Below are 1,153,433 nucleotides of genomic sequence, written 5' to 3'. Positions count from 1 at the left end.
ACCCAGATCTCATCTCAAATTGTAATCCCCACGTGTTGGAAGAGGGACCTGGTGGGAAGTGATTGGATCATGGGGCAGATTTCCCTCTTGCCCCTCTGTTGATAGTGAATTCTCATGAGGTCTGGTTGTTTGAAAGTGTGTAACACCTCCCCCTTTGTGCTATCTCTCTCCTGCTGCCACGTAAGATGTGCCTTGCTTCCCCTTTGCCTTCTGCCATGATTGTAAGTTTCCTGTGGCCTCCTAGCCATGCTTCCTACACAGCCTACAGCACTGCGAGTCAATTAAACCTCTTTTCTTCATAAATTACCCAATCTCAGGTAGTTCTTTACAGTAGTGTGAGAACAGACTAATACAATGCCCATCAATGAGACACTGCATAAAGAAACTGTGGCACATATACACCATGGAATACTATGCAGCAATAAAAAAAGAACAAGATCATGTCTTTTGCAGGAACATGAAGGGAGCTGGAGGCCATTATCCTCAGCAAACTAATGCAGGAAGAGAAAACCAAATACTGCATGTTCTCACTTATAAGTGGGAGCTAAATGAGATGACAACTCATGGACACAAATAGGGGAACCATAGACACTGGGGCCTGCTTGAGGGTGGAGGGTGGGAAGAGGGAGAGAATCAGAAAAAATAACTATTGGGTACTAGGCGTAGCACCTGAATGACAAAACAACCTGTACAACAAAGCCCTATGATATGAGTTTACCTATATAACAAACCTGCACATGGACGCTTCAACCTAAAATAAAAGTTTAAAAGCATACAAACAACAAAGACCACAAAATAAAAAGTGTTGGCCAGGACATGGAGAAATTGAAACCCTTGTGCACTGCTGATGGGAATGTAAAATGGTACAGCTGCAGTGGAAAACAGTATGGTAGTTCCTCAAAAAATTAAAAATTGGATGGCCCAATGATTCAGCAACTCCATTTCTTTTTCCTTTTCTTTTTTTTTTTTTTTTTTTTTTTTTTTTTTGCCCCGAGATGAAGCCTTGTTCTGTGGCCCAGGCTGGAGTGCAATGGTGCGATCTTGGCTCACTGCCACCTCTGCCTCCCAGGTTCAAGCAGTTCTCCTACCTCAGCCTCCCAAGTAGCTAGGATTACAGGCATGTGCCACCACACCTGGCTAATTTTTGTATTTTTAGTAAAAACAGGATTTCACCATGTCGGCCAGGCTGGTCTCGAACTCCTAACCTCGTGATCTGTTTGCCTCAGCCCCCTAAAATGCTGGGATTACAGGCATGAGCCACCATGCCCGGCCGGCAATTCCATTTCTTTTATTTTTTATTTATTTATTTTTATTTTTTGAGACAGAGTTTCGCTCTTTTTGCCCAGGCTGGAGTGCAATGGCGCGATCTCAGCTCACGGCAACCTCTGCCTCCCGGGTTCAAGCGATTCTCCTGCCTCAGCCTCTCGAGTAGCTGGGATTACAGGCATGCGCCACCATACCTGGCTAATTTTTGTATTTTTAGTAGAGACGGGGTTTCTCCATGTTGGTCAGGCTGGTCTTGAACTCCCGACCTCAGGTGATCCACCCACCTCGGCCTCCCAAAGTGCTGGGATTACAGGCGTGTGCCACCGCACCCGGCTCATTTCTTTTATGTTTATAGCAAAAGAATGGAAAGCAAGGTCTCAATAAGATATTTACATACCCATGTTCACAGCAGCATGTTTCACAATAGCTAAAACGTGGAAGCAACCCAAGTGTCCATCAATGAAGGAACGGATAAGGAAAATGTGGTATATATTATACAAATAATATCCTTCCAAAGGAAGGAAATTTTCACACAAGCTTACAACATAGACAAACCTTGAGGAACCTTGATGAACCTTGCTAAATGAAATAAGCCAGTCACAAAAGGGCAAATACTGTATGATTCCATTTATACAAAAACCTTAAAGTAGTAAAATCAGAGAGATGGAAAACGGAATAGTGGTTGCCAAGCATGTGGGGAGGGAGAATCAGAGTTATTGTTTAACAGGTATAAGGTTTGTTTTGCAAGATGAAAAGAGCTACAGAGATGGATGGTGGTGACAGTTGTACATTATAAATATATTTAATAACACTGAACTGTACATTTTAAAATGGTTAAAATGGTAAAGTTTAGATTATGTATGTTTACCACAATTTAAAAAATTGAAAAAAAAAAAAAGGATAAACGTCTTTCTTTTCCTTTTTTTTCCGTTTAGTGATTATAACAAGAACAGAGCCTGTAACGATTTAGTTAAGACCTTTTTCCATTTCTTTGGTTTCTTTGTTCCTTGTGCTCAAGAATTTGTTGAAATGTAAATGTCCTCCAAGCTTATCCAGATAAGTATCATGAAAATATACTCCTCCCAAAGCCTCTCAAACACCATTGCTACCAATAGTTAATTTATATTTTTATCCAAAAAGTAAATAAATCAAAGTTTGAGAGCACATTTTTCAATCTCCACAAGTTGCTAATAATCCACAAAAATTAAGGAAATACCACACACACACATACACACAATCCAGTCCTCTTCTCCTTAGCCCTAATGTTCTTCTTCCCACTCCTAAATTATCTATCCCTGGAAGAAGCAAGAGTAGATCTATCAGAACCACTTTAGGAGCTTTTTCAAAATTCCCACATCCTGCTGCCCACCCCTACCCTCTCCTGATATACCACCCAAAGGGGCAATGCCAGAATCTGGGTACTTTTTGTTTTGGGGGGTTTTTTGGAACAGGGTCTTACTCTGTCAACCAGGCTGGAGTGCACTGGCACCATCATAGCTCACTGCAGCCTCAAACTCCTGGGATCAAGCAGCTCTTCTGCCTCAGCCTCCTGTGTAACTAGGATTACAGGTGCACACCACCATGCACAGCTGATTTTTTTATTTTTAGTAGAGATGGAGTCTCACCATGTTGCCCATGCTGGTCTTGAACTCTTGACCTCAAGTGATCCTCCTGCCTTGGCCTCCCAAAGCTCTGGGATTACAGGTGTGAGCCACTGCACCTGGCCTAATCTGGGTAGTTTAAGAATCCATAGAGGGAAGAGAAAGAAAAGCAAGTATACGAAAAGCAAGTTGTCAGAGGGTTACATTGACTTAGTTGAAATGGAATCCAACAGGGTCTTATCCTCCAGCTCACCAACGCTCCCCTTCCCCAGAGTAATTTTTCTATAATATTGACAGTCTGCTGGTATCATATAGATAATCTCTAGTGGTCTCCACTACTGACCAGATTGTCACACAGTGATCTAAGGCAGTCAGACAATTGACCAACACAGCAATTGGCAGGTTCTCTTCATAAATATCCACAGCCCCCACTAAAAGTTAGAGGTAGGTCAAACATCTCACATGACAGATTCACTCTGAGAGGACACAACAGCCTGACAGCAGAATCATCTCCCCTTCTATAATAGTTGGGCCAGTGACAGCACCCTCTGGGAGGAGAGTACTCAGAACCAGTAGCAATCCACATCTGGAGGCTGCTGCCAGCATTGCTTGCTGGAGTCCTCCACTTTCCTCGCATGAGGTTCATAAAGCAAGTATAACCTTTCTAGCCAACCACGTATCTTATTTCTAACATCCACTATACCAATGAATAAAACCTTAAAATGGACTCTTGGAAAATTACTTGAAATGTGTAGGTAACCAATTTTGAAGTGTGGATTCATGATTTGGATTCATGAAATGCTAATTAACTACACCTAGAGTGCAAGTTGATGCTACCTACAGTATAGAAAAAAAGTTAACTTATGTTTAAATACATCATATAGTTTACACTGAATTTCTTAAGCATTTTAAAGTAAATTACGACATAGAAAGCAGAACATAGATGAAGACCAAACTCCTTAGGATGGGATCTTAGCCCTTCTAAAGCTAACCCCCTCTTCATCTTTGCCATCCCTGCTCCAACATACACATACACAGATACACATACACCCTATACCATACACAGCAAGCTGCTCCCTCTTCTAGAATGTGACAGTTACATTTCAGGCTGCTCCACACGCTGCTCCTACCTCCCTCTGCCCCATCTGACCAACCTCTTCTCTTCTGCCAAGAAGATGCTTCCTATTCAATCATTTGGAAACCCCTTTCTTCTCAACCCTGTGGAGCTGGTCACTCCCTTGTCCATATTCTAATAGCATCTTGTATAATACATTCGTGATGGTATTTGCCTTCTCCCTCGCTGGACAGTGCAGGACACAAGCATCATGACCGTCTTTGGGCCTCCGTTACAGCACACCAGGCACATAAGGAAAGGCAGAGTCCTTCCTAAAGAGTTCTCACCAAAAGCATTTCTCAAAGGCAATTAAATCTGTTGCTTGTACATTGTTCTTCCTAGGCAAGAAATTCTTAAAATTTCTGAAGTCATGAAACCCCAATGTTCTTAATGTTATTTTATAGACCTTTATACCTGGTAATATGGTTTGGATGTTTCTCCCCTCCCAAATCTCATGTTGAATGTATTTCCCAATGTTGGAGGTAGGGTGTGGTGGGAGGGGATTGGATCACGGAGGCGGATCCCTCATGAGTGGTTTAGCAGCATCCCTTTGGTAGTAAGTTCTCACTCTGAAATCCCGAGAGATCTGGTTGTTTAAAAGTGCGTGGCACCTCCCACCTCACTCTCACTTGCTCCCACTCTCGCCATGTGATGTCCCTCCTCCCACTTCACTTTCTGCCATGAATGTAAATTTCCCAAAGCCCTGACCCAGAAGCAAATGCTGGTGCCACACTGGTGCAGCCTGCGGAACCATAAGTCAATTAAACCTCTTTTCTTTATAAATTACCCAGCCTCAGGTATTTCTTCTTCTTCTTTTTTTTTTTTTTTTCCTGAAACAGAGTCTCGCTGTGTCGCCCAGGCTGGAGTGCAGTGGCGTGATCTTGGCTCACTGCAACCTCCGCCTCCTGGATTCAAGCGATTCTCCTGCCTCAGCCTCCTGACTAGCTGGAACTACAGGCGCATGCCACCACGCCTGGCTAATTTTTTGTATTTTCAATAGAGACGGGGTTTCACCATGTTAGCCAGGATGGTCTCGATCTCCTGACCTCGTGATCCGCCTGCCTTCGCTTCCCAAAGTGCTGGGATTACAGGCGTGAGCCACTGCGCCGGTCTCAGGTATTTCTTTATAGAAATGCAAGAACGGCCTAACAAGCTTAGGTTCTGAAAGTTCTTCATGGAATTTAGGTATTGAAAAATGTGAGTTGAATTCAAAGCACAGGTATAGAGAACTACCAGATAATTTCATTTTAGTGCTTACTATAGTCACCTAGTGCTAAGAATCTCTGTGCTGGGCAAGCCTTATTGTATAATGTTCCCTGATGCTAAAGCCTTCTATACTGGTTAAGTTCTGGAAAATGAAACTGCTTTTTTAAAGAAAACTAATTTTATCCCAGAAAGATCTGGGAAATCCTCCAAGACTGCTTTTTAAGAGTAGGACCTGAAATGGATCATTAGAAAAAAGGTTCCACTTTTTCTTATCACATAAATTGACATTAAGTTTACTTAATGGTAGTCCATGGCCTTCTTCTGGAAGACTAATGATCATCAATTCTATCTATAGTTAGCTTGCTCTGAAAGCAAGGCAGCCTTACTTTCTCACAAAGTAAGGCAGCCTTACTTTCTCACAAAGTGTCTGTGAAGAATTATAAAATGCACGTGAAAATATTTTGTAAACGGTAACATCCTCTATAAATTTAAGGTCTACTGTGACCACTCTATTACTACAAATAGTAGTACATACCAAGTAATAGCAGTAGTACTACTAATAATAGCAATAAGGCAGCAATTAAGTTCTATTTAGTTTAATTGCTTTTTCATCTTAGATAAAAACTTTCCATCGGCTGGGCGTGGCGGCTCACACCTGTAATCCTAGCACTTTGGGAGGCCAAGGTGGGTGGATCACTTGAGGTCAGGAGTTCAAGACCAGCCTGGCCAACACGGTGAAACCCCCGTCTCTACTAAAAATACAAAAATTAGATGCGTATGGTGGCACGCACCTGTAATCCTAGCTACTCGGGAGGCTGAGGCAGGAGAATCGCTTGCACCCGGGAGGCGAGGTTGCAGTGAGCCGAGATCCCACCACTGCACACCAGCCTGGGCAACAAAGAAACTCCATCTAAAAAAAAAAAAAAAAATCCATCACACTGAGGCTCCCAAAAAATGAAATGTAGGTTTAAAAAAAGACATCAAAGAAAGATGGCCATCTAAATATGCCAAGGAAATAGCTATGCATTGGAGATAATTTTCCAACACACAGATGTTTGGATCTGGTGTCCTCAGTAACATTTCTTAATCTTCAGTTCTGCAGTAATATTCTATGAGATATGAACTATTAATAATAAGAAATAAACAGTTTTTTCTAAACAATCCTATAGCTAATATACCACATGCCATCACACTGTTCTCTTGTTGGTTTTTATTTTGCTTTGTTTTAATGAATGTCTTGAATGCTATATAACTTAGAATGCACATATTTAAATCAACCCAAATATCACTTATTTGGCAACTCACCTCAAACTATATTCTGAATAAGCACTTTACAGGAGCAAAGAGTTTTCACTTTAACCTGTCATTATTCTGATGTTGAGAGGGGAGAGAAACAGAAAATGCATGTATGCCAAATGTCTTGAATCCCTAAGCCTCCCGATTATTTTGGCCTATTCAAAAACTGAGGCCAGGTGTGGTGGCTCACGCCTATAATCCCAACATTTGGAGAGGCAAAGGTGGGAGGAATGCTTAAGCCCATGAGTTGGAGGTCAGTCTGGGCAACATAACCAGATCCTGTCTCTATTAAAAAAAAAAAAAAAAAAAATCTAAAATCTAAATAATAGAGTGTATTTGCTAAAAGACGGTATTTATTTATCAAATATTACCAAAATGTTAATGTAACTAAGCAGTGCTTATTTTTATTTTCATCTTGATTATGTCAAATATTATTAATAATTATAACTATTAAAATCATTCTATGCAGCAAGTAAAATAAATGGTATATATGAGATTTGTAGCAAGTGAATGATATTTAACACTTTTTTAAATCTAAAATGACATTATTTAAAAGCTCATTGTACCTCAAAGCTTTTTCATTGTAAAAATTTTGTGGCGCCTATGAAAATACTTCCAGCCACACATACATACATAAATATATGCATACATATATAGGTGTGTGTATCTAGAACTATTTCATATAAATATGCTACAATTTAAGCCAGGTTCATAGGATGTTCTGCAAGCTTCTACAAGACTCAAAGCATAGGAATAAATACTTTCCCCAGCTCATTTTTCAAGGGTAACAATGTGCTTTTCAAAACAGGCCCTTGACATTCTTCTAGTCGTTAGGAATAAAAACCTATTGTTGCTTGCTTTTGAAAAAGAAACACTTAGGTATCCGTTTCCATCAATGAAGTTAAAAGCAGTATCACATTCACATGTTGCACTTAGCATCTTTCTTTTTAAGTAGTTCAACATTTTAAAACCCAAAAGTACTAAGGGGGATTCACAGCAATGGCAGAGTGAAGAGATCAGCATATCCTTTTCCCAAAACCACCATAAAACTGGGCAAGGCTAGGCGTGGTGATTCATACCTACAATCTCAGCACTTTGGGAGGCTGAGGCGGGAGGCTCACGTAAGGCCAGGAGTTTGAGACCAGCCTGGGCAACAAAGCAAAACCCTATCATCACCATCATCAGCAAAAAAAAAAAAAAAAAAAAAAAAAAAAAAAATAGCAGACACAGTTGCTCATCCCTGCAGTCCCAATTACAAAGAAGGAATGGGTTCACATCCATGACTAAGAAAGGCTTAAGGGAAAAAAGCAGTAGTTGAGATGAGGCTTGAAACAATAAGTAGGATTTTGACAGTGGAAAATGAGGGAAGGACATCTCAAGAAAGGTCAAGACATGACATGTCCTGTCTGACCAAAGCATGAAGTTCAATTGTTTGGAAACTTTTTCTACCATAATACAATTTACAAACAACATTTCCCCTGCTAGCTGCACGGTACCTATTCCCATGGGTGCACCCAAAAGCAGAGAAAAGATAAGTGGCAGGGCGTGGTCTGTAACCGCAACACTTTAGGAGGCCAAGGTGGGAGGATTATTTGAGGCCAGGAGTTCAGGAAAACCTTTAATACACTTTACAAGTTAAAGAAAATAATCTGCTTACTTTAATAACCATTTTTAGTCAAAAATCATTTGCTACATACCCCACAATGGATGGTAATAGGTTAAGAACCAAAAATGTGATGGGAAGTAAAGGCAAAAAACATTGGTCAGAGCTATCCCTGGGTACAAACAGAGGCATTTAAACAGTGAAGAGAAATGATTCAGGTTGCAGTTGAGAAGATTGTTCTGGCAATGTTGAGAAAGGGGATGGTAGAGTTAGGAAGTTATTGCAAAAGTCCCATTAAGTTAGGGGTAATAGATGCCTAAATCAAGGTGGTACTGGGGAAAGATGATGCAATTTTAAAACGTGGCAAAAATAGAAGATAAGCTTTGTGAGGCCATAGGCCTGACGTGTCACTATCTCTACTGGCCTCTAGCTGAATAAATATTTGCTGAATGAATAAATAAGATCTTGGTGGTGAGGCAGTGCATTATAATGGTGAAGCTAGACTGCCTGGCTTCAACTGGAGCTCTTCCATTTACTAGCTCTATGATCTTAAGACAAGTTACTTGACCTCGATGCCTCGGTTTTTTCCATCTGTAAAATGGGACTAATAATAGTGTCTAGATTATAGGGTAGTTTTCAAGATCAAATGGGGTTACTATATAAAGTGCTTAGAAGAGTGCCTGATACATACAGGTGCATATTAGTTATCATTTTTATTTGTGAAACGTTGTCCTTTAACAGAACTTCAGATGTGAAAAATACAGTTCTCGGGGAAGAGCAATCGACAGCACTGATAGTGTTAAACCAGCCATGAAGTGAAGATGCCAGATAGTGTGGACTGGAGCCTTGGGAGAAAGGATGGGGCTAGACACTTAAGAAATCCGACTCCGGCCACTTCCCTCTGCTCCCCACTGCCCTCCCAGTCACACCAGCTTCTTGAGGTTCCTCCAACAGATCAGTTTGTTTCCTGCCTCCTTCCCACTGCTGTTGCCTGAACTTGGAAGGGCATAGAGCCTGGATTTAACAAATATTTGCTTAATGATTCAGTAGATGATCTTGGAACTCTTTTAAGTGGAGTAAATGTTAAATCCTTGAGAATGTATAAGACTGCCACGGAAGAAAGTATGCAGAGAGAAAAGGTGTCAGTAGAAAAAAGATCAGCAAATACCGTGCGAAGCCACATTCAGAGCGTAACCAGGATAGCTGGAGCCAGGATTCAAGGAGAGACGTAACACTCAATGCTCAGAGGAGGCAAAGAGGGTGAAGAATGAAAGAATCACTGGGTTTGGCAATAATTTCAGGAAAGAACGCTGAGAAAGTAATCTTCCATGAAGTTGTGGGGGTGGGTGGGGGTAGAGGTCATATAGTTAATTAAGGAAAAGTAAACTATTTTATCAAAAAGTTTAGGGAAGAGAAGCCACTCTCCTCCTACCAGTGAGGAAGCAACTGGAGAGAAGTAAACTACCGTACAGTGAATAAAAACATGGGGCTACATCCTGGAGGCGCTGTGCATCTCTATCTGCACACGTCCAGTGTTTTTCACACGCACTATCTTATCTGATCGTACCCCAGCTCCCTGATGATATAGCCTGTTCTGAGGGGTTCTCAAGGTGTGGACCAGCAGCAGCATCACAGAGAACTTGTTGGAAATGCACATTCATGGGTTCCACACCAGGCCCACAGAATGAGAAACCACGGGAGGTGCCCAGCAGTCTGTTCTAACAAGCCCTCCAAGGGATTCTGATGCTCTCCAAGTCCCCATAGCCACCACACTCGGGACACAACCGCTGCAGGGCACGGGGACCGCGGTTGGAGGACAGAATTTCCCCTTCTGAATCCTCGGCCTGTGTCCTCTTCACTCCTAAAGGAGGCGGTGAACAACGAGACAGCCCCTCAATGCAAAGTCGCCCTGCAGGCAACTCAGCTGGAGCGAGCTCCGCCCATCCCGGTCAGGGCGGAGGCGAGGTGTGACTTCCTTCCCCAAGCCACGCCCCCATGCCAGCCACCGGCCTCCGCCCCCGCACAACCCGAGCGCCCCCGCCCTCGGGCTTCGACTTCCGGCGCTGGAGGAGGGGGCCGGCGGGGAGTGACTCCAGGAGGACGCGTCCAACTTCGAGACCGGTGGGGGCCGGCTCCGCTCTTCCAACCCCTCCGTGTGTTAGGAGGGCGGACGACGCAGCGGCGGAAGAAAAATAAGCTAGTCCAGGACACCTGTCCAGGAGACGTGGAACCCAGTAAGGGAATAAAGAAGCCTTGAAACGTCTCTCCCCTCCCCTCTCCCGGTCCCTCACCCTAATCCGCGCGGAATGGAAAAGACGGAAGCGACAGGCCACGATGAGGGCGGGGCGGGGCGGGGCGGGGGGGAGTGGGGCAAGGGGAAGAAATCTCGCGATAGGACAGCGGTCCGGGCGGGGGTGGCACCTCTCCCTCCTCCTCCTGGCGTTAGTTCCGGTCGCAGAGGAGACACCGCCGCAGTTGCCGCTACATCGGGGATTTCTGGCTCTTTCCTCTTCGCCTTAAATTCGGTGAGACGCGGCGCCCCGCTCACCCCGGGCGGACGCTGCGGGCCGTGGAGGCTGGGCAGAGGGCGAGGGAGGCGGCGGGCTGAATGCGGCCCGGCTTGGATGGGCCCTAACGGAGGCCGCCACTTGAGGCCGGGCCGGATCCAGGGCCTGAAAGGCCGCCGCTTCGGCAGGGAGGCCGAGGGGCGGCAGCGGCCCGGGTCGGGAAGTGGGGTGCGGGTGCTCGCCGCGGCGCTGGTGGCGAAGGCAGTGGCCGAGCCGGGCTCCCTCCGGGCCGTGCCCGGCCTAGCTAACAAAGCCACCGTGGCCTCTGTTGGGTGATGTACGCGTGGGGGCTTCCGGCGGGCGGGGCGGAGGGGCTGCCACCACCACTGCGGCCGCCGCCTCCGCCGCTGCTTTCGCTGGAGGGCGGGCGGATGTACGGGGCGGCTGGGGCCCCGGCGCAAAGCGCCTCAGTACCTGTGGTCCACTCGTTGCGGCGGCCGCCACCGCAGGCGGCAGGGTCAGTGGAGAAGGAGCCCCGGGACCCTACGGCGCCCCGCTGTGGCCAATGGGGTCCTGGGCGGGAGGCATGGGAAGGGTGCGGATTGGGAGACACGTGCCCAGGGAGGAGGCTGGGACTGTGGGATATGGGCGAAGGAGGCTGGGCTGGCTGTTAATTTTGCAGGCCTGAGTGGTGCAAGGCGGCCGCTGTTGCGGTCACAGGCATGACCTAGAGCAGGGTGGTGCTGCCTATATATAACCAGGCCCATCAGAAGAAGGGGTTCACCTTTTGACAGTGTTTTAGAATTGGCATACACATTTTGGATGCCTCCTGACTATGGTGGTAATCTCCCTTTGCGTTCTGCGATGCCTAGTGGTCGTGGAAGATGTAAGTGAATGTAAAGAAGAATGTGGAGGAAACTGAACAATTAGGTTTATGATGGGTGATCACTGTAGCATTACAATGTCGCCTAAAAGTGTAGTTCGCAATACTAATTTGAAGGGTTTCTTGTAGAGAGAAATGCAGATTTTGGCGTACATTTGATTCAAGTGAGGGTAATTCTTTGTGCTTTCACCAAGCTGAGAGTGCGTGTTCCATTTGATTCATATGTGATTATACTAAGGTTTGATGCTTTATTTTAAAAATTAGTATTATGGCACTGAAATTAAGGCTTTATTTCTCCTTTCCTAGGGTGTCTTTTATGAATAATCAAAAGCAGCAAAAGCCAACGCTATCAGGCCAGCGTTTTAAAACTAGAAAAAGAGGTAAATATTTATGTTTCGATGTCTCTTCAAACCTCCAGAATATCTTGTGTATCTTGCCTCCTCTGACAGGCACTTGCATAGTATTAAAGCCTCAAGAGAAGATACCAGAAAGAAACTTGAATTTCTCGTTGACTGCCATTCACATACACCTTTAGTATTTCTACTGCTTTACTGCTCAAGCCTTAATTTTTAGTATCAATGTATCTCTAAGCCGGTTAATGAATCTTCTTTTTAGTGTGAAGGTAAAATACTTTTTAAAACAAAAATAAGGGCTCTGTTTTCACTAGCAAGCAGTCTTATTTAAGCAAACTAAAATGAGCAAAGATGTTAATTTATAAAAGGAGAACTCCTAATGTAGTCACCCAGATTTTGTGAAGATTTGTGAGAGAAAACTCAGACTTCACCCATGGAAGTTAATTGTGGAACAGGATTCACATTGTAATGTCTTTTGAAATACAGACTTAGAAAAGTATTAGAATTATATTACTATTTTTTTTGCATTCGTGTGTACTTAGCTGAATGTTGAATTCTGTAGCAAAGTGCTGTGCTAGTGATATAAAGCTAAATAAGATGTAGTCTCATATATTTTTAATGTTTTTGGTCAAAAGCATATTAACCTTATTTTACAGGTGGTTTTGAGGAAATGAAGAACTGGGTCAGCTACTGGTTATAAGTTGTGTTAAGTAGCAGACATTTTGAGATATATATTGTAGAATTTTAAAATCGCTAATCATAGGCTGTCTGTCCCCTTGTAGTAGTGGTGGGGAGACCAAAGTGTGATTTGATTCTAGTCTTTGCAGATTCATTTAGATTTAGCTGGTAAATTTTCTTTCTTTCTTGAGACAGAGTCTGCCTCTGTCGCCCAGGCTAGAGTGCTGGAGTGCAGTGGCGGGATCTCGGCTCACTGCAAGCTTCGCCTCCCGGATTCAGGCCACTCCTCCCTCAGCCTCGCGAATGGCTGGTACTGCAGGCGCCCGCCACTACATCCGGCTAGTTTTTTGTATTTTTTTTTTTAGTAGAGACGGGGTTTCACTGTGTTAGCCAGGATGGTCTCGATTTCCTGACCTTATGATCCGCCCGCCTCGGGCTCCTAGAGTGCTGGGATTACAGGTGTGAGCCACCACGCCCGACCTTAGTTGGTAAATTTTCTTAAGGAGCAGTTGTAAACTAGAACAGTTTGACAGTAAAATGGGAAAATGTATCTCTTGAATATGTGGATTACTGATGTTGCCTTGATATAAATAATAGCAAGTAGCTTTATCATTATTATTATTATTAGCATTGGGGGAGATGTCGCTTCCCCAGTTCCAGATAGAGATCATTCGTGGCCTGGCTGTTGATGGCTAGGGTACTGGGTAGGGTATACAGCAATCCCTGTCTGGGACTGAGGGAGTTTCCAGACACAAGACTTTCAGTGCTAAAACCAGGAAAGTGCTGGACACACAGAGGTATTTGTCACCCTAGTACTGTGTGAAAATTAAGATACCATCTAGCCTAGATTGGGAAAGCAAAACCCTATTATGGAATGTGTGAAAGCAGCTCAGTAAAGGTCAGGTATGTGCACAAGGCTATGGTCTGGGAGCTTTCTGTTTTATTAATGTCATGTAGTATTCACAACAGCTTTATGGGATAGCTGTTCTTATCCCCATTTTACAGTAGGGGGATTCTGGCATGGTGAATGAGACTGTTTGCTGGAATTCAAGCGGTTAAATGGTGGTCAGGATTTGAATCAGGCAGTTTAACTCCAGAGCCCATGCTCTGAACTACTACACAACACAGTATCATCTCTCGATTACCTAATTTCTCTCTCAGTTTTCCTTCTGAATAATAGGAAAAATCTGCCTCACAAAGTTGTTAACAGGATTAAAGCAAATGCTTAATATAGTTTCTGTCATATTGGGTGTTCATTAAATGTACTTTGTAAAGCTCACCTTCATAAATGCCAAAGGAGTGGTTCAATTTTTTTGTTGTTTATTGTTATGAACATTTAAAGAAAAGGATCAAGAGCTCCAGTGTCCAGGGAAAACTGAAAGTAATAAAATTTATCTGTTAGAGGATGGCCTAAATTTTGGAAAAGCCAAGAGGCAGTAGGAGGGCATTCCCAGTAGAAATTGCCTCATGGCAGTAGGAGCACAAGACACTAGCACATTTAGCTCACTTGTGAAATTGTTTGAAAAGTTGCACAGTTCTTGTGAGTGGGCCATCTTGTCTTGCACTTGCAGAGGGGAAACATGTAAAGGATGTGAATTTAACTTGTTTAACAATTACATCTTCATAAGGTGATAGTTTTGTGACATTTTGGTAAATCTTTTACAACTAAATGTTTTGGGTCTCCTGTCTCCCCAGATGAAAAAGAGAGGTTTGACCCTACTCAGTTTCAAGACTGTATTATTCAAGGCTTAACTGAAACCGGTACTGATTTGGAAGCAGTAGCTAAGTTTCTTGATGCTTCTGGAGCAAAACTTGATTACCGTCGATATGCAGAAACACTCTTTGACATTCTGGTGGCTGGTGGAATGCTGGGTAAGTGTCTGGGGTTTGTGGGCTTAATAATTTAGAAAGGTATAGTGTATGGAGATTATGGAGACTCTAGAATATGAACTATTTGGCAAACTTGTTAAAATGGAGTGATTTTTTTCCTTGTGTTGTATTTTGATTTTATCCAACTTTAGCCCCAGGTGGTACACTGGCAGATGACATGATGCGTACAGATGTCTGCGTGTTTGCAGCCCAAGAAGACCTAGAGACCATGCAAGCATTTGCTCAGGTAAATGAAACTTAACATAATTGTTTTCAGTTAGCTACTATCCATGTGGTATATTTGAGGAATATTCTACTTTTAAGAGTTGTGGTTAGAAAGTTGAAGGAATTTGATTTTAAATTTTAGGGAGACTGTTCTTGGTGCAACGGGATGAATTAGAAACTTAAGATGTGTTAAGGTGAATAAAATAGGGAAAAATGAAATTAACTCTTCTGTTCCTATTTGTCCTGAAATTACTCAATTTTTAAGAAAAATGTCAAGCTAAAAAAGTCATTTTCGTATTGTGATTTCTCTAGTTTATCTGCATATATTTATTTTTAAAGTTAAATAAGTTGTGAGCTGATTAGCTTTTTAATCAAGATCTCATTGGAAAGTTTCATATGTAGTTATGTTTGTATTATTTTAAGCAAAGAATTAAAGTACATCTAACCTGGACATTCTTATGTGTCACTAGAAATTCTTCTCAAGCTGGTATAAACAGCTCATAAACTTATATCCAGTGAAAGGTTTACTACTTTGCTATTCTAGAAATACATGAAGTTACTGAATTCATTTCATGTTCTTCATAGGTTTTTAACAAGTTAATCAGGCGCTACAAATACCTGGAGAAAGGTTTTGAAGATGAAGTAAAAAAGGTATGAGGAATAAGGTACTTTGTGGAAAAGAAAAAAATAGGGTTAGAAGGAGGGAATGTTAAATCCTAATTCTCCCACAGATTTGGGGTAATTTTGTTTGGTTGGTTGGTTGGTTTTTTGGAGTGTCACTCTGTTTCCCAGGCTGGGAGTGCAGTGGCTCAGTCTCTGCTCACTGCAGCCTTCGCCTGCTGGGTTCAAGCAATTCTCGTTCCTTAGCCTCCTGAGTAGCTGGGATTACAGGCATGTACCACCATGCCTGGCTAATTTTCTATTTTTAGTAGAGACAGGGTTTCACCGTGTTGGCTAGGCTGGCCTTGAACTTCTGGCCTCAAGTTATCTGCCCTCGGCCTCCCAAAGTGCTAGGATTATCGGCATGAGCCAGCACGCCTGGCCCAATATTGCATATAGATGCCCAGAAAACCTGATGCGTTTATCAATGACCAGGCACTGTTCGATACTAATTCACTTAATGTTTATAAAAACCTTGTGAGGCAAGTTTTATCATCCACATTTTACATGTGAGGTGCAGAGGTTGAGTAACTTGCCGATCATTCAGCTAATGAGTATTGTAGCTTAGATGTAAACTTGGATGGTTAGATCCCAGAGCCCACGTGTTGAACCAGTAGCCAATATAACATGCTTTACTGTTTCTCTTAATGTAATGTAATTGCTGTTTTAACCCTTAACTGTTTTACTTTTTACAGCTGCTGCTGTTCTTAAAGGGTTTTTCAGAGTCGGAGAGGAACAAGCTGGCTATGTTGACTGGTGTTCTTCTGGCTAATGGAACACTTAATGCGTCCATTCTTAATAGCCTTTATAATGAGAATTTGGTTAAAGAAGGTAATCAACCTTAAAGGATGGTCTTTAGTTGACTCAGAGTGGGGTGGGTAAGAGCATGGTTTACTGTTCATAGATGTGACTTCTGTGAAAGTCTTCGTTTATTAACCAGCCTTAAATTTAATAAGTTCAGTCTAATTCACTAGACATTTAATGAATACCTTTGGCATCCAGGTTTAATGGTTTTCTTTAGGAATACAATAGATAACCAGATTTAGACAAAATGTTGTTACATGTAATGCGAATACAATGAGAAATGTTGTGGGAACTCCAGAAGAGATTAATACCAATAGGGAGACTTGGAGAAAATGATGTTGGGGAAAATGTCAAGCTGGAAGGGAAAATCAACTCCCTGTTTGGCTCCAATTGTCAGATTATTCTGTACAGTAATTTTTTTTTTGAAGCTTTTTTTAAAAAACTGCTTACAGTAGTATTTAAGTTGCCTTAGTGTAATTCTCACAACAGCCTTGTCAAGTGTAGAGACTATTGCCCTCAATTTATACTTTAGAAAACACTTTAAGTAACTTGGCCAAGAATATACAATTCGCAAATGGTGTAGACTAGGGAAATTGGAGAAGTGATAAAACTGTGGCCCAGGAAAGTTCAGGGTTAAGTTTGTGAGAAAAGTCCGTAATCCCATGTGATTGAACTATGAAGGGAAGGATATAGAGGGGGATACAGTGATTGAAACCAGGAAGGTACTTCTGTTAAGTAAGCTATTTTCTTTTACAGGAGTTTCAGCAGCTTTTGCTGTAAAGCTCTTTAAATCATGGATAAACGAAAAAGATATCAATGCAGTAGCTGCAAGTCTTCGGAAAGTCAGCATGGATAACAGACTGATGGTTTGTAACTTTTCTTCCCATTCTTGCCAGCAGGTGTAAATGAGAGAAATTTCTCATTTTAAGACTGAAAAGAAAGTGTTAAATCTGATTTAAAGAAAGTTTAACCAGATAAATTCTTCTTTTAGGAACTCTTTCCTGCCAATAAGCAAAGTGTTGAACACTTTACAAAGTATTTTACTGAGGCAGGCTTGAAAGAGCTTTCAGAATATGTTCGGAATCAGCAAACCATTGGAGCTCGTAAGGAGCTCCAGAAAGAACTTCAAGAACAGATGTCCCGTGGTGATCCATTTAAGGATGTAAGTTTTTGTTTAAACTGTCTTTTTATGGCTAAGCTTCTAGCATAGAGATTTTCACTAATTTGAGGAACTTATTTCACTAGGATGAGATTGAGTTAATAGTAAGGATGTTATACTGGAACTTTGCCTCAGTCTTTTGCATATGCTTCTTTAGTGCCTGACTGAGGCCTAGAAATGTAAGGGACTGGAGCTCAGGGCATCTTTCAGTTCTAAAGGTCTCTTTCTATGTGGTACACATGTGGTTGCCAGTTGCATGGAAAAGGAGTTGTTACGTTTTTCTTAAAGGTCTAAACTTGATGTGTGAAGTATGTACATAATCAAAACTGACTTCTGTTACTAAATTTGGATTATTTTGCAGATAATTTTATATGTCAAGGAGGAGATGAAAAAAAACAACATCCCAGAACCAGTTGTCATTGGAATAGTCTGGTCAAGTGTAATGAGCACTGTGGAATGGAACAAAAAAGAGGAGCTTGTAGCAGAGCAAGCCATCAAGCACTTGAAGGTATTAGAACCATGCCTTGACAAAACAAACTATTCTGCTTTTATGTGGGGATCAGTGAACTGTGACTATACTTTTTAAAGAGGATTTATTGCATCCTGTGGTTCCTGGGGATGGCCCACCAGTAAATAGACAAATAGTAACATTAACTATTGAGGATAATCCTCTGAATTGGTCTGTGGTTCACAGATTAAAAACAAGAATATGGCCTGGCCAGGCATAATGGCTCAGACCTGTAAAACCAGCACTTTGGGAAGCCAGTGCGGGAGGATTGCTTGAGCTCAGTTTAAGACCTGCCTGGCAACATAGTGAGACCTCATCTCTACTAAAAATCACAAAAAGCCAGTCATAGTGGCACATGCCTGTAGTTCCAGCTACTCAGGAGGCTGAGGCAGAGGATCGCTTGAGCCCTTAAGATCAAGACTGCAGTGAGCTTACGATGGTTTTATCAGACAGATCCTGGGTGACGGCGAGATCCTGCCTCAAAAAAAAAACATGATGAAAAGGAACTTAAGCCTGTAATTAGACGTTTGCTTTTGAAGCAGGTATTGGAAAATGCTAATATTGTTTGACATTTACTTGGACTACTTGGTATAGTATTGTTTATTTTACTTAGCTACTTAAGTCAATTTTCTCGGTTTTTTTGGGGTTTTTTTTGTTTGTTTGTTTTGTTTTTTTTTTGACAGTCTCACTCTGTCACCCAGGCTGGAGTGCAGTGATGTGATCTTAGCTCACTGCAGTCTCCATCTCCTCGGTTCAAGCAGTTCTGCCTCCTCAGCCTCCCAAGTAGTGCCTGGCTAATTTTTGTATTTTTAGTAGAGACAAGGTTTTACCATGTTGGCCAGGCTGCTGTCAAACTCCTGACCTCAAGTGATCCACCTCCTTGGCCTCCCAAAGTGTTGGGATTACAGACGTAAGCCACTGCGGCTCACGTCTTTTTAAAATTTCTGGTAAATGAGCTATAGTTTGCAGTGATTATAAAAGATGAGTTAAGTTCTGTATTGTCTGTATTGTAGGAGTTTTGTAATGGACGGTTATTTGTAATTAATGACTGAATCTTCTCTCCCTTCCTTTAACAGCAATACAGCCCTCTACTTGCTGCCTTTACTACTCAAGGTCAGTCTGAGCTGACTCTGTTACTGAAGATTCAGGAGTATTGCTATGACAACATTCATTTCATGAAAGCCTTCCAGAAAATAGTGGTGCTTTTTTATAAAGGTAATTTAGATTTTGAATTTTGTAAATAACATTTAATAAAAATCCTTGTAAATACAAAATGATCCAAATGATGAGTTATCTGGACATCAGCTGCCTGAAATATTTTACTTCTAGTTATGAGTCACCCCTGATTAAATTGGGTGCTTTTTAGTTCACTGGTATTTGTTTAAAACATCTAAACCCTATTCACAAGTTAAAGTATGAAATCCAAAGCCATCATTATGCGTCCTCAAACTTTGCCTCATACTCTAACCAGCTGTATGTTCCCCAAAGTTCAGCTAGATTCGATGGCTCACACTTGCGATCCTAACACTTTGGGAGCCTGAGGCAGGAGGATCGCTTGAGCCCAGGAGTTCAAGACCGGCCTGGACTACATAAGGAGACCTCGTCTCTATTAGAAAATTAGCCAGGCAATGGTGGCGCAAGCCTGTAGTCCCAGCAACTCAGAAGGCTGAGGTAGGAGGATCGCCTGAGCCTAGGAGGTCAAGGCTGCAGTGAACCAAGATTGTGCCACTGCACTCCAGCAGCCTGGGGAACAAGTGAGACCCTGTTTCCAAAAAAAAACAAAAACTGGGTCCTGTAGTCTTAGCTCTATATAGTCATAGCTCTGGAGTTTTCAGCCTATGTGAATCCTGCTTCTGTTCATCTTACCCTCCCACCCAGTGTTGACTTTCAGTAGTCCTTCAAGACCAGTTCAGAGTGCTTCTATAGCAACCCCAATTTCAGTTATCGTTCCCTTTTCTCTTGATCCCAATTTTAGAAACCTGGTCTAGTGGTTAGTAAAGACGAGACCTCTGTTGGGAGAAAATCCATTGCAGTTGGTCATAACACTTTGAAATTCTGCACTAATCAGACCAGCCTTGATCCTGTTGAGTGTAGTTGGTGTGCACACATGCATTATTCTATCCTCCAGTTCTCATGGATGTTTTTAACTTTTCAGCAGTTTGTTTGCTAAGCAGGCATTTGCACATTAGGTGATTGTTCTAACTCTGTCTGAGTAGAGTATATTAAAACTCCCCTAATGCAGTGAGTTTTCTTTCCAGCTGAAGTCCTGAGTGAAGAGCCCATTTTGAAGTGGTATAAAGATGCACATGTTGCGAAGGGGAAGAGTGTTTTCCTTGAGCAAATGAAAAAGTTTGTAGAATGGCTCAAAAATGCAGAAGAAGGTAAGGATTTTCCTGTGTTTGTTTGATAATGCTAATTTTAATGTGGCCATAATATATCTTCACACGTGCTTCCTTCTTTCTAATGTGACTTTGTACCTGGAGTAGAGATTTTTGTTAACTTATAAGGCAGGTGGCAAAAGCTAGAGTTTAATTATTATAGTATATTTATGGCTCAGCCATAATAGTAAATGTTTTTGGTGAAATGGAAATTTTTGAGAATATTTAATGTTTATAAATTTGTGGATTTCTTTTTTTTACTTTTCTGTAATTAAAAATATAGAGACAGGGTCTCGCTATGTTGCCGAGGCTGGTCTTGAACTCGTGGGCTCAAGCAGCCCTCCTGCCTCAGCCTCACAAAGTGCAGGGATCACAGATGTTACTGCACCCAGCCAGATTTTGGGATTTCCAAGTGAATGCTTTTGAATATCTCCCTCATCTAAATAGGGTATTAATAAAATTCCTTAACAGCTTCAAAGTTATATGGAGGCTGGGTGTGGTGTCTCACACCTGTAATCCTAGCATTTTGGGAGGCTGAGGCATTCAGGTCACTTGAAGGCAGAAGTTTGAGGCCAGCCTGGCCAACATGGGAAACCCTGTCTCTACTAAAAATTTAAAAATTAGCCAGTTTTGGTGGTGGGCGCCTGTAGTCCCAGCTACTCGAGAAGCTGAAGTGGGAGGATCACTTGAACCCTGGAGGCAGAGGTTGCAGTGAGCCAAGAGGGTACCACTGCACTGTGACCTGTGGGAAAGAGGGAGACTCTATCTTAAAAAAGCTTTGAAGTTATAAATGGGTACTTTGCTTTCTGATATATAATGTTTGCTTTTTTCCCCTATTCTAGAATCTGAATCTGAAACTGAAGAAGGTGACTGAATTTTGAAACTACACCCTCAGTAAAGCAAACAGGAGTTGTAGATAAAATGTCATGTCTCATGTGTCCTGGTTCTTACATCTTCCTACCTCCCTGTATCAAGCATGATATAAGGGCTTTCATGGCAAATTTTATTTTAACTGTTTCTATGGTTGCTGGAAATGTTGGGTTTAGTTTCTAAAACCATGTTTTAAGTAGCTACAGGAGCTATAGATTTGAATCTAATGTTGCATTAGTCTTTTCAGTTATCTTCTACCTCCTGTATTTTCTACTGTAATAATGTAATTTAAGGACTTCCACAATGAACAGTTCACTTTATTCCCTGGGTTTTCTATAAACAGTTTTCAAGATATGATTTGGTTAAAAAATAATTTGTTATAAAAATTCTGTTTGCAAATTAAACTGGAAAAGTATCCAAAGTCTCAAAAGGCAATGATTTGTGTGATAATATGGCATGCCCGGAGCCCTACTCATCAATGAAAACCCCATATGTAATAATCGAATTCATTTAACATGAATCTTGAGTATGTGGACCATTGCTTGCATGTTAACTTTTTTTTTTTTTTTTTTTTTTTTTTTTTTTTTTGCATTTTTAACTCCAGATGTCCTAAAGCTCAATTGTTTGCTCTCTGGTTTCATCCTTAGAGAAGCCATGGAGAACAGACTTGAGAAGTTTAGGAAATCATAATGGGAAGAAGAAAGTTGAGCTTTTTCCCCTTGAGAAACTTATGCATTTAGTTTGTATCTTTCCAGGCAAAACAAATGGGTATTCTTTTCATACAGCCATTTTCAAATGAACCTTAGAAAAGTCTTAACATTTAAGGTATTTTATGCACAGAATACACTTAGATTGATGGGAAAGAACTAATAACGGAGTTTGAGTGAAGAAAATGACTGATGTACTAAACCCAGTAGAAATTGTTGAAAATGTTAAAGGTCAGCATGTTCTAATTGGGAATCTAGATATAGCTTAGATTTCCTATTGTCTTAGAGTATTTGCTATAACAAATGAAGTGCAATGACAATTATATATTCCTACTCGGTCATACTGGACTGGCTTCGTTCTCTTAACATACTCAGTAATGACTCAAGCCTCTGGCTATTAACATACCCTAGTTGCCATTTTTTAATTGCCATGAGCCAGATACTTCTTGGTATACAATTGATCCATTTATTTTAATGGCTGCCTTTTCATTTTCATCTTTTCTTGCTGCTACCCATCTATGTATGTAGTCATTGGGGGGAAAATGTAGCCACATTTTTTATGGGAAGACTTTGTGTTAAAAGTGAACATTTTGAAGGTTTTTAACTGGTGAAACTAGCCTGGAATAATGCCACCAGAGACTGAGTGGAAATCGCCCCTTTTGAAGGTGCCATTCTTATGAGCCAAAAGTTTGTCATTTAAAAGTTCATTTTGAGGGAATAACATGTAATATAATTTGAAATAAAGGTATAGAACCTTAAAAAGAATATTATAACTGATTGTTGTGAATGGGGTGAATTTGTTAAATGAATAACTTTGATAAAGTTTTTCATGCACAGACAAAATGTATTCACTAGATTTCTACGTAGTGATCTGCTTTTACTTTGTAATTTGTAGTTCTCAAAAGACTTTTTTTTTAAAAAATAAAGTCCATACTTACACTTAGGCTTTATACATCAGTCTTTTTTTTTTTTTTTTTTTTTTTTTTTTTGTAAATTCCATGTTATTACCTACTGGTATTGTATGTTGTATGTTCAGATGTCTTTACTGTATCTGTATACCATTAAGTAATAATTAGACTCCCAAACTGTAAACCACCTACACAGAATTCTGATGTAGCTAAAACTACATTAATATTTCTACAGCCAATTCATTGCATGTTTCTGCCGTATAAAGTGCCATTTTATACTGTGTATAGTGAAAAAGTGTCATCTTCCAGAACTACATTATAATCTTTGATCGTTTGTTTCTTCATAATGACAGAGTAGTGTTTCTTAGTACAATATAGTAAGTGGGTATCACTGTGACAGTAATAGTGTAAACAAAGGGAATGCTTTATAAAAAGACTGCAGATTCTATTCCATATAAAAAGATTCTATTCTGAATCTTAAGTGGTAATTTTAGAATTCAGGTGCCAGTGCCAGCCTATGGCCTCAAATACGTAATTCTTAATATAGATGTTAAATTATACTTTTAATTATGATTGGATAAATGTTGATTTTTCTAACAGTGTCAGTTTCTAAGGATGTCTCCTCTTGGAAACTAAATGAGTTTTTAGAGCTGGTCATAAGTTTGTTAGCCTTACTCTGAGTTATAGATGTTATTTCATTACATATATAGATGTTTATTCCATTCTTATTTAACAAAAAAAAAAGCTTCCTTCCATATGCCAAAAATGCTACAGGATATTTTGAAATAGCATAATGATTTTAGTTAGGGGAAATGCATGGGACCAAGAGGTTGGACTTCTAATTGTTTTTCGAAAGCTTTTTTCCATTATACCCCCAGCCTTTTTAGACTTTTTTTCTAATAGAGTCCCCCATAAATTTTAATACCATAGATATGCTGCATATGTACCGTATCTCTGCTTTATACATGCAAAGAGTAAATTTTTTTTTTTTTTTTTTTTTTTTTTTTGAGACAGAGTCTCTGTTGCCCAGGCTGGAGTGCAGTGGCATGACGTCAGTTCACTGCAATCTCTGCCTCCCAGGTTCAAGCAATTTTCCTGCCTCAGCTTCCTGAGTAGCTGGGATTACAGGCGGCTACCACCACCCCTGGCTAATTTTTGTATTTTTAGTAGAGATGGGGTTTCACCATGTTCGTCAGGCTGGTCTCAAACTCCTGACGTCATGATCTGCCCGCCTTGGCCTCCCAAAGTGCTGGGATTACAGGCGTGAGCCACTGCGCCCAACCAAAAATTTTTTTTTAATCCTTCTTGGTAGTGATTGACCCCCATTGAGAGTGCATGCTCTAGTTTTTTTTAAAAGGGAAGAAGACCTAGTGATAGGCCTTTGCATTGGCAAGCATGTCTATACTGTGAAGTAGTAGTTTTTCTGTCAGGGTCAATAGAAAATAGATGAGATTCATTTTCAGCCAATCTTTCACCGGTTGTGCTTTGTACCTTAACCCACCACAGGCAACAGCAAAGCATTTCCCACTATCTTTCAAGGTCTTAACAGATTCTTACCTGATTGTAAATGTATCACTAAGTAGAATCATTTGGGTTCCTTTTATAAAAATCAGTGAAAATCCTCTAGATGAATGAATTAAAGTTGTAGGCATAACACTGATAAACGGTATTGAAATTTCACTGAGAAACCTCTGCTCTCATACTCAAGTAGGCTGCTTGCAGAAACTGCCAACTATTGGTTGGCTTTAAATGTAATGTAGATGCCAAAGTTTTAGTGTACAGTGTTAATTTCAACTACCAAATTACCTTTGTACAAATATTCCTCAGATACTGTCTACAGGTGCCATGTAAAATAGGTTAATAGGTATTTGCAAATTCTGGTAAATTGCCTTGCTATGATTTTTCATGTTCAGTATTAGTCCCCTAGTATCAATATGAAGTTTTTCTATTCCCCAGCCTACTAAGGCCTAAAGGTTAAAATGCCAGGAATAAAAAGGTTTTCAATGGGCTTAATTTGATTTAAGTGGAATCTGGATGATGTGATAAGTACTTTTGTCTTCAGAGTAATGAGTTTATAATTGGCTTTTGTCCAAGAACTTTAAGTGGATTAATATCTTAACAATCTTTGACACAATTATATGAAACTGGATCAGAAAGGCTTCCTGACTCCTTTCTCTTCACTTTTTTTCTCCCAACTTAACTATAGGCAATTAACAGTCATTTTAAATCTAGTTATTTTTATTTTCCAGTGTATTTATTATCCTTTTATCTTTATGCTAGGAGTATAGTCTCACTTCTTAATGAGTTGATGGGATGAAGATACTTTTAAATGTACTCAATCACTGTCATTTTAGTAACCCTGAATCAGAACCTCAGTTGTTAAAGGCTTAACTGCTTGTGGCGACTACTGTAGTGCCCTAGAGAGGACAGTGGTTAAAATCTGCAGAATCCCTTGCTTTGTCATCTTCATCCAGAAGGACTGATACCTTGTTAAACTGTGATATGATTAGAATGTTTGTGGTTGTGTAGTGCATTTAGGGTGCTACAGCGTTAATCAAACATAATTGAGCTGTTCTGTTTCCAGTCAGTGTAACCATTTAAAAATACCTTGGCAAAACAAGCTAGGAGCTAGTTCATGCTAATATTCTTAAGGACAACAACAGTTTACAGCTTTTTTTTTTTTTTTTTTTTTTTTTTTAAATCTGAAATCCTGAAGGCTGTGCTTAAAAGTTAACTTAGAGATAAACCTGTTGGAAATAAGTGATTCATTTATAGACTGAAGCCTCTATGACTTCAAAAAGATACTCTGCAGTCTCTGGCATTTGAAGGACAAAATATTTTCTCTGTAAATACACCTCATTTCCATTCTAGTTAGGAGTAATGGCGCCCAGCACAGCACACACAATGGAGAAAACTGGATAGCTGGTAACTCACTTAGCTCTTGGCACTCTGAACAACCTCAAATACGGCCATCCAAGCCAGTAATTCTATTGCTGCATTATTTCTGTGTTTAACTGTGAAACTTGCTGCTTGTCTGTACCCTTGAAATTGAATAAAATTTCATGAGACTCCTTGTTAATGTAGAGAAAAGCAATGACTGTTGAGTTGGTTGTACACTAAGGCCTCAGTCCTTGACCTTCCCCATTTTGCTCAGTGTTTTAAATACGACGTAAAGGCCTGTTTCCAGATATTTTTCCTCCAGACTCAAAGTTTTACATTTGTAAGACTCACATGTACTTCAAACTGTTTGTACATGTTCCAAAAATGCCAGTGTTTAATTCAAAAGAGACGAATGCAATCTACTCCAGAATGCTTCGAGTCCTGTCCACTGTAACTCCAAAATAATCTCAAATGTCACCGCAATTCAGGCCACCAGCATCTCACCTAGTTACTAAGTGATTTTTGCATCCACTTTTGTGCATCTCATCTTTTAACAGCAAGAGTTGTCTTTGGATGTAGTTTACCAGTTTAAAATCTTTGTCTTTGCCTAGGTGGTCTTTCATGAACTATTCAGCTTCATCTGCCTTTTCCTCTTCATCACTATGTGTTGTGTAGTTGGCAGAGCTTATCCCATCCAAACCTGCAGGTAATTGAACAAGCTGATTACTAACTGGGATTAGTATCCAGGGAATAGTGAAGATAGGAAAAAGGAGATTATAAAGCCCATCAGTTAATACCATTTGTGTTTTGTGTTTTGAGCTGGCCTTGCCCTGTCGCCCGGGCTGACATGATCACAGCCGAGTGCAGCCTCAAACTCCTGGGCTCAAGCAATCCTCGCATCTCAGTGGCTGGGACTGCAGGTGTCACGCTTAATACTGTTATTAAAAAGACAACTAGGAGGGACGTTTGCTTGTAGAATGAAAACTTAGTGAATTCCAAGTATTAGGAAGCAACTTTTCTTGGCAAGATTAGATGCAAGCTATTTGAGTCCTGTGGTTAGTATTGCTATGACTGATGTGACCAAGACAGAATGAGAAGCTGGCAGTCCACAAATGTGAAACATATACTGTCAGGCCCTCTGCTGAGCTTTAGGACTATGGTAATGAACAGCACTGGACCCCAAGATTCAAGCCTATAGGAGGAGATAGGAAATGAAGAGCAGACTGAATGCAAAACAAAAGGATGTGGGAGGGACTGGCAAATTGGAGAGTCCAATCTCAAGGATATAATCTGTAAATTATTAGGATACCATGAAAGACAAATTGCACTTGCTGATAAAATATGGTTTGCAAGCCCCTAATATCTGAACAAAACAGTGCATAGCTACAGTCTAATGGAGAAAGATCTGTCTCCATCTATTAGCTGTGTGACTGGGCAAATAATTTAGCGTCTGAATCTTGTTTCATAAACCTGTAAAATGAGAACAGCAATCCAATTTTGATTAAATGATATCATTGCTGGGCACAGTGGCACACACCTGTAATTTCAGCTACTGGGGAGGCTGAGATAAAGGATTGCTTGAGTCCAGGAGTTTGAGGATATAGTGAGCTATGATCATATGTGATAATAGCCACTACCCTCCAGCCTGGGCAACATAGCAAAAAAAAAAAAAAAAATCGTATCATTTTACCCAGTGATAAAATGACAGTCTCAACTACATGGGGCAGTTGAGAAGTTCTACTTAAAGGTGCTTAACCTGGCACATATTCGCTCAGTGAATGGTGACTGTTTTTATGTTCACCAAGGATGGGTGCATGGAAAAGCCAAGAGCTGTGGGCAGTGTGCCAAAGTCCTAAATACAGGGTTTTTGTTGTTTTGTTTTGAGACTGAGTTTCACTCGTTGCCCAGGCTGGAGTGCAATAGCACGATCTCGGCTCACTGCAACCTCCGCCTACCGGGTTCAAGTGATTCTCCTGCCTCAGCCTCCCTAGTAGCTGGGATTACAGGCATGTGCCACCATGCCCGGCTAATTTTGTTTGTATTTTTAGTAGAGATGGGGTTTCTCCATGTTGGTCAGGCTGGTCTCGAACTCCCAACCTCAGGTGATCCACCTGCCTCGGCCTCCCAAAGTGCTGGGATATAGATGTGAGCCACCATGCCCAGCCCTAAATACAAGTTTTTATGTTCGATAGGAACTGGTGGAAGGTAATTTAAGTTCCAGCAGCCATCATTATGATGCCTGCTTTAGCAACTATAAAAACGGAGAAGCAAGATAGTAGCTGAAATCCTCATAGCCCAGTAGTGAATGATAATCATGCTTTGTATGACTGGTCAAGTATTCAGTCAATCTCACAAAATCCTTTGTAATAACAGTATAAATATTATCAACTTCTAAGAACAAGAGAGAAGAGTTAATGGCAGGTGAAAAATATCCAACTAATGGAAGAAGGCAAGCAGATATGACCAACAGCCCAGCTTGGTTTTAGCTTTCTCTGTTCTGCCAAGCCCCTGTGGTGCCGCAGGTTGCTAACAACAACCCAAGAAGTTGATTGGAACTGCAAAACTCAGCAAGGTCTTGGGAGTCAGGGATGCTAGTTTCTTCTGAGAATGGGAGTGAGTAGAGTGGAGCTGAAAACAAGTTTATTGAATGTCTTAGGCCATCCTTTCCCCTTATGCTGGCAGGTGAGTGCCCCTACACAAATTCAGCAGAAAATAGAAGTTTCACCATCTGCAAAAGTTGGGAAAAGGTGAGGAGAGGGTGATAACGTACTGGGGATACCAGACAGATAAGAGTAAAAAAGCACTGTATCAAAAATAAAAATAATGGCCAGACGCGGTGGCTCACACCGGTAATCCCAGCACTTTGGGAGGCCAAGGTGGGCAGATCACCTGAGGTCGGGAGTTTGAGACCAGCCTGACCAACATGGAGAAACCCCGTCTCTACTAAAAACACAAAATGACCCGGTCGTGGGGGCGCATGCCTGTAATCCCAGCTACTCAGGAGGCTGAGGCAGGAGAATCGCTTGAACCCGGGAGGCACAGGTTGCAGTGAGCTGAGATCGCGCCATTGCACTCCAGCCTCGGCAACAAAAGCGAAACTCTGTCTCAAAGAATAAATAAATAATAAAAATTAAAATAAAGTCAGCACTTTGGGAGGCCAAGGCAAGAGTTGCCTGAAGCCAGGAGTTCAAGACCAGCTTGGGCAACAGAGACCCCCATCTCTACAAAAAAAGTAATAAAGCCAAGTGAGCTACTTGGAGGCTGAGGAGGGAGGATTGCTTGATCCCAGGAATTCAAGGCTGCAGCGAACTATGATCACACTACTGAACTCCAACCTGAGTGACAGAGTAAGACCTTGTCTCTTAAAAAAAGGCTGGGGATGGTGGTTCATGCCCAGCACTTTGGAAGGCCGAGGCAGGTGGATCACCTGAGGTCAGGAGTTCGAGACCAACCTGGCCAACATGGCGAAACTAAAAGTACAAAAATTAGCTGGGCGTGGTGGCAGGCACCTGCAATCCCAGCTACTTGGGAGGCTGAGGCAGGAGAATCGCTTGAACCCGGGAGGCAGAGGTTGCAGTGAGCCAAGATTGCGCCATTGCACTCCAGCCTGGGTGACAGAGTAAAACTCTGTCTCAAAAAAAAAAAGGAAAAAAGACTGGGACGGGCCACTTCTAGTGCCCTAAAAAGGAGAGGTCATGTAGGCCGGGCATGGTGGCTCACGCCTATAATCTCAGCACTTTGGGAGGCCAAGGCTGGCGGATCACAAGGTCAGGAGATAGCAACCATCCCGGCCAACATGGTGAAACCCTGTCTCTACTAAAAATACAAAAATTAGCTGAGCATGGTGGCACGTGCCTGTAATCTCAGCTACTCGAAAGGCTGAGACAGGAGAATCGCTTGAACCAGGGAGTTGGAGGTTGCAGTGAGCCGAGATTGTGCCACTGCGCTCCAGTCTTGAGACAGAGTGAGACTCTGTCTCAAAAAAGACAAGTCTATTCCCAGCTCTGTGAGGTTTATTCTGAGTTCAAGGCTCCAGTATCAGCCAAGAAAGGGCCCCTCCCTAAGTTAAATTCCACATCTTTGGACTCTCTCCAAGCTTAAAATTTGAATAATCCTAACGCTTTCCCTTTTTCACCACCAGCTATAGAGATGATTGCTGCATCTTGCAGTTAGTACCTCTGTAATATGTCAGTATCCCCTCTGGGCCTTTCCAGTTCTCCAGTACGTGTTTTTAAATACTTTCTATTAGATCTCCTTGTTATAATTAGGTTTCGCCTCTTTCCTGACTGGGAAGAATTGGTACCAGGACTGGTCCTATAAAAAAAGACTCTCAAAGAGGGTATTTGGGGTTTGATTTGAACTTAAATGCACTGCTGAGATTTTTGCCAGTGGGAAGTGGCATGCTAGGAATTCATGGTGTGGAATACCACATAATTAATCAAATTATCAATGACACAATGAATTAAGTGCTTTGGGGGATCAAGTGGCTGCTGCATTTGGCCATTATTGCAGTAATGATGACTACAAGGACTTGGAATGGTTGCATCCAAGTACACAAGAGCACCTATGGAAAGAAGATAACAAGCTCAGGTCTCTAAACTTTCAACTCAAGATGTGCTTATAAGACCAGAGAGCTTCTGTGATTGCCCTAAAAGAATCCTATTTTGTGTAGCCTCAGGACCAGCTGATAGATACAAAATTTAACCATGCCCAGCCAGACAAATTTGAAATCAGCTATTCCAAATATGTTCCAATAACTAAAAGAAACAGTCTAAAGAACTGAAAGAAAGATAATGATGTTTCACCAAACAGAATAAGCATTAAAGAGACAGAAATTGCAAAAAGAACCAAATAGAAATTTCCTGGTTGAGGCCGGGTGTGGTGTCTCATGCCTGTAATCCCAGCACTTTGGGAGGCCAAGGCGGGCAGATCACCTGAGGTCAGGAGTTCGAGACCAGCCTGGCCAACATGGTGAAACCCCATCTCTACTAAAAATATAAAAATTAGCCAGGCATGGTGGCAGATGCCTATAATCCCAGTTACTCAGGAGGCTGAGGCAGGAGAATCGAACTTGGGAGGCGGAGGTTGCAGTAAGCCAAAATCACGCCAGTGCCCTCCAGCCTGGGCGACAAGAGCAAGACCCCATCTCAAAAAAAAAAAAAAAAAAAATTTCCAGGTTGAAAATTGCAATAACTAAAATAATTCACTAGAGAGGCTCAATATCAGATTTTAAGCTGGCAGAAGAGAGAAGGTGAATGAGAGAAGCTGTATCAGTTGAGATTATCCAGTCTGATAAATAGATAAAAGAAAAAGAAAGATGAGAGTCTCAGAGACCTGTGGAACACCATTAAGGATACAAACATGCACATTTGAAGTCTCGGAAGGAGAGAGAGAAATGGGCAGAAAGAATACTAAAAGGAATAGTAGTTAAAACTTTCTAAATTTGATGAAAAACGTTAACGTGCACACCTAAGAAGATAAGCCAACTCAAGAAGGATAAACTCAAAGAGGTCCACACCTATATTCCGTTATAATCAAAAAGTCAAAAACCAAACACAAAGGGAAACTCATGAAAGCAGCAATAGAGAAGTGACTCATCATGTACAAGGGATCCTCAATAATATTTAAAGCTGGTTTCTCATCAGAAACGATGGAGGCCAGAAAGCAATGAATGGGATGACATATTCAAAATGCTGAAAGAAACAGAATGCCAAACAAGAATTCTATGTCCTGCAAGGCCGGGCGCAGTGGCTCAGCCTGTAATCCCAGCACTTTGGGAGGCCGAGGCGGGTGGATCACGAAGTCAGGAGATTGAGACCATCCTGGCTAACACGGTGAAACCCCGTCTCTACTAAAAAAAAAAAAAAAGAAAGAAAAAAAAAAAATTAGCCAGGCGTGGTGGTGGGCGCCTGTAGTCCCAGCTACTCGGGAGGCTGAGGCAGCAGAATGGCATGAACCCGGGAGGCAGAGCTTGCAGTGAGCCCAGATCGCGCCACTGCTCTCCAGCCTGGGCAACAGAGCAAGACTCCATCTCAAAAAAAAAATAAAGGAATTCTATATCCTGCAAACCTGTATTTCAAACATGAAAATAATTAAGACATTCCTACTCAAACAAAAACTGTAAATTTGTCACTAACATATACTTAGTCCGTTCCTGCTACTATAACAAAATGCCTTAGACTTAGTAACTTTATACACAATCAAGTCCACAATCAAGATGTCAGCCAGCAGATCCAGTCTCTGCTGAGCCCGTTGTCATGGACGGTACTTCCTATATGTTCTCACATAGTGGAAGTGGCAAAAATGCTAACTTACGACTCTTCTAAGGTAAGGGCATTAATCCCATTCATGAGGGTGAAATCCTCATGATTTAATCACTTCCCAAAAGGCCCCACAATTTAGTGATGGGCAGTTAAGATTTCAACATATGACTTTGGGGAAACCATCATTTGAAATGTTCTGCCCTCAAGGCCCTGGCATTCTGGGCCTGTGATGGGCAGGGTAGCCCCTGAAGACCACTGAAACGTCTAGGATCAATCTTCCACTGTTTTGATGAATGGCACCTGGCTTCCTCTAAGCCGTACTAATTTTCTTATCACATGGTTGCTTTGGCCATGTCCTTGATGTTGTCTCCTAAACATACTTTTTCATCTTTATAACTTGGCCAGGCTGAGAATTTCCCAAATATTTAACTTCTGCTTCCTTTTTGATTACAAATTCCATCTTTAGGACAAATGGTACACTCTTGTAATCCCGGGTACTTGAGAAGCTAGGGTGGGAAGATTGCTTGAGTTCAGGAGTTCAAGACCATCCTGGACAACATAGCAAGACCCCATTTCTTAAAAAAATAGCCAGGCACGGTGGTATGCACCTGTAGTCCCAACTACTCAGGAGGACAAGGCTGTAAGATTGCTTGATCCCAGGAGTTTGGAGCTGCAGTCAGTTATGATCCCGCCACTGTACTCCAGCCTGGGTAACAGCAAGACTCTGTCTCAAAAAAAAAAGCGGGGGGGCTGGGCGCAGTGGCTCATGCCTGTAATCCCAGCACTTTGGGAGGCCAAGGCAGGTGGATCACAAGGTCAAGAGATCAAGACCATCCTGGCTAACATGGTGAAACCCTGTCTCTACTAAAAAATACAAAAAATTTAGCCTGGGTGTGGTGGTGGGCAGCTGTAGTCCTAGCCACTCGGGAGGCTGAGGCAGGAGAATGGTATGAACTCGGGAGGTAGAGTTTGCAGTGAGCCGAGATAGTGCCACTGCACTCCAGCCTGGGTGACAGAGTGAGACTCTGTCTCAAAAAAAAAAAAAGAGGAAAACTATATAACTTTAAAAATCTTTGTTTCTCTCTTCTCACATTTTACTATAAGCAGTCAAGAGAGCCATACTGCACCCTCAACACTTGGCTTACATATTTTGCCTGCCAAGTATTCTTTTTTTTTTTTTTTTTTTTTTTTTTTTTTTTTTTTTTTTTTTTGAGACGGAGTCTTGCTCTGTCGCCCAGGCTGGAGTGCAGTGGCGCGATCTCGGCTCACTGCAAGCTCCGCCTCCCGGGTTCACGCCATTCTCCTGCCTCAGCCTCCCGAGTAGCTGGGACTACAGGCGCCTGCCACCGCGCCCGGCTAATTTTTTGTATTTTTAGTAGAGACGGGGTTTCACTGTGGTCTCGATCTCCTGACCTTGTGATCCGCCCGCCTCGGCCTCCCAAAGTGCTGGGATTACAGGCGTGAGCCACCGCGCCCGGCACCTGCCAAGTATTCTATTTAATTACTTATAAATTCTCTCTTGTGGGTCAGGTGCAATGGCACATACATATAATCTCAGCACTTTGAGAGGCTGAGACAGGTGGATCTCTTCAGCCCAGGAGTTTGAGACCAGCCTGGGCAAGATGGTGAAACTTCATCTCTACAAAAAATACAAAAATTAGCTGAGCATGCCATGCACTCCAGCCTGGATGACAGAGTGAGACTATCTCAAAAAAAAAAAAAAAAAAAAGTTCTATTTTCCACAAAACACTAGGACATAAACACAATTCAGCCAAGCCCTTTACCACTTTATAAAAAGGATGGCCTTTCCTCCAGTTTCCAAAAGGATGTTCATCATTTCTGTATGACATCTCATCAGAATAGCCTTTATTGTCCATGTTTGTACCACTTAGGTAATCTCTAGAAAGATTGAGGATTTCCTCATGGCACTCCTCTTCTTCTGAGCCCTCACTAGAATTGTCCTTAGCACTCCATTCCCAGCAAGGTAGCCTTTTTCTATCACGCGCTTTAAAACTCTTCTAACCTCTACCCATTGCCCAATCCTAAAGCCACTTCCACATTTTTATTTGTTTGTTTTTTTGTTTTGTTTTGTTTTGTTTTGTTTTTGAAATGGAGTCTCACTTTGTTGCCCAGGCTGGAGTGCAGTGGGGTAATCTTGGCTCACTGCAACCTCCGCCTCCTGGGTTCAAGCAATTCTCCTGCCTTAGCCACCCTAGTAGCTGGGACTACAGGAACCCTCCACCAAGCCCAGCTAATTTTTGTATTTTTAGTAGAGATGGGGTTTCATCATGTTGGTCAGGCTGGTCTTGAACTCCTGACCTCAAACAATCCACCTGCCTCAGCCTCCCAAAGTGCTGGGATTACAGGCATGAGCCACCACACTTGGCCCACATTTTTAGATATTTGTTACAGAAACACCCCACTTCTGGTACCAATTTTTGTCTTTGTGCATTCATGATGCTATAACAAAGTATCTTAGACCAATAAATGTATAAACAACAGAAATTTATTGCTCACAGTTCTGGAGGTTGGAAAGTCCAAGATCAAGGCGCCAGCAGATTTGACGTCTAGTGAGAGACTATTCCTCATGGAAGTCACCTTCTATGTGTCCTCAAATGGCAGAACAAGTAAACACGTTCTTTCAGCCTCTTTTATAAGACACTAATCCCAAATATGAGGGTGGAACCTTCACGACTTAGTCAATTCACAAAAGGTCCCAATTCTTTTTTTTTTCTTTCTTTTTTTCCTGAGATGGAGTCTCACTCTGTAACCCAGGCTGGAGTGCAGTGGCGTGGTCTTGGCACATTGCAAACTCCACTTCCCGGGTTCACGCCATTCTCCTGCCTCAACCTCCTGAGTAGCTGGGACTACAGGCACCTGCCACCACGCCTGGCTAATTTTTGTATTTTTTTGTGGAGACGGGGTTTCACCGTGTTAACCAGGATGGTCTTGATCTCCTGACCTCATGATCTGCCCGCCTCGGCCTCCCAAAGTGCTGGGATTACAGGTGTGAGCCACCACGCCTGGCCGGTCCCAGTTCTTAATACCATCACCCCAGTAGTCAAGATTACAACATATGAACTTGAGGGGAACACATTCAGACTATAGCAAATACAAAAGAGAGTCTTTCAGGCTGAAACAAAAGGATACAACTCAAATCCAGTAGACAGTAACTCAAATTTACATGAGGAATTATTTTTTGTTCGTAATTCTTTCTTTTATCTGATTAAAAAGATAATACATAAGCCAATTAAATTAGAAAACAGTTTTGATGGGCTTATAATTTGTAAAGATGTAATTTGTGTGACAATAATAGCACAAAGAAGCAGGGAGGGAGCAGAGCTATATAAGAAGTTTTTGCATACTATTGAGATTAGGCTAGCATTATTTCATATATACTAGATTGTTATAAATTAAGATGCTAAAGGTAATACTATGACAACTGCTAAGAAAATCATTCATCATTCAAAAAATTACAGAACTAAAATGGCACCCTAAAAAATATCTAACGTAAAAGAAGACATAATGAAACAAGAAATATGTATAAAAAACAAATAGCAAAAATGTATTAAACAGAGGAAGGAGACAGAGTAAGATGGCCAAATAGAAGGCTCCACTGATCATCCTCCCTGCAGGAACACCAAATTTGACAACTATCTACACAAAAAAGCACCTTCCTAAGAACAAAAAATCAGGTGAGTGATCATAGTATCTGGTTTTAACTTCAAATTATTGCTGGAAGAGGCAATGAAGAGAATAGGAAAGACGGTCTTGAATTGCTGACACCACCCCACCCCCATCTCCCAACAGTGGCCACATGCCACTGGCCCAGGGTATGGAGAGGTAATCTGTGAACTTGGGGGAAAGAGGGTGCAGAGTTTGTGGGACTTTATATTGGAACTCAGTGATGACAACACCGGGCAAAACAGCCAATGTCCATAGAGAAAGCATTTAGAACAGCCCTAGTCAGCCAGGCATGGTGGCTCACACCTATAATCCCAGCACTTTGGGAGGACAGGGCAGGTGGATTGCCTGAGGTCAGGCAGGACTGCAACTCCTAGGCAAGTTCTAGTGCCTGGCCAACATGGTGAAACCCTGTTTCTACTAAAAATACAAAAATTAGCTGGGTGTGGTAGTGGACACCTGTAGTCCCAGCTACTCAGGAGGCTGAGGCAGGAGAATCGCTTGAACCCAGGAGGTGGAGGTTGCAGCGAACTGTGATCACATCATTGCACTCCAGCGTGGGTGACAGAGCGAGACTCCGCCTCTAAAAATAAAATAAAATAAAATAAAGAACAGCCCTATAGGGCCAGAGGGGAATTGCCCATCCCAACAGTCAGAACTTGAACTTGAGTTTCAGTCAGCCTCACCACCATGGGCTACAGTACTCTGGGGTCCAAAATAAACTGGAAAGCCTATCTTGGCCACAGGGACTGCAACTCCTAGGCAAGTTCTAGTGCTGTGCTGGGTTCAGGGCCAGTGGACTTGGGGGGCATGCAACCCCGTGGGATACCAGCCAGGGCAGCCAAAAGAGTGCTTGCCTCATCCCTCCCCTAACACCAGGTAGTGCAGCTCACAGCTCCAGAAGAGACTCCTTCCTTCCACTTGAGGAGAGGAAAGGGAAGAGTAAAGAGCACTTTGTTTTGCAGCTTGGATACCAGCTCAGCCACAGTAAGGTAGGGCACCAGGCAGAGCCATGAAGTCCCCATACCAGGCCCTAGCTCCTGGATGACATTACTAGACACACCCTGAGCCTGAAGGAAACCTATTGCCTTGAAGGGAAGAACCCAGTTCTCACAGGAATTATCACCTGCTGACTAAAGAGCCCTTAGACCCTAAATAATCAGCAGTGGTAGTCAGGTAATACCTGCCGTGAGCCTTGGGTGAGACGCTGAGACAGACTTCAGGTGTGACCCAGCATATTCACAGCTGTGGTGACTGTGAGGAGACGCTTGCTTGAGCAATACAGAGGGAAAAATCAAGGGAACTTTGTGTTGCAAATTAGGTACCAGCTTGGGCACAGTGGGGAAGAGTAGCAAGTGAGTTATTGGGGTTCCCAGTTCCAGGCCTTAGCTCTTGGATGGCATTTCTAGACCTACCCTGAGACAGAGGGAAGCCCACTACCCTGAAGGATGAGTCCCAAGCCTGGCAACATTCACCAAAAGCTGACTGAAGAGCCCTTGGGCCTTAAGTAAACATTGGTGGTACACTGGCAGTGCTCCCCGTGGGCCTTTGTGTAGGGAAAAGAGAGATCAGACTCTTACTGTGTCTATGTGGAAAAGGAAGACATAAGAAACTCCATTTTGATCTGCACTAAGAAAAATTGTTTTGCCTTAAGATGCTGTTAATCTGTAACTTTAGCTCCAACCCTGTGCTCACAGAAACATGTGCTGTATGGAATCAAGGTTTAAGGGATCTAGGGCTGTGCAGGATGTGCCTTGTTAACAATATGTTTACAGGCAGTATGCTTGGTAAAGTCATCGCCATTCTCCATTCTCGATTAACCAGGGGCACGATGCACTGCGGAAAGCCGCAGGGACCTCTGCTCAAGAAAGCCAGGTATTGTCCAAGGTTTCTCCTCTCTGAGACAGCCTGAGATATGGCCTTATGGGAAGGGAAAGACCTGACTGCCCCCTAGCCCAACACCCGTAAAGGGTCTATGCTGAGGAGGATTAATAAAAGAGGAAGGCCTCTTGCGGTTGAGACAAGAGGAAGGCCTCCGTCTCCTGCATGTCCCTGGGAACAAATGTCTCAGTGTAAAACCCGATCGTACATTTGTTCTATTCTGAGATAGGAGAAAACCGCCCTGTGGCTGGAGGCAAGATATGCTGGCGGCAACGCTGCTCTGTTACTCTTTGCTACACTGAGATGTTTGGGTGGAGAGAAGCATAAATCTGGCCTATGTGCACATCCCGGCATAGTACCTTTCCTTGAACTTATTTGTGACACAGATTCCTTTGCTCCCATGTTTTCCTGCTGATCTTCTCCCCACTATCACCCTGTTCTCCTGCTGCATTCCCCTTGCCAAGATAGTGAAAATAGTAACCAATAAATATTGAGGGAACTCAGAGACCGGGGCTGGTGCAGGTCCTCTGTATGCTGAGCGCCAGTCCCCTGGGCCCACTGTTCTTTCTCTATACTTTGATTCTGTGTCTTCTTTCTTTTCTCAGTCTCTCTTCCCACCTGACAAGAAATACCCACAGGTGTGGAGGGGCCGGCCCCCTTCACCTTTGGTGGTAGTGGTGGACATGGGAAGAGACTCCTCTGCCCAGGGAAAGGGGAAGGAAGAGAGGGAAGGACTTTGTCTTGTGGTTTCGGTGCCAGCTTAGCCACAGTAGAATAGAGCACCAGGTAGATTTCTAAGGTTTCTGACTCCAGACCCTGGCTTCTGGACAGCATCTCTGGACCTGCCTGGGGCCCAAGGGAGCTTGCCTCCCTAAAGGGAAGGACGGACCGGCTTTATCACCTGCTGACTGTAGAGCTCTAAGGCCTTGAGTGAACATAGGTGATAGCCAGGTAGTGGGTACAGCTGGCCTTGGCTGAGACCCAGTGCAATGCTGGTTTCAGGTCTCACCCAGCACAGTCCCAATAGTGATAGTGGCCACAGGGGTGCTTGTGTCACCCCTCCCCCAGCTCCAGGCAACTCAGCACAGACAGAGAGACTCCATTTGTCTGGGAGAAAGTAAGGGAAAAGAACGGGAGTCTCTGCCTGGTAATCCTGAGAATTCTTCCAGATCTTATCCAAGGCCACCAAGGCAGTACGTCTACAAGTCTGCAAGAACCACAGTGTTATTGGGCTTGGGTTACCAAGATGCAGATATAGTTACAGTGACCAAAAACTTAGAGCATAACACCCAAGTCACTTCAAATACCTGGAGAGCCTTCCCAGGAAGGACAGATACAAATAAGTCCAGACTGCAATATACACCTAACTCTTTTTTTCTTATCTCTTTCTCTTTTTTTTTTTTTTTTTTTTTTTTTGAGACAGGGTCTCACTCTGTTACCAAGGTTGGAGTGCTGGAGTGCTGGAGTGCTGTGGCACAGTCACGGCTCACCGCAGCCTCAATCTCCCAGGCTCAGGTGATCCACCTCAACCTCCTGAGCAGCTGGGGCTACAGGAGCACACCACCATGCCTGGCTAGTTTTCTGTATTTTTACTAGAGATGGGGTTTCACCACATTGCCCAGGCGGGTCTCAAACTCTTGGGCTTAGCGATACACCACCTTGGCCTCCCAAAGTGCTGGGATTACAGGCACGAGCCACTACACCCAATCAATACCTAACTATTAACAAAAAATAAAAAATAATTTTAAAAATACATAACACTTCAATGCCCAGACACCAACAACCACCTATAAGCATCAAGATCATCCAGGAATGCATGACCTCACCAAATGAACTAAATAAGGCACTAGGGATCGATGCTAGAGGGACAGAGATATGTGATCTTTCAGGCAAATAATTCAATATAGCTGTTTTGAGGAAACTCAAAGAAATTCAAGATAACACAGAGAAGGATTTCAGAATCCTTCAGAGAAATTTTAAAAAGGCATTGAAATAATAACTTTTTAAAAATTTGTTTTGTTTTGTTTTGTTTTTGAGACAGAGTTTCGCTCTTATTGCCCAGGCTGGAGTGCAATGGTGCAATCTCGGCTCATGGCAACCTCCATCTCCCAGGTTCAAGCGATGCTCCTGCCTCAGCCTCCTGAGTAGCTGGGATTACAGGCATGCGCCACCACGCCCGGCTAATTTTGTATTTTTAGTGGAGACAGGGTTTCTCCATGTTGGTCAGGCTGGTCTCAAAATCCCAACTTCAGGTGATCCACCCGCCTTGGCCTCCCAAAGTGCTGGGATTATAGGCGTGAGCCACCGTGCCTGGCCCTTTTATTTTTATTTTTATTTTTTTGAAATGGAGTCCCGCTCTGTCGCCCAGGCTGGAGTGCAGTGGCGCGATCTCGGCTCACTGCAAGCTCCGCCTCCTGGGTTCACGCCATTCTCCTGCCTCAGCCTCCCGAGTAGCTGGGACTACAGGCGCCTGCCACCATGCCCAGCTAATTTTTGTATTTTTAGTAGAGAAGGGGTTTCACCACGTTAACCAGGATGGTCTCGATTTCCTGACCCTGTGATCTGTCTGCCTTGGCCTCCCAAAGTGCTGGGATTACAGGCGTGAGTCACTGCGCCTGGCCCAATAACTATTATTTTTTTGAGACACGGTCTCACTTTGTCTCTCAGGCTGGAATGCGGTGGCACGATCTTGGCTCACTGCAGCCTCAATGTCCTGGGCTGAAGCGATGCTCCCAGCTCAGGCCCCTGAGTAGCTGGGACTGCAGGCACGTGCCACCATGCCCAGATGATTTTTTGGTATTTTTTGTAGAGATGAGATTTCTCCAGGTTGTCCAGGCCGTTGTTGAACTCCTGAGCTCAAGGAATCTGCCCACCTCAGCTTCCCAGGTGCCAGGATTACAGGCATGAGCCACTGCACCTATCCAAGATTGAAATAATTAAAAATAATCAAGCAGAAATTCTAGTCTTAAAAAATGTAACAGACAAACTGAAGAATGTATCAGAGTCTTTTAATAGCAAAACTGATTAACAGAAGAAAGAATTGGTGAGCTTGAGCACAGGTTATTTGAAGTTACACAGGGAAGACATAAGAAAAATGAAACAGAATGAAGCATACCTGTGAGAGCTAGTAGTCCCAGCTACTCAGGAGGCTAAAGCAGGAGAATCACTTCAACCCAGGAGGCAGAGGTTGCAGTGGGCTGAGATTGCGCCATTACACTCCAGCCTGGGTGACAGCGAGACTCCATCTCAAAAAAAAAAAAAGGAAAGAATAGAATCTCAAAAGGGCAAATCTGGCTGGGTGTGGTGGCTCACACCTATAATCCCAACACTTTGGGAGGCCGAGGCAGGTGGATCACCTGAGGTCAGGAGTTCAAGACCAGCCTGGCCAACATGGTGAAACCCTGTCTCTACCAAAAATAGAAAAATTAACCAGGCATGGTGGCACACACCTGTAGTCCCAGCTACTTGGGACTGAGGCAGAAGAATCGCTTGAACCTGGGAGGTGGAGGTTGCAGTGAGCCAAGATTGTGCCATGCACGCCAGCCTGGATGACAGAGCAAGACTCCATCTCAAAAAAAAAAAAAAAAAAAAAAGGGCAAATCTAAGTTACTGGCCTTAAAGAGGAGGTTAGAGACAGAGGTAGAACATTTATTCGAAGGGATAATAAGAGAGAACTTCCCAAACCTAGAAAAAGATATAAATATTCAAGCACCAGAAAGTTCTAGAACACCAAGCAGATTTAACCCAAAGACTACTTCAAGGCTTTTTTTTTTTTTTGAAACAGAGTCTCGCTTTGTCATCCAGGCTGGAGTGCAGTGGTGCAATCTCGGCTCACTGCAAGCTCCATCTCCCGGGTTCACGCCATTCTCCTGCCTCAGCCTCCCAAGAAGCTGGGACTACAGGCACCCGCCGCCACGCCTGTCTAATTTTTTGTATTCTTTTTAGTAGAGACGAGGTTTCACCATGTTAGCCAGGATGGTCTCGATCTCCTGACCTTGTGATCTGCCCGCCTCAGCCTCCCAAAGTGCTGGGATTACAGGCATGAGCCACCGCGCCCGGCCACTACTTCAAGGCATTTAATAGTCAATTTCCAAAGACCAAGGATAAAGAAAGGATCCTAAAAGCAGCAAGAGAAAAGAAACAAATAACATAGAATGGAGCTCCAATACATTTGGCAGCAAACTTTTCAGTGGAAACCTTACAGGGCAAGAGAGACTGACTTGACATATCTAAAGTGCAGAAGGAGAAAAAAATGTCTGTAATACTAGCATAGTGTGTCTGGTGAAAATATCCTTCAAACATGAAGGAGAAATAAAGACTTTCCCAAACAAAAGCTGAGGGATTTCATCAACACCAGACCTGTCCTATAAGAAATGCTAAAGGGAGTTCTTCGGTTTCAAAGAAAAGAACATTAATGAACAATACAAAATCATCTGAAGGTACAAAACTGTCTGATAATAGTAAGTACAAAGAAAGACACAGAAACACAGAATATTATAACACAGTGATTATGATGTATAAGCTACTCATATCTTAAGTAGAAAGATAGAAAGGTAAACTAATCAAAAATAATAACTACAACAACTTTTAAAGACACAGACAGTACAATAATATATAAATAAAAACAAAGTTTAAAAGTGGGGAGACAAAGTTAGAGTTTATATTAACTTTCTTTTTGCTTGTTTTTTAGTTTATGCAAACAGTGTTGTCATTAGTTTAAAATAAAGTGTTATAAGATATTATTTGCAAGTCTCATGGTAACCTCAAATCTAAAAGCATACAACAGATACACAAAAAATAAAAAGCAAAAAATTAATACATACCACCAGAGAAAAATTACCTTCACTGAACGGAAAACAGGAAGGGAGAGAAGACCACAAAACAACCAGAAAACAAATAAAGAATGGCAGGAGTAAGTCCATATTATTAATAATAACATTGAATGTAAATAGACTAAACTCTCCAATCAAAAGACATAGAGTAGCCGAATGGATTAGAAATAAGACCCAGTGGCCGGGCGCGGTGGCTCACGCCTGTAATCCCAGCACTTTGGGAGGCCAAGGTGGGTGGATCACAAGGTCAGGAGATCGAGACCACGGTGAAACTCCGTCTCTACTAAAAATACAAAAAATTAGCCGGGCGCGGTGGCGGGCGCCTGTAGTCCCAGCTACTCGGGAGGCTGAGGCAGGAGAATGGCGTGAACCCGGGAGGCGGAGCTTGCAGTGAGCCGAGATCGCGCCACCGCACTCCAGCCTGGGGGACGCAGCGAGACTCTGTCTCAAAAAAAAAAGAAAAAAAAGAAATTAGACCCAGTGATCTATTACTACAAGAGACACACTTCACCTATAAAGACACTTATAGACAGGAAATAAAGAGATGGAAAAAGATATTGTATGCAAATAGAAATCAAAAAAGAACAAGAGTAGCTATACTTATACCAGACAACATAGAGGGTTTTTTTTTAGACAGAGTCTCACTCTGTCATCCAGGCTGGAGTGCAGTGGCATGATCTTGGCTCACTGCAACCTCTGCCTCCCGAGTTCAAACGATTCTCCCACCTCAGCTTCCTCAGCAGCTGGGACTACAGGTGTCCGCCACCACGCCTGGCTATCTTTTGTATTTTCAGTAGAGATGGGGTTTCGCCATGTTGGCCAGGCTGGTCTCCAACTCCTGATCTCAAGTGATCTGCCCGCCTCAGCCTCCCAAAGTGCTGGGATTATAGAGATGAGCCACTTCACCCGGCCAGACAGCATAGGTTCTTTTTTTGAGACAGTTTTGCTCTGTCACCCAGGCTGGAGGGCAGTGGTGCAATCTCAGCTCACTGAAACCTCCGCCTCCCAGGTTCAAGTGATTCTCATGCCTCAGCCTCCTGAGTAGCTGCGATTATAGGCACGCACCACCACACCCAGCTAAATTTTGTATTTTTAGTAGAGACAGGGTTTCACCATGTTAGCCTGGCTGGTCTCAAACTCCTGACCTCAAATGATCCGCCCACCTCAGCCTCCCAAAGTGCTGGGATTACAGGCATGAACCATCATGCCTGGCCAAACAACATAGATTTTAAGACAAAAACTATAAAAAAAGACAAAGAAGGTGATTACATAGTGATAAAGGGGTCAATTCAACAAGAGTGTTTAACAATTGTAAATATATATGTACCCAACTGGGGCACCCAGACATATAAAGCCAATATTATTAGAGTTGAAGAGAGAAATAAACCCCAATACAATAATAGCTAGAGGCTTTGACACCTCACTTTCAGCATTGGACAGATCATCCAGACAAAAAATTAACAAAGAAATGTCAGACTTAATCTGTACTATAAACCGAATAGACCTAATAGATATTCACAGAACATTTTATCCAACAGCTGCAGAATACACATTCTTCTACTCGACACATGGATCATTCTCAAAGATAGACCATGTGTTAGGTAACAAAACAAATTTTAGGCTGGGCACAGTGGCTCACGCCTCTAATCCCAACACTTTGGGAGGCTGAGGCGGGTGGATCATGAGGTCAGGAGATTGAGACCATCCTGGCTAACATGGTGAAACCCCGTCTCTACTAAAAATACAAAAAATTAGCCAGGCGTGGTGGCGGGCGCCTGTAGTCCCAGCTACTCAGGAGGCTGAAGCAGAAGAATGGAGTGAACCCGGGAGGTGGAGCTTGCAGTGAGCCAAGATTGCACCACTGTACTCCAGCCTGGGCGACAGAGCAAGACTTCATCTCAAAAAACAAAACAAAACAAAACAAAACAAAACAACAAAAAAGTCTTAAAACATTCAAAAATTGCTATATACATGAGTGGAAAAAAGTAAATAGATACAGAATAGAGCACAAGCAGGATCTTAAAAAATCGTTTAAAAAGCCAGTTGCAGTGATTCACACCTGTAATCCCAGCACTTTGGGAGGCTGAGGAGGGTAGATCAACTAAGGTCAGGAGTTCAAGACCAGCCTGACCAATATGGTGAAACTCCACCTCTACTAAAAATACAAAAATTAGCCGGGCGTGCTGGCACATGCCTGTAATCCCAGCGACTCAGGGAGGCTGAGGCAGGAGAATCGCTTGAACCAGGGAGTAAGAGGTTGCAGTGAGCCAGGATCAGGCCAGAGCTGGACCAGCTGGAGAATTTGCTGAAGGTGAGTGACATTGCCGGTGAGATGCAGGGCCAGCCTGAGGGTGGCCCAGGATGAGCTGGTGACCTTCAGTGAGGAGCTGGCCCACCTCTACCATCATGTGTGCATGTGAAACAACTGGAGGCCCAGCTCTGTCACGGGGGACTACTACCTGAGGGCCAGGGCGGGGCCAGCTGCACCAGCCCCGCGGGCAACTCCTCCATCCTCCTACCCAAGGGGCTGCTGGCTGCAGAGGCAGGCCAAGCACACAGCAGGACCAGGGACATCAGCCCCTCACGTAGCTCCTCGCTGCTATCGCCCCTGGGTGACCCACGCTGGGAGCCCATGGATATCTACCGCCCGATTGGTATCATCTGCCACCAGATCAAGCACCTGCAGGCAGCTGTGAACCACATAATGGAGCTATTGTGGCGGCGCATCCCCTCGCAAGAGCTGGGCCCAACCATGGACAAGTTCAAGGAGGCTGTCATGGAAGAGATCCTCAGGTTGAAGTCTCTGCTCAGCACCAAGCGGGAGCAGCTCACCAGGCTGCGCACTGTGCTGCAGGCCAGCCAGCAGGCAGCCAAGGTGGCCCTCACCAAGCTGAAGGGCAAGAATGCGAAGGAGAAGACCATGGTTACCAAGACCAGGAGGAAGCTGTGCAATGAGCTCCAGGTGCTCGCCTCTGAGGAGGACGTGGCCGCCTTCTCCTCACTGTGTGCCACGTTTGCCACGTGCAACGAGTACATCACAGCTGGATGAGACGCAGCAGCAGCTGTCAGCTGCAGAGGATGAGAAGGCGCTGAACTCGCTGCTGCACATGGTCATCCTGCAGAAGCTGGCACTGACCCAGTGGCTGGAGCTGCTCAAGCTGGATCACACAGACCTGATGTGACCCCACCAAAGCTGCCCCCAAGGCCAAGCCAGCCACCCCAAGCTTAAGTTATGCCTGCCCCTGCGCCCGTGACAGGGCCAAGAGCACTGGGCTGGCCAACCAGGTGTTCCACATTACAGGTGTAAGCAACCGTGCCTGGCCCAGTCCCTGAGTTTTTAATGGGAGGGAAGAAAAGCTTTAATGTTGGCCAGAGTGATGGCTCACGCCTGTAATCCCAACACTTTGTGAGGCCAAGGCAGGAGGATGGCTTGAGCTCAGGAGTTGGAGACCAACCTGGGCAACACAGCGAGACTGAGACCATGTCTCTACAAAAAAGTAGTGGGGCATGGTGGCATGCACCCGTGGTCCCAGCTTCTTGGGCGGCTCAGGTGGGAGGATCACTTGAGCCCTGCAAATCAAGACTGCAGTGAGTCATCATCACGCCGCTGCACTCAGCCTGGGCAATAGAGTAAAAAAAAAAAAACGCTTTAAAATGTTGAGGATGTCGAGAGCTGCTGCGTGGAAAGGCCTCTGTACAGACTGAAGAACCTTCCCTGGCTGCCAGGCTTGCCAAGAGCCCTCTAGAAATGCCCACCGCGGGGCTATTTGTTACAATGTTCTTTTTTTAATCTGATCAACCTGTGCACTTTTGATATTTTGATACTATATTTGCTTCCTTAATTCCTCATGCACTGACAGCCTCAGATGCCGTGGTCTGTACCCATGGGCCTGTCGCTGCCTGCCCCAGCTCCCTCTGTGTTGGTCTGGTGTCAGCACGAGGAAGAGCTATGTGCTCTGTAGCACATAGCTCTAGACTGTGGAGATTAGGGCTTTGACCAGAGAATTCACCAGAGAAGGCATCTAGGCCTGAGTTTCTCTTTGTGCAAAATTTTTGTATTATAAATTCAATTTCTTGTTATAGGTCTATTCAGATTTTCTATTTATTTTTTTATTTTTATTTTACTTATTATTATTTTTTGAGGTGGCATCTCACTCTGTTGCCCAAGATGGAGTGCAATGGCGCAGCCTTGGCTCACTGCTGTCTCCCAGGTTCAAGCAATTCTCCTGCCTCAGCCTCCCAAGTAGCTGGGATTACAGGCATGTGCAATGACACCATTCTAATTTTTGTATTTTTAGTAGAGACTGGCTGGTCTTGAACTCTTGACCTCAGGTGATCCACCCGTCTTAGCCTTCCAAAGTGCTGGGACTACAGGTGTAAGCCACCGCACCCAGCCTTTTTTTTTTTTTTTTTTTTTTTTTGAGACGAAGTCTCACTCTGTCACCCAGGCTGGAGTGCAGTAGTGCAGTCTCGGCTCACTGCAACCTACACCTCCTGGGTTCAAGCAATTCTTGTGCCTCAGCCTCCCGAGTAGCTGGGATTACAGGTGTGTGCCACTATGCCTGTCTAATTTGTTGTATTTTTAGTAGAGACAGGGTTTCGCCATGTTGGCCAGGCTGGTCTCAAATTCCTGACCTCAGGTGATCAGCCCACCTCAGCCTCCCAAAGCTGGGATTACAGACATGAGCCACCATGCCTAGCCAGATTTCTTATTTATTTATTTATTTTTTTTTTTAATTTTTTTTTTTTTTTTTTTGAGACGGAGTCTGGCTCTGTCACCCAGGCTGGAGTGCAGTGGCGCGATCTCGGCTCACTGCAAGCTTCGCCTCCCGGGTTTACGCCATTCTCCTGCCTCAGCCTCCCGAGTAGCTGGGACTACAGGCGCCCACCACCTCGCCCGGCTAGTTTTTTGTATTTTTTAGTAGAGACGGGGTTTCACTGTGTTAGCCAGGATGGTCTCGATCTCCTGACCTCGTGATCCGCCCGTCTCGGCCTCCCAAAGTGCTGGGATTACAGGCTTGAGCCACCGCGCCCGGCCTCTTATTTATTTTTGAATCAATGATTGATGAGAAGCAATTGGCATTGGGTCAGAATTTTAAATGAAAAAAAATTTTTTTTGTTTCTTGGAGAGAGTCTCGCTTTGTTGCCCAGGCTGGAGCACAGTGGGACAATCTCAGCTCACTGCAGCCTCCGCCTCCTGGGTTCAAGCTATTCTCGTGCCTCAGCCTCCCAAGTAGCTGGGACTACAGGCGTCCGCCACCACGCCCAGCTAATAGGGTTTCACCATGTTGCCCAGGCTCAAGCATTCCACCCGCCTCAGCCTCCCAAAGTGCTAGGATTATAGGTGTGAGCCACCATGCCTGACCAAAATGAACATATTTTTTGATTCAGCAGTTCCAATCCCAAGAACTTATTTCAGTTATATGTTGCCATATGCTAAAGTTCAGTGGCATAAAACAATAACCATGTTATTACGCTCACAGATTCTGTGGTTCAATAATTCAGGTAGGGAACAGTGGAGATAGATTGCCTCCATCCCACATGTCTGGGCCCTAATCTGAGAAAATCCAAACACTTGGGAAGGGAAGCAACTCAAATGACAGCGGCTTGGAGTCATTAGCATCTGACTTAAGATGACTTGAAGACCAGGGCTTTCCAAAAGTTACTTACAGGCTTTTGGAAAGTCTTTCTATGTGACAGGCTTCTCATGTCATGGTGACTAGATTCCAAAAGGTAGCCCTCCAAGAGGGAGCTGCCAGAGAGCAGGTGTTCCGTGAAGACCACATGGAAGTCGCATGACCTTTTATGATCTAGAATGATGTCTCCCACAGTCCATTATTTGAAGCAGTTACTAGTTCCAAAGAGCATGTGAAGTGGGAGATATTGTTGTGGACATTTCTGGGAGATACAGTCTGTCAGACTTTTTACACAAATACTTGTATTTGTTAAGTGTAAAAAGGGAGGCAGAACAATAACTACAGCAGTCTCATTCACAAAGTTTTACAATGTGTACATATGGGCAGGTGCAAATGCATAGAGAGAGAACCAGAAAGTAATGGGATTTTCTTTTCTTTTTTTTTTTTTTGAGACCCAGTTTCGCTCCCGTTGCCCAGGTTGGAGTGCAATAGCGTGACTAGGCTCACTGCAACCTCTGCCTCGCGGGTTCAAGCAATTCTGTCTCAGCCTCTTGAGAAGCTTGGATTACAGGCACATGCCACTATGCCTGGCTAATTTTTGTATTTTTAGTAGAAACGGGGTTTCATCATATTGGTCAGGCTGGTCTCGAACTCCTGACCTCAGGTGATCTGCCTGCCTCAGCCTCCCAAAGTGCTGGAATTACAGGTGTGAGCCACCGTGCCCGGCCGGGATTTTCGTACTGATTATCTCTGTAACGGGGAATAGGGAGATAGGTAAAGTGGGACTTTCACATTTTGATCTACATTCTTTTGTATTATATGAAAATTATTTTTTATTTGAGTAATAAAATATCAATGTTGAATCCATAGTCGTCAATAAAAAGGAACCAACTACTGATGCATGCAACAATATGGATAAATCTCCAAAGCATATATGCCAAGTGAAAGAAACCGGGCCAGCCTCAGTGACTTATGCCTGTAATCCCAGCACTTTGGGAGGCCAAGGCAAGAGAATCGCTTGGGCCAAGGAGTTCAAGACCAGCTTGGGCAACATAGTGGGACCCCGTCTCTACAAAAAAAAAAAAATGTTTTTAATTAGCTAGGCATGGTAGCGCACACCTGTGGTCCCAACTACTCGAGAGGCTGAGATGGGAGCCGGAGAAGTCAAGTCTGAGTAAGCCATGATTGCACCACTACACTCCAGCCTGGTAAAAAGAGTGAGAGCCTGTCTCAAAGAAAGAAAAGGAAGGAAGGGAAGGAAGGAAGGAAGGAGAAGAGAGGAGAAGAGAAGAGAAGAGAAGAGAAGGGGAGGGGGAGGGGAGGGGAGGGGGGGAGGGAGGGGGAGGGGAGGGAAGGGAGGGGAAGGGAGGGGAGGGGAAGGGTAGGGAAGGGAAGGGAAGAGAAGGGAAGAAAGAAAGAGGGAGAGAGGGAGGGAGGGAGGGAGGGAAGGAAGGAAGGAAGGAAGGAAGGAAAGGAAGGAGGGAGGGAGGGAGGGAGGGAGGGAGGGACGGAGGGAGGGAGGGAGGGGAAGGGAAGGGAAGAAAGAAAGAGGGACAGAGAGGGAGGGAGGAAAGGAAGGAAGGAAAGAAGGAAGGGAAAAAAGAAAGAAAAGAAAGAAAGGGAGAGAGAGAGAGGGAAGGAAGGAAGGAGGGAGGGAGGGAGGGAGGGAGGGGAGGGAGGGAGGGAGGGGGAGGGAGGGGTGGGAGGGAGGGAGGGAGGGAGGGAGGGAGGGAGGGAGGGAGGGAAGGAAGGAAGGAAGGAAGGAAGGAAGGAAGGAAGGAAGGAAGGAAGGAAACCAGACTCCAAAGTTTCCATATTGTATGATTCCATTTATGTGACATTCTGGAAAAGACAAAACTGTTAAGGTGCCAGCTGCTGAAGGTGGGATAGAGATTGCCAGAAAAGCAGTATGAGGAAACGTATGGGCATTGTGGAGATGTTCTTTCTTTTCTTCTTTTTAATCAGCCATATGCTAAGAAAATATTGTAACTGAATATTATTGGGGATGGTGGCTACGTGTACATCTGTCAAAATATTGTACCATGTGCTTAAGATGGGTAAACTTATTGTATGTAAATCACACCTAAAGAAGGCTGATTTTAAAATTATCAAAATATCAATGTTGAAAACATCAGTTCTCAAGAAATAATATAAGCTACGGATGCCTTCAAATTCCCAAGCAAAAGAAAAATTTAAGGCAACATGCATGAATTTACACAATGCCAATAATTAAGGTCCAGGGATTAGAAACACAGGGGTTTGACCCAGGGAGGTGGTGTGTTAGGGAGGAAAAAAAAAAAACAAAGAAACACAGGGGTTTTCAGAGAGAGATGTGAGACACACAAGGAGAAATCTTCTAGAACCTACAATCCAAAGTGCTTTGTGGCCGGGGGTGAGCTTGAAAAAAAAAAAAAAGTGCTCTATGAAGGCAATGTATTGGGAGTTATTCGATGGTTGGCATTTGCCAAATTTATAAACCTAGCAAGTACAGTGAATTTCACAAGGTGCAAGAAAACAAAGCTTATGGTGAGATGTAGATTGACAAATGTCTTAGTTGCCAATTGACATACAAAATGAAAAACCAGAGTCTTGCTATTAGGATAAAATGCCAAGTTTTTGTTTTTAGAGACAGGGTCCCACTATGTTGCCTAAGCTGGACTCCAATACTTGGGCTCAAGCGATCCTCCTGAGTAGCTGGGACTATAGGTGCAAGTCACTGTACCTGGCAAGAGTGAGTCAGGGGTCAAAAGCTTACAGCACCCGGTAAGAATCCCACCCAAGTACTAACCAGACCTGAGCTTGCTTAGCTTCTGAGTTCAGGTGCATTCAGGGTGGTAGGGCTATAGACTGTTTGGTTTTGATTTGGTTGGTCTTTGTTAACAAAGCCCAAGGGACTCTTTTTATGCTCACTTTTCTTCCTTCAGTATTGCATGCCTGGGAGTTCTGCTTCTAGCTATGGCAGGATCACTTATTCCAACAAACCCTCTCACTAAAAATAACTAGAAAACCTGGACAAAATGTAAAATACTTAAGTTAAAAAACCCCAGCAGTTACCAAGGCAGTGATGACTCGAGGGGCTAAGATCCCTGAGAAAGGAAAAGGGTGGTCCATAGGGGTCAACTATTCAAAGTATTGGGAGAATTTACAAATGGCAGCTGAGAGCTGACTGGCTATAAATTGGAGGTTTGTAGTTCCCATGACTTCCTCTTTGGGTTCAGTAATTTGGTAGAAAAGCTCACAGAACTCAGGAAAGCAGTTTACTTCTAGATTACCAGTTTATTATAAAGGATACAACTCAAGAACAGCCAGGTGGAAGAGCTGCCTAGGGCAAGGTACAATGGAGGTGCGTGGAGCTTCCAGGCCATCTCCAGATCCCCCACCCTCCCAGCACCTCTATGTGTTCACCAACCCAAAAGCTCCCCACACCCCATCATTTGCAGGTTTGAAGGAGGTTCCATTAGGCAGGCATGACTGATTAAATCATCCGCCATTAGTGATTCAGTCAATCTCCAGATTTTACCTTCATCTCCCTCTTATCTCACCTCTTGTCTCCTAGGCAACTTCAAGGGATTTAAAAGGTCTGAACTGGGGACAAAGATCAAATATGTATTTCCTTTTTTTTTTTTTTTTTGAGACAGAGTCTCTTGCTGTGACCCAGGCTGGAGTGTAGTGGTGCAATCTTGGCTCGCTGTAATCTCCGCCTCCTGCATTCAAGCGATTCTCGTGCCTCAGCCTCCCAAGTAGCTGGGATTACAGGTGTGTGCCACCACATCCGGCTAATTTTTTGTATTTTAGTAGAGACAGGGTTTCACCATGTTGCCTAGTCTGGTCTCGAACTCCTGAGCTCAGACAATCCACCTGCCTTGGCCTCCCAAAGTGCTAGAATTACAGATGTGAGCCTCTGTGCCTGGTCTCAAATATGGATTTCATATTATGTTGCCATATCATTGTACCTCATCAGGGACGAGCATTCCAGACCAGCAAGATGAAAATCTTCAATGTGTGGTACAGTACAGAGGTGTTATCTTTATTGACCTCAGGACCAAGTACCACAGTGGAGACTTTATAGCTTATTCCATTCATCCTCCTGTTATAAAAATCTTTTTTTTTTTTTTTTTTTGGAGACAGGGTCTTGCTCTGTCAACCAGGTTGAAGCACAGTAACTCAATCTCAGCTCACTGCAACCTCTGCCTCCTGGGTTCATGTGATTCTCCTGCCTCAGCCTCCTGAGTAGCTGGGATTACAGGCACCCATCACCATGCCTAGATAATTTTTGTATTTTTGACGGGGTTTCACCATGTTGGCCAGGCTTGTCTTGAACTCTTGACCTCAGGTGATCCTCCTACCTGGCCTCCCAAAGTGCTGGGATTACAGACATGAGCCACCACACCCAGCCATATATATATATATATATATATATATATATATTTTTTTTTTTTTTTTTTTTTTTTTTTTTTAAAAAGACCAGTGCCAAGGACATGGTAAGTTTAACATAGGGCTTGAGTGGATCTCAGCAGTGCAAGGTGTGGCCTTAGCAGACATTTTTGGCTCCCTCCCTGATCTTATTAGGCCTTACTTAGTACATACAGGTCCAATGTCTCCTGCCAGCACCTGAGTTTTTTTTTTTTTTTTTGCTCACTGCAACATCCGCCTCCTGGGTTCAAGTGATTCTCCCAACTCAGCCTACCGAGTAGCTGGGATTACAGGCACCTGCCATCATCCCCAGCTAATTTTTGTATTTTTGTAGAGATGGGGTTTCACAATGTTGGCCAGGCTAGTCTTGAACTCATGTCCTCAGGTGATCCACCCACCTCGGCCTCCCAAAGTGCTGGGATTACAATGTGAGCCACCATGCCCAGCCACTTGTGTCTTTTTGGCTGAGGCTTTCTTTGCCTGCGTGAGCCCAATGTGAATGCACCATGCGTAAGATTAACATCCCCTGGTATGAAGTCATAGCAGCCTAACTCAGTGACTGACAGGAGTTGGTGTATAAATAGCTCTATTTCTGGCCCCTTAGGTGGAATAATTTTAAGACACATATTCTCAAAGCCAGGCATGGTGGTATGCACCTGTAGTCCCAGCTACTGGAGAAGCTGAGGCTGGTGAATTGCTTTTATTTTTTTGAGACAAGAGTCTCACTCTGCCGTCCAGGCTGGAGTGCGGTGGGGCGATCTCAGCTCACTGCAACCTCCGCCTCCCAGGTTCAAGCAATTCTCCCGAGTAACTGGGATTACAGGCACCTGCCATCATGCCTGCCTGGCTAATTTTTGTATTTTTTTAGAGATGGGGTTTCACCATGTTGGCCAGACAGGTCTTGAACTCCTGACTTCAGGTGACCTGCCTGCCTCAGCCTCCCAAAGTGCTGGGATTAGAGGCGTGAGCCACCATGCCTGGCCAAATAGCTTTTTTGAGACAGGGTCTCTCACTCTGTCACTCAGGCTGGAGTCCAATGACATGATCTAAGCTCACTGCAACCTCTGCCTCCTGGGCTCAAGTGATCCTCCCACCTCAGCCTCCCAAGTAGCTGAGACTACAGGTAAGCACCACTATGCCTGGCTAATTTTTGTGTTTTTAATAGAGGTGAGGTTTCACCATGTTGCCTAGTCAGGTCTTGAACTCCTGGACTCAAGCAATCTGCCTGCCTTGGCATCCCAAAGTATTGGGATTAGAGGTGTGAGCCCCCACCCCCAGGTGAATTGCTTGAACCCATGAATTCAAGTCCCAAGTAGCTGAGACTACAGAAGCATGCCACCACACTTGACTTTTTTAAATTTTTTGCAGAGACAGGATCTCCCTATATTGCCCAAGCTGGTTTCGAACTCCTGGACTCAAGCAATGTTTTGGGGCTCCCAAAGTGTTGGGATTATAGGCATGAGCCACTGCATCTGGGTAGTAAACACTTTTATTTTTGGAGATGGGGTCCCACTGTGTCACCCAGGCTGGAATGCAGTAGCATGGTCCCAGCTCACTGCAACCTCCACCAGGCTCAAGCGATCCTCCCACCTCAGCCTCACCAACCAGTTGAGACTACAGGTGCATGCCACCACACCCAGCCAATTTTTCTGTTTTTTGTAGAGAGGGGGTTTCGCCATGTTGCCTAGGCTGGACTTGAACTCGTGGATTTAAGCAATCAGTCTGCCACAGCCTCCCAAAGTGCTGGGATTACAGGAAAGAGCCACTGCGCCCCGCCCCAGTAAAAACTCTTACGAGTAGGGGTGGGGGGAAGCAGAGAAGAGGATGTAAATGGAGTTGACAAGGGAGGGTATTGCAATTTTAAGTAATGCAGTCAGAGGATACTTCACTGAAATGAATAAACTCTTGAATGCCAGGAGGGGAAGGGAAGGAGATGTAGATACCTAAGAGGATGGACTATACTTGGTGAGGCTACAGTGCTGCATGTGGGGGAAAAGTAGACACGTGGTCAGGAAAGTGGAGTGGTACAGGCTATATTGTAGACCTTTTTAAAGATGACTGTAAATACTTCGGTGAAACTGACATGGAAGCCATTAGAGGATTTTTTTTTTTTAATTTTCATTTTCTCCCCAAAAGCAGGATCTGAAGCCATTGAAGATTTTTTTCCCCCTTCTGTTTCTTTTTCTTCAATAGTTTTGGGGAAACAGGTGGTTTTTGGTTACATGGATAAGTTATTTAGTGGTAATTTCTGAGATTTTGGTGCACCTGTCATCCAAGCAGTGTACACTGTACCCAATGTGTAGTTGTTTATCCCTCACCTCCCTCCCACCCTTCCCCAAGTCCCAAAAGTCCGTGATTCTTATGCCTTTCCGTCCTCATAGCTTAGCTCCCACTTGCAAGTGAAAACATACAATATTTGGTTCTCCATTCCTGAGTTACTTTACTTAGAATAATGGTCTCCAACTCCATCCAGGTTGCTATGAATACCGTATTTTGTTCTTTTTTATGGCTGAGTAGTATTCCCTGGTGTATACATTTTTTTTTTTTTTTTGTGACACAGCCCTCAGGAGGTCTTGAGAACATGTGCCTGCTATACATTTTCTTTATCCACTTGTTGATGGGCATTTAGGCTGGTTCCGTATTTCTGCAAATGCAAATCATGCTGTTATACCCATCTTGTTCATATAATGACTTATTTTCCTCTGGGTGGATACCCAGTCGTCAGACTGCTGGATGAAATGATTGGAGATTTTGACATGAGTGATTTAACAGTTTTAACAGGCTCACTCTGGCTATGTTAATAGACTGGGGATAGGTAGGGTGGGTGAACTGATTGCCTTGATGGCCCAAATTCTCCACCTCTTTTGCCCTACAACCTTGCAGTACCATGATTCTGGATGGAGCTGTGCGACTTCTTCGACAAATGGGATGTTAGCAAATTTGCTCTGGACACCATTCCTGAGGAACAAGCCTCAAATTCTGGAACTGCCTTTTAAAACTAAGAAAATATAGGCCCTTAAGGTTTAGTTTAAGTCAATCCAATCTAACACATTTTAGTCAAACATGTAACTACCGTACTTTGGATTCTCATTGGTACAAATGACTATCCACACCACCACTTACAATGTCAATTTACATAACACAAAATTTAGGATTCAGGCCAGGTGCCATGACTGAGGCTTATAATCCCGGCATTTGGGAGGATGAGGCGGGTGGATCACTTGAGGCCAGGAGTTTGAGACTGGCCTGGCAAACATGGCGAAACCCGGTCTCTACTAAAAAACACAAAAATCAGTCAGGCCTGGTGGCTCACACATGTAATCCTGGCTACTCAGGAGGCTGAGGCTCAAGAATTGCTTGAACCCAGGAGGCAGATGTTGCAGTGAGCTGAGATTGCTCTAGCCTGAGCAAGAGACTCCATCTGCTTAAAATCTCTGAAGCCTAACTGCATTTTTTTTTTGATAGCCTCATTGTTACCCAAGCCCGAGTGCAGTGGTGCCATCTGGACGCACTGCAAACTCTGCCTCTCGGGTTCAAGCTATTCTCGAGCTTCAGCATCACCAAGTAGCTGGGATTACAAGTGCTTGCCGCCACGCCTGGCTAATTTTTGTTTTTATTAGAGATGGGGTTTCACCATGTTGGTCTCAAACTCCTGGCCTCAAACGATCTGCCTACCAAAATGCTAGGATTATAGTCGTGAGCCACCCCACACCTCGCCAGCATTTAAAAATTTCTGAAAGAAAGAAAAGACAGAAAAAAAAGAAAAGGAAGAAAAGGAAGGAAGGAAGGAAGGAAGGGAGGGAGGGAGGGAGGGAGGGAGGGAGGGAGGGAAGGAAGGAAAGAAAGGAAAGGAAAGGAAGAAAACCTCCCAAACCAAAAAAACTACGTAAAGATCTAAGCCTCAGGATCCCAAATGGATCAAACATAGATGAAACCAGACAAAAATTTGCTGTATTACACACACTCACTTGATAAATTCAGACTAGGCTGCAAAGGAATGAAGGCTCCACCACAGTGGGATTCTGCAAATGACTTCAGATCCTGTGCAACAATTAACAGCAAGCCGCAATACTAAGTTTGAGTAGGATGAAAGACAGAACTCTTCTCGGCTGATCTTTAGTTTTGTGTGTCCCATAATCTGGTTTCATTACATTTAACTTACGGGGCAGTAAAGTCTCAATCTTGACAATCCCTAAAATGGAAATGAAGCTAAATTTTCCCAGACCTGAGGAAATCTCCAAAAACAGAAATCTACATCCATTCTTTGAGGTAGGAAGAAAAACGGTACTTAGAACAAACTGTTCTGATACATATCAACTTCATAAGCACAAAAAATTTATTCTGAATAAATCACTTTACAATTACTGAAAAAGATGTTCATTACTTAGCTATGTACTTAACAAATCAAATTACCCAAACAAAATAAACATGGCAATACAAAAATGTTAAGAATTTACAAAGCTGTACAAAATAACTTAAAATTTAAAAATTAGACTGATACAGTCTATAAGATCTCTTCAAAAGAGCTGTCCAATTACAGATCTACAGAGTTTTCTTCAGAAGGTCAAAGAAAGGATGCTTTAAGGCTTCTTTGAGAGTAATTCTTTTGGCTGGATCATACTCCAACATTTTCTGAATGAGGTCAAAGAGACACTCATGTTCAACATCCTGAGAAAGCATAAATTCCTGGAAGAAAAAAAAGAAAATCAACAGCCTTTTCCACTACCATTTACTATACTGTGTAACAGTAAACCACATATATATAACCACCATAAAAACAGAAAAGAGGCCAGGCATGGTCACTCACACCTATAATCCCAGCACTCTGGGAGGCCAAGGCAGGCGGATCACTTGAGGGCAGGAGTTCAAGACCAGCCTGGCTAACATAGTAAAACCCTGTCTTTACTATTTAAAAAAAAAAAAAAAAAAAAAAGCATGGTGGCGTATATCTGTAATCCCAGCTACTTGGGAAGCTGAGACTCGCTTGGGCCTGGGATGCAGAGGTTGCAATGAGCTGGGCCAAGATCGTGCCACTCTACTCCAGCCTGGGCAACGAAGCAAGGCTCTGTCTCAAAAGACAAACAGAAGAAACTCAAAGTTTTGACTATTTGAGCAATGTCTCAAAGGCTTACCTTCAGAGGTTTGCAGCGCCTTGAAACATATCTGCCAGCAGAACTGTGTTCATCCCAGTCTAATCGATCATGGTGAAAATATTTACGTTTCCTAAAAATAAGTCAATATCATGTTTATAACACTGAAAACTTAAAACAGCTAGCAAAGGTTATCAATCACTATGCTTTCCCAGATCACTTTTCTAGAGACTTAAATGGCAGCCATGGGATAAAAACGTTAGCTGCTTTGCACCAAGGTAATCTACTATTTAACCGATAAAAATATTAGTCTGACTTCATTATTTATAAAGTTCTAATCAGCCCCTGAGACTTGGTAGAGTGAAAATTTTTTTAAAAATTAAGTTCTAATCAGAAGATGTGATCAAATGATACTAAAGATGTCACTAACTCTTAAAACGTACCTGGTTTTCTGTATCATATGTTTTGGTAGAGGTCCAAGAATCCTTTCCATCATTGCTAAGTGCTCCTTACTATCGTGTGTCTAGAAATAAAATAAAAACAAACTTGAGGAAGATGACCACCAAAACAGACATAGTTAAAAGCTGACAGCAAAAAACTAACATTAATGCTTGCAGAACAAACTTGCCAATGATTTCCTACATGGACACGGATAATTGCTTATATACTTAAAGGTGTTTTAAATAAAACAATTATGAAAGAAATATGAATGTTTCATTTTAATTTATGATTATCTACAATTAATAGTCTATAATGGGAGAAGCAGCTATCTAAATGTGTACGTATACTTTATTTCTTCACATAAACAGGCACTTTTCTTGTGCAAAGCAAGGTTGAATACATCATTGTCACTTACTGGAAATACGGTAAACCCAAGATAGTATTCAATAAGAATGCATCCTATACTCCAGACATCACATGGCTGGGACCACCCTAGGGCTGCAAAGCAAAGCAAAATGTAAGGGAAAAAAATCCTCAATATTTGTTAAAGAAATTAAAATGTTAAGAGTAATACTTTTTTTTTTCTTTTAGACAGTCTCCTCTATCACCCAGGCTGGAGAGCAGTGGTGTGATCTTGGCTTAATGCAAGCTCTGCCTCCCGGGTTCATGCCATTCTCCTGCCTCAGCCTCCCAAGTAGCTGGGACTACAGGTGCCCACCACTGCGCCTGGCTAATTTTTTGTGTTTTTAGTAGAGACGGGGTTTCACCGTGGTCTCGATCTCCTGACCCCATGATCCGCCCACCTCGGCCTCCCAAAGTGCTGCGATTACAGGCATGAGCCACTGCGCCCGGTCAACAGTAATACTTTTTTAAAAAAGCATATGTAATGTAGGCTGGGCACAAGTGGCTCACGCCTGTAATCCCAGTGCTTTGGGAGGCCAAGATGGGAGAACTGCTTGAGCTCAGGAGTTCAAGACCAGCCTGGGTAACCTAGTGAGATCTCATCTCTATTAAAATATATACATATAATGAATTGGCTGGGCACGGTGGCTCACGCCTGTAATCCCAACCTTTTGGAAGGCCGAGGTGGGTGGAGCACGAGGTCAGGAGATTGAAATCATCCTGGCTAACATGGTGAAATCCCGCCTCTACTAAAAACACAAAAACAAAATTAGCCGGGCGTGGTGGCAGGTGCCTGTAGTCCCAGCTACTCAGGAGGCTGAGGTGGGAGAATGGCATGAACCCAGGAGGCAGAGCTTGCAGTGAGCCAAGATCGCACCACTGCACTCCAGCCTGGGTGACAGAGCGAGACTCTGTCTCCAAAAAGACAAGAGACTCTGTCTCCAAAACAACAACAACAACAACAACAACAAATTTATATATATACACACACACACATATATATGCAATGTGATGTTTGAGCTGGATGATACTAAAGCAATAACTTAATCCAAGGTTAAATACAATATATATGGCCGGGCACAGTGGCTCATGCCTGTAATCCCAGCACTTTGCAGGGCCAAAGCCGGCAGATTGCTCTAGGTCAGCAGTTTGAGACCAGCCTGGCCAATGTGGTGAAACCCCATCTCTACCAAAAATAAGAAAATTAGCTGGGCGTAGTGGTGGGTGCCTATAATCCCAGCAACTCAGGAGGCTGAGGCAGGAGAATTGCTTGAACCCAGGAGACAGAAGTTGCAGTGAGCCAAGATCGCACCACTGTACTCCAGCCTGGGTGACAGAGCAAGTCTCCATCTAAAAAACAAATAAATGATAAAAATAAATAAAATACATAGTGTTACATACAGTCTGGAATATAATAGGCATTGAACAATTCTCTGAGACGGAGTCTCGCTCTGTTGCCCAGGCTGGAGTGCAGTGGCACGATCTTGGCTCACTGCAACCTCTGCCTCCTGGGTGGTTCAATCAATTCTCCTGCCTCAGCCTCCTGAGTAGCTGGAACTACTGATGCGTACAACCACACCCAGCACATTTTTTTGTAGAGATGGGGTTTCATCGTGTTAGCCAGGATGGTCTCGATCTCCTGACCTCGTGATGTGCCTGCCTCGGCCTCCCAAAGTGCTCGGAATTACAGATGTGAGCCACTGCGCCCCACTCGGCCATTAACTATTACATTAAAAAACCCTACCACATAACTACAAATGTGAAAACAATTCCAGAAAGGTTAAGCCACTTGCTCAAATTCCCAGAACTAATTATCTGGTACAATTGAGAGCTTAAAATCCTTAATGCACTTCATGATACTTATCCCTTAAAGAAAAAATGATAAAGCCCCACAAGTAACACCTAAAACTGCAAAAAAATTTTAACTCTCAATAAGGAAATACAAAGGTTCTCAAAGGACAATTAATACTCACCTAAGATAACTTCAGGTGCTCTATAATGTCTTGTAGATACCAACGTACTGTGATGTTCATCATCGTATGTTGCACTTCCAAAGTCTACAACTTTAATATCTGGATTTATTAAGGTGCGTTCATCACGTTTCTGAAAATCATATATTATGGTTAAGAAGGCATAAACTATTAAGGTATAAAATATTCACTTTATGAATACTTTGGAAGACTTACTATTTTGGGATTATATGCCTCTGTGTAGTCAGACTGCACAAATAAGATGTTTTCAGGCTTTAAGTCTGTGTGAGTCAACTTATTACTGTGCAAAACTGAGAATAAAGAGAAAGTTGCTGTAATCAGAAAACATCAAACCAAACCACAAAACCCCACAATAGGCCAGGTGCAGTGGCTCACACCTGTAATCCCAGCACTTTGGAAGGCCGAGGCACGTGGATCACTTGAGGTCAGGAGTTCGAGACCACCCAGACCATTACAGTGAAACCCTGTCTCTACTAAAATTACAAAAATTGGCCGAGCATGGTGGCGTAGTCCCAGCTACTCGGAATGCTGTGGTAGGAGAATCACTTGAACCAGGGAGGCAGTTTCCAGTGAGTGAAGACTGCGCCACTGCACTTCAGCCTGGGCAGCAAAGTGAGACTCCGTCTCAAAACCAAAAAACCCAACAAAAAACCTCTGATTCCTTTCCCATATGCCCAAAGAATGGTCAACAACATTCCAGTCTGCTAGAAAATCACCAGTAACTAAAACTCATTACCTCTTATGAAGCTTTCTTTCATGATACACCACGCCTTAATTTTTAGCCAGCATTTGAAGTTACTATTTTTATGCACCAGAAAAGTCTAAATTATAGTCTGCAACACAGTATATTGTTATACGATGGATATCCTACTTATTGAATCAAATGTACACCACTGATCAACAGCCTGTGATCAAATCTCTTCCATACCTACTCTTCCTCCCTCCTTTATTTTTAATCAAATAAAAATTGTACATACTTAGGATGTACATTTTGATATATTTTGTGGAATGGATAAAACTAGCAAATTAACAAAGATACACCAAGAACTTACAATTCACAGACTTGCATATCTGATATGCCATCTTTCTGATATGATCCAGTCGAAATGGTAGAAAACCATTTTCTTTAATGAAGTCGTAAGTACTAAGTCCCAGTAGTTCAAAAACAATGCAAATGTGACCATGATGCTCAAACCATTCCAACATCTGGACACAGCGGCTATAAACACAAGAAAAATAGCTAAGTATAGTTGCTCCTAATTTAAATATACCTGACACCACTCCCCAAGTTCTAATCTGATACTTACAAAGTACTGTTGGGGTCTGTTGTATTCAAGTGTTCCAGAACTTGTATTTCTGAGCGAGCAGCTTCACAGTATCTATCCACATTTTTAACTATTTTTACTGCTACATGTCTACCTCCCCTGTTAGAAAGATGCATGCAAATTTCAGAATGACAGACATGATGCTCAATTCCAGTTATCACTGACTTCAAACTGTACTACTACTACTCTGACCCACTGTATTTTTTTTTTAATTTATGGTTTAGTGTTCAGTTCTGATTATATTACATGCTGAATGACACAAATTTCTTTCCTCAAACCACCACTCACATGAGTTATTTTTTGGTATTTCAGCTAAACAACTTCTTCCTAGGTACCTGTCACTGTCAAACATTATCTCAAATGTTCTTTTAGTCCAGGTTGCCAGACGAGTTAGGATACAGTGGGGACAAAGTAAAGAGCTCTAGGGCCAGGTGCAGTGGCTCACGCCTATAATCCCAGCACCTTGGGAAGCCAAAGGTAGTGAATCAGTTGAGGTCAGAAGTTTGAGACCAGCCTGGCTAACATGGTGGAACCCTGTCTCTACCAAAAACACGAAAATTAGCCAGGCATGGTGGTGTGTGCCTGTAATCCCAGTTTCTTGGGAGGCTGAGGCAGGAGAATCACTTGAACCCAGAAGGTGGAGGTTGCAGTGAGCCAAGATCGCACCATTGCACCCCAACCTGGATGACAGACCAACACTCCATCTCAGGGAAAAGAAAAAAAAACAAAAACAAAAAAAGAACTCTAGCTCTCATGTCCTTACCAATCAATAGTAGGAAGCCTCCTCAAAACTGCTTTGCCATTCAGGAAGAGGAATAACAACAACAAACAGGGAACTTAAAAAAAAAAAAAAAGGCAACGGAAAAAATTCTATACCATCTTAAGAAATTTCATGGCTGGAGCCGGGCACTCATGCCTGTAATCCCAGCACTTTGGGAGGCTGAGGTGGGCAGATCACCTGAGGTCAGGAGATCGAGACCAGCCTGGCGAACATAGTCAAACTCTGTCTCTACTAAAACAAAAAATAGCTAGGCAGGGTGGCATGTGTCTGTAGTTCCACCTACTCAGGAGGCTGAGGTAGGGGAACCACCTGAACCCAGGAGGCAGAGGGTGCAGTGAGCTGAGATTGTGCCACTGCACTCCATCCACCCTGGGTGACAGAGCAAGACTCTGTCTTGAGAGAAAAAAAAACAAAAAAAATTCAATCAGTAGTTTGATAAACATACATAATTAAACTTGGGACACTAAGTTATCTCTGGCTGTTACCAGAATGAATTATGGCAGTTTCTAAATATATAGATTCCTAGGTAACTACCCTGAAAAGGTCTGGGGGTAGGCAAACCTCTCAAAAAACCAAGGCTGAGAACCACTAATATGGCGGGGGAAAAAAGTGTGGCCTAACAACAGTGTCTAGTAGGACAACAAAAAAATACTTTCAAAATAATACAAAGTGTGTTCTCAGCCTAAAATTAGAAACTATACATACTATTAATAGCTGTTTAAAACATATGAAGGGATAAGTACCTCTAACTGGAAGTTTCTTATATCCAAGTAAAAAAGGGTATAAAGATACGTATCTAACTCACAGACCATTTTCTAAAGCTAAATCAAATTACCCATATTGCCAACTTCCCTAAATGTAATCCCAACATGGGAAACTTACGCTTTATGATCGATGCACTCCACAACTTTTCCAAAAGCTCCTTCACCTAAAGTATCAACAATTTCATCTAAAAGAGAGAAATAAATCTCAGTCATATCAAGAAGTGGAAACAATGTACTTATCACAATAAATGCTATCAATGTAGATTATTCTAGTTGATGCTACAAATTTCCTTATCACTAGATATTTATTTTATTGGTCAACACCAGCAAAAAACATATTAGGTCTAATTTCATTAATTTGATTACTGTTCTGGAAGTTCTGTATAACAAACATTACATTTCTAAAGAAAGCAAAAATACAATCCCCCCCCACCAAAAGAAATGGAAAAATAAAACAAAAAAAAAAAAAAAAAGAGAGAAAGAAAAAAAGATTTCCAAATCCCTGAAAGCTTAATCTATATATAGATTATGTTATCTGAAAAGTTAATAAGTGTTGAAAAATATTCTATACATCTTGCACTTAGTACGTCTCCACTCTGACAGATCAGGTGACCCTCCTCATCATCCTCTACACTCCTGGTTCTTTTCCTTCGGTGACTCTTCTGGAAACGTCAAGTGGGCGGCACCAAGATCATCCAGCCAATCAATATACCCGAGTGAATTCAGGGCAGAATACGAAATTCATTCAGCGGGGAGATATTCAGGCATTCAGATACACGCCAGGCCACAAACGGTTGGCAGGAGCAATTTCAAATTCAGTCCCCAGAAATTCACAGGGCACATAGTTTATGTTAACAGGAGAAAAACATGGCAAGGAACAGATTTTCAGATAAGATACTCAAAGTGGCAAGGCAACAAAACATAATACAATTGTTTTTCTTAAAAAAAAAAAAAAATGCTTAGTTGTAGCATTCACTGAAACATAATTTTTCAGTTTCTAGTGTTCTAATTTAATGTTGCAAAATTGTAGGATGTAATATTTACTTGTCAAAGTAGACGGTGGCCAAATTAAGATTTCCTAGCTAATCTAAGAAAACAAATATTATAACAGTAAATAAAATTAAAGTGCTAATTTTGGGGAAAAAAAGATTTGGCATGTAAGAATAACACTACGGCATTTTTAATGTCATCTGAACTGATCTCCAAATTAACATATAACCCGTAACAGTTCAAATCTGCTTTGGTTTGCTTAGTGAAAGAAGGGTTAGAAAACATGCCTTGTTAGAACAAAGAAGCATACCTAATCCTAAATTATACAAAAATAAAATGCCTGTTCTACTCTTGTGATAAGGTTTCAATATATCAAAACTAATCAGATTTCTTGAAGTACCATAAAAAACCTTTTAGAATATTTTGTAATCATTTTCAACTAATCTAAATTAAATCAATTAATTCCCACCATTTCACTGGAATATCAATTAAGAGCCAACCAATAACTAAATTATAGAGCTAAATGTGTACTGTACTTCCAGAATTTCCTATCCAATGAACAAACACAGAAAAAATCGTGTAGGTTAAAACTGAGATGATTTCATCTTAAAACTTTCTCAAATAATCAAACACAAAAATTCAAGTTTCCCTGTTCCACATGGGATATAAAATTTCCAAAATGTTTTAAAAACGTTCATACCCCATGTGAACGACGATGTGAAGTACTGTGGTGAATCCTGTGTTTGCTTTTATAACTACTTCTTCCACTTCTACCAGAAGACTTGCTACTATGGTTCTGATACCGGCTTTCATGGTCTCTATGGCGATGTCCAGGTTCACATTCTTGATTGTAGTCATTTCTGTACTCATCAATGTAGCGTCGACTATGATAATCTTTCTCATTTATACACCTGCTTTCCAAATAATGGCTAGAGAAATAAAAATTATTTTCAATGTTTTATGCTAAGACCAAATATCCTCACATTCTCAACACAGCACAGCACTTAAGACTCCCCCACAACCACCTTAATTTTACAAACCATCTCTCATTAGAAACACAAAGGAATGGTAGTAATCAAGTACTTATTTTAAGTGATACTAGTTTTGTCTAATAATTTATTTTTATATTCAGATATTTTAAGTATCCTCCTTACCTATCACACATTTTAGAGTGAGTGTATTTGCAGCGCTTGTTCTCCCGGGCACTGCTATGTGATCTCTTCCTTCTTTTATGACTGCTGCTGCTCCTCCATTTTCCATAATCCCAATCCTTGTCATCCCAATCAGGACAGTAAGTTCTCTTTGAGTGTCTCATCTACATTAAAGGCAAGTTTTTCCTAGTTAAATTGTATCCCACACTGAGCTGTTTAAAATTCGTATTTACAAAGGTCCCCCCTCGTGACCTCGTTTTTTTAAAATCAAAATTTAAGAATCATTGTCACCCAATCTGAAATCACTGATAAATCCAATGATTGTGTTGTCCCATATTCTGCAATTTGATCTGCAGTTTGAACTTTATTCACAGGCACTCTGCATTAGCCATATCATGCCCAGATTTATTGGAAGAATGTAAAAAAAGTGAAAAAAGCAGAGGGAGGAATCACAATTTACTAATTTTGGTAAATTTTACCCCTGCCCTACCAGTAGCACAAATGTACTATAGAAGTCCACACGTCATTCTCCCCTTTTAAACGTGTACCAGAAACTAGTCTCCAACTCAAATGCAATCATAAATGTTCCTCACCAACACCGCATTACTGATTACTGCAAACATAATCAGAATTGTATCTGAGTTGCTGACAGAATCATCACACAGAATCATCATTATAGAGTATTTCTGTACACGAATAAATGAAACTACCAAGGACTTCAATTACACACGAAGGCAACGATGGCATCAGAATATAACAACAAAACACCATCTTTCCAGTACCACTCCCAATCACATACGACATAATTTATCCTAAACGCAATGTTAACACAATCAATTTGGGAATGGTAAGAACCACCTTCTTTTCAGAAATCCTTCGAACAAAATCGAAAATCTCTAACCTAACAACTTGAAAAAGACATTATATAGAAATTCATCAACTGCCGTTCTTTCTTCCAAGTGGAACCCCTCTGCGTCTTTGGCTACAATTCTTTTTTTTTTTTTTTTTTTTTTTTTTTTTAAGGCCTGTCAAATTTAGCTGTAGGGGTTGTATACTAATTTTTGTGACACTAGTAACTACTAAGTTATAATAACCCATTACCATTGGACCAGCCTGAGTACAATTTCTAAAGCCCTCCAACCGGGTCGGGGGCCGTGGCTTATGCCTGTAACCCCAGCACTTTGGGAGGCTGAAGCAGGATGATTGCTTGAGCCCAGGAATTCGAGGTCAGCCAGAGCAACATAGCGAGACCCTGACTCTACAAAAAATAAAAAATTAACCGGGGGGTGGTAGCGCGCGCCTGTAGTCCCAACTACTCAGGAGGCTGAGGTGGGAAGATCACCTGAGCCCGGATTTCAAGGCTGCAGTGAGCCCTCATTGCGCCACTTGCACTCCGGCCCGGGCGACAGGGGCGAGACCTTCTCCCCCCCTCCCAAAAAAAAAGGGAGGCGGGGCGCGGTGGCTCACCCCTGTAATCCCAGCACTTTGGGAGGCCGAGGCGGATGGATCACCTGAGGTCAAGAGTTTGAGGCCAGTCTAATACGATGAAACTCCGTCTCTACTAAAAATACAAACACTAGCCGGACGTGGTGGCGCGGGCCTGCAATCCCAGATACTCGAGAGGCTGAGGCAGCAGGAGAATCGCTTGAACCCGCGAGGCGGAGGCTGCAGTGACCCGAGATCGCGCCACTACACTCTAGCCTGCGCGACAGAGCGACACTCCAAGAAACAAAAGCTCCAACTGCTAACCCAAGAGGAGTACGCTGAAACGCCATCGCATAAAATGCTCGGTCACCAGACTTTTGTCACAACGCTCCTTCAAATACACCCCGGCATCTCTCTTTCCTTAGGTTCCCAAGTCTCGTTTTTGTTAACACCACTGAGGACAAAGCCACTCGCGACGTTTACGCCGACCCTTTAACCACTAGACATTAACTGTAACCCCCTACGGGTTCCGTCTCTTCCTCCACTTGCTCCAGACGACATTTCCCCACAGCTGCGTGCTTCAAGCACATTCCGGAACCCCAGCAAACCCCACCCCCAACAGGGAGCCTCGCCTTTCCGGCCACAGTGCCAAGGCCGGCCTCCGCCCAGCCGCCATCTTACAGCTCGGCCGAGGCGGCCCACAACATGGCGCCCACCCGACCCTCCCACGTCAGGCGGCGCCGCTCCCTCAGCGGAGGGCGAACACTCCAAGAGGGCGGCCGGCCTAGCAAACACCGTAACTACTCCCGCAGGCCGGATCCGGCGGCGACGGGCTCGGCCGCGCAGGAAAGAGGGGCGCGCCGCCATTATGCAGCCTGGGAGTGAAGGGAGCAGGCAGTCGTCGCGCCAGGGACGGCGGGCAGCAAACAAGCGGGAAGTGGTGGCATCGCCAGGCGCCCGCGAGGCTCACAGGAACGGCCCTGTCACCTAGTCCGCTCCCTCCTGCGTCTTACCGTCCTGGACAAAGACTCCAAGTCGAAGGAGACAAAGCTTGTAACGCAATCACGGGAATCACCCAGCTGACTGCGACGAGCACCGACAACAAAATGGAGCTGACAGCTGCTGCGTCGGGACTCGCCTCGAAAACACTGATGACGCAACGAGCGCGTCTCCGCCGCGGGGCGGGGCATGCACGGGGCGAGCAGGCGGAAGGGGCGGGCGTCCGGAGCGTTGGCGGACGCGTGACCACCGTGGGCGCAGGCGCCGGGGCGGGAGCCAGAGGTGGGTGATGAAAGGAAGTTGTAGATGCTTGCTGTGTTGTCTCTAATCTCCCGATACCGAGAAAACATTGCAGTTTTTGGGGGAGAGTGTCGTCCCCACTCACTGAAAATTGTTTTTGAACGCTAGAACAAGGAACAACTTGTGAACAAGGAAAAGTGAGGGACTCAGGATACACAATAGCACGTACCCTGATTGCGACCACTAAAACAATTACTTTAAAAATAATACTTCACGGCGCGATGTGTCTGGCGCGTAACCCTAGCACTTTGGGAGGCCGAGGAGAGCGGATCGCTTGAGCCCAGGATTTCGAGACCAGCCTGGGCAGCATAGGGAGACCCCTGTCTCTAAAAAATAAGTAAATGTTATACCACTAGCGTCAGATGGCTTCAGATTACTAATGGGATCAGTGAACGTGTCAGCTCAGTGTGAGCCAACAGAAATCAATGTTCTGCACCTTGATCCTCATGGTGCCTGCATTAGGCCCACCGTGGGTAGCCAGCGTACCTCCCTATGATGCTTTTATGGCTGTAACTGAGTACACATTCTAAGAATAAAACTCCTTGATAAGTTTTTGAAGGGAAGGCCAGCGTTAAAGAAACAGAGTGGCGGCTCTACAGCAAATGCAGGCTTTATGTCCAGCCTAAGATCTACAGAAGTGGGGGACCAGCCTAGTGCCGGTGCCCACCAGTGGGATACTTTTAGGTAAGGGCGGGAGGGGCCTGGGCCATATCGCTTACTGGCTTGCTGCCCTGCAGGATGTTAAGATGTTCCCATAACGAGGCGGTTCTGGCCCTTGTTCCCGCGGAATGTGGTGGTGGTGGGTTTTTTTGTTTTGTTTTTTGTTTTTGTTTTGAGATGGAGCCTTGCTCTGTCACCCAGGCTGGAGTGCAGTGGTGCGATCTCCGCTCACGGCAACCTCCGCCTCCTGAGTTCAAGCGATTCTCCTGTCTCAGCTTCCCCGGTAGCTGGGACTGCAGGCGCGCGCCACCACGACCCGCTAATTTTTTTATTTTTAGTAGAGACGGGGTTTTGCCATGTTGGCCAGGCTGGTCTGGAATTCCTGACCTCAGGTGACCCACCCGCCTCGGCCTCCCAAAGTGCTGGGATTACAGGGGTGAGCCACCATGCCCCTGCAGGAATGCGGTGTTCTTCGCACTTTCTCACAGCAGAATATGACAGAGGTGTTTCTTTAGTGGTGCGTTTGTCCGTTTTGTGGTCAGGTGGTTGGGCAGGATGTTTCTCACAGCCCGAACCCCCGTGGAATGTTTCACTTTGACCAAGGTCTGCAAAATAGCCTGTGGGGGAGACGGGGCAGGGCCGGGGGAACGGGGGAGGGCGTGGGGCAGGGATTTACAAAATGGTGCAGTTTGGACTTACACTCTTAAAACCAAAAAATAACCATATTTGCACCACTGATTAAAAGTGGCAGAGTTTAGAATAAAACCAGGAGGAGGTCGGGTGCGGTGGCTCACGCCTGTAATCCCAGCACTATGGGAGGCCAAGGTGGGTGGATCACGAGGTCAGGAGTTCAAGACCAGCCTGGCCAAGATGATGAAACCCCATCTCTATTAGAAATACAAAAAATTAGCCGGGCGTGGTGGCAAGCTCCTGTAATCCCAGCTATTCGGGAGGGTGGGGCAGAATTGTTTCAACTTGGGAGGTGGAGGTTGCAGTGAGCCGAGATCCACCACTGCACTACAGCCTGGGCAACAGAGCAAGACTCCGTCTCAAAAAAAAATAAGTGGCAAAACAAGGTCTGGCCAAAGGCGTTAATACTAATTCTAGAAACCTAAATGATTAAAATTTTAAAAGTGAAACAAAATGTAAAGTCATTAGTATACCAGGCGTGGTGGCGCACACCTGTAATCTCAGCACTTTGGGAGGCGGAGGCGGGTGGATCACGAGGTCAGGAGTTCGATACCATCCTGGCCAACATGCTGAAACCCCATCTCTACTAAAAATACAAAAATTAGCCAGGCGTGGTGGTGCTCACCTGTAATCCCAGCTACTCAGGAGGCTGAGGCAGGAGAATTGCTTGAACCCGGGAGACGGAGGTTGCCGTGAGCCAAGATCGCAACATTGCACACGAGCGTGGGCAATAGAGTTGAGACTCTGTCTCAAAAAAAAAAAAAGAATTGCTTGAACCCTGGAGGCGGAGGTTGCAGTGAGCCGAGACTGCGTCACTGCATTCCAGCCCAGGCGACAGAGTGAGACTCTGTCTCAAAAAGAAAAAAAAAAAGTCACTCGTATAACTGGCACTGTTACAGTAGGTAGCTAGTCAGGTATAAACAAAGAAGATGGCTCCCCCAAAACACACACTATGAGTGTCGGGCAACCATCAGGTGAGATGGTCATGCAGTTATTAATTGTCTTGCTAAAGTAGTAATTGGTCACAGCTGGCACCAGGGAATGGCAGTCTTCTAATAGAGAACACCTGAAACTGATGAGCAGCAGCTTCCTGATAAGATCTCAGGAGTTGGGCGAGTGGGGAGAAGTAATGCAAGATCCTGGAAGCATGACAATGTATAAAACCCCAAGTCATAAGCTCAAGCCACACACTTGTCTTCCAAGTCGCCCGCTTGGCCCTCTTCCAAGCATACTTTCCTTCCTTTCATTCCTCCTCTAAAGCTTTGTAATAAACTTTCACTCTTGCTCTAAAACGTGCCTCACTCTCTCCTGCCCCTCAGTCGAATTCTGTCTTCTGAGGAGGCAAGAACTGAGGTTGCTGCAGACCTGTACGGATACAGCTTCGCTCCTAGTAAAAGCACCTCAATTTAGTGGAAGATATAAATGGTGACAAGAGGATAGCTGTAAGCTAACTTCAAACTAGTCAAGAAAGAATCAAAACATTAATTAGACCAGCCATTGGAAGAAATGAGACAAACCAAGAACTGATGCCAAGAGAAACATTTTGAGACGGAGTTTTGCTCTTGTCGTCCAGGCTGGAGTCCAATGGCATGAGCTCAGCTCGATCTCAGCTCACTGCAACCTCTGCCTCCCAGGTTCAAGCAGTTCTGCCTCAGCCTCCCGAGTAGCTGGGATTACAGGCATGTACCACCACGCCTGGCTAATTTTGTATTTTTAATAGAGACAGGTTTTCTGCATGTTGGTCAGGCTGTCTCGAACTCCCAACCTCAGGTGATCTGCCTGCCGTGGCCTCCCAAAGGGCTGGAATTACAGGCGTGAGCCGCTGCGCTCGGCTGGTATAAGTTTTAGGAACACCCAAATCCAACCACTGTGATCTAGGCAGTGAGCAGAATATGGTCTTGATGAAATCAATGGTAGAACCCAATGAATGGCCTGATGAGGTGAGAGCCCTGTGGTGGACATGAATGTTAGGAGAGCAGCTTCCACTTACTTACTACATGCCAGCAGCTTTACACACATTTAACCCTCACAGTTGTCTTATGAGGTATTATTTATGGATGAGAATACTAAAGCTTGGAGATGTTAACTTGCCTAAAGTTACACAGTAAGGGGCACAGCTGTGATTCAAACACAGACCAGAACTCCACAAACTGGTGCCTTTAACTAATTTACTGCATTTTTCAAATGGATCTTCTGTAAAGCTCCACTCTTCAATATTTTCAAAGATATGCCTTATGTTCTTACTTGTAATACAACCAAGTATCCTAGCCTTGAAATGCATTTTAAAGTTTTTTTTTTTTCTTGTTTTTTTTTTTGAGATGGAGTCTCACTCTGTTTCCATGCTGGAGTGCAGTGGTGCAATCTTGGCTCACTGCGACCTCCACCTTCCGGGTTCAATCAATTCTCCTGCCTCAGCCTCCCAAGTAGCTGGGACTACAGGTGTGTGCCACCATGCCCAGCTAATTTTTGTATTTTTAATAGAGACGGGGTTCCACCATGTTGGCCAGGATGGTCTCGATCTCTTGACCTCCTGATCCGCCTGCCTCGGCCTCCCAAAGTGCTGCGATTATAGGTGTGAGCCACTGTGCCTGGCCCATCAAGGGCTAATCGTGACATATACCAGGCTTGGAGACCCAGCTGCAAAATTCCAGAGATTACCTTAAGGTGGTTAGTCAACAACCCAGCCATTGTTGAGATGATGCCAGCCCCCACTCCAGGCGGACCACAACTCAAGATAGCCACCAGAGCAAGCCACAGAGACCTGAAACCCTGTACCACTCCCGCATGCCTCCCATTCTAAGTTCCCTTTTTAAGCCCCTCTCCCCAGCCTAAAGTTCAAAATGATTTATTTAAGGTACCAGCTTTGGCCATTTCCCCATTAATAGCTCTGGAATAAAGTCACTTTCCTTTTACTGCATCTCCTCCTTGTTATTGACTTTGCAAGTGGTGTGCAGCCAAGCCTGCATTCAGTTACAATAAATGGGAACTAAATCTTGGATTCACATGGACAAAAAGATGGGAACAGTGACACTGGGGACTCCAAAAAGAAGGAGGAAGGGGCAGGGGCAAAGGCTGAAAAGCTTGCTTTTGGGTACTATGTTCACTATCTGGGTGACAGGATCAGTAGAAGCCCAAACCTCAGCACCATGCATTATACACTTGTAATAAAGCTGCATATGTACCTCCTGAATCTAAAATTTTAAAAAAAGATATGCCTTAAAACATGTCCATAAGCAGGCCAGGTGTGGTGGCTCACACCTGTAATCCCAGCACTTTGGGAGGCCGAGGTAGATGGATCACCTGAGGTCAGGAGTTCGCAACCAGCCTGGCCAACATGGTGAAACCCCATCTCTACTAAAAATACAAAAAAACAATAGCTGGGCATGGTAGCGGGTGCCTGTAATCCCAGTTATTCGGGAGGCTGACACAGGAGAATCACTTGAGCCCAGGAGGCGGAGGTTGCAGCGAGCCGAGATTGTGCCATTGCACTCCAGCCTGAGTGACAAGAGTGAGACTATGTCTCAAAAAAAAGAAAAAAAAAAGTCTATAAGCAAATCAGTTGGGAAATGTTGTTTACGGTACTCCAAGACGTCTTTTTTTTTTTTTTTTTTTTTTTTGAGATGCAGTCTCGCACTGTCGCCCAGGCTGGAGTGCAATGGCTCGATCTCAGCTCACTGCAACCTCTGCATCCCAGGTTCAAGCGATTCTCCTGCCTCAGCCTCCCAAGTAGCTGGGATTACAGGCGCCTACCACCACACCCAGCTAATTTTTTATATTTTCAGTAGAGACAGGGTTTCACCGTGTTAGCCAGGATGGTCTTGATCTCCCGACCTTGTGATCCACCCATCTTGGCCTCCCAAAGTGTTGGGATTACAGGTGTCAGCCACCGCACTCGGCCTCCAGGACTTTTTAGAGCCTTTACTGTAAACCTAAAGATCACACCTGTAATCCCAGCACTTTGGGAGGCCAAGGTGGGCGGATCACAAGGTCAAGAGATCAAGACCTTCCTGGCCAAAATGGTCTCTGTAAACCCTGTCTCTACTGGAAAAAAATACAAAAAGTAGCTGGGTGTGGTGGCGTGCACCTGTAGTCCCAGCTACTTGGGAGGCTGAGGCAGGAGAATCGCTTGAACCTGGGAGGCAGGTGTTGCAGTGAGCGAGACTGCGCCACTGCACTCCAGCCTAGGTAAAAGAGCAGACTCCGTCTCAAAAAGGAAAAAAAAAAAAATTACAGAAAATAGCAAACGAATTGGCTGGCCTTTCCAGACTAACTTTTTATCCTGTCCCTCCTCTTTCTGACTGTATCAAGTGAATAATTAATGGCAGAGCTCTTACCATTGGTATCAGTTTCAGGAATACCCAAATTTTCAGATTTGGGGATACTTGCATATACACAGTAAGATATCTTGGAGAAGAGACCCAAATTTAAACATGAAGTTCATTTACGTTTCATATATACCTTATAGCCTGAAGGTAATTTTACACAATACTTTAAATTAATTTGTCCTCCAATTTAATTCCTTAAAACATTTTTAATTTTATTATAAAGTAACACTTCCAGGATATGGACTTGCTGTGGTAGGACTACGTAATCAGGCCGCTCAAAAATGCCTGCACTTGAGGCTCAGCATTTAAAAATGAATGTTTATATGTAACAAAAATTAAATGATGTATTTTTTGTATTAAAATTAAAGAAATATGTTGGATAATCGTTATAATAAAGACTATGCTCTAAGAATGGGGATAAAAGCTGTTGGGTGCCCCTTGGTATCATCGTTTCGTAGAAGATCATAGTTGTAAACAAGCAGAAGGATGATGTAATCTCTGAAAAATTTAGAGATGAATCTCTAAAAAATTTTTAGATTCAGGAGGTACATAATTAAAACCGGGTAAACCACAATAAGTGTGTTCCAGCAATTTGTCAAGTTATTTGTCCAGGTCTATTACAGCTACTGAGCAAATGGGTTGGCATGAATAGTTATGTCCTTAATGTGTACATCATTAAGAGGTCGATAAGTCTTCTCATTTACTGGCAACTTCTCCAACTCATCTAGAGTTTCCAGACCATCTATTACCCTGAAAGAGAAACAATATAACATATGAAAATTTCCTTAAATTTAAACATGATATCCATATCTATGACAATTACAGTCTCCTTAAATCAAGTCTTACAGATCTCTGAATTCTCTAGTTGAATGTACAACAAAATATTGATTTTCCATCATAGATACGGATCAAAATTTAGAAATAATTTACTTTTATGCCCTTAATTAACAATACAAAAGGTAGGAATATTTCCACCATAGTACCTAAAAGTATATTCTACCCCATTCATACACTGACACAGAACAGCTACCAATGGGACTAATATAACCAGTGAAAGGGAAAACAAACTGTTTTTCTACACTTTCACACTTCCAACACCAAATGTGTGGGTTTTCCCAATTCTCCAATTCTCTGGGTATCCCACAACTTAATTATTTTTTCAAAATTTTATTTATTTTTTTAAAGACAGGGTCTCACTGGGACTACAAGTGCATGCCCCCACACCTGGCCCTACAATTTAATTGTGACACTAACTACAAAGAGTGAACAGAGACGCCGGTTAATCCCACAAGACAGCCCCTACTACTTCGGATGCCAGTTCCAAGTCCCGGTTGTGATCTGTACTATCTGACTAACCAGATATGCTTTGGGATTTTTCATGCCCCCCGGCTCTGTTCAATAATTTTCTAAAATGGCTCATAGAACTTAGGAAAGCACTTTATTTATTATCGGCTATTATACAGGTTACAACTCAGGAACAACCAAATGGAGGAGATGCATAGGGCAAAGTCTGAGAGGGGGGCACAGCGCTTCCATGCTCTTCTCAGGGTGTGTTACCCTCTCAGTATCTACTTGTGTTCACCAACCTGGAAGCTCTGAAACCCTGTTTAGGGTTTTTACGGAGGGCACATTAGGTAGGCACGATTAATTAAATCACTGGCCACTGGTGACTGGAACTCAATCTCCAGCCCTTCTCTCCTTCCCAGAGGTCAAGAATAGGAGGTCACTGAATGTTCCAGCCCTCTAAAAATACATGGCTGATTCCTCTGGCAACCAGCCCTCCATTCTGAAGCTATCCAGAACCCCACCAAGAGTCACCTCATTAGCATAAACTCAGGTATGGTTGAATGGGGCTTATTATGAACAATAAAATATTCCTTTCACTCCTGTCACTCAGGAAATTGCAAGGTTTTTAAAAGAACCATGCTAGAAACAAGGGATGAAGTCCAAATATGTATTTCTTATTACAACACACTAGTCATAAAGATTTCTGTGTTACAGGAAATAGCTGGAGAAAGCTAGTAGATGACACTATTATCAATGTTGCCCTACAATGAAGAGTCCTGAAGTAGGTGACCACTCCACTTTGTCCTTGTTTTTGTTTATATTTTTTATTTTTTGTGAGACGAAGTCTCACTCTTGTACCACAGACTGGAGTGCAATGGCGCGATCTCGGCTCACTGCAACCTCCACCTCCCGGTTTCAAGCGATTCTCCTGCCTCAGCCTCCCGAGTAGCTGGGATTACAGGAGCCTGCCACCATGCTCGGCTTATTTTTGTATTTTTAGTAGAGATGGGGTTTCAGCATGTTGGCCAGGCTGGTCTTGAGCTCCTGACCTCAGGTGATCCGCCCACCTTGGCCTCCCAAAGTGTTGGGATTATAGGCGTGAGCCACCGCACCCGGCAGTTAATTGTTTATTTATAGTATTTCTTTTTTTTTCCGGAGATGGAGTCGCACTCCCCTTGCCCAGATAGGAGTGCAGTGGTACTATCTCGACTCATTGTAGCCTCTTCCTCCAGGTTCGAGCAATTCTGCATCAGCCTCCCAAGCAGCTGGCACTACAGGCACATGCCCCCATGCACAGCTAATTTTTGTATTTTTAGTAGAGATGGGATTTCACCACGTTGGCCAGGGTGGTCTCAAACTCTTGACCTCAAGTGATCTGCCCACTTCAGCCTCCCAAAGTGCTGGGGTTATAAACATGAGCCACCGTGCCTGGCCTAATTACGGTATTTCTACTTTTTGCTTCTGGGTAACAATAAGAAGTAATAAAAATAGGAGAAGAGAAGACTAACAGTTAACTCAGCCTCTAGCAATCCCACTTCATGTTACCACCAAGAAAAAATATATTGAGAGCTATTCTTCAAATATAAGTTTTGGAAATTTCAGTCTAAAACATTTACTAAGAAAGAGTGGCTTTTGGCCGGGCACGGTGGCTCACGCCTGTAATCCTAGCACTTTGGGAGGCCAAGGCGGGTGGATCACAAGGTCAGGAGATTGAGACCATCCTGGCTAACACGGTGAAACTCCGTCTCTACTAAAAATATAATAATAAAAATTAGCCAGGCGTGTGGTGGTGGGCGCCTGTAGTCCCAGCTACTTGGAAGGCTGAGGCAGGAGAATGGCGTGAACCCAGGAGGCGGAGCTTGCAGTGAGCCAAGATCACACCACTGCACTCCAGCCTGGACGATAGAGCGAGACTCTGTCTCAAAAAAAAAAAAAAAAATTAACAGATTTGCATTTTATCTTGCATTTTCACAAAAAGGGCACTTCAACCAAAACATTTTGATTTTACCCCTAAATGTAGACATTTAAGTCTTTAAATTATAAGTCTTAAAAGCTTTCTCACCTTCTGGGTCAGTAAGAGAAACAGAGAATATAGAAAACATAGGTTTCAGGTAAAAAGTTAAAAAAACCCGGCAGGTAGAACTGAGGCAGTTAAAGTAGAGTCAAGTATCTGGGAAACGGACCCCTTGGAGAACTAGAGGAAAGTTACTGGATCATCTTCCCAGAAAAATCTGTGTGCATCTGTATACAACAAACAAGGAATTAATGAACCTAAGGTTAATCTTTGTTCTAAACTCTACAGTTTTGTCACAAATCCAGTAAAATGAGTCCTGGTAATAACTGAACAATAATTTTGAATGATGGGTTAAGGGATAAAATAAGAGGGAAACTGGGTTATTTACAAACAAAAAAACCAAACTACTAGGTGTTGTAATATTTTTTTTCCTTGATTATTATTGTGTAAATTAGACACATGTATATGGAATGAAAAAGAAAAGATCTGTCTAGATCTCACTGCAGCCTTGACTCCCTGAGCTCAAGCAATCCTCCCACTTCAGCCTCCCAAGTAGCTGGGAACATAGGTGTGAGCCACCACACCTGGATAATTTTTAAACTTTTTTGTGGAGACTGGGTTTTGCTATGTTGCCTAGGCTGGGAGTCCTCTATTTTTAATTAACCTAACTTGGCATCCAAACTATTAAATAGAACAAACTCTAGAATTGTGCCTTGGTTTATTAAGCATGATAATTATTTGTTGAATGAACAGACAAATTGACTTCCCACTGATTTATAAAAGGAACTCCCATATATAGTACTTTTAACAGATACCCTGGCAGAAAGTGCAAAACACCTTCCTAGGAGCCATTCTTCTTACTCAGAGAAATCTAATTTTAGTAAGGGTGGCAATGTGGCTGAAATACATTTTCTACCCTCCACTGTAGGTAAGGAGTGGTCACATTACTAAGTTCTGGGTCTTCTGGGAAAGTTCTTTTTTTTTTTTTTTTTTTTTTTTGGAGACAGAGTCTTACTCTGTCACCAGGCTGGAGTGCAGTGGCGCAATCTTGGCTCACTGCAATCTCCGCCTCCGGGTGCAAGCCATTCTCCTGCCTCAGCTTCCTGAGTAGCTGGGATTATAGGCGCACACCACCGCACCCAGTTAATTTTTGTATTTTTAGTAGAGACAGAGTTTCACCATGTTGGCCAGGATGGTCTCGATCTCCTGACCTCATGATCCACCCTCCTTGGCCTCCCAAAGTGCTGGGATTACAGGCGTGAGCCACTGCACCGGATTTTTTTTTTTTTTTTTTTTTTTTAGAGATAGGATATCATTCTGTTGCCCAGGCTGGAGTACAGTGGTGTGATCTCAGCTCATGCAGCCTTAAATTCCTGGGCTCCAGTGATTCTCCCACCTCAGCCTCCTGAGTAGTTGGGATTACAGTTGTCTGTCACCACACCTGGCTAATTTTTAAACTTTTTTATAGAGATGGGTTCTCATTACGTTGCACAGGCTGGTCTTGAACTCCTGACCTCAAGTGATCCTCCTGTCTCAGCCTCCCAAAGCACTGGGATTACAGGCCTGGGAAAGTTCTGTTAATTAAAAAAGCTGAATCAGCTGGCAAGCACCTTTTGTCTTTCCTCCTCTTTCCTGCCTGATACACAGAAGTTTTGATAAAAGCTGTGCTGCCAATATTATGACAGAGGAGACTAGAACACTGGTAACAAAATGGAACCACCATGCTAGTCCATCTTGTTTAAGCCACTATTTTTCAGATCTGTTAGTTGCTGTGAAATGCTATTATTAATGAAAATAGACCAGCCTGGGCAACACAGTGAGATCCTGTCTCTACAAAAAAAGTATTTTTTGTTTTGTTTTTTTTTAAAGTAGCTGTGCATGATGGTACACATTTGTGGTTCCAGTTACTAAGGAGGCTAAGGTGGGAGGATCACTTGAGACCGGGAGGTTGAGGCTGCAATGAGCCATGATTGTGCTACTGCACCACACTCCAGCCTGGCAAGAGAGCCTTTCGTCTCAAAAAGAAAAAGAAAAAGAAAATAGATATACTATGTTAATTTGCATAACAATGTTGAAAAAATTACTGGCCTCTTTTATAAAAATAAGGAAAATAAGGCTCAGGGAGATTATAACTTTCCCAAGGCCACAGGGTTGCTAAGCAGTAGACTTAAACTCCAGGTACATTTAGCTCTCACACTCTCACACTCTTCTTTTTTTTCTTTTCTTTTTCTTTTTTTTTTTTGAGGCAGTCTTACTCTGTCACCCAGGCTGGAGTGCCACGGCATGATCGTGGCTTACTGTAATTTCCATCTCCCAGGTTCAAGCAATTCTCCTGCCTCAGCCTCCTGAGTAGCTGGGCTACAGGTGTGTGCCACCACACCCGACTAATTTTTTAAAAATATTTTTAGTAGAGATGGAGTTTCGCCACATTGGCCAGGCTGGTCTCAAACTCCTGACCTCAGACAATCTGCCCACCTTGGCCTCCCAAAGTGCTGGGATTACAGGTGTGAGACATTGTGCTCTGCGTCACTCTTTTCAATATTAGTTATGCTACTATCACAGCTGAGCATATGCACCTGCGTTGAAATGCTAAAAGAAAACCATAACCAGAATACTCACTTCCCAAATACGGTGTATTTCATGTCCAAATGTGGCTGTTTGCCATAGGTGATGAAGAACTGAGATCCATTGGTGTTCGGGCCATTATTAGCCATAGATACAACACCTCTAACACTGTGCTGAAAAAGACACATCAAAGTATTAACTGTGCTTTTATATAACCATCCCAAATATAGTATTCAGGCACACCTTTGTTTTCTTTTTTAAAAATATTTTGAGATGGGGGTCTCACTATGTTGCTCAGGCTGGTCTCTAACTCCTAGGCTCAAGTGATCCGCCTGCCTTAGCTTCCAAAGTGTTGGGATTACAGGTGTGAATCACCACTCCAGCCAAGACATTCACTCTTTGCCTTCACAATATTTAAGGGAGCAAGAAAACATTTAACCAACTTTTATTAGGGGTAATCCAAATGTTCAGTTTCTACTTTTTCTGTATACTTGAAAACTTGTATGTAAAAGGTTAATATATCAAATCATATTTCTCAATTAATTTCATTTTCACTTTGAAGAAATACAGCCATGGACGCTTTTTGCAACACCAACAAATAATATAAATAATCCTTACATTTATATTAAGGAATAGTGTGCTGGAATGAAACGATCAGGTAGGCAACAAAACCAATTTGCCCACAATCTCTTCTCACATATAATGGACTCTTGCTAGTTTCTTTATCTGTAAAACAAGGGAGGCTGGACTAGTTCAAGGGTCTATTCATAATTCAGATGCTCACAAGGGTCAAGCAGATAAACTGACAATTGGGAAGAATGTAAACATTAAAGAGAGATGAAGTCTGGCAAAATGAATAGGCTATCTCTTAACTAATGGCATTAAATATATTTTTTTAAACTAATGGGCCATAGAAAATGCATCTGTGGGTGTTCCACTCATGGGCAGTCAGTTTATAACCCCAGGACTGAACAATCTAAGAAAGGTCTCAGCTAGCTCTACTATCATATTTGTTTACCAGAGACTGTGTAGAGAAATTAAAAGGACCTTACTGATAAGAATGAAGATATAACTGTGAACTATGTTACAGGGAGGTGCCTGTAATATACTACAAGTAACTCCACCAATTACTCTAGCTTTAGCTATTCATTGGGTGACGCTAGTAAGTCATAGAGATGCACCTATATAAAAATATTAATGCTTGTTTCCCTAAAAGGTGTTTACCACTCAAATGTAATATTTAATACATATACATGTAATATTTAATACATACACATGTAATACTTAACACATACACAAAAATATAGTTAATAAAAATATAAGTTAATAAAATAAGCACCCATTAACGTATTTCCCAGCTTTCAGAGTTAAAATTTACCAATTCATTGGATAATGGGAGCTCAAGAAAAAATAAGTTACCAATTAATTACATATATCTATGTGCTCCTCTCCATCTATTACCTCAGCCTCTACAAGAGGTAACCACTATTCTAATACTTTTATTTTTTCATTTTTTCCTTTTTTTTTTTTTTTTTTAGAGACAGGGTCTCGCTCTGTCACCCAGGTTAGAGTACAGTGGTGCAATCACAGCTCACTGTAGCCTTGACCTCCTAGGCTCAAGCAATCCTTCCACCTTAGCCTCCTGAGTAGCTGAGACTACAGATGTACACCACCATACCTGGCTAATTTTTTGACTTTTAGTAGAGACAAGGGCTCAATATGTTGCCCAGGCTGATCTCAAGCTCCTGGCCTCAAGTGGTCCTCTCACCTGGGCCCCCTAAAGTGCTGGGATTATAGGAGTGAACCACTGTGCCCAGCCCTAACACATTACACATGCCTAAACAACACATTCTTTCCTTTTCCTTCTGAATATAATTACATCCTAACATTTTAGTCTTCTGGGAAATGCTCTCTACAAATAACACTGTTACAGTTCTAAGGTCATACCTGTACACATAGCCATAGTTTATTACTGATTTTTTACTGATATTTCACTGATGAATGTACTGCAATTTATCCACAATCTACATGGTGATTTATCTACAATCAAGGGACATTTGGGTTGTTTCTAGACTTTTGCTATTACAAACACTATATCAGAACACTCCTGTACACATCTCTTGGTGCATACTTACAAGTTTCCCTTGAGTAAACATTTGGGAATGGATTCCTGGGTCAGAAGATATGAACAGTCAATACATATCTATAACCTTGGTGTATAAGGTGTATAATAGGCCGGGCGTGGTGGCTCAAGCCTGTAATCCCAGCACTTTGGGAGGCCGAGGCGGGTGGATCACGAGGTCAGGAGATCGAGACTATCCTGGCTAACATGGTGAAACCCCGTCTCTACTAAAAATACAAAAAACTAGCCGGGCGTGGTGGCGGGCGCCTGTAGTCTCAGCTACTTGGGAGGCTGAGGCGGGAGAATGGCGTGAACCCGGGAGGCGGAGCTTGCAGTGAGCCAAGATCACGCCACTGCACTCCAGCCTGGGAGACACAGCGAGACTCCGTCTCAAAAAAAAAAAAAGGTGTATAATACATAATGGTTCTTTTTTTTTTTTTTAGACAGAGTCTTGGTCTGTCACCCAGGCTGGAGTGCAGCAGCACGATCTCAGCTCACTGCAAGCGTTGCCTCCCGGGTTCATGCCATTCTCCTGCCTCAGCCTCCCAAGTAGCTGGGACTACAGGCACCCGCCACCACGCCCGGCTAATTTTTTGTATTTTTTGCTAGAGATGGGGTTTCACTGTGTTAGCCAAGATGGTCTTGATTCCTGACCTCGTGATCTGCCCACCTCAGCCTCCCAAAGTGCTGGGATTACAGGCGAGCCACTGCACCAGGCATGTAATGGTCGTTAACTCTGCCTGCAAAAGAATCATCTAGGAACCTTAAAATATAGTCTCAGTCCTAACCAGCCCTACTGACTGTTTATTTTTAGGAGGGCAAGGCCGTGATCTGTTATAGTTTTAAAACTTCCAGCCAATTGCAGTGGCTCATTCCTGGAATCCCAACAGTTTGGGAGGCCAAGACAGGAGGATCATCTGAGTCCAGGAGTTTCAGACCAGACTGGGCAACAGAGCGAGACCTCGTCTCTACAAAAAAATCAGAAATTAGCTGGGCATGGTGGTGCACTCATGTGGTCCAGCTACTTGAGAGGCTGAGGCAGGAGAAACTGCTTGAGCTCAGGAGGTCAAGGCTGCAGTGAACCGTGATCAGGCCACTGCACTCAGCTTAGGCAACAGAGTGAGACTCAGTCTCAAAAACAAACAACAAAGTTTCACAGGTGATTCTGTCATAGCCAGTCTCTGGTTTTCAACTGGTATATGGAAGCAGTCATTAATGTAGTAATTAATACCTAAAAAATTGTTTAGTTATTCATTCAGGAAAAAGTTGACTTTTCAAAAAGTTTATCACCTCCCAGCCTCAACTCCTGTAACAAAACTAATATATTTCCTTACAATAGAAAAGTAAAAGAAACCAGCTTGGGCAACATAGTGAGACACCATCTGTACAAAAAATACAAACATTAGCTGGGCATGGTGGCATGCACCTGTAGTCCCAGCTATTCTGGGGGCTGAGGTGGGAGGATCATCCGAGCCCAGAAAATTTAGGCTGCAGTGAGCCAAGACTGCATCACTACACTCCAGCCTGGGGGACAGAGTAAGACCCTGCCTCTAAAAAAAGGTTTTAAAAAAAGTAAAACGAAAAGAAATTATTCCTAGTCTTATCATCCAGAGATAAACACTGCAATGAATTTTTTTTGAGAAATTTTGTGGGTACATTTTAATGTAATGTAAATATAATAATACACTTAAGCTGCATATTTTGATTGAATAGACTTTTTTTTTTGAGACGGGGTCTTGTTCTGTGCATGATCTTGGCTCACTGCAGCCTTCATCTCCTGGGCTCAAGCAATCCCCACACCTCAGCCTCTTGAGTAGCTGGGACTGCAGGCACATGCCATTACAACAGGCTAATATTTGTATTTTTTTGTAGAGATGGGGGTCTCACTATGTTGCACTGGCTGGTTTCAAACTCTTGGCCCCAAGTAATCCTCCTTACTGGGCCTCTCAAAGTGCTGGGATTACTGTACCCAGCCCTGATTGAGGATACTTCATCGCTCTTTTTCTAGTCGTAAAGTTGTCATTCTATGGAGATACAAAGTTTGAAAGACCACATAATAAGTCATCAGCTGAAGGCATCTCTGGGAAGTGGAATTGATTTTTAAAACTAGGCATGCACTAGTTTTTTATTTTAGACAAAAAAAAAAAAAAAAAAAAGACTCCACAGAGGTTTGAAAAACACACAAAAATATAACAAAGAAAATTAAAAATCCCTAATTTTACCATGGTAAAGACTATTTATATGCACTTCTCTTTAACCTAGTTGTGATCTACCACAGGTATTAAGTCAGATTAATACAGGGATATTCAAACATCTAACAGAAGATGATAAAAGCTGGGTACTGATAATGGGCAACATTGCAACCAGGAAGTTTGATAGTCTTTCCTCCCCACTCTCAAAAAAGGCCACTGTTTCATGTCATTCAATATGAATTTTATGGTGAGATATTAAGCCTCTTTGGTACACTACTAGTTAAACATTTCAGGTTAGATTCAAAGATGAACTCAATATCAAGAGCCATGTGGTAGTGGGATTCCATTATACGTCAGGCTAGGACCACCATTTATCAAGTCTCCCCGACATCATTTGTCAAATGTACAAAAACTATAAAAAAGTCTACTCATTTTGCAATGATGTTAACTTGTATTACTATAACACGTGTATCAAAGTTTCCATGCATAACCAAGGCATGAAAAAACAGATTTTTGGTCGGGTGTGGTGGCTCACACCTGTAATCCCAGCACTTTGGGAGGCCAAGGCAGGCGGATCACCTGAGGTCAGGAGTTTGACACCAGTCTGACCAACGTGGTGAAACCCCATCTCTACTAAAAATACAAAAAAAATTAGCCAGGTGTTGTGGCATATGCCTGTAATCCCAGCTACTCGGGAGGCTGAGGCATAAGAATCTCTTGAACCCGGGAGGCGGAGGTTGCAGTGAGCCGAGATCTTGCCACTGCACTCCAGCCTAGGCGACAAGAGTGAAACTCCATCTCAAAAAAAAAAAAAAAAATTTTTTTTCAAAAATTTTTTCAAAAAATAGATTTTTAAAGCATTGAGGATTTACCTTAAGATATTCACTGTATTCATCCTCAAACTTCTTGCCCCATATACTGCTGCCGCCTCTTCCAGTTCCTATGTTACAAAAGAAGCAAATCGAAAGAAGTATTTAATTAAAATTGATAAGTTCATTTCCCAAAACTTAAGGAATAGAGTTTGACTGCTTAAATATAAACAAAATTTGATATGGCCTCTCCTAATTCCCCAAATTTAACTTCACAGACCTGAAGATTAAAACAGACCTACAAAAAACAAAACAGAATAACCCTTCTTGTAAATATTGTTCATACATATATTGTAGCATGAAAAGCTTCACAAATTTGCGTCTTATCCTTGTGCAGGGGCCACGCTAATCTTCTCGGTATTGTTCAAATTTTAGTATATGTGCTGCCAAAGTGAGCACAATATTGTTCATATTTTAGGTGTAGGTGCTAATAATTTCTGCTTTAAAATTACACCATGGAATACTATGCAGCCGTAAAAAGGAATGAGATAATGTCCTTCGTAGGGACATGGATGCAGCTGGAAGCCATCATTCTTAGCAAATTAACACGGGAACAGAAAACCAAACACCGTATGATCTCACTCATAAGTGGGAGTTGATCAATGAGATCACATGGACACAAGGAGGGGAACAACACACAGCAGGGCTAGTTTGGGGGTGGGGAGCAAGGGGAAGGAGAGCATTAGGACGAATAGCTAATGCATGCTGGGCTTAAAACCTAGATGACAGGCTGATAGGTGCAGCAAACCACCATAGCACACATATACTTATATAACAAACCTACATATTCTGCACTTGTAGAACAGAACTTATTAAACAAAACAAAAACTCCACGTTTTAAATTCCTCTTCTTTTACCCACTTCTTCATACTATACGTTCAGTTCCTTAGATCTTAGTTAATGGAATAACTTACCTGTTGGATCTCCTGTTTGAACCATGAAACCCTTGATATTCCTATGAAATATACATCCATTGTAGTAATTACTGGCACAAAGAGCCAAGAAATTCTGAAGAGAGTAAAAATAATGATTGAGAAATGATGCAGCAGAAACCGAGTTAAGACAAAGAACCAATCATATTTACTGAAAACCTGATAGCAGCATATTTAAACTATGACTTTTGGCATTACGTTGGATGTCATTTCCCTGCCTAGAACACTTCAATAGCTTCCTTCTCCTTTTGGAATAAAATACAAAATCTTCGGCCAGGCATGGTGGCTCACTCCTGTAATCCCAGCACTTTGGGAGGCCGAGGTGGGTGGATTACCAGGTTAGAAGATCGAGACCATCTTGGCTGCGGTGAAACCCCGTCTCTACTAAAAATACAAAAAAATTAGCTGGGTGTGGTGGCAGGTGCCTATAGTCCCAGCTACTCTGGAGGCTGAGGCAGGAGAATGGCGTGAACCCGGGAGGCGGAGGTTGCAGTGAGCCGAGATCACACCACTGCACTCCAGCCTGGGCGACAAAAACAAAACAAAACAAAACAAAATCATCAGCAGGGCCTAACAAGCCCTGCAGTACCTGGCTTATCTCCTCATCACATATACTAAGAACTGCTTTCTTATTGTTTACTACCTAAACCCCATCAGCATTCTGACAATTAATCCAAAAGGGGCAGCTTTTCTTACCTGGGGGACTTTATACCTGATATTTCTATACCTGGAATTTTTTTTTTTTTTTTTTTCGTAAAGACAGTGTCTCCCTATGTTGCCCAGGTTGGTCGTGAACTCCCGGGCTCAAATGATCCTCCTGCCTCAGCCACCCAAAAAGTTGGAATTACAGGTGTGAGCCACTGTGCCTGACCTTGGAATTTTTTTAAATTTTATTTCACAACCTTTTCTGAATCTGAATAGCTGGAATATTATTTTTATACCTCTTTCTAGAGATGGCCTCATACCTTTGCATTTAGTTTAAGTATTAGTTTATTGGCTACATCTGCCCTCACCTTCTTCCTTTCCCATTAATCTCTATCTTAACACTTAATTTTTTTCAAGGCATTATCACCTTTTAGAATTACTTAATTTTAGGCCAGGCACAGCAGCTCACACCTGTAATCCCAGTACTCTGGGAGGCGGGAAGATCACCTGAGTCCAGGAGTTCAAGACCAGCCTGGGCAACATAGTAAGACCTCATCTCTATCTTTAAAATAAATAAATAAAAATAATTTCTTAAAAATATAATTGCTTAATTTTCCTGCCCTGCTCATTTTCACAACTAAAATATTGGCTCCATGAGGGTAAGGAACGTCTGTTGCTCATCACTGTATCTCCAGACTTTGGGGTAAGATAGCCTTTCACAAATAATGGTTTTTTTGTTTTGTTTTGAGACAGGGTCTTGCTCTGTCACGTAGGCTGGAGTGTAGCCATGTGATCAGAGCTCACTATAGCCTTGACCTCCTAGGCTTAAGCAATCCTCCCACCTTGGCCTCCCTTGTAGCTGGGATAACAGGCTCATACCACCATACCTGGCTAATTTTTGTATTTTTTTGTAGAGATGGGGGTCTCACTGTGTTGCCTAGGTAGGTCTAGAACTTCTGAGCTTACCTCAGCCTCCCGAAGTGCTGAAATTATAGATGTGAGCCACCATGCCCAGCCATAAATAATCGTTGAATAAATGAATATATACAGGTGACTCTTCTTCCTTCCATCCTTGTCATTTAAACAGGTGAAACAGGCCGGGCGTGGTGGCTCATGCCTGTAAACCCAGCACTTTGGGCAGCCAAGACGGGTGGATCACCTGAGTTCAGGAGTTTGAGACCAGCCTGATCAACATGGTAAAACCCCATTGCTACTAAAAATACAAAATTAGCCGGGCATGGTGGCTGGCACCTATAGTCCCAGCTACTCAGGAGGATGAGGCAGGAGAATCCCTTGGACCTGGGAGGCGGAGGTTGCAGTGACCCGAGACTGTGCCACTGCACTCCAGCCTGGGCAACAAGAGCAGAACTCTGTCTCAAAAATAAATAAATAAATAAATATAAACAAACAGGCAAAATAATGTATAGAACAGGTTAGGCATGGTGGCTCACGCCTGTAAGCCCAACGCTTCAGGAAGCTGAGGTGGGGAGGATGGCTGGAGATAAGGAGTTCGAGACTAGCTTGGGCAACATAGTGAGACCTCATCTCTATAAAAAATTTAAAAAAATTAGCCTGGCATGGTGGCACACACCTGTAGTCCTATCTACTTGGGAGGCCAAGGTGGGAGGATTGCTTGAGACCAGGAGGTTGAGGCTGCAATGAGCCGTGATTGCACCACTGCATTCCAGTCTGGGAGACACAGCAAGACCCTGTCTCAAAAAATACATATATACACAACAATTCTTTAATATAATATTCTGCCGGGCACAGAGGCTCATGCCTATAATCCCAGCACTTTTGGGAGGCTGAGGCAGGCAGATTACCTGAGGTCAGAAGTTTGAGACCAGTCTGGTCAACATGGTGAAACCCCGTCTCTACTAAAAAAATACAAAAATTAGCTGGGCATGGTGGTGGGTGCCTGTAATCCCAGGTACTTGGGAGGCTGAGGCAGGAGAATTGTTTGAACTCCAGGGGCGGAGGTTGCAGTGAGCCAAGATCATGCCACTGTACTCCAGCCTGGGCGACAGAGCAAGACTCTGTCTTGAAAAAATAGAAAAAAGGCCGGGTGCGGTGGCTCATGCCTGTAATCCCAGCACTTTAGGAGGCTGAGGTGCATGGATCACCTGAGGTCAGAAGTTTGAGACCAGCCTGGCCAACATGGTGAAATCCTGTCTCTACTAAAAATACAAAAATTAGCCAGGCATGGTGGTGCACGCCTGTAATCCCACTTACTTGGGAGGCTGAGGCAGAAGAATTGCTTGAACCCGGGAGGCGGAGGTTGCAGTGAGCCGAGATCGCACCATTGTACTCTAGCCTGGGGGACACAGCAAGACTTTGTCTCAAAAAAAAAAAAATAAATAAAAAATAAAAGAAAGAAAAAAAGTAATATAATGTCCTAATGATTATGTTTCCCGAGGAAAATCAGTCAAAAGAAAAAGATACTGGCTACTCTATCGTTACCGAAAAATTATCTACCTTCTCTTTGATCCACATTTGACATTGAACAAACAAGTGGAAATCAGGCCAGAAGTTATGATGGCTGGTTTTCCTTAACAATGGTTTTACAGAAAGTTTTGTTGTTGTTATTTAGGTTAGATTATTCAATTCCAAAGTGGTTATCTTGTTGTATTAACTGAAGTTGAATATGTAAATGGTACTTACCTCACATGTTTTGGGTGTCCTCTCACAGAAGACTTCAATTTTAATATCACCTACATCTGTATGCAGTGTCACAGACTAAAAAGGAGAGAAAATGTGAGAACAAATGAAATTTCTTTAGGTGACTTTATGCATTGTTTATTTCCCTATGTGGATATTCAAGATGATAATCTGAAAAAAACAAGACAGAAATACTGCTTCAGAGATGACTCGTCCACAAAGCAGCTCTTAGAGCTAAATTGTATTTTTTCCTCAAAATTGATCTCAACATAGAGAAAAAACTCCAGAATATAAATGTTAGGGTTAAGTAGTATCCATGATAAAAATTTGGAAGTAAATATTTTGATGGAAAGATTTTAACTTTGAATTTTATCAAGAAAAATAAAAACAATTGTTATGTATTATTGATGTACATGGCAATTCACCAACATCCTTATTTATAGAAAAATGATGAGAAAATGATCTTTCAAAACATAATTTCCACCATTTTCCTTAGGTAATTTAATTCTGAGAAATAAGGTTAAAAAATAATTCCTTTCTCGACTAACAAAAATATAACAAGTGTCAGTGTTTCTAAAATCCTAAATGCTCAGAAATAACCACAGTGCTTTCTTGCTTGCTTTTTGTTTTTGTTGTACCTGTTTTTCTGTAACCTGTATACCCCTTGATATAATACTGTATTCCAGAGAGGGAGAAAACAATTTGGAGGGTTCCTTTTCCATTTCTCCATTTTTTTTTTTTTTTTTTTGAGATGGAGTCTTGCTCTGTCGCCCACGCTGGAGTGCAGTGGCGTGATCTCTGCTCATTACAATTTCTACCTCCTGGGTTCAAGCAATTCTCTTGCCTCAGCCTCCCAAGTAGCTGGGATTACTGGCATATGCCACAACACCCAGCTAATTTTTGTATTTTTAGTAGAGACAGGGTTTCACCATGTTGGTCAGGCTGGTCTTGAACTTCTGACCTCAAGTGATCCACCTGCCTAGGCCTCCCAAAGTGCTGGGATTACAGGTGTGAGCCACTGCGCCCAGCCTTCTTCTTCTTAAATAGTATGTAGCAGTTAGAGAATATGACCAGGTTAAAGATGTGTGAGGGAGAAGCAGGGCACTATTCTCATTGCTTTTTCTACTTCAGGTTCTAGTTGCCCACTTTATTTTATTTTTTTAAAGTAGAGACAGGGTTCTCACTATGTTGCTCAAACTGGTGTTGAACTCCTGGGATCAAGCAATCATCTCACCTCAGCCTCCCAAAGTGCTGGGATCACAGGTGTGAGCCACTGCGCCCAGCTTAGTTGCCCACTTTAGATCTAGAGCAAAATAATCCAATTAAAATTGTCAGACCTGTCTATTCTCTTCTGCTGCTTCAACTCTCCCTTTCCATTTCTATCTATCTTGTAATCAGCCTTTCTCCATAAAAGGTAAATTCTGGCCGGGCGTGGTGGCTCACGCCTGTAATCCCAACACTTTGGGAGGCCAAGGCGGGCAGATCATTTGAGGTCAGGAGTTCGAGACCAGCTTGCCCAACATGGCGAAACCCTGTCTCTACTAAAAATACAAAAAATTAGCTGGGCGTGCTGGCAGGTGCCTGTAATCTCAGCTACTCGGGAGGCTGAGGCAGGAGAATCACTTTAACCCAGGGGGCAGAGGCTGCAGTGAGCCGAGATTACGCCACTGCACTCCAGCCTGGGCAACAAGAGCGAAACTAAATTCTGTGCATTTTAAGTGACAACATTAAAGAATTTTAAAGTAATTTTGTGTATTTTTTAAAAGAATTATTCCATATTAAGTGGAATAATGGTATACAATTTCTCTATCTTGCCACTGCAATTTCCATGCACTTTTATTGCCCTTGACTGAATTTCTAAAAATTACTTACAATGAAAGACATTTCATAAAAATTGTTCAAAACTTACCATTTTTCCTCTTAGTGGTTTCAGGAAGGACTACGTAATTTCTCAGAGCCTTACAGCCAGTTTAAAAATAAGTCTCTAGTCCCAAAAGAAAAAAAGAATTAGGCTCATTTTTCTGTCTTAACTCACACACGCTCATCTTTACTGCACATTTTAAATAAAAATCCTCGCCGGGCGCGGTGGCTCACGCCTATAATTCTAACACTTTGGGAGGCCGAGGCGGGTGGATCACCTGAGGTCAGGAGTTCGATACCAGCCTGGCCAACATAGCGAAACCCCATCTCTACTAAAAACACAAAAATTAGCCAGGTGTGGTGGCACACGCCTGTAGTCCCAGATACTCGGGAGGCTGAGGCAGGAGAATCACTTGAACCCGGGAGGCGGAGGCTGCAGTGAGCCAAGATTGTGCCACTGCACTCCAGTCTGGGTGACAGAGCGAGACTCCGTCAAAAAAACAAAAAATAAAAATAAAAAAATACTCTAATGGCAACCCCTACGTAATAAAAACCCAGCTACAGAAGTAATGACGAGAGATCCTACCCGATTCAAGCCTCCCCATCTCCTACTTGCCCTGCTTGCTCTTCTTCAAGAGCCTCATTGCAAGTCCCCCAATAACCCAGATACTCTTAGGGTCTAGGCATTGGGTGTCCCTTTTGCCTGGAATTCTTACACTCGAACATCTCTACGGCTGATTTCCTCACCTCCACATTTCTGGTTAAATGTCAAGTTTAACTGACCTGATAATCCTACATAAAACTGCGTTAGCCCTTTAGCCCTAGGACATTCCTATTTCCTTCTCCCACAGCACTTATCACTAATATACTATGAACTTCTTTTTTTTTTTTTTTTCATTTTGAGACGGACTCTCGCTCTGTCGCCAGGCTGGAGTGCACTGTGGCACGATCTCGGCTCACTGCAAGCTCCGCCTCCCGGGTTCACGCCATTCTCCTGCCTCAGCCTCCCGAGTAGCTGGGACTACAGGCGCCCGCGACAGCGCCCGGCTAATTTTTTGTATTTTTTAGTAGAGACGGGGTTTCACCGTGGTCTCGATCTCCTGACCTTGTGATCCGCCCGCCTCAGCCTCCCAAAGTGCTGGGATTACAGGCGTGAGCCACCGCGCCCGGCACAGCCATTGTTAAAACAGGAAAAATGTAATCGCAGATGCCAGCATAGGTCTGTTAGTTCAAAATCATAGTTTCTTTGGGCCAGCGGAAGTTGGGCGCGGGACCCAAGAGAGAGAACGCCCCTTACCGCCTCACCTCCTCCTTCCCCTCTCCTTCCTATCTCAAACCAAAACGACAATGTAATTTATCCCCAACTGGAAATTTGAAAGTGAAACGGAGCTCTACTAATGCACGGGGAAGAGAAATGTAAGGCGAGAACTACCTGGCCAACCTCAAGCAACACTTTACACTCGGCTGCCAAACGGAAAGGACCACTTCCGCCCAGCCCTCTCGCTACGGGGAGCCCATTGCCACAGCGGCCGGAGCGCCGACGCAGGACCGGAAGTGATGCAGCGAAGTTTCCGGGACTGGTGAGTAGTGGGCGATTTAAAAACCCGCGAGTGTAGTTGTGACCTTCGCGGTAGGTGCCGGTTGGGGTCGGCTGTGATTGTTGTGTTGGTGCTGCAGAGCAGAGCAGAAGAGGTTGGGTCAGAAAACTGCCCTGCCGCACGAGAGCACAGCGCACTAGTGGGTCAGGGGTCCTGACTCAGACTTACTGGCTGTGTCTCGTGGTTTTTCACTGCCCTGGAAAAGGCCTGAAGTGGCGCTGAAATGAGGCATAGATGAGGTAACGTTGAGGGAGCGGTTTGCAACTTGCAAAGGGGCCCTACTGATGCTACTTAGTAGTAAACAGTGCTTACTTTAGGACAGGAGCTGTTTGCAGTTTTACATATAAATCTCGCGATATTGTGGCCTGGGCACTACTTCCTTTTAGGAGGAAAATGCATAGGTAAGTCATTTACCTGTTGTTGCACAGCTCTGGCTCTCGGATTCAGACTGGCTTCAGAGTCGGTGCTCTTAACCACCATACTATCCTGCCTCCTGTTGTCGTTGTTGACTGTGGCCATGTAGCCTCGCAGTTTCCTCATCTGTTGCAGTAAATAACTCAAAACCTGAATGGTGGCCCACTAGGGTTTCACTTTCGAGCTTGCCAGATGTAGAAGATGCTGGAGAACGGAGTACTATGAGGACCATTAGAAGATCTTCCAAGGCCGGACGTGGTGACTCACGCCTGTAATCCCAGCACTCTTGGAGGCCGAGGCAGGTGGATCACTTGAGTGCAGGAGTTTGAGACCAGCCTGGGCAACATCGTGAATCTCTATCTCTACTAAAAATACAAAAATTAGCCAGGTGTGGTGTTCCGCGCCAGTAGTCCGAGCTACTCAGGAGGCTGAGGTGGGAGGATCTGCTTGAGCTCAGGAAGTCGAGGCTGCAGTGAGCAGAGATCACGCCCCTGCACTGCAGCCTAGTCAACTAGTGAAACCCTGTCTCAAAAAGAAAACAAAAACAAACTTACAAGACCTCGAGTGGTTTTTGGAGACCCCGTATCACTTCAAATAATGTATTAAATAAGCATCCTCATCTCATTAAATAGAAACGTTGAAAAATTGCTTTTGGAATAATTGGCTTATGGATATTTCATCAAATTTACAGTTGGCTGTGCTTTCTTATTGTGCATACTATGAAATGCTTTTCTTCAAACAGTTTATAAGTGGTAGGTTTAAGAATGGGGTTGACAGCATTATCTTTTGTGGTTATTTGATTAAACATTTACTAATTGTGCATATTTTGGAGCCAGCAGTTTTTTTCTACCTTTCCATTGCCCTCCCACCTTTCCTCTTTTGCCAACCTTTTCAGTTCCTTGTTGGATGTAGATATTTAGAAGGCTTACAGGCTACATGGGAAAAGTACCCTATACCTTAACCTCTTCCACCTCTTGAGCCTGGCCTTTGTGTAGCAAATGTTGCTTAAGGGGCAGTGGCTTCTCCCTTCTTCTGCCTTGACCCTGCCAATTTGTAGAGTGACCTGCCTATGTATTCCTTGATTCTTGATTCTGATAAAGCACTTGACATTTTAAACATTCTTTTTTTTTTGAGACGGAGTCTCACTCTGTTGCCCAGGCCATAGTACTGTGGCACGATCTTGGCTCACTGCAACCTCCACCTCCCTGGTTCAAGCGATTCTCCTGCCTCAGCCTCCCAAGTAGCTGGTACTACAGGTGCACGCCACCATGCCCAGCTAATTTTTGTATTTTTAGTAGAGACGGGGTTTCACCATGTTGGCCAGGATGGTCTTTATCTCTTGATCTCGTGATCCTCCTGCCTCGGCCTCCCAAAGTGCTGGGATTACAGGCGCCCCGCCACATTATTCTGTTTTTTGGTAAAGCACATTGTAATGTCAGTATATACCACCCCAACTCCAAATTCTGTTGCAATCAGGGGAGGTGAGCAGTGTCATTCTATGCAGTAAGCAGTTAGTGCTGGCTTATATTAGCGATACTGAGATTTATTAAAGATAGTTCCTATTCCATAGTAGCTTTAGCATAATGGGCACACACAATAATGAGAATACTGAGGGGTTGGGAGCCTTGGGAAGGATGCTGAAAAGGGAGGTCAAGAAAAGTTTTATTTAAGAAGTTGAAGGGGGTTTGGGAAAAGGAAGGATAATATTTAGAGAAATGGATTAGGGAGGAGGTTGGTTGAAGCAAGGGTAGGGAGAATAAGAACAAGGGTGTGTGAGGCAGGAGATGGGATGGACGTTTGTGTATTATGTACCAGGCTTTGCTAGGTTACATAATTCATTTGCTCCTCTGGATGGCCTGTGAGGTGGGCTATAGTATCTCCGTTTCGTAGGTGAGAAAACAAGATTGGAGAGGTTAAATGGTTTACCTAAGTTACTATGTGCTGGTAAGTGGCAGAGCCACTATTTGAACCCAGATCTCTATGATGACAGTTCTTTTGCCCATATGCTTTGATGCCTCAAAGATCCAGGCCTAAAGTGTACCTGTGTACCATTTTCTTTGTTTTGACTTCAGAAACTTGAACTTTACCTGATTTCTGTATGTTGTCATCTTGTGTACGCCCGGTCCCCACGACAGTCCGGTTTGTAGATTCTCTGATCTGCAGTTCTTCCCGTTCCTTCATGGATTTGAAGGCTCTCCTTTCTTCCTTGAATGACTTTGCATCCCTCTCCTTTGCTGAGAGTTGGGACAATGTTGGATTACTGGTGGAACCAAGCCCACCACATACTGTAAATACGCTCTTCCTGACCAATGACCTGACTGAGGAAGTGATGGAGGAGGGGCTGCAAAAGAAGGCAGACCTCATTCTCTCCTACCATCCGCCTATCTTCCGACCCATGAAGCGCATAACCTGGAACACCTGGAAGGAGCGCCTGGTGATCCAGGCTCTGGAGAACAGAGTCTGTATCTACTCTCCTCACACAGCCTATGATGCCGCACCCCAGGGCGTCAACAACTGGTTGGCTAAAGGGCTTGGTGAGAAGCTTCTTTCATATTTGATATTTTCCCTGCAAATACTTTGAAACCTTAGAATGTCTGTCCAGTAAAGTTTTAACTGCTTTAGGGTTGGGGAGGGTATGATTCCATTTTTGTATAATAAATTTAAAATAATGTTGCTGAAATTTGGCAGTTAAATTGCATTTGAAAAAGGAAACATTTTTTATTCTTACGGAGTTAGGAGAGCAGAAGTCTTCCTTACTGGGCTGAACTTCGTGATCCCTCACTTTTGTGGCACAATGCCTGTCACCCAGGCACTTGAAAAATGCTTGTTGAATTGAAAGCTCAGGTCTCTCCAGAATACACTTGATTGATAAATCAGGCAAATAGACATCTGGGTTTTAGTGAATGTTTTTAGTGAATGTTTACTTATGCCTAGGGAATGATGTATGGATTTTAGCTTTACTTTAGTAAGTCTTTTGTTTACTCATTTTGGGCTGAAGCTTTTATGATGATATCTGGATTAATGTGGTCAAATAAAGTATGAGCATTTGCAACCTGAATGATGGTTTACATGGGTAGATTTACCAAACAGTAGACCATTCTGTGTATTATCTGAAAATGTATGAATCAGTCTTTCTTGTCCAAGTTTTTCAGAGATTTAAGAATCTTTTGGAAAATAATTCTGAAATAATTTGATTTTGTACATCCATACCAAAGCCCTAGGGGACTGGTGATGTAGATCTAAAGGATATATGTATGTGTGTGTATGTCATATAAGCATGAGAATGAATCTTTTAAAAAAGTCATTTCTTAGAAATTTTGCCTATAATAGTTTATCTTACTTTTAAATGTTAACCTCTAACCCCCCAAAACTCTCATTTTCCCACAATATTTTCTCTAGGAGCTTGTACCTCCAGGCCCATACATCCTTCCAAAGCTCCCAACTACCCTACAGAGGGAAACCACCGAGTAGAATTCAACGTTAGCCACACCCAAGCCCTGGACAAAGTCATGTCTGCAGTGAAAGGAATTGGTGATGTTTCTGTCACTTCTTTTTCTGCTAGGTACAATTTATTTTTCTCTTTTTTGTGTGTGTATTTATTTGTAAGCATCTTCCTTACAAAGTCTGTAACCCTGGTATTTAGGCTTGAAACAAATAATTTTCTCTAGAGTTGGTTTACAAAGCAGCATACTCCTCATTTGTCTGTGGGTCCTGGAGACCTATGGAATTTTTTCAAAACAATAAAAACAATAAGTAACACTTATTAAGTATTTTCTATGTCAGGGGACTATACTATGCATTTTATATACAGTATTTCTAATCCTGTTGATGTTCAAAGATAGTTGTTTTCACTTTAGAGAACACAGATAGATCCTAGTGATGTGGTGATGAGGCTTTTATTGGTTCCCAGCAAATCAGTGATTTCCAAGCACTTTCTTTGTTTTTTATATTTATCTTTACATTTTAAATATATATTTTCATAAATCAGTTTTTTAATTTAACATCATGGGAAATACTTTTCTGAATAATCTTTGTTTGTTTGTTTTAAGAGACTCCCAGGCTGGGCGCAGTGGCTCACACCTATAATCCCAGCACTTTGGGAGGCCAAGGCTGGTGGATCACCTGAGGTCAGGAGTTCGAGACCAGCCTGACCAACATGGAGAAACCCCGTCTCTACTAAAAATACAAAATTAGCTGGGTTTGGTGGCGCATGCCTGTAATCCCAGCTACTCGGGAGGCTGAGGCAGGCGAATCACTTGAACCCAGGAGGCGGAGGTTGCAGCGAGCCGAGATCGCTCCATTGCACTCCAGCCTGGGCAACAAGAGTGAGACTCCATCTCAAAAAAAAAAAAAAAAAAAAAGCGATTCCCATGCTGGAGTGCAGTGGTATGATCGTAGCTTGCCATGGCTTTAAGCTGCTGGTCTCAAGCAGTCTTCCCACCTCAGCCTCTTAATTAGCTGGGACTATAGCTGCCAAGCACTTCAAGTGAAAAATACATTAAGTGCCTCTTTATAAGGTCAATCATTATTTAGGGCAGAGATAGGAGTTTTTTTGGTTTGTTTATTATTTATTATTATTTTTGAGACGAAGTCTAGGTCTGTCACCCAGGTTGGAGTGCAGTGGCACAATCTTGGCTCACTGCAACCTCCGCCTCCCTGGTTCAAGCGCCCGCCACCATGCCTGGCTAATTTTTTTTTTGTATTTTTGGTAGAGATGGGGTTTCATCATGTTGGGTGGGTTGGTCTTGAACTCCTGACCTCGTGATCTGCCTGCCTCAGCCTCCCAAAGTGCTGGGATTATAGGCGTGAGCCATGGTGCCCAGCTGTTTTTTTATTTTTTATTTTTGAGAGACAAGGTCTCACTTCGTCACCCAGGCTGCAGTGCAGTGGCATGATCACAGCCCATTGCAGCCTTGACCTCACAGGCTCAAGCCATCCTCCCATCTCAGCCTCCCTAATAGCTGGGACTATAGTTATAACTTGCCACCATGCCTGGCTAATTTTTGTATCTTTTGTAGAGACAGGGTTTTGACTTGTTGTCTAGGCTGGTGTCAAACTCCTGGGCTCAAGCCATGTGTCCACCTCGATTTCCCAAAGTGCTGGGATTACAGGCATGAGCCACTGCCCCCAGCCTAACCTCTCATTATTTTTAATTGCTTGTAGTGTTTCTTATTATGGATGAACGGTAGTTTCTTTAAGCATTCCTCTTCCTACTGATGGACTTTTTAGTTCGATTCCAGTTTTTCCATATTGTAGATAATATCTGAGTTTTACCACTAGATAGGGACCAAGGCATTGGTTTTCTTTCTTTTTTAAAAATTTCACAGATGATTGCAGAGTTTATAATTAATGCTTCCAGATTATCTTTAAAGGTGTCCTTTAGTTCTAGAATTTTATGATTATATTTAGAATTTATGGTTAAATGTGAAACTTTCTTGATGCCAATAATTTTGGAGAGGCTCTGGAGGGTGATCCAAGGACCCCCTGCATGATTGTTAATGAGGTGCTTATTTAAAATGCAGATTTTTGTATTCATCTCAGATCTTGTAATTAGAATGGAGTTTGCCTGAGAATCTGTCCAAGACATTCTCAAATTCAATGTTTTAAAATTATCTCTAAGGCTTTAAAAAAATTCAGTTTGCCCCAGCCCCATTCGTAGATGTTCTGTTTCACTGGTTCTGTGGAAGGATCCAGCACCTGTTATTTTAAGAAGCTAGAAGGAATTTTTTTTTTTTTTTAAGACAGTGTCTTACTCTGTTGCCCAGAGTGGAGTGCAGTGGCATAATCTCGGCTCACTGTAACCTCTGCCTCCCAGGTCCAAGTGATTCTCCTGCCTCAGCCACTGGGGAGTGGCTGGGACTACAGGCACCCCCCACCACGCCCGGCTAATTTTTTTTTGTATTTTTGGTGGAGATGGGGTTTCACCATGTTGGCCAGGCTGGTCTTGAACTCCTGATCTCAGGTGATCCACCTACCTCGGCCTCCCAAAGTGCTGGGATCACAGGTGTGAACCACTGTGCCTGGCTTTTTTTTTTTTTTTTAACTTTAATTTTTTAATAAAAAAATAAAATGGGGTCCTGCTATGTTGCCCAGGCTGGTCTTGAACTCCTGGGCTCAAGTGACCCGCCCAGCTTGGCCTCCCAAAATGCTGGGATTACAGGTGTGAGCCACCGCGCCCAGCCAGGAAATTTCTGATGCACAATCGGGATTGAGAACAGTTCTTGAACAGTGGTTTCAAAGTGAGGTCTCTGGAACAGCAATATCAGCATCACCTGGAACTTGTTAGAAAGGTAAACTCTCAGACCCCCACTTAGATATAATGAATCAGAAACTCCAGGGGTAGGACCCAGCAATCTGTGTTTTAATAATCCTCCAGGTGATTCTGATGCATAGTAGACTTAGAGAAATGCTATTCTAGAAAATGGATTGGTTTCAGATTAAATGGGTTCTGTTGGTTAAATCCTTAGTTCTACATAAATCTAATCTCCTATTATAGTAAGTTTGTAAACTGTGGATTATGTAAAATACATTTTGGCTATATTTGGCCTAAATGGAGTGATTTTTTCCCCCTAGGTTTGATAATGAGGAACAAACACGGATTAGTCTGAATTGTACTCAGAAGGCTTTGATGCAGGTGGTAGATTTTCTTTCTCAGAACAAACAACTTTATCAGAAGACAGAAATTCTGTCGCTGGAGAAGGTAATAAAAATATTTTGTGTTTGATCTTAAAATACTGTGCATTTTCAGCTTTATTGAGGTATAACTGATATACTCAGAATTGTACATATTTGATGTGTACAGTTTGATAAGTATCATTACTTTGCATTTTTCTTCAGCAAATTCATTTGTAAATTATTAGATCAACAGGCCATTCACTGTTACCTAAAGTACAAAATGGCAATGAGAGCATAATATTCTCTAGGAAGTAATTGAGAAAGGGAGACATTCCAGGAATAGGAAAATAGTGGTACTTCTTCAGGGTTACAGATTTGGTTACAGGTTTGCTCTCTCTTTATTTTATACCCTCTGCCTGGACCATGTCATTCACTCTTTCACTTGATAGCCATTTGTATGATGATGATTCCTATCTTTACTTTTTGGCTTAGAATGCTTTCTTAAGGGAAAAAATGACAAGAATCCATATTTTCAACTACTTTCTGGATGTTTTGCCCTTACAGAGCCCACAAGTATTTCAAATTCAATATATCCAAATACTTTATCCTTGTGCCCCCCCCTTTTTTTTAATATATATTTCATATTTCAGTATCATTATCTACTTTAGTTTCCAAGTTTTCATACTCCTCCTTGACTCCAAGCCCTGCTGATTCTGGCCTCATATCTATACAGTGTTTCTCCTCTGTATTGGCTCTGCCACCACAGGAGTTGAAACTCTCATTTTCTGTGATGAGAGTTGTCTCACCGAGCACCTAGGAGGCAGTCCAGGCTCTTTAGCATGGTGTCGGAAGCCCTTAATGATCTGCTACAGCCTGGGCCTCCAGCCTCCTCTCCTTCCACAGCACGTGCTCTGCACAGTAGCCATACTGTCTTCGTTTGGATCTACCCCCACAGTGTGTTCTCTCAAGTCTTTGGCACCTTTGTCCATGTTCTCTCTGTTTAGAGTGCCTTTCTTCATCTCATCGTACCTCTGTCCTGCCACACTGCACTTGACATCATTGCCCTTTCAAACTTTTTTATTACCCCCTTTTTAACTCTTTTAGGGTTTTCTCTAAGACCTGAGTCCTTCCTCCAAGTACTCCCCAAGCCTCCCAAGTCACAGCTCATTTAGTTTGTCATTCCTTGTGCTGCTGCAACTGTAGAACCTACCTTGAATTTAAACAGTTTTATTATTTTGTTTAATTAATTAATATATTTTTGAGGCAGGGTCTGGCTCTGTCCCCAGGCTGGAGTGCGGTGGTATAATCTCAGCTCACCTCTGCCTCTTGGGTAGCTCAAGCCCACTTCCCATTCAGCCTCCCAAGAAGCTGGGAGTGCAGGTGCACGCCACCATGCCTGGCTAATTTTTGGATTTTTTAATGGAGATCAAGTCTCACTCTGTGGCCCAGGCTGTTCTCAAACTCCTGAGCTCAAACAATCCACCCACCTCAGCCTCCCAAAGTGCTAGGATTATAGGCATGAGCCATCGTGCCTGGCCTGATTATTGATTTAAACATCTGCCTTCCTAGGAAACTGTGAGCTCCTAGAAGAATGATTTTGTCAGGTTTGTGTCCCCACATTTAGCCTGGAGCTTGCTGTAGTAACCTCACAGTGTGCATACTGATTGATTTTAGCATTTGTTGTTTTAGGACTGACAGTGGACACCGTTTCTAACTTCTGTTTCTCCTCAGCCTTTGCTTCTACATACTGGAATGGGACGCTTATGCACACTGGATGAATCTGTCTCCCTGGCAACCATGATTGATCGAATCAAAAGACACCTAAAACTATCTCATATTCGCTTAGCCCTTGGGGTGGGGAGAACCTTAGGTAAATATTGCTCCTTCATTTATCCAGTATGCCTACTGTTAACATTGGACAAAGGTTGAAACTCTTGATTGTATTAATATGTGATAGAGAATGTGTTAGCAGCTCATAGGAGTCATTGGTTTACTTTATTGATTAGGGTAGGCCAGGTCCTGCTGTGGAGTACATCTCATTGGCCTAATCAATGAGATTTATTCCTCTGTCATGCTATGTGTTCATTTCAAGTTGATTATTTTAGGAAGTCTGGCCATTGTAGACTGGTTGTTGTTGCAGAGGGAGAGAGTTTTGCAGGGTCTTAAACCATCAGTTCAAAATTCCAGGAAACATGTTCATTTCTGCTCAACTTATTTTCCAGATTTAGTCATGTTACCCAATACAACCAAGGGAGGCATAAAGTGCAGTCTTACCGTATGTCAGGAGGAGAGCTGGAATCATGATTGCTACAATTACAACATAAATTTTGCACTTATAAGACTGGTAATATTTTCTAGTGAGGTGCCACTGAGTGATCTGATCCATTGCAGTTTCTAAGTCTTGTATTTTTTCTTCTGGCCTTTCCCGGTACTTTTGAGAACAAAAAGAGTGAACAGACATTTGTTCAACACCTGCAGTGAACCTAGCACTGTACTGATTGTCTGTCCTGAGTGTGTGAGCTCCCACTGGCAAAAGCAGTGGGGCACAGTGGTTATAGGTATAGATTCTGAGCTCAGACAAACCTGGCTTCAGATTTGTCTGTCCTCTCTGTTTGCTGCTTGTCTTTGACAAGTTGTTTATGCCCTCTGTGTCCCAGTAGTCTCATTGGTAAAAACTGCATTAATAATAAAACCTAACTCAGAGGGTGGTAGTATAATCCATGTGACATGGCACAGTGACTGGTTCACATTAAGTATAGTTAAAGTGCTAGCTCTTGTTAGCTTTGTGGTTGGTACTATTTCTCCTATGTTATAGGTGAACAGTTTTGGTTCAGAGAGATAAGTAACTGTATTAGTTCGTTCTCACACTGCTATGAAGAAATGCCCAAGTCTGGGTAATTTATAAAGAAAAGAGGTTTAATTGACTCTTTAATTTATAAAGAAAAGAGGTTTAATTTATAAAGAAAAGAGGTTTAATTGTTCTGCATGGCTGGGGAGGCCACAGAAAACTTACAATCATGGCGGAAGGCACCTCTTCTCAGGGTGGCAGAAGAGAGAATGAGCGCAAGCGAGGGAAATGCCAGACGCTTATGAAACCATCACATCTCATAAGACTCACGCGTTATCACGAGAACAGCATGGGGGAACTGCCCCCATGACCCAATTACCTCCACCTGGTCCTGCCCTGGACCCGTGGGAATTATGGGGATTACTGTTCAAGGTAAGGTTTGGATGGGGACACAGAGCCAAACCATATGAGTAACTTATGCAAAAGTCCAGTTAGATCAAACAACCCAAGGGAGTTAAGTGTCCAAAGAAAATGGATAGCAGAGGTGGGATTTGACTTCCAAAATAACTCCAAAGCCCCATCTTTGGGATACCGTGCTGCTGAACTGGAGTGACCACTGAAGAAGTGTCCATTTTAGAAACCCAAGTGCTAAATACTTGGATTTTGGTTCAAAAGTTGCGGTTATTTCACTTTTCAGAGGATGCTTTTTGAGAATAAATAGTATATTTAAAAATATGTGCCAACTCCATTGGTAGCATTCCTCTTTCTCACTAGTCCTTTTAGTTCCTTAGCTTCCTCCCCTGAGAATAGAGATAGTACTTGCCTACCTCTCACTGTTGTCTGAAGACCCAGGTGAGATTACTTTACCCAGCAACGTTGCGGTACTGCCTGGAGCTGCACCATTAGTACTATTCAGTGGTTTGTGAGTGTGCAGCCATGTCAAAGGAATAACGGTACTCCCTTCAGCAGCACATATACTAAAAATTGGATGATATAGATTAGCATGGCGCCTATGCAAAGATTACACGCAAATTTGTGCATTGTTCCATATTTTGTGCAATTCACAAAGGTTGTTAGTTAAAAAAAAAAAAGGAATAATAACTGTACCTTGGGTTAGCTATGCAATATCAAAAGAATGACCTGTTTGCTTATATTAAAACATGTTTTTTTTTTTTACATGCAGAAAGAACAATTCGTATACTCGTGATGAGACCAGGAGTAAAATCTGTATTATGTTTAGGATTCTTGCTACAAATTATAATAGTAAAAAGAAAGGGAATTGTAAAGTATTGGTCTCTTGTTTCCTTTGTCTTGAAGAGTCTCAAGTCAAAGTTGTGGCCCTGTGTGCTGGTTCTGGGAGCAGCGTTCTGCAGGGTGTCAAGGCTGACCTTTACCTCACAGGTAGGACAGACTTTGGATCTCTCTTGGTTTATTTTTTGCAAAATCAAAAATGGCAGATTTTAGGACAGTACCTGGCACATAGATGATACCTAATTAATGTTTTGTAAACTTGAACTAAACAGAAACTACAACAGAATTGGGACATACTGCGTTCTTTGTGGAGGGATGAAATCATTGAACAATTTATTATCTCAAAAATTAATGGTCAGCATTTATTTTACCTACATTCTTCCTAAACTGTCCCAAACCTCTCAGATTTCACGTCAGTGGGATACTTTCTACCCTGTCACCTTAGCTAGGAAATGGTTCCTCTTAGCCTAAAGCCAATCATCAATTCCTATCAATTCAAGCTCCCAAATCTTTCTAGAATCTTCCCCCTTATCTGTCCAGGCAGTGTCTCCTACTTGAAGTACAGCATCAACCCTCTAATGTTATCTTCCATATATTCTCCTGAAATTAACTTTTCACAGTGCGTATTTGATGGTCTTGACTAAAAAGACTTCAGTGATTTCCTTCATCTGTCTGGTAGAGCCTGAACATTGCATCCTCTTTCTTGTACCCTTTGCATATGCTGTTTTCTTTGGTTAGAATGCCTTTTCCTTGTTCTCCTTGTGATAAGTGAGTACCCCCTCTGAGAAGCCTTCTCTGACACTGTCCTGCTTCTGCCTCTTGTGGGTCCCTATCACTTTGTCCTTGATCTCCAGCGTGCACTTCTGTTGGACAGTAATTGGCCTTGGGCCTTACACTCTCTCCTTAAGGATACTACCTAATAGGTCCTGGCTAATTTTTATTGAAAGAATTACTTCACGTAGTTACTACTCAGGAATGTGACCAAACATGGCCCATTATACCTGCAAAGGATTTGAAGACATTTTAATGGGTTGCCAGTTTGTTTACCTCCTCCTTCTTAGGGTTAGGAGAGAATGAGTTAAAGAATTACTTTTCCCACTTCGAGGACCAGGCTCTAGACTCTTAGCCCTCTGGCCATTCCTTTGGCTACTTCCATGCTTCCCTTGCCTCCCACACCCATGCCTTGTTGTGTAGCACACTCTCTTACAAAGGCTGCTGCACTGAAAGCATTGTCACATCCCGAAGTACCAAGGAGCAGCATCTGAGAAAGCCTGATGGAACTGCTCTAAACCAATAAATTGATTAAAAAAAAAAAACATGTATGTGACTATTACCTGTTTTCCATTCTTCTGAAGATAAAAGATTTTTGTAAGTCCTTAAATTTCTACCAGATTAAAGTGAAATTTCAATATGAATATCTTACAGCATTGTGTCTGGCTATTTTAAAATTCATTTTAGCATTTTACTTAGAAGGAATTTCAGACCTATGCAAAAGTTGCAAGAATAGTACAATGAACTCCTATGTGCTCTTCACCTTGGTTACTAATGGTTATATTCTGCCATATTTGTACATTCTTTATGTACATATTATATATGTGTCTGTATACATTTGTGTGTGCATATATAGATATATAATATATAATATACAAGTTAAAAATTTTTTTATATATATATATATATATAGATGTATTTCCCCCAGGACCATTTTAGAAATTGATTGCAGACATGACAATTTCTTTACCTCTCAATACTTCAGTGTATAGTCTTCTAAGAACAAAGACATTCTAAGTCTATAGAACAATTATCAAATGAGGGAATTTAATATTGTTAAAACGTTTACTTGATATACAGTCCATATTCACATTTTTCCAGTTGATAAAAGTTTATAGCATTTCTTTTTCTGATCCATATCCAGCCCATGATCTCACATTGCATTTAGTTGTTGTTAGTCTCCTTCAGTCTGGAATAGTTCCTCAGCTTTGTCTTCATAACACTGACATTTTTAAAAGAGTATAGGCTCTTTGTTTTGTGCTTCTCGCTCAATTTGGGGTATCTATTTCCTCATAAATACTTTTTTAAAAACTAGTTTTTAAAAAAAGTGATAAAATATAATGATATGTTCATAAAATAAATTCAGGCAGTTCCAAAATGTTAAAATGTCCTTCCTATCTTGCTGTGGGGAGAAAAAGAAAATATTACCTGGCTAGCATTAGATGTCTCTGGTCTGTGAGGCATTGCTTTTGAGTGTAACTTCAGAGATGCGAAGCCCCTCCTAAAGGACCTCTGCTGAACTTCATCACGCTCCCTGTGAGTCTGAGGCCGTGTTCTCGTTGTATTAGGTTGTTAAGGGTAATACCCTGTAAGACCAGCAGATGGGGAGCCTGCTTCTTGCAAATGTAAGTTCTCTCATTTGTCGTTTCATTCTCCATTTGCTTTTCCTTTCCCAAGCTGCCATCCTGGGCCAAGCTTTTCTTTCCGTTGGCTTCAGCAATTATTGCAGGGTCTTCACAGATTTCCCCCCTTTCATGCCTTCTCCGGCCAATGAGTTTGTCACAGTACAGGCAGCCAGACTTATCTTTCCTAAAACAAGGCTTCCAACTGGGTCATCTTAGTGTCTTTTTCTTGCTTTTTACTTTTACTATTATAGATTAAGATGTTTTAAAAGGTGCTTGAATAAAAATTATTCCTTATAATGAGATGACACTTATTAGAAGAGTGTGGGGAACTGAAAAATTCTGGAATTAAGAAAACTTATTTTTTACTTACAGATGTTTTCTTGTGGGAAAATTAGAGAAAAAACTCAATTTTTTTTCTAAGAACCTTTTTTTTCTTAAATTTGTATGCCCTTCTGTCTCTAAATACAGTTCAAAATTGTACTTTCTAAAGAACAAACCAAATTGTACACAGTGCAGTTTTGCTCTTAAATTACAAGTCATCAAATTCACAAACTGCATTTTTAAAAATTCAGAATATTAGGCTGGACACGGTGGCTCACACCTGTAATCCCAGCACTTTGGGAGGCCGAGGCGGGCAGATCACTTGAGCCCAGGAGTTCGAGACCAGCCTGGCCCACATGGCAAAACCCCGTCTCTACTAAAAATACAAAAATTAGCCAGGCTTGATGGTGGGTGCCTGTAATTCCAGCTACTCGAGAGGCTGAGGCAGGAGAATCACTTGAACCCAGGAGGCAGAGGTTGCAGTGAGCTGAGATTATGCTATTGCACTCCAGCCTGGGCAATAGAGCAAAACTCCATCTAAAAAAATAAATACAAATATAAATAAATTAAAAATTCAGAATATTTGAGTTTTCCCCAAATCTTTTCACAACAGATGAGATTCCCTCCAGAGTTTCTAGGGATTTTGCTTAAGTCAAAGAAAAATACTTTGTTTTAATCTGGAAATAATCTTAAATTCATTTCATCCTTGTATATTAGACTAAGTTGACGACAGAAATACTAGTGCTTACAAAGCCTAAGTCTGCTGGGCAGTATACACAGAATGTCCTCCAGAGGTATTTATTACATAAGAGGCAGATTTTCTGAAGGCCTCATTTTACTTAGCAGTGGTCATTCTTTTTACGGTGGAAACACAGTAAAATGGGTGTTTACAGATCTGGTTCTGGCCAGATATGTTGGATTGGACAATTGCCTTGGGGTCTGCCAAGGAAAAAGAAGTTGGAATTCTCAATGGGATGGCTTTTATTTTTATTTTATTATATTTTCAAGACAGAGTCTTGCTCTGTCACCCAGGTTGAAGTGCAGTGGTGCAATCTCGGCTCACTGCAACCTCCAGCCCCCATACTGAAGCAATTCACCCGCCTCAGCCTCCTGAGTAGCTGGGATTACAGGCGCACGCCAGCACACCCAGCTAATTTTTGTGTTTTTAGTACAGATGGAGTTTCACCATGTTGGCTAGGCTGGTCTGGAACTCCTTAGCTCAGGTGACCCCCCTGCCTAGGCTTCCCAAAGTGCTGGGATTACAGGTGTGAACCACCGTGCCCAGACCTTTCTCTGTTTTTAAGTTGGAGGACATAAAAGAAAACTGTACAGTACTTTCTAGATTTATAACAGTTCTGCTGTATTACATTCACTTTATATAGAATATAAACTTGGTATTTCTGCTTTTGTGTTTCCTCATTCCACAGATTCCATATCTAGCATTTAAGAATTTGCTGTTTCCTTTTTGGTAGGTGAGATGTCCCATCATGATATTTTGGATGCTGCTTCCCAAGGAATAAATGTCATCCTCTGTGAACATAGCAACACTGAACGAGGCTTTCTTTCTGACCTTCGAGATATGCTGGGTTCTCACTTGGAGAATAAGATAAATATTATCCTATCAGAGACTGACAGGGACCCTCTTCAGGTGGTATAATTGCAGAAACATCAGGATAACACATTGTACAAATTAGTTGGATGCCAACTTGAATTTGTAACATGAGTCAGTGGGACTAGTGTGCTTCTAGAAGAGTGTCTTAGAGGGTATGATCATTTCCGGTTTGTTAATCTGATTCACCAAACATTCTTTTTTTTCCTTTTTTTTTTTTTGAGATGGAGTCTCACTCTGTCACCAGGCTGGAGTGCAGTGGCGCGATCTTGGTTCATTGCAACCTCTGCCTCCCAGGTTCAAGCAGTTCTTCTGCCTCAGCCTCCTGAGCAGCTGGGACTACAGGTGTGTGCCACCGCACCCAGCTAATTTTTGTATTTTTAGTAGAGACGGGGTTTCACCATGTTGGCCAGGATGGTCTGGATCTCTTGACCTCGTGATCCACCCGCCTCGGCCACCCGAAGTGCTGGGATTACAGGCGTGAGCCACCACGCCCGGCAGATTCACTAAATGTTCTATCGCTCATACAGTAAAACTGTAATGTAACTACCACATTAAATAACAAGTATTCATATAAAATCTAGGAAAGATTGAATAAAATCTGTTTACTTAACATTCTTTGGAAGGAGCTCAAGTGATTCTCTCCTTAGTTTAATTGTAGATGGGATGGGATGGATCCATTTGGGTATCTTTGCCCTTGCTTAGTTTAACATTATGCTTGAAAAACTTGGGCTTGAATACTTCTTTCTAGGTAGTAGCCTCTTTGCAATGATAAGGTCTGTTTGTCCTTGTTCCTAGTTCTGCCTACGATCTAGTCTCTCACCTAAATTTCAGAATCAGAATGAGATTTATCAGGATGTTGTTTTAAAAATATATATACACAATCATTATTCATATTACTATTACTTTATTGCTTTTTAGATGACTTACTTGTAATTTTTTTTTTCTTCCACAGTCCTTTGTTCCCAATTTCTGCTATCACTTCCCTCTCTTGGCAATGAACTTGGCTGACACAGGCAGGGGGCAGGGCCAGGGAGTGAAATTCCAGAGCAGAAAGAACGAAGTCAGATATCTCAAAATATCATCCTGCCCCATTTAATCTGGGCCCTTTCTCCATGTGGATGCCCTTTTCTAAACAGCGCCCGCACTGGGCTGCGAGGCCCCTGCCTGCCTCCACTGGTTGGGCAGGGCAGATACACCTTTCTCCACCCGTTTTCAGATAATCTGGCTAAAGCAATATTCCCTCCAGTTTAGGCATTCTTGGATTGCCTTTATGATTTGTGCTGTTTTACCATACCACATATAATTTTTACTTCATGCTTTTGTGTAAAGCAACTTTTTCTCTTCTTACTTTTTATTGTGGTAAAATTCACATAACATAAAATTCACCATTTTCCTGCCCCTCCCCCCAATTCACCATTTTAAAGTATATAATTCCGTAGCTTTTAGTACATTTACAGTGTTGTGGTACCGTTACCACTACAGTTCCAAAACATTTTTCATCACCACAAAGGGAAGCCCCATTAAGTAATAACTCCCTCCTCCCATCCCCTGAATCCTATTTCTATGGAGTTGTCTATTCTGGATATTTTCTATAAGTGGAATCATAAACACGTGGTCCCTTGTGTCCGGCATCTTTCACTTATGTTTTCTCCATTACTGCCGCCTTTTGTGTTTTTTTCCTTGTATTTTGACTCCCTTATTTCCTTATATATATATATTCTTACCTATCTTTAAAGGAAATTTTATGTCACATCCATTATAACTTAAATATTTACTTAATCTGTATTAAATACAGGATTATTAAAATACAAAGGAACACTGCTCAAAAGAAATGTCATTTTTTTAAAAATATCATTTTTTTTTTTGGAGACATAGTCTCACTCTGTTGCCCAGGCTGGAGAGCAGTGGCATGATTACAGCTCCCTGCAACCTCTGCCTCCTGGGTTCAAGCGATTCTCCTGCCTGAACGTTCCAAGTAGCTGGGATTACAGGCACCCGTCAGCATTCCCAGCTAATTTTTGTATTTTTAGTAGAGACAAGGTTTCATCGTGTTGGTCAGGCTGGTCTCCAACTGCTAGGCTCAAGTGATCCGCCCACCTCAGCCTCCCAAAGTGCTGGGATTACAGGTGTGAGCCACTGTGCCTGGCCTGAAATGTCATTTTTAAGCTTAGTGTCTAATGACATGTTTTGTGCTGTTTTGCTGATTTAATAAATAAGGCCACATACTGACATGAAATAGTGGTTTAGTAATCCCTTGTCTACTCCTGAAAGCTGAAGGCTGAGGAAGGACATGCACATTCTCTCACAGGCGTCACATGAAAAATCTTCCCCATCCTGTAGGACTTACAAGGTCACTTTGGATGCCCAAATGGATGGTACATTCCAGGTGGAAGGTTGCAGATTTTTGGGAACAGTGTCACCACCTTTGTTGTGCATCCGTGACACCTTATATAATCTTTTGTGCACATGTATTGGAGGGTGCTGCATACCAATCTAGATCAGGATCCAAATCAGACACTAGCGCAGGAAAGAAGCAGCTGGCCAGGAGGTGGCAGCAACAGTTCAGCTCAAGGCAACTGCTGCTGAGCAGAATGAAGGTCCAGCATGGCCAAGTCTTCCTGATCTTTCAGGGGCACAGGAAATCTGGATTTTTAATGTGTGGTGTTAAAATATACATATATTATCATATATAAAACATACATATATAGGTGTTTCTGTACAGTTCCTGGCTTACAACTCCCCTAGCCCTTGTTACAGTCTTTTGGGTGTGTTAAGCCTCAGGGGCAGGCCTCAGGAAACAATCTCTCAGAGTTCTCCTGCCCTTCCTTCATCCCCAAGGCAAAATCCTAATCTTCTCCCTCCCTTTTCTTTTTTAGAGACAGGGTCTTGCTCTGTCACCCAGGCTGGAGTGCAGTGGTGTGATCATAGCTCACTGCAGCTCCGAACTCCTGGGCTCAAGTGACCCTCCCTCCTCAGTTTCCTGGGTAACTGGGACTATAGGCACCTGCCACCACCCACCCCCTACTAATTTTTTCAAATTAAAATTTTTACTTTTGTAAAGACAGGGTTTTGCTACACTGCATAGGCTGGTCTTGAGCTCCTGAGCTCAGGGAATCCTCCTGCCCTGGCCTCCCAAAGTGCTGGGATTACAGGCGTGAGCTACTGAGCCTGGCCTTTTTTTTTTTTTTTTTTTTTTTTTTTTTTGAGACAAGAGTTTCACTCTTGTTGCCCAGGCTGGAGTGCAATGGCGTGATCTCGGCTCACCACAACCTCCGCCTCCCAGGTTCAAGTGATTTTCGTGCCTTAGCCTCCTGAGTAGCTGGGATATTAGGCATGTGCCACCAGGCCTAGCTAATTTTGCATTTTTAGTAGAGATAGGGTTTCTCCATGTTGGTCAGGCTGGTTTCGAACTCCTGACCTCAGGTGATCCACCCACCTCGGCCTCCCTAAGTGCTGAGATTACAGGCATGAGCCACTGCACCTGGCCTTATTTTTATTTTTTTGAGACAAGAGTCTCACTCTGTCACCCAGGCTGGAGTGCAGTGGCACGATCTCTGCTCACTACAACCTCTGCCTCCCAGGTTGAAGCAATTCTCCAGCCTCAGCCTTCCAAGTAGCTGGGATTACAGGCGCTCGCCACAATGCCTAGCTAATTTTGTATTTTTAGTAGAGACAGGGTTTTACCATGTTGTCCAGGGTAGTCTAGAACTCCTGACCTCAAGTGATCCACCTGCCTCAGCCTCCCAAAGTGCTGGGATTACAGGCATGAGCCACCGTGCCAGGCAAATGCTGCCATTTTAAGGCCTACACTTTGGGTAGCAAAAGTAAAGATGTTGACCCTAAATACTTGAGAGGCCTGGGGCCAGTGATAAATATAAAAATGGTTACAAAAGTTTAGGAATGAGCTTTGTATTGTACTATGTTTAAAGTTATCCATAGCATCAGTCTTTTCAAATTTGCTTTATTCAACACATTAAGGATGCTATAACTTATGCTATTAAAACCTCATAGGCTGGGTGAGGTGGCTCACACCTGTTAATCCCAGCACTTTGGGAGACCCGAGTGGGTGGATCACTTGAGCCCAGAAGTTCAAGACCAGCGTAAGTAACATGGTGAAACCCCATCTCTAGAGAAAAAGAAAAGAAAAAAAAAAAAGCTGGGTGTGATGTGTGCCTCCTGTAGTACCAGCTGCTCGGGAGGATAAGGTGGGTGGATCACTTGAGCCCAGGAGGTCAAGGCTGCAGTGAGCTGAGATGGCACCACTGCACTCTAGCCTGGATGACAAGAGACCCTGTCTCAAAAACACTTAACAGACATTTCATATTTCATCTTCATATCCTCACAACTACTGCCTTTTGTGTAGTAAGTGTTCAAATTTAGGCTATTCAGGATTATGCTGAAGAGTAATTTCACCTCACAGAATGTAAAAAGTACATTCTGAACAATGCTACTGCCTGCACATTTGAATTAGCTGGAACAAAAAGAGTGAACTTCTAAAGTTAGTCATTTTGTTTAAAAGTTAGGCAAAATCTATTAATCAGCCCCCAAACCAACTGATCTTTTATTTTGAGACAGGGTCTCACTCTGTTACCCACCAGGCTGGAGTGCAGTGGCATGATCACAGCTCACTGCAGCCTCAGCTTTCCTGGGCTCAGATGATCGAGCCACCTAAGCCTTCTGAGTAGCTGGGACTACATGGTGGGTGCCACCACGCCCGGCTAATTTTTTGTATTTTTAGTAGAGACAGGGTTTCGCCATGTTAACCAGGCTGGTCTTGAACTCCTGGTCTCGAGATTGGCCTGCCTTGACCTCCCAAAGTGCTGTGAGCTACTGCACCTGTTTACACTGATCTTTTATATGAGTGAAGTGATCATGTATTAAAATAAATGATGCTAAGAAAGTCCAGTTTCTGGACTACTGTGAGGACTAATTTAGCAGTCCTTTCACAATAAATTCAGCACTGTGGCAAATTTATAAACAATAAATGTTTGACATCTCCTGTGCCTTTTTTTTTTTGGTAATTTTATTAAGAGTACCCAGAAAACCTTTCAAGGTTTCAGTAGGTCTGTTCAATCTTGCCAGAAGCAAGTTAACACAGTAGAAGAAATTAGAACCTTAGCAGTCAAGACATAACTGCTAGAGCCTGAGGGACACCGATGTGGACACAAGTCAACAAACAGCATACAATAATATGCCAAGATCTTCACCAGATCTGTAAGATGCACTCATAAAACTTCTTTTGAAGAACTTAAAAATATTCTTAGTAAAAAAGTAGCACTACAAATTTACAAAGTGATTCTATCCAAATTGGCTTTTTATTTATTAATAATAAAGTCTACTGACAGATACTGCTTGCAAATAGTATAGACACAAAAATTATAAAAATAAACCAGTAGATATTTAGGGCAGATGCAAAAATTTGCACATTAGGTCATTATAAACTAGATATCTTAAGCAAAAAAAGCAAGGTGCAAACCAGCAAGTATATGACCAATTGTGTTTTTAAAAGGAGAGAGACAGATACTTTTACATATGCATAGGCTATATCTGGAAGAATACTTAAGAAAATGCTATTAGTGGTTGCCTAAAGAACTGGGTGGATCAGGGAGTGGGCAGGAAACTCACTTGCACTGAATATCCTGTGGTACTATTAAAACAATTTTTAAAATCACATTCATGTACACATTTGTTTAAACATTTTGACTAGAGGTTATATTTAAGACTAAGCCCTTGGCCAGGCGCAGTGGCTCACCCCTGATCCCAGCACTTTGGGAGGCCCAGGTGGGATCACTTGAGATCAGGAATTCGAGACCAGCTTGGCCAATATGGTGAAACCCCATCTCTGCTAAAAATACAAAAATTAGCCAGGCATGGTGGCGTGTGCCTATAGTCCTAGCTCAGGAGGCTGAGGCACAAGAATCGCTTGAACCTGGGAGGCAGAGGCTGCAGTGAGCTTAGATCACACCACTGCACTCTAGACTGGGCGACAGTGCAATTCCATCTTTAAAAAAAAAAAAAAAAGACTAAGCCCATGGACTTAACATAAAATTACTTTTTAAAAAAATGCCTTTAAAAAAATAAAAGTAAAAAAAGACAAGGTCTTGCTCTGCACCCGTACTGGAGTGCAGTGGCACAATCATAGTTCACTGTGATCTTGAACCCCTGGGTTCAAGCAATCCTCCTGCCTCAGCCTCCACAGCAGCTAGGACTATAGGCATGGGCCACCATGCCCGGATGATGTTTTAAATTTTTTGTAGAGACAAGGTCTCACTATGTTGTCCAGGCTGTTCTTAAACTCCTGGGCTCCAGAGATCCTCCTGCCTTGGCCTCCTAAAGTGTTGGGATTACAGGCATAAGCCATTATGCCTAGCCAAAATTACTTAAGTATAAACCACAAGAAAAATTATTTAAAAATTCCAAGGATTTTTGGAAATATTTTCATGAAAGAGGTTTACAAGATAAGAAATGAGTGAGAAATGCTGATGTAGTACATATTTTATTGCAGTGATATTTTCAGGAAGAACTTCATTTCCAAGTGTCGGATATTTCAGGGGGTATGTGATGACTGTAAGCCGACAACAGTAGCCAAGGTGAGCCTTTTCTTCTTTCCTAAGAAAAAAGTCTCGTGCAAATATTTAGGAGGCTTGAAATCATCATTTTAAGGAAAAAACTGAAATATCTTACAGTGAGTTTTAGGTCTACTTGACAGAGGAATCAAGATTAAATTTACAGCCAGCCATTAATATGCTACTCACCTGCATGTTATTCAGGAAAAGAAAAATATGTCAATATACAAGAATAATGAAATGTTTTATTTTTTGTGTCTTGAAAACAATTACTAAAATGTAATTCAGGATTTTATTTCTCTAGCCTGGCTTCTCACTGGTATCATGAAGGTCATGGCACAGACATTAACTGTTCCAAATATATGACGTATTGTTCTGTGCTTTCTAGGCTGGGTAGATACCCTATATACTCTTTGTTTTTCCCACTATCCCAACTGAATAGTAGTATAATATATTCCCTCCCCTGCCCCCACCAAGTACATAGCCTCAATCCAAAAGGAGAAAGCTGGATCACCCACCTCTTCCCAATCTATACCTTTTAAGTTGTTTTAGAAACAGTAAGAGATGACCTGCCTTCTCCATTACACTCGTTGGTTCTGACACACAGAATAGCAAACAAAGCCAATTTACGTGATGCCCATGTCTTGATACTTCCACACTCTGGAACAAACACACTTGCAAACAATCAGCTCGGGGAGTGTTAAAAGGCCCTCAAATAATTCAGAATATCTCTAAGTATAAAATATTTCAAAAACATCCAGTTCCAAATAGTCCCTGAGCACACTGTTCATTCCAGCAAGAAGTCTCCAGAGAGGTAATGAATGAAAGGCACATTTTCTCCAACTTGAGGACCGCTGCATAGTACTAGACGGTACCAGCCAGGCCGATCAAAAGTTCTAATTGAGGACATCCCCCACCCCTTCCCAAATTTAAATCTTGTACACTGGAAAAATAATTTAATGTCAGATGTAAACACAACACTTTCAACTAGAGGAGTGGCAGCTGGGGTACAACCCTTCCATGGGAGGTTCAAGAATAAAGGAAAGCTTCAAGCCTCCTCTTCTTCCTTTTCCAAGAAATCAGTCAATGTTCCATTATCAACAGGAATTAATAAATACTCTACTCCATCAGTTCCCTGAAAGATTTAAGAATACCTGTACGTTAGTCATTCATAAGAGGTATATGAACTCTTCTATTGTAGAGGCTAAAGAAAAAATGAATTTATTTCTTTGATGTAATATTTTAAATATATAAGTATAAAAATTAAGGCAAAAGGGCACACAGTCATATATACTTAAATATATGGAGTTACAGTTAAACAGCCTTATAGTGGAAAAGACAACTAATTAGAGGGTGGGTAGGTGGGTATTTATTTTTTTCATTGTGCTTTAGATCATTTTCACTTTCTTGCCCTGTCCGGAATCTAACACTATTGATGTCTCTATCCTTTCTTCCTCCTTTCAACAAGATCCTTCCCTTTGGCTTTTCAATATTTAATACATTTAAGTATGTCCAATTTTTCAGTAACCCTCACTAGACATCTTCATTCCTCTCCATCTATCACATTATCTCTGCACTTCTCCAGGCAAGTTGGCTATGATGGCAGTCTCCATTTCCACACCTCATTCAACACAGTTCAACTGAGCTACTGCTCCCATTATCACATCGTTTGCTTAGACCATCAGGAATTTTATATTCCTAAATCTCACAGACATTCTCAGTCTTCATCTTTTTGGCCTCTCAGCAGCATCTGACACTGCTATTTTCTCTGCATTAAAACATGCTTCTCTTGGCTTCTGTGACATCACATCCTGGTTTTCTTCCTAGTTCTCTGGCTGTTTCTCTTACCTTATCGTTTACTTGGCTTGTTAAATGTCAGACTTCTGGTCTTATCTCCTAGCTCTCTATTCTCACTAAATGTCCTCCCTTTAGGTAGTACCCCCAATGCCTGGTTTCAGTTATAATCTAAATACATAAGAATCATAATCTTCTCTCTCCAACCCAGATCTTTCCTCTGGTTTCTTGTCCTAGGTATCCAACTGCATAGTTGACATTTCCATCTGGAAATCTCAAAGGAACCTCAAACAGAGTTGTCTAAACTGATTAAGATCATGAACTCATCATCTGTCTCCCTAAAATGCCGCTCTTTCTGTGTGTGTGTGTGTTGTTCTTTTTGAAATAGGGTTTTACTCTTGCCCAAGCTAGAGTGCGGTGGTGTGATCATGGCTTACTGCAGCCTTCACCTCCCAGGCTCAAGTGATCCTCCCACCTCAGCCTCTTGGGCAGCTGGGATTACAGGTGTGTGCCATCACAACCAGCTCTTTTTTTTTTTTTTCCCCGTAGACAGGGTCTCGCTGTGTTGCCAGGCTGGTCTCGAACTCCTGGGCTCAAATGATCTACCCACCTTGGCCTCCCAAAGTGCTGGGATCACAGGCGTGAGCCACCACGTCTGGCCTCCTAGTCTTCCTTTAGATCTCAGCTCAGTGGTCTCTTCTGATATCTATCCATAAATAGGTCAAATCCACCTATTTAAATAAACTCTTTCAGAACTGTACTTTCTAATCATAGGACTTCCTTACAGTTAAAATTTTATGTATGTGATTACTTGACTAATGTCCATCTCCCCCATTAGACTTTAAGCTCCATAAGAAAAGCAATCAGGTTTTTGCTTACTACTGTATCCTAATACTTAGTGCAATATCTATGCAGTTAATACTCAATAAATATAGACCAAATAAATGAATGAGCAATAGGGAAAAAACAAAAGAACAGAATTATTTGACTCACACCATGTTTCTAATTGCCTATTACTCTGGACTAGAACATATGAGGAGTTTTCTGCTCTGCTCTGCTCTGAAGCAGGGTACCTCTACCACGGCTCTTTCTACAAACTCAAATGGCATATCCCCTAAATGAATCTGCGACCCAACATGGGACGTCAGTTTCAAAATCAGGTCTGAGTCAAAGGTATACTTGTCCTTAAGTAAATGATATAGACTATTCCTGGCATACAATGCTACAACAGTGGAGTCTTACCTTCTTTGTTCTTATAAGCTTGTGGTCCCTAAATTCAGTTAACTGGGCCCGGAGTGTCAGCTCACTATTGACGAGGAATGCCTCCCGACACTGCTGGTAAAAATCTTGAAAAGAAAGGCCTGGCAAGTTCAAAAGGATATGAACATAAGTCAGCACTTAAGACATGACCCAGTATACAAACACCCATACAAAAGAACACAGAATAAAAGTGCTATTTGCATGTTATCCCAGAGCAGTGAACAAGTATTGATAGGACTTTTAAAGAAGGAACAAGTCAGTCATGAGAGCAGAACAATTATTAAAATGTTTGTTGAAATCATTTCTGCCAAAGGGGAAGACAATCTCCTAAGATGCCTAGAATATGAAAAATATGTAATTGGCAGATACACATCCATAGTTAGCACAGAACATTTTTAAAGTAAGCTGGGTTTGTCTTTCAATTTGTGTTGGCAAACACCTTGCTCAGCAGTGGATCTGTAGAGCTGCTTGAAAATTTGCTATGTGGCAGACATACCCATCATGAGTGACCACTTACTGCTGTGAAAAACTGCACTTCTGTCATTAAATTCCAGAGAAAGGAAATGTATGGGGTAAAACAAAAATCACACAATTGAATGTCATAAATATTGGATACCAGTGTAAGAAGGGTTATCCTGGTTGTCCAGCTGGTACTTTATTAGTAGCCTGAAAATTCCCCTAAAAACAAAAAACAAGAATTTAAATCCAAAATGTTAACATCAAAAGGTAACAACTAATAGCAAAATACACAAAGAAAATGTCAAATACTTGGCCTATCTGCATTATCTTCTGTTCCTCCAAGGAATATCATATCCTTGCCTACTTAAACAGAAAGCTTTTTTATTTCTTCTAAAGAAAAATATAGGCTGAGTGTGGTGCCTCACACCTATAATCTCAGCACTTTGGGAGACTGAGGTGGGAGAACTGCTTGAGCCCAGGAGTTTGAGACCACCCTGGGCAACACAGTGAGACTCTGTCTCTATAAAAAATTTAAAAATCAGCCAGGCATAGTGGTATGCGCCCATGGTCTCAGCTACTCTGGAGGCTGAGGTGCAAAGATCACTTGAGCCTGGGAGCTTGAGGCTGTACTTGAGCGACAGACACCCTGTCTCAAAACAAATATGAAAATATTTTTTTCTTACTTTTTAGGTTAGCCTTGGTAGAAAAGTTGGAATACAGAATAACATCTAAAGAGAAAAATATCAATCCAATATCCATTAACACTTGGTATTGAGATCATATGGGGTATGCTGTTGTCTCAAATCTTTGTGGAATGAAGCGGGTGGAAACACCGTAAATTCATACATTTATATACTGCATATACCACTTTATACCTTGCTTCTTCACTTTTTGATTTTTCCCACGTCTTTAAAACTTCTCCTAAACAAGTTTTTCTTTTTTTTTTGCCATATGTAAGAAGAACTTAAGGAAGTTTTAACAGCTGCTTATCTACCATGTACCATAAACTTACCATTTCCCTATTGGTTTGGATGTTTACATTATTTCTAATTTTAGATTAAAAATAACTCTTAATGGATGACTGGATACAGAAAAAATAATTCTGCACTAAATAAAACTGTACCTATTTCTTCATATTCTGAATTATTTCCATAGGAGAGTGAACCAGGTAGAATTATGGGATTGGAAGCAGTGTTACACAAACTAAGACTCCCATCAGTCCTTGGGTATGCCAAAAATTCAAAACTTATATGCATTTTCATTTTTATGCAGGTCCAGAAAACAATGACTATAGTCATATTTTGGATCATCTCAATGAACACTTTTTTTTTTGAGACAGGATCTCGCTCTGTTGCCCAGGTTGGAGTGCAGTGGTGCAATCTTGGCTCACTGCCATCTTGGCCTCCCAGGTTCAAGCGATTTTCATGCCTCAGACTCCTGAGTAGTTGGGATTACAGGTGGACACCACCACACCCAGCTAAATTTTTATACTTTTAGTAGAGATGAGGTTTTACCATGTTGGCAAGGCTGGTCTTAAACTCCTGGCCTCCAGTGATCCGCCTACTTCAGCCTCCCAAAGTGCTAGGATTATAGGAGTGAGCCACCGCATCCCGCCCTCAATGACTACTTTTTAACTAGGTACTACTACTAACTCCAGAGCTGAATTTTGGTTAAAATTTTTATTCAATCACATACCAAGTAAAGGCTAAATGATACTGGAGTTTGCAGAATCAAGCAAAATTTCAAAATAGTTCAAATAAGAAAATGCTGAGGTCAGCACACAGACACTGAGGCATGCCAAACTAAAAAATACTTGCATTAGACTGGGCATGGTGGCTCATGCCTGTAATCCCAGCACTTTGGGGGTCAAGGTGGGTGGATCACTTGAGGTCAAGAGTTCAAGACCAGCCTGCCCAACATGGTGAAACTCCATCTCTACTAAAAATACAAAAATTAGCCAGGTGTGGTGCTGCATACCTCTAGTCCCAGCTACTTGTAGGACGCTGAGGCATGAAAATGCCTTAAAACCTGGAGAGGGAGGTTGCAATGAGCTGAGATCTTGCCACTGCACTCCAGCTTTGGCGACACCATGAGACTCCATCTCAAAAAAAAGCTTGCATTGGAGTAGCCATTGCCATATTTAATGTTGTGAGTTCTCACAATGCATGGACCCTCAACTTTACACACAATAACTTCCAACAGTCCTTCAGCAATTAAGGACTTTTATTATTAGTAATAACAAAACTGAATGACGACTTTGTCCCCAATTCCATCAAAAAATTTCATTAGATAACCATTTAATGCCTATTTCAATTTTTATTTTATTTTTTTGAGACGGAGTCTCGCTCTGTCACCCAGGCTGGAGTGCAGTGGTGCGATTTCGGCTCACTGCAAGCTCCGCCTCCCGGGTTCACGCCATTCTCCTGCGTCAGCCTCCCAAGTAGCTGGGACCACAGGCGCCCACCACCACGCCTGGCTAATTTTTTGGTAGAGACGGGGTTTCGCCGTTTTAGCCAAGATGGTCTTGATCTCCTGACCTCGTGATCCACCCGCGTCGGCCTCCCAGAGTGCTGGGATTACAGGTGTGGGCCACCGCGCCCGGCCTTTTTTTTTTTTTTTTTTAAGACAGAGTCTCACTCTGTTGCACAGGCTGGAGTGCAGTGGTGTGATCTTAGCTCAGTGCAACCTTTACCTCCTGGGTTCAAGCGATTCTCCCTCCTCAGCCTCCCAAGTAGTTGGATTACAGGCATGCACCACCATGCCGAGCTAATTTTTGTATTTTTAGTAGAGACGGGGTGTCCATGTTGGCCAGGCTGATCTCGAACTCCTGACCTCAAATGATCTGCCTGCTTCAGCATCTCAAAGTGCTGAGATTACACGCATGAGCCACCGCACCCAGCCTGCGTATTTCAATATTAATGCAAGGCTTTATTTTTATTTTTTGTAGAGATGGGGTCTCACTATGTTGCCCAGGTTCGTCTCAAACTCCTGGCCTCATGCAATCTTCCCTCCTCAGGCTCCCAAAGTAGTAAAATTATGGGGTGAGCCACTATGCCCGGCCGAGTTCAATGCTAATCTTATCTTCAGTGTTCAAATCAGCTTTATAGAGTAACAACATTCATTAAAATTAGCATTTGAGGGTCAACATTTGAGTCTTGTGGTGATGCTACAGCTGTATACATGGAGGTAGTTATACAAGGCTACAGGTAACAAAACTGCACAGAAATTTACACACACACACACACACACACACAAGTGCAGCATGTATAATAGCGAAATCCAAATAAGCTTGATGGATGGGATTACAATAATGTCAATTTCTTGGTTCTGATACTGTACTGTGGTTATACGAGATGGTGGTGGTTGGTGGAAGTTGGTGCTTTGGGAGGAGGGTACATGAGACTTCCCGGCATGTATTTTTGTAGCTTCTTCTGAATCTATAATCATCTCACAACAAAAAGTTAATCCCCCCACCACAAACACACAAGTAAAAGAAAAATAAATTGCTGGGGGGGTTAAAGAAAAAGATATCCCCAAAGTCCCTGTGTACACCATCCTCTATCTATTCCCCTTTATTCTTCTCCAGGGTTAGTACCTAATTATTTTTAAATTATTTTTAGTACCTAAAAATACCTAATTATTCTGAATTAGGTATTTTTCATTTCCATGCACATTTAAAACTTTTATTCATATTGATATATACATTTGAACACTATATGTTTTATATGGTTTTATTTCTACACCGAACATCTGTTCAGTTCAGCATTTGTCCTAAATGAAAATATCTGGTTTGGGCAATATATATCATCACACTACTATCATCCCATATAAGTCAAAATCCTGGCTGCCAATGCCGCTTCTAAACCTAGAATGCAGCTGTGCTGTGGCTTCAACTCTGCTCACTGATTTATCATTCTGTTGCATTGAGATGTTTCTATTTTGAGCCAGGGTATTTATTTTTAAATTTTGTCTATTATGCTGTGTGTTTGGAACAAGAGGGGATGAAAGGAAAGAGTGAAAAGTATTATGCCATCTTGACCACAAGTGTCCCTTTGTTGCTCTTTAAAAACAAAAAAAGAAATTGTCTCTGCTAGACTTGCTTGTTTCTTCTTTTTTTTTTTTTGAGACAGAGGCTCACTCTGTCACCCAGGCTGGAGTACAATGCGCCATCTTGGCTCACCGCAACCTCTGCCTCCTGGGTTTAAGCATTCTCCTGCTTCAGTCTCCCAAGTAGCTGGGATTACAGGTGTGCGCCACCAAGTCTGGCTAATTTTTGTGTTTTTAGTAGAGGCAGGGTTTCACCATGTTGACCAGGCTGGTCTCGAGTTCTTGACTTCAAGTGATCCACCCGCTTCAGCCTCCCAAAGTGCTGGGATTACAGGTGTGAGCTACCACACCCAGCCGACTGTTTATTCTTTAGGAAACTAAATTTTCTTTCAAATTTAAAATAAAAAAATTCATTTACATTTTGATTAATTTATAGATCTAATACCTATTTTTTGGAGACAGGGTCTTGCTCTGTCACCCAGGCTAGAGTGCAATAGCGTGATGTTGGCTCCCTTCAGCCTCCCCAGCTGAGACTATGGGTGTACACCACCACACTCAATTAATTTTTAAAACTTTTTGTGGAGATGGAGTGTCCCTATGTTGCCCAGGCTGGTCTCAGGCTCCCAGCTGGAGCAATCCTCCTGCCTTAGCCTCCCATAGTGTTGGGATTACAGGTTTGAGCCACTGTGCCTGGCAAGTCTAACACATTTCTAACATGGAAAGAATTTCTACTCTTATAATAGTTAATCTACCCACCCAAGAACACAATATTTCTTTTCGTCTATCCAGCTCTTAATTATCTATTCTCAGCAAGAATTATCTATTCTCAGTGTTGTTATTTTTCAACACTTCATCTTGTTAAATATAATTCTATAATTTTATGCTTTTGTCAGGGGGTAAAGTTTGTTACTAAAAGCTTCTTTCAACAGGCTAATTATGCAATTTCTTTCTTTATTATTTTTTTGAGACAGAGTCTCACTCTGTTGCCCAGGCTGGAGTGCAGTGGTGCAATCTCAGCTCACTGCCACCTCTGTCTCCTGGGTTCAAGCAATTCTCCGGCCTCAGTCTCTTGAGTAGCTGGGACTACAGGTGCGTGCCACCACACCTGGCTAATTTTTATATTTTTGGTAGAGATGGGGTTTCACCATGTCAGCCAGGCTGGTCTCGAACTCCTAACCTCAAGTGACTTGCCTGCCTTGGCCTCCCAAAGTGCTGGTATTACAGGCATGGGCCACTAAGTCCAGCTAATTATGCAATTTACTTTTTGCTGGCTTATGCTATAATCAGCTTGTGTTTATTAATTCAGATATGCCTCTTGGTTAGGCTGCTGTAAGGGCTTGACTGGAGACATCATACAGTGATGTTTTGGAGCTGACATATCTGGATCAAAGTCTTTGTGCTACTGACTATCCACCTTAGGATCAAATGAGGTATTGCATATAAAGTACTCAGTGTCTGGATCAGAATATTCAATATGTAATGAAAAATAACCATAAAATTTAAGTAAAAGTCATGAAAAGTCTGCTTTTTCTCCATTATGACCACTCAGGTGCTCATATTCCGAAATATATTAAGAAATAAAAAGTTGGTACTCTCACTTTATTACTGAGCAATATGACAGACTGCTGTTGACTTACCTGCCTACCCCATAATCCAGTACTGTTAACTATTATTACTATAATTTCTCTTAATCCTTCAAACTAACTAGGGACTTCAGTATCACCATTAAAACCTAGTAGTACATATCTTAAAATGTATAGTTTTTAAAAAAGAAATATGGTTTTCATCCTTACCTTGCATTAGGGGTAAGGCTTCGTAAGACATGAGTAAGGGAGCTAAGTGGCAGGGATCCAGACTGCTTCACCAGAAGAGAGTTCTCATAGGAGGTTTCTTCAGTATAAGGACTATATGTGGTAGTTTCATACCAGAGCCAGTTAAAAAGACTCTGCTTTGCATGATCCCACACTAGCACATGATCGAAGAAAACAAGAATTACAAATTATTTTCATATTGTCATGATACTAGATTCCACTTTACAAAAGAATGAGAAAGGATTAAATAAAAATGAATCCCCAAGTTTTTCATTTTTGCCACTTCCATATCTAAATCAGTAACTCACAATCTAATTTCATTTTCAACCAACATCTGAACCTTTATTTTTATATTAAGCATAAATTAAAAGCATTACCAATGCATTCTTTTTAAAAAATTAGAAACGTTTTAACATTTTCTTCTACAGGATTATCAGAAAGTCTATACATTAAGTTCATAAAATAAATGCTGCAATATTACAAGAAGAGAAGGAGACCAAAATAATAGTTGGGTCTTTTCTCTCCTTTTAACTTTAGACTAAAACATCCTTATTTAGTATCTGAATTTTTATTTCCAAAAAATATGTTCTAAATTAGATTGAGAACACATTTTTGGCAACCTGTGTTTTTAAACATGTAAAAGGAGGAAAAGCATTCTAAAAACAGTAAAAATTTTCTGATTTACATTAATACTATGTTTTGTAAGACTGATATCTCTAGAAGGAAAAATAGTAACACTTAACTTACTGAGAGGAGCGTTGAGGTGGTCAATGGATGCTATAAGGTAAATGTTATGCAAAGATGACAACTGACCAATGATTTGCTGGCTCTTCTCTCCTCTCAACATCTGGCTATCCAAATTGTGGATGAGAAGGAAGAGTTCTAAAGAAGAATCTAAAAAGAAAAGAAATCCAATTATTATTATTATTTTTAGAGGGTCTCACTCTGTTGCCTAGGCTAGAGTGCAGTGGTACAATCATAGCTCACTGCAGCCTCCAACTCCTGGGCTCAAGCAATCCTCCCACCTCAGCCTCCCGAGTACCTGGAACTACAGGCGCACACCACCATGCCTGGCTAATTGTTTTTTTGGTAGAGACGGGGTCTCACTAAGTTGCCCAGGTTGGTCTTGAACTCCTGGACTCAATTTGGCTTCCCAAAGTGCTAGGATCACAGACGTGAGCCACCATGTCCAGCCGCAATTGTTATTTTTAGTGATATTTCAGTGATTATTTCCTCTACCACACACAATGCCTAGGTATTAAAAAATATATTAAAGTAGTATAGGATAAAATAATGATTGCTTAGGGGTATGTAATTTATTTGAGAAGATATGTCATTTACTCATAAAATAGACAAGACATGATTAGCACTGAAGTCAGGCCCTACAGAAAGCAGCTTTTTTGTGTGTGTTTTTTGAGACAAGTTCTGGCTCTGCTGTCCAGGCTAGAGTGCAGTGGCAAGATCCCAACTCACTGCAACCTCGACATTCCAGGGCTCAAGCCATCCTCCCACCTTAGCCTCTCGAGTAGCTGGGACTATAGGCGTGTACCACCACACCTAGCTGATTTTTATATTTTTTGTTGAGATGAGGTTTCACCATGTTGCCCAGGCTGGTCTGAAACTCGTGACCTCAAGTGATCTGCCCGCTTCGGCCTCCCAAAGTGCTGGGATTACATGTTTAAAGGCAATTTTATTTTTATTTATTTATTTTTTTGGAGACAGAGTCTCGCTCTGTTGCCCAGGCTGGAGTATAGTGGTGTGATCTTGGCTCACTGCAACCTCCAACTCCCAGGTTCAAGCGATTCTCCTACCTCAGCTTCCCGACTAGCTGGGATTACAGATGCGCACCACCAGGACTGACTAATTTTTTGTATTTTTTGTCGAGACAGGGTTTCGCCATGTTGCCCAGGCTGGTCTCAAACTCCTAACCTCAAATGATCCACCTGCCTTGGCCTCCCAAACTGCTGGGATTACAGGTGTGAGCCACCGCGCCTGGCTTTTAAGGGCAACTTTATTTTTAAGGTACACTGTTGATCCATTAACACGGAACCCACAGTCAAGAACACTATAACTCATAACTGAAGGAAGTTTACATACACAGGCATTTTTTCCCCAAGGCACATCACAGCCTTCTTGTGCTTGGGAACACTAGATAGCATTCTAACACTATGCTTGGGGGCCATTTTAAACAGCCAAATCACCGACACAAAAGCAGAAGAATGTGAAAAACATAGCACTGAACGGACTGCGAAAAGGATGCTTGTTTATAGTATGAGAGTTGAAACAAGACGGCAAAGCATTGCCTTGTTTGACCTCTGCTTAGAATGTGTACATTGGGCAATGCAAACTTTTTGCCACTCTGTGCATGTTTCACTTTGCAAAAGTGCCAAGAGTATTGATTTTGGGATTATAATAAATGTTAGCAAGCAGGAAAATTTGTTATTACAGAATTTGTGAATAATGAGAATCAACTCTACCTGTTTTCAAATGTGTACAGTTGGTATAAAAATGTATATTGTCTGGCTGGGCTCATGTCTGTTAATCCCAGCACTTTGGAAGGCCCAGACAGGCGGATCCCTTGAGGCCTAGGAGTTTGAGACCAGCCTGGGCAACACAGTGAGACTCCATCTCTACAAAAAATTTTAACAATAGCCAGGCAGATGGTGTGTGCCTGTAGTCCCAGCTAATGGGGAGGCTGAGTTGGGAGGATCACTTGGGCCCAGGAGGTTTAGGATGTAGTGAAATGTGTTTGTGCCACTGGATCCCAGCCTAGGTGAGAGAGAAAGACTGTGTTAAAAAAAAACCAAAAACAAAAAAGTATACTGTCCATTTCTATAAAGAACTGTGGGTAAAATGGGTGTAGAAGTGTGAAAGGAAATTTGGGACAGAAAGCTTTTCAGGTTGGAAACAAAATGAAGACAAAACTAAAGAACATGCCAGAATATTGACAAGATAAAAGTACTATGGAAACAGAGCTAGGATTATTGACATTATCAATAAAATTATCCATCAAAGCAGTTAGGCATTCTCATGTACTTCTCTTAATTTAGTCATTATTAAATGGCAATTAACTATCAGAGACTATATAATGCTATTTCCAATTTTCTGACATACTCACATAACCAAAACATTCACACCAAAAGAATCAGAGATCTTAGTATATAAAATTATCCCAATGTAATGATATATACACAGAATAAAGAAATAATGTTTTATTTATTTATTTATTTTTAGATAGAGTCTCACTCTATTGCCCAGGCTGGAGTGCAGTGGTATGATCTTGGCTCACTGCAACCTCTGCCTCCCAGGCTCAAGCACTTCTCCTGCCTCAGCCTCCCAAGTAGCTGGGACTACAGGCACGTGCTACCATGCCTGGCTAATTTTTTTTGTATTTTTGTAGAGACGGGGTTTCACCATATTGGCCAGGCTGGTCTCGAACTCCTGACCTCAGGTGACCCACCCAGCTTGGCCTCCCAAAGTGCTGAGATTACAGGCGTCAGCCACTGTGTCCAGCCAAGAAATAATGTTTTATAAAAACATTAAACAATATAAAAATATCAGACAAAGATGTAACGCTCAAGTGGAGGCACTTTACACAAGCAAAACAAAACCTGAAAATTATTCTGAAATAAATTAGCTGGGCTTGGTGGTGCATGCCTGTAATCCCAGCTACTTGGGAGGCTGAGGCAGGAGAATTGCTTAAACCCGGGAGGCAGAGGTTGCAGTGAGCCAAAATTGCGCCACTGCACTTCTGGAGTGTTTTATAAACAGAAAAAGGCTTTTGGATATACAAACTTAAGAAAGTGGGACTAACATTTTTCTTCCCTGTTAAGTTCACAGAAAAGGTTCATAGAAAAAGGTCAAATTATTTTAGAGCACCAAGATAAGTGCCATTATTAAAATAATCTTTTTGGGCCAGGTGTGGTGGCTCACACCTATAATCTCAGCCCTTTGGGAGGCCAAGGCAGGAGGACTGCTTGAGCCCAGAAGTTCCAGACTATCCTGGGCAACATAGCGAGACCTCATCTCCACAAATAATACAAAATTAGCTGGGCACAGTGGCACACACCTGTGATCTCAGCTACCTGGGAGGCTGAGGTGGGAGAACTGCTTGAGCCCAGAAGGTCAAGGCTGCAGTGGGCCATGATGGTGCCACTACACTCCAGCCTGGGCAACAGAGAGACTGTCTCAAAAAATATATATATATAAAATAATAATAATACTGTATGTATATGTATGTATATAATACATATAATATGTATGTATAACTGTACTGTATGTATATAAATACATGAATAAGTAGAAGTATATGCTTAACTTTACCCTAAAACTACAGAGCATCTACTTCATGTTACCTTCTTTAAATCTCTTTACTATCCAGTCTAGCTGATCCAGTATACTGCGGAAAGTACCCATATGATCGAGGACTTCTTCTGTTATAGAATTCAGGACCTATATCATGAATGTGCAAGAGGTGCCACATTAATTACAATTTATTGTCATATACAACTAGAAAATCAAACCTTTTTTTATAAATTAATAATGAATTTGGATTTCCCAAAAGTTTTAAAAAATCACTTTTAAAAATTCTACTGGTACTCGATGAATTATATCTAATTCATTGTTTTTTGCCTAAGTTGTGGCTAAAAGAAAATAGAAAAGAATAGCAAAGATATCAACGTAATAGGTAATATAAGAGGGCAGCAAAAACAAATGAAAAAGCTCCCAAGAACATGAGAAACATTAGAAAACTACAGTTCTATCAAAGGAAACAGGACACAAACACTATAGACACTTTTAAAAAGGAATACTACATGACTCACTATCCAGCACCCAAAAGATTTCATGTTCAAATGAGGAAGAGAGATTAAGCATTTGAAATAAAAATGATCTATGATAAATGTATTGTAAAACTATAGTCTTCACATCCTGTTGCATTTTAAAGCATTTTCACAGCATGTAGTTTGTTTTTGTTTTTTTTTTTTTTTTTTTGAGAGGGAGTCTGGCTCTGTCGCCCAGGCTGGAGTGCAGTGGCCGGATCTCAGCTCACTGCAAGCTCCGCCTCCCGGGTTTACGCCATTCTCCTGCCTCAGCCTCCCGAGTAGCTGGGACTACAGGCGCCCGCCACCTCGCCCGGCTAGTTTTTTTTTTTTTTGTATTTTTTAGTAGAGATGGGGTTTCACCGTGTTAGCCAGGATGGTCTTGATCTCCTGACCTCGTGATCCGCCCGTCTCGGCCTCCCAAAGTGCTGGGATTACAGGCTTGAGCCACCGCGCCCGGCCCCGAGTTTTTGCCTAATAAAGCATTTTCATAGTTTATAACAAAACTGAAGACCCCATAATTCCCTTCTTTAGAAGTACCACTGATACTCAGTGTAGTAAACAAAACTAACGTATTTTCCTAAGTTTTAATACATGTCAGTTACAACGTAGGACATTCAAAGATGGTTTCAAAGCTAGATTCTTCTGAGTCCAAACACATGGTATTAAGCACTATACAATCCTACTACCGTGAAGACTAAAACAAAAATTCTTTAATACTCCATCCTCATTTATGTGGAGGCATGAATTGGCAGAGGATATAATGTTTTTCCCTTTAACATTTTGAAACTTACTGATTTCACACTGATTCCGGGAAAGAAGCCATTGATGACAACGTGAATGGAATCTTGCAGCATAGTGGTTCGAAACCTTTCTAGTAAATCTCTCTTAGAACCCAAACCATAAAGCACAATGTTGAACCCAAGGCTGTTAGGAAAGACAGTATTCATGCAATTAAACTTCAATACCTCTTATTACCAATTTTATTATCAACCAGTTTCCTTAAATTAAGCTTATAAAAAATACAGGAAAGGGGTAAGGCACAGTGGCTCAAGCCTGTAATCCCAGAATTTTGGGAAGGCAAATGCAAAAAAGTTTTTCATATATATATATATACTTTTTTTTTTTTTTTGAGACAGATCACTCTGTCACCCAGACTGGAGTCCAGTGGCACTCTTGGCTCACTGCAACCTCAGCCTCCCAGGTTGAAGCGACTCTTCTGCGTCAGTCTCCCAAGAAACTGGGGCTATAGCTGTGCGCCACCACACCTGGCTAATTTTTATATTTTTAGTAGAGATGGGTTTTTGTCATATTGCCCAGGCTGGTCTTGAACTCCTGGGCTCAAGTAATCCACCCGCCTTGGCCCCCAAAATTGCTGGGACTACAGGTATAAGCCACCACATCTGGTCAAAAATATTTTTATTTTAAAAAAAAACAATTAAAAAATTATCTGGGTGTGGTGGCAGGTGCCTCTAGTTCCAGCTACTCAGGAGGTTGAGCTGGGAGGATCACTTAAGCCAAGGAGTTTGAGGCTGCACTGAGCTATGATGGTGACACTGCACTCCTGCCAGGGCAACAGAGCAAGATAGTGTCTGTAAAAAAAAATTAACTAAAATTTTTTTTTCAAGATGGAGTCTCGCTCTGTTGCCCAGGCTGGCGTGTAATGGCACCATCACAGCTCACTGCAACCTCCGCCTCCCGGGTTCAAGTGATTCTCCTGCCTCAGCCTCCCCAGCAGCTGGATTACAGGCACCTGCCACCAGGCCCGGCTAATTTTTATATTTTTAGTAGAGACGGGGTTTCACCATGTTGGTCTCGAACTCTTGACCTCAGGTGATCTGCCTGCCTTGGCCTCTCAAAATGCTGGGATTACAGGCATGAGCCACCGTGCAAGGCCAGGAATCAATATTTAGTGATTTAGCTATCCCAGTTCTTCCTCTTCCTTCCTAAAAAAAAAAAAGTATTCTTTTCAAAAATAATTATTGGCCGGGCATGATGGCTTACGCCTGTAATCCCAGCACTTTGGGAGGTCGAGGCAGGTGGATCACTTGAGGCCAGGAGTTCGAGACCAGCCTGGCCAACATGGTGAAACCCCGTCTCTACTAAAAAATACAAAAATTAGCCTGGCTTGGTGGCAGGCACCTGTAATTCCAGCTACTTGGGAGGCTGAGGGAGAAGAATTGCTTAAACCTGGGAGGTGGAGGTTGCAGTGAGCTGAGATCGCATTACTGCACTCCAGCCTGGGCAACAGAGTGAGACTCCATCTTAAATAAATAAATAAATATTTTTTCCAAACTCATACAAGGTAAAGGCACAATTTTATTATCTGTATACCAATTTGTTCAGTAGCTTCACTGTAGCTTCTATTACTTTTCAGATGACAGATGACTGGAGGCAAGGGAGACCATTGCCAATAAAAGCTCTAAAAAGGCCGGGCACGGTGGCTCACGCCTGTAATTCCAGCACTTTGGGAGGCTGAGGTGGGCAGATCACGAGGTCAGGAGATCGAGACCACCCTGGCTAACACGGTGAAACCCGTCTCTACTAAAAATACAAAAAATTTAGCTGGGCATGGTGGTGGGTGCCTGTAGTCCCAGCTAATTGGGAGGCTGAGGCAGGAGGATGGCGTGAACTCGGGAGGCGGAGCCTGCAGTGAGCCGAGATCACACCACTGCACTCCAGCCTGGGCGACACAGCGAGACTGTCTCAAAAAAAAAAAAAGTCCTAAAAATTTTACAGGCTGGGCCGGACGCGGTGGCTCAAGCCTGTAATCCCAGCACTTTGGGAGGCCGAGACGGGCGGATCACGAGGTCAGGAGATGGAGACCATCCTGGCTAACACAATGAAACCCCGTCTCCACTAAAAATACAAAAAAATTAGCAGGGCGTGGTGGCGGCGCCTGTAGTCCCAGCTACTCGGGAGGCTGAGGCAGGAGAATGGTGGGAACCCGGGAGGCGGAGCTTGCAGTGAGCCGAGATCGCGCCACTGCACTCCAGCCTGGGCGACAGAGCGAGACTCCGCCTCAAAAAAAAAAAAAAAAAAAAAAAAAAAAAAAAAAAAATTTTACAGGCTGAAGCAGAGTTGAAATTGATAGATTAAATTGAAAAGGTAAGCAGAGGTCAAGTAACAAAGGCCTTGTTAAGTCATACTAAACCATTAATTCACTAATTCCAAGGAGAATGAGCATTTATTTATTTTGAGATGAAGTCCTGCTCTATTACCCAGGCTGGAGTGCAGTGGCGTGATTTTGGCTCACTGCAACCTCCGCCTCCTGGGTTCAAGCAATTCTCCTGCCTCACCTTCCCAAGTAGCTGAGATTACAGGTGTGCACCACCAAGCCTGGCTAATTTTGTATTTTTAGTAGAGACGGGATTTCACTATGTTGGTCAGGCTGGTCTCGAACTCCTGACCTCAGGTGATCCGCCCACCTTGGCCTCCCAAAGTGCTGGGATTACATAGATGTGAGCCACCGTGCCCGGCCAAGAATGAGCATTTAAAAGTAACTAATGAGGGGTTAACAGAAAGGTTTTAAGTAAGAAAGTAACATGTTCTTTTCAGAAAGATCACATTGGCTATGTTTGGGGAATGGATAGGAAGGAACAAAACTGGAAGATTAATTTAGCTGTCATGGAGAAAAATGTAAACATGTCAAGAACTTTATAGTCAAGCCAATAAGATTTGGAGACTGATTAGATGTGGAGACTGAGTAAAAGAATACTTAAGAATGGCTCAGTGCTGGGCGCGGTGGCTCATGCCTGTAATCCCAGCAGTTTTAGAAGCCAAGGCAGGAGAACTGCTTGTACCCAGGAGTTTGAGACCAGCCTAGGCAAGATGGTGAGAGATGGTGAGACCTCATCTCTACACAATAAAAAATTTAAAAAATGAGCCCAGGTATGGTGGCGCACATCTGTGGACTCAGCTATTCAGGAGGCTGAGATGGGAGGATTGCTTGAGCCCAGGAGGTTGGGGCTCCTTGAGCTGTGTTCACACCATTCTGGGTGACAGAGTGAGACTCTGTCTCTTAAAATGAAAAAAAAAAAAAAAAAAAAAAAAAAGAATGATTCAGTTTTCTGCCATAGGCAACTACACAAATGGAGTGACTAACATTCACTCATTCACTCTGCTGGATAGCAGGGGCAGGTGGAAACAGTGGACTTCAGATGAGCTTAATTTTATGTATGTTGAATTATTTACAGGACATCCAAGTAGAAACTGCTAATATACATTCAGATATCCAGGTCTGCTACTGCGAGTGAGGTATGGGTTGGAGGTTAACTGTTACATGAGTCATTCATATACAGAAACTAACTGAAGCCAGAGGAGTGAATAAGCCCACCCAGAACACCAAGCACTAGAGGTCAAGCTAAAGTCCAACTCCATGACTGTTTATGAAGGTCAAGCAGAAACAGTATTTATGTGATGCTCTCTGGCAATGCAGGATAACCTAGAAATGGAAGAACAGAAAAGAGGTAACCTCCAAAGGTAGAGATTACAAGGTCAAAGCACAAAAATAAAGAGGCAAGGAATTCAGAGAGCTAGCAGTTCCAATGAACTTGCTGACTATAAGGTCTCACCTGAGAAGCAAAGCAAATTAAGTTATCGTAAGTTGACATACTGGGAGAAAAAAATAATGATGGGCTAGAGATGGGATTAGAGTGAAGAGCTTACAAATTTATAATGCACAGATCCATAATTAGTTATTGAGAGAAGCCGAGGTTCTTGCAGAAAAGTTAATCATTCCCTTCCTAGCATAACTTTTTTTTTTTTTTTTTTTTTTTTTTTTTTTGTGACAGAGTCTCTCAAACCCCTGGGCTCAAGCAATCCTCCTGCCTTGGCCTCCCAAAGCACTGGGATTATGGGTATGGGTCACAGTGCCTGGCCCATGGATCTACCTTCTTATTTACCTCAGTGACAATGTAACTGTGAGTGTGCATGTATATTCACATTCGTGTACATTTTAAGCACTTCCTTATGTTCAAGTCTTTTTAACTGCAAGGATAAAAGTAATTATCATAAAAAGAAAATACTATGTTTTGATTTCACTCATTCTTCTAGGCATTTTAGTGGAAATTTAAAATTTAATCTGAGGTGTGTGAAAATAATAAAAGTGAAAAAATATTCTAGGAAATAATGTTAAAATAGTAAATTAATGCTTATAGAACAAATCTGCTCATAAAATTCTGAAAGTCTGTAGTACACAAACATAAGATTAAAGTAAATATTATCCTTTCATTTAAAGAACTATGCTGTGGAAAACTGGATTAAAATCTAATTGGTATATTTATTAATCTTGACAAATTAAATATACAGGTTTTTTAAACCAGTAACATAATTCTAAGAAATGCTATTTATCTTATCAATGGCTGTCAAGTCTGATAAACACAAATTTCTTAAAAACTGTAGAATTTCTGGGAAGAGTCATACAATAAAGTGACATTTCTATATGAGTCATAATGTCTATTTTTACATTTATTTTTATATATGACTAAATATATCAAACTCATTGTAAAAAGAAAAATGTTAACTTACTTTAACATATTCATGTAAATATGTATTATTCTTTATTTTACAAGGGTTTGTAATAATACTTACTGTAATTGCAGCATCCATTTATGAAATAATTTTTCATACTGTTGATTTAGTTGTTTAAGTTCGGCAGAAAAGGAAGGGGAAACCTTGCTCAATAAGTTACGCAATGTTTGCTTTAAAAAAAGGAGGAGGGGAAAAAAGTCATTCTCAAACCACAGATAGCAGATCAATCCAAACAATTTCCTTAGAAGTTGAGCTTAGAAGAAGCCAATTGGGATATTACTTTAATCTGGTTTGGCAATGAGTGTATCAACTGATAAACACAATTCTTAAAAAATAATTTGTTTTCTTAAAACTGTTAACATTCTTTTTAGTAATAACAGCAAAGAATTTCGTAAGTTTTGTCCAGAACCATTTAAATGATTATAAACTCCAAGAATAAGGTTTTATTTAATTCTCAGAAAACATTAAAGGTTCTTTATAATTTATTTACCATTATCATTAGTAAAATAAATCTGTATCACTGCTCCTCTTCCAAAAGCTGTTTCTAACAAATCCTTTATCTTTGATAAGTATTGCAAATTTTTAAAAACAATAACATAAATAAACTGAGGAAAGTGCATTGCCCTGTACCCCAAACTTGGAAAGTCATGCTGATGAATTAGAGATCATTTTTTGAAATGAAAACTCCAGCAAAAAGCTGCACATGGGTCTTCACTCTGGCACTACCATGTTTTCATGATTCCACCACCTTTCAAGTAAAATATTCTTTAAATACTGAAGATTAGAGTTGCGATAAATATTTCAGGTACTCTGGCTTGTACAGTGTTTATTTAGTCACAGTTAAAGCAAAACAGGACTACCTTTAAGTAAAATTGTTAACTAGGTTGCTAAAAAAAAAAAAAAAAAAAAACTCTCTTATCTCTTCTGAGTTCAGAGCCCTGAAAAAGCAGAGAAAGCACTAGTATCTTTTCCAGCAGTCATTTACACTGGATTATCTGATCATATTCACACTTGAGTGTGAACTCTAGAATGTTATCTCATGTATGTACTTTCATTTCAAACTTTTTTTTTTTTGAGACAGAGTCTTGCTCTGTCACTTGCTCACTGCAACCTCCACCTCCCAGGTTCAAGTGATTCTCCTGCCTCAGCCTCCTGAGTAGCTGGGATTACAGGTACATGCCACCATGCCTGGCTAATTTTTGTAGTTTTAGTAGAGATGGGGTTTCGCCATGTTGGGCAGGCTGGTCTCAAACTCCTGACCTCGTGATCCTCCTGCCTTGGCCTCCCAAAGTGCTGGTATTATAGACGTGAGCCTCTGTGCCCGGCCTCATTTCAAACTTTAATTAATATTCATGGAAAACTGCACTTTTGACCCCAATATCCAGCTGTACTAGAATGAGGCAGAACTGGCAATCTAGTTTTGAGCCTGGGCTTTAACAGACTGTTTTCCCACTTTTTCTCTTATGCCTCTGCCATTGTCATGAGGATAACATGCCTCAGCTAGCCTGCTGGTCCAATGGGGAAGAGAAACATGGAGCAAATCCTAGATCAGCCAACCTCTGACTGACTTGCAGACATGAAAAATAAATGCTTATTGTCACATGCTACTGAAGACTGTATTGATTAGCTATGCTATGTTTATGATCAATGAAAGGCTTTCCTCTCCCTCACTGACAGGTGTTTCTTTCATCCCCCTAGAGATCTTTTTGCCTCTAAGTATGATGAAGTCCTATTGTGAGCCTAGACTCATGTGTCCTTCTCCCACGTTGCTTATATTCTCTGATCCGAGTCTCAATACCAATGAGCCAGGACTTAGATTATCAATTGAAATTACTACTGGCAAAGACTTTCTCACTCAGATGGTTCTGTCTCCTCTCTTAGAGAAGTAAAACCCCAGCAAATATAACTGTATGGTATTTTATTTTTTTTGTAAAATGAGCTACTGGAACCATAGTACATGGTAATCTTGTTACCACACTGGGCAGGTTTTCCATAATATCCTCAAGTAGAATATCCTCTACTTTTTGCAAAGTTTGTAACTGAGAGAAAGTCAGGTTGCAGTCACTGTTTTATGACCAGTGTGAGGTTTAGTAAATACATATAGGTTAAATGAATAACAGAGATTAATGGCAAATGGATATCAAGGACTATGACCCTGATGATTATCATAGATCCTGAAGAAATAATAAACAAATAAGAGGGGGGAAATGCATAATTACAGTCCAATCCAGTAAATTATTTATTTATTTATTTAAATTTTAGTAACAACGAGGTCTCCCTATGTTGCCCAGGCTGGTCTCAAACTCCTGTGTTCACATAATCCTCCTCCCTTGGCCTCCCAAGGTGCTGAGATTACAGGTGTGAGCCACGTGTGCCCAGCCTATTTACTATTTGTATAACAAAAGAAGTAATAATCACATTAACTTGTGTTTCATTTGATCAGGACAATAATTCTACTTGTGTATACTTTTCAAATCTGTTGCTTATGTAGCATATTTTTCAGGACAGAGTAAAAAAAAATTTAGAAGTAACATTCCTTGCAACATACCTGATCCAGTTTAGCTCTCCTTAGCTTCTGCAGCGTTCTATCTGAGGTTAAAACTTTTGAACTGCTGTGAGCTTCAAAATACTCTTCCACTAAGTCACTCTGAAAGTGAACAGAGTAGTCAGTCCTTAGTAGCTTCAGATATCTGTCTTATATCAAAATTAGACAGTAATATTAATGTAAAATAGGACATGTGAAATTCTTTACTTGGTAGTCTTTTTAAAGCAACAGTACCAGTTAAGGCCAAGCATATTTAATTTCAATAATAAAACTGAGTAATTACTAGGATCATATAAGTTAAAGAAATGACTAGATGAAGTAGTAGTCTGTTCCTAAAAATGATTCCTAAGTTACAATATATAATTTCCATTTAGACTAAAAAAAGAGAGATGATTTTACATATCAAGATCTTTCTTTCTCCTCAAGTAAATCTTTTTTTTTTTTTCCTTTCTTTATTGAGGAAGGGTCTCACTCTGTCACAAATACGGCTCACTGTACCCCCAACCTCCTGGGCACAAGGGATCCTCCCACCTCAGCCTTCCAAGTACATGGGAAGGCAGGCATGCACCACTACACCTGACTAATTTAAAAAAATTTTTTTTTTTTGCAGAGACAGGGTCTTACGTTATCCAGGCTGGTTTCAAACTCCTGGCCTCAAGCAATCCTCCCACCTTGCTCTCCCCAAGTGCTGGGAAACAGGCATGATGCCTGGCCTCAAATAGTCTTAGCAAATTCTTTAATATTAGTATAGCTGAAGTACTGTGAAAATGAGGAGGAAATCGACTGCAAGGTAATAAAAGAAAAAAACCACAAACAAACCAAAAAACTTGCCTACTATTCCAGTCAAGTGGAATTTTCTTCTCACACTATTTGTTCTTCTTATTTTGGGCAGGACTAAACTCTAGGGTGGTAAGGAAGGGACAGAAAGCTATTTAAGCAGTAGGCTCCTCAATTGCTCTGAACCTTTAGATGCAGCACCAGGATAATTAGCCTTTTCTAAAACCAGGGTGCCTGCAGTATTCTTCCAAATGACTCAGCATGGGTCCCTAGCCACATCATTCATTACACTGACTTAAATACATCAACAATGGTACAAAAACAAGATACACTGAGAACTCATGACTCCAACTGTCCAATCAATATTTACTTAAAAGTTCAGTTTTTTCTGTTATTTTTCATTCTAATCCTATAGCATATTTTTAAAATTATTTATTTATTTATTTTTGAGACAGAGTTTCACTCTTGTTGCCCAGGCTAGAGTGCAATGGCATGATCTCGGCTCACTGCAACCTCCGCCTCCTGGGTTCCAGCAATTCTCCTGCCTCAGCCTCCCAGGTAGCTGGGATTACAGGCACACACCACCACACCTGGCTAATTTTTGTGTTTTTAGTAGAGATGGGGTTTCACCATGTTGGCCAGGCTGGTCTCGAACTCCTGACCTCAGGTGATCCACCCGCCTTGGCCTCCCAAAGTGCTGGGATTACAGGCATGAGCCACCGTGCCTGGCCTAAAAAGTTCATTTTTATACAACAGAATTGAGATGTCACTTTTAAGATGTACTATTTAGCATATACTATGGTATTAATTCATGAATATGTAGACAGACCAGAACAGAAAGTCAAGAAGTAGAAACTGATATATGTGGGAATTTATGTGGAAGGCTGAGAAAATATAGAAAAGTGAAGAAAAAATATTATTTTGAGAGATGTGGATCTCTTAGGGTAGCCTATCTTTGAGATATTACACAATTTTTCTTTAAGGTTAAAGTCTCTCTCTTCACTTACTGTTTTATCTCTTTTCATTCTCTTAGAAGGTGTTTCTTTGCAAACAGGAGCTGAAACTACTCTATTCTGAGCTGGAATCTTTTGGCTGAATATGACTGCATTAGTGTCCTCTTCATGTTCCTGTGCAACCCCTTCATCATCCTCTGAGTTGGAAGCAGAATATTCGCTTTCACTGTCAGAATGAGACCTTGGAACTGTGGGGGGAAAAATAGCAATTTGGACAATTTCATGGTTTGACAAGAGAGGCATTGTGGGGTAAAGGAAAGAGTGGGGGCTCTGAAGTAAGAGTCTGAATTCTGGTTTTGTCATTACCTGCTCATGATTTCACCAGAGCTAATTAATAAATTCTCTCAGTACTGGTTTACTTATCAAATTAACAGTACATAATTTTAATAAACCATTAGGAAGATTACACTGAAATGTATATAAAGCCACTAATAATGCCTGACACTCAGGAACTGTGATAGAAATTGTTAATCATACCTAACACCGTTCTCCTTCCCTCTTCCTTGCTAACAGAGCTCTAATTTTACAAAATATGGCAATGTGCCCCATCCTAGGGGATGATTCATGGTAACTGCATTTTTCTTCTTCTAGGTACCTGCTTTCCCAGCCTCTGTTCCAACTATGGTTGACTATGTGACCCCTGGACCAATGAATTGAGGGAAAATAGCTGGCAGTTCTGAGAAAGATTTTCATCAATTATGTAAGAAAAACCCCTATTTATACCCATCGTTTAAAGCTATGAAAGCCATTTTGCAACATGAAGTATCAAACCTAAAGATGAAAAATGCTGGTGGCAGAGTAAAAAGATAGGAACAATCTGGGTCCTTAATGACACTGTTGAGTCACATCAACCATGGAACTTGCATCTCCATATTTGTTTTGATGTGAGATACCTAAATGTCTATGGCTTAAACTACTATTATAGAATTTTCTGTTGCTGCCTATTGACAATGTCATTCTAACTAATATGGCACTCAATAAATGGTACTTATGATTATAATTATTACTAATACATACACATACACCATCCCAGAGTTGATTCAAGAATCATCTTTTTAGACAAACCACAACCTCACCTGTACAACTCCCCAGAAATAATATAGCTAGTTTTACACTTATTAAATAAGAATAAAGCCAGTTTCACAATCAACAGGCATAAAACTGTTTTTAAAAGCTAACTTCCAAAATATGAGTGAAAAAACTTTATACTGCAGAGGATTATCCCAAGTCAGAATGTAACAAACGTAAATATTAAAAAAAAAAAAAAAGGCTTAATTTTGTAAGCACATATAGCTTAGCAGATTCAAATGTGCATTGACTGCTGCTCATGGTATATGCACAGCTTAGAAGTGGTGGCAGGTAGCAGAAAGTGTCTCTACCTTCTTTACATGTATGCTTCCTCCATGTAGGTATATATGTTTTGTGGTGATTAAGAAGGAAGAGGGAAGTTCACCTTCTCTCTAAAAAACAACCCATCTTTGGGATAAGGAGAAAACACAAGACATGGGATATAGTTGACATGAAATAACAATCACAACTATACAGACCTTTTACTGCTTTAATATACCAAATCATTTAGCATTACCAATTTTATGGTGATTAAAAATACAGTTTTAACAATTCTATGAAATCCGTACCTTGAAAAGAAAGGGCTATGAAGTTATAAAGCCCTGATGTTAGGCTGAATTTAACAATGTTGGCTAATACTACTCTTGTCAAGGATCAGCATTATGAAAGGTATTGACATTTTCCTGATATATAAAGGTCCAGTCATTTGCCCCAAAGTTAAATATTCAAAAATCTGAAACGATTTTTAATTTCCTAGAAGGCAGGAGCCATGTCTGTTCACTTGATTTTGTTTAGCCTTCAGTACAACTATGAATATTTAATATTATTTCATTATAAAATTTCCAAATAAATCAATAGAATAATTTCCAAACTGTCTCAAAACTGTCTTAAAAGGCATGTTATTTCTTTGGAAAGACCTTTTAGCTGACTTCAATATACACTGACTACAATGTGAAAGACATGGTGCTAAGCGTTGCAGCTAAAAGCCAAAGATTCAAAACACCAAGCAGTCGAAGTCTAGAACCTATATACTTAACTACCATTGCCTGTTGTTTAGATGTTGCTTTTTATAAAAATGTCACGTAAAAAGAAATACGTACCTATTAATCTTTTTCTTAGACTACGAGGTGCTGTTGACAGAAATTCACTTTTGTCATTGTTCTGTTTAAAAACAGGAAAAGCATTAAATAACAACATAGAAGTTAATGACTGATCTGAGTGAAAGAGGCTAGAAAAGAAAAATATTTTGCTTTCAATAGACTGCATTAGAGCTAGATGAGCTTACTTCCTAGAACTAGAAGATAATGACAAATGAATTATTTGGAACAAAACAAGGGTATAACAAAAGAAACAAATTCCAAAGGATTACTAGAGTGATTCTAGAAATTGAATTCTATATTATTTGTAAAGTATGTATATACTTCTATTATGTACAGAAAAAATATGAGTATATCAGCCTTTTGAACTACTTTCACCTATCAGATTAGTAGGACATATATATATACACACACACACACACACACACACACACTTTTTTCTGAGACAGAGTCTTGCTGCATCACCCAAGCTGGAGTGTAGTGGCGTGATTTCGGCTCACTCCACCTCACTGCAACCTCTGCCTCCCGGGTTCAAACCATTCTCCTGCCTCAGACTCCCAAGTAGCTGTGATTATAGGCATGTGCCACCACGCCCAACTAATTTTCGTATTTTTAGCAGAGACAGGGTTTCACCATATTGGCCAGGCTGGTCTCAAAACTCCTGAACTCAAGTGAACTGCCCACATTAGCCTCCCAAAGTACTGGGATTATAGGCATGAGCCACCATGCCCAGCCCAATAGAGTATCTTTTTAAAAGATAGTATTATGTAGCAATCGTAAGTATGAAAGGGAATGGGCACTCCTATGTATATGGCAATGAGCCTTTTAATGTGCTAGAAATTTACTGGTGTTAAAGTATTACATGCTTTAAGGAGAGAAATAGAGATTTACACTTTCTTAGTTTCTGTAAGAAATTTAAAAATTGTAATTTTTAATTTAACAGAAATAAAATTTCTGTTACAATTAAAAAATTGTAACTTTTTATAGAAGTACAAAGAATTTTTTTATAGAATACTACCATAAGTTGTTAGCACATTAAAATATCCACTGTTATATACATGTAAATTTCTAACAGTATTGATAAAAAAGTTAAGGTGCCCTGTGATTTTATCAACATGAAAATATGACAAAAAAAATTTAAGTTTATTGTCTTGTGATAGATTGTTGGTGTCATTTAAATCTGATTTGGGATATTAAGAATAGTACTCTAGGCCAGGCGCAGTGGCTCATCCCAGCACTTTGGGAGGCAGAGGCGGGCAGATCACCTGAGGTCGGGAGTTCGAGACCAGCCCGATCAACATGGAGAAATCCCGTCTCTACTAAAAATACAAAATTAGCCGGGCATGCTGGTGCATACCTGTAATCCCAGCTACTTGGGAGGCTGAGGCAGGACAGCTGCTTGAACCTGGGAGGTGGAGGTTGTGTTGAGCCGAGGTCATGCCATTGGACTCCAACCTGGGCAACAGAGTAAAACTCTGCCTCAGGGAAAAAAAAAAAAAAAAAAAGAATAGTAATCTAATAACTGAGCTAATCCCTTACCGATGGAATTACAGTATGTCTCAAACTTTTTTGATCAAGATCCTCAAAAATTTTTACATTTTGTCATCTTGACCCAGTACATGTATATATATAAACCAAAAAAATTATAAAACAGAAATTTAAAATTCTGTTCTACTTCATTTGTTAAAAATGCAGTTTATGTCTTACTAAACTGATTTCATGATTGAGTATTGAGATAACTTATATAATATATACACAGCTTAAGTCTGAGAATTCACAACACCAGTGTCAAAATAACCATTGCAGAAAATTCCTGCTCAAAAAGACAAGACTAATAAATAATTTCCCTACTTGCTATAGAAAATTTCTGCAAACTAATCTCTCTTGACGGTTTGCTCATTTGGGCAAACTGTTCTCCTGTCAGGACAACAGATTACTCCCAGGGCAAACAGCTTATCTTATCAACAGTTTAGTTATCAAGATACACTTTAAGACACGATCTTCACTGTGTCTACCAATCCTAAAATATCATGTCCCCAATTCTGCCCAATACCAATCAGTTTACCATCTTGAAAAACCTGCCTTAAGCCACTTAAGCCCAGGATCCCCAAGCCCTATACATATTTTCTCTTGAACTTGCTTTTCTAAGACAGTACACTAAGATTCTGTCACAACGATGTTGTCTCTTATTGTAATAGGTAGCTTTGTTTCATCAACAGGTTTTTCTGGTCTTTTGGGAGAGTTGACAATATCTACTAATGGGTTATAATCTATAACTTGAGAAAGAATAATCTAAATTCTTGATTGGATTATGGCAATGAGCTTTTTTTCCTTTTATAGTGATACAACACACAAGACATAATATAGGAAAAAAGCATTATTAAAGACAATTGAAATTCTGGCATGTCTAATCCCATATACAGACTTGTCTAAATAGGACATTCCTGCACAGGCCATAAGCATAGCCTTAGATGACGCATAAGAATCACTTGAACCTGGGAGGTGGAGGTTTCAGTGAGCTGAGATCGCCACCACTGTACTCCAGCCTGTACTCTATACTGACTGTGGAGGCAAAAGTGACTCCATCTTGGATGCTAATCCACCATGTTAACTTCTGATTAGCCCCAGACTCATGAATGCCTCCTGATTCCTACTTTATTTACTGTCTTCTGTGAAAGAGCATGTCAACCTTGATATTATTACACAAATTACTGGCTACAATGCATATAGCATTCTTGCCGTCTTGACAATTAAAGAGGGTTGCCTTTAATTATCTTGCTGGAACATGTATACCCTTTCCTTATGCTATGTAAGCCATGGCTCTGGGGAGTAACAGTGAAGAGAGCTACCCTGTCTTGTGGCTGCCCAAGACCATGCTCCTGTCTCTAATAAAATACCCTTTACTGACAAACTAAACTTGTCTGCCTTCTCCTTTGGTTTCTTGGCTCCTTTGGCATTTGGGGGATGCTTTGCATATATGGCCCTTTCATGGAACACTCAACACTCGAAAAGGCATAATGAGAAAATTACACCACAAAAACACAAAGGAGGCCAGGCGTGGTGGATCACTTGAGGTCAGGAGTTCAAGACCAGCCTGGCCAACATGGTGAAGCCTTGCCTCTACTAAAAATACAAAAATTAGCTGGGTGTGGTGGTTCGCACTTGTAATCCCAGCTACTCAGAAGCCTGACGCATAAGAATCACTTGAACCCGGGAGGTGGAGGTTTCAGTGAGCCGAGATTGCCACCACTGTACTCCGGCCTAGGTGACAGAGTAGGACTCCGTCTCAAAAACAAACAAACAAACAAAGAAAAAAACCCACAAAGGAGGAGATAAAAATTGTCAATTCCTTTTAATTACTCTGGAATGGATTTGCCTAAGCCAGCCTAAGTTTTCAAATGTAAATTATAAAAGGATAGAATAATGGATCTAATGCATCTTGGGATCAAACTGCACAACACTGCCCCCTTCCCCCTGCAAATGAAATAGAACATGACATATAAAAGCAAAACCCCCAAAATTTTCAAGCCCGCTACACACAGCAGAAAAAGCACAACAGTTGGGTCTGGGAGGCCTGGCTTCATTTTCTAGCTGTTCTCCTTCCAGTCAACTGAACTCACACAAGTCACTTCACCTCTCTGAACCTCCAATTCTCCATCTATAAGTTAGATATTTAACTGCCAAATATCTGTAAATTACAAAGCACTATATAAATTAAGAGATCAATTTTTTCATTGAATTTCTGATAATTTTTCATCGAATTTCTGACGATTTTTCATCATGTCTTACTTTGTAACACTAAGGCTTTTGCTTTTTAGTCAATCACTTACCTTCGGCTGAACCTTGTCTGAAGCAGAATGGCCTAAAGAATGAAACAAAAAGCCATGACTTACTACGGACACTTTACTTTTCATTGTGGTCTAGTTTCATCAAAAGTAGTTTCCAGGCATGGTGGCTCACACCTGTAATCCCAGCACTTTGGGAGGCAAGGCAGGAAGATTGCTTGAGGCTAGGAGTTCAAAACCAGCCTGGGCAACATAGCGTGATCCTGTGTCTATTCAAAAAATTAAAAATTTAAAAAAAAAAAAAAAAAAAAAAAGCAAAGCTGCAGCTTCTACATAGAAGCCACCACATTATTACTGAATTATAAATTAATTCCCTCTCCACCGGAGGATTATCACTATTCATTTCATGATCACTCACATTATTAACAGCTACTTCCCGCATTTCTGTAGCATTCTAACAAGAAAAATGGAGCCCTTTTAAATTTTGATTATTGAAAGGTACAACTGTCCAGGAGCAGTGGCTCACGCCTATAATCCCAGCACTTTGGGAGGCCAAGGCAGGAGGATCGCTTGAGGTCAGGAGTTAGAAAACAGCCTGACCTGCAGGGTGAAACCTCATTTCTACTAAAAATACAAAAATTAGCTGGGTGTGGTGGCAGGTGCCTGTAATCCCAGCTACTCGGGAGTATGAGGCAGGAGAATTGCTTGAACCCGGAAGGCAGAGGCTGCAATGAGCCAAGATCACACCACTGCACTCCAGCCAAGGTGACAGAGTGAGACTCCTTCTCAAAAAAAAAAAAAGTACAATAGAGCCAGACACAATGGTGCTTATAGGCCCTGTTACACGAGAGGCTGAGGCTAGAGGATCACTTGAGCCCAGGAGTTCAAGGCTTTAATAGTGTGCTTTAATTGTGCCCGTGAATAGCCAATGCACTTCAGCCTGGGCAACATAGCGAGATGCCATCTCTAAAATATGAAAAAATAGAAATATCGGCAAGTGACATTGGTGTTCAAAAACCAAAAGAAAAATATAAATAAAGAGAAACACAATGTATACTTTTTAATCTAGTTAGAAGGGATCATTCAAAAATAGCCGCTCCACAATTACTGTAAGACTTCCAAACTCCAAACGCCTTATTTCATATAGTATTTCCCAAAGTCAAATCTTCTATAAAGAATTGGCTAACTCAAGCAAATGACAACAGGATTTAAAGACTATTTCTGGTTAGCCCTGTCAATTTGCACAACTTCAGTTAGCACAGATATTTTTCCCTCTTATTGACTGCTAAACATGAGTATACTAAGTTACATGAGTTGAAATATTAATTGCATTTTGTTGAATGAATTTTCAGAATAGAAAAGAAGAAAATATATAAAAATGCACAAACAAGGGAAAAAGTAACATGCTCTATCTTGAAGCAACTATGAAAACTCTTTTCAAAGAACTAATGTAATGTCTTACCCTTGCTACTTTGAGGAACGTTTATCATAATCTCAGGATCATTCTTCAAACTGAATGAAACACTTTTTTTTGGTGTTTTTGCTAGTTCTGAAGCTGTAAACAAAGAAATATATAAAAACCTTTTAAAGGACAACAGTAGATAAAGAGGGAAATAAACTTATTTCGCTTACAAAAGTTATTTAAAAACCTTTGCTACTTTTATCAGAAAAATAATCCTGTCCATATTAGGAGTAGTACTAATTTCACCTTTATTAGCTGTCTTCCCAGCATCTTCAAATTTTCCTTCATATTACCCACAGATTTCTTAAAAAAAAAAAAAAAAATACAAATAACTTTGACCTTGCTGCTTTCTCTAATTACCATACTCTCCTCTCCATCAACCACTTATGTTCCTTTCACTTCTTACCATATATAGTTGAGGCACATCTTTGATGGGGGGTGAGAAAGAATGGCCAGAAAGTGAGATCCAAACTCAAGGGAAAACTGTGCAGAGTTAAAATTATACTTTAAAATCTTTTAAATCTTCCATAAAGTGTGGAACAGTTTATTTTGTGCCAAAAATTCTATAATACGTATAAATAATGCATAAAACAGAGTGCTGAACAGATGGCCATTTCTTCAACTAAGAATAAATGAAATAGTGGTCTTTTGTTTAGGGGCCATTTTATTTTTACTTTAACAATTTTCTTTCCCTCATTTTTTTTTTTTTCTAAAGACCAAAGACCAAATCGCTTGTAATAGGGGCCATTTAAAATAAAAAAATATAATCGTTATCTTTAATGATGCTCTCACACTCACACCATGAGAGGCATGTGGAAAATGAACCCAAATAAAGAAATAGATTTACATTTTCCAAGTTAACTCTCACACTGGGACACTGTTCACTGAGAAAAAGGGCACATACCAAATTAACTGCTTTTTTTCTTTTTTCTCTAAATGGAGAAGGTGTAGTTAAATTTGTACAAGTGAAAGCCATTTTACTGGCTCCTAAACCTTTCTAACCTGCCCCCATTTTTATCCTCCAATCTTGAAACTGACCCAAGATACTCATAACAATCTCTACAAATGAATTGGCTGCTTCTTTTTTCTTAATCTCTTTGGCATTCTATATGATTCACTAGGTTTTGTTGTTGTTTTGCTTTTGTTTTTTTTTTTTAAATCTCCCTTGGTATTATTCCTCCATTTGAGTCTTATGACATTATCCTGGTTCCCAAGCTACCGGTGGTGGTTAGTCCATCTCTTCTTCACTGTCCTCAGCCTCCTCAACATTCTAGGCATACTTAAGGCTCAGTCCTTGCTCTTCTCTTTATGTCATTTTTGGATTAAAGGCTGATTCACAGGATAGGGAAAAAACTTCATATGAAAAGAAGCAACAAAAGCAACTTAGCTGAGATCATTCTGGTTTTATACTGAAACATAAAAATGCTCCACCTGATTTTAAATAACTATAAAACTACAAAGGAGTCAGGGAGAAAAGAAGAAAAAGAAAGAATTGAAGAGGAATAAGAACAAGATAGTCTTTTTTTTTTTTTTTTTTTTTTTTTGAGATAGAGTCTTGCTCTGTTGCCCAGGCTGGAGTACAGTGGTGCGATCTCAGCTCACTGCAACCTCTGCCTCCCAGATTCAAGCAATTCTCCAGCCTCAGCCTCCCAAGTAGCTGGGATTACAGGTGTGCACCACCATGCCCAGCTAATTTCTTGTATTTTTAGTAGAGACAGGTTTTCACCATGCTGGCCAGGCTAGTCGCAAACTCCTGACCTCATGATCCGCCTGCCTTGGCCTCACAAAGTGCTGGGATAACAGGTGTGAGCCACAATGCCCGGCCAAGATAGTCATTTTTGTGAGTACACAGAGATAGGCAGACATTCCAACACCTCTTGGATGACTCAACATGTCTAATAAGCACCAGGCACAATGCCTAGTACAACTACCTGTCACCCAGGAGTGCAGTGGTGTGATCATGGCTCACTGCAGCCTTGACCTCCTGGGCCCAAGCCATCCTCCCACCTCAAACTCCCAAATAGCTGGGACCACAGGGGTGCACCACCATGCCTATCTAATTTTTAAATTTTTGTAGAGACAGGGTCTTCCTATGTTGCTCAGGCTGGTCTCAAACTCCTGGCCTCAAGTGCTCCTCCCACCTCGGCCTCTCAAAGTGTTAAGATTACAAGCATGAGTCATCACGCCCAGCGGTGAACCACTATTTAACACATAACTTTTTGTTTAGTTATGACTGTGAATGGCAAAAAGTTACAGTGTTTCTTTACGTCAGGGGTCAGCAAGCTGTAAGTCTATGGGCCAAACCCAGACTTTCCACTTGTTTTAAGTACAGTTTTATTGGAACATAGCCACACCATCCATATGTATTGTTTGTGGCTGCTTTTCAGCTACAACAGCCAAGTTCAGTAGTCACAACAGAGACTGTCTAGCTCACAGAGCTGAAAATATTTACTGTCTGGCCCTTTACAGAAAAAGCTGGCTGACTTTTGCTCTGTATTAATCATCTGCATGCACACTTTCAATGCGTGTGTACAGTTTTTATCATTCTTTTCTTGCTCCTGTGTCATATTTGTTTTTGATGATATTAAATGAAATGTAATGGCATGGCTGTTGACTCTATTAATACAAAATTAGGCCTGGACATGGTGGCTCAAGCCTATAATCCCAGCACTTTAGAAGACGGAGGTGGGTGGATCACTTGAGTCTAGGAGTTCGAGACCAGACTGGGCAACATGAAGAAACCCTGTCTCTACAAAAGAACAGAAAAATTAGCCAGGTGTGGTGGCGTGTGACTTTAGTCCAAGCTACTTGGGAAGCTGAGGTAGGAAGATTGCTTGAGCCCAGGACATGGAAGTTGCAGCGAGCCAAGATTACACCACACATTCCAGCCTGGGCAATACAGAGAGACCCTTAAAAAAAAATGATGTTACTTGTGGGCTTGTAAAAAAAAAAAATAGGGCACAAATTTTGTATCTTTATATTCATTATTCTAATAATTCATCTATATTGTCTTTTACACAATAAACTGGTCTCTAATGATAGCTTTAGATCAGTCTGTTATCTGGTCGTATCTAACCAATCCATTTTCTTCTTCTTTTAAAAAAGATACTTATTTTCTTTTACCTCATTTATATTTATCTGCTCATCTGTTGATGAACATATAGGTTGATTCCATATCCTGGGTATTGTGAAATAATACTGCAATGAACACGGGCGTGCAGATCTCTTCAACATACTGATTTCATACCCTTTGGGTATATATCCAGTAGTGGGATTGCTGGATCTCAAAGTATTTTTAATTTTCCCATTTACTTCTCCAGCCTGATTGAACTCCTCACTTTCTTCTCTACCTGGTAATTCTACTTTTGCTCTTTTGTTTACATTTATTTTCTTACCCTAGATACATTCTCTGTATTTTACAAAGCCTTCCTATCTAACCTATAGTCTATTTCTAGCCCTATATCTTGGTTAGCCCAATTATATGAAAATCTTTTTCTTTTTTTAAATTTTTTTTATAGAGATAAGGTCTCACTATGTTGCGCAGGCTAGTCTCAAACTCCTGGGCTTAAGTGATCCTCTTGCCTTGTCCTCTCAAAGTGTTGTGATTATAGGCGTGAGCCACTATACCTGGTCAAAATAATCATTTATACTCAGAATAACATGATTTTCTGGCAGATCATGTTATTTATTAAATATTAAGGCATTCTATTTTACTGATATATTTAGATGTAAACACAATTAGCAACAATACTTAATGAGTCAATGAAATTCATTAAAGAGCATCGTAACTAAACATGGGTTGTAACTAAACAAAGATTTTAGAAGTCTGATCAGTCTGTCAAACTGTGTTCCTGAAATTTCATGGTCATAATAATAAAAACTAAATATCTATAAAACTATCTTCTCATGACTTTAAAATGTGTATTTGTTTCAGATGTGATGACAGAAATGCAGAGAATGAAGACAATATTCCAGTTTTATGCAGCGCTTACAAATACAACACATTATCATCTTTAAGTTATGAGCGTACTGATTCTCCAAATGGAGAACTACTACTTGATTACTCCTGTGAGTTCTATTTCACTTCACAATAATAATTCTCCTCTTTCTCCAGTGGTATTTTTTTGTCCTGCACCATTGTTCTAGGGTTTCATTTTGGTCTTGGTGTCTATTTTATCTTTCTTCTAATAATTACATCAGCATTTCTCTGGTTTCTCAGTGCTCCTATACAGGATTCAGTCATTTTTATAGATTTAAACAACCTTCATGTTCTGGGTTCAAGTGATTCTCCTGCCTCAGCCTCCCAGGTAGCCAGAATTACAGGTGCGCACCACCACATCCAGCTCATTTTTGTATTTTTAGTAGAGATGAGTTTCACCATGTGGGCCAGGCTGGTTTTGAACTCCCGATCTCAAGTGATGCACCTACCTCGGCCTCCCAAAGTGCTGGGATTATAGGAGTGAGCCACTGCGCCCAACCAAAAAAACTTAATTTCTTGATGTAGATAAATATATACTAAGAAACACATCAATTAATGTAAATTATTGTATGTACCATGTTATGTTCAAAATCAGTAATGTATTTAATGTTACAACTTTTAGAAAAACTAAACTGATTTTGTCAATTGATTAACTTATATTCAGAAATACAGGTTTTATAATTACTTCTCATATATTCCTCATCAGTGTCAACATTTAACATATTTCATTTTTACTTGACCCTGAATGTTTACATGTGTCATTGGCTACAGTGATTGAATAAAAACAAACCACTGAAGAAATATCCATAGGTGTTTTATACTTATACATTGTAAGCCCTCTTTTTCAACTATTAGATTTACCAGGTGGATAATAATTATTCTCTTGTTCCTGACTTTTTGGTATTTCCAAACCTTATATTTATATACCTTTATAATTTTCAAAGTACTTTCACATATATTACTTTCCTTCCTTACTGCTTTCAAAAATGATGACCCCCTCATACCACAAGATCGAAATACAGTGCCATCTGATTCTTTTGTTTGTTTTTGTTTTTTTGAGACAGGGTTTCACTCTGTCACCCAGGCTGGAGTGTAGTGGTGTGATCGTGGCTCACCGTAACCTTGAACCCCTAGGCTCAAGCGATCCTCCTGCTTCAGCCTCCCAAGAAGCTGGGATTACAGGAATGCACCACCATGCCTGCTTAATTTTTTAATTTTCTGTAGAGACAGGGTTTCGCTATGTTGCCCAGGCTGGTATTGAACTACTGACCTCAAGCTATCCTCCTGGCTTGGCCACCCAAAGTGCTGGGATTACAGGTGTGAGCTACCATGCCTGGCCTGAATTTTAAAAAATAATTGACAGTTTAATTTTAAGGTTATATGTAATTTATTACAGCTTAGTTCTCTGAAAATCAGCAATTGAAGTGTAATTGGTATAGGCGGTAACTCAAGTAAGAAAAATGTTAGAAGACTATTCCTAATAATTTTATGTAAGCATTTTCCTGTAATATAAACAACATTTTTCCATATACAGGGTAAAGCTCTGTGGTTTTTTTTTGGTTTTTTTTTTTTGAGATGGAGTCTTGCTCTGTCACCCAGGCTGGCGTGCAGTGGCACAATCTCGGCTCACTGCAAGCTCTGCCTCCCAGGTTCAAGTGATTCTCCTGCCTCAGCTGCCTGGATAGCTGGGACTATAGGCACGCACCACCATGTAGAGATGGGGTTTTACCATGTTGGCCAGGCTGGTCTCAAACTCTTGACCTCAAGGGATCTGCCTGCTTCCTGCCTCAGCCTCCCAAAGTGCTGGGATTGTCCAGCAAAACTCTTATTTAATCATTAATTCAGAATAGCTCTATGTGACTCACTTGTTACTTCAAAAAAGTTTGTGAAGAGACTAAGCTATGGCTGGGCACAGTGGCTCATGCTTGTAATCCTAGCACTTTGGGAGGTTGAGTCGGGTGGATCACTTGAGGTTGGGAGTTTGACACCAACCTGGTCAACATGGTGAAACCCCTTCTCTACTAAAAATACAAAAAACTTGGGATTGGGTGCCAAGATGGCCAAATAGGAACAGCTCCAGCCTTCAGCTCCCAGTGTGAGTGACACTGAAGACAGGTGATTTCTGCATTTTCAACTGAGGTACCAGGTTCATCTCACCGGGGCGTGTTGAACAGTCAGTACAGGACAGTGGGTGCAGCCCAATGAGTGAGAGCAGAAGCAGGGCGAGACATTGCCTCACCCGGGAAGCACAAAGGGGAAGGGAATTCCTTTCCCTAGCCAAGGGAAACTGTGACACACAACACCTGGAAAATCGGGTCACTCCCACCCTAATATTGCGCTTTACCAAGGGTCTTAGCAAATGGCACACCAGGAGATTGTATCCTGCGCCTGGCTCTGAGGGTCGCACACCCAGAGAGCCTCCCTTATTGCTAGCGCAGCAGTCTGAGATCTAACTGCAAGGTGGCAGCGAGGCTGGGGGAGGGGTGCCCGCCATTGCTGAGGCTTGAATAGGTAAACAAAGGGGCCTGGAAGCTCCAACTGGGTGGAGCCCACCACAGCTCAAGGAGGCCTTCCTGCCTCTGTAGACTCCACCTCTGGGTTCAGGGCATAGCTAAACAAAAAGCAGCAGAAACCTCTGCAGATGTAAATGTCCCTGTCTGACAGCTTTGAAGAGAGTAGTGATTCTCCCTGCGTGGAGTTTGAGATCTGAGAACGGACAGACTGCCTGCTCAAGTGGGTCCCTGACCCCCAAGTAGCCTAACTGCGAGACACCCCCAACTAGGGGCAGACTGACACCTAACACCTCACACGGCTGGGTATACCTCTGAGACGAAGCATCCAGAGGAACAATCAGACAGCAACACTTGCTGTTCAGCAATATTCACTCTTCTGCAGCCTCCGCTGCTGATACCCAGGCAAAGAGGGTCTGAAGTGGACCTCAAGCAAACTCCAACAGACCTGCAGCTGAGGGTCCTGACTGTTAGAGGGAAAACTAACAGACAGAAAGGACATCCACACCAAAACCCCATCTGTACATCACCATCATCAAAGACCAAAGGTAGATAAAACCACAAAGATGGGGAAAAAGCAGTGCAGAAAAGCTGAAAATTCAAAAAATCAGAGCGCCTATCCCCCTCCAAAGGAACACAGCTACTTGCCAGCAACGGAACAAAGCTGGACGGAGAATGACTTTGACAAGTTGAGAGATGAAGGCTTCAGACGATCAAACTTCTCAGAGCTAAATGAGGAACTATGAACCCAGCACAAAGAAACTAAAAACCTTGAAAAAAGATTTGACAAATGGATAACTAGAATAACCAATGCAGAGAAGTCCACAAACGACCTGATAGAGATGAAAACCATGACACGAGAACTATGTGACAAATGCACAAGCTTCAGTAATTGACTCGATCAACTGGAAGAAAGGGTATCAGTGATTGAAGATCAAATGAATGAAATGAAGTGAGAAGAGAAGTTTAGAGAAAAAAGAATAAAAAGAAATGAACAAAGCCTCCAAGAAATATGGGATTATGTGAAAAGACCAAAAGCATTAGGAGATATACCTAACGTAAATAACGAGTTAATGGGTGCAGCACACCAACACGGCACATGTATACATATGTAACAAACCTGCACGTTGTGCACATGTACCCTAGAACATAAACTATATAAAAAAAAATACAAAAAAGTTAGCCAGGTGTGGTGGCACACACCTGTAGTCTCAGCTACTTAGAAGGCTGAGGCAGGAGAATCACGTGAACCTGGGAGGTGGAGGTTGCAGTGAGCCGAGATTGCACCACTGCACTCCAGCTTGGGCAACAGAGTGAGACTCCACCTTTGAAAAAAAAAAAAAAAGAAAGAAAAAGAAACTAAGCTACATATTTTGGAGAGGACTAAAGAAAAACAGACTGTGCTCATACTACAAGAAGCTTATAATCTAGCTGAAAACAGAAGACATCTGAGCATGTAAAAAACCAAATGAACTTAATTGTGCTTAATATAACATCCTTCTTTTAGGGAATGTCTCATTATTCCCTAAACCATAGGGAATCTGTCTTCATTCCTATAGGAAATACAGTAGTATGATAATCATGGGGAATGTGGTTAAATCTACCTTAGGAAAGATGAATAATAGTTACAGAAATCAGAAAAGCAACATACCTAATTTAGCCATCTTTTCAGAGTGTTTTCTATTCTGAAAAGAATAAACTTTATTTCCACCACCTGTAGCAGAGCCATTTTTCAACGATTCTGAAAGAAAAAATGCAACATACATTTAGGAAAAAAGAACAAAATTAACAGAAAAAAAAATTTTGACAAAAAACTAAAGATCTGTACCCCTCACAGCCTTGCATAAAGGTTTAACTATATTTATATATAAAATATTTAGAAATACATTGTAAAGAAAACAGGCTATGGAACTGTTTTTATAGGTTTTAACATGCTATTCAAAGATACACAGACATCTATGTAAAAATACAAAAACATGGCAAAACCCCAGATTAGAGGGATATGCATTCAATTCATAACAACAGTTGCCCCTGGGGAGGGAGGACTAAAAGGACTTTATTGGTTATATTTATTTTCTGAAGCAAAGATGAAAAGTACAATTGTTGAGGTTGAGATTTAAACAGCTGTTTTATGGTAGAAGCTTTCTTGGCCGGGCCCGGTGGCTCACACCTATAATCCCAGCACTTTGGGAGGCTGAGCCAGGTGACCATGAGGTCAGGAGATCGAGAGCATCCTGGCTAACACGGTGAAACCCCGTCTCTACTAAAAATACAAAAAAATCAGCTGGGCATGGGGGCACACGCCTGCAGTCCCAGCTACTCAGGAGGCTGAGGCAGGAGAACTCCTTGAACCCAGGAGGCGGAGGTTGCGGTGAGCAGAGATTGTGCCACTGCACTCTAGCCTGGGCGATAAAGTGAGACTCCAACTCAAAAAAAAAAAAAAAAAAAAAAAAGCTTTCTTAACAGATGCTGACTTAACTGACATTCTTCAGTCTCCTCTTTAAATATCAACTGCTACCTACAACAGTGAACATTCATTTCTAGTATCCTACTCCCTAACACAGCAATTTCCAACATGTGGCCTGAGGGTTGCTAGGATCCCTGAGGTCAAAATTACTTCTTAATAATACTAAGACATTAATTACCTTTTGATTCTCAATCAAGAGTGTACAGTGAGGTATGCCAGAGACAACATGACGTGATAACAAGTTATCATATTGACTAATGGAATGTGTGAAGCAGGTAAGAAAATCCAGTTGCCTTCAGTGAAGCCAGAAATTAAAAATATAAAACAATGCCCTCCTCATTACGTTTTTGAAACCATTGTTTTTCATTTAAATATGTGATGTATTGTCAATACTTAATGAATTTATTAGAAAATAGTGTCAAACTTTCCAAAATGTGTGCTCATCCTTATTGCTTAAGCTTTCCTAGTGATCTGTATTCCTACTGACACCTGGTTTTATCCCAATTCCTTAATCTTTGTCAAACAATGGGTATAAACTGAATCTCATGAAGAGAGGTGTCTTAATTTGTGTTTCCTTAATCATTACTGACATAGAACATTTTTTTACAGGTATCTTCTCAGAAAAAAAACCTTCTTTACACTGTGGCTTGTCTTTACACTCTTTTTATGGTGTCATTTGAAGGAAAGTGCTGGTTTCTTATAAAATAGACTTTACACTAGTCTTTTTACTGTCACCATAGTTTTGCATTTTCCAGAATGTCATATAGTTGGAATCATACAGTATGTAGCCTTTTCAGATTGGCTTCTTTCACTTAGTAACATACTTTTAAGGTCCTTTCATGTCTTGTTCATAGCTTGATAGCTTTTTCATTTAAGTGCTGAATACTCCATGCTCAGGATGTGCCAGTTTGTTCATTCATTCATCTACTGAAGGACCTCTTTGTTGCTTCCAAGTTTTGGCCATTATGAATGAAATTGCTATAAAGGTCCACCTGCAGGTTTTTGTGTGGACATGTTTTCAACTCATTTGGGTAAATACTAAGGAGCATAACTGCTGAATTATATGGTTAGAGTATGTTGAATTTTGTAAGCAGCAGCACAGCTGTTTTTCATGGGGCTGTACCATTTTGCATTAACTACAGATAAATGAGTTCTTGTTGCTCCACATCCTAACCAGTATTTGGTGGTATTGGTGCTTTGGATTTTGGCTATTCTAATAGGTGTATAGTGGTATCTCATTTTCTTTAAATTTGCAATTCCCTAATGATATGATATTGAGCATATTTTCATATGCTTATTGGCCATCTGTTTATTTTCCTTGATAATAAAGAATAAAAATAGATGGCAAATACACATACAGTATCTGTTCAAATACCTATTTGCCTATTTTTAATTGTTTTCTTATTGCTGAATTTTAAGAACTCTTTGTATATTTTGGATTAAAAGTCCTTTATCAGACATGTCTTTTGCAACATTTTGTTCTAGTCTGTAGTCTTCTCATTTTCTTGAGAAACAATGAATGGTAATTAGTTGATTTTGTCAATCTTTTCTTTTGATTACATATTTTGTAAGAAAACTTTCTATAATCAAGACCAAAACCACATTCTATTTTCACCTAAAAGCGTTTACAATTTGCTTTTCATGTTTAAATAATCAAGGTATTTAATCTGTTTATAAAGGGAGGTAGAGGGTCTTTTTTTTAAAAGGGAATATACAATTGTCCCATCACCATTTACTGACCAGTTCATCGCTACCCCAGTGATCTGCAATGCTACTCCTATAGCATATCTAGTTTTCATATATGCACAAGTCCATTTATGGAGAACTTGTTACTACAATTATAGAACTACAACTAGAATATATAATTAGAATACAGAATGTATAACTATATTTATATTATTTCTTTTTATATATTATACTTTATGTTCTAGGGTACATGTGCAAAACGTGCAGGTTTGTTACATGTGTATACATGTGCCATGTTGGTATGCTGCACCCATTTACTCATCATTTACATTAGGTGTATCTCCTAATGTTATCCCTCCCCACTTCCCACACCCCACAACAGGCCCCGGTGTGTGATGTTCCCCTTCCTGTGTCCAAGTGTTCTCATTGTTCAGTTCCCACCTATGAGTGAGAACATGCGGTGCTTGGTTTTCTGTTTTTGTGATAGTTTTTGAGAATGATGGTTTCCAGCTGCATCCATGTCCCTACAAAGGACATGAACTCATCCTTTTTTATGGTTACATAGTATACCATGGTGTATATATGCCACATTTTCTTAATCCAGTCTGTCATTGATGGACATGTGGGTTGGTTCCAAGTCTTTGCTATTGTGAATAGTGCCTCAATAAATATAAGTGTACATGTGTCTTTATAGCAGCATGATTTATAACCCTTTGGATATATACCCAGTAATGGGATGGCTGGGTCAAATGGTATTTCTAGTTCTAGATCCTTGAGGAATCGCCACACTGTCTTCACAATGGTTGAACTAGTTTACAGTCCCACCAACAGTGTCAAAGTGTTCCTCTTTCTCCACATCCTCTCCAGCACCTGTTGTTTCCTGACTTTTTAATGATCACCATTCTAACTGGTATGAGATGGTATCTCATTGTAGTTTTGATTTGCATTTCTCTGATGGCTAGTGATGATGAGCATTTTTTCATGTGTCTGTTGGCTGCATAAATGTCTTCTTTTGAGAAGTGTCTGTTCATATTCTTTGCCCACTTTTTGATGGGGTTGGTTTTTTTCTTGTAAATGTGTTTGAGTTCTTTGTAGGTTCTGGATATTAGCCCTTTGTCAGATGAGTAGATTGCAAAAATTTTCTCCCATTCTGTAGGTTGCCTGTTCACTCTGATGGTAGTTTCTTTTGCTGTGCAGAAGCTCTTTAATTAGATCCCATTTGTCAATTTTGGCTTTTGTTGCCATTGCTTTTGGTGTTTCAGACATGAAGTCCTTGCTCATGCCTATGACCTGAATGGTATTACGTAGGTTTTCTTCTAGGGTTTTTATGGTTTTAGGTCTAAGATTTAAGTCTCTAATCCATTTTGAATTAATTTTTGTATAAGGTGTAATGAAGGGATCCCGTTTCAGCTTTCTACTCAAGGCTAGCTAGTTTTCCCAGCACCATTTATTAAATAGGGAATCCTTTCCCCATTTCTTGTTTTTGTCAGGTTTGTCAAAGATCAGATGGTTGCAGATGTGTGGTATTATTTCTGAGCGCTCTGTTCTGTTCCATTGGTCTACGTCTCTGTTTTGGTACCAGTACCATGCTGTTTTGGTTACTGTAGCCTTGTAGTATAGTGTGAAGTCAGGTGGCGTGATGCCTCCAGCTTTGTTCTTTTGGCTTAGGATTGTCTTGGCAATGCGGGCTCTTTTTTGGTTCCATATGAACTTTAAAGCAGTTTTTTCCAATTCTGTGAAGAAAGTCATTGGTAGCTTGATGGGGATGGCATTGAATCTGTAAATTACCTTGGGCAGTATGGCCATTTTCACAATACTGATTCTTCCTATCCATGAGCATGGAATGTTCTTCCATTTGTTTGTGTCCTCTTTTATTTTGTTGAGCGGTGGTTTGTAGTTCTCCTTAAAGAGGTCCTTCACATACCTTGTAAGTTGGATTCCTAGGTATTTTATTTTCTTTGAAGAAATTGTGAATGGGAGTTCACTCATGATTTGGCTCTCTGTTTGTCTGTTATTGGTGTATAGGAATGCTTGTGATTTTTGCACATTGATTTTGTATGCTGAGACTTCACTGAAGTTGCTTATCAGCTTAAGGAGATTTTGGTCTGAGACGATGGGGTTTTCTAAATATACAATCATGTCATCTGCAACAGGGACAATCTGACTTCATTGTTTCCTAACTGAATACCCTTTATTTCTTTCTCCTGCCTGATTGCCCTGGCCAGAACTTCCACCACTATGTTGAATAGGAGTGGTGAGAGAGGGCATCCCTGTCTTGTGCCAGTTTTCAAAGGGAATGCTTCCAGTTTTTGCCCATACAGTATGATATTGGCTGTGGGTTTGTCATAAATAGCTCTTATTATTTTGAGATACGTTCCATCAATACCGAATTTATTGAGAGTTTTTAGCATGAAGGGCTGTTGAATTTTGTCAAAAGTCTTTTCTGCATCTATTGAGATAATCATGTGGTTTTTGTCTTTGGTTCTGTTTATATGCTGGATTACGTGTATTGATTTGCGTATATTGAACCAGCCTTGCATCCCAGGGATGAAGCCCACTTACTCATGGTGGTAAGCTTTTTGATGTGCTGTTGGATTCAGTGTGCCAGTATTTCATTGAGGATTTTTGCATCGATGTTCATCAGGGATATTGGTCTAAAATTCTCTTTTTTTGTTGTGTCTCTGCCAGGCTTTGGTATCAGGATGATGTTGGCCTCATGAAATGAGTTAGGGAGGATTCCTTCTTTTTCTATTGATTGGAATAGTTTCAGAAGGAATGGTACCAGCTCCTCTTTGTACCTCTGGTAGAATTCGGCTGTGAATCTGTCTGGTCCTGGACTTTTTTTGGTTGGTAGGCTCTTAATTATTGCCTCAATTTCAGGGCCTGTTATTGGTCTACTCAGGGATTCAACTTCTTCCTGGTTTAGTCTTGGAAGAGTGTATGTGTCCAGGAATGTATCCATTTCTTCTAGGTTTTCTAGTTTATTTGCGTAGAGGTGTTTATAGTATTCTCTGATGGTAGTTTATATTTCTGTGGGGTCAGTGGTGATATCCCCTTTATCATTTTTTATTGCATCTATTTGATTCTTTTCTATTTTCTTCTGTATTAGTCTTGCTAGCGGTCTATCAATTTTGTTGATCTTTTCAAAAAACCAGCTCCTGGATTCACCGATTTTTTGAAGGGTTCTTTGTGTCTCTATCTCCTCCAGTTCTGCTCTGATCTTAGTTATTTCTTGCCTTCTGATAGCTTTTGAATGTGTTTTCTCCTGCTTCTCTAGTTCTTTTAATTGTGATGTTAGGGTGTCAATTTTAGATCTTTCCTGCTTTCTCTTGTGGGCATTTAGTGCTATAAATTTCCCTCTACACACTGCTTTAAATCTGTCCCAGAGATTCTGGTAAGCTGTCTTTGTTCTCATTGGTTTCAAAGAACATCTTTATTTCTGCCTTCATTTCGTTAGGTACCCAGTAGTCATTCAGGAGCAGGTTGTTCAGTTTCCATGTAGTTGAGTGGTTTTGACTGAGTTTCTTAATCCTGAGTTCTAGTTTGATTGCACTGTGGTCTGAGAGACAGTTTGTTATAATTTGTGTTCTTGTACATTTGCTGAGGAGTGCTTTACTTCCAACTATGTGGTCAATTTTGGAATAAGTGCGATGTGGTTCTGAGAAGAATGTATATTCTGTTGATTTGGGGTGGAGAGTTCTGTAGATGTCTATTAGGTCCGCTTGGTGCAGAGCTGAGTTCAATTCCTGGATATCCTTGTTAACTTTGTCTTGTTGATCTGTCTAATGTTGACAGTGGGGTGTTAAAGTCTCCCATTATTATTGTATGGGAGTCTAAGTCTCTTTGTACGTCTCTAAGGACTTGCTTTATGAATCTGGGTGCTTCTGTAATGGCTGCATATATATTTAGGTTAGCTCTTCTTGTTGAATTGACCCCTTTACCATTATGTAATGGCCTTCCTTGTCTCTTTTGATCTTTGTTGGTTTAAAATCTGTTTTATCAGAGACTAGGATTGCAACCCCTGCCTTTTTTCATTTTCCATTTGCTTGGTAGATCTTCCTCCATCCCTTTATTTTGAGCCTATGTATGTCTCTGCACGTGAGATGGGGTCTCTGAATACAGCACACTGATGCATCTTGACTCTTTATCCAATTTGCCAGTCTTTGTCTTTTAATTGAAGCATTTAGCCCATTTACATTTAAGGTTAATATTGTTATCTGTAAACTCAGTCCTGTCATTACGATGACAAATGACATTATTTGTCATTATTACAAAATAACCTGTTAGCTGGTTATTTTGTTCGTTAGTTGATGCAGTTTCTTCCTAGCATCGATGGTCTTTACATTTTGGCATGTTTTTGCAGTGGCTGGTACTGGTTGTTCCTTTCCGTGTTTAGCGCTTCCTTCAGGAGCTCTTGGAGGGCAGGCCTGGTGGTAACAAAAATCTCTCAGCATTTGCTTGTCTGTAAAGGATTTTATTTCTCCTTCACTTATGAAACTTAGTTTGGCTGGATATGAATTTCTGGGTTGAAAATTCTTTAAGGATGTTGAATAGTGGCCCCCACTCTCTTCTGGCTTGTAGAGTTTCTGCCAAGAGATCTGCTGTTAGTCTGATGGGCTTCCCTTTACGGGTAACCCGAGCTTTCTCTCTGGGTTGCCTTTAACATTTTTCCTTCATTTCAACTTTGGTGTATCTGACAATTATGTGTCTTGGAGTTGCTCTTCTCGAGGAGTATTTTTGTGGCGTTCTCTGTATTTCCTGAATTTGAATGTTGGCCTGACTTGCTAGGTTGGGGAAGTTCTCCTGGATAATATCCTGCAGAATGTTTTCCAAGTTGGTTCCATTCTCCCTGTCACTTTCAGAAACACCAATCAGACATATATTTGGTCTTTTCACATAGTCCCATATTTCTTGGAGGGTTTGTTCGTTTTTTACTCTTTTTTCTCTAAACTTCTCTTCTTGCTTCATTTCATTCATTTGATCTTCAATCACTGATACCCTTTCTTCCAGTTGATCAAATTGGTTACTGAAGCTTGTGCATTTGTCATGTAGTTCTCATGCCATGGTTTTCAGCTCTATCAGGTCATTTAAGGACTTCTCTACATTGGTTATTCTAGTTAGCTATTCGTCTAATCTTTTTTCAAGGTTTTTAGCTTCTTTGCGATGGGTTCAAACTTCCTCCTTTAGCTCGGAGAAGTTTGATTGTCTGAAGCCTTCTTCTCTCAACTCGTTAAAGTCATTCTCCATCCAGCTTTGTTCCAGCTTTGTTCTATTGCTGGCAAAGAGCTGCATTCCTTTGGAGGGGGAGAGGCGCTCTGATTTTTTGAATTTTCAGCTTTTCTGCTCTGTTTTTTCCCCATCTTTGTGGTTTTATCTACCCTTGGTCTTTGATGATGGTGACATACAGATGGGGTTTTGGTGTGGATGTCCTTTCTGTTTGTTAGTTTTCCTTCTAACAGTCAGGACCCTCAGCTGGAGGGTTGGAGTTTGCTGGAGTTCCACTCCAGATCCTGTTTGCCTTGGTATCCGCAGTGGAGGCTGCAGAAGAGTGAATATTGCTGAACAGCAAATGTTGCTGCCTGGTCGTTCCTCTGGAAGCTTCATCTCAGAGGGGTACCCGGCTGTGTGAGCTGTGAGGTGTCAGGCTGCCCCTAGTAGGGGGTGCCTCCCAGTTAGGCTATTCAGGGGTCAGGGACCCACTTGAGCAGGCCGTCTGTCTGTTCTCAGATCTCAAACTCCATGCTAGGAGAACTACTACTCTCTTCAAAGCTGACAGACAGGGACATTTAAATCTGCAGAGGTTTCTGCTGCCTGTTGTTTGGCTATGCCTTGTCCCCAGAGGTGGAGTCTACAGAGGCAGAAAGGTCTCTTTGAGCTGTGGTGGGCTCCACGCAGTCTGAACTTCCCAGCTGCTCTGTTTACCTACTCAAGCCTCAGCAATGGCGGGCGTCCCTCCCCCAGCCTTGCTGCTGCCTTGCAGTTAGATCTCAGACTCCTGCGCTAGCAATGAGGGAGGCTCCATGGGTGTGCGACCCTTGGAGCCAGGTGTGGGATATAATCTCCCAGTGTGTTGTTTGCTAAAACCCTTGGTAAAGTTCAGTATTAGGGTGGGAGTAACCCGATTTTCCAGGTGTTGTGTCACAGTTTCACTTGGCTAGGAAAGGGAATTTCCTTCCCCCTTGCACTTCCTGGGCGATGCCTCACCCGGCTTCAGTTCTTGCTTGGTGGACTGCACCCACTGTCCTGCACCGACTGTTCGACACGCCCCAGTGAGATGAACCCAGTACCTCAATTGGAAATGCAGAAATCACCTGTCTTCTGTGTCGCTCATGCTGGGAGCTGGAGGCTGGAGCTGTTACTATTCGGCCATCTTGGAAGCACCCTTCTTATTTTTGAGACAGAGTCTCACTCACTCTGTCGCCCAGGCTGGAGTACAATGGCACGATCTAGGCTCACTGCAAGCTCCACCTCCTAGATTCATGCCATTCTCCTGCCTCAGCCTCCTGAGTAGCTGGGACCACAGGCGCCCACCACCATACCCAGCTAATTTTTTTTTTGTATTTTTAGTAGAGACGGGGTTTTACCATGTTAGCCAGGATGGTCTCAATCTCCTGACCTCATGATCTGCCCACCTCGTCCTCCCAAAGTGCTGGGATTACAGGCATGAGCCACCACGCCTGGCCTATATAATTTATTTTTGTCTCTATGTCAAATATAGACAAAATATAAATTTGAAAAAGTTATTAACTAAAATGACTGGTTTTAAGGTACGAATGAGAAACTGTAAAAGATTTAAGAGAAAATTTGAGAAACATGAAAGCCTACTACACTCAGATAGCATTAAAAGTATCATTAAGTTATCAGTTTATCGGAGGAAAATGAAACTGGAAAATTCCAGTTGATGCATTATGGATATGCTATCTTAAAAATTAAAAAAAAAAAAAAAAAAAAAGCAGGCTGGGCATAATGGCTCACGCCTGCAATCTCAGCACATTGGATAGGCCAAGGCTGGCAGATCACTTGAGCCCAGGAGTTTGAGACCAGCCTGGTCAACATGGTGAGACCCCACCTCTACAAAATATACAAAAACTAGCCAGGCATGGTGGTGTGCACCTGTAGTTGCAGCTACTCAGGAGGCTTAGGTGGGAGGATCACCTAAGCCCAGGGAGACTAAAGTTGTAGTGAGCCTTGATTGTGCCACTGCACTCCAGCCTAGGTGACACAGTGAGACCCTGTCTCAAAAAAAAAAAAAAAAAAAAGGCAATACTGTTCAACCAGGCGATCTCCAGCAAACTTACATTCAAAGACTCAAGTCTGACATCAAAATCAATCACTACTGCATTAGTTACACTAATAAAAAGTTAGAAACAATCCAAAAGTATAATATAGAAAACCCTATATTGTTTATATATTAGAATGCAATACTACTAGCTATTACAGTTCTTTTTGTCTGAAGACTTATCTCTGAGAATTTCACAATATGTTAAATTTAAAAGAAAATAAAATCATCGCCTCATATCCATTAAAAAGGCTACTTTTTTTTTTTTTTTTTTTTTTAAAGGAAATAGGTGTTGGTAAGAATGTGGAGAAATTGAAACCCCTGTACACTGTAGGTTGATATGTAAAATGGTGCAGCTACTGTGCAAAAAGTATGGTGGTTCCTTAAAAAATTAAAAATAGAATTAGTACATGATCCAGCATTTCCACTTATGGGTATATACCCAAAAGAATTGAATGCAGGGTCCCAAAGAGGTATTTGTACACCCATGTTCACAGCTAGCATTATTCGCAATACCCAAAAGGTGGAAGCAACCCAACTGACCATCTACAGATGAATACATTTCACTTTTGTACAATGAGAAAAATTTGGGAGATTGGTTACAAACAGTGCGAATGTACCTAATGCCACTGAACCATACACTTAAAAATGGTTCAGATGCTAAACTTTTTTGTGTGTGTATGAGATAAATTCTTGCTGTCACCCATGCTAGAGTGCAATGGTGTGACTGTGGCTCACGGCAGCCTCACCCTCCTGGGCTCAAGTCATCCTCCCACTTCAGTCTTCTGAGCAGCTAGGACTACAGGCGCATGCCACCACACAGAGCTAATTTTTGTATTTTTTTGTAGAGACGGGATTTGGGATTTCTTTTTTTTTGTTTTGAGACAGATTTTCACTCTTTTTGCCCAGGCTGGAGTGTAATGGCGTCATCTTGGCTCATTGCAACCTCCGCCTCCCGGGTTCAAGCGATTCTCCTGCCTCAGCCTCCCAAGTAAATGAGACTACAGGTGCCCACCACCACGCCCAGCTAATTTTTTGTATTTTTAGTAAAGATAGGGTTTCGCCATGTTGGCCAGGCTGGTTTTGAACTCCTGTCCTCAGGCAATCCAACCTCCTTGGCCTCCCAAAGTGCTGGGATTACAGGCGTGAGCCACTGCGCCTGGCCAAAACCAAGTCTTTAGGAAGATGTAACTATGATTAAATAGTGTAATCTGTATAAACTTTAGGAGGATATTTGGCAATATATTTCAAAACTCTTATTGTGGAAGAATGTCTAATGACAGAGTAATGTATATATGATACATTATTAATTGCAAAAAGCCTATTTATAAATAAACATAATGGTGCAAGCTTATGTGTGCCCATGCATGTATGAACAGACAGAAGATACACACTGAAATGTTAACGGTTCCATGTTCTGTAAAGCAGGCATTCTTGACAGGTACAATACTTCTCCCAATTGGGTAAAACTGGATCTTGGTATGGGGGGAGTGTGGAAAAAAGACTTTGACATTATTAATATAATAGTCTGCGGCCCTCCAAAGGGTCACAGTAGATAAACAGATATACAGCATATATATAGTACTGAAATTTTACGGGTGGGAAAAAGTGATTAGGAGAAAATGTCTAAAAAGGCTAATTAAGGGACAATAATTTTAAAAAGGTTGAAAAACACAGGGCATGATGCCAAAAAATAAGGCAAAGCTCCCCAATCAGTGTGAGGAATGAATGAATGAATAAATAAGCAAATAAATAAATAAATAAAAGGTATGGATTTCATATGTGCTGAGTACTGATTCTCTCAGGCCTTTGAGGATGCCAGTCAAGGCCAGTAGCAGGGGTAGGACCCTTGGGTATTTGTCCTTGGTCTGTAGCATCCTCCTCTATTTATTCCATTGTGCCTCCAAATATCATTTGCTGTGAGTGCTGTTATGTGAGAAAGGTTCGTAAGCACTGAATTTCTACAACAAACATACCGCTTTTTAAAGAAATGATTTTTATGATAAAAGTTTCATTTTTGGAATACTGTTTCAATCTCTTCTTAGGCCTGGCATAATAGGGAGTCAAGAACACCAAGTTTTATTTAGAATATCCTCAAAAAATGTCAACTGTCTAGCTGTGGATAGTTGATAGGAGACCCTACCCAGCCCACTAAATCTATTGAGGAGCAGTGGTCATTTTTTGTGTAACTCTATACAGGGAGTATATGATTCTACCCCCATAGTTAATGAACTAAGTAATAGGCACAGATAACTCAAATGTGATTCATCTGTGGATATTCCAATTATATGCTATTTCTATGTCGAGATTTTAAAAATGAATTGAGCTAAATCGACTCTTGAGAATCTAGAATGAGAGAACTGAAAAACCAAATTATTTAACACTGGGAACTTGATGTACATTTATAAGTATGCGAGAATAAAGCACATGTACATGAAGAAAGTAAGTGGCATAGAGAAATCAGAACAGATGCACAGAAATGACACAGGGAGACCCGGAGACTCATGAAAGCACAGTTCCTCAGTTTTTAACACTGTCCCAGTTCCAACTCTCCTAGTGCCCAACAATATTGATTTCTTTCCTTGTCATTATTTTTTTAAGCTAGGTTGTGGGGATCTGTACCACAGATGTTTTTCCTTGTACCCAGGAAAAACCTAACTAAAATATAATTCAAGCCTAAAAAATGTTTTATGTTAAGAATAATCTTGCAGGAATCTGGCTTCGATATAAAAATTAAAGCCACACACACAATACCAGCATCCCTGGGTTAGAACACTACTTCTTGAAATGTTCCTCCTAGTTCTGTAAAGATCAAGGTAAAAATAAAGTAACTTGCTTTAGAAAGTTATTTTAAATAAGTTAGAAACATATTTTTTTGTTTTGTTTTGACCTAGGGTCTTGATTTGTCACCCAAGCTGAGTATAGTGGTGCAGTCACAGCTCACTGTAGCCTCAACCTCCTGGGCTCAAGCAATCCTGTGCCTTAGCCTCCCAAGTAACTGGGACTATAGATACACACCACCATGCTCAGATAATTTGTTTTTTTTTTTTGAGACAGGGTCTCACTTGCCCACACTGGAGTGCAGTGGTATGATCACGGCTCACTGCTGCCTCAACCTCCCAGGCTCAAGTGATCCGCCTACCTCAGCCTCCCTGGTAGCTGGGACCACAGGTGTGTGCCACCACGCCAGGCTAGTCTCAAACCCCTGTACTCAAGTGATCAGTCTGCTTTGGCCTCCCAATTGTGCTGAGATTACAGGCATAAGCCACCACACATCCAGCTTCCAGCTAATTAAAAACATTTTTTTTTTTTTTTTAGAAACGGGATCTTACTATGTTGCCCAGGATGGTTACAAACTCCTGGGGCCCAAGCAGTCCTCCTGCCACAGTCTCCCAATGTGCTGGGAGTACAGGCGTGAGCCACCAAGCCGGGCCATAAATAAATAAATATCTTAAAAATAGTACTAGCTACTCAGGTGGCTAAGTTGGGAGATCTCTTGAACCCAGAAGTTGGAGGCTACAGTGAGCTGTTTTTGCCATGGCATCGCGACAGAGACCCTATCTCTAAAATAAATAAATAAATAAATAAATAAATAAATAAATAAATATCCTGAAAATCACTTTAGGAGTACTATGCAGCCATAAAAAGGAATGAGATCATATCCTTTGCAGGGACATGGATGAAGCTAGAAGCCATCATCCTCAGCAAACTAACACAGGAACATAAAACCAAACACTGCATGTTCTCACTCATAAGTGGGAGTTGAAAAATGAGAACACATGGACACAGGAGGGGAACAACACACGCCACGGCCTGTGAGTGGGTGGAGGGAGGGAGAGCATCAGGACAGACAGCTAATGCATGTAAGGCTGAAAACTTAGATGACGGGTTGAAAGGTGCAGCAAACCACCATGGCACATGTATACCTATGTAACAAACCTGCACATTCTGCACATGTATCCTGGCAAAATTCAAAAAATAAAGTAAAAAGAAAATAACTTTAGAAAGGTTGGTCTATAGATTCCTTCTTACTGAAAACTATGTGCAGGACTGGTTGTTAAAAAAAAAAAGAACTGTGGAGAAATTGAAGCAAATGCTTTTTAAATGAGAAACACGATAATATAGAACACCACTGTTTAACCTACCAGACTACTTTTGTGTATCCTATAAAGCAATTTTGCTACTAGCAGAAACATGAGTGCATATTTCACCCCCTCAAATACCTTGAACATCTCTTCCCATAATTTCCACATAGTTCTGATCTTTTAAGACCTCCTGGTCATCTTCCTCCAAATCATATTCTGGCTTCTTTATTATTTTTTTGGGGTTGACCAAAAGCTGAGCTCGCTCCTTCTTTAATTTAGCTCCTATAAGAACATCCAAAGAATTAGAGCCTGACAGGTATAAATTCTTTCTAAACATTACATTTAAATAAGTAAAGAAATTATAATATTTATATTGTCATTACTTAAAAGCTGGGAAAAAAGTTTTTTCTTTGATTAAAACTGACCACTTCTTCCACAGTTTATATAGTTAAAAAACAAAAAACAAAAACAAAAAAAACCCCACAATCTCGAAAGTGTGTATTTTTAGGGTTCAAAATAAGCACATATTTTAAATTACAATGGGTAGTTATCAATGACTACCACTACTGAGCATTTCATTTTAGATTAGGCTTTATTGAACATTTTCAAATAAAGTTTGAAAGAATTAAACTAAAAATTAAAGCAGTTTTTATTTAGTTTTACTAACCAGATCAATCCTTTGTGCTATATTTTCAAGATAAAATGTTAAAAGTTTTAAAAGTGAAATAATCCTTAAACATTATATAATAAGCATCTCTTCAAATTGTACAATCACTTAGTACCTCCTTCTCTATCAAGAATGTGATTAAGAACATCATCATCTCCCACAAAATGAACCTCCAGCATCTTGTCTTCCTTTAATTCTGGTTTACTCATTGTTGCCAACCTAAACAAAAACAGTAAGTTACTCAAAAGTGATGAAGAATTCATATCAACCACCAAATTAAACATTCACATAATGAATACATGTCTTTATCTAGTATTTTTAAAGTCTTTTTAAGTATAAAAAATATATTATGCATTACTATATTACTATATATTCGACTGTAGGTAACTCAATTCTTTATCTAAAAAATTGGGGAGGGAAAGAGATGTCTGAGATTTGAGAAGAGCTAAATCCTATCAAGGTAGCTAAAATACACTCAGAAAAAAATAAAATATACTCAGAAAAACAATTCAAGTTTTAATGAATGCTCCAACCAATCTAGATAAGCACATTAACAGAAATGGGGTGGTTAATACATGAGTGTTTAGAAAAGTGATAGCCAAACAAAGAATAACGGTTTGGTGGATATTATCTGTTCACTAGAAAGCTATAGTCAATTGTGGGGAGACTGTTAAACTTCATTTATGTCCTAAACCTGGATAAAAAACCCTCAAGCACCTCCCTTTACTTTTATGGAATGCTTACCAAATAACTTTACAAATATGAATATGGCTTTCTAGGTATCTTGGTAACTAAATAGTAAACACAAATCTTTCGAACACTTAACACTCAGTTCCTCACTGAACAAACCTCCAGAGTTTGGCAAGCAAAAGTTTGATCAACTGTGACTAGTCTGACAAACTGTACTTTCAGAACTTATTATGCTACTGGCCTGAAAATAACTAATGATGATTTTAACTGTTGCCAGCTAATCAGTTTACCCAAAAAATGTAAACTAAGATTCAGTGTTCTTGGTGTCTTAGTGATTTATTTTCTCTTTTCTCTTTCTTACAATCTTGTTTTCACCTTTTCTTTTGGCAGGAGAAACTATTGACTGTGTCTCTCTTTCCTCCCTCCCTCCCTCCCTTCCTTTTTTTTTTTTTTTTGAGACAGAGTCTCACTGTGTTGCCTTAGTCTCAACCACCTGGGCTCAAGCAATCCTCCTATCTCAACCTCTGAAGTAGCTGCGATTATAGGCACATGCCACCATGCTAGGCAGGTTTTCCTCTTTTTGTAGAGACAGAGTCTCACTATGTTGCCCAGGCTGGTTTTGAGCTCTTGGAATTAAGCAATCTTCCCACCTCACCCTCCCAAACTGCTGGGATTACAGGCATGGGCCACCACAACCAGCCATTTATCTCTTCTGAGTTCATTATCTGCAGGAAGAGAACTAATTCAATGTTACCAAGTTTTATTTTGACAAGCAACATGCTTAAATGACTTGTTTCACTTTTCATTTACCTTTTAAGGTACTACACATTCTGCAGCTGCAAAATTCAGATAGAGTCACCTGTAATTGGAAAAAGAACTCAGTCAGGGTCAGCTAACAGAAAAATGAAAGCAATGGGGCAAAAACAAGTTCCACAAGTTTTGACAAGCATGATAAATAGATAACATGTAGACCTTACAAAGCTAAAGCTGTTGTAATGGTATAGTAAAGGACAAAAAGACCATTACCAATTTGGCCAGGAAGTCCTAGATACTGAGAACATCTGGATGGAGTGGGAAGATAGGAGGACAAAATTTGAGTACTTACAATGTGCTAGACATAGTTTTGAGTACTCCATATGTATTCTCATTTAATCTGCACAACTCTATGAGGTTCATACTTTGTGTACAAAGATAATAAATACTGGGCTGGGTGCAGTGGCTCATGCCTATAATCTCAGTGCTCATGCCTATAATCTCTGAGGCAGGGGGATCCCTTGAGGCCAGGAGCTGAAGACAAGCCTGGTAACATAGTAAGGCCCTGCCTCTATCAAAAAAAAAACAATTAGCTGGGAGTGGTGGCATGTGCCTATAGTCTACTTGGAGGCTGAAGTGGGAGGATTCCTTGAGCCCCAGAGTTCGAGATTACATTGAGCTACGATCACATTGCTGCACTCGAGCTTGGACGACAGAGTAAGACCCTGTCTCTAATTTTTTTTTCTTTTTTTTTGAGACAGGGTCTGGGCTCTGCCACCTAGAGCAGTGGTACGCTCTTGGCTCACCACAACTCCGACCTGGGCTCAGGTGATCTGTCCACCTCAGCCTCCCATATAGCTGGGCCTACCGGCTTGTGCCACCACACCCCCGGCTAACTTCTGTGTTTTTTGTAGAAATAAGGTTTCACCATGTTGCCTAGGCTTGTCTCAAACCCCTGGGCTCAAGCGATCTACCTACCTCTACCTCCCAAAGTGCTGGGATGATAGGAGTGAGCCACCACACCAGGTCAAAAAAATTTGTTTAAACAAAAAATAAAAAATTATGGACTTAGCTATGATATGAAGGAAAAATTTTAGAAATAAAAATAAAAAATAAAGATAATAAATACTTCATCTATAACTTATGACCACTGCTTGTAAAACATGTCCTCTTGGGTCTTCTTTCTAGTCATGATACTGCTTCCTATTATGGGGAATCTGGGTATATTAGAGAAAAAGTTTAATCCATTTACATATTTGTATAAAATAAAGAAACAGGTTTTTTGAGGGCACTGTTTGTGAGGCACTGTATTAGGCACATTTATGTACACCAGCTCATTAAATCCTCAGATTCTCTCACATAGGTATTTTGCATCTCTCTCTTTATATGTATAATGTCCCCAATTTACAAATGAGTAGACTGAGGCTAACTCATTAAATATTAATAACTCATTAAATTATTAATGCCAATACACACAATTATAAAGTCTATTAGGGTTGAAATCCAGGTCTGACTCATCCTAACTTCTTCTTTTTTTTTCCTTCTTTTTTTTTTTTTTTAAGACAGAGTCTTGCTGTGTCCCAGGCTGGAGTGCAGAGGCTCAATCTCAGCTCACTGCAACCTCCGCCTCCCGGGTTCAAGAGATTCTCCTGCCTCAGCCTCCCGAGTAGCTGGGACTACAGGTGTACACCACCACACCCAGCTAATTTTTGCACTTTTAGTAGAGATGGGGTTTCACCATGTTGGCCAGGATGGTCTCGATCTCTTGACCTCATGATCGGCCCGCCTTGGCCTCCCAAAGTGTTGGGATTACAGGTGTAAGCCACTGTACCTGGCAGATTACTAACTTCCTGACCACTCTATTACACCACATACCTCTCCTGCCATCAAATAAAAATGTTATCCTAAATGCTTGTTTTTTTTTGTTGTTCTGGGTTGTTTTTGTGGGGGTTTTTTTGTTTGTTTTTTGAAACAGGGTCATTCATCTCTGTCACCCAGGCTGGAGTGCAGTGGTGTGATCTCAGCTCACTGCAACACCTCACCTCAGCCTCCTGAGTAGGTGGGACTACAGGTGTGCAATGCCAAGCCTCGCTAATTTTTGTATTTTTTTGTAGAGACGGGGTTTCCCCATGTTGCCCAGGGTGGCCTGAGCTCAAGCGATCTGCCCACCTCAGCCTCCCCAAGTGCTGGGACTGCAGGTGTGAACTACTGTGCTGAATGCTAAATGCTTGTTTTGACCTCTGAAAACCATTCATAATAGGTCTAGTTATTTCTCTACATGTCAGTTAGGGTTAGGGTATTCTATAGCCCGTAACTATAGAATGTCCAAAGAATTCTATAGTTTCTCTAACTTTCCAGTTCATTGGGTGAAACATTACTAGTTCTATCAAGCATACTTCAAAGAGCATGGCCAGAGTCAGCATAATCTACATTATTTTACTTAATTATATGCTGCCATGTACTACAAAGGATTTGAAGCAATGACACGGATCAAATGTGATAAAACAAATTATAAATTATAAATGCTAATAGGGAGTCTACACCAGAAAAAATATAAAGGAAAGCAGAAAATAAAATCACAAAACGAATTTTTGGCTCTGAGCTTCCTGGTCATCAAAGGAAAAAGCAAGTAAAGGTCTGTTACATAATTCTTATTGGCCAAAGTTTAGTTGTTCTTGGGGATGGGGGGGACGAGATTTTCTAGGAAAATTTAAAAACAAATATTCTAGGCAACTGAGTATTGTCCTAGGCAATTTCCCTATGGTATTCTATATAAGAATTGCCTGGACAGAGGCATCCTCAGTCTTGTTTGTAGCCAAATGCATTTATACAAACATTTCCTTTTCTAATTTTGGAGCATCTTACTAAATAGTACAAAATCACCAAATTAAAGAAAATGTCTACAAAGACCTCATGAGAAACGTTTCCTTCTTTCCTTTCCAACAGTTCCTGAAAAACAAACACACAAACAAACAAACAAAAAACCTAACAATCACACAATAAAATGCAATATTTAGTGACCATTATGACCCTTCAAGGCACTGCCTTGGTGCTTACCTGTCAACCCCTTTCAAGGAGTTAACTTCAAAGCAATTCAGCAGCACCAAGTGTTAGCAACACACTCTCCTTTGAAAGCAAATGAAAGATTTGCTGTAATTTTTAAAAACATAATCCTTTGAAAAAGGTTGGAGAGATTAGTGGTTAAGCACCAATTTTAATATCAGAGAAACGTGAGTTCCAATCTCCACTCCATACTTTATAACTGTGTGACTTTGTCCAAAGTCCTGACGATTAAATGAAATCATGTGCCTGATGTATAAAAGAGCATCACTGAATGCTCCCAATTATCGGTAATTTTTTCTTTAACCTTTTTCTTTTTTAGCTCCTTACTGCAGTACACACTGAGATATTTTTACTTTAAACTTCAACTTCACCATGCAGATCTCTTGTACATCTCTAACTCATTCAACATCTAACAGAAAAACTGCTCAATAAGTGATGATGACCGTTTAACGTGCAGTGCCCTTATATAACGGTGTAGGACCGTGCTATTTTTCTTCAGATTACAATTTAACTGGGGGAAAGTGTAACGATTCTATTAGGATTTCAATTGTAAAATGAAAAGTAACGTCTCAACATCTTTTTGATTAAAAAGCTCTACCAAAAGGGCCTGGCTTATCAACATTTTACAGCCAAGCGTGGCTCCAAGGTGACCGATCAGTTAGCAGGACACATGGGTGCCTCCAGGCTGGGATGACATCAAAGGTTCTAGCTACAGTGGTTCTGGGATGCGAGCTCTTCCTCTTCATACCTCACAGGGCACTTTACCACTTTCGTTACAGATCTTCACAGTTCTTTTCCAACCAGAGGGCTTCGTAAGCTGGGAATCAGGTATGTTAATATTAGGCGTCCCTTTCACAAAAGGCTTTTAACTGCTGGGCAGACTAACGAAAGGTCCTCCCAGAGCGAGCCTCTCACCTCAAGTATTAAAGGACTTTGGCTTGCGCCTCCAACCTCTGGCCAGTTGGCTGCGCTCCACCAGCAAAGGGTTCTCGAGCCCCCGGGCAGCCTGCGGGGGGCAGCGAGGCGCAGAGACCATGCCCCGAGTGCCGAGGGAAAGCCCTGAGATGCGCGACGTGGGACGCTGGGGGCCAAGCTCCGACGCGGGGCTGTGTGCACCTGGACGCGCCCCACAAGCCGCGAGCTAAGCAGAAAAGGGAGGCAGGCTGCTCCGACACCCCACTACTCACCGCTAGGTTTCCGCCTGGCGCCGATCCGGCCGCCTCACGCCGGCCGAACGACACCCCGCTGAATCGCCGCCGCAGGGAAAGCACCTTCGGCACCAACGGGAGAAGCCAATTTCTAGTAATTCACGCCCGACGACGGCGGAGGTAAGGAGCCCTGCAGGCCAGCTGGGGGATGGGAAACCTGCGTGCGGCACACCGAATCTCCCGCCCTGTTCAGGGGGCGGTGCCCGGGGAAGCCAATAGGAAGAGGAGTCGGCCAAGAGCGACGGCTGTGCCGGCCAGTCGGCGCCGGCCACTCGGCCCCGCCCATCAGGAAACCTGAGGAAAACGGATCCTTAGGCCCTGAGTTGTGGGCCTTATCTTTCCTTTCCTCTTTCCGTTTCCGGGGAAGGGAGAAGGAAGTGTTGTGTGGATGCGAGGAAGTTTGCGGAATAGCTGGCTGAGTGGTGGCTGTGTACTTGGGGTCGGGCGCAGTGGCTCACGCCTCTAATCCCAGCACTTTGGGAGGTCGAGGCGGGCGAATCACCTGAAGTCAGGAGCTCGAGACCAGTCCGACTGACATGGAGAAACCCCGTCTCTAGTGAAAATACAAAATTAGCCGGGCGAGGTGGCGGGCGCCTGTAATCCCAGCTACTCGGGAGGCTGAGGCAGGAGAATCGCTTGAACCCGGGAGGCAGAGGTTGCAGTGAGCCGAGATCGCGCCATTGCACTCCAGCCTGGGCAACAAGAGCGAAACTCCGTCTCAAAAAAAAAAAAAAAAAAAGTGTTCGTTGGTTTCGCCAGGTACCTTTTGAAGAAAAAGGTAATGGAAATTGATTCGTGTTTCTTTTTTAAATATTTTCTTCATTTGGCGTGAAAGGTAGGATCTTGTACATCTCCAGGGTTTGGAGTAGGGAAAAGAGACGTTAGGAGAAGCACTGAATTATGGAGATGGGATCGGACGGCTAGTGGGATGAAGAGGCTGGGGAAATAGAATGAATAGACAGAGTAAATGATTGACTTCAACTATCCAAAATATAAAAAAGACAAGACAGAGAAAATGAGGAAGAAAAGGAATGAACCTGGATGGGATCCATACAGTATTAAGAACAGGGTACTATTTCATTTGGATTCACTGACTCAAAACAAAACAAAACTACAGAGTACTCTGCGAATCAGAAGATAAGGATTCAGTATATAGCGAGACACCTACAATCTCTGCATTCACTATAGTTACCTAGCACTTGAAGATATTGAACGGACAATATTGAGAAAAATGCTATTATATGGGAAGTGCATTGGAGCACATGGTAGGAGTATCTAATTAAAAGTCCAGAAGGAGTCAGGAACAATTTTCTTGGAGGAAGGGATGTTTAAACTGAAACCTGAGTGTTGAATAGATTTAAAACAGGTCAAGAGGGGTGACATTTTCCAGGTAGAAGGTCCAAATCCGTGTAACAGCTGTGTAAAATGCCAAGCGTTGGGTCTGTTATTATGAAGGGCTTAGTTGGCCGTTAGGGCACTGGTCAGATTTGTATTGAAAGATCTTTGGATAAAGGAGGTAGGATTGGGAGGGAAGATATAGAGTCACGAAATTTGGAAGCTGTTTAGGAAATCCAGTTGAGAAAGAAATGATCGTAGCCTTGATACCTCATTATTCTATTTTGGCTAGGTGGAGTTAAGAAAACAGAAGAGAAAGACAATTTTTTGTGCATTGTAAATAAAAAGAATTTGGGGAGTGACTAGAGACAGAAGATAAAGAGAACATAGCTTAACAGTTAACAACGATGTGCTTGAAGAGTGTTTAGAAATGTGAAGATGACTATCTAGCCCAGCATACACACCTGTAATCCCAGCTACTTGTGAGGCTGAGAAAAGGAAGATTGTTTGCATCCCAGAACTCCAGGATGCAGCGAGCAGTGATCTTACCTGTGACTAGCCACTGCACTCCAGCCTGGGCAACACATTGAGACCCCATTTCTCAAAAAAGAAAAATTTGAAAAAAAAGATGAAGATCTAGGAATGTTGAATAGATATGTTCTACTTATGTGTCTTTTATATATATATAATTTTTTTTTTTTTTTTTTTGAGATGCGGTCTCCCTCTGCCTGCCCAGGCTGGAGTGCAGTGGCTACATCACAGTTCACTGCAGCCTGGACTATCTATTCTCAACCAGACCTCCCACCTCAGCTTCCTGAGTAGCCGTGACTGCAGGCGCACACCACCATGTCCGGCTAACTTTTGTATTTTTTGTAGAGAGGGGGTTTCACCATATTGCCCTGGTTGGTCTCCAACTCCAGAGCTCAAGTGATCCACCCTCCTGGGCTTCCCAAAGTTTTGGTATTACAGGAGTAAGCCACTGCACCTGGCTGTTTTTTAATATTTCTCTGATGTCAGTAAACTCCCCTTCATTCCTCTTCTTTCCACATCTTGAAAAAAGGCTTCTACAGACCACAGAGGCCTTGGTGTGAGTGGTGGGTTTGGATGTAGTTTTTATGGCATATGTGTGGAAAATAGAGGGAAGGAGCTGAGTTTTGCATTTAGATTGATACTAAGATAAAAACAAAGAGCCATACCTTCAGAATGGAGACACAGGATTTAGGAGCAGCAGGAAGTTGAAGTCAGAGGGGACCATAAAATGGCAACTCACCATGTATTCATGGAAATTTTGCATAGGGCAGTAGACTGTTCCAAAGGGGGAAATAGAAGCTCAATATTGTAAGGGGTAGAGGCACAAGCAGTTAATTGGGTAATAGTTTGAAATTTAGGGACTGGCTTTAAAAAATCTCTAATCTATGAAACAGGGTGAATTGAAGACCTTTTAAATAACACTAAAATAACAATCAGAATTTTTTATTGAAGTATAAACATAAAATTAACAAACTAGAAAAACAGGTTAACGTAAGCTGGTTAGCTGGAATCCAGGCCTGCAGAGGGGGAAGCCAGTAATAAGCCTATTCCTGTCACAGAACTCCAGGTGGTAGTCTCAACAGCATGGGTCTGGTTCAGTGGCTCATGCCTGTAATCCCAGCACTTTAGGAGGCCAAGGCAGGTGGATCACTTGAGGTCAGGAGTGCAAGACCAACCTGACCAACATAGTGAAACTCCGTTTCTACTAAAAGTAGAAAATTAGCCAGGTGTGGTGGTGCATGCCTGTAACCTCAGTTACTTGGGAGGCTGAGGCAGGAGAATCGCTTGAACCCGGGAGGCAGAGGTTGCAGTGAGCCGAGATCGTGCCATTGCACTCCAGCCTGGGCAACTAGAGCGAAACTCTGTCTCAAAAAAAAAAAAAAAAAGCATGAAGCTGAGACTGGAGGATTGGTTGGGGGAAAAAAAAAAGGAGTATGAAGCTGAGACTGGAAGATCGGTTGGAAGTCTTGAAACAGTTAGATGCTAGATCTCCTGTCATACTTTGTGGAGGACCAGGAGATTACAAGGTGAACCGAGAGGATCTAGACTCTACCACTAGGCACAACTGAGAGTAGAAATGAGGTCATACTGAAATGGGGAGGACAAGCTTAGGACCTTGTTTTACTTGGCTCCCAGAACGCTGGCAATGAGTCATATATCCCCTGAGCATTAAATTTAAAGACTTTTTCAGGCAAGCTAATCAGAAAAGACAGGAGGCCCCAACTGAAAAAGCCAGTTTATCAATATAGACCTACACTGACACCTACTAGCTGATAAGCCCTGTCCCTGCACGCTGAGCTTCTGATCAATTTTAGCGTTACCAAACTTTGGGATAAAGTCTCAGCTCTGAAAAAGAAAAAAATAAAGTAGGAGCAAACATTCTATGTAGAACCCAGAAGAAAATTTACTCAAAATTGTAATAAACTCTTGACGTTTTATATCTATTAAAAAAGGAATGTGGCCGGGCGCGGTGGCTCAAGCCTGTAATCCCAGCACTTTGGGAGGCCGAGGCGGGCGGATCACAAGGTCAGGAGATCGAGACCACAGTGAAACCCCGTCTCTACTAAAAATACAAAAAATGAGCCGGGCGCGGTGGCGGGCGCCTGTAGTCCCAGCTACTCAGGAGGCTGAGGCAGGAGAATGGCGGGAACCCGGGAGGCGGAGCTTGCAGTGAGCCGAGATCGCGCCACTGCACTCCAGCCTGGGCAACAGCGTGAGACTCCGTCTCAAAAAAAAAAAAAAAAAAAGGAATGTGAGTCATCAAATTTAGATTCTTTAAGGAGAAAATAATTCTTAAAGTTTTAATTTTTAAATAGACTGCAGAATCAAGATGGTATCAGCTTATATTTTTTCTTCACCAGTGATCTCATCTGTCAGCACACTGAAGAAAATCAGAATCTTTATATTCTTCTTCAAGATGACTGAGTTAAAAAATGAAATCTTTTTTTAAGTTCATTTTTATGTTCAAACAAGGTTTTTTACCCAAACCATATTTTACTTGATCAAATTCAAGAATATGATCTCAGTTCATATCTTCCAAATGGAAATATAACCTAAATAGCTGTATAGGTATCAGGGAGAGATCTAGATTAAGCAACCAGAACCAAGTAGGTCTTATGAACAAGTTAAGATACATTTATATTGGTCCCTAAGTTTGGGAAACTCAGTTAACTTTTGTCTTTGCCAGTATTGTGAAAAGCATTATATTGATGCTATTGCTCCTTGAAAAAATCCATTTTCTCCCTGGGTCTTTAAATAGTTTACTTAATAAAATTTTTGAGCCCCTAACTCTACCAGGGGCATAATGCCCAGGTATGGCCCTTACCCTTAAGGAATTTAGATTTTAGTTCAGTAGAAAGAATCAGGTAATTTCGACACAAAAGGGTGTAGGCTGGGCCCAGTGGCTGACACCTGTAGTCCCAACACCTTGGGAGGCTGAGGTGAGAGGATCATTGGAGCCCAGGAGTTCAAGGTCACTCTGAGCACATAGGGAGACCCCATCTGTACCAAAAAAAAAAAAAAATTCAAAAAGGTGTACTGAGAACTACAAGGACAATGGCCATTTAGCTTAATCTAGGGGTTGGGTTGGGGGATAGCAGAGGAACAGCCAATCCAATTTCAAAAGACAAGTAGACTTAAGCAAAAGAGAAAGTACTAGAGAAGACATTTCAGTAAGAGTACAAACTGGGTGTGGTAGTACAAAGGACAAAGGGTGTGATTGTACAAATGAATGTGGTAGTACAAAGGACTTTGTTGTTACTTAAGAATGATAGGAGATGGGGTAGAAGTAGGCCACAGGGCCTTGTATGCAGGCTAAATAACATGGAATTTATCCCCTATATTGGAACCACTGGATAATTTTAACCAGGGTACTGATAAGCATTTAATATCCATCACTAAGAAGGATAAATTTACAGGCAAGGAGTCTAGTTAGGAGGCTATTGAAGCAGTCGATATGAAGAGGATATGAGTTTGTGCTTTAGTAGTAAAGGTGGGAAGGATTAATTTGGAAGAAAAAAGGGGGCAGTCAGCAGGATTTGGGGACTGGATAATAGAGGTGAGGGAGAGAGGAGATATAATTCTCAGGTTTCTGGCTTGGTTGCCTGGGTTAGTTCATTGGTGTGATGTGAGAGATAGATTACTGATAGAGGAAAAAGGTAGATGAGTTTAGTTTGAGGCATCTTAACTTTGAAGTGCCCAAGAGATATCCAGCTATCCAGCAGCCAGTTGGATTTAAAAGTCAAACATTCAAGAGGTCTAGGCCTAGAGATACAGATCTAGGGTCATCCGTATATAGATTTAAGCCAAGTGGTGAAAATGAGAACTGCAGGGACTGTGAGAAAAATAAGAAATGTGAGATACCTCTCATCTGAGACAGGCAGCAAGGGGATAAGGATAGTTGCAGACATAGTTCAGAACTTTGAAGTGGTAGTGGGAAATAGGAAATAAAGAACATTCATTCTAGCATCATGGCCTCCATTTCATAGAAAAAGAGTTGAGGCTGCTGAGAAAGTGATACCTTATGTGCCGAAGCTGTGGAATAGAAACTAAAGGGAATGAGAAAGGGGACGGGCCAAGAAGTGCAAGGGGCCAATGAAGATGTATTAACACCTACAGTGTTCAGTGGCCTGAGTTAGGGAATAGAGAAGGCAGACTAAAGCATTGATAGGGATGGATCTATTCTTTGGGGTGGAGGTATATTTATGTAATGGGTTAATAATACTTCTTTCTTATATTGTCAGTTACTATACTAGGTATTTCTCTAGGAAAATTTTATTATTGAGTCAGGTTCTGGACAGAAGAGAGAAAGCTTACCTATGCCAAAGATTGGTATAGCATTAAAGAGAATTTTCAATCCTGATTGCACATTGAGAATTAGCTGGGGATCTTTGAAAACTATGTGATGCCAGATCCTACTCCCTGAGAGTCTGCGTGGGGCCAGGTCATCAGAATTGTTTTAAAAAATTACCCAGATGATTTTATTTATTTTTTTCGAGACAGACTTTCACTCTGCTGCCCAGGCTGGAGTGCAGTGGTGCGATCTCGGCTCACTGCAGCCTCCACCTCCTGGGTTCAAGTGATTCTCTTGCCTCAGCCTCCAGAGTAGCTGGGACTATAGGCGCCCACCACCACACCCAGCTAATTCTTTTGTATTTTTAATAGAGATGGGGTTTCACCATGTTGACCAGGCTGGTCTCAAACTCTTCACCTCAGGTGATCACCTACCTCGGCCTCCCAAACTGCAGGGATTACAGGCTTGAGACACCGCGCCCAGTCGGCCAGATGATTTTAATGTGAAGCCAGGACTGAGAACCAGTGAGCTAGAGAGAATTAAAAATTGGCAATAAAAATTTTTGTGAGATATGCAGTGGCCTAGATCCTGTATGTTAAACACACACTTGATAAAGGTTCAATAGATCTAATATGTCAGTGACACATGCCTCAGCAAATAACTTCTACCCTGAAATTTTTTTATATGTCAATTTGATTTCAGTCATGCTCGGGAAAAGTGATTATATCTGAGTATCTAGGAATAAAAGAGAATATGGCAGCCAAAACCTCCAAGATATTTTTTTTTGTACCAGGGATGGTGAAGCAGTCAGTGAGGACACATGAGATGACATCATCAAGTAAGTAGTGAAAGATTTGACACGGTAATCCTTAAAAATGTACACAGATGGGCCGGGCGCAGTGGCTCACGCCTGTAATCCCAGCACTTTGGGAGGCCGAGAGGGGTGGATCACGAAGTCAGGAGATTGAGACCATCCTGGCTAACACGGTGAAACCCCGTCTCTACTAAAAATACAAAAAATTAGCCAGGTGTGGTGGTGGGTGCCTGTAGTCCCAGCTACTGGGGAGGCTGAGGCAGGAGAATGGCATGAACCCGGGAGGCAGAGCTTGCAGTGAGCCGAGATTGCACCACTGCACTCCAGCCTGGGCAACAGAGCAAGACTCTGTCTCAAAAAAAAAAAAAAAAGTACACAGATGGCTGGGTGTGGTGGCTCACACCTGTAATCACAGCACTTTGGGAGGCCGAGGTGGGTGTGAATCACCTAAGGTCAGGAGTTTGAGATCAACCTAGTCAACATAGTGAAACCCCGTCTCTACTAAAAATATAAAAATTAGCTGGGCATGGTGGTGGGCGCCTGTAATCCCAACTACTTGGGAGGTGGAGGCAGGAGCATTGCTTGAACCCAGGAGGCAGAGGTTGCAGTGAGCCAAGACCACACCATTGCACTGCAGCCTGGGCAATAAGAGTGAAATTCCGTATCAAAAAAAAAAAAAAAAAAAAAAGTACACAGAGTAATTACAATAATGGGCAATTAGTTTTTGAAAACAATTCTGAGTTGGTCAGGCGCGGTGGCTCACGCCTGTAATCCCAGCACTTTAGGAGGCTGAGGCGGGCGGATCATGAGGTCAGGAGATCGAGACCATCCTGGCTAACACGGTGAAACCCCATCTCTACTAAAAAACGGAAAAAAAAAATTAGCCGGGCGTGGTGGTGGGCACCTGTAGTCTCAGCTACTTGGGAGGCTGAGGCAGGAGAATGGCGTGAACCCGGAAGGCGGAGCTTGCAGTGAGCCAAGATCGCGCCACTGCACTCCAGCCTGGGCAAGAGAGCGAGGCTCCGTCTCAAAAAAAAAACACAAAAAACAATTCTGAGTTTTACAGTGTGTATAAAGTCAATATAACGTTTGTAAATAAAGGAAATATATATAGATTTCTTAACATTCTGTAATTTTACTTGGAGGAAGTGAAGAAAGCCTATGTTTGGGGAGTATGTTTGGGGAATTCCCTACTGAATATTGGAGCGAATAAAATAAAAAGCTTATTGAATATAAGAGGATAAGAATGTTTTGTTTTGAGACTATTAGCATTGTTTCAGTTTTTTTTTTTTTTGAGAGAGGGTCTCACTCTGTCACCCAGGCTGGAGTGCAATGGTGCGATCTTGGCTCACTGCAACCTCCGCCTCCCAGGTTCGAGCGATTCTCGTGCCTCAGCATAGGTAGGATCACAAGGGTGCAATACCACACCCAGCTAATTTTAGTAGAGACAGGGTTTCGCCATGTTGGCCAGGCTGGTCTCAAACTCCTGACTTCAGATGATCTGCCCGCCTTGGCCTCCCAAAGTGCTGGGATTACAGACATGAACCACTGCGCCCAGCCTATTATCACAGATTTTATCTGTCGCATTTGGATTATCACCCAGGGCCAGATAAAGACCTTTACGTATCCTAAACACAAAAGACTATTCTTCTCCCCTCTCTCATGTACTTAAAAATTTAACATTAAATCATAACATAGTCATCAGCCTAACAAAGTTCTGTTTTCCTCCCATGCTACCTGGCAGTTTTTTTGTGTGGATGGGAAGGGTCATAGAAAAAACTTAAAAATAAAAAACTTAAAAACATATATTTTTAAGTTTTATATTTTGGCAGTCTCTTCTGCTTTATTATGCTGTAAAATAGCTTTTCTCAACTGAGCTTCCTTACCTGAACCACAAAAAGACTATTTTCTCATTTTCCCTCAGGATAGTACACAAGAACCATTGTATATACATAGGAAAGAAGTTAACTTATAACTATGGATACTTAGGATGTTAGGGCTTCTTTCATGGATTTAGTTTGCCTATTAGCAATCTAGCTCTGTTGAGCTCCAACCCCTCCCTTTCTTCCCATCCCTCACAGAGGGACTGGCTTTCTGGGGTAGGTGTTTTGTCAAGTGTACTAATAGTTGAGAACAATCAATGCAATTAAGCAGTATATCACGATGTTTAAGTTCACAAGTACATTTGCCTGAGTGTCTATGTTCAGTGTTAGCTCTTCCACTTACTAGCTCTGTGACTTTGGACAGCTGTACTTTACTTTTCTCATAAAAGAAGAATAGTACTTATCTAATGCTGTTGTATTGAGTATTAAATGAATTACTGCATTTTCTTTAAAGTGTTTAGAATAGTGCCTGGCACATCCTGAGCACCCAATAATGTTAGTTATTGTTTAATTCACATGGGAAGAATCTTTGTACCATAAAACACTATGACTTACCTGGACAAGAGTTGTATGTGTAGGGATAGTGTGTGTGTGTGTGCGCGCGTATATAAAGTGCCACTATTCTATTAATATCACAATTATATTACAATACCTTAAAGGAAAATATTACTTTTCCCATTGTACTTTTTCTGTATTTTCTTTTGTTTTTGAGATGGAATGGCGCGATCTTGGCTCACTGCAACCTTCACCCCCAGGTTCAAGTGATTCTCCTGCCTCAACTTTCCTAGTAGCTGCGATTACAGGCGCCTACCACCCTGCCTGGCTAATTTTTGTACTTTTAGTAGAGATGGGGTTTCACCATGTTGGCCAGGCTGATTTCGAACTCCTGACCTCAGGTGATCCACCCACCTCGGCCTCCCAAAGTGTTGGGATTACAGGCATGAGCCACCACACCCGGCCCTTTTTCTGTATTTTGTAAATGAACAACCATTACATTTCTAATAAAGGGAAAAAATTGTAACTGTCAGTTTGTGAATCTCATCCTTACTAATGCAGATCCAGAGTCAAAGAGAAAAACACAGTCTTGGTTCTGGATCTGACAATCTTTGGATTAAGGGATAATAAATATCAAAAAGATAATGTACTTTGTTTGCTTGAATCTGAAATAAAATGGAGAATAAAGCTTTCACTCAGCAAGGAATAACAATCATAAAGAAAAAAGGCACAGAAGAGATTTTCCCAGAAAATGCATGTAAAGAAAGGGAAAGGACAAAGGGCCTAGGGCTTAACCCTTGATTAAACCCATGTTCCAAGCAAAGGCTAAAGTATCTTTAGGAAAGACAATGTGGGAAACGCCAAAAAGTTTAATGATGAGAGAACTAACTGCAAATAAGGGTGTGAAGAAACAAGCACCTTCATAAATTGTATTGTTAATTGTATCGTAATAATGTTGGTTCCTCTTTACAAGGACCCAGGAAAGAAAATATTTTAACATTAGAAATAGTTGTGCTTCACCTGAGAAACTTGTTGAATCTTAAGGATATCTGAAATTATGTAATTAATCTTACTTCTGTCTTTACATTTGGCTGCTTTAACGTTCAGTGCTAAATCTGTACCCCTACAATTAACTACAGAAATATATGGCACATGTTTTAATGCATTAATTTCACACCTGCCTTTGTCTTGTTTCTCATTTTGTGGTGGTATATATAATTTTATATACTGCCTTAATGTTGTAGGGTATGATATAAGGGTTCAGATATACATAATTAAAATGGTACACTTTGAAAAAATATGAAAAGACCCTTTTAAGGTATAACATTTAGGTAACATAAAATCAACTCAGGGAAATCCAGTTAAAAGCCAAATAGAGCTGTATTTTTATACTGTACAAAAAAATTTACACTCTTAATGTAACTAGATACATCTAAGGGTAAATTACACATCTCTCAAACACAGTATTTTAACATCTAAGATATGTTTCTGCATTGTAGACTGATACTGAATTTTATACATCTTTATTTACAATAACTTAAAATATTTTTTCATCTCTGGCAGATATTTACAAGGTCAACAATGACTACATTTCACATTTCAACATCAACAGCATTAATCGGTTCAGTAAGACAGGATAATGGCTTACATGCACCAATAAATATGATCTTAAATTCACGGTTTTTTCTTCAGCTCTGAAAAAATGAAGGTTGTCACTAGTCCTAGGTTGAAAGGACATCACTCAGTACAAGTTGTAATTTCTATATGCCTATCCTATTTAAATTTTCACCAGCACTATTCTCTAAATACTTGGGAAGTTTATACCAAGTTATAGGTTGATGCTGGTAAAAAAAAAAAAAAAAAAAAAAAAAAAAAAGGCTGATGTGTACATTCCATATCCTTTTATGAAGCAAACATATGAAAGTGAGATATTTCTTATTTACTTGTCCAGTGTGAAAGCGATCAGATTACATAATGCCAAAGTAGTAAAAATCCTTAAGAAATTATAGCTCAGGAGACCCAAATTATCACGAGAAAACCAGTGGGAAAATAATTTTTGCACCCTAAAAACTGTTTCACTTAACCAGTTAAACTGAATGTAAGGCCAGAATAATTTTAGAATAAGAATAAAAAAGATTCAATGTCAAGTAGATTAACTTATTACAAATATTTTTAAACATGGAGCATCTCTCTCTATTCAGTATGGATGATAAAACTTAGAAACAAACAAACCCCCTGCCCTACCGCCAAACCCAGACCTGTATCAGTGATTGTTAGAAAGCCAATCCTCTCTTTCCAAGACAGCTAATCAGTATATTCATTACTTTTTAACTACTCCCTGCTATAAAAAACAATACATAAAACCTGTTTGGAATATTAATATGCAAATACATTTCATGATTTCCAAAAAAAAATTATTTAACTTTTGAAATAAATTATTTAGTTCTTATTGGGCTATACATTTTAAAAAATGAGTGTTTTAGCTTTTCTTAATCCAATCCTGTTTTTCTGCAAAGAAAAAAACACTCAGAATGATCATGGATATATTTAACAAACTTTACCAGTTTAACCAATATTATACTTACAATAATTGCCACTGCCCTTTAAAATAGGTACATTTCCATAATGTCCCCCTAAATTTTACTTAAATGACCCACAATATTACACAATATACCAATTTTAGGAGTTTCCCCCTTTTTATTCAATCCTGATGAGTAGGATTCTTAATTTAAGGAGACAAGAAACTGTGCTATGAGGAATAATGTTTCGACTTAGTCTTTAACGAGTATTTTTGCTGGAAGTGTGAAATATTGACATTTTTTGACATAAGAAAACCTAAAATGGAATCTTATAGCTACTGTAAATCTATTTTCCAGGTCAGAGAATATTTTTAAGATACTTTATATGTTAAAGAGGCTTCATTCCTTAACAAGAACTTTAAAAAATTATATTTGGTAGATACATTTTCTTTGGTAAATTTTGTAATCAATGAAGATGTAAAGAACTTCCTTTGATGTAATTAACACTGAGCTGTTTATACTCAAATACAGCAAACCATATTGGTATGAATTCTGTAATTGGGGATGAGTTGTCCAATTAAGTTCATTTCTTTGAAAATAAAAGGATTTCTTTATTAGACCTACTTCCAGATACACATTTTTAAAGAGACTCATTTATACTTTAAGCTACACCTAATTCTATTTTTTATAAAATCAATATTAAACATAATAGCAGACATCTGAATATGCCTTAATTTGTAAACATAATTAACACAATTTCTAAAAATCCAGAAGCAAAACATATACCCTACATTTCTGTACTATGCTGCCAGTTATTTCACATCATTCCCAGCTTTCTGCCAATTTCTATCCTGAATTGTTTACTCTTACATATATTTCTCATAGGACTATGGCTAAGATTACAAAAATACTGAAAAGACTGAAGTTACCAAAATGTTGTACTTGTGTAGTCAAGTTCAGAAGAAATATGCCTACATGGGCAAGGAGGTTGAGTGGTGATGACTCCTCCATGAATATTCTATATATGCTCAGTACCAGTATGATATACCTATTAGGTACACATAATGCAAGTAATACTAAAATTTGTCTTACATTATCAATATGACCACCTTGGCATGGAAAACTGTACCAATGTGATGACTCATAATTTTATTAGCATTGTTAACAGTTTTACACTGCATTCCATCTTCTCATAACCAGGCAAATATTCTAATTTCTAATTAGTTTTCAAACAACTTGTTTCTAAAAACACTTTAAAAAAATTAAAGTATTACAAGTAAGTGTCTCAACCAACTTAGTGGTAAAACGATGACAATAATCATTCAACTTGAAAGATAAAAAGTCTCATGTTCAGACTGTTTAACATAGCTGTACGTAGAAAAATTGCTCTAAAATCTTACAGATTTTCTGATCATTGGCATGACCTGTTAAACTTTTTAAAGCTGAAAACAAGTATGTAACTGAAATACTGATTAAAAAAGAAAAACCCAAAACATACTTTGTAATCCAAGGTCAGAAATGGAGAGATATTCCTTGCCAGTGTTTGTAATAAATAGGGGACTACCCCTAAAGACAGGTACTACATTTTTTATTTACAAATGAACATGCAGAGATTTAAACGAGACAACTGATTGTCAACAACTGAAGTACTAAAAAATTGACTCCATTTCATTAAAATATTCACAAAAGTAGTGCAAACAAAACAATCTGAAGTTATTCTCAGTATTCCAGTGTCTAATAAACAATTTTAATTAATTTAAAGCTACTATGTGGAATTTGAGAATACAGACTGGAAATACTGAGCTTATATAGCTGAGACTACTGCATTTAAGACATTTTATACGGTATATACACACTTTAAATGACATCATGGTCACTGTTCCATTATGGAATCATAAGCTTCACACTATAAAACCTTTTTCAATCATATAAGGAAATATTGCTTGCATTTGCTCTAAGCATAAGTAAGATTCAGTCTCTTTCTACATTAAAAATTAATGGAATCAAATTTATTTAATCTTTACTTTGCAATACTCTATTGTGCAATATAATTAGCTTGCCACACTGGTGACTGAAAGCTGGCTGACTCAAAAATTACTTTAAAATAACTAGAAAACACTGATCAAAGCCGTTTCATTGGGTTTATTTTACATTTAAATAAATCCCAACAAATGTATTCAACTATAAAATGGCAGCATACAACTGTTATGTGGCAGAAAATATGCATAAATTAGAATAATGTGTTGATCCTTACATCTGTAGATATACTTAACATTTCCAACACTTCCCCATCTAGATTACTGTACATTTGGATTTAACACTTTTCTTAATGTGCTGTATTCACCAACTATTAGACCAGAACTATAAAGAAACTGCAAAAATGGAGTTAACAACCCACTGCCTCCCCAAACCCATGGGAGACTGCGTTTGATTCTGGCTCTGCTTTAGTTATATGACCTTGATCATACCACAACCTCTGAGCTTCCGTTTCTTGAGGATGAATGTTGGGGTGAGGGAGTGGGAGACTAGCTAGATTATCCCTAGGGTTTCTTAGCACAGTTCTGATTCTATCATAAGCAGACAAAGAAAAGTGAATTGGAAAGGAATGGGAATGGTAAGGGGTAAAGGTAAGGGGATCAGGATTTTAAAATAACAATTTTCCCCTTAGCTTCTTAAAATATTTTCATATTTAAAAGTCTTCAAGCCAGGTGTGGTAGTTATGTCTGTAATCCTAGCACTTCTGTGACACCAGGTGGGTGGATCTCTTAAACCCAGGAGTTCAAGACCAGCCTGGGCAACATGGCAAAACCTCGTCTCTACTAAAAATACAAAAATTAGCCAGGCATGGTGGGGCATGTCTGGAGTTCCAGCTACTCCAGAGGCTGAGGTGGGAGGATCACCTGAGCCCAGGGAGGTCGAGGCTGCAGTGAGCCGTGATAGTGCCACTGCACTCCAGCCTGGAGGACAGAGTGAGACCCTGTCTCAAAAAATCAAATCTTCTGAGTTAACTATTCACTTTGCATTTTAGTTTGCTTTCCAGTAATTAATGTCAGAGCAGAGCTCCCAAGCCTTCAGCTATTTCTTTGTATTCTTTTATCCAACTTGGCATACATGGCACCAACCTATTTGTTTTATTACAGAAAACAAGTATTTTCTCCCTAAATATCTTTTTCATAGATGGTTAGACTTATAGAAATTAGAAAATATACAACAAAAGCTTGTTAAAAAAGTATAAATATTGCTGGCATATATCTGTAACAGCTGTTGTATATCTGAAACAAACTATTTTAAATTAAATGCCAAAAATAATGCATGTTAAAATGCATAGTTAAAAAGTTAGAAAATTTGACTCTCAGTTTGTTAAACTAACGCCTTCCATTTTAACTAATAATAATTCTTGAAACAAGAAATCTGTTGTAAGACCCTGAATGCAAGGTTTAGACTAAATGAAATGTTTCTTCACTGAGGTCAACTCACATCACCTAAAAGAATAGAAAACAAATGTTACAGGGTCATAAAATGTTAATGTGTGTATGTATACGTACAAGCATATATGTATATATATACAGATAAATAAAATCCTCTAAGATGAACTTTTTTTTTTTTTTTTTGGAGACGGAGTCTTGCACTGTCGCCCAGGCTGAAATGCAGTGTCACGTTTTCAGCTCACTGCAACCTCCACCTCCCAGGTTCAAGCGATTCTCCTGCCTCAGCCTCCCGAGTAGCTGGGATTATAGGCGCCTGCCACCATGCCCCGCTCATTTTTTGTATTTTTAGTAGAGACAGGGTTTCGCCAGGCTGGTCTCGAACTCTTGACCTTGTGATTCGCCCACCTCAGCCTCCCAGAGTGCTGGGATTACAGGTGTGAGCCACCGTGCCCAGCCATGATGAACATTTTTTAAAACCAATTTTTCAGGTATAACATAAGATTTCTAGCCAAAGGAAAATTTTGTTGTATTTATTGTAACTTTTGCTGTAATTTGGTATTGTGTGGTATTTCTTTTGTGCTTTAAGTAAAATCATGCTAGATTTAGATGCCAATAAATGCACAATTTGAATTAAAAACAGTCTTTGTACCTCTCAAATAAAACCATAATTTATGCCATAAAGTGACTGACCTCCAGCCATAGCCAAGATCTCACTTTCTAGGTGAGTATAATGCTCCTTTCCTTACATACCTGAAACTGCCTTTTTTAGTATGTTATAGACCTTTACAGCTCATTTATTTTGGCTATTTTTAAACTCCTTTCATTTATTTGACATCCCTTAAATTAAAAGAAAGGATATTTAAAATACAACTTTGTGATATATACATATACACACCATATATATATACACACACACACACACACAGACACACATAAATCAATAAATTGTCTATTTATCAACTTTTAGCTTTACCGCGGACTTTGGCAATGTTGTAGATAATAGTTCAGGTTCTAGTTTTCCATTTTCACATGAGCTGGAAAATGTTACAGACTACCAAATTCAAACAAGCATCTCATATATAAAGAGTCTAACAGAAAGTCTCTTAGGGAGAAAAGAAAGTTCTTACAATAAAAACGGGAGCATTGCTAGGTGTGAAAAAAAAAACATTTTTTTCTGTTATTTATCAAAATCTATTGTAATTTTAATGGTAGGGATAAAATTTTAACTTTTGTTAATTAGGAGAATACTTGCTTTCTATAAATTCAGTATTTTTTTTTAAACAATAATCAAGTAAAAACATCTAAATGTACAAAGCACTAATAGCTCTGATGTATTCTGTGGAAGGATAACTTATAACAGTTTAAGTCACAATACACTGATTTTTTAAAACCCAGTATATTCCCTTCTTTTTCAAACATCAGAGCCTGAGACCCAGAAGAGGTTATGATAAAATCTTATCCAACCAGATCAGAACTAAGAAAATTTTTTTTTACCAATAATGTTTTTGTAACCTCTTAGCAGTTACCAAATGCTACTTACATACATTCAACATCTAGCTTACTGGCATGATTTCAAAGTTTTATAAAAATGAGAAACTGCAGATATATGATTAGAAGGTACACAAATTGCATTACATTAAACACAAAGGCAGTGTGGTCCTTATAGGAGAAATCAAGGTCAGTACCCCCTGGTAGAAATGTTCTATAAAAATGTGTCACATTGAAGTATCAGTGTTTTCAGCCAATTGTCTGTCCCTGATATATTTCCTTGGAGTATGTAATGTATCAGGACTTTAGGTTTCTTAATCCAAAATACCTGACTGAATTTAGGTACATCTAGAAAGCAGCTGAAAGGGTTTCTCTTATAGTCTGACATAACAGAAAGTAGATTGAGAAATCCCTCTCTTTACCTGAAGATGTACTGTTATACTTCAGCCATCAGCTCACAAAGGAAAAGAAAAAAAAGAAGAATCAAAATCTCCTCTCACACACACAATCTCCACACAAGCTAAACAAAAACCACCCCTCCCCCCACAAAACCCCAGCACCAAAGTGTCAATCATTCCTGGGAAATAGAACATGCCCCTCAGAATCTGATTTGTTAGTTGGCCAAACTTGAAGGACAAAAATGACCTTATATGTCCTTGTGGGGAAGAGGGAAGACATGTTAATAATGACTATAGAGCCATTGAGAAAGTGCATTATCAATTACACAATCAACTTAGAGCCCTGTCCTCCAATGGAGGTGGTCACAACTTGATTTAAATGCCTCCGTAATTGAACATTTATGTCTTCGGGATAAACGAGATGGGGGGTGGAGAAAGAGCTACCCTCATTTTAATGAAAAAGTGCAGCAGTCTACCACCTTTCCCCATGCTTCTCCAGAAAATGATTGCACAGACTCAGAGAAGTCCAAAGTCATTGCAGAATCTCTGAGGCACTCCTGGTTAAGAGAAAAAAACATGATCCAGTAATCTTCATAGTTCTCTAGATTATGAGAACAAACCCGTTTTGTTTTGTTTTTAAACAAAAGCCAAAGAATCGTTTCATAGGGATCATATACACCATTTCCTCTAACGTATCCTCAGTCTCACAGTGTTGAAATGGGACCGATCAGCCTACGATGGATTGCACATCACCCAAGGAGAAAGGAAGGCATGGAAAAGGCAAACATTTTATACTGCTTCACAAACACATTTACAAGGAATACGTGAAGATGTAGGAAAGAGGGATAAAGAAAACCTTATTGCTGTTTTGATACAAAATACAGTATGAAGATACCTAAACTAAATGAAATCTGATGACAGTGACCAATATTTTCACAATGTGGGATGAAGTGTCTTCTTGCACAATGAAATGTTCAGTTTAAAAGGTAAGCAGAAAGATGAGGGAGGATGTCAAAACTACACCTGGGATATTAGCTGCATATTGAAACTTGGGGATCGAGACTGCTTGGTTAAGGGGGCTCCTGGGCTGAGAAGCTCTTTACCTTCGCCAGCTTGACCTAGCCGGTCTTCCTGCAGACTGACAGTTGAGTATCGATTAGCATTGTTAGCTGCTAAATTAGTACCTCCCTCAGTGCCAACCCCAATGCTGGTACTTGCTTGACTGCCATTTACATAGTCAAATGATTTACTTGAGGAAGCACTGGCTGTCCGGATTAGACTTAAGCTATTGGTTTTTGGCACCACCTGGCCAGCAGGCAGGCTCAGGTGTTTCTTCATTGGTGTCAGCTCAACTGAATCTACACTAAGATCAGTTGGTTGCTGTACATACTGCTTGCGAACTACTGAATCTCGAGGGCTCTCACTGGATTTGATGGCAGAGGCTGTTTCTTTATCCTTGGCTGAACGCCCAGTTGCTACTTTCCTTAAGCTTCCCCTCTGAGAAGAGGAGGATGGTTTGGTCCCAATTGGCTGACTGCTGAGGGAAGCCCCTGATGAAAATCCTTCATCTGCATCATTCAGGTTTACAGACTCCTCTCCTCCATTTACACCCTCAGCACCTAAGAAAACAAATCAGACAGACTCAGCAATAGCTAAATTAAGTAAGAAGCAGCTGTGAATAACAATACTGACCTTATCTCTTGGGTAATGCTTGCTATAGGTTGTCAATAGCCCTACTATCAACACTTCCCCTAAATAATTTAGGGGAAATCTTAATCTACACAGAGTTCTACTATGCTCAAACATGTTAATTTAGCTTTATTTAGTCCAGTTTTTGTAAAACTATCCACAAACATATCTAGTATATTGTCAATATTTAGGCATGTAAAACAACTAGGTAAAATACAACAGTTAACATAAATTTTTATAATGCACTCTATCATTCTTCTGAAATGACTATATCTACCTACTGGAAAAAAAAAAAAAAAAAAAACTTTGCCCCTCATACCTTCTTTAACCCACCATAAGATGTGCAAGAGACCCTCTTCTAATTCCGGTTACCCAGAATTATACCAAAAACTCATTTATGCTTACAGGCCAAACTCTTTTTAACTATAATAAAATTTATATTTACTCAGTGGTTGGTTAACTGCTTCTATATGGCTTTAGAACCTTTAACATGGAACTAGCAATTTTTTAAAATAACTCAAAACTATATTGCTTCTGTAACTTCACAGTCATATTTTGTCTTATGGCCTTTTCTACTCACTGGTTTCCATATTTTGATCAATTAATGTGAAGAAAATATTATCAGAGAGCAGTGGTAGGGAACCAGCAGGGGTATTTAAGAAGGATTTATATTTTCTATATGGTATGTTTTGATAATATTTTATGTAATTATTTCTGTAATATTTTAGATTCTTAGTATTGAGATGTCATAATCACAAAATACTATAGTGTCCCATCACATTTCATTTCATGCAGAAACTGCAGTTAACAAAATAATTTTTTTTTTTTTTTTTTTTTTTGAGACAGAGTCTCACTCCGTCACCCAGACTGGAGTACAGTGGCACGATCTTCAGCTCACTGCAACCTCTGCCTCCCTGGTTCAAGTAATTCTCCTGCCTTACCCTCCCGAGTAGCTGGGATTACAGGCGTGCACCACCATGCCCAGCTAATTTTTATATTTTTAGTAGAGATGGGGTTTCACCATGTTGGCCAGGCTGGTCTCCAATTCCTGACCTCAAGTGATCTGCCCACTTCAGCCTCCCAAAGTGCTGGGATTACAGGCGTGAGCCATCTCTCCCGGCCAACAACAGAATTCTTATCTTGGGTTTTTGTGGGAGGAAGAGAAGAATATATAATATATTGAGCTTGCAGTTTACAGAAAGCCACTTCTCTTACTGAGAGTATGATCAACATTCTCTTAGAAAGTAATACATTTGCTTCTTTCAAGAACTCATATTGGCTTGCTACCTCATTAAATACATTTTCCAGACTGCCATAAGTTTAATCTGAATCTTCAAAACAGATATCAACATTACAGGTAAGGTAAAAATGTTAGGAAAGAATCTAAACAAATATTAGAGATATAAGTTACCTAAGCAAAATATATACAAAATATTTAAACACAATCTTTTATTTAACATAGTACCTGGAAAAATATTTACTTAGCTACATTTACTCATATGGATTATTTTCTTCCTTCTAAAGAATGAAATAAGCTATCCTTAAAGCAAAAGGCACCTTATTATATCCAGCAGTTTAATAATCTTTAATCACCATGCAAAGCCATATGAAAATGCATTTACTAAGAACAGTAGCAGCTGACACCACTTCTCTCAACCTCTTCAAAAGAACTGTATATAATGTACTTTTATAATATGCCTCAAAATAAAAACTTTATATTCATATGATACATTTTAGTAATTTACTTAGAATTAGTATAAAGAACTCCAAAATGCCCAAGAAAGGATAGTTACTGGGTCAGAATTGATATTAGTGATATAAAACTGGGAGTGAACAGAAATGTATCATTAGGTATATTTATTAGGAAAGGAGACTGAGAGACTTAGTGCTAGCTTCTGAATCTTGCTACATGCAGATCTGATGTCCAAGCAATATGGCCATAAAAAAGATGGTAACATAAAAGCCATCATGCAAGAGAATCTATTGATATTTTATATACTAAGAAATGCTTAGTATATATAATGGAATACTGATTATACTTTAATCACAGGTATTGTCTTCAGTTTAGTAATAATTTTTAAAAACATTTATTTATTTTTATTATATATTTTTTGAGACAAGGTCTCACTCTGTTGCACAGGCTGGAGTGCAGTGGCACAATCACAGCCCACTGTAGCCTCAACCTCCCAGGCTCAAGTGATCCTCCCACCTCAGCCTCTCAAGTAGCTGGGACTACAGGCATGTGCCACCATGCTTGGCTAATTTTTGTATATTTTGTAGAGACGGGGTTTTGCCATGTTGCCCAGGCTGGTCTCAAACTCCTGGGCTCAAGCAATCCACCTGCCTGGGCCTCCCAAAGTGCTGGGATTATAGGCATGAGCCATCGTGCCTGGCCAGTTTAGTAATAATCTTAACTCCAGCTTTAAAAGTCACAAATAGAATGTACTCGACATCAGGAGAAAAGTAGGTAATGGGCTTATATTGTCTCTTCAATTTCAACATGTAATAAACCCAATTTTAATTGTAAAATTATTTAAAACCATCATAGCAGAAAACTAGTCAATAATCTATGTCAATCCAAAAGCTTCAGCAGAGTTCAGAATTACCAAAACTTTTCATAGGTTTTAGTAATTTCCTTTCTTCTGTTTGGTGGGGTATGGTGGCTCACGCCTGTAATCCCAACATTTTGGGAAGCCAAAACAGATCCTTTGAGTTGAGGAGTTTGAGACCAGCCTGGGCAAATAGCAAGATCCTATCTCCAGAAAGTTAAAAAATTAGCCAGATGTGATGGCACCCACCTATAGTCCCAGCTACTGAGGAGGCAGAGGTGGGAGGATCACTTAAGTCCAGGAACTCGAGGTGGTAGTGAGCTACGAATCTTAAGGAGGCTGGGTGCAGTGCGTCACACCTGGGAGGCCAAGACGGGAGAAGTGCTTGAGCCTGGGAGTTCAAGACTAGCCCGGACAACATAGCAAGACCCCATCTCTACAAACAATTTAAAAATTAACTGGGCATGGTGACATGCCTGTTGTCCTAGCTACTGAGAAGGGTGATGCCAGAGGTTTGCTGGAGCCCAGGAGTTTGAGATTCCAGTGAGCTATGACTGTGCGACTACACTCCAGCCTGGGCAACAGAGTGAGACCATCTGGGGGTCGAGAAAAAACCCTCAAGAAAGAAAAAGGCAACAGTGTCTCAAAACATTTTTCCTTTGTAATTTGCTCCAAAGGTGATAACAATACATTCCTGGTCCGAAGAGGAGACATCTGAAATAGATTTTTTTTCTTTTTTTTTTTTTTTTATTCCTTTTTGTATTTACACTGAACCCCAAGAAGCTATGAAATGGATTTTTAATGAACATTTCTATTCATGGCTGACTTTACCTATACATTTGGCTTCTGTTAACATTGATTTAAAACTACAAATAGGCCGGGGTGGTGGCTCATGCCTGTAATCCCAGCACCCTGGGAGGCTGAGGTGGGCAGACTGCTTGAGTCCAGGAGTTTGAGACCAGCCTAGGCAACATGGCAAAACCGTATCTCTACTAAAAATACAAAAAACTAGCCGGCTGTGGTGGCGTGCCTGTAGTACTAGCTATTCCAGAGGCTGAGGGAAGATCACTTGAGCCCAGGAAGTTGAGGCTACAGTGAGCCTTGATTGTGCCACTGTACTCCTGCCTGGGTGATGTGAGTGAGATCCTGCCTCAAAAAAATAAATAAATAAGACTACAAACAATCTGGATTAAAAGGTAAAATAAGGAAACATTCCTCTTTCCTTGTGGCTACACCTTCTTCCTCCCTCCCCCAAACTGAAATTTTACCAGTGATAGATATTAAAATAGGATATTTTAATATTTTATAGGATATTAAAAAGGAACTACTATTTTGGTTCATTTGTTTCAAAGTGTATGACTTGATGTATTTGAAGGAATGCTTCAACCTAATCCTACACTTTCTGGAATTTGAGCAACTGTTGATTAACATGGTACTATATTTAGCATAAATACTTCCAATATTCTAGCAATAGTAGTAGATAAATATCAAGTGGCTCAGTCATTCAAAAATGTTCAGTTTAGGCCAACTCTGGGTTCCACATCTATTCATCTTCTTATTGTTACATGTTTATACAAGATAAAACTTACTCCTAGGGATAACGTAATAAGATACAGGGAATAAAGGGAAGGCTGCATCTTTCAGAGCCATTTAAAGGATCTCTCAAACAGCACCAACTTTTTTGGGTCCCTAGGTCATGCACATGCAACACTGTTAAATGAAATAAGGTCAATCTGGGTAAATGGGCAAGGGAACAGAGGGTAGATTTAGATTCTTACTGAGCATGCTCAAATTTCTAATGCACCAAAGAGCAAGAGAGTTCCCTATGGTGGAAATTAACTGCTTTATGTATGTTTGGTCTTTAAGTAAAAATATATAACCTCATTTAAAGCTACTTGTTTGATTTAATAAGTATAAAGGATCCACAGTAGCAATACATTAAATAACTTTTTAAAAACTGGCTACAGTTCCCTCCTTTACAAAGCTAATTCCTATGGCATTACATGCAAAACAGCAAGTAAATACTTTCCCAACAAAGCATTCTTTTGCAGATGGGGGTTCAAGGGAAGGGTATTAAAAAACCCCTCCATGTTGTGATACTTACATTATAGAAATAAGGCTCTACTAGGATATCTGACCTCTAAATATAATAATACATTTTAATTCCATTGAATTTAATACCACCATTATTTACAGTAAATTGTAAAATGTACTGTGCATCAGGATAGCACATTTATAGAAGGTGTCAGTAGTTTACTAGTTAGACCTAAGCAACTTAATCTACAGATGATAAAGCCAATGAACATCAGCGTACTTCGTCAAAGAGCTAAGAAATTCTTCATTGAACACCACAGAATTACACATAAACCAGCTGGCTCCACTTCAATTTTGATCTTAAAGATAATATGCTAATGTTTTAAAACTCTCTTCAAAAATTTTAAAGAATATTGTATAATTAAAATCATTCATGTTGATGAATAAGGCTCATGTCCACTGGGTACATTTTTCTTTCCTAATGTTAGAATAAACATGCTCAGTAATAAAAAAAATTCCAAGCATTTGCAGACCTTTTGGAGACAGGACCCTGCCTTGTTAGTAGCCATGCCAAGCTGTTCCTTGATTACACAGGATGCAGACTTCAGACCAGCACAAATGGTAACTAAAGATTGCACCTGACCCGGTGCTATGCATATGAGGAGGGAGGGTGCTTTGCAAGGAGAAGCTAATACACCCTGGGGTACTGGAAACACACATTAGAATGGAAAGATGCTCTGCTTGGGGATAGAGAGCCAGGATCCTTCTCCAGCAACTGCCTCACTGACTTCTGCCTCCTCATCTCTGTCCTACCCTCTGTTGTGGCTGTTGCTGAGTTGGGCTCGGGTGAGCCATGCTCAGGGGTCCTGCGCACCAGCACCTCCCCCTCTTGCACACGTTTGATCCCTAGGTCAGTGGAGCCGTGTTGGATCGGGGAGCCAGGAATACTCGAGTCAGCCTCGTTTGAGAAGTCAAAGCCATCTGGGATTCAACATATAAAATTTTAGTGCTTTTATGCTGCTCTATTATTTTCTGAGCATTTTGACCCAGGCAGATAAGAAAATGTATATATGGATATGATATAAACACAAACACTATTTATATAGTTACATGTGTGTGCACAGCATGCACACACATAAGGCAGCAGATGAACAATGTGAGGTTTGCAAATGAATTAAGACAGAAAAATCAGGATCATTAAAATGGCAATATCTCTTAGGCAAGACAGCTTGACTATTCAAGTACCATGTGTATGAAATACTGCTGGATTCAGCACTTACAAAAAAAGGAAAGGCAAAGATAAAAATCAAAAATCAAGAATAAATCATTTTATGAATAGCTTGCATTATACTGTTAGTTTGGCCAGTTATATAGTTTTTCCCACAGTGCTCATACGTGCACCTTTTTTTTTCCAGTATGGTAACAAGGTTAAAGCAACTTCTTTCCTATTTTTCTTATTTAGTTCAAAAAAAGACAAAAATTAACCTCATCTTATTTTGTTTTAATCTTCATACAGCAATCTAAACATCTATTTTATAAATACATATTAAAATAACTTTAGACATTTAGTCACATTTCTAGTGATAAACAAAAAAATTTACTTTACACAGGGTCTTTTAATATCATGTGCTAAGACAGTCTGTAAAAACAGTGATAAATTTACTTGACTCCATGTGTGGACTATGGGGATTTTGTACTCACCTTCTCTTCTCCATCTATGACGACGGATTGAAGCTGTTGTAATTGCAGTCCGAGAAATCCTCGGCACTGTTGGAGTGACTTCAACTTTAAGGACTTTCTGGCCTTCTTGTGTAGAATCAGGAGCATCAAATGGTAATGAGTTTTTCATGGCATTGGCAACCTAAAATGATAATATAAGTCTATACAAGTTTACAATCAATATGCAGTTTTTGTTTATACTACATGTGTCCATAACTTTTGAATATGTATTTAAAATTTGTATTATAATGTTTAATAAATGTATCTTTCTTGTTCTGTATTCTTTTAAGCAGGCTTTTCAAATGAGAATTTCTAAAATATGAGTCACATACCCCAATGATGCCTTAAAATTGTTGACTTTCAAAGAGAAAAAGCATGCCAAAGAATTAACATATAAACTCTGATTATGAGACAATTTAGAATTGTCTGATTCTTCAGATAAATAACATGCAAAATTTAATCTCTAATAAAACATTAGGATGTTCTCTGCTCTTCTGTTTACATGAGGAGAAATGTTCCTTAAATACTTCTGACATTTTGTCCTACCATTTTCTGCTCCCTGAAGAGGAAAGTGACATACCTGGTAATTGCCATTTGACTGATCCATGTTTCCTAACTGGGCTGTACTAATCTAGCAAAAATCTTGAGCTAAAGGATTGTCTTGCTCCTTCCCTCTCCACTTGGACAAGCCCACATGGAATTAAGCAGCCTGGATGGGTGTGCCTGATCTGCTCACTCAAACATTCTTGCCAGTGGGCTGTTCCAAGGTCTAGATGTGGAGCAAAGTCTTTCAATTTAGCTTTTAACAGTAATGAAAATACTTGTTCCCCATATACCAACTATTTTTCTGTTTATCATATGGCTCTAGATTTGAACAGGGAAAGAGGGTATTATTATTGTGTACCTCAGAGACCACGGACAATAAAGGAATACTGTAACTAGAGTTACTAATCTCTTTACCTGTATTGCCTTGGAAATGCCACCTCTACTTAATTTACAAGATTGTTGAAAGGATCAACTATTAAAGAGTTTCATAAGTTCAAGGTACTACTCTGATGATGTAATTTTTAAATCTTTTTATCCATTTGTTTTAATATAACTCAGGGTAAGATTAGGAAACAAATGGGAATTCAAATGGAGAATTACTGCAAATGCTACCTTGATAAATTTATATTTGGCTTAAATATTTTAAAAATGATATAAATAAAATGGCTTTTAAAAAGCTGAGCCAGGCATGGTGGCTCATGCCTGTAATCCCACCACTTTGAGAGGCTGAAGCAGGCAGATCACTTGAGTCTGGGAATTTGAGACCAGCCTGGGCAACAAGGTGAGACCTTGTCTCCACAAAAAAATACAAAAATTTGCCAGGTGTGCCGGTATGCACCTGTAGTCCCAGCGACTCAGGAGGCTGAGGCAGGAGGACCACTTGAGCCCAGAAGGTGGAGGTTACAGTGAACTGTCATCACACCACTGCACTCCAGCATAAGTGACAGAGTGAGACCCTGTCTCAAAAAATAATAGTGATTTTTTGAAACAGTGAAATAAAAAGCTGTATTCTTACAATACTGCAAGTAGAAAATAGTATTTTAAGAATACTGTTATCAAAATACTACAAAAAGCTTAGGAAATTGGAAAGGAATAAAAATTCAGTCAAATCACCTAGACAACTATTATAGCATTTTATGTTTCCTCTGTCCTGTCTAGATCTAAAAAATAGTTGTATACTGTTTTTCTACCTCATACAAGCTAGCACTTCCCTTTAATATAAAACCTCATATATATAATCTCATCAAGTAAATATTATATAACTTAAATCATTTTCTGCTGTGGGACATTTAGACTGTTTTTATTCCTTTGCAAGTAGAAATAAAACTGCAATGTGGTGCTTATAATACATTGTCTTTGGTATTTATAATTTTGGTATTAAATTTAAGTTTAGTTTCTTGGAATACATTGCTAGACATGGGATAGAGGGCCAAAGAAATAAACACACATTACCAAACTGCTTCTTCAGGGGATATTCAGAGTTGTTTCACACTACCACTGTAACATAAAGAATGCCTTCCTCACTCCACTACTGGATATTTACATTCGTTGTTTTGTTTTGTTTTTGAAACAAGGTATTGCTCTGTCACCCAGGCTAGAGTGCAGCAGCACGATCTCAGCCCATTGCAACCTCTGCCTCCCAGGTTCAAGCAATTCTCATGCCTCAGCCTCCCAAGCAGCTGGAATTACAGGCATGCGCCACCACACCCAGCTAATGTTGTTTTTGTTTTGTTTTTTTTTTCAGATGAGGTCTCACTCTGTCGCCCAGGCTGGAGAGCAGTGGCACAATCTTGGCTCACTGCAACCTCCACCTCCCGGGTTTAAGCAATTCTCTGCCTCAGCCTCCCGATTAGCTGGGATTACAGGCGCCCACTACCATGCCCAGCTAATGTTTTTAATTTTTTGTAGAGATGGGGTTTTACCATCTTGGACAGTCTGGTCTTAAACTGCTGACCTCGTGATCCATCCATCTTGGCCTCCCCAAAGTGCTGGGATTACAGGTGTGAGCCACAGGGCCTGGCCTTAAATTTTGTGTTTTTTTGTAGAGACAGGGCTTTGCCACGCTGACCAGGCTGGTCTTGAACTTGTGGCCTCAGATGATCCACCCGCCTCAGCCTCCCAAAGTGCTGTGATTACAGGTGTGAGCCACCGTACCTAGCCTTACATTTGTTTTTCAATTGATCACTTACCATTTGGAGATTTGTTTATTTTGTGGGAGAGTACAAAATCTTTTTACATAGAATGAAATATTAATTTGCTTATTCGTATCATGACTGCTGAAAATGTTTCTCAGTTTGTGCCCTGCATATATTAATTTTGCTTTTAAAAAGCTGATGGAGGCCAGGCGTGGTGGCTCACGCCTGTAATCCCAGCATTCTGGGAGGCCAAGGCAGGCAGATCACTTGAGATCAGGATTTCAAGACCAGCCTAGCCAACACAGTGGAAACTCTGTCTCTACTAAAAATACAAAAATTCACTTTGGGAGGCCAAGGTGGGTGGATCACGAGGTCAAGAGATTGAGACCATCCTGGCTAATACAGTGAAACCCTATCTCTACTAAAAATATAAAAAGTTAGCCAGGTGTGGTGGCACGCGCCTGTAGTCCCAGCTACTCGGGAGGCTGAGATAGGAGAATTGCTTGAACCCAGGAGGCAGAGGTTGCAGTGAGCTGAGATCGCGCAAATGCACTCCAGCATAGGTGACAGAGTGAGACTCTGTCTCAAAAAAAAAAAAAAAAAAAAAAAAAAAATCACCTGGGCATGGTGGTGCCTACAATCCCAGCTACTTGGGAGGCTGAGATGGAAGGATCACTTGAACCCATAAGGCAGAGGTTGCAGTAAGCCAAGATCGCGCCACTGCACTCCAGTCTGGGTGGCAGAGACAGACTTCATAACAAAAACAAAATAAAAATAAAAATAAAAAATAAATTTAAAAAAACTGATGGAATAGGCTGGGTGTGGTGTCACACATCTTTAATCCCAGCACTCTGGGAGGCTGGGGCCAGCCTTGGCCACACAGAAAGACCCTGTCTCTACAAAAAATACAAAACAAGAAACAAAAAAAACCCAAAAACCTAACGGCTTAGAATTCAAGTGTTTATGTGGGGGCTGGAGGGTGGGGATCAAACTTATTTTAGTGACTTGTCCTATCATTTATGCTTAGAAAGTAATCCCTTCTCCAGAAATCTGAATATTTAGAACCTTTTCTTCTCTCTTTTCTTAATGGATTTCAAAACATTTAATTATTCACTTTATCTGAACTTTATTTTGGTACTGGAAGGTGGAAAGGACCTAAACCTATTTTGTTTTCTAACAGTTAACCAACTGTTATCATGGAATAAAATTTTTCCCCTAATTATTTGGATTGTCTTACTTTTTTAACCTAGTACCTTTTTTAGGTACAAGTATATTTAATAAAGAGTAAAGATAATAACTTACCAATAGTGGTTGAGAAAAAAGCTCTAGCTGGGCTCTATAAATGATATCATCAAGAACTTCCTGGCCAAGGTCCCACTGTCCATTATACCTATGAAGAAGAAGATCATTTACTCTCCTGAGCAAATATCTAATCTTCAGCACAACTTTTTAAATTGTTCCAAATCCTACTATTTTGGTTGTGAAGCAAAACTTTCATACCAAGTGTTATGTCATTTCATTTGTGAACTATCCCACTTTTGGTTATAAAAACAAAACAGATTTTAAATACTATGTTTACAAATGTTTCTTCACATAAATTGGTTTTTATTACATGCTGATATTTAATCTACTTAATGCATTCATGAAAACCTGGGTTATGAACTATGTAGAGATAGTCTTCCATACAGAAAATCTGACAATTTCTAGACTCCAATTTTAATGACTAGTTATGTTATATTTTGGCTATTTTAAAAGTACTAAAAGGAAACCATATTAGAAAAAGAAGATAAGCCCATCATGGAACAAAAGATTCAGTACTGTGTCTGATAAGGAAGAAAGAGAAATTTTCAAAGTTTCTAAACATTAGGAAGAATTCATGCAATTTTATATTCCACCTACTTACATGGCATAATACACCCCTGTGAGAAGCTGCACCATAAATTCAGGATCCAATACTATTCGACCACAGAGTTCTTTCCAATGTTTTTCATGTTGCCGTGGAAACCCACTCACACAAACCCTAGGAAAATACACTATTTAACATGTGATTTCCAGATTCCTTAAATAAAATAGTTTTTGTTTTCCTAAGTTCATTTATTCACTTTATTCATTCCTCAAGTATTTATTGAGTGCCTGTTATATACCAGTCATTGTTCTGGGCCTAGGCATACAGTTGTGAACAGGTGAAAGATAAAAAATAAAAATGAAATCTGTGCTCTCATAAAGCACTCATTCTAGTGGACTGCTCATAAAAGCAACTTTTCTAAAATAGCTAACCATCTCTTTCACAATCATCCTTCTTTCTTTTCACACACATACACACACAAATGTCTAACTTTCACTCAACCCAAATTGTATCAGGGTGAATTAATGGGAAGTATAGAAATCTCAAAACAAAAGGACATTTCAAAATACTGTCGTCTGTGAGGCCATTTTTAAACAAACAACTATAAACAACTCCCTAACATCCATTTCATCTCATTAAGTGATGCTTCCAAAAAAAGTTAGGCTTGATAATGATCAACAGTTGTAATATACTACATTATTTAATCAATTAATTTAGTAAAATAATTGTAATAGTAAATCCAGAAGACATTTTTTAGTGTTTAGTGCCTTATGGTCTTGGGAAATTTTTTTTTAAATTCTGTTTATATATTTTTTGTAGCAGAGATATACAATAAAAGACTTGCTATTTAAAAACAGCATTATATGGCCAAGCGCGGTGGCTCATGCCTATAATCCCTGCACTTTGGGAGGCCGAGCCAGGTGGATCACGAGGTCAGGAGATCGAGACCATCCTGGCTAACACGGTGAAACCCCACCTCTACTAAAAATATTTTTAAAAAATTAGCCGGGCATGGTGGCAGGCACCTGTAGTCCCAGCTACTCAGGAGGCTGAGGCAGGAGAATGGCGTGAACCTGGGAGGTGGAGCTTGCAATGAGCCAAGATCGCGCCACTTCACTCCAGCCTGGGCAACAGAGCAAGACACCATCTCAAAAAAATAAAAATAAAAAATAAAATAAAATAAAAATAGCATTATATTAAGATAAAACTATGTGGCGAAAGGGGAATGGAAATTTCTCCTTTAATTTCAAGGAGAAAAAGGAATAAATGTAATATTAGACCATTAAAGAAAAGTTTCTTCATTTATTCCTCAAATGGATGATGGTATCACATCATTATGGTATTTACATTACATACATTTAAAACAGTGACCCAACAGTTATTTTTTTAATTATGTCGATACTTACATACTAGAAATTACATCATTTCCTTTTTCCTTTTTTTTTTTTGAGATGGAGTCTCGCTCTGCCGCCCAGGCTGGAGTACAGTGGCCTGATCTCGGCTCACTGCAACCTCTGCCTCCCAGGTTCAAGCGATTCACCTGCCTCAGCCTCCCAAGTAGCTGGGACTACAGGCATGTGCCACCACTCCCGGCTAATTTTTGTAGTTTTAGTAGAGACAGGGTTTCATTATGTTGGCCAGGATGGTCTCAAACTCGTGACCTCAGGTGATCTGCCCACCTCAGCCTCCTGAAGTGCTGGAATTACAGACATGAGCCACCACGCCTGGCCTAGAAATTATATAATTTCTACCTACTTAAGATAGGATGAAAAACCTTTAATGTCAACAACGTACAAGGAGTACATAGTTTTTCAAAATTCTGTAGAGGATATATGAACAAAAGAACAAAAGTTTGAGGACCACTAAACTCTGCCATCATCTTTGTTATTAAGAAATTCTATTAGGCTGAGTGTGGTGACTCATGCCTATAATTCCAGTACTTTGGGAGACCAAGGTAGGAAGATCACTTGAGGCCAGGAGTTCAAGACCAGCTTGGACAACACAGTGAGACCCCATCTCTATAACAAATTTAAAAATTAGCCAAATATGGTGGCACATCCCTATAGTCATAGCTACTAAAGAGACTGAGGTGGAAGGACTGCTTGAGCCTACGAGTTCGAGGCTGCAGTGAGCTATGTATAATGATTGTGGCACTGCACTCTAGCCTGGGTGACAGAGGAAGACTCTATCTCAAAAAAAAAAAAAAAGAAAAAAGAAATTCTATTGAAGGCCACAATAATGTTCTCAATGAGAGAGCAGGCAGTTTTCTTTTAATGAACCTAAAGTAATGAATTATAAATAAATTTATCTGCAGATAGGCAGTAAGTGCTTAAACAGCATCTAAATTAGAGACAAGAATTTTGTTAGACATTAATCACGTTATTACAGTTAAGAGAAACAAATATTTTTAAGTAATCTGTAAAATCAAAGTAACAGCTAATTTAGATGGGAAAAATTAGTAAGTTTTGTTTAAGCAGGATCTCTTCCCAGTAACACAATAGCATGTCACCTTGAGCAAAGCACTTGTGGTGGACAGACTCTTGGAGAGCCATGATCCCTATGATCTTTCTGGTATTCACACTGTGTCATGCCCTTCCCCTTCAGCAAGGGTAGGATCTACAGCTTGCTTCTAACCAATAGAATAAGGCAAAGGTGATGGGATTCCATGATTATGTGTACATGAGTACGTTACATAAGGTAACAGGTCTTGCTGGAGTCCACTCCTCCTATGTTGAAGAAGTAAGCTGCCATGTTGTAGGCTGCCTGTGTTGGGAGGCCAATGTGGCAAGGAGCGAAGGATGGCCTCCAGCACACAGCCACAAAAAACTGAAGCCCTCAGTCCTACAGCCACAGGAACTCAATTCTGCCAACAAAACTTTTGAGCCTCAGATGAGACTGCAACTCCAGCTAACATCTTAACTGCTGCCTTGTAAGACGCTAAGCAGAGTACCCCAGCTAAGCCATCTGGATTCCTGACCCACAAAAGCTGTGAAATAATAAATGTGTGATGTTTTAACCTGCTCAATTTGTGGCAATTTATTACGCAGTAATAGAAAACGAACACAACATTTAACCTTTTTGGGGGATTGATATCCTCAAGTAAAAATCATTTTGAAAGGCTGAATTCAGAATTCCTTCTATAACTGAACTTCTGTGACTCTAAACATCCATTGTCTCCAAACTAATTTATATCACTTAAATTTTTTTCTTTTTTTCTTTTTTTTTTTTTTTGAGACAAGTTCTCACTCTGTCACCCAGGCTGTAGTATAGTGGCACGATCTCGGATCACTGCAACCCTGCCTCCCAGGTTCAAGTCATCCACATGCCTCAGCCTCCCAAGTAGCTGGGATTATAGGCATGCACTACCACGCCCAGCTAATTTTTGTATTTTTAGTAGAGACAGGGTTTCACCATGTTGGCCAGGCTGGTCTCAAACTCCTGACCTCAGGTGATCTGCCCGCCTTGGCCTCCCAACGTGATGGAATTACAGGCGTGAACCACTGCACCTGGCCTACATTTTTTCCACAGTAGAAATTTAAGGCCAGGTACAGTGTCTCACACCTGTAATCCTAGCATGTTGGGAGGCCAGGGCAGGCAGATCACTTAATCCTAGGAGTTTGTGACCTGCCTATGCAACACCATGAAACCCGGTCTCTATTTAAAAAAAAAAAACAACCCAGCACAGTGGTGGGCACCTGTAGACCCAGCTACTCAGGAGACTGAGGTGAGAAGATCGCTTAAACCTGAGAGGCAAAGATTGAATAAGCTGATATGGCACCACTGCACTCCAGCCTGGGTGACAGAACAAGATTTCAGCCTAGGTCTGTCCAAATTATTAGAAATTCTGATTTAGTAAAGATTATAATCCATGAGATACAGAATATCCACCCCCCACATACAAATGAGACACATACATCATTGGTAGTATTGCTAATCACTTTCTCCAACACAGAGACAGTTATTTATGAAATGTATGGGAAGAGGTTCACATTCCTTAAGACTTTCCCATATATATAGCACTATTTTTTTCAAAGATCTCAAAGTGATTTACAAAGGCAACCAGGGAATGATAAGATATGTCACTAAACAACCTTAGATTTGGATGTCTTGGTACAACTCTATGTTCAGCTAGAAAATATTTCTTTAATGCTGAAAACATTTTCATAATGCACAAGGCCAGGCATGGTGGCTCACACCTGTACTCGCAGCACTTTGGGAGGCTGATGTGGCAAGAATGCTTGAGGCCAGAACTTCAAAACAAACCTGGGCAACATAGCAAGACCCTGTCTTTACAAAAATTAGCTGAGTGTCGTGGTGTACACCTGTGGTCCCAGCTACTTGGGAGGCCCAGGCGGGAGGATTCCTTGAGCCAAGGAGGCCGAGGGCACAGTGAGCTATGATTCAGCCACTGTACTCCAGCCTGAGTGACAGAGAGAAATCCTATCTCATAAAAAAGCAACAACAAAAAAACAGCCTCATGAGGATACGGACTCCTACAGGAATATAAGCTCCCTGAGTTTTGTTTACTGCTGTATTACCAGAAGTTAGAAGAGTGCCTGGCTTAGAGAATGTGTTCAATAAATATCTGTCAAATAAATATGAAGATTAGTAATAATCACTCTTCTCACCTGGAACCCATCCGACAAAGAGATTGATAAGATGAGGCAGGCATATATACAATAGCAGAATTATAACACAGCATGAGAAAACTCAGGACTTCAAACCTAAAAACAACAAATGCAAGGTTAAAAGGATTACAAATAATTACTTCTACTAGCAACTGGTTATCACAATGCCTTAATATTGACCTTTATGATTTCTTAATCAGATCAACATAGCATCTTTCTCAAAGGTTTCCTGTTTATATTATCCTTCTTACAAGTCATATCCCTTGCTGTCATCTTGTCATCTATGTTTCTGTTTTTAAAAAATAAATGAGGCCAGGCACGGTGGCTCACGCCTGTAATCCCAGCACTTTGGGAGGCCAAGGTGGGTGGATCACAAGGTCAGGAGATCGAGACCATCCTGGCTAACACGGTGAAACCCTGTCTCTACTACAAATACAAAAATTAGGCAGGCATGGTGGCACAAGCCTGTTTTTCAGCTACTCAGGAGGCTGAGGCAGGAGAATTGCTTGAACCCGGGAGGCAGAGCTTACAGTGAGCCGAGATCACGCCACTGCACTCCAGCCTGGGCAACAGAGTGAGACTCCATCTCAAAAAATCAATCATACATGCTTGAACAGATGACTCCCCTATAAATAAGTCTACCATCTTCCTACTGACTTCATAATAAAATCCAAACTTATCACAAGGTCCTTTAAAATCAAAGTCCTTATTACAAGGTACTTTAAAATCCACCTTCATCCTTCCTCTCCAGCTTTACTTCCCTCCATTACCAACCACATATACCACACTATATCAATCTTCTTACCATTCCAACAATATGCTGTAACCAATCAGAATTCCTTGCTTTAATGCTCGCTGCTCCTTCTTAATAGAATATACTTTTTCACTTGGGTGATTCCTGATAAGATTTCAAGTCCTAGATCAAATTTTTACTTTAGCCATAAAGCCCTTCTTACTTCTCTCTGCTAAAGTAAACCAGTCCCTTACCTGTGTAGCTCTAATATAGCATTTATCCCACTGAATTATAATTTTATTCCTTTATGTCTCTTTCTCCCATTTAGTAATAAGCAACTTTAGAATAAAGACCCTGATTTATTAATCTCTATCATTAGTGTCCAGCCAGTGTCTAATACATTATTGTTTAATAAATACTTGTTGAATGAATAAACGCTTTCCTAACATTTATAATGTCTAAGAAAGTGGCTCCTAAATCTGGATGCACATTAGTTATTTAAAGACCTTTTTAAAAACATACACTTCTATGCCTTAACCCAGTTGACCTACTTAAAACCTCGGGTAGGAACCAGGAAAGTTGTACCTCTAAAAAGCTTCCCACAGATGAATGGCGAAGGGTTTATGGAAGCACTTTGTACTATTTTAACAATGTTTTTTGTAAGTCTGAAGTTATTTCAAAATGAAAAGTTAAAAATCAAGTTGAAAGTCTGATCTGGAAGCAGCCATACTTTCAGATCCCTTCACTTTCTCCATACATCTAGGTAAAACAATGGAGATTTATTCTCTGAAAGGATAAAAAATAATTTCTACCTGGGAGCCCCAACAGTGATGGGGGTGGATGCCAAATTGAAAATAGGAAGATTGGCCGGGCACGGTGGCTCAAGCCTGTAATCCCAGCACTTTGGGAGGCCGAGACGGGCGGATCACGAGGTCAGGAGATCGAGACCATCCTGGCTAACACGGTGAAACCCCGTCTCTACTAAAAAATACAAAAAACTAGCCAGGCGAGGTGGCGGGCGCCTGTAGTCCCAGCTACTCGGGAGGCTGAGGCAGGAGAATGGTCTAAACCCGGGAGGCGGAGCTTGCAGTGAGCTGAGATCCGGCCACTGTACCCCAGCCTGGGCGACAGAGCAAGACTCTGTCTCAAAAAAAAAAAAAAAAAAAAAGAAAATAGGAAGATTAAGTGAAGTGAAATATAACTGACTAGATATTGCCACTTGGCCACCAAAATACTAGCAACAAGATCTCTAGTTAAGATACCAGAAGAGTTGTTTCTAGGGAATTTGACCACTCTAAGAGGAAAGACTTAAAGATATGGATTTGGGAAAATTTCCAAATGAATGGCCTAGTGGGATCCTATGGTGAAGTTTATATTTATAGTCAGTTACTAGGTTGGTGCAAAAATTATTTTTTTTAAATGGCAAAACCACAATAACTTTTGTACCAATACTAGCTCAAATCAGCCATATACTAACATGGTCAAAGCTTCTCATTTTTTATTCCCCCCCAACTTTTTTTTTTTTTTGAGACAGAGTCTCGGTCTTCTCACCCAGGCTGAAGTATAATGGCACGATCTCGGCTCACTGCAACCTCTGCCTCCCGTGTTCAAGCTATTCTTTTGCCTCAGCCTCCCAAGTAGCTGGGATTACAGGTGCCCACCACCACACTCGGCCAATTTTTTTTGTATTTTTAGTAGAGATGGGGTTTCACCATTTTGGCCAGGCTGGTCTCAAACTCCCGACCTCAGGTGATCTGCCCGCCTCAGCCTCCCAAAGTGCTGGGATTAAAGGCATAAGCCACCGCACCCAGCCTATTCCCCTATTCTTAAACACGAGGGAAAAAAGATTGCCAGACATCTAAGGAACTTACTAGGATGAAAAAGAGACTATAAAGAAACAGAAGGGCTGGGCGCAGTGGCTCACATCTGTAATCCCAACACATTGGGAGGCCGAGGTGGGTGGATCATAAGGTCAGGAGTTCGTGACCAGCCTGGCCAACATAGTGAAACCCCATCTCTACTAAAAATAAAAAAATTAGCTGGGCATGGTGGCACGCGCCTGTAGTCTCAGTTACTCAGGAAGCTGAGGCAGGAAAATCACTTGAACCCGGGAGGCGGAGGTTGTGGTGAGCTGAGATCATGCCACTCACTGCATTCCAGCCTGGGCAACAGAGCAAGACTCTGTCTCAAAAAAAAAAAAAAAAAAAGGAAATAGAAGGCTGGGTCCAGTAGGTCATTCCTGAAATCCCAGCACTTTGGGAGGCTGAGATGGGGAGGATTGCTTGAGCTCACGTGTTTAAGAGCAGCCTGGGCAACATATTGAGACCCCGTTGCTACAATTTTTTTTCTTTTTTTTTTTAATTAGCAGGACATGGTGGTAGTCCCAGCTACTCAGGAGGCTGAGGCAGGAGAAGCACTTGAGCTCAGAAGGAGCACCTGAGCTCAGGGGTTCTAGGCAGCAGGCTGCAGTAAGCCATGATCACGCCACTGCACACCAGCCTGGGCAACAAAGCAAGACCCTGTCTTAACAAAAAAAAAAAAAAAAAAAAAAAGAAAGAAAAATATGCAGAGCTAAAGCATATTTGGCTTCGGGGGAAAAAATGTATGTGTATTCCTGATAAAGTTGGCTATATAAAAAACTAAAACATACAGCAAAAACAAATAAATACCAGAATGCCATATCACTCTTTATACCCATTAAGATGACTACAATCAAAAAGATGGAAAATAAGTGTGAGAATGTAGAGAAACTGGTATCCTCATACACTGTTGTAGAAACGTAACATGGTACATCCACTCTGGAAAGAAGCATGACAGTTCCTCAAGAAGTTAAGTGTTGAATTACCATATGATCTAGCAATTCTATTCCTAAGTATATACTAAAAAGAACTGAACATGTACATTCACACAAAAATTTGTGAATGCATGTTCAAAACAGCTGTTGTTGTCTAAATTCATGTTGAAACTTAATCTTCAATATGGTGGTATTAACAGGGGAGGCCTTTGCAGCTGGGCGAGGTGGCTCACGCCTGTAATCCCAGCACTTTGGGAGGCCGAGGCACGTGGATCACCTGAGATCAGGAGTTCAAGACCAGCCTGGCCAACACAGTGAAACCCTGTCTCTACAAAAAAAAAAAAAAAAAAAAAAAAAAATTAGCCAGGCATGGTGTTGCGCACCTGTAATACCAACTATTCAAGTGGCTGAGGCAGGAGAATCACTTGAACCCAGGAGGCAGAGGGTGCAGTGAGCCGAGATCATGACACGGCACTCCAGCCTGAGTGACAGAGCTAGACTCTGTCAAAAAAAAAAAAGAGAGATGGGGCCTTTGGGAAATGATTAGGTCATGACAGCTCTGCCCTCCTGAATTTGATTAGCTAGAAGGTGCCATCTATGAGGCAGAGACTATGAGCCCTTACTAGACACTGAGTCTGCTGGCACTTTAAGCTTGTACTTTCCAATCTGCAGAACTGTGAGCAATACATTTCTATTGTTTATATATTACCCAGTCTAAGGTATTTTGTTATAGCAGCCCAAATAGACTAAAGAGAGCAGAGTTATTCATAATAGCCAAAAAAGAAAAAATAGAAATAACTCGAATGTCCACCCATTGATGAATGGATAAATAAAATGTGGTATATCTACACAATGAAATATTATTTAATTATAAAAAGAAAGTACTGATACATGCTACCACAGAAACAAACCTTGTAAACATGCTAAGTGAAAGAAGCCATACACAAAAGGCAACATATTGTATGGATCCACTCATGTAAAATGTCTAGTAATAAAAACCACTCAATTGTATGCTTTAAAGGGGTAAATTTTATTTTTAATTTTTATTTTTTTGAGACAGAGGCTCGCTCTGTCGCCAGGCTTGAGTGTAGTGGCGCAATCTCGGCTCACTGCAACCTCCACCTCCCAGGTTCAAGTGATTCTCCTGCCTCAGCCTCACGAGTTGCTGGGACTACATGCGCCCAACACCATGCCCGGCTAATTTTTTTGTATTTTTAGTAGAGATAGGGTTTCATCATGTTGGTCAGGATGGTCTCAATCTATTGACCTTGTGATCCACCCACCTTGGCCTCCCAAAGTGCTGGGATTACAGGCGTGAGCCACCACGCCTGGCCCTTTTTTTTTTTTTTTTTTTTTTTTTTTTTTGAGACAGAGTCTCACTCTGTCACCCAGGTTGAAGTGCAGAGGTGCAATCTTGGCTCACTGCAACCTCTGCCTCCCAGATTCAAGTGATTCTCCTGCCTCAGCTACCCAGTAGCTGGGATTACAGGCATGCGCCACCACACCTGGCTAATTTTTGTATTTTTAGTAGAGACAGGGTCTCACCATGTTGGCTAAGCTGGCCTCAAACTCCTGGCCTCCAGTAATCCACCTGCCTCAGCTTCCCAAAGCGCTGGGATTACAGGCATGAGCCACCGCGCCTGGCTCCCTAAAGGGGTAAATTTTATGGTATGTGAATTATATCTCAATTCAAAAAATAAATGTAAAGTCAATAATTAACTGAAAACATGCAACATGAAAAACCAGTGTCAATTCCTCAATATTCAAAGAACTATTGCAAGTCACTAAGAAAAAAAAAAAAATACACAGCTCAATAAGAAAAACGGGGCTGGGCACAGTGCCTCACATCTATAATCCCAGCACTTTGGGAGATCGAGGTGGGAGGATTGCTTGAGCCCAGGAATTTGAGACCAGTCTGGGCAATACAGTAAAACAAACCTCTCCCACTAATTGGCCAAAAAAAAAAGACACAGGACATGAATACGCAGTTCACAGGTAAAGAAAAACAATAATGAATAACAATGTGACACCAGTTTTTAACTATCAGATTAGTCAAGATTAAAAACTTTGAAAATAGTATTGGCAGTTAGTAGGAGGAAAAACTCTCAAACTACTAGTAGGACATTCAATTGGTATAGTTGTTTTGGAAAGGGTAATTTGACAATATCTACTCAAACTAAAAAAGCAGACATTCTTTTTTTTTTTTTTTGGAGATGGAGTCTTGCTCTGTCACCCAGGCTGAAGTGCAGTGGCGCGATCTCAGCTCACTGCAACCTCCACCTCCCGGGTTCAAGCGATTCTCCTACCTCAGCCTCCCAAGTAGCTGAGATTACAGGCACCTGCCACCATGCCCAGCTAATTTTTGTATTTTTAGTAGAGACGAGTTCCACCATGTTGGCCAGGCTGGTCTCGAACACCTGACCTCATGATCCGCCCACCTCGGCGTCCCAAAGTGCTGGGATTACAAGCATGAGCCACCGTGCCCAGCCACAGATATTCTTTAGCATAACAATTTCACTGCTAGGAATTTATCCTACAGATACTTTTTGTGCTCTCACACAAATATATGTACAAAAAATGTGTTCCCAGCAATATTGTTTATAATAGCAAAAACCTGAAAACAATCTAAATTTACTCAATAAGAGATTGGCTAAAAATTGATGGTACATAAATAAAACTGAATAATAACTCATCATTAAAAAGAATAAGATATCTATGTGCTGCTAGAGAAAGAAATACAATTTTTTTTTTTTAGGAGATGGGGTCTCGCTTTGTTGCCCAGGTTGGAGTGCAGTGGTGCAATCATAGCTTACTGCAGCCTCAAACTCCTGGGCTTGATCCTCCAACCTCAGCCTCCAGAGTACCTAGGACCATAGGCATGTACCACCACACTCAGTTTCTTTTTTAAAGAGATTGGGTCTTGCAATACTGTCCAGGCTGTTCTTGAAGTCCTGTCCTCAAGTGATCCTCCGACCTCAATCTATGCACTAGGATTATAGGCATGAGCCACTGTGTCCAGCCCAAGATTTATTCTTTAAAAAGCTGGGCTGGGAAGCTGAGGCAGGAAAATCGCTTGAACTAGGGAGGTGAAGGTTGCAGTGAGCTGAGATCACGCCATTGCACTCCAGCCTGGGTGACAGAGCAAGACTCCGTCTCAAAAAAAAAAAAAAAAAAAAAAAAAAAAAAAAAAGTCTGGGCATGTACGCCTGTAATCCGAGCACTTTGGGAGGCCGAGGCGGGCGAATCACAAGGTCAGGGGTTCGAGACCAGCCTGACCAAAATGGTAAAACCCCATCTCTACTAAAAATACAAAAATTAGCTGGGCATGGTGGCATGCGCCTGTAATCCCAGCTACTCAGGAGACTGAGGACAGAGAGAATCGCTCAAAAAAAAAAAGTGGGCCGGGCGCGGTGGCTCAAGCCTGTAATCCTGAACTTGGGAGGCCGAGACGGGCGGATCACGAGGTCAGGAGATCGAGACCAGGCTTGCAGTGAAACCCCGTCTCTACTAAAAATAGCCGGGACAGCTGGCAGTGATCTGTAGTCCCAGCTACTCGGGAGGCCACAGTGCCAGATCGCCCCAGCCTAGCCTGGGGCACAGAGCAAGACTCCGTCTCAAAAAAAAAAAAAAAAAAAAAAAAAAAAAAAAAAAAAAAAAAAAAAACTTACCAGCTTGGCAGATTGGCTGAATTGCATGCAGTTTGCTGCTATGTTTGTTTTGTTGTTGTTGTTGTTGTTGTTGTTGTTGTTTTTGAGATGGAGTTTCGCTCTTGTTGCCCAGGCTGCAGTACAGTGGTGCAATCTCAGTTCACTGCAACCTCTGCCTCCTGGGTTCAAGTGATTCTCCTGCCTCAGCCTCCCAAGTAGCTAGGATTACAGGTGCCCACCATCATGCCCGGCTAATTTTTTGTATTTTTAGTGAGACAGGGTTTCACCATGTTGGTCAGGCTGGTCTCAAACTCCTCACCTCAGGTGATCCACCCACCTCAGCCTCCCAAAGTGCTGGGATTATAGGCATGAGCCACCATGCCTGACCTGTTTGGGTTTTTATCAGCTCATGAGTGGTGGCCAGTAGCCTGGCCATGTGATCAGGCAGAAACGTAATATAAAACTGGCCTATTAAAGGGGTGTCTGTATGGAAAAAAACAGACATATGGAAACCACTATGGGAATCTGAAGACTGCATAAGTAGGATATGTCAATGCACATCAGGAGAACCTCCTTCTAGAATCAGGTGACTGGCACTTATGGGCAAATATCCCTGTGTCGTCACCTGGTGTGATCACTTGGGTCCATGAAATGAGTGGACATGGTGGTACTGCAGCAATGCAGAGATGGGTTGAATTTAGACATATTCTTTTTGTACCTTCTGAGGCATAAAATGCCAATAACACAGACAAAGACTGCAGATGGCTATGGGGCACATTCCTCTAGGGGAAGGCCCTGCACATAGCTGGCAAGCTGAACAGATGCCAGCAGTCTCTGGAGGCCACAAATGGGTCCTGACAGGAACAGACACTCTGCATTAGGTTTTGCTTATCAGACTGTGGATCAAATGCTCAGAGTACTGTAAGAGGACCAGAAGATACTATACCCATATGGACTGCTTAGTTACATTTTTGGAGCAAGAAACACACTTTAAAGACCAAAAGTCCAACAATGGGCAAAGAGACATCCTCAGGGTAATGGAACAAGCAATTGCATGGAATGAAAGCAATTGAAAAAGAAAATAATTGGAACAATCAAATGAGATATTTTTGGTCTAAAAGGCGGGGGTGAGATACAGGCATGAAGGGCTGGCTTATGGGCCTTCATGACTGTGTACTTAACCTGAGCGGGGCCAAGGGAAGGCCAATTATCACTGGAGAGATTCCTCTGTTTTTCTGGGGGATGTGGGAGGAGGCAGTGGAGAGATGATGCTGGGATAGTCATCATCACTATTCTGTTCTTCCCATAGTGACAGAAGGTGGTGGTATTACTATACTTTTTTCCCTTCTTTTCCACATCACCTCAACATTTTTTTTCCCCCACCTAAAGCAGTGGTTGCAGTACCAGTGCTGCAACTGTGGGTGCAAGGAGCAGAGATGATTCCTAAGCAAAAAAACTGGAACTACACCTTCAGATCTTTATGTCAGAATTCCTAAAGGCCTGATGGGCTAGGCTGTACCTTCATTCCATCTGGCAAAATTAGGATTGACAGAGAATGTATATTTATCGCCTAGTTGTGATAGCATATTAATTCTTTATATAAATCTACTCTACATCCTTGGGAATGAATTGATGGGGAGGCACTTGCTAGTCAGTTTTGCTGCCAGAAATAGAGACCAACACGATGGCCAAACCTAACCTCTCTCCAAGGGAGGAGAGTTTGAGTATAAATGAAGAGAGAAAGAAATAGTAGCTGAGATTTTTTATTTTTATTTATTTATTTATTTTTCTTTTTTTTTTCTGAGATGGAGTTTCACTCTGTCGCCAAGGCTGGAGTGCAATGGCGTGATCTCAGCTCACTGCAACCTCTGCCTCCCAGGTTCAAGCGATTCTCCTGCCTCAGCCTCCTGAGTAGCTGGGATTACAGGCATGCGCCACCATGCCCGGCTAACTTTTGTATTTTCAGTAGAGACAGGGTTTCACCATCTGGTCTCAAACTCCTGACCTCGTGATCCACCTGCCTCAGCCTCCCAAAGTGCTGGGATTACAGGCGTGAGCCACCGCACTCGACTATTTTTTTTTTTTTTTTGAGATGGAGTCTCACTCTGTCACCCAGGTTGGAGTGCAATGGCGTGATCTCAGCTCACTGCAACCTCTGCCTCCTGGGTTCAGGCTATTCTCCCTGCCTCAGCCTCTTGACTAGCTGGGATTACAGGCGCCCACCACCGCACCTGGTTATTTTTTTTTTTTTTTTTTTTTTTTTTGTATTTTTAGTAGAGATGAGGTTTCGCCATGTTGGCCAGGCTGGTTTTGAACTCCTGACCTCAGGTGATCCACCCACCTCGGCCTCCCAAAGTGCTGGGATTACAGGCATGAGCCACTGTGCCCGGCTGAGATTTTTTAAAATGAATAAATGAGTTGTGCAATGTGGGAAATACATCAGCACCCTGGAAGAGGCTCAGAGCAAGAGATGATACTATTAGCTCAATTATACTAGCTGCCTGAAAGAGTAAAAGTCATAAGTTTGTGAGACCACTCCTGCTTTTAGAACTTAATAAGGTTGAACAGAAGTCTGTAAACTTGAGTGACTTCTCTCTGGGAGATATTTTGGTCATATATGATGATGAACTGGGGTAACTGTTAATGACTGACTGGTACTCTATGAATGTGCCAGTATCTTTGGCTCTTATTTTTCAGGTTTCATTTACTGCCATCCTGTGACATGGTATAATATTGGCATTGTTGGTAAGGTTATAATATTGGTCATATGTATTGGAAATTGAATTGAAGCCTCCTTCGAATGAATACTAATAGAACATGACTTGCCTGAGGAGGAAGGAGATTTAGCTAATCAATAGCTAATTTCTACGACAAATAGTTCTGCACAAGTTTACCATGAGGTAGGTCAAGAAGAGAGGTGAGGTAATCATATTTGTGCAAAAATATGAAAATATATGCAAACATTAAAGGACGAATTATTTATTTAAATCTATCTGTAACCTACACTGGTTCCTCCAAATGTTAGGCATATTCATAATGATAGTATCTGTCATATAAATGCTATACTAAATGTAAATGCCCAGATAAACAAGATCATTTTTGAGCCTTGGCCAAAGACCAGGAGACAGCCTATATAATAAATATAGGTGTTTCTCAACCTATGATGGAATTGCATACCAATAAACCCATTGTAAATCGAGAATATCATAAGTAAAAAATGCATTTAATACATCTACTCTACTGAACATCATAGCATAGTCCAGCCTACCTTAAATGTGCTCAGAACACTTACATTAGCCCTACAGTTGGGCAAAAATCATCTAACACAAAGCCTATTTTATATTTATCATAAAATTGAGTATCTCATGTAATTTACTGACCACTGTACTGAAAGTAAAAATGAGAAGGGTTGCATAGCTACTTGAAGTACAGTTTCTACTGAATGCATATTGCTTTCATACCATTGTAAAGTTGGAAAACCTTAAGTTGAACCATAATAATTCATGGGCCATCTATAAACTGGCCTTCCCCAAAGAGAGGTCTGGCATTTGCTCCTAAGAAGTTAATCTGTGTCATATCTGATAAAGAGTCTTGTTAGGGCAGGGACTGGTAACACCAGAACTTAGGGCTGGACTGACCACATCTGACTTTCTTAGGTAGGAGTTGGCCATGACAGAAAGAACTACCATGTCGATTTAAGGTGGTAGCTCTGGGTCACACTGCATCAGTCCACATGGAGGCTGAGATCAACAGTGGGCAATCAACCTAATCAATCATGCCTACATAATGATGCCTCAATAAAAAAACTCTGGAAACCAGAGCTTAAATGAGCCTCCCCCATTACCAGTACTTTGTGTTTACTGTCATACACTGATGCCAGGAGGTTGTAATGTATCCTGACTTCAGGGGAAAGGACAATAAATGCTTTGTGTTTTAAACACTTCATATTCTACTACATGTGTCTCTTTTGGCTGATTTTAATCTGTATTCTTTCCTTGTAATAAACCATAACTGTGAGTATAATGGCTTTCAGTGAATTCTGTGAGTCCGTCTAGCAAATTATCAAACAAGAGTTTAGTTTTGGGAACTCCCAAAACTTTCAATTTAGTCAGAAGTGAGGGCAATTTTGGAACCTGTCCCTGAAACTCTGTCTAACTTCAGGAACGAATCCCATTCTACAACCAAGAAAGCAAGGTATACAGAATAGATAAACTGCCTGAGGGAAAAATTTCTAAATTGCAGCACTAGAATATGAATCCTGATTTGACTGACTGCACGTTCACTTTTTAAACTGCTTTATACAAGATGACCATAACATAATACCAAACGTTAGAAAATGGGTATTTCATGACTGTGATGTATTTACCTTTTGGACTCTTCTCATACCAAACTTGAAGTAATTATAGTTAACTACTAAGCATAAGTTAAAAATTGTTAGCTGAGTGCAGTGGTGCATGCCTGTAATCCCAGCTACTCACGAATCTAAGGTGGGAGGATCATGTTGAGGCCAGGAGACCAAGACCAGCCTGGGCAACATAACTAGACTCTGTCTCTAAATATATAAATAAATGGGCCAGGTGCAGTGGCTCATGCCTATAATCTCAGCACTTTGTGAGGCTGAGGCAGGAGAAGTGCTTGAGGCTAGGAGTTCGAGACCAGCCTGGGCAACATAGCAAGACCTTTCTCTACAAAAAATTAAAAAAAAAAAAAAATTGGCCAGGCATGGTGGTGCATACCCGTAGTCCTAGCTACTTGGAAAGCTGAGGTGGGAAGATCACTTAAGCCTGGGAGGTCCAGGCTGCAGTAAGCCATGTTTGTGCCACTACACTCCAGCCTGGGTGACAGAGTGAGACTCTGTCATTCATTCATTCATTCATTCATTCATTCATTCATATATTCATGCATACGTACATACAAGTTGGTACTATATACAGTTTTGACCATTACCGGTTCTGTGCCGTGAATGTTTCCCTCTGAGGATGAAGATCACTATAAACAACTCTGATGAGATCATGCTGACACAATGCCCCTTCTGTCAAAGCCATGGATCCAATTGTTGAAGGCTACAAAAATAAGGTACAGTATGAGACAGTGTCTCTACCATGAAGTAAAAATCTGTATCATGTAATAATATTTAATTTTCTTTTCCACAAAAGGCAGTTTTAGATCATTTATTCTTCTCATTCTTCACAGAAAACATTCAGAATCTTTCAATTCTCAATTACATAAATTATATAGCTTCTTTTGGAAATTGTCTGTAAAATATAAAACTAAAAATATTTTTAAAAGGTTATATATAATAAATCTATATTTAAAGGAGTAAGAAAAGTTGCTGAAAAAACTAAAGGTTAAAAATACATCCATTTTGATGTCTATATTTCAGAACAGAGTACAACTGCTTATAATTATACAAACAATATTAAATACTATAATCAAATATCTATCTTTTCTTTTGAAACACAGTCTCGCTCTGTCGCCCAGGATGGAGTGCAGTAACACGATCTTGGCTCACTGAAACCTCCGCCTTTTGGGTTCCAGCGATTCCTGTGCCTTAGACACCCAAGTAGCTGGGATTACAGGTACCCTCTATCACGTCCAGCTAATTTTTGTACTTTCAGTAGAGACAGGGTTTCGCCATGTTGTTGGCCAGGCTGGTCTCAAACTTCTGACCTCAAGTGATCCACCCACCTCAGCCTCCCAAAGTGCTGGAATTACAAGCATGAGCCACCATACCCAGCCCAGATGTCTCTTTAATACTAACATCATTGAGTTCGTGTTTCTAAAGTTAGAAGAACGATCCAGGCTGGGCGCGGTGGCTCACGCCTGTAATCCCAGCACTTTGGGAGGCCGAGGCGGGCAGATCAAGAGGTCAGGAGATCGAGACCATCAAGGCTAACATGGTGAAACCCAATCTCTACTAAAAATACAAAAAAATTAGCCGGGCTTGTGGCACGCACCTATAGTCCCAGCTACTCGGGAGGCTGAGGCAGGAGAATCGCTTGAACCCAGGAGGCAGAGGTGGCAGTGAGCTGAGATCGCACCACTGCACTCCATCCTGGGTGACAGAGCGAGACTCTGTCTCAAAAAAAAAAAAAAAAAAAAAAAAATAGAAGAACCATCCATTCATTAATACTTTACTACTCTCCATTTTACTTTATAACATGATACACAGAACTTAATTAAAATCTATTACTCAGAAATACATTGTGCTAAAATGATTCCTGGCTAAATGGGAGACATTCTATTTTAAACACAAAACAAAGTCCCAGGGAATTAATTAAGCAAATTAATAGTGCAAAGAGCTATGAGATGGTCAGGATACTGTGTGTTGACAGGAAAATAGAATATAATTTTTAGACTACTAGTAAAGTTTCTCTAAATGTTATCCTCACAACTTAGTGTAGCAACAATAAAGGCCACTGCAGATCAGAAGTTTGATTCATAACAGTTTCTTATTGGATTTTACTTAAAGACAGAAAGCAGAAAAAGTTCAGCTCAACAGGCATCATTTACCTACATGATTATCAGTGTTCTCGAATTCTTCAACCAAATAAATATAAGCTAAAAAGTATAATGTACTGAACACCTAGAATGCAACAATTAGATTCCTTTAAACTGAAATATAACAGAGTGTCAACATTCTTTTAAGTAGTTATTTTCCTAGAATAATAAAGAATAACAAAAACAAATCAATCTAAGGTGATTTCTAAGTAGTATAGAAGACTTTAAAAATTAAAGAATATTTTTGGCCGGGCGCGGTGGCTCAAGCCTGTAATCCCAGCACTTTGGGAGGCCGAGACGGGTGGATCACGAGGTCAGGAGATCGAGACCATCCTGGCTAACACGGTGAAACCCCATCTCTACTAAAAAATACAAAAAACTAGCCGGGCGAGGTGGCGGGCGCCTGTAGTCCCAGCTACTCAGGAGGCTGAGGCAGGAGAATGGCGTAAACCCGGGAGGTGGAGCTTGCAGTGAGCTGAGATCCGGCCACTGTACCCCAGCCTGGGCGACAGAGCAAGACTCCGTCTCAAAAAAAAAAAAAAAAAAAAAAAAAAAAAAAAAAATTAAAGAATATTTTTAAGGCTTACGATTTTAAAAATTAAAAATACAAATATAAAAAAATTAATGAATTTTTTAAAAATTCATAAAAGATTAATGAAAGTAAAAAATGATACTGGTAGAGCCGGATGCGGTGGCTCACGCCTATAATCCCAGCACTTTGGGAGGCCAAGGTGGGCGGATCACAAGGTCAGGTGTTCGAGATAAGCCTGGCCAACACGGTGAAATCCCATCTCTACTAAAAATAAAAAAATTAACGGGCATGGTGGTGCGCGTCTGCAGTCCCTGCTACTGGGGAGGCCAAGGCAGGAGAATTGCTTGAACCCAGGAGGCAGCGGTTGCAGTGAGCCAAGACTGCACCACTGCACTCTAGCCTGAGGGACAGTGCAAGAGTTTGTCTTCAAAAAGATACAGAAGAATAAAAAAACAAAAAGAACTAGAGAAAATGTTTCATTATTTTCTGCCTCTCTTGTCACAGCTCAGTCTTGTAATAACAAACATCCACTTTTTTGTTTGTTTTTTGAGAAAGAGTCTCGCTCTGTAACCTAGGCTGGAGTGCAGTGGCGCAATCTTGGCTCACTGCAAACTCTGTCTCCCGGGTTCACGCCATTCTCCCACCTTAGCCTCCCGAGTAGCTGGGACTACAGGCCCCCGCCACCACGCCCGGCTAATTTTTTGTGTTTTTAGTAGAGACGGGGTTTCACCAGGTTAGCCAGGATGGTCTCGATCTCCTGACCTCATGATCCTCCCGCCTCGGCCTCCCAAAGTGCTGGGATTACAGGTGTGAGCCACTGCACCCAGCACATCCACTTTTAAGAAGTAAATCAGTAAAGATATTTTAGGAATATTTATCTCTGATAAGAAACTGACTTTTTGATTTGTTACTCAATATAATTTAAAATAATTCCACCTTTCCAATGTTACTTACTTCATGGTATATTGAAGGCTTGGATAAGGAGGGGATAGTGAAAGACAGAACTTTATTGTTCCCATCTTTATCAGCAATTTCCTATAGCCAAAAAATATACAAAGATAATGAAATAATCACAGATCTACAAGAAATAATAATTACTTTCTTAATTTACAGACTATATGACTGGCAGTAGAAAGATTTTTCAGAAATAGTAATGGATAAAAATATTACCACCCTAGTTTATATTTTCTAACTTATTAGCAAATTTGTACACTTTGGTAGTAGAGTTATAATCCACAGAATCCACAGATAGATAGATATTGAGTACAATTCTATACAAAATCAAATACAATATGACAGCAAAGACATGAGGCAGGCAAACAAATGAATTTGATGTTAAATTTACATACAGGATGGGAAGATTACAAGTGATTAGATCTTTTAGTAAAAATACGGCTATGCTAAACAGATTAAAATGAAAAAACCAAGAGATCCACACTTATGAAAACAAGAAAAACACATTAATTTAATACAGAATGAATTTTTTCCAGCTTTACTGAGGTATAATTGACAAATGAACATTATATATTTGTGGCATAAAACATGATGTTTTGATATATGTATACACTGTGAAATGATTAAAATAATCAAGCTAATTAACAAACACAACACCTCAGTTATCCTTTTTTTAAAAATGGTGAGAACATTTATCAATGAATCTTGAATAAAAGATTCTTACAATCATTTAGCAATAAACGAATGACCTGAAATAAGCCACAATTAATAATTATATTGGGCCAGGTGTGGTGGCTCAGGCCTGCAATCCCATCACTTTGGGAGGCCAAGGCAGTCAGATTGCTTGAGCTCAGGAGTTCAAGACCAAAAAAATACAAAAAAATATTTTTTCTACAAAAAAATACAAAAATTAGCTGGGCATGGTATTGCAGGCCTGTAGTCCCAGCTACTCAGGAGGCTGAGGTGGGAGGATCCCTTGAGCCTGGGAGGTGGAGGTTGCAGTGAGCTGAGATCACCCAATGCACTCCAGCATGAGTGACAGCATGACACCCTGTCTCAAAAACAAACAAACAAAATGATTATTAGTCTAAGTCATTAAAAATAAATTCATATTTAGGTAATTTTTACTAAGCTACAAGAAAGTTCTTGTGATTTTATTAAAAACACTTTCTTTTCATAAAAAAGACAATGGACAACGGTATCCTTCATTTCTCCATCTCCGGCACCTCCAATATTCCTGTTATAAATAAATATGTGTGGCCAGGCACGGTGGCTCACGCCTGTAATCCCAGCACTTTGGGAGGCAGAAGCGGGCGGATCACCTAAGGTCAGGAGTTCGAGACCAGCCTGGCCAACATGGTGAAACCCCGTCTCTACTAAAAATACAAAAATTAGCCAGGCACGGTGGCAGGCACCTGTAATCCCAGTTACTCAGGAGGCTGAGGCAGGAGAACCCAGGAGGCAGAGGTTGCAGTGAGCCGAGATCACGCCATTGCACTCTAGCCTGGGGACAAGAGTGAGATGTCGTTTCAAAAAAAAAAAAAAAAAAAAATATATATATATATATATATACACACACACACACACACACACACACACATATGCCTACAGACGACGACAATCAGAGGAGTGAAAACTGCAGCAATCCTTTTCCCCACTGTCTTATTTTTGTCTATTTCCCTTACAACTCATATTAGCATACATCACTGGCATAAAATCCATAGAGAGAAGACTGCCCTTACTAGACCTACATGGCAGTAGTCAGAGACTGAGTAGTTGCATGGCCTAAAAAGAAGATACATCAGGCTGGGCACAGTGGCTCACGCCTGTAATCCCAGCACTTTGGGAGGCCGAGGCGGGTATCACTTGAGGTCAGGAGTTCGAGACTAGCCTGGCCAACAAAGCAAAACCCAATCTCTACTAAAAATACAAAAATTAGCTGGGCATGGTGGCACATGCCTATAATCCCAGCTACCTGGGAGGCTGAGGCAGGAGAATCACTTGAACCCCAGAGGCAAACGTTGCAGAGAGCTGAGACTGCCAGTGCACTTCAGCCTAGGCGACAGCTGAGACTGTGCCACTGCACTCCATTTCAAAAAAAAAAGAAGAAACAATAACAGCAGCAATAATCCTCATCACCAAACACAAACCCCAAAGAACTTCTGTATAGGACTCATTTCTGAGTTTATGATGTCACATAAGAGTACCAATTACATGTGAATAATGACCATACCTCTAATTACGGTAGGAAAATAGGTCTGAAAAGTTCCTTGAGGATATAACTTCTTTGTAGTCAAACCAGGTCCCACCACATTTGGGCCACTGTGCTTCAGAGAAAGTCTATGCTAAGATGAATGGGCCTGATTTAAGTTAGACAAAAATGTTTTAATTTTATTGTTAAATTTCAAATTAAGCCTAATACTTTTGATTTATCTTTGCAGGTATTTGTGAAAAGGATATGCTAAATTTTGTTTAAGGGAAATATAAAACTTCCCCTGGGGCTATTTGAAACAAAGTAGTGCTGGGGAGGGAAAGAAGGAAAAACAGAAAAGAATATATGGACGACTCCCAGTGTGATTAAGAAAAACTGAGAACCACAGAAAAGGAAGAATACAGATATCAAGGGAATTAAAAGGAGTCCAAAGCCTAGGGTTACACTTCTGACATAAAACTGAGCAAAAAATTTTTCTATAGTATACTAATTTTGCATTGTCAAACAGCACCAACAAGTTATGTCAACAATTTGTCCAACATGACACTTTGCAAAATGTTTCATGTGCCTCATTATTGAATTTTATTACACTAAACACATTAATGAAAATGATAGCTTAATGCTAAGCGTAGTCTAACACACCAAGTTCCATCATTAAATCAACAAACATTTACTAAGTATCTGCTGGTAAGCACTATAGGAAACACAGTGGTAAATAAAACAGACTTCCTACTTGAAAAGAAAAAACAATCAGGCAAGTTAGGAAAGTAGAGAATTTTATTCCTAGATCAATTTTCATTGTTTTTAAATTTTAATTTTGATGGTAATTTTGATGAACATTTATAAACACCTTAGGCAACATAATGAATTCTTCAAGTTGTTTTTAATCCTACTAACAATGTTTTCTTTTTTACAGATGAGGCAACTGAAGTCAAGATATTAAGTAACTTGTCCCAATTTAAAACAGCCAATAAGTGGCAGGGCACGGTTCTGAACTGAATACAAGTCATGCTAAAGCCCTTGCTCCTTCCTTCAGACTTCTAGCGATGGAAATGTTTGCTAATGATTTTTTAAAGTAACTAATACTTAGAGGAGTGAGCACTGGTACAGATGAATATTTACCATGAGATTCAATTTTCTTGTACTTTATTACCTTTCAGTTATAAAACTAAACTTTTATTATGTGGAGTGTTGGTTTACAATGTATACTAAATACACAAAATATTAAGACTTCAAGGCGCAGAAATTTCAATACCAATGGTCCTTAACTGGACATCATGAGAAAAAAATAGAATAATAATGTTTACGGTACTTAATTCCTTAGAAGAAAAGAGTTTTATAAACAATGTACTATCAAATACATGATATATTATCAAATAACTATTAACAAATTTACAACTTTTATGACAAATAACACTTTGGTTTCTCAATTGCTACCCCACTCAATGACTCCAAGATACATTCATAAAATTCACGATTCTTTATTGATGAGTTCAGGTAACTGCCCAATTTTGTAGAGGCACATGGGAATGGAAATATGATGCTGTGCTATTTTGTTTCCCTGAATTGCACAAGAAAAGGTGCCTTGTGCTGCCCAAATCTTCAGAAAAGTGCTACGCAGATGATCCCATGTTCCTAAACTCTCCCTCACCTTTTCACCTTGCTTCCTACAGTCTTTGTAACCTTTCTAGCATACCCTCCCCATCTTGCAGAAGTGATCAACTCTCAATCTTCGAGTTCTATGTAAAGCCCCTAGTATCTCAGAAGTGTTTATGGTTTCTTTCCTCCCCCTAGTTTCCACTGTGTTCTTACTAAGATTTTAAAAATCCTACCATGCTATAATACTACATGAACTTTTTTCCTGAAACTGATGTCCTCCCCTCAGAGAAACAGAAATCTCATGTCCATTTGCCTCACTCTTCTCAATTATGTATATAGCCTTTAATATATAAGAAGTGGTGACTAAATTCAATTTATAATTCAAAAGTCTCTCTGCATATCACCACAAGATTCATCTTCCTAATATATAATACAATTCTTCTGTTCAAAACCCTCTAATTGCTTTGAAGAGAACCTAAACCTAAACTCTTCACTTTAAAAAGACTCTCCAAAACTGACACAAAATTGTCTTTTCCAGCTTGCATATATACTCTGTGCTTCAAACAGAATTACTTTCTATTTCCAGGACGTGACCTGACTCTCCTGCCTCTCTGCTTATGTTCAATTGATAGCTGCTTCCTGAAACCTCACCTGCTCCTTATCTCAATGGGCCAAAACTATACCTCTTCATAAGGCCCAGCTTAGATGCCATCGCCTCAATAAAGCCTGCCATGATAACTTCAGCTAACATCTGAGTTTCTCTCTAAAATCCTCTTATTATACAAACCGCATTATTAGTTATCTGTAAACATGTCTTTTCAAACACAGCAGGAGTTTCCTAAAAGTAGGTGCCACACATGTAATTCTCCATATTTTCAGTGTCCAACTCAATGCCATACATCCAAAAACATTTATAAATATTGGTCAAATAAAATAATTTGGCCGGGCGCGGTGGCTCACGCCTGTAATCCCAGCACTTTGGGAGGCCGAGGCGGGCGGATCACAAGGTCAGGAGATCGAGACCACGGTGAAACCCCGTCTCTACTAAAAATACAAAAAATTAGCCAGGCGCGGTTGTGGGCGCCTGTAGTCCCAGCTACTCGGGAGGCTGAGGCAGGAGAATGGCATGAACCCGGGAGGCGGAGCTTGCAGTGAGCCGAGATCGCGCCACTGCACTCCAGCCTGGGCGACAGAGCGAGACTCCGTCTCAAAAAAAAAAAAAAAATAATAATAATAATAATAATTTGAAGAAATAAATATTAATAATGCTATCAATTATAGTAGTTTTACATACTTTGTAAAATATATTATCAAAAAATGCATTATCAGTATTTACCCCTGTACTCAACCTAATTAGTTCAAACAAGTTACATTTATAGACATTTGAATTGTTTTTTGTTTTTTTGAGATGTGGTCCTGCTCTCTTGTCCAGGCTTGAGCACAGTGGCATGATCATGGCTCACTACAGCCTTGACTTCCTGGGCTCCAGAAATCTTCCCATCTCAGCCTCCTAAGTAGCTGGGACTACAGGTATATGCCACCATGCCCAGCTAATTTTTTATAGAGACAAGATTTGGTTAAGCTGCCCAGGCTGGTCTCAAAACTCCTGGGCTCAAGTGCTCCTCAGACCTTGGCCTCCCAAAGTGCTGGAATTATAGGCATGAGTCACTACATCTGGCCTCAATTTATTTATCTAGTATTTTTTTTTTTTTTTTTTTTGAGACAGAGTCTCAGTCCTTTCACCCAGGCTGGAGTGCAGTGGTACAATCTTGGCTCACTGCAACCTCCAACTCCCCAGTTCCAGCGATTCTCCTGCCTCAGCCTCCCGAGTAGCTGAGATTACAAGAATACACCGCCATGTTTGTCTAATTTTTGTATTTTTAGTAGAGACAAAGTCTCACCATGTTGGCCAGGCTGGTCTCAAACTCCTGACCTCAAGTGATATGCCTGCCTCGGCCTCCCAAAATGCTGGGATTACAGGCATGAGCCTGGCCGATTCATTTTTCTCTAAACATTCCTTAAGTATTTCAGAGGACCTTACAAAATACTTAAAATTTCTGTCACCTTCAACTTACCAAATTGTATATTCCTAACAGAAGTGCTTCAATGCAACCATTACTCTGTCTGTCTCGGCTAACTGTAAGCCGTAAATAAACCCACATCAATTCTGGCAAGAACTGCAGTGTGAACCTCTTAAGTCGAACCTCTGAGCTACGATAGAGCTCAAACAGCTGATGGCAGACAGGCTCCAGGAGCTAAAAGGAAAATAAAGTGCACTGGTCATTTCAATTCTTTTGGTTGTAATTCTTTTTTGTTTTTTCTTTTAAAGGCACCTATATCTGTATAAAACTTTTAAAATAGTCTTAATATTAACTTCTCCATATTTTGAGTTAATTTAACCAAAACCTTTGTGTAAAGAGACCACATATTAAACTGACCAATCCACTAACTATAAGAAGTATTTTGTGCCCATATATCAATGTACCTTTCAGTATACTGTACTACTAAATTTACTAGATTATTAGGCCTTTAGCCAATGTACTACACATTTATATTTAAGAAGAATTTTCCTTTCTATTCTTATCAACTCTTACTATCCACCATTTCAAAAACTTTCCACTGAAATAAGATAATTTTGCATAATATTGTTGGGAATAAACTTAAAATCTCAACTGAGACTATGATTTAAACAAATTATATACCACTCTTACTGAAAAATGTGTATTGATACAGAATTTTCTAAGAGTCATGTTGTTGTGCAAAGCAATTCTTTTTTTCAACCACTGCTAATCAGTTTCTGTACAGTCAAAAATTCTGTACATATTTTGGAATCTGAAGAATCCTATGTAAATCATTTGTTACTTAAATCTGTGAAAAACACGCTTCTTTGGAGGAAAATGTATGCATTTGTAAGTGTTCTGTGGAATCAATTTTCACTGTATTGATGTCATTGTCTCTAAGTACTCAGTGTCTTCACTGCAATATGAAATTCATTAAAGCATCCACATTCCATGTAAAAAAAAAGTTATATACCACTCAGTAGAAGGGATTTTGCAATAAATATTTGTGCATCCAAAATTCTAGCTAATATTTAAAATACACACAAGTGAAGCAAACCATTTGAAAACTGATTTAAATTTTACTTATTGTATTTATGTGAAAGATTTTAACAGAAATAGCTTTTTCAGTGTTCGATTGGCTAATTTTTCATACGATATCACACAATATGACTTATGAGGAACTTCACAATCTAGAAAACTGAAGAAAATGAACAGTTAAAATAAACTTTCCCACTTTTCCCTAAATATGTACTGCCAATTTAGAATGGGTTTGCTGGAGTAACTGTAGGCTGCACAAAACTGGGCTATGACTTTAAAATTCATATAAAATATTGACAAGAAACTATAAAATAAATTTTAAAGTTTAACACTAACTCTTTAAAAAAAAGAATAATAGTTCAGTAATTTCATGTGCTTTCCTCTATTCTGAATGATTAAAATAATGGATATAACTTTGGAAATCTGCTTGAATATAGTTATATACATCTGTAATAATCTAACACTCTACAATAAAAAGTCACTGTCATGATAAAAAGTTAACAAATCCATGTCAATTATATAGTTAATATATTTAGAAGAGTTAGGATTAGCTCTGGAAGAATTCTAAAGTTTAAAAAATTTACATACATACACATCCTAGTCTAGTAAATACTAAGCCCTTTATGTTAAATCACTATCAGAACAGTTTTCAAAATCTTAAAAAATTTTCCAGAGGCTGGGTGTGGAGGTACACATCTGTAGCTCCAGCTATTCACAAGGTTGAAGAGGGTGGATAGCTTCAGCCCTGGAGTTTGAGGCTGCATTGAACCATGATAGCATTACTGCACTCCAGCCTGGGTAACAGAGCAAGACTGACACAAAAGTAAAATATTGCAACTCTTCTCTTACATTGAAGTCTAAACCAATCAGATAATTTGTCAAAAGTCGTTGAAGTTAATGGTGAAATAAGACACTAAATTCAGGTCTTCTGACATCAAGTTGATGTTTCCACTCTACCACATTTCTTATATTAGAATGGAGGTATAGATTGTTTAATCACAAACAGTGTATTCCATGTAGTGCCAATAATGAACAAGTAATAAACTTCTGGAAACTGTCAGTTGCTGGCATCTTTCTTAAATACTGAGAGCAATATTCAGTTCTTTGGGAGAAGTAAAAAACTGTTGCTCTCACAAATTTTGTTTACTAAAAATTTATACTCATGTTTCAAACTCAATCTCCTCTTTAGTAAAAAAAACTCTCCAAAGATTGCCTTCTCTAAACTTCAAGGGCCATGGTACAATTATGATGAATTTCTTCTGTGAAGACCTTAAACTCCTCTTTCTCAGTAGCAACAGGTACACTGGCATGTGGGACACTATAATTTAACTAAGCACAGTGAAGTAATACAGGGTTACCAACATTATTACTCTGATTTATTTTAAGCGAATGGGGGGTAGATGTTGGCAATCCAGTAACTTTTAATCAGATACTACTACAAAGTAAGACTGTTAAAAACTTGCTGGTCAGGCACAATAGCTCATGCCTGTAATCCCGGCAATTTGGGAGGCCAAGGCAGGCTGATGGCTCGAGGCCAGGAGTTTCAGACCAGCCTGTGCAATGTGGCAAAACCTCACCTCTACAAAAAATACAAAAATTAGCCAGGTGTGGTGGCACACGCCTGGGTAATCCTAGCTATTTTGGAGGGCTGAGGCAGAAGAATTGCTTGAGCCCAGGAGGTTCAGGCTATAGTAAGCTGTGTTCAAGTCACTGCACTCCAGCCTGGGTGACAAAGTGAGGCCCTGTCTTAAAAAGAAAAGAAAAGAAAAGAAAAGAAAAATTGCCAATGTTATGTGTTAAAATCTTTAATTGTGGCCAGGCTCAATAGCTCATGCCTGTAGTCCCAGCACTTTGGGAGGCCAAGGTGGGAGGATCGCTTGAGCCCAGGCATTCAAGGCCAGCCTTGGTAACAAGTGAGACTCTGTCTTTAGAAAATAAAAAATAAAATTAGCAGGGTGTGGTAGCATGTGCCCATAGCTAATTGAGAAGCTGGGTTTGGAGGATCACGAGTCCAGGAGTTTGCGGTTACAGTGAGCTACAATGGTGTCACTGCACTCCAGCATGGAAGAGAGAGTGAGACCATGGCTCAGAAAAAAACAAAAAAACAACAAAAAAACTTTAACTTGAAGCATATGTCTCATAGCACCATGTTCTCAAATTCTTAATATAAATGATTCTGACCTCCCTTAAATGGCACCACCACCCACATCAAAAAGTATTAAAAATCATTATCCTTGGGTTAGAAAAAATCATAACTGACACCTTTCCCAAATTTAGCAAACACTGTTTTGACATGATAATTACTAAGAGACATGCTATTTGATGAACACACTGAGTATTTTGATGGAATAATGAAGATGAAGCCTAACTTGAGTGGGTTAAAGAATGTGAGGTGAAGAAAAGGAGACAAGTAGACACAGGCTATGAATAAGCAGTATTTTATGAAGTTCATCTGTGAATAGGGACAGAGAAATGGGGTAGATAATAGCAGATAAGCTCAAATAAAGTTTTTAAAAAATAGAATAAGGTTGTTTATCATATTCCACTCATCAGGGAAAGAAAAAAAGATCAGTGATGGAAGAGAGAAGGAATAATTGCAGGACCCGAGTCCTTAAGGTAGCTAGAGAAGATAGGATCCAGGCCTAAGCAGAAGAGATGGCTTTTGATACAACCTGAGATACTTCACCCACTGAACACCAGAAAAGGCAAGAGAGTGCTGTGGAGTGGTAGATTTGAATCAGAAAATATGAAAGTTTCCAAATATTTTCTTTTCTTTTTTTTGAGACGGAGTCTCGCTTTGTCACCAGGCTGGAGTGCATTGGTGCAATCTCGGCTCACTGCAACCTACGCCTCCCAAGTTCAAGCGATTCTCCTGTCTCAGCCTCCCAAGTAACTGGGACTATAGGCTTGCACCACCAGGCTCAGCTAATTTTTGGTATTTTTAGTAGAGACAAGGTTTCATCTCGTTGGCCAGGATGGTCTCGATCTCTTGACCTCATGATCCACCCCCGCCCCGCCTCCCAAAGTGCTGAGATTACAGGCATAAGCCACTGCGCCGACAACTATTGTAAGTTCTAATTCATATTAAATATGGCACATGACAATTTCCTAAAATAATTTCTTGTAACCTAAATAGTACATTTGTTTCTTTCAGAATATAACAAAATTAGGATTAAAAGGGACCTCCTTCTATGACTAACGTCCATAATTGTTTTGAAATTCTATCGAATTTATCATTCTGTTTTTCTGAAGTCTGAATACATGGTTAAAGCCTTCTAACCTGACAGGAGACAGGAGAGAAACTCAAACTCCTCTAGCAACTGGTTGATTATAATGAATGCTGGATCTTGAGCTCACATCCCTCGAGTTGTAATTTTTCCATTTCTAGCCATGAGACCCCCAAAGTCCCACACATTAATATTATGAAATATGACAACAGAAAGTAATGAGAGTAGCTTTTTTAATGTAAAAGCTTCCAAAGTATTAAACAAAAAAATAGGAAAAGGTTACTTCTTATACACTTCTGAGCCCTAATGAAAATGTCATTTTAGAATCTCATTTTGTACTTCACTGTTCTTCCAATCAATATTATTCTATGTTTGTTATGTACATGATAAAATACTAGATTCTAGAGAAGTCACAAATATAGAATATCTGACCACTGCCCATGAAGAGCTTACAATCTAAAGAGAAAGAATTAAAACAAATACATTTTAATAAGCAAAGCTTAAATGTTAAGATAGCGCAAAACAAGGGGTAGGGAATACACACATTCATTATTCAAAGAATTCTGAAAACTCTTGACCATATGGATATGCATATACGTACATTACGCATATCCAGAGTTATAAAACATTCAGAAATACACTGCAAGAGAAAAAGCAAATGAATCCTGCAATTGCTGCTACAAATAGCAACAGATGCAAGTCTAACTGAGAGCCAATCGCAATTTAGGAGACAGGAAAGAAGGAGGTCAATAAGCAAGCTTTTAGTGATAGGACAAAAATGAAGATGCACTTTAAGTTAAGCTGCTGGTTAGGAGGGGATTACCTGAACTTCTTCAAACTCACTCCAGTACACAGCAGAGGCACTCTTGGAGGTTGTATCTGGGAAGATAAGAAGCTACTTTCCTGTGTGTTCCTTTCATTTTCATTTTAAGCATACATGAATCCAGTGGTGATAAAACTGTATGTCACACTACTGTGTTAATGGAAAGATAATGTGTGTATTTTGCATAAGTTAACATACAGATTCAATAACTGCACTTTTTCCTTCTATCACAAGGTTAAATAATACAAAACTCTTACTCTAAGATTATCGATCTTGACTACTTAGACTAAAAAGTGCTTCCTCTGATCCTTTTCAAGCTAAATTGACTAGCAGCATCATTTTGTGTTATCAGTTTGATTTTAGAGTGATTATACCTAATTATATATTCTCAGAAAAATAACTGTAAAAATACTTAAGATAAATAAAGTTGGATCAGTATACAGTTAAAATATGGCTTCCAGAGCAGGAAACATTCCAGAACAGGCAACAGAAAAGTTTCAAATAAATAATCCACTGAGATGATGGTCACTAAAATCAACAATCAAAACATACTGCACACTCAACAGGAAAAAATTTGACCAAAACATTTCAAAATATGGAAAGGCAGGGAATAGGGAAAGCCAAAGCAACTATCAGAATGAAAAACAGCAGAAAGAAAATTTTCCAGATTCACAAGAAGAGAAAACTATAAAACTTAAATTTACATGTTTTGGTAAACATATTTCATTTCACTATGTAGAAATTATTTTTCTTGAGCTCTCCTACCTCATTATTCGAATCCTGAATAACTTTATAGAGGGCTGGTACAAGTGTTTTTTTCCGGTGTAAAGTTGCTGCATAACTGGTGATCTGAGTGTCAGGTAATGCCTAAAAGAAACCACCAAAGGAAAACAAAAGTGAACATTTGAGAAGTGAGGAACTTTATTTTACACAAGTAGTTCTTGAACAGATTTACAACAAACTCAAGTAAGAAAAGTAAAAATAATTAATATAAAGAAATAGGCTGGGCACAGTGGCTTATGCCTGGAATCCCAGCAGTTTGAGAAGTCAAGGTGAGCGTATCACTTGTGGTCAGGAGTTCAAGACCAGCCTGGCCAACATGGTGAAACCTGTCTCTACTAAAAATACCAAAAATTAGCCAGGCATGGTGGTGGGCTCCTGTAATCCCAGCTACTCAGGAGGTTGAGGCAGAAGAATCGCTCGAACCTGGGAGGTGGAGGTTGCAGTGAGCCGAGATAGCGCCACTGCACCCCAGCCTAGGCGACAGAGTGAGACTCCAACTCAACAAAAAAAAAAAGAAAGAACGAACCATCAGAGTGCAAACAAATTAAGTTAGGATGTTATAGTATAGAATCCTTCTAACTACTCAACCATAAATACTGATTAGAAATCACACATTATACCAAGATTTCCTGAAATGGGCCATCTTAAATTAATCTAACCTTTTAAAAAATGTAGGATATTTCAATTATTGCATTTATGTTTTGCCGAAACATTTACAATTCCACAGTATTCATAAATTACATAGTTTTCCATCAAGACTATTTGACTTTTAATTACAGGATAGAAAAACGTAATTTTTGTGCCTTATTAAAGCTTGGTGGATCTTCTCTTTTACTGAATATATTTTAAAATATCATCTCATCAATCTTAACAACTATTTTCATTTTTACATATCCCCTTCTAGTCATTATTCATATTAGTACCATTTTTAAGAACTACAATTACAGAAGCACGTTATTTTGTATTTTGCCATTTTCACTTCCTACCATATTTTTATACGTTCCTCCATAGAGCACATATTCACTGTTTGAATTACTGACATACAGAATAATATAATACATTCTGATCTCCAATCCAATTTACCTTGAATTCTGATAACCATTCTTCCACCACACAACGGTCAGTTCCCAGCATTTTCTTTCACCTTCTAATCCTCTTTTATCTCTAAAAGAAAAAAGCATTGAAACTGAGGACAGTAGTACTTATAGAAACAACTAGAAATAAATGATATGTGCCTTTCACCAAGAGAAATTAATCTAGTATACATTTTAGATAAGGTGACTTGTTTTAGTTTGGAGCACAATTAAAAGAAAATTTTCAGAAGTAAGTTCTGGCTGGGCGTGGTGGCTCACACCTGAATCTCAACACTTTGGAAAGCCGAGGTAGGAAAAATCACTTGAGCTCAGAGTTCAAGACCAGCCTGGCAACACAGTGAGACCTTGTCTCTACTAAAAATCAAGAAAATTAGCCAGGCGTGGTGGCGTGCACATCCAGTCCTAGTTACTTGGTATGAAAAGGTCGGAGGATAACTTGACCACAGGAGATAGAGGCTACAGTGAGCTATGATCGTGCCACTGCATTCCAGCCTGGGCGACAGGGCCAGACTCTGCCTCAAAAATAAAATAAAAGTAAGTTTTATGTTTAATGATACATTTGAAACCTATTATCCTAATGCTTTCATATTTTCTCCAGCAAATTATACTTCAAAGTAGCAAAGACAAGTGTCCTGAGTAAAATCAAGTTGCACATTATCCAGACAAATGCACAGTCTACAGTTTTATCAAATACATAACCAGAATAAGCTACATATCATAAAACGAACCGAGAGAGTATAAATGACAAAGCCAGATAAACCAGAAAGCAAAGGTTACATATTCAGCAAACTGATTATAAACATATATGCACCATACAAAATAAGGCCTCTGAAGAAAATAGATCCATAAATCTTCTAAAATGGAGAAATAGCTGGGCACAGTGGCTCATGCCTGTAATCCCAGCACTTTCGGAGGGCCTGTAATCCCAGCACTTTCGGAGGCTGACACAGGACTGAGCCCAAGGGTTCCAAGACCAGCCTGGGCAACATGGTGAGACCCCATCTCTACAAAAAATAAAAAAAAAAACTTAGTCGGATAGAGTGGTGTGCACCTGTAGTCTCAGCTACTCAGGAGGCTGAGGCAGGAGGATCCCTTGAGCCCAGGAGGAAGGCTACAGTGAGCCATGTTCACGCCACTGCACTCTAGCCTAGGCAACAGAGTGAGACCCTGTCTCAAAAATAAATTAATAAATAAATGAACTGGAAAAATGCCCAAGTAGGAAAAGCAAGCTGTAGGATGTAAACTGTAATTCCATTTAAATGCTAAGGGAGTCACCCCTGGAAGTTTATCAGCACCCAAGTAGGCAGCTGCTGAAAAAGCTAAAAAGGGATTCAGTAAGAATTGATTGATTCATTCCATAAATATTTCTTAAGCATTAACTATATGGCAGCCATTATGCTAGGATCTGGAAATATAATAATAAACAAATCCAGATGTACACCCACTTTAATGAACCAGTTATCCAGTGGAGGAGACCAAACATATTTTTGCAAAGAGATGAAGGGTAAGACAGAAAGAAAGAAAGACACACAAAAGTATAAAACAAAGGAGCCAAATATTGACTAAGGAATCAAAAGAGCTTCTCTGAGGTACTGCTTAAGTTGAGATATCAAGGATCCATAGAGTTAAGGGGAGTAGAAAGAGAACATTCTAGGAAGAGGAAACCACTTATACAAAAGGTCCTGTGGCAAGAAAAAGCACAGAAAGTTATAGAATCTAAAAGAAGATCCAAGTGGTTTGGAGTACAGAGCACAAAGGGCAAGAATTGAGGGTGGACAGGCAGGCACAGTCCAATGGCATAGGAAGTTTGAGGGCCAGGCATGGTGACTCACACCTGCAGTCCTAGCACTTTGGGAGGCTGAGGTGAGAGGATTGCTTGAGGCCAGAAGCTTGAGACCAGCCTGGGAAACATAGCACGAGACTCCCATCTCTACAAAAAAATTTTTAAAAATTAGCTGGATTTGCTAACATCATGTTAGGATCAGATTCATACATAACAATATTAACCTTAAATGTAAATGGGCTAAACGCCCCAATTAAAAGACACAGACTGGCAAATTGGTTAACAAGTTAAGACCCATAAGTATGCTGTATTCAGGAGACCTATCTCACATGCAAAGACACACATAGGCTCAAAGTAAAGGGATGGAGGAAGATCTACCAAGCAAATGGAAACTAAAAAAAACCAGGGATTGCAACCCTACTCTCTGATAAAACAGACTTTAAACCAACAAAGATCAAAAGAGACAAAGAAGGCCATTACATGATGGTAAAGGGATCAATGCAACAAGAAGAGCTAACTATCCTAAATACATAGGCACCCAATATAGGAGCACCCAGATTCATAAAGCAAGTCCTTAGAGACCTACAAAGAGATTTAGATTCCCATACAATAATAATGGGAGACTTTAACACTCCACTGTCAATATTAGACAGATCAACGAGACAGAAAGTTAACAAGGATATCCAGAACTTGAGCTCAGCTCTGCACCAAGCAGACCTAATAAGACATCTACAGAACTCTCCACCCCAAGTCAACAGAATATACTTTCTTCTCAGCACCACATTGCACTTAAATTCCAAAATTGACCACGTAGTTGGAAGTAAAGCACTCCCTCCTCAGCAAAAGTAAAAGAACACAAATTATAACAAACTGTCTCTCAGACCACAGTGCAATCAAACTAGAACTCAGGATTAAGAAACTCACCCAAAACCACACAACTACACGGAAACTGAACAACCTGCTCCTGAATGACTACTGGGTACATAACGAAATGAAGGCAGAAATAAAGATATCCTTTGAAACCAATGAGAACAAAGACACAACATATCAGAATCTCTGGGACACATGTAAAGTAGTGTGTAGAGGGAAATTTATAGCACTAAATGCCTACAACAGAAAGCAGGAAAGATCTAAAATTGACACCCTAACATCACAATGGAAAGATCTAGAGAAGCAAGAGCAAACAAATTCAAAAGCTAGTAGAAGATAAGAAATAACTAAGATCAGAGCAGAACTGAAGGAGATAGAGATGCAAAAAAACCTTCAAAAAATCCATGAATCCAGAAGCTGGCTTTTTGAAAAGACCAACAAAATTGATAGACTGCTAGCAAGACTAATAAAGAAGAAAAGAGAGAAGAATCAAATAGACACAATAAAAAATGATAAAGGGGATATCATCACCGATTCCACAGAAATACAAACTACCATCAGAGAATACTATAAACACCTCTATGGAAATAAACTACAAAATCTAGAAGAAATGGATAAATTTCAGGACACACACACCCTGCCAAGACTAAACCAGAAAGAAGTTGAATCACTGAATAGACCAATAACAGGCGTTGAAACTGAGGCAATAATCAATAGCCTACCAACCAAAAAAAGTCCAGGACCAGATGGATTCACAGCTGAATTCTACCAGAGGTACAAAGAGGAGCTGGTACCACTCCTTCTGAAACTATTCCAATCAACAGAAAAAGAGGGAATCCTCCCTAACTCATTTTATGAGGCCAGCAGCATCCTGATACCAAACCCTGGCAGAGACACAAGTAAAAAAGAGAATTTTAGACCAACATCCCTGATGAACATCGATGTAAAAATCCTCAATAAAATACCGACAAACTGAATCCAGCAGCACATCAAAAAGTTTATCCACCAACATCAAATCGGCTTCATCCCTGGGATGCAAGGCTGGTTCAACATACGCAAATCAAAACGTAATCCATCACATAAACAGAACAAAGACAAAAACCACATGATTATCTCAAAAGATGCAGAAAAGGCCTTCAACAAAATTCAACAGTCCTTCATGCTAAAAACTGTCAATAAACTAGGTATTGATGGAATGTATTTCAAAATTATAAAAGCTATTTATGACAAACCCACAGCCAATATCATACTGTATGGGCAAAAACTGGAAGCATTCCCTTTGAACAAGATAGGGATGCCCTCTCTCACCACTCCTATTCAACACAGTGTTGGAAGTTCTGGCCAGGGCAATCAGGCTAGAGAAAGAAATAAAGGGTATTCAATTAGGAAAAGAAGGAGTCAAATCGTCCCTGTTTGCAGATGACATAATTGTATATTTAGAAAACCCCATTGCCTCAGCCCAAAATCTCCTTAAGCTGATAAGCAACTACAGCAAAGTCTCAGGAGACAAAACCAACATGCAAAAATCCTAAGCATTCCTATACACCAATAACAGACAAACAGAGAGCCAAATTATGAGTGAACTACCATTCACAATTGCTACAAACAGAATAAAATGCCTAGGAATCCAACTTATAAGGGATGTGAAGGACCTCTTCAAGGAGAACTACAAACCACTGTCCAACGAAATAAAAGAGGGCACAAACAAATGGAAAAACATTCCATGTTCATGGATAGGAAGAATCAGTATCATGAAAATGGCCATACTACCCAAGGTAGTTTATAGATTCAATACCATCCCCATCAAGCTACCAATGACTTTCTTCACAGAATTGGAAAAAAACTACTTTAAAGTTCATATGGAACCAAAAAAGAGACTGCATTGCCAAGACAATCCTAAGCCAAAAGAACAAAGCTGGAGGCATCACGCTACCTGACTTCAAATTATACTACGAGGCTACAGTAACCAAAACAGCATGGTACTGGTACCAAAACAGAGATATAGACCAATGGAACAGAACAGAGGCCTCAGAAATAACACCACACATCTACAACCGTCTGATCTTTGACAAACCTGACAAAAACAAGAAATGGGGAAAGAATTCCCTATTTAATAAATGATGCGGGGAAATCTGGCTAGCCAAATGTAGAAAACTGAAACTGGATCCCTTCCTTACACCTTATACAAAAATTAATTCAAGATGGATTAAAGACTTAAACGTTAGACCTAAAACCATAAAAACCCTAGAAGAAAACCTAGGCAATACCATTCAGGACATAGGCATGGGCAAGGACTTCATGACTAAAACACCAAAAGCAATGGCAACAAAAGCCAAAACTGACAAATGGGATCTAATTAAACTAAAGAGGCCGGGCGCGGTGGCTCAAGCCTGTAATCCCAGCACTTTGGGAGGCCGAGACGGGTGGATCACGAGGTCAGGAGATCGAGACCATCCTGGTGAACACAGTGAAACCCCGTCTCTACTAAAACTACAAAAAACTAGCCGGGCGAGGTGGCGGGCGCCTGTAGTCCCAGCTACTCGTGAGGCTGAGGCAGGAGAATGGCGTGAACCCGGGAGGCGGAGCTTGCAGTGAGCTGAGATCCGGCCACTGCACTCCAGCCTGGGCAACAGAGCGAGACTCCGTCTCAAAAAAAAAAAAAAAAAAAAAAAAAAAAACTAAAGAGCTTCTGCACAGCAAAAGAAACTACCGTCAGAGTGAACAGGCAACCTACAGAATGGGAGAAAATTGTTGCAATCTACCCATCTGACAAAGGGCTAATATCCAGAATCTAAAAAGAACTTAAACAAATTTACAAGAAAAAATCAAACAACCCCATCGAAAAGTGGGCAAAGGACATGAATAGACACTTCTCAAAAGAAGACATTTATGCAGCCAAAAGACACATGAAAAAATGCTCATCATCACTGGTCATCAGAGAAATACAAATCAAAACCATAATGAGATAGCATCTCACACCAGTTACAATGGCAATCATTAGAAAGTCAGGAAACGGCCGGGCGCGGTGGCTCAAGCCTGTAATCCCAGCACTTTGGGAGGCCGAGACGGGCGGATCACGAGGTCAGGAGATCGAGACCATCCTGGCTAACACAGTGAAACCCCGTCTCTACTAAAAAATACAAAAAACTAGCCGGGCGAGGTGGCGGGCGCCTGTAGTCCCAGCTACTTGGGAGGCTGAGGCAGGAGAATGGCGTGAACCTGGGAGGCGGAGCTTGCAGTGAGCTGAGATCCGGCCACTGCACTCCAGCCTGGGCGGCAGAGCGAGACTCCGTCTCAAAAAAAAAAAAAAAAGAAAGTCAGGAAACAACAGATGCTGGAGAAATAGGAATGCTTTTACACTACTGGTAGGAGTGTAAACTACTTCAGCTATTGTGGAAGACAGTGTGGCAATTCCTCAAGGATCCAGAACTAGAAATACCATATGACCCAGCAGTCCCATTACTGAGTATATACCCAAAAGATTATAAATCATGCTATTATAAAGACACATGCACACGTATGTTTATTGCAGCACTATTCACAATAGCAAACAGTTGGAACCAACCCAAATGTCCATCAATGATAGACTGGATTAAAAATATGTGGCACATATACACCATGGAATACTATGCAGCCATAAAAAAGGATGAATTCATGTCCTTTGTAGGGACAGAGATGAAGCTGGAAACCATCATTCTGAGCAAACTATCAAGAGGACAGAAAACCAAACACCACATGTTCTCACTCATAGGTGGGAACTGAACAATGACAACCCTTGGACACAGGGTGGGGAACATCACACACCGGGGCCTGTCATGAGGTAGGGGGAGCGGGGAGGGATAGCATTAGGAGAAATACCTATGTAAATGAGGAGTTAATGGGTGCAGCAAACCAACATGGCACATGTATACCTATGTAAAAAACCTGCACGTTGTGCACATGTACCCTAGACCTTAAAGTATATATTTAAAAAAATTAGCTGGATGTAGTCATGCACACCTGTAGTCCTAGCTACTGAGGAGGCTGAGGTGGGAGGAACGCTTGATCTCAAGAGTTCAAGGCTGCAGTGGGCTATGACCACGCCGGTGTACTTCAGTCTGAGCAACACAGTGAGACCTTGTCTCAAAAAAAAAAAAAACAGTTCGGAAATTTCATTGTAGTGGTGACAAAAAGGACATATTTCCCAAAATAAACAAAATTGGAACTTTAAACAACTCCCTTATCTCTATTGCTAGTTATTAAATTACTGACCTTTGTTTTTTTTTTACTGGAAAATTAAAAAGCCATACCTGCTCTTGTATCTCAACTATTACCTCTGTAGTTTTACAATCTAGCTATAAATACATATTTAGTTGATATTAAATTTTTAAATAATTTTAAAATATCATAGATGCCTGTAAAAAAAATGGAACTTAGCCCAACCACCTATTCCATCCACAAACACTGTCAACCATTCTTCTAGATCTGTATTTATATATATATATGTATTTATAACATATATGTATGTAAATATATGTTATTTAAATACAGTCATGTGTTCACATCATATATAGTGCTCTACAGTATGCTTTTTACATTTGTTAAAAATATATCACTGGGCACGGTTGCTCACGCCTGTAATCCCAGCACTTTGGGAGGCCAAGGTGGGTGGATCACGAGGTCAGGAGATTGAGACCATCCTGGCTAACACAGTGAAACCCCATCTCTACTAAAAATACAAAAAATTAGCCGGGCGTGGTGGTGGGTGCCTGTAGTCCCAGCTACTCATGAGGCTGAGGCAGGAGAATGGCATGAACCCGGGAAGCGGAGGTTGCAGTGAGCCAAGATCGCACCACTGCACTCCAGCCTGGGCGACAGAGTGAGACTCCATCTCAAAAAAATAAATAAATAAATAAATAAATACATATAAAGATTTAGATGTTAGACCTAAAACCATAAAAACCCTAGAAGAAAACCTAGGCATTCAGGATATAGGCATGGGTAAGGAATTCATGACTAAAACACCAAAAGCAATGGCAACAAAAGTCAAAATTGACAAATGGGATCTAATTAAACTAAAGAGCTTCTGCACAGCAAAAGAAACTACCATCAGAGTGAACAGGCAGCCTACAGAATGGTTATACTGGATATATAGATATATATACACACACACATATATATATTCTAGAACTTTTTTTTTTTTTTTTTTTTTTTGAGTTGGAGTCTCACCCTATTGCCCAGACTGAAGTACAGCAGCAAGATCTCGGCTCACTGCAACCTCCGACTCCTGGGTTCAAGGGATTCTCCTGCCTCAGCCTCGTGAGTAGCTGGGATTACAGGTGTGCGCCACCACACCCAGCTAATTTTTGTATTTTCAGTAGAAACGGGTTTCACCACGTTGGCCAGGCTGGTCTTAAACTCCTGACCTCAGGTGATCTGCCTACATTGGCCTCCTAAAGTGCAGGGATTACAGGTGTGAGCCACTGTGCCCAGCTTATCTCATTCTTTTTAACAGCCACAGAACTGTAAGCACAAACCCTTATCTGTCCAATAACTTACTGATGGACACGGATTGTTTTCAATTTTCTTATATTACCAAAAACTTGTTGCAATCAACACCCTTCTACATATTTGTGCATTTGTGTTGTTCTCTTCCATAGTATAAATTCTAAAAATTGTACTTGAAAATTTAAGGTTATAAGATATAAACATTATTGATAGCATATTCAAATCTACTCTCAAAACTATAATCTTTCAGATTTTTAAGAAGCATATGGCTGTTACATATACAGAATAATTTCTTCCTGCTCTGTTTATAAAGCTACTACCATAGCATAGAAACCTAAATTAATCTAAATATAAAACCATCAATTTGACTGCATTTATTTACATATAAGACTTTTAAAACTAGCACAATGAAAATTGGAATCAGAACACTCTACAACAAAAAAGAAATCACAATATATATTACTGTATTTTAAAAATCAGCCAGGCATGGTGACTCATGCCTATAACCCCAGCATTTCAGGAGGCCGAGGAGGGGAGATCACCTGAGGTTGGAAGTTCGAGACCAGCCTCACCAACATGGAGAAACCCCATTTCTACTAAAAATACAAAATTAACCAGGTGTGGTGGCACATGCCTGTAATCCCAGCTACTTGGGATGCTGAGGCAGGAGAATCACTTCAACCTGGGAAGCAGAGGTTGTGGTGAGCCGAGATAGTGTCATTGCACTCTAGCATGGGCAACAAAAGCAAAACTTTGTCTCAAAAAAAAACAAAACAAAAACAAAAAACACCTTGCTTGCTTAGTTAAGGCTTCACTCTTCTAAAATTAAAAACCACGTTCATGGTTTACTCTTTAAACAATCTGGAAGTTATTTTAGAATATGATATGAGATTAAAATCTAACAATTTTTTTTCCAATTGTTCTAATATATTGTTTGCATGCCTTTTGTTGTTTCTGTTTTTGCAGAGACTTGAAATACTACTAAAGTCTTACATATATTTGAAACTACTTCCCAGCTACATTTCACAGTAGTTTTGCACAAGGACTGCAATCATTTATTTACTATCATTTTATTTTATTTTATTTTATTTATTTTTTGAGACAGAGTCTCACTCTGTTGCCCAGGCTGGAATATAGTGGCACGATCTCGGCTCACTGAAACCTCCACCTCCCGGGTTCAAGCGATTCTCCTGCCTCAGCCTTCTGAGTATCTGGGTTACAGGTGTGTGCCACCATGCCCAGCTAATTTTTTGTATTTTTGGTAGAGATGGGGTTTCACCATGTTGCCCAAGCTGGTCTCGAACTCCTGGCTTCAAGTGATCAATCCACCTTGGCCTCCCACAGTGCTGGGATTACAGGTGTGAGCCACCACGCCCAGCCTATTTACTGTCATTTTATAATATACTTTAATACATAGCAGTACAAGCCTTATCCTAATTCATTTTTTCTAAAAATATATTTCATCGTTATTGCCTGCCTTATTCTTGCACATGAATATTAGACTTTTGATAATAAATTCCTTCCCCACATCCTATCCTCAGGAGAATGTATAAATTAATTCCAAATGACAGCTTCACAATACTGAGTTATTCCACAGAGGAGCATAGCACTGCTCTTTCTTGAAAATCCTCTATGTCTTAGCATAAATTTTTATTTTCTTCATGGAGGTCAACACAATTTCCAATTAATTCTTAGGTGGTTTTTATATTTTGATGCAATTACGATTGGGATTCGCTTCCATTATCTTTTCTAACTAGTTATTGTTACACAAAAATTATGAAAACATTGTTTTTTTAGAGACAGGTCTCTGTCACCTTGGCTAGACTGCAGTGGTGCAATCATAGCTCACTGTAGTCTCAAACTCCTTGGCTCAAGTGATCCTCCTGCCTCAGCCTCCTGAATAGCTGAGATTATACACATGTACCACCACACCTGGCTAATTTTTTATAATTTTGTTTTTTGTAGAGACAGGGCCTCACTATGTTGCCCAGGCTACAAAAACATTTTTTAAACATCAAAATTAAAAACTTTTTAGATAATTACAATCATTTAAAACATTGAAAATGGTTTAAATCAAGATGTCTGTGTTTTAGGAGAAATGTATAAACAAGTCATCTTTTAGCTAACTATAAGGAATTTTTTTTTTTTTTTTAATGTATACTACTACTTTACCGAAAAGGGCAAGAAAAAAAACTACAATTAATCAATTTTTTTTTAAATGTTCTCTGAAGAACATAAACTGCCTTTAGAAGTCAAAAAGAAAGTTGTTGTTTTTTTTTTTGTGATCTCTCTGTCTCCCAGCCTGGAGTGCAGTGACACAATCAGGGCTCACTGCAGCCTCACAGCCTTGACCTTCCAGGCTCAAGCAATCTTCACACCTCAGCCCCCTAAGTAGCTGGTACTATGCATGTGCCACCATGTTTGGCTATTTTATTTTATTTTATTTTATTTCATTTTATTTTTTGAGATGGAGTCTTGCTCTGTTGCCCAAGCTAGAGTGTAGTCGTGCTATCTTGGCTCACTGCAAGCTCCGCCTCCCGGGTTTGCACCATTCTCCTGCCTCAGCCTCCTAAGCAGTTGGGACTACAGGCACCCACCACCATGCCCGGCTAATTTTTTTTGTATTTTTAGTAGAGACGGGGTTTCACCGTGTTAGCCAGAATGGTCTCGATCTCCTGAATGGTCTCGATCTCCTGACCTTGTGATCCACCCGCTTTGGCCTCCCAAAGTGCTGGAATTACAGGTGTAAGCCACCGCGCCCAGCCTAATTTTTTTTATTGTATAGAGAAAGGGTTTTCCTATGTTGCCCAGACTGGTCTCACTTCTGGGTTCAAGCAATCTTCCCATTTCGGCCTCTCAAAGTGCTGAAATTACAAACATGAACTACTGCACCTAGCCAAGCCAAACACTTTTTAAAAAGCAACACAAATCTTTTGATACGTACTTTTATCAGAATCCCTGTCTGATATAGGGTCCAGAATATTTATTTTGGAAAAGCCCCCCAAGTAATCCTGATGACCATCCTCCAGTTTTAAAAAAACAAAAACAAAAAAAGTATCACCTCCAGGCTAAATTACTATTTTAAATTCCTATTTGATCTTTCCTATAACCACAAATTCAGCACATTAAACCTCTATTGTTTCCACCCATACCATTTTAAAAATGACTAAAAATGAAATACCTTTAGAGAAATATAGTGGTATTAATAATAATAATAATCATAACACATCATATTTCCCAACTCTATAAAACTACTACTAGTTTTAAGACAGTAATTTAATAAGTACTTTAAAAGAAAATACGAAATAATACTTTATGAAAAAGAAAACAAAAAGCTTAACTAAGACAAGAGTATAAGGTCCCTCATATAATCACATGCCACTTTTTAAAAATTACCCTTTATGTTTCTGGCCACCTTTGGTCTTTGTACCTGCCACCTGGCATTCTCTCCCAGCTCTGTATATGGCTGGAGTAGACTCAGTTCATGTATTACCTCCTTAGAGAACCTTTCCCTATATACTTTAATCAGCTACCCCTACCTTCCTCTTCCCTCCAACCTCATCACTCTGCCCATTTTCTTCATAGCATTTAGCACAATCTGTAATTATCATTTATTTGTTTACTTAATGTCTGTCTTTTCTACTAAAATCTGTACTTTCCAGAGACAGGCACTGTATCCCAAATGACAGGCATATAGCAGGCATTCAATCATCTGTTGATTTTGAGCACCTTCAGCGCTGACATTGTTATTTTTGGCCATAACAAAACTTGAGATTTCTGTTTTCTTAGTTAAACTTGATAATTTTACTTGGAAAACTAAATACCAAATGGAAGTTAAATACCTTCTTCATATATCGTCCAGAAATTTGTGACAAGTAAATGTTGTCCCAGATGCATGAATTAGTAACACCAACCTTGCCAAGGTTTGATATGAGAGACTGAATAATTTGGCGATTTTGTTGTCTTTGAATTAACTGACATATGTCAGGCAATCTTCTACTGAGATAATTGTTCATTTCAAAGCTGTATCTTACAGTGATATATAGCAGACATTTTAAACAACAATTAGGGACACAAATCCAATTAATATTTCAACCCCATGTGGTGCCACTAATATCAGCTGAAATAACTGAATAAAAGAATACACAAAGCTAAATTCTAGAAATACTAAGTATAAACGACTACTACTACTTCACAATTTACTTGGCTGGCTGCTGAAAAGTTTCGTCAGACAAGTCACACCTTGATTTCTAAAAATATCAAAATGTGGAAAAAAATGTGTCTTAAAAGTGAGGAAATAAGTTACCAGTGAGCCTATTAAGTAGAAACATGATACCAGGTGTTTCCTATATTTTATCTGATTTAATAACAGGTGGCAGAATTTAGTGGTGTACAGCACCAGTTCTCAGCTTTTTTTGGTTTCAGAATTTCTTTCACTAAAAACGTTCATTTATTAATTAATTTTTTGAAAAGCCTATTACATGTTAACATTTTAAAGCGAAAATTATATTCTTCTAAAACAAAAGCAAACTGAGAATAGCGTTTTGTTGTTGTTGTTCTGTTTTTTTGTGAATCTCATAATTGGTTTTTTTGTTTGTTCGTTTTTTCAAGACACAGTCTCTTGTTGCCCAGGCTGGAGTGCAGTGGCACAATCTCAGCTCACTGCAACCTCCACCTCCTGGATTCAAGCAATTCTCCTGCCTCAGCCTCCAAGTAGCTGGGATCACAGGCACGCCCCACCATATCCGGCTAACTTTTTTATTTTTAGTAGAGATGGGGTTTCGCCATGTTGACCAGGCTGGTCTCAGACTCCTGACCTCCAGTGATCCCAAATCGCTGTGATTACAGGCGTGAGCCACTGTGCCCAGCCTCATAATTGCTTCTGCATTCAATCTGTTGCAGAAAAACCTCACTGTATATTTATGACAGAATGACAGTGAAGATGGCAAATACTCTTTATATTAATATGAAAAATAGTTTTGACCCCATGGACCCCCTTAAAGGATCCTGAGGATCACAGTTTGATCACAAACTCTGCAGCAAGGTTGCCTAAGGTTAACGTCACTTATTAGCTATGTTTAAACCCTTGTACCCTCTTACTAGCTATACTCAAACCTTCTGTCCCTCATTTCTCTCATTTCAAAACTGGGAATAAGAGTGGTACCTACTTCATACAGTTTTTGTATACTTAGAACAGTTCTTATCACAAGATAAACATTACATAAGTGTTTGCTATAAGCACTATATAATCTTCATGATATTATGTACTATGAAGTAGCTTGTTATTCTCATCTAATAGATAAGAAAATTAAAGTGTAAATGGGTGTGTGACCTATACAAGGTAACACAGTTTAAGTGGCAGAACTCAGATTTGAATCTAACGCTATAATTTTGAAATCTATGATTGAAAAAGGCACTATGTAATCTGGCCCCTATCTTATGGTTCATACTACTCTCCCCACAGCTTTCTATGTTCTGGCCATACTCTTCTTTCAACTTCTCTATAGCTTTATGTGCACCTTACCTCCAGCACATCTGTGCAGGCTGTTCCAGCCTGGAATGCTGCCCTGCTCCTGCTATTTAAGTGGCTGGCTCTTTCTGATCTTGTCAGTCTCAGCAGCCTTTCCGAACCACTTTACGTAAATAGCAGCTCTTTTTCTATTCCCCAGTATTTTCCATTCCAACACAATATTTATTTCCTGCCTAGAACTTTGTGTTTTGTAATTTGTTTATCAGACCTCATTACTTATTGATTATCCATCTCCCCACAGGATTGTAAATTCCAAGAGAACAGGGTATATTTCTGCATTGCTCACTACTATGCATTCAAAGCTAACAAACATACTATGATTTCTGGATGTAAGACAGGTACTTAAAATATACATACATATGGCCGGGCGCGGTGGCTCAAGCCTGTAATCCCAGCACTTTGGGAGGCCGAGACGGGCGGATCACGAGGTCAGGAGATCGAGACCATCCTGGCTAACACGGTGAAACCCCGTCTCTACTAAAAAATACAAAAAAAAAAAAACTAGCCAGGCGAGGTGGCGGGCGCCTGTAGTCCCAGCTACTCGGGAGGCTGAGGCAGGAGAATGGCGTAAACCCGGGAGGCAGAGCTTGCAGTGAGCTGAGATCCGGCCACTGCACTCCAGCCTGGGAGACAGAGCGAGACTCCGTCTCAAAAAAAATATATATATATATATATACACACATACATATATATATAGTCAGTGAACCATACTGTTTATATGTCCTCAGACAACTCATTTAAACCCTTTGGGCTTCAGTTTCCTAAAATGAATAGTTATTTTCTAACTCTAAAATCCTAAAAATAGATTTTAGTACCTTCATTTGAAAAATAGAATAGTACTGGTTACAGAGAAATTCTGTAAACATATATTTTCCTTTTTTTTTTTTTTTGAGACAGAGTCTCGCTCTGTCGCCCAGGCTGGAGTGCAGTGGCGCGATCTCAGCTCACTGCAAGCTCCGCCTCCCGGGTTCACACCAATCTCCTGCCTCAGCCTCCTAAGTAGCTGGGACTACAGGCACCCGCCACCACGCCCGGCTAATTTTCTGTATTTTTAGTAGAGACAGGGTTTCACTGTGTTAGCCAGGATGGTCTTGATCTCCTGACGTCATGATCCACCCGCCTCGGCCTCCCAAAGTGCTAAGATTACAGGTGTGAGCCACCGCGCCTGGCCAAACATGTATTTTCTAACTAGGCACAGCACTATTAGTACATAGAGATATCTACAGAGCACAGCTATAAGTAGACTGCAAGGTATCTTTTATTTTTTGAGATGGGGTCTTGCTATCTTGCCTCAGCTGGTCTTGAACTCCTGGGCTCAAACAATCCTCCCACCTCAGCCTCCTGCATAGCTAGGATTACAGCATACGCTACGGTGCCTGGCCCTGCAAGCTTTCTGTTTATCTAACCATACAATATAAAATTCTGCAGATCATTTCTTCTACTGTATATTACATCTATCCCATCACACGGTAAAAACTATACTTAAAAGAACTCAAGCTGATATTCCAGCATGCAGTTTAATTCAGATCCATACTGCCTTAGTTCCAGAATGTATAACTAAGAGGCTATCACAGAAAATGACTATCTTTTTGATAACTATGACAATGACGACCTTTTTATTATTAATAGTACTACCATTATTTACAGACGAGTTCTTGCTACGTTGCCCAGGCTGGTTTTGAACTCCTGGCCCCAAGCAATCCTCCCGCCTTGGGATTAGAGCTAGGATTACATGTGTGCACCACTGTACCAGAGATGGTAATGGCAACCTTTATTAGCAAACCCTAACTACAACATAATGAACAAAATAATAAGCTGCTGGAATGTGATCTGAAGAAGGTCAAGAACTACTTGCCGGGAAGAAAACTCACAGTATTTGTCCAAGGTCTCTAAGTACAATAATATGTGTCCTTGGGAAAATTACTTAACTACTCTCTGTCTTCAAATTCCTCACTTATAAAATGAGAATACGTACCTATAACAAAGGTTTATTTTTAAAGATTTAATAAATCAACACACATAAGGTCTTACTTAGAACAGTGACTGTACAACATAAGTCTTCAATGGATGCTTGCTACTATTATTATAGAAATATTATCAATATAATCATTTAATTTTTGAACAATTTAGGAGGCATTTTTTTCCTGTAAAGTACAGAGATTCATCCATTCTTTCAACTAATATGCACTGTGAATACCAATTACATGCTAGGTACCAAGTAAAATGTTAAAGATACAACAGTGAGCAAAACTAACTGTGGTAAGCGCTCTCAAAGGTTTCTTGTGGATCAAAATTATGGGATAAACCAAGCTACACAATGATCAAGACAACATATGAAATAGCCAGTGATGGTTTTGCTACTGCTAATTTTCAAACTTGATCAACAACTATGAAGATACTTCAAGGTGTAAGTCTAAAACTTAGGCATTTAAGACATACTGTTAGCATAATCACCAAATTTCCTAAGGAAAAGCCCAGAGCTGCACTGTCTAACACAGAAAGCTACTTGTGGCTACAGTGTCCTATATTGGACTGCAAAGATATAGAATATAGCCATCATCAAAGAAGTTCTATTGGACAGCATTGATCTAGATGTAGCCAGATAATACAGTTATGCTGAGTAAATTCAATTCTTCAATAAAGTTTAGATAACAGAAAGGTTTTTTAAAAACACATTTATAAAAGGGAAAAACTTTCAAAAATAGAATTCAAAGGCAAAAATTAAGATGTCATTATGTTAAGTAAAACTGCTTAATAAATAGAAGCTATCCAGCAAAGGTTACCAAAAATGCTAACATGTCTAACGATATAGAAAATTCATTCTTTATCCTTTAAAAAGTTAAAGTCTTAATTTTACCTGTATTAAGATCAGTTTTCTAAAGGAGGAGGTGGCACAGGAATTCGGCAGAGTTCAAGTGGGGAATTCATTTGTTAAGAGTTAAATATTTTCCAATTCTATAAAAAATACAAATAGAAAACTGAAATATTGAAGAAATAGTCTCAAGAATGTAATACAAAGAACAGTTTTGATAGGCATTTATAATACAGCTTATCTAATTTTAAGAAATAATTATAGATCCAAAAATTTCTGTAACAACTAGCATACTTGCATACCTTTATCAAACCTAATTAAAATGCATTATTTTGAAGACAGAAAGTCTGAATTTTAATTTCAAATTTGCCATTAATTATCTATAAGACCTTGAGTAGATTACTTAAATTATCTGGTGCCTCACTTGCATTATCTGTAATATTAAGTCCCTTCCAGACAAAAATTATATGACTCTTTTGAAACATGTTATAGTGGTTTTTCTTTCTCTCTCTCTCATACACACACACACACAAACACACAATCATTTTAAAAATACCCTCATTAAAATCATAATATGCAGTATAAAACCAAGCTTAAATAATAAGTATCATAAGCTACAAAATTATTTTGGTTGAGTTTCACATAACTGAAAAACTTACCTTTTATAGAAAAGAACACAAAAAATGCTATTATGCTGAATTTTTGGCAGAAAAACACGTTAAAAGATTGTCAGAATCATTTTCAAATTGCTAAAATGGAGACTTTTCTTAGAAAGTAATAACTATTTTCATGTGTTTGCTGACTACATTATGCTCTCCTTTCTTTGATACAAAGAATACTGTGATGAAATTCTCTTAGAATTATATTAACTGAAGATGTGTCAGGACCCCCTACTCCACTACAGCAGCTGACACTTTATCTCATATACTGGGCTTTCACATGTGAGTTTTGTTTTATGAGAAGGTTCTGCAGTGGAGGGAAGAACTTGAACAGGACTAAGGGAGTATTTCTGGAAAGACACAAAAGAGACTGGTAGTACTTTAAGAAGGGGCACTTGATGGAAATAGGGTGTACCTTGGGAATTTTGAACCACAACCACCAAGACAATTGCCAAATTGAAGCAGTCTGTAGGCAGAATGGCTATGTGGGGAACCTCTACAGAGACAAATCTCCCATAGTCTTCCAGGGCCAAGGAGATAGATACTCAGTAGACTCTCAATTTAAAAAGTAACAAACAAAAAGGCCAAATGATAAGAACAATGAGTTTTATTAAACTTTAAGACAACCCTAAAATAGCTCAATCTCTGTCTGGTTGAAGGTAATTAGGTCCTTACCAATTTGTGCAACAGAGAAAAATGTGATCCCTACTGGGAACACTGTATAGCACCTCTATGGTTCTTTCATATACAAAGTCTGGCACACAATTTTAAAATTACTAAAAATACAAAGGGATAAAAAAAAGACCAATAATTAAGAGAAAACTAGACAAGAGAATCAGACTCACAGACATTTTAAAAATGAAGTTAATACACAAGGACAATTATTTAAAGTAATCCTGATTAATAGAAAACAGAAGGGGAAATGTACAAAACTGCTGAAGATGCAACATTTCACTAAAGGATTAGGAACTACAAAAATAATTAAATAAGCACTCTAGAACCGAAAAACACAATATATGAAACTAAGAACTCAATATAGAGCCCTCTCAGCATAGCCGGCAGCACATCAGTCTTATAATCTGAAGAATTTAATATATTGATCTTAGAGCAAATGAGACACAGCGGAAAACAGGATGAGTTAACTAGAAGACAAATCAATAAAAAATACCCGAACCGAAGCATAAAGAGAAAAGAATGGAAGACAGAGGAAGGGGAAAGGGAAAGTAGTAAAAGGAGGAGGGAAAAGTTTAAGACAAATGTGACACACACTCACAATGTCTAATGTGTGTGTGTGTGTATCACATTTCTCATATATATATAAAAAACAGAAGTCCTAGAAAAGAAGAGAAACTGATAAATGTAATATTCTAACAAAGAATAACTGGGAGTTTTCAAAAACTGATGAAAGAAATCAATCTAGAGATTCAGAATGCTTTGCCAACACCAAGCAGGATATATTAAAAGGAAATTCTACCTAGGATGCCATAAACTAGGGAAGGAAGGGAAGAAGTAAGGGGGGGGAATCATAAAAGCAGCCATAGGAAAAAAAAGAGTTGCTCTTCACAAAACAGTAAGACTCACATATTTCTCAACAGAAATAACAGAAGTCAGAACATAATAGAACAACACTGTTAAAGGGCCAAAGAGAAAACAACTGCCAATCTAGAATACTATGCCCAGCAAAACTATCCTTCAAAAATAAAGGTGAAATTTTAAAATTTGCAAAAAAAAAAAAAAAAAAAAAAAAAAGATTCTCACCTTCTCACCTACAAGCCTGCACTAAAAGAGACTTAAAAGGAATTATTCAGGCAGAAGGAAATTATCCTAAATCATAAACATGGAAACGTAGGAATAAATAAACAATATCATCTGCTCAGTTCTGGGGCATAAATATATATATATATATCAGGGTAAATAGTGTAAGGAAATGTTAATAGTGACAGTTCAAAACAGTAACTGAAATGCCTTGTAAGGTTTAAAGGTTCTAAGATTTTTAGCAGTTGTGTGACACTAGTAATAGTAATAATTTGTATTATACTGTAAAAGTTAAAGAAGGAAGTTGTAATTTTTAGGATAACCATTACAATAAAATTATATATATATAAAACAAGTTAGAAGGAAAATATAACATTTAATCTAAAAGCAAGCAAGAAATTAAAAAAAAAAAAAAAAAAAAAAAAAAACAGATGGGCCAAATAGCAAATGACAGTAAGATTATACATATAAACCCAACTATATTAATAATTATATTACAGTATATAGACCAAGATTGTCCAACTCACAGCCCAGGGCGGGCTTTGAATGTGGCCCAACACAAATTTGTAAACTTTCTTAAAACACAATGCAATTTTTTTTTTTCAGCTCATCAGCTATCATTAGTGTTAGTGTATTTTATGTGTGGCCCAAGACAATTCTTCTGCTTCCAATATGACCCAGGGAGGCCAAAAGAGTGGATAACCCGATATAGAAAAAATTCTTCTAGTAAAAGACAAATTTTGTCAGACTGGATTAAACAAACAAAGAAGCACAGTCCTTAAAAAAGACACACTAATTTCAGAGAAAGATTTAGAATATATGGCAAGAATGATTATTAGAGATTAAAGTAGTATTAATGAAGGGATCGATCCAACAGGAAGCTACCACAATCATAAACTTATATGTACCCAGTAACCTCAAAATAGATAAAGCAGCAGGGCATGGTGGCTCAAGCCTATGATAACAGCACATTGGGAAGCTTGAGCTCAGGAGTTCAAAACCAGCCTGGGCAACATGGCGAAACCCATTATCTAGAAAACAAACAAACAAACAAAACCAGCGTGTGGTGGTATATGCCTGTAGTCCCAGCTACTTGGGAGGTTGGAAGGATCACTTGAGCCCAGGAGGTCAAGGCTGCAGTGAGCCATGATCACACCACTGTACTCCCGCCTTAGCAACAGAGCAAGACTCTGTCTTTAAAAAAGAAAAAAGAAAAAAAACACATAAAGCAAAAATTTGCAGAATTAAAAGGAGAAAAAGACAAAGCCATAATAATAGTTGGAGACCCACATCTCTCTCAGCAAACTGACAGAAAAGGCAACCAAAACTCAGTAAGATCTGAATGGTGCAATTAACAAACAACCAAAATGACTAATACAGAACACTGTACCTAGCAACAACACAATTTGAATTATCTTCTTTTTTTTTGAGACGGAGTCTCACTCTGTCTCCCAGGCTGGAGTGCAGTGCAATCTTGGCTCACTGCAACCTCTGCCTCCTGGGTTCAAACGAATCTCCTGCCTCAGCGCCTAGAGTAGCTGAGATTACAGGTGCTTGCCATCACCCCTGGCTAATTTTTTTGTTTGTTTGTTTTTTTGTATTTTTAGTAGAGACGGGGTTTCACCACATTGGCCAGGGTAGTCTCAATCCTCTGACCTCGTGATCCACCCACCTCGGCCTTCCAAAGTGCTGAGATTACAGGCATGAGCCACTGCACCTGGCCTAAAATTACATTCCTAAATTATCTATAGGTCAAAGAAGAAATCTCTACAAAAATTTAAAAAATAAGCTGGGTGTGGTGACGCACACCTGTGGTTCCAGCTACTCAAGAGGCTATAAGGTGGGAGCATTGCTTGAGCCCATGAGTTTAAGGCTGCAGTGAGCCGTAACTGTGCCACAGCACTCCAGCCTGGGCAACAAAGTGAGACCCTGTCTCAAAAAAAAAAAATTCCCCCAAAACAAAACAAAGAGAAAACCATGTCAGTATAAAATGGACACATTTCTTAAAAAATATAAATTACTAATGCTGAAAGAAACAGAATATCCAAACAGCCCCAAAGCAAATAAAGAAATGGAATGTATTATTAAAAATCTTTCCTTAAAGAAAATCTCAAGTAAAGATGTTTTCACCAGTGAATTATTCCAGTTACGGGAGAAACCACACCAAGATTATAAAAGTCATCCCGAGAATAGAAAATAATAAATATGCAGAGGAGGGAGAATCTCTTGAAACCGGTAGGCAGAGGTTACAGTGAGCCAAGATCGCGCCACTGCACTCCAGCCTGCATGATACCCTGTCTCGAAAAAGGAAAAAAAAAAAAAAAAGAATGAAGACTTCCTAACTATTTTTAAGAACCAGTATAATAGCCAGGTGCAGTGGCCCACGCCTACAATCCCAGTACTTTGGGAGGCTGAGGCAGGCAGATCACTTAAGGTCAGGAGTTCAAGACTAGCCTGGCCAACATGGTGAAACCCCATCTCTACTAAAAATACAAAAATTAGCCAAGTGTGGTGGTAGGTGCCTGTAATCACAGTTATTTGGGAGGCTGAGGCAGGAGAATCACCCGAAGCCAGGAGGCAGAGGTTGCAGTGAGCCGAGATCGCACCATTGCACTCCAGCCTGGGGGACAGAGCAAGACTCAGTTTCTGAATACAAGGTTAATTAATACAAAAAAAAATCAATTGTGTTTCTATAAACCAAACACAAATTTTTAAAAATGCATCTTACAACAGCATTAAAAAAATAAGACTAGAAATAAATCTAAGTCTTATTTATAAGAAAAGTCTTATGTATAAGAAAACAAGAAAACATTTTTTAGAGAAAATAAAGACGGTTTAAATAAAGCAGAGGATATACCATGTTCATGAGTTGGGAAGACTCATAAAGATGTCAGTTCTCCCTCAGTTAATCACTCCCTTAGTATTAAGCATATGTATTGCCTAATCTGTCATTGTGTGGGGTGGGGGCAGGAAAACTGTAAGATCCTGGCACAAAAACCAGCCCAAAACTGAGATTGGACCAAGACCATAGAGAACACCCCAATCCTCAATCATAAGCCTAATACTAGGGAAGGAGAAAAGTGTGAGGAGAGAAGGGCCTTCCATTTCTCAATAAGATAGAGTGACAGAAAGTCAACTTACCTTCTTGCCTGAATTTAAAACATGGAAGAAAGCCGGGCATGGTGGTTCATGCCTGTAATCCTAGCACTTTTGGAGGGCAAGGAGGGTGGACCACTTGAACTCAGGAGTTCAAAACTAATTTGTGCAACATGGTGAAACCCCATCTCCACTAAAACTACAAAAGCTAGCCCAGCACAGTGGCACACACCTGTAGTCCCAGCTACTCAGGAGGCGGAGGCAGGAGAATCACTTGAGCCCAGGAGGCGAGGCTGCAGTGAGCCGAGATCATGCCACTGCACTACAGCCTGGGCAACAGGAGTGGGGGGAAAAGAAAAAACACGGAAGAAAATATGAAACAAAGGTAGGTCACAGTGGCTTACACTTGTTATCCCAGCACTCTGGGAGGCCAAGGCAGGAGGACAGACTGAGCCCAGGAGTTTGAGACCAGCCTGGCCAATACAGTGAAACCTCATTTCTGCAAAAAAAATTTTTTTTAAATTAGCCAGGCACGGTGGCACATGCCTGTAGTTGCAGCTACTCAGGAGACTGAGGTGGGAGGAACACTTGAACCTGGGAGGTGGAGGCTGCAGTGAGAAGTGACTGTGCCACTGCACTGCAGCCTAGGCAACAGAGCGAGACTCTATCTCAAAAGAAAAAGAAAAAATAAAGAAAGAAAATACATGAAACACAAGTTTTCATGACACTGGACGCAGACAATGAAGAACAATGAAGTTGCCTCAACTTCCTTCCTCAAGACTTTCCAGGCTGCAGGCTAAGGAAGAGAAAGGCAAGTGAAAACTCGTAGACTCTCTGAGTTAAGGAGGCAGAGCCAAGAGTACAGGTAGACCAAAGTGTTAGAGGACAGGGTAACGCGGAGAGCTGTACTGAGAACGAACCCTGGAGATCTGCAAAGGATCCCTCTCTAGTAGTCAAACGAAAACTGATCAGCACACTGTATGTGTGAGGAAACTACTAGAAACCAGGAAAAGAAGCACCAGATTAGAGGTAGCAGTGTCCAGAACTTACACAGGGCCAGAAATAGTGCCACTTCTCACCAATTCCATTGAGGATGGGGTCAAGTACACATAAGAGTTCTTCCTAAGTAATGGGGACTTACCAGCCCTACAGCGAACACAGATCCAGTACTCTCTATTAAATCTTAAAATCTTTTTTTTGTTTGTTTGTTTGTTTGTTTTTGAGACAGAATTTCCCTCTTGTCAACCAGGCTGGAGTACAATAGCACGATTTCCAGTCACCGCAACCTCCGCCTCCTGAGTTCAAGTAATTCTCCAGCCTGGGCCACCCAAGTAGCTGGGATTATAGGTGCCCACCACCATGCCCAGCTAATGTTTGTATTTTTAGTAGAGACAGGGTTTTACCATATTGGCCAGGCTGGTCTCAAACTCCTGACCTCAGATGATCTGTAAAATCAAAATCTGGAACTATTTTCAAATAAATGTAACTGCATCCCAGAGCAGAGTTCGAACACATTTATAGGAATGCAAAACTATCCCACGTAATGCAAAGGTTTAAAAAGTGCTTGCACACTGGAGTTTGCCCTTCTTTCTACTTTTAAAATCTAGCAGCCATGTGAAGAAGCCAGAGCTAGCTTAATGAATAGACATAGGCCGGCCAACCGCCAGCACTATCCAACAAATGTGTGAGTGAAGCCATCTTAAATAACAGTCCCAGTGAAATGACATGAGTAATCTCAGGGAAGATCAAAAAAAGAACTGCCCAAGCCAGGCGCGGTGGCTCATGCCTGTAATCCCAGCACTTTGGGAGGCCAAGGCAGGTGAATCATGAGGTCAGGAGATCGAGACCATCCTGACTAACATGGTGAAACCTCGTCTCTACTAAAAATACAAAAAAAAATAGCCAGGCATGGTGGCGGGCACCTGTAATCCCAGCTACTCAGGAGGCTGAAGAAGGAGAACCATTTGAACCCAGGAGGCAGAGGCTGCAGTGAGCCAAGATCGTGCCGCTGACCCATAGAATTGTGAGCAAATAAAATAGTTGTCATGTTAAGCTACTAAATTTTGGGGCTATACAATAAAGGGTAACAAATACATATGTTAAAGAGGGGAGTTGAAAATCATTCATAAATCTACTATAAAGGACATTAAAAAGTGTTCATCACTAGAAAATTTTCAAAACAGATCTTATTAACTGAGTCCCTACCAAGACATTCTGAGAGACACTAAATGCCAGGAACTAGAAACCAGCTCTTAGTTCAAAATGACACAGGTTTGTATTAGCATTAGAACTCAATGCAGCATCCCTTCCTGGTCCCCAGGCTGCAGGGGAGTTAGCCTACTGAAGAAAGTAATGAAAACAGTGATCTAACAAAAATCATAGTTGTCCACTTATAGGTCCTGGATATCAATACTTTTAAATTATCCATATAAATTTAGTGATGTCAATTCTCTTTGTCCTTTTTTGGATATCTGCCTGCTCTAGCTACATGGGCTTTCTTAATGTTTCTTGAACATGCCAAACTCGTTCTTGCCTAAGAGGCTTTGTGCTTCTATTCCCTTTGCTGCCCAGCTGCACACATTGGTTTCCTTCTTACTTCATCCAGGTCTCTGCTCAATCCAAAAAAAAAAAAAACAAAAACAAACCCACTACCCATCACCAATCACAATCACTCTCTATCCCATGATCTGCTTTACTATTCTCCACATTTACTAGTACTTGTTTACTGCCTATTTTCTCCTACTGGAATACATAAACACATAGGAGGTTGTCTTCTTATTCACCACTAAATCCACAGTCCCTATTTCAGTGGCTAGACAAAGCAGGTAGTCACTAGATGTACAGGGAAGCAAGAAAAGATCCCTATTTACCTAAGTGTTATTGGGGTCATGGCAGAGTAATGACCTCAGAAAATCCTCTCCTCCATAAAAGCAACAAGACACTGGTAAAAAGTGTCAGAATGAACTTTTTCAGAACTTTGGAAATTAGGCAAAAGGTTAACGCAATCTGGGAAGTGTTTATTCAAGAAAAGTAGCTGAATCTCTAAGTAGCTGAGACTACAGGATGTACCCACTGTGCCCAGCCGTCAAGGAGTTTTAACTTGCCCTATTCCCATTCCACCTCCCCAGCTCCACAGTAGCGTTGAAAACAAAAAGCCCACAATCACACTAACAGCCAGCAGACTGGCAGCCACTAAAGGTGACAGAATGGTCTGCAATGCCTTCAAAGCCTCATTCTTGAAAAACTAATTATTTGACCTGTCTGATAGTTCCTGGAAGACCCTGATATGGTTCGGCTATGTCCCCACCCAAATCTCATCTTGAATTGTAACTCCCACAATTCCCACATGTCGTGGGAGATGATTAAATTATGGGGTGGATCATTCCTGCTCTGTTCTCATGAATGAGTCTCATGAGATCGGATGGTTTTAAAAATGGGAATTTCCCTGCACAAGCTCTCCCTTTGCCTGCTGCCATCCATGTAAGATGTGACTTGCTTCTCCTTGCTTTCTGCCATGATTGTGAGGCTTCCCCAGCCATGAGGAACTGTAAATCCATTAAACCTATTTTTCTTCCCAGCCTCGGGTATGTCTTTATCAGCAGTGTGAAAATGGACTAATACAGACCCCATTTGCAAGGACGTCTTTAATTTGACTTGAAGATCAACCAGTGCAAAGTCTTTTCCCTAGGGGTATTTGTCTAAAACAGGAGCAGTTATTTAATATCCCGGCTGCCTAAGGCAGTGGATACAGTTAGGGCAAACAACAGGCCAGTCAAAAAGCCTAAAAAGAAAAGCTGGGAGCCAGGCACGGTGGCTCATGCCTGTGCACTTTGGGAGGCCAAGGCTGGTGGATGACTTGCAATCAGGAGTTCGAGACCAGTCTGGTCAACATGGTGAAACCCCACCTCTACTAAAAACACAAAAATTAGCTGGACATGGTGGCACACACCTATAGTACCAGCTATTCAGGAGCCTGAGGCAGGAGAACTGCTTAAACCCGGAAGCAGGAAGTTGCGGTGAGCCAAGATCACACCACTGCCCTCCAGCCTAGGCAACAGAGTGAGACCCTACCTCAAAAACAAACAAAAAACCCAGAAAAGAGAAGCTGGGGAATGAGATGTCCAAAAAGGACTCTGAAAAGCTCCAACAACTTCCCGGGAATCCAGAACGTCATATTCATGCAAAGGGATGTGTACTCAGAGCTATATGCATGCTCAGGAATAGTCTGAGAAGCCCTTAAAATCTCATTAGGGGCTAACCTGAGGCTCTGCACACAAGTCACTACTGGAAAATTAATGGCATCTTTTGCAACTCTACTGGGAGAGGATTCTTGCAAGCTTGAGCTTGGTTTCTTCCAGACTTCATTCCATTTGCCTTTTGCTTTGCTGATTTGCCTTGTATCATCTCATTGTAATAAACTATAACTGTGAATAAAATATTGAGTTCTAAGAGTCAATCTTGGACATCATGAAATGTGGGAATGGTCTTGAGGGACCCTCTACAAAGCTCCTAAGCCCTTTTGACATAAACCTAGTTAATGAAGATAACTTCCTAGCTTCCTGCTAGGACAAGAAGTTCCAGCCTTACCTTGCACAAATCCTGCCTTCAGCCTAGAATCAGACATTTCTCCAAGGAATTCCTTTCAGTAGGAAACAATACTTTAAAGACTACACTATGGGTGCTAAAGCTTGGGCATATCTTAAATACAATTTACTCCCAATTAAGTGACATAGGGGTAGAGAGAGGAAAGGATCCATTCCTTGTGTTTCTAGTAAAAAAAATTTTTCCCCCATAAAAAGTAGTATCCAACTCTGAAGAACCTAAAAACATGTTGGATATACAACCTGTTTAGGTATGTATGCACAAAATTAAAGTAGAAAAATAAATTCCAAGAAAATATGTTGAATTTTTTAAATTTTAATTTAATTTTAATTTTAATTTTCAGAGATGAGTTCTTGCTGTGTTGCCCAGGCTGGTCTTGAACTCCGGGCATCAAGCAATCCTCCTGACTTGGCCTCCCAAAGTGCTGGGATTATAGGCATGAGCCACTGCACCTGGCCTATGTTGAATTTTAGAATAAACCTTTCAAATACTGAATAAATAAATGTTGGTTTAAACTTTACTTAATTAACTGGCACAGTTCATAATAAGTTCTTCCTAAAGGCAAAAATATTTGAAATATTGGCATCTTTTTTTCTTTTGTGTTTTCTTTTGTATTTTTTCCCAATTTTTTTTTATTGTGGTAAAACACACTTAACAAAAAATTTACCATCTTAACCATTTTTAATGTACATTTCAGTGGTATTAAATATATTCATAATGTTGTCCAACCATCACCATACTCTTTTCATCTTGTAAAACTAAAACTCACGGTGAGCCGAGATCGCACCATTGCACTCCAGCCTGGGCAACAAGAGCGGAGAAAAAAAAAACACTAAAACTCTAAGCTAGGCGTAGGGGCTCACACCTGTAATCCCAGCCCTTCGGGAGGCCAAGGAAGGCAGATTATTTGAGCCCAGGAGTTTGAGACCAGTCTAGGCAACATGGCAAAACCCTGTCTCTATAAAAAATATAAAAATTAACCGGCCATGGTAGTGTGCACCTATAGTTCCAGCTACTCCAGGACTGAGGTGAGAGGAACACTTGAGCCCAGAGTTTGAGGTTACAGTGAGCTACGATCATGCCACTGCACCCCAGCATGGGTGACAGAGTGAAACCCTGTCTCTAAAAAAAAACATAAAAATAAAAATGAAGGACAAGTTATCATAGCTCAATCTGCCACCACCACTTAGAAAGAAGCACAGTGCTGGGAGCAGTGGCTTATGCCTGTAATCCTAACTACTCGGGTGGCTGATGTGGGAGGATTACTTGAGGCCAGTAGTTTGAGACCAGCTTGGGCAACATAGAAAGACCCTATCTCTAAAATTAAAATAAAATAAAGAGGCCAGGCGCGGTGGCTCAAGCCTGTAATCCCAGCACTTTGGGAGGCCGAGACAGGTGGATCACAAGGTCAGGAGATCAAGACCATCCTGGCTAACACGGTGAAACCCCGTCTCTACTAAAAAACACAAAAAACTAGCCGGGCGAGGTGGCAGGCGCCTGTAGTCCCAGCTACTCGGGAGGCTGAGGCAAGAGAATTGCTTGAAGCCGGGAGGCGGAGGTTGTGGTGAGCAGAGACCACACCATTGCACTCCAGTCTGGGTAACAAGAGCGAAACTCCATCCCAAAAAAAAAAAAAAGATGTTCTGCCATTTGGGCCTTAAGATCCAGCAAATTCAGTGGTATTCAAAGTGTCTGTGGTAGATGATAAAGTAGCTGTATAAAGCTACCAGTAGGCCCTAATAGGAGAATCACAACAAGGCACAGAAGTCCATCTAAAGCAGGATTTCTTAACCTTGGCACTATTGGCACTTTAGTCACCCTTGACATTGTGAATGGCTTTTACGTGATAGGATGTTTAGCAGCATCCCTGCCCTCTTCCTACTAGATGCCAATAGCACTGCCCTGAATTGTGACCAGCAAAATGTCTCTAAACATTGTCAAGTGTCCCCCTGGATGAGAACTACTGCTTCTCAAGAGAGTTATGCCCTCTCTGCAGATGACTGCTCTTCTTTTGAGAAATAGCTCCTTGCTTGACTTTTGAGCCCCAGCAGTGACTGACCATGTGACCTGACAAACTCTCAAGAAGTGAGTGTTCCAATCCACCAAGCCATAAAGCTATACGTGCTGGCAGTGTTCCATCATTAAATGGAAGTGATATCGTGTGTCAAATGTGAACTTTCAAGGGAACATGGGAGGACTATATTTTTCTATCCTCTTTAAGTCAAATGTGACCTTACGACTTTTTTTTACCAAAGAGCAGAAATCATTTCTGCAGAAACATTTATGTGCCAGTACGCAATTCTCCAGCCCGTTCTTCTCTTGTCACTATGATAATAGAAGCAGAGATAAATATAGATACGCAATGCTGACCCATCAAATGAAGAACAGCTGCCTGGAATCACCCAACTTGCAGCAGATTTTACATGAGAAGAAATAAATCTCTCTTTTTCACATTTTAAGCCTTTATTTGAAGGTTGGTTATTACCAATACATAACCAACTAATCCTGACTACAATGGTTGTAATGAGGTTAGAGCAGGCTCCAAAAGCACAAGTAAGCTAAAAGAACAAATGGCTCAGACACCCATGGCACTTACTTCTACTAATCAACTCTTCCTTAATCTATGGCCCTGTAGAGTTCCCTAAGATCAAATGAAAGAAGAAAAAAAAAACTTAGACCTGGTTTACACATGGTTGCATACAATATGCTGGCAGTGGCCTTACAGAGAAGTAGCCCTACAAGACAGGAGAAAGGGAATTCCCAGTAGGCAGAACTTCAAACAGTATCTCTTTGTTCACTATACCTGAAGAAACCGAAGATATAGATCTATTGGTTTGGCTAAATGGCCTTTGTAAACAGTATTTGCTCAACAGACTCATGAACAAAATGGTCTTGTCAGCAAGAATAGAAATTATACCCTGGCTCAACACAGACTTCCCCTCATCAATGTTGATCTACAATTTCACAATATGCCAGGCTATCTCACACCTCACACATTTTCTTATGCTACACTCCTCTCTGGAATGCCTTTCAACTACCCTCTATCCTAACTGCCCTCCCCTTCTTCCAACACTCAGACCAACAGTTGCCTCCTCTATGAAGCTTTTGCATAGCATACAATCCTGCATCAATTCAAAGCCCTCTCCTTCCTGTTCACACAGCAGTTCTCAACATAGGGTCCACAGACCCCCAGGGATCTATAATAAAACTCATAAACTTTGATAAGAAGAAAATTGTATCACTCTTTTTACCAATCTCTAACTAAAATTTATAATGTCATTAGATTGTGAGTATAGGCAAAACAATAAAACAAACAACCATAATATTTTTACGATTTGGTCACCAATAGAAATCACAGGTATTAGGCCAGGCACGATGGCTCACGCCTATAATTCCAGTACTTTGGGAAGCCAACACGGGTGGATCACTTGAGGTCAGGAGACCACCCTGGCCAACATGGTGAAACCCCGCCTCTACTAAAAATACAAAAATTAGCCAGGCGTCGTGGCGCATGCCTGTAGTCCCAGCTACCCAGGAAGCTGAAGCATGAGAATCACTTGAACCTGGGAGGTAGAGGTTGCAGTAATCTGAGATCGCACCATTGCACTCCAGCCTGGGAAACAGGGCCAGACTTCATCTCAAGAAAAAAAGAGAAATCACAGAAATTTTCATATCAAATTACATTTGTTTCTTATCACTATGTCATGACACTTTTTTCTGGTCAGAGAGCTTCCATTCTACCCTGGATAAAAATGTTTCCAATCTCATCTGCCCAGATATTTAGCTAAACATTTTTCTAGGTGTTTCCATATGAGATTAACATTTAAATCTATAGACTGAGTAAAGCAGATTGCCCTTCCTAATGTGGGTGGATGTCATTTAATCAGTGGAAAGCCTGAATAGACAAAAAGGCTAAGCCTCCCCCAAGTAGAGAGAGTCAGTTTCTTCTGCCTAAGGACATTGACTTTCTCCTGCCTTCAAACTCAAACTGAAACATTAGCTCTTCAAAGTCTCAAGCCTGAGTGACTGCTACTATGTTATCTCTGGTTCTCAGGCATTTGGACTGTGTCTGACTGGAACTATACCATCAGCTCTCCTGAGTCTCCAGCTTGCCAACTACCCTGCAGGCGTGGTAGCAAGCACCTGTGATCCCAGCTACTCAAGAGGCAGAGATGGGAAGATCATCTGAGTTCAGGAGGTAGAGGCCGCAGTGAGCTGTAATTGCACCACTGCACTCCAGCCTGGGCAACAGAGTGAGACCTTGTCTCCAAATATGATAATAATTATTAAATATATTAATTAGATTTATATATATAATTTATATATATATATATGGCAACTGTTGAAATGGTCCTAGTGAGCCGCCCAGTGAGAGGTTAGAGGCCTGAACAACTACTACTGCTGCTATTACTATTAACAGCAGCTAATATTTATTGTGCACCAAGTACTATAATAAAAATATTCTGTGTATCTGCTCATTTAATCCTAACAACTCTTCTTAAAAACCTTTAATTTTGAAATTATAGACTCATGGGAAGTTGAAAAAAAATTGCCAGCAGGTCTCATGTACCCTTTGCCCATTTTCCCTCAATGGGAACACCTTGAATAACTACAGTAAAATATCAAGACCAGGAAATTGACATTGCTACAGTCTACAAAGTTTATTCAGATCTAACCAGTTTTACAAGCACTCATGTATATGTGTGTGTATAGCTCTATGCAATTTTATCACATATGTAGACTCATGTAATTACCACCACAATCAAGATACAGAACTGTTCTGTCACCAAGACACTCTTGTAGTCCCACCCACTCCCCTCTCCTTGATAACTAAACCATGGCAACCACGAATCTGTTCTCCATCTCTTTATTTTTAGTATTCAAGAATGTTATATAAATGGAATCATGGAATATGCAATTTTCACATTTTTTTCACTTGAGACCCATTCAAGTTGTTACATATCAAACAGTCCATTCCTTTTTATTGCTGCATAGCAGTCCATGATACAGATGCACTATAGTCTATTTAACCTGTTGAAGAACATTTATGTTTCCAGTTTTTGGCTATTAGGAATAAAGATGCTATGAGAAATCACACAAATTTTTATATGAATGTAAGTTTCAGTTTCTCTCGAACAAATGCCCAAGACTGCAATTGTTGGCTTGTATAACTCTATTTCTAAAGATAAGGACACTGAGATGTAAATAGTGGAGCTGGGATTCTAATCTAGACCGTTGCCTCCAGGCCCTAACTCTTCATAATATTTCTAGCCGCTATAGAAATTGAGAGAAGTACATGGAATCAAAAAGAGAGTAAGAAGGTAAAGTCAACAGAACCTAGCATTGCTCAGATGAGGGGTAAGTGTTAAAGATAGACAACATCAGGGTTTCAGTTCCAGCAGGTTAGAAAGATGATAAAAGGGAAAACATGAATTCACTTTTAAACATATTATATTTGAAGGACCTGTAGATCATCTTCATCCAGCAGGCAATTACATGTATAGAATAGGAACTAAAGTTCAAGGGAAAGCTCTGGATTAGAGACACAGATTTGAGAACCATCATATTCGGATGCTAATTAAATAAAAAAGATCACAGAGTAACAAAGTATAAAATGAGAGAAGATTCAGAACCTTAAGGAACAGAAACATTTAAGTCTTAAATTTTATATTCATTTCCCCTAGTATTTTCCATAAACAGTAGATACTGTAAAATACTGCAAATTCAAATTAACTTTAGATTTTTAAAAAGTCCTTCATGGTTTCTTGCCTTTTTTTTTTTTTGGAGACACAGTCTCACTTCATCACCCAGGCTGGAGTGCAGTGGCACAATCTTGGCTCACTGCAACCTCCACTTCCTAGGTTCAAGCAATTTTCCTGCCTCAGCCACTCGAGTAGCTGGCACTACAGGTGTGCACCACCATGCCCAGCTAACTTTTGTATTTTTAGTAAAGACAGGGTTTCACCATGTTGGCCAGGCTGATCTTGAAATCCTGACCTCAAGTGATCTACCCACCTCGGCCTCCCAAGATGCTGGGATTACAGGCATAAGCCACTGTGCCCAGCCATTATGTTTTCTATTTGAGTCTTACAGTTACCCTATAATGTAGACAGGACAGTAGTATATTCTCTCCCATCCCCACACCCTTTCTCATTTAAAAAGTATAAACTAATAAATAAATTTTAAAAAGAATGAATGCACAGATTAAAAAGCCTCAATAGAAAAGAATATGGAAAAAGTATAACTTTCAGTCCCTGCTCAGTATCTAACTTGTCTCTCTCATCCATATATATATATATATATATATATATGGAAAGGAATTTAAGGAGGTTAATTGGCAAGTCTTAGTAGCTAACAAAAGTCTATATTAATTAAGAATCAGGGAGACTCTTTTCACAAGATAGTGCCAAAGGCGAAGAAGGAAGCTCCTACCCCCTCTTAAAGCAGAAGCCAAAGCAAAGGCTTTGAAGGCCAAGAAAGCAGTGCTGAAAGGTGTCCACAACCACATACACAAAAAAAGAAGATCCACAAGTCACCCATGTCCCAGTGGCCCAAGGCAGCCCCAGAGGTAGCCCAAATATCCTTGTAAGATAGCAGGATACAAGGAGAAAGAAGCTTCACCACTATGCCATCATCAGGTTCCTGCTGATCACTGAGGCTACCATGAAGAAGATACAAGACAACAACATACTTGTGTTCATTGTGGATGTTAAAGTCAACAGGCACCAGGTCAAATAGGCTATAAAGAAGCTCTTTACCATCGATAAGGCCAAGGTCAAGACCCTAATCAGACCTGATGAAGAGAAGAAGGCATATGTTTGACTGGCTCCTGATTATGATGCTTTGGAGGTTGCCAACAAAATTGGGATCATCTAAACTGAGTTCGGCTGGCTAATTCTAAGTATATATCTTAATATCTTTTCACCAGAAAAAAAAAAGAATCAAGCACTATCAACAGTTAAGTATTCATAATGACAAAGGTGATGGATAAATTGGATTCTAACACTTTTTGAAGTTTCATGTGTTAAAATAGGACAAAATAGATATTCTGTAACCCATGCTTTGCCATTCAATAAATTGATGCCATTTACCATATTTTATGACTACTTTTTTGGCAGTTATATTTCAAAACTAGAAAGTACTATAATTCTATAAATAATCAAAGTCACACCTCTTAATATATTACATAATTGGGTTTTTACGCTTTTCTCTAAAATTAAAGTCTACTCATACTTTTCCTCAGATTTGTCTCCATGGCAGCCAGATACTCAAACAGAAAGTCTAGAATTCACAAAGATGAACTGTAAGTTTCTAAACTGGACCCAAGTCAAGGTAAACACATTTGCAATGCCAATTTTTAGTATATATTACTGAGTGGAATGTTTATGCAAAGATTAATGCATATGTTCATCATATATCATTATCAGAAAACAACCTTGAATTACTCCAACTCTTATTTTCCAATTTTAGTTTAATTCTAGAACTAGATAGCTTTCAGGGACAGTAAGAGAATAGGATATAAATGTCTATACAAATTAGCACAGGTCTGAATCATGAAAGAAATTAGTTTGATTTATGGAAAGCAGATAAGTGCCAAGTAAGAACTAATCCAAACCAAAACATTCAGCACAATTTTCATTTCTCGCAACTCCAGCTCCTGGCTAGAAAAACTATCCTAGCTATGACAGGCTGGGTGCGATGGCTCACGCCTGTAATCCCAGCACTTTGGGAGGCCGAGGCAGGTGGATCACCTGAGGTCGGGAGTTCAAGACCAGCCTGACCAACTAGTAGAAACCCCGTCTCTACTAAAAAAATACAAAATTAGCCGGGCGTGGTGGCACATGCCTGTAATTCCAGCTACTTCGGAGGCTGAGGCAGGAGAATGGCTTGAACCTGGGAGGCGGAGGTTGCTGTGAGCCAAGATCGTGCCACTGCACTCCAGCCAGGGCAACAAGAGCGAAACTCTGTCTCAAAAAAAAAAAGAAAGAAAGAAAAAAAAAGCTATCCTAGCTATGACATGAAATGACAATTTATTGAGCTATAAAAATACTAGCAAATTAGTAGATTTGGCAGCCCTTTCTCTAAACTGAAACTACTACTGCTTCATACCACAAGTGTCAGAGTCTTTGAATTAGATCAAGGCACTTCCACTCTGAAGTGGAAACCAGTGGTGAATCAAATAATCAAGGGAATTTGTTTCCAAAATACATCTACCCCCTTCACACTCCTCTCATCTGTAAGATTCTGAAGGGAAGTGGAGATGATATAAGTGATATGTGTATGCCTTTTTAAAAACTCCTAAATTGTTTTGAGGTATCTATTTCCAACTCCATGAAGAATTCTTAAATTAGTTCCAAACTTTTTAAAAACACTGCATCAATCACAGGCTTGAGGAGCAGAGCTAACAAGTGACAAGGGCTCAACAGAAGGCTAGAAAGGTAAGGAGCTGTACTCAGAACAGATGTAAGCTACTTTCAGAGCTTTCTGTGCTGGCTCCCTCCAGAATCCACTACATTTTAGTCAGTGATAAATGTTCAGTTCAACATCCCGAGAAAAGCACATAGTCTAAGCAGATAAAAATGTAAAAAGAAACAACTCTGGAAATCAAAAGAAATAAGAAGCCACAGACAATGACAGACAAAAAAATCTTCTGTTCTGGCTTTAAAAGAACAGTAACTCAGAACAAGGATCTCTAAGGGGGAAAAAAAAGAACAATACAAAGTACGATTGTGATAACTAGTTTTGAAACTTCTGCCCATATTTTATCAGTTTTTCATTATGTAGCATTGGTTTTTCTATAAGATTCAAGCTGAAAATCTCAATCATTCTAGAACTTAATAAACTATTACACGACGCCAAAACTGTGTATTACAAATAATCAAACTTAAATCTGAATCACATGTCAAGATAGTTTAAGGGCTGGGCTAAAAAACACACTTTCAAGGTCTATTTTATGGCAAACAAACTCCTTTACAACCATTGTTTCAAATTCCTTATAAACAGCTCCAATACTGAAATGTTTCATAAGAGAGAACTTCTATAACGTATAAATAACCATCTAACCACACTATATGCTAATTTGGACTAGTGTTTCTTTAACTACTTGTTAATTTCCTACTCGATGCTCCACTTACTGCATTCTACAATGACACCTACTGGCCATTCAAAATCAGCCATTAGTTCTCTAAGACAGCTCTAGTAGGCTGGTTACATAAGAAACACACACACACACACACACACACACACGCATAAAAGCAAAGATTTAACTGGTACTCAAAACACTACAGAATTGCACCTAAAATAGAACCAGAAATTTCCTTTGTGACTGAGATTGCATTATTCTTGGAAAAAGAGAAAAGTCAAAGAACAAAACACCAAACGTCAATTAAAATTTTTATCTAAAGCATTCTCAAATATTTCAGTACTGAGAACATCTGGGAACAAACAAACTTTAATGATGCACCTCTTTCCCAATTAAAATTTTGAGAAAAAAACGAAATTTTGACTTAGGTTCATATACAGGAATATAAATTATCATTAATAGAAAAAAATCACATCTTATAAAGTTTTTCTGACATGCACTACTGAAATAAATTTAGGAAAATTATAGAGTTGCTGATACTACATTAGACCTTATCTCCTAAGCTAAAGACAATATTTCAAACACCTTACATTTTAGAAATTTATAACGCTTCCTTTAAAATTATTTTCCAGTGCTTCTTTGAAAATTGTTTTTCAATGAGCTATAAAATCAAGTTTTTATGTCGTTTGCCCTTCCATAACACATACTGAATAGAATTCCTATTTTAATTCTACATTTTATTGTGGAAACAATGAATTATAAAACTTTTTAAAAATAAGATAATTTAGTTAATTATATCTATAAATATATTTTGCCTCTGCCCGAGAGGTTCAGAGTCCACTTTTTAAACCTAATAATTCATAACTAGCTTATCAGACTTGTTTACAGAACAAACTACTTAAAAGTTGACTTTTTTCGGCCAAGCGCGGTGGCTCACGCCTGTAATCCTAGCACTTTGGGAGGCCGAGGCAGGCGGATCACCTGAGGTCCGGAATTCGAGACCAGCCTGACCAACATGGAGAAACCCCGTCTCTACTAAAAATACAAAATTAGCCGGGCGTGGTGGCGCATGCCTGTAATCCCAGCTACTTCGGAGGCTGAGGCAGGAGAATGGCTTGAATTCGGGAGGCGGAGGTTGCTGTGAGCCGAGATCGCGCCATTGCACTCCAGCCTGGGCAACAAGAGCGAAACTCCGTCTCAAAAAAAAAAAAAAAAAAAAAAAAAATTGACTTTTTTGCCCAAATTCAGACCACCACCTTATTTGCACAGTTGCTAACTTCCACAATATCCTGGGGGGAGGAAGGGATCTGCCAACTAATTTTCTACTCATTTTCCAACTTACACTTAGCTCCCACTGTAAATTTTTTAAGGATCCCCACTTTCCTGAAGATTTTTTTTAAATGTTGTCAGCCTTGACCCTCAAATAAATTCACAAACTACAAAACATGAACCTGCAAACTACAAAACATGAACCACATTCATCGCAACCTAGTATCTGTCAAGTCAAGTCCATATTTGGGATAAGCTCTTCGTGACTACTCTATCCTCCATGCTACCACCCTTCGCCTACAGAACCTGCCAAGGTAAAAGACACTCAAGCCAAAGAAAAAAGTGTTCTAATACATTAATAGGTTGAAAGACCTTCTCTCCCAGGAGGGGCAACCTAGTTGTTTGGGTAAATAACCGCCAAAGATTACATAATGTACAGCAATAATGAGTTTTCAGGATCTGACCGCCCGTAAATATTTTTCTTCTCCGCTCCCCTTCACCACCCCCAGGAAATAGCCCTAAGAAGCAATCACTGGGATTTCTTAGCTGTCTTCAATGCCGTGTCCTTTTCTCGCCTAGGGCTTTGTGCAAGGAATCCCTTCAGCCCTCACTACACCGCCTTGCTCCCGCCTCTCTCCTCCCTCTCTGCTGGCGCCAGCGCAGCCCCCACGCCCTAGGTAGGCCCCCACGTCGCCCCACAGGGCTCGGCTTCCACCCGCCTCGGCTGCAGCCTTCTCCTCCTCAGGACCCTCCCAAGATGTTACCTGGTTTACGAGAGGTTCTGGGACCACCAACACACCAACTACCGCCTTTCCAGACCACCCACGCCAGCTACCCTCTGTAGTTTCCGCGGCCGAAGGAGAAGAAAAACCCTCTTCACCTAGCACTTTGCGTCCCCCAAAGACAGTACCACCGCCTACCTGTCACCCTGCTGTCTCCGGCTTCCTACTGCCACCGCCTCCCGCAGCAGCCTGCCAACTGCAGCGCAACAACCAACCCTTTCATTGGGTGAGAGCACGCGCTCAACAACAGCCTCCCTGATTGGCTTCAGTATGTCCGCGGCCCTGCCCCCTGTGCGGTGTCTAAGGGTTCCGTCCCCAAGCAAGAAGAACATGTTCTCTTCCCCGCCTTTTTCTCTTCTACAGTATCTGTTACCTCAGTCAGATTGAAGATGCACATATGTGGGGAAGATAATCGACTTCCAGCCTCCTTCATGTAATCTCTTCCTGATTTAGGAATCTCTAACCCAGTACCGGAACGTTAAGCGGCTTCTCCGCTTTCCTGCCGTGAGAAACTCGAGGTGACAACCTCCGCTTCCGGTTGGTTCTGGTTGCAGAGTTGAGTGTCCTGAGAGGTCAGATTGAATTCAGGTAAATTAGGGAGTTGGTGGGAGACCCGTTGATTAGGATTAAGAGCTAGATTCTATTCTGGGGAGTGTAGAAAAGGAGAGACTAAATAAATGGAGAAGGATGGGAGGCTGGAAGGGAGATCAAAGAACTAGCAGGCGAGAACTAATGAAGTCTAAGTTTAAGTTGGGGTAGGGAGGGGTGATTGGAGGATTCAGTGAGCATTACTGTAGTTGTTACATAAAAGTGCTTTTTCCCGCCTTTGCCACACGCAAAATTGTCTTTGTTTGGCTTTGAATAGAACAAAGGCAGAAGAACAGCATCACTAAAAGTAAAACAGTTCATTTGTTATTTCCTAATATTCATATAATCACAGTTTTTTAAATACGAGGAAGTTAAGATATATACTTGATAGTCTTCGGTAAACTAAAATTGCACGTAGTGGAAGTGGCATTATCTTCTTATTTCTTTCTTAGGGAAAGGATACCAGCACACATCTTCTTAGAGCCAGCTTCCTTTAGTGGAAGTTGATCCTCATCAGACTTTTAGATTCACTTCGGACACAGATAGATAGCTTTTTAAATTTTTGGTTGCATGTTTTTTTCTTTATTTAATTAATTTCCTTACTGTTATTTGAGCTGCTCTGAAACGGAAATAACCACCATTTTTCAGTCCTCAGCACAATTTAAGTCAATTTTTCTAATTTTATTTTTTATTGTCAAGTATACATACAGAAGGGTGTATAAAACATACATTTTTTAAAATTATAACTAACAGAAGCAGACACTCCCGTAACCACCTCTTAAATTAGAAAATAAAGCATTGCCAATACCTTAGAACATGCATTCTTAACAGGGGTGATTTTGCATTTCAGGGGGGTGAAAATTGGTGGGGCTGGGGTAGTAGGTCTTAGTTACTACAATGAGTTGTGTCCCTCCAAAGGGCCACAGTATATAAACATATATAGTGTGTATGTAGTGTTAAATTTTCATGGTGGGAGGGTCGTGATTAGGAATAAAATGTCTAGAAAGGTTCCTTACAGGGACAATAACTAAAAATTGGTTGAAAAACACTGCCTTAGAAGCTGCCTGTATGTTTCTGTGATTCCATCTCCTCCACCAAGAGGTAACCATTATCCTGACTTGTGCTAAGCACTCACTTGTTTTACTTTAATTTTTCCATCTATGATGAATTCCTAAAAAAATGAATTGTTAGGCGTTTCAATTTATATAAATAGGATCCGAGTGCATGTGTATTTTTTTTCTGACTCACCCCTTGCTCATTATTATATTTGTGAAGATTCAATCATACTTTTGCATGTAGTTTTTGGTTGTATAATATATAGTGTGACTATACCATAATCGCTTCTGTTGTAATTGGACATTTGGGTTGTTTACAGTTGGGAGATAGAATAAACAATGTGGCTATAAAGATTCTTTTAAAAACATTTTTCTTAGGCTGGGCATGGTGGCTTACGTCTGTAATCCAACACTTTGGGTGGATAATTAGGTCTGGAGATCGAGACCATCCTGACCAACATGGTGAAACCCTGTCTCTACTAAAAGTACAAAAAATTAGCCGGTTGTGGTAGCGCATGCCTGTAATCCCAGCTACTCGGGAGGCTGAGGCAGGAGAATCACTAGAACCCAGGAGGCGGAGGTTGCACTGAGCCGAGATCACACCACCCATTGCACTCCAGCCTGGTGACAGAGTGAGGCTATCTCAAAAAAAAAAATTTTCTTTTTTTTTTTTTTTGAGACGGAGTCTCGCTCTGCCGCCCAGGCTGGAGTGCAGTGGCCGGATCTCAGCTCACTGCAAGCTCCGCCTCCTGGGTTCACGCCATTCTCCTGCCTCAGCCTCCCGAGTAGCTGGGATTACAGGCGCCCGCCACCTCGCCCGGCTAGTTTTTTGTATTTTTTAGTAGAGACGGGGTTTCACCGTGTCAGCCAGGATGGTCTCGATCTCCTGACCTTGTGATCCGCCCGTCTCGGCCTCCCAAAGTGCTGGGATTACAGGCTTGAGCCACCGCGCCCGGCCTAAAAAATTTTCTTTTGTTTTTTTAGAGACAAGAGTCTTGATGTCTCTAAGAAAATATTTTAAATATATTTTTTATATTCCATAAATGGAAACCTTTGATCTGTGATCATAAGATTTACAGTTGATAAAGTAAATTCATATATCCAAATTGTTCCAAAGATACTTTATTTTATTTACTTTTTTTTTTATTTTTATTTATTTATTTATTTATTTTGAGACAGAGTCTCATTCTGTTGCCCAGGCTGGAGTGCAGTGGTGCAATCTCAGCACAGTGCAACCTTCACCTCCCAGGTTCAAGTGATTCTCCTGTCTCACCCTCCCCAGTAGCTGGAACTACTGGCATACACTACCATGCCCAACTAATTTTTTTATTTTTAGTAGAGATGGGGTTTTGCCATGTTGATTAGGCTTTTCTTGAACTCCTGACCTCAGGTGTTCCACCTGCCTCAGCCTCCCAAAGTGCTGGGATTACAGGCGTGAGCCACTGCGCCTGGCCTCCAAAGACACTTTAGTATTTTCTAATAACAATTTGATCATCTGTTTTGGGGTTAAATTAATTAAAATTAAATTAAAATTCCCAGTTCCCAATTGTACCAGCCACATTTCAAGTGCTAGTGGCTACCATATTGGACGGTGTCTATCTAGAATATATGTACTAGGAGTGGAATTGATGGCCATAAGGTATTCGTATGTTCAGCTTTTCTTTTTTCTTTTTTTTGAGATAGAGTCTTACTCTGTCACCCAGGCTGGAGTGCGGTGGTGCAGTCTTGGCTCACTGCAACCGCCACCTCCTGGTTTCAAGTGATTCTCCTGCCTCAGCCTGCCTCAGCCTCCTGAGTAGCTGGGACTACAGGTGTGTGCCACCACACCTGGCTAATTTTTGTATTTTTAGTAGAGACAGGGTTTCCCCATGTTGGCCAGGCTGGTCTCAACTCCTGGCCTCAAGTGATTCGCCTGCCTCGGCCTCCCAAAGTGCTGGGATTACAGGCATGTGCCACTGCGCCCGGCCATGTTCAGCTTTTCTAGGTCATGCCAGTTTTTCAGAATGGTTGTGCTCAGTTGCATTCTCACCACCTAAGTGTGAAAGTAGAAGGTACATCACAATGTGTTTTCCTCAGCTCTCAACAATCTTGCAAGGTAGGTTTTATCCTCATGTTATATGAAGAAACTGAAGTTCGGGGAAATTAAGCGATTTGCCTTGGATTTTACTTTTACTAGTGCAAAGTAGGAGAATTTCAAGCTCTTACTTTACATGATCACGATATCATTGTTTGATTTATGGCTATTTGGAAATAGAAATAAGTTTAAAAAGAAAAATGGGCCAGGTGCCGTGGCTCACGCCTGTAATCCCAATATTTTAGGAGGCCAAGGAGGGAGGAATGCTTGAGGCCAGGAGTTCAACAGCAGCCTGGGCAACATAGGAAGATCCTGTCTGTAAAAAAAACTGAAAAAGAAAAAAGAAAATGAAAGGTTTCCTAGAGATAGTGTTTTCAACTTTCTGCTCTTTTTGAAAAGTCATTTAAATTTATATCTAGTAAATTCCTATGAAAAGGATACTTCTGAAATAATTAGGTAGAAGAGAAAATACATTGAATGTATATATAAATAAATTTGTAGAGGAGAAATGAGGGTATGTATACTTTCATGTTTTCTTTCAAAGATTTATCTTTCAAATTACTTAATAGTTTAAGCACAGTAGTATTGTAATTTCAAAATAGTCTTTATACCATGGTAATGTTTCAACTTTTATTTTCAAAAGCTATTTTATCAAAATTCTTGACCCTTTGTTTTATACTCTCTTCCAAATACATTGATCCTCAGGTTAATATTCTAGAAGTGACATTTGCCAAAATAAGGGTTTGTCTTGTAATCTCTTTAAGCATTTTTAAAATGAAGCCTTATTTTAAAAAAGATTTTTTGAAAACATGGTATGCAGAAACCAAGACATTATCATTCTAAATAAACACTCGTAATGGTCTTCTTTTGTAATAAATGTATTCAGTCTCAAAAGTCAGTCCGAAATCTGACACCATAATTTTTTCCTTCATTTTATTGAATCTACCAAGTAATAATGGGTTAAATGTTTCAATCAGAGTTGTGTTGTAGTTTTAACTTGTGTTTGAGAGTATTGATTTTCATTTTCATTTAAATGTGAAAATCCTCCTGGGCATGGTTGTAACCCCACTGTAATCCCAGCATTTTGGGAGGCCTATGCCAGAGGATCGAGGATCATTTGAGGCCAGGAGTTTGAGACCATCCTGGACAACATAGGGAGGTTCCATCGCTATAAAACATTTAAAAATTAGCCAGACATTGTGCACGCTCCTGTAGTCCTAGCTACTCAGGAGGCTGAGGCAGGACAATCACTTGAGCCCAGGAGTTTGAGGCTGCAGTGAGCTATGATCCAGAGCAAGACCCTCTATCTTTAATATATATATATATATATATATATATATATAAAAAATTAAATGTGAAAATCAACATGTTTTTTTAGTATCTTAACATGTTTACAAATAATAAGTGTTGGTTTTTCACAGTTAGTATGTACAAGTTTTTCCTCATATCTTGGAACTATTTATTTTTTGAGACAGAGTCTCGCTCTGTTGCCCAGGCCTGAGTGCAGTGGGACCATCTTGGCTCACCGTAACCTCTGCCTCCTGGGTTCACTTGATTCTCATCCCTCCCTCAGCCTCCCAATAATGTGTCTTTAATATACACTTTCTAATAATTACTTCTATCTTGTAAGATGCAATATAAGAAATCCTACCAGGCCGGGCGCAGTGGCTCATGCCTATAATCCCAGCACTTTGGGAGGCCGAGGCAGTCACATCACCTGAAGTTGGGAGTTCGAGACCAGCCTGACCAACATGGGGAAACCCCGTCTCTATTAAAAATACAAAATTAGCCGGGCGTGGTGATGCATGCCTGTAATCCCAGCTACTCAGAAGGCTGAGGCAAGAGAATCGCTTGAACGCGGGAGATGGAGGTTGCTGTGAGCCAAGATCGCACCATTGCACTCCAGCCTGGGCAAAAAGAGCAAAACTCTGTCTCAAAAAAAAAAAGAAATCCTACCTTATTGGGCCTGTTCATAGTTATAAATATGGACATAATGGTAATAGTTACTTGATTTTACTTCTGGAAAAGCAGTGATTATAGAATTGCTACTGTTTGCCAAGTAATTAGAATTTGGGAAAATAAAAAAAAAAAAAGAATTGCTACTGCCAACCTTATACAAATTATAGTATAGTGTTATTAAACCATACCCATTAATTTGAATTAGCAATTTAAATGAAGACTGAGCTGTTTTATTTTTATATTATATATTAAAATAACACTAGTAAAACTGAAGTATTTATATAACCATTGAGGACATGTTTTATTTAAAGAAGCAAGTTTATTGATTAAAAAGGAGTCCTAAGGTCTCTGTTGGCCCAGTTCAGGGATCGGCAAACTGCAGCCTGTGGACCAAATCCAGCCCAGTGCCTATTTTTGTAAGGTCCATGAGCTAAGAATGGTTTTTACAAATGAACATTTGTAATCAGTTTGATGCTAAGGATCACTAACTTTGAGCCCCAGTTAAGCAAAATGTTACCCCCCAAAATGGGAGTCCCATTTTTTTTGTCAGTAGACCGGTATTACAACAAAATTGTACTCAGTTACATATTATATTTTGAATTTTATCAATAAGGTATTTCTGGAAGTGTGTTTTCCTATAAATGTACCTACATGATTGCCTCGATTTTACCTCTTTTACCCACAAAGCCTAAAATATTTACTATCTGTCTCTTTAAAGAAACTCTTCATGTAATCATATGTATTTAAAAGCATTACTGCATTTTAAAAGAATCATCTAAAGAAAAATTTTTTTTTTTTTTTTTTTTTGAGACGGAGTCTCACGCTGTTGCCCAGGCTGGAGTGCAGTGGCGCGATCTCGGCTCACTGCAAGCTCCGCCTCCCGGGTTCCCGCCATTCTCCTGCCTCAGCCTCCTGAGTAGCTGGGACTACAGGTGCCCGCCACCGCGCCCGGCTAATTTTTTGTATTTTTAGTAGAGACGGGGTTTCACTGTGGTCTCGATCTCCTGACCTTGTGATCCGCCCGCCTCGGCCTCCCAAAGTGCTGGGATTACAGGCTTGAGCCACCGCGCCCGGCCCCAAGAAAAATTTTTAAAACAGTATGTATAACCTTTTCGTTATATATATTTCTGCATTATGAAAGGATTCAAAAGGAAAACAATATTGCTTAGAAGTTAGGAGCAGGAGGCCGGGCGTGGTGACTCACACCTGTAATCCCAACACTTTGGGAGGCCAAGGTGGGCAGATCACGAGGTCAGGAGATCGAGACCATCCTGGCTAACACGGTGAAACCCTGTCTTCACTAAAAATACAAAAAATTAGCCGGGCGTGGTGGCAGGCGCCTGTAGTCCCAGCTACTCGGGAGGCTGAGGCAGGAGAATGGCGTGAACTCGGGAGGCAGAGCTTGCAGTGAGCCGAGATCCACCGCTGCATTCCAGCCTGAGCGACAGAGCAAGACTCCGTCTCAAAAAAAAAGTAATAATAATAAGAAGAAGTTAGGAGCAGGGTTCTGAAACTAAACTGCAAGGTTCTAATCCCAGCTGTACCATTACTATTGTTACCTTTGGAAAGTTACTTAACTGCTTGGAGTCTCATTGTCCTTATCTGTAAAATGGGGAACTCATAATTTAAGTTCAAAGAGTTGTTTTAGAAGTAATGGAGTTAATACACATAAAGCATCTTAGCATAGTACACCTGGCACATAGGACTCCATAAATGTTTACTATTGTTATAATGAAGAAAAGAACCAGATAGTAAGTGGTTATCTCTGAGTGGTGGGATTGCCAATTATTTCTCTTTTTTATATTTTGTGTATGTGTATTTCCTAACTGAACGTGGTTGTGGAATAAGACACTTTTATAAAATCTTTTAACTGAAATTTACGAGTATTTATATTGGCTTTTTTTTAAAAAATATTAAATGCTTCACCTTAAAACATAAACAATAAATTTGGGTATTTGATATCTACAATTTGCGTATATCTCACTTGTGTTAATATTTTCCTTATAGACATGGCCCATGGACATGGACATGAACATGGACACCATAAAATGGAACTTCCAGATTATAGACAATGGAAGATAGAAGGGACACCATTAGAAGATATCCAGAAGAAGCTGGCTGCAAAAGGGCTAAGGGATCCATGGGGCCGGTAAGATGAGTTAAGCAATTTAGATAGAATGTATCCTAGAGAATTAAGTGTCTATGTTGCTTTTCAATGTATTCTCCTCAGAGAATCATGAAAAATGGCTTTTTATTTTGAGCCCCAGTTAAGCAAAATGTTACCCCCCAAAATGGGAGTTCCATTTTTTTCGTCAGTAGACCTGTATTACAAAAAAATTGTACTGAGTTACTTATTATATTTTGAATTTTATTAATAAGGTATTTGTGGAAGTGTGTTTTCCTATAAATATACCTACATAATTGCTTCAATTTTACCTCTTTTACCCACAAAGCCTAAAATATTTACTGATTTGTTTTTGTTTTTGTTTTTGTTTTTGAGATGGAGTTTTTCTGTGTTGCCAGGCTGGAGTGCAGTGGTGCGATCTAGGCTCACTGCAACCTCCGCCACCTGGGTTCAGGCGATTCTCTTGCCTCAGCCTCCTGAGTAGCTCTGATTACAGGCACACTACCCACCATGCCCAGCTAATTTTTGTATTTTTAGTAGGGACGGGGTTTCACCGTGTTAGCCAAGATGGTCTCGATCTCTTGACCTCATGATCTGCCTGCCTGGGCCTCCCAAAGTGCTGGGATTACAGGCATGAGTTACCACGCCCAGCTACTTTAGAGTTTTGTGTTTGTTTTGAGACAGGGTCTCACTCTGTCACCCAGACTGGAGTGCAGCGGTGCGCTCACAGCAACCTCCATCTCCCAGCTAGAGCGATCCTCCCACTCCAACCTCCCTAGTAGCTGGGACTATAGGTACAGCCACCATGCCCAGCTAATTTTTGTATTTTTAGTAGAGACAGGGTTTCGCAATGTTGCCCAGGCTGGTCTCAAACTCCTGAGCTGAAGCGATCTGCCCACCTTGGCCTCCCAAAGTGTTACGATTACAGGTGTGAACCACTATACCCAGCCACATTAAAATGTTTAAATCAGCTTTATTGAGATATCATTTATATATAGTAAAATTCACCTGTTTTAAGTGTAAGTCCTTTATCAGATAAAAGTTTTGTGGTGCTTGCTTCAGAAACATGTATACTACAGTTGTAATACAGAGAAGTTAGTATGACCCTGTGCAAGGATATTTTTTTAATTTTTTTTTTTTTTTTTTTTTTTTTTTTTTTTTTTTTTGAGATGGAGTCTTGCTCTGTCGCCCAGGCTGGAGTGCAGTGGCCGGATCTCAGCTCACTGCAAGCTCCGCCTCCCGGGTTCACGCCATTCTCCTGCCTCAGCCTCCCGAGTAGCTGGGACTACAGGCGCCTGCCACCTCGCCCGGCTAAGTTTTTTTTTTGTATTTTTAGTAGAGACGGGGTTTCACTGTGTTAGCCAGGATGGTCTCGATCTCCTGACCTTGTGATCCGCCCGTCTCGGCCTCCCAAAGTGCTGGGATTACAGACTTGAGCCACCGCGCCCGGCCTCTTTTTATTTTCTTAATAATGTCTTTCAGAGAGTTTTAAATTTTGATGAATTCACAATTTAGCAATTTTTTTTATTTTACAATGTATGCTTTTTGCACCCTAAGATTATCTTCTATGTTTTCTTCTAGAAGCTTTTATAGTTCTTCTTATATTCTATGATCTGTTTTGAGTTCATTTTTGTGTCATATGAAGTAAGGATGAAGGTTAGTATTTTTACATATATACATCCAGTTGCTCCAGCACCATTTATTAAAAGACTATTGTACCTCCATTGAATTACCTTAAGAATGTTGTCAAAAATCCACTGAGTGATTTTTGACACTCAATGAGGGTGGTGGCTCGCACCTGTAATTCCAGCACATGGGGAGGCCAAGGCAGGCGAGTCGCTTGAGCCCAGGATTTTGAAACCAGCCTGGGCAGTACGTGGAGACTTTGTCTCTACAAAAAATTTTTTTTTTTTTTTTTTTTTTTTTTTTTTTTTTTTTTTTTGAGACGGAGTCTCGCTGTGTCGCCCAGGCTGGAGTGCAGTGGCCGGATCTCAGCTCACTGCAAGCTCTGCCTCCCGGGTTTTTACGCCATTCTCCTGCCTCAGCCTCCCGAGTAGCCGGGACTACAGGCGCCCGCCACCTCGCCCGGCTAGTTTTTTTTTTTTTTTTTGTATTTTTTAGTAGAGACGGGGTTTCACCGTGTTAGCCAGGATGGTCTCGAACTCCTGACCTCGTGATCCGCCCGTCTCGGCCTCCCAAAGTGCTGGGATTACAGGCTTGAGCCACCGCGCCCGGCCAACAAAAAATTTTAAGAATTGCCAGATGTGGTGACACACACATGTAGTCCCAGCTACTCAGGAGGCTTAGGTGGGCAGGTCATTGGAGCCCAGTATGTCCAGGTGGCAGTGAGCCAAGATCTGGCCACTGCACTGCAGCCTGGGCAACAGAGAGAGACCTTGTCTCAAGAATATAAAAAAATAAATTGACTGTATCTATGGGATCTATGTCTGGACTCTATTCTGTTACCCTGATTAATATGTCCACCCTTATGCCAATACCACATTGTCTTTAAATCACATAGCATAAGATCTCCAAATTTTTTTTTTTTTTTTTTTTTTTGAGATGGAGTCTTGCTCTGTCGCCCAGGCTAGAGTGCAGTGGCGCAGTCTCAGCTCACTGCCAGCTCCGCCTCCCGGGTTCACGCCATTCTCCTGCCTCAGCCTCCCGAGTAGCTGGGCCTACAGGCGCCCGCCACCACGCCCGGCTAATTTTTTGTATTTTTTAGTAGAGATGGGGTTTCACCATGTTAGCCAGGATGGTCTCAATATCCTGACCTCATGATCCGCCCGCCTCGGCCTCCCAAAGTGCTGGAATTACAGGCATGAGCCACCGCACCAGGCCTAATTTTTGTATTTTTTTAGTAGAGATGGGGTTTCACCATGTTGGCCAGGCTGGTCTTGAACTCCTGACTCGCCTCGGCTTCCCAAAGTTCTAGGATTACAGATGTGAGCCATCATGCCTGGTTTTGTTTGTTTGTTTGTTTGTTTGTTTGGGAGACAGAGTCTCTGTCGCCCAGGATGGAGGGCAGTGGTGCAGTTTCGGCTCATTGCAGCCTCTAACTCCTGGGCTGAAATCATCCACCCACCTCAGCCTCCCGAGTAGCTGGGACTACAGGTGTGTGCCACCATGCCCATCTAATTTTTGTATTTTTTGTTGAGACGAGGTTTTCCTGTGTTGCCCAGGCTGGTCTCAAAATCCTGAGCTCACGTGATTTGACCACCTCAGCCTCTCAGAGTGCTGGAATTACAGATCTGAGCTACAGCACCCAGCCTGAATTATTTTATTTTTTGATGATATTGTAAATAGTATTTTAAAATCTCAACTTCCAGTTGTTCATTGCTAATACTTGTAAACACAGTTGACTTTTATATGTTGATTTTATATCTCATTACCTTGCTAAGTTCACTTTTTAGTTCAAGTAGATTTTTTTTACACATTTGTTAGAATGTTCTTCATAAACAATCATTCTGTCTACAAATACATTGTTACTTCTTCCTTTTCAATTTGTAAACTTTTTATTTCTTTTTCTTCCATTTTTGTACTGGCTAACACCACTAGTATAATGTTGAATGAAAGTGGTGGACGTCCTTGCCTTGTTCCCAACTGACAGAAAACATTTGGTGGGTCACTACTTAGTATGATATTTCTTGTAGTGATCTCCTAGGTGCCTTTTATTAAGATGAGGAATTTCTTTCTATTTCTAGATTACTAAGCGTTTTATTGTTTATTATTACTTTTTTTTTTTTTTTTAAGATGGAGTTTTGCTCTTGTTTCCCAGGCTGGAATGCAATGGCAAGATCTTGGCTCACCACAATCTCCGCCTGCTGGGTTCAAGCAGTTCTCCTGCCTCAGCCTCCCGAGTAGCTGGAATTACAGGCATGTACCACCACACCCAGCTAATCTTGTTTTTTCAGTAGAGACTGAAATGTTGGCCAGGCTGGTCTCGAGCTCCCGACCTCAGGTGATCCACACGCCGCGACCTCCCAAAGTGCTAGGATTACAGGCATGAGCCACCACGCCTATCCTGTTATCACCATTAATGGATATTGGATTTTGTTAAATGCTTTTTCTGCGTCTATTGAGATGTTCATAGTTTTTTCTTTTTTATTCTGTTAATATGGCGAATTACTTCTATTAATTTTCAAATATAAGCCAATCTTGCATTCCTGGAGTGAACCCTACTTCATTATGATGTATTACCATTTTTATATCCTGCCGGATTCAATTTTCTAAAATTTTGTTAAGAATATATGTGCCAGGTGTGGTGGCTCATGCGTGTAATCTCAGCACTTTGGGAAGCCAAGGCAGGCGGATCACTTGAGGCTGGAAGTTTGAGACCAGCCTGGCCAACATGGCGAAACCCCATCTCTACTAAAATTACAAAAATGGGCCGGGCACAGTGGCTTATGCCTGTAATCCCAGCACTTTGGGAGGCCAGGGCAGGTGGATCACGAGGTCAGGAGTTTGAGACCAGCCTGGCCAATACGGTGAAACCCCATCTCTACTAAAAAAAAAAAAAAAAAAAAAAAAACGACCGGGTGCTGTGGCTCATGCGTGTAATCCCAGCACTTTGGGAGGCCAAGGTGGGCGAATCACGAGGTCCGGAGTTCGAAACCAGTCTGGCCAATGTAGTGAAACCCCATCTCTACTAAAAATACAAAAAATTAGCCAGATGTGGTGGTGTGCGCCTGTAATCCTAGCTACTGGGGAGGCTGAGGTGGTTGAATCACTTGAATCCAGGAGGTGGAGGTTGCAGTGAGCTGAGATTGTGCCACTGCTCTCCAGCCTCAGTGACAGAGCAAGACTCCATCCCAAAAAGAAAAAAAGAATATTTGCATCTATGTTCATGAGGGATATTATTCTGTAGCTGCTTTTCTTCTAACATCTTTGTCTGGTTTTGGTATCTCAATTAGATTTAATTAGCTTTCGTATTTCCTAAGTCATATTTCTAGAGTTAAATGGTTTTTGTTTTTCATAACATGATTTTTTCACTGGTTTGTGCTTATCAGAGCAGGATGTCAGTCATCTAAAATTCAGGCTGCTGTGGTAGGGAGAAGCAGAGATCCTTTTGAATAGTAGCAATAATGTCAAGTGTTACATACTCCATACTCCTCTGCCAAAATATATCATGTATGAGCCTGTTTAGTCTTTATGATATTATAAAGGAGATAATAATCATCATTGAATAGAACAGGAAGCAGACCATGACAGGCTAAGTATCTTGCCCAGCCTACAAGATTTTGAATCTAATATAAGTGGCATACCAAAGATAAATACCAAGTCTCTAACATCATCTTTCCGTGATGTTATAATGACTAGTGTGGGCAGAGTCCATCTGACCTGTGACAGATAAGCTGAAGTGAGTCTTGCATTTGAGGGTTTTGTAAAATCCTGAGGCATGTGACTATTAAATGTGAAACCATCAAGTGTTCATTCTTCTATTTTATATGTGAAACTTGGGCATATACTTAATTATCCTATGCCACAGAAAGATTCCTATTGCGATTCACTTAGATGATCTTCTGTAGGGTAGCATTTAAGTCAATTAGAAAGATGAAAATTAAATGTATTCAATGTATATACACACAATTGCGTATGATTATAATTTTTTCTTTTTTTTTTTCTAGCAATGAAGCTTGGAGATACATGGGCGGCTTTGCAAAGAGTGTTTCCTTTTTTGATGTATTCTTTAAAGGATTCAAATGGGGATTTGCTGCATTTGTGGTAGCTGTAGGAGCTGAATATTACCTGAATTCCCTGAATAAAGATAAGAAGCATCACTGAAGATAATACCTGGAAGTATCATAGTGGTTTCTTAACTCTCCAAAATAAGATTTCTTCACTATAACCTACTCGTCTGGTTTGTCCCTTACAGAATATTAGTAAGATTTAATAAAGTAAAATAAAATATATATATGCCAATCTGTTTTTGTCATTCTTTAAAAAAAAAAGTCTCAAGCCATATCAGATTTGGTTTAGGATACATAGGGGGTTGGAGAACAGCAGTAGTGCGTTCTATGTAACAGGCAGGCATCATATATTTGAGCAAATGGACATGTTCTAAGAAGTTTGTTTTAATCTTTTTTTTTTAACTAGTCCTGACCTAACTGGCACTAACAAGTTTTTAAATGGGAGTTGGCCTTGCTGCTTTTATCGTCCTCTTCAGATGGTTTAGAGGAAGCCAGATTCTACTGTAAATACTCACTGCCCTGTTCTGGTTGACACATCCATGTATCATGTTCATTTTTCTTAACTGTGGTAATTGTGGTATTTTCTACTTGCTTAGTCTTCATTCTTCCTATGTCATGAAAAACCTTACTTTCTTCTTCTTCTTTTTTTTTTTTTTTTTTTGGGAGATAGGGTTTTGCTCTGTCACCCAGACTGGAGTGCAATGATCTTGGCTCACTGCAGCCTCAGCCTCCCTGGGCTCAAGGGATCCTTCCACCACACCAGGCTATCTTTTTGTACTTTTAATAGAGCTGCGGTTTCGCCTTGTTACCCAAGCTGGTCTCAAACTCCTGGGCTCAAATGATCTACTTGCCTTGGCCTCCCAAAGTGCTGGGATTACATGACCCACTGCGCCTCACCTTTTTCTGTATTTCTAACAATAAACTAGATATTCTCCCAACATCATTGACTTTTTAAAATTTATATCCCTAATTAAAGATTTGGTTAGGTGCAGTGGCTCATGCCTGTAATCCCAACACTTTGGGAGGCCAAGGCGGGCAGATCACTTGATCTCAAGAATTGGAGACCAGCCTGGCCAACATGGTGAAAACCCAACTCTACTAAAAAAACAAATTTAGCCAGTCATGGTGGTGGGCACCTGTAATCCCAAGTACTTGGGAGGCTGAGGTGGGAGAATCACTTGATCCCAGTAGGCAGAGGTTCCAGTGAGCCAAGATCACGCTACTGCACTCCAGCCTGAGCGACAGAGCAAGACTGTCTCCGAAAAAACAAAACTAGATTTAACACTCGTTGAGGAGGGGTGATAATTTTGTTTAAATAATGAAACAGAAAATCCCAAGGTGAATTTTTTTTCTTTTCTTTTTTTTTTTGTTTGTTTGAGAATGAGTCTTCCTCCCAACCTAGAGGGGTAGGCAGTGGCACAATCTCAGCTCACTGCAACCTCTAACTTCTGGGTTCAAGTGATTCTGCCTCAGCCTCCCAGGTAGCTGAGATTTCAGGCACCCACCACCACGCCCAGCAAATTTTTGCATTTTTAGAAGAGATGGGTTTTGTCATGTTGGCCAGGCTAGTCTTGAACTCCTGACCTCATGTGATCCACCTGCCTTGGCCTCCCAAAGTACTGGGATTACAGGTGTAAGCCACTATGCCCAAGGTGACTTTTTCTTTGTAAATTTCTTGTTTTTAAATGTAAAGCAATGCTAAAGTGAGACAAATTTCTAATAAACTGATAGTGGTAAATAGAATATGGTAACATGAAACGTAAAAAAGACTCCATGCAAAAAAAGGAAAGCATTTATTTTTTAATTTAGATACAATTTAATACATACTTTCTTCTCTGTTTTTTGTTTGTTTGTTGAGATGGGGTCTCACTCTGTTGCCCAGGATAGAGTGCAGTAGCTCACTGTAACCTCTGCCTCCGAGGCTCAAGCAATCCTCCCACCTCAGCCTCTCAAGTAGCTGGGACTACAGGCAAGTGCCACCACAACCAGCTAATTTTTTGTATTTTTGGTAGAGACTGGATTTCGCCATATTGCCCAGGCTGTCTCAAACTCCTGAGCTCAAGTGATCCACCTGCCTCAGCCTCTCAAAGTGCTGGGATTACAGGTGTGAGCCACCATGCTCCTAATTTTTTTTTTTTTTTTTTTTGAGACAGAGTCTTACTCTGTCGGCCAGGCTGGAGTGCAGTGGCGAGATCTCACCTCACTGCAGCATCCACCTCCCAAGTTCAAGCAATTCTCCTGTTTCAGCCTCCCATGTAGCTGTGATTACAGGCACTTGCCACCTGCCCAGCTAATTTTTGTATTTTTAGTAAAGACGGGGTTTTACCATGTTGGTCAGGCTGGTCTCAAACTCCTGACCTCAGATGATCCACACACCTCACACCTCAGCCTCCCAAAGTGCTGGATTACAGGCATGAGCCACCACACCCAGCCCACTCTTAAACATTTCAGTTAAGAGATGGCCGGGCATGGTAGCTCAGGCATGTAATCCCAGCACTTTGGGAGGCCCAGGTGGGTAGATCACTTGGGCTCAGGAGTTCAAAACCAGACCAGACAACATGGCAAAACCCCGTCTCTACAAAAAATACAAAAATTATATGGGTGTGGTGGTGCACACCTGTGGTCCCAGCTACTTGAGAGGCTGAGGTGGGAGGATGGCATGAGCCCAGGAGGCAGAGGTTGCTGTGATCCAAGATAATGCCACTGCACTACAGCCTGGGAGATAACCTAACCCTGTCTCATAAATGAATGCATGAATGACAGAGATGATCAGCTTTGGCAAAAAAACAAGACCCAATTCTAAACTGCCCATATGAAAACCCCAGTGAAAAGAATGTTGAAATATATTAATATCAAAGTGATTTTAGAATGAAGAACTACCTGTGAGAGAGACATTTCATAATAATGAAGGGGTCAGTTCATTAAGAAGATCTAAGGAATCTTAAGTGTTTATGCACAGGGCTTCAAAATACGTAAAGCAAAAACAAAGAAAACTTAGAGACAAAACACAATTATGATGTGTTTGGAGATTTCAACACTTCTTTCTCAGTAATTGATAGAAAATTAAAAATAGGCAAGTTATGGTGGCCCACATCTGTAATCCCAGCACTTTGGAAGGCTGAGGTGGGAGGATCGCTTGAACTCAGGAATTCAAGACGAGCCCAGGCAACAGGACAAGACTCTATCTCTAAAAAACAAAAAAGTTAAAAAAATTAGCCAGGCGTGGTGGTGTGCACCTGTAGTCCCAGCTACTCAGGAAGCTGAGGCAGGAGGATTGCTTGGGCCCAGGAGGTCGAGACTAGAGTGACCTGTGATCATGCCACTGCACTCCATCCAACCTGGGCAATAGAGTGAGGGCCTGTCTCAAAAAAAAATTAATAATTTTAAAAAATTTAAAAATTATGAATCACTCACTTTCTAACAAAACCCAGGGAATGTACAAGACTATCCCTTGGGGTAAAAGGAGAAAGTATTTAAACCTCTGTTTTTATTTTCATGTTTAATGAAAATGAATTGGTGGCCGGGCGCAGTGGCTCACACCTGTAATCCCAGCACTTTGGGAAGCTGAGACGGGCGGATCACGAGGTCAGGAGATCGAGACCATCCTGGCTAACCCGGTGAAACCCCGTCTCTACTAAAAAATACAAAAAACTAGCCGGGCGAGGTGGCGGGCGCCTGTAGTCCCAGCTACTCGGAGGCCGAGGCAGGAGAATGGCGTGAACCCGGGAGGCGGAGCTTGCAGTGAGCTGAGATCCGGCCACTGCACTCCACCCTGGGCGACAGAGCGAGACTCCGTCTCAAAAAATAAAAATAAAAATAAAAAAACAAATTAGCTGGGCATGGTGGCTCGCGCCTATAGTCCCAGATACTCAGGAAGCTGAGCCAGGAGAATTGCTTGAACCCAGGAGGTGGAGGTTGCAGTGAGCCGAGGTTGCAGTGAGCCAAGCTTGCACCACTGCACTCCAGCCTGATGATAAAGCGAGACTCCGTCTAAAAAAAAAAAAAAAAAAAAAAGAATTAACTGTTGTTAATGTTTAATAGATTCACAGTGAAGTTTGCTCTCACATGGCGGATACCAAAGCAGTCACACAGAATTAGTGATAAGTCATCCTGAAGTGAAAGTAAGAGTTCTACCCTCCAAAGGAGAGAACAAAAGGAGTTTTCAGCAAATTGCTACAGACTGTACTTTATACATCCTCAGTTTTGGAATTTATTATCTGCTAATTATTGTTTTCTTGTTTTTCATTTTTTGTGGGGTTTTTTCGTTTTCTCTTTTTTTTTTTTTCTTTTTTTTGAGACGGAGTCTTGCTCTGTCACCCAGGCTGGAGGGCAGTGGTGCGATCTTGGCTCACTGCAACCTCTGCCTCCCGGGTTCAAGAGATTCTCCTGCCTCAGCCTCCTGAATAGCTGGGATTACAAGCACAAGCCACCATGCCCAGCTAATTTTTTGTATTTTTAGTAGAGACGGGGTTTCACCATGTTGGCCAGGCTGGTCTCGAACTCCTGGCCTCAAATGATCCAACCACCTCAGCTTCCCAAAGTGCTGGGATTACAAGCGTGAGCCACCACGCCCCACTTTTTTGTGGGTTTTTTTGAGGTGGGATCTCCCCGTGTTGCCCAGGCTGGGTGCAGTGGTGCAAGCACAGCTCACTGCAGCCTGGACCTCGTGGGATCAAGTGATCCTCTGGAGCCTCATAAGTAGCTGGGACTGCAGGCACATACCACCATGCCCGGCTAATTTTTTTTTATTTTTGTAGAGACAGGGAGCTCACCATGTTGCCCAAGCTGGTCTCAAATTCCTGGGATCAAGGAATCCTCCCACCTTGACCTCCCAAGTACTGAGATTAGAGGTGTGAACCACTGCACCCAGCTTTGTCTACTAGTTTTAACTAAACCTTCATGAAGTAGATAAGTGGCTTAAAAAGATTTTTTACAAAGAAACTGCTGATTGAAGCTAATACTAATAACCCAAGAACAAGTAAACAAGGATAAAATAGAAGAGCTATGAACTCTGTCAGCAACATTACCAGTAAATAGGATGATCTCATCACCAGAAGAGTCAACCAAAAAAAAAAAAAATTTAAAGATTAAATTATTAATGCCATATACTGTATTAGACTGAATTACTTTTGATATATATAAACAATTTAAAACTGCTTTAGAAGTCACAAAGAAAAGGACAAAATCCCCTTGTCTCAAGGTCTGTATATTTTTCTGTTTAATATCATATGCAACAAAATGAAGTAATTCAAGCCCCAAATTACAAAACTAACTGGAAAGAATTTTGACTTGGTTGTTGCTAAACACCTGTTTCTGAGAACGCATTACAAAATAAGAACATTGCAAAATAAGAACACGCATACTTATAATGTAAATCAGAAAGTTGTGTGCAATTTGAAAAATTCACACATTTTGTAGTTTTTCTTTTTCGTGTTGTTTTTTTTTTCAGATGGAGTTTCGCTCTTTGTTGCCCAGGCTGGAGTGCAGTGGCACATCTCGGCTCACTGCAACTCCGCCTTCCGGGTTCAAGCGATTCTCCTGCCTCAGCCTCCCGAATAGCTGGGACTACAGGTGCCCGCCACCACGCCCGGCTAATATTTGTATTTTTAGTAGAGACGAGGAGGCTGAAGCAAGAGAATCGTTTGAACCCGGGAGACGGAGGTTATGGTGAGCCGAGATGGCGCCATTGCACTCCAGCCTGGGCAACAAGAGCGAAACTCCGTCTCAAAAAAAGAAAGAAAAGGAAAAAACATTTATTACTCCCTGCAAATGTTGTACTCACTCTCATTTTAATTAATTCCCAAGATGAATTTGGAAAAACAGCATTTAACATACATTTTTCTGCTGATTTAGTAACTAATCAAATATCGTTCTAAATTTACTTTCATATTTTTATTTTATTTTATTTCTTTGTTTTTGTTTTTGTTTTTGTTTTTGAGTCTCACTCTGTCGCCCAGGCTGGAGTGCAGTGGCGCGATCTCGGCTCACTGCAAGCTCCGCCTCCCGGGTTCACGCCATTCTCCTGCCTCAGCCTCCTGAGTAGCTGGGACTACGGCGCCTGCCACCACACCTGGCTAATTTTTGTATTTTTAGTAGAGACAGGGTTTAACCATGTTGGCTAGGATGGTCTTGATCTCCTGACCTCATGATCCATCTGCCTCAGCCTCCCAAAGTGCTGGGATATACGCATGAGCCACCATGCCCAGCCCCAGAAAACATTTTTTTTTTTTTTTTTTTTTTTTTTTTTTTTTTTTTTTTTTTGAGACGGAGTCTCGCTCTGTCACCCAGGCTGGAGTGCAGTGGCCGGATCTCAGCTCACTGCAAGCTCCGCCTCCCGGGTTTACGCCATTCTCCTGCCTCAGCCTCCCGAGTAGCTGGGACTACAGGCGCCTGCCACCTCGCCCGGCTAAGTTTTTTTGTATTTTTAGTAGAGACGGGGTTTCACTGTGTTAGTCAAGATGGTCTCGATCTCCTGACCTCGTGATCCACCCGTCTCGGCCTCCCAAAGTGCTGGGATTACAGGCTTGAGCCACCGCGCCCGGCCGAAAACATTATTAATAACAGGTCTTTGGCAGTGTCTGGGACACAGATTCCAGAATTGGAAGGCACTTCCTCAATCCCAAGGCAAGAAGATTAGAAGTAAACTAGGCCTGGCCGGGCGCGGTGGCTCGCACCTGTAATCCCAGCACTTTGGCAGGCTGAGGCGGGTGGATCACGAGGTCAGGAGATTGAGACCATCTTGGCTAACATGGTGAAACTCCGCCTCTACTAAAAATACAAAAAATTAGCTGGCATGGTGGTGGGTGCCTGTAGTACCAGCTACTCAGGAGGCTGAGGCAGGAGAATGGCGTGAACCCGGGAGGCAGAGCTTGTATTGAGCCGAGATCTCGCCACTGCACTCCAGACTGGGCAACAGAACGAGACTCCGTCTCAAAAAAAAAAAAAAGAAGAAGTAAACTAGGCCTAAGCATTCTGACACATACTATATAATCTTCTCCTACTTGTTAATGAGTTGGTGATAAAAAATACTGACCATGAAGAGTCAAGATCAATTTGTGCTACATGCAACCAGTTACTCCATGGTCATTGCATGCAATTTCTCCTTTAACACATTGGTCATTTTAGTTTTTTTGTTTTGGTTTTGCAGAATTATAAGGAATAGAACCCCTGCCTGCAAATAATGGGGCATGCTAAATAGTGGGGCATGCTGACCCAACCGTCCTCCAATGTCAAGGAAGCTCCATGGAAGTGTCTAGAACAGTGGCAGACCTCTTAGTTCCTTTTCTATGAATTGTATTTATTCACTTAACAAATATATATTGTGCACATCCTATGTACCAGTAATATTCATGGCAGTTTATAATACATCAATGAACAAAACAAATTTATCTTTTCTCGGCACTTACATTTCAGTATAAGATTACTATTTTTTCCCAGATGCTGATTAACGATGCAGCTTCTCACTACCTGGTGGGCACCAGAGACATTTTGTCCACGTGCAATATATTTTATGAACCAAACTTTTTTTCCTGGAAACATACATTTATTTGTTTATTTGTATTTTTTAAAATTTTGAGATAGGAGCTCTAAAATTTTGTATGTAGCGCAAGCCGGACTCAAATTTCTGGCCTCAAATGATTCTCCAGCCTCAGCCTTTCAAGTAGCTTGGACTACACCAGCATGCCTGACTAAACAAATTTAAAACTGTGGTTTGAATTAGTGAGATTTGATTCTTGATAATGATTTTTTTCTCTTCTAAATTGCCCATGCAACCATCGATAAAAGAACAAGATTTTGTCTTTTGTGGGAACATGGATGGAGCGGGAGGCTATTATCCTCAGCAAACTAACAGAGGAACAGAAAATCAAAAGCCGCATGTTCTCCCTTATAAGTGGGAGTGAAATGATGAAAACTCACGAATGTAAAGAAGGGAACAACAGACACTGGGATCTACTTGAAGGTGGAGGATGGGCGGAGGGAGAGGATCAGAAAAAATAACTATTGGGTACTAAGCTTAATACACCTGGGTGGGTGATGAAACGTATGACAAATCCCCAAGACATGAGTTTGCCTATGTAACAAACCTTCACACGTACCGCCAAACCTAAAATAAAAGTTAAAAAAAAAAAAAGAAATAAAAAATGAAACCGACTGGGCGCGGTGGCTCACGTCTGTAATCCCAGCACTTTAGGAGGTCGAGGTGTGCGGATAATCTGAGTCAAGGGTTCGAGATGAGCATGGCCAACATGGTGAAACCCCGTCTCTACTAAAAATACAAAAAAATTAGCCGGGCGTGGTGGTGGTGGGCGCCTGTATAATCCCAGCAACTCAGGAGGTCAAGGCAGGAGAATCACTTGAACCCGGGAGGCAGAGGTTGCAGTGAGCTGGGATCACACCACTGCACTCCGGCCTGGGCAACAAGGTCCAGACTCTGTCTCAAAAAAAAAAGAAACCAAATTGTCATTACACTTTAAAAAATTGCACAGAACTTTGTACTCTCCTAATAAAACATATCTTGCTTTACCTTGTAACTCAGATTTTTTTTGTTTTTTTTTTTGGACAGAGTTTTGCCCTGTTGCCCAGGCTGGAATACAATGGTATGATCTCCGCTCACTGCAACCTCCGCCTCCCGGGTTCAAGCTATTCTCGTGCCTTGGCCTCCTGAGTAGCTGAGATTACAGGCACAAGCCATCACGCCTGGCTAATTTTTATATTTTTAGTAGAGACGGGGTTTCACCGTGTTGCCCAGGCTGGTCTTGAACTCCTGACCTCAGGTGACCCACCCTCCTCGGCCTCCCAAAGTGCTGGGATTACAGGCATGAGCCACCATGCCCGCCCTGTAACTCAGATATTTTTATACTTGCCTTATTCTCTACCAGATTAAAAATCTTGCAAATCTTGCCTTATTTATCCTGTCTCCTACACAGTGCCTTGCACATAGGAAACATTCACAAATGTTTAATTTGAACTTAATTCCAGACAGCATCTTGCTATGTTGCCCAGGCTGGAGTACAGAGGCTACTGACATGTGTGATTATTGCACACTACAGCCCTGAACTCCTAGGCTCAAGAGATCCTTCTACTTCAGTCTCCCAAGTAGCTGGAACTACAGGCACACACACACCACTTTGCCTGGCAATTTCTTTCTTTTCTTTTTTTTTCAGAGTTTCACTCTTGTTGCCTAGGCTAGAGTGCAATGACATGATCTTGGCTCACTGCAACCTCCGCCTCCTGGGTTCAAGTGATTCTCCTGCCTCAGCCACCCAAGAAGCTGAGATTACAGGTGCGCACCACCATGCCTAGCTAATTTTGTATTTTTAGTAAAGACAGGGTTTCACCATGTTGGCCAGGCTGGTCTCGAACTCCTGACCTCAGGTAATCCATCCGTGTTGGCCTCCCAAAGTGCTGGGATTACAGGTGTGAGGCACCGCACCCGGACCTGGCTAATTTAATTTTTAAATGCATACTTCATCATCATTCTTTTATTTTTATAGTGGGCATGCACCACTATACCCACTAAATTTTAAAATTCATATAGAGATGGAGTCTCGCTATGTTGCCTAAGCTTGTCTTAAACTCCTGGGCTCAAATGATCCTCCCACCTTGGCCTCCCAAAGCTCTGGGATCACAGGCCTGAGCCATGGTGCCCAGCCAATAATTCTTATAATGAATATAAATTCTCATTTAAACTACTTACACATAGTTACACTATTTTTCTTTCACAGTGCTGTGTGAAGAGTAAACTCTTGGCCGGGTGTGGTGGCTCAGACCTGTAACCCCAGCACTTTGGGAGGCCAAGGCAGGCGGATTACCTAAGGTCAGGAGTTTGAGACCAGCCTGGCCAACATGGTGAAACCTCATCTCTACAAAAAATACAAAAATTAGCTGAGCTTGGTGATACATGCCTGTAATCCCAGCTACTAGGGAGACTGAGGCAGAAGAATCACTTGAACCTGGGAGGCAGAGGTTGCAGTGAGCCGAGATCACACCACTACATTCCAGTCTGGGCGACAGAGAAAGACTCCCTCTCAAATTAAAAAAAAAAAAGTAAACTCTCAATAAGCATTTTCTGAGTTGAATTGAAAATGTTTAAAGTCATTTTATTTATTCTTTGATTTTTAAATCAATTTTTATGGAGCAATAAATTCCCCTTTTAGTTGACCATCTAAGGTCGATCTTAATGAGCTCAGTGGCACATGACTGTAATCTCAGTTACTTGGGAACCTGAGACGGAAGAATCACTTGAACCCAAGAGGTAGAGGTTGCGGGAGCCGAGATCACACCACTGCACTCCAGCCTGGGCGACAGAGCGAGACTCCATTTCAAACAAACAAACAAACAAACAAAAACACTGGTGACCTCCAGGGAGCGGAGACCACCAGGTTGCTCAAGGAAGGATGAACCTGGGAGGTGAACTGACCCAGATCAGAAATAGAGCAGGTAAAAAACTCTTGTGCTGATCAGTAGTGGGATCTGCTTGTGAATAGCCACTGCACTGTAGCCTGGGCAACATAGTGAGACCTTGTCTATTTAAAAGAATAAATAAATAAAGATTAATAAATAAAGTCAATCCTTTAAAAAAGAAAGAAACGCGGCCGGGTGTGGTGGTTCACACCTGTAATCCCAGCACTTTAGGAGGCCAAAGTGGGTGGATCACGAGGTCAGTAGATTGAGACCATCCTGGCTAACATGGTGAAACCCTGTCTCTACTAAAAATCCAAATATTAGCTGGGCATGGTGGCAGGCGCCTGTAATCCCAGCTATTCTGGAGGCTGAGACAGGAGAATTGCTTGAAACTGGGAGGTGGAGGTTGCAGTGAGCCGATATCGTGCCACTGCACACCAGCCTGGGTCACAGAGTAAGATTCCATCAGAAGGAAGGAGGGAGGGAGGGAGGGAGAGAAGGAATGGAGGGAGGGAGTGAGGGAGCCCAGGCACAGACAGTGGTTCATGCCTGTAATCCCAGCACTTTGGGAGGCCGAGATGAGAGGAGCATTTGAGTCCAGGAGTTCAAGGTTTCAAGGTTATAGCGAGCCAACACTGCACTCCAGCCTGGGTGACAGAATAGGACTCTGTCTCTTAAAAAAAAAAGAAAAAAGAAAAGTCAGATAAAGAGTAACTGAGAAAATAAAAGCACAACAGGTTTTGAAAGAGTTTTATAATATGTATCTTTTCCATCCATGCACACCACCCTTTTTTTTTTTTTTTTTTTTTTTGAGATGGAGTCTCGCTCTGTCACCCAGGCTGGAGTGCAGTGGCACGATCTTGGCTCACTGCAACCTCCCCCTCCCGGGTTCAAGCTATTCTCCTGCCTCAGCCTCCTGAGCAGCTGGGACTACAGGTGCGCCCCACCATGCCCAGCTAATTTTTGTACTTTTTTTAGTAGAGACAGGGCTTCACCACGTGGGCCAGGCTGGTCTTGAACTCCTGATCTTGTGATCTGCCCACCTCAGCCTCCCAAAGTGCTGGGATTACAGTTGTGAGCCACCGCGCCTGGCCACTTACTAGAATTTTTAAACAAGGAGGAGTCAGGCGCATGCCTGTAATCCCAGCACTTTGAGAGGCGGAGCTGGGACGATTACCTGGGGTCAGGAGTTTGAGACCAGCCTGACCAATACGGTGAAATGCGGTCTCTACTAAAAACAAAAAGTTAGCCGGGCGTGGTGGCACACGCCTGTAATCCTAACTACTTGGGAGGCTGAGGCAGGAGAATCGATTGAATCTGGGAGGCAGAGATTGTCGTGAGCTGAGACTGTGCCATTGCACTCCAGCCTGGGCAAGAAAAGCGAAAACTCCGTCTCAAAAAAACAAAGAAAGAATTTTTAAGTAAGGAGAATTACTATTTCAATTTCGCATCTTGGCTATATTTTGATAAAGGAGATGCCTGTAAGAGTATAGCAATACAGCAACAATCTCCTGTCCCAAGCCAGGAATCGATCAGTGTTCCCCTCCCCATCTCCACCCCAATCTCAAGAGCCTTTTACTTCCCAACTAAACAACACAATTGGCAAATGAAGCCTGTGTGAAACTGTATCAAAAACCAATAAGAGAGTCTGCAGTGAACCAGTGTGTTATGCAGCCACTCTCATAAATGATTACTTGGCCTCTCATAGACTTCTCAGCAGAAGATGGACCTTTATATCCTGGTGGAAAAACTAACTTAATATTTCTGAGCATGCTCCACATTACATCATTATTTTCTGCCTTCCACTATCCTTTAAGGGCAATTAATTATTCTTGCTAAGGGGAATAAATAGCATAACAAAATGTATAATTCCAAAAAGTGACAAAAGCTAAAACAACAAAGTGGTTTTGCATATGCAGCCTTGGTTGAGATTGTAGTGGGTTGATTGGCCACATGATGAGAAATTTATTTCTGGAAAATTTTCACAGAAAAATGGGTAGGAATGGTGGTGGGGTCCATGTGGTATAGGTTCTGAGGTCTGGGGCAGAGAACATTTACCAAATAATGTCTAAAGAGAATGCTAACAGCCAAACCCAGAAAATCCTGTCCAAATGGATTATGCAAGTAAGATGGTGCAAGGACAAGAGCATAGATTCTAATTCAAGGGGATCATCAAGCCAGGCAGGCAAAGAAGAGAAATGGAACAACTCTGGACAGTAACTGGTAGGCCATCTGGGATGAAAGCTGGTGACAGCTGCTATTGTCTAGGACTGAATCCCTTGTGTTAGGGCTGGTCTGGTTCATTTAAAAAGTCTTAGCCAGGCATGGTGGCTCACACCTGTAATCTCAGGACTTTGGGAGACCAAGGCCAGAGGACTGCATGAGTCCTGGAGTCCAAGACCAGCCTGGGCAACATAGGGAGACCTTGTCTCTACAAAAAAATTAAAAATTAGCCAGGTATGATGGCATGTACCTTTAGTACTAGCTACTTAGGAAGCTGAGGTGGGAGGATTGCTTGAGCCCAGGAGGTCGAGGCTGCAGTGAGCCATGTTTGCACCACTACACTTGAACCTGGGCAACAGAACAAGACCCCATCTCAAAAAAGAAAAAAAATCTGGAATGGAGCAGACACTAAACTTCATATCCTGGCAAAATTCCAGAGATACTGTGTCTTTAGCTTAGTCCTTTCCTGTCCAAAGAGAAAGTTATGGGACAGATTGATAGGTCATTCATATCCAGGGCATATTATTGGTTTTAAGCAATTTGATTATCATGTTTGTTGGTGTAATTTTATTCATGTTTCTTGTACTTGGGGTTCATCAAGCTTCTTTTTTTATTATTTCAATAAGTTTTTGGGGAACAAGTGGTGTTTGGTTACATGAACAAGTTCTTTAGTGGTGATTTCTGAGATTTTGGTGTACCTATCACCTTAGCAGGGCACACTGTACCCAACACATAGTCTTTTATCCCTCACCTCCCTCTCACTCTTTTCCCCAAGTCCCCACAGTCCATTGTATCATTCTTATGCCTTTGTGTCCTCATAGCTTAGCTCCCACCTTTTTTTTTTTTTTTTTTTTTTTTTTTTTTGAGAAAAAGTCTCATTTGCTCTGTCACCCAGGCTGGAGTGCAGTGGTTCGATCTTGGCTCACTGCAACCCCCTCTCCCAAGTTCAAGTGATTCTCCTCCCTCAGCCTCCCCAGTAGCTGGGATTACAGGTGAGCACCACACACCCAGCTAATTTTTGTATTTTTAGTAGAGACTAGGTTTCGCCATGTTGGCCAGACTGGTCTCAAATTCCTGGCCTCAAGCGATCCGCCTGCCTTAACCTCCCAAAGTGCTGGGATTACAGGCATGAGCCGCTGTGCCCAGCCGCTTAGCTCCTACTTGTAAGTGAGAACATAATGACATTTGGTTTTCCATTCCTGCGCTACTTCACTTAGAATAATGGTTTCCAAATGCAAACTTTTTTTTTTTTTTCTGAGACTCACGCTCTGTTACCCAGGCTGGAGTGCAGTGGCATGATCTAGGCTCACTGCAACCCCTGCCTCTTGAGTTCAAGCGATTCTCCTGCCTCAGGTTCCCGAGCAGCTGGGATTACAGGCGCACACCACCATGTCCAGCTAATTTTTGTATTTCAGTAGAGACGGAGTTTCACCAAGTTGGCCAGGCTGGTCTTGAACTCCTGACCTCAAGTGATCCACCTGCCTCGGCCTCCCAAAGTGCTGGGATTGCAGGCATGAGCTACTGCACCTGGCTGCAAACTTTTATTAGCATTTGTTTTATTCTGAATTTATTCCCATGCCACAAGTTTTCGTTTTTGTTTCTTCAGTTTCTTTGAGATACCTTTTTCTTCAATTCAACTTCCTCTTCCGGTTAAAGAATAATTTGTTCTGGGCCGGGCGCGGTGGCTCAAGCCTGTAATCCCAGCACTTTGGGAGGCCTAGACGGGCGGATCACGAGGTCAGGAGATCGAGACCATCGTCGCTAACACAGTGAAACCCCGTCTCTACCAAAAAATACAAAAAAACTAGCTGGGTGAGGTGGCGGGCGCCTATAGTCCCAGCTACTCGGGAGGCTGAGGCAGGAGAATGGCGTAAATCCGGGAGGCAGAGCTTGCAGTGAGCTGAGATCCGGCCACTGCACTCCAGCCTGGGCGACACAGCGAGACTCCGTCTCAAAAAAAAAAAAAAAGAAAGAAAAAAAGAATAATTTGTTCTGGTCAGGTGTGGCAGCTCATGCCTGTAATCCCAACACTTTGGGAGGCCAAGGTGGGCGGATCACTTGAGGTCAGGAGTTTGAGACCAGCCTGGCCAACATGCTGAAAGCTCCTCTCTGCTAAAAATACAAAAATTAGCCGGGCATGGTGGCACTGGCCTGTAATCCCAGCTACTCAGGAGGCTGAGGAAGGAGAATCGCTTGAACCTGGGAGGCAGAGGTTGCAGTGAGCCGAGATGGCACCATTGCACTCCAGTCTGGGTGACAGGGCAAGACTCTGTCTCAAAAAAAAAAAAAAAAAAGAAGAAGAATTTGTTCTTTTCAGTAAGGATCATCTCGATGTGGCAGGCAGAGGTCACATATGGGTTATTCTGACCATGAGCTCTGTAAGTCCAGCAGTGCATCTTGGGTGCTTTGTTCACCTGGATAGGCTCAATGATCAGAGAATCTATATCCAAAACCAAAATTCAGCATTACCCTGCATTTTTAAGCATGTGCAGCAAAAATTCAGCACTCTTTTTGGGTCAGCAACCCTGTGTCTAGCCCCACTGTTTGGCCTGGGCACACCTACCAACTCCACCATTGTAACGTGGCTTCTACACGGTATTTTTATAAAGTGACATCTTTCAGATACTTGGTGGCTTCTCGTGTATGCCTACCCTTGATGGCCCAGATAATTTCACCCATATTCTTAAAAAAAACAAAGATTTGAACCTTTTGATTTGCATGATTTTGTGAAGTTTTCTAGGGCAAATGAATAGTGAACCATTTCTGCAGATCACCTCAAGCTGCTTAGAGGAAGCGAGCTCATTAAGTTTCTTTGATCAATGGGTTTGTTTTTGTCTAATTTGGAATTTTTCAGCCATTATTTCTTCAAGAATTTTTTCTTTTCTTTTTTTTCCTTTGAGACAGAGTCTTGCTGTGTTGCCCAAGCTGGAGTGTAGTGGCGCAATCTGGGCTCAATGCAACCTCTGCCTCCCAGGTTCAAGTGATTCTCCTGCCTCAGCCTCCTGAGTAGCTGGGATTACAGGCACCCGCCACCACATTTGGCTAATTTTTGTTTTTTGTTTTTTGTTTTTGTTTTTTTTTTTGAGACGGGGTCTCGCTCTGTCACCCAGGCTGGAGTGCAGTGGCCGGATCTCAGCTCACTGCAAGCTCCGCCTCCCGGGTTCACGCCATTCTCCTGCCTCAGCCTCCCGAGTAGCTGGGACTACAGGCGCCCGCCACCTCGCCCGGCTAGTTTTTTGTATTTTTTAGTAGAGACGGGGTTTCACCGGGTTAGCCAGGATGGTCTCGATCTCCTGACCTTGTGATCCACCCGTCTCGGCCTCCCAAAGTGCTGGGATTACAGGCTTGAGCCACCGCGCCCGGCCTTAATTTTTGTTATTTTTAAAATAGAGACAGGGTTTCGCCATGTTGGCCAGGCTGGTGTTAAACTCCTGACCTCAGGTGATCCACCCGTCTTGGCCTCCCAAAGTGCTGGGATTACAGGCATGAATGAGCCATAGCACCCAGCCTCTTCAAGTATTTTTTCTATCTCCCATCCCCTCCTTCAGCGAATTTAATTACACATATATTAGCCTCCCTGATACTGTGTTATGGTTTCACTATTTTTCTCTTTCAGTTTTTTTTTTGTTTTTCATTTTACTATTTTTTTTTTTTTTTTTTTTTTTTTTAGACGGAGTCTCGCTCTGTCGCTCAGGCTGGAGTGCAATGTCACAATCTTGGCTCACTGGAACCTCCACCTCTCAGGTTCAAGCGATTCTCCTGCCAGCCTCCTGAGTAGCTGGGTTTACAGGCGACCACCACCACACTGGGCTAATTTTTGTATTTTTAGTAGAGATGGGGTTTCGCCATGTTGGGCAGGCTGGTCTAGAACTCCTGACCTCAAGTGATCTGCCCACCTCAGCTTCCCAAAATGCTGGGATTACAGACGTGAGCCACCATGCATGGCCTCTGTATTTCATTTTAGATAATTTATATTGTGTGTCTTCATGGTCACTAATTTTTTCTTCAGTATCTAATCTGCTTTTAACCTCATGCAATGTATTCTTCACCTCAGACATTGTAGTTTGCATCTAGAAGTTTTTTTGTATGTGTTTTTTGGTGGTGGTTTGTTTTTGTAGAGATGAGTGTCTTGCCGGGCGCGGTGGCTCACGCCTGTAATCCCAGCACTTTGGGAGGCCGAGGCGGGCGGATCACAAGGTCAGGAGATCGAGACCACGGTGAAACCCCGTCTCTACTAAAAATACAAAAAATTAGCCGGGCGCGGTTGTGGGCGCCTGTAGTCCCAGCTACTCGGGAGGCTGAGGCAGGAGAATGGCGTGAACCCGGGAGGCGGAGCTTGCAGTGAGCCGAGATCGCGCCACTGCACTCCAGCCTGGGCGACAGAGCGAGACTCCGTCTCAAAAAAAAAAAAAAAAAAAGAGATGAGTGTCTTGCTATGTTGCCCAGGCTGGTCTTGAACTCCTGGCCTCAAGTGATTCCTGTCTTAGCCTCCCAAAGTGCTGGGGTTCCAGGCATGAGCCACCACATCTGGCCCATCTAGAGCTTTTTTTCTTTTTCAGAGACAGCGTCTCACTCTGTCACCCAGGCTGGAGTGGTGCAATGGCACAATCATAGCTCACTGTAGCCTTGAATTCCTGGCCTCAAGGAGTCCTTCTGTTTCAACCTCTTGAGTAGCGGAGAGTGTGTGCCACCGTGCCCAGTTAATTTTTTTATTTTCTAAAGATGAGGTCTCTGTTTATTGCCCAGGTTGATCTCAAACTCCTGGCCTCAAGCAATCCTCCCACCTTGGCCTCTCAAAGTGCTGGGATTACAGGCGTGAGCCACTGCATCTGGCCCCATCTATAGTTTTAATATGAGTCTTTATATCTTCCGTATCTGAACTTAACATGCTCAGTCTTTCCTCTATCTTATTGAAATATGGCTATAGAATCTGTTTTAGTATCCCTATGTACTAATTATTTTGCTTGTTTGTTTTTGTTTGTTTGTTTGTTTTACCTCACCTCAAAAGCCAAGGCAAATATACTAATTCTATTACCTATGGCATTTCTGGGTATAATTCTATTGATTGATTGATTGTTATTTTTCTCATAGGAGTGATCTTTTCCTGGTTCTTTGTTCTTTTGTAATTTTTTTTAAGAGATGGAGTCTTGCTACTTGCCCACGGTAGAATGCAGGTAGATATTTTGTCTACGCGGTTTTTTAATCGTTTCAGGCAGGAGGGTACTCCAGTCCCTGTTACTCCAGCTACCAGAGCAGAACATGTAAATTCACTAGAACCACAAATAGTTGTGTATACTTCATTTAGGCTTTTCCACATTCTTAGATTTACATGGCCTTACATGTGCAAAGAATAAAGCAGTCAGAGTGCAGTGGCTCACACCTGTAATCCCAGCACTTTGGGAGGCCAAGGCAGGAGGATTGCTTGAGCCCAGGAATCCAAGACCAGCCTGGGCAACATAGTGAGACCCTGTCTCTACAAATAATAAAAAATTAGTTGGGCATGGCGGCACGTGCCTGTAGCCCCATCTACTGAGGATTGCTTGAGCCTGGGAGGTCTAGATGTCAGTGAGCCATGATCATGCTACTACACTCTAGCCTGAGCAACAGTGGGAGCCCCTGTCTCAAAAACCAAACAAACAAAATAGATTAATCAGGGGGATAAAAATAAAAAGTAAAAAAAAATTAATATACAATCACATAGGAGGTGCAAAGCACCTCCCTGATAAACGTCTTCCAAGTAGAATGTATGTTAATTTTTATTGAACATCAGAGAATATATTTTTCTTTGGATATGGTATTTTTGACTAATATTTGCACAGAAATTGTTCATATTTCTGCCCCCCCAAAAAACCTCAAGATAGTATTTTTAAGTAAAATTATGTGCTTGAAAAGTCTTACATTGTGTCCCAAATACAATTGGTGGAATACAGAATCATGTGTAGATATTTTTCCAACTTTTTATTTTCAAACCTGAAAACCAGGCTGGGTGTGGTGGCTCATGCCTGTAATCCCAGGACTTTGAGAGTCTTAGGTGAGCAGATCACACGAGGCCAGGAGTTCAAGACCAGCCTGGCCAACATGGCAAAATCTTGTCTCTACTAAAAATACACAAATTAGCTGGGCATGGTAGTGCACGCCTGTAGTCCCAGCTACTCCGGAGACTGAGGCATGAGAATTGCTTGAACCCAGGAGGTGGAGGTTGCAGTCAGCTGATATGCCAATGCATTCCAACCTGGGTGACAGAGAGACTTTGTCTCAAACAAAACAAAACTCAAACAAGACAAAACAAAACCTGAAAACCAGAAAATTTAAAGAATATACATATACCCTTTACCTACAGACACCAATTGTTAACATTTAGCCACAAGTACTTTATCTCTCTAGACACACACACACACACACACACACACACACACTTTGCTGAATCATTGACAGTAATGTGCAGACACCATGATATTTTACCCCTAGATTCTTCAGTGTGTGTTTTCCATGAACAAAGACATTCTCCTACATGATCACAATATCACTATCATACCTGCAGTAGACTGAATGTTTCCCCCTGAAACTCATGTTGAAACCTAATCCCCAGTGTGATGGCATTTGGAGGTGAGGCCTTTGGGAGGCGAATAGGTCATGAGGGTGGAATCCTCATGAATGGGATTAGTGCCCTTATAAAAGAGATCATAGAGAGCTCCCTTGTCCCTTCTACCATATGAGGGCACAGTGAGAAGATGACCACATCTATGAACCAGAAATCAGGCCCTCACCACACTCTGAATCTGCCAGTGATCTTGGATTTCCCAGCTCCAGAAGTGTGAGAGATAAATTTCTGTTGTTTATAAGCTACCCAGTCTATGTTATTTTATCATATCAGCCCAAATGAATTAAGACAATATCCATGAAATTTAACATACACAATAGTATCTAATGTATGGGCTATACCAAAATTCCCATTTACCTGTAACTGATATTTATCCTCTTATCTCCAAAATAACTCTTCTCTGCCAGTCATGGTGGCTCATGCCTATAATCCCAGCACTTTGGGAGGCTGAGGCGGCTGGATCACTTTGAGGTCAGGAGTTCGAGACAAGCCTGGCCAACATGAAGAAACTCCATCTCTACTACAAATACAAAAAATTAGCCAGGCGTGGTGGCAGGTGCCTGTAATCTCAGCTACTTGGGAGTCTGAGGCAGGAGAAACACTTGAACCCGAGAGGTGGAGGTTGCAGTGAGCTGAGTATGTGCCACTGCACTCTAGCCTGGGCAACAAGAGCGAAACCCCATCTCAAAAACGAAAACAAAACCCTCTTCTTCCTTTTATGCCCCTAATAGTTATGGGCCCTCCCCAAAGCTAAACCAATGCTCTCACCAAAGCAAAGCATGCCCAATTCTTCATAAACTTGACCTACCATCACTACACATAGTATTCCATTTATTCTTACACAAGAAGGTCTTCACTATCTCTATTATAAGAAAAATTAGGTTCAGAGAGATTCATTAACTTGGCTATAGTCACACAGATATTTATTAAGTCTCAGAGTCAAAATTTGAACTCAGATCTCTGACTTCACAGCCGATGTTCTTTCTGCTACACCACACTGTCTACTGTATTAAATCTATATTACTTTTTTTTTTTTTTTTCTGAGACAGGGTCTTGCTCTGTCTTTCGGGCTGGAGTGTAGTGGTGCAATCACAGCTCACTGTAGCCTTGATCTTCCGAGCTCAGGCGATCTTCCCAGCTCAACCTCCCAAGTAGCTAGGACGACAGGCTCATGCCACTATGCCCAGCCAAATCTATGTTACTCTGACTAATGGAGATCACAAGGCTTTTGTTTTATTTAAATGAGACTTTCATTTATTTTATTTTATTTTATTTTATTTTATTTTGAGACAGAGTCTCGCTCTATTGCCCAGGCTGAAGTGCAATGACTGAATCTCAGCTCACTGCAAGCTCTGCCTCCCGGGTTCACACCATTCTCCTGCCTCAGCCTCCCGAGTAGCTGAGACTACAGGCGCCCGCCACTTTGCCCAGCTAGTTTTTTGTATTTTTTAGTAGAGACGGGCTTTCACCGTGTTAGCCAGGATGGTCTCGATCTCCTGACCTCGTGATCCACCCATCTCGGCCTCCCAAAGTGCTGGGATTATAGGCTTGAGCCACCGCGCCCAGCCAAGACTTGCATTTATTACTTACACAGTGATTAATAAGCATACAAGTTTTAGTGTTTTCTCTGTTAATTCTTAGTAGTCTACATTCTAGGATCAGTTTGAGGGTACAGCTAGTTTTGTTCTTAGAGACACCCTCAGAACCTAGAATGACGCCTGACACTTAGTAAGTACTCAACGAATGTCTACTGGATAAATGCATGAATTAGAATAGCTCGATGTTTTCTTTTTTTTTTTTTTTTTTTTTTTTTTTTTTTTTTTTTGAGACGGAGTCTCGCTCTGTCACCCAGGCTGGAGTGCAGTATCTCAGCTCATAGCTCCGACTCGAAAGTAACTGGGACTACAGGCGCCTGCACCTACAAAAGTAGAGACGGGGTTTCACTGTTTTCAAATCTCCTGACCTTTCTCCGCCCCCAGCCTCCCAAGTGCTGGGGGCTGTAAATGTTTTCAAATTCATTGTAAGAAGTTGATCAAACAGGAATTTACTCTGCTGCACTTTTTTTTTTTGAGACAGGGTCTCATTGTGTTGCCCAGGCAGGAGTGCAGTGGTGCAATCATGGCTCACTGCAGCCCCAACCTCCCGGGCTCAGATGATCCTCCCACCTCAGCCTCCCAAGTAGCTGGAACCACACGCTCGAGCCACCACACCTGACTAATTTTTGTAATTTTTGTAGAGACAGAGTCTTGCCATTTTACCCAGGCTATTCTGCTGCATTTTTAACATTTTCAACTTCATTTAGACCATCACCTCCTCTCACTCAATCTTGCCATTACGCTTTTGCTCAATTTTCAGACCCAGCATTACTCTCAAATCCTCCTTCTGCAATTCCAGCTTGAAGTCTTCCTTTTGCTCTCATCTTTAACCTATAAGCAACATTTTTATTATACATTATATTTTACATTGTTCTTATTGCAGAATTTATTATTTTGCATAAATAATGATCAAAGGCAATATTTTCCCAGTTATTTGGTATCATCATTTAAGTGAATCTTCCAGATAACTCAAGTCTATAAGAATTAAACCTTTTAAAAATTTGAATCTTCTTTCACAAAAAGCCTTCTAAAATGCATTAAATATTTTTCTCCCTCTTAAAACAGCATGCACAGAACATTTTAAACCTTTTTCTGACTCAACCTCTGACCAAAAGCATCTGTGATCGCACTGGTCCATGGCAGAGATGCCATGACAGAAAATGATTTTTCTGTCATTTTCATCACATATTATTTTGCTTCATTCATCACCAGCGGCCACTTCTTATTCCTGATCCAGCTCTGGAAGCTCCTTCCTAATTCTCAGCTCATTATAATGTAGGAAACCAGCCAAAGGAACTTGTTAACATTTGTGATGAAAATAACTAGACCCCAAGGATCTTCCAAACAAACTGAGTTAGTTTAGTGACACCTTTTTTGTACATGCAAATGCCTCTTTTTCTTTTTTCTTCTTTTTTTTTGATGGAGTCTTGCTCTTGTCGCCCAGGCTGAATTGCGATGGCGCCATCTTGGCTCACTAAAATCTCTGCCGCCTGGGTTCAAGCGATTTTCCTGCCTCAGCCTCCCGAGTAGCTGGGATTACAGGCACACATCACCATGCCTGGCTAATTTTTTTATATTTTTAATAGAGACAGGGATTCACCATGTTGGCCAGGCTGGTCTCAAACTCCCAATCTTAGGTGATCCGCCCGCCTCAGCCTCCCCAAGTGCTGTGATTACAGGCACCTCTTTTTCTTAATAATCCCTAATTCTTGGCTAGGTTGTTGGGTAAAAATTATCTCCTGATAAACAAGGCATTACCTTTTATATATTATCAATAAAATTATATGTATAAATACATGGAAATGCATGCATAGTATTGCATTATTCAATAAGGGTTTTACAGCTCAATGTCCCTTTTAGGAATTCCTTGAGGACAAAGACTCTATTTCGTTTTTATCTTTTTCTTTTCTTTTCTTTTTTTTTTTGAGCCAGTCTCCCAGGCCAGTGCAATCTTAGCTCACTGCAACCTCCACCTCCCAGGTTCAAGCAATTCTTCTGCCTCAGCCTCCGGAGTAGCTGGGAATACAGGCATGAACCACCACATTCAGCTAATTTTTCTATTTTTAGTAGATGGTTTCGCCATGTTGGCCAGGCTGGTCTCAAATTCCTGACCTGAAGTGATCTGCCCGCCTTGGCCTCCCACAGTGTTGGGATTACAGGCGTGAGCCACTGCATCTGGCCTCTATTTCTTTGTGTAGTACTTGGCACATAGTAGGAGCTCAAAAATGTTTGCCAATGAATGGATATTATAGCGTAGCCTTCTGGTGTGACATAAGTTATTTTTTAAATTTATTTGCTAGATTATGCAACAAAGCAAGACCCTTTCTCTACAAAAATTAAAAATATTAGCCAAACACCATAGCATATCCCTGTAGTCCCAGGTTCTCAGAAGGCTGAGACAGGAGGATTGCTTGAGGCCAGAAGTTTGAGGCTGCAGTGAGGTATGATCATACCACTGCACTCCAGCTTGGGTGACACAGTAAGACTCCATCTCTGAAAAATAAAAATGAATAAATGGCCGGGCATGGTGGCTCATGCTTGTAATCTCAGCACTTTGGGAGGCCGAGGTGGGTAGATCACCTGAGGTCAGGAGTTCAAGATCAGCCTGACCAACATGGTGAAACACTATCTCTACTAAAAATACAAAAAGTTAGCTGGACATGGTGGTGGAGGCTGAGGCAGCAGAATTGCTTGAACCCAAGAGGTGGAGGTTGCAGTGAGCAGAGATTGTGCCATTGCATTCCAGCCTTGGCAACGGGAGCAAAACTCCATCTCAAAAATAAATACATAATAAAAATAAAATAAAATAAAGTATTTGCTCACTTGCACTTAACCATGGGGGGAAAGTTTTGGGAAAAGGTGAAATGGAAGTTGTCAACATAACTTCTAAGCTCCAAGTGTAGGACCTTTGCTTTTTCCTTCCACTATATTCCCAGAGGCTAGATCAATGCCTAGTACATAGTATTTAATTTATTTAGCACCTGCTATATGCCAGGCATCTTATTCAGAGACAGGGTCTCACTCTGTTACCCAGGCTGGAGTGCAGTAGTGTGATCACAGCTTACTGCAGCCTTGAACTCCCGGGCTCAAGCAATATGCTCGCCTTGGCCTCCCGGACTACAGGTGCTTACTACCACACTGAGCTGATTTTTAAAAATTATGTTTGTGGAGACAAGGCCTCATTATGTTGCCCAGACTGGTCTTGAACTCTTGGCCTCAAGTGTTCCTCCCACCTCAGCCTCCCAAAGTGCTGGGATTACAGGCATAAGCCACCTTGCCTGGCCATGCCAGGCATATGCTAAAGATTAATTTGTGGCCGGGCGCGGTGGCTCAAGCCTGTAATCCCAGCACTTTGGGAGGCCGAGACAGGCGGATCACGAGGTCAGGAGTTCGAGACCATCCTGGCTAACACGGTGAAACCCCGTCTCTACTAAAAAATACAAAAAACTAGCCGGGCGAGGTGGCGGGCGCCTGTAGTCCCGGCTACTCGGGAGGCTGAGGCAGGAGAATGGCGTAAAAACCCGGGAGGCAGAGCTTGCAGTGAGCTGAGATCCCGCCACTGCACTCCAGCCTGGGCGACACAGCGAGACTCCGTCTCAAAAAAAAAAAAAAAAAAAAAAAAAAAAGATTAATTTGTGTACTCATTCTATGAGGTTGGGACTATTACTGTCATTCCCTTTTTACAGATGAGAAAATTGAGGCACAGCCGGGCGCGGTGGCTCACGCCTGTAATCCCAGCACTTTGGGAGGCCGAGGCGGGCGGATCACAAGGTCAGGAGATCGAGACCACGGTGAAACCCCGTCTCTACTAAAAATACAAAAAATTAGCCGGGCGCGGTTGTGGGCGCCTGTAGTCCCAGCTACTCGGGAGGCTGAGGCAGGAGAATGGCGTGAACCCGGGAGGCGGAGCTTGCAGTGAGCCGAGATCGCGCCACTGCACTCCAGCCTGGGCGACAGAGCGAGACTCCGTCTCAAAAAAAAAAAAAAAAGAGAAAATTGAGGCACAAAGAGGAAACTTACCGAGAAGTTCACTCTGCTAGTGAGAGGTAGAGCTGGAATGCAAACCCAGAACTAGTTCCAGAGGCAGTACTATTAATTCTTATGTAATAGTGCCAGTTATATTTCTGGAAATGACTTAGTTAACTACTAATTTCTGCATCTTGCTTTGCTTGTGAAGTCTGTTGCTACAAATCTACAGTTGACTATTTCTATACAAACCCAGCTGTCTTAGTCTGTTTTGTGTTGCTATAAAAGAATACCTGAGACTGGGTAGTTCATAAAGTAAAGAGGTTTATTTCACTCGTGGTTCTGCAGGCTGTACAAGAAGGCATCTGCTTGACTTCTGGTGAAAGCTTCAGGTTGCTTCCACCCGTGGTGGAAGGCAAAAGCCTTCTCTCATGGTGAGAGAAGAAGAAACAGAGAAAAAGGGGAAAGTGCCAGGCTCTGTTTAACAAGCAGCTCTTGTGGGAATTAATAGAAGAAAAACTCCCTCACCGCTAAGGGAAGGCATTAATCTATTCATGAGGTATCCGCCCCCATGACCCAAATACCTCCCATGAGGCCCACCTCCAACACTGGGGATCAAATTTCAACCGAAGTTTAGAGGGGACAAATATCCAAACCATAGCACCAGCATATTAGAATTAGGTGTTTATTTATTCTTCTCAAGAATGTTTTCTTTTTTTTTTTTTTAATCGAGACCGTGCTGGCCAACATGGTGAAACCCTGTCTCTACTAAAAATATAAAAATTATGGCTGGGCGCGGTGGCTCACGCCTGTAATCCCAGCACTTTGGGAGGCCGAGGTGGGTGAATCACAAGGTTAGGAGTTCAAGACAAGCCTGGCCAACATGGTGAAACCCCGTCTCTACTAAAAATACAAAAAATTAGCTGAGTGTAGTGGCAGGCGCCTGTAATTCCAGCTACTAGGGAGGCTGAGGCAGGAGAATCGCTTGAACCCAGGAGGCAGAGATTGCAGTGAGCTGAGATCACGCCACTGCACTCCAGCCTGGGTAAAAAAGTGAGACTGTCTCAGAAAAAAAAAATTAGCTGGTCATGCTGGCACGCGCCTGTAGTCCCAGCTACTCAGGAGGCTGAGGCAGGAGAATTGCTTGAACCTGGGAGGCGGAGGTTGCAGTGAGCTGAGATCATGCCACTGCAATCCAGCCTGGTGACAAAGTGAGACTCCATCCAAAAAAAAAAAAAAGAATGTATTCTTTTTAAACTAAGTTTATTTATTTATTTATATATATTTTTTGAGACAGGGTTTCACTCTGTCATCGAAGCTGGAGTGCAGTGCTGTGCTCATGGTTTACTGCAACCTCAACCTCCCTGGCTCAAGTGATCCTCCCACTTCAGCCTCTTGAGTAGCTGGGATCACATACATGCATCACTACACCTGGCTAATTTTTAAATTTTTTTGTAGAGACAGGCTCTCCCTATATTGCCTCGGCTGATCTTGAACACCTGGGTTCAAGTGTTCCTTCTGCCTTGGCTTCCCAAAGTGCTGGGATTATAGGCATGAGCCACCATGCCCAGCCAAGAATATATTCTCATAGAATGTCAGAGGAGTTGAGGCGGGATGTGTGACTAAGAGAGTAGATATAAAGTCATTGCTGTGGCTATTAATTCTCTACTTCCCAAGTCACCCACTGTGATATAAGGAAAAGCATTAGATAAATTCTTGGCATCCTGTCCTAGTTCTGTCACTAGCTAGTTGTGAGATTTCTCAATTTATTAACTCACTTTAAGCCTCAGATTCTTCATCTGAAAATTGGGTCGTGGTTGAGGGAGTGAGATAATGTTTGGATTAGATCAGTTGTTCTGAACTGAACTGTATGTTGAAATCATACAGGGAGCTTTAAAAACTACTAATCCCTGAGTCTCACTCTCAGAGATTTTGATATAATTAGTCTGGAATGGTACCTGGCCACTGAGGTTTTTGAAGCTCCTTGGGGACAGTCTAACGTGCAGCCAAGGTTTACCACCAGTGAATTTGACGAAAACGTGAACATTTGTTGCTACTTTGTGAAGTGTGGAAAGAGAAAGTCAGAGAAGCTTAAGCAATACTGCCCTTGGACCCAGGCACTCAGGGTCCTGTTGTGGGCCCTGATTTAGAAGGGCCTTGCTCCAGCTCTTCTTGGGCTGTGCCCTTCCCTCAGTTGGGGAGAATGATCAGAGGTGGGAGGAGTCTGCAAGGTCAAGAGGACATGCCCACACTGAGACCCTCTGTTTAAAACCCTCTTTGGGGCTGGGTGTGGTGACTCTCATCTGTAATTCCAGCACTTTGGGAGGCCAAGGCAGGCAGATCACTTGAGGCCAGGAGTTCAAGACCAGCCTGGTCTTGACCTCGTCCTGACCTTGTCTCTACTAAAAATACAAAAATCAGCCGGATATGGTGGTGCGCGCCTGTAATCCCAGCTACTTGGGAGGCTGAGGCAGGAGAATCACTTGGGCCTGAGAGGCAGATGTTGCAGTGAGCCAGGATTGCACCACTACACTCCAGCCTGGGCGACACAGCGAGACTACGTCTCAAAAAAACAAAAACAAAAAACCCTCTTTGGGTACCCAAGACCTGATGTTCTCTACTCAAAGAGCCCTGAGCCTCCCACCAGGGCCTACATTGGCCTCTTCCCCAAGTCCATACCCCAGGGACAAACTGTGCTGCAAGTATGCACATCCCTAAGCCCAAGGGGTGGCTGATTGTAAGAGGATGTAAATGGAAAGTGGACTGCAGGTGGGAGTGTCAACATAGGTGTATAGTCATTCTTTGAGGGCTGCTGAAGCCAAAGGATGAGGATGGCACAGGGGTAGGGGGTTAAATGCCTGCCCCTACTGGTTTGCCAAATGGGATGACAATATGGGCTTCCAATGTGAGCCAGAAAAAGCCCTCAGGGAATGACATATGGATATGCTGGGTTAGAAGTCATACTGGTGTGTGTTGAAGTGGTGAGAATCAGTGGGCATGCAAGGTGGGCCTGGGGTAAATCCACTGTGATGGTTCTACTGACAACCAGAAATGGCTTTCACTTGGGATAGGGTGCGTTGGAGGTGGTGATGGAGGTGCTAAGCTAGGTGTTCTTGAATAGTAGTTTCCAAATTAAGGACAGGTGCTGATCTGTAATAAAATTTTCTTGGTGTACTGAAAAGATAAGAAAGGCCAAGAGCAGCGGCGGTCATGCCTGTAATCCCAGTGCTTTGAAAGACCTAGGCAGGAGGATCGCTTGAGGCAAGTTCAAAACCAGCCTGGGGCCAGGTGCGGTGGCTGAAGCCTGTAATCCCAGCACTTTGGGAGGCTGAGGCAGGCGGATCACGAGGTCAGGAGATCGAGACCATCCTGGCTAACACGGTGAAACCCCGTCTCTACTAAAAAATACAAAAAACTAGCCGGGCGAGGTGGCGGGCGCCTGTAGTCCCAGCTACTCTGGAGGCTGAGGCAGGAGAATGGCGTAAACCCGGGAGGCGGAGCTTGCAGTGAGCTGAGATCTGGCCACTGCACTCCAGCCTGGGCAACAGAGCAGACTGTCCAAAAAAAAAACAAAAAACAAAAAACAAAACCAGCCTGGGCAGCATAGCAAGACTTCCCCCAACCCACGACCTCCACTTCTACTATATATAGTGTATATATATGAACACGATACATATACTATATAGTATATACATATATACATATATATACACACACATATGTGTGTGTGTGTGTATATATATGTATTTTTTTGAGATGGAGTCTCGCTCTGTCTCCCAGGAGTGTAGTGGCATAATCTAGGCTCGCTGCAACCTCTGCCTCCTGGGTTCAAGCAATTGTCTGCCTTAGCCTCCTGAGTAGCTGGGATTACAGGCGCCCACCATCACACCCAGTTAATTTTTTGTATTTTTAGTAGAAATGGGGTTTCACTATCTTGGCCAGGCTGGTCTTGAACTCCTGACCTCGTGATCCACCCGCCTCGGCCTCCCAAAGTGCTGAGATTACAGGCGTGAGCCATTGCGCCCGGCCACAAATTTTTTTTTTTTTTTTTTTTTGAGACGGAGTCTCGCTCTGTCGCCCAGGCTGGAGTGCAGTGGCCGGATCTCAGCTCACTGCAAGCTCCGCCTCCCGGGTTCACGCCATTCTCCTGCCTCAGCCTCCCGAGTAGCTGGGACTACAGGCGCCCGCCACCTCGCCCGGCTAGTTTTTTGTATTTTTTAGTAGAGACGGGTTTCACCGTGTTAGCCAGGATGGTTTTTTGTATTTTTTTAGTAGAGACGGGGTTTCACCGTGTTAGCCAGGATGGTCTCGATCTCCTGACCTCGTGATCCGCCCGTCTCGGCCTCCCAAAGTGCTGGGATTACAGGCTTGAGCCACCGTGCCTGGCCTGAAAATTTTTTAAAAATTAGTTGGGCATGGTGGCACCTGTAGTGGCACACCTAGCATGGTGGCATGCTAGGACCTCTAGTCCTAGCTACTCAGGAGGCTGAGGCAGAAGGATCCCTTGAACTCAGGAGGCAGGAGGTTAAGGCTGCAGTGAGCTGTGAGCAGGTCACTGCACTCCAGCCTGGAGTGAGACCCTTTCTCAAAAACAAACAAAAAACCAAACTTGGATAACTGACAAACAGTTTAGTATTTAATTACATGGAAAAACCAACAAAACAAGACAATTATTAACTCCAGAAAAAACTAAAAGTTGTGTGGGAAAGGAAAAGTAATCATAGTTTGGTACATAACTTGGCTGTGACTACCGTTTACATGATTATAATAGCATATGTACTGAAGATTAATCAAAATCAGAATGTAACTATCTTGGGAAGATGGAGACATTAAAAAAAAAAAGGTTGGGGGTGAATATGGGGTGAAAGTAATGGAGAAAAAGAGCTAAAGTCTCCTCTTGTGTCTCAGCACTCCACCCAAGGTAGAGCCTCTGAATGGAAGAAGGACTTTGCCACCTCTCCACCACACTTCCCCAGGATTTAGCTTCAGCATCAGGTAGCTAGGGGCAAGATGAGAAACGCTGACATGCTGGTCTCTGACTGGGAGCTGTGGGAAGACAGAGGTTCTTAGTTGCAGCCGTCTGGAGTGGAGTCTGTCTTGCTGCACAAAGGGAGAGGTTTGGTTTAAATACCACAAACTCTCACATTCTGATGCAAGAATTTTTATAGATTTTTTGGAATACATGTTTCTTCATTTGCTGTTTGCCCTTAGGACCATTTCAGAGGCTTAAAATAGTTAATGGTTGTTTGTTGTTTTAAATAATTTTCAGTTTCACTAGGGGTGAATCCTGAGCTCTTCATGCCGTCCTGCAGTTAGTCTCTCTTGGTATTATTCTTCACCTTTCCTGTGAGTTTAAAATTATTTCAAGAAAAGTTAAAGCTTTTTAAGAATCACAATAAAGTAGATAGATAATAGGAATAAATAAAAACGTAGCGGGGCGCGGTGACTGACGCCTGTAATCCCAGCACTTTGGGAGGCCGAGGCGGGCGAGGATCACTTGAGGCCAGGAGTTGGAGACCAGCCTAGCCAACATGGTGAAACCCTAAAATTAGTCGGGCATGATGGCCTGTGCCTGTGGTCCCAGCTACTCGGGTGGCTGAGGGGGTTGGATGGCTTGGGCGCAGGAAGTCCAGGCTGCAGTGAGCCGTGATGGCGCCACTGCCTTCTAGCCTCGGCGACAGCGCGAGACCCTGTCTCAAGAAGGAAAACAAAAAACAACATACACACAAAAAAACCACAAAGTGCGTTCACGTTTGCTATGACTCCCAGACATCAAATCATAAACACTCGCGCCGGGCGCGGTGGCTCACGCCTGTAATCCCAGCAGTTTGGGAGGCCGAGGCGAGCGGATCACAAGGTCAGGAGTTCGAGACCATCCTGGCCAACAGTGAAACCCCGTCTCTAATAAACACAAAAATTAGCCGGGAGTGGTGGTGCGCGCCTGTAGTTCCAGCTACTCGGGGGGCTGAGGCAAGAGAATAGCTTGAACTAGGGAGGCGGATGTTGCAGTGAGCTGAAATTGCGCCACTGCACTCCAGCCTGGGCCGCAGAGTGAGACTCCGTCTCAAAAAAGAAGAAAGCAAGCAAGCAAAAAAAAAAAAAAAAAAAAAAAAAAAAAAAAACCCAAAAAACCTCGCAGTGTTTACTCCTAACGCGTGGAACTTGTGTCGACATCCACCCTCGGTTACTGCATACTCAGTCACACAAGCCAAAGCAGGAAACAGCGAGTTGGCAGCCTCACCGACGAGTCTCAACTAAAAAGGACTCCCGGAGCTAGGGATGGGGACTCGGCCTAACACAGTGAGTGCCGGCTATTGGACTTTTGTCCTGTGACAGCTGAGGCAAAGCCCAGGGCTATCCAAAGACCACGGGAGGGGGTGTGGGAGAGAAGCGCTGCCAACAGCCATCGCCCAGCACCGAGTCCGCTTCCAGGCTTTCGGTTTCTTTGCCTCCATCTTGCGAGCGTCTTTCGGGCGTCTAGGGGAGCTAAGGCTGAGGTGTCAGCGGCAGGAGAGTCCGGCCGCGACAGGACGGTACGTGCCCCACGCTCTACCCCCCGCCGGCGGCGCCGGAGCTGTCCCAGACCCCAAGCCCCGACGCCCGGCCCTGAGTCAGCGTTGCAGCAGGCCCTGAGCCGCCGCGCGCCCACGCGCCCACGTCCCGCTCCTGCCGCTCCTCACAGCCCTGCGCTCCGGGAAACTGCAGGTGGCCGGCAGTGGCCAGGGGATGGCGGGGGCGCTTCTGGAACCTGACTCAGTTTTGTAGATTTCTTATCTCGGTTGTTTACCGCGGGCTGAGCGGAATGCCCCCGCTTCCGCTTCCGCCCCGCTCCGAAACCCCGAACCCTTTCTACTGGCAACTCCGCCCCGGATTCCCAAAAAGGGGCGACCTGGGCCACTGCGGTCCGAGCTTCACCCCAATGGACCTGAGAGACCGGAAGTAAACCTTGGCTAACTCTAGCCGCCCCCTGCAGCCGCAACCGCAGAGGCCCACCCGCGAGCTTCAGTGGCGGGTCCTCAGCGTTGTGTAAACTTTGCTTAAAATGATCTTGAGAGTTCAATTCTTGGAGTGAACTGTTGAGAAGATCTGGCACTTTTCCTTTCGAAAGTTGTTGGGAACGTGGACTTTCCCAACAGTTGTGTGTGCGTTCGACCTCACTCAGTGGGAGCCGCCGCCCTGTAGGGAATTTAACAATAGCCTAGTCAGGGCTGTTATTTTCCAGAGCAGTTTAATATCTATTTTGCCCAAGTGCAAGGAAAGCTTGCTTTGGAAAAGCTGGGAATGCCTGACTGAAGAAACGTTTTTAGAGCCTTTTAAAATGAACCTGTTTCTGCCATTTTTCCACCGCTTCAAAAGGACTGGGAAATGTAAAATGACTTCAAGATGTTCTTACTTGAGAGTGTCCGGATTTGGACAGAAGGCCATGTTCTTTTAATATTAACAGTGGCACGCAGTAGAACAAAGGCCACTGAAATTCAGAATTAGTTTTTGGCTCCACGGAGTGGGAAGTAAATTCAAGGACGCCAGAGGTCTTGCGAATGTTTTAATTGGTTGACATTTGAAATTTGTTCTTAAGCAATGAGGGGTGAAACCAGTAGGGGGTTAGCATATAGCATAAGTAAAGCGTTTTGAATATCAACAAACTGCAATAATCTAGAACTGAGAGCGGGCTCTGGAAGGTTTGACCTGCTTTAGAGAGAGATTTCAGATAAGAAGAACGGAGTTTTTGGCCCTTTTCGGGTTGGTGATTCCCCTAAATAACCTTACAAAAGTTTTGTTTAACAAAAAACCTGGCTCGAGCTCCAAGATCTTTTTTTTTTTTTTTTTTTTTTTGAGACAGAGTTTCACTGTTGTTGCCCATGCTGGATTGCAATGGCACGGATCTCTGCTCACCGCAACCTCCGCCTCTCGGGTTCAAGCAATTCTCCTGCCTCAGCCTCTCAAGTTGCTGAGATTACAGGGATGCACCACCATGCCCTTAATTTTGTATTTTTAGTAGAGACGGGGTTTCTCCATATTGATCAGGCTGGTCTCGAACTCCCGACCTCAGGTGATCCGCCCGTCTCGGCCACCCAAAGTGCTAGGATTACAGGCGTGAGCCACCGCGCCCGGCCCAACTCCAAGATCTAAACAAAAAAGACTGGGTCGAAAGGGAGTTTTGAATGTTTACTGTTTGCTTTACATACATTTAATGTTTGTAAATGTTTGCTTTACATACATTTTCTTGTTTTGTTAATACTTGTTTTACTTACAGCTTTTGGGTCAAATGTCCTCGTTAAAATGGCTTTCTCTAGCGACTTTATGTTTTACGTTTCTGTTTGTAACTGACATTTGACCTCCTTACTTGCTTCCTTACACCGGTTACTTGCTTCCTTATACTTGCTTGCTTCCTTGTACCGGTTTCCAAGGTGAAGCCATTTGCAGGGTCGCTGGGTTTCCCCCTACCCCCGACAGTCTTGCATGACCCGGGGTGGGCGGGATTACGTGCAGTTTTTTGAGCCTTGGGCTGGGGGCCTCCAGGAAGCTGAAACGGAAATTGCCTAGGCCCCTGGGGCATCGGAGGTCCTACCGCAGCTCCTAGTAGGTGGTGGGGGCGCACCGGCGGTCCCCACTCAGTCCTGGTGGGGCCGCACGTAACTGTCCTGAGATATGCATAAGCCCTTTGACCACGCATGGAGAATATCACCACCCAGAGACACGCGAGTGGTCCTGTGCAAGTTTCAACTGCGCGGGGGCGGGGAATTCCGCAGACAGGATTCGAGAATTTATGTCTTGTAACATTTCAGCCGGTGGGCGGCGGGGATTAGGCGTGAAGCGGTTCAGTAGGCAGAGGTTTTCGGACGCCCTCCGGCGAAGCCACCTGTTGATATATTTGACTTTCTGTCCTCGTTCCTCATCCCATCTGGAGCATTTCCAATTCTGCTTTTGCGGAGCAGCAGGTCTGAGCTTGTCCGGCGAGGGTGGGAGTTGGTCCCGGCGGAGATCCAGTGGGAAGAGCCGACGGCTGCCCGGGCGTGAGTAGATGAGAATCCTGCCCGATCCCCGCCCCGGGGCTGGTGTCACCCTGGGCTCCTGAGACGTTGGGGCACTGTCCCCCGATACTGGCAGAAAAGGATTGAGTCCTCGCTTTTGGCCCTAGGTCTCCTCCTTGAGCCTCCAGTGGACTCACAACCCTCCGAGGCATATTGCTCTTTCAAATACCAGGAATGGACTCTGGGGAATGGGGCACCCTTGAAGTCTGATTATTTCTTCCCTGTAGAGCCCCAGGGGCTAATTAAACTCGTGTTTATGGACTCCAATGCCTCCTTGCCTTTAATTCAGTATAATCCTACCAACATTTATTGAGCTTCTCTGGGCCAGGTAGAGTTCTGGGTGCCGAGGACATAGAAATGGATCTAAACTTGGTTCTTGTCCCCATAACCTCACAATATGGTTGAGGAAGACTCAACAGTTACCTAAACACAGGTAACTTCGAGTCAAGGCAGTTTAGACAAGATCCACTGACAGCCTGCCTGGAGGAAGCCTGTGGGCCATGGTGGGGCAGTTATGACACCATGGGTTCTTTTTGTTTATTTGTTTGTTTGTTTTGTATTTTCTTTTAGTATGCCCAGGTAACTTGCAGAACCCAATCGTTCTTTCTTACTATAGATCGGTGAGGTGAAAAGCACTATCATTATTGGAATGCCCTGTATCTCCCTTATACTCTCCTCCTGGCATCTCCCCTCAGAAGACTTGACACCCCACCCTGGTGCCCTTTCTCTGTACTTTCATATGCTCAGCGGCTGTCTTTGCACTTGCTTCAGGATTGTACCTAACATTCTGTACTGTAATGCATTTTCTTCAGACACTCTTCAGTCAAGTTGTATTACAATTACCTGGGTTAAAATACATGCAAAGTAAATAGAGGAAACCCCCAGGGGTTCATTCCCTACAGATAACCAAAGGTTTCAGTGTAATGTTTTGTTTTGTTTTGTTTTGTTTACCACATTTGTGCTCTCAAATACAGTCTTTTACATATTTTTTTTAAAAAACACTCATAATATTTTTGTTTTCTAGTTTGCAAAATATTTCATTTTTTAAAAAATTGTGTTTATTTACAACCTGCTTTTTTCTAAAAAAGATTCAAGGTGGGGCCTTTTTTTTTTTTTTTTTTTTTTTTTTTTTTTAGGTGAGATCTTGCTTGTTGCTCGGGCTGGAGTGCAGTGGTGATCATAGCTCACTTCAGCCTCTAACTCTGGGCTCAAGCAATCATCTCACATCAGCCTCTGGAGCAGCTGGAACTACAGGTGCGCACCACCACACCCAGCTACATTTTTTTTTTTTTTTTTGAGACAGAGTGTCACTCTGTCGCCCAGGCTGGAGTGCAGTGGTGCTATCTCTGTTCGCTGCAGCCTCTGCCTCCTGGATTCAAGTGATTCTACTTCGAAAATTGCTTGCTTTTCTACACTTGTTCTGTATTTTGGTCTCCACTTCTAGCCACTTTCTTTTTTTGGTGATTTAGGTTTTTGGCCCAAATAGATAAACATCTTCTACATTATTTTTCTCTTATTCTCGATACTGAGTTGCCATCTTTGTTGATTTAGTACTTGTTATGAAAGAGAAGCTACACACCACTTGATACTACTTTCATCTGCATACTCAAGATAATTTGTATCTTCTGCAGTGAACTCTTCAGTTGAAGAAGTGAATCATTTATATGTATATTTATATACTTTAAAAAATGTAATTGAAAAATCCTCTCATAGTTACTTACTCCAAGGTTTAAAATGTTTCCCAGGGTAATGAGTTTCTTTAGTCACGTGACTTTAGAAATGGGAACCAAATCTACCTTACCTACTTGCGAAATTCTTGAGTTTTCTCCTTGAACTTCCTTTGTATCTTCCCTTTGGCTTATATATCTGTGTTTTTTGTTTGTTTTTACTTGCAGCTTTCAAAAGTAGTTTTCAAAGTCAATGAGATTGTTTAAAAGAGTAGGTACCTGACAGTCTCTTGCTTGAATACTATCTGGTGAGTAAACCAAATTCCCTGCAACAATAACCACAACTTTGAATCAAGAGTTAAACTTTGAATCCTTCACCGTTTACTGAGCACCTACTGGGGCTAAGGAATGGGAGCACGTAGATCTCTCTCTGCTATCTGGAGCTCCCTTTCTGGTTGGAAAACAGAAGCAGCGCAAAAGTTTCACTCAAAACCTTGGCCATGGTATGCTATTGAAACCCCATAGTTCAGATTTTATACTTGACTTGAGTTCTATTCTAAGCCATGGCTGGATTATTTTAATCTGGCAAATAATCATAAGGCTGGATTATTTTAATCTGGTAAATAATTATAAGGTTGTGCTCCGTGATGGAGCTGTTAATAAAATATGTGGTAGCACAGGCAAGTTATATATAGCACAAAGCTATACCCCCAGAGGAGACACTATATCAGTTGCTGTCTGCCTAGGCTTTCTGTAAATGTGCTGGCTATCATTCAGCCTAAATGTAGAATGAGTCTATCCCTTTAACCTGGGTAGTCACCAGGAATGTCAAGGAACCTAGAACAAGGAACCAGGCAAGAGATGAGAAACTAGGGGGACGGATGTGTAGGTACCAGGGATGGTGATGAGACTGAAGCAAGTGGGGAATTTTTATTTTTAATTTTATTAAATTTATTTAATTTAATTTTTAATTTTAATTTTTATTTTCTTCTCTACTTTTCTCTATTTTCCAGATTTTCTTAGAGCAAAAAGCAGGTAGTGCTTTTTATAGAAAATGAATGCTATATAAAAGTAATTTTAAGAACTTTATATCCCTAGTATCATGTACAATTTCTGACTTTGAACAGAGCTATCTCCCAAAGGGCCAAGTTTGGCCCTTTAGTTACAATGGAGAATCTGTTGTGTAAACTGAGCAAATATACCTGCCAAGTTGAAATTTAATTTAAGCCAATTGTGTCTAGATTAACTTAAGAGAATGTCTCCTAAATATTTTATTGCAGTAATGTAGCATAATTGATAGTATGCTATTCTCTTGAATAGATGGGATTGTTTCTTGAGCCACTTTTTATTCCTTTGATCAAAACCTTGAGGAGAAGGAATGCCTGTTTTCCTGACTGCTGTTGCATGAAGTTAGACATCCAGTTCCTCTAAAGGTGACATCAGATGGTTTAGATACCTAAAAAGAAGTGAGGCTAAGCCATAGGTCTTCTTCATACTACCTGAAGTTGAAACCTGGTCTCTGAACTCAGTCTTTGCCAAAGCATTAAAATCTGACATCTTGCTTAAACTCAGGCAGCTTGACCTGTTATTCATTTTTCTCTGTCAAATAAATTGAAGCCTGGTAATAAATTGATGATGAGTTCCAAACATCCCCTTGGTTGGAGACATTGTATTCTCCCCACTCACAATGACGTCCTGCCAGTGTCCAGGAAGTTTTGCATGGGGACTTACCCATCCTCTTAGAATTACACTGCAAGTCACTCTAAAGCAATAGCATTGTTAACGCATGTAGTTGCAAAAGCTTCCTTTCACGAGCTCACTCTTCTGAATCCAACAACTAGATTCCAAGTATGGTATCTTAACTACACCACCAGCTCCATCTTGCTTCATTGTATGTTATGAAGGGATGAGTAAGCATTACACATGGGCTGCAATGGTCCAATGATGACCAGTCTGTTCAAGACCCAAGAGGGCTGAGCTTGGCAGCCCTGGCCATTGTTTACCATAATCTAATGAAGATGAGTAAAAGCCTATCTATCCCCAAGGACCTCCACATATGACAGTACTCAACTCAGTCTCACATAGGATAGAATAAGATAAAATGCTGGAAGAGAACACAAACAGTGCTACAAAGCAGGAAGAGATGACTTGATTTGGGGATCAAGACAAGCTTATAGAAGAGCTATCTTGAGAGATAAGATATAATTTCAGGCACAGACTGAGAGGAGGGAAGGGGCTTTCCAAATGGAGGCAAATGCTTGAGTGAAGGTGCTGGGACAGAAAAATACTGTCCAGGGACCATTGAGATATTTGTTGGTTTGGAGTTAGATTATGGGTTGGGCTGAAGTGGGGATGATACTCAGTGCTTGAGCTATGTATCAGAAGTTTGTCCCTAGTGTGATGCACAATTTCTGATTTTGAACAGAGCTATCTCCTGCAGGGCCACTCTTGGACCTTTAGTTACAGTGGGCAATCTGTTGTGTAAGCTGAGCAAATATACCTGCCAAAGTCAAAATTTAAATTTAGTTAAGGGCACTACATCAACTGATTTACCTCCCTTGCTCCTGGTGACTTTGCCATGTTTCTGTATCCAATTAGATGATGATTTATGATCTTTTGATCTAGATGCTTTCTCATTTCTGATTCATTCTCATTTTCTGCAGCCTACATGTAATTGTTAGGAACCAAGGAAGTTATTGGAGATACTGTCTGGTTGGAATTTGTGGGAGCTTCCCTGAGAGTCATGAAAAGTCTGTTCTGTCTTAGTCTGTTGTGTGCTGCTATAACAAAATACCCACAACCAGGGTAATTCATAAAAACAGAAATTGATTTCTCACAGTCTGGAGGCTGGGAAGTCTAAGATCAAGGTGCTGACATCTGGTGAGGGCTGCTCCCCACTTCCAATCTGGTGCCTTGAACACTGCATTCTGCAGAGGGGAAGAATGCTGTGTCTTAACATGGCAAAAGGTGGAAGGGCAAAAAAAAAAAAAAGAAATAAACTCCCTTTATCAACCCCCTTTATAAGGTCATCTAATCCATTCAGGAGGGAGGCGCCTCCAGGGAATGATCACCTCTTAAAGGCCCCACCTCTTAATCCTATCGTATTGGCAACACCTGAACTTTGGAGGGGACACATTCAAACCATAGCAGCCTCATCAAAGAATTTTATAAAATATAACTTCTAATTTTATGTCATTTTAAAATTGGGATCATCTGTTGTTCTGCACACCAATAGAGTAGGAAGGTGAATTTTGTTATGTTCAGGATGAATGCACAAAACTTCTGTGAGATGGCCACATTCTACTTTACCCAGAATTGTGCAACCTCTTCTCCTTTTAGAAACTTCTGGATGACACTTTGTTTCATGTTCTCATCTCCACTGGGGCTTCCCAGACACCTGAAAGTTCAGGTTTGCATGCTGCTTTCTGCAGCTGGCAAGACAGGTTTCTCCATTGCCGCCCAGTTTGTGGGGTTGCTTAGAAATTACATTTGCATTCATGCCATAGCTCATTGGACATGACATTGCTTTCATGCCATACAATGGCCTTGCTTCACATAGAGAAGCAGTAGAAAGAAGGGAATGTTAAGTACATCTTTGGATGGCTTAGCTGGTCCTGCTGCATGCTTTGCTACTGATTACAGGGAACAATATGTGCCTTTGATGGAGGTAGCGTTGGTGTTCTGTGAGAAAGGTTGAGAAGCCTGACTGAACTTAACTGCATTTGCTGACACCTGGTTAGGGCTAATGTGGGTACCAGGGAAGTGTGTTAAGTGCTTCAATAGAGGTATTTTGTTTTGTTTTGTTTTTTTGAGACAGAGTTTCACTCTTGTTGCCCAGGCTGGAGTGCAGTGGCACCATCTCAGCTCATTGGCAACCTCCATCTCCCAGGCTGAAGAGATTCTTGTGCCTCAGCCACCCGTTTTTGTATTTTTAGTAGAGACAGGGTTTTGCCATGTTGGCCAGGCTGGTCTTGAACTCCTGGCCTCAAGTGATCCGTCTGCCTTGGCCTCTCAAAGTGCTGGGATTACAGGTGTGAGCCCCTGTGCCTGGCCAGTTCAGGCATGAATTTTAGAAAGTTCACTTAGATGGAAGGTAGATTTGGAGAGGGTAAGGTCGGAAGCAGGGGAACAGAATGACTAGGGGAATGAGTTTGAATGAGAGATGGATGGTAGGCACCAGCACTTAAGGGACAGGTGCAGAAAGAGTATGCTGAGGAGTAGGAGAAGGTTAGAGAAGGGTCTGTGTAGAATATAGTGGTGTGAGCTCAGCCAAGGGAGAAAAGTTTCAAGGAGGGATTAATTAGCAGTGTCAGCTGGAGTTGAGCAATCAGTTGAAAGAGGACTTCCAAGTTTTTGGATGTGGCAGCCAGGAGGTCACGAGGGCCTCAACAAGAGCTGTGTCATCAGGGCTGGGATATTAGCAGGAGCAAACAAGGCACTCGCTTCAGGACAACATGTAAGGGGGTGCTCAAAAAGTCAGTCATCAACATAGATAATATTTTAATGCAATATTTTAAAAAACAGACATAAATGCCAAAAATCTATGATGAACAAAATACCAAAAATTTAAATAAAGACAGCATCAGTATTGCTGATTGTCCCTTTTGCGTCATATTCCAGTAAGGCTCAGGACTGAGTGTGGCTGTGTAGAGGAGATGGTGGGGTGAGGCGATCCAGGTGGAGGCCTGTTGAGGAGTGAATTGTGGTTGAAGAAACTGAAGCACTGAGTACAGACTGTTCCTTCACGAGGTCCCAGCTTTATGTGAAAGGGAATAAAGTGAAAGGATGGTTGGTCTAGGGGACCCTCAGGCTTTTTTGAGGGTTTTGGCTTTATTTTTTAAGATGGAAGAGACTTGCACATGTTTACGAGCTGGGAGGAGCCGTCTCTGGAGGTAGAGAGAGGATCATGAGAGTAGACATAGGGGCTTAGTAGAGACAGGAGGGCACACAGGGAGGCTTAGCCTTAGGCAAGCAGAGGGACAGCAGGGACCGGCTGGGGCAGTGGAAGGGTAGAAGGTGGCAGGAGTTTGTGCCTGATACATGGATGAGAAATGGCATTGGAGGTGGTGTTGGGGTGGAAGAGTGGTGCAGGTTGGAGCACTCCTTGAAGGGTGTGGGAAAGGAACTGACCAGAGTCTTCTTGTAAATGAAACTGTTGAGCAGCCATAGGGCCCGGCTCAGGAAACCAGCAGGGTGTGGTGGTAAGTAGTTTTCAGATTGTGTTATCTCTTCTCCCTTCCTTCGGAACTACTTGCTACTCGAGTTGTAGGAGTGTTAGAGGCTTACTCATTAAGGCAGGGGTGCTGGAGTGATCAACCATCCCTGTTTGCCTGCGACTGAGGGGTTTCCTGGGACTCGGTCACCCTGGATGCTGCAGGGCTGGCAGGCAGGAGTGAAAAAGGCGAGATAGTTGGAAATGCTGGCCAGAGTTTGTAGCATGCGCCCTCTGATCTCTGGGTCTCCACTGTCAGAGGGTCTTTGAGCTCAGTTCTAGTGGCAGCCTCCTGATCCTCACTTCCCTGGCTGAGGCAAGGTTGTTCCAGCAGCCCCAGGAGTCTTTGTTAGAATCCCACCTCAGAGCTCCTTCCTCCAGTCCTCTCAGCAGTTTTGTTAGTTCCAGTATTAAGTGTAATTTCTATTAAAAAATGCCTGGAGTATTTCTGTTTCCAGAACCGGATGCTCCTGTTAGCTAGTGTGTGAAAGATAACTCTGACTTGCCTAAGCTTTGTTGGCGTTTTGCGTAATAACTGGCGATAGTTTCATGACTTCTGCAAGAGAAATGAAACAGAAATTGGTCTCAGGTTTTATTTGCTCTTGTTGTGAAGGTCGGGGACAGTTTGTCCCAGGGTGTGGGTGTGGAAAAGAAGGGGAGATATAGTCATTAAATTAGAATATGCCTGTGAGGGGAGTTAAGGGGAATTCCTTTAAAATTCTAGAAAATACACACGGTTGCCAATTTTGTCTAACTGGGGAAAGTGAACTGCTGAAAACACTGCGGGGAGAAGCGAAACTAATGGAATCTTGATCAGTTAGGAGGATTGGGTATTTGAAAGCAGGGAAGAAAAATAATTGGGCTTGGATATTCCTTTTGCCCTTCATCTGAGTAAGGTGAAGGCAAGTGAGTCTTCAGAAGAAGTGAATGGGACACTGAGTCCGACAGCTCAGGCTGGGTGGAGCTGGTAACTGATGGGCGCGAGTCCTTTTACTGGGCTCTAAAGAACTCACTCATCTGGGTGTGGTGGCTCACACCTGTAGCCTCAGCATTTTGGAAGGTTGAGGCAGGAGAATCACTTGAGCCCAGGAGTTCGAGACCAGCCTGAGTAACACAGTGGGACCCTGTCTCTACAAAAAACTGAAGACCTTATGAGCTTCCCTAGTCTAAGAGTAATTTTTATGTTAGTTTCTTGGCTTGGGCTTAAAAGAAACCGCAACAAAGTGGTGATTATTCGGACCCCAGCCCTACCTCTCCCTAGTATGCTCTCCTTTCTCAAGTGCCCAGCACCTCTAGCCACAGTGAACTGCCTCCAGCATACACACACGCTGATATTTTGCTGCATCTGAGTGGGCTGGCTCCACACGGGATCTGTAGTTTCCTTTTGATATTTTCTTTCAATGTGCCAGATGCTACCACTGAGTAATCTAGATTTTGCTGCCAAACTCTACCCCCATGAGCACAGAGGGAAGACAGTATGCCAGTGCTCTTGCTGAGTGTGCGTGACTGGGTGTGATGGTTGGAAGAAACAAACTGAGCAGATCACGTTTTTTAAAATGATTATCTAATTTTGTTAACTCTTGGTGGCATTGTTATATTGTTGATATTTATGAATTACAGAAGTTAGATGACTGTGAAAAAATAGAGAATTAGAGATTAAAGCACTGTTGGCCTGCGAGTGGAGTATAGATTTGGGCTTTCCAGAGCACATAAAATTTGTATTTATCTTTCTGAGTGCCAATTTTTCCACTTTCATTGAGCAAATTTATTTTAGTAAATTTAACTTAGCAAATTTAATTTCTCCAGTTATTTACAAATAATCATATTAAGTGAAGTTTGGATGAATGGGCACGCCCATTTCAAATTTCTAACATAATTTTTTCCCCTTGTTCTCATATAAAATTTTCTATTTATGTGTTTTTATTTAAGATAGCTCAAATCTTTTGTGGACTGATATTGTATGTTAATAAATAAATGGATTCAGTGCTTCTTTCACTCAATACAGCTAGATAAATATATAAATATACTTGAACACAAATACAAAGCAACCATTGGCAATTTAGAGTTGGGTTGTGTTTCCACTTATTTTTTGTTAATAAATTTGGTTTTAACCTGAAATACTGTCTTGTAGGAACAGATAAAGAACACAAGAGGTGATTTAACATAAGTTTTAGCTGTGAAACTTAGAGTAGATTGGTTAGCAACTTAAATTTTGCAAGAAAATAGGATGTTTCAATGGAAGAAGTTAAGAACACACCCATTGCATGAGCTCCTTACCCCTCCCACCCAGCCCCATCCCCGGAGTGAGATCTTTCCCCAGATCCTCTGTAACTTCCTGATGTTCACTGAGAACATCAGAAGTACTGATGGCAATTGCTGCCATGTAGCAGTGCATTGAGAGTCAGGGCCTCTGGCACCTCCATGGGGCTCAGGGTCTGAAGACATGATCCAAACCCGACAACTTGGTGGCAGGTTCTGTGAGCATTCGTGATGAAGTTGTGAAAAGGGCTTGGGGTCTAGGAGGATGGCAGCAGAGGTTTCTGCCTCCAGGTGTGAGTGAGGGGCTTTTGAAGTAGGAGAGCAACTAGAAAAAAGGAGTGGCATAGGGACAGAAACTTCTTTTCCCCATTGTTTGTTCAAGGCCACGTGGGTGGAGTCATTGAAGTGGAGATTTAACCCTGTGAGGCAAGTTTCTCTAGTTTAGTCAGGCTGTCTGTCATTGGGCTTTTCCCTCTTCCTCCTACATACTTCTTCCCTATTCCTCCTACTGAGGCCATTCACCCCTTAGTTGTAATTTTCCCTGTAACATGTTTTACATTCTGATGAATTCTGAAAAAGAATGTGGGGTTTCCTAGGAGATGATTTCATCTGTTGTTTCATTTCCTTTACAATGTAGGTTTTCTTCTCTGTCTCTTTGGATTAGTCTGACATTTTGGCTCTGTCTACCAAGGATCCCTTTCTATAGACTTCTATAGATCCCTTTCTATAGAAGTTAATCTACTTAGGTCAGGGAGACCACCAAGAAAGAAAGAGCCCATACTTTCAATCTTAGGCGTAAGGTAGCTTGATAAGATTTTCAGAAAAATTCCCTTTTAACCACAGAACTCCCCCACTGGAAAGGATTCTGAAAGAAATGAAGTCAGCCCTCAGAAATGAAGTTGACTGCCTGCCTGCTGGCTTTCTGTTGACTGACCCGGAGCTGTACTTCTGCAGACCCTTGTGAGCTTCTGTAGTCTAAGAGTAGGATGTCTGCTGAGGTCATCCATCAGGTCGAAGAAGCACTTGACACAGATGAGAAGGAGATGCTGCTCTTTTTGTGCCGGGATGTTGCTGTAGATGTGGTTCCACCTAATGTCAGGGACCTTCTGGATATTTTACGTGAAAGAGGTAAGCTGTCTGTCGGGGACTTGGCTGAACTGCTCTACAGAGTGAGGCGATTTGACCTGCTCAAACGGATCTTGAAGACGGACAGAAAAGCTGTGGAGACCCACCTGCTCAGGAACCCTCACCTTGTTTCGGACTATAGGTAATTCATCACCTCTTCCTGAGGCTGGATAGGTGGGAGGGATTGAAGTGTCTCAGACTCTACTGAATGGCAGAAACGAGGATAATAAGAAATGCAGCCACTTTACTGTCTCTGCCCACTTATCCAACTGCCAGATGACGTCACTTCATTCCTGTGAACCCTTTAAATTCTTGAAACTTTCTCTCTCTTCCTTTATCTTCTCTTCTCTTCTCTTTTGACAGAGTCTCACTCTGTTGCCCAGGCTGGAGTGCAGTGGCGTGATCTTGGCTCACGGCAACCTCCGCCTTCTGGGTTCAAGCGATTCTTCAGCCTCACCCTCCCAGGTAGTTGGGACTACAGGCGTGCGCTACCATGCCTGGCTAATTTTTTTTTTTTTTTGTATTTTTAGTAGAGACGGGGTTTCACCATGTTGGCCAGGCTGGTCTTGAACTCTTGACCTTAAGTGATCCACCTGCCTTGGCTTCCCAGAGTGCTGGGATTACAGGCGTGAGCCGTTGCCCCTGGCTGAAACATGCTTTCTCAAAGGAATTGGGATCACATGCAAGTAGAAGGGACAGATGGTATGTGTTTGCCTGAAGGATAGAATGACAAGACATGAAGAAAGATAGGAATGACTAAGAGCTAGTCATTCTTGCCAGCCTCTGACAGTGTGAGATCTGTGGTGGTGTTTACTAGTTCATTTTCTGTGAAGTCAGTCCTTGATAATTTCTGGTACAAAGAAAGGAAATAACAAGTCTGACAGCAATCTTCCTACCTTTGTAGAAACTCCATCATCCCTTCTGAATCCCCGTTGGCCCTACCCCTGCTGAGGAAGTTTATCAGGGTGGGCTCCTTTCCTGTGCTTCCTGCCCTTGGAGACGTTGGAGAGCCCGAATTGAAAATCTTTTCAGTTAACCACATCTTAGCCCCTTCAGTCGAAGAGGAAACGGCCACTGGAGTCTGCTTTAGTTCCCACAAGCTTTGGGTTGCTCCTTCCTCCTGCTCACATGTTAATGTCTTTTAGAGGTTCAGAGGGGCATGGAAGCTACTGACAGACTGAGTTCCTGGGTAAAGGAAGCTAACTTGTAACTTTAAGTTGGTGTTTTCTTTTTTTTGAGACAAAGTCTCGCTCTGTAGCCCAGGCTGGAGTGCAGTGGTGCGATCTTGGCTCACTGTAACCTCTGTCTCTGGGTTCAAGTGATTCTCCCGCCTCAGCCTCCTAAGTAGCTGGGATTACAGGCATGCACCACTATGTCTGGCTAATTTTTGTATTTTTACTAGAAACAGGGTTTTGCCATGTTGGCCAGGCTGGTCTTGAATTCCCAGCCTCAAGTGATCTGCCCTCTTCGGCCTCTCAAAGTGTTGGGATTATAGGCGTGAGCCACCGTGCCCAGCTGGTGTTTTTTCTCTCGACCACCAGCCTTTTATTATGTTGATAATGTGTATTTGGAGATGATATATATTATCAAGAACTATACCAACAAGAGCTGAAAGCAGTGTGGGCTCTGGGAAGTATATGAGATTTGACCTTGGAAAGCCTGTTTTTTTGTTTTTTGTTTTTTTTTTTGAGACAGGGTCTTGCTCTGTCACCCAGGCTGGAGTGCAGTGGCGTGATCATAGCTCACTGTAGCTGGAAGACCTGTTTCAAGCCTCAGATCTACCAGTTACGGCCAGGCAGCCTGGGCCAATCACTAACCTTGTTGGGCCTTTGTTTTCCTACTTGTAAAGCGAAAAATAATAATACCCGACTTTACAAGGTTGTTGTGAGCATCAGCTATAATAATTTACTATGTGAAGTACTTTTTAAACTGTGAAGCACTCTACAGATACAAGGGATTATTATCATTGTTGTTGTTATTGTTTTTTTAAATCTTCCACCTATTCAGCCATCAGTTTTAATGTCAGTAGTCTTCAAACTTTCTGGGAGGTGCCAACTGAGTTTCAGTGAGTAAATTAGGGCAATCTCTCCTTTTCCCATTTCCTTGCTATGATGAGTGGAGATTCTTCAGGCCCTCTGGGAAGAGAAGGGGGCCAGTAGAAGGGGAGTGCTAGATTTATTTATTCATCTGGTGAGTGGGCTTCATTGTGTATTGGCATGTGCTAAGTGTTTTGATAAGCTCTAGGACAAAATGAAAAATCTGTCATCCTCGAGAATCTGAGAGGCTAACTGGGAAAATGGCCTGATGACAATGTCATGATAACAATACTAACCACAAGTTGTCCTTAGGAGCCCCCAGTAAAATGCAGTTACTGGTTCTCAAAGTCTATTTCCTGGAAAAAAAAAATTATACATATATATATATAGCGTTAGCTCCAGCCACCACTGAGTCAGGAGAGGCTTTCTAGGCAAAGACATCTCAGTTCAGAATCCCCGTGATCCAGATGCCTGTACCCTTTAAGTTCAGAAGTGGGCTGGGATATGTCAGGTATTTCTTTCCTTTAGCATCTTGCAATTCAAAATATGGTCCTTGAATCAGCATCACCTGAGAGCTTGTTAAACAGAGACGACAAGGCTCCTTCAAATTCTATTTCTGCCTTTTATGTTAGTCATTTGGGTTCTTAAGTCATTTCACTATAACCTCTGGGGGAGCTAGGGGATTCTTTAGGGAAGTTTCCATTCTCTGAGTTGTTTTCAGAAGCTGTTAGTTGGCAAAGGAGGTACCATCTCCTATTAAATGGGCAAAGACAAGATCCCTTTTTTGAGTTCCCTTAAGATCTCTTCCTGGGGTGATCCAGGCTTGCTGTTTTATGAGGGAGGGACACATTTACACAGGGGCAAGAACTAGTCTTTCAATCCATTGTTGCATAGGGGAGGTGTGGGCACTTCGAGTTGTCTTAGGACTTGTGTCTGAATTAACTAAATGAACTTTTCTGGTTTGCAGAGTGCTGATGGCAGAGATCGGTGAGGATTTAGATAAATCTGATGTATCCTCATTAATTTTCCTCATGAAGGATTACATGGGCCGAGGCAAGATAAGCAAGGAGAAGGTGAGTTTTCTTCTTTTTGGTTCATGGTCCCAAGAGCCTATCAGAAGTGGGAGCTACTATTTTTGATACAGAGAGAGGGAAGCAGGCAGTCTGCTGCCACTGTAGTGGGAGTCAAACATCTCAGGTGGTTTTTAAATAACATGAATGGGAAGAGAATTGGTTTATGAATTGAAGAAATAGGATAATAATATCTTCTGGTGTGGCCTTGGATGTTTCTTTTATCCTTGGATTTTATCCTTATTTCTGTAAAATTCATAGGCCTGGCTCATATGTGTTTCCCTCCCTGGTTTGATGGGGGTGTGGGGAGGACATCCCATCTGCTTGTGCTGGGTGGAAACAGGAAGGAGGTGCTAGTCCATTATGGTATTGCTCTCCTACTGCCATCTATTTCTCCTCAGCTGACTCAAGGTCAGTGTGGGGTCTAGGCTGCACGTAGGAGTGGGGTGGGGGGAGGTTCTTGTGACTGATGTATCTGGGAAATGGTAAAAGTAGAGATTTAGAGTTGAAAACCAGGAGGCCGGATGCGGTGGCTCACGCCTGTAATCCCAGCACTTTGGGAGGCCGATGCAGGTGGATCACGAGGTCAGGAGATCGAGACCAACCTGGCTAACACGGTGAAACCCCGTCTCTACTAAAAATACAAAAAAAGTAGCTGGGCGTGGTGGCGGGCGCCTGTAGTCCCAGCTACTTGGGAGGCTGAGGTAGGAGAATGGCATGAACCCGGGAGGCAGAGCTTGCAGTGAGCCAAGATCGCGCCGCTGCACTCCAGTCTGGGTGACAGAGCAAAACTCTGTCTCAAAAAAAAAAAAAGAAAAGAAAACCAGGTAGTGATGAAGATCTAGGGGATGTGTCATGATTACTAGAAAAATATTTAAAATCCATGGCCAGGCGTGGTGGCTCATGCCTGTAATCCTAGCACTTTGAGAGACAGAGGTGGGTGGATCACCTGAGGTCAGGAGTTTGAGACCAGCCTGGCCAACCTGGTGAAACTCCGTCTCTACTAAAAATACAAAAAATTAGCCGGCGTGGTGGTAGGCGCCTATAATCCCAGCTACAGGAGGCGGAGGCAGGAGAATCACTTGAACCCAGGAGGCAGAGGTTGCGGTGAGCCGAGATTGCACCATTGCACTACAGCCTGGGCGACAGAGCAAGACTCCGTCTCAAAAAAACAGCAACAACAAAAAAGAAAAATATTTAAACTCCAGTTGGCCTAGCACAGTGGCTCATGCCTGTAATCCCAGCACTTTGGGAGGCCAAGCCGGGCAGATCACTTGAGGTCAGGAGTTCAAGACCAGCCTGGCCAACATGGCAAAACCTCATTGCTACTAAAAATATAAAAATTAGCTGGGCATGGTGGTGGGCGCCTGTAATCCCAGCTACTTGGGAGGCTGAGGCATGAGAATTGCTTGAACTCAGGAGGCAGAGGTTGCAGTAAGCCAAGATTGTGCTATTGCACTCCAGCCTGGGCTACAGAGCGAGACTCCATCTCAAAAAAATAAATAAATTAAATAAAACAACATTCCAGTTGGCCCTACGTGGTACTATTGACCTAAGGATAGGCCAGGAAATGTTTGAGAACCTATTGTTTCTAAAATATGACAATAGGTCCTCAAAATAGGCAGGCCAGTGCCTGCCTCTGATGATTCAGATAAGTCATTGCTTGAGAATTTCCTCATGTTCCTAATGATTTTAGTTTTGTTTCTTAAGTCCCATTAAACGCAAAATGGGAAGGAAAATGAAACTAGAACTCCCTTTTTGGTTTCTGCTAGTAATTGTCTCTCCCAGTCATTTATATATATTTAAATTATGATTATTATTTTCAAAAATAAAGATAGCACTTCAGTAACCAAATGTTAAATGCAAAGGAAATAGATCCCAAAGCAATGCCTGTTTCTGAACTATAGTTTGTTCATAATCACTGTGGCCCAAGGTAAATGAATAGCAGAACACTCAAACCTTGTTGTAATTTCACTTTTTTATAACCCCCTGAGTCAGAAGGTCAGAATGAGTTGGAAGGTCCAGCATTGATTCAAATATTTTGGAAACTTTAAAACTATATCATGTGATTTTTCTCATAAAGTCTTTCCCCAGCTACCTTCCTTCTCCCTTTTTCAGAGAAGCCCTTAGAGTTTTTCACTATGAGACCAGCCTGGCCTTTTGGAAAATAATAAACTCAGGAGGGTTCTCGTTTCAGCCCTGCTCTTTCATGGTCCTTCTCAATGACACAACATGGCCCACGTGTCTGTCTGCAACCAAGGAGCAGATTGATGACCAAAAAACTTATACCACCACCTCTGTTCTGAGTAAAAATCAGGAGTCTTAAATTGCTCATGACAGAGATACCTGGTTTAAGATCACTGAAGGTCACTGAAAGGGCTCATCTTGTCACGTCTTCTTACTGCTATAAATCACATGGACTGAGGTTTGCATCTGGGGCTTATTAGTCAGCTCTATTTTTTTTTTTTTATTTGGAGACAGGGTCTCACTCTGCTGCCTAGGCTGGAGTACCATGGCACAATCATGGCTCACTACAGCCTTGACCTCTGGGTTCAAGTGATCCTCCACCTCTGCCTCCTGAGTAGCTGGGACCACAGGTGTGTACCACTGCACTCAGCTTATTTTTTTATTTTTTTGTAGAGATGGAGGTCTCGCTGTTTTGCTCAGGCTGGTCTCGAACTCTTGGGCTCAAGCAGTCTTCCCGCCTCAGCCTCCCAAAGTGCTGGGATTACAGGCATGGGCTACTGCACCTGGTCTAGCTAGCTCTATTGACGTTTGTTTTTTGTTGGTGGTTCTCTTAGAGTTTCTTGGACCTTGTGGTTGAGTTGGAGAAACTAAATCTGGTTGCCCCAGATCAACTGGATTTATTAGAAAAATGCCTAAAGAACATCCACAGAATAGACCTGAAGACAAAAATCCAGAAATACAAGCAGTCTGGTAAGAATTTTGGCCTCTCAGTGGCCTAGAGGAAGTACTCTGTGCATGGGGCGGGGCGTGACTGGTAAAGATTCATTTGTTGGATAGGTGGATGGAATGGAACCCAGATGACCAAAGCCCCCTTTAGCTTGTGGCTAGAAATCACGTCCCTTTATATTCTTCATATCTCAGATCTGCCAACTCCATTGCCCTGTATATTCATGATCTCTGCAAAATGCTGCCAAGCAGTTCTTAACATTTCAGTCTTCAAGAAAGAATCTGGGATCTGCACAGGCTGGCAGAGCTATGGACATTCAGGAGTTTTGCATGTATGCTGAACCCTACTGCCTTGCTCTGGTATTTGGCCTCACAACCACTATCCAACTTCGGGTGATGTCACTTGGGTCTCATACTTTCCTTGCATGTGTCCCAAATTTCACAAAACTTCCTTACGGAAAAGAGCACATTCGATTTTTTCCTTGATAAAAAGGACCAGACTCACATTGGCCTTCTCCCTTACTTGCATCCCTCATTGTCTTTTAGACTCAGCCTCAGCTTCGGCTCTGTTAGCAAGTTCACTGCCACCATAGCATCACAGCCTAAAGGGCATGGCTGAGACTCATTGATCTATAGAGCACTCTTCCACCCCAACACACTCTAAATTTGTCTGATCAAAGATCGAGAACAGAAGTAGCATTTATACTCCATTCTTTTTTTTGTTTGTTTTTTGAGACCTACTTGATTTATTCCGATTATTTAACACACAGTGACTCGACAGGGATCCCAAAGTGTGCAAAGTTAAAGCCTTCAACTGCAGCTGAGGAGAGGGCAGGAATGGTACACCTGGGGACGGTGGTGAGTCAGGAATAACAGGCAGGCAGCCATGACCAGGGCGGCCTCCTCCCCAGGGCCAGGGACTGGGGAGTGGCCTGAGGAGCAGGACCCAAGGGTAGCCCAGGGCCAGGGAAGGGGGCAGAGACCTCCCCTTGGCCTAGGTCAGGAGCTCAGAAGTGCCACATGGCTGAGGGGGCAGCAGCCCGGGAAGGGCCAGAGGCAGGGCCAGGAGAGCACCATTTCCTGGGGGACTGGGGACAGGGAGGTGCCCTACAGGAGAAGCCAGGAGGAGCCTCCTGCCCCTGGGGTGGGGGCTGGGCTGGAGCAGGCTGCAGCAAGAAAGACCTGAGGCAGGTGCAGGGCCTGAGAGCCTGGCTGGCTGGATTCAGGGGGTATCCCAGGGCAGCCTAACCCAGGGAGCTGTCCTGACTCTGCAGGGGATGCTCAGTGAGGGTGGCCGCAGACCCCTCAGAGCCTCCCCTCCTCTCTCCCTGGAAAGGAGCTGGGGAACCTGTAGTGCAAATCTGTGGACTCAGTGATGGAGGGAGGCTGTGCCCGAAGGTGGACACTGGGGTGCACTCCCTCCACCACCTCGCCCTGCACCGCTGTCCTCAGTACAGTCGCTTCTCGTAAGAGTGCAGGCCATGGACGCCACCCTCGATCTGGGCTGACATGGTCCGCTTCTCAAACTTGAGCTCCGCTGAGCACATCATGGACCGAAGGACAGACAGGCTGCAGGCCCCGATATCCTGGCAGCCATGCTGGATGCCCACTATGAGGTAGGGCATGAACTTCTGAATGGCCCCTTGGTCCTGGATGGAGCCCGAGACACCCTGTGTGATCTTCACCTTATCCCTGTCATTGAAGTATTGTTTCTGGCTGCTGCTGCTCTTCTGCATGGCATCCAGTGAGCCCATGCCCCGATAATTCTTGAGGTACATTCCGTCTGAGAAGTACTCGCCGGCCTCCGTGGTGGCGGCCAGCAAGGAGCCCATCATCACTGTGGAGGATCCAAGGGCCAGGGCTTTGACCACATGCCCCACGGTGTGGATGCTGCCACTGGCTATGATGGGCACACCAAAGCGCTGGGCATGCTTGGCCACCTTGTACACAGCAGTGCCTTGGGGCCGACCGAAGACCATCACTTCCTGGGTGATGTAGATGGAGCCGCAGCGCATGCCCATGCGCGGCCCGTCCACACCAGTGTCAATAAGGTTGTTGGCCTGGGCTGCTGTCACCAACGTTCTCTCCAGTCACCTAGAGGTGGGGGTACTTTTGTTTGATGTAATGCACCATGGCAATCTGATACACTGAGTTCCCTTGGGACGAGTTCAAGACTATGATGTCGACGCCTACCTGGGTGGGCAGGTCCAGGCAGTATTTGTCATCCTCACGGGTGCCCACAGCTGCCCCGCACAGCAGCTGCTTATGGGAATCCTCGGAAGCCGCAGGGTAGTCTCGGTTCTTCTTCAGGTGGGTGTCGGTGATAATGGCCACCAGCTCATCTTGATCATTGACGGTAGGCAGCTTCCCTTTCTTGCTAAGCTGTGGGATCTCATTTGCCTCTTTCAACATCACACCTGCTGGAACCACCACTAGCTCGATCCTTGGCGTCTTTGCCTCACTGAGGAGGGTGGTGTGGTCCTTCTCAGCAAGAAAATCGATGTCTCGGGAGGCGACGATGCTCACCAACTTGCTGCCCATGGTGCCTGTCTCCGTGATGGGGATGCCAGGGAAGCCATGCCGCATCTTGGCCTCCAGCACATCACCCACAGTGTGCGAGGAACTTAGCACCACCGGGTCCGTGTTGAAGTCCTGTTCAAACTTCTTGACCTTCCGCACCTCACTGGCCTGAAACTCTGGAGTGAGTTGTGGTGAATGAAACTAATACCTCCTATCAGAGCCATGGCGATGGCTATGTCAGCCTCTGTCACACTGTCCATGGGGGAGGAGACCAGTGGCGTCTTCAGCGTGACCATCGGGTCAGGGCTGAGGTCAGGTCCACCTCATCAGCTATGAAGTCTATGAATCCTGGGAGAATCAAGAAGTTGTTGTAGGTGAGTCCCTGGTCGCTGGCAAAGAGCTGCTGTGCGGTGAGCCCGTCCTGGAGCATGTAGCTGGTGCCGCCGCTGATCAGGTACCGCCATGCTGCTGCGAGGCCCCGTGGGACCCGACATAAACGCTGCCGCTGCTGCTGCCACCTACACCGCGCCGCTGCCACCCTGCAGCCACGGGCCGGGTGGGCCGGGGGCGGGGGCTGCGGCGGGGCGGGCCAGGGCGCCCTATACTCCATTCTTAATGATGTTTGGTCGAAGAGTCATCTGAAATTTTGAATTCAGTAAGGTGGCTGGAAAGTTTAGGGTATTTTGAAAGCTGATGGTTGACCTTGGACTGAACCACTGTTGAAGATTTATTTGATAATAATTTATAAGTTTTAACTCAGTACCTCTCTTCTGCTTTTATAGCTCAAGGAGCAGGGGCAGGTTATAAGAATGTTCTCCAAGCAGCAATCCAAAAGAGTCTCAAGGACCCTTCAAATAACTTCAGGGTGAGTCTGGAGCAAACATATGGAATCCCAGCATGAAACCGTTTCAGAGTTCTAATAAAAATATACATATTCTCACAGCATGTACTTTATTTAATATCTGAGAAAATTGTGATAGAAATGTGTATTTGTTTTAAAAACGTGTAACTTCTTATAATTTCAAAGCTAATACATGTTCATTGAGATATGTGGAGAATATAAAGATAAAAGAAAATAAATCACCTATATTCCACTATTCAAGACAACCACTGTTAATATTTTAGTATATTTCCTTCTAGACTCTTTTTTGTGGGTTTGCATTTGTATCTGTATATATATATATACAGTTGGACAATTGGACTTTTTTTTTTTTTTTTTTTTTTTTAACTGTTCATTTATTCACCTGAAATTGTAACTTAGAAAATGTAACTTTAAAAATAGAAATAGAGCCGGGCACGGTGGCTCAAGCCTGTAATCCCAGCACTTTGGGAGGCTGAGACGGGCGGATCACAAGGTCAGGAGATCGAGACCATCCTGGCTAACACGGTGAAACCCCGTCTCTACTAAAAATTACAAAAAAAAACTAGCCGGGCGAGGTGGCGGGCGCCTGTGGTCCCAGCTACTCCGGAGGCTGAGGCAGGAGAATGGCGTAAACCCGGGAGGCGGAGCTTGCAGTGAGCTGAGATCCGGCCACTGCACTCCAGCCTGGGTGACTGAGCCAGACTCAGTCTCAAAAAATAAATAAATAAATAAATAAAATAAAAAAAAATAAAAATAGAAATAGATGCACCATACCTATGGAAAAAATTTTTAAATGTACTACAAGAAGTTTTAAAAGTATATTTTTGCCCGGGTGCGGTGGCTCACGCGTGTAATCCCAGCACTTTGGGAGGCTGAGCCGGAAAGATCACCTGAAGTCAGGAGTTCGAGACTGGCCTGGCCAACATGGTGAAACTCCATCTCTACTAAAAATACAAAAATTAGCCAGGTGTGGTGGTGGGCGCCTGTAATCCCAGCTACTTGGGAGGCTGAGGCGGGAGAATCGCTTGAACCCAGGAGGCAGAGGTTGCAGTAGCCAGATCGCACCATTGCACTCCAGCCTGGGTGACAAAAGTAAAACTCTGCCTCAAAAAAAAAAAAATTTCTTCCTACCCCTATAATACTGACCTCCAATTATTTTTCCTAAAGACAGCTGTTGTGAACTAGTTCATTCTGTAACTATCGAGAGATAGTCTACACATATATTTCATTTTTGCTTTTTTCTCTTTTGCAGATGATAGCACCCTATGTCCATTGTCCTGACTTGTAAATTCTTGGAAATTGTTCCATATGATTAACATGGAACTGCCTCTACTTAATCATTATTTTGAACGATTAAATAGTTTCATTTTCTAAATGTGTTATAATGTGTTTAGCCCTTTCTTGTTGCTGTATGTTTAGATGCTTTCCAATCTTTTGTTACTACTAATAATGCTATAAAATAAATATCCTTGTACTACTTTGTGCATTTGCTTTTTTACTGAGCTAATTTTAATGATTTCAGCAAAAGTTATTTTGTTATTGAGTGATGAAACAAAAGATTTTTGAGGGTATTCACGAGCATAAGTATCACATAGTCACTTATGGTTGTTGTGTTCGTAGTACTTAGTACAAGGTATCAGAATTGTTCTTCAGTTAATCTTTTATCTTGAGAAGTTAAATCTTGGTGTAATCTTATCCTCATGTTCATATAAAGGTATGTGGAGTTTGTAGTGAGGACTTAGACCCAGGTACAGTTTCCTCGTTAAATTAGAAATGCTTTTGGCAGTGTTAACAGCTCTTTTAGAATTTGTCTAGCAGGCTTTTCAGTTTTTGCCAGAAAGCCCCTAAAAAAAAAAGAAGGAAAAAAAAATGCTTTTGTCTGGGTGTGGTGGCTCATGCCTGTAATCCCAGCACTCTGGGAGGCTGAGGCAGGCGGATTGCTTGAGCCTAGGAGTTCGAGACAAACCTGGGTAATATGTCAAAACCCCATTTCTTCCAAAAATACAAAAATTAGCTGGGCATGATGGTGTGCCTCTAGTCTCAGCTACTTGGGAGGCTGAGGCGGGAGAAATTGCTTGAACCTGGGAGGTTGAGGCTGTAGTGAGCTGTGAGTGTGCCACTGCACTCCAGCCTCAGTGACAGAGTGAGACAGAGTGTCTCTAAAAAGAAAAGAAAAAAAAAATGTATGTGTGTGTATATATATATATGTAAATGCTTTTGTAAAAGGATGTAATGAAAACATTAACCACTCTTGTAATATAAATGGTTTCATGGCGAATATGTCTGTAAGATACACTACTGAGCAGTATAATTTCAGAGCTAAAATGGATTTACGGATTATATTATCCAATCCCCTTAATGAACAAAATAAGGAAACTTAACCCTAAAGAACATTAAGCGATTTTGTACCTCTAACTACTAGCAGAGCTGGGCCCAGCCCATACTCCTTCCACTGCACTGTGATGTATATAATAAAGTGTATACTTGTCATGCCATAGCTTAGATATAGCGTACTTTTTGTTTATTTTGAGACGGAGTTTCATTCTTGTTGCCCAGGCTGGAGTGCAATGGCATGATCTCGGCTCACTGCAACCTCTGCCTCCTGGGTTCAAGCAATTCTCTGACCTCAGCCTCCCAAGTAGCTGGGATTACAGGCATGTGCCACCATGCCTGGGTAACTTTGTATTTTTAGTAGAGACAGGGTTTCACCATGTTGGTCAGGCTGGTCTTGAACTCCCAACCTCAGGTGATCTGCCCACCTCAGCCTCCCAAAGTGCTGGGATTACAGGCGTGAGCCACTGCGCTTGGCCTAGCGTACATTTTTTAAAAGAATGAAATGTGCTTTCTTTTGTCTTTCTGAGTCTCTGAAAGTAGATTTAGGATTCAGATCCAGGTTTCTGAGCTTTCTCTGCTATTGTCTGTCTAATATAAATTATATTGTCATTCTCAGTTGAAAACCTGTCATATTTTTACTATTGTGTTTCTATTTTGTAAATGAGGCATATTCATTGCTATGTAGCCTGTTGTGAGCCCATATGCTTTGCATATTAGTTTCTCCTTAAATTTTCTATATTTAATATGTCACCCTAAGGCTGGGCACGGTGGCTCACACCTGTAATCCCAGCACATTGGGAGGCCAAGGCAGGCGGATCACCTGAGGTTGGGAGTTCGAGACCAACATGGAGAAACCCTGTCTCTACTAAAAATACAAAATTATCTGTGTGTGGTGGTGCATGCCTATAATCCCAGCTACTTGGGAGGCTGAGGCAGGAGAATCACTTGAACCCGAGAGGCAGAGGTTGCGGTGAGCCGAGATTGTGTCATTGCACTCCAGTCTGGGCAACAAGAGTGAAACTCCATCTAAAAAAAAAGTGACCCTGATTATTCATTCATTAATTTAGTAAGCAGGCACTATGGCATATGAATGCAGTGACTTCCTTAAGAGGTTTAGGAGCTGAATACCTAGAAGTTAACTCATATGAGTCTGCAGAAGTGCTTCAGAAATTACTGTGTGATTAAATGCCACAGGATACCACAAGATATTATAGAATTAAGAAATTATGGCCAGGCGCGGTGGCTCACGCCTGTAATCCCAGCACTTTGGGAGGCTAAGGTGGGTGGATCATGAGGTCAGGAGTTCAAGACTAGCCTGGCCAAGGTGGTGAAACCTTGTGTCTACTAAAACTACAAAAATTAACCGGGCGCAGTGGCAGGCGCCGGTAATCCAAGCTACTCTGGAGGCTGAGGCAGGAGAATCACTTGAACCTGGGCGGCAGAGGTTGCAGGCGCCACTGCACTCCAGCCTGGGTGACCGGGTGAGACTGTCTCAAAAAAAAAAAAAAAAAAAAAAAAAAAAGAATTTAAAAATTATATGGCTACAATACAATGCTTTTAAAATCCATCTTTGATGTTACCTCTCTCTAATTGTATAAGTGAATACACATCTATGCACGGGGCCAGTTTCTATCTGATATGATCAGCCTTTGGCTAAGTTACTAATTATTAGTAAAAAAGGCAACTTACTTTTTTTTTTTTTTGAGACGGAGTCTCACTCTGTTGCCCAGGCTGGAGTGCAGTGGTGCGATCTCGGCTCACTGCAAGCTCCGCCTCCTGGGCTCACGCCATTCTCCTGCTTCAACCTCCCGAGTAGCTGGGACTACAGGCGCCGGCCACCACACCCGGCTAATTTTTTGTATTTTTAGTAGAGACGAGGTTTCCCCATGTTAATCAGGATGGTCTCGATCTCCTGACCTCGTGATCCGACAGCCGCGGCCTCCCAAAGTGCTGAGATTACAGGCGTGAGCCACTGCCCCCGGCCGGCAACTTACATGTTTTTAATTTAGAAACACAGACTTAGCTACTGACACAGCTTAACAGATAGTGTACTTCTCTCTTTTGGCTAGGTTAGCTTCAGAGAAGAACTGTCATTTGAAAGCTGAGTGTCTCAGATGGGTTGACAGCATGTGGTATGTGTATCTTACATAGGACCTATCGTCTGAGAAGAGAAAGGGTTGGTTTAATCTTTCATTCTCTGATTACTCTTATTCTAGCCCTTAGAAGTGGTTTATGAAGAATATTTGATTATCAAGAATCAGGACCATATGTTGCTTATGTGTAGCTAGGCAATGATAGAAAAGCAATAACTGGACATTTATGGTGTACTTCCGTGTGTTTGGCACTGTGCTGAGCGCTTTGTATGCATTAATCTTCATACGAAATCTGTAAGGTATCTATTATTATTATCCTCATTTAGCATATGAACAGACACACATACAGAAGTTAAATAACTTGCTCAAGATTACATAGCTAATAAGTGGCAGAATCAGGATTCCTAGCCAGGTCTGTCTGGGCTAGAAATCCGACTCTTAACCATGCTGTACTTTGCCCCATGTTGAAGGAACAGGTGGAATGTCAATCTCATGTTCTAACAGCTTATCCTAACCTGGAGCTATGCTAGCAACTATACTATACTGTAACATCAGCTTTTATTGGGCTGTTTTGAAACATTCTACTATGCTAGCTTAGCGTATTTTTATTTTATTATTTTTTTTTATGTTTGTGACAGAGTTTCACTTTTCACTCTCTTCGCCCAGGTTGGAGTGCAATGGCGCCATCTCAGCTCACTGCAACCTCTGCCTCCCTGGTTTAAGCGATTCTCCTGCCTCAGCCTCCTGAGAAGCTGGGATTACAGGGGCACCCACACCATGCCCAGCAAATTTTTGTATTTTTAGTAGAGGTGGGGTTTTACCATGTTGGCCAGGCTGGTCTGGTCTGGAACTCCTGACCTCAGATGATCCAACCACCTTGGCATCCCAAGGTGTTGGGATTATAGGTGTCAGCCACCACTCGTGGCCTATTTTCATTTTCTAAAAGCAGAATTTCCCTGTTCTTTGGTAATATGATATGGGATTTATGGAGTTAACAGCTCTTGCTGTTCTTTAGATAATTTAACTGTGGAGATGATATTTTTATTTTTTTCCTGGGTTAAGAATCCTATTGAGACATTTAAAGAGGTGTAATGTATAATGTACCTCTGAAATAACAAACAGGAAGTGTGACCTTATTCTTTGTATTTGAAGCTCCACAATGGGAGAAGTAAAGAACAAAGACTTAAGGAGCAACTTGGCACTCAACGTAAGACCACCTTTTTTTAATATTCATTCTTTATAAATGCTTGATAATTTTAGTACAACTGTTGCATTTTTAGAGTTGGCAATTTCCTTTATCTACATAATCTAAGTAAGCTCTCAAAATAAAAACCGGTTAAGCTCTTACGATGGACTCATTGGCATTTCTAGTTGTCTATTGAATTAGCTTATCTAAGTTTGAACACCATCATACTCCATCAGCTTCGTCATCTTGGCTATATTTTAAGAGATGTGATGTTTATAACTGAAATGGAATGGAGCTCTAACCAGGCCATGTTAAACATTCATCCAACCATGATAATGAACCATGTTAAACCAAATATCTAGCAGCAGGAAGAGGAAAGGTAAATAAGTTCTTGTCTTATAGCCCATTTAATAAATCTGGATATTCTACAGATGATATCCCCCCTTTCCTAACAAAGAAAGAAAACGTGCAATTTAAAGACAGGTCAATTTCAACCCGCATGATCTGTTTTCTCTCTTAAAACATTAGCACTTGATCCCATAGATCATTTTTTAAAAGATTACTTCTTTTTTTTTGTTTGGAGATGGAGTCTTACTCTGTCACCCAGGCTGGAGTGCAGTGGTGCCCTCTCGGCTCACTGCAGCCTCCACCTCCTGAGTTCAAGTAATTCTCATGCCTCAGCCTCCTGAGTAGCTGGGATTAAACGCATGCACCACCACACCCAGCTAATTTTTTTTTTTTTTTTTTTTTGAGACGGAGTCTGGCTCCGTCGCCCAGGCTGGAGTGCAGTGGCTGGATCTCAGCTCACTGCAAGCTCCGCCTCCCGGGTTTGCGCCATTCTCCTGCCTCAGCCTCCCGAGTAGCTGGGACTACAGGCGCCCGCCACCTCGCCCGGCTGTTTTTTTGTATTTTTTAGTAGAGACGGGGTTTCACTGTGTTAGCCAGGATGGTCTCCATCTCCTGACCTCGTGATCCGCCCGTCTCGGCCTCCCAAAGTGCTGGGATTACAGGCTTGAGCCACCGCGCCCGGCCTTTTTTTTTTTTTTTTTTTTTTGAGACACAGTCTCGCTCTGTCACTCAGGCTGGCGTGCAGTGGTACGATCTCGGCTCACTGCAGCCTCTGCCTCCTGGGTTCAGGTGATTCTTATGCCTCAGCCTCCGAGTAGCTGGGATTACAGGCTTGCGCCACCACACCCAGATTATTTTTGTGTTTTTAGTAGAGATAGGGTTTCACTCTGTTGCCCAGGCTGGTCTCAAACTTCTGACTTCAGGTGATACACACGCCTTGGCCTCCCAAAGTGCTGGGATTACAGGGATGAGCCACGGCACCCAGCCTAATTTTTGTATTTTTAGCAGAGACAACATTTCACCATGTTGGTCAGGCTGGTCTCAAACTGCTGACCTCAAGTAATCCACCTGCCTTGCCCTCCCAAAGTGCTGGGATTACAGGCGTGAGCCACTGTACCCAGCAAAAGTTTACTTCTTTTGCTTGAGTCCTCCTTGAAGTGAGAGCTGAGACTCTGTCTTACACTGATGAAGCACATGGTTGTGGTTCCGAACTCTAGGAAGCAGGGATTGATGGGCTGCGATGGAGGGCTTCAGTCTTATCCAAGGGGCTTGGAATCTGTCCTGTGTGTGGTGGGACATCATGAATGTTTTGAGTAGGGCAGTGGCCTAATAGAAGCCCTCTTTGTGTGTCAGTCCCCTTACGGATACGTTATGACTCAGTCTTTGTGCTGTGTGTACCTGAAAACTTATTTTGGCCTGGATTAGTCAGATGGTGTAGCTCATGCCTGTCATTCTCTACCTGATACTGTGCTTTTCAGCAAAAACTACTGAGAAGCTAATTAATTCCTGAAATAACAGCATGTTTCTTAAAACACTGGTGAGGTGATGAGAATTAGTATTCCGAAGGCTGTTTAAAGGGAAAATAGGAGACCTAGTAGATTTGCATAGGAATTAATCCCAATATCCCTGTGATCCTATTAGGAGAGCTGCTTACTTGTTCTTGCTTGGACTTGGTTTATTTGCTAATAAAGAAAAAGGTTTCTGGGCTGGACATGGTAGCTTATGCCTGTAGTCCCAACACTTTGAGAGGTCGAGGTGGGTGGATCACCTGAGGTCAGCAGTTCGAGACCAACCTGGGCAACATGGTGAAACCCCGTCTCTACTAAAAATACAAAAATTATCTGGGCGTGGTGGTGCACGCCTGTAGTCCCAGATACTCAGGAGGCTGAGGCAGGAGAATTGATTGAACCTGGGAGGTGCAGGTTGCAGTGAGCCAAGATCTTGCCACTGCACTCTAGCCTGGGTGACAGAGCAAGACTCTGTCCCCCCCCAAAAGCTTTCTAATAACTTGGACTTAATTTAATAGAGGTTTAAAATGGTCAGCCAGGCATGGTGGCTAACACCTGTAATCCCAACACTTTGGGAGGCCAAGGTGGGTGGATCACGAGGTCAGGAGTTCGAGACCAGCCTGACCAACGTGGTGAAACCCCGTCTCTACTGAAAATATAAAAATTAACCAGGTGTGGTGGCACGCACCTGTAATTCCAGCTACTCAGGAGGCTGAGGCAGGAGAATCGCTTCAACCCGGGAGGCAGAGATTGCAGTGAGCCGAGATCGTGCCATTGCACTCCAGCCAGGATGACAGAGTGAGATTCCATCCAAATAAATAATAATAATCAAGCCAAATATTTATATTAATTTGGACTTCCAAATAAATTTCAACTATTCAGCCATCATTGAATTTGATGAGGATTGTGATAACTTCAATTTAGTAAGTTCTTGCTAAATGCCTTAAACTGAGATAGGTATATCACATAGATTATTTTGTGGGTTTTCTTTGTTTGTTCTGTTAATATATAATTGCTAAAATACAAAAAATATAAAGTGAAATTTCCTCTTTCAAGTATCAGAGATAGCTGCTATTAATGTTTGATTTTTATACCTCTAGATTCTTTTATATTTAAGCATATATTAATACATGTGTAAGTATATGTACACAAATAGATATTTTTAAGTACACAGAATCAATATTATACATATTATTTAATAATCCATTTTTCACTTAATATATCCTGTGTATCTTTTTTTAAAATTTATTATTATTATTTTTTGAGACAGAGTCTCACTCTGTTGCCCAGGTTGGAGTGCAGTGGCACCATTTTGGCTCAAAACTGGTCGTTCATTCACCTCCCTGACCTAATCAAGTCATTTTTTTCTAGCAAATTAGCTTTAGGCTCATCTGCATTTGCCAGGCTCACTGCCCCCGTTGTCACTGTCTTGCCATTGACATTTTATTTTATGATCTCCCAGTATCACTGGACTATGAAAACAGTGCCATCTGTTTTATAGCTAGCAAACACATATAAGCTTTCCCTGCTCTGCACTCTCTAAGGCTGTTCCCTTTAGGTATTGTCAACAGTTTGAGCACATATAGGAAAGCTATCAGTGTTGTTGGGTGGTGAGATTATTAGATTCTCCTATCAAGTTAAAAACTCACCAGCCACCTGTTCCTCACCTAGAGTGAGGTAGGGGAGAGCCTTCTTCACTTGCTGTTTAAGCAACTTTTCCAGATAGCCCCTGGTAGCACTGGGACTTGTGTTTTCTTATGTCACTTTCTTCAATGTGAGGTTGGAACCTCAGGGCCAAGTATAGCTGGGGAAAGAAGAGATAATTGAAGAAAATAGGAAGGGAGAACAGTTGTGATACAAAGAAACTAAGCCAGTGTGGGGGTGGATTTAGCTCTCCTTCAGCTTTGTAAATGATCTCTCTCTCTCATCCCCCAGAGGAACCAGTGAAGACATCCATTCAGGAATCAGAAGCTTTTTTGCCTCAGGTACAGAATAAATGGTCTGATTTGGTATTATATGTACATAGCTGTGGAGAACCCTGACTTCTTTAAAAATATCTGTCCATTAAGAATTCTTTGAGACAATGGGAGGCTGAGAGTGGTGTTCTGTGAACTTCCATACAAGGGAACTCTGAATAACAAAGAGAAAGTTGTTAAAGGGAGGATTGCATTAGTGAACTTTGGAATGCAGGGAAGTTCCAAAGTAGCACCCCTTGTCTCGACTCAGTGACTGCTGAACATGTAAGTCAGCAGTGATACTTCCCTGAACTTTGACTTGTTCTGGCTTTTTATTAGGTTGACACTTCTTTGTAAGCAGAAGCAATAGAAGGGCTCCCTTTGTACTTGGGAAGATACCACTTATATAACTTCAGGTTACTGTGGAGACAAATGACTCATGTTTTCTCTGTTTTTCAAATTATCTTTATTCCACAAAGCCAATAAAGAGACTGGGATTTTCATTAAAATTAAATAAAAATAAAATAATTTGTCTTGAGCACATTACCCTAATAGAGGAAAAATTTGATATTAATGGGAAACATTTGCCATAATGGGAAACTTCAGGCTGTCTGTTGAGTGATTTACCTGTCAAAGGAAATCCAAAAGAAGAGATGGTATATGAGTGGAACCTCATAGAAAGAGAGCAATATCCAGAGTCTTTAGCAATTCTTGCCTTCCTTTCCAGAGCATACCTGAAGAGAGATACAAGATGAAGAGCAAGCCCCTAGGAATCTGCCTGATAATCGATTGCATTGGCAATGAGACAGGTAGGTGTGGAAGCTGCAGATTAACCGGTGCCCTCAGATTGAGATCATGGCACAGGCAAGCTGTATTCATTAGAGTGATCAGCACCAGTTGCCATGACAAACCAGTTCAATAATCTGTGCTTCAGGCTGGGTGTGGTTGCTCATGCCTGGAATTCCAGCATTTTGTGAGGCTGAGATGGGAGGATCGCTTGAGCCCAGTTAAAAATTAGCTAGTGTGGCCGGGCGCGGTGGCTCACGCCTGTAATCCCAGCACTTTGGGAGGCCGAGGCGGGCGGATCACAAGGTCAGGAGATCGAGACCATTCTGGCTAACACGGTGAAACCCTGTCTCTACTAAAAAAAAAATACAAAAAATTAGCCGGGTGTGGTGGCGGGCACCTGTAGTCCCAGCTACTCGGGAGGCTGAGGCGGGAGAATGGCGTGAACCCGGGAGGCGGAGCTTGCAGTGAGCCCAGACTGCGCCACTGCACTCCAGCCTGGGTGACAGAGCGAGACTCCATCTCCAAAAAAAAAAAAAAAAAAAAAAGAAAAATTAGCTAGTGTGGACCAGGCACGGTGGCTCACACTTGTAATCCCAGCACTTTGGGAGGTGGACGTGGGTGGATCATGAGGTCAGGAGTTCAAGACCAGCCTGGCCAAAATGGTGAAACCCCGTCTCTACTAAAAATACAAAAATTAGCTGAGCATGGTGGCGCACGCCTGTAGTCCCAGCTACTTGGGAGGCTGAGACAGAAGAATTGTTTGAACCTGGGAAGCAGAGGTTGCAGTGAGCCGAGATTGCACCACTGCACTCCATCGTGGGTGACAGAGTGAGATTCTGTCTTAAAAAAAAAAAAACGTTAGCTGGTGTGGTGGTGCACACTTGTAGTCCCAGCTACACAGGAGGCTGAAGCAGGAGGATCACTTGAACCTAAGGAAGTCAAGGCTGCAGTGAGCCAGGATTGTGCCACAGCACTCCAGCATGAGTGATAGAGCAAGACCCTGTCTCAAAAAAAGAAAAAATGAATATGTGGTTCAACATAACAGAGACTTGTTTCTCATTCATGTTACAGGCTAGTGTGGATCGGGCCGGGGGGGTCTTTGTTCATGTGGCCATTCAGTGGCTCCATCATCTTCTGAGGTCTTTGGTTTTCTGCAGAGTCCTTTGTATCTGGCTAGCAGATAAGGGAAGAGAGAATGTGTGGAAGATCTTATAAGAGATTTTAGGGACCAGGCCTAAAAGTGATAATATGCATCATTTTTACCTCATTAGATTGGTCAGAACTCAGTCATGTGGCTCCATCTAACTGTAGTAGACATGGAGAAATTAGTCTAGCTGCGTGTCAGGAGGAAAATGAAATGGATTTGGGGAACACGTAATAGTGTCTCTGACACAAAGACATCATTTACGGTAGTTGGTGAGCTTCAGTCTTGCCTTTTCATTTGGATGCTATAGCAGGGAGGAGTCCTGGAACCCAGAGGGACATTAATATTAATGGAAGGCATTCTGGCTTCACATACTATCTATCACATGCCCCATCATTTCACCTAGATAGATGACAAAAACTTTCCTGGGAACATTAAAGACATGATAAATGTGAGCTCACTTACAGAGCTTTGGATATTTTCTGAGCAATGTGTCAGTTCTGCTATCCTTTGCTTTGGTTGTTGGCCTCAGTCTCTTCTATCTGTGAGTCACCATTGCTTTTGCTCAGTTGTTGTTGGATGTCTGACTCAAACTGAATCACTGGTGCTGCATCAAAAGAGAATGAGAAGAGCATAGATAAGTGGAATGACTTTCTGTTTAATTATTTAGCTCTTCCTTAAGAGGATCGATCATTATATTTCCAGTTTTAGAGCTTCTCAACATTCTCTTCAAATGAGTCAGAACTATCTTTTAGGCTCACTTAAAATGTTACCATGGGGAGTTTTATAGGAAGAGAGGTTAAGAGAAGGTCAAATATAAGACTAAATTTTCCAGGATTTCAGATGTGATCCTGCTTGGTCATGTCCTATTTTTGGTTAGATGTGAGAAAGATAAATGTCTTCTGCTTTTTAGCCATTAGTACCCATATAAGAATGAGAAAATATTTTCTTAATGAGTCACTTCCTGTTTTAAGAGATTATGTAATTGTCCTGTACTTCTGGTTTTGGTCAGTGTTATTTCATTCATCAGCAGATGTTGTACATATATCTGTTGTACGAAGAGAATCATAAAAAAAAAAAAAAAAGCCATGACCTGCTGTGAATTGAAAAACCAAGTTTTTTGGCTAAAACTCAATGTCTGTGCTTGCTTCTGTTGCTGGGTTGTGGGCCTCTTGTGGGCAGGGGCTGAATGTATATTCGTATTTTTCTGCATTATAGGAGCATGATCAGAGTTGAGAAATGGAATATGACAGTGTGGGTTTGAATCATGGCTATGCCATGTTCTGGCTTGTGACCTTGGGCAATGTCCCTGGCCTCTTTATTTTTTTTTATTTTTTATTTTTTTCTTTCTTGAGAGAGAGTCTCACTCTTTTTGCCCACACTGAAGTGCAGTGATGTGATCTTGGCTCACTGCAACCTCTTCCTCCTGGGTTCAAGCAATTCTCCTGCCTCAGCCTCCTGAATACATCCCTCCTGGGATTACAGGCGTGTGCCACCATGCCCGGCTTCTAATTTTTTTTTAATTTAAATTTTATTTTTATTTTTCCTGTAATGCTGAGTTCTCGGCCTCCTTAAGTCCCAGTCTTTCTTTTGTAAAGTGGGTTAATAATGGACCTACCTCACAGGGAGGTTGGGCAGAATGAATGAGTTCATACTTGGAAAGGGCTTAGAATAGTGCCTGGCACAGTATGAGCCTGTACTAGATGCCAACTTGCATTATTTCCTCATTTGCTTGTTTAATTCTAGCCATAAACCACCTAAGCAAGAGCTCACCATGGCTCTTTGCACTTGGTACATAGGATCTGATCTCAGACAAGTGAGAGACCAGGGCACTGAGGCCTGCTCTAGGCCCAAGGGGATGCATGAGTGGGATACATCCCCGTAGGCTGTGGTGCACTGGAATGGAGGCCATAACCTGAGAGGGGACAACTTCTTGGATAAACACTCAAGTGGAAAGCTGAGCACAACACTCCTACCAGTCACAGTCTGAATGGGCTTGGCAAAGGAGAATCTAAGTACAAAGTACAGGAGGGCAGAGACCTGATAAGAGAGAAAGATGGAAGAGGACTGTAGAATTGGAGGCAGATCCTGGGGCATCATGCTTTTGGCTGCAGGTATGAGTAGGTATTGGTGTTGACTGCATTAGTACATCTGTTTCCTGCCCCATGGCTGCTGATGTGTCTGTATATGAGCTCCAAGAATCAGAATGGCAACTCTAGACAGCAGGTCCCTCCTGGTCGGACGTAGTCCTTTAAAGTTCAACATCTTGGTGGTATATTGCTGGACAAGAGTAGGCCTAGGCCATTTGAGGGTACCCTGGATGCTCAGTGCTGCCTTTCCCCCTGAGAATCAGGGTGATTTGACTCAAGCCTTCCCTGCCTCTGGGAACAAAATCAATAATTGGGCTTGAGGCCTCTTATAAACCCCCCTGGGCTCAGGTGGCTAATTAGCAGGTAAGAAACAAGGCAGCACACTTTTATTCTTCTTGTGCTATGGTTTTCATCAGCTGCGAGGTCACGAATCCACTTACATGCACAGACTCAGAGCAGCAGGAGAACATTAATTATTATGAAGTGGAAAGGCACAGTCTCCTCTCCTCACATCATCTCTCTAGGCCTCCAGCTCTTCATTTTCCTCCTCCCCTCCTGGTGATTTGTCACTGAAGATTCTAGGCCCAGAATCCTGCCTTGGTTGAAAATGGTTGTTATTAGTGCAGCACCCTTCATCTCTTTTCATCTAATCTGCAGTTAGGGGGCTTCATCTAGAGTAATTATGTGGATTTCTTCTGTCTAGTTAACTTTGCCACCTGGTTAACATTGAACACTTGGGAGGAGTGCAGGAGTCCTACAAGCGGGTAAGGTAATTGCCAGCTGAAATAAGGGCTCTGAAAGAAACAAACAGGAACATGATAGGACTAACCTGGGCATAGCTGTGCTCAGAGTACATAATTTATTAAAAATCTACTACGTGCCAGGTATTATGCTAATTGTTTTACATAGATTCGTGCCTAATCCTCATAAATACCATAATATAGGTGCTGTTCTCTCCATTAAATTTTTTTTTGTTCTACTTAGAACTAATTTACTAGGAATATTCTTTCTGTGTTCTCTTCTTTTCTTTTCTTTTTTTTTGAGACGGAGTCTTGCTCTGTTGTCAGACTAGAGTTCAGTGGTGCAGTCTCGGCTCACTGCAACCTCTCCCTCCCAAGTTCAAGCGATTCTCCTGCCTCAGCCTACCGAGTAGCTGGTATTACAGGCATGTGCCACCACGCCCAGCTAATTTTTCTTTTTCCTTTTTTTTAAATTTATTTTTAAGACGGAGTTTCATTCATGTTGCCCAGGCTGGAGTGCAATGGCGCGATCTCAGCTCACCGCAACTGCCGCCTCCCAGATTCAAGCGATTCTCCTGCCTCAGCCTCCTGAGTAGCTGGGATTACAGGCTCATGCCACCATGCCCGGCTAATTTCGTATTTTTAGTAGAGACGAGGTTTCACCATGTTGGCCAGGCTGGTTTCGATCTCCTGACCTCATGATCCGCCCACCTCAGCTTCCCAAAGTGCTGGGATTACAGGCGTGAGCCACCGCTCCCGGCCTATTCGCTCTCTTTTCAAGGTGAGGAAGCTAAGCAGTGAACTACACTCCTACCTTCTCTAGTACTGATTGAGCTGGGATCAAAAGCTGGACTCCAAAGCCTATGCTTTTAATTACTTTGCCTCAATATAATTTCCATGAAGGTGGGGGAGTTTATCCATCCCTCTTACTATGGGTCTCCAGTACCTGGAACAATCCCTGGTACCTAGGTGTTCAATAAATATTTGTTGGGTGAATGAATGAAGGAATAAGCTCTCCCAGTGTCAGTGTGTTTATAAAAGCCAATCCTTTTTATCTTTAGAGTTTAGCAGACTCTCTTCTACCTGTCTTCACTTCTGTCCTCAAAAAACCAGACTTTTATCCAGAGAGCATGCACGTCTCCCAAGTATTTATAGCTTTATTTCTTTGTCCAGTAAATGTTTGTTGAGGGCCTACTATGTGCAAAGCACCATGCTTGGCCCTGTGTGAAGCAAATATTAAGGCAATGAGGTGGAATCCGTTCTCAGAGCTGTGTTGTGCATGAAATAAGGTTATTCTTTGGTAGTTCATTCTTGAGAAGAATCCTTATGGAGTTCAGTAACCTCTTCTTGAGGCAGAAGTAAATGCTTAGGGATTTGGGGGCTAATTATCTCAGTTTGGTAGAATTGAAAAATAAGTCTTTGGTGTTGTGTCATCTGTGTCAGTGATAGCAAAGCTGGATCTGTGCTAGGCCCTGGTGGGTCATCTTTAAACACTGGACTTTTTAATTCTGTTGGGAATATAGAAGCAAACGTCTCACATCTCCGACAGATGGGCTTTACGGCTTGGCCTGAAGCTCTGGTTGTTTTTAAGTCCCCTGAATAAAAATAAAAGACGATGTTTGCAAATTTTAAGAGGAAGTTTTTTTTGTTTTTGTTTTTGTTTTGAGACAGAGTCTCGCTCTGTTGCCCAGGCTGCAGGAGTGCAATGGCGTTATCTTGGCTCATTGTAACCTGTCTTCCGGGTTCAAGCGATTCTCCACCTCAGCCTCATGAGTAGTTGGGATTACAGGTACCCGCCATCATGCCCGGCTAACTTTTGTATTTTTGTAGAGACAGGGTTCACCATGTTGGACAGGCTGGTCTTGAACTCCTGACCTCAGGTGATCCACCCGCCTCGGCCTCCCAAAGTGCTGGGATTACAGGGATGAGCCATCGCACCTGGCCAAGAGGAAGTATTTTTTTTTCTACCCTGTTCTTTCTGAAAAGCTTGAACATTTTTCTGTACTTTCCTTTTCTTTTTTGAGACAGGGTCTTGCTCTATCACCCAGAATGGAGCACAGTGAAACAATCACAGCTCACTGCGGCCTTAACCTCGCAGGCTCAAGCAATCCTCTCACCTCACCCTCCCAAGTAGCTGGAACTACACACAGGCACCACCACAGCCATCTAATTTTTAAAATATTCTGTAGAGACAGGGTTTCACTATATTGTCCAGACTGGTCTCAAACTTCTGGGCTCGAGCAATCCTGCCACTTCAGCCTCCTGAGTCCCTAGTACTACAGGCACATGCTAACATGTCTGGCTAACTTATTTTTGTTTTTTGTAGAGACAGGGTTTTTTGCTGTATTGCCCAGGGCGGTCTTGAACTCCTGACTTCAAGTGATCTTCCTGCCTTGGCCTCCCAAATCACGGGATTATGGTCATGAGCCACCACGTAATCTTTGTTTTATGTGCATTTATAAGCTTTGCTTCCCCAACAAGATTATAAGCTCTTTGATTTAAGTACATCATGTATTTGATATGTATTCTCTTGTCCAAGTATTTCTGTAGGCGATAAGGGGAACTTTGTAAAACAAGAGTTTTCTGGTCAAGTAAATTTGAGAAGTGCTGCCTAATCTCTTCCCCCTCAGATATTTGCAATGCATATTGACCTATTAAAGGCTCTGAGAATTCTTCCTGCGAATAAACCTATTTTAGCCTTGTCCACCTTACATTTCCCAAACACATTTGACCTCAGAACTCCCTTTTTCACTAAGAATGTTTTGCCCATCTTATGTTTTGCCCATGTGCTCTATAGCAATTAACACTGGGCTTATTAAAGGTACACAGTAAGTGATTGTAAATTAACCGGTGAAGCATTCCCTCATTCTCGTTTATTTTATACATTTATTTAATGAAGCCCTTTTCATAGAAATTGTCAAGATAAATGCACCCTCATTTAGATCAAAACAAATTCTAAATTAATGAAGTCATGACATTTTACTGTATTTTGGTTTTTTTGGTTTATCTGTGAAGTCCTCAAACCTGTGAGTAGTGCTGACCCTGACCTTGAATGAACAGCCCTGTACTAACTGCAAGGCCAGAAGAACCCCCACCCTTCCCCTCTCTACCTCCCCCATATCATTTCAAGAAGTTCTAAAGAACCGTTGGAATTTTTGGAGATCAGACTGGGTTGGGTGTGGGTTTTCCAGGGTGGGTTCTAGAAGGAGAAGTGGGACTTCTGTAGTTTGTTGAAGTTTTATTTTCCAAACCCAGCCCCCAAGTTTTTCTTCCTCTATTTATGTGCAAGGACAAAACAGTTACTGTTCTGCCTACATAGGACTTGGACTTTGTCCGCTCTGAGCCCATTTTAGTTCAGAATATAGAGACCTCCCTCCAGGTCCTAAGAGAGAGATTCCATGAGAGATGTGCAACACCATAAGATTGGTGATTTGTACTTTGAAATGGCTTCCTTTGTTTCCTTTAAAGTCAATATCTTATATCTGAATAAACACAGTTTGCAAAGCATCTTTACAGAAATCTCACTGGATCCTCACGGTCACCTTTTTCACCTTTTTTTTGAGACAGAGTCTCACTCTTTCACCCAGGCTGGAGTGCAGTGGGGCGATCTTGGCTCCTCCACTTTCTGGGCTCAAGTGATCCTCCTCAGCCTCCCAAGTAGCTGGGACCACAGATGCGTGCCACCATGCCTGGCCAATTTTTGTATTTTTGGTAGAGATGGGGTTTCGCCATGTTGCCCAGGCTGGTCTTGAACTCTGTAGCTCAAGTGATCCACCCGCCTTGCCTCCCAAAGTGCTGGGACTACAGGTATGAACCACCGTACCCTGCCCTCACAGTCACCTTTTGAAGAACCTCCTGCTCAAGAGTTCCTCCTGCCTCAGCCTCCTGAGTAGCTGTGATGACTACAGGCATGCACTACCATGCCTGGCTAATTTTTTATTTTTTGTAGAGATGGGATTTCCCTGTGACTCCCAGGGTGGTCTCAAACTCCTGAGCTCAAGCCATCCTCCCACCTTGGCCTCCCAAAGTGCTGGGATTATACGTGTGAGCCACTGCACCTGGCCAAGCATTCATTTTAATCCTGTTTTATAGATGAATAAACTGGGGCTGACTCAAACTGACTCAGTCACACTGTCATTACCTTTTTGATCCTGTACATTAGACTGGGCTGTGTGCGTGTTCTTGCTGGCTCAATAAAGTTGCAAGTGCCAGCTAACAACCCTTCCCACTCCACCTCACCATCTCATAGAGGAAAATTGTGACATTAATGGGAAATGTCAGTGGTGATGTCTTCAGGCTGGGCCTATGGAGTGACTGCCTTGTCACACATTTAAGCAATGCTCTGTCTTGTCTGAGGCTCAGACCTGCTGTTCTTTTTGGCATTTGGGACCTGCATGGTTTTTGGCTTCACCTCCAGCTTTAGCTATTTTTCTTCTGTTCTTTTAGGTAAGGATTTTCTGCCCCAGACCTCAGATTCCCATTCCCTTCCTAGCTTGTCTGCTGTTGTAGCCCAGTCCTCTTCCAAGACCATGCAAGATTCAGACCCTAGTAAGAGGAGATGGAGGAACTAGGACTTAAACCCACATCTTGTGATTGCAAGGCTGGTTCCTCTTTTGCCCTGCACCACGCGACTGTCTGCTGACGGTCATGTGACAGGGGCTTCCCCAGCCAGAACCTCCAGGGAGCACAAATAAAGGAAAGAGCTGGAAGGCACAGTATAGCATTTGTTCTGTCCAAGCGTCACATATCAGCATGGGAAGGGAGAACGAGGTGAAGCTTTCTTTCAAGGACTTTGATAAGGAAGGACATTTATCAGTGAAGAGAGGTTTTGAGGGAAGTGAACCAATCTTGAGATAAGTAAACAAAAGAGCTTTGAGTCTGGTGTTTCCCTGTTTGCTTCTGCCCCCTGGGGGAACAAATACTCTATGATTAGAGACGTGTAAGTCCTTTGGAATAGAATAGCAGTGATGGAACTGGAGTCCTAGTCCAGGTTCTCTCCTTGTTCAGCCTGGATTCAGTACTGGGTATTGAAACTCGCCTGCACCCTCAGAGGAGATGACTAGGGGACAGTGCGTCCAGGCCTCTTCTACCACACAGTTTCCTTTTTTTATAAAGCGCATACACATTTAAAATTTAATGATACTCCCAAATTGCTCTTCAAAAAGGCTGTACAAAATTACAGTCCTGATAACAGCTGCCCAGAGATCCTGTGAAGGCATTTACCCTCATTATTATTATTATTATTATTATTATTATTATTAGAGACGGAGTCCTGCTCTGTCGCCCAGGGTGGAGTACAGTGGCACAGTGTTCGCTCACTGCAACCTCTGCCTCCCGGGTTCAAGCGATTCTCCTGTCTCAGCCTCCCAAGTAGCTGGGATTACAGGTGAGCACCACCACGCCTGACTAATTTTTGTATTTTTAGTAGAGACAGGGTTTCACCATGTTGACGAGACTGGTCTCGAGCTCCTGACCTCAGGTGATCTGCCCGCCTTGGCCTCCCAAAGTGCTAGGATTACAGGCGTGAGCCACTGGGCCTGGCTGCCCTCACTGTTTAATGGGTTATTTGCAACCTGTGAATCATGTCTCCTATTTCCTTGTTAATGATGCTGATTGATTATAGACTTAGAAATATCAGCACTTCCTTTGTATCTCTTCATTATTACATGATACAATAATTCATTTTCTTTTTTTTTTTGAGACAGAGTCTCACTCTGTTGCCCAGGCTGGAGTGTAGTGTTGCAATGTTGTCTCACTGCAACCTCCACCTCCCGGGTTCAAGCGATTCTCCTGCCTCAGCCTCCTGAGTAGCTAGGACTACAGGGGCGTGCCACTACACCTGACTAATTTTTGTATTTTTAGTAGAGACGGGGTTTCGCCATTTTGGCCAGGCTGGGCTTGAACTCCTGACCTTAGGTGATCTGCCCGCCTCAGCCTCCCAAAGTGCTGGGATTACAGGTGTGAGCCACTGAGCCCAGCCAATGATTCGTTGTTTAATCCTTAGTTGTGGGCCAAGCAAAGGAGAAAAGTAAGAAGCCTTTTCCTTTTACTGATAGGAAAGGTCAAAGGACTTACCTAGTGAATTATTTACCTAAAAATGTATACAAATCACTCCAAAATTTAGTGGCAAAAACAACAGTACTAATTTAATTATATCTTCACCTGTGGGTGAGGAATGTAGGAGCAGCTTAGCTGGGCTGTTCTGGCCCAGAGTCTAGTGAAGTTGTGGTCAGTTGTCAGCTGGGTCATCTGAATGCTTGATTGGGATTGGAGGATCCACTTCTAAGGTGGTCACTCACATGACTGGGAAGTTGGTGCTAGCTGTTGGCGGGAAGCCTGTTCTTCATGTGGGCCTCTCTGAGGGACTGCCTGAGTACTTTCATGATGTGGTGGTGGGCTTCCCCCAGAGTGAGCCACTCAGAAGAGAGAAAGATTGTGAGGTCTGGACTTCAGTAAGAAGGTCGTTGAAGAAAGAAAGGTTTTGTCCTCCCCTTGGTTTGATTGGACTAGAGTGGGCTCAGTCTGTGCCTGTGGCTGGCATCAGGCAGGAACAGTGGTATAGCAGGGTATAGACCATATTTAGGGACCTAAAGTCACATCTTTCATGATTCAGATGGTTCCTGTTCCAACTGCCCAGGACTTGAGCCTGTCAAAATATGACACAAAAGCAGAAGCTTTTCATAATGGAGATTAGACCATGGCTAGGATTCCTACCCAGTCCTCTTGAGCTCTCCTCACTCCAGTGTTGTTTTACATGTTTGTTTTGTGTTTTCCCCAGAGCTTCTTCAAGACACCTTCACTTCCCTGGGCTATGAAGTCCAGAAATTCTTGCATCTCAGTGTGAATGGTATATCCCAGATTCTTGGCCAATTTGCCTGTATGCCTGAGCACCACGACTACGATAGCTTTGTATGTGTCCTGGTGAGCCGAGGAGGCTCGCAGAGCTTGTATGGTGTGGATCAGACTCACTCAGGACTCCCCCTGCATCACATCAGGAGGATGTTCATGGGAGATTCATGCCCTTATCTAGCAGGGAAGCCAAAGGTGTTTTTTATTCAGAACTATGTAGTGTCAGAGGGCCAGCTGGAGGACAGCAGCCTCTTGGAGGTGGATGGGCCAGCAATGAAGAATGTGGAATTCAAGGCTCAGCAGCGAGGGCTGAGCACAGTTCACCGAGAAGCTGACTTCTTCTGGAGCCTGTGCACTGCGGATGTGTCCCTGCTGGAGCGGTCCTGCAGCTCACCGTCCCTGTACCTGCAGTGCCTCTCCCAGAAACTGAGACAAGAAAGGTGAGCCCCCAGGAGGTGGTCAGTTCTGGACCACCTGCTTATTTTTGTGCCGCAGGATAGGAATTACCACTGTGCCACGTTTGCTGCCCTTCTCTTCTGGGAGGAAAAGAGATTTTCCCTCCTGCTTTGGGGTTGCCGTAGGACTATAGTATAGACCCGGCACGATTTTTTTTTTTTTTTTTTTGAGAGGGAGTCTGGCTCTGTCGCCCAGGCTGGAGTGCAGTGGCCGGATCTCAGCTCACTGCAAGCTCCGCCTCCCGGGTTTACGCCATTCTCCTGCCTCAGCCTCCCGAGTAGCTGGGACTGCAGGCGCCCGCCACCTCGCCCAGCTAGTTTTTTTTTGTATTTTTTAGTAGAGATAGGGTTTCACCGTGTTAGCCAGGATGGTCTTGATCTCCTGACCTCGTGATCCGCCCGTCTCGGCCTCCCAAAGTGCTGGGATTACAGGCTTGAGCCACTGCGCCCGGCCAGCCCGGCACGATTTATAAATACTTTGTAGTTAGTTAGTTTGTAGTTTGAATACTTTTCTTCAAAATTAAGAAATTTTCAGCCTGGGCAACAAAGTGAGAACTTACTCTATAAAAAAATTAAAAATTAGTTGGGTGTAGTGGTGTGCGCTTGTAGTCCCAACTGCTTGGGAGGCTAGGGTAGGAGGATCGCTTGAGCCCAGGAGTTTGAGGCTGCAGTGAGCCGTGATTGCACTACTGTACTGCAGCCTTGGAGTACAGTATTGGAGACCTTGTCTCCAATAAATACATAAATACATACAAATAACAAATTTTTATTTTTTTATTTTTTAATTTTTTTTTTTTTTTTTTTTTTTTTTTTTTTTTTTTTGAGACGAAGTCTCGCTCTGCCGCCCAGGCTGGAGTGCAGTGGCCGGATCTCAGCTCACTGCAAGCTCCGCCTCCCGGGTTCACGCCATTCTCCTGCCTCAGCCTCCCGAGTAGTTGGGACTACAGGCGCCCGCCACCGCGCCCGGCTAGTTTTTTGTATTTTTTTAGTAGAGACGGGGTTTCACCGTGTTAGCCAGGATGGTCTCGATCTCCTGACCTTGTGATCCGCCCGTCTCGGCCTCCCAAAGTGCTGGGATTACAGGCTTGAGCCACCGCGCCCGGCCTATTTTTTAATTTTTTTTGAGATGGAGTCTTGCTGTTTGCCCAGGCTGGAGTACAGCGGGACAATCTTGGCTCACTGCAATGTCCGCCTCCCAGGTTCAAGCAGTTCTCCTGCCTCACCCTCCCAAGTAGCTGGGATTACAGGCGTGTGCCACCACGCCCTGGCTAATTTTTGTAATTTTAGTAGAGGCTGGGTTTCACCATGTTGACCAGGCCAGTCTTGAACTCCTGACCTCAGGTGTTCTGCCTGCCTCGGCATCCCAAGGCATCCCAAGGGGCTAGGATTACAAGCGTGAGCCACTGTGCCTGGCCACAGATTTTTATTTTTAATTTTTTTTTTTTGAGACAGAGTTGCACTCTTGTTACCCAGGCTGGAGTGCAGTGGCATGATCTTGGCTCACTGCAACCTCCACCTCCTGAGTTCCAGTGATTCTCCTGCCTCAGCCTCCCGAGTAGCTGGGATTACAGGCACCTGCCATCACATCCGGCTAAGTTTTGTATTTTTAGTAGAGACAGGGTTTTCATCATGTTGGCCAGGCTGGTCTGGAACTCCTGGCCTCAAGTGATCCGCGCACCTCGGCCTCCCAAAGTGCTGAGATTACAGGCATGAGCCACCACACCTGGCCACCTTCCAGATCTTTTTTTATTTGATACCCACACAGTCATATAGAAGTATATCTTTTTTGTTTGTTTTTTGAGGTGAAGTCTTGCTCTGTTGCCCAGGCTGGAGTGCAGTGGCACATCTCGGCTTACTGCAACCTCCACCTCCTGGGTTCAAGCAATTCTTCTGCCTCAGCTTCCTGAATAGCTGGGACTACAGGCGCGCACCACCACGCTCTGCTAATTTTTGTATTTTTAATAGAGACGGGGTTTCACCATGTTGACCAGGCTGGTCTTGAACTCCTGACCGCAAGTGATCCTCCTGCCTCGGCCTCCAAAAGTGCTAGGATTACAGACGTGAGCCACCGCACCCAGCCCAGAAGTATGTTTGTAAGCCCAGATGGAATCATCATCTATTATTTATTTATCTTTAATTAAAAAATTTTAATACAGTTCAAATCAGCATGTCTGGCTCATTTCAGCTCCTTTACTGCTAAAGCAGGGGACAAGGGCTGCTTCAGTTTCTTTGCCTTCTCTTTCTCTGACGGTATCTGCTGCATCGAACTTGAAAGTTCACATTATCCTTATTTTTCTTGATCTTGACAGATTTGTCATCTTTTCACCTGGCTGTGAGCAGAAAGTCTTTGATTTCCTTAAGTTTTCAAGGCCTGGCGATGAGGCACACAGGGAGAGGGCAAGGACCCACATCCCTCTAGCCCGTGTATCGCCCGAAAGACACTCACAGCCTGCCACCACTTTATAACCTGCTTTTAGTTTGTTTAACACTAGATCAAAAACATTTTTGTATGTCAGTAGTCACATTTCTATAGCATCAGTTTAATGTGTGCACGACAGCCCATAATATGGCCATAGCTTAATTTACTTGATCAGTCTTTAGTTGTTGCATAGTGTTTGCTTTCATACAAAGTAAGAAACATCCTTGCAGCTTAGTATTTGTTCTTATCCTTAATTGTTTTCTAGGGGGACAATTCCCAGAAGTGGAATTACTGAGTCAAAGGACATGCATTTTTCAAGCCTTGGATGCATCTTACTAGATGTCCTATAGGATGGTCATATCAGCTTTATAGGAGAGTAGCTGTGTCCCTGAATTCTCCCTGACACTGCATGCTCTTATATTTCCCCAAGTTTTGACAATTTGATAGGTGAAAAGTGGTATCTGACTGTTCAGATCTGGAAGGCTTTGTTATGTAAACATTTTTTTAAATGTTTATTGGCAAGAATACTTTTCTAAGAGAAGCATCAGTGTCCTGGTTTCTGTTTAAGCTGAATGAAGCCACAATGTACCTCAAGTATAAGATTAACTGGCCTTTTTCAGTTGCACCCTAATTAACGATTTAGAATGATGTTTCTGAGCCACCTGTCAAAATGCATTTTGGGCTGTACCTCTGCATACCCCAGCAATAAATCTCATGGCCTTCTTTACCTGGCCTCCTTAGTGGTGGCCCAGCAGGAAGCGGGGGTTAGAGCAGGAGCCACTCAGCCTTCCAAGATAGATACTCCATGGGCCAGTGGTATTACTGGCCTTTTGAGCCCATCCCTGTTTGCATAGGTGATCCACGTGGGTTATCATCTGGCTGGTATGTTCCCAGAGTGAAACTCAGCAGCCCCTTGAGGGAGGGCATGGTGGCCACTAAGCCAGAGTGCTGCAAGTTAGTTTGGATCATTTGCTAAGCAGCTTGTGGTGCATTTAGAAGGGAACAGTTTCAAATAACTTTCACATCTGTTGGCTCATTTCGCCCTAAGGACAATCTGTCTTCTCTTTGATATTTGCATGGCATTAAATTTTGCCTTTCTTGTTTTCTCCAGAAAACGCCCACTCCTGGATCTCCACATTGAACTCAATGGCCACATGTATGATTGGAACAGCAGAGTTCCTGCCAAGGAGAAATATTATGTCTGGCTGCAGCACACTCTGAGGAAGAAACTTATCCTCTCCTACACATAAGAAACCAAAAGGCCATGCCTGGCTCATGCCTGTAATCCCAGCACTTTGGGAGGCCAAAGAGGGCAGATCACTTCAGGTCAGGAGTTTGAGACCAGCCTGGCCAACATGGTAAACGCTAATAAAAATACAAAAATTAGCCGGATGTGGGGGTGGGTACCTGTGTTCCCAGTTACCTGGGAGGCTGAGGCAGGAGGATCTTTTGAACCCAGGAGTTCAGGGTCATAGCATGCTATGATTGTGCCTACAAATAACCACCACATAGCAACCTGGGCAATATAGCAAGACCCCATCTCTTAAAAGAAAAAAATGGGACAGGAACTATCTTAGTCCATGTATTAGTCATGTTTCTCTAGAGAGACAGAACTAATAGGATAGATGTATATATAAAGGGGAGTTTATTAAGGAGTATCAACTCACGTGATCACAAGGTTAGGTCCCGCAATAGACCATCTGCAAGCAAGGGAGCCAATTCAAGTCCCAAAGCTAAAGAACTTGGAGTCTGATGTTTGAGGGCAGGAAGCATTCAGCATGAGAGAAAGATGGAGGCCAGAAGACTACACCAGTCTGATCTTTCCGTGTTTTGCTTGCTTTTATTCTGGCAGTGCTGACAGCTGATTAGATGGTGCCCACCCAGATTGAGGATGGTCTGCCTTTCCCAGTCCACTGACTATATATATATTTTTTTTTGAGATGGAGTCGCGCTCTGTTGCCCAGGCTGGAGTGCAGTGGCGCCATCTCGGCTCACTGCAAGCTCCGCCTCCCGGGTTCACGCCATTCTCCTGCCTCAGCCTCCCGAGTAGCTGGGACTATAGGCGCCCGCCACCGCGCCCAGTTAATTTTTTGTGCTTTTTAGTAGAGACAGGGTTTCACCATGTTAGCCAGGATGGTCTCGATCTCCTGACTTTGTGATCCGCCCGCCTTGGCCTCAAATGACTCAAATGTTAATCTCCTTTGGCAGCACCCTCACAGATGTACCCAGAAACAGTACTTTGCATCCTTCTATTCAATCAAGTTGATACTCAGTATTAACCATCACAGTCCATTTGGGCAACTATACCAAATTACCATAGACCAGGTGACTTAAACAGTAGTTATTTCTCACAGTTCGGAGGCTGAAATCCAGCATCTAGGTGGCAGCATATCTGGTGTCTGGTAAGGCATGCTTTCAAATCTTACCAGATGTCAGTCTTTTCATGTGCTCACATGGTAGAAAAAGAGGATGCAAGCTCTCATGTGTATCTTCTTTAAGGGCATGAATCCCATTCATGAGGGCTCTACCCTCATGACCTAATTACCTCCCAAAGGCCCCACCTTCTGATACTGTCACACTGGGGATACTGTCTCCCCTTTGAATTCTGTGGGGGATACAAACATTCAGTTTGTAACAATAGCCTTATGATTTAGAGGTTACTTGTTCATTCACCTAGACCTCAAATTGCATTTTACAGCTAATCAAGTATATCTTTCTCTGATTTGATAGTGTGACCTAAAAGGGGACCATTGTTTGAAATATCACTGGAGTTGCATTATTATTATTATTATTGAGACAGAGTTTCATTCTGCTGCCCAGGCTGGAGTGCAGTGGCATGATCTTGGCTCATTGCAACCTCTGCCTTCTGGGTTCAAGCGATTCTCCTGCCTCAGCCTCCCGAGTAGTTGGGATTATAGGTGCCTGCCACCACACCCGGCTAATTTTTATATTTTTAGTAGAGACAGGGTTTCACCATGTTGGCCAGGGTGGTCTTGAACTTCTGACCTCAGGTGATCCACCAGCCTTGGCCTCCCAAAGTGGTGGAGTGGCTCAACTGCATGTGGCCTATTATTATTTTTTACATTTTTAAAAATTGCTGAACAGGGGTACCTCTGGGCAGTGTGCCAGAATGCCACTTTTTAAATAATTATTTTATGATTTATTTATTTTTCTAGAAGTTAGTTTTAACTGATGTGTATCTGTATGTCTATTTGTGTATATTTTGTCACAATCATGTGACAGAGGCTGAAAAGTGTGGAAGAGACAGTTTTCAGGAACAACAAGCAATTATTCCTACTTTCCAAGTTATTTTGACGCCATGGTGGCTCACACCTGTGATCTGAGTACTTTGGGAGGCTGAGGTGGACGGATCACTTGAGCCCAGGAGTTCGAGACCAGCCTAGGCAACATAGCAAGACTCCATCTCTACAAAAAAAATACAAAATTTAACTGGGCATGGTGGTGTGTTCCTGTAGTCCCAGCTACTTGGGAGGCTGAAGTGGGAGGATCCCCTGAGCCCAGAGAGGTCAAGGTTGTGGTGAGCTATGATCACACCACTGCACTTCAGCATGGGAGACAGTGAAACCCTGTCTCAGAAAAAATAAATAAATAAAACCACCAGCACCACAAACAACAACAAAAAGTTATTTTGCACTGGTTTTGAGCACAGGACTCCTGCGGTGTCTTTGCATTTAATATTGTATAGGGATGCCAGTGGGAAGTGATGTGTATGCTTGGCCTCATGAACTAAAACCCCGTGTTAATTATGACAGAAGGAAAGTGTGTGAGAAGGACCTTAACTCCCTAGCAGCTCTAGCTGCCATCTTGAACCGTGAAGATAAGGGCCACACTTAGGGGTAGCTGGGTGGTGAGCAGCAAGAAGCCTTGTTGGATGAGGGCATGAAGGAGCAGAATCACTGTGGAATCACTGTGCCACCCCTAATTACCTACCTCTGGACTTTTATGTGCAGGAAAAAAATTGAGAGTTTATATTTATCTCAACCTAGTTAATACAACTAATGCATTCTTATGTGATTAAAATGTTTGGAGGCCAGGCGCGGTGGCTCACGCCTGTAATCCCAGCACTTTGGGAGTCCGAGGCCAGTGGATCACAAGGTCAGGAGATCGAGACCATCCTGGCTAACATGGTGAAACCCCCTCTCTACTAAAAATGCAAAAAATTAGCCGGGCGTTGTGGCGGGCGCCTGTAGTCCCAGCTACTCGGGAGGCCAAGGCAGAAGAATGGCATTGTAGTGAGGTGGAACTTGTAGTGAGCTGTGATCTTGCCACTGTACTCCAGCCTGGGCGACAGTGCGAAACTCTCAAAAAACATAAAAAATAAATAAAATGTTTGGAATGTTGGCTTCATCCCTGGGATGCAAGACTGGTTGAACGTATACAAATCAAGAAACATTAATCACATAAACAGAACTAAAGACAAAAACCACATGATTATCTCAATAGATGCAGAAAAGGCCTTCAATAAAATTCAACATTCTTCATGTTAAAAACTCTCAATAAACTAGGTATTGATGGAAAATATATCAAAATAATAAGAACCATTTATGACAAACCCACAGCCAATATCATACTGAATGGGCAAAAGCTGGAAGAATTTCCCTTGAAAACTGGCACAGGACAAGGATGACCTCTCTCCTATTTAACATAGTATTAAAAAGTTCTGGCCAGGGCAATCAGGCAAGAGAAAGAAAGAAAGGGTATTCAAATAGGAAGAGAGGAAGTAAAACTATCTGTTTGCAGATGACATGATCCTGTATCTAGAAAACCCCATTATCTCAGCCCAAAAGCTCCTTAAGCTGATAAGCAACTTCAGCAAAGTCTCAGGATACAAAATCAATGTGCAAAAATCACAAGCATTCTATACACCAACAATAGACAAGCAGAGAGCCAAATCATGCCCATTCACAGTTGCTACAAAGAGAATAAAAGACCTAGGAATACAAGTAATAAGAGATGTGAAGGACCTCTTCAACAAGAACTATAAACCACTGCTCAAGGAAATAAGAGAGGACACAAACAGATGAAAAAACATTCCATTCTCATGGATAGGAAGAATCAATATCATGAAAATGGCCATACTACCCAAAGTAATTTATAGGTTCAATGCTGTTCCCATTAAACTACCGTTGACATTCTTCACAGAATTAGAAAAAAACTACTTTAAAATTCAAATGGAACCAAAAAAGAGCCCATATAACCAAGACAACAATAAGCAAAAAGAACAAAGCTGGAAGCATCACACTACCCAACTTCAAAGTATACTGCAAGGCTACAGTAGCCAAAACAGCATGGTACTGGTACAAAAACAGACACATAGACCAATGGAACAGAATAGAGACCAGAGAAAGAAGACCACATGTCTACAGACGATTGTTGACAAACCTGACAAAAACAAGCAATGGGGAAAAGATTCCCTATTTAATAAATGGTGCTGGGAAAACTGGCTAGCCATATGCCGTAAATTGAAACTGGACCCCTTCCTTACACCTTATACAAGAATTAACTCAAGATTAAAGACTTAATGTAAAACCCAAAACTATAAAAACCCTAGAAGAAAATCTAGTTAATACCATTCAAGACATAGGCACAAGCAAAGGTTTCATGACAAAAACATCAAAAGCAATTGCAACAAAAGCAAAAATTACAAATGGGATCTAATTAAACTAAAGAGCTCCTGTACAGCAAAAGAAACTATCATTAGAGTGAACAGGCTGCCTACAGAATGGGAGAAAATTTTTGCAATCTATTCATCTGACAAAGATCTAATATCCAGAACCTACAAGGAACTTAAAACAAATTTACAAGGAAAAAAACAACCCCATCAAAAAGTGGGCAAAGGACATGAACGGACACTTCTCAAAAGAAGATATTTATGCGACCAACAAACATATTTAAAAAAGCTCAACATTACTGATCATCAGAGAAATGCAAATGAAAACCACCATGAGATACCATCTCATGCCAGTCAGAATAGTGATTATTAAAAGTCAAAAAACACCAGATGCTGGTGAGGCTGTGGAGAAATAGGAACACTTTTACATTGTTGGTGGGAATGTAAATTCATTCAACCATTGTGGAAGCATGTGATGATTCCTCAAAGATCCAGAACTAGAAATACCATTTGTCCCAGCAATTCCATTACTGGGTATATACCCAAAGGAATATAAACCATTTTATTGTAAAGATCCAGGCACATGTATGTTCATTGCAGCACTCTTCACAATAGCAAAGACACAATAGCAAATGCCCATCAGTGATAGACTGGATAAAGAAAACTTGGTACATATACACCATGGAATACTGTGCAGTGCAGCTGTTAGAGCTTTTGGTGATGCAGTGAATCAGATTTTTCATTAATTCTTTTAATTGGTTATTGTTTGGATGAGGGAGAAGGGACAAGATGGAGGAAGGTGAACAAGAAGGCATAATCCATGTTGCTTCCGGGTTCTTCCTCACTAACTTTCCCGTGCACGGGAAAATGCAGCCCGCCTCGGGAAGATGCAGATCAACCGAGCATGCACCAGGTGATGTCAATCCGAAGAGATCGAAACTTACTTGGCCACGCCTACGGAGATGCCCCTATCACGCCCTTATCCCGCCCACTGCCCTTCCCCTTCCAGTACCAATGCATAAAAGTCTGCCACCGGCAGGAGCCAGTGTGACTTCTTCGGCCCCCGCATTCGTGGACCAGAGAACATCACCCAAGAGTGCCGGCGCTACTTCCCTGGCCCCCCACACCTGAGGATCAGAGAACCTCACCCGAGAGTGTGTGCATATTTGCAATAAAAGACTGCCACTTTCTTACGTACTTTGGCCTCATGTTTAATTAATTAGCTCTCCTAAATTAAATTAAATTAAATTAAAACAGTTATTATTGAACATGATACAGTACTGTTGAACATGGTACATGAACCTGAACAGTACTATTTCATGTGAATCTCCTCCAAGGCTTCTTTTCATTTTACATCTCACGCTGTAATTCTTGGAGAGTATGTATGCTGTAGCTTGAGTGCAGAATTCTCATCAGTTTTATCTTGGTATCTCTCCTAAACACTTTACTGGATGAAGAGCCTGGCACACACATAAATATATATTGAATGAATCAGTGATGGAATGAAAGGAGAAATGATGGATCTCCTAAATTTTAACTTTTGTAAAATAGTTTGATATATTCATGACCTTACTTTAGCAAGCAATATACTGAACATGATGTAATCTTTGTGTTGAAATCTTGAGTCTGGCCATGTTTCTATTTTAAATTCATAAAGAATTCTAACAGAAGAGGAATTCAAAGAATGTCATAAATCGATGTTTCTCCATGGATGAAGGAACTATTTTATTCACTTGCTGATAATTCAGCCTAATCCAGTTTGACATCATATAAATAAGCAGTTGAATTATGGATTTAAAATACATATTCTTTTCTAACTACAAAGGTAATACTTATTTAGATGGTTTTGAAAATACAGAAAGGCACAAATTTTTAAAAAGTCTATTATTCACCACCACGCAATCATCACATGCTTCCACAATGGTTGAATGAATTTACATTTGTTTATACCTGTTTTTTTTTTTTTTTTTTTTTTTTTTGAGACGGAGTCTCGCTCTGCCGCCCAGGCTGGAGTGCAGTGGCCGGATCTCAGCTCACTGCAAGCTCCGCCTCCCGGGTTCACGCCATTCTCTTGCCTCAGCCTCCCGAGTAGTTGGGACTACAGGCGCCCGCCACCGCGCCCGGCTAGATTTTTGTATTTTTTAGTAGAGACGGGGTTTCACCGTGTTAGCCAGGATGGTCTCGATCTCCTGACCTCGTGATCCGCCCGTCTCGGCCTCCCAAAGTGCTGGGATTACAGGCTTGAGCCACCGCGCCCGGCCTGTTTATACCTGTTAATCTTTGTTAATGTGTAGCTTTTACATGATTGGAATCATAATGCATGGTCCATTTTGAAGTCTGCTTTTTTTTTTACACAAAAATATGTTGTGAATATTTTCCTGTATTATTAAATATCATTAACTGAACTTTTAGAATTGACTGCATGTCTTGGTATCATTTAGATGTAGTTTAAGATACTTAGAAGTTATGTGTCTTTGCCACTATGTATGAATCTTCTTTACTCAATGTTAATTACTTAAAAATAACCTCACCTAAACACTACTTAGCCATAAAAAGGAATGAATTAATGACATTCACAGCAACCTGGAGACTATTATTCTAAAGGAAGTTACTCAGGAATGGAAAACCAAACATTGTATGCTCTGACTCATAAGTGGGAGATAAGCTATGAGGATGCAAAGGCATAAGAAGGATACAGTGGACTTCAGGGACTCAGGGGAAAGGGTAGGAGCGGGGTGAGGGATAAAAGAATACAAATTGGGTTCAGTGTATACTGCTCAGGTGATGTGTGCACCAAAATCTCACAAATAACCACTGAAATGCTTATGCATGTAACCAAATACCACCTGTGTGGGGAAAAGAAAGAGAGATCAGCCTGTTACTGTGTCTATATAGAAAGTAGTAGACATAAGAGACTCCATTTTGTTCTGTATTTGAGATGCTGTTAATCTGTGACCCTACCCCCAACCTTGTCCTTGCAAGAGACATGTGCTGCGGTGACTCAAGGTTTAATGGATTTTGGGCTGTGCAGGATGTGTCTTTGTTAAACAAGTGCCTGAAGGCAGCTTGCTGGTTAAAAGTCATCACCATTCTCTTAATTTCAACTACCCAGGGACACGTACAGGGCCAAAGGTCGCAGGGACCTCTGCCTAGGAAAGCTAGGTATTGTCCAAGGTTTCTCCCCATGTGATAGGCTGAAATAATGCTGAAAGGTTTATGGAGATGTTTGCATATGCATCTCAAGGCACAGCATTTTCCTTTAAACTTATTCATGTCACAGAGGTTTTTGTTCATATGTCTTACTGCTGATTTCCTCCCTACAATGATCCTATTGTCTTGCCACTCCCTTATCTTTAAGATGGTAAAGATAATTACCAATAAATACTAAGGGAACTCAGAGACCGGTGCCGGCGTGGGTCCTCTGTAAGCTGAGCGCCGGTCCCCTGGGCCCACTTTCTCTTTCTCTATACTTTGTCTCTGTGTCTCATTTCTTTTCTCAAGTCTCTCGTTCCACCTAACGAGAAACACCCACAGGTGTGGAGGGGCAGGCCACCCCTTCACACCTGTTCCCCAAAAACCTATGGAAATAAAATTTTTTTTTTAAAGGAATGAGATCATGTCCTTTACAGGGACGTGGATGAAGCTGGAAGCCATTGTCCTCAGCAAACTAACACAGGAGCAGGAAATCAAACACCACATGTTCTCACTTGTAAGCGGAAGCTGAACAATGAGAACACATGGACACAGGAATGAGATCAACACACACTGGGGCCTATTGTGGGGGCTGTAGGAAGGAGAGCATCAGGATAACTAGCTAAGGCATGTGGGGCTTAACACCTAGGTGATGAGTTGATAGGTGCAGCAAACCACCATGGCACTCGTTTACCAATATAACAAACCCGCACATCCTGCACTTGTATCCAGAACTTAAAATTAAAATGTTTTAAAAATCTGTAGAGAATATGAAAAAAAAAAAAAAGATTCTGAAATGCATACACAATAAAATTGCAGTTCAGTCAAACATTTGAAGTCTTTAACTGTCTAGTTGGTATCTTCATTTTCATCTTGTTCAAGATCCCACTCCAAACACCTGTTAGCTCAGCCAAATTGAACAGCTCATAGTTCCTACCCCTGGATCTTTGGTTCTGGTGATTGTATATTTCTGGACCATTTGGAACCCCAGCATATTACCCTACCCCACATCTCCACATCCCCAAAATATAACCATACTTCAAGGGCAGTTCAAATACTGTCTCCTTCTATCCTCCATGAAGTCATTATCTCTTCCATTGGAATTATCGCCCCTTCTCCTGAACAGTACTATTTCATGTGAATCTCCTCCAAGACTTCTTTTCACTTTACATCTCACGCTGTAATTCTTGGAGAGTATGCTGTAGCTCGAGTGCAGAATTCTCATCAGTTTTATCTTTGTATCTCTCCTAAACACTTTACCGGGTGAAGAGCCTGGCACACACATAAATATATATTGAATGAATCAGTGATGGAATGAAAAGAGAAATGATGGATCTCCTAAATTTTAACTTTTATAAAATATTTTGATATATTCATGACCTTACTTTAGCAAGCAATGTACTGAACATGATGTAAACTATTGTTGATGTAGTGCTTATATTGGAAGTGTAAGTAGTTTGTGGCATGGGATTGTGACATATCCTAGGTTTCCTCATCTTTTTATTGAAATGTCATTCACATGCCATAAAATCTGCCCTTTTAAAGTATATGATGCTGTGGATTTTAGTATATTTACAGAGTTGTGCAATCATCACCACTATCTAATTCCAGGAACATTTCCATCTACCTAGAAAGAAGCTCCATACCAGTGAGCTGCCACTCTAATCCTCCTCTAGAAACAAATAATCCATTTTCTGTCTCTTATGATTTGCCTGTTCTGAATAGTTTATAAAAATAAACATGTGGCCTTTCATGTCTGACTTCCGTCACTTAGCATGTTTTCAAGGTTCATCTATGCTGTAGAGTGTACCAGTACTTCATTACATTTTATGGCTGAATGATACTCTTGTGTGGATATACCACATTTTATTCATCAGTTGATCGAAATTTAGATTGTTTCACTTTTTTGCTATTTAGATGATGCTATGAATATTTGTATATGAATTTTCATATGGATATGTTTTCAGTTCTTCTGGGTATATACCTTAGAAGTGAGAGTGCTCATCATATAGTAACTCTATGTTTAGCCTTTTGAGGAACTGCTAAACTGCTTTTCAAAGTAGTGGCATCATTTTATATTCCCACCAGCAATGTGTGAGGTTTTTTTGTTTGTTTTTGAGACGAAGTCTCACTCTGTCGCCCAGGGTGGAGTGCAGTGGCATTATCTTGATTCACTGTAACCTCTGCCTTCTGGGTTCAAGCAATTCTCCTGTCTCAGCCTCCCTAGTAGTTGGGAGTAGCTGGGATTACAGGAGTCTGCCACCACGCCCAGCTAATTTTTGTATTTTTAGTAGAGATGGCGTTTCACCATATTGGCCAGGCTGGTCTCGAACTCCTGACCTCAGATGATCTGACTGCGTTGGCCTCCCAAAATGCTGGGATTACAGGCATGAGCTACTGTGCCCGGCCTCAAATCCTTTCTCATCTTAAAATTGGGTTATTTATTTTTTATCTATTTATTTTTCTGAGTTGGAGTCTCGCTCTGTCACCCAGGTTTGGAGTGCAGTTGTGCAATGTTGGCTCACTGCAACCTCCACCTCCTGAGTTCAAGCGATTCTCCTGCCTCGGCTTCCCTAGTAGCTGGGATTACAGGCACCCACCACCATGCCCGACTAATTTTTGTATTTCTAAAAGAGACAGGGTTTCACCATGTTGGCCAGGCTGCTCTTGGAACTCCTGACCTCAGGTGATCTGCCTGCCTCAGCCTCCCAAAGTGTTAGGATTACAGGCGTGAGCCACCACACCCGGTGGGTTGTTTTTATTGTTGAGTTGTAAGCATTCTTTTTAATATTCTGCATACTAGTTTCTTATCAGGTACAATCTTTGCGAATATATTCTCCCATTCTATGGATTGTCTTCTCACTTTCTGGATACTATGCTTTACAGTACAAGTTTTACATTTTGATGAAGTTCACTTGATTTCGGTTTTTTATGTTATTGCTTATGCTTTTGGTGTCATACCTAAAAAACCGTTGTCTAAATCAATTGCCTATGAGGTATTACACCTATGTTTTCTTCTAAAGTTTTATGATTTTAGCTCTTTGACCCATTTTGAGTTATTTTTGTGTATGCAGTGTGAGATAAAGGTCCAGCCTCATTCTTTTGCACATAAATGTTCACTTGTCTCAGCATTACTTATTGAAAATACTGCCGGGCACGGTGGCTCACGCCTGTAATCCCAGCACTTTGGGAGGCCGAGGCGGGCGGATCACAAGGTCAGGAGATCGAGACCACGGTGAAACCCTGTCTCTACTAAGAATACAAAAAATTAGCCGGGCACGGTGGCGGGCGCCTGTAGTCCCAGCTACTCGGGAGGCTGAGGTAGGAGAATGGCGGGAACCCGGGAGGCGGAGCTTGCAGTGAGCCGAGATCGCGCCACTGCACTCCAGCCAGGGGGACAGAGCGAGACTCCGCCTCAAAAAAAAAAAAAAAAAAAAAAAAAAAAAAAAAAAAAAAAAAAGAAAATACTATTTTTTCTCTATAGAATTATTTTATACTTATCACAAATCAACAAGCTATAAGGGTTTATTTCGGGACTCAATTCTGTTGCTTTTTCCTATGCTAGTACCACACTGTCTTGATTATTGTAACTTTGTAAGTTTTGGAATCCAGAAATGTGGTCCTCCAACTTTGTTCTTCTTCTTCTTCTTCTTCTTCCTTGTTTTATTTTATTTTATTTTATTATTATTTTTTTTTTGTAGAGATGAGGTCTTGCTATGTTGCCTAGGCTGGTCTCAAACTCCTGGCCTCAAACAATCCTCCACCTCTGCCTCCCAGAGTGCTGAGGGGTTAGCCACTGCACCTGGCCTGTTCTTTTTCAAAATTGTTAGGGTCGTATTGGGTTTACCTTTCCCTAAATTTTCATGTAACTGTTAGGATTCGCTTGCAAATTTATGCAAAAAGGGCCTCTGGCATTTTGATAGTGATTACGCTGAATGAGAGGAGTTTGGCAGGACAAGCCACAAGACCCTGCTGATAAGACAGGGTGTAGTAGAAAGGCCAACCCAAACCAGCCAAAACCGTGATGGTGAAAGAAGGGACCTCTGATTACCTTTGCTGCTCATTCTATGGTAATTATAATACATTAGCACAGTAAAAGAAAGTCCTTCCAGCACCATGATAGTTTACAAATGCCATAGTAACTTTCAGAAGTTACCCTGTATGGTCTGAAAGGTCCAGACCTCCCCACCTCTTTCCTGGAAAACTCATGAATAATCCACCTCTTGTTTAGCATATAGTCAAGAAGCAACTATAAATATAGCCAGTCAGCAGCCCATCAGGGCTACTTTCCCTAGGGTCACCATTCTTTTATTCCTTTAGTTTCTTAATGAACTTGCTTTCACTTTATTCTGTCAGCATGCTCTTGAATTTTTTCCTGAACCCACTTGGCCTCCTGGGCTAAGCCTCAACCTTGGGGTACTTTTGCCTGTAACAAACATATAAAGATAGGTTTGGCTGGGCGCAGTGGCTCATGCCTGTAATCCCAGCACTTTGGGAGGCTGAGGATGGTGGAGCGCTTGAGCCAAGGAACTTGAGACCACCTTGGGCAACACAGCAAAACCCTGTCTCTACTAAAAATATAAAAATTAGCTGGGTATGGTAGCATGCGCCTGTAGTACCAGCTACTCGGAAGGCTGAGGTGGGAGGATCGCTTAAGCCCGGGAGATGGAGGTTTCAGTGAGCTGAGATCGTGCCGCTGTACTCTAGCCTGGGGAACAGAATGAGACCCTGTCTCAAAATAAAATACATTTGAGGTGTATTGCCATCTTAACGGAAGTTGTTACTGGTGGATGGTATCCAAGTTACTGGTGGCAAATCTGTAGCAACCTCAATTCTTGCCTCCTCAGAAGAAAGAATTCGACTGAGGAGCATAAGGCAGAAGGAGGGACTGAGGCAAGTTTCAGAGCAGGAGTGAAAGTTTATTACGCTTTAGGCTGGGCACGGTGGCTCATGCCTGTAATCACAGCATTTTGGGAGGCCGAGGAGGGTGGATTACTTGAGGTCAGGAATTCGAGACCATCCTGGCCAACATGATGACGAAACCTCGTCTCTACTAAAAATACAAAAATTAACCGGGCATGGTGGTGCACGTCTGCAGTCCCAGCTACTCAGGAGGCTGAGGCAGGCGAATCACTTGAACCTGGGAGGCAGAGATTGCAGTGAGCTGAAAAAGTTTATTAAGCTTTAGAACAGTAAGAAAGGAAAGAAATGAAGGAAAGTATAACTTGGAAGAGGGCCAAGTGGGTGACCTGAGAAACCAAGTGCAGGGCTTGCCCTCTTGACTTGGGGTTTTATATGCTGGCATACTTCCAGGATCTTTCGTTACTTCTCCCCACTCCTGAGATCTTTTTGGGAAGCTGATGATCAGTTTCAGGTGTTTTCTATTGGAATGGGGGGGGCCTGCCGGTCCCTGGCACCACCTGTGACCAATTATTACTTTACAGAAACATTTAACAACTGCCTGACCATCACCTGATGGTGGCCCAACACTCTTGGTGTGTGTCGGGGGAGCCCTCTCCTGCCTTGCTCAGACCTGACTACCCACTGTAACAAACCCCTTCTTTGTAAACGTTGATTTGGTGACATTTCTTGTCACTTGCCTCATTGTGAATTTTTATAGATGTGGCTAAGTCATATGCTTCTTTCTGAAAAATGTCAAATACTAGCAGTTTCTCGCTGTTTTTTTGTCTTAGAAACAACAAACTAAATTCGAAGTGAAAGGCCTTTCTGCCTTTATCTTTTATATATTTTTTGAGCAGCATTAAAACTGTTTTACTCAGGCCAAGTGCCATGGCTCATGCCTGTAATCCCAGCACTTTGGGATGTTGAGGTGGGAGGATTGCTTGAGCCCAGGAGCTCGAGATCAGGCTGGGCAACAAAGTGAGAGCCAGTTTCTACAAAAACATTTTTAAAAATTTGCTGGGCATAGTGGCACATGCCTTTAGTTCCAGCTACTCTGGAGGCTGAAGTGGGAGGATCACTTGAGCCCTGGAGGTTGAGGCTGCAGTGAACTATGATCTTACCACTGCACTCCAGCCTCGGTGACAGAGCAAGACCCTGTCTCAAGAAAACCCCACAAGTATATAAACATATATAGTGGTTTCTTATATACCACATTTTAAATTTATTGATACATAAAAAATGTATTTTAAATTTATATACTATGCAATCTATGTTATATAAAATTATTTTTGTAATTTATATAACAATTTAAATATATTTATAAATATATTATATATATATAAATAAATATAGTACACATTACTCAATTTTTCTTTTTCTCTCTTTTTTTTTTTTTTTTTGAGAAGGAGTTTCACTCCCGTTGCCCAGATTGGAGTGCAATGGCATGATCTCGGCCCACTGCAACCTCCGCCTCCCAGGTTCAAGAGATTCTCCTGCCTCAGCCTCCTGAGTAGCTGGGATTACAGGCACCCACCACCACGCCTGGCTAATTTTTTTGTATTTTTAGTAGAGACAGGGTTTCATCATTTGGCCAGGCTAGTCTCAAACTCCTAACCTTAGGTGATCCACCTGCATCGTCCTCCCAAAGTGCTGGGATTACAGGCATAAGCCACCACGTCCTGCCCACATTATTCAATTTAACCACGTCTACCTAGTTCCCTAGACAACCTATTGCTAATTTAACTTTTAGGAACTACTGCCATCTTGTGGAACTTTGAGGTTTTGCCACCCCAGAATTTCCCAGCTGCTTTGTTCTTCTATTATGTAGCATAGCGAGCACAAAATGGGTCACCTTTTTTTTGGAGATGGGATCTTGCTATGTTGCCCAGGCTGGTCTCCAGCTCCTAGGCTCAAGTGATCTTCCCACCTCAGCCTTCGCAGTAGCTGGGACTATAGGAGACAGTGCCACACTGCCTGGGCCTGGTTGCATTTTACTTGTCTAGCTATTGTCTCCTTCCTGTTGACTATCTGGAAATCTCTGACGGGATCTTTAACAGAAAAAGTCTACACCTTCAGACCTTAGTTTCATGCCCATGTACCACCTACAACAGCTCTGGGAAGGTCTGGAATGTGTGGATAAAGGTGATGGCAGTGGCTGCTGCCATCACGCTGGCTGCAGCAGGGAGGCATGGCTCGGGCTGCACACGCCATGGAGCTGGTGGGTGCCCCCCGCCTTCTGAGTTGGAGTGGGAGCTCCTCGGGTGCTGCTGCAGCTGCCACACCCAGACTGCAGCTGTGGATCTGAGCCTCCCTGTGCTCTTGGAGGAGGGCTGGGAGCAGGCGGGATCTGCCTTCCTGGGTGCTGAGACCAACTTGGTCATGGAGACCCTAATCCAGTGGCACTAGAGGAATTAAAGACACACACACACAGAAATATAGAGTGTGGAGTGGGAAATCGGGACTGACAACCTTTAGAGCCGAGAGCCCCGAACAGAGATTTACCCACATATTTATTGACAGCAAGCCAGTGATAAACATTGTTTCTATAGATTATAGATTAATTAAAAGTATTCCTTACAGGAAACAAAGGGATGGGCTCTGGCTAGTTATCTGCAGCAGGAACATGTCCTTAAGGCACAGATCACTCATGCTATTGTTTGTGGTTTAGGAATGCCTCTTTGCGGTTTTCCGCCCTGGGTGGGCCAGGTGTTCCTTGCCCTCATTCCAGTAAAACAACAACCTTCAGCGTGGGCATCATGGCCATCAAGAACATGTCACGGTGCTGCAGAGATTTTGTTTATAACCAGTTTTGGGGCTAGTTAATGGCCAGATTTGGGGGCCTGTTCCCAACACCGGAGTGTGGCTGCAGCCACCCTCCTAGGTGCAGGACCTGGACAAATATGCAGCCTGCACCTTCAGGGCCCGAAGAAGGACTCCCTCCCACCCCGTCCCTGCAGTCTTGTGGGTGTCTGCTCCCACTGCCTGGCCTCTCTTCACTCCTGGCACCTGCTCCAATCTTGAAGTGGGGTTGGGGCCAAGCCCTGGGGCCTTGAATGGCAATGGGAGGCAGACAGAGTCCTGGGTGGAAGGGGGCAGGTCCCCAGCAAGGCCTGCCTTCAGACCAGGGAGGGCCTGAAGGCTGGGGGTGGGGCTGCCAGTCCTGTGGACTGGAATAGGGACTCATGGTGCCTCTTCTGGGTGCCAGTGGACCAGCTGGCAGCCACTTCCTTCCCTCTGAGGTTCATAAAAGCCCTGGGCTCAGCCAGAGAGGGCAGAGGATGGCCAGAGGACGAAGAGGGCAGAGAGGTGGCGGGATGACCAGCTGCAGAGAGGAGTACTCACTGCTGATAGCTGGAGACAACAGGATGGCTGGCTCCAGAGAAGAGCTACCTTCTCCACTGAGAGCTGCAGAGGCGACCTGCCAGCACAGAGGAGCCACCCTCTTCAGGGCCTCCTCTCCACTGAGAACTGAGCACTGGACAGACGACCTGCCTGCGGAGAAGAGCTACCCACTGTGGGCCTCCTCTGAGCTGTTCTAGCACTAAATAAAGCTCTTCTTCATCTTGTTCACCCCTCACTTGTCTGCATACCTCATTCTTCCTAGACGCAGGCCAGAACTTGGGCAAAGCTGCTGCAGCCAGAGAAGTTTCTGGCCAGAAAATTGACACCTGTAACAAAGCTATGTAGCAAAGTGGGCACAAGGGGGTCCTGGAGGTTGGGGGTGTCAAATCTAGAGGACTTTTTACTTCAAGACCTTCTGAGGACCCTCATAGATTGGGGTGGAGGTTTCAGTGCTCTGAGCTCTTCTCTAGCCAGTATATCCCTTCCTCCTCCCTCATCGCTATGCCTATCCTTTAGTAGTCATTATTTTTTTTTTTTTTTTTTTTTTTTTTTTTTGACGGAGTTTCACTCTTGTTTAGCAGGCTAGAGTGCAATGGTGCGATCTTGGCTCACCACAACCTCTGCCTCTCGGGTTCAAGCGATTCTCCTGCCTCAGCCTCCTGAGTAGCTGGGATTACAGGCATGCACCACCATGCCCGGCTAATTTTATATTTTTATTAGAGACAAGGTTTCTCCGTGTTGGTCAGGCTGGTCTCAAACTCCTGACCTCAGGTGATTCACCCACCTTGGCCTCACAAAGCGCTGAGATTACAGGTGTGAGCCACCGTGCCCAACCAGGAGTCATTACTCTTTAAAGTCTACCCGAACAGAGGGTGGGAAAATTGGACCAGAGATTGGATGTAAAGGAAAGCCAACCACTGCTACCACTACCCCCTACTAATGTGGAACTAAAGCAGTCGTTGACATCCACAGCTACAAAAGGCCATCAAGGTTTTGATTGGCCCTTCCCATGGACTCAGTAGACTGCAACCAATCAGGAAAGAGATTATAAGACGTGTTTACTCTACCACCATTACCATGCCTTCAGTAACTGTGTGTAGGAGGAAGTAGAAAATGCTGAGGACAAACACCTGCACTGCACACTATCTCCCCTCTGTAACCTGATTCAAATGTTTCCCTGGAGTACTAGGATAAAAGTTTCAGTTTTACTTCCTGGGTCTTTATTCTACCTTTACCTTCCAGGCCTAGATCAAATACTTCCTCCTCCAAGGAATGTCTGACTAGATTGTCCCTTCTTAAAGCCCATGTGGCACCGAGGTGAAGCCTCGCTGTGGCATCCCCACCCCCTGCCCACAGTTACAGATGCTACACGATGTCATACTGAGTGAGATTTGGGCAGTGGTAGCCCGGGGATCAAGAGCAAAGGGCTTGAAGTCAGAGAGACCCACGTTTGAACCCTGAATTCTTGTTTGTAGCTTTGGGATGGTGGCAAGATTCCTTGCCTCTCTGAATCTGGGTTTCCTCATCTGTTGAATGTGGATAATAATGCCAACTAAGGCTGGGAGTTTTTATGAGTTCATCAGAGAAGTTTAGAAATGGTAGTACCGCTGGGCGCGGTGGCTCAAGCCTGTAATCCCAGCACTTTGGGAGGCCAAGACGGGCGGATCACGAGGTCAGGAGATCGAGACCATCTTGGCTAACACGGTGAAACACCGTCTCTACTAAAAAATACAAAAAAAAACTAGCCAGGCGAGGTGGCGGGCGCCTGTAGTCCCAGCTACTCGGGAGGCTGAGGCAGGAGAATGGCGTAAACCCGGGAGGCGGAGCTTGCAGTGAGCTGAGATCTGGCCACTGCACTCCACCCTGGACGACAGAGCCAGACTCCGTCTCAAAAAAAAAAAAAAAAAAAAAAAAAAGAAATGGTAGTACCTGCCGTCAGTTATTATGGAAAGCCAGGTCACTTTGCTTTCCAATTGTGCCCAATTCGGGGCTTTCAATTGCCTGCTAAATATTTAATATTATTGAATCAACTTTGAAAGAGTTAATAAACTTTATGAACAGGGTGAGAGAAAGTGATAGTTTCAATAAATTGCCTCCCTAAATGGCCCAATAAATGTAATATTTATAATAAAACAGCTAAATAGAAGACCAAGACTTACGGCTTGTCTTTCTTTCTTTTTAAGTTATTTTCTAGAAAATAATATTTATATTTTAAATTAAAGTAACTGCAAATTGGAAACCACAGGGGGAGCCCCAGGCTGGGACAAATAGACTAGCCTGGTCCCAACAGAACAGGCAGAGAAGGTGGTCCCTACACGCTTTACAGTCAGCTGGGGCCCCCTCCTCACTGTGCTGCAGCATTCTAGGATCAGGGCCCCACCTTCCCTGGGACTGGGGTAGTGAGTAACCCAGCCTGCTGTGGTCCAGCCCCCCCTTTCCCAAGAAGGGTATTTTTTGTTTTGTTTTGTTTTTTTTGAGACAGAGTCTTGCTCTGTCGCTCAGGCTGAAGTGCAATGGCATGATTTTGGCTCACTGCAACCTTTGCCTCCCAGGTTCAAGCGATTCTCCAGCCTCAGCTTCCTGAGTAGCTGGGATTACAGGTGTGCGCCACCAAGCCTAACAAATTTTATGTTTTTAGTAGAGATGGCGTTTCACCATGGTGGCCAGGCTGGTCTTGAACTCCTGACCTCAAGCAATCTGCCCACCTCAGCCTCCCAAAGTGCTGGGATTACAGGTGTGAGCTGCTGTGCCTGGCCAGGACTTGTCTTTCTTCTTCTTCTTCTTTTTTTTTTGAGACAGAGTCTTGTTCTGTAGCCCAGGCTGGAGTGCAATGGTGTGATCTCCGTTCACCACAACCTCCACCTCCTGGGTTCAAGCTATTCTCCAGCCTCAACCTCCCGAGTAGCTGGGATTACGGGCGTGCCCCACCACGCCCAGCTAATTTTTTTTTTGTATTTGTAGTAGAGACAGGGTTTCACCATGTTGGCTAGGTTGGTCTCATGATCTGCCCATCTCAACATCCCAAAGTGCTGGGATTACAGGCATGAGCCACCGCACCTGGCCCCAGGACTTGTCTTTCTTAAGCACAGAAGTTCTCTGAATGATGCCTAGGACATGGAAAGGACATTTTAATACATTTGTAATCAAAGCATCGTAAGTCTTGCTTTTTTTCTCATAGAAAAATCATCTTTCTAAGACTCTGTACCTCTTTCCAGAGTGCTGCATATTTGAGTTAGCTTAATTATAGTGTAGTGACTTTGATCCAAACTTGCTGGTTTAAATTTTGGCTCTTCTAGCCACTCACTGTGTGACATTGGGCAAATTACTTAACCTTTCTGTGCCTTAGTTTTCACATGTTAAAGCAGCGGTCATAGTAACAGAATTTATCTTAGAGTGTTGTTGGGATGGTGAAATGAGTAAATATTTGTAAATGCCCTGTACCTGACACACGGTAGTTGCAATATTAGTGTGCAGTATTGTTTTTATTATTAGCAATAATGTCTTCAAAGTCTCACTTTCCTGCTGGTTTGAATGTGCTGTGAGAACACATACTGTCAGTTTTGTCTGCCACAAATTGGTTGAGTCTCTTGCAGATACCTCTAAATGGGCTTGTAATTCACCATCCCCACTTTTCTTTCTTTTTCCTTTCTTTTTCTTTTTATTTCTTAATTTCTCCCACAAAGTCTGAAAGTGAATCCCCACTTTTCTTTTATCTCTTAAAAATTCTATTTGTGGGCCGGGCACGGTGGCTCCACGCCTGTAATCCCAGCACTTTGGGAAGCCGAGGCAGGTGGATCACAAGGTCAGGAGTTTGAGACCAGCCTGGTCAACACGGTGAAACCCCATCTCTACTAAAAATACAAAAAATTAGCCAGGCGTGGTGGCACATGCCTGAAATCCCAGCTACTCAGGAGGCTGAGGCAGGAGAATCACTTGAACCCAGGAGGCAGAGGTTGCAGAGAGTGGAGATGGCTCCATTGCACTCCAGCCTGGGCGACAGAGCAAGACTCCATCTCAAAAAAAAAAAAAAAAAAAAGTAATTTGTTTATTTGCATGTGGACATAAGAAAGGGTTAACATGGCCGACAACTATTTCATGAGCTTTTTAGCTTTATTTGAAAAGTGAAGTGTGTTTGGGGAAGGAGACGGTTAGGAAAATAGATGCTCCCGTGTTTGACTTACCAAGGAAACGGAGATCAGAGGAAAGCCTGGAGCACTTCCTGGCTTCCACGGGTTCCTTTCTAGGAAGCTTTTGCTTTACCTGGGGGAAACCCCAAGCTCTACAGTGAGAAAGTTGTAAATTAGCCTTTAGGAGACGCTGTTTGTCAAAGTTATCTTAACCCTGGAAAAGGGGAGGGAAAAAGGCAGATAAGCAATGATGACATCAGCAGGAAATTAATATCAGGCTACCCAGTCCTGAAGATTCAGTTTTCACTTAACGATCAGCAAATCTTGAAGTCTCTTCCCAAGCAAATGGGAGCTTCCTTGGACCTTGGAGCACACAGAGGATTCTACTTTCTTTAAAACTTTGTTTTCAGGCAATTTCCCTGAGAATCGTTTACCTCCAGAGGATTGGTGGAGCTTGATCTGAAGGTATGTAATTAACGACCCTTCTTACCCCAGAGTCTCATGCTTGGATCTTTTCCTTTGCTTCATGGCTTCATGTTGCAGAAACTTGCAAAAACTTGTCAGCAATGGCACTATTTTTTCTTAGATTTCTTTGTCATGCCTGGGAAAACAAAAGTTAAAAAATCCGGAAGCCTCCAACATAGCCTTTTACTGGGGCAGAAATATGTTAGCTCACAGAGACAAAGTTGGGTAGACTCACTAAAACTAAAGATCGGAATTGTCAAGAAACCACAAGGCAAATGCAAGATGCGGTAGAATAGAAAGGTGTCTCCAATAAACCACTCATTTGACCTCAGGGCTAGTAGCAGGGAAGACCCCCTGGATTATCACAATTAAAAATGACATTTTTTGTGTTTTTTTTTGTTTCTTTTAACACCAAAAGTAATGTGTGTGTTCACATATGCATAAAATTTGAGAAATTCAGTTGGAAGCCCAGAAGGAAATATGTATTATCTATAGTTATGTCACCTCGATATAACGACTCTTTGTTATGGAGGTTTTGATTTTTGCTATGTTTTCCTTCCTTCCTTCCTTCCTTCCTTCCTTCCTTCCTTCCTTCCTTCCTTCCTTCCTTCCTTCCTTTATTTATTTATTTAAGATGGAGTCTCGTTCTTTCACCTTCCAGTACTCAGGCTGGAGTGCAGTGGCGCAATCTTGGCTTACTGCAACTTCTGCCTCCCAGGTTCAAGCCATCCTCCCATCTCAGCTTCTGGTGTAGTTGGGACCATAAGCGTGCACCACCATTAGCCTGGCTAATTTTTGTATTTTTTGTAGAGATGGGGTTTTACCATGCCCAGTCTGGTCCCGAACTCCTGGCCTCAAGTGATCCACCCACCTTGGCTTCCCAAAGTGCTGGGATTATATAGTCGTGAACCACGGCACCCCACCTGTTCCTTCCTTTATAAAGTATTTTCTTATTTCTAAAAATAGCCAAGTTCTGCATAATAACTATATACCTCAAATGCTTATAGAATAAATAATATTACAATGAAAATTTTATCACTGCATTGCTCCTCTGATTATGATGAAATTTAGTATAGAGAATAGCGTAGTTTATAAACTGGTCAGATGGAAACATTGACTCGTGTAATTTGTATTTTTTTAGTGAAAACAAGTTTATTAGAGAAGCAAAGAAACAAAAGAATGGCTACTCCATAGACAGAGCAGCCAACTCATGTAATTTGTAACTTCCTACACTGATTTGAGCAACTCTTGTCTAAAGCCACCCTTTCCTGATGAGGTCTAGGATATTTTATTTATTTTTTTTTCTTTTTGAAACAGGGTCTCACTCTGTCACCAGGGTGGAGTGCAGTGGCATGATCATGGCTCCCTGCAACCTCTGCCCTCCAGCCTCAAATGATCCTTCCACTTCGGCCTCCTGAGTAATTGGGACCACAGACACGTACCACCATGCCCTGATAATTTTTTGTATTTTTAGTAGAGACCAGGTCTCGCCATGTTGCTCAGGCTTGAGGTCTAGGATTACGCCTTCCCTTTCTGTAAGATAAAGGCCTGCCCTCTTACAGGTAGCAGTCTGAAGTAAAGATGTAATACACATACTTCATGGTACCTCGCTATCTTTGGGTTGATAGATCATAAGGATAACGCTGCCTCCCCCAGATTGCTTTGTGTCTAAAACTTAAAGCATAGATACAAGTGCTATTTCTGCCACTTGGTGGAAATGAATGTAAGGGCTCCAATCAGGTTACCAGGCTTGAGGGAAATTGTGCTGTGTCCCTCCATCTTAACTTTCTCCCTCTGGGAACATTTTGATTTGGGGAAAAATCAAGGTGATTTGAGTTCCAATATAAGCACCCTCCAAGCTTCCTAAAAAGTAACTTGCAAGTGTTGGGGGAAAAGTTTTCTGGGCTGTTGGTTTTTGAAGTAGCCTCGCAGTAATTTTTATTTGTCAGCACTTCCAGGAAAGTCTAATGCCCGGAACGGAGGAGGCTGTGGTGAGGGGAGGGCCTGGGAAGTCAGGGGGCCATATGTCCTCACTCTCTAATGCCCTGCCCCACCTCTCTGTCCCTTTCAGGCTGGCCATGAAATCTCAAGGTTCCAGTTCAGATAAAAACTGTAAAGTGAGCTTTCGTAAGAAGCTTCTGATTATTGATTCAGACTTGGGGGTCGAAGATGTGGAGCGCCTCAAGTTTCTCTGCATAGGATTGGTTCCCAACAAGAAGCTGGAGAAATCCAGCTCGGCCTCAGATGTTTTTGAACATCTCTTGGCAGAGGATCTGCTGAGTGAGGGAGACTCTTTCTTCCTGGCGGAACTCCTATATATCATAGGGCAGAAGAAGCTGCTGCAGTACCTCAACTATACCGAAGAGAAAGTGGAGCAATTGCTACCTATCCAAGGAAAGGTCTCTCTATTTAGGTGAGGATGGGTCTATGGTGGAGATGGGAGGATCTCCCATCTAGTGTTCGGTCTGGCCATTGGGCTTTGAAAGGAAGCTGCAGTTAAGATCTTTTGGTTATCTACCTCCTTGGATGATAAACCGGGAGATTCTAAACCTCCTTCTCAGCCTCTGATGCTAATGAGCTGAGAGTTGAGAGGTCAGCAAAACTTCAAGACCAAACTCTGGGCCTAGAGGTGGCTTCCCTTTGTATTACTTCTCACTGGCAGTGAAGCCCACCTCAGTGTGGCAGAGCCTGCGTTTTCCCTGGTTACCAGCCACCACACGTGCAGATCTTCTCCCTCCTGGGATCCACTAGTCTGTCTATGTTTTTCCTGGGGTCTTGAGAAGAGAGTAATGCATACTTGGAGCAAAATAAGCAAGATGAAAAAAGAGATGAGTTTCTGGGGTAGAGAGGGATGTCATTTATGCCATGTCTAGCATGTCTAGTTATAGAAATTTCTATATTTTTGGGTGGAAATCCAGAGAGGTAAAAACAGGCATTTTGCCCAAAGAGGTAAAATTTAGGCATTGGTCTTATCATGGATGACAGCGTTTTATTTTTATTTTTATTTTGAGATGGTGTCTCGCTCTGTCACTCAGGCTGGTGTGAAGTGGCACCATCTCGGCTCACTGCAACCTCCGCTTCCTGGGTTCGAGTGATTCTCCTGCCTCAGCCTCCTGAGTAGCTGGGACTACAGGCGCCCACCACCACACCCAGCTAATTTTTGTATTTTTAGTAGAGACGGGATTTCCAACATGTTGGCCAAGTTGGTCTGGAACTCCTGGCCTCAAGTGATCTACACAACTTGGCCTCCCAAAGTGCTGGGATTACAGGTGTGAGCCACTGCATCAGGCTGATGACAGTGTTTAAAGTTGTTCACTGACAAAGTGTCCACATCAGAGAACCTCACGAAGAGGAGCCTTTGGAGGGTGTTTTATGGTCTGTGCGATTAGAACACATTAAGCCTTAGCGGTGCAGCTGGCTCCCAGAACCTGAGTTGCCCTTGAGTCAGTGGAAGGAATGATGAATTCCAGAAATCCATATTTCCGTTCTTCTGGCTAAACATCTGAGGGACAGTCTCTGACACATAGGGGTGTTAGTATGTGGATGAAATCCTCACTTTTTCTGGTTTTGGATTATATGACTATCTCGAAGCTGGGATAGTTTTCTTCCCTTTTCAATATACAATCGACTGTACCTTGGCTGGCCTGGGATCCTCTCTACTAAGGGCCTGTAAAGTAAGCCTGAATTTCTAGATGGAATCAGGAGATGGGAGGGCATGTCAGAACTGTGTTTTATGCCTTTTTTTTTTTTTTTTTTAAATATACCTTCTTAGTGTGGTGAAAAACAGCACTAGACTTGGAGTCAGAAGGCCTGCTTCTACTACTTACTGTGTTATCTTTATCTAAACAAGTTACTTAGAAACTGAAAGTTTTAATTTTTTGAATCTATAAATGGGATTAATAATTGTCTACACATAGAGTTGATCATTCAACTGACAGAAAACATTTATGAAAGCACTTGATTGATATGGTGTCCTCTGCAAGTGTAAGGCTTTATTTGTCATTTTGGGTATGTGTCTTAGAAACCTGCTCTACGAACTGTCACAAGGCATTGACTCAGAGGACTTAAAGAACATGATCTTCCTTCTGAACGACTCTCTTCCCAAAACCGAAATGGTGAGTGGGTCATACAGAATGGGTCTGTGTGAGCACTGTCTTAATCAATGATTAGAAAGATGCTGGAAAGGGTTTTTAGGGAGATTTATTTTTTGTGGGAGACAGTATCATACAATGGTTAGGAACATTGGCTTTGGTGCTGGATGAGCCTAGATTCTGGTCCTGATTCTAATTCTAAACCTGTGCTGTGAGGCCAATGATTGAATTTTTCTAGTCTCTATTTTCTTAGATGTAAAATTGTGGGCAATTGTATGATTTCCTTCTAGGACTTTTGGGAGAATTAGCTGAAACAATGTTCATGAAGCATTAGCACGAGGCCAGTATTTGGTATAGCATGCAGTAAATGCTCACTTCTGTTGGCATCTGCTGTGTTATTTATTTATTTATTTATTTATTTATTTATTTATTTTGAAACAAAGTCTTGCTTTGTCGCCCAGGCTGGAGTGCAGTGGCACGATCTCAGCTCACTGCAACCTCCGCCTCCTGGATTCAGGCCATTCTCCTGCCTCAGCCTCCCCAGTAGCTGGGATTACAGGCATGTACCACTATACCCAGCTAATTTTTATATTTTTAGTAGAGACAGGGTTTCACTCAGGCTGGTCTAGAACTCCTGACTTCAAGTGATCTGCCTGCCTTGGCCTCCCAAAGTGTTGGGATTACAGGTGTGAGCCACTGTGCCTGGCCTTGTCCAGTTTTTCTTTCAAGTGCCTTTTAATCTATAGGTTAGATTTCCTCCCTGCCCCCAAATCTCTTTCTTTTTCTTAAAACGTATCTGTTGAAGAATCTCTGGGTGGTTGGCCTGTGGAGTTTCTCACAGGTTGGGTTTTGCGAATTGCACACTCGTGGTGCAGTTTGGCATGTTCCTCTGTCCTCTGCATTTCCTGCAGACTGGCAGTTGAATCCAGAGGCTTCATCAGACTCAGGTCAGATCCGTTTGGCAGGACTATAGGTAGTGTTATTTTTTCATCAGGAGGTACCTGATTTTCTCTCTCTTTATCTTTGATATTAGCAACTGTTGATGTTCAACCAGTTTATATATTGAATTTTGAGGGGTTGCAAAAATGGAGATATTAGAATTTTTTTTTTTTTTTTTTTTTTTTTGAGACGGAGTCTCGCTCTGTCGCCCAGGCTGGAGTGCAGTGGCGCGATCTCGGCTCACTGCAAGCTCCGCCTCCCGGGTTCACGCCATTCTTCTGCCTCAGCCTCCCGAGTAGCTGGGACTACAGGCGCCCACAACCGCGCCCGGCTAATTTTTTGTATTTTTAGTAGAGACGGGGTTTCACCGTGGTCTCGATCTCCTGACCTTGTGATCCGCCCGCCTCGGCCTCCCAAAGTGCTGGGATTACAGGCGTGAGCCACCGCGCCCGGCTTTTTTTTTTTTTTTGAGATGGACTCTCACTCTTGTCACCTAGGCTGGAGTGCAATGGCACGATCTCAGCTCACTACAACCTCTGCCTCCTGGATTCAAGCGATTCTCCTGCCTCAGCCTCCCGAGTAGCTGGGATTACAGGAGCCTGCCACCACACCCGGCTAACTTTTTGTATTTTTAATAGAGATGGGGTTTCACCATATTGGCTAAGCTGGTCTGGAACTCCTGACCTTACGTGATCCACCCGCCTCAGCCTCCCAAAGTGCTGGGATTACAAGTGTGAGCCACTGCACCTGGCCAGTTATTAGAATTCTATCATTTCATTTTCCTCTCATCCATTATTTGGTTACCCAGTGATACAGCTTATAGGTAAATCCCTGATTCTTTTTGTTTAGTTATCTAGTTTTTTTTTTTTTTTTTTTTTTTTTTTTTTTTTTTTTTTTTTTTTTTTTTTTCTGAGATGGAGTCTCTCTTGGTCACCCAGGCTGGAGTGCAGTGGTGTGATCTTGGCTCACTGCAACCTCTGCCTCCCAGATTCAGGTGATTCTCCTGCCGCAGCCTCCTGAATATCTGGGATTACAAACATGCACCACCATACCTGTCTAATTTTTGAATTTTTAGTAGAGATGGGGTTTCATTTGGCCAGGCTGGTGTCAAACTCTTGACCTCAAGTGATCTACCTGCCTCAGCCTCCCAAAGTGCTGGGGATTACAGGCGTGAACCACTGTGCTCCACCTAGTTATCCAGTTTTTAAGTTAATTGGTTTCTTATCATTCTCCGCAGGTGACCCATTACAAAATATATATAAATTTAAACTCATGGATTTAAACATATGTGAGGTATTTCAACCTATTGCAATTATTATCCTTACTGAAGTTCATACTGAGGCTGGACATGGTGGCTCATGCCTGTAATCCCAGCACTTTGGGAGGTGGAGGTGGACAGGTCACTTGAGCCTCAGGTGTTTGAGACTAGACTGGGCAACATGACAAAACCCGGTCTCTACAAAAAATACAAAAATTAGCTGGGCATGGTGGTGTGCACCTGTAGTCCCAGCTCCTCAGGAGGCGGACATGGGAGGATCACTTGAGCCCAGAGAATTCAAGGCTGCAGTGAGCAATGGTTGTGCCATTGCACTCCAGCCTGGGCAACAGAGTGAGACCCTGTCTCAAAAAAAAAAAAGAAAAGAAAAGAAAAAAAAGTTCAGTTGTCCCATTTTTTCCCAGGGGATGAGTCTTCAGTTTGGTTCCTAAGTCATTTTGACATGACCTTAGTAGTCTTTGATGGCTTCTTTACTATCTGGCAAAAATATCCCAGGTTCTTCTTGTATATTTTCTGCCCAGTCCTGGAATCTCTCATTTCTCCCAAAAGCCCTGGCTTCTTTTAATGACAGATGTCATGGCAAGACCATAAACTAGATGCTGGCAGGCTCATCGCTCTTGGGTAAATATATGTATACACACTACATACATACACATGTGTTTACAAATACGCACACACACCCACAACCTAAAGGTTCAGTAATTCTTGGAGAATTTTAAAAATCAGGCGGTTTTGTTTTAGGGAATTTTTTTTATAAAGCATTGTAAGGATATTCTGCTTTTGCCATAAAATTTCAGTGCCCACGTTTGCAGTGGTGCAAAGCAATTACCTGCTAAAATGGTAGCGTTATACCTTAAATACAGAATTTCTCAAAGTCAGAGGAGATTCCTGTAGTTTGACAAGTGCTCCAGGTGGTTTTGATAACATTCTCTCCCAAGTCAAGGCATCCACTCACAAATTTTCCAGTGTTTAGGTTTACACATAAAAATGAGACCACTTTTTATTGTTATACCCCGTCCTATGTTAGGGACTCTCTGAACAATATGAGGTGGGGGATGAGGGATGAGAGAAAGGTCATTTGTTAAAGCAATCTCTGATATTCGAAACACTGTTAGTTTTCAAACAAGAAAAGCTGGAAAATGTTTTTTTCCTCTCTTTTGCTTGCAGAGGTTCTAGAACTCTACTTGAAGACATCTGTGGCTACAGAATTATTATTATTATCATTATTTTTAGACAGACTTTCACTCTTGTTGCCCAGTCTGGAGTGCAATGGTGCCATCTCGGCTCACTGCAACCTCTGCCTCCTGGGTTCAAGCGATCCTCCTGCCTCAGCCTCCCAAGTAGCTGGGATTACAGGCGCCTGCCACCACACCTAGCTAATTTTTGTATTTTTAGTAGAGGTGGGGTTTCACCATGTTGGCCAGGCTGGTCTCGAACTCCTGACCTCAAGTGATCCACCTGCCTCAGCCTCCCAAATTGCTAGGATTACAGGCGTGAGCCACTGCGCCCGGCCAGAATTATTTTTATGGTTAGTAGCATTCCAAACATCTTTCCCCTACTAAAATAGCTTTTAAATAATCAAATGCACATGCTCAGGTGGCCAGTTGATTTTGTTTTTCTCAGTACTAGTAAAAGGAAACATAACTGTTTTGCTTAGCTGTGGCATGGAACTGTGATGTTACCAGGTCAAATTCAGGAAAACCGCATTTCCTCTTTGGATTCCAAATGATCTCAGCTTTTTTGTTGTTGTTGTTTGGGGGGTGGGGAGATCTCATTCTTCATGTCAAAATTGTGGCTGAGTTACACACCTCAGATAATTCAGGTTGATCTGTATTGGATTTTGCAATTAGGCCAGCCATTGGAAGTGTGTAAAGGACAGTCTTTAAGCAACACAGATGTTTCCACACCAGGGCTCAGTGAGGCTGCATTATCTGCAACTGCAATTGCAAAAGACCTTATCACAGAAATAAATTACTTACCTGCCATTGGAAAAGGGCCTGAACACCTCTCAGCCAAAACGGAAAGGTTCTAAATTCATACGGTCTCTCTGGGGGAGCACAAATAACCTTGCCTTTGAGGGACGTTCTTGGCTTTCTCTTTGATAGCTTTCATAGAAATGTAAGCAGTATAGCTGGCCTACACATGTCCTGAGAGATCTCACAACTGTCAGGAAATCCGTTCTCAGCACAGCAATCAGCATAGAACGTTGAGTCTAAAGGAAACCACACCCGAACTTACTCTTTAGCAAACAAGCAAAAAAAGAGCTTTCGGATGTTTGCTGCTAGTGTTCACCAGAGTGGTGTTAAGCTAATGTCCAGGTCCCATTTAAGTGTGTGTGTGTGTGTGTGTGTGTGTGTGTGTGTGTGTGTGTGTGTGTGTGTGATGTACTAAATATCTAATAAACTTTTAGAAAGTATAATGAATTTCCATCATTGCTTCTGTAATCACATCCTAGCCCTTTATTCCTCCTGGTAGGATGTTGTCAAGATACGAGTTTCTGGCCTGGCAGGTGGCTCATGCCTGTAATCCCAGCACTTTGGGAGGCCAAGGCGAGCAGATCACCTGAGGTCAGTAGTTCAAGACCAGTCTGGCCAACATGTTGAAACCCTGTCTCTGTTAAAAATACAAAAATTAGCCGGGTGTGGTGGCATGAGCCTGTAATCCCAGATACTCAGGAGGCTGAGGCAGGAGAATGGTTTGAATGGAGGTGGAGGTTGCAGTGAGCCAAGATTTTACTACTGCACTCTAGCCTGGGAGACAGAGTGAGACTCCGTCTCGAAAAAAAAAAAAAAAAAAAAAAATACTAGCCAAATTGTGATTTTTTGTTTCAGAAAATTCTTTTTCTTTTAAAATACCAAATATAAAATTCTTTCAAAACATTTTCCCCTCATTTCTTTGGTGTCCCTCTTTTGCTGGTTTCCTAATCAGTATCACTTAAAGCTGTGACTTAGAGTTCAGTGGTTAATAAAATAGACTTTGGCATCAGATTGTACCAGCTCTGCCATTAATTAGCTTTGTGACCTTGGGCAAGTTACTGGAACTTCTTTGTGCTTCAATTATTTCATCTTTAAAATGGGGAATATAATAGTATCTACTCAATCAGTTGTTGTGCTGTTAATATACAGCAAGCACTGTCCCTGTTGCATAGAGTTATATATATTTGGTATCTGGTATTAATATAGATTGTATACAGATTTGCTTGGTAACGCCTCTTCCCCTACACCCCTGAGCAACTTGAGGGCAGATGCTGTTATATCTTATTTATCAGTGCAAAACCTAGTGCCTACTGGCCATGCAGGTAACATCTGAGTGAGTGGATAATCAGTAGGCAAGTAAATGTAACTCTATTGATTCTCTTGTAGACCTCCCTGAGTTTCCTGGCACTTCTAGAGAAACAAGATAAAATAGATGAAGATAATCTGACATGCTTGGAGGACCTCTGCAAAATGGTTGTACCTAAACTTTTGAGAAACATAGAGAAATACAAAAGAGAAAAAGGTAAGTAGCTTGTGCTTGCTAACTTGGACCAGACCATGGAAATTCTTTTTTTTTTTTTTTTTGAGACGGAGTCTCGCTCTGTCGCCCAGGTTGGAGTGCAGTGGCCGGATCTCAGCTCACTGCAAGCTCCGCCTCCCGGGTTCACGCCATTCTCCTGCTTCAGCCTCCCAAGTAGTTGGGACTACAGGTGCCCGCCACCTCGCCCGGTTAGTTTTTTGTATTTTTTAGTAGAGATGGGGTTTCACCGTGTTAGCCAGCATGGTCTCAATCTCCTGACCTCATGATCCGCCCATCTCGGCCTCCCAAAGTGCTGGGATTACAGGCTTGAGCCACCATGCCTGGCCCCATGGAAATTCTTAAAGCAATTGGCCATGCATGATGTTTTGTTTGTTTGTTTGTTTTGTTTTGAGGCAGAGTCTCACTCACTCTGTGTCCCAGGCTGGAGTGCAGTGGTGTGATCTTGGCTCACTGAAACCTCCACCTCCTGGGTTCAAGTGATTCTTCTGCCTCAGCCTTCCGAGTAGCTGGAATTACAGGAGCCTGCCACCATGCCTGGCTAATTTTTGTATTTTTAGTAGAGACAGGGTTTCACCATGTTGGCCAGGCTGGTCTTGAACTCCTGACCTCAAGTGATCCACCCACCTCGGCCTTTCAAAATGCTGGGATTACAGGTGTGAGCCACCGCTCCTCACCCGTGTGTGATATTTACTCATCATTCCGATAATATTCTGCTAGGAAAGCCAGAAATCTCCCCCTTTGTTCTTTCAACACATATTGGTTGAGTTCATATGTTGTACTAGGCACTGCTTTAGAAGTTGGGGGTATAGCAAAGTACAGAACAAAGCTCCTGCCCTCTTGGAACTTATATTTCAGTGCAGGGAAGTAGTTTTAGACAAATGTCTTTTTCTGATTCTAATATGGGAGTGAGAGTATAGGGAATTTTGTTTTAACCCAAATAACATGAAAAAGAAGGCAGGATAGCATGGGGTGAGAGTGGAGTCTATGGAGTCGGATGGCCAGGACTCCGCTGACTAGTGGTGCAGTGGTACTTTTTTGGCTTTTCTATGTCTCACTTTCCCCATCTGTAAAGTGGGCATAATAATAGTACCAACCTCCTAGGTTTTTGTGAGGTTTGAAGGAGATAGTTTCTGTAAAATGCATGTCTGACGTGGAGTAAGCATTCAATACATGTGGCTACTATGACTCTCTCAGAGAGAAAAGTCAGGAAGACCTCACATTCTCAGAAACTACTATCAAAGAAGAACTTTATTTTCTTGTGGGTTTCTTTTTTTTTTTCAAGTCTGTCTGATAAAGATAGTTCTGCTGTGATATTTTATACAGGTAGAAGCACAGGGCAGAAGTCAAACCTGGCTGCCTCACCACGTGTCAATACGCTAAATATCTGTGTTTTTCTGAGTCAATTTCTCCACTGTTAAACAAGAGCTATACATAAAAACGCATGAGTATATTCATGAAACTTTTATGCCACACCCTTAATTTAGTTCAGTGAGTGACTCTAGTGTGCAGATTTCTTTGGTTGAAAATGAAACTAGCTAAGAGGAAACGTCTCTCTAAGAATTTGGTTAACACAGAATGAGTTGAGGAGCAAAATATACTGTTGTCAAATTGATAAAATCTCAAGCAATAAAATGATGAATAAATGCATAATTTAAGTTATGAAGAATAAAAACAGTTCTTTCTATCATCAAATTATCAAATGAGAAAGCAGAAGGTTGATATGGAAAGAACATTTCAAATCCTCACATGAGCTCTGAGTTTTTTTCTAAACACATTGTCATTTTTCTGTAATGTCATATCCCATATGAAGTAAACAAAGGGCAAGTGGTCATATTATTTTGGATACTTAAATTCTAAAGAAGACACACTAGCTTCTATGTAGTTGGTTACATTTGCCTCAGTGAGTCTTGAAGACTGAAATTTGTTGTTTTATTTTTATTTTTTGAGACGGAGTCTCGCTCTGTCACCCAGTCTGGAGTGCAGTGGTGTGATCTCAGCTCACTGCAAGCTCCGCCTCCCGGGTTCACACCATTCTCCTGCCTCAGCCTCCTGAGTAGCTGGGACTACAGGCACTCGCCAACACGCCCGGCTAATTTTTGTATTTTTAGTAGAGATGGGGTTTCACCGAGTTAGCGAGGATGGTCTCAATCTCCTGACCTCGCGATCCGCCCACCTCGGCCTCCCAAAGTGCTGGGATTACACGCGTGAGCCACCGTGCCTGGCCTGAGCTTTGTTATTTTTATTTTTATTTGAGATGGAGTCTTGCTCTGTCACCCAGGCTGGAGTGCAGTGGCATGATTTTGGCTCACTGAAACCTCCGCCTCCCAAGTTCAAGCGATTTTTCTGCCTCAGCCTCCTGAGTAGCTGGGATTACAGATGCCTGCCACCATGCCCAGCTAATTTTTGTATTTTTAATGGAGACAGGGTTTCACCATGTTGGCCAGGCTGGTCTTGAACTCTTGACCTCAAGTGATCTGTGCTGGAATTATAGGCGTGAGCCACTGAGCCTGGCCCAGGACTGAGCTTTATATCAGCAGAATTCTAATTTTGATTTTTCTTTTCTATAACCTACCTGTGTGTGATCTCTTTTGGGTGTCAATCATTATTGATATTTTAATATTGACTTTCTTTAGTTCTAAGAGTTTGAGCCTAGTTCTGCTGTTAAGATGAAAGTCTAAAGGACTGAAAAGAGTAGGTGTGCAGAGTTTAGACTTTCCTGTAAGTGTGTGTGATCCAAAGTCCAAGCGAGGACACTGGCTTTGTTTAAGGACCACCTGGCTAACTTTCTAAGTTATCTTGAGCCTTGGTGTTTGCTTTGGTATTTTCTTGAGACAGACTCTTACTCTCCCCAGGCTGCGGTGCAGTGGGACGGTCTTAGCTCACTGCAACCTCCCCATCCCAGGTTTAAGCAATTCTTCTCCTGCCTCAGCCTCCCGAGTAGCTGGGATTACAGGCATGCACCACCGCACCCAGTTAATTTTTGTATTTTTAGTAGAGACAAGGTTTCACCATGTTGGCCACGCTGATCTCAAACTACTGACCTCGTGATCTACCTGCCTTGGCCTCCCAAAGTCCTGAGATTACAGGCATGAGCCACCTCGCCCAGCCTAGTATTTTTAATTTATTATTAAAATAAGGTACATAATTATAATAAAATTAAATAAAAATTCAAATAATTAAAGCAACATAGAGTGTAGAAGGTAAAAGTCTTTCTCCTTTTCTTCTTTTTCTATTACTAACCCATTTCCCAAAGATAACCACTGTTTGGAATATATACTTATTGATTTCCTTCTATATAGAAACAATTGTAAGTGTACAGAGATATTACATACACACACACAGAGAGACACGTATATTTTTAACAAAGACCATGCTAATCATATTCTAAAACTTGCTTTTCCCCCCACATAATATAGCTGACTTTTTTTTTTTTTGAGATGAAGTTTCACTCTTGTTGCCCAGGCTGGAGTGCAATGACGATCTCGGCTCACCACAACCTCTGCCTCCTAGGTTCAAGCGATTCTTCTGTCTTAGCCTCCTGAGTAGCTGAGATTACAGGTGTCTCTGCCACCACGCCAAGCTAATTTTTGTATTTTTAGTAGAGACAGAGTCTTGCCATGTTGGCCAGGATGGTCTTGAACTCCTGACCTCCAGTGATCCACCCACCTCGGCCTCCCAAGTGCTGGGATTACAAGCATGAGCCACCATGCCCGGCTATAGCTGACATTTTCATGAATATATTAATAATACAGATATAGATCGTTTTTATTAATGGTCCCTTAGAAATCATTTTATGGCTATAACATTTTTATATAATTACCACTTTTAAATGGATTTTCTTTTTTCTTACATTCTTTTTACCCTCCTTTCCTTCTTTCTTTGTTCGCTATTATAGCCTGAATTCTGATACTATTTTTTGAGACAATGCTTTTGAAATCTCTACTTGGCAATTATCTGGTACATTAAGCACTATAACTTTTTTTTTTTAGCAGCTTAAAACAACAATAAGTTTTGAAATACGATTTAGTAAATATATAGTAATTTTAAGGAACTAATAAAATTATAAAATAACAAAAACAATAGAAAAGAAAATAAAACAATACAAGGAATAAAAATAATTTATAAATTTACACATTTTTTTTTCTGGGTATATATGTAGGCTTCCATAAGCAAATGCAATGAGAAATTTACAATTCTCAGACTGGGCGCAGTGGCTCACGCCTGTAATCCCAGCACTTTGGGAGGCCGAGGCGGGTGGATCACCTGAGGTCAGGAGTTCGAGACCAGCTTGGCTAACATGGTGAAACCACATTTCTACTAAAAATACAAAAAATTAGCCGGGCATGGTGGCGTGCCTGTAATTGCAGCTACTCAGGAAGCTGAGGCAGGAGAATTGGTTGAACCTGGGAGGCAGAGGTTGCAGTGGGCCGAGATCATGCCATTGCACTCCAGCTTGGGCAACAGGAGCGAAACCCTGACTCAAAAAAAAAAAAAAAATTTACAATTCTCTTCAAAATAATTATTTTTGATGGCAGCTTTTGATGGCTGGTTATTTTGGATTGCTACTAGTCAGAAGGTAATTTTTATTTTCCTGTCTGTGATTTTATTTTCAGCTGCCCAGATAGCGACACCTCCTGTAGACAAGGAAGCTGAGTCATTGTATCAAGGAGAGGAAGAACTAGTTTCCCAAACAGACATTAAAACATTCTTGGAAGCCTTACCGGTAGGTTCAGTGGTGTGCTGGTCAATGTTTAACAACCGGCTCCACCCTCCAACCCCCCCTCCCACCCCCCAAAAAGAAAAAGAGAGATTGGCCCCGGTTTGTACCATTTACTGTAAATGCTCTCGCCATGGTGATTGCAAGTAAACAACATGATATCAACCAGAGTGCACATTTTCTGAAAATTTAACAATTGACTGACACTAGCCGGCTAGTGAGAACTAGTTAGTTTGAGCTCTCACTAGTTAGTCTGAACTGACTCCACACACCCTTGAGTTGCTCTGAAATGGTTCCTCTGTTCTTATCTGTGGGATGCAATTAGAGCCAGCTTTAGGGACATATAATCTATGGAGTACAGGGCGCCTGATAGTAATTCCAGAGTTCAAGTACAGAGCTTTGTTTAATGTTCTGCTGTTACTGTTTTGAAATTCTTACTGTATTGAACAAGAGGTTTGCCAAGCATGTAGCTGGACAACCCAGAGGGCAAGGGTTTCTGGTTTCTGTGGTGCTCCGCTCTGAAAGGACGGGTGGAAGGGGAAACGTTGGGAGAATTTGCAATCTGTTCCTCACAATGTGATCATGATCCTTGGGAGATATGTGACAGTCTTCCCTGGGATCTGTGGTTCCTCCAGCAGACTTGGGTAATTTCTTTGCCAACATCTGTCAGCATCAATGAGTTAGCTTGGTCTGGGAAATTTTTTGTTTTTTGTTTTCAATTGTGGTAAAATACACGTAACAAAATTTACCATCTTAATCAATTTTAAGTATACAGTTCAGTAATGTTAAACACCTTCACATTGTTGTGCAGACATTACCACCATCCATCCCAGAACTTTTTAATCATCTTTTAGTAAAACTTTGTACCCATTAAACAATAACTTTTCATTTTCTCCTTCCCTCCAACCCCTGGAAACCACGGTTCTACTTTCTCTGTCTATAAATTTGACTTTTCAGGGTACCTCATATAAGTAGAATCATACAGTATTTGTTTTTTTGTGACTAGCTTATTTCACTTAGTGTAAAGTCTTCAGGGTTCATCCAAGTTGTAGCATATCTCAGAATTTCCTTCCTTTTTAAAGGCTGAATAATATTCCACTGTGTGTATATATAGTAAGTCCTCATTTACAAGGTTGATAGATTTTTGGAAACTGACTTTAAGTGATAGCATACTGTATAATGTATTTATTTTTATTTTAAATTTTTTTGTAGAGGTGGGGTTTCGCTTTGTTGTCCAGGCTGATCTCAAACTCTTGGGCTCAAGCAATCCTCCCGCCTTACCCTCCCAAAGTGCTGAGATTACAGCCATGTACCACCACGCCCAGCCACATACTACATAATGAAACCAATTTTACCATAGGCTAATTGATATAATCAAGAGTTGGCCAGTCATGGTGACCCATACCTCCAATCCCAGCACTTTGAGAGGCCAAGGCAGGCGGCTTACTTGAGGCCAGGAGTTCGAGACTAGCCTGGCCAACATGGTGAAACCCCATCTCTACTAAAAATACAAAAATTAACCGGGCGTGGTGGCGCACACCTGTAATCCCAGCTACTTGGGAGACTGAGGCACAAGAATAGCTTGAACCTGGGAGGTGGAGGTTGCAGTGAGCTGAGATTGCATCACTGCACTCCAGCTTGGGTGACAAAGGGAGACCCTGTTTCAAAAAACGATAACAAAAAACCCTAAGAGTTAAGTTTCTATAGCATACAGTTCATTGTTTCACTTAAAGTCGGAGTTACCAAGAACCTACTGATGACTCTAAGTGAGGACTTACTGTACTCCATTTTGTTATCCACTCATCCATTGATGGACTCTTGGGCTGCTGCCACCTTTTGACTATTTTTAATAATGCTGCTATGAATGTCGGTGTAAAAATATCTCTTTGAGATGCTGCTTTCAATTCTTTTGTGTTTGTACCCATAAGTGGAAATGGTGGATTATATAGTCATTCTATTTTCAATTTTTTGAGGAACCTTCATTCTATTTTCCACAGTGACTGTACCATTTTACATTTCCACCAACTGTGCACACATCCTCAGCAACACTTCCTCACCAAGACGTATTATTTTCTTTCATTTTTGATAGTAGGCATCCTAATGGAAGTGAGGCCCTATTTCCTTGTGGTTTTGATTTGCTTTCCTTAATGACTAGGGCTGTCGAGCATCTTCTCATGTGCTTTTTGGCCATTTGTATATCTTCTTTAGAGAAATGTCTAAGTCCTTTGTTCATTTTCTAATTCAGTTGTTTGTAGAAGTTTTATTTTTAATCCTTTTTTTTTTTTTTTTTTTTTGAGACGGAGTCTCACGCGTCATCCAGGCTGGAGTGCAGTGGTGGGATCATGGCTCACTGCAACCTCTAACTCCCAGGTTCAAGCGGTTCTCCTGCCTCAGCCTCCCAAGCAGCTGGGATTACAGGCATGCACCAGCACACCTGGCTAATTTTTGTATTTTTAATAGAGACAGGGTTTCACTGTGTTGGCCAGGCTGGTCTCGAACTCCTGACCTCAAGTGATATGCCCACCTTGGCCTCCCAAAGTGCTGGGATTACAGGTGTGAGCCACTGTGCCTGGCCTTTATTTTTTATTCTTAAAAATTATTTTATGTCTTCTTTACTACTGTCATGGTCTGATATTTTTACAGTTACAATTTTTAGATTTAAAAATAATTTCAATTTTATAGAAAAGTTGCAAGAATGTGAATAATACAAAGAATACCTATGTACTGTTTTCCTAGATTTACCTACCTGTTGTTGGTGTTTTACCCCATTTGCTTTATTATTTTTGTGCATTCACTCACACTTGCTCTCTCTTTCTCCCTCTCTCTCCACACACACATAATTTTTTTCTGAACTTTTTGAGAGTAAGTTGCATACATTCTGAACTTTTTGAGAGTAAGTATAAGTGGCCTTTTACTCCTAAATTTTTTTTTTTTTTTTGAGATGGAGTCTTCGCTCTGTCTTCCAGGCTGGAGTGCAGTGGCGTGATCTTGGCTTACTGCAAGCTCTGCCTCCTGAGTTCACGCCATTCTCCTGCCTTAGCCTCCTGAGTAGCTGGGACTACAGGCGACCGCCACCATGCCCGGCTAATTTTTTGTATTTTTTAGTAAAGACAGGGTTTCACCATGTTAGCCAGGATGGTCTGGATCTCCTGACCTCGTGATCCGCCTGCCTCAGTTTCCCAAAGTACTGGGATTACAGGCATGAATCACCACGCCCGGCCTACTCCTAAATATTTTGGTGTGTATTTCCTAATAATAAGGATATTCTTTTACAGAGTTATGACACAATTATCAATGCCAGTAAAGTTATGCTAATATAATACTTTTATCAAATCAATGGTCCATATTCCAATTTTGTCTGTTGAACCCAATAATGTCCTTGACAGTTTTTAAACCATCTGGTACAAAATTCCACATAGGATCCTATATAAATACAACACAAGGCTGGGTGTGGTGGCTCACACCTGTAATCCCAGCACTTTGGGAGGCCGAGGTGGGAGGACCACTTGAGGCCAGGAGTTCAAGGTGAGCCTGGGCAACATAGTGAGACCCTCTCTAAAAGAAAATAATAAAAATTAAAAATACAATATAATGCAATACAATATTGTATTTAGTTGTCATGATCCTTTAGTCTCCTTTAATCTTTTTTTTTTTAAACTGAGTCTCACTCTGTCACCCAGGCTGAAGTAGAGTGGCATGATTTCGGCTCACTATAACCTCCACCTCCCAGGTTAAAGCAATTCTTATGCCTCAGCCTCCCAAGTACCTGAGATTACAGGTGTGCACCACCATGTTCGGCTAATTTTTGTATTTTTAGTAGAGATGGGGTTTCACCATGTTGGCCAGGCTGGTCTCGTACTCCTGACCTAAATGATCTGCCCTCCTCAGCCTCCCAAAGTGCTGGGATTACAGACGTGATCCACCATGCCCGGCCTAGTCTCCTTTAATCTTGAACATTTCCACAGCTGTTATGACATTTAATTTCCTCTTTTATGCCATCGAGACTTTTGAAAAATGCAGTCACTCCTCCCACCTTTCATTAAATAGAATTTTCCTTATCTTTGGTACATGTGGTGTTTCCTCATAATTAGATTCAAGCTGTACATTCTGGCCAGAATATCACCGAAGTGATGTTTGTGTCTTTCTCAGGGCATCCCATCTGGAGATACATCATGTCCATCTGCCCCCCTATTTGTGGTGCTAGTTTTGATTATTTAGTCAAGATATTTTCTGAATATCATCACTCTGTAGTTAATTTTATATAATTACTATTTTTTCCCCACAGAATTAATAAGCAAGTGCTGGAGAGACATTTTAAGATTCTGTAAATATCCTGCTGCACATGAAAAGTTTCCCCCTAGATTGAGCGTCCGCTGATGATTCTTGTGTGATCCAGCGTTTACCATGTTGGTTGTAAAACAATGCTTTTCTGACTCCAGTATTCTCTCCACATTCGTACGTTGGCTATCAGCATTCTACTATAAAGAAGGACCCTCCTTTCTCCCCAGGAAGGTGTTTTTGTTTTTTTAAATGAAGGAGGCAGTGGAAACTGGCCAGATGACCTGTAGCTCCTGGAGTTTGGCAAAGGCTGGGCAAATGCCCACCTGAAGACTATGCAGGCAATCAGGACGTGACATAGCCGGGAGAGGCCTGCTCTGTGGCTCTGCCCTGAACCCCATTTGGCAGGTGGAGGTATTTAGCCATTTGAGGGACTCTCAGCTTTGGGAGGGCACTTTGTAAGTGATCTTCAGAGATTAAGTACCTCCTTAATTAAAAGAAACGGTAACACCTCCGCCTGCTTGCTGTGAGTTTGTTCATTTGAATTCCCCATCTCCCCCAATGGGAAATAAGACAGAATTGCAATTATTTATAAAATCTTAAACTGATTTCTTTTCTCTAGGAAAATAGCCCTTGATTAAATTAATTCCAATCCTAGAAAAGCGCTTAGATATCTGATTGAGGTATTGAGGGAGAGAGGCTGCTCCCCTTGATTCTTTTACTGTAATCCAATTAAACCAACATTTATGGGCCAATCCTTGGCCATGGGCATAGCTTCGTTTAGAGAGTTGCAAACCCCTTCCCACCTCCCTACTCCCCCAGAAGCTCTTTATTATTTTAATTAATTAATTAATTAATTTTTTTGAGATGGAGTCTCGCTCTGTCACTCAGGCTGGAGTGCAATCTTGGCTCAATGCAACCTTAGCCTCCCGGGTTCAAATGATTCTCATGCCTCAACTTCCCTAGTAGCTGGGATTACAGGTACCCCCCACCATGCCTGGCTAATTTGTTTTGTATTTTTAGTAGAGACAGGATTTCACCATGTTGACTTCAGGTGATCCACCCTCCCGAGTCTCCCAAAGTGCTGGAATTACAGGCATGAGCTGCTGTGCCTGGTCATCCCAGAAGCTCTTTAAAATGTGGTTTTCCAGCACTGACATTTTAGGATTCCCTAATTCTAAGTTAAATTGTCTGCTAAATGTAACTCTTCCCACCCACTTTTTCAACTAGTTTTGTGCTCTGATACTGACATGCATGTAGAAACACACACACACACACACACACACACACACACACACACACACGATTCTGCTTGTTGACTGAGAAATTCAGTGGTTTCTAAAGGGGCGTGGCTCAGCTGTGGCCTCTGAAGCGCTGTGGTTCTGCTGACGTGGGATGATGACTTGGCCACGGCCACATGCAGTTGGGGGATAGTTGTGGCGGTACTAGAAGTGCAGGGGGACTGGGGCACAGCACCTCATGTGTTTTCATAGACTTTTAGGGTTGGAAGCTGTCTTAAAAGTTATCTGGGCAGCCCTTTCCCTCTCCGTCAAGTGATGAATAAAATAAAACTTGGTGAAATGTCTCATGTTTCTTAAGCACCTGAGGATTTTTTTTTAATTAAAAAAAACACTGCCAATAATTAGGCTCAGTGAGAAGAAACTCTCATTGAATTTTAAGCAACATCTCCTAATATGTTTAAAAATTGAACTGATTTTTTTCTCGGCCCCCTGCAACCTCTGCCTCCTAAGTTCAAGTGATTTTCCTGCATCAGCCTCCCAAGTAGCTGGGATTACAGGCACGTACCACCAGACCCAGCTAATTTTTTGTAGTTTTAGTAGAGATGGGGTTTCACCATGTTGGCCAGGCTGGTCTCGAACTCCTGACCTCAGGCGATCCACCTGCCTCGGCCCCCAAAGTGCTGGGATTACAGGCGTGAGCCACCGTGCCCGGCCAAATCAGTTTTTTTTTGAGTGTGGCATAACGTTTTCTTAAGGAGAGGCATGTCTCTTTATGGAGGAGACCTAACACCTGCTTCTTTATAAGGCCCTATTGGACTCCTCTTGAAAACAATCAAAAGAAGTTGAAAGATGATTGAGTGTGGCCAGGCTGTGGGACATTCACTCACTCATTCATTCATTCATTCCTCTCTGACATAGAGACTTGAGAGGTGTCAACAGAGGATGCAACATTCTCAGGAGAAGAAACGCAGATTAGACCTTAAATCTTTTTTCTAGTCCGTGTTCTGGCTGACTTTATCAGCCAAGGGAAGAACAAATCAAGGAAAGCCAGGGCCTGGAGGGGCTGGGCAGAGCCTGCTGCTGTGTCTGCATTGCCCCTAGTCCCAGAAGACTCACTCAACTGCTGGACAAAACCAGAAGGCAGTCTGGCCAGGTCCTTGTCTGCCGCTTAGAAGAAATCTAGGATTCTGCAGGAAGGGAACAGTTGCTTATGAAAAGAAAGGCAGGAAGCCTTTTGGAAAGTGAAGCTAAGTCTCCTTTGCATTTGTTCCCCCAGAGCTGGGGGAGCAAATGACAGTATTGTGCAGCTCCGAAACCTGGGGGCTTGAGCAGGGAGGCATCCGCAGGAACTTGGGGGTGATTTGTCAGTCCCCTCACACAGGTCAGGGGCAGCCCTTCCCCCACACCTTGGTCAGGTCCCCTTGGGGGCTTTCTGCTGCAGGCTGATGGCTGAGAGTCGTAGGGGGAAGGGGGTAATGGTGAATGGGGAGGAGGGTGCAGAAAAGACAGGGTCTCAGACTTTGTTTTAACTTTGTATTAAATTATATAAAACATTAACATATGCCCAAAGTAGTGCATCCTTGCCTCTCCTCCCCGCCTCGATTACCATTTTTATTTGTTTTTTGATTTATCTTATTGTTACTTTTGAAGAAAATCCAACCCATATCTTCCCTTTATTACAAAAGAGGTAGTATACTCAAATACCATTTCATTTTGCTTTCTCCATATGACAGCGTCCCCTGGAGAAGGGTATAGAGGCTTTCCTTGGCATCTTACTCCACTATGTGGACATACCATGGTTTTTCAACCACTTCCTATTAGTGGACATTAGGCTATTTCCAGTCCTTAGTGCAAATAATGCTGCAATGAATAAGTACCCTTGAGTGTATGTCACACTGTATTTTTGCCAGTGTGTCTTTGTGAACCTTCTCCTTTGGATGGAGAGAGTTGGTTCTCTTCCCATTTCCTGCCAAAGAACTTTTCTTTTTTTTCTTTTGAGACAGAGTCTTGCTCTGTCACCCAGGCTGGAGTGCAGTGCCGCCATCTCGGCTCACTGCAACCTCTGCCTCCTGGGTTCAAGCGATTCTCCTGCCTCAGCCTCCTGAGTAGCTGGGATTACTGGTGTTCGCTACCACACTCAGCTAATTTTTGTATTTTTAGTAGAGGTAGAGTTTCACCATGTTGGTCAGGCTGGTCTCAAACTCCTGACCTCAGGTGATCCACCTGCCTTGGCCTCCCAAAATGCTGGGATTACAGGCATGAGCCACCGCAACTGGCCCAGTGACCTTTTCTATGACTGTGGATTAGATATCTGTGCTTCCCTGCATCAAGTCTAGTTTTTGTTCCTCATGCTGTGTGAATTTCCTATGTTTTATGCCTTTTTTTTTTTTCCTCAGCAGGAGGAGTCCCAGCAAGATAAGCATGCAAGGAGTAATGGTAGGTGTTTCTAATATACTTTTTACAACTTAGATCAGTATGGCAGGGATAGACATATTTGATATATACCAAGGAATTCAAGGTGACTTGGAAGAGAGACTTTATAAATAATGAATAATTCATTTTTTATTCCAATTCAGGGCAAGACATTGAATGCATGGATTATACTAGGCTTTTCTATGGCAGTATGGAGAGGGCTGGGTGGTTTCTGCTCTGAATGCCTAGTATAGCAGATTCTAGAGACTGCAGGCAGCTGTTCTCCCTCCACCGTTCAGAATTACGTCACCCTTTGTGCAGCAGAAACAGTCCCCAGCAGGGCTGAAGCCTTCAGACCAGTAGTGACAGCAGAATGTGCAGTCTGGGCGCGTGTCCTCTATGGAGTGGTTCCACATGTTGCTTCAGAGGGAGAGAAGAAGCAAGAGGAGGGACTTGAGGATAGTGTGCTTAGTTCCCTGAATCCCTGCCCAGAAACCATAACCTTAGGAAAATATTCCAGAATCTGCCATCAGGTTAAACTGCTTATGAACAAACAGGCTTTGGCGAAGTCTTTCTGTGGTATCGAAAGTTTGTCACAGACCATTCCTTATTTATTTATTTTTCTGGAAAATTATCCTTCAGAGTCCAAGACACACAGCTTTGCTAGCAATTTCTCTTTTTGCCTAACATGGAGGTTGTGTGCTATGATGTTGATAACATTGACCAGGTTAAGCACTTGTCACGTACTAGGCACTGTTCAGAGAGATTCCAGGGATTATGTCATTCAGCCCTCCAATCGCTGGAGGTAGGTACTACTGTTATTCTCACTAATGATGAGGAAACTGAGACCCATGAAATCTAGTGCTTTGCACTGCAGCTAAAAGGCACTGCAGCTAAAAAGAAGCGAAGCTGGGATTTGAACCCAGCAGTCTGATTCCAGAGCTTACTCTCCTAAGACTAGGCTCTCCCACTGTCTATTTATGTGAGCTCAGGTGACTGCTTCACCCCTCTGAAGAATAAGGCAGTTTCTTTCAGCTTTACAATTCTGCGGTTCCAAAATTTAGACGTGACTTCCCCTGGAGCGTTACCTCCTCCCATGGTAAGGAGGAATTGATTTATAGGTGCTCTGAGCCACTGAAGCTTGGATCCCTTTTGCTGTGTTTTCTGGTCTGGGGAATATGGACTTGCTCAGCCTGAGGACTGACCCTTAGCAGTAGTTAATAACCAACTCATGCCCCAGAGACAAGGACAGAATTTGGTGGATTCTACTACAAATTTTCTGCGAATGGAAAAAGAAAACTGTTTGATGTTACATTTTCCTGTTAGTGTCATGTGACAAATAACCCATCGCTGACTTTCTCTCTGTGACAGAATCCAGATGAATCAGGGAGCTGGCAGGAACACTTCAAAGCAGTGTGATCCTCAGCTGATGCCCAGCTGGAACTTTCTTTTTCCCTTTTTTCCTTTTCTTTCTTTTTTTTTTTTTGAGGCAGGGTCTCACTCTGTTGCCCAGGCTGGAGTGCAGTGGTGCCATCATAGCTCACGGCAGCCTTGACCTCTCAGGTGATCCTCCCACCTCAACGTCCCAGGAAGCTGGGACTACAGGTGTGTGTCCCCATGCCCAGCTAATTTTTTGTATTTTTTTTTTTTCTAGAGATGGGGTCTCGAACTCCTGGGCTCAAGCGATCTGCCGTCTTGGCCTCCCAAAGTGCTGGGATTATAGGCGTGAGCCACCATGCCCAGTCTCCCTCTTTTTTCTTCTCGAGGTCCACCTAGCCTCTTTATATCCAGTGACATAAATGCTGACTCAACCCAACCATACTTGACCTGGAACCCTTGAGCTGATCCATGCAATCTTAATCAATTCCCCACCCAATCCCTGCCAGCAGCATAGTTTCCAACCCAGACAAAGCAAAAAGGAATGCGAAGACACATCAGTTTCTCCTATCAGGAAAGGCATGGTGGCTGAATTGTCTCAGGAGGGCCTTGAGAGAAGCATAATTCTCCAGAATTAGATGCGAAAATTATCAGTAAAGAAATCTGAGTGCTTGGGGAAGATATTTGGAGTCTGAGTACCTCTCTTTCTAGGTAACAGAGCCACAGATGGTGCACCAAGCCTGGTCTCCAGGGGGTTGCAAGGAGCATCTGCTAACACTCTAAACTCTGAAGCCAGCACAAAGGTCTGGATGGTTTCTTTTTTCTCTGTTTTTAATAAAAAACTTTTTTTTTTTTTTCCCAAATTCAATCAAAAGGACGGTTTCTTTAGGGGCTCTCTCCCTAGGTTCTGGCCTTTGATGACTTTAAGGGCTCCAAGCTGTTTGTTTCCAACTTGTTTCTCCCTCTCTCTATAATGATCTCTGTTCTTCCCACCTTTTTCTTATCAATCAGAAGTGATTGATCCCTTTGACTATGGAGGAAATGCTATTGCACTTTGAGTCATGCATACCCTTTGGGTTATTTCTGGAGAGGAGTAGTTTATTTTCTTATCCATTGAAGCCACTTATTTTCTGCTTGGATAAAGATGTACCATGATTTCAAGAATGATTTTAGCTGCACAGAGGCTCTGCTAAAGCAGCTCAGCTAATTTGCCATCACATGCTGGTTACAATAGTCTTCAAAACTAATTGCACATATTTTTAAATTCCTACTGTGAATTTATATATTGAATTTTTATATTTATATATTGAATATTTAAAACTGAATATACAGCCATCTTTATATATGAATATATATCAGCCATTTTTATATATAAGAATATATACATTTATATATATACTTTATATATAAGTATACTTTATATATACTTGTATATTAAGTATATAGATATATATACACACACATATATATATTCATATATCTTTAAAGATGGTGGTCTTGCTATATTGCCCAGGCTTGTCCTGAACTCTCAAGCTCAAGGAATTTTCCTGCCTCAGCCACCCGAGTACCATCATGCCACTTTGTATATTATTTTTATACTCAGAAATAAAATTACAAAAGAGATTTCCCTTTTTTTGAAGGCATCAGATCACTCCAGAAGTGAACCATCTGAAAAAAATCTTTGATATTTATGTTGTCTCATGAAATCCTTGCATATGCTTTCTTCATTCGTGTTGCTAATATGAAAATGAAGATAATTTTGCATAAACCCTGGGTTTGACAATATTAATATACATATTCCATTTTCTTAACTTTCATGATTGCGCTTCTCCAGCCAAACCAGGTGAAGTCTGAATTTTATTTTTATTTTATTTTATTTTATTTTTTATTTTTATTTTTTTATTTTTTTTTGAGACGGAGTCTTGCTCTGTTGCCCGAGCTGGAGTGCAGTGGCCAGATCTCAGCTCACTGCAAGCTCCGCCTCCTGGGTTCACGCCATTCTCCTGCCTCAGCCTCCCGAGTAGCTGGGACTACAGGCGCCCGCCACCTCGCCCGGCTAGTTTTTTGTATTTTTTTGGTAGAGACGGGGTTTCACCATGTTAGCTAGGATGGTCTTGATCTTGTGACCTCGTGATCCGCCCGTCTCAGCCTCCCAAAGTGCTGGGATTACAGGCTTGAGCCACCGCGCCCGGCCGAAGTCTGAATTTTAATCAGGACCTGGTATTTCCCCTTGAAATTAATTAGCTAATTCCACACTAGGGCCAGAATCTTGAGGACTCTCTGCCTCTGATACTGGGAGTGGCATCCTGAAAGAAAGGAAGTGTCTGATCTTCAGTGCAAATGAGATTTATGCTTTGTCCTGGGCTCTAGGACTTAACAAAGAATCTTTGAAATTTTATTCAGATCACAATTATGCAGTAAAAGTGAGTTGCAGAGTGGTCAGAATCCCCAGTCTTTCAAATGTCTCTACTAAAAATACAAAAATTAGCTGGGCGCAGTGGCGGGCGCCTGTAGTCCCAGCTACTCCGGAGTCTGAGGCAGGAGAATGGCGTGAACCTGGGAGGCGGAGCTTGCAGTGAGCCGAGATCGCGCCACTGCACTCCTGCCTGGGCGACAGAGCGAGTCTCCCGTCTCAAAAAAAAAAAAAAAAAAAAAAAAAAGTGACTTTGGAAATAATGTGGCATAAATATTCCAAGGGGTTTAGACTAGAGTATAAAAACATGGTTTTGGACAGGCATGGTGGCTCACGCCTGTAATCCCAGCACTTTGGGAGGCTGAGGTGGGCAGATCACTTGAGGTCAGGAGTTCAAGACCAGCCTGGCCAACATGGTGAAACCCTACTTCTACCAAAAATAAAAAATTATCTGGGGGTGTTGGTGGGCACCTGAGGCAGGTGGATCCCTTGAATCTGGGAGCAGAGGTTGCAGTGAGCCGAGATTGTGTCACTGCACTCCAGCCTGGGCAATAAGAGTGAGACTCTGTTGCAAAACAACAACAACAACAACAACAAACATGGTTTAAACAACTGGCATGGAGAGATACATCCTGCTCTTCCTCACAGTGGACCCATTGGTATGGTTGGTTAGAAACATTTAAGGCCCTAAGATGAGGATTCCTACTAATTGGCTCTATCTGTTCTTCAAGTGGGCACCTACGTACAGGATGGATCGGAACCACAGAGGCCTCTGTGTCATTGTCAACAACCACAGCTTTATCTCCCTGCGGGACAGACGAGGAACCCATAAAGATGCTGGTAAGAAAGTCTAGCATAGTTTATCAAGTGCAAATTGGGGATCTTAAAATTATTTTTTATTTTCACATTTTTTTCTGTGACTTTTATTTTCCATATATGTGTAAGGATGATTATTATGTTTCTGAGCCTCTTGTATATCCCTGGGGCATCACCCAGTCTGCTAAAGAGTAGCAAGAGTCTTTGACTATTCACAATTCTGAATAGAGGAGAGCATGTACTGGGGGAAAGCATGCTGGACTGGCACGAGACAACCTGGGTGTGAGCTCCAACTCCACCACTAACTAGGTGTGTGATCATGGGAGAGTCAAGAGACCTCAGCTTCTTCAACTGTGAAACAGATGAAATGAAACACTGGCCACTGCCAATTCTCAGGACTGTTGTGACAACACTGGGTATTACATGATAGGAGATTCATTGTAAGATTTTATGGTTATGAAAATAAAAATAATCCAAAGCTTTAGGCTATTTGCTGTGCAATTTTTGTAACTATTAGCATCATTTCATTTTTTTTTTTTGAGACATAGTCTTGCTCTGTTGCCCAGGCTGGAGTGCAGTGGTGTAGTTGCAGCTCACTGCAACCACTGCCTCCCAGGCTCAAGCCATTCTCATGCCTTAGCCTCCCGAGTAGCAGGGATTACAGGTGTGAGCCACCACACCTGGCTAATTTTTGTATTTTTAGTAGAGATGGTGTTTTGCTATGTTGGCCAGACTGGTCTCAAACTCCTGACCTCAAGTGATCCACCTGCCTCGGCCTTCCAAAGTGCTGAGATTACAGGTGTGAGCCACTGCACCCGGCCTTGTTTAAGTTCTTCCTTTTGTTTTGCATCATTTTTTTATTTCCCCTTTCTCTCTCTCTCTCTCCTTTTTTTTTTCTTTTTTAAACAGAGATCCTGAAGGGTGTGTTCCAGTGGCTTGGGTTCACAGTGCATATATACAATAATGTGACGAAAGGGGAAATGGAGGAGGTCCTGCAGAAGGAGAAGTGCAATCCAGCCCATGCCGACGGGGACTGCTTTGTGTTCTGTATTCTGACCCATGGGGAAGACGGAGCTGTCTACTCTTCGGATGAGGCCCTCATTCCCATTCGGGAAATCATGTCTCACTTCACAGCCCTGCAGTGCCCTGGACTGGCTGAAAAACCTAAACTCTTTTTCATCCAGGCCTGCCAAGGTGAAAAGATACAGCTTTCCAAATCCATCGAAGCAGATGCTCTGAACCCTGAGCAGGCACCCACTTCCCTGCAGGACAGTATTCCCGTCGAGGCTGACTTCCTACTTGGTCTGGCCACTGTCCCAGGCTATGTATCCTTTCGGCATGTGGAGGAAGGCAGCTGGTATATTCAATCTCTGTGTAATCATCTGAAGGTCTTGGTCCCAAGGTGAGAGTTCTTTTTTTTCTTTCATTTTTAATTAATTAGTTTTATTTATTTTTTATTTTACTCTCATTCAACACCTTTGGTAAGGGTGAGAGTTCTAAATTGTTCTGTCCATGTACCTGTTCATCCATCTGCCTACCTTTCTGTTTATCTATTTATCCATCTATCCATCTATCTATCTATCCATCCATCCATCCATCCATCCATCCATCCATCCATCCATCCATCCATCCATCCATCTAGCAACCTTGTATTGAGTACCAGCCTGGACCTGGAAAGGAAGATAAAGTTAAAAAAAAGACAGGGTCATTGCCCTCAGGTTGCTTATAAGCTAGAGGGATAGACAAACAGACGGGGAAGGGCATCCCCAGCTGGTAAGTGCACATTGTGAAGTATAGGTGTTACGGGAACATGCAGAATGACTACCTTGCCCAGATATGAAGGATGAGAGGAAGCTTCTAGAAATGACAAATAGACGTTAGGTAAAGAATCAGGTGAAAGATATGCTGGGCAGAGGGAGTAGTGTGAACAAAAGCATGGGGGCCTTTTATTTGTTCCTTTGTTTATTTATCACTCACTCCTATTTCCTGAGCACTTATGTGCTATCTTTGGCATTCTATTTGCCACTGCTCTGACAGATTGCCTTCTGTCTTTGCCACATGCTCTCCTCTTGGCAGCTTTAGCTATATCTAGAGGCCATGGGCACCTCCATGAAAACGTCTCCAAAGTTGCCATCTCTGGCCCACTCGTCTCTGAATTCCTGGGGGGCAGAGACCCTGTTTCATTTAACTTTATATCCTCAGCCCCTGACCTGATATATTGTGAGCTTGTTAAACATTTGCTGGGCCAATGAATGACTTGCTTGAGCCCATCTCATTAACAGCCCGCTAGATATCCTACCTCTGTTTAGCCCTTGGACCTCACATTCAGCATACATGTTTCTGAGCTCATCTTCCCAGCCTTCTCCAGGAGCTCCTGAATTTCCATTTGAAGGAATGGCCGTAGTGCTCTTCTGGGAATTCAGGATTGGAGTCTTGAGTCAACTTTGCTTTTCTCTCTTCTTTACCAGCCCCTCCATCCTCATCACAGACATCAGAGGCTAATGTCTATGGCTTCAGTAACAAGGCAATATTTATTGAGGTCATACTATGTGCTTACTGTACTGGGTACCGAACTGGGGGCTGGAGGTGCAGTTGTGTACAAGAGAGACAAAATCTGCTCTCCAGGGAGCTAAAAGTCCAGTAAAGGAAGGACAGATAATAAAAATATGTGAATATTTAAATTATTATTATTTTAAAAATTCAACAATATTAAAAGGAGACAGTATACATGCATAATTAAGCAATGTCTGGTTTTTTTTTGGTACTCCAGAAATTTCTTTGTTATTTTTAATTAATACTTCATAACTACATATTTCAGGGTTATAATTTGATATTTCAATACATATATGTGTTGTATAATGATCAAATCAGGGTAGTGTATCCATCACCTCATGCATTTATCATTTCTTTGTGGTGAGAACCTCTAAAAGCCTCTCTTCTAGCTATTTTGTAATATACAACACCTTACTGATTGATCGATTGATTTAACTATGGGATCTCACCATGTTGCCCAGGCTGGTCTTGAACTTCTGAGCTCAAGCAATCCTCCTGCCTTAGCCTTATAAGTAGCTAGGATTGTAGGCTCAAGCCACAGTGCCCAACTCAGAATGCCTTACTGTTAACCATAGTCACCCCACTGTGCAATAGAACACCAGAGATTATTCCTCCTATCTAATTGTAACTTTGTACCCACTGACTAACCTCTCCTCATCTTCCCTTCCCTCCTTCCCTCTCATCTCCATAATTGCTGTTTTACTCACTGCTTCTACGATATCAACTTTTTAAACAAAGATTCCACATGAATGAGAACATGCAGATTTTTTTGTGAGTCTTGCTTATTTCATTTAACATGATGTTCTCTGGGCTCATTCATGTTGTCAGACATGTCAGAATTTTCTTCTTTTTTATGGCTGAATGGTATTCTGTCGCTTATAAATATCACATTTTCTTTATCCATATATCCATTTTTGGACACTTAGGTTGATTCCATATCTTGGCTATTGTAAATAATGCTGCAGTAAATAGGGAGTGCAGATATCTCTTTGACATATTGATTGCATTTTCTTTGTCTGTATACTTAGTATGGGGATTGCTGGATCATATAGTATTTTTTATTTGTAATTTTATGAGGAACTGGCATACTATTTTCCATAATGACTGTACTAATTTAAATACCACCAACAGTGCATAAGTGTTCCCTTTTCTCCAGATCCTCGCCAACATGTGTTTGCTTTTGTTTCTTTGATAATAGCCATTCTAACTTGAGTGAAGTGGCATCTCACTATGGGTTTTTTGTTTTGTTTGTTTTTTAGACAACATCTCGCTCTGTCAGGCTGGAGTGCAGTGGTGCAATCTCAGCTCACTGTAGCCTCTGCCTCCCAGGTTCAAGCAGTTCTTCTGCCTCAGTCTCCCGAGCAGCTGGGATTACAGGCATGTGCCACCACACCTGGCTAATTTTTGTATTTTTAGTAGAGACAGGGTTTTACCACATTGGCCAGGCTGATCTGGAACTCCTGATCTCAAGTAATGCACCCACCTCAGCCTCCCAAAGTGCTGGTATTACAGGCCTGAGCCACCGCGCCCAGCTGTCATTGTGGTTTTGATTTGCATTTCCGTGATGATTAGTGATGTTGAGGGGTGGAAGCGGATAAGTAGGAAAACTCCCACCACAACTATAGTGCTAGAGTCAGGCAGGACTGAGACTGGGGTTGAGCCTTCCACAGCGGAAGGAAGTCAGGGGTGGAGGCCAAGTTGGGCTGATTTTCCTGCTGCTGCTAAGAGAAAACCAATTAATGGAAGAAGGTTGGGGGTAGGGTTAAGGATAAGTATTTGTTGAGGCTCTCATGTATTGGAGGATGAGAGGAATCATGCTATAGCTAAAATTAAAGCCAATGTCACCAATGCGATTGTATAGAATTGCTTGGACGCTGCTGTGTTAGCATCTGCTTGGCCATGTCATCAGCCAATTAGTAGAAAAGATATAATTCCTACGCCCTCTCATCTGATAAAAAGTTGGAAAAGGTTGTTGGCGGTAGCTAGAATTAATATTGTGGTGAGGAAATAAGTAGGTATTTGAAAAACTGATAAATGTTCAGATCTGACTTTATGTATCATATTGAGAATTCCATAATAGATCAAGTGATTAATAGTGCTACTAGAATAAACATTATGGAGAAGTAGTCTAGTTTGAAACTTAATGAGACTTTTAGGGTTTGGATTGTTGTTCAATATCAGTTTGAGATGATGGCTTCTAGGTCTGTACACACGAATGTTGTGGGAATGAGGCTAATGGTGAAAGTGCATGTGATAGCTGTTTTTACTTAGTATAGATATGAGTTCTTTTTGCGAGAGTTGATAAAGGTAATAATAATTGGTAAGGTTAAGGAGATTAGGTTGTTATAGTAATGGAAAAATACATGATTATTACTTTTATTTGGAGTTGCACCAATATTTTTGGTTCCTAAGATCAATGGATAACTCTCATCCTCTAAACGTTGAGAACGCCATGTTGTTAGGCATGGGGGCATGAGTTAGCAGTTCTTGCATACTTTCTCGGTAAATAAGAAGTTGCGGACTTCTGTTATTAGACCCAAAATCTAATGTTTTGATTAAACTATATTTACAAGGTGTAAGTCCTATAATAATTTTAGGATTTAGAGATAGTAGGAGAATTGGTGAAAGGTGTGTAAATATTAGTATGTTTTCTAGTGTAAAGGAAGGTTTAATGCTGTTAATATAGTATGTTAGTGTTCCTCGTTGTGTTGTGACAAGTATATAGAGGGAATAAAGGGCTGTGATTAATATACTAAGTCCTATGAGCATGACAGTAATGTTTGATCAGGAGAATGAAGCCATTGTTACAAGGAGTTCTCCTTCTAGATTAATAGTGGCAGGTAGGGCAAGGTTGGTGAGATTTGCTGTGAGTCATCAAAAGGTTATTAGTGGAAGTAATGTTTGACGTCTTCGAGAGAGTAATATGATTCAGCAGTGGATTCGCTTGTAGTTTGAATTTGCTAGGCAGAATAGTAGGGACGAAGTAAGTCCATGGGTAATTATGAGGATAATTGCACCGGTAACACTTCAGGGGGTTTGAATGAGGATAGCTACAACAACAAGTGCCATGTGGCTTACGGAGGAATATGCAATAAGTGACTGACTTTAGATCAGTTTGTCGTAGACAGATAGAGCTTGTCACAGTTATGCCTCATAAGGATAATATCAGGAAAGGATAGGCTATATGTTCTGTCAGAGGGCTGAGGATGAGGGTAAGTCGCATTATGCCATAGCCGCCCAATTTTAGGAGCGCTGCTGCAAGTACTGTTGAGCCGGCAATAGGGGCTTATACATGGGTTTTGGGAAGTCATAGGCGAAGTTGGTATAGGGGTGTTTTTACTATGAAGGCCATTATTCATGCCAATCATATGAGATTGTTGGATCTAGAGATTGGTAGTTCTTGAGTACTAAATGTTATTATTATCATGCTCAGTGAGCCTGGGATATTTTGGGCATAAGTAAGTATCATAAGTAGGGGGAGGGATCCCACTAGTGTGTAAAATAAGAAATATGTACCTGCATTGAGGTGTTTTGGTTGGTTACCCCATCGGGTGGTAATAATTAGGGTAGGGATAAGTGTAGCTTCAAAGAGAATATAAAATACAATTAGTTCTGTGGCTGTAAATGCTATGATTAGAAAAATTTGTAGGGAACTCAATATGGAAATACAGTTTTTTCCATAGGGGTGATTCACTGGAGAGGTGGTACTGGCTTGCTATAGTTATAAGAGGTAGTAGTCAGGCTGTTAACATTAGAAAGGGTGATATTAGCGGATCAGAGGAGAAAGTTAATGAGAAGTTGAATAGATTATCGTTGAATTGGTTAAAGAATAATAGGGCAATGAAGCTGATGATTAGGCTGTGGGTAGCCATATTGATTCAGATTATATAATTTTTAGAGAGTCATGTTATTGGTAGTAGTATAATTCTAGGAATAATTATTTTTAGCATTGAAGTAAATTTAGGTTATGTACATAGCCTAAACCATATGTGTTGGAAATTGAAACTAGTGAAGCAAGGCCTACCGTGGCTTCGCAGGCAGCAAATACTGGTAGAGTAATGGGTATGATATTTGCTAGGATGAAGTGTATATTTAAAACGATAAGGGTATTTATGATGAATAATGATAATATCATTCCTTCTAGGCATAGGAGGGATGATATTAGGTGGGATTGATAGATTAATACCCCCAGAAGTGATATGATAAATGCTCGTATGATATTTATGTAAATAGAGGGCATTTGGTAAGTATGTTCTATCGTAATCTAATGAGTTGAAATCATTTATTTTGGCTTAAACTATTTACTTTTTTCTTATACCTGTCTACCATTTGCATGTCTTCTTTTGAGAAATGTCTGTTAAAGTCTTTTGCCCATTTTTAAATGGGGTTATTTGTTTTTTTTGCTGTTGAGTTGTTTAAGTTCCTTATGTATTCTAGATATTAACCCCTTGTGAGATGTATAGTTTGCAAATATTTTTTCCCATTTGTAGATTGTCTCTTCATTCTGTTTTTTTTTTTTTTCTGTGAAAAAGGGTTTTAATTTGATGTAATCTCATTTGTCTGATTTTGCTTTTTTGTCTGTGCTTTTGAGGTCTTATTTTAAAAATCCTTGCCCAACCCAATGTCGTGATATGTTTGCCCCATGTTTTCTTGCAGTAGCTTCATAGTTTCAGGTTTTACATTTAAGTCTCATACATTTTGAGTAGGTTTTTGTATGTGGTGAGAGATAAGTGGTCAGTCTTACTTTTTCTGCATGTGGATATCCAAGTTTCCCAGCATTGTTTTTTGAAGAGATTTTCTTTTACCTATTGTATGTTCTGGGCACCTTTGTCATAAATCAGTTGGCTGTAGGTGTGTGAATTTATTTTTGGGCTCTATATTCTGTTCCATTGATCTATGTGTCTGTTTTTGTGCCAGTACCATGCTGTTTTGGTAACTCTAGATTTGTAGTATATTTTGAAGTCAGGTGGTGTGATGCCTCTAGCTTTGTTCTTTTTGCTCAGCATTGTTTTCACTATTTGGGGTCTTTTGTGGTTCCATATACATTTTAGGATTTTTTTTCCTGTTTATGTGAAGAATGTAATTTTTTTTGTTTGTTTTTGTTTTGTCTTGTTGTAGAGATAGGGTCTTGCTATGTTGTCCAGGCTAGACTTGAACTCCTGGGCTCAAGCAATCCTCCCACCTCAGACTCCCGAGTAGCTAGGACTACAGGCATTTGCCACTGCACTTGGCTTGTCATTGGTATTTTGATAGAGACTGCATTAAATCTGTAGGTCACCTTGGGTAGTGTGGTCATTTTAACAAGATTAATTCTTCCAACCCATGAACATGAGATATCTTTCCATTTATTTGTGTTCTCTTCACTTTCTTTCATCAATGTTTTATAGTTTTCAGTGTTTAATATTTAAATTAGTAATATTTTAATTGTTTAATATTTATTTAATAGTTTTATTCAATTATTATTTAATATTAATATAAATAATATTTAAATTAATAAGAAAAAAATTAGCGAGGTGTGGTGGCATGCACCTGTAGTCCTAGCTATTAGGGAGTCTGAAGTAGGAGGATTGCTTAAGCCCAGAAGTTTGAGGCTATAGTGAGCTACAATTGCATTACTGCAGTCTAGCCTGGGCAACAGAGCAAGATCCTGTCTCTAACAAAAAGAGACAATTTCAGGAAGTGATCCCTGCCATGAACAAATTAAAACAGGATAATGATAGCTTCTTGGTGCAGGTAGTATTTCAGGTGAGACTAAGTGGTAAGAAGAAAACAGACACAGGAAGATTTGGGAATAGAGAGCAGGTGCAAAGCAAGATGCAGGGATTGAGAGCAGGTAGGGGCCTGTATCCCTTCCCTGAAAAATAGTGAGGATAAGGATGAGGGGATGAGGGTAGTCATACTAATACTAAAAATGATGATCAGCAGAACAGTGTAGCCAGTGTTCTAAGTGCTTGACCCAATATACATCCTTTGATGCTCTCAGCAACCCCTAAGATGGGGACTGTTATGGTTCCTCTTTTAGAGCTGGGAAAACCGAGGTATGCAGCAGTGAGTAACCAGCCTAAGAGCACACAATGAATGAGTGATGGAGCCACAATTTAAAACTGAATCTGTTTTCAGAACCTGTGCTTGCTTCCAGTGATACGTATTGCCCGCCCTGAGAACGTTCTGCTAAATGCTATATGTCCTGCAAGTGCAGGCTCAAATGCTACCACCTGCATGAAGCCTTTTCTCTCCCTCCCAACTAGAAGTGCATTCTCCTCTGAACTTGCAGCGGAAGCTTGACCTTTCATTTGGTGTCGACCACATTCTGCCTTGTGTTATGAATATTGTGTATATGCCATCCTTGGTAAATGTTTTATATCTGCATTCTAAGTGTTTAACTTCAGGAATTGTGTCATGTTTATCTTTGTATCTCTCCCAAGGCTACAGATAGAGAGGGCATTGTTGGTATCTGTGGCATCTGCTGCATATTTGTTGATCTAAGACCTGGTACATGGTACCTGGTGTCTTTTCTAAGACCTGGTGTGTGGTTTCTACCTCCTGATTGAAAAAAGTTTCTTCTCTGGGCCAGGCACAGTGGCTCATGCCTGTAATCCCAGCACTTTGGGAGGCTGAGGTGGGCGGATCACCTGAGGTCAGGGGTTTGAGACCAGCCAGGGCAAGCAATATGGTGAAACCCTGTCTTTACTAATTAGCTGAGTGTGGTGGCAGGCACCTGTAATCCCAGCTACTTGGGAGGCTGAGGCATGAGAATCACTTGAATTTAAGTGGAGGCTGCAGTGAGCTGAGATTGTTCCACTGCACTCCAGCCTGGGTGACAGAGTGAGACTCTGTTAAAAAAAAAATTGTTTTCTTCTTTGTTGCAGACGGGAAGACATCTTATCCATCCTCACTGCTGTCAACGATGATGTGAGTCGACGAGTGGACAAACAGGGAACAAAGAAACAGATGCCCCAGCCTGCTTTCACACTAAGGAAAAAACTAGTATTCCCTGTGCCCCTGGATGCACTTTCATTATAGCAGAGAGTTTTTGTTGGTTCTTAGACTTCAAACGAATCATTGTCTGTATCCTCCAGCCTCCTGCCCAGCACAGGAATCGGTGGTCTCCACTTGGCATTCTAGAAACAGGAAACACCCTGTTTTCTGACACAGTCAATTCCGATTTTCTTTTTCTTTTGACAAGTCTAAATGTTAGAAAACACTCTTTTTTTAGGAGACAGTCTCATTCTGTCACCCAGACTGGAGTGCAGGGGGGCAATCTCGGCTCTCTGTAGTCTCGACCTCCCGGGCTCAAGCTATCCTCCCACCTCAGCTTCCCAAGTAGCTGGGACCACAGGTGTGTACCACCATGCCTGGATATTTTTTATTCTTTATTTTTTGTAGAGACGGAGGGATCTCACTTTGTTGCACAGGCTGGTCTCAAACTCCTGGACTCAAGTGATCCTCCCACCTCTGTCCGCAAAATACTGGGATTATAGGCACGAGCCACCACGCCTGGCCAGAAAACTTTCCTTATTGAAGACTTGGATTGTAGCCTTGGTTTTGGATGTGTACCCTAAAGAGAGAGTAATTGACCTTGGTTTGTGCAGGTACTTTTTTTTTTTTGAGACAGAGTCGCTCCGTCACCTGGTCTGGAGTGCAGTGGTGGGATCACTGTTCACTGCAGCCTTGACCTCCCAGGTTCAAGCGATCCTCCCACCTCAGCCTCCCAAGTAGCTGAGACTACAGGTGTGTGTCCACGCACAGCTAACTTTTGTATTTTAATGTAGAGATGGGGTTTCACTATGTTGTCCAAGCTGGTCTCAAACTCCTGGGCTCAAGTGATCCTCCCACCTCAGCTTCTCAAAGTTCTGGGACTATACGTGTGAAATACTGTGTCTGACCTGGGGACCAGGGACATTTTAAGATTCCCTGGTGTTCAAAGAACCACGTTCTTAGGCTAGACTGAGCTTAGATTGCCTCTTTAGACAACTACCCCTTAGTTATAATTCTGTGTCCCCTCTGCATGGCCTTGAACATTGGACAATGAGGTTACAGTCCAGCCACCCTCTCTCTACTCTCCCCCTTCCTAAGACTTCTCTTCTGCATATCTAGTGAGGTGAACATTTGGTCTATGCCAGGCCCATTTCCTGCTTTTGTGTAAGGAAGGTGCTCACATAGGAAGTTTTTATTTGGTTAGAGACAGGTTTCCCTGTAGGAAGATGATGGCTCATTTACACTCAGCTGCTCTGCAAGCAGAAACTTTATAACCTGATGTCATATTCCATGTTGGACTGGGTGCGGTGGCTCATGCCTGTAATCCCAGTACTTTGGGAGGCTGAGGCAGGCAGATCACTTGAGGTCAGGAGTTCAATACCAGCCTGGCCAATACGGCGAAACCTCTTCACTACTAAAAACACAAAAATTAGCCAGGCGTGGTGGCGGGCACCTGTAATCCCAGCTACTTGGGAGGCTGAGGCAAGAGAATCTCTTGAATCTGGGAGGCAGAGGCTGCGGCGAGCCAAGATCACACAACTGCACTCCAGCTTGAGCAACAGGGCGAGACCTTGTTTAAAAAAAAAAAAAATCAATGTTGGGGTTTCAGATGCCATTGACAGAACACCCAATTCAAACTGACTGAAGCAAAGAAGGGAATTTATTGCCTCTTTCACATGGAAACCCAGGAGTGGATAACACTGGCTTCAGGCAAAGCTTGAATCAGGACTCAATCTACAGGCCAGCACCTTTCTGTTGGCCAGATGTCCTCAGGGTTGGCAACTGCAGTGTAGACTGCAGTGGATAGTCCCCACCTTGTCACTACTACTACACTTTGCTCCTCTGGCCTGAGGGATGAGGAGAGAGGCGTGTCAGAGACTGAAGCTGTTCTCAGGATCACTGGGCTCTTCTTGGCAGAGGGGATGTCTGGCTTGCCTGAAGGGAGTGGCTCTGTAAGGACGTCTTGATGCTTTCTTCATTAAGATTTTGAATATTTTTATGTACTTGAGTTTTTTTTTTTTTTTCAATTTCTAGAGGAACTTTTCTTTGTTAATTCCTGGAACTGTATTTTGAACCCTTGAAGGTGAGCCCTCATAGGGAGATCCAAAGTCCTGTGGTTAACGCCTTTGTTTATAGACGAGGCAGCTAAGTCCTGGGGATGTGAACAACCTGCTGGCAGACCTCATTTACTGGATTTTCCTTCAGCCAGGTGAACTGGAATGGCTTGGGGCATGGAAGGGCATTAGGAGCGTTTCATTTGATATGTGAATGCTCATAAAAAAATGTCGAGGAATGAAGAAAAACAATTCTCAGTGGTGCCTGCATTTATAATTATTTATGTGAAAGTCAAATTCATGTACAGTACATTTGTTATAAGAATATTCACAAGAACACTGTTCCGATGTCTCTGATTGTCACGTGGATTTGAATGTAGCTTGACAGAGGGAATGTCTAATCCATATTGACAGGGCAGGAGCACCGTCATCTCATCTCAGACAAACACCGCCACTTTAAGTTCCAGTTCCCTTTCTAGCCTCATGCATTTCAAGGAAATCACTTCCCTTCTAACAGCAAGCAGCCAGAAAGAGAAGAGAGTAAAATACAGATAAGACAGCTCTGGCACAGAGGTTAGGGGGTGGGGGAAGTCTCTTGGGTAACTGCCAAACTTTGCCCTCATACAATAGGTTCCAGTAAAACAATGGGCCTTAATAAGCACATTCCTTTTCCTTCAGGTACACTAAGATAGGGAAGCTAAAAGCAGACTGGAGGGGGGCAGGGTATACCTACAGCTGCAGAAAGATTGTATGGGAACGGACACACTCTTCCTCCCAGATAAGCACAACAAAGAGATACAAAAACAATCCAAGCCTCTGATAAACTCTCCCACCCTAAATCCTTAAAAACTCTTAGTCTGTAAGTGAGTGGGCTCTGACCTAACTCTGCCAGAAGCCCCTTTCAAATTTGCTTTCTCTAAAATAAACCTGTCCTTGACTGTCAAGCCACCTTTCATGTTTCTTTCCTCTTTCTTTAATTCTTACACATGTGTCAGGATGATCTCCCAAAACCGTGTTCATAACAGTCAGGGCTAAAAGCTAGTGGTCACAGTCTTTGTCCATTTGGCAGAACTGACATGTGAAGGCAAGCGAAGGATGGTGAGGTACTGAGGAAAGAGCAAAGGATCTGGAGATCAAAGCCCTGTATTTCCATGTTGTCCTGTGATTCCTTTGCTCAGAGACACTAACTAAATCAAGCTAGCTTTTTTCAGCCTTGTCTGTAAAGTAGAGAAATACATTAGCTGTTGAGAAGACGAAAAAGAATGTGTATGTGTGCATCTATTTAAATCTAACTGTGCTGAGGTGCATATAAAGGCCTTTAGGTGGTAGTCTTCTAGTTGTAACTGCAACAGAAATAGCAGAACTTAAGTTCCTTTGTGCGTAATTCCAGCTGACTTTATTAGCAGCAACTCAGCACTAGCAGTACCCCTGACATACTCTGAGTAAGACCTAATTCTTCCCTCACTGGCTCGTGATGTCCACAGCAGAAGGTGGCCAGCTCTTGGCTCTGAGTTCAGTTGAACAAAACGCTGTTGATAAAACTTCCTGTCAGGCCCCTGAGCCCAAGTTAAGCCATCATATCCCTTGTGACCTGCACGTATACATCCAGGTGGCCTGAAGTAACTGAAGAATCACAAAAGAAGTGAAAATGGCCTGTTCCTGCCTTAACTGATGAGATTACCTTGTGAAATTTCTTCTCCTGGTTCTTCCTGGCTCAAAACTCGCCCGTTGAGCACCTTCTGACCCCCACCCCTGCCAGCCAGAGAACAACCCCCTTTGACTGTAATCTTCCACTACCTACCCAAATCCTATAAAATGGCCCCACCCCTATCTCCTTTTGCTGACTCTCTCTTCGGACTCAGCCCGCCTGCACCCAGGTGATTAAAAAGCTTTATTGCTCACACAAAGCCTATTTGGCAGTCTCTTCACTCGGACGTGAGTGAAACCTCCTTCATCAGGAACATTTGGGGTTTGATGTTTAAGTTTTGAGCCTCTGGTGTATTTCCTATTTCTGTTTTGCTAGAACTTAGTGCTTGTGTAAGGTTAAATTCTAGAATCAGGAAACGTTGTTTTTAGAGGCCTCCAGCAAGCACTTCGGAGGTCCCTGGGCGTTTACAGCTGTGAGTCGTCGATCTATCCAGACACCAGAAAATAGTCATCCTTGGCTCATTCCTCCTCAGTGGGAGGTGTGCACAGTTGGTAGAGTGTTACCTCCAAGATTTTGTGAAACATTATGCTTGTCTGTATTTGTGTGTGCATGTCTGTGTGAATTTTGAGTTCAGGAATAACAGGTGATTTGATCACAGCTATTTGACAGTGGTGATAGTCATTGTATGCCAAGACGTTTATGAAGGGAATAGGTAGATTGAGTGAGGTTCCTATATATTTTGCCTAGTTGTACTCACCTACAAGAGCTGTAATTAAATGTTTCTCTCTTTCCCCTTCTTCCTCTCTTTTATTCATTTTTATTTATTTATTTTTTTTTTTACGAAGTCTCGCTCTCTCACCCAGGCTAGAGTGTGGTGGCACGATCTTGGCTCACTGCAACCTTCGTCTCCTGGGTTCAAGCGATTCTCCTGCCTCAGCCTCCTGAGTAGCTGGGATTACAGGTGTGCACCATCACACCTGGCTAATTTTCATATTTCTAGTAGAAACAGAGTTTTGTCATGTTGGCCAGGCTGGTCTCGAACTCCTGACCTCAAGTGATCTGCCCGCTTTGGCCTCCCAACGGAATGAGCCATCATGTCGGGCCTCATTCATTCTTTCTTTCATAGAAGTTTGGATACTGCCAAACAAAATTAAAGACATGAAAAACCAATTGTTATTACAAATGTTACAATTATTTAACCACTGGTGTTTATTTTTATTAGAGCCATAGCACCTACTGGCCTCTGCTTCAGGGATTCACAATGGTGGTGGGCAGGTTGGATATCACAGGGCTTACCCCTAGCAATGCATTCTATTCCGCCTATGCCCAGGTGGTGGTAAACATGTAAGGATCCAGTACACTGCGGTACCGACCCATCAGAACAGATGCTGACTGGTACAACACAATGGTGAATGTTGCTGAATAGCAACCCTTAATCAATAATGATCAAATCTCCATGGAGGTAAACTAAACTAGAAGTTTACCTCAAACAGGTAATTTTTGTGCCATACATGATTCACAGAACCTTCCAGATCTGATGCTTTCTGAGTGACCTGGTCAACTTGTTCTCAACCTGGAATTCTTGGACCCTTAGATGTTTGTAAATTTGTTCTCAGAGCCTCTGAGCTCTCCACCTTCATTTTTAAGTGCTTTAATTTTTTTTTGGTGATAATCTTTAAAACTTCACAGATGTGTGTCCTGGCTCTTCGGGGCGACTGCTTCATATTTGAGTACTGCCACACAATGACTGCTCATGTTCTGGGGCCTGCCTACAGAAAGGGACGAACTTTACCTTGGACTTTTTAATGTAGTGTGGATGTGCGTCTGTAGCTAGAGGTCTTCAGGTGCCAGTGGTTAATCTGTTTGAAGCTTGCTTTATTACAACCTCTCATTCCGTAACAGACTCCTCCTCCACCATCCCTCACCTCTGCTGAACCCTTCTAGCAGAGGGAACTCACCACAAGTGGGGACATGGATTTGGGAGCTTGAAAGGACCCCAGTGACCCTGCAGTCCAGCCCTTAGAGTGCTAAGTGACTTACTGAAGCCTCGAAGCCATTCCTGGAGGATTTGCAATTCTTTTTATTTTTATTTTTATTTTTATTTTTATTTTTTTTATACTTTAAGTTCTAGGGTACATGTGCATAATGTGCAGGTTTGTTACATATGTATACTTGTTCCACGTTGGCATGCTGCACCCATCAACTCCTCAGCACCCATCAACTCGTCATTTACATCAGGTATAACTCCCAATGCAATCCCTCCCCCTTCTCCCCTCCCCATGATAGGCCCCGGTGTATGATGTTCCCCTTCCCGAGTCCAAGTGATCTCATTGTTCAGTTCCCACCTATGAGTGAGAACATGCGGTGTTTGGTTTTCTGTTCTTGTGATAGTTTGCTGAGAATGATGGTTTCCAGCTGCATCCATGTCCCTACAAAGGACACAAACTCATCCCTTTTTATGGCTGCATAGTATTCCATGGTGTATATGTGCCACATTTTCTTAATCCAGTCTGTCACTGATGGACATTTGGGTTGATTCCAAGTCTTTACTATTGTGAATAGTGCCGCAATAAACATATGTGTGCATGTGTCTTTATAGCAGCATGATTAAGAACTCAAACAAATTTACAAGAAAAAAAAACACCCCATCAAAAAGTGGGCAAAGGACATGAACAGACATTTCTCAAAAGAAGACATTCATACAGCCAACAGACACATGAAAAAATGCTCATCATCACTGGCCATCAGAGAAATGCAAATCAAAACCACAATGAGATACCATCTCACACCAGTTAGAATGGCGATCATTAAAAAGTCAGGAAACAACAGGTGCTGGAGAGAATGTGGAGAAATAGGAACACTTTTACACTGTTGGTGGGATTGTAAACTAGTTCAACCATTATGGAAAACAGTATGGAGATTCCTCAAGGATCTAGAACTAGAAGTACCATATGACCCAGCCATCCCATTACTGGGTATATACCCAAAGGATTTGCAATTCTTCGTATCTCTGGATTTGCCACCCTGTCCCTCCAAGTCACTTGGTTTCACTTTGGACAGCTTTAATTATTCTCTTCTCTGTTCTCTGTTTCTGCCTCCTTAGAAGCTATTTAAAACCACTCGTTTTCATTCTAAACTCCGGAGCCACACCAAACAAGTGTAACTGTCCCCTGGTGAGATTTGCATTGTATGTGACAAATCATTTAACTTCTTTCTGGTAGGGTTTCAGTTTTGTCGGAAGTCTGCAGTTTGCTCTTAAGGATGTGATAAGAATGTAGCAACACATTTGTATCTTTGAATTTTGAAAAGGAACCAAATTTTAAAATTTAGTTTAGTTTAGTTTAGTTTTGTTTGAGACACAGTCTCACTGTGTCACCCAGGCTGGAGTGCAGTGATACCATGTTGGCTAACTGCAACCTCTGCCTCCTGTGCTCAGGTGATCCTCCCCCCTGAACCTCCTGAGTAGCAGCTGGGGCTACAGGCAGGTGTTTTTTAAAAACGGATTCTTAATACATTAAAAAAATGAAATCCCTTTAAAAAAGCACTAGAGGAAATTCTGTGTTTAAAGATTTACTTATTTGGCAATGCAAACAGCTGTTTATTTCCTAACATAACTTTTGCAAATCTGAATTTTTATAAAAAGATTTTTAAATTAAAAATTTTTAATTATACTAAGTTTTACTTTTTAAGTAATTTTGAGTAGGTAATATTTTTATAAAGACATTTGTATGGTTCGAAGATAAGAAAATATATGAAAGGTGTTCAAGAAGAGTTTTGCCCCCAATTCTGTCCACTGTATACCCAGTCCTCCCCACTTCTACATACATATTTCAGATAGGTATTTCTCGAAAGAAAGAACTTATGCTGTGAAACTTATATGTCTACTTAGGTCTCATTTTAAGTGATTCTGTAGAATGGGTGGGAGATACTGGTGAAATTCTAGAATGGAAAGAACTTTGTGAGATTTTGAGCTGAGTACTTGTAAATAGTAGAAATGGACTTACTAATAAATAAAGGAATTTTATTTTATAACTTTTTTCTGATTACATAGTAATGTATGTTCATTATGAAATATTTGGGAAATACAAAAACACACAAAGAAAAAAGGATATTTATTTATAATTCCATTTTGCTATGTATTTTCCCATTATTCACTCTGCGTTTGTCCCAGGTTTTCCCCACGCTGTTTCAATGAGTGTATCCTCCATGTCCCCCCAATCATGCATCCAGTAAACTCCATCATTACTACCATCTGTACTTCCACTCACGGTTCAGTTCCAAGCATGTCCCTCTCTGACATCCACCTCACATCATTCCATCTTGCTTCTTCTGGGACCTTCCCTTCAAGGATCTTCAGTGCCACCGGGGCTTCCAGTTAGGTTGATTGACCCTATCTATTGTCTTCCCGATATCAGCACCACCCCCCACTCACTCTTCACGCAGCTTAGAGTCCACATGTCTTTGTTAAAGTCTCCTGTACGCACCAGCACCCTTGCCTTTCCCTCAGTTCCACTGAGGTGGCAGAATCCCAACTCTGGCTAATCGCATAAATCCGTGTCCTCCAAATTTGTACTGGAATTCCAGGATGTGGCTGGGGTAAAAACCTTCCATGTTGCAGACAGGTCTTGTTTCAAACCAATGACCACAAACCTCCAATGAGCTTTCAGGAGTTTCGGCAATGCTGTGACATTTCCCTAGTTATATCACCCTTTTGCACTCTCGGTCTGTTTTACTGATCATAGAATTCTCTATGATCTCAACCTAAAGGGTTAGAGATATTTCCTGAGAAGCCCCACCTTTTCCCTTGATAACCCACTATGGGAACTGTCATTTGTGAATTTAAGAAGAAACACTTGCTTCTTGACTTTTAAAACACCAAAAACAACATTAAAAAATTGAAGGATGAGGCTGGGGTGCGGTGACTCATGCCTGTAATCCCAGCACTTTGGGAGGCTGAGGCGGGCGGATCACTTGAGGTCAGGAGTTCAAGACTAGCCTAGTCAACTTGGTGAAAACTGTCTCTACTAAAAAAAATTAGCTGGGCATGGTGGCACGCACCTGTGATGTTAGCTACACGGGAGGCTGGGGCATGAGAATTACTTGACTCTGGGAGGTGGAGGTTGCAGTGAGCCAAGATCATGCCACTGCACTCCAGCCTGGGTGACAGAGCGAGACTTTGTCTCAAAACAAAAACAAAAACAAAACCTGAGAGATGAGCCACAAACTGGGAAATGATATCTGTCATGTTGTATAACTGATAAAGGAGATGTGCATACATATACTATATATATAATCTTCTACCAATCCATAACGTATTAAACAATCCAATCTAGATGGGTAAACATATAAAGTAGTTCAAAGATGAGCAAAAAATATGAACCAGTAATTAAAAGGAAATACCAATGAGCAATAAACATCTGAAAACATAACCATTCTCTTTGGTCATCAGAGAATTTGAAAAATACAGCCACAGTGAGATAGCATTTTATGTCCATCATATTATCAATATTTAAAACTCTGTCAGTACTAAGTATGGGTGAAGATACGGAGTGAAGGGAACTCTGTTACATAGATCTAGGAAATGTAAATTGACACAATCATTTTAGAAAGCAATTTGCAATATTTATAAATGTTGGAAATTTGCACACAGTAAAATCTAGCAAATCTATTTTTGGATCTATGTCCTAAAATAAACTTAAAAACATTGTTTTGTAGAGACAGGGTCTTGTTACATTGTGCAGGAAGGTCTTGAACTGGCCTCAAGCAATCTTCCTGTCTCAGCCTCCCAAAATATTGAAATTATAGGCGTGAGCCACCACGCCTGGCCCCAAAAGAAATTTTGCACATGTACCAGGAGATAAGGAGGAGTGTTAGTTTTCTGAGCAACACTGTAAGAGCACAAAGAAATAAAATAAAAAGAAGCAACACATACAATCTATAGATTCATCAGGAGCATAGATAAATTGTGGTATAGTCGTATAAAGGAATACTATCAAGTAGTGAAACAAAATTAGCTAGAATTATTAGGTTGAACCGTATGAAACTGCCATTCTTATAGATCAGAAACAACCAAATATTGGCATTTCATACAGTTTAAATATATGTATCAGTAACATAATGATGAGCAAATAATATATATAATATGATGATTTATAGAATGTTAAAACACACATAAGAGTCTTTTATGTTGTTTATAAATTCATATGTATATTGTACAAATATACAGATGTATGGGGGTGATGAGGAGTTTAGAGTAGTAGTTGTCTGGGATGGGCTCGGGGCTTGGGGAGAGAGGGAGGAACATGCCAATGGGGAGGAATTACAGGGGCTTCAAATGCATCAGTTTTGTTTTATATCTTCAACTGAGTGCTGGATGTGGGGGCTATTCTCTTTTTTCTTTAATCCTTTTTGCATCTCAGTGCTGATTAATGGAATTTAGCCACCAGATTGGGTGATTTTTTGGCTTGTTGAATACTCGGCCAGGTTTGCAGGGAAGCTTTGCCCTCTTGGGCAGAGTATGTTTTTCCAATCTAGTACCCGTCTGTGTTTTTGGTGGTGATTTCTGTGGCTATAATTAAAATAATCAGTGTGGCCAAAGCAAGGATAAGGGGTATTGACTCACTTTTTATTGCCCTGAGCCATCCCTGTTGCAAAATAATGATCTGGATATATTCTCCAGAACAGGAAGCAAACTGCAGATGGGAAACGTGGGAAACTCCCTTAAGCCACTTCTTTTTTTTTTTTTTTTGAGACAGAGTCTGGCTCTGTTGCCCAGGCTGGAGTGCAGTGGCACGACCTCAGCTCACTGCAAGCTCCGCCTTCCAGGTTCACGCCATTCTCCTGCCTCAGCCTCCCAGGTTCACGCCATTCTCCTGCCTCAGCCTCCCAAGTAGCTGGGACTACAGGCACCGGCCACTACGCCAGGCTAATTTTTTTTTTTTTTTTTGTATTTTTAGTAGAGACGGAGTTTCACCATATTAGCCAGGATGGTCTCTATCTCCTCACCTCGTGATCCACCCGCCTCGGCCTCCCAAAGTGTCGGGATTACAGGCTTGAGTCACCGTGCCCGGCCCCTAAACCGGTATCTAACAAATCAGTGTAAGTCAAGGGGTTCATCTACAGAGTCAGTCATCTTCACCATGACACCCACAACGCACACATTGCTGCTGGCATTCCTCCACTCAGAATGTACAATTAGACGCTCAGCACTCTATTGGATCAGGCTGCTATTTCACCATTTGAAGAACCTTCAAAAAGATCTTTAGAGGCAGGGCATGGTGGCTCACACCTGTAATCCCAGCACTTTGGAAGGCTGAGGCAGGCAGATTACTTGAGGCCAGGAGTATGAGACCAGTCTGGCCAACACGGTGAAACCCTGTCTCTGCTAAAAATACAAAAATTAGCCAGGTGTGGTGATGTACACCTGTAGTCCTAGCCACTTGGGAGGCTGAGGCACAAGAATTGCTTGAACCTGAAAGGTGGAGGTTGCAGTGAGCCGAGGTTGTGCCAGTGACACTACACTCCAATCTGGGTGACATGGCGAGACTCCCTCTAAAAAAAAAAAATCCTTAGAAACTTCAGAAGGATCCTTCCACTAGGGCAGAAGGGATCAGAGAGTAAGAATCTTCACCCCTACCACTCATGCCTTTCTGAAGGCTCAGTCTGGCCACACTGCAAGGGGACAGTGAGCCAGTTTTGGCCTGGGGTTTCTTGCTGCTGCCAAATTAACAACTCCAGCCCTTGGGTTTAGCCACCTGCTGCTGCTAAAAATGATGATGAGAGTGACGGAGAGGTGTTTTAGTTCCCATTTTAGAGATCAGAAAATCGAGGCCCAGAGAAGCTAAGTAGCCTTGGAGATATGAGCCACAGTCTCTCCACTTGAGTTACCATCTTGAAACATCAAGGATAAGTCAACTTTATCAACAGTTTCAGGCCTGTGAGAAATGGGCTTGGTTTATCTTGAAGATTGTAAACAAATAAAAAAATAGACTACTCCATTACTGATGAGAAATGTGAGTCATTCTGCCAGGAATTGAAAGTACAGCTGCCCATAAAAAAGTTATGCCAGTGTCCAGACTCTTCAGGTCCCTGTGTGTGACAAATCACTCAATGAGAGTTCCCCTTTTATTTCTCTTTGTGCTCAGTAGGATGTTGAAATTTCTGGAAAAGACAATGGAAATCAGGGGCAGGAAGATAACAGTGTGGGGTGCTAAACAGACTCAGATCTCAGCAACCTTCCTGCCCACTGCCACCTCTGCACAGACACCTCGACCCCCACGCACAGGTGGAGCAGCATTTCCTAGTTCTTTCCAGAGGCTTCCTTTTGCCTGCCCTCTAGCCACATCGCCTGAGATTGACAACGCCCTACAGCAAGACGGAAACTTCCCTTTACAGCACCACCTTGTGATTCTGGAGCAACAAAGTTGAGACTTCTGAATTTAGCACTCTTCTGCTCCCCTACTGTTTCACGTATACCTGTGTCATCTTTCTTGTTTCATTGTAAACATACTTATAAAATTCCCATTTTCTTTATTTAGAAATAGAACTACAACTAGATGGTTAAACAATTTAAACAGTACAAAACGGTCCATGGGGAAAAGTGAATTTCACACTGTCCCCCAAACCTTCATTTCCTTTTATGGAGATAATTATTGTTTCTAATGTTTTGAATATTCTTTCAGAGATATTTTATTCTTATATAAGCATACGTGTATGTGTGTCCTTCCCTCATTTCCCCCCCACGAATACTAGCAGACTGTTTTGCACCTTGGTTAGCTCATTTAACATATCTTGGAGACTGTTCTGTATCAGAACATATAGAACTGCTTGATCCTCTTCATGACTGCTACAGCGCCATTGAATGTATGGATCATCAGTGCTCTAACTAGCGCCTTAGTGATGGGCATTTAGGGATCACAAACTTCATAAGGGCAGAAACAATATCTTACCCATTCTCTGTTTCTGATATGGTTTGGATGTGTGGTGCTGCCCAAATCACATGTCAAGGTAATCCCCAGTGTCAGAGGTGGAGCCTGGTGGAGGTGATTGGATCATGGGGATGGATCCTTCATGAATGGGTGAGCACCATCCCTTTGGTGCTGTTCTTGTGATAGAGTTCTCATGAGATCTGGTTTTTTAAAAGTGTGTGGCACCTCCGCACTCTCTTGGTCCTGCTCCTGCCATGTAAGATGCCTGCCCTTGCTTTGCCTTCTGCCATGAATAAAAGCTCTCTGAGGCTTCCCCAGAAGCAGATGCCACTATGCTTCCTATACAGCCTGTGGAACTGTGAGCCAATTAAACCTCTTTTCTTTATAAATTATCCAGTCTTAGGTTTTCTTTATAACAGTGTGAGGATGAGCTAATACAGTTTCCTACATGTAACCTAAGGCAATGCTTTGCACAAAGGAATGAGCCAGATTGCTTAGTAATTAAAATGCAAATACAAACCACAAGTATATCCATTCATGAATTGGGGGACAGCTTTTATTTGATTCTGAGTTCTGATAGCTGCTGCTTTGCTTCGTTAAAAATGTGCTAGTTCTCATTCAACTTCCTATCGGTCACACCACCAACATGTACGATATGTACTACTTGCCAGGTTGGAAGGAAACTTACGGATGAAAGAAATGTCCCTCCCTTCTAGGAAATGATAATCTGCTTTGGGAGAGAAGGCAGGTACTTTTTGGCAAAAGTGACACAATAAAATAATTTTAAAAAAAGATGGATTTTTTTTTTCTTTTTTGAGATAGAGTCTCGCTCTGTCACCCAGGCTGGAGTGCAGTGGCGTGATATCGGCTCACTGCAATCTCTGTCTCCCCGGTTCAAGCGATTCTCCTGCCTCAGCCTCCTCAGTAGCTGGGACTACAGGTGCACGTCACCACACCAGGCTAATTTTTTGTATTTTTAGTAGATATGGGGTTTCACTGTGTTAGCCAGGATGGTCTCCATCTCCTGACCTCGTGATCTGCCTGCCTAGGCCTCCCAAAGTGCTGGGATTACAGGCGTGAGCAAAAAGATAATTTTTAAAAAAGGTATTAGGATAATCAGGTCCTCCCACAAGAAAGTAAAGTTAGAAGCCCACCTCAGACCATGCATTCCAGCACAAAAATGCCAAATGGCTTAAAGATATAAATGTTAAAACAACACTAGAAAGGCATTAAAAGAACATATAGAAAATACAGCAAAAATTTCCCTACGCAAGATGTAAAAGCCAGAAGTCATAAAGGAAAAGGTTGATAAATTAGAATAGATAAAAATGTAAAACTTTTGTATAATATAAGACACGAAGAATGCATTTAAAGACATACAATGAAGGTTAGGAAGATGAAGATGTTTTGGAGATGAGTGCCGGTTACACATCAGTATTAATGTACTTAATGTTACTGAACTGTACACTTAAGATGATGAAAATGGTAACTTTTATGTTATGTATATTTTATCACATAAAAAAAGACATGAAATGAATCAGGGGAAAACATTTGCTACATAACTAAGAACGAAGGCCCTTAATAAAATCTGTAAAACTACACATACTTTTAGGAATGAATCAACAAACAATTTCTATGAATTATAAAAAAGTGACAATCCAACTAAAAAATGAATAAGGGATATGAGCAAGTATTGTACAGAAGAAATAAAAATAGACAACAAAGTTATGAAAAAATATTCAATCTCCTTAGTAACTGCGCAAAAGAAACTAAAACAATGAGACACTACCCCTAAGATTAATACATGTCAAAGAAAAATGGTTGGTGAGGGTGTGGGGAAGTGGGCACTTTCACCTACTTTTGGAAATATAAATTGGTGCAACCTTATAGGGAGAGCAATTTCACAACATTTTTCAAAGACTTAAATGCACAACCCTATGGCAGAACAATTTATTCCTCTTCCAGGAGTTTTTTTCTTTCAAAAACAGTCATGCAGATGAAAAACACATGTTCATTACTGCACAGTGTGTCTGTAATACTCACTTTCCCTTCAATAGGGGAATGGTTAAATAAATTTTGCAAGCTATCTGATAGATACTCAGCATGAGCTAAAGTTAGGGTCCAGTTAGAGATGGAAACCACACCAGTAATTTGAAAGGGAAAATGTAATAGGAAGAATTATTAACTAGTGAAAGGAGGCTAACTGCTAAAGGTACAAGAGCACTCAAGCTGTCTGCAGGCAGCAAGCCCCGGCTGGTGAGCAGGAAGCTGCCCGCTGGGAGGCTGCCAAAGTTCCCTGAAGGTGAGCACCACTGGGTGTTGTTCTACAAGCTGCTGGCAGTCATGGCGTTAAGAGCAGGAAGAAAAGCACCAGAACCCGGAAGAGAAACCCAGTCCTCTGCTAGGCCTTGCACCGTCCCTCTGGTGCCCTCTACTGACAAAGCCTAAAATTGTGCCAGCTGGCAAAGGAGATCTTTTTATGGGATGTAGCTCGGTGTCATCAAACACAACAGGGTGGACTTGGAGCTCAGATGCAATACAATGATTGATACTGGCTCAGTATACTTAACCTGCTTTTGTAAACAAAATGGTATATGTGATGTCTTTCTTTCTCTCTATATATGTAAAACAATATTTGTTCCTAGTTATTATGTATTTATGTCTTTACTCTGCATGCCAGGAGCTAAGTATTTTGCATGTATTAACTCATTTCGTTCTCATAATAACCTTCACATGCAGGAATCACTATAGCTACTTTATGAATGAGTCGAGGAAGGCACTGAGACGTTAAGTAACTTGCCCAAGGTCATGCAGCTAGTAAGTGGCAGAGCAAGAATTACTATGGCTTTATAAGCCTAGAAAAAAGTCTGAAAGAATAAAAATGTTAACAGTGGGGACCTCAAGGAGGCATTGAAGAGGCCATGAGAGAGGTTTTCACTTTGTAAAAAATCAGTCCTTCAAATAAATAAATACAGTGAGGCTTCCCCAGAAGCAGATGTCACTATGCTTCCTGTACAGCCTGTGAAACTGTGAGCCAGTTAAACCTCTTCTCTTTATAAATTATCCAGTCTTCGGTATTTCTTTATAACAGTGTGAGGATGAGCTAATACAGTTTCCTACACTGCAACCTAAGGCAATGCTTTGCACAAAGGGATGAACCAGATTGCTTAGTAATTAAAACGCAAATACAAACCACAAGTATATCCACTCATGAATTGGGGGACTGCTTTGTGTGTATGGATAAGGTATATTTTTTTAAAAAATTATTTTTCAAAGAAGACAATAAACTAGTTAATAAACGACAACTCACAGTGCCAGGCAGTGAGAAACAAGTGTCTGATAAACGGTGGAGAATGTGAGCATTCTCTGCAGTGGGTGGGAGGAGATGGGGAGGGCGTTCTCTGGGGAGTGGCAGTGGCTGGAGCAAAGATTTGGAGGAGGTAAGTCATGTACTCTGAGCTTTCGGTTTCTGTTTCACCTTGTGTCTGAGCTGGTCTGAAGTCGGGTTGTTCAGACTGAGCTTCCTGCCTGCCCGTACCCCTCCAACAGCTTCAGAAGAAGGTGACTGGTGGCTGCCTGAGGAATACCAGTGGGCAAGAGAATGAGCATTTCTGGAGCATCTGCTGTCTGTGAGATTAAGCACTACGTATATTGCTTTACTCACTCCCCACAGCAACCTTACCAAGCAGTTCTTTTCCACATGAAAAGATGGAGGCTGAGTGAAACAAAAGGAGTTGTTTAGATTCCTCAGTAAGTGAGAGGCAGAGCTGGGATTTGAATCCAGATCTGTCTGATATTGAAGTCTAGGCGGGTTCCACCTCTCCAGACTGTTTTCCAGGGCGTAAAGGACAGATCCTTTACCTTAGCTGGCTGCTTCTAGAAGTCTGACCCTGCTGGCTCAAAACGACTTTAGTTCCTTGCCCAGAGGCTGTGGACTGCAGGTCAAGACATCAGTAGAAGGAGGGCCCAGCTAGAGCGGCTGACACTGGCTTCTACTCACCGTCATTTCTCCTTCCTTCCAGGAGCAACCCCTGGGTGCGTCCACTTTCTGGGCACGTGAGGTTGGGCCTCGGCAGCCTGAGCCCTTGAGTTGGTCACTTGAACCTTGGGAATATTGAGGTAAGCCTGGAATTTCCAGAGGAGGTTTGGGGGAAAGAGAAGTGGTGAACACTATTACTATGCCCTGTCTAGACACCAGTGGGCCGAGTGGAGCAGATGCCAGTTGGGACCTACCTGCCCTCTCTTTGGTTATTAATCCATTAATCCATTATTGTTCCCTGTACACTGGTATGAGTGGAAGGGGGAAATATTTAGCCAAGTTTTTGAGACCTGTACTCTGAGCTAAAATGCATTGTCTTCCTGTAGGGCGGGACCCCACAACTGTGGAGGAGCTGCAGGGGATACTGGGGAGTATGCAGACATTATGCACTAAACAAAAATGGCTCACATAGTGAAAAGTTATTCTTTTTTTTTTTTTTTTTTGAGAGGCGGTCTGCTCTATCGCCCAGCCAGAAGTGCAGTGGCGAGATCTCAGCTCACTGCAATCTCCGCCTCCTGGGTTTGAGTAATTCTCCCACCTCAGCTTCCCGAGTAGCTGGGACAACAGGCGTGTGCCACCGTGCCTAGCTAATTTTTGTATTTTTAGTAGAGACGGGGTTTCACCGTGTTAGCCAGGATGGTTTCGATTTCCTGACCTCATGATCCGCCCGCCTCGGCTTCCCAAAGTGCTGGGATTACAGGCGTGAGCCACCGCACCTGGCCAGTTATTCTTTATGATTCCCTTACCTTTTTTTTTTTTTTTTTGAGATGGAGTTTTGCTGTTGTTGCCCAGGCTGGAGTGCAATGGCAGGATCTCGGCTCACCGCAACCTCTGCTTCCCAGGTTAAAGCAATTCTGCTTCAATCTCCTGAGTAGCTGGGATTACAGGCATGCACCACCATGCCTGGCTAATTTTGGATTTTTAGTAGAGACGGGGTTTCTCCATGTTGGTCAGGCTGGTCTCAAACTCCAGACCTCAGGTGATCCGCCCACCTCGGCCTCCCAAAGTGCTGGAATTACAGGTGTGAGCCACCGCACCAGCCATTTTTTTTTTCTTTTCTTCTTTTTTTTTTTGAGATGGTGTCTTGCCCTGTCGCCCAGGCTGGAGTGCAGTGGCACGATCTTGGCTCACTGCAACCTCTGCCTCCTGGGTTCAAGCGATTCTCCTGCCTCAAACTCCTGAGTAGCTGGAATCACAGGTGCATGCCACCACACCCAGCTAATTTTTTGTATTTTTAGTAGAGACGGGGTTTCACCATGATGGCCAAGCTGGTTTGGAACTCCTGATCTCAAGTGATCCACCCTCCTTGGCCTCCCAAAGTGCTAGGATTACAAGCATGAGCCACCATGCTTGGCCAGGGCTAACATATCTTATCATGTCTCAAAACATGCTAATTTCCCTTTTTGACAAAAGAGTAAGCAATAGTATCTAGCTGGAATTTAGTAACGGTGTTACATTCTTATTTTATTTATTTTTTACAGTTCCTCTTTTGTAGCAAATGCAGTGCTTTTCCATTTGTGGTAGTGATATAAAATGTTCGTTTAAAAAACTTTGTTAATGTAAATTTTTATTTCAGTAAAGAGAGCCAATTAAAAATACAGGAAATTAAAGAACCAGTAATAAGGAATATGACAAACATTGTCAAAGTCATTTAGGAATGACTGAAGTGAGCAATGTGGTGACATTTGTGTTGAAGGCCAGGATGCCCTGAGAGACAGCATCTGAGGTGCCCAGTGCTGATTCAACTATGGAAGCTCAGGCTGTTTAGGGAAAGTTCTAAAACGAGCCCTGGTTAGCAATCAGTGATTTTAGTATAATATAGAGGAACTCTTTTTAATCTGAGTCTGTGCTTTAATCTGCACATGTGCTTTTCTGTCTGGGAACATTGGGAAGGGAATGGAGCAGACTATAAATGATTGGCCGGAAGTCAGTGATTACCTAGTTGGCGCAAGGAATAGGTATTACCAGATACTCCTGACTGAGAAAGAGAAGGAGACAGCAGCATTCATTCAGCAGTGGGAGATCTCACTACTCCCCACTTCCCAGTTCCTCTCCCTGTGGTACCATTTTGAACATTTAAAGCTGTCTCTTCTGCTATTTAATTCTTTTTTTTTTTTTTTTTGACAGAGTCTCACTCTGTCGCACAGCCTGGAATGCAATGGTGCCATCTCGGCTCACTGCAACCTCTGCCTCCCGGGTTCAAGTGATTCTCGTGTCTCAGCCTCCTGAGTAGCTGGGATTACAGGCACCCACCTCCATGCCTGGTTAATTTTTTTTCATATTTTCAATAGAGATGGGGATCTCACCATGTTGGCCAGGCTGGTCTCAAACTTCTGGCCCCAAGTGATCTACCCACCTTGGCCTCCCAAAGTGCTGGGATTATAGGCCTGAGCCACCACGCCTGGTTAATTTCACATTTTTAGATAATGTGACCACATAATAAAAATTTATGCATTTTTATGTAATGTGTCTAATACATGAAAGCAATATACTTATGCTTTTATTTCTCAGTTAAGTTCCTAATTATTATAAATTTACTCTGCATGCCAGGAGCTGTTCTAAGAATTTGCATGTATTAACTCATTTGATTCTCATAATAACCTTCACATGCAGGAATTATTATTATTATTTTTATTATACTTTCAGTTCTAGGGTACATGTGCACAACCTACAGGTTTGTTACATATGTATACATGTATCATGTTGGTGTGCTGCACCCATTAACTCATCATTTACATTAGGTATATCTCCTAATGCTATCCCTCCCTCCTCCCTCCACACCACAACAGGCCCTGGTGTGCGATGTTCCCTATCCTGTGTCCAAGTGTTCTCATTGTTCAATTCCCACCTATGAGTGAGAACATGCGGTGTTTGGTTTTCTGTCCTTGCGATAGTTTGCTCAGAATGATGGTGTCCAGCTTCATCCATGTCCTTACAAAGGACATGAACTCATCCTTTTTTATGGCTGCATAGTATTTCATGGTGTATATGTGCCATGCTTTCTTAATTCAGTCTATAATTAATGGACATTTGGGTTGGTTCCAAGTCTTTGCTATTGTGAATAGTGCTGCAATAAACATACGTGTGCATGTGTCTTTATAGCAGCATGATTTATAATCCTTTGGGTGTATACCCAGTAATGGGATGGCTGGGTCAAATGGTATTTCTAGCTCTAGATCCTTGAGGAATCGCCACACTGTCTTCCACAATGGTTGGACTAGTTTACAGTCCCACCAACAGTGTAAAAGTGTTCCTATTTCTCCACATCCTCTCCAGCACCTGTTGTTTCCTGACTTTTTTTTTTTTTTTTTTTTTGAGATGGAGTTTTTGCTCTGTCACCCAGGCTGGAGTGCAGTGGCGCGATCTAGGCTCACTACAAGCTCCGCCTCCTGGGTTCACACCATTCTCCTGCCTCAGCCTCCCGAGTAGCTGGGACTACAGGCACCCGCTACCACGCCTGGCTAATTTTTTTGTATTTTTAGTAGAGACGGGGTTTCACCGTGTTAGCCAGGATAGTCTTGATCTCCTGACCTTGTGATCCACCTGTCTCGGCCTCCCAAAGTGCTGGGATTACAGGCTTGAGCCAACGCGCCCAGCCTGTTTCCTGACTTTTTAATGATCGCCATTCTAACTGGTGTGAGATGGTATCTCATTGTGGTTTTGATTTGCATTTCTCTGATGGCCAGTGATGATGAGCTTTTTATCATGTGTCTGTTGACTGCATAAATGTCTTCTTTCGAGAAGTGTCTGTTCATATTCTTTGCCCACTTTTTGATGGGGTTGATTTTTTCCTGTACATTTCTTTAAGTTCTTTGTAGATTCTGGATATTAGCCCTTTGTCAGATGGGTAGATTGTAAAAATTTTCTCCTATTCTGCAGGATGCCTATTCACTCTGATGGTAGTTTCTTTTTCTGTACAGAAGCTCTTTAGTTTACTTAGATCCCATTTGTCAATTTTGGTTTTTGTTGCCATTACTTTTCGTGTTTTAGACAGGAAGTCCTTGCCCATGCCTATGGTCTGAATGGTGTCACCTAGGTTTTCTTCTAGGGTTTTTATGGTTTTAGGTCTAACATTTAAGTCTTTAATCCACCTTGAATTAATTTTTATATAAGGTGTAAGGAAGGGATCCACTTTCAGCTTTCTATATATGGCTAGCCAGTTTTCCCAGCACCATTTATTAAATAGGGAATCCTTTCCCCATTTCTTGTTCTTGTCAGGTTTGTCAAAGATCAGATGGTTGTAGATGTGTGGTATTATTTCTGAGGGCTCTGTTCTGTTCCATTGGCCTATATCTCTGTTTTGGTACCAGTACCATGCTGTTTTGGTTACTGTAGCCTTGTAGTATAGTTTGAAGTCAGGTAGCATGATGCCTCCAGCTTTGTTCTTTTGGCTTAGGATTGTCTTGGCAATGCAGGCTCTTTTTTGGTTCCATATGAACTTTAAAGTAGTTTTTTCCAATTCTGTGAAGAAAGTCATTGGTAGCTTGATGGGGATGGCATTGAATCTATAAATTAACTTGGGCAGTACGGCCATTTTCGTGATATTGATTCTTCCTATCCATGAGCATGGAATATTCTTCCATTTGTTTGCGTCCTCTTTTATTTCGTTGAGCAGTGGTTTGTAGTTCTCCTTGAAGAGGTCCTTCACATCCCTTGTAAGTTGGATTCCTAGGTATTTTATTCTCTTTGAAGCAATTGTAAATGGGAGTTCACTCATGATTTGGCTCTCTGTTTGTTATTGGTGTACAGGAATGCCTGTGATTTTTGCACATTGATTTCGTATGCTGAAACTTTGCTGAAGTTGCTTACCAGCTTAAGGAGCTTTTGGTCTGAGATGATGGGGTTTTCTAAATATACAATCATGTCATCTGCAAACAGGGACAGTTTGATTTCATCTTTTCCTAATTGAATACCCTTTATTTCTTCCTCCTGCCTGATTGCCCTGGCCAGAACTTCCAACATTATGTTGAATAGGAGTGGTGAGAGAGGGCATCCCTGTCTTGTGCCAGTTTTCAAAGGGAATGCTTCCAGTTTTGCCCATTCAGTATGATATTGGCTGTGGGTTTGTCATAAATAGCTCTTATTATTTTGAGATACATCCCATCAATATCTAATTTATTGAGAGTTTTTAGCATGAAGTGCTGTTGAGTTTTGTCGAAGGCCTTTTCTGCATCTATTGAGATAATCATGTAGTTTTTGTCTTTGGTTCTGTTTATATGATGGATTACATTTATTGATTTGCATATATTGAACCAACCTTGCATCCCAGGGATGAAACCAACTTGATCATGGTAGATAAGCTTTTTGATGTGCTGCTGGATTCAGTGTGCTAGTATTTTATTGAGGATTTTTGCATCAATGTTCATCAGGGATGTTGGTCTAAAATTCTCTTTTTTTCTTGTGTCTCTGCCAGGGTTTGGTATCAGGATGCTGCTGGCCTCATAAAATGGTTTAGGGAGGATTCTCTCTTTTTCTGTTGATTGGAATAGTTTCAGAAGGAATAGTACCAGCTCTTCTTTGTACCTCTGGTAGAATTTGGCTGTGAATCCGTCTGGTCCTGGAATTTTTTTTGGTTGATAGGCTCTTAATTATTGCCTCAATTTCAGGGCCTGTTATTGGTCTATTCAGGGATTCAACTTCTTCCTGGTTTAGTCTTGGGAGGATGTATATGTCCAGGAATTTATCCATTTCTTCTAGATTTTCTAGTTTATTTGCGTAGAGGTGTTTATAGTATTCTCTGATGGTAGTTTGCATTTCTGTGGGATTGGTGGTGATATCCTCTTTATCATTTTTATTTCATCTATTTGATTCTTCTCTCTTTTCTTCTTTATTAGTCTTGCTAGTGGTCTATCAATTTTGTTGATCTTCAAAAAACTAGCTCCTGGATTTGTTGATTTTTTGAAGGGTTTGTGTATCTCTATCTCCTTCCGTTCTGCTCTGATCTTAGTTATTTCTTATCTTCTGCTAGCTTTTGAATGTGTTTGCTCTTGCTTCTCTAGATCTTTCCACTATGATGTTAGGGTGTCAATTTTAGATCTTTCCTGCTTTCTCTTGTGGGCATTTAGTGCTATAAATTTCCCTCTACACACTGCTTTAAATGTGTGCCAGAGATTCTGATATGTTGTGTCTTTGTTCTCATTGGTTTCAAAGAACATCTTTATTTCTGCCTTCATTTTGTTATGTACCCAGTAGTCGTTCAGGAGCAGGTTGTTCAGTTTCCATGTAGTTGAGCGGTTTTGAGTGAGTTTCTTAATCCTGAGTTCTAGTTTGATTGCACTGTGGTCTGAGAGACGGTTTGTTATAAGTTGTGTTCTTTTACACTTGCTGAGGAGTGCTTTACTTCCAACTATGTGGTCAATTTTGGAATAAGTGCGATGTGGTGCTGAGAAGAATAAATATTCTGTTGATTTGGGGTGGAGAGTTCTGTAAATGTCTATTAGGTGTGCTTGGTGCAGAACTGAGTTCAATTCCTAGATATCCTGTTAACTTTCTGTCTCATTGATCTGTCTAATGTTGACAGTGGGGTGTTAAAGTCTCCCATTATTATTGTATGGGAGTCTAAGTCTCTTTGTAGGTCTCTAAGGACTTGCTTTATGAATCTGGGTGCTCCTGTATTGGGTGCGTATATATTTAGGATAGTTAGCTCTTCTTGTTGAATTGATCCCTTTACCATTAAGTAATGGCCTTCTTTGTCTCTTTTGATCTTTGTTGGTTTAAAGTCTGTTTTATCAGAGACTAGGATTGCAACCCCTGCCTTTTTTTATTTTCCATTTGCTTGGTAGATCTTCCTCCATCCCTTTATTTTGAGCCTATGTGTGTCTCTGCACGTGAGATGGGTCTCTTGAAAGCAGTACACTGATGGGTCTTGACTCTTTATCCAATTTGCCAGTCTGTGTCTTTTAGTTGGAGCATTTAGCCCATTTACATTTAAGGTTAATATTGTTATATGTGAATTTGATCCTCTGATTATGCTATTAGCTAGTTATTTTGCTCGTTACTTGATGCAGTTTGTTCCTAGCATCGACGGTCTTTACAATTTGGCATGTTTTTGCAGTGGCTGGTACCGGTTGTTCCTTTCCAGGTTTAGTGGTCCTTCAGGAGCTCTTGTAAGGCAGGCCTGGTGGTGACAGAATCTCTCAGCATTTGCTTGTCTGTAAAGGATTTTATTTCTCTTTCACTTATGAAGCTTAGTTTGGCTGGATATGAAATTATGGGTTGAAAATTATTTTCTTTAAGAATATTGAATGTTGGCCCCCACTCTCTTCTGGCTTGCAGGGTTTCTGCGAGAGATCCGCTGTTAGTCTCATGGGCTTCCCTTTGTGGGTAACCCGATCTTTCTCTCTGGCTGCCCTTAACATTTTTTCCTTCATTTCAACTTTGGCGAATCTGACAATTACGTGTCTTGGAGTTGCTCTTCTCGAGGAGTATCTTTGTGGCGTTCTCTGTATTTCCCGAATTTGAATGTTGGCCTGCCTTTCTCGGTTGGGGAAGTTCTCCTGTATAACATCTGAAGAGTGTTTTCCAACTTGGTTCCATTCTCCCCATCACTTTTAGGTACAGCAATCAGATGTAGATTTGGTCTTTTCACATAGTCTCATATTTCTTGAAGGCTTTGTTTGTTTCTTTTTACTTTTTTTCTCTAAACTTCTCTTCTTGCTTCATTTCATTCATTTGATCTTCAATCACGGATACACTTTCTTCCACTTGATCAAATCAGCTACTGAAACTTGTGCATTTATCACGTAGTTCTTGTGCCATGGTTTTCAGCTCCATCTGGTCATTTAAGGTCTTCTCTCCGTTGTTTATTCTAGTTAGCCATTCGTCTAAACTTTTTTCAAGGGTTTTAGCTTCTTTGTGTTGTGTTCAAATAACCTCCTTTGGCTCAGAGAAGTTTGTTATTATCAATCGTGTTAAGCCTTCTTCTCTCAACTTGTCAAAGTCATTTTCCATCCAACTTTGTTCCGTTGCTGGTGGGAGATGTGTTCCTCTGGAGGAGAAGAGGCGCTCTGATTTTTAGAATTTTCAGCTTTTCTTCTCTGGTTTCTCCTCATCTTTGTGGTTTTATCTACCTTTGGTCTTTGATGATGGTGATATACAGATGGGGTTTTGGTGTGGATGTCTTTTCTGTTTGTTAGTTTTCCTTCTAATAGTCAGGACCCTCAGCTGCAGGTCTGTTGGAGTTTGCTGGAGGTCCACTCCAGACTCTGTTTGCCTGGGTGTCACCAGCAGAGGCTGCAGAACAGCAAATATTGCAGAATGGCAAATATTGCTTCCTGTTCCTCTGGAAGCTTTGTCTCAGAGAGGCACCTGGCCGTATGAGGTGTCAGTTGGCCGCTATTGGGAGGGACCCACTTGAGGAGGCAGTCTGTCCGTTCTCAGATCTCAAAATTCCATGCTGGGAGAACCACTACTCTCTTCAAAGCTGTCAGACAGGGACGTTTAAGTCTGCAGAAGTTTCTATTGCCTTTTGTTCAGCTATGCCCTGCCCCCAGAGGTAGAGTCTACAGAGGCAGGCAGGCCTCTTTGAGCTGCAGTGGGCTCCACCCATTTTGAGCTTCCTGGCCGCTTTGTTTACCTACTCAATCCTCAGCAATGGCAGACACTCTCCCGCACCTTTGCAGTTCGATCTCAGACTGCTGTGCTAGCAGTGAGCAAGGCTCCGTGGGTGTGGGACCCTCTAAGCCAGGTGCGGGATATAATGTCCTGGTGTGCCCTTTGCTAAGACTCTCGGAAAAGTGCAGTATTAGGGTGGGAGTGTCCCGATTTTCCAGGTGCCATCTGTCACGGCTTCCCTTGGCTAGCAAAGGGAATTCCCCAACCCCTTGTGCTTCCCAGGTGAGGCGATCCTGCCTTGCTTTAGCTCACGCTCTGTGGGCTGCACCCACTGTCTGACAAGCCCCAGTGAGATGAACCCGGTACTGAGATATTTCCTCAGTTGGAAATGCAGAAATCACCCGTCTTCTGCATTGCTCATGCTGGGAGCTGTAGACTGGAGCTGTTCCTATTTGGCCATCTTGGGACTTCGCCAGCAGGAATCATTATGGTAGTGACTTTATGAATGAGGAAAGACAGGCACTAACATAATTGATTTTATGTTATTTAGGTCAAGATTTTATGTTATTTAGGTCAAAGTTAATTGTGTTGTTCAAATCTTGTATAACTCTACTGCTTGTCCGTCTTTCTTACCCATTATCAAGAAAGGAACATAAAAATCTTATACTGGCCGGGCGTGGTGGCTCAAGCCTGTAATCCCAGCACTTTGGGAGGCCGAGGCAGGCGGATCACAAGGTCAGGAGATCGAGACCACAGTGAAACCCCGTCTCTACTAAAAATACAAAAAAAAATTAGCCGGGCGCGGTGGCGGGCGCCTGTAGTCCTAGCTACTCAGGAGGCTGAGGCAAGAGAATGGCGTGAGCCCAGGAGGCGGAGCTTGCAGTGAGCCGAGATCACGCCACTGCACTCCAGCCTGGGCAACAGCGTGAGACTCCGTCTCAAAAAAAAAAAAAAAAAAAAAAAAAAAAAAAAAATCTTATACTATGACTGTGGATTGTCAATTTCTCATTTTAAATTCGTATCATTTTTCCTTTATGTCTGCCTTATGTGATATTAGTATAATGACATCAGTTGGTACATCTTTTTCCATCCTTATACTGTTAGTGTTTCGATGTTCTTATGCTTGAAATATGTCTGCTGTAAGTGGTATATTGTTCAGGTTTTTCTTTTATTTTAGAAAAATGTATTCTGGAAAGCACTTTTCTTATAGTATTTAGTCCATTTTCATTTAATGTAATTATCAATATAATTGGGCTAAAATCTACTATATTTCCAGTTGTTTTCTATTTGTGACATCAGTTCTCTTTACTTTCTTCATTTCTTTTAGATGGATTAAGTAATTTTAGAAAGTTCACCTTACCCCTTTATTAGCTTGTTAATTATATATGCTTTTAGTATTGTCTTAGTAATTGCACTTGAGTTGTACTGACTAATAGTGCAGCCACGTGCTGTTTAAAACAGCTTTACTTAGATATGATTGATATACAACAAATGGCATATAAAGTATATAATTTGATAAATTTTGACATATGTATGACACATATATACAGTCATATAGACACACTCATATATATTCAAGTGCCATTTCAGTCAATGACAGACGACATATATGATGGTGGTCTCATAAGGTTATAATACTGTATTTTTACTGTACCGTTTCTATGTTTGGACATATTTAGATATGCAAATACTTACCATTGTGTTACAGTTGCCTACAATATTCAATACAGTAACATGCTCTGTAGGTTTGCATCTTAGGAGTAATAGTCTAGGCCATATAGCCTAGGTGTGTAGTAGGCTATACCATCTAGGTTTTGTGTAAGTACATTCTATGATGTTGGCATAAAGACGAAATCACTGATGATGCATTTCTCAGAACTTACGTCCGTCATTGAGTGACATATGACTGTATATATATGGGTGGAACTATCACTGCAGACAAGATAGTGAACATATATATTATCTCCAAAATATTTCGTATGCCCTCTTGAATCCTGTCCTCCTGCCCTTCCCCGCCTCTGCTCCTTTTAGGCATTTAGTTCTGTAAATTTTCCCTAGCTTTGCTTTAGCAGCATTTTGATATTTTGTTTTGATTTTAATTTAATTCAATACTTCATAATTTACTTTTGATTTATTTTTTGACCCATGGATTATTTAGAGTTGTGTTATTTCATTTCCAAATATTTGGGGATTTTCCAGATATGTTTCTGTTGTCCAGGCCAATAACAAATTCCTGACTCCGTGAAGTCAAAGATCTGACTTCCCAGGGGGAGAGTTATGCCCAAGAACCATCGGTATTTTATGTTAATGGTCATTGCCAGAGTGAATCCCACAGTGTTTGTGATAAACCCTAATAAACCCACCAGAGGGCAGCAAGCCAACATGAAAATTCTACTAAAACGTCTCTTTTTTTCAGAGACAGAGTTTGGCTCTGTCGCCCAGGCTGGAGTGCAGTTGTGTGACTTTGGCTCACTGCACCCTTGCCCCACTGCAGACTCAACCTCCCAGGCTCAAGTGATTCTCCCACCTCAGCTCCCCATCCCCGAGTAGCTGGACTAAAGGTGTGCACCACCACACCTGGTTAATCTTTGCACTTTTTGTAGAGATGGAGTTTCATCATGTTTCCCAGGCTTGTCTTGAACTCCTGGGCTCAAGCTATCCAACTGCCTCAGCTGTCCAAAGTGCTGAGATGACAGGCGTGAGCCACTGTGCCTGGTCAGACAGAAGTTTTCAAGTAAAGAATACATTTAGCTGAAAAGCAGTGCCAAGTTATTTCTATCCTCACCCCTCTGAATTAAATCTTCATAGTCTCCGATTCTCTGTCATATTATTAACCATCTGGATTCTTTTCAGTGTGTCTGTGTTTGTTCCTTTTCCCCAGTATGACCCTTTTCTCTCTCTCTCTTTTTTTTTTTTTTTTTTTGACAGAGTTTTGCTCTGTTGCCCAGGCTGGAATGCAGTGCAAAGTTCTTGGCTCACTGCAAACTCCACCTCCCAGGTTCAAAAGATTCTCCCACTTCAGCCTCCTGAGTAGTTGGGATTACAGACGCTTGCCACCATGCCCAGCTAATTTTTGTATTTTCAGTAGAGATGGGGTTTCAACATGTTGGCCAGGCTGGTCTCAAACTTTTGACCTCAAGTGATCTGCCCGCCTCAGCTTCCCAAAGTGCTGGGATTATAGGCATGAACCACCTTGTCCAGACCCTTTTCTTTATCTTTATGAAAACATCTGTCCAGCAGATCTTCAGAGAAAAAAAAAAAAAAAGAAAAAGAAAAGAAAACATCCAGCAAAGTCCTGGAGGAAAAATAGAAAATTAGAAGACCGGAGTGAGTCATGTTGATTTTCTGATGTAAAATTTGTGCTGAAACCTTACATAAATACTGAAAAATTCACAAGTTGTAAATGTACAGCTTGGTGAATCATTTTGATACCCAGACAGTTTTTTTCCCACTCGCACACACTCCCTGCAAGAATGCATGCTGGTTTGTAAAGTCATTAATTTACTGGTGCATCAGTGGATGGCTCTGTGTCTTCTGGCTTTATCTTGGCCCAGAAAGACAGGAATTAACGTTGAGCCTAGTAGTCTTTGGTCTTTGTGCCAAAGCAGTCTGTGGGCCAGCCTTGTGTAGTGATCAAGCAGTAGGTTTAGATGTCAGGCATGACATGGGTTAAAAAACCAGCTAGGGGAAAAATGGGAAGTGGCATTTTGTGATCTCATCAAGCAACCTTGGTATAAACTTAGAAAACAACCTCTTGGCAAATGGAGAGCAGCTGTAGGTTTCTGACTGAATGTGCAAGAATGTGAAAGAGATATACTAGGTGGGAGCAGTCCGGGTGGACTTCCTGGAGGAAGTGGACAGTGTTGTGTGGATTCACACTTTGGAGATATCAAAGAGGAAAGAGTATTCCAAGCGGGGGTAACAAATAACAAGGGAGGCAAAAGAGAAAAGTATGACAGAACAACATGATGTTGTCAGGAAACTAAGGCTGAGCTGAAATCCAGATGACCCAGAGGAGCCTTGAGAAGGCTTGGGGCATCTTGTGGGACAAGTGGGGAACTTGCTGTGTTTGAGAAGATATGCCTGGAATATATGGGATATCATTTAAATTTTCTAAAGGTTACCTACAAGAATATTTCAGAGAATATTCGCTCCCACCTCAGCGTAGGAAACAATAAAACACTAGAACATTTATTTATTTATTTTTCTTGCTTTTTTTTCTTTCTTTCTTTCCTTTCTTTTTCCTTTCTTTCCTTTCTTTTTCCTTTCTTTCCTTTCTTTCTCTCTTTCTTTCTTTCCTTCTTTCTTTCTTTTTCTTTTTTTTTTTCTTGAGAAGGAATCTTACTCTGTGACTCAGGCTGGAGTGTAGTGGCATTATTTCGGCTCACTGCAACCTCCGCCACGTGGGTTCAAGCAATTCTCCTGCCTCAGCCTCCCGAGTAGCTGGGACTATAGGCATTTGCCACTATGCCTGGCTAATTTTTTGTATTTTTATTAGAGATGGGGTTTCACCATGTTGACCAGACTGGTTTCGAACTCCTGGCCTCAAATAATCCGCCCACCTTTAGCTTCTTAAATGCTGGAATTACAGGTGTGAGCCACTGCAACCAGTTTTTTCCTTACTTCTAAAAAATGCATTTGTCTTCCACTATTGGATATCTTCATCTAATATCTAGTGGTTTTTTTTGGTTGTTATTGGCTGATTTGGTTTTTACTTTTTGGTTAATAACAAACCTTTTAAGGAGTTACATAGACACTTACCAGTTTACTTTTCTAATTTGTTTTCTCCTGGATTCTCAGTTACCTTGGATTGATTGTGCTTTGGGTTCATGTTGCTTTTTCTTAGTGGCTACTTCTTTCAGTTTCCTTCATCTCCAGTTTGGCAGTTTTCTCCCTTTTCAAGCAAGGAGCTCCTCCCTGTTGAGGCATCACAGGTGGCGGGCAATCCTTACCCGGATCCTCCCAGAGCTTGCTCTCGGGAAGCTCACACTGCAGCGTGATTGTGAAACTTTTGATATTGTCCCTGGTGGCTTCCGATGCGAGCTGGGACAGCATTTGTCTGTTGATAAGTGAAACCAGGTTCCTGAGGTCTGGCTCTCTTTTGCCCTTCTTTCCGATACCAGCAAGGCCCTAGTTTCAGAGCATTCTGGGGACTTATGATCCCTTCTAGTTACCTCTGCATCTGTGCCCCTTTTCTCCTCAAATTAGTCACAGAGACTTTTGAAGCACCCGTGTTACTCAAATAGACCCATTTTTAGCATGTGGGAGGTAAGGCCTAGATGTGAATGCCTCATAAACCAGGCAGATCAAACTGTGTGTATGCATGCAGATTTGGCCCAGGAGCACTCTTCTCCTTCAGGGTCCATTGTCTGCAAGGACAGAAAAGAATTCTTAAGGCCATTCACTGTCTTACAATTTCTGTTATTTTTGTCTTTTCCTATTCCCCCTACCCACAGAGAAGCATTAGAATCATTCCCCTTTAGAAGAGCAGAACTATGATGCCTACTTCAACACTGTACTTTAAATAATGGGTAGAACATTCAGACAGAAGATTAATAAAGAAAAAGGGGACTTAAACAACATTATAGACCAAATGGACTGAACAGAAATACACAGAACGTTCCACCCTACAGCAGCAGAACACACATTCTCCTCAAATGCACATGGAACTTTCTCCAAGGTAGATCACATATTGGGTCACAAAAGTCTTTGAAAATTTAAGAGATTGAAATCATACCATGTATCTTTTCTGACCATGATGGAATGAAACTAAAAATCAATGGCAGAAGGAAACATAGAAAGTTCACAAATATGTGGAAATTAAACAACGTACTTTTGAACAACAATTAGGCCAAAAAAATCAAAAAAGAAATTAGGAAACATCTTGAGATAAATAAAAAGAGAAACACAACATACCCAAACTTACAGGATAAAAGCAGTACTAAGCAAAGCAGCACTAAGAGGGACTTTCTTGCAATACACATCTGCAGTGAAAAAGAAGATAGATCTCAAGTAAACAGTCTAACTTTGTGCCTCAAGGAGAGGAGAAGAAGATGAAGAAGAAGAGGAAGAAGAGGAACTAAGCCCAAAATTAGTAGAAGGAAATAACAAAGATTAGAGTAGAAACTAAGAAAATACAGAATAGAAAAGCAATAGAAAAAAAAATCAACAAATTTTTTGAAAAGAACAACAAAAGAATTGGTTTTTTTGAAAAGATAAACAAAATCAACAAATCCTGTTAGACTAAGTAAGAAAGAAGACTCAAATAAACAATATCAGAAATGAAAGAGGAGACATTACAACTGATGCCACAGAAATAAAAAGGATCATGAGGCTACAATGAACAATTCTATGCCAACAAATTGGATAATCTAGAAGAAATGAATAAATTCATAAAACCTTCCAATCTATGATAACTGAATCATGAAGAAATACAAAGTCTGAACAGACCTGTAACTAATGTGGAGGTTTAGTCAGTAATCAAAAACGTTCCCAAAACGAAGAAGTCCAGGACCAGATGGCTTCACAGGTGAATTCTTCCAAACATCTCAGGAAGAATTAATGCCAGTTCTTCTTAAACTATTTTTAAAAATTGAAGAACAGGGCACACTTCCAAATTCATTTTATGCAGCCAACATTAACCCGACACCAATACCAAACAAAGACACCACAAGAAAAGAAAACTGCAGGTTAATATCCTTGATGAATATATGAATATAGATATAAAAACTCATAACAAAATACTAGCAAATCAAATTCAACTGTGCATTTAAATAATCATACATCATGACCGAGTGGGATTTACCTCTAGGATGCAAGTATGGATCAATATGCAAAAATAAATCAATGTGAAATGACATATTAACAGGGTAAAGGATATAGAGATCACATGATCATCTCAATAGATGCAGAGAAAGCATTTGACAAAATTTAATACCCTTTCGTGATTAAAAAAAAAAAACTTTCAACAAATTGGAAATAGAAAGAAAGAGTCTCAACATCAAGACCATATATAAGAAAATTTTCCCTGTTGAGTATGATGTTAGATGTGAGCTTTTCATATATGGGATTCATAATATGTTTCAAATATATTACAAAGCTATAGTAATTGAAACAGCATGGGAATAGCATAAAAACAAACATGTAGGCCATCAGAAGAAAAGAGAGAGATCAGAAATAAATCCATGCATATATAGTGCCTTAGTTCATTCAGCCTGCTAAAACAGAATACCATAGACTGGCGACTTACAAAACACAGAAACTTATTTTTCACAGTTCTGGAGGCTAGGAAATTCAAGATCAAGTAGCTAGCAGATTTGCTATCTAGTGACGGCCTGCTTTTTAGTTCATAAATGGCCATCTTCTCCATGTGTCCTCATGGAATTAGGGTGATGGAGCGTGCTGGGATTTCTTTTACAAGACACTAGTCCCATTCATAAGTGCTCTACCTTCATGACCTAATCACCTCCCAAAGGTCCCACCTCCAAATACCAACACATTGGGGATTAGGTTTCAACATGTGAGTTTTAGGGAAAACAAACATCAGTCTATTGCATATACTACCTAAAGCAATCTACAAATTTGGTGTGATCTCTATTAAAATCCCAATGGATTTTTTTTTAACAGAAAAAACCCTCTAAAGTATAAAAAGGCCCACAAATAGCTAAATCAGTTTTGAGGAAGAACAAAGCTAGAAGCACCATACTTCTTGATTTCTAAATATGTTATACTCCCATGGTCATAGCAGCACTATTTATAGTAGCCAAGATGTGCAAACAACCTAAATATCCATGGACACATGAATGGGGAAAGAAAACGTGGTATTCACATAAAATGGAATATTATTCAGCCTTATAAAAGAGGGAAATTCTATAATATGTGACAACATGGATGAATCTTGAAGACGTTATGCTAAGTGAAATAAGCCAGTCACCGAAAGACAAATACTGCGTGATTCTACTTACATGTGGTATCTAAAGTAGTCAAATTTATAGAATCAAAGAGTAGAATGGTGGTTTTGCCAGGGGCTGGGGAGGGGGAAATGAGGAGTTGCCTGTCAACAAGCATAAAGTTTTAGTTAAGCAAGATGAGTAAGTTCTAGAGATCTGCTGCACATTGTACCTATAGTCAACAATACTGTATTGTACACTTAAAAATTTGCTAAGAGGGTAGATCTTGCTTAAATGTTCTTACTACAATAAAATATAATTGATAAAGCAATAGAAAAGGATTCCTATACATAAAAAGGTCAATTTCCTAATTTCCATTTAATTAAAAGCAATTAACAATTTACACGCAAGAAAATTTCTGTTATTAAGGCAGCTATAGGATACAGAAGAAATTTCCCAACTCACTTTGCAAAGTGCACATAGCCTTGAATCTGCACGCATAATGTAAATAATTTACTTTTAAGAAACTGAGACAGAAAAATTCTATAATCATCTCAAAAGATCCTGACATTTCTTTTTGATAATTTAATACCCCTTTCTGATTTTTATCAACTACTAGGAAGCTAATAGGTAAGGAAAAGTCCCTAACTTGATAAAAATACCTACCAGAAACCCAAATCAAAAATCATACTAATTAGGAAATTTTGGAGAGCTTCTCATTAAACTCAGGAACATGATAATATCATTCTTAATGTATTGTTCCACACTGTTTTGGAGGGCCTGGCCAATTGAACAAGTTAGGTGATTTGATAAGTTAGTTTAATACGCCTAACAGCATGGCTGTCCCGAGGCATGCAGGAGGCGATGGGCTGAGTGCTGACTGCAGCTCCCTCAAGGACCTGCCACGCATGGATTATGCACCAAGTCTGTTCAAGTCTGTGGAGGGAGTGAGGGGTACAGGGGCAGCAATCCCCTGTTTGGCCTACCAGGTGAAGCGTTTGTAATTGCCAATGGCTGGGCCTGACAGATTACACATAGGATTTTAGCCTGGAGCCCAAGTAATTCCTCAACTCCATCCTTTGATTTTTTTCAGAGCCCAAGCGAGAAACATAGGCTACCCCATCACGGACCTGAATGGGTTGGATTTTGATGGTCTGTGTTAGGAGCCAGGTTATTAGTCTGCAGTTACAACAGACCATGGTCAGGATCAAGATCACTCCTAGCAGGATGATCAGGCCTGCCTGCAATATAGAACATAACCATGAGCCCCAGTGTGACCATTTGTTCCCATAGCCCATTGAGTCTACTTTAGAGAGACAGGCTTTTTTCCTAAGCCTGACAATGAACTGTTTTACTTTGCCAGTCTCACTGATCAGGACAGCATGAAGTGTTGCCAGTTGCATGGGCCTCTGCTTGGCCAGCAGTATGTCAAGGACTATGTACTTATTCAACACTAGTTAGGCCTGGGAATTGAGGCTTGCCCATCGTGCCTCCAAAGCTGAAACAGCAGCATTCATGACGTCAGTGAGGGTCAAAGACAGGTTGTGCACAGTGTTTTCTAGTTAAATGACCCAACAATGGGAATTGCCTGGAGTCCATCTTTTTTTTTTTTTTTTTTTTTTTTTTTTTTTGAGACTGAGTTTCGCTCTGTTGTCCAGGCTGGAGTGCAATGGCGCGATCTTGGTTCACCTGCAACCTCCGCTTCCTGGGTTCAAGCAATTCTCCTGCCTCAGTGTCCCGAGTAGCTGGGATTACAGGCGCTCACCACCACGCCCGGCGAATTTTTGTATTTTTTTTAGTGGAGACGGAGTTTCACCATGTTGGCCAGGTTGGTCTTAAACTCCTGACCTTAAGCGATTCACCTGCCTCAGCTCCCAAAGTGGTGGGATTACAGGCGTGAGCCACTGCACCTGGCCAGGCATGCTTTTGGTACAGGAAGTAACACTGCAAGGGAACACATATAGTGCTGAGAGTGTAAATGTCATAAATTACCACAGGGGTCAACCAGGCAGAAGTCCCTCCTCTTTGGCAAAATCCTTAAGTGGAATTGAAAAGTCCATGTAAGATGGGAGCAAGTGTCTCCACTAATGAGGCTATAATAGCCCTGATGGTGGATTCCAGTCCCCTTTTCCCAGATGTTCCAGTTGCCTTCAACTTGGGCAGGAGCAAGCTGACGTCTCAGAATGCGTTCTGCTCCTGCAGTGTCAGAGTCCAGTCACAGCATTGCATCGTGTGCAGATTAATATGGTTGGGGTAGCTTAGGTACCAGAAAAATCCATGTTTACAGAAATGTTTGTTTGCAGCATCCAGAGGCACAGGAACAAAGTATTTATTTGTGGGCACACATCCAGCATTTTGTCAAATTCAGTGGGGAACTGCCTGGGCAGGCATATCAATGAATTTAGTGACTTGGAAGTCACACAGTCTATTCTGTAGGAGAGAGAGAAGGAAGGTTAGATTCCCACTTCTCCCTCCTCTGTACCCTGGCTCATGGGTTCATAGGTGCTCAGGTCCTGTCAGTTGGGGGGATTTTCCTCACCCACTGTGACATGGGTGAGGGTAGCATCTTCCGACTATCCTCCAGGGTGGTGGGCTGTAATCTGGCCTGGATCCTCTGATGACTAAAAAAAAAAAATAGTTTCTCTTCTATACATTGATATTCATTCCTTGAAAATAACCAGGCAAAGCAACAAAGCCACTTTATGGAAAACGTTGAATTAGAAGCCTCACGTTGATAGTGATTATTTTTTGCAAGCAAAAAAATCCATGCTTAGCACCAAAGGAATGACTGATGAAGAGGGTTACTGTCTCGCACGCCTTGTTTTTTAATAGCTATTCTAATCTCTCACCTATCTGAGTCTTTAGAAAGGAATTGAAGGGGAAGGGGGACCCTTGTAGGGTTCCCCAGAGAAACTGAGGCTGTGCAATAGAAGGAAGCAGGTAGACAGTCTGATCAAATATGCAGTGCAAATGGACTGCCCCTTCGAGGAATTGCCACACTGGGACCCCAGATTGTTACCCTGAGATGCATAGTCCAGGCCGAGGTTCTTTTATTCCCTCCTGTCAGTCACTTAACCCTGTCCTTCAATTGTCTACTAAAACACTCAATCATCCCTGCTGCTTGGAGGTGATAGAGAGCATAGGGCGTCCATCATATATGCCCCATGCTTGGGCCCATTGATGTGTGGCTTGGGCCACAAATCTGGGGCCATTATCAGATGCATTCTATGCCTGGGAATCTACCATCTAAGACCTGAATTGTGTCACCGACTGATTGACCTGACCTCAAAAGGAGGTTTTTTGTTTATTTATTTATTTATTTATTTATTTTTGAGACAGAGTCTTACTCTGTCACCCAGCTTGTAGTGCAGTGGCTCCATCTCACTGCTACCTCCACCTGCCAGGTTCAAGTGATTCTTATGCCTCAGCCTCCCGAGTAGCTGGAATTACAGGCATGCACCACCACGTCTGGCTAATTTTTGTATTTTTAGTACAGACAGGGTTTCACCATGTTGGCTAGCCTGGTCTTGAACTCCTAACTTCAAGTGATCCACCCACCTCGGCCTCCCAAAGTGTTGGGATTACAGGCAAGAGCCTCCGTGCCCGGCCATGAGGAGGTTTAGTTGGACTTGATAACCATCCGGAATATCACGAACAAAGCTAGAAATCTGAGTCTGGTTGCAACCTCATCATCTGCTGCTTCCACTTCCTCATCATAGACCCAGGGGAACACCACAGTAGCCTGCCACGGCTCCAGGTTTGGAGTGAGGCATGGGTTCCAGGCAGCTCCTGCTGACCCTGCTGCTGCAGGCCAGGTCAGCTGTCCTTGCCCAGGCGTGAATCATGGGCATGTATCTCCCTGCTGGGTTTCCGCTTTGCTGCCCTTTCCTGGCCCTTTGGCCAGAGAGAGCAGGCTTTTCTTTTTGTTGCTTTTCCTTATTTGTTCTTTTTTTTTTTTTTGAGACGGAGTTTCGCTCTTGTTGCCCAGGCTGGAGTGCAATGGCGCAATCTCGGCTCACCACAACCTCCGCCTCCCAGGTTCAAGCAATTCTCCTGCCTCAGCCTCCTGAGTAGCTGGGATTACAGGCATGCACCACCACGCCCGGCTAATTTTGTATTTTTAGTAAAGACAGGGTTTCTCCATGTTGAGGCTGGTCTCGAACTCCCAACCTCAGGTGATCCGCCCGCCTCGGCTTCCCAAAGTGTTGGGGTTATAGGCATGAGCCACTAGGCCCGGCCATTTGTTCTTTTTAATTTAGGCCTGTTGGTGGTTCTGGATTGCAGGCCTCTTTCGTTTTCAGTCTGGCATGTGTGGGAATAAAAAGACAGCCCAGGGCACAAACACAGTGTTATTCCTGCCTCTGGGTCCTCAGCCAGTCTATCTCTACTTTCCGCCTCTTAGGGTTGTTGTGTGATTGTCTGTTGATTTATTCCCAGGGTATTTAGGTGTACTTAGAGGTGAGAAGCAGGGGAAAGTGAATCTATGCCATCGTGTCTCGGAACAGGAAGACCACCCCAACCCCACACACACTGAAACTGCAGAAGAAAAACAAGATGATAATTTGAATGAAAAAAACATATTATTATGCAATCATCAAATGTTTGGACGGAAAGTGTTCTTAGACATCCTCTCGTCTAATTTCTCACATTTGGAAATGTTGAAGTGGGACTAAGAGCTGAATCGACCAGCCTCACCCCCAGTTCAGCTGCCTGACTCCCCAGCCTGTGTTCTCGCTGTTGCACACCAGGGTCTGCCCTGCAGCTTTGAAAAAATGTGAACTTCACGTTCTGCTCAGATCCCAGCCCTCCCACACCAGTTTGCTAAGAGTCTGTTCTGGCTGCAGAAATTGCAAAAGTTGTGTCAATTGGAACGCTGGCAAAATGTTCTTCATTTGACTTTCATTGTTTTTTGGAATTTTGGGGGGCCAGGGAGGGGCAAGAAAGGAGCTGCAATTGCCCTTGGGTAAGATTTGCTTAGAATTTTAGGAAGAAGTCAGTTGGGCGCGGCGGCTCACGCCTGTATCCCAGCACTTTGGGAGGCCGAGGTGGGTGGATCACGAGACCAGGAGTTCAAGACCAGCCTGGCCAAGATGGTGAAACCCCATCTCTACTAAAAATACAAAAATTAGCCAGGCGCAGTGGCAGGCGCCTGTAATCCCAACTGCTCCGGAGGCTGAGGCAGGAGAATTGCTTGAACTGGCGGGGTGGAGGTTGCAGTGAGCTAAGATCATGCCACTGCACTCCAGCCTGGGCAGCAGAGTGAGACTCCGTTTCAAAAAGAAGAATTTTAGGAAGAAATCTGTCTGATTGTAGAATTATCTAGGCTGTTGAGAATATGTGTCTGGTGGCCACTGGGACATCAGGGCGAGACTTTTCTTTTAACTGCATGTATGTGAATTAGGTTGCTTCTGGAGCCTACTGAGAGCTCGCTGGGTCCCTGTAGCATCCAGGCTGAAGGCTCCTTCCTTCTGTTTGTGACCTTGACCCTCAGCTCCACATTTCCCCAGGGGCTACAGGATTTCTCTGAGAATCCTCATTAGCACAACCTATTTTTTTTTTGAAACAGAGCCTCACTCTGTTGCCCAATGCAGTGGTGTGATCTTGGCTCACTGCAACTTCTGCCTCCCAGGTTCAAGTGATTCTCATACTTCAATCTCCCAATTAGCTGGGACTACAGACACATGCCACCATTCCTGGCTAATTCTTGTGTGTGTGTGTGTGTGTGTGTGTGTGTGTGTGTGTGTGTGTGTGTGTGTTTTGAGATGGAGTCTCACTCTATTGCCCAGACTGGAGTACAGTGGCACGATCTCGGCTCACTGCAACTTCCACCTCCCGAGTTCAAACAATTCTCCTGCCTCAGCCTCCCGAGTAGCTGGGACTATAGGCGCCTGCCACCACACCTGGCTAATTTTTTATATTTTTACTAGAGACAGGGTTTCACTGTTTTAGCCAGGATGGTCTCAATCTCCTGACCTCGTGATCTGCCCACCTCGGCCTCCCAAAGTGCTGGGATTACAGGTGTGAGCCACTGCGCCTGGCCAATTTTTGTATTTTTAGTAGAGATGGGGGTCTCACTATGTTGGCCAGGCTGCTCTTGGACTCCTGGCCTCAAGTGATCCACCTGCCTCAGCCTCCCAAATTGGTGGGATTACAGGTGTGAGTTGCTGTGCCTGGACAGCACAACCTATTAATGAATGACAGCCTTGAGTTTTGAGGATAAAACATTCCATTTCCTTAGTATAGTAATTAAAATCTCTCTCTTTTTCTACTATTTTGGTAATTAAGCAGGTAAAGAAAAATATCCAGAACAATATAATAGAGAGTAGAGAAAGAAAATCCTGAGGAACCACGCCCTGTGGGTGGATCAAGTGCGGGGGTCCTTGAGTGTTGCTGGTTGCAGGAAGGCCCCGGCAGAAGGGGGCTTTGATGAGCATCCACCTTGCATGCCGAGTGAATGTCTGTCCAGATGAGGTGCGGATGCAGCTGACAATGGAGGCGATTGTAATGGACTATCCCAAGTAGCAACATCATCAATTTAGGTTTTCAGCCTGAGTGAGACTTTCAGTTGATACTCAACTTAAAACAAGATGCACATTTTCCTTCAGAAATTCATTGACAGTGTTTTCACTTTGGCACTATTGATCTATGATATTAAAAGGCTGAGATGCAGAGGAGACACTGTTGTGTAATTTCTTTTTTTTTTTTTTTTTTTTTTTTTTGAGACGGAGTCTCTCTGTCTCCCAGGCTGGAGTGCAGTGGCGTGATCTCGGCTCACTGCAAGCTCCGCCTCCTGGGTTCACGCCATTCTCCCGCCTCAGCCTCCCAAGTAGCTGAGACTACAGGCGCCCGCCACCACGCCCGGCTAGTTTTTTGTATTTTTAGTAGAGACGGGGTTTCACCATGTTAGCCAGGATAGTCTCGATCTCCTGACCTCGTGATCCACCCGCCTCGGCCTCCCAAAGTGCTGGGATTACAGGCTTGAGCCACCGCGCCTGGCCTGTTGTGTAATTTCTAATGGCTGCTCTTTTTGTCCGTATCTGTTCATTGTTCTATCCATGCTGTTCTGCCACGCCCCTTTTTCACTTACCAACACATTGGAGATTACTCCCTATCATAGCATTTCCTTTCCTATTCTCTAGCCTGCCTCATCACTCTCTTAATGGTATCATTTTTCCGAAAAGAAGCTCTTAATTCTAAAATGGTCCTGTTGATGTTTTTTTTCCCTTAGGGTCAGCACTTTTCGTGTCCTTTTTGAGTTTTTGTCTACTCCAATATCATAAAGCCATTCTCTTAGAATTGCTCATAAAGTTTTATTGCTTTCTCTTTTTTTGAGACAGAGTCTTACTCTGTTGCCCAGGCTGGAGTGCAGTGGTGTGATCTTGGCTCACTACAACCTCTGCCTCCTGGGTTCAAGTGATGCTCATGCCTCAGTCTCATGAGTAGCTGGGACTACAGGTGCCCCCCCACCACGCCCAGCTAAGTTTTGTATTTTTAGCAGAGATGGGCGTTTTGCCATGTTGGTCAGGGTGGTCTTGAACTCCTGACCTCAGGTGATCCGCCCACCTTGGCCTCCCAAAGTGCTGGGATTACAGGCGTGAGCCACTGCGCCTGGTCAATTGCTTCCTTTTTATATTTAGATTGACTATCCACCTGGATTTGAATTTTGCGTGGGTAGGAAATCAAGGTTCATTTTATTTTTATATGGCTATCTTGTTGATCTGTCATCCTTTTTTCACTTCACCTCAGTATCACCTTTACTCATGTATCAAGTGAGATTACAGTGTGAGACTTTAAAAAATTAATAGATTCTTTTAATTTTATTTTTTCCAAACGATTGCATTTATTATAAACAAGGGTACAGATCCTAGACTCAGAAACACAACAGATTCGAAGCTAAGACAGCTCTGGTGAAACAGTAATAGAGGGAAGAGGAACACCGAGGAATTCATGTCTGGGCCAGAGCTGCCATCCAGGGCCCCATACCACACCTTTGGTCCAGATGGCCCCTTGGCCCAGGTGTCCCTGCTGCCAGAGCACCCTGGACTGGGGTACAGGAGTTGCATATTCCATGAGGCTGGTGTCAGGGGAAGCAGGGACTCAAAGTTGCCAGGTTGTCCGTCTCTCTGAGCCAATTTCCCTCCACAACCCTGGGGTTTCAGTCTCATATCAACTAATCATGTTTTAAAACAGAAAACAGGCAACTTGTTTGGCTAAAATAAAATGAAAACACTGCTGGGAAGAGACCTGAGTGTGCTGGTGGACAGGAGCCCTGCTCACCTGTGGGAAGGGAGGGGCAGCAAGGGCAGCAGAGCTCCCTGTGGACAGCTAGGCTGTGTGTGGATGTGGCCCTCTGGGTGGTCCCAGGGAAGATGCAGGGACAGGGGACAGTCCAGGCAGACAGCTATCAGGTGAGGAGGGCTCTGCCTGAGGTGTTCTGGCATCAGGGGGCCACCTGACCGCCAACAGGCACGACACAGGCTCCAGGGAGCAATGGGACATCTGCCTAAAGGATCAAAGCCCAACTTGGTTAGATCCCAAGTTTCGCCTGCATCACCTCGAGCAGCAGCTGGCTACGCTGCCGAAACCAGGACACATCTGCATCATACAGAAAGCTGCGTCATTCTGGTGTGACAGGCCATACTTGGTCACCCTAGGGTAAACTGGAGAAGAACTCCAGATGTGCTCTGGAGAACCCCCCACCTCTCAGGGGCCACCTCACAGGGTGCCCCCACCACCCCATTCTTTGAGTTTGGCTTGAGATTTTAGGAAGCATAATTTCAGGTGAGGAAGAAAACAAAGTCTGGTCCCAGCCCACTCTGGCAAGGATCGTTCCCCACCTCGTCAGCATCAGAGGAAGCCACATATACAGGCAGGACACACACAGCACGCATGGGCCGTAAGGAACCGTGCCTGCACACCACTCACACACACACAACATAACCAAGTGGCAGCCAGAGAGGCTGGGGGATGCTCAGAGGGGCGCCTTGGGGGCATCCATGTAGGCTGGGTTGTAAGGAGGCTGGCTGGCAGGGTAGGGCGCGGCTGCTCCTCCAGCCAGGGTCTTGTGGTAGGCCGGTGGGCCCATGAGCTGGGCCGGGTAAGGTGGTGGGTACTGCATTGGGTAGGGTGCTGCTGGCATCCCTGGCTGAGGCGGCATGGTGTGGTAGCCCTGGTAGCTTGGTCCAGGGTAGCTGGGCGGCACACTTGGAGGGACGTGGTCGGTGGCACGTCTTGTACAGAAAGCAGCAGGAGCAGGTGAAGCAGATGATGATAGTGACGACAGACAGCACAAAGATGGTCAGGCCAATGGCCAAGGTTGCTTTGAACCCCATGTTAGGCTCTGCCTTCACCCAGAGGCCTCCTGTACCCCTGGGCTTCCCCTCTTCCCATCGTGGGCCACTCAGTTTCAACTTTCTCCCCTTTTGGAGAAAAGGAAAGCAAATCTCCTCCAGATGACGTCGGCCACAGGAAGCACCAATAGGTTATTTTTTAATAACAGTTTTAGGTTTAGAGAAAAAATAGAGCAGATTAGCTGGGCATGGTGGTGTGCACCTGTCGTCCTAGCTTATTCATATGCTTATTTGCCATCTGCATATCTTTTTGTGAGGTGTCTGTTCAGATCTCTTGCCCACTTTTCAGTCGGGTTGTTTTCTTATTGTTGAGTCTTAATCAGATTGACTTTGGGAGGCTGAGGCGAGAGCATCGCTTGAGCGCAGGAGGCGGAGGTTGCAGTGAGTTGAGATCACACCACTGCACTCTAGCCTAGGTGACAGAGAGAGACCCTGTCTCAGAAAGAAAAAAAAAAAAAAGAAAGAGCAGAAAGTAGAGAGTTCCCATATACCCTCCGCCTCCCACCCTTCTCCCCTTCCCACACTTTCCCGTTATTAACATCTTGCATTAGTGTGGTACATTTGTTACAAGTGATGGACCAATATTGATATTGTAGGGGAGGACAAATCTGTTTTCCTTCTATCCTTCTAAGTTCATGGCTGAGAACCCTATAACAGAAGACAGATTAATAGGAGAAAAGTGCATAAACATATGTAATATAAGTTGTATGTGACATGGAAGCCTTTATAAAGAAATGAAGACTCCAAGAAGCAGTTACAGTTTGATGTAGGTTTGATAAAGGGTGGACAGTTGTGGAGAATATGGTAGAGCAAAGAGTTTGAAGTAAGTGTAGTCCGCTGGGGGAAGCTTATCAAGGCCCGTTTGTTTAGTTAGATTCCTCTCTGTGTCCCTTCATCTTCAGAGATACGGACGCTCCTTTCCACGAGGTATAGGGAGGGCATCTCTCACCCGAGGGTCTTATGACCTGGCTTCAGGGGAAGGTCAGAATACCCTTCCTGCACATGCTGCTTTTGCAAATTCCTTCAGCTTAAAATATTCAATATATCATTGTGTTAGTCTGTTCTTGCATTGCTATAAAGAAATACCCAAGGCTGGGTAATCTATAAAGAAACGAGTTTTAATTGGCTCATGGTTCCACAGACTGTATAGGAAGCATGATGCTGGCATCTACTTGGCTTCTGGGGAGGCCTCAGGAAACTTACAATTATGGTGGAAGACAAAGGGGGAGCGAGACATCTCATGTGGCTGGAGCAGGGGAAGCGAGAGAGCAGGGAGGTGCCACATATTTTTAAACAACCAGATATCATGAGAATTCTGTCATGCAAACGGCACTATGGGGATGGTGCTAAACTCTTAGAAATTAAACTGTTAGAAACCACCCCCAAGATCCAATCACCTCCCACCAGGCCCCGCCTCCAACATTAGGAATTACAATTGGACAGGAGTTTGGGTGAGGACACAAATCCAAACCATGTCAGTCATGGTGCCATATTTTGTGGTAGCATGTCCTGAATCCCATCAATAAATTATTCTGAACTAAAGTTCCGTAGTTTCCATTAGGGTTCACTTTTGGTGTTGTACATCCTAGTGGTTTTACCAAATGAATAATGCCATGTAGAACCATTACAATATTGTACAGAATAATTTCACTTCCCTAAAAATTCCTTGTGTTGAACCTACTTACCCTTCCTCCCCTGACAACTCCCTGGCAACCACTGTCTCTATAGTTTTTTTCAGAATGTCACAGTTGGAATCATACAGGAGGCGGACTCTCCAGATTGGCTTCTTTCACACAGTAATATTCATTTAAGGCTCTTCCATGCCTTTTCATGGTTTGATAGCTCATTTCTTTTTTTTTTTTTTTTTTTTTTTTGAGACGGAGTCTCGCTCTGTCGCCCAGGCTGGAGTGCAGTGGCCGGATCTCAGCTCACTTCAAGCTCTGCCTCCCGGGTTCACGCCATTCTCCTGCTTCAGCCTCCTGAGTAGCTGGGACTACAGGCGCCTGCCACTTCGCCCAGCTAGTTTTTTGTATTTTTAGTAGAGACGGGGTTTCACCGTGTTAGCCAGGATGGTCTCGATCTTCTGACCTCGTGATCCGCCCGTCTCAGCCTCCCAAAGTGCTGGGATTACAGGCTTGAGCCACTGCGCCTGGCCGATAGCTCATTTCTTTTTGTTGCTGAATAATAATCTATGGTATGGATGTGCCACAGTTTATCCATTCATTTACTGAGGGACATCTTGGTTGCTTCCAACTTTTGGCAGTTATGAATTACAAATAAAGCTGGTATAAACATTCATGTTCAGGTTTTTGCGTGGACATAAGTTTTCAACTAATTTGGGCAAGTATCTAGAAACGTGATTGCTGGATCCTGCGGTAAGCATATGCTTTGGCCAGGTGCGGTGGCTCATGCCTTTTAATCCCAGCACTTTGGGAGGCTGAGGTGGGATCACCTGAGATCAGGAGTTTAAGACCAGCCTGGCTGATACAGTGAAACCCCATCTCTGCTAAAAAAAAAAATACAAAAATTAGCTGGGCGTGGTGGCGTGTGCCTGTAATACCAGCTACTCAGGAAACTGAGGCAGGAGAATCGCTTGAACCTGGGAGGCGGAGGTTGCATTGAGCCAAGATGGCGCCACTGCACTCCAGCCTGGGCAATAGAGTGAGACTCTGTCTCAAAAAGTAAAAATAAAATAAAAAATAGCCGAGATCCCACCACTGCATTCTAGCCTGGGCAACAAGAGCAAAACTCCATCTCAAAAGAAAAAAAAAAAGAAAAGAAAATTCTGGAAAAGCTAGTTCAGTGACATGAATATTGGAATGAGAGCCTAACAAATTCAATTTCTTCCTTTCTAAATCCGTAGTATGGATTCTTGTCTGCAGTAGTTTTTTTGAGAAAGCAGAAGGGGTAGGTATTGGCAATCAACAAGCTGCAGAATATACCGATTGAGGTCAGTAATTGTAAACGCCCATGACCGTTTGATCATTTCAATACCAAAAGAAAAAATTAAAATCCCAACTGCTAAAACCTTTGTCTTAGATAACTGTTTGAGCCTCTCCCTACAAGGCCCAGAAAGGAATTAGATACATGTGAATGCAATCTGTTTTCCCTTCCCTTGCGGCGCTGTGGAGAAGGAGTCTAGGACAGTAGTCAAGGCCAGCTGCCAGAGAGTCAAGGAAGGAGGAGCAGCCCCATGGAATCCAGAAACCATACCACCCTGGCCCATGGGTTAGTTGTATACAACCTCCCAAGTTGGCAACAAACAAAGGGCATGCACATTCGGGGGATTTTGGTTTCACTGTCAGTGTTTATCTTTGAAGGGTGTCACATCCAGATGAATGGGAAGGGTGTGTTGCAGTTAAGCTGAGGTTTGGTCTTTCTTGACTTTTTTACGGACGCTTACTTACAGGTCCAAACCTGCTTTCAGCCGGCTGGTGGGCATGGTAGGAGACACAGTAGTCTCAAGACCAGGCTTTCAGGTGGGAGCTGAGATTCGAGAGGGTGGAAACCACTTGAGATTGAATCGAAGCAGACCTGTCCTCATTCTGTGCTGGGCAGGAGCCAGCTCTCCATGTCCCTGCAGCTCCGGCAACACCTCCGATCTTTCAGCTTCCCTGGGACTAAGGACCATGCACATTATTAATTCCGATATAAATAGTCACACAGACACATGTCTCAAGATGAGGGTGAGAAGTTGGTTACAGCAAATGAAGTAATAATGATCTCTGTGCTTCACAATAGGGATTCAACCAACCTGAGGTTTATAATTCACTTATTAACTCTTTTTATTTTTATTTTTTGTTGAGATGGAGTGTCCCTCTGTCACCCATGCTGGAGTGCAATGGTGTCAGTTTGGCTCACTGCAACCTCCTGGGCTCAAGTGAGACTCGTGCCTTGAGTGGCTGAGACTACAGGCACATGCCACCATGCCCAACTAAATTTTTTGTATTTTTTTTTTTTTTTTTTTTTTCTTTTTTTGAGACGGAGTCTCACTCTGTCACCCAGGCTGGAGTGCAGGGGCCGGATCTCAGCTCACTGCAAGCTCTGCCTCCCGGGTTCACGCCATTCTCCTGCCTCAGCCTCCCGAGTAGCTGGGACTACAGGCGCCCGCCGCCTCGCCCGGCTAGTTTTTTGTGTTTTTTAGTAGAGACGGGGTTTCACCGGGTTAGCCAGGATGGTCTCGATCTCCTGACCTCGTGATCTGCCCGTCTCGGCCTCCCAAAGTGCTGGGATTACAGGCTTGAGCCACCGCGCCCGGCCAATTTTTTGTATTTTTAGTAGAGATGGGGTTTTGCCATGTTGGCAAGGCTGGTCTCAAACTCCTGGCCTCAAGTGATCTGCCCACCTCAATCTCTTCAAGCGCTGAGATTACAGGGGTAAGCCACTGTGCCTGGCCATAATTCACTTATCGGCCTTTTATATTTATATATGACATGACTGGGAGAATCTAGGGTCAGTGCCTTACAAATGGCACAAGTCGAAGCCCTGAGACTCTCACTCCCAACCTGCTCCCCCCATTCTCAGTACTGCCCCTCAGAGGCCTCCAGCAGCTCATCCATTTCTGCTAACTGGGCCTGGGTACATGCCGGGAGATATGTACAGGGGCTAAGAGCAGAAACTCTTGAGTGAGACACTCCTGAGTTCATGCATTGGCCCTGCCATTTGTCAGCTAATTGACGTTGTATTTAATTGTATCATCTGTATGTAAGCCTAATAATTTGTAGCCCTCTTAGAGATGTTGTGAGCTTAAACAACATGGTAGTGAATATTTAATTAATTAATTAATTAATTAATTTATTTGTTTTTGAGACAGAGTCTTGCTTTGTCACCCAGGCTGGAGTGCAGTGGCGTGATCATGGCTCACTGCAGCCTTGATCTCCCACACTCAAGTTATCCTCTCACCTCAGCCTCCTGAGTAGCTTGAGACAACAGATGCATGCCACCATACCTGACTAGTTTTTAAAATTTTTCTGCAGAAACGGTGTCTCCCTATGTTGCCCAGGCTGGCCTCAATCTGTTGGGCTCAGGCGATCCTCCTGCCTTGGTCTTCCAGAGTCCTGGGATTACTGGTGTGAGCTACTGCACCCACAGCCTATTTACTGAGAACTGTGGAAGGCCCAGGCACTATTCTAAGAGCTCTAGCTGTTTTATCTCCCACATTTTTGCTCAGGTAGGAGTTCCAAAGCTGGAGCTTGAAGACTCATATTTTTAGAAATTTTGCAGTGAATTCTGAGGTGGGTCAGATTGAGATTCATGGCTATGCATTCATGTTTAGGCGGTGACTAACTACTCAGGGTTTTAGAGACAAACAGACCTCATTCTGTCACTCACTGACTGAGCAGGGCCAAGTCTTTCAACCTCTCTAAGCCTCAGTGTCCTCATCTATAAAATGGGACCAATCATAGCATCCACTTCTGAGAACTGTTCAGAAGTGGAATGGAAATGAGCCAGTTTAGGTGGCTGTGTCTGGCATACACCAATGGTTTGATACGTATTAGCTTGTGCCTTTATTGGGCCAACTCCTTTTTGTTAGGTGACTGAGAAACCAAGGCCCTTCTGATCTTTATTCATCGTTCACTATTAGTTTAAATTTGTTGCTCTTCCATCCACATGATTCATTCCAAATCCTAAGTGTTGGAGAAAGGGAGTTAGTGTGTCATAGAAAAATCTCTGTTTTGGCCCAGCAGGACTGAGTTTGACTCCATGGAACTGTTTGAGCCTTAGTTTCTTCATCCATAACATGGGAGAACAATACCCTGAATTGCTGCAAGAATTAGAGATAGTTCATGTCAAGGTGTAACATACAGGTAATATGTTACTTCTGGTGTTCTGGTTATAAAATGTACAAGATGTGCAAGCAAAAGGGCAGAAAACCCTTTTTAAAAATTCATGGCTGGGTGTAGTGGCTCACACCTGTAATCCCAGAACTTTGGGAGGCCGAGGTGGGTGGATCACCTGAGGTTATGAGTTTGAGACCAGCCTGACCAACATGGAGAAACCCTGTCTCTACTAAAAATCCAAAATTAGCCACGCATGGTGGTGCATGCCTGTAATCCCAGCTACCCAGGAGGCTGAGGCAGGAGAATCACTTGAACCCGGGAGGCGGAGGTTGCTGTGAGCCGAGATGGCGCCATTGCACTCCAGCCTGGGTAACAAGAGCGAAAATCCATCCCAAAAAAAAGAAAAAAAAATTCACATGGGAAACAGAGGCGGATGGCAGAGAACAGGGGAGTGGCTGGGCACGGTGGCTCATGCCTCTAATCCTAGCACTTTGGGAGGCCAAGGTGGGTGAATTCCTTGAGGTCAGGAGTTCGAGACCAGTCTGACCAACATGGTGAAAACCCGTCTCTACTGAAAATACAAAAATTAGCCAGGCGTGGTGGTGGGTGCCTGTAGTCCCAGCTACTTGGGAGGCTGAGAGGCAGGAGAATCACTTCAACCCAGGAGGTGGAGGTTGCAGTGAGCCAAGACCGCACCACTGTACTGTTACACGGACAACAGACTGAGACTCCATCTCAAAAAAAAAAAAAAAAAAAGAGAACAAGGGAGGGTCTGGGGTTCAGAGCTTTGGGGAACAGACCTCAGTAGCACCAACACTCCAGGATCAATGCTACAAAGACACGGGTTACAACTAAACTGGAGAACATGGCCAAAGAAGGGAACTGAAGTGTCCTGGCTCAGCCCTATTTAGGGCTGTTTAGCTCTGTTTAGGGCTGAGCCAAGTAGGGCTGAGTCAGAACACTTCCTCCTTTTTTTGTGAACAGTCTACCTACATTTCAGCTACAGGGGTGGCTTCACCCAGTCCGTAGGGAGGGAGGAGAGGGCTGGTCTATGACTTCAGTGCTGAGGTTTGGATCAAGGCAGAGGGAAACTTCCTCTTCCCAGACCCTTTGCAAGGAAGAATGGCATATTACTTGTCACCGACAGGGGTTATGATTACTAAATGGAGTCAGTATAAATGCTTTCCAATAAAGCACGTCCAGCGCTCGGGGTTTTAGTTTTGCATGTCCATGAAATGTCTGCCACTTTCCTCTTCTGAATGGTTGGAAACTGGGCATCTGTTCCTTTAAATAGGAAACATTTCTTGTTCGGGTGAGTCATCTCCGTTCTGCTTTAGGAGTAAAATTTACCCTGCAGTTCATTCTGCTGTGAAGTTTTCTCTTTCTCTGGGAGACCAGGTTCTGCCCTTCTGCTGGAGGGAAGTGTTTTCACAGGTTCTCCTCCTTTTATCTCTTGTGTTTTTTTTTCAAGCCTCCTGAATTTGCTAGTCAACTCAACAGGAAGTGAGGGGGTGGAGGGAGGCAGAAGAGCCAGGGTGGTTATTGAAAGTAAAAGAAACTTCTTCCTGGGAGCCTGTCCCACCCCCTTCCCCACTGAGCACGTGGAGTTAGGCAGGTTAGGGGGCTCAGAGACTGCGATGGTGCCAGGAAAGGGTGGAGCGGGTGAGTGCCTGTTGCCGAGGTGGCCTCTTCAACAGGAAACCACATATTTTTGTTTCTTGACTTGCTCTAGAAACAGGGCTGTGGGGGCGGGGAAGAAGCTTGGATCTGCCCGGCTGAGGACACCTCTGGGTGCTGCCTGGCCAGGTCTCCTGTGGGGTTTCTCTCTGAGCCGTTGCCTCTGATCTTGCTACGTTTTCACTCTGAGCAGTCTCCATTTCCTCTGCTGCCTTTTTGTCCTCCCAGCTTCCCTACTGCCTGGAATACAGATACACGGTCTCCCTCCTGTGAACCCGTTTGGAGAGTCCAGAAAACTTTATCAATCCACTTTTTTTTCTTTTTCATTTGGCTCTGGGGCCGAGGGTTAAGTTCTTTATTCTGTCGAATCACAATGCCCTGAGGTGCACAGACCGCTTACCCCTCTTCCGTGTCTTAAGGGTTTCCTTTTATGTCTCCACCCCCACCCCTGCCCTCCTGCCCTCTCTCTTGCTCCCCAAAGATAATTCTCTAATGTTTTGATGTGGATTCGTGAATTTATCTGTATCTTTGCAAAATGTATTTTTCTTTTGTATATGTACACTGTTTTTTAACTATGCCATCTCAGGCAAGTAAGTAATTCCTCTGTACCTCTGTTATCTCATTGTTAAATGGGATTAATAATGCCTTGAGAGGTGACTGTGAGGCTTGAAGGAGATAATACGCACACATCACTTACTACATGAGTTAGCAATTATTATTGCATATTAATACTATTGGCATTTTATTTTACTCATTCTGTTTCTATTTCTTTTTTATTTATTTATTTTTTGAGACAAGATCTTGCTTTGTCACCCAAGACTGGAGTGCAGTGGTGCAATCATGGCTCACTGTAGCCTCGACATCTTGGGATCAAGCAATGTTCCCATCTCAGCCTTCAGATTAACTGGGACCACAGTCGTGTGCTACCACACCTGGCTAATTCAAAAATTTTTCTTCATAGAGATGGTGTCTCACTATGTTGCCCAGGCTGGTCTCAAACTCCTACGCTCAAGGGATCCTCCCGCCTTGGCCTCCCAAAGTGCTAGGATTACAGGCATGAGCCACTGTGGCCATCCAGGCATTGATGTTATCAGGCCACCTTGACCTAGCCCTCTCTGGTGAAGAGTCCTTTTCAGATACTTCATTCAGTCTTCTCAGCTATGAGTCCCTGCCCTCTGAAAGCTTATATTCTATTTGGGGAAAGACAAAAGGCAGTTTCAAAGAAGAGAGGTGCTTGATTTTCTTTTCCTACTTTTAACATCAGAAAACATTTCGTCTAACTCTCAGTATGAAGGCAATCTTTTGTTTACTGATCTGTCCCTAGAGCCCAACATGGTGAGGGCCCCAGGATTTGCCTCTTTGATAAGATGGTAAACCCATCTTGTGGCTGACTTCGTGGTGTCCCCAGCTACACTCATATACAAGGATCACCTTTGGTAAGATAGGGTTACCATCTTACCAAAGAGTTTTTGCATTTTAGAGGTTTTTCTTTTTAGATTTTTTTCATTTTAGAATTTTTTTATTTCAGAGTTTTTTTCTTTTTAGAGGTTTTTCATTTTAGAGTTTTTTCTTTTTTAGAGTTTTTTTTTTTTTTTTTTTTTTTTTTTTTTAGAGTTTTTTAGGCGGCTGAGAGTGGAATCTGGTGACTTGGGGCCACAGAGATGCTCCTTGGCTAAACCAGGGGCTTTAGCTCTGAACGTTCACAGTCACCCTGAGAACCAAGATGAGGGCTCTGCGATGTCCAATCTCAAGACTTCTCTGAGGTGCTCCATCAAGATTCATTGAATGAAAAAATTAAAGTCTTAATGATGAACCCAGAAAAATCTTTAAATCCTAAATACGAAATGAAAGTGTTCTTAGTTACAATCCAGTCCAACGTCCTCATTTTGGAATGTGGAAATGAGGCCCCAAAGGTAAAATGGCCCATCATAGCCAGGGGCCAGTGCTCAGGTGGCCAGATGCCCCGCCCCACCCTGCAGGCAGTCTCTTGGACCATCAGGCCTTTTTCCTCCAGCTTTAGAAGTTTAGAAGGTGCTCTGTTCACTCAGGGGCAAGTGGTAAGCGTTCCCTCCCCTCTAGTGTTTGTGACTTAGGAGTTTCGAAACAGGAAGTACAGCTGGCTGTGCCCTTCATCCTTCATTAGACGTTTGCTCTTGTCTTAGATGCTCAGATGGCAGTGGAGAGGCCTGTAACAAAGGTGTTACCATCGTGAGAGTAAGGTAAGGATTTGCCCCTTTGTTAAGGTCAGAGGGGCCTTTTGGGAGAAGGCCTTTGATTCTGGAGTTTTTTAGGCTGCTGAGAGTGAGGTTGGGTGGCCCTGGGGCTATGGAGGTGATCCTCGTTTGTGAGTGTGGATGGGAAACCATGAAGTTAGTGGAAGAGGTAGCAGTCCCTCTGAGAGCCTTGCCGAGGGCCGTGCAGTTTCCAGATCTTGAGGCCAGTCTGGCTTAGACTGATTAAGTGCTAGGAGTTTCTGAAATGCTGCCATTTACCTACTTGTATAAAGGCTTCATCCTGATCCCAGCTAAATTTGTGAAACAAAGAGTAGAAGCCAAAATTTAAATCTCAACTAACTTTGCTGCTACAGCTATCCTCCCACCAACACACATACCCACCAACATACACATTTGCCAACATAAACACACACACACATACACATACACACACCCATGTGGTCCTACTAATTCAATTATTTATGTTTTAAAGAAATTTAAAAAGGCTGGGCGCAGTGGCTCACACCTGTAATCCCAGCACTTTGGGAGGCCGAGGCGGGTGAATCACCTGAGGTCAGGAGTTTGAGACTAGCCTGACCAACATGGAGAAACCCTGTCTCTACTAAAAATACAAAATTAGCCGGATATGGTGGCGCAGGCCTGTAATCCCAGCTACTCGGGAGGCTGAGGCAGGAGAATTGCTTGAACCTGGGAGACAGAAGTTGTGGTGAGCCGAGATTGTGCCATTGCACTCCAGCCTGGGCAACAAGAGCAAAACTCCGTCTCAAAAAAAAAAAAAAAAAAGAGAAAAGAAAGAGAAATTAAAAAGATACAGAACAGTTCAAAAAACAATATAATGGGAAGATTAGATGGACAAAATCGGAGACCTGCACTTGTGGGGTTAAGCATTTACGGGTGAAGTTGCAAGTTTCATTCTGTTTGACAATGATGGGATTATGTGTTTTGTTGAGGTTCGGACACCTTTGCTGGGTTGTTAGAACGCCGTGGCTGCAGTGCCCTGTTATGGACACCATGTGCATGCAGAATGGATGTCTGTTAGGTTCGGGGGCAGCCCACAGTGTGAGGCAGGCAGCCTGGACCCGAAGGAGTGGCAATACTACCTACTGGTTAGGGGTTTGGGCCTGAGAGCGAGTGGCTTTCAGGTTCTCTCAAGCTTCGGATGAGATGCAGGTTTCTGTTTCTGACAGTGAATGCGTGTTTTGCTTTTTCCCTACCTGTGGGGTAGTTATCACTGCAAGAGCTAGGACGCTGCTAGAATATTACTGGAGTGATTGTGATGAGATGGAATGTATTTGCAGTTTAATTGTGGCATGTAATACAGTGGTAGAATGGGACTCTGGAATGAGATGCTGGGGCCTAGATTCTAGCACTTCTTTTGTGAGGCTCTGACCCCCTCTCTCCTATAGTGGATTTGTTAAGAACTTCTGTTTTTGTGGTTTTGTTGTTATATATATTTTTGAAATGTTATTCTCCAAAAATGTTATGATTTTATGTTTTTCTTCATGAGATTCTTTCACCGCCTTCCAGCTGCAAGTAGAATGGCGTCTAAATCTTTGCGATCTGTCATTGAAGCCCTTGAGTGAGATACTTAAATCTGGCTCTCTCTCTTACTAGCTTATTTCCGAGCCGTGATTTTTCACAACAGAAAAATGGGGACAATAATGGTAGTTTCTTCAGAGGCTTTTAGTGAAATGAGGTTAAAAAACATTTTTATGTTTATGTGGATATATAGGTTATAAACATTTATATATCATTTATTTATATGATTATTATAAATACATATTTATATTTAAATATTTTGGGGCATAAATATATAAAATAATTATACTTATGTAATACAAATAGACTTATAATATACATTTACTATTTAGCAGAGATTATATAAAATATATGTATTACATGGCAAAATATTCAAATTTACATATGTTATAAATACATGTGGAAAAAAATTGGTCACACAAAATGTGACCAAAGAATTACTTCCAAATGGCAAGTTTTTAAGTAATTTTTATTTTCTTTTTATACTTCTTTGTACTTTCTCTATGAAACAAGTGTTACTTTTACTATTTTTAGGAACCAAAAAGACAAGTACATTATTTTAAAAATACTAGCTTAACAAAGCTGCTAGCCCATAAGCTAGTGCAGAACATCTAGGTCCCATAAAACAAGAACCGCCATGTGATGTCTCTCCCCGTGCAGTGCTGGATGGCCCGTTGTTAATGGTGTCGTAAATCCTTTGCCAGTGACTGTTTTCTAGGTACCGTGACTAGAGGGATGTGTAACTTAAGCAAAAAGCAAAAAACAGAAAAGGCTGACTATCATCCGACAGTGTATCCTGGAATACCTGGGCCAGGGAAGAAGCCATGTTAGCACTTTCCCTTCTAAATATCAGTTATGATTGGATGGGGAAACCACTTAAAAAGCATTGCCACGTTGTTGGAGAGGTAATGAAATGAGTGAGATGAGGTGGCTATGGAGGACGGAGCTATGCGCCAATCTTATTATATCCAAATTCATGTCATCTCAGCCTTGGATTGTATTGATTTTTATTATATACTGTCAGAAAATGCTATTGAATATGTAACAAGAGACTCAAAAAGGTTTATTCCTTTTGACCCAATACTACTACTTTTAGGAAATTATTCTAAGAAAATAATTAGAGGTATACTTAAAGATTTGCATTTCGAGGTCATCCTAAATGTAATCAGAAACTGGCTATGTAAATTGTCACCCATCTCTAAGATTAAATGCTTTACAGATATTAAAACCCATGCTGTAGAAGAAAAACTAAAGACATCAGGAAAGTACTTACAATATGAGATGTACCTATCAGTGGAAAAATCCACTTATACTACAGAAATATGATGTGTTCAAATATAAGGAAAAATGTGTATGCATAAAATATTTGGTAGGAAAGAGTAAAATATTATTGGGCATTTATCTTTGGATGGTGGAATTATACATAATTTTAATTTTCCTTTTTATCTTTTCTGTATTTTCTAAAATGACTACACTAAGTGTTTTTATCCTCAGAAAAAAATAATTGAGGGACGGGGGAAAGGAAGTCCTGCTTTCATTTGATTCTTTGACTGGTTTTATTCTGTAAGATGAGATTTCAATAGAGGTTAGAATGCATTAAAAATTTTAAAGACAGTTGAACTAAGGGCATTAAACAGGGTTAGATCTAGTTTAGATCTTTTCCAGCATATAAATAAGAATGGATCTTTAAAGGTTTTAACTAGGTATATTTTTGGAATAAGTAATACATGTACATGGTAAAAATTCAAACAGTACAAACTGTGCAGCAAGGTATGGGAAGTAAAGCAACTCTCACTGTCACCTCCACCCATCGGCCTTCCCACACCGCATGGCCACGTCTGTATGTCATTCTGCTTTTCTTTAACATTACTGAAGGAACTTCCTGTGTGTTTTTTGTTAGAGCTCTTCTGTGAATACACAAAATATGTACTGATCAATACATTATGTAGATCACACATGCTCAACCACACTGATCTTCCTATTCTCTCTAGTAGCCAAATAGAGTTCCCTGGAATATGATTAATAGCTTACCTAAATCTTCTAATACTGATAAACAGTTGTTTCTGCTCTTTTGTTATTTCAAGGAATGCTACCATGAATCGCCTTGTATATGGTTTTGAGTATACTTATGTCTAAGTGAATGTAGGAAGAACTCTTGGAAGTTAAATTGTGGGCCAAAGTTGGTGTGAATTTTATATTTTGACGGAGATGGCTAAATGACCCACCTGTTTTTTTGTTTTGTTTTGCTTTTGCTTTTGCTCTTTTTTTTTTAAGAGTTGGGGTCTTGCTACCTGGGGTCTTGCCCAGGGTAGACCTGAACTCCTGGGCCACGTTGGTTTATTTTACTGCATTCCCAGTGCCTAGAGCAACAATTGACATGTACCAGCAGTATCTATTGGAAATTCTGACACCTTGAGGAAGTGCCAGCGTCACAGCCGGGCTTGATCTAAGCTCTTAACCACGGCACTGCTGCCCTCCCCCACAGTGACTGTCGCCCTTGTTAGGGGAGCCATGCCTCAGTCTTGTTCCTATGAAGAATGGAGCACAAACACCACTCCGAGGGTTTTTTTTTTTTTTTTTTTACTATGGACAGGGGCCGTCAGAGCAGGGAAGGTGGTGGAGCCTGGGGCTCAAGGGAAAACCCCTAATGTCAGGTCGCTGGCATGATAATTATCTGGAGTTTGCTGAAACACGGCCCTCTCCTTTAGAAACATTGTGTGAAAATACCACATAACCTGACTTAGAGACTGTGTAGGTTGAAAGGGCTGTCGGGGTGACTGGTTCAGTTTCCAGTCTTGAGTTCCTGACCAACTGTAGGCACTGGTCCTTGGGCCCTTCGGGGACCTCGCTGCCCCATGTCCTCCTTCCACTGTTGTTTCAATCAGACCCCATCACTCCCGCCCTCCAGCACTGAAATGCCTCCTCCTAATAGGTCCCAGTAGGTCCCCTCCTCTGCCTCCAAGTCTTCCAGTCTATCCTTTGCACTTTAAATGTTAATCCCAACTGGGTGACATCATTCCCATTTTCACAGTCCTTTCTTAGTTCCTCATCACCTCCAGGACAAAGCCTAAACCCCTTGCCCCATGGTAATGAGGCCCCTTTGTGACATGGTACCTGGCTAGAGCTTCATCCCTTTGTCCCATCACTCTCCATCCCAGACCCTTTGTAATTACTTTATTGAGCTCCTAGTGCCTGCCTGAATGGACTTGAAAGTTCTTACCTCCATCTTTTACATTAATTGTTTCCTGTAAGAATTGTGCTTTCTCACATTCTCCCCAGAAACCCTTCCCCACAGGAAGCCCTTCTCCCAGGCTCAGTTAAGGCTTCTTCCTCTACATCCCTACTACACTCTGGTCACAACCCTCTAACCATTGGCTTGTTTTTTTGTTTGTTTGTTTGTTTGTTTGTTTGTTTGTGAGACGGAGTCTTGCTCTGTCACCCAGGCTGGAGTGCGGTGGTGCGATCTCCGCTCACTGCAATCTCCACCTCCTGGGTTCAAGCGATTCTCCTACCCCAGCCTCCCAAGTAGCTGGGATTATAGGCATGCGCCACCATACCTGGCTAATTTTGTATTTTTTTAGTAGAGATAAGTTTTCTCCATGTTGGTCAGGCTGGTCTCTAACTCCCAATCTCAGATGATCCGCCCACCTTGGCCTCCCAAAGTGTTGCGATTACAGGCATGAGCCACCGTGCCCAGCCCATTGGCTTGTTTGTATATCTACCTTCCTAAACAGTAAGAGGGAACTTGTCTGCTGTTCTTTTTCTCTCTTCTGTGCTCACAGCACAATGACCAGTATCTAGTAGATGCAGTAGCCTTTGATGAACAAGCCAGCAAATGGCACTTTTCTTCCTTATCTGAACATACCATTATATTTTGACTTAGATTATATTCTGCTGCCTTTTGAAGAGATGGACTTCAACAGAAATCTTTATGATATTGGGGAACAACTGGACAGTGAAGAGCTGGCCTCCCTCAAGTTCCTGAGCCTGGACTGCATCCCACAAAGGAAGCAAGAACCCATCAAAGATGCCTTGATGTTATTCCAGAGACTCCAGGAAAAGAGAATGTTGGAGGAAAACAATCTGTCCTTCCTGAAGGAGCTGCTCTTCCGAATTAATAGACTGGATTTGCTCACTACTTACCTAAACACTAGAAAGGAGGAGATGGAAAGGGAACTTCAGGCACCAGGCAGGGCTCAGATTTCTGCCTACAGGTGGGTAGAAACTCCCAGTGTGGGGACTGGGAGGTGTGGGTTGAATGGACAACTTCTGTGGGCAGGGCTGACTGGGGCTTGTCTTTGTGGTACCCTGCCTATGGAGCCTGGGAGCCCAGCTATGCTACAATTCTAAGCTTCTACAGACAGACAGTGGTGCCTTGGGTGGTCCTGCAAAAGGCTCTAAAACTTAGCTTCTCCCCACCCTAGAGAGAGTGGGTAAACAAAGGCGTGAGAGAGAAACCACATTCAGTATCACTTGGGAGGCTTTGGGAAGATGTCCCACTGGAGCTAGATTAAGAAATTTAGGGGCCTTATGTATAATTCTGTAAAAATGCTAAGACCATAAAATACAAATTTATTTTTCAAAGTGAAACATTACTTAGAGGTATGCTGAAGTTATAATAGAGTTTTTCTAAATGTTCTCATTTTTTTCCTCTCTTATCTTGGTGCCTCTTGATATCCAGATTGTGTGCTTACTTTGTCCATACATTGAGTAAAGCATCACGGCTTCCCACCTTGAAATCCCCCTCCCATCTGCTTGTGGATGGCTATGGAAATTTTCAATGAGATTTAAGGGTTTTTTGCCACACTTAAAGACTCGAATGACAAAGTTCATTACAGAGCTGTAAGCCGCTGGCCTGGCACATACCGCTAGGCAGTCCCCACCAAGGCTGTCCAGCTCCTGTGAGCCTGGCTGTATGACAATTCTAAGCTTTATAGGACGACAGTGGCACCTTGGGTCATCTTGCCAAAGGCTGTACAACTCAGCTTCTCCCCACCCTAGGGAGAGTGGGTAACCAAAGGTGTGAGAGAGAAACCCCATTCAGTTACAACTTCATGATGCTGTGACAAGACTTTAAAAACAGAAACACATTGTCACCTACTCTCTTTCAACATCTCCTATTATCGGACACTACTTAAACCAATTTTAGCTTTGCTTTCAGGAAGCTTCTACTGAAGCCTTCGCTCTGGGCCCATTTCATTGTCTCTGTTTGCTTGTCGATAACTATGGCATGTGAGATGGAAAGGGTTCACAGCCAGGGCTGACAGCTGCTGCCCTCTGATGGCCCAGCCCATGAACGCCCTGGTCTTTCTATTCTCAGAGACTGTTTTTTGTTTTGAGGCTTGACTACTTTTTGTTTTGTTTTGTTTTTGAGATGGAGTCTCGCTCCGTCACCCAGGCTAGAGTGCAGTGGCATGATCTCGGCTCACTGCAACCTCTACCTCCAGGGTTCAAGTGATTCTCCTGCCTCAGCCTCCTGAGTAGCTGGGATTACAAGTGCGTGCCACCATGCCCAGCTAATTTTTGTATTTTTAGCAGAGATGGAGTTTCACCATGTTGGCCAGGCTGGTCTCAAACTCCTGACTTTAAGTCATCCACCTGTCTTGACCTCTCAAAGTGCTGGAATTATAGGCGTGAGCCACCGCGCCCAGCCAAGGCTTGACTATTTTGATTTTAAATGACAAAAGAGATATTCTGGGCCAGGCAAGGTGGCTCATGCCTGTAATCCCAGCACTTTGGGAGGCTGAGGCGGGTGGATCACCTGAGGTCAGGAGTTCAAGACTAGCCTGGCCAACATGGTGAAACCCTATCTCTACTAAAAATACAAAAATTAGTTGGGTATGGTGGCTCACGCCTGTAATCCCAGCTACTTGGGGGGCTGAGGAAGGAGAATCACTTGAATCCAGGAGGCAGAGGTTGCAGTGAGCTGAGATCGTGCCATTGCACTCCAGCCTGGGCAACAAGAGTGAAACTCTGTCTCAAAAAAAACAAAACAAAGCAAAAAAACAAAAAAAAAGAGATATTCTGGGTGTGTAAGTTTCCTAGGGCTGCGGTAGCAAAGTAACACAAACTAGCACGTTTAAAACAGTTTTTAAAATTTATTCTCATAGTTCTGGAGGCCTAAGTCAGAAATCAAGATGTCAACAGGGTTGGTTCCTTTTAAGAGGCTCCAAGGAAGAATCTGTTTCACACCTTTCCCTGCTTCTGGTGGGTACAGGAATCCTCGGTGCTCCCTGTTTGTACATGCAGCACAGCAGTCTCTGCCTATGTTCCCTTCTCTGTGTCTAAATCTCCTTCTTATAAGGAGACAGTCACTGGATTAGGAATTAGGGCCCACCCTAATCCAATGTGGCCTTATCTTTTTGTACGTGTGTGAGAGACAGTGTCTCACTACATCACCCAAGCTGGAGTGCAGTGGCACGATCTTGGCTCACTGCAACCTCTGCCTCCTGGGTTCAAGCAATCTTCCCACCTCAGCCTCCCAAGTAGCTGAGACTACAGGCACCCGCCACCATGTCTGGCTGATTTTTGTATTTTTTGTAGAGATGGGGTTTCGAAATGTTGCCCAGGCTAGTCTTGAACTCCTGGGCTTATGCGATCTGCCCACCTCGGCCTCCCAAGTCCTGGGATTACAGGCGTGAGCAACTGCGCCTAGCCAGCGTGACCTCATCTTAATGAAATTTTATCTGCAAATGTCCTGTGTCCAAATAAGGTCACATTCTCATATTCCAGTTAGACATGAATTTTGGGGAAGAAGGGAGAACACTATTCAACCAGTACACTAGATAGCTCTGGTTTACTAGAATTGTGAAGTCTTTATAAGGAACTTATTCATTAAGGCACCAGTTAGTCCTAAAAACCCACAGCCCCAGAACTAGGAAAGCCAAGGGGGTCTCATCCTGTGCCCAACATCTTGGTCCTTTGAAGGTTCCACTTCTGCCGCATGAGCTGGGCTGAAGCAAACACCCAGTGCCAGACATAGTCTGTACCTTTCTGGTGGAGGATTGATCATCTACTAATAAGGCAGGATCTGTCTGTTAAAATCTTTCATGTATTGGCTTACTGAAATACAATCCTGACTTACTGCTTGTTCATTATCATTGAATACTAGCCAGGAGCTAATAAATATGCTAGGGTGGCCACTTACCATTATAAGAAAACACTAGACATTTTATTTTCCAGTTATAATTGCTACCTATAAAATAAGTATCTTATAAACTATTCAGGTTCATTACTAAACAATGATGGTACAAGAAAGCCTGTAGGCTTCAATAATGAGGAAAGCAAAAGGGTAAATACCTTGTAATAAAGGCGAAAGAGTCAGAATAGCTTTTTGGATTAGATCCAATTTTGGCCAAACCGAAAGCTTTAGATAAACACTTTTAGGGTAGAGAGTCCACGAGAAGGAGGATAAGGTAGATGGTAATACTGAGTAATTTCTATTTCTATGCCATTTTTATTTTCAGAATTTTAATTTTCTAATTAAATTTTCAAGTCAACATGTTTTGTATTGAAATTATTTTCCTTTACACCATAGTGTTGAAAGGTTTGCTGACTTCTAAAACATTCCTGTGTTCACCTATTTGGCAAGCATATTCCAAGAGCCTAAATGTCCCAGCCTAAATGTGCCTATCACATACATGTGATAGGCATAGATTAGGAAATAGTAATACCTATCACTCATTGAACACTTAGTGTGTTGCCAAAGATTGGTTTAAGTGCTTCACATAAACTTATTTGTGTAACCCTCGACACCCTCCTATGATGTGGTTACGGATAATTATCTTCAGTCTATGGGCGAGGAAAAAATGTGTAACATGTCTGAAGTTAATGCTGCTCAAAGATGGTGGAATCAAGGCTCCAACACCAATAGCCGGGGTCCTCTGCATGCAAACATTGCACCTCATAACCCTCTGGGTTTATGAAAATAAAAAGGGTACAGACCTGGCCATTAGGGGACTTGAACAGTTTCTAAACAGACAATTATTTTTTGTTTTTATTTTTAGTGTGATGGCATGATCACAGCTCACTGCTGCCTCAACCTCCTGGGCTCAAATGATCCTCTCACCTCAGCCTCTGGAGTAGCTGGGACCACAGGTGCATGCCACCACACCCGGCTAATTTTTAAATATTTTTGGTAGAGAGGGGGTCTTGCTATGTTGCCCAGGCTGGTCTCAAACCCCTGGGCTCAAGTGATCCTCCTCCTGCCTTGGCCTCCTAATGCGCTGGAATTAGAGGCGTGAACCACTGCACCAGGCCAACAGACAATTATGTGTGTTATCCTTTTGGGGTTCCTAAGTCCTAGTGGAGTGAATGCAGCTTTGCGGATGCCCAGGCAATGCTTGAGCTGATTGTTCGTGGATGGGCGTCTGCAGATAGACAAGGGACGGGGTGTAGGGGCACGGCGGAAAGGGGTGAGGGCAGGGCAGCTGGGTGTGTTTGGGGCTTCAGGTCCTTTAGTGTTTGCAGTCTGGTCTGTGATGGCGATGTATTCAGAGACTTTGTATTCCAGAACCAAATGCTTGGCCTTCTTACTGAAGATAATGACTGGGAGAATACTGACCGGTTTTGATTAGGAAAGTCATGAGCCACTGTGCATTTTGAAAAGCATAATTTCCAAAAGGCAAAGCTTTTTGCTATTGCAACAAAATCTTGATTTTATAGAAAAAAAAAAAAGCAAGATTTACTTAACTGAAATAAACTGAAAGAAAAGTTGATAGAACTTTAAATTGTTAAGGGTGGGAAAGTCGGGGAAGAGCCAGCAGACTTCTGTGTCACAACCTCTTTCCAAGGACTCAACTCATAAACCACGCCGTTAACTGGCTTCACGTTGAAGGGAGGCCTTTGGAATCAAGCCCACTGTGACTCCATATATCAAATGGGAAATTATTTGGGAAAAGGTTTCTAAAGTGTCTCCATTTCCCACCACAGGGTCATGCTCTATCAGATTTCAGAAGAGGTGGGCAGATCAGAATTGAGGTCTTTTAAGTTTCTTCTGCAAGAGGAGATCTCCAAATGCAAACTGGATGATGACATGGTAAGACCTGGTATCTTACTGAGATTTAGTCGTGAGACTTGGTTAGCCAGGGGGCATTTCTGAGACCAAAGAGAGGGGGTATTTTGGTAAAAGCAACCTGGATTCTCACTTTTTGACCAGAAGAAGAAAGTTGTCAGCACGAGTGTTACAGATGTGATTCCTCTATACTGAAGTGCTGCTCATGTTAATTACCGGGAGCAAGGCGGAGTCAGGGGCCGGGAGAAGGAGGCTGGTTGTGCAGATGCAGCCCAGCCTGAGACCCGGCAGAGCTGGGAAAGACAGCGGTGAGTCTGAGGCATTTCCTCCACTTCCGCAGTCCCCGAAACGACCTGGGACCTGGAACTCTGTGTGTATATTGTGTTTGTGTGTGGTGTGTCTGTGTTTTGTGTCTCTGTGTGTTGTGTGTCTCTGTGTGTGTTTTGCATGTCTGTGTGTTGTATGTGCATCTCTGTGTCTGTGCGTGCCTTTCTCTGTGTATAGTGTGTGTCTGTATTTGTGTGTGATATGTGTATCTCTGTGTGTCTCTGTATAAGTGGTATGTGTGTCTGTGTATCTCTGTGTCTGTGTGTGTGTGTTCTCTTGTGGTATGTGTCTGTGTGTGTGTTGTGTAGTGTGTATTGTATTTATGCCTCTATGTGTGTATCACTGAGTATAGTCTGTGTGTGTTGTGTGTATCTGTGTGTGTGTGTATGTGCATGTGTGTATGTATGTGTCTGTGTGTCTGTATGTACTCAGGTCTGGAGAGGCAATGCTGGGGGTGAGGCCGTCCCCAGGGCATCACCATGGTGACTGGGCCGCTCAGGCTGTTTTACAGTCCTCAAGTAATGCATTCGCAGGAGATTTGAGCACAGGGCCTGGGGACTGGGTGACATCTGACATGGCTTCTCCTTTATCCTCTCATTTCTGTCTTTCTGGGCCAGAAAACATGGAATCGCTTCCCTAGTAGCCTGCTGGCTGTGAGAGACCAGCAGAAGCTGTCAGAAACTTGGGAAGCAAGGGCAGGTCCTTGGTTGGAGAAAGTGGAAGTTAAAAAAAAAAAAAATCTAATCTAAAAACCAGTAGGGCTCAATCCAGATTCCCAACTTTATTTCTCTTCCTCTTAGAACCTGCTGGATATTTTCGTAGAGATGGAGAAGAGGGTCATCCTGGGAGAAGGCAAGTTGGACATCCTGAAGAGAGTCTGTGCCCAAGTCAACAAGAGCCTGCTGAAGATAATCAATGACTATGAAGAATTCAGCAGAGGTAGAAACGACCTGACAGCCGGGAATTGGCAAAACCTACTCTAAAATTGAAACTGACAAATCTGTCCATGTCACAGTTGTTTCTAATCAAATATTGTTGGGGGTTTCCTTTTTTAATTCAGAGAGAACAAGGAGCCTTGAAGGAAGTCCTGAGGAAGGTTCAAATGGTAATGCTTGGAGATACATTTTCAAGATTTAGTTAATTTACTCTCTGGTACCTGCGTGTGTCCTCCCCACAGCCTTCTACCACATGCACGTCCTAATGTGCCTGCTCTACTTTTTTTTTTTTTTGAGACAGAGTCTTACTTTGTTGCCCAGGCTGGAGAGCAGTGGCACCATCTTGGCTCACTGCAACCTCCACCTCCTGGGTTCAAGCAATTCTCCTGCCTCAGCCTCCTGAGAAGCTGGAATTACAGGCGCGCACCACTACGCCCAGCTAATTTTGTGTTTTTATTAGAGATGGGGTTTCACCATGTTGGCCTGGCTGGTCTCAAACTCCTGACCTCAGGTGATCTGCCCGCCTTGGCCTCCCAAAGTGCTGGGATTACAGGCGTGAGCCACCGCGCTCGGCCGCACCTGCTCTCCTAAGACCTGCAGCCCAGGCTGGCAAGTTTGAAACAGGTGCAGAGTGAGTCAGTCATAAGTAATTTAACATCATTTTTTCTATGTGACTTTTTTTTTCTCCTTGATGTGCTGCTCATGTTATTCCTTGATGTGCTGCTCATGTTATGCACTGAGTAGCTGGATTTAAATTATGTTTCATAATTTCCTTGGTTAAGTCACTTCCTCTGTCAACACCTTCTACACTAAACAACTCCTTTCAACTTCCTTTCACTTTTTCTACCTGGGTAAGCGAGGCTGAATCAAGAGAGAGAACTCTCAATGATCTCCTCCGAAATTTTGATTAATCAAATATTCTTTTGTTGTTGTTGTTGTTTTGAGACAGTGTCTCACTTTGTCCCCCAGGCTGGAATGCAGTGGCGCAATCTTGGCTCACCACAGCCTCTACCTCCTGGACTCAAACGATCCTCTTGCCTCAACCCCCTGAGTAGCTGGGACCACAGCACAAGCCACCATGCCTGGCTAATTTTTGTATTCTTGTAGAGATGGGGTTTCGCTGTGTTGCCCAGGCTGGTCTTAAACTCCTGAACTCAAGCCATCCGGCTACCTGGGCCTCCCAAAGTGCTGGGACTATAGGCAATTAATAAAGTATTCTTTCTGATTAGAAAAATTATATATACTCATTGAAGATGATTTTAAATTCAGATAAATTTTTATAAGTCCAAGAACGCCATCGCTCCATTAATATTGGTTATATTTTTATTGTATTTTTACCTTGGCTCTTTGTGGTGTGTGTGTATAAAATACATTTTGGATCATTCAAATGTATTTTAAAGATTAATGTCCACGCAGGCTGTCCTTCCCTTTCCTCCCTGCCTGCTGAGCCCAAGCTTTACTCCTTAAGAATACTTTAAGGAGTAAAGTACTAAATCATTAATTCATCCTAAGCTAGTGGCTTTATTAATGAGTATCTCACAAATACCACAAAAATTCAACCTGGCCATGTGGAGCAATATAAATTATGGCATTTCTTGGTATGTTTTTCTCTTTGGCGAGGAGACAATTTGATCTTATATTTCCAGAAGCATGTTAATTGCCCTGCTTGCAGAATCTCTCTGGGTTGAAAGGAGATTATATTTATGGCCGTCTGTGAATTTTCATTTCATTTCATTTATTTATTTGAGACAGAGTCTCACTCTGTCGCCCAGGCTGGAGTGCAGTGGTGGTGTGATCTCAGCTCACTGCAACCTCCACCTCCCGAGTTCAAGTGATTCTCCTGCCTCAGCCTCCTGAGCAGCTGGGACTACAGGTGCCTACCACCATGCCCAGCTAATTTTTTTTGTATTTTTAGTAGAGACAGGGTTTCACCATGTTGGCCAGGCTGGTCTCAAACTCCTGATCTCAAGTTATCTTCCCATCTTGGCCTCCCAAAGTGCTGGGATTACAGGCGTGAGCCACTGTGCCCAGCTTGAATTTTCATCTGAAAAAAGACCTTATGTTGTTCTATGTGCTACATATTTCATTACCAGTGTACCTTTCCTGCCATGTCTCATTCTACACGTGTCTCTTTGTTATTTGCAGGGGAGGAGTTGTGTGGGCTAATGACAATCTCGGACTCTCCAAGAGAACAGGATAGTGAATCGCAGGTAGATGGAAACCTCCAAATCCTTTTTCTTTTTACATTACAGATTCTAGTTACTTAATTTGTTAGCTTTTTTTTTTTTTTTTAAGCTGCCAGATAAACCGATAAGAGGCAAAAACTTACTGAAAATTTTGAGAACTGTAGAAAAAATTCACATAAAAACAGTTAAAAATATGACTTAATTTTTAAAACGTGACTCCTTCAGTTTTCTATGCATTCAAATTTTATTTTAAGACCCAAGATGAAGATACTGGAATAGTTGGAAGGTGGAGGGGGTAAGAAGCCTCCTACCAAATCTTCTAGCAGCCGTGCCAGCCTGGATGGGGGAGTGGTTTGGAGAGTCTAGCAGGAATGGAAAAAGCAAAGCCTTTTCGTTTGACTTAACATTTCAAAAATGCTTCTCCTTTGTGATTAGGTGTAAGCAGCAAACTCTCATAACCTAGCCATCTTTGTGTTTTCATCTCAGTGAACCAGCAGAAACATGTACTTTTTAGGCATCATAACTTCTCTTTATGTAACCAACCATCCACCAAATACATCCCGACTTATTAGCCCATTTGCTCGTCCTCATGGTAAGAAGAAGAGGAAATCCTGAATATCTGAAGTAGGCTTGGGAGAGCCTGGTATGGGCTTCTGAGAAAATTACCAGACCTCTTTCATCTGAAAGTCAAGGATTAACCCAAGTAATGTGGTACTTTCTAAGCAATATAGCATGCTGCAAGCATTGTCCCCACTGAACAGCTAAAAACACTGTCTTAGTATCTTAGTAAATCTTAGTATCTTTTTCCTTTTTTAATGTTTTATTGAGACAGGGGTCTTGCTACGTTGCCAAGCCAGGTCTCGAACTCCTGGCCTCAAGCAGGTCTCCTGCCTTGGCCTCCCAAAGTCTGGGATTATAGGTTCTAGCCACCATGCCTGGTCAAATCTTAGTGTCTTAATATCTCAGTAAATACACTTAATATGCTTAATAAATACTTAGCACACTTAATAGTAAATAATACAAACTTAACACATTTGGTACAAACTTAATCAAATATTTAATATCTTAGAGTTAATATATTAAGATAACAGGTTACTTGCCCAAAGTCATAAGGTGAAGTAGAGGCAGGAACTGGGCTTCCTAGCCTGGAGCCCTTTTCTCTACCTCAAGGGGCTACGTGAACCTCCAACTAAATGCTGAGTATCTCAGCACTGAAACAGCCCTAGGAGAATGAATAGGACACAGGGCCATCCCTGGCAGGTACTGTCAGATACTACAATTTGGATACCATAACCTACAGTGTAGCCAGGACCTGCCCGACCAGCCTGTCTCTTCCCAGCAGCCACCGTGGTCCTGAGAGCTGGGTTAAGCCATCACCTTTAAAATCCTGGGACCACACTGTGCAATGCATGAATGGGAGACCCTCGACTGTTAGCCACGAAGCACAGATGAGTTCAGTAGACAGCCAAGAGAATCACAAGGTTATGGCGTGGGGGCAACCAAAGACATTCATTGAGTAACTCTTGATTGAGCTCTCGTAAGTTAATACACCGTAGTCCCTGGCACAGATGTTATCGACCTCAAGGAGTTTTCTGTATAGTATGGGAAGCAGAAATGAGAACAAACAATAATACAATATGATGACAACAATATTAACATATGTGCAAAGTGCTCAGGAGGCCCAGGTATTGGGAAACTGACTTTACAGTGATGGGGCAGAAGTCTGAGGGGTCCTGTGTGAAGGAAATAGGTAGAAACTAGTTCTTCAAGGAAACGACCCCAAGTTGGGGTGGTGCAATGGAAAGCAAGTCCTCTTACTAGGGAGTTGTTTGTTTACATCTCTAGTGTTTGACCCACAGAGTCAGCTCCTGGGTTGGGTTTTTGTTTTCCAGACTTTGGACAAAGTTTACCAAATGAAAAGCAAACCTCGGGGATACTGTCTGATCATCAACAATTACGATTTTACGAAAGCACGGGAGAAAGTGCCCAAACTTCACAGCATTAGGGACAGGAATGGAACACACTTGGATGCAGGTACAGTAGAACCCAAAAGAGAAAAGTGAAATATTTCTTATGCCTATTTTTTTTTTTAAATCAAAAGGCAGAGAACAAAAGCTATACCAAAAGAGTCATGTTTCAAGAAAATGGATTTAAACATATTTCCCTGTGGAGGTAAAGAACATTCTTATACATTTGTCAGTTTCCTGCTTTTTAAAAAATTAATCTTTTAAATAGAAGCAATGTATGTATAAATATGAAATATCAAATCTTACTAAAAGACACAATGAAAAGCAGTAATAAGCTTTGTTTTTAATTCAGCTAACTGCATAGTGCTTCTGTGGAATGCATTAAGCGATGGAACTGCCGTGGTATCAAAGCTCTTATAGAGGCTGCATTTTTACAGGTTGGGCTGTTAAGTGCAGCAGAAATTGTGGGTTCTTAACAGAAACAGCATTTTCAAGTATTAAATATTAAACTGGTTAGCAGTTCTTTTACTCAGCCTATTTAAGCTAAGATCAAGAAGCTACAAGTTAAATGAAAAAACAATTTGTAGTATGTGAATATAAAAAGTGACTGCAACAACAAAAAATAAAAATCATCCATCACCATTGAGATATTAATAATTTTGATTTGATCAAAGAACTTTTGAAAATAGTGTTCATCAGGCATAACATCAATTATTGATTTGTTTTGTAAATGGAGGTAAGTTTAGAAAATTAATGTAGGCTGATTATAATCATCAGGACTCTGTAATGGTCCCTAGTAACATTTTTTTTTTTTTTTTTTTTTTTTTGAGACAGAGTCTTCACTCTGTTGCCCAGGCTGGAGTGCAGTGGTGCTATCTCGGCTCACTGCAGCCTCCACTTCCCCAGTTCAAGTGATTCTCCTGCCTCAGCCTCTCAAGTAGCTGGGACTACAGGCACACACCACCATACCCGGCTAATTTTTGTATTTTTGGTAGAGATGGGGTTTTGCCATATTGGCCAGGCTGGTCTTGAACTCCTGACCTCAAGTGATCCTCCTGCCTCGGCCTCCCAAAGTGCTGGGATTACAGGTGTGAGCCACTACACCTGGCCCATGTTAACATTTGATTTGTTTATTTAAGCAAATCTAAGCCTTTAAAAAGGCACAGAGATTAAGTGCATTGATGACATCATTCGTCATTATGTGCTTGGTGTTGAAAAAAACATTTCGAGCCCTTGATTTGTATTATTTTAAAATTAAAACATTTCTATTAAAATAACACTTGCTTCTATTTCTGGCAGTTCATTTTCTTATAACTGGCCCATGATTGACTAGTCTCTGGTAGGCATTCGAGTCTGTGTGTCCTGCTTTTTCTATTCCTGTTCTTATGTTTTATGCTAAATGAGTAAAAGTAGGAGACCCCACTGCAGAAGTCATTTCTCCTGAGAGACTCCCTTCTGTCCTGCTTCAGTGCCTTGACACTCGCTTTACAGTCATTTTTTAAATCAACATTCCACATTTCCAAAGGATCAGAACTTTTTCACAGAACCAACACACTGTATTAGTCTTGCCAAAGTGCTTCCAAATCAACAATTGCATTTCCGTTTTTGTTTGTTCTATTCCTAATGCTAGACTGACTTTTTTTGTTTTAGACAGAGTCTCACTCTATTGCCCAGGCTGGAGTACAATACCATGATCTTGGCTCACCATAACCTCTGCCTCCCAGGTTCAAGCAATTCCCCTGCCTCAGTCTGCCAAGTAGCTGGGATTATAGGCATGTGCACCACACCCACACCCAGTTAATTGTATTCAGTAGAGATGGGTTTTACCATGTTGGTCAGGCTGGTCTCAAACTCCTGACCTCAGGTGATCCACTCGCCTTGGCCTCCCAAGGTGCTGGGATTATAGGTGTGAGCCACTGCACCTGGCCGAGACTGTCTTTTGACTGATGGCTTATGTTTAGCTCTGATGTGCTGACAGGGACAAAATGCTGGAGAAGGAATAAAAAAGGAATAATCCAACAAGGATCAAGAGAACGGGAATGGAGACGATAGCTAATGAAAGGTTTCCAACAATTTGGGGGAGTTGAAACAAAAGAGTAGACGTAATCGACTTAACAGAGAAAGCTACAACCTAACTGATTACAGAGGGGAACACAGAAAAGAGGCAAGCCTATTTACCCCACAGAATCCTGGAAAAATTCAGCAATTGGAGGTACAAAGTGTAGGTGAGGCAATGAGCAGAAAACAGGAAGATTCTTTAAAGCCTATACAATCCTCAGATTCATACCTCCCTCTCATAGAGGCAGCAACTATTCTTATTCTACCATCATAAGGAACAGGAAGTTTGTTTTCTCATAAAATTGAACCAGAGAAACTCTACACTTGGGTGTACCAGGCCCAGCAAAGGAAGCAATGAAGCATTTTACTGAACACAGAGAGACTGAAGAAAACCTACTGGTGGCGTGGAGTCAGATCTCTAAACCAACTTGGTTCCGAGAACACTGGCAGCAGATACAGATTGACCTCTGGAGCAGCTGAAAGCTCTAGCTAAAATGCATAGAGATAATGACATCTGGAGGTTTCCTAATGCAATGATCAGGTCTCCAACCATCATCTTGCTATGAAGTCCATCAGTGAACAAACCACATCCACAAACACAGAGCTTTCAGTTGACTTTTTAATGGACTAATTAGTCAATTTATGAATGGACAACCAAAGGTCAGCAGGCGTTTGAAGAAAGCCTCTAATACAAAAGAGAGGCAGCTGGGTACGGTGGCTCACGCCTGTAATCCCAGCACTTTGGGAGGCCGAGGCAGGCGAATCGCCTGAGGTCAGGAGTTCAAGACCAGCCTGACCAACATGGTGAAACCCCATCTCTACTAAAAATACAAAAATTAGCCGGGTGTGATGGCAGGTGCCTGTAATCCCAGCTACTACAGAGGCTGAGGCAAAAGAATTGCTTGAACCTGGGAGGCGGAGGTTGCAGTGAGCCGAGATCGTACCACTGCACTCCAGCCTGGGTGATAGAGCAAGACTCTGTCTCAAATAAATAAATAAATAAATAAGAGGCAATGAAAACAACAAGAAAAACATGAAACCATATGAATGAAACAAAGACAATGTTGAGAAAAAAGCAAGCTTTTTTTATTGCTTAATATTGGTATTTAATGTTCTTAGAGAGTTAAAGTTCCATAAAAGAACAAGATGTTATGAAACAGGGACAGAACAAGAAAGACTCCTTGAAAATTAAAAATATGAGCACCAAAATGAAAAATTCAATAAAGTAGAAGACAAAGTCTCAGAAAGTAGGATAAAAAGACAAAAATAGAAAATAGGAGCAAAAGATAAGAAAATTTGAAGCTGAATCAAGGATGTCCAATTTTTGACAATAAGAGTTCCAGAAAGAAAGGACAGAGAAAGAGGAAATGGAACTTTCCAAGAACGAAATGACACAATCTCCAGATTGAAAGGGTATAATGGATTAAGAATCACTTCCAAACATATCATACCCTAGAAGCTTCTGGAAAGAGAAAAAAGTAAGCCAAATATGTGAAGTATCATGAATGAAAAGGTCTTCTCTCTAGCAACACTGAAAGCTAAGATTGTGAAGAAAAGCGTTCAGAATTCTGAGGAAAAATGCTTTTGGAAATAGAACTCTATGAAGTAAAGACTCATACAAGGGCTCAAAAAATGTACTCCTCGTGGTTATGCTCCAGCAAAGGAAACTTATTAAGAAAGAGGAAGTCATCGATGGTGGAAACAGATAATCTACTATGGAAGAGACAGAGAGATGTCCCAGGAGAAGATAAATTCATCTGGCCTACAGAACAGCCAGTTGGTATTACAGCAGAAGGATGCAGTGCTCTGGATGGAAAGTTTTCCAGGAAGAAATAAAAATGAGTCAGACAAGTAGCCTGAAAATGTTGAAAGATTTTGGCCAGATCCATTAGAGCACTTGGAGAAAAAATAGTGTTAAGCATATAGGAAACAAAACAGATGAAAAAATAATACAATTACTAATTCCAGGAAAGGCAAAAAGGTTAATAAGGAAACATAATGAAAGAACATTATGAAACATAATGAAAGAACATTATGTTTACATAGTCTTAATAATAGAAATATTACTATGGGCCGGAGGTGGTGGCTCATGCCTACAATCCCAGCACTTTGGGAGGCCATGGTGGGTGGGTCACTTGAGGCTAGGAGTTCGTGACCAGCCTGGCCAACACGGTGAAACCCTGTCTCTACTAAAAATACAAAAATCAGCTGGGTATGGTGGTGCGTGCCTGTAGTCCCACCTACTCGGGAGGCTGAGGCAGGAGAATTGCTTGAACCTGGGAGGCAGAAGTTGCAGTGAGCTGAGATTGTGCCACTGCACTCTAGCCTGGGTGACAGAGTGAGATCTTTTCTAAAAAAAAAAAAAAAAAAAAAAAATAAAAATATTACTATGGATTCAACCAAAATTCTAAATAATTGTGTAAGAGCACCAAATGCTTATTCTCCATAATAAGAACTCAATGCGAAAGTCTAAAATTTATAAATGAGTAATTAGCAGTGTACCCAAATTCATTACAAAATGGAGGTTAATGTGAAAAAAGAGTGGTTAAAAACTGAAAGTGGTTGCCTTCATGGAATGTGACTAGGTAATAGTGAGGGATAGAGAGGGGATAACCTATTGTAAAAGGTCTTTTAGTTCTATTTTATTAATTCATGTATTTTATTTTGCTAAACATAAATAATTTTGAGAAGGTTTAGGATAAAATAAGTTGGATCTTCTATTCAAAAATTGTTTTGTTTTTCCTGATTATGTAAATAATATAGTCATTTTAAAAATTGGTTCAGTAGTAAGCCTAAATGATAACTTACTCATCTTGTAAACTAGTTTAGTAGAGAAAACAGACCAACAGTAACTCTCTGCTTTCTCATTTGCCCCAGGGTTTGAGAATGTTTTTAGCTGGTGGCAATAAATATTTGAAGCCTGCAGAATCCAGCTACAAACATAGAGGGTTTTGCTCTTGAATTTCTGGTTCAAATCCTTTATTTATTTATATTTATTTATTTATTTATTTATTTATTATTTTACTTTAAGTTCTAGGGTACATGTGCACAACGTGCAGGTTTGTTACATATGTATACATGTGCCATGTTGGTGTGCTGCACCCATTAACTCGTCATTTACATTAGGTGTATCTCCTAATGCTATCCCTTCCCCCTCCCCAACCCCACAACAGGCCCCGGTGTGCGATGTTCCCCTTCCTGTGTCCAAGTGTTCTCATTGTTCAATTCCCACCTATGAGTGAGAACATGCAGTGTTTGGTTTTCTGTCCTTGTGATAGTTTGCTGAGAATGATGGTTTCCAGCTTCATCCATGTCCCTACAAAGGACACAAACTCATCCTTTTTTATGGCTGCATAGTATTCCATGGTGTATATGTGCCACATTTTCTTAATCCAATCTATCATCGATGGACATTTCTTATCTATCAATGTTATGTCCACTGTGCTCTCCAGCTCTGGTCTGTGAATTACTGTGGTATAACGTGACTGTTCAAATTTCACTTTTCAGAGGCTTTGACCGCGACCTTTGAAGAGCTTCATTTTGAGATCCAGCACCACAATGACTGCACAGTAGAGAAAATCTATAAGATTTTGAAAACCTACCAACTCATGGACCACAGTAACAAGGATTGCTTCATCTGCTGTATCCTCTCCCATGGAGACAAGGGCATCATCTATGGCACTGATGGACAGGAGGCCCCCATCTATGAGCTGACATCTCAGTTCACTGGTTTGAAGTGCCCTTCCCTTGCTGGAAAACCCAAAGTGTTTTTTATTCAGGCTTGTCAGGGGGATAACTACCAGAAAGGTATACCTGTTGAGACTGATTCAGAGGAGCAACCCTATTTGGAAATGGATTTATCATCACCTCAAACGAGATATATCCCGGATGAGGCTGACTTTCTGCTGGGGATGGCCACTGTGAATAATTGTGTTTCCTACCGAAACCCTGCAGAGGGAACCTGGTACATCCAGTCACTTTGCCAGAGCCTGAGAGAACGATGTCCTCGGTAAGTTTTGCCTACTCAGCCCACCTCACTGTTACACTACCTTCCCCTCCTACTCCATCACCACTACTATCTACTCACATTCAGAGACTATTAGAAAGTGATATGTGGTTTAGATGACATCAACAGGTCAGAGAACTGTGCAAGGGGAATGGTTTCCATTCATCTCTAGATGTCTAGCTGTGGATCACATAGCTGCACTTCCCAGGTCAGTTACAAAGTGGGAGAGTGGCAAGTGTTAACATCCTTAGTTTATAGATGGAAAAGCTGAGATGTTTTATTCCTTTATTCAGCACCTCAAAGGACAATCAGGGTGTCACAGAGCAGGAAAGACTGGTAAAGTCATATAGTCCAGCTCTCTGTCTTTAGGCCAAAACGTGAGTGAGCCAATTCAACTAGTTTTGGAAATCTTCCAAAGAAGGCAGTAACCCAATTCAATGTTTAACATCCTCCAACTCTGTCAAAAGTTCTATAAGAGCAAACCATCCTTAAAACCTCTTGGTGCATTATGGGAAATAAACAGCAGGTTCCTTTTAGCCCTGTATTTCATGTTTTGAGTATATGAAGAGTGAGAATTTCCCACAACTTAGATCATGAATCTAACTTAGGTTTTGTAACTTAGATCATGAATCCTGCAAGGTTTCCAGGGCTAGCTCCGAGGTAGAAGAAGAGGTTGCCTAACAAAAACACTAAGAGATCCTGGTGAGAAGAAGGTAGGAGTAGCTGCAGGAGACATTGTACTTTCACTTGCCTTAAGTTTAATTGCATCAAAGATGAATCCACAGATGCAATGTTAATTTGAGGCAGAGAGTATTGGAGGGCATTGAAGCAACTGTGGGAGCCAAGTAACATGGAGAAGAGTGAGATACGCACAGGTCAGGAGAGAAAGAAATCAACTCTAATACTGACACTGAGGTTTCTGATGGTCAAAAGAGTTCCTGAATAAACCAAAAGTAAGTTATTAAGCTCTGAGACAATGCATTTACCAGGAAATGGGGTAAATGGGGTAGGTCTTGGTTTAGCAACTTATTGTTTCAAATGACTGATATTTTGAGAGAAAGAACTACAGAACTATCTCTGAGCACAGCAGAGGAGACAGTTCATCAGTTGCTTTCCCCCACAGATAGTCACAATGTTATGTGATGTCTTTCAGAGGCGATGATATTCTCACCATCCTGACTGAAGTGAACTATGAAGTAAGCAACAAGGATGACAAGAAAAACATGGGGAAACAGATGCCACAGCCAACTTTCACACTAAGAAAAAAACTTGTCTTCCCTTCTGATTGATAGTGCTATTTAGATATATAACACTATGTTTATTTACTAATTTTCTAGATAGTTAATTTATTAGCTTTTTTGCACTTTTTTGTAAGAGCTGAAGTTAATAGGATATTAACAACAATAACACTGGCTCCTTTCGTTCATGCCTAGGGCTTTGGGAATGTTTTTACCTGGTGGCAATAAATACCAGATGCCTGCAAAATCCAGCTACGAATATAGCTGGATTTTGATTCAAATTATTATCAACATTAAGCCCACTGTTAATATTCTATTAACTTTAATTCTTTCTTGAAGTCAAATTCCACACTACCACATCAAAAAATATTAGACAATAGCCACCTATGGTGGCTCATGTCTATAATCCCAGCACTTTGGGAGGTTGAGGTGGGGGGATTACTTGAACCCAAGAGGTCAAGGCTGCAGTGAGCCATATTCACACCACTGCACTCCAGCCTGGGCGACAGAGTGAGACCCCGTCTCGAAATTCGAGACGGGGTCTCACTCTGTCGCCCAGGCTGGAGTGCAGTGGTGCAATTTCAGCTCACTGCAACCTCTGCCTCCTGGGTTCACGCCATTCTCCTGCCTCAGCCTCCCGAGTAGCTGGGACTACAAGTGCCCACCACCACGCCTGGCTAATTTTTTGTATTTTTCAGTAGAGATGGGGTTTCACCATGTTAGCCAGGATGTTCTCGATCTCCTGACCTCATGATCTGCCCGCCTTGGCCTCCCAAAGTGCTGGGATTACAGATGTGAGCCTCCATACCCAGCCAAAATTTTTTTTTAATAAAATAAAATTTTGTTGAAATCTTTTAAAAATTCAAATTATTTTACAATTTTTACATAATTTATCCCCAAACTTGCTTTTTGCCTTCTTTTGCTTTCATGATGCATATAGGCTTGGCTAACTATATTTGCTTTTTGCTAACAATGCTGTGGGTCTTTTTATGCATTTGCATTTGCTCTTTCATCTCTGCTTGGATTATTTTAAATCATTAGGAATTAAGTTATCTTTAAAATTTAAGTATCTTTTTTCAAAAATATTTTTTAATAGAATAAAGTATGATTTGATCTTACTGCTCCTTGGAGATTTTTTTGTGTTTGATTTTGGTTTCTGCCAATGACATCTCACAGGTGGAAAACATCTGGACCACAGGCATGTTCTACTTGAGTCTCCCATGATTGGCACACACAGTTGTATTTTTAGAATTTGTTGTCAACGTTTAAAAATTAGGAGATATCACATAAAAACCAGGATACCTTCTTTGAAAAAATAATAATATCTGACAATATTGACCTCATGCTTTTGCATGGCAAAGGTCTGAGAAGCACCTTCTTCAGATGAGACAGTGCTCTGCAGGTCATTCTTCTCCACCCGTTGTGCCCCAGCCCTGCCCAAGCCCCTCTACTGAGGCTGCTGTCAGTTGTCACTTATGCTTATGCAATTGTTTTCCTTGTGTCTAGCCCACTTCACTTATTTATGTTGCCTGCCCTGTGGGTGTCTGAATTCTGGTGATGGTCCAGAGAAGGTGGTAAGAATCATCAGAAACCCTTCCTAAGTCATAGGTCAGGGAACATGATTGAGAGGTAGGGAAGTAGGGGGCATGGGTATGAGAGAAAAAGGTTTTAGAATAAAATCAACACATCATCTTTTTTTGCTACCTAAATGCCCCAGGGGACAAAGGTACACCCCCCCCCCCAAATATAGTAAAAGTTCAATAGGAAGAAGGCTTTCAAATCTATTTCTTTCCTATGAAATACATAAAGGTGGAAGAAAAATAGTACAAAACTCAGAGAAAGCTCAGCTCCCAGTACGGAGAGCATCATTTTTCAATGAAGCGTCCGTGATAAGCTGTGAAATTCAGATGAGAATTCAAACATTTTCAGCCACTCAGAAGAGAGCAAAAATAGAGTCAGAGCAACCCAAGAACTAAACTCATTATACACATGTTCTGAAGAAAACCCTGCCAGGAGTTTCCGGGGCCTACAGAAATGGTGTGCCGACCATCTTCAACAATGGAGAGCGACTTTATGTTTATGATTCTTGTCTTTTCTTGCTACCATCTTCCACAGTGTCAGAATCATCCTTAGAAACAGTGATAGAGGCCAATCTCCCAGAATATTCTTCATACATTTCTTCATTCTTAGAAATTACCTTTTGCCTGTAAAAAGAAAGGAAAGATGTATCAATGTCAACTCAAAAGCTAGAAAGGGTATAGGATATTTGGGGTGCGGGGAGAGCAATGTGCCTTCATTCCTTCACCACAGCAGTCTCTCACTCATTACTTCCAGTGGTTTTGAATTTAGTGAGATATGGTGTTCAGGTGACTGAAGTCCTGTATGAGGAATTTTCTACTAAATCAATGCAATAAAAATAACTTTCCTCTATTAAAGTATTGACCAAAATTTATTTTAATGATTTAAGATGCAGCTTCAGGTAACAGTACACCTTCTGATCCAAAGCTGATTTCCATAGGAACCAGAAGCAGCTGCATGTAATGGTAAGACCATCAGACTCCCAGGGGAGATGGATTTAAAAACCACCCTCAGTCATAGAACTGAGCAAACTCAGAAACTGGGAGATAAATTTCCTGTGTTGTTTTGCACAGCAACAAGGACACAGGTGAATGGGAGAAGCGTAGACACATCTCCACTCCACCTCAAGTGAACTATCTGGCTTTGTGTCGCTGGCCTGCAGTGACACACCTCCCTCCTGAAAATGCCTGTGCCTTGACATAACTAGGGAGCACTTGGTCTATCTTCCTAACCCATTCCTCACTCAAACTCCTTCCCACTCCTAAAGAGAACTCAGCCATGTCTTTTTCAGCAGCAGCCGCACTTCAGATGAATGTTCTCTTCCATCAGGATCTGTATGGTGTACTTATACTTTTCTTCAGTTTCAGCACACTTGGTTTGAAGCATTTTCTCCAGATTTCCCACTATAGCTTTCTGAAAGACAAATATTTTAAAGCCATCTTCCCCAACCCAGAGCCATCCAGGGCAGAGCTATACGGCAGAGCTGGACAGAGACCTAGGTTCTTCCCCCAACCCCCATCCCCACTCTAGCAGGGACTCACCTCTTTTTGGAGTTCCACCTGGGTATAGTAGAGGTTTGCGTTAAGTGACTCTAGGATGAGGGCTTGTGCATGCAATTCTTCCTCCATGACCTGCATAAGAAGAATTTGTTGCAGGACATCATGCCGATGTCTATTTATTTAGTTTCTTCTCCAGGGCACCTGGACTGTAATGCAAGGGAGCAACTTGAGCTACTTTTGCATCACTCATGGCCACTCACACCCTGTCAGTCCTACCTCCTCCTTGTCTCACTCATGTATATCCTTCTCTTCAGCCTCACCAGAGCTCACATGAATGGTTACAATGGCAATCAGTTATTCATTCACTAAGCAAGTTTTTATTAAATACCTACTACTAATTGCAACTATACGACACTCTGGAAAAGGCAAAACTATAGAGACAGAAAAAAGATTAGTGGTTTCTAGGGATTTGGAGGGCAAGGGAGGGATGAATAGGTGGGGGAGAGGGCACTTTTAGAGCAGTGAAACTATTCTGTATGACACTGTAATGGTGGCTACATGACATGATATATTAGGCAAAACCCACAGAATGTACAACACAAAGAGCCCTAATGTAAACTACGGACTTTAGTTAATAAGAATGCATCCACAGTGCTCATCAACTGCAACTAATGTGGCACCCCAATGTAAGATACTACTAATAAAGGAAACTAGTGGTGGGGTGGGGTGGGGTAGTATATGGGAACTCTGTGTACTTTCTGCTCAATTTTTCTGTAAACCTAAAACTGCTCTAAAAAGCAGCTTCTTGAAACAAACACACAAACAAACTTCCACTAAAGAATGAATAGAAGCCTGTGGAAAGGTCCTTAGAATGCAAAATGCTCATTGTGTTTGAGGACCCAAAGGAATACCAATATGGGTGGAATAGAGACAGTAAGGATAGAGGGCCATGGTGAAGAAATACAGGGGAGCCTGGTGGCACCTGAGAGGACAAGGTAACCTAAGAACAATGGGGACCCATTGAAGGGTGTTAAGCAGAGAAGTGAATGCACGTATCTCACTTGCTTATATTATGCTCCAGGGGATGGACTGGAAGGGCAAGAGGGAAAGCAACGGAACTAAGGAGGAGAATACTACGGTCATGTAGCTGAGAAATAACGGACTAGGGTAAGGTGACAACAGAGTTGGAGGGACGTGGATGAATGTGGAATATGTTATAGAGGATTGGCTGAGGCTGCTGGGTTGAATTTGGGAGAGTGAAAGGAAAGAAGAAATCAAGGATGACTTCAGGTCTAGGCTTAGAACAGCTGAGGGAGTTGACAATTTGGGGGCTAAATCTCTGGTGGATAATTGAGAGTGTGGAGCTGGGCATGTTAATTTTGAGGTGCCTGTATGTCACCTATGCTGAAATGTCAAATGGGCAGTTGGATGTACAAGCCTGGAGCTCAGGAGAGAGGCAAAGCTGGAGGTATCAACCCAAGTTATCAGCACAGAGATGGCTTTTACATCTGTGTGAACAGATGAGCTCTCCAAAGGAAAAACGGGAGATAAAGAAGAGAAGGGGGCCTGGGAACCAGCCTCAAAATACTCCAGGACTTAGAAATTAGGTGGGAGAACAATGGGGTGACATTGAAGGGTTTTAAGCAGAGTTCTAGTTCTAGTAAAGAAGATTGAGAAGGTGTGACCAATGAGGTGAAGGAAACGCCAGAAGCCCATGAAAGTTAAGAGAGGTGAATGTTGCAAGGAGAGAGTGATCAATTGAACCTGATACTGCTCATGTCAAGTGAGGTGAAGCATTCTTTGGATTTGGAAACTCAGAAGTTACTTGTGATTTTAACAAGAGCAGTTTCCATGGCTGGGATGGGAGCAGAAGTCAGGTTGAGGTGTAAATGGGAGATGATCCTTCTAACAGGTTCTGCCTCCTGTCATTTTGATTCTTCAGATTCTCCTTCACATTGCTGCCACAGTTGTTTCCCCAAATAATACTCTTCTCCTCAAAAATCTCCAGTGGCATCCCATTTAGAGAAAAGCAAGTGTTGGGGCAGGGAGTGGAGCCCTTAAATAGGGTGTCATCTGAGATGGTGGCATTTGAATAAAGACCAGGAGGAGAAAAGGAAGGAAGTCATGTGGATATCTGGGAAAGAGCTTTTCAGGAAGAGAGAATATCAAAGCCCCCAAGGTAGGAGCATCCTGGCCTGTTAAGGAAACAGCAAGGAGACAAGTGCCTCTGGGGTGGAGTGATGGAGGGAAGAAATAGAAAGAGACATGGTTAGAGGAAGGAACCACCAGCAAGGAGCAGGTAGAACAATCCCCAGAGCCAACACAGGGCTGGGAATAGTTCATGGTCCCACCAGGCAGAGTAGAAAATCCTTCTCATACAGAGGGTGTGGTGTCGAGTACTCAGAGGGTATTACCTCAACAGTGAGGGAAAATTAGTTCCACACTAAACACTGCTTTAGTTCTGCCCAACAAAGCTTAAAAAGCAAGGCTCGAAAGGATCAAACTGTTTCCAAGCAACTTAACTATATCCCAGGGCAAAGCTCAAGATTATCTAAAGGAATATAAAAATATTCAGCACCCAACAAGGTAAACACCACAATGGCTGACATCCAAGCCAAACTTAACCAGGCATGCAAACAAGGAAGTATGACCATAAATGAGGAGAAAAATCAATGAAGAGAAACAGACCCAGACATGACACAAATGACAGAATTAGTAGACAAGATCATTAAAATAGTTATTATAATACACTGGGTATATCTTCCTCCAAAACCCATTTCTTGAACTTGTAGGACACCACAGTCTGTTTACCTTTCAATGATGCTAAAGCCCTGCCTGGGCTCTAAGATACAATTCATTTATAATGCCTTTATAATGACTAATATTTTCTCAAACATGTCCATTCTGGATCCAAGTCAAATTCTCAGTGATGGAAGAATCACACATCACCTTGTGGATTTGAACAGTTCCTCTTCAGTTGTCTCCCACAGACTGCCATAAATTTGTCCCAGAATAGAGTCTCTGAGGAAGTCATCGTGTGTGAGGTACACTCAGAGTTTAAGGAGGGGCTTGGTGACAGAGTTCCAAAGGAGACAGTTTTATACTTTTCAGAGCTCAAAAGGAAGAACTTGATGTTTTATAACTGAAAGATCATTTGTGGTTTGAACCTTGCTAGAAATGAAAGTCATTCAACATTGAAGATCACATAGTATATTGCTGATCTATTTGTTCAAATCAGACTTTAAAAAGGCGCACTGGCTTTATTTTACAGATAATTTCAAAAATTCTTTTTAACTTACTGAATCCAGTAAACTCAGCTTTAGGTCTTCCATTTCTTATTGGTTTTGGAGAAATTACCATCGATTCCATTATACTGACAGCCTGTTATTTTACTGGTGTATTTGTAACATACCAAGTCCACAGGAAAGGAAGAAAAAGCTTACCTCTTTGGTTTTTCTCAGCTCTTCTAATTGCAAGGTATCACTTTGATGTTGTTTCAAGAGCTCCTAAAAGCAATTTTATTAGGAAAAGGTTAGCACTGTGGTTCTGGCACATCTTCTAGGGAGTTAAGAAAGCCAGGCTAGGATTCAGGAATATAATATTCACCAAAGCTTAGACACTACTATAATGAAGCACACATTATAAACTAATGACATGACATGTTGAAGCTAATGAAAATCTTACTTAAGTTAAACCTCATCACACTGACAAATACTAAAAGAAATTATATTTTCATCAAAAGCTCTTGTTAAGACAGTGTATAGATTCGATACTCTTAAGAATTCATCTCTCCACAGATTGATCTTTATATTCAATGAAATCCCAGTCAAAATATCAGCCAGTTTCCTTGATAAGCTAATTCTAAATTGACAAGCTAGTTCTAACATTTATGTAAAAATACAAAGAATGCAGAAAGGCAAAATAATCTTGAAAAACAATAGCAAAACTAGATAACCTTTGCTACCCGATTTCAAACTTCAGTAGTCAAGACAATGTGTTGTTAACCTAAGTACAGAAAAATACTCTAACAGAATGGAGAGTCCTATACCCCCAAATACAACAAAGACACTATTAGTCTGATCTCACATTTCTATGAAGAACTACCTGAGAGACTGGGTAATTTATAAAGAAAAGAGGTTTAGGGCAGAGGTTCCAAGATGGCCAAACAGGAACAGCTCCAGTCTACAGCTCCCAGCGTGAGTGATGCAGAAGACGGGGGATTTCTGCATTTCCAACTGAGGTACCGGGTTCATCTCACTGGGGCTTGTTGGACAGTGGGTGCAGGACAGTGGGTGCAGCCCACGGACTGGGAGCCAAAGCAGGGCCAGGCATCACCTCACCTGGGAAGCGCAAGGGGTCAGGGAATTCCCTTTCCTAGCCAAGGGAAGCTGTGACAGACAGCACCTGGAAAATAGGGTCACTCCTACCCTAATACTACACTTTTCCAATGGTCTTAGCAAACAGCACACCAGGAGATTATATCCCGCACCTGGCTGGGAGGGTCCCATGCCCATGGAGCCTTGCTCACTGCTAGCACAGCAGTCTGAGATCGAGCTGCAAGGCGGCAGCGAGGCTGGGGGAGGGGTGCCCACCATTGCTGAGGCTTGTGTAGGTAAACAAAGCAGTTGGTAAGCTTGAACTAGGTGGAGTCCACCGGAGCTCAAGGAGGCCTGCCTGCCTCTGTAGACTCTACCTCTGGGGGCAGGGCATAGCTGAACAAAAGGCAGTAGAAACTTCTGCACACTTAAATGTCCCTGTCTGACAGCTTTGAAGAGAGTAGTGGTTCTCTCAGCATGGAATTTTGAGATCTGAGAACGGACAGACTGCCTCCTCAAGTGGGTCCCTGACCCGCGAGTAGCCTAACTGGGAGGCATCTCCCAGTAGGGGCTGACTGAGACCTCATACAGCCGGCTGCCCCTCTGAAATGAAGCTTCTAGAGGAACCGTCAGGCAGCAACATTTGCCATTCTGCAATATCTGTGGTTCTACAGCCTCTGCTGGTGATACCCAGGCAAACAGGGTCTGGAGTGGACCTCCAGCAAACTCCAAGAGACCTTCAGCAGAGGGTCCTGACTGTTAGAAGGAAAACTAACAAACAGAAAGGACATCCACACCAAAACCTTATCTGTACATCACCATCATCAAAGACCAAAGGTAGATAAAACCACAAAGACGGGGAGAAACCAGAGAAGAAAAGCTGAAAATTCTAAAAATCAGAGCACCTCTTCTCCTCCAAAGGAATGCAGCTCCTTGCCAGCAACAGAACAAAGCTGGAAGGAGAATGACTTTGATGAGTTGAGAGAAGAAGGCTTCAGATGATCAGTAATAACAAACTTCTATGAGCTAAAGGAGGATGTTCAAACCCATCGCAAACAAGCTAAAAACCTTGAAAAAAGATTGAAAGAATAGCGAACTAGTATAAACAGCGGAGAGAAGACCTTAAATGACCTGATGGAGATGAAAACCATGGCATGAGAACTACATGATGCATGCACAAGCTTCAGTAGCTGATTTGATCAACTGGAAGAAAGGGTATCAGTGATTGAAGATCAAATGAATGAAAGGAAGTGAGAAGAGAAGTTTAGAGAGAAAAGAGTAAAAAGAAATGAACAAAGCCTCCAAGAAATATGGGACTAGGTGAAAAGACCAAATCTGCGTCTGATTGGTGTATCTGAAAGTGATGGGGAGAATGGAACCAAGATGGAAAACACTCTTCAGGATATTATCCAGGAGAACTTTCCCAACCTAGCAAGGCAGGCCAACATTCAAATTCAGGAAATACAGAGTACACCACAAAGATACTCCTCAAGAAGAGCAGCTCTAAGACACAAAATTGTCAGATTCACCAAAGTTGAAATGAAGGAAAAAATGTTAAGGGCAGCCAGAGAGAAAGGTCGGGTTACCCACAAAGGGAAGCCCATCAGACTAATGGCGGATCTCTCAGCAGAAACCCTGCAAGCCAGAAGAGAGTGGGTGCCAATATTCAACATTCTTAAAGAAAAGAATTTTCAACCCAGAATTTCATATCCAGCCAAACTAAGCTTTATAAGTAAAGGAGAAATAAAATCCTTTATAGACAAGCAAATGCTGAGAGATTTTGTCACCACCAAGCCTGCCTTACAAGAGCTCCTGAAGGAAGCACTAAACATGGAAAGGAACAACTGGTACCAGCCACTGCAAAAACATGCCAAATTGTAAAGACCATTGATGCTAGGAAGAAACTGCATCAACTAACGAGCAAAATAAGCAGCTAACATCATAACGACAGGATCAAATTCATACATAACAATATTAACCTTAAATGTAAATGGGCTAAATGCTCCAATTAAAAGACACAGACTGGCAAATTGGATAAAGAGTCAAGACCCCTCAGTGTGCTGCCTTCAAGAGACCCATCTCACATGCAGAGACACACATAGGCTCAAAATAAAGGGATGGAGGAAGATCTACCAAGCAAATGGAAAACAAAAAAAGGCAGGGGTTGCAATCCTAGTCTCTGATAAAACAGACTTTAAACCAACAAAGATCAAAAGAGACAAAGAAGGCCATTACTTAATGGTAAAGGGATCAATTCAACAAGAAGAGCTAACTATCCTAAATATATATACACCCAATACAGGAGCACCCAGATTCATAAAGCAAGTCCTTAGAGACCTACAAAGAGACTTAGACTCCCACACAATAATAATGGGAGACTTTAACACCCCACTGTCAACATTAGACAGATCAATGAGACAGAAAGCTAACAGGATATCCAGGAATTGAACTCAGCTCTGCACCAAGCACACCTAATAGACATCTACAGAACTCTCCACCCCAAATCAACAGAATATTTATTCTTCTCAGAACCACATTCCACTTATTCCAAAATTGACCACATAGTTGGAAGTAAAGCACTCTTCAGCAAATGTAAAATAACACAAATTATAACAAACTGTCTCTCAGACCACAGTGCAATCAAATTAGAACTCAGGATTAAGAAACTCACTCGAAACGGCTCAACTACATGGAAACTGAACAACCTGCTCCTGAGTGACTACTGAGTTCATAATGAAATGAAGGCAGAAATAAAGATGTTCTTTGAAACCAATGAGAACAAAGACACAACATACCAGAATCTCTGGGACACATTTAAAGCAGTGTGTAGAGGGAAATTTACAGCACTAAATGCCCACAAGAGAAAGCAGGAAAGATCTAAAATTGACACCCTAACATCACAATGAAAAGATCTAGAGAAGCAAGAGCAAACACATTCAAAAGCTAGCAGAAGGCAAGAAATAACTAAGATCAGAGCAGAATGGAAGGAGAGAGAGAGACACACACACAAAAAAAAAATTCAAAAAATCAATGAATCCAGGAGCTGGTTTTTTGAAAAGATCAACAAAATTGATAGACTACTAGCAAGACTACTAGCAAGAGAAGAGAGAAGAATCAAATAGAGGCAATTAAAAATGATAAAGGGGATATCATCACCAATCCAACAGAGATACAAACTACCATCAGAGAATACTATAAACACCTCTATGCAAATAAACTAGAAAATCTAGAAGAAATAGATAAATTCCTGGACACATACACCCTTCCAAGACTAAACAAGGAAGAAGTTGAATCCCTGAATAGACCAATAACAGGCCCTGAAATTGAGGAAATAATTAAGAGCCTGCCACCCAAAAAAAGTCCAGGACCAGACAGATTCACAGCCGAATTCTACCAGAGGTACAAAGAGGAACTGGTACCATTCCTTTTAAAACTATTCCAATCAATAGAAAAAGAGGGAATCCTCCCTAACTCATTTTATGGGGCCAATACATTCCTGATACCAAACCCTGGCAGAGACACAAGAAAAAAAAGAGGATTTTAGACCAATATCCCTGATTAACATCGATGCAAAAATCCTCAACAAAATACTGGCAAACTGAATCCAGCAGCACATCAAAAAGCTTATCCACCATGATCAAGTGGGCTTCATCCCTGGGATGCAAGGCTGGTTCAACATACACAAATCAATAAATGTAATCCATCATATAAACAGAATCAAAGACAAAAACCACATGATTATCTCAATAGATGCAGAAAAGGTCTTTGACAAAATTCAACAGCACTTCATGCTAAAAACTCTCAATAAATTAGGTATTGATGGGATGTATCTCAAAATAATGGGGGCTATTTATGACAAACCCACAGCCAATATCATACTGAATGGGCAAAAACTGGATGCATTCCCTTTGAAAACTGGCACAAGACAGGGATGCCCTCTCTCACCACTCCTATTCAACACAGTGTTGGAAGTTCTGGCCAGGGCAATCAGGCAGGAGAAAGAAATAAAGGGTATTCAATTAGGAGAAGATGAAGTCAAACTGTCCCTGTTTGCAGATGACATGATTGTATATTTAGACAGCCCCAAAACTCCTTAAGCTGATAAGCAACTTCAGCCCCAAATCTCCTTAAGCTGATAAGCAACTTCAGCAAAGTCTCAGCATACAAAATCAATGTGCAAAAATCATAAGCATTCCTATACACCAATAACAGACAAACAGAGAGCCAAATCATGAGTGAACTCCCATTCACAACTGCTTCAAAGAAAGTAAAATACCTAGGAATCCAACTTACAAGGGATGTGAAGGACCTCTTCAAGGAGAACTACAAACCACTGCTCAACGAAATAAGAGGGCACAAGCAAATGGAAGAATATTCCATGCTCATGGATAAGAAGAATCAATATTGTGAAAATGGCCATACTGCCCAAGGTAATTTATGGATTCAATGTCATCCCCATCAAGCTACCAATGACTTTCTTCACAGAACGGCAAAAAACTACTGTAAAGTTCATATGGAATCAAAAAAGAGCCCACATTGCCAAGACAATCTTAAGCCAAAAGAACAAAGCTGGAGGCATCACGCTACCTGACATCAAACTATACTACAAGGTACAGTAACCAAAACAGCATGGTACTGATACCAAAACAGAGATATAGACCAATGGAACAGAATAGAGCCCTCAGAAATAATACCACACATCTACAACCATCTGATCTTTGACAAACCTGACAAAAACAAGAAATGGGGAAAGGATTCCCTATTTAATAAATGGTGCTGGGAAAAGTGGCTAGTCATATGTAGAAAACTGAAACTGGATCCCTTCTTCACACCTTATACAAAAATTAATTCAAGATGGATTAAAGACTTAAATGTCAGACCTAAAACCATAAAAACCCTAGAAGAAAACCTAGGCAATACCGTTCAGGCCACAGGCATGGGCAAGGACTTCATGTCTAAAACACCAAAAGCAATGGCAACAAAAGCCAAAATTGAAAAATGGGATCTAATTAAACTAAAGACCTTCTGCAAAGCACAAGAAACTACCATCAGAATGAACAGGCAACCTACAGAATGGGAGAAAATTTTTGCAATCTACCCATCTGACAAAGGGCTAATATCCAGAATCTATAAAGAACTTAAACAAATTTACAAGAAAAAAATTAAACAACCCCATCAAAAAGTGGGCAAAGGATATGAACAGACACTTCTCAAAAGAAGACATTTATGCAGCCAACAGGCACATGGCACATGAAAAAATGCTCATCAACACTGGCCATCAGAGAAATGCAAACCAAAACCACAATGAGAGACTATCTCATACTAGTTAGAATGGTGATCATTAAAAAGTCAGGAAACAACAGGTGCTGGAGAGGATGTGGAGAAATATGAACACTTTTATACTGTTGGTGGGACTGTAAACTAGTTCAACCATTGTGGAAGACAGTGTGGCCATTCCTCAAGAATCTAGAACTAGAAATACCATTTGACTCAGCCATCCCATTACTGGGTATATACCCAAAGGATCATAAATCATGCTGCTGTAAAGACACATGCACAGGTATGTTTATTGTGACACTATTCACAATAGCAAAACTTGGAACCAACCCAAATGTCCATCAATGATAGACTGGATTAAGAAAATGTGGCACATATACACCATGGAATACTATGCAGCCGTAAGAAAGGATGAGTTTATGTCCTTTGTAGACACATGGATGAAGCTGGAAACCATCATTCTGAGCAAACTATCGCAAGGACAGAAAACCAAACACCACATGTTCTCACTCATAGGTGGGAACTGAACAATGAGAACACTTGGATACAGGGTGGGGAACACCACACACCAGGGCCAGTCGTGCGGTGGGGGTAGGGGGAAGGATAGCATTAGGAGATATACCTAATGTAAATGATGAGTTAATGGGTGCAGCACACCAACATGGCAGATGTATACATATGTAACAAACCTGCACGTTGTGCACATGTACCCTAGAACTTAAAGTATAATAAATAAAAAAAAAGTTAATAAAAAGAAGAAAGAAAAGAAGTTTAATTGGCTCATATTTCTGCAAGCATGGCTGGGGAGGCCTCAGGGATATTACAATCATGGCAGAAGGTAAAGAGGAAGGAGGCCTGTCTTGCATAGCTGGAGCAAAATAAAGAGAGAGAAGGGGGAGGTGCTACAATCTGATCTTTTGAGAACTCACTCACTATCATGAAAACAGAAAGGGGGAGAATCTGCCCCCATCATTCCATCACTTCCCACCAGGCCCCTTCTCCAACAATGGAGATTACAATTTGACACGAATTTGGGCAGGGACACAAATCCAAACTGTATCAGACACTAAGGCAACTCAATGGGGAAAGGAAAGTATTTTTAAAGAATGATGCCGGGTCAACTGAATATCCATAAGACAAAAATGACCCATGACTCTTACACTTCACTTCCTACACAAAAATTATTCAAAATGGATCATAGAATCATAAAAGCTAAAATTTTAAGGCTTCTAAAAAAATAGAATATCTTCATGACGTTGGAATAGGCAACAATTTTATAGACAGGACACAAAAATCTGTAACCATAAAAGTAAAAAAAAGATCATTGCCTTTCATCAAAATTTAAAGCTTCTCTATATCAAAATATTAACAAAATGAAGAGGCAAACCATAGGCTGAGAGACAATATTTACAAAATGTATATCTGACAAAAAAAGTTGTATCCACAATATAAAAAGTACTCCTACATATCAAAAATAAAAATATAAGCACCTCCTACTTTTTCAAATGGGAAAAGACTTGAGCAGGCACTTTATGGAAGAAGATATTTGAACGGACCAATAAGCATATGAAAAATGCCCAACATAGTCATCAGGGAAACGAAAACCATAATGAAGTACCACTTCATGCCCACTGGAATGGCCAAAATTAAAAGATTGGCAAAACTAATTGTTGTGAAGGATGTAGAGCAACTAGAATTCCAATTTATTTAAGATGCTAGAATAAAATGGTACAACTACTTTGGAAAATAGTTTTGGCAAGTTCCTATAAAGTTAAACCTGTACCTGTCCTAGAGCCCAGTAATAGCACTAGAGCTATAATAGCTACAGTGAAGAATGAAAAGGATATTCAGAGATGGGATTTTGGCAAAATAAGGATTTTCAGTTTTTGCATGTTTAGCATTCTGTTATTTCCAGTTAATTATAATTTTTGTTCTAAGAACCCTTTGATAAGACTGTCTAGCCTGTGGGAAGATTGTCTAGCTAAAGGACAGCAAGACTGTCAGTCTGTTTGCATACATTTCCAGAAAGCTGGGAGAGGAGGATTATGCCCAGAAAGACAAAAAGATCACCTAATTATGGAGGCACACCTGGGGATTTGGATGTATCACCTGGACTACACATTCAGTCACCAAGGTGGTTTGGGCTGAGTTACCTCCTTCTCTTGAATGAAGTTCTCAAAGACAGTGCCACAGGATTCATTTATTTTCTTCTCTTCTTCTTCTGACTCCAATTCGAATTTTTTGGTCATCTTTTTTTCTGTGGAAGTGACAGGAAAGCACATATATGTATAAAGATGGGAAAAGCAGGTGCAATGAGAAACCCAGAATATCTAAAGAGAAAAGCAATTCCAGACTCAAGGTCATTGCAGCCTGTTGTTCAGCCTCTGACACTCACCTGGAGGTGCTTGAGGGTGAGGTGAGCATGGTGGTTGTCCTCAATCACATTAGTCATATGGGATTTACCACCAACATCTCTGGTTCTTTTGTGTGTAGTTTATTTTGAATCTGTTGCTTTTTATTTTGTCCATTCCCTCTGCTGACGTAACCACTATGCTATCATGGATATCCTTATCTTAAAGTAAAGTTCTTGGCTAACATTACTTTGCCAGCAATAAAATTCATCCTGTACTTAGTGCTGGGGTAGAGGTAGGCTTCAACTTAGTGTTCAGACACTAAGGCAACTCAATGGGGAAAGGAAAGTATTTTTAAAGAATGATGCCGGGACAACTGCAAGGAAACCTGCCAGTAGAGCCCCAGTATCAAACAGGAGGAAGGAGGGGCGAAGGGAAACAGATTTCTTCAGTGTTGCAATTCTGGGGAAGGACAGGGAGTGTCTGGTCTGACAGGGTAAGCCTCTGAATGAGCTGGATGGTGAGCAGCTAAATTCTGGTCTTCCAAAACTGGTGGTTACATCTTTACTTAGACTTTGGCAACATGGGAAGAGAGTTGTTATGAGTAGCTAGAATCTGGGATATGACTTGGGTTCTATTGCACTAAAATTCTAGGTAAAGCCCCAAACAGAAGCAGCTCCCCATCCCGTTCCCCAGCCTTACTCCAGGGTCTTCACATTACTTTCTGGCAGTCCAGAGTGCCTACCAGAATGTGAATTAATTTTCCCATGTAGTATCTGCATTTAAATGAGTAATTTGTTAAAATCAACTAAATCTGAAATGAATGTGGTTGGCGTGGAATGCAGAATAGGTCTGTAGAGGTCCCACTCCTACCTCGACTAGTCTTCTAGGCCTGGAGTAGTCTCCACAAATTCTCTTCTTTTTTCCTTTTATGAACAAGTTCAATGGAGATCGGGGGTACACCTATAGAGTACTTTGTATGATGCAAGCTCTGTGTTGTTGGAAATATTAAAAATATTTACCAAGTGTGAATTCCTTCTGGAAGATGTGGGAATATAGAAGCTCTTAGTATAATGGATTGTGTTGTTCCTATCTGCCCCCCACCCACATGCGAGTGAACATTTCACATTCTAATTAAAGAACTCTTGGAACTTTGAGTTCATCTGTTTCTAGATAATAAGTCTGCACTCCCTACAGGGATTCTAGCATTTGTTCCAGCCATCATGGGCAAACTTGGACCTAATGAGTTTCAGAAGGTATAGGCTTAGACTCTCTTAGATCAGATGCCTGAACTTCAAAAAAGACCCTACCCTTGTTGTCATTTTGCTTTCATGAAAACTCTGGGCACCTTCCATTCAGGTATCTAGCATGTGGCCCATCATCCTTGGTAAGCCCAAGGCCACCTTCCTCAAGTCAAGACCAGACTTCATGGCAGTTTTTTAATGCATTTGTCATTAAAAAAAAAAAAAAAAAAGCTAGAGTTTCTGTACTCACTTTGCTGTAGCAGGATATTTTCTCGCTCCAACTTCTCATCCTTCTTCCATTTTGCCTTCTGTTTTGACCACTTCTCTTCCATTTCATCATAAATACTGTCCTGGGGAGGTACAAAGGCATCATGAAGAAAAGAGTCCTAAAATGAAGGTGATCTGGAGAGGCTGTAAAACTCAACTCAGGGAGGACTTCTCTTGGCACTGCACAGTGGCCAGGGCCCAGCACCATGTTCTGTGTATCTTCCCTTACCCGGGGCCCTCACTGAGTGGGTCCTCCATGGGTGACTAGTGGGAAGTAAATTCCAGCCCAGCCCAACAGAGAGCTTGTGGAACCCAAAGGTCAAGGGCAAACTATGCACAGTGTTTTCCCCACTAGAACTGAGCTTCCTTTGAAGACAGGTAGAGTTCTCCATGTTGAAGAATCATATGTCAGTTCCCCCTGAATCACAAATCCCTCTTCAATAGCACAAGAAGAAAGGAGGCCGGGCACAGTGGCTCACACCTGTAATCCTAGCACTTTGGAGGGCAGAGGCATGCAGATCACGAGGTCAAGAGGTCGAGACCATCCTGGCCAACATGGTGAAATCCCATCTCTACTAAAAATACAAAAATTAGCTGGACATGGTGGCACGCACCTGTAGTCCCAACTACTTGGGAGGCTGAGGCAGAAGAATCGCTTGAACCTAGAAGGCAGAGGTTGCAGTGAGCCGAGATCATGCCACTGCACCAGCCTGTTGACAGAATGAGACTCTGTCTCAAAAAAAAAAAAAAAAAAAAAAAAAAAAAAAAGAAGAAGAAGAAAGGAAATGCCTAGTTAATTTGAACACTTACAAAATAAGGGGATGTTTTTCAGAGAATGTCTGCTTTTTTTTCAGCAAATCTAACTTTCTTTTGTGGTTGAGGTTAAATAAGCCTAATCCAATACCAATACTGTTGCTTGGCTCAGACTTCATGAACATGGAACCCTAGAAGGGGGAAGACCCTGGACCTGGATGCTGCTCGCAGGGTCCAAGGATGCTGACTGCCTTCTTTTTCAGGTTAGCAGAAGGATTCACACCTGACCTATTCTATTTACCACTCACACATGTTAGGCTGTTCTCTATGATGTTTTCCCTGAATATACCAAGGAGTATCTTAAAAAATGAGTTTTAGACACAGGCTCAAAACTGAAACTGTAAGTGTTAAATAGAACTCCAGGTACTGGTGTTTAACTTTTGATAGAGTGACCAAGTGTCCTTTTCTGTCTGACACTTAGGGGTTTCCTGGGACTCTGGACTCTCAGTGCTAAAACCTGGAAAGTCTCAGGCAAACTAGAACTAGTTGGTCACTATACTTCACAATTAAATAGGAAGAAGGCTTGAGGCTTCAGTCCTTTCCCACCCCGCTGGCCATCTCTTAACTCTCTTCATCTACCTAGTAAGAATCATGCCCTAACTTTATTTTCCTAGGCCTTCATCAAATGAGCTGATTAAATGGATGGGTTTTATTCTAAGATGATGTGAGCACTCTATGCTTTGCTTTTGGCAGTGCGGAGTGATACATTCTTTTTGGATGGCAATTTGGCCAAATATATTAAAGGGCTTAAAAATGTTCATTCCAAAACAAGAACAAACTAACCTCAAAGCTAGGAGAAGAAAAGAAATAACTAAGATCAGAACAGAACTGAATGGAATCAAGATTCAAAAATCCATACAAAGAACCAATGAAACAAAAAGTTGGATCTTTGAAAGGATGTGCAAGACCAATAGCGTGCTAGCTACATTAACAAAGAAAAAAAGGATGATCCAAATAAGCACATTCAGAAAGGACAAACGTGACATTAAAACCAATCCCACAGAAATACAAAAGTTCCTCAGAGACCACCATGAACATCTGTATGCATACAAACAAGAAAATCTACAGGAAATGGATAAATTTCTGGAAATACAACCTCCAAAGATTGAATCAAGAAGCAACTGAAACCCCAAATAGACAATATTGAGTTTTGAAATTGAATCAGTAATAAAAAAACCTAACACACACACACACAAAAACAAATTCTGGGACCAGAAAGATTCACAGCCAAAATCTACCAGAAGTACAAAGAAGAGCTGGTACCAATTCTACTGAAACTATTCCAAAAAAATGAGGAAGAGGGACTCCTCCCTAACTTATTCTATGAAGCCAGCATTATCCTGATACCAAAACCTGGCAAAGACAAAAAAAGAAACTACAGGCCTACAGGCCAACATCCTTATGAAGATAGACTGAAAAAATGCTCAACAAAATACTTGCAAACTGAATCCAGCTACACATGAAAAAGTTAATTCATGGTCAGGCATCGTGGCTCATACCTGTGATCCCAGCACTATGGAAGGTTGAGTCAGGAGAATTGCTTGAGCCCAGGAGTTTGAGCAACATGATGAGACCCCATCTCTACAGAAAAAATAAAAAATAGCTCTATGTAGTAGTCCCAGCTCTTTAGGAGGCTGAGGTGTGAGGGTCACTCCAGCCCAGGAGGTTGAGGCTTCAGTGAGCTGTGATTGTGCCACTGCCCTCCAACCCATGTGACAGAATAAGACACTGTCTCAAAAAAAAAAAAAAAAAAAAAGTTAATTCACCATGATCAAGTAGTCTTCATTCTCACAATGCAAGGTTGGTTCAACATATGTGGATCCATAAATGTGATTCACCACATAAACAGAGTTAGAAAGAAAACCCATATGATCATCTCAATAGACATGGAAAAAACCTTTGATAAAATCCAACATCCCTTCATGATAAAAACTCTCAGCAAATTAGGTTATCAAAAAAACATACTTCAAAATAATAAGAACCATCTATGACAAACCCACAGCCAACATCCTAATGAATGGGTAAAAGCTGGAAGCATTCCCCTTGAGAACTAGCACAAGACAAGGATGCCCACTCTCACCACTCCTATTCAACATAGCACTGGAAGTACTAGCCAGAGCCATTAGTCAAGAGAAAGAAATAAAAGGCATTCAAATAGGAAAAGAAGAAGTCAAATTTTTTTTCTGTTCACTGATAATATAATTCCATACCTAGAAAACTCTAAAGAATCTGTCAAAATGCTCCTGGAACTGATAACAAGTTCAGTAAAGTTTCAGGATACAAAATCAATGAACAAAAAATCAATAGCATTTCTATACACCAATAATGTCCAAGCTGAGAGTCAAATCAAGAATGTAATCCCATTCAAAATAGACACAAAAAGAATAAAATACCTAAAAATACAGCTAACCAAGGAGGTAAAAGGAGAACTACAAAATGCTGCTGAAAGAAATCAGAGACAACACAAACAAATGGAAAAACATTCCATGCTGATGGATTGGAAGAGTCAATATCATTAAGATGGCCACACTGCTTAAAGCAATTAAGAGATTAAATGCTATTCCTGTCAAACTACCAGCATCATTTTTCACAAAATTAGAAAAAATTATTGTAAAATTCATATGGAACAAAAAAGAGCCTAAATAGCCAAAGCAATCCTAGGCAAAAAGAACAAAGCTGAAGGCATCTCATTAACTGACTTCAAACTATACTATTAATACAAGGCTACAGAGATGGTGGACGGGAGGCAGGACTAGATTGCAGCTCCCACTCGGATGGACAGAGCAGCATGTGGTCTTGCATCATGAACGTTTGCTCCAGAACTACTGCAGGAATAATTCAGGAAAGTCAAGAGAATCCACAGGCCCTCTGAAGGAAGTAGATTGCTCCTGCAGGACCCGGGAGATGCCCCAAATACTGTCAGTGTCCAAACTGTGGAAGTAGGAAAGGGGGATTGTTCACCTCCAAACACACAACCTTACTGGGGAACCTGAAGGTCTAGATCATGAGAGAAAGTTCTGACCTTTTCTGGAGCTGAGTCAATTTAGAGAACCAAGTGAAATACAGGGTTAGAGGAAGTAGTGGGAAAAGCCCTGTGGGCTCTCTGGGTTCCCAGGGAAGCCATTTCTGACTTGTCTCACAGGGCTACCTGGGGAGGACTGCCAGAGGAACTCGGAAAAGATCACAGGTAGAAGGAAAACTCCAGCTGAACTTTGTAACAATTCCAACTGAATAGGAAATCTCCTGGCCAGAATTTGGGGGAAGGCATGAATCTGGTGTGCAGACCCCACAGGCAGGGAAACACAAAAGCACTAGTTGCTGGAGGCTGGTAGCCTGGGGCAAGTTCTCAGCCCTGTTTGCCCACTGCCTGGAGACAGACTTGGTGCTACTGGGTTGGGGGCATGGTGCAAGTAAGATCAATCTTCTGGGTTTCATGAAAGCTGGGTGAAGTCTGTGACTCCCAGTTTTCCCCCACTTCCCTGACAACCTGCATGACACAGCAGAGGTAGCCATAATCCTCCTGGGAACATAATTCCATTTACCTGGGAACCACACCTCCATCCCCCATAGCAGCTGCAGCAAGACCCGCCCAAGGAGAGTCTGAGCTCAGACATGCCTAGCCCTGTCCCGACCTGATGGTCCTTTCCTACCCACCCTGGTAGCTGAAGACAAAGGGCATATACTCTTGGGAGTTCTAGGGCCCCACCAACTACCTGATCCTCCCCATACTACTACAGCTGGTGCTCTCTTGAAAGTGCCACCTCCTGGCAGGAGGCCAACCAGCACAAAAGCAGTGCATTAAATGACCAAAACTAAGCAACCTCACAGAGTCCATCTCACTCCCCTGCTACCCCTACCAGAGCAGGTGCTGGTATCCACAGCTGAGAGACCCACAGATGGTTCACATCACAGGACTCTGTGCAGACAACCCCCAGTACCAGCCTGGAACCTAGTAGGCCTGCTGGGTGTCTAGATCCTAAAAAGAGATAACAATCACTACAGCTTGAGGTCTCAGGAAGCCACATCCCTAGGAAAAGGGGTAGAGTACTACATCAAGAGAACACCTCATAGGACAAAAGAATTTGAACAACAGCCTTGAGGCCTAGACCTTCCTTCTGACAGAACCTACCCAAATGAGAAGGAACCAGAAAACCAACTCTGGTAATATGACAAAACAAGGTTCTTTAACATCCCCCACAAAATCACATTAGCTCACCAGCAGTGGATCTAAACCAAGAAGAAACCCCTGATCTACCTGAAAAAGAATTCAGAAGGTCAGTTATTAAGCTCATCAAGGAGGCACCAGAGAAAGGCAAAGACCAATTTAAGGAAATCAAATAAATGATACGAGAAATGAGGGGATAAATCTTCAATGAAATAGCATAAATAAAAAACAATAAAAACTTTAGGAAACAATGGATGCACTTATAGAAATTCAAAATGCTCTGGAAAGTCTCAGCAATAGAATCGAACAAGCAGAAAAAAGAAATTCAGAGCCTGAAGACAAGGTTTTTGAATTAACCCCATCCAACAAAGGCAAAGAAAAAACAATACTAAAATATGAACAAAGCCTCCAAGAAGTCTAGGATTATGTTAAATGAGCAAACCTAAAAATAATTGGTGTTCCTGAGGAAGAAGAGAAATCTAAAAGTTTGGAAACATATTTGGGCAATAATTGAGGGAAACTACCCCACCCTTGTTAGAGACCTAGATATCCAAATACAAGAAGCTCAAAGAACACCTGGGAAATTCATCACAAAAAGATCATAGCCTAGGCGCATTGTCATCAGATTATCTAAAGTTAAGACGAAGGAAAGAATCTTAAGAGCTGTGAGGCAAAAGCACCAGGTAACCTGTAAAGGAAAACCTATCAGACTAACAGCAGATTTCTCAGCAGAAACCTTATAAGCAAGAAAGGATTGGGGCCCTATCTTCAATCTCCTTAAACAAAACAATTACCAGCCAAGAATTTTGTATCCAGCAAAACTAAGCTTCATAAATGAAGGAAAGATACAGTCTTTTTCAGACAAGCAAATGCTAAAAGAATTTGCCACTAACAAAGCAACACTACAAAAGCTGCTAAAAGGAGCTCCAAATCTTGAAACAAATCCTGGAAACACACCAAAACAGAACCTCTTTAAAGCATAAATCTCACAGGACCTATAATATTAAACAAACAAACAAACAAAACACACACACACACACAAAAACACAAAAACAAAATTAAAAAAACCATACACACAGAAAACCAAGGTATACAGGCAACAAATATTACAATGAATGGAATGGTACTTCACGTCTCAATACTAACATTGAATATAAATGGCCTAAATGCTCTACTTCAAAGCTACAGAATTGCAGAATGGGTAAGAATTCACGAATCAACTATCTGCTGCCTTCAGGAGACTCACCTAACACATAAGAACTCACATAAACTTAAGGTAAAGGGGTGGAAAAAGACATTCCATGCAAATGGACACCAAAAGTGAGCAGGAGTAGCTATTCTTATGTCAGACAAAACAAACTTTAAAGCAACAGCAGTCAAAAAAGACAAAGAGGGACATTATATAATGGTAAAAGGCCTTGTCCAACAGGAAAATATCACAGTCCTAAATATATATGCACCTAACACTGGAGCTCCCAAATTTATAAAACAATTACTCCTAGACCTAAAAAATGAGATAGACAGCAACACAATAATAGTGGGGGACTTCATTACTCCACTGACAGCACTAGACAGATCAACAAGACAAAGTTAACAAATAAACAATGGATTTAAAATATACCCTGGAACAAATGGATTTAAGAGATATTTATAGAACATTCTATCCAACAACCACAGAATATACATTCTATTCAACAGCACATGCAACTTTCTCCAAGATAGACCATATGATAGGCCACAAAACAACCCTCAATAAATTTAAAATTGAAATTATTTCAAGCACTCTCTCAGACCACAGTGGAATAAAACTGGCAATCAACTTCAAAAGGAATGTTCAAAACCATGCAAATACATGGAAATTAAGTAACTTGCTCCTGAATGAGTATTGGGTCAACAATGAAACCAATAAGGAAATTAAAAAAAATTCTTCAAACTGAAAGACAACAGTGACATAAAACCTATCAAAACCTCTGGGATACAGCAAAGGCAGTGCAAAGAGGAAAGCTAATAGTCCTAAACACTTATATCAAAAAGTCTGAAAGAGCAAAAAGAGACAACCTAAAGTCACACCTCAAGGAACTAGAGAAGCAGGAACAAACCAAACACAAACCCAACAGAAGAAAGGAAATAACCAAGATCAGAGCAGAACTGAATGAAATCAAACAAACTAACAAACAAATAAAAAATACAAAAGATACATGAAACAAAAAGCTGGTTCTTTGAAAAGATAAATAAAATTGATAGATCATTAGCAAGATTAACCAAGAAGAGAAAAAAATCCACATACGCTTAATTAGAAACGAAAAGGGAGATATTACAACTGACACCACAAAGTACAAGAGATCATTCAAGGATACTATGAACACCTTTATGCACATAAACTAGAAAACCTAGAGGAGATGGATAAATTCCTGGAAAGATACAACCCTCCTAGCTTAAATCAGGAAGAATTAGATACTCTGAACAGACCAATAACAAGCAGTGAGATTGGAATGATAATAAAAAAATTACCAACAAAAAAAAAGTACAGAACCAAATGGATTCAAGCAGAATTCCACCAGACATTCAAAGAAGGATTGGTACCAATCCCATTGACACTATTCCACAAAACAGAGAAAGAGGAAATCTTCCCTAAATCATTCTATGAAGCCAGTATCATACTAAAACCAGGAAAAGACATAACCAAAAAAGAAAACTACAGACCAATATCCTTGATGAACATAGATGCAAAAATCCTTAACAAAATACTGGCTAACTGAATCCAACAACCTATCAAAAAGACAATCCACCACAATCAAGTGGGTTTCATACCAGGGATTTAAGCTTAATATACTCAAGTCAATAAATGTGATACACAACATAAAAAGAATGAAAAATCACATGATCATTTCAATAGATGCAGAAAAAGCATTTGACAAAATTCAGCATTGCTTTATGATTAAAACTCTCAGCAAAATTGGCACATGAGGGCCATACCTTGTAATAAAAGCCATCTATGACAAACCCACAGCCAACACCATACTGAATGGGGAAAAGTTGGAAGCATTCCCACTGAGGACTGGAACAAGACAAGGATGCCCACTCTCACCACTCCTCTTCAACATAGTACTGGAAATCCTAGCCAGAGCAATCAGACAAGAGAAATAAAGGGCACCCAAATCAGTAAAGAGGAAGTCAAACTGTTGCTGTTTGCTGATGATATAATTGTATACCTACAAAACCCTAAAGGTTCCTCCAAAAAGCTCCTAGAACTGATAAAAGAATTCAGTAAAGTTTCCAGATACAAAATTAATATGCACAAATCAGTAGCTCTGCTATACACTGACAGTGACTAAGTTGAAAATCAAATCAAGAACTCAACCCCTTTTACAATAGCTGCAACAGAAAAATAAAATTTTTAGGAATATACCTAACCAAGGAGGTGCAAGACCTCTACAAGGAAAACTATAAAACACTGCTGAAAGAAATCATAGATGACACAAACAAATGGAAACACATCCCCTGCACATTGATGGGTAGAATCAATATTGTGAAAAAGATCATACTGCCAAAAGCAATCTACAAATTTAACGCAATTCCCATCAAAATACCACCATTGTTTTTCACAGAACTAGAAAAAAAAATCCTAAAATTCATATGGAACCAAAAAAGAGCCCACATAGCCAAAGCAAGATGAAGCAAAGCAAAACAAAACAAACAAACAAAAAATCAAAAAACAAAAAACCCAGCAAATCTGGAGACATCACATTACCTGATTTCAAACTATATTATATGGCCACAGTCACCAAAACAGCATGGTACTACTATAAATAAAAGCACATAGACCAATGGAATAGAATAGTGAACTCAGAAATAAACCCAAATACTTACAGCCAACTGATCTTTGACTAAGCAAACAAAAATATAAAGTGGGGAAAGGACACCTTATTCAACAAATGGTGCTGGGATAATTGGCTAGCCACATGTAGAAGAATGAAACTGGATTCTCATCTCTCACCTTACACAAAAATCAATGCAAGATGGATCAAGGACTTAAATCTAAGACCTGAAAATATAAAAATTCTAGAAGATAACATCAGAAAAACCCTTCTAGACATTGGCTTAGGCAAGGATTTTGTGACCAAGAACCCAAAAGCAAATGCAATAAAAGCAAAGATAAATGGCTGGGACTTAATTAAACTAAAGAGCTTTTGCATGGCAAAAGGAACAGTCAACAGGGCAAACAGACAACCCACAGAGTGGGAGAAAATCTTCACAATCTATACATCTGACAAAGGACTAATATCCAGAATCTACTAAAACAAATTAGCAAGAAAAAAACCAAATAACCCATCAAAAAGTGGGCTAAGGACATGAATAGACAATTCTGAAAAGAAGATATACAATTAGCCAACAAACATATGAAAAAGTGCTCAACATCACTAATGATCAGGGAAATACAAATCAAAACCACAATGACATACCACCTTACTCCTACAAGAATGGCCATAATAAAAAAAAAATAGATGTTGGCATGGATGTGTACATAGTAGTTGTACTATGGAAAGCAACATAGAGATTCCTTAAAGAACTAAAAGTAGAACTACCATTTGATCCAGCAATCCCACTACTGGGTATCTACCCAGAGGAAAAGAAGTCATTACATGAAAAAGATACTTACACACGCATGTTTATAGCAGCATAATTCACAATAACAAAAATGTGGAACCAACCCAAATGTCCATCAATCAATGAGTGAATAAAAGAACTGTGGTGTGTGTGTGTGTGTGTGTGTGTGTGTGTGTGTGTATATATATATATAAAAAATGGAATACTACTCATCCATAAAAAAGGAATGAATTAATGCCATTCAACACAACTTGGATGAGATTGGAGACTTATTCTAAGTGAAGTAACTCAGGAATGGAAAACCAAACATCGTATGTTCTCACTCATAAGTGAGAACTAAGCTATGAGGATGCAAAGGCATAAGAATAACACAATGGATTTTGAGGACTCAGGGGAAAGAGTGGGAAGGGGGTGAGGGCTAAACGACTACAAATTGACTGCAGTGTATACTGCTCGGGTGATGGGTGCACCAAAATCTCACAAATCACCACTAAAGTACTTACTCATGTAACCAAACACCACCTGCTCCCCAATAACCTATGGAAATAAAAAAAAAAATTGAAAAAAAAATAAGGCTACGGTAACCAAAACAGCTTGGTACTGATACAAAGACAGATACATAGACCAATGGAATAGAATAGCAAACTCAGAAATAAAGCTGCACACCTACAACCATCTGATCTTCAACAAAGTAGACAAAAACAAGTGGTGGGGAAAGAGTTCCCTATTCATAAATCGTGCTGGGATAGCTGACTAGCCATATGCAGAACAATAAAACTGGACCCCTACCTTTCACCATATACAAAAATCAACTCAAGATGGATTAAAGATTTAAACGTAAGACCTCAAACTCTAAGAATCCTAGAAGAAAACCTAGGAAACACCATTCTGGACATTGGCCTTGGGAAAGAATTTATGACTAAGTCCTCAAAGCAACTGCAACAAAAACAAAAATTGACAAGTGGGACCTAATTAAACTAAAGAGCTTCTGCACAGTAAAAAAAAAAAAAAAAAAAAAAAAACAAAAAAACAAAAAAACCCAAAACAAAACAAAACAAAAAAACCCCCAAACTATCAACAAAGTAAACAGGCAATCTACAAAGAAGGAGAAAATATTCACAAACTATGCATCTGACAAATGTCTAATATCCAGAATCTATAAGTAACTTAAACACTTGAACAAGCAAAAAACAACCCCATTAAAAAGTGGGCAAAAGACATGAACAGACACTTCTCAAAAGAAGACAGAAGTTTGTTTGTGTTTTTCCAAAATGGCAGATTAGAGGCATTGCTAGCATACTTCTCCCACTTGGAAAAACAAAATAGTTGTAGAGATTGACACTGAACTTTTTTCAAGAAGCAATGCAGAAACTGAATAGGAAAACCAAAGGAATCTATAGACCCTTTGAAGGAAGCAGAAGGCTGCAGGTTACACTGTGATTCAGGTGAAGGACTGTGAGTTCCCAGAGTGTGAAAGGGAAGACTCACTCTGCATTACTCCTGGAATACACACCCCCACTGGGGACCCTGAAAGTCCAGACCATGGGAGAAAGCCCTAACCCTACTCAGCACAGGAACTGACTTGGGGAGGGATGTGGAATATAAAAGTGGGAGCAGTGGCAGGAAGATTCTTGCATGCACTCCCAGATTCCAGCATGGACAGAGGTAAGCCATTTCTTACTGTTCCTCACAGGGAACCCTGTGGAGGACAACTAAAAAGTTTGGGCAGTGGTTGCAGGTTGAAAGAAGTCTCCCTTAGGTGGGGATGAACTCCCTTGGCCAGGGCCAGGGTAGAGGAGAGTGAAAAGTGGGCTGCAGCCATGAGTGCAAGAGCTGCCAGTGTAGAACAAGGTGCCTGGCTTTGCAGTGGACAGGGAGGGGCTTGGCCTGAAAGCTATGGTTGCTATCTCTGCAGGGAACGTATATGACTCGGGACAGTTGCAAGTTCTGAGTGCAGGCTAACTGGAACTTAGCTTGCTGCTGCCAGTGGAACACGGTGGGAGTGCATCTGTCTTTCCAAGTGCATGGGATCTGTGTGGGGCTCACAGCCACCTGCTTCTCCCCACTCCGCACAAATTCTACTGTGCGGCAAATGCAGCAACACTGCCTTTTGGAACATTAACCCAGTGGCCTGAGAACCACTCCTGCCCCTTGACACCCACAGGGGCTGCTGCTTGCCCTGCACAGGGAGACTCAGAGCACAAACCCACCTGAACCAACCCTCATCTGGCTTTGCCCTGTCACCTGCCCTGGTAGTTTAACACAAAGGACAGAAACTCTTGGGAGCTTTATAGCCCCACTCATTGCCTGAGAAACCAGAGTAACCCCTCTGGACAACATAAAGCAAGCAAAAATCCTATTGCTACTATTGCAGCTGGTTCTCTTTTGCAAGCCATTATAGCATCTCCTGGTAGAATAACAATGTGCCCAGGAAGAAGATGGCTGTGTAATCTCAGCTATCACCACTGCCTGCACCACTCTGGCTAACCAGGAGGTCCTGAGTTTGTCCACAGGACCAGTTCATTACTACTAAAACCAGTGTTCGAGAAAGCCAACACACTAAGGCTATCAATAACCAAGGACTCTCACAGAGTCTATTACCCTGCCACGCCCATTAGAGCTGGTGCTGCTACCCACTGTTGGGAGACTTGAGGAGAGGTTACATCACTGGATCCCTTGCAGATATTCCCTAGCACCAGCTCAGAGTGTGGTACCTTCACTGGGCAGCTAGACCCAGAGACCCTGTTCCCTTAGGAGTGGGATCCCCCTGATCCTAGGGGAACAGGGAGTGCACCCCATCAAGAGAACACCCTGTGGGACAAAATAATCCAGATAGCAGGACTTGAGAACCAGATCTTTCTACTGGTGGGAAGTTTTTTCCAGCTGAGCTGGGCTTAGCAGGAAAAGTCTTCAGCTCTAACCCAACAGACAGACAACCCTGGTGTGTGTGAAGGGTTCTGGAGAAGGGGATATATCCCCCCAACCCATTGTCTACCACTGCAGGCACAGTTGGGGCTTCTCCCATAGGAGCTCAGTGTGAGTGCCACTATAGACAGACTTTCTGGAAGACATCAGGGTGACTGCATCCCCATAGGAGAGGCACCCTCCAGGTTCAGGCTTGTATGAGAGACGGTCACAATTTCTCTCTATTTGGAACATCAAAATTCCTGCAGATGAAAAGAGGTGCCTACCTGATTGGAAAAGCTGAGCACTGAAACAGGAATGTTTCTGAGAGGGAGAACTTTCCTGCTAACCTGGCAGGGGAGCTGAGGTGGCTCCAATCCTCACTCCCAGTAAGACCTCAGTGCAACTCACTCCTCCAGCTACCTCTGTCAAGGCTGAGACCTCTGCCCATCATTGGGTATTGCATTTACCCACGTGCTTTAGCCACAGCTGATTCCTACCCAGGGACACCTCCCCTACCAGCCTAAAGCTGGAACCATCAAACTAGCAAATAAAATACTGGAGAAAAGTTCGGGCGCAGTGGCTTATGCCTGTAATCCTAACACTTTGGGAGGCTGAGGCGGGTGGATCACTTGAGGTCAAGGGTTCGAGACCAGCCTGGCCAACATGGTGAAACCCTGTCTCTAATAAAAATACAAAAATTAGCTGGGTGTGGTGGTGGGTGCCTATAATCCCAGCTACTCGGGAGGCTGAGGCACAAGAATTGCTTGAACCCAGGAGGCAGAGATTGCAGTGAGATCATGTCATTGCACTCCAGTCTGGGCGACAGAGTGAGACTCAGCCTCAAAAACAAAAAACAAACAAACAAACAAAAAACTGTCAAAAATAAATAAATGAAGTGCATGCCATGGGGGAATGAGATAAACTTTAAGACACCTCTATCATTATAGCCCCATAGGAGACAGTGATCTTGCTAATATACCAGGCACAATGCTACTACAACCAGCATCTGAGAAAGCCACATGTAAAAACTCTCTCTAACCAAGGAAATATTACAGAGTCTTCACCCCCGAAAGCACCAAGAACCAAATTAGGCATTAATATGATAAACATTAAAGTCACATCCTTAAGTGGAAAAAAGAAATTGAAAAACAAACAAAAAAAGAAACACAGTCAAATCAAACATAAATTCAAGGGTAATTAGAAGAAATAATCTACCCAAATGAGGAGGAACCAGAAAGGTAACTCTGGTAATATGACAAAACAAGGTTCTATAACACCCCCAAAAGATAACACTAGCTCTCCAGCAATGGATCCAAAGCAAGATGAACTCTTTAAAATACCAGATAAAGAATTCAGAAGATCAATTATTAAGCTACTCAAGGAGATTTCAGAGAAAGGTGAAAACTATTATAAAGAAATTTAAAAAGTGGTTCAGGATATGAATGAAAATTTTTCTAGAGAGATAGATATTATCAAGAAAAATCAATAAGAATTTCTGGAAATGAAAGACACATTTAGGGAATTACAAAATGCAGTAGAAAGCTTTAACAATAGACTAGAACAAGTAGAAGAAAGAATTTCAGAGCTTGAAGACAAGGTTTTTAAATTAACCCAATCAGAAAAAAATAAAGAAAAAAGAATCAAAAGAAATGAACAAAGTCTCCAAGAAATATGGGATTATGTTAAATAGCCAAACCTAAGAATAATTGGTGTTCCAGAGGGAGAAGAGAAAATAATAAGTCTGGAAAACTTTTGTGAGGGAATAATTGAGGAAAACCTTTCTGGCCTGGCTAGAGATCTAGAAATCCAAATCCAAGAAGCTCAAAGAACTCCTGGGAAATTAATTGCAAAAAGATCTTCACTAAGGCATATAGTCATCAGGCTATCTAAAGTCAACGTGAAGGAAATAATTCTAAGAGCAGCAAGACAAAAGCATCAGGTAAGCTATAAAGGAAAACCTATCAGAACAACAGCAGACTTCTCAGCAGAAACCTTACAAGCCAGAAGGTATCGGGGTCTTATCTTCACTCTCCTTAAACAGAAAAACTGTCAGCCAAGAATTTTGTATCCTGTCAAACTAGGTTTTATAATTGAAGGAGAAATAAAATCATTTTCAGATAAACAAATGCTGAGGGAATTTGTCACTAGCAAACCAACACTACGAGAAATGCTACCAGCCTGGCCACATGGCGAAACCCTGTCTCTACTAAAAAATACAAAAAAAAAAAAAAAAAACAAACTCGGGAGGCTGAGGCATGAAAATCTCTTTAACCCAGGGGGCAGAGGTTGCAGTGAGCCAAGATTGCACCATTGCACTCTAGCCTGGGCAACAGAGCCAGACTCTGTCAGAAAAAAAAGAAAAGAAAAGAAAAGAAAAGAAAAAGAAAGAGAGATAGAGAGAAAGAAAGAAAGAAAGAAGGGAGGGAGGGAGGGAGGGAAGGAAAGGAAAGGAAGGTAGGCAGGCTAAAAGGAGTTTTAAACATTGAAACAAAAGCCCAATATGCACCAAAATAGAACCTCTTGAAAGCTTAAAACTCATAAAGTCTATAAAACAATAAAGGAATGAAAAAAGAAAAATCATATACATAACAATTAACATCATGAAGAGAACAGTACTTCACATCTCAATATTAATTTTGAATGTAAATGGCCTAAGTGCTCCACTTAAAAAATACAGTATGGCGTGGCTCACGCCTGTAATCTCAGCACTTTGGAAGGTCGAGGTGGGCAGATCACAAGGTCAGGAGATCAAGACCACGGTGAAACCCCATCTCTACTAAAATACAAAAAAATTAGCTGGGCGCGGTGGCAGGCACCTGCAGTCCCAGCTACTTGGGAGGCTGAGGCAGGAGAATGGCGTGAACCCGAGAGGTGGAGTTTGCAGTGAGCCGAGATGGTGCCACTGCACTCCAGCCTGGGCAACAGAGTGAGACTCTGTCTCAAAAAAAAAAAAAAAAAAAAAATACAGAATGGCAAAATGGGTAACAAAAATCACAATCCAAATATCTGCGCTCTTCAAGAGACTCACCTAACATGAAAGGATTCAAATAAACTCAAGGTAAAAGGGTGGAAAAAGATATTCCATGCAAATGGACACCAAAAGCAAGCAGGAGTAGTTATTCTTATGTCAGACAAAACAAACTTCAAAGCAACAACCGTAAAACAAAACAAAGTCAGTCAATATAATGATAAAAGGATCAATCCAACAAGAAGGTATTACAATCCTAAATTTACATGCGTCTAACACTGGAGCTTGCAGATTCATAAAACAATTACTATTAGACCTAAGAAATGAGATAGACTGCAACACAGTAATGGTAGAGTACTTTAATGTACCACTGACAGCACTAGACAAATCTTTGAGACAGAAAGTCAACAGAGAAATAATGGACTTAAATAACATGCTAGAACAAATGGACATAACAGCTATTTACAGAACATTCTACCCAAGAACTATAGAATATATATTCTTCTCATCAGCACATAGAACAGTCTCTAAGATAGGCCATATGATAGGTCACAAAACAAGTCTCAATAAATTTTTAAAAATTGAAATCATATGAAGTATCTTCTCAGGCCATGGCAGAATAAAATGAAAAATCAACTTCAAAGGGATTCTTCAAAGCTATACAGATACATGGAAATAAAATAATCTGTTCCTGAATGTTATCTGGGGTAAACAATGAAATCAAGATGGAAATTTTAAAAAAATTTTGAATTGAATTTTAATGACACAAGTTATCAAAACCTTTGGGATAGGTGGGGTGCGGTGGCTCACACCTGTAATTCTAGCACTTTGGGAGGCCAAACAGGGGGATCACTTGAGACCAGGAGTTTGAAACCAGCCTGGCCAACACGGTGAAACTCCATCCTTACTAAAAATACAAAAATTAGCTGGATGTGGTAGTATGTGCCTGTAGTCTCAGTCTCAGCTACTTGGGAGGCTGAGGCACTAAAATTACTTGAACCTGGGAGGCAGAGGTTGCAGTGAGCCAAGATGGTGCCACTGCACTCCAGCATGGTTGACAGAGTGAGGCTCTGTCTCAAAACTAAAAACTGAAAAAACCTCTGGGATACAGCAAAAACAGTATTAGGAAAGTTTATAGTGCTAAACGCCTGCATCAAAAAGTCTGAAAGAGCACAAATTGACAACTTAATGTCACACTGCAAGGAACTCGAGAAACAAACAAACAAAAACAAAACTAAGCCCTAAAATAGAAGAAGAAAAGAAATAACAAAGATCAGAGCAGCACTAACTGAAATTCAAACAAAAAATACAAAGATCAATGAAACAAAAAGCTGATTCTTTGAAAAAATAAAATAGATAGACTAAATTAGCTAAGATAAGAAGAAAACATTAACCAAACAAAGAGGGGAGAGAAGATCTAAATAAGCACAATTAGAAATGAAATTGGAGACAACCCACAGAACCACAGAAATACAAAAGATCACTTGAGGCTACTATGAACACCTTTTTGCATACAAACTAGAAAATCTACAGGAAATAGACAAATTCCTGGAAAGTTACAACTCTCCTGTATTAAACCAGGAAGAAACAGAAACCCTGGACAGATGAATACAAGCAGTGAGATTGAATCAGTAATTTAAAAATTGCCAACAACAACAACAACAACAACAACAACAACAACAGCCCAGGACTAGATGGATTCACAGCTGAATTCCACCAGATGTTCAAAGAATTGGTACCAATCCTACCGAAACGATTCCAAAAGATTGAGAAAGAGGGAATCCTCCCTAAATCATTCTATGCAGCCAGTATCACCCTGATACTCAAACCAGGAAAGGACACAACAAATAAAAAAACCTACACACCAATTTCACTGATGTTGAACATAGATGCAAAAATTCTCAAGAAAATACTAGCTATCCACACCCAATAGCACATCAAAAAGAAAATTCAAGAGGATTTTGTCCCAGGGATACAGGGATGGTTTAACATACACAAGTCAATAAATGTGATACATAAACAGAACTGAAAACAAAAAACATATGATCATCTCAATAGATTCAGAAAAAGCATTTAATAAAATCCAGCATCCTTTATAATTAAAACTCTCAACAAACTAGGCATAGAAGGAACCTACCTCAAAATAATAAAAGCCATATATGACAAACCCACAGCCAACATCATACTGAATGGAAAAAAGTTGAAAGCATTGCCCTTGAGAACTGGAACAAGACAAGATGTCCACTTTCACCATTCTCATTCAACATAGTTCTGGAAGTCCTAGCTAGAGCAATTAGAAAGGAGAAAGAAAAAGGGCATCCGAATTGGAAAACAGGAAGTCAAACTATTGCTGTTTGAAGATTATATAATTGTATACCTAGAAAATCCTAAAGACTCCTCCAAAGACTCTAAGATTTGATAAACGAATTCAGTAAAGTCTCAGCTTACAAAATCAGTGTACATATATTGGTAGCACTGCTATACATTAACAATGACCAAGCTGAGAATCAAGTAAGGAACTGATACCCTTTTACAACAGCTACAAAAAAAATAAAATACTTAGGAATGTACTTAACCAAAGAGGCGAAAGATCTCTACAAGGAGAACTATAAAACACAGCTGAAAGAAGTAATAGATTATGCAAACAAATGGAAATGCATTCCATGCTCATGGATTGGAAGAATCAATATTGTGAAAATGACCATACTGTCCAAAGTAATCTTGCATTACAGATCCAATGCAATTCCCATCAAAATACTAACATCATTTTTCACAGAATTAGAAAAACAAATTCTAAAATTCATATGGAATCAAAAAAGAGCCAGAATAGCCAAAGCAATACTAAGCAAAAAGAACAAATCTGGAGGCATCACATTATCAGACTTCAGATTATACTACAAGGCTATAGTTACCAAAACAGCATGGTACTGGTATGAAAGCAGGTACATAGGCCAAGGAAACAAAATAGAGAACCCAGAAATAAAGCCAAATATGAACAGCCACTTTATCTTTGACAAAGTAAACAAAAACATAAATTGGGGAATGATACTTTTTTAAATAAGTAGTGCTGGGAGAATGGGCAAGCCACATGTGGAAAAATGCAACTGGATCCATATTTCTCGCCTTATAGAAAAATCAACTCAAGATGAATCAAAGACTTAAATATAAGACCTGAAACTATAAAAATTCTAGAAGACATTAGAAAAACTCTTTTAGTCATTGGCTTAGGCAGATAATTCATGACTAAGACCCCAAAAGCAAATGCAACAAAACCAAAAATAAATAAATAGAACCTAATTAAACTAAAAAGCTTCTGTATAGCAAAAGAAATAATAAACAAACAACCCACAGAATGGGAGAAAATATTTGCAAACTATGCATCTGACAAAGGACTAGTTATCAAAATCTACAAGGAATTAAAACAAATCAGCAAGAAAAAAACAAATAATCCCATTAAAAATTGGCAAATGACATGAATAGATATTTCTCAAAAGAAGATATACAAATGGCCAACAAACATGAAAAAGTGCTCAACACCACTAATTGTCAGGGAAATGCAAATTAAAGCCACAATGAGATACCACCTTATTTCTGCAAGAATGGTCATTATTACAAAGTAAAAAAGAAATGTATTTTGGTGTGGATGTGGGGAAAAGGGAACACTTATATACTGCTGGTGGGAATGTAAATTAGTACAACTTTTACGGAAAACAGTATGGAGATTTCTTAAAGAGCTGAAAGTAGATTTAACATTCAATCCAGCAATCCCACTACTGGATCTCTATCGAAAGGAAAATGAGTCATTACATGAAAAAGACACTTGCACATGTATGTTTATAGCAGCACAATTCACAGTTGAAAGATATGGAACCAACCTAAGCGCCCATTGACTAATGAGTGGTTAAAGAAAACGCAGCATATACACATCATAGACTGCTACTCAGTCATTAAAAGGAATGAAATGTCTTTTGCAGCAACTTGGATGGAGTTGGAGGCCATTATTCTAAGCGAAGTAACACAGGAGTGGAAAACAAAAAACTGTATGATGTCACTTATAAGTGGGAGTTAAGCCATGACTATGCAAAGGCATATTCATTAATGAATTTTAGAGACTCAGAAGGGGGAGATGGGAGAGCGGCTTGTGATTAAAAAAACCTACACATTAGGTACAATGTACACTACTCAGGTGATAGATGCACTAAAGTCTCAGGAATCACCACTATATAATTCATCCAGGTAACAAAAAAACCATTTGTACCCCCACAGCTATTGAAAAAAAACTTTTTTTTAAACCCCAAAGTAAAAAAAAGTTGGAACAATTTTCTTTTCTTTTATATAATTTTTACATGTGTTAGCTTTAGGGTCAAATTTATTTCTTTTTTATTTTATTTATTTGTATATATTTTTTGAGATAGAGTCTTGCTCTGTTGCCCAGGCTGGAGTGCAGTGGCATGATCTCGGCTCACTGTAACCTCTGCCTCCCAGGTTCAAGCGATTCTCCGGCCCCATTTTCCTGAGTAGCTGGGATTACAGGTGTGTGCTACCATGCCCGACTAATTTTTGTATTTTTAGTAGAGACAGGGTTTTGCCATGTTGGCCAGGCTGGTCTCAAACTCCTGACCTCAGGTGATCTGCCTGCCTCAGCCTCCCAAAGTGCTGCGATTACAGGTGTGAGCCACAGTGCTTGGCCTATGGTCAAATTTAAATGAGCTGTTTTGAAATATAAACTTTGAATTTCTGAATAAAGATTTGATAAGTTAAAAATGGGCTGAAAACTTGTATTTTGAAATAAATTATAGAAATCCAGAATTCTAGAACTAAATCTACAGTTTTGCAATATTCTAAATGGAATTTCTTCTTTTTCATTTCTTTTTTTAATGTCATTTTAATTGAGTAAGATGTGCCCTTGTTCAGTATACATTTAATGTGTTTGACAAATGGATAGTTATGTAACTACCACTACATCATCTCCAGTAATCCCCTTCTATTTCTTTGTAGTCAACCCCTCCCCCAATCCCAGTCCAGCCCATGGTAAATACTAATCTGCTTTTTGTCCCCAAATTTTTACCTTTTCTAATCATGTACATATTTCTTGTCATAAATAGAATTTTATAGTGTGTAAAAAACAAAAGGACATGCAAGTGATCAGAAAACTTAAAAAATGCTTCATGTCACTAATCATCAGAGAAGTGCAAATCAAAAACCACAATGAGATACCAGCCCACACACATTAGAATGGTTGTTATTTAAAAAGTCAAAAAACAACAGATGCAGGTGAGGTTGGAGGAAAAAGGGAATGCTTATACACCATTGGTAGGAATGTAAATTAGTTCAGTCACGGTGGAAAACAGCTTTGAGATTCTCAAAGAACTTAAAACAGAACTACCATTTGACCCAGCAATCCCATTACTGGGTATATATCCAAAAGAAAATAAATTTTGCTACCAAAAAGACACCTTCACTTGTATGTTCATCACAGACAATTCACAATAGCAAAGACATAGAATCAACCTAGGTGCCCACCGACAGTGGACTGGCTAAACAAAATGTGGTACATACACCATGGAATACTATGCAGCCATAAAAAACAAAATCATGTCCTTCATAGAAACATGGATGGCCCTAGAGGCTATTATCCTAAGCCAATTAACACAGGAACAGAAAACCAAATGCCACGTGTTCTCGTAGACACTGGGAGCTATTGGGAGATAACAAGAGAGGGAAGGGTTGAATAACTATTGGGTACTATGCTCACTACCTGGGTAATGAGATCATTCATATCCCAAACCTCAGCATCACACAATAACTTGTACATGTATCCCCTGAATCTAAAATAAAAGTTGACTTTTTTTTTTTTTAAAGTTCATTCCTTTTGACCAAGCACTCTACTTCTAAAATCAAAGATATTCAAAGTGGTATTATCTGTTATAGCAAGCAATTGGAAACAACTCAAATGCCTAATAATAGGGGAACAGTAAAATTTTAGAACCCAATGGCAATTTCATTATGATAATATCAAGTCATTATAAAGGAGGGAAAAGTTTCTTATATGCTTGATAAAGAAGGCATAAAAATATATATAGATGTTATACAATATACAATATGATCTCAACTGTAGGTCCAACAAAGTACAAATATTAACAGGGGTTGTCTTCGGATGGTAATATTTCTTTTTGTTGTTATTGTTGGTTTTTGCAGTTCCATTAAAAAAATGAGAAGCTGTTACTTTTGTAATCACAAACATATTTTTCAGTAGTGCTCTTCAGGATTTGGGTGCCTGACTTGTCATGCATGGAAGCCATCGGGTTCATCCTCCCCCTGGGTGCAGCTAGTGCCACTTAGGTCCAAGGATGCTGGGAATCTCAGGACATTATTTTCTGGACAAGAGCTCTAGATTTATCCCAGTGTTAGCCAGGAATGAGCTTTGTTTCTCTTGTAATCCAACAGGGAGCTCTGTATCTCACCTGATACGTACGAAACATATTCTTCAAATACTTGTATTCTTTTCCCATCTCCTCTGGATAAAAGGAAAACAACAGGGTCATCTTTAGTCTTCTGATATGCACATTTTGAAATTCAAACGTGAGCTCTTCTGCACACTTTCCCCACCCCAAATTCATCACCAAGGTAGTAAAACCTTTGTGTGCCCCAGAAATCACCCTAGAAGCTTATTAGAAATGCCATTGCCTGGACCTTCATCCAGGATCATTCTCCCAGGTCCCAGCAGTACCTAGCTTCTCTTGGGCAGCCAACTTCTCCGCCTTCAAGGCTGTTTTGTAGTTGTTCTCCAACTCACTGAGTTCTGCTTCATGGGCCTCTTTAAGCTCCCTGTGGGACCCCAGGAGAAGGCCACAATCATTAGTAAAAAGAAGTCCAGAGCTGAGCTGTTACCCTGATCTGATCCTACCCTCCACCTTCCCACAGGAAGTGAGGTTCTCACTTTTTTATTTTTAAACAATTTTAAATCTTTTTTTTTTTTTTTTTTGAGTCAGAGTCTCACTCAGTTGCCCAGAGTGAGTGTGGTGGCATGGTCACAGCTCACTGCAGCCTCAACCTCCCAGGCTCAAGTGATCTTCCCACCTCAGCCTCCCAAGTAGTTGGGAACACAGGCATGTGCCACCATGCCCACCTAATTTTTTAATTTTTTGTAGGGATGGGGTCTTGCTATGTTGTCCAGGCTGGTTTCGAAGTACTCCTGGACTCAAGCAATCCTCCTGTGTTGGACTCCCACAGTGCTGGGATTACAGGCGTGAGCTACCATACTCAGCCTGGGGCCCTCACTTCCTGAAGCATTATCCTGGCATCTATCCAGAAAGGGTGAGGGGACCCTTTTCTACAACCATTGTTTTGAACGGAGCCAGCATGACCACAGATTGCTCTCTAATAGCACAATCTTGTCTATAGCTTGCTTGGGAAACTATGGGCTGCATTAGCACCCAGGATAATTTTAGAACCCAAATTCTCTCTAGCCTCCATCCCAGGAAGAGATGTTGGCAGTGTTTATGATGAGTGTTAAAATGAGTCCATATGAGCTATCAAGCTATTGATGACAAGACATGGAGGAACCTTAAAAGCATATTACTAAGTGAAGGAAGCCAATTTAAAAAGGCTACATAGGGTATCATTCCAACTATATGACATTCTGAAAAAGGTCAAACTATGGAGACAGTAAAGAGATCACTGTTTACCTGAGGTTAGGGGTAGGAGGTGGGATGAATAGGCAGAGTGCAGCAGATTTTTAGGGTAGTGAAACTATTCTGTATGACACTATAATGGTGGATACATGTCATTACACATTTGTCCAAACTCATTGAATGTACAACACCAAGAGTGAACTCTAATACCAGCTATGGACTTTGGGTGATAATGATGTGTCAATACAGGTTCATTGATTATAACAAATGCTACCACTTTTGGGGAGGGATATTGATAATGGGGGAAGCTATGTGTGTGAGGGGGCAGTAAGCATATGGGAAATCTTTTATACTTTCCCCTCAATGTTGCTGTAACCCAAAACTACTCTAAAAAATAAAGTTTATAAATAAATGAATAAATACATAAAAGTTTACGGCTCAGCTAAGAGTGCTGCCTCTCCACCAGGATTTCTTTTTTTACTTGTAAATTGGTAACTTATAATTGTATATATTTATGGGGTAAAAAGTGATGTTATGATTTATGAATACAATGTGGAATAATTAAACCAAACTAGTTAACATAACCATCACCTGAGATACTTAAAAGTTTTTTCTTTTTTTTCTTTTTTTTGAGATGGAGTCTCTGGCTCTGTCCCTCAGGCTGGAGTACAATGGCGCAATATCAGCTCACTGCAACCTTTGCCTCCTGGGCTCAAGCGATTCTCCCACCTCAGCCTCCCGAGTAGCTGGGATTACAGGCACCCGCCATCATGTCCGACTAATTTTTGTATTTTTGTAGAGATGGGTTTTCACCATGTTGGCCAGGCTGGTCTTGAACTGGTGACCTCAGGTGATCCACCCACCTCGGCCTCCCAAAGTGCTGAGATTACAGGCATGAGCCACTGCGCCCAGCCTAAAAGTTTTTTCAATGAGAATATTTGAAATTTATTCTTAGCAATTTTGAAATGTCCAATACTCTGTTATTAACTATATTTACTACTCTCTGCAATAGATCTAAGAAAACCCCATATTTCCCCTGCCTAATTGAGATTTTGTACCCTTTGACCATCATCTCCCTATACCCCCCATCCCCTGGCCTCTTTTTTTTTTTTTTTTTTTTTTTTTCAGTTCTCTTAAAGAATTTATTTTAAACCTATTATACCACAGTATGTTTTATACACTGACATACAACTCCCTAATAAGATAAAGACAAAAAAGTTTATCTTATTAGAAACAAGATACACCACCACTTATTGTCTTCAAACATTATTGCACTTTAACTTTCTTAATTTGACAAAGCATTCAAGAAACAATCTGCAGACTAGTTTTAACAGACAAATAACACCTGTAAGCAGACATGACTGTCCTAAATTGTTTATTAGGTATGAATTTTACAAACTTTACTTATATTAGCGGTAACGGTGGAGCTGGAGAGTATTGCGCCTTCTCCAAGCTGCCCGGCGAGAACCACCAATAGTGTGGTGGAACTTATGGCCCTTTCCAAGGCCACGGCTCTTTCGGCCCGCAGATGTCAGCCCACGCATCTCCCTGTGCTTGTGGACTGGTTTGGTGATCCATTGGGTGTCAGGATTTCTTCTGATAGCTTTATGGAATGGATCAATGAGGATAACCTCAAAAAATTTGTATGTGGAATCTTCTCCAACCCAGTAAGAATTCAGGACTCTCAGAGCCCCACAGTGGCGTCCAGCTCGCTCCTCTGCAACGGACTGAAGGCTCCGAGCAAACTTTAGCTGGTTAACACCATGATGGACAGGCTTGCCATAAGTTGCACCCTTAGGAACTGGGCGTTTTCGGCCACCACGGCGAACACGAATCCTATATATAACGTAACCTTGCTTGGCCTTGTAGCCCAGTCGGCGCGCTTTATCAGGCCGGGTGGGGCGGGGAGCCCTGTGGAGAGCAGAGAGCTGGCGGTACTGCCAGCAGCGGACCCTCAGAAGAAAGCGCATGACATCAGACTGCTTCTTTCTCCATAGCTCCTGAATGTACTTGTATGCACCCATCTTGGCTTACCTGATGGCTGCCGCCAGACGGAAAGGCCCCCTGGCCTCTTGAACCACCATTTTACTCTCTTTTTCTATGAGTTTGATTATTTCAGACCCCACATGTAAGTGAGAACATGTGGTATTTGTCTTCCTGTGCCTGGTTTATTTTATGTAGCATAATGCTCTCCAGTTCCATCCATGTTGTCACAAATGCCAGAATTTCCTTCTTTTCAAAGGCTGAATAGTATTCCATTATATGTATATACCACATTTTCTTTATCCATTTATCAACTGATGGACACTTAAGTTGATTCCATAACTTAGATATTAATAGTGCTGAATTGAACATGGGAATACAGACATATCAACAAACTGATTTCAAATATTTTGGGCAAGTACCCAGAAGTGGGATTGCTTGATCATATGGCATTTCTATTTTTAGTTTTTTGAGCAACCTCCAAACAATTTTCCATAATGGCCATACTAATTTACAATCCCAATAACACTTTGTTAAGTGTTCCCTTTTTTCCACATCTTCAACACTTGTTATTTTTCATCTTCTTGATAATAGCTATTCTGACAGATGTGAGATAATAACACTATGGTTTTAATTTGCATTTCCCTAATGATTAGCAACATTGAGCATTTTTTCATGTCTGTTGGCCATTTGTATGTCTTCTTTTGAGAAATGTCTATTCAGGTCTCTTGCTCATTTTTTAATTGGATTTTTTGTTTTCTTGATATCAAATTGTTTGAGCTCCTTTTATATTTTGGATATTAATATCTTTTCAGACACATGGCTTTCAAATATTTTCTCCCAATCTGTAGGTTATCTCTGCACACTGTAAATTATTTCCTTTGCTGTGCAGAAATTTTTAGTTTGATGTAATCCCATTTGTCTATTTTTGCTTTTGTTGCCTGTGCTTTTGGGGTCAAATCAAAAAAATCATTGCCCAGATAAATGTAATAAAGTTTTTCCCCCTTTTTTTTCTAGTAGCTTTACAATTTCTATTCTTATTTTTAAGTCTTTAATCCATTTTGAGTTGATTTTTGTATATCGTGTGAGATAAGGGTCCAATTTCATTCTTCTGCATGCGGATGTCCAGTTTTCCCAACACCATTTATTAACAGACTATCCTTTTTCTATTGTGTATTCTTGTCACCTTTGCTGAAAATTAATTGACCACACATACATGTGTGGGTTGGTTTCTGGGCTCTTTGTTTGGATTCATTGGTCAATGTGTTTATTTATTTTTGCCAGCACTATGCTATTTTAATTACCATAGCTTCATAGTATAGTTTGAAATCAGGTAGTGTAATGTCTCTAGCTTTGTTCTTTTGGCTCCTAATCACACTGCCTGCTGGGCTTTTGTGTGTGTGGTTCCATAAGAATTTTTAAATTGTTGTTTCTATTTCTATGAAACATGCCACTGGAATTTTGATAGAGATTGCATTGAATCTGTAGATCACTTTGGGTAGTGTGGGTATTTTAACAATATTAATTCTTCCGAATCATAAACTTGGGTTATCTTTCCATTTATTTGTGTTTTCTTTATTTCATCAGTGTTTCCTAGTCTTCAGTGTACAGGTCTTTTATCAACTTGGTTAAATTTATGCCTACTTTTTTTTTGTGTGTGTAGCTATTGTAAATAAGATTGTTCTCTAGATTTCCTTTTTGGACAATTTGTTGTTAGTATGTAGAAATACTACTGTTTTTTGTGTGTTGATTTTGTACCCTGAAACTTTACTGTATTTGGCTATTAGTTCTAGGAGTTTATTGGTGAAGACTGTAGGGTTTTCTATATGTAAGATCATGTCAGCAAACAGTGGCAATTTCACTTCCTTCTCTCTTGTTTGGATGCCTTTTATTTCTTTTTCTTGCATAATTGCTCTCGCAAGGACTTCTAGTACTATGCTGAATACAAGTGGTGGGAGTGGGCATCCTTGTGTTCTTCTCATATATGGCCTTTATTGAGTTGAGGTATATTCTTTCTATACTAAATTGGTGAGAGTTTTTATCATAAAAGGATGCTGAATTTTGTCAAATGCTTTTTCTGCATCTAATGAGATGATCATATGGTTTTGTCCTTCATTCTATTAATGTGAGGTATCACATTTATTGATTTGTATATGTTCAACCATTCTTGCATCCCAGGGGATAAATCTCACTGGATCATGGTGGATGATCCTTTTAATATGTTGTTGAATTCTGTTTGCTAATATTTAATTAAGGATTTTTGTATCTATGTTCATTAAGGATTTTGGCCTGTAATTTTATTTTCTCATAATGTTCTTGTCTGATTTTGTATCAGTGTAATGCTGGCCTTATAAAAATAGTGTGAAAGGGTCAGGCATGGTGACTCATGCTTGTAATCCCAGCGCTTTGGGAGGCCGAGGCAGGTAGATCACCTGAGGTTGGGAGTTCAAGACCAACCCAACCAACATGGAGAAACACCGTCTCTACTAAAAATACAAAATTAGCCAGGTGTGGTGGTGCATGCCTGCAATTCCAGCTACTCAGGAGGAGAATCGCTTGAACCCAGGAGGTGGTGGTTGTGGTGAGCTGAGATAGTGCCATTGCACTCCAGCCTGGGCAACAAGAGCAAAACTCTGTCTTTAAAACAAACAAACAAACCAACAAACAAAAAAGTCATGTGAAAGTCCTTCCACCTCTTCAATTTTTTGGAAGAATTTGAGAAGAATTGATGTTAGTTCTTTTTTAAATGGCAGGTAGAATTAAGCAGTAAAGGCACCAGGTCCGGGTTTTTTGGATGGTAGGCTTTTTATTACTTATTCAATATCATCATTATTGGTCTGTTCAGATTTTCTATTGTTTTTATGATTAAGTCTTGGTAGGTTGTATGTTTCTAGAAATTTATCAGTTTCTTCTAGGTTATCCAGTTCATTGCCATATAAATGTTCACAGTAGTCTCTTATGATCCTTTGCATTTGTCATATCAGTTGTAATGTCTTCTCTTTCATTTCTGATTTTATTTATTTGAGTCTTCTCTATTTTTTCTTAGTTTAGCTAAAGGTTTGTTGCTTTTATCTTTTCAAAAAACAACTTTTAGTTTCATTGATTTTTATATTGTTTTTCTAGTTTCTATTTCATTTATTTCTGCTTTGATCTTTATTATTTTCTTTCTTCAGCGTACTTTGGGCTTATTTTGTTCTTCTTTCCTAGTTTTGTGAGGTGTAATATTAGTTTCTTTGAGATCTCTCTTCATTTTATCTACTTCTTTTAATTTGACTAAAAGCCATTAATTGAAAAGGCTATCTTTTTCCCAGTGTGTGCTCTTGGCACTTTTGTCAAAAATCAGTTGGCTATGGGTGTATACATTTATTTACAGGCCTCTGTTCTGTTCCATTGGTCTACGCATCTGTTTTTTTATGCCAGTATCATGCTGTTTGGGTTACTATAGCTTTGTAGTATAATTTAAAGTCAGGTGCCTTTAGCTTTGTTATTTTTGCTCAGGATTGTTTTGGCTATTTGGGGACTTTGTAGTTCCATATGAATTTTAAGATTATTTCTTCTCTTTTTGTGAAGAACATTTTCGGTATTTTGATCGTGATTGCATTAACTCTGTGTAATGCTTTGGGTAGTATGATCATTTAAACAATATTAATTCTTCCAATCCATGAACATGGAATATCTTTCCATTTATTTGCTTCTTCTTCAATTTCTTTTATCGATGTTTCATAATTTTCAGTGTAGAAATGTTTCACTTCCTTGGTTAAATTTATTCCTAGGTATCTTATTTTTTAAGCTGGTATAAATAGAATTGTTTTCTTAATTTCTTTTTTAGATCATTAACTATTAGTGTTTAGAAATGCTACTAATTTTTTTCTTTTTCCATTTTTATTTTAGGTTTAGGGGTACGTGTACATGTATATATTCGTTGCCCAGGTAAATTGTATGTCACTGGGGTTTGGTGTACAAATGATTTCATTGCCTAGGTAGTGAGCATAGTACCTGATAGGTTGTTTTTGAACCCTCACTCTCCTCCCAACCTCCACCTTCAAGTAGGCCCCACCATCTATTGCTCCCTTCTTTGTACCCATCTGTACACAATGTTTAGCTCCCACTTATAAGTGAAAATATGCAGCATTTGGTTTTCTGTTCCTGTGGTAATTTGCTTAGGATAATGGCCTTCAGCTGCATCCATATTGCTGCAAAGAACATGATTTTGTTCTTTTTTATGGCTGTGTAGTATTCCATGGTGTTACATGGAACCAAATTTTCTTTATCCAATCCACCACTGATGGGCATCTAGGTTGGTTCCATATCTTTATTACTGTGAATAGTGATGTGATGAACATACACATGCATGTGTCTTTTTGGTAGAATGATTTATATTCCTTTGCATATAATACACCCAATAATGGGATCACTGGGTCAAATGGTAATTCTGTCTCAAGTTCTTTGAGAAATCTCCAAACCACTTTCCACAGTGGCTGAACTAATTAACATCCCCACCAATAGTGTATAGCATTTCGTGTTCTCCACAATCTTTGAAGAAATATCCAGTAGTTGAATTGCTGGTTCATATTTTTAATTTTTTGAGAAATCTCTATACTGTTTTCCATAATGGCTGTACTAATTTACATTTCCACCAACAGTATATAAGAGTTCGCTTTTCTCCACATCTTCGTCAACATGTGTTATTTTTTGTCTTCTTATAATAGCCATTCTCACTGGTGTAAGATGATATCTTGTGTTTTTGCTCTACATTTCCCTGATGATTAGTGATGTTGAACACATACTTGTTGGCTATTTGTACGTCTTCCTTTAATAAATGTCTACTGATGTCCTTTGCCCATTTTTAATGAATTTGTGTTTGTTTTACTGTTGGATTGTTTGAGTCATCTGTCAAATGAGTAGTTTGCAAATATTTTCTCCCATTTAAGAGAATGTCTCTTCACTCTGTTGGTGGTTTCTTTTGCTGTGTAGAAGCTTTTTAATTTAATATAGTCCATTTGTCTTTTTTTGTTTTTGTTGCCTGTGCTTTCAAAGTCTTAGTCATAAAATGTTTGCCTAGACTAATGTAATGAAGACTTCTCCCTATGTTTTATTCTAGTAGTTTTATAGCTTTGGATCTTACATTTAAGGCTTTAATCCATCTTGAGTTCATTTTTGTATATGATGAGAGATAGGGGTCTAGTTTCACTCTTCTGCATATGGTTATTCAGTTTTCCCAGTATCATTTATTGAAGAGGGTGCCCTGTTCCCAGTGTATGTTCTTGACAGCATTGTCAAAGATCAGTTGGCTGTAATTATATGAATTTATTTCTGGATTCTCTATTCTGTTCCATGCTTTATGTTTATGTGTCTATTTTTATACTAATACCATGCCATTTCAGTTATGATAGCCTTGATCTATATCAATGAGTACAGTTGGAGTGCAGTGGCATGATCATAGCTCACTGCAGCCTTGACCATCTGGGCTCAAGTGATCCTCCCACCTCAGCCTCCCAAGTAGCTAGGACTCCAGGCACATTCCATAGTAACTGGCTAATTTTTAATCTTTTGTGTAGATGGTGTCTTGCTATGTTGTGCAGGTTAGTCTGAAACTCTTGGACACAAGCCATCCTCTCGCCTTGGCCTCCCAAAGTGCTGAGATTACAGGAGTGAGTCACCATGCCTGGTCTTGTAATATATTTTGATGTCAGGTAATGTGATAACTCCAGATTTTTTTTTCCCCCACGGGATTGCTTTGGCTATTCTGGCTCATTTTTTGTTCCATATGAACTTTAGAATTATTTTTTCTGTTTCTGTGAAAAGTGACATTGGTGATTTAGGGATTGCATCGAGTCTGTACTGCATTGGGCAGCATGGCCATTTTGGTGACATTAAATCTTCCAGTCCATGAGCACGGATGAAATATCTTTCCATTTGTTTGTGTCATCTTCAGTTTCTTATATCTGTGTTTTGTAGTCTTCCTTCTAAAGGTCTTTCACCTTTTTGATTAAATTTATTCCTAGATATTTTATTTTATGCTTTGTAGTCACTGTAAATGTTATTGCCTGATTGATTTCTCTTTTGGCTATTCTATTGTTGGTGCACAGAAATGCAACTGATATTCGTATGTTGATTTTATATTCTGCAACTTTACTGAATTTGTTTATTAGTTCTAAGAGTTTTTTTGATGGAGTTTTTTGTGATTTTCATATATAAGATCATGCTTTTCTGCAAAGAGAGATCATTTGGTTTCCTCTTTTCCAATTTGGATGCCTTTTCTTTCTTTCTATTGCAGGACTGCTCTGGCTAGGACTTCCAGTACTATATTGAATAAGAGCGGTAAAAGTGGGCATCCTTATCTTGTTCCAATTCTTAGAGGAAAAGTTTTCAGCTTTTCCCTATTCAGTATGATGATAGCTGCATATTTGTCATATATAGCCTTTGTTATGTTGAGGTATGTTTCTTCTATGTCTAGCGTGTTGAAAGGTTTTTTTTTTTAATCATGAAGCAATGTTGACTATTATGAAATGCTTTTTCTGCATCTATTGGGATGATCACATGATTTTTGTCCTTCATTCTGTTGATGTTGATATCATGTTTATTGATTTTCATATGCTGAACTATCCTTGCATTTCTGTTATAAGTACCACTTGGTCATGGTATATTATATTTTTGATATATTGTTGGATTTGGTTTGCTAGTATTTCATTGAAGATTTTTGCATCTGTGTTCATCAGAGATATTGATCCGTAGTTTTCTTTTGGCTGTTGTTGTATTGTCATCTGACTTTGGTATTAAGGTAATGCTGGCCTCACAGAATAAGTAAGGGAGAATTCCCTCCTCTTCATTTTTTTTTTTGAATAGTTTGAGGAGGATTGCTATTAGTTCTCCTTTGTGTGTTTGGTAGAATTTGTCAGTGAATCCATCTAGTCCTGGGCTTTTCTTTGTTGGGAGAGTTTTTATTACTGATTCAACCTTGCTACTCATTATTGGTCTTGAATAATTTTCAATTTCTTCCTGCTTCATCTTGGTAGATTTTAGGTTTTCAGGAATTTATCTCTTTTTGCTAAGTTTTTTAGTTTGTTAGTGTTATAGTTGTTCATAATAGTCTCTGACGATTTCTTGTATTTCTGTGGCATCAGCTGTAATGTCTCTTTTTTCATTTCTGATTTTATTTGGGTCTTCTCTTGTCTTTTTTTGGCTAGTCTAGCTAGTGGTTTATCAATTTCATTCATCTTTTTAAAGAACTTATTTTTTTTGCTGACCCTTTGTATTGTTTTTGTAGTTTCTATTTCATTTAGTTCTGGTCTGATCTTACTACTTCTTTTCTTCTACTAATTTTGGGCTTGGTTTTCAATTCCTTCAGGTGCATCGTTAGACTATTTGAAATCTTTCTACTTTTTTGATGTAGGTGTTTATTGCTATAAACTTCTGTCTTAGCACTGCTTTTGCTGTATCTCACAGGCTTTGGTATGTTGTATTTCAATTTTTTTTGTTTCAAGAAATTTTTTTTATTTCCATCTTAATTTCTTCATTGTTCTATTGGTCATTCAGGAGAATGCTGTTTAATTTCCATGCATTTGTATAGTTTCCAAAGTTTTTCTTGTTATTGATTTCTAGTTTTATTCTAGTTTGGGCCTATCTTTGGGCCCCAGGGTGGCATATGCTGGCATTAAGTATTAGTGGGTTCAGGCAGGCCAATTCTTGGGCCTTTAGTGGCTTTTTCAGGTGTCAGGAATGGCAGCTATGGGCTGGGCAGGTAGGTAGGTTCACAGACCCATTGGCAATGGGTGTGTTGTGGCTGATGGCAGTAGCAATAGTGAGACAACCGTCTGGGACCCAAGTGGTACTCACTGGTGTTGGCGGTGGCTATGAGAAGTTGGGTGGTCCTGTCCTCAGGCCCATAGGTGGTGCATGCAGGTAGGTGCCAGCAATGGTGGTAGCGGAAGGTTTAGTGGGCTTACTCTCAGACCCTGGGAGGGGTGCTCATGTGCCTTACAGGTGACATGAGTCTCTTGTAGGCAGCATATAGTTGGTTCTTGTTTTTAAAAACTCCATTCACCCATTCTAATTTTTCTAATCAGAGAATTTAATCCATTTACATTCAAGGTAATTATTAATAGGTAAGGACTTACTACTGCTATTTTGTTAATTTTTGTTTTGTTGTTTTGTAGATTCTTTCTACCTCTCTTGCTCTCTTCTTTTGTGGTTTGATATTTTTTGTCGTGTATGCTTTGAATCCTGCTAAAGATTTTTTTCTTTGTGGTTACCACGACACTTAGTTAGAATATCTTGCTCTTGTAATAAGCTATTTCAAGCTGATAATAAGTTTAATTGCATACAATGACTCAACAGTTTTACTCCCTCCCTAACATGTTGTTTTTGATATCAGAATTGATATCATTTTATAATGTATATCCTTGAAAATTTATTTTAGCTATAGTTATTAACAGTTTTGTATTTTTACCCTCATGTTGGGATAAAATTGTCTTACATCCCATCATCACAGTCCTAAAATATTCTGAGTATGACTCTATTTTGCTTATACTATTGAGTGTTGTGCTTTCATATGTTTCATGTTATTAGTCAGCAGCTTTCTGTTTCAGTTTTTAAAACTTTCTTTTGCAATTTCTGTAAGGCAGGCATAGTGGTAATGAACTCCCTTAATTTTTGTTTGGGAAAGTTTCTATTTCTTCCTCAACTGGGGAAGACAGCTTTGCTGTCTTTGCTTGGTAGGCAGTTTTTTCCTTCAGCACTTTAGTACATCATCACACTGACTCCTGGCCTGCAGGGTTTGTGTTCAGAAATTACAATTGTATTGGCACTCCTTTGTGTGTGATGTGTTTCTTACCTTCTGAAGCTCTCAGAATTTTTGCTTTGTCTTTGATTTTTGATAGTTTGATTATTATGTGTCTTGGTGTACTCATCTTTGAGTTTAATTTGATTGAATTTGATTAGGAACGGGTGCACAGGAACTCTCTGTACTTTCTCCTCATTTTTCCTGTAAACCTAAAACTACTCTAACAGGTAAAGTCTATAGATAAATAAATGTATAAATGGCTATGACTCAACTAAGAGTGCTATCTCTCCACCAGGATTTCTAAGGCTGCTCTGGTGTGCAGCAAGTAGCCTGAAAGGGGATGTTAAGATTATCTTCACCCATACACATAATAAAACTCTTTTAAAAAGTAAATCGTATTGTGTATATTTAAGGTATACAACATGATGTCATAAGATTCATCTATATATGTCATATATATATGCATCTCTACTATAGTAACCATCTTACTGTATCTATATACTACACATAATTTTTACTATATATATATACACACACACACTACACAAGCATATATATATGTAGAGTTTATATGTGTGTGTGTGTGTATATATATATACACAAATGGTTACAATAATGGAGATTACTACGAACATATAGTTAAAGGTTACTATAGTGGAACAAATTAACGTATTCATCAGCTCACTTAGTTAACCATTTTCCCCCTGTGGTGAGAACAGCTATAAACTCATTTAGCAACATTCTTAATATCATACATTAACTATAGCTCTCATCTTTTTACATTATATTTTTGGACTTGTTCACCCTACATATTTGCAACATTGTATCATTTGATTAATATCTCCCCATTTTCTTCCTCCTGCCCGACTATGGTAACAATGTCCTATTCTCTATCTCTCTATATTTGGACTCCTTTTAATTTTCTCTTGATTTGACTTTGCTCCTGACTCTCTCATACTTTCTTCCTATTTTGCTGAGTCCCTGACCTAGCAGCCAGGGAGAGTAGAGGTGAGAAAAAGAAAAAGAGGAGGAGGAAGAGAAGAACGAGGAGATGGTGGAGGAGGAGACTTGGCTGAGAACAACAGTTATTTATCACAGAAATCTCATAGAGAACAAAAAGGACTCTTCTCAGTAACCAACAGAAAGGGAGATTATAATTGAAATGAAAGGATTGGATGATAAAATGCAAAAGCAGTAATAACTTTCTTTGTGGTTTATTTTAGTGGCTTTGAATCAAGCCATCCTGCTCTTCAAAGACATGTGTCTTGTTCATCTCCCCCACCCCTCATCCCCCAAACTCCATTTGGAACTATCTGAAGACCCAGTGAACTAAAATCCTGCAAAGGATGCAGGAGCCTTAGAGCCATCAGCACACAAGGGTCCATGCCAGAAAGTGTACCTGTTCTTGTTTTCAAAGTTCTGCTTCATCTCAGCACAGCGGAGGTCCATTTCATTAGAGAGCTGGAAATAAAATCAGCATCAACAACACAAGACTGAGGACCCCGTCCCATTCTGATCTGCACCTTCTGAAAAGCCTTCCAATTCATGGGGCACGGCCCCCTTCCCGCCCCTCTTCCACTGTGCTCTGCAGTGCCAGAGAGCACATTATTAATAAGGGAACAGAACAATTTGTGCCTTGCTCTATGTTGTTTTCTACTTATTCAGTTCATAATGTTGGTGCATCTTTTTCACTGACTGGTTTTTTGGGGTAGGTCTGGTCTCCGGTGCTAGACCATCATCTCTGTTACATCATGGACTTCAGATTTTTGGATATGTAATTCAATTGAGCAATCATTTATTGAACAAAGGGCTTGGCTTGGAAGAGCCAAAGAGGACTAAGACTCAGATCTTGCCTTCAAGGAACTTAAAATCTAGTGTTAATCCTTGTTGACAGTATAATTCCATTCTAGCAGGCAGGATTTGCTCACTTTCAGGTGAAACATTAATTTTATCTTGCCCATGAAGATGTTAGCTAATGTAAGGTCACTCACCAATTTCTGGGCAGACTGGTGGTCTCTGTTCATTTGTTCAATTATTGCTGTCAGCTCTGAAATTTGCTCTTGTAGGTCAGAAATGATGTTGGCCCTGTAGGAGAAGTAATTCTTCTATCACCCACAAAGCTTACCATTCCATGCCACTCAGACCCCTGAGCATGACTGACTCTGGCCTGGTGAGAGCTGGCCATGTCCTGCACCTGCTCCATCATTATGAGGTGGGGGTGGAGGGATAGGGACAGTCTTAGAGAAGGCATTTGGCAATAAGGCAGTTGAGGCTCAGATCTGACTCTTTTGGGTAAGCTCACTAGACTTGAACAGGATGGTTTGGTGCCCTACTGAGTAGAAGGAAAATAAGAATATGTCAGAAATTTATTAGAGTTTGACCTTGATTTGGTGATGATGGTTGAAACAGAGGATGAAGTTCAGGGGATTAGGAAATTAGAAGATGTGCAATAGGATTGATGCTGACTGTGAACCACAGACAAGGACTGGGCCAGAGATGGGACTAAGAGGGGATTTAAGAGAGTGGCTTTCAGCACAGGTCATAGTTTTCTGTGTTTCTGGGTCTAAGGCTGCCATGATATCTGTAAATTATTTAACTCTGTCTGGTTGGGCTACAGTGACAAGGCAGCAGGTGGTGCCATGTGCAGTGGAGCTGAGAGGAAGTCCTCAATGCAAGATGCTTTGACCTCTTTGGTCAACCACCTCCCATGTCTAACTGAGCACAGAGAGAATGTGGGCTGACAAAACAAGAGAGGGGATACAGGAGGAGACAGTCCCAGGGTATGAGAAAGAAAAGGCATGAGAAAGTTGAATAATAGGGAGCCCCTATCTTTTGAACACGATCCTCACTATAAACAACACTCACAGCTTTACCAGTGAATACAACAAGCACACGTTTTCATGTTTTATTGTGCACAACGGGTGACAACTTCCTTGTGAGGCCAAGAGGTGGGCTGTCGTGCTAGCTTGACTATAAGCGCATGCCCCATTCTCTTCCTGCAGAGGGCTATGGATAAGCAGGGAAAAGAAAGCAGAGGCTGAATGCCCCTGGGTGGGAAGACAAGAACTTGGGTCCAGCCCCTCTGGGCCAGGTCAGATCAGAGAGACTCCATGGCATGGCATCATTCGACTTGAGGGTCCTTCAGACTCACCCTCAATCTGAATCCCTTCCCAGATGTAACCACTGCTAACAGTTTGGTTGAATTCTGCCAATACACTAGCAGATAGGCAGACGATTGTGTGTGTGTGTGTGTGTATGTTTTCTATTGCTGGTCTTTCAGACTTGTGTGTTGAAAAAATAATTCTTACAGCAAAATAAGCCTGAGGGAAGAGGCACTTGGAGAGCCATCAGTAGTGCAGTTAAGAAGTGAGATGCCTGAACATGGGCAGGATATCGGGGAAGCAGAAGATATGAATAAGAGATTAAAGGGTAGAATGAAAAGGTGTAGAGATGAATCTGCATCTGTTAATGAACAAAGAAAGACATGGAGATATACTTGATATGGCATTGGAGGACAGAGAGTGGGTGGGGCCTGAAGACAGATAGGATGGCTGTGCTAACAGGATGAAGTCAGGCCGGAACCTTCCACACTTCATCTCCCAGGGGCATGAGCTGAGTAGTATTTTTGGACATAATGAAAAAGAGGCTGGGCGCGGTGGCTCAAGCCTATAATCCCAGCACTTTGGGAGGCTGAGGCCAGAGGATTACTACCTGAGGTCAGGAGTTAGAGACCAGCCTGGCTAACATGGTGAAATCCCATCTCTACTAAAACTATAAAAATTAGCTGGGTGTGGTAGTGCAAGCCTGTAATCCTAGCTACTCGAGAGGCTAAGGCATGAGAATTGCTTAAACCTGGGAGGCAGAGGTTGCAGTGAGCCGAGATCGTGCCACTAAACTCCAGCCTGGGTGACAGAGAGAGACTTTGTCTCAAAAAAACAAAAAAAACAAAAAAAAACCATGTGCATTCCAGCCTCTCAGAAACCCTCACTTTACTTAATTTGCATGCCCCAAATTCAGACTAATTTATGGCTCTTCTATCTATTCCTCACCCCAGGAACAATTGCTATCCTTTGGGATCAATCACATAACTCCCAATCAATCTTCATCCTGCCCCTTGGATCTGCTCACGGATGGGATCAGAGGAAAGAGAGGCAGATGTGGAGAGATGCATCATCAGGAAGCAGGGGTGAGGAGGGGGGTGCCCTTGTGGCCCCTCCAGAGCAGGCACCAGTGGCCTGGGTGTGGGCATAGTGGCTTTGGCTTATCCCTGAGGCCAGGCTGAGCTGGTGGGAGTAGCCCCAAGCAGCTGAATGTTGGTTCAACAGCATTACCTGGAAAATCTGTCTTTGTTCGGGATCTCCGATTCCCACCGCTTTTTCCCATCAAACATCTCATCCCCTAAGGTGACAGAAATCTGTTCCCGATTCCGAACAAGTTGATAGCCAGGTGACACGTTGATCACTTCCTAGGCATCAAGGGAAAGTAGGATAAAATGGCAGACTTGGAGTGCTGAGATTTCTCCAAATCTTCTCCTATTGCCTCACTCACATCTTAAAAACAGGGACCTGGGACTCCAGAGCCCACGCCCTTGTGGGCCCTTCACCCATTGTAGCTCATCCTCACATCTCTGAGACTCAAACCTGACACTTAGTAGGCTCCTGGGTGTCCCTAGGGGCCTCTCAAGCTCTGTGCCACACCAAGCCATTGATGCCCCTGCCCCCCCACTTGCGTTCACCCTTGTGGCTGGAGGTGGGCATGCGGCAACTGCTCAGGTTTTGGAATCACAGAGGCCTGAGTAAATCTTGGCTCTGCCACCAGACAATAGCCATCCAGCATCTCTGTGCCTCAGTTTTCTCATCAGAAAGTGGGGTTAATAACTCCTTCTCAAATGGCTTTTGTGAGGGAAAAACAAAACAACATATGAGAAAATGACTAGGATCGTTGCAAACAAAATGTCATTTCCTCCTCCTTCTCCCATTAGATGCCAAGTCAGAAACCTGGGCAGGGCCTCCGCTGGCCTGGACCAGGGCAAGCCCTGGGGCTCTGAGAGCTGCACAGCACACGCTGCAGCCCCTTGAGCCCTGCCGTTGTCACCCCTTCATGTCTCTCTGAATCACCCTCCTCTCTCCACACCCCTGCCTGACAGCCCCAGGCCACCACCATCTTTCTCTTGGACTCTGACTTCTCTGCCTTCACTCTTGCTCCCCAATAGTTCATCCTCTCCACCTAGAGGGCAATTATATTTTTGCTTGTACATTTTTTCCCTAACCATTAAAAGACTGCATGGTATTTAAAAACAAACAAACAAACAAAAACTAGATAAACACAGAATACAGTAAAATGTATCAATTATATCCCACCAGAGACTGCTTCTTCTGAAATATAACTCTTACTTGGTCCTGTGCCTGTGTAAGACCAGTAAAGGCTCCCAGACACCAGAAGGGTCAGGCCCACCTACCTTGGTGCCCAGGTAGGCACCAAGATCCTTAGAGTTTGGTTCCCATCACCTTCTCTAGTGCCCTCCCGCCCCTGCTCCCCTGAGGGGTCCCGGCTGCCTCTCCCCAGCATTCGTGACTTCCCAAGGTCAGCAGAGGGCTTCCTGCATCTGGGCATGAGCTGTTCACTGGCCTGGACTAGCTGTCATGTCCGGTTTCCCTGGGACACTCTGTTTGCCTTGTGCAAGCAGGAGAGAGTGGCAATTAAATGCCCACTCTGGAATCTGGCTGAGCTGAGTTCAAGTCGTGGTTCTTCCACTTACCTGCCATGCACAATATGCAATAATAACAGCACCTCCTCCCAGGATCTTAGTGAAGATTCAACAAGGTAAGTATAAAAATGTAAAAGGCCCACGCTTGCACATGGTAGGCGCTCAATACGTTTTAGTCCCACCGCCCTCTTCCTGCCTTTACTCACATAAAATGATTTATTGCTCTCTTCTTGCCTTGCTGCATGGATTTTCTTTCTGCAAGAGAAAGACATGCTCAGAAAGCAACCAGACAGCAAAGAGAAGTTCAAAGCTTAGGAGCTGAACCCTGAGGCCGCCACCATCTGACTTCTGCTCTCTGACCTGACCTTCTTAGGGGATCCCTAGGATAGTTGGGGAACTCACTGAAGCCGGGCTCCTGAGGGCCCCAAAGTGGGAGCGCTCATGAAAAGGTCCTGCCCAAGGAGGCAAAAGAGTTGTCCTATGATGTTGGGCAACTTCTGTTTTGGAGGAGCATAAACCAGCTAGAGGGACCCTTACATATTCTCCCTGAGTCAAGGCTCTGTGAGTCAGGTGACACCCCTCGCCCCCCTTTTACACACACACGGGCACACACACACTCAGTTCAGGGAACTGTAAGGAACTCTCTTTATTGGAGAATGAAACATTCTATATAAACAAATGTTCCAGATAATGAAATGAATCCCATTAAGATACAAACGTTGAAGTTAAACTTGTTTTTCATTCAAATCTTTATATATACTATATAAAAAATGAATACCATATATGTGTATATGTTCACAGTGACCTTTCCCTCCATCTCCAAAGCCAGCAGCAATTGCATCGCTCTGACCTCTGCTTCTGTTGTCACAGCTCCTTCTCTGACTCTGACACTCTGACCTCCTCTTTCACGTACAAAGAAGGACCTTTGTGATTACATGGGGTCTGGGATAATCCAGGATAATCTCTCCAACTCAAGGTCAGCTGATTAGCAACCTTAATTCCATCTGCAGCCTTAATTCCTCTTTGGCAACATATTTGCAGTCTCTGGGTGTTAGGGTGTAGACATCCTTGGGAGGGGGTCACTGTCCTGCCCACCACACCCATCACCTCGTTATCTGCTTTGAGCTCATCTCCCACCACTCCCTGCTCACTTGCTCCGCTCATGCCACACTGGCCTCTGCCTTCCTGGAAGAGGTCAGACATGCCAAGCAAGTTCCCACCCCAGGACCTTTGGACTTGCTGGTCCTTCTGCCAAGAGTGCTTGCCCCAGGCATCATCAAGGCTCCTTCTGTCCCCTTTACACAGGGACTCGCCCGACCTCCCTACATAAAGTATCCCCACCCTTACAGCCCCTCCCACTTTGCCTGCATTGTTTTTCTGTGTAGCACTTGCCAACCTCAGATGTAATAACTAGTTTATGGTCCTCTTCCCCTCCCTCACTAGAAGATAAGTGCCAGGAGAGTGGAGACTTTATTGTGTTTCTGGCTGTTTTCCCAGCACCTGAAACAGTGCCTAATAAATAATAGGTGTTCAATAAATATTTTCCAAAAATTAATGGAATACAAAGATTCATACAAAGACCTAAAACTAAGATACATTTCTAAGCTTGTAAAATGTGAGTAAAAATTTTAATTTGTGATTAAAACCAAGATGCAACCCACAGAAAATCTTAGACACAGGAAAGTAATCAGCTAAAGAGTGGGTCACCACCCTAAATGCATGGGAGGGTCAAGGCTCTGTGACAAAAGGGCGTATCAAGCTTTGGGCTTGAGGGCAGAAAAGAGCTATTGAGGGCACCCCTGTGGAGAGCAGTTGATACGGTGACTTTGAATCAAATGATGCAATGACTTTGGAAGCTGTGGATGCAGAGGACCCCAAAATCTACATGTAGGATCTGAGGTTTGCGAGAAATCAAGGTGGATTCTGGCAGTTCTCTAACATCCCTGGCATCAATTAGTTCAAGTCAGGCCAGGTGGGAGGAAGATTATTTTATTCACATGCCTTAAACCATTTCTGCCTCACGGACATACAAATACTTAAGGCCAGGAGCAGTGGCTCACGACTGTAATCCCAGCAATTTGAAGGTCGAGGAGGGCTGATCACTTAAGGTCAGGAGTTCAAGACCAGCTGGCCAACACAGTGAAACCCCGTTGTTACCACAAATACAAAAATTACCTGGGCACGGTGATGGGTGCCTGTAATCCCAGCTACTCAGGAGGCTAAGGCAGGAGAATCGTTTGAACCAGGGAGGTGGAGGTTGGATTGAGCCAAGATGGCACCACTGTGGTCCAGCCTGGGTGACACAGCAAGACTCCATCTCAAACAAACAAACTGCTGGGAGCAGTGGCTCACGCCTGTAATCCCAATACTTTGGGAGGCCGAGGCGGGTGGATCGCTTGAGTTCAGGAGTTCAAGACCACCCTAGGCAGCGTGGTGAAACCCCGTCTCTATTAAAATACAAAAAAGTAGCTGGGCATGGTGACTCGCACACCTGTAGTCCCAGCTAGTCGAGACACTGAGGCAGGAGAATCTCTTGAGACTGGGAAGTGGAGGTTGCAGTGAGCCACCGAGGTTGCGCCACTGCACTCCAGCCTGGGCAACAGAGTGAGACTCCATCTCAAAAACAGAAAACAAAACAAAACAATACTTACTTTGGGGAAACAACAGGTTTTGTTGGTTGGAGGTAATTGTGATTTTTTGGAGCTGGTAGAAGAGGAGTTAGCCTGAAAGTGAAAAACAATAATTAAAACAAAAAAGTTGGAAATTTGGAAACCCTTTTTAACACTCCCAGATTAAGTACATCCCTATAGTGACCCAAAATTGGAATGCATGATCTGACAGCTGGAATCTTTAAAATCTGAGGCCTTTAAAACTCAGGCCCAAGGCCCTGGCAGTTGTTCACTGTCCCAGGAAGAGTTTGTCCCCCAGTTCCCAAAGCTCTTTATCCCACATGGAGGGGGCAGCTGCCATCAAGGCCCTTTGGTTGGAAGCTGTACTTTGCCTTTGCACCAACACTGAGACTTCCTCATTTAAAATGGCACAAATCCCAGGCAGGGCTGGCAAGATGAGGGTGCAGCCAACCAGCTGGCAGGGAAGCTGGAGAAAGCAAGGCTTTCTGGCCCACCTGGGATTTTGCTGCCACACTTGCTGTTTTAGAAATCTTGTGAAAGAAATGAGGCTACAAATGGATCCCAAGGTCCCTGTGCCTACCCCATCCCAGATAATTCTTACTTGGACCTCCCTGTGGAGTTCTTGTGTGGTAGTTGAGGGGTCTTGATTAGCTTCCGTGGTCCCAAGTTCCAGGGGTCCCAGCAGGTGCAATAGATGAGAGGGTTGGGGTACATGGCCAAAGGTCAGTGGCAGTCTTGGCTGCTAGATCAGGAGGCTCTTGCTGAAATCGAAAAACAACAGCAGAAAGTTAAACCATTTAGAATCAAAGCAAAAATACAGACAAATTGGGAAGAACCCAGGGAGGACCCAAAGAACAATGGTAGACTCCAGAAGCTGTTGATCTGGTGCAGGGTCTTGGCTATAGGTTAACAGCTCATCCCTTTCAACTCAGTAGACTTGACTTGAAAGCAATTTAAACTTTGCCATAACTGGCCAGGCACGGTGGCTCATGCCTGTAATCCCAGCACTTTGGGGGGCCGAGGTGGATGGATCACTTGAGGTCAGGAGTTTGAGACCAGCCTGGCCAACATGGTGAAACCCCGTCTCTACTAATAATACAAAAATTAGCTGGGCATGGTGGTACACACCTATAATCCCAGCCACTCAGGAGGCTGAGGTGGGAGGATTGCTTGAACCTGGGAGGCAGAGGTTGCAGTGAGCCAAGACTGTTCCACTGCACTCCAGCCTGGGTGGAGAGTGAGACTTCCTCGCAAAAAATAAGATAAAAATAAAATAAAACAAAAATAAAATAAAATAAAATAAAATAAAATAAAATTTGCCATAACTGAGTCCTTGCTGTGAGCCAGGTAAAACCGTTCAATTATTGTTATGCTGATACTACAGATAAGGCTACTGAGACTCAGAGAAGTCACAGTGGCAGGAAGTTGCAGAGCTGGAAACAAACACAAATCTCCTTGACTCCCAAGCTCCTTCCTTTCCAGCAGGCCACACCAGTTCTCACTGAAGGGAAGAGAAATTCCCACAGCAAGTTCGGCACAGAACTTCCTGGAAAATCAGTTCTGCTGCCTGAGCTACAATGCAACTGAATCTCCTCGTTTCTCATTCCTGGTCACCTCTTTGAATTACAGAGTGGAAACTCCTTCCCTGGCTCCATGAAAACAAAACCCCTATTATGAGAGTCTTGATGAAAGACAACTATCAGATAAACATGGTGGCTTGACCACACTGGCTTATCTTTCTTTTCCAGAATCCAACTAAAATTAGAGTACAGCATTAAAAGAGATTTAATTCCATAAGAGCAAGAAAATGGGAGAGGAGAGAAGATTGCACAAGGGATGTCCCTACATGTTTGGCATCATAACTAGGGCTCTCACCATAGCTCACTACAGCCTATGTGCCTGCAAAGACAGAGTATGAACAAGATGGAGCCAATTCACTCATCAGAGGTCCCAGAGGGTGCAGGACTTGGAACTGGTAGATTACCTGACAATATTGACAGGCAGCTGGTAGATCTGTAGGAGCACATGGTAGGATGAATATTGTCCCTTTCCCTACACCGCATGTCCTAATCTCTGGAAAGTGTGACTATGTTACCTTACATGGCAAAAGCAGCTGTGGTTAAATGAAAGATTTTGAGATACAGAGATTAACCTGAATTATCAGTCAGAGAAGATGTGATAATGGAGGAAGAGGTAGGAGTGATTGAGGAAAAGGTCCGGGAGCCAAGGAATTGGGGCAGCGTCTAGAAGCTGGAAAAGGCAAGGAACAAAATTCCTCCCTGGAGCCTCCGGAAGGAATGCAGCTCTGCTGACCTCTTGATTTTAGCTCAGTGAGACTCATTTTGGGCTTTGACTTTCAGAACTGTAAGATAATAAATTGGTGTTGTTTGAAGCCACTAAATTTGTGGTAACTTCGTTACAGAGCAATCAGAACCAGAGCATTTGGGAGTGTAGGTGCGGGATTGGCAATACAAACATAGAAACCTAAGAAAATAAAATGTGCAATTACTCCAAGCTAGAAAATATTGAACGAGAAAGTAAACATAATCATAGTATGGCACACACTCATATGTATCAAATGTAAATACTTAACATTGACTTAGCCAAAAAGTGAATTGTGACTACACGGGAAGAATGAATGGAATGGGGATGTGTAAGAGCCAAATCCTCATCTGATGTACCAGAAAGAAAAATTAACATATGGAGCACAGACAAATTATTTGCAAGTATGAGGTAAAATTCCAAAGAAATAGATAACAGAGTTGAAAATAATTGCCTCTAGGAGCACATTGAGAAGTAGAACTGAAAGGTTGGGGGTGGGGCAGAAATTGAGACTTTTCCTTAATGAATTTTTAACATTATTTGATTTTTAAATGATGTCAGTGGATATTTCTTTTCTCTTTTCTTTTCTTCTTTTCTTTTTTCTTTTCAGAGTTTCGCTCTGTCACCCAGGCTGGAGTGCAGTGGTGCAATCTTGGCTCACTACAACCTCTGCTTCCTGGGTTCAAGTGATTCTCCTGCCTCAACCTCCTGTAGGTGGAGGCCTCCAGCCTCCTACAAGTGCCCACCAGTATGCCTGGCCAATTTTTGTATTTTTAGTAGAGACTGGGTTTTGCCATGTTGGCCAGGCTGATCTCGAACTCCTGGCCTCAAGTGATCCTCCTGCCTCGGCCTCCCAAGTGCTGGGATTACAGGCATGAGCCACTGTGCCCGGCCATGTCAGTGGATATTTCATTAGTAATAAAAACAAATGCCAAAAATGTTATAAGAATCAATAGCCCAACAGAAGCATTAAAATGATAACAGATTTAACTCAAATTTCTAAGTCTATGATTAGTTTTCAATATTATACTGGAATACATTTGCTTAAGAACCAGTCAAAAAAATGAAATCAACCTTTTTCTCCAACATGACTGACGCTTGAGAAATCCACTGATGCTGTCTAATGACCTTAAGAGCTAGAGAGGACCTTAAGGTTGGATCTGTTTTCCATATGAAGATACTAAAACTCAAAGAAATGAAGTGACTACTCACCCACTCGTAACTGCTCCTTTAACAGCACAAATCTTTAGAGCCTCGTGCTGTGAGTACTGTGCTAGATGCTGGCTGGATTTTGCCCTCAGGGAGCTTGCAGTCAGTAGAGGAGTCGGCAGAAAGAGAGCTAAGTGAGCAGTGGAGTGAAGGCAACAGACCTGGCCTTGGAATAAAGGCAGAGTGTGCAGGGGTTGGCTGGGTCAGAGGCCTGGGACTAGGGGATCTTCTGCAATAGATGTCAGGGCTAGAAAGGAGTCCAGGAGACTGGCTGAACAGCGAAGGCCTAAAGAGCAGGTGACAGGGCCGCCATTTATAACTGTCCACACTCCACTGTGTTTGGGGGCCTGTCAGGGCCAAGTCAAGGAGAGGAGGTCAGAGAAGCAGATGGGATTGAGTGCCCAGGTAGGAAGATGATGCTACAAGGGGCTAGAACTCAGGTGATAGTCTGAAGGGAGGCTGCCACAGTAGCAAAAAAGAAGCTCTGTTTCTGCTTCGAACCTTCTCTCTGCTTCCTGTAGGAAAGGGGCCAACCCTGAACTTAGGAGATTTAGCAGGAGTCCATGGGGCAGGAAGTGAGAGGTTAAGGCAGGCCCACTTCTAGCAACTGCCTTCTCTCTTCTTGAAGGCCAGGACTCCACCCTGGAGAGCTCTTTGTGCCTCAATACCTCCACTAAGCCTTGCGAAGTGGCTTGTCCACAATGGGCATTTGATGCATATTTCTTACCTGACTAGTAAACTTGATGGTTGTAATCAGCTCATCACGGTGGTTGGAGCCAGCTCAACAAAGAGGAAAAAGACAGTGCGGTGGCTCATGCCTGTAATTCCAGCACTTTGGGAGGCCAAGGCAAGCGGATCACTTGAGGCCAGGAGTTCAAGACCAGCCTAGCCAACATGGCGAAACCCTGTCTCTACTAAAAACACAAAAATTAGCCGGGTGTGGTGGCACACGCCTGTAATCCCAGCTACTCGGGAGGCTGAGGCAGGAAAATCACTTGAACCCATGAGGTGGAGGTTGCAGTGAGCCGAGATCTTGCCACTGCACTCCAGCCTGGGTGACAGAACAAGACTCTGTCTCAATAAATAAATAAATAGAACAAAAAACAAAAACAAAGAGAAAAGAGATTCACAGATGAAACTGCCAAAATGTTGTAATCATCATTACCATATTATAAATAATATCAAACGTTTGCATTCAAAAGCCAGAAAGCAGAGGTAAATTGTATGGGTGATACAATCACTCAGTGGAGTTTTACATAGATTTTCAATGATCTATGATGAATGTGTGGTTGTTTCCTTTTCTTCTTCCCCATGATAAATGATGTCTTGGTATCTATTCTTTTGCTCTTAAGAAAAAAAAAATGGCCTCACAGGTGTGGTGGCACATGTCTGTTATCCCAACACTTTGGGAGACTGAGGTGCGAGAGTCGCTTGAGGTTAGGAGCTTGAGACCTGCCTGGGCAACATATTGAGACTCTGTATCTACAAAAAATTTTAAAAATAGCTTAGTGTGGTGGAGTGTGCCTGTAGTCCCAGCTACTTGGCAGATGGCGTGGGAGGATCACTTAAGGCCAGGAATTTGAGGTTGCAGTGAGCTATGATCACACCACTGCGTTTCAGCCTGGGTGACAGCACAAGACCCTGTCTCTAAAAAAATAAATAAATAAAATAAAAATAAAGGCCTTTCTCTTTGAACACCCATAGGAGTGATACTCAAAATATTTAACAACCAGTACGACAAGGCTATTGAATAATCAACCAGGGTTGGAACAGGGTCCTGGGGGATCTCACTCCCACCTCCGTGCCGTGCATTAAGTCCTTAGCTGCTCAATCATGAGGTGGTCTGGGGGTGCCAGGGAGGAGTTGGGACAACCAAGGTGGCAAGGAGGACATGCAAGGGGCTTGGACAATGGTCATCTACCAATCAATATGGCAGTATTTTATTTATTATTATTATTATTATTTTGAGACAGAGTTTTGCTCTTGTTGCCTAGGCTGGAGTGCAATGGCAGGTTCTCAGCTCACTGCAACCTCTACCTCCGAGGTTCAAGCGATTCTCCTACCTCAGCTTCCCCAGTAGCTGGGATTACAGGCACCCGCCACCACGCCTGGCTAATTTTTGTATTTTTGTAAAGATGGGGTTTCACCATATTGGCCAGGCTGGTCTCAAACTCCTGACTTCAGGTGATCCACCCACCTCGGCCTCCCAAAGTGCTGGGATTACAGGTGTGAGCCACCATTCCCAGCCTGTATGGCAGTATTTTAATATTTCAGTAGCTAAAATCAGTCCTTGACTTCTCATAGCTTCTTAAGTGGGAACCACTTCTAACAGATTTTGGGGGCATCCTTCCAGAAATGCATATAATCTTACATGTCTTGCATATAGAACTTAACCTGTAGAGAAGCATAATAGATTTTTAAAAAATGATTTGCCTAAATGAGAGCATACTTTGCACATGATGTTGCATCTTGTTCTTTTTATGTAACAGGATATCTAGTAGATATTTCCACGTCATCACGGATAGATCTGCGTTTACAGTGGCTTGACATCGAATAGCTCTAATCATCGAGGGATGTGTGAGTGTGTGTAAGGATTCTTTCTCCCTCTTTTTTTCCTTTCTTGCACTTCTCCCTGATGATTTTACCTGAGGCTCGCCCTAACAATAGTCACCAGTGAGCCGGCAGAGGCTTCAGAGAAGTTACTGGTTAGTATTAATAATCAGTAGAAAAAATAATATAAAACATCTTTTCCAAAGAGCTTACCTTGGACTGCCCAAAGATCTGTTATTCTCATGTGGCCCGAGTCAAGCATCTTAAAGAAATCACAATGTTAGAGAGAAATGGTTCCCCATCAACACAGAATCAGAGTTTACTTTAGATCAAATCCAGAGGTTCCAGAACTCAAGACTTTAGTGGCCATTCCAAGTGGTTGAAATGCCGAAGCAGAAAATTCACAGTATACGTAGTGTGGGAAGACAGACTTCTAGTGAATCCAATCAAAGGCTTTTACAAAGGCTGGCCTGGCACAAACATGAATTTCCCTTCTAAAGACAAAACAGTTCACGTTTCTCAGTATTGCAATGAAATTAAACTAGAGGAGGAGGTCACCCCTCCATTCAGATTCCAGTGACTTGGGCCTGAGTTGTGAGGTTTGCCCTTGGGAGATGGCAGGCCAAAGTTTGTTTATATTGTTGCTATGGACACAGAACAATAGCTCCTCATTGGCTCAGGGCTCTTTTCTTCAAGAGAGAAGGTTGGGAGAAACAGCCAATTAAATTCTCCAATACCTAAATCAGTGACCACCCTTAACAGCAAAGAGTTCATACTTTTAACACTGGATTTCCACTTTCGTCATCAGCCATGGGACAAAAACGCTTAAGGTATATCTTCAGAGGAAATAGAATTCAACAGCACTTTTAGGTTTCATTGGTCTGTGGCAATAGTTACCAGGCAGGATCTGTGATGGATTTTTAATTCCTCTGTCATCTACTCACAGAAACCTAAAACTCTAGACACATTTTTCCCTTGAGTTTAAGGCTTTGAAATCTGTGAAAGTAAAAATCCCCCAAGGCAGGGGGATTTTTCAGTCACAAGGTTTTCAGATTTTTTTTTTTTTTAAATAAAGCTGCTTTTTCTTACTATAGAAAAAAGTACTTGCTTATTATAACCCAGTGGCTTTCATTTTAGTTTTACTGCCACTCATTATAAGAAATATATTTTACAAATTTTGTAATAAAAAATTTCATGAAATAATACTCTTATTATTTGCTATTCTCATCTATTTCTTTTTCTTCTTTAAATTAAAGCTGATTATAATCCACTAGACTGAGTTCATGGTCCTGGTGGGTCACAACCCCCAGCTTACAAAATGTTCTTCTAAATTAATCTATTCACTCAATGTCACATTTGTTGTCTACCGTGTGCCAGGCACTGTTGCTAGGTGTGGGGATATACTTCAGTTCCTATACTCAATACAATTTAGAGATCAATGAGAAAACAGACAATAAAAAAGCTCAATAAAAGCATAATTAGTTTTTTTTTCCTTTGAGACAGTGTCTCACTCTGTTACCCAGGCTGCAGTGCAGTAGCATGATCATAGCTCACTGCAGCCTCGACCTCCTGGACTCAAGCGATCCTTCTGCCTCAGACTCCCGAGTAGATGGTACTACAGGTGTGCAGCACCATTCCCAGCTAATTTTTTTGACTTTTAGTATACATGAGGCCTTGCTATGTCACCCAGGCTGGTCTTGTACTCCTGAGCTCAAGCGATCCTCCTGCGTCAGCCTCCCAAAGTGCTGGGATTACACGTGTAAGCCACCATGCAGCCACAATGACTCATACTAAGGGACTCGCCAGAAGCAGTGGGAGTTCATAGCAGGAGTTATCTTCTAGTCCAGTGAGTCAGGTAGCAGTGTTAAACAGAGAAGAGATCTGACTAGATCTACATATCAGAAAGATCATTCTGACTGCAATATAGGGAAGCAATTGGAAGGGCCCAGGAAACCAGGTAAGTCTGTGGCAGTGGTCCTCATGGGACCTAACGATGGCCCTGACCGAGGAGCAGCAGTGGGGATGGAGAGAAGACATGATAGGACTTGGTGATTGACTGGATGCTGGGGTGAGGGAAAAGGAGAAGGTGACGATGATTCCTGGCTCTCTAGCTCGAGCAACTGAGTTGAGCGTGGTGCCATTTATTGAGACAGGAAAGTCTGGGGGATAAACGGGTTCTGGGGAGCAGATTATTAGTTCAGTTTTGGATATGTTAAAGTGCAGGGAGACTAATAGACAAGTGGTGATGTCTGTTAAAGTTTCTTATATATTTTAGAAGTTCAGAAGATTCTGGCCTAGAAGCAATATTTAGGGGTCTTCAGAGTGGATAATATTCCAAGCCAAGGGAGTGAGTGAGATCACATATATAGAGTATTGCATAAGGAGAGAAGAGGGTCTAGAACAGAGCTCCGAGGACACCAGTATTTACGACAGGATTTTTCAAAGTGTGGGCCATGTGTAGTTAAAATGCATAGACCTGTTGCCTTGATTGCAAGTGACTTACATCAAAGAGGTTTATTAACCTCATGAAATACAGTCTGGAAGTAGTGCTATCAGAGTTGGTGCAAAGATTCAGCAATGTCCTTGGAGAACTGGGCTCTTTCCATCTCTCTGTTATGGCAGCCTCAGTGTGTTGATGGAGGGAAGCCTCTTGGTTGCACTACGGCTGCTTCAACTCCGAGCACCAGGAACAGGCTAGATGAAGAGAGACTTTCAAAGATTAAAAGGAGGGAAAGAACTTAGAGAACAGTTGATAGACTCTATTAGTCATCTAGACAATCTGTCTCCATCCAGAGATTGAATATTTACTTTGAGTGTGTTTAGTGTATAAAATTTTATATTTAAATCCTCTTATGATTAAAAAAAAGCAGCAGGATTTGGGTCTTGACTGCAGCGTGGCTAAAAACAGAGATACAAAGGAAGCAAGTGCTGAAGGAAAACCCCAGCCACTCAACTTGGTGAAGGCTCAGCACTAATTACTACTGCTTTGGGTCTCCCCACTCCCCTTTCATCTTTTTGGACACGAGTAAAGCTTTGCCAAGTCCAAAACAGCAGAGCAGAAGGAAATGAAGGCGTTTAGGGGTTAAGTGTTAAGTGCTCTTCTCTTTGATGAAATTGGCAAAGCACTGGCATCCTCAGTATCTTCCCCTAAAGCAAAGTGTCTTACTATTTGGAAAAGAGGTGGAGGAGGCCAGAATACCAATAGTAAAACAAAGTATAAGTTGAATAAATGAATGAGAGAAACTGCAACTTAATTCAGACAGTTAACATTATCAAAATTGGTCTGCACAGGGCTTGGGGAAGTAGACATCCTCTTGTGTTATGTTGCAGTGTTCATGAAGTGGCAAATATGGTCAGCTGGGAGCATTCGGAGGTTTTCCATCTGTGGAGTGCTATGTGTGGCTCTATGAGAATACTCCCAGTGTGGAAAAGACAGTGTTCTCTTAAGAAGCTTGTAATTATCTCCAACTTGCTCACTTGCTCAACTCTCTTTGATCCTTGTCTTTCAACATCTGACTTTAGAGTGGTGTTAGGCTAACTCCTATGGATCATCCTGAACAGCCCCAACCAGGTAGCCACAGGAATCCTGTGAAAGCCTGCAGTGCTACCCTTGCACCTAGAAAGAGGGGCCACTGTTCTAAGCCCTGGGCTTCAAAGGACTCTGCATAGGACAGGCACACACAGAAACCTACATTTGTTCAAGAACACGTGGGCCCGGGCTGGGTGCAGTGGCTCACACCTGTAATTCCAGCACTTTAAGAGGCCAAGGTGGGTGGATCAACTGAGGTCAGGAGTTTAAGAACAACCTGGCCAACATGGTGAAACCCCGTCTCTACTGAAAATACAAATATTAGCTGGGTGTGGTGGTGCGCGCCTGTAGTGCCAGCTACTCGGGAGGTTCAGGTGGGAGAATTGCTCGGACTCAGGAGGCAGAGGTTGCAGTGAGCCAAGATCATGCCACTGCATTCAAGCCTCGATGACAGAGCAAGGCTCTATCTCAGAAGATGAAGAAGAAGAAAACAACCACAACAACAAAAAAAAGCAAAACACGTGGGCCCTTGATCTGGAGCTCAGCTCTGAAACAGCAGGAACCATAACCCTAAAGACTCACTCTCATCATTAACCACATTCAGGTCTCAGGGAATGCTTTACCACATCTTTTACCCTTTATCTTCAAAACAAAAGAGGACTGTGCCCAAATGCTATAAAGGTTTGTGGGTCATGCTGCTGCTGAGATCAGACACAGACACTGCTTTGGAGTGCAGGAAAGACTGGGGCAGCAGCAGTAAGGTAAGAGGAAAGGTAACTTGTCAAAACCTCTCAGCAGGAATGCAAGGTTTGTGCATAATGAAATATATTCTCCAGTGGTGCTGAGCACCCATTTTTTACTTCTTTTAATGCCTTAATTTGTAATTCCACAGGTATTCGTATACAGGAATGGTATTTGCAAGAGCTACATATGGTGGCTGAAGAACATTGTGCAATATGAATCCTGACTACCCTTAAATTTATATATATGTAGATCTAGATGGAACACGAAGCGTGATACCAACTCTTCATATTACTGGATAGATCTAGAGATTGTTTCAGAGGCGGTAAAAACAGCCATAGAAGTGGTAGTGAATTATATGAAATTAAAATACTCCATAGCATTTTCTGGCCCATGATAATGTTTGAATGTGATGTGAAAATCTTGCTTTTGAATAACTGAAGTGATTTTGCTGAGAAGGCAAGACAATTTTGTGAAACAATACTTTGATTTTTATATATTTGGGTTTTCTGTATTTTTCATCATCTCATAACACCTTAGGGGTGCTTTCTTCATAACTTCTTAAACTAAGGAACAAAATACTTCATGCTATTGCTGGCAACATGACCTGCCAGCCAACATTTGTATTTTGGCATCTTTTCCGAATTTGCACAGTAATATTTGCTCATTTGAAAATTTTGTGGCATTTTGGTCCTTAACTCATAAAAACTAATGAAAAACAGAAAAATAAAACTTACTATTAACATAACTCAAATTGAATATAGTGAAACTAGCAATGGAAGTCAACAGGATGCTCAAAGCCCCAAATCTTAACCCTCATCAGAAGGTTTCTGGACTTAAACACATCCACTAGTAGTCATTTGTGAAAGAAAACACAATTAAAGATGATAGCACTAAATTTCATATCAAAGTAGAGTCTCAAACTTCATTTCTCACAAGATGGTCATAATTCTAAATGGATACTGAGTTTAAAAAAAAATAGTTTTTGTTTTATTTCCAAGATGGCAGATTAGAGTCTTTAAGTGTGCCTTGACCCCTTGGAAATAGCAAGATAGTGTGTAAAGATCATCTCTGTGGGTTTTTATTCAAAAAGGAAAATGGGAATCCACTAGAATTGTGAAGGACACCCCAGATGCCAGGGAGGAGAATGTGGACAAACAGCCCCAGTGATGGCATGCAGCTGATAAAAATGAGTGAAGCCCCAGTACATGGGAGAGGCAGAGAGCCTCCCTCTATGACTCACCTTTCCACTTGGGATCCAAGCAACCCAGGCTGAGGGAGAGCACTTTGTTTCTCACAAGTGCTGGAGCTAACTTGGGGAAGCAGCTTAGAAACACTGTGAGAAAAAGACACAGAGAAAAGCTGCAAACATTTTCCTAGACTCGGGACTGAAGGCAGGGTGCCATTTTTAATCCAGGCGTGGACAGTCAGTCATTCTCTGGTGACCTAGCAGTGTGGCCACACAGGCATTTTAGTCTTGGGTCAGCAATTGGAGCACCTGCTCTGGCTTAGGGTAAGGGTCTCCATAGCCAGAACTGTGCAAAGAGCCTCAGCAGTAGGTGCTGGGATTGTGCTCTCCCCCTTTGCATGCCTGAGGTGGGAAGAGAGCTGCTACAGCTGCAGTTTCTCCTGTGTGATGAGACTTGCAGCCAGGGCTAACTTAGTGACCTGGAACTAGTCTGCATATGTCACTGCAGGGTGACCCAGCCAGCTCCCCTGAGATTGTGGTGCAGCAGAGCCCTCTCTGCTCCACCCTCAGGCAGAAATCCAGGCATTTGGAGCACTTGCTTGTTGGGACCAGCAGCCGAGCTGCCCCACCCTTCATGGACATAGATTGTGGTACAGCATGGCTCTCTTTGCTCCACATCCAGGCAGATCTCCAGGTGTCTGGAGCACCCCCTTCCTTGGATCAGCAGCCTGAGTTGTCCTACCTTTCCTGTATATAGATTGTGGTGCAAGGGTGCCCTCTCCACTCCACCTCTAGGCACATCTCCAGGCATTTGGAGCACCTGCTCACATGGACTAGCAGCCTGAGTGCCCTACCCTTCCTGTGCAGAGATCTGGGTGTGGGGAGGCACTCTCCGTTTTGCACCCCAGCAGATCTCCAGGCATTAGGTGCACTTGCTCATCTGGTTCAGCAGCCTGAGCTGCTGCCCCTCCCATTCCAAGACATAGATGATGGTGCAGCAAGGCCCTCTCCACTCCATGACCAGGCAGATCATCAGGCATTCAGAGCACCCATTTGCCTCGATCAGCAGTCTGAGTCACCCAAACCCTCCTGTGCAGAGGTCTTGGTACAGGGGGCCCTCTCTCCTCCATGCTCAGGCAGATCTCCAGGCATTCAGAGCACTTGCTTGCCTGGAACAGCAGCCTGAGCACCCCACCCTTCCTGTGCATAGATCCTGGTGTAGTGGGGCTCCATGCCTAGACAGATCTCCAGGTATCTGTATCAGTGACTCTACTGGATTAGTCTAGGCCGCCCCCATTCCTGAGCAGGGAACTTGGGGTCAAGGAAATTTCCCAAGCATCTCTAGGTGCTTAGTAGTGGCTACCCACTGCATTCCCCCTTGGTGCTGGTGCTTGTACCTGCCATCAGGGGACCTATATTTGGACCTGCCCAGTCCAGCTCTGCCCATTTTGGCCCCTACCTCCCTGTGTCTGAGCAGGGAGCTCAGACCACTATGGACCTCATGAATTTGCTCATTGCCTGAGGTAACAGAGCTATTCTCCATAAACAAGGATCAAGTATACACCCAGTCACATTGGCCAGAGCAGACTCTTACCTATAAGCACCATCTACTGACTTGTAGGTTGAACTGCACAGCCCAATATAAAACCTGCTGACAGAAGTGAAAAGGGTTATAGAAGCAAAGCCAAAAGACCCTACCCAGCATTCTTAATAGTCACACTCCCTAGAGAGGGGGGAAAAGGGAAAGAGAAAGAAAAAAAAAACAAACCAACAATATTATAGGGAAAGAAGGAAAAATAAATAATCCTACCCACATGAAAATCACTATAAAATTAAAATGCCAGCATCTCCAGATGAGAAGGAATCAGTGCGAGAATTCTGGCACCACAAAAAATCTGAATATAATGACACCACCAAAGGATCAAACTTGCTCTCCAGCAATGGTCTATACCCAAAATAGCAACTCAGAAAGAACAGTTACATAATTCAAAGCATGGATTACAAGGAAGATCAATGAGACCCAAGTCAAAGTTAAAAATCAACAATACAAAACTTCTAAAGCAATCCAGGAAATGAAGGAAGAGATAAATATGGTTAAAAAGAAATCAATCAGAGCTTCTGGAGTTGAAAAACTCACTCAGGGAATTTCAAAATACAATTGAAAGCTTTATCAATAGACTGGACTGAGCAGAAGAAAGAATTTCAGAGCTTGAAGACTGATCTTTTGAGCTAACTCAGTTACATAAAATAAGGAAAAAATAATTTTTAAAGGTGAACAAAGGCTTTGAGAAATATGGGATTATGTAAAACAACCAAACCTATGAATTACTGGCATTCCTGAGAAGGAAAAACATATTTGAGGGAATAATTCAAGAAAGTTTCCTTAATCTTGCTAGAGGTAGACATCCAGATACAAGAAATTCAGAGAACACCTGCAAGATACTATACAAAATGAGCATCACCAAGGCATACAGTCACCAGACTGTCCAAGGTCAATGCTAAATAAAATACTTTTTTTTTCCAAGATGGAGTCTCACTGTCACCCAGGCTGGAGTGCAGTGGCATTATCTTGGCTCACTGCAGACTCCTCCTCCGGGGCTCAAACAATTCTCATAACTCAGCTTCCTGAGTAGCTGCGACTACAGGCGCACACCACCATGGTCAGCTAATTTTTATATTTTTAGTAGAGACCGGGTTTTGCCATGTTGGCCAGGTTGGTCTTGAACTCCTGACCTCAAGTGATCTGCTGACCTTGGCCTCCCAAAGTGCTGGGATTACAGGTGTGAGCCACCACGCCCAGCAGAAAACATCTTAAAGGCAGCTAGAGAAAAAGGTCGGATTGTGTACAAAGGGAATGCATCAGGCTAACAATGAACTTCTCAGCAGAAACCTTACATGCCAGGGGAGATTGGAAGTCTTTTTTCAGCATTCTTAAAGACAAGAAATTCCAACCAAGAATGTCATATCCCTCCAAATTAAGCTTCATAAGCAAAGGAGAAAGAAAATATTTTCTAGATAAGCAAGAGCTAAGGGATATGTTACCACCAGATCAGCTGTACAAAAGATTCTTAAAGGAATTCAAAACACGGAAATGATAGAATGATATCTGCTATCACAGAAACACACTTTTAAGAACATAGCCTATAGATCCTATAAAGCAACCACACCATAGAAATTACAAAACAACTGCTAACAATCTCATGATAGGATCAAACCCTTGCACATCAATATTAACCTTGAATGTAAATGGTCTGAACACCTCACTTAAAAGGCACAAGGTGGCAAGTTCGATAAAAAACAAGAGCCATCCACTTGCTACCTTCAAGTGACCATTCTCACACATTAATGACATCCATAGGCTCAGAGTAAAGGGTTGGAAAAAGATTTACCATGCAAATAGAAAACAAAAAATGGGTAGGGGTTGCTATTCATATATCAGATAAAACAGACTTTCAACCAACAAGAGTAAAAAAATGACAAAGAAGGGCATTACATATGATAAAGAGTTAATTCAACAAGAAGACTTAACTACCCTAAATATATACACAGCCAACATTAGAGCAACCAGATTCATAAAACAGGTACTTCTACAAAAAGACTTAGCCACACAATAGTAGTGGGGGACTTCAACACCACATTGACAGCATTAGAGAGATCACTGAGGCAGAAAATGACAAAGAAATTCAAGACTTAACTTCAACACTTGACCAACTGGGCCTAATAGACATCTACAGAATATTCCACCCATCAACCACAGAATATACATTCCTCTCATCTGCACACAGAACAGACTCCAAGATTGACCACATGCTTGGCCATAAAGTAAGTTTTAACAAATTAAAAAAAAAAATCAAAATCATAGCAACCATACTCTCAGACCATAGTGGAATAAAAATAGAAATCAGTATCACGAAGATGCTCAAAACCACATAAGTACATGGAAAATAAATAACTTGCTCCTGAATCACTTTTGGATAAATAATGAAATTAAGGTAGATAGAAATAAAAAAATTCTTTGAAATTAATGAAAACAGAAACAACATATCAAAATCTCTGGGATACAGCAAAAGCAGCATTAAGAGGAAAGTTTATAGCAGTAAATACCTACCTCAAAAAGGTAGATAGATCTTAAATTAATGATCTAACATCACCAATAGAGGAAATAGGAAAAGAACAAACTAATCCCAAAGCCAGCAAAGAAAAGAAATAACTAAAGTCAGAGCAGCACTGAATGAAATTGAGACCCCAAAATCCATACAAAGAATCAATGAAACCAAAAGTTGGTTCTTTGAAAAAAATAAACAAGACTGATAGATGGCTAGCTAGATTAACAAAGAAAAGATCCAAGTAAGCCTAATCAGAAAGGACAGAGGTGACATTATGACTGACAGAAATACAAAAGATCCTCAGAGATTATCATGAACACCTCTATGCACAAAAACTAGAAACCTAGAGGACATGCATAAATTCCCAGAAACACACAACTTCCCAAGATTAAATCACGAAGAAATAAAAAACCTGAATAGTCCAACATTGAGTTCCAAAATTGAATCAGTAATAAAAATCTTAACAACCAAAAAAAACAAAAAAAACAAAAAACAAAGGCCCAGTCCATAAGAATTCACAGTCAAATTCTACGAGATGTACAAAGAAGAGCTGGTACCAATCCTACTGAAACTATTAAAAAAAAAAACTGAGAAGGAAGGACTTCTCCCTAACTCATTGTATGAATCATTCTGATCCCAAAACTGGGCAAAGACACAGACACAATGAAAAAACAAAACTGAAGGCCAGTATCCCTATGAACATAGACACGAAAATCCTGAACAAAATACTAATAAACTGAATCCAACAGCACATCAAAAATCTAATCCACCATAATCAAGTAGGCTTCATTCTTGGAATGCAAGGTTGGTTAAACATATGCAAATCAACAAATGTGATTCACCATATAAACAGAATTGAATTAAAAACAAAAATCTGGCCAGGTGCAGTGGCTCATGCCTGTAATCCCAGCACTTTGGGAAGCTGAGGCAGGTGGATCACCTGAGGTCAGGAGTTTGAAACCAGCTTGGACAACATGGTGAAACCCTGTCTCTACTAAAAATACAAAAATTAGCTGGGTGTGGTGGCACACACCCGCAATCCCAGCTACTCAGGAGGCTGAGGCAGGAAAATCATTTGAACTCTAGAGGCGGAGGTTGCAGTGAACTGAGATTGCATCACTGCACTCCAGCCTGGGTGATAGAGTGAGACTCTGTCTCAAAAAATAATAATAATATGATCATCTCAATAGATGTAGAAAAGGCTTTTGATAAAATCCAACATCACTTCCTGATAAAATATCTCAAGATACTAGGCATCACAGGAAATTATCTCAAAATAATGAGAGCGATCTATGACAAATCCATGACCAACATCATAATGAACAGGCAAATATAGGAAGCATTTCCATTGAGAACGGGAACAAGACAAAGATGCCCATTTTTACCACTCCTATTCAACATAGTACTGGCAGATTTTGCCAGAGCAATCAGGCAAGAGAAAGAAACAAAAGGCATTCAAATAGGAAAAGAAGCTAAACTATTTCTCTTTGCTGATGATATGATTGTATACCTAGAAAACCCTAGACTCTGCCAAAAGTCTCCTGGAACTGATAAACAACTTCAGTAAGTTTCAGGATACAAAAATCAGTAGCATTTCTATATAGCAATGACATTCAAGCTGAGAGCAGAATCAAGAACTCAATTCCACTTACAACAGCCATACAAACATACACACAATAGCTAGGAATACATCTAATCAGGGAGGTGAAAGACAGCTATAAGAAGAACTGTAAAACACTGCTGAAATAAATCACAGATGACACAAATGGAAACATATTTTATGATAATGGATAGGAATACTCAATATCATTACAATGGCCATACTGCCCGAAACGATGTACAGAGTGAACACTATTCCTATGAAACTACCAATATCATTTGCCACAGAACTAGAAAAAAAGCATTCTAAAATTCATATGGAACCAAAAGGAGCCTAAAGAGCCAAAGCAATCCTAAGCAAAAAGAGAAAAGCTGGAGGCATCTCATTACCTGACTTCAAACTACACTACAAAGCTACAGTAACCAAAACAGCATTGTATTGGTACAAAAACATAGATCAATGAAACAGAACACCAAATCCAGAAATAAAGCCAAAAACCTACAGCCATTTGATCTTTGACAAAGTCAACAAAAATAAGCAGTGGGAAAAGGACTCCCTATTCAATAAATGGTGTTGGGTTAGCTGGCCAGCCATATGCAGAAGAATGAAACTAGACCCTTACCTTTCACCATATATAAAAATCAAAGATGGATTAATGATTTAAATATAAGACCTCAAAACTATAAGAATCCTAGAAGAAACCTAGGAAACACTATTTTGGACATGGGCCTTGGGAAAGAATTTATGACTAAGCCCTCAACAGTAAATAGACAACCTATATAATATGAGAAGAATATTTGCAAACTATGCATCTGACAAACGTCTAATATCCAGGATCTATAGGGAACTTAAACAACTGAATAGGCAAAAACTAAATAAACCCATTTAAAAATGGTCAAAACACGTGAACAAACACTTCTCAAAAGAAAACATGCAAGTGGACAACAAACATGAAAAAATGCTTACCATCACTAATCATAACAGAAACGCAAATCAAAACCACTGTGAATATAAGATCTCACACCAGTCAGAAGGGCTATCATTAAAAAGTCAGAAAAATAAGGTATGTGGGAGCCCTGGGCAAGATGGCCGAATAGGAACAGCTCTGGTCTACAGCTCCCAGTGAGATCAATGCAGAAGGCAGGTGATTTCCACATTTCCAACTGAGGTACCTGGTTCATCTCATTGGGACTGGTTGGACAGTAGGCGTAGGCCAAGGAGGGTGAGTTGAAGCAGGGTAGGGCGTTGCCTCTTCTGGGAAGCCCAAGGGGTTGGGGAACTCTCTCTCCTAGCCAAGGGAAGCCATTAGGAACTGTACCATGCACTGCAGCCCAGATACCGTGCTTTTCCCACGCTCTTCACAACCCACAGACCAGGAGATTCCCTCTGGTGCCTATGCCACCAGGGCCTTGGGTTTCCAGCACAAATCTGGGTGGCCGTTTGGGCAGACACTGAGCTAGCTGCAGTTTTTTTTTTTTTTTCATACTCCAGTGGTGCCTGGAACACCAGTGAGAGAGAACAGCTCACTCCTCTGGAAAGCGGGCTGAAGCCAGGGAGCCAAGTGGTCTGGCTTGGCGGGTCCCACCCCCAAAGAGCCCTGCAAGCTAAGATCCATAGGCTTGAAATTCTTGCTGCCCGCTCAGCAGTCAGAGATCGATCTGGGACACTTGAGCCGAAATAATGAGTTATTTATGACAAACCCGTAGCCAATATCATACTGAATGGGCAAAAACTCGAAGCATTCCCTTTGAAAACTGGCACAAGACAGGGATGCCCTCTCTCACCATTCCTATTCAACATAGTGTTGGAAATTCTGGCCAGGGCAATCAGGCAGGAGAAAGAAATAAAGGGTATTCAATTAGGAAAAGAGAAAGTCAAACTGTCCCTGTTTGCAGATGACATGATTGTCTATTTAGAAAACCCCAATGTCTCAGCCCCAAATCTCCTTAAGCTGATAAGCAACTTCAGCAAAGTCTCAGCATACAAAATCAATGTGCAAAAATCACAAGCATTCCTATACACCAATAACAGACAGAGAGCCAAATCATGAGTGAACTCCCATTCACAATTGCTTCAAACAGAATAAAATACCTAGGAATCCAACTTACAAGGGATGTGAAGACCTCTTCAAGGAGAACTACAAACCACTGCTCAATGAAATAAAAGAGGACATAAACAAATGGAAGAATATTCCATGCTCATGGATAGGAAAAATCAATATAGTGAAAATGGCCATATTGCGCAAGGTAATTTATATATTCAATTCCATCCCCATTAAGCTACCAATGACTTTCTTCACAGAATTGGAAAAAACTACTTTAAAGTTCATACGGAACCAAAAAAGAGCTCGCATTGCCAAGACAATCCTAAGCCAAAAGAATAAAGCTGGAGGCATCATGCTACCTGACTTCAAACTCTACTACAAGCCTACAGTAACCAAAACAGCATGGTACTGGTACCAAAACAGAGATATAGACTAATGGAACTGAACTGAGCCCTCAGAAATAATACCACACATCTACAACCATCTGATCTTTGACAAACCTGACAAAAACAAGAAATGGGGAAAGGATTCCCTAGTTAATAAATAGTGCTGGGAAAACTGGCTAGCCATTATGTAGAAAGCTAAAATTGGATCCCTTCCTTACACCTTATACAAAAATTAATTCAAGATGGATTAGAGCTTCACAGAATTGGAAAAAACTGCTTTAAAGTTCATATGGAACCAAAAAAGAGCCCGCATCTCCAAGACAATCCTAAGTCAAAAGAACAAAGCTGGAGGCATCACACTACCTGACTTCAAACTATACTACAAGGCTACAGTAACCAAAACAGCATGGTACTGGTACCAAAACAGAGATATAGACCAATGGAACAGAACAGAGTCCTCAGAAATAATACCACACATCTACAGCCATCTGATCTTTGACAAACCTGAGAGAAACAAGAAATGGGGAAAGGATTCCCTATTTAATAAATGGTGCTGGGAAAATTGGCTAGCCATAAGTAGAAAGCTGAAACTGGATCCTTTCCTTACTCCTTATACGAAAATTAATTCAAGATGGATTAGAGACTTAAATGTTAGACCTAATACCATAAAAATCCTAGAGGAAAACCTAGGTAGTACCATTCAGGACATAGGCATGGGAAAAGACTTCATGTCTAAAACACCAAAAGCAACGGCAGCAAAAGCCAAAATTGACAAATGGGATCTCATTAAACTAAAGAGCTTCTGCACAGCAAAAGAAACTACCATCAGAGTGAACAGGCAACCTACAGAATGGGAGAAAATTTTTGCAATCTACTCATCTGACAAAGGGCTAATATCCAGAACCTACAAAGAACTCAAACAAATTTACAAGAAAAAAACAAACAACCCCATCAAGAAGTGGGCAAAGGATATGAACAGACATTTCTCAAAAGAAGACATTCAGACAGCCAACAGACACATGAAAAAATGCTCATCATCACTGGCCATCAGAGAAATGCAAATCAAAACCACAATGAGATAACATCTCACACCAGTTAGAATGGCGATCATTAAAAAGTCAGGAAACAACAGGTGCTGGAGAGGATGTGGAGAAATAGGAACACTTTTACACTGTTGGTGGGATTGTAAACTAGTTCAACCATTATGGAAAACAGTATGGCGATTCCTCAAGGATCTAGAACTAGATGTACCATATGACCCAGCCATCCCATTACTGGGTATATACCCAAAGGATTATAAATTATGCTGCTATAAAGACACATGCACACGTATGTTTATTGCAGCACTATTCACAATAGCAAAGACTTGGAATCAACCCAAATGTCCATCAGTGACAGACTGGATTAAGAAAATGTGGCACATATACACCATGGAATACTATGCAGCCATAAAAAAGGATGAGTTTGTGTCCTTTGTAGGGACATGGATGCAGCTGGAAACCATCATTCTTAGCAAACTATCACAAGAACAGAAAACCAAACACCGCATGTTCTCACTCATAGGTGGGAACTGAACAATGAGATCACTTGGACTCGGGAAGGGGAACATCACACACCGGGGCCTATCATGGGGAGGGGGGAGGGGGGAGGGATTGCATTGGGAGTTATACCTGATGTAAATGACGAGTTGATGGGTGCTGACGAGTTGATGGGTGCAGCACACCAACATGGCACAAGTATACATATGTAACAAACCTGCACGTTATGCACATGTACCCTAGAACTTAAAGTATAATAATAATAAATAAATTAAAAAAAAATAATAATCCCTGATAATTTATTATTAGGTAAGAGAAACCCAGGGAAGCCCACCAGAATGTCAATGAAATAGTTGAATATGGTATTTAAAGGATCTAAATTTTGTTAGAGAATGAAACACAACACTTCTTCATTAGAATATTCCTATTTAAAAATGACTTTTGTTTGTTGTAATGCAATGTTATGTGTATAATTCTAGAAATAATGTTTTCTAAAGCTACATGTCAGCCTGACACCACAAAAATTGTTGGCACGTTTGAAAAACTAGTATACATAAAATTAATTATGTAAAAACATTGGATTTCATGGAATTGGATCTAGTTTGTAAGTGGGCTCCATGTCTCCTGTGTGGAGAAGAAAGATAAATAAATAAAAAATAAAAATATTAATTTAAGAGAAAAAAAAAAAAAAAGATGGATTAGAGACTTAAATGTTAGACCTAAATCCATAAAAACCCTAGAAGAAAACCTAGGTAATACCACTCAGGACATAGGCATGGGCAAGAACTTCATGTCTAAAACACCAAAAGCAATGGCAACAAAAGCCGAAATTGACAATTGGGATCTAATTAAACTAAAGAGCCTCTGCACAGCAAAAGAAACTACCATCAGAGTGAAGAGGCAACCTACAGAATGGGAGAAAAATTTTGCAATCTACTCATCTGACAAAGGGCTAATATCCAGAATCTACAAAGAACTCAAACAAATGTACAAGGAAAAAACAAACAACTCAATCAAAAAGCGGGTGAAGGATATGAAAAGACACTTCTCAAAAGACATTTATGCAGCCAACAGACACATGAAAAAATGCTGTCATCACTGGCCATCAAAGAAATGCAAATCAAAACCACAATGAGATACCATCTCACACTACTCAGAATGGTGATCATTAAAAAGTCAGGAAGCAACAGGTGGAGAGGATGTGGAGAAATAGGAAAACTTTTACACTGTTGGTGGGACTGTTAACTAGTTCAACCATTGTGGAAAACAGTGTGGTGATTCCTCGAGGATCTAGAAGTAGAGATACCATTTGACCCAGCCATCCCATTACGGGGTATATAACCAAAGGATTATAAATGATGCTGCTATAAAGACACATGCACACGTATGTGTACTGCGGCACTATTCATGATAGCAAAGACTTGGAACCAACCCAAATGTCCATCAATGACAGACTGGATTAAGAAAATGTGGCACATATACACCATGGAATACTGTGCGGCCATAAAAAAGGATGAGCTCTTATCTTTTGTAGGGACATGGATGCAGCTGGGAACCATCATTCTCAGCAAACTATCACAAGAACAGAAAACCAAATACTGCATGTTCTCACTCATAGGTGGGAACTGAACAATGAGAACACTTGGACACAGGAAGGGGAGCATCACACACCGGGGCCTGTTGTGGGGTGGGGGGGAGGGGGAGAGATAGCATTAGGAGAAATACCTAATGTAAATGACGAGTTAATGGGTGCAGCACACCAACATGGCACATGTATACATATGTAACAAACCTGCACTTTGTGCACATGTACTCTAGACCTTAAATAATAAAAAAAAAAACAAAAAATAAGATGTAAAAATGATGAAGAGATCTGTTATTACTGGTTAAAAATATGCATTAATCATAACTTCTTATCCATCTGTTAACTATTCTTCTTAGGAATTAGAGACAGAATAAGCATTAGCTAGACCTGAAAAAAAGAGATATAATAATAATAATAAAATATGTGCCAGGTGCAGTGGCTCATGTCTGTAATCCCAGCACTTTCAGAGGCCAATGTGGGAGAATCGCTTGAGTTCATGAATTTGAGACTAGCCTGGGCAGCATGGTGAGTCCCTATCTCTGCAAAAAATACAAAAATTAACTGGACGTTGTGGCACACGCCGGTAGTTCCAGCTACTTGGGAAGTTGAGGTGGGAGGATCAATTGACCCCAGGAGGTTGAGATTGCAGTGAGCCACGATGGCACAACTGCACTCAAGCCTGGGTGGCAGAGCGAGACTCTGTCTCAAAACAAACAAAAAACAGATACTAGCGAGGCTGTGGAGAAAAGGGAATGCTCATACACTGTTGGTGGGAATGTAAATTAGCTCAGCCACTTTGGAAGGCAGTTTGGAGATTTCTTGAAGAAATTAAAACAGAACTACCATTCAACCCAGTAATTCCACTATTGGGCATATATCCAAAAGAAAATAAATCATTCTACAAAAAGATACATGCGTTCATGTTCATCGCAGCATAATTCACAATAGCAAAGACATGGAATCAACCTAAGTGTTCATCAACGGTGGACTGGATAAGGAAAATGTGGTGTATATACACCATGTAAGAGTATGCAGCCATAAAAATCCCTGAAATCATGTCTTCATGGCAACATGCATGTAAGTAGAGGCCATTATCCCAAGCAAATTAACACAGAAACAGAAAACCAAATACTGCATGTTCTCACTTACAAGTGAGAGGTAAACACTGGCTACTCAAGGACACAAAGATGGCAACAACAGAAACTGGGGACTATTACAGCAGGGAAGGAGCAGGGAAAGGGTTGAAAAACTACGTATTGGATGCTATACTCTGTATCTGGGTAACAGGATCAATCATACTCTAAGCCTCAGCTTCATGAAATATATCCAGGTAACAAACCTGCACATGTACCCTGGAATCTAAAACAAAAATGGAAATTAGTAAAAAAAAAAAACAGAAATTAAATTGTGAAGGAGATTGAGTATCAAAAGACCTTTTCTGTTAGTGTCAAATTTAGTTTCTTGGAAACAATTTTTAAATAGCTAAGAGCGTCAACAGAAAACTGTAGGCTACAGGAAAAGAACTGCTTCACACTTCCTGAATCTTCTCAAACTTGGTATCTGCATATCAATGACTTTAGATTTTATTTTTATGTTGCTGTTACTTTTGCTAAGGAAGTATTATGGTATACATAGATACTGTCTATTCTATTTTTTAAAAATCTAGGAAAATACATTAAGATCTGTTTATTATTACTATTAGTGGTTTCTTGTGTATGTGTTGGTTTGACAAGTAGAGGTTGTTTTCTAACCAAAAACATAACACAAAAGAAAGATTTAGTACAGGATTACCTGTGCAAACAGCTGGGACAAAAACACAGGGAGACAAATGAAAATTTAAGCTACTCATGTTTATTAACTGATTTACATTTGACAAAACAAAGATAGGTGCACAAAGAGCTGTCTGACAAAGTCAAATCCCAGGTATCGAACAATAGTATTCCCCTGGCTGCCCTAGTTGCCCACTCTGTGGGGGATGTGCTCTGCCATGCCACCACTCGGTTATCACACTGTGCTGCTGTTGGGCTGCATGTGGAGTACAGGTCTGCATGCATCTGACATCAGAGAAGTGGCCCACTTAACACTAACAGCCCCAGTTCGAGATGTCGCAAGTCGATGTTAGTAACCACCAAGTACTAATTCTGTACTAAAATGGTCAGAAAAGATAACAAGCTTTGAGTACTGTGTAAAATTATACCTTTTATCGAGAATAGGCTCTTGTAAGCTGCCTTGTAACTTATTTCCTCTCTTGCCAAAGTCTATCCATTTATGTCAAATCAAGAACATACACCACAAAATTTTCTAAAAAAGTACTTTAACAATGGTCATTAACTTCTCCCTAAGGACCCATGCCTAAGGTTATTTACATAAGATTTGGGATCTTCATAATTTAGGAGAACTTTAAATTCTGAGCTCAGGAAGATACTTTTCCTACTAGATAATAGGACACTCAGAAATACCTGAGGTATAATCACTGAAAACCTTCTTAAAGGAAAAAAAAAAAAAAAAGAAGATTGAGGTTTCCTATACTGGCATGAAAGTATACATATAATTTTTATCACAGAAAAAACTAAAATGTGAATAGTACCAAAACATAACAGATAAATTGGGAGGAACCAGCTATTAGGCTCCAATTCTTCTTACTATATTTTGCAGAAAATGCTAGTATTATAGAGATTATCAGGATATACCAAAAATGATTTTAGGTAGAAACTTCAAAAAACAGCAAAACCCAGTTTTAAGACAGGATTCATTTCTAGAGACATTACACATCAGTATACAATTAAGGTGTTTCCGGTGGAACATCAACATCAGTGTACTTTAAAAAAATCTAAGTCTGGTTCTTTTTAATCAGATGTCCTTATTTGGCTGCTAACACACCCCCACCACCCTGCCTTCAAAATGATCATTTAGTCATTAATTATAAAAAAAGTATACAAATTATACTCAGTACAGAGCACGGCAAAATCTAGTTCAATTTATAGCTTTATGTAATACACATAAATCGGACAATTTAACTTTGTACTACTCTCTGGCCCTACAGTTTCCTACTTCCTGATGTTTCTTGGAAACTGTAACTGTTCAGGCAACAGAAACACTAATTACTTTCTTAGGGAACAAATAAAAAATTTTAAGAATTGGCTAAAGTAAGCACCCCAGAGTCACTCTATGAAACACAAATTCAAATGGTATTTTTAAAAAGTGAATTGGAATATGTGGGAAATTTAAAGAGCAGGGATTCTTCTATTTAATGCCTGCCCCATTCAAGGACACTTATATTCACATATAAACCTGCTGGAATCCTTTCTGAATGTGTACGCTCTATTGACCTCAGCACAACTGAGTGAAGGGGAACGAAAGGGAGAGACCATCTTCATCCTTTGTTTTTGCAGAATTTATTTAGAAAAATTTTATTAAGAGATTCTAAAAAGTATAAGAAACGAACACATTTTTACCACTGCATTCATGTTGGCTTTTTTGAGCACATAGCTCTAAGTGGGGGGGTGGCGGGGATGCCTCAAAAGGGGAGAGGAAGGACTCTCCTTGGCCTGGGAATAGGTGTGCCTACGGGAACCACAGGAGCAAGAGTCAAGAGTTCTTCAGAAAATAGCCTTTAAGTCAGGACAAAGGAACAAAACATTTGCAAATTAAGCACCAAAAAGATTAAGTAATTTACTTGCCATTTTCATAAACAAAATAATTAGTCCACTGTCTCATCTTTTCTCTATCATGTCTTTTGTATAAAGACATTTCTTTCTGAGCTGCGTGTTGTCTAGACAAAGCCACGTCATCTGATGAGAAGCAGACTTTGCTCAGCAACATTGAGAAAAAACAGATCTACTTCTTTCCATTTCTTAGCCTGTGTCAACTGCTGAATGCTGAAACCTAACCCCAGAGCCTCACTTTGCCATTTCATACAGTTTGAATTAAAAAAAAAAAAAAAAGAACCTTAGAGAAAAAGAAAAAGCTTTGACTCCCCCATTAAAAAGTTTATTCTCTAATTCTATAAATATCAAGAAGGCAGATGTGTTTTATTTTATTTGACATTAGGAAAAAAAAAACACAATCTCAAAGCAAGCACCTGGGTTTTACTTCAGCTTATAATAATTTAATGTGCCTGAGAATTTTTGTGCAAATACATGTCATCTTTCATTAAAAATATGCATAGCGCACTTTGGAAAAAGTTGGTTTAGTTGCAACCAACTTTTCTCACAAAAAATTTTACATATATAAATATAAAACATTCCCTAATTCCTACTGATTGCACTTCTGGCTTAACCCCTTCCAGCCTCCAAGGAATTTTTAAAAACATGCAATTACGTTTGTATTCCTTGGCTACTGCACTTATTCAGAAGAAATATTCTAAAAACAAGTTTTCTTGGTTCCAATTTACTCACATTTTGCTTCTTAAAAGTAAATCCCTCCCATGCTCTACCCAGTTTTTTTTTTTTTTTTTTTGGGAGGTTGTATAAAAATACAAATTAAAAAAATGAACTTTTATTAATCAGAAATACAAAATAATTGAGTGCTATTTGGGCTCCCAGGGGCTCAAAGGCCTGAAAACAGAAAGGAAAATAGGAGTCTCCACCTATGATTCAATGAAAAAGATGAAACTCCTAATTTTGCTAATGCTGCGAGCATATCATTTGATGGATGTATAATTTAACCAGATATTAACAGGGGAAACATATAAGCCATCTCACTATTGTCTCAGTAATAGACTGAGCTTACCCCACCAACCCTTCAGAATGGCTTTCTGTAAGCAATAAAGCTACTCCTTTTCTCTTCCCATCCTTCTAACCTGGGTTCTCTCTGCTTTATGCTTACCAGAAGTAAATGTGCCAGGAAGTTCAGTATCTCTGTATGTTTTAGTATTACTAAATTTATTTTTATTCACTTTTTATTTTCAAGACAAGAAAACTCAACTGAAGGAGTATATTAAACCTTTCTTTCCTGCCTCTGAACACTCATGGCCCATTCATTTATACTTTCAATTTGCCCGACTTCCTCCATTAGGGCTCATCCCAATTTTATTTCCATTCCTCCATTCCCCCTTTCACATTCACAACCCTTGTGCAACATTCCTTTTCTCTCAAGTCAGACCAGACTACATGTTTCAGTGCGTATCTATCCCTCATGTGCTAATTTGTATAAGAGGTCAGTTAACTGCTGAACCTCAGTCCTCCTTCAGGACACCCATTTTGGGTGAGGATGTGCAAACTGGGGCAGCAAAGCTACCCATTATGACTGGAAGACTCTGATTCCTCCTTAGTCCACCTAATAAACTGCTACCTGAATTTAAATAAACAGCAGAATCTGGTTTCTGAAGACCAATTTCTGCCTCCTGGCATCTTCCATTCTCTTGGGCACCAGGGTTCTTGACCACTCTGGCTATCCCCAGTCTCTTCAGCCTGTCCACTAAATTCATCTTCAACTGGCCAACATCAGGAGGGTTCCGGGAGGGTCTCAAGCCATACATCTCCTGGAGAAATGTCTCAGCTGGTCGAGAGGCCAAAAAATTTTCAGAGAGATGCACTCGAGGCTCAAAGGGCAAAGGAGAAGGGCAAGGTGAGTGAGATGGTGAATTTGGTGGTGTGGAAGGGATAGCCAGGGATTTAGGGAGAGGCTGGAGGGGGTTCTCTGAAACTGGGCTGTGGTACACTTTGGCAGAGATGCCTCGTTCTTGTAGAAGTTTGGCCAAGCTCATGGTGCTACTGAAGGTTGTAGTGGAATCTCGTCGGTTGGTGATGGACTCACCAATGCTGAGTCTATAGGACAAGGCAGGAGAATTCACAGCCGTGTTGGATGAACTGCTACCACTACTTCCACAGGATAATGAAGGGAACCCAGAGCTTAAAAAAAAAGTAAGTGGGAGACAGTGTTTAAGAATAAAAAGCAAGCCCCAAGCTGACATTTAAAGTAATTATAGTAGTTATCCTTGGTAAATATAAAGTAACAGGCAACAAACACATCTGTAAGTGTACGCTGTGGAACAGATCTGGGAAATGAAAATTTGACATGATACTTCAATGATTAATTATTTGTAATTTGTAACTTAGTAATTAACTTATTAAAAGATATTTTCAGTAGGATATGAAAGGTATTGCTGTACTCTTAGATAACTTTACTCTTAAATTTTAACTCTAAAATGTACATCTGTAGAAATACAATTAAATTTTATGACAGAAAGCAAAGAAATTTGAAGATTAAGGAAAGTAATCTTTAGAATGTTTATTTATATATCCATTCCATAAAGTGAGATACATTGAGACAATAATCCATAACAGTTTACCAACTTTTAAAAAAATTAAACATGAAATGCTCTTCTGGGAGAAGTTTCCTTCTTTTTAATCTTTTAATTTTATTTTATTGCGAAATAATAAACTTCTAATTGTTAAATTTTATTTTCTCAAGAAATGTTAATTTCAAACAATGATAGTATAAAAATATCCATAGAATGAATTTTTCTCAACCTTGACTTGAAACATGTGTTTTTAGGAAATTAAAAATAACTAATAGCTTCAACATCTATTCAGTAATACTTCTTCAGCATTACTTCAGTATTCAGTAATACTACTGAACATACAGAAGTGAAGGTGAGCTTGTGCAGAGGACTGGCCCTGTAAATCTTGCAGTTTGGCTAACTCCGGGTATATAGCCCCAGCTGCGTTATTTATTAGTTGTCTGCCCTAGGACCAGTGACCTCAACCTTCCATGCCTCAGTTTACTTTACACAATACATACTCAGTTGCCCTGCCCACTTTTATAATAATCAAATGAGAAAATTCTTATTTTATGCTTAGTCAAAAAGAAAAACTAACCAATCATGTACTTAAGGAAACGGTAATGGAATGGAGATGGTACTTCTTTAGCCAATTTCCCCGCAAAACAAATGTTACCAGTATTTAATAGATCAACTTTCACTTCAACACAAAATACTCAATACATTAAACATCAGGATATCAAAAATTTTAAAGATTATGAACAAAACACAAGCTTACAATTAACAAACTTTCTAAAGCACCAACTTGTATAGAAGCAGCAAAATTCAAATAAGTTTGACTCCGTAGTCAAACCAGTCCAACTAAAAGCCTCTGATCCGGAATAGTCTATATATTGTATTCCCAGTCTCTAATCTCCCTATTTCTACTAGACTCTAGAACTGCCTGTCCTTACCCAAATTGTACACTTCATATAATGGCATCAACCTGTATTAAGAGTCTCCTCAAGAACCAATTTTGTAAAACTTGTTATCTTGATGACTATAAGAACAATGTAGAAAAAAATGCAGATTTTTTTTGTTACAGACTTTATTGGGATCTTTAGTGGATATCATCCAAATGCTTCCCTAAATAATTCATTTGTTTCTATTTTATAGACATGGTGAATCATAATCTTATTTCCCTCCACACTTGCAGCTAGAAAGTTAAGACTCAAATACGTGGCTAACCCTAGCAAGCTAACATGGCTAACATAAGACTTTATGGTACAATTTGCACACTAGATTTATTCTTTTACCCATTTTATATCCTTACTCTTGATTCCCCTTTGCAACATCTTTTTTTTCTACTTCTAGTTAACATTATTCTTTAATGCATTTAAAGTAATTATGGTAGTTATCCTTGGTAAATATAAAGGGACAGGCAACAAACACATCAGTAACTGTGCACTGTTACACGTTCTACATATCTTTAAAAGCCACCTTAGACCCTTTTGGGAATTGTTAGGATGGAAATGGCATCAATATGGCTTAATAAGGGACTACATATTAGAATATTCAAGTTTTAGCCTACGTAGTAAATAATTTGGCCTTGCCCAGAGAGGTCTGGCCTTTGCCCTCCGCTCCTTGGAGGCAATCTATGTCACAATAGGAGTGTCTTTGGCTAGAGTGGAGGCTGATCACACTAAATCTTAGGGTGGGCCAGGCCACACCCAACAGTCTTAGGGTGAGGAATGGCCATGCCAAAAAGACCAACCATGTGATTTAGGGTAGGGCCTTTGAATCACGCAGTATCAGTTGGCCAGAAGGCTGAGTTCAACTCTGTTGAACTGAGTTCAGTAAATCATACCTACACAACAAAGCCTCAATACAGACAGACTGTAAGCACTAATACTTGGGTGAACTTACCTGGTTGGTAATATTCTGTGTGTACCGTCACATATCAATACTAGGAGAGTAATGAATCCTAAGGACACATGTAGAATCCTCTAAGACTCTGCCCTATGCCTTTCTTCCTTTGGACAATTTTAACCTGTATTCTTCCCTTGTAATACAGTAGCCACAAGTATAACAATTTGCTGTGAGTTCTGTGAGATCTTCTAGCAAATTACTGAACCTGAAAGTGGTTTTGGGAACCCTCTGCACTTGCAGGTGTTGTCAGAAGTGAAGGTGAGCTTGTGCAGAGGACGGGCCCTGTAAATCTTGCAGTTTGGCTAACTCCGGGTATATAGCCCCAGCTGGGTTATTTATTAGTTGCCTGCCCTAGAACCAGTCACCTCAACCTTCCATGCCTCAGTTTACTTTACACAATACATACTCACTTGCCCTGCCTACTTTTATAATAATCAAATTAGAAAATGCAATGTGAAAATATTCTAAAGACACACTATCACAGAACATTAATTAACATTCTAGAAATTAAAATGAAGGTAATTTTTAAAAGAAATTCATGAAAATATAGCTGAGGAAAGAAGTGAGGCCCCAGATTTCCCAGGCACTCTTACCTGGGGGTAACCTGAGTGATGTCAGAGGGATGTAATATTCTACAGGTGGTGAAAGTGAATGTTGAGTTTGTGCATGACAGGCACTTTCCTGGATTGGCAGTTGCAACTGAAATAGATTTTTAGGGAGCAAATACAAGATTGAAAGACTAGATTAATAACGTAAAAAGCTCATCATTATTTATTCATAATATAGCATTTATCAAGTACCTTTTGTACTAAAAATCCCCAAATCTGGAAATGAAATAAATATACATAAAGATTGTACTAGTATTAACTGGTTAGTATATAGGTGAATCCAATACTTTAAAACTGTAAAGCAAAAGGCATAAACAAAGCTTAGAAATGAGAAAAGAAAACTGAAAAAATACATAAAAAAAATCAAGATCTAGTTATCCAAGTGATTCAGTCAAATTCATCTACTCTGGTGGTTCTCAAAGTGTGGTCTGAAGCCTCTGTGGGAGTCTACAGGTCAAAGCTACTTTCACAGCAATGGTAAGACAGAGGCCTTTTCTTTGTGATGGGTTTACATTTGCACTGCTGGTGCAAAAGCAATGGAAGGCAAAACTCCTAGCTCCTCAGCACAAATCAAGGCAATATCACCAAGTTGTCCTAGTCTTCTTAATTATTATGCACTTGGTATTTCTTAAAAAGCCATATTCACTTAAGAATGTCCTTGAAGTAGCAGTAAAAATTATCTATTAAATTTTGAATCTTGGCCCTTGAGTCGCTTTCCTGTTCTGTGCGATGAAATGGGAAAGATGTATTAAGCACTCTTGCTGCACACTGAGATACAGTGGTTATCCAGAGGAAAGCACTTGTGCAACTGATTTGAAATTTTGTCATGGAATACCATTTTTACTTTAAAGAACTAATAGACAAACTACAGTTATTCAGACTTGGGTGTTAAGAGAGACATGTTAAAAATGAATGAAGTGAGCCTGTCCCTTCAGGAAAAACAGCTAACAAAACGTGAGCTTTCAAGAAAAAGTTAGTTTTGGAAAACTTGTATCTACCACTGAAAGCATGAACATCCTTAAAGACTTTTCTGATGAGATAGGTGGTGATATTAATATGATTTTAATATTTTTATGTAATAAAATGTGCCAACATTTGGAAAATCTGCATAACTCCATGAACCAATCAACATTTTCTAAATGATCAATGCATGATGTTAAAAATCAAGCATGGGTGAAAGATATATTCAAAATGTAGGATATGAACATTGCATTTTATTTAATTTAAATTTTAATTTTTTGTTAGTAGAGACAGGGTTTCACCATGTTGGCCAGGCTGGTCTCAAACTCCTGACCTCAGGTGATTGCCCACCTCGGTCTCCCAAAGTCCTGGGATTACAGGTGTGAGCTACCAGCCTGACCAATGCATTTTAACGTTAACAAAGTAATGAAAAGTTAATTGTTAGGGTTTCAGATCTCACATTGCTACAAATGTTCAAGAAACTACTACTTACCTAGTTTTAGTGTAATGTCAAAAAATAGCTACAAATATCTGAAAAGACTATTAAAACACTCTTTCCTTTTCCAACTGCATGTTTGTGCCTGGCTGCATTTCCTTCATATTGTTCAACTGAAACAACATATTGCAACAGACTGAAGGTAGACGCTGATAATGAGAATAAAGCTATTTTGTATTAAGTCAAAAATGAGAGACTTGCACAACTGTTTTTCTCACTATGAAAAAAATAGCTATTTTTCATAAAACATATTTGTGTACAATTATTTTAAATGAGTTAATACACATTTTTATAGTTTCTCAGTTTTGATTTATGATATATTAAATGTCAATAGATATAACCTACACAGATAGGCTCTCTGGAATTCTCAGTGATTTTTAGGGGTGTAGAGTTCCTGAGCCCAAAAGGTTTGTGAACCACTGACCTGAATTCATCCAGCTCTCTACCTAATCTACTAATGCAGGCTGGCTAAGATAAAGTGGAGGGGATTAGGAATGCCACTAATGCTATAGATTTTCATTATCTGATATCCAAGATTGAGCACCTTCCAGTGAGCAGAATTAGCCAGCTGACTAACTAATAAGTCAGAATGCAAAGTACTTCTGGTTACTATACCACATTTGACCAGACACTCTTCTCACCTGTAACTGGTCCACCTGCTGAAGTAATGGGTGGTAGGAAGATCCCCGTTACTGGCTTGGATGTTGACAGTTTCTCTTCCACTTGAAGAGGTTGCTGAACCTGAAAAGTAATACCCTCCTCTTCATCCTCTTCTAAATCTGAGATGTGATAAATGGTATCCCTGGGCAACTGGGTAAAGCCTTTAGTAATGACACCTGGTCGTGGATCAAGGATGGTTCCCAAGTTTGGCTGAGCAAGCTGCTGCCAGTGATACAGAGTTTGTGATCCTGAATACGCAAAACAAAGGAGGGGGAAAAGGCATGTTTACATTTCCCACAAATCTTAAAACAGAAACTAAAATTATATGTGTAGTAACAATAATGACAGCAATAAAACTATTTATTTAGTGTTAATAATTTGGTAAAAGCTGCAAATTAGTTTTCAGTGGAAGATGACAAGATGTCAAAGGTATGAGTAATAATCTGTTTTAACAGTTAACTTTGAGAAGGACATCTAAAGGGGTGAAAAAAACCCCAAGGAGACACCCTGAATAGGAAAGGAGCTTAGCTGCTGAGGCAGTGATGGAAGACAGGTGCCTAAGAGGTGAGCTGTATTTTCCCAGGTGACAAAAAAGTCAAATACTTCTCTGGCCTGGAACTATGCCTATGAAGTTGAAAGTCAAAAGCCAGGCTCCCATGGAGAACAGGAAAATGAAGAAGATAATGAAAAAGAGGATATGTTCTACTAGTTCCAGACTATAGAACCGTGGTGAATGATCACCCCAAGCAACCGCACCAGATGCGATGTCTAATTATGTCACTGTAGTAATTTCATCCTAAAAATGGCAACTCCAGCAAATGTCTGCACTGATCATTAATGAATACAACTAAGTCATAAAATCTTTGAGTTTGAGGGGTCTTTATAGGTTACATACTCAAAATTTTATTTAATGCAGAACTCTTTTTAGGATAATATAAGAGAATCATTCAATGATTGTCATTATTCCAGAAAACAAAGGAATTTATTTTGAATTCAAGTTTTTTCTTAGGAGAGAATAGAAACTGAACTGAAAAAAGGAAAAATACAGGCACACACACCTCTAAGTCAATTATACTTTTGGGTAAAAAACTCTTTTGAAAAGGAAGGTGGAGATGAATTATTATCTCTAGATCATTATCATTTATCATATCTTATTCATCTAACCATGGAAACTGCTGTCGATGATATTCCTTAGCAAAGGACAGAAAAAGATTACTCCTCCTCCCTGCTCAGGTTTATATTAAAAAACATCAGTAGAAGAGAACTGCTGGCTGATGATTCAGAGACTGCAACTCTCTTCATTCATTAATTTTCCACAAAGTACTACAAAGTCTTGCCACCCAAACAGCAAGGTTAAGGGATAAAAAAAGATCATCTGCACATAATGCTCCTAAAATTAAGACACAAATCTCAATTCCAGGGAAAGGAACTTCCAGTAAGTCACGTGGCTTAGTAAGGGCGCTACTGATTTATTACCTTCAAGGGGCTTGACAATTTGTAATTTTTCTGGCATAAAACCTCGAAGGCAACTGGCACTGCTGAGGTCTGTGATCTCTGACTGGTTGGTGCAGAGGGAGACAAGGCTCTCTGTCGGGGTGACACAGCCACTAACCCCTTCCTTCTGGTCAGCCAGAACCTGGATCTTCCGCTGCCATTCTTCAGCGAAGAACTGCTTCTCACTTAAATAGTTCTGTCGACGCAAGTTAAGGCGATGCAGTGCTGTAGCCAAATCACTGTCTCCAGAGGGTCCTGGTTGGCCCATCTTCTGGGAGCTCCTATAGGAAAATTGCGTTCACTAATTAGATCTTGAGGATCATCAGCACGACCCAGACCTCTCCCTTCTATAATGGAGAGCATTCAAGAGACTGATCTTAAAAACATGGTATTTTCCTAGATACCTGGAATATAGAAGTAATAACAACAAACCAAAATTACCAACAACACTATACATCATTTTTCAGATCATTTCAAATGACTTGAAAGGCAAGATAATACTTTATTGATATTCTGTGCTTTCTGAATTTTCTATTTCATTTAATTTATGAAACTACACATTCAACCATCTATAAATTCTTATTAGGTGGTCACAAAAGTAAATATTATATTTTGCTGAATCTGTATCATGGATTGCAAGAGGTACTATTATTTTATGTATCATAAAGAAGGAAAAAAATGCTACCCATTAAACTAAGGCATACTATTAGTTACAAAAGATAACCATTTAAAAAATATTAAAATATGAAAAAAATTTTCTTTGGGCCACAGAATCACCCATCAACACTGCAGAACATTTAAAAGAAAACAATAAAATTTGTACATAATACTGCATTTTTATAGTTCACTGATGCCCATTTTTTCACTTCAACACTTTTGAAACTGGAAGCTATCTTATAATTTATATCAAATGGAAGACTGGCAAGCTGAGTTGTGGGTACTCTGGGCTACTTGGGTATAAATCCACATAAATGTGTTTACGATCTTCTCCTAAGATAATTGTGTAACAGTGAGGCAGTAGGACACAAAGCTACTGTGGGTACAGAACACTGCCCAGAACAGACCAGGCAATGCAACTGAAACCTGGTGTGATGAATTCCCATGTTAGGAAACATTGCCCTTTGGTGCCAAACATCTATCTTTCAAAGCTTTCAGCTCACTTTTCAGTAAAGTTGTTTACCATCTAGCTATATAGAATTCAATGTATTAATAAAAAGAATGAAAAAAAAAATCTAAGTTTAAATAAACAGAAAATCGACAGCACCTTGATGGTCCTCAAGATGTATTCAAACTTATATTTATCCTGAAAATCACCAAAATGGTTGAGATTATGAGCATGGATTATGAGAAGGTGTCATCCGATGTATTCATGCTAGTAACCAAATAGATCAAAAAAATTTGACTTTGGCATGATCTGTCCCACAAATAGTAATACAAGGCATCATAAGTGAAGGAAAATTGACAGTTCCAGAACCTTCTTGGGACAGTAGAGTAATGCTGGAATGTGCGTATGTGAATCTGGTGAGGCAACGTGAAAAGAAATGCAGAATCACTGTTACCATCGGATTCCTACCCTGCAACTTCCTCTGAGCTGCTCCCCTGGTTCAGGAGTGATTTGTCCTCTGTTTGCTGAAGACCAGACTCAAAAGGTTTTGCTGTCATGATGACACTTGAATGGTTGGAGCCTGGAATGGGTAACAGAGCTGGGAACGAGATAGAGCGGCCCCGTGTGTCATTGGCAATCCTGACGGTATCAAACACCCGCTTCTGTTGGGCTCTGTCAAAAAAGGAAGTGTTCATTATTATCACTGCTAGCCACTAAAGCATCTAGAGAAGAGGCATGGATGTGCAGTCCATCAGAAATAAAGCCACCCTGAGGAGTTTCTATAGTTTAGGAGAAATCATCAGAAAATAAGCTTTCCGCTGCATAAATGTCTTCTTTTGAGAAGTGTCTGTTGATAACCTTCGCCCACTTTTTGATGGAGTTGTTTTTTTCTTGTAAATTTGTTTGAGCTCTTTGTAGATTCTGGATATTAGCCCTTTGTCAGATGAGTAGATTGCAAAAATTTTCTCCCATTCTGTAGGTGGCCTGTTCACTCTGATGGTAGCTTCTCTGCTGTGCAGAGAAATGCAAATCAAAACCACAATGAGATACCATCACACAACAGTTAGAACGGTGATCATTAAAAAGTCAGGAAACAACAGGTGCTGGAGAGGATGTGGAGAAACAGGAACACTTTTACACTGTTGGTGGGACTGTAAACTAGTTCAAACATTGGGGAAGAGAGTGTGGCGACTCCTCAAGGATCTAGAACTAGAAATACCAATTGACCCAGCCATCCTATTACCGGGTATATACCCAAAGGATTATAAATTATGCTGCTAAAAAGACACATGCACATGCACACGTATGTTTACTGTGGCACTATTCACAATAGCAAAGACTTGGAACCAACCCGAATGTCCATCAGTGACAGACTGGATTAAGAAAATGTGGCACATACACACCATGGAATACTATGCAGCCACAAACAAGGATGAGCTCATGTCCTTTGTAGGGACATGGATGAAGCTGGAAACCATCATTCTGAGGAAACTATCGCAAGGACAAAAAAACCAAACCCTGCATGTTCTTACTCATAGCTGGGAACTGAACAATGAGAACACATGGACACAGGAAGGGGAACATCACACACCAGGGCCTGTGGGGTGGGGGAAGGGGGGTGGGATAGCATTAGGAGATATACCTAATGTAAATGATGAGTTAATGGGTGCAGCACACCAACATGGCACATATATACATATGTAACAAACCTGCACGTTGTGCACATGTACCCTAGAACTTAAAGTATAATAAAAAAAAAAAAAAAAGAAAAGAAGCTTTCAAACAAGAGAACTCTCTCACAAATGAGGACACTGTGAGGAAAACACTGAACAGTAAGCAAATTACTACTGAATCTCATAATACCACTTTGGATTGTGGCTTCTTTTTAATTTCTATTCCAATAATTGAGTAACAACACATGTGATCTGTACTTACTTTTGTTTAAAGAGAGAAGATTCCTCATCCAAACTCAGCTTTTTACGCATAGTCCCCTCAATTTCAGCTGCCAAGGATTCCTAAGAAAAAGAGTTTGAGATTTCTAAAGTGATTGTTGCCCTTAAATGAACCGTCTCTACAACCCTATACTTTGGTGTTATAATAAAATACAAGGAAATAGTCAAGGCTAACATTCATGGGAAAAAAGACATTCTGGAAATATAACTTTTAAATAAGACTCAACTACCTTTTCATAATTTTTTCAAATAGGAAAGTAGTGGAAAAGCTAATATGATAAATAGAAAATATATGTGCAGGCACAAAAAAACAAAAAGTCTGAAAGGCTGTAAACCCAGTGTTGACAGTGATTCTGTAGAGGGTGGGATTTAATGGTATTTAACAATTTCTTTTTGCTTTTCTGTAATTTCTAGCTTTTCTATAATAAACATGTATAGCTGGCTGGGCACCGTGGCTCAAGCCTGTAATCCCAGCACTTTGGGAGGCCGAGGCGGGCGGATCACGAGGTCAGGAGATCAAGACCATCCTGGCTAACACGGGGAAAACCCCATCTCTACTAAAAATACAGAAAAAAAAAAAAAGAAAAAAGAAAAAATTAGCCAGGCGTGGTAGCGGGCGCTTGTAGTCCCAGCTACTAAGGAGGCTGAGGCAGGAGAATGGCGTGAACCGGAAGGCGGAGCTTACAGTTAGCCGAGATGGCACCACTGCACTCCAGTCTGGGCGACAGAGCGAGACTCCGTCTCAAAAAAAAAAAACCAAAAACAAAAACAATAAAACCAACAAAAACATGTATAGCTTTTATAATATTAAAAAATAACTTAAAAAAGCAAGCAAGCTTCCTCTTCCCCCGGTCAGGGATGAGGACTAAATCCAGTGTTGACAGTGATTCTGTGGAGGGTGGGATTTAATGGGATTTAACAATTCCTTTTTGCTTTTCTGTAATTTCCAACTTTTCTGTAATAAATATGTATAGCTTTTATAATATTCAAAAATCATTTAAAAAAATGAGCACGCTTCCTTTTCCCCTGGTCAGGGATGAGGATTCAACTAATATGAGTGACATGGCTCAGTGGGGCTAAGCTGAGGATGACTGGAATTGGAGGCAATGGTGTGAACTCATGATTTTATATATACACATATGGATGAAAACATATATATATATATAGTATAGGTATAGGTATGAAATACATATATTTCCTAGTTCTATTTGTTGAGAGGACCTAGAAGCCACAATACTCTAGTGGCAATCAATGGGCACACCTAGCACCCAGATCTTGGATTCAAAATACCATTCTTCAATAAAAGCAACCAGAGCTCTTTGGAGAAATGGCTGATTCCAGGGCTGGGACAAAAGTACAAGATGAGCTTAAAGGAGACCCTACTGACCATATCTAGGACAATCTGAATATCAAAATAGATAATAATAATCATAGCTTGTAATCTATTGAATAAAATAGAAATCCTTAAGTCCATGACATACCTAAGTGAACAAATGAACAAATAAATGGAACAGAAATGCACTAACTTACAAAAGAAAAATGTCAATTAATAAATGTTGAAAAATGATGAAATTTGAAAATCACCGTTTGGCAGTCATCACTGCAATAACTCTGCCAGATAAGAACCATCAATGGGTGCTAAAACTAGTGGGTAATAGCTTGATGAGGAATAGGATACTTAGTCTCAAATTATCTCTCATAAAATGTTTACTTTGATCACTTGGTTGGGGTAGTATCTGCCAATTTTCATCACTACACGGTGAATTAGTAGTGTTAATTTAATTAACTGTTAATTACCATTAACTTTACAGTGGAAAAAACCAGCAGATTACCTTAGCCAAGAGACCAAAGTTAATTAATACCACCTGTAATGGGCTAAACAGCCATTATGCACCTCTTGAAACCATGCTCTGAGAATATGGCATTATTTCTGCCAAGAATGCATTACCGGAATCTAATCATGAGGATGCATCAGACAATCCTAAACTGAGGACATCCTACAAAGGCCATGAAGGAGAAATAAAGACAGAAGAACTGTCCCAGATGGAAACAACAAAATTCAAAGTATCCTTTAAAGGACAATAGTGAGACAACTGGAAAAATTCGAATGGGCTCTGTGGATTACATGATACTACTGGATAAACACCAACTTCCTGAAGCTGATGGTTGTAGTGTGTTTATGTAGGACAGTGTCCTTAAGAGTGTCCAAATGTCCTTGTTTTTAGTAAATACACACTTAAGTACTATGGGGTAATAGGGTATATCAGCAACTTACTGTTAAAATAGCCCAGTGGGAAAAGAAAGAGAGAGAGAGATTGAATGATATGGAAAAAGCAATTAACATGTTAAAAGCTGAAGAATCGATGTGAGGGATATACAAAAGTTCTTCATACTATTCTTGGAACTTTATTCTAACTTTAAAATTATTTCAAACGTAAAAAACAAAATTATGCCTCCCTATTTTTAAGAAAATCTACTAAAATTTATAGTTTCAGTCTTTTGAAAAAGTTCACAGGATTGCACAGAAGAATCAGATTGTTAAAATAACTCTTTTGAACTAACATTACAAATTCTAACATAAACTCAGAAGTTTTTATTAATATTCTTAATCCAAAAAATACCGCTTATAAATGAATTAAACAAAAATGAATCTTGTTCTCATAAAGCCTACATTCTAACAAGTTAAAAATATCAGGAGACGGCCAGGCACGGTGGCTCACGCCTGTAATCCCAGCACTTTAGGAGGCCAAGGCAGGCGGATCACGACGTCAGGAGATCGAGACCATCCTGGCTAACACGGTGAAACCCCATCTCTACTAAAAATACAAAAATTAGCTGGGCGAGGTGGCGGGTGCCTGTAGTCCCAGCTACTTGGGAGGCTGAGGCAGGAGAATGGCGTGAACCTGGGAGGCGGAGCTTGCAGTGAGCCGGGATCACGCCACTGCACTCCAGCCTGGGTGACAGAGTGAGACTCCAACTCAAAAAAAAAAAAAAAAAAAAAAAAAATCAGGAGACTCAAGATTTATTGAAAGAGGTTTTAGATATTCAAAGCACCATTTAAGTAAGCGGCAGGTCGTGGGCATAGGGTAGGATGATCCAAGTTTAACTAGTTCTATGGTACACAGCTGTAAACTGAATTTCGTTAGGGCTCATCTTACGTATTATTGATACAATATATCTGTAAAGTCACCGGTTAGAATAAATAAGAGTATTAAGGAAGATGTCAATATACAAATTAGGACCTAAATCAATAATTGGAGTCCAGAAACAAGGACAAACCATATAATCTCTTCTCAAGATGCTTTATGTCATCATAAACCATATCACTTTTAGGACAAACTAATCTTAAACAAATTTCATTAAATACGTAGCATCTTTCTTAGTCGCTTACCCCAGTAAAAGCTCCATATGATTGGGAGAAGTAGAGATGAGCAGCAGGGCCAGATCTACTACGAAGTTCCTTTATTTCTTCTTGAGATTCATGTAACATTCCTAGACACTCCATATTCCTGTCTTGTAACTCGTGCAGCTAAAAGAAAGGATGGTAGTGTACTTTATTGCCTTCCCAAAACAACATTAGGGAAAAAACCCCCAAAACCTGTTGGGATAAGGATTAATTTTATCCAGAGGGCTAGCTAACTTTATGAATATAACTTTAATACAAAGACTAAAACAAACTAAACAAGAAGAGTATATATATTTTGAGCTACCAGAATTAGGGAGGGGTCTCTTGGCCAAAATTATACATGAATGTGACTTCCTGAAAGTCTGAAACGTAGCCAGACTACCAGAACTGTTAATTTAATATTGAATGCTTCATACCCTTAACAGAGGAAGTATAACAGCTGTAGTCAAGTTAGGTTTAGTATAATACTAATCTTTTTAAAAAAATCACTCTGAAGTCTGTAAGTGACAAGATCAAGAGTCTACAAAGTATTATATACAATGTCAGGGTCCTCAATACTCCTAAACAAGTAGTTTTCGACCCTGGTTTCAGAATCTTCTTTACAACTAGACATACATATCTGATAAAAGAGTACAAAATTTTCAGAGTATATTTTAACTGTAAAATTTCTTCAAGTGCAGTATATGCCCCAGCTCATCAGAATCACCAGGGTTGAAGATGCTTACTAAAAAATGCAGATTCTAGGCTCTCACACCAGACCACTTGAAGTAGAAGCTCTTGGGATGGTGCCTGGAAATCGCCATTTAAAACTTGCTCTCCCAGGTGATTCTCTCCCCTTCCCTCCTACAAGGTATCACTCTGCTGCCCAGGGTTGAGTGCAGTGGTGTGATTATGGCTCACTGCAGCCTCAATCTTCTGGGCTTAAGCGATCCTTCTACCTCAGTCTCTCAAACAGCGGGGACCACAGGCATGCACCACTACACCTAGCTAATTTTTTAATTTTTTTGTAGAGACAAGGTTTCCTTATGTTGGACAGGCTGGTCTCAAATTCCTGGGCTCAAGCCATCCTCCCACCTTGGCCTCCCAAAGTGCTGGGATTACAGGCATGAGCTACTGTGCCTGGCCCCAGGTGATACTAATGCATGCTAAAGAAACACTAAATTATATTTAATAAATAAAATTTTATGTAGATAGAAAGTAAGAGATTTTTTTGCTACTTCTCCTGACATACTTGCAAAAAGATTTACTACTAGAAATTATCTTATTTTAAAAACTGTTGAGCTAGTTTAGGTCGACAGGTAAAAGAGTGATATACTCCTAAAGAATCTTATAAAGTTGAAGTTTTCCCTATTAATCAAGAAGAATGTTGCCACGTTACTAGTTTTAGAGACAGGACTTTTAAAACGCTTTATTTATTTATTTAGACGAAGTCTTGCTTTGTTCCACTGCAATCTCTACCTCCTAGGTTCCAGGATTCTCCTGCCTCAGCCTCCTGGGTAGCTGGGATTACAGAGGCCTGCCACAGCTGATTTTTGTATTTTTAGTAGCAACAAGGTTTCACCATGTTGGCCAGGCTGGTCTTGAACTCCTGACCTCAAGTGATCCACCCACCTCGGCCTCCCAAAGTGCTGAGATTACAGGAGTGAGCCACCACACCCAGCCAAAATGTTTTGTCTTAGATCTCATAATTTCATCTTAACCTTTTGCTGTTGCTTTTTAAATTTGGTAATTCCCCTTTAATAATTCTTATTCATGAAGATGAAAGAAACTAGTCATTCTTTCCCCTCCTGAATTATACAAGATAAAGATTTCATTACCTCCATTGTCAGCTGTCGTTGGGCATCTTTGGAAGCTTGCAGGTGAAGTTTTAGTTCTTCCTTCTCAATCACATGCTAACAACACATTAAAAAAGACATGTGAAGCCTTTCCAAGTAAAATATAGTTACTTTCTTTTTCTTTTTTTTTGAGACAGAGTCTCGCTCTGTCACCCAGGCTGGAGTGCAGTGGTGTGATCTTGGCTCACTGCAAGCTCCGCTGCCTCCCAGGTTCACGCCATTGTCTTGCCTCGGCCTCCCAAGAAGCTGGGACTACAGGCGCCCGTCACCATGCCTGGCTAATTTCTTTGTATTTTTAGTACAGACGGGGTTTCACCATGTTCACCAGGATGGTCTCGATCTCCTGACCTTGTGATCCGCCTGCCTCGGCCTCCCAAAGTGCTGGGATTATAGGCGTGAACCACTGCACCTGGCCAAATATAGCTATTTTCTTTCTTATAAAGACATGTGAAGAATTTCTCTCTGGGGTATCATCTTAGAGCCTATAAAAAGCTAACTTTTCAAAAGCTAAATAAGATGGGCATTCAAATACAAACCCTATGAAGGTGTTCAGAGGACAATGGGCATGAGTCAATAATTTATACCACTTTCTGAGGAAGCGCTAACCCCATTTTACAAAGAGAAATAGTGACTTGAAAGTACTTATTCATGATATATTGTATGACGTAAAGATGATTAAAACAGCAATCAGGGGATTTTAAAAGGGCAGGGACCATGTTTATTTTGCTTACTATATCTAGCACTTAGTATGGTGTAAGATACTATGTCAGTGCTTAACAAATATCTGTTGAATGAATGAATAAACCTACTTCTTTAAGTTTATGCTGAAGGTCTACAATCTGCGACAAAAGAGAGGAAATCTCTTCTTGGTATCGAATCAGCTCATCACTCTTCCCTGACAATTCTTCAGTCATTCTGGACATCTGAGCATTTGTTTCACCTTGGAAGCAAAAAATATATTTTTTTAATTAATATAAATGCAGAGAAGGAGTTGGCAAACTATGACTTGTGAGCTAAATCTTGTTTTATAACAAGCACTGAACTGTTGTGAATAGATTTTTCTTTAACATAAAAAAAAAAAAAATCCAGAGAAACCGATAGAGAAAAATAAAGGTTCTTCTGAAATAGGCTAATGCTGGGAATCGAATAGGAGTCAATGAAGCTAAAAAGAGAGATGACTTATAAAGGCAAGCAGGCTAAAGGTTTTGCTTCAATCCTTTTCTTTATGAAAACGATATTTGCTCAATCTTTTTCTTTATGGAGGAAAGAGGGCTGAAAGGAGAGCAAGTGCAAAGAGATAATCTCATTCATTTCTCTGAGAACTCTTTAGGGACATAAAATCCCACAAGCAATGAAAATTCATCTTAACAAATCTAACAAAGGAACATTTCCAGAATGGAACAGTCACAATCTATGACAGAATGTGATAAAGCTATGGAAATGCTTCTGTAGGAGACAGACTTTCAGGCATACCCCTTTCAGGGATACATGGCAAACTGAGTAAAGCCTCTAGAGCAATTATTATAGCCTGGCCTTCTTACATGCACATAAAATAGAGCCTTTAAAATTCCACTAGGAATTTATTCACTCTCTATTTCATATGAAAAATTTGATATGTAAATACAAGCAGAAAAGCTACTTCTCAGTGTCATATAAAGCTATTTAAAAATTGACAGACAGCCTCTAACATTTCAAAGGATGGCAATACGGAGGCAGGAGATCTGGATCTGAGAGCTCTTGGGCAAGTCATTTCCTGTATTTTAAGGTGTAAAAGGAGGATAGTGGATTCATGGTGGAGGAGAAAATTCAATTTATATTCCTTCTGGTTCTCTAATATTCTGCTATTCTAAGATATCACATTTTGAAGCCCATAGCCCAAAGGAATTGATGATATTATCTATCATATCATTGCTTTCAACGTAAAAGGCTATATACAGTAGTCCCCTCTTATCTGTGGGGGATACATTCCAGGACCAGCAGTGGATACCTGAAACCACAGATAGTACTGAACTCTACACTATATATATTATGTGTTTTCCTAGAAATAAATAACTATGATAAAGCTTAATTTATAAATTAGGCACAGTAAGAGGTTAATAACTAGTAATAAAACAATTATAACAATATTCCAGCACCCTTTGGGGCCATTACTAAGTATAATAAGGGTTACCTGAACACAAGCACTGCAATATTGTGATAATTGACCTGGTAACTGACGGCTACTAAGAGATGGTTACTAAGCGACTGACAGGCAGGTAGTATATACGGCGTGGAGATGTTGGACAAATGGATGATTCATATCCTGGGAAGTAGGGACTAGGATGGCACAACATTTCATCATGCTACTCAGAATGGCTCGTGATTTAAAACTCATGAATTGTTTATTTCTGGAATGTCTGATTTAATATTTTCAGACTGCAGTCCGGGCCATGGTTAATGGAAACGATGAGAAGTAAAACTGCAGGTAAGGGATGACTGTTGTATTTACGGAGAAATTAAATATCTTTCTCCAGTGAAGCCAATCTTTTTCCAACTGATGTTTTAAAAAATTAGTTAACATTACCTCAAACTAAAACATACTCCTTTAAAGAAACATAACTGGCACTTTATACTCATTGATTGATAGGTTTTATGCCATCATTTAAGCCCTGGCTCTGCCACTTATCAGTTTTCTGACTTTGGCTAATCATCTTCCTCTATAGGACTATTTCCTCGTCAACAACATGAGAGCTTTGGTTCCTTTCACTCTAACATGCTATAACTTACTTATGAAACATAGGTCTGTAATGATAACTGCAATTTGAAACAAATATATTTCTTAAAAATACATATGGTATCTTATTTAGGGTTGTAGGCTCAATGTGATATTCCAAGATTTTCAGTAACCATTTAAAATTGTTTCTTGAGATGCTTCTACTGAAACCAGTGATCTAACTTCTGAGGTGGAGATACCCTACCAAAGAATTGTCCAAAAGGTACAAAAGAGAGTGTGTTAATACTCACGAAGTTCTTTAACACAGTCGCTGACAAGTTGTTGTTCCTTTTCTTCATAGGTAACAGTTTCTGTCTTTATGTGACAAGCCTTCAAGAAAAAAAATCAGTATGTGACAATACCTCCTACTGATTTTACAGAAATAACTACAAAAACCTTTAATTCTCATTTGAAGACTAAATTTCATCACTTACAAAGGAAAAAACCCAACAACCTGTTCATACATCTCTACCTGGCTAATCCCTGGCCTTGGCTAAAATGATCCTTGCTTAAGTAGGACTTCCTCGATGCCCATACTATACAAGTTCACAGAATCTTATAAATTTCTGACATAGCTCTTATCACAGTTGTAACTACTTAGTTACTTGTGTAAACTCCACAAGATACATTTTCTATCCTGTGACTTTCACTATTGTACTGTCAACCTGCTACTAACCACTTTTCAGTGGGATATAAGAACAATGGAAGGCAAGGCAAATACAGCTCCTTGTTCACGATGCTCTAATTGGAGTGCCAATAGCAAATCCTTACTTATGCCGTATTTCACCTCAATAGTACCTGGACGTGAACTTTATAGCCTTTAAAGTAAAGGAAAATGGGAATTAGGTTGAACGTACCTTGGATCGAAGAGCCATATTCTCTTCTTCCAGTTCCTTGAGCTTTTCTTGCAGCATTTCCAACTGCAGCAACCCTTGAGATAAGCTAAAGGACTCATTGAACCGAAGAGGTGTAGAACAGCTGGAATCAGTTTCACTTTCTTCAGAGGCAATGGAGACAATTCGAAGTAACTCATCTTTCTTGGATAGCTCATGCTGCAGCTGATTAACCTGTCCATATAAAATGCTTGATTTTCATGTTCTTTATTTTGCATTATTTACAGCAATATAGCTTCTAATTCATGGAACAATTATTTTTCATCATAAAACAAAATCACAAAATCAGCTGCTCGGTTTTACTGACTAATGCAACAACTACTAAAAAGAGAGTAATAAACCCCAGATATCTCCTAAGTTACAGTTTTAGAGCATTAGTTCAATAGTATAGCTTTTTTTCTACCCTAGGTGAGAAGAAAAGCCAATTTTCATATTGTATATATGATAGGAATATAGGAGAAAAATTCACCTAAGATAATAATACAGTCATAGTTGAAAACACGACAAAACTGAAAAACCTTCAAAGTATCAGAATAGATCCCTACTTCAAATTGTTATCATAAGGGCTTGTAATTTTAAGATGTATATCACTGTGCATGTCTTCCTAGTACTGATTTTAGTTCTAGGAACAAATAGTTTCAATCTAAAGGATCGAATGTTATAATCCATAATGCATTCATAAAATGCAAATGAAACCAGATAAAAATAACAAGTTACAGAAAATTTGAAATGTAACCATTCGAGTTAATAATAAATCAGTTCTTACTATAGAGGTTTATTGCTATGGAATAAATATATTTTCAAAGTTTCTTTTTCCTTTCTTCCTTTGTTTGATTTTTGAATAAAGATGCCAAGATATTTGGGTAACTATTTTTTAAAAATAAATTTCAGATAAGATCACACACAAAGTCTACACAAAAGGGTACGGACAATTTTAATATCTAAGCAGGGTGCCACAGGTATTACAGATACTTAATATAGACTTTAAGTTGACCAAGGTAGTCATGTGAGTTTTCCTCTGTACAATTAACATTTAATTTCTCTACTGATTAGTTTAATGGACACCGACAAACTCAACAAGTACTGGTGCTATTTATCTATTGCCATCGTCTCAGGGACACCTAGGAAAATAAATTTTCAACTGCATAAAACCTAATTATTTCATGCTGCAGATATTTGATCAAAGGCTTACTTGATCAAAGGCTTGTCCCAATTGCTCCTCCAGGGATTCATTCTGCTCAGATAAGACATGGTTCCGCTTTAAGAGAGCTTGTCCAATTCGAGCAGCGAGTTCCAGATCACGATCTCTCTGTTAAAATACCAAATACACCTTTTCTTTGAGTATAAACAAGATTACATGGCAGTTCAGAAATGCTGTGGTCAGTTTTGGTAAAATCAAAAGCAACGTTCTAAAAAGCATCAAGATTCATTTTAATGCCCGGATACCACAAATAAACACAGGCTCTGGCACACAGGTAGTGCTTTAAACATTGGTCAAATGGATGACCATCACTGTTCTAAATGAAAGAGGACATCCCTTTTCTTGATATCAGGTGAGATTTATTGATCATCCTAGTAAATTAAGAGTCTAGCAACCCAAACTTTAAACTTACAATTTTTGGGAATTGGAAAATGAACATAGTCTTTAAAAATGAGGATGGGGTCTGTACAGTAAAAGCTCAACAAATATTTGTTGAATGCAATTGTGTATCAAGCATGGTAATGATACAGAATTAGGTATTTAAGATACAGATCAGGTGGGTATGTAAAAAAAGAGTTCCATTTAGGGCAAAGCTATGTGCATTCAGCAGCTTAGAGGAAAGTGCAGCCAAGAGCTCTGTTGCCAACTGGTTCAAGAGTGATGATATGAAATAAAATAGGAGGTAAAAGACTGCAAATTTTGAGGCCACAGGATTCTGCCTAGAGTATAGAGAAGAAAGAAGTCTAAAGAAGCTGGTGGTAATCATGCAGGGAAGTCTGTAGAAAAGTCAAGCAATAGGCTTCCACCCAGAGTTATTATTTCCGGACAGATAGTGATACTTGGCAAGGGCATCGGAATTACATCTGCGTGGTAGTGGTGAAGACTGTATTCTGTAGGAGAGAAAACTGTCAATATACATCTCACTGCCTTGTATGTGATCTACTTACAGTAATTATTATATAAATAAAATTAAGCTTCTATCCTTTCTCTCCATAGGCATATGAAAATTGAGGGATTATCTCCACATTTTTAAGGCTCATTTTAAATATACACTAAGCGGCATACATAGAAATCATTCTGGAGAGCTGGGGGTAGGGGGAGAAGGATATGTTAGAGAAAGACTGTCTTCAATAAGATCAACTGAAACAGGTACAAAGGGAGACCTCTACTGATTGCCAACTAGAGGATATACACTATATATCAAAAATGCCATAGACAAAGTGAGCTCAAATCATAGCTCAAACTAAAAGTAAAAAGGGGAGATATTCCAAACCGTAGGTATTTATTTGCAGTGATAATGATACTGCTTTCTGAATGAGCAGCTCTGCTGTAGGGTAAGTAACAGCAGGGGTTATTTTAAAATGATTATTTTTTTTTAAAGATTAATGCTTTTCTAGGAAGGGGAGGCCAGCCAACACCATTAAATAAATAATTAACTATAAATCTTCTATAGCATCATCACAATAATAAACTTCAGGAAACATTCTACTTTGAAATGTCGGTTGTTCCAGTAGTAACAACCTTATACAAAATAACCCAGAGCACATACAACATTTTCCATTTGATGTGCAAATTTGATCCTCAAGTTTTACCTTTTTGTACTGGAGAAAGAAAAGATATTCCTACCTCTGCCAGGAGATGTGTAACCATGTCGATGTCATTGTAAGTTTTGGTCATCTGCTCCACCCTGTCTGTGCCTAGAACTAATATAGTTAAAAACAACTATTTATAGGCTTTAGCAATAATGGAAAAATTTAAATATTAATAAGAATTGAGAGATAACAACAACAAAAACCTCAGGTTTTTACAAAAAGTCATTCAGGAGAATAAAAATATATGTGAAAAAAAGAAATGTTTCATGTATTAGACACTCAAGAAATAGTCCAATCATTACAAACAAAGTGCATATCATACAATAATTAAGAAAGTATCAAATGATCATAAGGCAGTCACATCTTGACTATCTCCTACTTCCCTGGTAAGACAGGAAGTTTGGGACACTCACTTATGAGAATGATGGCTGGGAGAATGGATTGTTACTGATAGATTTACAGTCTAATCTAAATTGAAGTTACTAACGGGTATTAGTGAGGGGTTATGCTGTCACAAAGGAATTTAATTGGAATTCTGCTGTGATTATCTTAACCATGTATGATCATCTACCACATGAGCTAATGTAAACAAGGAACAGGACTTGTAGGACTTTTTCTGGTTCTGTTATGAACCATTATTCCTTTAAGCTTAATTAAAAACCCTTTATCTGTATAAAAATCTTTCTCCCATCCAGGTCTCAGCTATAAAATAAATTGCATGCTACATTATCAGTTGTATAATTCAAGCCCTGTATTTCTACACTTCACAGATTCAGGAATTGTCAATATACCTGGATAATTTAGTTCAAAAGAGAAGGGCAAATATGACTCCAATGATTCCAGTCACACTAAACAGTATCTTAAAGTTAATAATGCATAACAAAAGAGGGCTCTTTTGACTTTGAACATGATATGTTACTGCAGAACATAAATCTGTGTTTGACTTAGACTGCTTTTATTACAACTAGTTTGCCTTGAAGTGTGAAAAGGACAGGGGCTTTGGAGTAGAAAAGCTGAATTCATAAATTTTAGGGAGCTGGAACAAGTCATTTAACCCTTCTGAGATTCAGATAATAAATATGGAGGCGATAACACATCTCATGAGGTTATTAAGAAGATCAAATATGATAATCTACTGAGCAATAAATTATTCGGTAAACTGCTAAGTATCATATAACTGTTTATAATTACTACTCCTAAACAGAACTGGTAGGTATGAAATGATCCTGACTTTATATTCTTTGAGTTGGCAGTAATTCGTAGTTCCATAGTCCCGTCTTAACACTTTAGGGTATCCAAAAGACTGAGTATGAAGGGATATCATTAGATATGTTTTACTTTTATCTGAGCTTTTTATTTTCTCCCTAGCACCACTGACTAAAATGAATCTGGGAATTACCTATAGCTTAATTATTAATAACAGCCTTATTCCTAGTTAAAAGTAAAACAAAGTGCTGGCTTGATGATAATGAGGAGATAACTAAAAAAGATTTAAACTGAAAATATAAAAACTTTTCTTAAAACCTAGAAATAAACATTTGTACTCCAAAAGAATTTATATTTACAAATAGAGAAACTAACACAATGATTTAACCACAGTGATAAGGGAAACAGACTTTTGGGCCTAAGGAATAGACACAGTATAATTTGGTAGCATAGCGGGAACAAAGGATTAAATAATTAAGGCAAATACTTACAGTGAATGGTCTCCTCTACTTCTGGTCTCAATAACAAAATTAGGAGAAAAATATAAAATTAACATATCCATGCTCTAAACTAATTACAGAAAACCAGACAATGGTTGTAAACCCAAATGTAGTATAGAGCAATGGCTCTTAACTCCAGATTCTGATTTAATTAATTTCAGGGAGCCCTATGGCGCTGGTAGTATGTAGAAGATTCCCAGGTGTTGAAAATGACGTGGAGCCAGGAATTAAAATCACCAATCTAGGGTTAACACCCAAAGCAAAAATCAGGCATCCTATAGACTCAGTTAAAACCAGTTTTTATACAACTAGTTTAAAAAACACACGACATGATTGACCAGAGTTAAAGATGAAGTGGCAGATTTAACTTGGAGTAAGACTAGTAAGTTAAGGATATAAAAAACAACTGTGAACCACAAGTCATATATGATGAAAGGGGAATAAAAAAATGAAGGACACAGTAACACAGTAAAGAAATGTTTAGAATAAAATATGTTTTAGTAAGGAGGAATGAAAATATATTTCCTATAAATGCTTACCATCTGTTACAGCATAAAAATTTAAAGCTGAACCTTAAGAAGTTATCTAGTTTAATGATCTTACTTTCCTGTATGAGGAATCTTCTTTGAGAGAAATTATGTGGCACGTTCAAGACCGCGAAGAAAGTTATTAGTGGCAAAGCTAGGATTTTACTATGCAGATGATGAGATGATAATAACGCTCATCTCACAAGGTCATTAGAAAAAACTCAGATGATTTAAGAGTCCAGTAATGAGCTCTTTCCACTTTGCTGCTGTTTCTGCCGCAGCCCCACTAAGAACACAAAAAAGTCCTTGTCGAATGAAATACCAGCATATACATCTGTGAATGCATGTTATACAATAAAACAGCATAGATCCCAATTTTGCTTTTTAAAGTGTGAGCATATCTATAAATATCTATATTGAAGAGAGCCTGGAAGGATATACATTAAAATGTTAATGTAGTTATCTCTGGGTAAGGATTATGGCTGATCTGTTTTCTTTTCAGTGTTTTGCCAATTTTCCATAAAGAACAAATGTTATCTTTCCAAACAGAAAAAAAACCCAGAAAACAAAAAACAAAAAAAAAACTCCACAAAAACCCAGCAACCCTTGTTAAAAAGTTTCAAAAAGCAAAAATGAACTTTAAAATGCCTAAGTATTTGTTATGGCAAAGAAGTTATATAGTGCAATCAGAATTTTCATATTCTTACATTGTATGTGCAGCCTAGATACTACAAACTCACAAAAGCTGGGCCTCTTCAATCGCACAGAAAGATGTCAGGCACAAAACAGAAAGGAACACAATGGATTTTTCTCTCTGCAGTGGAATCAGTTTTGTCTTCTCTTCCTTAACACAACACTCCTGATAAAGACACGCTGCTTGGAACGATTCCAAAAGTACTCAGGGCAAAACTCTTAAGTGTTTAATGTCTTGGCTTTTAGACATTGTAATTAAATGCTTCAAAAACCACAGACTAGTTCTTCATCATAATTCTGTAACCAAGAATGTAGAGATAGCCAAGCAGGTTGTCTTTGTTAAAATCAATCCTATCAAAACATATTTTCCCTTCAGTTTTCAGTTGTTGAAAATATGTTAAATGATACAGAAATTAGCAACGATCCTTGCTTATTTCCAGACACGCACTTTCCTAACTCTCTAAAAAAGTATTTATACATCAGGGAGATGATAGATATTTTTACAGAACAATTTTGCAACTTGTTTCCAGAGGTTGTTAATTAATGTGCAATATTTTTGGTGTAATATTTGGAGAATCTAATGTTCCTGAAAATATGGGGTGGGAGTTTAACATACATAAGCACTTCACTAATCCTTACTTTATGTTCTAGCCCTGCATAATTTCACAGTAACCGGCTCAATCTCAGATTATTTTCAGGATGGGAAACACCGTTGATAATCCATTCTAGTATCTGCCATTTACATGAGATGGTGCTTGATAGTTCTCTCATATGTCCCTTTTCAAGATCTAAAGTTTTTACCCCAATTATTGAATTCCAAAAAGAATTCTAATCTTGCAGCACTCTCCAACGTTCTCACACCAAAACCAACAAAACCAACAACAAAAAAATAGAAATGAAACACAAACAGTGCCCACATGGCATAGTAAAAGCTACAATAGCTCCTGACAACTACAGACCAGTCCTGATGTTTTAACCCTAAAGAAGCGACCACAGCCATTGCTGCTACGATACAGCAAACATTTCTGCCTTCAAAATGACTGAGAGAAACTGATGATACACACCATCTAGGGCAGTCTTTCTCAACAGGATTCCAGGGCAGAATCAGGCCCTACAGACCATTTGAATGACAATTTTCTCAATTCTCCCAAGGACTGTACAAAGCTAGTACCTGATGCATGGATGATAAGGCAATCCATTGTATAAACGCTAAGTGTCTTAGAGTATATAGCTTAATTCTCTTGTGGAACCGAAGGAGAGAGTTTATCTAGGGGAAAAATAAATCTGCTAACCTCTATGACTGGGCTTATGGTTAACACTTCCTGAACTTCATCTGTCATACGTCCTTTTCTGCCAGTACAGGTTAATAATTTTTGAGGGCAGAGCCTGAGGAAAAGTATACCTACTAACTGGAAGTAATAACTTCTATGACCATATTTGTCTGCAAAATTATACACTCTCCCCAATTCCTTAATTCTCCTATTAATGTCACTGTGAAATGGCCATTTACTTTGGTTGGCAATGCTTTGTATCAGTGGTTCTCAAACTTGAGTGTGCATCAGTATCACCAGGAAGACTCTTTAAAACGCAGACAGCTAGGACTGTCTCACTCCCAGAGTCTCTGATTTTGTAGGTGGAGTAGGGGGCCCAAGTATATGAATTTCTAACAATTTCTCAAGTGACATTGATTTCAGGGGTCCACACTTTGAGAACCACTGCCTAAAATAAAACTTAGATAATCAATCATTTTTCCCCCTCTTATGCCTTAGGAAGTGGTAAAGGTGATGATCCTCTATTACCAAATAAAACCCCCTGAAAGAATCATGTTTCTAACATTAGCCTTTAAATGAATAAACGGTACAGTCTGTAACGTGTTCTGATTGCACGGCTCCCCCACAGCTCACTCTGGGACTCAGTCTTAATAAAATCAAGAAAACCCTGGGTGGCCTGTTCCGCAGGTAAAACACTTTTTGACCATCTTAAACTTTACATGTGTGTGGCAGGGACTGGGATGGATTGATTGATTTTTTTGCCCACTCATTGCTCTCCCAATGTTCTATCTTAAAAGTAAACAATCTCTTTCTGGATTGGGTGACTTCAGAGAACTACCCACTCTTCCCCATTTCTTGTGAGATAGGCTCCGAAGCTCAGATGCTGGCTACGTTTCCTTCCAAATCACTATCTTCTCACAGCTCTTTCAATTTCTTTGTGTTATATAAGAAAGAAAGTGCCTTTGCCTGTGCCGCCTTTTTACTAGGTGTTAAAATTCATTTTAAAAAGCACAAGTATCCACTGGCATGTGAGAGGAAGAGATATGCCCAAAGTAACCCAGGGAGCTGAGCTCTAGGATGGTTTGCCAGGGTACATTGTAATTATTCAAAACCACAAATCTCGAAATCTCAGAGGGATAGAAAACTGTGGGAAAGGGTGAGAGAATGTGTTGTATCTTCCTTTTTAAACTTTGGTCAATTTGCTAAATAAAATAAATCATTTAGCTTTTACATTCACAAGGTGTAAATGCATAATGAAGTTTATATATGATTTAACCATTAACCTTTAAAATAACAGTGGAATTTAAAGTACAGTGCAAAGGTAAATTATCAGAATCATCCTAGCTTATTTGCTTCACGATCTTAGGTATATCATGTATAGTTCAATTTTCAAACTGTTGAAGTGAAAATAGTACCATTACACTAAAGAAATAGGACAGTTTTCCAGAACCCTGAAGTATGGGTCAGTATCATCCTATTAATCTCAAGTTTTAAATTGCTCCCTTGGACACTATCATTTTGTAAAAAGTCTTGGAAAGTATTTTAAATTTTGCCTTTTATTTTCTAGGCTTTTTACTTATAATTCATCCTAAAAGTTAACTCCATTAAATCATGATCTAAGACTACTTTCTAGCTATAGTTTTGCCGCTCAGTAGCTGAGAGGACAAAGAACAAATAAACTGAAGGGCACTTTCTGTGACACTTTATCAAAATAATGACAAACTAAATTTATCCAGATGAAATTTCAGTTTGAAAGTTCTTGGCAATTTAGGCCGGGTGTGGTGGCTCACACCTGTAATCTCACCACTCTGGGAGGCCGAGGCGGGCGGATCACAAGGTCGGGAGTTCAAGACCAACCTGACCAACATGGTGAAACCTCGTCTCTACTAAAAATACAAAAATTAGCTGGCATGGTGGTGTGCGCCAGTAATCCCAGCTACTCAGGAGGCTGAGGCAGGACAATCGCTTGAACCTGGGGGGCAGAGGTTGCAGTGAGGTGAGATTGTGCCACTGTACTCCAGCCTGGGCAACAGAGCGAGACTCTGTCTCAAAAAAAAGAAAAGAAAGTTCTCAGAAATTTAAACACTCAAGGAACAAAGGACACCAGAAATAAGAAAGACTGTTCCTTCTAAAAACTATTTTCCAGAAAAATCTCAAGCAAGCAAATTCTCAAACTAAAATGTCAAGAAAACCTTTGGAGCCTTAATTTAACTTAATTTAGCTATTTAAAAGAAATATTAAGGACAAAAACACAATTGTATTTGGGCTTCTTGATATTTAAGTTTCTGAAATAATGTTTATACGTTATTTATATTTATACATAAAAAACAATCTGGCATTAAAACACTACAACACTCACTGGGCTTCTTGATATTTCAGTTTCAGCTGAAACAATGTTTATAATTTTTTTTGAGTAGTAATAAGTTCTAAGAAACGACTAGAAAAAAATTCGAGGAAACTAGTGCTAAAAACAAGTTAATGATTATGATGAAAATGAGTATTGCACAATAGTCATTCTCCAACGACAATCTGGCATTAAACACTGAAGCACTCACTGGGAAAATGTCTAGGATCTGATGCAATCACCTACTTAATTCTAATTAAAGGAATTTCACAAACATATCAATATTGAACTCATAAGATTTTATTATATATCCTAATAGCTACTGTGCACAAAACATTTTTTACCAAATGAATTTTCAGAAAAGTAATTTCAGCCTTAATGCAGATTTTTGGGATAAAATCAAATGCAAAAGGGTCTCCATACTTCGAAGTTCAAAAATTTCCTTGTCCTTTCTAATAGCTTGGTGTAAAACAGACCTATTTTTAGGACAAATCTGGCTCAGTCTCTCACTTAGGAATCCTTAAATAATAAATATTACTATATAGTGTATATTTATTTCTCCTGGCATTATTAAAACTTCTTATATATCTAAGAACTATGCTTAATTATGCTGACATAATTCTTGTGACTGTGTTTAATAAAGATATTAATAAAGATAAAAGTCAAAAGCTGATAGCTTAGGATACCAAACTACTGGGATAATAAATGTTGACAGTTATAAAGGAATATTAAAATTTTAAATCACTTCGCTTTTTAAAAAGTTCCCTTTTCTACTCAGTCTGAGGAAAATATCAAATCATGAAAACATCTAAGTATATTTACAACACTGGACACTGAGAGTCCTAAGGATGACAAACTTTCTGCATTCAGACATAACACAGAATTATCTCTTCCTGTGAAATCAGTTCACATGAAAGTAGGTATACACTGAACAATGGCTATTAAACATCAATGCTTTAAAAATCAATACCAAGATACCCATGATCATTACTTCAATGCACAGACTAAAAGAGTAAAAAAATACTCACTCATATAGCGGAAAGTCTCTTCAGCAAGGACTGGAGAGAGGGCATCAGATGCATGTTGCTGCTGGTGTGCAGACTGAGTCCAGTCTTGATTTTCATATAGAAAGAGAGTGTCTACTTTTAGCCTATACTGTGGTAGTTGTTCTTCTAGCAGACTCACCAGCTCAACTTCAGGGAGATCCTCATTGGAGCAGACATCTGAAGAGGAGAGTCTATGTAAATGAATCCAATATATTTCAACTTTTACTAGGCTACAGAGAAAATGATGAAAATTAGTTTTTCTAAAGTAGGACAACCAAAGAAATATTAGACAAGATCATTTCTCCACTGATTTTTATTAGTATATCCTAATAGTATAGTTTTTTTTTTCTTTTAGTAAGAGAACTTCTAAAGTAAAAATGATGGCATACATTTTTTTGACAGTAATTTTTAAAAAGTCTTTTTAATTGACACAAAATAATTGGATATATTTATGGGGTACATGTGATATTTTGACACCTGTATACAATGTATAATGATCAAATCAAGGTAATTAGCACATTCCTTACCTCAAGCATTTATCATTTCTTTGCATTGAGGACATTCAAAATCCTACCTTTTATCTGTTTGAAAATATACAACAAATTATTGCCAAGTATAGCCACCCTATGGTGCTAAAGAACACTGGAACTTATTCCACCTATCCAGCTGTAATTTTGTATCTGTTAACCAACATCTCCTGATCGCTCCTTCCTGCTACCCTTCCTAGCCTCTAGTAATCACTATTCTACTCTCTACTTCTAGATCAACTTTGTCAGCTTCCACATGAGTAAGAACATGCAGATACCACAAATCTGAATTATATACTATCTAAATATATTGCTTAGTGACTATAACTATGTTTTTTTTATTTTTAATTTTTTAATTTTTAAATTTTAGGTTCAGGGGTACATGTGCAGGTTTGTTATATAGGTAAACTCATGTCATGGGGGTTTGTTGTACAGATTATTTTGTCACCCAGGTACTAGGCCTAGTAACCCAACAGTTATTTTTTCTGATCCTCTCCCCCTTCCCACCCTCATCCCTCACATACGCCCGTCTGTTGTTCCTGTCTTTATAACTATGCTTTTAAAGTTTAGAATTAATTTGTAGAAATTTCATATTTTCTCCCTATCAACCTATTTAGTACTGTTTAAAAGAGGTGTATGTCTCTGAAGCAGCAGCAGGCTGCTTAATTTTTAAACAGTATTTTTAACTGACACAAAATAATTGGATATATACTTTTTAAAAACAAAGTGAAAGGGGTCTGATCTCAACTTACATGCTTGGGGGAAAAAGCAATACAAAGCAACCAGCAGAAAATAGTTTCAAAGGGATAAAATGATATGCTCTTTAATAACAAAATTTGAATTCTGTGGATGATTCTTCAAAATCTGGAAAAATTACATTTTAGTATATTCTCATAGTCACTAAATGTTTTTAAAAATTGCATTAAATTTCACTGGCACTGACATAAGTACTTTACCATTTTTATTTTAAAGAAATGGTACATCTAAATCTCAAAACATGTGAGGTGAAGAAAATCGGAAAGGGGAGGGGAAAAAACGTTTCCTCTAAAAAATCTTCTCTATCCTTCACATAACATAAATTTAATATGGTATAGCGATAGTTCTGGTCTGAGTCCTGACTCTACACATACCACAATGTGACACTGGGTAAGTTACCTCAATTCTAACCCTCAGTTTCCTCATCTGTAAAATGGAGAAGGTACTTACCTCCTAGGTTATATGAATTAAATGAGACAAATGCATGAAAAATACTAGTATTTAGTACAATGCCTTGCACACTGTGGAGGCACTCTATCAATGTCAGCTTCTTTTTTTTTTTATTTTTAGAGAATAAAGTTTATTACATTTGAAACAATACAGCAGAAATCTCAAAAGTTTACCCATTAAATACAGTTTAATTCTTACAAATCTCCTTTTGAAAATGCAATTCACTGTGTTAGCCAGAAACTAGCCAGGCGAGGTGGCGGGCGCCTGTAGCCCCAGCTACTCCGGAGGCTGAGGCAGGGGAATGGCATAAATCTGGGAGGTGGAGCTTGCAGTGAGCTGAGATTAGGCCACTGCACTCCAGCCTGGGCGACAGAGCGAGACTCTGTCTCAACAACAACAACAACAACAAAAAAAAAAGAAAATGCAATTCATATATGCTGCAACCTCAGAAGTTTGAATTTGAAATGAAATATGAAGTTAGTAGTCAGGGAAGTCACATCAGAGTGCTTTGTCAAATATCCAAACAAATCAGCATATACCAAAGTGATTCTAAATATATCCAAGTGAATGCAGAAAAATACATTACCATTTGAGGCAGACCATGCTAAAATATAATTTACAATGATTAGTTTACATTTAAGATGGTTAGCCAATGAAATGTAGGTTAAGTTAAATTTCGTAGTATTTGCTCAGCCTCTTTGTACTAAACATTAGTTCATCTGAAAAGTAAGTTTGGAAAAAGCAAATAACCTGATCTCTTTATGCTTATCATTTTCTCACTGTCATCTTAAATGGAAGCAAATCAATACAGCATCAAGATTTTTCACATATTAAAATGAACACTAACGACTTGTGAAGGTAGACTGTGTACCATGTAGTACTTAATAGATGAGCTTACAATGACCATCAACTCAATTTTTTAAATAACACAAAGATTCACAAGCCAAAATAAACATCCGATTAAAAAATTCAGCTACTCAAGATAACTCAGTTGTCCTTTTTCTCTTTGAGATTGGGAAGGGTTGGGTCTTTAAAAACCTGAAGAGGAGTTGGTAAGAGAAAAAAATTCTCAATGCTTTAAAAAAAACTCAACTGGGCCGGGCGCTGTGGCTCAAGCCTGTAATCCCAGCACTTTGGGAGGACGGGTGGATCACGAGGTCAGAAGATCGAGACCATCCTGGCTAACACGGTGGAACCCTGTCTCTACTAAAAAATACAAAAAATTAGCCAGGCGTGGTGGCGGGCGCCTGTAGTCCCAGCTACTCGGCAGGCTGAGGCAGGGGAATGGCGGAAACCCAGGAGGTGGAGCTTGCAGTGAGCTGAGATCCGGCCACTGCACTCCAGCCTGGGCGACACAGCGAGCCTCCATCTCAAAAAAAAAAAAAAAAAAAAAAAAAAAACAAAAACAAAAAAAACTCAACTGGTTAGAAGTCCATACAACTATTATGCTGGCATACTATCTGTGACAGATGTTTTCTGTCACAGAACGATTCACTTTCCCATAGAAGTAGTTCCTCCAAGCCAACTATATAAAGATGTAAATCAGTTCACCCATGATTAAAACTGAAATAATCCTTCACAATAGAAGGAAGACACCTCACCCAAAAAGATCTTTTAAATCACTGCTAGTTGAACTGCTATTGGTCATAGTAGTTGGTGGCTATGCAAAGTTCCGTGGGTTGAAGAAAGGATTACCCTGCGTACCAAAGGCAGATTGTCCTATCATGTTCATCTGTGTTCCCATTACTGAATGCCCATAGCTGGAGAACCTTGAGGAGGTACAAACTGATTGAGCCACTGATTTGGTTTCTGTTGTGATAACTGGTTCATGCTAACTTTGGGTTTCTGAGGGCCAAAGAGATTATTAAGGGCAGACATATCTGTGGGTCTTTGTTGGGTCGGCTTTGCACCAGCAGGAGGAACATTCAAAGCACTGAAGTTTGGCAAAGTGGGAGGGGTTCCAGAGTCATCTTGGTCACTCCAACTGTGCTTGGACTACTGTAGAAGTTCTGGTTTGTAGTAACAGGCATGTTGAATCCTGAAGTCTGAAAGCCCATATTGGCATTTAGGCCATTTGTCAAATTTTTCTTTGTATTATCAACTGGTATAGAAAACATCATGCCAATGCCCATGGAAGGAAGAGAAGTGAAAGTACTTGAAGCAGAAGGTTTAGGGGTACTAACAGAAAGGCTAGTCGAAGATGACATATTATCCATCAATGTGTCTGTCAAGTCATTACTCTGTTTAACAGTAGCAATAGGTGTATGCATTGGGGTTTAAGAGGCTGCTGGCTTTTCAACTTCTGTGCCTGCTCTTGTTCGTTTGCTAATTTTTGTTTTTCTTCAAATGTAAGTGATGCTGTTTTATGTTTATTCTGTAACCCATCCTCTTTATTTTTGGAATCACTGCCAGTCAGAAGGTCTGCTCCAATGTGGTTAACAACCTTGTCAATTTGCTGATTCAAAATATTTGTAACTTTTGTCTCCCCAGAAACATTAATTTGATTTCCTATGTCCAAAGATTTCTGCTGTTCTTGCATTATATGAAGTTGTTCCAGCTTAGTCTTATGTTCAGACTCCAATCTATTAAGCATCTCTTTTATGATGGAAATGAAAGAATTGAACTGATTCAGATTGTTTTCAATACTCAGGGGAATAAGATGAGGCAATACTTATCCAGCCAGCTGCTCTTTGGTGATTCCCAACTTATGAGTAAAAGTACATTTGTAAATGCCTAAAATACCCATGAAGACTGCAGATTCTTTGGATGAAATCTGTTGTAAGAAGGGTAGGCTATCATCAAGTACAAACCACTTATCCAAGTATTCCAAAATCTTTCATAAGCACACTAATGAATTTACACAAACAGCAAGGGAAGACATTTGTAGACAGGCATTTTAATTCTTGGTATCAAAGTACGTTTCATGGATGGGTAGTCTATAAGATTTGCAAAGGCTGGAATGATGTTTAGACAGAGCTCCTGGGTCTGAATGGAAGGAGCTTCTAGTGCTCTGTAAACCATGGGTAGAACACTGTTCTTTATCTCATCGGGAGGGGTTCTGGTTAGTAGCAAATCCATTTTTTGTCGGAAAATTACCAAAATCTGGATTGGCTCCTGCTGCTTAAACACAGGACCAAGTTCAGGTGGAATTAATTTGACATATTCTTCTTTGGTGCATTCCTCAATGATCAGTAGAACACTGGGCAAAACAAAAGGTACCATGTCAGGGTTTACAAATTCTGAAGTCAAACAAGTCAAAATTCTCTGCACAATGACATGCTTGGGCAGTAGAACCTTTGACAGTCTGTTGAAAAACTGTGATTTCCGAAGATAATCTCTTTGGAAAAAGGTATTAAAACATTGCAGTGTTACTGCACCAACATCATCAAAGAAGGGAATCTGTCATTTGATCTGCAACTGGTCTTACAGTTGGAGTTACATTTAACAGTAGCTTTACATGTTCACGAACTTCCTCAGGTATATTTGTAAGTGAACTAGATCCTAAATAACTCAACTGATCCAACTGCCTACTGAAACTCTTGTAAATATCTTGCTTATTGACTTCAAATATAGGTTTCCTTTTATTAAATACAGCATACATAACAGTTCCTAAAGAATACAAATCACTGGCTGTTTCACAGTTGACATAAAGTATGTATTCAGGAGCCAAATAGTCAGGATTTGGAAGACACAATGAAGGTAAATTTGGGTCTCATTCTTTACAAGAAAATTTAGGCTCTTGTTCAGAAGGATTGGTTGATGATACACAAAAATCAAAACCCATTATTTTCCAGGCTCCACTTTTATTCACAATTGTATTTTCAGGAGTAATATTTCCATGTCCCATTTTCACACTGCTATGCAAGAATGACAAGCCTTCAGAAACCTGAAGCAAACCACATTTGGTTTCTACATCATAAAGTTTATAATCCTTAATGTCTGGAGACATAGGGAAAGGTAGATTTTCCCAGTTACCAAGAACACTGGCTACACTGGCAAAAACTGGTTCTGTACAAAATGCCAAAGAATCCCTGGATTCTTCTAAAGGATGCTGGACAGTAAGAAGTCGAGGGTGTTGAAGTCGAGTTAAGTGTTGGACTCCTTGTTTTAGAGAATCGATGATTTGATCCTTTTCAAATTTTTGATATTTGCCAATCATTTTTTATCAAAGACAAAAACAGCCCCTACTTTGTTGACTTTTTTGTGCCATTAAAAATCTCCCAAGCTAGCCCACTGCCACCACTGGCAATGTGTTGACCAACATCAAATTCTCTAGTGACAGGATTTCCCATTACAGCACTAGTGACATCAGCTGTTACTTCTGTAACAGTACTCTTCAATTTATTACCACATGGACTCCATGGCTGCAATATTGGGCAGTCATAGTTACCTTTTCCCTCTCCTTCCAGGAGGGGCAGAGCTGGGGCTCTTTTTCCCCGCCCCCCTAAACACAGGCGGTTCCTGCCCTGCTTTCGCACCTGGCAGCTGCCTCCTGCTTACTCCATTGCCTCCTGCTTACTCCATTGCCTCCACCACCCCCACGGGCACAAACAGAGCACAAACACCGCCTGAGCTGGATGAGGGAAAGGGGTAGGGAGGGGAGGGACTGGGGACAGAGACTAAGGGAGGGCGAAAAAGACTGAAAGACCTATTGTCAGCTACTTTTATTACTGTATTACTATTGAGTTTTTAGACCTTGAGATCAAATCAAGATTGCTAAAATAAGGTTGCTATAGTATCTAAATAATTACAGAGTATTAAAGGTAGAAGGTACTTTCAGAAACCATCCAATCCTGCCTCCTAGATAAGGAAACTGAGACTTAAAGATGGGTAACTTGCCGAGTTACAGAACCACCAAACGTGTGTCTTGACTTCCTATCCAGCACTGTACCCATTCTTGTTGCTATCTGCCATTTACAGGACAAAGGCTGACAACTTGTCCTAGAAAGCAAGTTCCTACACATCATGTCTCCAACATACAGTATTAGTCCTACATATCTGCTAATTCCTCCAGGTGTCTAATCTACTTATTGTCTTATTTTTCATTCTTAATATTAGAAAGATCCTGGGTTTTGGCATCAGACGTAGCTTCTGAATGTGACTCCTCTACTAATTAAGTTAGACACACGATTTATCCTTTCAGAGCCTTAATTTCTCTCATTTGTAAAATAAAGATCATTTATCACTCACAACAGTAGTAAAAGTAACTAAAATAAGCAATTAAGGCACCCAGGGTATCTGGCAGATCATAGGTACTCATTGAATACTATTTACATCACTACTCTCTCACTTGCACACCTACAACACCCACCCCCCATCTCTGAACAAAACTGGGCTTTTGTGTCTTTATGTATCTGCCACTATCTTCCTGTTCCCAGTACTGCCCATCATTTAACACCTCCCAAACTTAGCTGTTTACAAAAAAGGAGAGTTATTCCTGTTAACATGCTTAAAATACTAGGGCTTAAAATAGAGAAAATACAGGATGTCATGTCAGCCCTCTCACTTTTAAAGAGATGTGGTATTTCCTTTGTGGGTAGTATAATGAAACATGCTCTAGCTCTGGCAAAGAACAACAAAGTACTGGTTAAGAACACAAATCCTTAAGAGAGTAAATTCCTACTACTTGACCTTGACTTAACAATGACATTTTAATAAGTTAAATACAAGGAGGCTGGCAATATCAGACATCCCTCTTCACCCAGAAGGAGAAGCAGTGGCTTGATCATCACAATGAGACAGAGATGAGGTAGATTTAAAACCTTAAATATGATTCTAAATAAGCTCTCAATCCTTACAGAGCTCTTAAATAAGAGACCTGAACATATATCCAAATTCTATTATTACAAGTTCCATGTGATTATCCGAATTTTTCCTGCTGCACATATATTACATATAGATTGTCATTTTAATACTCAGGAAGAGAAGTTGACTATAAATACATGCAGTGCTAAAAACAGACTATTAGGTATTCAAGAGTATAGTGGCAATGAAGAACAAAAGTGACATTCATTACAAGAGATACTAGTCCCTAGACGTTTTCTTCAAATAGGTATTAATGAAATCCTGTGAAAATTCAAGGTCATTAATTCCCTACTTCCAAAATGTAATATTAAAAATGAGTGTACAATCCAGGCTTAGTAGATTAGGCTAAATATTCTTTAGACTAGCTCTTCCACCTTGCTTCCATATTCTGATAATGTTCCATTTATTACTCTTGCCCAGGCTTGACAACTCCTTCTCTACCATTTTATCCTCCAAATGTCTCTTCCATATGTCCATTTTTTTCCAGTCATGCCTACTGGTAAGAGAATTAAATCAGCGCTAGAATCAAGCATACTAGAGCATGGTCTACAGTATGATCTTTAGACCCACATAGCAAAGATTAAAAACAAGCCTCAAAGGGTTAACCTTATCAGCAAATAACTTAAAGACCTGCCAAAACAAATTTTAACACTTTTCCAAGGAAGACAACAAAATCCAAACACTTAACAATGTAACATTCATAATGTTCACCAGTCCATAAAAAATTACTAGATGTGCAAAAATAAATAAAATGTAATCCATAACCAGGAGGGAAATGAGTCAACAGAAACAGACCCATAATGACAGAAATAACAGAATTAGTAAGCAGCATTTAAACACAGCTATTTTTTAATATGCTCAAAAATTTAAAAGGAAAACAGTAACTTAATGAGAAGAGAAATAGAAGATATACCTGTATTTTAAAAACTCAAATAGAACTAAAGTACAGCATCTAAAATAAAAAATTCACTAGATAAGATAAACAGATTAGATAGTCTCCAGAAGAAAAGAACAGTAAACTTGAAGATATAGCAGTAGAAATTATCTAAAATGAAGCACAGAGAAAAAAAAGATTGGGCGTAAAAAACTGAATAGAACATCAGTGGCTGTGTCATATTAAGCTGTCTGCAGTCCCAGAAGAAAAAAGAGGCAAGAACAGAAAAAATATTTGAAAAAGTGGTGGCCAAATTCTTCCAAGTTTAATTAAAACAATTAAGCCTATAGTTCAAAGAATTTCAACTCCATGCAGCATAAATACAAAGAAAACCACACCAAAGTAAAATTGCTAAAAACCAGTGACAAAGAAAAAAATCCTACAAGCAGAGAGATAGGAAAAAAAAAAGACACATTATATTTAAGGGAACAAAGAGTGAATGCAAACTATTCATTTCAAGATAGATGGATGACAATGGAACAGCATCATTAAAACACATGGACAAAAAGCCAATTTAGAATCTTGTGCTAGTGAAAAATATCTTTCAAAAAAGGTGAAATAGGCCAGGCGTGGTAGCTCACTCCTGTAATCCCAGCTCTTTCGGAGGTCAAAGTGAAAGGACTGCTTGAGCCCAGGATTTCAAGACCAGCTTGGCAACATAGTGAAACCCTGACTCTACATTAAAAAAATAAAAAAAAAAAAAAGAAAAAATTAGCTGGGTTTGATGGCGCATGCCTGTGGTCCAAGCTCCTCAGGAGGCTGAGATGGGAGGATCACTTGAGCCCAGGAGGTGCAGGCTGCAGTGAGCCATGATCATGTCACTGTACTCCAGCCTGGGGAACAGAATGAGATCCATTCTGAAGAAAAAAAAAAAAAAGAAATTTTATTTCTTACACAAGCAGAAACCTAAGGCTATTCATTGCCAGCCAACCCATATCCCAGGAAATGTTAAAGTTATTCAGGCAAAAAGCATATTGGATGGGAACTTCAATCTACCAAAGAAATAACAGAATGGTAAATCTGTGGGTAATACATAAGCCTTTTATTTTCATAATTTATTTAATTCATAATTAGCAATTTAAAGCAAAAGTAATAATGTACTATGTATATGACATATGTAGATGTAAAAGGCATCATCATAATATGTAGAATGGTAGAGGGAAATGGAAGAATACTGTTTTAAGAGTGTCACTGTATTAAATATAATGTTATTTGAAGATGGGCTTTGGTAAGTTAAAGGTGCGTATTGCAACCTAGAGAAAGCACTGAGAAAAATAAGAGGTATAGCTAATATGTCAACAGTAGAATTAAAATAAAAAAAATAAATTTAAAAAAAGAAAATGAGAAAAAAATGGAAGATGAAACAAATAGAAAAACAGAAAATAGGAGTACAGTAGACTCAACTAAAGTGATAATTACAGTAAAATTAAATGGTCCAAATACTGCAAATAGAAAGTACAGATGATCAGACTGGATTTTCTTTTTAGAAAAGACCCAACTATAAGTTATCTGTGGAGATGCCCTTTAAATGTAAAGATTTAGATTAGTTTAAAAAGTAAAAACATGAAAAATAATGTGATGCCAATTCCACACAAACTTTTTCCAAACACGGAGGAAGGCATACTTCACAACTCATTTGCAAGGCCAGTATTACCTCAATATCAAAATAAAGCAAAGACATTGCAAAAAAAAAAAAAGAAAAAAGTACAAATCAATAATCCTTATTAATGGGACTAGGAAGGACACAGACACACACACATTCCCTAACAAAACACTAGTAAATAAAACCTGTCATATATAAAAAAGATAATATATCATAACCAAGTAGTTTTTTCCAGGAACGCAAGTCTGGTTTAAAATTCAAAACTAAACCAACAGAATTCACCACACTAATAGACAAAGGTAGAAAAACCATATGAATATTTCAACAGATGCAAAATAGCCATTTGACAAAATTCATGCTAAAAACTTTTCATCCAATTTGGAAGAGAAGGATATCTTCTCAATTTAATATACGGCATTCTCAAGAGACTTAATGGTCAAATATTGTAACTTTTCTCCTCAGACTGGAAATATGTCAAGAATGTTTATTATTACCATTTTATTCAACAATATACTGAGATTCTGTCTCATTCAATAAGGCAAGAAAAATAAATAAAAGGCATCCAAGATTGAAAAAGAATATGCAAAACTGTCTCTATTTGCAGACATTATGGTGTATGTAGAAAACTCTAAGAAATCTACCAAAAAGTTACTAAAACTAGTAAGTTAAGCAAAGTTGCAGAATGCATGATCAACATTAAAAAAACCAATTTCATTTCTTTATAGTAGTAACACACAGTAGGAGAATGAAATTAAATAAACAGTGCCATTTAAAAAATACTTAAGACTAAATTTAATAAATATGTGCAAGACTTATGCAATAAAAACTATAAAATATTGTTAAAAGAAATTAAAGAGGACCTAACTAAGTAAATGGAGAGATATATCAAGTTTATGGATTAAGAGACTCACTATTCTCAAATTATCAATTCTCTACAGAGTATATGTAATTCCATTCAAAAGTCCAGCATTCTTTTTTGAAAGAAAATGACAAGCTGGTTATTATTATTAGGGACAGGGTCTCTCATTCTGTTATTCAGGCTGGAGTGCAATGGCACAATCATAGCTCACTGCAGCCTTAATCTCCTGGGCTCAAGTTATCCTCCTGCCTCAGCTTCCCTAGTAGCTGGGACTACAGGTGCATGCCACCACGCCCAGCTAGTTGTCCAGGCTGCTCTTGAACTCCTGGGCTCAAGTGTTGACAAGCAGATTAAACAATTTATATAAAAAATGTGAAAAATCTTAAATGGCCAAAATAATTTTTGAAAAAGAAGAGTAAAGTTGGAGAATTTGTGTTATCTGATTTCAAGATTTACTATAGAATTACAGTAAATAAGACAACGTGGTATTTCTGTAAAGATAGACTTAGGGATTAAAGGAACAGGATAGAGTTCAGAAACAGAAACCATACATATATGACTAGGTGATTTTCAATGAAATTATCAAGGTATTTCAATAAGGGTAAAGAGACCAGTTTTAACAAATGGTAAAGAAACAATGAAATATCCAATTGGAAAGCAAAAAACAAAAATTTGGACCCTAATCTAATTCCATACTCAAAAAAGTAGACTACTGACTTAAAAGTAGAGGTAAAAACTGTCAAACTTTTTCTTTTATGAGAAGATTTCTTAGAAACGACACAAAAATATGAATTATAGTAGCAAAAACTGATAAACTCCATCAAAATTTAAAATAGGTCTTCAAAAGACACCAGTAAGAAGATGAAAAGGCAAGCCAAAGTCTGGGAGAAAATACGGTCCATTTATCTAACAAAGGACTTACATCTAGAACATGTAAAGAACACTAACAATTCAACGTTTACATTTCAATAGTAAGACAAAATTTTAGTGGGCAAATGATTTGAATAAACGACTCAAAATAAAATCTAGGTATGGCTAATAAGCACATGAAAAGGTGCTCAACATCATGAGTCATCAGGAAAATATAAATTAAAATCTCAGAGATACTAGTACACACCTACTAGAATGGCTAAAATCAAAACCACTGACATTACCAAGTGTTGATGATGTACAGCAGAGGTCAGCAAACGACAGCCCACAGGCCAACTTCAGCTTGCTGCCCCTGCCTGGTTTTGTAAATCAACTTTTATTGAAACACAGTCACATTCATTTTTTCATGTACTGTCCATGGCTGCTTTTCTGCTACAATAGCAGAGATGAGTTAAGTTCCAGCTTAGCAATAAAAAGAATAAACTTCTGATACTTATCACAAGTGGATAAATCTCAAAAACATTTTGCTGTACAAAAGAAGGCAGACACAAAAGAGACACATTGAATTTATATGAAATTCTAGAACAAGCAAATTTAATTTAAAGTGGCAGAAAGCAGATTAGTGGTTGTTTGGAACCGGAGGTGAGGGGTGGGGAGATCTGTGTACAAGGGAACTTTCTCTGGGATGATAAAAACTTCTCGAACTTGTTTGTACTGGCAGTTACACTGAGTGGATATTTTTGTCAAAACTCAAACTGTACACTTAAAATGAGTGTATTTTCTTGTATCTTAATAAACATACCTCAATGAGGATGAATTTAAAAAAACTTCGGGTTTTGACGGGTTTCAGAATTCAGAATTTTTCAGATTTTTAGAAAAGTGGCACTGTACATTAACTGCATGTTATATAACATCCCCAGCTGGTTTTGCGGCAGCACCTCATATTTAAATACATAAATAAATCTTCGGCAAATATAAGTATTCAAACTAAATGAGTTAAGTCCAGAAACAGCCAAAGTCTGGTTTCGTGGGCAAATGAGTGTTTGAATAAAAGTATAGAAAAAAACTTTGAGTGCTCAGAGTTTTTTGATTTAGTCTTACAGATAAAGTGTTATGGGCCTATATGTATGTTTGTTATATGCTATACGCCCCAAGAGTCTTGTGTGCCAGGCACTGCTGTTAGGTACCTGCAGGGTATACAAACACAGGTAACTCTGTCCTTGCCCTGTGGAGATCAGATGGATATGATGCAGCTACTACTCACCAGGTGTTCACAGGGTACAGGGGAGTCCGACAGATACAAGAAACAACATGAACGACAGATTGCTGTTAATGTGTCAGGAGACACAGGGGATGCAAGATTAATTCAGTCTTTCCCTGAGGACATCAGACTAGAAAGGCAGGCTTGGGTTTCATCATGATAGGTCATATATGCTGGACTGAGGCATTTGCATTTTCTCCCGTAAGCGACAGCACTTCAATATTTATTAAACTGGACTTACCAGTGATGCTCTCCGAGTCTCTGTGACTGCTATTCATGAGGTTTTCTTCACCTGTTGGTGATGTATAAATTGCATTCTGGGATTGACTCATGCAGGATCCTTTCTTGCTTTGGTTGAGAAGGACAGCTTTGGTATGAATCAGAGTAAAGGAAATCCATCAAGCCATTCAATAATGAAATGGATTTGGTCACATGGATATTTTCTTTTGGACAGATTTTCTCTGATGAGTCAAAAGACATCCGTAGCAATGAGCACTCTCATGTGATTATCATACTTTGGAGAGTCATGACCTAAAACAAAAATATATCAAGTGACTAGAACAACATGCTCTTTAACAACAGGAATCTAATTAATTGAAATATCTGTCATGAAAAATGTTTTTCTAATAATACATACAACATGGATAAATCTCATAATTATGCTGGAAGAAAGTCAGACAAAAAAAGATACACAGTTTATAACTTCATTTATATAAAATTCTAGAAAATGTCCACTTATCTATAGTGACAGCAGATCAGTGGCTGCCTGGAGTTAAGGGAGGAATTACTAAGGGGCAGGAGAAAAGTTTTTGGAATGATGAATATGTTCATTATTTTGACTGTGGTGATGGTTTTACAAATGCATATCAAAAGTGGTTAAATTGTACACTTGAAATGTGTAATTTGATGCATGCTAATTATATTTAAACAAAGCTGTTTAATTTTTTTAAAAGATAACTGTTTAAAGTAATACACTAATAACGTATTGTAGAGTCTATAACATAAGTAGAAGTAGAATGTTTTGCAGTAGCACGAAGGCCAGGAGTGGGGAAATCGGCATACACTGGTGTAAGGCTTTTGTATTACACATGAAATAGTAACATATGGCTTGAAGATATACTGTGATAAGTTAAAGAAGTATACTATAAACCTGAAACCAACCAATTAAAAAACTCAAGAATTACAGATAATAAACCAATGAAGAAGATGAAATGGAATAATACAAAACAGGGTTTTTTAATCCTGGAAAATTAACATTTTGGGCCAGTTATTGCTTCGTCGTGTACATTGTAGGATCTTTTACCCACTAAGTGCCAGCGGAATCCCTTCCCCAGACCCTCTCCAGTTTTATCCAAAATGTCTCCAGACATTGCCAGATGCCCCCAGCAGGCTGGGGGGAGGGGGTGCAAAAATCATCCCTGGTTGAGAACCACTGATACAACAGATGCTCAACTTCACTCATAATTAAAACAAAAATATAAACAAAAAAAAGTTCACCACTAGATTAGCAAACATCAAGTTTTATTATATTCTTTGCTGGAGGTGGTGTAGAGAAAGAAGCACTCTTAAACCCTGTTGATAAAAGTGCAAATTGGGGCTGCGCATGGTGACTCACGCCTGTAATCTCAGCACCTTGGGAGGCTGAGGCGGGCGATCACTTGAGGTCAGGGGTTCCAGACCAACCTGGCCAACATGGTGAAACCTCGTCTCTACTACAAATACAAAAATTAGCTGGGTGTGGTGGCAGGTGCCTGTAATCCCAGCTACTTGGGAGGCTGAAGCAGGAGAATTGCTTGAGCCTGGGAGGCGGAGGTTGCAGTGAGCCGAGATTGCGCCACTGCACTCCAGCCTGGGTGACACAGCAAGACTCTGTCTCAAAAAAAAAAAAAAAAAAAAAAAAAGGTACAAAGGGTACAAGCTTTCAGAAGGCTATCTGGCAATGTCTACCAAACTTTTAAATGCACACATGCTGTAACTTAGCAGCTCTACCACCAGGAATTTACACAATGGATATACTCACGAAGTGTGCCAAGATGTAGGGATACGGATGCCCATACAGTATTGGTTTGGGGGGGAAAAAAAAGCACACACCACACAACTGGAACTAAACATCTATAAATAAATAGTTTAATAACAGTGGAACATACAAAGGAATGTAATGTACTAAATATATGTGCATACTTAAAAAAATCAGGAACTGTCATCAGTAAAACTGTTCAATTCTACTTATTTGGTTTCTATCAAGACAGTCTCTGGTTGGCAACGTGTGGCTTCCATGTATAGTTAATTCATTCTCATGTCTACTCTTCACAGGCATCATAAATATTCAATGTTTTACAAGAGAGTTACCCTCAAGAAGTAGAAAGGAATAAAGTAAACAAAGGAGACTGAAAATGGTTACTGTGGCAGAATAGAGAAGCGCTTTGAGCAAATCCTAGGGAGGAGAGTTTCAGAGATAGAATGTGAACGGAATTAAACATTATACAAAAGTCAAAGGGAAAATTCGGTTTATTAAAAAAGGGGTAAGGGACCATAAAATCAATGATAACTTTCCTGAAACCAGTTCAGCCAAGAGACTGGATCCAAAGATAGGCTGCAAGGTGTTGGGAAGTGAGATGGTAAGAGTGGCGTTCAGTGAGTACAGACCAGGATTTCCCAACACCTAGACTTTCAGATCTCCACAGATTAGTAAAATTTCAAACATTTCTGTGGTTATTGGCATGGGTTTTCCATTTCTTACCAATTTCTATTACTTGGTAAATGATAAAACATTTTACTAAAAAAAAAAAAAAAAAAAAAAAAAAAAAAAAGAGATATAATAAATAGCAGTCCTTCCCAAAAAAGGAGTTTAGTAGAGATGGGGTTTAACCATGTTGGCCGAGTTGGTCTTGAACTCCTAACCTCAGGTGATCCACCCGCCTCGGCCTCCCAAAGTGCTGAGATTACAGGCGTGAGCCACTGTGCCCCACCCCAGAAAGCATTTTTTTTTTTTTAAGTAATAAGTTATGTATTTGTTTGTGAAGAGAGAGAGACTGAAAAGGAATAGGATAAAAGCAAAGTATCTCTCATATTGGTCCACACTAATTCTCAAACAAAACTGCGGTTCTTTTAATCATATTATTGTTCCATGAAATTTCGTGGAATCATATTCCACGAAACCAGTCTTTGGTGGCAGAAAGGTTGGGGACCTCTGTTCTAGAAAACTGCTTTGCAAATTAACTTTGGAGGTTTTGTTAATGGTTTAGTCTTAATTCTTGCATACCAGAATAGAGAAAACCAAGTTGAACTAAGAACTAAGTCCATCTAAAGAGTCATGCAGGAAAAACGCTGACTTCCAGGGCAATTCAGGAACCTGTCCAGCCTGCACACTGTGCACTAGATCAAGGGTGATCTGGCAATGGTATGCTCTTCCTGGGGACTTTTTAGATCTAAATAAGCCCTTTGAACATGCCCTGTCTACATCTGAGCTCCTCAGAAAGATCAGCTTGGAGCAGTACTGAACATAGTACCGTGGATGTGGCCTGACATTAGACAAGTCTGAATTTTAACCTTATTTACTGCTTTTCTGACCTTGGGACCATTATTTAACATTTCTGAGTCTCATTCCTCATTTTCAAGGTGGGGATATTAATAACTACCCTTTATAAGAAGGGTCAGACATGAGAACTAAATAAAAATGACAAATTCCTAGTTTGGTACCTAACATACAGTACACACTCAAATGCGCCCTCCTGTTAGTTTCCCCTTAGCTATCAGCCCTGAGAAAAAGATGATGTCTTCTGTCTAATACTACTTTTTATTATTATTATACTTTAAGTTCTAGGGTACATGTGCACAATATGCAGCCTTGTTACATATATATACATGAGCCATGTCGGTATGCTGCACCCATTAACACATCATTTACATTAAGTATTTCTCCTAATGTTATCCCTCTCCCCTCCCGCACCCCATGACAGGTCCTGGTGTGTGGTGTTCCCCACCCTGTATCCAAGTGTTCTCATTGTTCAATTCCCAACTATGAGTGAGAACATGCGGTGTTTGGTTTTCTGTCCTTGCGATAGTTTGCTCAGAATGATGGTTTCCAGCTTCATCCATGTCCCTACAAAGGACACGAACTCATCCTTTTTTAGGGCTGCATAGTATTCCATAGTCTATATGTGCCATATTTTCTTAATCCAGTCTATCATTGATGGACATTTGGGTTGGTTCCAAGTCTTTGCTATTGTGAATAGTGCCACAATAAACATACGTGTGCATGTGTCTTTATAGCAGCATGATATATAATCCTTTGGATTTATGCCCAGTAAAGGGATGGCTGGGTCAAATGGTATTTCTAGTTCTAGATCCTTGAGGAATCACTACACAGTCTTCCACAATGGTTGAACTAGTTTACAGTCCCACCACCAGTGTAAAAGTGTTCCTATTTCTCCATATCCTCTCCAGCACCTGTTGTTTCCTGACTTTTTAATGATCGCCATTCTAACTGGTGTGAGATGGTATCTTATTGTGGTTTGCATTTCTCTGATGGCCAGTGATGATGAGCATTTTTTCATGTGTCTGTTGGCTGCATAAGTGTCTTCTTTTGAGAAGTGTCTGTTCATATCCTTTGCCCACTTTTTGATGGGGTTGTTTGATTTTTTCGTGTAAATTTGTTTAAGTTCTTTGTGGATTCTGGATATTAGCCCTTTGTCAGATGAGTAGATTGCAAAAATTTTCTCCCATTCAGTAGGTTGCCTGTTCACTCTGATGGTAGTTTCTTTTGCTGTGCAGAAGCTCTTTAGTTTAATTAGATCCCATTTGTCTATTTTGGCTTTTGTTGCCATTGCTTTTGGTATTTTAGTCCTGAGGTCCTTGCCCATGCCTATGTCCTGAATAGTATTACCTAGGTTTTTTTCTAGGGGTTTTACGGTTTTAGGTCTAACATTTAAGTCTTTAATCCATCTTGAATTAATTTTTGTATAAGATGTAAGGAAGGGATCCAACTTTAGCTTTCTTTTTTTTTTTTTTTTTTTTTGAGACGGAGTCTTGCTCTGCCGCCCAGGCTGGAGTGCAGTGGCCGGATCTCAGCTCACTGCAAGCTCCGCCTCCCGGGTTCCCACCATTCTCCTGCCTCAGCCTCCCGAGTAGCTGGGACTACAGGCGCCCGCCACCGCGCCCAGCTAGTTTTTTTGTATTTTTTTTTTAGTAGAGACGGGGTTTCACCGTGTTAGCCAGGATGGTCTCGATCTCCTGACCTCGTGATCCACCCGTCTCGGCCTCCCAAAGTGCTGGGATTACAGGCTTGAGCCACCGCGCCTGGCCCCCAACTTTAGCTTTCTACATATGGCTAGCCAGTTTTCCCAGCACCATTTATTAACTAGGGAATCCTTTCCCCATTTCTTGTTCTTGTCAGGTTTGTCAAAGATCAGATGGCTGTAGATGTGTGGTATTATTTCTGAGGGCTCTGTTCTGTTCCATTGGTCTATATCTGTTTTGGTACCAGTACCATGCTGTTTTGGTTACTGTAGCCTTATGTATAGTTTGAAGTCAGGTAGCGTGATGCCTCCAGCTTTGTTATTTTGGCTTAGGATTATCTTGGCAATGTGGGCTCTTTTTTGTTTCCATATGAACTTTAAAGTAGTGTTTTCCAATTCTGTGAAGAAAGTCATTGGTAGCTTGATGGGGATGGCATTGAATCTATAAAATACCTTGGGCAGTATGGCCATTTTCACATTATTGATTCTTCCTATCCATGAGCATGGAATGTTCTTCCATTTGTGTCCTCTTTTATTTCATTGAGCAGTGATTTGCACTTCTCCTTGAAGAGGTCCTCCACATCCCTTGTAAGTTGGATTCCTAGGTATTTTATTCTCTTTGAAGCAATTGTGAATGGGAGTTCACTAATGATTTGGCTCTCTGTCTGTTACTGGTGTATAGGAATGCTTGTGATTCTTGCACATCGATTTTGTATCCTGAGACTTTGCTGAAGTTGCTTATCAGCTTAAGATTTTGAACTGAGACAATGGGGTTTTCTAAATATGCAATCATGTCATCTGCAAAGAGGGACAGTTTGACTTCATCTTTTCCTAATTGAATACCCTTTATTTATTTCTCCTGTCTGATTGCCCTGGCCAGAACTTCCAACACTATGTTGAATAGGAGTGGTGAGAGAGGACATCCCTGTCTTGTGCCAGTTTTCAAAGGGAATGCATCCAGTTTTTGCCCATTCAGTAGGATATTGCCTGTGTGTTTGTCATAAATAGCTCTTATTATTTTGAGCTACGTCCCATCAATACGTAGTTTATTGAGAGTTTTTAGCAAGAGGGGCTGTTGAATTTTGTCAAAGGCCTTTTCTGCATCTATTGAGATAATCATGTGGTTTTTGTCTTTGGTTCTGTTTATATGATGGATTACGCTTATTGATTTGCATATGTTGAACCAGCCTTGCATCCCAGGGATGAAGCCCACTTGATCATGGTGGATAAGCTTTTTGATGTGCTGCTGGATTCGGTTTGCCAGTATTTTTTTGAGGATTTTTGCATCAATGTTCATCAGGGGTATTGGTCTAAAATTCTCTTTTTTTGTTGTGTCTCTGCCAGGCTTTGGTATCAGAATGATGCTGGCCTCGTAAAAAGAGTTAGGGAAGATTCTCTCTTTTTCTGTTGATTGGAATAGTTTCAGAAGGAATGGTACCAGCTCCTCTTTGTACCTCTGGTAGAATCTGGCTCTGAATCCATCTGGTCCTGGACTTTTTTTGGTTGGTATGCTATTAATTATTGCCTCAATTTCAGAGCCTGTTATTGGTCTATTCAGGGATTCAGCTTCTTCCTGGTTTAGTCTTGGCAGGGTGTATGTGTCCAGGAATTTATCCATTTTTTCTGGATTTTCTGGTTTATTTGCATAGAGGTGTTTATAGTATTCTCTGATGGTAGTTTGTATTTCTGTGGGGTTGGTGGTGATATCCCCTTTATCATTTTTTATTGTATCTATTTGATTCTTCTCTCTTTTCTTCTTTATCAGTCTTGCTAGCAGTCTATTTTGTTGATCTTTTTAAAAAACTAGCTCCTGGATTCATTGATTTTTTGAAGGGTTTTTTGTGTCTCTATCTCCTTCAGTTCTGCTGTGATCTTAGTTATTTCTTGCCTTCTGCTAGCTTTTGAATGTGTTTGCTCTTGCTTCTCTAGTTCTTTTAATTGTGATATTAGGGTGTCAATTTTAGATCTTTCCTGCTTTCTCTTGTGGGCATTTAGTGCCATAAATTTCCCTCTACACACTGCTTTAAATGTGTCCCAGCGATTCTGGTATGTTGTGTCTTTGTTCTCATTGGTTTCAAAGAACATCTTTATTTCCGCCTTCATTTTGTTATTTACCCAGTAGTCATTCAGGAGCCGGTTGTTTAGTTTCCATGTAGTTGTGTGGTTCTGAGTGACTTTCTTAAGCCTGAGTTCTAATTTGATTGCGTTGTGGTCTGAGAGACAGTTTGTTATAGTTTCTGTTTTTTTGTTTGTTTTGAGACGGAGTCTCACTCTGTCGCCCAGCCTGCAGTGCAGTGGTGCGATCTCCAATCACCGCAAGCTCTGCCTCCTGGGTTCATGTCATTCTCCTGCCTCAGCCTCCCGAGTAGCTGGGACTACAGCTGCCCACCACCACACCTGGCTAATTTTTTTACTTTTAGTAGAGATGGGGTTTCACCGTGTTAGCCAGGATGGTCTTGATCTCCTGACCTCGTGATCCATCTGCCTCGGCCTCCCAAAGTGCTGGGATTATGGGTGTGAGCCTCCACACCTGGCCTAGTTTCTGTTTTTTTTACATTTGCTGAGGAGTGCTTTACTTCCAACTATGTGGTCAATTTTTGAATAAGTGCGATGTGGTGCTGAGAAGAATAAATATTCTGTTGATTTGAGGTGGAGAGTTTTGTAGATGTCTATTAGGTCTGCTTGGTGCAGAGCTGAAATCAATTCCTGGATATCCTTGTTAACTTTCTGTCTCGTTGATCTGTCTGTTGTTGACAGTGGGGTCTTAAAGTCTCCCATTATTATTGTGTGGGAGTCTAAATCTCTTTGTAGGTCTCTAAGGACTAGCTTTATGAATCTGGGTGCTCCTGTATTAGGTGCATATATACTTAGGATAGTTAGCTCTTCTTGTTGAATTGATCCCTTTACCATTATGTAATGGCCTTCTTTGTCTCTTTTGTTCTTTGTTGGTTTAAAGTCTGTTTTATCAGAGAGTAGATTGCAACCCCTGCTTTTTGTTGTTTTCCATTTGCTTGGTAGATCTTCCTCCATCCCTTTATTTTGAGCCTATGTGTGTCTCTGCACGTGAGATGGGTCTCCTGAATACAACAGACTGATAGGTCTTGACTCTTTATCCAATTTGCCAGTCTGTCTTTTAATTGGAGCATTTAGCCCATTTACATTTAAGGTTAATATTGTTATGTGTGAATTTGATCCTTTCATTATGATGTTAGCTAGTTTCTTTGCTTGTTAGTTGGTGCAGTTTCTTCCTAGCATCAATGGTCTTTACAATTTGGCATGTTTTTGCAGTGGCTGGTACCAGTTGTTCCTTTCCATGTTTAGTGGTTCCTTCAGGAGTTCTTGTAAGGCAGGCCTGGTGGTGACAAAATCTCTCAGCATTTGCTTGTCTGTAAACGATTTTATTTCTCCTTCAATTATGAAACTGAGTTTGGCTGGATATGAAATGCTGGGTTTAAAATTATTTTTCTTAAGAATGTTGAATATTGGCCCCCACTCTCTTCTGGCTTGTAGAGTTTCTGCTGAGAGATCCGCTTTTAGTCTGTTGGGCTTCCCTTTGTGGGTAACCTGACCTTTCTCTCTGGCTGCCCTTAACATTTTTTCCTTCATTTCAACTTTGGTGAATCTGACAATTACGTGTCTTGGAGTTGCTCTTCTTGAGGAGTATCTTTGTGGCGTTCTCTGTATTTCCTGGAGTTGAATGTGGGCCTGCCTTGCTAGGTTGGGGAAGTTCTCCTGGATAATATCCTGAAGAGTGTTTTCCAACTTGGTTCCATTTTCCGCGTCACTTTCAGGTACACCAATTAGACGTAGATTTGGTCTTTTCACATAGTCCCATATTTTCTGGAGGCTTTGTTCATTTCTTTTTACTGTTTTTTCTCTAAACTTCTCTTCTTGATTAATTTCATTTATTTGATCTTCAATCAGTGATACCTTTTCTTCCACTTGATCGAATTGGCTACTGAAGCTTGTGCATGCATCACATAGTTTTCATGCCATGGTTTTCAGCTCCATCAGGTCATTTAAGGTTTTCTCTATGCTGTTTATTCTAGTTAGCCATTTGTCTAATCTTTAAGGTTTTTAGCTTCTTTTCAATGGTTCAAACATCTTCCTTTAGCTCAGAGAAGTTTGTTATTACTGATCTTCCGAGGCCTACTTCTGTCAACTTGTCAGTCATTCTCCGTCCAGCTTTGTTCTGTTGCTGGCGAGGAGCTGCGTTCCTTTGGAGGAGAAGAGGTGCTGTGATTTTTGGAATTTTCAGCCTTTCCGCTCTGGTTTCTCCCCATCTTTGTGGTTTTATCTACCTTTGGTCTTTGATGATGGTTAACTAGAGATGGGGTTTTGGTGTGGATGACCTCTATGTTTGTTAGTTTTCCTTCTAACAGTCAGGACCCTCAGCTGCAGGTCTGTTGGAGTTTGCTGGAGGTCCACTCCAGACCCTATTTGCCTGGGTATTACCAGCAGAGGCTGCAGAACAGCAAATATTGCAGAACAGCAAATGTTGCTGCCTGATCCTTCTTCTGGAAGCTTTGTCTCAGAGGGGCACCTGGCTGTATGAGGTGTCAGTCAGCCCCTACTGGGAGGTGTCTCCCAGTTAGGCTACTCAGGGGTCAGGGATCCACTTGAGGAGGCAGTCTGTCTGTTTTCAGATCTCGAAGTCCGTGCTGGGAGAACCACTATTCTCTTCAAAGCTGTCGGACAGGGACGTTTAAGTCTGCAGAAGTTTCTGCTGCCTTTTGTTCAGCTATGCCCTGCCCCCAGAGGTGGAGTCTGCAGAGGCAGGCAGGCCTCCTTGAGCTGCGGTGGGATCCACCCAGTTTGGGCTACTTTGCTTACCTATTCAAGCCTCAGCAATGACGGACGCCCCTCCCCAAGCCTTGCTGCCACCTTGCAGTTCGATCTTGGACTGCTGTGGTAGCAGTGAGCAAGGCTCCGTGGGCGTGGGACCCTCTGAGCCAGGCGCGAGATATAATGTCCTGGTGTGCCCTTTGCTAAGAGTGTTGGAAAAGGGCAGTATTAGGGTGGGAGTTTCCCAATTTTCCAGGTACCGTCTGTCACAGCTTCCCTTGGCTAGGAAACGGAATTCCTCAACCCCTTGCACTTCCCAGGTAAGGTGATGCCCCGCCCTGCTTTGGCTTACCCTCCGTGGGCTGCACCCACTGTCCAACAAGCCTTAGTGAGATGAACCTGGTACCTCAGTTGGAAATGCAGAAATCACCTCTCTTCTGCATCGCTCATGCTGGGAGCTATAGACCGGAGCTGTTCCTATTTGGCCATTTTGGAACCCTTCCCTGTCTAATATTTCTTAAATTTCTGGCTCAACAGCCAACTGTGTATCCAGAATGATTACCACATTTGAGTATGGAGTAGATGTAGACTGAAGATTATCTCTGAGTAATCTTCACATAGAAGGACATAAAGCCTAAGAAACTATGCTCCTGCTAATAAAGTTTCAAGTGCCATAAAGCTGGGATTATCAAGAGTGATGATTACTGAAGCTCATTCCTTCATGGGTCTGAGGAAGGTTTGCTAATAACAAAAAAGTCTTAACTATACCTAGCATCTTTCTCCATAGCAGTGTGGCTACACATTTCCTGTTGGTGCTACAACAAATTACCATAAACTTAGTGGCTTAAAACAACATCAATTTATGATCTTACAGTACTGGAGGTCAGAAAAATGAAAAAGTTTCAATGGACCAAAACCAAGGTGTTAGAAAGTTTATGACCCCTCCCTCTGGAGGCTCCAGGGAAAAATCATTCCCTTGCCTTTTCTAGCTTTTAGAGTTGTATTACTTGGCTCAGGGTCTCTTCTACGATCTTCTATGACAGCAGCATAGCATCTTCAAGTCTCTCTCTGCTTCTACTATCACACTGTTTTCTTCTGCTGTCAGGTCTCCTTTGCCTCACTCCTATAAGGACACCTGTGATGACATTTAAGGTCAAACTGGATAATCCAGCATAATCTTCCATCTCAAGATCCTTAATGTAGCCATGTCTGCAAAGTCCTTTTCGTATATAAGGTAATATTCACAGGATCCAGGGGATCAAGATCTAGATATCTTTGAGGGCCAGTATTAAGCCTACTTCAGTGGTTAAGAATGTGGATTCTGGAACTAGAGTGCCTAAATTTGAACTTCAGCACCATCACTTACTGGTTGGGTAATCTTGGACAAATTACTTGACCTCATTTTTTCATCAGTTAAGTGGGCCTAATAACAGGGTCTACTTTATGGGGATTAAGTGAATTATGAGAGGCTAATAGTAGCAGCTACCTCAGAGGATTATTGAGAAATAACATGAGTTAATACACATAAAGGTCTTAGAATAATGTCTTAGAATACAGTAAATGCTATGCAAGTACTGGTTATTATTAATATTTCTATCACCAAAGTACGATTTTATAATAATTATTATTATTGTTATTGCACCTTACACAATGTTGGGCACAATCTAGGGCCTACTCTCAATTGCTTGATAGCATCTTCTTTCAACCTAAGAAAGAATTTACTTCCTGCTTTCTGATGAGTGACGTTAGCTTAGTGTGATTAATCATTCTCTTTCTGTCTCTCGGATGCATGAATAAACCAAAAGCTTATACAGAGTCCTAAATGCAGTAGAAACTAAACTTTGGCAAACACAAATGACGCATTTTCAGTGCCTTTCCTAATCTGTGCACACGTATTCTGTGCACTTTTTTCAGGGCCATCTACTTTCTTTGCCGGATCTTTATTCAGTCTTTTTAGGAACAACTTCACTGCTTTTCTTTATAAAACAACCAATCAGGCATGTATTATTTAACAAGAAGCCAGCCTTTGTAATCCATGCACATTAAGAAGAAAATAAAGCAAAATAACTAAGTAACTTATTTTAAGAAGCATGAGACTTAAAAAGAACAACCAAAACATGTCATTGACATAAATATTGCTGGCAGGACACAACATGGCTAATGACTTAGATAGTTTAGCCCAGCCATGGAACTAATTGGTCAACAGTGAATGCCTAAATATAGGCCTTGTGCCTAAAAAATATCTCGCTACTTCCTTAAAATAGGATACTCTGGCCAAAACAGCCTTATTGAGAAGGCTAAAACAACTCTGGGAAAGTTCACCTCTGCTGGGCGTAAAGCCTGGGATTGCAAAAAATGCAATTATTTAGTGAAACAGTTACACTGGAAATATATTCAAAATTTTTATTTTATAAGCAATGATTTGGGGATTAATTAAAAAACACGTGGGCTGCTGAAATGCATGCAGGAACAGTGCCAATCACCAATTCAGCAATAGTTCTCTTAGGCAGTGGCAACCTAATCCAGACAAAAGATAAGCTAATTTTAAAAATGGTAATTTACCATGTCCTTATATAAAATAATATATTTTTGACAAAGACAGAGACTCACTAATTTTAATGTATCTGGCTACACTACAGATAAAGTTTACAAAAAAACCACAGTAATTTAAAAACCAGATATTAAACCACTTAAAGACTCCATCATGGCTTCAGTGCTAAGAGCTGAAAAAAAAAGGCGGGAGGAGCACCACCAGCAAAACCCAGCCTGGAGCGTGAGCAGCAGACCTCAGGAAGGCAGAGGCCACATATCACTATCCAGCTGCACCGACGCCGCGGGAAAGCTACACTGGCTACATTCAGCACAGCCGTTCTATCAGCAATTGTAAAGTTCACCCTGAGGAAATAGGATTTGTGACCAGCAAATATTTTGTCCCTCTTTTTAATTGTCATTTGACTTAAAGATAAGTAGGGTGTTCAGAATATGAAATATATGGAGGTCGCTCTACTTACAAACAGGCTGAATTCCAAAAGGCTGTTAAATCCATTAGTTTAAACGTCCAAAACCATGTGTGAGATTTAGTTTTATGGGGTCAGTATTTCCTCCTAGTTGAATATTTTGGGCATTTTAAAAACTGCCCTGTTTGTTTATAATGAATATCTGCTGAGGCAGGCAACCCCTCCCTGACACAATCTTCACCAACAGGAGAAGGGAGGTAACCTCTGGCAGCTAAGGAATCCCTATCAGAGCTTCACCTGCAGATTAGAAAAGGCCTTGAACCCATGGTGCCAGCCGTGGTTTTTGATAAGTTTCCACAGCAGCACTTTAATTCACCATGCTTAAAGTTCTTGAAATCCTAACCTTCACCTTTGACTAAACAGGCATTCCACTTTAACCACAATCCTCTGCCAAAACCATTTCAGTCAGTCACATGTCTTCACCTCTGGCTGACTGTCAACTGCATGGGTACATCTTTTGTCACACATCATGGACTGTCCGTCATAATCATTCTTATCTTCCAATGATATATCTAATCAGTGTAAGTTTCTCACTTTCAAATTTTTACACAATTTCTACTTTTGTGCCCATTAATCTATCACTAGCATTGCTTTCAGGGACAAAAATGGGATTTGTAATACAGAATACCTCAAAACAATGCACTACAACAAACATGCTATAAATAATAATAATGGCCGAGTTGAAAATATTCCTCTGTTGGTGACCAGCACAGCTAAATCCCTTGCTCTGGAGTATACTTTGTCCCTATCCATAAAGTTCGTAAGTTACAAGTTTTAAGCAGAAGAGTTTCAAAGGATTTACGAGAAAGTTAATCTACCATGCAAAGACTTTCTGTCCTATAAATTTATACCCCAAAATCATAATATTTTTGGATTATAGAATAAAAGAACACCAAACTCTTAAAGAAATTGCATAAGCAACTGAATAAGCAATATCAACATGTTTTCAAACTATACTTCTGGACAGGAATTCTATCTTTTGCTTGATGTCGCAGAGTGACATTATCAAAGGACATAGGAGATATATAAAAATGCTTAATACAGCATTGGTTAATATTTATACATCCCTAGTTTTATGCTTTGTCCCATCATCCATTTGTTTTCAAATTCACTGTTTCTATGAAAGGTCATGATTGGCTTAGAAATCTGAATAATAAAGCAAATTATTATTTGCCAGTCAAAAATAATTTAGCAATGGTCATATGCAGTTTAGTCAAAGGAAATAAGATAGCTCAATAATACTAAAAGGAAACCTCAAACAGGTAGACTTCAGTCTCACATTTCATAACGCATTCTTGATTTCTTTCTTTTTTTTAAATTTGAGACAGGGTCTTACTCTGTTGCCCAGGTTGGAGTGCAGTGGCATGATCTCCACTCACTGCAACACTCGCCTCCTGGGTTCAAGGGATCCTCCCACCTCAGCCTTCCAAGTAGCCTGGACTACAGGCACCTGCCACCATGCTCAGCTAATTTTTGTATGTCTTTGTAGAGATGGGGTTATACCATGTTGTCCAGGCTGATCTCGAACTCCTAAACTCAAGTGATCTGCCTGCCTTGGTCTCCCAAAATGCTGGGTTTACAGGCATGAGCTACCATGCCTGGCCTTAATTTATTTCTTTAAAAGAAAGAGCAACTTGACATAAACTCTACCTGAAATTCTGTAGTTTCTTAAGTGAGCAATATCTTCTCTCTGCCATTTGGCATAAAAGCTACTCAATGCTATATAATAATATTCAAATCTAACATTGCAAAAGCCTTTTCAAGATAGGTTTTCTTATAACTTTTCAAGAATGGAGACTGAGTTTAGTAGGCATTCAAATATTTGAAAGTTAGATTAATGGAGAAAATAAGTGTTACTTAAAGGGTTATTATTACCAAATCATACCTAACAAAGTACACATTTTATTATCTTAACATCTGACAACAGTGCTTCTTATAGGAAAGAAATACTTTTTGTTTGGGAAAAGACTTGGAAAAGTCTCTTAAGGTGGAAGGTAAGGTTTCATAGCACCAAAAAGAAGGCTAAAAACTGCTCTGCACAAGACAGGGAAATAACTTTTTTCTTTCTCCTAAAAGGGAGAGGGAAGAGCGAGAGGTCTCATGGAGATGGCAGGAGCTCAGAGAGAAGATCAGGAATCTGCAGAAATCACAGGGAGGGTTTTGGCTTCCCCATATGAAACCTTCACATGCAACTGAAGGTTTACGGCAACTATTTCACTCTTGAAGGGTCTGGACACTCAGCTGACTCTTGGGTTAGACATATTAAAATATTACTTCACAAGGGCAGTTGCTGTCAATAATTTATATTCCAGGATATTAATAAAATATCATAGTTACTATATTTTTTATTATTTTCAACAGAAAATTATGTCCTTTTGATTAAAGTAATGATTGAAAAAGAAAAAAAAAAAGTATAGGTCTTCAAAATGAGTAATGGAGAGTAAATGGCATTACAGAGTTCATGGATTTCCTGTTCTCTTAACCAAAAATGGGGGAAAACATCTCAAGCAGAGGCATTTTATACAATAGAATCTGTGGGTACTAAAACATGTACTATACTTCTAGAACCAAATAAATCCTTCCTGAACAAGTCAGAAAGAATTTTCTTTCAATGATAACTGGCAAAATTTAGACACTAGTTTCAATAAAAAGATACCATTGACCGAAAACCTGGAAATACTTAACAGAAGATTAGAAACAGACTGAATAGATAACAATTGTGCTAACAGATTTAAGAATATTTCTGTATAATCTGCTCTTCAGAATTTATCCTCGAATAGCTAGGAAGACCCCTTGAAACAGCACTTTCACATAGCAATAAGGAAAACACAAATTTTAAAAACAGCAACAAGTCAAGAAGAGGTAGAAAATCTATGGCCTTATTTCTCTTTGTCTTCTCTAACAACAAAACACAAATTTGCTTTTGATGGCTTAAGATGATTCTAAATCCTTCAGTTATTTAAAAATTATAGTCCTTAATGCCTTCAGAAGCAGAAGTCCCCATACGATCAGTGTCAAAAGGAAAACTATAGGCAATATAGCTCTTCAAGTCAACGAAGTAATCAGTGGCACCAGGACATACAATCTTACATGACCAGAACAGAGGGTAACTTAAAATGGCGGTGAGTGATGGTCAGGATGGAGGAATATTATAAACACATATAATTCTAGATTTATTCTAGAATTATCTGCATATTAAAGACATAACCATTTTAGTAATGTAATTTTACTAGGCTACAGACTTTCTAATTATAGTATGTTTAGACATAAGACTCATTGTTCTTCAAAACCAGTTGCCACAAACAACTCAAGGGCTTCGAAGATAAGGTTACTTTTTGAGGGAGAATTGACATTCAACAGATGCCTTTGGTTTGCCCATGAAATTCAGGGCAAATAAGAACAGGTAAATATTTTGAGATATGGCTGCTGGCTATCTGCAACCCAGGAGGTTATTAGATTCAGAGCTTGAAGGCTATAGTAAATAGGAGGCTATGGAAATCGGGGAACTCTCTTCCTCCACCTGCCTTTAACGGCAAGTATCCCCAGTTCTTCAGGATTCTCTCATGGGCCCTCTCTCTCTCCTTTCTCTCCTCTGGAATCTCATCTACTTCAAAGGCCTCAATTTCCAACTACACTTACTCTCCAAGTCTCTATCTTCAACCCAAATTGGCATTTTGTGACTTTATACTGGAAATCTCAGTACCAATTTATAATCATTACCATAAATTCACCACATTCTAAACTGAACTCATTTTTCCTTCTCCCATTAAATGTTTTTCTTTTTCTGCTTCACTAACTAGTTGATATCACCAATTCACCTGATCAGCAGAGCCAAAAATCTAAGCATTATCCTTCCTTTCCTCAATACCTGCTTTCTATATAGTCACCAGTTCTGTCAATTTATTCTCCAAGCCTATTGATATGGCCCTAGTTTAATCCTTCTCTGTCCCTGGCTACAGTTTCCTACCGTGTCCTTCAGTCTTAACCCTCTCTACTCTGAGCTAATGTGGCTCTAAGAACGCTTACTGCTATTCTGCACACCCTCCCCACTCTCAGCATACCAGTCCTTATGCTTCAAATGTCCTCCACCCGTAAATACACACACAAACCTAGCAACTTGGTTTTTCATGCAGACTTTCTTATAAGGGAAAAATATACTAACTCTATGGGGACCAAAATATGTAGTCCACTTGGCAGCTGTACTGTATATTAAGACCACACATCCTGGCTTATTTATCATTCTTTAATGTGTTTTATTAGTGTATCATTTTCTCAGGGCCTTATCAACTCAGTACAGCGAGAAAACTTCAGTTTCCAGACCTACACAATTGAAGAGGAGATACCACTGCCCTGTGAAACTTTTCCTGAGCAAAAGGAACCAGCTCTTTGACACTGAAAGCAAAAATCAAAACATTTTAGTGAAATTCATGACTTTACTGAACAATAAAACAAATGAAACTAGCACTCAGAAGGTTTCTAAGACGAGCCAATAATGGTAAATAATTTATGATAAAGACACAAGAGCCTTCTGTGTTTCAAATGAAATGCATATGATAAAGAAATATGTTCTCAATTCTGTTGCGAATCAATCTTTCCTAATAATAATAGTTAGCTGATAGTACTTACTAGGTGCCAGGCATCATGTTAAACGCTTTCTGTGTATGATCACCTCCTTTAATCCTCACAATTCCATGAGGTGAATGCTATTACTGTCATCATTTTACAGACAAGAAAATTAAGGCTTAGAGGTTAATTACTTGTCCATATGAAGAGCCAGGAATCGAACCCAACTATGTTTTTCCAAAGCTAGGGCCTTCACCCTCTGAGCTTTACTAGCAAGGGACTGGAGTGTGAGGATAGGGAGTGTGTGTGTAGTTTGCAAAAGTCTCAGATAATTCTACCACAATTCTATGTCTCTACTCCACTTTTTTTTTTTTTTTTTTTTGAGACGGAGTCTTGCTCTGTCACCCAGGCTGGAGTGCAGTGGCCGGATCTCAGCTCACTGCAAGCTCCGCCTCCCGGGTTTACACCATTCTCCTGCCTTAGCCTCCCGAGTAGCTGGGACTACAGGCGCCCGCCACCGCGCCCGGCTAGTTTTTTTTTGTATTTTTAGTAGAGACGGGGTTTCACCGTGTTAGCCAGGATGGTCTCGATCTCCTGACCTCGTGATCCGCCCGCCTCGACCTCCCAAAGTGCTGGGATTACAGGCTTGAGCCACCGCGCCCGGCCTTTCTACTCCACTTTTTAAAAACACTTAGTGGTTACTAAATACAGAAGAAGAAGAAAAAAACCAAGTAATCTGCTCCCCTTAACCATTTGTTCTTGAGCAATTTATATTTGCTTTTAGAAATGACTTATCTGGTTCCAAAGTTGGGTGTATTTACAAGAAGGCAGAATAATCTGTGTGTGTGCTGTATGTACATCACATGATTCTTAATAAGACAACTCCAAATCTGACTTTGGTTCTGTTTTTAAGTGGGTAATTCTACAATACCAAGAAAATAATATAGATGTATTACCATAAATTGGGAATCATTCTGTTACTTGTTTTGACCTGCTAAAAGCAGTAAATGGAACATAGATAAAAAATAAATCTCTATTCCAATAAATTAAGTCTACCTCTATCTTAGCATCTTGCAAATGACAGGCATTCAATAAATATCTGTTAAATGAATGAATCAGGCGGTAGTCAAATTACATCCTTGTAGTCTATAGTAGGGAGGAACATGAACTACATAAGAACATGAGACTGTTAGAATACATGGAAATGGAAAGCTTTCTTAGCCTAATTTACAAAAGTCTACACAGGTCTCTCATGGGTTTCAGTAAAGGTATGTGTACGTGCAGGGCTATACTAACTAAGCCCATTGGTTACTTTGAAGGTGCAAACATTCCCTAGAGATGGGACTGACAACATGGTGGCAAAAATACCACAAAATCTTTAACACTTTTCTTTTTTTGCTTTTGTCGGTTTTCCATAGTTTTCTTATTTTAAAAAAACATTGATGGTAAGATGTTTTCCTCCTGAAGTTAATATATGATAATGAGGAAAGTCCAATAAACTGCCATGGGAGGAAAAAAAAAGTCCTTAGATAGGCTGGACAGAAAATAATTTGATGACTCAGCATCATTACTAAGAATAGCAATTACTGTATTATAATATAATGACTACAGTGATATCCTCCAGGATTATAAACTTTTAAAGAGCCTTTTCTGGGTGATGTAGCCAAGATGGCAAAATAGAAAATGACCTGCTTTTATCTGTCCCCCAACAAGCCTGCACCCATCCACAGTTAAAGAGCTCTTTCTCCGGGTACTAAATAATCCCAAATTGCTAATTTTTAAAAAGATTTTAAGCCCATTTCTAATTTTGTTTCCTCCCTCACTGTGAGGCTATCAACTATTACACTTTACTGTTGCTAGCTTGCCTCTCCCCTTTCTAACTTGCTGTTGGCTGAGAAACCAGATAACCAGGTTATCAGAACACCCATAAGGTGCCTGTTTGACTGAACTCCAGGACCTGTTTTTCTGCCCTTGGCTGGGTTCCCAAGTACCGCTTTCTTTCATCCCTCCAGCACCAGGGATTTAGCTGGCTTTCTCTTCCTCCTTTGGCACTGTCGGCAAGTGCTTTTCTCACCTGGTATTCTTTTACCTAGCCTAGCTGTGAATACACTCTGTCCTTTCTTAACTGTCTCCCAAGAAAAGACAGCTCTTCCTCTATTCTTTTGTGAAATTGTACTGATAACTGCTAAGGGAAATATAAGGTGGATTACAAGTACGGAAAAAAGGTTTAGGAAATCTTAACATTCCTCATCGTAATTTTTGCTCTTAACCCATTTATGCCTACTGTTGCATTATTGGAATGCTAAACTTGTGGGAGTCATATCATACTGCTCAAGGTCATCGCCAAGGTCTAATTTTTCACACAAAAAAATTTGCAAACTGTGGCATAAATGGGTTAATCAGTGTTTACTGACTCCCTTTCTTGGATGATCCCAGAAGATGGCCGCCCACTAGTCATTTCTCCCTCACTACGCTGCAAGTTCCTCAAAGGAAGGGATCTTATTTTTGTATGTCCAAAACCTAACAGCAACTGACACACAGTCGTCTTGCAAAATACATACCTACTACCTAGAAGCTTAATCATTAAAAATATCAATACACTGAATTACAGAAGTAATTTAATGAACAAAGTCGATATTAATACATTTTCAATACAACATCAACTAAATGAATTGCCTTGAAAAACACAGTTAAGCTAAGATTGAATATTCTAAAGAAAAACACTTATGTGCTTTATGAAAAACTCTGCATAAAAGGGTCTGGTGTTAAAAAGGTGCTTTATCATTTTTATAGCAATGACACACTATACACTTTTCTGTAATAACTAAAAAGAACTAGTTGTCAGTCTCATAGGAAAGCCAAAACTGAACATTCATTTGGCTCATTGCTTAGTTTTATCACCATTTCCACTAAGAGCATTTGCAGCTGATCATGAATGCATTTAAAATAAGCCCCACATCAAATGAGAAGTGATCAGATATCTTCTTTTAAAAACTCACAATTGCTAATAAAAGCTTCATGTGTACTCTTTCAATTTTGTAACTAAAAATAAAACAAAGGCAAATTCAGTGGTTTGGCCTAGTACTGGCTGAGAAAGTTAAGAATGGTTGAAATGTTTTTTTAGTTGTTAAATTACAGGCTTTGGGAACAGTAGTAGCATCTCAGAGGCATTTTAGTTGGTTTCTAGTCTCCTCCTCCTCCTTTCTTCCTCCAGACAGTGTGCTCTTTCTTTTTTTTACTTTTCTCCCCCGAGACAGAGTCTTGCTCTGTCGACCAGGCAGGAGTATGGAGGCGCAATCTCGGCTCACTGCAACCTCCATCTCCCGGGTTTAAGCAATTCTCCTGCCTCAGCCTTCAGAGTAGCTGGCATTACAGGCGTGCGCCACCATGCACAGCTAATTTTTGTATTTTTAGTAGAGATGGGTTTTCACCACATGTTGGCCAGGCTGGTCTCGAACTCCTGACCTCGTGATCCACCCACCTGGGCCTCCCAAAGTGCTGGGATTACAGGCGTGAGCCACCATACCTGGCCGATGGTGTGCTCTTTTTTAACCAACAAGCTTCCTTTTGCTTCAACTTATACCACTGGCCTGAATAACCCCAAAGAAGGATGCCTATGGTGGAAAGCAATAAGAGCAGAGAGCAGAGATTTGATGCTTGGACCCCAAACATGATATACTTTACAAAAATGATGAATGTTTAGCAATCAATTTTCTAAATTGACTTGCACTTTAAATATAAAGAGGCAGTTACGTTCTTCTGAAAAGGTCACACCAACATGTGGAATAGGGATGCGCAAATTCAGTCGTCAACTGTGGGCCTCACTCCATAGGCATGCCCCCCATTATCCTCTTAAACATCCTTTCTTTCCTGAGACAATTCCATACCACATCTTTTCTCACTTATCTCTGACCCTCTATCTGTTCTTCATTTCTCTTATTCTCATTCCTCCCAATGATAAATCCATGTAATCTATAGCTAGCTTTTGCTCTAACCTGAGAATTATGGACAAACATAATCTGTTATGCACTTGAACACTTGTTGATCATAGTGTAAATTAGTAATCCTCTTAGAGAAGGAACTGGGTGGCTGGAAGACAGAAAAGAGAGAGAAACTTACTTTTTATCATATACCTTTCAATTTTTCTACCATGTGTATATGTATACCCAGTTAAAAAGTAATTAAATACAACTCAACAGTCCTCTTCCTGCCTTCTCTAAACCTTGCTCTGTTAATTATCCCTATCCTCCATCAGTTTCACCTTCTTCTTTGGCTTATTAAACAAGCTCAAGTTCTTTTATTTTATTAAAATCTACCATTAAAGAAACCCCTACCTTTCCCAAGTCTTCGAGTTCCCCTCTACCCCCTCTGTCCTTACCCAGGCTTCTTCAAATACTCTCATTTTGTCTTTCCCACCTCTCATTCATCCCTCAACCCCACTACAACCTGATTTCTTCCGAAACCACCCACCTTGGGTCATCAACAGTCCCTGCTAATCAATCCAGTTATGACGTCTTAATTGTTACCTTATATCATCTCCGGTTTATACTGTTGACTGCTCCCTATTTCAACTTCCCCTTCCTTGGCTCTCCTGGAGAGAGAGATCTTACAATGCTCATTCTCAAACTCCTCACTGGATCATCCCATTCCCTGCCCTTGATCCTTAAATTTTAGTGTTTTCCAGAGTTCCAACTGTGACCACATTTTGTATTGTTCTTGTTGTAGTTGCTCTTTCATTACCTTTTTGCCAACTAACTACTACCACAGATTAAATTATTTTTTAGTGTTAGTGACTCCCAATCTGGCTCTTCAGACAGACTTCTTGACTCCACTCAAATTTCCCACAGGCTGACTATGATCCACTGAATACTAGATTCGTCTATCCCTCATCCTGCCACGTTCAATCCATTAACGAATCCTGTACACACTACCACCGATATATACCTCAAATCTACTCACTTTTCTCCATCCTCTCTTCCACCATCCTAGTTCAAACCACCATCATCTCTTAGGCTAGGAACCAACAAACCTCCTAACAGGGCTCGGCTCCATGCTTAATCATGGCCTTAAACAGGGTTCTTCTCCATTCTCTATAAGCAGCAAGAATAGTGTTTTTAAAGCTAAACTCCTTCTTTAAAAAATCCAGGGCGGGCACAGTCGCTCACGGCTGTAATCCCAGTAGTTTGGGAGGCCAAGGCAGGCAGATCACTTGAGTTCAGGAGTTCGAGATCTGCCTGGACAACATGGTAAAACCCCATCTCTACAAAAACATACAAAAAGTAGCGGGCATGGTAGCACGGGCATGTATTCCCAGTTACTTGGGAGCCTGAGGCAGGAGAATCGCGTGAATCCGGGAAGCAGAGGTTGTAGTGAGCCGAGATCACACCACTGCACTCCAGCCTGGGTGACAGAGCGAGACTGCATCTCAATAAATAAATAAATAAATAAAATGAAATTAAATAAATAAATACATAAACAAATAAAAATAAAAATAAAATAATACTTTAAAAATCCAAAGGTTCTCATAGTACCAACAATAAAACCACACCTCTCATCACAGTCTGTGAGGTCTGGCCTAGTCTGGTCCCTGCCTACTTCTCCTCCTTCATCTTGTACCAGTCTCCTCCTTGCTCATACTCAGCCATAGAGACACAGACCTTTTGTTACTTCTTTTAATTCCTCATCACACTCTGTTAACTCTGGGCCTTTGCAACTGTTGTTCACTGTACCTGGAATACTCTTTCTCTCTTGTTCTCTATATGCCAACTACTTCTCACATTTAAGTCGCAGCTTAAAACTTACCAGTGTACTTGATCTAAAGTAGCCTCCTTTGCCCACCTTTGTTCTCTAACTCAGCATCTAGTTTGTTTCTTTCACACATATATTACAAAAATTGTAATAATATATTTGTAATAATATACAAAATTGTATGTGTGAAAGAAACAAATTGGATGCTGAGTTAGAGAACAAAGGTAGGCAGAGGAGGCTACTTTTTCTTGAAAGGAAAGAGAGGCTGCCATCTTCTCCCTCCTCCTTGCTGATCAGAAGAGGAATATAAAATGTCAGAAGCTCAAGCAACTCCATAAATAATTAGTGTTGAAATGAACTATTAGCTAAACTGGTGGGGGAATTCTTTCACCATTAACATGCATAATTCATCAACTCCATTGTTACACAATACAGTATAACACTCTTAAATTAGACTCTATTTAATCATTCCTTCCTATTTTGTGCCTTGTCAAAAAGCTTTCTAAAAAGAAAGAACTCAAAGTTTGGCAAATACTGACAGATAAATATAGATAGGCTCCAAAGACCTCAAGGATCTTTACAAAATGAATTAGTTCCACTGCTATACCACCAGCAGACTTTGTACGCTCATTTTCTAGCATGAATAAACAACAATACAGGGTAAACAGGGTATCTTCAAGAGGTTATGTGAGTCAGTAGTAAAGCTAAGAATAAAGCTAGAACATTACTTATAACATATGTAAATATTAAGCAGCCAGTTGAAAAAGAAAATTTCAATACAGTGACCTCAATTAACAACTGGTCAAACAGCTGTTCATTGAACAGTTTTCAACAAATGCCACTTGAATTAAACCAAATGTACTAAAAAAAGATAAACAGTAGTACACAGCAGCCTCTGCCCAAAGGGAGGTTAAAGATATAAGAAGTCTAAGCTCCAAAAGGGAGAGCTCTAATGGTCTGGATTAGATCTAATATCCAATGAGCTAAGAAATCTAAGAAAATAAGATGCTACCAGATAATAAATATTTGATGAGTGTTACAACAGAATTGTTAGGAGAGAGCTCTCTTCTAGCTGAAGTGGTCTGGCTTCACACAGGATGTAAGATTTAAGTGGACTCCTTAAGGAGGAAAAGATTTGGATAGTTGAGGAGAGTATCTGGTAGAAGAAAATAATAATGATAATATCCAACAGCAAGTAGCAGACACAGCCAGGTTGGCAGCAGTATACGACCAATTTGAGTGGGAAGAATTATGCAGAAGGTATTTGGAGATCTAAATTTGACTAGTTGAGATTAAGAAGTCTCAACTTGATCCTGCAGGGAACACATTTCTAAATAGAAGTGACATTTGGAGAAATAAATGTAAATGCAGGATGCAGGATAAATTTTGGGAATGGAGAGATTAGAGACAAAAATAATTAGAAAATTTTATCACATTTACACATTGATTATATTAATAAAGGTATAAACTAGGTGAAAGGAAATTATAAGAAGGATTTACGGGTTTGTGAGATAGTGAAAATAGGACCTGTTGGGGCTAGATGAACTTTTTCCTTTCCTAAAAGATAACTACATCTGGCATATGCCTCAATTATTCAGGCTTGAAACCTTACAACTTCTCTTGCCCCTCACTCCCTGAGAATTCTCTTCCCCAGACAGTTGCCCCTCCCTGCAAACTAGCTCTCCAACTTCCCCAACCACACAACATATTCCAGCCAAAAGAAAGGACTGCATTTACTAGCTTCATAGACACACCAGGAAATTCTCAGTCCTGTAACTCTGTCCATGCTATTTCTTCTAATTTTAATGTCCTCTCCCCATTATACATATGCAAATTCTAGCCATGCTTCCCATGCCAGCTCAATGCCACTTTTCCCAACAGGCCTTCGCAGAAACCCCAACTTGAAGGAGGTATTGCCTCCCAACACTTTCTGCTCTTCTCTAAAACACTTTTTAAAACCTTAGAGCTGTTCCTTATCTCCTCTGACAAACTATATACCTCTTACAGCAAACATACTTATTTTTGTATTACTCTGCCCTCTTTTCACAAATAAAGATCTAGATAAATATCATATAGCAACAGCACAGTGTAAAGACTCTGAAGACAGACTGAGTTTGAATCTTAACTCTGCTGCCTGTTAGCAATGTGATCTTGGACAAGCTACTTAACCTCTCTGTGCTTCAGTATGTTTACGTATAAAATGAACAGTAGGTATTTCAAAAGGTTGTCAGAGAATTTGGCTTACATCTGTGTCAGCACCATAAAAGTGTCTATTAAACACATAAGATCACTTTTTATGGTGGAAAAATACTGAATATTCTGATAGTTGTAGAAAGCTTTATGATCTATATAAGGAAAAGCAAAATGTCAAAATAAAGACAGCCTCTGGGTACAAACAGCTATATACAAATTCTTTCTATATCTATATCTATGTGATTCTATATCTTCTTATGTATACTCTAAGGGTTAGCTGTGCCCTTTATAATCTTATATTAACAGTGGCTCTGTTTCAGTTAGACATTTCAATATTCTGGGAAAACTGTTAGTTCTGCGTCCTGTGGCACTAGCTACCTTGGTTACCTTGTCTCCAGTCTTATTACCTTTCATTTATCCTTTACAAGTCTAAGTCTTTCTAAAATGCAAATCTAATGCTTTTCCACTGCTACAAACCACCTCCATCCCATCTTCCTTAGGATAAAGTTTAAGTCCCTTGGCATCTCACGTAAAATCTTCCTAATCCAGCCCCAGCCTCATCTCCAGTTTCATTTCTCTCAACATTTATCTCCTCACCAAAAAACCTCAATCACCTAAACACAGCTTAAAGGCTTCGTGCATGTCTACTTCCATCACCTAACCACAGCTTAAAGGCTTTTTGTATGTCAATCCTTTTGCCTAGAACACCTATTTGTCAGTTTGCTAGGGGTTCCACAAAAAAATACCACAGCCTGCGTGGCTCCAACAACAGAAATTTATTTTTTCACAATTCTAGAAGCTGGAAGTCCAAAATCAAGGTATTGGCAGGTTGGTTTCTCCTGAGGCCTCTTTTCTTGGTCTTCCTAATGAACCCTCACATGGTCTTTCCTTTGTGTGTGCAACTCTGGAGTCTCTTTTTGTGTTCAGATTTCCTTCTTATAAGGAAAACTGTCAGACTGGATTAGAAGCCACCCTAATGGCTTCATCTGAACTTAATCACCCCAAAGCCCTGTCTCCAAATACGGTCACATTCTGAGGTTATGGGTGTTAGGGCTTCAACATAATTTTGGGAGGACACAATTCAGCCCATAATATCCCCTTCCCCTTTTCCGTGCCCAGGCTAATTCCCATTTTTTTTCCCAAGACTGGTCCAAGCCTTCCTACTCCAGGCTAACTTCAGTGTTCCTTCTCTGCACTCTCAAAGTACCTCTGCAAGCTGTGATTCTATTGCTCAACACACCATGTTAATTGTCTCTTTCCTTCTTCAAACTACATTCCTTAAGGGCAAAGACTAAATTCCTAGCATTGGCACAGTGTGTGGCACACAGAAGGTGTTTAACAAAGATTTGATCATTGAAGGGAAATGAAAGAAAGAACATGAACCTTGAAGTACGACAAACGTGGGTTCAAATCCTGGTTCCACAGTTTACTTATCTGTGACTCTGGGCAAGTCATTAAATGCTGAACTTCCATTTTAAATAAAGTAGTTATAAAGACAAATGACCTACTTATAATGAAAGCACCCAGCTGTGTAGGTGCTCAATAACTGTTAGACTACAGATTTTGATCTTGTCTGCTGTGACACTCAATACTACCATTTAGTAGCTGCATGACCTTTGGTATATTTACTATCCTCTCTTTGCTTTAGTTGCCTATGTATAAAAATACGTCAGTACTATTGTGAGGATAACTTAATATAGGTAAAAGATTATCTAGCACAGGCCGGGCGCGGTGGCTCAAGCCTGTAATCCCAGCACTTTGGGAGGCCGAGACGGGCGGATCACAAGGTCAGGAGATCGAGACCATCCTGGCTAACACGGTGAAACCCAGTCTCTGCTAAAAAAATACAAAAAACTAGCCGGGCGCGGTGGCGGGCGCCTGTAGTCCCAACTACTCGGGAGGCTCAGACAGGAGAATGGCGTGAACCCGGGAGGCGGAGCTTGCAGTGAGCTGAGATCCGGCCACTGCACTCCAGCCTGGGCGGCAGAGCCAGACTGTCTCAAAAAAAAAAAGAAAAAAAGATTATCTAGCACATAGTATTATATGTTTCCTATTATTATAAGAACACTGCAGATCTTAACAGATAATGACTAAACTATGAATAATTTAGTTCCTTTAATTACTAAGTCATTTAAATGTGAATATTACCTTTTTGCCTCCTATTTCTTACTAACTAAACAGGATGATAACTAAAGAGGTTCAAAACTGGTACAGGTGATATAATCAGAGCTCAAAATAAACATGAAATAAGACATTATCTGTCTCATTCCTTATATTGGTATTTAGCATATTTGGGGCACTAAAACAAAGAAACTTTCAGTGGAGAATAACACTTCTCCGCTCATATTTTAATTTTTTTTAGAGATGGCATCTCACTGTCACTCAAGCTGGAGTACAGTGGTGCCATAATTGCTCAAGGGATCCTTTGATCTCAGCCTCCCAGGTAGCTGGGACTACAGGCGCAAACAACCACACCCAGCTATTTTTTATTTTTATTTTTGGTAGAGATGGGGTTTTGCTATGTTGAACAGGTTGGTCTCAAGCTATCCTCCTGCCTTGGGCCCTCAAAGTGCTGCGATTACAAGTGTGAGTCACCATGCCCAGCAGGGTCATATTTTTATTTGCAGACTCACAAAACCTGTTAACTGGAAAGAACCTTTTGATAAAAGTCCAGTCTTATAATTTCTTACATAAGTGAGATGGATTTGGAATGGGCTTTTAGGGGCTTACTGAGCAGTTCAGTAAGAAATGGGAATTGTAGGCAGAGAGAATCAGTTTGCTCAAAAGTACTAAAGCAGGGGTTCAGGACTTATTCCAGATGTCCAAGGTGTGTGTTGGAACCAGTCTTAGACAATAACACTGGACAATCCTCTTTAACCACTCAACCTTTAAAGTCTGTAATTTCTGAAGTACGTATTAGTTACCTGATCTGTGACTTTGAAGCAAGGCAGATCTAGATTTAAATCTCCCCTTGTTACATAAGCAAGTCTTTGAGCCTCAGATTAGTGCGATAGGTTTGTTGAAGTGATTGAGCTAAAGTATGAAGAGCTCCCACCTGGGGTGCCTGGCAGATTGCAAATACTAAAATGTTGGTTCTGTCTTTTCTTTTTTTGAGACGGAATTTCGTTCTTGTTGCCCAGGCTGGAGTGCAATGGCTCGATCTTGGCTTACCGCAACCTCTGTCTCCTGGGTTCAAGCGATTCTCCTGCCTCAGCCTCCTGAGTAGCTGGGATTGCTGGCAGGTGCCACCATGCCTGGTTAATGTTTTTTTTTTTTTTTGAGATGGAGTCTCGCTCTGACGCCCAGGCTGGAGTGCAGTGGTGCAATCTTGGCTCACTGCAACCTCCGCCTCCCGGGTTCAAGCAATTATTCTGCCTCAGCCTCCCGAGTAGCTGGGACTACAGGCACGTGCCACCACGCCCGGCTAATTTCTGTACTTTTAGTAGGGAAGGGGTGTCACCATATTGGCCAGACTGGTGTATTTTTTTTTTTTTTTTGCAGTAGAGATGGGGTTTCTCCATGTTGGTCAGGCTGTTATTGAAATCCCAACCTCAGGAGATCCGCCCACCTCGGCCTCCCAAAGTGCTGGGATTACAGGCATGAGCCACCGCACCCGGCCAAATGTCGGTTATTTCTAACAAACCTCTTCCATCATATGAATAAGTCTGCAAGATAACAAAAACACTGTCTTTCACATGGTATGTGCTTGTTAAATGTCTGAGACTTGTTGGACATCACTTAATTTTAAAAATAGAAAGCTGGGGCTGGGCACGGTGGTTCACGCCTGTAATACCAGCACTTTGGGAGGCCGAGGCAGGTGGATCATGAGGTCAAGAGATCGAGACCTTCCTGGCCAACATGGTAAAACCCCCTCTCTACTGAAAATACAAAAATTAACTGAGCGTGGTAGTATGCGCCTATAGTCCCAGCTACTCTGGAGGCTGAGGGAGGAGAATCGCTTGAATCCAGGAGGCGGAGGTTGCAGTGAGCCGAGATCACCCCACTGCGCTCGAGCCTGGAGACAGAGCGAGAGTCTGTCTTAAGAAAAAAAAAAAAAATAAATAAATAAATAAAAAGAAAAGCTGGAATAACTGCTGGGATGATAAAGTGTCTTCATCCCTGACCTTTCTCACCACCAAATGTCCTTCACAATTTGTTTTTAAGTGTCATGTCACCACCATTAACCTGCTATTTGGAGACTACTGTACCTCAGACTTCCAAGTCAACAGCAAAGATCTAAAGGTCGGGAAAATTTACGGAGACCAACAACTGAAAGTGTTCCTTTTGTTCCTATGGTCCGTTCCATCAACTTGATGAATTTCCTGTGAAGTTACTTTTTTTTTTTTTTTTTTTTTTTTTTTTTTCTGACGTAGAAACAGCAGGTCTAAGCAAAAGGTGAATGAGCAAGTAACTGAACTTATCCCTATTATTATGACGCAGATTTTTTTTTTTTAAGTTGAAAGACTATTTTTGGGCTAGTACTAAAAAGGACATGTGCCAAGATCTATTACTTAGGCTTCAAACGAAAGTCAGTCGTTTTTGTTTTTCAAGATATGTGGCATCTGGCTCAAAATCAATTGCAAGAAAAGCCCAACTCTATTTGACCCAGAAAGAGCTCTTTCCAATACCCTCTCCTCCCACTTACATCACAAATGGCGACTGAGGCTTAAGGTTTAATGCCCGACCCTAAAGCCACTCATCCTAAAAGACGGGGCTCCAGATGGATGCTGTCTGGCAGAGGATAAGGCGCTATGAGAAGCTGCCAAGCCTCAGATGTGCAGCTGGGCTGAATCCCGACGCCAGCGCCCAGCGCCCATCACTTTGCACCCACACTTAGGAAACAACCCACTCCTCACCGCGGGACCCGGACCCAGCCCTCCAGCACCCAGCCTCCGGCTCCGTCGTGGGCGCGTGACCTCCGGGGACCGGAGGAGCTCAAGACAAGGAGGTCCCTCCGCCTTCCGGGGAACTTGTCAAGGGCAAGTTCGGATTGTGCACGGATAGCTTACTCACTGGAGTGGCTCGGCATCCTCTGTCTTCCGCCCGCGCTTCCTCAGGAAGCCCCTAATGCAGCGGCAGCCCGAGAGCAGCAGCCGAAGTTGCCGCCGCTGCTCCCACTGCCAGCAACCGCCCGGGCGTGGCACGGACAGGCGGGCGACTTCACAACATCATCACTCGGCGACCTAGGTTCTGCGGCGACACCAGGTCGTTGGCAGCCCCTACACAATTGGGGAAGCCAAAGGAGACCCACTCTCCCAGCGGCCTCCACGGCCCCAGCGCAAGACCTGCTGGGAATTGTAGTTTCCTGCCCGCCCCGCCCCAAGCTCGAAGGCCCCGCCTTCTCGCTGCCCAGCCCCAGGGAGGGAGGCGGGGCCGCGACCCCGGCGCGGGTGGGGCGAATGCGTTCCCAGCGGGTAGCCTGGGTCTGGGGCAGAGTTCCAAGCCCACGGCCCCGGTCGCGGCCTCGCCGCCCTCCCGCGCCCCGCGCCGGGAGCGGGCCTAGAACGCTCGCCTAGCCCCTCCGCGAGCAGGGCTCTGGCGCCCGCCCCTGTCCGCACAGCTGGCAGCCTGAAGAGAGTCGCTGGCCGTGGTCGCCGCTAGGGTAACGACGGGAGGCAGGCCCGGGAAGGGAAGGTGTCGGGGCCGGTGGGGGACGTGAGGGAGTGAGCCTTGGTCCGCGCACGCCCGAGAAGCCCGAGGCCAGAACGCGCTAGCCCACCTCCAGGCCGAGCACCGGCGGCTGGCGGAGCCGTGGCAAGAATACGGCCCGGCGTGGCGAGCGGCTACTGCGCCAGTGCAGGTCGGGCTCAGCGGGTTCCCGGGCCGCGGGTTCTCAGTCCGCCCAGTGGTCCCTGACGGGTTGGCCGTGCCAGGTGCGCGGGGCCCAGGCCGCCCGGGCGCCCTCTCCCCGCAGCCCTCACCTTTGGCCGCTCTCTTGGGCTTGGCGAGTTGCCACACCAAAGACACCCTCAGACCCCAGTTCTATCCGCCGCCTTCTGCAAGTTCGCTGCAAAGTCCCCCAAAGCAGGACTAGGAAGGAACCTTTTACAAAATCAAATATTCGAGTGTCGTTTTGTCTTCGGTTTTTCAATTCAACCCTGTGTTTTTCCCTGCTGGGTCTGTTGTCAAGTACCTTTTCCCCAAAACTTAATGAGGATGTGTAACACGGCGCCTTCCTAGCACGGTGCCTGGCACACAGTAGGCGCTCAGTAAAGATTTGTTGAAAGCATGAGTCACTAAGCTTGGAAAATTCTCCCGAGCTGTGCGTCGCTATGATCTTTGTTAAGATTTTACAGGTTCCCAAGATCACTTTGAAAATTACAGTAGTTTTAAAGCTCAACAAAGACAGTTACATCGGGTCATTTTTGCATTCCCTGTAACAGTGGCCTCTGTTGAATGCCTAAATTAACTCAAAGCCTGTGTTCTATAAGAAGATGCGACCTTTGATTTCTACAGAAAGTGTTAATCTTTCAGATTAAAGTCTTCACATGAACGATTCTATTATGGAACAAACTGAAATTACTTATAAAGCTTTATTGTAATTAGCGTTTTAGATACAAGTGCAAGGGACTGCACTGATGTACTTGTGAATACACTCCGAAATAGAGGTCTCTTAAATATGACTTTTTTTTTAAGAAAGGGTATATATTCATGTCTCGTGAAAGAGCATGCCAGAGAAAATTATAATAACAGCAAATCCCCCACCCCCACCCCTTTGCTGGGTGCAGCTGCTGCCTTGACCTCAAAATGTCTTGTAAAATTATCTCTTAGTGGTCTGGTGTATCTAAGGCAAAAATCTCTGAGATTAAACCACTCTATAGGGACAACCCTTTTATTACTAACAATTCTTAACAGATTGTGTCTGTTTCTTCTGAGCTTTTCTGAAAAAGAAAGAAAAAGACAACGTAATGGAGTTTCACATTATTAAGACAAAATCAGTAACAACTTGCTGACATTGAGTGAAAAAAGCAAGATACAGAATCATGATAACCAGAAAATTTGGTTAAGCATGACATCCATAACCCTTTTGCTTGTGAGAAGGTCAGCTACAAGTGGCCAGGGCCTTGTCCGCCCTTATTACCAGTGGGTGTCCACAGTGCCTGACCCATGGTAGCCATTCATTAAACACTTGTGTAATGATTACCTGGCTGTTACAGATTAACAGTGTATTGACTGTGGGTGTGTAGTTTCTTCATTTACTTGGGTATCTCCTTAGAATAGATGACTCTAGGGAATTTTACTGGGTCAAAAGGTATGAATATTTTCATGGTTATTGAAACATTTTACAACCTGATTTCCAAATAAGCCTTATTGTTTTGTACTGCCTTCAGTACATTTGAGTGTACCTTTCAAAGCATAGTTCAAGCTGATACAGTGTTTGCTAATTAGGGGGCACTTTGAGATGTAACTCATTTGATCTCATTCACCCTGGAAGGTTGGCAGGGCAGGCATTGCTTTTCTCCTTTTGTAGCACATCTAACTCCAGTGCCTTAAATTGATCACAACCTTTCAGGCTAAATGATCACAACCTTTCAGGTCCATCTTCCTCCCAGTCTCTACCTTTGGTTCACAGTTAACATCCTGAATAAATTCACCTCTTTCTTTAGCAGTAAAATTGGACATTGTTTTATAGTTTTTATGGTTTACAAAATCTTCCCTTTCTCATTCTGCTCACATGTTTGTAGATGAGTTCATCAAATTTGGGGACTTAATTAAAATGAAATAATGAAGCACAATTTAGATGAAAGAGATGATGTTGGTTAGATGTAAAGGAATACTCTGAACCCACAAACTTACAAGATTGCCACCCTTTCTATTAGTAAAGGTCTGGAAACCGTGGATGGTGCTTTTGTACCTCCTTGAATTAATTTCCTAGTCTGTTACTCTGATTCTCTCCCATATTTGCTGGTCAGGGACCCCAAATGATTTAGGAGGTAATTAATCCAATAAGAAAGAGCTTTGGAAAGTCTCAGAGTTTAGTTATAATATGTGGAACCATTGAAAATTCTTGGGGTTTATTGTAAGTGACACCGTTTATATCATAAAGTGGGCCAAAAAATTGGTTTTCTGTATTGCTTTCAAATTTGCTCAGCGTTATTTAAAAAACAAACAAAAAACAGTATAGAAAAGATAGGGAAGGAGAAATGCAAATATATTGAGGCTTTGGAAATATTTAGAACCTCTTTTCGTTTTCACTCTGCTTCTTTGTTTTTCATGTCAGATCCCAAATAATGTTCAGTAAAAAATAAATGCTCTTTAAAGATACTTTTCAGGAACGTCTCCTCGTGTCAAGGAGTAGCTGCCTAAATATTGAATATCGAGGAATAGCTGCCTAAATATTGGATGGGTTTAAGGCAACTAGTTCTTTTAGGAACTTTTATGTGAATCTAAATTATTTTGCTTTTGTTTTTTATAGTAGGATATATCTGCATCTTGAAAGGAAGATAAAACAAAAGCCTTCTTTGGAATAGATGGATTTTTGTCACTTTCTGTATGAACTAAAGCGATTCAATGTCTCTTTTGGTAAGTTTTTGTAAATATAGATCTGATTTTGTTCTGTTAGAGTAGTTGGATGTTAATGCCAAGCCATAATAAAAGGGATATTCTGATGGGATATTCTTATGCTCTGAGATATTGTTTTAACCTGATTGACTTCTGGACTTGGGAAATGAATTACATTCCATTGAGTTTTTCTTTCATAAAGAACTTCTCGTATACTTCAATATGCTCATTATTCTAATCCTTTGTCCCATATCTACTTTTTCTCATAGGTGTTACACTTCGATATGCCACCCACACCAGTTAGCTATGCCTTATCTTTTAAATCTTTCAAAAATTCCTTTTACAAATTTCCATCTGACCAAAAGCAAGCCAAACAGTATTAAAAATAACCCCTTTGACTTAACCAAAAATAAAATCATTTGGATCAAGTATAATATGAGGTATAGCTGCCAACTGGTTTTTTATTTGTATTTAGATCTATGGTATCTACTTTAGATTAAGTAGCTTGAGGACTTTCATTCTGTTTAATACATAATAATAATATTTGAATAGGGAATACTTATATTAAAATGTGGCTTTTAAAAAAGTAATGAGTAGACCAAGTGTAGTGGCTCACACCTGTAATCCCAGCATTTTTCAGGGACTAAGACTAGAGGATCAGTTGAACTCGGGAGTTCAAGACCAGCCTAGGCAACATAGTGAGACCCTGTCTGTATAAAATATTAGCCAGATGTGGTGTTACATGTCTGTAGTCTCAGCTAGTCAGAGGGTTAAGGTGGGAGGATTGCTTGAGTGAGGGATGAAGGCTGCAGTGAACTGTGATCATGCCAGTGCATTCCAACCTGGGTGATAGAGGGAGATCCTATCTCAAAAAAAAAAAAAAAAAAAAAAGATGAGTATATTTGTATGATGATTTATAATTTACAAATACTTTCATATATTTCTTTCATAGTTTCACATTGTGGAAGTTTAGCAGGGCATGTGGCATTATCCTCATTTTCAGTTTGTCCAAGATTGCAAAAAATTGGAGCTGGACTCATACCTGCCAATCTATTCTATCAGTTACCAAGGCTGAGAGGCAGAACTATGAAGTTAGAAGACCGTATTGTTAGTAATATGGAAAATACATAATACAATTACTTATATGTTTAAAGTAAAGCTTTACCACTTGAAAGAGAAGCTTTATATATCTGGAAAATACACGGAGGTGAAATGTCTTATTCTCTAAAGGAGAGATCAGCAAGCTTTTCTGTAAAGGCCAGATAGTATTTACAGACCCTTTGGTCTTTGTTACAGTTACTTTTCTGCTGAAGTACTAGCATGAAAGCAGCCATAGGCAATATATAAATGAATGAATGTATCTTTGTTCCAGTAAAACTTTATTCACAAAAACAGGTGGTGGGTCAGATTTGGCTCATGGACCATAGTTTGCCGACCCCTACTCTAAAGGATTACTTAAGATTTACAATTTTGTATCAATTTTTCAAGTTGGAAAAGATATAGAAGGGCATTTAGTCTATTCCCCTCATTTGATAGGTGAGGATTCTGAGATTCAGAGGGCTGTGTGTTGCCCAGGGTTTTCAAATTTTGGAAAAAGGATGTCTTAGCTTATTATTCCATAATTATGGGTTTTGTGAAAAATAATAGAATGTGATCATGGGTGATTTATATTGTTAATGATTTTAACTTTAAATCAATTTTTCTGCAATGGTGAAATATTTTAAATTCTTTGAATCGAAATATTTACTTTTTTTCCTAAATGAGAAATTTATGCAATTGGGATAAAGTTGATACTTTTACTTAAGGATTCCTCCCCATTCAAGTTTTACCCTCTATTTGAGAACTAAGAAATGCTGTTTTCAAAGGAGAAATGCAGTTTCTTTATAAGGTCTAACTACTTTTTACTTGGCTATTATGATAATGGACAAAGAAATGATATTCAAAAATGTTCTGTGGGAGCTTTCTTCTGGATGATTTTAAATCATTATACTGCCTGAAAGAAATTAGCCTGTAGATTCTTCATGAGCTATTATGTTCACCAGCATTTGATTGATGCAGTGTGGATATAAAAATGTTTTGAAGGATAAGATATGACTATTTTATGATTTTTATAATATGGGCAGCTAATGAACATGCTAACATTTTTTAGGTGGAGAGAGCAAAAATATCTTCCTTATATTGGCTGGTTTTAGCTGTCTTCGTATTTAATAGTGATCACTTTCTTAGGCTGTGAAAATTTTATATAAAAATGATGCAATAGAAGCCTGCCATATTAGTTTATAAAATGTTTTTTGTATTTTTATAAACTGAGAACATAGATCACAACTCTTATTTTGAAAAAAAAATGGGGTCAATATGTCTTAAATTCTCTTTCATCAAAAAAGTGATGCACATTTTTTAGAGGTAACGGCTCTTTAAATGCTTGAGTGTATTTTGAGGGCTGTGTCAGAGTTCTCCCAAACCACCCTCAGGTTTAGTGATTTGCCAGGAGGACTCAAAGAACTTATCATACAGTCATACTCACAGCTAAGATTTATTAGCAAAAAGGTATAAAGCAAAATCAGCAAAGGGAAAAGGTGTGTGGGGTGAAGTTGAGAGGAAACCAGGCGCAAGCTTTCAAGAATCTTTTCTCAGTGGAGTCCCATAGGTTATGCACAGTTCCCCCAGAGGTGTGACATGTGAAATGTTGTCTACTAGGGAAGCTCATTAGAGACTTGGACTTAAGGTTTTTATTGGGGACTTGTCACGTAGGCATGCTCTGCTAGCAAGTAACAAAATTCCAGTCTCCCAGAAAAAAAGCCAGGTGTTCAGCATAAACCATATTATTTGCACGAACGGTTTAGACACAGTGAGCGATTCTTATGAAGGGAACCTCCACAAAATCCCAGTTCCCAGATACTAGCCAAGGGTCAACCTTATAAGCAGCTCTTTTCTAAGAATAGCAGTTAGGCCTGTTGTTAATTCTTCTTTTGCAGTGGTATTAATGGTCGTTATGAAAAATTAAAGCTAAATGTAAAAATATGTAAATACCAAACAATACATAAATGTCCTGCCTAGCTGGTGGATATTTTCAATATGAACAGCAGTAATACTCTTCAAAAACTGTTTTATTATAAATGTTATTCACCCTAGGAAGCCATTAGAAACTCTGCAGAGGAATCAGTTGTACAGCTATCTTGACATTGTTAGCATCTATTCTTCAGGGTGAGTTTTACATCAAACAGTGGGAATATATGCCAAATTTTTGTAATAGATTTATAAAGTATACAGACTGTAGGAATTCAAGTTAAAATAATCAGCAGTATAGGCTAACTGGGAAAATGACTAGTTTGATTAGTGAGAAATTCTGACGTTTCTTAAAAGGAAACTTACTTTTAAGTAATTGACTACAAAGTGTTAAGTAGACATAGGTAGACATATCTTAAGAGACTCATTTGAAATTGTACCTTAATGTTTATATAAAAATAAATATCCATAAGATGCTTGAAATGAAAAATTTTGAAATGGTTCACGTCTGTAATCCCAGCACTTTGGGAGGCTGAGGTGGGTGGAACACTTGAGGTCAGGAGTCCAAAACCAGCCTGGCCAACATGGTGAAACCCCATCTCTACTAAAACTACAAAAATTAGCCAGGCATGGTGGCAGGCGCCTATAATCCCAGCTGCTCAGGAAGTTGAGGCAGGAGAATTGCTTGAACCCAAGAGGCGGAGGTTGCATCGAGTTGAGATTGTACCACTGCACTCTAGCGTGGGTGATAGAGGGAGACTCCATCTCAAAAAAAAGAAAGAAATTTTTTCAGATACTGAAAATATCTTGTTATAAAAGCCTCTCATACAATGTGTTTATACTTTTCTTTTGACATACTTTTTCTTCCTAAATAGTATAAGGTCAGCTTCACCCCACTGATTGATGATGTGATAAATCACATGTAGGTGTTACATTTCTTTATTGGCAATAAATAATAATAGAACCATGGGTAAATATGCAGAAAAATGTAAATCGTGATGATAAAAGTAAGTCTCTCTTAATTTGCTTTGAGTTGTAATTAGAGATGTTTATCACCTTTAAAAATAATTATTTTTTCACTCAATATGTGGCTTAATGTGAATAAACATGGTTTCTATACTTAAGAAGATAGCTGAGGATCAAAATAAAAATAATTATAATGAATACAGCAGAATAATCTTTGGCTAAATATTCAGAAGAAAACCTCAGTGGTGTTGACAGACAGAGTTAAAAATCAACACCAACAGTTAAAATGAATTATTATGACATCAAGAAAAGAGGGCAAGGATCAGCGATAGCACCAAGTGAAATGCTAACATATATGAAGTTTGTCTGCATGCCCAGCCACTTCTCCCTTCTGTTCCACACTGAGTTCCCCCATGATGTGGATCCTGGCTTCAATTCCAGGTTCCTGCATGTTGCCCTTCCTCTCTGCTCCCCACTCTAGTCACTAGACCTTTTTGTATCTACACACCACCCCTGCTTAACTGTAACTTATTTTTCACTTATATAATGCATTTCTGACTTCCAGGATTGTTTCTGCACTTCAAGAACACAAGTTGAATCACTCAGACCTGAAAAACAGTCTGAAACCAGTATCCATCAATACTTGGTAAGGAAATGGTTAGGCTGGATGCAGTGGTTCACACCTGTAATCCCAACACTTTGGGAGGCCAAGGCAGGAGGATCACTTGAGCCTAAGAGTTCGAGACCAGCCTGAGCAACATAGTGAGATCTCATCTTTAAAAAAAAAAAAAAAATGGTTGAGTACAATTAATGCTCTAACTTTGTCTTCTATTCACTTCTGGTTCTCCTCTATTTCTTTTTCTTTACAGTGTCTTTTACTATTTCTCCTTTCTCCTGCCATTTTCCAGGAGTCTATAACTGGCCATTTCTCTTCTTCCTAAAGTGGCTCTTCCTAAGCAGTTTACCTGTTCCTATGACTTAAGTTGTTCAAATTTCAGATTGTCCTGGAGTTACCACAGGTTTCCTGAGGGGACCCTGGCATCAAGCAGAACTGATGCTTCTCAGATTTTTACCTGCAACCCCAGACCCTTTCCTGCAGATTTCAGATTGTCCTGGGGTTACCACAGGTTTCCTGAGGGGACCCTGGTATCAAGCAGAACTGATGTTTCTCAGATTTTTACCCCAGACTCTTTCCTGGGCAACAGACATGCCTCTAGAATACCTCCGATTGGATTTTTCAAAGGCATCACTACTCAGTTTGAATAAAACCTTAATCTTCTTTTAAACCCACCAACTCATTGTATTTCCTACTTCGGCTAATGAAAAGTCATCCACTGTGTCATCCTAACTAGAAACTTTAGAGTTATCCTCACACGGCCTCTACCTCTGCCCCCATATTTATTATTCACCAAGTCTTCTGAATCTGTCTCTGAAATGCCCTGGGGTCTATCCCCTATTTCACATGAGCACTGCTACTGCTCAGGTCTCATTGTCTCTCACCCGGGCTCTTGCAGGTGGACTCGTTGCCTCTACTCTCCTAGACACACACATAGTCTTCTCCCACCACTCACATCTGTTCAGTGTTCAGTACTGCTACCAATACAGGCCTGCTTGTGTCGCTTTCCAGCTTTGAAACTTCCATTGGCTTACTAAAGCCTATAGAATAAAGTATAAATTAGCATAATATGAGGGCTCTTAGCTGGTGTAGAATATGTCTTAGTTTCATTCTCTACTTGAAATACTCTTTTTTCTTTTCTGCTTCTGAAATTCTTCCTCATCCATAAAGAATTGGTTCAAATATTGTATCTATGAAGCTTTTCCACTTATACTTTTTATTTGGCTCTGCTTCTGTATATCTTAGATATATCTTAGGATATTTCTTTGGGATCTTTTCTTCTCCTTATTCCATACTTTATATTGCATTTTTTTACTACAGAATGGAACCTACCTTGCAAATGCCTTATTCACTACAAAATTAGTGAATCCCAGTTAATTTTGCTTATAATTTAACCCCCAGCCCTATCTTCAGCTGTCTTTATTTCTGTTATTTGGCTTTTTATTCATTAATACTCTAGTCTTCTGGTTACCTGTCTCTTCATAAAATAGGACGTAGTATCTGAGGGGTTTTTTTTTTTAATTGGAGTACTTAGAAGGTGTATATATTTATGGGGTACTTGAGATATTTTGATACAGGCATATGATATGTGATAATTACATCAGGGTAAATGGGTTATCTATCACTTTAAGCATAAATCATTTCTTTGTGTTATAAACATTCCAATTATACTTTCAGTTATTTTAAAATGTACAATAAGTTATTGTTGACTGTAGTCACTCTGTCATGCTATCAAATACTAGATCTTATTCATTCTATCTAACTATATTTTTGTACTCATTAACCATCTCCAGTCTACCCACCCCTTCTTGGCCTCTATTCTCTAGCTCCATGAGTTCAGTTGTTTTAATTTTTAGCTCCCACAAGTGAGTGAGAACATGTGAAGTTTGTCTTTCTGGGCCTGCCATATTTCACTTAACATAATGGTCTTCACTTTCATCCATGTTGTTGCAAATGGTAGTATCTCATTCTTTTTTATGGCTAAATAATATTCCATTGTACGTATGTACCACATTTTCTTTATCCATTCATCTGTTGATGGACATTTAGGTTTCTTCCAAATCTTGGCTATTGTCAATAGTGCTGCAATAAACATGGATGTGTATATATCTCTTTGATATACTGATTTCTTTTCTTTTGGATATATACCTATCAGTGGGATTGCTGGATCATATGGTAGTTTTTTGTTTTTTGTTTTTAGTTTTTTGAGGAACCTCCATACTGTTCTCCATAGTAGTTGTACTAATTTGCATTATCACAACAGTATATGAGGGTTCTCTTTTCTCCATATCCTCACCAGCATTTGTTATTGCCTGTCTTTTGGATAAAAGCCATTTTAACTAGGGTGAGATGATATCCCCTTGTAGTTTCGATTTGCATTTCTCTGATGATCAGTGATGTTGAGCAGTTTTTCATATACCTGTTTGCCATTTGTATGTCATCTTTAAAGAACAATTGTTTTTATTTGTATTTTTTTGGAGATGGCCAAAAAGATTTGCCACCCCGTCTACACTGTAGTGGTGTAATCATAGCTCACAGCAGCCTTGAACTCCTGGGTTCAAGCAATCCTTTCACCTCAGGTTGTTGATAAGCTAGGACTACAGGCATGTATTACCACAGCCAGCTAATTAAAAGAGGTCTTACTATGTTGACCAGGCTGATCTGGAACTCCTGGCCTCCAGTGATCCTCCCACCTCAGCCTCCCAAAGTATTGGGCTTACAGGTGTGAGCCACTGTGCCCAGAACCGTATGTCTTCTTTTGAGAAATGTCTATTTCTAGATCTTTTGCCCATTTTTAAATCAGATGGTTAGATTTTTAAAATTGGATTATTTGAGCTCCTTATATATTCTGGTTATTAATCCCTTGTCAGATGAGTAATTTGCAAATATGTTCTCCCATTCTATGGGTTGTCTCTTCACTTTGTTTTTTCTTTTGCTCTGCAGAAACTTTTTAACTCACTGTGATTCATTTGTCCATTTTTGCTTGATTGCCTCTACTTTTGGGGTATTACTCAATTAATCTTTGCCCAGACCAATTTCCTGGACAATTTCCTCCATGTTTTCTTGTAGTAATTTCATAGTTTGAGGTCTTAGATTTAAGTCTTTAATCCATTTCAATTTTATTTTTTAATATAACAAGAGATATGGGTCTACTTTCATTCTTCTGCATACAAATATCCAGTTTTCCCAGCACCATTTATTGAAGAGACTGTCCTTTCCCCAGTGTATGTTCTTGGCATCTTTGTCAAAAATGAGTTCACTGTAGATGTATGGATTTATTTCTGAGTTCTCTGTTCTGTTCCATTGGCCTGTGTGTCTGTTTGTATACAAGTACCAAGCTGTTTTGGTTACAATAACTCTGTAGTATAATTTGAAGGCAGGTAATGTGATTCCTCCAGTTTTTTTCTTTTTAAGCTTAGGATTATATAACGACCTTCCATGTCTCTTTTTATAAGTTTTGCCTTGAAATTTATTTTGCCTGATATACATGTATATCAACTCCTGTTCTTTTTCTGTTTCCATTTATATGGAATATTTTTCTTACCCTATTTATTTTCAGTCTATGAGTGTCTTTATAGGTGAAGTATGGTTCTTGTAGGCAACAGATAATTGAATCTTTTTAAAAAATTGATTCAGCTACTGTATGTCTATTCATTGGAGAGTTTAATCCATTGATATTCAGTGTTATTATTGATAAGGACTTAACTGCTGGCTTTTGTTATTTGTTGTGTATTCTCTTCCTTCCTTCCTGTCTTCTTCCTTTTTGTGAAGTTTATTTTCTCTGGTGGTATGTTTTAGTTTCTTGTTTTTCATTTTTGTTGTGTATATGTGTTGTAGATTTTATTATTTGATGTTACCATGAGGCTTGCAAATAACATAACATATTATTTTAAACTGACAACTTGACACTGATTGCAGAAACAAACAGGCAAAGACAGAACTAATAAAAACTGTACACTTTAACTTCATTCCTCCTGTTTTTTAACTTTTTGTGGTTTCTATTTATATCTTCTTATGCTATTTTGAAAAGGTATTGTAGTTATTATTTGTTCATCTTTTAATCTTTCTACTCACGATATGAGTAGTTTACATACCACAATTACAATGTTATAATAGTCTGTTTTTATGTATGTATTTATTATTACCAGTGAGTTTTGTACCTTCAGATAATTTCTTACTGCTTGTTAACATTGTTTTCTTTTAGACTGAATAACCCCCTTTAGCATTTTTTGTAGGAGAGGTCTGGCATTGATGAAATCCCGCAGCTTTTGTTTTTCTGGGAAAGTCTTTATTTCTCCTTCCATGTTTGAAGGATATTTTCACTGGATAAACTGTGAAAGTTTTTCACTGGGTGTGGTGGCTCACACCTGTAATCCCAGCACTTTGGGAGGCCAGGGTGGGCGGATCACAAGGTCAGGAGATCAAGACCATCCTGGCTAACATGGTGAAACCCCATCTCTACTAAAAATACAAAAAATTAGCTGGGCGTGGTGGCACACGCCTGTAATCCCCCCTACTCGGGAGGCTGAGGCAGGAGAATCGCTTGAACTCAGGAGGTGGAAGTTGCAGGGAGCCAAGATCGCACCATTGCACTCCAGCCTGGGTGACAGAGTGAGACTCCGTCTCAAAAAAAAAAAAAAAAGGTTTTTCCTTCAGCACTTTAAATATGTTATGCTACTCTCTCCTGGCCTGTAAGGTTTCCACTGATAAGTCTGCGCAAGATGTATCGGAGCCCCTTTATATGTTCTTTCTTTTTTCCTACTTCTTTTAGGATCCTTTCTTTATCCTTGACCTTTGGAAGTTTGATTGTTAAATGTCTTTTTTGGGTTAAATCTGCTGGGTGTTCCATAACCTTCTTGGATACTGGATATTGATAATCTTGGATACTTGGATAACTTCTTGGATACTTGGATATTGATATCTTTCTCTAGGTTTGGAAAGTTCTCTGTTATTATCCCTTTGAATAAGCTTTCTATTCTGATATCTTTCTCTACCTCCTCTTCAATGCCAATAACTTAGATATGCCCTTTTGAGGCTGTTTTCTAGATCTTATAGGTGTGCTTCATTCTTTCATATACTTTTTTCTTTTGTCTTCTCTGTGTATTTTCAAATAACCTATCTTCGATTTCACTAATTCTTTCTTCTGCTTGATCAATTTTGCTATTGAGAGACTCTAATGCATTCTTCAGTATGTCAGTTGAATTAGAATTTGTTTGATTTTTAAAAAATTAGTACCATCTCTTTGTTAAATTTATCTGATGGGATTCTGAATTCCTTCTCTGTGTTATCTTGAAATTTGTTGAACTTCCCCAAAACAGCTATTTCAAATTCTCTGTCTGGAAGGTCACGTATCTCTGTCACTCCGGGATTGGTCACTGGTACCTTACTTTGCTCATTTGGTGAAATCATGTTTTCCTAGATGTTCTTGATGCTTGTAGGTGTTCATTAATGTCTGCACATTGAAGCGTTACGTATTTATCGTAGTCTTTGAAGGCTGAACTTAACTCGTACCCATTCTTCTTGGGAAGACTTTCCAAGTATTTATAGGGAATTGAGTATTGTGATCTAAGTCTTTGGTCACTGCAACTCTATCTGCATTAGGACCACTTTAAGCCCAGCAAAACTGTAACTCTTGCAGACTCACAGAGGTACCATCTTGGTGGTCTTGGGTAAGGTCTGAGAGAATTACCTGGATTACTAGGCAGGGAATCTCGTTTTCTTCCCTTACTTTCCCCCCAAACAGTTTCTTTTTCCATGCTGAGCTGCCTGGAGCAGGGCGAGGGGTGACACAAGCACTGCTGTTGCCACCACAACTAGGACTGCACTGGGTCAGACCTGAAGCTCAGCACAGTGCTGGGTCTTGCCCCAGGCCTGCAGCCACCACTGCCCAGCTGGATGTTCACTCAAGGACCAAGGGCTCTTCAGTCACCAGGTGTTGAATCCAGCTAGGCTGTGTCCTTCTCTTCAGGGCAGTGAGCTCCCCACCTGGCCCTGGGTGGGTCCAGAAATGCCTTCTGGGGGCAGGGCCATGGGTCAGGAACCTTAGGAATCTACTTTGTGCTCTATTCTACTGCAGCTGAGCTGGCACGCAAACCACAGGACAAAGTCCTTCCCATTCTTCCCTCTCCTTTCCTCAGGCAGAAGGAGTCTCATGGCCACCATTGTCCCCGGCCCATAGCAGAGTCCTGCCTGGCTATTGCCAGTGTTTACTCAAGGCCCGAGGGCTCTTCTGTCAGCTTGTGGTGAATATTGCCAGGCCTGGGTTTCTCCCTTCAGGGCCGGTGGGCTACCATTTAGCCCAGGGCCAGTCCAGAAGTGCTATCCAGGAGCCAAGGCCTGGAATCAGGGACCCCAGGAGTCTGCTTAGTGCTCTAGCCTACTGTGGCTGAGCTGGTACCCAAGCTGCAAGACCAAGCCCCCTTTACTCTCCCCTCTATTTACTCAAGCAGAAGGAGCCTCTACCTGTGGCCACCACAGTTGAGAATGTGCTAGTTCACACCTGAAGCCAGCATGGCCCTGAGTTTCACCCAAGGCCCACAGCAAGTACTGCCTGGGTAGTGTTGATGGTTATTCAAGGCGCAAGGTCCTAGTCAGCAGGTGATGGATCCTGCCAGAACTAGGTCAGTTTCCCTTCTGGCCCAGGGTGTGTCTAGAAATGTTGTCCAGGAGCTAGGGCTTGGAATGGGGGCCTCAGGAATCTGGTACCCTATTCTACTGTGGCTGAGCTGGAATCCAAGTTATAAGACAAAGTCCTTTTTATTCAAGACCAAGCCCCCTTTCCTCTCCCCTCCTCAAGGGAAAGGAAGGAATCTCCTGGAGCTACAAGCTGCACGGCCTGGGGTTAGAAGAGGAGTGACAGAAGCACTCCCTTGGCTGCCCTGGCTGGTGTCTCACTAGGTCATGGGCCCCCCAAGTCCACTGGCTCCAAGCCCAGCACAGCACCAGGAATTGCCCTGGAATTGCAGTCCTTGTGGCCTAGACTACCTTTCAGATTTGTTTAGGACCCCAGAGGCTTTCAGCCTGTGGTGGCAGACAAGGCTTGCTGGAATTCAGGTTCCAACTGCTGGGATGGGTGATTCCCCTCTGGCTAAGGCTGATCTAAATACTCCCTCCTTGGGCGGTGGCTGAATTCTTTACTGTGTTGCTTTCTGCTGTGACTGGCAACACTGAGTTCCAGTGCAAAGTCCCACAATCACTGCACTCTCCCTCCCCAGGGGATGAGGGAGGGGAGGCATCAGCTATTCAACACTGTCTTTCCTACCCTGTTCAGTGCCTCTTTCAGTGATAGGAAGTTAAAACCAGGTACTGTGATAGCTCACCTGATTTTTTATTCTTACGAAGGTGCCTTCTTGTTTGGATAGTTGTTCAATTTGGTGTTCCTGAAGGGTGGGGGAAGATTGCTAGAGGGTTCTATTCAGCCATCTTTCTCCACCTCCCTCACAGTCTGAGTTTTAATTCAAGTAAATCCCTTTGGGTGAGGCAGAAAGTAAAGTGATTCTTGTCTCCATGCTGTTACCGAGAGAGGCCTAGAACTAAGCAAATGTTCACAGCTGCCACCTGAATCCTTTAAACCTCCAGGTTGGAGCCTTTCTATAATTTAAGGATTGAAATGTCACATCCCTCTCTGTTAGTAGAGTTAGACTAAAATCTTCAGTGAGAGAAGCAGAAGCATAATCTGAAGTTTCTCGTGGAAACATGAATTGGAAAAGTTGTATAATGTAAGTTGACACCAGCTGGAAACTGGTGCCTGATGACTAGAAAAACTTCCCTGTGCACTCTCTGAGTCATGCTGTAAAACACCATCTGTTGTCTTTTCTTTGGACAGCTTGTTCTCCATTGGCCTGGACTTTGTAGATAGGATTAAATTTTATGTTAAAATATCATGTTTGGGGGACAATCTGGTTTTCCAAGTGATTTGTGTCTCCTGTAACTTTGGAAACCCCTCTATCTGTAGGAAAATTCATTTCCTATAGTTAACCTTTGCAAATGAAAGGCTGTGGTGTTTGACCTGAGATGCTGCTTTTTAAAATAATGCAATTTTAGCATTACAGTGATTCATGAGAGGCCATCTAGTCTAATTTTCAACTTATGTAGGGAGTGTTCTCTACAATATCTCTGAGAGTTCATTGTAGAAATGTAAATAAAAAGAGCTCCATTGTAGAAAAATAGTCATCACAGAAAAATAGAAACATACAGAAAGGTATGTTTCACCACAAGTAAAAGTCTGGCAGGATCTCTCTGAAAACACTTCAGAGTGCTATTCATTGGCTTGATTATTTAACCAATGAGGAACATCCAATGATGTTCCTCAGCCTCTTGGATCAGAAACTGGATTTAGTCAGCAAACCTAGAGTGGATCCATATTTCAGTATCAGATCCACATTAATCAAGCTCATTATAAACCCAGTCTCCCAGTGCCAGAGGAAATGGTGCCCTTACATTGTATCATCAATCCACTCTTATAGAAAAGTTACATGGGAAACCAAATCATTAGAGGCAGTTTAATGTATAATGGAGAACTAATGACAGCTGTCAAAGTACTTGAAATTCATATCACAGTACTTCCTTTCACTGCAAGCAGACATTTGTGGGCATCAAAACTTTTCTTTTTCTAGCCTTCCAATTGCTGACCATTCCCTCTTCACTTCCAGTTCTTGTACCTCCGTGTAGCTCAACTACTGTCAATGGTGGTCGTCCAACCTCCAAATATATCAATGGAGAGAGGATAATGGAAAGAGGCAGCTTGATGCCTGAACTACACTTGGATGGCACCGGTTACTCCACGTTTCTTATGCGGAACTGAAATCTACTTCCTGGAGCTTCTATCTGTTGATCTCAGCTCTTCTCGCTGAGCAATTGTTTACCCTTCTATATTAGTCTTTTGGTCACTTGCAAATGGCAACTATATATATTCTTAATATTTTCTTTTCCAGATTAAATATTTTCAACTCCTCCATTGTTGCTGGAACCTTCACCGACTTGGTTGGCCTTCTCCAGGCATCACCATTTTACAGTCACCACTTTATAATTCCCTCTTAAACTGTGGAGTCTCAATTATCCATAGTGCTCCAGATACTATCTAATCATTTCAGAACACAGTGAAACTCTTGTCTCTTCCAGTCTGCTCAATTTTGCTTCTGTAAATGTAGCTCCATATTATGCTTTTATTTAACCTTCTCTGTCATGCTATTGACTGAAACCTCCAAGTCATAAACCTGGTATCCTCAATTTTGTATTTAGGCTATTGTTTTTTGTTTGTTTGTTTTTTAACTTAAGTGCAAGGTTTTGCATTTATCTTTGTAAAATTTTATTGAACTGGGCCCATTCTTCTAGTTGCAGGATGATTGTGAGTCCTGCCTTTTTTTTTTTTTTTTCGGTAATTAGCTATGCCCAGCAATGCATGATCCATACTTTTTCTTTTTTCAAGCCAGCCTGTTTCATTTTCAGGAAGTCATTAAAAAGTTTAACAGAGCAAAGTCAAGGACTTTGCCATAATTTTTGCTTTCTATCATCTAACTGGTCATCAAGTGAAAAAGAGAAGTGGGGTTAGTTTGGGAAGATTTGCTCTTAGTAAATCCGAGTTGTCTTCTTGGGATTACCATGTGGCTTTTTAAAGTGCCCATAGTTCACCTATCGAATAATTTGATCTCTGACTTTACTGGGCAGCAGCATCAAGCTTGCCCCTTTGTAGTTTTCTCCCTTTTTGAAAATTGGGTCATTGTTTGCTACTTCTATTCTGGTTTTTCATCTGAGTTCTACCATAGTTGCAAACTTCATATCCTAAGTGTAATTGCCCTGGGCCTGGAGGTTTGAACCTATTTAAAACAACCTTTTTAGAGCTTTGAATACTTACTTACAAGTTTATTTACAAGTGTTATTTACAAGTGTCCCTTCTAGTTTAAATAAGACTTAATTCCCTAATGGAATAGATGGAAGCAAAATAGACGCTGATTAGTTCTGATTTTAGTCCATCACCCCATAACATTATGCTGTTTTTTCCAAGCCTATGAACTATGAGCCTTAGTTCATTATGTCTTTAGCCTTCCTGACAGGCTTACAGGTTGATATCACTTAAAAATTTTTAAAACTGTTATATTTTCTTTCTGTCTCTTTTATGTGGTCTTTAAATCTGAGTTTATCTGGAGACTACCTGTTTTAAAGAAACTGAATTGCTTCCATCAGATTGTAAAGAGGCAGAAAAAAAGAGAAACTAAATTGCTTTATTTTGATTTGTTTTCTCATCAGGATTTTTCCAATCGTATAGTAGAATTTCTTTTTACATTCTTTCATTCCTCTTGAACAATAGTCACCCTTATTCATCTTTAGCCATGGGTTTGTAATTCCTTTTTTCCTGCTCTCTTAAAGTTTAGGGAACATTTAATCCTGTGACTGTTTCAAACTCCATGTCTGTCTCTTGATTAAAAAGAGCTAACTAAGAATGTGAAAAGGAGTTAACACAATTCCTAGCACATAGTAATGTTATTTTTCCCCCTTTTTCCTTCCCCTGCCACCTGTCTGTAGAGGCTCCTAAGTTGGAGTACTTAGGTCCATTGGGAGACCCTCATGGCTATCATATGAAGCCAGTAGTTTAGGCGTCTTCTTTTTCACACCTTCATGTTATTTCACTGTCACTGTATTCAGGTGCAAACCTGACTCTCACTCCAAAGCACACCATGAGACCTCCTATCAGTACTTGGTCATACACTTAGGAGGTCTATCTCCTTTGATTTTTCTTTCTGACCTCCCGTCTGATTCATCTTGCTAAAAACTTCATCGGCAATTTTAATAGGCTGCAGTCTGGAAACTCTTCCTTGACTGTTAACATCTTCACTAGCAGAGCATGTACCTTGTGCAAAATATGGCTCTAGCTTGAAGCAAGAGCACAAGCATAGAATATCCCTCACAGGTCTCTGCAGCTCTTCGCTTGGTACATTTGTCAGCTATCCTGAAGAATTAACATTCTTCGCAACTCCTAAACATTTTACTGGAAATTACACTGGAAAGTATTCCTTGCTATCTGTAAATCTAAATCTCCTTTTCCTGCCCTCTCCATAGGCTAATGGCTTTCTAACTAACATCAATGAGCAACTGGTAAATTCCTTTTAGATCTTAAAACAGTCTCTTAAGCCACCTTGCAGTACCTTCCTAATGAGCACCTCTGTGTTTGAAAATATAACACCAGTGTTTTATATTGGGGCAGGGGGACCAAGAATTTCATCTATTTTGTTTTTATCTTTAAAAACAAATGCAGGTTGATGAGCCAACCCTTTCCTGGTCACCTCCATCCACTAGAGCAAGCGAAGTAGTATGTTCCACCAACGTTTCTCACTACGAGCTCCAAGTAGAAATAGGTAATAATTCTGAATTTCTAATTGACCCTTCAGTGTTAGAAATTAAATTGATGACAAAAATATTATTTTGTAGACAAGTTTTTTCTGTTGTTACCTCCAGCATAAAACTAGATGCTAATTGTGTCAGTCAAGTGGATTCAATTAATTTATGTCTATCTTAAAATAATGACTCAAATTTTTTCAGGATTACTGTCTAGAACGTTTACTTTTCCATTGAAGTACATTTACATGAGGATGACACTAAATACTTATTATTTGTGTGTTTATTGGGGGAAGCATCTATTTTATGGGTATAATTTTTACTGGGTATGAAGTAAAATCAAGTCAGATAAATCTTTTCAGTCACAGTCCGTTAACTAAATTGCTTCTTAGTTTAAAAATTTATCTAAAATCCCATTTGTAATAGAAAGCTTTTTCAGTTAAGTGTGGAATAGGATGGGTTATTGTTTATAGCTTTACATATGTGAAACATTTGCTCTGAATATTCAGAAACATCTGTTAAACAAATAGGGGAACAAAGCATAGGAGAACACTTGGAATTGACATCATCTCTAGGAAGATGAAGACACAATATAGTACTTTAGTAGAGGTATGTCCTAAGTGTTATGGGAATGGAGAAGATGGAGCATACAACGAACCACCTCTGGGAGTTAAGAGAAATGGCAAAAAGGGGCTGGATCTTGAATGAGGAAGAGTTTGCTAGATATTCTAGTCATAGGTTTTGTTATAGACAACATAAACAATCCTGGCTAACTTAAGTGAAAAAGGAATATTTGAACAATGCTGCTAACTCACAGAATTATTGGCTAGAGAAATAGGTTTGGAAGAAGCCAAGAGAAGCTGCATGACAAGAACCAGGACTGTGGAATAGGAGCAGCCTAGTGAATGTACTGCCCGCCACCAGACGCTGGCCCACTGCAGGAAGCTCTGACGACTGCTGCTGCTTTGTCCTTCACTCCATGCTCCAGTTGGCCAAGCATAGGTCACATACCAAGGTCAAGGAGACTAAGGGAGAGTAAGGATCTAACCTTTTTGAAATAACACATAGTGGCAAATGCCCCAAAATTAGAAAGGAGTTTCAGATGGTGCCAATTCTAAAAAGATGAAAACATGTTTACCTCAGTAAATGACTGAGGAAGGATGGTTAGGGGAGAATACCATATAGTTCCTCTGTGACTACAAGTGGGGACAAGGGGAGAGTAGGCAGTGGTAGGAGATGAATCTGGAAAGGCAGGTTTGGAACGCGTTGTGAAGGACTTCATGTGGTTGGATTTAGAATGGCGTCCACAACCTACCCTCCTTATTACTCAGATGATTTAAGGTGGAGATTTGGAATTTACTGTCCTTCTGCTAGAGAGACATTGTGGAATCGTGATGACAATAATACCATCTAACAGGCATGATGCTGAACATTTAGTATGTATTTTTTTCCTTTAACCCTTTGCCACTCCCATTTCACAGATGAGGACACTGAGGCCCTGAGATAGTCATACAGTTAGTGATTTGAAACCAGATCTTTCTGACTGTAGGATCTAAGCTCTCAGCTGCTGCAGGACCTGCCATTGATAAAATGCCAAATTTAAAACAGCTCAGGCAACAGTCAGGAAGATGTAGTAGATCAGCAGTGCACAACCAGAAGTGTCATCTTCATTACCTGTGTCTTTTTAAAAATTACAACACCTATATTCCATCATAGAGCTACTGGACCAAGGTTTCTGGGGTGTGGGGTCAAGGCAGAGGCATTTTACAGTAGTTCCCTCAGTAATTCTGGTGTGTGCCCTGGCTGAGAATGTAGAGCATATGAGGGAGTCACTGCATACATCCAGGGCGACAGGATGGGGCTCAGACTAAGTCAGTGACGCTGACACTGAGGAGAGGAGATGAATTTGAGATTAACTTCATTTCAAAAATAAAACTGACAAAATTTGGTGACCATGGAGAGAGGGAGTTAACTAACGTTTATTAGGTGGCTGCTAGCAAGTGCCACTCTAGGTGTTTTACATTTAAAAAGCTGACGATACCAAATGCTGGTGAGTATGTCAGGCAGTGACAGTTCTTATACATTGTTTGTGGGAATGTGAAATGATTCAGCCACTTTTGAAAACAGTTTGGCAACTTCTTATAATGTTAAGCATACATTTACCACATGACCCAGCAATCTCACTCGTAGATATTTGCCAAAGATAAATGAAAACATATGTCTACCTATACATTATAGGTATAGGAATGTTTTTGGCAGCTTTATAGTCACCGAAAACTGAAAACAACCTAAATAACCATCAGTATTATAAATGGATAAATAAATTGTGGTATAGCCATACAATTGTTTATTGCTCAGCAATAGAAATTAATTGCTGATACATACAACAAAGTGGATGAGTCTCAGAAGCATATGCCAAGCGAAAGAAGCTAAACACAAAAGAAGCTGACTACTGTGTTCTTTTTGACGCCATTTATGTGACAAAAATCAGATTGGTGGTTGCCAGGGACTAGGAGTGGGGACAGGGGATTGCTGAGTAGCAGTCCATTGTGTGAGTATATCGTAATTGGTTTATCAAGTCACAGTTTTAGTCATTATAATAGATATGTAATGGTGTGTCACTGTTTTAATTTGCATTTCTCTATCTTGAGCATCTTTTCATATGCTTACTGGCTGTTCTTATATCTTATTTTGTGGATTGCCTGTTTAATCCTCTGCCTGTTTTTTAATTGGATTGCTTGATAAGTATTATTAATACTTTGAATGAGTAGTGTGCCTTTTCATTTTCTTAACAGTACTTTTTGAAGAGCAAGACTTTTCAATTTTGATGAAGTCTAAATTGTCAATTTTTTTTCTTCTTTGCTTGCTAACATGACTTTTATGCCTGATTATAGGAAGAGGATTTGACAACTTGACTTCTGTCCATCTTGCACGGCATACTCCCACGGGAACACTGGTAACTATAAAAATTACAAATCTGGAAAACTGCAATGAAGAACGCCTGAAAGCTTTACAGGTAACAATATGAAGAAAATGATACACAGTTGGCCCTCTGTATCCACTGGTTCCACATCTGCAGATTCAACCAATTGTGAATAGAAAACATATATTTTAAAATAAATAATACAATAAAAAATAGTACAAATAAAACACAGCATAACTATTTACATAGCATTTACATTGTATTAGACATTATAAGTAACCTAGAAATGATTTAAAGTATATAGGAGGATGTGCATAGCTTATATGTGAATATTATGCCATTTTATACAAGGGACTTGAGCATTCTTAGATTTTGGTACATTCATGGGGTGGTGTGTGGGAGGCGGTCAGGGGATGCAGTCCTGGAACCAATGCTCCATGGATATTAAGGGGTGATTGTATTTAATATAATGTTTATTTGAGGAGATTACATCTATAAGAATTTTCTCCCCCAAACTAATAATTCTTCTGTTAGGGAAATATAGATTTCTTCTAATTAACATGCAGTTACAGAATTGGAAAGAATATGTGGAAGCCAGATTCATTATATGAAAGAACACATGTATTCCAACTTTGGTAACTGCTGCTCCTTCAAATGAATATCATATTCAAAATGCAGGTCTGGAGTTTTACAATACCCCTAGTTAGTCCCATCCTAAATAGTCACATAGGGCAATGGAAGAAATAAAAAACAGTTTCCTTTTCATCCAGATAAGCAAAATTAATTTCCAAATGACAAATTTTGACAGAATTGCATTTCAGGTATCTTATAATACCATTTTTATTGTCACTAATCATTTTTGATATAAAGGGGGAAAGGATTTTATTTGGATATTGTTCCAATTCTTAAAATATTTATATGTGCACATGTATATTACACAAACAAAAAAAGACTAGGAGAAACCGTATGAAATGTTAACAGTGGGTCTCTGTGAGGTGGCGATAGAGGGATTTTTAGGTATTTTAAAATGTTTTTATAATAAGAACATAGTACAGTTAAGAGTATGACCCTAGAGGGAAACTAAGTTCACATTCTACTTCCACTTCTTTTTATTAATTGCATGCTTTTGGACAGGTTTTCTAACTTATTTTTAAGTGCTGTCTTCTGAAAAATGGGAATCATAATATCACATACTTCGTGGAGTGGTTGTGAGATTTAAATAGATAAAAGCACTAAGAACAGTGCTTTCACTAATGAGCGCCCTTGAGTATTAGCTGCCACGACTGCCATTTTCATCATAAGGAAAAAAGGGTTATTTTTAAATGTCTTGTCTCTTGTGTGTTTATCCTAGAAAGCCGTGATTCTCTCCCACTTTTTCCGGCATCCCAATATTACAACTTATTGGACAGTTTTCACTGTTGGCAGCTGGCTTTGGGTTATTTCTCCATTTATGGCCTATGGTAAGAATGCTGGTTTTAAATAATTTAGCCTAGATGTTATAATTATATAGATGAGTTGGGATTTTAGATTTATGATTTGCCACATTTAATTTATAAGTCTAATGACTGATTTTAGATTTCATGGTATATTTCTATATCTGGTGCGTGTTGAATTTTAGTTTGCAGAAAAAGGTAAGAATTGGTATGATGATCAGTGAACCACCACTGCTTTTCCAAGAATTCCATGCCTTTGCACAGGCTGTCTCTTCCCTTCAGCTTCCTACCCCTCTTTTAATGGAGACCTACTGTTATTCTGCAGGAAGAAGTTGTTTTTCCACCTCTGCACCCCATCCCTGTCCCTGTTACACTGCATTGTAAACTATTTCACTGTATTAGAAACATCTTTGTGTGTGCCCATCTCCCTCACTGCTTCTTGAGGGCCAGGATCATTTATATATTTTTATTTGTGGTGTCCCCAGGTGCTCACATAGTACTTAGCACAAAGTTGTGTTCCATAATTGTGTTGAATAAATAGTGAATGGATTCTGGAACTTTGATTTTTAGCACAGCTTTTGTGAATTGCTTCTGGATTTAAGAATATATATATATATATATATATATATATACACACACACACACACACACACACAGAATGTATTTTTATTCAATAATATTGACAAATCATTAATTCTCTTTCCTAATCTCTAGAGTGTCATTAGAAAAAATTGTTTAAAGATTCTTGAAAGAAAATCATGTTTGTGTGGGAAAGTGTTGGTTGGGTTAGACTCCAAAAAGTAACAGATATGTTTGTGTTTATGGTTGAAAAGAACATTAAAACACAGCTGGAAGCAAAATCACTTTCAATGTTCATATAAGGATTTTAGGGGTTTCTTTCAGGTTCAGCAAGTCAACTCTTGAGGACCTATTTTCCTGAGGGAATGAGTGAAACTTTAATAAGAAACATTCTCTTTGGAGCAGTGAGAGGGTTGAACTATCTGCACCAAAATGGCTATATTCACAGGTATTTACTTATTTGTATTTTACTAAATGAAATAATTTTACTGGAAGAACTCTCTGAAGGAGGTTTTAGGAAGGAGCAGTTGAATGTTAGAAAAGAGGGATAGGAAACTTGTAAGTGAAAATTGAGGGAGGAAGGGACCATTAGGTGCAATGGATTGCTTACATTTTATGTCCCTTCACCAAACATGTTCAGACCACATCCTCTGTGCCAAGCAGTTCTTGGTGCTGGGCTGGAGTGCCTGCCCTCATGGAGCTCACAGTCTCAATCTAATGAGGATGTTTAGGAGATGAGCTGTAGGAAATGGGATCCTAGTTAGCTGGGTGTTTTTCATTCTGTTTTTGTTTAAGCAAATGAAGAGCTCCATTATCTGCTTTCCATCTTATATTATGCATAAATTGGAATTAAACTTTTCTTCGATTTCTTATTTTGCAGTACCTTGAGGTTATCATCCTAAATATCACTTCTCTTGTTACCAAAGTGTATATGCAAAAGTGATTGACTGAATGTTAAAAAGTGCTGTTCTAAGATATACTGCAACTTTATCTTACTTTTTAATTAAGTTACCTTTAAATAAGCTTGCTTTCCTATTGTTTCAATCTCCTTAAAGCTTTTAGTCTTACTATTGTTTTTTCAGCAAAATCCTAGTTAACCAAGGATTTCCAACACACTATATTCTGGTTAACTGGGGTTTCATTATATGTCACCAGATGATTGGCCATCCTCCTCTGTTAAGTTTCCAAATTCAGTGTTTGGGATCGAAAAACAAGGCTCTTATAATTTATCTGACAATTAAAGGAAATGTATAATATATCTTTTTATAAATGATGTATGAGAGAGACTTTTACTGGATAGTATTACATTTAGCTTTAAAACCTTATATTTCAAATATTGTTTGATTTTTTTTTTTAGGTAACACTTCTTAGGTGTTTTGCAACAGCATTCAAAAATAGTGAAATTGGCCAGGCATGGTGGCTTATGCCTGTAATCCCAGGACTTTGGGAGGCCGAGGCGGGCAGATCACTTGAGGTCAGGAGTTTGAGACTAGCCTGGCCAAGATGGTGAAACCTTGTCTCTACTCAAAATACAAAAAAAAAAAAAAAAAAAAAAAAAGTAGCCAGGTGTGGTGGCACACACCTGCAGTCCCAGCTACTCAGGAGGCTGAGGCAGGAGAATCACTTGAACCCAGGAGGTGAAGGTTGCAGTGAGCTGAGGTCATGCCACTGCACTCCAGCCTGGGCCACAGAGTGAGACTCTGTCTCAAAAAAAAAAAAGTGAAATTAATTATTTGATTCCATTCCTTGTTTGAAAAAATATTATCAGTTCTTTTTTTTTTTTTTTGAGATGGACAGGGTCTCGCTCTGTCCCCCAGGCTGGAGTGCAGTGGCGCAATCTTGGCTCATTGCAAGCTCTACCTCCTGGGTTCACGCCATTCTCCTGCCTCAGCCTCCCAAGTAGCTGGGACTACAGGCGCCCGCCACCATGCCCGGCTAATTTTTTGTATTTTTATTAGAAATGGGGTTTCACCATGTTATCCAGGATGGCCTGGATCTCCTGACCTCATGATCTGCCTGCCTCAGCCTTCCAAAGTGTTGGGATTAGAGGTGTGAGCCACCGCGCCCGGCCATCAGTTCTTAACATGTAGCTTTCAATTATATATCTTTACTTGTGTTGGTGCTGTAGTAAGTAGTTGAGAAAGAATTCTTATTCCCTGAATATTTCCTGTGTAAACAGCAGTTTTGCAGTACTGTTTTGCAGTTTATACTGCTGTTTTATAAAGGGTATTTAATTTCCAAGAGAATATATGGATTTGTTCCTACCAGATTTTTATTCTTTCTTCATTGGCCAGTTTCCTATTACTTAGGATTGTTTCTCTTTGTTCTAGGAGTATTAAAGCCAGCCATATCCTCATTTCTGGTGATGGCCTAGTGACCCTCTCTGGCCTGTCCCATCTGCATAGTTTGGTTAAGCATGGACAGAGGCATACGGCTGTGTATGATTTCCCACAGTTCAGCACATCAGTGCAGCCATGGCTGAGTCCAGAACTACTGAGACAGGTCAGGTGTGGCCGTTGCATTGGGTTTTCTGTGTCTCAAGTGTCTTCTGAGTTTGACTGAAGTACAGTTGTGACTTTATATGTGGATTGGTGAATGGCCTTCTGCAAGACTTTATTTCTCTTTCTTGTCAAAATTATGTTAGGAAATTAAATACCATATATTAAGTGTGTCTTGATTTGTCACTTATGGGTTTCTTTTCCATTATTGTTCACCATTCTTTATCAAAAAAGCACACATGTATAACTTTTGGTTAACTTATTTGCACTAAAAGACTTCAAATTAATTGTGTCCTACAGGATTTACATGGGTATAATGTGAAGTCAGATATTTACAGTGTTGGGATTACAGCATGTGAATTAGCCAGTGGGCAGGTGCCTTTCCAGGACATGCATAGAACTCAGGTAAGTGCTGCTAAAATCCCTGAACTACTTCCCTTTCATAAGATTGCTTACATTCTAGATAATTTCTGTTAAATACATTTGCTATAGACTCTTAGGAGCTTTATTGTTACTGTTTTAATATTTTGCCTGGAAAGTGTTGAAGGAAAGTTCTGTTTCTTTTAGATGCTGTTACAGAAACTGAAAGGTCCTCCTTACAGCCCATTGGATATCAGTATTTTCCCTCAATCAGAATCCAGAATGAAAAACTCCCGGTCAGGTGTAGACTCTGGGATTGGAGAAAGCGTGCTTGTCTCCAGTGGAACTCACACAGTAAATAGTGACCGATTACACACACCATCCTCAAAAACCTTCTCTCCTGCCTTCTTTAGCTTGGTACAGCTCTGTTTGCAACAAGATCCTGAGAAAAGGTAATATTGATCTCTTCTAAATACTGCAAAATGTACATGTTTTACATTTTATAGAAGCTTTGTAACATTGCCCTTCCAGGAGAATACAAATCTTTTATCAATGTTTTGATCAAAATATTGTCTAATCTAGAAAATGTCAGTGCTAAGAACAACTAGTAGGAACAAGGAAATGAGAATACTGGATTCAAAATCAGAAGAGGCTGGGTGCGGTGGCTCACGCCTATAATCCCAGCGCTTTGGGAGGCTGAGGCGGGTGGATCGCCTGAGGTCAGGAGTTCAAGACCAGTCTGGCCAACATGGTGAAACCCCGTCTCTACTAAAAATACAAAAATTAGCTGGGTGTGGTGGCATGCACCTGTAGTCCCAGCTACTCGGGAGGCTGAGGGAGGAGAATCGCTTGAACCCAGTAAGCAGAGGTTGCAGTGAGCCGAGATCATGCCACTGTACTGTAACCTAGGTGACAGAGTAAGACTCCATCTCAAAAGAAAAAAAAAAATCAGAAGAGTTGGGCTCAGTCTCAGCTGTACCATTTTCTAACTGATTTTTACAAGAAAAATCAGAGTAAAAATCAGTTACTCTTTCTAGACATTAATTAGCACATTTATGTTGACTCTAAGCAGTATAAAAATGTAAATTGCTGCTACCCTACTAAGTTACTGTCAGTAAATACTGTGTCCAGTAGATGTTGAGTATAGATTAATTGAAGGATACCTCTACAATTATTCCCTTTAGTCAAGGTTGTAGCTAAGAATTGGGCTTCTGATATATATTCTTTTTAATTTTTTTCTTATTGGGTTTTATAGCTCTAAACCTAATTTCTAACATATTTATACACCTGAAATCTACATTCTAATATAAAGGTTTTTTTTTTATAACTTTCTTAAAAATTTCAGGCCATCAGCAAGCAGTTTATTGTCCCATGTTTTCTTCAAACAGGTGAGCTGATCTATCATCCGTTGTCTCGATGTTTTTAATTACTATTAAAAAGTCACTTTATTTTGTTGGCTTGATGAGATACTTTGGTTACCAAGGTTCTTACTAATAACTCTGTTACAAAATAAAGTTAAAAACAAGAAAACTTTTGATAGTTCAATTATAGACTTTCTAAAATACTTTCATTCTTCAAAACAAAATGAGTAAAAACAAAATGGACTATCATTACATGTTATTGATGCTTGGTGTATATTTTGATTAATTTAGAGACATTTTCTCTGTTGGCTAGAAATGATGAAAGGGCAAAGTAATTCTGATAAGTCAGTTTATTTGGCTCTTCTTCCTGTTTTCAGATGACTAGAATCAAAGGCAGTTTTAGGGGGAATACCTGAAAACAATTTTAAACACATTTAACGTAAATTCTTTAAAAGTTATTTATTGCTAACAAAACTGATGTATTGAAATGATATATCAACAGCCTTATTTTGAGTTTCTTTAACAGATGAAAGAAGAAAGCCATGATTCAATACTTTCACTGTTGCCTCCTGCTTATAACAAGCCATCAATATCATTGCCTCCAGTGTTACCTTGGACTGAGCCAGAATGTGATTTTCCTGATGAAAAAGACTCATACTGGGAATTCTAGGGCTGCCAAATCATTTTATGTCCTATATACTTGACACTTTCTCCTTGCTGCTTTTTCTTCTGTATTGCTAGGTACAAATACTAGAATTATACTTGAAAATACAGTTGGTGCACTGGAGAATCTATTATTTAAAACCACTCTGTTCAAAGGGGCATCAGTTTGTAGTCCCTCTGGTTCCCACAGAGTACTATGACAACTCCAAGGAAACATCAGAATTACTAATCTAGCGAGTGTCATTTATTCTGGAATTTTTTTCTAAGCTGTGACTAACTCTTTTCCTCTCTCAATATAATTTTTGAGCCAGTTAATTTTTTTCAGTATTTTGCTGTCCCTTGGGAATGGGCCCTCAGTGCTTCCAAGTACATCTTCTCCCAGATTCTCTGGCCTTTTTAATGAGCTATTGTTAAACCAATGGGCTGGTTTATCTTACATCAGACCCTTTTCTGGTAGAGGGAAAATGTTTGTGCTTTCCCTTTTTCTTCTGTTAATACTTATGGTAACATCTAACTGAACCTCACTGACATTAAATGATTCACTTGAAATATATACAGAAATTGTAATTTGCTTTTTTTTAAAAAAAAGGGGGCTAAAGTAACACTTTCCTACTTATGTAAATTATAGATCCTAAATTCATGCACCCCGTGGGAGCTCAATAAAGATTTACTGAATTGAGTTTATGCTTTTATTTATTTTCCTTGCGTGGTTTGACAGAGCTAAAATACAGATTCTGATTTGTTTTGCCAAGAAAAGCCCTTTCTCAAGCAAATTCATTTACATAATCTATAATCAACTGAGTATTCGATTAAATGGAGGCAGAAGGCATTCTGGCCTTTTGTATGGTTATTGCTCCTGTAGGAGGTACAACATGAGGACATATTGCTCCTGTAGGAGGTACAACATGAGGACATAGAGGTCTTAATTAATATTTCCTAATTTCCTAATTAGAAAAGAGACTCTGCCATGTCTCAAACTATGTATTCAAAAAGAATACATAGTTTGGAGGTGTGGTAAACTGGGACCTACTTCAGTTGATTTTCTTAATTTATACAATCTTATTTATATTACATTAAAAGTTATTTTAAAATGATTACTTCAGGACTAAAAAATTAAAAAGACAAATAATATACAAATCTATAGGCCATTTCAAGCACAATTTTCTTCATGTTTATTGACTGGACCCGCTCAAGAATGAAGGTTTGGGTTACTCCATCTGTTAAGCCACCAAGACCCACCAAAGTGAAAGAATTTAAAATGGACAGTGGAAAAGGGAGAAGATGAAGACCACTGAGGCCCTAAGAGCAACTCTAGTGGTAAGGGCTATAGTTCATCCTACTAACCTCCTCCTCCTAAATTTCCCTTCCGTAAGAGAGGCCCAGAGACCTTAGAGGTTCTTTCAAATCTGTGTGGAGGTTCTCCTAAATGTGTGTAGTTTAAAAATTGGACCATAAAGGGCATGAAATGGTGCTTCTCAGATCTCCTACTATGGGGTGTATTAGGGTACTCCAGAGAAGTAGCCAATAGAATGAATGTGCATATATATCTACATTTTATATATATACATATATAAATGGATTTATTATAAGGAATTGGTTCATGCGATTGTGGAGGCTGACAAGTCCAAAGCTCTGCCAGGTGAGTTAGCAAGCTGGACGTCCAGAAGAGCTGATGGTGTAGTTCTCGTCCAAAGGCTGTCAGACTCAAGACCCAGGAAGAGTAAGTGTTTCAGTTTGAGTCCAAAGGCAGGAAAAAGCCAATGTCACAGTTCAAATGCATTCAGGCAGGAGGAATTCTCTTTTACTTGGGGGAAGTTTAGCCTTTCTCTTCTATTCAGGTCTTCAATTGATTGGATGAGGTCCACTAATATTAGAGAATGCAATCTGCTTTACTTAGTCGACCAATTTAAATGTTAGTCTGATCCAGAAACACCCTGTGACGGTTAATATTAAGTGTCAACTTGATTGAAGGATGTCTAGATAGCTGATAACGCAGTGGTCCCAACTTTTTGGCACCAGTTTTGTGGTGTACAGTTTCTCCATGGGGTGGGGGATAGTTTCAGGATGAAACTGTTCCATCTCAGATCAGGCATTAGATTATCATAAGGAGCGGCACAACCTAGATTGCTCGTGTGTGCAGTTCACAATAGGGTTGGTGCTCCTATGAGAATTTAATGTGGCCGCTGATCTGGCAGGAGGCGGAGCTCAGGCGGTAATGCTCACCCACCCTGCTGCTCATCTGCTGTGACGCTGGGTTCCTAACAGGCCACTGACTCGTATGGGTCCATAGAGGGGTTTGGGGACCCTTGTGGTAAAGTATTGTTTCTGGGTGTGTCTATGAGGGTTTTGCCAGAGGAGAGTGACATTTGAGTCAGTGGACTGGGAGAGAAAGACCCACCGTCAATGTGGGTGGGCAGCATGCAGTCAGCTGCTAAACAGCTAGAAGATGGCGGCCAGAAGAGGGATAACCTTGCTTGCTGAGCCTTGAGGATTTCATCTTTCTTCTGTGCTGGATACTTCCTTCCACTCCTCCTGCCCTTAGACATCAGACTCTAGGTTCTTTGGCCTTCGGACTCTGGGAGTTGCACACGGGCCTCCTGGGGACTTTTGGGCCTTCAGCCACAGACTGAGGGCTGCACTGTTGGCTTTGCTGCTTTTGAGGCTTTTGGACTTGGACGGAGCAACTGCTGGCTTCTTTCTTCCTCAGCTTGCAGATGGCCGACTGCAGGACTTCCCCTTGTGATAGTGTGAGCCAGTTCTCCCTAGTAAACTCCATTTCCTATATTCATTAGTTCTGCCCCTCTGGAGAACCCTAATACATATCCTCACAGAGACACTCAGAATTATGTTATTTTTTGTTTATTTTTTTGAGATGGAGTCTTGCTCTGTCGCCCAGGCTGGAGTGCAGTGGCATGATTTCAGCTCACTGTAACTTCCACCTCCCGGGTTCAAGTGAGTCTCCTGCATCAGCCTTCCAAGTAGCTGGGATTACAGGCTCCCGCCACCATGCCGAGCTCATTTTTGTATTTTTAGTAGAGATGGGGTTTCACCATGTTGGCCAGGCTGGTCTAGAACTCTTGACCTTGGACTCCCAAAGTGCTGGGACTACAGGCATTCAGAATAATGTTTGACCAAGTATCTGGGCACCTGTGCCCCAGTACAGTTGACACACAAAATCAACCATCACCATGGGTATCACCATGAGTGATGACTTCACCCTGTGAGTGCTTTCTTAAATTTTGTACCTTAGGCTCCTTGCTTGCTGTATTTCCAATGGCTGCTGTAACAAATTGCCACAAACTTAGTGGCTTAAGCAACACAACTATTATTTTGAAGTTCTGGTACAGAAGTTTGAAATCAGTCTTACTGAGCTCAAATCAAGGTTTGGCCGGGGTCCGTTCCTTCTGGAGGCTCCAGAGGGGAATCTGTTTCCTTGGCCTTTTCAGTTTTTAGAAACTATTCACATTCCTTGGCTCATGGCCCTGTTTGACCATCTTCAAAGTCAGCAATTTGGGGCCGAATCCTCATTCTGCCATTTCTCTGGTTCTCCCTTTGATTCCATCTTCTACTTTTTAAAGACCCCTGTGATTATACTGGGCATAGCGAGATAATCTGGGATAGCTTCCCTGTCTACAGTCAGCTGATAAGCAACCTTAATTCTGTCTGCAATCGTAGTTCCCTTTAGCCACATAACCTAACATATTAACAGGTTCTGGGCCTTAGGATGTAGGCATCTTTTGGGGAACATTATCCTACCCACCATACCTGCCTCATCCTATCCCTACCGCTGGCAGCAGGGATTACAAGTCAAGCCCATTCCTGGGAGACAAAGGCCTTTTGTGATTAATGGCTTCGGCTGGAGCACTCCCCATCAGCCCGACTGAAACTTATTTAGAATGACACTGCAGTCTAAGCCATTTCCTATTCTGCCTTCTTATCTTCCTCCCTCTCTTCCACTTTGGTCAGACTTACATCATGGATAGCTCTCCCAGCCATCTTCTACTGCCTCCCTACTTTTCCCTCCCAGACTTTTCCCCTCAAAACATCTGTTGCAGGTGGTATTCATTTCCTATCACGGCTGTGACAAATTACCACAAACCCAGTGGCTTAAAATAATGCACATTTATTATCTGACAGTTCTGGAGGTCAGAAGTTTAAAATGGATTGGTAGCGCTACACTCCTTCCAGAGTCTCTAGGGGAGATTCTGTTGCCTTCCCAGATTCTAGAGGCTTCCTACTTCCTTCCCTCAGGGCACAGCACTGCTCCAACTTCTGCTTCTGTGGTCCCATCTCCTTCTCTGCCTTTTGTGATTATATTGTGCCCACCCAGATAATTTGGGATAATTCCCCCCATCTCAACACCATTGGTTTAATCACAGTTGCAAAAATCTCTCCTCACATAAGGTAACATTCACAGGTTCCTGGGATTAGGACATGGACACATTGGTAGGGGCCATGACTACCACACGTCTAATTTCATCTTGGTGTCTGCTTTTCAAAGGACCCAAGCTAGCAGTCACTTTAGCTAAAATGCCCTCCTATGAGCTTCTATAGTACCTTCCCCAAAAAGCACTGACACAACTCTAATTACTTCTGTGTTTATGTTCCCAAAGGACTGTGGACTTCCTGAGAATATTGTCTTATTCACTGGTATATTGCTGTTTAGTAAAACTGTCTGGCGTATTGTAGATGTTTAATATTTATTGAATTCTTTCTTGAATTAAAGTATTTGAATAAAAAAAAAAGACTTTTGAAAATGTAAGAGATTTCCATGGTAAGAAGTTTTAAATTCTTTGCTTGTCACAATATTGCCATTAAAAATTTAATGTGGCAAAGAGATTTGAGATTTCTATCTAGTAAATATTTCGTCCTTTACTGCAAGCCAGATCAATGGTTTCCCTCATAAGTACTGTTGGCCAGTTGCCTATTAGCTCTCAAGTTCATTTCTCCACCCTTTCCCTGTTCTGCTTCACTAGGATCTACGTTTCCCATGTACCCGCAAGCTCTGGTTTCCAGGGAGGCAATAGTAGAAGATCAGAGAGCAGGACGAGAGAGGAGAAACATAGTATATCTCACCCTTTGCCCCACTCCCCTTCTGCTTCGAGTGTCCCTGGCAGTGGCGGTATCGTCTTTGTCTCTAGCTTCAAGACTCTGGTAGCACCAGTGCCCCCTGCTGTCCTTTCCATCCAAGTGGTGGTAGCACTTCCCACTCTTGCTAATTCCTGGGTTGCTTCAACATCCCTTTCTGCTTCTTAGCCTTGATTCCATCACCCACAAAACCAACTCCCTGTATTCCTTCTACCTGAAAGATCTGGAGTTGTGTTTTCCCAGTTACAAGCTGACTGATACAAGTACTGACAACTTTGAGGATTATTGGAAATTCTTAGTCCCTATAAAAAATTACTATCCTGATTATAACACTGAATGATCAGGAATTATGTTTTCCATCAACCAATTCTATTTAAACCCCATAGTCATTATAACTTCTGGTAGAAAAATAGAAACAAAAATTCTGTAAATCGAGTTTTGCTTTTCAAGAGTGGATCAAAGTTCAACAAGATCCAAATACTGTACTTACAAAGAAACAGAACCAATTCTCAGAAGTCTGATTTAAATCCTATGTTGATTTAGCTAGATTATATCTTATTCAGTTTCTACAATTTTATGCAGTTTCCCAAGTATGATGTTACTAAGAGGCCCTTTCACAGTTGTATGAGTAACTTAGAAAGTCACTGCTGTGTAAGGGATGCTTCAGGAATTAACTATATTCTTATTTTTATTGTGTAAAAAAATGCAATATCAGATGATGTTAAAATGAATAAAAGTTCAGCTGGGTGTGGTGGCACACACCTATAAATCTCAGTTACTTGACAAGCTGAGGCAGGAGGATCATTTGAGCCCAGAGTTTGAGACCAACCTGGGCAACATAGCTAGAACTCTGTCCCAAAAAAGTTAATAAACAAGGATAAGGCCCAGAGAATTGCAAACTGTTGAATCTAGAAATATAACTAGAGCTGAAGAGTAAAAGTATATATTCTTTTTTTTTTTTTTTTCTTGCGAGGGGTGTCACTCTCACAACTCACTGCAGCCTTGGCCTCCCAGGCTCAGGTGGTTCTCCCACCTCAGCTTCCTCAGTAGCTGGGACCACAGGCGTGCTACCACGCCCAGCTGATTTTTTGTAGAGACAGGGTTTCGCCATGTTGCCCAGGCTGGTCGAGAACTCCTGGGCTCAAGCCATCCACTCACCTTGGCCTCCCAAAGTGCTGGGATTACAGGCGTGAGCCATGGTGTCTGGCCTAGAAGTATATATTCAGAACAAAAGGCTGCACACATTGATAACCACAAATCACCTGAAAACTGGGTAGAAAGGGATAATTTACAGTGTAACAAAGGTTGGAGAAGTCAGAGAAAACCAAATTGGAGTGGTATTACATAGTGGAAAAAGTGAAAACTGAGAAATAAAACTTTGTTCATGAATATAAACTGAACACGTATTTCTGGGTCTGTTCCCTAAGCTTCATGAACGAAAACACATTTATATCAAATGTGTTTGTTTTTCATTTTAATCAAAACAAAATAGTTCTAACAAGATGAAATTTGTTGCTGACTTCTGTCACACAAAAGAAGAGATCTCCAAACCATTTTGTTAATGGAGAAATGATATTCTGACTGCTGGCCTCACATATCATTCTAAGTTAAACATGTTTTATAATAACACAAATGAACGAACATTTTTCAATATCCTCTTTTAATTTTTTTTGGCCGCATTTTTTGCATTTCATAATCTGATGTTTTATCATTTATATGAACTAAGCCTGATGAAACCATTCGACGACTTGTAAACTTTCCACTGTAGCTTTCTCGTTGCTTGTTAACCTCCGGAGCAGTATATGGTCTTGCAGAGTGTCTGGCATGATTATGGATATCATCTGAGCTTTTTCCTAAAAGCCTTGATCTTGATTTTACTTTTTTAAGGTGTGTAAATGAGGTCATGTCATGTAAATCCTCAAATTTATCTGAACAATCCTAAATAATAAAATAAAAGATCAGATTGGTAAATTAGGTTTCTTAAAAGTAGGTTTTAAATTTACAAGGACTTCCGACATGGATGGTCAAAAGAAAAAAGAAAAACATACAAGGACTAAAGTTTATAATAGCAACAGTTAAAGACAAAGAATGAAAACATTGGATGTTTCTTAGGCAGTCTCTAAATTCAGACCCTACACCCATGCCTCCCGTTAGATACTGTGCTAGATACTACGCTAGAAACCATGTTTTAAAAAGATCTTACTGTTACAAAGGATCGTTATTTCAAAAGATATTGAAGATAAGAAGCTAGAAACCTGAAAAACTTGAGAGCTGACCTCAGGGGACAGACTCCTAAGCAATGCTGGCCAGATTACTTTGTAATTTCTCTCCACCAAAATCTCTCTCCCCGACCCCAAATATAAATTACGAACTCTTATATTTTACTTTTTATGTCATCCAGAATTTGATCTTTCATCCTTTAATAACCATCTTTAATTTATATACATACAGAGAGAGGGAGAGTGTGTGTGCCACATCCAAGAATATGGTTGTAATGTTTACATTAAAAATAAAAAATTGCATGTGTACTCTGAGTAAACAAGTAAAACATTCAGTAAAATAACCGGAAGGATATATACCATAATAAATGATTCTTTTTCAAATTTTCTATTATATAGCTATATAAGGTATGAATCTAGTAGTTATCCTCAAATTAGGGTAAGCAATTTCCTCAGCAGTTTGAGCAGCTCATCTCATAATACTTAGCAAAGATAGCCACACCAAGGGAGTGGGCTGCTTGATTTGAACACAGGTGGGGATGGATTAATAGAACTGGGGGTCAGGGAACATTGGGCAGGACTAATAAGAATTAGGCAGTCAGAAAAAGATTTACAAAAAAGAATGTATAATGAGTCTAAAGATAAATTCTACCTATTTAACATTTTTGCCTGAGTTTGAAGAAGGCAAGAAAACATTCTTCCTCTTCCCTCTTATGTACACAAGACAATTAGGGAAGCCACACTGCGATGATTTATGCTATGTTAGTGAGTAACATAATTTTCCTTCACAGCTGATATAACCCATTACTGGAGTGGCAGTGGAAGGGCATGGAGACCCAGGCCACTGGTCACTTTTCTAGGTGCTCCTACGACTCAATTTCTCTCTCTTTTGTCTTGATTCCTTTGGGAGATTCCTGGATTTTAGAAAATCAGATGAGTAAGTTGTTCTGATCATCTGAAAAATGCCCGCTTACTACTCAATTATCTATTAGAGGAAAGTTTAGGAACAGTTGGTTTAACCAAGAGAAATAAAGATAACTCTATCTCCCTTGCCTCCTCTTAGGATAAGGGTTCTGAGATCCTATATAATCTTATATCATTTAACATAAATGCAATTTCTTACTTTGCTTGAAAAGTTGTATTCAAGATTCCATTTGTCTTAAAAAAAATCAGAAAATCCTCTTTGAAAACTATGACCCCATCTTCTATCTTTTTTCCAAGTGTGTAGACACATGTATATATACAAACACTCACCCTCTCAATACTAAATTTCCAAATTTAGATAGAAAAGAAAAATCCAAAATTGAAAGTATAAGCTGGTATTTTTACCCTGCCACTATATAGTTAATATTTAACTGTATAATATATAGTGTGTATAATATATAGCTATATAATATTTACCCTGCTACTATAAAGCAAATAGTTTGCTTTACTGTGGAAAATAAAATCAAAATACTTATGCAGAAATTAGATTTATTTTCTCAAAGGGAAAATTATGCACATCAAAGTATCAATTTAATATGAGTTTTACCTACTCATATTTACTTAGCAGTTTTTCCAATTATGGATCATGCCTGTTATGCATACTACAGGGAAGACCAGTGATTCAGAAAATTAAAAGTCCCTTCCATTCTAGATTTTAAATTTGCTTTAGAATGATTTGTATAAAGTCTAGTCGCAGATATACTTTCCTAATTTTTTTTTTTTAATTTTATTTATTTATTTTTTTTTGGAGACTGCTCTTGCTCTGTTGTCCAGGCTGGAGTGCAGTGGCGCCATCTTGGCTCACTGCAACCTCCACCTCCTGGGTTCAAGTGATTCTCGTGCCTCAGTCTCTCAAGTAGCTGGGATTACAGACATGCACCACAACACCCAGCTAATTTTTGTACTTTTAGTAGAGACGGAGTTTCACCACATTGGCCAGGCTGGTCTCAAACTCCTGGCCTCAAGTGATCCACCTGCCTCAGCCTCCCAAAGTGCTGGCCTTATAGGCGTGAGCCACCAAGCCTGGTCTCCTGATCGTTTTATGTTAATATTAAAAATATATTTGAATTCTCAAGTTTCTCAGCACATGATATAGCATGGTGGTGAGAAAAGAAAAGACTAGAAGTTAAATTCTTGCAATTCATAATCTAATGGATTGTAAATTTTACATATCCCTAATTTTTAGCCAGATAACTGGCACATAGGAGATTCATATTTGTTTAACCGAAGCAAAGATAATTTGGCTATGTGAAAAAAAAAAAAAAAAAAAAAAAAAAAAACCTCCAATAGTTGTAGTTAATCTCTATGAAAAGAAAATGTCAGCTGTGTTTCCACAGTATCGGGCCACAGCCAATAGTTGTACTAATTTTAGTCAGGGCTAAAATCCAGACAGTTTTCCACAATCAGGACTATGTACTCTGACTCTCAGCTGTGTCAGCTGGGAGAATCTGCCCAGAGGAAGAGGGCACCCTTTTCTAATTCATGTCCCAGATGGGTTGGGAGGAAAGGTTGCCACCGTTTATTTCATAAAAAGGTAGTAGGTGTGTTAACAGTCTCCCTGATTTTGTGATTGCATTTTGAATCAGGTGAGGTGATATTTAAGTTTCAGAGGAATTTTTTGTTTTGTTTTGTTTTGTTTTGTTTTGAGACGGAGTCTCGCTCTGTTGCCTAGGCTGGAGTGCAGTGGCCGGATCTCAGCTCACTGCAAGCTCCGCCTCCCGGGTTCACACCATTCTCCTGCCTCAGCCTCCTGAGTAGCTGGGACTACAGGCGCCCGCCACCACGCCTGGCTAATTTTTTGTATTTTTAGTAGAAACGGGGTTTCACCGTGTTAGCCAGGATGGTCTCGATCTCCTGACCTCGGATTCACCCGCCTCGGCCTCCCAAAGTGCTGGGATTACAGGCGTGAGCCACTGTGCCCGGCCTTTCAGAGGAATTTTTAAATTGGAGGTCTGTATGTCTTGGGGGTAATTAAGGTTATACACACAGTTGGATGCAGATACACAAACCCTAAATTATTGCCAGAACTTTGTCAAATACAGAAGTAGAAGACTTAGAAAAACATCATTACATGTATAGTAGTTCTTGCAGTCCAATGAAGCAGTGTCCTTGGAACAGACTTCTTTAGGTGAATTCTTGTGGTGGGCAGTGTGGTTGGCAGTATCCTGACTATCTTGTTAAATGACTTTTTTGGTTTGGCGACACGGTCTCTTTCTTTTCGGACCTTGGGTTTTAGATCTTCTCTCTTAAATAATTCTGGGAAGAGGGATGGTTTCGAGTTTTTCTCATTTTCTACATCTTTATATTGGAATGACTGTATTTCAGGGAACTTGGCACATTTTTCAGTGCAAATTTCATCTGGTTTTATATAAAGAGTTTGTATTTCTTTTTTGTATTGTGCAAATGTTACTAAATGTTTTTTATTATTGTTATTATTTCCTTTCAGTCTCTGACAATACTGGTCTTCTAATTTTGATTTTTCCTCAGTCTCTGTATTGAAATGAGTTAAAGTGCTAGTTTGCCAGGAAGGAAAAGTGAGTCTGTTTATGTACTCATCTTCCCTTGGCATTCTGGCATTAGGAATTCTTGGATACGATGTTAATACTGCCTCAAGTTTTTCCTGAACAGTCCGTTTATAGATGTTTACATGCTCCTTTCTATCAAGGGACTTCATTTTCTGTGTCCTTTCACACCAAGCTTTTGATTGAGTTATTTTTGATTTACCACCCCAACTATATGGGTCTTGAATCTGTGTTTTATGAACAGAATTTTCTGCTTGAGGAAGCTGCATAAATACATGTTCTTTCCTTAGTTTCTTAAGCAGTACATCTGTAAGTGTTTCTGATGAATTGTTTAATGGACTTGCCTGGGTATTTTTATTGGAAGAAGGTTGTACTTTGATTAAACTTGGTGTTTTAGCTTCTTCTTTAGTGTAATAACTTTTCTGTTCCCTAATTAAAGATGAATTTTCTTTTAAATTCTGTAAGGGAAAATATTTCTTTTCTTTCTCTCGAATCAGTTCTGTTTCTCTAAGTTTATCCTCAGAAACCGTTTGTAAAGTGGTTTGTTGAACAATTCTTGAATATTTATTTTGCTTTTCTGAATGCTTCTCCACAAAGTGATGGTCATCTCTAAAAGGTAAATGTGTCTTTATATATTTTAATGGTATAGAACTAGAATTAAGCAAATTTATATGCTGGTTGATCCCTTCTAATTGCCTTTTTGTTATTAGTCCTGATTTTGAAAGTTTTTCTAAAAAAAGACCCTGGAGGTGTTTGCTTAAATCAGCTTTTAGATGTAATAATTCATTTTCTGATAAAGCTATCAGATAGTTTTGTAGAGATTTACTTAAAGGATATTTCATGTTTATTTCAAACCTTCTACCAAAACTCCCCTTTGAAATATCTTGTTCTAGTTCGTGAAAAGAAAGTGAGACACTTTTAGTCCTTAGAGAAGACATGTTTGGGTATATAGTCTCAGATTCTGTCTCATTAAATAAACTGCTTTCTGAAATGTTTTTTAGGAAATAGTTTTGGAGAATCTCATTTAAAAAAGACCTTAGCCTTATTTCTAAATGTTTATCTATGAAATGATGATTGAAATTTTTGACAAAAGACATGATTTCTTTCACAGTTTCAGAATATTTCCCCTGAAAACTGTTTGGCCCTTTCCGCTCTACCTTCTCATTCATCAGATACAGATTTCGGTAGATTTTTGGTAAGTCCTCCTTGGTGATATGTCCTGATTCTGAAAGTCTTTCTACAAGGTAATGCTGGATTTGTTTACTTAATTCAGATTTTAAATTTTTTACTTCTGACTCTGAGAGTTCTTCTAGAAACACACGCAACTTTGGACTCAAAATATGTTTTCTGTCTAATTTGTCTACTTTATCAAAATTCTCTTGGATTTCTTTAAGGTGTTCTGTGTCACTTGTAAAAGAAGGTTGAATTAGTCTTTCTAATTCTCTTTCTGGTTGTCCTCTTCTTTCAGATTGATTATATTTGAAAAAAACATTGAAGATGTTTTTTAAAAAGGATTTTAACATTATTTCATCTGATTCATTAAGTTTATCCATTAATGAGTTAGTTAAACTTTCTAAAGTAGAACTGAGGTCATTTTCGTCTTTACCAAGCCTCTGACCATTTCTTGGCAAATCCAGTTCTTTATTTGCTATTGAATAATAACTTGAATCTTGTGGGAACATATTTTGGTCTTCCTGTATAAATTCAACTCTACTAACAGAAGTAGTGTCTTTGGGAATGATGGGTATATTCTGCTCAGAAAGAGGTTCTGTCTCGCTTCTGATTTCTGAATAATACTCTTGGGAATCCTTCAGCTTTCCTTTAGGAGAAGTGATCCCCGTACCCAGCAAAGAACTCTTACGGCGTTCTTTATCTAATTCTATCACTTTGATTATCCCAGATTCTAAAAGCGTATCTATAGGAAATGCTTGTATTATCTGGCTTATAGCAGATCTGGGCTGTGGCAATTCTATTTTATCAGCATTATCTTCATGAAGTAGAGTATGTGATGACAAACTTCTCTTCCAAGGTGTAGGTACTTGATTTTCCAAGTTCATTGGTGTTTCACTTGGCTCTTTCACTTCTATCTCCAATTCTGAGAATATTGGTGCAGTGAATATTTGCCTTATAATGTAGTCATGTACAGTGCCACTTGAACCTGATTTGGAGTTAGGTACTTCACTTATTAAATGTTTCTTTTTGATACTACTCTTTTTTTTAATTGGAAAATCTCTCTCATCAGCTTCGAAGTGTGTTTTAGAGACATGTTCTTCTACCTCCGGAGATTGTCCTGGTCCACCTTCTGAAAAGGAATCTGCAGGAATATTTTTAATTATCTGACCCTGTTCTGAAAGTGAATATTCAGGAATATTTTTAATTACTTGACCACCTTCTGAAAGTGAATCTGCAGGAATATTTTCAGTTATTTGACTACCTTCTGAAAATAAATCCACAGGAATATTTTTAATTATTTGACTTAAAATAGTCTTTGAATTTAAAATGTCTTTTTCTGAAAGCCAGTTGTTTAAATCTTGTTTTTTTCCCAATATGTTGTCTTCCATACTACTTGATGATTTATCATGAATGCTTATAAGTAGAGAACTACTTTTCTCTCTTGCTTCACTGTTCATACTAACTTCTGGTTTAGAAAATAATTTGTCTGAAAGATCTTGCAGATTTTTACTTAAAATTGACTTGAGTATCATTGATTGTTTTAAATATTCTATCTGGGGGGTAAAATTTAAAGACTTTGAGAGGTGACATGTATTTGCATGTACATTTCCAGGCCTTGATGATTCTCCTTTGAAACTTGGTAAAGATACATTTGGTAGATTTTCTTTTAAATTATTCTTTGTATCTAAACCCTTTATCGTATTGATAGTAGGGTCAGGGGCTAACTTATTCTCAGTTTCTGACGTCTTTGTTGTGAAGATATTAGGGTCATGGGCCCAGGTTTTATTAGCAGGTCCTGCAGTTTTTGATTGTGCTGGATAAGGAGGATCCTGGTCTTCGTGCTCTATAACCTCTGCACCTAAAATGTTTCTACGTTTGTATATATCTTGATCTTTTTTTTTACTGACTGACATTTTGTTTATATTCCTTAGAAAAGGATCAAAACCGTTCTTGTTGACTTTCTGAAACTGCAATGTTAAAAAAAAAAAAAAAAGGTAAGACATTTGGTAGCAATGATTTTGAATTTATTATACATTTTCTAGTTAATTTTCTTTGAGCAATCTGTCAATGTATCTATTCACTCTCCTACCCTCCACAAAGGGAGAAAATCAACTTTAATTATTTTAAAATATTTGAAATTGAAATAAAATATTTTAATGGAAAAATTTCAAATTCTTAATTCTGATGCTATTTTGTGTCCAAGTGCTTTTTACTACTTGGAATATTTTTAAATACTTAAAAAGCCATCCATAAATAGTTTATTGTTAAGAACTTAATTTCTAGTGTTAGCTTCATTTCCTTAGACAGTAGCTAACATCAGGATCCAAGTCTCATCTACCTAAATATTTGCTACATTCATAGCAATGTAGGAAATATTTTTTTTTTAAATTCAAGCAAGTAGTGAAAAGTACTGAAATGAAACTCACGAAAAGTATCAAATATTCTCTGAAAACTGACTTGGGGGCATATATCATCTGCCTTTAAGTCTGAGAGTTTCAACAATGATAATGAGCTCCACCCAGTCCTTAACATGTCACAGTTTAATCTTGCTTTTTGATGCATACTGTATAATGCCCCAGAAATGGATAAGGGAGAACCATATAGAAAACTCAGGATTACAGTAAAATTTCAGTGTAATATTCATAAGCAGCTTTTTAGCTCTGGGATCAGGCTCGTCTATCATTGAAACAGCCTTCAGAATAAATATTCTTATTGAAACTCTTTTTTCATACTTCTGTGTTATCTAACTAAAAGAAAGCAAAATGTGAAAGAATCAGCCTACTATTTGTCTTATTTTATTTCAACTTAGTAGTTCAAAATTATTTTTAATGGATGCAACTTATTATAACAGGTTTTCAAATTCTAGTGGATACCCAGATGACAAATTAAGAATCCCCTTAGTTTTTTTATTTTTTTGTTTTCTTTTTTGAGAAATACAAATCCCAGGTTCTGTTTCTGGGTTGAGATTCATTAGGTCAGAAATGGACCTGGGAATGTGTATTTTTTACAATAGCCAGGTGTTTCTAATGAGTAACTTTTTAGAACTATTGAATTAAAGTATTGAAGAAACCTAGTAATTAAGTATAATGATATTGGGAGAGAATAATTCAGGACTCACCTGAAATTTTGGTTTGAATTCTATATATTCTGGTCTGAAAGATGGTGAATTATATTCTTTTGGTGAAAAAGCCACCTTATAAAAAAAGAAGTTCTAATTTTAGATTACTTGTAAGAGTATCAAGATCATTTTATTCTTGCAATAGTTATTAGAGGTATAAAATTTTTAAACCTAAATATTTTTATCATAACTATACTTGCCAATTATGAAAGAAATCTGTATATATAAAATATTATATATGTGAAATATTGGCTTCATTGGTATTATAATAGTCACCCTATTGAATTTGTAAACTCAAAATAATGCACAGCAACTTCAAGCAGAAACAAAAGTAAAAATAAAATAGAATTGTCAGAAGAAATGTAATCTGATTTGTATTGAATTTGTAAACTCAAAATAATGCACAGCAACTTCAAGTAGAAACAAAAGTAAAAATAAAATAGAATTGTCAGAAGATGTAACCTGATTTTTAAAAGGCTGTGAGATACCTTTAGACAATACATGGCAGCTCATAATATATTGAGATAGCATTTTATTTATTTATTTATTTATTTATTTATTTATTATTATTTCGAGACAGTCTTGCTCTGTTGCCCAGGCCAGAGTGCAGTGGTGTGATCCTGGCTCACTGCAACCTCTGCCTCCTGGGTTTAAGCAATTCTTGTGCCTCAGCCACCTGAGTAGCTGGGATTACAGGCATGTGCCAGCACATCTGGCTAATTTTTATATTTTTTGTAGAGACAGGGTTTTGCCATGTTGGCCAGGCTGGTCTCGAACTCCTGACCTCAAGTGATCCATCTTCCTTGGCCTCCCAAAGTGCTGGGATTACAGGCATGAGCCACTGCGCCCAGCCATAGATAGCATTTTCAGTGATTATCAACCTGTCACTGTTAAATGAAGATGTAAAACTCCCTAAGGAAATACTTGAGTATTAAATCAAGATGTATGAGAACCATTACAGGATCACAAAACCACTGAATTTTTAGAAATGGAAGTGTTTTGGAGATAATCTAGTTCTAGTTCTTATTTTACACAGAATCTGAAGCTGAAGTTTCTTGTCCCAAGTTACCCAGATGATTAGTAGCTTAAATCCTAGGTGTCCAAAGTTTTCATTGGGTACTCAGTTCCTCACACAATCCTGATAGCAGTTAGGGAGAATGAGTGGCTTTAGAAGCATCAGAATGTGCATCCACACTGCCAGCTCATACAGAGAGAAAACGTGACACATCTCTTTACAGAACACTTGGTAGTTCAAATGACTGTCCTATACATTATCTCCTTTAGTCTGTAGAGGCTTCACTATGGACTAAGTTAAGTAAAATAACAATTCAATGAGTAACATTTTTATTAGAGATACTTTTAGGTTGTTTTAAGGTTTAATTAACATTAAGCAGTTAATAAATGACCCTATTCTTAAAGCCTCAGTGGCTTCCCACTCATTGTCCTCACACACCAACTCTGTATTGTCTCTGCAAGTTTCTCAATATTTGCCAGTATGGTTCCTCTCCTCCAGCCAAATGTGTCTAACTCTGAATTCTTGACATACATCTTGTACTTCCATACCTATTCTTTTGTTCCTTTTGTTTTTCTTTGCTTAAATTTCTCCCAAATCTCTCTTAAACACAGTTGACATTATAACATTTGAAAGTTTATTGCTTTAAATGAATTTAATAGAAAAATCTAAAAAAGACACATGTATGATAAACAAGTGAAAGAACAAGTAGTAGAAAAATATAATTTCATTTTTGTAACAAACAAAGCAAACAAAAAATCCCCCCTACTACAAGCATGGACAAATGTGTGAATGGATTCAAAATGCTTACATTGTTTTCTCATGGGAGTAGCCCTGGAGGAGAGGAAGGAGGATGCTATTAACGTTTACTCTGTTTAACTGGGCATTATTGATTAGATGAACATATAATACTTTCATAAATAAAAAGCTTCAGTAAAGTAACATTGGGGGAATGTTCTAGGTATGCATGTTAGGAAGCTAGGAAGAGACAATTTAACAAATCAATACAGGAGCTTCAAGATGGCAGACTGAACATGTGAGTCTACTCTCCTATCTCCCAAGGTGCCAGTACATTAACAGAAAATATTATTTCACAAAGAAAGAACCATGGCAATACTGGAAATCAGTAAGGTGAGCTACCAGGATCTAGAACTTTGAGAAAATTCAGAAAATATGAGAGTAGATATAATTGACTTAATGGAAAACCCCAATCAGAAAAACCATAACCTTAAACAATAGTTATTAGAGATGTAAAATCAGGGGGGCCTGAGAAGCAATACATTCCAAGTCAGTGTATTAATCAGGGTTCTCCAGAGGGACAGAACCAACAGGATATATGTATATAGAAAAGGGAGATTATGAGGGAGAATAGCGCACATGATTACACAGCGAATTCCTGCGATAGGCTATCTGCAAGCTGGAGAAAGAGAGAAGCCAGTAGTGGCTCAGTCCAAGTTCGAAAGCCTCAAAACCAGGGAAGCCAACAGTGCAACCCTCAGTCTGTAGCTGAAGGCCTGAAAGCTCCCTGGAGACCACTACTGTAAGTCCCAGGGTCCAAAGGCTGAAAAACCTGGAGTCTGATGTCCCAGGGCAGGAGGAGAGGAAGCAAAGCATCTGGCAAGGGAAGAGGGAGTGAGCCAGAAGACTCAGCAAGCAAGCTCATCCCTCTTCCTCTGTCTGCTTTGTTCTAGCTGAGCTGGCAGCAACTGGACAGTGCCCACCCACATTGAGGGTGGGTTTTCCTCTCCCAGTCCACCGCCTCAAATGTCAGTCTCCTCTGGCAACACCCTCACAGACACACTCAGAAACAATACTTTTCCAGCCCTCTAGTCATCTCTCAATCCAGTTAAGTTGACACCTAATATTAACCATCACGCTCAGCATACACAAAGAAAATCAGATCACGGGAACGTCCATAGTTATTAAAGAGCTGCATTTGGAACAGCTAGACCTCTTGGACCCTTCATTATCACCCCTTTCTTTCTCTGTGCACACAGATCAAACACTGCTAGCAGCACTCTTTCCCCAGTCACTCTCCCAAACATCAAAAAACTGTTCTCTAAGGAGAATATGGCATATTCCTATGCAGAGATATAAGTTTTGGGCCTTGACAGGGAAGCAGAGTAAGGACTGCTGAGACTCACACTTCCAAATTAGAAAACTAAAAGGGGATTTGAAAAAAAGGGAGTTCCATCCAGGAAACACACTGGTTCTTTGGAAATGCAGAGAACTCAGTGATCCTACCTACCATCTTCCATCCCTACACACCCTCCAGGGAAGCCTGCCCAGCACATGGACAGAGCATACCTATACAATCAACATACCCCTCCATTTATAAACATAAAACGAAGTTTACCATGTATATAAGAAAAATTGATATATGTAAGTGAAGAATCAATAAGAACAAATGGAACTAACTCCAGCGTAAATAGAAATATTTCTGAGGAATGTAGGAGGAGGGTGATCCTTGGAAAAGATTCTAAATAGCTCAGAGATATTCAAGGGAATATTGAGTTCCCTTTAGCTGTATGATGATTATCTCAAATTTAATGTATATAAAATAAAATTTTAGATTAGGCACCACACTCCCCAAAAAGAAAACCCTTAGGCTTTCTGTTTTTCCTCTTCTCAGTTGATGATGCTTCTATCTCTGGAATTGTTAGGCCAGAAACCTAAGAGTTTGTATTCCTCTTCTTCTCCTTTCCATAACTAATCCCGCATCAAGTTCTGTGGCTGCTGCCTTCAAAGCAGATCAAGTATGACCAGGCGCGGTGGCTCACACCTGTAATCCCAGCACTTTGGGAGGCTGAGGCAGGCGGATCACCTGAGTCCCAGAGTTTGAGATCAGCCTGAGCAACATGGAAAAACCTTGTCTCTACAAAAACTACAAAAAATTAGCCAGGTGTGGTGGTGCAGCTTATGGTCCCAGTTAGGAGGCTGAGGTGGGGGATCACTTGAGCCCAGGAGTGGGAGGTTGCAGTGAGGTATGATCATACCACTACACGCCAGCCTGGGCAACAGAGTGAGACCCTGTCTAAAAAAACTTATATACATATAATTTATATATTAATATATATTGGATATATATATTATATATATAATTATGTGCATATATATCCAATCACCTTTTCCTATCAACCCCCCTACTACTATAGAACAAGCCACCATCATGTTTCCCCAAGCAGTAGTATCCTAAGTAGTCTCTTGCTCCCTGTGACAGAGAATGCTAGTTGCCTTCCTAAAATGTATTATCTCAAGAACTTACATTTTTTTTTTTTTTTTTTTTTGAGATCGGGTCTCGCTGTGTCACCCAGGCTGGAGTGCAGTGGCCGGATCTCAGCTCACTGCAAGCTCCGCCTCCCGGGTTCACGCCATTCTCCTGCCTCAGCCTCCCGAGTAGCTGGGACTACAGGCCCACCTCACCCGGCTAGTTTTTTGTATTTTTTAGTAGAGACGGGGTTTCACCGGGTTCGACAGGATGGTCTCGATCTCCTGACCTTGTGATCCGCCCGTCTCGGCCTCCCAAAGTGCTGGGATTACAGGCTTGAGCCACCGCGCCCGGCAAGAACTTACATTTTTTAAGGGGCAGAAATATCCCCTATCAAAAGCACTACATCTTCTAGCCTCCTTTGCAGACAGGAGTGGCCATGTGACAAAATTTTGGCCAACTAGACATAATTGGAAGTTGCTGAGAGAGTATCTTAAAACAGAGGCCGACGGTCAGGTGCAGTGGCTCACACCTGTAATCCCAGTACTTTGGGAGGCCAAGGTGGGTGGATCATGAGGTCAGGAGATCGAGACCATCCTGGCTAACACGGTGAAACCCTGTCTCTACTAAAAATACAAAAAATTAGCTGAGCATGGTGGCACATGCCTGTGGTTCCAGCTACTTGGGAGGCTGAGGCAGGAGAATCACTTGAACCCAGGAGGTGGAGGTTGCAGTGAGCGGAGATCACATCACTGCACTCCAGCCTGGAATACATGTGATGCTTGGAGATATAAAGTCCATCTGGTGTTACCCTTCAGTAACATACTCATGCTGAGGATGGCTGTCCATAAAGAAAAGGAATCTGGGCCCCTGATGACATCATGAAACCACAATATTACGATTTAAGGCACTGTTTCTAAGTTTTTGTTACTCATGCTTAACATGTTACTCATGATTAACTCATGTTATCATTAACATGATTAATCATGTTTAATCAAGTTAAACATTATTCTTAACTGAAAAACTTCTACGCATACTGAAATTTATTCTTACAGTAGAATAAAGCTAGAAATCAGTAATAGAAGAAAATTAGAAAATACACAAACATTTGGAAATTAAACAAAAAATTCTTTAAAAACCAATGTGTCACAGAAGAAATTACAAGAAAAATTAGGAGATACCTTGAGACAAATGAAAACACAACACACCAAAACTTAAGGGACACAGAAAAATCAACGCTAAGGGGAGAAATTTATGGCTGTAAGCATTTACATTAAAAAAGAGAAATATCTCAGGCTGGGCGTGGTGGCTCATGCCTGTAATCCCAGCACTTTGGGAGGCCAAGGCAGGCAGATCACCTCAGGTTGGGAGTTCGAGACTAGCCTGACCAATGTGGAGAAACTGCGTCTCTACTAAAAATACAAAATTAGCTGGGTGTGGTGGTACATGCCTGTAATCCTAGCTACTCAGGAGGCTGAGGCAGGAGAATTGCTTGAACCCAGGAGGCGGAGGTTGCAGTGAGCCAAGATCGTGCCATTGCATTCCAGCCTGGGCAACAAGAGCAAAACTCCATCTCAAAAAAAAAAAGAGAAACATCTCAAATTAACAACCTAATTTTATCTTAAGGAACTATGTATACATTCCATAATGCATACATTAGAATAAGAGCAGCAAACCAAGCCTAAAGCTAAAAGAAGGAAGGAAATAATAAAGATTAGAGTGGAGGTAAATAAAATAGAGAACAGAAACACAATAGAGAATATCAATGAAACCAAAAGATGGTTCTTTGTAAAGATCAACAAAATTTACAAACCTTTATAGCTAAATTGATTAAGAAAACAAGAAAGACTCAAACTACTAAGATCAGAAATGGAAGTGGGATATTATTACTGATTTTACAGAAACCAAAAGGATTATAAGAGTACTATGAACATTTGTACACCAACAAGTTGGATAACTTAGATGGAATAAACACATCTCTTAAAAAAGCCAAACTACCAAAACTGACACAAGTAGAAATAGACAATTTGAATGGACTTATAAGAAGTGAAGAAATTAGATTTAATCTCTTCACCCAGTTATCTGTGGATTTTTAGTCCCCAGATAGCTTTTATGAATACTGCTCACAGCTTTTCCTGCCCTCATTCCATGTTATGTGAGATAGAGACAAGCAAACCCATCCTTCAGGTATCCTCCAGCCAGCTTAGAACAGACATATACAATAAGTTGCAAATAAAACTATGTTCCCTCCAGTTCCATGAAGGGAATTGGGAACTAGGCTCCCGCTGCTCAAGACCAACAGTGCTGCTGTACTTAGAAGCAGATGGAGAAAGGGTGAATACAATACAAACTCCAAAAAACATTTCAACTGTTTTGAAGATGAATTCTAGGTAAACAGGTTTCATTATCTTTCATTACTGTAAAGATGTCACTCCATAGTCTTCTGCCTTTCATAGTCTAATAAGAAGTCTGGGCCGGGCGCAGTGGCTCATGCCTGTAATCCCAGCACTTTGGGAGGCCAAGGTGGGTGGATCATGAGGTCAGGAGTTTGAGACCAGCCTGATTAACATGGTGAAACCCCATCTCTACTAAAAATACAAAAATTAGCCAGGCATCATGGCACATGCCTGTAATCCCAGCTACTCGGGAGGCTGAGGCAGGGGAATCGCCTGAACCTGGGAGGCAGAGGTTGCAGTGAGCCAAGATCGTGCCACTGCACTTCAGCCTGGGCGACAGAGTGAGACTCCATCTCAAAAAAAAATAAATAAATAAAATAAAATAAAATAAAAAGTCTGTTTTTATTTCTTCCTCTGTCAATATTTCTTATTTAAATCTGTAAATAATGTGCCTTTTGCCCCTGTGAGTAAAGGTTTCTCTTTATCATTGGTTCTTAGTAACTTGATTATTAGCATGGTTTTCTTTAGGTTCATTCCCTTGGAATCTATTAAGCTTCTCAGATATGTGGGTTTATAGTTTTCATCAAACTTAAAAATATTTTGACCATTTTCTTCAAATCGTTTTTCAGTTCCCCTCCCAGACTCCAATTACATGTGTGTTATACCACTTAGTACTTTCACATGTTAGTAATACTGTGGTTTTTTTTTCCATTTGTGTTTCATTTTTGTGTAGCTCCTAATCCTCTGTCTTCAGGTTCACTGATCTTATCTTCTGAAGCATCTAATATGTTGTTAATCTCTTAAAGGTTACTATTTTAGATATTTTTTATCTCTAAAAATTCCTTTGGGGTTAATTATCCCCTCTATTTTTTTCCTCGTCACACTCATGTTTCCTCTACCTTCTTGAATGTATGAACTATATTTATAATGGCTCTCTTAACATTCTTTTCTGCCTGTTCTATCATTGATGTCATTTCAGGATCTTTTTCTATTATTTGATTTTTCCCTACATAATGAGTCATATTTTATTGCTTTTTTATATGCCCAGTATTTTTTAAAAATACATTTTATTATTTCATTTTTTAGACACTAGGTCTCACTACGTTGCTCAGTCTGGATTCAAACTCCAGGGCCCAAATGATCTTCCTGTTTGAGCCTCCTGAGTAGCTGGGACTTCAGGCACATATTCCTGGCATACCTGGTAATTTTAAAATTTAATCTTAAGAGACAGAATTTCACTCTGTCACCCAAGTGAGAGTGCAGTTGCAAAATCAGCTCACTGCAGCCTCTAACTCCTGGGCTCAAGTGATCCTACTGCCTCAGCCTCCTGAGTAGCTGGAACTACAGGTGTGTACCACCACACCTGGCTAATTTTAAAAATTTATTTTGTAGACACAGGGTCTTGCTTTGTTGCCCAGGCTGGTCTTGAACTCCTGGCCTTAAGCAATCCTCCTACCTCAGCCTCCCAAAGTCCTGGGATTGCAGGTGTGAGCCACTGTGCCTGGCCAAACACCTGGTAATGTTGTATGGAATGTTAGGAATTGTGGATTTTATGTTGTTGATTGATAATTTTTTTAAAATTTCAAATCATTTTGATTTTGCTCTTATGCACATTTAAATTACTTGGAATTAGTTGGGTTCCTTTATTTTAAGATTTATTGGGTAGAAGGTTATCTAGAGAAACCTTCAATGGAGCTTTAGAAGGGGCTGATTTAGCCTCTCTACTAAGGTGATGTCCTTCTAAGGATTCTACTTACTGTCATGTGTTATGAGTCTTTCCATTCTGGCTGATAAGAATATGGAATTATTGGAAGTCCTGTGTGAGTACCTATAATTTTCTACCTTATCTTCCCAGTGGTTCTTTTCCTTGCTTTCAGTAATTTTCTGCTTAGATCAGTACTCAGCCAAAGACTCCAGAGGAACTTCTTTACAGTTATCTGGAGCTTTCTTGCCTCTAGTTTCTTCTGTTCTGGTACTCTCCCACTTTCCCTCTGTCTGCTAAATTTCAGACTCTAGCTCCTCAACCCAATGAGATCTCCAAGCTCTGTTTGGCTTCCTGCTCCTGTGCTGCTGCCTTCAGGCAGTAAACTAGTACAATTTTAAGGCTCGCTTTGTCCCTGTAGTGAACTCTTCTAATTTTATGTGGCCTTGGCCTCCATTTTGAATACAAGTTTAAATTTCTCACACCAGAAATAGAGCTTGGTCACTCTTGACACAGTTTTCAGTTCTACACCATGTCCAAATAGCTCAAGATGGCGGCCAGAGATTAGAACTCAGAGGTGTCTCTCCTACCTGGCAGACTGAGCTCCCTGCTTTCCCACCACTTCCTTTAAATGGACCATTCAGGAATTTACCCACAAACTTAAAGTGACCTATGTGCCCTGTTCTCTGTCACATGCTCTTCTCTCTCTCTCTGTCTGACTTTTCATTCCTGCTTCTCATGACCCAGGGACTGAAGGACTGCCTTCCTGACTCACTGTGCCCTCCTTGCCAAGGATCTGTAAGTAAAAAATCTTTGAACTTGTTTCCTATTGTGGTGGTATACAAAATTTGCACCTTCCATCTGAAGAACTAGGGGCTACTCCACATCAGGTTTTCCCTGGGATGCTAGAGGGAACATAAGGTAAGGTTCCTAGTGCCAGTGCACTGGTAAGGAGAAATAAAGTAGACACAAGTCAGACAAGAGCTAAAGGGCATCTGCTAGTATAAATAAGTTTCCTGTGTGAAGGAACCCCTGGTCTCAGGTCAGACAACTAGGCGTTAGACCATCTCCCAGGTAAAAGAAATATCCTGTGAAGGCACACTGTAAACACCCATATCCAGTTCTCCTTCATTTCCTGCTAGGCTAGGGTTACTAGTCACCCTGGTACTAGAACACCAATTTAGCTGGGGGCTCCTCAAATGGTTCACTTTTTTTTTTGAGATGAGGTATCTCTCTGTTGCCCAGGCTGGAGTGCAGTGGCACGATCTCAGTTCACTCTGCCCCTGGGTTCAAGTGATTCTCGTGCCTCAGCCTCCTGAGTAGCTGGAACTACAGGTGCACACTACCATGCCTGGCTAATTTTTGTATTTTTAGTAGAGGAGGTTTCACTATGTTGGCCAGGCTGGTCTCGAACTCCTGACCTCAAGTGATCTGCCCACCTCGGCCTCCCAAAGTGCTGGGATTACAGGCGTGAGCCACTGCACCTGGCCCCCAGATGGTTTACTTTTCTAAGGAATCAGTCTTATGCTGCCTTTTTCCCTAGTGTCATCATGTGCTATCATCAATCCCTGATAGGATGCACTGAGAAGGGCACTTCACCACTGTGGTATTTTTTCCAAAAACTCATAATGCAAACATAATAATGGAAAAAACATCAGACAAACACAGTTTAGGGGACATTCTGCAGGATACCTGGCTAGTGCTCATCAAGATTGTCAAAGTCATGTTAAAAACAACAACAACAAAACAAGGAAGATCAGAAAAACTGTCAAAAACCAGAGGAAACTGGAGAGTCATGACAACAAAATGCAATGTAGTACTCTGTACTGAATCTTGAGACACAAAGAGTATATTAATGGAAAAATTGGACAAATTCAGTCTAGATTTAGGTAATAGTAATGTACTAATGTTGGTTTCTTAGTTTTGGCAAACGTACTATGGTAATGTAAGATGTTAACAACAGAGGAAAGTGGATGAGGGGTATATAGGAACTCTCTAATATATTTACAAGTGTTCTGTAAATCTACAGTTATTCCAAAATTAAAAGGTTATTTTAAAAAACTAATCTACTTATAAAAAAACACAAAGCTGGCCGGGCACAGTAGCTCATGCCTGTAATCCCAGCACTTTGGGAGGCCGAGGCGGGTGGATCACAAGGTCAGGAGATGGAGACCATCCTGGCTAACACGGTGAAACCCCGTCTCTACTAAAAATACAAAAAATTAGCTGGCGTGGTGGCGGGCGCCCATAGTCCCAGCTACTCAGGAGGCTGAGACAGGAGAATGGCGTGAACCCGGGAGGTAGAGGTTGCAGTGGGCCGAGATGGCGTCACTGCACTCTAGCCTGGGTGACATAGCAAGACTCTGTCTCAAAAACAAACAAACAAACAAACAAAAAACAACACCAAGGCAACATTTACAGGTAAATGATGCCAAATTTTTAGGTCAATCTCATTATGAATAGATGTACAAAACTCCTAAATAAGTTATAGCAAATTCTGTGTAGTATAACCCAGGAGGAATTATATGGGAATACAAAGACGGTTCAACATTAGAAAATCTATTCATGTAATTCATTATATAAGCAAATTACAAGAGACAAATTGTGTTAATTTCCTCCACAGGGGTCAGTATTTGATAAAAATCAACCCCATTCTTTTTCGTTTTGTTTTGTTTTTGAGATGGAGTCTTGCTCTGTTGCCCAGGCTGGAGTTCAGTGGCCTGATCTCGGCTCACTGCAACCTCCACCTCCCGGGTTCAAGCGATTCTCCTGCCTCAGCCTCCGAAGTAGCTGGGACTACAGGTGCCCGCCACCATGCATGACTAATGTTTTGTATTTTTAGTGGAGATGGGATTTCACTGTGTTAGCCAGGATGGTCTCGATCTCCTGATGTCATGATCCCCCTGCCCAGGCTTCCCAAAGTGTTGGGATTACAGGCATGAGCCACCGCACCCAGCCCAATCAACCCTATTCTTGATTTTCAAATAAATCTTCCAACAAACTAGGAATAGGATTAAAAAACTGCTTTCCTACCTCATGCATTGCACTTGAAATTGAGATACTAATAGACTATTCATTAGAATCTGTAACAAGAATGCCTTTCCTTACTGCTACTGTCCAATACTGCATAAACAGTTTAGCCAAGATTAGAAAAAGAAACAACAGGTAGAAATATTAGAAGTCAGGAAACAAAACTGTGCCTAATGGATGATATGATCACTTATCTTTAAAAAATTCAAGAGAACTGAAAAATTAAGAATAAGAGAGTTTAGAAAAGTGGACCAATATAAGATCAGCATACAAATATACACATAGTATTGTATAACACCATATCCAAATAGTGCCTGAAAAATGTAATCTTAAAAAGATCCCATTCACATTTACATCAGAAACTATCCAATACTAAAGAATTAATCTAATAAGAAATGAACAGGAGCTATGAAAGATTAAAAAAGAAAATACAGGATACTGAATTTTCCTGGATGAAAATTTTGTAAATATATCAAACTATACCAATCTATAATTCAATGCAACCCCAACTAAAATCTGAGTTATAGAACTTGCCAAGATGATTCTAATACTTCATCAATAAGAATTTATAAGAATTACGAAGAAAATGATGAAAAAGCAGATGTGTGTGTTCCCTACCAATATTAAATGAATTTAAAGTTATGGTAATTAATGTTGTATAGTAATGTCATAGAAACAGGCAAAATTAATGGAACAGAATACTGTAACAGCTCATGTAAATAAGGAAATTAGCATATAATAATTAGCATGTTATATTAGTCCATCTGCACACAGCTATAAAGAACTACCTGAAACTGGGTAATTCATGAAGAAAAGTGGTTTAATTGACTCACAGTTTCACAGACTTAACAGGAAGCATGACTTGGGGGGGCCTCAGGAAACTTTGAATCATGGCGGAAGGTGAAGGGGAAGCAAGGCCTTCTTTACATGGTGGCAGGAGAGCGAGCGAGCAAAGGGGGAAGTATCACACACTTTCAAACAACCAGATCTTGTGAGAACTCACTGTCACCAGAACGAGGGGGAAGTCCACTGCCATGATTCAATCACCTCCCACCAAACCCCTCCCCCAACATGTGGGGATTACAATTCAAGATGAGATTTGGGTGGGGACACAGAGTCAAACCACATCACATGTTAAATTAGCATAGGATAAATGTTGAATTTCAAAGCAGCAAGAAAAGATGAGCTATATGGTCAAGACTCATTTGCAAATTATAGAAACTAACGTAAGTTTAAAAATAAATGTATCTGGGCTGACACAAATAGATTTATCTTGCTCCAAAGAATAAAAGCCTTTTATGTAAAGCGAGAGAACTATAGGACAATACAAAATAGTCAAAGGGTGCCAAAGGCAGGAATTTTCTAATTTTATAGGTATATGAAACTGTTTAAAAGTATAAATGCAGTTAATTATTTAAATTAGTTGACTTAAAAATGATATAAATGAAGATGTCAAAGTTCAAACTTGAAGTAATTACAGGAAGACAGACTGTATTTCCTACAATTGTGAGTTTTTTCCATTTTATTTTTTATTGTGTTAAAAAGCACATAACATTAATTTTACAATCTTAACCATTTTTTAAATGTACAGTTCAATAGTGTTAAGTAAATTCACATTGTTGTGCAACAGATCTTGAGAATTTTTTCATCTTGCAAAACTGAAACCCAGCTGGGTGTGGTGGCCCATGCCTATAATCCTAGCACTTTGGGAGGCTGAGGTGGAAGGATGGCTTGAGTCTCAGAGTTCGAGGCGGCAGTGAGCCATGATCATGCTCATAATCTCCACTCCAATGGAATTGTGAAGTATTTGTCCTTTTGTGATGGGCCCATTTCACTTAGCATAATTCCTCAAAGTTCATCCATGCTGTAGCATGTGACAGGATTTCTTTCTTAAGGTTGAATAACATTCCACTGTATTTTTATACCACAGTTTCCTTATCTGTTCATCTAAGGACATTTGTGATGTTTCTACCTCTTGGGTATTGTGAATAATGCTGCAGTAAACATGGGTGTACAAAATTTCTTCAAGGTCCTGTTTTGAATTGAATTCTTTTAGATATATACCCAGAAATAGGTATATATCTATGTATCAGAAATAGGATCACATGGTAATTCTATTTTTAATATTTTGAGGCACCTCCATATTGTTTTCCATAGTGGCTGCATCATTTTACATTTCCACCAACAGTGCACAAGGGTTCCAATTTCTCAACATCCTCACCAACACATTATTTTCTTTTATTTTGATAGAGGCCATCCCAGTGGATGGGGGGGGTGATAATTCATTGTGGTTTTGATTTGCATTTGTCTTATGATTTGTAGTGTTGAGCATGTTTTCATGTGCTTATTGGCCATTTGTATATCTTCTTTGGAGAACTCTCCATTTTTTAAATGTGTTGTTTTTTGTTGGTGTTGAGTTGTAGAAGTTCCTTATATATTCTGGATATTAACCCCTTATCAGATATATGATTTGCAAATATTCTCTACCATTCCATGGATTACCTTTTCACTCTATTGTTTCCTTGATGCAAGAAGTTTTTAAGTTTGATGTAGTCTCACTTGTCTACTTTTACATTCAGTTTTAAATGCTCTAAAACTTAGACCCCTCAAACCACTTCTGGATAAAGACTTTATCAATTTTCTCATGAAAAGAGATAAGATATCTATACCAAAACCATGTTCTATTTGTCACTTAAGTGGAAACTCCAAATAGCATTATTTTACATAGTAAATTCTGTGATTAAAAACAATTATTTACTTTTCATTATTTTCATGCTTAGAAATTTTACTATCTTATTTAATTTTCTTCTCAAAGTATTTAATTTTTAAATGAATCTATTCGTTTGTCATTCATTCACTTATTAAGTAATTATTTAACAAAAATATGGAGCAACTATTTTAACCCGGGCAGTCTCCCAAGTTTTAGATCACAACTATTCTCTTCTCCTTCTGTTCCTTACCCCCAAATGGGGTAACCTTTAAATATAATCAACCCTAATGTATAATATATACATTTAATTTTAAAGATATCAATGCATTTTATGAAGTTTGCCTTGGAAATAATATACTTCATTTTAAATAGGAAACGCAGTGGCTCATTTAACTAGGAATTCTAAGGGATGGATATGGCTGGCTCCAGGGACTTAATGTGATCAGCACACTCTCTCTCCATGTTGGCTTTTACAGGCATTCTCTGTCATCTGGTAGGAAATTACCGCTGATAGCTCTTGGTTTAAAAGAATAAGAGGTTAGGGGATGTGGCTCACACCTGTAATCGTTTGGGAAGCCAAGGTGGACTGATCACCTGAGGTCAGGAGTTCGAGACCAGCCTGGCCAACATGGTGAAACCCCGTCTCTACTAAAAATACAACAATTAGCCGGGTGTGGTGGTGTGTGCCTGCAGTCCCAGCTACTTGGGAGGCTGAGGCATGAGAATTGCTTGAACCTGGGAGGAGGAAGTTGCAGTGAGCTGAGGTTGCACCACTGCACTCCAGCCTGGGTGACAAAGCAGGACACTGTCTCAAGAAATAAATAAATAAATAAATAAAAGAATAAGAACACCCTGTCTTAATATTCTTAATTAAATTATATGCTCATCCTTGTAGCCTCTGAGGCAGTGTCAAGACTGCTAACACACTAGGGATTGGGGCTAGGGCAGGGGTGAATCCCTCAGGAAGGCATGCTGACAGACAAGAATAAGTTGACTATAGGGAAAATGTAATAAATTGCATTGAGACAATTGCCTATCCATTTCAGCAAAGATATTGGTAGGTTCTTATGTCATATTTTTTTAAAAAGCATAGATAGATTAAATAGTTAAACATGAAAACCATATGCTATAAAAGTACTAGAAAAACATCTAGGAGAATACTGACATAACCTAAGGACCTTCTAAACAAGATATAAACCAACAGCCAAAAAGGAAAAGGTGTCGAATTTGACCACATAGACATTTAAAAATGCCTTTGACCTCGAAGAAGTTAAAAAACATAAATAACAAACAGCATAGATAATGTATTGTTATCCAAAACATATAAAGCATCTTCACATGTAAGTAAGCAAACACAACCCGATTTGTAAATATGGGCAGAGATTATAAACAAATAACAGAAATACAAATAGATAATAAACACATGAAAATTGTTCAGTCATTAATAATCAGGAAAATGCAAATTAAAGTATCAGTGGAATATTTTTTGTGCATCAAATTCATAAAAACGAAAATGTGAGTGTGGGATAATGAGTACTTGCTAGCATTTTGATGCAAATGCAAATTAGTATATCTAGTTTAAAGCATAATCTGGCACTATCAAAATAAATGTGCTTGTACACTCTGATCCAACAATTCTGCTTTTCATAGTTATCCTATACTTGTACAGGTGAATAAAGATAATACTTACCATTTAGCAAGTGTCTATTATGTTCCAAGCCCTTTAAAATTCTTTGAAAGAGGTGATAGATAGTATACTCATTTTGCAGATGAGAAAACTGAAACTCAGATGTAAACTGCCCAAAGTTATATGACCATGGAGTAATCTGGATTTAAACCTAAATATTTCTGCCTGTAAAATCCAAGGTCTTTTTACTGTATCATACTAGTTCTCCTACTACCACCAAACACTGCCTTTCATTGCTGAGTAAAATTAATTTCCCCATCTCTTCTCACCTGTTTTCATCCTGACTTTTGGGGAAATGATTTAGGGTCCAGTCATTGTCAGGGTTTAAGTAAAAGCTAATTAGGCTATATCTTGGAAGTCTTAGTTTCTGAAGGGGCTCTAAAGATGTGAAGGAACTATTGAAAGACTGTCACCTGAGTCAGCTATGAGTTGAAAGAGATGTTATCAGTCCTTTCCAATTCAGATTTAGTGTTCCAGAAGTTTGCCTTAAAATACTGCATCTCTATAACACACTGTCTACCTTGGCTCATTAAAAAAAAACTCTTCTTTTAACTTCAAACAACTCCGAAGATTATTTTCCCACAGAATTCTAAAGATTTTGTGACCTGTTTGTGAAGCAATTAGCTTGGACTTTCAGAAATGTGTTCTAGAACTCTGAGATGTCTTCAGTTTACAAGTCTGTTGCCCTAGGTGATAGATTCAATCTTCTAAGTCTGTTGATTGTATATACTGGAATATATGTTTAGTGGGTTACAAACCCAATTTATCTTGTTCAATTTAATTTTGTTTTATATGCTGATTATGGCTCTGACTACCACCCTTAAGAAAAATGTCTAAGGTAAGTTTTCTTCTTCCTTAAAATATTTGACAATGATTTTTCTTTTTAAAAGTTAAGCTTTTTATTTTGAAATAAATGTAAATTAATGTGCAGTTGTAAGAAATAACAGAGAGAGCTCATGTACTCTTCTTTATTCAGCTTTCTTCAATAGTAAGTAACATCTTTCAAAACTGTAGTACAATTTCACAACCAGGATATTGACATTATACAGTTAAGATTCAGACATTTCCACAAGGATCTCTAATATCCTTTTATAATCTCACCCATTTCCTTCCTGCCCCCATCCCCTATTAATATCTGGTAACCACTAATCTGTTCTCCATTTCTAATACTTTTGTCATTTCAAGAATGTTATATAAATGGAATCATACAGTGTGTAACATTTTGGGATTGTCTTTTTTTCACTCAGCATAAATCTCTAAAAATTCATCCAAGTTGTTGTACATATAAATAGTTTGTTCCTTTTTATTGCTGAGTATTATTCCATTGTATGGATGTACCATGGTTTATTCACCAATTAAAGGACATCTGGGTTGTGTTCCAGTTTGGAGCTATTATGAATAAGGCTGCTATAAACATTGTATATAGGTATTTTACATATAAGTCTTAATTTTCCTGGAATAAATGCTCAAGAGTGCAATTGGTGGGTCATAGGGTAGTTGCATGTATGGTTTTTAAAATAAACTGAATAAAAGGCAAGATGGTTTACTAGATGCAGCTAGGAGGAACATCTGCCAGTGAGGTACCAGGACACTGGGAAGACTAACACACTGAGCAGATCTTCAGAAGGAAGGTATTGATAGTGGACAGAGGGAGGTCATAGACACTGAGCTGAAGGGAGAGGAAGCAGGGAACCTTGCATGGCGCTACTACACATCAGGACTTGTTCCTGGCTCCCAGTGTCTCCTGGGGAAGGAATGAGTTGAGCAGGCAAGGAGTGATTCACTTTCACCATGGGCCTCTGGAATCCTGGCAGCAGGAGACCCCACAACCCCCATGGACACTTGAGCTGGCAGGGAGAGATGATTAGAGAGGAGGTAGGGACAGGGCTCCTGCCTGTGCAGAGTGCAGAGCATTTGGTGCAGGAACATCTGCAGGAGAGCACGGCCAGGGGTGTCCATCCTCCAAGACTTGCCTTGCTTCCATAAAAGACTCTAGCCTTAGGGGAACTATCAAATCTGAACAGAACAGGGTGATTTTGCCACTGAGATGGATCCAGTCCGATCTGAGTGCCCTTCTACCTGCTAGCCTCTCATGGGGCCCTGGCCTGGCTGTACCTGCTTGCAGTGCAGCTTCAGAGGCCCAACAGGGGTGCCTCTTGCAGACCTACATTATAGCTCCTGTGCTAGCTAGACCACGTTTGAACATCAGAGAGCTCCAGCAGTGTGGTCCCCACTGACATGCATCAGCCCATATGCTGGCACGCACTCATTGCACCAGTACCCGTATGCAAGGACAAACCATGTCTCCACTTCCCTGCTGGTGTGTGGGTGCATGTGCACCCCTCCATGCCATTGCTGCTGGCATGAGTGTAACTACTGCCCCTGTTGCCATGCGGCAGTGCCACTGTCGCCATTGTGAACATGCACAGGGACAACAGTGGCCCTGTTTCCTGCCCTGTACCACCACTGCCACAGGCGTGAACTGGCACATGGAAGTTGCCAGCCCCACACCCATTAGTGACTGGCCTCCATGCTGACACTGCTACAGGTGCAAATGGGCACAGGGACCTCAGTGGGCCTGCTCCCCTCCCCCCTCCTGTGCCACCACCACTGCTATTGTCAATGCCTGCATGCAGGCCAGCAGCCCCAGGCCTGCCTGCATGCCACCCCAGCCCTCCAGTGTGTACCCCGCAGTACTGCTGTTGCTGCTGCTGATGGCACAAGGGAAGGAGCACAGACACCACAGCCACAGACTGAGGAAGTGCTTTGGCTGGCACCACTGTTTAGAGTGTTGTGACCAATGGTCTAGGAACACCTTGGCCCCTCCAGCTCAGCAGTTTCCCAACAAGGGACTGGAGAACAAAGCTGGGACCCAATACAAGCCCCCCAGAGTTAGGGCACACAGCCTAGCAGTGCTGAGCTGAGCCTTGGCCCTCCTAAAAATCTACCAGAAATGAAGCCAGTCAACTGAACCTACCTTATACCATAATCAAACCCAGAAGGACATCAAAGAAGATTTTTTTTTTAATCTAAAGGATAGCAACTTCAAAGATTGAAGGAACATCAACCCACAGAGATGAGAAAGAACCAGTGCAAGAACTCTGGCAGCTCTAAAAGCCAGAGAGTCTTCTTACCTCCCAACAACTGCACTAGTTCCCCAGTAATGGTTTTTAACCAGGCTGAAATGGCTGGAATGACAGAAATAGAATTCAGAACATGGATAAAAATGGAGATCATTGATATTCAGGAGAAAGCCAAAACGCAATCCAAGAAATCTAAGGAATGCAATAAAATAATACAGGATATGAAAGACAAAATGTCTATTTTAAGAAAGAACCAAACTGAGCTTATAGAGCTGAAAAACTCACTTCAAGGATTTCAGAATACAATAGCAAGTATTAATATTAACAGCAAAATCAACCAAACTGAGGAAAGAATCTCAGAGCTTGAAGACCTGCTATCTGAAATAACTTAGACAAAAATAAAGAAAAATCAACAAAGAACAAAACCGGTGTGGGGGGTCGCCCAAGATGGCCGAATAGAAACAGCTCCAGACTCCAGCTCCCAGCGTGAGCGACACACAAGATGGGTGATTTCTGCATTTTCAACTGAGGTACTGGGTTCATCTTACTGGGGCGTGTCGGACAGTTGGTGCTGGTCAGCGGGTGCAGCCCGACCAGTGAGAGCTGAAGCAGGGTGAGGCATCACCTCACCTGGGAAGTGCAAGGGGGAAGGGAATTCCTTTTCCTAGCCAAGGGAAACTGAGGCACACAACACCTGGAAAATTGGTTAACTCCCACCCTAATACTGCACTTTACCAAGGGTCTTAGCAAATGGCACACCAGGAGATTATATCCCACACCTGGCCCAGAGGGTCCCACACACACAGAGCCTCCCTCATTGCTAGCACAGCAGTCTGGATAGTTGTGCAAGGCGGTAGCACTGCAAGACAGCAGCGAGGCTGGGTGAGGGGCGGCCGCCATTGCTGAGGCTTAAGTAGGTAAACAAAGCCGCTGGGAAGCTCAAATTGGGTAGAGCCCACTGCAGCTCAAGGAGGCCTGCCTGCCTCTGTCGACTCCACCTCTGGGGACAGGGCATAGCTAAACAAAAAGCAGCAAAAACCTCTGCAGATGTAAATGTCCCTGTCTGACAGCTTTGAAGAGAGCAGTGGTTCTCCCAGCATGGAGGTTGAGATATGAGAACGGACAGACTGCCTGCTCAAGTGTGTCCCTGACCCCTGAGTAGCCTAACTGGGAGACATCCCCCACTAGGGGCAGACCGACACCTCACACCTCACACGGCTGGGTACACCCCTGAGACAAAGCTTCCAGAGCAAGAATCAGATAGCAACACTCGCTGCTCAGGAATATTCTATCTTCTGCAGCCTCTGCTGCTGATACCCAGGCAAACAGGGTCTGGAGTGGACCTCAAGCAAACTCCAACAGACCTGCAGCTGAGGGTCCTGGATGTTAGAAGAAAAACTAACAAACAGAAAGCACACCCACACCAAAACCCCATCAGTACGTCACCATCATCAAAGACCAAAGGCAGATAAAACCACAAAGATGGGGAAAAAGCAGTGCAGAAAAGCTGGAAATTCAAAAAATCAGAGCGCATCTCCCCCTCCAAAGGAACACAGCTCATCGCCAGCAACAGAACAAAGCTGGACGGAGAATGACTTTGACAAGTTGAGAGAAGAAGGCTTCAGTCGATCAAACTTCTCAGAGCTAAAGGAGGAACTATGTACCCAGCACAAAGAAACTAAAAACCTTGAAATAAGAATGGACGAATGGATAACTAGAATAATCAATGCAGAGAAGACCATAAAAGAACTGATAGAGATGAAAACCATGACACGAGAACTATGTGACAAATGCACAAGCTTCAGTAACTGACTCAATCAAATGGAAGAAAGAGTATCAGTGATTGAAGATCAAAGGAATGAAATGAAGCGAGAAGAGAAGTGTAGAGAAAAAAGAGAAAGAGGAAATGAACAAAGCCTCCAAGAAATATGGGATTATGTGAAAAGACCAAATCTATGTCTGATTGGTGTGCCTGAAAGTGATGGGGAAAATGGAACCAAGTTGGAAAACACTCTGCAGGATATCATCCAGGAGAACTTCCCCAACCTAGTAAGGCAGGCCAATATTCAAATTCAGGAAATACAGAGAACGCCACAAAGATACTCCTCGAGAAGAGCAACTCCAAGACACAAAATTGTCAGATTCACCAAAGTTGAAATGAAGGAAAAAATGTTAAGGGCAGCCAGAGAGAAAGGTCGGGTTACCCACAAAGGGAAGCGCATCAGACTAACAGCAGATCTCTCGGCAGAAACTCTAAAAGCCAGAAGAGTGGGGGCCAATATTCAATATTCTTAAAGAAAAGAATTTTCAACCTATACTTTCATATCAAGCCAAACTAAGTTTCATAAGTGAAGGAGAAATAAAATCCTTTAAAGACAAGCAAATGCTGAGAGATTTTATCACCACCAGGCCTGCCCTACAAGAGATCCTGAAGGAAGCACTAAATATGGAAAGGAACAACAGGTACCAGCCATTGCAAAAGCATGCCAAAATGTAAAGACCATCAATGCTAGGAAGAAACTGCATCAACTATTGAGCAAAATAACCAGCTAATATCATAATGACAGGATCAAGTTCACACATAACAATATTAACCTTAAATGTAAGTGGACTAAATGGTCCCATTAAAAGACACAGACTGGCAAATCGGATAAAGAGTCAAGACCCATCAGTTTGCTGTATTCAGGAGACCCATCTCACATGCAGAGACACACATAGGCTCAAAATAAAGGGATGGAGGAAGATCTACCAAGCAAATGGAAAACAAAAAAAAGCAGGGGTTGCAATCCTAGTCTCGGATAAAACAGACTTTAAACCAACAAAGATCAAAAGAGACAAAGAAGGCCATTACATAATGGTAAAGGGATCAATTCATCAGGAAGAGCTAACTATCCTAAATATATATGCACCCAATACAGGAGCACCTAGATTCATAAACTAAGTCCTTAGAGACTTACAAAGAGACTTAAACTCCCATACAATAATAATGGGAGACTTTAACACCCCACTGTCAACATTAGACAGATCAATGAGACAGAAAGTTAACAAAGATATCGAGGAATTGAACTCAACTCTGCACCAAGCAGACCTAATAGACATCTACAGAACTCTCCACCCCAAATCAACAGAATATACATTCTTCTCAGCACCACATCGCACTTCTTCCAAAACTGACCACATAGTTGGAAGTAAAGCACTCCTCAGCAAATGCAAAAGAACACAAATTATAACAAACTGTCTCTCAGACCACAGTGCCATCACACTAGAACTCAGGACTAAGAAACTCAATCAAAACCACTCAACTACATGGAAACTGAACAACCTGCTTCTGGAATGACTACCGGGTACATAACAAAATGAAGGCAGAAATAAAGATGTTCTTTGAAACCGATGAGAACAAAGATACAACATACCAGAATCGCTGGGACACATTTAAAGCAGTGTGTAGAGGGAAATTACAGCACTAAATGCCCACAAGAGAAAGCAGGAAAGATCTAAAATTGACACTCTAACATCACAATTAAAAGAACTAGAGAAGCAAGAGCAAACACATTCAAAAGTTAGCAGAAGGCAAGAAATAACCAAGATCAGAGCAGAACTGAAGGAGATAGAGACACAAAAAACCCTCCAAAAAAATCAATGAATCCAGGAGCTGGTTTTTTAAAAAGATCAACAAAATTGATAGACTGCTAGCAAGACTAATAAAGAAGAAAAGACAGAAGAATCAAATAGACGCAATAAAAAATGATAAAGGGGATATCACCACCGACCCCACAGAAATACAAACTATCATCAGAGAATACTATAAACACCTCTATGCAAATAAACTAGAAAACCTAGAAGAAATGGATAATTTCCTGGACACTTACACTCTCCCAAGACTAAACCAGGAAGAAGTTGAATCCCTGAACAGACCAATAGCAGGCTCCGAAATTGAGGCAATAATTAAGAGCCTACCGACCAAAAAAAGTCCAGGACCAGACAGATTCACCACCGAATTCTACCAGAGGTACAAGGAGGAGCTGGTACCATTCCTTCTGAAACTATTCCAATCAATAGAAAAAGAGGGAATCCTCCCTAACTTATTTTATGAGACCAACATCATCCTGATACCAAAGCCTGGCAGAGACACAAGAAAAAAAGACAATTTTAGACCAGTATCCTTGATGAACATCGATGCAAAAATCCTCAATAAAATACTGGCAAACCAAATCCAGCAGCACATCAAAAAGCTTATCCACCATGATCAAGCAGGCTTCATCCCTGGGATGCAAGGCTGGTTCAACATATGCAAATCAATAAACGTAATCCAGCATATAAACAGAACCAAAGACAAAAACCACATGATTATCTCAATAGATGAAGAGAAGGCCTTTGACAAAATTCAGTAGCCCTTCATGCTAAAAAAAACTCTCAATAAATTTGGTATTGATGGAACGTATCTCAAAATAATAAGAGCTATTTATGACAAACCCACAGCCAATATCGTACTGAATGGGCAAAAACTCGAAGCATTCCCTTTGAAAACTGGCACAAGACAGGGATGCCCTCTCTTACCACTCCTATTCAACATAGTGTTGGAAGTTCTAGCTAGGGCACTCAGGCAACAGAAAGAAATAAAGGGTATTGAGTTAGGAAAAGAAGAAGTCAAATTGTCCCTGTTTGCAGATGACATGATTATATATTTAGAAAACCCCATCATCTCAGCCCAAAATCTCCTTAAGCTGATAAGAAACTTCAGCAAAGTCTCAGGATATAAAATCAATGTGCAAAAATCACAAGCATTCTTAAACACCAGTAACAGACAACCAGAGAGCCAAATCATGAATGAAATCCCATTCACAATAGCTTCAAAGAGAATAAAATACCTAGGAATCCAACTTACAAGGGATGTGAAGGACCTCTTCAAACAGAACTACAAACCACTGCTCAGTGAAATAAAAGAGGACACAAAGAAATGGAAGAACATACCATGCTCATGGATAGGAAGAATCAATATTGTGAAAATAGCCATACTGCCCAAGGTAATTTATAGATTCAATGCCATCCCCATCAAGCTACCAATGACTTTCTTCACAGAATTGGAAAAAACTACTTTAAAGTTCATGTGGAACCAAAAAAAGAGCCCACATTGCCAAGACAATCCTAAGTCAAAAGAACAAAGCTGGAGGCATCACGCTACCTGACTTCAAACTATACTACAAGGCTACAGTAACCAAAACAGCATGGTACTGGTATCAAAACAGAGATATAGACCAATGGAACAGAACAGAGCCTTCAGAAATAATACCACACATCTACAGCCATCTGATCTTTGACAAACCTGACAAAAACAAGAAATGGGGAAAGGATTCCCTAGTTAATAAATGGTGCTGGGAAAATTGGCTAGCCATAAGTAGAAAGCTGAAACTGGATCCTGTCCTTACTCCTTATACAGAAATTAATTCAAGATGGATTAGAGACTTAAGTGTTAGACCTAAAACCATAAAAACCCTAGAAGAAAACCTGGGTAATACCTTTAAGGACATAGGCATGGGCAAGGACTTCATGTCTAAAACACCAAAAGCAACGGCCACGAAAGCCAAAATTGACAAATGGGATCTAATTAAACTAAAGAGCTTCTGCACAGCAAAAGGAACTACCATCAGAGTGAACAGCCAACCTACAGAATGGGAGAAAATTTTTGCAATCTACTTATCTGACAAAGGGCTAATATCCAGAACCTACAAAGAACTCAAACAAATTTACAAGAAAAATACAAACAACCCCATCAAAAAGTGGGCAAAGGATATGAATAGACACTTCTCAAAAGAAGACATTCATATAGTCAACAGACACATGAAAAAATTCTCATCATCACTTGTCATCAGGGAAATGCAAATCAAAACCACAATGTGATACCATATGACACCAGTTAGAATGGCAATCATTAAAAAATCAGGAAACAACAGGTGCTGGAGAGGATGTGGAGAAATAGGAACACTTTTACACTGTTCGTGGGACTGTAAACTAGTTCAACCATTGCGGAAAACAGTGTGGCGATTCCTCAAGGATCTAGAAGTAGAAATACCATTTGACCCAGTCATCCCATTACTGGTTATATATCCAAAGGATTATAAATGATGCTGCTATAAAGACACATGCACATTTATGCAGCCAACAGACACATGAAAAAATGTTCGACATCACTGGTCATAAGAGAAACCACAATGAGATACCATCTCACACCAGTTAGAATGGTGATCATTAAAAAGTCAGGAGACAACAAATGCTGGAGAGGATGTGGAGAAATAGGAACACTTTTACACTGTTGGTGGGACTGTAAACTAGTTCAACCATTGTGGAAGACAGTGTGGCGATTCCTCAAGGATCTAGAACTAGAAATACCATTTGACCCAGCCATCCCATTACTGGGTCTATACCCAAAGGACTGTAAATCATGCTGCTGTAAAGACACATGCACATGTATTGTTTATTGTGACACTATTCACAATAGCAAAGACTTGGAACCAACCCAAATGTCCATCAATAATAGACTGGATTAAGAAAATGTGGCGCATATACACCATGGAATACTATGCAGCCAAAAAAAAAGGATGAGTTCGTGTCCTTTGTAGGGACATGGATGCAACTGGAAACCATCATTCTCAGCAAACTACCACAAGAACAGAAAACCAAACATCGCATGTTCTCACTCATAGGTGGGAACTGAACCATGAGATTTGCACACAGGAAGGGGAACATCACACACTGGAGCCTATTGTGGGGAGGGGGTAAGAGGGAGAGGGGAAGGATAGCATTAGGAGATATACCTAATGTAAATGATGAGTTAATGGGTGCAGCACACCAACATGGCACATGTATACATACGTAACAAACCTGAACTTTGTGCACATGTACCCTAGAACTTAAAGTATATATATATATATAAAAAGAAGAAAACCTATGAGAAATATGGGACTATGTAAAGAGACCAAATCTATAACTCACTCTCATCCCTGAAAGATGGAGAGAGAAAGCAAGTAACTTGGAAAACATATTTCAGAATATTGTCTGTGAAAATTTCCCCAACCTCACTAGAGAGGACAACATTCACATTCAGGAAATGCAGAGAAACCCAGTGAAATACAACACAAGAAGACCATCCCCAAGACACACAGTCATCACATTCTCTGAGGTCAAAATTAAAGAAAAATTGTTAAAGAAAGCTAGAAAGAAGAGGCAGGTCACCTAGAAAGGGTTACCCATCAAGTTAATGGTGGAACTTTCAGCAGAAACACTTATAAGCCTGAAGATAATGGAGGCCTATATTCAACATTCTTAAAGAAAGAATTTTCAACCAAGAATTTCATATTCAGCCAAACTAAGTTTCATAAGCAAAGGAGAAATAATATTCTTCTCAGACAAGCAAATGCTAAGGGATTTCATTACCAGCAGACCTACCTTATAAGAGGTCCTGAAGGGAATGCTAAACATGGAAAGGAAAGACTGTTATGAGCCACTACAGAAACATACTTAAGTACATACAACAGTGACACTATAAAGCAACCACACAAACAAGTCTGCATAATAACCAGCTAACAACATGATGACCGGAACAAATCTGCACATATCAATACTAACTTTAAATGTCAACAAGCTAAATTCCCCAAGTAAGAATCACAGAGTGGCACTGAATGAAGAAGCAAGACCCAGTGGTATTCTGTCTTCAAGAGACCCATCTCACATGCGGTGACACCCATAGGCTCAAAGTAAAGCAATCAGAAAACAGAAAAAATCAGGGTTGCTATTCTAATTTCAGACAAAACAAACCAACAAAGATCAAGAAAGACAAAGAAGGGCATTACATGATGGTAAAGGGCTTGATTCAACAAGATCTAACTGTCCTAAATATATACACACTCAAAACAGGAACACTCAGAGACCTACAAAGACACTTAGATAACCACAGAAAAATAATGGGAGACTTCAACATCCCACTGACAGTATTAGACAGACCACTGAGGCAGAAAACTAACAAAGATATTCAGGACCTGAACCCAACACTTGCCAAAAGGGCCTAATAGACATCTACACTCCACTCCATCCCAAAACAACAGAATATACATTCTTCTCATGTGCACATGGTACATACTCTAAAATCGATCACACAACCAGACATAAAACAATCCTCAGCAAACTCAAAAATACCAAAATAATAACAATGATGCTCTTGTACCACAGTGCAATAAAAATAGAAATAAATACTAAGAAAATCGCTCAAAACCATATAATCACATGGAAATTAAACAATCTGCTCCTGAATGGCTTTTGGGTAAATAATGAAATTAAGACAGAAATAAAGAAATTCTTTGAAATTAATAAGAACAAAAGATACAACATACCAGAATCTCTGGGTCACAGCTAAGGCAGTATTAGGAGGGAAGTTTATAGCACTAAACACCCATATCAAAAAGTTAGAAAGATCTCAAATTAACAAACTAACAACACAACTAGAGGAACTAGAGAAACAAGAGCAAACTAACCCTGAAGTGATCATAAGACAAGAAATAACCAAAATCAAAGCTGAAGTGAAAGAAACTGAGATGTGAAAAACCATACAAAGGATCAATGAATCCAGGAGTTGTTTTTTTGAAAATATTTATAAGATAGATAGACTGCTAGCTAGACTAATACAGAAAGAGAGAAGATCCAAATTAACACAATCAGAAATGACCAAGGGGACATTACCACTGACCCCACAGAAACACAAAAAACCCTCAGAGACTATTATGAACACTTCTATGAATGCAAGCTAGAAAACCTAGAAGAAATTGATAAATCCTGGACACACACAACACCCCAAGACTGAGCCAGGAAGAACATGAATCCCTTAACAGACCAATATTGAGTTCCAAAATTGAATCAGTAATATAAAGGCTGCCAACCAAAAAAAAAGTCATGGACCAGATGGATTCAAGGCCAAATTTTAAACAGCTGTTACTACTACTGAAACTATTCCAAAAATTGAGGAGAAGGGACTTGGCTTCCTAACTTATCTATGAGGCCAGCATCATCCTGATACCAAAACCTGGAAGAGACACAATAGAAAAAGAAAACTTCAATATCCTTGATGAACATAGATGTAAATATCCTTAACAAAATACTAGAAAACTGAATCCAGCAGCACATAAAAAAGCTAATCCGCTATAATCAAATAGGCTTTATGCCTGAGATGCAAGGTTGGTTCAACGTATACAATAGACACTTCTCAAAAGAAGACATACACCCAGCCAATGATCATATGAGAAAATGTGCAACATCACTAATCATTAGAGAAATGTAAATCAAAACCACAGTGATATGCCATCTCACACCAGTCAGAATGGCTATTAAAAAGTCAAAAAATAACTGGCAGGGTTGCAGTGAAGAAGGAACACTTATACACTGCTGGGAGGAATGTAAATTAGTTCAGCCATTGTGGAAAGTAGTTTGGCAATTTCTGAAAGAACTTGAAACAAAATTTCCATCTGACCCAGCAATCCCGTTATTGGATACATACCCAAAGGAATATAAATCATTCTACCATAAAGACACATGCACACATATGTTCATCACAGCACTGTTCACAATAGCAAAGATTAGGAATCAACCTAAATGTCCATCCATGGTAGACTAGATAAAGAAAATATGGCACATATATATCATGTAATACTATGTAGCCATAAAAAAGAATGAGATCACGTCCTTTGCAGCAACATGGGTGGAGCTGGAGGCAATTGTCCTAAGCAAACTAACACAGGAACAGAAAACCAAATACTGCATGTTCCCACTGAGTACATATGGACACAAAGAAGGGAACAACAGACACTGGGGTCAGGGTGGAGAGTGGGAGGAAGGTGAGGATAAAAAACTACCCATTGAATACTATGTTTATTACTTGGGTAATGAAGTAATCTGATGAAAACCCTGTGACACACAATTTACCTATGTAAGAAATCTGAACATGTACTCCAAACCTAAAATAAAAGTTAAAAATAAAAAATATGGTTCATGCTTGTTATCCCAGCACTTTGGAAGGCAGAGGCAGACAGATCACTTGAGCTCAGGTGTTTAAGAAAAGCCTGGACGATATGGTGGAACCTCTTCTCTACCAAAAATACAAAAATTAGCTGAGCATGGTAGCATGCACCTGTAGCTACTCGGGAGACTGAGATGGGAGGATGGCTTGAGCCTAGGAGGCTGAGATACCACCGCTGTACTCCAGCCTAGGTGACAGAGCCAGACCCTGTCTCAAAAAATAATACATGAAATAAAATAAATAAAACTGCTAAAATTTTACAATTTTAAATTCCCACCAGCAGTTGTTCCACATTTCACCCCTATTTAGTTTTATTCTGTTTTAATGAGGCTTAAGTTCATTTTTTCTCTATGGATGTCCAATTGCTCCAGTGCCAGTTGTTGAAAAGGCTGTCTTTCCTCCACTGAATTGCTTTTGCATCACTGTCAAAAATCAGTTGGCAGCACTTTGGGAGGCCAAGGCGGGCGGATCACCTGAGGTCAGGAGTTCGAGACCAGCCTGTCCAACATGGAGAAACCCCGTCTCTACTGAAAATACAAAATTAGCCAGGTGTGGTGGTGCATGCCTGTAATCCCAGCTACTCAGGAGGCTAAGGCCGGAGAATTGCTTAAAACTGGGAGGTGGAGGTTGTGGTGAGCCGAGATCACACCATTGCACTCCAGCCTGGGCAACAAGAGCAAAACTGTCTCAAAAAAAAAAAAAAAAAAAAAAAAAAAAAAAAATCAGTTGGCCATGCTTTTGGGGGACTACCTCTGGGATGTCTATTCTGTTTCATTGACCTATGTGTCTATCTCTCCTTTATTCTTGATTACTTAATATCAAGTAAAGTGATTCCTTCCACTTTAGGCTTTTGTAAAGATTGTTTTGGCTATCCGAGGGTCCGTGCTTTTCTACAAACATTTTAGCATGATCTTGTCTACGTCTAGAAAAAGTTATAATATACATATAAATTGCATTAAATCTACACATCAATTTGAAGTGAACTGACATCTTTATTATGTTGAATCTTCCAATCCAGAAACACGGTATGTCCCTCCATTTCCTTAGGTCTTGGATTTCTTCCATCAGCATTTTGTAATTGTTATCATACAGATTCTATACATGTTTTATTAGATTTGTAAGTATTTTTGTTTTCTTTGGAGTTATTGTAAATGTTATTGTGTTTTAAAGTTTTGTTTCCACCTGTTCATTGTTAATCTATAGAAATGGTATCAATTTTTTGCATATGGAATTTGTATCCTTCAATCTTGCTGAATTCACTTATTCGTTGTAGTACTGTTTTTTTGTAGGCTCCGTGATGTTTTCTGCATAGTCAGTCATGTCATCTGAAAATAGTTTTATTTCTTCCTTCCCAGTTGGCATAATTTTTATCTCCTTTCTATATTGAGAAAGAGTGGTAAGAGCATACACCTTTGCCCTGTTCCTGATCTTAGAGGGAAAGTGTTCCATTTTTTAACATTAAGCGTGATGTAAGCTGTGAGTTTTTGTAGATGCTCTTTATCAAGTTGAGAAAGTTACCTCTTATTTCTAGTTTGTTGAGAGCTTTTACTCATGATTGAGTATTGAATTTTGTGAAAAACTTTTGTATCAGTTTATATTATATGATTTTACTCCTTTAGTCTGTGCATACATTAGATTACCCAGATTGATTTTTAAATGTTGAACCAGCCTTGCATATGCAGAGCAAATCTCATTTGGCCATAGTGTATAATTATTTTTATACATTCCTATATTTTATTGAGGATTTTGCATCTAAGTTCATGAGACATACTGGTCTGTAATTCTTTTTTTTTTTTTTTTTTTTTTTTTTTTTTTTTTTGAGATAGAGTCTTGCTCTGTTGCCCAGGCTGGAGTGCAGTGGTGCGATCTTGGCTCATTGCAAGCTCTGCCTCCCGGGTTCATGCCATTCTCCTGCCTCAGCTTCCTGAGTAGCTGGGACTACAGGCACCCGCTACCACGCCCAGCTAATTTTTTGTATTTTTAGTAGAGACGGGATTTCACCGCATTAGCCAGGATGGTGTTGATCTCCTGACCTCTTGATCTGCCTGCCTCGGCCTCCCAAAGTGCTGGGATTTCAGGCGTGAGCCACCGTGCCCGGCCTGTAATTCTCTTTATTTTCACTGTCTTCATCTTGTTTTGTTATTACAGTGTTATTAGCCTCACAAAATGAGTTGGGAAATGTTCCCTCCTTTTATGTTTTTTGGAATAGATTGTGTAAAATTGGTGATTTCTGTTCCAGAAGCTTTTAAGTTACCATTTTTTGCGACGGAGTCTCATTCTGTCACCCAGGCTGGAGTGCAGTAGCATGATCCTGGCTCACTGCAACCTCTGCTTCCTGAGTTCAAGCGATTCTCGTGCCTCAGCCTGCCGAGTAGCTGACATTAAAGGCGCCCGCCACCACACCTGGCTAATTTTTGTATTTTTAGTAGAGATGGGGTTTCACCATGTTGGTCAGGCTGATTTCAAACTCCTCAGGTGATCCTCCCACCTCGGCCTCCCAAAAGTGCTGGGATTACAGGCATGAGCCACTGTGCCTGGCCCAATTCAATTTCTTCAGTGGCCATAGAACTATTGTTTGTCTACTTCGTCTTGGTCGAGGTAGTTTAGGTAGTTTATGGTTTTCCAGGACTTAGTCCATTTCCTCTAAGTTGTCATATTTATGAGCATAGAGTTATCTGTATTATTCTCTTATTATCTTTTTAATGATTGCAAACTCTGCAGCGATATATTATTTCATTCTTGATACTGGTAATTTGTATCTTTTTTAATCATTTTAATTCTTGCTAGAGGTTTATCGATTTTACTGATTATATTGAAGAACCAGATTTTTTGGCGTTATTAATTTTCCTTAATAGCTTTTTAATTTCAGTTTCATTGATTTCTGCTCTTATATTATTTTCTTCTCTAGGCTTGGAGTTTGTTTTGCTGTTCTTTTTCTAAGTAGTTGAGGTGGGAACTTACTGATTTGAGAATTTACCTTTCTGGTATACGCATTTAATGTAATACACTTTCTTCAACATTGTTTCAGCTGTGTCCTGCAAATTTCCATACATGGTATTTCCATTTTTATTGAGTTCTATGTTCCTTTTACTCCATTTGAGACTTCCTCTTTGCCCCAAGAATTATTTAGAACTGTATACTTGTTTAATTGCCAAATATTGGAGATTTTCCTGTTATCCTTGTTATTGATTTTGATTCCATGTTATATAAAGGAGACAAAGATGTCTCCGTATATTTTTCCCTTGTCTCCTGACACTTAGGCTGTTGATATGGTTTATCTCTGTGTCCCCATCCAAATCTCATCTTGAATTGTAATCCTCATGTGTTGGGGAGGGGCCCGGTGGGAGGAAACTGGATCATACGGGTGGTTCCCCCCATGCTGTTCTTGTGATAGTTAAGTTCTCATGAGATGTGATGGTTTAAAAGAATGGCACTTCCCCCCTTGCTGTGTCTCCTGCCACCTTGTGAAGGTGCTTGCTTCTCCTTTGCCTTCTGCCATGATTGTAAGTTTCCTGAGGCCTCCCCAGCCATGTGGAACTGAGAGTCAATTAAATCTCTTCTCTTTAAAAATTACCCAGTCTCAGGTAGTTCTTTATAGCAGTGTAAAAACTAACTAATAGAGTTTACTTCTTCATGGCAGGCTGAGACTCATTATCTCATAAGCCTGTTAACAGAAGACTAAAATTTGTATGTATCAAATTGTTTTAAATATAACACAAATAAGCATATTTTTGGCTATTGAGACTACCTGCTTTGCATGCCCCACAGAACTGTGCCCAGCATCTGCTAGCCATAGATTAGATAAAACTTAGGAATATAAAGGCCCCAGACCTCTGCTGCCCATTGGAGCTCTGTGATCTAGAGACTCCCTGCCAGGTTACTGAGTGAAAGCATGTAGATGTGTAACCCTTTTTTCTGACACTCTTCTCCCCTAGGAATTTCCTTGCCTTCTGAGTGGTGCTCTTCTCTACCCCATGCTATCACTTCTGGATAGTCTCATGCCATAAGGGACTACTCCAGCTTGTGAACCTGTCAAAGCATCATCCAAATAAAGTTTTGTGTACCACTGCCACTTCACGGCCATAGTTTTTTCCTTGACCATCCCCCAAATCCTTTGAATTCCTTTATATTCCATTATGGTTAATTAACATACTTCATGTGGTTTTAATTATTCTACATTTGCTGAACTTTGTTTTATGACCCAGGATATGGTCTATCTTGGTGAATGTTCCATGAGCATGTGAAGACAATGTATATCTGCTATATTGTTGGGCAGAGTGTCAGATCTTATTAGTTGACTGTGTTATTCCAGCCTTTTTTATACTTGATTTTCTGCCTAGTAGTTCCATAAATTGCTGAGAGTGGGTGTTGATATCCCCAATTATAATTGAGGATTTTATTTCCTCTTTCAGCTCTATTGGATTTTGGCTTATGCATTTCCAGGCTCTGTTGCTTTAGGATTATTATGTCTTCTTTGTGAATTGATAATATTATTATTATATAGCATTCCTCTTTTTGGCTATTTTTTTTGCACTGAAGTCTAGTTTCTCTGAGTAATGTGTTGAAGTCTCATGGCATCCCACTACATCCTACCCCATCCTGCCCAGGATGGGAACAATCCCTTTGTCCAGCACATCCATGCTGTATACACTACCCAGCCATTAATCACTTGGTACCCATCTTTTATCATCTTACTTCATCTCAAGGAGAAGGGTGAGTATAGCACAATGAGACATTTTGAGAGAAAGAGACCACATTCATATAACTTATATTACAGTATATTATAATTGTTCTATTTTATTATTAGATGTTGTTAACTTCTTACCATGCCTAATTTATAAAGTAAACTTCATCATAGATATGTATGTATACAAAAAACATAAAGCATATAATGTCTGGTAAAATCTGTGGTTTCAGGAATCCACTGGGGATGTTGAAATGTATGCCCTGTGGAGCAGAGGGGATGACTGTATTTGGCTGCAGCAATTTCTAAGCAAAGTGTTGAAGGTATGGCTTGGGTCATCCTGAATGCTTATTGTAAAATGTGAGAGGAAAGACATCACTTAAAGATAGACTTGTTAGGCAAAAAGAAACTAGAACTTAAAGATTTGGTGAATTCTTAAGCTATCCATATTGCAAAAAATGAGAAAGCATGTTTGGGAGACAATGCTAAGGGTATAGCCAAGCAACCATTTAATAAAAAGATTAATGTAAGTGTGAAGCACAGACTTCATCAGTCATCTCAACAGAAGCCAGGCACTACTCTTCAAGACAAAGGAAAAAACAACCCCAAAGGCAATTCAGAGATCATCAGGGCTGCTTCCTCAGTTTCAAAAGGGGAGACCATTTCCTCAATTTTGACAGGTCAGATGGAGCCCCTGCCCAAAGCTGTGGGAGTGCAGTCACCCAAAGCCATGGGAGCAGAGCTGCCTGGAGCCTGGGGGGTCCCATCCCTGCCTAGTAAAGGTGTTGGGGCAGGATCTCTATCCAAGTGGGTCCATAAGGCAAGACTCCCACCACAGTGAGTCCAGAAGGCAGGACTTTTGTCCTAGAACACTGAGCTAAAGAGAATTATTCTCAAGCCTTAAGATCTCAGAGTTTGCCTTGTAGTTTGGACCTACTTGGGACTTGTTACTCCTTTTTTTCTTTCCTACTTCTCCCTTTTGCAATGAGAATGTTTCTTCTATGCTTATGTCACCCAAAAGTAATGTTGATAACCTAATCCCCAATGTGATGGTATTTGGAGGTAGGGCCTGTGGAAGCTGATTAGGTCATAAGGGCAGAGCCCTCATGAGTGGGATTACTGTCCTTATAAAAGAGACCCCAGAGAACTCTTTTACCCCTTCCACCATGTGAAGGCACAGCAAGAACATAGCAGTCTGTAAACTAGGAAGTGCGCCCTCGCCAGACACTGAAAATGCAGGAGCCCTTGGTCTTAGACTTCCCAGCCTCCAGAAATGTGAAAAATAAATTTCTGTTGTTTATAAACCACCCACTTTATGGTATTTTGGTTATAGCAGTGAACTAAACAGGTGGTAATGTGCCAAAGCACCTGAGTTGCCATAGTTAATATGGAGTCAGGCCCAATCTCAAGCCAACTGTCAGATAATCTTTAATAACAGGTACTACTTTGCCTATACCTACCATTCTTTGTATCTCCTTTTAGAACAATTATATTACCGATATAATACTGATATATTACTGATTGCTCCAAGTACATATTTTCCTCTATCTGGCTGTAAGGTCTTTGAAGTCAAAGGCTGTATTATTTTCATTTTTGTATCCATAGTGCCTGACACATAGTAGGTACTCATTCAAAAAGTACTTGTTGAATGCTAAAGTATCTGACACTGTTCCAGATGCTGGGGAATACAAAACACACAATCTCCTAGCTCTCAAGGAGCTTACATTCTGGTGGAGAAGAATGACAACTATGATTGAAGATTTTGGTACACTGGCATTTAGGAGATGGTTTATACTTTTTTAGGTGTCTCTGAGTCTCTTGGAGACCCTAGAGCTGCATTTTTCTGATAAAATTTATCTTTGTAAAAATATATTGAATTGGAATAGACATAAAATCTCAAGTCTTCCAGCTCAATGATGCTATTAAAATATTAGTTGTTTGAATGGTCCTGAGAATGCTACTGCTATGAGACTTCAGGTGAATTCAGCCAAAACAATGCGTATTGTATATGCAAGGCACTGGAAAATATTTTACATATGTTGTTTCATTGAATCACCTTTTTTTGTTTAAAAAGGCCTTTCATTACCAACCTCTACCCTCCCTCTTCTGCCAGGTTCCTGTTAAGTGTGTTTTTCATAGGATGCTCCTAAAGCACCCTGTGCCTCCATCTAGTATAGCTGTAATTCTGTGCCTACTTTTCCGTCAACCACATTCACTAATATATTTTTAATTTCTGAAGGTCGGGGATCAGGAGATAAGTACATTAATTTTATGCACTCTAGGGTCAAATTCCAACTTTCTTACTGATTGTGACCTTATACAAGTTATCTAATTTCACTGAGACTCAGTTTTCTCCTCTGCAAAATGAAAATAATAATAATGCCCATTTTTTGTAAGGATTACATAAAATAATGGCCATAAAAAGCTTAACATGGTACCCATTATGTAGCATAGTCTCTTTAAATATTAACTGGCATGGTGTCTGCTATATAGTATGTATTTCCATAAATGTTTTATAAATAATGAAGAGACTGGTGCCAGAATCCGGGTCTTCAGGTTTGAAATCTTGTGCTCCTTCTGTAACAACCTAGTACCTTATAGGTATGTGATTTTTTTTTTTCTAAATAAAAGTTTGGCCACATAATCTGATGGAATTCTCATACTATTTTTAGAGGTATGAGTCAGTCTGGAATAAATAGTGTAAGCACCAAAACATTAAAATTTCCACAACACTTAATGGCTTATGGGATAACTGGACTGAATTGTAGGATCAGTAATATTCTGAAAAATTTGGAATTGCTCTTTAAAGTGACTAAAGCCTATTGCATGAAGTCCAAGAAATTCTTATATCAAATCTTACTCTCTACAAGAGTATTAGCATAGGGTTCTGATTTCTTAGATTAAGAAAGTTAATCATTAAAAATTACAAGAAAGCACTGACACTTCTTTCGGTGCTTGGAGTTTTCTCCACCGTATGAGCATGGTTCTTGCCTTCTGAGTGCAAAATACGAGGTAGACCATTTTCTTTCTCTTATTTGTCATTAAAATATTTCTTTCTTGCCTGATCTTCATCTCAAGCTACACATTCCTATTCCATTTCTGAAATACTTATTGCTGTTAGCCTGGCATGGCATTTAGACAACTGACTCTTGAACAGTTAAACATTTTCAAAGTTCAAAGAATGAAATCCAAAATCGTTAACTTTAAGTATTAATGGGAAATTGGGATGAGAAAAGTGGCTTCTTTAAAATTGCTCATGTCCCAGTAGATGGGCAGCCATAGCCTGTGCTTTTCCAGTTTTATTGTGGTTTGCCTATTAAGCAATAACTATTTGGGGGGAGGTAGAAGCAACAAGTAGTGTAGCCGAAAGTTGATGTTACATTTGTATTACTTTATAATAATTTATAAATTTATAAGTAACTATAAAATATATGATAAAGTTGATTTACAATCAATGTATAAATGTATAATAATAAAGAATGTACTTTTTGGCAGAATACTGTCAGCAAATATTAATTCAAAACAATGTAAAATGCTAAAAGTGGTTTTTAAGGGATATATCAATCTACTTACTGCTTTTCCCTTTCTATTTATATTTCTCGGTCTGTAGGGTTTCTCTTGTATTAACCCATCTGAAAAAGAATGAAGAAAATGATTATGTAAATAAGCTGGCACTTGTGGCATTTGACAAGTGTATTTTACAGACACATCTTTAGTGATTATGAGAGCACAGTTAAGAGCACAGGCTCTGGAGGAGACTGCTTAGACACAGTTTCTGTGACTATGTGACTAACTTTGGACAAGTCATTTGGCCTCCTTCAGCCTTGGTTTCCTCATTTGTCAAAAGACAAAGATCCTCCCTATAAGGTTGTTGTGTGATTTAATGGGTAAGAAACAAAAATTAAATCCTCAGCCCTGCAACCAACTGAGCAGACCCCCTCTTGGCCAGTGGACCCCAGATAAACCTTAAAAACTGAGTTCCCAGCCATGATGGGATGGGAGGTTGGTCATGCCTTGTTATACCCCTTCCTTTGCTAACCACCATTAGGCTTTCTTTCCTAATGGTTAAACAGAAACCGGCCCTTTCAGAAGATTTATTCTCCCGCTGATTTCAGCCAGCTGCCTGTTGTTGCCCCTCCCTTTGTAATTTTGACACAGCAACTGATCGGCATTCTTTCTTGGTAAGAGACTACCCCCCCCGCCACCCCCACCAACACCATGGGCTGGTTCTGGCCAGTTTACAGAGACTGCACACAGGATGCCCCTCTGTCCTCCATTTCAACTTTTGATGTACGGAGTCTAATCTTAATGCATTTAAATGTTAAGTCTCCAGCCCAACGTGAACATAGGAAGAATGTAACATGTATGTTTGCTTACTATGCATGCACATGTCCCACTTGTCATTAATATTCATAGCTCCTCCTATAACTTGTTAAATATATAGCCTACTTGTTTAGCATAAATTCCTCTCTCATCCTTTCCTCTCTCAAAGTGCCTGCTTCAGGCTGGGCACGGTGGCTCATGGGCCTGTAATCCCAGCACTTTGGGAGGCCGAGGTGGGTGGAACCCGAGGTCAAGAGATTGAGACCATTCTGGCCAACATGGTGAAACCCTGTCTCTACTAAAAATACAAAAATTAGCTGGGTGTGGTGGCGCGCACCTGTAGTCCCAGCTACTCAGGAGGCTGAGGCAGGAGAATCACTTGAGCCTGGGAGGCAGAGGTTGCAGAGGGCCGAGATCATGCCATTGCACTCTAGCCTGGGTGACAAAGCAAGACTCTGTCTCAAAAAAAAAAAAAAAAGTGTCTGCTTCCAGCTTCTGCCCAAGGCTATGCTTCCCAGTACGTGGTTGGCCAACCTACAGGCTGCAACCCTTTTTAAGAAATAAAGCTCTTTTTTCCAAAATTTATGAACATTGTGATTCTTCAGTTGAGAAGGTTAAGGCATATAATAACACTGTGTCTGGAATATAAGCAGCACAAAATAAATATAATTTTGTTGATATTGTTACTGAGAAAAGAAAAATGGGTCAGAGTCTGAGCTATGTAAGGTAAGAAAGATTTATTAGGCCCAGAGAAACATGAATATGGGACTTCAGTCATGACCCCCACCCCCCACCACCCCACTTCCACACCCATGCCTGGGGGCAATTGCTTAAAGTAATTTTGTTACTGGTTAGCTCCCTCACTTGTTATCTTCATGTTTCAGAAATTTGTAATACAAACAAAAAATGTATAGCCAATCTATACCTTATGTTATCTTAATGGAAATTTTTGGTAAACAACTTAGAAACTACCTCTTCTTTTCCTTTAAAAATACCCTTGTAACTGCTGCTAATTGGAGTGTATATTCAGGGCAACTTGAGTCTATGCTCCTGGGTTGCTGTCCTCAAGCTTGGCCCAAATAGATTGTCTACCAATATAATTTTGCCTTCACTTTTTCCTTTCAGGTCGACATTGCTATCATTACTACCCCCTATCCTCTAACACTTGGCACATTACACCACTGGATCTGTCACCTAATAACCAACTACTATGTTCAGTAGTAATGTTGAAATGCATACATTAAGTGATTAAAGTTAAATGTCACCATGCTCTGTACTTTTATGTACAGAAGATACACTCTTGTAGACAGATTATAGTAAATGTTTGTATCTAGTACTTCTAGTTTTGACTCTGGCTCTTAATATTAGTTCAAAAAATAAATCAAAAAATCAAAAAAAATTTTAGAAATCTTATCATTGAACTCCTGGTGCTTCTATCCTTTTCTGTGACTGCTAAAGATTATGTACATTATTCAAAGCTGTGCTTCACTGGAAGTAATAAAAAAATGGCTTTCCTTATCTTTCTTGGAGCTACCTCATTTTAGCCTGTCTTCTAACAGTCATTTGGGTAATCTTCCATCACACATTTGCTATAGAGACCCAACTCCGTAAAGCTGTGCAGAGAGTTTACATTCTAGATGTCTTTCATGAATAATTCTGGATTTCCTAAAGAATTAAATTCACGTCCCTAGAGAGGAACCTTATGTAACAAAGTAAGATAATGACAAAGCGGGGAGTGGAATGACCAAGATCTTCAATGAAAAATTGTCAGCCTAGGCTAAAATACACGTGCATGAATACTGTCAGCCTAGGCTAAAATAATATGTGCATAAATACTAGGAGTCAGAGGGTCTTTATGAAAGTAGCTTCAAAGTAACTGGACTAGGCACACGCCTCTAATTTGCTTACAGGTAATGATAATTCTAGGAATCAATGAGAGTGTGATGTGAGCGCTACTAAACTCTTTAATGCATTGATTTCATTTTATATAACATAAATACATTTTATGTAATATAATTATATAATGTATCTAATTTATTGGGTTAATTGTATAAGACTGGTCTGCATAAGTAAATGGAAAAGTATAATGCAACGTATGACAAAAAAAATTTTACATATATATTTTGAAATCTTATTTATATAGTTTTTAAAGGCTCTGTTCAGATATAATTCTAGGAATATAGATGTTTAGAGTAACAGACAATCCAACACTCTTGAAACTACCTCTCTCATTTTAAAGATGAGAAAAATTCCAGAAAAGTTAATGAGCTGCCCAAGAGCAAGATAGTGGTGGGCAGTAAGAAAACAGGCCCTGTTTTCCCCTCCCAAGTATTTATTTTAAATTTTAGATACACCATAGATTGGACATTGCTTACAAAGACTCTTCAGAGGAAACTGGACAACTGGCTTGTTTCATATACATCTTTTATAAATTTTCAAATTACTCAGACTTTCCAAAATGTCTTTGTTGCCTCATACGTAAAAGGAAATTCACAGTGTCAACCTCACAGGGTTGGATGAAAATTAAATAATTTAATCTATGTGTAGCATATACAAAGTTTTAAAGACCAAATAAGGCAATATAATGCAATTACAAAGAAGCATTGAAATATTTATTCTTGGTATCTAGTTTACTCTTATTTTGAAAATTGGGAAAGTAATGCTTTTACAAGACAAATGATTGTCTAAGGTCACAGAACTAGTTAGTGGTAAAGCAGGGATGCGATCTACTTTATACCCTCATTAACCTTTTTAATTATTTGGTAGAATAACTTCCCCCTTACAATGAGTAGTTGGAAATAATAGAATAAGGAGCTTATTCTATCAGATTTACTCCAAAAGTCTGCCTATGGTTTGAAGAATCCAAAGGATATTAGAACAAAAGCTTTATGGGTATCTATCTTCATCTGTTCTGTGCTGCCATAAAGAATATCTGAGACTGGGTATTTTATAAGGAACAGAAATTTATTTCTACAGTTTTAGAAGCTGGATAGTCCAATATCAAGGTGCCAGCATCTGGCAATGGCCTTCTGACAGTGTTATTCCCTTGGTGGAAGGCAAGAGGACAAGAGATAAATAGGGCCAAATGCATCCTTTATAAGGAACACATGCTTGCTGATAATCCACTCCTGTGATAATGGCATTAATCCAGTCATAAGGGTGAAGATCTCTTGAACTAATCACCTCTTAAAGGTCCCACCTCCCAACACTGTTGCATTGGGCATTACATTTCCAACACATGCTTTTGAGGGATCTATTCAAACCATAACATTCTACCCCTGGCCCTCCAAAACTCATGTTCTTCTTACATGCAAAATACATTCATTCCATCCCAATAGCTACAAATTCCTAACTCATTCCAGCACCAACTCAAGAGTCCATAGTCTCATCAAAATCAGATATGGGCAAAAGTCAGACACAATTTATCGTGAGATAAATTCCCTTCTAGCTGTCAGCCTGTGAAATTAAACAAGTTACCTGTTTCTAAAATACAATGGTGGGACAGGCATGAAAGAGACATTCTCATTGCAAAAGGGAGGAATAGACAAGAAGAAAGAGGTTAATGCTCATAAGTAAGTCCAAAATCCAATGGAGTGCACATCAAATGTTAAGCCTCCAGAATAATCTTTCTTGACTCCATGTTCCACCTTCTGGGCACACTGGGGCAGCAGTTGGGTCCCTAAGGCCTCAGGCAGCTGCATTCCCACAGCTTTGCTAGGCTTAACCCAAATAGCAGCTCTAATGGGTTAGGGTCTTCTGCCAGCAGCTCCCCCAGGCTGGCGTTGCACGTGAGTAGCTCTACAGTTCTGATGTCTCTGTAAGAGCCCAAACGTCACCTTTCTGCTGGACATTGCCCTCACTGTAGCTCTCTACAAAAGCTCGACCCCTGCGACAAGTTTCTGCCTGGGGTCCCCAGGCTGTCCACAATATCCTTTGAAATCTAGGTGGAGGTAGCTCATGAACTCTGTGCACCTGCAGAATTAGCATCATATGAATGCCACCAAGACTTACCACTGTACTCTGTGGAGTGAAAACAGGAGCTGCACCCAGGTTGGCTTAAGCCACTGCTAGGGTGTCCAAGAAGGCCTTTGCTAAAATGTGGGGATAAGCCACCTGAGATGGCACAGAGAGTGAATGTTGAGGTCCCATGGGCTCCTCTCTGGAAACCTTGCCCTCAAGTTCCTAGTTTGCCTTTAAGATCCCTGAAATGCCTTCTGGGCCATTCTTCCGTTTTCTTGATGAATATCACCTGGCTCCCTACTAGTCATGCTAATTTTGTTAGCAAACAGCAACCTGGCAACACCTTTGGTTTGCTTTCCTAAACATACATTTCCATTCTTTACATTGGCTGGGCTGTGAATTTTTAAAATATTTCCTTTCTGCTTCCCTTTTAATTATAAATTTTATCTTTAAATCATTTATCTTCTCTTACATTCTACTATATGCAGTTAAAAGAAATCATGAAGCTCCTTCAATGTTTTGCTTAGAAATTTCTTTCACCAAATAGCCTTGTTCATCACTCTTAATTCTGCCTTCTATAAAGCCCTCAGGCATGGAGACAATTTAGCTAAGTTCTCTGCCACTTTATAACAGGATAACCTTTACTCCAGTTTCCAATACCTGGTTCCTCATTCCTATCTGAAACCTCATCAGAATTGCCTTTCCAGTCTGTATTTCGACCATCATTCTCATAACAACCACTTATGTAATCCCTAAGAAGTTTCAGACTTTTCATACAGCTCTCTTCCTTTTCTGAGCTCTCACCAGAATCACTGGGGATTAAATACCTTAAAATTTTCCTAGCATTTAAAGTGTTAGTTCCTGAGACTGACATCCTACATTCTAAAATAGCTTTCTGCATCCCAATGTATGTTCTTAGAACTGGCATTACTGTATGAAACAGATGTATGAATATGGCTAAACCATTAAATTCTAATCATATTAAAAATCCTTTATTTCTCTGCATTCTACTATTCAAGCTAAGCTAAAATTTCCAGTTGGGAACTTTATTCTAAAACTATACTTCTCAACCGTATTTTCCTTTGATTCTTTTACCCATAAGTCCTTAATTGGAATGTTCTCTCTATAACTCAAGAATGCTTATAATGCTTACAATGATATATGATTGCTTGATCATCTTCCTTCTATAGCAAGTGGTGTTTCAGCTATCTTATTATTTTCTCTTCATTTTAACTAGATTACTTCAGTCTGCTCTAAATGGTTATCCAGTCACTACACACTTGTGACAGTCCCAACTGCAAGAATAGTAAAACACTGTTACACTAATTGGTAAAAAGTTGCTACCTCAAACAGAACCAGTGACAAAAACCACATGATTATCTCAATAGATGCAGAAAAGGCCTTCAATAAAATTCAACACCCTTCATGCTAAAAACTCTCAATAAACTAGGTATTGATGGACCTCAAAATAATAAGAGCTATTTATGGTAAACCCATAGCCAATATCATACTGAATGGGCAAAAGCTGGAACCATACCCTTTGAAAATGGGCACAAGACAAGGATGCCCTCTCTCACCACTCCTATTCAACATAGTATTAGAAGTTCTGGCCAGGGCAATCAGGCAAGAGAAAGAAATAAAGGTATTCAAATAGGAAGAGAGGAAGTCAAATTGTTTCTGTTTACAGATGACATGATTGTATATTTAGAAAACCCCATCATCTCAGCCCACAAACTCCTTAAGCTGATAATCAACTTCAGCAATGTCTCAGTATACAAAATCAATGTGCAAAAATCACAAGCATTCCTATACACCAATAATAGACAAGCAGAGAGCCAAATCATGAGGGAAATCCCATTCACAATTGCTAGAAAGAGAATAAAATACTTAGGAATACAACTTACAAGGGATGTGAGGACCTCTTCAAGGAAAACTACAAACCACTGCTCAAGGAAATAAGAGAGGACATAACAAATGGAAAAACATTCCATGCTCATGGATAGGAAAAATCAATACCATGAAAATGGCCATACTGCCCAAAGCAATTGACAGATTCAATGCTATTCCCATCAAGCTACCATAGACTTTCTTTGCAGAATTAGAAAAAAAAATTAAATTTAATATGGAACTGAAAAAGAGCCCATATAGCCAAGAAAATCCTAAGCAAAAAGAACAAAGCTAGAGGCATCATGCTACCTACTTCAAACTATACTACAAGGCTACAGTGACCAAAACAGCATGGTACTGGTACCAAAACAGATATATAGACCAATGGAACAGAATAGAGACCTCAGAAATAATACCACACATCTACAACCATCTGATATTCAACAAACCTGACAAAAACAAGCAACGGGGAAAGGATTCCCTATTTAATAAATTGTGCTGGGAAAACTGGCTAGCCATATGCAGAAAACAGAAAGTGGATCCTTTCCTTACACCTTATACAAAAATTAACTCAAGAGGGATTAAAGACTTAAATGTAAGACCTAAAACCATAAAAACCCTAGAAGAAAACCTAGGCAGTACCATTCAGGACATAGTCACTTCATGACTAAAACACCAAAAGCAATTGCAATGAAAGCCAAAATTGACAAATAGGATCTAATTAAACTAAAGAACTTCTGCACAGCAAAAGAAACTATCATCAGAGTGAACAGGCAACCTACAGAATGGGAGAAAATTTTTGCAATCTATCCATCTGACAAGGTCTAATATCCAGAATCTACAAGGAACTTAAATTTACAAAAAAAAAAAACAACCCCATCAAAAAGTGGGCGAAGGATATGAACAGACACTTCTCAAAAGAAGACATTTATGCAGCCAACAAACATGAAAAAAAGCTCATCATCACTGATGATTAGAGAAATGCAAGTCAAAACCACAATGAGATACCATCTCATGCTAGTTAGAATGGCAATCATTAAAAAGTCAGGAGACAACAGATGCTGGTGAGGCTGTGGAGAAATAGGAATGCTTTTACACTGTTGGTGGGAGTGTAAACTAGTTCAACCATTGTGGAAGACAGTGTGGCAATTCCTCAAGGATCTAGCACCAGAAATACCATTTGACCCAGCAATCCCATTACCGGGTATATACCCAAAGGATTATAAATCATTCTACTATAAAAACACATGCACATGGCATGTTTATTGCAGCACTATTTATAATAGCAAAGACTTGGAACTAACCCAAATGCCCATCAATGATAGACTGGATAAAGAAAATGTGGTACATATATACCATGGAATACTATGCAGTCATGAAAAAGAATGGGTTCATGTCCTTTGTAGGGACATGGATGAAGCTGGAAACCATCATCCTCAGCAAACTAACACAGGAACGGAAAACCAAACACTGCATGTTCTCATCATAACTGGGAGTTGAACAGGGAGAACAAATGGACACAGGGAGGGGAACATCACACACCAGGGCCTGTCAATGGGTGGGGGGCAAGGGGTGAGAGAGAATTAGGACAAATACCTCATGCATGCAGGGCTTAAAACCTAGATGACAGGTCGATGGGTGCAGCAAACCACCATGGCAAATGCATACCTATGTAACAAACCTGCATGTTCTGCACATGTATCCCAGAACTTAAACAAACAAAAAAAGTTGCTACCGCAAGATATTCAAGTGTCACCTTACATATATTGTCCTGACTACCTTGATTCCCTTAGGAATCTTCCATTTCCCTCAACTCTAACATGGCACAGCAGTGGGTCTCCAGAACTCATCCAACAGAACTGTGTAATCTGGTTTGCCAGGCTTATGCTATATTGGTTGTTAAATATTTTTATTATGATGCTGGGTGATACATTAAATGTGTCTTCATAAGGTCACTGAACAACTTCTTGAATTAGAGAAAACTTCTGACTAGAAAGATTCATGGTGCAGACAAAAAGTTTGGAAACACAGATAAATAAATGTAATAATTGGTTTACTAATATCATAAAACTGGTAAAATATCTAGGTTTCCAGATTTTAAGGCCACCTGTATTTTGCTTTCCTTGGTTTTCTGCTGACACTGTAATTCCACAGGTTTTCATGCCAATAATCAAAAGTCATCATAGTGTAATTTACCTTTTGAAAGAAGGTCTTGATGGTAATTATTTTATATGAATTCATATTCCCAATTTTACTGAAGTTTACAAAAATTACAATAATTTATATATAAATGACATCTTACCTACAATATGAGGGTCCATTACATATTCACTCATTTTTTGAGGTGGAAAATATGGATCCTGAAATTAAAACAGAAGAGAAAGTGAATAGAAATAATTAAATATCGATATAGTTTTTAAACTTAGTATTATTGTTGGTTATAAATGATAAAATGAGATTGAATGTTCTAACTTTGCTTTCTCTTATATAAGGAGTAGAATTTATTTACAATTTAACCTGTGCAACTGGGAGATAGTGAGATATATGCATGGATGAAATGTATTAGCAGGTTGTCAAGTTAGGAAACGTCAAGCATTAAAAGAAAACACATAATTACTTCACATGTCATGAACCTCTTATTCCCTGAGCCCCAGGAAACAAAAATAGTAATTGAAAGAATATATGAAAACAAAAAGATTAATATCAAAGGAAAAATTTATCAAAAAAGAAGATGTAAGTGACATCATAGAAAATGATGGAATAGGATGTCCAAAAATCAGTCCCTCCACGGATATAAATATAAACTGTCAATGACTGACAGATCAATGATCTCAGAACTCCAGAATATAATCCAAAACTTGTAGCTAACAGGGCACTGCTTAATAAAAAAAAAAAGGGGGTGGATGAATTCTGGTGTTTGTGGAAAGCTCTGTCAGTTCACTGGCTGATCACTTAGATGATGGATCAGATCACAGACCCACCACAAACAAAGAATACAGTCTTTGCAAAAAATAGTTTACATAAGTCATTAAAAAGGTAATTGTAGCCCTCAATGATCAACAATAGCAACCCCTGGGGAAGGGGGATATTTTCAGAGTTACCACATTATAATATTTAAAATGCCCAATTTTCACCAAAAAATTAAAAGACATAGAAAAACAGAAAATATGTCCCATTCACAGGAAAACAAAACCAAATAAAACAGAAATCTTTCCTGTGGAAGCCAGGACTTTGGACTTACTAGACAAAGATTTTAAAACAACTTTCCTAAATATGCTTAAAGAGCTGACAAAGTACAAAAGGAAGCTAAGCAAACAATGTATGCAAAAAATGAGACTGTCAATGAAGAATAAATTAAAAAATATAAATTCTATAGTAGAAAGTGTAATAACAGAAATGTAAGATTTATTCAAGGGCTTCAATGGCAGATTAAAGCAGACAGGACACAGAATTTGTGAACTTGAATATAGGACATTTGAAATTATCCAGAATGAGGAGCAGAAAGAAAAATGAATGAAGAAAAGTGAACAGAGCCTAAATGACCTACAGGACAATCATTAAGTGTGCCAATACACACATTATGAGAGTCACAGAAAATGAGAAAGAAAGAATATTTGAGGAATTTACAGCCAAACACTTCCCAAATTTGATAAATGTCATAAATCAATACATCAAAGAAGCTCAAAGAACTCCAATGAGGATAAACTCAAAGTGCATCACAGCAGACATGTTATATAATAAAACTGCCAAAAGATAAAGAGTGAATTTGCAGCAACAGAGAAGTGACTTATATAAAAAGTTATCCTCAATAAGATTACCAGCCAATTTTTATCAATTTTTATCAGAAACTGTTTAAGAAGGCAGTGGAATGACAAAGTGCTGAAAACAAACAAACAAACAAAAAAAGATCTGTCAACCAAGAATCATATAACTAGTAAAAAATAAGAAGAAATTAAGTTAATCCCTAAGATTAAAAAAATTTAGGGAGTTTGCCCTGGCGTAGACTGCCCTAAAAGAATTGCCAAGGAAGTTTTTCAGGATAAAGGAAAGGACCCTAGACAGTACTTTGAACACATATGAACAGATAAAGAACTCTGGAAATGAAGGTAAGTGGGGAAAAACCGTAGTTTTTTTTTTTTTTTTTTAAATACAAAGTTAAGTTATCAGCTTAAATAGCCTGTTAAAACTATAATTTATGTAAGCTTCATGGTAACTATGAAAAGCAAAATCCATAGGAGATTAAAAAAGGATAAAAAGTAAGTACTCAAAGCATATATTATAAAAAAATCATCCAATAATAAAGGGAGACAGGAATAAAGAAACAAAGGATCTACAAAACAACCACAAAACAATGAACAAAATGGCAGTAGTAAGTTCTTACCTATAAATAATTGCTTTGAATGTAAATGGATTAAATTCTACATTTAAACCACATAGAATGACTTGAATCGTTTAAAAACACAAGACCCAATTATATGTTACCCGAGACCCACTTCACCTTTAAGAACACACATAGACTGAAAGTGAAAGGATGTAAAAAGATATTCCATGCAAATGGAAATAAGAGCAGGAGTAACTATAGTTATGCCAAAGAAACCAGACCTTAAGTCACAAACTGTGAAAGAGACAAAGGAGGTCATTATATAATTATAAAAGGGTCAATTCATCAGAGAATATAACAATTGTAAATATATATGCACCCAAAATTAGAATAAATATAAAGCAAATATTTATAGATCTGAAGAAAGAGGCAGACTACAATACAACAATAGTAGAGGACTTCAGGCTGGTCTGAGTGTAATGGTGCTTACAACTTAATTGATCACAACCAGTTACAGATTCCTTTGTTTCTTCTCCACTCCAGCTGCTTCACTTGACTAGCTTTAAAAAAAAGAAAAAAAAAATAGTAGAGGACTTCAGTAATATCCCACTTTCAACACTGGACAGATAATTCAGACAGAAAATTAAGAAGGAAACATTAGGCTTGAACTACACTTTAGACCAAATGGAACTAAAAGGCATGTACAGAACATTCCACCCAAGAGCAGCAGCATATACATTCTTTCCCAGAACACATAGAACATTCTCCAGGATAGATCATATGTCAAGCCATAAAACAAGCCTTAACTAATATATAAGATTGAAATCATATCAACTATGTTTTCTGATGACAATTGCATGAAACCAGAGATGAATTACGAGAGAAATTTTGGAAAATTTACCAATATGTGGAAATTAAACATGTCCCTGAACAATTAATGGATCAAAGAAGAAACTAAAATAGGAAGTTATAAAAATATCCTGACACAAATGAAAATAGACACACAACACACCAGAAATTATAGTATGCAGCAAAAGCAGTTCTTTGAGGAAACTTTATAGCAAAAAATGTCTACATCAAAAAAGAAGAAAAATCTCAAGCAACCTAATGTTACATCTAAAGCAACTATTAATAGAAAAAGAACAAACCAAGTCCACAGTTAGTAGAAGAAATAATAAAGATCAGAGCAGAAACAAGTAAAATTGAGACTAGAAGAAAGTAGAAAAGATCAATGAAACTAAGCATTGGTTTATTGAAAAAAAATCAAACTGGCAAACCTCTAACTACATTAAGAAAAAAAAGAGTAGACTCCAAATCAGAAATGAAAGAGGAGATGTTACAACTGATATCACAGAACCACAAAGGATTATAAGTCTACTGTGAACAATTAGATATCAATAAATTGGATAACCTAGAAGAAATGGATATATTCCCAGAAACATGCAACCTATCAAAACTGAGTCATGAACTAACAGAAAACCTGAATAGACCAATGATGAGTAAGGATATTGAAAGAGTAATAAAAACTCTCCTGTGAAAGAAATGCCAAGACTTGATGGCTTCACTGCTAAATTCTACCAAACATTTCAAGAACTTCTCAATGCTTCCAAAAAATTAAAAAGGAGAAAACACCTTCAAACTCAGTTTGCAAGGACAGTGCTACTCTGATACTTAAGCCAGACAAGGGCACTGCAAAAAGATAAAGTTATGTCAACATCCCTGATAATATAGGTGTAAAAATCCTCAACAAAATATTAGCAAACTGAATTTAACAGTACATTAAAAGGATCATTCATGGTGAATAAGTGGGATTTATCTCTGGGATGCAAGGATGGTTCAACATAGGTAAGTCAATAAATGTATACACATTAACAGAATTAAGGACAAAACCATATGGTCATCTCAATAGATGCAGAAAAAGCATTTGACAAAATTCAACACACTTTCATGACAGACTCACAGCTAACATTATACTCAACAGTGAAATTAAAAGCTTTTCCTCTAAGATCAGGCACAAGACAAGGATGTCTACTCTTCCCACTTCTCTCCAATGTACTATACTACAAGTCCTAGCTAGAGTGATTAGGTAAGGGGAAGATAAACAAATCCAAATTGGAAAGGAATAAGTTAAACTGTTTTCAGACATGATCTTATATTTTAAGAAATTCCTAAGAATGTCACAAAAAACTGTTCTAATTAATAAGTAAATTCAGTAAAGGTGCAAGAAATAAAATAACATACAAAAATTAGTTGCATTCCTATACACTAACAAGGAACTCTCTAAAAAAAAATGAAGAAAACAATTCTATTTACAATATCTACAAAAATGTTTAGAAATTAATTTAACCAAGAATGTAAAGGATCTGTATGCCAAAAACTATAAAACATTGATGAACGAAATTGAAGAAGACTCAAATGGAAAGATATCTGTGTTCATGAATTCAAAGAACTAATATTGCTTAAATGTACATACTACCCAAAGCAATCTACAGATTCAAGGCATTGCAATCAAAATTCCAATGACATTTTTCACAGAAATAGAAAAAAAAACCACCTAAAATTCATATGGAAGCATAAGTGACCCCAAATAGCCAAAACAATCTTGAGCAAATAAAACTAGAGGCTACCAGATTTCAATATCTACTGCAAAGCCATAGTAATCAAAACAGCATGGTACTGGCATAAAAACAGACCAAAAAAACACAATGGATACAATAGAGCACCCAGAAGTAAATTCATGCATTTACAGTCAATTGATATTCAACAAAGGTACCAAGAACATACAATGGGGAAAGGGCAGTCCCTTCAATAAATGGTGATGGGAAAACTGGGTATCCACATGTGGAAGAATGAAACTGGACCCTTATCTTACTCCATATACAAAAATTAATTCAAAATGGACTAAAGACTTAAATGTAAGACCAGAAATTCTAAAACTACACTGGTATGGGCAATAATTTTTTGGATATAACCCCAAAAGTACAGGCAATGAACTAAAATAGACAAACGGGATTACATCAAACTAAAAAGCTTCTGTACAGCAAAAGAAACAATCAACAGAGCAAAGGCAATCTACAAAATGGAAAACAAATTATTATTAAACCTTACGTATGATAAAGGTATCCAAAATACATGAGGAACTCAATAACAAGAAAACAACTCAAGTTTAAAATGGACTTAAAATAGACATTTCTTGGCTGGGCGCGGTGACTCACGCCTGTAATCCCAGCTCTTTGGGAGGCCGAGGTGGGTGGATCACAAGGTCAGGAGTTCAAGACCAACCTGGCCAAGATGGTGAAACCCATCTCTACTAAAACTACAAAAAAAATAGCCTGTGGTGGGCAGTTGTAATCCCAGCTGCTCGGGAGGCTGAGGCAGGAGAATCACTTGAACCCAGGCAGCAAGTGAGTCAAGATCATGCCACAACATTCCAGTCTGGGTGACAGAACGAGACTTCATCTCAAAAAAAAAAAAAAAAAAAAAAAAAAAGACATTTCTCAGAAAGACATACAAATGTCCAACAGGTATATGAAAAGGTACTCAACCACACTAATCATCAGGGAAATGCAAATTAAAACCATAATGAGATACCACCTCACACCAGTTAGAATGGCTATTATTATTAAAAAGATTAGATAACAAATGTTGCCAAGGATATAGAGCAAGGAAATCTTGCTACACTACTGGTGGGAATATAAATTAGCACAGCCATTCTGAAAAAAAACCATAGAGGTTCCTCAAAAAACTAAAAGTAGAGCTACCATATGATCCAACAATCCCACTACTGGGTATATACCACAAGGAAATAAAATGTTGAAGGAATATGCACTCCATGTTTATTTCAGCATTATTCACAATAGCCAAGATATGGAATCAATCTAAGCGTCCATCAATGGGTGAACAAATAAAGAAAATATGGTATATATACCCAATACTATTCAACCTTTAAAAAGGAGGAAATTCTGCCATTTGCAACAATATGGAAAAATCTGGAGAAAAGTATGTTAAGTGAAATAAGCCAAGAATAGAAAAACAAAATTGCATGATCTCATTTATAAGTGGAAATATATAAATGGTGAACAGATAGATGCAAAGAGTAGAATGTTGGTTGTTACCAGGGGCTGGAGGGTAGGGGAATTGAGGAGGTATTGGTCAAAGTATACAAAATTTCAGAGAGGTAGGAAAAATAAGTTTGAGAGATCTACTGTACAACATGGGGATTATAACCAATAGCAATGTATTGTATACTAGAAAATTCCTAAGAGTAGAGTTTAAGTGTTCTCACCACAAAAAAAAAAAAATCGTATTTGAGGTAATAGCGTATGTTACTTAGCTTGATTTAGCCATTCCACACTGTATACTCTTTTTTTTTTTTTTTGAGATGGAGTCTCACTCTGTCTCCCAGGCTGGAGTACAATGGCATGATCTCAGCTCACTGCAACCTCTGCCTCCCAGGTTCAAGTGATTCTCCTGCCTCAGCCTCCTGAGTAGCTGGGACTACAGGTGTGTGTCACCATGCCCAGCTAATTTTTTGTATTTTTAGTAGAGACAGAGTTTCACTGTCTTAGCTGGGATGGTCTCGATCTCCTGACCTCATGATCTGCCTGCCTCAGCCTCCCAAAGTGCTGGGATTACAGGCGTGAGCCATCGCACCCAGCTGTGTATATATTTCAAAGCATCATGTTGTACACCATAAATGTATACAATAGTCAAGTTAAAAAAATTTTTTTAAAGGAATGAAGTATTTATACTGGCTACAACATGATGAACCTTAAAAATACTATGCTAAGTAAAAGAAGTCAGACACAAAGGTCACATATTGTATAATTTATTTAACACGAAATATTCAGAATAAGTAAATCCATAGAGACACATGCAAAATGGTAATTCCAATGGCTTGGGGGATGAGGGAATGGATAACAACTGTTTAATGGGTAGAGGGTTTTCTTTTGGGGTGATAAAAATATTTGGGAATTAGTTAGAAGTGGTATTTGCAAAACACTGTGAATATATTAAATGCCACTAAATTTTACACTTTCATTAGTTAATTTTATGTTATGTGAATTTTACCTCAAAAAGTTGGAGGAAGGGCGGGAGGAAGGGTGGGAGGAAGGGCAGGCAGAATTTTCATTTCTAGTAATGGAAGAATAGCTTGTAATAGACCTACTCTCTCAAGGACCGCAACTATGAACTCTTGGAAAATATAAAAACAACTATTTGGCACTTCCAAGCTTATTCTTAAGACACAGAAAGTTGAAAATACCACAGCTCCCACCCTAACAGTAAAATATTGGGCAATTTACAAAATTGCAACACCTTTGAATCCATCAGAGAGCTGTCTTTACAGTGCAACCAATTAACTTGAAATCTAAGAAAGTACAAGCACTTCCAAGGATAGATGGGATATATGCACTGACTCATCCAACTAGAGTACAGGAAGAAGACAGGCTCACCAAACGTGCAACTAAGAAGAATTCAAGGCCAGGCGCAGTGGCTCAAACTGTAATCCCAGCACTTTGGGAGGCTGAGGCGGGCAGACTGCCTGAGGTCAGGAGTTTGAGACCAACCTGGCCAATACAGTGAAACCCCATCTCTACTAAAAATACAAAAATTAGCTGGGCATGGTGGTGGGCTGTAACTCCAGCTACTTACTCGGGAGGCTGAGGCTGGAGAATGGCTTGAACCAGGGAGGCGGAGGTTGTAGTGAGCCGAGATCACACCATTGCACTCCAGCCTGAGTGACAGCCAGACTCAAAGAAAAAAAAAACAAAAAATCAGATAAATTTTGTAAAGAATTGTTAAAGGCTGAGGGTAGGCTAATGTTAGAATATGAAAACCCCTGTAGCTGCAAACACAAGAGTATTTTGTGCTGACTCACAGACCTTCTCCACAGCCTTCCACTGGTTGTTAGGATAAATATTGGAAACCAGGTAGGATGCCAAGGAAAGTCTCCATCAGAGTGCAGACAGAGGAGCAGAGCACCTACTTGCCACAGGAAGAATGGGAAACCCCACCTGCGTCATTCTCTAGGAAGCTAAAGCTGAAGTTGATAGTGGAAACGCTTTTGTACCCAATGCATACATGAAGACCTACCCCTGGGGAAAAGGCAGGAAACCATTCTGCTTCCAGATCATTACATGTCTCATATAATAAGAGAGAGGCAGAAATATTGCTCATTTCTTAGACACTAAAAGACAGAGCTTACCTAAGACAGAGGCACAACCAGGACAAAAGAGAACCTGTGCCTCCCAGTACCAGGCTTTAAAACCCAATAATAAGCAATAGCAGTCCTGTACTGAGGAAGAGATGAGAGTGTAGAAAGAAAATCTCTCTGAGGTTGAGATGCACAGAGAAAGCCAGAAGCTGGAGGAAGAACAGGAACATTTAAAAAATCTCTCCAGCAAATTAGACCCCACTCTAAGCACAAGATAATGCTAGAGGAATATAAAATTAGTGGTGCACTACAGAGAACAATAACAGAGCCCAAACCCAGCTCAACTCCTTACTAAACTGACTTAATTCCCCACATGAGGAAAGAAAAGGCATATCCATTTCCTACTATGAATGCTTTTTACCTTAATCTGTAGTATTCTATATAGGATGTCTGGCTATCAACAAAAATATTATAAGATGCAAGAAAGCAAGAAAAGGAAATCCACTATTAAGAGATAAAGCATTAAAAACAAAAAACAATCTCACATATATGGCAACTGTTGGAATTACCAACAGGCATTTAAAAATAGTTAAGATTAATATATTAAAGGCTTTAATGAAAATGGTGGATGACTAGATGAACAGAAGGTGAATTTTAGAAGAAAATAGAGATACAGAGTGACAAATGAAATAACAGAAATAGACACAGTAACTGACATGAAGAATGTCTTTGATGGGCTCAAGAGGCGGACACAGGCAAGGAAATAATCAGTGAACTTGAAGATGTATCAGTAGAAATTACCCAAACTAAAAAACAAAGTGGAAAAAAGTAAAAACAAAAAACAAAAAACAAAAAACAAACAAACAAACAAAAAAACACCACAGAATAGAGCACCCAATAACTAATAACTGTGGGACAATATCAAACAACTAAGAGGTATATAATTGGAATCCCAGAAGAGAAAGGAGAGAACAAGGCAAAATATATGTTTGATGGATTAATGGCTGAGAGTTTTCTAAGAAAATAATGAAGGACACCAAACCGTAGATTCAAGAAGTTCAGAGAACCTTAAGCAGAAAACATATCCTGCATACACACCCATCAAACACACACACACATGCACACACACCTAGATATATGTTATTTAAATTGTGGAAAACCAAACATAAATAGAAAAAAACCTTGAAGACAGCCAGAAACAAAAAACACATTACATATAAAGGAAACAAGAACTGCAGCAGACTTCTTGTTTAAAACTATGCAAGCCAGGCAATATGGCAGTGACATCTTTAAACAAAACAAAAATATCTCAACACGGAATTCTATGTAAGAGAAAATATCCTTTAAAAATGAAGGAGAAATAAAGTGCTTTTCAGACAAACAAAACCTAGGAGACCCACACTACATGAAATGAACCTCTTTTAACCAGAATAAATATCCTGCATAAAAGAAGTTCTTCAGCCAGAGTAAATGTGATTATAGCCAGAAATTATATATATGAAAAGAACTTAATATCTCCAAAATGATTAATGTGTAGATAAATATAAAGACATTATTGTTATTTTTAGTTACTCTATAAGTTAACTGAGAGTCTAAAGCAAAAAGATAACTTAGTCCCCAAAGGAGACACGTATTATAATTTTTAGTATATGTAAAAGCAAATGTTATGACAATAACACAAAAAATTGAGGGAGGAATTGGGAGTATACTGTTATAAGGTTCTTATGCTATTGTTAGAAGGTAAAGGGTGATTGATTAAATATGTATATTTGTAAAACCTAGACCAATCTCAGGAACTTCAAGATGACTGACTAGAGACTTCTAGTACATTCACATCCTTCAAAAAGTGGAACCAAACCAGTGAGTAGATAATCACGCTTTGACTAGATCATCTAAGACAGAACACTGGAATTCAACAGAGAAGTTACAGGAAACACCTAAAGAAAGGAAGGAGAGGGAAGCAACGCAGCCAGCTCAGCCAGGATTGGCTGGGACCTGGAAAGGTTCCCCAATGTGTGGAAAGGGGAAGTGAGAGATCCCCACTCCCACCATGGAGTCCTGCAATCCTAGTCAAGGAAGAGCCCTTTGACCCTCACAGGCCCTGAGACTAACAGGAGGAGCTGCCTGGAGAATGCACAACGGCATTGCCCCATAGAGGGAGCTCACACTGGGTTCCACACATCCTAAGCTGCTATGGCAAGGTGCTATTTTGAGAGCCCAGCCCCTACTAGACTGCCCTGAGGCCCAACAGCCCATACATCTTCACATCCCTGGAGCCCCATTGACATCTCTCATCCACAGCCAACACTGTGGCTTGCTGCTGCTACTAGGGCCAAAGCATGAGCCACTGGCAGTGATCCCACTGCTCTTAGCAGCACAGCCACCACACCTTTTTACATGCACCAAGAACAGACTCCTGCAGCTTCTATGGCTGCAGGCTGTTGCTGCTGAGACCGATACACCTGTGGCTGTTGCCACTAAAAGCCACCCCACCCTCCCAAGCAGCAGGGCTGCAGCACAAGGATCTAGAAAAGCAAGAACAACCTGAAATTAGTAGAATAAAACAAACAATAAAGATCAGAGAAAAAAATAAATGAAATTGAGGCTTTAAAAATACAGAAAGTCTACAAAACAAAAAGTTGGCTTTTTGAAAGGACAAACAAAGGCAACAAACCTTTAGTGAGACTAAGAAAAAGAGAAGACCTAAATAAATAAAACTAGAAATGAAAGCGAAGCCATAACAATTGAGACCTCAGAAATACAAAGAATCATTAGACACTGTTATGAACAACTATACACCAACAAATTGAAAAACCTAGAAGAAATGGATAACTTCTTGGACACATACAATCTACCAAGATTGAAACATGAAAAAAATGGAAAACCTCAATAAACCAACAGTAAGTAACAAGATTGAAGCTGTAATAAGTCTCCCAACAAAGGAAAGTCCAGGAATTGATGGCTTCACTGCTGAATTCCAAACATTTCAAGAAAAACTAGTAATAATTCTACTCAAACTCTTCAAAAATATTGAAGAGCGGAGAATACTTCCAAACTCATTCTATGTGACTAGCATTATCCTGATATCAAAATGAGACAAGAACACAATGAAAAAAGAAAACTACAGGCCAATATCACTGATGAACATAGATAAAAAAGTTCTCAGCAAGATACTAGCGAACTGAATTCGACAACACTTTAAAAAGATCATTCATCATGATCAAATGGGATTCATCCTAGGGATACAAGGATGATTCAACATATACAAATCAATAAATGTGATACATGACATTAACGGAACCAAGAATAAAAATCATATGATTTCAATAGATGCTATAAAAGCATTCAATAAAATCTACCATCCTATTATGATAAAAATCCCTGACAAACTAGATATAGAAAGAACATACCTCAAAATAATAGAGGCATATATGACAAACCCACAGCTAGCATCATTCTGATGGCAGAAAAATTGAAAGCCTTTCCTCTAAGATCTGAAACAAGACAGGATGCTCACTTTTATGACTTTTCTTCAACATAATACTGTAAGTCCTGGCCAGAGCAATTAGGTAAGAGGAAGAAATAAAGGGCACTCAAATTGGAAAGGAAGAAGTCAAATTTGCCTTGTTTGCAAACATGATCTTATATGTAGAAAAGCATAAAAACTCCACCAAAAAACTGTTAGAACTGATAAATACAGTAAAGTTGCAGGATATAAAATCAACATACAAAAATCAGTAGCATTTATTTATGCCAACAGCAAAACATCTGAAAAATAAATCAAGGAAGTAATCCCACTTACAATAGCTACAAAGAATATAAAATACCTTCAATTAATCAACGAAGTGAAAGATCTGTACAAGGAAAACTATAAAACATGGATGAAAGAAATTGAAGAGGACACACAAAAAAAATATTCCATGCTCACGGATTGGAAGAATGTTTTTAAAATGACAATTCTACCCAAAGCAACTTATAGATTCAATGCAATTCCTATAAAAATGACATTCTCCACAGAAATAAAAAAAAAAACCTAACATTTATACGGAACCACAAAAGATCCCAACTAGCCAAAGCAACCCTGAGACAAAAGGACAAAGTGGGAGGCATTATATTACCTGATTTTAAAAATCATACAAAACTATAGTAACCAAATCCGCTTGGTGTTGGCATAAAAACAAACAGACCATTGGAACAGAATAGACAACCCAGGTACAAAATCATGCATTTACAGTCAACTCATTTCAACAGAGGTATCAAGAACACACAATGGAGAAAGGACATCTTTTTAGTAAATTGTGCTGGAAAAACCAGATAACTATATGCAGAGTAATGAAATTAGACATTAGTCTCTCACCATATACAAAAATCCAATCAAAATAAAGACTAAAATCCAAGACCTAAAACTATGACACTACTAGAAGAAAACATTAAGGAAACACCCCAAGACATTGGTCTAGGCAAAGATTTTTTGTGCAAGACCTCAAAAGCACAGGCAACTAAAGCATAACTAGACAAATAAATTCCATAAAGCTAAAAACCTTCTGCACAGCAAAGGAAACAATGAAGTGAAGAGACAGCTCAAGAATAGAATATCTGCAAACTATTCATTTGACAAAGGATTCATAACCAGAATATATAAGGAGTTCAAACAACTCAATAGCAGATGAACAAATCATCAAATTTAAAAATGGACAAATGACCTGAATAAACAAGCAAAAAAAGAAGACATACAAATGGTCAATCAGTATGTGAAAAAATGCTCAATATCACTAATCAGAGAAATGCAAATCAAAACCACAATGAGACATCATCTCACCTCCGTTAAAATGGCTTTTATAAAAAAGACAGCCAATAGCAGATGCCAGAGAGGATGTGGATAAAGGCCAACCCTCATACACTGTTGGTGGTAATGTAAATTAGTACAGCCACTATGGCAAGCTGCATGGAGGTTTCTCAAAAAACCAAAAACAGAACTACTATATGATCCAGCAACTCTACTACTGGGCATATATCCCAAAGAAATCAATATATCAAAGAGCTATTTGCACTCCCATGTTTATTATAGCACTAATCACAATAGCCAAAATATGGAATCAAGCTAAGTGCCCATTAGTGGATGGATAGATAAAGAAAATATAGTATACATCTGACAAAGGTCTAATACCCAGAATCTACAAGGAACTTAAGTTTACAAGAAAAAAACACCCCATCAAAAAATGGGCAAAGAATATGAATGAAAGAAGATATTTATGTGGTCAAAAAACATGAAAAAAAGTTGAACATCATTGATCATTAAAGAAATGCAAATCAAAACCACAATGAGATAGATACCATCTCATGCCAGTCAGAATGGCAATTATTAAAAAGTCAAGAAACAATAGATGCTAATAAGGCTGTGAAGAAATAGGAACACTTTTACACTGTTGGTGAGAATGTAAATTAGTTCAACCATCATGGAACACAGTGCAGCGATTCCTCAAAGATCTAGAACCAGAAACATGATTTGACCTAGCAGTCCCATTACCGGGTATATACCCAAAGGAATATATGTCATTCTACTATAAAGACACATGCACATGTATGTTTATTGCAGCACTATTTACAATAGCAAAGACATGAAACCAACCAAAATGCCCATCAATGATAGACTGGATAAATTAAATGTGGTACATATACACCATAGAATACTATGCAGCCATAAAAAGGAATGTGATCATGTCCTTTGCAGGGACATGGATGAAGCTGGAAGCCATCATCCTCAGCAAACTAACACAAGAAGAGAAAACCAAACACCGCATGTTCTCACTTGTAAGTGGGAGTTGAACAATGAGAACACATGGACACAGGGAGGAGAACAACACACACCAGGGCCTGTTGAGGGGTGGGGGCTGAGGAGAGGGAACATAGATGACAGGTTACTAGGTGCAGCAAATCGCCATGGCACACGTGGATACCTATGTAACAAACCTGCATGTTCTGCACATGTATCCTGGAACTTAAAGTAAAATTTAAAAAAAGAAAATGTGGTATTTATACCCAGTGGAATACTTTTCAGTCATAAGAATGAAATCCCGTAATTTGCAGCAACATGGATGGAACTGGAGATTATTACATTAAGTGAAATAAGCCAAGCATAGAAAGACAAATATTGCATATTCTCACTTATATGTGGGAACTAAAAAAGTGGGTTTCCTGAAGACAGACTAACGGTTACTAGAGATGCAAGAGTGGCAAGGAGGATTAAGAAAGGTTGATTAATGGGTACAAATACAAAGTTTAATAGAAGAAATAAGACATTATTTGATAGATCAGTAGGATGACTATAGTTTACAGTAACTTGTTGTATATTTCAAAATAGCTTGAATCTGTCTCCCGGGTTCAAGTAATTCTTCTTCCTCAACCTCTTGAGTAGCTGGGATTACAGGCATGTGCCACCACTCCCGGCTAATTGTTGTATCTTTTATAGCAGAGGTGGGGGTTTTGCCATATTGGCCAGGCTTGTTTCGAACTCCCAACCTCAAGCAATCTGCCCACCTCGGCCTCCCAAAGTGCTGGGATTACAGCATGAGTCACCGCGCCTGGCCCACTTTTTCTTCTTTATTTTTTTAATTTTAGTTTTTAAATTGATACATAATACATATACGTATTTTGGGGTGCAATCATGATAATTAGTACCTTCATATAATTATCATGATTCAAGCCTCTCTTGCAGTGAGCCAAGATTGTGCCACTGCACTCCAGCCTGGGTGACAAAGTGAGACTCTGTCTCAAAAAAAAAACAACAACAAAAAAAAGTGGACTTCAAAAGGTGCTATCAGAGGTAAAAAGATATTTTGTTATAATAAAAAGACAGATTAATCACAAGATACAATAACCATCAATGTATATGTGCCTAATAAAACAGCTTCAAAAAATCAAAAGAGAAAAAACAAAACAAAAGAGCTTCAAAATGTATTAAGTAAAATCTGAGCGCTAAAGAGAGAAATAGACAAATCCACAATCATAACTGGAAATTTTAACAGCATTCTTTCAGTAATTTATGAAATAACCAGACACAAAAATCAATAAGACTATAAAAGATCTGAAGGACTCTATCAACTACCTTGATCTAATACATATTTAGAGAACACTACAAAGACAGCAGAATGCACGTTCTTTCAAGTGCACGTGCAACATTCAGCAGGATAGACTGCAAATAAGTCTCAGTAATGGTTTAAAAACTAAAATCTTAAAAAGTATGTTCTTTAACCATAAAGAAATTAAAGTAGATATCAGTAACAGTAAGATATCCAGAAAGTCCCAAATATTTGGAAAGTAAACAATATACTTCAAAATAATCAACTGGTCAAAGAAGAAATTACAAAGTAAGTTAGAAAATATGTCAAAGCTATAACGAAAATACAAGATATAAAAATGTGAGGGATTCATTCAAAGTCATGCTTAGATTAAGGAAATTTATAGCCTTTTTATCTGTCTTATTTAAAAATAATGGTTTAAAATTGATTTTTCAAGCTTAAGAATTTAGAAAAAGAAGAGTAAATTAAATAAAAAGGAGGTAGAAGGAAGAAAATAAAAAGCAGAAATCAATGCAACAGAAAACAGGAAACAACAGTGAAGATTAACAAAGCCAAATGTTGTTTCACTGAACAGATTAATAAAATGGATATACTCCTAATAAGACCAATCAAGAAAAAAAGAGAGATAACACAAGTTACCAATATCAAAAATAGAAGAGGTTATAACACTACAGATCCTACAAACTTTTAATGATTAATTCAAGCAATAACTCAGGTGAAATTATCCAGCACAAGTTCCTGGAAATAAGCAACTTATCAAAATTGATACAAGAAATAGAAAATCTGAACTGCCCTATATTGATTAAAGAAATGGAATTCATAATTTAAAAAATCAATTCATAAAGAAAGCTGCATCAAACATATAAAGCGTATAGGAAAAAACCTAACAAAATATGGATAAAACCTATATAGAGAAAATTATAAAAAATAGTTGAACATTAAAGAAGGCCTAAATAAATAAATATACATTATGTCTTAGTAGGTGTATATGTATGATATCTCATCTTTTTTAAAAAAGGTTCTCTAATTTTATTACATTGTAGTTAGAAAATTCTTTAATATTTAATACCTTAAAATATTTATTGAGACTAGCTTTTTGACCTGGCAGGTGGTCCATTTTTGTAATTTGCCATGGGTGCTGACCTATATCCTTTAATTGCACCTTCTTTACTGGTTGGAAGCAGTTTTCATTGTATATCTGCCATGCCATTTATTAATTATGCTAAAATGTTTATGTCTTACTAATTTTTTTTTGCCTGTTAGCTCTAGTTAACATAAATAGTAATTTGAAAAAGAATCAGATTAAATTATCTCATTTTCATTGTGAACTTGTCAACTTTGTAATGCTGTTATTTTTAGCTGTATTTTGAAACTGTTAATATGTTAATAGTTGCCTAATGGTTCATAGCGGTTTTATGTATTTGGTAAATTGTTTTTGTTTTAAATAATTATATAGTAACCTTCTATTCTCCAAATAACTGTTATCATTTTAAAAACAAATATTAATCTTTAATCAATAGGAATACACCAGCATTCTTTTGGCTAGTATTTGTCCAGTTCACTTTTTCTTTTCAATTTCATCCTTTCTGTGCCCTTAGGTTTTAGATGTGTCTCTGGTAAATAGCATATGAAATCTGAAAATATTTTAACTAAAATGTTAAGTTCATTTATAGTTTTATTGTGATAATTCACACATTTGGATTTATGTCTACCATTTTATTTTGTTATTCCCGTTAAAACGCTTTTTCTCTAGGCTCATTCCTGAATTCTATGAGAATGAATGAGTTTTTAAATGGCGTTTTCTCTCTTTCTAATTTTAGAAGACAATATGCCTTTTCTGATTAATAATTTTCCTTAAATGTTAACATGTATTCTTGATATTTTTCCTTATGAATGGTCATTTAGATGAGTGCTAAATTGTAGATTTTAGTTATTTTCTCTTAACACTTACTATTTCTTTGTCCTCTGTCCTCTGTTGCTGCTTTTCACAGTTTCATTTACTTGGGAGGCAGACCCTGAGATGGAAATGTATGTATAAAACATTTATTAGATAGCACTATGGAGATCAACATCTGTGGAAGGGAGGAAAAAGAAACAGGATTGGACAGAAGGAGAAGTGGAGCTGCAATGTAGACCCAGTGATGGCCTCAGGAGACTCTGCAGGGAGTGCTGGAGCTGAGATGGCTCTTAAGAGTTCTCTCAATTTGAGGCAATGAGATTGAGCTTTTTAGCACTGGATTGATCAGTCATTGGATGTTGGCTGTTCCTGTAAGAAGGCATGACCTTGGGAAAAGCAGTTTTATTTAGCTGAAACAGTTCCTAAACAGGGCTGAAAGGTGAGCGCCTTCTTCCAGCAGCATACCAGCAGCTTGAGAGTAAGTCCTACAATCCTGAAGAAGGACCTGGATGGCAAATCCTGACATGTATAAAGCCCATCCCTTGTGCTACTGAAATTCACTTCCTTCATAGGGGTTCTGGAAGCAGATCCTCCAGGATTCCAGTGGACCTCTCTTCCTAGGAGAAATCCAGATTAGTGGGAAAAACTGTCTCTCACCACTGCAGCTGGCCTCAGAGTCACAACTGAGTCACAATCTTCTTCCTCTCCACTATCCATTCTAGATTCCTCTAACCTTCTACTAGCACCTCTCCTGATTGGGTGACTAACTCAATCACCATGACTCATTCCCTGAGGGGTCTGAGCCCCTGGTCACTGCCCTTCTCAAGCTGAGGTAGCTGTCTTGCCCAGTTATCATCAAAATTGGGCAAGGAATTCCCAAGGAGGCACCAAAGTGGATCTGCTACATGCCCCACATATTCCTCCATACTCCCACATTTTGTACCAGCAGTCCTACCTCTTCTAGGTGATCAGGGTCAATCACTCCTGACAAGATGGTAACTCCTCTTCTTGCTTGCTGGTGCCTTGGCACAAGAAATAGAATTACCATAGTGGTGGTCATAGTTTATAGTTAAATGGAACTCTTCTTGTGAACCCTGATGAAAATATCCCCCATTTGGGAACCCACAGAGCCAAGAATTGTGGCACAAGAAGTACAAATTCCCCAAGTGGTAAGGTTGCCAGATAAAATACAGGATGCCCAATTAAATTTTAATTTCAGATAAATAACCATCTTTTAAAAGTATAAGTATGTTCCAAATATTGCATGGGACATATTTAAAAATTTGTTTACCTGAAATTCAAATTTAACTGAGTTTCTACATTTTTATTTGTTAAATTTATGTCCACCCTACTAGGTACATCACTGGAAATGATGCTAAAGAGGGCTCCTTGGTTCTCAGATGCTGAGCTAACACTTCTGTTGTGCCTTTACAAGGTGATTTCATCACTCTTTTGGGAATGATAGAACCAGTCAATAATCATGGGTCCTTCCTGTACTATCTCTAGTATAAAGTGAGTCTCTTGCTTTGATGCAATATTGTATGATATTCTGAGCTACTGATCATACTCTGTAAGCCCTCAAATAGTGGTGCTGGTTGAGTCACTGAAGGCAGGAAAGGGAAATTCATTCCCAGAGTATTTACTCATGTCAAAATGAATTATTGCCACTTTCAAGGGGTAAAGTTTCCAAAGTAGTAAACTTGACATTAAGTGACAGGCTGGTCTCAAGAGATACTACTGTTCGCCGATTGGACATTGGGCAGTGTCAATAGTTAAATCAGCCTTGGTAAGTGGGAGCATGTTCTGTTGAGCTCTTGCATAGACTATACTAGCTACCATGGCTGCCACTTTATTAGTGCATCTAGGGTGCCAGCTTTGGGGTATCTGATGACAGAGGATGACTGCCATCAGCTTGTTGTAATTCCGTCTACTTGACTGTTCAGCTTCTGTCTTGATGGATGTTCTCTGATGGACACTACCATGTGATACAAAGGCCTTCAGTCTTTGTGCCTACTCCTGTTTGTCCCATCTATCCTAGGCTTCCCTGACTCTCACCTTCTAGTGTTTTTCCTTCCAGACCCCTGATTAGTTGGCCAAGGCATGTGTCACTGCTCATGAGTGTTTGTATAGTCAAATCTTACTAAATTCATGATAGGGATTTCCTCTGGGGAGAAGAATGGTGAGTGGGATTAGAGGTTAGAGGTTAAGAAAATTTCAATTTTATTTACAAAGCTTTACTTTTATTTAAAAACAGACTTGTAGAAAAAAATGACAAAATGGCAATGATGATAGTAAATGTATCATTTTATCTCTGGACTTCACTGGACAAAAAGACCCAAGAATGGGGATTTCCCCATCTCATGGTCATTGTCATCAAGGCAGTTGGGATGAATGAAAAAAAGTACACACCTAGGAGACTGAGAATGCCTTTTGGCTTTATACAAAATATGTTACCTTTGGAAAATTAATTTATACCTCTGGCTATCACTTTCCTTGTCCATAAAACATAGTTACCAAGGCTCTATCAGACCCAGTATTAGATAAATACTTATATGGATTTCTATGTGCTGTGCTTCTATGGGAATGCCTGGCTGTATATTAGGGCTATAAAGTTTTTCTTGGATATGGTGTCTATGATTTTAAAGAGCTATGGGACCACACTGATGAATGACTGGATAAAGAAACTGGTATATAATGGAATATTCAGCTCTAAAAGAGAATGTGATCTTGCTATTTTCCACAACATGGATGAGTTTGGAGGGCATTATGTTAATGTAAATAAGCCAGACACAGAAAGAAAAATATTGCATTATATAATGAAATCTGATATGTGGAATATGTGGAATATAAAAAACAAAGAAATTCACACATACAGAGAAACAAAGCAGTGGTCACCAGGGGTGTGGGATGGAGGGGGCGAGGAAAGGAAGAGATGTGGGTCAGAGGATACAAAGTAATAGAGGAGAGTGGCCAAGATGGCCAGCTAGAAGCAGCTAATGTGTGTGGCTCTCACGGAGAGGAACAGAAGGGGTGAGTAAGTACAACACCTTCAGATGAAACATCCAGGTACTCGGATTGGGACTAATCAAGGAAACAACTTGACCCATAAAGAACGAAAAAAACCAAGACAGGACAACTGCCCACCTGGGAGCAACAGGGGATCTTCCCCCAACCAGGGAAGTGGTGAGTGAATGAGCAACCCTGGAAACCACGCTTCTCCCATGTATCTTTGCAACCTTTGGGTCAGGAGATCTCCTTGTGGACCACTCCACCAGGGCCTTCAGTCTTCAGTCTGACAGAGCTGTGTGGAGTCTCAGCAGAGCAGACACTCAGGCATGTGTGGAGACCCTGGAGCCTTAGATACTCAGGCTTTCCAGCAAAAGTAGCTGCAACTCCGGCAAAGTGGGAGGTTATATTCCTGTACATACCCCTAGGAAAGGGACTGAATCCAGGGGGCTGAGCAGCAATGGCCCACACGCTCCACTTCCACAGCATGTCACAAGACAAGACCCACTGGCTTGAAATTCTAGCCAGCTACTAGTTGCAGTATTGCACCTCCCTAAGAAAGAGCTCCGAAGGGAAGGGGTGGGCCACTACCTTTGCTGTTTGGACCACTTAGCCATTCCAGCCTTTGGGCTTCAGAGTGTGTGAGGCGACCAGGGGCTGAAGTGGACCCCCAGCAGAGCACAGCTGCTCTACCAACACGTGGCCAGACTGCTTTTTCAAGTGGGTCCTGATCCTGTTCCTCCTGACCAGGTGGGAACTCTCAACTGGGATCTCTAGCCACTTCCTACAGGTGCCTTTGGGCCAGCAACAGGTCCATACCTCCCTGGGACAATACTCCCAGAGAGGAGGACAGGCTGCCATTTTTGCTCTCTCGCAGCCTTCACTGGTGACACCTCCAGGTTCTGAAAAATCTGAGGTGACTAGGGACCCCAAGCATACTGCAGCAGCCCTGTGGAAAAGTGGCCATACTATAATGTGGGTGGCCATTCCCGTATCTCCTCACCGAGCAGGTCCCCCACGCCTGGGCCTCCAGCCACCCACCACCAGGGTTAGTGAGCCATTACCTGCTCAGCAACTTTCTAGAGCCTCCAGGGGCAACTGAGTCTCTCTGCCATTGCCTCTGCAGTGGAACTGTCCTTGCCACCCTCAGACTAAGAAAGGAGCAAAGACCCTAAGTTCCTTATCCAAACCTCCAACAACCTGCAGTCAACCCAAAGAAAGGAGGCCAGTCCATCTCCCACATGTCCTACACTCTCCCTATGGCTCATCACCAGACAAGGAACCCCTGGCTTGGGCCCACAGCCTCCATCTTGGGCTGACTGTACTGAGTGATTGCTGACCTGGATCTCTCTGGGGAAGAGACCCTAGGAGTCAAGTAAATGACACTTGGCCACAACCACTACTAAGATCTCTTCCTCTGCTGCCTCTAGCAGGAACATAAACACTGAGATCACCCCAGAGCTGTAGTGGGCAGCCCAGGAGGACCAAGTCGTGAACTACATGCTTAACAGGCAGAGGAACCCATACTTTCAGAGCACTGAGAGGGAACACGGCTGCAACTGTGAGGAAACGTAGGGGAGCCACACAACTGAGCAAGAATCTACCAACTGACCAATAAGTGCCAGCTGCTGGATCATACCCCAAAGCTTCAACACCAAAAATAACTCAATAACATACCCCACTCTGAAACCAGACATAAGAAGTCATCTTCAAATAAAGACTGTATATTAGTCTGTTTTCATGCTGCAGATAAAGACATACCCAAGAATGGGAAGAAAAAGAGGTTTAATTGGACTTACAATTCCACATGGTTGAGAAGGCCTCAGAATCATGGTGAAAGGTGAAGGGCACATCTTACATGGTGGCAGCAAGAGAAAATGAGGAAGAAGCAAAAGTGGAAATCCCTGATAAACCCATCAGATCTCATGAAATTTATTCAGTATCACAAGAATAGCACAGGAAAGACTGGCCTCCATGATTCAATTACCTTCCCCTTGGTCCCTCCCACAACATGTGGGAATTCTGGGAGATACAATTCAAGTTGAGATTTGGGTAGGGACACAGCCAAACCATATCGGAACATACACAAAGCCTTGGCTCAGTGAAACCATAAAAGAAGTCTATTGACTGTACTCAATCTACACTGCAGTTAAAGAAACACCCACAGGCAGAGATGAGAAAGAACCAATGCAAGAACTCCAGTAACTCAAATGGCCAGAATGTCATATGTCCTCCAAACAACTGCACCAGTTCTCCAACAAGAGTTTTTAAGGAGGCTGACCTGGCTGGAATGACATAAATAGAGTTCAAAATATGGATAGGAGCAAAGATCATTGAGATTCAGGAAGATGGCAAAACTCAATTCAAGGAAAATAAGAATCACAATAAAGTGATACAGGAGCTGAAGGATAAAATAGCTGATATAAAAAAGAACCTAAATGGTCTGACAGAGCTGAATAACACATTACAAGAATTTCACAATGCAATCACAAATATTAACAGCAGAATAAACCAAGGTGAGGAAAGAATTTCAGAACTTGAAGACTGGTTCTCTGAAATAAGACTGTCAGGCAAAAGTAAAGAAAAAAGAATAAAAAGGAATGAACAAAACCTCTGAGAAGTATGAGATTATATAAAGAAGCCAGATCTACAAATCACTAGCATCCCTGAAAGAGAGGGGAAAAAAGCAAACAACCTGGAAAATACATTTCAGAATACTGTCCGTGAAAACTTCCCCAACCTTGCTAGAGAGGCCAACAGTCAAATTCAGGAAATACAGAGAACTCCTGCAAGATTCTACACAAGAAGATTATCCCCAAGACACATAACTGTCAGATTTTCCAAGGTCAAAATGAAAGGAAGGATGTTAAAGAAAGAGAAAAAGATTAAAAAAAAAAAAAGACAAGGAAGGGCATTACTTAATAGTAAAAGGTTCATCCAACAAGAAGACCTAACTACTCTAAATATATATGCACCCAACACAGGAGCACTCAGATTCATAAAGCAATTTCTTAGAGACCTACAGAGAGACATAGACTCCCACAGAATAATAGCAGGAGACTTCAACATTCCACTGACAGTATTAGACAGATCATTGAGACAGAAAATTAACAAAGATATTCAGCACCTAAACTCAGCATTGGATCAAATGGATCTGATAGACCTTTACAGAAGTCTCCACCCAAAAATAACAGAATATACATGTGATGATAAGAATGTATATTCTGTTGTGGGCATTTAGTGCTATGAATTTCCCTCTTAACACCGCCTTAGCTGTGTCCCAGAGATTCTGGTATGTTGTATCTTTGTTCTCACTATTTTCAAATAACTTCTTGATTTCTGCCTTAATTTCATTGTTCACCCAAAAGTCGTTCAGAAGCATGTTGTTTAATTTCCATGTAATTGTATGGTTTTGAGCACTTTTCATTGTGTTGACTTCTATTTTTACTGCACTGTGGTCTGAGAGCATATTTAGCATAATTTTGCTTATTTTATATTTGTTGAGGATTGTTTTATGTACAATTATGTGGTTCAATTTTTTGTCTATTATTTCTTTCATTTTGTTCATTATTTCTTTTCATCTTCATTGTTTAATTTGCTGTTGATGTGGCCATCCTGGATGTAGGATGGACCCCACCCAAAATTTGGTTCAATTGTTGAGACTGCTGATGCCACAAACATACCAAGAAGGTAAGAAAATATTTATTACTTACTTAATTGAGGTCTCTGGGGAAAGCAGGGCAGGCCTTTCAAGCAGGTTCCAGATGGCTCAAGAGAGCAGCTAAAGGAGACTGGCTTGCAATTTTTATCATGATTAGAAGGTGGAGCTAGGATAAGAGTTACTACATGTGGGACGGGGTTTGTGTGCCAGCAGCAAAGAAAACACCTAGATATGAGACAGAAGAGGAAGGAAGTGAGGCTTAAGAGCTGTCAATAGTCTTACTTCAAAAAATGGAGTCAGACTACTGCAATTCACCTCTAATGTTTCACTGAAATATGCCATGTTTCAATACATTAAATTGAATTTGAACTTGTTTATGTAAGTCATTATGGCACTCTATGAGGCCTGCAAGGAGAATAAAAGTTCTGTTGAAAGCCTTATTCAAGAGCTTAGCATTGTGTATTTTGAAATGAGTGCCTCGATCAGGCACTGTATTGTGGCTTTAGTAGGTGAGACATATAGAACCTCGATTTCTATTTGGGTATCTGTGAGGTAAGAGATTCCCAGCATTATTTACCCCAAAGAGGGTAACTTTGGATGAGGAATTTTGGTGCCATTGGCCATACCAGACAACTAGATCATTAGCAATGAATGGTCCAAGAGTATATAAAAATGTGCAGATGAGGCCTACTGTTGGCCAGGGCATCCAAGGCTATGATGACTGCTTGAGATTTGGTCAATTGTGCTGACTCTTGGGTCCCATCTTTTATCAAGGACATCCTGATTAAGGGATGAAAAGCAGCAATTCATCAGCAAGTTCCATCATATGTGATGGTGATGATGTCATCCATAAATGTATGAATTCTCATTGCTGTTCACCGAGTTGACCCCAAGGGTTCCCCAGGTAACCAAAGACTTTGGAAGAAGGATGACCTCCTCTAGCACTGTGGCATCTGGCAAACGGACTGAAGATAGAGGAGGCCGCTACTGCCTACAAATGTGATATTCCAGAGGCCTGGGCTTGGTTCTGTTCCATAGCAAGGAGGCTTTAGTAGTTGTGCTGAGCTTGAAGGATGCTACTTAAGGACCAAAGAATAATGGGAAGCTGAATATTGAGGGCCACAAACTCAGGACCTATGAGAGACAGTCTTTGTTTCTGGCATGTAGCCAGTGATTACCACTGTAATGGTAGCTAGCACAGCATAAAGAGGAGCAGTTTGTTTCATCAGAAGCTCATGGTCAACTTATGGCCATCATGAGAAGTCCAGAATTTCTAGGAGGAATGAGAGGAAGTTGCTAAAGCCTTCCTAATAAGGAAGTTTCTTGGGGACACTAACAGGAGGGACTGTTTTATTATAACTTAAGACAGATTTTTGGGCCTTTTGTTGGAGGGGCACCATTCAAAGGTGGGCTGATTTGCAAGTAATAGTATAAGTAGGCTTAAATAAAATTTGTAAACAAGGATGATATAGTTTGTATGTTTGTTCCCTCCAAATCTCATATTGAAATGTCACCTCCAATGTTCAAGGTGGACCTACTGGTAGGTGTTTTGGTCATGGGAGTAGATCCCTCATGAATGTCTTGGTGCTGTCCTGTGGTAATGAGTGAGTCCTGCTCTATTAGTTTGCATGAGAGCTGGTTGTTTAGAAGAGCTTGGCATCTCTCTCTTCCTCCTTCTCTCGCCAGGTGATGCGCCTTTTCCTTCATCTTCTGCCATGAGTAAAAACTTTCCAAGGCCTCACAAGAAGCCAGGCAAATGCTGGTACCATGCTTGTACATCCTGCAGATCTGTAAGCCAAATAAACCTCTTTTCTTTATAAATTACTCAGCCTCAGCTATTCCTTTATAACAATGCCAAATGGACTAACATAAGGATGATGTTGCCTCCAGAACCCAAAAACGCCTAAAGGATGTTGGGCTTGTTTTAATGTTGTAGGTGCTGAGAGTATCAATAACTTTTTCTTGATAATGTAAGAATAGAACAGCTCTCAGTTTAGCAAATAATTTTCAGGAATTTAGCTGAGGTAGCTGGCCTAGCTCTATGTGGGTCAATGGCCTGTCCTCTTTTCATTAATTCTTTTATGAACATTTGTATGTCCTAAATTAGTATGTCAAATACATCTCCTTGGAGGAAGATGTCATGAGTGTAAGGTCATACCTGTGTTCCTGGAGAAAACTGGATGCAGCAGTTAAGATTTTGTCTGCAAAGATTGTGTGTGATGGCAGTGTCCCTTCAGAGATGAAGGCAAATTGGCTGAGAGGCTGTTGAAATAGGCATGGTACAGAATAGATTAGTCAAATGTATAGTAGTAAAATATTTACCAACTGCTAATTAAATGGAATCAGTAATGTCAGTAACACTGGCTATGGAGGCCTTAATGGATGAGACTACGGTATTAAGTTTGCAGGAATCTACTGTGAGGCATCATGCATTCTTTCCAAGTTTAAGAACAGGCCAAATTGGACTATTAAGCAGAGAAATGGGATAATCACCCCTTCTTTAACTAGGTCTCATGTCACAAGTTTCAATCCTTGAAGGCCCTGTTTTAATTTACACTGGGTTGTATTAACCCTTTTAGCTGAGAGGATGGACTATGGGGTCCTATTTTGTCAAACAATTCATAAATGCCAAAGACTTCTTTTAATTCATTATTTATTGGGTCAGAGCATCCATGCCCACTATGGGAATTTTAGGGCAATGGGTGCTATGACAATAGGGAATTGAGCAGGACAATGGCTCTTACGGTTAAGGTGAAACATATGTATATGTCATTTATTTTATATTTAGGAGCTCTCCTACATTTAGTTTAAATTTAAATTTAAATTTAGTGAGATTGCTATAAATTATAAATGTAAGTTGAGCCCTGGTATTGATGTAAGGCCATGAAAATTGGCCGATTTGTGCATTTCAGATGTTAAAGTTAATTCAGAACCTATGCTGCAGAGGCACAGAAGCAACCAGACCCCTTTTAATCTTTATGTTGCATAAATTCTTTTAGTACATTTTGTCCAATTGGGCGAAATCGTAGAGCTCTTCAGTTTTTTGTTTCTTCCCCTTGCGTCCAGCTTTTTAAATTTTTTAAATAGAGTTTCACTCTTGTTGCCCAGGCTGGAGTGCAATGGCGCCATCTCGGCTCACCATAACCTCTGCCTCCTAGGTTCAAGCAATTCTCCTGCCTCAGCCTCCTGAGTAGCTGGGATTACAGGCATGCACCACCACACCTGGCTAATTTTGTATTTTTAGTAGAGACGGTGTTTCTCCATGTTGGTCAGGCTGGTCTCAAACTCCCAACCTCATGTGATCCACCTGCCTTGGCCTCCCAAAGTGCTGGGATTACAGGCATGAGCCACTGCACCCAGCCACATCCAGTTTTTGTTTTTGTTTTTTTTCCTTTTTTAAAAACTTAATACAAACTTGTATTAATTCCAGCTAGTTGAGTGAATGCCATATTCCAATGAGGTCATTATGTTAATACACATGGATTAATATTCAATATAAGACTCTCCTCTTTTTTAACTTTGCAAACACTTCTTTTATAAGGCAAATCTAGCATTCTTTTTAAGTGCAAATTTGAGTTCTTCCTTTTTAAATAATTTATTTTGTCAATAGGCAGATACTTATATTTTTATTGTATATAACAGGATATTTTGAAGTATATATACACTGTGAAATGGTCAAATCTAGCTAATTAACAAATGTATCACTCACATAGCCATCATTTTTCTGCTGAGAACACACAACATCTACTCTTTTTACATTTCTCAATAATACAACATATCATCATTAACTGCTGTACAATAGATCTCTTGAAATTTATTCCTCCTATCTAATTGTAATTAGATATCCCTCCACCAACATCTCCCCACTCACCCCTCCCCACTAACCACTTAGCCTCTGGTAACCACCATTATACTCTCCACTTCTATGAGATTGATTTTTTTAGATTCTACACATGAGTCACTAGCCTCTCTTCCCTACTCTTCTTTCTTCCTTGATACAAGTGACCGCCAATGGGGCCATATATTGTACAGGGTAGGGTCTTTCCCCTGAGAGATCTACAGAATGAGGGCCAATGCCTATTTGAGCCATCCAAGCAATTGGTTGGTCACAAGGTAAGAGTGCTTCCTTCAAGTCTAGTGTGAGTCATGGCTTATGCTGGAATTGAGACAAATGATTCAAGCCAAGATGCACAGGTAGGTTCAGGCAGAGACACATGACCCAGTGATACATTAAGGAGGGCCCCAAGCTTGTCCTCTCTCCCTAAATGCCAATTAAATACTAAAAAAAACAAAATCTGACTTAGGCCAGTTAAATCTGTAACAAAGGCTCAATAAAATTTAGCAAATGTAGTACAAAGCAGCACAGCTCAAAGAGTCAGCTAGTAAGCTGGAAACAGCTCAAAGTGCATAATTGCTAACAGGTGGCAAAGCCTATTAATAAGCTAACCTAAGATAAGACAGACCCCGGTCATTGTCTAGATATCATGCTTTCTGTGCTAACTGTTGTGACCATTCCACAGAGTCAGGATGAACTCTTACCCAAAATTTGACTTGAATGTTAAGACTGCTTATACTGAATACATACCAAGAGGGCATGAAAAGAAGCATTACATAATAAGGCTTTCTTGGAGAGCATGACAGACCTTCCAAGCTGGTCAAAAAATGGCTTGAGAAACCAGGAAAAGGAGACTGGCTTGGAATTTTTATGGTAGTTAGATGGTGAGGCTGGGATGAGGGTTCCCACATGCAGGAAGGGGCTTATGTGGCAATAAAGAAGGACATAGCTAGGGCTTCTTATTAGCTTGCCCAGATGTGGGGCAGAAGAGAAAGAGGTGAGGTTTAAAAGCTGTCAGCAATCAAACATCAAAAAATGTAGTGAGCTCTTTTCTAGTTCCATATGAATTTTAGAATAGTTTTTTCTAATTCTGTGACAAATGACATTGGCAGAATGATAGAAATAGCATTTAAAATCTGTAGATTGCTTTGGGTGGTATGACCATTTTAATGATATTGATTCTTCCAATCCATGAACATGGAATGTTGTCCCATTTGTTTGTGTCACGTATGACTTCTTTCAGCAGTGTTTTGTAATTCTCCTTGTAGCGATCTTTCACTTCCTTGGTTAGCTGTATTCTTAGGTTTTTTTGTTTGTTTTTTTCATTGTGAATGGGATTATGCTCTTGATTTGGCTCTCAGCTTGAGAGTATATTGGTATACAGATATACTACTGATTCTTTTACATTAATTTTGTATCCTGAAACCTTACTAAAGTCACTTATCAGTTCTAAGCAATCCTAAGCAAGAAGAACAAGGGAGGAGGCATCATGTTTCCTGACTTCAAACTATACTACTAGGCTACAGTACCCAAAACATCATGGTGCTGGTACAAAACAGACACATAGACCAATTGAACAGAATAGAGAGTCCAGAAATAAAGCTACACACCTACAACCAATGGATCTTCCACTAAGTTGACAAAAATAAGAAATGGGGAAAGCACTCTTCATTGAATAAATGGTGCTGGCGTAGATGTGCAATATACAGGAGAATGAAACTGTACCCCTACCTATCACCATATACAAAAATTAACTCATTATGGATTAAATACTTAAATGTAAGGCCTAAAACTGTTAAAATCCTAGAAGAAAACTCAGGAAATACCTTTTTGGACATTGGCCTTGGCAAATAATTTATGAATAAGTCCTCAAAAGCAATCACAACAAAACCAAAAATTGACATGTGGGACCTAATTAAAGAGCTTCTGCACAGCCAAAGAAACTATCAACAGAGTAAACAGACAACCTACAGAATGGGAGAAAATATTCACAAACTATGAGTCTGACAAAGGACTAATATCTACAGCCTATAAGGAATGTAGACAATTGAACAAGCAAAAAACAATCTCATAAAAAGTGATGAAAAGACACGAACAGACTCCTCTCAAAAGAAGACATACAAGCAGCAAACATATTTTAAAATGCTCAGCATCACTAATCATCAGAGAAATGCAAATCAAAGCCACAATGAGATACCATCTTATACCAGTCAGAATGGTTATTATTAAAAAGTCAGAAAACAATAGATGTTGGCATGCCTGCAGAGAAAAGGGAATGCTTATATACACTATTGGTGGGACTGTAAATTAGTTCAGCCACTGTGGAAAGCATTTCAGGAATTTCTCAAAGAACTGAAAATAGAACTATAATTTCAGTCAGCACTCCCATTACCAGGTATATATCCAAAGAAAAATAAATTGTTCTACCAAAAAGACATATGCATTTGTATGTTCATCGCAGCACCATTCACAATAGCAAAGACATGGAGTCAACCTAGGTGTCCATCAACAATGGACTGGATAAATAAAGTGTGGTACATATACACTATGGAATACTATGTAGCCAAAACAAAATGAAATCACGTCCTTTGCAGCAACATGGATGCAGCAGGAGGCCAAGATATACAAAATTGTAGGCCATAAAACAGTCTCAATTTTAAAGGATTCAAATCATACATATGTTTTCTGACCAAGTAGAATTAAATCACAGTCATTTCTAGGAAATTTTCAAACATTAGGAAACTAAACAACACATTTCTGAGTAACCGATCCATCAAAGAAGAAATCAAAAGACAAATAAGAATGTGTTTTGAATTGAATGAAACTAAAAACATAAGTCAATATTTATGGGATAAATTTAAAGCAGCACTTAGAAATTTACAACAATAATGTATGTAATAAAAAAGAAATATCTCAAATTGTTTACCTCAGCCTCCACCTTAAGAAAATAGCAAAAGAAGAACAAATTATTCATAAATCCTTCTAGAATACTGAAGGGGGGAGAATATTTCCCAACTCATTCTACAATACCAACTTTACCAAAACTAATAACAACATTACAAGAAAGCTACAGACCTGTATTTCTCATGACTATATGTGAACAACTTTTCATAAAATTTAGCAAATGAACCCAACAATATATGAAAAGGATAATACATTATAACCAAGTAGGGTTGATCCTAGGAATATAAAGTTGATTTAACAATAAAAAATCTGTGCATTAATATTTTATTATACTAATATTCTAAAAACGTATGATCATATCAGTAGTTTCAGAAACAGCATCTGACAAAATCCAGCACCCGTCATTCATAAAATTGCTCAGCAAACTAGAACTAGAAGAGACTTTCTTAAACCTAATGAAGAATATCTATGAAAACCCTATAACCAACATCATACATAATGGTTTTGTGATGGAAACATTCTAGTTCTTGATAATGGGTGGCGATTACACAAAAATACATGTTTGTCAAAACTCATCGAACTGTCCACATAAAATTGAGTGTAAGTTTCTCTAGGGAGAGTATTGGCCAGAATTCTGCCCACTAAGTGAAATAACCAAATCAATTTTTGGATCTGTATAGCTGGCCCTTGGGCTACAACCACAGTGGCCCAGCTGACATCATCAGGTTTCATCTGCTGAACCATCAGTGAACCTGGTCTAGATGTTTAGGGGAAACTGTAAATCCAGGGCCCCACCTGAGCCAGTGGCTTTGTTTTTGGTGGCAGAAGAAAAACGTATTGCATAAATTAATGGCTACCCAAATTAATGGCTGCCACTTTTTATGCAAAACCAAAATGATGCTAGGACTAGGTCAGATGCACCCCTAAAGACACTATTACCATTTGGCTAGCAAGGCCTGTTGGTTTAGGCCCCTTTCAAAGCATGCTGAATAAAAGACTAAGTAGAATCCCAAAGTGAAGTACATTTGGTCTTTCACACTCAAAAAAATTAAAATCTAGTAGGGGATCAAAGAGATAGTTTTTTCTTTGATTGACAAAGGAATTGAGTGTTGTGAATCTGCCCACATAGTTGTTGTTTTTTTTTTTTTTAGATAGAGTCTTGCTCTGTTGCCCAGGCTGGAGCACAATCTTGGCTCACTGCAGCCTCAGCCTCCCAGGTTCAAGCCATTCTCCTGCCTTAGCCTCCTGAGTAGCTGGGACCACAGGTGTGTGCCACCATGCCTGGCTAATTTTTGTATTTTTAGTAGACACACAGTTTCCCTGTGTTGGCCAGGCTGGTCTCGAACTCCTGGCCTGGCAAGCAGGTCCTTGAATTTGTCAGGGTTTGTCAGCCACTCCTGTTGGTAGAGGTGTAATAACACCATAGTCAGGGCCACTGAAATTGAGGATTTTGATTTGCCAACCAACAGGGCATCACCTGTATCTTTGAGCAAAACTTACTGTGGGGAAAAAGGTACCATGATCTTACACATAGGGCACTCAGCCAATTCAATATATAGTCATGTGCCACATAATGACATTTTGGTCAACAACAGACTACATGATATTGTTTGTCTCTATGTCCCCACCCAAATCTCATCTCAAATTGTAATAACAAAGGGCAGAGGCACTCATCCACCCACCTGTGGCAAATGGCAAGGACTCCTCTACATGTGGCAATGCCCTGAATGGGAAAATTTCCCTTGACACTTTATGATCATTCACAGTAAAAGTGTGTAACACAACAATTTCATTACACACACTTAGCAATAGATGGTATAACAGTAGTATTCACGTATCAACTAACAATGTGAATACACTCAGAAACGTGTCATCAGGTGATTCTGTCATTGTGTAAACATGTACTTACACAAACCTAGATAGTGTGGCCTATTACACACCTATGCTATAGGATCTAGCCTATTGTTCCTAGGCTACAAACCTGTACATCGTGTTACTGGACTAAATACTGTAGGCAGTTGAAAGACAATGGTAAATATTTGTGTATCTAAACATAGAAAAGGTACAGTAAAATATGATATTATGGTTTTATGGGACCACCATCGCATATTCGGTGTATTAGTCCGTTTTCACACTGCTCTAAAGAACTGAGACTGGGTAATTTACAAGGAAAAAAGGTTTAATTGACTCACAGTTCTGCATGGTTGAGGAGGCCTCAGGAAACTTACAGTCAAGGTGGAGGGCAAAAGAGAAGCAAACACCTTTTTTTCAAGGCAGCAGGAGAGCATGGGTGAGTGAAGGGGAAGTGCCACACTTTTAAACCAGCGGGTCTCACTCGCTATCACGAGAACAGCACGGGGGAAATCTCTCCCATAATCCAATCACCTCCCACCAGGCGCCTCCCTCGACATATGGGGATTACAATTCGAGATGAGATTTGGGTGAGGACACAGAACCAAACCATATCATGTGGTCCGTTGACCAAAACATCATTACGTGGCACATGACTATATATTGAATTGGCAGAGAGCCCTATGCATAAGATCATTTTAACTTTTTCCCCACAGTAAGTTTTGCTTAAAGCATATTAATTGATTTCAGGTTTTTGTGGAGTTTTTTTTCCCTACCAGAACACAGACTCACCTTCACCTGCGTATGGGGGGCGGGGAAGGGGTGGGGCACAGATGCTCCAACAGCCGCCAGTTTAACCTTATTTTCAGACCAGGTGCATAGGGACAGCAAGGGAGCAAGAGGGCCTCGCCTATGGGATAAAGCTGGAGTAACAGGAAGCCCTTTTTTTTTTTTTCTTTCACCTCCTCATCTCGGAATTGGTCCTACTTCCCTCCTGTGTACTTCCGTGCCTCCAGAAAGCTCCTGGCACAGGGACTTTTTTCTTTCTGGCACATGCTGCTATAGCTCTACCTGGGAGCCTTTGGTGCCTGTGTCTAACAGAACCATGAAACTTTGTGTTCTTCACCTGCCTAAAGTTCCCAAACATGCTGGTCTTCTTCCTTAAAGCAGCTGAGGTCATCCCCTTCTTCCCCACTTCCTCACCGCTAAGGGAGAGTGAGCGACAAACAAAGCACCGTTTGAGTGGTTTCGATCCTGCCTGTCACAACTCAGCCTCTGAACAGTTATTAACAGGCAAGACAAGGGGAAGACCATTATTAGCCATTTCCCCTCCCCAACCCCTGCCTCATACCACTTGGATGAGGGTATTGCCACCGAAGTCCAAGGAATCGTCTCATATTCCCTAACCCAGCCTGCAGGGTTTTCTTTTCCTTCCTCTTCCGGAAAGCTATGTCTCTGTCAGCATCCCATTCTCATTGTCAAAATTGGCAGAAACAGTGCAAATTCTAGGATTTTACCCTACTTACAAGCTGTCAAGTTATCCTACCACAGTTTATATTATAGACGCTGCCAGAAGACTCCTAAGTCAGAAACAGGGGACTATATTATTTATATAAAGCCCTATTGAACCAGCAATTTTCTTCAGAGAGCAGAGTGGAGGGAAGGTTTCCCCCAAAGGGGTACTGCTGCTTTTTACTGTAAAGATGAAATACTGCTGGAGCCAGGATGTCCGTGTTCTTGAATCTACCATTTCCATTTTACAAGTGATGCTTGTTGGGCCCTTTCTACCTTGTTCGTTGCTGAGTCCAAGTTGACCCACCTCAAGATGGGAAAAAGTCAGAGTCACAAGGTCTCCACAGCTTGAGTGTTCATTCTTGAGAAGAGCTCAGCAGTTACTCAAGGTAATAGCTACTTTTCAAAAAGAGTGTACCTGATAGCTAGGTCAGAGGGAAACAAGTCCAAACCCCCAAAGGGTGTCTTCAGGCAGTGGCTCTAATCAGTACAGAGATTCATAGCTCAAAAAAGTCATTAGGATTGCAGGGCCCCTAACATAAGCTTGCTGGACAGCTTCTAACTCAGTCTGTTGGACTGGGCCCTACTAAAAGGATGCCAGTTTGTAGGTTAGCCAAGATTAAGGCCATAGTCAGGCACATGCCACCTCCTATACCCAGAGCCCATCAAGGTGCTGGGCCTCCTCTTTTGGTAGTTGGGGTGGAGGTAGGCGGACTGCAAAAAGGCAATAGTTTTTCTTTGACTGCCAAAAGGACAGCCCATTATGAATCTGCCCAGATAGACGCAATAAACTTTATCTGGTAAGCAGTCCACCTAATTTTGTCAGAGCTTATCAGCCACCACTGCTAGTGGAAACATGGTAATACCACATTCATGACTATTGAGACTAAGGCTTTTGACTTGCTAACCAATAGGACATCATCTATAACGTGAAACTTATGGATATCAGAGGGTACAAGTATTCACGTTAAATCCCAACCCACCCACTGGTGGAAAATGGTAGATGACTAGGTATCCTCAAGGGAGTACTACAAATGTTTACAAACTGATCTTAGTCCTCAGATGTCAGTGGTGTACGAAAGGCATGCTGATAATGTCCAAGATAGCAAACCAAGAGTCAGCTGTCTGAATAATGGATTCAGTAAGTCACAATGTTTGGAACAGCTAAGGTATGGAGGCAACAAATGAATTCAGTTGGTAATAATGCACTGTAAGTCTCCAGCTCCATTAGCAAATTTTACTGGCCATACAGGGATGTTGTATTTAGAAAATGCATTTCTTAATTTTTCTGCTGCCTTTAAGTCCTAAATGAAGGCCATGGTTTCCCTTTGTCCTCCTAGGATTCTGTAAATTTTTTTATTGAACCATCTGGAAGGGGACATGGAGACAAGTGAGTAGTGATTTGTATGTCACACTAGCACTTCTTTACACATGACTCTTCCAATGATTCTGATGTTTATGAAATGGAGATGATCTAGCATATAACACATTAACTCCTCATATACATTCAGGTGTAGGAACAACAACAGTTGTTGTTAGGTCAGTTAAATTGGCCTAAAGAGCCTCACCTGTAAGGTTTAGTTCCCTTCTCCATTGTGAACTATGCCCAAATCCCATGAGCTGAATCTAGGTGACTTTTCCTTCCTTCCTGGGGTAGGAAGAAGCTTTGCCCACCACCAGCAAAGCTGCACCACCACTGCCATGAACTCTGCCAACCTAGGCCACTGAGATGCAAATGACACAAGCACAGATTACAGCTAAAGAAACTACATGGTGACTACACTACTGTGTACATCCAGAATCAAATCCAACATACCCTACCTGAACCAACACCCAAGACCCATCTAAACAAATAAGTCTTTCCCTACAAAACCTTCCCCAAAAGATGTGACTATTACACCAGATATGTAGAAATCTACATAGAGACATATCAAACATGAAAAAGCAAGGAAACATGACACAAAGAAACACAATAATTCTCTAGTAACAGACCCGAAGCATAAGGAAATATATAAAATTCCAGAAAAATATTCAAAATAATAATCTTAAAGAAACTCTGAGATACAAAGAGAATACAGATTGATGATTCAATGAAATCGGGGAAAAATCATGATTTGAATGAGAACTTCAACAAAGAGATAGATATCATTAAAAAAAGAACCACAGGAATGCTATGAATAATTAAATGAATGAAATAAAAAATACAATCAAGAGCTTTAACATCAGACTAGACCAAGCAGAATATAAAAATTTCTGAATTTGAAGACAGGTCCTTTGAAATAACACAGGCAGACAAAAAAAAGTCTTCACCTATCAAGTATAACCTTGAAAGTAAATGAATTAAATGCCAATTTAAAAAACATACACTGGTTGAATGGATAAACATAACAAGATGCAAATATATGTTGCCTAAAATAGAATCATTTCACTGGCAAACACTTGAAAGCAAAGAGATAGAAAAAGATACTCCACACAAACAGAAACAAAAACCAAGCAGGGATAGCTATACCTATATCAGACAAAACAGACTTCAAGTAAAAAGCTGTCAAAAGAAACAATGAAGAACATTATATAATAATAACAAAAGGATCAAGTCAGCAAGAGAATAACAATTGTAAATATATATGCACCCAATACCACAGCACCCAGATACATAAAGCAAATATTATTAGATCTAAAGAGAGCGAAAGGCCCCAATACAATAATAGATGGAGACTTCAGCAATCCACTATCAGCATTGGAGAGATCACCTAGAAAGAAAATAAAAAAGAAACATTGGATTTAAACTACAGCATAGAACAAAGGGACTTAACAGACATTTACAGTACATTTCACCTAACAGCTGCAGAAAATACATTCTTTTCATCAGCACACAGAACATTCTTCAGGAATGACCATATGTTAGGACACAAAACAAGTCTCAAAAATTTTTCAAAATTGAAATCTTATCTAGTCTCTTATCTGACCACAATGGAATAAATCTAGAAATCGGTAAGAGAAACATTTAAAATTATACAAATACATGGAAATTAAACAACATACTCCTGAATAACCACTGGGTGAAGAAAGAAATTAAGAATTAAAGTTCATTGAGGGTCAGGCGTGGTGGCTCATGCCTGTAATCCCAGCACTTTGGGAGGCTGAGGCGGGTGGATCATTTGAGGTCAGGAGTTCAAGACTAGCCTGGCCAACACGGTGAAATCCCATCTCTACTAAACATAGAAAAATTATCTGGGTGGTAGTGGCGCATGCCTGTAATCCAAGATACTAGGGAGGCTGAGGCAAGAGAATTGCTTGAGTCTGGGAAGCGAAGGTTGTGGTGAGTCAAGATCGTGCCACTGCAATCCAGTCTGGGCAACAGAATGAGATTCTGTTTCAAAAAAAAAAAAAAAAAGACAAAAGGAAAAAAAGAAGAGACATCAAAATGGATACCACAGAAATAAAAAAAAAAATCATTATAGACTACCATGAACAAGAACGTATCAATAAATTTGAAAAACTAGAGGAAATGGATATATTCCTGGAAACATACAACCTACCAAGATTGAACCAAGAAGAAATAGAAAGTCTGAACAGACCAATAAGAAGTAATGAGACTGAATTAGTAGTAAAACATCTCCTAACAAAGAAAAGTCCAGGACCAAATTGCTTAACCTCTGAATTCTACCGAAGTTTAAAGAAGATTAATACCAATTCTTCTCAAACTATTCCAAAAAATTAAAGCAGATAAAACTCCTTGTATTAGTTTGTTCTCACACTTGTTATAAAGAACTACCTGAGACTGGGTAATTTATGAAGAAAAGAGGTTTAATTGACGCACACTTCCACAGGCTTAACAGGAAGCATGGCTGGGAGGTCTCCGGAAACTTACAATCATGGTAGAAGGCAAGGAAAAGCAAGCACCTTCTTCACATGGTGGCAGGAGAGAGAGAGAGGGAGAGAGAGAAAGAGACACACAGAAAGAGGTGCCCACACTTTTAAACCATCACATCTCCTGATAACTCACTCACTACCATGAGAATAGCAAGAGAGAAATCCTCCCCCATGATCCACTCACCTCCCACCAGGCCCCTCATCCAATTTGACATTAGATTTGGGCTGGGACGCAAATCCAAACCATATTACTCTTCCTAACTCATTGTATGAGACCAGCATCACCCTGATACCAAAAGCAGACAGTGACACAACAAAAAAAGAAAACTACAGGCCAATATCCCTGATCAATGTAGATGCAAAAGTCCTAAACAAAATGCTAGCAAATCAAATCCATTAATACAACATGATCACGTGGGATTTATCCCAGGAACTCAAGGATGGTTCAGCATGTGCAAACCACTAAACATGATACATAACATCAACAGAAAGAAAGACAAAAACCGTATTATCTCAATAGATTAGAAAAAGGATTTGATAAAATTCAACATCCCTTTATGATAAAAATTCTTAATTAGGTATAAAAGTACCTCAATACTCAATTCAATGTATTTAATACAATTCAGTATACAATTAAGGCCATACATGACAAACCCACAGCTAATATCATACTGAATGGGGGAAAAGCTTTCAACTAAGAAATGGAACAAGACAACACCACACCACCCACTCTAACTACTTTTATTCAACATAGTACTGGAAGTTCTGGCCAGAGTAATTAGGCAAGAGAAAGAAATTAAGTGCATCCAAATTAGAAAGGAGGAAGTCAAATCATCCCTGTTTGCAGAGACATGATCTTATACATAGAAAAATGTAAAAACTCTACCAAAAACTCTTAGAACTGATCAATGAATTCAGTAAAAATGTAGGATACAAAATCAACATACAAAAATCCAGGAAGAGGAGCCAGGATGGCCAACTAGACACAGCCAGGAAGAGCTTCCTTCACCAAGATAAGATCATCAAGAAGACCAGCACACTCCAGGCAGATCTTTGGAAGGAAGACATTGAGAGTGGATGGAGGGAGAATGCGGACTCTGGTTGAAGTGGGAGGAAGCTGGGAACCCCGCATGGGGTTGCCAAGCACAAGGACTCATTCCTGGCCTCAAGCAGCTTCTAAGGAAAGGGTAGGTTAAATAGGTATAGAGTGGCCCACTCTCAACATGGATCTCCAGAATCCTAGCTGCAGGTGACCCCATGACCCCCACAGACATTTGAGCTGGCAGGGAGAGCTGCTTGGAGAGTTGGCTCAACATTACTCATCATCAGAGAGAAATGCAAATCAAAACCACAATGAGTTAACAACTCACACCATTCAGAATGGCTATTATTAAAAAGTCAAAAAACAATAGATGCTGGTGAGGCTGTGGAGAAAAGGGAATGCTTATATACTGTTGATATAAATGTAAATTACTTCAGCCACTGTGAAAAGCTGTTTGGAGATTTCTCAAAGAACTTGAAACAGAACTACCACTTGACCCAGAAATCCCATTACTGGGTATATACCCAACGAATATAATATTCTACCAAAAAGACACATTCATTTATATGTTCATCACAGCACTATACACAATAGGAAAGACATGGAATCAACCTAGACTCCCATCAGTGGTAGACTGGATAAGGCAAATGTGGTATGTATATTCCACGGAATCTGATGCAACTATAAAAAAAAAAATGAAATCATGTCATTTGCAGAAACATGGATGCAGCTCAAGACCATTATCCTAAGGGAATTAATGCAGGAATAGAAAACGAAATACTACACGTTATCACTTATAAGTGGGAGCTAAACATTGAATACACCTGGATAGAAAGAAGGGAATAGATACCAGGGCCTACTTGAGGGTGGAGGGTGGAAGGAGGGTGAGTATCGAAAAACTACCTATTGGATACGATCTATGCTACCTGGGTGATAAAATAATTTGTACACTAAGCTCCAGAAACATGAAATTTACCCAGGTAACAAGCCTGCAGAAGTAACTCCTGAACCTAAAATAAAAGTTGGCAGGAAAAAAACAACAAAAATTAGTAGTTTCTATACACAATGAGCTAGCTAAAAAAGAAATCAAGAAGGCAATCCCATTTACCATAGCTATACTAAAAATAAAATACTTAGGAATAAATTTAACCAAGGAGGTAAAAGACTTCTACAAGGAAAACTATGAAACATTGAGGAAAGAAAGAAGATGCAAGCAAATGGAAATATGGCCCATGTTCATGAATTGTAAGAATTAATATTTTTAAAACATCCATACTACCCAATGCAGTCTACAGATTCAATCCAATTCCCACTAAAACTCCAATGTCATTTTTCACAGAAATAGAAAAAATAATCATAAAATCCATATGGAACCATAAAAGACCCCAAACAGCCAAGCAATCTCGAGCAAAAAGAACAAAGCTAGATGCATCAAATTCCCTGGTTTCAAATTATGTTATAAAGCTATTGTAATCAAAACAGCATGGCACTGGCACAAAGACACATAAACCAATGGAACAGGCAGACAGCCCAGTAATAAACCCAAGTATTTAGTATTTATAATTAGTTGATATTTGACAAAAATGCCAAAAACACAATAGGGAAAAAACAGACTCTTTAATAAATGGTGTTGAGAAAAATACATATGGCTCAGAAGATGAAATTGGACACTTATCTCACACCATACACAAAAATCATCTCAAAATGTATAAAAGACTTAAATGTAAGATGTGGAAATGGGGAATTGTAAAGTTAATCGAAGAAAACATAAGGGAAAATCTCCACAATACTGGTCTATGCAATGATTTATTGGATAGGACTCCAAAAATGCAGGCATCAAAAGCAAAAATAGACAAATGGAGTTGCATCAAATCAAAAGTTTCTGTACAGAAAAGGAAACAATGAACAGAGTGAAGAGACAAAACATGAACTGGAAGAAAATATCTGCAAACCATACAGCTGACAAGGGGCGAATATTCAAAATATATAAGGTACACAAACAACTCAAAAGCAAGAAAACAAATAACCTAATTTTAAAATGAGCAAGTGATCTGAACAGACATTGCTCAAAGGAAGACATATGAAAGGCCAATAGATAGATTAAAAATACTCAATATCTCTGATCATCAGAGAAATGCAAATTTAAACTACAATATGATATCATTTCACGCCTGTTACAAGAGCTATTATCAAAAAGAAGAATGATAAGCGCTGGCAAGGATATGGAGAAAAGGGAACCCCGGTACACTATTTGTGGGAATATAAATTAGTACAGCCATTTTAGAAAGTAGTATGGAGGTTCCCAATAAAACTAAAAATAGAATTACCATATGGTACAGCAATACTACTTCTGGGTGTATCTCCAAAGGATTGAAATTGGTGTATCAAAGAGATATCTGCATCCCCATGTTTACTGTTGTGCTATTATAATATCCAAGATATGAAAGCAACTTAAGTGTCTATCAGCAGATCAATGGATAAAGAAATGTGTACACAGTGGAATACTACACAGCCTTAAAAAAGAAGAAAATTCTGTCATTTGTGATAATATGGATAAAACTGGAAGACATCATGCAAAATGAAATAAGTCAGACACAGAAAGACAAATACTGCATTATCTCACTTATGTGTGAAATCTTAAAAAGTTGATCTCATAGAAACAGAGAAGGTGGGTACCAGAGGCTGGGTGAATGGGAAGAAAAGAGGTGAGAAAAAGAAAGATATTGTTCAAAGAGGTATGAAGTTTCACTTAGAATGCAGAAATAAGTTCTAGTAATCTAGTCCACTGCATGGTGATCACAGTTAATAATAATGTATATTTCCAAGTTGCTGAAATACATTTTTAATGTTCTCACTACAAAAAAAAAGGTAAATTGGTGAGGAAATAGATATGTTAATTATATTGATCAACTCTATAATATATACGTAGATTATAAGATCACATTGTATCTAATGAATATACACAATTATTTGTCAATTAAATTTTTTACGAAAAAATAAAATTAAAAATTAAAAATAAAATTAAAAAGGCTGTGGATAAAATAATTACAAGGTGCATTTCACGTGCATAGTTTTGGTTGATTCAAAGTACAGAATTAGCAAGGACAACGTTTTGGGGAGATTACGGCATATTTCCCAACAGTACCATCAATCATTAGTAAGGGATTCAAATTTAATGAATGGAATTCATGGCTTAAAGAGGGCAGTTATATAAAATGGATGAATAGGAGATATGAGGTTAATGATGTCACATATATCACTCTCTGCCTTCCTTAACCCTAATCCTCTGCAGACCCTACAGGCTTTTAAACTCAAAGACTCATACATTATTAGAGCTCTTACCACTTGCCCTTTGTGGAAATAATCTTGCAGCCTTATGCCTGACACTTAGTGTGTCAGGGCTAGATGGTTCATTCACCTTAAGAGTATTAAAATGATTGCATTTCCTATGACTATGTGATTGACTTAACTACATACAGTGAGGCCTAGGAGTTATAATATATTCAGAGTTTCCACAGCAAATGCCTCAAGACCCTGCAGTATTTTTAACTAAACTAATTCAACAGATGTTTACTACTGCCTAACATGGACTCATCACTATTAGTGGTGAGTTCTAAGTAGTAAGAGCTCTAATTATGTATGAGTCTAATTATGTATGTATTGCATTTAAAATACTCATTATTATTACTAGATAGTAAGATACAGTGGTAAATAAGACTAAATCTCAGTACTATCTGTAATTTAAAGTCAAATGGGAGTAACAGACAATAAATGAGTAAAGAAACATAATATGATACCAGGAAATGATATATGAAGAAAGAATACTAGGAATGGAGGAGGGTGGATGGGTAGATAATTACTTTACATAGAGTGGTCAGAGGAGCCCCCCAACCCGCCCTCCATTAAGGAGGGAACATCTGAGCAGAGTCCTAAATGGTGTGAATGAATGAACCCTGAGAAGATCTGTGGGGGAGAGCATTCCCCTGACGGAGAAAAATATTAGAAAGACCTTGAGGCTGGAATAAGTTTGGTTTGTTCAAGGAATAGTAAGAAGACTAATGTGGTTGAAGCAGAGTGAACAAAGGGAAACATGCTAACACATGAGGCCAGAAATATTAAGTGGGGGCATTGTAGATGATGGTGAGAAGTTTGGACTTTATTCCAGGCATGAAAACATGCCATTGAAGAATACTGATCAGAGGAGTGACATGATTTAGATTACATCTTTACAAGATCGGTCTTGCTGCTATTAGAAGAACAAACTAGACAGAGGCAAAATTGGAAGCAGGAAAATTCAGCTTTTATAGCAGACAGGAGAGATGAAAGTAGCTTGGTCTAAGTCAAGGTGATAGCAATGACAGTGGTGGATTTCAGATATATTTTGAATACAGAATTAACAAGACTTGATGGTGGACTGGATATAAGAGATGAGAGAAACCACAATATCAAGGTTGACTCCTACGGTATTGGTCTTAATAGTTTAGAGGTGCCATTTATAAGAATATAAACTCCACAAGAACATTTATTTTTGTATTTTTTGAATATAAGCTCCACAGGAACATTTATTTTTGTCTTTTATGTTCAACAACACATTTCATTGACCTAGAAATAATGCCTAGAATGTTTATATGCTGAAAAGATTAAATGAATAGGGAACATTAAGAGGAGGGAATCTAAGTTAGTGGAGGTGAAAATTAAGAATTCAGTCTTCATCATGTTAAGTTTGACATTTCTATAAGATATCTAAGTGAAGTAAGTTTTTACATATACACTCCGGGAGTTCATGGAAGAGCCCCAAGATGTGGGAGTTATTCATTTACAAATTATATTTAAAGTTACAGGGCTGAATGAATAACCTAGAAAGGTTAGAGAAAAAATAAAATACAAGGACTGGGTGTGAGACAATCTTACATTTAGAAATTGGAAGAGGAGACCTCCCCAGCAAAGAGTAGCCAATGAAGAAGGAAGAAAACTAGGCGAATGTAATATTACAAAAGGCCAGTGAAAAATATCAGTTTCAAGACAAAAAAGGTAGAATTATTTTTTCAAATGTGGCTAAGTAGTCACAGAGATGAGGACTGAGAACTGATAACCACATCTGGTAATATAGAAGTCACTGGAGACTCAGTTGTGGGTTCATAGGAATGTGTTTCAGGGTTAAGATGACAAGGGTATGGCTGTAAGATCTGTTAAGACCTCAAAAAGATTTAAGGTGGTGACTCATAGGCCTACTCAGCTAGGCAAAAATTATTTTAAGAATCTTAAGTAGCAACTTAGGCCTTCTTTGCCAGACAAGGGCACTTCTAAATTTCTTAAGGACATTTTTGCCACAGCACCCTGACTCTCAGCCCAAGGAAATAGGGGCCTGACTTGAAGATATTTAGAAGTGTAACATTTGACTAATTTAGATCTTAATTTGATACACAGGAAGCCCACAAAATCTTTAAGAGAATAATAGCATCTTGGACTGAAAGGAACAGGGGTAGTTTAGAAAGAAAAGATACATATGAGAAATTTCAGTCTTCAATGAAAGCAAAAATGAAAAGACACATTTGAACTTTCAACTTCCCACACACAGAACATGGGCTGCAACTACAAACAAAAGTATTTCTTATGGAAAAAGGATTATTCAAAGGGTAAGGCTAAAACGTGAGGGCAAGGCCAAGAACTTCAGAATTACTATGGTCAACTGACTGATGTATGCCTCATGTTTTCCCTCCCTCTACCTTTATAACGGAAGTGTCTGTTCCAATTTTCCTGTTGTTGGCTTATCATTGTATGTAGGAGACAGATAACTGGTCTCTTCAATTCATAGATTTTAAGTTTGAGAGGAGTCATACCTAAGGAGCCTCACTCACATGAACCTTAGTTAGATAATAAAATTTTGTAGTTCAAGCCTGAGCTTGATACAGTAATAGCATGACATTGAGGTTCTTGGGAGTGAAGTGAGTATATTTTGCATGTAGGAGGAATATGACTTACTTGGAACTTAGTTAATCTCCAAATATGGTCCCTGATGTACAACTCCTCCCAAGATTCATGCCCTTCTGTAGTCCCCTCCCATACTGAATCAGGACTGAGCATAGGACTTGCTGTAATCAGGGATTGCATTGGGAGTTATACCTGATGTAAATGACGAGTTGATGGGTGCTGACGAGTTGATGGGTGCAGCACAGCAACATGACACAAGTATACATATGTAACAAACCTGCACGTTATGCACATGTACCCTAGAACTTAAAGTATAATAATAATAATAAATAAATAAATAAATAAAATAAAAATAAAATAAAATAAATAAATAAATAAATAAAAAAAGAAGGTAGTGAGGGTGACCCTGTGCTCATCCCAAGCCTATGTCTTAAGAGGACCTGAAGTTTCTGTTTTTGCATTTTGGAAGCCTTGAGCTGCCACATAAAAAGCTCAGCAGCCTTGTTAGACAGATTATATAGAAAGACCACAAGAAGAAGCCCCATGGAGAGAGAGAAGGATAATTCCCAAGATTACATGGAAAGAAAGATCTATATATTATCTATCTATCTATCTAATCTGAGGTGTGTGTATATATATACACACACACACATATACACACACATATATATGTGAGACAGAAGGAAGGAAACAGACACATCAAACCAGATGTTCTTGCATCCCAGCTGAGCCCAGCCTTAACAGCTATTCAAGGTGTCAGACATGTAAGTGAGTGATCATGAGTGTTCCAGATCAATCAAGCTCCTAGATAACTGTAAGTCCATCTAACATCCAACATTAAGTGGAGCAGAAGGACTGCCCAACAAGCAAGTCAACCCCCCAGTATCTTGAGAGATAATAAAATGTTTTTTTTCAATCCACTTGGTTTTGGAGTGGTTTGTTATACAGCAATAAATAACTTACTTATCAAGTGAAAATTGAATATTTTGGAAGTCAGATTGAATGTAATACATAAATTAAAAGGTAAACTACAAACTATGTGCCTATACAAGTGGTTAATACCTTGATAATCAAAAGAGCTCATTATAAAACCTAAACAAAAGCCCCAAGTCTTCAAAAGAAAAAAATGGACAAAGGACATGATCTGTCTACTCATAGCAGGGAAAACCAAAATGACTAATGAGCAAGAAAAAGTGTTAATCATTATTTAAAAGACCATTAATACTCAAATACTGTTGGTAAGAATGTAAAGTGGTACAGTCTTTCTGGAGAGCAATTTGTTAGCATGCCATTTCTGTAAATACATTAGGAGATAATCACAGATCCACAGATCCAAATAAATAAGAAAAAGAATGTTAATTTCAAACTTAATGTCCAGCAATATGAAAACTGTTTAAAAACTTATGAATATTAATATTTGAGGACATTCTACATCTTGCAAATTTTTAATAAAATTCAGGTGGCATGCATGTAAAGTCAAAAAATAAAAATTATATGTCTATTTTGATTCAAGCTTTTAAAATTCATAAAAGATATATGTATATATGCATAAGAAAGACTAAAAATAAAATTGTTAAATGTAGCAGTAGAATTATAACTGCTTTTATTTTCTCTTTTACATTTCTCTCCATTTTCTAAATTTTCTGTGACTGTGCATTGCTTTCAGAACATTTAGAAAAAACAAGAATGTTATTTTTAAGTTGTATTAATTAAGCTATTGACATAGGTAACTGAGAATAATTCCCAGTTAAAATTATACCTTTTGAAATTTGGGAAAGAATTTAGAAATGACCTAGTCTGATCTACCATTCAAATAATGAGAGAAATAGATCTAGAGACTTAGATGCCCAAGCTAGTATTTAGAAGCATAATCTTACTTAGAACTCAAATTCTTTATCTTCTGACCTATGTATCTTTTTATATCATTTGATGAACTACCTGTAATAGTGATTCCAATAAGATATAAAGATGTAAGTAGAATGTTGTCATTTTGAGAAAGTCTAGAATTTGATGTACCTTTAAATTCACACTCTTATTCTCATTTTAAACTATAAAATTATTTGTAATAAGGAGAACATATGCTATTTCCTATAATATAATAGTTGTATTAAGAATTTCCACTGAAATAACTTCCCAGGCTTTTAAATTTCCTTTGAATTTACATTTTGTTATTGTTGTTACACTTTCAGCTGAATTACCAACCCATGAGATTAATTTGTATTACTGGCATCTCAAATCACTTTGCTTTTCTTGAAAGTTTTTTATCCATATTTCTTGATGGACATAAGTAAAGTAGGAATATTTAATATACTTAGACACATTTCCACTTGGAGACATTTGAAGGCATTTTCAATTTATTTGTATTTAATTTTTTTAAATAGATTATTTTGTGTCCCTAGTCTTACACTTCTAATATAAGGGCAGACACCTTGAGCTCAAGGCCTTCTTTTGGGTCTTGGCTTTGAAAGCTACCTTTTAATTTTTAATCTGGTGGAAACTAAGCCTGTGTTCTTCCTTTCAGCTAAGTTAAGACTGTTGTTTTGCCAGCTAATTTCTGTTGGAGATGAAACTAAGTTCCTTCTCTTTGGATTTATACAGATACTCCTGAAATTTACCTCTGATAGAGATGAGTCTGTTTTTAAAATGCTTGGAGAGTTATCTTTTAATTTTACTTCTGATGGAAAAAACACATTTTTCATTTTTCTGTCTGGCATGCTTTCTGATTGACGTTCACCTAAAGGTGGTACTCTGCCTGCTTTTATTATTTCCTGGTTAGAAATAGTGCACAATGAGTGTACTTCTGTGGGTGAAGGTGTTGATTCATCACTTTTAGAAGTATCAGCAGTTGAATTATCTTGGTCCAATTGGTTCAAAGTTGGTACAGTCAGGCCTTTCTCAGAATCATTATCCAGTAACTAGAAAATACAGCAATAAAACAAACTACCGATTAATCATTATTGACTGGAAAAGTTTACAAATTAAGAAAATGACTCAAAATCAATTGTACTCTTATCCTTTATCATAACAAATTACCATTATTATTTATAAATTTTAAATTCCTTAATAAACATGTGAAATTCTTTACTTGCCTGAAACCATGGACTGTAGAATACTATCCATAAATATGATAAAGCAGTGGTTCTCATATATCCAAATCTATAAATCAGCAACATCTCAAAATAAAAAATCTGAGGGTCTGACATTCTACTATTATTATACTGCCACCAATATATCATGAAACAAAGGAAATTTTAATAGCAAAACACACAAGGAATGATATCATAAATCACAACTATATAAGAAAATAAAGAGAATATTAATAGCACCACAGTACAAAGAACAATATTGTAAAATAAAGGATGGCCTGTTAAACTAAATAAATTTAGCTTTATGAAAAATTCTCTATATTATCTTCTTTTACTCTCCTTGAACTGGGGAAAATAGCAATACATAATGACTCTTCAATTGGCATTTGGGAGCCACTGACCCAGAAATGGAAATCATTAAATCCTATTTGTCAAGCAGTAAGTGAACATTTTACTCTTCATTGGTTTACATGGGGATTCACTGCTTTATGGAATGAATACCTTACATAAATTTAGCTGAAAAGCAAGTTATATTATGTAAACTCTATGTTTTGTTTATTTCTATTATAAACTATAGAATACTATTTTCTGTGCAAAGTTTACAATATGATAAAAGATTTTGGTGAGAAAGAGTAAAAACTGCAGTTAGGTCTATGGCATTTATTTCTAAGATCTTATGTAGAACTTCATGCTTTTTTCTTGTTTCTCCTTCATCTCTTCCTCAACACATTTTGTCCCCATCTTCATATTTTTAAATGTTACTATTTTATGCAGAAGGCTCTTTCAAGAGTGTAACTATACAGATATTGCCATAATAGAAACCGTAAAACAACTGAGTAACTTCTCAGATGCCTTTCTCTACCTAAAATATTTCTCCATTTATAAATATTTTATCCCTTTATAAAATAATGACTATTAAAAGTTCTCTTCCAATTTCCCTTACCTCATTTGGAGTGGTTTCAGCTTCCTCATTTACAAGAGGGATATCTGCTTAAAAATTAAAGGGGGTATTTTATTTTATGTAAAAACAATAAACATATGTATGCACATTGATAAAATACTATTACATTTTTTTCTCACTAAAAACAAAGAGCAACTTAAATCAAAGCAGCTATCCAAACATAAACACTACTTACTATAAACAAGCTGATGAATCTCTGGGAAGATGGGGGAGTGGTAAATGATAACATTTCAGATGTGTAAATACAAGACACAAACACAGGTACATGCTATATTTTTTTTTAAGTTGAGAGGAAATAAATTCCAGATGATAAGTGATGGGACCAGGATCGGAAGAAGAGACTAGAATAAGGGTGTATGAAATTAGGCAAAATAGGACCATTCAAAGAAGGCTGGTTGAAATACTTGTAAAATTTTCCTAGAAATATAAGGAATACATATTTAGCATGTAAAAAGGGAAAACCTAAAAGGGACAAAAAGAAAATAAATAACTGAGGCAGAATTCTAGCAAAAAAATTTGCTATGGTCACGACTACATGACTTTGTTCAGCTCTTTTTTTTTTCTTTTCTTTTAATTGTGGTAAGAACAATTCACATGAGACCTATCCTCTTAACAAATTTTCTAGTGTAAAGCACAATAATGTTAACTATCAGCACAATGTTGTAAAGCAGATCTCTAGAACTTCATCATCTTGCAAAACTTAAACTTTATATTTGTTGAAAAGCAATTCCCTATTTGCCCCTCCCCCTAGCCTCAGGCAACCAGCATTCTACTCTATTTCATATACCTCACATACGTGGCATCATGCAATATTTGTCTTTCTGTGACTGGCTTATTTCACTTAGTATAATGTCCTCAAGGTCCATCCATGTTGTCACATATGGCAGGATTTCCTTCTTTTTAAATGCTGAATGATATCCCATTGTATGTACACAGGCATATCTCTTTTTATTGCACTTCTCAGATACTGTGTTTTGTACAAATTGAAGGTCTGCGGCAACCTTGCATTGAGCAAGACTATCGGTGCCATGTTTCCAAAAGTATGTGTTCACTTTGTGTCTCTGCATCACATTTTGGTAATCCTCAAAATATTTCAAACTTTTTCATTATTATAATATCTTTTATGGTACTCTATGACCAGTGATCTTTGATGTTACTATTGTAATTGTTGAGGGGCACCACAAACCACACCCATCTAAGATAGCAAACTTTTAAAAAAAAATTTAACTTTTAAATTCAATTGTACATGTGCAGGTTTGTTACATAGGTAAACTTTTGTCATGGGGGTTTGTTGTACAGATTATTTCATCACCAGGTATTAAGCCTAGTATCCATTAGTTATTTTTCCTGATCCTCTGCCTCCTCCTACCCTCCACTCTCTGATAGGCCCCAGTGTGTGTTGTTCCCCTCTATGTGTCCATGTGCTCTCATCATTTAGCTCCTACTTATAAGTGAGACCATGTGGTATTTAGTTTTCTGTTCCTGCATTTGTTTGCTAAGGATAATGGTCTCCAGTTCCATCTATGCTCCTGGAAAGGACATGATCTCATTCTTTTTATGGCTGCATAGTATTCTATGGTGTATATGTACTACATTTTCTTTATCCACTCTACCATTGATGGGCATTTAGCTTGATTCCATATCTTTGCTATTGTGAATGGTACTGCAATGAACATACCCGGGCATGTGTCCTTATAAAAGAATGATTTCGTTTCCTTTGGGTATATACCCAGTAATGAGATTGCTGGGTCAAATGGCATTTCTGTCTTTAGGTCTTTGAGGAATCACCACACTGTCTTCCACAGTAGTTGAACTAATTTACACTCCCACCAACAGTGTATAAGCATTCCTTTTTCTCTGCAACCTTGCTGGCATCTGTTATTTTTTGACTTTTTAATAATAGCTATTCTGACTGGTGTGAGATGGTATCTCATTATGGTTTTGATTAGCATTTCTCTAATGATCAGTGATGTTGAGCATTTTTTCATATACCTGTTGGCCACATGTGTGTCTTCTTTTGAAAAGTGTCTGTTCATGTCCTTTGCCCACTGTTTAACGAGGTTTTTTTTTTTTTTTTTTTTGTAAATTTGTTTAAGTTCCTTATAAATGCTGGATATTAGACTTTTGTAAGATGGCAAACTTAATTTATAAATGTTGTGTGTGTTCTAACTATGCCACTGACCGGCTGTTCCCCCATCTTTCTTCCACTCCTTGGCCTCTCTATTCCCTGAGACACAACAATATTGAAAGTAAGCCATTAATAACCCCAAAATGAATCTGAGTGTTCAAGTGAAAGAAGATTTGCACATCCCTCACTTTAAATCAAAAGCTAGAAATGATTAAGCTTACTGAGGAAGGCATGTTGAAAGCTGAGACAGGCCAAAAGCTAGGCCTCTTGCACTAAACAGCCCAGCTGTGAATGCAAAGGAAAAAATTCTTGAAGGAAACTAGAAGTGCTATTCCATACACAAATAAGAAAGCAAAACAGCTTACTGCAGATATGGAGAAAATTTTAATGGTCCGGACAGAAGATTAAACCAGCCACAAACAGTCCCTTAAGCCAAAGCCTAATCCAAAGAAAGCCCCTAACTCTCTTCAATCCAATGCAAGCTGAGAGAGGTGAGGTGGCTGCAGAAGAAAACCTTGAAGATAGCAAAGGTTGGTTCATGAGGTTTAAGGAAAGACAGTATCTTTGTAACACAAAAGTGCAAGGTAAAGCAGCCAAGTGCTGATGTAGAAGCTGCAGCGAGTTACCCAGAAGATCTAGCTAAGATAACTGATGAAAGTGGCTACACTAAATAGGTTTTTATTGTAGATGAAATAGCCTTATGCTGGAAGAAGATGTCATCTAGGACTTTCATAGCTAGAGAGGAGAACTCAATGCCTAACTTCAATGCTTCAAAGGATAGGCCAACTCTCTTGTTAGAGGCTATTGCAGCTGCTGACTTTAAATTGAAGCCAATGCTCATTTACCATTCTAAAAATCCTAGGGCCCTTAACATTTATGTCAAGTCTACTCTGCCTGTGCTCTATAAATGGAACAACAAAGCATGGATGACTGCGGATCTGTTTGCAGCATGGTTTACTGAATATTTTAAGCTCGCTGTTGAGACTTACTATTCAGAAAAAAGATACCTTTCAAAATATTACTGCTCAGTGACAATGCAACTGGTCATCCAAGAGCTCTGATGGAAATGTCTGAGGACATTAACGTTGTTTTCATGCCTGCTAACACAGATCCATTCTGCAGCTCACAGATCAAGGAGTAATTTCAACTTCCAAGTCCTCTTATTTCAGAAATACATTTTATAAGGCTTTAGCTGCCCTACATAATTCCTCTGAGGGATCTTGGCGAAGTAAATAGAAAACCTTCTGCAAAGGATTCACCATTCTAGATGCCATTAAGAGCATTTGTGCTTCAGGAGAGGAGCTCAAAACATCAACAGGAATTTGGAAGAAGTTGATTACGACCCTCATGGATGACTTTAAGATGTTCAGTGAAACTTCAGTAGAGAAAGTAACTGCAGATGTGATGAAAATAGCAAGAGAGCTATAATTAGAAGTGAAGCCTGAAGATGTGAGTAAATTGCTACAATCTCATTATAAAACTTGAATGGATGAGGAATTGCTTCTTATGGATGAGCAAAGAAAGTGGTTTCTTGAGATGGAATCTACTGCCGAAGATGCTGTGAACACTGCTAAAATGACAACAAAGGATTTAGAATTCTATATAAACTTAGTTGACAAAGCAGCAGCAGGGTTTAAGAGGACTGACTCCAATTTTGAAAGAAGTTCTACTGTGGGTAAAATGCTATCAAACAGCATCGCATACTACAGAGAAATCCTTAATGAAAGGAAGAGCCAACTGATGCAGCAAAATTCATTGTTGTCTTATTTTTTAAAATTGCCACAGCCACCCCAACCTTCAGCAACTACCACCTTGATCAGTCCCAGCCATTAAGATCAAGGCAAGACCCTCCAGCAGCAAAAATATTGCAACTCACTGAAGACTCAGATGATCATATATAAAAATATATATATAATTTACAAGAAAACCCAAACAACCTCATATATGTGTATATATATGTGTGTATATATATGTGTGTGTGTGTGTGTGTATATATATATATATATATATGAGATGGAGTCTCATCTCACTGTGTTGCCCAGGCTGGATGCAGTGGCGTGATCTCAGCTGACTGCAACCTCCACCTCCCGGGTTCAAGAGATTCTCATGTCTCAGCAGCCTCCTAAGTAGCTGGGACGACAGGTGTGAGCCACCACGCCTGGCTAATTTTTGTATTTTTAGTAGAGATAGGGTCTCACCATGTTGGCCAGGCTGGTCTTGAACTCCTGACCTCAGGTGATCTGCCCACCTCGGTCTCCCAAAGTGCTGGGATTACAAGCTTGAGCCACAGCACCTGGCCTCTCTCTCTATTTTTTGAGATAGGGTCTTGCTCTGCCACCCAGGCTGAAGTGTAGTGGCATGATCCTACCTGATGCACCCCACCCTTGAAGTCTTGGGTTCAAGCAATCCTCCTGCCTTGGCCTCCCAGAGTACTGGTATTATATGCATGAGCCACTGTGCCCAGCCAGCAATTAAGTATTTTTAAATTAAGTCATGTATATTGATTTTTTATATAATGCTATTGCACACTTTATTTAATACACAATAGTACAGTGTAAATATAATGTTTATATGCCCTAGGAAACAAAAAAAAATCATATGACTTGCTTTATTGTGGTGGTCTAGAACTGAACCTGCAATGTCTCTGAATTATGTGTGTATACCACATTTTCTTTATCCATTCATCTATGACATTTAGGTTGTTTCTACATCTTGACTATAGTAAGTAACATGGCAATAAACATAGGAGTGCAAATACTGCTTTGAGATACTGATTTCAATTCTTTTGGATAGACACCCAGAAGTGAAATGGCAGGATCATATGATTTATCTATTTGTCATTTTTTTGAGTAACCTCCACGCTGTTTTCAAAAGCAGTTGCATCATTTTACATTCCCCCAACAGTGTACTAGGGTTCGAATTTCTTCACATCCTTGCCAACACTTGTTGACTTCTTGACTTTTCAGTAATAGCCATCCTAACAGGTGTCGTATCTCATTATGATTTTAATTTGTATTTCCCTGATGATTAATGATGATGAGCACCTTTTCATACACCCATTGGACATTTGTAATGTCTTCTTTGGATAAATATGTATTCAAGTGCTCAGTCCACTTTTTAAAAATTTTTTTGCTATTGAGTTGAAAAAGTTCCTTATATGTTTTGGAATACTAGCCCTTTATCAAATATATGGTTCGCAAATATATTCCCTCATTCTGTAGGTTTCTTCTTCACTCTGTTGTTTCCTTTACTGTGTAGAAGCTTTTTAATTTGATATAGCCCCACTGTCTGTTTTTGCTTTTGTTGCCTGTGCCTTTGGTGTCTTATCCAATAAATTATTGCCAACACCAATGTCAATGAGATTTTCCCCTATGTTTTCTTCTAGGAGTTTTACAGTTTCCAGTCTTACATTTAAGTTATTAATCCATTGAGAGCTGATTTTTGTTTATGGTGTTAAGCAAAAGTCTAATTTCAATTCTTTTGCATTTGAATATCCAGTTTTCCCAACACCATTTGCTGAAAAGACTATTCTTTCCTTATTGTGTATTCTTGGCACACTTCTCAAAGATCAGTTCATCACATTTACATGGGTTTATTTCTAGGCTCCCTCTTCTATTCTGTTGGTCTATATGTCTATCTTTATGACACTCCATGCTATTTTAATTACTATACTTTTGTAATATATTTTGAAATCAGAATGTGTGATATCTCCAGACTTGTTCTTCTTTCTCAAGATTATTTTGACTATCCAGAGTCTTCTGTGGTTCCATATAAATATTGGAATTGCTTTTTCTACTTCTGTTAAAAATACCATTAGAATTTTGATAGAGATTGCACTGAATCTGTAGACTGCTTTGGGTAGTATGAACATTTTCACAGTATTAAATCTTCAAACTCAAGAAAACAGGATATCTTTCCCTTTATTTTCTTTTTCATTATCAATGTTTTTTAGTTTTCAGTGTGCAAGGTCTTTCACCTCCTTTGAAAAGTTTATTCCTAATTATTTTATTCTTTCTGACGCTATTGTAAACTGGAATTATTTTCTTGATTTCTTTTTTGGGTAGTTCATTGTTAGTATATAGAAACACAACTGACTTTTCTGTGTTGGTTTTATCTCCTGCAACTTTACTGAATTCATTTATTGGTTCTAACAGGTCTTTTTGTATGGAGTCTACAGAATTTTCTGTATGTAAGATCCTGCCATCTGCAAAGATAATTTTACTTCTTCCTTTCTGATTTGGATACTTTCTATTTTTTTTCTTGCCTGATTGCTCTGACTAGGATTTCTAGTACTATGTTTAACAGAAGGGGCAGAATGAACATCCTTGAGCTGTTTCTGATCTTAGAGGAAAAGTGTTCAGTTTTTCACTGTTGAGTATGGTATTTGCTACAGGCTTTTCATTTATAGCCTTTCTTATTAATATATTGAGCTACTTTATTACTATATCTAGTTTTTTGAAGGTGTTTATCCTAAAAGGCTGTTGAAGTTTGTCAAATACTTTTTCACATCTGTTGAAATAATCATGTGGTTTTTAATCCTACATACGGTCGATGTAGTGTATCACATTAATTGATTTCTGTATGATGAAACATCCTTGCATCCTAGAGTTAAATTCCATTTGCTCCTTTTAATATGCTGTTGAATTCAGTCTGTCAGTATTTTGTTGAGTAGTTTTGAATCTATATTTATTGAGAATAAAAGACGACACACGAGAAGCAAAGAGAAAGGAACCAAAGCATATCAATACAAAAACATCAATGAAACACAAGGAAAGATGGCATGACAGAAAAAGATAGGCAAAAGTATTACAAGACAGACAGAAACAACGTAAAAAATGGCAATAGTAAGTCCTTAATAATTCAATAATTCTTTAAATGTAAATGAATTAAACTCCCCAGTTGAAAGACACAGAGTAGCAGAATAGACATAAAAACAAGACTCAAGTGTATTTTATGTAGAGGAGACTCACTTTGGGTTTAAGGACACACATAGGCTGAAAGTGAAGGAATGCAAAAAGATATTCCATGAAACTGGAAACCAAAAAAGAGCAGGAGTGGCCATATTCACATAAAAAATAGACTTCAAGTCAAAAACTGTAAAAAGATGCAAAAATGGCATTATATGATGATAAAGGATCAATACATCAAGAGGATATAACCATTGTAAATATATATGCAACCAATCTTTGAGTAAGTGGAAAAAAAAGTAAAAGAAAAAAAGACAGCTACCACCAGTGATTGAAAAAGTTACCCTCCATTCTTCCAGTGATATTGAAGAGAGGAACTATGATTATCCTATATCTAAAACTTGAATGTTTCAGGTAAAGAGTTAGCTAAAGAGGTAGTATCTCTGCTAGGCTGGTAGATTCCTAGAAGTTAGGAAATGAATCTTTCAAAAGCCTGATATAGCCAGAGAATTAGAAGTGGAGAGGAAACAGAGGATTAATGTGTGACAAAAGTCTTAAAACAGTAAGTCATTATTCCATTCCATGCCTGCAGAATCCAAGACTTTACATTATATTATTATGTATTTTAAAGTGTAGTACTATACTTTAACTTGCTTTCTTAGTGAATTTAAGAGATTTTTAAAAGACTGCATTAACAGTCCATTTATTAAATCTCTTACTGATACTTTACGATAAATTCTCAAATGTAACGCTAATCTAATTTCCTCTCCTTCTTCCTCTGCCACACTTTTTCACACACACACACACACACACACACACACACTCCTCTGCATAAACACACTCCTCTACATAAAAGAGACCAATAGCTCTATTGTTCACAATCTCTAATAAAAATGCCTTTTCACAGGTCATAGTTAATATTTTAACTTTTTTCTCATTCTTAAAAAAATAAAAGAGCATTGGCCAAGCGTGGTGGCTTATGCATGTAATCCCAGCACTTTGGGAATTCAAGGCAGGAAGATTGCTTGAGCTCAGAAGTTTGAGACCAGTCTGGACAATACGGCAAAATCCTTTCTCTACAAAAAAAAAATACAAAAATTAGCTAGGCATAGTGGCATGTGCCTGTAGTGTCAGCTACTTGGGAGGCTAAGGTGGGAAGACTGGTTGAACCCGGGAGATTAAGGCTGCAGTGAGCTGTGGTTGTGTGACTGTACTCCAGGCTGAGTGGCAGAACTAGACCCTGTCTCAGATGATAATAACAATAATAATAATAATAATAATATTTAAAAATAAAATAAAGCAGCATTAAAACTTCCTTTTTTTTTTTTTTGAGATGGAGTCTCACTCTGTTGCCCAGGCTGGAGTGCCGTGACGAGATCTCGGCTTACTGCAACCTCCGCCCTCCGAGTTCAAGTGATTCTCCTGCCTCAGCCTCCCAAGCAGCTGGGATTACAGGCGCCTGCCACCACGCCTGGCTAATTTTTTGTATTTTCAGTAGAGACAGGGTTTCACCATCTTGGCCAGGCTGGTCTTGAACTCCTGACCTCATGATCCACCTGCCTCAGCCTCCCAAAGTGCTGGGATTACAGGCGTGAGCCACTGTGCTGGGCCTTAAAACTTTTTAATATTCTTAATAGGGTCTAACACTTTTCTTTAAAATTATCACACCTACCATATGCCGAAACCAGTGAAATGCATATTTATTTCCTAACAAAAAAGAAATCTACTTAAAGCATATTACTAATTGTCTTTTTGTGATATGATCACTTTGATTTCAATTATCTTAATAATAAAAAATTCAAATTAGTTTCTTACCTACTTCTGCAACATTTTCAAGCTTCTCTTTAGATTGATTACTTTTCGGGTTTTCAGATGCCTCATCCACATTAGTTTCCTAGAAGCAAAAAAAAAAAAAGAAAAGAAAAGAAAAAAAGAAAATATATTGGGGAAAATATTTGAAGAACTAAAACATTTTCCTCTGCCTTCATAACCACTTTTAATACAATACACCTTCCTCCACACCCAAATTTACAGAAGACAAGAAGGAGATGGGTTTGTGAGAAAAGCAATTCAAACAGCAGTATTTTAAGGAGCCGCATACTCTGACTAGGAGTTGATGTTCCAAAGAAAGGGTATCCAAGAATGGACGGAGTATTTGAATGATGGATGTAGGAGATAAATACTATAAGATAAATTACATAATATTGTAACTTCAGGGGGTATGAGAAGATACCCCCAGGAAACAGATTACTTTTTTTATTAGAATACATTTTGGCCTGTAACTTAAAAGTGATGTGTCTCTTTACAAAATTCCAAGGAGAATTATAAGGTAAAGTGATCAGTGGGCACTTAAAAAATATTAAAAATGATCTTATTACAAATGATCTTTTAATAAGAACCCTAAGTTCTTAGTCCCTTTAATAAAAAGTCCTCCAAAGTGTCTCCAAAATATGAATAGTGTATTGGTAAATACTAATCAGTTTATCCAAAAGCAGCACAACTCTGCCCATTTATCACAGAGGCATTAAAAAACATGAAAATATCAATATGTTATAACTACCATTTTAGACTGTGATCATAGTCAATGTTTTATCCATCCATTGAGAGAGCTATGAATCCTTTATTTCCAAGTCAACACGTATAGGTTAGAGTGTATTTCTAAATATTAAACCTTACTCACATTTCTGATAAGGGTTTAATGTCCAGAAAATACAAAGAACTCTTACAACTTAACAATAAAAAGAAAAATAACTCAATTTTAAAAGTGGCAAAGGATTTGAATAAATTTTATCTGAGGAAGATATACAAATGTCCAGTAAACACACGAAAAGATGTTCACATCATTAGTCATTAGAGAAATGCAAATCAAACCCACAATGAGATACCACTTCAAACCCACTAGGATGGATATAATAATAATTTTTAAAAGTTAAAAAGGGTAGATGAAGATTTTGATCCTTCATACATTGCTGGTTGGAATGTACGATGATGCAGCTGCAGTGGAAAACAGTTTGGAAGCTCCTCGTAAATCTAAACAGGGCATAATTATACAATCCTGCTTCCACTCCTTTATATATACCCAAGAGAATTGAAAACATTTGTTCACACATAAACTTGCACATAAATGTTCATAGCAGCATTATTCATAATAGCTTTTAAATAGAAACAACCTAAATGCCTATCAGCTGATGAATGCATAAACAAAATGTGGTATATCCAAATAATGGAATGTTATCTGGAGAGAGAAAAAAATGAAGTACTGGTACATGCTACAACAGGGGTGAAACTTAAAAATATGGCAGGCAAAAGAGGCAAATCACAAAGGACAACATATTGTATGATTCTATTTATATGAAATATCTAGAATAGGCTAAAGCTATAGAGTTAGAAAGTTGACTAATTGCTGCCTAGGGCTAGTGGAGGGGGTGGAAAAATTGGGAGGTGTTGGCTAAAGGGTATGGGGTTGCTTTTGCAGGTGATAGAAATGTTCTAAAATTCACTGTGGTGATGGATACACAACTCAGTGAATATACTAAAGGTCACTGAGTTCTATAAATGGGTCATTTGTATGGTATATGAATTATATCCTTATAAATTATCAATAACTATTAAACCTTACAAATTATCAATAAATATTCATTGAATGGCACATTATCAAAACAGGTAAGTACCTGAACCATGGAAAGTATTTTATTATATCAAGGACAAAAAAATTGATCATCATTTTTAATTATCATAATCCCATTCTTAATAAAAAGCATTAAAAGCTATATATAGGAGAATGTATTATGTCAATTACCTTAGAATCCTTATGTTCCAATTTTGGCATTAGAATGCTTTCTAAATAGTTAGCTTTGTCTATCCATGTATTCAGATTTCTATATTCTTTTTTCATCTTTTCCAGCCTAAAGAAATCAATTATGAATGAAAAAAGCAAGTGACAGAAGAATATATATGGTATGATTCACAGAAGAATACATGCAACGTGATCCATTTATAAAATGTTCTAAAAGAGACAAACCAACAATATATTGTCTAGGGATACAGTCAAAGGAAAGGGAATGATTACAACAAAAATCAAGGTACTAGTTACCTGGAGACGGTTAAGGAGAGGGATGTAATCTCAGAAGGGTACACAAAACATATTTCTGATATTATTGGTGGTGTATTTATTAACCTGAATCATAAATATGTACACAATGGGCTTATTATCATTATTTAGGCTATATATACATGTTATAGAAATTATTCAATATATATTACTCTTAGTATTTAAACCACAAGTCTTAGTCAGTTTGAGCTGCTATAACAGAATACAATAGACTGGGTGACTTAAACAGACTTTTTAAAAATATACTTTAAGTTCTAGGGTACTTGTGCACAATGTGCAGGTTTGATACACAGGTATACATGTGTGACGTTGGTTTGCTGCACCCATCAACCCATCATTTACATTAGGTATTTCTCCTAATGCTATCCCTCCCCCAAACAATAGACATTTATTTCTCACAGTTCTAGAGGTCAGGAAGTCCAAGATCAAGGTGCTGGCAGATCCAGTGTCTGGTGAAAGTAGTCTTCCTTGTTTGCAGATGGCCTTCTTATATCCTCACATGGTGGAAAGAGATGGATCTTGTGTCTCTTTCTCTTTTTATAAGGGCATTAATCCCATCATTATAACAGTCCTACCCTCATGACCGAATCTAACCCTAATTATCTTCCAAAGGCAATGCCTCCAAATAACATCACACTGGGGATTAGGATTTTAACATATGAATTTGAGGGGACATACATTCAGTCCATAACACTATATATATTATATATATATAAAATTATTCAATACATATACAATATCTTCCACAATAAAGCAAGTGAAAAAAAGGATATATCTTCTAATCTAAGAAACTTCAAAAAGCTTGAATAATTTAAAGATATAATTAACAAGGATTAAATGGAAGACAGAGAATGTTTCCCAATTCATTTCATGAGGACATAATGGCCTTGACAATAAAACCTGACAAAGACATTATGAAAAAGAAAAATTACAGTCTAATCTCATTCATGAATATAGATGTGAACATTATAAATAAAATATAGTTTTAGTACAAAAATCTGGTAGTGTGCAGAGACAATTTGAGAATAGCAGTTGAAACTGGGAGGGTTTTTCTCATTTCGGGATTCATGGTAAGATCTAAAGGGCCTGGAGCAGCCTAACCACTATGAACGCTCAAAACTGACCAGCCAAGTATCTCTTCCGGGACAGGACCCCAGGAAATCTTAAAAAGCATTCCATTATACTACACACACACACACACACACACACACACACACACACACACCCCAAATGAAAACATCAGAGGTGTGAATCTGTGAAGCTAGAAGAGTTTTCTAAGCCAATTCTCCTGCAAAAAATTCAGACAAATTAATTTCACATAAAATAGACCAACACACTTTAACAAAGATTAAAACCTGCAATGGATTGCAATGGATTGCAGCCTATCAAATGTTTAAATCTATGAGTTCAAAATAATATTTTAAATATTTTTTTCAGAAACTAAAGTGTAAGACCTTACACTTCTGGTCCACTATAGGTCACTGCCCTAATGTATATACAACATGAAACACCATTTCATCAATAGGCTCATTTATTTAATAACAGTAATATTAATAATTTTCATAATCTGAGAAGGCTTCACTTCAAAATGGGAAGTCTCAGTAGTGGAACTTTCATCTAAAAATCTCGAATGATTTCATGGCCACCCATAACCATATTATACAATCAAAAAGCCCACGTACATAGAAGCTAAAAATAAGAAAGCAAGGAGTCAAACCCCTTATAACTAGTTTCAGGCTAGCTTCATAACCATTATGACTTTTTCAACAAGCAAGATACTAGTACAAATGTTACATAACTTTGTCAAAGTTAATTTACAAGTTAAAATTCTTTATATCATTGTGGTATACCTATTCCAGTCAGGCTTTCAAGATGCAGCATCATCTATTATAGAAGAACTACACTTACACAATCACACTGTAATAACCATTTTCTTTTTTTTTTTTTTTTTTTTTTGAGATGGAGTCTCGCACTGTCTCCCAGGCTGGAATGCAGTGGCACGATTTCTGCTCACTGAAACCTCTGCCTCCTGGGTTCAAGTGATTCTCCTTCCTCAGCCTTCCAAGTAGCTGGGACTACAGGTGGGTGCCACCACGCCCGACTAATGTTTTGTATTTTTAGTAGAGATGGGGGTTTCACCATGTTAGCTAGGATGGGTCTCGATCTCCTGACCTTGTGATCCACCCGTCTTGACCTCCCAAAGTACTGGGATTACAGGCGTGAGCCACCGCGCCCAACCCCTTCTCTAACAATTCTTATAAAAATCAGTCACCTCCTTTATTTTCTACCATCTTTTCGATACCTTCGTAGTTTATTTCTTAATTTATAATTTATTTGTTTTGCTTTGTTATGTCTCTACTCATAATACTCTAAGTTCTTTCAGAAAAGATACTATGATCTTTAAAGTGATCACTGTGATTCTGAACTAGGTTTTTTCAGACCAATCATCTCACCACACAACTATAAATTCTGGACAAAACATTGTCTAAATTGTGTTGGAAAGAATCACTGAGTTATAAAGACAGCAAGGATTTGCATACCAAAGATTCCAGACAGAAAGGAAGTCCAGAGACATGGAGCCCATCATTTGGTGCCATTTTTCCTTCAAGGCATTTATGCCTTGAGATGGCCAAGAAGTTAAAAAGCTGAGCAGGGCTTTGAGATAGAGACATAAGGATGTCAGAACAAAAACCAGAGTCCCGGGCTTGTTGGGATGAGAAGTCCTGGTAAACACCCAGTTGGGACCCCAAAAGGCTTTAAGAAAATGACTGTCTCTTTAAATGTTATGACCTAGTTGCCTCATGTGCCTCACACTAGTCCCAGTCCTGACACTAGGAGTAAGAATAAACCACAAAGAGACTAACCCCCCTCACAGGAACTAAAGCCCAGCTTCAAATCATTTCAATTTCAGTCTTAATTGAATTAAAGTGATCTGGGATTGTTAGTGCTCCTAGCCCAACCGGTTGCCAGATACAAATGTATACCTTCTTTGTAGGAATATGTAATTAAAATTAAGATCCTCAAAACAGTTCTATAAATTTTCAAATACAATGTCTGGCACTCAATCAAAACAACTAGGCATGTGAGAATGTAAGAACTGACTGAAAACTAAGAGAAAACCCCAATAATTTAAATAGACTCCCAGAAGATCCAGATAATGAAATGGTCAGGCTCAGATTTTAAAATAGCAATGATTGCTATAAACTGAAAAGTGTACATACCCCAAAATTCATATGTTGAAATCCTAATCCCTTATGTGATACTAATTGGAGGTAGGGCCTTTGGGAGGTAATTGGGTCATGAGGGAAGAGCCCTCATGAATGGGATTTGTACACGGTGAGAGACAAGAGAGAGATGATCTCCCTCCACAGTGTGAGGATATGGTAAACAGAAGGCCATTTGCAAACCAACAAGAGGGCCCTCAGCAGGGATCAAATCAGCTGGCACCTTGATCTTGGACGTCCCAGCCTCCAGAACTGAAATAAATAAAAGTCTGTTGTTTAAACCATTCAATCTGTGGTATTTGTTATAGCAGCCTGAGCTGACCAAGACAATAATAAATATGTCCAAAGAATTAAAAGACAAGGCTGTGGATTTTGGCAGATAAATAGAAACTATAAAAATGAAGGGAAATTCCATAGTTGAGAAATAAAATAACTGAAATTAAGAATTCAATTGACTTAATGGCAGAATAGAAACAAGAGCTTGTGAACTAGAATATAACTCAGAAGAAAATACCCAGACTGAAGCATAGCAAAAAAAGGACAAGAAATACAGAAAAAAAAAAAAAAAAAAGCACGAGACCTACGAAATATGTTGGTAAATGAGAAGACAGCAAGAATTATGCTTTATCCCTCATAAATGAGTTTTCACCTCAGCTAGGCACAATGTAATCCCAGCACTTTGGGAGGCTGAGACTGGAGGATCACTTGAGGCCAGGAGTTCCAGACCAGACTGGTCAACATAGCAAGACCTCATCTCAAAAAAAAAAAAATAGCCAGGCGTGGTGGTAGTGTGATGTGTCTGTAGTCCCTGCTTCTCGGGAGGCTGAGGCAGGAAGATTGCTTGAGCCCAGGAGTTCGGGGCTGCAGTGAGCATAATCATGCCACTACACTCCAACACTCCAATCTGGGCCAAGCTGGGTGACAGAGTGAGACTCTGCTTCAAAACATAAAAATAAAGGGAGTTTTCACCTCTTTATCTGGCATAACACTTTTTCAAACAAGATACCTAAATTGACAAGTAAAAATCAGAAATAATCTCTGAATCAATGAAACAATAGCACCATAATGAAAGTTTCTGAGCCTACAGCAAGCCTATGTCTCAAAGGGAGAAATTAATGTATTATACAAATAACACCTAAGATGAAAATTTTGAGCTCTTTTGAATTTTTTTTTTTTTTTTTACCTTTCCCGGGGTTGTTGCTGAAGTTTTTCAAGTCGCACTACAGAAGATGTCTGGTCGGAGGATTGCACAGCTGGAGTCCCAACAGTAACATTCAGGTCTGGGGATAAGAATGCTGGATATTCTACTGTCTGTGGTGTAATAACTTTTCTGCAAAATAATAATAAAGTGAAATATTGAAATTATACAAAAGTCCACTTCCAAAATCAGTGGCGGCTATTACTTTTGAACCCTTCCCTCTTTTACACTTTTAGCTCACCTAGCCACCTTGGGCCATCGAAGGCCAGAGCTAGGAAAAAAGCCAAGAGCCAGAGTAAGCGCTCTCCTGATTATCCTTACTACTAAACTCAGACCATAGGCAGCAGGGATGGAAAAGGACAGAAGGGCCTGAAGTTCTAATGAGAAGTACAAAGTATCTGAGCCCAGACATCTCTCCAAATCTTTAGACCCAAATTTCTATCTCTTTTTTTTTAATTTCTTTTTTTAAATTATACTTTAAGTTCTAGGGTACATGTGCACAATGTGCAGGTTTGTTACATATGTATACAAGTGTCATGCTGGTGTGCTGCACCCATTAACTCGTCATTTACATTAGGTATTTCTCCTAATGCTATCCCTCCCCCCTCCCCCTACCCCACAACAGGCCCTGGTGTGTGATGTTCCCCATCCTGTGCCCAAGTGTTCTCATGTTCAGTTCCCACCTATGAGTGAGAACATGCGGTGTTTGGTTTTCTGTCCTTGTAATAGTTTGCTCAGAATGATGGTTTCCAGCTTCATCCATGTCCCTACAAAGGACAGGAACTCATCCTTTTTTATGGCTGCATAGTATTCCATGGTGTATATGTGCCACATTTTCTTAATCCAGTCTATCATTGATGCACATCTGGGTTGGTTCCAAGTCTTTGCTATTGTGAATAGTGCCACAATAAACATACATGTGCATGTGTCTTTATAGCAGCATGATTTATAATCCTTTGGGTATATACCCAGTAATTGGATGGCTGGGTCAAATGGTATTTCTAGTTCTAGATCCTTGAGGAATCGCCACACTGTCTTCCGCAATAGTTGAACTAGTTTAATATTTATTTTTAAAATCTATTAATTTTTTGGAATGCATTTTGTGCTAGGTGCAATGTTCATATGGCTATGTATATTACCTCATTCACTTTTCACAGCAAGCCCATCAGCTGAGAATTATTAGATCCTATTTTATATATAAAAAAGCTAGTATTAGAGAGATTAAACAACTCCTCCCAAGGTCTCACAGCTGGTAAGTGGCAAAGCTAACATTTGAACACAGTCTCTTTGACAATAAAGTTTAGATTCTTAAACTGTATTCTATACTATGCATAGTAGTAAGCACCTTAAACTCAGCATGTCCAAAATAGAACTCACCATTTTGCCCTTCTCCAGATACACTCTTTCCTAAGTGTTCCCTGGTTCAGGAAATAACAGCACCAAATGTATAGCCAATGGTCCCTAAATGTGAACATCTTTTTTCCTCCTTTCCCCTTCTGTCATCTTCCATCTCCAATCAGTCACTTCCTAATTACAGGAGATATAGCTAAACATTCTAAATACTTTACAAATTAGTTTGTTCCTCCGTTCCATTATATTAGTCAGGGTTGTCCATAAAAATAGAACCAATAGGATGTATATATACATAAATATATTTATGATAAGCAATTGGCTCATGTGATTATGGAGGCTGGTAAGTCCCAAGATCTACAAAGTTAATCAGCAAGCTGGAGACCCAGGAGAGCCAAAGGTATAATTTTAGACTGAATTCAAAGGCCTGAGAATCAGGAGAGCCAATAGTGTACTTCCAGTCCAAAGGCTGGTAGGCTGGAGATCCGATCCAGAAGAGCTGATGTTTCACTTTGAGTCCAAGGGCAGGGAAAAGTTAATGTTCCAGTTCAAAGATAGTCAGGCAGGAGGAATTCTCTCTTACCCCAGGGTGAGTCAATCTTTTTGTTTCATTCAACTTATTGGATGAGGCCCACCCACACTAGGGAGAGCAACCTGCTTTCCTCAGTGTGCCAGTTTAAAAGTGAATCTCATCAAAAACACCCTCCTCTCAGAACAATTTTTGACCAACAGCTAGGTACCTATGGCTGCCACTAACATGTCATTAAATCTGTTGCATGATATGATCCAAATGGCAGAGCAGCTTGCATGGCAGCTTGGACCTGTTGCAGAGCCTTCTCTTGTTCTGGGTCCCACTCAAAACTAGCAGCTTTCTGAGTCATCCAGTAAGTGGTTCAGAATAACACACCCAAAGGAGGAACAGATTACCTCCAAAATCCAAAGAGGCCCACCTGTGGTTATTTCTCCAGGTGTTGTATCTCTTTTTTGTTGTAGGAGAAGCCAGATGCAAAAACCCATCCTTCACTGTGTACAGGATACCACCACCCATACCATGGACCCCTAGAAATTTCACTGAGGCAGAAGGCCCTTGAATTTTTGTCATATTTATTTCCCACTCTCTGACACAAAGATGTCTTATCAGTAAGTCTAGAGTAGTTGCTACTTCTTGCTCACCGGGTCCAATCAGCACGTCATCAATAAAATGGATCAGTCTGTTATTTTGTGGAAGAAAAAGGCAATCAAGATCCCTGGAAACTAAATTGTAATGTAGGGCTAGAGAGCTGATATATTCCTAAGTTAGGACAGTGAAGGTGTATTGCTCACCTTGCCAGCCAAAAGCAAACTGCTCCTGCTGGTCTTTATTAACAGGCATGGAGAAATAAGCATTTGCCAGATCTGTGGCTGCACTCCAGATACCAGGGGATATGTTAATTTTCTCAAACAATGAAACTACATCTGGTGTAGCAGTTGCAATTGAAGTTGTCACTTGGCTAAGCTCACAAGAATCCACCGTCTTCTTCATCTGTCTTCTTCACAGGTCAAACATGGGAGTTAAATGGAGATGTGGTGGAAATCACCATTCCTGTGTTTTTCAGGTCCTTGATGGTGACACTAATCTCTGCAATTCCTCCATGTAGTATTGCTTTCGGTTTACTACTTTCATAGATGGAGGGAGTTCTATGGCTTCTTCTTGGCCTTTCCCAACATAATAGCCTTCAATCAATAGATCAGGAAACCAATGATTCTGCCAGTTACTGAGAATATCTATTCCAATTATGCATTCTAGAACCAGGGAAATACCACTGGATATATTCAGGGACTCACAGAGCCAATTGTGAGATGGACCTTAGCCAAAACTCTATTGATCACTTGAGCTCCATAAGTCCTTACTCTGACTGCTGGACCACAGTTACATTCAGAGTCTTCCGGAATTAGTGTTAGTTCAGAGACAGTGTCTAGTAGTCCCCAAAAGCCCTGATTGTTCCCTTCTCCCTAGTGCACAATTACCATGATAAAAGGCCACAGGTCCCTTTGGGGAAGACTGGGAGAAATACTAACGGCATACATTTTTGGAAGTATACTAGGGTCCTTTCTTGAGGTGACCCAACCTCCCTTTCATTAAAGGAGTTCTGAGTCTGTAAAGTAGATCAAGTCTGGGAATTGATTGAGAGGTCATGATTCTGTTTTTATGATGCAGATTAGACTTTTGTTCCCTCAACCTAGAACTTTTCCGCTTATACGGATCAGGTTAGAATTCAGTAGGCTTCCTATCTATTCATGTCTAGGAACACAGGATCAGATAGCCAACACCACAGGTCTGCACTACTAAGACCATTCTTATTACTTACTTGATTCTACTGTCCATTATGGTAACCATACCCACCTTGCCTTTGGCAGTTGAGTATCTTCACTTGGTTCCTGCCACCCTGGGACCCAATTACTCCCATTGCATTTAAGTTTCCCAATTCAGTGACTGCAGGTGCCACTATAAAGTCTAGCCCAGAGGGAAGAGCAATCACAGAGCTCTTTAAGGATGCCAGGGTACCCTTCACAGACTCATTTCTCATAGTCATGGTAAAACGTGTGTCTTTTGGACCCTCCCAGGATGGGTGAGTCGATCTTAAATGGCAAGTCCACTCTAACATAATTTCTCTGAACCTCTAAAACCCTTCCTCTACATTAATCGAGCATTTCTAACTAATTCACTGTGAGCCATCTTTTGGTTCCTTTTTCAGTCATTCAACTAAACAAGCTATGAGAGCCCTTTCTAACTCCCCAAGCTGCAGCATTAAATGCAAAAATCTCTGCTTAGGCCAGCTGCAGTGGCTCACGCCTGCAATCCCAACACTTTCCGAGTCTGAAGTGGGTGGATCGCTTGAGCGCAGGAGTTCGTGACCAGCCTGGGCAACACAGAAAAACCCTGTCTCTACAAAAAATACAAAAATTAGTCAAATGTGGTAACACGTTTGGGAGCTACTTGGGAGGCTGAAGAGGGAGGATTGATTGAGCCTCAAGAGGTCAAGGCTGCAATGAACCGTGATCTGTTGCCTGGGCAACAGAACAAGACCCTGTCTCCAAAAAGTAAATAAATAAAAATAATCTCTGTTTAGTAAGTCCATGTCAATAAACTCAGCCTGATCCAACTTTATTTTCCTTCCACCATCATCCCCTGCCCTTAATATCCATCCCTATACATGTTCTCCAGATTTCTGTCTGTATAAATTTAAAAACTCAAATAGTTCTTTTAGAATATATACGGAATATATTCCCGAGGACCCAAAGGAGTAAAATTTGCTCACATTTGAGAAGCAGAAACCTACAATGATGATGATGGTAATGAAAAATATTTATTAATTTTATAAATAGGTAACAACTAATTAGGCATTTTGCTATTTGCTACCATGTTCTAAGTACTTTACATGTAACTTATTTAATCATCATAGTAACTCAATTGGGTAGTTTTAATTTTTATCCCATTCAACAAATGAAGCATAAAGAGCCTAAGTAACTTGCCCAAGGTCGTATAGGATGTGAGCCCATGCAGTCTGGCTCTAGGGCCTGAACTCTCAATCACTGTGTCTTGCCCCTGCCAATTACTCTAGCTCATCCCTCGTTGCTCTCCTCCTTGCTCCTAATCTCTTAGCCACTCTCAACTGAAGACTGTTCTCCAACATAATAGAGCCTCTTATGGCTTCCCGCTTTTATTTATGTGCCCTATCAAGAGAATGTGTCCCCTCACTCCTCCAAAATCAGCCAGATGCACTACTACCACTTTTACAAGTCTCACTCTAAGCACTTTCTTTTGTGGAGCCTTATTTAATCATTCTTTCCTCTCCAACTTCCCTAACAAGAATTAGAAGCTCCTTGGCTGTCTCACAGTTCTTTTTTGGTTCTTGAAGGGCTTTTATTCCATTTGCATCATCATAGTAATTATTTTTTATGTTACTTTGCATCAAGGGCAAGGAGAAGGCCTCACATGTCTTTGTATCTGCCATGACTTGGGGATATAGCAGACATTCAATAAATGTTTATTTAATCAATGTATGAAGAAGAAAAATAAATAAACATAAGAAAAAATTCAGCTTTACTATTTCAACAAATCACCAATATCAAATAGATAGAGAATTTTAATGATAATATCCAGTGTTGGTGAGACTATAGGAAAATAAGCACTTCAGAACACAATTTCCCATGCAATACCTAATTCCCTCAATCCCATTTCAGCTTTTTTCCATTTCTTATTCTTGGATAACACTATAGATTAAATCTCTTTCTCAGGTGCTTATTTTTCTATAATCTATTTTTATTGTTGAAATTTCAAGATTGATTAGTATACTATATTTTAAGTTACTTTTGGTTTGCTAATGACTTTTTTTTTACCATAGACTTTTTACAGATGATTTTATAGCAGTTGGAGTGGTGTGGAGGTAAGGGTAACATTACTATACTGCAGGGCAGAAAATTGATAACTATCAGACAGTCTGATGTTAAGTCTCTCACCTCTTTTCCCAAAAGGGGTATCTCCTTAGCCTGCTTTCCTTATTAAGCTACTCCTTCCCTCCTTCAGCCATGAACTTGGCACTCCTTCTCTTCTTTTATCTCCACACATCCTCAACTCCTCTATTCAGGGCTATACTCAGAAATTAAAAATTTCTCCCTGTTATTAAGCAAAACAATTCACTACTCTCTGCACCTCAGAGTCTACCCCATCTTGGCCATGTCCTGGGGACTTCTTAAAAGAACTCCACCAAAATGCTCCACCAAACGGATTAAAATTGTTTTAAATGTCACATGATCTGACCATATTAACGAGACTTAAAACACTTACGTCACGGGATCTGTTCTTTCTGGAGGTGGTGTAGGATTCATAAACATGGATGGTTCAGTAATTTTCTGAAGAGGTTTTAACTGAAAAAAAAATGTAAGTGTATTTTAGCACTGCTTAGTTACAATTAAAACTCACTAATTGTAATATCACACCATATTAATACCATAATGCTATGAATAACCCAGGACTATGAAATAGGCCTTAAATGAGACATGTAAGGAAATAAGGAATTAAGAGAGGAAAGAAAAAATTAACATTTATTAGGTACTAAATATTTGCCAAGCATTTTATTATACTTTTAATCTTATTTAACTATCTCAATAAACCTATACGGTAAGTAACTAAGCATATTCTACAGATGATACTGAAGATCAGTAATTTGTTCAAGGCTACACAATAGGCAAAAGTCAGGACTTGAATGTAGCTTTGTCTGCCCCCAGTGTAGTGCCCTGTTTACAGTATCACGATAGGTTAAGTAGGGGACCATATCACTGAAAAGTTCATAGATATAAAATCAAGTTTTTATTTTGAACTTTTATTATATATCCCATTTTTTTCCGTACAATTCCTTTGTTCCTGGTTTTTAGTAGATTCCACCTACATAAAATAATACTTGCCCAGTTTTATCTGAAAAGAATAACTCTCCTTAAAAATGACTATTACTACATATTATACTTATGTTCAGACACAAAACCTACCTCTGGAGTTGGTGCTCATGTGCTATAACTGTCACAAAAGGAGTAAACAATTAGGGGTCCCTATAAGGCCTAATTATGATAAGAAATTTTTAAAATAACAGAAGAAAAAGTAAAAAATCAAAGCAAAGAAGGGAAAAAAAGCTTGTTCCTTGTGGCTTTCATCTGTATATTACTTCTGATTCAAAATGTATTAAACATCATTATAATATAGGCAAGATTTTAAAACATATTACAGAGACTTCTCAGTTAACATAGTGGTAGACTTGTTTAATAAGGCTGATATCTTCACTCTCAATTCCTAATTTAAAAAGACCCAAAGGCCGGGCACGGTGGCTCAAGCCTGTAATCCCAGCACTTTGGAAGGCCGAGACGGGCGGATCACGAGGTCAGGAGATCGAGACCATCCTGGCTAACACGGTGAAACCCCGTCTCTACTAAAAAATACAAAAACAAAAACTAGCTGGGCGAGGTGGCGGGCGCCTGTAGTCCCAGCTACTCGGGAGGCTGAGACAGGAGAATGGCGTAAACGCGGGAGGCGGAGCTTGCAGTGAGCTGAGATCAAGCCACTGCACTCCAGCCCGGGTGACAGAGTGAGACTCCGTCTCAAAAAAAAAAAAAAAAAAAGACCCAAAACTTTAAAAAGGAAAAACTGAAAGTGAAAAATGATATGCAAATAAAGGTCATTTCCCCTACACACAGCAGCACTAACAGGACTGCATTTTTGAATACCATAAAACTGATGACATCCAGGAATATTAAGAGTTCTTTCAATATTTGATGACAGTATATATTGGTACAACTTTTCTGGAACAATTCCTTGAAAAGGTCATTGTTCTGGACAAGAATTTCCTTTCTAGGAATCTGGCCTAAGGACATAATGAAAGAAAAGGATATAGGTTAGCACATAAAAGTATCTGTGGCAATGTGGACCTATGGTAGTGAATTTAAAGGAGGAAGTCAAAACTAGGAAGAGATCTTCTTTGGGTTTATTACTCTCTTGATGAATCAAGGAGAGTTCAAATAACATCAGATGTTGAAATAACTGTGGAGGAAAGGACCGTATGAGTACAAAATATTATCTGAATTAGATCAATTACTCCATTTTGTTTTCCCAGAGCAGGATCTCACTGCGTTGCCCAGGCTGACTCATGTGATCCTCCTGCTTCAGCCTCCAGAATAGCTAGGATTACAGGTGTGAGCCACCAGGCCAGGCAATTGCTCAATTTTTAATAACTATTTTTAGATGCAGAAATCGACACTGATTTCTTGAATACTGGTGCCTTAAATTACATCAATATGTATGTGTACACACAAATAAAAGCAAGTTTTATTTTATTTTTTTGAGACAGAGTTTCACTCTATCGCCCAGGTTGGAGTGCTGTGGTACGATCTCGGCTCACTACAACTCCCGTCTCCCAGGTTCAAGCGATTCTCCTGCTCCAGTCTCCCGAGTAGCTGGGATTACAGGTGCCTGCCACCATGCCCGGCTAATTTTTGTATTTTTAGTAGAGATGGGGTTTCGCTGTGTTGGAAAGGCTGGTCTCGAACTCCCAGCCTCAGGTGATTCACCCAGCGCGGCCTCCCAAAGTGTTGGGATTATGGGTGTGAGCCACCACGCCTAGCTTAAAATCAAGTTTTATAATAAAGACATGTTGAATAAAATATCATTGCTTTAAAATGTATAAACAAATCATAGTAAAGTCTCATCTTTCTTTAGGCTGAAGAAAAGCCCACATACCCCAAGATCGGGAGGTAAAGAAGCATCTTTTAAAAATATTTATTTTAAATAATTGATCAAACTGAAATAGAGCCTCAGAAGAGGATAATTTGACTGAAGAGTTACAACAGAATAATCTTTTAAAAGCGGGGAACTAACCTGATGTGAAAATCCATAACCAAAGTTTCCATAGGAGAACATAAATTCCACCTCCAGCCTGCAGACAAACTAAACATGTGGTAAATTTTATTGTTTGATCAGGATGATATTTTAATGGAGAAGTGACAAAAAGTGATATTTTTACTTTACAGATCTGTAAGTTAGAAAAGCCAAAGTATGAACCTCCCGACTTTTAAAAAAGCATTTACACAAGGAACTCCTACAGAAGAATTTGAGTTCCTAAAATGTTAAAACCCTTTATGTTAAAGTTAAGTAGTATTATACAATTAAAATATGGAAAATATCAACTTCTAATTGTTACTAGGATTACAATGAGACACTGACACACATATATATACATGTAGATTCATACATGTATATGAATAAATATACATTCATGCATGTATATTTTTAAATATTTACTAACACTCCTCTTACCTCCAGTCCCAGTTTCAGATAAAATTTTGATTTAGACAAGTGATTTCACTTCTCTGAAACCCAGGTTGCTTATATGTGAAATAAAGGAGGGCATGAGAGGTAATAAAGTCAAGTGTCCATCATTCTGTTTTTTATGTTCCTGGCCCCTGTTTTGGCCACTGGCAGCAAAAGTCTCTCTGAATAGAAAGATCAATTAATCTAACTACTAATTTTAAGGACTTAAAAAGAAATTAAATTAAGAACTGTAAACAACTCTTTAGAAACTCCCCAGAGAAAAAAATAATACTTCCTCAATTTAGCAAGTGAGGCTCCTGAGGCTACGCAGTCAAGGCAGTGGCCAGAGGCATTCTACTCTCTTACCCAATGATTTCTAATTTTCTTTATCACCATTTAGCAAAAAAAAAAAAAAAAGAGGAGGAGGAGGAAGAGGAGATTTTTGTTAGTAAATATTGTACTTCCTATTTCATACATTTCTACTATTTCAAACCGTGACTGGTACAGTAACTAAAAGAAGAAAAAACATGTAGGCTACAAATAATATCAGAGTAAAGTTACATGAAATGTTAAGAAAATATTACATGCACATAAAACTTAAGAAGTTTCAGGAAAGTCCTTACTACGTTTCTATGCAACACTTGGACTTCTTCAATGAAGCACCCTTTCTAGAAAAAATAAAATAAAAGATTTTAAATATAGAATTACTCATGTATTTCCCTGTATATTATCTAAACCAAGGGTCCCCAACCCCTAGACTATGGAGTGGTACTGGTCCATGGCCCATTAGGAACTGGCTGTACAGCAGGAAATGAGTGGTGGGCAAGCGAGCAAAGCTTCATCTGTATTTACAGCCACTTCCCATCACTCACATTACCGCCTGAGCTTCACCCCCTGCCAGATCAGTGGGGGCATTAGATTCTCACAGGAGCATGAACCCTATTGTGAACTGTGCATGCAAGGGATCTAGGTTGCGAGCTCCTTAGGAGAATCTAATGCCTGATGATCTGTCATTGCCTCCCATCATCCCCAGATGGGACTGTCTAGTTGCAGGAAACCAAGCTCAGGGCTCCCACTGATTCTACGTTCTGGTGAGTTAGTTGTATAGTTATTTCACTATATATTACAATGTAATAATAATAGAAATAAAGTACACAATAAATGTAATGCACTTGAACCATCTCGACCCACCCTCCCCACGCTGGTCTGTGGAAAAATTTGCTTCCACAAAAATCATCCCTGGTGCCAAAAAGGTTGGGGACCACTGATCTAAACCACAAATCAGGTAATAATTTTTCAAATGCACATATGAACCTAATAGCCAAAGTACAAACATAAGGAATGTCCAAAAGAAGAAAATAAAAATTCCAAGTTCAAGTAACAGAAATAAATGTATTTATATTATGTTGTAGACAAAAATGTTCTGCTAAGTTACAGTTCACCTTTTTGAAAGTCTTAAAGGAACTGCCATGCCTACATTGTTTTTGAGGGTGTATTGAGCATCCTTGACATAACTAACTCCATCTTAGAAAAAGACTCCATTTTATATTTTATAGGGCACTTTGCCAATAAGGATAAGATGTTTTGTTTAATGCACAAATAAAAAAATAAAGACTACGTTCAATCAGATAAGGACAGAAACAAGCACACTCTTCCACTATCTGTTTTCAGCAGAGGACTCTGTGACTATAAAAGATTAGGCTTTCAGCAGCTCGAAACAGCCATCTTAACTGACACCATCTTACAGTCACTTGTGATAAGAACTTCACTTCTGCCACTGAAGGTTCTGCAACCTCAGACTCCTCCTTGCAAAACTGATGGACTGCCCAGCCCAGACCAGGGCTCCTTTTGTCTTCTTTGCTCCCCATAGGCCAGTTCATTAACCTTTTCTCCTATTTCTTTTTCCTCTTGATATTAAATGTTACTTTGTTGTAGAATGTAATGTTTACATAGTAAGTGTACTATTAGGTATGTTTGCAATATGGACTGACTTGTGGAGTGGCCTGAGCCTGTGTGCCCGTGGCATGCCAAGTGAACGGGAGGTACTAAGGAGAACTGGCTCCTTGGGAACTCCATGTAGCTTGTGGCTTTCATGATTGAAATAGCATTAATAAAAGCCTGACATTGTCGAAAGACACAAACATGCATGCACCCTCCTGAGAGAGGGGTTACTTAAACATAATTCTACATGATAAGCTGACTCCTGATAGGACTGAGTACTTCTCTCATCTCTCAGGGAGGGCTGGATCTTTCAAACCACGTATCCTTGCTCAATATCTAGTCATCTCTGCTGTTATGAGTAGGTCCACAATTTTCCAGAAGCTTTTTGAGTGCCAAAATGACACCAAAGTAAAAAATTCCATACCTGGCCTATGTGACAAGTCACAATCAATATACAAAGAAGACTTTGTTTCATGCACAAAATTATTTAAAATATTATATAAAATTACCACTAGGCTATGTGTATAATATGTATATGAAACATAAACAAACTTCATGTTTAGAATTGGGTCTCATCCCCAAGCTATCTCATTATGTGTATGCAAATATTCCAAAATAAAAAAAAAAAATTAGAAGTCCAAAATGCCTCTGGTCCCAAACTTTTTCAGATAAGTGATATTTAACCCGTACAGACATTCTGGAAAATACTATGGGTGTTACTCAAAAAATTAAAAATATCATTACTATATGATCCAGCAATCCCACTTCTGAGTATACATTTAAAGGGATTGAAATCAGTATGTCAAAGAGATATCTGCACTCATGTCAGCACGATAGCCAAGATATGGAAGCAACCTAGTGTCCATCACCAAATGAACAGATGAGTATGTGGTGTATATACCTACATGCAATGGAATACTATGCAGCTTTAAAATAAAAAGAAATTCTGTCATTTGTGACATGGATGAAACTGGAGAATCTTACGCTAAGTGAAACAAGCCAGGCACAGAAAGACAAACACTGTATGATCTCACTTATCTGTGGAATCTAAACAAGTCAATCTCATAGAAACAGTAGAAAGCTGGTTACCAGAGGCTGGGGAGTAGGGGTAGGAATGGAGAAAGGGAGGATGTGTATACAGTTAGACTGGAGGAGCAGGTTCTAGTGATCTACTGCACTGCCTGGTTAATAATAACGTATTGTATGTTTCAAAATTGCTGAATAAAATAGATTTTCATCATCCTCATTATAAAAAAAGATAAGTTGGTGAGGTGATGGAAATATTAATTGGTTTGATTGAACCTTTTTCAGTGTATACATAGATCAAAACATCACATTGTACCCCATAAATATATGCAGTATTTGTCAATTAAAAATAAATAATCAGCTAAAAAATTAATTTATGGGCAAACAGGAATATATCCATATGGAATTTTATACAGCAGCAAAAAATTAAGACTAGCTAAGTGTATTAATATTAGAAACATACTATACTTAGAAATATAAAGTAATATTTCTACAATCATACATAAGTAGTAAAGTTATGAAAAAATAAGGGAATAATAAATACAAAGTTTTGGATAATCATTTTTTCTTGAGGGAGAGGAAGGAGACAGAAGATGGCAACAAGCAGCAACATAAAGACTTGAACTCTATGTTTATTATAATAAAATAAAGAAAATGCAAAAATCTTGTATTATAAAAGTCCTTTAGACCTCATCTTCTCCCTATGCTATATGCTATGGTTGTCATATGCATTACCTCTCCAAACATTATAAACCGCACAGATCAGGTTATGATTTTTACTTTAAATAGTCACACAAATTTTAAAGAAAGTCATAAGAAAACAATAGTCTTTCCTCTAGCACCTCCATTCTGCTGTTGAGCCCAATCCGCAAATTTTTAATTTCAGATATTTTACTTTTCAGTTCCAGAATACGCATTTGGGTCTTTTTATATTTTCTATTTTTCTGTTTATGTTTATAAGAAAGAATTGGAAAGAAACTCTGAACAATGAAACATTATATTAGAATTGTGGAATGATGGGTGATTTTTGAATTTTAAAAAATTTACCTTTGTATTTTACAATATTAGCATATTATTGATCTTACAAAAATAAATATTGAAAAGTTTGCATATATGCTTCTAGTCTAAGTATTTAAGTTTCTACATTTTCTTGAACAAAAATTAACTAATATGTAATGTCACATATTTTGATGCCTAAATTGCCATAGTCAAAGGAACTTTAGTCATTTCCAAAGATCTTCTCCCAAAATATTTTTGAGACTCTCTGGTTGCTTATATTTATGCATTACTCCATATGTTTATCTCCTTCTTCATCTCTTTCTATGTATTAGAAATTTATCTGATTTTCCCCAAGTTCTTATCATGAAAATTTTCAAACACACAAACCACTCAAAAGACTCCAAAAAATACACTCCATGGAAGAGTAAAGAAATTCAAATATTTGTTTAACAACTGTTAAAATTGTTTAACAGTGTGCCATTTTTTAAAATCGCTGTGTGTGTATAGATATATGTTTGCTGATCTATTTATAACTTGCAATAATCATTACTCTTCATTCCCAATTTTAAAACTTTACTTTGGATACTGTAAAAATAAGAATATTCATACTTATATATCTACAGTATCAGTATTATACCCAAGAAAATTAACAATTCTAGAATTTTTTCTAATATTCAGTAAATATTTATTAAATTTTCCTAATTGTCCCAAAAATGTCTTTTATTTATGTTTATGTTTCCTTTTTTGAGACAGGGTCTCACTCTGTTGCCCAGGCTGGTGTACAGTGGTGCAATCATGGCTCACTGCAGCCTTGACCTCACTGGGCTTATGTGATTCTCCTGCCTCAGCCCCGCATGTAGCTGGGACTACAGGCAGGTGTCACCATGCCTGGCTAATTTTTTGTGGGTGTTTTTTTGTGGGTTTTGTTTTGTGGGTTTTGGGGGTTTTTTTGTTTGTTTGTTTGTTTTAGAGAAGGGGTTTTACCACGTTCCCCAGGCTGGTCTCAAACTCCTGGGCTCAAGCAATCCACCTCCCTCAGCTTCCCAAAGTCCTGGAATCACAGGTGTGAACCACCATGCCTGGCTCCCAAGAGAGTCTTTTATAACTTTTTCAAATCTGTATTCAGTCAAATTGGTTGTATCTCTTTAAATCTAGAACAGTTTCTTCCATCTTTGGTGCATTTTTTTTTTTTTAATGATCACCACTATTTAAAGAATCTACACTGGTATGTCCCATTTCTGTATTATCTTAAGGTATTGTTTAACTTTTTCCCTACTTACTAAATTCCCGTAAACTTGAAGTTAGTTCTACACTCAGCTTGATTAGATTTGGGTTGAACTTTTTTGTTTTTTGTTTGTTTTTTTTGAGGCAGGGTCTTGCTCTGTCACCCAAGCTGGAGTGCAGCAGCACGATCATAGCTCACTGCAGTCTTGAACTCCTGGACCCAATCAATCCTTCTGCCTCAATCTCCCAAGTCACTTGGACTATAGGCACATGCCACCACACCTGGCTAATTCTGTGTGTAGAGACAGGGTCTTGCTATGTTGCCAGACTGGTCTCCAACTCCTGGCCTCAACAACTCTCCCACTTTAGTCTCTCAAAGTGTTGGGATTACAGGCCTGAGCCACCGCAGCCAGCCAGGTTAAACATTTCTGATGACGATAAGTCACAGATAATGTTGTGTACATTACATTGTATCACTACAGGAAGTACATGATGCTGAGTTATCCACAATTCATTATGCTAAATTCGAGCTCTTGGTTAAAGTGGCAACTACCACATCTCTCTATTGTAGAGGAACATTTCCCCTGCACTGTTACTATGGCGCCATGCAAATATCTTGCTTCCCAATAACCTTTTACCTAATGGTTTTTGGTGCCATTACTAAATATTGACTGAATTAATCATTATTCATTATAAAGAGTTGCAAAAACAATAATTTGTAATTCTTTCATTACTTCCACATTCATAAACTGGTATTCTTTTGTTTTAAAAATTTCCTTTTTCTTCCTATGCCACCTCTTTTCTTTTCTTTTTTGAAGATTATCATGGAGTCATGAATTTTCCTTTATTCAGAATGTTGTAATTATCTATGTTCAAGTTATTCTGAAGTTGGCCAATAGGAGTCCCTGCAATCTGGCTGTTGACATAACCCCATTAGTCTTTGAAGACTTCCTTGCTGTATGCAACAAAAAATATTCCTGAAAATACTTTAGGTTGTTTGTACTTATTCACTAATCAATAAGTTCTTGACTCTGAGTTCAACACAACCACAAAATGAGCTGCTGGAAAGTGAAAAGGACTCCTAGAAAGGAGAAAACAAGAGGGAAGCAACCACAAAATCTGTGTATAAACTCTGCCCACATCTTTGGCTAACCCCTAAAAGACACATGCACAAGGAAGTCTATAAGCAGCCCAGCTAAGGATGAAAGAACTAAACCAAAATTTGTGTTGCCAACTAAGAGACAGAGTTTGCGGCTTCAGTCATGTCTTAAGACATTTCAGAAACATAATAAAACATGTATAACTCTATTTAGCCATTCTACAATGTATACATATTTCAAAACATCATTCTGTACATGATAAATATATGCAACTTTTATTTGCAAATTTAAATAGCCAGGCACGGTGGCTCAGGCCTGTAATCCCAACACTTTGGGAGGCTGAGGCGGGCAGATTATTTGAGCTCAGGAGTACGAGACCAGCCTGGGCAACATAGCAAAACCCTGTCTCTACTAAAAATACAATGAGTAGTCAGGTGCAGTGGCATGTATCTGTAGTCCCAAATAGTGGGGAGGCTGAGGCAGGAGAATCCCTTGAGCCAGGGAGGAGGAGGCTGCAGTGGGCCAAGAAATTTTATTTTCCAGAAAGTTAGTTAGTGATACAACCTAAAAGTCTAAGTGTGGGTTTTTTGGTTACTTAATTTCATATATATATATGTATTCTGGAAAATATTTTTTTTTTGAGATGGAATATTGCTCTTGTTGCCCAGGCTGGAGTGCAATGGCACGATCTCGGCTCACCGCAACCTCCGCCTCCCAGTTTCAAGCGATTCTCCTGCCTCAGCCTCCCAAGTAGCTGGGATTACAGGCATGCGTCACCATGTCCAGCTAATTTTGTATTTTTAGTAGAGATGCGGTTTCTCCATGTTGGTCAGGCTAGTCTCGAACTCCCAACCTCAGTTGATCTGTCCGCCTTGGCCTCCCAAAGTGCTGGGATTACAGGCTGGAAAATAAATTTTTAAAAACATTATGCTACTATAAGCCAACTCTTTTAAAAAATATATAGCCAAAGGGAGATTTTATTTCTTAAGCACACGAATTTAAAGGCAGATGATAAACAAAAAAGCCCGTCAAGTATAATAAATCACAACAACAAACTGGACAACCAACTGGCAACATGATACCAAGGTGAAAAAAATCATTTATACATACCTGAATTACTTCATAAAGGTGTACCTGAACACTCCCTAACAAGAAGGCACGTTTTTCTGTATTGTCATATTGTATGAGTTCCAATAAAATATTATTCCGCTCATCATCATAACGTCTGGGAACCTCAATATCAGAATATATAAGAAAAGCAGCATTAAATTTGAGCCTAAATATTTCTGAACACATACATCCACTATACTATTACATTATTTGCATACCTAGTGATTCGTTTTTATATGTCATTAGCTTTGTAACTTTCAACCTCACAGTCACATATATACTAATATCAACAAAATGAAGATCTTGCTTATATCTAACGGCAATTATCGTCTTTTGGAAACACTCATTGCCTACATTCTCTTTTTAACGCTATACAAAAGTTCACCCTCAATACTCTATTGAAATTACACTATCAAAGATAATCAACTACCCAATATGAAATCCAAATAATCCAGATAATCCAAATACAGGTTATCCAAATATCCAACACTAAAAAATATCTAATATCCTTTTCAGTCTCTGTTCTTTAACTTTTTGATAACACATATACTATTGCCTGAACTTGAAACTCTCTCCCAACCCTGAGCTCTGGAGCACAGTACCATTATTATGTAACCTTTAGTATCTGTCCACTCTCTTGCTAATTAGAAACAAAGTCATGCCTCCCCACTCCTAAGAATCCAGGTGCCTTCCTACAGTGTCTCTCCTGATGGTTGACATCAGAGCCTATATCAGCCTTCTTAAAGTTATGTTCGTGACCGTCTTCCCCCGAGAAATGAGAAAAAAGGGATCTGCAAGCCCTGTGTGCCAGCAGACTAGTTAAGAGGGCAGGCTCCATTTTTCCACAATTTGGCATTCGGATTATCAGAAACAGAAAACTACAAATGCTCAATAAAATATTTAAAATACCATTTTAAAAGCAAAACAGGGTAAATAAAATGGTGAGACATAATCATATGAAACTCCAAGTACTGGCAGACACTCAGAGAAGTAAACTAGACCCTGAAGTTACATTTGCCCTAAGGGCACTTCCCAATCAGGTGACCTAAAACTGCAGTTTGTATGGTCTTGAAAGGCAAAGTCTCTCTAGAAGACAAGACAGGATACATTTAGCAGACGGTCCTTGCCCAACCGTCCTCCCAGAAAGCTGAGAACCCAAAGGGCCATGGCTTCGGTGAATGGAGAACCCCTTCTCCCATCATGTATCTATAGAAGGCTGCAAGGAAAGTTGTACTGCTGAGTAGAACGGAGTGTGGGGTCCCTAATAAGCTATAAACGAAAACCGGTTCAGTGAAATTGCAGCCTAAAGTCACAGTCACTGAATCTTATAAAAAATTTTGAGCCAGACACGTAAAATGGTTTACATGGTAAACTTTATATTATGTATATTTTGTCATAACATAAACAAATAAACAGGTCAACTTAAATTTTTAAAAATATCTCAAGTGGAATTTAGTTTAAAACTCTCCCAAACTGGTAGTGGACTCGGTTGCCTTAGAAGAAACACAAATCTTTCATAGAGCTACTGCTTTCATCCTAGACCTCAAAGAAGTTCCATAAATAATTTTCCAAGGAAAATGAGCAGTTAACAGTCAAAAATAACTCAGTCAGCATGGAAACAAAGCGCCACAAATGAGAATAGCAAAAATAGACCCCCAAAAAACTTTAAATATTGGAATTTTAACAAGCTATGTTTACTATGTTTAAAGGAACAAAAACCAAGCTGAAAATATACTCCTGGCACAGAAAACTAAAAATGATTTAACAAACCTAAACAAGGAACAACTTGTAGAAATGATAACTAAAACAATTGAATAAAAACACTATATCAACTCAACCACAAATCTGATGCAGCTTTGGAGAATTAATGAACCAGAATTAAGGAATCCCAGCACTTTGGGAGGCCAAGGCAGGTGAATTGCTCCAGCCCAGGCATTTGATACTAGCCTTGGCAACATGGCAAAATCCCGTCTCTACAAAAAAATATGAAAAGTAGCCAAGCATAGTAGTGCACGTCTTTAGTCCCAGTTACTCAGGAGGCTGAGATAGGAGGATCACTTGAGCTCAGAAGGTTGAGGTTTCAGTGAGCCGTGATGGTGCCACTGCCCTCCAGTGTGGGTGACAGAGAGAGACCCTGTCTCAATAAAACTAATAATAATAAAACAAAATAAAGATCACAAGAATTATGTAGAATGCAAGGCAGAGAGACAAAGTGATGAAAAATATTTTTTATAGGTTAAAAGACATGGAAGATAGTGTAAGAATACCTAACTTAAGTTAACCAGAGTCCAAGGAAAGGAAATAAAGGATTAAGAAAATGGAGCAGAGAGGCACTATTTTAAGAAATATTAGCTAGCCAGGCATAGTGGCTCATGCCTGTAATCCCAGCACTTTGGGAGGTCGAGGTGGGTGAATCATGAGGTCAGGAATTCGAGACCAGTCTGACCAACATGATGAAACCCTGTATCTACTAAAAATACAAAAATTAGCTGGGCATGGTGTCACGCACCTGTAATCCCAGCTACTCAGGAAGCTGAGGCAAGAGAATCGCTTGAACCCAGGAGGTGGAGGTTGCAGTGAGCCGAGATTGTGCCACTGCACTCCAGCCTGGGTGACAGAGTGAGACTCTGTCAAAGAAAGAAAAAAAAGAAAAGAAAAGAAAAGAAAAGAAAGAGAAAGAAAGAAAGAAAGCAAGAAAGAAAAGGAAGAAAGAAAAAGAAAGAAAGAAAGAAAGAAAGAAAGAAAGAAAGAAAGAAAGAAAGAAAGAAAGAAAGAAAAGAAAGAAAGAAACATTAACTAATAATTTTTCATAACTAATGAACATCAACAATCCAGGTTAAGCAGCCAATAAATCCGAACATAATATACAGAAACCCAAATACAGACACATCAGAGTGAAATTAGAAGAAAAATATTTATAACACACACACACAGAGAAAGATACATTATTTTCAAAGGTGACAGGCTGACAAGTGACTTCTCTTCAACAAATATGGATGCTAAGAGATAGTGAAATGATACTTCAGAAAATAACTGCAAATTTACAATTCTATACTCAATAAAATTTTCATTCAAAAATGAGAATGGCATAAAGACCTTCAAACTAATAAAACAGAAAACCAAACACCACATGTTCTCACTCGTAAGTGGGAGTTGAAAAATGAGAACACATGGACACAGGGAGGGGAACATCACACAGGGAGGGGCCTATCAAGGGGTAGGGGGATAAGGGAGGAATAGCATTAGGAGAAATACCTAATGTAGGTGACGGTATGATGGGTGCAGCAAACCACCATGGCACGTGTATATCTATGTAACAAACCTGCCCATTCTACACATGTATCCCAGAACTTAAAGTATTAAAAAAAAAAAAAAAAAAATTCCCTACAGAACAAGGAAAAAAAAAAAAAAGACCAGGCAAACAAAATAATTATGTCACCAATTAACTCTCACAGGAAAAATAATTCTAAATAAATAGTTCTGACAGAAGGTAACTGACCCCAGGAGGATGATCTGAGCTGTAAGAAAAGTTAAAGTGGCAAATACGTAGGTAAACTAAACAAATAAAGACTATATTAAATAAATACAAATTACAACACAGGGGAATTAAAAATACAAAAAAAAAGAGACCATAATAACATATTAGTTAAGGGCAATAAATGGAATTAAAGTTTCTAAGATCCTTGCTCTTCCCAGGAGAAGGATGAAGGATGAGGGTATTATTAAACATCAGATTTGATAAAGCATACAAAATTTCCATGATAGCCATTTTTGTTTTTGTTTTTTTTTTTTTTTTTTTTTTTTTTTTTTTTTTTTTTTTTTTTGAGACGGAGTCTCGCTCTGTCACCCAGGCTGCAGTGCAGTGACCGGATCGCAGCTCACTGCAAGCTCCGCCTCCCGGGTTTACGCCATTCTCCTGCCTCAGCCTGATAGCCATTTTTAAAAAGAGTAGTGTATAATCTCCAAAACAAGAAAGAAGAAAAATGCAATGAAATTGTAAAATACAGTTGACCCTTGAACAACATGGTTTGAGCTGCATGAGTCCACTTAAACATGGTTTTTCTTTTCAATAAAAGTTAGACCCAATGTGCCTGCCTCTCCTTCTACCTCCTCCACCACTACCTCCTCTCCCACCTTTGAGACAGCAAGACCAACCTCTCTTCTTTCTCAGCCTGCTCAATATGAAAACAAGAATGAAGATCTTTATGATGATCCTCTTCCACTTAATGAACAGTAAATATGCTTTCTTTTCCCTATGATTTTCTTCACATTTTCTTTTCTCTAGTTGCGGTATTGTAAGAATACAATATATAAAATATAACACACAAAATATGTGTCAATCAACTGTTTATGTTATTAGTAAATATTCTAGTCAATAGTAGACTATTAGTAGTCTACTGACTGGGGAAGTCAGAGTTTTGACTGCAGAGTGGGGGTCAGTGCCTCAGTGCCTGTGTTGTCTAAGCATCAACTGTACTCAATCCTGGAGCTGAAGAAAAGAAGACAAAACAGGTAGGAAAAAAAAATAATCCACAGCGGGGGCGCCCAAGATGGCCAAATAGGAACAGCTCCAGCCTCCAGCTCCCAGCGTGAGCGACACAGAAAAGAGGTGATTTCTGCATTTTCAACTGAGGTACCGGATTCACCTCTCTAGGGTGTGTTGGACAGGACAGTCAGTGCTGGTCAGTGGGTGCAGCCCGACCAGCGGGAGCTGAAGCAGGGTGAGGCATCACCTCACCTGGGAAGCACAAGGGGGAAGAGAATTCCTTTTCCTAGCCAAGGGAAACTGAGACACACAACACCTGGAAAATCGGGTAATTCCCACCCTAACACTGCGCTTTACCAAGGGTCTTAGGAAATAGCACACCAGAGATTATATCCCATGCCTGGCCCGGAGGGTCCCATGCCCACAGAGACTCCCTCATTGCTAGCACAGCAGTCTGAGATCTCACTGCAAGGGGACAGCGAGGCTGGGAGAGTTGTGCCTGCCATTGCTGAGGCTTAAGTAGGTAAACAAAGCCACCGGGAAGCACGAAGTGGGTGGAGCCCACCACAGCTCAAGGAGACCTGCCTGCCTCTGTAGATTCCACCTCTGGGGACAGGGCATTGCTAAAAAAAAAAGCAGCAGAAACCTTGTCAGATGTAAATGACCCCGTCTGACAGCTTTGAAGAGAGCAGTGGTTCTCCCAGCATGGAGCTTGAGATCTGAGAATGGACAGACTGCATACTCAAGTGGGTCCCTGACCCCCAAGTAGCCTAACTGGGAGACACGCCCACTAGGGGCAGACTGACACCTCACACCTCACATGGCTGGGTACACCTCTGAGACGAAGCTTCCAGAGCAAGAATCAGACAGCAAAACTTGCCATTCAGCAATATTCTATCTTCTGCAGCCTCCACTGCTGATACCCAGGCAAACAGGGTCTGGAGTGGACCTCAAGCAAACTCCAACAGACCTGCAGCTGAGGGTCCTGATTGTTAGAAGGAAAACTAACAAACAGAAAGGACACCCACACCAAAACCCCATCAGTACATCAGCATCATCAAAGACCAAAGGCAGATAAAACCACAAAGATGGGGAAAAAGCAGTGCAGAAAAGTTGGAAATTCAAAACATCAGAGGGCATCTGCCCCTCCAAAGGAATGCAGCTCTTGGCCAGCAACAGAACAAAGCTGGACGGAGAATGACTTTCACGAGTTGAGAGAAGAAGGCTTCAGTTGATCAAACTTCTCAGAGCTAAAGGAGGAACTACGTATCCAGCACAAAGAAACTAAAAACCTTGAAGAAAGAATGGAAAAATGGATAACTAGAATAATCAATGCAGAGAAGTCCATAAACGAACTGATAGAGATGAAAACCATGACACGAGAACTACGTGACAAATGCACAAGCTGCACTAACCTACTCGATCAACTGGAAGAAAGAGTATCAGTGATTGAAGATCAAATGAATGAAATGAAGTGAGAAAAGAACTTTAGAGAAAAAAGAGTAAAAAGAAATGAACAAAGCCTCCAAGAAATATGGGACTATGTGAAAAGACCAAATCTATGTCTGATTGGTGTGCCTGAAAATGAAGTGGAGAATGGATCCAAGTTGGAAAATACTCTGCAGGATATTATCCAGGAGAACTTCCCCAACCTAGCAAAGCAGGCCAACATTTAAATTCAGGAAATACAGAGAATGCCACAAAGATACTCCTCAAGAAGAGCAACTCCAAGACACATAATTGTCAGATTCATCAAAGCCGAAATGAAGGAAAAAAAGTTAAGGGCAGCCAGAGAGAAAGGCCGGGTTACCCACAAAGGGAAGCCCATCAGACTAACAGCAGATCTCTTGGCAGAAACTCTACAAGCCAGAAGAGAGTGGGGGCCAATATTCAACATTCTTAAAGAAAAGAATATTCAACTCAGAATTTCATATCCAGTCAACCTAAGTTTCGCAACTGAAGGAGAAACAAAATCATTTACAGAAAAGCAAATTTCTGAGAGATTTTGTCACCACCAGGCCTGCCCTACAAGAGATCCTGAAGGAAGCACTAAACATGGAAAGGAACGACCAGTACCAGCCATTGCAAAAATATGCCAAAATGTAAAGACCATCGATGCTAGGAAGAAACTGCATCAACTAATGAGCAAAATAACCAGCTAATATCATAATGACAGGATCAAGTTCACACAAAACAATATTAACCTTAAATGTAAATGGACTAAATAGTCCAATTAAAAGACACAGACAGGCAAATTGGATAAAGAGTCAAGACCCATCAGTGTGCTGTATTCAGGAGACCCATCTCACATGCAGACACACACATAGGCTCAAAATAAAGGGATGGAGGAAGATCTACCAAGCAAATGGAAAACGAAAAAAGGCAGGGGTTGCAATCCTAGTCTCTGATAAAACAGACTTTAAACCAACAAAGATCAAAAGAGACAAAGAAGGCCATTACATAATGGTAAAGGGATCAATTCAACAAGAAGAGCTAACTATCCTAAATATATATGCACCCAATACAGGAGCACCCAGATTCATAAACCAAGTCCTTAGAGACTTACAAAGAGACTTAGACTCCCATACAATAATAATGGGAGATTTTAACACCCCACTGTAAACGTTAGACAGATCAATGAGACAGAAAGTTAACAAGGTTATCCAGGAATTGAATTAAGCTCTGCACCAAGCAGAGCTAACAGACATCTACAGAACTCTCCACCCCAAATCAACAGAACATACATTCTTCTCAGCACCACATCGCACTTATTCCAAAATCGACCACATAGTTGGAAGTAAAGCAGTCCTCAGCAAATGTAAAAGAACACAAATTATAACACACTGTCTCCCAGACCACAGTGCAGTCAAACTAGAACTCAGGACTAAGAAACTCAATCAAAACTGCTCAACTATATGGAAACTGAACAACCTGCTCCTGAATGACTACTAGATACATAACGAAATGAAGGCAGAAATAAAAATGTTCTTTGAAACCAACGAGAACAAAGATACAACATACCAGAATCTCTGGGACACATTTAAAGCAGTGTGTAGAGAGAAATTTATAGCACTAAATGCCCACAAGAGAAAGTGGGAAAGATCTAAAACTGACACCCTAACATCACAATTAAAATAACTAGAGAAGTAAGAGCAAATAAATTCAAAAGCTAGCAGAAGGCAAGAAATAACTAAGATCAGAGCAGAACTGAAGGAGATAGAGACACAAAAAATCCTTCAAAAAATCAATGAATCCAGGAGCTGGTTTTTTGAAAAGATCAACAAATTGATAGACCACTAGCAAGACTAATAAAGAAGAAAAGAGAGAAGAATCAAATAGATGCAATAAAAAATTATAAAGGGGATATCACCACCGACCCCAAAGAAATACAAACTACCATCAGAGAATACTATAAACACCTCTACGTAAATAAATTAGAAAACCTAGAAGAAATGGATGCATTCCTGGACACATACACTCTCCCAAGACTAATCCAGGAAGAAGTTGAATCACTGATAGACCAATAACAGGCTCTGAAATTGAGGCAATAATTAATAGCCTACCAACCAAAAAAAGTCCAGGACCAGATGGATTCACAGCCGAACTCTACCAGAGGTACAAGGAGGAGCTGGTACCATTCCTTCTGAAACTATTCCAATCAATAGAAAAAGAGAGAATCCTACCTAACTCATTTTTGAGGCCAACATCATCCTGATACCAAAGCCTGGCAGAGACAAAACAAAAAAAGAGACTTTTAGATAAATATCCCTGATGAACATCAATGCAAAAATCCTCAATAAAATACTGGCAAACTGAATCCAGCAGCACATCAAAAAGCTTATCCACCATGATCAACTGGGCTTCATCTCTGGGATGCAAGCCTGGTTCAACATATGCAAATCAATAAACATAATCCAGCATATAAACAGAACCAAAGACAAAAACCACGATTATCTCAATAGATGCAGAAAAGGCCTTTGACAAAATTCAACAGCCCTTCATGCTAAAAACTCTCAATAAATTCGGTATTGATGGAACGTATCTCAAAATAATAAGAGCTATTTATGACAAACCCACAGCCATTATCATACTGAATGGGCAAAAACTAGAAGCATTCCCTTTGAAATCTGGCACAAGACAGGGATGCCCTCTCTCACCACTCCTATTCAACATAGTTTTGGAAGTTCTGGCTAGGGCAGTCAGGTAAGAGAAAGAAATAAAGGGCATTCAGTTAGGAAAAGAAGAAGTCAAATTGTCCCTGTTTGCAGATGATATGATTGTATAATTAGAAAACCCCATGGTTGCAGCCCAAAATCTCCTTAAGCTGATAAGCAACTTCAGCAAAGTCTCAGATACAAAATCAATGTACAAAAACCAGAAGTATTCTTATACACTAATAACAGACAGAGAGCCAAATCGTGAATGAACTCCCATTCACAATTGCTTCAAAGAGAATAAAATACCTAGGAATCCAACTTACAAGGGATGTGAAGGAACTCTTCAAGGAGAACTACAAACCATTGCTCAGTGAAATAAAAGAGGACACAAACAAATGGAAGAACATACCATGCTCATGGATAGGAAGAATCAATATCATGAAAATGGCCATACTGACCAAGGTAATTTATAGATTCAATGCCATCCCCATTAAGCTACCAATGAGTTTCTTCACAGAATTGGAAAAATCTGCTTTAAAGTTCATATGGAACCAAAAAAGAGCCCACGTTGTCAAGACAATCCTAAGCCAAAAGAACAAAGCTGGAGGCATCACGCTACCTGACTTCAAACTATACTACAAGGCTACAGTAACCAAAACAGCATGGTACTGGTACCAAAACAGAGATATAGACCAATGGAACAGAACAGAGCCCTCAGAAACAATACCACACATCTACAACCATCTGATCTTTGACAAACCTGACAAAAACAAGAAGAAATGGGGAAAGGATTCCCTAGTTAATAAATGGTGCTGGGAAAATCGGCTAGCCATAAGTAGAAAGCTGAAACTGGATCCTTTCCTTACTCCTTATACGGAAATTAATTCAAGATGGATTAGAGACTTAAGTGTTAGACCTAAAACCATAAAAACTCTAGAAGAAAACCTAGGTAATATCTTTCAGGACATAGGCATGAGCAAGGACTTCATGTCTAAAACACCAAAAGCAATGGCAACAAAAGCCAAAATTGACAAATGGGATCCAATTAAACTAAAGAGCTTCTGCACAGCAAAAGAAACTACCATTAGAGTGAACCGGCAACCTACAGAATGGGAGAAAATTTTTGCAATCTACTTATCTGACAAAGGGCTAATATTCAGAACCTACAAAGAACTCAAACAAATTTACAAGAATAAAATGAACAACCCCATCAAAAAGTGGGCAAAGGATATGAATAGACACTTCGCAAAAGAAGACATTCATACAGCCAACAGACACACGAAAAAATGCTCATCATCACTCGCCATCAGAGAAATGCAAATCAAAACCACAATGTGATACCATCTGACACCAGTTAGAATGGCAATCATTAAAAAATTAGGAAACAACAGGTGCTGGAGAGGATGTGGAGAAATGGGAACACTTTTACACTGTTGGTGGGACTGTAAATTAGTTCAATCATTGTGGAAAACAGTGTAGCGATTCCTCAAGGATCTAGAACTAGAAATACCATTTGACCCAGCCATCCCATTACTGGGTATATACCCAAAGGATTATAAATCATGCTGCTATAAAGACACATGCACACGTATGTTTATTGCAGCACTATTCACAATAGCAAAGACTTGGAACCAACCCAAATGTCCATCAGTGACAGACTGGATTAAGAAAATGTGGCACATATACACCATGGAATACTATGCAGCCATAAAAAAGGATGAGTTCCTGTCCTTTGTAGGGACATGGATGCAGCTAGAAACCATCATTCTGAGCAAACTATTGCAAGAACAGAAAACCAAACACCACATGTTCTCACTCATAGGTGGGAATTGAACAATGAGATCACTTGGACACAGGAAGGGGAACATCACACATGGGGCCTATTGTGGGGATGGGGTAGGGGGAGGGATAGCATTAGGAGATATACCTAATGTAAATGATGAGTTAATGGGTGCAGCACACCAACATGGCACATGTATACATATGTAACAAACCTGCACGTTGTGCACATGTACCCTAGAACTTAAAGTGTAATAAAAAAAAAAAAAAAAAGCTTTACAAAGTTTTATCAAAAAGCAAGCATTTTTCTTGAAATACAGACCATAATGCTTACATCAATATCTCCTTGAAAAGGTAAAATTAAACTCAGTTTTTATCTACATAATCACAGATTTCAGAATAGAATAATTTGCTTGAAGTTTATTTTACTGTTTTGATATTACATAAAGGAGTACACAAAGTCATGAGCTCAAGGTTAGAATAATATGACAATATTCATGTTTACTTCCCAGACATTTTGTGACACCACTGATTCAAGAGCTCATATACCTTAAAATTCATTCATGCATATTTTCAACTATACAGTTTATTGAAGCGGGTATGATAAATTATGTTATTTCCATTTTAAGTGTTGCTCTGTGAAATGAATATGGTACATATTTACGGAGATGACACTGGTAATTAGTTCAGAGAAGCAGCAGAACCTACATAATTTTTAATACATGGTTGAATTAAAAGTGTTTAAATAACACTTCAACATTTATTTCCTTATTTATTATACAAGTGGACAAAATGTACTTTATAATCATTAAATTACCATTATGAATAATTTACTGGTCCTAAAAACAGGTAAACAGAGTCAAGAAATCTACCTTAACTACCTGTATAGTCAACACTTTCTACAATGCTGCACCTTTCAATTATTCAAAGCCTACTTGTATATAATTGGCTTTATTAAGTAGTATATTTTTGTTTGATGATTAACTCAACACCAATCAGATAAAATTGAATGTGAGTAAATAATGTCAAAATATCATAATAATGTATTACTTTACTCTGGTGACAAATATCTTTTTTTTTTAACAAGGCTTAAACATGTTTTTGTTCTTTCTTATTTTGTTTTTAAATTCTGTCATAGCAAAACTTTTTTTGCCAAATAGAAGCACAGCTTAATTAGTTTTATCTAATATTTCTTTGTGAAGGACACTATTTTGTGTTGAGCTAATCATTATTCTAGGATTAATGGATACTATGATAATAAAAGGTTATTTACTTTGTATTAAAAAAAAAAAGAAAAAATAATCCATGGTTCAATTGGGATAAATAGAAAGCACAAAAGAAGGTAACCAATTTAAACTCAAATATATTATAATTACATAAAATGTGACAGACGCTACAGTAACGTTACATACATTAACATTACATATATTAACTACTACACTAACAGATGTAGATAAAATACAAAGACTGTCAGACTGGATGTTTTAAATCTATATTCAGTTTACAAAAGATACAGCTAAAACAATGTAATTTATATTTTTCTAACACAATATTCTATTTCATCTATATTTTCAAATTTTTGGCATAGAGTTATATATGATATTCTAACTTTTTAAATTGCCTTCATATTTATACCTATATTCCAAATTTTGCATAATTTTCTTAATGAGACTTACCAGAATTGTGCCTACTGCGCTACTTTTATTATTAGCTTTTGTATTGTTACATTTCTTTAACATCTACATTGCTGTAAATAACTCATTTATTTCTTTTCTGTTAATAATTTCTTCTTCTTGATATCATAAAGTTTTACTGTCATTTTCTAAGTTCTCAAATTTAATGCTAATTTAGTTTCCACACTCATCTTCCTCCTTCTCCCTGACTCCCTCCCTCCCTCTCCTTCTCCTTTCTTCCTTCCTAATACAATTTTGTTTAACTTTTAGTGGTTGCTCTAGGGATTATAATATGGATCTTTCACATATCACAATGTATCTTGAATTAAAATTAAGCCACCATGTCCAATAGTATAATTCTGTTTACACCTCCTCATTCTCTGTGCTATTCTGGCCATGTATTGCACTTCTACATATGCTACAATTCCTATCACTCCTTGACATTATTGTGTTTTTAAATAATAAGACTCAATTGTCTTTTGGAGAAATTTTTTTAATAGTCTTGTGTTTTTACCCACACATTTACCATTTCTAGTGCTCTTCCTTCCTGTGCATCTGGGCTTCTATCTGGGATCATTTGTCTCCAACCTGAAGCTTTCTTTGATATTTATTACCATGCAGGTCTTCTAGATACAAATTCTCTCAGCTTTTCTCTTTCACCATCTTTTTGAAGTATATTCTCACTGAATATAGAAATCTAGGCTGAACTTTCCCTGCCTCCCAGCATTCTAAAGCTGGCATTCTCTTGTCCTCTGACTTACATTGTTTTTGATGGAGAGTTAGCTGATATTCTTATTGTTGTGCATCTGAATGTAATGTGTTTTTCCCCCCCACTGGCTGCCTTTAAGATTTTCTCATTATCTTGGGTTTTCAGCAGTTTGAATGAGATGTACATATGTGTGATCATTTCTGTACTTATTCACTTAAAGTTCACTGAGTTTCTTGAATCTATGGATGGATTTTTAATCAATTTGGGGAAGACTTAGGTCATTAGTTCTTTAAATATTTCCTCTTCTGGATTCAAATAAACACAATTAGAAACGACAAGGGGGAATATTACCACTGACCCCACAGAAATACGAACAACCATTGGAGAGTATTATGAACACCACTACGCAAATAAGCTAGAAAATCTTCAAGAAATGGATAAATTCCTGGTCACATATATCCTCCCAAGACTGAACCAGGAAGAAACTGAATCCCTGAATAGACCAATAACAAGCTCTGAAATTGAAGCAATAATAAATAGCCTACCAACCAGAAAAAGCCCAAGACCAGAAGAATTCATAGCTGAATTTTACCAGATATACAAAGAAGAGCTGGTACCATTCCTACTGAAACTATTTCCAAAAATTGAGGAGAAGGGATGCCTCCCTAACTCATTCTATGAGGCCAGCATCACCCTGATGAAAACTTGGCAGAGATTCAACAAAAAAGAAAACTTTAGGCCAATATTCTTGATGAACATTGATGCAAAAATCCTCAACAAAATACTGGCAAACTGAATTTAGCAGCGGATCAAAAAGGTTGTCCACCACTATCAAGTAGGCTTTATCCTTGGGATGCAAGGTTGGCTCAACATATACAAATAAATGTGATTAATCACATAAACAGAACTAAAGACAAAAACCACGATTATCTCAATAGATGCAGATAATGCAGCTACTGAATAAAATTCAATACCATTCATGTCAAACCTCTCAACAAACTAGGTATTGAAGGACCATACCTCAGAATAAGAAGAAAGATACTGAGGTATTGAAACCCACAGCCAATATCATACTGAATGGGCAATGCTTCCCTATTTTTTTTTTTTTTTAAATAAACCTCAACGTTATTCAGCTGATGTGCTTCAAAAACAATGGATGTAAATCCAAACCAATTCCCTATTCCCCTTAAAAACTGGCACAAGACAAAGGATGCTCTCTCTCACCACTCCTAGTCAACATAGTATTGGAAATCCTGGCCAGAGCAATCAGGCAAGTGAAAGAAATAAAAGGCATCCCAATAGGAACAGAAGAAGTCAAACTATCCCTGTTTGCAGACAACATAATCCTACATCTAGAAAACCGCATAGTCTCAGCCCAAAAGCTTCTTAAACTGATAAACAACTTCAGCAAAGTCCTAGGACAAAAAATCAATGTGCAAAAATCACTAGCATTCCTATACACCAACAACAAGTCAAGAACTGAATCAGGAATGAACTCCCATTCACAACTGCTATAAAAAGAATAAAATACCTAGAAGTACACCTAACTAGAGGTGAAAGATCTCTACAAGAGGAACTACAAACCACTGCTCAAAGAAGTCAGAAATGACACAAACAAATGGTAAAACATTCCATGCTCACAGTTAGGAAGAACCAATATCATTAAAATGGCCATTACTGCCCAAAGAAATTTATAGATTCAATGCTATTCTTAATAAACCACCCTTGAGATTCTTCAAAGAACTAGAGAAAACTATTTTAAAATTCATGTGGAATCAAAAAAGAGCCCAAATAACCAAAGCAATCCTAAGCAAAAATAACAAAGCTAGAGGCATCACACTACCCAACTTCAAACTATACTATACAGGGCTACGTAACCAAAACATCACGGTACTGGTACAAAAACAGACACATAGACCAAAGGAACAGAACAGAGAACCCAGAAGTAAGACCATACACCTACAACTATCTGATCTTTGACAAACCTGACAAAAACAAGCAATAGGGAAAGGATTCCATATTCAATAAATGGTGCTGGGATAACTGGCAAGCCATATGCAGAAGATTGAAACTGGACCTCTTCCTTATACCATATACAAAAATTCATTCAAGATGGATTAAATACTTAAATGTAAAACCCAAAACTATAAAATAAAAACCCTGGAAGACAACCTAAGCAATACCAATCAGGACAGAGGTAGGGACAAAGATTTCATGATGAAGACACCAAAAGCAAACTCAACAAAAGCAAAAATTGACAAATGGGATCTAATTAAACTGAAGAGCTTCTGCACAGCAAAACAATTAACAGATTAAACAGACAACCTACAGAATGGGGGAAAATTTTTGCAAACTATGCATCTAACAAAGGTCTAATATCCAGCATCTATAAGGAACTTAAACAAATTTACAAGAAAAAAACAAACAACACCATTAAAAAGTGGGCAAAGGACATAAACAGATACTTTCCAAAAGAAGACACACATATGGCCAACAATTATGTGAAAAAAAGCACAGCATCATTGATCATTAGAGAAATGCAAATCAAAACCACAATGAGATACCATCTCACACCAGTCAGAATGGCTATTACTAAAAACTCAAAAAAAAAAAAAAAAACAGATGCTGACGAGGTTGCAGAGAAAAAGGAATGCTTATACACTGTTGGTGGGAGTGTAAATTAGTTCAACCATGGTGGAAGACAGTGTGGTGATTCCTCGAAGACCTAAAAACAAAAATACCATTTGACCCAGCAATCCCATTACTGGGTATCCCAAAAGAATATGAATTGTTCTATTACAAAAACACATGCATGCATATGCTCATTGCAGCACCATTCACAAGGGCAAAGACATGTAATCAACCTGAACGTCCATCAATGATAGACTGGATAAAGAAAATGTAATACATATACACCATGGAATACTATGCAGCCATAAAAATAACGAGATCCTATCCATTCCAGGGGCATGGATGGTGCTGGAGGCCATTATCCTTAGCAAACAAACATAGGAACAGAAAAACAAATACTACATGTTCTCCCTTATAAGTGGGAGCTAAATGATTAGAACATATGGACACAGAGGGGAACAAAACACAGCGGGGCCTATCAGAGGTGGAAGGTAGGAGGAAGTAGAGGATCAGAAAAATAACTGAGTACTAGGCTTAATATCTGGTGATGAAATAATCTGTACAACAAACCCCCATGACACAAATTTACCTATGTACCAAGCCTACACATGTACCCCAGAACTTAAAAGTTAAAAAATGTATTTCCTCTTCTCTTCCTCTGGGACTCAACTATATGTTATAAATTGAGTGACAGTATCCCACCAGTTTCTTACATTTTTCCAATCTTTTTTTCCTCAGCTTCGATTTGAATGATTTTGATGGATCAGTCTTTCAGTTCACAGATCCTTTCTCTGTTTCCAGAATGCTTTTAAGTCCTTTAATGAACTATCCATTTCAAATACCGTATTTTAAGATCTAGAATTTTTACTTGGTTCTTTTCCATTTTCACTGTCTTCAGAATTCCCATTTTGTCCACCTTTTGTACACCATTTCCACTTTGATATGTTTATGACAGTTATTTTAAAGTTCTTGTTTCTAATTTGAACATCTGGGTCATCTGTGGGTTTACTTCTATTGACTGCTTTTATCCCTCCGTAAGTGGTAATTTTTTATTGTATGAATGGACATTATAAATGATAGAGACTCTGGATTTTTAAAATATCTTCCTCTAAAAAGTGTTCTTTTTTGGAAGGCAATTCCTGGCAGATTATGTTCGTCCTATAGAGGCTTCGTTAGAGGATGGGTCTATTGCAGTTTCTGTAGAACATGGTCCTTGCTCCTAAAACTTGGCCTTTCTGGGATCTCAACTGAATTCTGGGACTATTTAATGAGATCTCTCTGCTTTCGCTGAGTCAAACTCCAGGAACTCTGAATTTGGCCTTCTGAATTTCCTGGTCAGCTCTCAGCCCTCCAGCGTCTGTTCTCTGTAGTTTCTCCTGGAGGTTTACCATGTCCACACACAACTTATTTTCAGCCAAGAACCTGAGTAGAATACCTACATAGATTTCTGGGCTCTTTTTTTTTTTTTTTTTTTTTTGAGACGGAGTCTCACGCTGTTGCCCAGGCTGGAGTGCAGTGGCGCAATCTCGGCTCACTGCAAGCTCCGCCTCCCGGGTTCCCGCCATTCTCCTGCCTCAGCCTCCTGAGTAGCTGGGACTACAGGCGCCCGCCACCGCGCCCGGCTAATTTTTTGTATTTTTAGTAGAGACGGGGTTTCACTGTGGTCTCGATCTGCTGACCTTGTGATCCGCCCGCCTCGGCCTCCCAAAGTGCTGGGATTACAGGCTTGAGCCACCGCGCCCGGCCGATTTCTGGGCTCTTTATCTGCTATTCCTTTGTCTTTAGAACCCCGCTCAACAAATTCCAGTCTCCGTAGGGGTACTAAACTGCCGTCTCTGCTTCCTCGGCTCGGCGTCTGCTTCCTCGGCTGGGCGTCTGCTTCCTCGGCTCGGCGTCTGCTTCCTCGGCTCGGCGTCTGCTTCCTCGGCTCGGCGTCTGCTTCCTCGGCTCGGCGTCTGCTTCCTCGGCTCGGCGTCTGCTTCCTCCGCGCACCAAGATTGCCACACTCTTCTTGGGTTTCACTTTCTGTGCAGGAATCGCTGCCAGATAAAAAGCTGCTTAAATGTGGAGCTCTCCGCTTGTGCGTCCCTTCTCTTTAGAAGTGCCTCCCTCCACTTTCCATTGTCCCATGCCAGGATATAGTTTTTTCATGTATTTTTCTGTTTCATAGCTGTTTAGAGCAGACGAGTGAATCCAATACCAAATATTCCAGCATGGCCAGAACCAGAAATTCGCTGCTACTCATTCTTCAGTGTGAGTTTTTATATCACTTTCCCAGCAGCTTTCTGGAACAATAAGTTAAATCCACTTCCCATGTGTTTTCAATTCTTAGTTTGTATGGATTTAAATTTTTTTAACCTAGATCTATGTTGTACATTTTAGCAAATTAAAGTCCTAAAATGTATGCAATGTAATTTTATTTTATCCTAATTATATACTATATAAAGTCAAAAATTTCTACAATGGTTAAAACAAAGTACTTTTTTTACTCTCACCTGTATTAATCATGGTTTTGTTGTTTTGTTGTTGTTTGTTTTGGTTTATTTTTGAGACAGAGTCTCACTCTCAAGCTGCAGTGCAGTGATAGGATCATGGCTCACTGCAGCCTCAAACTACTGGTTGCAAGCCATTCTCTGCCTCAGTCTCCGGAGTTAACTAGGACTACAGGTACATGCCACCACACCCAGTTAATTTTTTAATATTTCTTTTGTAGAGATGGGGTCTCACCAGTTTAGAACTCCAGGCCTCAAGCAATCCTCCTGCTTTGGCCTCCCAAAATGCTGGGATTATAGGTGTGAGCCACTATGCTCAATCACATTTTGTTTTAAGAGAAAAAAAAAAAGCTTCTGTACGTTATGAAATTCTGGCATCTTAAAAAGCTTGTTGAGGGAGAGACTTCCCCTCCCAGTGTTAGACTGCTAGACACAGCAAAGGCTTAGCAGAGAGCATATCTTTTAATTGCAAACTAACCAATCCCAACACTGTAGCTCCACCCACCAGTTTTTGTTTGTTTGTTTTTGTTTTTGTTTTTTTGTCTCACTCTGTTGCCCAGGCTGGAGTGCAGTAGTGCCATCTCAGCTCACTGCAAACTCTGTCTCCCGGGTTCAAGCGATTCTCTTGTCTCAACCTCCCAGGTAGCTGGGATTACAGGCATGTGCCACCACACCCAGCTAAGTTTTGTATTCTTGGTAGAGATGGGTTTCACCATGTTAGCCAGGCTGGTCTCAAACTCCTGACCTTAAGTGATCTGCTCTCCTCAGCCTCCCAAAGTGCTGGGATTACAGGCATGAGCCACCGCGCCCAGCCAACCACCTACTAATCTAATTCTCACACATTTCCTTTGCCCTAAATTATCCCAGGGCCAGGTATTAGAAAACTAGAGACCATTTCTATAACCCAAAGACCCCTGAAATTATTCAAACTAGCCAATCCTAAACAGTTTTCCTGCCTTACCTTCCCCTCAGCAATCCCCAAAAGGCCTAGATTCTTCCCTCACTCCTGTCCTCTGCCTCCTGACCATTCTGATACTTCCCCTGTGTCCCTCAGTGGTGTTTCATGTCCCCTACTCTCAGAGAATATAACGAATTCTTTTTTCAATGACAGTACCTCTCCATGTTTTCATATAGTCATACTTCTGTAAATTAAATCCTGGGTACAATATTAGAATTCCACCCCACCCACCCCCTAATTTCCACTCCTCGGAAGCTGCCTTTTTGACTTCTAAATAAATTTCTCTATGTTTTGCCTTCCTGTTTCTAAGTAACATGCTTATATTATTCATTGATTTTTTCGTTTGAAATACTAAGTATTAACTGCATATTGTGGAAGAAAAATATTATCTCTCTATTCTCCCCCGACAGTTTTCATACTTCTCGCCATTCCTCCAATATATTCTATAACATACATTTTTGTTAGATTGTTAGTGTTTGTATTAGTTTATATGTATAACTATCATTCAGAGTTTAACAATATATTACAATAATATTTCCTTTCCTGTATCATTTTTTAATTTCCCTGTAGTTAACATGTATCTTGATTTTTTGTTTCTTTGCTTGCTTGTCCAATTTTCTGTGTAATTATTAAGTCATTCTCAAGCTTTCTATTAGAGTTCCATTAAAACTGTCCTTTTCTGAGATCCGGCCACTGCACTCCAGCCAGGGCGACAGAGCGAGACTCCATATCAAAAAAAAAAAAAAAAGAAAAAAAAAAAAACTGTCCTTTTAATGTGCTCAAACTAACAGTACCTATTTAAATAAATACAGGAAAAAGATTTTGACTATGCTAATGAAGATAAACACCTTACTATATACTTTACATTATTTTCAAGTATTAATGTTTCAAATTTTATTTAAATGGACATATATCCCCCAAATTCTTGAGAATTTGCCAGTGAAGCTTAGGAAAACTATTTGCAGAGTAAAACAAACAGTATGTATTGCCTCGAGCAAAATTATTCCTTGTTTTTTTTTTCCTTAAAAAAACAAACAAACAAAACCCTATGCTTAAAAAACTGTCTTCACAGTGTGGCAATTCCTCAAGGATCCAGAACTAGAAATACCATTTAACCTAGCGATCCCATTACTGAGTATATACCCAAAGGATTATAAATCATGCTACTGTAAAGACACATGCACATGTATGTTTATTGCAGCACTATTCACAATAGCAAAGACTTGGAACCAACCCAAATGTCCATCAATGATAGACTGGATTAAGAAAATGTGGCACATATACACCATGGAATACTATGCAGTCATAAAAAAGGATGAGTTCATGTCCTTTGCAGGGACATGGATGCAGCTGGAAACCATCATTCTTAGCAAACTATTACAAGGACAGAAAACCAAACACTGCATGTTCTCACTCATAGGTGGGAACTGAACAATGAGAACACTTGGACACAGGGCGGGGAACATCACACACCGGGGCCTGTCAGGGGGTGGGGGGCTGGGGAAGGGATAGCATTAGGATAAATACCTAATGTAACTGATGAGTTGATGGGTGCAGCAAGCCAACATGACACATGTATACCTATGTAACAAACCTGCACATTGAGCACATGCACCCTAGAACTTAAAGTATTAAAAAAAACAAAAAAACAAAAACTGTCTTCACTACTCAATGCTTAAACAGATAACGTCTGAAAAATAATATAGAGCATACAGAAAATGCTTTAGGATTCCCCTAAAATTCAACTAATGTAATAAATAATTGGACAAATCAATGAATCCTGCAGCTGTATGGAATAGTGTCATTCTTTTTTTTTTTTTTTTTTTTTTTTTTTGAGATGGAGTCTAGCTTTGTTGCCCAGGCTGAAGTGCAGTGGCACAATCTCAGCTCACTGCAACCTCTGCCTCCTGGGTTCAAGTGATTCTCCCACCTCAGCCTCCCAAGTAGCTGAGATTACTGGTGTGCACCACCACTCCCGGCTAATTTTTGTATTTTTAGTAGAGACGGGGTTTCTCCGTGTTGGTCAGGCTGGTCTCAAACTCCTGACATCAAGTAATCTGCCCGCCTCAGCCTCCCAAAGTGCTGGGATTGCAGGCGTGAGTCACTGAGTCTAACCATTTTTTTTTTTTAAGTTTTAAGATACATTTAAGATTCTAATAAGCCTAACTGTAAGCAGAAACATAGTAAGAGCTGGCGTGTGAGGCAGTTTAATGAAGTGTGGTCTGAAACCAGAGTGCCCACACTCCCAGCTCAACCACTTACCACTTACCAGCTCCATGACCTAAGAAAGGTCCTTAACCACAGAGTGCCTCAGTTTCTTCATCCGTAAAATAAGGATGAGAGAGAGAGAGAGAGAGAGTGTGTGTGTGTGTGTATATGTGTGTGTGTGTGTGTTTGGGTTGTAATAAAGACTAAGTTAATCCATGCAACAATACTTAGAGAGAGACAAAGGGGAATAGAACAGGATAGAAGAAAAGGAATGGGAAAGGAGATGGGAAAAACTCTAACGTGGAAGACAGTAGATGGGAAGAGAAGAGCAAGATAGAGATAAATACATGCATAATGAATACTTGAAACCACAGACAGTAACATCTCAGGAAAGAAATCTACTAAGATTATGCATTTTGCAGTAAATTGTTTATTTTTTTTAAAACATCACTATAGCCCACAGTATAGAAATAGAATACTGTAAGATACCAAATAAAAAGGCACTCACTGCTTTTGTTTCTTTTCTACTAATTTTTATAAAAAGACAGAATTAGGGTAGAATATTTGGAACTATAAGGAGCCATTCTAATATCTAGAAGAGATATTAACATTACCTGTACAGAAAAATACTTCACTTCATCGAACTTAATTACAGTGTTCCTCTCACTGTCTTTGGATAGCAAGCTACACATTTTTGTACATTTCACAGCTTTGTTTATAGAGATGCGAATAAATAAATTAGCATAATGTTTTAAACTGACTGCAAATAGAATGATGTTTAGGAAATAAGTTTTGTTGTAATTGAACAATAATACATTATAAAATTAATACATTAAATGATTCAGACCAAAACCTAAGAATCAATCATGTAGCATTAAACAATAGAAAAAAAGTCTTCTAAAATAGTAGTTTTGCCCATCACTGGTGGACACAATATAAGTAAAAGAAGGTTGATTCTTCCTTACATCCCATATATATATATATATATATATATATTTTTTTTTTTTTTTTTTTTTGAGACGAGTCTCGCTCTGTCGCCCAGGCTGGAGTGCAGTGGCCAGATCTCAGCTCACTGCAAGCTCCGCCTCCCAGGTTCACGCCATTCTCCTGCCTCAGCCTCCCGAGTAGCTGGGACTACAGGCACCCACCACCTCGCCTGGCTAGTTTTTTGTATTTTTTTAGTAGAGACGGGGTTTCACCGTGTTAGCCAGGATGGTCTCGATCTCCTGACCTCGTGATCCGCCCGTCTCGGCCTCCCAAAGTGCTGAGATTACAGGCTTGAGCCACCGCGCCCAGCTACATCCCTTATATTTTTAACCTCACATTTCCAGCAAAATTTCTTTGCAAGTTTTTCTATATATTAATTTCAAGGTGACTATGCAATATATAGTTGAAATATTTCCTAAGGATAATTATGTAGAAATTCAAAATATTTTAAAATATATCAGAATAACTTATTTTTAATTTTGAGACAAAAAGTGTTCTACCCTAATTCACTTAAGAATATAGTTCATTTATATTATATTGGACTGTATTGTATCTTTCATAGAATGCTACAGAGTAAAACAATTTTGTTTCACGATTTAACTATCTTCAAAAATCTCTTTATACAGAATTATTTTCCAAAATTCTCTTTATATAAAAAAGAAACATCAAATCTCCATAATGAGGCTAGTTTTATGCTGTGATAAATCTAAAAATAAGCACGCAGCTTATTTAAAAGCACCAATATAAAATAAATCCTTTTAAAAATGTTTAAAGGAAGCACACATTACTTACAAATAAATTAACATTATCATACAAAAAGATATATATTTTTCCTTTCACTTATATGGTGATTGAGGTGAATACAGATGGCTGAAAAGCTTTTGTTACTCCCACATGAAAAAGTGGACTTTATTTCCCCTGCCACTAAATCTGGGCTGGCTCTATGATTACATTAACCAATAAAATGTAATGGAACGTGACTAGGGTTGGGACTAGTAAGCCAAAAAGGCACTCACCTCAGGCACAAAATTTAAGGGGACACCAAAAACTAGTAATCAAGATAAATAATATATTACTGTGATATATTTTTAAATTAAAATTAATACAGGGGGAAAAAACATGAAGGACTCAGGGAAAGAGGGAGAGATCCAACCATTTCAGCATCCCAGCTGAGTCTAGCCTTCCATGCATCCCCACTAAAGCAACCAGACATGTAAATGGGCCACTTTAGATATTCCAGCCCTTTTGAACTGTCAGACAACTACAACCCAAGCTGTTGTATCATGAAGCAGAAGAAGCAACTAGTGAATGCACAGTAGTGATTAATAATAAAATGGTCAATGTGTTAAGCCACTAAGATTTGGAATGATCTGTAATGCAGCAATGGATAACTGAAACAGTGAGATACAATTACTATGATTCTTAAATCAAAAGAAAGGATACTGTTAGGCGTAAAATGTCTGCAGTTCTTTACATGAATGCCCAGGCAGCCAACCTACAACAATCAAAACAAAAACACAGACAATGAATGCATTTAAAAAGTTAACCGTTCTTCCACTTTACACTGAACTCTATTTTTAAAAAGTAAAACTCCACGTTGTTGTTTTTTCTCACTCGAAATATTGTTTCTCATGAAAAATATCTAGTTAATAGAAATCATCAGAAAGCAGAAATACTGAAGAAAAATGGGCAAGCCGCATTCAAAGTAAACCGAAAATGAACAAGAATACAAAGCCAAAGAATAATTCATTATTCACATAAATCTGATCATCACTTTTTAAATTGTTTTTATTTGATATTAGGTGAGAACTGATAAAATACAGCACCCTGCATATAAAATTAAGAAATGTGCCTTATGTCAGACAAACTCTTTTATCCAGTATCCTAAGACCACTTAATTCATTCAGCAATGATTTATTGGCTGTAACATGCCAGGGGCTGTAAAATATTCATGCTCTTGCACCAAGTTTTTCTAAATGTTAAAGAAAATTGCATCATGTGCTTAACCAAAAAATCAAATACAAAATAAATGCAGGAACATTTGAATCCTAATATGAGAATTAGTCAAATATATTTAGCCATGTTTAGTATTTAAAACCAAGTCGAAATGACAGAAATATTATATTAAACATTGTATATGATAGGAGGTAGAGGGACAAGAAAAATTCTTATTTCATACCCAGTTACAACTCTAATAGTGTTCAGAAAATAAAGATAACTGTAAATGAATGTAATGATATTTGATAGTTCTATATGCATGTAGATTCTCATGTCTTTTTCTGTACTTTGAAAACAGAATAACAGATTTTTCTGGTTCTCAGCCTAGATACTGGGTCATCCCTTTGTGGTGGGTGGGTGGGTGTGTGTCTGTGTGTGTGTGAAAAGGGGGGGGGTGTTTGCTTTTGTTTCTAGGAGGCTTTTTGGATGGGGGAGGGGCGCAGGATCAATTTTCAAACTTTAGCATGATCTAGCAATAAATATAATCACTTTAAGAGCTCAGTACAATTACTGATTCCCAGGCTCCTCTCCTAGAGATTCTAAGCTAGCAGATGTTAGGTGGAGCCTCAAGTTAATGTTTTATAAAAAGCATCTCAGGTAATTCTGATGTAACTAGATTTGGGAATCCCTAATATAGAAGATATTATTTCTGTGAATCAGGATGCTTTCTATAATTTCAGTGATTATTACAATGTTTTTCTGACTCATAAAAATTAAAAATTCATAAATATATTATCAGAGAGAACCATTTTCTGCATATACTTTTTGATTATCAAATAATAAATAACTTATACAGGTTTTTGAGGGTTACTCATACATACCACATCCCCAAACGGCACCAAATTTGGTGTCTCCTGTGTTATTTCCAGTTCTTCACTATCAGACCCTTTAAGAGTTTTTTTCAGCATCTACAATGTAAATAAATTAAGATTTGGGAAAAGAAAGAAAAATATAACTAGGTGAAATATCAATTCAATAATTATTGTATGAATCTCTAGTAAGTATCAGGTCTCCTTGGTAGTAGGTATTAATATGATTAAGAAACTCATCCCTATCCTCAATAAGAAGTTATCAGAGAAATAAAAATGTACACAAGTATAAAATTAAGGGAATCAAGAAATAAGAGAAAAGTACATAGTTCTTCAGTTTGTTAAGAGATGGAATATTTAGTAGGATATCTTGAAAAGCTTATAAGGAGAATTCCAGCTGGTCCTAGTATAGGAGATACCTTGAGTGTGAATCTCTACTCAATCAAATATATATATATACATATACACACACATACACATATATATGCACACATGCACACACATATACACACATATATATGCACACGCACACACACACTATAGGGACAGAAAGCAAGGAAAGAGAAATCTTAAGAGATGCTGGAAAAGAACAGAGAGAAGTAGGGAACACAAAAGGAAGCACAAATAAAATCATCCTGAGAAAGAGAAAGTTCAACATTGAGTACAAAAATTCTGACCACAGGTCTAGGAGTGGTAGCTCACAGTAACAGCCATAGAGAAGGGACCTGAAAGAGAAGGACCAGAAGCAGCGCTCATCATGATGAGCGTGAAGGTGTCAGAGAGGAAGAGGTATCCCTGTATACATGGCAGGGAAGAGAAAGAAGGATGTAAGAGGGGAAAATTAAGCATAGCCAAAAAACCGAAGAGAACAACAGGTTATGCCCCTTCTTTCCCCTTACCTCCCATCAATTACAACTTCATCCATTTAAAGAAACTATACTTCAATACACTGAAAGAAGAGAGTATACTTGAACCACGGCAAAGAAATGATCATGGCCAAGAAATACGGAAAATCAGACCAACTCCATTAAAAGCTGTTATAAGGAGAAAATGGGGAGAAATCTTCATATGACAAAAATTCTTCCTCTCAAATAACCACAAAACAGAAGTAAATTATAACATAAGATTTCAAACTGAATTAAGTATCTTCAAACAAGCATTTGGAGATGTTTTTAAGCCTACAATTAACAGTTCATTCATTTATTCAACAATTAAAACAGAAGTTGACCAAAGAGAAGAAAAAATGAAATAAGCCTTGATTAATTCAGGAAATAAATTTTTTAAAAAGACAAACCATCCCAGAAATAAATACTAAATTACAAAGTGCCCAAGGTAGCATCGATTCAAATAAAAACTTTATAACGGGCATTGAAGAAGATAAGAACCAGTGAAGAAAATGATAATGAGATAGAGAAAGAAGGATAAAGGGTCAGGGAAAAATAGTTCGACTGGAAGGCAGACAAATGAAAAATCCTCGAAGAAGTAAAACAAAATGGAGGAAAAACTAAAAGTTTAAAATTACAATCCAAGAAAAATTTAAGTAATAAGAAAAAAATCTATATGTGGATAGGACTCACCATGTGTCTAGAAAAACTGGCTCATAATGATCAACTCCAAGATATGTCCTAGTAAAATTACCAGGCTTTATAATGACATCTTGCCTACAGGCAAATGACCAAGTTACCTATGAAGATAAGAAATAAGACTGGCATCATACTTCTCAAGGGCAACACACAAAGTAATGCAACTGTAGAGCTGTATTTTTATAAAGTTCAAGGCAAGAAAGCTCAAGCCAGGGATTTTTATCCAACCAACTCTATTTTTATCCAACAAAGTAACAGCATTCGAGTATGAAGGCTATTTTTAAAAATACATGAAACAGACATTCCAGATAACACTTTACTCTTGAGCCCCTCCCAAGCAATCTACTAAAAGATGAGCTTCAACCAAACCAAAAGATAGCAGGGAAAACTTCAGAATAAGACTTACGGAGAAGACAGGCATGGTGGCTCAAACCTGTAATCCCAACACTTTGGGAGGCCAAGGTGGGTGTATCACTTGAGGCCAGGAGTTTGAGACCAGCTTGGCCAACATGGTGAAAACCCACCTCTACTAAAAATACAAAAATTAGCAGGGCATGGTGGTGCACACCTGTAATTCCAGCTACTTGGAAGACTGAGGCAGGAGAATCGCTTCAACCTGGGAAGCGGAGATTGCAGTGAGCCAAGATCGTACCATTGCACTCCAGCTTGGGCGATAGAGTGAGACTGTCTCAAAAAACAAAAAAAAAAACAGGGCAGTTCCAAGATGGCCAAATAGGACCAACTCCAGTTTCCAGCTCCCAGTGTGAACGACACAGAAGACGGGTGATTTCTGCATTTCCAACTGAGGTACTGGGTTCATCTCACTAGGGCATGTTGGACAGTGGGTGCAGGACAGTAGGTGCAGACCACCGAGCGAGAGCCGACGCAGGGCAAAGAATCGCCTCACCTGGGAAGTGCAAGGGGGAAGGGAATTCCCTTTCCTAGCCAAGGGAAACCATGACACACACATCTGGAAAATCGGGTCACTCCCACCCTAATACTGTGCTTTACCAAGGGTCTTAGCAAATGGCACAAAAGGAGATTATATCCCGTGCCCGGCTAGGAGGGTCCCACGCCCACGGAGCCTCCCTCATTGCTTGCACAGCAGTCTGAGATCTAACTGCAAGGTGGCAGCCAGGCTGGGGGAGGGGCGCCTGCCATTGCTGAGGCTTCAATAGATAAACAAAGCAGCCGGGAAGCCCGAACTGGGTGGAGCCAACCGCAGCTCAAGGAGTCCTGCCTGCCTCTGTAGACTCCACCTCTGGGGACAGGGCATAGCTAAACGCAGCAGAAACTTCTGCAGATTAAAATGTCCCTGTCTGACAGCTTTGAAGACAGTAGTGGTTCTCCCAGCACAGAGTTTGCGATCTGAGAATGGACAGACTGCCTGCTCAAGTGGGTCCCTGACCCCCAAGTAGCCTAACTGGGAGACACCCCCACTAGGGGCAGACTGACACCTCACACCTCACACGGCCAGGTACACCTCTGAGACGAACCTTCCAGAGGAACGATCAGGCAGCAACAGTTGCTGTTCAGCAATATTCACTCTTCTGCAGACTCCACTGCAGATACCCAGGCAAACAGGGTCTGGAGTGGACCTCAAGCAAACTCCCAGACCTGCAGCTGAGGGTCCTGACTGTTAGAAGGAAAACTAACAAACAGAAAGGACATTCACACCAATACCCCATCGGTACATCACCATCATCAAAGACCAAAGGTAGATAAAACCACAAAGATGGGGAAAAAGCAGTGCAGAAAAGCTGAAAATTCTAAAAATCAGAGTGCCTGTCCCCCTCCAAAGGAACGCAGCTCCTCACCAGCAACCGAACAAAGCTGGATGGAGAATAACTTTGACAAGCTGAGAGAAGAAGGCTTCAGACAATCAAACTTCTCCAAGCTAAAGGAGGAAGTTCAAACCCATCGCAAAGAAGCTAAAAACTTTGAAAAAAGATTGGATGAATGGCTAACTAGAAGAACCAATGTAGAGAAGTCCTTAAATGATCTGATAGAGCTGGAAACCATGACACGAGAACTATGTGACAAATGCACAAGCTTCAGTAACTGATTCGATCAACTGGAAGAAAGGGTATCAGTGATTGAAGATCAAATGAATGAAATGAATCGAGAAGTTTAAAGAAAAAAGAGTAAAAAGAAATGAACAAAGCCACCAAGAAATATGGGGCTATGTGAAAAGACCAAATCTATGTCTGATTGGTGTACCTGAAAGTGATGGGGAGAATGGAACCGAGTTGGAAAACACTCTGCAGGATATTATCCAGGAGAACTTCCCCACCCTAGCAAGGCAGGCCAACATTCAAATTCAGGAAATACAGAGAATGCCACAAAGATACCCCTGGAAAAGAGCAACTCCAAGACACATAATTGTCAGATTCACCAAAGCCGAAATGAAGGAAAAAATGTTAAGGGCAGCCAAGAAAATGGTCGGGTTACCCACAAAGGAAAGCCCATCAGACTAACAATGAATCTCTCAGCAGAAACTCTGCAAGCCACAAGAGAGTGGGTGCCAATATTCAACATTCTCAAAGAAAAGAAAGCAGAAACTCTGCAAGCCACAAGAGAGTGGGTGCCAATATTCAACATTCTCAAAGAAAAGAATTTTCAACCCAGAATTTCATATCCAGCCAAACTAAGTTCCATAAGTGAAGGAGAAATAAAATCCTTTACAGATAAACAAATCCTGGGAGATTTTGTCACCACCAGGTCTGCCCTACAAAAGATCCTGAAGGAAGCACTAAACATGGAAATGAACAACAGGTACCAGTCACTGCAAAAACATGCCAAAATGTAGAGACCATCCATGCTAGGAAGAAACTGCATCAACTAACGAGCAAAATAACCAGCTAATATCATAATGACAGGATCAAGTTCACACATAACAATATTAACCTTAAATGTAAATGGGCTAAATTCTCCAATTAAAATACACAGACAGGCAAATTGGATAAAGAGTCAAGAACCATCAGTGTGCTGTATTCAGGAGACCCATCTCATGTGCAGAGACACACATAGGCTCAAAATAAAGGGATGGAGGAAGATCTACCAAGCAAGTGGAAAACAAAAAAAGGCAGGGGTTGCAATCCTAGTCTCTGATAAAACAGACTTTAAACCAACAAAGATCAAAAGAGACAAAGAGGGCCATTACATAATGGTAAAGAGATCAATTCAACAAGAAGAGCTAACTATCCTAAATATATATGCACCCAATACAGGAGCACCCAGATTCATAAACCAAGTCCTTAGAGACTTACAAAGAGACTTAGACTCCCATACAATACTAATGGGAGACCATAACACCCCACTGTCAACATTAGACTGATCAACGAGATAGAAAGTTAACAAGGATATCCAGGAATTGAACTCAACTCTGCACCAAGCAGAGCTAACAGACATCTACAGAACTCTTCACCCCAAATCAACAGAACATACATTCTTCTCAGCACCACATCACACTTATTCCAAAATTGACCACATAGTTGGAAGTAAAGCAGTCCTCAGCAAATGTACAAGAACACAAATTATAACACACTGTCTCCCAGACCACAGTGCAATCAAACTAGAACTCAGGATTAAGAAACTCAATCAAAACCGCTCAACTACATGGAAACTGAACAACCTGCTCCTGAATGACTACAGGGTACATAACAAAGTGAAGGCAGAAATAAAGCTGTTCTTTGAAACCAATGAGAACAAAGATACAACATACTAGAACCTCTGGGACACATTTAAAGCAGTGTGTACAGGGAAATTTATAGCATTAAATGCCCACAAGAGAAAGCAGGAAAGGTCTAAAATTGACACCCTAACATCACAATTAAAAGAACTAGAGAATCAAGAGCAAACAAATTCAAAAGCTAGCAGAAGGCAAGAAATAACTAAGATCAGAGCAGAACTGAATGAGATAGAGACACAAAAAAACCCTTCAAAAAATTAATGAATCCAGGAGCTGGTTTTTTGAAAAGATCAACAAAATTGATAGACCACTAGCAAGACTAATAAAGAAGAAAAGAGAGAAGAATCAAATTGATGCAATAAAAAAAGATAAAGGGTATATCACCACCGATCCCACAGAAATACAAACTACCATCAGAGAATACTATAAACACCTCTATGCAAATAAACTAGAAACCTTGAAGAAATTGATAAATTCCTGGACACATACACTCTCCCAAGACTAAACCAGGAAGAAGTTGAATCCCCGAATGGACCAATAACAGGCTCTGAAATTGAGGCAATAATTAACAGCCTACCAACCTAAAAAAGTCCAGGACTAGATGGATTCAGAGCCAAATTCTACTGGAGGTACAAGGAGGAGCTGGTACCATTCCTTCTGAAACTATTCCAATCAATAGAAAAAGAGAGAATCCCACCTAACTCATTTTATGAGGCCAACATCATGCTGATACCAAAGCCTGGCAGAGACACAACAAAAAAAGAGAATTTTAGACCAATATACCTGATGAACATCAATGCAAAAATCCTCAATAAAATACTGGCAAACCGAATCCAGCAGCACATCAAAAAGCTTATTCACCATGATCAAGTTGGCTTCATCCCTGGGATGCAAGGCTGGTTCAATATACGCAAATCAATAAACGTAATCCAGCACATAAACAGAACCAAAGACAAAAACCACATGATTATCTCAATATATGCAGAAAAGGCCTTTGATAAAATTCAAGAGCCCCTCATGCTAAAAACTCTCAATAAATTCGGTATTGATAGAACATATCTCAAAATAATAAGAGCTATTTATGACAAACCCACAGTCAATATCATAGTGAATGGGCAAAAACTAGAAGCATTCCCTTTGAAACCTGGCACAAGACAGGGATGCCCTTTCTCACCACTCCGATTCAACACAGTGTTGGAAGTTCTGGCCAGGGCAATCAGGCAAGAGAAAGAAATAAAGGGTATTCAATTAGGAAAAGAGGATGTTAAATTGTTCCTGTTGCAGATGACATGATTGTATGTTTAGAAAACCCCATCATCTCAGCCCAAAATCTCCTTAAGCTGATAAGCAACTTCAGCAAAGTCTCAGGATATAAAATCAATGTGCAAAAATCACAAGCATTCTTATACACCAATAGCAGACAAACAGAGAGCCAAATCATGAGTGAACTCCCACTCACAATTGCTTCAAAGAGAATAAAATACCTAGAAATCCAACTTACAAGGGATGTGAAGGAACTCTTCAAGAACTACAAACCACTGCTCAGTGAAATAAAAGAGGACACAAACAAATGGAAAACACACCATGCTCATGGATAGGAAGAATCAATATCATGAAAATGGCCATACTGACCAAGGTAATTTATAGATTCAATGCCATCCCCATTAAGCTACCAATGAGTTTCTTCACAGAATTGGAAAAATCTGCTTTAAAGTTCATATGGAACCAAAAAAGAACCCGCGTTGCCAAGACAATCCTAAGCCAAAAGAACAAAGCTGGAGACATCACGCTACCTGACTTCAAACTATACTACAAGGCTACAGTAACCAAAACAGCATGGTACTGGTACCAAAACAGAGATATAGACCAATGGAACAGAACAGAGCCCTCAGAAATAATACCACACATCTACAACCATCTGATCTTTGACAAACCTGACAAAAACAAGAAATGGGGAAAGGATTCCCTAGTTAATAAATGGTGCTGGGAAAACTGGCTAGCCATAAGTAGAAAGCTGAAACTGGATCCTTTCCTTACACCTTATACAAAAATTAATTCAAGATGGATTAGAGACTTAAATGTTAGACCTAAAACCATAAAAACCCTAGAAGAAAACCTAGGCAATACGATTCTGGACATAGACATGGGTAAGGACTTCATGTCTAAAATACCAAAAGCAATGGCAACAAAAGCCAAAATTGACAAATGGGATCTAATTAAACTAAAGAGCTTCTGCACAGTAAAAGAAACTACCATCAGAGTGAACAGGCAACCCACAGAATGGGAGAGAATTTTTGCAATCTACTCATCTGACAAAGGGCTAATATCCAGAACCTACAAAGAACTCAAACACATTTACAAGAAAAAAACAACCCCATCAAAAAGTGGGCAAAGGATATGAACAGACACTTCTCAAAAGAAGACATTTATGCAGCCAACAGACACATGAAAAAATGCTCACCATCACTAGCTATCAGAGAAATGCAAACCAAAACCACAACGAGATACTATTTCACACCAGTTAGAATGGTGATCATTAAAAAGTCAGGAAACAACAGGTGCTGGAGAGAATGTGGAAAAATTGGAACACTTTTACACTGTTGGTGGGACTGTAAACTAGTTCAACCATTGTGGAAGACAGTGTGGTGATTCTTCAAGGATCTAGAACTAGAAATACCATTTGGCCCAGCCATCCAATTACTGGGTATATATCCAAAGGATTATAAATCATGCTGCTATAAAGACACATGCACATGTATGTTTATTGCAGCACTATTCACAATAGCAAAGACTTGGAACCAACCCAGATGTCCGTCGATGACAGACTGGATTAAGAAAATGTGGCACATATACACCATGGAACACTATGCAGCCATAAAAAAGGATGAGTTCCTGTCCTTTGTAGGGACATGGATGCAGCTGGACACCATCATTCTCAGCAAACTATCACAAGAACAGAAAACCAAACACCGCATGTTCTCACTCATAGGTGGGAATTGAACAATGAGAACACTTGGACACAGGAAGGGGAACATCACACACCGGGGCCTGTTGTGGGATGGGGGAGGGAGGAGGGATAGCATTAGGAGATATACCTAATGTAAATGATGAATTAATGGGTGCAGCACACCAACAGGGCACATGTATACATATGTAACAAACCTGCACGTTGTACACATGTACCCTAGAACATAAAGTACACTAAAAAAAAAAAAAAAAAGACTGTGGAGAGCAGTTAAAATATTTAATTGCAGAGTTAAAACTAAAGTAAAGATTCAAATGTTACTACTACAGAAACCACCAAACAACTATAATAATAAGGGAGACAAAAAGGAACAAATGACATATAAAACAATCAGAAATTAATTAATAAAATGATGAGAATACGCCCCCACCTATCAATAATAACCTTGAATGTGAATGAATTAAGCTTTCCACTTCAAAGATATACACTGGCTAAATGGATCAAAAAAACATGACCTGATTTTCCAGATTTGGGTAAAAGAAGCCAGACCTACTGAGTTTACATTTTGCTTCTGCCCTCTGGCTGTGTTACCCGGGGCAAGTTACTTAACCTCTCTAAGTCACAGATGCCGCATGCAATTTGCTGAATCATAACAGAACCTATTTAATGGGGCTCTTGTGAGACTTAAGAAAATTAATATTTATAGGTCAGGCATGGTGGCTCACACCTGTAATCACACCAATTTGGGAGGTCAAAGCAGGAAGATTGCTTGAGCCTAGGAGTTCGAGACCAGCCCGGGTAACCTAGCAATACCCCCCCATCTCTACAAAAGATAAAAGTAAATTAGCCTGGTGTGATGGCACATGTCTGTGGGCTGAGGTGGGATCATTGCTTGAGCCCAGGAGTTCAAGGCTGTAGTGAGCTATGATTTCGCCACAGCACTCCAGCCTGGGTAGGATAGAGCAAGACTCTGTCACACACACACACACAATTAATATAAATAAAGCAACTAATATACAGTACCTGGTATATGGTAATCAATACTTAAGAGTTTACTCTAGCTAAAAACCGAATTGTCTTTCCCAAAAATGCATACATTGCAATCCTCACTCCTTGTGCCTCGGAATGTGACTGTATTTGGAGATGGGATTTTTAAAGAGGTAATTAGGTTAAAATGAAGTCATCAGGGTGGACCCTAATCCCATATGCTAAGAAGAGAGGCCTCAGAAGAAACCAACCCTACCACCTTAATTTTGGACTTCCAAGCCCCAAAGCTGTGAGAAAATAAATGTCTGAGGTTTAAAATACCCAGTCTGTGGAGCTTTGTCATGTAGCTCTAACAATGAATGCTGCTTGCATTACGGGACAGCGATGCTAGATTTTACGTATGGTAAGTGTTCCTTCTATAAGCATTTATTAGCACCTGCTGGCTGGGCTGGGACTCATATAGAGTAATTGCCTCCAGCATAAAATTTTTGGGTCACGGGGGAGACAGGGTCTTGCTCTGTCACCCAGGACGGACTGCAGTGATGCAATCATAGCTCACTGTAGCCTCAAACTCCTGGGCTCAAGCAGTCCTCTTACCTTGGCCTCTCAAAGTACTAGGATTAGAGACATGAGTCATCATACCCAGCCTCAGGCACAGAACTTAATTGAATGCCAAAAAACTCAGTCACCATGATAATAATATGTATACATTTATTTTTAATTTTGGTAGAGGGGAAGGGGCATGGAGCCGTCATGCTCTCTCTGGGCATGTGACCCTCCAGGAAGATTTTAACGCATGTTTTTAAAAAGATCAAAATGCTTTCCCCACTTCTCACTACTTCACTTGACCAATATTAAAAATAAAATAGGCTGGACATGGTGGCTCATGCCTATAATCCCAGCACTTTGGGAGGCCAAGGTAGGCAGATTACTTGAGCCCAGAAGTTCCAGACCAGCCTGGGCTACATGGCAAAACCACATCTCTACAAAATACACAAAAATTAGCCAGGCATAGTGGCAAGTGCCTACAGTCCTAGCTACTCAGGAGGCTGAGTTGGGAGGATCACCTGAGCCCAGGACGTCAAGGCTGCAGTGAACTGTGATTATGCCACTACACTCCAGCCTCTGTGACAGAGTGAGACCCTGTCTCAAAAAAAAAAAAAAAAAAGAAAGAAAAGAAAGAAAGAGAAATAAAAATGCAAAAAAGTTGATTAAACAAAAACCCTACTATATGCTGCCTATAAGAAACTCATCTCATCTGTAAAGACACATATAGAATGAAAGTAAAGGGATAGAAAAAAATATTCCAAGAATAGCTATGCTATGAGCAGAAGTAGCTATGGTTATATCAGATAAAACAGACTTAAAGTAAAAAACAGTAAAGAGACAATAAAAAAAGGTCATTAGAGTATTATATAATGATAAAGGTGTCAATTCAGCAAGAGGATATAGCAATTCTAAATATATTATATACCAAACACCAGAGTACTCAGATATATAAATATTATTACATCCAAAGGGAAGGGTAGACTCCAATACAATAATATCTAGGGTCTTTAACACACTACTCTCAGCATTAGACAGATCATCTAGACAGAAAACTAACAGAGAAACATTGGATTTTTTTTTTTTTTTTTTTTTTTTTTTTGAGACGGAGTCTCGCTCTGTCACCCAGGCTGGAGTGCAGTGGCGCGATCTCGGCTCACTGCAAGCTCCGCCTCCCGGGTTCACGCCATTCTCCCGCCTCAGCCTCCAAGTAGCTGGGACTACAGGCGCCCGCCACCGCGCCCGGCTAGTTTTTTGTATTTTTAGTAGAGACAGGGTTTCACCATGTTAGCCAGGATGGTCTCGATCTCCTGACCTCGTGATCCACCCGCCTCGGCCTCCCAAAGTGCTGGGATTACAGGCTTGAGCCACCGCGCCCGGCCGAAACATTGGATTTAAATTACACATTAAACCAAATAGACCTAACAGACATTTACAGAATATTTCATCCAACAGCTATGGAATACACACTCTTCTCATCACCACATGGAAAATTATCCATGACAGACTATATCTTAGGACACAAACAAGTCTTACCAAATTTTAAAACATCAAAATCATATCAAGTATCTTTTGAGACCACCATAGAATAAAACCAGAAATCAGTAACAAGGGGAACTTTGAAAACTGTACAAACACATGTAAATTAACAACATGCTCTTCAATGATCATTGGGTCAAGGAATAAATTAAACAGAAAATTTAAAAATTTCTTGAAACACATACAAATTGAAACACAACATACCAAAACTATGCTATACAGCAAAAACAGTGCTAAGAGGGGAGATTGTAGCAGTAAGCACCTATATCAAAGAAGTAGAAAGGTTTCAAATAAACAATCAAACAATACACATCAAGAAAGGAGAAAAGAAAGAATAAACCAAACCCAAAATTAGTGAAAGAAAAGAAATAACAAAGATCAGAGCAGAAGTAACTGAAATAGAGCCTTAAAAAAGTACAAAGAATCAGCAAAACAAAAATTTGGTTTTTGACCTTACTAAGTAACCAAGAAAAAGAGAGAGAACACTCAAATAAACAAACTCAGAAATGAAAAAGAAAATATAACTTATGTCACAGACATACAAAAGATTACCAGAGACTATTAGAAACACACCAACATGGCACATGTATGCATATGTAACAAACCTGCACATTGTGCACATGTACCCTAGAACTTAAAGTATAATAAAAAATAAAAATAAAAAATAAAACAAAAGAATTGCTATAAATGAAAAAAAAAAAAAAAAGGATTAAAGGGTTCAATGTGTGCCAATTGAAGGGAGAGGCAATTGGCACACTGAACCCTTTAATCCTTTCACTACCATCCAGGTGTCCTGCTGGCCCTGGTCCTCCAGGTGCTGGCCAGGCCCCCACTCACGTTCAGCAGCCGGTGCCCGGTGCCCTCCTTGTTCTTGTCCTTAGGCAGGGCCATCGTGCCCTGGTCCAGGGTGTAAGGGACGGAAGAAGCGTCTGACCCTTTCATGTGCATGACATCCGGGCTGCTGTAGGGATTCCTCTGCAATAGCGGGGTGGGGGCCCTGGCTTGGACCCGCCCGCTGCGGTTATCAAGTGTGCTGAAAGGCCTATTTGTATCTTGGGGTGGCTCCATCTCTCCATCTTCTGGGGCCTGTCTGCGCCCAACCGACGGCCCGCTACCGCGCAGGCGTGGCCCTCCCGCAGCCTTTCCAGCATTTTCCCAGCACGTGCCTGCCGCCTAGTGACCCACTCAGGCCGGGCCCCAGCTGGGAGTGGCGGGAGGCCAGCTTTGGAGGCATGCGTGCTTAGCGAGCTTGGAGGGTCTGCTGCACACACTTGCCAGGCTATTTCAGTCTCCTTTAGAAGGAAGTCAGAGCACGCTGGTGGAGAGCAAAGGCCCCTCACGGGGCCCAACCACTTTAGTTCACTGTCTTGTCCGCCCTTTAGCCCTCACGAGTCCTTTTCTCCCTGCACCATTTCTTTCTGGAAGATTTACAATATCAGTTATTACTTCCTCTACACTGTCCCCTGAGCTCCAGATGTTAAATATCCAACAGTCTACTTTGACACTTTTACTCAATTGTTCCACAGACATAACACGTTAATATTCATCTTCCCTCTTAAACCTGTAGTACATTCCAAACTCATTTGATGCAGCAATATCATATCCACAAAATCTTAAAAATTCAGACACATTTTTAAATTCTGACCCTAAATATCTGAATCGTACCTTTCCCTTTATGGCACCTAGTTTGGGACATCTCACACACGAGACAATTGCAATGATTTACTCATAGCTCTGCCAACCTGCTGTCATCCGTCCCTTTCACTGCCCCCGTATTAGTCCTTTGCAGCAACGGATGGAGCTGAAGACCATTACCCTAAGCAGACTAACACAGAAACAGAAAGCTAAATACCACATGTTCTCACTTAAAAATGAGAGCTAAACAACGAGAACACATGGACACAAAGAGGAGAGCAACAGACACTGGGGCCTACTTGACGGTGAAGGATGGAAGGAGGGAGAGGATCAAAAACTACCTTTTGGGTACTAGGCTTATTACCTGGGTGATGAAATAATCTGTACACCCCCACGACACAAAATTTACCTATATAACAAACCTCGACATGTACCCTTGAACCTAAAATAAAAGTTAAATTAAAATTTTAAATAAATACAAACAGAACAAAACCAGGTAATTCCAGAACTTTTTTATTGTACACAAAAATCTAAATTTCTTAATATGGAAACCAAAGGTCTACAAAATGTACTCTCCTAGCTTAGGATCATTATTTATTCCTCTTATTTTTGGAATCTATTTCTTTTATTCAAGGACCAGCTCAAAGGTCAGCTTTTAGTTAACTCTTATATCCCCATACACACATACCCTAAAGGCAGAGTTAACTGCTGTATCCAAGCTACTTCTTGGCATATCCTTGTCAGCCTAAATAACAGAGAGGCAGACTCTCTGAAAGAAAATGTTTATTCAGGAATGGCATTGCAATGAGAATACAAGTGCCACAGTAAACTATGTGCATATTCAGGGAGGTAAAGGAAGACAATGGTTTTTAAAGCAAAAATGATTGTTTTGAGAGAATTATCCTTGGCTACAAGGATCAATAACAAGGATGTTGCCTTTTGGACATTGGACAGGCAGTTGCTGGGCAAATGTCCTCATAGAAGTATTTTTTTATGTCAGGTTGTGATGGCCTTTGTGCAAGGTGTGGTTTTGTGCAGTCTTTTATGACAGTCCTCATTATCAGGCATCTGTGCATGAAAATCCTCCTTTCATGGCCTTCCCCAGCTCTATTTGTTAGGATTTTTAACACAATGACTACAACTTGATTTTGACAACTTTCACATCCTGTTAGTGGGCTCACACTATTAGTTGCTAATCTCAAAAGATAAGAGTTCTTTAGGGGCAAGAACCTGCAACTCACCTTGCGCTCCTCAGAGTACATGGCCCAATATCCCAAGGCCCTTAACACGTTTGTCATTATTTCAGATTTATACTATGTGGTGTGTTAATTACTGCACCCAATGAAACTTGCTGTCCAGCAGCTCACTCTGTTCCTAGGGTTCATGTTATGCAACATAAAGTAAACAGCATCACAGATGAAGTTATCTTATTTTTGTAAAAAATCTAATCAAACTGCTTGACCTAACCTCCAGTCTACAGGAAATTTAGGAGACTGAGGAACAAATTACATGATGTCATTAGGAAAATGTCAGACAATTCAAAAATGTAGGTGAGACACTCTAAAGCAAAACTAGTTTGGACTCTCCACAAAATTGTCATGGGAAATTAGTTGGTACTACCAACTCTGGAAAACAGCTTGGCAGTTTCTTTAAAAACTAAATATGTAACTACATACAACCCATCAATTTCACTCCTGGGCATTTATATCAGAGAAATGAAAACTTAATGTTCACACAAAAACTTGTACATGAATGTTCACAGCAGCATTATTCAGACTGGAATGAGCCCAGATATCCTTCAATAGGTCAATGAGTTAAACCAAACAAAACAGTAAAAAGAAATGAACTATTGATACACACAACAGCTGAGATGACTCAGAAAAAAAGAGATGAACAGAAAAAAAGTCAATCCCATAAAATTACATACTGTATGATTCAATTTATAACATTATTGAAATGACAGAGTTTTAGAAACCGAGCTTTTTGTACCTGGCCAAGGGCTTTGATCAGCAAGGTGCCCCTGTGTTATCTACCCAGGGCAGTGCCTCACCAGATTGGCAATAAAAGTATTTTAAGTCAGTGAGTAATGAGAAACCATGATGCCTTACCAATTGGACTGAATCAACTTACATGTCAACCTAGTCCACTGTAAGCTGGAGAAAGTTACATGAATTATCATCGACAGCCTTAGCAATGTGCCTCAAGTGTCACTGTGAGATCATTCCCTACTTCCTGGAGACATGCATTAGCAGTGAACTTCTTCCAAACTTCCCAGTCATCACGGTCAAACAATCTTTGAGAGACACCAGAAACATCAGAGAAAACATTGAGTTCTCAGTACAAGTCCTTCATCAGGGAAAACATTGAGTTTTCCCTGATGAAGGACTTATACAGGGCTACCAGCTGCTCGGGTTTATGTGCTTCCTGGGTCATTAGGAGATCTGAAGTCTAAGTTGTACGTCCCAGACCTGGAAGGATTCAAGGCAACTATGCCCATGCCAGTTACATATTATCAATGTAGCCAGCTTTCCCAAGTGCATTCCACAGCAGCTCTAGCCTTCTTTATTCTCTAAGATATATAGCTTTCTATTGCTATATATAGCTTTCTATTGTTATATTAGCTTTCTATTGCTGCCATAACCAATCACCATCAATTTAGCAGCTTAGTCAACATACACTTGCTATCTTACAGCTCTGTATGTCAAAAGTCTGACATGGGCAGCACCAGGCCAAAACCAAGGTATCCACAGAGCTGCATTCCTTTCTTGGCTCTAGGGGAGGATTTGTTTCCTTACTCATTTGGGATACTCATAGAATTCAGTTCCTTGCAGTTATGTGACTGAAATCCATTTCCTTGCTCATTGTCGGCCAAGGGCCATACTCAGCTGTGAGGTCATCACTCTCCTTGGCTCATGGCCCCCTCTTCCATCTTCAAAGCCAGCAATGACCTTTCTGACCACAGACATAAAAGGCTTTCTTGTCTGCTTTTAAGGACTCATAAGATTACACTGGACCTCTCTGGATAATACAGGACAATGTCCCTGTTTTAAGGTTCGTAACCTTAATCATATCTGCAAATCCCTTTGGCCATGTAAAGTAGTATATTCACAAGTTCCAGGGATTAGGACATGGACATCTTTAGGAGACATTATACAGCCTACCACAATCCCCCACATTGGCAGCAGCTTTCTCACATTTCTCCTTGATGACACTGCTCAAGTGTGCTAAGTCTTGGCTCTAATGAGCATGGCTTTCCTGAAGTTTGCTGACGAGGAAGATTATGAACTCCTATACTGCCAGCTTATTGCCAGAATGAAAACCATTGCTGGTCATAGTGAAAGCTGGAACTGGCAGGATGCCTTCAGAATTGCCAGCAAATTGACAATTCTGTGACAGCAGGGAGAATCCCTTTTCGGCAGCTCCAGCCTTACAAACAGCAAAAGAGATTCCTAGTATAAAGTTCACACCAAATTTAGACCTATTCTCAGGGTCAACCATCTCTATCATCAATTCGTCAATCCTCTTCTGTTCCGTAACATTCAGTTGCTTGCTAATCAAGGTAGGCCCAATAGTCTTATTGATGTGCTTAACAGCCTTTGAAACATTTTTTCCCATAACTAGTCTTCTCCTCATCTTGAGCTCTAGGGTCTCACACACAACAGCTGAGGTACCACTGGATATAGTTCTGAAGAGATCTTTTCCAGTGCAGGACCCTATCTCAAGAGTGGGATTTCCTGGAAAGCCAGAAACCTGTCTGACAAAGAGCTGGAGTACAGAGATGGTGAATTTCCACTCCTATTTCTTGTCACTCAAAAAAAAGAGACACAGGAATGTTGCAGATGTCAACTGGGAGCCCACAAGCTCACAGGTCTCTCCTTTATTCCCGAGTCTTGCCCTGCTCAGCCTCTTTTACTACATAGATTTTTTAAAAGCTCCCTCTATGATCCTGATGTACAACCAGATATGAGAACCAGTAGTACAAATTATAGTAAGAAGCAACTTTTTAGTTACTTCTAGGTAAAAATTTTACGTTATAAAATTCTTCAAACAGAAGATACATTCCCTTTTTATTGGCCATGATGTAAAGCATCTTTAAAGCTAAATTATAATTATTACATGATACTCAATCACTAAGCCAGTTTCAGAAAAGATAAATTTCATATTTCAATTTATTCAGTAAGGGGAGGTCAAAAATGAAGGCTTTTTTCCCCTTCTACCATATTCACTAAATTTATGTTTAAACTTGATATATATTTTATAACACTATTTAAGTTATGGCTTTTTCTCAACCAGTGCTTTTTTAAGATAATAGTTATAAATACAACTGTTTTGAGAAAATAGGAAATAAACACTTTCACTTGCTGGTTTCTAGTTCATTATTCCCTTTGTCATTAAGATGATAATGCTATACAAATTAATATTTGGACATAAATAACAAATACAATTTTAACATTTTTCATAGTATTGAGAGATGTTTCAGTATTATATAATCAAAAAAAATCTATTACAAATACACATGTATACATCTTATAAAAATACATTTAAAAACAAAAGTGGGACAAATACTGAGTCACTATTCTTCCAAAGGTTAGCTGGTATTATGAAGAGGCTTTGATTTCTTTATCTTTATCAGGATATTCTTCCACCTCTGAGGAGAACATTAACTCTGGAGAAGAAAATGAACAGATCATAAAATTGTTTCCCAGTGCCTCCAACAGAGTTGTATAGCTTATTTATAGTCTTTTAAAAATTGACATAGAAAGCCCTCAATAGATTTCTTGACAGTGAAATCTGATTTCAAAGGTAAGCTGATAACAAATGTACAAGTTTTACATTTTAAAATATTTAAATTTTAAATTATGAACCCCTTAAAAGTAAAACATAATAGGGACAATATACAAAATCCTACCTGGAAATTTAAGTCACTTAGATAATCAAAGATCATTAAACAGCTAAAAGGTCTAATTCTACAGTGATGAGATCATCTAAAATATAGGGGACAGATACAGAGGAAGGACCTAGAACTAACAAGAGATATGTGCCAGGATAGTTTAAATGGGTCATCCCATTTCATCATCAAAACAACCCAATAAGCCAGGTATTATCACTCATTTTATACTTACTTTTAAAATCTACATGTTGTACGACTAACATGGCCTTAAAAGAACAGGATTCTGGAAATACTAAGTAACACACACTTTATGATTTAGACTGAATACTGCAAAATCCAGATGCAGTTTTGATGCCAACCACAATGTAGAATGTTATTAGCTGACATTTTCTACATTTAAACTATTACTTAGCATAGATGTTGGCGAAATTCTCCATGCTAAGGCTTCTGAGGCAGATGGGTTGTAAACAGTTGATCAAATCAAAAATAAAGTAATAACCAAGGTCAAGAAAATATCCATAAAAGATGTTCAAGGGTCAAACTGTTGAACACTGCCCAAGGAAACACAATTTACAATACAAATACTAAAAAGTTCCTCAAGTAGCATAAAAGTTTAGCAGTTCGCTAATATGATGATTCTTCTTCAGGTGTTCCAGAAGGGGTCTGGGAACTAGAGATGAGTGAATCACTGCACACTGAGCATGTTAAAAGTAAGAGTACTAAACACTGTGTTAGACAATGAAGAGTTACGAATTTGTACCAAATAGAGGAGGTAAGAATAATTAAGTTGAGTATGTGTCTGACAGAAAGGCTATGTAGACGAAGCATGATTTATTTCAAAATTAAGAGATACTTTCATCAGCAGGAAACTAAGAGAAGTAAAGAGCAAAGACTTTTTCTAAATTACTTGAAGGGTTCCAAGAGATTACCTCCTGAATATGCACAAGGGCCACAGACGCCCCTCACTAAGTAGTTCCAGACTCCAGCCCTCCTAGGCACTCCTCCCTGCTTCTCTTGGCATTCTGTTACACCACTTTATTTTCTCTCTGCTTGTATTATTTTAATTTAAATGTGTCTTTGTGATTGGAATATTATAAGCTATACATATTAAAAGGAGGTTTATAAAACCATTATAGAAGATTTCAGGATATTCTTATACTATTTTTTTCTTTAATACCTTCACTAAGATCCATGCCTGGCCTATAAGACAAAAATAGCCAAGATAATCCAACCAGCAGAGCCACCACGAGATTCACCACAATCCATGGCTGGAGAATCTGTTCCTCAATTCCTGCTTCCCTAAAAAGGTAGAAATACTCATTAGAAGTACCTTCAGTTTGGTTCATATATACAAATATATCTATTTTAGGAACTTCAAGAAAAAACAGCAGTCATCTCCTAGAGAAATAACAAGTAAAGCGTGAAAGAAAATATAATTTCCCTGTAAAATATACCACATATATAATGAGAACAAGGGTTCAAAGGTTAAACTCTAAACAGATCTGCTCTATACATTCATATAAATGCAACGTTAGTATTCCCAAGAAAATTTTCTAAAAGTTTTCCTTCCAACTACCATGACATTACTCATCAATAAAGTATATTTGCTTTTTCTTTACCTAATGTCCCTAGCCACTCTCTCAAAAAAGACTACTTTTGGATGCCACATTCAGCATTTGGGGGAAAAAAAAAGATTGCTTCTCTGAGTTTAATGAACTAGAATCTCAGCTATCCTGTCAACTTCATGGCTGGCCACCGATCTGCAGATGTTGGCTCTCCCTATTCTGCTCTTTCTAGCATTGCTTGGTTTTCTGAATCTATCCCAGCTACTCACTCCTATCACTGTTCTGGGGTATGAAACTCTCTGATAGTGGGTAAGAATGCAGGGCTCCTTCCGTCCATCATATGATGACTTATTGTAAAACTATAACTTGGCTGGGCGCAGTGGCTCACACCTATAATCCCAATACTCTGGGAGGCCAAGGCAGGTGGATCACCTGAGATGAGAAGTTCAAGACCAGCCTGGCCAACATGGTGAAACCCCATTTCTATAAAAATACAAAAATTAGCCAGGCGGGTGCCTAAGTAATCCCAGCTACTCGGGAGGCTAAGGCTGCAGAATCGCTTGAACCCAGGAGGCGGTGGTTGCAGTGAGCCGAGATAGAGCCATTGCACTCCAGCCTGGGCGACAAAGCGAGACTCCATCTTAAAAAACAACAACAACAACAACAGCAACAAACAAGAAAAAACTATAACTTAAAGATCTAAAACAGATTTTTAAAAGGAAGATATTTCTTTAAAAATGCAGGTGAATATAACAATAGTTACCCATTAACCAAAGGAATAAGTATTTTCTTGCCATAGATTTGGAAACAAAAACAGAGCCTTCATTATTTGTAGATGAAAAAGAATGGAAGGATACGAAAAATTGCTGTTATTGCCATTAACAATTGCTAATGTCATTGTGAATTCTTACCAGAGGCTACCATTAACAGAAGAAGGTGTGTAAAGGTGGATTCTGTCACTTGTCATTTGCTGACTCAGAGATAGTATAAGAGCAGTAAAGTACACTGAAAAAAAGATAAATGAAATTACTAATAATTTTTAACAACCTGGTTTATTTTGAATTTATAGATTAATATCGAAAATAATCTGTACTTTGGTGACTGATATAAAAGAAATTTATTTTACCAAATAAACATATTTCAATAGGCCAGATATCCTTATATAAATTTTTGAGAACAACAGGTGCAGAAGGATCTTTTGAGACGTTCACTGTTTCATCATTAGAACTGACAAGAACCTAGATCTTCTGAAAAGTTAAATGACTTGCTCAAGGTCCTAAAATTAGTTTTATTAATATTCTCAAAACTTAGAACAAAATGCATTCCAAATAATCAGAAAGATATAAAATAGTGTTTGTTATTAAAAGGCTGTACCATCTGAATCTGTTTAATGTCAAGTAGAAAATACAAAAGTTAAAAAGTAAGTAATATAGTACAATAAATTAAGCTTTTCAAAGTTATTCAGATGAACCTCTATTGAAAAATAATTCTATCAACATTATGCCTATTATGTTTCTAATTACAAATTCACTGACCATCTATAGGTAATGTTTATAAGGAGCAGTAATACAACTTTAAAAAAAAAATTAACATTTTTCCTGGTTCAAAATTATGGTATAACACAAGTATTACACAGTTACCAAGTTAAACTGTTTACTCACAGAAAGATGCTAAAGTTGTAGGATCCAGGGCCAAAAAATTTCGGATTGCTACTGACATTTTAGCAAAGTCAATCCTAGAAAATATAAAAGCTTCTTGTCACAGTGCAGTTGTAAACTTTTTAACAAAACTTTACTTTCTTGACAATAGTTTTTTCCTTCTCTATTCTAATGCTACCACATATACTATTACTAGGTTTTAAGTAGCTACAGTGTATACATAACACATATGACAAAATTATCTTATTTACAAAGGCCACATAAAACATCTAACTAGACTACTTTGGACAACATTCCTTTGGGGTTAAGACATTCTAAAGAAACTTAAACTTGATAAACAAAATTTCATTAGTTTCTACCTCTTTCTATTGCCCATATCATTAGGCTCTAATTAGGTGGGTTTTTTTTTTTTAAACAGGTTAAATTGTGTTCCCAAAAAGATATGTTGAACTAACCTGGAGTACTTATGAATGTGACCTTATTTGGAAGCAGGGTCTTTGCAGATGTAATAAAGTTAAGATAAGGTCATTAGGATGAACCCTAATCCAGTATGACTGGTGTCCTTATTAGAAGAGATATAGATACAGAGATACACAGGGGTAAAGCGCTGTGTGACGATAGAGGCAAATATTGGAATGATGCATCTACAGCCAAGGATTGTCAGCAACCACTGGAAGTGAGGGGAAGGGCATGAAACAGACTCTCCCTCAGAGCCCTCGAAAAAGGATTCAACCCTGGCCACATCCTGATTGCAGACTGCTCACCTCCAGACCCGCGAGAGAATAAATGTGCTGTTTTCAGCCAGCCAGTGTGTGGTACTTTGTTACAGCAGTGCTGGGAGACAAATACAAATGCTCTGAGTCTTACCTATACCTGATTTAGATGATATTTAGGAACTTCTGAGTTGACTACATTTGTATGAAATTTTGGACTTATGAACTGATGCTGGAATGGGTGAAGTCTTTTGGGAATATTTTGTTTACAACAGTCTCATCCCCTCAAAAAAGAACAGAAGTAGACTGGCCTTAAAACTTTTTGAAGTAATATTGATACTCTATAATTCTATTTTGAAAACTGTCATGGTCAGTGACACATTTTGCTCAGCATTTCCTTCTGAAGAAGTTAGACAGATCTGGAGTCACAGGCATTACCTGTCAAAAGCTGAAATTGTACTCAGAGCCAAAAGCAAGTACAGAAGACTCTGGAATGGATACGCTAGAGTCTTGTATTGTTGCAGAAGGTTTGAGAGGTTGGATAGCTGATCTCCTGCTAGAACATATATCACAACAATATTCCACACAGCACAGCCAGCCAAGAATCCATGAGAAAAGAGACCAATCATCCTGAATGGTAAAGGGTTTGATTATTATACATGAATTACTAAAGTAAAAAGCTAAAACATGTTTAAAATCTCTTCATATACAAGAATAAAATTCAACATTTCATGACAAGTAAAAGCAAGCTCTTTCTTTTTAGTTACACTGATAGGTAGATCATTCAATTCCAATAGGATGTTTAAAAAATACACCTACCGGCCGGGCGCGGTGGCTCAAGCCTGTAATCCCAGCACTTTGGGAGGCCGAGACGGGCGGATCACGAGGTCAGGAGATCAAGACCATCCTGGTTAACATGGTGAAACCCCGTCTCTACTAAAAAATACAAAAAACTAGCCGGGCGAGGTGGCGGGCGTCTCTAGTCCCAGCTACTCGGGAGGCTGAGACGAGAATGGAGTAAACCCGGGAGGTGGAGCTTGCAGTGAGCTGAGATCCGGCCACTGCACTCCAGCCTGGGCTACAGAGCGAGACTCCGTCTCAAAAAAAAAAAAAAAAAAAAAAAAAAAATACACCTACCTACCATTTTAAGTGGTCATTTCATTAACCATATTGAACAACCAATAGGCTATTTTTTTCTTTAATTACGGAACTCAGTTAACATTTGTTTTAAGAAAAGTCCAACAAAAACAGCCACCTGAAAGCCCGGTGCACCGTAAGTGCCACATCTCTGGTGGTCCAGGAAGGCTTCATGTCCATTGACACATCTATGTTTTCTGTGGTCTTTATCAACTCTGAACGGTCAGCAGCCTGGAATCTCCCTAAGAACACATAATGTAATTACTAACAACTAGGGAGAGAGAACCCTGGTAGCCCTTTCTTTTTTTCTTTTTTTTTTTTTTTTTTTTAATTCCACACTCAGGAAGCTGCAAACTAAGACTGAAATATTGCTGTTCTATCTGAAAATTCTCCTTGACTCAGCACCTATTTCAGAAAGATCTTTACTTTGGGTTCCTTAAACATAATTTTTCATCTTGAAGAAAAATAAGCAATGTCAGTGTATTTTCTTCTCAATCCAAAGTGAAGTAACAATTTCAGAAATCAATTATATTTAATAAAAAATAATGAACTTTCAACCAGAATAAAGTCTAGAAACCTTTAACATGACCTAGTCTACAAAATTCTAATTTAGAGACTTTAGAAGTATTAAAGTTTATATGCCTATACTACCAAGGTAAGTCAATATTTGAAAACTACTTTAAATTTCTTTTTTTTTTTTTTTTTTTTTTTTTTTTTTTTTTTTTTTTTTTGAGACGGAGTCTCGCTCTGTCGCCCAGGCTGGAGTGCAGTGGCGCGATCTCGGCTCACTGCAAGCTCCGCCTCCCGGGTTCACGCCATTCTCCTGCCTCAGCCTCCCGAGTAGCTGGGACTACAGGCGCCCACAACCGCGCCCGGCTAATTTTTTGTATTTTTAGTAGAGACGGGGTTTCACCGTGGTCTCGATCTCCTGACCTTGTGATCCGCCCGCCTCGGCCTCCCAAAGTGCTGGGATTACAGGCAAATTTCTTAGAAAAAGATGTCAGGATGTGTAGCATGGCTTTCTGGGATGACAGGAAAGAAATGGGCTGCTTCATAAATTTCTCTTTAGAACATTCCTGTGAAGAACATCAGTTCAAGAGTCAGCACTGCAATACTGTATGAGCAGGGCTTTAGCCTTTTTACTGTTGATTCAGAGGCTCCTTCCTGTATATCTAGTAATCCACAAATAGACCTCAGGAAGCAGGAAAGGTTCCATTTCAATTATCCTCACCAAACCCAGTTTGCAGGTGTTTTGGAGGATGAAAGACAGGAGTGTGACAATTTTCCCTAAGAAAAGACAACTTCTGGGCAGACAGTAGAACCACTGGTGCCTTTTATGGCCAGTTATGGCCAGTTACTCTAGCAGGGAAATTTCTATGCTAAGTGAAATAAGAATAAAAATGAGGATTAAGTGATACTGCTTGAAAAAGAACTGGAGTAAATTAAATGGCCACATGGTAGATGAATAAAACCACATGACTAGAAGTCATAAAACCACAGTTCAAGTCCCAGTTCCACCCTAACCAACTGTGAGACACTGGGTAAGTCAGCCAGAGACCACAGGTTTCTTATTGGCCAAGAACTGCAAGATCCTTTAGATGGGATCTTATGAAGTAGAGTTCTAAAACAATGTAGACAAAATCTAAATTGTAAATTTTAAGGACTAACCTTTATGTTTTAGATGAGTTCTTTAGGCAGCATATCCTTAACATATCCATGGTAGTATACAGTCATGATCACGCTTTGAGTAGGTTTTTCTTAAACACTGTGTTATAGACTGAATGTGTCCCCCCAAAATTCATATGTTGAAGCCCTAACCCCCCAGTGAGTGTGAGGTCACTGGGAGGTAATTAGATTTTGATGAAGTCATGAGGACGAAGCTCCCATGATGAGACTAGTGTCTTTTTAAGCAGAGGAAGACACACCAGAACTCTCTCTGCCACATGACAACACAGTGGCAGCCACTGGCAAGCCAGGAAGGGGCCTTCTCCAGTAACCGGATCTGCTGGAACCTTGTCTTGGACGTCCTAGCTTTAGGAACGGTGAGAAATAAATGTCTGTGGTTTAAGTCACTCAGTCCGTGGTATTTTGTTATAGCAGCCTGAGCTAAAATACACTACAAACCTAGTCTCGTAGCCAGTATACATTATACAATGTCAGCACTATTTTCCAAAAGAATATACAGCTATAATGTTGTATTTCTTATTTAATATGATAGTATCATCATGTATTTTCTCTCTGATTTTCAGATGTAGAATTTATATCATTATCTGTCCCACCACAACTACTACCAATTGCAGGAAGCTGGTAAAGTACAAGAAAGAATAAAGAATCAGGCAGGGGTGGGGAAGATCTTTACATTACCCATAACCCCATAAATCCAGAAACAACCAGCATTAATATTTGAGCCTATTTCCTTCAAGTCTTTTGTCCTATGTATAGATCAAACTCTGTGTGTGTGTACACATGTGTACATGCTCTTTTATCAGAATCTTTCCATAAAATGAAAAATTCTCCCTAAACATGATATTTAATGGTGAAGAATATTATTATATAGATACACCACAACTTACTGAAATCATTCCTCTCCTATTTCACATTTAGGTTGTTTCCAGTTTTTCACTCTCATGAATCATAGCATGATGACTAGTTTTGTGTATAAATTGTTGTACATAGTTTTGCTTAATTCCTTAATTCAGATTTCCAGAAGTATAAAGGATATCCTTGTACAATTTTTAAGAGTTCATATTCTAAAACAAGGCATCTACTTACGGCTTTTTTCCACAAATACTTTGCCTACAGGCTGGCTAATGCCAGTGGGTGCAGTGAATACAGACTGCTGTTCCAGAGTAGTTTGCTCATCAGTGATAATGTCTTCATCTTCTACTCCTAGCTCATTGGCATACTGTAATTCTGCTGGTTGGGTTTTCCTGTAATAAAGAAGTATATATGAAAAATGGATGATTATTGAATACTCACAGACTTACATACGGAACTAGCTATAAATATAATGGAAAGAGCCCTGGACTTGGAGTTAAGAAATTTGATTTTTACTCAAATAAATCTGTTATTAACTATTATGTGCAGCAAGTCACTTACATTTCTGAGGGCTTCAGTTTTCTCATTTGAAAATTGAAGTGACTGAACTAATCTGTAAGCTTCTTTCCAAATTTAAAATTGTATGATTCTCTGTAGACACTGATATGATTTAGCTATGTCCCCACCCAAAATTTCATGTTGAATTGTAATAATCCCCACCTGTCAAGGGACTGTTCTGGTGATAGTGAGTTCTCAGGAGATCTGATCATTTTGTAAGGGGCTTCCCCCTTCACTCAGCTCTAATTCTTCTCCTTCCTGCTGCCCTGTGAAGAAGGGCATGTTTGCTTCACCTTCCACCATGATTGTAAGTTTCCTGAGGCCCCCCCAGTCATGCTGAACTGTGAGCCAATTAAACCTCTTTCCTTTATAAATTACCCAGTCTCAGGTATGTCTTTATTAGTATTGTGAGAACGGACTAACACAGACATTGATCACTATTTGTAGGTTCATTTTCAAATACAAACAATAGTGCTATATATATGCCTTCCAGTGTTATTTCTTTAAAGTATACTTTACTCATTTTATCTTAATGCTAAAACACAGTTTTACTTATTGCTGAGATAATCATAGTTTGAATTCTGTTAACATAAGAAAATAAATCATAATAGCCTGTTTCATTATCTTTAATTTTTAAATATCCTTAATGTTTAATTTTGCTACTTATATATTCTATTTGTGTTCCTCTTTTTAAGAGATGGCTCTGAAGTTTTTTTATTTAAGTACAATCTTAATTTTTTAAATTTTCTCAGTGGTTTACTCTTCTCAAATTTATCATTAGATTGGTTTAACTGATTTTTTGTAATAATACTTACCCTAGAGGTACACAAATACAAGTATGTAATAAGACTTAATGAGAAGCTACTGTCTGGGAACTCCAAACAAAGCATCAGAGTAATCCTGGAGAATAGTTAGAAAAATAAATTCTTACTTTGTCTTCCTCCGAGGTTTTTGAATAACTGCCTCCTCAGCTGGCTCTGCATCAATACCATTTTCATTTCGTAATAAAGATGAACTAGATGCCTTATTTTGAGTGGAGGAAATCTCCAATTCTGAAAACAAATAAATTTAACTTTTCAAATAACTAAAACAGAAAAAGAAAAGTAATGTACAAGACTTGTATAAGAGAAAAGAACTTCAAGAATTTTAATTGGGCAAAAATATTTTCACTATCTTACAAATTTTTAATGTCTAAAAAATGTTATACTTCTAAACTTCTAATGTAAAAATTGAAATTGTAATGCCAAACAATATGAAAAAAAATTAAGTAACCCAACACCCAGGCTGTGTTGAAGATTCCCAAGATTATCTCCAGGTTCGCTGACTTTCTAGAAGTGCTCACAGGACTTGGAAATCATCACACTCACAATTATGGTATACTACAGCAAATGAATATAAAGCAAAATCAGCAAAAGGAAAAAGCACATGGACCAAGTCCAGAGGAAACCAAGTACAAGCTTCCAAGAGTCCTCTATCAGTGGAGTCAAATAGGATGCACTAATCTCTCCAGTAATGAGTTGTGACAACACATGTGACACATGTTCTACAAGGGAAGTTCATCAGAGACAGTATCCAAGGTTAGGGGCTAGTCACATAAGCTTAGCACATACCAAAATTCTGGATGCCCAGAAGGGAAGCAGACGTTCAGCAAAAATCACTTTGTATGCACAAATGCACAGTGAGCCACCTTATAATTTAGGGAAAGTTTTCTATCAGTGTAGGGAGCTGTTTATTATCCAAGTTCCCAGATGCCAGCTAAGGGCCAATCTTATCAGCAGGCCTTTCCAAGGATAGCAGTCTCAGGTCTGCTATATTAACTCTTTTCTGTATACAGGGTAGGTATGAAGTTTAAATGAGTCAGTGAAGCCTTCTTCTAATCCACTAGCTACTCTTCCTATCTGGCAATACTAGTTCCCTGGAATACCTTCAAGACCTTACAATTCTATTATAATAAAATACTTACAGCCTGGACTGGAAATATAATGCAAGCAGTAGAGCCTACCATTGGTCATCCTGAACAAAATAAACAAAAACACAATTTTTAAATCCAGAAATTTAGAAAGCTGACCTGCCAGGCTTGGTGTACTTTGGAATGGCAATGACAGGTCCTTTTTGATCCAAAACTTAGTTGGGTCCTGAATTTTCTAAAAAAGGTCATTTCTGTAAACATACTTTTCACAAATTATAAAACTAGGTATTGGTATCCATCTTGATTTTTAAACTTGTATCCTAACTAACCTACTAAAAGGGAGTTTTAATTAAACTACATTTACTGTCACTAATGAAATAAATTGTAGAGTTTTACAACTAGTCTGAGCACCATTTCTGTCTCTTTTCCTTCTTCTGCCATCATCTGCCCCTTCCTTCTCCTCATAGATCCTCAGTGCCCCCAGGCACTGTGGTATCCCACTTCAACTTGCCTTCCAAAATTATGTTCCATTCTCCTGACTTTTCTAGTTCCTGCCCTTCTACTCCTATAATTCTTCCATCCAATCAAGACACTCCGTTTTCTAGAAGGACAAGTAATTAGGAAAATTAATTTATAATAAATTATGAATAAGGGCTGATGTTAATAGGAGAGCACTAATCTCCCCATCTTTGTTCCTTCCCTGAGTTTTACTCCAAAACAACCCTTTGTCCTTTTTCTAATTATTATAAAAGTCATAACGCTCAAAATATTAAAAATTAGTAAAATATAAATGAAGGAAGAAAATTTTAAAAATCATACTTCCTCCTTCTAAAACTTCTACCACTGTAACACTGCTATATTCTTCCATTCTTTTTAATATATAGATGTATGTACATATTTACGTTCTGGGTTGCATTGTGCTCCAAAAAAAGATACGTTCAAGTCCTAACTCATAATACCTGGGAGTGTAACCTTATTTGGAAATAGAGTCTTTGCAGATGTAATCAAGTTAAGATGAGGTCATGCTAGATTAGAATGGGCCCTAAATCCAATGACTGATATCCTTATAAGAAGAGGGAAATGTGGACACAGACACACAAGGAAAAATGTGAAGATGGAGGCAGAGATTGGCATTATGCCGCCACAAGTCAAAGAATGCCAAGGACTATCAACAACCATAAGAAGCTAGAAGAAACGGCCGGGCACAGTGACTCATGCCAGTAATCCCAGCACTTTGGGAGGTCGAAGTAGGCGGATCACCTGAGGTCAGGAGTTCAAAACCAGCCTGGCCAAAATGATGAAACCCTGTCTCTACTAAATAATATGAAATTAGCTGAGCATCATGGCAGGTGCCTGTAATCCCAGCTACTCGGGGGGCTGAGGCAAGAGAATCGCTTGAACCCGGGAGGCAGAAGTTGCAGTGAGCTGAGATTGCACCATTGCACTCCGGTTTGGGCTGTAAGAGTGAAACTCTATCTCAAAAAACAAACAAAAAAAAGAGGCTAGAAGAAACAAGGAAGGACTCTTTTCTAGAGACTTCAGAGGGAGCATAGTCCTGTAGACAACTTGATTTTGGACTTCTCACCTAAGAACTATGAAAAAATAAACTGTTGTTTTAAGTCGCTCAGTTTGTGGTAATTTTTTATGGCAACCCTAAGAAATTAACATAGTATATTTTACAAAAATGGGATTCTCCAATACATACTATTTTATAACCTTTGTTTTTTGATTTAATAATACACAACTGATGATTATCCGTGTCATCCTAACAATCCTTTTAATGAGTACAAAATAGATAAAGTATGATTTATTTAGCCAGTATCACACCGTTAAATATTTGGGTCATTACCAATTTCTACTCTTATAAATAATGTTGCAGTTAACATTCTTTAATTACTGCAGCTATTGAATTTACTACTATTCCCAGAAATCCGACAGGCTGTATCTATGCCCCTATGAGCAAAAAGCATGAGTGCACCCATTTCCCATCAATATTGGATTTTATAACTAGAAAAAAGCATTGCCAATTTGATAGGCCAAAAAGTGGTATAGTATTTTATTTACCTTGTGAACTGCCTGGGACATAGAAAGACTGAACAAATATTAGTTGTTGTTTCATTATATTATTGTTAGTACAGAATCTATCATTTCCCCACTAATCTGAAATGTCCATTTCATCATTTACTAGGTTTTTCTATGCACTGAGATCTGAACTTTCTGTTTAGTCCTGCATTTGTCGCTCTCCTCTCACAATCTATACATATATGATCAAAAGAGACCTATAAAGTATTCTTGGCTGAAGCCATTGGAGTTATTCTAGTGGTAAATATTTTAAACATAAAAGCAAGAAACCACCTGTGGGATATTGATAGGGGGGAAAAATGAGAGCAGAGAGGTTTTTATCGTGTCACCAAAATCACAACTGCTATCACAACCTAACCTTGGTTTCTTCACGTACCAAGAGGTAGCCTTGTCTTTTTCTGTCTTCTTTGAACAGGAGCCTCTGGGTGCTCTTTGAGTTCTTTAGTTGATGGCTCACTGCCCTCAGAGGGCCTTCGACCAGCAGTCTGAGCAAGACCTTCCAAAGAAGCACTTGCTATAGAAAAACAGAGTAGAAAAAAATGAGATTACTTGAGCAAAGATCACTGAATTTTAAAAAGATGGAGGAAAAGGTAACTAGAATGTTTCCTATAGAATAACCCCATCTCTTTCAGAACTAATTGTCCCCGAAATCTTTCCTTCCTCTTCACCTTTGGGATTTAAGTTAGGAAAAGAAATAAATGAAGGAATACGAAAGGCTGAGGAAGAAAAAAAGAGGGGGTTAAAAAGAAGAGCAAAAGACAGGAGGAGGAGAAATTGCTTCAGAACATCTAGAACTTTGAAAAAGGTGGAAAACACAATAAAAACTGACAGAGAATTCTCTTACTTGCCTCTTGCCTTAAGAATTTTCATCAGCCTCTATATAGTAAAGTCCTTCATTAATAAGTTAAAGAATGATAAAGTCATCATGAATAATTGGAGTTAGCAGGTAATTTATCAATCTCTTCATTTGGTCATTCACTTCAACCTCTTTCCTCATGAAATCTTTTAAAAGAATTTCAATACATTTTGGCAGATTTGGATTTTACCTGACTGCATTCCCTTCCTTGCTTGTCTGCTTCACAAAAGAAGCAGCAGAAAGGCACCGGGCGCAGTGGCTCATGCCTGGAATCCCAGCACTTTGCGAGGCCAAAGCGGGCGGATTACCTGAGGTCAGGAGTTCAAGACCAGCCTGACCAACACGGCAAAACTCCATCTCTACCGAAAATACAAAAATTAGCCAGGTGTAGTGGCATGCGCCTGTAGTCCCAGCAACTCAGGGAGGCTGAGGCAGGAGAATCACTTGAACCCAGGAGGTGGAGGTTGCAGGTAGCCAAGATTCACAGCATTGCACTCCAGCCTGGGCAACTGAGCAAGACTCCATCTCAAAAAAAAAAAAAAAAAAAGAAAAAAAAGAAATAGAAATGTATCAATAAACAAATGAAAAGATGTTTAACTTCACTAGTATTTAGAGAAATGCAAACTAAAATAAGCTACTTTTTGCCCATTAACAAAAAAATTTTAATGATTGATATTGTCCAATGTTAAGGATTTAGAGAATGAGACACTCTCGGACTCTACAGGTAGCAAGATAACAACTAAAGCTTCCTTAAGGTAATTTAGCAGTCAATCATACCAACAACGCACGCATCCTGCACCTAGCAATTCCACTGCTAGCAATCCATCCTACAGAAGTACTTCTTCCCTACCAGCCACTATTTTATGCAGACCTGCAACACTGTTGGAGTGAAAAATTGGAAATAACCTAAATAAATAACAGACCAGTGATTATGGTACATTCTTATCATATAATACAATGAAGTCACTGTTTAAGAATACATAGAACTCTATGTATTAAGAAACAAAGACAGTATGTATGATTCCTTTTATGTTTTTCTTGTTGTTTGTTTTAACAAAGGAAGAGCAACCACAGAAACCTTTTAGGAGTGTGAGAAGTCACAAGTAAAGAGTGAAGTTAAAGGATCAGGTAAAGATAACCTTGAGGTTTCAAGCCTGAGTGCTGGGAAAATGGCAGGTTCCATTAGCAGAAAATTATGAGATGTAAAAAATTATTTATTCCTAAAGGCGATGATGAATTCTAGATGTTCTGGGTTTAGAGTTACAGATGCAACTTCCAGGATTATTAGTGGATGACTAGGACAAAAACGAGTTCTGCTCATGACTGAAGCTTTACTATTTAAATGATGATGTGGCCATGCTTTCAGACTCATGCTCTAATGTAGAGATAATCTGACTGAAGTGAGATTTAAGAACTCTGTGTTTCTAAATTCAGTATCTTGTTCAAGGGTCTGGAATCAATCATAGCTTAAAACCATGTATGTTGTCTAGGGATAAAAGATCTTAAAGAGTTCAGGAATATCATGGAAGTAGGAGCTTAGATGGCACCACCTTCTATTCCATGAATGCATCCAGATACTCCTCAGGCTACCCACTGCCCTGCACCTGACCACCACCAGGAATTCCACTGCTTCAAACTGGCCTTAATTCTATCCTCAACGAAGTGGTGATTCTGGGCTGCTGGGGCCTTACTTCTCCCTGATCTGTGATGTTTACCATGCCTGAGGTCCTGGGAAAACTTGTGATCCCACACAACAAAGAATAACATCTTACCTGGTGTGTTTTTTGTTCTGGGCTTCTTTTTCTTAGGACGACTAAGTGGAATATCATCTATAAAGCAGGGGAAAACGTCAACAGAAAAGGCTGCCTAAAATTCAGTGCAGAGAACAATCAGAAGAGAACTTTTAGCAGGGAAGAATTTTCCCTCTCTTCCCTGGGCCCAGCAAACTTTTATAGATTAGGGGAAGAAGGCAAGAAATTGAGAAGACCAGAGAGCGCCCACACTGTGGTACCAGTAGCACACTGCGAGTCAGTAATGTTAGAAACCATGACACAGAAAGTGGGTTCAACAAATATTCATCTGATCCCCTACATTTCCCAGTCCCCTTGCACATAGGTGTGGTCTATGACTGGTTCTGGCCTATAGGCTGTGAGCAGGTGATCTGTGTCATTTCAGAGCCAAACGTTGAAAGAGCCAGTGAGTAATCTGTCAGCTTCTCTTCCCTTGTTGTGGTGACTGAGGAAGCCTCATGTTAAAATGGTGGGACCACAGCATAGAAGTAGCCTAGATTGCAAGCCAGGCGCAGTGGCTCACGCCTGTAATCCCAGCACTTTGGGAATCCAAGATGGGCAGATCACTTGAGCTCAGGAGTTCAACATCAGCCTGGCCAACATGGCAAAACACTGTCTCTACTAAAAATACAAAAAGTAGCCAGGCATGGTGGCATACGCCTGTAATACCAACTACTCAGGAGGCTGAGGCAGAAGAATCACTTGAACCCAGGAGGCAGAGATTGCAGTGAGCCAAGATTGCACCACTGCACTCCAGCCTGGGCAACAGAGCAAGATACTGTCTCAAAAAAAAAAAAAAAAAAAAAAAAAAAAGAAGTAGTCTAGATTGCTATACCAATAGTAAAAAGGTAGTGAAAGGCAATTGTCCCCAGTTTTTGCCATAGCGGAGTTGGTATTAATTAGAAATAACCCTGTGTGATACTAAGTCACTGAGATTTGGGGGTTTTTAGTATGGTATAACCTTGTCTACCCTGACTAAATGAGACAAAGGAAGGTGCAGTCCTCGTTACAGAGCTACAAACTAGCCAACAGTTGTGTGCTCGGTGACCCCATTCAGGGATGAAGTGCTTTTATAATGGCAAGGTCATCTAGTGCTATGTATTAAAGACAATTTTTAAATGGTAGTCATGGGAGATTATTTGACAAAAACATATTGTAGAATTACAAATTACACCATTCAGATTCGGTTTTAAGATAAACAAACCAAGGAATCAAACTAATTTTTGAACACCAAATACTATATTTAGAAAATTTTATATTCACATTAAACTAACTCACCTTGACTAACATGTCATGTAACACCAAACAAATTTAATCAGCAGGACAAAGACAAAAAAGGAACAATTAATTAGAAACCTGTTAATATTCACAGTGAAAATTGACTTAAATCATTACAAATTTAAAATAAAATTAGCTTTCATGTAATAGCTAGTTTACAGACTAGTTTACTGTTTATAATTAATAAGCTGTTTAATAACACTACTAATAAAATAATGTCAATATTTTCTGAACCCACATATACATATTCCCTACTGTCTATTAATAAAGTGGATTAAGCAGATTAAGAACTCTTACTTGTCACTGATTAAAATCAGCTTAAACTCTGAGGAAACTATTCTCACAAACGAAAGATCAGAATTCTGATTTAAAAAAAAAAAAAAGACACTAAAACAGTTAGAAAGGGAATGGATCCATTATCCTACCATGATGATATTCAGGCTTTTAAATTTAACATTCAATTTTAACTGTTATTCTTATAATTCAAGGATTTTTCACCTTTAAAATTTCAGAAAATCCCTAAATTTTTCAGAAGAGTTTCCAGAATCATTGTAATTTTGCAATGATACTAGTTAATTTTTCTACTGTCTTCGTTTTCCATTTTTAAAGCTCAATAATGAAATTACTGTAAATTATGTTTACCTTGGCACAGGTGGAAGGGCTCGTGGAGGACGCTGTGGGGGAAAAAAAGAAATTTGCTTGTAAGTAAAAGCCTAAAGCATCTTTACTTCATGTATCCCAAACACCATAAAGCTATTCTTTTTTTCCTTTTTTTTTTTTTTTTTGAGACGGAGTATTGCTCTGTGGCCCAGGCTAGAGTGCAATGGCACGATCTTGGCTCACTGCAACCTCCATCTACTGGGTTCAAGCAATTCTCCTGCCTCAGCCTCCCAAACAGCTGGGATTACAGGCACCCACCATCACGCCCGGCTAAGTTTTGGTTTTTTAGCAGAGATGGGTTTTGCGATGTTGGCCAGGCTGGTCTTGAACTCCTGACCTCAGGTAATCCGCCCACCTTGGCCTCCCAAAGTGGTGGGATTACAAGAGTGAACCACTATGCCCGGTGAAACCACTTCTTTCAAAAGTCTGTTGTTCAGACATGACAGAAAAATATAATGGATCGGACCAGGATCTTCAAATCTCTTGATAATCTTGTTCATTAGTGAAACCTGGGAGGTACTGATGAGAAACACGGGCAATTTAAAATTTGTTCTCCCATTCTAAATTTCATATAAAATTATTTCCTTCCTACATTCCTTTCTATCTCTAGGCCAGGCCCTTTTCTAAGCATTAGGAGTACACTAATGAACAAAACGGAGAGAACTCTGCTTTTATGGAACTTACATTCTAGTGGTTATTAGAAACAAGGTTAAATATATATAATATATACTATATATTATATGCAGCATGTGTAACATATATATGCTATATTTAAGACATATATCTTGTATACATACCTTGTGTATATATACACAAACACAAACACACAAAACGTAATGAATGAAGGAGACTGAGTGCTACTTTTGTTAGGGAAAGTTTCTCTGAGATATTTAAGCTGAGACCTGAATGAGAAAGGAGCAACCGGAACAAATGCAAAGATTTTTAGGTTAAATTGGGCCTGGAATATTTCAGGTAAAAGGACAGCAAGGCTGCCGCACAATTGCCAAGGAGGTAGGCAGGAGCCAGATTTAGTTAGGGCCTTGCAGACCAAGGCAAGGAGTTTGGATTTTGTTTTAATTCAATGGGAAACCAATGGAAGTTTTAAACCACATACTAACACAAATTTTTAAAAGGCCACTTGAATATACTGGGAAGAATGCGTTTTAGGGCAGAAAGAATGGTGGGGGGAACCCTTCTAAACGCTCATTTATATGAATAAGAAAAGTGTTTGCAGTCAGAGAGCATTACAGTTGAGAAGTATTTTCAGAATCAGATACTAAGAGAAATGCCTAGAAGCCAATTTAATGTTCCAAGTATCTCATGCTGCTTGCATAAGACATTTATTCAAAAGGGTTAAATTTTAGACATTTTTGTAGTTTGTCCCATTTAGCAATCCATTCGTTCGAACAGTAGATTAACGCAAGTACTACAAGATTAGGACGAGGCAAGCTCCCGTAATACCATCCAGTAGTCAAAATTACAACTGGAAAAGAATGACAATCACGGGAACGCGCTATTGTTCTACAGATGCTACGAAACGCGCGCGATCGATCCAAGGACTCAGTTCACGTAACTGATTTCAAAAGTCCCGCAAAAATGACATTCCACCCACCCAGAGACCCAACCTCTACTCCTCAAAAGTAGGACGGCTCAACTGAAGACAAAAATCCTAACAACTAAAAGTAGCTAAGGCTCGCTTACCACAGGATTCTTCCCCATTCTGTGTTTAGCCGGCCTCGGCAGCCGCCGGCCCGCAAGCACAGGGCGCCCCACCCCTCCCGGCTCTGTCGCGCACGCAGGCGCAATGCGTCATCGGGCAGCGCCGCCGGGCTAGTACCCGGCGCGCCGCGCCGGGTGGGTAAGTTGGGGTGAGAGACGCGCAGGGACCTGGATTGGCCAGTCCAGACTAGCCCTGCCAAAAAAGGGGCCTCTGAGTTGGGGTAATGTGCCCAGGAGCAGAGATTCGGCGACCGTGGCGCTGCAATCGCAGCTTTCCCGTGGTTTCCTAAGTGGTCGCGGTGATTTGTTTGCGGGGAGCGAGGCGTGAGGGAAGACCTTGGTTAAAGGACTCCGCAGGCAAACAACGATCTTTTCTAGGCAGCTACTGCCCTCTCGGAGGGGGAGTCTATGAGAGGCCTGGCTGGAAGCCCCAGCACCCGCCGGGCGCTGGGCCTCAGAGAAGTGAGGCGTCGTCGTGGCAACGCGGGCTCAGGTACCCGCAAACTTCATGCCAGGCCTCTCTCCCCTACTCCGGGAGTTCGGTCCCGGCCTCGCCTGGGTCTCCGTCCCACTCCTGTGAATGCTGGAGGGGCGGACGCGCGCACCCCATGAGCAAGGCTCTCCCTTAGTGATCCCCAGCTCGTTAGCGCCCCCCCCCCACACACCCACCCCCACCCCGCCAAGTGTAGCTTTTACCCGCCACCCCTCGAGGCCGACGCGCCCCTCGCCGCTCACCAGGTGGCCCTCCTCCAGCCGAGCCCCCGAGTCAGCCCTCATGGTGCTCTCCCCGCGGGGCTTCCCCGGCTCAACCGCCGGCGGCCGGAGCCCAGCTCCCCGCGACGCTGCAGCCTGCGGGACGCCGGGGCTTCGTGGCGCCTGGCGAGGCCGCCTCCCCGTGAGCCAGGTCCCCGCCCGCCTCTGCCCTGCCAAGCATTGCTGGGTTTGGGACGAATGTGTTTACTCTCTAGGACCAACGAGTCTGTGCGGGCCTGGGTGTGTGGATGTGTATTAATATAGGCAATTCTCACATTTTCTCCGATTGCTTACCCTTCATCCCACAACTGTGTAAATCAAATTTGGAAAAACTTTTTCTTGAAGAACCTTAAAATCAAATCCGACCTCACATAAATATCATTACAAACTACTTAATTTGCATAGTTTTATTTGGTTAGGTTTTTTTTTTTTAAGATAACTTTCACTTTAAGTAACAGAACTACAAATATTTTGAATCATGCATTCTATTTTACAGTTAAGAAAGAGATGGGAAAGATGGAAGAATGATGTGGATATGGAGAAGAGAATGATGCAGAAGATGAACAGATACAGGGACAGGGAAAGCGCCTGGAAATCTCAAATCTGCGGGAAGAAAGAGAAACAGGACTTTGTAATGGCATCCTAATCTTGTTACCAAACAAACGGGGTTTGTTGCCTTATATGCACAGAAGCCAATATTATGATGCTGGTTTTTTGAGAAAAGTTGTTATTGCGAGTCAACTAACAAGGAGACAGGAGTATAGCTCTAATCTGTCTCCCTGTGCTGGCTTTAAGACAGTATTTTTATTAGAAAAGGTTTAGGGAATGGATTCTGGGATTAGTAAATGATTGGTGGAAGGAAAGAAGCCATCTGGAAAATCTTTTGGCGTTCGCGGTTACCTCTTCATGTCCCTTCATGGGTCGCATGTGCAAATTTTGGAGGGAGTCAGTATGAAACATGGGGGAAGACTCGAGCTGTAACGCCAGCAAGCTCATTTTGTACAGACTTCAGGTAGCCATCCGTGTTAGTCCTAACCAATTTCAGCCAGTTTGCTTTATTTTGTTTTTTAATCTCACAATAGAAGAAGTTTAGGCGTTTTAGCAAGTTGTTTTTTATCTGCTGTCCTGCACGCTCAAGAATTTCTGTTAGTCCCTGGTTTAACTCTGAGACACGGTTTCAATCTTGTGATTCTTCTATATATAGGTCTCCTGGACTAATCCATTGCCTTTTCTAATTTAGGCATGCATGTAGATATTGGCTGTAAGGAAAATTCGTGTTTGTCACACCTCTGATGAGAATAATTTTTTCCTTGTAGGCTGATTTGTAAATAGTGAAGGCAGTGCAGTTTTTTGTAGGTTTTGATTTTAGATGTGAAATGTGCATATTAAACCTTTCTTGCTGAATTAAGTAAGCACTTTTGGTAAAAGATGTTTTCTTTTTTTTTTTTTTTTTTTTTTTTTTTTTTGAGACGGAGTCTCGCTGTGTCTCCCAGGCTGGAGTGCAGTGGCGTGATCTCGGCTCACTGCAAGCTCCGCCTCCCGGGTTCACGCCATTCTCCCGCCTCAGCCTCCCAAGTAGCCGAGACTACAGGAGCCCGCCACCACGCCCGGCTAGTTTTTTGTATTTTTAGTAGAGACGGGGTTTCACCATGTTAGCCAGGATAGTCTCGATCTCCTGACCTCGTGATCCACCCACCTCGGCCTCCCAAAGTGCTGGGATTACAGGCTTGAGCCACCGCGCCCGGCCAAAAGATGTTTTCATAAAACACGTTTCATAGAGTAAAATACAATTTCTGAAGTTAAATATTGCTTATTATATTTAGGAAAGCTCTTTATTTAAATCTTTAAAAGATATGAAATCTGCAAAAGGTTCTCATACTCAGTGACTTAACATTATTCATATTTCTACTACAGCTGCATATGAGATAAAGGAAAAAAAAATTTTTAAGAGCCAAATAGGTAACTACATAACCATACAATAAAAATTTTTTCAAATAAGATTAATTAATAAACTACTGCACTTTTAAAGTTGTACACATTATAATGGGTCAAATACTGCTGTTTTAGATTGCAACTGTGGATCGCTGTAACAAGGGCACAGTGTTAAAACTCCAGCATTAAACAAGAAGTCTCATTAAGACTCAGTATCTGAGGAAATCCATGTTGCTGGTACCCACTGAGGCTCCTCCTGAGCCTTCTGTATGGCAGACAACAACTGGGCACATGCATCATGCAAGCTGTCATTCACAATCACATGATCAAAAAATTGGCCAAACTGAGTTTCCATTCTTTGGGCTAAATTTTCCATCTCTTGTAGGTCTTCATCCTTTAGGAGAAATAGAAAAATATGGATAGTACAGACTTAATTGGACAAATGGAAAAAATACAGTTTGTTATGCTGTCACATTCAGTCGTGAAACTACTTATAAAAACAGTAAGGTCCGCAAATTTTGCACAGATGATTTTTAATAATGTTTAAAACATATTTTCTCAAAATTCTACAAAGCTAGCTAACTAGAAAATAGTAATTTTTTTTTACCCTCTGTTAATTGAAAGAATGTTGCTAAATATAGATAAAATTATTATTTTTTTTAGACAGGGTCCCACTCTATCCCAGGCTGGCATGCAGTGGCATCATCTCAGCTCACTGCAGCCTCTGCCTCCCAGACTCAAGTGATCCTCCCACCTAGGCCTCCCAAGTAGCTGGGACTATAGGCACATACCATCATGCTCAGCTAAGTTTTGTAGAGAAAATGTAATTATTATAACAGGTATAAGCATATCCTTCCAAATTAATGTAAAGCATAAGCAAAGCTGGGAAAAATATATCACTATCCACAGTATGTCATCCTTTATTTCTTAGAAATGTATTACTGAGATAAATTTTAATTTGTAATTTTTTAAAAATAATAAAAGACTGAAGTTTTTATTTAAAAAAATGAGGTCCAATAAATGTCTTCTAAACTACAAAACTTATGTTTTAATCTTTAATCTTAATGTCTGGTCATGTTTTGCAAAATTTAGTAATAGTTTGCAGACAGATTACTCCCCTCAACTTCCCATATGAAGTTATTTTACTCCTCCCTAAACACTTGAAACTCTAACCATATACAACATAAAACCAAAGAAAATGTACCAGTTTAAATAAAATTTAAACATAAATTTCAAGTGAACATTAATCTGATAGGAATAACATTATTTTAAAGATACAAAATGGCCACTTTCAACATGAGGATGGTATAAGCCAGTTGTATTACTGTTTCTACTATTGTGAAATGTTCATTTAATGAAGGTAAATTGGCCTTCACTTGGCACTAATGCATTAAATTCATTGCTGTTATTTTCTTATTAGTTCACGAAAAATAGTACCACTTGTCACCAGTTCAATCTGAAACACAAATACAAATGCAGCCACCAAAATCTTGTGGCTTTACAAAGTGACCATACATATGATCCAGAAACAATTTTGTTAATTTGTTTAGACTGCCATAAAAGTGAGAACAATTTTAAATGCCCATAAGACTCAGCAAATACATTCATGGACTTCACTGTTCACAAGGCAAACTGGAAAATCAGACCTCCAGAGTCATTGAAAAAAAAATGAAAATAAAAATAATAAGAGAAAGGATAATTTAAAGATACCTGTGCTTGCTTTGGCAGCACATATACTAAAACTGAAACAATGCAGATTAGAATGGCCCTTGGACAAGCATGACATACAAATATTTAGTGAATCATTCATAGTTTTAGTTTCAATTTTGCCAAGTAAATAAATTCTGGAGATCTGTTTCACAACAATGTGAATATACTTAACGCTAAATACTAACACTGAACTGTACACTTAAAACAGTTAATATGGTAAGTTTTATGTATTTTTACCACACATACACACACACACAAAATAAATGGCTGTAATATCTTAATCTAGGTGATGGTTATCTGGGTGCATACACACCTAAAAACTCATTAAACTGTACACTCTATACACCTTACTGAATGCATGTTATGACTCACAATATTTAAAGTGTATTTCATGTAAAATATATGTATGCAACTGGAAAAAAATCACTTGTTCTAGGATGAGATCACTGATTAATTTCACCTGGCTTGCCCCCTCTATTATTACCATCATCATTTTACAGATGAGATATACTCACTGAGCATTTTTAAAGTAAGCTTTTAAGTAAAAGATAATCTGTTTAAAATACAAATACCAGGTTCATATATGCCCAATTTCTGTTTGGCTTTGCAAACTATGGCTCAAGGATTTTTTTTTTTTTTTTTAGCTAGATCCAAAAAAATAAGAAAGAAAAAAATAAGGGTAGCATCATAGCATTTATTAAACTTTATTTTTATATCTGTAAGTGATGTCCCTCCAAAAGGATAAATCATAAGGGCATTATCCATTAGAAACAAAAATTACATTCTCTAACACAGATCCTGTAGAAACAATACAATTTTAAATTTTGCGTTTCTTGTTTGTTTGTTTGTTTTGTTTTGTTTGTAAAATAAAACCAGAGTAAACCATATTATTGAGGGTCTTTTGGGGAGGGGGTCAAAAAGGAGGAGGAGAACAATGAGATCAGAGATCCTTGGCCTGACCCAACCCAGATCTCTCCCACGCAGAAGTCACTGAAAGCAATACAGTAATTTTTGACTTGCTCTTACCTTGAACTTCATGTCCACAAAGTAGTCAGTAATAATCTTGGCATTTTTCCGAGATTGTTTCATACACCTCATATTCGATGGCTTTATAAATATGACATAGGGCTTCAGTTCATGAGTTCGAACCACTTGAATATCCTACACAGAAAATTCAAATGCATACTTATTTTTTGTTTGTTTTGAGACATGCTCTTGCTCTGTCACCCAGCCTGGAGTGCTGTGGTGCAATCACGGTTCACGGTAGCCTCAACTTCCCAGGCTCAAACAATCCACCCATCTCAGCCTCCCTAGTAGCTGGGACCAGAGGCACATGCCACCATGCCAGCTATTTTGTTTTGTTTTGTTTTGTTTTGTTTTGTTTTTGAGACAGAATATCATTCTGTTGCCCAGGCTGGAGTGCAGTGGTGGGATCTCTGCTCACTGCAACCACCGCCTTCCCAGTTCAAGCAATTCTCATGCCTCAGCCTCCCTAGTAGCTGGAATTACAGGCTTGTGCCACCACGCCCAGCTAATTTTTGTATTTTTAGTGGAGATGGGGTTTCGCCATGTTGGCCAGGCTGGTCTCGAATTACTAACCTCAGGTGATCTGCCTGCCTCAGCCTCCCAAAGTGCTAGGATTGCAGGCATGAGCCATCACGCCTAGCCCCAGCTAATTTTTTTTTATTTTTTATTTTTTGTAGTGACAGGGTTTCACTATGTTGCCCAGTGGGGTCTCAAACACCTGGCCTCAAGAAATCCTCCCATCTCAGCCTCCCAAAGTGCTGGGATTATAGGCATGAGCCACTGCACCTGACCTAAATGCACATTTAAAAACAGAAGTCCTAACTTTCTAGAGTCAACATGAAGCTTCTCAAAATTTCTAAGACCAGAAATTAGCAATTATTTTTAGAGTATCATCTCATGTGCCCCCAACTGCTCAATTCTTAAAAACAAATGAACATTTTAATAATTTGAAGATGGAGTTTTAGAATCAAAATTAAGGTCAAATCTTGACTCTTACTAGCTGTGACTAGCAATTGAAATCTTACTAGCTGAGCAACAGTCTATACATGAAAGAATCTCATTTACTGAGAGTAGGATTCTGTACATGATCTCATATGACAAAGACAGACTCTCAAGATGGATCAGCTCTGTTTCACCTTCACTTCCCTTTCCTCTTGCTATTATCTCACATTGGATACTACTGCCATCTCTTTTCCTCTGATTCTCTAGCACACGAAGTGTATTTCTAATGACAAAGAAAACATGGCCGGGCACAGTAGCTCATGCCTATAATCCCAGCACTTTGGGAGGCCAAGGCAGGTGGATCACTTGAGCCCAGGAGTTCCATTGCCAGACCAGCCTGGCAAACATGGCAAAACCCTGTCTCTACTAAAAATACAAAAATTAGCCAGGTATGGTGGCTTGCACTTGTAGTCCCAGCTACTAGGGAGGCTGAGGTATGAGAATTACTTGAACCCAGAAAGCGGAGGTTGCAGTGAGCCGAGATCATGCCACTGCACTCTAGTCTGGATGACAGAGCAGACCTTGTCTCAAAAAACAAAACAAACACAGACACACACACACACACACACACACACACACGAAGAAAATACAAAGATCACAAAAATTGGGCCTATGGATTGCATGTTCTTTATCTTACCTTAACTTGCTCACCCCTGCTCCATTCTACATGTGGTCTCAGGAAGGTAGCCACAGATATGACAACATAGAAACCTCACCTCCTTGTACAAAGCAACATCTTATTCACTCCACAAGAAGTGACCTTGATGCCTTTGTGATCAAGGTTAAAGCAAGAAAGATTCTTGCTTCTCTTTGCGACCACCCACTCAGTTCTGCTTTTCTGTATGAGAAGCAAGACTTCTTTCCCAACTAAAAGCAAAATGTTTTAAATTGACACATTAAGTAAGATCTTGGATATGAGAAATGGCCTTATTCTTAAAAGGCTAACAGAATAAATGTCTCAACTATAACCTACAGCATGTGCACAAAAAATGGATGATATGCATTCATTGTTTGGGGACATAAATATTCCACAAATATTCCATGGACCCACCTGAGGCTCTAAGTCCATGACGCAGATCTTTCTTTCATCAAGGACTGTTTGAACAGCATCCACACTAGTGCCATACAGGTGGCCTTTGTACTCACCATACTCCAGCATCCTGCAAGGGCAGGCCAAACAAAACAGAACGCTTTCTACAAAGAAAATATTATTAGTAGTAACATGAGGATAAACTGCACTAGAGTTGAATATAAATATGTGGACTTTATTAGCACAGAAAAAATGAATAGATATTCAAGAGGTGAACAAAATGAGCATATCTAGAGTTTATGTATTTCCTCAAATTCTCCAAGGTTTGCAAACTCCATTCTGCTCCCTTTCCAAAGCTAGTGAGTTGGTATGCTGATATATCAATGTACATTTCATGCTTAACTCCTCAGAAACAAAAGGAATTACCCAGGAGCTTTGGAAAATACATAAAAATAGGGAATCTATTTTGAATGTAAAACAACAAGAGGCAAGAATCAGCTTCTGAAGCTCCACTTTACCTGTGACTATATATGAGGCTTTCAAATGTTTCCTTGGACACATAGTGATACTCACGCCCATTCATTTCATAACTCTTTTTAGTACGAGTAGTGTCTATCAAAAAAAAGGGAATGAAAGGTTTCGGTGTCTTCAAAATTATTTGATTACCAATATACATTTGAATAAAGATATCTAATCAAAATAAATAAATGAATATATAATCAATTAGATAAAATGCTAGAACTAAAAAGAAGAAGCCTGAATTGGTGATAAGTTCTTATATCAAAATCAGTTAGTCTATAAACCTTTATTGAGTGTGTATGGTGTGAAAAAGAATGCACTAGGTATTAAGCCAACATAAGAAAGACCTAAGGTAACACCTGTTATTACTTCAAAACAAGTGCTAGTGAATTATGTGTGAACCTTTAGATGCCTAAAGGCTCCCAGGTAGCAATACCAATAATATCTTACATTTGGATAGTACATTTCCCATCATCTCATTTCATCTTCCACACTCTTATCTTAGGTAAACTGTTACTATCTATATTTTACTCATAAGTAAAGCTTTTGGAGAAACTTGCTCACATTCATAAGACTGATGAAAAATGAAGTTGAAATTAGAACCTATGTGTTCTGACTCCTCCTAGATGAATGTTTTTTACAATAGGTGCTCAAATTTGAAATGGAGAAAGCCCATGACATTCTGCAATCTTGACCAGATGTGTTAATACCCAAGTGAGTGGTGATTCGTTTTAGGGATCTCTAGGAGGGAAAGATTAGCTGTGTCTAGATTCAGTCTGATTCTTTGATATGGCCACTTTGATTACAGACTCTTCAACTTAAATAGTGACAGGTCATATAGAATATAGGAATTCATCAAATATCTAAAAGTTATTTGTTGTCTGCTCATTCATGTATTCAACTAGTGTGTACTGAGTGCCTACTATGTTCCAAGTATCATGTTAGGTTCTGAAAACACAAAGACAAGTAAGACAGTTTCAACTCTGCATCCCATATACTATAAAGCTAGTCCCTTAATCTACATTACCACCAGTTCCCTTATTTATACAGAATTTGTGTATTTGCATCTGACAAAGTTTAAGGATGAAATAGATCAACATCTGATGATATCAATACATGGAAATGATCAAGTAGGAGCTCGAAACCAGCCTTAAATTATCAAAGGAGTTACCAACCTTCAAGGGGGTCTAAAAGCAAATGTCATCTTGGGGTCATTTTTGTATTTTCCTTATTCAAGCCTCTCATCAGATCCTTAGAGTTCCTACAGTTACACCACATCTCCCACAGCTTCCTACTTAAAACAAAATTCTAGTGAAACTTTATAGCTCTCAGGTGATAGTGAATTACGTCAATCTAAACCCAAGATGACTCCTTCTCCTTTGCTTCCATTGGACTAACATTCATATGGTAGGTTAAAGTCTGTGAATTGATGCATAACTTGAGGTATCCATTTTAAGCTTAAAACTTCCATTTAAAAAGCAAAATATGAGAGTATTTTCTCATTTTGAATGATTAAAATTCTACATTGACATTCTTAAAATTCTTCTATGTTCTGTGGGCATTTTATTTTTATTCAGACTATCAGAAAATGGTGATTTTGACCAGGGGCGGTGGCTCACGCCTGTAATCCCAGCACTTTGGGAGGCCAAGGCGGGTGGATCACCTGGGGTCAGGAGTACAAGACCAGCCTGGCCAACATGGTAAAACCGCATCTCTACTAAAAATACAAAAATTAGCTGGGCATGGTGACATGCACCTGTAATCCCAACTACTCAGGAGGCTGAGGCAGGAGAATCGCTTGAACCCAGGAGGTGAGGTTGCAGTGAGCTGAGATCATGGCACTCCAGCCTGGGCAACAGAGTGAGACTCCATCTCAAACAAAACAAACCAAACAAACAAACAAAAAACACACAGAAAAGGAAAACGGTGATTTCTTTGGTAGTTTTTGGTTTTGAGATTAATGCCCATTCCTGTACATGAAAGCAGTACTTCAGAAAGCACGGCCTATGGGATGCGATCATAAAGCAACTTCTTGGTCTCCCACGGCCCTTCTGTGAGGCAAGATCTTCCCCAGCCCCTGCATAAAATCCTAGCAGTTTCCTGGCTAGGCGCGGTGGCTCACGCCTGTAATTCCAGCACTCTGGGAGGCTGAGGTGGGCAGATCACTTGAGTTGCAGGAGTTCGAGAACAGACTGGCCAACATGGTGAAACCCCGTCTCTACAAAACTATAAAAATTAGCTGGGCATGGTGGCGGGTGCCTGTAATCTCAGCTACTTGGGAGGCTGAGGCAGGAGAATCGCTTGAACTCGTGGGGCAGAGGTTCCAGTGAGCCGAGATCGCGCCAACTGCACTCCAGCCTGGACGACAGAGCGAGACTCTGTCTTAAAAAAAAAAAAAAAAAAAAAAAAACCACAAAAAAACAAAAGAAACAACTAGCAGTTTCCATGACTCTTTCACCTCTTTCACTCAGGTTTAATTTTAAAAGTCTATCATCACTCATGCCACAATTTCATTTTCATCAGCCAGTCTCAACTGACTAATTAAAATTCCATTCCCACATAATCATCAAAATTATAAACTTCACTTAGATTTTAGGCTGCTTCTCCACACATCTGGCTCAAATTTGCTGCACCGGGGAAGCCTACGCTCAGAGAAGCCAGACAAGAGTATGAGTCACTTCTCTTTCCTTTCATTGTATTTCTACTGCTCCTGCTTCTCCCTCCCCTCGATAAATCTCACTTCCACTGGTTTAGAACTCTCTAAGGCTAGAGTGCGGGGAGGGAGAGGAAAGCAGGAAGGAAGGTTCTGGTTTGGCAAATACTGATTCTGGCTGCTATTGGCTTTCTTTAGATTTGGCAGATGCTTAAATCTGGCTCTTTCTCTCCTAAACCATATATTGGGTTATTGTGCAAACCCTATCACCACCACCACAAGGCCTCTCAAGCCCATTCCTATTCCAGTTCGTCATCTGTGATTCCTTCTAAAGCCAGATATATTTGGGAGTCCACTTTTGGCCTTTTTCTCCGCAGGCTTCCTCCTGGGCAGGAATCATATAACCCCGGGCTGACTTTTTTATACATTACCTGCCCAGATCTGCTCCTTGGGCAACATCACAAGTCTAGCTGTGATGGACCCTATGAGGACAGCTACTTCCCAAATTATAGCCATTGGCCACTTCCTGTAAGCTCTCCTCCTTTGGATTTTTCAGGTATAATTTGGACACCATTCTTCTGTGTCCCCCAAAGTTCAGGGGACACAAAGAAAGCTCTCTAAGTGGTCCCCCTAGGTTCCTCTGTCTTGCCTTGAGGGGAGGGGGGAGCAAGCACACCCGCACACTCTTCCCACACTCAGCGGGTCTGGAAACGCAGCACGGCTCTCTCCAATAAAAGCCTCCCTGAAACGCCCTCAGGAATCTCCCTCCCCAAGCCTTTTATACCCTCGAGATGTGTGAGGAGTTTAACTTGTTTTCACATTCCTCATTTAAAGATGTGCATCTTAGTGCCACAGTCAAAATTTTAACTTCCTTTTACACATATTAGAAACTATGCATTATTATACATTATTATAAACATGCATTATTAACTTTCTATTTTCTTGAAATCAGGATTTCTATCTCAAGTCTTGATCTTTTCTATTTTTACAATAAAACAGCTTTTCTTAGAGTGATTTTAAGGATGAATCTCAGTATGAAACAAATAATTTCTTCTATTTTTAGAATTGCAGCTCTCAAATGTCTTAAAGCTTAAAAAAAAACCTCATATAACAACTCTAAATGGGTAAAAAATTCACACAACTCTACATAAAGTCTGGAAGATTGTGTTTTAGGAGTTGGTTTGGAGCTGGTAGTAGTGAAGGGGGAGTTTAGGAGAAACAGAGGAGTTATGAGTAAAAGAAAATAAGAAAACACTTTTTTTTTTTTTTGAGTCAGTCTCACTCTCTCGCCCAGCCGGGGGTGCAATGGCGCCATCTCGGCTCACTGCAACCTCTGCCTCCCAGGTTCAAGCAATTCTGTCTCAGCCTCCTGAGTAGCTGGGATTACAGGCATGCAGCAGCACACCCAGCTAAATTTTGTATTTTAAGTAGAGATGGGGTTTCACCATGTTGGCCAGGCTGGTCTTGAACTCCTGACCTCAGAAGATTCACCCACTTCGGCCTCCCAAAGTGCTGTGATTACAGGAGTGAGCCACTCCACCCAGCCAGAAAACACTATTTCTAAAACAGTTGTGTATTGTATAATCATACTCATAAATTTATATAAAGTTGTATGTGCATATATCAATTTTTAGATAGTAAGTACTGGGTGTATGTTAGCTATTATTGCTAACTATTAGTTTGCCTGAAAGGCCATCCATGTTAAGAAATAGAAAAAAGCCCATTTAAAAGCCAGCAGCCTACATTCCAATAAACCAATTTTCCTTATTAAAATAAATATGGTTAGAAATACTTAAGAACTATCCCTGGTGTTGTATACTTTTACAACAAAGATGGAATGACATAGTTAAATGAGATGAGCAAAGAAAGTTTTACCAAAACACAAACCATTATGAAAGCAAAACTAAACATACGTGGCACAGCACTTTGAAAATGGCTGGGATTAAATTCAATAAGTTGTCTTCTGAGCTCATTTACTCCAACACCAGAGGGTCCTAAACATAAAAAGTCACACACAGAAATTATCAGATGTGGATAAATATAATTATGCGATGGAATAATCATTCTAGTCCTTCTATTGAAGAAACTTGAGAGCAAATATTTTTAGGGAAATTATGTAACTTCCTTTCTCATAAATTGGAAGAATCCCAGAAAACTTTTGGGAATTTTTCTAGTGACCCATGGAATAATCCACATTGCTTCAACATTCAGGAATGAGGTAAGGAATCGCAGGAACCTGACCCCCAGCAAACTCTATCTAATGTTGAATGCCATGAGAATTAGCTGGTCTCATTTTAGAGAATCACAGAGCTCTGCCTTTCCTTTTCAAATGAAGTTTTTATCAAGTCACAACCAGAAACCAGCCTCGACAATTATAGGTTCTGTGACTTACAGAATTCAGGGGTACATTCCTGACAGGTGATTGAGTAAGCACCCCCATGTCCAGCTGGAGGCAGGGCTGCCTTCGTGGGTATAGAACCTGTGCAGTTACACAGGGCCCATGCTTAGAAGGATACTGTGCTTGGATGAATTATCTGCTATTGTATCTTGAAATCCTTGATAATGTTTTAACCAGGGGCCCTTGCATTTGCATTTTACAATGGGGCCTGCATATGATATTGCTGGTCCCAGCCGTAAGGCACATCTTTCTGCTCTACAGGGACCTGCCTTGCTCATGGAGCTAAACACGCAGACAGGAAGGCAGTAGGATACAAGTTGCTACTGCTACAGGGGCCAGCTTTGCAAAAGTCATGGGCACAAAAGCAGGTCACTCCTGCACTATATTTGCCATGATCTTTATAAAGCACCAAAGATACAGTCCAGAAGATGTTACTTTTCTAAATGAGGTAATTACAAATTTCTTAGGAGAATGGACTTGAAGAATTTAACACATTTCTCAGGGAAATGGACGTTAAGAACTTATTTTCATGATACAGGTTAATGATCTGCCTGGGGAAACACTCATCTATGTTTACAGAACAATTCTAAGCAGGCCAAAAAAAAAAAAATCTCAGTCATAACGACATCATAATACTTGTTATATAACAAGTAGCTATATAGTTCATGGACACCATGGCATACCACATTCACTTGTAGATTTTTTTATAAAGCTTGATACAATAAAATGTTACTTATAAACTCACAGTACAATGGTTTTATTTTGTTTTTTTAAAAAGGTATTTGTATGGGGGTCTATAAAGAGTTCTACTTTTACCATCATTCCCAATATGAGACACCTGAATCTAGAAGGAAAACTCCTCAAGGAGGAGGAGAGAGAGTGCATGCTGGGACATACCCATGAGCACTATGAGGCGGTACTTGTCTGAAGGGCGTCGCTGGTACCTCACCACCTCCTCGTAAGGGGCACCCACTGCACTGTAGCAGCTGCCGGTGCAGCACACACTGGCATGCAGCGGGCTGAGGTGAGACTTCCTGCGACACAGGCGCATGCTGCGGCGGAAGCCAGCTAGGGAGGGGAAGTGCACAGAACATAAGAACCAGACAGGAGAGATCACTTGTAGCCTCACGCCTGATGAAATATGTAGCAACCATGATCCTAAAGTGTTCGTTAATATAGTCACGTCTGTCTGAAGTTAGAAGACAGGAAGTCATATGAGGGAAACATATGAAAATGCCCCTGCGCTAGCCCATCTCGCACCTGCTCTGGGCCAGGCATTGTCCTGGGTGCTGGGGAGAGAGGGCTCAACTAATCCAAGGCCACTTTCTCATGAAATCTGCATTTTGTAGAAGAGGAGAGACAAAAAGTAGAGGAAAAAAAATAAGTACTTAGAAGACGAGGTAGATAGAGACTGATGGGGGTGCTTTTTTAGATAGGCAGTAAGGTTAGAGTATCTCTGAAAGGTTGGCATTGAGCAGACATCTGGAGGAAGGCAGGGAGCCAGATCAGGAAGCCTCTGAGGAGACAGGCAAGCCAGGTCAAGGGAACTGCAAGTGCAGTGGTGCAGAGAAACGAACTGTGCTTGGAGCATTTGAGGAACAGCAAGGAAACCTGTGTAGCTGCAGGGCAGTAAGCAATAGGGAGTATGAAACAGGGTAGGGGGAAGTGGCTGGAGCCAGATCACATAGGGCCTCTGAAAAGTGTTGGATTGTTTTGGAAGTGTGACGGGAAGCTGTTGGCGGTGGCATGATTGGATTCATGTTTCTGAAAGACTCCTCTGGTTGGTGTAAACGTAGAGAGAGCAAGTGTGGCCTCAGGGGAGAGCAGTTAGGAAGCTACTGCAGTGGTCTGAATGAGGGATGAGGGTGGCTTGGGCCAGGGCAGAAACAGTGGAGCAAGCTCATTTTTCACATTTTTCAGGTGGTTTCACTAAGACACAGACAGATTAGGTGGTTGCTTAGGACTGTGTGGTCAGTGCAAAGTTGGACACATGGATCATGATTTCTAAGCTCCTAGATTCCTGCCTCATCTGCCTTGTGAATCATGGGACTTTCTGGTATCTTCAGAGCTGTTTGCAGGTCTTCTCAGTAGACAGTTAGCAACTCTATGTGTACATATAAATACACGTGCACACTTCAATCTATATTTGTATGTCTATATATTGAAAACCATGAGTTCACACCAGTACCTACAATGTCAATCCAACACTAGAGGATTCATTCTAGACTTCCCCTTTCCATGTTTATAACTCCCTTCTCTAACAGTGAGAACCCTGGTCCTTGTTGTCCTCAATACATTTGCTTATCATATCAATCAAGAGCACTTAAGTGTGCAAGATAGGGGACAGACAATGTCAATCGCCTCGCAGAAAGTGTCAGAGCCCAAGCTGGATGAGGCGGGCATCTTTGTAAAGCCTGTTGGGCATCAGAGGCCAAGTGATGGCAGCGGACCTCTTGATTTTACTCTGGCTCTGACAACCTGCACCAGGCTACCATTGTCCCCTGCACAGATGCCTTCTTTACCCTGCTCATGCTCCTTACTCTCCACCTTTGTGTAGCTGCGTACTCTGCTCAGCTCTACCTGACAGCTTTTAGGCTGAATGATTCTGAAAGCAATACAGAAAGGTGGCCCCTTGTTTTCATTTTTTGTTTTTTGTTTTGTTTTGTTTTTTCACACTCCCCTGATGATTCCAAAATGCATCCAGCTTGGGAACCAACCTTCTAGTTTAGAGACCCTCCAGCTCTGCTAGTCTTCCCCTGCCTCCCTATAGAAGGAAGCCCAGAGCGGTTCTAGATGAGTGGTACCTGGTCCTACAAAAAGCTCTGCCCAGGTGACAGACTATAGAAATGTGGCCATAAGAAGTAAGTTTAAAAGTCAGAGACTTTGTCTCTTTAGTGTAAGATAAATAGGTTATGAAACAGTCTGAAAGAAAACAAAAAGATTTGTGTTTGGTGAGTAATTAACAGATACCCAGTGGAAATTAGATGAATAACAATGAATAATTAACAGATCAGAATATTGACAAGAATAAAAGACAGAAAGAAAAGGAAACTAGAACGAGGAACAGGTTTGGAAATGTCCATCAGCAAAAGAAGCTTTCAAAACAGTGTCAGGCTTGGAAACGTAATTTAACAAGTGACAGAGACCCACCTCGTATTATCACTTACCTATAAAGAACTTCTGACCATAGCCAACAAATTCCTCCTTGTCTACAGAGAACAGCAGGAGCAGAATATGTGAGAGTAAGAAGTTTATTTAGAACAAATTCACGAAATTATCTTCAACTTTTCAAGTGACTACCTTAGTAGATGGCAGCAGAGTTGAATTTATCCTTGAGTGGCTCATTGAATGTTCTAAGCATTTTTCATCCTGTTATTCACACACAACAAACTACAGAGATGCAGTTCACAGAATTTGAGCATTATACCGAATGTATTCTGTCTAGTACGGTTAAAGCCAAAACCAGTTTATTAATTTTTTAAGATAAGTTTCCTTAGGATATGTTTAAAAGTACATACCCAGTTTTAATGTTTTTACTGTGATTCAATATCTTATAACTTTAAACAAGCTTAAAGTGGCTCTTTGTTCTATTTATTTATTTATTTATTTATTTATTTTCCGCTCTTGTTGCTCAGTCTGGAGTACAATGGTGCTCTCTCAGCTCACTGCAACCTCCATCTCCCAGGTTCAAGCAATTCTCCTGCCTCAGCCTCCTGAGAAGCTGGGATTACAGGCATGCACCACCATGCCTGGCTAATTTTTGTATTTTTAGATGTATTTTGTATTTGTAGATGTATTTTTAGATAAGAGATGGCGTTTCACCATGTTGGTCAGGCTCAGGTGATGCACCTACCTTGGCCTCCCGAGTGCTGGGATTAGAGGCGTGAGCCTTGTTCTTGACCATACTGTTTATAACATTATTTTTTTCTGCAGCTCCTAAAATTAATCTCTTTGCTAGATACGGGTTTTTATTTTCTCCCTCTTAAAAGGGTTCATTCTATATAAAATAAGATTTGCTCCATGGCTGCCAAATGTTTCTGATTGGCCAGGACTCTGAGAGACAAAATGAGGAAAACTGCGTCCAGTGCCTCTGAGGCATCTAGAAATAGTTCAAACTCCTGTTTCTCCTTCCACTGAGACCTCAGAAAAACACTCCAGAAAAAAAGTTATAAGAATATTATTTTCAAATTACTTTTTACTTAAGTTCCTTCTCATTTTTACAGCTCTGCTCTAATCATTTAAGTAATATATGACCAAGTGCGGTGGCTCACGCCTGTAATCCCAGCACTCGGAGGCCGAGGCGGGCAGATCACTTGAGGTCAGGAGTTCGAGACCAGCCCACCCAACATGGTGAAACCCCGCCTTTACTAAAAATACAAAAAGTTAGCCAGGTGTGGTGGCTTGTGCCTGTAGTCCCAGCTACTTTGGAGGCTGAGGCAGGAGAATCACTTGAACTTGGGAGTTGGAGGTTGCAGTAGGCTGAGATCAAACCACTGCACTCCAGCCTGGGCAACAGAGAGAGACTTTGTCTCAAATATAAACATATATATAAAATATAAAGAGCATTTGTTAAGACAATGAACTGACATATGCAACCTTTTTTCTTAACCTTTTTTTTTTTTTAAAGTGTTTTAAAATACAAAGAAAGAAAACACACCAATATCAATTCCATCTTCTGGTAAGTATGTACATTTTCTCACTTAGCTATGTCAATAAGTTTAAAAAGAAATGTTTTCTTGGGGATATATTCATAAAGCTTAATTATTTTTATTGTTCTTTTAAATGTTATCTATGAAACTGAATATTTAATCATTGATTTCACCCACAAAATGTCATATCCTTGGAGAACCTCATAAACTTAGTTTGGAAGTGTGTTTCCTGGGGAAAAAATGTAAATATGAGGGGGAAACCATAAACAACAACAAAACAAATACCGTATCTTCATCTTAAACATTATCTGGGCAAGTATTCATTTTGAGGCACTGAAAGATCTTAAACATAGTTCTATTTGGTGTATCTAGGAAATAAAAACAATTACCTTCTGAAAGTTCCTCTGGAGATTTGGGTAGGTGCAGAAACAGACATGAAAAGTTAAGCCTTTAAGAAGATAGTGTTAGTCATCAAATCTAGACAAATGACATAAGCAAGACATTCAGGTCACCACTAGCAAAAGGTAAGTCGGGTAGGGCCTCGCAAGGCAAATGATGACCACATGATTGGGCCTGAGAAACTGGTTTGCCCTGACTGCACTGCTTGGGACAGTACCTTTTTCTGAAAGTTGCCTATCAAGACTTTCCCTGAAGGCTTTTTAACCCAGGAAGACTCTACTTGGTTGGCACAAAATGGAGCTTGAAAGGGAGAACTTAAAGGAAAGTAACAGGTTTGAGCCTTCTCTCTCCTCTCTCCCCGAGGCAGTACTGCAGCAGCTCTGTAAAGGGGAGGAAGTGGTAGAAATGGCACTGGCGCTGGGGCTGGTGCTGCAGCAGCCTCTGGCCCGAGCAAGCGTCCTCATTCCTTCCCCTTCCTAGGTCTCACACACTTCCATCCCCAGCTGCCCCTTGAAGACAGAGGAAACTGAATATGAAGCAAACTGTTTTGTTTTCTAGACATCACAAAATAGCCATATTCTGTTTTTTGATTTGTTTGTTTTGAGATGGAGTCTCCTCTGTCACCCAGGCTGGAGTGCAAATGGTGCTATCTCGGCTCACTGCAACCTCTCTCTCCCGGGTTCAAGTGATTCTCTCACTTCAACCTCCTAACTGGCTGGAATTATAGGCATGAACCACCACGCCTGGCTAAGTTTTGTATTTTTAGTAGAGACGAGGTTTCACCATGTTGGCCAGGTTGGTCTTGAACTCCTGACCTCAAGTGATCCACCCGCCTAGGCCTCCCAAAGTGCTGGGATTAGAGGCATGAGCCACCATGTCCAGCCTTTTTTTTTTTTTTTTTTTTTTTTTTTTTGGCACTTCTGATTAAATAAACTACACCATCACCTCGTTACCTCCTGGGGAAATTCAAGGAAGTCATACTATACTTTATTCAGACTACAGACCGAAACTGAAGAAACTTAACTGCTCACGAAGCAGTCTAAGTAGCAAAATTAAGCATCACGGAATGAATGCCAACGGTTCTATGCTTAGAAAATATGCCAGCTGGGTGCTAACTGTTCCTTAATTGAGCTCCTAAGAAAGCTGGGTTCAGAACGAATCAATGCTCGAGAGTTCTCTCTTTTCCAGCTGAGAGGAGTCCACAAGGGGCGCTCTAGAGTAGGCAACTCCCTCTGCAGTGCTGTTCACCAGGAACTGGCTGCTGACTCCCGCAAGGAACAAGATTTCACAATAATAATACCTGCTAACACTTGTGCAGCACTTCCTGTGTGCCAGGCACTGTTCTAAGCACTTTATTCATATAAATTATTGTTCCCATTTTAGAGGTGAGGAACCTGAAGGGCAGAGAGGTTAACAGAGAACCTGCAGTTAGTGAGTAATGAACCCAGGGTTCAAACTGGCCGATCTGGCTGGAGTCTGTGGTCTCACCCATTGCCTCTCCTTCCACAGACCCACAAACACTCCCCGGCCTCAACCACAGCCTTCGCATGTGGAGTGTTCTCCAGTGGAATAGAACAAAGAAGGATGAGAATAAGCTAGAGAAATTAAAAACTAAGCCAATCCCAAACACTGGGCAAGGATAAATAATCAATTAAATTATTTCTAACAGGCCAACCATCTAATGGAAAATAGGACATTTTGAAACAACATAAATGTAAATAATTTAGAAAAGTGGTTCACAACTCATCTGTCTCAATGCTTTTTTTAAAATAATTAATATTCGTAGCAATCTCTCTACTTTTATGAAAGGAAACTCATAGATGGCATAATCTACCATACATGTAATTAAAAAAATCAATACAATGCTCCAGCTGTAACATAAAAAAACATTTTAAAGGAAGTAATTTATATTTTTAAAAATATATATGTATTTTAAAAGTATATACATACGAGGCAGGCGGATCACTTGAGGCCAGGAGTTCAAGACTAGCCTGAGCAACATGGAAACCCGTCTCTACTAAAAATACAAAAATTAGCTGGGTGTGATGGTACACACCTGTAATCCCAGCTACTCAGGAGGCTGAGGCATGAGAATCAGTTGAGCCTGGCGGGTGGAGATTGCAGTGAGCCCAGATCACACCACTGGACTCCAGCCTGGGTGACAGAGTGAGACTCTGTCTCAAAAAAATTTTTTTTAAAGTATACATATCAAAATATAAATCCTCAGGCATAACATCTTTGGAAGACCTAAGAAACTACTAGATGCTTATATTAATATTTACTTATAACAAAGAAGCATGGATTCAAGAGAATTTAAGAAATCAGAAAATATTCCTTATATGAAGTACAGAAAAATAGAAAAGAAACAGGTGGACACTAGAATAAAAAGTGTTTTGGTAAGTAATAAAAGGCTAGATTTATTTGTATGTGATAAGAGAAAGAAGGAAATTGCCTTAATTGAGGTAAAGATAATATGCCAAAGCAATTAGAGACCAATGAAATGGAGAAAATGAGGAAAAATAATATGCCTGGAATTGGGTGGGTCATGTTAACATGCCCTAGCAGGTTTGGAGTTTAAAGATAAAATTCTGTGGGGCCTATTTTGTTTTTAATGATTTCAACATTATTTTGAGGGACAGACACTTGATACTTACCGTATGTCATCAATAACAACAAATAATGTATTAAAGAAAATTAATTCAGTATAGATATACTTTCCAGTTTATTTACTAGCAATATCGAGTAGACAGGATACGTGGAATAAATCATTCAATAATTGCAAGGCAATGTCTGCATTCTGTTTGAATGTCTCTCTCCATAATGACTGTCTTCTAAATCACTGTGTTTCTCATGCTAAATCTTATGAAAACTTTTTGTGTGTTGAAAAATGACCCTTTTATATTTGTAACAAGTTTTGTCCAGCAGGACATTCAGAAGATATATGGGTCAAGAGACACCAGTTAAAGGCCAGGAGTATCCCCCAATCAATGTGACAATAAAAAAATGCTCCCAAAGAGTTCCAAAATGCTGCATCAGGGACAGTACTAGCCCTGTGAGAAGTACTGGTTAAGGTAAAATCTACATTTCACAACAGCACTGTTGCTGTATTTTTTAAAATACATTTTACTGGGACCAGGTGTGGTGGCTCACTTTGGGAGGTCAAGGTGGGAAAACCACTCGTGGCCTGGAGTTGGAGACAAGCCTGGGCAACACAGTGAGACCTATATCTACAAAAAAATTGAAAAATTAGCCATGCATGGTGGCATGGGACTGTAGTCCCAGCTACTTGGGAGGCTAAAGTGGGAGGGTCACCTGAGCCAAGGAAGTGAAGGCTGCAGCGAGCTATGATCATACCACTTGCACCTCAGCTTGGGCAACAGACTGAGACCCTGTCTCAAAACAAATAAATAAATTAGCCAGGTGTGATGGCATATGCCTGTAGTTCCAGCTATTTGGAAGGCTGAGGTGGGAGGATCGCTTGACCTCAGGAATTCGAGGCTGCAGTGAGCCATGATCACACTGCTGCACTCCAACCTGAGTGACAGATTTTTTCTCAAAAATATTAAAAATTAAAATTAAAAATAAATTTTAAAATGTATATTTGAGATTGACAACATGATGTGGGATACATATAGTTACTTTTTAATTTTTTTTACTGTTGATATATTTAAACAATTATTATAACCCTAAATATGTGTATAAATTGCATCAAAATTTGGAATATACATTTAAAAATCAGTACCAAATACTCATTTTTTTTACTCACCAGATTCAAATGTTTCTTCATCTATGATTTTCCATGGAGGCAAAAATAAAAAATGTTATTACATGACCATCTACACTGAGTCTATATTTTAAGTCTAATTCTCTGGCCCCCTACTTCTGCCCATACACCACCTTTTAAGTTTTTTTCCTAAATCAAGGTCAAATTGATGGTGTCCCTATGGCATATATCAACTTTAAATGAAAGACATGGCATTCGGCAGCTGAGCCATGATGACAGTCAGGGGTGCAGCAGGAGCTCAAAATAAATAAAATAATAGAGGATAAATAAAATAAAATGTGAAAAGCTCAGAGGGAAGGGGAAAGTGGAATGTCAGGGAAACCCGTAGAGATAGTTAGCTACTGCTCAGCTTTGCTGCAGATGGCTTGCTGATGTAGGAGGGGTGCACCCTGCTTGAAGAGTTGGAGACCCACAAATGGGGGTGATGGTGAGGAGAGTGAGCATATGAACGACTTGATTACGTTGGCTTGATCGGGTGGCTGAGAAGGATGTGAGATAAACCAACTTCCTCATTAGTTAAAACAACTCTTGTTAGCATTTTAAAGAAAGATTAAGGATTAAGAAACATACATGGAGGGCAATTTGAAATATATGGCAACATTGCCAATGGATGCATCCTTGGATCAGGCAATGCTGCATCTAAAGTATTCTCATGCATGTAAAATGATATATTTATAAAGCAATTCATTATAGCACTGTTTATAATAGAAACAAATGGACATAACACAAATGCCTACAAATAAGTGATTGTATCAGTATGCAATAACCAATAAGCTGTTAAAAAAAATAAAGACAAGGCTCTTTATGTGCTAAGATAGAGTCACCTCCAAGATTTAGAATGTTAAGTTAGAAAAGCCAAGAACAGAACAGTGTGCATTTCATGCTATCAAAGGGTATGTGCATGTAGATTTAGAAAAAAAGATGGGGGTGATGAAGTGGGGAGGAGAAATATACACATCATTGCTTTTTTTTTTTTTTTTTGCTTTTTTTTTTTTTTTTGACATGGAGTCTCGCTCTGTCACCCAGGCTGGAGTGCAGTGGCAGGATCTCTGCTCACTACAAGCTCCGCCTCCTGGGTTCACACCATTCTCCTGCCTCAGCCTCCCGAGTAGCTGGGACTACAGGTGCCCGCCACCATGCCCAACTAACTTTTTTTGTGTATTTTTTAGTAGAGACAGGGTTTCACCGTGTTAGCCAGGATGGTCTCAATCTCCTGACCTCGTGATCCACCCACCTCGGCGTCCCAAAGTGCTGGAATTACAGGCATGAGCCACCATGCCCGACCACATCATTGCTTTTTGGGCACAGAATATGTGTGGGGTGATACTGAAGAAAGTATTAACATTTATTGCCCCAAGAAAGAAAAATGAGTAGGAGAACATGGAAAGGGAGGAACTTCTTACTGAATATACCTTTGTAGTTATTAAATTTTGAACTATGTGAATTATTACCTAATAAAATATAATGAAAATTGTAGAAAGGAAATGAATATTACTGCAAGTTTTAAAAAAAAGTATACTTGGTAAAATAAACATAATGTCAGCAGTATTCTGCAGTTGTTCTGGAAAATATATGTGAATCATTGAAATGCCCACTGTTTCAAAATTTTATATTGTTCTTTCACTTCTAAGAACTAGACTAGCCTATAAAGCAAAGACAGATTCACCTATCAGACTAAGGTTCTCCAACTGGTCTCCTAACAAAATCCTAGTGATTCTTAAGCCTGTCTTATTTCTGCCACTAAATTTGAAAAATCTTTTCCCAATTTACAAAAAAATTAAAGAATAGAAATGTAAAAAACTTTCATGCATGGCTTCTCATTTTGGAACCTACTACTATTTATCTATACTAGAATCCACCAGAAGATGGCATCAAACTTAATAATAAAATATATATTGCTCTTTAAAAATTTGATACTGCAATATTTTATGTTATTTCACAAAGAGCAGAGGTTTCCAAGTGTTCTACCATCTGATATGCTGAGTGTTACTAAGTGTTCCTGAGATCATTTACAAAGCGCTGCTTTCTAGAACATTTTCTAGTAGATCAATGGGAACCTGGAGACATTACCACAGCTTCTCCTTCCAACGGCCAGAACTACAGAAGAAAGATGGGGGTGGAGGGTCATTTTACGCATTTCTCCCAGAGGAAAGGCCCATGGCCCCTTTGGACACCTCTGCTTCAGATAATCTATAATTGACATGCTTCATATTTCTTCTAACAGCAAAGCAATCAAGAGAAAATGTTACCTGCTTCCACACATTTCTCATCAATCTTCATGTCATCTTCTATAAAAGAGTACAGAAAGGGAGAAACAGAATTTAAAATGTGTCTGCATTAAAAACAAAATTCCATGGCCAGGCATGGTGGCTCACGCCTGTAATCCCAGCACTTTGGGAGGCCAAGGCGGGTGGATCACCTGAGGTCAGGAGTTCGAGACCAGCCTGACCAACATGGTGAAACCCTGTCTCTACTAAAAATATAAAAATTAGTCGGGTGTGGTAGCGCACACCTATAATCCCAGCTACTTGGGAGGCTGAGGCAGGAGAATCATTTGACCCAGGAGGCGGAGGTTGCAGTGAGTCGAGATAACGCCATTGCACTCCAGCCTGGGCAAAAAGAGCAAAACTCTGTCTAAAAAATAAATAAATAAATAAAAATTAAAAATTCCCTACGTATGTCAATAAAACTCATAAAATAAAAATAAAAAACTATGCATGTCAATAAAACTCCATCCACCTTATGATAAATTTACTTTTAGAGCTATTGCTTACTTGGAGAGATAAAAAGGGCTCTCCTGTATTAAATGAAAATGTATGATGTGGGAGGCTATATAATATAAAAATGGTGAAAAATTAAAAACCATAGGCTTTTGAATGCTGCACAAATTAGTTGATCTCTAAGCCACTGTTATCCATCTGCAAATGGAGAGAGTAATAGTACCTACCATATAGGCTAGGATTGAGAAAATGCATGAAAAGCTCAGGCATATGCTAAGTACTCAATAAATGTGAATTCTCTTTACCTTTAGCTGAAGTATATATAAAAGAATAAAGGAATATAACTTTAAAAACTACTTATCCTAATTCTCAAAACTCTCTACAGCACGATCTAAACCCAGCTTGGAAGGTTGTCGTCCGCTTCTTTCCTTCACGCATTTTACACTACCATTAGAGTGGACATCATGGCCTTTGCTACCCTGTTCCCTGTGCCTGTCATGCTTCTAGGTCCATCTCAAGCACTGATCAGAATGAATACCCCCTTGCAGAGCATTTTCTTCCTACTACCTTGAACTGTCGGCTACTGCACATCTATTGTACATCTATAACCATTCGGGGGTTTGCCTTCTTTGTTCTCCTAGACAGCTTCTTGAAGACAGGGACTGTCTCACTAGTTTTTACAGACTCTTACTACAGTATTTTGCACATAGTGGGCAAATGATAAATTATTTCTTAAATTGAGTTTTCTTTTAAATATCAAAATAGTTTATTTGAATATAGGTTCTGAATTTTTTTTGTCTTTCAGCACTTTACATCTTGTTTCTAGCAGTGCCCATCACATCCCAGGTGCTCAACAAATACTGATTTAATAAATGAGGCTAATACAGGTTCCAAAAGTACATAGTCTGTAAAAGTGTAGTCCAAAGTACAGTCTGTAGAATAAGCTACAATATAAAGTAACGCTTATCACCACCCCTTAAAAACTACATCATTCATTAATGTTTTTAAATGAAATATGAAAAATTTTATGAAATAACACTGTCTCGTACAGTTAGGGACACAGATAAACAAGCGACATGGTTTAGATTTCCCGCACTGTCATTTGTTTACTTGTATTCATTTAGAGATTATTTTCCTAATTAATTAGATTAATTTAATTTCCTAATTAAATAATTAGATTGTTATTAGCCATCCATAACAACTAGCCATCCATAACAACAGTGAGTTCATTAGTTCCCAGGACATAATAAAGTTGTTTTACTTTAGGGCAAACAAAGACTACAATTTTCACTTTTATTTTACAGAGGAAGGTACAAAAACCAGGCATGATTATCTAGTAACAGCACAAGAAGCTCTGACTTTTCTGACACTTGACTCTGATAAGTGTCAAGTGGCCCTAAGATAGGGCCACTGATTTTTGTTCTCCTCAAATCAATAATTCCACATTATCAGCTACGATAATGTACTGAATTGTGTTCCCCCCAATATTCATATGTTGAAGCCCTTGCCTTCAGTATGGCTGTATTTAGAGATAGGGCCTTTAAGGAGGTCATTAAGGTTAAATGAGGTAATATGTCTAGGGTCTTAAATTGATAGAACTGGTGGCCTTATAAGAAGAAGAAAACATACCAGATCAATCAACCTCCCTGTCTCTCTTCTTTTTTTTTCTCTCTCTCTCTCTCCCCGTGCCCCCCACCACCATCCCTCTTCTCTCTCTCTCCCTCTCCTTTCTCTCTCTCCCTCTCCCTCTCCCTCTCCCTCTCCCTCTCCCTCTCCCTCTCCCTCTAAGGATGCACAGAGGCAACACCAAATGAGCACACAGCAAGAAGGTGGCTGTCTGCAAGCCAGGAAGAGAGGCCTCACCAGAAACCAACCCTGCTGGAATCTTAATCTTAGACTTCCAGCCTCTGAAACTGTAAGAAAATAAATATCTGTTGTTTAAGCCACTTTGTCTGTGGTATCTTGTTACGGACGCTCAAGCTAAGACCATGGCCTTATCACCCACCAATACCATAGAGTTCCCAGCTCCCCTCTCCCACCAAGGGCTATTCCCAGGCTCCCCTCTACAACTCTTAACATGCAGTCTATAACGTGACCCTGAGTAGACAAACCAGAAGCAGGCAACCTGGACTTGCCCCTCTCTCCCTCTCCTTCTGCTCTCACCTTCCTGTGTCATACACCTTTTTTTGTTTTGGGGGGACACAGATTGGAGCCTTGTTCCCATAGATCAGCCTTCAAAAGTCATTCTGCAGTTCTCTGGTTTCCCTTTCCAAATTCAAGGATGAACTGTGGATGGTGGCTAAGGGGACACCTCTTCTTTCCCCTCTCTGGAAGCAGACAGCATCTTGCTTTGGAGTGTGTGTGTGTGCGTGTGTGTGTGTGTGTGTGTGTGTGTGTGTGAGAGAGAGAGAGAGAGAGCACCATCAAAATGAGTCATCCAGATGGTTGGGCATGGAGAAGGGGAAAGGCTAGTAACTGAAGGTCCCATTTGTTCCCTAATGCAGGGCCTTTTAGACAGACGGAATCTTGAATCCAGATTACACTGTTTGCAACTACTGACAACTGTTCTTACCTTCTCTGGATGTCAATCTTTTCATCCATAAGATGGGAATAATAATAATAATTTCACTATGGTGTTATTGTTAGGTTAGGTAACGTGTATAAAGCAGTTGAAACAAAACATCTCATCAGTGTCACAGCTTTTATTGAGTTCTTGCCATATGCTATGCTAAACTTTGGAGCTGCATATAAATGTTACTTCTCTTTTCTTTATTCCTCTCAGTGTTAGGACAATTATACTTTGCATGCATATCTTTGAATGACATATGTTTATAAATTAAGATATTAATGACTATCACACTACTAGGTATATAGGAAGCGCTTAATAAATAGCTGAATGGAATTAAAGTGAATTTTTTAAGCTACAAGAAATTTCTAAAAGATGTTGGAAATAAGAGTTTTTTCCTAAATACTGTTTCTTACCTTCTTCCATAGAAATTGCTGGGTACGAGCAAATGATTGAAGCAGGGGGGAAAAAAAGAACACAATATCTGTACTATAGTTTCTCAGATTAATTTACAATAAGAAATGTAATGTGCAAAAATTATTGTAATTAGTATTCTGGGTTTATTCTCTAGAAATTCAGGGAAGATTTAGTAACAAAACGATAAATGAATACCTTATAAAACCAATATATTTGTGAGCCTTGTTGGAAATGGGAATCTACTTGCTTCTGGTAAATCCCACCCTCTTCCATCCCAGCTAGTTCTACAAGGGTAGTATTCTATGAATTTCTGAATTAATATGCTTAGTTCAGCATATTTTAGGAACCCAAATTTTCAGTGGAAGGAAGGAAAGAAGACAGAGAGATGGAGGGAGGAAGGGAGGGAGGGAAAGAAAGAGGGAAGAAAATTATAAGTGCAGCTTCAGTCAATAACTTTTTAATAATCATCTGCAAACTAACATCAATAACACTTCATTAATAAAATTGCCTATATCTTAGGACTCAGTAGCCTGCCCCTAATATTTTTTGCGGGGGAGGAGGGTATGATAAGACTTAAGCAGAGCAGAAATGTAGAAAGTAATATTAATTGTAGGATCATCTATAATAGTTGAAAATAAATGATCTTTTTAGTAGTTCAAAAAATAATCATGTCTATCGGAAACATTCCCTGAGAGAGGGGACCCTTTAAGTCAGTGGCTCCAAACCTGAGGCTCGTGGACCTAGAGATTCGTGAGGATAATAATAGAGTATTGCAAACTATTTTCAGCCTGGACTTCTAGAAAGTCTAATACAAATCACACAGGGCACACAACCAAATTAAATGGCAACTAGAGGTTATACTACAGGTAATTATCAGATGCTGATTAGAAACTAATTAGCATTTTCATGTGCCTTTGATAAATGAAAGTTTGATTTAAAAAAAAACTTTTTCAAAACATGGAAGAAGTAACTAAAATATCACTATGAAGATTGTGTCATGAAAAATGTTTCTGATAAGATGTTAAGTGAAGTGGCTGGCAAGATGGCTGAACAGGAACAGCTCTGGTCTGCAGCTCCCAGCGAGATGAATGCAGAAGGCAGGTGATTTCTGCATTTCCGACTGAGGTACCTGGCTCATCTCACTGGGACTGGCTAGACAGTGGGTGCAGCCCATGAAGGGCAAACCAAAGCAGGGTGGGGCGTTGCCTCACCCAGGAAGCACAAGGGGTTGGGGTCTCCCTCCCCTAGCCAAGGAAAGCTGTGAGAGACTGTAAGGGACTGGGACTCCAGCCCAGATATTACCCTTTTCCCACGTTCTTCACAACCCACAGACTAGGACATTCCCTCGGGTGTCTACACCAGCAGGGCCATGGGTTTCAAGCACAAAACTGGGCAGCCGTTTGGGCAGATACCAAGCTAGCTGCAGGAGTTTTTGTTTGTTTGTTTTTCATACCCCAGTGGCGCCTGGAATACCAGCAAGACAGAACCGTTTGCTCCCCTGGAAAAGGGGCTGAAGCCAGGGAGCCAAGTGGTCTTGCTCAGCGGATCCCACCCCCATGGAGTCCAGCAAACTAAAATCCACTGGCTTGAAATTCTCGCTGCCAGCACAGCAGACTGAAGTTGAACTGGGACACCCCAGCTTGGTGGGGGAAGGGGCGACCACCATTACTGAGGCTTGGGTCGGTGGTTTTCCTCTCACAATGTAAACAAAGCCACTGGGAAGTTTGAACTGGGTGGAGCCCTCTACAGCACCCCAAAGCCAGTGTAGCCAGACTGCCTCTCTAGATTCCTCCTCTCTGGGCAGGGCATCTCTGAAAGAAAGGCAGCAGCCCCAGTCAGGGACTTATAGACAAAACTCCCATCTCCCTGGGACAAACAGTCACCTGGGGGAAGGGGTGGCTGTGGGCGCAGCTTCACTAGACTTAAAAGTTCCTGCCTGCCGGCTCTGAAGAGAGGAGCAGATCTCCCAGCACAGTGCTCAAGCTCTGCTAAGGGACAGACTGCTTCCACAAGTGGGTCCCTGGCCCCTGTGCCTCCTGACTGGAAGACACCTCCCAGCAGGGCTTGACAGATACCTCATACAGGAGAGCTCCAGCTGGCATCTGGCAGGTGCCCCTCTGGGACGAAGCTTCCCAAGGAAGGAGCAGGCAGCAATCTTTGCTGTTCTGCAGCCTCCACTAGTGATACCCAGGCAAACAGGAACTGGAGTGGACCTCCAGCAAACTCTAGCAGACCTGCAGCATAGAGGCCTATTTTGAAGGAAAACTAACAAACAGAAATAGCATCAACATCAACAAAAAGGATGTCCATTCAGAGGCCCCATTGGAAGGTCACCAACATCAAAGACCAAAGGTAGATAAATCCATGAAGATGAAGAAAAAAACAGTGAAAAAAGGCTGAAAATTCCAAAAACCAGAATGCCTCTTCTCCTCCAAAGGATCACAACTCCTTGCCAACAAGGGAGCAAAACCGAATGGAGAAAGACTTTGATGAATTGACAGAAGTAGGCTTCAGAAGGTGGGTAATAACAAACTCTTCTGAGCTAAACAAGCATGTTCTAACCTAATGCAAGGAAGCTAAGAACCTTGAAAAAGGGTTAGAGGAATTGCTAACTAGAATAACCAGTTTAGAGAGGAACATAAATGACCTGATGGAGCTGAAAAACACAGCCCAAGAACTTCATTGAAGCATACACAAGTATCAATAGCCAAATCAATCAAGCAGAAGAAACAATATCAGAGATTGAAGATCAACTTAATGAAATAAAGCATGAAGACAAGATTAGAGAAAAAAGAATGAAAAGGAATGAACAAAGCCTCCAAAAAATATGAGACTATGTGAAAAGACCAAACCTACATTTGATTGGTGTACCTGAAAGTGACAGGGAGAATGGAACCAAGTTGGAAAACATTCTTCAGGATATTATCCAGGAGAACTTCCCCAGCCTAGCAAGACAGGCCAACATTCAAATTCAGGAAACACAGAGAACACTACAAAGATACTCCTTGAGAAGAGCAACCCCTAAACACTAAATCTTCAGATTCACCAAGGTTGAAATGAAGGAAAAAATGTTAAGTGCGGCCAGAGAGAAAGGTTGGGTTACCCACAAAGGGAAGCCCATCAGACTAACAGTGGATTTCTCAGCAGAAACCCTACAAGCCAGAAGAGAGTGGGGGCCAATATTCAACATTCTCAAAGAAAAGAATTTTCAACCCAGAATTTCATATCCAGTCAAACTAAGCTTCACAAGTGAAGGAGAAATAAAATCCTTTACAGACAAGCAAATGCGGAGAGATTTTGTCACTACCAGGCCTGCCTTACCAGAGCTCCTGAAGGAAGCACTAAATATGGAGAGGAAAAACCAGTACCAGCCACTGCAAAAACTACCAAATTATAAAGACCATTGACACTATGAGGAAACTGCATGAACTAACAGGCAAAATAACCAGCTAGCATCATAATGACAGGATCAAATTCACACATAACAATATTCACCTTAAATGTAAATGGGCTAAATACCCAATTAAAAGACACAGACTGGCAAATTGGATAAAGAGTCAGGACCCATCAGTGTGCTGTATTCAGGAGACCCATCTCATGTGCAAAGACACACATGTGCTCAAAATAAAGCGATGGAGAAAAATTTACCAAGCAAATGGAAAGCAAAAAAAAAGCAGGGGTTCCAATCCTAGTCTCTGATAAAACAGACTTTAAACTAACAAAGATCAAAAAAGACAAAGAAGAGCATTACATAATGGTAAAGGGATCAACACAACAAGAAGAGCTAACTATTCTAAATATATATACACCCAATAGAGGAGCACCCAGATTCATAAAGCAAGTTCTTAGAGACCTACAAAGAGATATAGACTCTCAAGCAATAATAGGGGGAGACTTTAACAACCCACTGTCAATATTAGACAGATCAATGAGACAGAAAATTAGCAAGGATATTCAGGACTTGAACTCAGCTCTGGACCAAGTGGACCCAATTGACATCTACAGAATTCTACACCCCAGATCAACAGAATATACATTCTTCTCAGCACCACATCACACTTATTCTAAAACTGACCACCAATTGGAAGTAAAACATTCCTCAGCAAATGCAAAAGAACAGAAATCATAACAGTCTCTCAGACCACAGTGCAATCAAATTAGACCTCAGGATTAAGAAACTCACTCAAAACTATACAACTACATGGAAACTGAACAACCTGCTCCTGAATGACTACTGGGTAAATAACGAAATTAAGGCAGAAATAAATAAGTTTTTTGAAAGCAATGAGAACAAAGACATAATGTACAGAATCACTTGAAAACAGCTAAAGCAGTGTTTAGAGGGAAATTTAGAGCACTAAATCCCTACAGGAGAAAGCAAGAAAGATCTAAAATCAAAACCCTAACATCACAATTAAAAGAACTAGAGAAGCAAGAGCAAACAAATTCAAAAAGCTAGCAGAAGACCAGAAATAACTAAGATCAGAGCAGAACTGAAGGAGATAGAGACACAAAAAATCCTTCAAAAAAATCATGAATTCAGGAAGCTGGATTTTTGAAAAGATTAAGAAAATAGACCACTAGCCAGGTTAATAAAGAAGAAAAGAGAGAAGAATCAAATAGATACAATAAAAAGTGGTAAAGGGGATATCACCACTGATCCCACAGAAATACAAACTACCATGAGAGAATACTATAAACACCTCTACACAAATAAACTAGAAAATCTAGAAGAAATGGGTAAATTCCTGGACACACACACCCTCCCAAGACTAAACCAGGAAGAAGTTGAATCCCTGAATAGACCAATAACAAGTTCTGAAATTGAGGCAGTAATTAATAGCCTGCCAACCAAAAAAAGCCCAGGACCAAATGGAGCTTGTACCATTCCTTCTGAAACTATTCCAAACAATGGAAAAAGAGGGACTCCTCCCTCACTCATTTTATGAGACCAGCATCATCCTGATACCAAAAGCTGGCAGAGACACAACAAAAAAAGAAAATTTCAGGCCAATATCCCTGATGAACATCGATGGGAAAATCCTCAATAAAATACTGGCAAACCAAATCCAGGAGCACAGCAAAAAGCTTATCCACCACAATCAAGTTGGCTTCATCCCTGGGATGCAAGGCTGGTTCAACATATGCAAATCAATAAATGTAATCCATCACATAAACAGAACCCATGACAAAAATCACATGATTATCTCAATACATGCAGAAAAGGCCTTTGATAAAATTCAACATCCCCTCATGCTAAAAACTCTCAATAAACTAGGTATTGATGGAATGTATCTCAAAATAATAAGAGCTATTTATGATAAACCCACAGTCAGTATCATACTGAATGGGCATGGATGAAGCTGGAAACCATCATTCCCAGCAAACTAATACAGGAACAGAAAACCAAACACCGCATGTTCTCACTCATAAGTGGGAGTTGAACTATGAGAACACATGGACACAGGGAGGGGAACATCACACACTGGGGCCGGTTGGCGGGTGGGGACTAAGGGGAGGGATAGCATTAGGAGAAATACCTAATGTAGATGATGAGTTAATGGGTGCAGCAAACCACCATGGCACATGTATACCTATGTAACAAACCTGCACGTTCTGCACATGTATCCCAGAACTTAAAGTATAATTAAAAAACAAAAAAAGATGTTAAGTTTAAAAAAAAAAAAAAAGTGCTATTGCAGCTATTACTGTAACCATGTAAAATATGTATTCACTGCTGGAAGTTAATATGAAAATATTGTCATTGAAAAGGCATGTTTTCTTCTGTCAAAAACTGCCTTTATAGTTGTCCTCATATCTTTTCAATAAGAAAATAAAAGGAAAAGTAATTTTTGGCTTGGAGAAGGGATACATAATAAAGTGGGTGAGGCTTGCCATGGGTAGATCTGTGATGTTGGTACTTTTTGTGCCCTTCCAGTCTCCTCTCTTTGCCTCCCCTCCCTCTTTCTGGTGCCCAGTTCCCTCCCTTAACCCCTTTCCAGGGCCCACCTGAGGGCCATTTCAGAAGGGCCTTGCTCAGTAGGCTTAGCTGGCCTCTGTCAAGCCACAGCACCTTTAATCAAGCATTTGCCACCATGGAGCCTTTACTCACCACTCCCCAACTGCTTCAATAATAATGTCTAGCAATCAAACTGCAATCATTAAGTAACAATTCCATCCCATATTTATTCACCAAAGGCATGCACAATTGTTAATCGGTGCTTCTGTACAGTGTGAAGATTAAGTCCTCTAAGTTGATAGAACCCAAATGAAGGTATATGTGTAGCTATGCAGCCTTGCTTGCAGTCATATATAATGCACATATGAGCTGTGGAGATCTTGGAGGGCCTCAATTTGGGGAGGAATGTCTTCAGGTGTCACCAAGATAAAAACATATGCATTTTCATTAACTGAAAACTCTTCTAAATCCAAAGAACGAATGTCAATGGTAGGACTTCAGAGAGCTGGCTGCCAGGGAGACTATCTGGGAGCAGTGGGGACATTTAGAGATCTCCTGGGCAGGAAGCCAGTCCTGGGAGGGAGGAAGCAGGCTCCCCCAGGATGCACATGCTGGGTCTGAGGTAGCCACATACTGAAATTGCCTTTGTAAAAATTACATCAGTGAGAAAATTATGGCAGTGGGGGAGATCCAACATAGCCCAAGCTCCTCTTGCTTTTAGCTTTCAAGCTGCCTTCATTCCAGGGTTAGCTTTGGGAGACATTTTATTTATAGTTTAAATGATAACAGGCCTTCCCCTAAAACTCAGCCACCTTTATAAAGCTAATGAGAGACCATCAGGTTAGTGGGAGGAGCCTGAATTCTGCTAAGGCGAATTCTGCATATCATAAGATATGCAATTTCCCCAATAATTCTTGCAAATAACATCACTATTGTAGAACCTAAGATTGGCCTTTTGTGACATCTTTTTAGGTTTTTTCATGTCTGACACCTGTGGCTCCATCTGGACCCACCAACCAATGGCTTCTGTGGCTCCACCCAGAAGCAACTCAGTGCAAGAGGACAGCTTCAACTCCCTATGATTTCATCTCTGATCCAACCAATCAGCAGCAAGTGCCCATTGAATAGCCACCCCACTCCCTCCCCAAACTACCTTTGAGCAACCCCTAATCTAGGGGCCTTCAAGGAGATTGATTTAAATAACAACTCCATCTCCCACGTGGCATGGCCAGCCTCACATCAATTAGACTCTTTCTTCACTGCAATGCCACGGTCTTCATTTGTGCAGCAAACAGGGAGAACCTGTCAGGCAGTTGCAATACTCACATAAGGTTGACTTGAGGCAGGTGTGAGGCTGGTATGGCTGAGACCACCAGAATTCCCGTTGCTTCCTATGGGGGCGGGGAACCGTGAGACAAAAAACAAACAAAAAACAAAAAGCCAACCCCAGTTAACCGAGGTGAAACAGACCCAGAACAATGACAAACAGAATGTTTCTTAGAATTCTGCTGCCTTCACCCAAGTGAAAAGGGTGATCACTTCTCCAAATGCGTTGTCAAATAAATTTTCCAAACATATAGGCTCTCTCATCTCTTTTTCTGCCTCACAGGATCTTTTCAGAACAACAAATACTTAGAGTGACAATCTCGCCCATGATCACAAGTTTGCACATGGAGTTTCGGTAAATGACCCGTGGTAAGCTGCCTCTCAGGCATGTTAGCCTGTCTCTGCAGTCTCCTTTGAATTCTCATGACATGTTCGGGTTTCCCTCCCAGGCTGTTACAGGCTCTCTACAGTTTCTTTAGATGACTCTGCTCCTTTCTTGATCTCTAGAATCACCCCTGGGCTCGAGGGCAAGGCTTCACCTTTTCTTGGCACCTGAAACCTCTGTTGACTTGTTCCTCCTCCCTTGAGTCCCCCAGCAATTCCTTTGGGCAGGTTTTCCTTGCCTTGCCTACTTCAAAGCAACTTTCTAAGCAAAGTTGTTCCTTCTTTATTCAACAATGTGAAGTTTGGAGCAAGAGAAGACTTTGAAGACACTCTGTTCTTTGTATTCCCGGAACTGCAGCATCACCTTTCCCTGGGAGCTTGTGAGACCTGCAGAACCTCAGGCCCCACCCCAAGCCTTCCAAATTAGAATCTCCATTTTAATAAGAGCCCAGGTAAGTCATATGTATGCTAAAGGCAAGAAGCTCTAATTTAATCTCTCAAACTTTGGAATACATCTGAGGTGTCTGTTAAAATGTAGCTAATCTGGGCCTCCCAGATCTCCTGCCTCCGATTCTCTGAAGATAAGGCCAGGGCATCTGCGTGTTTAAATCAAACTCTCCATGTGATTCTAATTCACAAGAGAGTTTAAGAAGGGCCAATTTAGCCACTGTCCTCACTTTAGAAATGAGGAAACTGATCCAGGGAAGTCAAGCAATGTGGTGGATGTTGAACAATTAGCAGCAGGAGGCATCTATCCTATAATCTACAAAGTGATGGACTGGGATTCAACAGACCTGGGTTCCAGGCGTGCTTCCCCTCCACAGGATCTTGGACAAATCTCCTAACATCTGAAACTTAGTTCCCCACTTATGAAATGGGGCTCAGTGCATTTGAGGCATTGTGAGGACTAAATGATACATGAAACCTTACTGTAAACTCAATTAGCATGGACATGCAGGGCATTCATTAATTCATTTATTAATTATTTGAAGAGATAACACATACACACAGTAAAAATCTTAACAGTATAAAAAAGTAGGCCGGGCGTGGTGGCTCATGCCTGTAATCCCAGCACTTTGGGAGGCCGAGGTCGGCAGATCACCTGAGGTCAGGAGTTCGAGACCAGCCTGACCAACATGGTGAAACCCCGTCTCTACTAAAAATACAAAAATTAGCCAGGCGTGGTGGTGCGCACCTGTAGTCTCAGCTACTCTGGAGGCTGAGGCAGGGAAATCGCCTGAACCCAAGAGGCCGAGGCTGCAGTGAGCTGAGATCACGGCATTGCAGTTCAGCCTGGTGACAGAGCAAGACTCCATTTCAAAAAAAAAAAAAAAAAAAAGTAAGGCTTCTTCCCTTCCTTCTGCTCAGTTTCTTGTGCATTCTTCCAGAAATATTCTCTGCATAATTAAGGTACTTTAATTCACAGCACATGCAGGCCAGAGCCAAGATTCTTGATTCCGAGTTAGGTGATGAACTCTTTAATATTGTGTTTCCTGTTTTTTAACCTTCTGTACCTTTCCTTGGCTACTTCATGGTTAATTACCGGATAGTCTGATCTCTCTCTATCTCTGTCTCTGTGTCTCTCATTCTCTGTCAGCTTCCTCTCTAGGCTTTACCCTTGCCTTTCTCCTCTGGGAGTTCCCGGTTTTTTATTCTTACAAAATGATATCCTAACATCTTCACATGTTCCCTCTGGTGGAAACTCCAGCAGAATGGGGCCTCTCACCGGAAAGTCATGTCCACTTGCCAAAAATATTTGCTACTCTGGTACAAAGCATCAACTCTAACTCCCCCAATTTGCAATATAGTCATTCCAAACTCCTTTAGATGGGTATTATTTTCCACCAATATGCCCTTTTTGGAGAAGCCTTCCTCCTCACTCTTTTACTGTTTTCTAAAATCAGATGTAAATTTTCTACCTGTTGAAAGTAAAAACAAACAAACAAGCAAAACAAAAACAACCCCCCCCCAGCTACTTGCATTCAAATCTGTCACTCTTATAAAGAGCATAAAAAATATTTTATGCGCTCATTCATTATTCTTAAGCACAATGCTGCTCTTCATACCACTTACCCTGAGCACCTGAGGTGCTTGGTGAAGATGCAGATTCCTGGCTCAGTCCATATCTATTGAATCAGGGAAGGGAGGGCAGAGCCAGGGAATCTGTATTTTACAAAATACCCAGCTCATTTTTACTCACAGCAAAGTTGGAGAAATGGGAAGGGAGAAAAATTGTTTGTAGATATCAAAGACCCCATTTATTGAGGCTCGGAGATACTGACTTCTCAAAAGCCATATCAGCCTGTGCTTCTGACAGGCCTCTTGTGCAGACGCGGCAGTGGATTTAATCTCAACACCCTCATCCAGTCCTCCCATGTGCCTCCTGGTTTTCTGAATGAGATTCAGGAGAACCCAAGGTGCCTTCCATCATTCTGTCCCCAACAAGACATTTGTGTAGACTCTGCTATTGACATATTGCTTCTAAATGAAATTGTTTAATTTCTTATTTTAATATTAGGTTTTCATGTGGCAATGACTAAAAGCAGCATAAGAACTTCCTATCATCCTTTATTTGTGTGTGCTCCCCCAATAAACCCATAATTGGGTTTTGTGTGCTCCTTGCAAGACCCCTGCTGGTCCCCCCTCACCACTTTCTGACCTGAAACCATGAGGACTAATCTCATTAGGCCTTTATCCCTGTTCATGTCCTTCAGCCCCCAAGCTCAGGTCACCCCTTATCCCCTGTGCTTTAATCCCTATAAGACCCCTGCCAGCCACCCACGCCCTCTGGAACTCACAGCAAATCTTCAGCAAACTCTCTTAGATCTCAGCCTCTTCCTTGAGCCCTTTCTTCTTACTCTAACTGCAGCCTAGCTCTCCCTGCAGCCTGCTTCCCCTGCAGCCTTCAAGAGGGGGATGTTTCCTCTCCCACTCCCAGTGCGGTGCTGGTGAAATAGCTCTGGGGGATGGGAGCCCTGACTCGGAGCCTCTGCTGATTTCTGCAGTGTTGATGCTCTCACGGTGGCTGATTTCAAGCTACCACGCCGTCTTCACCGAATGTGGGTGTGTGAGGAGATGGCTCAGATGGCTCCAGCACATCCCTGTGTATAGCCTTCCTTCCACTGGGCCTGGAGGTGGGGGTGTGTCCTTGCTTCTCACTGCCATTTCCAGATTATTCTTCCTTTTCCTAGGAGCCCCCAGCTTTGAATATCATCCCACTACTTTTCTGGTAGCCATCACCAGCTCACTCCTGCTCGCTCTTAGGTCTCACCACTGTTCTGTCACAGTTCTCAATGATTTTATCACACATACAAATGTCCCTTTCAGCACGCTGGCCTAGTGGGTGCTTGATCTCCTCTTTTCCAATAACCTTTCACTCATTCAACCTCAGCCACCTCCTCCCATTGTTATACCCAAGACCTCATCAGTACCGACAACAACAATCTCTCCTTAATTTTAACTTCCAGTATCCCTTTCTCCTACTAACACCTCCCATCTTCACAGCCCCAATACACTGTTGACCTCATAAAGACCTGCAATCCATTGATCTTACTTCCTTCTCACCAATCCTCACGTGTTTCATTTCCTCATCTCCCTCCTAAGCAGCTTACATGTCACACTCCATCCTTATCATCTGTCTCTTGGCCCCCTCTTGATTTGCTGCTAAATCCAACCCTCCGTCTAATCTGGACCCGCACCCCAGAAGCACTTCAGATGTGTGACCTTTAACTTAAGAGGGCCCTGAATGCTGATCACACTGTGTTTACCTAATCTGTTTGTCTCCAACTCGCATGGAAACTTTTCAAGCTTTCTATTCTCTCCTTCCCAATGCCTCCTTCCCCACCCTGCTCTCTGCTTATGGTTCCTCATTTCACTGAGAAAATAACAGTTAGGAGAGAACTTCCACAAGCGCCTGCCATATGCTGCATGCTCAGCTGTGCCCCATACTCTGCCTTCCCTTGTGGTACCATTTCTAAGGATGAGCTGTTTATGATCCCAGGGCAGGCCAAGCCCTCTTCTTGATACTAAAGCATATCTCCTTCTGCCCGCTCAAAGACATCGACAACAGCAATTCTCTTCTCCTTCTCCCATATCATCAAAATGTTCCCCTGGTGGATGACTCCCATTACTTACAGCATCTAAACATTTTGCTCACACCACTCCACTCTCCCCTCTGGCTATTTCTCCGTTGTTCTGCTCTGCTTTATCCCAAAATGTCTCAAAGAGTTTCCCATGCTCATCCATTTCTTCAAATCCCACTCTAATGAGAATTTTGGCCCCACTTCTCCACTGAAATTGCTCTTATTAAGATCACTAATGACTGTCATACTGCTAAATCCAATGGTCAATTCTCAGCCTTCTTAGCAGAAGGTGCTATAGCTGATGAGGACCCCATACAGTCTTGATTTTCATTCTGCCTCACTGGTCATTCCTTCCCAATATCCTTTACTGGTTCCATTTTTCCTTCCTGATCTCTTAACAGTGGCTGAGCCTGGGACTGCTGCTTCTTTCTATTTGTACGCCCTCCCTTGGTAGCTCATCAAACCTCAGTAACATAAGGTGAGGGTGGTAGGTTGAAATTTAGTAACTGAGGTCTCAACTGAGCCTTGAAAGATGAATCCTTTTTTGTCTTAGTCTGTGCAGTTTTCTATAACAAAGTACAGTAAACTGGGTCACTTATAAACAACAGAAATGTATTTGCTCATAGTTCTGGAAGCTGGGACATCCAAGATCGAGGAGCTAGTGGATGCAGTGTCTGGGGAGGGCCCACTCCGTGACTCATAAATGGCGGCTTTTAGCTGTGTCCTCCCAAGGTGGAAGGGGCAAATAAGCTCCCTCAGGCCTCTTTTATAAGGGTACTAATCCCATTCATGAGGGCAGAGTGCTCATGACCTAACCACCTGCTGAAGGCCCCGCCTCTTAATACTATTGCACTGGGGATTAGGTCTCAACATATGAATTTTGGAGGGGACACAAACATTCAGGCCATAGAACTTTTTAAGTTTAATTTAGTTTCCCAAGACTTTTCCCTGTTTTCTAGCTGATATGATTATTCTCGTCTCCTTCGTATTTAAGATGCTTAGTATTTATCAATAAGTTGACATTTGGATATATAAACCAGTGTGTGTGTGTGCTCATTCATCTGCTTGTCCCTCTTTATCTCATCTTAACTGTGGTAACAGAAGCCCAAGAAAAACATTTTGTTTCCTTATGGTTCAGCCCTGAGTACAGGAGTGCTGACGTTCCTTACCTCTTCAGAAGGTGGTTAGAAGGGACAAGCCCAGCGCAGGTAGCAGGGTCTGAGATTTTTCGGGCCTGCCACCAGAGGGCATCATTCTGGTCCACAATCTGGAGGATGTCCCCCTTCTGGAAAGGCAATCCAGCGTCCATGCAGGGGATGTCAGGATCCTCCTGGGGCCAGTACTCAGTCATGGCACGAACATACACCTGATGGCAGGTGCATAATGATGCTATCAGAACGTGCCTAATGGTGCCATCTGAAGAACCCTTGCCCATGGGCCATCATGACTTAAAACCATTTCTCCCACTCCCCGACCTGCTACTCCTATCTTTCCTCTCCACCCTCACCAAAAAAGAGAACTTGCCTCCTGAGCCTAAGTACCATGATAAAAAGCATCTTTGGGAACAGAATCTCTTAGCTTAGAGAAGTTCAAGCTCAAATGTTCACAATTTTTGATGTTGCTTCTTGACTTCTTAGTATCCCATCTCCTTATACTGTACTCATTTACTCATTTTGCTTCTTGGGCCATCAGTATTGAAAAATACCCAACACAGTCTTGAGCCCAGGTCCAACACAGTACAAAGGATAGGATTATTATGCATCATATTTAGTTGCTGTTACTTGGGGATTTACTGTGTGTGAGATTGAAGACTCAGTAAATTCTTACCATTTTCTGGCTATTCACAGGAGGGTCAGAGACTGGAACCACCTTGAACATGATTGTGCCTCGAGACATGGCCTGGAAAATGAGAGAGGAGAAAGGATGGCAATCGTAGGGCTAGCAGGGTTACTGGGGCTCGGTAGACAGAGTTACAGTGCAATGTATCCAGGTCTCATGGTGACATCCCCCAAGAGCCTTTCTCAAGGGCTCTGCAGCTGTCACCATCCAGAAATAGAAATTAGGAAGCAAATTACCCCTACATCTGCCCTGCTGTGGGGTTCTGGGGTCACTGGTCTGTTAAAAGCCACACTGAGGTGGCCTCTTCCAGGGACCCTCCCACCCCACACTGAAACAGAAACACCCCACCTATCAAGGTCTTCCTCACACAGGCCCTAGGGAGGGACAGGATCTCCATCTGAATTTCCCTCCTTATGTCCTTACTCAGTAAATATTTCCTGAATGCCTGTTTCTACACCAGATACCCCAGTCTGATGGGGAAGAAGAGGGGCTCCTAAGTTTTCTGGGAGAACTGACAACTTTCCAAACTCATGGTGGAAATAGGGAGCTCTCAGACTGGGGGAAGGAAGAATTCCTGTTACATGCACTGTGACGGGCATTAAACATATAGAGATTAAGAGCCTGTTTGTACTCAGGAATTTCATAATCCCACTGTCCTGGGCAACATCACAGCTGGCACCAGGGGGTAGAAGCCATGCATATCTGTGATTTCCAGTACTTCAAGCTTCCTTTGCAGCACCTTCTACACCACACAGAATCTTGCAGCAGTGTCTTACAAAGGATTTAGGTGCTTGTCTCATAGCACCACTCCTCACCTCACTCTCTAAGCTACTGCTATGAAATCCTGGCAGGAACCCAGTTTGAGAACCACTGATCTATCCAGTATATTGTAATAGTAATCAACCTAGTCCCCACACCTGGGCTGTGCATGGGGGGAGGTGGGAGGGGCATGCTGCTATGACTCTTAACAGCTGAACTGCGATTCAGGGAATGGTTTGAAGGGCAGGAATAGGAACCTGAGGGAGAGCAAATGCTCATGAATCAGGTTATCAATCCTTAGCTCCAACCACAAGAACAGTGGCGGGTCACCAAGGATGTCCCCTCCCTGTATGCTGCTGTCTGGTGACTCCTTTATTCTCCCAAAGCTGCCCTCCAGGAAGATGTTAAACATTTCAGCTGTAGAAAAGTGTTAGTGGGGGAAGGAGTGGTTTGCTCAGGTTCAGATTCTCCTACAAAGTCTCACTCTGTCCACCCCAGGCTCAGTTTCCAATGGAGCAAACCAGGTGATGAGGGAGCTGGGCTAGGGGCCCTGGCAGTCTTCCCATGGCTGAAGAAGGAAGGAGCAACTTGGGAAGGGGAGTTTTCCAGCCAGGACCAGAACTTCTCAGGGTAGAGGAGGGAGGTCAGTAAGTGACATGGGTGACAGACAAGGTCTGGGAGCCTGGAGGGAGAAAGCTGCCAAGAGAATTCAAGTCCCCGGTACATCCCAGTGCACACACACAGGCTTGATGGGCCCAGTTCAGCCTTGGCATTTATACAAATCATTAACAAAAAAGCAAAAAGATTTACCAGAATATGGATCACTTGTTCAGGGTCCAGTCCCTCAACTGAAACTCCATTCACTTCTACCAGTTTGTCTCCAGCATAGAGCAACCCTAGGCAGACAGTAACACAAAACAAAGAAAGACACAAAGAAGTAGGATAAAAATAGCAGTAGCTACCTCAATAGTTATTTAACAAACTCACTAATCCAAGCATGCTCTAAAAGTGTTTAATATGAAATAATAATAGAAAAGAAAACTGGTTATTCCAGCTTACGTCGCCCCCAGAAATGTGTGAGCAGTCCATTTTTCTACCTTGTCACAAATACTTGGCATTGACTGATGGTAATACTTTTATTTTTGCTAGTCTGATGTTGTAAAATGGAACCAGAACACTGGTAAGAAAATAGCACTAAAAACAAAGATGTCAGGGTCGTAAGTCAATGACAAAAAGAAAATGGGGTAGGTATTCTTCAAAAGGGAAAATGTGGAGAAACTTGGGGTTTAAGTTAAGACCTGAGAAATGTGAGGTAAAACAGTGGAGTTGTCAGACAGTTGAGAGAAGAAGCAGAATGATGTCACAGAACAGAAACCAAGGATGATAAAAAAAATTCAAGAAAGGTGTCAACAGCATCAGATGTGGTCAAGAACTGGAAATAAAACTGAGGAGGGGCCAGGTGTGGTGGCTCATGCCTATAATCCTAGCACTTTGGGAGGTCGAGGTGGTTGGGCCACTTGAGGCCAGAGGTTCGAGACCAGCCTTGCCAACATGACGACCCCGTCTCTACTAAAAATACAAAAAAAAATTAGCTGGGGTGGTGGTACACGCCTGTAATCCCAGCTACTTTGGAGGCTGAGGCAGGACAATTGCTTGAACCTGGGAGGCAGAGGTTGCAATGAGCTGTGATTGCCCCACTACACTCCAGCCTAGGTGATAGAGTGAGACTGTCTCTCTCTCTCTCTCTCTCTCTCTCTCTCTCTCTCTCTCTCTCTCTCTCACACACACACACACACACACACACACACACACACAAAAAAACACACACAAAAACTGAGGAGGAAGGAAGGGCCAATGGACTTAGCAACTAGGAAATCCTTGGTATTTACAATGAGAATGTTGAAGTATAAAGCATGTGCCAGGTTTTAGGGCTTCGGGGTAGCAAGGATGTATAGAATCACTCATTTAAGAAACACAACAGTAGCCAGGTGTGGTGGCTCATGCCTGTAATCCCAACGCTCTCTCTGGGAGGCCAAGGCAGGAGGATTGTTTGAGCCCAGGAGGTTGACACCAGCCTGGGCAACCTAGTGAGACCCTATCTCAACAAAAAATAGAAAAATTGGCTGGGCATGGTAGTGTGCACCAGTGGTCCCAGTTACTGGGGGGCTGAGGTGGAAGGATTGCTCAAGCCCAGGAGGCTGAGGCTGCAGTGAGTCATGATCACACCACTGCACTCCAACCTGAGTGAGAGTGAGACCGTGTCTAAAAAAAAAAAAAAGAAAGAAAAAAAAGTTTAAAGAAGGACAGCAGTGAAAGGATGAAAACCTGGTTAACTGGTAGAAAGTGTGAGCAAAAGGCATTTCAAGATGGGAAAGAGCTATGCCTTTCTGAAAGTAGAAGGACAGAGTGCAGAGGAAAAGGTGGGAATATAGAGCCAGGCAGATCTGTATTTGAATCCTGACTCAAACGGTGTAATTTTGAGCAAGTTAGTTTCGTAATCTCTTTGAGCCTCAGTTTCCTCATCTATACAATGGCATGATAATACTTACCTTTGAGGTTGCCATGAGAATGGCTTTAATGTGGTACCTAGAATGCGAAGGACTCAGTGAAGGAGCAGAGTAAGATTCTTTGGAATATTTGTTTCTTCTTTCTTTACTGCTTCTATCCAAGCAACGGAACTCACTAAAGCCCTGAACCAAGTTAAGAAAGAGGGATTTCTCTGGAAAGAAGCCTAAACAGTCAAGGGTTTCCCGTTTTTCTGGTAGCACTCGATCCCGGCTGCTCCAGCTTACCACTCCTCTCCGCCAGCCCGCCGTGGATGACCCTGGCCACCAAGATGTCTCCTGTTATCTCGTGGCGCTTGATGGTGGCTCCCTGAAGAGAGAATAGACGTGATCCCTCTGTTACCTAACATGACCATTTTTCAGGTGGCTTCCCTCAATCAGTGCAGCTCTGGTCTTTCAAACGAGGTTATTCATGCCAACCAGGACAGAGGGGCTACACAGTACCCTGTGGCCTGGCAGTCATAGCCTGCCATCACAAAGGAAAGGCCATTCAACTTCGGCTTCCAGCAGTCTCATTCCAACCACATAAACATAAAAGAATATTTAGATTATTCCAAAGATACAGAAACCTCCCACGATTAAAACCTAATTAGAGGGACTGTTCTTAGAAAATCAAATGAATGCCTTCCTTAGATTCTCATTATTATAGGAGGAGACAGGCAAATGCATTGGAATTGAGTAAAATACACGCATAGATCAGAAAGCCACATTTTTTTTCTTTTGAGACAGAGTCTTGCTCTGTTGCCCAGGCTGGAGCAGAGTGGCACAATCTCGGCTCACTGCAAGCTCTGCCTCCCAGGTTCACGCCATTCTCCTGCCTCAGCCTCCCGAGTAGCTGGGACTACAGGCGCCCGCCACCACGCCCGGCTAATTTTTTGTATTTTTAGTAGAGACGGGGTTTTGCCGTGTTAGCCAGGATGGTCTCGATCTTCTGACCTCGTGATCCGCCCACCTCGGCCTCCCAAAGTGCTGGGATTACAGGCATGAGCCACCACGCCCAGCCCAAATATTAAAATAAAATATGTACGTCTTATTTCTCACAAAAATGTCTTATAAATCTCATCTTACTTTTCACAAAAGAAAAACACTAAGCTGAAATCTTTCCTTAGAGAAAACACCATGACATGTAATATGTTTGAAACCACAGGCAAAACCTGTAGAGTTGACAGCTGTTATTATCACTGTATATGTGATCGCAGGGAAGACTACTGCCCAAGTAACCACTAGATATAATTTGGTTCACAATTAACCTAAGCATATCCTAAATGGAAATATAAAAAATGATTTCCTTACCAGGGGCTGTTGGTTTTTCACCAAACAAACAATCCTCATTGCTTCCTCACTCTCAGGGATATTATCTGGCAGCGGAGGGAGAAGGGGTTCAAAATCTTTCTGAGCTATCGTGTCATGGGCACTGAGCAAGGCCTGGGCACAGGGAAGGAAAAGGTGAGCAAATGTCACACATGGGCCAAGCCCCTCTAGAAGATAGTGACTCAATACTAAGATACAACAACAACAACAAACATCAATACAGACATGCCAGACACAGTGCAAAGCATTTTATATGAATTAATCCAATCCTCACAATAATTCTATGAGGCAGGTACATTAATTGTCCTCAATTTGCAGATAAGGAAATAAGGCAAAGAGAGGTTAAGCAATGCACAATACACTCTTTCATTTCTGCTAAAATGTATTATGCCACGACATTCTTATTTCCTGGCAGCCCATGTAATCTGTGATGCCCCTGTGGAGTTTGAACTACAAAATAACTTTTATAGTATTTTCCCTAATTAAGGTAGAATGAAGGGCAGTAATCAAAATATCTTGCTGGTTTAATTTGTTAGTAACACTCAAGCGCTCATGGTACAGAATGAAAAGTTCGTATGATCAAGCTATGATCTTTGATCATAAGCTATGATCAAAGAGTTTCTTTGACTAGCCCATTAGGTTAAATTCTTTATTTCACGGGGTGGGGAAGCTGTCACTTTGCTGCCCTGAGATTGGTAGACAGAATTTAGTTGGAACTCAGAAAATTCTCTAAGTAGTGTGTGCCGTTGAGGATATTTGATGACTGGTGGTTGTGTTGTGAACTATAATTTCAGCACTCCAAATGCAGACATTCTCTTAAAGTTCTAATTTATTGATAAATTGGTCTCAAATCTCTAAGTACTAAGAGATAGGTTTCTGTTCTGCAATCAAATGTTCTTCATAAACCCTCTCACCAGGATAATCATCATTATACTGTATATTCTAAATACCTTCACACACATTATCTAAAACTTAAAATAGTCTCACTTTGGAAAGGAAGCATGAAGGTATTTCTCTAAAACTAGAATGTTCCCTGTTTGCTACCCAAGATTTTTAGATGGGCAATAGCTTTGTAGGGGAAACAAAACACCATGGAAAGTTCTGGATGCCTCCTCATAAACACAGCAGGCTTGGCTGCATGATTGACAACACTGAGCTAGTCACATCTGAGTCCCACATATTTAAGTACAATCTGTTGGTCAGTCCCCATGTACAGTAATAGAACATTATTCAGAGAGAACATTTTCCATCACATATATTTCTCCTTCCCAACTTTGTCTATGTGCCAGATGGGGACGTCTTTTCTATTTTAGCAGGCACTTGCCTTAAAGTGTGGAGCCTGGAGCATTTGTCTCAGCTCTTGGATCTCAGGGGAAGTAGGGGTTTCACGTAATAACTCCACTACCTGGTTCATGGAAAAACATACATTATGAAATTTTTAAAAAAATCTTTATCACCTACGTAACCTCACCCTGGCTGGATAACATATATACTGACTAACATGATATTGACCTTTAAAAAGTTATTATTGGAGCCTTCTTTTTCATCTTTAAAGCCATCCATTAAAGCCTACCATCCTTCTTTATTCATTAAAATTGCTACTTTAATATAACAAATAGAATTCAAGATTTGAGATGGATCTAAACCCAATGCCCCAGTCCTGGCACATAGGCATGGAGGATGTACCAATTTGGTAATAGCATATGAACCAAGGCATTTTTCCTCTAGTGCCTCTAAAATATAATAGCTGTTTGCTGATGTCAATGCTTTGCAGGCTTATGAAGCTGTATGAGTTTCTCTAGGAACGTACCTGGGGAACTCAAAGAGCTTAATCCCATGGGATGCTCCATTCTTCAAATAGAAAATGGGAATCATAATTTCTCTTTTAGAGTATCAGTTGATTAGCAGTTTTAATACTTGTTACAATAAAAAGTGCTAAGCAGAAAAATATTCTGATCTCTCTGCTGTGGTTTAGGCGTAGACCTGCTTTCAGAGGACATAAGACCTTTCAAGACTTTAGTCAGCCCCATTACCTACAGTCAAATGAAAACAAGCAGTTTACAAAGGTTTACCTCCATTCACTGGGATTTCAACTGAATAAAATATTATATACGTGTTTTCCTGTGGACAACTGAGAACAATTTGAGTTGTTGATTACTGGAATTGAGAGTAGAAGTTTTTTCTTTCTTTTTTGCTGTTTCTTTTAATATGGTTTGGGCAATAAATAATAAAATCGATTATATCTATTCATTCACTTGGCAAACATTTACTAACACTACTATGTGCTGGGTGCTGTTTTAGGTGTTGTGAAAACAGTAGCGGCTGACAAAAATCTCCATCTCACGGAATTTACACTCTAGGGAGGAGACACAGATAACAAATGAAAATGTAAGTAAAATAGTTTTGTTTGATGGTGACAAGTGTTAAGAAGAAAAATAAACCAGGGAAGGTGGCTAGGGAGTGCTAAGAGGGGATGCAGTTTTAGATAGGTGACCAGGAAAAGCTTCACTGAGAAGGTGGCATTTGAGTGGAGACTGGAAGGAGATGAGGGACAAATCAGGTGGATACCTGGGCAAGAGCTTTGCTGACATAGGGAATGGCAAGTGCAAAGGGCCCCAGGCAGAAGCATGTCTGATGATTTTTTTTTTTTTTTTTTTTTTTTTGAGACACAGTCTCACTCTGTCACCCAGGTTGGAGTGCGGTGGTGTGATCTCAGCTCACTGCAACCTCCACCTCCTGGGTTCAAGCCATTCTCATGCCTCCCAAGTAGCTGGGATTACAGGCATGCACCACAACGTCCAGTTAATTTTTGTTGTTGTTGTTGTATTTTTAGGAGAGATGGGGTTTTGCTATGTTGGCCAGGCTGGTCTTGAACTCCTGGGCTCAAGTGATCTGCCTGCCTCAGGCTCCCAAAGTGCTGGGATTATAGGCATGAGCTACCGCACCTAGCCCGATGAATTTAAACAACAACAAGGAGTCAAGGTGGCTGGAGAAGAGTGAATGGGGAAAGCATTAAGTGTGAAGTCAAAGAGGTAACAGCAGCTTGATAGTGTTTGGCTATGTAAGAACTTTGGTGTTTAGGCTAGGCATGGTGGCTCACACCTGTAATCTCAGCACTTTGGGAGGCCAAGCCGGGTGGATGGCTTAGGGTCAGGAGTTCGAGACCATCCTGGCCAACACAGTGAAACCCTGTGTTTACCAAAAGTTAGCCAGGCATAGTGGGTTTCTGTAGTCCTAGCTACTTGGGAGGCTGAGGTAGGAGAATCGCTTGAACCCAGGAGGCAGAGGAGGTTGCAGCGAGCTGAGATCTTGCCACTGCACTCCAGCCTAAGCAACAGAGCAAGACTCTGGGGAAAAAAAAAAAATCTTTGGTGTTTACTCTGAGATGGGAAGTCATTTGAAGGGTTTGGGTGTTAGTGAGGAAGTGACATGATTTGACTTGCTTTCAAAGAGGATATGTTTGGTTGCTGCATTGAGAGTAGACTATAGGGGAGCAAGAGTGGACACCGGAGACCAGGCAGGAGGCGATTTTGCAATTCTCTATGTAAGAGATGATGATGATGGTATGGAGTGGTGAGATCCTGGATATATTTTGGTGAGATCCTGGCTATATTTTGAAAGTAGAGCTGAGAGGATTTGCTATCTGATTGGGTGTGAGGTATCAGAGAAAGAGAGTCAAAATGACCCCTAAGATTCTGGCCTGAGCACTGCAAGAACACAGGTGTCATTTCTGAGATAGAAAAGCCTCCCAGAAGAGTGGGTGGGGGTGATTGGCAGGTGAGGAAGATCGGGAGCTCAGTTTGGAACATGTGAACTTGGAGGAGTCCATTAGACATCCAAGTAAGATGGAGAGGAGGCAGTTGGATATTTGAGACTGGAATTTGGGGGGAAATCTCCAGGCTAGAGATGTAAATCTGAGAATTATTACTATAACAGTACCCTGTTTCTGTAGGGTAAATAGAGTACAAGACTTAGGAACAAAGAAAGAAATGGACACATGCTAAAAATGATGTAGGTGGTGGTGGTGGGGAAGTGTTTTAATTTGGGGAGATATCCAGCCAGTTCTTCCTTATATTAAAGTTCAATTAAAAACATTTATTAGGCCAGGCGTGGTGGCTCACATCTGTAATCTCAGCACTTTGGGAGGCCAAGGTGGGTGGATCACGAGGTCAGGAGTTCGAGACTAGCCTGGCCAAGATGGTGAAACCCCGTCTCTACTAAAAATACAAAAATTAGCCAGATGCAGTGGTGGGCACCTGTAATCCCAGTTACTGGGGAGGCTGAGGCAGGAGAATAGCTTGAACCCGGGAGGCGGAGGTTGCAGTGAGCCAAGATTGCTGCACTCTAGCCTGGGTGACAGAGCAAGACTCCGTCTCAAAAAAAAATTATTAGATTATTTTATTTAATTTATTATTTATTATTTATTTATTTTATTTATTTTATTTAAAAATATTAAATTATTTTATAGTCATCAATAAAACTTTTCCTTAGAACCTTTAATTTATTGGAACTAGCAATGCGGGTAAAATGGCACCACATCAGGGCTCTACTATTCTGTGGAATAAAACCTCCTTACCTCATAGGATAACGCCTGTGCATGGGGTGTGGCAGGAAGTAGTTTCTTTTCTTTAAACTCCTGGAGGCAGTCATAAATCTGCAGGACAAGGGAGGGGGAATTGATACTGATAATACGACTGTTGCCATTTTGGATTGAAGACTCTGAAAGGGAAGAAACACCCCAGGCAACTGCACCAACAGCCGAACTGCATGGTGTGTGTTGGTGTTTAGTAAGTTGTGCCTCTAGTTGCCAAAGATAAATGAACTCGAATTTGGTGGCCCCAATGCTTCAAAGGCTTAATTATTGGCTGCTACTGGGAAACTGATCTTCCCCAAGCATTTCAGTAATAAAAAGAAATTCAGGCCAGGCTCACGCTTGTAATCCCAGCACGTTGGGAGGCTGAGGTGGGCGGATCACTTGAGGTCAGGAGTTTGAGACAGCCTGGCTGTTATGGTGAAATGCCGTCTCTACTAAAAATACAAAAATTAGTTGGGTGTAGTGGTGGGCACCTGTAATTCCAGCTGCTTGGGAGGCTGAGGCCGGAGAATCGCTTGAACCTGGGAGGCAGAGGTTGCAGTGAGCTGAGATCGTGCCACTGCACTCCAGCCTGGACGACAGAGTGAGACTCTGTCTTAACAACAAAAAAGTAGAAATTCAAACTTGTACTTTTGTTAAACGGAGTGGGGGTAGGGGGTCCAGGGCTGAAACCAATAGGGATTTATAGATGATGCATAAAGGAACATCTTAAAGCGGGGGCTCTTTGGGACCAGACACCTGTGAGGACCCCTGTGTTGGGCACCTGTGCAGCATGTGAGCTGCATGGCTCAGGGCCACCGAAGATTCTGAATAAGAGGCAGGTGTGCTACATGTGCGTCTCTGTACTTCACTTTGCTCTTTGGGCAAAGTTTCCCATTCCTCTCCTAACTCTCCATACACGTTCATTTTTTAAAAATTCCAACTTCATCTCTGCAGACCCTTGGTAGTTTTTTTCCACACCAAGATCTAGGGTTGAGTTGAGGACACCAAAGCCTGCTGAGCTCTGCAGTGCAGCCCTTGATCTTATTTTAGGAATTGAGTTTCTCTTACAGATGAAGAAATGAGGCCCAAGGGGCCAGCTGAGCCCCCAGCCTTTTCTATCCAGATCTGTGACAATGCTGATTCCCTGCTGTGTCTCAGGGCCCGCACTCAAGTTTACCTGGAAGTGATGAAGGCTGATTGGATGACTCAACAAGGGCCTAGCAGTGGTGAGCAAGGACAATGCCCACCATGAAATTAAAACTCCTATCTTAGCTGATCCTGTGGGAAAATGCCTGATAGAAATCAGGTGTTTTATAACAAGTGCTGTGAAGAGTACTTCTTTGTTCATGCCAAAGATGTTGCCACTTTTATTGTATAATACTAACATGCATTATAAGACGGACCACATTTCACACTTAAGTGAAGGAAATACCCACATCCCAAAAAATAACTTCAAAAGGATCTTTCTTAATAACATTTGTTCAGAACAGCAAAATTATAGTAGTAGCATCTACTATCTATTTTTCTACTGTCTACTAGATGCTATTGTATAGTGCATGGAATTTTAGCCAAATTAAAAAAAGAATAAACTTCATTTTATTTAATTAAGTTATTTATTTATTTATTTATTTTGAGATGGAGTCTCCCTCTGTCACCCAGGCTGGAGTGGGGTGGCTCAATTTCGGCTCACTGCAACCTCTGCCTCCCAGGTTCAAGTGATTCTCGTGCCTCAGCCTCCAGAGTAGCTGGGATTACAGGTGCATGCCACTGCATCTGGCTAATGTTTTGTATTTTTAGTAGAAACAGGGTTTTACCATGTTGGCCAGGCTGGTCTCAGGTGATCCACCTGCCTCAGCCTCCCAAAATGTTGGGATTACAGGTGTGAGCCATCACACGGGGCCAGAAGAAATTTCTCAGAATAAGATATTTTAGCGTACCTAAACAGAACTGTAGATATCTTACTTTGTAACTTTAACAGATAAAGAGAAATAATTTTTAAAAGCATTTTGATGTATCCAGAGTTGCAGCAAGGACAAACGGTTGCAGCCAGCTGATACAGTGTTGCCAGTGACCATTGTGGTGGCTGTTTTGTGATTCCAGGGGGCCTCTGGGAGAAAAAGAGCTGTGGGGAGAAAAGGAAGCGGCTACCGTACTCTTCTCCACCTAAGTTAATTCCTTCCCAAGCTAAGAAGTTTGTGTAGCTCTTCTCTGAGAGTTGCCTTCTGAGAACTTTTTCCAAGTTGAAATTTCCTGCCAGTTGATAAGTGACATCATTGGGTAAGTAGTTGCTATGATCTGAACGTGTACTTCCAAAACGCACGTTAAAATCCTCAACCCCAGGTGATGATATGAAAAAGTAAGGCCAGCTGCAGTGGCTCATGCCTGTAATCCCAGCACTTTGGGAGGCTGAAACGGACGGATCACCTGAGCTCAGGAGTTTGAGACCAGCCTGGCCAACATGATGAAACCCCATCTCTATTAAAACTACAAAAATTAGCCGAGTATAGTGGTGGGTGCCTGTAATCCCAGCTACTCAGGAGGTTGAGGCAGGAGAATCGCTTGAACCCGGGAGGTGGAGGTTGCAGTGAGCTGAGGTCAGGCCACTGCATTCCAGCCTGGACAACAGTGTGAGACTGTCAGCCGGGCACGGTGGCTCACACCTGTAATCTCAGCACTTTGGGAGGCCAAGGCAGGCAGATCATGAGGTCAGGAGATCGAGACCATCCTGGCTAACATGGTGAAACCCCGTCTCTACTAAAAATACAAAAAATTAGCCAGGCGTGGTGGCGGGCACCTGTAGTCCCAGCTACTTGGGAGGCTGAGGCAGGAGAATGGCGTGAACCTGGGAGGTGGAGCTTGCAGTGAGCCAAGATTGCGCCACTGCACTCCAGCCTGGGCAACAGAGCGAGACTCTGTCTCAAAAAAGAAAAAAAAAAAAGGTAAGGTCTTTGGGAGCCGACAGCTCATCAGGATTCTGCCCTCATGAATATGCAATTAACGCCCTCATACAAGAGACCCCAGAGAACTGGCTAGCCCCTTCCACTATGTGAGGACACAGCAAGAAGTTACCATTTATGAACCAGAGAGGGAGCCCTCAAAAGACACTGAATCTGCTGCCGACTGGATTTTGGACTTCCTGGCCTCCTGAACTGTGAGATATCAATTTCTGTTGTTTATAAACTATTCAGCTATCCAGCCTGAATGGACTGAAACAGTCATTTTTATACACACTCCCCACAACCCCTTCAGCAAGCAAAGGCTTCCGAGCAAACAGCACTCACCTTTAGCAGAGCCTGAAGCCATGGCGAGTGGAGGAGATCATACAAGAGACACACTCCATTCACGTCTCTGCTGTAGAACAGACTCAGCTCTTGCAGCACAAGCCTCAGGATCTGGGAGAGGCCTAGGAAAGGAAGAGAGCAGAGATGGGGTGGCAGGTGCAGGTGTAAATGTGAAAGGCAACTCAAGACAGCTGGGGCATGCCATGGGGTCTCACCAGGAGTGGAAATGACACTTGATTTCAGACCAAAAGATCTGACTTCAAGCCCTGTTCCATCTCTTACTTTGTGAACGTCACAAAGTCACACAACTATCCGAAACCCAGTTTCTTTGCCCAAGATGAGAAGGTGCTAGCTTTGTCACAGTGTTCTTAACATTGAGTAAAATAATAGATTGTGATGTGCAGATGTAAGACATCATGAAAGGAAAATGATTGCTTCCCCTCCCCCATCTTACCAGACTGTCATTTATCCCAAAATTATCTAGTTGTGTTCTGTATCCTCTTTCTCTAACTAAACATAAGAGTCATTTCATCCTCTCAAAAAATTCTTACTGAGAGTGATATTGAAAAATTCTAATTCCCAAGAGATTTTTAATGCAAAGCTCAGTATTCTCCTGATTAAAGGGTCTAAACAGATTTTAGTGAATGTTCTATTTTTTTTTTACAGTATTTTTATAGTGTTGTAGTGATATTTTGAATGTGAACATCTTAAGAAGTTCTAAGTTTTACATAAAACATTGTCGGGTAAGGGTAAAAAAGGTTTTGAATCCACCATGTCTGTTTATTTCCTTCCTGGCTTGAAATTTGCTCTTAAAGTTATCACTGTTAGGGCAGTAGTGCAACCAAAAACGTACAAGATCCTCATAGGGATCGCAGTAAGTCTGTCAGGATTCCTGCCTATTGATTTGATCACGTGTCAGAGGTGATACTACTTTCTGGTCTAGAAAAGGGGCCCTGGTGACACATACCATTCTGTGGATTGGTGGCTGTAGAAAGCTTCATGTCCTTCTTGTCTGGTGGATCTGCTCCTTTGTCTGACTGTATCATCCTCCCTGCCGGAGCTTCCAAAAGGAATTCAGGAGTAGGAAGCAGGTCAATACACGGCACACAGCTCACTCAGTCACACTGGCCACCAGCTCTCAGCACACTGGAATATATTTTCAACAGCATTTCCTCAGAAGCCAGGCCCTGTGCGACACATTGGGATACACATCAAATGAAACACAGTCTTTCCCTGTGGTGCCTACTCTTAACCATCACCAGCAGCGTGGAAGAGAAAATGACTATTGCATAAAATGCTCCCCCTAACTCCATGTTTTAAAACATTTTTTTAGCCTTTGACAAGAATTGATTTCCTGGAAACCATCCCTACCCATTTTTAAAAAATAAATGACAAAAATTATATTTATTTATCTTCCACCTCTTTACCCAGTTGACTTTACCTAGAGCTCAGAAAAGTCTTCCGTGGACCAGCTGCACTCAGGTACCCCAATTTCCTCTCATTGCACCTTATAGTTCTTCATAGAAGAACTAGCTGGTCTGGTCACAATTGCATGAATTATGGGTTATTACTGAGGCACACTCTTAGAATTTAGAGACAACACTGTAATGATCTGTTTTCTTGTTTTGTTTGATTGTATTTCTAGAGTGTTTTCCTGGCTCAATCCTACAATCTGTATAGAGTCTAGACAGTTTTCTTTTTCCTTTTTTTTTTTTTTTTTTTTTTTTTTTTTTTTTTTTGAGACAGGGTCTCACTCTGTTGCTCAGGCTGGAGTGCAGTGATCATGGCTCATATCATGCACCCTTGACCTCTTAGTTTCAAACGATCCTCCCACCTCAGCCTCTCGAGTATCTGGGACCACAGGTATGTGCCACCACACCCAGCTAATTTTTAACTTCTTGTAGAGATGGGGTCTCACTATGTTGCCCAGGCTGGTCTCCAACTTCTGGGCAATCTTCCCACCTTGACTTCTCTCAGTGCTGGGATTATAGGTGTGAGCCATCACACCTGGCCTAGACAGTTTTCTTAACCCTATCAGATTTAATACCAGTCTTTGAAAATTAGTTTGAAATGTTTATTTTAAGGTTTATTTTTGATATTGCTTTAGGTAGATTTAGTTTCAAGAAGTAGAAACCCAAAATAATTTTGGCTTAGCAGAGTATTTTATAGTCTTGTTCATGTGAAAGTTCAGAGACAGAGAGAATGCAGGACTAATAGGGCAGCCTTGCTCCATGAAGTTCTCAGGGAATAGGTTCCTTCCAGCTCACTGCTCTGCCACCCTAGGATGTAGTATGGTTCTGTCTACCTGCTCCAAGATGGCAGCTGCAGCTGCAGCCATCACATCTACATTTCAGCCAGCAGGGTAGGAGAGGAAGGGATTAAGAAAACACAGGCAAAGAAAACATGCCTACTGCTCTTGAAGCAAAGTTTTCTACAAGTTGCCCTACACAATGAAGAATTGCCTCATGCCTTGTATAACTTTCAAATGTCCCACTGAACTTTCATGTCACTGAAAAACAAAAAAAAAACCCTGTAGTTATCTGAATCTAGACACAAACTTTTCTTTACATGTAAACACAAGACATTTTTGCACAGGTTTAATACACAATGGGGAGTAGGGTATTGAGGCAGGGAAGGCGAAAAAGCCAGTAATAGGTTGTTACCAAGAAGTAACCACTGTGGGCAACTAGAGCCTAATCCCACGGGGGAACACGGGCCAAGGGAGTGAGGGTATTTATACACCAATGGCAACAGGAGGGTTCTTATACACCAATGGCAAATTTGGTGTATAAATACCCTCACTCCCTTGGGCCCTGTTGAGAGCCAACAGGTTGAGACCTCTTCCCAGAGAGCATTATTTCTGGCTCTTCCAGCATGCAACATGCATACCTTCAGAGGGGCTTGGAGGGGCTAGCAGCTGGAGTGGGCCCAGAGTGCACCAAAATGGTAACCACCAAGGGGTATGCGGTAGGGGTAGGGACCAACAACATTGTTAGAGTAGCACGATAAAGAATAAATTAAGGTTTTTGTTATAAAAGGAACTCTTCAAATTAGTTGTTAAAGACTGGAGTATTGACTCTGATAGGGTTGAGAACCACTGTCTAGAATCTAGACAGATTGTGGGTTGAAGCCAGGAAGGCTATCTAAAAGAAGAAAAGATTATTACTATTTTGACTCTAAATTCTAAGGCAGGGAGAAGAGCAACACAGAAAGCTGTCCCGGCATTTCAGACAACTTTCCCGTACACATTCCTTTCCAATCCTCCTGAAGTCTTCCAGTTTGCTGGGTTCTACCAAAGCTTGACATCATTATGCTTTTGACTTGCCCTCCATCACCTACCCTGCCCACTTGCAACTGAGTCCGATTAAACCATGCATTTTCCTCTGTTCTGCGTTTTCACCTCTATTGAATCATTTAGCATCACAGTTGCAAATCTGACTCATCTTCCTCCCTGGAGGGGAGCACTTCCAGGGTAGAAAATTTAAAAGGGAGACGGAGTGCCTGCCAGAGAGCAGACAAAAGTCAGCATAGACAGATGAGGCTGACACTCAGGCTGACTCCTACAATTGGTTCCCCTCCAGCATCTCACAAATCACACGTCCTTGGTGAAGCAGTGCAGATTAAACAAGCCAACTGTTGTTTAAAGTGGACCACATTTCTATCATATTTAATGCCCGAATGACTGTGCTGAGCTAGGCCTACCCATTCGGCAGTTGGGGGCATGCACGAGAGACTACAAATTTCTGAGATGAATTTATTGTGAGGGAGCTTTACGGATAGACTGTGCTTCACAGATAGGCGGTGGTTTCTTGAGTGAATGCAATAGTTAAAATAGCTTCTAATAAATCTAGAGCCAACTTCAGGGCTACCTAGATAACTAATTCATATATTCTAAAAGGCTCGTTTTGACCCAAAGTTTCTCAGCCAGAGGAAAAACAGTAATTACACTAATCTACAACTTATGTAAATTCTAAAAACTGTGCTTGCCTGGTCATCTTCAGGTTCCTATGACAAATTTACTGTGGACTGAAGGTTGTGTCCCCATCCCCAATTCAGGTGTTGAAGCCCTAATCCCCATTGTTAATGGTATTTGAAGATGAGGCCTTCGGGAGGTAACTGGGTTTAGTTAAGGTCATGAGGTAGAGGCCCCATGATGTCATTAGTGTCTGTGTAAGAGCCATCAGAGTTCACGTGTTCTCTCTCTCCCTGCCAGGTGATGGCACAGTGAGAATCCGGCCATCTGAAAGCCAGGAAGAGAACCCTCGCAAAAACCCAACCATGCTGGCACCCCGATCTTCAACTTCCAGCCTGCAGAACTGTATGAGAAAATACATTTCTGTTGTTTAAGCCACTGTCTATGGTATTTTGTTATGGCAGCCAAAGTTAAGACAAAACTCCTAGAAAAAAACTTGCAGAAAATGATTTTCCCTCCCTCCAGGTAGCTAAGAAAACAGTTGCAACTTCTTTCCCTCATAGCACTTCTCATTTTGCCAGTTATCATATCCATTGGCTCACTTAGTGTCTGTCTCCTGCAGATATACTGTCTGCAGAGGGCCTGGGGAGCAGAGCTGTTGCTTAAAATCTTGTTCATGCCGCAGCTTCACCTGCAGCAGTGCTTGGGCCATAGCAAGCACTTGGTATGTTCAGTTGTTGTTGGGAAGGGGTAGAACAAGGAGAGGCCAAGATCCAGAAGTAAAAGGCTGACACCTCCCTCAAGGCAGTGGCCAGCAGCTGGAACTTCAATCCTGATGTGGGAGGCAGCTGAACTCCAGAGGCCTGTGCCCTCCCTTCCTTTCCTCCCTGGCCTGGTATCGTGACTTAAACCTCTTTCCCTGTCAAACTTTAAAACTGGGGGCAGAAGGGGATCTTAGAGATAACCAAATGCAAAACCTTTGTTTTACAGATAAGGAAACTGACATTCAAAGAGGTATTCAGTAGAGTTAACAAGCAGTAAAATCAAGTTTTCCTCTTTTGTTTCCCTAGTCCTGAAAGATGCGGATGCCTCATAAAAGACTTGCCTTCCTTTCCATGACTTCTGTACCAGATTTGTCAGCTGAAACTTACCTATTTCTGCTATCTTGAGAGTGAGAATTCTTGATTGATTCTGCAAAGAAGTAAGCACCCCACCACATGCAATTCTGGACTGAGTACAGAGAGGATAGCCAGTTCTTGACTCAGAAGATGCATTAGTGTGACTGACTCCTAAGGAATTTGTCCTAAATCTTGTTTTAAAAATCAGTATTTCCATTAGCTTTTAAAAATGTACTATGAAATGCCACAACCCCCTACCCTTATTATGCTTGTTTTTCAAAATAATGCTTTTTACTAGACAAACCCTAAAAAAGCACTTGAAAACGTAATGATGAGAAATGGCCCCTACAAAAATAGCTGGCTTCCTCTGGGTCCAAATGCTGTTGATTAGGACCAGGGCAAATGCCCACTGTACTCAATCTTCCTGACAACTCATTATTCCATACTTAAGAAATGGCTTCTCAAAGCAAAACCTGCTCTTTCAAGATCATAAAATTCCCCGTATCATTTGAGTTACAATGAAACTAAGCCATTTGAGTTAGATTACCCAGATTTATATCTTTAGCTATTAAAAACTGACAGGCAAGCTAGGCAGTTACAGGATACATCTTCTGGTAACTGAGGATTATTTGCCAAGGTCTCTTACCTGCAAGACTGTAAACATGCAATGTTGCTCCTATCCAGACAAAAGCGTTAGTAGAAGATACTAGTGGCCTGTTGGCTGCCAAAGTCACCTCACTGCTCCCAATAAAACCTCTGCACATCCTCTTTGATGTAATCCACAGATGCCTAACCCAGCCTAACAACTAAATTACTCACAAGCCTTTCCTGCCACCAATCTTCTTAAGTATTCCTTGAACTGAAGTCTAATTTATATCATTTTCAAACCTACATTCTAGTATTTTCTCTCAAATTTCTAACACACAGTTAACAGCAGAAAACACTAATATTTTTGTTGATTATTTCATGACAGACATTCCACAAGAAAAGATAGCATTTTTAATGAAAGAAAAAAAATGTGGCGGGACCAGAAATAATCCAATAACCTACGATCCTTATTAAATCTCTCATGTTATGGTGAGAAAACAACTGAAGACTCTTCGGCTAATAACAGAAGCCCATCAAAAACAGTACCTTCTGGTCAATCCCCTCCTAAGCCACTGTTCTGAACCTAACAAATAGCGTTTTCGATCTCAAATAGGAGCTACTTCTTTATCTGAAAACTTAATACTGCAGGGAGTGCTCAGTGGGAAGAGCATTTGGAAGGGGATATTGCAGAAAGGAGAGGAAGGTATTGCTGACAGCAAGGCAAAAGGTAGAGACCAAATGGCAATTATCAGAGGGTCATCAGCCCTTGTACCCACATGAAACACATGGCTTTCCTTCTCTCTCCATCATAGATGAAAGCACAAGCTGGGAATGTGATACATTTGTGTTTTGAGTACAGCATATTTTGTGAAAAGCACTTGTTTCAATACGATTTTCATTTTTAACTCACTTTTAAGAACTTTCAATACATAACCAGCTATGAAATGACATCTCTGTCAGCTGTAGTAGCAAAAAGCACTGGACTTCTAGAGAAGTAGGGAGTAGGGAAGTTCTGGGCTGGAGTCCCAGCTCTGGCAGTGAGCAAATCTTGGTCACTGCTTGTCTGAAAAATGGGGGGAAATGGGGATAACACCTGTGTCCTTGGGCTGCTGTGAGCATTCATTACGCATCTGAATGATCATTGTAAACTGCTGCAGGAGTGCTGGGGACTTCTATTTACAAACATTGGCCTGGAGATTTAGGGTTTTTCTTCCAATACACTTCAAAATTTATAATTTTAATATGCTATCTGAAAAGCATATAGTAGGAAGAATCCAAAGTAACCGAACAATTTCATCTGTAAAAGGATGAATTGTAACACGGCTTTTCCTAGAACGGAGACAGCCTATCATCATTGGAAAACTTCACAGTGGGTCAATTTGTCTCAAAGTTTTTGTTTGTCCATTTCCACATATTATCCACCCCCGCCCAGAGTCAGATATTCTGTAAATTTGTCTTTACCAGCCAAATGTGTTTACGTGTTTGTTCAGAAACTCAAAACAATCTCCAATGTAAATGCAAAGTATTTAACATAAACGGATCTTTAAGGGTTGGTCCCCTTCCAACAGTGGACAGGCACATTCTGGTAGAGGCAGCAGCAAGATGGAAAGGCCTCTTGAGAAAACATTACAACTAGGAGATAATACCTAATGTTTCTAACCAGAATTTTAAAGCCTCACCTTCCCTTCCCTCAATCTGTTTAGGAGGAAAAAAAAATAAAGAGTAACCATCAAAATATGCTTTTTATTCAAAGAAATAATAGATTTCTTTTGAGACCCATGTCCTTGGGTTATTGGGATCAGAAAGTTAATTTGCTCTTTACTAGAAAGGGTGCTATAACTATTGGTTTACGTTTATTTTAAAGACAGAGATTTCTAAAACCGAAGAGGGACTTCTCAGGTCAATATTTAGAGGCATGGATTATAATGTGGGCTACAGAAATACTAAGTGTGGGTTTCCTTTCATTTTTTAGGCTGCCCTGTTCATTTCTTCTATAATCATAAAACAACCACATAAAGATGAATGCCTTTTATTACGAAAATTGCTGTTACATTACAGCCAACATTCCAAAACAGTATTTTAATAAACACTTGTCTTGATTATAAAGTAGAGCAAAAACCATGATCCTTTTCCAAAAGTAATTATCATCTCAGTCACTTAACATAAATCAGGACACTCTGTATGCTCACCACGGTGTAGGAGATGAGATGAGGAAGAGCACCTATGTTATTCAAAACAGCTACTAGTGTTACTTATACAGTATAAACCAACAACTTACAATAGGGCATTTTTTAAAAAGCAAAACACTGAAATGTTGAGGTGCCACAATACTTTTGAGATGGAAAAAGCCAAAGCTTGTTTCCTTTTTTCTTCCCATCCTGAGTTCAGTGTGAGGTATAGGGAAGAACAACACCAGGCTGGGGATCGATGCAGTTTTTTGCTTATTTTCCAACTGTTAGTCCTGCTCGAAAACACAGCCTGCATGCAAAACCTCCTCAGGCTGCCATTTACAGGCCTCGGAATACAGCGTTTGTGCATGGACAAATGAGGTTCCTAGCAGCTCAGAGTTGGTGTCTGAATTCCAGTGTACTCACTCTCTGTAGCGTGATAAAGAAACCAAAAACAAAATTCCTATGTTCTTTTTAGTCAAGAGGCAGACGACTCCTATTTGGATGCATTCCACATTTCGGGGACAGGATGTGGTAGTTTTGCACAGAACCTCTCCCATAAAGAAAAAGCTTAGAAAAAGTTACAACTGCAGTTTAAAAGCTCCTTTCTCCCCTCCCTTGGCAAAGAAACATGATGCACACATGACTGGAAGGGACTCAGGAAGGCAGAGTGTGGTCACTATAGTTTCAAGTACGATCTGGTTCTTGCAAAGGGATCGGGGTAACTGCAGGTGGATTCAGGCAAACCAGAAATTCAAAAATATCCATCAACTTCTTTAATATAAGAAGCTCTACTGGAAGCTTTTCTTACAACTTCACGTAGCTGACATACCCTTTACTGTAGGAAGGGATATCCTCTTCTTTTTTCAAATAGCAGATGAATGGTATTTTTAGAACTTATCATAGGCCAAGAACTGGTCTAATCTGATTTTTTACCTCCTTTTCAATCCTCCCTTTAAACTATACAGTCCTTTTATCTTGGCTCAGGGCTCTTATTATTAGTAAGGCTCATTCTAACAACCTAAATAACACAAAGTCCTTTCCAATTTCAACACTGTTCTTTTTTGCCACTACAGGAAGACTCCAGATGGTGTTATAACACTCTGTAGTAGATAATCCAGTTTTCAAGCTGTTATGCAGCCTAGTTAAGCTTCTCACGCTGAATCTGGTAGTAACATGCCTGGAAAAAAGTTTAAAACAATTTCAAACTCACTTTTAAAGAAATTACATAAAGAGAGCAATGCATATGGGACTAAAGAAACAAAATCCCTTATGAACAAATTCAGTTGATGGCCCAACAGATTTAACCAATTTCACTTTTCCCGTTCCCTTCTAGTTCCCCTATATAGTGGCTGTCTTTTGCCTACTTGTAATTAGTATAGACAAAATTTTTTCATTTCCCATCTTATTCTAAAACAAAGAAAGTTTTTTTTTACAAGCTATCTAACATTCTTCACCAAGCAGAGACACCACAATTTGCCGTTATTGATTGGACATTTAGAGTATACCAATCATTAAAAGGTACAACTCTAATTAGAATCACCTAGTATGATTAATAAATATACAGATTAAGCATCACTGCAGACCTGGGGAGTCATAACTTTCAGGAACGCATTTTTAAGAAGCACCCTGAATGATAAGTTTCCAGGTATGGGAATTACTCATACCCCAGTGAATAGCACATCCAGATAACATGGAACATTTTCCATTCTTTAATTTCTTAGGCTAAATCCCCAGGAGTAGAACCACTGAGTCAAACTCCACATTTTTTAATGTTGTTTATATCTATGTTAGTAACAATTGCTTTCCAAAATGGGCTACTTACCCCATTATCACCAATGTGGGAATAATAATGACATTACTATAACCCCACCAGTAACTTTAAAACATTCTTGCTAATTTAACAGCACAAAATGGTACCTTATTTAAATCTGCAGTACTATGATTTTCAGTGATGTTGAGTATTTTTCTACATGTAAACTTACTAGTTCAGTTTCTTCTTTGGTGATCTGTTGAGATACTCTTCATATAATGTAAACACTAATAATCAAAGTCATCGGTAGTCAATATTTTCCCCAGTTTCTCCCCTCTTTCAGTTTATTTAATAGAAATGTTAATGGTAGGCCAGGTGCAGTGGCTCACGCCTGTAATCCCAGCACTTTGGGAGACCGAGGCGGGCAGATCATCTGAATTCAGGAGTTCGTGACCAGTCTGGCCAACCTGGTGAAACCCCATCTCTACTAAAAATACAAAAATTAGCCAGGCGTGATGGCGGGCACTTGTAATCCCAACTACTCGGGAGGCTGAGGTGGAGAATCACTTGAACCTGGGAAGTGGAGGTTGCAGTGAGTTGAGATCGCACCACTGCACTCCAGCCTGGGCGACAGAGTGAGACTCTGTCTCAAAAAAAAGAAGGATTAATGATATTTTAGTTGAAAAGTTTAAAAAGTTAACCCAGGTCAGAAACCTGACATTGAATTCTAGTTCTTTTTCTTATTTTAATTTACCTGTCTTTCCTTTTCTCTTCCTTTCTCTATATTTAAACCCCGAAGCATCTATGATTTGCTATTCTACCCTCCCTCCAAAACTGCTAATAAGCTATCCAATACTTTGTTTTACCATTTGTTACATAATTCCTCTTTTCCATTTCTGTGTTTGGTGTTTCCACTTTCATGTGAAGTTTTTATTATGATAGTGTTTATATGGGAGCTATCCATTCTATTTAGGTAATTGTGTATTCCTGTGACAGTCACATACTATTTTATTTTCATTATTATAATTTTATAAATTTTACTAACTGGAAGAGTAGGTCTATTCTTTCTCATTTTTCACAAGTGTTTTTGCACTTTCTATCTGCTGTTCTTTCAATAAACTTTAGAGTGATTTCTTCCAAATTCCAAGAAAAATCAAGGCGGGAAACAAATGACTTCTAACAATCTCTCCAGGCCATCCAGATCAAAGAAGCTCATTTGTAATCTATTGGTTATAGTAAATACAAGGCAAAGAAAGAAGATGGAATTCAAATTCATTATTTACATACTGCCTTCCGTGTTTTACCCTTGTTCCATTAAATAGCACTTCTGCTGGAAACTTTCTTGTACATTAAGAATCCTTTCTGTTTCTTTTTTAGAGTTACAATTATTTATATAAATGTAAGCATTTATAACAATTTGAATGATCAATTTACAAGGAGGATTAGATAATGAAGAACTTGCTTTAGTATTTTGAGGAACAACTGGCTTATCCTACTTTAATATACTATACAATGTTTTAAAGTGTAGAACAAAATGTGCTCTAAAGGCATTTAAGGTTTGCATTAAACTTCTATACAAAAAAAAGTGGTTAATGGCATTTATAACATGGTAAATGAAAGACAGATATGAAGATAAAAAAGTATTAAATAATAACTACACTCACCTTCAAGGTGGTGAACATTATACCCTGTTCCCCATGCTGAAGATAGGGGTCCATTAGATCCTCAATGAGGTGTACCTCAGAGCCTAAATTCCTAATCCTGCCCCAAAGAGAAAAAGATGCTGAGTTATTTTCACCTACATGTCCATTCTCCTTCTGACCCTAGTTGATGGGAAAAAGAAAGAACAGCTCAATAAGAAGGTAATGCCACAGTGGAATGGGTTAATCAATGTTTTTCTAGTGGAAGAGCATACTCCTGTCATCAGTTCAGAAAATGCAAGCAGCAGACTTTTAAAAATAAAGACTCACTAATAATAAAGTCAGAAAACAGTTACCTGGCCCGTAGCACCACATACAAGAAAACGGGAAACAAGTCATCCATGGACCACAAGAAGTCTTCCTGGAGTGATGCCAGGACACTCTGGGAGATCTCCTCGAAAGTCTGCTGGATGACCTTAAGTTTGTCTGATGGGGTAAATGTTGTGCTGTTATAGAAACAATGACAAAAAGATATCCTATCATTTTCTTAATAAAGACATTTGATCATGTTTTTTTGATAATATTCCCTCCTAGGGTTCACATGCCTTAACCTGGACACTTAGGCATTATGAGTCGTTGGAAAGAATGACTTTGTACTCCCATGGTGCTATGAGAAAAGTAGCCTCCAACTGTCCACGATTCATATATCGTTTCCTTTTACCCACGTGAAATCTCATTCTCCTAATATATGCTCTTTTCTGAATGAGAAGTTTGGGTCATTTCCCATTGGCTAAAGATGTGATTATGTGGATAAATTTCTGGAATGGCTCTCCACTCCTTTTGCAGATGCAAGGTCATTTTAGAGTAAAAGATAATCCAAGGGTCTCAAAAGAGCTTTTCTGATTTCCAGGTTGAGTTTGACACCATCAGCATATAAAGTGGGGATGCTTAAGGCTTAGGTAAAGATAAGACTGTATTAATAATATCTTAACAGACCAAGCACTACTTTGATTTGTGTGGCTTTTCAACAAATCAGAGATTACCTGATCTGCTGCAGACATTCTACTGCTGAGGCAAAACAAGCATCTTTTGTGGTTGGCAAAACCTGCAAAAAAGGGAGTGAAGGTCAAGGAGGAAAACCATTTTCTGCAACAACAAAAATAAATGATATTGATGTCAGAGTGCAGGTCTTTGGTAATAACAGATGCAAACACAAGCTTGGGTACTGTTCTATCAAAGTAAAATGAAAAAGTTTTGCTATTTCAAATCCTTCCCATTAGAGAAAAGCATCTTTGCTGAGGAAAAGAAAATTTACTATACCTTTTTACTCTCTCCAAGGATTGACAAGGTTGCTGGCCAAAATTTCCTATAATGGAATCCATAAATTGTTAATATAAGTTGTTACTTATGGTAGACAAATTCCCATAAAAATAGTTGACAGCTATATTGGCTTCCCTGTCCCCATTAAAAAGAACTGCTCCACAACAGGTTAAGTTTTTATAAACATTCCAGAAGTGATTTAAGAGTTTTTATCATCTCCCTAAGGGATGTGTCATTCTATATCCCAATAACCCTACACATTACAGAGATTACCAAACATTTTTCCTTCACTCAGTTTTATCTCATTTCTACTACTGAATTATTCCATTGAAAACAATTAAAGCACAACATTTTTAAAAAGCACAAAAATAAGAAAATACAAAAATTAGCTGGGCATGTTGACACAGGCCTGTAATCCTAGCTACTTAGGAGGCTGAGGCACAAGAATCACTTGAACCTGGGAGGCGGAGGTAGCAGCGAGCCAAGATTGAGCCACTGCACTCCAGCCAGGGCAACAAAGCGAGACTCTGTCTCAAAAAAAAAAAGGCTTATTCACTTCTCTTGATAGCACAAACAGTGATTGGGGGAGGTGGAATCAGCTTTATCACTGCACTAGAAAGGAAACATAACCATTTGGTATTCCCTGGATAACAAGCAATAATGCCTTCTAATAAAAACAGTGGGGCTGGGCACAGTAGCTCACACCTATAATCCCAGCACGCTGGGAGGCTGAGGCAAGCAGATCACTTGAGGTAAAGGGTTCGAGACCAGCCTGGTCAACATGGCAAAACTCCATCTATACTAAAAATACAAAAATTAGCTGAGCATGGTGCCTCGTGCCTGTAATCCCAGCTACTTGGGAGGCTGGGGCATGAGAATCGCTTGAATCTGGGAGGTGGAGGTTGCAGTGAGCTGAGATTGCACCATTGCACTCCTGCCTGCATGACAGAGCGAAACTCTCTTTCAAAAAAAAAGCATTTCAAAAACTTTAACTTAAAAATTGCCAATGGGGAGGGAGAAGAGAAAAGAAGAGAAGGAAGAATGCCAAAGATACGTATTCTGCTCTAAAGAGCTATAAAATACCAGGCAAGATAGCTCATACTTACTATATATACACACACACTTACTATATATATGTATTTATAAAAACATATATATTACTATATATATGAAAACATAATAAAAAACACATTCTGAAAAATCAGTAGGTTTCATACTCATCTCCAAATATTCTCAGAAATAAAGATTATTAACTATCACTTTTTCGTTAAGACGTATGCAAAAAAGTAAATAATTAGAAGCCATATATATAATTAGATATCAAAGTGCCAAATTTCCAACAATGCTGTTTGCATGTTAAATTAAAACGATTTGGTTGTGCTTATAACTACTACACTTACCTCTGCACCCCAAGAAAGCCCAGGAGAGCAATATCTGGCTGCTTATTTAGTCGAAGGACACATTCCCAGTAAATGTCTTCCTCGCGATCATTATCCAAAGCATAAAGCATAAACAGCGGTGGGTAAAGCCGAGGTAGCAGCACAGGAAGCAATAATCCAGAACTCGTTACTACATAACTACAAAATAATGGAGTGGGAGGAAAGAAGCATTTTTCATATTAAAATTGAATACAGAATCCAAGATACAGCTTCAGTTTCAAAAAGTCAAAAGTAGAGATGGGAAATTTTAAAGAAGTTACATTACTCTGCTCTTTACATGTGCAGTTGATATAAGGACATTACCTATAATTTTGTCTTAGAAGAAACTGTGAATTCTTTTCATGAATTAAAAATCTAACTGAAAACCTACTTTGCTTCCATTTTGAGGCTGATTTCTCTGAGGTTATTCTAGGTCAGTGTGATGTTACTTCCTTTGCTAAGCAGTCTTTGTGCTCAGATCATCTGTGGTTGCTTTTTCCTGGGGTATGGCTAATGGTACTTGAGAGACCTAAGAGGGACCTCAGAGGGGACACCTACCCAGCTACATTTTTTTTTGTTTTTTGAGACAGGTCTCACTTTGTCACCCAGGCTGGAGCGCAATGGTGCAGTCACAGCTCACTGCAGCCTTCAACCTCCCTGGCCCAAGTGATCCTCTCATCTCAGCCTCCCAAGTAGCTCAGCCTGTAGGTGTGTGCCACCATGCCCTGCTAAATTTTTTATTTTTGTAGAGATGGGGTCTCCCTATGTTGCCCAGGCTGCTCTTGAACTCCTGGGATCAAGCAATCCTCCCACCTCAGCCTCCCAAAATACGGGATTACAGGTGTGAGCCACTGGGCTGGCCCCAACCATACCATTTTAGAAATGAGGAAACAGACCTAGAGAACACACTTCCTCCCTGGGGCTCTTTGGGTAAGATCATCTAGTCCCCACTCCCTTTCTTCACTGTCCCCACCCAACTCCATTTACCCTGGCTCTGGTGATTCAGATCGGGAATCTGACTTCCCAGTGCAAAAAGACTTCCTTTCGGTTGGCAGAGGAGCAGAGAGAGGAATTGTGCTGCCTTCTTCAGGCAGTTCAGGAAATAAGAACCTAAGGAAGAATAAAAAATATAATTATACAATTATACCTCTAGGGGGGTTGAAAAGCATAAAAACACATTTCCATTAGCTATGAAAGCAAGCTTTATTATCAACTAAGTATTTTAGTTCCCTGAGAAAACCGATGTTTCTGACAGGATAAAATTAAGAATGCCACTAATGAATAATACCACTACAAAATCTTCACGTGCTATGATTTTCTTCTGTCTAGTTACTAAGGAATGGAGAATTCTGATCTGTATGAGATACGTGTTCCTTACTGGCAAATCTCATCTGAGGTCAATTTATATTAACTCTGAGCAGGACCACTATTCTAGAATATAAGCAAATACTGATGGAAACTAAATGTCCAACGTTAAGGGAAAAAGTGATTAATTACAGAAGATACAATGTAAAGTTTTATTTTATTTTTATAGATTCAGGGGGTACATATGCAGTTGTGTTGTATGGATAGATCAGGTAGTGGTAAAGTCTGGGCTTCTAGTATCCCCATCACCTGAACAGTGAACACTGTATCCAATAAGAAAGTTTTCAACCCTCACCCTCCCACACACACTCCCCGCTTTTAGAGTCCCCAGTGTCTATTATTTCCCTCTGTACTCAATATAAAATTTAAAAATATGTTTTTAAAAGTTGTTGAAAATTAATTTTTCAAATGATCAAGGGGATAAATCGGTGAGGAATTTTTTTTCCTGAGCTTTGAGTTTTGCCATAGACTTTAACTCTGACTTCTTGTAGGTTAGTGGACTCTACCATAAATAAGTTTATTTTCTCTTATTTTTACAGACTTTAATTTTGGCCCTTTAAAGGCAATATGCAGTCTTCTCTATTGTTGTAGATTTACATCTTGCACCTCCATCTGACCTAATTATATAGTTGAAAAAACTAAAAAAGGTCAGGAAACTTATTTTCATTATACTCATCTAGCTAATGTCAGAGCTAGCCCAGGCTAGTGATCTTTTTAATAGATCACTTCTCCCTCAAAACCTGAAACATTTCCAAATGTTGAGGCAAACAATATATGGAAGTTCTGGGACAAATTTATAAACTTTTGTATAATTATCTCACTATAGTATTTACTTGTTGGCTTCAACTCAGTAAAAGATCTTATATCTCACAAGCTTAAATCTGTTTGCTGCCTGGAACTCTCTTTCCAAAGATGCTTACTGTCTCATTTAATTGCCTTCTTCGAAGTCTCTGCTCAAATACCACCACTGTATTAGTCAGCCTGCTCTGACCTTCTCTTTAAAATAATAGCATCTCACGTCTAGTACTCTTTCCCTTTATTTTTCTCTACAGCGCTAATCACTATCTGACATACTGCATATGTTTTTTATGTTGACTCTTTTCCCCCATTAGAATGTAAGCTCCATGACAGCAAAGATTTTCTTTGTTCACTGATAAATCCCTTGAGAGCCTAGAATGATCGCTATTACATAGAAATGCTCCATAAGTATTTGTTAATTTGTTAAACAAATGAATGTATGTGATACTGTTGCCAAAGGACAAGACACAAGAACTCAGGGACAAAACTTTATATTAAACTTTATCTACTCTGTGGTTGGGTTTTAGATACCTGATTTTGCCTAGAGACTGAATCCAAATAAGACGACTACTATACTTCATACCAAAATTGGAATTTAAAAACCCCAAACATTTATTTTAGCTTTCTGTTACACTTAATAAGACATAAAAATAAATAAATAACAATAGCTAAGGTTCATCTTTTTTATGTTTACAGCTTACGCATACATTTAAAACATGTTTTCTTTATTTAATATATTAAAGGACTGTGGCATAAAACTATTTTCTTGATGATTCAGGATGAAACTACCCAAGCATTGGTATAAAATAGTATTCCATAAGCTGCAGACTTTAGTGAAAAGCTCTCTCACCTCACCAGCTGGAAAATTCGCTTAAGATAGGACTTAATCTCCTTTACAGCCTCCTGCAATAACCTGCGGTTGGCTCCTACGCCCACGTATGTCATTCTATACACTGCAACCAGTGTCTCCACAAGCCTGCCCAGGGGGTGCAGAGGAGTGTCACAGGCCTGAGTAGGAAGAGAATCAATGAAGTCAGTCAATGTGCATTAACAGCAGAAACAATCCATCAATAAGAAACAACTTCATAAATGACAAACAATTGTCAAAATGTCAAGAGTCAATTTTGGGACCAGGAATATTCAAATACTTTAATTTTTTTGAAAGTACTGAGTCTACCCCAGTTATATGAACCTGGAGTTCCTAATCTTGATCAAAGAATCTCCTTAACATTTTGGGCAAACGGCTTTGGAAGTACTGATATGGAATACCACTAAAAGAAATACTCTGCTGGATGTGGTGGCTCATGCCTATAGTCCCAGCTACTAGGGAGGCTGAGGCAGGAGGACCGATTGAGCTCAGGAGTTTGAGGCCAGTCTGAGCAACACAGTGAGACCCCCCATCTCTTAAAAAAAAAAAAAAATTAGGCCGGGCGCGGTGGCTCAAGCCTGTAATCCCAGTACTTTGGGAGGCCGAGGCGGGTGGATCACGAAGTCAGGAGATCGAGACCATCCTGGCTAACATGGTGAAACCCCGTCTCTACTAAAAATACAAAAAACTAGCCGGGCGTGGTGGCGGGCGCCTGTAGTCCCAGCTACTCGGAGGCTGAGGCAGGAGAATGGCGTAAACCCGGGAGGCGGAGCTTGCAGTGAGCCGAGATCGCGCCACTGCACTCCAGCCTGGGTGACACAGCGAGACTCCGTCTCAAAAAAAAAAAAAAAAAAAAAAAAAAAATTTTTAAAAGATTCAAATATACTTTAAACTTCACAAAAATGATACAAAACGTTACCTTGGAGAAAACTAAACACTGACTGTTGATGATACTCTGAAAGAGTCATCCTTCAGTTCCCCTGACTTCTCAGAATACTCCTTCCTGCACTTCCCATCAATATATATCACACTTTAAATTGTAGCCGGTCTTTCAAGGTTTGGAAGGAAGCAAACAGCCTATCCAGGGGTGAGGGCAGCATGCTTTACTTACACAATCTCTAGTTTGCTAATGTTATTAACAAAAAGCAATTTTAAACTCTAATTTTATTTCTTAAGAAGCCCCTTGAATGCCTTAAAAAACTTAAATGTTCTATCATAGTAATGGGACAATCTTTAGGTAGAAATGTAATTAGATAGTACATTTATTGGTAGTTAGATAATTAACAAAAGAAATGCACAGGATGCAAAAACAGGATTAGAATAACATTAAGCTGTGAGTCTATCTGAATGATATATTGTGGTAGGTGAATCATTAATTCACAAGACCAGTGTAATTTTTACTCTAGTTTACCTTTATTAAATATTTCCTGATGTCATCATATTTCTCCACAGAGAAGGCACCAACATGCTGTGGAATGAATTCCAAACTCTCTAGTGTCTGAGTCTGTGAACGACTTAATATTTCTGGACTATAAAAAGGGAAAGAAAAGGCTATTGTATTTCACATCAAGAAAGCAAGATACGTGTAAATTGTCACATGAAACACAATCAGTGGCTCCAGTCAAAGTGGAGCGTCCAACACAGTACTAACCCCAACGAGCTCAGAAAGGATCATGATCCTGCTATTAGGTACTCGGTTTACATAACATTCATTCGGAAATCAGGTAGTGTTACTTTGTACCAACTACAATAAATTAATGAAGATTCTGCTCCAATCTAAACCATGGTGTTGGAAATAATATGACATTAGCTTGAAGATAAATGTGATATTAGCTTGAAGGTGACAGACCCGTTGGTGACAACAGAAAAATTGAATAAAAGGAATAAAAGAGGGAAGGGAGCAAAGGAAAAAGGGAAATAAGTCAAAGGGCAAAGGAAGAAATGAAAACGAGGTTAAGAAGCAAGGAGATAATGATACTCCAACAGGTGACAAGGTAAGCACATAACAGAAACTGGATGAAGAGGCTAAGAGAAAACACATGCTAGTAAACAACTGAAATTTTTGGTAATAGTATTCTATCATTAGATGACAACCAATGAGAAACTGAAAACTGTGCATAATCATTATTATTATATGATTTTAGATAAACAAATAAGATCTTTGTGGTAGCAATATAATTTTATATAAAAAGTTCATTCATTTTCACTTCTCAGAAACACCTAACCACAGTTAACCCAGGTGAACTGAAGGGCTAAAGTCTCAAGTCGAACTGACAGGCTGTACTAAGCTGACCATCTGTATCACGCACCAGGGCCATTCAATGGCTTTAATCAATTCTGGGAGTTTCCATTTCTTCTACTGATAGAGTAGAAGGTAACAATTATGAACTTCATGAATGAAATACTAAAATCAATTCCTATGTACCCCAAATATAGAAAAAAATCACTTCTTTCTACATTTAATTTCTTGAAACACACACACACGAATATCAAGCAAGCAAAAATTATACTATGGTTTACTTTAAATATCAATTTTGGGGATACTCAATTAGACAGAATCTAAACTAATCTCTCCAGGCTAGAACAACAATTAGTATTTGTTAGACTTGACTGTGAAACATTTCAAGTTCCTAAAGTATCTTTCAACCTCTGGAATTTAATTTCTATGTAATTATACTTTAATGTATTAAAATTATTTGAATATTGGTAATTTATTTAAACAATTTGGTAACTTTTAGCAAACTAGAACATTTAATTATTCAGAACAAATATTTGCATTCTGAATACATGGATACTTGCCCAGTTTTTGTTCAATTCCTTTCAGAAAGCAACTGACATATGGAAATGAAGACCAGCATAAAACTGATTTAAAAATTAACTGTAGGTAGTTACATGCACAGATTAAAGTATGCTCCTTGATATTTTAACAACGAAGGCACAGCTCAAACAAACCATTATCTAGAATTAAACTCAAGAAAGTCATAGTTAATTAGGAAGTTTTGCTGCAGGGATTAGTAGATTTTTTAGGTCCAAATGCTAAGCAATGCTTGTGGGAGCTACTGGTCAAGTTAAAGAAGAAAGGCAGATGAAGAAAAGCAGGAGAAAAGAAGAAAAAAAAAGAAAAGAAAAGGAAAAAGAAGGTGAAAAAGAGAAAATTTTAAAAAGGAGAAAAAGAGAGAAAAAGAGAGAGAAATGAACAAGTACATCTGTAACTTCTCTTTCAGCATTTCAAAAACGTTTTGCCACTTCCTTCTGGCTTCCAAGGTTTCTAATGAGAAATATGCAGTCATTTGAATTGCTGATTTCCCATTATTTTACTCTAGCTGCTTTCAAGATCTTTGTCCATGAATTTTAATATGTGTCTATACATGGTTATCTCTGGTTTTTCCCAAGATGGGATTTGTTCAGCTACTTGAATCTGTAGGTTTCACATCTTTTACTAAACTTGAGATGTTTTCAACCATTATTTCTTCACAAAATGTTCCATCCCTCATTCTTTCTCCTTGTCTTTTCTTTTTTTTTTTTTTTTTTTTGAGACGGAGTTTTGCTATTTTTGCCCAGGCTGGAGTGCAATGGCTCTATCTCAGCTCACTGCAACCTCTGCCTCTGAGTTCAAGTGATTCTCCTCCCTCAGCCTCCTAAGTAGCTGGGATTACAGGCACATGCCGCCACGCCTGGGCTAATTTTGTATTTTTAGTAGATACGGGGTTTCACTATGTTGGCCAGCTGGTCTCGAACTCCTGACCTCAGGTGATCCGCCTGCCTCAGCCTCTCAAAGTGCTGGGATTACAGGTGTGTGCCACCATGCTCAGTCCATTCTTTCTCCTTTTCTTCTGGAATTCTAAGGAAACAAATTTAGACCCACAAGTCCCTGAGGCTGTGTTCACTTTTTTTTTTCTCATGTTTTTTCTCTCGGTTGTTTGGATTTGATAATCCATATTGATCTATCTTCAGGTTCACCGACTCTTCCATTGCCACCTCTATTCTGCCACTGAGTTCATACAGTAAGTTATTTTGGTTAGTGTAATTTTCAAACCCAAAATTTTGATTTGGCTCTTCTTTATATCTTCTGTTTCTTTGCTGATACATTTGTTCTAATATTTATTTCAAGGGTGTTTGCGATTGCACATCTGAGCATTTTATAATAGCTGCCTTAAAGTTCTTGTCAGACAACTTCAACATCTATGTCATCTGTTGGTATTTATTGATTTTCTTTCCTGAAATAAATTGAGACTTTCATGGTTCTTTCATTGCTGAGTAATTTTGGTTAATGTCTTGGATATTTTGAGCATTATAAAACTCTGGGTCTTGTTTATATCCTATGGAGAATGTTGACATTCATAAAAGAGTAAACATAGCAGGCTTGAAACTGTTATCTTTAGAAGGACCTGGGCTAGGTGCCGTGGCTCACGCCTGAAATCCCAGCACTTCTGTGAGACCGAGGCAGGATTCCTTGAGGCCAGGAGTTCGAGACCAGCCTGGATAATATAGCAAGACCCTGTCTCTATTTATAAAAATGAAATAAAATAAAAAGGAACTGCTTATAAGGTTGACCCTTGGCCGGTACTTGGGAATTAAGCTTCGTATAAGTTCCGTATACTGACAAAGGTGTTTTGCTGTCCTTAGATTAACAATGTGATTTATGTTGAACATCTGCTTTCCTGTAAGCTGGGACTGTGGAATTTGGCAACTGCCAGGCACAGGGTGCCTATGTGACCCGCTCCCAATATAAATGCTGGGCATTGAGTCTCTAGTGGGCTTCCCTGGGCAGAAACATGAGACACGTGTGGCTGCACTTTGCTGCAGGGAAAACTGTATTGTGTGTGACTCCTCCCAGAAAGGAGAGATCATGGGAAGCTTACACATGGATTCCTCCAGACTCTACCTGTGTCTTTTTCCCTTATGACCTGGTTGTGCGTCCCTACTGTGTTGCTGTAATCTTACTTGTGAGTACAACTATATGCTGAGTCTTGTGAATTCTTCCAGCAAATCACTGAATGTGTAAGTGATATTGAGAATCCCTAAAACAGCAGATATTTTTGCTTTAGTTTCCTGTGGGCCATGAAGCTGATGCCAGTTCACTTCTCAAAGCCTTTGCATCCTTTCTGGGTTTGTTCTGTGAGTGTACAACTTAATGACTGCTCTGGGACCTGAGTGGTCTACCTATGAGCTTGGTTCTCAAACTCTTTGGTACTAATTAGGATCAAATCCTTACATGTGCAGGTCTAGGGTGAGCCCAGGAGTTCACAAACAACTTTATGGGCTTGTTTCCCAGAGCTCCTCTCTCCATCACATCCCCAGTATTTTCTGGGTCTCAGGCACCCCTTTCAAGGTCCTCTGGCCAAAAACTGTCCACTTCTGTGACTGTGCCACATCTAGGGACAGATGGTGGGAGAACAGACAACAAAGTCAAAAATGCAGTGGGGTTGGGGCTTGGACTTCTTTTGACCTAAGGAGCCACCAAAGGGGGAAGAAGATTCCACTCTCTTGGAGTTTTGACTTTTACAAGTTTCCTGTTCATGCCTGCTCTAGCTGCTGCCATTACCACCCCTGCCACAGAAGGTCCTGGAGGCTTGGGCATGAGAAAATGGAGAAAAAAGAAAGAAAACTGAGTATATATCAACCACTCTGAATTTTAGGAGTCCCTTTGTCATTCCTTGAGCCAGAACCAGAGGGATTTTTTCTGTGTCTCTGTCTGTCTGCACCACAGTCCTTGCTTTCACGTTTCATGCTGCACTGAGTTCTGGCTGAGGGATATTGGAGCAAAACATCAAGTAAACTCATCACTGGTTTTGTGGTACTTTGAATTCAGGTATTCTTCCTCAATCTACTTATTGATATAGACTTTTCAGAGTTCATAAATAACTGTCCATGTATTCTGTTCAGGTTTAATAGTTGAGTTCAACAGAAGATAAAGAAAGTGTGTTTTAATCCCTCTTACCCAGAAGCAGAAGTACATCATTAACTTTTAAATTAAATGTAGTGAGCCTTGACTACTTACTGGTCTTAAGTTTCATCTTCCCAACATGCCCTGCTCTATGTTGAGCAGGTGTTCACTCACCTGTCTCTGTGTTGGCGCCGACTGGTGGTCAAGGCCACAGCAATGTTGTCCCATGCTTTCCAAACTTCCCCTTGGCCTGGGCCCTCGCAGCCCAGTTGGCGCCAACATTCATCAAACACCGCTTTCCACTTCTCATCAGCTGGCACTGCCAGGTTTCCTAGCTTCCTGCTAATAAAGTCATATCAACCTTTTATTAATCATTTCTTTCGTGCAAAATCGTTCCAAAGAACAGAAACTTTCTAACATACAACTGAGAATGCTTTTTTTGTGACCAAAACTGCCAAGACTGATGGTAATTCTATTTTTAAAACACAAAATGAAAATTTTAAAGGACTATTTTTTAGCTAATTATTGTTTTCTGGATATTAAAGTGTACGGAATATTAAGTACAAAGCAAACCAATTGACTCTGCCTCCTATAATTCCACAGAATTAATTTTTAAAAATTGATTCCTGGCCAGGTGCAGTGGCTCATGTCTGTAATCCTAGCACTCTGGGAGGCCAAGGCAGGCGGAACACCTGAGGTCGGGAGTTCAAGACCAGCCTGGCCAACATGGTGAAACTCTATCTCTATTAAAAACACAAAAAATTGGCTGGGCGTGGTGGCTCACGCCTGTAATCCTAGCACTTTGGGAGGCCAAAGGGGGTGGATCACCTGAGGTCAGGAGTTCGAGACCAGCCTGGCCAGCATGGCAAAACCCCATCTCTTTTAAAAATACAAAAATTAGCTGGGCGTGGTGGTGCATGGCACATGCCTGTAATCCCGGCTACTCAGGAGGCTGGGGCAGGAGAATGGCTTGAACCCAGAAGGTGGAGGTTGCAGTGAGCCAAGATCGCACCACTGCATTCCAGCCTGAGTGACAGAGCGACACTGCATCTCAAAAAAAAAAAAAAAAGAAATTAGCCAGGCGAGCCGGCCCATACCTGTAATCCCAGCTACCCGGGAGGCTGAGGCAGGAGAATTGCTTGAATCTGGGAGGTGGAGGTTGCAGTGAACTGAGATCACGCCACTGCACTCCAGCCTGGGCGACAAAGTGAGACTCTGTCTCAGAAAAAAAATAAAAATTAAAAATTTAAAAAATAATAAATAAAAATAAAAATTGATTCCTGTTAGAACAAGGACTTTCTGAACCTTGCACATCTTATAATGAGAATTTAAAATGCATTTCATACTGGGTTCTAAAATACTCTAAGAATAAACATGGTACAGAAAACATATCCTTAGGAACAAAAAAAACTGAGGTGCTACCAAATATAATGATAAAATTAAAGCTGCAATCAATAAAGAAAAATAGACATATGCCAAAAACTGTCCACTTCTGTGATTGTGCCACATCTAGGGACAGATGGTGGGAGAACAGAGAATAAAGTCAAAAATGCAATGGGGTTGGGCATAATATACTTAGATTTTGCCTTTTTTCCCTCATATATGCAGATTTTACTATGCCACTTGGTGGGTGGGTGTGTGTATGTATATGTTCTTTACTTTTCAAAATCAAGTTGTGTACAGATTCCATTTCAGAATGCTCTTTCGGGCTGGGCACAGTGCCTCACACCTGTAATCCCAGCACTTTGAGAGGCCAAAGTGGGCAGATCACTTGAGGTCAGGAGTTGGAGACCAGCCTGGCCAACATGGTGAAACCTTGTCTCTACTAAAAATACAAAAAATTAGCTGGGCATGGTTGTGTGCGCCTATAGTCCCAGCTACTTGGGAGGCTGAGGCAGGAGAATCGCTTGAACCCGGGAGATAGACACTGCAGTGAGCCGAGATGGCACCACCATACTCCAGCCTGGACGACAGACTGAGACTCCATCTCCAAAAAAAAAAAAAACTCTCTCACACGTGGAACTTTCCTTTTAAACATCCATGCTTTAAGGCTTATAATCTAAACCAAGACTATAGACAAGACTATAGATTTAGTCATCTAAAGTAGTGTCAGTTGACAATTCAAGGCGGGTTACATGTTGTTTAAAAAAAAAAAAAAAAAAAAAAGACGACGACTTTGGCCAGGTGCAGTGGCTCATACCTGTAATCCCAGCACTTTGGGAGGCTGAGGCAGGAGGATCGCTTAAGCTCAGGTTCAAGACCAGCCTGAGCAAGTGCAAGACCCAGTCTCTATAAAAATTAGAAAAATTAGAAAAATTAGCCACGCATGGTAGTGGGTGCCTGTAGTCCGTCCCAGTTACTTGGGAGGCTGAGGCGGGAGGATCACATGAACCCAGGAGGTCAAGGCTGCAGTGAGCCATGATCACGCCACTGCAGTTCAGCCTGGTGACAGAGTGACACCTTGTCTCAAAAAATAAAAATAAAATAAAATAAAAAAGAAGACTTTAAGAACTTGATTTTGCTTTTAAAATATTAACCAGCTTTGATAAAAGCAAGACAACTCCAAACATTCAGTAATTCATCCAGAATTAACACTAGTTACTCACAAAACTTTAGGTCTGTCTTTATCACTCTCATACAGACTAGGTTTGAAGTAGGTTCCAGTGATTTTTATCCCAGATCCCCATTCTCCACTAAAATAACCTTCAATGTAGTCTCCATTTGGCATAGTCAGTGTTCCCTAGGTAAAGTCAGAGAATAAAATGTGGGGTTAGAGGAAATATATTCAATATTTATTTATTTATTTGGAGACAGAGTCTTACTCTATTGCCCAGGCTGGAGTGCAATGGTGCGATCCTGGCTCACTGCAACTTCTGCTTCCTGGGTTCAAGTGATCCTCCTGCCTCAGCCTCCCAAGTAGCTGGGATCACAGGCGCCCGCCACCACGCCCAACTAAGTTTTTGTGTTTTCAGTAAAGACAGGGTTCCACCATGCTGGCCAGGCTGGTCTCGAATTCCTCACCTCAAGTGATTCACCCACCTTGGCCTCCCAAAGTGCTGGGATTACAGGCATGAGCTACCACGCCCAGCCCTCAATTTTTAAAATTAAGAGTAAAAAAGCACTAAATGGTTGTTTTCCTTTTTAACTTGCTCTTTACCAGTCTCTAACTCTTTAAATCTCAAACAAAATATGGGCACATGCATGTCTCAAAGAGTATATGAAATAATCCATGGGTAAAAGAAAAAAAACACACACAGGGAAAACTCAAAAATATTTTGAACTCTATGAAATGACCATACAATATATTAAAATATAGGGGATGATGTAAATTACAAGCAGTGCTTAGAGGGAAACTTATAGCTGTTAACACCTATCTTTTCAGGAAGATCTTGAATCAGTAATGTAAAATTCCACATAATAAAATTACAAAAGGAGGAACAAACTAACAACCTAAATCCAAAGCAAGAAAGAGGAGGGAAATGATAAAGATTACTGCAAAAATCAGTAGATGAGATAGAAAACAAAAAATAAAGAAAAATCAATGAAACTGAAAGTTGCTTCTTTGAAAAGATACACAAAATTGACATTTAACTACATTAATCAAGCAAAAAAGAGAAAACAAAAGTTTATAAAATCAAGAGTGAAACAGGTTATTACTACCAGCCTATAGAATTAAAAAAGTTAGAAGGTGCTATGTTTTGAAAGTGTCTCCTCTAAAATCTGTACTGAAACTTAAACCCTATTGTGATGGTTGTAAGAGGTGGAGCCTTTTGGGAAGTGATTAAGGACAGTGTCCTCATGAATGGAGGAGTGCCTTAGAAAATGGCCAGAGGGTTGGGCACGGTGGCTCACGCCTGTAATCCTAGCACTTTGGGAGGCCGAGGTGGGTAGATCACAAGGTCAGGAGTTCGAGACCAGCCTGACCAACATGGTGAAGCCCCGTCTCTACTAAAAATACAAAAATTAGCTGTGCATGATGGCACGCACCTGTAATCCCATCTACTCAGGAGGCTGAGGCAGAAGAATCGCTTGAACCCAGAAGGTGGAGGTTGCAGTGAGTGGAGATCGTGCCACTGCACTTCAGGCTGGGTGACAGAGCAAGACTCTATCTCAAAAGAAAAAAAACAAAAAGAAAAATGCCAGAGGAAACTATCTTAGGCCTTTCTGACCTTCCATCTTTTGCTATGTGAGGACTCAGCCAAGAAGGCCTTCACCAGACAGGGAATGCTGTTGCCTTGATCTTGGACTTCCCAGCTTGCAAAATTATGAAGAAATAAATTTCCCAGTCTATGATATTTTATTATAGCATCACAAACATGTGAAGACAGAATGGAATACTAAGAGAACAGCTTTATGCTAACTAAGTAGATAACATAGAGAAATAGGAAAATTCCTAGGAAGACAAAAAGTACCAAAACTGACTCAATGAGAAACAGAAAATCTAAATAGACCTAAAGCAAGTAAAAAAACTGAGTTAGAAATTAAACATTTTCTCACAAAGTAATGCTTAGGCCCAGAAGACTTCATTGGTGAATTCTCCCAAACATTCAAAGAAGAAATAATAACAAAGCTTCGCAAACTTTCAGAAAACAGGGGAGGAGGGAACACTTCCCAACTCGTTCTATGAGGCCAGAATTATCCTGATATCAAAGACAGACAAAGACATCACAATAAAAGAAAACTACAGACCATTACCTCTCACAAATATGAATGCAAAAATCCTCAACAAAATATTGGCATTAAATCCAGCAACATCAACATATAAAAAAATTATACACCATGACCAAGTACAATTCATCCCAGGAGGGCAAAGTTGGTTTAACATCAGAAAAGCAACCAATATAATACACCATATTAGTAGAATAAATGATAAAAACCACACAATCATCTCAACAGACAATGGAAAAGCACTTTAACAAAAATGCTTTTCAGCCAGGCATGGTGGCTCATGCCTGTAATCCTAGCACTGTGGGTGGATTGCTTCAGCTCAGGAATTTGAGACCAGCTTGGGCAACATAGCGAAACCCTGTCTCTAAAAAAAAAAAAAAAAAAAAAAATTAGCCAGGCATGGTGGCATGTGCCTGTAGTCCCAGTTATTTGGGGGGCTGAGGAGGGAGGATTACTTGAGCCCAGGAGGTTGAGACTGCAGGGAGCTGAGATCACACCACTGCACTCCAGCCTGGGTGACAAAGTGAGACCCTATCTCAAAAAAAAAAGCTTTTCTCTAAAATAGAAAACGATGTAAAGATGTCCAATCTTAATATTTTCTATTCAACATTCCACAGGAGACTCTAGCCAGTGCAACTGGACAAGAAAAATAAATAAAAGCCTTCCATATTATAAAGAAAGAAGCAAAAATCTATCTACTTGTAGGTGACATGATTCTGTATGCAAGAAATCCTAAGAAATACACACACACACACACACACACACACACACACACACAAATACTAACACTAATAAACAAATTCAGCAAGATTTCAGGATACAAGTACAAAATACAAAATCAACTGCATTTTATTTATTATAGCAATGAACAATCTGAAAATGAAATTAAGAAAACAACGCTTTACAATAGCACCAATACTTAGAAATAAATTTAACCAAAGAAAGGCAAGATGTGTACACTGAAACCTAGAAAACATTGCCGAGAGAAATTAAAGATCTAAATAGACTGTGAGATGTTCTATGTTCATGGGTTGGAAGAGTCAATATTATTAATATGGCAATTCTCCCCAAATTGATCTATAGATTCAATGCAATCTCTATCAAAAATCTTAGCAAGGTTTATTGCAGAATCTTGATAAGCCAGTCCTAAAATTTATATGAAAAGGCAAAGAATCTAGATTCACCAGAACAATTTTGAAGAAGAACAAATTTGGAGGACTTATATTCCTGATTTCACAACTTACTAGGAATCAACAGTAATCAAGATGGTGTGGTATTAACACAAGGAGAGACATGTTGATCAGTGAAATATAACTGAGAGACCAGAAATAAACACATTCGCTGGTCAACAAAGGTACCAAGATTCAACGGGAAAAGGTGCCGGGAAATTTGGATAGCCATATGCAAAAATATTAATTTGGACACATAACTCAACCCATATACAAAAGTTATCTTAAAATCAATCACAGACCTAAATATAAAAGGCAAAACTATAAAATTTTTATTTTTTATTTTTTATTTAGACGGAGTCTCACTCTGTCGCCCAGGCTGGAGTATAGTGCTGGGATCTCGGCTCACTGCAAACTCCACCTCTCGGGTTCACGCCATTCTCCTGCCTCGGACTCCTGAGTAGCTGGGACTACAGGTGCCCGCCATCACACCTGGCTAATTTTTTGTATTTTTAGTAGAGATTGGGGTTTCACCGTGTTTGCTAGGATGGTCTTGATCTCCTGACCTCGTGATCTACCCGCCTCGGCCTCCCAAAGTACTGGGATTACAGGAGTGAGCCAAAAGGCAAAGACTTCTTAGACATAACATCAAAAGCATAATTCATAAATTTTTTTATAGAGTTCGTTAAAATGAAAAACTTTTCTATTTCAAAAGACACCATTAAGAAAATAAAAGACAAGTCACAGACTGCAAGAAAATATTTACAAATCATATCTGATAAAGGACATGTATCCAGAATACAGAAAGAACCCTTATAATTCATACAAGAGTACAAACAAAATTTTATAAGTAGGCCAAAGATCTGAACAGACATTTCATCAAAGAAGATATATGAATCACTAATAAGCATGTTCTACATCATTAGTCACTAGGGAAATGCAAATGAAAACCAGGATATACCACTTCATACCCATTGGAATGGTTGTAAGAAAAAAGACTGAAAATAAGAAATATTTTTTGATATGGAGAAATTAGTATCCTCATTGATATGGAGAAATTAGTATCCTCACACATTGCTGATGGGAATGTAAAATGGTACAGACATTTTGGAAAAAAGTTTGACAGTTTCTTAATACGTTAAACATCAATTTACCATAAAACCCAGCAATTCCACTCTAGGCATCTACTTGAGAAATGAAAATGAAAATATATGTCTACACAAGAAACTGCATTTGAAAGTTTATGGCAGCATTATTCACAATAGTCTTAAGTTGGAAATAACTCAATGTCCATCAACTGGTAAAAGAATAAACAAAATGTAGTTTTGGAAAACTATTCAGTCATAAAAAGGAACAAATACTATACATGCCACAATATGGAAAAAACAAAAACATTATGCTAAGTGTAGGAAGCCACATAGAGGAGATTGCATGTATGATTCCATTTATACAAAAGGCCGAGAAAAGGCAAATCTATAGAGTGATTAAGAGTGATTAGTGGTTGGCTGGGATTGGTGGTGGAAATGGAAGTCACTGAATGAGCAGAAGGGATTTTCTTGGGTGACGGAAATGTTCTGAAACTGGATTGTGGTGGTAGTTTGTACAGCTATGTTGACTAAAAATCACTGAAATGTGCACTTGAAAGGGATGAATTTTATGGATATATAAATCAGCTATTTTTAAAGTCAAAAAAATTAGTAAAAGAATTTATTAGAGAGAAAAAGAAGAAAGCTAGTTTCCAACCTTTCCACTAAGAGTCCAGTCATCTGAAAATTCTCCCTCATAGATAGTATCATCTTCGGAAAGCAAAACCCCATTTCCCTATAAGGAGAAAACAAGAGAAAAATTACAACACATAAAATAGAGTAACTTAAGAGTGCACGCAGTCATATCCCCAAAGCCTTATGGAATCTTAAAAGAAGGAAAATAGTACTAAGAGGTAGAAACTAATCAAAAGATGACTTAAAAAGTTAGGGACAAAGGAGCTTTAACAAGTTAGTAATAACTACATGCAGATATTCCACTCACCATCATTTTATTAAGGTGAAAGTTGCCCTCATAGTATAATCCAAACTGGGTAACCACCACACCATTCCCTTGACACACATCATCTTGCCACATTCCCATATACTTTTCCCCCCTGCACAGAAATAAAAAGAAAAGAAAAAGCACTGAAGACAAGGATAAAGTAGGGAAAAGACAATTATCACATGGGAGATCCCAGGCATCAACCCTAGGCTGGTATAGATTCCATTTTTCTAGTTAAAGTAGTTAACTTTGTCTCCTCAAATACGGGACAAGGTGAGAGCAAAAGACATCTCACTCAGTAATGTTCTCTGAGGAATTTAATATTGTGGTCTATCTGACACAGGTCTGTAGATACCCCAGGTAGTTACTTGATAACTTTAAAATATATAATTTTTAAAAAGAAGGCCTAGAATTCAACTCTAAATAATTTCATTTAAAATGTAATAAGCAGAATAAAACCTATGCACAGGTTTTTCTTACACAAAAGTTTGCTAACTTAAAAAGAAAGAGGCTGGGTGCGGTGGCTCATGCCTATAATCCCAGCACTTTGGGAGGCAAAGGCAGGTGGAACACTTGAGGCCAGGAGTTCGAGACCAGCCTGGACAATATGGCAAAACCCCATCTCTACCAAAAATACAAAAAATTAACTGGGTGTGGTGGTGTGTGCCTGTGGTCCCAGCTACTTGGTAGACTGAGGTAGGAGGATCCCTTGAACCCAGGAGGCAGAGCTGAGATCGCACCACTCCAGCCTGGGTGACAGAGTGAGACCCTATCTCAAAAAATTAAAAAAAATAAATAAAAGGGTTTGTCATAAAAGAAGGTTCATTTTTCACCTACTCAAACTCAAAGAAATCTTACTAATCTCCATGAAAAAGACAAAATAAGTATAAACTGCTTGTTAAATAATCATGGTGCTTAATCATTTGCTTAAACTGTGAGAAAAGAAGAACACTGTACCTAGTGATATCATCAAAGACACCATATCCTGCTTTCTTATCCGTTACCCACTGGCCAATGAACATACTAGGAGAAGAGGACGTCAATTTCCCACTTCGTAGAAGGCCATGACCATGACGCATATTATCTTGGAAACAACCCTCAAACACTTCACCAGAAGCATAGCTGTGGTTGGAAAGAATGGATAATTACCACATGCACATTGAATTCTGATGCTCATTTTTACAAAGTTTAGAAAATCCAAAACCATACTCAGTCTCACTGGTAGCTATAATTATTTGTTTATATGATTATTTTTCACCACTTAAAAAAACCTTGTTTTTGAATGATTAAAGTTAAAAAGTTAAAGACACCATGGGTGGTATTTTGCATTAACATGGAAAAAATGTGTTTTTAGTCTCTTATGGGAAAATGAAATAATGAGTTTTTTGTAAGACGGAAGAATAAAAGTTTTGTCCATTAGAATCAAGTAAATAAAAATAAGATAAATTTATAGATAAGACATATAGGAGTCTCTATGAGAAAATTATGGTTTATGGTTTATAAGGTATATAAAATTTAGATAAGAACTAAATTTAATAATCCAGTATTTTCATCCTGTGATAGATGAGGGGTTGACCTTTAAAAGAAGATCACAGAGAGTTTCAATTTTATTTACTCCTCTAAATTTTATCTATAAGACTAAGCAAAACTTAAACCTTGGAAATTTTGACTATGCAAACATTCAGGTTTACATGGTTATATGAAAAACCAACACCAGTGGAACAGCCTTTCCAATGTCATTACCTGTAGACTCCTTGACCGCACATTTTTCCTTCTTTCCAATGGCCCACATAATGGTCTTCTTTGTTAATTGCCTTGTTTGGGATTCTGTATTCTCCATACCTGCCACGAAAAAGAAAAAATAACAAAAGAATATGCATTTATGACATATTCACCTTTTGTATGTGTATCGTGGTAAACATTTTAACAAGGAAGACAGAGAAAACATTCACCTGTAGGAGGAAAGGGTTAAAACAGCATCTTGGTTTAAGGTGAATCTATAACCTAAGCTGTTTGGCAAGAGGAGTGGGACATCAGCCCCACTACACTAAGATACGGTGTTTTAATACAAGTCCGGTGAAAAACAGAAGACCTGTGTCCTTCGCCTATCTCTGTCACTAATTACCTGCACCACCATGGGGTAAGCCCAGGTATCCAGCTCCTTTATTTAGATAATAAGAGGGACAACTCAGTGGGTAAATGAGATGATCTAAAGTCCTTCTCATTCTAACAGTCTATTAAAAAGAGACTTTAACACATCACAAGAATTTACATGATCACACAGACACACAAAATCACCTACCCAACATTTTTTATACACTAAAATAAATTACTTCCTTAACATTATACAAAATACTGTCACAAACTAATCAGGTAAATACATTTCTAGTGTTAGAAAACATGATAAATTTATTTTAAAAAGTCATTAGAACATCATTAGGATAATAGAGCACTTGGAAATTTTCTCCTTTAACATACCACAGAAATTAAAGATGACTTAAAACAACTGAAAGGAAAATTTTTCTATGTCCTTTGTGTAAAGGGGGACTACTGTCTCAATAGTCCTACCATTAACATTACCAAAGTTCTCAGTCTTCACAACTCAGAAATTATAGAAAACATAGCCCCATTTTAACAGATGGAAGGCTGTGTAATTTGAGGTCACACAGCTATCAAGGAAAATGACCCAGTCTAGGTAAATCAGAGGCTGTACCCCTCACTCCTGGCTCTCTTCATGATCATACATGTGCATTTCTGAAAAATAACAACAAAAATCTACTATTTGTTTGAAAAGCAGCTCTGCATACAAAATAACATAATTTATGACCTTACTGAACTTGAATTTACTATCATATTTTACAGAATTTTCTTACCCATCTTCCAAGCCATTCCTGAACATGCCAGAATACATCTTTCCATCAGGCCACTTCAAAACCCCTCTGGAATGCGTAAGCAAAGAATAATGCATGTCAACTAATATTTCAGGTAATCAATACTTTTTCTATCACGTGATGATCATCCTCACCCCAGGTATAAATCTTCAACATTTTCACCTGCCATGAGGCTTCCCTGAAAGCCAGCGTCCATCATAGGTGGCATCCTTTAGGCGAGGATCTTTGTAGAAAGTATATTTGGCACTGCGTGAAATGGGTGGTTCCTGTCTCTGAACACTGCTACCACTTCCATAAGCGGGAAGATCAGACATCCCTCTCAAAGCCTGATCTACAGCTTGGCTTATAGCTCGCAGCCACTTTGTCTAGGAGCAAAAAGTAATGTCAATAAGCTTAAGGCAACAATTCATCAAGCATTGCTTTACATCCTGTTAGTTTTCTTTGGTGTGAATAAATTATTTGCGTCCCATGCTTTTCCTATTAATAGAGTAATATTGACTGGCTCTTGGATTTCTCTGCTATATGTTTAAAATTGAGTCACATTAAAAAAAAAACAAAACCAAGAAACTATAGTTTTGGCTTAATGAAGATTTATCAGAAGAACTGTACATCATTAGTCAAGCAAGAACAATTTATATTTCTTCTTTATTACACAAGAGGCAGAAAGAGCCAGGGTGAAGATTGAAAGCAAATACTATAATGGACTAACCTTTTCCTGGGGTGTAGATGAAATGAGAGTGAACTGCTCCTCAGGTGTGGTTATCTTTAAGCCATTCCTAAAACGTTCACAAGGACAAATACCAGTAGGTTTAACAACCTGTCGTTACAGTATCAATCCTCAAATTTGAAAAGCAACCTCTTTATTTCAAGAGGAGCAGAAGTCAATTAATGTAAACGCTTGTTTGGTTTTGGGTCCCACCATGGTGGAAAGAACAAAGAATTCTCTGCTCTGTGTTGAACGATGGGGATGTGTGCAATGAAGATGCCTTTTCATCACCTGATGGTGATTTGCCATGATCTTTGCAACAGGCCATTTTATTATCAATAGACTACTTTACTGTCTAATGTGCTGGGAGGTGGGTCTCGTTATGCAGAATGGGGAGACTGTCTCCCAAGTCCTCCTGAGCCTTTTTTCACATTTAAGGAAGCAAGGGTAACAGACTTGGACGGGGTAGAGTGGGGAGGGGGGACACACTTACACACCACCAGCTTCTTCAGACAGTGGCTCTGCCCACAGCGTGGCCAGAGGGAAAACATGGTGTGTGGAGAACTGAAACAGAGAACATGGAGGCACTTTTATGAAAGCCCATGTAGACCTTGGGGTCTCTGCCCATATCCCCTTCATGTCATTAACCCACATGGGTCCTGCAGTCGCTGCTGCACAACCCCTTGAAATAGTTAAGTCCATGCAGGTGCCACCAATTCTGCCACATTGTCCCCATAACACAGCTAACCCAAAGGGCCTTGCCATCTCTGCTGCAGGGCCCCTTTCACATGGCTGCCACTCATTCTCAAGCTGGAAACTTCAGAAGTTCTCTGAAATCCAGTGCATACACAAATCCATGCTGTAGCTGAACAGTCTCTTTCAGGCAACAGTTTCAGTAAACTCACACTAGTTTTGAACATAAACTGATAGTACAGTTAAAAAGGATAGGATTCCACCTTTCAGGGATTCTTTTAAGGTGAGGAATCCAGCCTACCTGGGCATGGACCAGTGCATCATTAAAGAGAATGAACCAATTCACAGAAAACCTCCCAGCATGCTGCAGAGACAGGGCTCGGTTACTGCTCTCACACAGCAGTCGACGCTCTGGCTTCCTCAAGGAGTCCTGGAATTAAAGACAAATATAATACTAAGTGAAACAATCAAAATCATTTTAACATGTAAAGAGAAAATAAAACAGACACAAATCACGTTTAAGGGAATTTGTTGGTCATAGCTTAGCGTGGTGTAAAAACTAAATTTATATGGGATCTAACCACTTCACAAAATCAGAGCTCAAAGGAGATTAAAAAGAAGACAAAAACAAACTAAAGGTGAGGAAGTCTTCAGAGAGGATTTCTAGAAATGAGAGAAGGTATTTAGAGTACCCATTGGTATGGTCCTTAGACATTTTAGGAAAGGGGTCATTAAAATGTTATTGCCATAAACAAGTGAGGAACAGAGAAAATGATATCAATTGTTATCGAAACAGTTGCTGTTTGCTAGGGTAACAAATGACAACTGGCATGGCTTACCGTCATTTTTCCGGGGAAGGTCTTCCAGAAGCCCAGTGTGTATTCTGCTTCCTTCCTCTTCCTGCCGAGATGGAGAGCAAGACACTCATAACAGGAACTGGAATCCTGCAGTTTCTGATATTCTGGAGATGCCTACAGGGCAAAAATTAAAGAGGAAAAAAAAAGAACATAAAATCATTATCCAGAATCTGTAGCCTCAGTCTGCTTTAGATATATAGCATTAAATGTAGGGGAAAATTTGGCCCAAGAGCATAAGTAGCACATTGCAGGAGACTGGGAAAAGGAGACTGGTTTTAGAAAAATTCTACTACATAAAAATACATATGAAATAGGGGAATAATTCAGGGGAGAGAGACAAAACCCGGCAGTTACTGAGGAGAGCAGCAGAGACCCCAGGATAGGGCAGGAGTTCTCAAATGTTTTGGTCTCGGGATCCCTTTATTTTTCTTATGTGGACTGTATCTATTAATATTTACCATATTAGAACATAAAATTAAGAAATGTCAAAAGCTTTTATTAATTCACTTACAAAACTTTTTTAGTGGCAGGGCTCAGTGGCTCACGCCTATAATCTCAGCACTTCGGGAGGCCGAGGCTGGCGGATCATGAGGTCAGGGGATCAAGACCATCCTGGCTAAGAGTGAAACTCTGTTTCTGCTAAAAATACAAAAAATTAGCCGGGCGTGCTGGCGGGCACCTGTAGTCCCAGCTACTTGGGAGGCTTAGGCAGGAGAATGGCGTGAACCCAGGAGGCGGAGCTTGCAGTGAGCTGAGATGCGCACTCCAGCCTGAGCAACACAGCAAGACTCCGTCTCAAAAAAAAAAAAAAAAAAAAGTTTTTAGTGAGAAAAATGGCAATGGTCCACATTTTTTCTAATCTCTTTATTATCTGGCTTTAGAAATGACAGCTGGACTTTTATATCAGCTTCTGCATTTACTGTGTTATATGTTGTTTGGTTAAAACCTATGAAGAAAATCTGGTCTTATAAAGGTATATACCTGGAATAGAGAGAAGCATTTTAATAGCCATTTCAAATGAATGTGGATATTTTCCTTTGATACTACATTAAAACTTGCTAAGTGGTAGATTCTTAAAGAGAGCTGCAATGTGGAATCTAAAACCACAGCCATGAGCTTTTTGTACGCTGAGATGTTAAAATCCAGGGGTTCATCGCGCTCTTTGAATGGGTATTTTACCATCTATGACTTTGTACCATCTATGATTGTGGATTGGACATATAGAAAATACTGGTTGACTGAATTATGCAGATTTTCCAAATGTTGACATCTTTCTTCTACAACATCAAAAATCACAGGATCATAGAACCACCAATCTCATGAGATAAAGTCCTAAGTATCAGGAAACTGTCACACTCACAGTGGTAGATTCATCTCTAACATTCTAATTTTTGCTTAAAAGTTGAGATTTTATGATTGGCAACAAATACTATCATTTGTTCCCTTTGAAGTGACAGGTTCATTTACTCATTTCTGAGAAAATATCTGCCAATATCCAAATCTGAAAAATCAGTTTATCTGTCAATTGTCCTTTCAAGTTGAAAGAAAAAAAAAAAAAAGCAACCCATTTATTTCAACAGGAGCTCTCAACTCAACAATCACAATCATGCTTTTTCTTGAAAAACCACCACACTTCAGCATGCAGCAGAACTGCTTTACATGTACTTTGCACGTCACCACACGTAATAGGACACTCTTAAGTGAAATTGTATTTTAACTGCAAGTGCATGGCAATGAAGAATGCAATGACTACTAGTATAGTCTGGTGCCACTGCCCTGATTCCTACCAAGGAGCCAGCAGTTTTACCCACCTTAACTTCTGCACTATCAATGTAAATGACAACACAGTGGAAAAGGCAAATATCTTAGTAGTGTCATGAAAATAGTTTTGACCTTGTGAACCTCTTGAAATGGTCTTTGGAAGCCCCAGGGGTCTGCAAACCAAGCTTTGAGAACCAACTACTGGGATGGGTGTAACTGCTATGCCATGTAGTGAGGGAGCAGAAGGTAAGATCGAAGGATGATCTCTCACATTCATGAGTTTACTTGCCACAATTGTGAGAGTCACTCATTTTCATTTTTTCCATTCACTTAAGAAACATTTAATGAGTATCTACCACATATGAAACATTCTGCTAGAATGCTAGGGAAAAAAAAATAAGGCATGATCTTTGTACCATAATTAGGCAGACAAGATAGAAAAATGTACCAGAATAATGCAGTGGTTTTGTTAACAGGCTATATACCATAAAAGACAATGTAGAAAAGTAGGTTAAGAGAACAGATTCTGGAACCAGAGCCTGGATATGAATTGTAGCTCTGCCAGTTCTCAGCTGTGTCTCAATTCTCTCATCTGTAAAAGGCTGATGATGAAATAGGTATAATAATAATGCCTACTTCACCGAGTTGATGCGGGGATTAAATGAATACATATAACTTGCTTAGAACACTGCCTGGCATATGGAATTCATTCAATAAATGTTAAGTATTATTATTATTTTTATATGGAGACATTTAAAAAATACATATATGTGTACACACACACGATGTCAAAGGTGTGCCTTAGACTTACTCAATTATAATGTATAGTGATGGAATACGGGCAGGTTTGTTTTGAAAAAGCTTCCACAGTTGATTTTGACCCCCTGTGATGAGGATAAGGGCCACTGATATAACATGAGAAGTGAATAATGGAAAGTGTTAGCAAAATAGAGTAAATAATCCTTCAGAGATGGATAGGGGAAAGAGAACCAATATAGTCAAAGAGGGCTTTATTTTCATGATAAAATGACTTTTGTCCCAGAATGAGGATGGGAGTGGGAGTGTTTCAGGAAGGAAATATAAAACACATGAAAGCTACATCCAGGAAAACTGAACTCTGACTCTGAACAATTCTAAGCTGATCTGGTAGGAAACTTTTTTGTTGACTGAGGCCATATTGGGGTGAAAGTTGTATCTCATTGGGATATTTGATAGGTCAAACCTTCACAGCTAAAGCTAGATCAGTTTAAAGATCTTGTAGGTCTTTTCTTTAGTCTAGTTTTAAAGTCAAAATCAGACTAAAGAAAAGACCTACAAGATCACAGTAGGCTCAACTGTAGAAAGCCTACATCGATCAGTTCCTGGGTCACTCTGAGGGGTGAAATCTGTTTAGATCAAGAGACAGACCCAGAGATTAAGAAGATTCTAAACCTATAAGGGGCCAGTATGTTGGCTCATGCCTGTAATCCCAGCACTTTGGGAGGCCAAGGCAGGGCAATCACTTGAGGTCAGGAGTTCGAGGCCAGCCTGGCCAACATGGTGAAACCCCATCTCTACTAAAAATACAAAAACAAAAAAAAAGTAGCCAGTGTCATGGCACATACCTGTAATCTCAGCTACTCAGGAGGCTGAGGCATGAGAATTACTTGAACCTGGGAGGTGGAGGTTGCAGTGAGCCAAGATTGCGCCACTGCACTCCAGCCCCAGTGACAGAATGAGACTCTGTCTCAAAAACAAACAAACAAACAAACAACAAAAAAAAATCTATAAGGGACTTTGGAGTCATTATAATTTATCTAGAGACTTTCAGGGTAGAAACAAAATGAAACCACACATTTCGATGGTATTTGAAAGGTGAATGTCTCAGGACCAGCTTTAACATACATCTATATCCTAGTGTGGTGCTAACTTCCTAGGATTCCACCTAACTAGTTTTATATAGGAGTGGACTAGTTAACATTTGAGAAAATCCTGTAACACTGATTCCTCTCAGCATTTGCTAAGGTAACCTAAACACCTGGTATAAAGTCTAGCATGAATCCAGGTCAGTTAACACCCCTGCCTTACAGGTGTATGCCTTTATACAGAAAACCAGGGCTTTGAAGAGCTCTGTTTAACTGATAGTCAGCATGCATCCAATAAATTTTGACAACTACTGAGTGAGTAACATCTGATAGAGTCTCAACTTTAGACAAAGTTTCATAAAATGAATACAGTTTATTCATCTTGATAAGGCCCTAAAAGGAAACTGAATCCACAGAAAACTCAATTTATCTACAGTCATACTTTCCTCTATCATTTCCCTGAAGAAAATTAAATTTAATTAGACACATGTAAATATTAAATTACTGGAGTTCCAGATCTTGTGGTGGCATAATCCATACAAACAACTATGATCCTTGGCTTTCCAAATGTCCAAAGAGGTATACATGGGAGCTTACCACTTCAAAACAAGTAGCAAGCTTTAGCAAAACTTTTGCATAATTATGAAGTCGTCTGATTGGCAAGAAAAACAAAGTATTCAGTATTTCCATCAACTGAGTGTTTTCATCATTCACTTCTGATAAATCTTGCAACAGCTCTTGGTTTTTATTTAGGAAATCACTAGAGGCAGAGGAAAACAAAATTAGTTAATCCTTTTTGAATTGGTAATATGCATGATATTAAATAAAACATTTCACTAGAAAGTACCTTTCAGAATGCACATTTTTTAGCTGCTATGAAAGTAGAAATACAATGAAATAAGCCAGATATAATTAAAAGAATTTCCCTATCTATAAGATAGGATTTTTTAAGTATAAAAAGTAGCAAATGGTAGCAATACAAATGGTTAATCACAGGCTTGTGCCTATGTTCCAGGAAATGAATCATGCATCCCACAATTTAAGGTGAATAATCAGAGACCAGCTGACACCATTACCTGTTAATTTCAAAGCCAAAAGTCACAGCAATAAATGGCATGACTAATTGCTCTAGGCAGCTGTGCTAAATAGAAACACTGGAAGAAAAGCGAAGCTCCTTGCTCCAACAGAATTAGTGTGGATATTAAAACACTTCTAATTTCTTCTTTTTTCCTTCAATTATGAGTTTATTATAGGAAAGTAATAAAAAGCTGAAAGAACTAGTATTACAGTTAACAAGAAACAATAAAGATGATTATATGTGACGATTTCAATGCTGAGATCTTCAAAAGCATTTCAAACTGAAGCCAAAAATTAGTTTTTAATATTCAGTTTTTTATAAATTCATCGTTAAAATTTTATTCCAAATTTTAATGCTGATCAATAACCCATTAAGGCTTAGCTCACCAAACCAAAATACTTAATGGTAAAGCAGTAAGAGTTGGTGAGCTGGGTGCAGTGGTTCACACCTGTAATCCCAGCACTTTGGGATGCCAAGGTGGGTGGATAGCTTGAGCCCAGGAGTTTGAGACCAGCCTGAGCAACGTAACGAACCCCTGTCTCCACAAAAAATACAAAAATTAGCCAGGCATGGAAGTGTACACCTGTAGTCCCAGCTACTCAGGCGGCTGAGGCAGGAGGATCATTTGAGCACAGGAAGTTGAGGCTGTAGTGAGCCGTGGTTGTGCCACTGCACACCAGCCTGGGTGACCAGCTTGTCTCAACAACAACAACAACAACAAAAGATCTTAGATAGAGTGCCCAGATTTTATTTATGTTTGGCTTGTGCTAATGTTCTTACTTTGTTCTCCATGTTCTACTGCAGAGACCAGCTGAGGACTTATTTAATTCTATACAAGTGTTCTGCTTTGACCTGCTCCTGAGAGGCGGAGGTAAGATATAGTGAACACAAACTCCCTTGGACCTTATTTCTCCTCAATACCCAGTACCCAGTCTACAGCAGACCAGAAATGTTCCAACTCTTGTGAACTCCACTACTTTCCAGGACTCACTCATGTCCTTACCTACAGTCTTCCCTGAAAGAGGACAAGCTACACTCCTAAGAAATCTGAACCAGAAATCATCTCTGATCAGCTTATCTTTTCTAGGGACTTTTTAATCTAATAGTGGCAATATTACTTTTTCCTTATATGGCAAGGTCTATACTTTTTACTCAGATTTTTAAAATAAAAATATTAAAGGTAGAAACAACCTAAGTGTCCATCAGCAGATGAACTGATTGATAAAATGTAGTAGTGTGTACATATAAGAGAATATTATTCAGCCATAAAACAGAATGAAATTTTGACGTATGCTACAACATGAATGAACCTTAAAAATACTATGCTTAAAGAAATAAGCCAGACACAGAAGGGCAAATAAATACATGATTCGACTCATATAAGGTACCTAGACTGGGCAAACTCATACAGAGAGGAAGTAGAATAGAGGTTACCAGAGCCAGGTAGACAGGGGGAGACAGTATGGGAGGAGTTATTATTTAACATGCACTCAGTTTTTCTTGGGGATAATGAAAAAATAGTGATGGTTATACAATACTGTGAATGTATTTGATGCCCCTCAATTGCACACATATTAGTGTACAATTAAGATTAAAATAAATATGACATTACATATATTTTATCACAGTTAAGAAAAAAAACTTGCATAATAATCAAACCACCAGGCAAGCCTGATGTGAGCAGCTGAGTGATAAATCAGATGAATGATAAGTGCTTGCACATCATCATCCAAGATCCACTAACAGCCATGTGGGCACCCTAGCTGTGCTCTAGATATTCTCAAACTCTCCTCTGAAAATGAAATCTTTAAGGTAATTTTAACTATTGACTTTGTAAATAGAAATGGGAAAAAGTTGTCAGTGCTGCCTTTAACTATGTAAAACCCAGGCTCTGGGCATGGTGCTGTGCAAAAGGCAAGAGGCTTTCAACTTATGTCATCTCATTTTCCTGTTCTAACAAGGTCAGTTGTTCGGTAATGTGAATCTGACTCAGAAATACTAGAGGAAGGTCAACAGCAGCAGAATAAGGAACCAGGGTCAGTAATTGCTGTAGCCCTTCAGGAAGCCCAGAAGCTTTCCATTTAAATTGTCACAAGTCTTCATCTATCTTTTGCATCTTCCTGTAATTAAACTTGTTTTTCTTTAAGCATTACTATTTGAAAAATAACTATTGCATTTTCTCTCTGCTCCATTTAATTATAGGTTTGGGTACAACCCCATTTTCTCCTATTTTCTTTGGCTATGATTCAGCATTTCACCAACATTATAGGTTAACTAAGCTATTTTAGTCATTATAATAATGAGATTTAAAATAGTAAATATAAAATCAGTAATTACAAATCTAAACTTGTCAAAACCAGAAGTTCTCAAATGTAAACAACAACAATAACAACAAACAATAAGTCTATCCATTTGCTCCTTATAAGAAATATACCAAAACAATGTAGACAGGCTGAAAGTAAAAGAATGGAAAATGGTGATGTATTAAGATCAAGAATTTTAAAGTTACTACACAAGGTTAAAGACATATTCTTGAACCTGTCATTTTAAAAAATAAAGGCCAAACTCCTATATTTTGGAAATCAACAAGTGTGTAAGTCCAAGGATTCATAATGGAAGTTAGAAAAATACATCCAAAAATATTTAGAACTGAATGACTATAAAAACAAAACGTATCAAGACTTGTGAGATTCAGCTAAAGCAACAATTAGAGGGAAATTTGTAGCCTTAGATGGCTACATTAGAAAAATTTTAAATTTGAAAAATGAATGAACCAAGTGCTAAACTCGAAGTTGTAAGAAGTTAACAGGTGAACAAAAAGAAAGAAGGAAATAAAAAACAGAAATTAATGAAATTTTTTAAAAGGGAAAGAAATGATTCCCTAATTTTTGAAAAAATTAATTAAAAAAGTAGTAAACTGCTGACAAGACTGATAAAGATAAAAAAGATAAAAGGCCCAAAAATCATAAGAATGAAAAATAGGGGGTACAACTACAGTTATTCTGGTGTAATCATCTTAAGACTTGAACATTATGCCAATAAACTTTAAAACACGGGTGCAATGAACAATTTTCCAGAGAAATATAAATAACAAAAGCCATAAAAAGAAATAAAGACCTGAAAATACCTATTCATTAAATCAGTAAAAACTCCCTACAGCAAATGTCCCCATGAAGCCCAGATTATTTTTACAGATGAATTTTACTAAATCTTCAAAGTACAAATAATTCCTACTTCATATAAACTACGAACTTCCAGGAAACAGAAAAGGAGAAAAAGCTCCTCCATATCTGTGAGTTCCAAATCTGTGGATTCAACAACCTCAGACCAAAAATATTTCATAAAAAAATTATGTCTCTACCACTTTTTTGTCATTAATTCCTAAACAATACCATATAACAATTTATATAGCATTTATATTTTATTAGATGTTATAAGTAATCTAGAGATGATTTAACATATATGAAAGGATGTGCACAGGTTATATGCAAATACTAAGCCATTTTATATCAGGGACTCGAACATCCTTGAATTTTGGTTTCCTTTGGGAGGTCCTGGACTCAATCCCTCATGGGTACTAAGAGACAACTGTATAAGCAAATTTAATTCAGTAATGTATTAAAAAATTAATACATAGATTACTGAATTTTGGAATTTGGAAACGCAGAGATATTTAACATTATAAAAATCGCTTCCTCTACAACTTTTAGAAATAGGGGCTTTTTAACCCTATAAATTGTATCTACCAAAAATCTAAAGTAATCATTTTTAATAGTGAAATATTAAAAGTATTCCCATTAAAACTAGAAATGAGATGAGATGGTTAGCATTCCTTCTATCAGGATAAAAGATCAAAAGGAAACACGGGGCTGGGCGTGGTGGCTCACACCTGTAAGCCCGGTACTTTTGGAGGCCAAGATGGGTGAATCACTTGAGGTCAGGAGTTCCAGACCAGTTTGGCCAACATGGTGAAACTCCGTCTCTACTAAAAATACAAAAATTAGTTGGGTGTGGTGGTGCACACCTGTAGTCCCAGCTACTCGGGAGGCTGAGGCAGGAGAATTGCTTGAACCCAGGAGGCAGATGTTGCAGTGAGCCAAGATTGTGCCACTGCACTCCAGCCTGGATGACAGAGCGAGACTCTGTCTCAAAAAAAAAAAAAAAAAAAAAAAAAAAAAAGCAAACGTAAAACATTAACATCTGCTAAATCTGGGTGATGAGTACATATTTAAAGTATTTTCTATTAAAATACAGAATTTTTGGCCTGGCACAGTGGTGCATGCCTGTAATCCCAGCACTTTGGGAGGCCGAGACAGGAGAACCACTTGAGCCCAGGAGTTCCTAACCAGCCTGGGTAACACAGTGAGACCCTATCTCTTCTATTTTAAAAAGAGAAAAAAAGTTAAATACAGATTTTTTTAAAACCTTGGCTTTGTTGCTGGGTCAACACTTGTTGAGAAACTATCCGTTTGGGATTATTGCCTTGTGTAAGGAGCTTTTAAATTATTTACCCAGAAGCTAAATGCAAATACTTTCTATCTGCGCAAACACTTTTTTCTGTGTATCAGCACATACATTATTTGTTCCTCTCCAGTGAAAGAGAACATTACCATTTTTCAGATGAGAAAACACTAGGCCTACTGAAGTAAAGAGAGTTGTCCAAAGTCTCAGGGATAGCACGGAAGGACCCAGAACCTGAGCCTATTCATTCAGTGCTTTTTCAATGGCATACGACTTACAATGATAACCAGCGGTTAATAGTACCTGTCCTTTGTAAGACTTACTCAAAGTTTATATTTTGATTTGTTTGGTAAAATGATGAAGTCAAAGCTTTCCCTGGGCACTTGAAAACACAGAGCACTATAAAACATGATCTTTGGTTGAGAAAACAACTGGAAGGTGTGGGTTTGCTTACATGGCAGGCTTAGCAAGAAGCTGGAATCCTCCCATAACCAGGAAATTTGTAATAGATGTGCAATACCTTGAGCAGAAAAGAAAACACATGTACGTTAGCTGAAATGTAAATTAGTTCTTCAGTTTCCAAACACATACCTGGAATAGATAATTCTGGATTATTTCACCAACGAATTTCAGAAGTTTTGTGATGTCAACATTTGTGAAGGGCAAGTTGTGTAATAATTACAATAATGGAGGTAAAGGGAGGGGTAGGGGAATTCCAGCTTAGTAAAGATGGTAATATAAGGCTGGTCACGTTGGCTCACGCCTGTAATCCCAGCACTTTGGGAGGCTAAGGCAGGAGGATCGCTTGGGCCTAGGAGTTTGAGATCAACCTGGGCAGCATGGGGAAACCTGACTCTACAAAAAAAATAGAAAAATTAGTTAGGCATGGTGGCACATGCCTGTAGTCTCAACTACTTGAGAGGCTGAGGTGGGAGGATCCATTGAGCCTGGGAGGTTGAGGCTGCAGTGAGCTGTGATTCCAACATTGCACAGCCTGGGCGACAGGGTAAGACTCTGTCTCCAAAAAAAAAAAAAAAAAAAGATGGTAATAGAAAAGGAAATTTTAAAAACACCTAAAGCTATGCAGAAAATGCAGTAATTTACTTGGTATCTACCAAATAATATCTATTATGTGGTAACTTAATTAACATACTTGAGAAAACATAATTAAAATAGTTGAATTTTGAATGAAAATTTTCTCTAATCTTCACTTCAGGTTTCCCAATTAAGAAATGACAGTGAAGGCCGGGGGCGGTGGCTCACTCCTATAATCTCAGCACTGTGGGAGGCCGAGGCAGGTGAATTACCTGAGGTCGGGAGTTTGAGACCAGCCTGGCCAACATGGTGAAACCCTGTCTCTACTAAAACTACAAAAAGTAGCTGGGCGCGGTGGCGGGCGCCTGTAATCCCTGCTACTTGGGAGGCTGAGGCAGGAGAATCACTTGAACCTGGGAGGCGGAGGTTGTGGTGAGCCAAGACCGTGCCATTGCACTCCAGCCTGGGCAACAAGAGCGAAACTCCAGCTCAAAAAAAAAAGAAAGAAGAAAGAAAGAAATGACAGTGAAGGTAAGAAAATATGTTAAAAGTGGTTGAGTCAGTGTTAGAGAATGTTGATTAAATATTGATATACTGCTAAAGAACAAGTCTAGTTATACTGCTTTGAGCCTTGTACATTTCTTGTACACACCTGGGCTGGCAAAGGGAATCAACTGACTTTGAGGAAGAAGGGAAACTCCTACTAAAATTAGCCCACAGTACTGTACAATTAAATATGGTTATAATGGTTAATTTTATGTGATGTGTATTTTATCACAATTAAAAATAATTTTGGCCAGGCACAGTGGCTCACACTTGCAATCCTAACACTTTGGGAGGCTAAGGCAGGAGGATAACTTACACCCAGGAGTTTGAGACCAGCTTGGGCAACATAGTGAGACCCCTGTCTCTACAAAAAATAAAAAAATTTAGCTGGACATGCTGGCATGCACCCGTAGTCCCAGCTTCTTGGGAGGCTGAGGTGGGAGAATCACTTGAGCCTGGGAGGTCAAGGCTGCAGTGAGCTGTAATGGTGCCACTGCACTCCAGGCTTCAATAACTTTATTTTTTTATTTTTTATTTTTTTTGAGACGGAGTCTCGCTCTGTCGCCCAGGCTGGAGTGCAGTGGCGCGATCTCGGCTCACTGCAAGCTCCGCCTCCCGGGTTCACGCCATTCTCCTGCCTCAGCCTCCCGAGTAGCTGGGACTACAGGCGCCCACAACCGCGCCCGGCTAATTTTTTGTATTTTTAGTAGAGACGGGGTTTCACCGTGGTCTCGATCTCCTGACCTTGTGATCCGCCCGCCTCGGCCTCCCAAAGTGCTGGGATTACAGGCGTGAGCCACCGCGCCCGGCTAGTAACTTTAAATTTATTATAAAAATAATTTGAAAGATTCATACATAAACCCAAATATTTTACTTGCCCCATCTATAGGAATAAAACGTTATGTTAAAAAAAAGCCCAAAATATCTAAACAAAAGCATTTTTAAGCATAAGGCCTAAAGTACCAGAGAAGAAAAAGAATTGAAGTAGAAGTATTATGAGATGAATTCCAGTCAAAAAATGAAAATTATACCAGTAAAAGCTGGAATCACAAAAACAACAAAACCTAGTTTTAAAAAAGAAAACTAGTAGTAAGTTCTATTATTTTTATTTTTCATTTCTGAAAGATGATGTGTTAAAAGACTCAAACCAGGATATTTCCTCTTAGACAACAGCTTCAAATATTTTCAATTTTGCTTAGAATTAAAATAGCATCCAACTATCTGCACATATTACATAGGTTGGAAAGGAAATACACTAAGAAGATAAACAGTGGTTAGTTCTGGTGGTAGGATTATGGGTGATACTTGATTATCTTTATTTGTGCAGTTTTCAGTAATAGACACATGTTATTTATGTTATAAATAATCAAAACACCAACAAAACATGAACTCCGTGAGGGCTGGTGCTTTTCGCAGGCCCCATGCTGTGCTGCTGTGGGCTTGGAGCTCCCCGCAAATGCCTGGCACTGAGTGGGCACTCAGTGTTTGCTGGATGGTTGAGGTGTGAATGAATAGAGAACAAAACCTATACATACTTCAGATCAAAGCATAACCTAACATACATTAAAATAACACTTAAATTATGTCTCACATCATCATATCAAAATACAAGTTAAGAAAAGGTAAGAAACATTTTAAGTTACATTTTCAAGTACACTTGGGATATTTTACTTGAAAAACATGCAAAGAACCTTGAATAACTATTCTAGGTTTTATTAAGAAAAAACATCTTCGAGTTAAAAATAGTTGGATCTTTTAAAACTTCCATTTACACAAAAGTAAAAAGCAGACATCAGAACAGCTCCATACTTACAGTCAGCAGTTGGTCTTAAAATAATTTGTTTAGTTACTAATTGCTTCAAGTTTTAGTACAATTTAGTTAAGTAAACAAAATTGTTTCCTAAAGAACCACTTATAATAGTACATTTTATGTAAATTATGCTATCACTCTGCTAGAATATAGAAGAAAACATGATAATTCATTTTTTAAACCTTTTTTTTCACTTAGAGAAGACTAAATTTTAGCAATCCAGAACTATAGTTGGCTTAAGATTAAAATAACTGCTTTGCAATTTCTATTACCTTATATCACTCTCCCTAATCTAGTCTCTTCTGATTAAGGAGCTGTTCTCCTTGGCAGAATAACCCTGCAGAGATTGAACATGACACGGGACTGGATACTTGCTCTGTATAACTATCCAAGAAGAGACTTGCATGCTTCAGGATGACCAAACTCCTGGCTTCCTTTACCCCATGAAGGAAGCTGCTCAGTGAGGCTCCATGTTGACCAATGAGGTAACACAGCTTGCTGAATCGGCTAGCCACCTCCTGCAACAGCTGGACTGTAGTTGTAGTGCCCAAATTTTCTATAACAAAATAATGATGATGATGACAACAACATAAACTGAAAACCGATCACTTTATTACGATCATATGATTATGATTATGAATTCCTCTAAGACTACTTAACCTCTTGCCATGTGCTCTCAACTAAGGAACCCAAATGATTACAGTATTAAAGCAACCTCAAAGATCACAGTAACCAGTACTTTGAGGAACTTGTTAAAAACACATTCACAGGAACCTTATAGATTCCAGGATGGCTTTTTCTGTTAAAAAAGACTCTCCAGGTGATTTTAAAGATGAGCCAAATTTGAGAACCATTGAGCTAATGCAACTCTCTGGTCATTTTGAAGATAAGTCATCTGAAGCCAAGAGAAGGGAAGTCAATTATCTAATTTAAGTCACTGATTAATGACAGTCAGGAATTAAACTCACTTGGGGTGTTATATCTTTGTTAAGATTTTCAGCTTTTTTGTTCTGACTTCTGCTCCACTTGCCTCTTTGACAAGCCCAACCGATCAGTGCAGAAAAGGCAATCCAAACACTGGACTGCCGAGGATGCTCTGAATTTCAGAGAGGGCACCAGGATACTATTTGCTTTTTGCCTGTCTAAAAGTCTTCATTTCTAGCACTTCTTTCCAAGCAATTAGGAAACTAGACTGGGAAGACCAACAAAGAAATCAGCAACCAGGACAGGAGAGAGGCAGATTTAACTTTCCTTTCAGAGCAATCCAGGAAGCTTCCAGCTTAGATTGCTTCCTTTCCCTTGGCAAAGTTCTGGAGTGTTCAGCCTACCTAGAGGAGGGGAATTTATAGAACAGAGACTCCACAACACTTAAAAGGCAGAAGGTAATAAAAACAAAAACACAAATGCAGACCGTCCTCAGCTTACAAAGGGATTATATTCACAAAGACTGTAAATTAGTTGTTTGAAAAGATGTTTTTCCACTAGAAACAATGGGCAGGCCGGGCACGGTGGCTCACACCTGTAATCCCAGCACTTTGGGAGGCCAATGCAGGCAGATCACTTGAGGCCAGGAGTTCAAGACCAGCCTGGGAAACAGGGCAAAACCCCGTCTCTACTAAAAATACAAAAATTAGCAAGTGTGGTGGTGCACACCTGTAGTCCCAGCTACTCAGGTGGCTGAGGCACAAGAATCGCTTGAACCCAAGAGGCGAAGGTTGCAGTGAGCCGAGATTATGCCACTGCACTCCAGCCTGGGTGACAGAGCAAGACTCTTCTCAAAAAAAAAAAAAAAGAAAAGAAAAGAAACAATGGGCTGACCTGCACTAGAAAGACAATGTCCTCAACGTGGCAAAAGTGATGTATTGAGTATTAGCCTGAATTCTGGATCAACACAGGGGGCAAGGAGTGCAGGACAGAGAAAGAGAAAGAAAACTTCCTCTCGGTTTTCTGACTGTAGGGCCAAGCCCAGAAAAAAAATTTGAAATAGGAAAAGTTTATCTGCAACAGTTCCCTCAACTTCCATTCTGCATTCCTTTCTATTCTCCCAGAAACCCCAGGTACCCAGTATATCTGGACAGGGGCATCCCATCTAGTACTATTGTAACCCATTCCCTCTGTATTACCCCCTCACTTCCAATCTCTTTGTAGCTGGGCATAGCTAAGAAAAAGAATCAGATTTAATCAACTCATGCTGAGGGATAAGATCTTTTTTCCCCCCGAGATGGAGTGTTGCTCTGTCACCCACGCTGGATGGCAGTGGTACAATTTCAGGTCACTGCAACCTCCACCTTCTGGATTCAAGCAATTCTCCTACCTCAGCCTCCTGAGTAGCTGGGATTACAGGCGCCTGCCACTGTGCCTGGCTAATTTTTGAATTTTTAGTAGAGATGGGGTTTCACCATGTTGGCCAGGCTGGTCTCAAACTCCTGACCTTGTGATCTGCCCTCCTCAGCCTCCCAGAGTGCTGGGATTACAGGTGTGAGCCACCATGCCCAGCTGGATAAGATCTTTAACACTCTTATAGTTATCCACAATTTTAAGAGACTACCTGTAAATCCAAATAAATCTCTACTTGATATAATTCTAAGAACTATAATGAGGAAAACAAAAAATTCAGATAGTATACTGGAAGATCTCTTAGGACCAGCAGGGGCAGAAGTGTTGTTTGGAAGTCTAACTTTATGTAGGGTCAACTTTCCCAAAGTTGTTTTTGCTCCTCTGCCATGAATATCCTAAAAGTTCCATTTTTCTACTTCTGCAAGCCGAGGGAGCTCTGGGAGTGGCAGGACAGGGCAGGGGCAGTGAGGCTATTGACAAATTGGAAACAGTTTATAAATTGTTGACTACCTGTGTACACACACACACACAAAGACAGTGGATAGAAAGAAGTAAACCATAAACTAACAGGTTTTCATTATTTGTGATATAGGAAGAAGAGATAAAGACCTGATGATTTAGTGGTGGGAGAGAGGGGGTTGCAACTTACCTAAACTGAGAAGAGGCCTGAGAATCTGAGATTTGATATCACTTAGTTTTGAATAGAATCGTCTTTCTGTAGTAGCTAACTCGTGGAGACTGGCAATATACCCCATAATGTTTTTATCCACCAAGGCTAGATAGCTATCTTTTCCTGCTGTCACTCTGCTTATATATCCAAGCTGAAACAGAAGAAAATAAAAGGATTAAATATAACATATAATTATGTTAGTAATTTGGTATACCGAAGCTGGCTTATATCAGCTGACAAGAGCTAACTTAAATATTCAGAAAATTTGCAAGCAAGTAATTAAACCATTGGCAGCTTGAAAATTGGCCACAGTGAAAATTTGCAAGCACTACAGACTAGGGTTTTATTTGGCGGGGTGGGGGGTGGGGGGTTGCTTCTTTTTTTTTAGAGCTGGTTCATCAGTGCATCATTGTTATATATGCATATCTGGATCTATACATAACTATATACACCTACTTTCAATTATCTCCAAGATACCTTTCATTTCACATTACAAGTGTTTGGAAACAGACACCCTGGATATATAAAGATCCAAATGATAGGGATATATGTCTCAGGACCCCTTTCTGAGTAAAATAAGATTAACGAGATCAGGGAGAATCTCTATGCTATATATTAAAATATCTAGGATTCAAAAATTAACCTGCCTTTTGTACAATGAAACGAGATTTTCTTAAAAGGGGACTTTTTGTCATTTACCCAAGATACCACTGTATAAAAAACATTCCATGTCTTTATTCACATATCCCATTAAATCAGGCAGGCAAGTTACAGACCCAATGCACTATTAACATCCCATGGTAACCAAAGACACACACGAGAGCTCTTCATTCCTTTCATCGGCCCATTTGATCCTTTATCTAGACTGTGAAATCATTCATGGGGAATGTAACGCCAGGACCAGCAACTACAGACACATCTTGGCCAATGTTGCCTTTAATTTTTAAATATTTTTTTGTTTTGGTAGAGACAGGGTCTTGCTATGTTGCCCAGGCTGGTCTTGAACTCCTGGCCTCAAGTGATCCTGCAGTCTCAGCCTCCCAAAGTTCTGTGATTATAGGGATGAGCCATTGTACTCAGTCCCAGTGTTACCTTTAGCAAGAAAGATCTTGTTCCCACGCATTCGTAACTTACTAGCTAGAAAAACAAACACAAAGACTAAAAAAAAAAATAAAATAAAAAAGTCAATATGCTATTTTACTCAATAAAAATAAGAAACCCTAGAATATACTAGTTTTGGGGGTTAATTTCCCTGCAACATGTCACTTTATGGGGAAAAGGAAACCTAGAAATAAGCCAGTGGTTTCAGTTTATGAAAAAGAAGAAAGGAAAACAGAGTAGGAAAGCAGATCAAATGAAAAGGGGATAAACAGTAGGTAAACAGTAGGAAATAAAATTAAGGCCAAGCAAGGTGGCTCAGGCCTGTAATCCCAGCACTTACGGAGGCTGAGGCAGGAAGATCACTTGAGGTCAGGAGTTCAAGACCAGCCTGGGCAACATGGTGAAACGCTGTCTCTACTAAAAATGCAAAAATTAGCTGGGCGTGGTGGTGGGCACCTGTAATCTCAGCTACTTGGGAGGCTGAGGCAGGAGAATTACTTGAACCCAGGAGGCAGAGGTTGCAATGGGCCAAGACTGCGTCACTGCACTCCAGCCTGGGCAACAGAGCAAGACTCAGTCTCAAAAAATAAATTAATTAAATTAGAGGCAGAGAAGTGAAGCAGGGGAAAACAGAACACTGCTGGTTGTCTGTCGGGTCTTTCACGGTCTGCCATGAGCCTATCTCAGGCTCTTGCATTGTTACTTCCCACTTACAGTTAGAAATTCAACTACTCTATTTCTGTTCTGATTCACCTCGAGGGTTCTATGGCTGTAGTCAGGAAACTTCACAGTAAAATGTATTTTCCAATATTCCTACATGAGGGTGTTAATTCAACAAATGTTTATAAAGTATGTACTATGAGGCTACAGCAGTGAATGAGATAGCCTAAAATCCCTACCCTTCTGAATCTTACATTACAGTAAGGAGGGCAGACAATAGACAAAATAATTAATTATATAGTGTGTTCGATGGTGATAGGCCCTCTGGAGAGAATAAGGAGAGAAAAGATAAGGAATGAAGGGGGAATAAAAGGAGTTTGCAATTTTAAATAAGGTAGTTAGAGATGCTTACTAATAATTACGCATACATACAAATAAAAACAAAAAAGACTTCTCATGTGTTACTGAATGTGGGCCTTAGGATCCAATTCCTGTTCACCTTACTACAGGAGAGAAGTACTGGAGTCTTAGAACCACTGTGATTCTCTGGAAGGTTGTCACCTTCTGTAGGGTCCTGTCGGCCACTGTAATATAACCCAGGCTGGAAGTCTTCTGTATCCACTAAAAACAGGGAATAATCCTGGCCTGCGGCTACGCTCCAGACTCCATTTTCACTGCTTATCTGCAACGACAGAAAGATAGTGTCTGTCTAAGATAAAGGCAATCAGAGAGAACTTCAGATCCACAGAAACTGAAATGTTAGGTTGCTTAAATAAGCATGGTGCAAAGTCAGTCATATCTGAGAGCAAACTCACCCAGCAATTTGCCCAATCAAATGCAGAGCAGCAGGTGCAGGAGTAAGACGGAATCCCTTGTTCAGCTTTTAAATTTAGAACTGTTTTTATAAAAATCTGAAAAATTGGAATTTAAAAAGGAAAAACCACTCATCTAATTTTTTATTGTTACTTTTGGAAGTCTGCACAGACTGTATTATAATGAAGAGACCCAGAAACTTCCAGAGCCCTACTCTAGAAGTGACAATTAGGACATACCTTTGTCTTTCCACATTTGGCTGTGTGCACAAAAATTGAGGTAAAAGAAAATCTAATAAGGCTAAATTCTATTCTGGCCAACTACACTCTTGGGAGAAAATTCAGTTTTCCCACTTGGAACTCTACTGGTCCTATGTGACTTTACTGTGCCTACTCCCAGGATGTTAAAACAGGCAGAGCCCCTGACAAGCCCATCTACAGGGATACCTTAGACCAGTGGTTCTGAGTGGTCTTTGCAGCAGCAGCAGCAGCCATCACCTGGGAACATGTCAGAAACACAAATTCCCAGGCCCCAGAGCTACTGGGGGAAGGGGAATGGGGAATAGAGTCCAGCACTCTGTTTTTTTGTTTTTGTTTTTTTGAAATGGAGTCTCACTCTTTCGCCCAAGCTAGAGTACAGTGGCGTGATCTCAGCTCACTGCAAGCTCTGCCTCCCGGGTTTACGCCATTCTCCTGCCTCAGCCTCCCGAGTAGCTGGGACTACAGGAGCCCACCACCACGCCCAGCTAATATTTGTATTTTTAGTAGAGACAGGGTTTCACCATATTAGGCAGGATGGTCTCGATCTCCTGACCTCCTGATCCGCCTGCCTCGGCCTCCCAAGGTGCTGGGATTACAGGCGTGAGCCACCGCGCCCAGCCCAGCACTCTGTTTTAACAAGCACTCCACAGGTGATTCTGATGTATGCAAAAGTTTGAGAACCACTGCCTTTAAATCAGTAATTTTAAACCTTGGGATTCCACAAAGTGATTCAGTAGCCACCATGCAAAGGCAGGTGCCAGGGCTCCAGGCCCCCACTCCATCCTTAACCAAAGTAGTTCCTCATTTGTGGGCTTTATGTATGGGATTCCTCATAAGATTTCATTTGGAGAAAGTGCGTTACTGCAAAAACTACTGCCCCTAACCTCTGGACCCAGCTTCAGCTCCTAGACTGACAGATAAAACAACACACACACACACACACACACACAAACCCACACAAATACACTCTCTAATCTGTTAGATCCTTTGTGTTTAGATAGTTTCAGCACTGACTCCTGGACTGATGAACAAATAACCTTAATCTATTCGATCCTTAGTATCTAGCTAGGCTCTAAATCACAGGTGATTTTGTGTGCGTGTGTGTGTCTACTACTAATTTTATAGCAGTCTTCTTCTGGCATGACATTATGCTCTCAAATTCAGGCTATCCAAATAACGGACTTCCCATTCATTTTGCAAAGGATGCATTACATTTTTTGCAGGAGGAGTGAGTCTTCTTCCTAGCCTCAAAACTAATTCAAATCTCACTCTGCCTTCACTTTTAATTCTCACAGATTAATCAGGATGACTTCAAAAGTTTTTCTCAGCGTTCCTCAAATAAAGAAACCAAGCTCATAATGGTGTTGAAGAGTTATGAAACTAAAATCTTGTAACAAACTATTCTCTTGTCTGACTCTAAAATGTTAAAAAGGAGTTTGATTTTCAGGTCTCCATGCTACATTACAAAGCTTTCCTTAGTATGAATAAGTGCACACTTTAATCAAACAAAAAACAAGGAACAATGATTTGCAATATTTTTGTGATAATGTATCAGAAACTGAATAGCTTACTACTAAGATGTTTTATACTGAAAACATTTCAGATCGGAGCTAGAAGTGATCATTGTTCCCTAATGTTTTATTAAACCTTTTCATCCCAGTAAAATTAAGTTCACCAAAAGGAAAGCCAGCATGTAAAAGTCTTAAATAGTGACAGATGCACAGTGCACAATGCATATATGAATTACTGGAATATATTTTAACTGTCACTTACATTCAAAGCGTATTCCTGAAATTGATGTAATTGCCCTTCTTTAATCTCCATTACTCCAGAGGGAGCATATCTTGGGATAGGGGAGATACCAGGATCCAACTACATATCTATGACCTCCATATTCCATTCCGTCACATGGTGGGCATCTCTACCAAAAAGCCCTAAAACTCTTGTTTAAGGAACCAATACAACTGATGAGAATTTGGTATTTCCTCAGGGCGATGAGGCGGAAAACAAGGTGGAGAAACACATTACAGAACTGCTTCAAAGGGACTAGAAGCTACCAGTCTCTCAATAGCATTACATAAACTAAAACCAATCCATCTAACAGTTAAAAAAAAAAAAAATCACCTCTACTTTTAGCTTTACTACAGAAAGTGAAAAGGCTTACCAAAAAAGGTTTTACTACTCTGCATGTTATTTTAAAATGCCCACACAAAATTACACCACCAAATAATGTTATGTAAAAGTCAAACAATGGAGAATTCAGAATAGACATTATCTGGTAACACTGAGAAAACAGCAGAGTCCTAGAAACATGTTTTAAAAGAAAGTACTTTTTCATTTTTTTACTTAAAAAACAAAGGAACTATGAATATTTAATGAACAGTTGAAGCTAAGAAATATAAACATATAAAAAGCAAACATTTAGCTTGAAAACATGTGGCTTCCTGTTTTTAAAACTTTTCTTAAGAAAACCAAAACAAATTTAGGTTGTACATATGAAATTCCCCTGATTTTTTAAAGTAAGAAATAGAGAAATATAAGGTTACATTTAAGAATTGTGGAATAAGTTGCTATCAAGTTCACAAAAGTACCTTTGCAAGACGAGGAACTGTTGTTGGAAAATCGGAATGCCCAAGTTGACCAAAGGTATTGCTACCCCATGAGTAAACCTATCAAAAAAACACAGAAAAGTAGCTAAGAGTTGTGAATCTGATTTTGCACATCAACTCTGAACCTTTATAATAATTAACATATATATACAAATACCAACAATTATACATAAATTACTTATGTTAGTCTTTTACTCTTTAACAGATATTAAGGAAATTCATTTTTAAACAAGACCAGAGATAATGGGCAAATAGAGTCTTGCTACATAAGAAGACACAGAGTCCAAAAATTAGCCAGGTGTGGTGGTGCATGCCTGTAATCCCAGCTACTTGGGAGGCTGAGGCAGGAGAATTGCTTGAACCAGGCAGGCAGAGGTTGCAGTGAGCCGAGATTGCGCCACTGCATCATTGCATTCCAGCCTAGGCAACATGAGCAAAACTTGGTCTCAAAAAAAAAAAAAAAAGACACAGAGTTGAAGAGTCAATAATAACAATAACTAACACTTTTCAGTGCTTACTAACTGCCAGACATTGTTCTTAACACTTTCTGTATGTTAATCGATGATTCATTCTCACAACTATCCTAACAAAAATAAATAAATAAATAATAAGGAAACCCAGAGAGGTTAATTAATTTACACGTGGTCACAAATTCATATGTAAGAGGCGGGATTTAATCCCAGGAATTATCGTATACTGCCTCTTTTAGAGACAGCAATAAAAACGTTAAGTGATATAGAGGAAAAGTAATCATGATTTCCTACCCTGTAGATAAAAGTACTATGGAATGAACAGAAAACCTTTCATACATGAAGAGTTGCTGTAAGAGAAACACAAGTACCTGCACGTCACTACAGACAAAAGAAACAAGATTACAATAACTATGTTTAGTTAAAATGTTTGTTTATTCTGATTATGAAAGTAATTCATGGTCATTGTACAAGACTGTGACAGTACAAAAATAAAAATAGAAATAAAGTGAAAATCACTGATCAACCACTTGGTGGCACCTACTTTTCTGTACATCAATAAGTATAGATCTGCAACATCATTTTTAATAACTGTCTAGAACTCTACTGTCATATACTTTAACAAATTATCTATTGAATTAAGTTCTTTCCAATTCCTTTTTTTTTGGGAAACAGTCTCATTCTTGTCACCCAGCCTGGAGTGCAATGGCGCGATCTCAGCTCACTGCAACCTCCACCTCCCAGATTCAAGCAATTCTCCTACCTCAGTATTCCAAGTAGCTAGGATTACAGGCGCCCGTCATCATGCCCAGCTAACTTTTGTATTTTTAGTAGAGATGGGGGGTCTCACTATGTTGGCCAGGCTGGTCTTGAACTCCTGACCTCAGGTGATCTGCCCACTTCAATCTCCCAAAGTGCTGGGATTACAGGTGTAAACCACCACACCCAGCCTCCAATTCTTTAATATTAAAAAGGATAGGAAAAATCCTTGAATACATATATTCATGTATCTATTTGCTTAGGATAAATTCCTAGGCAAAGACTATGCCATTCTGATTTTTGATACATACTGACAAACAGTCTTCCAGCAAGGTCCAATTTACATTCCTGCCTGCGCTGCATGCACACTTTGTCCCACATTCTAATCAATGCTCAGCATTAAAGGCAATCCTTAGGTTTGCATATGTTAATCTCATAGGTGAGAAAAACAATGTACTGTTGTTTTTTACTTTAAACGTATTTGCTAATTGATCATCTTTTCATTTATTGCTGGCCATTTCTACTTCTTTCATGACTAAAATATAAATATCCTTTTGACAATTTTTATCCTTTGACAATTGTTCCTTTATATTTAAGTGTAGCAACACTTTATCACATATGTTGCAGATATTTTTACCCAGTTTGTTACGTATTTTCATTTTGTTTACACTGTTTTCATTGCTGTTCGGGACTGTTGAATCATCATGTTGACAAACATATCTTACTTTCTAATTTCCAGTTTTGATGTTATGTCCTTTTCTATGCCTAAAAGAGTCATCTTAATTTGTTCACACACACACACACTCACAGTTCTAGTTTTTAATGACATCACTAATACACCTAGAACTGGAATATGTATAGCCATCTTAGTTTTCTCCTACAGATATGAAGTCAGTAAACATTTACTACATTTACCGGATACTCAAGTCTTGTTTTCCCAACTGAATTGAAACCCCCACTTTTATATCTTAAATTCTCATATATACTTGAGATTATTTCTAGCCTATAGGCATATTTCTGTTGCATTGATCTGTTTAATTTTAAAATATATAAGGATAAATCTCTCTTCCTTTTTACCTGGCTCATCTATGTTTATTCTTCTAAAGTAATTTTGCGATTATTTTATCAAATTGTAAATATTATACTGGAATATTTTGGGGACTGTACTGAATTTTCACTGTGCTGATTAAGGATTCAAGAGAAAAATGACATTTTTACAACTGATGCATCTCATCCAAAAATAAAATCTCTCCCTTTACTACTGCTTTTATGACTCTTCAAAAGAGTTCTAAAGTTTGCATCATATGGGTTATATGCATTTTCTACTGATTCCTACTTCCTTAATACTTTTGGTGTAGTTGTGAGCAGAATTTCCTCGAGTATGTTTTGTTTCATTGTATGTATACAATAAAGCCAGTAATTTTTATTTTGTAACTGACCTCCTTCCTAATCTCTCATTTTTAAGTTTTTTGAATGAATCATGTTAAAAACAGAAAATTCTCCTTTTTCTTTCCTAATATTGACATTTATATGGGTTATGTTAGTTTTTTGGCTAGCCTAGTATGTGAAATTTGCAATCAAATCAAATATTAAAAGGTTTAGAATTATTTATTGGCTTCTTAAAAAGATAAAGGAATTGGTGAAGAACCATTATCGAAGTATGAATGTATTTAATAATAACATTGCAGATGAGCAGTCTGAGTTTTAAAAAAAAGAGTAACTTAAAACAACTTATTTTGTGTTTATGTATATGGGTATGGTTTTTAGTAATGCTAGAGGTCACTTTCAGGTCCCACAGTTTTAAAGAAAAATGCCTTTGTTTTCTTAGAGTTTTACTATATGCTTTCTTTGTCAAGTAACAAATAAAAATTCACCAATACCCCGGAAAATCTGGGGTTCTCTTTTTAGATGAGAACACATTATAGAAAGCTCCTAAATCAGGGAGACCAGTGTTTAAATCCAAGCTCTACTGTTACATACGTGTGACTTTAGACAAGTTACATAATTTCTCTTACTCCACTTCCCTCATCTGTAAAGTGGAAATAATACCATGCAAAATATTGGAAACCTAAATTAAGATATGGTATCACTGCCTGACATATAGCGGATACTCAACAAATGAGGGTCCAATAACGTCATGTTGGCCTTCCATAAAAATAAGGTAAGTATTTAATAGTTTGCCTCCTACCTGGGATTTTGCAGTAAGTGCAAGAGAATGGTAACCACCTGCCTCCAGATGGATTACTTCTTTGCCATCCAGGCATTTTACGCACAACGGTTGAAGCCTTAAGGAGAAACACATAGGCACACAAAGTCAAAGTATTCTCAAGCAAGAATCGTAGCCTTTCTCAAATTATAAACTACATTCATGTAAAAATAATTTTTTTTTTTTTTTTTTTTTTTTTTTTGAGATGGAGTCTCGCTCTGTCGCCCAGGCTGGAGCGCAGTGACGCAATCTCTGCTCACTGCAAGCTCCGCCTCCCGGGTTCAGGCCATTCTCCTGCCTCAGTCGCCCAGGTGCCCACCACCATGCCCGGCTAATTTTCTTTTTGTATTTTTAGTAGAGACGTGGTTTCACCGTGTTAGCAAGGATGGTCTTGATCTCCTGACCTCGTGATCTGCCTGCCTCGGCCTCCTAAAGTGTTGGGATTACAGGTGTGAGCCACCGTGCCCAGCCAAAAATAAATATTTCTAAAGAAAACATTAAAATAAACATAAAGGATATATGTTCAATCTACTCCTAAGTATCATAAATAATTTTTGGAAGGTTTTAATCTTTGTCTATCAATCACTAACTAATCCCCACAATTTAGAATCTGTTAAGAATCATAAAACTACAAATGATTCTTTATAGCAGAAAGTATACTTAGGATATAATAAAAAATAACCATAGAAGGAAGGTAATTTTTAAATTAATTCCAGTTGCCTTCACTCTACTATGAATAGAGGCATTTATATTAACTCACTACTTTAGATAATCATTCCAATTACCCACTTAAAAACTTCTCAACATCTAACTTGTTAATATCATAACAGTTTCTAATAAACAAAATGCCAGTTTTACTCTAATATACATGAACAGACATAGTCTGATGTTTCAGTTATAGTTATTTTGGCAGTGGCAGAGAGACGTCTTTCAGGATAAAAAACAAACAAAAACCTGTTGGCTCTTTTCTTTCCCTATGTGACAGGTGGTGACCTTTTCATCAATTAAAAATCTGAGCCATTCCTGTCTTCCAGTGAAATATAATCTTACCCCAACATCCCTTTCTGTACTCCAAGATGAACACACATCGAAGAAGATGTGGAAAAGTGCAGCATGGATACTTAAGTCTTCTACTGCTTTTTTTTTTTTTTGAGATAAGAATTTCGTTCTTTTACCCAGGCTGGAGTGAAGTGGTCCAATCTCAGCTTACTGCAACCTCTGCTCTTCCCAGATTCAAGCGATTCTCCTGCCTCAGCCTCCTGAGTAGCTGGGATTATAGGCGCCTGCCACCACACCCAGCTAATTTTTGTATTTTTAGCAGAGACAGGGTTTTGCCATGTTGGCCAGCCTGGTCTCGAGCTCCTGACCTCAGGTGATACACCTGCCGCGGTCTTCCAAAGCACTAAGCACTAGGATTAAAGGTGTGAGCCACCGCGCCCGCCAAGTCCTTTACTGTTAAGAACAAATTCAAGACTAAAGTGACAACTTTTTATCAGAGTTAATGGTGCATAATAATCTGAAGCTAGAAGAGCCCAGATTTCCTCTATGAGGAAAGTGAGATTTAGAGACCTTCCCAGGAGAGAGGTTATTTGTTTAAGCCAACTCCTATCAGTAAAAGGTGGTAGCACTTACCTAGGCAGAACATCGCCATGCCCCAGCTGCCCTTCCTTCCCTTTCCCCCAGGTCCACACTTCTGTTCTCAGAGAAGGCAGGAGCGCATCTGCCTCTCCACTGTATGTGGGGGTCAGAACCACTGTCCTCGTTTTCACCCGTGCAGCCTTTCTTAAGAGCCTGGGGGAAACTGAAAACCAACCAGACATGGGGTGAAGGAGTGGGAGTCCAGAGGGTAAGAAAACATATCATTCAGACAAACTTAACATTTTCAAAAACATACATCACTCGCAGTATTTTTGAAGCATATTCTAGAGGTTCTCTGTAGAAAAGCGGATCTATTAGTCAAATGAAATTGGTAAATACTCACTGCTACAATCTATCCTCCCACTACCTCCTCTGCAGAGATTCACATACACATTAGCACACACTGAAGGTGGTGACAAATCCTGTAAATAAAAGCCCTGTTTAAATATGTTTAACCCAGCTGGACTTCCAAACATTTAGCCACAGAATCCTTTTCTAACATCTAGTGGCATCCTATAGAACTTGTATTCTAAAGAATATGCTCAACAAATACTATACTAAGGCTGACAAATATTTTTCCCATTTGAAAACAAAAATTAAAGAGCCAGGCAAAGTGGCTGCGATCCTAGCTACTCGGGAGGCTGAGCTGGGAGGATTCCTTGAGCACAGGAGTTTGAGGTTATAGTGTGTTATGATTGCACCTGTGAAAACACACTGCACTACAGCCTGGGCAACATAGCGAGACATTATTATTATTTTTTTTTGAGACAGTTTCACTCTTGTCATCCAGGCTGGATTGCAGTGGCAAGATCTCAGCTCACTGGAATCTCTGCTTCCTGGGTTCAAGCGATTCTCTGGCCTCAGCCTCCTGAGTAGCTGGGATTACAGGCACGCACCACCACACCCAGCTAATTTTTGTACTGTTAGTAGAGACAGGGTTTTGCCATATTGGCTAGGCTGTTCTCAAACTCCTGACCTCAAGTGATCCTCCTGCCTCGGCCTCCCAAAGTGCTGGGATTACAGGTGTGAGCCACTGTGCCCGGCCCCCATCTCTTAAAACACAAAAAGCCTTTCTAAGTCAAGGTCTAAGTTCAAATATATTACAAATAATTGTAATAAAGAATTCATTTTAGCTATAAAATGTAAACATTTCTAAGGCAGGAAAAAGATTATGAAAGGGAAATACTAAAAAGGTTTTGTATTTGCCTATTTCAAATTATTTTATAGAGATGTTAAAAAATGTTTTAAAAGAACACAGCCATTTTTTATCGTTATCGTGTTCAAAATTACATCAAACACATACAACACTATGTGAATAGTGTTTGATGCCCGGATAAGTTTTGAAGAAAATAATCAAATGTCACTCAGTAGAGGCTTAGTCATTAAGTCATTAACTTCTGGGCCACAAGAAAAGTGATCATCACTGCCTAACATCAACATCTTTTCTGGTAAATGTATCGTTTCTATGCATACAGAGACTTAAATAAACCTACTTGAAGATTCCTCAAGGATGCACTCCAGATAATTCTTAGAGAGGGGAAAAGAGTACATGTAAAATTTTTCTAAAGATACTTTAGGTTACTAAGTAAAATTTAACCTTAGGAGGTAAGTCTATTAGTGGGAATCATGATGTAATGACATGAAAAAAATATTCCACATTTGTAGTTCAAAGAGATTGCAAATATATTTATATACTTAAAATGGTAAAGGACACTTAAGAATAAGAAAAATTTGGGGCAAGATTTTCCTTCAGACTTAATAGAGATCACAGGTCTTCTTATACATCATATATATATAATATATATATTCAAATTAATCAGGACTTAAGTTTTATTTGTGTAGAGGAAAATCTGGTGGTAATTAGAATTAGGAGGCAGAATAAGAGTGGCACAAAGTGTTCAGTACGTAGAGCAAGGGGAGAAACAGGTGCAGAGTAAAAAAAGGTAAGTTTTAGTACAGTCTAGATTTCCTAACTTTTGAGCTTTGCACAAAATCATGTAAACCAGGAGCTGGTCAATTATAGCCCATGGGCCAAACAGGGCCTACCATCTGCTTTTGTAAATAAAGTTTTGTTGGGATATAGCTTCACTCATTCATTACATATTGACTCTGGCTGCTTTTACATAATCACAGCGTAGCTGAGTAGTTGTCACAGAGAAAGGATGGCCTACAAACCTTAAAATATTTCTCTTTGGCTCTTTACAGAAAAAGTCTGCCAACTCCTGGTCTCATCAAATGCTTCTCAAACTTTAGTGTGCATACTAATCACCTGGGGGATCTTGCTCTAATGCATGTTTTGATTCAGTAAGTTGAGAGTGGAACCTGAGCATCTGCATTTCTAACAAGTTCCCAGGTGCTGCTGATGCTGCTGGTCTGCAGGCCACTCTCGACAAGCTCGAGTCCAGATGGCTGAGACTGTTGAACTGACTGAGAAAAGGAGAAGAGCCAACTGTGTAATATTCTAAAAAGTTTATTGCCTATGGTCTCAGAAAATGAAGTTTTCTCTTCTTGAAGCTTAAGAGTTCTCTCCTCTTTCAAGTCAAGTACAGTAATTCCTCACTTATCCAATGGTCACATCTGCAACCTCATCAGTGTGGAGTATAGGTCCCAATTAGGAAATAAGAAGGGTATTGTAACACTCCAGAACAATAAAATAAGATTCAAAATAAGGTTCATAAGCAGGAGCAAACACCAAGAAAAAGTTACGTTCTAACTTTTTAGTGATATCTAAAGCAGATAAACATGCAACTTTCTTTTAAAACCACCCTTAAATAAATTTTGACATTTGAATATGTCAGCTTCATAATTAGGAAAGTTTTTATCAATAATACAGCATGTGATGTCAGGAGCATCCTGGATTCCCCAAAAGTCAATTCATAAAACCTGGTTATTTCCTTACCTTGTGACAACAATCCAGGGAGGGAGAGTCTTCGACTGCCTCCCTCTGTTTCTTCTTCTCTGATATCCACAAGACTTGAACTTTTCTTTCCTTGCATTGATTCCTGTTTAACCTGTTCTTCCCTGCTATCTTTCAAACCTTCTGGGCCAATGGCACTACTGCCTGCCTGAGCTCCAGTTTCACAAGGGGTTGTACTATAAAAGTTCATAACTTTCTTCAGTGACAAGGCACCAGCTTCATAAGTAGCAGCCACTCTCACACCAACAGCAGATGCACAAGAGACCACCAGGCTGTTTAGGGCTGAGGTGCTTGTGGTAGGTGGGCTGTGGAGATTAGGAATTGCTTCTTCTATAAGAGGCTAAAATATACACACATAAAAAATTACATAAAAATATAATCCCTTATACAATAAGCAATCAATAAAAAGAAAGTTTAATATCCATCGCTGTTTGCTTTAAGAATCTAAAATGACAGGAGAAGTTCTCTTCACCTTCAACTAAAGGTATTCTCTTCTTGATCATGGAGTTAACACATTAAAAGGAAATGAGTACTCTAGTTCCTTTTCCAAAGTACTTCCTTTTGTCTGGATGTTGTATTTTTCTACAGTATTTAAAAATAAGCCTCAGCTGCTTTTATAAAATTAAATATAGTAAAAAGGTAGAGGGAAGAAAAAGCATGGAAAACACTGTCTTTAATACCATGTGCACTGTGACAGCCCTGGATGGAAGGTTGAAAAAATGCAAATTTCATTATTGATCACTTTCAGGAAAATTTATACAGACTACCACCTAGAAGTGGCAGGAAAAAAATTAGATTTTATGGAAAAAAAGCTTTCCCAGAAATGCTTTATAAATTGAAATTTAGATATAGCATATAGAGATGGAAAAATAAGTTATACCTATAACCTGTCATCTCCCAAATTATGCTAAGCTTGAGTGCCTTTACTGGCTCATCAATGAGTTATTTTCTATGACCCTGGGGCTAGACAAGCTGTAGGATTACCTTTGCTCTTGCTACCACAGATGGCAAATGTGGTAGGTTAATAATTAAACATTTGGAACCAATGTTCTTAGTGTGATTCTAGAAGTGTACTAGAAAGTCAAACTAAAGTTTTCTGATATCTTAATGAAAAATCAGTAGAAATTTACTCTAAGCTATCAAACATCAATGTTCCCTAAAAAGGAAGGTCATTAAATGTACCTACCAAACACATAAAAAAGCTTTCATCTCATCAGCATAGATCATATTGAAAAATATGCTTCTTATTGTACCCAAAGATCTCAAAGGGAATATACACATTCCTTCATTTGTCCTAAATTAAAATACAAATATTGCGTGTGTGTGTGTGTGTGTGTGTATTTTAACACTGGTTTTTGACTTCTTAAAGGAAAGAAATCTTGGTACCCAGCAAAGTGCCTGACACGTAAGTACTCACCACATTTTGTTGAATTAAATGCTAAATTCAAAAGAGCTATTTACATGCAAATGAGTAGTCTGTAAATAGTCCATAAAATAAACAAATATACTTAATAAAACAAAAAATAAATACAAAGTCTATTACTTCTTTGGTGATACAGCTCCCATGATGGCTTGTTCAAAAGAATTAGTGTCACTATCTCCACTTTTTGTTCACAAAGACTCCTTACAGAAGCAGTGATGGTATTTAGAGGTAACTATTTTAGGGGGTTCTTGACCACTAGGTAGAGCAAAGTCACAAAACTCTACCTTATATAAACCTTGAACTACTGTTCTAACTGGCTCCTTCTACTTAATTATATTTAAAAATATAGTAAGTAAATAAGCCCTCCCCTACAAAAAACATAATTAGCAATTTTGATGAAATATATAATTTTAGGAATTCCAGTCAACCAATAATACTTTGGTTTATTTCCCAAGTGAGAGAGTCTCAGTTATATCTCACCAGAAGAGAAAAAACTTGCCGTAGAACACATAAATTCCTTGTGAATTAGCTGTATGATTGAGATGTTACTTACAGAGAATAAATTAAATGTAATAGAAACACACATTTATTTAATTTAAATAAATTAAATTTAATTCAGTAGAAACACACACATTGTTACTAGCATAAGTAACAAAAACTTCCAATGTTTAACAAAGTAAGTTAAAGGTAATAAGCATGTACAGTCTAAGAATTTTCTACATGCATTATTAAATTACTACTTTTGCTTTGTTCAGACTTTATAATACCTTTCTCCAAACAGCTTATCCTTGATTTTTAAAAAACTCAAATACCCACAAGTTTCAGTAAATGGATTGTGAAATAAAGACTATTTCTAAAAATACCTTCATGTTTGCATTCTGACACAGTAAACAATAAGAATTGAGAAGCAAGAGGCTATGTGGTTTCAAAAACCTAAAAAGAAACACTGCAGGGCAGATCTTTTATGATTATGATCTTTTGTTTTCTTAGAGTTTTGGTAAAGCAAAATCAAAAGGCCACACTGAGTGAAACACAGAAATAATCCTTTTTTTTTTTTTTTGAGATGGAGTCTCGCTCTGTTGCCCAGGCTGGAGTACAGTGGCGCAATCTTGGCTCACTGCAACGTCCGCCTCCCAGGTTCATACCATTCTCCTGCCTCAGCCTCCTGAGTAGCTAGGACTACAGGTGCCTGCCGCCCTGCCTGGCTAATTTTTTGTATTTTTAGTAGAGACGGGGTTTCACCGTGTTAGCCAGGATGGTCTCGATCTCCTGACCTCACGATCTGCCCGCCTTGGTCTCCCAAAGTGCTGGGATTACAGGCCAGAAATAATCCTTTTAAAACAATTTATTTTAAGCGGGAACTCAAGCTTTACCATGTGCTACTGATAAACAGCTTTTGTTCACTCTACCATAAATCTTCAAAATGAAAATAGTTTTAATAAGATACATAAAGTAGGCTGGGTATGATGGTTCCGCCTGTAATCTCAACACTTTGGAAGGTTGGGTGGGAGGATTGCTTAAGCTCAGGAGTTTGAGATGAGCCTGGGCAACAAAGGTCAACCTCCTCTCTACTTAAAAATAAAATAAAATCAGCAGGTGTGGTGGCACGTGTGTAGTCCCAGCTACTTGGAAGGCTGAACTGGGAGGATCGCTTGAGCCTGGTAGATCAAGGCTGCAGTGAGCCACGATCGCACTACTGCACTCCAGCCTGGGTGACAGAGCAAGACCCCATCTCAAAAACAAACAAACAAAAAGATAAAATATTAGCCAGCTCTTCAAATAAAGCCTAGTAAGGACAACAGCTATAACTGAAAAAAACGGAAACATGTAATTGCCTGTAAGTTTTAAATCTGCCTACAACTGAAGGATCTGCCACAAAGCAACCTTCCCTGTTAAAGAAGGAAAGAACTTTCCTCTACAGAATTCTGAACAGTGTTACAAATACAAGAAGAATGTTTGTGAATGTATAGTTATATAAAAGTATTCAGGGCCTACCAACATTCAGTACCTTAGCCATAGAAAAAAAGTACTAGCAAGAAAAACAAAATGAAATGTTCCTACTTACAAAACAAGCCCAACATGATACCTTTCAATATCATAAAGGCCTAGAACTTAAACATAAAGAGTCATTTTGGATTAATCCAGGTTCTTTCCTTTATCTAGGCTTGCCTGATAAAACAAAATTATAGTCAAACTCAAAAAACAAAAAATGCTACCAAGCCTCACTCATTTTAAAGTTTCTAAAGAAAAGCTCACACAGTTCAACTCTAGAAACACTTTTATTTCATAAAATTTAGCAGGTACCTGAGATGGCACTGGCTTTTCACCATGCTCTGAGTCCTCTCTCACTGAATGATCTGACAGTTTCCGCAGGTATTCACTGACTGCTTGGGTGTCAGGGTATGATGGCACGTTTCTGGCAGAAGAAATTTCAGTTGTTCCCATGACGTTTTGTTGAGAGGATACGGCATCGCTGCTTGTGGTCTGAGCACTGACTGCATTCAGTTCAGTAGCAACAGACTGATCACTGGCTACAAGAGTGTTCTCAAATACTTCTTCCTGCCTGTCAAGGGTTTCAGTGGAGGGGCTGAGAGCAGTGCTGGGATGGTTTTCTGCCTGAGATTCTGTCAGTGTCACACCTAATGGGCAACAATGACTGTCTGATATAATCACATGGTCTTCTTTGTCAGTCATAGTAATCAAGAGCTGGCTGCACTGGTTGCATCGTTCTGGGACTGGCTTCAGATCTTGGGAAGGGAGGCATTGTACAAGGGCTAAGCTGTGGAAAGCACCACAGGCAACTTGAAGCACCACTCGCCCAGCAAGATGTTCTACCTTTTGCGGCTTTGTCACTGGGAAGGCAGTGGTAATGAGACCCAACTGACAACCGGTACCCCATGCCCAAATCTCTCTGCTTATTGACAATGCCAGAGTGTGTTCCTCGCCACATGCCAACTGTAAAATCCTGACTGCTAACAAAGGGCTGGCCTCAGAATCAGCAATGCTGACAGGGTTCGGTTCCGGCACATACTGCTGGTTGGCTACTGCACACTGGCCAGCAGAATTCTCTCCCCACATGTATGCGACACCATTGTCTGTCACTGCTCCACTATGGAAGCTTCCTGTTGCCACAGTAACAACATATTGCCCAACCAGGGCATTTTCTAGAATGGGGCTACTTGGACAAATCTCTGCTGGTCCACTTCTCCAGGGAAGGGTCCCAAAGCTGTAGACCTCACCATCTGAAGTTTCAAAAAAAGGAAAAAGAAAAAAAAAAGGGTTAGTGAATTAACTAAAAATTTTAACAGTAAACTTTTAGTGCCCTCTAGATTTAACCAAATTGGACTTTCTTTTTAAATTTTCCAAAGCAGTTGTAGAAATCTGGTTCAAGCACACAGTATTTAACATTAATTCATCTTTTTAAAAATGACTCATTTTAATATTCTGCACTATGGTGAGAATTTCTACAAATTGTAGGAGGCTACTCCTTGCCTTCAGCCTCATCCTACAAACTCCTCACATCAATCCACTACTAATGGCCACCATCACAGGCTATTACAGAAGCAGATTCCAAGTGTTCAAAGGCAAAATAAACAATGATGTTAAAATAAAATAAGCAAAAACTAAGACAAAACAGACACATTCACTAATATCTACATGTCATTACTAGTAAACAAGTTGGAACAGCAGAAAATTATGCAATGGCTTAAAAATATTAGAGATTCATTTTGGCCAAAACTAAGAAATTAATTTCATGCCTCTAGGCTGTACAGAAAGCACCAGTTCTTAACAAGACATGGTTGTCTTCACATTGTACGGCACGTTATGTACAGTTTTGAGATGTTACATAAATATACAGGTTGAGTATCATTTATCCAAAACGCTTGGGAGCAGAGGGATTTTGGATTTCAGGTCCAGGTTTTGGAATATTTGCCTTATACTTACTGACTGAGCATCCCAAATCTGAAATGTTCCAATGAGCACTTCCTTTGAGCATCATCACATCAGTGCTCAGAAAGTTCTGGATTTTGGATCATTTTAGATGTCAGATTTTTTAATGTGGGATGCTCACCCTGGACTTTTTGTACTAGATACTAGCTAGTCTTTCTGAGGTGAGATTTGTTTAAAAAGCAAATCAGCTTCTTCTCCAAAAAAAAACATCAAATGGCAGATGATGCCAGTGCAGCGGGAGGGCCTGGAGGCCTCAGGGAACCTGGGATGGGGAACCACAGCGACTTCCTTGGAGGCTTGGGCAGCAGCATCTGGGGCCAGGGTCAGGGCCACAGAGCTCAAAGAGGCAAGGCCGAGGATAAGGAATGGACACCCACCACTAAGCTGCGCTGCCTGGTCAAGGACATGAAGATCAAGACCCTGGTGGAAATCTATCTCTTCTCCCTGCCCATCAAGGAGTCTGAGATCATTGACTTTTTCCTGGGGACCTCTCTCAAGGATGAGGTTTTGAAGGTTACGCCGGTGCAGAAGCAGACATGCACCAGCCAACACACCAGGTTCCAGGTGTTTGTTGCCACTGGGGACTACAATGGCCACTTGCTCCAAGGAGGTGGCCACTGCCATCCAAGGGACTATCATCCTGGCCAAGCTCTCCACTGTCCCTGTGCATAGATGCTACTGGGGGAACAAGATCAGCAAGCACCATGTGGTCCCTTACAAGGTGACAGGCTGCTGTGGTTCTGTGCTGGTGCGCCTCATCCCTGCACCCAGAGGCACTGGCATCCTCCTAGCCCTGGTGCCCAAGAAGCTGCTGATGATGGCCAGTATCAATGACTGCTACTCCTCAGCCAGGGTCTGCACTGCCACCCTGGCCAACTTCACCAAGCCCACCTATGATGCCATCTCCAAGACCTACAGCTAACTGGCCCCCAACCTCTGGAAGGAGACTGTATTCACCAAGTCTCCCTCTCAGGAATTCACTGGCCACCTTGTCAAGACCCACACCAGAGTCTCTGGGCAGAGGACCCAGGCTCCAGCTGTGGCTACAACACAGGGTTTTTATACAAGAAAAATAAAGTGAATTAAGCCTAAAAAATATTTAAAATAAAAAGCAAATCATAACAGAACAAAGCAAAAAAGCAAATGAACCTGTCAGCAGAATAACCAGCTAGCTTTAGAATTAATGAAGACACCAGTGAGTTGGGTATATAAATAACTTATGTATATCCAGGTATGCTACCAAGGCTTAATTTTACTGTAGTATTGTGGGAATTTGGGAGCAGGTGCACATAATCTACGCTGGCTAAAAATTCAGTGAAACAAAGACTTGGCTATGGGTTTTGAAAAATACTGAACCAAGCCCACTATCCTTTCTTTTCCATATGACCAGAGACTTATGATTTTTTTTTAATTAATGAAGAAATAAGCATTATTTTTTTCTCATAAGGCAGCAATTGAGTTGATGATGAAAACATGCAAACTTTATCTCTGACCTATTATACATGGTCACGTATACACTCAAGTTAACTCATCACATCTATATAAGTAAGGACTCAATAGTGGCTAGAGGGAAGATATGTGTATTTATTAGGAAATGTAGAGTCTGGATCAAGATGAGAAAATAAGCTCACTGGTTAAGTTCTTTTAAACTTTGTTTCCTAATACAACAATATACTTGAAAAAGCTCACCAAGTCTTTCAATTAACATTATTGCACTAGAAAGAGCAATACTGCAAACAAACGGATATTCAGATTCCCCTCCTTAAAAAAACAAAAACCAAAAACTGGAGCATATAAAAAATAGTGAAACAGGCCAGGCGCGGTGGCTCATGCCTGTAATCCCAGCACTTTGGGAAGCCGAGGCAGGCGAATCACAAGGTCAGGAGTTTCAGACCAGCCTGGTCAATATGGTGAAACCCCGTCTCTACTAAAAATACAAAAAAAAAATTAGCTGGGCGTGCTGGCGCTCGCCTGTAGCCCCAGCTGCTCAGGAGGCTGAGGCAGAAGAATCGCTTAAACCTGGGAGGCAGAGGTTGCAGTGAGCCGAGATTGTGCCACCGCACTCCAGCCAGGGCAACAGAGCAAGACTCCGTCTCAAAAAAAAAAAAAAAAAAAAAAAAAAGTGAATCAATGAAGTATCTTCATGAATTATGAGCTAATGGTCATATTTAACAGAGATGAAGAACCTTGAAAATTTCTAGCACTCAACCATTTCCTCAGCTGAAAAAGATAGCACTGGAGATCTGTATGCAATTTCAAACACACGCTTGTATTAGGTGTTTTTTTTGGTAACTGTGACACTTAATACCAGGACACTGCTTAAACAATGATAGGCTATGTAAATATTTTTGAAAAGTTTTCCTTCAGTTGTCCTAGCCTTGAAGGTATGATTCTAAAGATACCATGTTTATAGTTGAATAACTTTTTTTTTTGAGACAGGATCTTACTTTGTCACCTAGGCTAGAGTGCAGTGGCATAATCACAGTTCACTGCATGCAGCTTTGGTCTCCCAGACTCAAGCTATCCTCCTGCCTCAGACTCTGAAGTATCTGGAACTACAGGTGTGTGCCTCCATGCCTGGCTTATTTTTAAAATATTTCCTGTAGAGACACGGTCTCCCTATGTTGCCCAGGCTGATCTTGAGCCCCTGGGCTCAAGGGATCCTTCTGCCTTGGCCCCCCAAAGTGTTGGGATTACAGGTGTGGGCAATTGTGCCCAGCCGGTTTCACTATCTTAATGAAAATATTCCAAATATATTATTGAAAACAATAGAATTCCACTTATATTTGCTTGAGAACTACATATTTTAAATTTCACAGGACAGATATTGAATCTAGTTCACATTTTTAAAGTAAGATTGTTTTTAAAGTCCTGAATCATATAATAACATTATAATAAAACTGATATAAGACAAACTAAAAAGAAATCCATGTTTATCCCATACAACCACCAGGACCAGACTTAATCCTTGTTTCCTAGAATTTGTCTTCCTTTAGTTCCTAGAAAGAAAATACCAAATCATTATTTAATATCTCAATAAATGCTTGCACAGCAGAAATGTATAAATTAGTGAAGTAGATGGCAATCGGTGCCCAAATCAAATCTGCCAAGATTGAGTTGATAAAGCACCATTAAGATTAAAGGTAACTCTAAAATTATAGCACGTTTCTGTAATAGACTCATAGATTTTATAATATGTCTTGTGAATTGCTATTTATGTCTGAAAAAAAAAATTATACTGCGAAAGTTTAGCCAAGTGGCTTTAAAAGCCAGCTTTGAAATCAGACTGAGTTCCAGTCCTGACTCTGACACTTCAATAGCTGTGTGTGCTTGGGAAAATGTAATCTCCCTGACTTTCAGTTTCCTTATCTGTGAATAATAATAGAAGCCACCTCACAAGGTAGTAGTGCAGATTCAGTGAGATAAAACATGGAAAGGGCTTAGTATAGTATCTGGCACACAACTGCTTAACAAACATTAGCTATTATTAGCATTATTATTCTGATAGACTTAATGAACAAAAGTTATAGCAAAAGAGTCTCTGAATAGGTGACCTTTTAAAAGTTAATTTTTCATTTATTTATTACTATAAAATTTTAAAACTATAGTTCTCCCGTTTATTCTAGTTAACGGTATATTTTAAATTTAAAAACTAATCTGATTTCTGATAACGGAGTAAGAATATATCTTGAAAACAGAAACAGTTCATTAAGAAACCCTAGGCCAGTAGGGTTTTGGCCTAGATAACGGGGCAGAGATGTGGTTCGAGATTCTCCCCGGACTCGCCGCCATGGGCGTGTGCTTGTTTATTCCAGGACTGGGTACTGCGTACATCCAGAGGTTCACTAACGGGGGCAAGGAAAAAAGGATTGCTCATTTTGGGTATCACTGGAATCTGATGGAAAGAGATAGGCGCATCTCTGGAGTTAATCGTCACTATGTGTCAAAGGGTTTGGAGAACATTGATTAAGGAAGCATTTTCCTGATTGATGAAAAAAATAACTCAGTTATGGCCATCTACCCCTGCTAGAAGGTTATACAGTGTATTATGTAACATGCAATGTGTTATGTAGTGCTTAATAAAAATAAAATGAAAAAAAAAAAAAAAAAAAAAAAAAAAAAAAAAAAGAAACCCTAGGCCAGGCGCAGTGGTTCATCCCTGTAATTCCAGAACTTTCGGAGGTCGAGGCAGGTGGATCACCTGAGGTCAGGAGTTCAAGACCAGCCTGGCCAACATGGTGAAACCCCATCGCCACTAAAAATACAAAAAAAAAAAATTAGGTGTGGTGGCGGGCGCCTGCAGTCCTAGCTACTTGGGAGGCTGAGGCAGGAGAATGGCGTGAACCTGGGAGGCAGAGCTTGCAGTGAGCCGAGATTGTGCCACTGCACTCCAGCCTGGGTGACTCCGTCTCAAAAAAAAAAAAAAAAAAAAAAAAAAAAAAAAAAAATAGCTAGGTGTGGTGGTGGGCCCGTGTAACCCCAGCTACTTGGGAGGCTGAGGCAGGAGAATCGCTTGAACCTGGGAGGCAGAGGTTGCGGTGAGCCGAGATCGCGCCATTGTACTCCAGCCTGGGCGACAAGAGCAAAACTCCGTCTCAAAAAAATAAAAAAAAGAACCCCTAGTATCCAATTATTCCCACACCTGACTTTCCACATTCAGGCATTTGTTAGCATTGCAGTTTGTATTTGTTAAGCCATTCTCTTCATTACCTTCAGTCAGAAGAACTCCATGTTTCACTCCGAGGGCTGCCTGCAAAACAGTCTTTCCTCCCCAGCCTGGCAATCTCTCTGGTGTTATGGGAAAGGATCCTGCCTGCCAGATATGGACCAGGCCTCTTTCTTTGGATCCTTCTGCCTCTGTTGAGCTACAAACATCAAGAAACATAGCTTAATTGTTTCTACAATTCAGAACGGTATCCTTTGTTCTTAATACTTTTCATGATTGTACCTTTTACTAGCACATGGATGACTGGGTCAGATAGCTGAATTAGCACCTATTTTATGCTTTGGTTATGCTCATAGGAGCCAAAGTAAAACAACTATTTATGTAAAAGACTAAAGGATGTGGGACATGGTCGCTTATACCTGTAATCCAGCACTTTGGGAGGCCGAGGCAGGCAGATCACAAGGTCACAAGCTCAAGACCAGCCTGGCTACTATGGTGAAACCCCATCTCTAGTAAAAATAAAATTAAAAAAAATTAGCCGGGCATGGTGGCATATGCCTATAGTCCCAGCTACTCAGGAGGCTAAGGCAGGAGAAGCGCTTGAACCCGGGAGGCGGAGGCTGCAGTGAGCCAAGATCGTGCCACTGCACTCCAGCCTGGATGACAGAGCGAGACTCCGTCTCAAAAAAAAAAAAAGACTGAAGGACACTCTAAACCCACAAATTACTTTTCTCCATCTAAGAAGCAAACAAAACTTGGGCTATTTTTAGAAGTTTTAGCATTTGGTAGCATAAAATTCCAAGATTCTAACTTCTCAATATATTCACTCCTTGTTTAGATATTAAAGCTACAACATGCCCAAGTTGAAGTCTTATCATAAAATTTTATAGTAAGTAAAAAGTACTTGATGAGAACAATATGAGATACAGGAATTCATTTCACTTTATGTTGAGTTTAAGTGTAGAATTGCTATTTAAACTTTTAGGAATCAAGTTTGTAATAGATATCAGTAAAATCCTTCATGCTTTGTTCAAGTTCTAGCTAAAGAATCCTACACATCTGATGATTTTGGTTTAAAGAATACAAAACACACAGCTGCACAGTAATGACCATATCCTAACTGCCCTCTTCTAAGAAAAGGCCGTGTTAAGATATGTGCCACCACTGGTAATACATTTTTTCAGTTTCTTTTTTCTAGAACACTGATGCCAAAATTTTAATGAGGCACAGAAACTCTTTTGAATAGCTAGGAATTCTCTACGTTTGCTATATAATATTCCCTTAAATGATAACTGGACATAACCATGGTTCTATAGGAGGAACACTACACATTTAACCTTCCTTTTAGATATCTTCCATAACTAGTTCTTTAAGGATGGAAGATGATTAAGATTAGCAAGGCTACTTCTAAAAACCTGAAATTATTTGTGAGGGAAAAATGGCTACAAGCACTTTAAAATGATTAAATGAAGACATTTAGTGCTTCTTACAAAGCTTACAACTAACTAGCCTTCTTTAAAATTTGTTTTATCTTTACCAATCAACTAACTACAAATGTCACTATTCCCACTTAACAACCATCAACAAGAAAATTAAAACGAAGAGAAGCTACACATATGTGAAGCTGTTTGCTATGTTTTCCTAGGAGGATAAGAGAAAAGGAAGAAATGGTTTTACCTTCTCTTCTTTGAGTCCATCGGTCAGTGGGAACACTCCATCACCAAATCATTCCTTCTTTACAGAAGTCTATCAAGACCTAAACAGTACAATACAAGTAAGGAAAAGAGCAGTAAAAGAATATTTTACCCCTTCAGACATTAAAAAAAAAACAAAAAAAAACCAAAAAAAAAACAGCCCTCTAACAAGTGCACATTCACTAGGAAATAAATATGCAGTAAAACTATTTAAACTATTTCATATCTTGCCTGCCAAAGTCAAACATAGGCTGAGCCTGCCCACTAAACTTATAAAAATGCCCGTTGACTGTCAAATGTAATGTCAAAGGAAAAGACTACCCACAATTAAGCTGTACTCTTTCAGGCAATAGATTTTGTTTTTTATTATAAAGAAAAAAGTTCAATCTGAAAATCAATACGTTAAGTACAAAAAGTACATATACATTAAGGTTACTTTTTAAATGCTGTATCTGGAAAGCATGAAGACTTAAATACCAATTAACTCAGATTTTCTAAAATCTCTTCAGTAATGTATCTGATTCAAGTAGTTTTAATTTATACTTTTCAGTAATGCACAAAAAATTATGTCATTAAAATAGGAAGTTTTCCACTTATTGGAAGGAGGAACATTTTCCCCAAATCACCTTCAATTCAGACCAACATGCCTCGTAACTCAAACGCTTGAAAGAAAGAAGTCTGAACTTTAAATCAGCTGTTTTAAAATCCACCTTTAATAGAAAATAGCTACATGAAAATCATGGTTACAAATATCATAACCCATCAGTTTAGAAACTCAATATTTAATAAAATAAGAGATAGAAAAATAAACAGAAATGCTGAGTGCATTTCAACTCAAAAAACCACATTTGTAAGGGTAACAAAACACATGAAAACAAAAGCACTTAGGTCTTATTTGTGTAAACCATAAAAATATTGGGGCCAAATTTGTGGTTTTTCTGCAAAAGGATATGGAATGGTCACTGTGTTCTGGAAACAGCCCATACTGGCAGGAGTGATCTACGGTCCATCTGTTTCCTCCAGGTTGCCTGTGAATTCTTACCATTTCCCATCTGTACATCTGAAGAAAATTACTTTCTACCTAATGCTTATTTTAGAAAGATTATGAATCATTCAAAGTTGGAAGACGGATACTATGTTAACAAGAGATATATCTGAATAAATTTAATAAATGCTATTCATTTAATAAATACAATTAAGTGCTACTATGCTTTGTCCATGATAGTAATTAGCCTTTTGTAAAATGCACAGTTCATGGTGTACAGAGAAATTCTGCCACCAGATCTAATCTGTGCTTATCTATCACAGATCATGGAGTTACTATGCCCTTGATTAAATTTCAACAATATGTAGCGGAAGCCAGAGAATTATTCTACGAGGATGTGGAAGCACACAAGCACACCTTACTTCACACAACTGGCACACTATATGTAAACGGAATTTTGTCCTACTGACTAACAATCAAAAATGTCGAGAGAATTTTTAGTACAGTTTTCTTAAAGTTGGTTATACCTTACTCAATATTATTTATCACCACCACTCATTTTTTTAACCTAAATGGAATTAAAACTCTACAAACTGTTTTTACAACTTTCTTTTCTTACTTACATATAGGGCAGGCCAAATAATGGTCTCCAAAGGTGTCCAGGTCCTAATGCCCAGAACTTGTGACTCTGTTAGCTTGCATGATACTAATCAACTCTCCTTCAGATAGAAAGATTATCCTGGTTATCCAGGTGGACCCAATGTAACCATAAACATCCTTAAAACTGCAAGAGGGAGGCAGGAGGAGAATCAAAGAGACATGATGATGGAGGCAGGGTCAGAGGTGATGCTACACTGCTGACTGAACATGGGAGAAGGCAGCCATGAGCCAAGGAATGCGGTGACAGGTAGCAGCTGAAAAGGCAAGGAAAATGATTCTTTCCTAGAGTGTCCAGAAAAAAGCAGCCATGCAGACACCTTGACTTTAGGCTACAAGACCTGTGTCAGACTTTCAGCCTACAGAACTTGAAGGTAATATATTTGTGTTATTTTAAGCCACTAAGTTCGCAACAATTTGTTGCAGCTGCAGTAGAAAACTAACATACTATTTCATAGACATCTTTTTATATCAGTATTTACAGATCTCTCTCTCTCTTTTTTTTTTTTTTTTTAATAAGACGGAGTTTTGCTCTTGTCACCCAGGCTGGAGTGCAATGGCGCGATCTCAGCTCACTGCAACCTCCACCTCCCAGGTTCAAGCAATTCTCCTGCCACAGCCTCCCAAGTAGCTGGGATTACAGGCACCTGCCATTACACCCGGCTAATTTTTATATTTTTAGTAGAGACAGAATTTCACCATGTTGGCCAGGCTGGTCTCGAACTCCTGACCTCAGATGATCCACCTGCCTTGGCCTCCCAAAGTGCTGGGATTACAGGCATGAGCCACCTTAAGCCACCATGCCCAGCCCCTATCTCATTTTGTTTTGATGGTGTTTAATATGTTTGACATCTTCCAACAAGATATGTCTGCCTGAAACTCAAACAGGGCAATGAAGAAAAGAAAACTGATTGCTGAGGAAACATAACTAAAAAGGAATATTGCAACTAAATGTAGGGAGCTTATGTTATTAAAGTTTTATCCTCACATACTTAAGTAAGGGTGGTATTTACCAACTCTATTTAATCTAACATTCTTTCTCAATTATGTATCCATCCAGGAAAAGAAAGTAAATGAAAAACTTTTGTCTTTCTGATATTTTTATGATTGTCTCTCCAGGAAATCTATTAAGACTCACCTCAACCAGTCAAGTAGCATTCAAATTTCTGTATGTTGTTTCATTGCTTTAACATTTTAAGTTTTTATAAAATTGCCTAATCATAAGACTTCCTCTGGGGATATTTCTTCCAGAGGAGCTTTAAGGTCTCTACATTCTTTAAGAGGGGCAAGATCCTTATACTCTGCTGCTTTTCTTCTGTTACAGTAACTTTCCTGCATAGACCTGTTAACCAGCTCTGATAAAGAAGCCATGTGATGCTGCATAAACAGCATTTACTGTGGGACCCTCTCTTACCTTGCGTGGCTTCCCTACAGATAAATGGCATCTCCATAAAATGAGCAAACCAGACATCAGCCTTCTGAGCCACAGGACACAGCTAGATCCACTTTAAAGTATACCACTCTATCCTTCAAATTATCATCTCCTTCACAGTGATATGTAAAGTAATTAAACCCCAGGTGGCCCTTTAAACAAAGAGCAAACCTGGCTTCTCAATAAACTGATGCCACTTTTAGACTCCACTGGATACACACCCTTCTGTCACATCTAACAGAGAAATAAGTTGTCTTGTATAAGCCAAGGATATCATTTTAACACCATGTCCTGGAAGTGCCCTTAACAACAACAACAACAAAAATCTAGTCTAGATGTCCCAACTATTGTTAGAAAGATGAGCTACAACCATCTACAGGTCTACAATACCTTAACCAGAAATCTATAGCTCTGAAAATTAAGTTTTTTCAATAATGCCTTTGGTGGCAAAATCTAATCTGACCGAATTCATCTGACAGCAAAATCTGACCTGAACTAATACGAGGTTATTTATCACTTTTATCCCTTTAGTGTGAATATTCATACATTGTGTTGTAGAAATATCAATATGAATATAATAAGGCAGCACTACAGATCCTATAGGAAGTGTTATATAATATATGGCTTATGCATCTTATTCTAAAGAACAAAACATAAATCTGAATTCCAAAATGCATCTTGCCCCAAGGGTTTTGAATAAAGGACCAGGAATCTATATTCAAAAACAACTACTATCATTTTTTAGTAGAAGTCTCAAAACTTTTAACTATTTTATACTTAACTTGGTTTCTTTTATGTACTTTGAACATTTATTAACTATTTTAAACTTAACTTGGTTTCTTTTATGTACTTTGAACATTTATTTCATTTTAGAGAGTACACTGGAGAGTTGCATTGCTTCCAGTGGGACAGTCCACTGATGCTTTCATGATTTTTTTGTTTTGTTTTGTTTTTTGTTTCTTCTTCATTTTTGAGACAGTCTTGCACTGTCGCCCAGGCTGGAGTGCAATGGCGCGATCTCAGCTCACTGCAACCTTCGCCTCTGGGGTTCACATGATTCTCCTGCCTCAGTCTCCCGAGTAGCTGGTGGCGCACACCACCACACTTGGATAATTTTTTGTATTTTTAGTAGAGACGGGGTTTCACTATGTTGCCCAGATGGTCTTGAACTCCTGACCTTGTGATCTGCCCACCTTAGCCTCCCAAAGTGGTGGGATTACAGGTGTGAGCCAATGCGACTGGCCAATGATCTATTTTAATGACGATGATTTACATTTGTTTCAAAAGTTTTAAGCCAATTTTATGGTGAACACTCATGGAGCACCAAAATGATTTTTTGCAAGGAATATCCAGCCTGCAAATACTCAGTCGACTCATCTTTTCAATGGAGGAAGGAAGCCTGGATTCTTAAGTTTCATACAATGCTGCTAATTTGGTGAAGAAGAGGTGAATAAATGAGAGATGCTCTGGAGGCAGAGCAACTAGTACTCGGTGATTAGACAAAGGTGGGGGATCAAGGAGAAGGAGGTATCAGAAATGTTCTCTGGTTCTGCCTCAAACAGCTGTGTGTTGGTGGCTCCATTTCCTGAAATGGGCAAGAGTGAGGGAGATGGGACTCTGAAGCCAAGATAAGATTCTGGTAGGATAAAATTTATTTTTAAGTTCAAGATGTCTGTGAGAAACCCAAGAGTACATATCAAGTAAGCAGTTAGAATATATGAGCACGGAATTCAAGAGAAAAATCTCAGCTGCTGCTAAACTTGGGAGGGCATATGGATAATGTTTAAAAACAAGACAATGGATAATGCCATTGGGGTATATGGAAAGACAAAGGAAAGCACAGGGTCAAGCTTTAAGGAGCTCCTGCGCCTGGAAGTTGGATAGGATGAGGACTGGACAAAGAGGACTGAGATTGAGAAGTGGTCTGCTATGGGCACATGAAAACAAAGGAAAGCACTTCAGGGAGGACGTCAATTAGGTCAAGGCAGCAGGGGTCTTGTAGGAGAACTAAAGTGTCCATTGGATTTGCCAACACAGGTAACTGCTGAGCATGGCCACAACCTCAGTGGTTTGTTTGGGCACTGAAAACCAGATTGAAGTACGCTGAATATAAATGGGAGGTGACAATGTGGAAATATCTTTATTTTCAATGGGTGATCCTTTTGAAAAATGTTGAAATGGCAAACAAAGAAATGGAGTGGTAGCTGGAGGGGAATGTGAAAATGAAGGGTTTTCTTTTGCTGGGGGGACAAGAGGAAGCTGAACATGTCTGCACAACAAAGACTGTGATCCTGGATAGAAGGATGATGAGGACAGTGGGCAGAGCCAAAGTCCTAGACAATGTGAAGGAGGATGCCATCCAGAATACATGTGGAGGGATGTCTGTTTGTTTGTTTGTTTGTTTTCCATTAGAAGAAAGGTCTACGTTTTTGAAAGAAGCGAGATCACAGGTACTGATATAAGCAGAATTCTAAATTTTGTGGTGGGAGGATAAGGGTTCCATATGATGGTACCTGTAAGTGACGAGGACTTCACAGTATGCATGTTGTAGAGTCTAATCTCCCTCCTGGCTCTACTCATTCTGTTTCTTTATTTTATCCCACCCTGCTATACATTTTTGTAAGCTGCTTTAAATCCTTTTGGGAACAAGGCAGGATATAAATAATAACTTTAAATGTGGTACAGAAATGTGTTGAGTCTATTATCCCAAATGCAAAGAGAAAGTTAAGTCATGCAGGATCCTACATATTCATCTCTACTAAACTATTTTCTGGATAAAGTCTTTTTGGCTTAAATCAGTGAAAGGTAAATTTGTGAGTCATAAGTATAATAACTTTCAAATGCTTAAATTTCAACCACTGAAACCACATGCATTTTTTTTTCATCTACTATGTTCCAGGTACTATGCTAGTCTGAAATTTCCATGAGAGCAGAGTGACAAATATCGTATTCTCTAGTACATCCCAGCAGCTTAGTTCTGACGTATAACAGGTACTCAATAAATATCTGTAAATACATGAGTTTCTGCCCTTAAGAAATTTCCATACTAGTATGTTCTCTTTCTCACTAGAATAATGGCTCTCTATAGAGTACCTTAAGGCATAAGAAAGCTAATTTACATTAGCAAAGCTGGGCCTTCCTAGTCTTATTCTCCTGTCTCAAATACTGGTTTAAAATAGCAAAACAACAGTAATAATTGTAGTTATAAGAGTAATGTCAATCAGTGATTAGAATGACAAGACATTCAGATAGAAAGGCAATAAAAATAATAGGGGAGTAAACTGTATCATAATGCCCTGAACGAATATAGACATAGAGTGACCGGTGACTTGGATACAAAATTACCATAGATTTCATGTAGCCATTAACACTTCCTTTTAAAAGTCTGAGTTGGGTACATTTTATTACAATGTAGTAGAGTGACAAGAGATTTGGATACAAAATTACCATCAATTTCATATAGCCATTAACACCTCCTTTTTAAAATCTGAGTTGGTTACATATTATTACAATGTAGTAAACCAGAGTTTATACTTTGAATGCAGTAAACAATAACAGAGTCTGGTATTTTACACTTGGTAAATGCTTAATAAATAATTTGTTTTAGAGGCTAGGTCAACATTTACAAGTGGATTATGGTAACCTTTGACTCAAACACCTGACTTACAAATAATCTATACACCACCACCAACTGCTACTTCCTGGATACCCTGCCACTGAAGCCTTCACCAACCACTGTGGAAGGTTGAGGAAAACCCGCCTTGCACTGAAGCCTTGGCCAACCAACCACCAAAAAGGCCACTTGGAACCCCACACCTCTCAGCCTTAACTGCTGCACAGAAAGCATTGCCTGATACCAGTATGGGAGCCAATGAGCCTTTAAATCTTGACTCAGAGTGAGGGAATTCAGTAAATTAAGGCATTGGATATATTCAATAGACTGGCCTAGAAAGCTACTTATTAGTTATAATTTTGTTACTAATAGGATATGCACTAAGTCACTGATTCAAAATATATTTTAAGCTCCTGGAGGTCAGAGACTACGACTTACTCATTGGTATACTCTTGTACCCATAATAATCATTCTGAACAAGCTGGTTACATTTAAGCGAGTGCTTGAGTGAAAGATACAGCCCCTGATTTTCAGTTCCAATCCACAGACTTCCACGCTATAGATTTCTAGTGCCTGTAATAAAATTCAGTATCAGATACAAAAGAAAAAACTGTCTTCTCCTAATAGAAACTCTCATATATAATTTGCTAAAGGTATATCCTAACAATGAAATTACTTTTATCTCATGTCACTTTAAAAAGGGTTAAACAACTCAGAGAAGTGTTCCTTTCTCCCTTTCTCCTTATACACAGACAGCTTTTGGTGCAATGAGAAACAGGAAGATTTTACAGTCCTTTTTTAATGCCTTGCTAATTTCATGCTGAAACTTACTGAAACTACACTCTCTTGGTTATGAGGATCCTCTAAACGGGAAATTATCCACGGTGGAGGGGGTAAAAGTGTGTAAACATGGTACAATAATTTCCCAGCAATGCCCACTTAGCTCTTTTTTGTACCCACTCTATATTATTAAACACATTTTTCAGGATTATTAAATAATAATCCCACGATGCATTGTGATGAATATTATAATACTAACAACTGAATTTCAAATTCCCAGGTACTGCCACTATTTGTGCCTGTTATTACATGGTACAGTGAATGTCCTGGTAAGTCCTGATACAAACTACTTATTCTCTTAATATTTGCAACTACTCTCTTATTAAAATGGCCACAATTTTTTAAAGGCAATATTAGATTTACAGTTCAAAGTATGATGACTTCTTTTACTAACTGATAACACTTAGTGCTTAGGATCATTCAGGGGCCACATAACCAAACAGGAAATATACACACTAAAAAATATCACTCTGGTGATACAAGTTTCACTTACTTCAATAGTGCTAGTAGCAGGTATTCTTTATTAGAAATGAAAATATTGTTTAACTCACAAGTTTAGATACTGAGGTTACATTAGGGATCAGCTACTAAATGTTTTATTCATTAGTCAACAATTTAACACACTGTCATCAGGTTACTTAGTAATATCTACAGAGACAATTATTTTCTTTGAGCAATAACTAGGATACTTGTACTCAAGGTATAAACTCAAGGTAACTACATTGTAGTAAAATGTAACCAAGCTAAGCTTTGTAAAGTGTTAATGTTAATACTACACAAATCTGTAGTAATTTTGTATCTGAGTCACTCTATGTCCAAATTCCTTTCAGGGCCTTATTATACAACTTGCTCCCCTATACTTCCAGAGTTCATGATCGGTATATGCCTACATTTCCCAGGCATCTCTAGAATGTTAATGCCCCTGCAGGCTTCATGTCCTGAAGAAAGCATTTTCCCAGGAGCACAAACAGCAAAGCAAAACTGACCAAATAATTGGTCTGTCTCCTCTCCTTAGAAAGGCTTTACACAGTGGAGCTGCACTGACACATTCCTTTCTTATTGCAGGGAGAGAAGAGTTATTTTTCCACAGTCTCCTAATTTGAGGGTACAAAGTAAAATAAAGCAAGCATATTGGGAAACAGCCCTGATTATAAATAAAAATGTTAAAGTGCTAGTTTCACAAACTATCTTAACTATACATAAAACTGTAAAAATAAATAACAAATATATGTACTCATCATCCAGTTTTAACACATATTAATATATTTTCATATTGGCGTCCACTCTTTCTTTAAAATACAAGAAAAAATAAGTAACAGAGGTGAAGAAGCTCCACTCAGAATTAGTTACTATTTCTAAAGTTAATGTATCCCATTCCCACATTTTTATATTTACTTTTATGTACTTTCATTAGATATACACATATCAATAAATAATGCATGCTATTATGTTGCTTTTAAAGTGTACATAAATGCATCTTACTGTATAAATCCTTTAGCATTTTGCTTTTTTCATCTAGTATTACATACTTGAGATGTATATATGTTGGTAAGTATAGATCTAGCTCATTCATTTTTATGAGAAGATAGTATTGAATTGCATGAATAAACCAGTTTATCCATTTCCCTACTAATCTTTACAGTTGGATTGCTCTACTTTATTGCTCTTTTAAAGAGCTGCTATAATCATCCTTGTTATATGTTTGCTTGGGCAATTGCCCCAAGTTACTTAAGATCTTGGCTCGACAAAAATTTAGGCTGTGGAAAAAAAAAAATCCTGGAGTGAATGTTAGCCCACCTGAATGCTATTATTGGGTCTAAACCACTCCCTTCCTAACAGGGAGGCCATGTGAACTGAAGAACTGTGTGATGACTCAAAAGAAAAATATTTAAAATGTGATAATTAAGGGAAACATGAGATGATCAATTTGTGGAATTAATGAGACGAAAGCTGATCTTCTCTCTGGACATAATTCATTAGCAGCTAAGCGAACCTCTGCCAACAAACCCCAGTCTTTTTCTCATAGGTGTTGAGAAAACCGTAAATTTTCTTCAAATTTAAAAGAAATATACGATAGCTCCAAAAACTACTATCTCACCAATTTAAATATTTTTCCCTCTACCCACCTGGATCAATCAGTTCAGCTACATGCAGGCAAACATCAAGACACAAGCTATAAGCTAAAGAAAGTACCATCACATATACAGAGGAATAAGAGATAGGGAAAGGAAAATTAAATCCAATACTAAAAAGAAGCCAGAAATTGTTGCTATTTTATTGGTGATTACCTAACATTTTCTTAAGGACTGACACCCTACAAAACAGAGTACTTTCTTATTACTGATAACAAAATTGTTTGGGCATCAATGAAGGGTTAAGAGACAAAAATCTGTTAAAATTATATCAGGAAAATTCATATCCCGAATACACTTGAAATACGTGGTAGATTTAATTCCACCAAGTTATAAAAAGAGCTAAATGATTTAAAAGTCACATATCCTCACAGCATGCCTCTGAGTGAGAAAGGTACCTCACGCACCCAAAGCAGGCCTTCTTTTACACAAGCTTAAAAATCACCACTCTGCCTTTCTTCCTAGTTTTTCAACTCATACTTTACCTAGTCTCACATTAATACATAATTGTAGATTTTTACAAGTCAGTCACATTTTTGAGATTATCATTAGAATGGACCCAGCAGCTACTGCTTTAAACCCACATTTTTCATGAAAAGGTAGGAGATACCACCTAATTACAAAAACACTACATCAAGACTCATTGAAGTTCTTAGCATACCCTTTGTCTTTAACAGTCAAAGTGCCCAAAGTAAGTGTTTCAAATGACAGCCCAAATTCTGAAAAACTGAAATTTGGAGAGAAGGGATTCCTGTTTATATTGTATACATTTAAAAAATAAATGGCTCACATAATGCCACTCAAGTTTTGTTCTTTTTCCCAGAATTACCTGTTTGGTATTTCATTTTTCTGGATCATTTTCAAATTTTAACACTGTTAAACAGTTTTGACGTTTTCTTGCTATAATTATGAATTTTAAATCTGCCAATACTGGTCATAGTTTAGAAGCTAATAAACTCGAACCAAGTATGGATTCTGTCAGTATCTTTTTCACATTAAAATGTCCTTATGGAATACCAAAATTACTACGTAACAACTTGAAATCATATTTTATAGCTACTTCCTTAAAATATTCAGTTCCCTTCCCCATCACTTAGGAAAAGAGTCCGTTTGGATCATGATGTAGTGGGAGGAATTAATTATAAAAACAGCTAATATGTATTGAATACTTACCATAAAACAGGCACTGTAATAAATATGATACATGAACCATTACATGTAAAGGTACTGTCATCAGGAAAACATTGTTATCCCCAATTTAGAGACAAGAGAACTGAGGCAGAGAGATTAAATAACTTGCCCAAAGTCAAAGATGTTAATGGATGTGACTCTGGGCATGTTCAGATGCAAAGCCTAGAATCTTAACCACTATGTTTATGTTATTAAGGTCAAAACACTGCAGTTTACTGCAAAAACAAATTTTTCACTGCTTTAAATTATTCATTAACTCAAAGGTCAAGCGGTCACTCCAAATCATATGATAAATGGGGGGAAAATGTGGGACTAATAGATTTGCTGAAGTTTCGTACCTGCTCAGAATAAACATATCACACAATTTTATTCCGTACAGCCAAATATAAGGGTAACTGAGTAAAGATCTTCATTTGGGTACAGCAGTCAGTTCCTTCTCCACCCTAAACCAGAAAGAAAGCACTGTACTCGGATATGCCACTTCAACTAGAGTGTTTTTCCTCTTCCACCATCAAAGCCCTAAGCAATAGTACGATTCTACCCGTCTACTGTTGCCTGTCTTCAAAGCAGTCCTGTTACCCGAGGACCAACACCAGCGTCAAGGACCTGTGTTATTTTCCTGGCTTCGCTTCTCAAAATAACTTATCTTCTCCTCTTGATAAATCACTTGATACGCTCAAAGACTTGCCTAAACTACTAATTCTTATTATCAAAGCCATTTTCTTTCTCCGTAACCGCCTTTTCAAGCAACCCTTCGTCCACTCTTCAACGCGATTTGCACCCTGTGGCAAGGCCGCCAGGGACAATCAGCTGGGTTCCCGGCCACGGACCGCAGTTTATCAGCTCAGCGACTAGTGTGGGCATTCAACAAATTCTCATGAATGAATAGCTGGAAGGCAGCGTGGGTGGAGGCGGGAAGAGGGGGGCTGAAAGAATTTCACGCGGCTGAGACCACTGCGGCGGAGCCCAGTCTGGGGAGGGAGAGACCGTGGCAAGTGGGAGAATCTGGGGCCGAGGCAGGGGCCGCCTCGGGTGCTGCTGGACCGGCAGGCACAGTCGATCGCACGCAGAGCCGGGAAGATGCGGGCGCCGTCTCCGCAGGCCCCCGCAGCGCGCTCTCGGGCCTCGACCACAGCCTCTGCCTAGCTCCCTGTCCCCGGTCTTCCGCATACAAGGGGTCGCAGCCGATAAGCCCTCCTTAGCCAATAGCCAACCCGGGCGACCCGCGCTCGCTCACCTGAAGCTCCACCGGCAGCACGGCGCTCTGCATCCGGCGCGATCCTGGCAACCCCGTGGGTCCGCGGGATCAGCTGATTCATGGAGGGCGGGGCCTCCGGACAGGGCGGGACTGCAGGGCGACTAGCGAAGGTAAACGCGGGCGCGGAGGCTCTTGGAATCCGAGCTCCTGGGAATTGCTCTTGGGAGACTGTCGACGGCGTCTGTTGGGGGACAAAATTACTGAGAATGCGTTAGGCACTGCAGGCTATGTACTTGGGAGCACAGCCCCTCCCTTAGGTTAGGGCGGAGCTATCAGTCCTGGGATGTGCTTTGACGATGACGTAGAATAGAGTCGTCCAAGCCTAGCTACCCGAGCGCTTCCATGGTAACAGGCGGTGGTGAGAGTGGTTGGGAGCAGCAGTCGTTTGTTACCACCTCAAACTGCAAGGGCCGGAAGTATGCAAGTAAAAAGGCTGAAATATTTTCAAACTGCCTTTATGGACTGTATCCTAATGGTGGTCGCTGTTCCCGCCTCCGCGAATGACGTCATCGCCTCGCGGCCCTGTTGTGCCGTTGTATCCGCAATGTGTAAACTTACAGGTTAGTTGCAACCCCAAAAGATGGGGTGGGATAGGAGAAAATGAATTGCCTCTCCAATGATTCCCGTAGGACTCCCCAATATGCAATCAGTAAAATCAGTTTTCTTGTCCCGCGCAGTTTCATAACACTGTTTGTCGCAGCCACAGTCCCACCCCACCTAGCCTGCACTCCCAAGTCCTCCCATGATTTTATGATTTTCCAGAGCCACCACTCACGTCGCACAGTGGGTGCAAACCTTCTGCTGCTAGGCATTGTGCCATCGCTGGACCTGCAAACCTGCAAATATTTAGACCATCAACGACAGATGTGTAGTCAGGTTCTGAAACTCCTGTATCATACTCACCAACACCCTCAACTCAATTTCCTCCCTGATCCTTCGCCCACCTGCAAAACTGTTAGTCTGCAACAGTTCACCCAACCTTGCTCACTCCTGGATCGGTGCAGAAAATCACACACCCCTGAGAATTGGCACCACTGCGAACCAAAAGTGTCCAACTTCGGTCGGGACTTCCACATACGACCACGCAATATTGCTGAGCCTAAAACAGTCACGTTTACACATTGCTACTCAGATTATCTCGTATTCCCCTCCCCTACTGTTCCCAGCCCTCACACTCTTCTAACCTCTTATTGAACTCTACTCACCCGCTTTGGTAAAAATAAAAATAAAAAGCTTTGTTTCTTACATCTCTGAGGAAAGTGATTTTTTTTTCTGATGGTGAAATTCACCATCAGAAGTGAATTTCCTTAAATCTCAAATTCCACCAGCCACTACCACAAAACCTACCTGCAACCAGTTTTGTTTTGTTTTGTTTTGTTTAGATGGAGTCTCTTGATCTGTCGCCCAGACTGGAGTGCAGTGGCGCGATCTCGGCTCACTGCAACCTCCGCCTCCCAGGTTCAAGCAATTATCCTGCCTCAGCCTCCCGAGTAGCTGGGATTACAGGTGCCCGCCACTACGTCCGGCTAATTTTTGTGTTTGTAGTAGAGATGGGGTTTCACCATGTTGGCCAGGCTGGTCTCGAACTCCTGATCTCAAGTGATCCACCCGCTTCGGCCTCCCAAGGTGCTGGGATTACAGGGCGAGGCACCGAGCCCGGCTCCTTTTCACGGAGTCCTTTTCTTCTCCCTCTTTCTTCTTAGAAGAGGTGTTCTGTCCTCTCAAGGTTAATGTCTCCACCTGAACTCAGTATCCTTCCAATCTACCCAAAGGAAAGACTTTATTCTGTTGATGAAAAAAGACAAACTTTGTAAAATATTTGAAGAGGTTAAATATACTCTGATCAAAACATGAGTAACCATGGCCTGGGACACAGCCTCAGGAAGTCCTGAGAACATGTGCCCAAGGTAGTTGGGTTACAGCTTAGTTTTATACATTTTAGAGAGACAGAAGTTATAGGCAAAGACATAGATCAATGCATGTAAAAGGCGGGGGTGGTGCTCACAGATCATAGGAGGATTCAGAGACTTTATGATTGGTTGAAAAAGCTAAGCTTTTCCTAAAGAGTTGAAGTTAGCAGAAAGAAATGTTTGAGTTAAAATGAGGGGGATTGTGGAAGCCAAGGTTCTTGTTATGTAGATGAAGCTTCCAGGTAGCATATGTTATAGGACCTTAAAATGTGTCAGACTCTTGGTTAAATCTCTCCTGGATCAGGAAAAGACCTGAAAAAGGAAAGGGATTCTGTACAAAATGCAGATTCCCCCCAAAAGAGACAGCTTTGCAGGGTCATTTCAAAATATGTCAAAGAAATATATTTTGGGGTAAAATATTTTTATTTTCTTCAGGGTCCACTGTCTTGTAATGCTATACCATAGTCAGATTGGAGTTGGATAATCTTATTGCTACAGGAGTCTGTTTTGTCAGTCTTACGATCTTTATTTTCATTTTATGAAAATGGTTTAGACCAGTTTAATGCTGGTCTAAACTCCAAAGGGAGGAAGTATAATGAGGTATGTCCAATCTGCCTTCCCATCATGGCCTTAACTAGTTTTTGAGGTTTTCTTTAGGATCCCCTTGGCCACAGAGGGTGGAGGGAGATCTATTCAGTTGGTTGGGGAGCTGAGAATTTCATTTTTTATTTACATTTCCATTACTTATCCCTTCTCCTTCATGTATTTTCAACCTCTGCCTCTCCTCTTATTCCTATATACTTACAGTGTGTAAACCTGCTACCTATCTCATCTTTAATTTTTTTACTTTCTGCCTTCTTTCCTTTGCAACTTAATTTTCTACTTCTACTTTCTGACTTCCCAGTCTTCCTCACCCTTTCCTTAAGTCTACTGAAATCAACAGTCATCTTCTCATTTTGTAATCTAATGGTGCTATCATAGAATGGAAGCATTCTATGCAACAATCTAAAATAAAGAAGATCATCTCTATATACTGATATGGAATGATCTGGAAATTAGGAATTAAGAGAAAAAAACTAGATGCTAAGTCCTGTGCATAGTAGTCTACCAATTGTGTATTATGTATGTCTTTTCAGGAGAGAGATAGGTAGGCTGGAAGATAGTGTAAACTGAAGAATCACCTTTCTAAATTTGAGATATACAAATTTAGAAAGGAGATTTCTTTTCTTTTTTTTCTGAGACAGAGTCTTGCTCTGTCACCCAGGCTGGAGTGCAGTGGCTCAATCTCGGCTCACTACTACCTCTGCCTCCTGGGTTCAAGCGATTCTTCTGCCTCAGCCTCCCGATTAGCTGGGATTACAGGCACATGCCATCACACCCAACTAATGTTTGTATTTTCAGTAGAGATGGGGTTTCACCATGTTAGCCAGGCTGGTCTCAAACTCCTGACCTCGTGATCTGCCCACCTCGGCCTCCCAAAGTTCTGAGATTACTGGCATTAGCCACTGTACCCGGCTGAGACTTCTTTTCTTATGAAGAGTTAAAACCTGCAAGGTGGCCATACTGACAGGCTTGGAAGTATAGCCTACAGTAGAAACCATTAGCAGGCACTTTGGAGGAGGAAGGATTGAGGCAGGAGCTTTATGCTAAATGGGTTGGCTAAACATACACATTCAACAGATTGAATATTCACTTTGGGGGGTCCTGACACATGTATATTGAATAGCATGCATGTTACATGCATCCCATGTTCACTTTGGGGTAGAGACTTAACACTAATTGCATTACATAATTATAATATCATTTTGATATAGAGGGCAATTATAATTATGTAATGCATTTAATGTTGAAGGTGAAGCAGGAATACAAAGGCACTCAAGTGGTCAGCCACTGTCAACTAGCCAGAACCAGTCCATGGTCGGTGGTCTCTTATCAGGAGAAAGTTACTGAAATCAGTCTCTTGTCCAATCAAAGCTGTGGTTATGGCTTGTGGGACAGAGGCTCAGGTAGTCAGCATCTGGTTGTAAATGAGCTGCAATTGTTTTAATATTGCTTATCTCAATGCCAGCACTTGTTTAACTGCTAGGGAAAAAAAAAAAAAAAAGAAACCTTAGGCAGTTAGAACATAGCTCATTCATTCATTCATTCATCTTTGAGACAGGATCTTACTCTGACACCCAGGCTGGAGTGCAATGGCATGAACATGGCTCACTGCAGCCTCAATCTCCTGGGCTCAGGCAATCCTCCCACCTCAGCCTCCTGAGTAGCTGAGACTATAGGTGCATGCCACCACATTCAGGTAATTTAATTTTTTTTCTTTTTCTTTTTCTTTTGTAGAGAGAGGGTCTCACTCCGTTGCCTAGACTGGTCTCAAACCCCTGGACTCAAACAGTCCTCCCACCTTGGTCTCCCAAACAGGTGTGACCCATTTTACCTGGCCCAGAACATAGGTTATTCTTTAAGTGCAGGGGTGCATGACAACCCTTTCGTGGCGTGGTCTTAGATCCTGTTTGTAATTTGGTATCTTATTGCCACAGAGAGTCTGTTCCATCAGTTTTGTGATCTCTATTTTAACGGCTGGTCAGTTGTGTCTAAGCCACAGAAGAGAGAGGTTATAACAAGGCATGTCTGACTCTCCTGATGCCAGGAACTCAGTTTTTAAGGTTTCTCAGGGGTCCCCTTGGCCAAAAGAGGGTCCATTCAGTTGACTGGGGGGCTCAGGATTTTAATTTTAGTTATCAACAAATAGATGGATTTAACATATATTTTTATCCTAGTATATGCATGTATTAGCTCTGAAAGAATACATTAAAGGGTGGCTACCACTGGGGAGGGAAATCGGGAACAAGAGGGAGAAAAAAATTCACTTTTCTCTCTATACCATTTTGTGCTGTTTACATTTTTAATCGTATGCTCTTTGCTTATTTTTAAAGCTTTTAAACTTTATTTTATTTTAGGCAGGGTCTTGCTCCATCACCACGGCTGAAGTGCAGTGGCACCATCTTGGCTCACTGCAGCCTTGACTTTCTGGGGTCAAGTGATCCTCCCACCTCAACCTCCCAAGTAACTGGGATTACAGGTGCACACCACCATACCTGACTAATTTTTGTATTTTTGGTAGAGATGGGGTTTCACATGTGGCCCAGGCTGGTCTCGAACTCCTGATCTCAAGGGATCTGCCTACCTCGGCCTCCCAAAATGGCAGGATTACAGGTGTGAGCCACTGCACCCATCCCTAAACATTTTTTTTTTTAAAGGTCTAGTTCTCAATCATATCTTCCTTTCACTTTTTTCTTCCTTGACTGCTGGGACACACTCCTTCCAGGAGTCATAGCAGGAGCTTCCCCCCTACTCCTTCAGACCTTTCCTTTACCTTTGCAGACTCCTTCTTTCACCTGCCCCTTAAATTCAGAGACAAAATAAATATTTGATACATACTTATTATGTGTCAGGCATTGTTCTAGGCACTGAAAAGACATAATAATGAATAAAATTGACACGAGTCCCTGTTCTTATGGAACAAAGACTCTGGTGGTGTGGAAGACAGTCTCAACATGGAAGTCATCACTTCCTCCCTCCATGCATACAAACATCACTACTGACATCAAATGATGGAACCTGTGTCCTCTCCCCGCACATATAGGCTAGCCTTGAGATTTTTTATTTTTTTAAGTAATAGAATGTGGCAATAATGAAGTTCTGAATCAAGGCCTTAAAGAGAACTGGCAGCTTCCATGTTTCTCTCTGAAAAGCCAGCTTCCATAGTATACTCCAGATTGATTAGCCATATAAAGAGAGAGGTCACATGGATAAACATTGAGGTACCAGACATATAGGTAAAACCTTCTCGTACCTTCCAGGCTGGCCCAGTCACCTTCTGAATGCAGCTGAATGAGTGGCATCAGCCAATGCCAAGTGAAGCAGAAGAACAGCCTAGTCAAGCACTTCCTGAATTCCTGACCTAAATTCCTGAGAAATAATAAGTTGTTGCTTTAAGCCACCGAGTTTTGGGGTGGTTGGTTATGCAGCAATAACTGAAACAAGTGGGAAGAGTGGGAGATAATAAACAAATCTAAAATATGGTAATGACCAGTGCTATAAAGAGGCAAAATAGTGCGGTAGCTAAAAGCCCATGCTGAGCCAGACAGCCTGCATTCACATTTCAACTCCAGCTTTGTGACACAATTTGTTTAACCTCCCTGTGCCTCAATTTCATCATCCAGAAAACGGATAGTAATGTCACCTACTTTATGGAGTGATGTGAGGTTTAAATGACCCAATAATACGTAAAGTGCTATGCATGGTACCTGGTACATAGTAAGTGTTATGTGTGTTGTTATTATTGGGAGCAACAAAGAAAGGTAGGGAAATAGAAGGCAAAGGCCTAATTTTATATTAATGGGACAGGGAAAGCCTCTCTTTTAAGAAGACATCTGAACAGAGACTTGTAAAGAAGTGAGAACATAAACCACGTGGACATAACTGCAAAGGCAAGGAGGGCGGTGCTGCTAGAGCTGAGAAAAGAGTGGGAAGGTGAGAGATAAGAGCCAGTAGATAATGATCTGGTAATAGGACCAGAAAAAGAACTATGGGTTTTATCTGAGTGATACAGGCAACCCTTGGAGGCCTTTTCACAGAGGGTTTTGTAATCTGGCTTCCCTTTTTCAAGGGATGATTCTTCTGCTTTGTGGAGAGTAGAGAACAGAATGTAGGAGTGAAAGAGTGGAAGCAGAAAGATCAGTAAGAGGGTAATAGTTGCAGATGGTTATGATGGCTTAGCCCCAAGCAGCAATGGAGGAAAGGTAAAAAGCAGTTTGGTTCTGGATGTATTTTGAAGGTAGAGCCTGCCATATTTGCTCATTGATTAGAAATGAGCTTTGAAAGAAAGAAGAATTAAGACCTGAGTAAAGGCCTTAATTGGTAAAGATGAGCTGGCTGGGCACGGTGGCTCACACCTGTAATCCCAGCACTTTGGGAGGCTGAGGCAGGAGGATCACCTGAGGTCAGGAGTTTGAAACCAGCCTGACCAACATGGTGAAACCCTGTCTCTACTGAAAATGCAAAAATTAGCTGGGTGTCATGGCATCTGCCTGTAATCCCAGTTACTAGGGAGACTGAGGCAGGAGAATCACTTGAACCTGGGAGGCGGAGGTTGCAGTGAGCAACCTTGCACTCGAGTCTGTCACAAAAAAAAAAAAATGGTGGGCTATCATTTACTGAGATAGGGAAGACTGGAAAAAGAGTATGGTGGAGGCTATGGGAAGGAAGTATTAGGTTTTCATGTTCAGAAAATGGCAATATTTTATATGGCTACTAGGCATTGAATGGATAGGAGTCTGGTGTTGAGGAGAATGATCAGGGCTGGAGATATAACATTGGAAGTCATTGATAGAAAAGAGAAGCAGTCTGAAGCCTGAGCCCTGAGACACTCATTCTATTTAGAGATTGTGAAGATGGAAAGCATCTAGTCCAAGATCCTGCTGGGTTCTCTGAAGGGAGAAATCATTTGTATTTGAGAAACAGAAGGCCAAAAATAGCTAGCAGAGAAGGAGTGACAGGGAAGAGTGGCACAAAATGGGGTTGCAATGATCATCTAGGGGTTGGTAGGCCAGGGTATGACTTTGTATTTTATCCTAAATGCATCAGAAAGTTTTAAGTGGGGGAATGACCTGACCTGATTTGTATTTTTTGGACTTCATTCTAGCATGTGCTTTACATGTACTTCCATTTCCTTACACAGAATATTAAAAAGATGTTTACTTAAGAGTTAGGAGTTCATAAAATTAATATTATTTGTTTAAATTCATTCAGACTGAATAGATTATAGGAAATTTAGGAAGGAAGTAATCGCCCAGTGGCTTCACCTTGCCTGCTGCCTAGACGGAGCCGATTTATCAAGACAGGGAAATTACAATGGAGAAAGAGTAATTCAGATAGAGCTGGCTGTGCAGGAGACCAGAGTTTTATTATTACTCAAATCAGTCTCGGGGGATTGGAGCTTTTAAAGACAAAGTGGAAGGTAGGGGCTTGGGAAGTGGGGAGTGCTGACTGGTAAGATTGGAGATGGAATCATAGGGGGTCGACTTGAGGTTTTCTGACTGTCTTCTGTTCCTGGGTGGGATGGCAGAACTGGTTGAGCTAGATGATGGGTCCGGGCGGTGTCAGCTGATCCATCCAGTGTAGGGTCTGCAAAATATCCCAAGCACTGATCTTAGGTTTTATAATAGTAACGTTATCCCCAGGAGCAATGTGGGGAGGTTCAGACTCTTGGAGCCACAGGCTGCATGACTCCTAAACCTAATTTCTAGTCTTATAACTAATTTGTTAGTCTTGCAAAGGCAAACTGGTCCTCAGGCAAGAAGGGGCCCTTTTTCATGAAAGGGTAATTATCAATTTTGTTTCAGAGTCGAACCATGAACTGAATTCCTTCCCAAAGTTAGTTCGGCCTTCACCCAGGAATGAACAAGGACAGTTCAAAGGTTAGAAGCAAGATGGAGTCGGTTAGGTCTGATCGCTTTCACTGTCATAATTTCCTCAGTTATGATTTTTGCAAAGGTGGTTTCAGAAGCAGGGAGACTTAGTAGAAGGTATTGCATTAGGCCCAATGAGGGATGGTGATGCTTGGACTAGGGAGAGACAGCTGTATGAATAGAGAATTAGATAGATTTGAGTTATTTTCTGGAAGTAGAATTGACATGATTTACTAATGGATTAGATGTGAGATTTTATTTGTATGCTGCCTGGGTTTACTTTCCTGAGTAACTCATTGATGGGAATACCATTTTCTGAACTGGAGAAAACTAAGGAGAAGCCATCTCTGCACAGTTCGAGAAATCTGTTTTTGACATATTATTAAACTTTGGAATACCTTTTAGGCAGTCAAGCAGAAATGTCAAATTGACAGTGTTGTAGAGAGAAGTCAGGGCTGGAGATAGAGATTTGAGAATTATTCATAGATAGGTGCCATTCAAAGTCAAGGGACTAGAAGAAGTTATCTAGAAGCAAAGTACAGATAAGCAAGTGTTGAAAAGGCCCAGACTGAACACTGGGTCCACTCAAATTAGGAAGTTGAGCAGGGGAGGAGGCATCAGCAAAGATGGTTGCAGAAGAATCCCCAGAGAGGCAGAAGGAAAACCAAGGAAGTGTCCACTTCACAGAATCAAGGAGGCTTTCATAAAGGGTGGCACGATTATGGTGCTAAATGCCATCAAAGAGTAAAACAAGTAAGATCTGAGAAGTAGCCTTTGGATTTTAATAACATGGAATTTCTGGTGACTTGGCAAAGGCAGGTTTGTTAGAGCAATAAACACAGAAACTTTATTGGGGTGAGTTAAAGACAGAATAGGAGGTGAGGAAGCGAAGACATCTCCTTCAAGGTTTGCTGTGGAGTCAAAACATGGGGTGGTATCTAGAGAGGATAGGGTCAAGGTACAGAGTAGATACTATAAACCCAAGCATTTAAAAACAACGACGACAACAGATAGTATGACAGCAAAGCTAGATTTTCTACTGGACAGAATCTGACCTTAAAAGGAAAACAGAAAAGATATCCAAATATATCTCTCTCTATATTGTCATAGACTCAATACTGTGAGTGCACAGTCTGGATCAAATATACTTATAAATATAAGTTCTTTTATCATGGCATATATAACACTAATTTACAAACCTGTCTGTCTCTCTTATTGGAGTCTAAGCGCTCAGACAATTTTACTCATTTTTAAATTATCAAGTCTAGCACAGTGCCTTACACTTTACTGACTTTTCAATGAATTCATTTATTGAGATTCAGCAATTTAACAATTTGTTGAAATGCAGTTCATTGAGATAGACATAAGTACTTGCCTTTTCTGTCACCTACCCAGTTGCCATTGGTTATAGTTCACATCCTCTGATTGGCTGCCCACTGGGAGGAATTGAAGAGAGTTCCTCCCACTTCCCTATCCTTAGAAGTCATGCAAGACAAGACAAAGATCTTCCTGGTCTCAAATGGAAAAAAGACCGAAGGCAATGGCTTTTCTGCCCCAGAGTGATCCACAAGTGTGGAGTGGTATGTGATGCAGCCTTTGGGAGGTGATGATATTTGGACTAATTTTTATAATGTTGCAATATAATATATTTTAATGTACTATTTGCAAACTTCTTTGTGTGTGCATTTTATCCTCAAAACAACCCCATCCTAGGAATAATTATTCCTAAAATATAGATGAAGAAACTGAGGCCCAGTGACCTGTCCAAGTTAATTTAACTATTCTAAGTGAGAGAGGGACTCAAACCCAGGTCTGCAAACTCCAAATACTCTGCTTTCTCCCTCCTTCAACCCCTAATGAATCAAGGTGTTTTTATTTCATTTTTTATTTTTTGAGACAGGGTCTCACTCTGTCACCCAGGCTGGAGTACAGTGGGGCAACTATGGCTCACTGCAGTCTCTAACTCCCAGGCTCAAACAATCCTCCTGCCTCAGCCTCCTGAGTAGCTGGGACTACAGCTGCTTGCCACTACACCCAGAAAATTGATTATTGTTTTTTTGATATTGGGTCTCATGCTGTCACACAGGCTGGAGTGCAGTGGCACCATCATGGCTCACTGCAGCCTCGACCTCCTGGGCTCAAGTGATCCTCCTGCTTCAGCCTCCTGAGTAGCTGGGACCACAGGCAGGTACCACCATATCCAGATAATTTTTTGATTTTTTGTAGAGACAGGGTCTCCCTATGTTGCCCACACCAGTCTTGAACTCCTGACCTCAAGTGATCCTCCCACCTCAGCCTACCCAAAGGGCTGGGATTATGGGTGTGAACTACCACACCCGGACAAATTAAGGTGTTAAGTAGAGTTCAGGACTAATATAAAAAGTAAGGTTTAAGAAAGGGATGATAGAGGATAACAGAAATGAAATAACAGGGTCAGCGAAGGCCAGTATTAAAAACTGAGGATAAGATTCATGGGAGGGTGGTAACAGGGATATGCCTCAGAGGGGGATCAGAATGAATACTAAGTAAACATTGGTTCCAGGAGCCCATCTTGCGTGTATGTATATGTGCATGTGTGGGAGAGGTGTATTCACATTTATATAAGTACTCTTATTTAATTTGACAAGTGTTTCTTAGGACTCTGAAAGAGGTAGAAGATCTAGTTTATATCCTGATAGTATGCTTACCATCTTGTGAGGAAAACAATAAAAATAAGGATTAGAAAGAACAAATCAGGATTGGGTGTGGTGACTCGCGCCTGTAATCCCAGCACTTTGGGAGGCCAAAGTGGGGGGATCACCTGAGGTCAGAAGTTCAAGACCAGCCTGGCCAACACAGTGAAATCCGGTCTTTACTAAAAATACAAAAATTAGCCGGGTGTGGTGGTGCACTCCTGTCATCCCAGATACTTGGGAGGCTGAGGCAGGAGAATCACTTGAACCTGGGAGGCAGGGGTTGCAGTGAGTCAAGATGGTGCCACTGCAACTCCAGCCTGGGTGACAGAGCGAGACTCCGTCTCAAAAAAAAAAAAAAAAAAAAAAAGGGATTGCACAAATCAGTCAGTGAGTGATCCAGAGCTCCGCCTTGGGGGAAGTCAGTGTTGGGGAGGGGAGGGGAGGGGAGGGCAAAGAAGCAAGGAAAGGTTTAGCAGAGATGGCACCTCAGTCTGGACTTGAAGGAGGGCTAGGCACAACGGAAGGGGAACATGTCAGATGAGAAACACTTGAAGGTTCAGTCAGATGAGCAAGGGAGGTTGGTTAGAAAGAGAAGCTACTGGTGTGGCTCCTGTGAACAGAGGTAGGTAGGGCACGATAGAGTCAGGTAGTTAGAAGCCAAGCTGAGGAATTGACACTTAATTCCATAGGTAAGTAGGGGACCTTTGAGGATGTTTAATCAGAAATGGTCAAAGAAGCATTTAAAAAAATAAACCACCAAAAGATCTTCTGTGCTTTCAAAGTACAGTTGTAGTCTGGGTACCTTAATCAACTTAACTATTAAAATAGAGACTGTGTGTATGTGTGTGCGTGTGTGTGCATGTTACATTTTTTATTCTTACTGAATTAGATTACATTTCGTCTCTCAAGTTAAACAAGGTAGTTAAGAACAACTTAGACTATTGTTTTTAAAATATATATGCTGTGATTCTAAGTGGATGAGACCTTAGAAAAGGGGCACTTACCCCTCATTGATATCTGGGAGTATTTTACTATGTGGCTAAACTTCATGCAAGAAGATAAAGCCCAAAATGATGAGCAAAGACCTGTTGATGACATGCGGTAATTTGGAGGAATGATTTAAATAGCAATGCTTCTACTCATCTCATACCAAAAAATAATTAGTGGATTGAATGACTGATCACCAGCTGCAGGTAAGCAGATGCTAGCTTGCTATTTTTAGAATGGAAGCACATGCTGTTTGAGACTTGTTGAGACACATTCATAAATCCTATATTGACATAAATAATTAGACATCGGAGCCAGAATATTTTAATTAAAAGTAAATATCTAGATTTAAATGAAATGTCCTTCTATATCTGAATAGTTGTATGCAATGTGTGCCTAATGGTGTTATATTTCTCCGTCTTATTCTTTTCTTGTCTCAGTGTTGTTGGCAAAGCCTGTGCTGTTGACATGGCCTAGCATTCTGATCTCAATCTGGGCATTACAAGCACCCTGGTTTGTTTTTTCTTTTTAAACTTTCTTTCTTTTTTTTTTCCTAAAATTTAAGAGCAGTAGTTTAGGGCTAAAGAGCTTCTTTTTTCATATTACAATGCACAACACATACATTTCTATGTATGTTTTTATTTAAAAAGCATTAGTCCCCCTATCTACCAAAAAATCATGCCTCAGATATTTGTTTGCAAGTGAGTTGTTTTCCCATAGAAACAGTGAGGTTAATAATGGTTTAGTTCCTGGGCTGACTTACGATTACTGATTTATGATGTCATTCTTAGCTGAAAGCAATGGTGTTGCAGTATTTTGTAATTTAGAAAATGAGAAGGAAAAACCCTTGGTATGGAGTGAGTCATTTTTCATGAATATCGGTGCTTAAAGAAAAGCATGTTTCAGGGTACCAGGACCAAGAGATCCACGGGAACTGTGGAGTTATGGGGCACAGTGAAGAAGGGGTTGGTGAGCAGAAACAGCACCCTGCCCAGCCATATGGGAGCCCAAGGCAGAAGGAACAATGTGTGCCTTTATACTTATGGATATCAAAATATCCTCCCACATATTGAATCAAGTAGAAAAAGTTAATACAATTCCTATAATTTGGGAAACACCTACATATAAAGCCCTGTGTTGTCAATTTGTTCTCACATAGAGATCAACCCTCATAAACCCACACTGTGGGGGCTGGGGCAGAGAGGAGGATGGGGGGCCCTCCTGGCAGCACAGTGACCTGGGACCTGTGGACTGATTGGAAACCACTATTCTCTTTTTAAAATTCTGCTACTGATTATTTTGCTAATCATGGATTTTTGTGCATTAATTTTTATTTTAATTAATTTTTTTTTTTTTAGACTGAGTCTCACTCTGTTGCCCAGGTTGGAGTGCAGTGGTGCGATCTTGGCTCACTGCAACCTTCACCTCCCAGGTTCAAACAATCCTTCTGCCTCGGCCTCCCGAGTAGCTGGGACTACAGGCGCCCACCACCGTGCCCAGCTAATTTTTGTATTTTTTAGTAGAGACAGGTTTTCACCATGTTTGCAGCCTGGTCTCGAACTCCAGACCTCAGGTGATCCACCCACCTCAGCCTCCCAAAGTGCTGGGATTATAAGAGTGAACCACCACACCCAGCCTATTTTAATTTTAAAGTTTGTTTTAGAAATATTGCATTGTGAGATTATTCATTATTTTTATGCATTTAACTACTGAGTGTTTTGGGGTCCCCTTGCTTCCTTTCAGTCCCAGCACCCATGGGAAACAGTGAGGAAGGGAGCTGCATAAGGGGTCCTCCAGGCAAAAAGCTTCCCTCTTTCTTTTTCTTTTTCTCCATTCTTTCTTTTCTTTCTTCCTCTTTCCCTCCCTCTCTCCCTTCCCTTTTTCCTTTCCCTTTTTCCTTCTTACTTTGCATCTCCACCTCCATCCCTGGCTGCTACAGAAGACTCTGCTATGGGCAGGAGCCAACCGGATACTAGGGGCTGGGAGCTGGGAGGAGGACAGAATTTCTGAGGGGTGAATGGCCTAATCAATTTCCACAAAGCTTTAAAATACTTAAATTAAAAAAATGTAGTTAGCCACTCTACATTTCAGAGCCTTGGGGCCAAGTCTGGCTTGTCCAGCCCTAGCAACTGTTAGGCTTATGTATGTGATAAAGGCAGTTGGAGGAGCGAGAAAATCTTATGAAGCAACTGGGTAGGGCGAAGAAAAAAGATTTTTTAACAAAGGATGTGTGTACATTTGAGAAAGAGTGCCTGAGGTGGAACCACTTGGCTGTGAGTAGCAAAGTCCAAGGAAAATTGGGGTAGGTGGAGAGGTTTGGGGTTTGGAAGGGCATCATCATCTTGAAAAAAAAGTTGGCAGGGAAGAAAAGGTGATTTGGACAGTTCTCCATCCTGGCCACCGAGTGGTGCTGTCGGTACAAGGCTGTCTTCTTTCTGGAATGAAGGCCAGAAAGGGTCCAGGCACCCTGGGATTGAGATGGGGAGAGGGAGTCTTAGAGGATCTCCCACACAATTTGTGAATATCAGAAATTTACAAATCAGGTTTTTGTAACTTGCGTTTATTTGTATTTATACATCCACAAAATATGCATATTTTAAAGTAATAACTTGCAGAAGACGTTTTCAAACAGTTCTAAAATTACTGTTTTTAGTACTGTGGAGTGTGCTGAAATTCATGAAAAAGGAGGGTTTCCAGGCCAGACCACTTTATTCTGACAGAGCAAGAAACTTTAGGATAATATTAAAGAAGTTAATGGGAGCGTTTTAATGTACTTCACAGGAATTAACAATGACAAATTGTACAAAGATATCATCATTCTTTTTTTTTTTTTTTTTTTTTTTGAGACGGAGTCTCGCTCTGTCGCCCAGGCTGGAGTGCAGTGGCCGGATCTCAGCTCACTGCAAGCTCCGCCTCCCGGGTTCGGGCCATTCTCCTGTCTCAGCCTCCTGAGTAGCTGGGACTACAGGCGCCCGCCACCTCGCCCGGCTAGTTTTTTGTATTTTTTAGTAGAGACGGGGTTTCACCGTGTTAGCCAGGATGGTCTCGATCTCCTGACCTCGTGATCCGCCCGTCTCAGCCTCCCAAAGTGCTGGGATTACAGGCTTGAGCCACCGCGCCCGGCCGATATCATCATTCTTTAGTCAACAGGCTGGGCACTTCTATAGTTGACTGATTGTTCTGTGTGCACACTGACTGTGAGGGACTGCTAGAGAGAGAGGCATGGAATTGAGGACAGCAGGTGGAGGACGCTCACCTCAGCCTCTGTTTTAGTAATGCATTGTTTCCTGTCAGAGAGGAAGTTTTTTTCACATGACTACCAAAAAGCAAATCCTACATACAAGGAATGATGTGCTGAGCTGTCAGACCCACTGTGTCGGGGAAAGGGTGCTTACTCACAGTAGCTGGGTCCTCATTGCGTGGAGACACGGCTAAGTCCCTAGCGTCAATACCAGTGAGTTTATTTATTTTTATTTTTATTTTTTCAAGACAGTTTTGCTCTTGTCACCCAGGCTGGAGTGCAATGGCGCAATCTTGGCTCACTGCAACCTCTGCCTCTCAGGTTCAAGCGATTCTCCTGCCTCAGCCTCCCAAGTAGCTGGGATTACAGGTGCGCACAACCACACCCGGCTAATTTTTGTATTTTTAGTAGAGATGGGGTTTCACCCTGTTGGTCAGGCTGGTCTCAAACTCCTGACCTCAGATGATCCGCCCACCTCCTCCACCCAAAGTGCTGGAATTATAGGCGTGAGCCATGGATCCCAGCACCAGTGAGTTTAAATTCTCCCTGATACCTATGCTCCAAAAAACTTTGAACAATTTGCAGTTTTCTTATCCAAAATTGGGGGAATAAATATCTACATCACAGAATTAACTAAGATAATGTATGCAAAGTGCTTGTTTAGAACAGATACAAAATGGTAGCCATATTCAGTGATAATGCCTGCTGAAGGAAGGCAGAAGCAAGCACAAGCATAAAAGCTCTGGTATGACTCATCATCTCTACATTCTTAAATTGTATGAAGAAGGAAAATGGTCAAGTAGGCTAAAAGTATGGCCTCTGCAGCTGATCCACCTTGGTTCAAATCCTAGTTCTACCACTTCTTTCTTGTTTGGGCATATTATTTAATAATTTTGCCACAGAATGGTTATGAGTAAATGTAAGTAAACCATGTGTTTGCCTTCTTATTATTTTCACTTCCTAGAGCCAGAAGACTTGTACTAAATTCATGACAAGTTGCCTCACTCTGGGACCTGACTGTGCTATATTTGCAACCTGTTCTTTATAAAGAGAACGTTGAGTCATTCTTTTAAAAATTCATGCTGTTATATTGAAAGTGGAAAATTAAATATAAAGTTGTTGTTCTCCATTTCAGGGGAATCACATCATCAATTCAAGTCCTTTCTGGAATTTTCCCATAGTCCATTCAGACTCAAGAAACCAATCAACCGTACAAATGCAAAGAAAAACAGAAAGTATCTAGTCTGTAGAAGCATAATTTTCTTTTTTGTTTAGACTGGAAGTAAGAAGTCTTCCACTTTCCCTGCTTCTACAGCTATCCCAAGTATTCCTACAGTTTGAGATGACGAGTCCTTTTTTAGGTACGGTGTTCAGTATACAGCAGTCCCCCTTTATCTGTGAGGGGTGAGGGATATGTTCCAAGACCTATAGTGGATGCCTGAAATCAAAGCTAGTACCGAATCTCTATATACATTGTGTTTTTTCCTGTACATACATGCCTATGATAAAGTTTAATTTATATTGGGGACAATATGAGATTAATAACAAAAACTAACAACAAAATAGAACAATTGTAACAATATATCAGCATCGCTAGTCTTGCACTTTGAGGCCATTAGGTAAAATAAGGGTTATTGAACACAAGTGCAGAGATACGGTTGATCTGATAACCTAGAGGGCTACAAAGTAACTAATAAGAGGGAAGAATATACAGGGTGAATACGCTGGACAAAGGGATGATTCACATCCTGGGCAGGTTAGTGTGAGATTTTTATCACACTACTCAAGACGGCGTGCAATTTAAAACTTATGTGGTGTTTATTTCTGGAATTTTTCATTAAATATTTTCAAACTGTGGTTGACCACGGGTAACTGAAACCATGGAAAGCAGAATCATGGATTAGGAGAGGACTACTGGAATTGCATTGTTTCACAAGCTAAGCCATTCTGTCACAAGAACACCTTACAATGAGATTTCCTTACCTGCCTGTGCAACGTCCTTTTTTTTTTTTTTTTTTTTTTTTTTTGGCACGTCAAATGCTTTCCAGTAGATTTAGAATGTGGACCTACCCATATGGAATCAGTCAGCATTCTTGAGCATTCCATTTGTAGTTAAAAGAATTTTGATCCACAACCAGTAATCTTGTTTCAGGAGTGAAGTCCAGGATGTGGAGAAAGCCTGAATGAGAGGCAGGAATCTAGTATCAAGGCAAGGACCATGGAATTTAAGGCTAGAAACCTAACCACATTATTCACAGTACCCCAGGAATGGTTTTTTTTTTTTTTTTTTTTTTTTTTTTTGAGATGGAGTTTCGCTCTGTCGCCCAGTCTGGAGTGCAGTGGCCGGATCTCAGCTCACTGCAAGCTCCGCCTCCCGGGTTTACGCCATTCTCCTGCCTCAGCCTCCCGAGTAGCTGGGACTACAGGCGCCCGCCACCTCGCCCGGCTAGTTTTTTGTATTTTTAGTAGAGACGGGGTTTCACCATGTTAGCCAGGATGGTCTCGATCTCCTGACCTTGTGATCCGCCTGTCTCGGCCTCCCAAAGTGCTGGGATTACAGGCTTGGGCCACCGCGCCCGGCCGGAATGGTCTTTTAAAGCCAGTAAAAACTCAATAACTCACCAGTTTCGAACCTTAATCTTTATTAAAAACAGTGGAAATAGAAGATAACACTGGAATTTGCAACATCAATTTCATTGTAAATAGTATACTATTATGCAATAATAGTATGATATAAAGAAGGAACAGATATATGTATGTGTAAGGCTACAAAGGAGACCGAGATACCATGTGCCTGCAGTTCTGCTGACTGTCAGCAGACAGCACTCTCAGCATGTCAGTTTCAAGTTAGGGTACTCCAGGAAGAAGGAAGAAGTGTGACTTAAGAATGGGCGGGGCCTGATGGCTCACATCTGTAATCCCAGCACTCTGGGAGGCCAAGGCAGTTGGATCACCTGAGGTCAGGAGTTTGAGACCAGCCTGGCCAACATGGTGAAACTCCATCTCTACTAAAAATACAAAATTAGCCAGGTGTGGTTGCACATGCCTGTAATTCTAGCTACTTGGGAGGCTGAAGCAGGAGAATCACTTGATCCCAGAAGGTAGAGGTTGCAGTGAGCCGAGATCGCACCACTGCACTCCAGCCTGGGCAACAAGAGTGAAACTCTGTCTCAAAAAAAAAAAAAAAAAAAAAAAAAAAAAAAAAAGAATTGTAATCTATTGCTTTTATTTTTTACCAAAAGACGTACCATCTTTTTCAAAGGATAATGTTACATACCTCCTGATTAATGAACTAGAGTCACTTATTGCTGGTTTAGTTTATCTATTACTGGTTTATTCTAAATATAACAACTCATTTAAAGTTCAGCCTTATAATTAGTAAGAAATGTGAGCACACTAAGAGACAGTTCATGCTCTTTTACAAATACAAGTTATTAATGTCTCCTCATTAAATAAAATTTGTGAAATTTGGTATAGGTCTTTGGGGAGTTTTATAAATATTTTCTACTATTTGCTAGTTTATTTTATTATTTACTTATTTTGAGATAGGGTCTCGCTCTATTGCCCAGGCAGGAGTACAGTGACAAGATCTTGGCTCACTGCAACCACCGTCTCCCGGGTTTAAGTGATTCTTGTGCCCCAACCTCCCAAGTAGCTAGGATTTCAGCCACGTGCCACCACGCTAGGCTAATTTTTGTATTTTTAGCAGAGATGGGGTTTTACCATGTTGGTCAGGCTGGTCTCAAACTCCTGACCTCGGGTGATCCACTCGCCTTGGCATCCCAAAGTGCTGGGACTACAGGTGTGAACCACCATGCCCGGTCTATTTGCTAGTTTAATAACCTTGGGGGAAAGTTACTTAAACTCCCTGAACTCTGTTCCCTCCATGATTAAATGTGGTTAATAATGGTAGCTACCTCACTGTCATGGCATTGTAAGGATTAATCTCTGCCTGCATGGAGCCTGGCACAGAGCAAGCACTGACATGGCAGCTGTTGCTATGATGATGATAATGATTGCTGTACTTTCATTGAAAGCCTCCACCACCCTTGATGAAAGTAGCCATGAATATAAAAAAAGAAATACATTATCAAAATGTATAGATTTTGTATAAAATGTGTTTTTTAAAACACTGTTGTTTTTCTACATTTTTATTTAGAAGTCAGATCACAGAAATGAATCTCCCTATAGTTATTACTCAGTTTAAACGATGATCAATATTTTTACCACTTTTGTATTTTCTATCCCCAGAATATATGTCTGCAGTATTTTAAAGGAAGCCTGGAAATTATGCCATTCTACCTATAAATACTTTAGTATGCATCTCGAATGGCAGGATTCTTTTTAAAACATAATCATCATGCAAAATTAAAAATAAATTCTTAAAACCATCTAATACCATATTTGAATTTCAATACTTCTTTCAGGAATGTCATTTTACAGTTAATTTGTTCAAATCAGGAGCCAAACCATATCTATATATTGCATTTGTTTGTTATCGGGTTTTTTTGTTTTGTTTTGTTTTTTGTTTTTTGTTTTTTTTTTTTGAGAGAGACACATCTTGCTCTGTCAGCCAGTCTGAAGTGCTGTGGCACAACCACGGCTCATTGCAGCCTTGACCTCCTGAACTCAAGCAATCCTCCCACCTCAGCCTTCCCAGTTGCTAGGACCACAGGTGCGTGCCACCACACCTGGCTAATTTTTTCAGTTTTTGTGGAGATGGGGTCTCACTATGTTACCCAGGCTGTTCTTGAACTCCTAGATCAAGCAATTGTCCCACTTCGACCTCTCAAAGTATTGGGATTACAGGTGTGAGCCGCTGGGCCTGGCCCTTAAGTCTTTCAAATTCTCTTCATTTTCTTCTTATTTAATGCCATAGATTTGTTAGAGAAATCTCTTAGAGATTTTTGTCCTTCCTGATTTGCCTATTTGATTCCTGTGATATTTAATTTCTGTGTCCTCCGTGTTTCTTGTAATTTGGTTTTAGAGCTAGAAACTTTATTAGATTCAGGTTTAATTGTTTTCTTTAGTTACATCACAAGTGGTGCTGTATGTCCCGTTCCATCATAACAGGAGACATATAATATCTGGATGTCCCAAATTTAGTGAAGCTAAGATTGATCAGTGGGCTCAGATGGTGTCAGCCTGACCCCTTCATTGCAAAGTTCCTCATCAATCCTCCACCTAATGATTTTAGCATCCATTAATGATTGCTTTCTTAGATCATTGCATTAGAGATTCCATGATAGTGATGTTTGTATTTCTATTCCTTCTTTTGCATTTATTAGCTGGAATTCTCCCATAAGGAAGAAATTTCCCCTCATTAAGTCTTTGATAATCTTGAAAAAATAATTTATGTAGAAAATACAAAATACAAAAAATACTTGATTTTTCTCCTTTATTAATATTCAGAGTAATAAGTTTGTAAACTGGAAACCTTCAAGTGGACACTTTTGTTTAGAATTACTGTAAAGTTACAGATTTTATACATTCCATGTGTCATTGCAGTCATTCTTATTTTTGCTACTCAAATTGCCCAGTCTTCAACCAATGTGAGTCCCTTTCAGGTTAGCTTTCATATCCTTTTAACAGGACTCCAGTTGGCTTAAGATGAGCCTAGGACATCTTTCTTGATAACTTCCTTGCTTTCTGGCAAGAAAGATATCCCAGGCTCATTTGTCGAGTTCATACTCCAGACCTGGAATCTGGAATCCACCATTTTTCCACGGATGTTTAGCTCTTTTTAGTGGAAAATGGTGTTAAGAGACCAAAATTGGAGCAGTAGGGCTGCTCATTGCTATTGAGTTGTCATTGCTTCTAGGTCTTTTTGGTTGACAGAGCTTTTTTTAAACAAATAAAAGCCATAAGTTTTTATTTCCAAGTCAAATTTAAGATCACATAATTTTTACTTGATTTCTTTGATTTGATATTTACGTCTATTTTCTCTCACACTGAAAAGTTTGGTTTCCAATGGCATTAGCATAATTACTCACCAGTTTTAACCTAAGATATGCCTATAATAATGATGGGGTTCAGAATATGCTACCCCCAAGTATGGCACCTTGGTATTTGAGAAAACAGCAGAAGCAGGAAAGTCATTCTCATCTTCCCATCTTCCTCTCAACCCTTCTCCCTTAAAGCAGGTCATAAAATCTAACTGACTTCCCTCTAAAGTAGGTCATAAGACCTCAACTCCAGAGATAAGTTTCCTATACCCTGTAAAAAGGAATATCATTATCCCTGAAGACACGGAGATGCCAAGAATAATAAACAGGTCTTGCTAAGTTCTCCCCAGTTTCTTACCATTAGATCAGACCCTTTTGTCCTCCAATCACGTTTCTTCACAATTATCTACTTTTCTTCATCAAGCTTAGCATAAAAATACAGATTTCCCTGTTTGTTTGGGTCTTCATTTCAGAAGGCTCCTGTGTTGTGTAAACTTGCATTAAATAAATTTGTGTGCTTTTCTCTTGTTAATCTGTCTATTGGTATATGGATGTCATCCATGAACCTAAAGATGGGTGAGAAATCTTTTTTCCTCTATAATAGATCTAAAATAATAGTAATAATATTGCTACTATTGGTAAGATTACTACTACACTTTTTTTATTTGTTATTTTTATTTTTGGGGATGGGGTCTCACTATGTTGCCCAGACTGGTCTCCAACTCCTGGGCTCAAGCAATCCTCCCACCTTGGCCTCCCAGAATGTTGAGATTACAGTTGTGAGCCACCATGCCTGGCCCTGACTATACTTTATTTCCCTTCATTTCTTTGCCACCAAATATTGTTCTGCATTTTGCTTTTTTAACTTAACAATATATTTTGGTCATCACTCCATGTCATTATATATAAATCTCCTTCCTTTTAACAGCTGCATATTACTCCATTGTGTAATTACTCCATTGTAGACATATATGAATTATTTTCAATGTTTATAACAGATTTTACATTATTTCTCATATTATCTGTTGAATGCTGTGATAATCAACATATTCTAGAAACGTTATATTTGGCTAAATTTAATAAAGATAGAATGCAAAGATTGGAAAAAATGGCAACTGTTAACTAAACATAGTAGTTTGAATTTACACCACTTGAGAAGGGAAAAATAACTTCAAAAATGTGGTGGGTGGAGAAGCTAGCCTGAAACGATCAGTAACTTAAAATTTTTACTGCCAATTAAAAAGTGGCTACCATTTGTCTTAACACAAATTCCCTGAAAACAGAGCCTGAGGTAAAAGGGGTGGGGTTGTAGGGGCAGTTTGTGCAACCTTAGGGAAGTAGAAGTGAGGAGAAGGAGAGAGGAAATATTAGGATTATTAGGTTGGTGCAAGAGTAACTGCGGTTTTTGTCATTGAAAGTAAGGGCAAAACTGTAATTACTTTTGCATCAACCTTATAAATGGAAGTTTTTTTCCCTTTCTTTCTTTTTTTCTTTCTTTCACCTTTCATCTCTCTCTCTCTTTTTTTTGAGACAGGGTCTCACTCTTTTGCCCAGGATGAAATGCATGATGCAATCATAGCTCACTGCAACCTCAAACTCCCAGGCTCAAGCGACACTCTCAAAATGGAGCATGTTTCTGAGCTGATCTCAACTCCACAACATCTCTGGTTTCCCAATGGTGGAACCGCACTCCATTGAACTTCCTGCAGTTCTGGTTGTATCACCTGGCCCTTGCAAGCCGTTGCTAGGGAAGCCCAAGCCTCTCTGGCTCTTGGTCTGTTTAGGCTGGTGGGCAAGCACGAGGGTCTCTCCTGGTCAGTCAGCTTCACGTGTTAGGGTTCCTTGTCCTATGACGGGAGGAGGTAGCAGCAACAATGAGTGTGCTTCAAGACCCCAGAAATGGCCTCTGTTGCTATGATGGCAACCAGGCTGCTAAAGGAGGTGCAGCCAAGCCAATCTGGAGTGGTTCACAAACAGCCTAATGCACAATGCTAAATGAAATCGTCTAAGTCTTCTGTCCTTCAGAAATCTTTCAGAACAAAAGCTATTTCTGACACAGCAAGAAAATATCTTAAAAAGTCATCAGATATTTTTCCTTGGCTTTAAACAAGACCGTAAAGCCAGTCTGTTTGCACACACCTGTAGTTTCAGCTATCTGGGAGGCAGAGGTGGGAGGATTGCTTGAGCTCAGGAGTTCTGGCAGGTACGCAGTGCACACCTGGGAATAGCTCTTGCACTCCAGCCTGAGCAAGAAAGCAAGACCCTGTCTCTGGAAGAAAAAAACAAGTAGCTCATTCTAGTATCTAAACATAGCAATTTACACCTTTAATTAACCAGGCTGTAGGCCAGTGCTGTGGCTCACCTGTGTATTCCCAGCACTTGGGGAGGCAGGAGGATCACTTGAGCCCAGGAGTTGGAGACCAGCCTGGGCAACATAGTGAAACCTCTGTTTGTACAAATAATAAAAAAAGTATCCAGGCTTGGTGGTGTGCACCCCCAGTTCCAGCTATTTGGGAGACTGAGGTAGGAGGAATTCTTGAAAGCCAGGAGTTGAAGACAAGCCTGGGCAACATAGTGAGACCCTGTGTCTACAAAAAATAATTATCTGGTTGTCTTGGCACAGGCCTGCAGTCCTAGCTACTCGGAAGGCTGAGGTGGGAGGATCACTGAGCCCAGGAGGCTGAGGCTACAGTGAACGATGATCGCCCAGCTGGACTCCAGTCTGGGAGACAGAGGGAGACTCTGTTTCCAAAAACAAAAATGCAAGAACAGTCGTCATAGACTTGACCTGGGACATAACTTTTATGTGATGAAATTAACAATCTTTTAGGAAGAAATTAGCATTTCTGATAAAATGTATTATAATTACATTATTATAAATTCAAATGGAATTAAATATTCTGAGAAACTAGCTTCTCAGTCTCTCAGTTGTCAGTCAAAAGTTTAATGTCTTTGGCTGGGCGCGGTGGCTCAGGCCTGTAATCCCAGCACTTTGGGAGGCCAAGGTGGATGGATCACGAGGTCAGGAGATCAAGACCATCCTGGCTAACATGGTGAAACCTCATCTCTACTAAAAATACAAAAAATTAGCCAGGCGCGGTGCCGGGCGCCTGTAGTCCCAGCTACTCAGGAGGCTGAGGCAGGAGAATGGCGTGAACCCGGGAGGTGGACGTTGCAGTGAGCTGAGATCGCGCCACTGCACTCCAGCCTGGGCGACAGAGAGAGACTCCATCTCAAAAAAAAAAAGATAAAACAAGTTTAATGGTCTTTGAGCCAAGTATTGTTCCTTTTTTTTTTTTTCCCCACAAAATATCTCTAGATTGAATCTTAGAATTGACTTAAGTCTCTTGTGGCAATTTTGAAATGAAAAAATACATGCTCATAATTAAATTACCTGAACATTTTAAAAAACCATCATGAGGTTCAAACATCAAATATTCGTAAATATTGTTGTGATGATAGACATGACTCTTATTTTTTCCCTTAATAATGATTGAATGTTTATATATCCTCCATTCTGTCTCACTCTATGATTAGTACATTATAGTGGCAATAATCTTAGGAATCTAACAGAGAAAAATGTTGCATTTGAAGACTACAGACTGCAAACCAATTTGAGCCAGGTTCCTTGACATGTCGTGCTATTATTATAGTACTTTACATATAGTAAACATTAATTACATATATGTGTAAGGAAGCAAGAAAAGAAGAAAGTATTTCATTCAAACTCCTCTCTCTCCATCACCATTGGCTAGTATCATCATTTGTATAGTTAAGAACAACACAGGCACTCACCACATAGTTTTTGAATAAATGAATGAATGGCAACCCTTCTAAGACTATTGGATACACTGTTGTTTGAAGGCAAAGAGATAGAGTAGATATCTTCAACTTTTTTCCTGTCTTATGATTCTGTGGTTTCTATGACTACTAAAAGTTAGCTAGGTAGAAAATTTGTTTTAAAGTCTGAAAACCAAAATGCTTTCAGATAAAAGGCAGGGAGAAAAATAGTCTTCAACATGTCCACTTTAGCACCAGGAAAACCTAATATCAATATCACTATCAATGATATCATATAAATATCATTACATTGATGAGCAATGTCAATCCCTAAAAACTATGTATACCAATAGCACTAACTTGTGGCCAGAACAAGAACCTTAACTGTGCCAAATTTTATTCTATTCAATAGCAGCTGCCTCGTTTTCAGTTGTGCACATCTGAATGCAAGCAATCCCTGTCTGATGTGGAGTTTCTTGCACTGATAAGGAAAAACTGCTGAAGTTGTGAGGCTGCTCCAGGCAGAGTCATCATGTGAGTCATATGAAAGCTCCACACTGCTGACCTCTGGCAAAAAGGGACAGAACAAGGATAGGAGAGGCAGTGGGGGAAAGGTTCAAGTGCGGGTTTTCTCCTTGAACCTAGAAGATTATGGGTCAAGAGCTGTGTGCAAAGACTGTACAGCCTGGATGCAGCTGCTATCGTTGTTCAGAGGGAGGCGAGGCACACAGCTGTCGGAGGAGTCAGCCTGAGACCATGGAGGCTGCGTTCAAGGTATTTGTATCCCAGGAGGAGAGCATCTTTCTCTATTGATAAACCAAGGAGTTCAGACACTCCCTTTTTGTAGCAGGGTCTGATTCTTCTGCGGTAGGTCTAAACCAATAAAATGAAAATTCTATTAAAGTCACAGAAAATTTATGGCTGTAGTTATCAAATTTGGAGAATTTCTTGTAAACCAAAAGGGAAAAATAATCCTTGGCTTTGGGTTGCACGAAACTCACTTGGCTTGAAGTAGTTCTCTCGAAATCTCTAAGGTCCTAAATTACAGAGCTGAGATTTAAAAGGCAAGCTGCAGTATTAGTTGATATGCTATGGATTCGAAACTTTAGTAATTAGTTCATGATTATTAGCAATGCAGTAGTAGATTATTCCCCCACAGCAATAAATTAAGTGGACAGGAAAAAAAAAAAAAAGCCAGAGTTAAACAGAAAAAAGTTGGAAAACATCCATCAAAGAGATTTAGGTTAACCTAAATGTTAAAGACATATTTTTAGGTGAAGAAAGAATGTAGTATTTCAGGAGTTGATACCATTGTGGTCTTTTTCGGGGATCTTTCAAGAAAAGTGCCTTTTGGGGGTACAGGAAGCTTAGAAAACATGTGAAGAGTGAAAATGAGGCAAATAAAGAAAAAATTGTTTTACCAGGCACTGAATCTTTACTTTGCATAAATTTTATTTCTGCTCTTTCTTTTTTCTCTAGCTAACAGACCTAAAAGAAGCATCATGTTCCATGACTTCATTTCACCCCAGGGGACGTCAGGATGTCCGTGCCCAGAAGTTCAAGAGTAAAAGGCCACGGAGTAACAGTGATTCTTTTCAGGAAGAGGATCTGAGGCAGAGTTTTCAGTGGGTGAGTGAGCAGCTGATGTTGATCAAGAAGAATTTAATGTGTGCTTGTCTAGGGAGGCCGGCCCTTATGTCCAGGGCAATTACTGAGCGAGCCTTCCCAAGTCTGCTCTGGAAATGCTGTCTAATTTCCCTGGAGAAAAAAGTCAACACTAAAAAAAAGTGCTCTTTCTCTCTTCCCTTTCACCCACTCCTTTTCCCCATTCCCCTAAAGCAGAGGAAGAGCCTCCCTTTTGGAGCAGCCTCATCTTACTTGAACTTGGAGAAGCTGGGTGAAGGCTCTTATGCTACAGTTTACAAGGGGATTAGCAGGTGAGTGACACATAGCTGGGATACACTTTAGAGATAAGGGTCCTGCCCCCTTAATTCACATTATAAAGCCAGGTGAGACATCATAGAGGTTCATAGCACTCAGGACCTGGGCAAGACACCATGGCCGACAGGGAGAGAGACATGATGACTTAAACAGCCTTGAAAGAAAAACAAACCTGCCCTGCCCTAATTAAAATCAGCCCACTTAAATGTTTATCAGCCTTTCCCTTCTTGCATTCAATTCAGAGAATTCAAAGAAAATAGACATTCTCTACTACTGACCCAAAGAACAATTACCACTCTTCAGGCCGGTGGGAGGCACAGTTGGTAAAGCGTCTCTAACAGGTTTTTTATATCCCTCCCTAAATCACAATGACAGAGGTTTGTAATGGCAACCTGGAGTTTGCTGCTTCATTCCTCCACCTGGCCTTTATAGAAGAAATTGGAGTTGGTTTCTGCAAATTATGGTACATGCAAAAGATGATGAATCCTAGATTTTTTATACTTGCAAAATATACAAAATGTCTGGAGAATAAAAATACTGCTTATCCAAAAGCTAAGTACTAATTTTGGTAAACAACAAACTTTGTTAAATATATATAAAAGATCCATGAATTCCCTTGTCTTTTAGTCAAGGTGGGAAAGTTGGAAGGTCATTTTTTCTTTATGTTACTCCAATAGATAAAAATAATGGCTCAATAGTGGTTAAATATTAATTTTAAAAATATAGCTGATCCAAGTGCAGTGGTATTTACTACTTGATCACAACCAGCTACAGATTTCTTTGTTCCTTCTCCACTCCCACTGCTTCATTTAACTGGCCAAAAACAAAAAAAAGAAAAAAGAAAAATTTTATATAACTACTACGAGACTAAATATTCATTATTTATCTTAGTATTTATGCTGTTATTATTATTTTTACTTGTTAAAACAAGATTGTAGGGGACATACAATTTTATTTTTTTTTATTATTTATCTATTTATTTATTTTGAAATGGAATCTCACTCTGTCACTCAGGGAGTGCAGTGGCACGATCTCAGATCACTGCAACCTCCACCTCCTGGGTTCAAGCGATTCTCCTGCCCTGGCCCTTTATACTTTCTTAATCTGTTTTAGTCATGGTGTATATTAACTTTTTTTAATGCTGAGAATATCTGCAATAAAAGACCACATTTGATTTTATTCTAAGGTTCCTCATATCAGTTTGGCCATGGTAACTGTTTCAAGATGGCTCAGATCTGGGGCACCCTGGAACATACTTGGATACATGGGTACCATGAACACTTCTGATCTTCCCTTCTGAGTTCTGACTTTGTCCCACACAAACAGACCTTTCTAGCCCAAAGTTTACACAGAATTCACTCATCTTTTCTTCTAGTTACTGTATGTTTTCTTTTTCATTTAACTCTTTTATATATTGGGAATTTATATTGTATATTCACAATCATCCCAGCTCCATTTACTAGATTTTCTTTTCTCTGATGGTTTGAAATGCTGCCGTGATTACATATTAGATCTTATGACTACTTGAAATTGTTTCTGTTCTAATCTTTTTAAAAAATCATGTTTCCTTAATCTATCTTTTCTTATATTTGTGCTGCTTTTTTTTTTTGAGATGGAGTCTCGCTTTGTTGCCCAGGCTGGAGTGCAGTGGTGCCGTCTCGGCTCACTGCAAGCTCCACTGCAAGCTCTGCCTCGCAGGTTCATGCCATTCTCCTGACTCAGCCTCCCTAGTAGCTGGGACTAGGGACTACAGGTGCCTGCCACCACGCCCGGCTAATTTTTTGTAGTTTTTTAGTAGAGGCGGGGTTTTACCGTGTTAGCCAGGATGGTCTCAATCTCCTGACCTAGTGATCCGCCCACCTCAGCCTCCCAAAGTGCTGGGATTACAGGCATAAGTCACCGCACCCAGCCTTGATTTTAATTATTGTTGCTTTAGACTATTTTTAGAATATATCAAAACTCTAAATTAGAGAATTATTGACATCTTTGCTCTATTAGATTTTCTAATACAAATATCCTGTAAATATCTAATACAAAACAGTCCCTGGAATGGTCATTTACAAGACCCTATACAATCCCTACCCTCCATTCCCCAGCACACACTCAGCTGCTCTCTGTCCTCATCTCTCCTTCGCCTCTCCTGCTCCAATGCCAGGACTGCTCCTGCCTCAGTCAAGGACTTTTAACTTGCTGCTCCCTCTGCCTGGAGCTGCCTTCCACTGTTCATGCACACAGCTGACTCCTCCCCTCCGTCAGATTCCCGGTTCAACTGTTACCTTATTTATAAAACTGTAGTCCCAGCTACTTAGGAGGCTGAGGCAGGAGAATCACTTGAACTTTGCAGGCGGAAGTTGCGGTGAGCTGAGATCGACACCACTGCACACGAACCTGGGCGAGAGTGACACTCTGTCTCAAAAAAAAAAAAAAAAAAAAAAAGGTATAAAGCATTTTCTCTTATAAACATACTTGCCAAAAAACTTTTTGCAAGGTTTAGGGGAGAATTTCACGGAACCATGTTCTGAGGAAAATACATCATAAAACTTTTAAACAAAATTTAAAAGACATGATAAGGCAAACAAAAGAAACTGGGGAAAAGTATGTGCAAAATAGTTCAATAAAAAGGTGGGCAAATCAGCAAATCACAAGAAAAACAGAAAAGATCCATAAACGTATGAAAAAGTTTCACATATGGTTAAGGAAATGTAAATTGAAATGTGATAAACCTTTTTACCTTTCAAATAGGCCAAAAAAATGAAGATGAAAGCAAAAAGCAAACCCACATGATAGGGCTATCTCAGAGGGACACAGGAGCCAACTGAAAGAGCTTCCAAAGGACAAAGCTGCAAAAATTTGAGCAACCAAAAAAAGTGGTGTTAAATTATAACCCAAAGTATAAAATAAATATCTATGAGTTCATACTGATATAAATAAATTATTCAATACATTAACAAATGGGAGAGAAGAAACAAATCTTTCATGCCAAATAAATACAAATAATTTATGTAGATAATATACCTTCAAAGAGGTACAGCAAAACTCTCCACTCCTTAAGTGTGGGTCATTCATAGTGGCATTTCTCTAAAAGTACAGTATGAAAAAGGGAGAGAAAGAGTAACTTTATAGTAGAGAAACCTGACCAACACTGTCTCAGACAGGTGATTAAGGTCAACATCAAAAGTCATAAATCATGATGATGGTATGCACTTTTTTTTTTCAGATGGAGTCTTGCTGTGTTGCCTAGACTGGAGTGCAGTGGTGTGATCTCAGCTCACTGCAACCTCCACCTCCCAGGTTCAAGTGATTCTCCTCTCTCAGCCTCCTGAGTAGCTGGGATTACAGGCGCCTGCCACCACACCCGGCTAGTTTTTTGTATTTTAGTAGAGACGGGGTTTCACCATGTTGCCCAGGCTGGTCTTAAACTCCTGAGCTCAGGCGATCCACCCACCTCAGCCCCCCAAAGTGTTAGGATTACAGGCGTGAGCCACCACACCTGGCTGATGGTATGCACTCTTAATATGATGTGATAAAAATGGTACTTTACCTCCCCCAAACCCATAACCCAGTCTCATTATAAGAGAAATATCAGAAAAGTTCCAAGAGATGGGTATCCTACCCAATACTTAACTAGTACTCCTCAAAACTCTCAAGGTCATCAGAAACAAAGAAAATCTGGGAAACTGTCACAGTCAAGAGGAGCCTAAGGAGACAGGACAGCTAAATGTAATCCTGAATGAGATCCTGGACCAAAAACAAAAAAGACATTAGGTAAAAACTAAAGAAATCCTAATAAACTATGGACTTTAGTTAGTAATAATGTGCCAATATTTGTTCATTAATTATAACAAACATATCATATTAATGTAAGATATTAACAATAGAGGAAACTAGATGGGAGATATGTGGGAACTTTCTGTACTGCATTCTCAATTTTTCTATAAATCTAAGACTGTTCTAAAAAGTGAAGTCTAAAAGCCCCCAAAACAAAACCTGCCCCATGTTGGTGAGGGAGTGGGAGAATGGCCATTCTCATGACCAGTTAGTGTACCATTACTCCATGGGACAGTTTGGGAACACGAGTGCAAATCAATAAAAACACGTGCATTGCGTACCCTTTGAATCAGCAATTCTGCCACCACTTTAAGGAAATAACTGGGGTTTTCTGAAAAGATTTGTCAACAAGTATGATCATCACAGTATTTTTGTAATAGCCCAAAGCTAGAAACAACGAAAAGGCTTTTGAAATTGGCTAAATACAGTATAGTATATTTATATGATTAAATGTTAAATCATTATTAAATATTGGATCATACAAGAATGAACTATAAGAGAAAAGTTACATGGAGGAAAAAAGGTTACTAACAATATGATTTTAATCCCACTGTATTAAAAACAATGGATTTATACCTGCATTAAAATCTTCTCTATTCTAGGCACTTAGCTGAGAAATGAATAAAATGACAAATGAAGGGACAGTAGGAGGAAATGAAGAGAGAGAGAGAGCTAGTGGTGTGACCTGGGAAGATCAGGTAGCACCTAGAAGCCCGCTGTAAGAATTTGGCTTTTATTCTGAGTAATGCATGGAGATATGGTGGTTTTTGAACAGAAAAGTGACTTGTCCTGATGGTCATTTTAAAAGCATGCCTCCAACTACTCTGCTGAGAATAAATAGTGGGAGTGCAAGTGTCTCAGCAGGGAAACTGTCAGAAGACCACTACAAGGCTGGGCATGGTGACTCGTGCCTGTAATCCCAGCTCTTTGGGAGCCTGAGGTGGGCGGATCACCTGAGGTCAGGAGTTTGAGACCAGCCTGGCCAACATGGCGAAACCCCATCTCTGCTAAAAATACAAAAATTAGCCAGGCATGGTGGCTGTAATCCCAGCTACTTGGGAGGCTGAGGCAGGAGAATTGCTTGAACCCGGGAGGTGGAGGTTGCAGTGAGCCGAGATCGTGCCACTGCACTTCAGCCTGGGCAACAGAGCAAGACTCTGTCTCAAAAACAAACAAACAAACAAAAAACAAAACACTACAATAAGTCAGATGAAAAATAATAAGCTCCAAATTTTCTATAATGGACATATATGTATCACTTTAGTGAAGAGGGAAAATGCTTTGGAATATATATGTTATATATGTATTGATATATGCTAAACTTTTTATTTTGAGAAAATTATAGATTTATATGCTACAATATGTTTTGAAGTGAAACTGCTTTTGTTTGATCTTTGGTATAAATTGCTGCTTAGAACCACCTCAATAAGTGTGTGCCCCTCAATCCCTCTTTTCTAGAATAAATGGACAACTAGTGGCTTTAAAAGTCATCAGCATGAATGCAGAAGAAGGAGTCCCATTTACAGCTATCCGAGAAGGTAAGAACAGCAGAAATGGACCCAACAGATCTGTTTTGACTCCTTGATTTGGTAAAAAATTTATTGCATTGATCCATTCAGCATCTAGTTTTGATTCTTCTGGAATACTATAATTACATTTTTATTTTTCATACAAGTTTTTCAAGAGCATTTACACTGCTATTTTATTACTTAATTTTGAGGAAATTGAGATTTAAAACTATTATATCACTTGACCGAAACTATGAATTCACTGAGCAATTACTAATACTTTCCATGTGTTTGGCCTCATGCTAGGTGCTAAGGCTATACCTATATAACCTCAGAAAATTCCTATAAAAGAGAAAATATATAATCACACAAATTCTTACTGGGAAATTTGCCTGAACATAACATGTTGTTAGCTAGCACCTGGAGATTTTCCAGAAGGTATGCATTTTTAGTGTTCTGCCTGTATTTTGTCTGTGCCCTGGGCAGTATAGCAAATCGGTGAGGAACCTGGTGTCAAATGGACTTGGGTTTGAAGCATAGGTCCACCAATCACTAGTGGTATGATGTTGGGTAGATTACTTTAACTATTTATGACTCAGTTTATTGCAGAAAGAGGATAATAATAGTACCTATTTCATGGAGTTGTTATGAGGATTCAACAAGAATATGTATATAAAGCATTTATCACAGAGTCCATTTTTCAGAGTTCAACAAATGTTGACCATTATTATTCCATTCTTCTTTTCCTGGGTAATGTCTTATTTACCATCAAGATAACTAATACTTTATAATATAAAATATAAAGCCAACATAGTGAAATGAATCATTAAAAATATAATTTATCAACCTTTATTGTATGAGCCATTTGAAATAAGATGATGATAGGATTGCTGTGCATTTCAGCAAAATCCCAGAGAAATGGCACTTCCCTGGCCTTATTTTCTCCCACTTTTAACTACTTATTTTCTGTTCTTTACTAAGCACATGCTATATGCAGATTATGCTGCTGGATGCTGTGAAGGATGAGAAGAGAAACTCATATCTTTGTTCTGTCATTTGTAGTCTTAACGGAGCACATGATTCAAGTCACAAGTGTATAAAAGACATAAACTAAGATTTTAGAGAACAAGTTAGTCTCAGTGTGACTGATGGAGTCAGTAGATTTTGAAATGAGCTTGTAAGGATGGGTTATGCAAACAGGCATGGAAAAAGCAATTTGGAAAATGAGTTTATAACTGAATTTGATATCCTTTTCAAAAGTCTTTCAGAGCCCCTGGGAAATACATCATTTTGAATTTAATTGGAGGGCCAAATGGGCTATTGGTTTAGCCAGAGATTCATCCTGGTAGGATCAGGTGCATTCTGGGAGAAGGCATGGTTTTAAATGTTTAATGTAATGGAAACTGCATTAACTAATGTACTTATTAATGGTCTCCATGAAAGGATGATCAGATTTGGAAAGAGATGTATGGGTAGGTTAAAGAGTATTTGTGAACGTAATAGAAATTCCCAGGTCACCTGCATAAGAGGAAGGTCTCCTTTGTGAGCTTGAGTTTGTCAATTGCTGAAGATTGGCTTTGCTTAGATATTGCCCACAGCCAAGTTTTTCAGGTTGACATTTAACTGTAACAGTGAAACCTTTTGCCAGGTTTGCTAACGGATGGTTCTCAGCATGGTTCAGAAAAGCTGGATCCGTTTTGTTCTGTATGCTAAATGTTTCTTTCATTGCATATTTACGGAGGAATTGCCTCTCCATCACAGGTGTTTACAATTACATTTAGTAGTCAACTGTGGACTTTCTTGGTTTGTTTTATGGACTTACCTTACCGAATGCTTTGCTTGTGTAATATTAAAAACCACAAGAGGATTTCTGACACATTGGAGGTTGTTAGGAATCCAATTTCCAACAATGAATGTTTCTTTTTACACCACTATAAAAGCTTGGAGCCCTTGTTAAAAGAGCCCTCTCCCCTCAAGAAGATATGAGGCTTCATTTGGAAACTTTGGCACTGTCCCATTTTTCCTGTAAGAACTTTAAGGATGTGAGACCAGGGAGACAGGAGGTTAAATGAGAAGGGCTGGAAGGCAAAATAAGAACAGCTGGAGTTCATTAGCTAAAATCCAGGGTCACTAGCTAAAAAGGCAACCGAAAGGCACGTGCAGGAAAACTGAACAAGTAATGCAGCCTTCTTTAAACAGCCTTGAAGCAGGAATTGCTTTTCCTGAACAATTTGGCTGCCCTGATGCTATAGCAGCCAAAGATTTATTAAGTATGATTTTACTACATATATGGTCTCTTTCTATACAGGTAGAATACATGTGGCAATTTACTAGTCTGGTCATTTGGAGTACTATTTTCATTTGACCTTAACATGTGATATTATGAAACTAGCAAAAGTATGAACAGCACTAAGGGAAATATATGGGGTTTTTTTTTTTTTTTTTTTTTTTAGATGAAGTTTTGCTCTTGTTGCCCAGGCTGGAGTGCAGTGGCACGATCTCGGCTCACTGCAACCTCTGCCTTCGGGATTCAAGCAATTCTCCTGCCTCAGCCTCCCGAGTAGCTGGGATCACAGGCATACACCACCGCACCCGGCTAATTTTGTATTTTTAGTAGAAACGGGGTTTCACCATGTTGGCCAGGCTGGTCTTGAACTCCTGACCTCAGGTGATCCACCTGTCTCAGCCTCCCAAGGGAAATATATCTTAATACATGTGTCAGGTGCTTTTCATACTTATTTCAATCCTCTTAATAACCCTTAGAGGTAGATATTATTAATATTATTCCACTATATGGCAGTGATTCAAACCAAATCTCTCTGATTCAAAAATTTGTATGCTTTCTATACACCCACTCTAGAAATATTCATTTAGCACCTACTATGACCAGGCACTCTGCTGAACTGCTAGATACGCAGCAATACACAAAATAGATGTGTTCCCTACCACTCTCATTCCTTTGCTAATTAAGAAAAGCAGAGGCCTTCATAGTACCTTAGAAATCTCTCACAATTGACTCTAGAATTGTATTTTAAGTGTTTATTTTTACAACTAGGAGAAAATACTTTCATTTGAATAGGTTAATGTGTTATGTTTTTACATAGTATAACATTTCTTAGTTTTATGAACTTTATAGCAATATCTTAATAATGTGCATTGTTTTAAATATTTTTGTTCAAGTGGTCAACTTTTGGTTTAAACTGAGGACTTTCAGCCTGCTAATAGCATTTTTCTTAGGAAGGAGTCGTATAACTAATCTTTTTTGAGGACCAGGCACATGACATAATCTCCCTTTCCCCCTACATAATATATTTTTTAAAAACCTTTATATTAACCCTAGGAAGTAAAATGTGCTATTTTTGTTTTAGAGAAAAGAAATTCCAGCCTCAGAGAGGTTAGGTAACTTGTCTGAGGTCACAGAGATAGTAATCAGAGTTGTTAGAATCCGTATCTATTCTATTTAAAATCCTTTCTACTTTATTATGATGGATTTGGAAATGCTTAACTAAAGTATTTGTTTAGCAACAGTAAATATAAAAATAGAAATCTGTTTTTCATGATACATTTTGTATAAACATTAAGGAAAATGCAGAAGAAGTATTTTTTTAATCTTTAATTTTAGATTCAAGGGATACATGTCCAGGTTTATTGCATGAGTATATTGCATGATGCTGAGGTATCCTGTCACCCAAATAGTGAATATAGTACCTGATAGGTCATTTTTCAACCTGTGTCCCCCTCCCTTCCTCTCCCCTTTTGGAGTCCCTGGTGCAGTGTCTATTATTCTCATCTTATGTCTGGGTGTACCCAATACCCCCACTTATTAGCTTCCACTTGTAAGTGAGAACATGTGGAATTTGGTTTTCTGTTCCTGCGTTAATTCACTTAGGATAATGGCCTCCATCTGCATCCATGTTGCTGCTAAGGACACGATTTTGTTCTTTGTGTGTGTGTGTGGCTGCATAGTATTTTATGATGCCAGTGTACCGATTTTCTTTATCCAATCCACCATTGCTGGGCACCTAGGTTGAGTCCATGTCTTTGCTATTGTGAAGAGTGCTGTGACGAACATACAAGTCTAGGTGTCTTTTTGACAGAACAATTTATTTTCTTTTGGGTATATACCCAGGAATGGAATTGCTGGGTCAAATGGTAATTCTGTTTTTGGTTTTTTTGAGGCAGGAGGTGGGACTCGACTCCAGAGGTGGGGCTTGAACACTGAACCAAATTTAGGACTAGCCGGAACAGGGCCTGGGTGGAGACAGCTTTCCAGAAGACACACCCACCAGTGTGCCATGTCAGTTTACCATTGCCATTGCAACACCTGAAAGTTACCACCCTTTCCCATGGCAACAACCTGACAACCTGGAATTACCACTCTTTTCCTAAAACTTTCTGCATAAACTGCCCCTTAATTTGCATATAATTAAAATTGGGTATAAATGTAACTGTAGAGCTACCTCTGAGCTGCTACTCTGGGCACACTGCCTATACAGTAGCCTTGCTCTGCAAGGAGCAGTACACCCACTGCTGCTGAACACTGCTGCTTCAATAAAAGCTGCTGTCTAACACTGCAGGCTCACCCTTGAATTCTTTCCTGGGTGAAGCTAAGAACCCTCCCAGGCTAAGCCCCAGTTTTGGGGCTCGCCTGCCCTGCCTCACTCTGAGAAATTTCTAAACTGTTTTCCACAGTAGCTGAACTAATTAACATTCCCACCCACAGTGTGTAAGCATTCCCTTTTCTTCTCAAGTTTACCAACATCCATTAATTTTTTACTTTTAAATAATAGCCTTTTTGACTGGTGTGAGATGGTATCTCATTGAGGTTTTGATTTGCATTTCTCCGATGATTCGTAATGTTGAGCAATTTTTTCATATGTTTGTTGGCCACTTGTGTGTCCAGAAGAAATATTTTAAATAAAATAACATATCATGTTGTATATTCATCAATTCTGATTCTATCATTGATTCTACAGTGCCGGTAATTGCAGTGTTTAAATTAGAAACAGCTCAGCTAAGAATCTTTTAAGATCATTCTCTAGTAGAAAAACATTACAAAGTAATGATTCCCAATCCATATATGAGAAAACTGAGCCAAAAATAGGCTAAGGGTCCTCTCTAAGGTCACACAATGAGGCAGGGGAGGAGGCTGATTAGAACCTCTGAACTGCCAATGACCACAAATAGTCTAGGGTATGCCTGGTTGACAGAAAGTCTACCATTGAACACAATCAAATCACATCACAAATATAGCAAATCCACTGTGCATAGTTACATCTTTATAAAACAAAACAATGCCAGGATAATGGTATGTGATCAGCATTACAATTCCAAAAATACCAAGACAACTACTTATCTGACACTTGTCTTACTATTTCTCTAACATTTATCTAAAATTATTTCAATTATTTCTTTTCTTGGAATGCATAACTTGACTCATTGATTTGTGATTCTCAGTTCAGAGGAAATGTAACAACAGGGACTAGAAACACTTTTTAATTCAATGTCCAATGAAGGTTGGGGAGGACTCCATCCTTGACTCATTATATGATTCCTCATAAACTCATTACAATTGGCCTGACTTTCATTAATTCATGAGCATTTATTGAGCACCACATGCCAGGCCTGTGCTAGTGCTGGAGATGCAAAGACAAGGGCAAGTTCAATCCATGCCCTCAATGAGTTTACAGCCTAAAGACGACTTTGACTACCAGGCCTTCATTATATAGAGCCACATCCTAGGACTTTGGAGAATCAGCTTTCTTCTGGAGACTTAAAGATATCCCTATTTACTTTTGTGTCATTTATTTGAAGAAAAACAAAAATAAGTATACATAGGATACATGAATAATAAAAAACACTATTTTATGAGACTCAGAATGCTAATTTTAGGATCTTTGCCCTTCTCAGTTGATTTTTGTGTCCCTCAACTGTTTAGTCTGCAGGACAGATATCACATCCTGCTGTGCAGTTTATAAAATGTCCTTAAAATTAGAAGAAAGAAAGACCTTTTCTTCCTGGGTTTAAGACCCACACATCTGAGGCTGTAGGCATTTCAGATCCCTCTGGTGGATGGACCAAAATGATAAACAATACTGTGAGATAAATGCTTTAAACATCATCTGCTCTTTCATCTGAATTCCCTATTCATTATTCAGCAAAATTCAGTTTTCATATAACGATTTCAGTAGTTCTAGGGCACTAGAAAAGCAGTAATAGGCATGGCCATAAAGCCTACAATATTTATAATCTAATGAGGGAGACAACTAAAAGAAAGGGGGAATAAAAGCATCTTCAACAGAAACACCCTTTGCCAACCAACTAGAGGTATAGAAAGGATATTAGGTAATTAGTGACCACTAATTTAAAGATAAATATTTATTGAGTGCCAGACATTGTTTTAGGCACTGGGTATATAGCAATAAACAAAAAAACAAAAGTGCCCGCTCTCAATGGAGTTTATATTCTCAATTGTGGAGACAGACAATAAGCAAATATTTATATATAATATGTCAGATGGTGGTGACAGGCACTATGGAAAAGAATAAAGCAGGGCCCAGAGAGAGAGAGGGTAGGATGGGGTAGAGGTGGGATGGTGTGGAGGGCTGCTGAGATGGGATGGAGTAGATGGCTGCTTTTTCATGTAGAATGGTCAAGGAAGTCTGTACCTGTGTGTATCATTTGAACGGAGGCTCTGAAGAAAGTGAGGAAGAATGAAGGCAGAGATGTGAGAAGAGAGGGTTACAGGAAAAGACAATGAGAAGTGTAAGACCACGGAGTGGAAATGTGTTTGCAAGTGTGTCTAAGGAACAGCTAGGAGGCCAATGAGGCTAAAGCCAAGTGAGCAAAGATGGGAGTGTGAGGAGATGACAGGTCACGATGCGCACAGCCAACACGGTGGGCAGGAAATCACAAGTCCTTTGAATTTACTCTGCATGAGTTGAGAGGCCACTGGAGGGTTTGGAACCAGGAGGCATATGCCCTAACTCATTTGAGAAGGATAGCAGTGTCTGGCTGTCCTGTGAATAAGTGGCTGTAGGAAGGAAGCGGGGAAGCAGGCAGTTGGGAGGCATTTGCAATAATTCAACCAACATATGATAGTGGCTTGGTCCAGGGTGCTGGCAGAAGGTATGGCAAGAAGGGAGGGGTTCTGGACAATCTGGAAGGTAATGCCAGTAGATCTGTATGTGATAAAAAGTTGGATGAATGGTTAAAAAGATTTCTGCAAAGAAACTGTGGGTTGTGGGTAAAACTAGTAATTCCAATGTAAGTGAACAACAGAGAAATACAAAACAGACACATTTCCTACTTCTACAAAAACTAGAATTATCAAGAAAACGACATGAAGTTTATATCCAGTATTGTTAGCAGGAAGCCTCATCCCAAGTAGGTATTGTTCCTTGACCATTTTAGCAAATGAGAGCATGAGGCCATCATAATGAACAAAACATGCCATCATGATTTATAAAGAAGCATCTGGAGTTTTAGTAATATAGTTAGGTGAGACTAAAATTATATTAATCATAAAATTAAAATATCTTAACAATATTCTTAGCAATTTCAGTTTTACCATATCCTTTTGAAATCTAATTTTGCTATATGCTTCGCAACATAGGGGTGGGGGAAAGAGAGAAATGTATGAGATAATTTATAAATAAAAATACACATAAAGTATAAGCATTCTCAACTGATGGTCAGAAAATATGGAAGGTGTTTAAGACTCTAGCAGAAACATACCATAAACAAGATTTTAAGACTGAGAGTAGAGGTTTAGTGGGGTTCAAGGTGAAAGGCAGGGGCAAGAAGCTGGCAAGAAGAGGGAAGGGATACCAATTCTAATTTGCCTCTGTAATGCTTTACATTTACCAAGGTTCCACAAATGGTATCTGATTCCATCCTCATAGCAACCCTATGAAGTAAGTCAGAAAAACGATGTCTCTTTTCCTAAGGAATGAATTGAGACTTGGGTTGAGATACTCTCCAGAGCTTACTCAGATAGGAAGTGACAGGGCCAGGATTCATATTAGGGCTTCTGGCTCCACAGACAGTTCTCCTTAAGACACTCAATAAATATGTTTGACAAATTAAGTGCTTACTCTTGGCTGAGTGTGGTACTAGGTGGTGTGGCAGCATCTCAAAAAGGGGGAAAGTCACTCCCTCAATTCCCATGTGGCCTTTAGTCTGAGACTAGGGAGATTAAACAGATGCCTGAGAAGTTGTTTATTACATTTACAAAGCAACACATTTGTAAAAGTGAAATAATAAATTTAGCCCATAAGGACTCTGGGGGCAAAAAGTAAAAATTAGAGCATTAGTCATTACAGCAAATAGGGTTAACAGGTGTGATGGAGCTCCTTTGGTGTAAGTCAGCTTAAACTGACAAGTAAAGAGAGCAATTCACTGGCTCCCAGATCTGATAACTACAGGCTGGTAGGGCATAAGAAATACCACCAGGAAGCCATGTCTCTCATTACCCAACACTGGTTTGCCGTGCCTTCATTTTATTCCCAGGCATGCTGTCACCAGGTGTTGGTAATCTGACCCCAGCAACTCCTAGCTAAATCCTACAAGTTTAGCTCTCACAATAGAAAAGAAAGCACTTCTTTTCTAATGGCACCAGCAAAACAGGGCTCTGCCAAACTTGGGTTTTGTGCCTGTCTCAGAACCAATCACTAGGCATAGGGGAGTGCCGTGCTCTGATTGGTCAGCTCTGGGTCACATGCCCACTCTTGGGTAGAGGCAGGGTCAGCCCTGCCAGATGAGCATGGTCTGAGGAAGAAGACGGTTGTTTCCCCAGGGGAAAATAGAAGTGCCCCTACTAGAAGGGAGGGTCAAATCCCTTCTGTCAGGAGGGCAAAATGACAGATTCACTAAAATAGGTTGATGACTGAAGAAAATAATTTTGTTCCTAAATTTAAGGGAGTATTTCAGTTGTTTGTTTCTAATCTTATGGAATTCTACACTGGGAGGGAGTTGGTGCAGGAGATTCATGATATGCAGGCATAGGCTACAGAATGCTGCTTTGAGTTTTTATCCTTTACTTTTCCTTTCCTTTAAGCTTTGACACGATTTATTCATGCAGGGATGCCCTGAAGTGAGCCTCATCATCTTTTTTTTTGAGATGGAGTCTTGCTCTGTCACCCAGGCTGGAGTGCAGTGGTGCAATCTTAGCTCAATGCAACCTCCGCCTCCCAGGTTCAAGCATTCTTTTGCCTCAGCTACCTGAGTGGCTGGGATTACAGGTGTGCACCACCATGCCCCACCACACCCGGCTAGTTTTTGTATTTTTAGTAGAGACGGGGTTTCACCATGTTGGCCAGGCTGGTCTCAAACTCCTGACCTCAGGTGATCCACCCATCTCGGCCTCCCTGAGTGCTGGGATCACAGGTGTGAGCCACCATGCCCAGGCCTCATGGTCTCTTTATTGTACCTTTTCTAGTCTCTGCTTTCCTGAAGCCAGAGGTCTTCCTATCTCCGGAAGCTCAAAGACAGACTTTCAAACCCCTCCCAACCACTTGGCCTTTTGTGATGACTTCTTCCCTTCAAGGCTGCCTTTAGTAACCTATTACTGAAGAGGCGAGAGAAAGCCCTCAGCCTTCTCCACTTTCACCTCCCTGGGCTCCCCAAGTTTGGCTGACTCCTCTTTTCAAGTTCACATTTTCTCCTTTCCACAGAGGTTTGCAACATTACCTTTAGGAAATCCTCTCCAGTCTCTATCATGTTTCAACAGTTCTTTACCCCATGCTCTTATCCCTGTCTCCCACCAATCATATCCACCGGCCTTATTGACCGTTTGTGAGAGTTAGAATTTTGGAGACTGGTCATGTGTCACAAAATCCTGCTTTAGAAGGCAGAACACTCCATTTCCTACTCGTCCGAAGCACTTTATCTCTCAGGCCTCTCCTCCTGTAGCTCTGAAGCTAGGTTGATGAGATTCCCAAAGGGGAGCATTTAGTGATCTGAGTGCTTTGATGAAATTGATTAGGTAAATGGAAACATATTTTTTGCAACTACTGTAGCCTGTAGGAACAATAAGTTGTGTAAATGCAATGTTTTGCCATTTTTGAAATAATGAAGGTTCTTTGTAATTTTAAATATTCTTTTGCAACAAGAGATTGTTTTCCAGCAGTAAAATAGCCAGAATGTTTGATGTGAAATGTTTAAAAAATATATACTGCCTGATATCTTTAGAGCAGCACTTTCATTATCAATGATGGATTTAACATTTTGTTGAATTTTTCTAGCTTCTCTCCTGAAGGGTTTGAAACATGCCAATATTGTGCTTCTGCATGACATAATCCACACCAAAGAGACACTGACATTCGTTTTTGAATACATGGTGAGTTGTTCGAGCATTTTACAACACATGAGAAAAATAGCCTGGTACTTGTATAATGAATCTGTTAATATTTTATGGCATGATAAAACTTTTATTACACAATGTGGAAAGTATCATGGAAATATTCATTATTGTGATTAGTAGAACCTTATTGTTCCCACATCCGTCTTTGGTCCTGCTTCCTTACCCATGACTTTTGCTGTCCTTTTTCCCCTCATCAGCAATAATAAATGAGGATCTTGAGTTTACCTCCTAAATAAAGCCTTTGCACTTATTTTTAATCTAGTTTTAATCACTATCTGAGCAGAATCCAACATTTTTTTCATTGACAATAAAGGTAAAAATCACAAGATATTTAAAAATTGTATGCAAGCTTGCTAAAGAATAACTCATGTTGTATTTTTGGAAGAAAAAATATTTAAATAAGCAGAAAGAACTTGTAAGGTATGTGTACTTGACTTGCCTCCAAGGACACTTGGAGAGTGAAAAATTCCTGCGTCGTCGTGTTCAGTGCCAGTCATTTAAAATGAGCATCTCTGTGCTGAGAAACAGGCTTTGTTCTAAGAGCCACCAGTTAGAAAGACACACTGTGTTTGACCTTAACAGTGGGTTCTCAGAAAACCTGGTTATATTCCTTTTGTACCTTTTTCTTAAAATTCTGTACTTCGTAATACCTTCTGACAGTCAAGTCAATGTTCTGCTTTAGGAAACTATCCAAGCACCACTGAATTCACTCTCTTCTCTTTCTCTGCTGTTTTATTTAGCACACAGACCTGGCCCAGTATATGTCTCAGCATCCAGGAGGGCTTCATCCTCACAATGTCAGAGTGAGTACGTTAAGGGTCAGGACCCTCTCCTGGCTTGCCCACAGAAGGAGAGTTCTGAAACAGACTGCCTCACAACGCAAAGTCCTATGATACTAAATAAGAGGATGGACATCACTGATATTCCAGAGAAAAGTTTTGTTTTTGTTCTTTTTTAAAAAAAAAAAAAGGAAAGAAAGAAAGAAAAAAGAAAAAGAGTTGCTGAGTTGCCCCTTAAGATATAGAGCAATGTTTTCTGAGCAACCTAATGCTGTCAGTCATGGCCACATGCAAATGTGTCTTTAGATGAATAAACAAGTGAAGGAGAATTATACTAAAAGGAAAAAACTAAAGCTAGGCCATCGTAAAATAAATACCTTCTTCCTATCAGATTACTGTGGTCTGTGATGAAGTCTGCAATACTTGTTCTAGCAGATCCTATTATATATGTGGCCCTAATTCCTATTTTTCCAGTCATTAGAATAGAAATAATAATAAACTTTTAACTAGCTATAATTCTACATGTTATAAATTTTAGAAACCATTTATATTTCATACTTTTCATTCCCTAAGGTTTTATTGGCATTAATTAATTGATTGGCTCTTAAAATAACCATATGAAATTTGTATATGATATATTTATTCATTTAACTAATATTTATTTATGTATTCATTTATTCATTCATTTAAGAAATATTTATTGAGTACTTAGTGCTGTAATAAGTTCTGGGGTTTCAATAATGAATAAGTTGTGTTTCTTATTTTCAATGAGCTTAAAGTCCAGTAAGATATATGAACTTAAATAGGCAGTGAGGGCCACCCTTCAAGCGACAGCAACGCAAGATGGCAGCCACCATGGGCTCAGGCAATTTATGAAAACAGAATATATAGCCTTAAAATAGAATGTGGACCTAAATACCCAGAAGCACTCCCCTTTGTAAGATTTGTAACAAAAATTAATATGAATGGAGTTAATAGTTCTAATGGAATGGTGAACCCAAGAGCTATATCAGTGCTAGCAAAATGTCAGAATTCATATATCATCCAAGTTATCCTTCAAGAGCTTCAGCGCCTAATGATGTCTAAAGAAAATGTGAAACTCCCTCAGTTACCTGAAGGACAGTGTTACAGCAATTGATCAAAAAGAAAAATCACAGGCCCTTCCCTCTCCCCAACATTTGGTGTAAGCAGTCTTCATTTTCCACAGTAGTAAATTTTCTAAATACATCTCATAGACCTCAAAGTACTGGAAAGGAAGCTCCTATTCAAAGGAAGTTTATCTTAAGATACTGTAAATGATACTAATTTTTGTATGTTTGAAATATTTAAGTTGTTAGCCTGGCGCGGTGGCTCACGCCTGTAATCCCAGTACTTTGGGAGGCCAGGGTGGGCAGATCATGAGGTCAAGAGTTTGAGACCAGCCTAGCCAACATGGTGAAACCCTGTCTCTACTAGAGATACAAAAAATTAGTCAGGTGTGGTGGCACATGCCTGTAACCCCAGCTACTCAAGAGGGTGAGACAGGAGAATTGCTTGAGCCCAGGAGGTGGAGGTGCAGTGAGCAAAGATCGCACCACTGCACTCCAGCCTGGGTGACAGGGCAAGACTCCATCTCAAAAAAAAAAAAAAAATGTAAGTTGTGCTATAATTAATAAATAGGTGGTGAGAATCAAAGTGCTAAAGCCTATGGCCGTAGTAACTAGGAATACTGTGGGAACACATAATAAGGGAACCTAACCCAGTCTTGGAAGTAAGGTTTTGGAAAGGAATGTTTGAGAACAAAGGGTTGAGAAGAGTGAAAAAAAAAAAAAAATTAAAATACCAGTGAGCTGTGTGGAGAATGGGATAGGGAGCTAACTAGAGAAACCAAATAGGAATGTTTCATGATGTGTTAAGGACCCTGGTAAGGGTGAAGACCATTACATTATCTGTACAATCGTGGGATTTTTTTTTATGGTAATGCTTGGCAATTTGAATAGAGGAGCAGAGAATGTAGACAGTTGGATTGAGTCAGAGTTGAAGTTCTGCCAGACATATGAAAGGAAGAGACAGGTAGGCAAGAGAGTTGAAGAGATTATCAAGACAGAAGTTAAGGTGTTGGCCAGTGGTATCTAGTCTGAGTCTAATCTGAGCGAAGGAAGTGAAGATAAGCAGCTTGCTGATAGTTATGAAGAGAGTGGAAGGGTTCAAGGACCTGGAGGTGTTGATTAAATAGAAGAATGGTTGGAGAAAGAATAACTGTGAGAGAGTGAGATTTTCAGGCTTGAGTGACTCTCACATAGCAGACACTGTGCTAAATGCTTCGAAGGAAAACTAGGCATAAAAGACATGATCCCTGCCCTCAAGGGAGTACAGCCAAAAACAAGAGATAAGAAATAGGCACCAATACTATTACAGTACACTTGTGTAGAATGTCAAGAAAGAAATACAATCTAGTACTATAGATGTGCAAGGGCATCAAAGATATCTTCTAGTTTTAAGAAGTTTGAGATCTTAGGCCGGGCACGGTGGCTCACGCCTGTAATCGCAGCACTGTGGGAAGCAAGGTGGGTGGATCACAAGGTCGGGAGATCGAGACCATCCTGGCTAACACAGTGAAACACCGTCTCTACTAAAAAAACACAAGAAAAAAAAAATTAGCCGGGCATGGTGGCAGGCGCCTGTAGTCCCAGCTACTCAGGAGGCTGAGGCAGGAGAATGGCGTGAACCCAGGATGTGGAGCTTGCAGTGAGCCAAGATCCTGCCACTGCACTCTACCCTGGGTGACAGAGCGAGATTCTGTCTCAAAAAAAAAAAAAAAGAAATTTCAGATCTTAAACACACTGTATTTCAAGAGTCTGGAATAGGAGAGCATGTTACAGGGAGAGAAAATGTTTTCAGCAAAGGTACAAGGTAGGGAAATAGAGGATATGTTCAGGGAAGAGGACCCAAAAGTCATGGCTTGTTAGGGTTAGAGGAAACACAGTGTTTTGCAATCTCCAAGTTCCATTAGTGCGTTTTGAAATCAATATGGTGGTTAGCAACCTGCGTTTTTAAGAATGAAATAAATAAATGAGAAGAGAATAGAAAATATTAGCATGCATTACATTTTGAAAGAACAAGTATTATTTTCTGCAACTTTTGCTCCAATTGTAACTGTACTTATATTTTTAATGTATGGATGTGAATACCAGATACATATATATTTCTTACTGTAGACTGCGGTAAAAAAATCTTTAAAGCACTAGCCTGGTCTAACTTCCTTATTTTGCAGAGGAGAAATCCAAGATCTGAGAGGACAAACATTTTGCCTGAGGTTACAGAACCAACTTATGCCATTGCTAAAAGCGATTCTTAGTTAAAATTCTTTCCCACTAGTGCCATAGTTCTGTTGACCTGAAATACAGAATATATTAGTTCTAGTTCTGTTGACCTGAAATACAGAATATATTAGTTCTGTTGACCTGAAATACAGAATATATTAGTGAAACAGCATATACAAGTCTGGGGAAATAGATTGGGTAGGTGGCTGAGAGCCTCATTTTCTAAGAAATGTGGACCTTGGGCAGGGTATGGTGGTTCATACCTATAATCCCAGCACTTTGGGAGGCCAAGTCAGAAGATCACTTGTGCCCAAGAATTCAAGACTAGCATGGGCAACATAGCAAGACCTCATCTCTACAAAAAATTTAAAAATCAGCTGAGCATGGTGGCATACACCTGCAGTCCCGCTACCTGGGAGGCTAGGTGGGTGGATCATTTGAGCCCAGGAGTTTGAGGCTGAGGTGAGCCATGATCACACAACTACACTCCAGCTTGAGTGACAAAGGAAGACCCCGTCCCTAAAAAAGAAAGAAATGTGAATTTTATTCCTTGGAGAGTACAGTCAGTAGTCATTAAATTTGAGCTGAGGGAAAATGATATGATCAGAAGAAATTCATATCACTGTGGTCTGTAGGATGTATGAAAGGAAAGAAGAGACTAGAGTCAGGGATTCCACTTAAGAATTTTTTGTTTGTTTGTTTTGAGACAGAGTCTCGTTTTGTTACCCAGGCTAGAGTGCAGTGGTGCAGTCATGGCTCACCTCAGCCTCAAACTCCCAGCCTCAAATGATCTTCCCACCTCGGCCTCCCAAAGTGCTGGAATTACAGGTGTGAGCCAAAGAATTTATTGATGTGGCCTGGCCTAATGCTTCTCAAACTTCAGTGAGCAGACAAGTGACCAGAGACCTGACTCAGCAAGTCTGGGGTTAAACCTGAACCTCTGCATTCTAACATGAGCCAAGCTGATGCAGATGGTGCTGATCAAGAGCCAAGCACTGAGCAAGGATCTAGTTAGCAATTAGTAATCAAGTACAACATTATGGTAGTGACAATGAGAATGGAGAGGAATGTGAAAATCAGTAACAAAGAAGAGTTCACCTCTTGGTAATGTGAGCATGAGGAGGGAAAGGATGGGGCCAAACATAACTGGTTTTGAGTTTGACTGACGAGGAGAATTGTAGCTCTATTAACAGAAATAGGAGAAGAAGTTGGTTTGGAAAGAAAGAGGAGGAGTCCTGTTTCAGACATGTTGAGGTCCCAGGTGAGACAGAATCTCCAAAGGGAAATGAGCAGTAGGCAATCTAAAAGGAAATCTGTGCTCAGAAGGGAGCTGTGAGCTGGACGTGTAGATCTCAGGGTCTTCAGCACATAGAGTTTAGAAGACAAGGAATAGGCAACCAAAAGAGCAAATACACAAAGAGAGGAGGACTGATGATGAGACTTTTGCCTTTTGGGATGAGAAGAGGAACAGGAAATTAAGGAACGAAGGGAAGCAGCTTATAGGAATGCAGAGCATCTGGAAAAAATTACACACTGTCATGGAAGTTAAGGGAAGAAGCAATTTCAAGAAGGAGGGTATAGTGGACAGTATTGCAAGCATCGGAAATACAGCTAAAAGTCATACTCTTGACTGCATTGACCTTGTGGATTTGTGAGGGACACACTAATAAATAAAGGAATTTATTGTGGGTATATGGAGGCACAAAGGAAGAGGTTATCCAAATCAAAGCAGGTGGGAGTAAGGATGAGTTCTCCAAGGTGGAGGCATCAGTGAATGTGTGAAGGGGCACAGAGCATCCATGCCCATCCCAGGCAATCCTCCTCCAGAAGCCTCCATGAGAGTTCAGCTATCCAGAAGGTCTCTGTACCCTAATCTTTCTGGGTTCTGCAGAGGCTTCATTGTGTAGGCATGATTTATTAAACTATTGGCCACTGGTGATCAACTTAACCTTCTGGTGATCAACTTAACCTTCAGCCCCTCTCCCCTCCCTAATCGGGTCTTGGTCTTTCCAGTGACCAGTCCCTATCCTAAAGCTACCCAAGGGTCTGCCAGCTATCGGTCAACTCTACAAAAAAGACATCACTTTGGAGATTCTAAGGATTTTAGGAGTTGGCTGCCAGGAATCTAGTTGAAGATCAAACATATATTTCACAACATCACAGTCGTGCTATTTTATATAAGGAGCCATTAAGTGGTTTTAAACAAAGAGGTGATAAATTCAGATTTTCTTTTTATAAAGCTTACACTGATGACAGTGTAGTGAATAGACTGGAATGAGGGCAATACTTTTTTTTCGAAATGTTATATTCCCCTGACCCTACTTTCTCCTTGTTTTCTTCTACCTCTCTCCCTCTACTTATTCCCTGAATGCTGGTATCTGTTAAGGTTCCAGCCTTGTCAGTGAGGCTAATCAGAACCACAGTGGTACAGATGTGAGATGATGGTAGGAGAAAGTGGGCAGATATGAGACCAATTACTTAGCCAGAACTGATGGGAAAAACAAGAGTCAGCGATATTTTTTTCTGGATTTGAGTATTAAGATGGATAATGGTGCCAGTCACTGTGATAGAGAATCAGAAAGAAAAATTTACTTTGGAGAGATACGGTGAATGGTGTTTTAGACATGCTAAGTTTGAGGTGATTGCGGGATGTACAGGCAAACTCCAGACTATGTGGGCCTAAAGTAGAAAGGCAATCTGAATTGGAGATAAAGATTTTGAAATCATCAGAATACAGTTGTTCATTAGAGCACTGTCAATGGGTAAGATAGCTAAGACAGCATGTGTAGAGTGATAACAGAAGATCAAAGATGGAGCCCTAAGAATATCAATATGTTATTATTTATTATTTTATTATGTTTTATTTTTTTAATTTAATTTTTATTTATTTGTTTATTTTTTAGATGGGAGTCTCTGTTGCCCAGGCTGGAGTGCAGTGGCGCAATCTCAGCTCACTGCAACCTCTGCTTCCTGGGTTCAAGCAAGCCTCCTGCCTCAGCCTCTCGAGTAGCTGGGTCTACAGACACCCCCCACCTCGCCCGACTAATTTTTGTATTTTTAGTAGAGGCGGGGTTTCACCATGTTGGCCAGGCTGGTCTTGAACTTCTGACCTTAAGTGATCCACCTGCCTTGGCCTTCCAAAGTCCTGGGACTGCAGGTATGAGCCACTGTGCCTGGCCTATTTTTATTTTTTATAGAGATGGTTTCTTGCTGTGTTGCCCAGGCTGGTCTCAAACTCCTGGACTCAAGCACTCCTCCTGCCTTGGCCTCCCAAAGTTCTGGGATTACACGTGTGAGTCCCTGCGCCTGGCCAGAATATCAATATATTAGATATCAGTAGAAGTAGAATCTATAAAAAGAACAGCCAGAGGGGTAGAAAAAAAATTAGGAGATTGTGGAACCGAAAGAAGAGAGCAGCACCTCAGGAAGGAAGGCATGGTCTATGATGCCAAATGCTGCAAAGATAAGGAATAAGAGGTATCCATTGGGTTTCATAGGAAAAGTCATAGGAAACCATGGTAAAAAACACTGTGAATGACACAATCATTGCAAAAGCATTTTTATAGGGGGATGAATTTTGTATTTCAGAGGACAAACAATTCCATACAATGGCAAGATCTAGTGTGTGACCACCGGAGTTAGTGTCTGAAGTGGACTGGAGAAGCAGATCATTGGAGCTGAGAGGTTGGCTAGAGCTGTTCTCATGGGCACTAATGTCATAGAGGCAACAGCTGTAATCCAAGTGGCCACATCTTCAGTGAATGACAGAGAGTGATTGAGAGTTCAGTGAATGACCGCTAAAAGAAGAGTAATGGAAGATGTCACTGGATGGCATTAAAATCCAAGGGACAGGGGTTTTTACTTAAAAGTAGAGCAGTAATGGTTTTGAAGTGGTAGTGGGGAAAAGGGAGGCAGCTTATGACACTTGTCAGTGGTCAAAGGTATGAGGAAGTTATAGAAAAACTAATATCCACTTGAGAATACTATAGGGAAGCAGTGAGCTCAAGGTCTCATTTAAGGAAAGGAGCCAGAAGGAAATTCACCAGAGGTTAGCTTTTAGGTAGTTTTTAAAGCAGGATTGAGGAATGGAGAGTAAACAGTGAAAAGGTTTGGGGGAGAGGGGAGCAATAGATACGAGGCTAAACAGAGGAAGCACAGAGCAGAATGGAGATGAGCATGTTGGGAGGAAAAGGAATAGTCGGAAGCTTGTATTTTGAGTTGTGACCATGGAAGGCAGGGTGGGAATCCTAGTGAGGTTATCTTGTTTCATATTTCTAGTAGAATGAGTCCCAGGGATCAGGGGGATGGAAGGACTCAGGCTTCCCTATAAGGAGTTGGCTAACGGATCTCATTGGTTTTTGAGTAACTCCTGGCCCAGATGGCACTAGTTCAATGGAATTATTTTGTTCCCCCAAACCTTATTGAGTTGGAAACAGGTCTAACCCCTGGGATTTGGGAAGCCTTTCTGGAAAGAGTCACCCACAGTCTGGCTGATGTTGAACTGTGCAGACGCCATCATATTTGGTGATGTTAGGATGCAGTAACTGGTGAAGCTTCTGCAGTGTTGAAGGAAGAATCCAGGTTGGGAGGGATGAAAGGGTGAGTGGGTCGTGAGGTTTGTCAGCACAAAAGTTTTGAGAAATGTGGTTATAAAATGCCATACCTTAATGCTGCAGTGCTTTACCACTTACAAATGCCTGTAGACGTATCTGGCAGAGAGGAAAGGGGTTGAATGGCAAGAAGGTGGGAAGTGACTGTGGCTAATTAGTGAGAACAGTCTACACTCGAGACATAAAAGGCATTTCAAGCTGACCTACTAAGAAGTTCTGTCTCTGACTCAGCCAGCTCGCTCTCTCCTTCCCTCTCATGTTTTCATTTTCTGTCTTTTCTCTAGTTTCTCAGGATGGTATAGTGGAGTCAGACAAGTCTGAATTTGAGTCTTGGCTCTGACTCATCCTAGACATGTTTTTAAAGTTACATTGAGCCCTGTTTTTCTCTGCAAACTGAGGATAAGCATGCTATTCCAAAGGCTGTATCCCTCACTGGTCACCAACTTCCTGTCTTCTGTCTACCTGTCTTCATCTTCCTCTTTCCCTAGTCCTGCATATTGAAAAACTTTTTTTTTTTTTTTTGAGACGGAGTCTTGCTCTGCCACCCAGGCTGGAGTGCAGTGGCACAATCCTGGCTCACTGCAACTTCTGCCTTCCAGGTTCAAGCAATTCTCCTGCCTCAGCCTCCCGAGTAGCTGGGATTATAAGCAGACGCCACAACACCCAGCTAATTTTTGTATTTTTAGTAGAGATGGAGTTTCACCACATTGGCCAGGCTGGTCTTGAACTCCTGACCTCAGGTGATCTGCTCGCTTCGGCCTCCCAAAGTGCTGGGATTATAGGCATGAGCCACTGGGTCAGTCTCAAAAACATATTTTTAAGCACATACTATGGTATCTTCTTGTCTTTTACCTGGAATTTAAGCTGGTTCTTTGTATTGTCTTTTCCATGAACACATTTATATTTATTTATTTATTTATTTATTTTATTTTTTTTTTTTTTTGAGACGGAGTCTCACGCTGTTGCCCAGGCTGGAGTGCAGTGGCGCGATCTCGGCTCACTGCAAGCTCCGCCTCCCGGGTTCCCGCCATTCTCCTGCCTCAGCCTCCTGAGTAGCTGGGACTACAGGCGCCCGCCACCGCGCCCGGCTAATTTTTTGTATTTTTAGTAGAGACGGGGTTTCACTGTGGTCTCGATCTCCTGACCTTGTGATCCGCCCGCCTCGGCCTCCCAAAGTGCTGGGATTACAGGCTTGAGCCACCGCGCCCGGCCCACATTTATATTTATAACCAATCAGAAGGTTTAAATGTCAGTGTAGGAATTTTGTGCTGTGGAAGCTTCGTGGCTTGGTGAATGGTAAAATGAATAGTGTGTGTATATTTGAAGCACCAGAAAGAGAAAATGCTGGGAAGATTCATGGAACCAGTTAACATTTGACTAGGAGCCAGAAAATTTTTAAAATTCTTAAATGGTTTATGAACCTGATGTGGTAGCTACATGAAACCTGCACAGCTGCAGGTCTGCTATGGCAGGTAACTCCCCATGCTCCTGCTTCCATTGGACCATTTGGCTCCAATGTCTCCAGGTCATTGTTAGGTCAGTAGTGGTCCTAGCATCTCTGAAGGTCCTAGTTTTCTAAGATGCTGTTGAAAAAGAGGATTAATCCACATAACTCTGCATCTGCCATTTTGCCCATGTCCCAGGAATGCTGGGCCCGGCCCTTCCTTTCTGAACTGCCAGAACATGTTCTCAGTTGACACAGGTCTTTATAAATACTGATGTTGGTGTTTGAATTCTCAGTTGCCAATGGCACTGGAAAATAGCAAAAGATACTTGGAATACTAAGCATTCTTTTTTTCCCGTAAGTTTCCGTGATGGTGGGAACCTAGTAATGGCTTTGGTTTCAGTGCCTCATAACCACATGAAACATTTTTAAATTGGGGCTTAGAATGTGTTTTTCCCTTTTATTTCTCCACCACTACCATTTACCCTTTCTCCCTTCTTCCCCCTACAATTTATTCCTTATTCTTTTTTGATTTTTTTTTGGGGGGGGGTCTAACTTCTTTTGGTCTCTCTTCCCTTTTCATCGTACTATGTATTTCCCTTGTTTTCGACTTTGAATTTAAGACTTTAAAAATAGGTTTAAGAAGATAAAGATTTCTTTATTTTCTAATACCATCTAAAGATATATTTTTTAGTGTGGTCTCCTTGTGTTGTGTTTTTAAAAGGGTTTCATATCAGAGAGCCTGGAAAACTTAAGCAGTTGTAAACTTTAGAATATCATTTCCAGGTCAACTTTGATCTTATATGCCAAGTTCATCGGTGGGGAAAAAAATTAAATCTTTCACATCTAAATCAATAACTAGTGTTCCAAAGGAAACTTCAAAGTTTCACTTTAGATTTTTAAAGAAGGGTAATTCCTTCAGTATCAAAGAAATGAGATGTCAGGAAAAGCCGGATTCCCTTTGTTTAGGACACAGTCTAGTTACTTGACTTTCCTTGTCCTTTTTCTTCCCCCTCTGAATGTAAAATTCTTCTTCTTCTTCTTCTTTTTTTTTTTTTTTTTTGGCTCTCAAGAGACACTTTTACTATATTCTTTGAGATGACTGTTTTTGATTTAGAGGCGAAATCAGCACGTGGTGGCTCAAATCTCCTTATGGATAGTGTTTCTTCCTTCCAGCTTTTCATGTTTCAACTTTTGCGGGGCCTGGCGTACATCCACCACCAACACGTTCTTCACAGGGACCTGAAACCTCAGAACTTACTCATCAGTCACCTGGGAGAGCTCAAACTGGCTGATTTTGGTAAGTCGCCCCTCGGGTCTCATTCTGGGCTGTGAACAATGACGCTTTTGTATGCGCTCCTTTAAGCATCGACTGGGCCTGGCCTTTGAAAACTGGAGGCCTGAGAACATGATGCTTTGTGAGGATATCAAACTACCATAAAGGAAGTGTGAGGCACGAAACAGGGAGGGATTGGTAGCTTTCTAGGATTCCACCAAGTCCCAGTTTAGTCAGATGGCCAAAAGCTGGGCACCTCTACTGCCCCACTGCCAGTTTTGATATAGAGACATTGGTAGAGTAAACTGTACTTAGTAAGTTTTCCTAAATCTAAGTGAATATACAAATTATATTTGAGTAGATCGAGATTATCCCAAGATGATAAAGAGGCTAACCCCAGATTGTAGCATGGACTCCTGTCAGGATGGAGACTCCAGGACACTTGTTCCTGCTCTCCTACCTTCTTTATGTAGGTATGAGATGCAAAGTTTTGTTCCCATTAAAGTGAAGCAGATTTCCTCTAAGTATCACTGTATCTTTCCATTTTAGCACTTATCACAGTTTATAGTTATATTCACACACACAAATGCATACACACAAATATATGCACATGTGTGCGCACACCCACACGCACAAATATATATAGATTTGCGTGATGATTTTGTCTCAGCTGGACTGTAAGCATAATGAGGGCACCCTGGGTATGTTTTTACTTATCATTTTATCCCTAGTGCCTGGTACCATAGTAGGTGCTTAATAAATACTTGTTGAAAAACTGGCTCTATGTGAGCTAAGGAACCAGTCTTCTCTGTCTGGCAGATGCCAAATGGTGATACTATCACTGCAGTATTTATCCTGAGATGGCAGCTTTTATCCTGACATGTAAGCATTTAACAGATATTTGTTTATCAATTCTCCATAATAGCAAACTCATCTATTGAAGTTTTTTTGCAATTCTGTGAGATAAACAGCTGACTGACAGAAAGACTCATTTTGCAGAACAGCACTTAGAAATTCATCTAAGGTCCTACCAAACTGATTAATTTGGATGAGCAGTCCCTACGGTTTATCTGCTGAACTGGGCTTTCCTGGAGTGCCAAAACGGAAAGTGGCCATGTTAGTCATGAACTGAGCTCAGTTTCTGTTACAGAGACCCAAAATCACAGAGGTATAACATGCTAGAAACTTAACTTTCTCTTGCAACACAGTCCTGAACTAAGCGGGCAGAGCATGTACGGTGGCCCCATGCTGTCTTCACCCAGGCTGCTTCTGTCACGTGGCTCCACCATCCCCCATTGCATGTTTCAAGATGGCTGCCACCTCCTGCTCATCACAGCCTGGAGGAAGGAGAAAAGGGAAACAGAACCCTTAACCCCTCCACTAAGGCATGATCTGGAAGTTCACACATCACCTCTGTTCATATAATATAGGCAAGAACTTAGTCACCTGACCACACTCAGCTGCCAAGAAGGCCATATCTAGCTGCAAAGCAGGCCAAAATTTGAGAAATTCACTTAAAGAAGTGATAGACAAGAGTCAAGATAGCGATTAGTTCTACTAAAAGCACCTAAATTTGTGTTATTTTTTTTAATGGTGTTTACCCCGGTCCAGTGCATCAAGGTGCAAGCCAAGGTCCGGAACAATGGGTTTTATGCTTTTCCCTTTTGGACAGGTCTTGCGCGGGCCAAGTCCATTCCCAGCCAGACATACTCTTCAGAAGTCGTGACCCTCTGGTACCGGCCCCCCGATGCTTTGCTGGGAGCCACTGAATATTCCTCTGAGCTGGACATATGGTAAGAGTGGTGCCAAGAAAATGGAGAAAGTGTGAGTCATCCTACTCAGGAGGGTTGCTTTATCATCCACATTATATTTTAACAATAATTCTAATAATGGCAATCACTAATATACATATATATTTTTGAGATGGAGTCTCGCTCTGTTGCCCAGGCTGGAATGCAGTGGCGTGATCTCGGCTCACTGTAACCTCCACCTCCCGGATTCAAATGATTCTCCTGCCTCAGCCTCCTGAGTAGCTCTACTAAAAAAAAATACTAATATTTATATACAGAAACATAAAGTACTTTCAAAGATATATCTCATTTGATTCTTGCAATTATTCTACAAACTTTTACTGTTGAACTGAGACTCACAGTGTTCTTGTCAAGGCATCTTCTGAATCGAACACTCTTTCTCTTTATTTTATTTTACTTTTTGAGGTTGGGGTCTCACTAGATTGTCCAGGCTGGTCTTGAGCTCCCATGCTGAAGCAGTCCTCCCACTTCAGCCTCTTGAGTAGCTGGGACTATAGGATTACACCACTGCACCCTGGCAATCTCATGCTCTTTCTTTCATGCCTTTCCTCCTAGCTCCTCTCTTTAATCCTTTGCCTTGTCTCCTCCTTGACACCTTATCCTCAGAGAAACAAACATACATCCCCAAACCACAGACACACAGATGTGCACACACGTACATGTGCATGCACACACATCTGCATGAACATACTCACACAAGTTCAAACATAGTTCAGAGCCTGGTTTAGGGGGAAAAAAAAAAGACCAAGCTTCAAGACACTCGATTTTCATGCCAGTTCGATTTCTAATCAATTAACTCTGGATTCTGTTATCTTGAAAAAGTCATGTATCCTCTCTGTGTCTATGTTTCTCCATTTTAAAAAATGAAGGTAATAAACTCTCCCCATTGTAGTTAAATGGAACTATAGTACAAGTATAAGAACCAAATAGGTAACTGGGCATGCCGGCTCATGCCTGTAATCACAGCACTTTGGGAGACCAAGGCTGGAGGATCGATCGCTTCCCAGCCCAGTTGTTTAAGACCAGCCTGGATAGCACAGTGAGATGCCGTCTCTACATTTTTATTTTAAATTAGTCAGGTGTGATGGCTAATTAAACACTTCAGGAGGGCTGAAGTAGGCGGATCTCCTGAGCCTGAGAAATTGAGGCTACAGTGAGTCTTGATGGTACCCCTGCAATCCAGCCTGGGTTACAGAGTGAGACCCCATCCGAAAGAAAGAGAGAAAGAGAGAGAGAGAGAGAGGGAGAGAGGGAAAGAGGAGAGGGAGAGGGGGAGAGGGGGAGAAGGGAAGAGAGGGGGAGAGGTGGGGGAGGGAGGGAGGAAGGGAGGAAGGGAGGAAGGGAGGAAGGGAGGAAGGGAGGAAGGGAGGAAGGGAGGAAGGAAGGAAGGAAGGAAGGAAGGAAGGAAGGAAGGAAGGAAGGAAGGAAGGAAGGAAGGAAGGAATCCAGATAGGTGCTCTCAAGTAAAGCCACAGAGTTGGGGAGGCTCTAAGGTTAATGAGGTGCGATAGTGAGCTCTCAGACACTCATCATCCTAGAACGGCAGTGTTATTTTCTCTGGATCATATTCCTGGAGACCTCCCTGTCATCTGGGGGCCACTGTTAGACATGTGATGACTTTACAGACACAGCCAACTCTCCAAAGGTAATGAAATATATGAATCTCTTTCAGTACCTTGGAAGAAAGGGTTTATATAAAAACACAAAGCCCTATTTTCAAAAATCCATAATTGATTTTAAAAAATTAAATGGTGTCCTAAGAGACTAAGCTAAGCTTTTAGATCTCCCAAAGAATTAAGAAAGGTTGCAGACATTTTTCTCCAGTGTAAGTCATTGATTTCTGATACCCGGCACAATTTCTAGAAATATCATCTGCTAGTCAAAACCCTCCTGAAACTGTCAGCTCACACTGCTCAGCACTGTCACTTCAAAGGACTCCGGCAGGCTCTGGCTTACTCAGCTCTTAATGATAGCTTCCTGATTATGTTTCACAGACAGAGTGAAACTTCTACCCATCAATTTTAAACTATATTTTATTATGGAATATTTAAAACATTCAAAAGTGTATATAACATATATGTAGATCAGTGATTCTCAACCAGGGAGCAATTTTGCTCTGCAGGGGACATTTGGCAATGTCTGGAAACATTTTTTGTTTTCACAGCTGGGGGTAGGGGGGTGGGGGTAGCACTGGCATCTAGTGGGTAGAGACCAGGGATGCTGCTAAACATCCTACAGTGCCGAGGACAGGCCCCTGCAACAAAGATTTATCCAACCCAAAACGTCTGTAGCGTCAAGATTAAGAAAGCTGATGTAGATTAAGAAGTTTAATTTACTTTTAGAGACAGGGTCTCCCTTGGTTGCCCAGGCTGGAGTACAGAGGTGAGGTTGTCTCACAGCAGCCTCCAACTCCTGGGCTCAAGTGATCCTCCTGCCTCAGCCTCCTGAGTAGCTGGGAATACAGGTGTGTGCCACCACACCTGGCTAATTAAAAAAATGTAGAGAGAGAGAGTCTCACTTTGTTGCCCATGCTGGTCTCAAACTCCTGGCTTCAAGAGATCCTCCTGCCTTGGCTTCCCAAAGTGCTGGAATTACAGGAATAAGCCACCACACCCAACCAATTCAGAAGCTTAATAACATGAACTCCATAACCTGCTACCCAGTGTAACAACTAGAACATAATCCGTACTGTCCTATCAACTGTGTCCCTTTCACATAACCTGCCCCTCCACTAGAAGGCCTTTACCTGATTTTTTTTTCCTTTTTTTGGGTCAGTATTCTCTTACATCTTTTTAAAATAATCCTTTTACATTTTAGAGGTATTCTAAAGAATTTTTTTGTTTTACTTGATTTTGAGGTTTTATAAAAATGATGTTATATTGCTTTTAGTCTTCTGTAACTTGGTTTTGTTTCATCCAATATGTTACATGTTTCTAAGATTCATCCATGTTGATCTGTTTTGCTATACATTATTTTCTTTAGTGAATATTTCAGAGATATATATATATATATATTTTATGTGTGAGATAGAGTCTTGCTCTGTTGCAGTGGCTTGATCTCGGCTCACTGCAACCTTCGCCTCCTGGGTTCAAGCGATTCTCATCCCTCAGCCTTGTGAGTATCTGGGATTGCAGGTGTGCCCCACCACACCCAGATCATTTTTGTATTTTTAGTAGAGACGGGGTTTCACCATGTTGGCCAGGTTGGTCATGAACTCCTGACCTCAGGTGATCCACTCGTCTTGGCCTCCCAAAGTGTTGGGGTTACAGGTGTGAGCCACCACACCTGGCCTATGTTGTCTTTTTGAACAAAGTTCTGAATTATAATATTACTGACCTTATCACTCTTTTCTTTTATGGGTAGCTCTTTTTGCTGCTTGTTTAAAAATTCCTTCCCTTCCTGAGGTCAGAATGATTTTGTCCAATACATCATCATTATTATTATTATTATTATTATTATTATTTTGAGATGGAGTCTTACTCTGTAGCCCAGGCTGGAGTGCAGTGGCGCCATCCGGTCTCATTGCAACCTCCGCCTCCTGGGTTCAAGCATTCCCCCCACCTCAGCCTCCCAAGTAGCTAGGATTACAGACATGCACCACCATGCCTGACTAATTTTTTTGTATTTTTAGTAGGGACGAGGTTTCACCGTGTTGGCCAGGCTGGTCTTGAACTCCTGACCTCAAGTGATCCCCCTACCTTGGCTTCTCAAAGTGCTGGGATTACAGGTGTGAGCCACCACCCCCAGCCTGTCCAATACATTCTTTTAAAGATTGTAAAGTTTCTTCTTTCACTTTAAATCTTTAATACATTGAAATTGACTTGTATTTGCTAAACAGTTGTTTCACACTAATTTCTTCAGTGATGTGCCATGCCAAATCTCCTTTATATCAAGTTTTCATAAATACATAGATCTGTTTCTGGGCTCTCTGTTCTGCCAATTTGTCTGTTTTTGTACCAGTGCCACAATCTTAATGTCTATAACTTTGCAATAATATTTTGTAGGCCAAGTCTCCCAGCCTATTTCATCTTCTTCAAAAGTGTTTTGGCTATATTTCTCTTCTGATTTTTCATATAAATTTTAGATTTAATGTTTCAAGTTTCATGAAAAATGCTCCTGGGATTTTCATTGGAATTGCATAGTAATTATAGAACAATTCGCATATAATTTACTTCTTTATAATACAGTATTGTCCTCCAATTTTTTAACATGGCATATTGCTCCACCTGTTTAAGTTATTTTTAAATGACTTTTAATGAAGTTTTATATCCTTCTCTTGAAGGTCTGACATATCTGAAACAAAGGTTCTTGTAAGTCTATTTCATTGTTTATTGTTTCTTTTTGTTCTTGCATATGGTATCTTTTTTCCTATGTGTGTTCATTTGTTTTTGACAGTGATATGCTGATTTGCCTTGGAATTTTATTTGTGAGATTTCATTGAGGACCTGAATGAAGTGCGTTCCCTCAGAGAGGATTTGCATTTAATGATGCCAGATATAGCATATATTTTAAATGAAATTTATTATTATATTTTACATAAATGTTGGTCTACTACCCAGACCCTGATTTCTTAATAACGTTTTCTGTTAAAAAGAACTTGGATTCTTTGAATAAATGACTGATTCTAAAGCTGGGGCAGATAATGTACAAGATGAGCCTGGAGCATCTTGTTGGGCCAGAAAATTTCCTTACAAAGTAATCAAAATGATAGGAATATGTCAAAAGGACATGGGAAGCAACTTGAAGAGGCTTTTGCTGGTTAAATCTGGGACAATTTGAGCATCAAAGTAAATAATGAGAGTAATGGATTATAATCCGTTGAATAAAATAAGATAGCTAGCTTCCTGGCTAGTTAGATAAGAAGGGAAGCTCACTGGATGCAGTGGCTCACACCTGTAATCCCAGCACTTTGGGAGGCCGAGGTGGGTGGATTCCTTGAGGCCAGGAGTTCAAGACCACTCTGGCCAACATGGTAAAACACGATCCCTACTAAAAATACAAAAAATTAGCTGGGCCTGGTGGTGCACGCCTGCAATCCCAGCTTCTCAGGAGATTGCAGTGAGCTGAGATCGCGCCAGTGTACTACAGCCTGCCTGGGCAACGGAGTGACAGCCTAAGCTTCTCCTGACAGAATAATGTCAACTAATAACTGGATTGAATATGACAGTTAGAAAATCACTATTTTATAACCAGTATAGTAGTATTTGGTGGAAACAAGAATAATTAATGCTAAAGTAGAGGGGGAAAGTTTGATGAGGAATAAGATATTTACATAGTCTCAAAGTACCTTTCACAAATTACTTGTTAATCACAAAGGGAAAAAACGGTAACTTTACAGTAGAGAAATTTGGCAGACAATATCTTGCCCAAGTGACTAAAGTTAATATAATGAATAATGGGACTGACTGGCATCATGTGTCTCCTCATATGATGCACTGAGAAGGATATAATATCATTTATGTGGTATTTCTGTTGGGGGGAAGCATAATCTGACTCTAATCATGAGGATACATCAGATAAACCTAGTTTAAGGGACATTCTACAAAGTAACTGGCCTGTACTTATTAGAAGTGTTAAGATTTTAAAAGATAAAGACTGAGGAACTGTTCCAGATTAAAGGAGACTCCAGAAACATGCCAACTAAATGTAATGCATGGTCCTAGATTGGATCTTGAGGGAGATGGTGCTCTAAAGAATACTGTAGAAACAATAGGTGAAATTTCAATAGGGACTGTGGATTAGATAGGGGTATTGGATGAATGTTAAATTTCCTGATTTTGATAATTGTACTGTTGTTATGTAAGCGGATACTTTGATTCTCAGAAAATACCAACATAATTATTTAGGGATGAAGAGTCATGATATCTACAATTTACCCCCTAATGCTTCAGAAAAGATATAGACAGATACATAGATAGATAGATAGATAAAATAATGAAACAAAAGTGACAAAATATTGGCAATGACTGAACCTGTTTGGAGGATATAAGAGAGTTCTTTATACTGCTGCAACTTTTCTATAAGTTTGAAATTATTTCAAGATTAAGAGTTGCCTCCAAATTGCGAAATCGTGTTTCATCACAGATAGTGTGAGACACACTAGCCTAACATATGATCAGAATTTGTAATTTCATAGCACACAGAATGTGTGTTTGAGAAGAATGTGTGTGTCCGCCCAATTGTTGAGTGCTATTTTTTGTTTGTTTGTTTTGTTTTTGAGACAGAGTCTCACTCTGTCTCCAAGGCTGGAATGCAGTGGCTCTATCTCGGCTCACTGCAACCTCCACCTCCTGGGTTCAAGCGATTCTCTTGCCTTAACCTCCCAAGTAGCTGAGATTACAGGCGCACACCATCACGCCCAGCTAATTTTGTATTTTTAGTAGAGATGGGGTTTTGCCATGTTGGCCAGGCTGGTCTCGAACGTTAGACGTCAGGTGATCCATCTGCATTGGCCTCCCAAAGTGCTGGGATTACAGGCGTGAGCCACCGTTTTTACATATGTTCAAAAATTCAAGATTGCTGTTTGTGTTATCCAAATCTTCTTTATATTATTTTTGTCTTTTTAACCTACCAACGAAAGGTGTGTTGAAATCATTCACGATATTATTGATTTGTCAGAATTCTATCCACTTTTGCTTTATGTGCTTTGAAGCTATTTTCATTAAGTGCGAGTAAATTTAAGACTGCTCATTATTCCTTTGTGCACTTTAGTTACCACTTTCAGAATAATTTTCCTTTCTCCTGAAATACATCTTTTAGAGTTTTTTTTTGTGTGTATGTAGGCCTGCTGGTGGCAAATTCTCTGTTTTTGTTTTCAGAAGATAAACCCTAATTATTGAAAGGTAGTTTTGTTGGGGATGTGATTCTAGATTGACAGTTGTTTCTCTCAGAACTTTGAAGATGTCATTCGTCTTCTTTGTCTTCCTTTGTTGCTGTTGAGGAGTTTGCTTTTAGCCTTATTACCTTCCTTTTGCAAGTGATCTCATTTTCTCTGGATGTTTTAAAGACTTTTTTCTTTGCCTTTGTAATTAGGCAGTTTTCTCTAGGAGGTGTCTAGTGTGGATTTCTTTTTACTTACCCTGCTTGGTATATCTTGTGCTTCTTCCATTTATGAATTCATGTCTTTCATCAGCCATTTTCTGTTTGAATATTGACTCTATTCTATTCTCTGTCTGTAGAGCTCCAATGAAAGACTATTAGATCATATTCTTCTGTTATCCATTTCTCTTCTCTCCTTCATATTTTCCATTTCCTTAACTTTCTGTGATGCATTCTGGGTAATTTCTTCAGCTCATCTACCAGTTCTTTAAGTCTCTCTTAAACCATGTATTATGTTGGCGCAAAAGTAATTGTGGTTTTTGCCATTGAAAGTAATGGCAAAACCATAATTACTTTTGCACCAACCTATATCTCTTACCTTTTTACCGCATATACAAAAATGTATGTTATTCCATGGATAAGTGTTTCATGAATTTAACCATGAGCAACAATGACACTTACAATATAAAAATGCAATTATAAGTTAAAATTATTATTACTCTTATTGATTTCATTTGATTGTTGTTTGCCTGGTAAAACTAAAAATGTAATGTAGAAATAGAACAATATGCATCTTCCATTGAGCTCACTATATTTGTTTACCCTCAAAGTAATTGTTAGACCTTGGGTGTTTACACTGAGATCCCTCTCCTCCCATTTTTTTCTCTTTCTTTTCAGAGTGATAAGAGGGGAAGTGAGAAGGGAGAAGATTTCCAGTTGGTAAAGAATGAAAAAGAAAGAAAAATAATCCTATTCTGCTAGGCCATGCAACCCCATAGGGTCCAAAGTGAATGCCTTTGTAGGAGGTAGATGATACTTGGTGAGCATTAGTACCTTTGTCTTAAAGAAACCAATTATAACCCGTAGTGCAGAGCCTCTCCTTCACAATGAGGCCTGGTGGCAGCAGTGTCAGTAGGGGGCCAGAGCAAATAAACAGGGGCTCTTGTTAATTATGGAAAACTTGCAACTAGGACATATTGGTTATTCCCAGTGCTCCCAACCAACATTCTCTCATCTTCCGACATCTTTTCTTCTCTCCCTTTCTGCTACCTTTTCAGACCTTAAAAGATTCCATTAGGGACTTTAGTGAGAAAAACACAATATTTTAGGATTATTAAATGGTGTGGTTTTTAGTTTTTTTGTATTGTGTTAAAATATACATAAAAGTTACCATTCATCACCATTTTCAAGTGTACAATTCAGTGGCATTCAGTACATTCACATTGTTGTTGTAACCATCACCACTGTCCGTCTCCAGAACTTTTCATCATCCCAAACTCAAACCCTGCACATATTAAACGATAATTTCCCATTACCGCCTCTCCTCAGCCCCTGGTAACCATTATTCTACTTTCTATCTTTACGAATTTGACTATTCTTGGTACCTCATATAAGTGGAATCGTACAATACTTCTTCTGTGTCCAGCTTGTTTTGCTTAGCATAACGTTTTCAAGGTTCATCCATGTCATAGTACACTGAGTTTTCAAGAAGCATTTATTTCAGTACACAAGGTCGTCTATTCAGTATCAGTTTCAGGCAGCTGCTGGTTTTAGGACTAGAGAAAGTTGTCTCCGCCTAACAGATCTTTACTGTCAAATTTCTTGCTGCAAACTTCCAAATATAAAAAGAGTGGTCTAGAGAAAAGCAAGTGAGAATGTCATGTCACTGCCATATATTACGTTATTCTGAATTAACTTCAACAGTAAAAAATGAAATACTGATTCATTTCTCCCGACAACATTTTGATATGCTCCTTGCACCTCCAAAAAGCCTAAAACTCCTGAGATGGTTTTTTTCTCCAGGGATTGCCTAAGGAATCTGAGGAATCTTTCCCCCTCTTATGGAAGAATTTGTTCATGCTCAGAATAGAGAAAAAGTAGAAGGAGAACCAGAAAGAGGAGAAAACATGTAAGCAGTTTCCTCTAACTTGACTGAAGAACCACAGTTGGAACCATAAAATGATCCAGCGCTTCTCTCCCTTCTGGAAGGGTTTAATGTTTGATATCACCAGGTCTTTTCTCCCTTGCATATGCATTTCCCCTTCATCTACACGGGCTGCCCCAGGGGTATCTCCACAGAGCAGAAATCCTCGGAGAAGCTTAAAGATATGTAGGGTAAGAGGAGCCCCAGGAATGAAGATTTAAGAACAAAATAGAAAAATAAAAGGAAGTGGAAGCTAGTTCCCTATCTGGACTTGAATGTTCAGAATATTTAAAATGTTTGCTTTAACAATAGTCTGTGGTGGGCAAAATAGATGATAGCCACATGACTTGTATTCTTAAGGGCCAAGAAGCAAATTAAAAAAAAAAAGCAAACAGTTCTGAACAGAAATGAAAAAAATAAGATAAATTGCATAGTTTTGTTTGTATGTTTGTTTGTTTGTTTGTTTGTTTGAGATGGAGTCTGGCTCTGTCACCCAGGTTTGACTGCAGTGATGCGATCTAGGCTCACTGCAAACTCCGGCTCCCCAGTTCAAGCAATTCTCCTGCCTCAGCCTCTTGAGTAGCTGGGATTACAGGGACACACCACCATGCCAGGCTAATTTTTGTATTTTTAGTAGAGACGGGGTTTCGCCATGTTGGCCAGGCTGGTCTTGAACTCCTGACCTCATGATCCACCCGCCTTGGCCTCCCAAAGTGCTGGGATTACAATGCTTACACCTAGAACAGATCTGTCACCTTTCAAACTTACAGTGTGGACTTACTTTGTTTTCAATGCATTGATATTTATGGTACCTATGGATAGTCCATGTACTGAAATAAAATTGATTTAGGAATTTTGTAAGTGTTCTAAAGGCATGCACAAGTGCATACTATATATATAGTGTGTGTGCATGTGTGTGTGTATAAATGAGTAACCTTAGACTTAGATTTGTTAGATAAGGAAGGTTTCAACCTTCCCCAAAATGCAAATGGAGAATTTCAAGTATATAAACCAAATATTGGCATTGTATCTCTGGAACACAAACATCTTATGTTACTTTATGGTACTTACATAATGGCCTGAGTGCTGTAGTTTTTGCCAATATATTTTACATAATTTTGTATACAATTTTAGTGGTATAGAAGGTAAATGACACGACATAAGTGTAACGAAATGACTTCTTGGTTCCCTACAGCTGTAAGTATGAAAACACATCGGCCAGGCATGGTGGCTCATGCCTGTAATCTTAGCCCTTTGGGAGGCCGAGGCGGGTGGATCACAAGGTCAGGAGATCGAGACCATCCTGGCTACATGGTGAAACCCCGTCTCTACTAAAAATACAAAAAAATTAGCCGGGCGAGGTGGTGGGCGCCTGTAGTCCCAGCTACTTGGGAGGCTGAGGCAGGAGAATGGCGTGAACCCGGGAGGCAGAGCTTTCACTGAGCCCAGATCGCTCCACCGCACTCCAGCCTGGGCAACAGAGCGAGACTTCGTCTCAAAAAAACAAAACAAAACAAAACAAAAAAAAACACACCATGAAAAGGCAACAAGCTTCTTCCAGGCAATGGAAGGCTTTTTGGGGGAGAAAAGAAAGTGAATTACAGGTTTAAACCTAGGAATGTCATTTTTTGAACCTTGTTTAAAATGTTTTCAATCCTTCTAGTGGTTTGTGAGCTCCTGGGGTTTCTAGGAGGTGTTTGGGAACTGGATAGAGGGTTAGTTCATGCCTTTAAAAGCCAATACATTTCCATTTCTATTTCATAACCAAGTAATACGCCAATTATATATGTATTTTATATACACAGACACGTATTTATTTTTACTTCAAAACAAAATGGTGTGAGGCCTTTCAAGAAAATGCAAGTGGAGAAGTCACAGGGGGCAGGGTGGAGACCATTTGGTGGCGCCCACGAACTAGGTTTCTCCGTTGGCTTATCTCTTAGTGGATCATTGCTAGCAACCAGGGTGTTTTTAAGCATTTGACCATTTTCCATCACTTTTATTCGCCTTCATATATTGTTTCATTTATACCCTTAATATCTCTTGTTTTAAAGACAGGAAACAATAAGAACATGGATATTTAAACACAAGTTAATGAGGAACTTTAAAATAACAATAATTCTACAAATTTACCTCAAGATACTCTACCAGATTCATAAGTTAAATTTATCTGATCAAAATTCTTGTATCACATGTCAAGATGTTTCTTATACAGCAAAAATCAGTAGAAAAGAAAAAATAGGCCAGGTGCATGGTGGTTCACACCTGTAATCCCAGTACTTTGGGAAGCCAAGGCAGGAGGATTGCTTGAGGCTTGGAGTTCAAGACCAGCCTGGGCAACATAGTGAGATCCCGTCTCTATAAAAAATATTAGAAAATAAAAAAGAAAAAGAATAAAATGGGGCTTTTTAAAAATTGGCAATAAGGCTGGGTATGGTGGCTCATGCCTGTAATCCCAACACTTTGGAAGGCTGAGGCAGGTGGATCAATTGAGGCCCAGAGTTTGACACCAGCCTGGCCAACATGGTGAAACCCTGTCTCTACTAAAAATACAAAAATTATCCAGGCATGGTGGTGCATGCCTGTAATCCCAGTTACTCGAGAGGCTGAGGCAGGAGAATTGCTTGAACCTGGGAGGTGGAGGTTGCAGTGAGCTGAAATTGCACCACTGCACTCCAGCCTGAGTGACCCTGTCTCAAAAAAAAAAAAAAAAAAAAAAATTGACAATAAAAACAACCTGTTGCTTCATGGAGGACAAACCTGCTTGCAAAGCTCACTCTGATATCATTTTTTAAGCAAAACTCTAAGAACAAGCCAGTCAGTTAAGTTAAAACCAAATATTAGATTATGAAAAGAGTTTTTGTCTATTTTTACAGGATAAGATACAAATAAATTTCACTCTTTCTTTTAATATGTACTCTGTTCCCAAACCAGAAACAAAGCAGTTTTTAAACTTGATTGTCAATAAATCTGCTTTCTCCTACACAATCAATGAAAAGTAATCTAAACAGTGTATGTCAGGCCGTGTGCAGTGGCTCACATTTATAATCCTAGCTTTATGGGAGGCCTAGGCAGGTAGATTGCTTGAGCCCAGAATTTCAAGACCAGCCTGGCCAAGATGGTGAAATCCCGTTTCTACTAAAAATACAAAAATTAGCCAGGCATGGTGGCAGCTGCCTGTAATCCCAGCTACTTGGTAGGCTAAGGCAGGAGAATCGCTTGAACCTGGGAGGCGGAGGTTAAAATGAGCTGAGATTGCATCACTGCACTCCAGCTTGGGCGAGAGAGCAAGATTCCACCAAAAAAAAAAAAAAAAATTGCAGAATCGGTGTCAGCAACTTGGAAGAAAACTCTGCAAACAAAAGTCCTCTTTTTTTTTTTTTTTTTTTTTTAAACTCCTAGGAACCAAATTGTTGTGGAGAAGGAGCAAATCAGACATGTTTAGCAACATTCTTTAAGCAGGAGTCAGAAGTAAGCTAACACTACATAACTGCTAGGCCAGCTTAGGAGCCCAGGACCGATGACTCTCAGTTGTTTTATGGATTATTTTAAGAAATGCTGCATCATCAAATTCTTAATATAGAGGATGATACATAGATAAGTGTAGACATCAAAGAGTCTGAGTCAAATGCTGAATGTGGAAAAGTTTTAGGAATACCTAAACCAATTTATTTTGCTTAATGTTTCTCTTTTTCATGTACAAGTATGCAATATGAGAAAATAATCTACATTTGATTAAATTTATAACAGCCCTTTAATAAGTATAAAATGAACATTCCGATCACATCATAGTTTAACTTGCATTTTTTTTTTCTTAATGGCAAAAATCCAATGATGCTTCTTACAATGATAGCATCTTAGACTCAATGAAAAGTGGGGATGAAATGAAATTTGGGGGTGCAGTACCTTCCCCATTTCTCCTAAAACAGATAATGAGCTTGAATGATCTATAATGTTTGCTAACTCTACTGCTTTCCTAACTGCTTCTCGTGGTGTTCCATTTTAATAAAAAGCTGTGGGCCGTTCTTATTTTTGTTTGACATGGGGACTTTTTTTTGGCCCAAGACTTTTAATATCATGTGGTCCCTATTTAACTCTCCCTAAAATATTTCTGGGGAGGAGAAATTCTAGTAGTTCAGTTTCGCTTGTATGATTTCTTTCAAAGTGTCAATTTACTCTTGTTTCCTTTGCTAGGGGTGCAGGCTGCATCTTTATTGAAATGTTCCAGGGTCAACCGTTGTTTCCTGGGGTTTCCAACATCCTTGAACAGCTGGAGAAAATCTGGGAGGTAAGAGAAGAATTCTTGTAAAGAAAATGGAATATCTGCGTTTTAAGTTTTGAACCAAATTTGCCTTACAGACAAATGAAGCAGTCCATCTGCTTTGAGATATTAAGCCATATATTAAGATTGTAGAAACTGTAGCATTTGCCACAGCTATAAGCACTCTGGGAATGTGTGGTCAGGAAACTCCCTGTTGCCCCATAGCAGCCCATGAATCCAGCTCACTGAATGACATTCAGGTCTCCTGCTACCCATCATTATTATTGTCTTAACCTCCCCAGGGCAATTTCTGCCATTACTACTCAGACACGCCCCTACTTTGCTACCTCCAGTTCTAATGCTACCATATATTTGGCCCTGGATCTTTGTCAACTGAAAATAAGACAGAGAATTTTCAACTGGGTACAGTGGCTCATGCCTGTAATCCCAGCACTTTGGGATTGCTTTGAGCCCAGGAGTTCGAGACCAGCCTGGGCAACATGGCAAAACCCCGTCCCTACAAAAACATACAGAAATGAGTGGGCTGTGTGGCGCACACCTTAGTCCCAGCTACTCAGGAGGCTGAGATGGAAGGATTGCTTGAGCCTAGGGAGGTCGAGGCTGCTGTTAGCTATGACAATGCCACTGCACTCCAGGCTGGGCAACCAAAAAAAAGACACAGAATTTTCATAGAACCCTGATAGAACAGAGGCTTTCCATCTCAGTGTGAGAGAAGTGTACCATTTATCATGCTTATCCACAACCAAGTTCCTAAAGTGTCAAGGTGCCTTTGTGTGTGTATGTGGCTCCATTTCCTCATTCATTATTTATCCCTACCTCCTTTGCCTACGATATGCTTTGTTTTTATGGCCCTTATATAATACTACAGTCATACTATAGTCATCTGTATATTTCCTTTTTTGGTCATATTTTTATTGTGGTAAAATATATAAAACATGAAATTTACCATCTTGACCCTCCTTAAGTGTACAGCTTATCGGCATTAAGTACATTCATATAGTTGCGCCACCATCACCACCATCCATTTCCAGAACTTCTCTATCATCCCTAACGGAAGCTCTGGACCCACTGAACAATAACTGCCCATCTTCCATCCCCTAGCCCCTAGTAACCTTTAATCTACTTTCTGTCTCCCTGAATTTGCCTCTTCTAGGTACCTCATATAAGTGGAATCATACAAATTTGTCTTTTTGTATCTGACTTATGTCATTTAGCATATTTTTAAGGTTCATCCATGTTGTAGAAAGTGTCAAGGTGCTTTAAATCGGCAGGGTGCAGGGGGGTACTTTATTACTTGCTATCCTGGATCCCGCTCTTTGTCTTCTGGCTAAAATAAAATGTACTTTGTGAAATTAAGACATTTTATAGAGATTAATTACTGACATTAAATTTTCTTCTAGAAACATGGGGGCTATTATGAAGGAACATGGGAAAAACTGGGAAGCATTCACAACTAAAAAAAAAAAAAAAAAAAATCCAAGCCAAAAGACTTTTTCTAAAAACGTCCTTGCAAGGCACAGAAATCCTTTCTTCACATTGTGAAGAAAGGTGCTATAACATCATCTAAGCTGGAGACAGCCTACTGTAATAGCTCTGAAGTCAGAAGACCTGGGTTTGAATTCTAGCCATTTTCTAGCTAAATGAACAAAAGCAAGTTATGTAGTCCCTCTGAACTTTCATTTCCTTGTCTGTAAAATGGGAACAGTAATAAGGACTTTCTAATTCTTGCTTTGAGAATTCCATGAGAACAAATGCATAACAAGCTCCATGCACCATAAATGCTCAATAGATGTTTGCTTTCTTCCTGTCTCATACAAATTGTTGTACGATGTTTCAGTAACCTAACTGCTAGCAAATATTACCTGAAATTTAACCTGATTGTTCTCTTCTTTCACTTAGCAGTATTACTTCTTGTCCACAATAGAGGAAGCACAATTGCAGTTCTGATACTGCAATGACCTTTTATACATTTGCAGAGTTTTTCCTGGTCATTTAATCAGGAAACAACACTTAGTGGTTATTCACCATATATAAGGTAACTCTATAAGACTCTACAAGGTCTTGTAAGAAGCTGTAAGCCAAGAGGGGAAAAAAACAGAATAAGAAAAACACATGATCTGTATTTTCAAGTGTTGTTCAGTCTAGGTAGAGCAATGGTGAAGTATAAGTAAATATATGTGAAACAAACATAAGCTATGTATATATGTAAAAGGATGTATCTAAAGATAGTTAATATAAATTGTAATAGTGAAATAAGATGTGCTATTAGGATATTTGAAGAGTAGTTTATTTGAAAAAAATGTAAGTATATCCTTATGTGCTATTAGTATTTGAAGAGTTGTATATAAACTGATTTTTTTTTCTTTTTTCTTTTTGTTTTTTTGAGACAGAGTCTCACTCTGTCACCCAGGCTGGAATGCAGTGGTGTGATCTCGGCTCACTGCAAGCTCCACTTCCTAGGTTCAAGCGATTCTCCTGCCTCAGCCTCCTGAGTAGCTGGGATTACAGGCACATGCCACCACGCCAGGCTAATTTTTGTATTTTTAGTAGAGACAGGATTTCACCATGTTGGTCAGGCTGGTCTCAAACTCCTGACCTCATGATCTGCCTGCCTTGGCCTCCCAAAGTGCTGGGATTATAGGCGTGAGCCACCGTGCCTGGTCTTGTAAACTGATTTTTAAAATACAATATACAGTTAGGCACAGTCATGTGTGCCTGTAGTCCCTACTGCTTGGGAGGCTGGCAGGAGGATCGTTTGATCCCAGGAGTGTGGGCAACGTAGTGAGACCCCCATCTCTAAATAATAATAAATATAAATTTAAAATAACCCTTTAAAATATGACATACTATCTTTGAATGACGATACAATTTAAAAAGCAATCATTTTATGATTCTTTAGTGTATAGTTAGCACAGCACTTAGAAAAATCATAGAATAAAGTGAGCAAGATGCTTCTCAAGGCCTGATCACTCTTTAAGACTCACAATGGGCTAGGTACTATGCTGGAAAGAGAAAAAATAATAATTTTCTAACCTGCTTGAGACATAGTGGTATAAATGATAACGCAGCTGCTAAACATGATGACTTTCTCACTTTGTCCGCAGAGCAAGAAACTACAGATGCAATAACAAAATTGCATTCAATGAACATGGGACTGTAGATAACAAACTAACTTCATTTCTTTGTATATATGCCCTGTATTGGGATTGCTGGATCATATGGTAGTTCCATTTTTAATATTTTGAGGAACCTCCATACCGTCTTCCATAATGGCTATGCTATTTACATGCCCACCATCAGTGTGCAAATGTTCCCTTTCCTCCGCATTCTTGCCAACACCTCTTTCATCTTTTTGATAATAGTTGTGAGGCGATATCTCACCATGGTCCTAGTCTTCATTTGTCTAACGACTAATGATATTGAGCATTTTTTCACATACCTCTTGACCATTTGTAGGTCTTCTTTTGAGAAATGTGTATTGAGGTTTTTAGTCCATTCCTGCTACCATAACAAAATCCCTTAGACCGGCCATTTTACAAAGAACAGAAATTGACCGGGTGTGGTGGCTCATGCCTGTAATCCCAGCACTTTGGGAGGCCGAGGCGGGTGGATCACCTGAGGTCAGGAGTTCAAAACCAGCCTGGCCAATGTGGTGAAACCCCATCTCTACTAAAAATACAAAAACTAGCCGAGTGTGGTGGTGGACGCCTGTAGTCCCAGCTACTTGGGAGGCTGAGACAGGAGAATTGCTTGAACCCAGGAGGTGGAGGTTGCAGTGAGCCAAAATCATGCCACTGCACTCCAGCCTGGGCAACAGAGTGAGACTTCGTCTCAAAAAAAAAAAAGGAACAGAAATTTATTTCTCACTGTTTTAGAGGTTGGAAAGTCCAAGATCAAGGCACTCTCTATATGCTCTTGTCCAGTAAGAGATTTGGCTTCCAAGTTAGTGCCTTGTGGCTGCATCCTCCAGAGAGGATAAATGCTGTGTCCTTACGTGGTGGAAAGGCAGAAGAGCAAACGGGCCTGGCTAATTCTCTCTAGCTCCTTTATAAGAGCATTCATCTCCGTCCTTGTGTCCTAATCACCCGCTGAAGGCCCCACCTCTTAATACTGTTGCATTGAGGATAAAGTTTCAACATGAATTATGAAGAGAACACAAACATTTAAACCATAACAAGTGCTTTGCCCACTTTTTTTTTTTTTTTTTTTTTTTGGAGATCAAGTCTCACTCTGTTGCCCAGGCTAGAATGCAGTGGCTTGCTCCCAGCTCACTGCAACCTCCGCCTCCCGGGTTCAAGCAATTCTCCTGCCTCAGCTTCCCGAGTAGCTGGGATTACAGGTGTGCACCACCACACCTGGCTAATTTTGTATATTTAGTAGAGACGGGGTTTCACTATGTTAGCCAGGCTGATCTCGAACCCTCAACTTCTGGTGATCCGCCTGCCTCAGCCTCCCAAAGTGCTGGGATTGCAGGCGTAAACCACCGCACCCAGCCCTTTGTCCACTTTTTAATGGGGTTGTCTTCTTGCTACTGAGTTCCTTGTATTTTTTTGATATTAACCCCTTATCAAATGTATGGCTTGCAAATATTTTCTCCCATCGTAGGTTATCTCTTCACTCTATTGATTGTTTCCTTTGCTGTGAAGACACTTTTTAGTTTTATTTATTCGCATTTGTCTATTTTCACATTTGTTGCCTATAAGCAGGTTAGAAAATTATACAGATTATAAATAGTTCCTGAACTTGTGTTTACTAAACATGGCCTACACAGATGAAAATAGGAAAGCTACTTCAGAATCTGTGATATTTGATGTCAGAAGTGCATGTCTGAAAGCAATGGGTCCATTCTAAATCTCTTAACCTCTAACCAAAATTTGTTCTCCATTTATCCTGAGATCTCATTCTTAGGAATAAAAACACATTGAGAAGTCATGTGAATCTTTGTTTTACTATTTTTCTGAAATGCCTGTAGTGTATGTGTTTACATCTAAATAATAGCTGTCACCACTTACTGATCAATTTTAAAAACTGATTTTAAATAAGTGTTTTTCATAAATAATCCTGGATTTAGTTCTAAAATCAGAAAAAACTATGCAAACTTTAAATCCATTAATCAAAATGCTTTTAGTTTCCTTTCCAACAAAGGCAGATAAACAGCCCCTTCAGACCACTGTGGTTTGAAACATAGCACTCACTGGCTGCCTTTTAAGGGCCTTCAGGGAGGGAGTAAAACAACAATTTTTGGTTTTCAGTTTCCCAGACAGTGAAGGAGAGATTTAGTAATTTTCTCAAGTGAAAAAGAATTCAATAACTTTCAAATAGAAACTGAGGTCAAATTTCCAAATAAAGTATATTGAATTTTTGTTTAAACTTTTAAAATCTCAAGCTTAAAGCTTTGAACGTAAGATTAAAAAAAAAATTTTGGTATCCATTTTGTTGGCTTTAGTTAAATATCATACAAAGTAACGAACCATCTGGTAACTGTCACCTTAGAGAAAACATGATAGTGGTTGTTATGTATTTCTCCTATTGTTTTCTCTTCATTATATTTGCTTTCTTTTCATTGCACTTTGCCAGCCAACAGAGGATGTATGGGTACATGTGATTCACACCCCCTTGTTTACACATGCATCTGTGCAAATACATAAGGTGGTAGGTTCAAAAAGAAGAATTAGCTTCCTGTCCCCTGGCCCTCTCCCACAAAAGAAGAATTAGTCCAGTTGGTTTTTCAAAATGGATTCCAGGATTCTTAGTGTTCCCTCGGGCTCAGGGTGGTTGATAGGAAAAGCCTGTAATCCTCTCAGTTGCTTTTTAGTTTGTTTAGGGAATGGATCAAAGAAGGAAGATTTTACTGGGTGGCATGATTTTTTTATTATATGAGGGAAAATAGCACTTCAGTGTCTTTTGTTTAAAGACAAGCTTAACAGATGCCAAAAAGTACACCTCTCAGCCAGAGTCCTAGTCAACAAGCTGATAGATATTAAGATTCTGGATTCTTCATTGATTATATTCAGTCATTGTTGGGCAATTGACTCCCTGCCGTAATAATTGGGCCAGTATCTATAACCAGCATTTTACGGATGGATTCGCTAGACTCTTTCTGTAAGAGATGTTTCTAAAAAGAGTTATAGTGAGATATGCTTCTAAGAAAAGTTATACTATAGTAGTGTAATGAAAGCTACTAGTGTTTTATTAGTATTTCACAAAAACAATGTTACTCTAGCTACCATATATGACTGCCTATGGGCTTTTATGATTATTCTAAAAAATACTAAGGTATTGCCTACTGGGGAACTCAGTAGCTCCATCCAAAGTCTGAGCTGTTTGGGCTTTGTACTCCAAAAGACTTTATTTTCATACATCTTAACTAAAAACTAAGGCTTTAAATTGGTCATTCAAGGCTGGGCGCAGTGGCTCACACCTGAAATCCCAGCACTTCGGGAGGCCGAGGTGGGCGGATCACAAGGTCAAGAGATCGAGACCATCCTGGCTAACACAGTGAAATTCCGTCTCTACTAAAAATACAAAAAAAAAAAAAAAAAAAAAAAGGCCAGGCACGGTGGCTCAAGCCTGTAATCCCAGCACTTTGGGAGGCCGAGGCGGGCGGATCACGAGGTCAGGAGATCAAGACCATCCTGGCTAACATGGTGAAACCCCATCTCTACTAAAACTACAAAAAAATTAGCCGGGTGTGGTGGCGGGCACCTGTAGTCCCAGCTGCTCCAGAGGCTGAGGCAGGAGAATGGCGTGAACTTGGGAGGTGGAGCTTGCAGTGAGCCGAGATCGCTTCACTGCACTCCAGCCTGGGTGACAGACCAAGACTCCGTCTCAAAACAAAAACAAAATCGGTAATTCAAAGCATAGGCCAGCTCTTTTTCAAGTGATGTTGTTCCCATGACAATCCATTAGTGAAAAACCAAATACCATATTCCAAGCTGCTAGTCACAGAGAAAACAAGCAGATGAGATGAATGTGATAGAAAGGACTAGAGTTAGTTTTGGGGTCATCTGTAGCCAACATTCCATTGTGTGAAGGTCAGTAATCTGAATCCTTTTTAATTTGAGCACATTGGGGAACAGCTGAATACCCATACTGAGGCATAATTTAGGCTGTCAAGTGTCTCCTGTCAATATACATATTGTCATCTGATGTAAGGCAAAGAGACAGTCACTCCTGCTTCTTTATATCCCTAGCTCCCAACACGGTGTCTTAATGCATGATGATCATGCAGTAAATCTTTAGTGATGAGAACATGACTTTAAGCAAGGCTGTATGATCTGTCTCAGAACAAGTGAGTCAGTAAGAATGCAGGCCCAGGACCATAGGAATGTATTACAGTTTTGCCCAAGAAACCACAAATGTTGGAAACACTCAGAGTTCTTTCCTGTATACATCAGCTAGTGTCATGCAATGGGACATATATCGGTTCTTCCCTTATCTGTTCTGCATGTCTCCATACCTCTTCCATCCACCTCTTCTCCCCACCTCACCTGTCTTTTTCTTTGTTTGGCTTTATATAGGTGCTGGGAGTTCCTACAGAGGATACTTGGCCGGGAGTCTCCAAGCTACCTAACTACAATCCAGGTAACATTGATCTGAGCTTCCGAATACTCTGAGAATTAGTAATGTAAGGAGAGAACTGGCCACACTAACAGGGCGTTCTTCTTGTATTATGAACTCAGCAGCAAAGATCGGTGTAGAGGAATTTCTACATTCATATATTCCCTAACTAATCTTTGTATGAGGAAGACACTGAAATAGTAATTGAGGTTAGACCAGTTCCCCAGCTCTGTAAAACAAGTAGCAAGCTGAATATAATTTGAAGTGACTATTACTGTGGATTCCACATCCATTGTCAAATACCCAATGGCTCAAAAGAACAACTCAAAAGATGGGCTCACTTTTGGGCCCCCTGATTGTCATAAGTTTATGGATTAAATTGTTAAATTTCATAAGTACAAAAAGAAAGCTAATGCAACAGAACAGAGGTAGAGGCTCGCTAGGCCTAGGACATGCCAAGTAAGCTGTCTCTAGGTTATACTTACTAAGAGTTCATTCATTGCCTGTAAACCTGACACTTGGTCATTTTCTCTCACATTTGGTCTTTCAAGACTGGCTTCTGGGATGGATTTAGAAGTGCTAGAAGTGTTATCCATGGGGAAATTCTTTGAGAAGTTGTTGCAAGGCCACATCGGAGGGATCAGATTAAGCAGTAGTCACTTCAAGGATGTTGAGACAGAAGGGAGGAGACAGGCATTGAACTACAGGATGAAGGATCATATTAGAAGCTGAAGAAGCAAATAAAGACCATGCCAAAGCTGAGCTCTCACTGGCAGGGTTAAAGGGGAGGTAGAAAGGTACAGATAAGGACAAGGTTAGGGTGGATGTGCTCCAAGCCAGATTTTCTAGTCTATAATTGTTCCAATACTAAAAACGAAATCTTCCCAAATTGTTGTCCTTACTAACTTTTTTTTTTTTTTTTTTTTTTTTTTTTGAGATGGAGTTTTGCTCTTATCGCCCAGGCTAGAGTGCAGTGGCACGATCTCAGCTCACTGCAACCTCCGCCTCCTGGGTTCAAGCAATTCTCCTGCCTCAGCCTCCCCGAGTAGCTGGGACTACAGGCACCCGCCACCATGCCCAGCTAATTTTTTGTATTTTTAGTAGAGATGAGGTTTCACCATGTTGGCCATGCTGGTCTTGAACTCCTGACCTCAGGTGATCCACTTGCTTCAGCCTCCCAAAGTGCTGGGATTACAGGCATGAGCCACTGCACCTGGCCTGCTGTCCTTACTAACTTTGGTATGAGATTATCCTGGAAGGGTTTCATAAGAGCAAGAAATTTTAGATAGAGTTAAAATGTGATTAAAGAGGAAAATAAAAGACATAGGGAGCCGGGGACTTTTTTTTTCTTCTTTTCTTCAGCATCCAATACTTTTGTTTGTGGCTATCCATAGGGATCAGGCATCTTGAACCACCAGGATTATGGAAGCTCTACAGCAAGCTAAAGACTAACTGTAAAGTCCTTTCTGCTGCTGTGTGAATGGTTATATCCATTACCAAAGGCCTTAAAATCATTTGCAAATGGTTTATGATTTCTAACTATTTTTCTAGAGTTTAACACCTGAGAAAAATGCCATTCTCTGGTCACAGGGCTTGGAATAGTGCCTATTTCCATTGGTCTGAGATAGAGAAAAAAGAACAAGTTTCTTGTGGAGCCATGGTCCAGTCTGCAAATTGCTCCTATCTCCAGTTGCCATGGTTTCCAGGAGAACTTGGCTCTCATCTTTTCCTGCCCTGCCTGTACTTCTCCCTGTCCACTCTGTTCTCTATTTTCCCTCAGCTTCCTAACTGAGGATGCCAGCAGAAGTTCAGAGTCACAGATGGATTGTAGGAAACAATTTGGATGATGCCAACACAAAGCTACTGTGGTGGGCATATGCTGCTCCCCCAAACTTCAGACATTTGGGTTTCAGGTTGGTTCAGGCAATCAACAGTGATCCTTAATACAAAATGTCTTGGTGAGAGCAATAATCATAGAAACTTGGCCAAAGTGCTTCCCTGCCAGATTGTGTGCTTAATAAGATAACTGGGTTCCAATAAAACAGAGAAAATATGTTGTATTTTTTTAAATTTCCTGTTGTTTCAAAACAATGTGCAGTTTTTCTATATAAGAAGAAAAGTCTCCAGGCCCAACATCCATAGGGCGCATCATCCATTGTTTTTCTTTTAAGTTTCAATTTAATTCGAATAGGTCAAACATTTTCAGGCACCTACTATCTGTCAGTTGCTGTGCCATGTGCTGGGGCTACATAGATGGAGAGGGTCCATTCTTGAATCTCTAGTGTTTGAGTTTGGATTCATTCATCCACACTCTTTCACCAGTTCTCCTTGTTACTGGGGTGCTCATTTGTGAGCCCTGCTTCCATAGCTTGAGGAGTTTGTGGCTGTGGGCCAGGCTGAGCTTATGGAGCAAAGGGAATTGGAACCTTAGCCATAGCCAAGATGTCTAAACCTGGATTTGGAAATCTTAGAAGTCCAGCCTATCTTGAGCCATGGAGTCAGTACTATCGATAACTCAATCCCAAGGACTGTGTTTTAAAAGGGTCTTCAACATCTGCATTTCAGGAACATCCCCTTACATGAGTCAATAAGTTCCTTTTGAGCCACCCCCTACCCATCCCCATCCCTGAGCTGCTGTGGCTTCTACACACTTGAATGTCAATGATTAAGGGCAACAGAAGACAAGCTGGGAGCCAGGAAAGTGTCACAGATGAGCACTGTGTCAGCAGCATTCTGGATGAGCTTCCCATTCCTCTCCTTTTCATTCTAAGTAGTCCTAGGAGCCCCCAAACTTTGAATCAGCCAGTACAATTTTGAGGGAGTCCAATTGTCCGAAACTTGGGAGAATCATCCAGTGTCCATCTACACCCATGCCACCATTTCTAGGCCTTATCTGGACACCTCTAGGAGGACAGCAAAGTTTCCATTTGTACAGCTTTTAAAAAGTCACCTGATGCTGACCCAGCCGGACAGATTTCTCTGACAGTTAACTGTTTTCTTGGAGCTTTGATGAGCGGGGTTGTAAGTTTTCTAGCCATCAATTCAGATTCTAGAGCCTGATTAAACCTGGGCAAGGTAAGAGGGTTGTGTGATTTTGGAAACTTACTTTTCCTTTCCTTCCCTCCTTCCCTCCTTCCCTCCTTCCCTCCTTCCCTCCTTCCTTCCTTCCTTCCTTCCTTCCTTCCTTCCTTCCTTCCTTCCTTCCTTCCTTCCTTCCTTCCTTCCTCCCTTCCCCTCCTTTCCCTTCCTCCCTCCATTCCTCCATCCATTCCTTCTCTCTCTTTCCCTCCCTCCTTTCCTTCCTTCTCTCTCTCACTCCCTCCCTCCCTTCCTTTCTTCCTTCCTTTCTTTCTGTCTCCCCCACTCCCCGTTTTAAGCAAGCTGGCTGAGAACTCTGTGTCCTCCACTTCAAAGGGCCAGTTGTCTTATTTTGATGTGGGCAGATTGAAAAGTAGGCTTTGAAAAGTAGGCGCTTTTTTTGTTTAATCTTTTCTCCTGGGATAGCTTTCAGAGCAATATATCCAAGTGTCAGTGAGGGGGTTCTGACGAGCACGGATTCCCAGACTCTCAGCAGGATCATTCTCTAACAGAAATATAAAAGTGAAATATTAAAAACCCTGGAACGTGAACTCCATCTGCAGAGTACCCAGTATCTTGCCTGCTTGCACCATGGGAAAAAAAAATCTTGAAAAAAGAGGGAGGAGAAAAAAAGTGTTTTGAGTTAGAGGTTTACAGGTTTAGTAGAGCATAGTAACATCCCCTCAAAGAAGTGGGTGTTGCTCTGTGACCCCCCAAAACGCTCCTCCTTTGACTCAGCCGCCAGAACACTCACCCTCCTCCGGCAGTACACCCCCTTTTCACATGCTAACTGAGGGGCCCGTGATTGGCTGAACAATAAACTGGTCACACTTGCTAAAGGGCTGCCGTCTCTCACACAATTAACCAAGACACATTAATCAAGCTGGCTGGACGGGGCTGCGCGGGCCTCCTGCAGTGGGGGAGGGGAGAGTTTGGTGAGCCTTAATAATACTCCACAGGAAGCAATAGTAAAGAACCGCAAGCTGGAGGAGATTCTGCTCTCAGAAAGTTGGAAGAGTTTAAAGCCCCAGTGGATGCCGTAGCTAGAATGGACAGGAGTTGTGGCGCTGAAGATCCCAGAAACTTAGAGCAAATTGAATGCTGGTCTTAGCTAAAATCTGCTAGTAGAAGACAGTACTGTGTATTCAAATGGCGACCCCCTAGAGACATTTTTACAAAGTTCCTTTAGCCTTCTTAGCTCTCCCTACCACTCCCACGAAAATGCACTCAGGAGCCACTTCCCTATGGAGACAGAAGCACTGAGCAGTGGCTATGCCAAACCATACAGTGTAGGTTTCACTATGAGAACCAATAGAAATGAAGAATATACAAGAAGCATTCTGAATGAGATTTCCATTCCTTCCCAGTTCATTCAAAGTAGTCATAAGCACCCCTAAACTTTCAATTCAACCAGTACAATTTGAGGGAGCCCAGCTGGGAGCCCAGTCGAGGGTTCTCTCAATTTAGAACCAATTAAGAGAAAGTAGTAACTGGAAAGGTATTGGTCCTAAACTAAGTATCTGAAGGGTATTAAAAATAGTTAATTTTGAGAGAGAAAAAGTTAGCATTTGTATTTTTAATAATATTTTCTGCTTTTTCTTTTTCAAATTCCCTTTAAATAGATGTTCCAATGGCAATGCAGAGCTGATAAGATCATACCTTAGAGACCAGTTTGCTACAGAATCGTGTAGGGCTTTTAAGAGAATCAACTAAATATTTAGACATTTCTCAACTAAAGTAAACGGAGGCCTTACTCCTCTGGAGGTTGTCCAGTCACCATCTCATTAGATGCAAAGATCCTGCGATAAAGAGAAACTTTTTTTCCTGCCTACATGATTGCAGCCCAGTTGTGGTTTTTAATGTGTCATTGATTGTTTCATCCAACTCCTTTTGCTCCACTGAAAGGGTCTGTCGTAGCTCTGTTTGCTTCCTTAAACACGGTTTTTGAAAGCGCTCACGCTGTGTGAGCTCAAATCCTAGCATTAATGTACTGCTGGGTTCATTTCACCACACTCAAAAGCGCTGAGTTTAAATCCCTCTCAATTCCATTTGAGGCACCAGAAGACTTTATCCTTCTCCACTAATGGTTCCAAGTTTACATCTAGATACTGGGGGTCAAGGACAGGAGAGGATTTAGAAATAACAGTGCATGACATTAGTCAATGCATTTGCCAAATTGGCAATTAGTTCCTGATGTGCGTGCAAAGCATTTTATTCCTGTCTCTTTGATGCTTGTTCCCATAGAGAACGGAATAGAGTCCACAGAGGCCTTCAAACTTTTAAAGAAATATCTGCTGAAAATCATGCCTGATTTGTGACATGAGCTCAGCCGCAGGGAAGCATCCGGGATTATCCTGGTTCTTTTAGTCCCAGGAAAGAACACTGCATGTGGAAAGTTTTTCCACTAGAAGAACGTAATGAAAATCAAAAGGCAGGAAAGCGGTACTAAAAGCCCTGCAGGGACCAGAATCAGATGTACCATAAGCGACAGGCCAAGGGACGCCCAGTTGTTTTTCAGTATGCTTGCTTTATCAACTTCTGACCACCAGGTGGAAGCAAGAAACAGCATGGATGGCATACTGACATCCGACAGCATTGTACTGCAGCAATGCAGCCTTGTTCTCGGAATGTCTTATTTTGACCTTAAATCCAGTGTGAGAGCTTCACTGCACCTGAAACCACTATGCGACAGACGATGATTAAAATGATCCTTGTCCCCACTGGGATGATAAAGAGCTATTCTGCTTTGGGCTCAAAGGGTTCTAAGCAAGTCTCTGTGTTTGCTGTGAACACAAGCTAAGGTCTGCATCTGGGTCGGCATCAGCTTGGTTGCATGAACTGTTAGCCAAGGGAGTTATTCAGTGGGTTGAACTGAGGGGAAAGATATTGATAAGAGAGGCTTTAACTGTGGGCATCAATTCATATGGAACTGTAGGTCCAAGCTCCCCCTTTTACTATCTGGGGTAACTTGACGAAGTTACTTATTTCCTAGTTCCCTAATCTGCAAAATGGGAGAAATCCTATCATTGTAAAAGTGTTTCCTGTGTGCCAGACACAGAACATACACAATTGCTAATCCCTAGTACTGCCTGCCAAGATCAATGCTGGATGGAGTAGCCCAATTCTACAGATGAGCAAACAGAGGCTTTCTCCTAGGCTCACACAGAGGCGTTTACTTATTGGAAATGGGTGAAATCTGCATCCAAACCTTGTTCTCCTTTCATTAATCATATTGTATCCCTCTGTCTCATTTTGCAGGATGAGTCTGAAAAATAAATGATATTGAATTGCATCTGCTATAGTGCCTAACTTTTAGTAGGTGCTCAATGAAAGTTAGTTCCCATTCGGTTTTGGGTTTTGGTTTTTCTGTTTGTTTGTTTTTTGTTTTTTGAGATGAAGTCTTGCTTGTCACCCAGGCTGGAATGCAGTGGCATGATCTCAGCTCACTGTAACCTCCGCCTCCCAGGTTCAAGCAGTTCTCCTGCTTCAGCCTCCCGAGTAGGTGGGAATACAGGCACACACCACCGAACCCAGCTAATTTTTGTATTTTTAGTAGAGACAGGGTTTCACCATGTTGGCCAGGCTGGTCTCGAACTCCTGACCTCAAGTGATCTGCCTGCCTCAGTCTCCCAAAGTGCTGGGATTACAGGTGTGAGCCACCGCCCCCATTCAGTTTTGTACACAGTGTGGAAGTTCAGCTGCTCAGTGACTTGCCAGTGGTTCAGACCCAGTGACAGGTGTGTGAGAACAGATGCTATCTCTGCTCCCTTAGAAATCTTGGCTTCCTTCTAGAGGTCAGACATACCTCCAGGCACCAGAACTGACTTTTGCTTTTACTTGCATGGTCTAAACCTTGCCTGAATCCGCACATCCTAAGAGCTGACTCTCAGTTTTCAAACACCTACCTAAGTCAGTTGTGCACCTGTTAAGGCTGTTCTTATTTGGTGATGGGTCCATTCTGCTCCCCGCACCTGGACTGCAGTGATATGTCTGCCCACTCTATGCCCACAGTGCCTTTCCCCGGGAGAATCCTTGTCATCTACATGCTACATAATGGGTATCCAGTAAGGGCTACTAAATCACAGACAACATTAGTGTTACCATTGTTAATTTCACCCAAACATGCTATAGTGGAAAGAGTGCTGAAGTTTTCTACAGAGCACACCTGCCCACTTCTAGTGCTTCTAGTATTCTACACAAGCCCCCTACCTGGCACATAATAAGTAGTCAGTAGATATTTGTGAAATGAAATCAATGACTAAGAGTTAGAAAACCTGAGTTCTAGTTCCAGTCGCACCCTCTTGGACTCTAAATAATTCTCATTGTCTGCTTTGCAAAGAAGAACATATAAGTTATTACTCACCTTATTAATGGTAATAATAATTATGATTTATTGAGGACTAACTATGAGCTAGACACTTTACATATTTTATTTTACTTTGATTCACAACAGCCCTATCAGATAGAGACAATGTTGTAATCCCTACTTTATTGATGAGAGAGCTGAGGTTTTGAGAGAGGTATGTGACTTGCCCAGGGTCACCTAACCAGGAAAGGGGTGACCCAAAATATCCACACCTGTTGGACTCCAAGGGGGTCATAGCAGTATTCCACTTTACCTTAACTATCAAAGGGCAGATATAATGATTTGGTAATTAAAACAGTGCCCTAGACTGGGGACTGGCCATAAACTTTTGCAGGTTCATTTCCAAATGATTATGTCTTTCCACCCAGACTTGATTTTAGAATCTGTGAGCCTGGCGACATATTTCAGGAGTGTAATCTGAATGGAGTTCCTACCCTGGGACTCTAGCAGCCTCCCTCTCTATAGCTAATGAAGCCACTGGCGTTCACTGAATCTATGAACCTCGATTGGGCTCATTACTGTCTCACTTCTGGAGCGCTGCCGAAAGCTCCTGGGGAGTTACTATTAACATCTTTATTAACCCGTCCCCCAAATCAGTCAGTGAAATTAATTTAGATACACAGCCACTTTGATCTTCATTAATGGTTGCTTCTAGTTTCTACATTTATTTTTAGTTTTCTCATCTTTAATTTATTTGATGTCAATTATTAGTTTTTATTGGGGGGAGTAGATTATCTATCTTAAAGTAATTAAGATTAGGAAAAATTGCAAGTGAGTAAAAGCGGGTAAAAAGTATTTTTTCTAAAGTAAAACCCCAAGAATATATACAATTTTAATTTATTAATTAAAAAAATAAATTTTAATGTTAAAAAGAAATAAAAGTAAAGTAAAACTCTGCCATGTTCCTTCCAAGTTGAAGAATAAAAGAGGCCTCAAGGTGCCAAATACCATGTAAATGGCTCAGACCAGAGCCTCCTTCTCCATGTTTATGGCCAGTGCCTTGCACCGTCAAGCTCTGTAAAACACAGAGCTGGGGCCGGGTGTGGTGGCTCAATCCTGTAATCCCAGCACTTTGGGAGGCCAAGGCAGGATCACTTGAGGTCAGGAGTTTGAGATCAGCCTGGCCAACATGGTGAAACCTCATCTCTACTAAAAATACAAAAATTAGCCAGGTGTGGTGGTGGGCGCCTGTAATCCCAGCTACTCGGGAGGTTGAGGCAGGAGAATCACTTGAACCCAGGAGGCAGAGGCTGCAGTGAGCAAAGATCATGCCACTGCACTCCAGCCTGGGCAACAGAGTGAGACTCCATCTCAGAAAAACAAACAAACAAAAAAATATACACACACACAGAGCCAGGTACACAAGTGGGCTCACTTGAGTTACTTTAACATTTTAAAAATAAGTTTTAATATATTTATTTCATTTTTATTTCTCATCCAACCATCTACTTCTTATTTATTCAGCAAATACATGTTGAATGCTAGGTACTAGGGACTGAGAGAGTAAAAAATAAATATGACACTGGTACCTGCCTTCAAGGAATATAGTCTAGAGGGGGAAATAAATAAATAATACAATGTGGGAAGTATACTACAGCAGCATTGCCTGGGTATCTTTAAGAAACTAGGGAAATCTTAGACTTGGCAGTGACATGACAAGAAAGAATAGGAAAATAAAAGAAAAGAAGGAACTAGGGAAACGGCCTTCTTAATTTGGGGAATTTAGGGATGGTTTTATTTATTTATTTTTTTTTGAGATGAAGTCTCACTCTGTCACCCAGGCTGGAGTACAGTGGCGCGATCTTGGCTCACTGCAACCTCCACTTCCAGGGTTCAAGCGATTCTCGTGCCTCAGCCTCGCAAGTAGCTGGGATAACAGGCGTGCAGCCCCATGCCCAGCTAATTTTTGTATTTTTAGTAGTGACGGGGGTTTCACCATGTTGGTCAGGCTGGTCTCAAACTCCTGACCTCAAGTGATCCACCCACCTCGGTCTTCCAAAGTGCTGGGATTATAGGCATGAGCCACCGTGCCTGCCCTAGGGATGGTTTTTAAAGAAAGAGATGTGGGCTTGGCCTTCAAAAGTGCCAGGATTACAGGCATGAGCCACTGCACCCGGCCACCCCTGCTTTTTTATTCAAAGGAAACAAAAGGGGGAAGGAAGAGATTTATAGAGAGAGTAATAAGTATAAGGTTTTAACCTTTTGAGATTAAGATATCTGTGGAACCACAAAATGGAGATATCTAAAAAGCAAGTAGAAATATAAACTGTGAGTACAGAAGTCCAGCCTAGAAATACAGGAGAAGTCATGTGCTTAAATCGGTATTTAAAGCCTCAGGTGTGAATTCAGTTGCCCAAAGGAAAGTGTGTAGAGAAAAAAGAAAGGAGGAGGGAACCCTGTGGGGCCAGTACTATAGGACTAGGTAGAGGGAAGGGAGTCTTTAGAAGCTGAGAAGGAACAGCCACAGGAGCTAAAGGAGACCAGTAGGTAATCCTAGCAATACCGTGGAAATCATATGGCCAGCACTCACTGGAGGAGGGCTGGGTTCCATGCCTGTGTATTCTCAATGCTGAGCTCAATGACTGCATGTGGTGGCCCTTTACTATGTGTAGGGACTACAGGGAGTGGTCAGTGTCAAATGATGCATCATTAAATACAACACTCACTGAAAAGCATGATCAAGCCATAGGTCAAAAATCATTTGTTGTGGTAGACAGAATTCAATCACGGTCCTGCCTCTGAGAGAGGGGAGAGTCCTGACTATGCCCATTCCCTCCACCTTCTCCATCCACCAGGAGCAAGGCCTGGTCTCTCCTTCCTTTACAGAGACCTCAGGCACAGGCTTTGGCAGAGGGATATTTTCTCAGAATCCGCAGAAAGTTTTGATTCACAATTAGAAAAGTAATACACTACAAATATGAGTTGGAGGGCCAAGGTTGAACAATGCCAAGGAGTACCCTCAATGAGGACATCAGCTTTTAGAGCATCCTGATGATGCTCAAAGGGGACTCTAAAGCTTGGGAAGGAACAGGTGCGGTGGCTCACACCTGTAATCCCAGCATTTTGGGAGGCTGAGGCGGGTGGATCACTGTAGGTCAGGAGTTCAAGACCAGCCTGGCCAACATGATGAAACCCCGTCTCTAGTAAAAATACAAAAATTAGCCAGGCATGGTGGAGTGTGCCTATAGTCCCAGCTACTGACTGGGACTGAGGCAAGAGAATCTCTTGAACCCGGGAGGCAGAGGTTGCAGTGAGCCAAGATCGTGCCACTGCACTCCAGCCTCATAGACAGAGCAATATTCCATCTCAAAAAAAAAAAAAAAAAAAAAAAAAAAAAGAAAGAAAGAAAGAAAGAAAAAGCTTGGGAAGCCTTGAGCCAAAGACTAGGGAAACTTCCAAGCCAGTTACCTGAGAAAGAGTGAAGCAAACAGTTGTGAGGCCATGAATGAGTGTGTGTGTGTGTGTGTGTGTGTGTGTGTGTGTGTGTGTGTGTGTGTTTGGGGTGAGGGTGAAGGGCAGGTAGGAGAAAAAGAGTTACAGATTTTGGCAGTGCAGTTTTCAAGTTACTGCTTAAGATAGTGAAATAAGGCTAACAACATTATCAACTATTTAAATATACGGTATCTCAAGAATGCATTGTATTCAGGAAATTCCAGAGGTGTAGTTCAGTAGACAGCACTATAAGATAACCTTAGGGTGATTGTGGCAAGACTATAGTAACTAGAAAATGTTTTACCTTGAGCTAAGACTCAAAATGGTACAGCGATGTTTTACCAATCAATCAACAAATCTCTGTTGACTAAGGTTACCAGACTTGAATTCTGTTGTGAAATGAGCTTTATTAAATATTTATGAAAAATGGACTATTTTTACTATGGTAGCAAAAGTTCTGCCCTCATTTTAATTTCACTCCACTTAGTTTGGAAACGTAAATGTTCTGCTTTATTACTTTCCTTTTGCAACTTTGCTTTTCCTGCCTCGAATTCCAATTGAACTCAGATGAGAACTCTTTTTAGAGAGAACTGCAGAGGGATGAGGAGAAAAATCGGGTCTAATGATTTACTCTCGTCTTTGGAAGGAGAAGGGAAACAAGCTACCTCCAGACCTATTATTTTTAGAGGCTATTGAAGCCAGAGAAACCAGACTCCTCTTGAAATGGTGCTGTGTGAAATGCCTATCTGTTTGTGGATCATTCTCTCACTGATCGCTCGCAGCATACCTACTGGGAAAAATCAATGGGAGAGAGGCAAGGTCATTCAGCCTCAGGTTATCTGCCTGAGTGGGAGGGCAGGCCACAAATAGGCGTCGTGCTTTGCTTCTGCTTAATAGCAGCTCCCTGACTGACCCCGGACACATCCATTCCTGTCTCAGCTAATGTAGCTACAAAATAGAGGTGGAGGGGCGTCAGTACAATCCGTCTACCCCAAGCATGGACTCAAGTACAAAATGTTGTTACTCCTGGGGTCCTGGGGCAACTATTACAGGTCATCCTTTTCTGGCAGAATTTATGAGAACTGAATTTTCCCTTGTAGTGCTTCCTCTCTCACATCCCTGAACAAACATATTAAGTATGTGTCAGACACTATGTTCTGCAATGTTTATATACATTGATTAATTAAATTCTTACAACAACCTCATTTGAGTTGTTACAGATGAGGAAATGAGCCTCAGAGAAGTGTGTGTTGAGTTGCTGGTGAGTGATAGACCCTGCCCTCTTTGCTAGACCAAAGATCCTCTGTTTTAGCTCCTCACTGGAAAATTCTGGAGACCATTGAACCATTGAAGACATAATAACAGGCCAGGCATAGTGGCTTATGCCTGTAATCCTAACACTTTGGGAGGCTGGGGCTGGAGGATTGCTGGATACCTGAGTATGAGACCATCCTGGGCAACATAGGGAGACCCCATCTCTACAAACATTTTTAAAAATTAGCCAGAAGTGGTGGTGTGCATTTATGGTTCCAACTACTCAGGAGGCCGAGGCAGGAGAATGGCTTGAGAACGGGAGGTCAAGGATGCAGTGAGCCATGATCATGCTCATGCCATTGCACTCTAGCCTGGGCAACAGAATGAGAACGTCTTTCAAAAACCAAAAGAAACTCATAATAACAGTACAATAAGTAACCAATGTCTGGACCCTTCCCAGGCTAGTTGAATCAAACCTCAGGGCTTCCTTTCTCGTAAAGGTTTCCAGGCAATGCCAGTATGCAGCTCCCCTTGAGAACCTACCTCTCCAAAATGAGAGGTCAAAACCAAAAGAAGAAAAGGAATGAGATTAACACTTACTGAGGCCCTACTACAGGCCACGTGCTTAATCTTTTGTAATTTTCCCAGCAACTGGAAAATGATTCCCATTTTACAGATTTGGAAACTTCTCAATTATTTAACCAGAGAGGCTAAGCAATTTCCCTAAAGTCTCAAAGCTTGTAAGTGGCAAAAAGGAGACTTGAGCTTGGATTTGTGTTCATGTTACCATACTACCAAGCTAAGAAACACGCCACTGACCCACATTGAGGACTCAGAAGAAATCAAGTCAGACTTAGAGGAACTGGAGCTTGGAGCAAGTTAGAATTTTAGTAGAAGATATTTAGAGAAGGTTTCCAAGGAGAACTAACAATAAGGCAGAAATACCTGAGTGGGAGAGAGGGGGATGTTATATCAGAAAGGGAGAGAAGCAGGAAAAGAAGAGACAAAGAGTGAAGAAATATTTATATTACATTTACTATCCTAGTTTCACAACCCTCTGCAGTAGGAACTATTACTATCCCCCTTCTACAGGTGGGAAAACTGAGGCCCAGTGAGGTTAAGGAATATCTTCAGGTGACACAGCTGGTCAGAGGCATTGTGTGGGTTTACCCGGGTCCTGGATCCAAGTGCCTGGCCACGCATTGTTTATACTGCCCATAACTTTTCAAAGAAAGGGAAAGAGGGAGGAAAAGCAAATAGGATTTATTTTGTTTAATGGTCCAGAGCAGGCATTTTGCACTCATTATTTCACTGGTTCGCTTCAGGATCCTTGAGAGGTGAATACCACCTTCGATTTGCATTGAGAAAATGAAGGGTTGCCCCTACAGAATGGGAGAAAATTTTTGCAATCTACCCATCTGACAAAGGGCTAATATCCAGAATCTACAAAGAACTTAAACAAATATACAAGAAAAAATCAAACAACCCCATCAAAAAGTGGGCAAAGGATATGAACAGACACTTCTAAAAGAAGACATTTATGCAGCCAACAGACACATGAAAAAATGTTCGTCATCACTGGCCATCAGAGAAATGCAAATCAAAACCACAATGAGATACCATCTCACACCAGTTAGAATGGCAATCATTAAAAAGTCAGGAAACAACAAATGCTGGAGAGGATGTGGAGAAATAGGAACACTTTTACACTGTTGGTGGGACTGTAAACTAGTTCAACCATTGTGAAAGACAGTGTGGGGATTCCTCAAGGATCTAGAACTAGAAATACCATTTGACCCAGCCATCCCATTACTGGGTCTATACCCAAAGGACTGTAAATCATGCTACTGTAAAGACACATGCACACATATTGTTTATTGTGACACTATTCACAATAGCAAAGACTTGGAACCAACCCAAATGTCCATCAATGATAGACTGGATTAAGAAAATGTGGTGCATATACACCATGGAATACTATGCAGCCATAAAAAAGGATGAGTTCATGTCCTTTGCAAGGGACATGGATGCAGCTGGAAACCATCATTCTGAGCAAACTATCGCAAAGACAGAAAACCAAACACCGCATGTTCTCACTCATAGGTGGGAATTGAACAATGAGAACACTTGGACACAGGGCGGGGAACATCACACCCCGGGGCCTATTGTGGGGTAGGGGGCAAGGGGAGGGATAGCATTAGGATAAATACCTAATGTAAATGACGAGTTAATGGGTGCAGCAAACCAACATGGCACATGTATATGTATGTAACAAACCTGCACGTTGTGCACATGTACCCTAGAACTTAAAGTACAATAATAAAAAAAAATTAAATTTTAAAAAATCAGAAAAAAAAAGAAAGAAAACTGAGGGTTGCCATGGATGGTCAAAGTATCTTAAATGAGGTCTCAGCAAAACTGAAGCAGCAGGGTCCATATTCAAACCCTAAGTCAGCTAACCCCCAACCCACGTGCCACAGAACACCACTCAAGTTAGAAAGAGTATTAAAATATTGAAGGCCAAAAACACAGCACATAGACCTCTCAGAAGGGAAAAATGGAAAATGGGAAAGGATGGAAATGGATTTCATTTTGTTGATTGAAACTGGGAAATGACTGAATGAGGAAATATTTTGATTTTGTTTGGCCAGGGAAGAGCTGTAAATAGGCAGCAGAAAGTGGTTTGAAGAGAAACATACTAAACAAATGCCAGATATTCTTATCTTTACTGGTTATTTTGAACTTAGGCAAAATAATACTGAACAGAGAGTAAATAACCTAGACAAGTACTTCCCTTAGTGCCCACCTGGGACTATAAAATGCCAGCAGAGAGGTTCACATTTGATTGCACCTGCCCTTGAAAACTCAGTTGAAGTCACTTTGATCACTCCTTTCACTCTACAACTCTTAGCACTATAAATTCAAATTTTCATTGAAGTTCCTTTTGAAATTGCAAAATAATATTGTATATGCTTTATTTCAAAAATGTTTGAGAAAATGGGCAACAAAGGAAAAAGGGTAAGCCCCTGTAACCACCACCACTATCTAGTGAGTAGCCTTCCAGATCTATGTGCACGCCAACGTGAACACATGAGTATTATCAAATTAATTTTTGGCCAACCATAATTAAATTCTTTGTTGTGATAAACAACCTTGGTTTATTCCATTTATATAGGAACTGGAGGAAGAGATTTTTAAAACCAAAATAATGGCTGGGAACATTGGCTCATGCCTGTAATCCGAGCACTTTGGGAGGCTAAGATGGGAGGAACACTTGAGGCCAGGAGTTCAAGACCAGCCTGGACAAAAAGAAAAGTGAGACTCCCATCTCTAAATAATTTTTTTTTTTTTTTTTAATCCAGAGGCTGAGATGGGAGAATCACTTGAAGCCAGGAGTTCTAGGATGCAATGAACCATGATCATGCTAGTGTACTCACCAGCCTGGGTGAGATCCTGTCTCTAAACAAACTAATAAACAAAATAATTAAATTTCAGGCCTAAGAAAAATATAAGGCAGAAATACCATTTTGAATGAGAGTTGAAATATTCTTTTTTCAATTTGGAGTGGACAATGGAGGAAATTTGATGAAGAGCATCCATCAGCTTGCCTCCCCTGCAGCTCCTCTTACAGCCCTTACATAGAAGAAGCATTCAGTTAGTATTTCTTGAGTGAATGAGAAATCATTCCCTTTTAGGATGGTTTTTGTTTGGGTTAAATGGCATCAATACTAAGAATCATAGAAACACATACACCCAAATATAACTGTTATAGAGTGCTCCAATTTTTATTATCACCTATTTTGGAATATTCAAGCCAGGATTCACTTCCATTTTTTCCACAAGTGACATACAAAATTAGTTCCCCTTACTTTTTTATTTTTTATTTTTATTATTATTTTTTTTGAGACAGGGTCTTGCTCTGTCTCCCAGGCTGGAGTGAGTGTCACAATCACAGCTCACTGTAGCCTCAACCTCCCAGGTTAGTGATCCTCCCACCTCACCCTCTCAAGTAGCTGGGACTATAAGCGCATGCCACCAGGCTCGGTTGTTGTTGTAGATACAGGTCTCACTATGTTGTCCAGGTTGGTCTTGAACTCCTGGTCTCAACTAATCCTCCAGCCTGGGCCTCCCAAAGTGCTGGGATTACAGGCAAGAGCCACCGTGCCTGGCTCCCCTGAGTTTTTTTTTTTTTTTTTCTTTTTTTAACCACTTTTGAGTCTTTAAGACTGCCTCATTATTCATCACATTTCACGCACATATACTTGTTCTCCCAAATGAATTGTAAGCTCTGCAGAAGTAGTGGGGTTTCTTTCGATCTGTTTTGTATTCTTCCCAGCACTTGGTACATGCTCTGCACACAGTATATGTTAAACAAATGTTTGCTGACTTTACTGAATATGTTGACTGTATTAGTTTGCTAGAGTTGCTGTAACAAAGTCTCAGACTGGGTGGTTTAAGCAACAGAAATGTATCATCTTACAGTTCTGGAGACTGGGAAGTCTGAAATTGAGGTGTTGGCAGGGTTGGCTCCTTGGGAGGGGTGTGAGGGAGAGTTTGATCCAGGTCTCTCTCCTTGGCTTGCTGATGGTCATCTTCTCCTTGAGTCTCTTCACTTCACCTTCTCTGATGCACGTCTATTTCTCTGTCCACATTTTGCCTTTTTAGGAGGATGCGAGTCAAATTGCATTAGGGCCCACCCTAGTGCTTTCATCTTAACTAATAACATCTGCAACGATCCTATTTCCATATAAGATCATATTCTAAAGTAGTTGGGGTTAGGACTTCAACGTGTGAATTTTGAGAGCACATAATTCTACCCATAATAGTGACCTTTCACCAAATCATAAACATTCAGCAGGAGATGAAGCTTTAAAAATCACGGTAGCCTACCTGATGCTTGAATCCTTTTTTTACACCAAGCCAAGAAGAGCATTTAGAATTTTAACGGTATATTTGGCAACAGGGTTTTCGGATTGATTTTATTTTTTAACGCCCTCTGTATGCTTCCCAGAATGGTTCCCGCTACCTACGCCTCGAAGCCTTCACGTTGTCTGGAACAGGTGAGTACTACCTCAGGAAGAGATCGTTAAGCAGGATTGGAGAGACATTTCCCTGGATCTCAGTCCACTGAACAGCAGCCCCTGAGCACTTCCATGTGGGGGCTCTAAGCTGTAGGAAGATGCCTCTGGGAGCCCCAGACCCCTGCGAGTCTGTTAGTTTTTCTCTATGAACCATTTTACTTTCAGTGAGTTTGGTCATTAAAATTGTTTTGTGTCCCTCAGCCATGCCCCAGGCCCTGAGAACAGGGAATGTTGGTCTGCAAGAAAACCTAGTGGGTTTATTATTCTCTGACACAGAGAAACCAAATAACATCATTGAGTGGCTATTGGAGGGGGGGCAACTTGATTCATGGGGGTCATGCTTTCCCAGGCCCTCTCTACGCAGTCTCGGCTCAGACCAGGGCAGACTTTTATTACCAGCTTTCAACAAATCCCTAGTTTCTTTTGCAAAGTAAAACAGATAATAGAGACATTCCGGGAATAGTTAGCTAACTAAGCTGTGCCAGGCAACCTCCGGGCTAAGAAGAACTCAGTGTTTTCGGACAATGACCAATTACAATAACCAGTATTATTTGATCTGAGAGTAATTAGCCGAGGCTCTGTTCTTTTTGCTTCAGTGAGGAGGCAAAAAGGGCAGTGAGGAAAACATCAGAGACAGGGGAGACGAGCTCAAATGTCAAAGAAAAACACACTCTTGCAGGTGGGGAGAAGTGGAAGAGTTTCACTGGCCAAGATCCTGACTGAACACTTGAACATTGTTTTTCCCTGAAAATATGGTAGAATTTAACTTAACCAAAAGTCGTTTGAATTCTTCATTCTTACTGTTCATATCCTTTAAAAAGCCTCCACGTCGAGTAAATTTCAGGGTACAAAAGAGTAAAATAGGTAGGGAATATAGAATTGTGGACTACCAGAGGATCTTTCACTGGGAGGGACAGGTCTCTCCAGGACACCTGCACCCTCCATTCTTATTTTCAAAAACACTGTATAACCTGAAACTCCCCTTTATTTTGGAGACAGGTACTAGGGAACTGCTGTTTATCACTTCATTCAAGACGTGCAAATGTTCTTTTGAACAGTATAGTCAGGCTCCCTCCTCTCTATCTAGAGATATGTGGATTTCAGCACTGCCCTGTGGCTTTCTTTCATGTCACTATCAGCTTCCAAAGTAAATGGCAACTCTCAACCTGAGAACCATCTTACTACTCCATGCTGCTGCTGCAGCTGCCCCTGTCCCGTGGCAGAAGATAGTTCACCAGCCTCCTGCTATCACCCCACCAGCCTTTCTTTCTAGGGCTGAGCAAGGCTTGAATTCTCTGAATACCTCTCTGGCTTTTCTGACAATACAGCACCCATGGCCTCTGCCCCTTCCCTTGTCCCATGGCAGTATGTATTCACCTTTTCTCAGACTTCTGGCTTCTCTGCTCAGATCTTTAATGCAGGAAGTAATGTCCAGGCTGGACGCGGTGGCTCACACCTGTTAATCCTAGCATTTTGGAAGGACAAGGTGGGCAGATCACCTGAGGTCAGGAGTTCAAGACCAGCCTAGCCAACATGGCAAAACCCCGTCTCTACTAAAAATACAAAAACTTAGCCGAGCATGGTGGCATGTGCCTATAGTCCCAGCTACTCAGGAGGTTGAGGCATGAGAATCGCTTGAACCCGGGAGGCAGAGGTTGCAGTGAGCCGAGATCGTGCCACTGCACTCCAGCCTGGGAGACAGAGTAAGACTCCGTCACAAAAAAAAAAAAAAAAAAAAAAAAAAAAAAAAGGGAAGTAATGTTTAGAGGTGTTTAGAGGTATGTTGTCTAATACAGTAGCCACTAGCCACATGTGACTGTTTAACTTTTAATTTACTTAAATTTAAAATTCAGTTATGTTGCACTAGCTGCATTCCAAGGACTCAGTAGCCACATTGGAGTAGTGACTATGATATTGGACAGAGCAAAAATAGAATATCTGCATCATCATGGAAAATTCCATTGGCAGCGTTAGCCTAGATTATCACATGGGAAAATTCTTGGCTCTGGGAAGGGCTCTGTGAAAGGGTTAATATTAGATGGGATATAGACTATGTACCTAGCAGGGTGCTACATATATTATTACATTTAATCCTTATGGATGTCATTCCCAGGTCAAAGAGGAGGAAACTGAGGCTGAGAGAAGTTAAGTAACTTGCCCAAGTTAGTCCAACTAAGTAAGTGGTAGAGCCAGGGTTCATCTGGTACCCGGGTCTCTGTGGATTTGGCCATTGAATCAGGTTGCAGATGTGGCGAGTAACAAGCAGCCGAAGTGCCACTGGCTTTTCTACACAATCCCTACAGAGGTGTGGTGGAACCATTCACAGGCCGGCAGATGGATCCCCAGGGCTTGCTTGAGGTTTGATGGTGATCTCATTAATGTGGGCCTAGTAGGTACGCACTCACTTTTTAGATTGATTGGTAAATTGTAGGACAGCTTCTGCAATGTTTCTTCCTAGTATTGGATATATTTCTTACTGTGGGCATCTACTACATCCCAAACTGAGAACATTTAAAAAGTGCCTACTCTCTCCCTGCCCTGTTCCTCTTCCTGTAGGTCTAGGAAAACCAAAGAACCCACTTGAGCTCATACTGACCAGCCTGTCCTGCACCTCGGAGGTCAGTGGCAGTGCTGTGAGTGGGAGACTTTTATACTCAGAGCCAGGCTGTGCTAGGAAATCAAAACTGCTGTCCCAGACCCCTGAGAACAACCAGATTTTAGAATTATGGAGTGATGGGTTAGTAGATGGTGTTTTACACAGTCACAAAACTCAATTTTAATTTTTTTTATTGTTTGTGTTTCTATTCTGGACTTGTAAGATTACATGTAGCTGTCCTGGCCCCCAGCACATCTTTTAGGATTGATATACAATTTTAATTATTTTTATGACTTTTATAAGCAATGGGGCCTGTGGCAATTCAGGTGGGTTGGAATGAATTTATTATCCTTGCCCACAGGGATGAGCACTCTCTTAGGCTGCTGGCAGAAATGGAAACTGGTACAGCTCTTCTAGCTGATAGTATGAATCTATAGCTCTTCTAGCTGATAGTATGAATCAAATACTTTAACGTGTTGTATATATCCTTCAACCAAGGAACATCAATTCTAAGAATTTATCCTAAGGAAATATTACACAAACCCACAAAGATTTCTCTTTGAGAATATTTGTTACAGCATGATTTTAATAGTACTACCTCCATCCCAACAATAAAGGAAACAACTCAGATAGGAGTCTAGCTCTGTAAATTATGGTATGCCTACATAATCGAATGATAACAGCCAGTAAAATTATGTCCTAGAAAGTGATTCAAAGTTATGGCAAGATGATCAAGGTAGTTAAATGGAAAAAGTAGGTTATAAGAGCATGTATAGTATGATCCCATTTTTTTGTGAAACAAAAACTATACCTGTCTAAAAGCAAAGGACTGAAGAAGACAAAGACCTCAAGCAATGGTGATTATCTTTGAGTAAAGAGGATTATCTCAGAGTGAAGGGCTAGTCATAATTTTCCTTCTCAATAAGTACTCTGCAATAAGTATGAATTATTTTGGCATTGGAACATTCTCACTTCTTGAAATGTTACTAGAAGGAGTGATTTATCATAGGATTCTTTATCTTTAATAACAGATTCTCATTAATTGGATGGGTGGGTTTTCCTACCTCTGCAAGATACTCCTGGCATGTTTGGTAGTTAACATCACAAACCTAAGAGTAGGAATTCACATTTAGCTTATACGGAAAGGTGCTGGTAGGCAAATTTACATTTGTGATGTTCATTTTTTGTATGCCAATGTTTATTTTTAAAGTAGGGGTTGTAACCAGTGGATAATTGTTCCAGTGGAAGTTAGAGGTGGTAGCCATGTGTACAACTATGAGAGTAATGGCAATTGGTAGCAAGCAAGGCCATAGGTGACAGGAAAAAGCATAATGATACAAACACGGAAGATGTCAGTAAATCATTTGCGCCCAAAAAGCAACATTTGTTCCCCCAGGACTCTTTTCTCAGCCTTGCAAAAAGAGCTCAATGTGCAATAGCAAGGCGGCAATCACTGAGGCGCTTGCCAATGGTCCTGCTACTAGTGCTGCCAGTGAAGGTTTGCGTTCATGTGGGGTGGAGTCGGCTTGTACAGGGGAGACCGACACACACTTGGCTCCTAGGAGGAAGAGCCTTCACCTGCCCACTTTGCCCTGGTGACCACCTCTGCCGGCGAAGGAGAAGGAGAAGCAATGTGCAGCAGTCATAGTTCAGAGGCTGTGAGACTGGAACAAGTCCAGAAACTACCAGAAGCCCTGAAACAACCCTGTAGGGAGGGTGAGGGTAGGTTCTCTTGGTTGAAATGGAAAATCCTAAAAAAGAGGTCCTTGTGTCACTGATTAGTACCTACTCTTCTTTTATTCATTCACCTGGTTTAAAAAAAAACAAAAACAAAAACCTGTTCTTATTTTGTTTTTTTGAGGCAGTGTCTAGTTCTGTCACCCAGGCTAGAGTGCAGAGGCACAATCATGGCTCACTGCAGCCTCGACCTCCTGGGCTCAGGTGATTCTCCCGCCTCAGCCCCCGGAGTAGCTGGGACTACAGGTGCATGCTACCACACCTGGCTAATTTTTGTACTTTTTGGTAGAGATGGGTTTTCACCATGTTGCCCAGGCTGGTCTCAAATTCCTGGGCTCAAGCGATCCTCCCACCTCAGCCTCCCAAAGTGTTGGGATAACAGACATGAGGCACAGCACTTGGCCAAATACCCTGTTCTTATAAGAAAAGGGGTGCCCCTAATACCCCTGTAAGCTCCATTAGCCTTTCTTGGCTTCCCCAGACACTACATAAACACAGTCTAAGTAAAAACAATATGTCTGCCATGCTAACACAAGTTTAAAACCAGTCTCCCAGCCTTCCCTGTCCAATCAGACTGTAGCCCCTCAGCCCCCACTACAGGGCAGTTCAGGAGCCACCTGTTATGGGTTAATGTTGGGGGAGTATGCGAGAGAACAAATTGCTGATTGGGGTGGGACTGTGGAGGTGGAAGCTGATAGATGCATTGCTTCTCACCACCTACCTGCTCTCCCCATGTCCAGAAGTTAGTATTTAACCAGAAAGCGTGAAGCCTGCAGAAACTGGATTCAGGGCCCAATTTTGGCACAAACTTCACCACACCACCCAGTAATGTGGGTGGACCAGCTAAAATTTGTTCATGAGATTACCCCTGAGTCTCCTTCCAGATGGATCCTAGGCTCTAGTGATTTGTACTAACATTCTTCTTCCAAACCTCCATTTCATGGGCCCTAAAAAAGCTCTGCCTGCTTTCTGTGCCAATAGCGCTCACGCAAGCATGGTTAATGTCCCTAAAACCCGCTGGACTTTCTGTAAGAAGTGTGGCAAGCACCAATCCTTTCTGTAAGAAGTGTGGCAAGCACAAAGTGACACAGTACAAGAAGGGCAAGGATTCTCTGTATGCCCAGGGAAAGTGGCAGTATGACAGGAAGCAGAGTGGCTATGGTGGGCAAAGTAAGCCGATTTTCCGGAAAAAGACTAAAACTACAAAGAAGATTGTGCTAAGGCTTGAGTGTGTTGAACCCAACTGCAGATCTAAGAGAATGCTGGCTATTAAAAGATGCAAGCATTTTGAACTGGGCGGGGATAAGAAGAGAGAGGGCCAAGTGATCCAGTTCTAAGTGTCATCTTTTATTGTGAAGACAATAAAATCTTGAGTTTATGTTCAAAAGAAAAAAAAAAAAAAAAACCTCTGCTGGACAGGATGCCCTGGATGACTGGATGAGGAATATATCTGTCAGACCTTCTTCAGGCCACAGCAAATGAGTAGACTTCTACCCGATTCCTTTTTCTCCTAACTGGCCTGGAAATTTGCAAGGATTTGGAAATTTGCAAATTTCTTCTCTATCTTGTCTATGAAGTAATTACTCCTGAGTTTGAAGGTGGTTATCTGTTTGCAGAAACAGTTTCATGTCTTGGGAATCAAATGGCCCAAATTTGTTATGCAAATCTTATGCAAAAATTAGGTAAATTACAATTCTGGGCCAGGACTTCAGGCATCTCTGCATTGTAGCACCTAGAAGGGAAAGAATATCTGATCTTTCTTGCTTTAAGTCGGTAGGTGTATTTAAAATTAAGCAAGCCCATCTATATCTGCTTAACTGGGGATTTGCTGTGGTGTTTCGGGGCCACACAACTTAATTCTGAATGTCAGACATCAGTCCCCTGAGCAGCTGCCCTCTGGGATGTGCAGTTTTCCCTCTTGTGCCTTTCCAGTTATAAACCTCTGTGTGTGTTGTGGAGTTGGGTGTACGTAAATGATTGGCATTAGATTAGCAAAGACTTTCACGCATTGTAAGTAAATAGGAAACATGAAGACCCACAAGCCACCCTCCCCAGCTTCATGTCAGGCCTCTCTCCCCATTTTTGTCCTGGGCCAGCCAAGTGGCCTGATTCCCTTCTTTAAACTCTGGCTTCTCCCTCCCACTCTAGGGTCTGTGTGGGTACCACAGATCCCTGTCAGCAAGGCCTGCCTCTTGCCTGCCCTCCTTTCTTCAACTCTCAGCTCAAATGCCACTTCCTCAAGAAATCCTTTCCTGACCACCTCTTCCCATTCTAGGTCAGGTATTGAGGCTATCTTAACCCTTAAAAAAAGATCAACTTGAGGATTTGTCCTTACTGTGATTCAGGTACTTAATTATCTCTCTGCCTCTGCTCCATCTCAGGAGAACCAAAATGTTATACCTGAGCTGCTATAACTAACCTTAACTGGGTAATTGCCAATTAATAGAAATGTATGTCTCACAGCTCTGAAGCCTGGGAAAACCAAGACCAAGGTGCCAGCAGCTTAGGTGTTGGGCAAGAGCTCTCTGCTTCACAGATGGCACCTTCTCACTGTGTCTGCACAGGGCAGAAAGGGCAAAAGGGCTCTCTCAAGCCTCCTTTATAACCCAATTACCTCCCAAAGTTCCCACTTTCTAATACTATCACTTTGGTAATTAGGTTTCAACATAAATTTGAATTTTGGAGAGATACAAACAGTCAGACCATAGGATTCTTTTTCTTCACAGTTGTACTTAGACATCTGTGTGATAATTTGATGAACATCTGACTCCTCTATCTGAGCTGCCAGAAGACAGTCTTGTCCTGTGTCTCCCAAGCCAACCACTTACTAGCACAGAGTAGTTGCTCAATAAATGAATTTGCTCATCTCCAGATATATATTTCAACATAAGGTCAACTTGAGGATTTATCCTTACTGTGATTTAAGTACTTAATTATTTCTCTTCCTCTGCTCCATCTCAGGGGAACCAAGAGAGTTTTCTAGCTAATAAGCCTGGCTGAGCTTCAGAAATGCTGCAAACAAGTGTATTTTCTACCCAAACTTCACCCTCCAGAATCACCTCTTTAGAATTCTGTGCTTTTCCCCCTCCAGATTTCTGTGCTTGCCACCCTTGGAGTCCAGAGCCTCAAACATGTTTTTTGTTTGTTTGTTTGTTTGTTTGAGACAGAGTCTTGTTCTGTCACCCAGGCTGGAGTGCTGTGGTGCAATATTAGCTCCCTGCAGCCTCTACCTCCCAGGCTCAAGCGATTCTCATGCCTCAGCCTCCTGAGTAGCTGGGATTACAGGTGCATGCCACCACACCCAGCTAATTTTTATATTTTCAGTAAAGACAGGGTTTCACCATGTTGGCCAGTCTGGTCTCGAACTGCTGGCCTCAAGTGATCTGCCTGCCTCGGCCTCTCAGAGTGCAATCATATTTTGAATCAGGCCTTTCTACTTGGTTGTGCTGCAGTGTTCCTCCAAAAAGAATCCTTGATTATATATTTCTGTTTATAATATTATATATTATATATATTATATATTATATATTATTATATATTTCTGTTTATAATATATTTCTGTGTCTTTTATGTGTGCATGGTGCCCAGACACACGGTGAAGGGCAAGGGAGCCGAGTGATAGAATGAGGAGATTTTTCCCCTTCAACTTAGTAACAGGACAGTCAGTCAGAGTTTAGTATGGGGGTTACTTTTCCACTTGCCATCAATTTTAGCAATTCCAGGAAAATTCTACTTAAAATCTAAGTCTAGCAATCTCCTTTTCTTTACTTTTTGTTTTTCTCCCGTTGTTTTTCAGAAGGGAGGCTGCTGGAGAAACTCTATTTTTCTCCCCCACTTTTCCAGGCTGGGCAGGGTTCCTGAAGCTGAAGACCTGGCCTCCCAGATGCTGAAAGGCTTTCCCAGAGACCGCGTCTCCGCCCAGGAAGCACTCGGTCACGATTATTTCAGCGCCCTGCCATCTCAGCTGTACCAGCTTCCCGATGGTGAGCGAGGACATGTGTGCCTGTGTGCGTGCGTGAGTGTGTGTGCGTGGCTGCGTGTGTGTAAGTCTTGGTGTCTTAAGTAGTTTGCCTCAGCACCGAAGAACCATAGCATTTACCCCCAGGAGTGAAGTTAGAGATCCATTTGCCTGGGAGAAGCAAGATAGGACCCAATCTTGTCTGAGTTTTGCATGAGCTTCTCTCAAACTCTGAAGCACTGGTGGGGAGAGGTTACAAGGACCTCTTCGTAATGGTGCAGACATTTCACAGGTACACATTTACACTCAGAAATTGGATGAGATGGACGTTGTCTCTGAGTTGTTTGGCTTAGCTACCATCTGCCAGGAAGCCACACCAGTGTTTCTAACAAGACTCTTCTCCCTTTCTGCAGAGAGTAAGATGATAGGTGAAGCGGATATGTCCTGAGAGGGAGCTGGGCCTTTCTTGATTGGTAACAGCAAGCTGCAGAAGGCAGTGCCGGGGTGGGGTGCTGGGGGAAGGAAGGCCTCCTCCCAGGCTGCCCACCTCCTGTAAACAGAAGTTACCCTGGAATCAGCCTTTGCTGCCTGGGCCTGAAGTCATCTTCCAAATCTGAAATCTGCTGAGGGATCATGTGGTTGGAACTCCCGTCATGTTTCTCGGACTGTGGCCAGGAAGAGCTACAGGAGGATGTGGGCAGTGGTCATGGGGGACTATCCTTAGGTGAGATTTCTTTGAAAAAATCCACCATTCAGCTAAAAATAGTTTTAGGAACAAGGGACAAGTAGACAGGAAAAGCAAAGCTACCAGGAAAGTAAAACAGAAGAAGAGAGAGAAGCAGCCAGGGTTGGTTTTAGAAGTCCTAAGCCAGAGAAAAGAAAGCTTAGGAGGGAGGGCCTAAGGGCTGGGACTAGGATGAGGACACTGGAAGGGATGTGGGGGAGTGGTGATGGGGTGCCGTGAGATAAGGATGTGGACAGGGTGAGGAGCTACTGCCCAAGAGGTGTGGAAACAGCCTGGTCCGCCTTGCCAGAGTTTGCAGACGCAGCTCCTCTGTGTCTAGGACATCATCCTGGAGCAGTCCAAAGCGCTTAGTTTGGGACTTGTTGAGGCATTCTATTTTATGACTAAAGTGAGTCATTTAGGATCTCCAAAAATAACCATAATCATACAACTGAGGTTAATGTCTTACTTAACCCTGTAGAAAGAGTCAGTCATTAGTATTTATTAAATTGCCATTAAGTGTCAAGAACATATTAAGTGCTATAAAAAGTGGAGGAAAACAAGAGACTTGTCCTTGGCCTCCAGGATCTTACGAAGTGGGAGGAAAAGAGGGCGAGGAAGAGGAAATGGGGCACCCTCGCACACATATCAGCACAAATCATATCTAAACAGCTAAAAATCTGTGCATAATCAACTGCAGATGTGCAGAGACTATGTGTGTGTTGAAGGCAATTCTTTGGAGGAACAAGAATAATTCAAATGAGATGGATTAGACTGGAGGTGAATCTGAAGTGGAATTTGGAAGGAGAGAGGCAGGGGTTAGCATATGGGTGGAACAAAAGACATTGCAGGCAGATCCACAATTCTCACTCCCTTCCTGGTACCTCTGCCCCCACTTTGGCCCCATTCCTCCCTGGCCACTCCCATCCCAATCCCCTCTTCCCAGTCCAAGCTTCTAGATTGTTCCTTTTCAGCTTTCTCCTCTCAGGCTTGGGACTTATAACTCTACTACTTCATGCAAGTGTACACGCTTGGATGTACATGCACACACACACACACACACACACACTCTCCCTTCTCTCCACTTAAAGAAACTTGCCCCGTTGGCCCTCCTTTAGGATCTGTTATTCCACATGCTGAGAATTGCTGGGGATCTTCAAAGTTTTCTAGGCTCCAGCTTTTGCCTGACGCAGGTTGATTAGGAAGAAACACTCACTGTCTAAACTGATGTGTTGTTAGAAACGTGGGTTTTGATTTTTCCTGGCTGACCCAAAAGCAAAGCCACCAACAGAGGGGCCCTGGTGCATGGATGTCTAGGGTTGTGTGTGTATGTGTGTATATGTGTGTGCGTGCGGGTGTGTGTGTATGTATGAGAGACAGAGAGAGAGAACAATCTGTATTCCTTCCCTGTTCACCCAGTCACAGAGCCCAAATCTACTTTGACATTTTTAGAAAAATGAAAAGATGGAATCTTGCAGGAGGCTGCCTGCACTAGTGGGGGAGACCAGGAGTGCTCACAGCAGGAGGGAAGTTGACTTTTCTTTATACATATAGGGGTTTTTCCATGCAGAGTTTAAATTATGCCTGATAAAAGGAGTTTCGTGGATGTTTCAGTTCTTTCAAATTCTCCTGGCTTCCTCCCAATTAAATGAGGTTTGTCAAAGCCACAGGGCTCTGCTGCTGCTGCCTCGGCGGACAAGCATTTCCTGCAGCGACATCTCGAATCCCCGAGGGAGAAGATGAAAGGGCCGGTGCCAAGAGACAGGGGAAGGCGGGGGCAAGATTGGGTGTGTGTGCCTCTGTGTGTGTGTGCTTGTGCACTCATGTGCACGAGCATATGTGTGTGCTTGTGTATGTGTGTGGCAGGGTGGTGGGCATGTAGAAATATGTATAGAGACATATGGACAAGTAGATAGAAAAAGCAAAGCTACCAGGAAAGAAAAATAGAGGAAGAGACAGAAGCAGCCAGGGCTGGTTTGTGCACCTTCGTGACAGTGGCCCTCACCACCAGCACATAATCTACTAAGAGATGCGGTCCTTGGCCTGGCAGTGCCAGCCTGCTTTTTCATTGCCCCTGGCAATGAGCCTTTATTAACAGCCTCCTTTGCAGACAGAGCGTACCAGTGGGTAATCACAGTTCCCAACCTGCAGGAACATAGAAACTCCATCCCTGAGGAGGGCTGCCCCAGGCATGAGAATTGTGCAAAAATCGGCATGCTCTTGTGAGTGATTTGTAAGAAGAGTTTCTCTGCCATAATTATGCAAGAAATTTTGCTCTCTGGTGGCATTTTAGTATACAATTATTTAAGGGCTTATATTTATATCATTTTATTATTCTGGTTTTCTTCTGGTTGCAGGATAACAGAGTTGTCACTTTAAAATACATTCTGTTTCCCCTTTGATCTGGAAGATGCCAGCTCTTATTGTCTGCCCTCTAAAGAAGACGATTAAAGCATAAAGCCTGGGACTGGGAAATACGTGGAGAGTGGAAGGACAGCCTAAATCCCAGTGCAGGAGCGGCATAGAAATTCCGCACCAAATGAAAGAATTGTTCCAGTCCATCTCTATTTTCATGACGCTGAGAAGTCCCAAACAACCCTTTCCCTAGGTTGTGGCAGTATGCTTAGAGTCAAAGGGCATTTATCAGGGGGTTATTTGCCAGGAAAACCAGGAATTCCAGGATTAGTTTCCTTTTGGACAGCACCTGAAGTGGAGAAGTGTGAATATTAGAATGGCAAGCGTGTGGGAACTTCTGCCAAGTTCTGACATTTTCCCTCATTGACTCGTGAACACCTGAAGAAACACTTGTTGAAGGAGAAATTATTGGTAGTCCCTTTCAAAACACAGCCAACGGCAAGCTAATTGCTTTTGCAGATGGCCAGGGAGTCTCTCTTCCCACTCAGACATCGGCTTATGGCCACACTTGTGGTCCTCGTGGCTGAGCCAGCAGGGCAGGACGTCAGCTGGAGCAGCTAGGACCTAAAATTAGGCCCTTGGCAACTCTCTAATCTTAGCTGCAGGTTCAGCTTCTTCATTTAATTCCCTTTGCCCTCAGCATGAACTTGGGCTCTGGGAAAGGAACACTGTTTAATGATTTGGGGGTGGGGGTAGTAGAAAATCATTAAGCTGCCCCTTCTCAGAACTGGCTCCGCTCTGTTCTTGCAGGAAACCTTCCAAATGTTACCCTTGGAAAGTTAAGACTGATTTTGGAAGCTAGCCATTTTGAACTACAGACACTGATCCAGAAAAGTATTTTTTATCTGAGGCAGTAAATGACACGTGATTTAAGAGTCTGGTCCTTAAGCCATGGTCCTTGATCGTCAGGACATCAAAGGCTGTCTCTCTTTCTCTCTCTCTCTCTCTGGGTTGGTCCCATTTTGCTTGTTAGCCAATCTCATACTTGAGTCTCCCATTCCTTCCTGAACTAAATCCCCTTCTCCTTTAAAACGGGTTTTAGCATCTTAGGGGGAAAAAATCTTAAAAGCTTGCAATTGTTTCACAAGTAATTTTGCAAAAATGCTGTACCACAGGCCCCATTGTTAGCGTATACTTATGTACACATACGGATGGAAGAAAGCATGGCATCTACCTCTACCTTTGATCACACCACCCCGATATCTATACTCTGAAAGTTCTTCAGCGTGCCCCATTGCCCTGTTAAAATCTGAGTTGCATTTTGTTTTGGTTCAATGAAAGAACTTCAGGCCTCTTCTTTGAGTGTTGTCTCCTTAATATATTCGAAGGTCCCTATGATATCACTTCCCAAAGGCCACTTTAGGCTGAATTCCTTGAACTTTTGTTTCTGAATGCAAATTCTGTTTCTCCCACTTTTTAGTCATTTTGTTTTATTGTTCTCTTCTGAATCTGTTCCAATTCTTTTGCTTATGTCTGAGAATATGGAGGCAGCTTAGACTCAAATTTCTTGCATGGTGGGAGAATCATGTTCCATTCATTCATTGGAGGTTTACTGAGTGTCTATGAGGTGCGATATTAAAGGATACAAAAATGAATTCGTCATGGACCCTGTCCTCAAAGAGCTTACAGTCCTTTAGGAAATAAGACAAGTATATAAACAGCTGCAGATCAAGTAAACAAATAAAGTGCTCTAAGTGTTCGAAGGAGGTGAGATTAACTCTAGCTGTGGGGATCCAGGATGATTTTGTGAGTGGGCCTTGAAAGATGATGGGTCTGGATGATTGGGGAGGAAGGGCATACGGGGAAAGGAATGTCATGTTCCTCTCAATACCATCTAAGATCATTCCGAAGTTGTCTTATTTTTAATAATAGTGGCTCAGTCTTAACTCATATACCATTGTAGTTTTTCTTACCATTGTATGCCTTTTTGCAACAATTTAAACATTCTTTAACATGTACTAATCAAGCTTAGTTTCACTCTAAATGCTTCCACATAATTTCAAACCTATTCTGTTTATTGGTTTTATTGTCTATTCTATTCAAAGTTGAACCAGAATATTTTGTCATTCTATGAGGCCAGGTTTCAGGGACTGGGGATTTTGGAAAAGAGGGAAGGAAGAGTCTCAGTCATTCTCTTGACTCTATGCTACTTCTAGGAATTTGTAACATAACTCAGACCCATCTGTCCACCTTTTGAATCCTCTATCAATCAGCCCTTAAGAAGCACATTTGGAGATGTCCTCCATAACACACTTCCTCACCTTCTATGCACAAAGTTGTTCCCAATCCATTTCAATACATTAAAGGAGATACTGGGTTGAGACACGGTTTATGGGGTTGCATAGCATTGTGTTGCTGGGAGAAGTCTGGGCAAACCGACTCCCTCAGCCCTACCAAGCCCTTAAGTTGGTTAAATGTGTTACGTTCATGGCTGAGTCTCCAAGTAAAGATAAATAATTCAGAAAAGAGTTATTTATAAAGACTACTTATTCCATACCTTCATTATATAGATGAATCACTGATGCCCAGGGAAGAACAATCGTACCTGCCTTTTATTGGACATCTATATGCTTTATATAAATTATCAAGCTGTGTACTAATTGGTGAGGCTGGAATTGTTATCCTCATATTACAGATTAGACAGCTGGAAGTGAGGTAGGGTAATTGCTTGAAGTCACACAGTTAGAAAGTTGTAGAGCCAAGATTTTACTTCAAATCCGACTCCTAAAAGCTACTCCTTTCTTACCATTTGTTGTTCTTGCTGAAGATCCCATAGGAACTTAGCTGCAAAACCAAGATTAGAATCAAGATCTTGATGCCCAGTTCTGTGCTCCTCCCACTCTCTCATGTACTGTGTTTATTTTAAAGCTTTTCTGGGAAAGATTCCACACATCCCCAGGTAGCGTGTTTAATATCTCACAATTAAGAGGGCTCAATTTATGTTGAATAGAGATTTACGCCCCAAAACCAACTTCTTCCTCAATGCCATCTCACCTTAGTTTCTTTTCTTTTCTTGTAATAATTATGCAATCAGCCTTGAGTTTTAAGTTTTTTTTTTTTTTTTTGAGATGGAGTTTTGCTCTTGTTGCCCAGGCAATGGCATGATCTTGGCTCACTGCAACCTCCATGTCCCAGGTTCAAGCGATTCTCCTGCCTCAGCCTCCCGAGTAGCTGGGATTACCTGCCTGTGCCACCTTGCCCAGCTAACTTTTGTATTTTTAGTAGAGACAGGGTTTCACCATGTTGGCCAGGCTAGTCTCAAACTCCTGACCTCAGGTGATCCGTCCACCTCGGCCTCCCAAAGTGCTGGGATTACAGGTATCAGTCACCTGATCCGGCCAAGATTTCTTAATCAGTGGTGATAATTGTTTTTGTTTCACCGGTAACTCATTCAGGTGAAACTCATTCAGTTTTATAAGACAAACATCATGGAATCCAATGGAAAATGAGGTGAAGGCATAAAATAGCAATTTATACAAGAGGAAACAAAAAGAGCACAGCAACACATGGAATAAATCGACTGCTTTACTAGGGATAAAAAGTACAAATAACCGTTAAATTAGTTATTTTTTCCTGTAATCTAATAGCTCCCAGTGTTTGTGAGATTACGGTAAAATGATTCCCTGCTGATGGTAGTGAAACTTTTGCAAAGTATTATAGCATGCATATCAGGAGCCATAAAAATGATCATACCCTTATACCCTATGCCTTTGTTCCTGGAAATTATCCAAAGAAATAATTGAATAGGGGGAAAAACCCTAAGACCTAGATTAATGAAAATGTTCATTGCAGTGTTATCTATAATGTTTTACAATTTTTTGAATAAAGAGAAGCAATGTAACTGTTAAACACCAGAGAACCAATTGGACAAATGTTGGTGTATGGACTCAACATACAGTACTATGTAGCCATTTTAAATGATCATTAATAGAAGTGTGTGATATTATAAAAGTTCTTATGCTATAACATGAGCTATAAGAAACTAGAATACAGAATTGCATATTACAATTGACCTGTGAAAATTAGTATGTACATGAACAAAACTGAAAGGTAGTGTACAAAATAAAAATGCTCTTCTAGTTTAGTGGGGTTGTAGGTCATTTCTTTTCCTTTCTCAGAGCTTTCTTTAAACTGGTGTTATATTGTCTTAGTTGTTTAAAAGAATAAGTTAAAACAAAACGGCACAGGCAGTCTGAGCTGGGGATTGAGAGTTAAAGGACCTGAGTTTTCTTCTTTTTTGTTTCCCAACATAATGTGTTTTGGCTGTCATTAACCTCAGTTTCTCCATCTGCACGATGGGTTAACACTAGTTTTCTTTACCCCAGATTGACAGAATATTTATTTTTATAATGCTTTTAACTCATTGAATGCAAAGATTCATATAAATTTGGTCCTGGGAGAATGAAGGGCAGGAGGGAAAGGAAAAAATAAATAGGCATAATTAATTTTAAAAGGAAAGATCATCTGCTTTAATCGGAAATGTATGTGTACTGTGCCCCTAGTCAGAGTTTTAAGTGCACTTCGTGTTAGTTAGCAACTTCAATTTAAAGTGCTGTGTGATCCTCTGGGCTTTGAAGATATGAAGCCTCTATACATACACATGAGCTAAAATTACCGCATAATCACGAGGATGTGTGCACTTTGAATAATTAAATGCACTAAGCATCTCCAGCTGATGGATTGATGATGTGGGAGAGTAGTGCAAAAACCACATGACACGGAAGATTACAAGACATTTTGAAATGATAGCTGAATTTTCAACCTTTTTTTTTTTTGTTTGCTTGTGCTTTCTCTTTTAGCCATTATGGTCAAGTAAAAGAGATCTGATTATCTTGTTTCCTGTGAAAGGTTATTTAGCCCCTCAATCCCATTAAGTCACTTTCTGCACTCCAGTGCACTGAGCCTTGGTCGGGTTATCAGCCCAGGAAGAGTAAATGGAGACACCAGGATCGGATTTCTAAAGGAAGGAGAGTTAAAGCAAAGTTTGAAAGGGGCGACAGCCAACAGCCATGAGCTTAGGAACTCAATTAGACTAAAAAGACAACTATCTCATTATCTCGTTCTGAAATGATCTAAATACATAAGAATCTAAAAGTTTTAAATAAACTTGTCCTGCTGACTGTCTAGATGACTGAATTTCCCTTCTCAAAAAATTTTTAAACACCCGCTTTCATATTTATTTATTCTAAGCGTGAAGCAGCTGCGATAATTATGCTGTCAGCCTTGGGAAGCTAATGAGGAGCCACCAGAGTGGAAGGTTTTGCATTTGTGAGATTGCTGAAGGAGAGCCGTGTACAGCTTTTTTCGTTTTTTCTTTCCCTTTCTTTCTTTCTTCCTCCTTTTTCTTTTTCTATGAGTTGGGAAGGAGAGTCTGGCAGTCCACGGCCAAATTGGAATCCTTTTGATTAACCGGTTGCCTTCCCAGCATGTTCTGCCAGATAGTGTCTCTCTCTCTCTCTCCCTGCTTTTGAGGAGCTGCTGCTTTTAAGGGGCAAGGAAGCCGAAGGGAAATCCCAGCTTTTCATGCCACTGTCCCCAAGGCAAGAGGATACTTCTCCCCGAGAGAAGTTCCCCAAATGGTTTGGATTTGAGTTGATTTGAGAATAATCGGTAAAGTATATGCACTGTTTATTTTAGCCGTTTAACTGTCTATACTATGACAAGATCTAAAATAAAGTAGAATACAAAATTGCATATTATAATGTCCTTGTGAAAGAGTCTTATACATATCAACAAATGGTATGATGGCTCCCCTTTCCAGCCTAGCCAATATGCGATTCCAAATACAAGAAGATTAGACCCCAGATTACCCACAGCATTTAAGGGCACGAGTTTAGGCCAGGCGAGGGAGAGCTGGCAAGTTTCTTTCTTTTTTTTTTTTTTTGAGACGCAGTCTCGCTCTGTCGCCCAGGCTGGAGTGCAGTGGCCAGATCTTAGCTCACTGCAAGCTCCGCCTCCCGGGTTTACGCCATTCTCCTGCCTCAGCCTCCCGAGTAGCTGGGACTACAGGCGCCCGCCACCTCGCCCGGCTAGTTTTTTGTATTTTTTAGTAGAGACGGGGTTTCACCATGTTAGCCAGGATGGTCTTGATCTCCTGACCTCGTGATCCGCCCTTCTCGGCCTCCCAAAGTGCCGGGATTACAGGCTTGAGCCACCGTGCCCGGCCTAGCAAGTTTATTTCTTCCCTTTGGGTGTGAGCAGCTTCCAGCAAACAGTACTATTAAGGCATTTTATGCTTTTGGTGCACTAAGGACAGAAGCCTCTCTTTTTGTTAAATTGTGAGATATTTTGAGCAACCCAGGTTTATGCAAATTGTGAACCTGGGAAAAGCAATGCCCAAGTGGAAGGGGGCCCTGAGCAAATTTTGTGGATGTGCTTTGGCGACAATGTGGCTGCTGCCTCTTGCTATTTTTCTCAGATATCTGCGCTAATACTTGTAACAATGGCTACCATTTATTAAAACCATATTGTGTATCAGAAACTAACACAAGGTGTTTTGCATATATTGTCTTATTTAAGCTTACAGCAATCTGCCAGGAAGTTTTATTTTCCCCACTTTTCAGATAAGCCCCTTGCAATGTCAGCTTTTGGAGGAGTTGGCCCATAGCTTTAGTGTAGTGAGCATTCAGGAGTAGCAAGCACTTAACAAACACAGGCACTTGGGAAAATGTGAACTGCCGGTATTCTGAGCTAACCAAATACCTGATTTGGACATCAAAGGTAGTATATATATTTTCAAATGGTTGTGTTTTTTTTGTTTGTTTTTTTGTTTTTGTTTTTGTTTTCAATTTGGAAGTTGCACCTTAGAGTCTATATAAATAGATTTCCAGCTGGGCACCGTGGCTCACGCCTATAATCTCAGCACTTTGGGAGGCTGAGGCAGGTGGATCACCTGAGGTCAGGAGTTCAAGACCAGCCTGGCCAACATGGTGAAACCCTGTCTCTATTAAAAATACAAAAATTAGCCAGATGTGGTGGTGCTTGCCTGTAATCCCAGCTACTGCAAGACTGAGGCAGGAGAATCACTTGAACCTGTGAGGTGGAGGTTGCAGTGAGCCGAGATTGCACCATTGCACTCCAGCCTGGGCAACAGAGCAAGACTCTGTCTCAAAAAAAAAAAAAAAAATTGCCTAATGTATCTAATAAGATTGGAAACTTTCTAAAACGTATCTAGCTCAGCGTGATGCTCATTGTCTATCACTCTCTAACTAACATCACCCTCTAACGTCCGGACTCCTTGACATGACATTAGCTCCCTTCGCTATCTGGTTCCGACCATTTTTCCAACTTTATCTCCCAGTCTGTCTTGTTCTAACCATGCAAGATGACTTGCAGTTCCCTCAAACACTTTTCTTCCTTCATGTCTTTTCTCATGCTGATCCCTCAACCGGGAATATCCTCCTTGGCAGTCCTTTACTATGGAGGGCATAGTCATCCTTCAGGTCTCAAAGGGCACCTTGTCTATGCTCTCCTTGTCCATAGACTGGAGGGAGGGGTTATCATAAGCCTTTGTTTGTGCCTCACTTTTGGTCCTTGTTTGTATGTGTATGTGTGTGTTCCTCCCAGTTTTATTCCTATTTTTATCATCTTCAACACATAGCATATTGCCTTGCACAAGTGTTCATTTGGTAAATATGCATTAAATTGAATTAAATAGAAGGCACTTGCCAACTATTGGATTCAGTAAAGTGAGTCATCTATGAGTCAGTATGAATTATTAGTAAATAAGTCTGGCTCATGCTTTGACATTTCTTCAGGTGACAAATATTACAACAGACAAAAATATACCACAAAAGATCCCAGGAAATAACATATTGGTGCTTCTCTCTTTTCATTCCTACAGAGGAGTCTTTGTTTACAGTTTCAGGAGTGAGGCTCAAGCCAGAAATGTGTGACCTTTTGGCCTCCTACCAGAAAGGTCACCACCCAGCCCAGTTTAGCAAACGCTGATGAAAAGAAAGGGCGAGATCACCAAGGTTCTTCCAGGTAAGTGATTGCAACAGTGAGGTTCCTTATGGACAAAATTGAAATGCAATTGGTGCCAAGTGGAGAGGACATTGCTCAGGGATTCAGAGCACCTCTGTGCTTCTAGTTCTTCCTCGCCAACTCTAGGACAGGTGGCCTTGCCTCTTCAGGCCTCCATTGCCTGGGCTGGGCAAAGAGAATAATTACATGCATTGCCTGTCTCTTCCACTCCTGGAGCAGGGATAAAGTTCCTAAGACAGAACTTCTAAGCTTCCTCATCAGTGTGAAATCTTCAGCTGACACAGGTGGGATGAAGGATTAGAACTGTTTTCCCTTAACTAGGGAGTTCTCACTGTCAACTGACAGGGCAAAATTTGTCCTGATAAGGGTAACCAACTGTCCAAGTTTTCCCCAAGACCAAGGGGTTTCCTGGCTGTAGGATGCTCAGTACTAGAATTGGCACAGTCCTGGGTAAACCAGGATGGTTGGTCACTTTTGTGGCACAAATTACCTTCCAGGGTAATCTTGAGTAGGAAGGGGTGCTGTGAATGATTTTCCCAAAGCCACTATACCCCTTAAATGAGTACTGCTAGCAGGCACAGGAAGCCAGGTGGGACAACTCCAAAAGTCACCATAGTATAGACAACCCTGCAGATGTCTCAAGAGCACTTCCCATACTGGGGCTTCCATGATGGTAGATGGAATCAAGATAGAGGAATCAAGGTAAAGCCCACATGCAGAGCCTGCCAGCCAGCCTGCCCGCCCGTTAGGTGACCCTGGCTATATCCCAAACCACAAGCATTATCCTATGATTTGGCCACCCATTTGACAACCACAGCTTGGCCATGCTTCCCAGGGGCCTAGATGGTAACCACTGGCATCTCCCTACACACCCCCGAACACTATCACTCACATGGCTGGATTCACTCTTCATTCTTTCTTTTGATCTCTATCTTTGGCTGTCACGATTTAAAGGCATATACACATTAAAGATATCTGCTTCCTGGCTCTTCCAAGATCATTGTCTTGTCTTCAAAGAGCAGGGAAGTTTTAAAATTGTAGCTGATCCTCAGGGCATTTTATGAAATACCTAAGTTTGTATTTTGACAATACACATTTAGAATTACAATTGGTGATATAATATGGTATTTCCCAAGCAAAATATTCTCTAGAGCAGAGCTTTCACTGTATAATTATTTTAAACCTGCTAGTTACAAGGACAGAATGAACTTTAGCCGCATTCTGTGAAGTGGAGGGCTTACCCTTCATAAAAGTATCAAAGACACTAATGGAAATGGACTCAGATGGTGGTGCTCCATTAACATTATTATTATTTCTATTGTTGTTATTTTATTTTATTAAGCAACTGGAAGGTAGGGAGATAAGCTTACCTTTCTGATCTACAGTGACCTTCCACAAAGAATTGTTACCTGTAGACATAAATTGGTTACAATAGAAAATCAATTAAATGCAGCGTGTCAAGCTTGTGGGCTGCACCAGCAATTGAAGAAGGGAGAAGGCAGATTTCGCCTCTGCTGGAGTAATCTCACGATGTCCCTAGGCCTTGGTACAAATATAAGGAGATAAAACCGAGATGAGCCACAAGAGGGAAAAGCTAGAGCAATTAAACTGTTTAATAAATGGCTTGAGATCAGCAAAATCTAGAGTGCTAGAGTTAAAGAGACTAAAAGCAGTAATCACATGGACACTTGGGGCCTGTAAATCTTTTCCAGTGAATTGAATTTATGTTAAAATATTCACTTTTCAGGAGAGTCAAAATGTAAATTGGGATATTAGGACTTCGTAACTGGCAGCAATGCCTCAAAATTAAGATTCTTGAAAGAGCTTCAAAATGTTGGTTTCAGGCAGGGAAGAAATGTATACTAATGTCTACAACAGAGAAATAGAGGGGAACTAAAATTTACTGGATAGATACTACACACCAGGCAATACAGTAAGGGCTTTACACCTACTCTTTCAAAGCTCAGCATGTTTTGAGCAGTCGGTGGTGAGTTACAATAATAGTTTATAGAATCTATCTGGAGATAGATTTTGATTATTTGTAAAGCTTTCTCAGTTCTTATAACCAGGGTTAAGATGCTGCTTCCCTTATGCTTTATCATTACCTTTTCTATTAAGATATATAATGCCATCAATAACTTTGCAATGTTTAACTATTTTCCTTCATCAATACTCTGTTGTTCATTATTTTGATTGTGTTTATTTTTCATTCACTTCCAGGGCTGTATTTCTGCAGTTTTGATTTTCATTTGCTTCAGCCTACTAAGAAGTTTCAAATATAACTCCATACTGAACAAGGGGTTTTATGCCCTCGCCTATGACCTGGAATAGTTTAAATATGATGTTCGAGGCAACAGTACATAATACTGGAGGAAAACGCAATGGAAGGTTATTGCTATTGTCATTTGCCTAGAATTTAAGTGATTGATTTTAAAAAATTAGACATAAACTAAGATAGTCTGAGAAGAGGACTTCTGAATAATTTCATTCATTTGCCATTTGATAAGAGATTCCTGGGCTAGAAGGTTGATTTCCCAAAAAGACAGATAAGAGACTGATAATGTGACAAGAATCTGGAGACAGAGCTAGTGCTTACAGAGACCTGCCACTCCTGTGTTCGCTTACAGTGTCTCCCAACAAAAGGATTTCTGTGGCAAAGAGAAAACTAGTCTAAAGTTTAGAAAAGTCTCCAGGGAAGACAGTTTCTTGGATAACATTGTCAACAACAGGACTTCCTGAGGACTATTTATTATTATTTCGTAGGGGGCACTTCCTCACTCACTAAAGTGGATTATCAGAGCATACTACCACCCAACCCATATTTTAGGAGTTTGGATTTGGCTGCTGATTAGAATTGAATTTCAGGCTATCTCCTCCTACTGAATCTCAATTGTCTGTGATGATGGCAACAGTGATGGGGAATCTAAGCACTGGTTTGATGGTGGAGATATTGAATAAATAGATGGGAGCAGAGTTCCAAAGACAGAATTTAAGCCCTGTTGTACCACCACCACCACCACACACACACACACACACACACACACACACACACACACCCCCCTCAAGTAAAATGAGAGATCTGTCTTAGCTAACATGTGTGCCGTTTTATACAATGACTCCTTCTAAAAGAAGCCAGGGAAACTCAAATCACTTCTGTCTATGGATCATCTCAGGAAATGTAGTAGCCTAGAAACCAGAGACCTCTGTATATTCTTTGGAAGAACAAGGAGGAACTAATTAAGAGAGAATTAAAAAATAGTAACTATCCCCCAACGTCTGAGATGGGAAAAGGAAAAAGACACATGGGTAGCCCAAATCAACCTGCCTGAGTAAGTATTTGATTTTAGTAAGGCATTTGACAAAGCCTGTCCAACTGTACCTGAAAGATGAAACAGTGTGGGTTGGGTGATGGAGCAGATATATGTACTCAAATCATGGTAGTTATTTAACCCAGAGAAAGGCCAGCTGTGGCGTGCTACAACGTTCTGTCTTGAGTCCTATTCTGGTCAAATATTTTTATTAATTACTTGAATAAATTAGAGTACTTGGACAACTTATTCATACAACTGCTTAGAGTAAGTACTATTATTATTAATTTATGACTTCCATTTCACAAAAGGCGAGACTGAGGCTCAGTGAAGTTAAATAACTCCTTCATAGTAGCATGCCAGACTTAAGATGCAAACCTCAGACCTGGCTCTCCAATGTTCCTGATACCTGTCAAATTTAGAGAATATATAACTCTTGCAGAGGCAGCTGCTATTTAGTATTGGATCACGATTCAAAAGACACCTTGCTAGAAGCCAATGAACAGCAGGCCAAAACAACGCTTATTTCCATCAAATTTCATCTGACTTAAATTCTTACACTTTGGGCTACAACTTAAAAAAGGCTGTGACTTAGTGGAAATTGGCACTTTTAAGTACAATATGAATTAATAGTATAATTTCGCTGTCCCCCAAAGATAATGCTAGTACCAATTGAAAGCTCAGGGATGCTACCGTTGACGCATCAGCAAGAGTTCTTGAGCAGCTTCACCTGTCCATCAGTACACTGAGTTCCCACAACAGTAGTGGGATTCCTCTGCCTCCCTGAAGATATGAGAGCTGTAGGAGGGATTCCCATGTTGGAGGTTAGAACAGCTGACCTCCAGTGTCCCGTCTAATTCCAAGATTCTCCAATAATGAGTTTGGAACAGCTGTGGACAGACTATACTTGGAATTATGGTTAGATACTATTGCTGCAGGAATGGATAGACAAATTTGGTTTTTTAAAAATTGATTTTATTACGTGGAAGTTGACAGAATTATCCTCTTTATAATGGAAGATACATTATGCTTATGCATATGCATATACATTATGCATATGATTATGCTTGTGCTTCCTTCTTTAATGGATTTACCTATTCAAAAGCTTAATAAAAAGTATAAGACTCTAAAACATTTAAATCTTTCATTTCTCAGTTTTATCAAATAAACATTCCTGGAATTTGTGCATATTTTTTCATCCCATGTTTTTGTTGTTTCTTCTGTATAGACAAACACCAGACTTTTAAAAACATAATTTATTTTTGTTCAGTTTGAGGCACTAGTTATTTTAGTAATGCTTACTTAGCCACTAGTGCTATTCACCTAATATTTCTGTCTTCCAGGCATCCATAATGTGGTGGCACTTCTTGGCTCTCGGATGGCTGGATATGGCCATGTGGTTAGTTCTAGCCAATGAATTGTGAGGGGAGGTGATCTGTGTCACTTCTGAGCCAAGCATTCATTTGATTGCCAGCATAAGACCCTCCAAATTTCTTTCCTTTTTTTTTTTTTGTTTTGTTTTTTGAGATGGGGTCTCACCATGTGGCCTAGGCTGGTGTGCAGCAACTATTCACAGGTTATGATCATCACACACTGCAGCCTCAAACTCCTGGGCTCAAGCAATCCTCCTACCTCAGCCTCCCAAGTAGCCAGGACTACAGGTGTGCACCACCACATCTGACTCAAATTTTCTTTTTACTTTTCCCTCGGTTCCAGTGACCAGGAGTGTTTAAGATGATCCCAGAATGAGGAGATGTAGAATAGAGTTCCTGGATGACATATGATGAAGGTGTGGTGGAAGAGAGAAGTAAAACTTTATTGTTTTAAGCCACTAATATTTTGAGGTTATTTGTTACTATAGTGTAACTAGTCTATCCTGACTGCTACCAGGACACATAAAACACACACCTGCACTATCCAACGTGGGAGCTACTAGGAACATGTGACCATTTATATTTACATTTGAATTAATTATTAAATTAAATTTAAAAATCAGTTTCTCAGTCAATGTTCAATAGCTCTGAGGCTGGTGGCTGCCATATTGCATGATGCAGCTACAGAACATTTCTATTATTGCAGAAAGTTCTATTGAACGGTGCTGACATAGAGTGTCAGGATTTATGTGAAAGTTGATAGTGATGTCTTCTAACATTTCTTGATATTTTAAGTGTGCATTTAATACCACCTTGAAGTTAGTCTCGAAACGTTTTGCCTTTTAAAAATAAAATCTCTGAGAGCCTCCAGTGGATGCTGGAAGAAAATAAATCACTCTGAAAAGTTACACTTCTTAGAACCAAATAACTCAGAAGGTCTTTTCCTGAAGGTTACATTGACAGAGAAGATGAACACCTTTTGTTTAGTTTTGACACTTTTCATTAATAAATTCCGAGGGCAGTTTTATTTTGGTCCATCCTCCCTGATTTTCTGCATGTTTTCTACTTCTAACTCTTCTCTATCCCTAAGTGGGCTGATGTGCACCTGATATAAGATCTCATGTGCTCAGTAATGAAATCATCCAAGTTTATTATCATCCTTGTACACAATTGTTTCTATTGTAAGAACTATTAATATCATTGGATATTACAAGAAAATCTTGTAAGTAGACCAAAATGGAACTAAGGTATAAAATAATCCTTCTCATTAATTATTCAACAAACATCCAGGCAATAGAAATACAAAGATTAAGTTTCCCCAAGGATCATATAGTCTAATGGAGAGTTAGCTTTAAATAAATATAAGATCCAATGACAACATATCAATCTACCCTGTCACAGAGGAGATGATGTAGGCTTTGTCTTGAAGGGAGAGTGTGCCAGGCAGACAATTGAAGGGATAAGAAGATCCCCAATGTAAGGGTGTTATAGAAAGGACAGGAGCTGGGAGAGGTGACATGAACCTGTATTTCCAGCTACTCAGGAGACTGAGGTAGGAGGATCCCTTGAGCCTAGGAGTTTGAGGCTGCCTGGGCAATACAGCAAGACTCCATCTCTAAAAAATAATAATAATAATAAAACTAATAAAAAAGAAAGAACAGGTTGTTTGGGGTTGTAAGGAATTGAAAACCCCAATTCAGTGGCTTAACCCACAAGGGTATTATTTTACATAAGAAGCCTAGAAGTAGGTGGTTCCAAGATTGATTCATTTGATGGGTCGATGACATCACAGGGACGTAGGGTCTTTCTATCTTTCTTCAGTGCATCTTCAGTGTCCTTCATTGCCTTAGTCCTCAGGCTGGTTCCTATCATGGTCACAAGATCCTGCCACAATTCCCAGCATCACATGCAGACATGTCTACATCCAGTTGAAGAAGAGACCATCTCTTCCTGTATGCTTCACTTTAAAAGAAAGCACAGGCCAAGAGCAGTGGTTCACACCTGTAATCCCAGCACTTTGGGATGCTGAGGCGGGTGGATCACGGGGTCAGGAGTTCAAGACCAGCCTGGCCAAGATGGTGAAACCCCATCTCTACTA

The 1,153,433-nt window shown here is 40.4% G+C and overlaps 21 protein-coding genes, 1 long non-coding RNA gene, 4 other non-coding genes and 7 pseudogenes across 73 annotated transcripts; 16 read left to right on the top strand and 17 right to left on the bottom strand.

Moving 5' to 3' along the window:
- The first annotated feature begins 10,258 nt into the window (after positions 1-10,258).
- BZW1 (basic leucine zipper and W2 domains 1) lies at positions 10,259-22,637 on the top strand. 3 transcript variants are annotated; one of them, XM_050750660.1, is made up of 12 exons: positions 10,259-10,320; positions 11,783-11,856; positions 14,203-14,379; positions 14,529-14,623; positions 15,187-15,252; positions 15,957-16,092; positions 16,822-16,931; positions 17,057-17,227; positions 17,586-17,732; positions 18,809-18,947; positions 19,991-20,113; positions 20,953-22,637. In XM_050750660.1, the coding sequence occupies exons 2-12, from the start codon at positions 11,793-11,795 to the stop codon at positions 20,982-20,984; spliced, it is 1,260 nt and encodes a 419-aa protein (XP_050606617.1). In that variant the 5' UTR covers positions 10,259-10,320; positions 11,783-11,792; the 3' UTR covers positions 20,985-22,637. The 3 variants fall into 3 exon arrangements, with proteins under 3 accessions (XP_050606617.1, XP_050606616.1, XP_050606618.1); XM_050750659.1 differs by lacking the exon at positions 10,259-10,320 and adding an exon at positions 10,494-10,611; XM_050750661.1 differs by lacking the exons at positions 10,259-10,320; positions 11,783-11,856; positions 14,529-14,623 and having other exon boundaries at positions 14,302-14,385.
- A 9,141-nt stretch (positions 22,638-31,778) lies between these two features.
- Positions 31,779-45,468, top strand: LOC126932305 (protein bicaudal D homolog 2-like; annotated as a pseudogene).
- An 11,034-nt stretch (positions 45,469-56,502) lies between these two features.
- On the bottom strand, positions 56,503-67,732 carry CLK1 (CDC like kinase 1). Of its 2 annotated transcripts, XM_050750645.1 has the most exons (13): positions 67,558-67,732; positions 65,123-65,283; positions 64,669-64,897; positions 63,550-63,640; positions 63,097-63,163; positions 61,416-61,532; positions 61,161-61,327; positions 60,304-60,398; positions 60,091-60,220; positions 58,131-58,213; positions 57,718-57,797; positions 57,317-57,407; positions 56,503-56,870 (listed from the first exon to the last, which is right to left on the bottom strand). In XM_050750645.1, the coding sequence occupies exons 2-13, from the start codon at positions 65,281-65,283 to the stop codon at positions 56,727-56,729; spliced, it is 1,455 nt and encodes a 484-aa protein (XP_050606602.1). In that variant the 5' UTR covers positions 67,558-67,732; the 3' UTR covers positions 56,503-56,726. The 2 variants fall into 2 exon arrangements, with proteins under 2 accessions (XP_050606602.1, XP_050606603.1); XM_050750646.1 differs by lacking the exons at positions 63,550-63,640; positions 65,123-65,283; positions 67,558-67,732 and having other exon boundaries at positions 64,669-64,710.
- A 26-nt stretch (positions 67,733-67,758) lies between these two features.
- NIF3L1 (NGG1 interacting factor 3 like 1) lies at positions 67,759-171,692 on the top strand. Of its 9 annotated transcripts, XR_007718116.1 has the most exons (9): positions 92,088-92,242; positions 94,747-95,208; positions 96,074-96,236; positions 99,248-99,374; positions 101,021-101,159; positions 103,395-103,478; positions 138,873-138,981; positions 149,628-149,761; positions 171,376-171,692. XR_007718116.1 is itself a non-coding variant. In XM_050750665.1 (8 exons), the coding sequence occupies exons 3-8, from the start codon at positions 94,773-94,775 to the stop codon at positions 107,700-107,702; spliced, it is 1,134 nt and encodes a 377-aa protein (XP_050606622.1). In that variant the 5' UTR covers positions 67,759-67,825; positions 92,042-92,242; positions 94,747-94,772; the 3' UTR covers positions 107,703-109,465. The 9 variants fall into 9 exon arrangements, 6 of the variants coding, with proteins under 6 accessions (XP_050606622.1, XP_050606625.1, XP_050606626.1 ...); XM_050750665.1 differs by lacking the exons at positions 138,873-138,981; positions 149,628-149,761; positions 171,376-171,692 and adding exons at positions 67,759-67,825; positions 107,518-109,465 and having other exon boundaries at positions 92,042-92,242; XR_007718115.1 differs by lacking the exon at positions 171,376-171,692 and having other exon boundaries at positions 149,628-150,219.
- PPIL3 (peptidylprolyl isomerase like 3) lies at positions 71,441-519,621 on the bottom strand. 2 transcript variants are annotated; one of them, XM_050750672.1, is made up of 8 exons: positions 519,612-519,621; positions 92,095-92,124; positions 90,712-90,786; positions 88,806-88,880; positions 85,482-85,575; positions 84,571-84,638; positions 79,439-79,557; positions 71,441-74,268 (listed from the first exon to the last, which is right to left on the bottom strand). In XM_050750672.1, exons 3-8 carry the CDS (start codon positions 90,712-90,714, stop codon positions 74,142-74,144), a joined length of 486 nt encoding a protein of 161 aa, XP_050606629.1. In that variant the 5' UTR covers positions 90,715-90,786; positions 92,095-92,124; positions 519,612-519,621; the 3' UTR covers positions 71,441-74,141. The 2 variants fall into 2 exon arrangements, with proteins under 2 accessions (XP_050606629.1, XP_050606631.1); XM_050750674.1 differs by lacking the exons at positions 92,095-92,124; positions 519,612-519,621 and adding an exon at positions 91,446-91,519.
- On the bottom strand, positions 84,860-84,966 carry LOC126933214 (U6 spliceosomal RNA). Its single transcript, XR_007718462.1, has one exon. It is a non-coding gene; the product is annotated as a U6 spliceosomal RNA (small nuclear RNA).
- Positions 103,031-103,132, top strand: LOC126933249 (U6 spliceosomal RNA). Its single transcript, XR_007718490.1, has one exon. It is a non-coding gene; the product is annotated as a U6 spliceosomal RNA (small nuclear RNA).
- ORC2 (origin recognition complex subunit 2) lies at positions 112,947-174,693 on the bottom strand. Of its 2 annotated transcripts, XM_050750631.1 has the most exons (19): positions 174,060-174,693; positions 172,867-172,935; positions 169,867-169,915; positions 168,482-168,585; positions 167,838-167,981; positions 153,834-153,923; positions 145,694-145,786; positions 144,277-144,308; positions 140,450-140,510; positions 138,276-138,469; positions 136,495-136,593; positions 134,007-134,116; positions 129,209-129,341; positions 127,950-128,046; positions 124,342-124,488; positions 123,577-123,748; positions 117,894-117,955; positions 117,260-117,378; positions 112,947-115,358 (listed from the first exon to the last, which is right to left on the bottom strand). In XM_050750631.1, the coding sequence occupies exons 4-19, from the start codon at positions 168,573-168,575 to the stop codon at positions 115,272-115,274; spliced, it is 1,734 nt and encodes a 577-aa protein (XP_050606588.1). In that variant the 5' UTR covers positions 168,576-168,585; positions 169,867-169,915; positions 172,867-172,935; positions 174,060-174,693; the 3' UTR covers positions 112,947-115,271. The 2 variants fall into 2 exon arrangements, with proteins under 2 accessions (XP_050606588.1, XP_050606587.1); XM_050750630.1 differs by lacking the exon at positions 172,867-172,935.
- On the bottom strand, positions 184,791-274,335 carry HYCC2 (hyccin PI4KA lipid kinase complex subunit 2). Of its 7 annotated transcripts, XM_050750624.1 has the most exons (14): positions 274,115-274,260; positions 252,933-253,030; positions 238,240-238,335; positions 236,395-236,475; positions 235,294-235,395; positions 229,456-229,635; positions 223,570-223,650; positions 220,530-220,645; positions 208,409-208,504; positions 203,838-203,954; positions 203,237-203,324; positions 199,236-199,395; positions 198,348-198,515; positions 184,791-192,881 (listed from the first exon to the last, which is right to left on the bottom strand). In XM_050750624.1, exons 4-14 carry the CDS (start codon positions 236,443-236,445, stop codon positions 192,280-192,282), a joined length of 1,761 nt encoding a protein of 586 aa, XP_050606581.1. In that variant the 5' UTR covers positions 236,446-236,475; positions 238,240-238,335; positions 252,933-253,030; positions 274,115-274,260; the 3' UTR covers positions 184,791-192,279. The 7 variants fall into 7 exon arrangements, with proteins under 7 accessions (XP_050606581.1, XP_050606580.1, XP_050606579.1 ...); XM_050750623.1 differs by lacking the exons at positions 238,240-238,335; positions 274,115-274,260 and adding an exon at positions 274,271-274,335; XM_050750622.1 differs by lacking the exon at positions 238,240-238,335.
- Positions 274,641-287,855, top strand: NDUFB3 (NADH:ubiquinone oxidoreductase subunit B3). The gene is made up of 4 exons (XM_050750675.1): positions 274,641-274,720; positions 275,778-275,821; positions 281,816-281,957; positions 287,561-287,855. The coding sequence occupies exons 3-4, from the start codon at positions 281,818-281,820 to the stop codon at positions 287,715-287,717; spliced, it is 297 nt and encodes a 98-aa protein (XP_050606632.1). The 5' UTR covers positions 274,641-274,720; positions 275,778-275,821; positions 281,816-281,817; the 3' UTR covers positions 287,718-287,855.
- On the top strand, positions 318,435-375,615 carry CFLAR (CASP8 and FADD like apoptosis regulator). Of its 8 annotated transcripts, none has more exons than XM_050750651.1 (10): positions 318,435-318,945; positions 331,426-331,849; positions 334,711-334,816; positions 337,615-337,750; positions 341,029-341,111; positions 346,688-346,742; positions 350,513-350,562; positions 351,260-351,341; positions 362,074-362,584; positions 364,565-364,678. In XM_050750651.1, exons 2-10 carry the CDS (start codon positions 331,569-331,571, stop codon positions 364,584-364,586), a joined length of 1,326 nt encoding a protein of 441 aa, XP_050606608.1. In that variant the 5' UTR covers positions 318,435-318,945; positions 331,426-331,568; the 3' UTR covers positions 364,587-364,678. The 8 variants fall into 8 exon arrangements, with proteins under 8 accessions (XP_050606608.1, XP_050606606.1, XP_050606604.1 ...); XM_050750649.1 differs by lacking the exon at positions 364,565-364,678 and adding an exon at positions 366,130-375,615 and having other exon boundaries at positions 318,436-318,712; XM_050750647.1 differs by lacking the exon at positions 364,565-364,678 and adding an exon at positions 366,130-375,615 and having other exon boundaries at positions 318,436-318,945.
- LOC126932120 (inosine-5'-monophosphate dehydrogenase 1-like) lies at positions 339,175-340,697 on the bottom strand (annotated as a pseudogene).
- LOC126933255 (U7 small nuclear RNA) lies at positions 342,892-342,954 on the top strand. The gene has a single exon (XR_007718495.1). It is a non-coding gene; the product is annotated as a U7 small nuclear RNA (small nuclear RNA).
- On the bottom strand, positions 364,691-364,963 carry LOC126932126 (60S ribosomal protein L38-like; annotated as a pseudogene).
- Positions 386,253-428,153, top strand: CASP10 (caspase 10). The gene is made up of 10 exons (XM_050750632.1): positions 386,253-386,678; positions 388,750-389,091; positions 390,700-390,793; positions 396,347-396,482; positions 401,114-401,223; positions 409,133-409,172; positions 411,237-411,328; positions 413,670-413,778; positions 414,664-415,156; positions 423,177-428,153. The coding sequence occupies exons 2-10, from the start codon at positions 388,757-388,759 to the stop codon at positions 423,328-423,330; spliced, it is 1,563 nt and encodes a 520-aa protein (XP_050606589.1). The 5' UTR covers positions 386,253-386,678; positions 388,750-388,756; the 3' UTR covers positions 423,331-428,153.
- On the top strand, positions 439,388-499,203 carry CASP8 (caspase 8). Of its 12 annotated transcripts, XM_050750641.1 has the most exons (11): positions 439,393-439,664; positions 439,937-440,033; positions 451,747-451,833; positions 480,859-481,189; positions 485,907-486,012; positions 487,116-487,254; positions 487,376-487,420; positions 489,396-489,460; positions 491,329-491,470; positions 496,969-497,470; positions 498,621-499,203. In XM_050750641.1, the coding sequence occupies exons 4-11, from the start codon at positions 480,885-480,887 to the stop codon at positions 498,754-498,756; spliced, it is 1,440 nt and encodes a 479-aa protein (XP_050606598.1). In that variant the 5' UTR covers positions 439,393-439,664; positions 439,937-440,033; positions 451,747-451,833; positions 480,859-480,884; the 3' UTR covers positions 498,757-499,203. The 12 variants fall into 12 exon arrangements, 11 of the variants coding, with proteins under 11 accessions (XP_050606595.1, XP_050606598.1, XP_050606599.1 ...); XM_050750642.1 differs by lacking the exon at positions 451,747-451,833 and having other exon boundaries at positions 439,393-439,475; XM_050750639.1 differs by lacking the exon at positions 451,747-451,833 and having other exon boundaries at positions 439,393-439,543.
- On the bottom strand, positions 464,211-465,865 carry LOC126932124 (protein shisa-5-like; annotated as a pseudogene). Its single transcript, XR_007718117.1, has one exon. The product of XR_007718117.1 is annotated as a protein shisa-5-like (transcript).
- Positions 500,543-564,478, bottom strand: FLACC1 (flagellum associated containing coiled-coil domains 1). 3 transcript variants are annotated; one of them, XM_050750656.1, is made up of 15 exons: positions 563,729-564,477; positions 558,036-558,195; positions 557,456-557,527; positions 555,011-555,059; positions 553,429-553,562; positions 551,089-551,182; positions 550,497-550,558; positions 537,429-537,526; positions 537,163-537,215; positions 515,221-515,320; positions 513,529-513,632; positions 505,226-505,288; positions 501,825-501,914; positions 501,587-501,696; positions 500,543-500,909 (listed from the first exon to the last, which is right to left on the bottom strand). In XM_050750656.1, the coding sequence occupies exons 2-15, from the start codon at positions 558,146-558,148 to the stop codon at positions 500,783-500,785; spliced, it is 1,269 nt and encodes a 422-aa protein (XP_050606613.1). In that variant the 5' UTR covers positions 558,149-558,195; positions 563,729-564,477; the 3' UTR covers positions 500,543-500,782. The 3 variants fall into 3 exon arrangements, with proteins under 3 accessions (XP_050606613.1, XP_050606614.1, XP_050606615.1); XM_050750657.1 differs by lacking the exon at positions 563,729-564,477 and adding an exon at positions 561,693-561,960; XM_050750658.1 differs by having other exon boundaries at positions 500,819-500,909; positions 501,527-501,696; positions 563,729-564,478.
- On the bottom strand, positions 539,691-540,397 carry LOC126932122 (60S ribosomal protein L15). The gene has a single exon (XM_050750671.1). It carries the CDS (start codon positions 540,354-540,356, stop codon positions 539,742-539,744), a length of 615 nt encoding a protein of 204 aa, XP_050606628.1. The 5' UTR covers positions 540,357-540,397; the 3' UTR covers positions 539,691-539,741.
- Positions 564,479-582,062: 17,584 nt separating the features above from the next.
- TRAK2 (trafficking kinesin protein 2) lies at positions 582,063-658,783 on the bottom strand. Of its 3 annotated transcripts, none has more exons than XM_050750619.1 (16): positions 658,527-658,783; positions 628,212-628,501; positions 614,888-615,082; positions 607,353-607,429; positions 605,718-605,834; positions 604,490-604,699; positions 603,884-603,962; positions 601,690-601,820; positions 600,863-600,937; positions 599,031-599,168; positions 595,623-595,702; positions 594,156-594,359; positions 592,565-592,863; positions 591,070-591,336; positions 588,958-589,063; positions 582,063-586,085 (listed from the first exon to the last, which is right to left on the bottom strand). In XM_050750619.1, the coding sequence occupies exons 2-16, from the start codon at positions 628,300-628,302 to the stop codon at positions 585,410-585,412; spliced, it is 2,745 nt and encodes a 914-aa protein (XP_050606576.1). In that variant the 5' UTR covers positions 628,303-628,501; positions 658,527-658,783; the 3' UTR covers positions 582,063-585,409. The 3 variants fall into 3 exon arrangements, with proteins under 3 accessions (XP_050606576.1, XP_050606577.1, XP_050606578.1); XM_050750620.1 differs by lacking the exon at positions 658,527-658,783 and adding an exon at positions 641,004-642,752; XM_050750621.1 differs by lacking the exon at positions 658,527-658,783 and having other exon boundaries at positions 614,888-615,096; positions 628,212-628,309.
- Positions 617,077-620,901, bottom strand: LOC126932105 (SCY1-like protein 2; annotated as a pseudogene).
- A 58-nt stretch (positions 658,784-658,841) lies between the features above and the next one.
- Positions 658,842-688,430, top strand: STRADB (STE20 related adaptor beta). Its single transcript, XM_050750662.1, has 12 exons — positions 658,842-659,115; positions 661,930-662,036; positions 666,553-666,633; positions 677,855-677,954; positions 680,829-680,950; positions 682,209-682,317; positions 683,194-683,317; positions 685,200-685,371; positions 685,668-685,772; positions 685,935-686,179; positions 687,073-687,115; positions 687,615-688,430. Exons 2-12 carry the CDS (start codon positions 662,025-662,027, stop codon positions 687,756-687,758), a joined length of 1,257 nt encoding a protein of 418 aa, XP_050606619.1. The 5' UTR covers positions 658,842-659,115; positions 661,930-662,024; the 3' UTR covers positions 687,759-688,430.
- A 5,868-nt stretch (positions 688,431-694,298) lies between these two features.
- Positions 694,299-867,174, bottom strand: C2CD6 (C2 calcium dependent domain containing 6). 5 transcript variants are annotated; one of them, XM_050750612.1, is made up of 18 exons: positions 866,898-867,174; positions 854,762-854,848; positions 853,386-853,437; positions 851,570-851,715; positions 829,863-829,985; positions 823,086-823,130; positions 822,031-822,099; positions 819,457-819,536; positions 813,264-813,410; positions 808,545-808,650; positions 806,561-806,639; positions 797,693-797,739; positions 796,279-796,578; positions 748,900-748,957; positions 740,001-740,059; positions 702,856-702,930; positions 698,114-701,704; positions 694,299-694,777 (listed from the first exon to the last, which is right to left on the bottom strand). In XM_050750612.1, the coding sequence occupies exons 1-18, from the start codon at positions 867,126-867,128 to the stop codon at positions 694,487-694,489; spliced, it is 5,586 nt and encodes a 1,861-aa protein (XP_050606569.1). In that variant the 5' UTR covers positions 867,129-867,174; the 3' UTR covers positions 694,299-694,486. The 5 variants fall into 5 exon arrangements, with proteins under 5 accessions (XP_050606569.1, XP_050606571.1, XP_050606572.1 ...); XM_050750614.1 differs by having other exon boundaries at positions 797,693-797,736; positions 866,898-867,165; XM_050750615.1 differs by lacking the exon at positions 698,114-701,704 and having other exon boundaries at positions 866,898-867,165.
- Positions 798,739-801,739, top strand: LOC126933112 (tigger transposable element-derived protein 1-like; annotated as a pseudogene).
- A 4,660-nt stretch (positions 867,175-871,834) lies between the features above and the next one.
- Positions 871,835-891,941, bottom strand: TMEM237 (transmembrane protein 237). Its single transcript, XM_050750923.1, has 13 exons — positions 891,785-891,941; positions 889,313-889,344; positions 888,671-888,675; positions 887,375-887,431; positions 885,123-885,260; positions 881,687-881,807; positions 880,432-880,589; positions 877,778-877,901; positions 876,961-877,152; positions 875,813-875,886; positions 875,063-875,156; positions 873,764-873,885; positions 871,835-872,361 (listed from the first exon to the last, which is right to left on the bottom strand). The coding sequence occupies exons 1-13, from the start codon at positions 891,824-891,826 to the stop codon at positions 872,294-872,296; spliced, it is 1,227 nt and encodes a 408-aa protein (XP_050606880.1). The 5' UTR covers positions 891,827-891,941; the 3' UTR covers positions 871,835-872,293.
- Positions 891,942-893,598: 1,657 nt separating this feature from the next.
- Positions 893,599-952,031, bottom strand: MPP4 (MAGUK p55 scaffold protein 4). The gene is made up of 21 exons (XM_050750922.1): positions 945,656-952,031; positions 944,689-944,810; positions 941,408-941,485; positions 938,156-938,236; positions 936,814-936,945; positions 935,749-935,830; positions 933,767-933,852; positions 932,186-932,257; positions 931,528-931,724; positions 925,893-925,957; positions 918,607-918,624; positions 915,154-915,192; positions 912,887-912,907; positions 909,111-909,125; positions 907,240-907,281; positions 904,970-905,140; positions 903,588-903,668; positions 899,021-899,114; positions 898,524-898,632; positions 896,471-896,605; positions 893,599-894,128 (listed from the first exon to the last, which is right to left on the bottom strand). The coding sequence occupies exons 1-21, from the start codon at positions 945,732-945,734 to the stop codon at positions 893,937-893,939; spliced, it is 1,911 nt and encodes a 636-aa protein (XP_050606879.1). The 5' UTR covers positions 945,735-952,031; the 3' UTR covers positions 893,599-893,936.
- Positions 895,447-895,551, top strand: LOC126933241 (U6 spliceosomal RNA). Its single transcript, XR_007718483.1, has one exon. It is a non-coding gene; the product is annotated as a U6 spliceosomal RNA (small nuclear RNA).
- A 289-nt stretch (positions 952,032-952,320) lies between the features above and the next one.
- ALS2 (alsin Rho guanine nucleotide exchange factor ALS2) lies at positions 952,321-1,021,360 on the bottom strand. 2 transcript variants are annotated; one of them, XM_050750787.1, is made up of 33 exons: positions 1,021,229-1,021,360; positions 1,019,596-1,019,750; positions 1,013,239-1,014,176; positions 1,009,494-1,009,851; positions 1,006,589-1,006,757; positions 1,004,939-1,005,035; positions 1,001,504-1,001,581; positions 998,339-998,521; positions 996,058-996,229; positions 993,447-993,627; positions 990,135-990,200; positions 984,739-984,901; positions 980,519-980,650; positions 979,981-980,109; positions 979,480-979,550; positions 978,990-979,056; positions 978,443-978,645; positions 978,263-978,328; positions 977,133-977,231; positions 976,347-976,511; positions 975,390-975,501; positions 975,105-975,182; positions 970,131-970,264; positions 967,699-967,866; positions 963,049-963,166; positions 961,620-961,777; positions 959,594-959,716; positions 958,589-958,765; positions 957,189-957,234; positions 956,912-956,973; positions 956,225-956,374; positions 955,893-955,989; positions 952,321-953,655 (listed from the first exon to the last, which is right to left on the bottom strand). In XM_050750787.1, exons 1-33 carry the CDS (start codon positions 1,021,246-1,021,248, stop codon positions 953,617-953,619), a joined length of 4,974 nt encoding a protein of 1,657 aa, XP_050606744.1. In that variant the 5' UTR covers positions 1,021,249-1,021,360; the 3' UTR covers positions 952,321-953,616. The 2 variants fall into 2 exon arrangements, with proteins under 2 accessions (XP_050606744.1, XP_050606745.1); XM_050750788.1 differs by having other exon boundaries at positions 967,699-967,863.
- On the top strand, positions 1,018,612-1,019,015 carry LOC126932207 (NADH dehydrogenase [ubiquinone] 1 alpha subcomplex subunit 1-like). The gene has a single exon (XM_050750919.1). It carries the CDS (start codon positions 1,018,643-1,018,645, stop codon positions 1,018,853-1,018,855), a length of 213 nt encoding a protein of 70 aa, XP_050606876.1. The 5' UTR covers positions 1,018,612-1,018,642; the 3' UTR covers positions 1,018,856-1,019,015.
- A 5,162-nt stretch (positions 1,021,361-1,026,522) lies between the features above and the next one.
- Positions 1,026,523-1,033,658, bottom strand: LOC126932215 (uncharacterized). Its single transcript, XR_007718135.1, has 2 exons — positions 1,033,333-1,033,658; positions 1,026,523-1,032,538 (listed from the first exon to the last, which is right to left on the bottom strand). It is a non-coding gene; the product is annotated as an uncharacterized LOC126932215 (long non-coding RNA).
- A 181-nt stretch (positions 1,033,659-1,033,839) lies between these two features.
- Positions 1,033,840-1,150,962, top strand: CDK15 (cyclin dependent kinase 15). Its single transcript, XM_050750893.1, has 15 exons — positions 1,033,840-1,033,913; positions 1,058,774-1,059,135; positions 1,059,841-1,059,990; positions 1,060,201-1,060,298; positions 1,065,589-1,065,668; positions 1,075,883-1,075,977; positions 1,076,742-1,076,804; positions 1,087,313-1,087,436; positions 1,089,085-1,089,205; positions 1,102,380-1,102,473; positions 1,109,988-1,110,051; positions 1,127,169-1,127,217; positions 1,135,415-1,135,554; positions 1,146,512-1,146,654; positions 1,148,875-1,150,962. Exons 2-14 carry the CDS (start codon positions 1,059,013-1,059,015, stop codon positions 1,146,616-1,146,618), a joined length of 1,308 nt encoding a protein of 435 aa, XP_050606850.1. The 5' UTR covers positions 1,033,840-1,033,913; positions 1,058,774-1,059,012; the 3' UTR covers positions 1,146,619-1,146,654; positions 1,148,875-1,150,962.
- LOC126933111 (ubiquitin-conjugating enzyme E2 variant 1-like) lies at positions 1,076,909-1,078,107 on the top strand. The gene is made up of 2 exons (XM_050752676.1): positions 1,076,909-1,076,936; positions 1,077,587-1,078,107. Exons 1-2 carry the CDS (start codon positions 1,076,909-1,076,911, stop codon positions 1,077,916-1,077,918), a joined length of 360 nt encoding a protein of 119 aa, XP_050608633.1. The 3' UTR covers positions 1,077,919-1,078,107.
- LOC126932204 (60S ribosomal protein L36a-like) lies at positions 1,132,419-1,132,908 on the top strand (annotated as a pseudogene).
- Positions 1,150,963-1,153,433: the final 2,471 nt, after the last annotated feature.

Source organism: Macaca thibetana, chromosome 12, assembly GCF_024542745.1.
Source record: "Macaca thibetana thibetana isolate TM-01 chromosome 12, ASM2454274v1, whole genome shotgun sequence".
Lineage (NCBI taxonomy): Eukaryota > Metazoa > Chordata > Mammalia > Primates > Cercopithecidae > Macaca > Macaca thibetana.
This window is presented reverse-complemented; position numbering and strand designations above follow the sequence as displayed.

Excerpts from the sequence above, each read along its gene's own strand:
- BZW1 (XM_050750660.1), top strand. The coding sequence starts at position 11,793 with ATGAATAATCAAAAGCAGCAAAAGCCAACGCTATCAGGCCAGCGTTTT. Across the intron at positions 17,733-18,808 it reads AAGCCATCAAGCACTTGAAG|CAATACAGCCCTCTACTTGC; the intron begins GTATTAGAACCA and ends TTCCTTTAACAG. Across the intron at positions 20,114-20,952 it reads GCTCAAAAATGCAGAAGAAG|AATCTGAATCTGAAACTGAA; the intron begins GTAAGGATTTTC and ends CCCCTATTCTAG.
- CLK1 (XM_050750645.1), bottom strand. The coding sequence starts at position 65,283 with ATGAGACACTCAAAGAGAACTTACTGTCCTGATTGGGATGACAAGGAT. Across the intron at positions 64,898-65,122 it reads CACTCTAAAATGTGTGATAG|CCATTATTTGGAAAGCAGGT; the intron begins GTAAGGAGGATA and ends TTATTTCTCTAG. Across the intron at positions 63,164-63,549 it reads AGACGTACTAAGTGCAAGAT|ATGAAATTGTTGATACTTTA; the intron begins GTATAGAATATT and ends TCTCTCTTTTAG.
- PPIL3 (XM_050750672.1), bottom strand. Across the intron at positions 84,639-85,481 it reads TCAAACAGGAGATCCAACAG|GAACTGGAAGAGGCGGCAGC; the intron begins GTAAGTTATTCC and ends TTTGTAACATAG. Across the intron at positions 74,269-79,438 it reads AAATACACCGTATTTGGGAA|GGTAATAGATGGTCTGGAAA; the intron begins GTGAGTATTCTG and ends TTTCTCTTTCAG.
- NIF3L1 (XM_050750665.1), top strand. The coding sequence starts at position 94,773 with ATGTTGTCATCTTGTGTACGCCCGGTCCCCACGACAGTCCGGTTTGTA. Across the intron at positions 95,209-96,073 it reads CTGGTTGGCTAAAGGGCTTG|GAGCTTGTACCTCCAGGCCC; the intron begins GTGAGAAGCTTC and ends TATTTTCTCTAG. Across the intron at positions 103,479-107,517 it reads GGCTGACCTTTACCTCACAG|GTGAGATGTCCCATCATGAT; the intron begins GTAGGACAGACT and ends CCTTTTTGGTAG.
- ORC2 (XM_050750631.1), bottom strand. The coding sequence starts at position 168,575 with ATGAGTAAACCAGAATTAAAGGAAGACAAGATGCTGGAGGTTCATTTT. Across the intron at positions 134,117-136,494 it reads GGAGAGCTAAACTGGATCAG|CAAACATTGCGTAACTTATT; the intron begins GTATGTTGCAAG and ends CTTTTTTTAAAG. Across the intron at positions 115,359-117,259 it reads AGCTTATAAGAACAAAGAAG|GGAACTGATGGAGTAGAGTA; the intron begins GTAAGACTCCAC and ends TAAATCTTTCAG.
- HYCC2 (XM_050750623.1), bottom strand. The coding sequence starts at position 236,445 with ATGCTGGGAACTGACCGTTGTGTGGTGGAAGAATGGTTATCAGAATTC. Across the intron at positions 235,396-236,394 it reads AATGGTTATCAGAATTCAAG|GCATTACCTGACACTCAGAT; the intron begins GTAAATTGGATT and ends GGTTTCTTTTAG. Across the intron at positions 199,396-203,236 it reads TTTTTTCTCAACCACTATTG|GTTGCCAATGCCATGAAAAA; the intron begins GTAAGTTATTAT and ends TTATCATTTTAG.
- NDUFB3 (XM_050750675.1), top strand. The coding sequence starts at position 281,818 with ATGGCCCATGGACATGGACATGAACATGGACACCATAAAATGGAACTT. Across the intron at positions 281,958-287,560 it reads CTAAGGGATCCATGGGGCCG|CAATGAAGCTTGGAGATACA; the intron begins GTAAGATGAGTT and ends TTTTTTTTCTAG.
- CFLAR (XM_050750649.1), top strand. The coding sequence starts at position 331,569 with ATGTCTGCTGAGGTCATCCATCAGGTCGAAGAAGCACTTGACACAGAT. Across the intron at positions 331,850-334,710 it reads CACCTTGTTTCGGACTATAG|AGTGCTGATGGCAGAGATCG; the intron begins GTAATTCATCAC and ends TCTGGTTTGCAG. Across the intron at positions 351,342-362,073 it reads TTGCATTGGCAATGAGACAG|AGCTTCTTCAAGACACCTTC; the intron begins GTAGGTGTGGAA and ends TGTTTTCCCCAG.
- CASP10 (XM_050750632.1), top strand. The coding sequence starts at position 388,757 with ATGAAATCTCAAGGTTCCAGTTCAGATAAAAACTGTAAAGTGAGCTTT. Across the intron at positions 390,794-396,346 it reads CTCTTCCCAAAACCGAAATG|ACCTCCCTGAGTTTCCTGGC; the intron begins GTGAGTGGGTCA and ends ATTCTCTTGTAG. Across the intron at positions 411,329-413,669 it reads ACTCTGAAGCCAGCACAAAG|TGGGCACCTACGTACAGGAT; the intron begins GTCTGGATGGTT and ends CTGTTCTTCAAG.
- CASP8 (XM_050750633.1), top strand. The coding sequence starts at position 473,163 with ATGGTGCCAGGAAAGGGTGGAGCGG. Across the intron at positions 486,013-487,115 it reads GCAAACTGGATGATGACATG|AACCTGCTGGATATTTTCGT; the intron begins GTAAGACCTGGT and ends TCTTCCTCTTAG. Across the intron at positions 487,255-487,375 it reads CTATGAAGAATTCAGCAGAG|AGAGAACAAGGAGCCTTGAA; the intron begins GTAGAAACGACC and ends TTTTTAATTCAG.
- LOC126932122 (XM_050750671.1), bottom strand. The coding sequence starts at position 540,356 with ATGGGTGCATACAAGTACATTCAGGAGCTATGGAGAAAGAAGCAGTCT.
- FLACC1 (XM_050750656.1), bottom strand. The coding sequence starts at position 558,148 with ATGTACCCCAACCCTCTCATCTATTGCACCTGCTGGGACCCCTGGAAC. Across the intron at positions 553,563-555,010 it reads AGAGCAATAAATCATTTTAT|GAAGTGATCAACGTGTCACC; the intron begins GTGAGTAAAGGC and ends CTTGATGCCTAG. Across the intron at positions 550,559-551,088 it reads ACCAGTCTGCCCAGAAATTG|CTCTCTAATGAAATGGACCT; the intron begins GTGAGTGACCTT and ends TTTTATTTCCAG.
- TRAK2 (XM_050750619.1), bottom strand. The coding sequence starts at position 628,302 with ATGAGTCAATCCCAGAATGCAATTTATACATCACCAACAGGTGAAGAA. Across the intron at positions 599,169-600,862 it reads AACGACAGCTGACAATGGAG|CTGCACGAGTTACAAGACAG; the intron begins GTAATGAAATCT and ends CCTTTCTTTTAG. Across the intron at positions 595,703-599,030 it reads CATATGGAGCTTTTACTGGG|GAATCCTTGGCAGCTGAAAT; the intron begins GTAAGCGACTAA and ends TCTTTTTCTTAG.
- STRADB (XM_050750662.1), top strand. Across the intron at positions 677,955-680,828 it reads CGAGCTCCAAGTAGAAATAG|GAAGAGGATTTGACAACTTG; the intron begins GTAATAATTCTG and ends GCCTGATTATAG. Across the intron at positions 687,116-687,614 it reads CCCATGTTTTCTTCAAACAG|ATGAAAGAAGAAAGCCATGA; the intron begins GTGAGCTGATCT and ends TTTCTTTAACAG.
- C2CD6 (XM_050750612.1), bottom strand. The coding sequence starts at position 867,128 with ATGGAGCCACCCCAAGATACAAATAGGCCTTTCAGCACACTTGATAAC. Across the intron at positions 851,716-853,385 it reads CAGACATTTTACGCCTAACA|TCAGTTTAAAACATTATGCT; the intron begins GTATCCTTTCTT and ends TTCTATTTGCAG. Across the intron at positions 808,651-813,263 it reads CAGCAACAACCCCGGGAAAG|GCTGGAAAAGATGAAAAAAG; the intron begins GTAAAAAAAAAA and ends TGATTTCTTTAG.
- TMEM237 (XM_050750923.1), bottom strand. The coding sequence starts at position 891,826 with ATGAGGGCTGACTCGGGGGCTCGGCTGGAGGAGGGCCACCTG. Across the intron at positions 889,345-891,784 it reads GGCTGGAGGAGGGCCACCTG|CGTCCTCCACGAGCCCTTCC; the intron begins GTGAGCGGCGAG and ends TTTCCCCCACAG. Across the intron at positions 877,153-877,777 it reads ACGGTGCACCGGGCTTTCAG|GATGATTGGTCTCTTTTCTC; the intron begins GTGGCTGTTTTT and ends TTTACCATTCAG.
- MPP4 (XM_050750922.1), bottom strand. The coding sequence starts at position 945,734 with ATGATACAGTCAGACAAAGGAGCAGATCCACCAGACAAGAAGGACATG. Across the intron at positions 944,811-945,655 it reads AGCCACCAATCCACAGAATG|GCCTCTCCCAGATCCTGAGG; the intron begins GTATGTGTCACC and ends TTCCTTTCCTAG. Across the intron at positions 938,237-941,407 it reads CACAGGCGTTATCCTATGAG|GTAGTGGAGTTATTACGTGA; the intron begins GTAAGGAGGTTT and ends TCCATGAACCAG.
- LOC126932207 (XM_050750919.1), top strand. The coding sequence starts at position 1,018,643 with ATGTGGTTCGAGATTCTCCCCGGACTCGCCGCCATGGGCGTGTGCTTG.
- ALS2 (XM_050750787.1), bottom strand. The coding sequence starts at position 1,021,248 with ATGGACTCAAAGAAGAGAAG. Across the intron at positions 979,057-979,479 it reads TCTGAAGAAGCTGGTGGTGT|GAATGGCTTAAAGATAACCA; the intron begins GTAAGTGTGTCC and ends TGAACGTTTTAG. Across the intron at positions 957,235-958,588 it reads GGCTTTCTTGGGGTGCAGAG|GAAATTTTGGCCAGCAACCT; the intron begins GTAAGTGTAGTA and ends ATTCCATTATAG.
- CDK15 (XM_050750893.1), top strand. The coding sequence starts at position 1,059,013 with ATGGGTCAAGAGCTGTGTGCAAAGACTGTACAGCCTGGATGCAGCTGC. Across the intron at positions 1,110,052-1,127,168 it reads GCTACCTAACTACAATCCAG|AATGGTTCCCGCTACCTACG; the intron begins GTAACATTGATC and ends TATGCTTCCCAG. Across the intron at positions 1,127,218-1,135,414 it reads CTTCACGTTGTCTGGAACAG|GCTGGGCAGGGTTCCTGAAG; the intron begins GTGAGTACTACC and ends CCACTTTTCCAG.
- LOC126933111 (XM_050752676.1), top strand. The coding sequence starts at position 1,076,909 with ATGGACATCACTGATATTCCAGAGAAAA. Across the intron at positions 1,076,937-1,077,586 it reads CACTGATATTCCAGAGAAAA|GCAGTGAGGGCCACCCTTCA; the intron begins GTTTTGTTTTTG and ends GAACTTAAATAG.